Source organism: Puma concolor, chromosome B2 (genome assembly GCF_028749965.1).
Source record: "Puma concolor isolate L17-30 chromosome B2, mPumCon1.1.hap2, whole genome shotgun sequence".
Classification (NCBI taxonomy): Eukaryota; Metazoa; Chordata; class Mammalia; order Carnivora; family Felidae; genus Puma; species Puma concolor.
The window spans coordinates 56,501,340-57,654,772 of NC_141671.1; the positions used below are offsets into that span (position 1 = coordinate 56,501,340).

The window sequence follows — 1,153,433 nt, forward strand, 5'->3', positions numbered from 1 at the left end:
TCCCTTGCTGCGTTCATGATTCTCTCCTTGCCTGAGTATTTTGTGAATTTGACTACGATATGCCTTGTTGATGGTCAGTTTTTGTTGAATCTAATGGGGTCCTCTGTGCTTCCTGGATTTTGATATCTGTGTCTTTCCCCAGGTTAGGAAAGTTTTCTGCTATGATTTGCTCACATAACCTTTCTACCCCTATTTCTCTCTCTACCTCTTCTGGGACCCCTATGATTCTGATGTTGTTCCTTTTAATGAGTCACTGATTTCTCTAATTCTTAAATCGTGCTCTTTTGCCTCAATCTCCCTCTTTTTTTCTGCTTCATTATTCTCTGTAAGTCTGTCCTCTATATCGCTGATTCTCTGTTCTGCCTCATCCGTCCTTGCCGCTGCTGCATCCATCCATGACTGCTGCTCAGCTATAGCATTTTTTATTTCATCCTGACTAGTGTTTACTTCTTCTATCTCCACAGAAAGGGATTCTGGTCTATTTTCAACTCCAGATAGTATTCTTATTATCGTGATTCTAAATTGTGTTTCAGACATCTTGTTTGTATCTGTGTTGGTTAATTCCCTGGCTGTCGTTTCTTCGTGCTGTTTGTTTTGGGGTGCATTACTTCATTTTGTCATTTTGAAGGGAGAAAAGGATTAATGAGGTAGAAAAAATAAAATAAAAAAAATAATATAAAAAATTAAAATTAAAAAATTAAAAACACACACAGACACACAAAAAATCGAATAAATAATGCTGGATCCTAGGTGTGGTTTAGTCTGGGTGTTGAAAGTGGTTTGACAGATTAGAGAAAACAAAAGGGGGAGAGGAAAAAAAGGAAATTGTTTGAGAATTTGAAAAAATGAGTACACTGAAATAGACTAAAATGAGATGATCGGAGTAAAATAGTATTTGAAAAAATATACACAAACAATATAGTAGAAAAAAATTAAAGAAAATATTTTTAATAAAAATTAAAAATAAAAATGAATTTTTTCTTTTTCTGTATCAGGAAAAAGAAAAGAAACAAAAAAGAGAAGAAGGATAAAAGTAAAGAAGAAATAATGTAAATCCTTTGAAAATTTGAAAAAGCTAATACACTGTAGTAGACTAAAATAAAATGATGGAAGTAAGGTAAAATTTGAAAAAATTTACATAAAAATATAATAATAAAAATTAAAGAAAAATATTTTCAATAAAAACTGAAGAGAGAGAGCATGCAAGTTAGGGAAAGGGGCAGAGGGATAGAGAGAGAGAGAGAATCCTAATGGGGCTGCATGCTCAGTGCAGAGCCCAAAGCAGGCCATGATCCCATGACTCTGGGATCATGAACAAACTCAAAATCAAGAATCAGACACTCAACCAACTGAGCCACCCAGGCACCCTGTTGTATATTGATTTAGCACTCTGCAACATTACTGAAAATGTTTATTAGTTCTCATAGTTTTTTGATAGAGTCTTTAGGATTTTGTATACATAAAATCATGTCCACACAATGTGACAATTTTACATCTTCTTTTCAAATTTGAGATCTTTTATTTATTTTGTTGTGCAATTGTTGTCCTGGGACTTCAATATCGTGTTGAATGAAAATGCTGGAATGGGCATTCTTATCTTGTTTCTAATCTTAAAGAACAATATTATAGCTAGCTTTTCACTCTTGAGTATGATGTTAGCTGTGGGTTTTTCATATATGGCCTTTAATGTATCCCTAACTAATTTTTGTAGTTACAGTTACTTTTACTACTTTTGTCTTTTCTTCAGACTATCTGTATATGTGATTAATCCACTACCTTACCATATTTACCTTTACTTTCACATATTTTCTGTTAGTAATTAGTGCCCTTTTATTATCTTATTATCTTTATCATCTTAAAAAAGTCCCTGTAACATTTCTGTAAGGCCCATTTAGTAGAGATGAATTCCTTTAGCTTATTTTGAATACTCTTTATCACTCCCTCAATTTTGAATGATTACCTTGATAGAGCATTCTTTGTTGGAATGTTTTGTTTCATCACTCTGAAATCAGTACTCCTTATCAGCAGGGAATATGTTCTAAGACCCCCAGTAGATGCCTGAAACCATGGATCATACCAAACTCTATGTATACTATTTTTTACCTGCATATAAATACCTGTGATAAAGTTAAATCATAAATTTGGCACAGTAAGAGATTAACAGCAATAACTAATAATAAAATGGAACATTTAACAATATAAGGTATGCGAATATGTCTCTTTCTTTCTCTTGCAAGCAAAATATTTTACTCTGCTCACCCTTCTCTTGTCATGATGTGAGATGACAAAATGTCTATGTGATGAGATGAAGTGAGGTGAATGATCTAGGCTTTGTGACATAGTGTTAGGCTATTAATGACCTGATGATATGTCAGAAGGAAGATCACCCAGTTCCAGACTGGTTGACTGCAGGTAACTGAAAATGTAGAAAGTGAAATTGCAGGGAAGTGAGAAACTACTGTATCATGTCACATTTTTTGGCTTGCAAAATTTTTATTGAGAATTCTGCTGATAGTCTTATGGGCGTTTCCTTGTATAGAACAAGTTATTTTCCTTTTGCTGCTTTTAAGATTCTTTCCTTAACTTTTGACATTTTAATTGCAAAATGTCTTGGTGTGGATCTTTTTGGATTATCTTGTTTGGAACTCTGAACTTTCTGGATCTGGATGTCTTTTTCTTTCTCAGGTCAGGGAACTTTTCAACCATTATCTCTTGAAGTAAATTTGCTAACCCTTTTGTCTCTCTTCCTTCTAGGATCCTTATAGTACAAATGTTATTCTGCTGGATGTTGTCTATTGGTCTCTTAGGCTATCTTTACTTATTTTTTTAAATTTTTAATGTTTATTTATTTTTGAGAGGGATGGGAGGGGCAGAGAGAGGAAGACACAGAATCCAAAGCAGGATCCAGACTCTGAGCTGTCAGCACATAGCCAGGCATGGGGCTCAAACCCATGAGCAGTGAGATCATGACCTGAACTGAAGTCGGATGGTTAACCAACTGAACCACCCAGGTGCCCCTAGCCAACCTTACCTTTAAAAATTCGTTCTTTCTTTCTTTTTTTTCTTCTTGCTTCTCTGTTTTAGTAAGTTCCAGTATTCTATCTTCCAGCTCACTGATTCTTTTTCTTCATTTGGTCTACAATTGAACCCCTTTGCTGTGTTTTTCATTTTAGTTATTGTATTCGTCAGCTATGTGACTTCTGTTTGGTACTTTCTTATATTTTCTGTATTTTTGTTGAAGCTCTCACTGTGTTCTCATCCATTCTTCTGAGGTTAGTGAACATCTTTATGAGCATTACTTTGAACTGTTTATCAGGTAAATTACTCATCTCTGTTTCTTAAGGTATTTTTTTGTTGCTGTTATTTTATTTGGAAATATATATCTGATTTCTCATTTTGATTCACTCTCTCTGTTTTCTATTTATTAGGCAAAATGGCTATCTCCCCAGTCTTGGAGGCCCTAGGCCTTATGCAGGAGATGAATTTTATTGTTTAACCCTGTGGTAGCTCTTGCTTCAAGTTTTGAACTTCTATGAATTTCCAAGAAACCTGACTTATTCTTGATTGGACCTAGTTCTTAGGGTGTGCCAAGACCTGTGAGTGAGTGTTCCAGAGGGAAGGATCTCAGCACCTATTTTTAGGCTGATTGGAAGCGAGGTCCTCAGGCAGATAGTCTTAAAGTATGCAAATATATACAGTTTTATGCAATTATTGTTGTAAACCAGATCAGGGAAATTTGAGGTGACCTTGGTGACATTTGCAAAAATTTGGTCTCCAGATGAGTGTATGAGCTTTTTTTACTGGGAGATATCTGATAAAGTTCAAAGTTGGGATTCCTGGCCTATATTCACTGAATGCACCTTCACAGCTCCTAGATGTGTCATAAACCTAAAGCCTACTCCTTAGGCTGAAGCTCCAGAACAAGTTTTTCACAGGATGAGTGGGGGCATGTTTTGGTCTGCTGTGTGTGCAGTGCCCTGTGAGTGGTTGTTTGCCAAGAATTGTCTCTCTGATTGTTTTAGAGCTGTGGTGCTCAGAAACACAATCCTCCCCGGCTACCAGAGCCATGTGCTCAAATGCTATTATCTGTGTGGAATGCATGCATGGCATTGGCAGGATTGTGGGAGCAGTGTGGAGGTTGGGGAACTCTGTCCCAGGCTTTGTTGTGGCTACAAGAATGATTTCAGGGGTGGGCTGTGCCCCCTGGCACTAGCAGGTTAGAGGTAGAGTACTAAAATGGTGCCCATCAACACTTCAATCCTTGGACAGAGTTCTGACAGGCTACTGCCCCTTTGGCAGAGGCTTCATGATTAGCAAATGAATCTCCTTCTTGCATGGTCTCCTTCAAACTGCTGCTTTTGCAATGGGTCCCAGGCCAAGTGAGTCTGCATGTGAGCCCTTTCAGAATGGAATCTCGGGGTGCCTGGGTGGCTCAGTAGTTTAAGCGTCAGACTTCAGCTCAGGTCATGATCTCATAGTTTGTGAGTGTGAGCCTCGCATCAGGCTCTGTGCTGATAGCTCAGAGCCTGGAGCCTGTTTCAGATTCTGTGTCTCCCTCTCTTCTGTTCCCCTGCTCATGCTCTGCCTCTCTCTCTCTCTCTCTCTCTCTCAAAAATAAAAATAAATCTTAAAAAAATAATAAAAAAAAGAAGGGAATCTCTACTCCCCGTAGTTGTATGGTTCTTTTACATATAAGCTCCATTGGTTTTCAAAGCTAGATGGTTTATGGATTCGTCTCTTCGTGGCAGGTTTCACAGGATGGTGCGCTAAATTTGGGCACAAACCTTTTGTTGCTCAGGAAGAAACCCTGGCTTTGTGAAATTCCTCCTGATTGTGGATTGTCAGGCTAGGGGGCTAGGACTTTTTGTAAGAATGTAACTCTGCCTCTCCTACCCATCTGGATGTGGCCCTTTTATTCTTTATTGTAGATTAGCTGTTTAGCTAGTTTTCAGGTCTTTTTCATAGGGAATTGTTGCAAATGTAATTGTAGTTTTGTGTCCTTGGGAGGAAGGGAGTTTAGGATCTTCTGCTGCCATCTTGAACTGCCTCCTGAATTCATGACTTTTGATCATTAATTTGAGGCCTTAGAGTTTCAAAAATATTTCTCATTATATGCTATAAAGACCATGTTCTTATGGATGCAGTCCATGGACCTTAGCAGATCCACAACCCTGTGGTATTTTCATGATATGATGTACCATTTTTTATATAAGCATTTTGCTTTTGTTGTTGTTGTCGAGTTGTAGTAGCTTTCAGTCAACTCTCAAAATAGATGGTGAAAATGAAGTTAACCATTAATAAAAGATATAGTACTAGTTTGTATTATTTTCTGTAAATGTATTCTAAATATACTTTTCCTGAGTTTTTGTTTTCTTTTTAATTTAAACTTTGCTATATTTGGTTGGATTGTTTAAATGTAGTCATATTTTCTATTTTTTGATGACTTTTCATTGCTTTTAAAATAAGAGTGCCCTTGCCTGTCCAGATAGTTAATAAATATTTACTCTTATATTTTTCTAACTTAAAAGTTCACCCTTACATGTAAGCTCTTTGAGGACATATGGAAATTGCATTAGTGAATTACGGTTATTTTTTTTTCTACTTAATTTTTGTGGAATAATTCATTAAATGGTTAACCTTCTAAAAGTGCTTTATTTGTATTTAGGATATACTGGGAGGATCTTGCACATTTTTTTTTAACTAAAATATTGGTGACTTTATTACTTGATAATCCTATTGTATCAGTTGATACTAATCAATGTCCCTATTCCTTTTACTCAATATTCTTGCCAGACAACATGAGTAATACATTTTAATATCCTCAATTTAAATAATAATATTTATAAAATTATTGTTATGAACCTAAACAAAATATGACTCCTTTACCTGAAAACTTTTTTTATAATTCCTGTTGAAGGGGTGTGGTGGTTAAGGAAATACAATGCACTCAAGTAAGTAATGTGTAATTATTGCTTTTAGGTGGGTACGTATCATGCAAGTATATTCATATGTTTAGCATCACTGATAGTAGATGATGAGGCCATGATTGGAAAATGAACTGCAGGGTAGCTTATGATGGCAAAAAGAAACATTTTGAAATAAATGGTAGACATAATAAGTAATACCAGTTTTGTACTTCAACTATCAACCACATTTTCATACCTGCTCAAATATTTTATTCAAATCACTAATGTGTAACTTCTTGCTCTGACCTAGAGCAGAGTCATCATCTCTTTTTTTAGGGTATTAACTCCTGGAAGGCAGGGAAATGATCTTAGTTGTGTCGTGCCTACACCATCATTCTGTGGCATTCAAATGATTGATTTCCTCAAGATGGTGATAGCATTGAGGGAGGGAGCAGAACTATAAAGAAAACTGCAGATTTCCTTATATAACTCAACACAGGGACTCTGAGATTACCAGTGAAAAGAGAGTATCCACCTGGCAATGGATAGCTGAACTAATAATTCCCCTGACTCTTTGCATGCAGATTCTCATGTCTTGCTAAATCCTCCATCTTCCTAGCCTCTGGGACAAGATTCAGGGATGAGTTGGCCAGCTGTGCTTTTCCAGAGGGATATTCTCTCATTTTTGTCAACTTTAGAAAAGTAGGGTTAGCTGACTGAGGGAGTCAGTGGGTTTTTCTTTCATGAGTCTATGGTTTCTTTCCCATTATAGCACTGGATTCACCCTTGTTAAGGTTTTTCAACTTTGACCTTTAGAGTCTCTGCCTCCAAATAACAGTTTTTTATCTTAACCTCACTTACAGAGAAGGGAAAAACTGCAATTCAGACATTAAATGACTTGGCTGAGGTTAAAAAATGGGTCATCTTGAATGTGGGATAGAAACCAATACTTTTTTTTTATCATAGTTCATAAGTTTCTATTTGTGTGACTATGCCATCTCTCCTCGGCTGATTCAATCCTGTTTTTCTTCGTATTCCTAATAGAATTGTTCAATCAGTTGTCAGTCATAAGAATGCCATTTGTTCTTACCTGTAATGCTTTTATTTCACTACATATTTAGATGTTTGCTATTTTTCTTTTTTCTCTTTCTTTTTTTGGGGGGGGCACTGACTCCCATCTTGTTTTCTTATACTGCATTCTCAATTTTACATAAGTAGTTTGTTCCTAATAATATTTGTATTTTCAAAAATTTATTTGGCTATGTAATTGACTCATCTTTCGCCTCTATTTACTTTTATTATGAAATTTGAGTCTTCTTTCAAAATGACTTACATTTATCCATCTTGCTTTTTTTTTTAAATCTCCATTAGTGTCTGTGTTACTGTAGACTTCACCAATTCCAGTCCATCCTGCACACCACCAGGTTCTTTTGAAGTAAACATTTTATTATTTTAGTCTTTTGTTCAAAAGCCTACAATTCAGTACATACTAAGATGAGATGCAAAATATTTTCAAACCTTGTTTTGCCAATGTTAATGGGAGAAACAGTGGATAATAAAAAAAGCTAAGGAGTCTCCCACAGAGAATTTAAAACGTCTGGCATGGAATATGGTCCAGGTGGATGAGAGAGGAGAGGACACAACTGGGAAGAAGCAGCAAATAAAAACAGGAACAACTCTACATGGCTTCAAAGATCTGTCCTTAAGATAAACATGAGAGTAATGGTTCTAAATGGCCATTAAATCCTGATCAGTCTTTCTCAATGTCTCATAGTGTTTCTTAAATGACATACAATGAAGTGTTGCATCTTCACTAATATTTCTAACACAAATATTCAGAAACAAAAAATTCTAAAAACTACCTAGGGATGATGTCAATGAGGAACACTGTGTGTGGAACACTGCATCTCAGTTTGTAAAGCTCTCATAAGTAGAGTGATACAGAAGGTCAGGGACAGGTAGTAGTACATTATGGATCCTGTGGTGTATCATTAGCATATTAGAGAGCAGGATACTGGGATTAGTTAGGAATCCATCAGTGTGTAGCATTGTTACACTGAAGGAAAGCCTACCAGTCGCTGGGATTTGGGTTAAAAGCAGAGAACAATGTCATGTTATTTAGCTTTAGATTTGAGAAGGGATTTGAATAAGCACTCTATATGAATACAAATTACTATGGGATTATAGGTTTGGAAAATACAAAATGAAGAGTGTTCTTTCCCTCTGTGCAGATGAATACACAGAAAACAATACAGAGATTCTAGAAAAAGTACTATAAGAGTCAGGAAAGGGAACACCATCTTGAAGATGCAGAAGAGTGAATGTCAGCAATGGATTTATGTCCAAATCCAAAGCAACCTCGAGGAGAAATGTTTACTGTTCTCTATAGGATACAAGAAGATTTTCTATGAAACAGAGCAGCATGTTGAGAAAGAAAGACAATAAGACTAGATGAAAATGTAGACTGAAAGGTATGAAACGATTTCAATAAACTTAAAATACATTGGCAGCAAAGTAATAAAAGACAGTAATGACATTGTGGGAAATTAAATCATTCACTTGAAGGATGAATTTGAGAGGGTCTCCCAAAGGAAGAGAGTAAGACAAACACAAAGGAAGAGAAGGTAAATGGATAAAGGAATGATACTGAAAGATGATATTTCATATTTCCAAAAGTAAATATAATAAATGTAATTACATAGATGTTTCCTATATTAACTATATATCTGAAAAAGCAAATAGGAAGAAATATCTTATTTCAGGAAAAATCAATTGAAGGAAAAACATACTTAAAACATCTTGGCAAATTTTCTGAGATGCTAGAAATGTTCCTACTAACATCCGGCAAATTATCTGAAAAGGTATAAACATCAGAATTCTCCTGTGTGATACTGCCAAAAGATAATGAAATAACTACTATGGAATTTACCAAAGATAATATTGAAAATATTTGTCCTTATATATTTATAAGTACACACTTATATACTTTATACTTACAACTTATGAGCACTTATAAGTGATAGACACTGTTCAGCACTTTGCAAACACTATTTTATTTCCTCCTTATGACTATGAGCATCCTCTAAGAGAGGATAATACCTTACCAAGGCACACAGCTCAAGATGGCACAGTTGTTCACCTGTGAGATTATATGTAGAATGTGCTTGACATTGTCCTTGACTTCCTCTCTGGAACACCACATCCAGTCTCTCAGAAAATCCTTTGGTTCTGCCTTCAAAAATGTATCTAGAATCCATCCTTGTCACCACTTCCACTGTTATTAGTCTGATCCAAACTACCATTACTTTTGCTTAGTTTACTGAAATAGTCTCTGACCAAGATGACCTTAATGTTCCCCTCTGCTTGACTAAACTTTAGATGGGATCCATTTTTTAGGATTAATGCAATTCCCAACTTCTTGTTTCTTAGGGTACTTACTTTAGAAAATTTGTAGTTGTATACCCCATCTCTGCCCCTTTGTAAATCTTTTTAAAAGCCTCTTTCTAGTTTTACCACCCAGGAATGTCTTTCTCAAGGACTTGGGAGGTATCTCTTTGAGATGTAACCAATAAGGAAGATAGTGCCTCTAACTTCCACTCTTTGTGGTAGAGTAGGAACCTACCTTCTCAGTGGGCATCTTGCAAAACCTCCTCCTATCATGAAGATAAGGGAAAGATTACTATTCATTTGGATGAAGTTAACTGGCAAACACCGATGGCTTTAGAGAGATCTTAAAAACTTTACCACCTTTTGTTTTAGTGGTGAGCTCAGACTGACTTCTGATCTTTCTCACCTACTGCACTAGTCTTGAATTAAATCTTCTCTGCATGTTTAACTTCGGTACTTTTTTTTTTTTTTTTTTGACATTTCCTAATAGGTCTCCCTGCTCCTATCCCCTTTGCCTCATTGCATTATATTCTCAATTCAGCAGCCAGAGTGATAAAATCATGTTACTTCTCTAATCAAAACTGTCCAATGGCTCCCAGTTTCAAAGAGAGAAAAACAAAGTCCTTACAAAAGTTACAAGTCATGGCTCCAAATTACCCTTCATTACCTTTATGATCTCATGCCCTACATCTCTAGACTCACTTCACTTCAACCACATGGGCCTCTGTGCAATTCTTGAATATAGTAGATGTACTCCTACTGCAGGACCTTTACTATAGCTGCCCCTCTGCCTAAAGATCCACTTGACCAACCTCATGTCCTCCTTTAAATTGTGGTGTGATTATTACTTCCTTCACAGTGCTTATTGTGACCTCTTTACTTAATGGATGTGGCAGGCTGAATAATGCCCCCCCCAAAGATATCCATACTGTAATTCTTGGAACCTGTGAATATGTTACCTTTCATGGCAAAAGAGACTTTACAGATGTGATTAAATTAAGATTTTGCGATGGGGAAATAATCCTAGATTAACTGGGGGTGGGGTGCGATATAATGATAAGGGTCCCTAATTAGAGGGGAGTAGGAGGGTCAGAATGAGAGAAGATGTGACAGTAGAGACAGAGATAGTATGAGTGATGCAGCCACGTATCAGTGAATGCAGGCAGCTTCTAGAAGCTGGAAGAGGAAACAGATTTTCTCCCTAGAGCCTCTAGAAGGAGCAGATAGCCCTGTTCACACCTAGATTTTAGACCAGTGAGAATCATTTGAACTTCTGCCCTCCAGACTTTGTAAGGTAGTAAGTTTGTGTTGTTTTAAATTACGAAGTTTGTGGTAATTTATCATAACACCAGTAGGAAACTAAATAGCTTGTAACCTGTAGCCCTAACACTCTGACTTTATTCTGCTCTACTTTTTTTCCCTACAGTAGTTGTCACCTTTGACATTTTAATTATTAAATTATTTATTCTATTTATTCTTTTTTTTTTTTTGCTTCCTCCTCAAGCATCTTTTAAGATCTTTTTGTATACTTACTTAGTACTTAGAATAATGCATGACCTGATGTAAGCCTTAGAAGTATTTGTTGAATTAATTAAGAGAAAATCAATCTCAGATATCTAAGGACCCATACAGTGAATTACCTTTGATCCATATTGCATAATTTTATTTAGGCACACTGAGGCTGACAAAGGAATGACTCAAAATAGTGAAGAACACTGCCAAAAAGCCTTTTGGCTCCTCCCTTACTTGGTTTGGTTCGTGTGGTAGAGATAATGAGTATGCAGTAAGTATTCCAAGATCTCCTCTGCTTAATTTCCCTTCCTCTCTTGCAGTTTTCTTTTTTTTTAATTTTTTTCAATATTTATTTATTTTTGAGAGAGACAGAGACAGAGCTTGAGTGGGGGAGGGGCAGAGAGAGAGGGAGACACACAATCCGAAGAAGGCTCCAGGCTCCGAGCTGTCAGCACAGAGCCCGATGTGGGGCTCGAACCCACGGACCTTGAGATCATGACCTGAGTCGAAGTCGGACGCCCAACCGACTGAGCCACCCAGGCGCCGCCCTCTCTTGCAGTTTTCATCAGTGGATTGTGAGTTGCAGTGACATGTGTCACTTGAGCCAGTCTTTTTGTTCTGTTCTGTTATGATCACATGTTCCAGATGGCAGAGCTAAAGATGGAGAGGAGGACTGCCTGAACTGCACCAAACTTTACAATAATGAGATGTAAACCTTAATTGTGTTAAGCAACTAAAATTCTGAGGGCTTTCTAAAGTTGTAGCAGTTAGCCTTAATTAGAGAAGAAATTCTGGAATGCAGTTGGATTATAAGGTTTTTAGCTTTTGCAGGATGGAAGTGCAAATTGTGCTTTGCATACCTTTTTTAGATATTATGCTTTTGTTTCTATTTCTTTCTGAGCACCAGGAAAGATGTTTCTTGAGACATGTGTTTTAAAGCACAGTTCAGATAAATCTTCTATCTCCATTATTGACCATTTAAAACAATAGTACTATTATTTGATTACTGCATTTAACTATGGCTAAGCAGTCAACCCACCTGGGAAATTTCTTTTTTTTTTTTTTTTTTTTTTTTTTTCAATGTTTTATTTTATTTTTGGGACAGAGAGAGACAGAGCATGAACGGGGGAGGGGCAGAGAGAGAGGGAGACACAGAATCGGAAACAGGCTCCAGGCTCCGAGCCATCAGCCCAGAGCCTGACGCGGGGCTCGAACTCACGGACCGCGAGATCGTGACCTGGCTGAAGTCGGACGCTTAACCGACTGCGCCACCCAGGCACCCCCTGGGAAATTTCTAAGAATCTTTATTCTGCTTTTTTCTTTCTGCAAATTTGAACTGCATAGAGCAACATAATGGCCATTCCCATTGCCAAAGAACCTTAGTAAAGATTTTCTGTGTCTTTGAAAATAATAAAATAACACTGAATCAACTATTTTTAATTGAAAGATTAATAAAGCATCTGATGACAAATATATTTATTATCAACTTCAGTACATACCCACATTTGTCAGCCTTTCTTGTGCTCTAATATAGTGCAGGAGTCAGCACATTTTTTTTTCTATAAAGGGCCAAGAGTAAATATTTTCAGCTTTTCGCGTCACATAATCGCTTTTACAACTACTCAAATCTGCCATTATAGCATGAAAGCAACCTTAGATAATACATAAAAGAATAGGTTTGTCTGTGTTCCAGTAAAACTTTATTTATAAAAACAAATGGTGCCCCATTCTAGAGGAATACAGGATATTCTTTGTTATTATAGTACATTATTCTTGCCAGTAATTTTCAACCAAGGGCCCCAGAATCTCCCAGGAGAAGGATGATGAATGTGTTAGGGTTCTCTAAGAGTAATAGAACTAGTAGGATTTTATACACATATGTACACACACATAGTTGAGTCTTTTTATACACTATAGTTATGTTCTGTAGAGTGTTTACAGATACTGAATCAGTGAATAATGAACCATTACTCCATTACTCCTAGGTGAATTACAGGGTAATTCCTGCAAGCCTCTGGTCACATTTTTGTCAACCAATCAATACTTGTTTTATGCATGTTTCTGTTAAAGACATCTTATTTAATATATATTGTTGATGCATTAATGTGAACTCATCGCCAATGGCATTTATTCCTCATGCCTGAACAAAGCTAGAAAGCACTTCAGAACTACACTTGGAGGCCATTTTAAGTGGCAAAATCACCAACCACTTGCCCAAAAGTGGAAAAACAAAACAAAACAAAACCCAAACAGAAACGTGGCACCAAGTATATTGTGAAAAGGATGCTTGTTTGTAGTATAAAAGCTTAAAGAAGAAGGCAGAGCATTGTCTTATTTGATCTCTGCTGAGAACCCCTATGTCTCGTGACTCAATTTTTTTGCCATTCTGTGCAAATCCGGGAATGACCATGAAAAGTGTGATGAGTGTTGATTTGGAGGTTACAAATAAATTTTAGCAGGTAAACAAATTTACAAATACAGAATTTGTGAACAGTGAGGACCTGCTCTACATACACACACACAGTTTACTTCAGGGAATTAGCTTACATGATTGTGGGATCGGGCAAGTCTCAAATTTCTAGGGCAGACTGGAAACTAGAGCAGAAGCTGCTGTTGCAATCTTGAGGCAAAATTTCTTCTTCCTCAGAGAAACGTCAGTTTTGCTTTTAAGACCTTTCAACTGATTGGACAAGAGCCATCTATTTTATCAAAGTTAATCTCCTGTATTTGAATTTAATTGATTGTAGATATTAACCACATAGACAAAATACTTTGACGGCAATGACAACATCGAGAGCAGTGTCTGAACCATTGGGAACTATAGCTTAGCCAAGTTGATGTTCAAAACTAATCATCACAGTGAATATAGTTTAGAAAAGCACAGATACTATGGTGGGATAATGGTATCATGGTTATTATTACTTTTAAAGATGATATCATTTGAGGGTACATAGTTAAATAGTTATCAATGAAAAAATAAAGACTAGTGAACTAAACAAAATATCAAGTGTGATTATCTGGGTTCATTTGCCTTCTCTGTGTTTCTTACACTTTTATATATATGTAAATTTACTGCATTTCTCTTGTGTTCATTACACAATCGATTTATGGTACTTTGATATATAATAGAAAAGTATATATGTTATATATATAGTAGAAAAATATATATTATATATAATAGAAAAGAATATATATTCTATATATAATGTAAAAATATGTATAAATTTTCTCTTGCTACATAACAAATTACCAAAAATTTAGCAGCTTAAAACAACATAAATTTATTATCTCACAGTTTCCATAGGAGTCCAGGCACAGATTATGAGTCTTTTACTTATGGTCTCACCAGACTAAAATCAAGATGTTGTTTGGGTGTGGGGTATCTTCCAAGCTCAATGGTTTGCAGCTGAATTCAGTTCCTTGCAGTTCTAGTTTATGTACCTGTTTCTCATAGGCTGTTGACCATGACTTGCTCTGAACTCCAAGGGGGCCATGCTCAGGTCCTAGATGGTGCTTACTTTTTCAAAGCTTATAGGATAATTTTATTCCAGTCTGCTAAGATAGAGTCTTATGTAACATAACCTAATCAGTGGGGTGACTATCCAGTCATAGTCACAATTCTGCCCAAACTCAAGAGTAGTGAATTATAAAGTCTGTGTATACTGGAGGAATAGAATTTTGGAAAGCATCCTAGGATTCGTCTGCTTCCCTTATCATGTGATCATAACTAATAAAAACATTCAATGCCAAAGCCTGGAATGAAGCAAAAAAATTAACTGTTATTATTATTTTGAATTGACCATATGAGGAAATTTATTTACCACTGTATCATTTAAAACTTCTTCTGTAATAAGCATATGTTAATATTATGTAGTAATTAAATTTTAATAAGTTTTTTTATAGAAATAATACTGGTTTGTTGTTAAGGGGATTAAGCAGGAGGGAAGTGTTTAAAGATAAAAGTATAATTAAGCCCCATCCCTTCCTCTGAACTTCTCCCTGGATCCTTTGAATAGGGAAATAACTCTTAACATTTTTGAGGTATCTTTTATAAGTGTTCTTCAACTTTCCCTTTCCACCAAACACTATTTTGGACATTTTGTATATGAATATACCCACTGATGTCTTAATTTTGATGATTATATTTTTCAGTTCTAGGAACTCCAGGATTTTTCTTCTCATGATTTCAATTTCTTGGTAAATATTTTCATCTCCTTGTACATTTAAAGAAATCATATTCTATCAGTTGATCATGTTTAACAACAAAGTCCATGTTTGATAACATCAGTATGTGAATCAGATATAAGTTTGTTTTTACTATTTTCTCTTGGGTTTGGCTATTTGATCTCGTCTCTGGCATGCCTCATAACTTTTAACTAAATGCCATACATTTTGTTTGAAAAGCAGCAGAGGCTCTGGATGATCACCTTATACTCCAGAGGAAACTGACTTTTTTTTGGCAGTCAGCATACAGGCAAATAATAGACTTCAAACAGAGATTAGAGGATTTAAATTGATGGTGAGTTTTAATCTTTGAAAGACTTCTACTTCTGGCTTCTAAAGTAGCCCATGAGGGATCACAGTTGAAAATTCCGTAAACCAGGGCTTTTTCTCCTTGGGGAGCCTAAACTCTCATTTTTGTTTCTCCAGTATCATGAGTCTGACAAGTCCTTTGCTTGATTATTAGCTACTTGGCTGCCACTTTCTGTTTGGCTTTACCATCCTCTTGTCCTATGCAGATCAAGAGTTGAATAATGTCTCATTGGACATTTTGGAACGTCTAGTTGGAAAGTTAGGCTTATCATTCTCGTCTCGCTTTTCTTTGGGACTATAGCCCCTCATGTTCTAGGTGCCTTCATATCATTGATCTTCAGTTTTTGTCTCCCAACCTGCTGAGATTGCTGACACTTTGAGTCACTACTTTTACTTGGTCTCCTAGCCCCAGGCCACTTAGACATTGGCAAATGTCTCCCTGGGGGAAAAGTACTACTACTTTTGTAAGGCTTACCTCACAGTAGCCAGCCCCTCAACTCTGTTACTCCCCAAGCAGCTGTTTTGTGCTTTTCCTTCCAGATTCTTTATTTTTTAAAATTGAAATATATTTAATGAGAGGCCTGTTATAAGCCACTCTTTAATTTTCAGAAGCAGAAGTCGTCTACCTCTATTTTTAATCCCTCAATTTAAGCAGTATTGCAGTAGGCCTCCATATCTATGGTTTAGCTTTCCAGTTTTAGTTACCTGCGGTTAACTGCAGTCTGGAAACATGATCTCTGATACCCAGAAGGTCAGAGGTAGCCTGCTGCTCCTCTGTCACAATGCCTACACCATTCACCTCACTCTATCTCATCATGCAGGCATTTATTTTATCATTGTGCCTCATCACGAGAAGAGTGAGTATGGTACAATAAGACATTTTGAGACAGAGACCACATTCACATGACTTGCATTACAGTATATTGTTATCTTTGTTCCATTTTATTATTATTGTGAATCTCTTACGGTGTCTAATTTATAAATTAAACTTCATCATAGGCATATATGTATAGGAGACATACTGTATATAGAGTTTGGTACAATCCACAGTTTCAGGCATCCACTGGGGGTCTTGGAACATATCTTCTTCAGGTAAAGGGGGAACTACTGTACTTTTGTTTTAAATGGTCACTACTTAATTTTATCCACATGCTTTCTTTGCTTACTTTTCTTCTGAAATTGTTTTCTTACTGAAGTACATTGTTTAACATTGTTTGAATTTTGTTAGTGAGAGTCTGTCTGTTGGTTTTACATTTCCCATTTTGTCTTGTCTGAAAATGTCATTATAAAAAACAGCACTGTAATAAAAATTTAGTTAGTCGCAGAGTTCTTGGCTGACCATTATTTTGTCCCAAAAATTTGAAGGTATTAGACCGCATGTTTGGCTTTCATTATTGCTGTAGAGAAATTAGCTGTCTAATCATTGTTCATTTTAAGTTACTAGTTTTTTTTCTCTTGATGCTTTTAGGAGCCTTTTTGTGACTTAAGCAATGTTTTCAAATGTTTACTTTTTATTTCATGATGAGATTATTCAAATGCAAAATAAAATAAAAGAGAAGACTTTAATAAGCCTATCCTTGTTTCCAGTCCTGTCTCTAGTTTAACAATTAGCCTTTTGTCATTCTTATTGTCTATTATTTGTATATATACAATATGAGATTTTTGCTACTTTCTGAGTCTGTAGATTTATTTCTCTTTATCTGTTCTACACAGATCTCATCTGTTATCTCTTTAAATAGTGGTTTTCTTCTACTTTCCTTATTCTCTCCTTCTGAGATCCTGCTACATAATTAAAATATTATTTTCTTCCATGTATCTTAAACTTTGGTTTCCATGTTTTAATCTTTCTGTAATGCAGTCTGCTTAATGATTTCAGCTTTATCTTGCATGTTTAATTCTATCTTTGCCTGTGTCTAACCTGAAGTTAGACACCAACTCAACTGACCATTGAGTTTATTTTCAATTATTGTATTTTCAACTTCTAGTTCTATTTTTTTCATTTAAAAAGTAGGCCAATTAATTACTGATTTTTTTTTTGAAAGTGGGGGAGGGGCAGAGGCAGAAGGAGAGAGACAATCTAAGCAGGCTCCTCGCTGGGCGTGGAGATGCCAGACTCTACTCGTGACCAACTGTGAGTACATGACCTGAGCTAAAATCGAGTCAGACACTTAACCGACTGAGCCACCCAGGTGCCCCAATATTGATTATTTTTAATCCTTCCATACAACATAATTATTAGCACAGATTCTGATATCAAATTGGTTGAATTTGGATTCTAGTCACGTAATTTATACTATGTAAATTAGACAAGTTTCTTAACTTCTCTAAGCTTTGATTTCCTCATCCATAAAATTAGTAGCACCAACTTTAGAGTTGTTAAAGATTATATGAGTAAATATATATAGATAGGGCATTTAGAATAGTGCCTGCTGCAAAATAAAGATTATAAAAGTATTTGTTAAATATTTTGTTTCCTCTTTTATTTCTTTAAATATTTTTAAAAGTTATTTTTGCATTTTGTTTTGATAATTTGAATTGCTGAGACCTTTGAGGTGTAATTCTACTGATTTTACTTCTGCTGATTTTCACTGATGTCATCTTGTTCTTCTATATATTTTGGAATCTTACTTTTTGTACTTGTTTCTGACTAATCTTAGTGTCTAAGAATACTGAAAGTCTAATTTGAAAGTCTATTCCTACATTTGTTTTATGTCTACTGTGATTCCTACAGTATTATAGTCCCTTTGTCACTTTAAGTTATGGCTTTTGTTTGGGAACCCTAAACCAATTTGAGGGCAGAGCTATGATTATGAATTCTCTCTGGCCATTATTACCCAAATGTGTGAGGCTGAAACAGACACATTTACTTGTATAATCCCTTTGCTGGCAGTTTAAATTCTAGTTTATCCTTTTACTGAAAGAGCAGACTTTGAAGGCCCTAACTCAGTAAAGGGGTCTAGGAGTCTAGTGTCCTACCTTGCATGGGCCCAAGGCTACATCTTTTGTCTCTGTCGTGGATGTTAGAACTCAGGTTCTAGGTTTTTTATATCCAGAAATATCTAGGGCAGTCATAGCTCTGAAGCATTTTTAACTCTCTGATTTGGACTCCTATTTGGGTGGGTGGGGGGGGCAGAGCACTGAGATTTTCTTTTACTTTTGTATGAACTTAGTTATAATTTACAGTAAGATTTGTCAACTATTTTTGGCATCTGTGAACATTTTATTGATTTTTTTACAGGATGTCTATGCCACTAAATTTTTGTAAGTGGAAGTCTTTCTTCTTCTCTTTTTTAAAATATCTTTTGCTATATGTGTGCATGTATCTATATTTTCCCTTATTATATTTGGAATGTGTATAGGCTATTCTTATTCTTTAATAATGTGAATACACTTTAACATTATCAACTTATTCCCTTTTACGAAATTTAATAAAATCATAATTTTGTACTTTTTTTTAGCTCTTGCCTTGTCTTTCTTCACTTCATAATTGTTGTCATATTGTTTTTTTATTGTCAGAGTTATAACCTTATATTCAGCTGCTGTAATTCTCATAGTTTATCTTCTGAGTTCTATATTTAAGTATATTTAATGTTCATTCTTGGTTCCTTATAACATAGCTCTGTAGTATCTGAATTCTTTATTTGATTCTTTATTTGATCTTTTGATTAATTAAATTTTTGTCATTGAGTGGACTTCTTTTTCTAAAAAAGAATTCATCAGTACTGTAATTCCTCACCTTTTGCTTATTTGAAAATATCTGTTGCTTATAAATGAATAATAAATTGGATGTTAAATGTAGGGATTACACTTGCTTTTTCTCAGCACTATGTAAATACTGATTTATTCTTTTCACATCCATAAAATAAAATTCTCTGCAGAAATTTTAAGGCTGTCTGATTTTTGTTCTTTATTGGTGACTGGTTTTTATTTACTAGATATCACAAGATACATTTTTCCCCCTAAAATTTAGTAACTTCACCAGGTTATCTTGACATTGCTCATTCTTAGAGATTCTTTTATTGAAATATAATTGACATATAGCACTGTATTAGTTTCAGGTGTATAACATAATGATTTGATATTTGTATACATTGTGAAGTGATTATCATAAAAAGTCTAGCTACCATTAGTCCTCACAGAAAGTTGCAAAAAATTTTCTTCTTGTGTATGAGAAATTTCAACATATACTCCCTTAGCAGCTTTCAAATACGCAATACAATATTATTGACTATAATCATGGTGTACATTATATCCCTATGACTTATTTTTTTTTATAAATGGTAGTTTGTACCTCTTGATCCTTTTTACCCATTTCATCCAATCATCCAATTCTTCCACCCTCTGGCAACTATCATTCTTTTCTCTGTATCTATGGGTTTTGTAAGTTTGTTTTATTTTTTTTAGATTCTACATATAGATGAAATCATATGGTATTTGTTTTTGTCTGACTTATTTCACCTAGCATAATATACTCTAAGTCCATCCATGTTGTCACAAATGGCAATATTTCATCCTTTTTTATAGCTGGGTGTTAATTCATTACGTATATGAACCATATCTTCTTCATTCATCCATTGATGGGCATTTAGGTTTTTTTGATACCTCATTTTAAATAATGCTACAATGAACATGGGGTGCATAATTAAATTAGATTTCATGTTTTTTAAAATGTTTTTGTTTTTTGAAGTTAAATATCCCAATGGGAATTGCTGGATCATTGGCATTTCTATTTTTGAAGTTTTGAGAAATCTCCATAATGTTTTTCACAGAAGATATACCAATTTATATTCCAAACAACAGTGTAGGAGGATTCCCTTTTCTTCTCATCTTTACCAACACTTGTTATTTCTTTTCTTTTTGATAGTAATCATTGTGACATGTGTGAGTGAGATGGTATCTCATTGTGGTTTTAATTTGCATTTCCCTGATGATGAGTGATGTGGAGAACCTTTTCATGTTCTGGTTTCAATCTGTATATATTTTTTTGGAAAAATGTGTATTCAGGTCCCCTGCCCATTTTTTAATCATATCATTTGCCTTATTGTTATTGAGTTGCCTGAGTTCTTCACATATTTTGAATCTTAACCTCTGATCAGATAAATGATTTGCAAATATCATCTCCCATTCAACAGATGTCTTTTTATTTTATTGATTTCCTTTGCTGTGTAGAAGCTTCTTAGTTTGATGTTGTGCTATTATTTATTTTTACTTCTGTTACACTTGTCTGTGGGGTCAGATCCCAAAATATGTCACCAAGAGTGATGTCAAAGAGCTTACTGCTTATGTTTTCTCTAGATTTATGGTTTCTGGACTTGCATTCATGTCTTTAATCCATTTCAAATTAATTTTTGTGTAAAGTGTAAGATAGTGGTCCAGTTTCATTCTGCTGCATGTGGCTGGTGAATTTTCCTAGCACCATTTATTAAACAGACTGTCTTTCCCCCATTGTGTATTCTTGCCTCCTTTGTCATAGTTAATTGTCCATATAATTTTGGCTTTATTTGTAGGCTCTTGATTCTAATGTATTGATTTGCATGTCTGTTTTTATGCCAACACCACGCTGTTTTGATTACTATAGTTTTATAATATAGTTTGAAATTCAGGAGCATGATTTGTTCTTCTTAACTTTGCTTTGGCTATTTGGGGTCTTGTGTGTGGTTCCATACAAAGTTTAGGATATTTTATTCTATTTCTGTGAAACATACCATTGGAATTTTTTTTTAATTTTTTTTAATGTTTATTTATTTTTGAGAGACAGAGACAGAGTGTGAGGGGGAGAGGGACTGAAAGAGGGAGACACAGAATCAGAAGCAGGCTCCAGGCTCCGAGCTGTCAGCACAGAGCTTGACGCGGGGCTTGAACTCACGAACAGTGAGATGACCTGAGCTGAAGTTGGACGCTCAACCGACTGAGCCACCCAGGCACCCCCATACCATTGGAATTTTGATAGGTATTGCATTGAATGTGTAGATTGTTTTTATTAGACATTTTAACAATATTGATTCTTCTAATCCATGAGTACAGACGTTTTTCCATTTATTTGTGTCTTCAATTTCATTCATCACTGTCTTATAGTTTTCAGTGTACAGGTCTTTCATCTCCTTGGTTAAATTTATTCTTAGATTTTTTTTCTTTTTGATATACTTATAGAGGTGATTGTTTTCATAATTTCTTTGTGATTGTTGTTAATTTATAAAAATGCAATACATCTCTATATATTGACTTTCATGCAACTTTACTGAATTCATTTAGTTCAGATAATTTTGTGGTGGAGACTTTTTGGGTTGTTTAATGTAAAATCATTCATCTGTGAATACTTTTATTTTTTCCTTTACTATTCAGATGCCTTTTTTTTTTTTCCTGTCTAATTGCTCTGGCTACAACTTCTAATACTATGCTAAATGAAAGTACTGGGAGTTGGCATCCTTTTCTTGGTTTTGATCTTAAAGGAAAAGTTTTCAGCTTTACACCATGGAGATGATGACACCTGTGGATTTGTCATCTATTGCCTTTATTTTATTGAGGTACCTTTTGTTTTTACCAACCTTTTTTGAGAGCTTTTATTATAAATGGATATTGGATTTTGTAAAATGATTTTTCTTCATGTATTGAGATTATCATATAATTTTTATCCTTTATTTTGTTAACGTGGTGTATTACATTGATTAGTTTGCAGATGTTGGGAAACATCCTTGCATTGTTGTGATAAATCCCACTTGGTCATGGTGAAGGATTCTTTTAACATATTGTTGAATTTCATTTTCTAATATTTTGCTTAGGACTTTTGCATCTGTGTTTATCAGGGATATTACCTTATAATTTTTTTTCTTAATTTTTTGTAATGTCCTTGTCCGGTTTTGGTATCAGAGTAATTCTGGCTATGTAAAATGAGTCTGAAAGCATTCCCACCTTTTAAATATTTTGCATTCTTTGAATGTTTGGTAGAATTCACCTGTGTGAAGACATCTTGTCCTGGAGTTTTGTTCCTTGGGAGGTTTTTGATTACCAATTTAATGTTACTAGTAGTCCAGCTATTTAGACTTTCTGTTTCTTTATGATGCAGTCTTGGAAGATTGTATGTTTCTAGGAATTTATCAGTTTCTTCCAGGATGTCTACTTTGTTGCCATATAGTTCTTCATAGTAAGTAGTCTCTTAAAAGCTTTTGTATTTTTTTAGTATCAGTTGTAATTCATCTATAGATCTGATTTTATGTGATCCTTCTCTCTTTTTTTCTTAGTGAGTCTATCTACAGGTTTGTCAATTTTGTTTATACTTTCAAAGAACTATCTCTTAGTTTCATTGATCTTTACATTTGTCTTTTTAATGTCTATTTCATTTATTTCTATTTTGATCTTTATTATTTCTTTCCTTCTGCTAACTTTGGGATTTATTTATATATTTTTTTGTGTCTTTTAGGTTTAACCTTAGATTGTTATTTGACATTTTTCTTGATTCTTGAGGTCGGCTTGCATTGGTGTAATCTTCCTTCTTAGAACTGCTTTTGTTGCATCTCATACATTTTGGTATATTGTATTTCCATTTCATTTGTCTCAAAATATTTTACGATTTTTCATTTAGTTTCTTTATTGACTTTTTGCTTGCTTGGTGGCATGTTGCTTAATCTCTATATATTTGTAATTTTCCCAATTTTTTTCTTATAATGGATTTCTATTTTCTTAATGTTGTGTACAAAATAAATACCTGACATGATTTAAGTCTTCTTGAAGTTATTAAGACTTGTTTGTGTCTTAACATACGATTTATCCTGGAGACTATTCCAATTGCACTTGAGAAGAGTATATGTGCTGCTGCTTTTAAATGGATTGTTGTCTATGTATCTGTCTAGTCTAATGTGTCATGTAGGATACTGTTTTAATTTGAAAATCTGTCTAGATAATCTGTCCAGTGGGTACATAGGGTATTAAAGTCCCTTACTGTTATTGTATAGCTATCAGCTTCTTCCTTTAGGTCTATTTGCTTTGTATATTTACATATTTCTCTGTTGGGGGCATATGTGTTTACAAATGTTATACCTTCTTGGTAGATTGACCCCTTTACCATTATGCTGTACCCATTCTTGTCTTTTGTTACAGTCTTTGTTTTAAAGTTAATGTTGTTTAAGTGTAGCTAGCCCAACGTTATTTTGGTTTCCATCTGTATGAAACCTCTTTTTCTACCCCTCACTTTTAGTCTGTGTGTGTCCTTACATCTGAAGTGAATATTTTGTAGGCAGCATACAGATGGGTCTTTTTTTTTTTTTCCTATTCATTTAACTACTATGTCTTTTGATTAAAGTGTTAAGTCTATTTACATTTAAAATAATTATTGATAAGTATGTACTTATTGCCATTTTGTTAATAGTTTTTTGTGTGTTTTATAGCTTCCCTCTCTTCCTTTTCTCTTCTGCTTTCTTCCATGTTGTTTGAGATGTTCTGGAGTGTAACACTTAATTTCCTTCTTCATTATCTTTTGCATATTTACTATAGAGTTTTGTTTGTGGTTACCACAAAGCTCAAGTATAGAAGCATAAACATATAAACAGTCCATTTTTGGTTGACAGTAAGTCAAGTTTGAATATATCTTAAACTGCATTTTTAGCACCTCCTGCCAAGTTTTATTTCCTTTTATATTTTTAAAAAATTTTTCCAGAGAGAAAGACACAGATTGAGAGAGAGAGAGAGAGAGAGAGAGAGGGAGAGGGAGAGGGAGAGGGAGAAAATCTCAAGCAGGTTCCACGCTCAGTGTGGATTCCAACACGGGGCTCAATCCTACAACCCTGGGATTGTGACCTCAGCTGAAATCAAGAGTCAGATGCTTAACCAACTGAGCCACTCAGGTGCCCCAAATTTTATGTTTTTGATGTCATGTTATACATCTTTTTATTTTGTGTATCCCTTAACTAATTGCTGTCGTTATATTTATTGTTACTACTTTTATCTTTTAACCTTCCTACTAGCTTTGTTAGTAATTTAATCCACTACTTTTATTCTATACTTACCAATGAGATTTTTGCTTTTGTATATTTACTTGTTCGTAATTTTAGTGCCTTTTCTTTTCATCTTAACGAAGTCCCCTTAATATTTCTTGTAAGGTTGGTTTAGTGGTGATGAACTTATTTAGCTTTTTGCTTGTCTAAAAAACTCATCATTTCTCCCTCAATTCTGAATGATAACTTAATCAAATAGAGTTTGCTCTTTTAGAAGTTTTTTTTTTTTTTTTTCCTTTCAGCACTTTAAATATGTTATGCCACTTCCTTCTTGCCAAGTTACTGCTGAGAAATCTGCTGATGGTGTTGTGTGGGTTCCCTTTTTGTATCAAGCTGTTTTTCTCTTGCTTAAGATTTTCTTTAACTTTTGACATTGTAGTTATACAGCTGACCTTTGAACAACATGGTTTTCAACTGTGTATGTCCATTTACATGCAGATTTTTTGCAATACGGTACAGTACTATAAGTGTATTTCCCTTAATTATGATTTTCTCAATAACATTTATTTCTTCCAGCTTACTTTAAGAATAGAGTATATAATACATATACAAAATATGTGTTAATTGCCTTTTTATGTTATTGGTAAGGCTTCTGGTCAATAGTAAGCCATTAGGAGTTAAGTTTTGGGGGAATCAAAGTTATATGTGGAGTTTTGACTGCCTGGGGTTTTGGTACTCCTAACCCTGGTGTTCAAGAGTTCAATCTAATTTGTCTCAGTGTTGGTCTCTTTGGGTTCATCTTGTTTGGAGCTCTGGGTTTCCTGGATCTGGATATTTGTTTCCATTGCCAGGTTAGGAAGTTTTCAGCCACTATTTCTTCAAGTAAGTGTCCTGAATCTTTCTGTCTCTTCTCCTTTGGGACCTCTATAATGCACATGTTAGTATGCTTGATGATGTTCCATAGGTTCCTTAAGTTGTCTTCACGGTTCAATTTTTTTTCGCCTCTGTTTGAGTGAGTTCTACTGCCTTATTTTCCAGGCAACTGATTCTTTCTTCTGCTTCATTTAGTCTGCTGTTGAACCCTGCTAGTATATTTTTCAGTTAAGTTTTTGTATTCTTCAGGTCTGTGACTTCTGTTTGGTACTTTATTGTATTTTCTCTCTCTATGTTGAGGTTCTAACTGTGTTCATCCATTTCTTCTTTGAAGTTCAGTGAGCATCTATATAAACATTACTTAGAACTTTTTATCAGATAAATGACTTATCTTTGTTTTATTAAGGTTTTCTTTTACCCTGTGGTTTTACCTTGTTTTTTCATTTGTAACATAGTCCTCTGTTTCCTCACATTGCTTGACTATGAGTTCATTTCTGTATATGAGATTTATTTATTTATTTATTTATTTACTTATTTTAAGATAAAAACATTTTATTTATTTTTTTAATTTTTTTTAAAATATGAAATTTATTGTCAAATTGAATTCCATACAACACCCAGTGCTCATCCCAAAAGGTGCCATCCTCAATACCCATCAACTACCCTTCCTTCCCTCCAACCCCCCATCAACCCTCAGTTTGTTCTCAGTTTTTAAGTCTCTTATGCTTTGGCTCTATCCCTCTCTAACCTCTTTTTTTTCTTCCCCTCCCCCATGGACTTCTGTTAAGTTTCTCAGGATCCACATAAGAGTAAAAATATATGGTATCTGTCTTTCTCTATATGACTTATTTCACTTAGCATCACACTCTCCAGTTCCATCCACATTGCTACAAAAGGCCATATTTCATTCTTTCTCATTGCCAAGTAGTATTCCATAGTGTATATAAACCACAGTTTCTTTATCCATTCATCAGTTGATGGATATTTAGCCTCTTTCCACAATTTGGCTATTGTTGAAAGTACTGCTATAAACATTGGGGTACAAGTTCCCCTGTGCATCAGCACTCCTGTATCCCTTGGGTAAATTCCTAGCAGTGCTATTCCTGGGTCATAGGGTAGATCTATTTTTAATGTTTTGAGGGGCCACCACACTGTTTTCCAGAGCGGCTGCACAAGTTTGCATTCCCACCAACAATGCAAGAGGGTTCCCATTTCTCCACATCCTCGCCAGCATCTATAGTCTCCTGATCTGTTCATTTTGGCCACTATGACTGGCGTGAGGTGATATCTGAGTGTGGTTTTGATTTGTATTTCCCTGATGAGGAGCGATGTTGAGCATCTTTTCATGTGCCTGTTGGCCATCTGGATGTTTTCTTTTTTTTTTTTTTAATTTTTTTTTTTTTTCAACGTTTATTTATTTTTGGGACAGAGAAAGACAGAGCATGAACGGGCGAGGGGCAGAGAGAGAGGGAGACACAGAATCGGAAACAGGCTCCAGGCTCTGAGCCATCAGCCCAGAGCCCGACGCGGGGCTCGAACTCACGGACCGCGAGATCGTGACCTGGCTGAAGTCGGACGCTTAACCGACTGCGCCACCCAGGCGCCCCTATTTTCTTTAGGGAGTGTCTATTCATGTTTTCTGCCCATTTCTTCACTGGACTATTTGTTTTTCGGGTGTGGAGTTTGGAGAGCTCTTTATAGATTTTGTATATTAGCCCTTTGTCCGATATGTCATTTGCAAATATGTTTTCCCATTCCGTTGGTTGCCTTTCATTTAGTTTTGTTGATTGTTTCCTTTGCAGTGCAGAAGTTTTTATCTTCGGGGCGCCTGGGTGGCGCAGTCGGTTAAGCGGCCGACTTCAGCCAGGTCACGATCTCGCGGTCCGTGAGTTCGAGCCCCGCGTCGGGCTCTGGGCTGATGGCTCAGAGCCTGGAGCCTGTTTCTGATTCTGTGTCTCCCTCTCTCTCTGCCCCTCCCCCGTTCATGCTCTGTCTCTCTCTGTCCCAAAAATAAATAAAAAAGGTTGAAAAAAAAATTTAAAAAAAAAAAAAGAAGTTTTTATCTTCATGAAGTCCCAATAGTTCATTTTTGCTTTTAATTCCCTTGCCTTTGGGGATGTGTCAAGTAAGAAATTGCTGCGGCTGAGGTCAGAGAGGTCTTTTCCTGCTTTCTCCTCTAAGGTTTTGATGGTTTCCTGTCTCACATTCAGGTTCTTAATCCATTTTGAGGTTTTTTTTTTTTTTTTTTTTTGTGAATGGTGTAAGAAAGTGGTCTAGTTTCATTCTTCTGCATGTTGCTATCCAGTTCTCCCAGCACCATTTGTTAAAGAGACTGTCTTTTTTCCATTGGATATTCTTTCCTGTTTTGTAAAAGAGTAGTTGGCCATACTTTTGTGGGTCTAGTTCTGGGGTTTCTATTCTATTCCATTGATCTATGTGTCTGTTTTTGTGCCAATACCATGCTGTCTTGATGATGACAGCTTTGTAGTAGAGGCTAAAGTCTGGGATTGTGATGCCTCCTGCTTTGGTCTTCTTCTTCAATATTACTTTGGCTATTCGGGGCCTTTTATGGTTCCCTATGAATTTTAGGATTGCTTGTTCTAGCTTCGAGAAGAATGCTGGTGCAATTTTGATTGGGATTGCATTCAATGTGTAGATAGCTTCGGGTAGTATTGACATTTTGACAATATTCATTCTTCCAACCCATGAGCATGGAATGTTTTTCAATTTCTTTATATATTCTTCAATTTCCTTCATAAGCTTTCTATAGTTTTCAGCATAGAGATCTTTTACATCTTTGGTTAGGTTTATCCCTAGGTATTATGCTTCTTGGTGCAATTGTGAATGGGATCAGATTCTTTATTTGTCTTTCTGTTGCTTCATTATTAGTTCATAAGAATGCTACTGATTTCTGTACATTGATTTTGTATCCTGAGACTTTGCTGAATTCATGTATCAGTTCTAGCAGACTTTTGGTGGAGTCTATCGGATTTTCCATGTATAATATCATGTCATCTGCAAAAAGTGAAAACTTGACTTCATCTTTGCCAATTTTGATGCCTTTGATTTCCTTTTGTTGTCTGATTGCTGATGCTAGCACTTCCAACACTATGTTAAACAACAGCGGTGAGAGTGGACATCCCTGTCGTGTTCCTGATCTCAGCGGGAAAGCTCTCAGTTTTTCCCCATTGAGGATGATATTAGCTGTGGGCTTTTCATCAATGGCTTTTATGATGTTTAAGTATGTTCCTTCTATCCCGACTTTCTCGAGGATTTTTTTTAAGAAAGGATGCTGAATTTTGTCAAATGCTTTTTCTGCATCGATTGACAGGATCATATGGTTCTTATCTTTTCTTTTATTAATGTGATGTATCATGTTGATTGATTTGCGAATGTTGAACCAGCCCTGCATCCCAGGAATGAATCCCACTTGATCATGGTGAATAATTCTTTTTATATGCTGTTGAATTCGATTTGCTAGTATCTTATTGAGAATTTTTGCATCCATATTCATCAGGGATATTGGCCTGTAGTTCTCTTTTTTTACTAGGTCTCTGTCTGGTTTAGGAATCAAAGTAATACTGGCTTCATAGAATGAGTCTGGAAGTTTTCCTTCCCTTTCTATTCTTTGGAATTGCTTGAGAAGGATAGGTATTTATCTCTGCTTTAAATGTCTGGTAGAATTCCCCAGAGAAGCCATCTGGTCCTGGACTCTTATTTGTTGGGAGATTTTTGATAACTGATTCAATTTCTTCGCTAGTTATAGGTCTGTTCAAGCTTTCTATTTCTTCCTGTTTGAGATTTGGAAGTGTGTGGGTGTTTAGGAATTTGTCCATTTCTTCCAAGTTGTCCAGTTTGTTGGCATATAATTTTTTATAGTATTCCCTGATAATTGCTTGTATTTCTGAGGGATTGGTTGTAATAATTCCATTTCATTCATGATTTTATGTATTTGGGTCATCTCCGTTTTCTTTTTGGAAGCCTGGCTAGAGGTTTATTAATTTTGTTTATTTTTTCAAAAAAACAACTCTTGGTTTCATTGATCTGCTCTATAGTTTTTTTAGATTCTATATTGTTTATTTCTGCTCTGATCTTTATTATTTCTCTTCTTCTGCTGGGTTTGGGGTGTCTTTGCTGTTCTGCTTCTTTTTCCTTTAGGTGTGTTGTTAGATTTTGCATTTGGGATTTTTCTTGTTTCTTGAGATAGGCCTGGATTGCAATGTATTTTCCTCTCAGGACTGCCTTTGCTGCATCTCAAAGCATTTGGATTGTTGTATTTTCATTTTCGTTTATTTCCATATATTTTTTAATTTCTTCTCTAATTGCCTGGTTGACCCATTCGTTGTTTAGTAGGGTGTTCTTTAACCTCCATGCTTTTGGAGCTTTTCCAGACTCTTTCCTGTGGTTGATTTCAAGTTTCATAGAATTGTGGTCTAAAAGTATGCATGGTATGATCTCAATTCTTGTATACTTATGAAGAGCTGTTTTGTGACCCAGTATGTGATCTATCTTGGAGAATGTTGCATGTGCACTCGAAAAAAAAAGGATATTCTGTTGCTTTGGGATGCAGAGTTCTAAATACATCTGTCAAGTCCATGTGATCCAATGTATCATTCAGGGCCCTTGTTTCTTTATTGATCCTGTGTCTAGATGATCTATCCATTGTTGTAAGTGGCGTATTAAAGTCCCCTGCATTTACCACATTCTTATCAATAAGGTTGCTTATGTTTGTGTATAATTGCTTTATATATTTGGGGACTCCCGTATTTGGCGCATAAACATTTATAATTGTTAGCTCTTCCTGATGGATAGACCCTGTAATTATTATATAACGCCCTTCTTCATCTCTTGTTACAACCTTTTATTTAAGGTCTAGTTTGTCTGATGTAAGTATGGCTACTCCAGCTTTCTTTTGACTTCCAGTAGCATGATAAATAGTTCTCCATCCCCTCACTTTCAATCTGAAGGTTTCCCCAGGTGTAAAATTAGTCTCTTGTAGACAGCAAATAGATGGGTCTTGTTTTTTTATCCATTCTGATACCCTATGTCTTTTGGTTGGAGCATTTAGTCCATTTACATTCAGTGTTATTATAGAAAGATATGGGTTTAGAGTCATTGTGATGTCTGTAGGTTTCATGCTTATAGCGATGTCTCTGGTACTTTGTCTCACAGGATCCCCCTTAAGGTCTCTTTAGGGATGGTTTAGTGGTGATGAATTCCTTCAGTTTTTGTTTGTTTGGGAAGACCTTATCTCTCAGACTTGCTGGATAGAGGATTCTCGGCTGCATATTTTTTCTGTTCATCACGTTGAAGATCTCCTGCCATTCCTTTCTGGCCTGCCAAGGTTCAGTAGAGAGATCTGTCACTAGTCTTATCAGTCTCCCTTTATATGTTAGAGCATGTTTATCCCTAGCTGCTTTCAGAATTTTCTCTCTATCCTTGTATTTTGCCAGTTTCACTATGATATGTCATGCAGAAGATCAATTTGAGTTACGTCTGAAGGGAGTTCTCTACGCCTCTTGGATTTCAATGCCTTTTTTCCTTACCCAGATCAGGGAAGTTCTCAGCTATGATTTCTTCAAGTACACCTGCAGCACCTTTCTCTCTCTCTCTTCCTCCTCTGGAATCCCAATTATGCATATATTATTACATTTAATTGTGTCACGTAGTTCTCTAATTCTCCTCTCATGCTCCTGGATTTTTTTATCTCTCTTTTTCTCAGCTTCCTCTTTTTCCATAATTTTATCTTCTAATTCACCTATTCTCTCCTCTGCCTCTTCAATCTGAGCTGTGGTCACCTCCATTTAATTTGCAGCTCATTAATAGCATTTTTTAGCTCCTCCTAACTGTTTCTTGGTCCCTTGATCTCTGTTGTAATATATTCTCTGCTGTCCTCTATACTTTTTTCAAGTCCAGAAATTAATTTTTTGACTATTATTTTAAATTCATTTTCTGTTACATTGCTTAAATCGTTTTTGATCAGTTCATTAGCTGTCTCTACTTCCTGGAGTTTCTTTTGAGGAGAATTCTTCCGTTTAGTCATTTTGGGTAGTCCCTGGAGTGGCGCAGAACTTCAGGGCTCTTCCTCTGTGCTGTCTGGAGTAACTTGTGTTGGTGGGCGGGGCCACAGTCAAACCTGATATCTGTTCCTAGCCCACCGCTGGGGCCTCAGTCAGACTGGTGTGTACCTTATCTTCCCCTCTCCCAGGGGCAGGACTCACTGTGGAGTGGTATGGCCCCTGTCTGGGCTACTTGCACACTGCCAGGCTTGTGGAGCTGCTTCTATGGGATCTGGCATATTAGCTGGGGTGGATCTGCAAGTTGCACAGGGGCAGAAGCGGCAGGCTCAGCTCGCTTTGCCTTCGGTAGGCCACTTCGGAGGGGCCCTGCGGCAACCAGGAGGGAGGCAGACCCGTTGGAGTGATGGATCCACAGAAGCACAGCGTTGGGTGTTTGCGCAGTGCAAGCAAGATCTGTGAGGGGTGACTGGTTCCCTTTGGGATTTTGGCTTGGGGATAGGTGAGGAAGATGGCGCTTCCCATTGCCTTTGTTCCCTGCCAAGCTGAGCTCTGTCCTCTGGGGCTCAACAACTCTCCCTCCCGTTGTCCTCTAGCCCTCCCGCTCTTGGAGCAGAACTGTTGAATTATAACATTCCAGATGTTAAGTCTGTATATGAGATTTAATAGCTATTTCTCCCAGTCTTGAAAGAGTGGCCTTGTGTAGGAGATGAAATTTATTTATTTAGTTAGTTGTATTTTTCTTGGTTGTCACTCACCCTGTATCTTTGATGGTTCCAGACCCATGGGTCCCAGAAATAATGGACCCTGGCCACCAGATCAGACACTCAAGGGTCATGCCCTGTATGAGCTGTACATACCCACTAACCTGGCATTGGTTGTGGGAACTGCTCATAGGGGTGAGGTGCTGACAGGTCTAGTGGTGGTCATGAGAGTGCACAATTGGTGGGACACTTGTCCACCTGGTTAGATGGTAGCTTTCTGAGCTGTATGGAGGGCCAGTATGTTTTCTCACCAGTGCTAGCAGGTTAGAATGCAAAACTTGCATTCATATGTGCTGGTACAACCATGCAGAAGGAGAGAGCACGTTGGCCAGTGTTAGCAAGGTAGAAGAAAAATGCCAAATATTGAAATCACCAGTTCCTCTGTCCTTGGAGTCACTTCAGGTTTTTGCTCTTTGCCAGATGCCTTAATGTTAGCAAATGAATCTCCTTGTGTGATCTAGTGTTTTTTTTTTTTTTTAATGTTTATTTATTTTTGCAACAGAGAGAGAGAGACAGAGTGCAAGCAAGGGAGGGGCAGAGAGAGGGACACACAGAATCAGAAACAGGATCTAGGCTCAGAGCTGTCAACACAGAACCCGATGTGGGGCTGGAACCCATGGACCGTGAGATCATGACCTGAGCTGAAGTCGGACGCTTAACTGACTGAGCCACCCAGGCGCCCCTTGGTTTTTCAGTCTCATGCTTTTTTACTGGGTTCCAGAGCAAATGATTCTGTGTATGAACCCTTTAAGTATAGAGTCTCTATTCCCTAGAGTCATATGTTTCCCCTTGATAAACCCCATTGCTTTTGAAAGCCACATATTTTGGAGGCTCATCTCTAGTGCTGGGGTACAAATGTGGGGTATAAACCTAATGTGGGGTACAAACCCCTCACTCCTCAGGGAGAAACTTTGTATTTATGAGATATTTTTCTGACTCCTCCTGACTGTGGGTCACTACTACAGCGGTTGGGTTATCGATGAAAGCACTTCTCTGCCTCTACTGTTCATCTTGATGTGGCCTTTTATTTGTGTGTGTGTGTGTGTGTGTGTGTGTGTGTGTAGGATTCATCTGGTTTTCAGGTTTTTTTTTTTTTTTTTGAGGGAATTGTTGCATATATAGCTGTAGATTTGTTGTGTCTGTGGGAGGAGGTAAGTTCAGGATACTCCTACACTGCCATCTTGAACTGCCTCCCCTTACATATTTTTAAGTGAAATATAGAATTTCTTTCTAATTAGCATATTTGGCTTTTTTAGGAATTTTTTTCTTTTAAAATATTTTAAATTTGCAATATTTAAAAGAATCCATTTGCCGAGATTCCTTCTTTCAAAACACCAATTATGGCTCTTTGTCTGTTGCCCATATTTGTCGTGTTCTCTCTATTTTCTTTTATATCTGTGTTCTTTTCTATTTCATTTTGTGTGCTTAACTCTAACTTTATGACTTACCATATTTTCAGCAGCATTAAGTCTACTTAATTTCAACTTCTGATATGCCCTTCATTTCTGTATGGTTTTATTGTCATGTATTTCTTTCTTGAATTCTGCCAAGTAACTCTGTATCTCATTTGTTTGTTGTCCTCATTTATTCTTTGATTACTTGCCTTCCTTCATTTGTTACATTTTTATACATTCTAAATTATTTTCCTGAAGATTTCTTGTTTTCTAGTTCTTCTTTTGTTGTATACACTTCATATATTTTTATTTATTATGCTTTTCTCAGGCCATTATGCTAGTGTAGGACTTGAGTAGAGGTAGAATGATGGATCCTTTAGAGTTTGCATGGGATTAGATGGTTGCCCTGTGGAATAGAAAGAGAATTTGAATATTGACCTGTTTTCTGATTGCCCTTCAACCCATTTCCACTTTTGCATTCAGAGACTCCAGTGAAGAATTGTGAACAGGCCTTCTAGGACACCTGACTTAACTTTTAGAGAAATCGGTAGCTTATTCAAGATTTTTAGCAGCTTCTGTGGCTTTACCTAAATTTGGTTAAAATTTTACTATTACATATTCTTTTTTATTTTTTTAAATATTTATTTTTGAGAGAGAGAGAAAGAGTGTGAGCAGAGGAGGGACAGAGAGAGAGGAAGACACAGAATGTGAAGCGGGCTCCAGGCTCTGAGCTGTCAGCACAGAACCTGATGCGGGGCTCGAACTCACAAACTGCAAGATCATCACCGGAGCCAAAGTCAGACGCTTAACTGACTGACCCACCCAGGAGCCCCACTATTATCTATTCTTTATAGTTTATGATTTAGAATTAAATGTTGTTGTTTGTTTTATTAAATATAGAGATTATTTTTCTATTTCATTTGTTATTTTGTTTAACATACTATGATTTAAGGTTATGAGTTAAAGTCACTTTGCCATCTTTAGGTTTATAATAAACATTAAATTTTTTTAACTGCTCTCTTTCTGTCAAACCATATTCATTAGCTTTCTGTTGGGGCTGTAAAAAATTACCACAAACATAACAGTTTAAAACTATACAAATTTATTATCTCACAGCTCTGTAGACCAGAAGCATGGATGCGTTTGATTGAATTCTCTCTTTGTGTCCTACAAGATCAACCTCAAAATGTTAGCTAGTCTGGGCCCTTATCTGGAGTTCTGGGGGAGAATCTGTTTCCAAGCTCATTCAAGCTATTGGCAGAAGTCGTTTCCTGTGGTTGTAGGACTGAGGCCCCTGTATCTTTGTGGGCTGTCAGTTGGGAGCCTTTCTTAGCTCCTTAAGCTTAAGGCTTCCTACATTTCTCATCATACTGCACCTTTATCTTCAAACCAGCAACAGTGTACTGCATCTTTATCATGGTTAAAAGTCTCTGACTGCCTTTTCTGCTGAATTTTTTTTGCCTTCAGCCAACAAAGCTCTCTGCTTTTAATGGGTCATATGACTACATTGGGGCCATATAGGTAATCCAGGATAATCTGTATTAAGGTGTTTAGCCTGAATTGAATCTGTGATGTTTCTCCTTTCATGTAACATAATATATTCATAGGTTCTAGATCTCTTTGGGGGACATTTTTCAACCTCCCACACACATTAAAAGGAATGGTCATATTGTCTAATACATTCAAACCCTAAGCCTTTATTGCTTACCAGATCCAGGTTTTCAGGTATTTTTGGACATGTCACATTTAGAGTGGTTTCTTTGCCTTTTAGAATCTATTTAAAATAGATTATTTCATTTTCTATTATTTCCTATAATAGAAATTAAAATAGATTATTTCCTATAATAGGTTACTATTGCATTTAGAATAATATTTAAATTCATATGGGTCATGATCTGGGCCTTAATTATCCCTTTCTAATATGAACCCATTATGCTCTCCTCATTATCATCTATGTTCAGCAACATTGCTCACTCTTTGGTTTTTGAAATAGCCTAAACTTGGTCCTACTTCAGATACTTTGGACTTGCTCTTACCTCCGTAGTATCAGATATTCTTGCCATGATTCTTCTATGCCTCACTGTGTCTTTTCCTCTAGGCTCATATAAGATGTTATCTCCTCAAAGATGCCTTCTCTGACCATTGTATGAGTTGTTTCTGTCCATCATTCTCCTTGGTAATTATAAATTTCTTTTTTTTTTTTTCTTCAACGTTTTTTATTTATTTTTGGGACAGAGAGAGACAGAGCATGAACGGGGGAGGGGCAGAGAGAGAGGGAGACACAGAATCGGAAACAGGCTCCAAGCCATCAGCCCAGAGCCTGACGCGGGGCTCGAACTCACGGACCACGAGATCGTGACCTGGCTGAAGTTGGACGCTTAACTGACTGCGCCACCCAGGCGCCCGGGTAATTATAAATTTCTGTGTATGATGGTGCTTATCTTAGTATCTCTTCATATGTGGATGATGGAAAATGATTGAAGGATTGTACTTCAGAGCCATACCTGGCCTCACCAGTAAATGGAAATACAAAAGTGAATATAGTAGGTTTATAGTCACATGCCACCAAATGACTTTAGAAAAGACTAGGTTCCTGAGTAATTTCCTTTGTGATGTTGGAAAGTTGTCCTCACTGAGCTACAAGAGGGAAGACATCTCTCAATATAGTCAGTCATGCATTTCAGGTTCTAATAGTGGTTGGTGATGAGAAAGCTGTTTCATCTTTCTCTTGACTGCATTTTTTTCTCATGTGAAAAAAAGGAACCTGCATGATTCAACCTCTGTTCATTTTCTACTTGAATGATTAATGATTTTGAATTCTGAAGTCGGTTTGATATTAAGAAGTTCTAACACTTCCTGTATTGTTTAAGCCAGTGGTTTTCAAAGTGTGGTGAGCAGATCTCTGGAGGTCTTCAAGACCGTTTCAGAGGGTCTGAGAAGTCAAAAGTACTTTTAAAAAATATTAATATTTATTTGCCTTTTTCTTTATATTGACATTTATACCGATAGTACAAAAGCAAAAATTAAAAGCACCTAGCAAAAATCAAGGCAGTGGCACCAAAGTACACAAATAGTTATTGCATTCTTCAGGACGTTAAAAAAAATGTATTCACATTTAAAAGAATGTTTTCATCTAAGAATGTTCTTAGTGAAGCAATAAAAATTATTAAATTTGTAACATCTTGACCCTTGAGTATCCCTCTTTTTTTTAAGTAACTTTTTAAAAGTTTATTTATTCTGAGGGAGACCACAAATGGGGGAGCGATAGAGAAAGGGGCAGAAGGAGAGAATCTCACGGAGGCTCTGCAGTGATAGTCAAGAGCCTGATGTGGGGCTTTGAACTCATGAATCATGAGATCATGACCTGAGCTGTAGTTGGACACTTAACCGACTGAGCCTCGCAGGTGCCCCAAGTATCTCTCTTTTTAATATTCTGTATGGCAAAATGCGAAACAGGTATAAGACACTTCTGTAGTATACCAGTGTACCAAAGTATGGTGGTTGTTTAGAGGAAAAGAACTTGTATGATTGGGTTGCAAGCGGAACCAGCCACTGTGTTAGAGAATACCATTTTCTACACAAAAGAATGACAGACAAACTGGGGTTATTCAAACTTGGTTATTTGGTAGACATTTTCTTAAATTTGAACAAAGTGAACCTGTCAATTCAGGGAATACCCCTGACAGTATTTGTTACTAATGATAAAATGAGCTTTCTAATGAAAATTAGAATTTTGTAAAAATTTATATCAACTTTCCAAATACTGAAAGACTTTTTTGATGAGATTAGTGGTGATATTAATAAATGTGGTTTTTAAATTTTGAATAATGTAATGTGTCAACATTTGAAAGAGCTGAGTGGGAACTCAGTGAAACAATATTTTCAAAATGAAAAATACATGATATTATAATGCATGATGGAAGATCTACTCAAAGCACAAAGTAGACCAATGGACCTAATGTAACAGCATAAAAAGTTGATTGGTATGGTTTCAGATTCCACATTGCAACTAACATTTAGGTACTACTTCTTATTGAATTTAAATGTTATACCAAAGAACAATATCCAAACTTACTTCAAAGGACCTTTTAAATTCTTTCCAATTATATAATTGTATGAAACTGGATTTTCTTCGTACTTCAGCCAAAGTAACATATTTCATCTTGAATGTAGAAGATGTGGAGGTTTTAGATAGATTTTTAAAAAGATTTTGAAAAATATAAAACAATGCTACTTTTGTCACTAAAGTACTTATATATTGGGAAATATACTTAATTTTCATAAAATGTATTATGTTTATAATGGATTATTATTTTATATTAATTAATAAATATTTTAAATTTTTCTGTTTTAATCTCTGAGATGGTAAACATTAATAAATATAATCCATATAAACAAAAGTCCTTTGGGATCCTTATTAATTTTTAGTAGTGTAAAGGGGTCCTTAGATCAAGACGTTTGAGAACTGTTGGTTTAAGCAGAACCAAAAGATGTTTTGTTCAGTAGGATTGACTATTTAAAAAATTTTTGTAATTGTGGTAAAATACACAGAAGATAAACTTTACTATTTTAATCATTCTAAAATGTAGTTTAGTGATATTAAGTCATTCAAATTGTTGTAAAACCATCACCACCATCTGTTTCCAAAACTTTTCATCTTATAAATAGAAATTCTGTACCCATTCAACAATAACTCCCCATTACTTAGGATCTTCAGCCTCTGGCAATCACCATTTATTATTAGTCAGAGTTCTGCAAAGAACCAATATAAAAATAAGTTTATTATAAAGAGTTGATTCATATGATCATGGAGACTGAGAAGTCCCAAGATCTGCAGTCAACAAGCAGGAGACCAAGAGAGATAATGGTATAACTCCAGCATGAATCTGAAGGCCTGAGGAAAAGGAGAGACAACAGTGTAAGTTCCAGTCTGAATTAGAGTCCAAAGGCTGGAAAAAAAAAAAAAAAAACCCACTGTCCCATCTGGAAGATAAGTCAGGCAGAGAGAAAATGAATTCTCCCTTACTCTGCCTTTTTATTCTATTCAAGCCTTCAATAGATTGCATAAGGCCCACCCACATTGGAGAGGGGAATCTGCTTTACTTAGTCTACCAATTCACAAGTTAATCTCATTCAGAAACATTCTCACAGACAACCCTGAATAACATTAACCAAATATGTGGGTACCTTGTTGCCCAATTAAGGTTACACATAAAATTAACCATCACACCATTCTGTTTTCTTTGTGTATGAATTTGACTACTTTAGTTTAGATTCCTCATATAAGTGGAATCATATAGTATTTATCTTTTGTGACTGGTTTATATCACTTAGCATCATGTCCTCAAGGTTCATCCATGTTGTAGCATGTGTCAGAATTTTTTTTATTTTTTAAACCTAATATTCCATTGCATTTATACCATATTTAGTTTATCCATTCATCTATTGATGGACACTTTAGTTGCTTCCACTTTTTGGTTATTGTGAATAATGCTGCTATGAATATGGGTATACAAATACCTGTTTGAGATCTTGCTTTCTTGAGTTTTTTCTCTATGCATACATAGAAGTGAAATTGAAGGATCATATTGTAATTCTGTTTTTACTTTTTTGAGAGACTGCCATGTTGTTTTCCATAATGGCTGAACCATTTTACATTCCTACCAACATTGCACAAAGATTCCAGTTTTTCCGCGTTTTTGTCAATACTTGTTATTTTCTTTTTATGGTAGCCATCCTAATAATGTTACATAATATCTCACTGTTGTTTTGATTTGCATTTCCTTAATGATTAGTGATGTTGATCACTTTTTTGCATGTTTATTGCTTTCTACATATCTTCTTTGGAAAAATGTCTATTCAAGCTCTTTGGTCATTTTTAAATTGAGTTGCTTGCTTTTTGGTTTTTGAGTAGGATTTCTTTATATATCATGGATATTAACACCTAATCAAATATATGATTTTTATATATTTTCTCATATTCCATATTCCATATTTCTCATATTCCAGCATTTTCACTCTGTTGATTTGTCATTTGATGCACAAGTTTTAGGGGCACCTGGGTGGCTCAGTCGGTTAAGAGGCCGACTTCAGCTCAGGTCATGATCTCGCGGTCTGTGAGTTCGAGCCCCGCGTCGGGCTCTGTGGTGACAGCTCGGAGCCTGGAGCCTGTTTCAGATTCTGTCTCCCTCTCTCTCTGACCCTCCCCCATTCATGCTCTGTCTCTCTCTGTCTCAAAAATAAATAAATGTTTTTAAAAAAAATGATGCACAAGTTTTAAATATTGATGTAGCCCAATTTGTCTGTTTTTTCTTTGATTGCCTTTGCATTTGGTTTCACATCAAAGAGATCATTGACATATCCAATGTCATGAAGATTTTCCCTTTTGTATCCTTCTAAGAGTTATAGCTCTTATGTTTAGGTCTTTGATCCATTTTGAGTTAGTTTTTGTCTTTTGTGCAAGGTAAGGCTCCCATTTCATAGTTTTGCATGTGGATACCCAATTTTCCTAACACTGTTTGTTCTTCCCCCACTGAATGGTACCCTTATCAAAAATCCTTTGGTACCCTTGGTACCCTTATCAAAAATCCTTGGTACCCTTATCAAAAATCCTTTGACCATGTATATGAGGGGTTTTTTCTCGGATATCTATTCTATTCCATTGGTGTATGTGTCATTCTTTATACAATTTTGATTAGTGTAGCTTTTTAAATGAGTTATGTAATCAAGAAGTACCAGTTTTGATTAGTGTAGCTTTTTAAATGAGTTATGTAATCAAGAAGTATGAGATCTCCAAGTTTGCTCCTCTTTTTCACGATTGTTTGGTTCTTCGGGGTCCCTTGAGATTCCATGTGAATTTTATGATAGATTTTTCTAATTATGCAAAAAACATCATTAGGATTTTGATAGGAATTGCATTTGATCAGTAGGTTGCTTTGGACAGTATTGAATTAATAATATTAAGTGTTGTAATCCATAAACATGAGATGTCTTTCTATTTATTCGTATCCTTAACTTATTTCGGCAATATTTTATATTTTTCAGTATACAAGTGTTTAGCCTTTGGGGATGAGTTTATTCCTTTTTTTTTTTTTTTTTTTTTTGGTGTTTCACTAGTTCTCACTATTCATTAAAAAAACACATTTGTTGAATATAAGCAGTGTTCTAGGGATTTGAAGTAGAACATCACATGGATCATATCCTGAATTAATTTATGTTACAAATGAGTACAATATATTGTAATATGTTCCATAAAGGTGATTTTCACAGAGTGTTATTGGAGGATGTAGAACTGTTGTTTTTATCCCAACTTGAGATACCAGGCAGTATCACCTTGGCAATTACATCCCAGTGAAAATTTTCAAGGAAAAGTAGGTTTGACGTAGAATAAAGCAAGGAGGGCTGGGAAGAAAGTTAAAAGTAGAGAGGAGCTCCTGAATGAGGCAACGGAAGTGTGAAACAGCATGATGTTTACAGAGAACTGCTAATGGTTTGATATTTTCTGGGCATAGAGTGCACTGAAAAAGTGGTGTAGGAGACGAGGCTGGATCAAATCTTGACAGTTTTGGCCCAAACTGCTGCTACTCTTAAAATTCTGGTGTTACCAAGTCTAGGAACCCCTTTCTTATACATCTCTCTCCAAGTTTGGTTAGGTCCCCACTGCTGTGCTACATTTATATTGAGAAGAAACAGCTCTTCCTTAATATACTTAACAGATGTATTATAGTTTATTTATATGCTTGATATAATGTCTGGAACATACCATTGTTTACTGAACCTTTTTGAATTGGATACATATTTTTGAATAGGTAAGTTGTACAGTAACACTAATGCTTAAAGGATTTAGTTTTGCTATTTATCTCCTAGTAGTGGCTAATTTAGACTGGAGGTAGGGAGAAGAAGGGAAAGGTTTCAGAGAAAAACAATGATACTAGGACCTCAGTCAGCATAGCAGCTTTGGAAATAGATGAAAACAGTATAGAATGTGCTTCATTTTACTCTTGTGAAAATGCTCCCAGTGAAGCATGGCAATGGGGTGGGCATATGTAAGCTGAAGTCTGAAGAAAGATTGATGTACATAAAAATTTGGGGTTTAACATGAAACAAGTTTATCATGCCTTAGATAAAATGCCATGAGGATTGAGGCAGGGAAGATAAAATAAAAATAGCTGTGTACACTTCTGAGAGGTTTGAGAAGAATTGGAATTACCTAAAACCCAAAGTGGCCTCTCATGGAAAGACCCCTGCTTACCCTTAAGGCAGGACATGTTTGTTAGACATGAAGCCAAACTAACCGTCTGTCTTTTCAGCTCCACCTTGGAAGTGCCCAAGGTCTGCTGCTGAGATCAAGTGCCCCTTTGTTATGTTTATCCATCTGCCCCTACCGTGTGGTGCTAAGATTTTAGTTTTTTCTTTGTTGCAACAAGGCAAAATCACTTAAGAAAAGGGTTTTCTCAAAAATTTCAGAGTATAGTATTCATCTTTAGTAGAGTAGTACAAAATAAAGTCATCGCTGCTTCACATTTGTTTTTTTGAAGGAAGAGAAATGTGCAGAATTATTCAAGGTGACAGCAACCACCTTCAACTTTTTGTATGCCAGCCATGCAAATTTTTTATGGAGTGACCTTGAATCACAACAGTAAAAAGAATCAGGTGTAATATATTAAGAGTACTGTAAGACTGCCAGGAAAAAGGAAAAGTAAAAAGAAGCTTTATAATGTAAAATTCTTGTAATCCACCATTTTAAAAATCAGATAGTACATGAGAACATATTGTTCTTTCTTCTAGGGAGCTTCCAACGATGAGATAGCAAATGTTCCCGTTTCAGCTAGGAATTCTAATCTTAGTTACTGTGTGGAATATAGTAAAAGGAAAGTAATCTATACATTCAGTACATGGGTATATTTATTTCTGTGCTTTGTAATCATCAATTTTTTCTGCTTAGTCTTTTGAAAGCTATGCCATTTATTAGAGAACTGAATTGAGGAGAAAAGCAGTATATTAGACTAAATTGGTAGTATAGCAGGATTTAAGTTTATTTTAACTTGAGATATTCCTTTACTTTATTGAAATTTTTAAAATAAAACAGTCTTTTGAATATATACTTAAAGTAATTAACATTAATTTAATTTTGCTGTAAATAGTGTAACATACCAAAAACTCAAATGTTCAGCATATGGCCTGAGAACCAGAAAGGAAGCAATTTAAAAATAGCCAAAATTAATTACAAGTAACCTTCAATGCAGATGCCTCTCTTCCTCTACCCTTCCCTCCCTCCTTCCTCTTCCTCCCCCCCCCCCCCCCCCCCACACACACACATACAGAGGGAGAGAAACACCAACTAATTGTTTGGGCCCTTTTGTATAGGACAAAAGGATCTCATGATCTTATATTTCCCAAGAGTCCTCGTGCTTATACAGTCATTAATGCCTGCCATCGTACCCCTAATCATCTGGAAAAGATTAAGTAATGTGAAGTAACAAATGAATTTTTAGAAAATATAAAAAATACTTTATCTGTGGCCAAACGGGGACTAAAGTCTTTGCTCTTTAAAATGCTTTCCTATGCAGACTTAATTCTTAATGATTCTGAATAAGTATGATTTTATAGTAGTTTGAGTTAAGCCAGAGTTAACTTGGTAAACTAATATTTTCTATGACACAACACATTCTTTTTTTGTGCACTGTAGTAGAAAATAAAAATATTATGCTTTCTCATTGATCATATTATATTTTTATTGAGGAATATAGCTAAGTAGGATCTCCTAGTTTGTAGACAAGTTATTCATAAGTTCACTTTTATGTCAATACCATATTATTCATAAGAATGTTATAAAAACTAGACTTCCATATGGCACACAGTCAGTGACAGAAATAAATCTCTGACCTTGGCTCCTTATCGGCAGTTCAACATTATTTTATCATGTCTCATTTTTTTCACCATTTTTAGTAAAAAGAAAATGATTCTGTTTACATTTGTTTATGTATTATCATTGTAAAAAATAGCTTGTCTTGAAAAGCATAGTTAAATTGAATAAGGACACTTATACAAGGCAAATTACTGCTCCATCAAAGAGTTTAAAATAAAGTTAGAAAGACTAAAAATAAAGGAAGAAGAACTACCTTATTACGTACCTCCTACGTGTTAGGTTTTGTGCTCGATGTAATTAAAGAAGTTGGTTCTCAAGTATTATAAATGAAGAACATGAAGTTCAGTTTATAGTTAAACAACTCTGGTAATCAGCAAAACCAGACTTCTAACTGAGACCTGTCTAGCTTTAGAATTAACACACATGTGTAGGAGTGTGCCCGCCCAGACTTAATACCTGTAGAAAATGCATGTTGCAAAACTAAGACCTCAAGAATAGCCAAATGAAGAGATCAACTAGGCTACAAGGATGAGAAAAAGGTATAGTTTAGAAAGTAGAAGTTTTTATAGAATTCACAAAAAGAGAATCTTGGTAAGAGTAGAAGGAAGGGAAGTTTATCCAAATTTCAGTCACTGATTTCCATTAAAAAAGTTTATGATCTATATCTGAAATATTGATATCCTCAGTGTTTTTTGTTTTTGTTTTTTATACCCTAAGTATTAAGAGATGGCCATAATGATAGAAAACTTTTTCATTTTTATGGAGTGTACATTCACTAGGTGTACACTCAGGGATTCTTCAAAATTTTGTAAATAGAAAAATTTCCCCCCAAAACTACCAAACAAATTTGATATTTTTCTAAAATGATGGAAATTGCATAACTTACCCAAGTACAACTACCTATGGATATATTTCTCTGCATATTAAATCAGTAATGTCAATGTCAGTGGTAGTAGCTGATGTTTACTGACCGCTTTTTCTTTGCCAGCCATTGGCCTGGGGAAATTGCATGTACCATCTATCTCATTTAATCCTCACAATAACAATGTGGAGTACTATTATCATCCCCACTTTACAGACAACGAAACTGTGGTTTAGAATACTTAAATAACCTAACCAAAGTAACAACAATGTGTGTTGGATATCTTCATTTGCCCCTGAGAGTCCTCTGTATCTTTATGCATTCTTCTCAAGGTCCTGGGAACAGACTGGCTTCATAAGCACATGACTTAGGTATTCGCACAGGGTCCCACGTTCAGAAGCACCCTACACTTGGTTTAATGTTCTGTTGTCACTGTCTTGAAATTCTTAACTATTTTTTCAAAAAAGAGGCCCTGCATTTTCATTTTGTCCTGGACTCCACAGATTATGTAGCCAGACTTGTCTGGGCAGCTAACTCATTTGCTGTTCATCCATGGTCTCCCTTCTCCTTAGTTTCAGAGGTAAAGGATAGTGAGAAAGTGAGGTTGGTGTATTAATTAGTCCAAAAATCTACAGCCCATGTGGTTTCTAAATAGTTTCTTTTATTAAACTCCTCAAATTATCCAGTTTGAATGTGCCATCTGTTTCCTGCAGGAACTTTGACTGATATATACAGTTACTTTAAAAAAGAGAAACCTGCACAATAATTAGAAAAATAAATAGCTTGGAGTTAGAAAAATCATGGCTCAATGGAAAGACAAACTGGACTCCCATCTACTTCCATTCTACTCATTATCTAATCCAGAGACACCATACAAATCAGCTCAGGAGAGTTGGATGGGAGTCACCTGAGAGAAAACAAAGAGCACAGGAGGGCCCAGAGGCAAGAAACTCTAAGCCCTTCTCCCAGTTTTCTCTCCACAAACCTTGAAGCAGCTTATATATGCCTACTAGCTATATACTTGCATGCCTGTCCTATCACATCTTTACTTTTCCTGAATTTTATAATTTTTCCCATTCCTATCTCTGAACCTTCAAGGAAAAAGGGCCCAGAATTAGTCTGGAGTCAGGCCTGACCCTGGGAGTGTGGGGGTGGGGAACAGGGTGACGGTAAAACCTATGTAACTGTACTCTATATATGAATTTAAGTACCTAAGGCTATTAGCTCAGTTTCTGGCAAATACCTACATAACTACTTTCTCAGGCAAGCTCTAGAGGTTTAGAATAAAGATCTTAGTTTTGTGAATTCTCTGACATTAAAAATGAATATGGGAAAAAGTGCTTGTCAGGGAAAAAAAGTGAGGTATTAGCATTCACTCTACATTTCACTTTCAATTTGCATGTTTAAAGGCTCTGGATTTTTTGTATGAAGATGTTTAAATCACCATTATTTTTTCTCCTTTACTGGAAAATAAAAGGATATTCTTTAAAGTTCAATTTTATTATGTTTCAATTTCTTATTATGAGATTTTTCTCTATAGGCAGAGAGGGCTAAACTCTTAGAAATACTTCCATTGGGCGTCAACAGCATCTATGAAATAGAAAATCCAAATTTTGGAAATAGGCTTTTTGTATTTTCACTATCAACACTGTCAGAGTGGTACTATTAGTACATTAGCTCCTTGGTGTTGACTTTAAGTTTATATGACAGTTTGAGTTTTCCATTAGGAGATTATATGTCATTGAACTGTGAAGATTTTTATTCCGAAGGAAAATTAGAAATAATTACATAGAACCCCAATCACTGAACTATCATCTTATCCCGTAAAACAAACCAAAATAAAACACTATCTTGCTTTACATCTCTACCAAAAGAATGTAAGACGCTTAGTATAAATTTAATGACAAAGAAGTTTATTTCCCTTTTCTCTCTGTTCTCATTTCCTTCATGACTTCACTTAGACTCATGGTTTTAAATACCGTCTACATACTGATAACTCACAGATCTCTATCTTTAGCCCAGATCTCTCTTCAGAACTCTTTAATTTGTGTATATGGCCCAATTTAATATCTCCTCTTGGATGTTAAATTTGTCTTCTAAAACTGGACTCCTTTTCTATACTCCAGAACTTGTCTGCATGCATCCTTACTTATGTTAATGGGTAAGGTACTTATGCTTTTTGTGTTTTTCTCACATTCGATATCCAGTGCATCAGGAAATTCTGTTAACATTACTTCAAAATCCAAGTACCTTTTCCAGCCTCTACTATTTTGCCCTCTGATTTAAGCCACCATCACCATCTCCTGGACTACTGCAATAGCCTTCTAACTGTTTTCATCTTTTCTCCCTGTGTTGCCTTTTCTTCCCCTCCATTGATTCAGCAACAAGAGTGATTATTAGAAATGTAAATAAAATTAAGTCACTTTCTGGTCAGAGTCTTGAATTGACTTCTTACTTCATTAAGACTAAAACCAAAGGCTATAGAGTTGTTATGCTCTCTGACTCTTCCTGCTTCTTCTGTGACCTCCTCTTGTAATGTCCCTCTTCCCTCTACCCCTTTCCTGTCTTTGACCCAAGCACACTGAATCATGCTGTTTCCCTGCTACCTCCCCTTCCATCCCTAATCCTCCTTACCTTGCTCTATTTTTATTTCAGAGAACCTACCATCTTTTAACACACTATATAATTTACTTACTACATTTATTGTGTATTGTCTTTTACTCTTAGAATGTAAACCTCATGAAGGTAGAGATTTTCCTCTGTTTTGTTTACTGATAAAATAGTACCTGGCACTTAGTAGCCAATCAGCATCTATTAAATGACTGCAGGGTATTATATTGCCTGCACCCCCATTTTATAAACTGCCTATTTTTTAAATGTTTATTTATTTTTGTGGGAGAAAGAGAGACAGAGCATGACTGGGGAGGAGTAGAGAGAGAGGGAGGCAAAGAATCTGAAGCAGGCTCCAGGCTCTGAGCTTTCAGCACAGAGTCCCACGGGGGCTGGAACTTGTGAACCTCAAGATCATGACTTGAGCCACAGTCAGATGCCCAACTGACTGAGCCCCCCAGGCGCCCCTAACCTGTCTATTGGAAGGGCTATTTAGGAAGGTAATTGTATGCCCAATCTATTTGCAGAATGATAAAATAAGCTTAAGATTGGTTCCAGGTATTTTCTAATTATAGAAAGGTCTTGAGGATTATTATAAACAATTCAGAATTAATATTAACTAGTAGAAACATAAAAGTGATTATTTGTCATTCTCACAATGAGATATGTTAATGTCAGATGAAAGAAAATGAGTTTTAGTTATACTTAGTTCTCTGTATGCCTCTGACACGATGTAAGTGGTCTTGTACAAGACTTTGATCTTTCTGAGCCTCAGTGTTGTCATCTGTGATATGGTTTTGGTGATGTTACCTAACTCCTAAGGTTAGTATAAAGTCAATGAGTTAATATGTGTACAATAGCTTGCCAGTGCATGCTGTGGAACCCAGTGGAATTCCAGTGTATTCGATTCAGAATGTGGCTAAATGAGCTTATTTTCCACAAGGACAAAGATAAGCTTGATCTTCACTTCTGCTGCTATTTGTGCCATTTTCAAACATATTCTTTTTTCATGAGTAGCTAAAACACAGATGAAACTGTCACAAAATGGGGGTGGGGGAGGGATTCATCACTCAGACAGTGAAACTACTGTTGTACCAGGTGAATAGAGCTTAGGGAGTGTGGAGATCTGTAGGTACTTGATAGATCATTAAGTCAGTGATGTAGTGGTAAACTGAGAATATCAAGGTCATTGCTAAATTCTCAATAAACCAATCTAAGAATAGTTTTGTCTTTAAAGGGAATTTTATCCATGGAATGAGTTTACAAGGTACAGAATGAATTAAAATGCTACCCAACAGCAACCACAACCCTTTTAAGGGTTTTTTGATTTTCAGGAACATTTTTTTGAGTCATGTGTAACTAATGGCTATTGATAATTTGGAAATTTAGTATTATTCTATTACTAATATATTCAAGGAAATTTACATGTACTATACATTTGAATAATACAGTATTTTTCAATAATTATATTAAGAGCATTTCCAGAATCAAGTATCTTTTCAACCTCCCTGCTTAATATATAGAAATGATCCTTTCTTTCCACTTTAGAGATTAAAAAATCTGTAAGAAAAAAGGTTAAATGGTTAATCTATGATCAGTTACTTAAGCAGTAATAAGACTGGAATTAAAACACAGCTATTTTCAGGGAAAATGGTGGTGTAGGAGGACGCTAGGCTCACTGTGTCTTGCGGATCACTTAGCCACCCACACCTGCCTAAATAACCCAGAAAATCGCCAGAAGACTAGCAGAATGGATTCTCCGGAGCCATGTGTAGACAAGAGGTCCACGGAAGAGGGTAGGAAGGGTGGAGAGGCGGTGCGAGCTACACGGACTGGCAGGAGGGAGCTGGGGCGGAGGGGCAGCCCACCGGCCCAAGCAGAGCCCCCGAGTGCGGCTTGCAAAAGTGGAGGGGCCGGATGGAGTGTGATAGGACAGCAAGTGGGACTTAACATCTGGAAGGTATATAAGTTAACAGCACTGCTTGGAGAGCAGGAGGGCTGGAGGACAATGGGAGGGAGAGTTGTTGAGCCCGGGACAACAGAGCACAGCTTGGCAGAACAAAGGCGCTGGCCAGCGCCATCTCCCTCGCCCATCCCCCAGCCAAAAACCCAAAGGGAACCAGTTCCTTCCAGGGAACTTGCTTGCACCGAGCAAACACCCAATGCTGTGCTTCTTCAGATCTATCCCTCTGGCAGGTCTGAATCCCTCCCCGTGCCATAGGGCCCCTCCCGAAACAGATCTCCCAAGGAAAAGCAAGCTGAGCCTGCCCCTTCAGCTCCTGTGCACCTTGCGGATCCACCCTAGCTAATATGCCAGATGCCCAGCACCACAAGCCTAGCAGTGTGCAAGTAGTCCAGATGGGCCACGCCACCCCACAGTGAATCCCGCCCCTAGGACAGAGGAAGAGAAGGTACACACCAGTCTGACTATGATCCCAGTGGTGGGCTGGGGGAAGACATCAGGTCTGACTGCGGCCCCGCCCACCAATGCAAGTTATTCAAGACAGCACAGGGGAAGTGCCCTGCAGTTCTGCACCACTCCAGGGACTATCCAAAATGACGAAACGGAAGAATTCCCCTCAAAAAAACCTCCAGGAAATAACGACAGCTAATGAACGGATCAAAAACGATTTAAACAATATAACAGAAAGTGAATTTAGAATAGTAGTCATAGAATTAATTGCTGGGCTTGAAAACAGTATAAAGGACAGCAGAGAATCTCTTGCTACAGAGATCAAGGGACTAAGGAACAGCCAGGAGGAGCTTTAAAAAATGCTATTAATGAGCTGCAAAATAAAATGGAGACGACCACAGCTCAGATTGAAGAGGCAGAGGAGAGAATAGGTGAACTAGAAGATAAAATTATGGAAAAAGAAGAAGCTGAGAAAAAGAGAGATAAAAAAATCCAGGAGTATGAGGGGAAAATTAGAGAACTAAGTGACACACTAAAGAGAAATAATCTATGCATAATTGGTATTCCAGAGGAGGAAGAGAGAGGGAAAGGTGCTGAAGGTGTACTTGAAGAAATAATAGCTGAGAACTTCCCTGATCTGGGGAAGGAAAAAGGCATTGACATCCAAGAGGCACAGAGAACTCCCTTCAGATGTAACTTGAATCGATCTTCTGCATGACATATTGTGGTGAAACTGGCAAAATACAAGGATAAAGAGAAAATCCTGAAAGCAGCTAGGGATAAACTTGGTCTAACATATAAAGGAAGACTGATAAGACTAGTGATGGATCTCTCTACTAAACCTTGGCAGGCCAGAAAGGAATGACGGAAAATCTTCCATGTGATGAGCAGAAAAAATATGCAGCCGAGAATCCTCTATCCAGCAAATCTGTCATTTAGAATGTAAGGAGAGATAAAGGTCTTCCCAAACAAGCAAAAACTGAAGGAATTCATCACCACTAAACCAGCCCTCCAAGAGATCCTAAGGGGGATCCTGTGAGACAAAGTACCAGAGACATCGCTACAAGCATGAAACCTACAGACATCACAATGACTCTAAACCCGTATCTTTCTATAATAACACTGAATGTAAATGGACTAAATGCTCCAACCAAAAGACATAGGGTATCCGAACGGATAAAAAAAACAAGACCCATCTATTTGCTGTCTAGAAGAGACTCATTTTAGACCTGAAGACACTTTCAGATTGAAAGTGAGGGGATGGAGAACTATTTATCATGCTACTGGAAGTCAAAAGAAAGCTGGAGTAGCCATACTTACATCAGACAAACTACACCTTAAATTAAAGGTTGTAACAAGAGATGAAGAAGGGCATTATATAATAATTACAGGGTCTATCCATCAAGAACTAACACTTACAAATGTCCATGTGCCGAATACAAGAGCCCCCAAATATATAAAACAATTACTCACAAACATAAACAACCTTATTGACAAGAATGTGGTAATTGCAGGGTACTTTAATACCCCACTTACAACAATGGATAGATCATCTAGACACAGGATCAATAAGGAAACAAGGGCCCTGAATGATACATTGGATCAGATGGACTTGACAGATATATTTAGACCTCTGCATCTGAAAGCAACAGAATATACTTTCTTCTCGAGTGCACATGCAACATTCTCCAAGATAGATCACATACTGGGTCACAAAACAGCCCTTCATAAGTATACAAGAATTGAAATTATACCATGCATACTTTTGGACCACAATGCTATGAAGCTTGAAATCAACCACAGGAAAAAGTCTGGACAACCTCCAAAAGCATGGAGGTTAAAGAACACCCTACTAAAGCATGAATGGGTCAACCAGGCAATTAGAGAAGAAATTAAAAAAATATATGGAAATAAACGAAAATGAAAACACAACAATCCAAATGCTTTGGGATGCAGCGAAGGCAGTCCTGAGAGGAAAGTACATTGCAGTCCAGGCCTATCTCAAGAAACAAGAAAAATCCCAAAAACAAAATCTAACAGCACACCTAAAGGAAATAGAAGCAGAGCATCAAAGACACCCCAAACCCAGCAGAAGAAGAGAAATAATAAAGATCAGAGCAGAAATAAACAATATAAAATCTAAAAAAAAAAAAACTGTAGAGCAGATCAGTGAAACCAAGAGTTGGTTTTTTGAAAAAAATAAACAAAATTGATAAACCTCTAGCCATGCTTCTCAAAAAGAAAAGAGATGACCCAAATAGATAAAATCATGAATGAAAATGGAATTAATACAACAATCCCTCAGAAATACAAGCAATTATGAGGGAATACTATAAAAACTTATATGCCAACAAACTGGACAAATTGGAAGAAATGGAAAAATTCCTAAACACCCACACACTTCCAAAACTCAATCAGGAAGAAATAGAAAGCTTGAACAGACCCATAACCAGCAAAGAAATCGAATCAGTCATCAAAAATCTCCCAACAAATAAGAGTCCAGGACCAGATGGCTTCCCTGGGGAATTCTACCAGACACTTAAGGCAGAGATAATACCTATCCTTCTCAAGCAATTCCAAAGAATAGAAAGGGAAGGAAAACTTCCAGACTCATTCTATGAAGCCAGTATTACTTTGATTCCTAAACCAGAGACCCAGTAAAAAAAGAGAACTACAGGCCAATATCCCTGATGAATATGGATGCAAAAATTCTCAATAAGATACTAGCAAATTGAATTCAAGAGCTTATAAAAAGAATTATTCACCATGATCAAGTGGGATTCATGCCTGTGATGCAGGGCTGGTTCAACATTCGCAAATCAATCAACATGATACATCACATTGTAAAAAAAAAAAAGATAAGAACCATATGGTCCTGTCAATCGATGCAGAAAAAGCATTTGACAAAATTCAGCATCCTTTCTTAAAAAAAATCCTCGAGAAAGTCGGGATAGAAGGAACATACTTAAACATCATAAAAACCATTGATGAAAAGCCCACAGCTAATATCATTCTCAATGGGGAAAAACTGAGAGCTTTCCCCCTGAGATCAGGAACATGACAGGGATGTCCACTCTCACCGCTGTTGTTTAACATAGTGTTGGAAGTGCTAGCGTCACCTATCAGACAACAAAAGAAATCAAAGGCATCAAAATTGGCAAAGATGAAGTCAAGCTTTCACTTTTTGCAGATGACATGATATTATACATGGAAAATCCGATAGACTCCACCAAAAGTCTGCTAGAACTGATACATGAATTCAGCAAAGTTGCAGGATACAAAATCAATGTACAGAAATCAGTTGCATTCTTATACACTAATAATGAAGCAACAGAAAGACAAAGAAACGGATCCCATTCACAATTGCACCAAGAAGCATAAAATACCTAGGGATAAATCTAACCAAAGATGTAAAAGATCTGTATGCTGAAAACTATAGAAAGCTTATGAAGGAAATTGAAGAAGATATAAAGAAATGGAAAAACATTCCGTGCTCATGGGTTGGAAGAATAAATATTGTTAAAATGTCAATACTACCCGAAGCTATCTACACATTGAATGCAATCCCAATCAAAATTGCACCAGCATTCTTCTCGAAGCTAGAACAAGCAATCCTAAAATTCATAGGGAACCATAAAAGGCCCCGAATAGCCAAAGTAATATTGAAGAAGAAGACCAAAGCAGGAGGCATCACAATCCCAGACTTTAGCCTCTACTACAAAGCTGTCATCATCAAGACAGCATGGTATTGGCACAAAAACAGACACATAGATCAATGGAATAGAATAGAAACCCCAGAACTAGACCCACAAAAGTATGGCCAACTACTCTTTTACAAAACAGGAAAGAATATCCAATGGAAAAAAGACAGTCTCTTTAACAAATGGTGCTGGGAGAACTGGATAGCAACATGCAGAAGAATGAAACTAGACTACTTTCTTACACCATTCACAAAAAAAAAAAACAAAAACCTCAAAATGGATTAAGAACCTGAATGTGAGACAGGAAACCATCAAAACCTTTGAGGAGAAAGCAGGAAAAGACCTCTCTGACCTCAGCCGCAGCAATTTCTTACTTGACACATCCCCAAAGGCAAGGGGATTAAAAGCAAAAATGAACTATTGGGACTTCATGAAGATAAAAACTTCTGCACTGCAAAGGAAACAATCAACAAAACTAAATAAAAGGCAACCAACGGAATGGGAAAACATATTTGCAAATGACATATCGGACAAAGGGCTAGTATCCAAAATCTATAAAGAGCTCTCCAAACTCCACACCCGAAAAACAAATAGTCCAGTGAAGAAATGGGCAGAAAACATGAATAGACACTCCCTAAAGAAAACATCCAGATGGCCAACAGGCACATGAAAAGATGCTCAATGTCACTCCTCATCAGGGAAATACAAATCAAAACCACACTCAGATATCATCTCACACCAGTGATAGTGGCCAAAATGAACAAATCAGGAGACCATAGATGCTGGCGAGGATTTGGAGAAATGGGAACCCTCTTGCACTGTTGGTGGGAATGCAAACTGGTGCAGCCACTCTGGAAAACAGTGTGGAGGTTCCTCAAAACATTAAAATCAGATCTACCCTATGACCCAGGAATAGCACTGCTAGGAATTTACCCAAGGGATACAGGAGTACTGATGCACAGGGGCACTTGTACCCCAATGTTTATAGCAGCACTTTCAACAATAGCCAAATTGTGGAAAGAGCCTAAATGTCCATCAACTGATGAATGGATAAAGAAATTGTGGTTTATATACACTATGGAATACTACTTGGCAATGAGAAAGAATGAAATATGGCCTTTTGTAGCAATGTGGATGGAACTGGAGAGTGTGATGCTAAGGTGAAATAAGTCATACAGAGAAAGACAGATACCATATGTTTTCACTCTTATGTGGATCCTGAGAAACTTAACAGAAACCCATGGGGGGAGGGGAAGGGAAAAAAATGAGGTTAGAGTGGGAGAGAGCCAAAGCATAAGAGACTCTTAAAAACTGAGAACAAACTGAGGGTTGATGGGGGGTGGGAGGGAGAGGAGGGTAGGTTATGGGTATGAAGAGGGCATCTTTTGGGAGGAGCACTGGGTGTTGTATGGAATTCAATTTGACAATAAATTTCATATATTAAAAAAAACAAAAATAAAAATAAAACACAGCTATTTTGATTTTCTTACCAGATTTATAATAAACTCACCAAATACTGTTGTATATTTAGGAAAATACTTACATAGGATAGATTAAGTGGAAGAAAGGTGTCAGCATCTTTCTGCTATGATAAACTGAATATGAATGTTCCTATCCTGTTTCTAAACAACTAGGGTTAGCAGAGACAGGTGTCTTGCCTCTCTACTGACCTCACAGGGGATAGTTTTACCTTATTTCAGAAACTTAGAAGAAATAGTCATGTTGGTTGACTGTAGAACTATGATTAACAATATAACTCATCTGGGAAAATGTACAGATCTGTAAAACTCTACATTTCTCCAGACTGACTTGAGTGATTTTATCTGGAGGTCAGCAAAGAGAAAAAAAGAAACAGTTGGCAGCATAAAGTGGTAAGTTTGTCCTTTAATTCTGTAACTCTGTGCAAACTATTATTTTGTTGAGTCTTGGTGCTGGATGCCAACATCAAAGCACAATGCATGGAATTTTCTTCACAAAGATGTGATTGCAGCAAAAGAACTGTAATCAATATGTACTTACCACTACTTTCTGCAATATAAGTCATTGATTGGTAAAACAGTGGCTCAAATCACTGTCAACTTTATTGCCATTGGAGGCTTTTTTCTTAACATATCAATTATTGCTGTATATCCTTTCATTAAATCTACTTTTGTATTTCAGCATTATGGAAAAGTCTATGCCTGAATTCCCTATAAAGTCGTATTAGGCTGTCTATTAACCACAGGGGCTTTGAGCTTGATGTTTGAGTACTTTAATTGTCATGTAATTGATTTTACCTTTGACTTGGCACAGTGATTTCTTTCTAATTTGTTGATGATTAATGACCATCCTCTGGTTATTGCTGCTCAGTTGGCCAGAAACGAAGCAATTGGTTTGTCTTGGCTCTTAACTTTTCTTTAAAAATCCAGAGTGGCTTTGTAGAAGGGTTTTATGTCCTTGTGGTTTAACTATCCTACAGAAAAAGGCTGGAAGTCTAAATTAAGTAAATGTGGGTTAATTTTCTCTTTATGTCCTTAAGATACATTAATATTCAAAACTTTCTACATTATAGCATTTTGGTCAGTATATCCATCTTAGAAAAGTAGATGCTTTTGAAGATCAACAAGAAGGATATTTGAATTACTTCAAAAATTTTTCGAATAAGAGTTCCTAAAGAAGTGATACCATTATTACTAATGATACTATTATGATCTAAAAAATAAAAAGTGTTCATTAGACCCCCAGGTGGGGGGTGGGGAAGAAAAGAAAATGGCACTAGGTGATTACAGGGATCTCACCAAAGAATTAGTCTTTTGAAATGATCTGTAATTCAGAATTTTAGACATTAAATATACAAGTTGAAAATAGAATTGGTGATTATTGATTCATTAATTCAGTTAGCAAATGCAAGTGATGCTATGAAAAAAGCATTTTGCCAAGTATCGAGGAGAAAAGAAGTTTATAGACATGACTTTTTGTTCATTTCTTCCCAACATACAATCACATAGATGGTATAATCTAGGAAGAAAAATTAAGAAGTGATCTAAAAGAAGTAGGGAAAATGTATAGCACATACAAGATGGTTAACATAAAAATTTGAATCGTGCACAGTATCTTTGTATACAACTTTCTTTAAAAAAAAAAAAAGCACACACCAACTAAGATACATAAGTATTTTAAAACTCTTGGGACTAGTTTTAGGTACCATATTGACAAGATTATGGGAATAGAATACTTAAGTGTGGAAAATACCATTAGTGATAGGGTGAGAAAGTAATCACTGAGAAATACTTCTAATCTAATCAGTTTTGGTCTAATATATTTTTGTTTTGAACATAATCACAAAATATTGGAATTTTGAAGTATGGCAAGCTAATACACATTTTAATATAATTGATTTTAGATAAAAAATCTTGAGAGCAACAATTGTTTTGCATGAGTATTTATATTTGTTTTAGTATACTGAATGTTATAGCCTTGTAAATTTTTTAAAAAAATTAAATTGTCAAGAGTAAATTGTATGTCCACCCATGTAGATATATTTCTTGATTTCACAAAAGAAGTTAACAATTTCTGAGTCTTTTTTTTAAAATATGAAATTGTCAAATTGGTTTCCATACAACACCCAGTGCTCATCCCAACAAGTGCCCTCCTCAGTGCCCATCACCCACCATCCCCTCCCTCCAACCCCCCATCACCCCTCAGTTTATTCTCAGTTTTTAAGAGTCTCTTATGGTTTGGCTCTCTCCCTCTCTAACTTTTTTTTTCCTTCCCCTCCCCCATGGTCTTCTGCTAAGTTTCTCATGATCCACATATGAGTGAAAACATATGGTATCTGTCTTTCTCTGTATGACTTATTTCACTTAGCATCACACTCTCCAGTTCCATCCACATTGCTACAAAAGGCCATATTTCATTCTTTCTCATTGCCAAGTAGTATTCCATAGTGTATATAAACCACAATTTCTTTATCCATTCATCAGTTGATGGACATTTAGGCTCTTTCCACAATTTGGCTATTGTTGAAAGTGCTGCTATAAACATTGGGGTACAAGTGCCCCTGTGCATCAGTACTCCTGTATCCCTTGGGTAAATTCCTAGCAGTGCTATTCCTGGGTCATAGGGTAGATCTGATTTTAATGTTTTGAGGAACCTCCATACTGTTTTCCAGAGTGGCTGCACCAGTTTGCATTCCCACCAACAGTGCAAGAGGGTTCCCATTTCTCCAAATCCTCGCCAGCATCTATAGTCTCCTGATTTGTTCATTTTAGCCACTCTGACTGGCATGAGGTGGTATCTGAGTGTGGTTTTGATTTGTATTTCCCTGATGAGGAGTGACGTTGGGCATCTTTTCATGTGCCTGTTGGCCATCTGGATGTATTCTTTAGAGAAGCGTCTATTCATGTTTTCTGCCCATTTCTTCACTGGATTATTTGTTTTTCGGGTGTGGAGTTTGGTGAATTCCTTATAGATTTTGTATACTAGCCCTTTGTCCGATATGTCATTTGCAAATATGTTTTCCCATTCCGTTGGTTGCCTTTTATTTAGTTTTGTTGATTGTTTCCTTTGCAGTGCAGAAGTTTTTATCTTCATGAAGTCCCAATAGTTCATTTTTGCTTTTAATCCCCTTGCCTTTGGGGATGTGTCAAGTAAGAAATTGCTGCGGCTGAGGTCAGAGAGGTCTTTTCCTGCTTTCTCCTCTAGGATTTTGATGGTTTCCTGTCCCACATTCAGGTCCTTTATCCATTTTGAGTTTATTTTTGTGAGTGGTATAAGAAAGTGGTCTAGTTTCATTCTTCTGTATATTGCTGTCCAGTTCTCCCAGCACCATTTGTTAAAGAGACTGTCTTTTTTCCATTGGATATTCTTTCCTGTTTTGTTAAAGATTAGTTGGCTGTACTTTTTTGGGTCCAATTCTGGAGTCTCTATTCTATTCCATTGGCCTATGTGTCTGTTTTTGTGCCATCTGAGTCTTTTTCTAATAAGAGAAGGAAATGTGTTTTATGTAAGTGGGAGAGCTACTTTCTTAACCAGAGATTCTGACCTTGATATTCAAATATTTTCAGAACTTCAGCACCATGTTGAAGTTCATTAATGGATTGTATTTCAAAATATTTTTAAAATTAAATAAATTGTTTAAAATGTTTACTATTTTTTAACTGATAAAATATTTTGCATAATAGCTACATCTTCTGGACAAGACAATAAAATCTTTTAATCTCAATATTGGCCTTAATCGCTGTGAATAATATTTCAAAAAGAAAAAAATGCATTTAGAGATCTCCTTTGAGATAATAGGAACATACCTTCTCTACTCTACACTTGCCAGAATAGAAGCTACTATGGGTAACTTATATGATTTGAGTCTTTGAGAAAGAGAGTTTAGGGAAATGAAAGGTGTTAATTAGGTTCTATGTAGCCTCTGGACTCATAAATCTTCCCTAGTTTCTTCTTTGCCATTACCTGTTTCTCCAGTGGAGAATTTTATTTATTCTTTCCTTAAATATAGTACAGAACAGTTTCTTAGCTTTTCTTCTATCATTACATCTGCTCGGTAAGCAGATGGTTCTTCCACATTCTTAGGGGAACCCAGAGTAGCGACTTTGGACTTAAGAGATTCATCTTTCAGCTGAATGGTCTTGTTGTGTAGATACTTTAAAGCATCAAGCCTTTGTTTCCTTTTTTAAATGGTGACCAAATATGTATGTTGTGCAGCTTTGAGAGGAAAATAGTCCGTGTAAGGTAAAACCTGGAATTATGTTTTATTTACTTAGAGCTTGTAAGAAAAGAGAAAATCGTGTGGGTGATTGTTCTATGTGTAGATGAAGAACTGAAGTACTATTCACGTATATTTAAAAAGACTTTAACTGTATCAAGGGCTTTTAAATAAGTATAACTGGGTGTTGAATTACCGTTGGTTTAAAATAAGAAGTGTAACTGGATATTAAATCAGAAGGTGAGAGAACCGAGCCTCTTTGATGATGCTAGGTGGTAGAATGAAGAAAAGATTTGGAATCCTCATTATGAGACCCAAGCTGAGCTCTACTTCGATCAAGACAGTTTTCTTTTCTCCTTTCTTTTTGTCACTTGTGGCCTCTTGTCACCATAGACTACATTTGGGATTATGGATAATTCCTGGATAATTTCAGAATCAAGAATTAGGGACAGTTGGGTGGCTCAGTCAGTTAGGTGTCCGACTCTTGATTTCAGCTCAGTTCATGATCTCGTAGTTTGTGGGATCAAGTGCTGCAGTGGGCTGTATGCCAATAGCACGGAGCCTGCTTGGGATTCTCTCTCTTCTCTCTCTCTGCGTTTCCTCTGCTGTTTCTCTCTCTCCCTCCTCTCTCTCTCAAAATAAATAAATAAACTTTTAAAGAAAGAATTAAGTTTCACTCATTCATTCAACCACTATTTTATTGCCTAATCGTCAAGTACTAGGCACCAGTCAAAAATATGAGCTCCCCTCCCCCTGCCAAAAGAAAGGGAGTCTATTTCTCCATAAAGCTTACAGTCCAACAGGTTTACAAATATAGGTCAAGTAATCTCCAAGCACAGGTAAAATGACGACTGTGACCTCTGTAGTGAGGTAAAGACCCGTACTGTGCATTGACTCATCATGGGGGAATTTGAGCTAGTCATAGAGTTCAGGAAAAGTTTCCTTGACAAATGATGTTAAGTTAACATCTGAAGGAGTTAACTCTTGGGTGAAAAGGGAAGAGAAGCATATTCTTGGCAGGAGAAAAGAACTGTTAAAAAATAAACAACAAACAAACAACCTGTCCCTACAGTTTGATGAACTGTTTAAAGAATTTTGTCTTTATCTTAAGGGCAATAAGAAGGTTAGCAAGGGTTAGGATATCATGTGTGAAAGTCAAGGTAACATCATCTGATAAAATCATATATCCAGTTTGAAAATATCATTCTGTCAGAAACATGAAATAATGGATTGGAAGAAACTTTAGTGGCTCCAGGCAAACCCATTAGGGGCCATTGTGGCAGTCCAGTGAGAAATGATACCTTTAACAAGGCTGTAGTTGATATACATGAGAGAAATGGATAGATTGAGAGTTCTTTATATATGTTGGATATTAATCTTTTATGGGATATGTCATTGGCAAATATTTTCTCCCATTCATTCGGTTGTATTTTAGTTTTGTTGATTGTTTCCTTCACTGTGCAGAAGATTTTTACTTTGCTGCAATCCCAATAGTTTATTTTTGCTGTTAATTCTCTTGCTTCAGGAGATATAGGTAGAAAGATGTTGCTATAGCCAATATCAGATAAATTATTGCCTTGCTCTCTTCTAGTTTTATGCTTTCAGGTCTCACATTTAGGTCTTTAATCAATTTTGAATTTACTTTTCTTTATGGTGAAAGACAGTGGTCTAGTTTCCTTCTTTTACATGCACCTGTCCAGTTTTACCAACACTATTTGCAGAAGAAAATGTCTTTTTCTCATTGCATATTCTTACATCTTTTGTTAAACATAAATTGATCATATCATGGGTTTGTTTCTGGGCTATCTGTCCTGTTCCATTTCTTTATGTGTCTATTTTTTGCTAGTACCATACTTTTTTGATCATTACAACTTTGTAGTATAACTTGAAATCTGAAATTGTGGTATCTCAAGTTTTGTTTTCCTTTAGCAAGATTGTTTTGTCTATTTGGGGTCTTGTGGTTCCATACAAATTTTAGGATTATTTTTCCTAGTTCTGTGAAAAATGCTATTTGTACTTTGATAGGGACCACATTATATCTGTAGATTGCTTTGGCTAGTAGGGACATTTTAACAATATTTGTTCTTCCAATCCATGAGCATGAAATATTGTTCCATTTGTTTGTGTCACCTTCAATTTCTTTCATCAGTGATTTCTAGTTTACAAAGTGCAGGTCTTTCACCTCCTTGGTTAAGTTTATTCCTAGGTATTTTATTCTTTTGGTAAAATTGTAAATGGATTGCTTTCTTTCTCTTTTTGGTACTTCATTATTAGTGTATAGAAATGAAATGGATTTCTATACATTGACTTTATATTCTGCAATCTCACTGAATTCATTTATCAGTTTTAGTAGATTTTGGTGGAGAGAATCAGGTTTTATGGATACAGTATGATGTCATCTATAAATACTGAAAGTTTTACTTCTCTCTTACCAATTTGGATGCCTTTTATTCCATTTTCTTGTCTGATTGCTGTGACCAGGACTTCAAGTACTATGATGAATAAAAGTGGTGATATTGGACATCCTTGTCTTCTTCCTGATCATAGGGGAAATTTCTCAGTTTTTTACCATTAAGTACATATGATATTTGCTGTGGGTTTTGCATATATGACCTTTATTATGTTGAGGAATGTTCCCTCTAAACCTACTTTGTTGGGTGTTTTTATCATGAATGGATGTTGTACTTTGTCAGCTGCTTTTTTTTTTTTTTTTGCATTTGTTGAAATGACCATATGGTTTTTATCATTTCTCTTATTGATGTGATATAACCAGTGATTGATTTGCAAATACTGAACCAACTTTGTATCCTGGGAATAAATCCTTCTCTGCTCTGGTGAATTATTTTTTTAATGTATTGTTGGATTTTTGTTTAGCTACTATTTTGTTGAGGATTTTTGCATCTATGTTCATCAGAGATACTGATCTATAGTTCTCTTTTTTGTAGTGATTCTGATTTTGGTATCAGGGTAATGCTGGTCTCATAGAATGAATTTGGATGCATTCCTTCCTCTTCTATATTTTTGGAATAGTTTGAGCAGAATAGGTATTAACTCTTCTTTAGATGTCTGGTAGAATTTACCTGTGAACCCATATGGTTCTGGACTTCTACTTGTGGGATTTTTTTGGTTACCGATTCAGTTTCATGGCTAATAATTGGTCAGTTCAAATTTTCTATTTATTACTGATTCAATTTTTGGAGGTTATATGTTTCTAGGAATTTATCCATTTCTTTTAGGTTGTCCAGTTTATTGGCATAGAATTTTTCTTAATAGTCTCTTATAATCCTTTGTATTTCTGTGGTGTTTGTTCTTATTTCTCCTCTTTCATTTATGATTTTGTTTATTTTAATCCTCTCTTGCTTTTTTTTATGAGTCTGGCTAAAAGTGTATCAGTTTTTCTAATCTTTTCAAAGAATCAGCTCCTGATTTCATTGATCTTTTCTATTGTTTTCCTAGTTTCTATTTCATTTATTTCTGCTTTGATCTTTGTTATTTCCTATTCTCTACTGGCTTTGGGTTTTGCTCATTTTTCTTTTCCTAGATCCTTTAGGTGTAAGGTTAGGTGGTTTATTTTAGCTTTTTCCTGCTTCTTGAGTTGGACCTGTATTGCTTTAAACTTTGCTCTTAGAACGACTTTTACTGTACCCTGAAGATTTTGGACCATTGCTTTCATTTTAATTTGTCTTGTATTTTTTTATTTCCTCTTTGATTTCTTGGTTGACAGTCATTGTTTAGTAGTATGTTATTTAACCTCCATGTGTTTGTGCTCTTTCTTGTGGTTCCTTTATAGTTTCATAATGTTGTAGTCAGAAAAGATGCATGGAATGACTTAGATGTTTTTTAATTTTGTGAGACTTGTTTTGTGGCCTGACCTGTGGTCTATTCTGGAGAATATTCCATGTGCACTTGAAAATAATGTATACTCTACTGTTTTTGGGTGGAATGTTCTGAATATATCTCTTTTAATCTATCTATCCCAGTGTGTCATTCAAAACCATTGTTTCCTTGTTGATTTTCTGTTTGATATCTGTCCCTTGATGTAATTGTGATGGTAAGGTTCCCTATTATTATTTTATTACTATCTGTTACCTCCCTTGTGTTTGTTATTAACTGCTTTAAGTAATTGGGTGCTTTCATGTTGGGTGCAGAAGTATTTACAATTGCTATATTTTCTTGTTGAATTATCCCTGAATTATAATGTAGTGTCTCTCTTTGTTTTTTGTTGTTTAAAACAGTGTCTCTGTTTTAAAGTATATTTTGTGCAGTATAAGTATTGCTACCCCAACTTTCTTGTCACTTCCATCTGAATGGTCAATGATTCTCCATCCTTTCACATTCAATCTGCAGGTGTCTAGGTTTGAAATGAGTCTCTTGTTGACAGCATAAAGATTGGTTTGTTTTTTATCCATTCTGATCTTATGTGTTTTGATTGGAGCATTTTGTCAATTTATATCAAAGTAATTATTGATAGGTATATATTTATTGCCATTTTGTTACTTGTTTTATTGTTGTTTTTGTATTTTTTTCTCCATTCCTTACTTCTTTTGCTCTCTTCTCTCATGATTAGTTTGCTTCTTTAGTGATATACTTGGATTCCTTTCTGTATATTTTTGCATATCTATTACTGGTTTTTGATTTGTAGTCATCAGTTTGTATAGAATATCTCCTCTATACATCTCTCTCTATATATCTCTATATATCTCCTCAGTCTATATTAAATTGATGGTCACTTAAGTTTGAACCCATTCTTTACTACTCTCCTCGCCACATTTTATGTATATGGCATCATACTTTCCATCTTTTTATTTTGTGAGTCCCTTGACTGATTTTTACACATGTACTTATTTTTACTGCTTTTGTGCCTCCTACTTTCCTTACTCTAGCTTATGGTCTTTCCTTTCCACTCAAAGAGTACTCTTCATCGTTTCTTGTAGGGCTGGTTTAGTGATCTTGAATTCCTTTAACTTTTGTTTGTGTGGGAAATTCTTAATCTCTCCTTTTATTCTGAATGATGGCCTTATTGAATAGAATATTCTTGGCTGTAGATTTTGTCCTTAAACACTTTGAATATATGTTGCCACTCTCTCTGACCTGCAGTTTCTGCCAAAAAATTGGCTGATAGCCTTAATCAGTTTTCTTTCTCTCGCTGTTTTAAAATTCTCTCTTTATCACTACTTTTTGCCATCTTACTATTGCTGTGTGTCATTGTATGCACCTCCTTGGGTATATTTTGTTATGGGATCTCTATGCCCTCCTGGATCTGCATTCCTGTTTTCTTCCCCAGATTTGGGAATTTATCAACTACAATTTTTTTCAATAAATATTCTTCCCCCTTTTCTTTTTCATCTCCCTCTGGAATCCATATAATGTAAATATTATTATGCTTGATGGTATCACTGAGTTCCCTAAGTCTGTTCTCATTTTGTATATGTTTTTTCCTCTCACTTGCTCAGTTTGATTACTTTCCATTGCTTTTTCATTCAGGTCACTGAATCATTTTTTTTTATTTTGTTTAATCCACTATATATTCCATCTAATGTATTGTAAATTTCATTTATTGTGTTCTTCATCTCTGGTTCTTTTTTATTTCATTGTTAAGGGCTCACTTATGTCCTCCACTCTTTTCTCAAGTCCAGTGAATATCTTTATGATCATTACTTTAAGTTCTCTATTAGACATTAGGCTCTTTTTGTATGTTGTGTGCAGTGGTTGGTCCCTGGAGTTAGTGGGTCAGTCTGGGGATGTGCTGGGCTTGAGTTGAGTCACACTAGACATTTGCTAGATATGCAGTAACACCAAAGTACAAAGCACTTTTCCCAAATTGTCCCCTGAGAAGTTGTCATTGGTAGTCTGGGCCTGCAGTAAGACCAGTGTCTGCCTCTTACCTACTGCTGAGGTCTCTGTCTCTGGTCTTTGTGATTATCTTTCTCTTTTGGGGGGGCAAGAGTCACTGTGGTGCATTGCTGGTCACTCTATGGGCTTCTTGCATACCACTAGGCCTGTGGTGCCACCTTGTATGGGCTCTGGTCAAGAGCACATTGGAGAGGGCAGATCAATAGAAGCATAGTGTGGTATGTGGGGTCATAGTGCTAGCAAGCTGGATAGTGAGTCCTGCAGATTACCTACTGTTTATGCTGGGGGTTGGGGAAGGAAATAGCTCCTGCCAGTTCCTCTGATCTAGAGGAGATTATCTTATGGATTCTGTCCCTCTGGGACAGGCTCTAAGATTAGTAAATAACTCTCCTTCCCATATGCTCCAGGCACCTTTCAAAGTGCTTCTATGCTTGTCTGTGGGGGTATTTGTTGTGCTGGCCCTTCGAGGACAGGTACTCAGTTTCCTTTTGCCTATTGGCTCTCCCAGAGCCGTGCCTGCTGATTTTTTAAAATTCCGGGTTTTAAGTCCTGCTGGTTTTAAGAATTCATGAAATTCAACTGCTCTGGTATTCAAACCTTATGCTATACCTTTTATTCCCATAACTTTTTCATTCTATAACTGAAGACTGTGTCTCTCACTCCCTTACCCACTTTGCCCATCCCCTGATCCCCCTCCTCCCTAGAAAACATCAGTTTTCTCCCTTTACAGGTCTATATCAGAGATCATATATGAGGTAAAAATGTTTCTGTTTTGAAAGAAATCAAATCTTGCAATGTGTTTAAATAATAATACACCATAAAACTGTATAATCTGCTGCAGGTATTGCCACAGAAACTTGGCAAGCCAGAAGTGAGTGGCATGATACATTCAACATGCTGAATGAAAAATCTTCAGCCCAGAATACTTTATCCAGCAAGGCTATTTATTCAGAATAGAAGGAGAGATCAAGAGTTTTGTTCCCAAACAAGAGTTTTGTTCCCAAACAAGAGTTCTGTTCCCAAACAAAAACTAAAGGAGTCTGTCACCACTGGTTTAGTGGCCCTGCAAGAAATATTAAAGGGAACTCTTTGAGTGATAAGGAAAGACCAAAGGTGACAAACACAAGAAAGGAACAGAGAAAATCTCCAGAAACAAAGACAAAACAATAAAATCAGACCAAAGACATATATATCAAGAATTACTTTGAATTTAAATGAAAATAAATAAAATAAACACTCCAATCAAAAGACATAGGGTGGTAGTTGGGAAGAGCACTGGGTGTTGTATGGAAACCAATTTGACAATAAATTTCATAAAAAAAAAAAAAAAAAGACATAGTGTGGCTGAATTGGTTAAGTGTCCGGTTCTTGGTTTCGGCTAAGGTTATTGTCTCATGTTTCATGAGATTGAGCCCCAAGGTGGGCTCAGAGCTGACAGTGTGGATTCTAATCTCACTCATGGAAAAATATGTGCAACAAACAAAATGTTATGGAGTCAGCAGTGCATAATAAAGATAACATATTATTATTTATCATAGGAAATCAAGGATGATTCAGTTGTGAAAAATTTATCAATGTAGTCTACTACATCAGTAGATTAAGAATTGTCTTAAGTTCACTCTTTATTCTTATTTGTTTGTCTATCTGACTTTCCTTTTCCCCACATCATTCTTCTTCTTTCTCAGGTATGTATAGTGTTCAGTAATTTTCTTTATACTAAAATGTACACTTGGTACTGACATATTTTTTGTTGCTTTACAAAATTAAGATTATATTTATTTACCTGTTTCTCACTTTTCTTGTTCATCATATCCTCATGGAAATCCCTCTAGGCAACTATAGCAACTCTTATTCTAATCATTGCATTATATTCCATGGTGGGAATATATAAAATATATATGAAAATTTATGCAACCCTTATTCTATGGGAAATTTGACTTCTTTTCAGTTTTTGCCACTAGAACAATGTTTAACATGCTTGAATATAGAAATTATATATGAAGTTTGTGGAGATTTACAGATCAAAATGATATTATTGCATCAAAATTTAAAATTCTAATAGATGCTGCTAATTGGTTTCCAAAAGCACAGATAAATTTACATTCTCACAATCAATTATCATATACAATTCCATGCACCATCAATAATACCAACACGTATCATAATTATATGTGAAATTTACTGGGGTGAAAAATGAGAGACTATCTGATTCTGCACAGAATAAGGGGAATATCAGAATTTTGGTAAAGGAGGAAAGCCTAAGGTGAGTCTTGAAAGATAATTTTATATATTTATATATCTCAACATATAAAATGAAGGAACATATTTTGTACATAAAAAATGGCTTCTTCATACAGAAGTTTTATACATTCCAGAAGATAAGTAATAATTTTTTTAAGAAAAATCACCATCCTTACAACTGGTTTTCTAGAGCTCATTCTTTCCTAAATAATAATTTGTAAGGCAAAATTTCAAATATAGAACATAGTTTTTTTCTAAGAATTGTCTTTACTGATATTTTTTATTCTAAGGTGAATTTGTATTCAGTATATAAAACACCACCCAAAGAGTGCCTGGGTGGCTCAGTAGATTGAATGTCCAACTCTTGGTTTCGACTCGGGTCATGATCTCACAGTCCCTAGGATCAAGCCCTACATCAAGCTCTGTACTCATAGCATGGAGCCTGCTTCGGATTCTCTCTCCCTCTCTCTTTCTGCCCCTCCCACACTCACGTGCACATGTGCTCCCCCTCTCTCTCTCTTTCTCTCTCTCTCTGTCAAAACAAATAAATAAACATTATGAAAACCCACAAAATTCATAGAATTTTATAAAGTAGAAACTAGAATATATTACTATAACTTTATGATATTATTTGCTGAGCTATCAATAAGGCTTTTTCTCTTTTGTTATAATTGCAATTTTTTAAAAATCCCCTCATTCCTGTAGAAAAAAAAGTGGAGAATTAATTCACTAATTTTATAAAAAAAATTCTAATGGAATTTTAAATGGACATGCATTTAATTTATAGATTAACTTATGGAGAATTTAGAGTTTCATAATAATACTAAGTCTTTCCCGGAACATTGTATATCTTCCCATTTATTAAATCATTATTGGGCTTTTAAAACTCATTTCAGTGTCTTTGGGAAGATGAGATGGAGAGTCATAGAAGGTTTGGCTTAAGTAGAATCAGATTCTCTTTTAAACTCTGGAACTTTCTTTATAGTTCATGTCATATAGAGATAAGCTCAAAAATGATACATGGTTTCTGTGTATGATAAGACCAGAGGGAACACTTATCATCTGAAAACATCTTTAAGCCAAGAAATACATTTGTTAAATTTAGTTGCTGATATTTTAGGTTGACTTTTCCTAGGCTATGAAGAAATATTTTTCCAACTATTGAAACTTTCTTGGATAAGTTTGAGAAAATGTTGAAAAAAAATGCGTAAATTATTTGATTGCTTATACTAAAAAGTCAAAGATACATGAGAGTTGGCTAGTCTCCTCAATAATTTTAAGATAACAATTCAACATTTATTTTGTTTATTGTTATTATTTTTTTATCCAAGAATATCCCAGATGTCTTTTTCTTTTTTTTTTTAATTTTTTAAGTGTATTTATTTGTTTTGAGAGAGAGAGAGAAAGAGAGAGAGCGCACAAGTGGGGGGAGGAGCAGAGAGAGAGGGAGAAAGAGAATCCCAAGCAGGCTCTGCATTGTCAGTGCAGAGCCAGGCATGGGTCTTGAACTCACTAACCGCAAGTTTATGACCTGAGCCAAAATCAAGAATCATATGCTTAGCTGATTGAGGCACCCAGGCACCCCCTGGATGTGTTTTTCTTAAAGTATTATTAAGAAGTAACATCGGAGTGCTGATGCATAGGCGCACTTGTACCCCAATGTTTATAGCAGCACTTTCAACAATAGCCAAAGTATGGAAAGAGCCTAAATGTCCATCAGCTGACGAATGGATAAAGAAGATGTGGTTTATATACACAATGGAATACTACTTGGCAATGAGAAAGAATGAAATCTGGCCATTTGTAGCAACGTGGATGGAACTGGAGAGTATTATGCTAAGTGAAATAAGTCAGGCAGAGAAAGATACCATATGTTTTCTCTCTTATGTGGATCCTGAGAAACTTAACAGAAGACCATGGGGGAGGGGGAGTGGGGGGAAACGTTACAGAGAGGGAAGAAGGCAAGCCATAAGAGACTCTTAAATACTGAGAACAAACTGAGGGTTGATGGGGTTAGGGGAGAGGGGAATGTGGGTGATGAGCATTGAGAAGGGCACCTGTTGGGATGAGCACTGGGTGTTGTATGGAAACCAATTTGACAATAAATTATGTATTATAAAAATAAGTAATATCAAAAATTAAATGCTTGCTACATTCTTTATTATGAAATTTCTAGCAAAGGTTTTACTCTATTTCAGATAGTTTATTTTTTCAGATAGTTTATTTAACAATGACTTACTTTATGTCTGATTTGAGATTTTTGCTTTTGTTTCATTTAGAAATTTATAGAATTATATGTTTTCCAGGTGTCCAGAGAGTTACGTGGTTCAAATTTAGGCCTGAAGTTTATTTACTTCTTACTCATTGCTTCCCCAAAACCGTTGCTTTATTTATCCTATTTAAAAGTTCTCTCTGAATTGAGGTTGCATTACATCTTTTGGAGCTATCTAAATATTGTTATTTTTCCACTCAAGGAATATATTTATTTTTAAATGAATTTTCTTTTGCTGTCCACACGTTTGTGGCTCTTTAAAAATCAGTTGGTTGAAAAGCTCAGCTAAAGGCATAAACTTTATTCTCACATGGGCCAATTTACTTTTCCCTACTCAGTACCCTGAAACTACATCTCATATTGGTAAGAATTAGAAATAAAGTGTGTGACCTACATAAATCTGAATAACTGCAAGATAAAATTAGGTTTGGTTTAAGGGAATGTTTTTGACTCACTTCTTAATTTTATTTTATTTTTCAGGATCAGTTTCCTTTAGTTCCTTTTATTTTAATAGTATGCTTGATTCTTTAAACAAATTTTAATCACTTTTGCTACATTTCATCCTTTATACTTTTTGACTTTGGCTAAAACTGCATATGATACCTGATGCATGTAATTCTTCCTAAATATTATGGAAGATTTGTTTGCAAGTTTTCATTCTAATATCCTTTTTCTATCCAATATCCAACATCCCATTAGGAAATAATGATGTGTATACAGCGAAGGGTTAACATCACCTAAGTAGGCTGCTTGGAGTTGATCTACAGGTTTTTGGAATGACCTGTCTGATAAGGGTCTTTGTTTGTTTGTGGGCTTTTGCCATGGACAGTCTAACAGTGTGATGTATGATGGGGAACATTCCATATAGTTCCAACTTCCTAAGGAACTGGTGAGTAAAGACATTATTAGCCTAAGTGTCAGTGAGGGGCTATTGATAAAAGGACAGCTACATTGGCAATATGTGATCAATCCGCAGTAAAAACTCTGGACTCCAAAGGCTCAGGTTATTTTTCTCTGGTTGGCGATACCCTGTGCTATCACACACTATAGCCAGAGGAATTAACATTATCCAGGACTCCATAGGAGATGCTGATCAGATGCTTTATGTTTGGACCCCTCCCAGATTCTGCCTTGCATCTCTTTTCACTGATTGTAATTTATATTCTTTCAGTATAATAAAGCTGTAATCATAAATATAGTGCATCCTAGAGTTTTGTAAGTTGTTCTAGTGAAATATCAAGCCTGAAGGAGATCATGAGAACCCTCAATTTGTGGCTTATTGATCTGAAGTAAGGGTAGGCTTGGGGACCCCCAGACTTATGAGCAGTGTCTGAAGTGAGAATGCTCTTGGGTAGACTATTACCTCAAGTGTATAGTTGTCTAACTCTTGATAATGTCCTAAAATCAGTTAATGGTATATCTAACTACAGGGTAGTATTTCTTATGTTATTGCTTAGACGTATCCATATTAAAAAAGACCTACTTTAAGATACCCCATTAAGTTACTGCTATGTGTCAAGCACTGGAAAAGGTAAATATTTCAGCAATTCCTTTTTCTGCAAGTAATATTTCTTTTTAACACATGTATTGTTTCATCTTAAAACATATGCCTACTATAGAGATAGTTAGAATATGATAATATTTTAGTAAAAATAAAGTCTGAAAGGAAACCACTGTATTAGTGAGCAGTTTGAATGACTTGACCTTGGGATACCAATTAAATACAAAACTTGTTAGATTAACTGTCATCTAAAATTCTCTTCTGTTGTCATTAGATGTTTTTTAGTTTGATAATAGTAGAATACTCATTCTCGTTTTATAGTGATACCTTGAGGAAAGTTGGGAAGGATCAATGAAACCACAAAATTTGGCAAAATTTGGCAAAACCACAAAATTTAAGTCTATTTTAAATCAAGATAAAACTTCTCTATTTGAAGTTTTTCTGAGTTTCATTTTGTTCAGATGTTACTAGGGATTAAAAACTCCTATAAAAAAGAATTGAAAGACCACAGAGATTGCTAATAAATAACCCTCTATGGAGTCTGGAGGAAGTAGTTATTGTGAGACAGATGACTGGCCCCTTAGAAGGCCTTTATTAATGACCTGGGAGAGACTGTAAAAGCATTCTAATGAAATTTCAAAGATGCTAAATGAAGGTCTTTCAAACACCACAAAATTGGCCAAATTATGGAGCCGGGAATTAGGAGCCTGGGATGTAATTATTTCCAGGGTTTCAAGTGGTAAATTTCAAGAAGAGGTAACAACAATCATGAGAACAATTTTTGATTTCCCATAAGAATGTTTGACTGTTCTCGTCTTACTAATTTATTATGTAGCTTATATATACTTGTTGAGTGTTTGACTATATTCTGATAATTTCCACAACTGCCTATGAGTCATCTATGTCACTTGGAATCTAATGTCATGGTTAATACTTTATTCATATTTAAAAGTAATAGAACGGGAATTGACAGTTTTGGTTTGGAGAAAAACATCATTGAGGAAATTAATTATCTAACTAGAGCCATGTAACTATTGCACCCATTAAGTCTTTCATGTGGTTATTTTTACAGTAAGAAACATACATGTCTTGCTGCACAGCTTGCATAAAATCAGTATCTGCTCTTATTGTTAACAGAAATCCTACATGATGTAATTTTTTCATACTCCTTCTTTTTTATTTTACAACCTTTGAAGTCCTTTAAGGCTTACCATCATTTTCCAAGAGTAGCGTTGAGAATAATTCAAATCCATTTAGTAAATTGCTGCTTTTATACCTTCTGTTCAGTGGCCAGAGCTGGAGGTATAGCTGAAAGAGTTAATATAGCTTCGATTGGTATCTATTTACAACCACAGAATTGCAAGCCCAGGGAGAATATGGCTAAGTGCATGTTTGTGGAGTCAGCTAGTAGCAGCAGGATTTCAGAAAATGACTTAATGCTTTGGTCATGTGCTTCAGTTCCAGGGGTTGGGGCTATTAGAGTGAAGACAATATTCACAGTGTCTTACACCTTCTGAGTGTTTGACATTATGTTATCCTTCCAACTGTGAAATGAATTCTGGGCTGTCCTTAAATCCCAGTAAGTAACTAAAACTGCTCTAATGTAAAGTAGGTAGCAGAACAGTAATTACTGCATACACTTAAAAATGCACCAAGCTCATTTACCTTGTGTTTTTAAAGTGATACATACGGTGGCTAAACTGACACTAATTAGACTCATGGGTGATGCCATAGGATGGTATGGACAAGGACATGATTATTGCAATCACAACTTGCTCCAAGTCAGGATCCATAGTAGCTTAAAGACTGAGAGTAGTAGGTGGGCACCGAAGCCCCAATTTTTAGACAAGGATTCTAGGAATTTATGGCTAGACAATCAAGAGCACTTTGGAGCAGCTCTGTGGGTATACCATGCTGAGCTATCAGAAGATGTTGGCTGAGAGGTGAAGTAGGGCTCCTCAGATAGCATCTTCCCCTGGATGGGCGTCAGGCAGTTATTCCAAACACAGCAGAACAATGATGCTGCTGCTCTCAATCTAACATGTACTGAGAATTCAAAATATATCAGATATTATTCTCAGTTTTTGACATGTATGAACACATTGAGTAATCACAACTCATTTAGTCCTTGAAATGGGTTCTATTATTATTTTTATTTTACAAATGAGGAGAATGAGGCACAAGAGAAGTAAGTCCTCCAAGGTCACATAGTGGGAACACTAGGATTCAAACTCATCTGAAAATAATCTCCATTCTCAGTCACCACTCCATGATGATTTAGGAATTTTGACATACTTGGCTCCTTACTTCTAAAGCTTAAAGTATGCTTAGGAAATCTCCAGACTTTGCTTTGAAAAGCACACATAAGACAGAAAAATAATTTTGTGCTGGCATTTTAAGAGTAATAATACCTTGTGATGTGACTTCAAGATATCCCAGAAATGCCATCGGGTTAAAAATACATTTTATAGGATCATAGCTGTTAAAGATGGAAAGGTCTATTTAGACATCCAATGCAGAAGTCCTAAAAGGATAGCTTTAAGAAGCTTGGAACTGAAATAATATAATATGCAGGATATTTTTGTAGGTATATTTTTCTGGTTCAAATATTTATTGTTTTCATCAGATTCTCAGAGGATTCTGAGGCCCACACATATTAAGAACCCAATCTAAATATCTTTACATAACCCTTCTTCCCCTTCTTTCTCCTCAGTGCCACAGTTTTCTCCTTCTTGTGATCATCCAGTTTCATCTTTACCCCATTCTTAATTCTACCCCTAGCCCATCACCACACAGGGCTAGGTACTGCAGCCTCTCTCTTGTTTGCCTACAACCAGGAGAGCTGATAGGAAAGGGCAATTCAGTCATCTTTGGCATGAACTCACAATTCTCTTAGTTTATAAAAAGACCCAAACTCCAGCCACAGTAATGGCCCGAAGGAGCTTGGTTGTACCAAGCCCACTTTCTCTCATCTTATTCTTCACTCTGCTGATTCTCTTTGGCATGTCATAGTTTCTCTGTCTTTCAGAGCCTGAAACTCAGAAAGGTCAGCCCTTTTCAGAAGTTACACAGCCAAGTCTGGTTGTAAAGTCTCATGAGTTTAATTTATATGAAACTTATCCTTTCTCCCATATATATTGCCCTTTCAGAAGTATTCTCCTCTCCTTCTCTTTCAAGACAGATACCAAAAAAAAAAAAAAAAAAACCCAAAAATGTACTGGGTAGAGAAAACCTAAACTAGAGAACATGTTCTCCTAGTTTCCCAGATACCCACTTAAAACTCTAACTGAATGTGCTCATCAAGTTTCTTTGGGCCAGAAATCTCCATTTGTTATTGATTGATTGACTGATTGATTGATTATTTCATTATTTTTTTTATTTCATTCAAAAACCTTACATTATACTGGGACCTAATGACATAGTAGTAAATAAGGCAGGTCATGCTTTTGTCTCATGCAGCTTTAGTTCAAAACCAAACTTTGTGTAGCCTCTCTGAATCTGAACCCCTATTTCAAAATCTTAGGTAATTAATGTATTCCATGTTACTGAAGTAGCAAAATATTTTAGTTCTCCTCTGGACAGGGCCTTCATAACTTTGTCTTGTCTTGCTAAGTAGTCTCCAGCAAATTACTTAATATTTCAGTTTTTTCTTAACTGATGAGCATGTGTAATAGAGATAATAGAGATAATAATAGAGATAATAGTAATGCTATGTGATTTTAATGACGAGAAAGTATCCTAAAACATACAGGACTGAGTGAGTCCCAGGTACTAAGGGGACCATCTGAAATCTCATTTCCACCTGGCTGTTTATGCAAATGTTTAACTTGCGTTTTGTCCTATTTATGTATATTTCCTTTGTGGTTGCAGGCATCCCTGATGCCATTATCTGCTGTTTTACTTGAAAATTGAACCTGTCTCTTTGAAATATGTTACATAGTTTAAAAAGTGTAAGCAAACTCTGACATTAAAATCAACTTAAGTAGAGACAAACAAATGAATATAGATGGGGTACTCTGCTGCTTTTCCCCAGGCTCCCTCCCGTAGCTGCCCTTTGGCTGGGATGTGCATCTTTGACACAGCCATAATTCAGTATGTGTTCAAAGGCTACAGATTCAGCAGTAACACTTAAATGGTACTGTAAGTGATATCTTAACAACTTCTGTTAGGCTTAAAAATGAATCCTTGTAGAGACTAATATATTGTACAATTTTTTAAAAAGATGAATGGAGAAAATAGCCTGACTTTAATAGAGTGCTCTTCCCATAATAGCTAGAATTTGTGATTCACCAGCATACCCATGTAAGAGTGTTTGCAGTGGTAGGACTGCAGTTTCAGGAAACCTGTTGTCTCTAGGCCTCAGTTAATTAGAATGTATGTTTAATTAACATAAAAATAGAATTCCAGTAGGAAAAATACTTCTGTAGGATTTCTTGAAGAGTTTCAGAATCTGTGGCAGGTATGTTTCTGGGCATTGGTGTTCTTGTGACTTTTCCAATATGTTAAATACAGCCGTGGGTACTGATTGCCACAGAGGTAGTGCCTGGGACAAATGCTCATGACAGTTGGCAAAGGAGGTCAAGGGTCTCAGGACAAATGGCTTGCTTTCCTTAATCAAGTAGGAAACCACCATTTGACAGAACACAATGGTTCTTGTCTACTCCAATAACCTTAATTGCATTTGGGAAACTTGAAATGAGGTCATGAAGAATACACAAGAACTTGGCAGCTTGGCTTCGGAGATTAAGGTGTACCATTTCTCAGAGTTCTCAAGAATAATCTGTAAAACCTGATCATGTAGACCATGGTTCTTTAATATAGGGTTGGAATCAGCTTTAGCTAAGTACATCTGCATGCGGAGATGCTAATTAAAGACCACTTTTGATTGACTTCATCTATCTCTTCAAGGTTTTTTGTTTTTGTTTTTGTCTCCAAGAAACTTCTCTTATAAGGGAAACTGATGCAACAAGTGTATTCTGCAATCATGTTAGTGTCTACTTGCAGCCTTGAGATTTTAAACTGGCTATGCATATTAGACCTCTAAGCTTGGATAAAGGAAAAAATCCATTCTGAGACTTCTGTGCATTCCGGTGGCAACAGAGCAAATGCAAAAGTGGTGACATAGAGTAGATGGGTGCAGAGGAGGCTGAGCCTGATGAACAGCACCTGATCTCCCTCCTTCCAGTGTGGAAATGGACACAAAGTAAGTAAGGAGAGCAGTGGGTGGATAAACAGATGAAGTAAGAATTTTCTGAGCTCCTTGAATGATATGAAAACTAGAAAGACTAAAACCAGAACTAGAGAAAATCTAGAGCACAGAAAGATCTCAGAAATACTACAAAAACATTAAGTGGTTTAATTCAGTGACTTCAAATTGGTGTCCTGCCAATTGGGTGCTAATTACAAAGACTTTAAATTCTGGGAATTTTATTTTACCTTTACATTTTTAGACTTCTGTTGGACTCACAGGAAATAATTTTTTTTTTTTGGCTCAACTGATAAGTCGGTAACATTAATTGAGCATTCATTGTACACAGAACAACATATCCTTCACATCATTTTGTCTGTGAAACTGAATCTGAAGGTTCCTGAGAAGAGACACAGGTTCAAGTTTAATAACATCAGGGACTTCAGTGGGAAGCACCTTCACTGATTCTGTGGTTCACCTTCAAGTTTCCAAAGGTTGTATCAGAATGAGGCTTCTTTATGTTGGTTTGTTACTTGGGCTTCCTCTCCTTAAAGTGAAGTGATAAATCATATGCTACTGAAGCAGCTGCTTCACATTGGTTTCTTCTTTTCACCAAAAGTTTTTTAACAAAAGCTCACTTTCCACAGGAAATTTTCTTTAATATGGAGAAACTGTATCAAATTCAGATCATTCTTTTAATCATATTTTGGGATTCAGAACAGAACTGTTTCTGCAAATAATCCTTATCTGTCAGGATATGCATGTGCCTTTTTCTCAAAAGCTTTAGTTGGTCAGTTCAGATTTTCCCTCTCTCCCTATCATGGCAGTCCTCCTTCTACCTCTTTCCTCCCATCTTTACTCCCCACCTACTCTTTTGCTATAGGTTAGAACACATACTCTCTGGCAATAGTGTTTATCACTAGTGATGGGTATCTGGCATCACCAGGAGGGTGCAAGAGGGAAGTCACAACAAGAAAGATAATGTAGAGGTTTTCTAGCATGAAGGGGAAAAAAAGATCCACGCAGTTTACTTGAGTCGTGTACAACTCTGGCCATTTGATGTTCAAAAGCCACAGCAGATCTGCCTTTAATCTCTACACATGTAGGTTTAGCTGCAATTCTTAGCAGAGCATGAGTTCAAAGGGGAAAAATACAATACCCAACAACAATAAAACCAAATCCAGTACATGCTTAGCAGGTCTTAGCAGCCTAGAAATGCTAAACAGACTGTTTTACATGGAGATACAGGCTCCATGGAAGCAGCCCATTAGAGAGAGATCCAAAAGAAGAGCTATCGCATAGGCAGAAACATGCTGCTTCTGTGCAGCAGGTTTATGGTTTGAAACATCATGGAATGAAACATCACCAAATGTTACAGTCACCCTCACTGATTAACATGGCCAACCCACTGTGATGTGGCAAGCACAGACCCCATGTTTGTCTTCAGGTCTCAACCATTCTGAATTGTAAATGCAAACACTGTTGGTCATCATGGAAATGTGCATGGTTTGCTTATATAGTGGTGCAAGGTGCTTCCCCCGCCTCCTATCCTGAATGTGAAATTGAGCTCATCTCTATAGTATTCTCCACAAGTATTCTCAGCTTCCCTATATGTCTGCTCTGTTCCAAAATGCCAAATCAGCAAGTTAGATGTATTGGTTAATTGCAACAGCTGGTGCATTAATGAATTTTGGGTTAATTTGTTTGGAAACAATTTATGGGGGTGGTGAGTTATTGTTCTCCATAATATATTTTCAAATATTCAAATGGCATTGTCAGAACAGCTGTATCAGCTAATTTTCAGGAATTAAGAAATAATTTCCTTTTAGGTACCAAATTTCAGAATGATTTTGCTCTAGAATAGCTTTAGATGATGAAGTTTACCACTTAATAAAAATTATGCCTTTGAAGAATGATTTATTCTCAGTATGTGTTAACTATAACACTATTTTAGAAGTACCATGAATGCAAAATTAGATCCAGAGGTGTTTTTTTTAAACAACTTGAGCCCAGTTTTCAAGAATTTTTTCCATTATTAATTAACCACCATGTAGGTTGGAGAATAAATAGTCATGTGTAGCTGCTGACTTGCCCCTGAGCACAGTAAGTAATGCCTAAGCACAGTCTCTGTGTCCAGGGAGCCTGTGTATCTCTCTTCTTCAGCATTAGGCAGTAAAAGTACAAGGCATCCCTTCCCCAGAACCATGGATGGACAGAAGAAAAAAGCTGCTTTATTTGCACAACTGCCATTTACACAATTATAAACCCGAGTATCTTACCTATCTTACCTGGATAACTTAAATGAAAAAAAAAACAAAACCCACAACCTGCCTTTCTTTTCCCTTTCCGCGCCCCCCCCCCACCCCGTTATTTAGCTTTTCAGCTTAAATCAGGTTTATTTTGGTGGCCATTTTCAGATCTTTTCTTCGTAATATATCAAGAAAGATAGCTCTGGTTTATGCAGAAATCCAGATTTCATATCGTTGAATTGGACTTGAGGACAAATTGCATCATTTGCCAACCCTAGGACTTTTGGCAAATTGCATAATCTCTCTAAGCCTTCATTTACTCATGGACCAAAGGGAAACAAGAGTATTTTTGTTGTATCCTCTGGAGTTTGCTATTTCACATATAATGATCTAAAATAAAAGTTGGTACCATTATATAAACAATGTTTTATACCGATTGATCGATTTCCAGTTTATATTTTAATACATGGATTAGGGATTTTAGATTAGAGCTTTTATCAGTTGTCGCTATTGAATGAATGCAAGAGAAAAGACACTATCAGGAAATCTAAATAAAATGCCTTCATTCACTTATCAACTTGTTCATTCATTGATATTTAATATGTTCCTAAAACGTGGAAGGTACTTAAAGTGTAAAGAGGAATATGATGGGGACTCCTGGATGGCTCAGTTGGTTAAGCAACTGACTCTTGATTTCACCTCAGGTCATGATCTTATGGTCGAGAGATCTAGCCCTGTATTGGGATTCTCTACCTCTATCTCTGCCCCTCCCTGGCTTGGGCATACTGTCTCTCTCTCAAAATAAATAAATGTCAAAAAAAAAAAAAGAATTTGATGAATTTCTTGCCTTTGTGTAAAGACTGGCATCAGTGTGAGTAGTTGTGATGTGATAGGTGCTATGGTACAGGTATGTTTAAAGTAAAGTCGGGTCTTGAAAGAGCAAGACAACTCTGGGTAGAGGAGTGAGGCAGTGAAGATGGGGCTGTGAAACAGGCTTGCATAAAGGCTCTTATTCTCCAGCAGCCCATGATCTGATGGAGACGCAGGTATACACTTAATTTTAAGAAAGGTGCTTCAATGCAGATCTGTACAGAAAGCTAAAGATGTGTACATGTGGACTAACATTCACTTTGAAAGCAGAAAGGAGTGAATGACTGAGGAGGGCAGAAAAGGCCTCACTGTGGAGGAAAATAGCTCCAAGAATGCTTTGTGGAGGTCCCAGTCTTTCCCAGCTTTGTACCAAGCACTTTACAGATATGAACTCATTCCATTATCATAGGCAGTATTGGCTGCTGGTTAAGAGTAACCTTTTTGAAAACCTTCCAAACCTGGATTTTTATCCTAGTTTTTCAGAACTTACCAGTTACATTACTTAAGATGCTAGCCTCTAAAATTTTTCATCTGTAAAAGAAAGGTAAACCTACTTACATGACTTTCTTTTTGGAGCAATTGTGTCTGTAATAGGAATAGTCACAGTAGAAGGAGTGGTAGCAGTGCAAATATATGGGGTCAGTATCATCAGTCCCTTTTTAAACACAGGGAAATCAAATCTTAGCTCAATTAAGGAGTTTGCTCAGTGATAATAGTGACAGAGCCATGATCAGAATCCTGGTTATCTTATTCCAAATTTAAGCTCTGAAATACTGAAGGAAGTTAATATTCAGCTGACTCCTAAAAGAATAATATTTCAAAAAGAAATGAAGATGAGTATTTTTTGAAGACCTAGGATGCCTACTGTGTCAATTAGAGAAGAAACATCCATATTTGTCCACATTACTGCAAACCAGAAGGAAGACAGAAACTTAAATATGAGCAGTTCTATGTATACAAGGAACCCTTGTGTTAATTGAGCAAGTTCTTTTATTTCTTCATTATTCTGGGACATAAGAATGCTTGAGTCAGCACTGGTTGCTCTAACAAAATACCATAGACTTAAGCAGCAGAAATTTATTTCTCATAATTTTGGAGGCTGGTCAGTTCAAAATCAAGGTGCTAAGAAGATAAGTTTCATTCTGAGATCTCTTCTCGTGGCTTGTATGTGGGTGCTGCCTTGCCTTGTGCTCTTGTAACCTCTTTGTTCACACAAAGGAAGAGTGAACTCTCTGATGCCTCACCTGTAAGTTCATTAATCCTATCAAATCAGGGCTCTGACCTTATGAGCTTATTTAGGTTTAATTACTTCCTTAGAGTCTCTATTTTCAAATACAGCCACATTGAGAGGGCTTCAAAATAGGAATTTTGGGGGTACGCAAACATTCAATCTATACAGAGAATTAGATCTTACATTTCTAGTTATGTACCCGGAATTAGTTCTAAGCGGATATAAAAAGTGGTTTCTTGGGGTGCCTGGGTGGCTCAGTTGGTTGAGCACCTGACTTCAGCTCAGGTCATGATCTTGCGGTTCGTGAGTTCGAGCCCTGCATCAGCTCAGAGCCTAGAACCTGCTTTGAATTCTGTGTTTCCCTCTCTCTCTGCCCCTTCCCCATTCGCACTCTGTCTCTCTCTGTCTTTCAAAAATGAATAAATGTTAAAAAATTTTTTTGAAAAATAATAAAAAGTGGTTTCTTTATATGTATATAAGCATATATATATTTTATAGCAGCCATGTTTCTCTTCATAAAACTATTTTTCAAGTTCACAGTGTTATAATTTCATCTCTTCTCTCTTATATTCAGAACCCATCATTTTAGGCATAGTATGTCAGTCTCTATGGGACAAGTATTTGATATTAATATAGATGTCACTCCCTACCTCAAGCTTAACAAAACCCTGTTAGTAATAGTCCTCCTCTTCTTCAAGCTTCCTCACTCCAATATCTTGGAGCCTGGTCTTGGAAAGTAGCTGAAGTTCTCAGGAGGATGGAAGTGCTCTGGAATGAGCCTTAGCTTAATGTCATTAGACCTATGTTTAAATCCTGGACAACTAAGTGCCTTTCTCATGACCTCAGTTTTCTCACCCAGAAAAGGAGGTATTATCTACCTGTTGGGTTGATATAGTAATCAACCATAAGTGGTAACTATTGTCATCACCAATTATGATAGTCAAAAATAGTATTCTCTTCTTTCACGCCAGAAGGGTTAAGGGATCTAGAGTTTAATACAAAAACTTACTATTCTGGAGGTTTAAAAAAAAAGCTCCCTTGCTGAAAGTTTGACCTCCTACTCACTTCCCAAAGAATACAGCAACCCGTCAAGAATGCCCTTACGCTGAGGCCTCGTTATCTGTGGAAGATCCTGGTCTGTGATCCAGGTGGCCAGTTTTAACCTGCCTGCACTTAGGAGGATTCTACCAGCTCTTTGCCAGGGCTTCTGCTATCCATATCTTTCCACTTACTTATAACTGACATACCCAGTTAATGACACACTCTACCTGGCACTGAACATCTCTTCTGACCACATACCCCTTGCTATGCTCCTAATCTTTTTCTCCTACTCCTCATTACTTATAGGTGCCCATAGTCAGAGTGGAGTTGGGTTGTCATCCCTGGAACTTTGTGCTGTATTTTTCCTTCTTGCCCATGTTTGCTCCATATTGCTTGCCTCTTTACCACTGTGTAGTCTCCATTTTATTCCCTTCATGCCACAATACCAGTGCCATGCTGTGAAGTATATACTAAACCTCTCCTGGGAGCCAATATGAGCTGCTACCATCATTGTTGTGAATGCATATGTTGGGAGAAAAAAGCATCTGTTTCACTGTGAAATACTTGAAAATCCATAGGAAAATGATAAGGCATGTGTAAAAAAGTGGAAAATTGACCTCAGGACAGTGATTTTACTTTAAAATGTATCTGCAGGAAGGTAAACCAAAAACAAATGCATTCTAATGGTTGATTTTATCTCAATAACTCAAGCTGTTATGCAGTGAATATCGATACTGTTAGGAATACCTCAGCACCACCTTGGACTGAGCTGGTTGATGCAGCAGTACTCAAAGGTGCTAAAAAAGACATTGATTGCTTTTGGTGAGGAGGGAATTGTCCCTATCTAACTGTATAGAGTTCATGTGCGTGATTAGCATAGATGAACACACATACACTCACTCATGCATAAATATGTTTGTTGAGTCCTATACAAGAAAATATTGTCCTGGCTTGGAAATGCAAAGATAAATAAGACACAGTAAATCCCTCTTAAGGATGTTACATAAGAGTTTAGTGTAAGAGATATTTTGTTCTAAACAGTGTAGAAAGTGATGCTACAGGATTTTGCAGAGGAGTAGTTTGGATCATTTCCATTTTTTTTCCATTTGAGAGTATCATTTCTAAACCTTGGAGAGTTAACAACAACAGACATTTATCTGCAATTTGGTCAGGGCTAACAGGAGTGGCTTATTTCTACTTCAAGTGATGCTGGTGTGGGTTCCAAGAGGTCTTCATGCACATGACTGGTACCTCAGCTGAGGTAGTCAGAGTTGGCTTGCCTTTCTGTCTTGTCCTGTGTAGTCTCTCTCCCTCCAGAGTCTCTGCTCACTTCCTAGCCTTTATCTCTAGCAGGGCAATCAGACTTTTATATGTTTGCTAGATTCGAAGGAGATGAAAGTGGTAGCTGCCAGGTCTAAGAAGGCCTAGTCCCAGACCTGGCAAGGTTTCACTTCTGCCACATTCTATTGGTCAAAACAAATCACAAGAGTAAGCCTTATTCTTGTGAATAAGGGAAGCATCATTTGTGATCATTTTTGTAAATAATCTACTACATTGATAACATTTGTAGAATTAGGGCATATGGAAATGTGAGGAAGGAATATTCTTGGTAGAAAAAAATTAGGCTAATGGGGTGCCTGGGTGGCTCAGTCGGTTGAGCGTCCGACTTCAGCTCAGGTCACGATCTCGCGGTCCGTGAGTTCGAGCCCCGCCGTCGGGCTCTGGGCTGATGGCTCAGAGCCTGGAGCCTGCTTCCATTCTGTGTCTCCCCCTCTCTCTGCCCCTCTCCTGTTCATGCTCTGTCTCTCTCTGTCTCAAAAGTAAATAAAAAACGTTAAAAAAATTTTTAAAAAAAAGGAAAAAAATTAGGCTAAGTAAAAACTTAGAATTGGGAAAGAATATTGAAGACAATTGTTTAATTTCTTTGGAAACCAGACTCTGAGGTTGATTGAAGTCTCCAGAGACTGGTGTATACTGAGGATCTCTTAGTGTTCTTTACGGACTTTCATGTATAACCTCCTCATGTTCACCGTTCCCATTTGTTTTGGTATCCATTTGTTTTGGATCTGCTCACAGTCCCAACTAAAGTAATGTAATACATAATTTTATTCTTAACCAAGTTTTTGTTAATGGAAAAATAATGCATATACATTATCAAAGACTTATCAGAATAAGAAGCATATGGTGATGATGAAAATAAGTTTCATTTCCAGACCTTTAAATTGTACTCAGGGGCAATCACTACTCAACAATTTCTCCTGAATCTTTCAAAAGACAATCTATGTATGGCCAAGAATATAGGTAGTTATCTATCTACCTATTTATATATTTATGTTTATATCTATACACATAATATATCCATATACTCCTGTTTCATACATATGGGAGCATACACTATAGACTGTTTGCCCTGTTGCTTGTTTTTCACTTAGGAATATATTGTGGAGATTGCATAATACCAGAATATATATACATGATTGCTTTCTTAAATGGAAAGAAGTAACTCTTTATGGTAATTTTTAGTGGCCATACAAACTCTTTATTATGAATTTAACAGTAGTCAAACATACACTTGTAGAGAAGGAGGAAATAATCAAACTAATACCTTGATGCTCCTTCTATAGATGACAGTAGTCAAGTAAAGATGATAAGTAAAGAGTGTTCTAACTGTCAGGGCCAAATATACCCAGAAGTCCATTGATGTTTACTGTAGATAAAAGGTATTTATGGTACTGCCATTAGAGAGAATGTTTAAAAATTCACAAAGCCCACTATAATCATAAAGAGGGTGAAAAATGATACAGAGAAGGCAGGCACCTTCCAGCGATCTCCCTGGTTCAACTTTTCATGAAGCCCTTGCCTCTGTTGACTAGTTATTCTATTTTTTTCTCTCCTTTAACTTGGGTATCACTTGGGAGTCACTTACATGGGGAGGGTACAGAGAAGATATACAAAGACCTTTATAGGCATATGTGGACCTTGCAAGTATTTGATTTTGCTAGAAACACTGGATTCCATTCATTATCAAAGTTTGCTTCTATGCTCAAATTTTTTTCATATGCCCTTCGTTACATAATATTGCTGTATTAGCCACATGTTTCCAACCTTTTTCAAACTTGAGAAATTACCAAATTGTGAAACCTACAAGGATTGTTTTAACTTATTTCTTTTACATAGCTAGTCTCGTCCACTGGAAACCTGAAACTAGTAGGAGAAATAAAATGTATTCATGAACAACAGTAATATAATGCAGATGCTGTGGGAATCATAGATAAAATAAGTAATTAAGGGCTCACAGAAGGGGTCATTTTCTTTCAGAAGCATTTAAGGAGAAGGCTTTATGGAGGAGACTATATTGGAGATGGGTCTTAAGACTGTGGTAGGATTTCCACAGGTGAATGAAGTTAGGGAGAAAAACACTACTTTTACTACACAGATGTAAAGACATAAGCAAAAGTGTGAAAGCAGGAAGCAGATAAAGCAATAATAATATTAGTGCTAATATTTATCTTTTATTAAGTACTTGCAATGTGCTGTAAATTAAGCCAAAGTGTTATAGCACTCTTTAATACTCACTGCATCCTCCAGGAAAGATATTCTTATCCCCGTTTTATGGAAATATAAAAACTGAGGCTCAGAAAGGTTTAATAATTTGGCTGAAGCTCAACAGTAAAGTGTAGAAACCTAGTATTTGTGTTTATACCTGCCTGACTCTAAAGCTTATTTTTAGGATGTTTACACTGCACAGGCCAAGTAAATGGAATCTAATTTCGATCTCTGAGTTTCTTAATTTTCAAGTAAAGAAAATTCCAAGAGCCGGCAGTGGTCAGCCATGTTCAATGCTGCTGAGAGGTTAAGAAGACTGAGAACTGACCTTTGGAGATGACAACAGGGAAGTCACTGTTTTCTTTAAGAGGGTTAGTTTCAAAGTTTTGTTGAGGTTGAATTCTTGATAGAATGGATTCCAGAGAAAATGGGAGGTGAGAAAGTGGAAGTGAAGACATGGATTATACACAAATTTTTAGAGAAATTTGGCTACAAAAGGAAGCAGGGAAATAAGATAACACCCCTGGACAGTGATTTGGGGTGAAGGGAAGGGTTTTTTGGCTCTTTCTTTCTTTCTTTCTTTCTTCTTGGTGAGAATGATCACATATTATCATTTGGGAAGGGGATCATTGGAGGATCAAAGACCTTGAGTAGGTGGTGCTGGCACCTGTGGAAGGACTATCTGTAGACAGGAGCAGTGATAGCATATTGTAACAGAAGAGGGTCAGAGGACCTAGGCAGAGGTGGTTTTGGTACTGGGAAGGTAAGAAATTCCTCTTTGGTTTTTTATTTTCAGTGAAATATGAAGCAAAGTTATCAGTTGAGAAGAGGGTATAAGGGGTATAGTGAAGAGTATGGAATTGAATTGCACTGAATCTATTGCATTCTCTGTCCTATTCTGAAAATCACAGTATGAAGTCTGGGCTGCTTGCTTTATGGAGGGAACACAGCTGTAGTAACAGGGAAAAAAGGCTCGCATCTGCAATGCTGAGAAAAGAAAATCCTACCAAAGCCTGGAGATCATCTCTACAGACACAGATCTGAGTAGCCCAAAGTGAAATGAAAAATAGATCTCAAAGTATATAAATCATCATAGATACTGACAGTTGAACAACCATAGGGCAGCAGGCAGGAGGAATGGAGCCTGCTGCCTCTGAGAGAGTAAGAGCAGCGAGATTCTCAAGCTCGTACTTCCACACATGGAACATACATAACATAGTATTTGTTCAGTTAGGTGACAAGTTCTGTAGTAGCCTCGGAGAAGAGGTTGGTGAGGTGAAGCAAAGCAGCTAGGAGGCTTCTAGCGATAAGTGAGAGAATGTACATTTATCCTAAGGAAAGAGATAAAACAAGGACATTCAAGGGAAATGTAGCTGTGGAATAAGGATGAGATTCGATAAACTATAAGATTAAAAAATCTTTGGATACAAGTATGCATTTACAATCTGTTTGAGATGGTATTCTGAAAGTATATCACTTGTCAGAAATTGACTTCCTTCTCTATTCATACATTAAAAAATCACATTTAAAAATCATATTATATAAATGAGTTACATAAAATTAGCCTACATATAACAATTGCTTACATAGTGCCTACAAGTGTGTCAGGTGCGAAGAGCTAGATGTACATCAACTCACTAAACTGGAACAACTCTAAGTTGTATATACTGTTACTATACCCATTTTACAGATGAAGAAACTGGAGCAGAGAAAGTTGCTAGGATCACTCAGTATGCAGTGAGTAGAGCTAGGCTATAAACCCTGACTAGCTCTGCTATACTGCATTATCTCCTAGTTAAGGATATTATGCAATAGGTGTATTAAAATAAAAACCCTAGATAAAAAGACATAGGAAGTGGGAGAAATAATTGTACCAGGAAACTAGTGCAAGGGCCACTAATTTGATCTCTGAGTTTCTTAATACTCAGAATGAAAACAGAAACATGATTTATAAACCTGCAGATTGAGCCTGACAGCTGCCTGTGGATCAGTTATAATAGGAAGCAGTTTGTAATGTCACAAGGATGCATGTTATGGGCTGAATTGTGTCCTCTCAAAATTCATATGTTAAAGTCTTAACCCTCAGTATCTCAGAATTTGACAGTATTTGGGTATTTGCCTTTAAAGAGCTGATTATGTTAAAATGAGGCCCCTAAGGTAGGCCCTAATCCAGTCAGGCTAGTATCCTTGTAAGAAGAGGAAATTCGACATACAGAGACACCATAGAGGTGCACACGCAGAGGAAAGACCATGTAAAGAGACAATAAGAAAAATGGCCTTCTGCAGGCCAAGGAGACAGGCCTTACGAGAAACCAAACCCGCTGATATCTTGATCATCTGGACTTCTGCCTCCAGAAGTATGAGAAAATAAATCTCTGTTGTTAAGCCACCAGCCTGTAATGTTTTGTTACGGCGGCTTGAGCAAACTAATACAATGGAATTGTAATTTTGGAACAGAACAGTTTAGATGGACCTCAGGGCAAAAGTAGGGATTTTGACCGAGTTTGTTCATCAGTGGACTGTGTAGGAAGAAAGCTTTAGGCCACATTATCACCTCTGTAGAAGCAGACAACCCCAGCAGCTATCCAAGCATAATAGTTGAAATCCAATGGTGATTATGTTAACTACAATTTATGTATTGGCAATTTTTCCCTGCACATTTCAAGGCAATGTGGGAAAAAAGCAAAACCACACTCTCACATTAACTGGATGACCCTGCATTATATGATATTCTTTGCAAAAAAAAAAAAAAAAAAAAAAAAAAAGATTTCAATGATTTTTTTTTATCTCTGCTTTTATTTTAGCTATGCACTTTTGTAAAAGCAACTTGCAGAATGATGTTCTGAAAACTGACATTTTCAGGTAGCTCCAGGCACTGCGTGGGGTGCTGAAGCAACCCTCTAGGCACATTGACCTCGGCCTTTCCCTGCACCAGGTTCTGATCGCAGCAGGAGAGTTGAATTCATTATGAACAGGAATTCAGCTTTCAGAACGGGGTACCATATGTCTTCCTTGGTGATAAGGTTGACATTTGCATCCATTGAAAATACATAAGTCAAGTCATTCTTGTGCTAATTCTCAAGGGAAGAACCTGCAGCTGACTTAAATCCAAGCCCTGACAGGTTGCAGCTATGGGATCCCTCAGGTTTTCACATGAGCGCATCTTCCAGAAGGTGTAAGGCAGTCATACCTTGGAATTTTAAAACAGACAATAGACAGAGGTAAAGGGAAGTTAGGAGTTTTGCTTTCTCTCTTTTTTGTGTCTCTTGGCTTATACTGCTCACTTAGAGAGTTTCCTCTATATAATTTTCATTTGTTTCTGTTTTACAAGCAGTCAGTTTCACTATCACAAATTTAAAAAATCTGCCTATGCCCTGTGTTAATTGAAAAATATGAATATTACCTTATATCAGCATAGAGTTGACAAAAATGCATTTGTTGAGGTTTCTTATTGTTCACTACATCCTGTCAGTGATCTGTTATGACTTTAGAGTAATAATTTATGGAGGGACCAGAATAAAAAGAAAATAGAAATAACTATTATTTTCTAACTAATATGACCTTAATAAACTTAAAGTATTCGTATTCAATTATTAGGTATAAACAATGACTATTAACATACACTTATTTTTTAATCGCTATTTTGTATCTTAAATGTACTCAAGTTCTTGCTTTGTTATTTATTTGACTTTGTTCGAACTGCCTTATGTCACCATCACAGTTACTTAATATACCCATCGTCCTGGAAACAGTAGAAATAATATTATTTAATTAGTGATCAGTTATATATTTTGGATCTTTGGACAAGAATGTGATCACTTAAAATTTTCGCTAGAGGACAGAAAGAGGGAGGGAGGTTTAATGTAACTTCAGTTCATTAATGTTAATTGGGTATTTGAGTGTCTAAGACTTCTATTGTAAAGTCATAGGGGAATATTTAGCCTTTATTTTGTCATTTTATTACTTTCTTTCAGTGCAACTGTACTGATGATGTTACATATACAAAAATGTATAAAATTGTGGGGTAGTGGGAAAAGGAGCGGGCAAGTAGCCTGGCTTCTCCTCTTGCTTCTGCCACTGATTTTCTATGGACATAAACAATAAACAAGATCTGTCTCATTTTGTCATTTTCCTCATTTATAAACAGCAGCAATAAGACCTTTCCTATCTATTGTTTCTTGTGATTAAATTAGATAATAGCACAAGAAAGCATTTAGAAAATGTTATATAAGTATTCTTATTATTAATCTCCATTGTGCATTGTTTAACCTAAGTGATGAGTTAGACTAGGCATGAAAATATTCTTTCGTAAGTATTTTTACCTTAGAACAGACACTGGACTCTGCCTGATTACTTTCTCTTTATTTTAATAACACTATTATGGATTAAAAAACTGTATCACAGAGTCTCATTTAATTTTGTGTACATCTTTTACTGGGCAGGGTGCCTTGGTATGGTAGGAACTTGGTAGATGACCGCATGTATTTTAAATGAATGAATCACCAATAAGTGCAGATGTGTTCAAGGTGTTTGATTCTTAAGAAAAGGGAATAAAGTATTGTAAAAGTCAATAAAGTATTGTTAAATAGGTTTATGCTATATCATTTAAATAAGCATTGATTCCCAGTAATAATGTAGCTGTGAAGAAAACAAAAACTATCCCCCCAAATGATTTCGCTCTATTAGTTCAATTATTTTTTTAATTTACATATCCTTTAAAAAATTATCCATCATTGCTGTTTCTCCTTGTCAAAGAGACCTGGAAGAAAACACGTTTGGCCTACATTGTGAGACTCCTTGGATGAACAGATGGTGGACGATGGGCTGGGACAATAGTTAGGAGTGAAAGCCATGGGAAGTTCTATATGTTCTAGCTGCATTTAGGCAATCAGGAAGGGCAGTGGGATGAGTGCGTAAGACAAGAAACATCAACTTAAAACTGAATGGACCTGTCCGGATCAGATTTAAAACTTGAAAATAGAACTTGCCTTAATGTAATGGAAGATTCCGGAGATATTCCTTTCTTCCTTCTTTGTTTTCTCCCTCCTCCTTTTGCCCTCCTTCCTTTTTTCCATTCCTCTTTCTCTCCCTTCCTTTGTCCTTCCCCCCTCTTTCCTTTCCTTTTTCCTCCTATTTTCTCTCCCACCCTTTCTCCCTTCCTTTCTCCTCCTCCTCCCTCCCTTCTCTTTCTCTATTTCCTTCAGTTTTTTTACTTCTTTTTACTCCATTTCTGGGTTTTTAAATGATTCTCCTTTTCTGATATTCTACAACCATTACCTTTCACTTTAAGAGAAGTAATTTCTCTGCTTTAGGAGAAGAAATAATGGAGAATGGTCTTGTCCACAATTTCCTTTGACCATCTTCTTGCCATTGATATTATTAAGATTTATCAATGTTTCATAGGATATTGCTTTTCATTCTTGTTTTCCCCCTTATACTTAGGTCATTGATTAAGTATAACCAATATCATCACCCAGAAAATACTGAATCACCCCAATAAAAAAAGGTAGTTATTCATGTCACAAAAATTGTTGATCTGTTTTTTCCATGATAAGCTGGCCTGGAAGATATAATACATTCTACCCATGACAGATAGTTTATTTCAATGGAAAAGATAACTGGAGTTTTGAAAAATGGTAGCTGAAAAGTATTACAGGTAATACTGTAAAGCTCTAACATTTTATGAGAAAACATATCAGAACCATATATGTTAGATATTTTAGCCCTAGTTTTCAAGATCCTATTCTATTTTCATAGACTGAATGATTCCCACTCACACTGGGGAGAGCTATTTGCTTTACTTACTGAACTGATTCAAATGCTAATCTTTTCCAGAAACACTCCTACAAACACACAGGGAAATAATGTTTAACCAGATATCTGGGCATCCCTTGGCCTAGTAAAGTTGACACATAAAATTAACCATCACAGTTATGTAATTTGCATCTGAAATATCAGTGGTACAAGGTTACCTTTCAAAAAATGTAATTTAGTTATAAAACTTTATACAATGTCTGTATTATGATATCTCACAATAATTGTGTTTAAATTGAGTTTATAGCACTAATTTTTCTGTAGTTGAAAAATAAAATGTAATAAATATCTCATCCAAGACTGGCATTAGAATATTTTATGCACATCCGATTTTATTATTTCAATGATTTTATTCTGGTTGCTCTATGTTACACGTGCTTATCTGAATTCATTATCCATTTCTTTCTACCATTTCCTTGTCCATCAGTATAACCTAGATGTAATGAAATTTTTAATTAGTCTCTCCTATCTGAAACCATGGTTCAATTTTCTTGCACTTTCAGATGATACTTGTTCCCGCAAATATAGATGTTTCTGGGACTTAGCTATTTGAAATATGTGTATCTTTTTTTTTTTTTTTTTTTTTTTTATTTTTGGGATAGAGAGAGAGACAGAGCATGAACGGGGGAGGGGCAGAGAGAGAGGGAGACACAGAATCGGAAACAGGCTCCAGGCTCCGAGCCATCAGCCCAGAGCCTGACGCGGGGCTCGAACTCACGGACCGCGAGATCGTGACCTGGCTGAAGTCAGACGCTTAACTGCGCCACCCAGGCACCCCTATGTGTATCTTTTAAATCTAATAGACAAATCATTTCCCAACTACTGTGCATTTGTGCCTTTGCCTACAAATCAAGGACACAAAATTTTCTCAAAGCATATATAAATAGTTCATTACTGTAAAATGTATAATATAACCAAATGTGCAAATTGACTTATTATGAGTGCTAATAGTTTGCACAAGTATTAGAATGTAAAAGCTTGAGCTAAAGTATGTTTGCACCATCAAGTACTGTGTACTACAAATTATTTTTCTGTGAGACAGTGAGACTTACTAGACTCATTTTTACTTTCTTATCATGACTTTTTATTAACCAATAGTGAAATTTAGTTAATGGAAATAATTCACTGCATTTTCTTACAGTCCAGTTTTGCCCGTAGCACACATTTTCCTCCTTGTATCTTAATATAGGTTTGTTTCCCTTACTAGATGATAAACTCTTCGTGATCAGGGACCAGGCCTTTCCCTTTAATGTCCCTCATAACATTTAAATTAAACGCTTAATGACAAATTGTTAAGTGTAAAACTTGGAAGGATCTGGACTTGCAAGCTAACAAGTTAACATGCTGCAGAAACATGAGGCCTCTGGATCCAAGGGCAGAACTTGTACTCACACAAGATGTTGTGCTGTTCTCACTTCCCCAATCTGTGCAGGCCATGTGGTAAGAACCAGATTTGCACCACAGGAGCAGAATCCTGAAATATCAAGCTTGGAGCTTATTTAGGGTAGCTGGCTTTTCTGACCATCCTCCCTTTAGAAGAAGAAAGAAGACCTTTGTTCTGGAGTGTAAACAAATCCTCTCTGAGAAGAGGGAGAGAGGGTACCACTCTACTTCCCTGCAATGAAAACAAATGGCTGTGGGGAGATACACCTTTCTATCTTTAGGGTTGCTGTTCAGTCATCTTTTAATCCAAGTGCCAGCGTCTTTTGCTCAGAAAGCTCCAATCAAGCAGAAACATGGCAATAACCATGGAGCATTTTCTCCCTCAAGCTAGGACACTTTTGAGAGTGAAAGGAGTGTTGTTATTATTATTATTATTATTATTATTATTATTATTATCATTGCCAGAAACATCATGAAAGACAAAGGCTGAGAGAAACAGCTTCAGATTAAAGAAAACAAGAGTCATATCACCTAAATTCAGTGTGTGATCTGGATTAGATTCTTAATCTGAAAAATAAATAAAAAGCATTTCAATAAAGGACATTATTGGGACAATAGGGAAACTAGTATGTACTAGATGAGATTGTATCAAGGTTAAATGTTTTGAATTTGATAACCTTACTGAGGTCATATAAGAAAACGTTCTTGTTCTTAAGATATACATGCTGAAAAATTCAAAGTTGAATTGCTACGATGTCTATAACTTAACTTCAAATGGTTCAGGGAAAAAAGTATATATTTGTATGTACTTATATAGGCAATAAGAGAAAGAGAGAAGGGAGAAAATAAATGTGACTAAGTTGAAGAACTTTGGTGAAGAGTATATGGGTTTTCAATGTACTATTTATGCAACTTTTCTGATGATTTAAACTTCTTTTTTAAAGTTAAAAAAATTGTAAAATGTTTACATTGGGAAAATAAGAATAAGCTGGGACTGTGTTTGTAAAGCATATTACTGTGTGCCAAGTACTCTTCCAGGCTGTGGGGACACAAAGCTAAGGCAGTTTTTTTTTTTTTTTTTCCTTTCAAGGATCTCATCACATAGAGAAAAAGAAAATTAGATGTCAGTAAATGTGAAATTTATTGTAGAGAAAATTTTGTTTAGAGAAAATATCTTTGTGTGTCCCTGTGTATGTAGTTGGGGGCATTCTAAATAAGTTTTGTTAAAACTTGAGGCCTGTGCTAAAAGATCAAGCTATGGAAAGAAATTTACAACTGTAAAGGTAGTGAGACTTCCGGAGTGATTTAACTAATTCTAGAGGTTTGTGTTTGTATCTCAGGGAGGGATGAGGCATGAGACCTTGGAGACATCTTGGAGTTATAAAACTGGAGACTCTGGGCTTATCTGGCTAGTGGAGAGATTTATTTACATATCAAAGGTTAGAGTTAGAACCTAAGATTCCTCCTCTTATTCCATTCTCAAGATTCTCTAAAGGAGAGGGGACAGCATATCCATATAAGCTAGAGGAAATTTATTTTTAACCATTTCTTACCTACAATACAGACTCCATTTGTATGTGTAAGATATTTGATCTGGTTTTCATGGCATTAATTACTCCAGGGATAAGACTTGTACCAGAGCTATTGGCTGTCAGTGAATAGAAATCTGCCTCCAATCCAGAAAATATAGTACATGCATTCAGGACAAAATTAATGAAGACAAAAATTAAAAATCCAACAGAAAAATTTTTAGAACTTTTAGAACATTTAAAGTTCTATTAAATAAGAGGTATGAATATTCTGTAAACACAGAAGGGAGCTACCACTGTCCTCTAGGATTTGGTTGGATCTGGAAGACATACTGGTTCAACAGAGAAAGAGTATCCGTAACAGTTCTCAGGAAGTTTGCATTTGAACTGGAACATGTGGCATGTTTCACACTTTACACTTATGAAGTGGTACCTGTTCTTGTCTCTGCTCATTCTGAAGACTTATTTGAAAACAATGACTAAGGTGCTTCGGGGTGGCTCAGTTGGTTAAGCGTCCGATTTCAGCTCAGGTCATGTTCTCACAGCTTGTGAGTTCGAGCCCCGTATCGGGTGGGCTCTGTGCTGACAGCTCAGAGCCTGGATCTGCTTTGGATTCTGTCTCTGTCTCTCTTTGCCCCTTCCCCACTCATGCTCTGTCTGTGTCTCTGTCTCTCAAAAGTAAACATTAAAAAAATTAAAAAAAAAGAATGACTAAGAGTAATATTACTTAGTGGACATTTATGGGGCAGCACACACAGTAGAGAAAGCATCCGTGGGCTTTGTTCAGAGCCAGTCAGACCAGAGTTTGAATCTCACCTGTGGGAGATTGGACTTGTTAATTAAAATCTGACTGTCAGTTTCAATGTCTTAAAAGTGGAATGTTAATGTCTAATTCAAAGAGTTATTGCGAGAGATAAATGAAATAACCCGTTAAGTGCCTAATGTAGTGCTTAGAAATAAATGGCACTAAATGAGTATTTCTTCTCTTCCTTCCTTTTAGTCCTTCCTTTTACTGCTTTGTAAAAGACCATCACAATTATAAACTTGAATAATTGAAGGACATCATTTTTGTTATTTACCTGTATTTGCAAATATCTTATTCTCCAAATGGGTTTTTGTACATGTTGATCTTATGTTGGGAATTAACTTACACATTGTGAACATGTACAGAATAACCTTGCTTAAATAGGTGGCAGTAAACTTGTGAAATCTTAAAGAAACCACTGGACTTGGACGTCTACTTTATCAGTTATCTATATTCAGGATTGTAAATAATTGGATTGTATTAGCCACATTCTAAAATGTTTTTAGCTTAAAACAAATTAATGGGAAAGCAAATGCCATTTTACTTTTCTCCATTCCTTGGTAAATTTGCACACTTTACTGAAATTATTTAAACGTTGTATTGAAAACTTTTCTCTTAGAAATTTCTATAGAAGGGCACTTGCCTGGATCAGTTGGCTGAGCATCTGACTTCAGCTCAGGTCATGATCTCATGCTTCGGTTTGTGAGTTTGAGCCTTGCATCGGGCTCTGCATTGACAGCACAGAGCCTGCTTGGGTTTCTCTGTGTCCACCTGTCTTTCTCCCTTCCCCTCCCCAAAATAAATAAACTTTTATAGAAAAGAAAATGTTTTTTTTAAAGTTCTAAAAATACACAATCTGAAAAACGTAAGAAATAAGGATTTCTCCATCCACTTGTTTTGTAAAGTATTTGTTTTTGGTACCAGGATGATCACAACTTTTTAGTAGTAGAGTATTGTTTGAAATCGAGGCCACCCCAGAGGAGCTGTGAAACTCAGACCTTAGGTACTCTACATTTCCAAAGCTAAGAACTATGAGGCTTTCAAAGTGAATTGGAGTCATGTTTGGTTTGTAGTAATAGGAGCTGAAAGTCACTCAGAATCTGCTGATTACATGGGCTGATCTTTGTTTCTTCTTGCATCATGGTTTATAGTGTAACACCAATGGATGTAAATATTCCCATGGTTATAAAAGATAGTCACATGCACATATTGATGGGAGAATAGAAGGAAGACTGCTAAGGCCAGTATTCTAACTCTTCTAAATTCCTTTTTTTTGTGTAAGATCAGGGAAAACAAAACATATACTATCGCAAGTGAGCAAGAGTAAGCTGTTCATCAACTTTTCTCTCTGCTGTTAATTCAGAGCTTTCTGATGGAGTAAAATAGTCCAGTTTTCCATAAATATATTACATTAACTGGACTTGTTAACATCATCTATTTCTATTTGAGATCATGAGCCAACCAAGTGGAATTTTATATGTGATATTTGAATTGCCTTGAATGCCAAAACTATTTGAAGGAATGTTCAGTTCATGTGCTAGACTAGGAGAACAATAGGTTAATTTAACATTATGAATAGTAAGTAGTGAGTCATCATCAACCTAATCACCTAAGCTATTTTACTTCTGCTCTCTTTTTCTTTGCTGTCTCCTTGTCAGAGACCTCTCACTCAATGTCAGCTTGAAAAAATGAGGGGAGGAAGTCTAGAGCATTTTGATGATTAGTCTTTCCAGCAACCCTGGATCTTTTTTCTATGGCAGAGCCCAGAAATTTGTCTCTCCTTCTGTCATATCATTAAAAATTTCAGGCTGGTAGAATTATTCCATCATGTAAATCATCAAGCAGAAATATTTTTAAATATCTGAGGCCAAAGTTTTCCACTATAAAGTTGGGACACGGGTATGATCCTTCTGCCTGATCCCTCCCTTAAAGTATGTATGCCTGAATTCTCGTCCTTTAATTACATCTAAGTTTATCTTTCTTCATAATTACTTTAAAAGATTTCCTATTGAAAGATTTTTTTCTGTTTCAGTATATCAGGATATTGTCATCTTTGTGGTGGTGATCAGCACAGTTCTAGTTAATTTTTTTATTTTTATCATATTTATTTGTGCTTCCAATAAATATTCATTGGAAGCCTACCAGGTGGTTACCACAGTCTTTGCCCTCACGGAATTTAAAGACTAGTAAAAAGTAAAAGAGACGAAGACAGAAATACATGATGTGCATTAAGTGCTATTATAAAGGTAAGAGAGCACATGGAATGGACATCTAATTCAGTCTTTATGGGATCAGGGAAGACTTTTTTTTTAATGTTTATATACTTTTGAGAGAGAGAGAGACAGAACACATGGGGGAGAGGCAGAGAGAGAGACACAGAATTGAAACTGGGTCCAGGCTCTGAGCTGTCAGCACAGATCCCGAGGCAGATGGGGCTCAAACCCACAGGCTGTGAGATCACGACCTGGGTGGAAATCAGAAGCTCAACCTTTGAGCCACCCTGGTGCCCCAGGGAAGATTTTCACTTGATATCTGAAGGATGAGGAAAGTTAATCTAGGAAGACGAGGGAAGTGTATTTCAAGTAAAGGGAACAGAATATGATAGAGACCAAATGAAAAGATGAGAATGGCAATTTGGGGGAGAGGAATTTGGGTGGTGGATGGAGAAAGAGAGAAAGAAAGAAAGAAAGAAAGAAAGAAAGAAAGAAAGAAAGAAGAAAGAAAAGAAAGAGAAAGAAAGAGAGAAAGAAAGAAAGAGAGAAAGAAAGAAAGAAAGAAAGAAAGAAAGAAAGAAAGAAAGAAAGAAAGGAAAGAAAGAAAGAAAGAAAGAAAGAAAAAGAAAGAAAGAAACTGGAGAAATCTGCTCGGTAGACATGCCAGGGAGTTTTTATTTCATTTAATTTAGAAGCTCTTTTTTTGGTAGTTAAACCTATCTTGATGAACTCCTTGAATGTCATAAAAAATAGTTAACATCGCAATATGGGCTAACGAGCTAGTTAAATAAGAATGTTCTAGTTCTCGTTCTTAATGCTAATTAATAAGAACTAAGATGAGGGGTGCCTGGGTGGCTCAGTTGGTTAAGCATCTGACTTCGGCTCACAACATGATCTCCTGGTTCGTGAGTTTGAGCCCTGCCTTGGGCTCTGGGCTGACAGCTCAGAGCCTGGAGCCTGCTTCACATTCTGTGTCTCCCACTCTCTGTTGCCCTTCTCCCACTTGCACTCTGTCTCTCGTCTCTCAAAAATGAATAAACGTTTATATATAAATATATATATACTTCTTATTAAGAACTAAGATGAGCTAGAGTTTTCATAAGAATTATCTTAGTAAGGTATCTCATATTTATATTACTAATTTATTACTCATATCTGAAGAAATGATGAATTTCAACTAATCATTTTACATTGTTAGACTTTTCTCATAATTTAAGGTTCAAAATGATAACAAACCATGAGCCATCTTGGCTGTAATAGAATTTGGGTTTTTTTTATAAAAACGTGTTCTGATATATGTCAGAATATACATAGAGTACACATGACAAATAAGTTTCATCATATGGCTTTTCTTCCTAGAAAAACTACTTAGCTTTATTTTATAAACTAAAACCATTTGGTAAGGCTTTTGAATAGCTGGACAAGATTTTTCTTCACTTAGTCTTGCATGCCTGCTCACTTAATCAGACCATTCTATTGTAGTTTACATGAATTTGCATAGGTAATCAGTGTAGCATTGCTTGTATACCTTATATGTCTGTAATTATAATGACTGTTCAGCCTATTACAACCATATTAGAGTCCATATAATGAATTAAGTAAGTTCTCCTATTGTGCAGTTCATTAGCAGTACTCCTGGTCCATCCAAATACAAGAAAAGGCAGTTTAGGTAAAAGAACTAACTAATGCATGTAGATGTGGCCATTAGTTGCGTAACAGGCTTAATCTTTAAAATGTTTTGTCAAAGCAAATGTTTCAAGCCAGTAAATTCTATTTCAAGGGAATTTCCCCATATAGAAATGTAACATTTTACTTCCACCAGTGGTACCACATTTAGAGACCTATTTTGCCTCCTCTTAAATTAGTTTACATAAACAAAGAACTAAATGTATTTGAATAGTAGATGAGCAAGAACATTTAAAGATGAGCAGCTCTATAATCTCTGAGTTTGTTTTATAAGGTCACATTTGTCTTTCATAAATTTTGCCTGGTGAATCAAGATAATTTGAGTTACTTCTATGTAATGCTTAGTAGAAATTTTGTTTTTTTACTTTTTTAATTTTGTCACATCCTTCCCTTGGTATTCCCATCCAGCAGACCTTGGACTCTCAGAAAACTCCCCTGAATGTTTCTCCTTCTACATATCTCTTCCGTGGTGGTCCCAAACTCTGGGATATTTTCCTCCCAAGTTCATACAATGCCAATTGGCATAACTGACTTATAATTAAAGGACTGATTTCTATGATGTTCCAGGAATTCATATATATTAGTAAGAACACAGACATTGTAGTAGAAAACCCGAAAAATAAAAAAAAGAGCAATTCATAGAAAAATTATAATTTTATTAAAAGAAGCTCAATGTTGGGACTCCTAGGTAGCTCAGTCAGTTAAGTGTCTGATTTCATCTCCGGTCATGATCTTAAGGCTCCTAATTTTGAGTTCCTCCTCAGGCTCTCTGCTATCAATACAGAACATGCTTCAGATCCTCTGTCTCCCTCTCTCTCTGACCCTCCCCCATACACTCTTTCTCTCAAAAATCAATAAACACTTAAAAGAGGCTCAGCATGATATATAATTAAGCAAATGCTCATTAGGACAACAGTATACTTTTTTCACCTACCAGATTGGCAAACATTCAAAAAGTTTAATAATACCTGATACTGATGCATGTATAAAAACAATTATTCTCATAAACTGTTGGTAAATTTATATACTAATGTTAACATTGTCTTTTGTTTCTTGGCTTTTACATCTTGTAAAACCAAAACTCTATACCCATTAGACAACAACTCTCCATGTCCCCCTTTCCCCAGCCCCTGACAACCTCCATTCTTTTTTCTGTTGTTATAAATTTGACTATTTTAGATTCTTCATATGAATGGAATCATATTTGTCCTTTTGTGACTGGCTTATTTATGCTATGCAGACAACTTCTAATTCTATATATCAAACCTTTAACTCCGTTACCTTTAAGCAATCAACAAAAAATGACAATGAAAGTGGTAATTAGAGTGGTATTTTATATATTACCACTGTTTGCCTTCAGAGAAAATAGGGACTTAACTGTGGGGCCAAGCGGAGGAGGAGGGAGGGAGGATCTTTTTATCCCAAGAAGAGTGAGCAGTCAGTCCATGGTTGGTAGCAACAGGTGTCAGTGAAATGAACTGTGCCTTCAAAAGGTGAGACTGTGAGGGATTTAGAGGGCCCTGCCACAGAGAAATTCCCACAAAATGAAGAATTCAAGGAAAACATGATGGATGCATCACTTAGAACATTAGGTGTACCTATTAAAGAAAGGATGAATTTAATAAATCACAGCAGACCACTATATGATTATGCTGAAGAGCTATGGTTTCTTCTTTAGTCAGTACCTTGAGATTGCTGAACATTATCCCGTCAGTGTGTGCACATGAGTGTGTGTGTGTGTGTGTGTGTGTGTTTGCTTGTTGAATTGAAACTTCTGGTAACTTCTCGACCATTTAATTTTTTACTTCTGTGGTGAAACAATGTCTTCATTGTCGAAAATAAGATGAAGTATCTGGGAGGAGTGAAATTTCTGAACACCCAGTCCAATTAAAGATACTTTTTTTGTGTACCTTTTCCAAACATCTACCTCATTCTGAGATGTATTTAGTTATAGGGATTAAATATTTCAGGTCTTAGGAGTATCAAAAAAGCAGAGTAGAAAAATAATAAAATAATAAAAACTGTGCTTTTGCCATTGGTTATATAAGTAAATAAAATGATTATAAAAATAAAGGCGGTGGTAGAAAACTATATATACCACTGCTATATATAGCAGTGTTTCCCAAACATGCCTTATTATATAATCATGTGGAGCTCTTACTGAGCACACAGAGTTTTGGTTCCAGCCCAAACTGAGTCAGATCCTCTAAAATAGGGCAATTAATATGTTTAAAAGGTGCCTTTGGTGAATTATGTGATCAGGTCAGTTTTTAGTAAGTTTTATTCCACAGCAATTATTTTCAATGTATTTTTCCTAGTCCAGGGGCATTAACATCTTCTTAGGACTTGCTAGAAATGGAAAACCTCAGGCCTATTATTATATTCTGGGAGTGAGGCCCAGCAATTAGGTTATTATAAGCCCTCCAGGTGATCCTGATTAAGGCTAAAGACCAAGAACCACTCTTCTACAGATTTCAGAATGATGAAGAATAAGACTTAGGTGTGTCTACAACAAATCTAAAGTAAAAAAGGTCAATATTGGGAGATGTTAGACTTTATGACAGACAACAGCTTTTAAACAGGGACCTCTGTAAAGAATATATGAACACACAACCTACGGATTTTCTCCTTTTGTGAAGAGGCTGCTGTTCTGCCATCCAGTTGAATGGTTACCAAGTGCCTCGTGCTGACTAAGCACTTTTCCTACATTGCAGTAATCATTGAACTCCATTTTCAGGTGAGCACTTCATGGAAGAGTTGGCATTTTAGTGGGAACTTGAAAGGTAGTGTCTCCACAGGTAGAAGTTGGGAAGAAAATTAATTCTGGACAGAGGCAAGAACGTGAGTCAAAGCAAGGACAAAGAAAAATAAAGTTAATTTGGATAATAATGGAGTAGAGCAGTGGCTCTCAAACTTTATCTGCATAAGAATCACCTGGAGAGTTGATTCTGATGCAGAGTTTGTGATTTACTACATCTGGCGGTGGGCCTGAGACTCCAAACTACCAGTACATTACTGGGTTATGCTGGGGCTGCTGATTTGAGGACTACACTTTGAGAATCACTGATACGGTGTGTGAGTTGGAGGGTGATGGCAAACAAATGCCGAGAAATGTTGGTTTATGAGGCCGGAATACAGAGGACCTGAATTCATACCAAGAAGTGGTGACTTATTTTAGGTATGTATGAATTTATTAATTTCTCTTGGTTTTGTTTAAGGGAGGAATGGTGACAGAGGCACGGTCATTCTCGACAACTCTGATGTAGTATGTGGGGCTGAGTCAAGGAAGGAGGAACATTTGTTCCTCAATTACTTCACTCCAGTCTCTACTGCTACTACCCCAACCCTTCAGCTCCATGTCTCCGTTAGAGAAGATATGAAATTCTTTCTGTTTTGAACTAAGTGAACAAATGAGATGACGGTGTGAATGACTGATAATTACTTAACACTTCTTAATTATTTGCATTTTAAATTTTTTTTTTTTTCAACGTTTATTTATTTTTGGGACAGAGAGAGACAGAGCATGAACGGGGGAGGGGCAGAGAGAGAGGGAGACACAGAATCGGAAACAGGCTCCAGGCTCCGAGCCATCAGCCCAGAGCCCGACGCGGGGCTCGAACTCACGGACCGCGAGATCGTGACCTGGCTGAAGTCGGACGCTTAACCGACTGCGCCACCCAGGCGCCCAATTATTTGCATTTTAAAGGTGGTACATATTAATCTCCATGAACCTCTGTTTTGAACTTCAGCTACTATAAAGTGTTAGAGAAAAATGTCAACCAGTGTGCATGTGAGAGGAAAGGGAATATGCCTTTTTGTGTGTGGGGGAGGCTTTCTTGTAGGTTGCTCCGAAGCTTAGTTCTCTGTGGCGTTTCTGATTTTATATTATCTGCTTCCCTTTCTCAATCCACAGATCTCAAATAATGCCAAGTTTCTTTGTGGTAGATTAGTTTCTGACTGCAGTTCTATCCTGATCCATTGTTAACCAATCAGCTGTGCCAGCTTTGTGTGGTAATCTGACTTTAGTTAGAATGTGGGCTTTCTGAATCTATTTGGAGATTTTAGGTTTCTCTAGATGGTAAAGATTAAAGATATGGTATACCAAGTTTTGTTACTTTTGTATGTGAAAATATTCTCACATCCATATGGGTTTTGGTTTTTCTAAATATCCTGTGCACATTCTACTTTTATGGTAAGTTTCATGAAATCATTTTGGAAGTTGGCAGGGATATAAATAAATAAAATAGGGGAATATCGTCATATTATTGTTGTCTTTATGTGCTTCAATTTAAATTATCACTACAGTTCCATATTAGAGACATGTAAAAAACAGAGTTCACTATAAGATAATGTTATTTTCTCAGGTAATGATATAAGAAATAAAAGCCTCTCAGCAAATTAACTTGTTGGAGATATCAGGTGGTTCTCTAATGAATCTTCTCCTTGTCTGCAGCCACATTCCTCTGCCTGTTGCCCACGTCAAGGAAGCCTGAAACATTTTAGTAGGTGAAAGCAAGCCATAATCAGAAGGACATTGGAAATTTATCCATGAAAAAAATATTGTCACAGACTTTAACAACCACCAGTGAAAAGGGGACGATAGATTGACAAAGAAACACATAAAATTACCAAGAATAGTAATAACTAGATGAAGATCAATAACTGAAAGACAGAGGTGACTAGAAAAAGGCAGAAATGTGAGGCAAAATGGCTGGCCCAGAAATGAAAATAATATGTATCCGTTTGGAAAATAGATTTAGGAATGCACTAAATGGGCAGTTTATATAAAATTTATGCCCAATTGTAGTGAGACCAGTAAATCTAAGACTAACCTTCTTGGCTTATGGTAGTAAATACCAGGGTCATGAAGCTTATTATTTTCTTTTCCCAACAAAGTCCATTGAAAACTACTCAGGAATATTAGTATATACAGAATAGTATTTTACATTGTGGAGAAACATGGAACTGAATAGGCTCAGTTCTCTGAGTGTGCTGTATTTTTTTTTTTTTAACGTTTATTTATTTTTGAGACAGAGAGAGACAGAGCATGAACAGGGGAGGGGCAGAGAGAGAGGGAGACACAGAATCTGAAGCAGGCTCCAGGTGCTGAGTGGTCAGCACAGAGCCCGACGCGGGGCTCGAACTCACGGACCGCGAGATCATGACCTGAGCCGAAGTCGGACCTTTAACCGACTGAGCCACCCAGGCGCCCCTACTGTATTTTTAAATGAATCAGAAATGGTGCTGATGATGGGTGGTTTTATTTCACTATAGCAGAAAACGATATATGGGCTTTCCAACAACATCATCAGGCTGATTATGGCAGTGATAAATTGGACATGATTGAGATTTGAGTGTTTTAAGTGCTATTTTACAAATTCCATGTTTCCTGAAATGAAATATTGGTGATACTTCTCTCATGTCCTTTCATCTCTCAGTATTGGGGCAAATAAAGAAAGGGACAAATAATAGTTGAGGCAAGGTCAGTGTTTAAATCGGGGTGTAAATCTCAGAGGATTTCATATCCAGTATCACTTTTGGCTCTTGACATCAGGGGAAAAAGTTAAAATATCTACTTTTAGGTTACAGGGATCTGTTGCCCTTTTGTTTATGCTGATAACTCTGAGAATGGTGGCTCTGTCCCAGCAGACTAATGAAAAAGAGTTTTTAAAATTGCTATTGAATATTCAAATATAATAGTGTCTGTCTTTTTAAAATTGAGGTGTAATTGACATATCACATATTAGTTTCAGGTATACAACATAGTGATTCAATTTTGTATATATTGTGAAATTACAGTAAGTATAGTGAATATTTGTCACCATACATAGTTACAACTTTTTTCCTTATAAGAACTTTTGAGATATTTCTTTGCAGCTTTTAAATATGTAAAACAACATTATTAACTATAGTCACCATGTTGTACATTATGTCCCCATGACTTATTTATTTTATAACTGGAAGTGTCTACATTTTTAGTCCTTGCACACATTTTCTTCATTCTATACCCCCTGTCTTTGGATGGCACTGATCTGTTCTCTGTATCTATGAGCTTGTTTTTTTGTGTTTTCTGTTTTTAGATTCCATATAAGTGAGATCATATGGTATTTGTCTTTCTCTGTCTGACTTATTTTACTTATAATGCCCTCAAAGTCCCCCCGTGTTGTCGCAAATGACAAGATTTCATTTTTTTACGTGAATAATATTCCATTATATATATATGTCACATCATCTTTATATATCACATGATGTATATATCACATCTTTATCCATTCATCCATTGATGGACATTTAGGTTATTTCCATATCTTGGGTGTTAAAAATAACACTGCAGTGAACATGGGGGTGCATATATCTTTTTGAATTAGTGTTTTCATTTTCTTTGGATAAACACTCAGAAGTACAATTGCTGGATCCTATAGTATTTAATTTAGAGGTTTTGAGGACCTCTATACTGTTTTCCACACTTGCTGTGACTAATTTACATTCCCACCAACTGTGTACAAGGGTTCACTTTCTCTGCATCCTTGCCAACACTTATTATTTGTTTTTAGTTTTTTGATAATAGCCATTCTGATAGATGTGAAGTGATACCTCATTGTGGTTTTGATTTGCATTTCCTTGATGATTAGTGATGTTGAACATCATTCATGTAGTTTTTGGCTTTCTGTATGTCTTTTTAGGATGTCTGTTCAGATATCTGCCCATTTTTAAATAAGATTGCTTTTTATATATTGAGTTTTACAAGTTCTTTATATATCTTGGATATTAACCCCTTATCAGATATATGAACTGTAAATATTTTCTCTCCTTCAGTAGTTTGCCTTTCCATTTTGTTAGTGGTTTCCTTTGCTGTGCTGAAATTTTTTAGTGTGGTATAGTCCCAGTTCTCTACTTTTGCATTTGTTGCTTTTGCTTTCCATGTCAGATTCTCTGCCTTCCAGTTTATGTAGGGAGCATATTCAGAATAGAGATAGTATTGCCTTTTTTCTCCTGCCATTTATACCTGTAATGGTACTAGGCACTCAGTAAATGTTTGATATTGAAAACATAATACAAAAGGGAGAAAATGATGCATATGAATATGTATAGATTCAAAGATTATTAGAACTAAACAGAGACCCAGCGATCATCTGAAGTGGTGCAACATCAAAGCATGAGATGTGTATCTTAGCAATTAAGTTTGCCATTATGGCTCCATCATTTATTGGCTGTGTGGCTTTGGACTGAGTTTCAGCTTCCTTAGATAAAATAAAATGAAATTATTCAAATATACTGGCTTGAGGGTGGGTTCCTGCAAAAATAGAGACTGAGTCAAGAACTTGCATTTATGTAGCTTATTTGACACATGATCCTAGGATACAGGAGTAAAAAAGTAGGAAAAATGAGACTGGAAAGGAAGTTAAAACAACAGCCTAATAGTTTATTATTGAGTTAGCTATTCTGGGTAACAGGGTATTGATTCCACCAGGGTTTCTGAGAAGAGTTCAGAATATCTTCTAGAAATGTTGCTCCAAAGGAGCATAAGCATTGGCCAAATACCTCCAAAGGGAGATAGGCATTTGTCCTCCACTGGATGCACATGAAACTGTCTACCAAAGCTATAGCAGAAATCAGAGATAGGTTGAAAGGATGTGGGGCATCATAGGGATATGAAATTGTTGAAATACCCAATATGATTATGTAATTAAGGTACTTGATATTTTGTTAAGACCTAGGAAATGCTTCTTTTTCTTTCATTTTAAAATAAGAGAAGACATTAGGAGAAGTATTATTCAATTTTATGCAACTATTTAACACTGGAATGGGCTGGGTCCCATGTCACCTGACTCCCATTTACTTCAATCCCCTTTTTGGCATACCATAAACTTGGTTTTAAGGTACAGTGTTGTATATTTATTATTCTGTATTTAATCACGCTTAGAATAAGTGCCAGACATCTTAATTGTGTAATGTTTAATTATCATTTGTAATGGTATGAAATTTCTACTTAATCTTTCCAAAGGAAAGACAAGAAGGGTGGCATTAATGCATCTTATACCTTATATAAATGTGATTAGCATATCACATGACTGAAGTCCTGAAGAAAACCTGTTTTTAAGATAATTTTTGAGGGGCACCTGGATGGCTCATTTGGTTGAGTGTCTGATTCTTGATTTCACCTTAGGTCATGATCTCATGGTCATGAGATCAAACCCAGCATCAGACTCCCTGCTGAATGAGGAGCCTGCTTGGTATTCTCTCTGTCTCTGTCTCTCTTGGTTCCTCCCCCTTCATGTGTACATGCATGTGCTATTTCTCTCAAATAAAATAAAATAAAATTCTCTTATAAAAAGGATAATTTTTGAAAATTCTTTTGTTATCTTTTGGACATAAGGTAGCAGTCCCCTCCCCACTCCCCCACCTACCACCCTCCCTTCCCCACCCCAAGAACAGGTGGCTTATCAAGGCTGGTTTACTGGGGGTGGGGGAGGGGTAACTATGCCCCTTGGCAAGTAAAGACAGTTTTTGGTTCATTGGTTTTGTTTTTGTTTTAGAATGGCTTATAGCTTTGACTGTTTTTCAAATTTTTGTTTGCGTTTTTTGAAGTTCACTGATTTTACATTCACTTACTGACTGGTCTTTAAACTTTGTTTATTTTTCAAAAATGTGTTCAAAAATAGCTCTTTTCCATCCCACAGTTGGATCCACAGGCTGCCTATATGCTCCTTTGCTCTACCCCACTACCAACTTGCTTACCACTACTTGGCAAAGAACAACTTCCAACCTTTCTATTAGGATTCCATTTTTACTGAGTTAAGCTATATGGCAGGCAGTTACCTCTTGGTTTTCTGTTTATTCACGTTAACTTGGTCCCATTCTCTGAAGTGACTTGAATGCAAATTCAATGGTTGTGTATGAAATGGGGCATCTAAGGTGATCAAGGAAATAGCTTTAATATTGTGGTGCTAGCATATCATTAGAGTGATTTTCTTCTCCCTGGGCATGCAAGAAAACTATATTTCACAGCTTACTTTTAAGTTAGGTGTGTTGCCAGGGAAATGCCAATACCTAGAGGAACTTGGGGAGCCTTTTTTTGATATCAGAAATGACAGTAGCAGGGGTCACTGGATAACTGCAGCAGACCCTCTGCCCTTACCAACCGAACCCAGTCTAGTCTGTTACATAAATGAGAAATAAACTTGTTCTGTTTTAAGTCAGTAAAAGCTTAGGGTTTGTTCGTTACAGCAGTTGTCCAACCTTAACTTATATGGAAATCTTACCTTACAGTTGAAATTACTTCACAAAACATATTTATTGTACTCCCTTGATAGTTACAATTTGTATGACATATTTTTATACCTATTTCCTAATAAAGGAATTGAAGTAAATAGTGTTATCCGGGGCTTAGGGTCAAGTTCAGAATAGATTTACAAGACTTGAAAGATTAGCAAATACAAACTATTGTGACAGGTTAAGAGATTGAGTGAAAGCAGTAAAGTATGACACAGGAGTCCACAGTATGTAAATATTCATTCAGGATACATAAAATATAAGGGCTGATCCTGGGCCAAGGATGGAGTATTTTCTCCTGTGTATTGGAACTGCAAGTGTTTTCAACAATTTGCAAATGTATAGCTGAAGGGAATGAAGCATCCCCAGAGGTGTAGCTCATTCCTGCTTAAATTAGGTTAGAAGGCTAGACCTTCAGGGAGATGCTTGCACTAACCAGACACTATGCTAACACACACTGCATTCCCAGCTGCTAGACCTCACTCGACTCCCCAAAGTTTTCCCTTTGTAAGTGCTTCTGAGGAATCCCTATAAAATCTGCCCTAATATGATAATTGGGGTTCAAAAGTTTTAACAGTCAGTATAAAATAAGAGATCATGTTTTTGTAAGGGTAATGAAATCTCTGGGGAGCCAATTACAGCTTGCTGGCAGGGGTTTGGAGGTCTTGACGTGTGATCCAAAAGTGTCCTTTCTCAGGTGTCATTTGGCATCTGTGGTTGCTGTTGTCCCCTCCACTTAATTTCCGTGGAGGTAATATTGGGTCCTATGGTTGGCTGGAACCCCTACAACAGTGGCAGGTCTATTTGTCTAAGTGTTAATGCAAGAATATCTTAATTAATATGGTTTTATAATCTTCATGTTTGGTAAAACATGACTGTCTTCTGTGTTCTACCTCAAGAATGTCTTATTCTTCTTGGCCTTTTGCATTTCTACATAAATTTTAGAATAAACTTGTAATTGGTTGGGATTGCGCTGAATCAAGAGACACATTTCAGGAGAATTTACTCACATTTAATATGCAATTTTCCAATCCATGAATATGTAATATTTCCCCATGTATGTATATCTTTTCTAATTTCTCTCAATAGTGCATTATAGTTTTCTATGTAAGATGTTATGTTTTTTTATAAACAACTTTATTAAGATAAATTTATATACTATAAAGTTCAATCCTTTAAAACAGAACTCAGTGGATTTTAATATATTTAGTATAGTCATCTAGTGCCATCGTTTAATTTGGAATGTTTTCATCACTCCAAGAAAAAAAAATAACCCTCCATAGGAGCAGTATTCATACTGCATTTTACAGTCCCCTCAGCACTGGCAACCACGAATCTACTTTCTGTCACTATGGGTTTACATATTCTAGACATTTCATAAAAATGAAATCCTAAAATGGGATCTTTTGTGATCGGTTCCTTTCACCATGTTTTCAAGGTTCATCCATGCTGCAGCATGTATCAGTATTTCATTCCTTTTTTTTTTTTTAATGTTTATTTATTTTTTGAGAAAGAGAAAGACAGAGTGCGAGTGGGGAAGGGGCAGAGAGAGTGGGAGACAAAGAATCTGAAGCAGGCTTCAGGCTCCAAGCTGTCAGCACAGAGCCCGACAAGGGGCTTGAGGTCACAGACTTGAGATCATGACCTGAGCTGAAATCAGAAGCTTAACCAACTGAGCCACCCAGGTGCCCCAGCATTTCATTCGTTTTTACAGCTGAATGATATTTCATTGTATAGATGGATATTCCAATTTTTGTTTATTCATTCATCTACTGATGGACATTTGAATTGCTTCCACTTTTAGGCTATTATGAATAATTCTTCTATGAACATTTGAGTACTTTTTTTTGTGAATATGTTTTCAGTTTTCTTGGGGTATACATCTAGGAGTCCAACTGCTGTGTTTTATAGTATGTCTCTTTTTAACTTTTTGAGGAATTGCCAGATTGTTTTCCAGAGACTTTGTACTGTTTTGCATGCCCATCAGCAAGATATGAGGTTTCTAATTTCCCTATATTGTTGCCAATACTTGTTATTCTTTGTCTTTTTGATTATAGCTGTCCTAGTGGGTATGATGAGGTATCTCATCATTATTTTGATTTGCACCTATTAAATTACAAATGACATCTGGAATATTTTTCATTGGCCATTTTTATATCTTCTTTGGAGAAATGTTTATTCAGATTCTTTGCCCATTTTTGAAATTAAGGTATAATTGACATATAACATTATCCTAGTTTCAGATGTACAACATGATTCAATATTTGTATACATTGCAAAATGATCACAGAATTGCTAATTTTTAAGTCAGGGTATTTGCCCATTTTTGAGTTGTAAGAGTACTATTTTTTAATTAAAAAAAATTTTAACGTTTATTTATTTTTGAGAGACAGAGACAGAGCATGAGTGGGGGAGGATCAGAGAGAGAGGGAGACACATAATCTGAAGCAGGCTCCAGGCTCTGAGCTGTCAGCACAGAGCCCGACGCAGGGCTTGAACTCACGAACTGTGAGATCATGATCTGAGCTGAAGTCGGATGTTGAACTGACTGAGCCACCCAGGCGCCCCAAAAGTACTATTTATAAATATTTCTAGTGATTCTGTGTGCCATCTTTACACTTTCTTGATAATGTCCTTTGAAGGGCAAAAGTTTTAAATTTTGATGAAATTCAATTTATCCTTTTTTTTTTTTTCTCCTTTACTTTTGGTATCGTACCCAAGAAAGTATTACCTAATCCAAGGTCACAAAGATTTACTCTTATATTTTCTTCTAAAAGTTTTTACAGTTTTATGCCTAACATTTAGCTCTCTGGTCCATTTTTGAGTTCATTTTTATATATTATTTGAGGTAGGAGTCCAGTTTCATCTTTTGCATGGGGGTATCCAGTTGTGCCAGCACAATTTGTTGAAAGTTTTCTTTCTCTGTTGAACTGGTTGGACAGCCTTGTCAGAAATCAATTCACCATAAATGTATAAGTTTATCTCTTAACTTCTTATTCTATATCTTTGATCTATATATCTATTTTTATGTCATTACCACACTATCTTGGTTACTCTAGCTTTAATGTTCATGACTAGTGTATATAAATGCAGAGTTCTTTGCATACTGATCCTGCAACCTTACTAAACTTATTAGTGCTACTATTTTTGTACATTCTGTAAAAGTTTCTCTATTCAAGACCAGGCCAACTGAAAATAAACATAATTTTACTTCTTTCCTTCCATTCTTGGGTATCTTTTATTTCTTTATCTTATCCAGTTGCCCTAGAAAGCATCTTTAGTACAATGTTGAATAGAAGTGATACGAGTAGACATCTTTGTCTTGTTCCTGATCTTGGGGAAAAAATACCCAGTCATTCAGCATTCAGCAAGATGTTAGCTGTAGGTTTTTCATAAAAATGCCATCAGGTTGCAAAAGTCCCCTCTATTCCTAGTTTGTTGAGTATTTTTGATCATAAAATGGTGTCAATTTTATCCATTGCTTTGCTGCATCTATCTGTTGATGGGTTATCATGTGGGGTTCCCCCCCCCCCGCTTTATTTTGTTTATATGCTCTACTACATTGATTTTTTTTTTTTAATTTTTTTTTTCAACGTTTATTTATTTTTGGGACAGAGAGAGACAGAGCATGAACGGGGGAGGGGCAGAGAGAGAGGGAGACACAGAATCGGAAACAGGCTCCAGGCTCTGAGCCATCAGCCCAGAGCCCGACGCGGGGCTCGAACTCCCGGACCGCGAGATCGTGACCTGGCTGAAGTCGGACGCTTAACCGACTGCGCCACCCAGGCGCCCCACTACTACATTGATTTTAATGTGTTTGCTTAATCTTGAACTACTAATAAGTTCCACTCAATCACCAAGTACAACCTTTTTTCTGTGTTGCTGGATTAACTTTGCTAGCATTTTGTTCACAACTTTTGTGGCTGTATTCAACAAGAAATTTGTTCTATAGTTTTCTTGTCTTACGATGTCTTTATATGGTTTTGGTATCAGGGTAATACTTCTGGCCTCATAGGATGAGTTAGGAATCTTCCCTTCTCATTTTTTGGAAGAGTTTGTGACAGATTGGTCTCAATTATTCTTTAATATTTGGTAGAATTAATTAGGTAAGCCATCTAGGCCCAGGTTTTTCTTTGTGGGAAGTGTTTTGATTAATAACTCAATCTATTTACTTGATATACACTTAATGAAATTTCTCTTTTTAAAAAATTTTTAAAATGTTTGTTGAATTATTTTGAGAGAGAGAGAGAGAGAATGAATGAATGAATGAATCCCAAGCAGGCTCCACACTGTCAGTGCAGAACCCAATGCAGGGCTTTATCTCATGAACCAAACCATGAAATCATGACCTGAGATGATACCAGGTCAGACACTAACTGCCTGAGCCACCCAGGCTCGCTCATTCTCTCTCTTTCTCTTTTTTTCTTTTTGAATCAGTTTCTAGGAATATTTCCATTTTGTCTACTTTATCCAATTTGTTGGCATACTTATTACCTTTTAGTTCTTTTTATTTCTTGAAGGCCAGTAGAAATGTCTACTCTTTTATTCCTGATTTTAGTGATTTGAGGCTTTTCTCCCTTTTTATTTGGCAATTATAGCTAAAGTGTCAATTTGTACACCTTTTTAAGATGAAACCTTTTAGTTTCATTGATTTTTCTCTGCTGAATTTTTATCCCCTATTCCCTTAATTTCTGTTCTAATCTTTCTTACTTCTTTTCTGTTTCCTTTAGTCTTATCTACCCCACCCCCTTTCTTTAGGTTTCATAAGGTGGAAGTTTAGGCTATCATTTAGAGTTCTGACTCCTTTTTCCCCCCACCAGCTTTGCTGAGATATAATTGACCTATAATATTGTGTACATTTAAGGTATACAATGTACTTACTTGATATACTATATATATTGTGAAAAGATTGCCACACTGAGGTAGTTGTTAACACACCCATCACTCACACAGTTTATAAGTACATATATATGTATGTGTGTGTGTGTGTGTGTGTGTGTGTGTGTGTTTTGCGAGGAGAACTTTTAGGATCTACTTTCTTAGCAACTTTCAAATATACAATACAGAATCGTTGAATATAGTCACCATGCTTCCATTATATCATTATATCTTCAGAACTTCATAAATAGAAGTTTGTACCCTTTGCTCACCTTTACCCATTTCCCCATCTACTCTTGCTCCCACCTCCTGGCAAGTACCAATCTGCAGTCTGCTCTGTTTCTATGAGTTCATTAAAAAAAAATTCTACATACTAATAAGGTCAAACATTCTTTATCTTGCTCTGTATGATTTATTACACTTAGCATAATGCCCTTTAGTTTCAATCATGCTAATATTTCTTTCTACTTTATGGCTAAATAGTGGATATTTATATAATGTATATATGTATTTCTGTTCTGTTCTATTCATCAATTGAAGAATACTTAGGTTATTTCCAAGTCTTGGTTAATGTAAATAATGCTGTAATAAACATCAGGTACTGATACCTCTTTAAGGTAGTGATTTTATTTGCTTCAGACATATATCCAGAAGTGGAATTGCTAAATCATATCGTTCTATTTTTAATTTTTTGAGGAACCTCTATGCTGTTTTCCATAGTGGCTGCACCAATTTATATTCCCACCAACAGTGTACAAAGGGTTTTCTTTTCTTCACCTCCTCACCACCACTTGTCTCTTGTCTTTTTGATAATAGCCATTCTGACAGGAATTGTGCTTTTATTTGCATTTCTCTGATAAGTAGTGATGTTGAGCATTTTTTCATGTACTTGTTGGCTATTTGTATATCCTTTTTGCAAAAATGTCTGTTCAGGTCCTTCGCCTATTTTTAAATTGAGGCTTTTTGTTTGTTTTGCTAGTGAGTTGTACGAGTTCCTTGTATATTTTGGATAGTAACAACTTTCCACATATGTGGTTTGCAAATATTCTCTGCCATTAGGTAGGTTACCTTTAGATTTTGTGAATTGTTTCTTTTGAGGTACAGTAACTTTTTAGTATGATGAAGTCCGAATTGTTTATTTTGTCTTTTGTTCCTTGTGTTTTTGGTGTCTTACCATGGAATTATTGCCTTTTACCCTACGTTTTCTTCTAGGGGTTTTATGATTTCACGTATTATGTTTAATTCTTTAATCCATTTTAAGTTAATTATTGTGAGTGCTGTAAGATAGGGGTCCTGTTTCATTTTTTGGCATGGGTCCCAACACCACTCAGTGAAGAGATTATGTTATCCCTATTGAGAATTTTTGCCTCCCTTGTTAATATTAGTTGACCATATAAGCATGGGTTTATTTCTAGGCTCATTGGTGTATATGTCTGTTTTCATGCCAGTACCCTAATGTTTTGATTATTACAACTTTGTAATATAATTTGTAATCAGGAAGTGTGGCTAGTGTTAATGAGGAATTAAATTTGTAATTTAATTTTAATCCATTTATGTTCAGATTTAAATAGGCATGCATGTGGGCAGTAGCTACCATGTTATGTAGTACAGCTCTAGTGGACTCACTCTGCTTTCTCTCTTTACTCAGTTTGTGTGATACATTCGATAGCAAGTTTCTTGGGTGGCAACATCTACTTTATCCTTGTTTAATTTTGATACAGGATTTCTTTTATGATTTCAAAAATGATGCTTAGTGCCAGACATACACGCAGTCACATTGTTTGGAGGTTCTGCCACTTCTGGAGTGCTTCATGAAGACTGAAATGCTAATGGGTCTCAAACCTTCTCCAGTTAACGTTAATACTCTTACTCTTCCCTCATTCACAATGCCTTCTGAATCCTATATTTATAAACACAAAGTTCTCTACTCTAGGACCAAGGACACCCTGATCTCTAAGACCCAAAGCCCTGGCTCCTCATTGTGAGGAAATGACGATGGAAAACCTCTCACACTTTTTCTTTTTCCATGCTGAGATCACAATAGTGAAAACAAAGACATAGTTAATTTCTCAGTCAAGCTGTCTTGCTACATGTAGATCAATGTGACAAAAAATTAGGAAAAACCAACAAATGAGGAAAACCATGTGCATTACACATTATATGCTCCTATTTGTCAATGCTAGTAATGTTCTTAATGCATTACAGAGCACATGGTAAGTGAGGAAAAAAAGTGCTTAGAAATACTCTTTGCAGGCATGAGTTTTGCATTTTCTGGGAACCAAATGCAAAGTAATAACTGTGTAATAATTTGTGAATTATTTTAGAAGTCTAGCAACATTTCTATTTGAGTACATTTGAAACATAGAGAGATTGTAACATAAGTGGTCATAAAGATTCAATGATGGTGGTCTTAAAATGTCCTCGTTTCCATGGCAATTCGAAAGTAATTATCTTCTACTAAACATATAAATTTGGGTTTAGTTAGAAAATATTCTGATTATATGTGTATGTCTTGTTGTAATACAAACAACCTACCTTTTTCTATGTTAATGAAAATGCTGTCATGTGACTATTACAGTTTACTTTGGATTCTTTGCTAACCAGCTTTTGCAAATTAGCCAAATAGAATTTATTTTAAATGTTGTATGTGACTTATGAATTGTAATAGGAAATAAAAAGTAAATATAAGCCATAGTAATTCTTGTTAAAATTATGTTGCACTCTCAAAGTACAAGTTTTCTGTGGAGTGAGTAATATTATCATATTGGTCACAATTAACTGGTAAAAATAGGGAAATCACAAAATCAGCTTGGCTACAAACATAAAAAATAATATGGCTTCGTCTTTAGGAAACATTCAGAATGTAGATTAAGATGATAGGATTTCTTTGCTGTTATAGAGATGATGCCTCACTTAATACGTATTAGAACCATTACTACTTACTTTGAATTAAATATGATATAGTGTAAATAAGTAATATATGAGATGCTGGAAATAATGTGTTTTATAGAATTTAGAAATCATCATGTGTTAAAGTGCAAGATTATTATTTTCTATTCCATATAGGTCTTTGTTATATGTAGATGCTTATTCTGATGTATATTAATATAGTAGACACATGGAGCAGGAACCAGAAACCCGACTTTGTAATTCTGATTGTATAACTTGCCAGCCATGAGACTGTGAGAAAATAATTTTGGTATTTCTTATTCATAGTTTGTTTACTTACTGACTTGCAATAATTTCCATTCTGTCCACTTTTAATGCCTGATAGAAATGATCAACTGATACTAATAGAGTATTGAGAGTTTGGGATGCATTTTGATTAAATAGAGAGCTACAGAGTAGTCAAAGCACAGATGATTTCAAAGCAAACGATAAGTATTCTGGTTCAAAGAGGCCTTGGGATAGTGATTACATACAATCAAGGTAAATTTATTACCTATCCATTGGGTTGGGAAGTATGTAAACTGCATAAATGTGTATAAAAGTTTTAGTGGCTGCTTAGTATGTATATCCAAAAGCCATATTTCAGAACATAATTCCTTCCCAGTAATGTTATAGAATAGTCCAACTTGGAAAATATGAATATGAGGTAACCAATATATTGGAGGATGTTATGGGGTTGATAGTATTGGGGATGGGATATAAGAAGGCTTAGGGATCAAGTTAAGATTTAATTAGCCTTTGTATAATAGAAAGCCTAAAATAGTGGCTATACAAAATAGAGGTTTATCTCTCTCTCAATAACAAGAAATCCAGAAGCAAACAGTACTTAGCTGGTTTGGTTCCATTGTCATTCAAGACCAGACTTCTTCAGTCTTTTACTTTACTATCCTTAGTTAATGACTTTCCTCCCCCAATATGACACATTGTCCAAAATAGGCACAAGTCTTTGTTCCAGGAAGTGGGGTGAAGGGTAGTCAGAAGTTTTTATACTAATTTTTTGCAAAGTTTTGTAAACCTGAATTCATTTCAAAATGAAAAGTTAAAAAAAATCACAAAAAAATGGAGGGGGTTCTTAACTGGAGGAGTGGGGACCATTATGATTTGACATATACTACACAATGGCCAAGAGAATGTACTAAGTTTTAAAAATAATAAATTTTATTTAAGGTAGTAATTTTTAATCTTAATATGAGGGGAAGAATTAAATGTGTGTGCACTTAATAATTTTGAAGGGCAAGAGAATTCATTACTTTCATCAAAATTTCAACAGAAAGTAATTTAGAACAAATGAGAAAGTTTTGATTTTCTCACTTAAACAATTTATTCTTATTCAGTTATTCAGAAATTCTGTTCTCAAATATGGGTCAAAACAAAACCCATGGGCTCATGTTATACAAAAAAGAGAAAACCAAAAACAATATAAATAAAAATACAAGATAAAATCCATCTCCTCACTGGTCACAGGCACTAACTAGGACACACTCCTTATTATGAAAATTGGTAATTTGAAAGAAAACAGTTAAACATTTATTTTGTTTTTTCTTATATAAATTGCATTGTAGGATAACCAAGTAGTTCATAATGGTAAGAGAAAGTTATTCTTTACAAAGATTCCATGCTAATAAATGTAGAAGAAATGGTAGATTTATAAAATCATGATTTTCCAATTCTTAATGATATTATCCTCATCATATAATACCCATCAAGTTGATGGGTAACTTTACAGTAGGGGGATTCGTTTTCTAACAGATAGATAGCAATTTGAGTTTCAAGCAGCGCTTGTGAAGTATTTTTGCCAAAAGTTTGAATCTTAGTCCACCAAGCCTTCATAAGTAACTTATAGTTTATTAAGAATATGAAGAATAAAAGAAAAAGTTAAATAACACCACAAAGCCAGATAGTCTATACGAACATTGATCCAGTTCTTTCATTAAGTCAGTGGCATAAAAAAGAGAAAAAAGGGACTTAAAAGATACAACTGTGGCAGACAGATTCCCCTTCAAGAAAACGCTTGTTGCCTAGCTGTGAGCAGTGTGGCTAGTTGACAGCTTCCAGTTGTGAGTTCCTGTAGAATGTCCTCAGCTTGTCTCTCTGCTAATGATTTGAACAGGAATGTGGTACAAGGGCCTCACCATTTCTGCCAAGACAGGGCACCTCTAAAGGGCAGTCTTTGCTTTGGAGCTTCCTATTGGGTTCACAAAAATTTTGTTACAGTTGCATCATGGCTCTGTGCCTCCTCCTGTCCAATCCTGCTCTCTCTTTTTCTAACTTCCAATAAATTCATGCACACTTAATGCCTGCTGGCTTATATTCTTTCATGAGATGGTCAGTCAGGCGGGACCGCAAGAGGGGACACCAGAAAGGTGCAGGAAAACAGTTTATTATATTCATAATACTAAAGAGAGAGAGAGTGACCACACAGCATTAGGGGGTTACGCAGGCAGCAGGGGGAGTGCCCAGGAAGCAGCCTCAACCAAACAGGTGGGGAGGACAGGGAGTGGGGAGAGGGCAAACCTGTGGGCAAGTGCCTTCATTAAGGATCAGGATAGAGAACACAGCAAAAGATAGGAGGGTATTTCATTGGTGCATTTGAAGTCATTAGGTCACAGTCAGGAGAGGGAGAGGAAGGGGGCTTGTGGCAGGAGCCAGCCTTCCTACACTGGGCAGGGTGCTCATAGCCTGTTTGTGGGTATTTGAAGCAGTAGGGAAAAATGAAGTTTTAAAACTTATTATACACCAACTTCATGCCGACTTCATGCCAAATTAGTGCTTCCTCGACCTATAAACTAATATAATGTCCAAGTGGCAATGTAAGGACCTTATGTAAGTTGGGAATCAAACTAAATATGATAACCAATGGGATGAAAAAACTGTACTGTGAAAACTGTAAGATGTTGGTGAAAGAAACCGAAAAAGACACCGATAGATGGAAACAGATTTCATGCTCATGGATTGGAAGAATTAATATTGTTAAAATGTCCAAAAACAATGTACGGATTCAGTGTAATCTTTATAAAAATGCCAATAGTATTTTTCAAAGAACTGGGACCACTAATTCTAAAATTTGTAGGTAACTACAAAAGACCCCAAACGGTCAAAACAACCTTGAGAAAGAACAAAGCTGGAGGCATCATGCTCCCAGATTTCAAACTATACTACAAAGCTATAATAATCACAACAGTATGGCACTGGCATACACACACAAAAAAACAACACAAATAAACAAACAAAAAAAACCCCACATAGATCAGTGAACAGAATAGAAACCCCAGAAATAAACCCATGCTTATACAGTTATTGACAACCAAGGAGGCAAGAATATACAATTGGGAAAATATAATCTCTTCAATAAATGGTGTTGGCAAAACAGAATGGCTATATCCAAGAGAATGAAACTGGACCACTTTCTTTATATCATACACAAACATAAATTCAAAATGGATTAAAGACCTAAATTTGTAAGACCTGAAACCATAAAACTTCTGAAAGAAAATGTAGGCTGTAATCTCTTAGACATCAGCCATTAGCAACGTGTGGAGGGATATGTCTCCTCAGGCGAGAGAAACAAAAGCAAAAATAAACTATTGGGACTACATACAAATAAAAAGCTTTTTCATGGCAAGGGAACCACCAACAAAAAATCTGCCTACTGAATGACAAAGTATTTGCAAATCATATGTCTGATAAGGGCTAAATATCCAAAATATACAAAGAACTCATAAAATTCTATACCAAAGAAAAACAAAATAATCCAATTAAAATATGGGTGCAGGACCTGAATAGACATTTTACTTTTTCCTTTTTTTTTTGGTTTCTATTTTTTTAATTTTAATTCTACCATAGTTAACAGTGTTATATTAGTCTCGGGTGTACAATATGCTGATTCACAATTCTATACATTACTCAGTCCTCATTATAAATGTATTCTTTAATACCCTTCATCTATTTCACCCATCTCCCCTCTACCAACTAACCATTTGTTCTCTATAGTTAAGAATATGTTTCTTGCTTTGTCTCTCTCTCTCATTCTTTTTTTCTTTGCTCATTTTTTTTGTTTCTTAAATTCCACATATGAGCGAAATCATATTGTATTTGTCTTTCTCTGACTTATTTTGCTTAGCATTATACTCTTTAGCTCATCCATGTTATTGCTAATGGAAAGATTTCATTCATTTTAATGGCTGAATAATATTCTATTGTATGTATGTATGTATGTATCTATCTATCTATCTATCCACCACATCTTCTTTATCTTTTTATCAGTCAATGAACACTTAGGCTGCTTCCATAGTTTGGCTATTGTTAATAATGCTACAGTAAACATAAGGGTGCATATGTCCTTTTGAATTAGTGTTTTTGTATTCTTTGAGTAAATACTCATTAGGGTGATTTCTGGATCATAGGGTAGTTCTATTTTTAACTTTTTTGAGGAACCCTCATGGTGTTTTCCACAGTAGTGGAACCAATTTGCATTCTCAACAACAGTGCATGAGGGCTCCTTTTTTTCCCACATCGTCACCAACACCTGTTGTTACTTGTGTTTTTGATTTTAGCCATTCTGACAGGTGTGAGGTGATATCTCATCGTAGTTTTGATTTGCATTTCCCATGTAATGAGTGATGTTGAGCATCTTTTCATGTGTCTGTTGGCCATCTGGATGTCTTCTGTGGAGAAATGTCTGTGCATGTCTTCTAGCCATTTTAATTGGGTTTTTAGGGTGTTGTGTGAATTTTTTATACATTTTAGATACTAACCCTTTATCAGATATGTTATTTGTAAATATCTTCTCTCATTAATGGGGTTGCCTTTTAGTTTTGTCGATTATTTCCTTCACTGTGCAGAAGCTTTTTATTTTGATGTAGTCCCAATAGTTTATGTTTGCTTTTGTTTCTCTTGCCTCAGGAGACATATCTAGAAAGATGCTGCTATGGCCAACGTCAGAGAAATTATTGCCTGTGCTCTCTTTTAGGATTTTTATGATTTAAGGTCTCACATTTAGGTCTTTAACCTATTTTGAGTTTATTTTTATGTATGGTGTAAGAAAGTGGTCCAGTATCACTCTTTTGCATGTTGCTGTCCAATTTTCCTAACACCATTTGTTGAAAAGACTATTGTTTTCCTGTTGCATTTTCTTGCCTCTTTTGTCAAAGATTAATTGACCATACAATCATGCATTTGTCTCTGAGTGTTCTGTCTCATTCCACTTATTTATTTTTGTGCCAGTTCCATACTTTTTAATTACTACAACTTTGTAGTATAACTTGAAATCTGGAATTAGGAAACCTCCAGTTTTGTTTTTCCCTTTCAAGAGTGTTTTGGATATTTGGGGTCTTTTGTGGTCCCATACAAATTTTAGGATTATTTATTCTACCTCTGTGAGAAATACTGTTGGTATTTTGGTATAAGCTGCATTACATTTGTAGATTGCTTTGAGTAGTACAGACATTTTAACAATATTTGTTCTTCTAGTCTATGAGCATGGAATAGTAGTCCATTTGTTTGTGCCATCTTCAGTTTCTTTCATCAGTGTTTTATAGTTTACAGAGCACAGGTCTTTCACATCCTTGATTAAATTTCTTCCTAAGTATTTTATTATTTTTGGTAAAATTGTAAATGGGATTGCTTTCTTTTTTTGCTTCATCATAAGTGTATAGAGGCCCAACAGATTTCTGGACATTGGTTTTATATCCTGAAATCTTACTGAATTCATTGATCAGTTCAATAGTTTTTTGGTGGAGTCTTTCAGGTTTCTCATATAAAGTATCATGTCTTCTGTAAATATTAAAAGTTTTACTTCTCCCTTACCAATTTGGATGCCTTTTATTCTGTTATCTTGTTTGATTGCTATGGCCAGGACTTCCAGTAATATGCCGAATTAGAGTGGTGAGACTGGACATCCTTGTCTCATTCTTGATGTTAAGGGGAAACCCCTCAGTTTTTCACATTTAAGTATGTATGATGTTTGCTGTGGCTTTTTCATATAAGGACTTTATTATGTTGAGCTATGTTCGCTCTAAACCTACTGTTTTGAGTGTTTTTATCATGTATGGATGTTGACTTAGTCAATGCTTTTTCTGCATCTGTTGAAATGACCATATGGTTTTTTTCCTTTCTCTTATTGATGTGATGCATCACAGTGATTAATTTGCAAATATTGAACCACCCTTTCATCCTGGGTATGAATCCCTCCCAATCATGGAGAATGATTTTTTAAAATGTATTTTTGGATTTGGTTAGCTAATATTTTGTTGAGAATCTTTTCATCTCTATTCATCAGATATCCTGGTCCATAGTTCTCTTTTTTTGTAGTGATTTATTTTGGTTTTGGTATCAGGGTGATACTGGCCTCATAGAGTGAATTTGGAAGCATTTTTTCCCCTTCTATTTTTTGGAATAGTTTGAGCAGAATAGATATTAACTGTTCTTTAGAAGTCTGTTAGAATTTACCTGTGAATCCATCTGGTCCTGGACTTCTGCTTGTGGGGTTTTTCGATTACTGATTCAGTTTCATTGCTGATAATCACTCTGTTCAAATTTTCTGTTTCTCCTTAAGTCAGTTTTGGGAGGTTATATATTTCTAGGAATTTATCCATTTCTTTTAGGTTGTCTAGTTTGTTGGCACAGAATTTTTCTTAACATTCTCTTATAATCCTTTGTGTTTCTGTGGTGTTGGTTATTATTTCCCTCTTTCATTTCTGATTTTGTTTCTTTGAATCCTCTCTTTTTTTGATGAAGTCTAGCTAAAAGTGTATCCATTTTTTTTAATTTTTTTTTTGATGTTTGTTTATTTTTGAGACACAAACAGAGCATGAACAGGGGAGGGTCAGAGAGAGAAGGAGGCACAGAATCTGAAACAGGCTCCAGGCTCTGAGCTGTCAGCACAGAGCCCGACGCGGGGCTCGAACTCACGGACTGTGAGATCATGACCTGTGCCGAAGTCGGCTGCTTAACCGACTGAGCCACCCAGGCGCCCCAAATTGTATCCATTTTTTTTGATCTTTTCGAAGAACCAGCTCCTGGTTTCAATGATCTGTTCTATTGTTTTTCTAGTTTTTATTTCACTTAATTCTGCTTTGATCTTTATTATCTCCTTTCTTCTACTGGCTTTGGGTTTTATTTGTTTTTCTTTTTCTAGCTCCTTTAGGTGTAAGGTTAGGTGGTTTATCTTAGCTTTTACTTGCTTCTTTAGACCTGTATTGCTAGAAACTTTCCTTTTAGAACAGCTTTTGCTGCATCCCAAAGAGTTTGGACCACTGTATTTTCATTTTCATGAACAGACCTGTGGTTTGTTGTGGAAAATGTCCCATGCACTTGAAACACTTGAAAAGAATGTGTATTCTGCTGTTTTAGGGTAGAATGTTCTGAATATATCTATTTTAACCCATCTGGTCCAGTGTGTCATTCAAAGCCATTGTTTCCTTGTTGATTTTCTGTTTGAATGATCTGTCCACTGATGTCCTACTATTATTATATTACTATCAATTACTTCCTCTGAGACTAGTAAATAACTCCCCCTCTCATATGCCCCAGGCACCTTTTTTTTTTTTTTTAAATTTTTTTTTTCAACGTTTTTATTTATTTTTGGGACAGAGAGAGACAGAGCATGAACGGGGGAGGGGCAGAGAGAGAGGGAGACACAGAATCGGAAACAGGCTCCAGGCTCTGAGCCATCAGCCCAGAGCCCGACGCGGGGCTCGAACCCACGGACCGCGAGATCGTGACCTGGCTGAAGTCGGACGCTTAACCGACTGCGCCACCCAGGCGCCCCCCCAGGCACCTTTTAAACCACTGCTTCTATGCTGTATCTCCATAGGCTGTTTGTTGTACTGTGTCTTTAAGGGCAGGGACTCAGTTTCCTCTTGTCTTCCTCAGTTTCTCCAAGTGGAGCCTGGTGATTTTTTTAAAATATCCAAGGTTTTAAGTCTCACTGGTTGTAAGAACTCACAAAATTTGACCTGTCTGGTTTTCAAAGCCAAACTCTATGGGGATTTGTCTTATCCATTTTTGTCATCAGCTGTGGGAGTCTGTTTCTCTCCCCTCTCTGTGCCCATGGTGTCCCTCCCTTCTGCTGACAGTCCCGAGAATCCATTTAGTCCTGATAATGTTTCTGCTCTTCTACCCACTTCATGTGGCTTCTTCACCACATTTGGTTGTGGAATATATTCCAGTAGTATTTAGGTCATTTTCTGGGTTATTTACACAGATGTGAGTGCTCTCTAGTTGTATCCATGGGACCCAGAGAGCCTCGGGTACTCCTACTCTGCCATCTTCCCTCTGACACTCTGAATAGACCTCTTTCTAAAGAAGACATACAAATGGCCCAACAGACACATGAGAAGATGCTCAACATCACTAATCATCAGGGAATATGATGATTCTCATTTTGATTTAAATCAAAACTGGAATGAGATATCATCTCAACAGTCAGAATGGCTAGTACCAGAAAGGCTGGAAATAACAAGTGTTGACAAGGGTGTAGAGAAAAGGAAACACTTATGTACTGTTACTGGGAATGTAAGTTAGTGCAGCCACTATGGAAAAAAAAAGTATGAAGGTTCCTCAAAAAATTAGAAATTGAATTACCATGGCATTCCAGTAATGCTACTTTAAGGTATTTATGTGAGGAATATGAAAATATTAGTTTGAGAGATATATGCACTGCTATGTTGATTACAGCATTATTGGTAATATCCAAGATAAATGGAAGCAACTTAAGTGTCCATCAATGAATGAATGGATACAAATTATGTGGTATATATTACAAGGGAATAATACTCAGCTATAAAAAATAATGAAATCTTGCCATTCATGAAACATGGAAAGACCTTATGCTAGGTGAAATAAGTCCAACAGAGAAAGACAAATACCATATAATTTCACTTATATGTGCAATCTAAACATAAAAAACAGACACAGATCCATAAATAGAGCAAACTGGTGGTTGCCAGAGGGGAGGATTGTGTGGGGATGGGTGAAATAGGTGAGGAGTTAAGAGCTACAAACTTCTACTTATAAAATAAATGAGTTATGGGGATGAAAATTACAGCATAGGGAATATAGTCAATAATGTTATAGTAATTTTGTATGGTGACAGATGGTAAGTACCCTTATGGTAGTGAACCTTTCATAATGTATAGAATTGCCAAATCATAATGTCGTACCCCTGAAACTAATATATTGTATGCCAATTATACTTCAACTAAAAAAATCAAATGTGAAGCACATTTGTTAGTCAATCTAAGAAGTTTGAATATGACCTGAGTATTACACATACTATGGTATTTTGTTAATTTCATTTTTTTATGATAATGACATTATGGTTATATGAGAACATTTGTATTTTGGGGAAATGTACACTAAAATAAGTGGTGAAATAGCATGACACTTGGAATTTGGTTTAAAATATTGTTGGTAAGAATATGGGACAGATAAAAAAAAATAGAGAAATAATCTTTTTTCCCCCAACGTTTATTTTTGAGAGAGTAGGTGCAGGAAGGGCAGAGAGAGAGGGGACAGAGGATCTGAAGCCTGTTCTGTGCAGACAGCAGAGAGCTGGATGCTGGGCTCAAACTCACAAAATCTGTTAGAAGGACAGACAGAAATCATGACCTGAGCTGAAGTTGGAGGCTTAATTAATTGAGCCACCCAAGCACCCGAAATAATCTTAATCTTGGTGATGAGATCATTCATTATATTGTTTGTACTATGGTGTAGTATGTATGAAACACTGGGACTAGTTTTTAGGCATTGAATATGTGACCTTGGGTGAATTGATGATGAAGGGATCTAGCACTTGTGGGAGTGCATGAAATGGAAAAAAGAAATGAGAAGATGGGTAGTTTATAAAGACAGAAGAATGATAGGAAACTATTGGAAATCGGAGCATAAGTATTCTTATTCATTACACTAACATTTTGAAAAGGTGAATTGCTATATGGAGAATACATATCTCTTCAAATTAAAGGGCCTAGACTTTATTATTACCTACAACACTGGCAGATTATCTCTCTTAGAACAAATTATTTAACTATATAGAGTTTCAGTTTTTAAAAATATAAAATCGGGGGGCGCCTGGGTGGCTCAGTCGGTTAAGCGTCCGACTTCAGCTCAGGTCATGATCTCACGCTCCCTGAGTTGGAGCACCGCGTCGGGCTCTGGGCTGATGGCTCGGAGCCTGGAGCCTGCTTCCGATTCTGTGTCTCCCTTTCTCTCTGCCTCTCCCCCATTCATGCTCTGTCTCTCTCTGTCCCAAAAATAAATAAACGTTAAAAATATAAAATCGGAAGAATAACTTCCATTCTTCTCTTTTATTATTGATGTTTATAATAAATGGATCAAAATGCACGATATGACATTATATACTAAATGAAATTGAAATTTTTGTAGGTCTAAAATTTGAGTATTGCCATCTCATAGGCTTTAATTTATTATAATCTTGAGATTAAAAATATGGACAGAATGTAAAAAAAAAAAAAAAGGAAACAAAACTATAGTGATTGTCTTCAGGAGTTTCGGGTAGTTTGGTTTTATTCACATTTTATTCCTTCCTATTTATTTCTTTTATTACTATTATATTTTCTAGGTAGTTAGAATGGACATTATGTTGATAATTAAAAGAGAGACTGTAGGAAAAAAATCACATTCCCTTAAATTTAAAGGTATCTCATGTGATAATATAAAAAAAGTTCTTTTAAAAATGGAAAGTACTATACAATAATAATACCTAACATTTAACACTTACGTATGAGTGCTTTACGTGTATTACTTTATTTAATCTCTGCAAGAACACTGATTTTAAAATGACGCATGTAAAGACTGAGGCACAGAGAGGTCAAGCACATGTTCAAATTTATCTGGCCTGCAGCATAGTTAGAATTCGAATCCAGGCATTCTGGAACCCAAATCTGTCCAACTAAATGTAGACTAGAATGGCACCCTAGATGTAGGCTAGAATGGACAAAGGAATGTGATCGTGGAATGATAACTGTTTGTAATTGTCATACGTACATATTGTGATATTCGTCTCCTTCTCTGGAAGCACAAGCATCATTTAAACCTCATTTTTGAGCAGAAGAGAAAAGAAGTATAAACAAACAGAATTACACTGCTTTTCGGGACTATCTGAAACCTCTCACTTCATTTGCAGGTCTCAAAGTCTTATAGCTACTCATTTAGCCAACAAACATACTTGGATTAGCCTTGTCCACTGTAAACATGCTGGTAAACTTATTTTTCTGGTTCCATGTAAACACAATGAAATCCTGTTCTAGCCTCCTTACTTTTTCTCTCACTGTGAGGAGTGAACAGAGCTATTAAGAAGTCACGGTTGGTTAATACTAATCCCACCTCTTCCTTCTGATGCCTACGCTCAGGATTGAGTGCTAACAAGCCCTGGAAGGCAGAGAGGGAGACAGCAAGAAGGTGACCAGAAATGCAAGTTCCATAATCAGGTCCTCACAACTTGAGAATTGGAAGAATTTTTTGAGAGCTTAATTCCTTGAGTTATAGATGGCCAGTCACCTTCTATATTTTATTTAACATCATTTATCACATTTTCCACCATCCTAACATTTGCAAAAATAGAAACAGAAAGGCTATCTAGATTGTCTGAAGCCATGAAATTAAATTGGAATATAATTCAGATATTTCTGACAATCATAACTGTATTTGGAGCATGAAGGTCACTCTTGTGAGACTTTCTGTGCTATTTTCTGTATATACACTTTACCATCTTTTGAAAAAACATTTAATAAAACCTGGAGCTCTGCTTGATAAGTAAGATAAAACTTACTTATAAAGCATCTTAGAATATCCAGTATGGGTCAAGTCATATTTTCCAAGAATATATATACTCAAGAATGTATATAAATATATAATCTAAGAATATGTTTTTATTATCTACATAAAATTTAGAACATATTAAAATCATCTGACATGCTTATTCAAAGCCTATTTTGAAATTTCACCAAGAGATTCTGCTCCAGTATATGTGATGTAGGGCCCAGGAATTTGGGCAGGCAGTTTAATTTCCATTACTTCCCTAAGGAAACCTCATTTCTATTAAGCTGTCACTCTCCATTCCCTTCCTCCCTTTAAGCCCTGGCAATCACTAATCTGTTGTCTCTATGGACTTGCCAATTTTGGACATTTCATATAAATGGAATCATATAATGTGGATTTTTCCATTGGGCTTCTTTCACTCAGCATAATGTTTTTAAGGTTCATCCACATTCTAGTATGAATCAGTACTTCTTTCCTTTTTTACGGCTGAATAATATTCTATAGCATGGATATAAATAAAGCATTTTGTTCATCTCTTCATCAGTTGATAGACATTTGGGTTCTCTCTACATTTTAGCTTTTAAAAGCTACTGCTATGAGTATCAATGTACAAGTTTGTGTATATACATGCTTTCAGTTTTCTTGGGCAAATATCTAGAAGTGGAATTGCTGAGTCATATGGTAACTCGATGTTTAACTTTTTAAGGAACTGCCAAACTGTTTTCCATAGAGGCTGCACCATATTCCATTCCCACCTGCAATATATAAGGGTTCTAGTTTCTCCACATCCTACCACCACTAATTATTTTCCACCAAAAATAATTATATCCATTCCAGGGGATATGAGATAGTATCTCATTGTGGTTTTGGTTTTCCTAATAACTAATATTATTGAGCATCTTTTAATGTGTTTTTTGGCTATTTACGTATCTTCTCTGGAGAAATGTCTACTCAAGACTCTTCTCCCTTTTTAATGGAGTCATTTGTCCTTTTGTTTAGTAGTGAATGTTTTTCTATGTTGTGTATACTATACTCTTATCTGATATATGATTTGTAAATATTTTCCCTTGTTCTGTGGGTTGTCTTTTTTCAGTGATACTACTTTTTGGTGCAGAAAGTTTTAATTTTAATGAAGTCCAATTTATTTCTTGTTGTTGTTGATTATGCTTTTGGTGTCAAATTAAGATTTAAACCTATGATTTCTTTAGAGAGTTTTATATTTTTAACTCTTACATTTAGATATTTCATCCATTTTGAGTTCATTTTTATATATTATTTGTGGTAGAGACCAGCTTTCTTCTTTTGCATACAGGCATCCTCTTGTCCCACCAACAATTATTGAAAAGACCATTCTTTCCCCATTGAATGGTCTGTGCACCTTTGTTGAAAATCAATTTGCTGTAAATAGATGGGTCTTTTTTCTTGACTTTCAGTTCTATTTCATTGATCTATATGTCTATCCTTATGCAAGTACCACACTGTTTTAATTACTGTAGATTTGTGGTAAGTTTTGAAATTGGGAGATTCCTCAATTCGATACTTATTTTCAAGATAGTTTGGCTTTTCATGGTTCTTGAAATTCCATATGAAGTTTGGGACCAACATGTCCATTTCTGAAAAAGAAGCAGGTAGGATTTTATAGGGGTTGCTTCAAGTCTATAGGTCAACTTAAGGAATATTGGAATCAGGGCAATACTGGCTTTAAGGAATGAGTTAGGAAGTGTTTCCTAATATTTTATTTTCTGGAAGAGTTTGTGAAAGATTGGTATTGCTTATTTAAATACTTGGTAGAATTCACTAGCTAAGCCACCTTGGACTTGGCTTTTTTAAGTTTTTAAATTGCTCAGTCTCTTTACTTGAGACAGGTCTATTCAGATCATCATTTTCTTCTTGAGTTAGCTTTAGTAGTTTTTATGTTTCTAGGAATTTGTCCATTTTATCTAAATTACCTAATTAGATGATATACACTTGCTCATAGTATTTCCTTATATTCTTTTTATTTCTGCAACATTAGTAGTAACGCTCCACTTTTATTCCTGATTTTTAGAGGCTGAATCTTTCCTTCCACCACCCCCCTCCCCCAGGTTAGTCTATATATTGGTAAGAGAAACTAATTCTAAAGACATGTTACCAATACTGACTATATAGTAAGACCTGGATTAGTATTCATGTTTAATTAACACTAATAGTTTAGCCAAATTGACACATGTGACTATCAGTCTAACTAAAGGTTTATCAATTTTGTTAATGTTTTCAAAGAACCTACTTTTGGTTTCAAGATTCTCTATTTGTCATTGTCTTTTAAAAGTATTAATATTATACTATTTAAATATAGAAATTTCTTGGGGTACATAGTGGCTCCATCAGTTGAGTGCCTAACTCTTGATTTTTGCTCAGGTCATGATTCTAGCGTCATGGGATTGAGACCGCATTTGGCTCTGCACTGAGCATGGGCCCTGCTTAAGATTCTCTCTCTCAGAGTCTCTCTCTCTTTCCCTCAGCCCCTCTCCCCTGCTTGTGCTCTCTCTCTCTCTCAAAATAAAAAAGAAAAGAAAAGAAATCTCAGTGAATTCTACTGTTTATTTCCAAGTTTTTTAAAAATACTATTTATATGAGTAATAACCACCATTTTAGAAAATGAGTAAAATTTTTTTTGCAGGTACTTTGGAAGGAGAGTAATCTCACTTTAAAGTAGTTACTGGCTGGCTCAGTCAGGGGACCATATGACTCTTGACCTTGAGGTTGTCGGTTTGAGCTTGGTTAGGTGTAGAGGTTACTAAAAACTAAACAAGTAAATAAAGTAGTCACTGATAGGGAGGGACTGACTTCTGCCATTTTTCTATGTGTTTTCTACATGCCTGACAGCTTTTTTTGTCTCTCATTTCCTGCATACTATCGTCTTTAGTGTATGGTTGATTTTTTTTTTGTAGAGAAATGGTTAAATTTCTTTCTCATTTCTTTTTGTGTCTATTCTATAGGTATTTTCTTTGTGGCTACCATAGGATTTCATGTCACATTCTAAAGTTATAACACTGTAATTTCAACTTATACCAACTTCAATAACATACAGAACTCTACTCCTTGAACACCTCTGTCCCCATCCTTTTGTATTGTTGATGACACAAAATTACACCTTTATAAATGTGTGTCCAAAAACATAAACTAAGAATTTTTTGATGCATTTGTCTTTTCAAATTATGTAGAAAACAGAACGTTGGGGGTGCCAGGGTGACTCAGTTGGTTAAGCATCCGACTCTTGATTTTGGCTCAGGTCATGATCTCTTAGTTTGTAAGTTTGAGCCCCACTGAGCGAGTGGCTCTATGCCACAGTGAGTGGCACTGTGAGTTTGGCTCTATGCTGACAGTGTGGAGTCTGCTTGGGATTCCCTCTCTCTTTTGCTCTCTCTCTGTTCCCCCCTGCATTCTCCCCCTCTCTCTCAAAATAAATAAATAAATTTAAAACAACAACAACAAAAATGTGGAGTTACAAATCATAGTTATAATAATGCTAACTTTTAGATTATTATTTGTTTTATTCAACTATATTAGTTTTCTCTTTTTTAATGTTTATTTTATTTATTTTGGGAGGAAAAAGTGAGCATGAGTGAGGGAGGGGCAGAGATACAGGGAGACCGAGAACTGTAAGTGGGCCCCACACTGTCAGCACAGACCCTGACATGGGACTCCATCCCATGAACTGTAAGATCATGACCTGAGCCAAAATCAGGAGTCAGAAGCTTAACTGGCTGAGCCACCCAGGCACTGCAAATGTATTAGTTTTCTAAGTTACATAGCAAACAAAAAGTTGAGTCACACAGTATTGTTACAATAATACTTGTTTATATAATTGCCCATGCCTTTACCTCTGCTGAGACCTTTATTTCTTCATATGTCTTGCAGTTATTGTCTAGTGTCCTTTCATTTCTTGTTGAGAAGTTCTCATGGCAATGTATTCTTCATCTTTTTAAATTATCTGATATGGCTTAATTTCTCCTTCACTTTTGAAAGACAGATAAAGAATTCTTGGTTGACAGGTTTTTTGTTTTTTTCTTTTTTTTTCTTTTTTTTTTTTTTTTTTTTTGAATATAGCAACCCAATACCTTCTGGCCGAGAAAGTTTCTGATGAGAAATCTGTGAATAATCTTATTGAGGATCCTTTGTATGTGACTAGTTGTATGTCTCTTGTGGTTTACAAAATTCTCTCTTTGTCTTTGGACAGTTTGTGATGTCATGTCTTTCATTAAATTTAAGATGTTTGGGGCCATTATTGTATCAAATATTCTTTTTGCTCCTTTTTTTTCCTTTCTTCTCATTCTGGAGCTTTCATAATGTGTATTTTGCTTAGGTGTTGTTAACTTTTCTTCAGTCTTTTTGCTTTCTGTTTCTCAGACTGTCCTATCTTCAAATTTTCTGGTTCTTTCTTCTGCTTGTGTAAATCTGCATTAGAATCCCTCTAGTGAAATTTTTATTTCAGTTATTGTATTTTTCATCTTCAGAATTTTATTTTCTTTTTAGGTTTTCCATCCCCTTGTTGATGTTTTCATTTATTCATACATCATTTTCTTGACTTTCTCTGCATCTTCTTTAAATTCTTTGAGCATCTTTAAGACAATTGTTTTTAAAGTTTGTGTCTAATAGGTCGGCCATTGGGCCTTTTCCAGAGACAGTTTCTATTGGTTTATTTTTTTCTTTTGAATGGTCTATAGTTTTTTATTTCCTTATATGCCTTGAGATTTGTTACTTGAAATCTGGACATTTGAATGTAATAATGTGGTAACTTTGGGAATGAGATTCATCCCCTTCCCTGGGGGTTGCTGTTTTTGGTTTTTGATTTTAATGTCGTATTTTTTGTTTTTGCAAACTGTCTCTGTGCCAAGGATCAGCCTAAGCTGTAGACTTCAGTCTACTCAGATCTTTTCTAAGCCTGTGCCTTCCCCTGGGCGAAAGTGATGGCTTTCTAATCTCCTCTATACATATGATTGCTTTTGACTGTCCTATTCTTCAATGTCTGGCTCCCAAAAGCAGAAAAGAGAAAAACTAAGGGGAAAAGCATCAGCCCTTTAAATCTCCTGTAAGTCAATTCAACCAGAGGGGGAGGGACTTACAAGGGGGAGAGGTGCATCAGCAGTACCTCTGTGATCAGAAGGAGCAATCTGCAGTCAGAGCACAGACTCCCTATATTCTCTTTATATAAAGAGAGTCCTTTTTGCCCGCCGTGGCTCCCATAAGCTGTATGCAAGCTGCTTCAGGAATAATTGCACAGATGTATGCCCTGGAGCTGGGGATGGGAGATGGGTGGCTGCTCCTGTACTAAAAGCTGAAACTGACCAAAATTAACCATGATTTACCATCCCAGTCTTTCCCTGAAATTTGCAAGCCTTCAGTAGAATACAGAGTTCCAAAATGTTACAATATACAGATTCTGCCTCTGCAATTGTTGCCTAAGTAGGCAGACTTCCTACTCTGGATGTTTCTTACTCTGCCAGTCTTCCCAGAATCCTGAAAGGAATCATTGTTTTTTGGCAGTTTGTACTGTGTCTCTGTGTATATCTCTTTGATTTTATCCTAGTTGGCATTTCTCAAGCTTCTTGAATTCTTAGACGTGTAGACTAATGCTTTTCATTAGGTTTGGGAAATTCTCAGCCATTATTTCTTCAAGTATTCTTTCAGCCCCTTTTTCTTTCCTCTTCTTCAAGGACTGCCATTATGCATACATTAGTAATCTTAATGGTGTTTCACAGGCATTTTAGGCTCTCTCTTTTTTTATTCTTTTTTATTTCTGTTCTTCGCAAAGCATAATCTTAACTAACCTCTCTTCACATTCACTGAATTTTCTGCTTGCTTAAATCTGTTCCTGAGCCCCTCTAGTGAATTTTTAACTTCAGTTATTAAACTTCTTAATTCCAGAATTCCTATTTGGTTCTTTTACATAAATTTCTGTTTATTAATATTCTTTATTTGGTAAGACATTGTTCTCATGGATTCCTTTAATTGTCTTTGATTTTTTTTTTTTTTCTGTTTAACTCTTTGAACATATTAGAATAGCTGGCTTAAAATGTTTTCTAGTTAGTCAGTGTCTGGGATTCCCCGGGAATTATTTTGATCAATTGTTTTATTGACCAAGCATTGTCATGCTTCCTTATTTCTTGGCATCCCTCAGAATTGTTTTTCGAAAAGAAGATATTTTGAATATTATAGTGTGGTAACTGTGGAAAATAGATGCCCTTTCCCCAGGGTTTATTGTTGTTGCTTATTATAGTAGTAGTTTGTTTAGTGACTGTTCTCAAGCAATTTTCTAAAGTCTGTATTCTTTGTCATGTGTGGCCACTGAAGTCTCTTTTCCATTAGTTTAATGGTCAGCTAGTGATTACATAGAGATTTCCTTGAACTCCTGGAACAAAACAATTTCCCACTCTGCATATAAGCCACTTTGTAGATGGACGCTGTGCCTGTGTGTTGGAGCATACCTTCAACACTCATCCAAACGGTTTATAACTCTCCTTACTGTTCACTTCTTGCTTGTGCAGAGTATGAAAGTCAGAGGTGGGAGGTTAGGGCCTTCTCAGGTCTTTCCTGAGCATGCACACAGTCCTGGACATGAGTGTAGCCTTCTAGATTTCCAGTAACATATCAGAGTTTTCAAAGTCCATATTCCCTTAAGCATCTCATTCCCCAGACTTTCTTCCCAACGTTTTGGTTTAGTCTGTCATCTGCCCTAACTCTTTGCCAATGCCCCAACTCTTTGCCAATGCCCCAAGCAGCAGTGACTTTGGCCGATATATTTTCATGTGTTTTTTGTCAAATACCGCCTGTGCAGCTGACTCAGCACTGAGAGAGTTCAGAGTTAGGGAAGATACAGCTAAGCCCTTTAGGGCTGGTCCTTCAGGCAGCCACCTAATAGGTCAAAACAAATAACCACAAGTTTTTGCAGCTGCAGTCCCCTCTGTTCTCTGTAATATGACGTTTATACTGGCAATGTGAGCTGTTTTCTTCAAGGCCATAATCAAGTTGGGCAGTAGTGGAAGGAACCACTTCCTTCCAGTGGAAGGAAGGTAATAGTGAGATTTTGCTACTTTTCCTTGATTAATCATTCCTTCGGCTGCTGAAGGCTTTTAGTTAGTTTCCAAAATTGTAAGCAAACTGATTCTGATGGTTTTGCCAGTTCTTTTGTTGCTTTAATGAACTTTTGCAGTTCATTACTCACTCTGTATTTTTGCTGATTTTACTTTCAAGCTCTCTTTTGATTGATATTACCATGTTACATATTTTTCACCACTTAAATTTTAGCCTGTTTGTAGCTTTATATTTAAGTGTGTTTCATGTATACAGCATATAGTTGGTTCTTGTTGTTGTTGTTGTTGTTGTTGTTGTTGTTGTTTGGTCCTGTCTTACAATCTGCCTTTTAATTGGGCTATTTAGACTATTTATATTTAATGCTATCAGTGTAAGAACTATATTTAAATCTATCTTGCTATTGTTGTCTATCTGTTCTGTTATCTTTGAATATATTTGTACTCCACTAAGGGTTCTTTTTTTTTTTTTTTAATATTTTTAGCATTTATTCATTTTTGAGAGGCAGAACAAAGCATGAGCATAGGAGGGGCAGAGAGAGAGGGAGACAGAATCCAAAGCAGACTCCGGGCTCTGAGCTGTCAGCACAGAGCCCAATGCGGGGCTCAAACTCACTGACCTCGAGATCATGACCTGGGCCGAAGTTGGACGCTTAACCAACTGAGCCACCCAGGCAACCCCTCCACTAAGTGTTCTTGAGCTATGCCCTAGAATGAAATTATTTGCAACCCATTTTATCATTTTGTCTCTTGTTTTTATGGTTTCTTAGATGGGTCTGGAGCAGTTCTCTATCTGGGCCTACTTATTCCCCACTACTGAGCCTAGTTCCTTCTCTTTATTCTACACAGTGTCCATGAACTGTGTCGTTTATTTCATTTAGCTTTTGGAAACAAACACTATTCTAGGCCCTTGTGAGCATCAGGCATTGCTACCTCTAATCATCTTGTAAATTTCTTTCCCTGGACTAATTTCATTTTTTTACATGCATGTGATGATTAGTACTCAACTATTGCACAAGAATATGTTTAAAGCATGCAGAGTACAAATAATTTTCTGTAGGTTAATTTTTTTTTTTTTTTTTTTTGCATCAGTCCACATCCCACAAATCTGGGAAAATCAGCCTGCTAGACAATCTAGTGCTCTGCTTTCAAAGCAAAGCATTAACTCATAAAAGATTTTTTAATAACAACAATAAGCAGCATTTGCTGTGGCCTCAAAAGTAGCAGTGTACTTTCCTCTCTCCATCAGTTTCTGGGACTCTGAAAAGTCGTTTATAGCCAGTGCTAGGGTCCATCACTTGGTATTAAAACCACCTCTCTTTACTTAGTTTACTGGTATTTTTTATTTGGCCAGTGCTAATGGCATGTTAGTAATCACAACAAATGTTATTACTGATTCTCTTTAATGTGTATGTTGGTGTCTTAAGGATTATGCATACATGGTTTTATTTGCTCCTCAGAAGCCCTATTTTAAAGTTGAGAAAACAGAGGGGATAAATGACTTCCTTAGGGTCACATATAGATGGTAAGAACTAAAACATAGTTTATTTAATTCTAGAGTGCTTACATAAAGCAATCATAGAGTACTACCTTAACTGCTACAAGAAATAATAATGACAGTTAATACTTGTGTGGTTGTTACTACCTGCCAGAGTCACTTTGAAATGAAACCCAGTTATTAAATCATTTAATTCTTAACAACTACCTTATGGGTATGGTATAGGTCCTATTATTATCCTTATTTTAGGTATGATGAAATGGAGGAACACCTAGGTCAGATCCCTAAGAAGTGACAGAACTGGGATCTGAACCCCACACTCTGTTTTAGGACTTTATGATCTTAACCTTTAACCTATGTTGGTTATATTATATGCTACAACATGATCTGCTGGCTTCCATTTTAGCTTGTATTTGTCTCTATGGTTTTTTTTTTGTTTGTTTGTTTGTTTTTTAATTTTTTTTTCAACGTTTTTTATTTATTTTTGGGACAGAGAGAGACAGAGCATGAACGGGGGAGGGGCAGAGAGAGAGAGGGAGACACAGAATCAGAAACAGGCTCCAGGCTCCGAGCCATCAGCCCAGAGCCTGACGCGGGGCTCGAACTCACGGACCGCGAGATCGTGACCTGGCTGAAGTCGGACGCTTAACCGACTGCGCCACCCAGGCGCCCCTGTCTCTATGGTTTTTGTGTGATTATCCTGCAACCAGTAACTGGCTAAGGAAACAAAAGTTTTCATGTTTTTCTATCCTTTTAATCTTATTATCTATTCTATTGACTTATTTGGGAAATGGCAGATAGCTATAAGGTCATTTCAGTTAAGGTCACCTCTGACTCACTTTAGCTTTGTGCTATCAGAGAAATCAGGCTGTCACTTCCCTTGTGTGTTATAAAGTGTTTTGTTTGCCCTCTATTTATGCTAAGAGATAGTGGGACATGTTTTTACAAATGAAGCACACACACATCATATAAACGCATACAAGCTCCTCAACAAATCACAATGAGATGTATTAATAAAGAGTATAAATTATAATGTGTGTATGTGTGTGAAAAATGTCACCTAAGAATGATAACACATCAGAAGGTGTTTTTGGATAAACTAATTCTTTCAAAAGATTTATTATATTCCCCTTTAATCTAGTTTATCTTTCTTCCTGAAATGTATTTATGCCTTAGCACCTTTATAGACCCTTTCTGGACCTACTTCCTCCTGTCAGATGAGTGTAATAGCTCTTCCTGTGATCCCTCATTTATTTAGTCTCTCCTTGTTCCTCTTATTAGACTCTAAGCCTCTGAATACAAGGAGCTTTTAAACTAGTGCAATAATAGAAGTTAAAAGCAATCTTCAATTCACTTAGTAAAGTCTCGGGAACTTTAATGTTTCTGAGACTATGACTTTGATCTATTTGCAAATAAATTTCTGACAATTCTTTCTCTCCCATACATCATCCCCCCCATCCTGCCATCCTGCCACAGTTCTTACCTTTGAATTTCCTCCTTGCCCACTGCTTTATTTTCTCTTAGTGATGTGTTTGGAGCTTGCAGGCTATTATTTGTAAGTTAGACATTCTACTTGTGTCATAAGACTTTCAAGCTAAAAATGCTGTTGAATTCCAGAGATCATTCCAAAAATCAAGTTTAAAAAATAAACAATTCAGTGTGATTCAAACACCCTCACTATGGGTCTCAATTAGTTCTTGGTTATAAGACACATGTTTAGGATCATCTATTAGATTCTTTGTAACACAGAGACTGAATTTACTCCGCTTCTATTAGCAAGAGGGAATTCAGGGAGAATGGGAGCTTTGAACTAACTCTAGAGTTGGAAGAGAATTTAAGACCTCTCAACTTTTGCTTCCAGGCAGAAACAGTCCTAATCCTTACTAGACAGCTGGGTGTATATCCTGTTTTTCAAGAAAAGGAAACTCAGATCTTATAGCTCATTCTAACATTTATTAAAAATTCTCCAGGCTTGATGGTGGAGAAAGATGACAAACATTAACACCACCATGTCATCTAGGTCAACATCAACAGTCATGTTGGTTACCTATAACTGGATGTGTTGAGAATGACATTTTACCTGTGTGACCTTCCTCCTCCAAACCCATAACCCAACTCTGACCATCAGAAAAACATCAGAGAAACCCAAATTGAGGTACCTTCCACAAAATATCTGACCAATACTCCCCAAAACGGCCAAGGTCATCAAACACAAGGAAAGCCTGAGAAACTGTCATACCTGGGAGAAGCCTAAGGAGACATGACAATGAAATGTAATGTGGTATCCTGAGTGGTATCCTAGAACAGAAGATGTTCATTAGGGAGAAAGTAATGACGTGCAAATAAAGTATAGATTTTAGTTAATAATAATGTATCGGTATCGGCTCATTAATTGTGACAAATGTACCATACTAATATGTTAATAGTAGGGAAAACTGAATACAAGGTATACGAGAACTCTTTGTACTTGCAACTTTTCTATAAAAAACTGATCTAAAATTAAAAACTTATTTAAATATGACAAAAATCATCCAACCATAGGAAGGCATTTTTTCATTCAGCTTTAAGAATACTTTAATGCAAGCAGACATGCATGTTTGTCCTGTTTAATGACTAAGGCTGTTATAGAATTTTGGATTGTGATAAATATTAGTGTTTGAGTTCATTACTTTTTCAGACCTTTGAAAATCCAGAAGGTGTTAATTAGCATCTTAGTCTTTGAAAACTGAATCAATTATACCTTAATTTTTAGCAATTTCTCTGAAAGTAAGAGTCCACTTACAGTGAAAAATTTCTTGTTCATGCTCAATTTGTTGCAGAGAGAGTTAACATCAGTGGAAAGGATAATTACTCCTAAAAATTTTGGGAAACAATATTGATATGGTCATTTAACATAGGTCAGGAATCCTGGCACTTCTTGAAACAATGTCCTAAAAATAGCACAGTACTTAATTTTTACATAATCAGAGCAATGGTTATATTTTATCCTATGTTCTAAACTCTGTTTTTAGGACTTGTACCCTTGTACTTTTAAAGTTTGTATAGATAAAATACTTCTGCTTTGATCCTATTTTATTCCTAGAATGCATGTAGTTTACACTGGTTGATTGAAGTGTCTACTTAGAAAGCCATCCTGAGACATTATGCTTTCTCTGCACAAATAATGAAAAGGATAGTGATTTTATGTGTTATATGTTAGGACTCTGTGCCTATTTCATTTAAGGGTTAGGATTGTCCTTTGAACTTTGTCTCTCTAAAAAATGGATTAGTAGCAACTTCAATACTTTGTATGCAATTTTCTGCTATCAGAAATACATAAAACCATTTATTTGACCTTCATAATGAGGCAGAGTTGATATGTAAGGTTAATGAGGCAATTACTCTTATAGAGAACATCAGTCATGAAAGCAGAGTTTCTTCCTCCCTTTAATATGCACATTAATTAAAATAATTTTTTCTTTGCTATTTGCATCGATAAGTGATCATCAATGACGGGAGAGATAATTAAGATTCTAAGTATCTCCATTGTAATTTGGAGCCTTAAATTCATGGTATAAAACTTTTTCTAGTAAAATTATGTATTTTTGTATTTACCCTTAATAATTGTATATAAATACTTTCTCCCATTCACGACAGAGGCAGAAGCAATTGATGTTGGTATGGCTGTCTGTCAATTATGTGGGGAAGAACACACTGAAATTATCTTCAGAATCTGCCCTTGACTACTACCTCAAATACAACACACTTGTTTAGGCATGACATTTAATCATAAACTAATAGTTTAAAATTATTTATTGAGTTTTCTTTCAGATTAACTTGTAGAATCTATCTTAGGGAATAGTAAACATTGTGTTCTGTTAATATGAAAATATACTTTCATGGATATACCGATCAGAACACAGATCATTAATAAATTTTGTACTAACACAAGATGATTCTATTATTAATGGACCAGCCAAACCTGTGGGTATATAAGTCTATAAAAACGTTTTGAAAATATTACTTGGCTTGTGCACAATAACTTCTTATATTAAACCCATACCAAGGGGCATCAGTTAAGCGTCTGTTGGTTTCAGCTCAGGTCACGATCTCCTGGTTGTGAAATGGAGCCCCGGGCGGGGCTCTGCTTAAGGTTATCTCTCTCTTGTGGTGCCTGGGTGGCTAAGTTGGTTAAACCTCTGATTTTGCTCAGGTTATAATCTCACAGTTAGTGAGTTTGAGCCCCGAGTCGGGCTCTGTGCTGACAGCTTGGAGCCTGGAGCCTGCTTTGGATTCTGTGTCTCCCTCTCCCTCTGCCCCTCCCCTACTCACACTCTCTTTCACACATAAATAAACATTAAAAAAAAGGTTAAAAAAGATTGTCTCTCTTCCTCAGCACCTCCCCCACTTGCATTCATTATCTCAAAAAAAAAACTAAACCAAATTTAATTATTACCATTTAAATATACATATTGGTATCTATATATATTTAGAAATATATTTATATACACATATTGAAGAGAAAATGTAAATAATGTATTTGCATTTGTAATTTAGAGGAATAGAATAATTTTTCTCAAGTTGATACTTTTTATTTGGCAAAATGCTTTGATGAGGCATTTGCCTGTGAAAAATGGGGTTTAGATATAGCTGGGAGGGCTAAGAAGAAAGACAAGTAAACATTAAATTTCTCTTCATAATAAAATGAGACTTTTCAAATTCCCTGTAGAAGGTTAAGAAGGGGGAAATGGGGCAAGGGAGAGGATCACTGAAAGGAAAGTGGAGAAAAGAGACCAACAAGCCAAGGAAAGCTATGCAGTGGGATGGCAAATGAGTGAGGCAGAAGGATGATTTATGTACATGAATGTCTGCTTTCTAGTAATAAGCTCTTGTTAATGTAAACTCCTGATTGGCTCTTCCTCACCCCACGCTCACTATGTAGCTTTCGAAACTTCATCAACGACAGTCTGAGCAGGAGCACACCCACTTGGGGAATGGATGCAGAAGGGTGCTTTTCAGGATTGGGAAGACTGAGAAGAGCAGCCAGCAATCTTGGATAGAGACAGGATCTAGCTGGGTAGAGCAGAACTGAGAGCTAGAAGGGTTCAAAAGCCAGCGAATACATTCTCTCCTGTGGTTTACACATATTTCATTTGAATGTTAAAGTACATTCAGTACTTCCAGTATACATAGTACCTTAGCTATGTCTGGCTATATTTAGATTGTATTTAATACTCTGTGTACATGATCTGTTAGACTTAGGTTACCAACAGCATCACCACATTCCCAGGGAATATTATCTAAGGATTCATTAGTGAATACCCTGACCTCTATAGAAGTGAACTCTGATTTTGAGAAAGGAAATGGCCCACAGAGTAAAACCTCAGGCCATCTCCCTCATATATGACAACTTTGTGAGATGAAAGGGCCACATTTCTCTAAAGTCACATAACCTTAACAGAAATCTGGGAAGGAGGGTGTGTGTTAGTATTCATAGCCTCACAAACTGGATGGAAGGAAGTTGGGCTCAGCTTTGATTTTTCCATTTGAAGGCAATATTATAAGTAAACCTAAATTTTATTACTTAAATTTTTTAAATGTTTTTTGAAGGGCAGAGAGACAGAGCATGAGTGAGGGAGGGCAGAGAGAGAGGTAAACACAGAATCTGAAGCAGGCTCCAGGCTCTGAACTGTCAGCACAGAGCCTGATATGTAGCTTGAACTCACCAACCATGAGATCATGACCTGAGCTGAAGTTGGATGCTTAACCAACTGAGCCACCCAGGGGCCCCTAAATTTTACTATTTCTTTTCTTAAGATATAGAATGTATGAAATTATTTAGGGTCATAATTATAAACTGATCTGGATGAAAATGATGTTTAATCCTTGCCCCACATGGCTGGCTATCAACCAGAAAGTCTGTTAACACTGCTAATCAGGTTGGTTGCCAATTGTTATCATTTGAAATCAATATATTTTGTTTATGTATTTTGGAAAAAAAACTTTTGAGAAGCACAATATACAGTATCCACTGATGGCTGGGTAATTTTTCCCCTTATCAGATTAGAAAGAAAACTGCATTGGATTAAAATTTCAGTCTCTCCCATTAGATTAAGATCCCACAATTTAGAAACTCCGTTAGTTAATAACTGACATCTTTTAAAAAGGAAATGTGTGAGGGAGCATTAGTCTTTCATACTTTAGTGTGAATTGTTTGTTAGTTGACCTTTCTTGTAACTGGTCGGTAAAATCAGCCACAATGAATACTTGAGAGAGTTGACAGAGCCAAAGAGAGGTAGGTTAATTTTTGCATAAAGGCCGATGGCAATAGCATCCCTGATAGTAACCCTGCAGGAGAGTCTTTGGGGCAATGAAAAAGATGAAAGCTAAATAAGAATGTATCAACATAAACTGTGTTCTTTACAGTTTGCTTATCATAATCCATATGCTAATAATACTCAGGTATTAAAACAAACACATAGATTTAAGATTAGCAGAGAGAATATGGGGAAAATGGATTCTTCTTTTCTAAATAAAAGTAATGGAACAAGAATTTTAAAATCTATTTCTGTCCAACACTCCTACATTAAAAAAAAATTGCACTATTTCTGTGTATCTCCCCTCTAGACACCTGCATCTTCCAACAGTAAATCATTAGCAACCTTATGAAGTGCCACAGAGAATGGGCTTTGTGGTAGAAAGATGAACATAAAAGGAGAAGCTGAGAGCAATCAAACATCCACTTAGGAAGCAGTTTTACCTATGGGAATCTTCATTGGGTGCCTTTATTTCATTTTGATTACTGCCTTTACTGTTTCCTGGAGAACAAAGCCCTGATTTCTAGAAGTATGCTTTCTCTCCTGAGCACATAATTTCTGAGCCCATGGGTATCTTATAGACATTAACTACACTGATTCAATGGACTCAGACAATTTTGTATTTCGGAGTTTTTTTTTTCTAGGTGGATTCTAAAGATTTAGGATAATTTTTTTCACATATCTATATACAACTGTGTAAAAATAAATTTGCATCACTGACTATCTTGTAGGGTAGTTTTCTTTCAAGAAGCTCAACAGGATTTTTGGTGTGAGTCACATTCATTTGGAGCCTCAGTTACAAAGTAGACACAGTATGTATATTGGATTTTACTGTGGTACTCCTGAATAGTGAGTGCTGTCCACAAGATTGTGGAAAGAATCATTGGGGGGAAAAAGAATCATTTAAGTATATGAGATAAGATATATAAAGATACCACAAACTATAAAGTGCATATAATCACGATTATCCATGGAATCTTTTCTCATCACCTGATAAAACACACTTTGCCTTATACTACGATACAGAATACACTAAGATGTGGAAAGCATATCAGCGTAAAGAGATTATGGACACATTGTGGTATAAAAGGTGGTAACTATTTCTCACAGTAAATCAGATAACCCACTTAACCTATTAACTGTTAGGAATTAGATTTGAAGTCCTGGGCTTGGGTGTAGGCTGTCATTTAAGTTTTCTGAATTTCAGTGTCCTTTTCTGCTGCACCAGAGCAGTAGTATCTGGAAGAGCTATTAGAATTGATAACCTCCTGGGTCCTTCCAGTTCTAGTGTCTTATCATTTGAGGACTAGCATGTATTGTGTAATAAGTAGTGAGCTTCCACACTAGAGTATAGTTAGGTTTGGGGAAATTTCCCTTATTATTCTAAATATTTTGGCATTTCTGTTAGGTAGTAGGGCAAACTATTTTTAGTTTGGGACGTGTCTGTTTATAGAAACTAAGTGTGCAAATTTGCTCATGGTTATGCAGGATTGAGTCACAGAGGAAATGTGTTGTTTTTGAACCTTTTCTTAACATCTTTACATTTCTATTGGGTCAGGATTCACTAAAGGAAACAGGAACCACTCTAGGAATTTTAAGTAGAAAGATACTTATGTGCTTGTGAAATCATTAGAAGGGCTGGAAGAAGCAGGGATTGTGCTGGGCCTTTAAGTGTGACCTCCTCCCCCCCAACGGGTGGAACTGACCGATCAGGGGAGCTACAATGGCTGCCAAGTAGTTAAGTCGAGGGTGCAGGAGGCCATGTGAGAATCTCCGTGCTGGTGCTGTGTTCCAGGGAATAGGAAGCTGAAACGAGGCCACTTTTGTAGCTATTGCTGCTGCCAGTGCCACTGCAAAGGCCTGTCGATACCCAGGGGCCATGCTGGAAGCTGGATACAGGAATGTTACTGTAGAAAAATCCTAGTTCTCTGTACACTTGCTTGCTAGCAGAAAACAACCAGAATGAACATGAAATTAGCTTCTGCCTTTTGTTCAGTCTCCAAATCAGAGGAGATGGCATCTAATTGGTGGAACCTGATTCACATGCAGATCCTTAGCTGCTAGCAAATCTGAAAAACACAGTTTTTGCTTTCCAGTCTCTGCAACACAATGAGACAGGGATTCTCAAAGTGTAATCCTTGGAACAGTAGCATTAGCATCCCCTTGGAACTTGTGGAAAATGCAAATTTTTGGCCTACCCATCACCTACTGAATCTTAAACTCTGGGGATGTGGTCCAGCAGGCTGTGCCTTAAGCCTTCCAGATGATACTCATGCCCATTGAAGTTTGAGAACCACTATAATAAGGCAAACTAGAAACAACTGGAAAAGGATGCTGCTTGCTCTTCAACCATGCTCAAGAAATACGTTAAACACATGCCGTAACACACAGGTAGTCCAAAGAAGGAAAAAGGAACGTTAATTAGGAATGCTGAAAATTTAAATCCTAGCTCTGTTTATATTAGCTAATTGTAGTATTATTAGAGGTATAGGGCTTAAATTCTTATTCCTGAAGTGGGGTGTCTATTTTTATGGGAGTCGATTCTGCTCAAAAGGAGTAATTTAAAAAAAAATTTTTAAATGTTTATTGAGTATTGAGAGAGAGAGAGAGAGAGAGAGAGAGATACTGTGCGAGCAGGGGAGGGGCAGAAAGAGAGGAAGACACAAAATCTGAAGCCGACTACAGGCTCTGAGCTGTCAGCACAGAGCCTGATGCAGGCCTCGAACTCACAAACTGTGAGGTTATGACCTGAGCCAAAGTTGGATGCTCAACCAACTGAGCCACCCAGGAGCCCCTGAGAAAAGTGATTTTTATGTTTTATTTTCACCGTCCATTACATCAGTACCTTTGTTAATACACCATTAGGTACACATGCTCCAAACCCCTGGCAAAAGAATCAACAAAGCTTATTAGCTTTTACATACTTTTTCTGGGAAAAAAAAATTTTTTATTACAAAGATATTTGTGTTTCTTTTCAAGCCAAATCAATAAACTTTCTTGAAAAGTAGTTCTGTTCATACTAAGTCATAAATTTGTTTGATATAATATATTGTTTTCAAAGAAAATGAACTTTTATTGCTGGAGACTCATATATATTTACTTAATTTCCAGAATGTGAAAATTAGCAAAAAAGTGAAAATCTCCTCATAATCTTACCACTTAGAGACAAAATGAAGTTAATCCTCCTCCCTCACCCTTTTCTTCTAATCCTCTCCTTAAAAAGGAACTACTGTTAACTAGATTTTTTGATGCTTATCAAGACATACGTATTACGATAGTAATTGAAGTTAATGTATTCATTTTGAAAAAAGTTCTTATTTTTATGTATTAATTTACTTTTTTCATTTGCCAATTGAATAGTGGATTTCTTTATGAACCAGTAATTGTTGATGGCTGTATGATATTATGATTGTATGAATGTAACCAATTTTCATTCTATCACTGAATATTTATATTTTTCTGTTTTTTTATATTGAGAACAGCAATGCATTTTAATATCTTATACATAATATCTTGTAGATATGTACATAAAAAGTGCTCCTTTTATTTTTTAGGCCAAATATTGAAAATATATTTATTGAGCATCACATTAAAAAATTGAGTAGCTCTTACTAAGGTATCCTCCAAAAAGATTGCTTCAATTTAAACTTTCAATAATAACGTACCCTTTGAAACTTTATTACTAGAATAGATTTAAAATGAAATTTAATGGTGTTTAATTTTCATTTTCTTAATTAGATGTAAGGGTGAACAACTATTTAAAAGTCTACTGGTTATTATTTTGTCATTCTCTGTGAGTTATTGGTTCTTATCCATGACTCCTTTTATTCTATTATACTGTTTTCCTTTTCTTCTTTGTAAAATGGAAGATTTTTGAACGTTTGGGATGTTAACTACTTGTTGAATAAATTGCAAATATTTTCTGTTGGTGCAGCACTTTAAAAATTTCGGGGCGCCTGGGTGGCGCAGTCGGTTAAGCGTCCGACTTCAGCCAGGTCACGATCTCGCAGTCTGTGAGTTCGAGCCCCGCGTCAAGCTCTGGGCTGATGGCTCAGAGCCTGGAGCCTGTTTCCAATTCTGTGTCTCCCTCTCTCTCTGCCCCACCCCCGTTCATGCTCTGTCTCTCTCTGTCCCAAAAATAAATAAAAACGTTGAAAAAAAATTAAAAAAAAAAATTTATTTGAAAAAAAAAATTTTTGTTTTATTTTTTACCATGAGTTAGCTTTAAATTTTAGAAATTCATATTTGTTAAGATATTTAATGGTTTTTGGGTTTCATGCCTTGCTTAGGAATCTGTTCCCATCTAGAGAATATTTTTAAAAACTATTTAATGTTTAATTAATTGTAATTATTTATACTTTGGTAGCATTGTTTCATACATTATATTTTTAATCTGCCAGTAAAGTATTTTATAGTGTACATTTGTTTATATAAATGGATAGACAACATCATTTATTGAGTAATCTATTTCCCTTTAATTTTAAATGACATTTTAGAAGATACTCAGTTCTCATATACTCTTGGTACTGTATCTTATTTTCTAGTCCAATTTACTTACCTTGTGTTTATTCCTGTCAAACTTACTGTTTTAACGACCATAGCTTTTTAAAATGTTAAATTTTCTCCCCTTGTGGTGACTTTTAAACTGGTAGACCAGTAGAACCAATCTCATTCCCCTTATCTTTCAACAACCTTTAAGAATTACATGTATATAGCAATTTCTAATGTATCTGAATTGTCATTTTTGAAAAATTATTTGATCACTGCTTTTGCAGGGTTCAATATAAATATTAATTGACTTTTAATCAGATGCAGCATAAAATACTTGTATAAATACTTGTTTGTAAATCCCTGGGAGTACTTCTATTATAATGCTTTCAATTTAACATTTCTTATGTATAAAGACTCTTTTCAGCAATGTATCTTCTCAAGGAAAACCAAAAAAATCAATAACATTTCAACTACCTAAGAGAATGGAGTTGTCCTTGTTAAATTCTAAGCTGTTATTTAGTAGTGTTCAGTCTTATTAAGAACAAGTCAATAATAGTAACTTATAACAAATGTATATTGAGCACCCAAAGGATATGTGTACACTACCAGAATTCTCTGGAGAATAAAGTAATTCTCTAAAGAATTCTCTGGCTTCCTAACTTTTCAGTGAGATCATCATGTATTTCTGAAAAGCTCAGAGTAAAACTATATTGCCATAGATTTTTCAGGAGGAGGGATTCAAGGGGTGGGACTGGGGAATTCTAGGACTGGAAGTTCTTTCTTGCAATAGTCTTCTGCCTAACTGAAATAAGGGTCTTTCTGCTTGGATCTGATCCATACTGAAATTCATTTTAAAAATTAGCATAAATCCTTTAATGAAATAACTAACATTTGGTAACTTCCAATTCGGTGGACATGCTCAGTGAGTCAATGCTATGGGTTAGCAATTAATCTATTAGCTTGCAATCACCTTTTCAATTGATTTATATTAGAGGCTTCTAGTTTTCTAGCATTTACATATTTCATGTTGTTGACTTTTGCATGATTATTTATAGTTAATTATTTCTTTCTACTATTTTATGTGTATAATTACTTAGATTGACAGTGTCATAATTAGAATGATGATATCAGGGAATATTAATATTGCCTGCTTTTGAAAAAGGCAGAATATAAGATAAATTATTTCATTTAAAAATAAATGGATAAATGTAACTAACTCATTTTTAAGGAAGATAGTGTAGTTTTTGTATAACAATATGCCATAAAAAAATCTTTAATTAACTTTATATCTGGAAAAAGATCTAAATAAATTTAAATTTTTGTTTAATGTTTATTTATTTTTGAGAGGGAGAGTGAGAGAGAGACAGAGTATAAGTGGGAGAGGGGCAGAGAGAGAGGGAGACACAGAATCCGAAGCAGGCTCCAGGCTCTGAGCTGTCAGTACAGAGCCCAACCAGGGGTTCAAACTCACGAACTATGAGACCATGACCTGAGCTGAAGTTGGACTCTTTGCCGACTGAGCCACCCATGCACCCCATCTACATAAATTTTAAATCATCAGATAAAAAATATTCTGTTATTTGTTAATCAAAATGCCTGATTTTATAAACACTAATAGATAAATAAATAAATTCCAACCATGATTTATGCAGTATACATGAACTTTCTTTGATTTGCATATCTAAAGATGCTGGTATGAGTCACAATATTTTTTTAACTTCCATTTTTATTCAACTGGTGTTTTCAGTTATAAAATCACACTTTCATGTCCCTTGCTTATATATGTCTTCCTCTATACTTTTCACAAATATAAAACCTCATTAAAATGCTGTTTTACAAAATCAGATATACTGCAGCTCAGATCATGTCTCCTAAAACATAAGTACACACAGTGAAATCTTGACGTAAGACAGCTTAAACAAATGGGTGTTTTTACTGTTCTCTTGACAGCATCATAAAGAATTTCTGTGAATATCCATGTATAATCCAAGGGTGGGGAGACAGGGGAGATGAATATTTTGTAACCAACAGAAGTTTCTTAATAATCAGTCCTTTCTTTGGTAAGTAGCTTGAGTAGGCCTGGGTGAGCTCAGGACCTTGGGTTAGGTAGCAATTTAAGGTTTTTTTTACTGAATTGTGTTTATTAAGCATCTACTATCTGCCCATCTACACATTCTGTTGTTTTTGGGGAGGTTTCGAACAGAGATTAGGAGAGAATACCTTCACCTATTCCAACCCAAGTCAGTGATTTTGTCCACTTTTCTAGGCAGTGATTCAGAAATCAAAGAGAAAAATTAAAACAGTGTTTCTCAGACTTTAATGTGTGCAGTAATCACCTGGGTAACTTGTTAAAATGAAAATTTTGATGCAGTAGGGGTGGGGCAGGTATGAGATTCTGCATTCATCTATGCCCTTTTCTACTCAAAATAATGAGTGATAATCATATACTATATTACCTTCACTGGTGTCTCGGCCCACTGCTGCTGAGGTTACTGTCTTGCATGAAAAGTAGTTCCAGTGGACGCCACCCCTCTTCACCACGCTGTTCTAGGAATTGTGGTTAAAGAGATCCAAGTTTTAGAAGTGAACTGGTCACTGCTTCCAAAGGGCAAGTGATTCTGTCTTTGTGACCAAGATAATGAAAGTCTAACAGACAAATCTAATATTTCTCTTCTCATTTGGGAAGCCAGTGGATTGGCTTCCTCTGTTTCCTAATGGACGTATTACAAACTAGAAGCCATGCGTAATTTTTCAGGGCAGAGAAAGATACAAGAATGTTTGACATGTCATACTTTCACTTGCTGCTTTTGCTGAAACTTGAGGTAAATGTTTTTGGAATTAAATGTCGAAGGCTTGAGCGATTACACTGTAAGAATTCTACTGGGCGTTTACCTCACAGGTTAAAGAAGGGTGACCAGATGGCAGATGGCCACCACATCACCTTTGTCTACAAGTGCAGGATTTTCAAAGGTCTCCGGGATAAATGGCAAATGGAAAAACAAACAAAACAGAAGTAATCAATTCTATGTGAGGTATTTACAACCTAGCGGTTTTCAAAAATCTTAACTATAAGATAAACTATATTTTATATAAATGATTAGGGTCCGAGTTAAAGGACAAAGCATACCATATATTTGAACACACATAAAGTGTGTCTATTTCCAAAAAAAAAATGAGACTTTAAATTGATCTTATTTTAGTTCTTGCCTTGTGATTTGCTTGAAAATTGTCATTTTGTCAAATCTAACAAAGGCTAAGATTTTCCACTCATTTGATGAAAAAAGAAGTGACATTTCCTGAATAGTATATTTATTACCCACAGTCCTTTCTCTCATTGATCCTGACCTTTCTCTATTAATCACATAAATAAACTTCTTTCCAGTGTCTCTGTAACTGTGTCCTCGTAAGATTTAGCACTAGATTCCCTTTGAATCTATCTTAGTCATAATAATTATCCTCCTCCGTGCAGTGGCCATCAGTCTTGTTCCCCTCTTCTCACAATTATCCTCATCTTACCTCTTGCCTTTGTGTCTCTCCTTTACTTCCAATTTTACTATTTTACCAATCAAATGACCCCCAGGTCCTTATGCTTTTTCTCAGATAATCAGATTTTGTTTTCCAGAAGTAACACAGCATTTTGCTTCATTTGTATTTCTATCTATAACTTTGTTATCTTTTCACTTTTTAGATTGTTGGTGATTTCCTTTGATTCTTCCCATATCTCATTCTAGCATAAAATGATTATTGTGACCATTACCTTCTGATTTTTAGTAAATTGTTTCCTTCAGAAATACGATACCCAGAGCTTTAGCAGATTCATCTCTGGTGCCATAAAGGAATCTTTGTTTTCTTGCTAGAGATTTTCTTCTCCACAGGTAACATCTAAATCTGTAACAATTGGGTCAGTTTTTTAAAAAAAACAACACAAACAAATGAACTTACACCAATTTCTCCCATACAATTGAACTGAATTGTCATCTTTGGTAAAGTCTCAATAGGCCATTCCTGCCACTAATTGACAGGTTATGAAACCGGCCTCCTTTATGTAAGAAAGATTCTAGATTTTTCAGTCCTTTCATATATGAATTGACTTCATATATGATTTGAGAACCAGCATTTATGCACAATTCATATGTCATTTTCTTCCTAACATAGTTTTGAGTTCCTTTTTAATAAAAGACATCTAAACAAGATAATTAAAATCTGTGGTTAAAAGCCAATGAAGAAACAAGTATAGGAAATATAGAGGAATTAAACCTAATATTCCATTAATTTATTCATCAAACATTGTCTAATAATACCCATGGTGTGGTAGGTATTCATTAGGCACTGGATCAGAAAATAAAACAAAAACAAGGTTTATGTTATATAGTTCCCAATTTTAAGAAGATCAAAATCTAGAAAAAAAAAAAAAGACAGACAAAATTAATTAAATGCCAATATGTTGAATACTGTACCACATATATATGAATATTGCAGTGCATGGGATCAGAGGACTTGATTTATGCTTCATTTAAAAAATAAGTCAACTTACCTTGATTCTTCTATGGGACAATGGCTGGCTTGGCTGTATGTAAAGGTGAGGCCCGTCTAGATACTTCAAAGATAAAAGAAAAAAAATACTTTTACTACATCTTAAGAAAAAATATCCTTAGTTATTTGTTTTGAGCCTTTTTGTTCCATATTATGAATACATATGTGCCATATATTTTCAATTAAATGAAGGAAAAGTCAGGTTCAGGCTTCTAGTGCTCTTAAAGACTGATGTATTGCTTTAAGTCACAGTCACAAATAGTTTGTCACCATCGTGCATCCTGAGGAAGTTAGTTGTTTCGGAATTTTATCAGATTTGAAGGAAGCTTGTGATAACCCTTATTCTGCTATAGGATTGACCCATAAGTAGGCTGATGCTCTGGAAAGTCAGGTGTGGATTAAATTTAAGAACACTACAGCAATAATGTTGGAGACAGAATTGCCAAATTGTTTCTATTTGAGAAGAAAAAGACTTGAAGGATGTGATTATGGAATATCAGGAGACACTGAATCAGATGGATAATGTATACTCATCTGTGGATTCCACCTCTCTTGAATTCTAGAAGTGGTCTGCAGTCATACTAGAGTTTTCTTTTCATCCGAGAACAAGACTCCAGGCACATGCATGTAATTGATTAATTCAACTCCGCATTATTGCCTTTGGCCTTAACTTTTTGTAAAAACTACCTAACTTGTTTTTAATCCTTACCTTTATTTTTTCCATTCTAATTCATACTTCCAACTGATGCCATTATGGTATCTATGCCCAGTTCTAGATATTACCGCCCTGTTTGCCTTCTGAAAGCCCAAACCTTCTAGCCGGTCCTTAATAACTCTTTATGTTTTGAAATTAACTTACCTTTCCAAATTAGACTTCAAGTGCCCCTCATCACCCACTGGATGTTCTGTCTTGAACGTACCTACTTAACACTTAGCATGTCTGCACTTTCACACTTATGTCTTTGTTCACGTGATTTCCTCTGTATCTATCTGTATGTATATCCAAACTGTATATCTCTTTCAAACTTTAGCCAAAATTTTGTCCCCTGTGCAGACTTCTGAAATTTCAAGTTGAATACCAACTTTTTATTCTTAACAGGTAATAGCACTGCACCTGTATCTCTTTACATACACCTGCTTTCTGGATAACATTAAAAATGAGTATATAAGTTCCTTTAAAATTCATAGGAAAAAGATCTGTGTCTTATTCATTATTGAAATGGTAATAATAATAGTTAACATTTATTGAAGGCTCACTCTGTTATTTTAATATGTTTAATACAACTGGGCAGTAAAGCTTACTGAATAAAAAGAGAGTCTACTTAAGAAATACAACTAAAAGATGACTAAATTAACTGTTCCATTCAATGTGAGACATACATTATTAGTGCTTATAACAGTCCTATGAGACAAATATTATTATCCCATTTTAAACAGGGGGAACCGAAATCTCACAGAACACAGAAACTTCCCCAGCATCACATGATCTGACTTTAGATCCAAACCCTTGACCATTCTTCTATGTTGCTGCTTGTGCATTCCCACCTGCATTTTTGTTACCTTTGGCTTCTTAGGTTACATATGTACCCCCCTCCAGAAAGCATTCATAAAGATCTATTGGATAAATGAATGAGTGGCTCAATTAAGAACACATATTTAAAAGTTATATATGTTTATTTATAAGCAGGCTGCAAGATAGAAAAAATTCATTCTTTGTGCTTAGAAGATAATTGATATAGGGACATCTGGGTGGCTTAGTCAGTTAAGCATCTGTCTTCGGCTCAGGTCATGATCTCGCAGCTTGTGGGTTCAAGCCCCCCATCAGGCTCTGTGCTGACAGCTCAGAGCCTGGAGCCTGCTTCAGATTCTGTGTCTCCCTCTCTCTCTCTGACCCTCCCCCGCTCACACTGTCTCTCTCTCTCTCTCTCTCTCCCCGCCCCCCTCTCTCTCTCCCTCTCTCTCAAAAAATAAACATTAAAAAAAGATTTAAAAAAAGAAGATAATTGATATAAAAATTTCTCCCTGACATGTAAACTGCTAAGATTTATGCCAGAGTTCTGATTTGTGCTTTTTATCACATAAAATAGGAGAATTACAGTCTTTCAAAATAAATTTACTTCTTTGAAATTTTTAAGAGCCGCAGGAAAAAGAAATGTAGGGGTTCATTCATCAGAAGAAGGATACTAGACAAACCTAAATTTTTATGAAAAGCTCTTTCCTTTAATGTCTGATCTAAGCCTTGACCTATTTGCCCTCAGATCAATTTCTTCTTTCCTCCTCTGTTCTAAATCATAGAGGTGATCCCTGTAGGCTATTTTTCTTAGGCTTTCATGTCATTGGGTTCTAGGTGTGTTTGGACAATGGGAAATACTTGAAGAAAGGAGGAAATGAGAAAAGGAGAAGCTAGGGTGTTTCCTGCCCTATCTGTCTGAAGTGGCATTGTCTTGCTAGCTACATCTCCTCTGTGGCTCTGGGTTGATCAGACAGTCCCATTAAGTTTGAGCTTCTACCAGGTGACCCTGGCCCCTAATTATATGACTATTAAATTAGGAGCAGATACTCAAATTCAAATTTTGAGAGAAAGTGGTGGAAAGAGTATTAGATTATAGTATCAGATGACTTGGATTTGAGTCTTGCATTCTGTTTCTTTACTAGCTGTGTGACTTTGGGCAAGTCCTTTAGTATATCTGAATTTAGGTTTTTTTTATCAGTGAAATTGGATTATTACTAGTGCTATTAGGCCAACAGTTTATTCCACTAAACATATTCAATATCTCTAAGGAGATCCAAAGATTTGCTGAGGTTTCATGAGATGGAATGGGGGTTATTTTATCTTATTTTCTTTGTAATATATATATAGAATTATGTGTTTGAGGCTTATTGCATTCTCTTTCATTTTCTTTTTTATTCTGAGGATTATGCTTTATGAGAATGAATGGAATCCATGAACATATCTGCTTTCATTACCTTGTTCTAGTTATACTTTTTTTTATATAGTCATAAAGGTGACTTTGCAAGAAAAGCATACTGCATTTCACATTTGGGAGATAATCTCTTGTCTTGAAAAAAATTATTGGGACCAGAAAAACAGTGTTCATTTTCTTCCTGAATCTGAGAAATGTTAAATGACAAGATTTCTCTTTTGATTTCTATTTGTTTCTATTTTTTAGCAAACACAATGATGTAAAGGAATTATACCAAAAATAACCCACTTTTATAATTATAATTTTTTTATAATTTCTTACATTATTTCTTTGGAAACATCAGAGCTGAATTCAAGTTTCTTTTAATGATGTGTGTGTGTGTGTATGTATGTGTATATATATATATATATTTATCTTCACAACCATTTGATCAAATTTTAAAATGTTTCTGTTTTTTTAATGTTTATTTTTGTTTTTGTTTTTTTGTTTTTTTTTTTTAAACATTTTTTTTTCAACGTTTATTTTTAAGACAGAGAGAGACAGCATGAACGGGGGAGGGGCAGAGAGAGAGGGAGACACAGAATCGGAAGCAGGCTCCAGGCTCTGAGCCATCAGCCCAGAGCCTGACGCGGGGCTCGAACTCACGGACCGCGAGATCGTGACCTGGCTGAAGTCGGACGCTTAACCGACTGCGCCACCCAGGCGCCCCTAATGTTTATTTTTGAAAGAGAGAGAGCAGGAGAGGGGCAGAATCTGAAGCAGGCTCCAGGCTCTGAGCTGTCAGCACAGAGCCCGACGCAGGGCTTGAACTCAGGAACCGTGAGATCATGACCTGAGCCAAAGTCGGATGCTTAACTGACAGAGCCACCCAGGCACCCCAAAATGTTTCTCTTCTAAATAGAATGTTATAACTCTGAAAATATGACCTATACCTTTTCCAGATACACTTTTAACAAAAATGCTAGTTTTACTTCCTAACTGTGGAGTATAGTTGAATGTATTCATTAATTTTCACAAGGATTCTTAAAAAAAGTTTTGTTTTTTGTAATATTAATAATTTTGTTAGTATTGTTTGCACATTTGGGTTATATTTTTCTTAAGACGGGGAGTGTTGGAATTATACTTATTTGTAAATAATAGTTATTTTTATACCAGCATTACATGAATATTTTTAGAAAAGTCAAGTAACACTAAAAAGTTTATAACCAAAACCATTTCATCTGATTCACTTATACTTGGAGGATGGGAATGGGTCCTTTCCAAGGTCTGTGTGGGGAGCTTTTAATATTCATATTTCTAAATAATATACACATGACCAGTAGTTCTAATATCTTCATTTTACACGTTTTGCTGTCTCTCAATGTGGTACTTGAGGATTTTGTTCCTTTGAATTTGTTTTTTAACGTTTGTTTATTTTTGAGTTAGAAACAGAGCATGAGCAGGGGAGGGGCAGAAAGAGAGGGAGACACAGAATTAGAAGCAGGCTCCAGGCTCTGAGCTGTCAGCACAGAGCCCAACGTAGGGCTTGAACTCACAAACTGTGAGATCATGACCTAAGCCGAAGTCAGATGCTCAACCAACTGAGACATTGAGGCGCCCCTTGGATTTTGTTCCCTTGTACTGTAACCCTTTTACCTCCTTCCATAAAACTTGAAGTTTTAATTGTATTTTTTGCAGTTTATTGGGCCTAAATAAATATTGTGAATTGCTGAGCCAAACAATGTATTTTTGTAAATAATTTTTTTCCTGGGCATTTGCTTCTTTCTTTACATTTACTAATGTTTTATGTACTCAGTTTTAATTTTTTGCACATGCTCTAACAACTTTTTAAATATAATTTTCTATAGTGTTGAATCCATCATATAATCTATCAGGCAGAGTAATTTATCAGAGTTGCTCATTTTCCTAGAGGTCATGCTCCTGGATTCCTCCTGCCTCCTGGGCTAGTCTGCACCAGTTATTCTCTAGGCCTGTTTACAACTTTGCTTTTCTTTCCATGCCCTGGGATCTAGGAAATGAATCCGTCATTTCCTAGATTCCACTATTTTTCTTTCTTGGTTTTATACTCTCAATTTGAAGGTAGATACTCTCCAGTAGCTTCCACCCAAAGGATGCATCAGGGATAAATGTTTGGAGGTCATTCATGTCTAAAAGTTTTTTTATTTTGCCCTCACACTTCATTAACAGTTTATCTGCATAAATTTGGCACAGTCTCAATTCCTGTCGGAGTTTTTTTATTCCTAAAATCCCAGAATATGCCCTGTTGTCAGTCTTTTTATATTCTTATGGACCCTCAATGGACTTTTTAAATTTGGAAAAATTTCTCATATAATTTTTTTTACCTTTTTTTTTTTTTACATTTTTTTTTCCTGTATTTTTTCTCAGGGACTTCTACTGGTCAGCAGTTACATCTCCTGGAATAATTCTCTATAATTTTTGTATGTTTTTCTTTCTGATTTCTTTTTATGTCTTTCTTTTTATTTTGCTTTTTAAAAATTTTTTTTTCAACGTTTTTTATTTTATTTTTGGGACGGAGAGAGACAGAGCATGAACGGGGGAGGGGCAGAGAGAGAGGGAGACACAGAATCGGAAGCAGGCTCCAGGCTCCGAGCCATCAGCCCAGAGCCCGATGCGGGGCTCGAACTCACGGACCGCGAGATCGTGACCTGGCTGAAGTCGGACTTAACCGACTGCGCCACCCAGGCGCCCCATTATTTTGCTTTTTAAATGAGATTTTCTCAAAATCTTCTACCTTTTATCTTCTAATCCTTGTATCAGATAGTAAACATATTTTACCTGTGCTTTTAAAATGTTTCATTTTACCTATGCAGCATTCCATTTTGCTGCATAGATGTAGTAGTTTATATTTTGGAAAGTTAATTTTAATTTTTGACTAGTTTCATCTGGTCACTCACTGTATGATTTTAGTAACCTCATATTTCCCCGTTTTGTTGTTATTGTTGTTAATTTGGGTGTCTGTCCTTCATCTAGGTGCTTTCCTTAAATGTTTCGTATCTTTGGATGTCTATGAATGGGACTCTAAGAAGCTAGTTGGAGATTATATACCTAGACAGGGCTGTGTACTAGAGACCATGGAAGCCATATTGGCAAACTTGCCAGATTTTGGCCTTTGAGAAATTCTCAAATGCCAGTATCTGTTCTTTCTGTGATTTTTTCAGTTCCTTTAGAAATGTTCCTCCCTTCTGCTACTTTAGGGGCAAGCTGGAATCAGGCTCAGAATGTGGTAGGCGTCTTAGCATTGATATACAGTCATCTGCTGAAAATCACATTTTCTTCCAGAATCTGGCCACAGTCCCCACGGTGCTTGGTATCTCTGATACCAAGTAACCAGCTGCTAGATGGGATTGAGCAGGGTAGGGGCAAGATCAGGGTACTAGGAAACCCCTGAAATCATTTCTGCTCTTTCAAGCCCTGTCTCCTCTTTCCTTTTGTGGTATCTGACACTCATCACATTTGCCTCTTTGGGTTCTGAGCTGCCAATGACTTGTCTTTTCACTGTGTGCTGCTTTCTTCAGACACTTGATTTTCAAATTCCTTTGCTGTGCTATTACAGGTTGTCTCTTAGTTTTCCATCTTCCACAGTTTTCTTGATGTTTTTTGTCTCTCATCTGGGGGGGTTTACATGCCATGGAACTTGGGGAGAGAAAGAGGGATAGTTTGCTGAATTTAATGAGAAGCCTATTTTTACATTTATGATACTCCAATCTTACATTTTTTGAGCACAAAAAGGAGATAAAGAATCTCCTCAAACACAGCAGTGTATTTTATTTTATTTTATTTTATTTATTTTATTTTATTTTAATTTATTAAAAAATTTTTTAATATTTATTTATTTTTGAGAGACAGAAAGAGCACGAGGGGGGAAGGGGAAGAGAGAGGGGGGAAAACACTGAATCTGAAGCAGGCTCCAGGCTCTGAGCTGTCAGCACAAAGCCCACTGTGGGGCTCAAACTCACGAGCCCTGAGATCATGACCAGAGCCGATGTCACTAAACTGACAGAGCCACCTAGGTGCCCCCATCAGTGTATTTTAAAATTGCATTGTTATTGTTCTCCTAGTTCAGAAATAATTTAAATAATGCATATATGAACATTTTTATTTCAAAATGTAGCCTGCTAGTTTATCTTCAGGTATTGAAAAAAGGCCATAAGTCAAAACATATGATAATGGATGTTTGTAACCGATGTCTATAGCCATAGTTTGTAATTTACAAAATGAATCAATAAGGCATTGATTGAAAAAAAAAAGTCTGTTTCTCAGCAAAGATTGTAGATTTCTTCTTTAAAGGATAAATATTTCATGAACTTTAGTCTCCTGATGTCAAAATCAGTACTAACTTTGCCAAGTTAGTTCAGTAACAGCATTTAGTCCTGGATGATTTTATCTAGCTCTCATCTTCAATTGGCCTCATGAGCTTCTTGATTTTGTTTCTTTCAGTCTTATCACTTAGTTTAGGAAGTACAAAGACTTCATTCCGGTATTGAAGTGTGAAAGAATGAGATAAAGATCAAATTACCTGTACAAAAAAGAGAAATGGATGACTTATCATGTTTTCACATTCCTAAGGTTTCTAGGTGAAATTTCCTACCATAAATGTCAGTTAAATAAATGTCTGAAACAACGTGACTTTTTTTTTTTTATACTAAGAATGGCATTAGAATTGCTATGAATTTCTTTGCTTGTGGGATTAAATTACAGACAGAGCCCTGGAGTTTGTTCTGCCATCACAGTTATACTTTTAGGAGTGAGATTTATTTAATTAAAATAATTGGAAAAGGCTCACGGAGGCATTGGCCATATAAATAGTGAGGAAGTTATAAATAGTCTCTTACAAAAATTGTATTTCTGGAACCAATCATTTAATTTTGTTTCATGACTTTTTATCCCTTCCATGAAGAAATGGCTTATATAATTTCCTGTGATGAGTTTTAAGGCAGTGTTTGGGGGGAAAAAAGATGGTAATAGGTAGACACAACACATATTGTTGCCTCTCTAGCTACCCATTCCATAGCCTATAAAGGCAGGTATATCATGCCAGATAAGAAATACACATAAAGAAGAAAAGAACCCACACATTTAAAATAATTTTAAAACTACATCATACATTTGTCCTTCTAAAAATGAGTTCTCCAGATATATATTCTGTACCTATAAAAATGTGTATCTCTGTTCACAAATTGGTTTTGATTCCTGTCAGAGTAGTAAATACTGCCAATTTAACATAAGGAAAAAACCTGTTGTGATTAAGGCTTTGAATGTCTGTCTTCATTCTTCAGATGCATTTGTACGTGTGCTCCTTATACTAGGAATGGGAAAGAACACATATAGGTGGACCCCAGCCCTTGCCCCACAGCATCCCAACTTTTTTGCCATGGAATGATCTTAAATTTTTTTTTTTTTTTTCAACGTTTATTTATTTTTGGGACAGAGAGAGACAGAGCATGAACGGGGGAGGGTCAGAGAGAGAGGGAGACACAGAATCGGAAACAGGCTCCAGGCTCCGAGCCATCAGCCCAGAGCCTGACGCGGGGCTCGAACTCACGGACCGCGAGATCGTGACCTGGCTGAAGTCGGACGCTTAACCGACTGCGCCACCCAGGCGCCCCTTTGCCATGGAATGATCTTGAGAGCATGCGTGTGACACAGATGTCTTTCCTGGATCTCTCACTGATAACTCACAATCCTTCTGGGCTTATAATATGATGTAGTGTCGTGTGTGTGTGTGTGTGTGTGTGTGTGTGTGTGTGTGTGTGTGTGTGAGAGAGAGAGAGAGAGAGAGATGTGGTGTCCTTGATCTTAAAGTGCTTTTGGTAGTCTTAGGGTTTGTAAATCAGAGAATCTTCTAGTCCACACTTTCTGACTGACAAAACTAAGATCTTGGCAATTGGGCTCTGCTCCAGCAAGGTTTATCTGCATATTCAAACCAGTCATGAGTAGCCAAAGTACTGACTTACATGCCTAAGGCCTAAAATAAATGAGAGGCCCACAAAAGGGTGAGACAGCAAAACTAATGAGGCCCAGACAGGGAGCCTACAGAAAAGCCTACAGAAAAGGGTAATATACTCTACTTCCCCTTCATACTCTTTTGATTAGCTTTTTATCAGGCTCTGGGGAGTGAATTCTGGAATGTATATGCACTCACTCCAAGAAGATACTTGTTCTCTACAGACCAGCATTAAGGGAGCAGTAGCTGGAGATCATTAATGTGAATGGGAATAATACAAACTTTGCAAGCTGTATAAAACTTTGTGAATCTATAGAGTTTTTGAAAACTCTGTACGGTCTTATTTCGGCAGGAATCCATCATTATGGCCTAGCAATTTAAGTTAGATTATATAACCTCTGAGGCAAAGGTCAGCATTTGGCATTTGTGGTTTGTTTTTTTTCTCAACATTCCAAAGGTAATCCAGTTGATATTGTTTGAACTGTTTCTGTAAGATGTAATTTCTTTATTTAATTGGTTAGTATAAACAAAGATGGAAAGATTTAACTTTCCTAAAATTCCCAACAATTTCAATTTTACATCAAATTATATAGTTTGGAATGAAAATAACCTATCTGCAGATGGTGCTGAATTGCATAAAATTAATTACTACATGTGCAAGTTTTCAGTAATTAATTCCAGTGAGGCCTGTAAAAATCTATTGTGAGCAGAATTACATGCTTCTTAGCCTCTTCTTTTCCAGCCTGATGTGTTGCTCTTTCACTGTTGAGAAGAATTTAAAGTGACATGGAAGCTTAAAAGTCATTCAGGGAGAATTTTGATTTAGGCTTCTTAGGCTATGAAAGAACCAAACTCTTGGGTGATGGCTAGTTCCCACCCCATAGGACTGTAGGTTTTTGTTTGCAGAGTGATTTTCTCTAAGTGAGGGGGTGGGGAAGTCAATATTGGCAATGTTGGTGCTAGGGCTTTATGTATGTTTTCCAGCCATGCCTGGACATCGATTGACAGTGGCATTTGTCCAGGGTTTTAGTCCTTGCCTTAGTACTGATATGTAATGTTCATTTTTCCATCACTTTCTGTGGTCTTCATGAGTGACTGTTTGTAATACAAAAACTTAATTCATGCAATTGAATATTTCGAATGTAATACTAAGTGTATTTTGTGAATAACAGTGAAGTTTTGGGGGTCACTAAAGAGGGTACTAATATGGGATGATGAAGAAACAAGAGAATTTCAGACTAACAGTATTTAAAAGTGAGAGTTTTAGGGGCGCCTGGGTGGCTCAGTCGGTTAAGCGGCCGACTTGGGCTCAGGTCATGATCTCACGGTCCGTGAGTTCGAGCCCTGCTCTCGCGGTCCGTGAGTTCGAGCCCTGCTCTCGTGTTCCGTGAGTTCGAGCCCCGCGTTGGGCTCTGTGCTGACAGCTCAGAGCCTGGAGCCTGTTTCAGATTCTGTGTCTCCCTCTCTCTGACCCTCCCCCATTCATGCTCTGTCTCCCTCTGTCTCAAAAATAAATAAATGTTGGGGCGCCTGGGTGGCGCAGTCGGTTGAGCGTCCGACTTCAGCCAGGTCACGATCTCGCGGTCCGTGAGTTCGAGCCCCGCGTCAGGCTCTGGGCTGATGGCTCGGAGCCTGGAGCCTGTTTCCGATTCTGTGTCTCCCTCTCTCTCTGACCCTCCCCCGTTCATGCTCTGTCTCTCTCTGTCCCAAAAATAAATAAACGTTGAAAAAAAAAAAAATAAAAAAAAAAAAAAAAAAAATAAATAAATAAATAAATAAATGTTTAAAAAAATTTAAAAAAAAAAAGTGAGAGTTTTACTAGGCATTTAGATTCTGTTTTGAATTGTGTGTCTTCAAAATCTTCAAGAAGTTTGGGAATTGTGGAAACTTGTAAGCCATTCTCATCTTAGCCATATGGGATAAGGCTGTCTCTGTTACGAAATCTGATGCTGGATTTTAAATAGAGACATTTATTCATTTGAATGAAATTAAGTGAGATAGATTAAAATACCTTAAATATAACCTTGGAAGGCCCTTAAAGACCTGCTCTTCAGAAGTTATAATGGTACTTTTAAGGGCCAATATTATATTACTTTAGGCACACATACAGCTATGATTCTCCACCCTAACTTTGCATCAGAATTAACTATGGGGCTTTTCAAAATAAATTTAATGCTTGCATCCCACCCTTGACAAATGGCACCCACACATACACTCATTCACTCTGATACACATTACTAAGCTGTTTCTTGGCTATTATGCTTGAAGAAAAGTGCACAGATTTTTTGGGGGGGGCATGGAATTGCTTAATTATTTTGCTTTCTAAGTACATGATTTTCATTCTGGAATCCATGAGGCATCCCCTGCCCTAGGGAGAGATAAGAAAAAATTACAGAAAAATTTCAAAGATTAAAAGTAATTAATATTCAGTTTCTACACTCAAAAATTTAACTTCTCAATAAAACAATAGGTTCTGTACCAAACTTTTCTTTTGAGGAAGGATTGTCTACATTTCTTTAACTCCCATTAAACTTATCCTACGTGGTAGGCGACACGTTAGAGTTTTACATGAAAAGTTCTACACATCAGTAGAAAGAGGAAAATTTTGCTCTTTCTGGCTCTGAGAGAATTATGAGCAAAAGAAAGAAAGAATTAGGAGTGCCTAATGAACTTTTTTCTTTTCTTCTCCAAGCTTTGTTCCTCACAGGAAGAACATTATTTTCTTCCTACTTGCTGTTTGGTACTCTGAAAAGAGGCTGCTTTGCAATTAACAATTTGGATCACAGCTAAATCAAATACAATTGGCATCCTAGAAAAGCTGGAAAGGTGAAGGTCCTAAAGTGAAGCTTTCCTAAATTCCCCTGGGCTCCTAAGTGATACTGAATGAACCCAGAAATAACTGGGGAAACTTGACAGAGGAGGAAACTATGTTAGTGTAGAATTACCCTGGGGTGTGGCAAATAGGAGACCCCTTGATCTGAGAGTGAACAGAAGTCAAACATAGATGACAAAATTTAAGTTAAATTCAAATTCAACACAGAGCCACCAGGAGTCTTGCCTCAGCCAAAAGAATGAGAAATCAGCTAAAGACTTCAGCAGAGGAGGCCAACATGGCATTCAGTCACTTGGCAGTCAATGGACATTGTCTCAATGACCCATGCATGCTGGCCAGCACACCCTGAGGAACCATGCAAGGCTGAAGACCCCCTTGTACCCACACCATGAAGACATGTATGTCACACTCTTCTCCTACCGTGTACCTGAATGACATCTTAGGAAGACCTCTCCTAGGGGGAGAGAGAGGTGATGATAAGAAAAAAACAAAACAAAATGAAAGTATGCTAAAATTATTTCAGACTAAGCAATTAAGCTTCAAATTTATTAAGACTAACTGGGTTATTTATTTATTTATTTCTATTAACCAGGAGAATAGGGCTGGGGAGAAAAAACAAATTTGTCCCATAGGAATATTTTCTCTGAAAATTTGGGTGGTAATGTAAGATATATTTGATACATAGTCTTAGAAAAATTAGCTGACAAAAAGGGAATCTCTGTGTTTTCACTTATACCACATATTTTCTTAGAATGTAATTGAGAAGCATTCACTGATATGGAAAAATTCTTTTAAATTTGAATTTTAGCCACCTCACAGGTCTATCTCAGATATAAATGAAAACTTTTGGAATTTTTGCTAGATGTAAATGAATAATGAAATACCATTGATTTAGGATCTAATTAGCCACTGTATTAGTCATCTCTGGCTACCATAGCAAAATATGATAGACGGGGTCGCTCAAAAAATAGAAATTTATTTTCTCACAGTTCTGAGACTGGAAGTCCAAGAGCAAGGTGCCAGCAGAGTTGGTGTCTGGTGAGAGCTCTCCCTTTGGGTAGCATGTGGCTGCCTTCTTACTGTGGGCTCACATAATCTCTTCTTTGTGTATTCACAGATCTCCACCACTTTCTCTTTTTATAAGACAACCAATCCTTTTGGATTAGGACCCGATCTTTATGATCTCATTTAATTTTAATTACTTCCTGAAGGCCCTTTCCCAAAATACAGTCCCACTGGGGATTAAAGCTTCCATATATAAATTTTGAGGGACACAGTTCAGTCTGTAACATCCATGAAACTCAAATGTAGTATTTTTAACACAGTTCTGTCTAATTATACTTTAAGTATATAAACATGACTTTAGGCAGTATAGGACACTGAAGTACCTTATGAAGCATAAGCAAAGAACTAAATGATATCCAGTATATCTCTTATGTTAAATTGCTTTCTAAACTGGTAATTCATGTATAGAGCATATGGTAATATTTGATAACTAGCATAGATAACAAATTGGCCATGCCACTTCACTTTTTATTAATTCTGAGAATATCAAATTCATCATGTTTTCAGTTTGAGAACAGTTATGAGCTGTTTGAATGTGCTGTAATACAAGCATTCATTTAAGCTAAAACTTTTCTAGTATGTAGAATAGCTAGTAAATACGAAGCTACTTTATTTAGCCATACCCCAAGTCATAACCAATAAATTAATTAAGTATACATAATTAGCATAGTATTTTCAAACCACTATAATTATATGGTTTTCAATTCTTGTCTTTATAAATCACATTCCCCAGCACTCTACTGCCATTGCAGCCACAGCATTAGGGAGAAAAAATGCTTTGTTCAGAGGCAATAGTCTGTAGTTCGGGGCTGCCACATACAGTTATACAGGTTGTATACTGCATAAGTGTGCTGCATTTAGCAAGGCTCTATTCACATTATAGACAACATAGTTTGCATATTTATTTTAACAAAAATTTCCCAGCAGATGGCAGTCAAATGTCTTATTCTGAGGAAATCGACATAAAGCAACAATTTTCTGACAGATAGTAATAAAGTTTTTTTGAGTAAGACCACCTTTTTTCTAATTTACAAAAAGTCACAGAATAGGCTAGCTCATGGAGGATATACCTCATGGGGGAATTTTAAGGATTAATCAAGTCACAATAGTTCCGGACTCATAGAAAGCTCTGGGTAAATGTTAGTTACTAATAATCCACAATTACTACTGTGTAGACTGCTGTCACCATTTTTGTTATCTCTGTGAAGGCAAGCAAAGAATTTTCACACATATAGTCAGTATCATTTGGGAGAAGAGAGATAGTATGGAATTCTATCTTACCTAAAAATACTGAATGTTCCATAAGATATTATTTAAACAAGCCCAGCTGAGGACTTAAACTTAAAATAGAATGAATATTCAGAAGAAAAGATACTTAACAAGTTTTAGTTGCCCCCCTCTCAGTATGGTGGAAAGTGAGGGTCAAGGATTTGTAAGGAAGATTATATCAGTTCTGGAAAAGTTGCTATTTTTTCCTGCTTCTGAATGAGGTGCTGTGTCAGTTCAAGTCTTCTGAGAAGAAAACTCTAAGACAAGATAGCAGGACAGGAGATTCAGTGAGTAGAACCCCTGTAGGGATAAGGAGAGAGAGAGCAAAGAGGGAGAAGATTCAGATTGTGATACTCATGGAAGGAGAAACAGAAGGATGGGGACTTGGATAGGAATAGCCCTATCCAAGACCAGAGTGCACTTCTGAGGAAGCCTCAGCCAAACCAACAGAGAGTCCCCAAGCAAAATTTGCCCACTGAAGGAGTCCCACATTGGACAGGAATAGCTTAGGTCTAGAAGTCTCCATTCTCCATGTTCAGTTATTGGCTGTAGATAGCCCAGAAGAAGCGTGTTCTCTGACTGAACACAAGAGTGGATCCAAAGGTTCAGCAGCTGGGGCTGTCAGTCGACTATGTTCCTTATTGGCAGGTTCTCCTGAAGGGACATCTGAATGAGACACCTACCTGGCTGCTACAGATGTGAAAATTTTCTGACCCTGCTTCATATGTTTAAAAGCATAAATAACCCACCTACACACACTTTAAAAAATACATAGTAGGGGCGCCTGGGTGGCTCAGTCGGTTGAGCGTTCGACTTCGGCCCAGGTCATGATCTCGCGGTCCGTGGGTTCGAGCCCCTCATTGGGCTCTGTGCTGACAGCTCAGAGCCCGGAGCCTGTTTCAGATTCTGTATCTCCCTCTCTCTCTGACCCTCCCCTGTTCATGCTCTGTCTCTCTCTGTCTCAAAAATAAATAAACATTAAAAAAAATAAAAAAAATACATAGTAGTATGAGCAGTCATTTACAGAATTGAAGGAGGAACTAGGCAGCTATTCAATAATAGTAAGAGACTTCCACATCCCACATCCCATTTTATTTTATTTTATTTTTATTTTTTAAATATGAAATTTATTGTCACATTGGTTTCCATACAACACCCAGTGCTCATCCCAACAGTTGCCCTCCTCAATACCCATCACCAACCCTCCTCTCCCTCCCAGCCCCCATTAACCCTCAGTTTGTTCTCAGTTTTTAAGAGTCTCTTATGGTTTGGCTCTCTCCCTCTCTAACCTCTTTTTTTTTTTTTTCTTCCCCTCCCCCATGGTCTTCTGTTAAGTTTCTCAGGATCCACATAAGCGTGAAAACATATGATATCTTTCTCTGCATGGCTTATTTCACTTAGCATAACACTCTTCAGTTCCATCCACATTGCTACAAAGGGCCATATTTCATTCTTTCTCATTGCCACGTAGTATTCCATTGTGCATATAAACCACAATTTCTTTATCTACCCATCAGTTGATGGACATGTAGGCTCTTTCCATAATTTGGCTATTGTTGAAAGTGCTGCTATAAACATTGGGGTACAAGTGCCCCTGTGCATCAGTACTCCTGTATCCCATGGGTAAATTCCTAGCAGTGCTACTGCTGGGTCATAGGGTAGATCTATTTTTAATGTTTTGAGGAACCTCCACACTGTTTTCCAGAGCAGTTGCACCAATTTGCATTCCCACCAACAGTGCAAGAGGGTTCTTGTCTCTCCACATCCTCTCCAGCATCTATAGTCTCCTGAATTGTTCATTTTAGCCACTCTGACTGGCGTGAGGTGGTATCTGAGTGTGATTTTGATTTGTATTTCCCTGATGTGGAGCGATGTTGAGCATCTTCTCATGTGCCTGTTGGACATCTGGATGTCTTCTTTAGAGAAGTGTCTATTCATGTTTTCTGCCCATTTCTTCATTGGATTGCTTGTTTTTTGGGTGTGGAGTTTGGTGATCCTATTTTAAATAATAGAAAGAACAACCAGGAAGAAGATCAATGAGTAAATAGAGGACTTGAACAAGACTATAGAACAATGGGACCTAAGAGACATATCCAAAACCCTCCATCCAACAACGGCAGAATATCCATTTTTTTCAAATGTACATGGAATATTTTCTAGGACAGATCATATTTTAGGCCATAAAATAAGTTCTAATAAATTTTAAAAGATTAAAAGCATACAGAGTATAGTTTCTTATCAGAAAGGAATGAGACTAGACATCAATAGCAGAAAAAAAAATTGGAAAATCCACAAATATGTGGAAATCAAACTACTCCATTACAATAGCATCAGAAACAAAAAAAAATTCTTAGGGATAAACTTAACCAAGAAGACAAAAGACTAGTACAGAGAAATCTACAAAGCTTTTTTGAAAGAAATTAAAGAAGACATAAATAAATGAAATGATTTCCCTTGTGTGTGTGTTGGAAGACAAATAATGTTAAGATGTCGGTATTACCTAAAGCAATCTATAGATTCAGTGCACTCCCTATCAAAACCGTAGCACTGTTTTGTAGAAATAAAACAAACAAACCTCCATCCTAAAATTCATACTAAATCTCAAGAGACTGTTACAACCTTGAAAAAGATAAATAAAGTTGGAGGTCTCACACTTCCTGGTTTCAAAACTTATTAAAAAGTCCCATTAATCAAAAAAGTGGGGTACTGGTATGCTGGGTGGCTCAGTTGGTTAAGTATCCAATTCTTGATTTTGACTCAGATCATAATCTCATGGTTTGTGGTATCGAGCCCTGTGTCAGGCTCCATGCTGACAGTGTGGAGCCTGCTTGGGATTCTCTCGCTCCCTCTCTCTCTGTCCCTCTCCCACTCATGCACATGTACTCTCTCTCTCTCTCTCTCTCTTTCTCTTAAACTTTAAAAAAGTGAAACATGTTTAAAAACAATGCAGTACTGGTATAAAGAAAGAAATATTGATGAATGGAATAGAATACGCAGTGCAGAAACAAACCCTCACATATATGGTCAAATGATTTTTGACGAAGACAGTAAGACTGTTTAATGGTGGTGGGGGGGCAATCTTTTCAACAAATGGTGCTGGGTAAACTAGGTATCTGTACATGTAAAACAATGAAATTTGGTCCTTACCTTACATCATATACAAAAATTAACTAAAAAATGGATCAAAGACTTAAACATGAGAGCTAAAGCTATAAAACTCCTGGGAGAAAAGATAAAGGAAAAACCTTATGACATTAGATATGGCAATGATTTCTTGGATATGATATCAAAAACACAGGCAACAAAAGAATACATAGGCAAATTGGACTCCATCAAAATTTAAAACTTTTATGCATCAAAGAACTGTCAACAGAGCGAAAACACAATTCATGGAATATGACAAAATATTTGAAAATTATGTACCTATTAAGGGGTAAATATCCAGACTGTATAAAGAACTCCTATCCCACCACCACCAAAAGCAGATTTCTTGATTAAAAAATGGGCAAAGGACTCAAAGAGAAATTTCTCCAAAGATATACAACTGGCTAATAATAAGCTCATGAGAAGATGCTCAATATCAATAAACATTAGGGAAATGTAAATAAATATCACATATTACAATAGGATGCTATTGTAAACAAAAAAAGGAAATAACAAGTGTTGTCAAGGATTAGAGAAATCAGAACCCTTGTGCACTGTTGGTGAGAACATAAAATGGTACAGCCATTATGGAAACCAGTATGGTAGTTCCTCAAAAAATTAAAAATAGAATTACCATATGATCCAGTGATTCCACTTCTGGGTATGTACCCAAAAGATTTGAAAGCAGGGACTCTAACAGATATTTGTATATTTTCGTATCTATTAATTCATATCATTATTCATACTAGCCAAAAGGTAAAAGCAACCATTTTGTATCTCTGCGCCTTTATGTTTTCCCTTTCTCTCTTTTTGCTTTTCTTTCTTACTGTTCTCTCTCCCCCCTTTCTTTCTCTGTCCGTATTTTTCTATCTCTCCCCCACCTCTTCCCTCTTCTTCCTTCCTTTTCCCTTCCCCTCTTCACATTGGCATTTCATTGATATTCTCATCGCTGTCCTGCCCATTGGTTTATAAATGGGTAAGCAAAACGTAATATATACATAATGAAAAATTAGTCTAAAATGGGAAAGAAGTTCTGATATGTGCTCTAACATGGATGAGCCTTGAGAACATTATGCTAAGTAAAACAAGCCAGCCACAAAAGGACAAATACTGTATGATTCCACTTACATGAGGTACCTAGAATAGTTAAATTGATAGAGATAAAAAAAAATGGCTGTCAGGGGCTGGGAGGAGGAAGAAATGTGGCATTTTTGTTTAATGGCTATGAATTTTTGGTTCAAAAGCTGAAAAAAGTTCTTGGGAGAGATGGTGGTGATGGTTGCACAATAGTGTGAATGTACTTAATGCCATTGAACTGTACACTTAAAAATGGTTAAAGTGGTAAATTTTATGTTATATATATTTCCATATCTTAAAAAAAAGTTTAACTGAAAATATATTAAAATTCATAGAAAAAACCCAACTCATTTCAGAAAAATGCATAATAGTTTAACAGTATGAATCATAAGTAATTTAAGCAATGATAATTTGGTCAGTAGAGGTAGGTTGGATTTAAAATATCAGTTTAGGGATGCTGGGCTGCTCAGTTGCTTAGGTGTCTGACTTTGGCTCAGGTCATGATCTTGTGGTTCATGAGTTCAAGCCCTGCGTCAGGCTCTGTGCTGACAGCTCAGAGCCTGGAGCCTGCTTTGGATTCTTTGTCTTCCTCTCTCTTTTCCCCTCCCCTGCTCGTGCTTGCTCTTGCTCTCTCTCTCTCTCTCTCTCTCTCTCTCAGAAATAGATTGTTTTTTTTTATGTTTATTTATCAGTTTAGTCATTAAGTTGTCAGGTAAAGGAGGAGCCTAAACATTCAGTTTCTTTCAGGCCTCTTGGATATATTTGTATTCTAAGAATGAGAAAAGCAAACAAACAAAAAACCCTTCAAACTTAGTATAAGGAAATGTCACTTGGGTGAATTAATCCCAACATTCTGCAAGGAATTTTGGTGAAAGAATTGAAGATCTAGTGTTAACCTATTTTCTAGACTAAAACTTCGTTCCTATTTCAGAATACCTCCTCTTAACTACATGATAGATATAATATTAAAGTTTTATGGCTAGGGTTTATTCAAACACTTCAGTAAAGTGGGGAAAAAAATAGTACCATCATTAGATGATTATTTATTTTACTCCTTGCTGAGGAAATTTCCCTATATCCCAGAATATTTGAAATCAATATGTGGCTAAAGGAAACACATTATTGAAAAACCACTGACCCCAACAATTGTCATTATTTAAAAACCCAAAGTGTATCTGGTCTCAGTCTTCACTATTTAACTGTTTTTTATTTTGAGGAAGTCTGTTAGACATGATTATTTTCTACTCTGATATTTTCAGAGCATTGGATAAGTGATAAGAAGACTCTCACTTCTCCAAACTTTCACATCTGTAAAGAAGAAATAATTCCTCAAATTTCTTTTCTTTTTTCAAGAAATAATAATTTTTCTTGATGAGAAGACAGTAGAAAAATATATGTATATACATATGTGTACATAAAAAATAATGTTAATAACTCTTTTAAAGGAAAACCATATAAACAATAGTGACATTTTAAATAGTTTATATAATGACAATGAAAGATTGCTGAGTCCATCTGAATATATTAGAGAGTCAAAATGGAATTAGCTTTTGGGTCTCTAAACTGCATAAATCTATACATCTTCTCCCAAAAAGTTAAGAATCATGCATTGGAGAGGGGCATTAGAGAATGTGTGCTTAGAGTACTTAAAATAGTTTCTCACACATGGAAAAGTCATTTTCATCATCATTGTTATCATTTATACCAGTGATTTTCAGCCAGTGGTGGTTTTTGCCTCCCAGGTGACATTTTGTAGTACCTGGTGATAATTTTGGTTGTCATGACTTAGGGGAGACTACTGGGTTAGAGGCCAAGATTCTGCTAAAATTCCTACAATGCACAGGACAGATCCCATACAAAGAATTAGCAGGTCCAAAATATCAATAGTGCTGAGGTTGAGAAACACTGACTTAATTTATTCTGTTGTTAAGATGAAGTTTAAAGGCCAAGAAACATTTCAAAATGTTGCAATTAATGCTGATTAACCCTACCATTAACTCTATATTTTCTAAGCTTCTGTTAAGCAAGCTGTGAGTTACCAAGAATCAGAAATCTCTATGAATATACAACTATGGGATAGGGAAAAAGTTTCTGAGGGAATAATAAAATAAGATAACAAATGTGTTCCTACAACATAGAGTAAGAAAGGTGAAACAAAAGACACGGGGAGGGGCGCCTGGGTGGCGCAGTCGGTTGAGCGTCCGACTTCAGCCAGGTCACGATCTCGCAGTCCATGAGTTCGAGCCCCGCGTCAGGCTCTAGGCTGATGGCTCAGAGCCTGGAGCCTGTTTCCGATTCTGTGTCTCCCTCTCTCTCTGCCCCTCCCCCGTTCATGCTCTGTCTCTCTCTGTCCCAAAAATAAATAAAAACGTTGAAAAAAAAAATTAAAAAAAAAAATTAAAAAAAAAAAAAAAACAAAAGACACGGGGAAAAGTAAAGGGAGCAGGGATTGCCTTGTCAAGAGGGGAATCTCAAGAACATGATTTAGGGCTTCTGTTCCACCACCCTGCCCCCTAGCATCTGATGTGGGTTTATAACTTTTTAGTTAATTTCAAACTTTGAATGAATGAATGAAGTACCTGATTACAACTCATATCCCTTCACTCTCCCCAAAGTTCCACAGTGCTCTATTCTTTCTCCTAATAATCAGCAAAATGAGGAGAGACTTGGTGCTCCCTAACTACTTTCCATTGAGGAGGAAAATTGGGTTGAGAAGGGATTGGCAGGAATAGGTATAGAAAGAAATGTTGAGATCAAGTGGACCCAGTCCTACCCATATGTAAAGCTCCCTTCAGCCAGCATGCTATTGTATCTCCTCTATCTACTGAATTTGCATACTACTTGACCTGATTTTGGTAGCTGTTTATTGGTTTATTTTTATGGAAATATTTCTTTTACTATGTTCTAAACCAAATCACCGTGAATCAAATCACAGATGGTGTGCAATACCTGTGGTTGGAAATCCCTACCATCTTGCAATTCTGATGTAACTTTGTGTATGGGGGGCATTTTTCTTAATATAATGAAATGCTATTTTAAGTTGGAGGTTTTACTATATAGTATATTAAGAAAAATACTAAAAACCAGAACCAAAGGCATTTTCTGTGTTGAAGGTGCTCCGGTTGTGACTCAGTGGCCATTACCATGTTTGCTACACCAAGATGTATGTTTTGTGGGTACTTTCGTTAGAGTTGTAAATCAGATTTCATTTCATAAATACCCAGTAAGTCATCTGGTTTCTAATCAAAAGACATGTAGTGAGCCAGAAAGCAAAGATAATTTATATATTTTTTATCCTATAGTTGTGCTTTTATTTCCACCAACTAAGTATTGATTTGATTTTGAAGTTTCTTATAAGAAAAACAATTGTGTTTTCTGGAAGTATTCACCCTGTAATAAAACTAGTAAGAGCAGAAAACTATGGAGAAGGGTAGGGGGTAGCCTTTAGGAAAGCAGTAGACTATAGAGAAAGAAAGGAGGTGGGGGAGGGACAGGAGGGGGAGGAGGAGAGGAGACGGGAGGGAGGGATAATAAGGGAGAGATAAAAATAGGGACAGTGAAAGAAAGGCAGAAAGACATAGAGAGGGAAACAGATATTTCACAAGATAGAGCCAGAAAACAGACACTGAACATCAGAAAGAGAGAAATTTGGCAGTTCTGAAGGGTTAAGAAATCTCCAGAAGAGAGTGATAGCAGACAAAGAGAAGTAGAAAATGTGAAATGTTAGATGCTCTGTTAGACTTCCTTCTCTTTCTCTAAGTTTTCTGAATCTTTGATTTCTCTAAGATTTCTGCAAATAAATGCTTTTGGAGTTGGATTTTTAAAAACGTAGCAATGTATGTAACTGGCCCCAGAAGTGGCAGAAATAGCCAAGTTATATTTGAGTTACACTTATATACCCCTAACTTAATGGTGTATAGAAAACTGGGAATCATTTTTGAAGACTAATAAAATAATATGCCCTCTAGTATTGTTATTTTTACTTCATTCCATCTAATAGTTTAAGATCATTTAAAATCAATCTTAGGGGCCCCTGGTGGCTCACTTGGCTAAGCCTCGGATTTTGGCTCAAGCCCTAAATGGGGCTCTGTGCTGACACCTCAGAGCCTGGAGCCTGCTTTGGATTCTGTGTCTCCCTCTCTCTCTCTGCCCCTCTCATGCATGTGTGTGCAGGCATGCACACACACACACACACACACACACACACACACTCAATCTCTCTCTCTCTCTCTCTCTCTCTCTCTCTCCCTCCCTCCCTCCCTCCCTCCCTCCCTCCCTCTCCTCGCTCTTGCAAAATAAACCTTAGAAGAAAAAAAGCTGGCCTAATAAAATCAGTCTTACAATTTTGAAGACCCATTGCCAGGTTCCATATAGTGCAGTGTATACTTAAATATCACCATTAACCCAACTTTTTCCTAATAATTTTATGCTCTTTCAGCAAAGAGCAGACCCATTTAAAGAAAGAATTTCTCAGTCCTTTTCCCTTAAATTACCAATGAGCAAATTTTCACAGATTTCCATAATTACATAAACCAAAAAAGCAAGCCAGCTTCACAAAACACAGTTGTTTTTAGGGTACAAATATGGGCAATATTTACAAGACATAAAAATTTTAAAATAGCATATGAAAGCAATGGTCTAGGAGCCAAAACAATGGAGTCCCAGCACAGTTCTGCCTCAAATTAGTCTTGGGACCTTGGCCACTCTGTTTACACTCTCTTGGTTTTTGTTTTCTTATCTTTTATATGAGAAATTTTATCAAGATGCCCTTTTAAATCTCTTCCAGTTTTAATCTTTATGTGTATTCTGAGGGTTGGTCACTTGGAAAATCAGGAGTCAAAGGGTATGATCCCAGCATGTGCAGTGAGGACTGGTGTTGATGGTTTGCTATAATTTTGATATTTAGCTGTAAAATAGTTAATATTATATAGTATAGCCTGTTTCATAAATTATTTTTAAAAGCAGTATGAACTGTCACTGTATACATTACCAAATATAATTTTCTGAAAAGATTTCTAAAATTTTTGTGTTCATATAAACTTAAGCATTCATGGAAAGAGAGGAAACCCATATTTTTCAAATTATACTTTGTACTTAGAGATAATTATAGATTCATAGACAGTTGTAAGAAATAGCACAGAGAGATCCGGTGTACCCTTTATCCAGTTTCTCCTGATGGTAACATATTCCAACACTGTGGTACAACATCATAACCAGGATTTTGACAGTGGTACACCCAAGACACAGGACATTTCATCACCACTTATTGCACATTAATAATTACCCACCTTTCCTTCCACATCCACCTTAGCCTTCAGCAACCACTAATTGTTCATTTCTATAATTTTCATTTCAAGAATGTCACATAAGTGGAATTATAATATTTAACCTTTGGGGGTTGTATTTTATCACTCAGCATGATTTTCTGGAGTTTCATCCTGGTTGTTGCCTATATCAATAGTGCATTCCTTTTTATTGCTGAGAAGTATCCTACAGTATGGATAGGTCACAGCATTTAACAGTTCACCCACTGAAGGACATTGTGTTGTTAACCAGTTTTGAGCTATTATGAATAAAGCTGATATAAATCTTTGTGTACAGGTTTTTGTGTGAACACAGAGAGAGGGAGAGATTGAATCCCAACCAGGCTCTGCACTGTCAGCTGGAAACCCACGCAGGGCCCCATCTCATGAACTGTGAGATCATGACATGAGCCAAAATCCAGATTCAGTCACTTAACCAACTGAGCTACCCAGGTGCCCTTTAAAAAAAAAAAAAAAAAATTTAAGAGAGAACAAGACAGCGCATGAGTTGGGGAGAGGAGCAGAGGGAGAAAGAGAATCCCATGCAGACTCTGTGCTCAGTGTGGAGCCTGAGGCAGGATCATGGCCTTAGCCGAAATCAAGAGTTGGATGTTCAACCAACTGAGCCACGTAGGTGCCCCACTTGTTTCATTTTTTAAGAAACTGTGAAACTGCCAAACTTTCAGAGTGGCTGTAGCATATTACATTTATACAATGTATGAGTGATCCAGTTTCTTCACAACCTCCCCAACATTTAGTATTGTCACTTTTTTTTTATTAATACACTTTTTTTTAGAACAGTTTTAGATTTATCTAAAAGTTGAGCAGGTAATACACAGAGTTATCATATATTCCCTCATACAAATTACCCTATTATTAACTTTTAATATTAGTGTGCTATATTTGTTACAGCTAGTGAACCAATATTGGTACATTACTATTAACTAAAGTCAGTAGTTTATTCAGATTTTGTTAGTTTTTACCTACTGACCTGTTTCTGTTCTGTGATAACATCTGAGACACCATATTGTATTTAGCTGCCATAGCTCTTTAGGCTCCTCTTGGCTGTGACAGTTTTACTGATTTTCCTTGTTTCTGATGGCCTTTATCTTGATGACTTGCTGTTGTCATTTCACTAATTCAATTTAAGTGTAGAAACCTCTAGGGGCCCCTGGGTGGTTCAATTGGTTAAGCATCTGACTTCGGCTCAGGTCATGATCTCACAGTTTGGGGTTCGAGCCCCTCATCGGGCTCTGTGTGGACAGCTCAGAGCCTGGAGCCTGCTTCGGATTCTGTGTCTTCTTCTCTCTCTGCCTCTCCCCACTTGTTCTCTGTCCCTCTCTCTCTTTAAAAAAAAATAAAAAATAAATAAATAAATAAAATGTAAAAAAATTTTTTTAATTAAAAAAAAAAGCAATAAAGAAACCTCTATTTGCACCCTGTTACCCTTCTCCATTTATAATATAATTGCCTTAAACATTTCCTCTACATACCTTTGGAATCACAAGATAATTCTCAAGAGGAGAAGGAAAGTCTATTTAAGCTACCTGTATTTTTGCTTATTCTGTTCTTTCTTCCTTGGTAATCCTCCAACACTTATTTTGTTGTTTCTTTTCTGTTTAAGGAGCTTTCCTTAGACACTGTTTTAAAGAAAGTCTGCTGATGCCCAATCTTTTCATTTTTCGTTCGTCTGAGCAGGTCTTGGTTTTCCCTTCATTCCTGAAGGGTCTGGTGACTGGATATGGAATGTAAGGTTCACAATTCTTTTCCTTTCAGCCTTAGAAAAGATTACTCCACATTTATTGACCTGCATGGTTTCTGATGAGAAATTCCGTATCATTCAGATCGTTTTCCACTATAGGTTGTAAGATGTTCTCTCATTGTTTTCAAGGGTTTTTCTTTGTCTTTGTCTTTCAGAAGTTTGACTATGAGTTGTGTTCGGGTGAATTTCTTTGATTTTTTCATGTTTGGGGTTTGCTCAGCATCTCTAGGTTTATGTTTTTTGCCAGAGTTGAAAGATTTCCAGCTATTATTTTTTCAATAATTTTTCTGACCTTCATCTTTTTCCTCTCTTTCTGGGACTTGGATACCACAGGTCCCTGTACTCTTTTTTTCTCGAGTCTATTTTCTCTTTGTTCTCCAGATTGGCTGATTTCTCTCTCTTCGAGTTTACTGATTCTATCCTCTGCCTCACTCCCCCACCCATTCTGCTCCTGAACTCATCCATTAAGTTTTTTATTTGGATTATATTTTTTTCAGTTCTAAAATTTCCTTTTGATTCTTTTGTTTTGTCTTCTATTTGCTGAGACTTTCTGTTTCATTGATGAGACTTCCCATTTTTTCATTATTTCAAGCATGTTCATAATTGCTTATTGAAGCATTTTTTTGTTGGATGCTTCTTTTTGCCAAATCTCAATAGAAGATCTCAGTTATCTTGTATTGACATCTATGATTGTATTTTTCAATTCAACTTGAAATCTTTCTGATTTTTTGTTTCTGATTTTCTGATTTTGACTGAATGTTTCTTTTTCTTGTTGTTATGAATGCTACTTCTTATTTAAACCTTATGTTTTAGCTGGCTTCCTATAATGGGAAGAGGAGGTGCTGCTCTTATTGCCAGGTGGGGATAGAAGTCCATATTCCCCACTTGTCCTCTTCTAGGGAGTTTTCTTATTGCTGAGTGGAGGTGGGAGTCCCTGCTCCCCACTAGTCTCTTGTTGGGGAGGATGCAAGGTGGCATTATTAGTACTGGGTGATGGTGAAAGTTCTGATTCTTCATTAGGCCTTCTTTGACATCACTGAAGTGAAAATAGGGTGAGGTGTCTTGTAACTGTCAGAGGAGAGTGAAGGCTCCCTACATGGTCTCCATGCCTTATTACTGCCTGGCGGGAGTGAAAGTCCCAACTCTCCTTTTGGTCTCCCTTGATACCAAACTGGAGGGAGGGCTAGAGTCCCTTATTACTGCCTGGTAGAGGTTAAAGTCAGACTTTTCTGGCATGGGTTGAGGTGGGCCTAACAGATTTTTTTTCTGTGCTTTGGGGGATAGATTAGAGCAGTTATTGTCTAAAATTTTATAGTCTCATTAGGTTGCCCCTTTCCTAGTTCTTTGGCTAGAAAGAGCAGACTTTTGTTGTTTGTTTATTTATTTGTTTTAGTCTTTAGTCATTGGTGTTTCTGGGTTACCAGCTTTTTCCTTTTCTTTTTAATTAATTATTATTATTATTATTTTAAATTTACATCCAAGAAAGTTAACACATAGTGTAATAATGATTTCAGGAATATAATTTAGCAATTCATCACTTACATATAACACCCAGAGCTCATCCCAACAAGTATCCTCCTAATGCCCCTTGCCCATTTAGCCCATCCCCACACCCATAACCCCTTCAGCAACCCTCAGTTTGTTCTCTGTATTTAAGAGTGTCTTATAGTTTTTATCCCTCTCCATTTTCATATTATTTTTGCTTCCCTTCCCTTGTGTTCATCTGTCTCGTATCTTAAATTCCACATATCAGTGAAATCATATATTTGTCTTTCTCTGACTGACATTTCACTTAGCATAATACACTCTAGTTCCATCCACATTGTTGCAAATGGAAAGATTTCATTCTTTTTGATTGCTGAATAGTATTCCATTTTATATATATATATATATATATATATATATATATATATATATATATATACATACACACACACACACACACACACACGTGCACACACACATATACATACCACATCTTCTTTATCCATTCATCAGTTGATGGACACTCAGCTCTTTCCATACTTGGGCTCTTGTCACTAGCACTGCTATAAACATTGGGGTGCATGTGCCCCCTGGAATCAGCATTTGTGTGTCCTTTGGATAAATACCTAGTAGTGCAATTGCTGGGTCATAGGGTAGTTTGATTTTAAATTTTTTGAAGAACCTCCATACTATTTTCCAGAGTGGCTACACCAGTTTGCATTCCCACCAGCAGTGCAAAAGTGTTCCTCTTTCTTTGCATCCTCACCAACATCTGTTGTTGCCTGATTTGTTAATTTTAGCCATTATGACAGGTATGAGGTGGTATCTCATTGTGGTTTTGAGTTGTATTTCCCTGATGATGAGTGATGTTGAGCATCTTTTCATGTGTTGGTTGGCCATCTGTATGTCGTTTTGGGAAAGTGTGTATTCATGTCTTTTGCCCATTTCTTCACTGAATTATTTGTTTTTTGGATGTTGAGTTTGATAAGTTTTTTATAGATTTTGGATACTAACCCTTTATCTGATACTTCCTTTGCAAGTATTTTCTCCCATTCCATCAGTTGCCTTTCAGTTTTGCAGATTATTTCTCTTGCAGTGCAGAAGATTTTCATCCTTATGAGGTCCCAATAGTTCATTTTTGCTTTTGTTTTCCTTGCCTTGACAGACATGTCTAGTAAGAAGTTGCTAGGGGCGCCTGGGTGGCGCAGTCGGTTAAGCGTCTGACTTCAGCCAGGTCACGATCTCGCGGTCTGTGAGTTCGAGCCCCGCGTCAGGCTCTGGGCTGATGGCTCAGAGCCTGGAGCCTGTTTCCGATTCTGTGTCTCCCTCTCTGTCTGCCCCTCCCCCGTTCATGCTCTGTCTCTCTCTGTCCCAAAAATAAATAAACGTTGAAAAAAAAATTAAAAAAAAAAAAAAAGTTGCTAAGGCTGAGATAAAAGAGGTTGTTGCCTGTTTTTTCCTCTGATGTCTTCCTGTTTTACATTTAGGATTTTCATCCATTTTGAGTTTATTTTTGTGTGTGGTGTAAGAAAGTGGTCCAGGTTCATTCTTCTGCGTGTCGCTGTCCAGTTTTCCCAGCACCATTTGCTGAAAAGACTGTCTTTTTCCCATTGGATATTACTTCCTGCTTTGTCAAAGATTAGTTGGCCATATGTTTGTGGGTCCATTTCTGGGTTCTCTATTCTGTTCCCTTGATCTATATGTTTGTTTTTATGCTAGTACCATACTGTCTTGATGATTATAGTTTTATAATACAGCTTAAAGTCTGGAATTGCAATGCCCCCAGCTTTGGTTTTCATTTTCAACATTGTTTTGGCTATTTGGGTTTTTTTCTGGTTCCATACAAATTTTAGGATTGTTTGTTCTAACTCTATGAAAAATGCTGGTGTTATTTTGATAGGGATTGCATTGAATGTGTAGATTGCTTTGGATGGTATAGACATTTTAACAATATTTATTCTTCCTATCTATGTGCATGGAATGTTTTTCCATTTCTTTGTGTCTTTTTAATTTCTTTCATAAGCTTTCTAAGCTTTCTGTAGTTTTCAGCACAAGTTCTGATTAAAATGAATACTTGGTTTCTTAAAGCAGTCTGTGCCCCTGGCTATTCGTTTGTAGATGTAATATGCTTATCTTGTACTTGCTTTGAGTTACACTGAACTCTCATCCATGGTGGGTCCACAAGTATTGTGTGTGCATGGCAGATAGGCATATTGCACATATGTAAATTCTGTATTCACATGCATGCGCTACTGTCCCATTGGCATTCTTTTATTAAAAATAAGTATAAAAATAAAATTATTGAGATTTTCAAGACATTGATGGCAGGACACTTAAGAAAACATAGTTCTGAGCACAGAAGTTTGGCTACCTGCATAGCTCATGAACCGTGAAACTTGCCCATTTGAGTCAGAAGCAAGTTTTCTTGTAATTTTTCTTGTAGTGCCCTACACCTAAATGGTCTTAGACTTTTTTGCTTTTCACACGTAAATACCTAGTTTTCCTATAAGCTGTGAAATCTGGCATTTCAATTTCCTATTACCTAAAGGATTTATTAGTTGAGCATTTTTGCTTAACCAGTTTTTGTTCAAATATTTACTTGGTTCCTATCCCTATCACATATATTGGCCCTTGTTGTCTCTGTGAGTGCAGTTGTCTTTTTTTTCTCCTATTTTAAGCTTTCTACTTCAACTCCGCTGCATGTGAATTTCAAGCTTTCTGCTTTTAAGATCATTGTCTAGGTTAAGACTCATACTTTCTGAATGTGCCCTAATTTACCTGTTTTTTATTGCTTGATTTTTATGTGAAACCTAGTGATGCCTATGGCTTGGTGCTCATGTACTCTAGAGGTATGTTTTTTCAAACTGTAGCAACATATACACGTGTAGATATTGCTTTTTAACACACACATATACACACAAAGTTGTATGTTGGTTCACAGGATTAAATGCATTTATTTATTTATTTGAGAATTATTTTTTGTTTATTTATTTATTTTGAGAGAGAGAGAGAGAGAGATAGAGAGAGAGAGAGAGCAAGCAAGCACACATGCACCAGCAGGGTAGGAGCAGAGAGAGAGGGAGAAAGAGAATCCCAAGCAGGCTCCTCACTGTCAATGCAAAGCCTGATGCAAAGCTTGAACCCACAAACCTTGAGGTTATGACCTGAGCCAAAATCAAGAGTTGGATGCGTAACTGACTGAGCCAGCCAGGTGCCCCAAGATTAAATGAATTTACTAATGGGCAAAATGTCTGAAGTCTGGTCTACTATAAGCACAAATTATTTTAATATTGGAATAAAGACTGAGTCATTATATAATTACAATGTATTATAAATTAAGTGTATAATTCCTGATGTACTGAAGGGATACTGGAGTAATCATTGTGCCATAAAGGAATAATCATTGTGCCATAAGTTTCATCAGGGATACTTGTTGTTACTGTAATCTTCAATGTGGATAACCAGCAGTACTGAAGAGAAGGAGATGGGCCAATAAGGAGAGGGAAAGCACATGTGACGGATATAGATGGGATGTGCACATTAGTTTGACTAGAGGATCCAAGGCTTTATGGAAGCAGAGAACAATGACACATTTTCATTCAGGAAATACAAAAACATTCTTTGTTAGACTATGTTGAATGCTTGGGTTCTGAATATGATACAGTCATTTCATCAGAAGGCTACTGGAGATTACTGAATAGAGGAATGATGCTATGAAAGTGGAGTTTGGGTAATTATCTTGATAATAGTTTATATCTTGGATTACAGAAGAGAAAAGCTAAACTTTAAGAGACCATCCAGAGCTGTGCTATCCATTATGGTGGCCACTGGCCAAATGTAGCTCCTGAGCACTTGAAATATGTACATATAACTGAGGTCTCCATCTCTTTTCTATCTGTAAAAAGAGTGATAATTGTATCCATGTGAGAGAAGTGTGTGCGGCTTTTAAAAGACTCATCCATGCAAAGCCTTTAGAAAAGTAGCAGTATTCAATAAGTATTTATAAATAGTGTTTTATTATTCTTCAAAAATGCTGTGTATTTAAACAAGTGTCTAAATATGTTACAGCCCCAGAAGTATTTAGCATGAGTACTGCAGGTGAAGAAATTCTAAGTATCCTTTAAAAAAATATTCATCTATTGCCATCAAACTATTTCTTGATCTTTTTTGAGTTAGAATAACTAGATATTTATGAGTCAAATCTCAGAAGTCAGATTATATGGACTTGAAGTTTGAGCAGATCTGACTGCAGGCAAATTACTTAATCTCAGCAAGTCTCTGATTTCTCATCTCTCGAATGAACATAAAAATGCTCCCTCCATCTGTGTGCCCATTGTTAGGAGATGATGAATGGAAATAGTTAAGAATAATGTGAGAGACATGTGATTTTACTATTATTCTTGTTTCTTTAGAAGAACCCCTCGCAATCCTGTAAATCTAGCACTTTTTATTTTAATCTCATTACAAGAATATGTTTTTGAATCATGGCCACAAAAGCTGAAAGACAAATATCTCAATTTCCTTTTCATTTTCTCCCTTATCATTTAAGGCTGCATTTATTATGAAAAACCTATTTCTGTGGGTCTTTTAACCTATTGACTGGCTTATAAAACTGCTAATTGGTTATGGAAAACAGACAGACTTGTACTAAACCTATTTTTTAGCTCAGTAACCCCATTTGAATCTTTTTTTCTGCAATGATGTGTTGAGATTTATGTATTTTTAACTTTTTTTCTCTCTATATATAGTTTGCTTAATGAACTCTGTTTCTGTTGACTTGGCTGTAATGACCTTACATTTGGAGGTTTGGGGCGAAATAACTGAATGAGAATCATCCTAAACGATTTTAGTATTTGTTACTCCTTTATATAACAATGCATATTTGCCTCCCAATCCAAGGTCAGCACTCTAGGAAAAGGAACTTTTTAAAGATTGCTTCTCAAATGAACAATTATTTTCTATGTGCAAACAAGAGGAGATATTTTGTAAGGAACACTTATTCTGTCATTGACTAAATAGCTATTCGTTTCTCCCTGTTATATAGAACAGAACTCCAAAGGACATGCTTTTCCCAGTCATTGCATAGAACTCTAAAGGACATAAATAAACACTGTTCTCTCATTGATTAGATAGCTATTCTTTTCTGCCTAGTTATAGCATAGAACTCTAAAGGAATCTGGTATGTAAGTTCTTTTTACTAGGATCCTGAGATGCTGACCAACAAAAAGTTAAGAAGCTTAAAACATTCTTAAAGTCTTACTCTTGGTATAAGGCATTATAGGGCCTTTGTCAAAATGGGTTGAATTATTTGATTTATCTAATGACAAATTTTACCCTTATTTATTACGTGATCTGTCCTCCATATGATCTAAATGGGATCACAAAAATAATTCTAAGATAGGTCTGTGTATTTGTTTACAGAGATTCTGGCCCAAGGATGAGGGCTGCTTTTGGAGCAGAGAGGGTTGCCTTAACCAGAAAAGGTGTTAAAAAAATTTTTTTTGAGTATAGTTGATACACAATGTTACCTTAGTTACAAGTGTACAACATAGTGATTCAACTTCTCTACATATTATGCTATGCTCACCACAACTCTAGCTACCATCTGTTACTTTACAGGCTATTACAGTATCATTGACTATGTTCCCTTGCTCAGCCTTTTATTTCTGTGACTTAAGTTCATTCCATAACTGGAAGCCTGTATCTCCCACTTCCCTTCCCCTATCTTGTCCATCCCCCCCTACTCTCGCCTCCAGCAACCCTCAGTTTGTTCTCTGCATGTATAGGTCTTATTATGCTGTTTGTGTGTTTATTAATTTGTTGGGTTTTTTTTAGATTACATAAATGAGTGAAATATGGTATTCATCTTTCTCTGTCTTATTTCACTTAGCATAATAGCCTCTAGGTCCATCCATGTTGTCACAGATGGCATGTTCTCATCTTTTTAAGGCTGCATAATATTCTGTTATAGACATATCTTCCTTATCCATTAATTTATCAATAGACACTTAGTTTGCTTCCATATCTTGGCTATTGAATAATGTTGCAATAAACATATGAATGCATGTATCTTTGGGAAAGGCTTTTCAATTTATGTGTCTCCTCATTTTACCCACAAAAAAATATCATCCAGGGGTGCCTGGGTGACTCAGTCAGTTAAGCATCCTACTCTTGATTTCGGCTCTGGTCATGATATCCTGGTTTGTGGGTTCAAGCCCTACATCGGGCTCTGCTCTGACAGCACAGAGCCTGCTTGGAATTCTCTCTTTGCCTCTCCCTCTTTGCCCCTCCCCAGCTTGTGCTTGCATGCTTCCTCTCTCATATATGTGTGTGTGTATGTATATATATGAGTGTGTGTGTGTATGTATATATATGAGTGTGTGTGTGTGTGTGTGTGTGTGTGTGTATGAATGATGATCCTTCCAATTAGAGTTAGCTTGAGAATTCTCTGTTGTAAGATTAATGGTGAGTCCTCATGGTGAGTCCTCAAATATTATATATTTATTATCCTAGTAAGCTTGGGAGGTAATAAAGTTGCCAGGAGAAAAGAGGTAAAGTAAGAAGCAGAAAATTATATAAGGTTAGAAAAAAAAAGTCATGGACCTAAGTATAAGAGCAAGGCCAAAGATAAACACATAAGAGTGTGTGTAAATGGAAGAGGAACTGTTAAACGAGGAGGTCAGTTGGATGAAAAGCAAGGAGTTTCTTCATGTCTAAAATGGACCTTGGAGCTAGTCATATCTTACCTTTAGGTTTTTGAGTTTCACAGTATATTTTTATTAATGTTCCTAACAGTGCCTGGCATCTAGTAAATGCTCAGTCAATGACAGCTATTATTATTATCGTCATTATTTTTATTTGAATTGAGGAATCTGACCCTGATGATATTTTCCAAATATGAAAATATAGAAATGGGTTCTTGTATCCCTTTTCAAAGTTAAATGCATATCTGGTGCATGGAATTCAATCCTAATGCCATTGGAGTTCATGTCACATGTGTTCCTTCTTCTTTATTTTTATCACAGAGAGATGCAGCTCCCCTATCCTCATGATGAGTTTAGTGATTTAGAAATCAAGCCCTGTAGCTATATTACCTATTCAGTTGCTGAACTGTGACACACTGTTTCATTAGTCATACCAGGTTGTTTTGGAAACATGTCCTATCAACCTATAAATTATGGAGCTGCTGTTATAAATTCATAACACAACTATATGGGAAGTTTTAGATTAAGTTCATATTCTGTTTAGCTGAATTAAAATATGAATGAGCTATTTTGCATCCCAGACTTCACTGAAAGTCTGAGGTGGGAGGATGATGTTAGAAAAAAAAATGAGAATACAGTATTATTTGAAGTCCATACCCAACCTGTCATTTTGACAGATGCATGTTCTTGGCTTATTTTAATACTTGGAATGAAAGAAAAAATTAAGAATTCTAGCTTAGTCTTCTATGGCTTTTCAAATACATAAAGATTTTCACTCCCATAGGGAAGGGGAGATTATAAGATTCTAAATAATAGGAGGAAGTTTTATGTTTGATGATAATTTAAATTAATCCAGGATGTTGTTTATGGCTCTACTAGCTTATTATATTATTTTGCCCAGTTCCTAACTCAATCAGGCAACAAGAATAGATTGATTGAGTGTTAGGTTATATAGTTACCATGCCTGACACCTGTCCTCCAATAGTATGCAGTATAATGGGACACAACATAGGTACAGGAAAAGACAACAGTGGCAGAGAGTCTGTTGTATTGTTAAACAAATGATACCAATAGCAAGTGCTGTCAAACTGCAGAGACTGTCTTTTGCAGAGATTTCATTCTTCGGCTGGAAGTAGCACTTCTTTATGACTCCAGCCTTGCCTCCAGCTCTGACTTCTTTACCACACTCATGTTACTCCTGTCTTATCACTAGCGGGCATCCCCTGAAATAGGATTTAACCAGGTTCAGAGAAGAATTTATAGCAAAGCCATATAGTCTTTGCATTATCCTAGGTAACCCGTAAGTTATGGTCCCCCCAACATGTGTTGTCAGATGATGTCAGTTTCCCTTAGTGCTTGACACATAGAAGAAACTTAACTGGTATTTGTGTAATTAGTGGTTTCTAAAGTTGTTTTAACATGCATTCAGATATCATTGTTTATAAATTTAAAAATATATAATTACAGGTTTTTGAACTGCATTTTCAGAGAAGCCCCATGACCACAACTCCTATTTACAGAAGTCTATTTATCATGATCACCTGTGGACACTACTCACATACCACATAGACTCTGATGTCCCTCAGAAAGGGCCTTTGCATGCACATTCTGTATTTATTCAGGTTTTCTTTCATGCTACATTTATGAAGTCCCAACAATTCTAAGATTCTAGCACTAGGGCTACAGTAGTGGACAAGACCTATGAAGCTTCTATCTTTGCATTCTGTTAGAAAAAATGGACAGTAAGCTAATAAAGGCATAAAATATCACTAATCATAAGGGCTAATAAGAGAAACAAACCAAAGTAAAAGGATGTGGACAGATTGGTAGTAAGGGAGGAGTTGGTCACAGTAGTTCTTTCTGAAAAGATAGTGCTTCAACCGAGACTTAAGTGAAGGAGTAAGGTAAGAGCATTCAGGGAGAGAGAACAGCAAGTGTGTAGGTACTGAGGCTAGAGCATACCTGGCTTGTCTGAGGAACGGCAAGGAGCCCACGGGGCTGGTTGAGATGAACTGATATGGTATGAAGTTGCAAAGGTAGTAAGGACTTTTTTGGAGAAGGACTTTTAGACTGTCATAAAGACTTTGGAATTCCTCTGTGTGAGACAGGAAAGACTATTGACAAGCTCTGACTTGTCCTGTAAAAGGAAATATCTGATGTGTTGAGATTATTACTTTGGAAGTCAAGTTAGAAGCAGGGAGAACATTTAGAAAGCTCCAGCAGTAAACCTGGTGAGATGTAGTGACAGGTTGAACCAGAGGGTAGCTGTTAAATGGGAGAAGTGATGAGTTTTCTTGATTAATTTCAAAAGTAGATCTGAAAGTATTTGTCAGTAGGTTAGGTGTGGGTTGTGATCAAGAGGAATCAAGGGGCACCTGGGTGGCTCTCAGTTGATTAAGCCTCCGACTTCCACTCAGGTCATGATCTCGTGCTTCATGAGTTCAAGCCCCGCGTCAGGCTCTGTGCTGACACCTGGAGCCTTGAGCCTGCTTCGGAGTCTGTATCTCCCTCTCTCTCTGCCCCTCCCATGCTCATGCTCTGTCTCTCTTTCTCTCTCTCTCAAAAATAAATAAACATTTTAAAATGAAAAAAAAAAAGAGGAATCAAGGATATCTCTTAGATTTTTGTAAGCATGGAATTTATACTTAGCTAAGGAGCAGTGAGAGGAGAGCAGGTATGTGTGTGTGTGCGGGGGGGGGGGGGTGGCAAAAAGTTTGGTTTGGGATGTATTAATTTTGAGAGCTATCCGACATAAAAGTTGAGAGGTTGAATTGGCAATTGAATATATGGGCTTAGAGATGGGAGCAGTCAGGGCTGAAAATGTAACATCAGGCATCTTCTGCATGTAAATGGCATTAAAGCATGGAGCTAGATGAGCTCACCTATAGAGTGAAGACTGATGGAGAAGGGGGTAAATGAGAGGACTAAGTCCTTAGGGCACTCCAAAATGTCAAGGTAGGGGAGCTCAGGAGAAATTAGTTATGGTGCCAGAAGAAGCAAGTGAGGAAGGAAGAGTCCCAAGACTTCATGAAAGGAAACATGTTCAGGAAGGGGGAAGGTATTAGATGTATTAAATGCTGCTGAGAGAGTGAGTAAAATGAGAACTGAGAATTAAGCAAAAGATCTTAGAATAAGAACACCGGTAACCCCTTTCCTAAAATACCCTTTCTCATCTTCACATCTAGCTGGTTACTACCCAGCCATCAATCCCCATGGTACAAAAACAGTTATCCCAAAACCAAACAAACAAAAACAGATGAGGAAAGGAGAGAGATAGGGGAGAGGAGGAAAAAATGAGAACATGTAACTGATTATTATATAAATGTATACAAATGTTAAAACAATGAAATGGAGAGTTCTAGATAGGGGTCAAAGCTATATGATAGTATTGACAGATACGGTTGTGTTGCAGGGGTGAGCCCTAGGCTATGCACGCCTATTAACAAACCACGCGAGAGAAAACATCAGTAATATTTTGAGCTTGCTAATGGTAGAGCTTAAACTAACACATAGAAGTGTGTAAAATCAGAGCTTAGCTCTCTTTGTATCATTACCTAACCTGATGACAAATGAAAGTCAATCAGTTTTCAGAAATCTTGTTTTTGCTGTACCAGGGAAACAGACTGTTGATTTCACTTTGTTTTTTGTTTTTTTTTTAATTTTTGGAGACAGGGGAGAAAGAAAGACAGACAGAGGTGAGGAGGGGCAGAAGTGGAGAGAGAGAGAGAGAAGAGAGAGAGAATTCTAAGCAGGCCTCACACTCAGACCTGGGGCTTAATCCTTTGACTCTGAGATCATGACCTGAGCTGAAATCAAGAGTCAGACACTCAACCAACTGAGCCACCTAGGTACTTCTGTTGATGTCTCTTTGTAAAATGTTATTTCTTTTTTATACAAATATAGAAAATATTTTCTGAAAGTACAGTGTATAACCATTTTGAATTAGGAAATAAAATATTTGAGATACAGTGTTGCTTTTTTAAAACGAATTTAGTAAGGAAACTAGTAAGTATGAATGAAAAAGGAAGTAAGCGGGGCTTCTCCAATGAAGGAGTAATCATGCAGAAGCTCACTAGATAGCTCAGTGTATTAAGTAAAATACAGTTATCACTTAGAGGTATTAAGTAATCGATTAAACTAAGCCATTTGACAATTGTTTTCTTAAGTCTTGTATTAGGAGAAAATAGAATTGAGATTAAAAAAAATTCTTTGACTTCAACATAGAGCCAAAGAGAGATGCATAAATTACATTTGGAACACAGATCCATAGTGCAAGAGAAAACAGGGCTAACAGAAAGTGGGTAATGAATAAAAAAAATAGTAATTCATTTTTAATTGTGTTACTTTTTCATGGGATATTATTATACTTTTATCAAGTGAGGAATGGTGATTGTGTTGTTTTAGGAAGATATTTATTTTCTGTTATTAAAGCAATATAATGATTTCAGAGATTATATTATCGATATGAGAGTTGCTACAAATTTATGGATCTAGTCTACTGCTTCTGAAACTTAAATGTGCATACAAATCACCAGGGGAATCTTCTACCATCAGATTCTGGCTCAGTAAGTCTGGAATGGGATCTTAGATTCTGCATTTGTAACCAATTTTTAGGTAAAGCCAATGCTGGTGATTGGAGCATGACACTTTGAATAGGAAGGTACAAAGGAATTATACTTCATAAGTACCTGGGCTGACTAACAGAGTATTTGTACTTGATTCTTTCTCAGCGTGAATCTCTTTGGACCTGATTACACTTTAACAGATTAGCTTCCTTTCAGTTTGCATTTTTTCTCATAGATGAACATCATGTTCTTGACTAATAACTGAGCATGTTTTTGTTTTTTTTTTTAAAGTTTTTTTATTTTGAGAGCAACAGAGACAGCACGATTCAGGGAGGGGCAGAGAGAAATGCAGGGAGAGAATCTCAAGCAGACTCCATGCTGCCAGCACAGAGCCCAATCTGGGGCCTGAACTCATGAAACCTAGAGATCATGACCTGAGCCAAAATCAAAAGTCTGACGCTTGACTGAGCCACCTAGCGCCCCCAAGCATGCTTTCAGTTAGTGATCAATTTGCAGTTGTCTGTTCCTGTTCATTACCCAGACTTCTTTACGGCCAAGAGGAAACATTTTGACTGTTGGGGAACATTCTGTGGCCATGGGATAGAATGAAGTCGGTAGTCCTATGTAAAGATTGAGACCATGGCCTCATGAGCCCTGTGTTCTAAATCTCAGTTTTATTCAGTTTGTTAATGAGTCAAAGTTTTTGGCTAATGAAGCAAAGAGTGGAGCCAGTGCTCTTTATCCTGTTTCATGAGAGAGAACTGTACTCCTAAACCAAACTATTCAGAAATATGGGACATTGTTGCTTGAAGAAGGGGTATATATATTTTTAAATTTAAAAAAAATGTTTATTTATTTTTGAGAGAGAAAGAGACAGAGAGAGACAGAGCATGAGCAGGGAGGGGCAGAGAGACAGAAACCCACACAGAATCTGAAGCAGGCTTGAGGCTCTGAGCTGTCAGCACAGAGCCCAATGTGGGGCTTGAACCCACGAACCACAAGATCTTACCTGAGCAGAAGTTAGATGCTTAGCCAACTGAGCTGCCCAAGCACCCCTGAAGAAGAGGAATATTTAAGAAAAGTAGCACTAATACCAATACTGATAAAAGCAACCCCAAATTAATTATTTACATAGAGTAAAACACTGCCTCTTCCTCCTGTTTGTAGCAAGGACAGTGGCTCTCAACCCTGGCTTCCCATTAGTATCACTTGGGAAGTTTATAAAACATTCAAACCTTGACCCACCATCTCTAAAAGTTCCTTTTTAATTGGTAAAAAGGGGTCCTAGGTATCAGCATTTGTGTTAAAGATCCCTGCTTGTTCTGATGTATAGCTAAGGTTAAGAACCATTGTTTTAAGAGTTAGAAAGGGGGTGATGGGTACTGAGGAGGGCACCTTTTGGGATGAGCACTGGGTGTTGTATGGAAACCAATTTGACAATAAATTTCATATATAAAAAAAAAAAATAAATAAACATTAAAAAAAAAAAAAAGAGTTAGAAAGGGAAAGTTTACAGATTTCTCTTTTTCAGGCAAAATATAAGCCACAGAATAAATGGCATAAAAGCCTTAAGTATTCAATAGATATTTTTAAAAAAAATTTTTTTTCAACGTTTATTTATTTTTGGGACACAGAGAGACAGAGCATGAACGGGGGAGGGGCAGAGAGAGAGGGAGACACAGAATTGGAAACAGGCTCCAGGCTCTGAGCCATCAGCCCAGAGCCCGACGCGGGGCTCGAACTCACGGACCGCGAGATCGTGACCTGGCTGAAGTCGGACGCTTAACCGACTGCGCCACCCAGGCGCCCCATCAATAGATATTTAATAAATAAATGCTGTTTAAAATTGAGAGTATCTCTGCTTAATTGATCTGTTTACTCCCCCAAAAGAGATACAGAAAAAGAGTAATTGATGACATATCTGAAGTTCACAACTATTTCTTTTTTCATCTCTAAGCTTAGAAACAAATCTCCATTAATTTTTTAACTGTTTTCTCAGTACCTAATAATACATTTACACCCCTGCTGAGGGTTGTTCAGGGAATTGGATAAACCCCCATTCTCCCATAATATAAATGAAGAGGGTATCATTTTTTGGAACATATTGAAACATATCTTGGTCTGAACTACCTGGAGTAACACTTTCAAGAGTTTTGTCTCTCTCTGAGCAATTTATGTCTACATATAGCTACTACTCAAGAATTCCAGTCATCTTATATTTTCTCACTATTTTGCCTTTACTCAGTCTTAGGATTCCTACTTTCATCTCTCACATCCTCAGAAACATAAATTTGGGCATTCCATTCATTTTCTAGGCTATTTTGAAATGATGCTTATCCTATGAAGCCTTCTTTTTTCCTCTGGTCAGAAAAGTTCTCTCCTACATAAGATATTAATTAAGAATTATCTTTAGTAGCCTATCACACCTTTTCTAGTAGTTATTTATGTGTGTTATTATTACCATCCCCTCAAAAACACAAGCAACTTGAAAGGTAGGACTATGGCTTATGGAAATTTTATTTTTCATTAACTCATATATATACATACATGTATGCATTAACAAGCTAATTATACATTGAATTAAACAACTAATTCTGAATATTATGAATTAATTAATTTTCAATTCAGAAGGTAAATTTTTCTGACCTCATCATCAAATTCTTAAACATTACACTTTTTCTTTTATGGACTGAGCACATTATTCAGAATACAGAGGGATTTAGCTAAATCTCAACTCAGGAAGCTAGGCAAATAAAGAAGAATCGGTGAAACACAGAAAATTTCATACAGAGTCTAAATTACAGACAAGGAGGAAAAGCTATAAGAAATTACTGAGTACTTTCTTAGACTCTCATACAGTAGTGAAGCAGCCTAAGTAAGCCCTGAAGAATCTCACAAGTATATTCAACAAATGCTCTTTTTTATAATGATAGGGAAGACTGAAGAAATTTTATTGAGAACGTAACCTAAATTGAACAAATTGGAGTCCTGGAAAAGAGACCAGAAGAGAAAGACCTCAGGATATACAATAACCAAAATATAATTTTTGGACATGAGAACACTGATGTGAAAGGCTCAACCTCTCAGAAGTAGAGTCAAGACACCTTCCTCCCTCCCTTCCTCCCTCTTTCCTCCCTCCCTCAGTCCCTCCCTCCCTCCCTCCTTCTCCCTTTCTTCCTCCCTCCTTCCCTTCACTCCTTCTTTCCCTTTCTTCCTTCCTTCCTCCCTCCCTCTCTCCCTCTTTCTTTTCCTTCCTTCCTTCCTTCCTTCCTTCCTTCCTTCCTTCCTTCCTCCCTCCCTCCCTCCCTCCCTCCCTCCCTCCCTCCCTCCCTCTCTCCCTCTTTCTTTTCCTTCCTTCCTTCCTTCCTTCCTTCCTTCCTTCCTTCCTTCCTTCCTTCCTCCCTTCCTCCCTCCCTCTCTCCCTCTTTCTTTTCCTTCCTTCCTTCCTTCCTTCCTTCCTTCCTTCCTCCCTTCCTCCCTCCCTCCCTCTCTCCCTCTTTCTTTTCCTTCCTTCCTTCCTTCCTTCCTTCCTTCCTTCCTTCCTTCCTTCCTTCCTCGATTCAAGGGAAGTTATATTTATTTTTTTATTTGAGCATCGTTGACACACAATTTGGCATTAGTTTTAAGTGTACAACAAAGTGAGTCAACAACTCTATAGGTTATGCTATGCTCCAAGTGTAGCTACCATGTGTCACTGGCAAAGTTATTAGACAACTTTTTGAATCAGGCTTAGCCTCCAGATACAGAAACGGAAACAAAAAGAAGCTATATTTCTGAATGCATCATAGTAACAGCAGAAAAAGGAGCTCTTGAGCCATCTGACTCTTCTCTGCTCCCTATGTAGGAACACTCTTCTAATTCGTTTGTACAAAACAAATAAACCCAAAAACCAACTTCTTTCAAATACAAAAAACAAAATTATTTACAATCTAACCCCATATAAATTGAAATTTATAAATAAACTGTAAATAAATGTTCCAACAGATAAGGAGAAGACACCAGAAAATGTAGGCAAATTAGACAAAACTACTCTCAGATTTTTAAATAGTCTAGAACATAAAAAAAAAATCAAAGTTTTGCAAGAAAAGCATAAATCTCTAATACAACAGCTTTGAAGTGAGGTAGCTAGACAATCATTGAATCTGAAAAGACCACAAGAAATAAATAGTGCTCTAGTAAAATGTAAAAGAAAGACATTTTAGAAATAGATATTAAAAAAGAAGACATACAGAACATATAGTTTTCACACACAAAAAGAGTAGTATAAGATACTAGATATAGAATAAAAAATTCAAATTAATGAACAACAGTAAGAACAAATACAACAAAATAAGATCAAAATATTTCACAATTGTTAAGTATAGAAAATAGGCTATATATATATACACACACATATTGGTCATATCAATAATTTTAAATTGATTAACTCATCTATTAAAAATAGAATTTTAGCTTGCCAATAAAATAATATTCAATGTTATTGCTTTAATAAGAGACACACATAAATGACTAATAAATATTAAAAATAAGAAGGATGGGTAATGATATATATCAAAATGAGTAATGTTTAGAAGGTATTTAAAATATAGACATTGGAAGTGGCAGGAACACCCACTTACCATCTTGAAAACTGATCGTTAAAAAAAAGAAATAAGCAGTTATCCTACCTCTACAAGAAAACCTGTATTTCAGAGTAACTAAATAACTTCAATAGGTAAGTTCTTCAGTACATAAGCTTTCCAGGTAATTCATGCAGAAGGAAAAACAGAATTAGAAATATAACAGTTTTGTGATGTCTAATGAAATAAGTGATTCAGACCGAGTTCATAAATAGATGATAAAGCTGTTAGGTTAAAATTAATGGAGAACTTTTCAATGAAGAGATCAAGCTGTCACCATTGATCAGTTTATTTTCAGTAAAAATGAGGTGCTTAGACATCATGTGCCTCCTCATATGATGTAATATGGCGAATACCGCCACCTATAAACTGTTCTTATCACACACACACACGTGCACGCACACACAGAACTTAAATCTACTCTTTAGATCTAGTTTTTAGTCTGTTGAAATTATAGGGGATAAAGGAACAAGTTAACTGACATCAATAGGAAGCAATCAAATACAGAATGGAAATATTTTATAGGAAAAAAACAATCCCCCCAAAAAAATAAGTAAAAAAGAGGGGGAAAGAAAAAATGACCCAGTTTCTCTAATGACATTAAAAAAAAAAAAGATGGTGGTGATGCTCTGAATTAAAAACAACTTAAAAAAGACTCAGAGTGAGGATATTTTCTACTTGGCTGGGACAGTCATGGTTTGCTCTTATTATCCCACTGTAATTATTTTTAATATCCTTCTTTACTTTTACTCCAGAAGTATTTGGGTAAGGTTTAGATTATATGACCACCTTATTCATGAGATATACAATCAAGTACACTGAGAAGATCTAGCTTGGATCCTGATCCACACAAACCAAGAAAAAACTCAAAAACCTCCATGCGCCAAAAATACACACACACAAATAGCATATGTAATATATATAATATTTATACATATAAATTAAAAATCTGGAGTTTTCAGTTTATACTGTCTTTTAACAATTAGGGGAATTTGAATATAAATTGGGATTTAGATAACATTATGGAATTTCTGTTAGGGAATTCTGTGTGCAATGACATTACAGTTATATTAGAATATATCCTTTACTGTTGTGAAATGACATGATGTTTGGGATTTCCTTTAAAATAGTCAAGCAAGAAAACAAAAGAGGGGTACTTGGAGTATTGAAACACATAGAACAAATATGATAGTTATGGAAACTAAGCAATAGGTAAACAATTATTCATTTTCTCTCTGCTTTTTTGTATGTTTGGAAATTTTCAAAATGAAAGGTTGAAACAAAATAGTTGTTTTTATAAAATAAAAATTACAGTATTGATCAAGCTTGGTATCAACTTATTATCATTATGAATTCTAAATGTTTATGTACCCTATAACAAAAAAATGAAAAAAAGAAAAAGAAATACGGTAATTCACAATATTAGAGGTTTCAATACCACACTCTCTAAAAATTGATAGAACAAGCAGACAATCAGTACGGATATAGACTGTTTTAATATCTCTATCAACCAATTTGACCTAATTGACAATTATAGAATACACCAGCCAACAAAAGTATAGTATACATTACATTCTTTTTTCAGTAGATATGGAACATTTGCAAAGATATACAGTGTCTTGGGCCATGAAATAAGTCTCAATAAATGTAAAACAATTCCAGTCATACATCATAAATCCTCTAAGCAAAATAAAATTAAATGAGAAATAAGTAATAAAATTTTCTAGAAAATCCCCCAAATATTTGGAAATGAAATGACCAAAATTTCTAAATATTCCATGTGTCAAAGAAGAAATCTAAGTGGAAATTTAGGAAATATCTTGAACTGAATGTAAACAAAAATATGACATATCAAAATTTGTGGCATGCTATTAACTACTTGGAGAGTGGCACCTGGGTGGCTCAGTTTAACCATCCGACTTCGGCTCAGGTCGTGATCTCACAGTTTGTGGGTCGAGCCCTGCATCGGACTCTGGGCTGACAGCTCAGAGCCTGGAGCCTGCTTCAGATTCTGTCTCTGTCTCCTTCTGCCCCTCCCCTGCTCATGCTGTTTCTCTCTCTCTCTCTCTTAAAAATAAATAAAAATTAAAAAAAAAAAGAAGTACTTGGAGAAGATTGATAGCCCTAAATATTTGTATTTGAAAATAATAAAAGTCTCAAGTTAATGACCTCAGCTCTACCCAAAGAAATCAGAAAATAAGGGCAACTTATATCTGAAATATGTAAAAACAACAACAACAACAACAACAACACACACACACACAAATGATAAAGATCAGGGTGGAAATTAATGAGATAGAAAATGGAAAAATAATAGAGAAAATCAGTGGAAGCAATATCTGGTTCTTTGATATTACTAATAAAACTGTTAATTTTAGCCAAGAAAAAAGGGAGAAGTTACCAATTACAGGAATGATAGAGGTACCATTATTACAGATTCTACAAATTTTGAGATATTATGGAATGCTTATAGCAATATATTCAATAATTCTGATGAAATGGAATAATTTATTGAAAGACAAAAGCTGTCAAAGCTCATTCAAGAAGAAATAGCTAGTGTGAACAGCCCTCTATCTATTTTTAAAATTTAATTTTTAATTAAAAGCCTTCCCATAGAGAAAGTACAAAGCCCAGATGTCTTCACTGGTGAATTCTACCAAACACTTAAGGAAGAAATAATATCAACTCTATACACAACCTTTCAGATAGTTAAATAAGGAATACCTCAAAGTCATTCTATGAAGCCAGCATTATTCAGATTCCAAAACCAAATACTATACAAGAAAACTGCAGTCAATTTATGACCAGATCATAAACATAGATGCAAAAATGCTGAACAAAATTTTAGCAAATTCAAGAGTACAGGAAAAGGGTAAGACATCATGACCAAATGGGCTTTCTCCCAGGAATAAAAGGTTGGTTCAATATTTGAAAATCAATCAATGGAATGCACCACATTAACAAACGTGGGAGGAAAAAAGATGGAGATAAATCCTTTGATAAATTCAATATCCATTCCTGATTTTAAAACAAACAAAAACACTCTCAGCAAGTAGGTATAGAGGGTGTATTAGTTTCCTGTGCCTGCTGTAACAAATCATCATAAACTGGTTGGCTTAAAGAAACAAAAATTTATTATCAGACAGTTCTGGAGGTCAGAAGTCTGAACTCAAGGTGTCAGCAAGGACTGCACTCCCTTTGGAGGCTCTAGGGGAGAACCCTTCTGTGCCTTTTCCAGTTTCTGTTGGCTGTTGATATTCCTTCGCTTTCTTGGTTCATCACTCCAACTGCCTCCATCTTTACTTCACCTTCTCCTCTGTGTATCTGTGTTGTCTCCTTTTCTATCTCTTATAAAATGCTTGTCATTGAACTTAGGCTCACTTGGGTAATCTATAACACTCTTATCTCAAGATCCTTAACTTAATTATATCTGCAAAGATTTTTTTTCCCCCAAACAGGATAACATTCACAGGTGCAAGGATTTGAACATGGGCATCTCTTTTAGGTGGCTACCATTCAGCCCACTACAGAAAGAAATTTCCATATTTTCAAAATGGTGTCTATAGAAAAGCTACAGGTAACATCATAGTTAATGGTGAAAGACTAAATGCTTTTCAGCTAAGAACTAGAACAAGGCATGGATGTGCACTCTCAGTACTTTTATTCATCACTGCACTGAAGGTTCTAGTCTGTGCAATAAGGCAAGAAAAAGAAGCAAAAACAACCAATTTGGAAAGGAATATGCAAGCCTTTTTTTTTTTCTGGTGGAATCTACAAAAAAACTACTAGAATGAATAAGTGAGTTTAGAATGGTTGCAGAATGGGGGCACCTGGGTGGCTCGGTCAGTTGAGCATCCGACTTCATCTCAGGTCATGATCTCATGATTCCTGAGTTCCAGCCCCGTGTTGGGCTCTGTGCTGACAGCTCAGAGCCTGGATCCTGTCTTCAGATTCTGTGTCTCCTTCTTTCTCTGCCCCTCCCCTGCTCATGCTGTCTCTCTCTCTCTCAAAAATAAATAAAACATTAAAAAGACTTATTAGAATGGTTGCAGATGAAAGATCCGTATACAAAAACCACTTTTCTATATTCTAGCAACAAACAACTGGAAACTGAAAAAAAAAATGACCCCCCGGTTGGATTCTTCACCACAATTATTAGTATTAGTGTTTGCTCTAAAGGATGCTTTTTTTAAAAACAAGTGCAAAAGAGGAATAAGTCAGTTGATTATATAGTAGCATTATATCAATATTGATTTCCTGATTTTGATAATTGAACTATAGCTAAGTAACAGACTACTCTTTAGGAAGTACACTGAAATATTTCAGTGTTAAGGGACATTTCAAATAGTTCTGAAAAAAAACCCATAACATGTATATGAGAGTCAGAAATGATAGCACAAATGATAAAGGTGATAGGGAATATGAATAAAGGCTATATAGGACCTGTTTGTACTATTCTTATATCTGTTCTAGAAGTAAACCTGAAATTAATTCAAAGTAAAATATTAGAAAATAGAATTTAGGGAAGGAATTGAAAATAGTGTGTATATACCATTCATCTGAGGAATTTTGCTGAAAATGGCCCTATAACTTATTGGGCACATGAAGTCAAGAGGTATAAAACTTTATTATAATATCTGGCACAGAGAGATGGTCTTGCTATAAGAGGCATTAGCTCATTGAGACAATGCTCAGAGAAAGGCGTATCCAGGTCTTTGTATTCTGATGTGGTGAACAGAAAGGTTAGCAATACTATTCTCTTCTCGTTTCCATTCTTTCGTCTCTCTGCCTCATACAGTTGAGTTTGTGTAAGTCAAATACCATCATTATACATTTTATTATCAATTCTTATACCAAGATTAGATGTACACACACTTAATTTAAAATGTCAAAAAAGCAACAAAAATTGTAATAGAATACTTTTTCTAGTACTTTTGTTACAAAATCTTCATAGATTTCCAAACAGGGGTGAGGCAAAGTCAATCACTATCAAGATGTATTGTAACAGCATCTACCAAAACAGATGGAGATGAAAATGCATTTTTAAAACTGAATGACTGACTCCCTTGTGAGGAAGCTTCTCCTATTTACTGTCCTCCAAGGAAAGGAGGACAAATGAAAGCTCTTCTGTAAAAGACCCTGATCCTTCATCAGGTTGCAAGGTGCTACTTTAACGCTCTCAAACCATTCTGGGAACTGTGGCCCACAGAATCTTGTTGCTAGTTCTTTTCCACTGCTATGCAAGAAAGGTAATTAGAGAGACAGGGAAAGGGTGGTGGGAAAGCTTGTGCTATGGATGCTGCAGTCATTATTTCAATTAAAGTTATGTATTCAGATAGAAAAATACTCTATCTACTCTGTCTATATGACAGTTTTTCTAAAGTTAAGTCAGATCATCACCCTTCAGTAACCAACACACATTTATCTTTGACACCTTACAATATTATTTAGTAGGTGGCAGATTTTTCAAAACTGTCCTGTCTCTTCTTAATAAGATTCTCTAGAAACTGTGGTTCCATTTAGAACACATAAACACACACACACACACAAAACCCTTCCCTTAGGACTTTCCCCCCCTGCAGTGGATGAGTCTTTTTCATTAGGGTAGGTTGTTTTGTATTGTTTTGTTTTTCGGTTTTAGAGGATGCCTGAAGTCTAGAAATACTTTAATATATCTATTACTTATAGTTCCCAAATTCAAGTTCAGTCTTCAATAAATGATATTTAATGTATTATTAGAAGGCAAAGTATAGTGAAAAGAATATTTTATTTGTTTCCTGGTGAGGTGGGTGGAGGGAGTGTGTGTGTGTGTGTTTGTGTGTGTGTGGAAAGGAGAGAGAGAGAGAGGAGAGAATGTCCACAATATCCATTCCTGGGGCTCAAAGAAGTCATAGAAATCAATCATAGGCTTAAGATCCGGGTTAACTAAGGTAATAGATGTGGAAGTGTACACATTAGAAAGTATTATACACATATTAAGAGGGGAAGGCTTCTTCCTATGAGTGAAGTGGGACTGTGACAGTGACAGCAGGGTTGGTGGACCAGTTCTGGTGTCCTTACCTTCTCAGCTCGGCGGGGCAGTAGCCCACCTGCCTGCTAGGTGGGCTTCTGCTTAGTCCTTCTAGCTGGAGCGAGTGCTCCCCCACCAGCCTTGGAGAGCTTGAGCTGCCTGCTGACCTGCCGGGGAAGGCAGAGCGCAGGGTCCTGGAAACAGAGGGAGACCAAACCAGCAAGCCTTCTAAATTAAAAAAGGGGAGAGAGAGAAAAAAGGAAAGCAATATTTAGCAATAAGGATCTTTGAGATTAGAGGTATTTATTTCAGATATATTTTTGTTCTTTACAACCGGTTACACCATAAAATTAGGCAAATTTGTCTATTTGATGTTTACTGGTAAATTGTGATCTATTAAAAGACATGCGGGACACAAAACACTAATGTGATGAAAAATAAAAACTGAGTAAGAGAAATCAAAATATAATTCATGGAAAGATAATTTGAATAACGTCAACTTTTAAAACCTATATGTACATGGAAAAGATGTAGGCAGTGCAATATACAGCCATCATGATATTAGCTGAGTTTCTGCATTCAAAATAAGAAGGCAATACTGTTTCCTATCCTTATCTGGTCAGGCCATTCTTAGTAAATGGAAGTCTTCTGACTATCATAGTAACAGCCAGCAGCAAGGGAATTTGCAGAATATCAAGCAAGTAAACTAGAAACAAGAAAGTTTGACTTCTAGTAGAAACAACAAAAACAATCCAATTTATAAAGCTTGGCCAAATTGAAATGGTCCTAGACAAGAATCTGTAGGGTATAAAGGAGAAAGAAAAATTGTTTAGAATGTAGTAATGGGATGCAATTAGGGAAAAGAAAATGTAGGCTGAATATCAGAAACAATTTCCTAACAGTCTATTAGACTGTACATTAGTTTCCCAGGGGAAGAAATGGAAGCCTCATTGCCTGAATCATTTAGAGCTAGACTGATTCCCAGAGGGTGTGGCAACCCAGAAGGAAATGAAAAATGTAGAGTCATGAAAGTCCGTCTGAGTTAATTTTGTAGCACAGTGAAATGCTCTTCTTGGTACTGGAACCTGTCTAAAACCACTGCAAGGAACTTACTCTGTCACTTTAAAATGAATGGTTTACCTAGCTACAAAGCATCACCATCATCAGACGGAGTCAGCTCTCACGTAAATCCAGTACTTTCCCTGGGCCGAATCCTACGACAGACAGCAGTAGGTGCAATTAAAATGTGAAAACAAAACAAAACAAAAAAAACCCCACAGTCTGTCTGCAACTTGTTTCAATCCAAGAGGCAATAGAGTTGATTTAGATAATCCAGCTGCCTAAGTATTTATTCACTTCTCTCCTCTTTGCCCTTTGTGTCTCCTCCAAAACTTCACTGAAGAGGTTGGACTCTAAACTAGGCTGTTTTTCAGTCAAGGATAAACACCTTTAAGACTGAACTCGAGACTTGGAAGTGCTTTGGGGACCAGCTTGTACTATTATATTAAAATATATTAGTGACCTTGCTTTTGTTGTTTTTAGTGACATGGAACTTTTCATTGTTTTTTAGTCTTTTGTACTTCTTCTATCTTTCTTCGTCTTACCACCAAAGTAAGATTCTGTATTTCTGATGAACAGCTTATCTTTCGCACACCAACCCCAAGATTTTCCAGGTAGTTCAGGATACCAATCAACATTAAAATAAAATAGAATGTAAGTTTATTAGTTTAAGACACCATTGTGACTCACAAAGAAAACACATACTTTCCCTTAAACTGTGACACAGCTTAGCCCTTAGAACTTTTATCTTATGCTTATTGAAATCGCTTTTTAAAAATTTTTTGTTATAGATGTTTGTGCATTTTTTTCATCACACTTGTACATATTTTAAAATTGGTAAAATAAGTTGTTTAGCATATCTTTAAAACAATTTCATATTTAGAATGCCATTTTTCTGCATCTTTTTTTAAACCCCATAGTTGTTGATCTCTATCTGTGTTTTGTCACAAAATATGGCCTTCTGTGCCATCAAGAGCACTACCAATGCAGCATTTCTTTAAAGAGTGCTCCACTCTGGGATTTCCTCATCACCTGCTGACACCTGTTCTGCAGATTTTTTTTTTTTTTTTTTGCTGGCACTTTCTTGTTTGGCATGTAATAGTCAGTAGAAGCAAAAGATAACACATCTGTATCTTCTTGTAGAGGCTTTCTCCTTTAGTGCCAATAAATCACTTTGTTTTTGATGTCCAAGAAAAGAAATAATAGAATTTGTTATTCTTGGATGGAAATTTGCTTCTCGACTATTAAATATATGTCCTGCTGCATGATTTCTGTGCCTTTCTGAACACACACAACTTTTCATTTCAGTGTAGAATCATAATGTAATTCTTAAAGACATTTTAAGTGGTAATTAAATGCAACACCTGTAGTACTAACATAACTCAACTAAAATGACAATATGAAAGCCATGACCAAATTTCCTTATGTGCAAGGCAATGGCATCTGTGTCATTACTGCCACCTGGTTGAGAATGACAGTAAGATGTGAAAAACCATGTTTTCCTGAAAAATAAATCCCCTGGTCTTTTTTTTTCTTCTGTTTTATGTTATTTTAAGAATTGTTATTATTGATATAATGGACATACAATGTTCTGTTAGTTTTAGGTGTACAACATATTGATTCAACAATTCTATATATAATCAATGCTAAACATGGTAAGTGTAGGCATCACTGTAACCTTACAATGTGATTATGGTATTATTGACTATATTTCCTATGCGGTACTTTTTATCCCTGTGACTTACTTACTTTATAACTGGTTTGTACCTCTTGATTCCCTTGGCCTATACACACATCCCTCAATCCTCCTTCCCTTGGTAACCACCAGTTTGTTCTCTATATTTATGAGTCTGTTTCTGTTTGTTCATTTGTTTTGTTCGTTAGGTGCCACATGTGAGTGAAATCATATGGTGTTTGTCTTTCTCGGTCTGACTTATTTCACTTAGCATAATGTGTACATCCATCTTATCGCAAACAGCAAGATCTTCTTTTTTATGGCTGAGTAGTATTCCTTTATATGTGTATACCATATCTTCCTTATCCTTTCATCTATTGATGGACACTTAGGCTGCTTCCATGTATTGTCTATTGTAAATAATGCTTCAGTAAACTTAAAGGTGCGTATTTATTCTGAATTAGTGTTTTTGTTTTCTTTGGGTAAATACCCAGAAGTGGAATTACTGGATCATATGATATTTTTATTTTTAATTGTTTGAGGAACCTCCACTCTGTTTTTCCATTGTGGCTGCACCAATTTACATTCTTATTACCAGTGCACAAGACTTAGCTTTTTTCTAATCCTCACCAGTTCTTGTTAGTTCTTGCTTTTTTTGACTAGTTATTCTGTCTGATGTAGGGTGGTATCTCATTGTGGTTTTGATTTACATATCCTGATGATTAGTGATGCTAAACATCTTTTCATGTGTCTGTTGACCATCTATATGTCTTCTTTGGAAATTTGTCTATTCATGTCCTCTGCCCATTTTTTAATTGGATTGTTTGGGGTTTTTTTTTGGTGTTGCGTTGTATAAATTCTTTGTATATTTTGGATATTAGCCCCTTATCAGATGTACTGTTTGCAAATGTCCTTCCCATTCAGTAGGTTTCCTTTTCCTTTTGTTGATGGTTTCCTTTGCTATGCAAATGTTTTTTTATTTTGGTGTAGTCCCAATAGTTTATTTTTGCTTTTGTTTCCTTTGCCTGAGGAGACATATCCATATGTATGTTGCTAAGGCCCATGTCAAAGAGATTACTATGTTTCCTTTTACAAATTTTATGGTTTCAGGTTTCACATTGAAGTCTTTAATCCATTTTGAGTTTATATTTGTGTATGGTGTGATAAAGTGGTCCAGTTTCACTCTTTTGCATGTAGCTGTCCAGTTTTCCTAGCACCATTTATTGAAGAGACTGTCTTTTCCCCACTGTATATTCTTGCCTCCTTTGCCATAGATTAACTGACCATATAATCATGGGCTTATTTCTGGGCTCTTTGTTCGATTGATCTGTGTCTATTTTTGTGTAAGTACCATCCTATTTTGATTACTATAGCTTTGTATTATACCTTGAAATCTGCAATTGTGATACCTCCAGCTTTGTTCTTTTTGCTCAAGATTGCTTTGGGTATTTGGGGTCTTTGTGGGTTCCATATAAATCTTAGGTTGAATCTCCTCTTCTTCTAGCACTTTCCCCAGGCCTTATTCATGGCAACTGGAAAATTTTACCTATCCCTGAAATTTTACCAAGTTGTGAAAGAAGCCCACTTATGTCTTTCCCAAGGGAAATTGCAGGGCTCCTTTGTTTCCTGCTCATGGGAAACATCCTATTTGATGAAAACTCATCCTATTTGATGAAAACTCACGTGTTACAGTACTTGAATCTGCTTGCCATTCTCAGAATTTTTGTTGTTTCTTGTCTGAGGGCCTCTAATCCTATAAAATTAATAAACCAATAAAATTAATTTTCTGTATAACAGCTTTGAAGCAGTTCTTCAGAGGATTTTTTTTTCTTGCTTTACTAGCTAATAAAAAACAACCCTCCATTCCTTCAGATGTTGGTGATTTCAACAAGTATCATTAATTTTAAGTTGATTTCTTAATTTAGAGATAATAAATTATGGGAAAACACATATCTTAGAATTCATACAATAAAGTATATGTCACTAGACAGTTTTTCTTTCCTATTCGTTTTACTCCAGCTGAAGTTAGGTACCTACGATGTCTGTACTGGGATTGTGTTGTCACATAGTGAATGTTACTGATCTCACTTTTTTCCTATGGATAATCCCTAACTACTTCAGGTTAGTGCAGACACAGTTCTTGTTTTGTTTTATTTTGCTTGTTTGTGACTAGGTATCATAACTTTTATTCTTCGAAGTATTTTTTGAGAGTTACTAATATTGCCAGGGAGTATATTTGCTCTCGGTCCTATAAATCTACGCTACTTTTTCCCAGTGAACAGATGTTTATTAAGCACCTACCAGGTACCATATTTAGTACCAGACACTAGAGAGAACAGTGAACAAGATAGATAATTCCTGACCCCACACTGTGTACAGACTTATTCTATACAAAGTCTCTATGGAATTCTGAGGAGCTGTGGAAAGCTACTGGATCTGGACAGCTCTGGTATCCCAAGACATGGTCTTAGAATTGTTAGGAAAATAGACCTAAAACAATCCCAAATAAAATGCACTGGAATGACTGTGGTCTGTATCACAGCAGCTTTGGAATTTGTGTGTGTGTGTGTGTGTGTGTGTGTGTGTGTGTGTGTGTCTGTGTTTTACCATGGTAAAGGATAGAGAATACATCCGGAATTTTGATTGAAGAGCAAAGAACCCAAACAAAACCTTTAGAAAGAAAGCACTATAGATTGTATGTGGGCACATCTTAATACTATGCAAAGCCTTTTCTTGAAGTGAAAGAGCCAAACTTTGAGGTCAATAGAATCGTTTTGCTGGCCTCTGTACACTTTAAAGAAATTAATGGTGAGGAGAAAAGAACTATTTAAATTTACCAGGAAAGTGCTTTTAAGAGACCCAAATAATCCCCTTCAAATCATTTTAAGTTTCAAAAGGACAAGCAAGTTGTTAATTGAATGTTTAATTAACATTTATTGCTAGCATATTAGTTTTACATGACTCACATTGAGTAATACAGTGGAGTTGTGTTTTTGCTGCCATATGTGCACTTTATAGCAAATTCAGTTCCCATACATAATCACCACATATGGTTCATTTATACCCATTTTGTAACACTTGGAATATAATTTCCCTATATTAAATAATTATAGAGGTTTATAGTTCTATCACTACTTTCACCAAATTCAGCAAGAATTTATTGAGAAAACTAAAGTTATTTGCTAACCACACTATGAGAAGTATAAAGATGAAATAGATATAGTTTCTGATTCTGCTTAAAGAATTCGGCATCTGAAAGAAAGGACAGGTATTATTATGTGCCTGTATGTGCCTTGTGCTATGCTAAGCACCAGAGATACGGAGAAGTGTAAGAGATGGTTTCTGCTCTTAAGCAGTTTGGCTTTAGTGGGGCATTAGAATAGTCAGAAGGAAATAAAAGAATGCTAAAAGGACCAGAGGCAAAAGAGATAAACCATATGTGCAGAAATGGAAGTGGGTTCAATATATATTAAAAATAGAATGCAAAAGGTGAGAGAAATGCCTGTAAATTAAGCCAAGTAAGTAGGCCAGGGTCTGGCAGTCATAAGCTTCACATGTTATGAAGTTCAGAAGAGAATTATGGATAGTTATTAATGGATTTTAAACCAGTGAGGATGTAGTGGCAAAGGGGATAGAGAGAGATTTGAGAGACATGGGGCCCCAATCATTGAGCTAATGAGTGTAAGAAGTAGGAGCAATGGGGAGAGGTGAGGATTATAAACTTTTCCTAACAATCCTGTCCTTTTGTTGTACACTCCATTCTCTGTCTCCAGCCCAGACAATGTCATCTCTGCTTTTTTGTGTTGTTTGGCTCCATTATTCCCTCATATAACAAAGTTATCCTTTCCATACTCCATATTATGTAGTCCAAATCTTGGAAGAAACTGGTCTAGCTGATGAAATTAATGTCTTGGTACAAGTTCTAGAGCAATCTATCAAACTGCATATTATTACCTGGATATCCTAAAGGTTGACCTGAATTTGAAATGGCCACCTTCTATAAAAAACAGATACATAGATTAGTGGAACAGAATAGAGAGCCCAGAAATAAACCTACACGTATAATGTCAATAAGTTACAATAAAGGAGCCAAGAATATGCAGTGGAGAAAATACAGTCTCTTCAATAAATGTTTTTGCAAAAACTGGATATCAAAATGCAAAAGAATGAAGCTGTACCATTATCTTAATCCATTCACACAAATTTAACTCAAAATGGATTAAAGATTTGAATATAAGACCTGAAACTATTTGAATGTAAGACCTGAAACTTCTCCTAGAAGAAAACATAGGTGGTAGGCTCCTTGACATTGGTCTTGGCCATGATTTTTTGGATTTGATACCAAAGGTACAGGCAAGGAAAACAAAAATAAGCAAGTAGGACTTTTTCAAATTAAAAAGCTTCTGCACAGCAGAGGAAGCTATCAACAAAAGGAGAAGGTAACCTACTGAATGGGAGAAAATTTTTGCAAATTGTCTCTTTGATAAGTAGTTAATATCCAAAATATATAAAGAACTCATACAACTCAACACCAAGAAACATACAATCTGATTAAAAAATGAGCAGTGGGTATGACTAGACATTTTTTCAAGAGAAGACACACAGATGGCCAATAAGTACATGAAAAGATGTTCAACATCACTAATCATTAGGGAAATGCAGATCAAACCCACAATGAGATATCATGTCACACCTGTTAGAATGGCTATTACCAAAAAGACAAGAAATAATATGTGTTGGTGAGTATATGGATGGAAGGGAACCCTTATGTATTGTTGGTAGGAATGTAAACTGGTATGGCCACTATGGAAAACATTATGGAGGTTCCTCAAACATGTAAAAATAGATATACCCATATAATCTGGCAATTCCACTTCTGAGTATTTATCTGAAGAAAATGAAAACACTAACTTGAAAAAATATATGCACCCCCTTGTTAATTGCGGCATTATTTATGAAAGCCAATACATGGAAACAAATTAAGCATCTACCGATAGATGAATGGATAAAGAACATTTTGTATGTGTGTTATACACACAGTGGAGTATTATTCAGTCTTAAAAAGAGAATGCAATCTTGCCATTTGTGACAACATGGATGGACCTTGAGGGCATTATGCTAAGGGAAATAACTCAGCTAGATAAAGGCAGATGCTACAGTACCTCACTTACATGTGGAATAAAAACAAAAACTGCAACAATAACAACAAAACAATCTCATAGATACAGAGAACAGATTGTTGATCGCCAGAGGCAGGAGCAGAGTGAGTGTGGGTAAAATGGGTAAAGGGAGTCAAAAAGTACCAACTTCCAGGGTGCCTGGGTGGCTTAGTCAGTTAAACGTCCAACTCTTGATTTTGTCTCAGGGCATGAGCTCACGGTTGTGAGATGCAGCCCTGCCTCAGGCTCCATGCTGGTCATGAAGCCTGCTTAAGATTCTCTCTGCCCCTCCCCTGCTTGCACATGCAAATATATACGCATGAAAAGAAAGAAGGAAAGAAAGAAGGAAAAAGAAAAGAGAAAGGAAAAGATAAAGGTAAAAACTTCCAGTTCTAAGATAAATATGTCATGGGGATATAAGTACACTGTGACAACTGTAGTTAATAATACTCTATTGCAATCTGAGAGTTGGTAAGAGAGTAAATCTTAAGCTTTTCATCACAAGAAAGTAAGTTATAGTTAAGTATGGTGACAGATGTTAGCTAGACTCATTGTGGTGGTCATTTTGCAGTATATACAAATATTGAATCATTACATTGTAGCCCTGCAACAATATAATGTTTTATGTCAATTATACCTCAATTTAAAAAAAAAGATTTAAAAGTGATAAAGTGGCAAACTACTGATCCTTGTATTTTGTGCATTTAGTAAATTCCAGGAAATGTGCTAAGCAATTGATATTCATTATTTCATTTTGAAAGACCATGTTGAATGTGTAAAAGAACTAGGAGTAGTGGGACTCCCTAGTTCTGTCTGGGTTCCTGCATCCATGCTGCCCCAATTTCAGGTCTAGTATATGGTTATCACAAACCATAAACTTCTTTGTCTTAAGTTGGTGTGATGGTTAATTTTATGTGTCATTTTAGTAACAATTTAATCCAACACAAATCTAAGCATTGTTGTGAAGGTATTTTGTAGGTGTGGTAAACATCTACAATCAGTTGACTTTAAACAAATTAGATTACCTTTGATAATGTGTGTCAGCATCCTCCAATCAGCTGAAGTTCTTAAGAGAAAAAACTAATTTTCTTGGAAAAGAGGGGATTATGCCTCATTTCCAGCCTGCTGACCTGCCCTACAATTTCCTGACTCAAGATGGCAGCGATTCTTGCCTGAGGTTCTAGTGTGCTGGTCTGCCCTACAGATTTTGAATTTGCTAGCCCCTACCATTACCTGAGCCAGTTTCTAACAAGAAATCATACCTTCACCTATTGCTTCTGTTTCTGTGGTGAACCCAGAGACTGACTGATACAGTTGGACTTTAGTTTTGTTTTATCTAAGAAGGTGAGGGGGTAAAATGGGAGGGCTACTCTACCTCTCCAATCAAAGAGTAGCTGTGGGACCCAAAGATTGAAAAGATTTGGGATTAATTTCTCCTGACAGTGGTTCCTGTCCTTTTGCTTTCTTTTTTTTTTTTTTTTAATGTTTTATTTATTTTTGAGAGAGAGAGACCGAGTACCACTGGAGGAGGGAGGGGCAGAGAGAGAGGGAGACACAGAATCTGAAGAAGGCTCCAGGCTCTGAGCTCTCAGCACAGAGCCCAACGTGGGGCTTGAACTTGTGAACTGTGAGATCACGACCTGAACCGAAGTGGGATGCTTAACTGACTGAGCCACCCAGTTGCCCCAATTTGTGTTCTATTTAATACCTGAGTCTTCTATTACTTTTATTATGTGACCTGTCTCATGTCCTCCCATTGGATGTAACTCTCCATGGGAAATACAATCCATTTGCATATGCTAACTACATTATATGTTTTCATGTTCTATTTGTAACACTTTTCATTAGTTTAATGACAAATGACTTTAGCTGTGCTTAGGTACAGAAACATGAGGTACATAGCTCCTCATGTGTTTCACATGCATATACTGCTTACATTCGTTGAATTCTAAATAATAGGTATTCAGTGTCCCAATAGCCATATGACTTTTTTTTATTCTTATTTAGTGTTTTATTTGTAAAGTCAAAGATTCACAACCATCCCTGAATAAAAACCATGGAGGCCTTTATCCCCCTCTATGACTTTCATCACATTGCTGGCTTCAGAAGCAGGCAAAATCTTTTTATATATTCATTGAAACACTGTGGGTAATGATCCTTAAAAATTTAGTCATTCTCTCTAATTAGTGCCTCCCCAGGGAGGAAGTAGTGACGGTGAGGGAAAAATTGACTGTATGGGTATTCTATTGATTAATGCTGCTGTAACAGGAAAAGACAACAGGAAGACAATTTTAAAATTACTAAATTACTTAAATGGAAACCAATCAGTTGACTCATAGTCTATTCAAAGGCAGCATAGCCACTACCCTTCATAAATGATTCAGAGTGTCTATATCATTATTGATACAGTTATAGATTTTTACAGTAGCAAGAGGCATAAAGGCAAGTGGAGTTTTGAGTTCTAGTCCTGACTCTTCCATGAGCTTTGAGCACTGATTCCATGGGCATTTCAGAAACTTCTTATGGTATTTATAAAGATATAAATACAATGACTGGTATAATATTGAAAAGTAGAATTGAAGAAGTAGAAAGCCTTAAAGTTAGAAGATTATGTGGTATAAGGTGCAACTCAAACCCCACTCCCTGCTCCTACTCACCTTTTTCTGGAAATAATAATTCTTTCTGAGAACTGAAATTACTCTGCATATAGTTGAGCAGAGCTTTGTAAAGTCACTTTAAGGGGAAAAAATGGCTTTAAATTAAGATTTCCAGTTAAGAGACCTTGACTGTTGGGATGCCTGTGTGGCTCAGTCAGTTAAGCATCTGACGTCAGCTCAGGTCATGATCTCACAGTTTGTGGGTTCGAGCCCTGTGTCGGGCCTGGAGCCTGCTTCGGATTCTCCCTCTCTCTCTGCCCTCCCCTGTTCATGTTCTGTCTCTCTCTGTCTCTCTCAAAAATAAACATTAAAAAAAAAATTACAAGAAACCTTGAGTGTCAACTTTCAAAAGGTGTGAAAATTTCTAAAATAAATGCATTATCATCCAAAAAAAGGTTTAAGTTGTTTTCTTTTTGTTACTTGAACTGAACATTATTAAAAGAAAAGTTCCTGAAGCTAAAATGTCATCACAGCTAACTTCATGGGTATGTGACCTGTGCTGTTGGGCCAACTCAGTGCCATGTTCAGAAGAGCCCTGCACTTGGTTTATTGCTCTGATAAGAATGTCCTGAAATTCTTAACTGTATCTTTGAACCTGCGTTTTGTAAGTGAAGTCCAATGGGACAGTGAGGAATATGGGTCAGTAGAGGACATACATTTCTAGCAAAATGAGTGTTCTCCATTCCTTATTGCTCCATTCAAATGGCATGTTTATAATGCCCCATGAGCACAGAATTCTTGTGGTGTCAGGATGCACAGAAGTTCAGAGAGATTACAGCGAGTACAAGGTAAACATGTGAAATCAACAACTGAATAAGTGGGAGCACTACTGTCTAGGGAAGCCAGGCTTTCTGTCTGATCCAGAGCTTGCTTCAAATGCATAAAGAAGGCAATAGCATTCTAAGAAACACTAATAATAATGAAAAGCTGCCATATCCTTTCATATGCTTGTTACTTTCCTAAATTAGTCAACCACCTATGATTAAAACCATAAAGAGCAACCCATAGTTCCTTTTTCTTCCAGTCTTAACTTATCCACCAGTAAGCCTGAAGTAGAGAGTGTTAGAATCTATGCATATCAAGAACTGAAATAAAAACAGCTGAGTCATTTCTATGTCACGTTTCCTTTGTCTACACTTGTAGGAACTGGTATAGAAGTTGTGAAATTTGGGTGCATGTGAGATCAATGGTCTTATATTTGCATTTAGGAATGGAATTGTACACTTAAAAATGAGAGTGAAATTCACACTAATAGTAAACATTTTTAGTTTTTCTTTACTTAGAATGACATTAGAGAGCAAATGTATAAATCCACAAAACACCATGACAAGTTGTGGAAGAGACCACAGAAGAAGAAAAAAAAAAAAACCTCATGTCATTTTTGGGTCTCACTTTTTTCCTGCTTTTGAAACAAGAAGTCTCTTATTTCCATTTTTCCCTGGGTCCTACAAATGATACAGCCTGCCCTGGATGCCATCTGCTTTTTTCATCCATCTCTACTCTTGGGTAATACAAAGCATATAAGGAAAGCTCTTCTCAGCTTTCATATGAATTGCTTTCCTATTGGTCTCCGTCCAGTCTCCCATTCTGATACCACATTCTCAATGTTTTGCGGGTTGCTTTGATTTTCCTTTCTACCTAAGTATAGGATATCTCATTCAATTCTCTTAAATTTAATCATGTTACACTTCCTATTGGCAAAATTGATTTTCTATTAATACCTGCTATCAAAATAGAATTGAGCCCTGAGCCAGGCCGTCTCATTTGGGCAAGGTATCTGTCCTCTCTTCAGAAAGATCTTTTACTTTAATTTAATGTTTGCTCCTGCAAGAGTTATTTCTCTCTTTCTCTTGTATCTTTTTTATCCCCCACTAAGACTGAGAAGAATTTTATTCATAACATTTTGGATTACTCCAGTGACACACATGGTGGTTATTACGTGTCCCTTTCAATCACCAACTAATTATATGCATGAAATATAATTGATCAGTTTTCCAACTGGGCACACCAACCTAAAATGCTAATCTTTAAGGAGAACAAATATGGTTTTTCCTGCTTTAGTCCATTTAATAAAAAACTCCAAAATTATTTCCAAATAATATTAATAAAATATGTATGTGCCTAGGGGCACCTGGGTGGCTCAGTCGGTTGAGCGACCGACTTCAGCTCAGGTCATGATCTCGCAGTCTGTGAGTTTGAGCCCCGTGTCAGGCTCTGTGTTAGCAGCTCATAGCCTTGAGCCTGCTTCGGATTCTGTGTCTCCCTCTCTCTCTGCCCTTCCCCTGCTCACGCTCTGTCTCTGTCTCTCTCTCTCTCTCAAAAATAAAGATTAAAAAATTAAAAATATATATATATATATGTGCCTTTACATTGTAACCGGACATTAACTGCCAGGTGCTTACATATATATTCTCCACATCTCTTTTTCTGGTACATCCCTATATTTTTACTTATTAAAGAAGTAAAAAATGTCCCCAGTTATATAAATGTCATTTATTAGTTTCTTAATAGTTAAGTAACAGGTGAGTGATGAAGCACCAACGCTAGAGAAGTAACCTTTGCTTAGTTCTAAACATAATCAGGGCAAACTGCTGAACTATGGGCTTAGCTCTCCTCGTTTGCAAAATGAAGGTAATAATAGAACCTAATGTAAACCTCAGTTGGAGGAATGCCTGTACCCCCTCTAAATGCTCAACAAAAGCCTTCTCATACTGCAGTTGTTATTCTTGTTGTTGTTACTGTTGTAGTTAATTGTTAAAAAATTTTCCCCTTCCTCTTGGCTAATGGAAATTGGATTTGGAATCAAAGTGGTGATATTTTCAGCTCAGGTTTTGGGCTCTGATTAGTCTTAGGCAACAATAATGATCCTTTTTCTCACTCTTTCTTAATTTACCTGTATCACTCACAACTAGTGCAGCCAAAGGACCTCAGTTAGGCCAGTAAGAGCTAAGCAGAAGTTTTCTCATGGGGTTTCAAAGAAGGCATTTAATTACCTTGTAAAAGGGGACAAATGTGTTTGAAACAGACCCATAAATCCTGCCTCTTCTCTCCTTCTGCCTTCTGTGAATATGGACCTGAGGCAACAGCCATCCTTTGACAAGGCCTTAGGAGAAAAGCCAACACACTCGACCAGGGCAAGCAGAGAAGTATAAAAAGTCTATGTGTCAAATTACAACATTGAACAGTGAGGCACAGTTTGGGGACATCCTGTGCCTGCTGAAGAATGCAGAATGGCTACTTCTAATAGCTTGTCATTCATGACTTTTTAGATAAATAATTTTGCTCTCTGTATTTTGCAATAGCCTATGGTGCATGGGGTGTAGAATCTTAAAAATAATTTCAGGAGAAAATGAATTATATCTAGTCTATCTTCTGGATGAATTTAAGTGGATTTCCTGAAGAATTGGCTAAGTATAACCTTATAGAAATTTCAAAACGCTTTGACTATTGTCTGCTCATTGCTGGATCTGCAAATGTCATTTAATTTAAATGATTACACATTATTTTAAAAAGTGGTTTTCAAACATAGAGCATCAGTTCTCTACCGAGGGCAGCTCTCAATTGGCAACACGTGGAGATATTTTTAGTTGTCACACTGGAGGGTGTGCTACTAAAATGTATTGTGCAGAGGCAAACATCGTGTAATGTGCAGGATTTTATAATACACAGTATACTCGTCCCCTCCCCCGACAAAAATTCTCCTGCCCAAACACCAGCAGAACCAAAGTATTTGCAAAGGATTTGGGAAGTGTCTGTTGGGAATGTTAAGGGTCTGCTTAAAAGATATTTTAATGTTAAGGGTCTGCTTAAAAAATAATAAAAAAGTATTTCTTATTACTTAAAGGCCAGATTTTCTACTTGTGACAATTCTAGTGCCAAATTTCAGATATTTCAGTTTCTTTGACTGAAATGATACAAATATATTTTGATTACATGGCTGTAGATGAGAGCAAAATATTAATCTGTGACTACACTCAATAAAAATCTGAGATAATACACATAGTGAGACCATCCTGATGTCATAAAGGGCCTTCATTCTACTAACAAGTGAAGAACTAATGTCATTATTTTTGCACCTTTATCCCTTCACAATTTCATATACTCCGGTTCAATAATATGTGTAAAATTTGAAAAATTAACTTCGTGTACTTTGAATGTATCTGTTGCCACATACATTTTCTATTAAGTAAATGGTTAGTAATAGCTTTCTTTGCAGCCAAAAATTAAAGGAGCTACCATAATCTAATGCAGCCTCAGAATTAGAATCCCAAGCATGGGGAGTCCAGTTTTCTAATTAATTTCTAGTGCTTTCTAAGATAAACATGTTTGGACACATATTTTTCAAGATTAAAATTTTCAGTATGTTCTGTACATTTTTGTACTTTTGACTGCTTCTGGAACACAATATCCTATTTTAGTTCTCCAGAAAAAGTGACGGTATCATACAAAGTACAACTGCTTTTTAGTAAGGAACTGGGCTACATTCACAATTCATTATTTTATGACCCTGGAGGCACTCTCTTAGAATTTTGTTTAATGGAGATTGCAATAAGGACTAAATGAGATTTTGCAGGCAAAAAAGTGCTTCACCCCCTACCTGGCACAGAATGAGGTTCTCGAGAATGCTGTTACTTTTCCCCCTCTGCTTTCGTATTCTTGCTCCAACAGAATGCTTGTGATGATTCATGGCTAATGGTCATGCCATAAAACTTACCTTGTTTTGGTCAAGCAGCATCTGTTTCAAAAGACAGCATAGATCCCTGATGTTCTTTATTATTATTTTTTTTAATTAAAAAAATTTATTTAATGTTTATTTACTTTTGAGAGAGATAGAGACAGAGCATGAGTGGGGGAGGGGCAGAGAGAGAGGGAGACACAGAATCTGAAGCAGGCTCCAGGCTCTGAGCGGTCAGCACAGCGCCGGACGCCGGGATCGAACTCACGGGCTGCGAGGTCATGACCTGAGCCAAAGTCAGACGCTCAACCGACTGAGCCACCCAAGCACCACCCCCCTGTTGTTCTTTTTTAAATGTATCAATTTTGACGTTATTGATTTTGAATATTCTGCTCGTTAGACACAATTTACTTTTAATTGTCTGGACATGCTCTGGATTAAGCAGTGGATTAAGACAAACAGACTTTAAATGAAAAATTGGAATCCCACAACTTGAAATAACATTTAAAACAAACAGCGAGTGAAATCCTTTTTTAAACTCTGAAGGTCTTTTTCTTTACCATCAGTGTGAAGCATAACTGTTTTTCCTGCTTTATATTTATAAGAAAAGATGAACTTTAATATTACCAAGTCCATTGCAATCTGTTCAGAACAATTTCTTTGTATTGTTGACTTCAGAGGTAATAACAGAGATGGAGTTAAATAGGCTATTTAGGAAAATGTCTGCCATTTTAGATTGCAACCTACCACTTTGCTTTTCATTGGAAGCCGAGCAAAGCCATATGTGGTGGGGTAAATTGACAGAAGCCCAGCCAGTGTTAACCTGCTTCATGAAGATCTAATGATATACTTGCCTCTTTGCTGATGACACTTTCGTTACCAAGAAAAAACACAGTTAAGAGATGTAGGTACACAATGTCTGCCTGACAGCTAATGTGAATCTTTCCTAACAAGTACATAGCAGCAAACCTTTAAATAGAATCCAGTAGCTCTTAAATTAAGAACAAGAATACTTATTTTATTTTTTCTACAGTCCCATTGTTTTTAGATTCAAACGTTAACTTATTCTATATTTTTTAGAAGTTTTTTTTGATGTTTTTATTTGATTTTTGAGAGAGGGAGAGGGAGAGAGCCAGGGAGGGGCAGAGAGAGAGAGAGGGAGACAGAAGATATCAAACTCACTAACTGTGAGCCGAAGTTGGACACTTAACCGGCTGAGCCACACAGGCACCCAAATCCTATCTTATTTTTAAGCTGATAAGGAGCAAAATTTTCCTACCATCCATAGGGCTTTGGAAGGTTCTAGCCTGATTTCACAGATTGAGCTCAGACAGTTTATTCAGATCCCTTCTTAGGAGTAGAAGCTGTTTTGTTTTGTTTTTTTCTTCCCCCCTTTTAAAATGAACAGTTTTAAAGTCCTATGTGTGTCTTTCAGGTGTAAACAGGCACAATCTCTGAACAGAACTAGGTTGGAAATAAGCTTGGAGATTTGTCTAGATTAAATTCAGATCTGCTTTTAGATTCAAAATGACCCTATACATTCAATTTCAGAATCACATTCTTTGTTTGCTGTGATGTGGATTAGAGACTGCCTTCCCTGAGATTTTCTTTTTCCTTTTTGAGTATGCAAGTGACATTTTCCTGTTCATCCGAAGAATGAAGTAAACCCGATTAGATTTGTTCTCCATCTGGGAGCAGGAAATTAACTTTGAAAATGATTTAAATCTCTTGCCTGGGGAGGGACTTTTACTGCCCTGAGTTCAATAGTTCAATTTGACAGAAGCCTCTGCCAGATTTCTAATACATAGTTGTGTTTAAAAAAAGGATGAAAATAAGGCTGTTTTAAATTTCATTAACTGACTCCTTGTATTAGGCCAAATTTGGAGATTTGTCAGATTGAAAACATTAGCCCAGGAAACCTTTTAAGTAGACATGTATTATAGTTTCAAAGGAGAAGAAATACAGTCTTTTGTTATTGAGAGAAAGTCTTCAAGTCTGGAAGTTATCCCTTGTAATTTTTTATTATGTTGTAGCTGTAAGAATAGGCAGTTGCTTGCCAGAAACTATGACAAGTGGTTGTGCACGTTCAGCGTATATTTTGATAAAACAAAACAACAGTTATTCTGACATATTTTAATGATATGCATAATAATTGTGCTGAAAGGTAACTAGTCAAAGATGGCAAGATGTTCACCAAAATAACCTTATTTTGAATTTTTATATCCAAACAGGTGCCAATCTTAGGATTTTTTTTCTTCTCATTTGTTTATTTGCACATATTCGTAGTTAACATCCATGATCACAATATTCTGTTATGACTATTCATTACACTCTCACGTACACATTTGTATTTCTATATGCCTTATTCTCTATAACTGGTTTTTCTTTGCTTGGGACCCTTTGTCCCATGTCCTAGAAGTAAGATTCCTACTGCTTTCTCCTCAAACCACGGCATTCTTCTTCAGTATCTGTCAATAGTTTAGGCCAAATTGTGGCAGCAAATGACCCTCAGGTTTCTGTCCTTTTTAGAAAAAAGCTTTGATTTTTGCTCCTATTCTGTATCAATTGGGGGTTGACTACAGTTCTACTGTATTCTTTTTTCATTCCAAGACCCAGGCTGATGGGTCAGTTTCTAATGAGATAGTATCAAATTTATGGCAGAGAAAAAAGAGCAGGGGTGGAATGATAACTCTTAAACTGCTTGGAAGATCACACATCATTCCCCCTCAGATTTAATTGGCCATGTTAAGTCACGTGGCTAAACCCAACGTCTGGGGGGCAGGAAATATAATTCTCCCATAAGGAGTGGCTTGACAGGGAAGGATCTTAGATATTTGAAATAAATGCGACTAAACCACAAATAGAATACATTTTACATGACCCAGTATGTACATGTGCATATAAGCCAGTGCAAGGACTATAGTAGGTACTCGACAAATATTTGTTGAATGGATAAATGAGTGAATATATTCCTTGATGACACATTAGTATATGATGTACTCGGATATTTCTATTCCATTATATTCTTTTGTGTTGGATTTGATTTCATTTTGCGAAGTGCTAATCATGACACACTACATTGATTTCATGATCTACAATTTAGAAACACTGATTAGCAAATGTCAGACTGAAAGCAATATTATTTCCAACCCTTAAATCTTTTCCCCCTGAAAACATAATAAACCATTTATTAAATATGTTCTCTGTGTGAGGTGAGTGTTAATATTGGTACTATGAAGTAATTATAGAGAGTTTAATTGGACATGTCAGAAGTCCAAGGTTAATGCCTACATCACGAATATAAAAGAAACATGGAGATAGCTCTTAAAAAGAGGTATAAAAATTGAGGGAAACTACAAAGTTTTCCCCAAGGAAGTTATACTTAAAGAAGTCATGATAACGAATAACAGGATTTTGAAACTAAGAAAGAACTGCATGAGAAAATTTTCAATGGCATGAAAATTTATGGTGAATTTGAAGAAGGCCAAATAGTCTAAGAAAAAAGTGGTCAGAAACATGAGAAAATTATGGCCCATATATGACCAACTAACTATTCTTCCTCTACTAGATATATCGGGAATCTCTGATCTGTAATTCTACCTTTTTTTTTTAAAAAAGCTAGTGAAAGGAGAGCAGGAAAGTTGTGGAAATGAGAGTTTTATTTCATAAACTGAGCAGATTAAAGGTTAACAATTCCTTGTCTCCCATATCTATTAGATGAGATTTTTGTGCCTCCATGTGTATGGGCTGATTTTTTTCTTCGTTTTCACATTTTTTCTACTTGTAATTTGTCATGTACCAATTATACAGCTGTAAAACAAACTGCCCTCAACTTTCCTTATCTATATAAATGAATTCATAATATTTACCTGCTGTGTCTATGAAGAAATACATTTTGCAGCATGTAACCAAAAAAGGGTATAATGTTTTGATCACATAAGGACTAAAGGATAAGTCAGTGCAGATAGAGTGGCCCAAGAATGTGGAGGCCAAGATTGCTGTGCCACTGTGTTATTCCTTCATGCTTGCAAGATAATTGGTAGACTTTCAGTTAAAACTTCCATATGGCAGGCAGGAAGGATGAGAAAGAGACAATGAAGAAGAGACAAGCTGACATCAGCAATCCTCACTTTTGCAGAACTCCCCAGCAGATTTTGAATCACACTTCAATGACCTTAGATCATATTCATATCACATGGCCAGTTCTAGCTGCAAAGGAGGCTGGGACATAAACTGTGATATTGCTACCTTGAATAAAATTAGAGTTCCTGATAACAAACAAGGGGAGAATAGTAACTACCACATCCTCTTACCTTTTAGGGTTGTCGAGGATATCGAATGAGAATATAGATGTGTAAGGACTTATGAACTCTCAAATAATCATGCGCAAGTAAAACGGTATCTAGAAAAAAGTAAGAAATGTACAAGATTAAGCTTAGCTAACTAGCTGTTCCTGACATGAAAATCCTTAGGAATTCCAGCAAGCAGCACAAACACTCACACAACTCCTCCTGTACATAGATGCTGCATTGGTGTACATATAAATGTTTAATCATCTATGTATATATGCCTAGATGTATTTTTACAGATAAATTGTATTAATTTATAATGAAGTTTCACACTTATGTGAATGTGCCTATAAATAATACATACACAATAACTATGAAAAATCAAAAGTACTAATTTTCCTTTTAATTTTAAGCGATTAAGAACTGAAAATCTTCCACAGTGTGATATTGCGAATTTATCGTAAAACCTCCCACCAAAACACTTATCATTTATATGGGAATTTTATCTTTATCAAGGAGAATTTCTAACTGAAAACTTGGAATGCACAGATTAATGAAGAGGAGCAGATATATACACGTTCACCACAAACTTCACAGGCAATTTGTGAAACACAGTTCTGAAAATGTGAGTAGAGTTTAGGAGCATTGGCTCTCTTGGACAGAGAAACAATGCTGAAGGAAGGTACCATAGCTCACAGGTCCATGAAGGTGTGTTATACAGTTAAATGGCAATATTTTATTGGTTGATAAGGATATGACATGGTATAATGGGTTGAAGCTGTAGCAAAGAGTGTTTTTTTAAATAATAGGGGAAAAGGCAATAGTGGCTTCCAGAAAGTTATCTTATGCTCACTGGAGATATTTAAAGAATAACATTATTGGTATTTTAGAGTCTTTCTGACATAGTGAAAGAGCTACCATATATATATACACACACACATTATTATTATTATGATGATGATGATGGTGGTAGTATAACACAAAATCCTGGGCTGATGTAGTACCATAAAGTAGTAGTCTTCTAAGTATAATTGTGGGTTCCTGGGGGCCCCGAGACTATTTCAGGTGGCATGTGAGGTTAAAAGATTTTCACAAGAATGTGAAGATGTATTTGCAATTTTTTACTGTGTTGACCCTTGTACTGGTGATGCAGAACAATAGTGAACAAAGCTTGGCACTTTAGCAAGAATCAAGGCAGTGGCACCAAATGGTACGAGTAGTTGTATTTTTCATCAACATGCACTTGCAGTGAAAACACACACGCACACACACACACACACATACACACAGTGGCTATTAACTTCATTAAATGTTGACCCTTGAGTTCTATGTCTTTTTAATATTCTGTATGATAAAATTGCAGGGTGCGGGGAGGCTCCTGTAGCACTTCTGCTGTGCAGCCAAGTTCCTGGTCTGTCTTGAGGAAGACACATTGTGCTGTTACCTGAACTAGCCTCTTTTTAAATTACACTTCTTCTTTTCTCAAAAGAAAAATGACAAACTATGGAATTAAGACTTGGGGCAGACATTTTTCTTAAAAATGAATGAAGTGAGCCTATCACTTCAAGGAAAATAATTTAAATATGTTTGCTAATGAATATATTTGGAACTTTAAAAATGAAAATTAGAATTTTTAAAAACTTGCATTTGCCACCATGTATTTTACTACTTTTTAAAAAAATGTTTATTATTTATTTTGGAGAGCGAGAAGGGAGGAGGGTTAGAGAGAGAGGGAGATACAGACTCTGAAGCAGGCTCCAGGCTCTGAGCTGTCAGCACAGAGCCTGATGCAGGGCTCGAACTCACGAATTATGAGATCATGACCTCAGATGAAGTTGGACGCTCAACCGACTGAGCCACCCAGGTGCCTCTGAATTTTACTACTTTCTAATTCTTATTGACTTTTCTGATGAGATCAGGAGTGAGATTAATGAATATGGTTTTGTTTTGTTTTTTGTTTTTTTTTTTTTTGATATTGCATAATGAAAAGGCAGCATTTGAAAGCTGTGCCTAACTCAGTGAAACAATATTTTCCAAATGACCAAGGCAATGAGTAAGAGATCCCTTTAACCTATAAGATAGACCAATGGATTTTAATGTAACAGTACAAGAAGATCATTGATACATGGTTTCTTAAAGGTTAGTTCCAAGGTTGGACCTGAAACCTATCACTTGTCATGTTTTGGTAAAGAATCGAAGAAAAGCATCCGTAATGATCTAAAAAGGTTACTAAAATACTTCTTTCTTCCAACCTGTATATGGCCAGACTTCCCTCATATGTTTCAACCAAAACAATGTGTAGTAATAGAATGAATGCAGAAGCAAAGAGGAGGATCCAACTGTCTCTATTAAGTCAGTCATTAGATTTGTAAAAACAGTCATTAGATTTGCAGTGAAAACACACACATGCACACACACACATACACACAGTGGATATTAACTTCATTAAATATTGAAGTTAATTAAATATTAATTATATTTGGGTTTTTTGAAAACACATTGCTATTTATGAACAATAACTATGAACATTGTCATGGGTTTACTACTATTATTTGCAAGTAGCTCAATACATAAAAAGTTTCAAATTTCTCTATTTTAAATTCAAATATGGTAAAACATCAGTTGATGTAATCACATAAATAGATGCTCATTGGTGTATACATTAATGTTTAAAATGATCAAGGGGTTCCAACACCAAATGTTTGTGAAACAGTTACAAAGAAGCCATTAAAACACATGGTTTAACATTATACTGTTATTTAATACATTTTAGACTTTGGTCCGTTTGTTGCTTTTGTGTTCTTCCTTATGTCACAAACTTCAGTTTTGTTTTCCAATATTTGTTTTTACCATTCAGATAAGAAGCCTATCTCCTTAAGCTCCCATGCTTTTTAAATCGTGATGATCCCCAAGGCCATTGCATTTCTCACTGCATTCCACGTTATGCTTATATTTCTTTTCTTCCAGAACTATGTGGTAAGCCAGAAGCCACATACCATGGTGTGCTGGTAAATCCACCCTGAGGGGAAAAAAACCCTGATTTGAAGCGCTTGCTGATGCCTTTAAGCTACCAAGCTAACATCACACTCCACACTGAGCAGGAGTTGGGAAGAGGTATGAACAGTCGTCTCTCCAGAACGGTAGGAACTGATTCTGGCACACCCTTGGCCCCTGTCAGCATTAGTGGCAAGCGTTTCTATCTTTCATCTTTAAGAAAAGATAATTCCACAGTTTCTTACTTTTGCTCAGAACATATCTATTCTGACATCTCTGTCAAAAAAATAGAGTCTGTTTTTTTTTAACCTCTCTCCATTCAGCAGTCTGCCATTTAGACCCTCAGCGTGGTGTGGAGACACCTGGCATTACACAGAGCTGTAAAAGGTATCAAATGTTCTCTGCTCTGGAAGAGCCAAATTCACATAATGCACTTTGAATTGTATAAAACTTTTTAAATGTTTATCTTTTTTTTTTTCAACGTTTATTTATTTTTGGGACAGAGAGAGACAGAGCATGAACAGGGGAGGGGCAGAGAGAGAGGGAGACACAGAATCGGAAACAGGCTCCAGGCTCTGAGCCATCAGCCCAGAGCCCGATGTGGGGCTCGAACTCACGGACCGCGAGATCGTGACCTGGCTGAAGTCGGACGCTTAACCGACTGCGCCACCCAGGCGCCCCAAATGTTTATTTATCTTTTGAGAGAGAGAGACAAAACACGAGTGGGGGAGAGGCAGAAAAAGAGGGAGACAGAATCCAAAGCAGGCTTCAGGCTCTGAGCTGTTACGACAGCACAGAGCCCAACATGGGGCTCTAACTCAGGGACCGTGAGATCATGACCCGAGCAGAAATCAGGTACTTAAGTGACTGAGCCACCCAGAGACCCCTCAACTTTGAAATTTAAATTTGTCGATTACCTGGGTAACTTTGTCAGTGAGAACTTTAAAGATGAATAGTTTGCCTTGCTACTCAAAGTGCAGTTCTTGGACTTTGACTTACACATCCCCTGGGAGCTTGTTAAATATACAGAATCTCAGGCCTCACCTCCCAACTTCATCAAAATCTGCATTTTAACAAGATTTCCAGGTGATTCTTGTGGGCATAAGGCTTCCAAGTGCTTGGTTTAGGGTAATTTGAACCCTAGTGATCTCAGCTTACCATCTTATATTGGTAAATGGTTACTACAAAAATTCAACTGTCCTAAGATGTGTTATGTTTCGGAGTATTAACCAAAATATTCCATCCACCCTGTTACTTAGTTTATCCTTAATGTTATTTTTACCTAGTTAGTTGAAGTTAAGTCTCTTTCAAATGCTGGAAAGAGCATTTCTGTGTATTCTGTGTTTCTGTGTATTTTCATAATCCATTTTCTTTAAAACATAGAATTTCTGTTCTTTTTTTTTTTTTTTTTTTGGGAGCATCAGATTCATCACTTCAGTTTCCATTAGGTTTTTGTCTCCCTGAAAATATTTAAGTATAAATTCTCTGCTTTGTTGAATGATTACTCAGAGTTGTTACATAATTTTTCTTCCCTTTTGATTTGAAGATTCATTTCTATGTGTTACTAAATTAGTAAAGTGTTAAAATGCTGTGCCTTTGAATTCTGTGAATCATTCCCAGCCCCTTGGCTATAAAGGCTAACGTAATTTACTATCATATAGTTCAAGAGTTTGACAGAGAAATGGACATATTTTGGAAGAAGAATACATATACCGTTAACATATTTATAGGAGTTTAAATAAGTCTCTCTAAAACAACTTAATCCCACTCTGGCTACACTTTAGACTCATCCAAAAAGCTTTTAAGAAACCTAGGACTGAGGCACCTGGATGGCTCAGTCGGTAGAATATCTAACTCTTGACTCTCATGATTTCAGCTCATTGTCATGACCTCATGGTTCCTGGGGTCGAGCCCCACATCAGGCTCTGGGCTGGCAGCACAGAGCCTGCTTGGGATCCTGTTTCTCTCCCTCTCTCTCTGCCCCTCCCCTGATTGCACTTGCTCTCTCTTTCTCAAATAAATAAATAAACATTAAAAAAAAAAAAAAAAAAAAAAAAACAAGAAAAAAAGGAAACCTTGGAAAGGGTTTCCTTTCCAAAGACTCTGGCTTAATTTGATCCAGTGTGGTTTTTTATGTGTCAGTATTTTTAAAAACTCTCCAAGTGGTGTAAACCAGGGAGAGTCTGGTTTAATCTGTTAGAGTCACTGCTCTACAGAGTGCCAAAGCCAAGAATAAACAGGCCTTGGCCAGGCACCCTGCTGACAGCATTCTCTTTCCTTAAGGGGTCTACTTAGCCTGTGTACTAATGTGGTGATTAAATTTGTCAGCTAGGTCCATCAAGTTTAATTACGTATCTTTAAGAATTACTGGAATTTTTTTTTTTTTAACTTAGCTTTGTGAATACAGCAAAAACATTGAATGATGATCAGGAGGTTACACTATCATATAAAGTTTAATAAAAATAGCCAATTTAAAGTGAAATCTGCATGCATCAAACTAAAAAGAATATAAAGATGAATATATATGGCAATTTCCTCAAACCTGTTCTCCAAGTAAAAGCAGAATAAATACATAATTTCAGGTGAGCCTGAAGGTATAAACACAAACTAGCCTAATACAATTACCTGCAGTGATTTGAAGTTTTGTTTTTTTCTTCATTTCATGTCAGTTTTGCATTATAGTTCATAAATATATTTCATCATATGTGGTCAATATTATATATGATGAAACGTATATCAATATATTGATCTATTTGATGAACTATGTATATTCTAGTTATTACATATAATTCAAAATATAGATATTTTAATATTAATATGTTTAAAATTTCATAAGAAAACTTCCATTAGAAAACTTTTTGTCATCACCTTCTTCAAGTCAGAGGGATAATAGATTAAACTGTTTGGCTCAATATCATATATCATTATATGTTGGGTAAAGTACAAACATTTAGAGAGAGTGCATGAGTCAGTTTGGACTGTTATAACAAAGTACCACAGACTGTGATTTAAATAACAGAAATCTACATTCTCACAGTTCTGGAAGCTGAAAGTCTGAGATCAAGGTGGCAGCTTGGTAGTTTTCTTTTATAAAATTTTTTTTTTTTCAACGTTTATTTATTTTTGGGACAGAGAGAGACAGAGCATGAACGGGGGAGGGGCAGAGAGAGAGGGAGACACAGAATCGGAAACAGGCTCCAGGCTCTGAGCCATCAGCCCAGAGCCCGACACGGGGCTCGAACTCCCGGACCACGAGATCGTGACCTGGCTGAAGTCGGACGCTCAACCGACTGCGCCACCCAGGCGCCCCTAGCTTGGTAGTTTTCTGGTGAGAGTTTCCCCCTTGGGTTGCAGAAGGCTATTGCCTTCTCTCTGTGTGCTCACATGGTATTTCCTAGGTGAGTGTGTGCAGGAGAGAATGAACTTTTCTGGTGTCTCTCTTAGAAGGTCACTAGTCCTATCAGATTAGGGTTCCACCCTTATGACCCTATTTAACTTTAATTAATTTTTAGAAGCTCCATCTCCAAATATGGTCACACTGGGGGTTAGGGCTTCCACGTATGAACTTGAGTAGGACACATTCAGTCCATAGCAGAGTGGTTCTCAATTGATCATGTATCCCTTTTTTCTCAGACAGCGTTTGTAATATTTTTTCTCAGACAACATTTGTAATATGCTAGAAATGTTGTTTTTGAATAGGGATTGATGTGTATGTATGAGAATTAGCAAGAAATTTATGCTGAGCAGGAGGGAGAATGGGGAGCAGGGAGGGAGAGAGACAGAAACATTAACTATAAATGATACATATTACCTATGGGTTGACATAAACCCCTATACCCCTCACCCCCACACCCTTCCCAGTGACATGAAATAAATACTATGTCAGAAACACATGTTGAAGCACAGGATCTGTAATACCAAGAATGAGGTTTAGGAAGCTCCTCCAAAAAATTAACAAGAGTAAATCCACCTTGGGAAAGGATAAAGCATCTGGGAATGATGATCTAGCTCCTGGCTACCACTTTTTAAGCTTGACTTACGTTCCTGTAGAGGAGCTAAAACATTGAGCAGCTTTCACCTCAGCTTTCTATGAGAAACTCATTACTTAGCTTCTTGTCTAATGGAGTGTTTAGAAAATCTTCTGGAGTATCAATCATTCAACCACACCTGGAAAGTCAGGAGCTAAGAGAATAGTTTACGACCTTCACCCTATCACCTTCCCTAAATAAACACTGGGGAGAGGAATAAGCACTTTCAATAAGGGACTGTCTTGCTTAAAGTTTCTTCCTAACTATTTTAGCTTTGAGGCAAAGTGCTTTTTACTTAAAAAAACAGGTGATTAATAACAATGGTAAATGAGGGGCGCCTGGGTGGCTCAGTTGGTTAAGCATTGGACTTCAGCTCAGGTCATGATCTCACAGTTCGTGGGTTCAAACCCTGCATCAGGCTCCGCACTGATGGTGCAGAGCCTGCTTGGGATTCTCTCTCTGCCCTTTCTGTGTGCATTCTCTCTCTTTCTCTCTCTCTCAAAATAAATAAAATAATAATAATAGTAATAATAATAAATGATAATAATAATAAATGATTAATAAAGGATTTTAAAATTCAAAGGCAAGCCAAGTTCCACTTACGAGATTTATATGAGAATTAAGGGAATTCTTTGGAATGATATGCTAAGGTGCACTACTGGAAGCACTACTGAAGTTAGTTATTAGTTGAGTTAGTTAGAATGATGGTGTTGATTCAGGCTACTAATCTATAGTTTTCCCTTACCAGAGATTTGGTTCTTGCTGTATGTACATCTGTATGTTGCCTCAACCTCTGTCCCAGCCCCTTAAATACCAAGAGACACCGGTAAAAACTCACTTCTCTTGCCAATAAAATATTCCCAATTATTTCATGGTGACACACTTTATATAATGTCTTTATAGATGAAATCATTATAAACCAAACAAAATAGCCAAATTCACTATAATCTAACCAACTATGAGGAAATCTTGAGATTGCTGACCTCATACAAGCATAAAATTCCCATAACGTCATCTGATGTGGTATACTCAGATAATTTTTCTTATACATGTGTAGGGTCAAAAGAATTCAAAATTAAATTTTTTTTTCTCAAATTTTCCAGACAGATCATGAGTTTGAGAAGATGTGTCAGGCTTATCCTGACTTCACACAAGATCAGAGACTACCTTAGACTGAGAGGCAAAAACGGGGAAGAACTAAAACTTACCTCTTTTGGGCTTTAGTGGATCAAGCAGCTACTTTTCACTAATAAAAGTGTTTTCTTCCTCTACTAGATTTGTGGAGAGGATTTCTGGGTTGGAAGAAGATTTTGCTTTTAATCCTATCTCCCCAACATTGGTTCCCCAGAAATCTAGTTGATCCATTAGTGACCAGTCGATGACACTGGTCACTTTCTTGTCAATAATAACTATTCTTAGGTTCTGTCTGAAATTGCTCAAAATGCAATCTTAAAAGTTACCACTTTCTCAACCGCATTTTATTGTTCTTGCCATACGTTTGATGGGAATTTGTTTTGCAAATGCCATCTATGAAATCCCATCTTCCCTACATTCCTCAGTTAGAAGGTGTTCTTAAACCTTGTGAATTTTAGGTAGAATTTTAGGTAGAAAACTTCTAAAGTTCTCTGATTTCAGTTTTAAGGGGTAAATGTTAATTGCTAATCTTGGATTGAATTTTAACTAAGATTGCTGACCTTTATTAATATTAACACTCATAGGATCAATTTAGCTTACTAACAAATGGAAGGAAGGAACAGGCATTCCAAATAAGAGTCATGGTCAATAGAATATGGATTTATAGGAATCAAGGGTAACCTAAGCCACAGCCCTTTTTACCTCCAAAAAGAAAAAAAAAAGAAAGAAGAAAAGAAAAAAAAAGGTGTCCTTCTAAAAAGACTTGGAGTTGTACTTTCCAGACAAAATATGCACAGAAAAAAAAAAAATGTCTGTTAAAATAGATTCTAAAACTATTACTGCTGAGACTCAGTCATAGAAAATACATCATAGAGCATCTGTTAGAGCCAAAGAGGGATTGGGATAGTTAACTTGAATGAAAGGAGCCCTCTATAGCACGTGAAACAGCATTTTGAAGGTCATTTGCACATAAATGAAGAGCTTGCTTCTCCACTACTGCCTGTTAAACTTTTGAAACATGCAGCAGGAGAGGAATGGGAGTCTGATTCTGCCCTTGGATGGTCTGTTAGAGTCTGCAGTCCATTTTATTCTCCGTGTGGTGTTCAGTAAAGTCAGGTCAAGTAGAAAGATTTTCTCTAGCTCTGTGATTACTACTATGAAATCATCAGCTTGGAGAAAACAAGTAGCTGTCTGTGTGAAATACCTTGGCCAAGCACAAAACAAATCTTTGTCAAAACCCTAAAAAGCAATAATCAGACCTTTTCTAAGTCTAGCTTTAAAAAGCATGACAATTCATTTAAATTCAATTTAATGGGCATTTTATTAAGCATGTACTCTATGTTCTTGCCAAGCGCGCTGAAAACTATAAAGAAAGTGTAAGATACAGTTCCTGTCCTTAAAAGAGTGCAGTATTCACACAGAATTGGAATGAACCAAGCAGAAGTGTAGAAATAATTTTCCAACCTTTCTTGGTGTACAAAGTAGTGATTTACATTATCTCCTCCGGGTGGGACCCTCTTTAAATGGCTTAAATTTGCATAATGGCCTTTTCTTTTGTTTCTTCTGTTGTCCCAAGTAATTGCTTGCTTATAGCATTATATGGCTCTTTGATGAGTACCTCCCTCTTTCATGAAAAACATAGGTGATCTGGTTTCTTCCAAAGCATAATGCTGACATTGATATCTGCAAGTTGAGGATGGTGTCACATCCCTAGGATACATGACAGAAGAAAAATTTAAGACAAAAGCAAGAAGTGTCCACTTGTATGTCTTTTGTTCTGCTTATTAAGGAAAAAGGAGGCTACGGAGATGGATATAAATCCAGCAAGTCTCGGAGACTACTGTATAAATATTTTAACATTGAATGGGGCTTTCATTTAGTCATGGTACTTTTCCTTTTTAAGTCAGGCTTGCCTCTGGTGGATACCAAGTAGTCAAAAAAAAAAAAAAATCCTGATTCTTTGAGCCAATCAAACTATGTCTTTACTAAGTTATTAAGAGATCTAAGGAACCATAGCTATGATGGGTGGGGAGGAGATAAATGGGTCATTTATTTAGAGCTTTCATTAAAGATGTGCTAAATTTAGAGTAATGGTAAATCTAAAAGAAAAGCAGCAGATCAGTTAATAATCCAAGGAAAAAATACTAGATCAGTTAAATATGCAAGAATAACGTTATTCAAGACTATTGCAACAGAGGAGAGAAACTGAACTGAACGCAATTCCTCTGAAACAAAAGATGGGAATATTTTAAACAAGGGTAAGGTTGGTGAATGTGATTAAGGCATCAGTGTTTGCTAATTGGTGCTTAGCGAGGTTAGATTTCCCCTACCACCACCACAGAGACTGGGAGAAAGGGGCCTTATCTCCTTCCATGATTACATTTCAAAGGGAGTCATCCCAGGTCCTTGAGAAAGACCATTCCAGGTTGTACATTTGCATCTCAAAGGATCAGAGAAAGAATTATAATTGCAAGTTTTCTAAAAATAAATGCTCTAAGAAAAGAGAGGTCAGGAAATATAGTCAGGGAGAATCCTGTCTAAAGTTCAGTCAAGCTGAGGGGAATGGTAATGTTGGTCACAAAGATAAAGATAAAGATAAATGTGACTAAGACATATATATGACTTAGACTTTACCTCTTTTTCTTTCCCTCCCTTCCTCTGGCAGGAAGGGCTTTTTCTCTCCTTCCCTCACTCTCCCCTTCTCTCCCTCTGTCTCATACATCAGACACATATTTCTCACTCCTTCCCTCTCCCTCCCTCCCTCCCTCCCTCCCTCCCTCCCTCCCTCCCTCCCTCCCTCCCTCTTCTTTCTTTTCAGTCCATGAAGCCACAATAATGTGCATTAACCTTTACTTTTAAGCCTGAGCTGACAGTGGATATTTAGAGCAAGTTATCATATTAATCATAGGTTTAGCAATAGTCAGAGCGTGATGGACTATAGCAATCCCCAGGTAAAGCGTGATGAAATGTATTCATCACAACGATACAAAATATATTTGAACTTATCATTTATGAAGTGTGGTTTGTGTAAAATCACCATTACCTGTGTAGCTTTTAAATGTGGTAACCAATTTTGGTTATTTTATAATAGTAATGATTTTGAAATAGAATGTACAAAATAATTTTCATTTTGGTAACATAATTGATGAAAGCTAATGTTATAAAAATAGGCCTATATTTTTAAATTTTATATAGAAAATTTGATACTTTCTCTATAAGAGACTAAAGAGACTATAAGAGACTAAAGTATTTTTAAAGTATAAAAATGTGATTGAGATTCCAAACGAAGATTTAATATTATGGTGGTATTTCTATAAAGTATATTCCAAAGATATTCATTATATTAATTTTTTTGTTTGACTTGCTCATTCAAATCCAGGTACATTCTGAAACAATATTTTAGAATAGCTTCTGCTTCTACTGATCTTCATAATCAGAAAATGTGATAATCCATGATCAGCCAAGGTTGTTAACTCTGTTTTCTAGAGTTGGCAAAGATAAGCTGATTGCCTATGATTCTCTTTGGTTCTTTTAGGGCTAGTACTGGGTTACTTGTTGTCTATTAGTAATGTTTTAACCAGAAGGAATCGAAACAAAGAAATGCTATGGTCAAAACACTATTGTCAAAAGCTGAGAAAAACAAGAAAGAATAAATCAACAATTGCTGAAGGGAAAAATAAGGTCAAGATTATGGAGTAAGTAGAACTGCTGGTGTAATAAAGCCCATGTTAGTAGGCTGGAATTTGCTTCTGTAATACGTTAGCTGACAGCACTAGGCATTGGCCTGTCCTCTGGATCTCAACCAGTTCCTTCTTAAAATGGTCAGTGGTGTGTGCCAACATGAATAATGTAGTGCAGCTTCCTTTTTTTCAAAAATTAGATCAAAGAAGATTCTGATACTTTCACATCCTAATTTTGCCTTTCATTTGGATATTGGGGAGACAATATAATGTGGGGCATATGAGCACAGGCTTTAGAGACAGCCTGCCTGAATTTGAATTTTAACCCTCCTTCTACTCACTAACTTTATGACCTGGGCAAGTCACTTCACCTCAGTTTGCCAATCTCTCAAAATGGAGTTAAGAGTGTCCATAGGACAGAGTTTGTATGAAGACTAAATGAAAAAATAATGGTGTAACAAGATACCACGTTGGAAATCTCATCTTGGGCACCAAGAGAGAAAAGAGATGCTAAAATGATTTTGTAAAATAGAACGTTCTGTAGAAATTTCAAAGTAGGTTGGATGATGACATATCATAGAAGAGAGTCAGATTATCGGAGATTAGGATATATGTGAGCAGAATTTTCTTTAAGAGAACAGCTGCCATTCTTTATTCGCTTTTCACTACCATGCCAAGGTGTAAGAGTGTGGATGCTTCCACAGTTCTCCCAGTCAGGGGAGAGGGCTTCAATGATAACATTCACAGAATTTACTATATGTGCTATAATTTGGGGCATACAGTAGACTAGTGTCTTATTCCTGCCCTAGAAATCTGGTGAACTTGGGTGGCAGAGTGGAGTAAAATTAAACTCCTTGGCTTTGCCCTGCACTACTACATTCCTGACACTTATTCTAGAAATAAATAGATGAATGTGGACTACATGTGTGTTGAGAGATATGTTCAAAGGGGATTCTTGGAGGACCATCAGGCCTCAACATGGTTGAGAAGCTGAAAATGGACCATGGGATTTCTAGGAGCTAATAAGAGAGGATCTTATAGAGTCCATTTTCCTGGAAACCAGGGGTCTCTGAGAGAAGGGTCAGATGTGGGGCTTTGGTTGGCAAAGAGAAGAGGACATCATTTTATGAGACCTCTGTTCATGTAAGAGTTTTCCTGCCCTCCCTACCCTTCTGTGCTATCTCCCTCCGCTATTAAATTGGGAAATTTGATTGTTATGTGGAAGGGAGAATTTTAAAATTTACTAAACTGGGAATGTGTTTATGACATAAACAGATGGCAGGGCTTTATATTGCCAGTGACAGAAGACTCATAGGGCTTACCCAAGTTTTCTTCCAGAGGAGAGGAAGAAATTTCCCAATTGAGTACATTTTATGGAGAGAGGGAATAAAAAAATAAAGTTGCATTCTGACTATATCCCAGGAGTCAAGTTTGTTCAGTACACACAGTACAAATGTAAAGCATTTGGAACTGTGACTGGCCTATAAGAAGCATTCAGTAAATGTGAGGGCTTGTTTTTGTCAGTTTATTTTGTTTTATTTTAATTTAATGATTCTACTTTCAGATTTTTACCTGGATCCCTAACATTTACCATGTCTGGGAATTTGTTTCAACTTTTGCATGCAGGGCATAAAAGCTCCTTTGACAATTTCAGGTGTTGCCCCTAATTTTAAAGGTCTTTATATTTGGTATCCTGCCTTCTTTGTCTTGTCTTTTTGGGTTTTGTAGGTTTCTTGGCCATTGATTATTTATCTGAAGTTTTGAAGTCTCACTCTGCCTAATTCTTTTGTATCATCATGGTTTCTGTCTGCCAAACTAGTTTCTGATTCATGGTTGACTCTAATATCAAGTGTTAAGATATTTTTGGACTTTTTCATGATTTACGTTCATCTTTCAACTCCTACATGTGTTGGGGTTCTGGCCCCTGGACTAGATCACACTGGGTCACAGCTACTCCTGGCTGCAGTGTGAGCGCTTTAATCTTACAGGAGTGTGGAATTCATCCTCCCTTCATAACCTTTTTAGTTATTTAATAAAATTATATCTTTCGAGGCCCTTTTCCTGTTCTAGTAACTCAGTTTTGGCATAGGTGAATAAGAAAGTATTGCTTATATATTTTTTCTATATGTGAACATCTATATTGTTCTACATTGTGGCTATGCTTATTTTTCCACATATATACCCCAAAACCTAGAAGTAGAGAAAAATTCCTTGTGTTAATAGAAATTCAGCTATAACTTACTTTTCTTTTTCCATCTTGGAGAATTTAATGTGCCAACAGGGAGGGAGAAGGGCATAAGATTTGGAGGCACAAAGCATATAAATTGTAGTCTTGACTTTCAATGGAAACATGGAGCATAATAAAACTCTTCTTCCATCAGAAAGAAGAGAAGATGGATGTTCTTTCCCCTTGTGTGAATTGCTATACAGTGATTGCACTGGAAACAGAATTTAGAGCACACACACTGATAATCAAAGTGTACGTGTCTCTTGCTCAAAGAAGCTGCTGTAATAAAAAGAAATGGGGGAAAGCACAGAACTAAGGATATGATAGAGGATGATGTAATTATTGCTGACTTGAGTCCTACATATTTATAATGTGACTGGTAGTGATCCCTTTGGGTCAGTTGGTTCCTGAGCCTGTTTATTTTATTCATGCCGACAGGAGCACTGCTGACAAACTACATGTGGGTCATCAAATATTTACTCATTATTGAATTGATATAACACCTCTTCTCTTAAGAGCTTACTGTGCTCCACATGAAACTTTTAAATTGTACAACTAACTTGCAGATAAATACTTATGTATGGAAACTGCAAAGCACAATATAGAGCCTGGGGGAAAAGAGATGAACAGTGGAAAGACAGGGCTAGTACTTGAGTATCTGTGACCTTGGCTCAGCTGTGTTCTAAAAGAAATAATAAAAGGATGTTTAGTTCAAATGCACAATCTAATAATTATATGAACAGGACCACTGCCCAAGAATTCTGCTTAGATTATCCAGGGAATGGGGCTAGCCAGTTAGAAGGGAATCTTTACCCTCCCCATCTATCTCCCTCCTCTCAGAGCAGACCCAAAGCAGGCTTTGAGGAGTCACCTCACAATTGTTTCTTCGTTGGTTCCTCTTAACAGCTCAGATTTAAAGCTAGTGTCCAAATCTCTAGCCCCAGTATGTACTTTCTTCAGTCCCATCATAAAATTAGCATTTTGTGTAGAGGGAGTGGAGAAAACAGAGGTTGGATAAAAGCTGTTGTAGTTCTCCATAAACTCCATAAGCAAGCTAGTGCAGCCTCCACCCCCTAACAGTGTGGGCAGACAGGTGTCCGATGATGTTATTTATTCATTCATTTATTTCTGTGACCCTACAAAGTGGATGTTGTTCTCTTACCTTCATTTCTGTTCATTGGAGGCTCTTGAAGCCTTCTTCTAGAAGGTGGTCGTCCTCCAAGTCGAGATGGGTTCAGCAGCTGACAGGTTAATGGAAGAGGGCAGCCTCATATATAGTGGTGACAGTGGTACATGTAGCAGCATAAGAGAATCATCTTAACATAGGGGGCTTTGCTGACGTCTTCCTAGTTCCTAGTATAGTGCCTAGTATACAACAGATGCTTAGTAAGTATTCACTGAATAAAGAAATGGATACATAGTACATTTATACATACACAAATACTAAATTATTCTTTTTGGTTCTATTTTTCCATGTGAGACTCAGTTCTACAAATGCTATACATAGAACTTCTTATTTTGTATAATAACCTGACCATGATGGAAAGAAAATCTAGGACCTGGTTCTGATACCTACCCGCATCAGAGTTTTTGGGATGAACATCTTGGCGAGGTGGATTCCACCAGCATATTTTCCAGCACATCTTTTCTTTAACTGCATTTTGTCAAGATAGCTGTTATAACAAAATAAAGATGTTTTGCCCTTGGCCTACAGATGCTAAATGGGGATTCTAGCAATTCTAAACCACCTAAATATGCAATTAGGTCGTCAGAGGATCTAGGGAGTTTGAACATTTGGTATCAGTACCTCCATTCCTTAGTTAAATTCAGGTTTTGTTACATTTTGGTCCAGTTGGAGAACAGTGGCTCCCCATTGGCTGTAGGACAATGTCTATGCAACTAAACCGGACCCATAATTTCTCTCCTCACTCAACTGCTAGAAAATGTATCATGATTATTTTTAAGAGTTTATTGACCGATCAGTGTTACAAGCTATATTTTACTGATGAATATGTGAATACTATAGTAAGAAAAATTTTATTCACTTACTATATCTTACTAAACAGTATAAAGATATTAATATTTAAATTTTTTTTTCAACGTTTATTTATTTTTTGGGACAGAGAGAGACAGAGCATGAATGGGGGAGGGGCAGAGATAGAGGAAGACACAGAATCGGAAACAGGCTCCAGGCTCTGAGCCATCAGCCCACAGCCTGACGCGGGGCTCGAACTCACGGACCGTGAGATCGTGACCTGGCTGAAGTCGGACGCTTAACCGACTGCGCCACCCAGGCGCCCCAAAGATATTAATATTTATAACTATTAAAAGCTCACATCTGTGATCCCACATTTTGGGAGAAAAGGTTGAAAAAATTAAAAATACCTGGTAGCTGTTATCATCCTTAACAGTGACCCTATGGTCTTAAATTACCAGATGAGTCAATGCTTCCTTCAAGGTAACAGAAAAAAGTAAGTGCTTAAAGATGATCCTTGCAGGTAGATAGGATTCAAATAGTGGGGAAGGCATTTCAAGAGATGTATGCAATAGCACAGAAGCTGGGTATGTCTGACTTCCAGTGGCAAAGTGGTAGGGGATTTGATGGAAAGATGTAGTTTAAATTAAAAAAAAAAAAAAAAAAAAAAAAAAGGCTTCAGAAGCTAATTATGTCTTAATGTACTTAGGACAAAAAAAAAAAAAAAAAAAAAAAAAAAAAAAAAAAATGACCCTGGCTCTCTAAATTACACAAAAGTTTCTTTCACACATTCTTACTGAATTGGCTCTAGAATAAAAATCTCTTGCCATATTTCTGCAACTTTAGCTGGCAACGAAGTCACCAAGATAAAAGACGTCGCATTGATACTAGTGACATTTTTAGAATTATTTTGTATGTGACTCCTAATATCTTTGATTAGAAGGTTAATGCAAAACTTTATTTAAATTCTCTGTCCATTTCTGAAGCATCTTTACAAATTGTTTATTTCTAGTCATATTTGTAAATACTTATGGTTACATTCATTGTAATACAACAGAGAATTATTCTTCTTTGTGAAATAAAATGACTTTCTTTTTTCCAGCATAATGAGTTGGGGTTAATGATTGCTAAAATTGCATTTTATGCTGGTCCATTGTTTTTCTTTTTATCATTGTAACATTTATTAATATTTAGGATGTTCCATAATTTGAGAATGTGCAGAATAAAATATTAATTGCTATATAAACTAAAAAACTGCTCCCACATACTTAACATTTATTTTTAAAAGCCCAGATGATTCCAAAAATAATTCTTTGAGGTGCTTTTTGAATAAGTAATACATACAAACTATAAATAAATATTCCAGTTTTAAATAGTGTACAGCCTTGTCTCTTAGCAATACATAAATTTCCCTCACAGCCATATTCTAAGCATTTATAGAGTTTATATAATATATACAAATATACAAACACATATACACACGTGTGTGTGTGTGTGTGTGTGTATGTGTGTGTGTTTCTTGACAAAATTCAAATTTTATTGATTGTGAGCAAGTTGCTTTCCAAGGAGTTGTATCAATTACACTTCTATAATAAAGCAGCAATATATGAAGATCCCTGTTCCCTTACATCCTCTACAACACTGTACACTATCAAACTATCTGCTTGTTACTGCTTTGTAATCCTAATTTGTATTTTTCTATTATGACAGAGGTTGAACATATTTTTATTAGTTTAACACACAAATTTAGTTCTTGTTCTTTGCATGATCTGTTCATATATTCTTGCCATTTTATATTGTTTGTCTTATTAATTTATAGTTGCTCTTTATATATTAAGGAAATTAGACCATGATTTGATATGAGTTGCATACACTTTTTAGAAATTTAGAGTTTCTCTAATTTTGTTTATGGCAAGTTTTTCTAAGGACATTTTTTTATCCTTGTGTAATAAAAAATGTTTTTTCCATAGCTCTTTTGAGGTATAGTTGACATTCGGTACAGTGCACATATTTAAAGTATACAATATGGTAAGTTTTAACATATGAATACACATGTGACACTATAACTTCAGTCAAGATTGTGAACATATTCATTACTCCAGAAGTCTCCTCATGTACCTTTATAATACCTTTAAGTACTTTTTTAGCAGCTTTACACAAAATCTGATTGATTATATATTAATTTTCATTCCATTAAAAATACTTTCTAGGGGCGCCTGGGTGGCGCAGTCGGTTAAGCGTCCGACTTCAGCCAGGTCACGATCTCGCGGTCCGCGAGTTCGAGCCCCGCGTCAGGCTCTGGCCTGATGGCTCAGAGCCTGGAGCCTGTTTCCGATTCTGTGTCTCCCTCTCTCTCTGCCCCTCCCCCGTTCATGCTCTGTCTCTCTCTGTCCCAAAAATAAATAAACGTTGAAAAAAAAAAAATTAAAAAAAAATACTTTCTAAGTTTACCTTTGAAGAAACTAAGGCTTGCCTAGGTTGCTTCCCATTCCTTAGTCATCACCATTTGTTTAAAGTAGTGGTTTGTGGCCTGATTCTAGTGGCCAGAAGCATGTTGTTTTAGATGTCATGTCTAGCTTTTTAGATTAAAAGATAAATCTGGTCCCTACTACTCTATCTTGGGTAGAATCCTATGTAATCAAATTTAACAATTTCTTTTTTCCTGTGGCATCTGGTATTTTGTGTTCCACTTAGCATGGCCTCCAACACTCAGGGTTGTTTTTTGTTTTTTTCTTTTTAACCATCAAGTTTTTTCTAGTATTTTTTTTTTTGTTTTTGTGGAATTTATATTGAGGTAAATATGAAGTGTAGAGCCAGCATCCTTACCGTCACCACCCCATACAAACACTCATGGCTCTCTAATTGTCCCAACATCATTTACTAAGTAATATAGGTACTTGTCGTATACTAAATTCAGGATGCATTTGTGTTTATTTCTTGGCCTCTATTTTTTCAATTGCTGTCTAATAATGAGCCAGTTCCACACTGTTTTCATTTTTATGACCCTGTAAAATAGAGTAATGTTGGATAGAATTAGTCTTACTTTGTTCTTAATTTTTCAAAAATTCTTTATTTTGCTTATTTATTTTTCTATATAGAATTTAGAAACAGTTTGTCAATTACAAACAACAACAACAACAACAACAACAAATAAAATTCTGGCTAGAATCAAATTGGATTCTGGGGCCCCTGGGTGGCTTGATTGGTTAAGTGCCTGACTCTTGATTTCAGTTCAGGTCATGATCTCATGGTTGTAAGTTCAAGCTTCATGTTGGGCTCTGTGCTGGCAGCACTGAGTCTGCTTGAGATTCTCTCTCTCCCTATCTCTCTGCCCCTCCCCCACTCTCTCTCTCTTTCTCTCTCTCTCTCTCTCAATAAATAAACTTAAAAAAAAACAATCTAGTTAGATTCATAGATTATCTTTGAAAGAGTTGATATATGTAAGATGTTGAGTCATCATATGCAAACTGTAGTATCCAAACCTTTTCAATTTGATCAAGAGTTCCTTTAAGTTCTGTGGTAGTGTGTTATGTTTGCTTTATTTAGTTTTTGAATATTTGTTAAGTTTGTAGTTGCATTACTTTTGTAAATATGGCCTTTTTCTTCTATTACTTCTTCTAATAAGTTTTTGTTTTGTGATTTGGTTTATTATTAGTATAAACTTTGTAGGTTGATGTATCTAGCACCAAGTACTCCATCCAAACTGTCTTCTTCCTTGCCTGCCTGCACTATAAAGGTTGTACAAAGTTAAGTACTTGAGTTCTCAGCCTCAATTGGAGGAATAAACATTGACACATAGCGGCCATATTGTGGCCATGAAGAAAAGGTCTAGAGAATGCCAGAGACATAGCATGCTGTTGTGGAGACACATCCAACACCAGAAACCACATTCTCCCTGCCTGATTTCAAACTTTCAAAACAAAAACTAAAAACTTCTTACAGGGTTTTGAAGGATTATATATGATTTATATGAGCACTTTTTTCAGAAATAATATATTGAGAGACTTACTGTGTGAAACTATAACCCTTTAACCAGACTATACAGATTAATAATACTAAACTCAGAATTATACTAGTAACCAAAATGCTCTTTATACAATATATGTGTTTCATAGAATTAAGAATATATAAATAGTATTCTTATAGTAAAATATCTTTAAACATTGTAGAATAACTGTTCTCGGGAAGCTAAAATACTACTTTTTGTTTGTATGTTTAAATCATCTTAACATAACAAATATGAGAGTTGTAAAAATCTTGGTCAAGGAATGAGAATATTTCTTACAGAGCTTTTAATTCAATGATTATTTCACAAAAGTTAAATAGGCAGACATTTGAGAAGTACTTAAAAAGAGATGTCTATCTTCTTAACTAAAACACCACTCTTACTGTTTTACTGAACAAATATATATATTTTTACTTATGAAATCATGAAGGTAGAAGACATTGGACTCCTGGAAGAAAAAGGCTGAATGTAGAGTGTCCTCAGCCAGGTTAAACCAATGAAAGCAGACCAAGATAGTAAAGGTGGTGTTGCGGGGGGTCAGTGTATCTTTTGAGTTCACTAATGGCACATTGCATCAACATTTTGTCAAGTGTATTTCGGTCGCTTATTTTCACCTTAAAACTCATAGTGACCATTCTCCAAAATAGTACAGTAGTAAAAAATTTGTGCGTGAGTGATAATAGTGACAATTATATGTCATGATTGCACTTAGAATTGAAAAGGCGGTGTGTCTGTAAGAGCCCTGATTTTTATAGAATGAGTTTTGAAAGTCTCTGGTTTATTTGGTCAGCTGCTTGTATCTCCAGACCTGTAAAGCTTTCAGTCAGATAACACATTCCAGATACCATTGCCCCTGCATTCTACAGCTCACCTAAAAGTGCTTTTATTTGCCAGTAAAATTTGCCTTATAAAAATGAAATTGTATTCATCAAATAAGAAGTTGGCTGCTCCATTGCATCTGTATTATAGTTGTAGTGATAAGATATTTTTAATGTGATAAAATTATCCTTTTACAGATTTGTGGGTAGTAAAGCTATTATAGTCAGATGCTGGGACAATGAAACTATCCTGACCAATTAAATAAAGGGGATTCCAATTTATTGAAGGCAATGAGGAAAGGATTTTCTTTTTCTTTCCTCTTTGTCTTCTTCATCATGTAGCTAGCACTATGCATTTGTGGTGAACACCTTGTACTTTTCGTGGGATTTACATGTTACTAGTAATTTCCTCTCTCAGCCTAGGAGGAAGGTCGGTAATAGTTTTATTCCTATTTAAACAAGCGCGGAGCGTGACAGCATGCCACAAGGTATTAGTTTTAGTCAAACCCTGAATCAGGGAAAGAGGGAAGTGGGCTGCCAGTGCCAAATTTAAATGTAGAATAAGGATGAGGGTGGGAATGAGACTGGAAAAGAACAAGTATATCATCGTTCTATCCTTGCTGGGAACCTCAGTCCTTCACTTTACCTTCTTCGGAACTTCCTCTCATGCTATTATTTTTGTGTGCAGCTCGTGGGACTTTGACCTCAGCTAACACTCCTTGGTAATGAAGGATAGACCCTTCAGACTCAATGTTTGGAAATGCTGGTTCTTCTTCCACAAACTGTGAATGCCAGCTCAAGAAGACCATTGTTAGCAAACGTGTGTGGGTAAAGTCCAGAGATAACGGGGAGGCCAGAGCAAACCTTTTCTTAGAAGGCTGCCACAGACCTGAAACACAAGTCTCAGCCTGAGACTCAGAGAATGACCTATGATCCCTATTTTCCACTCATTCCTAACTCAAACTCTCCTCCTCAGGCAAGCTACTGAGCATGTACTTTCCAAATCATATGCTGTATTCTTCTCTCCATGTCTGTCTCTGTTCTGTACCCTCAAAGTGAGACGTTTGCCTTCCTTCCTTCCTGAGCTTTGGGGTTTGATTCCTCTATGAGAAACCTCAGTATCACCTAATGAACTTTCTTTTTTGATTTATCTCATTCAGTCTGTATCTGACACCAGCAACTATAATTTTTAAATAATATATAGCCAAATATATAAAAGATAATAGAAGTGGCAAAATAAATGTCAAATTTGAATTAAAAGCCAAAGACATTCAGAAGGACAAGTAGTGAAGACATAAAATCTGTGAAACTTAATGGATGAAGTAAAACATAATAAAAAATATAAAGTGAACATACAGCTATAAGGAAAATTAACAAATATGATTGACCTGGGAAATCTGAAAACATCACTTTCTTTTTATGACAACTAAACTAAACCAGAATACATATAAATATAAAATATGAATAACATTAAGAAGGTTAATTAAAAAAGATACATGGGAAACTTTACACCCAAGAGTCAAAAAGGGTATACATTATTTTCAGATGTCCATGGAACATCTTCAAAAACTTATCCTTTAAAAACTCCAAATGAAAATTAGAAACTGTGGTGACCACATTTTCCAGTTCTGAATCTAGACATGAATAACAAAGGTATAGGGAGAAAATGTCCTAAAACTCATTTTAAAAAATGGAATTTTGATTTTTTTAAAAAAAGATAATATACTTATGATGAGCACTGAATAATGTGTAAAACTGTTGAATCATGGTATTTTATGACTGAAACTAGTATAATACTGTATGTTAATTAAAAAAAAGATAATACCACAACATATGCAAGTAAAAACCACATGAAACATTTATTGAATCAGTGGTAAATTCATCACCTAAAAGCTTTTATAGTAAAAGAGAAAAAGTGAAAATAAGTAGCTAGGCATTCAGCTTCAGTTAGATCAAAAAAGGAAACATAAGAATAGTCTGTAGAAGGAAACAAGAAGAATAAAAGCAGAAAATAATGATTTCACGTGGACAGTGTAATAGGATGAACAAATCCAAGAGTTTTGTTGTTGCTGTTGCTGTTTTATTTTATGTTTTTTTAGAAAATAATACATGAAAAGAACCTAGAAGTCCAGTGCAGGGGAAAAGAAAAGAAGAAGAAAAACACAATGATATATGCAAGATACAGCAAATATTAAAAATAAATTATATGCTTTTGGGAAAATATAAATGGCCTAAATTTACTCAGAATAAAGTATAATGCCTGAATAGGCCATTAAGCAGACAATTAACTAAAATAGTGTTCAAATACCAGTAATAAAGTGATTCACAAAAGAGGCGGTTTAATAGGCAGTTGCTTCAAACATTAAGGAACAAAATTTCTATATCCTATAAAATGTTCCAGAACCTACAAAAGGAGAAAAAAACTGCTGCTTTTTATAACTTTATAAGGCTAGTGTAACATTTACAATCTGACAAAGATGAATTCTTCATTTTCCTTATGATGATTGTATAACTCAGTATTTTACTGGGCTTTCTAGAAGCACAAACATAAATTTAAAGTTCAAATATACATATGGTTGTATATTTGTAAGCATCTTTTCTTGGTCCTGTTTCTCTCTAGGCCACATTTTTCACCTCAATTATAATCTATTTTATGCATTCTTTCTGTACAATTACAAGTTACACATACTCTTGTTGTAAGTCTTTCCAAATACTTTGAGATGAGGATTGGATACAATTACTCTCTTTAAAAAAAACCTTTTTACTTAAGGGCACCTGGGTGGCTCAGTGGGTTGAGCATCTCACTTGGGCTCAGGTCACGATCTTGTGGTTCGTGAGTTCAAGCCACACACTGGGCTCACTGCTGTCATTGCAGAGCCCACTTCAGATCCTTTGTCTCCCCCCTCTCTCTACCCCGCCCCTGCTCATGCTCTTTCAAACATAAACATTAAAAAAAATCTTTTGACTTAAATTTCAAGTCCACAGAAAAGTTGTGCGAATACTAATAGGAACTTCTTGTGCCCTTCATCTAGATTCGTTGTTAACCTTTAGCCACATTTCACACTTTCTCACTCTTATATGAGAGTAGGTTGCCCATCAAGAATCAGAAATTTTCCGTCATCTCACATAATTCCTTCATGCCCTTTTTCAGTGAACCCCTATCCTTGAGAAGTAATCACTATTCTGATTTCTATCACTATTGGTTAATATCACCTATTCTGGAATTTCATGAAGTTGAACAGTATGCACTTTGTGTCTGGCTTCCTCCATTCAGCAAAATAGTTTTGTGATGCATCTGTGCTGTTGTGTGTATAATTTATTCATTTCTTTTGTAGTCCTGAGTAATATTCCACTGAATGATAACACAATTTGTTTGGCTACTCTTCTTTGACGGACATTAACATTGCTATTTCTAAGTTTTTGGATAGTAGGAATTAAAATATAAATATTATGAATGAAATTAGATTCTTTTTCTAAAAATGGATATGTTTGTTTCAGTGTCATTTTAGAGATCTTCATTTCCCTCATTGAATTACTTTGACAACACTGAAAATCATGTGACCAGATATGTGTAATTCTATTTCTTTCTCTGTTTTGTTCCATTGGTCTATTTTGTCTATCCTTTGACCACATTTACTTGATATATATTTACAGTAAATCTAGATTCAGGGTAAAACAGATCCTTCAATTCTATTCTTCTTTTATTTAATTGTTTTGGTTATTTTAGTTCCTTTGTCTTTCTTATCTTTATCTTTATCTTTATCTTAAAAGATAAACTTTTAAATAAGCTTTTAAATTTCTAGAAAGAATCCTGCTAGTATTTTGAGATTTACTGACTATATGGATCAATTTAGGGAGAATTAATGTCTTAACAATATCAAGTCTTCCAATCCATAAATATAGTATATTTCTTTTTTTTTTTTTAAAGATGTAATTTCTAAGGGGCACTCGGTTAAGTATCTGACTTCAGCTCAGGTCATGATTTCACGGCTTGTGAGTTCGAGCCCCACATCGGGCTCTGTGCTGACAGCTCAGAGCCTGGAGCGTGCTTCAGATTCTGTGTCTCTGACTCTTTCTCTGCCCCTCCCCCACTCATGCTCTGTCTCTCCTTCAAAAAAAAAAAATTAAAAAAATAAAAAAAGGAATCTCTACACCCAGTGTGGGGTCGAACTCTCAACCCCAACATCCAAAGTTGCGTGCTTCATAGACTGAGCCAGCCAGGCACCACAATATAGTGTATTTCTCATTTACTTAAGTCTTTTTTTTTAATGTTTTTTTAACATTTATTCATTATTGAAGGAAAGAGACAGCATGAGCAGAGGAGGGGCAGGGAGAGGGGGTGACACAGAATCCAAAGCAGGCTCCAGGCTCTGAGCTGTCAGCACAGAGCCTGAAGCAGGACTCGAACTCACAAACCGTGAAATCATGACCTGATTCGAAGTCAGACGCCCAACCAACTGAGCCACCCTGGTGCCCCTACTTAAGTCTTCTTTAACTCAGAAATGTTTTGTAATTTTCACTGTAGATATGTTATACATATTTTGTTAAATTTATGCATAATATCTAATGTTTTAAATGCTATTATAGGTGGCAGTTTTAATTTCATCGTCAAATTTTTCATTGCTAATATATAAGTACAACTCATTTTTTGTATATTGATATCATATCCTGTGATATTGCTAAATTTACTTACTCTAGTTATTTTCTGGAGAATTCCTTAGGACTTTCTAAATAACACAGTCATGTCATTTGCATGATGAAGATAAAGATGATTTTACTGCATCTTTTCCAGTCTTCATGTTTGTTATTATCTTTTCTTGTTCAATTACACTAGGTAGAAGTCTAGCATAATGTTGAATAGATGAGATGAGAGAAGACATCTTTGTCTTGTTACTGATTTTAAGGAGAAAGCATTTAATATTTCACTATTAAATATCATATTAGCTCTAATTTTTTCGTGGATGCTTTTTATAGTTTAAAGAAGTTTTCTTCTATTCCTAGTTTGCCAAGAGCTTTTAATGGGTACTTATTAATAACTTGTATTGAAATAATTAAATGATGCTTGTATAACTTCTTTGTCTCAAACCGCTAATGTGATAAGGCATATTGACTAACATATTAAACTAATCTTGCATTTGTGGGATAAACCCCATTTAGTATGAAGTTTATTATTTTTGTATATTATTGGATTTGACTTGCTAACATTTTGTTGGGAATTTTTGCATCTATAATTTCAGGAATACTTGGGAGAGCAGATGGTTTAACAAACATACTGTCTAATTACAGAGGACATTTATGATTATTAGCATGGGAATATAGCATTGGTGTGAGTGTATGCTTCTTGTTTGGCTTTCTCAAGTAAAAGAAAAGTACCTCCAGCATTATTTGATGACTCCATGGGAAGTAAATCCAAAATAGGGTATTGGGAATTTGCATTGGTACCAGAGATCACAGTGTAAAAATTTGCTCTGAGTTGTGGTTTCTTTTTTGTGAAACCTTTAAAGCAAATTTTATAATTCTGTTGAAAAATTTCTCTTCCTAGTTACATTTATGTTTGGGATTTTTCCTCTATTGCTATATAAATTTTTACCAAAATTATCTTTGAAACTATTCTTGTATTCTTTTTTAAAAAAAATTTTTTAAATGTTTATTTTTGAGAGAGAGAGAGAGAGACAGAGTGCGAGCAGGGGAGGGGCAGAGAGAAAGAGGGGGAGACAGAATCCAAATCAGACTCCAGGCTCTGAGCTGTTAACACAGAGCCGGAAGCGGGGCTCAAATTCACAGACCACGAGATCATGACCTGAGCTGATGTCGGTTACTTAACCGACTGAGCCATCCAGGTGCCCCGATTCTTGTATTCCTTTGATTGGAAAATAAGCAATATAAAATAGAAATGATAACTCATGTAATTTTTATGGGAGCATTCAAAAGAGTTGTAGCAAAGTGACTCTAATGCAGTGTTATTCTACACATAACTGATCATTTCTACTTCAAAGTCATTGCGGATTTGTTCCTGGGGCCAATTTTAATTCATTGCATAAAAGAGTGATAAAAAAAAAAAAAAAGTACATCAAAAGTAGAGAAACCATCAGACAGAACCATGGTTTTTAAAAAGGCTTCTAAAAAGCACAAAACAGAGAAAAATGGTATTCCATCATTTATAAGCCTTCATCCAGTGATGAAAGCATTTTATAGTGTCACAAAATTCATGCAATAATAATCAGTAGTCGGGGCGCCTGGGTGGCTCAGTCGGTTAAGCGTCTGACTTCGGCTCAGGTCAGGATCTCGCGGTATGTGAGTTCGAGCCCCGCGTCGGGCTCTGTGCTGACAGCTGAGAGTCTGGAGCCTGTTTCAGATTCTGTGTCTCCCTCTCTCTCTCTCTGCCCCTCCCCTGCTCATGCTCTGTCTCTCTCTCTCAAAAATAAATAAACATTTTAAAAAATTAAAAAAATAATAATTCAATAGTACTAGCTACCTTCATGATGATGGAAAAGAAATGCAAGGAAACTTTTACAGAAATTATAATTCTGGCATACACTAGCTATAGCTTTGAAGAAGTCATTTCACCTTTCTGAATCTCTTTCCTGTTCTTTAAGATTAGAGACTCAGAAAATATTAAATGGTTTGCAAGATCTTTTCCAGACCTCAAGTTAACTACCACACCTTATAATAATTAATAATTGTCATGATGAGTCTGAAACATTATGAAGACATGGAATGTTTTTGAGTCCTCAAAGAAATTATATTCAGTTTTTTTTTGTGTGTGGACACTTACTGCTTTTTTCCACCTAGCATCTATTCCTTCTTCTCTTGGGACTAGCACTCAAATATTTGCTTGATACTGTTTTCTTCCCCTGATAGTCCACTGCTTCAGGAATGATGCACATGCTTCATTAGGGGTGCCTGGGTGGCTCAGTCAGTTGAGTGACCGACTTTGGTTCAGTCATGATCTCATGGTTTGTGAGTTCGAGCCCCGTGTCGGGTTCTGTGCTGACAGCTCAGAGCCTGGAGCCTGCTTTTGATTCTGTCTCCCAATCTCTCTCTCTCTGCCCCTCCCCCCACTCATGCTCTGTCTCTGTCTCAGAAATAAATAAACATTAAAAAAAAATTTTTTTTAATTACTGGTATGATTCCATTTCCTGGATTTCAGTGGTTCTTTGGGTATGGTAAAAAAATAAAAAAAAAATAAAATTAAAAATCTAATTGATTAAATCAGATTCTGCCCCAGATCTCTTATTTAGAAATTAGAGAAAGATTTATTTCTGTGCTTATAAGTGAGAAAGCATCACATCCTGGGAGCTACCCACAACCATCTCAGGACCATGAAGGTGAAACTTGCTGAAAATATAGCCAATACTAAGAAAGAGCTGAATAATAAATGAGAATCAAAGTCATAATCACTTTGTTTAAGCTTTCAAATGAAGCCTGTCAGGCGGTGCGAGGGTGTCTTAGTTGAGTGTCAGACTTGGTTTCAGCTTAGGTCATGATCCCAGGGTTGTGGGATCCAACCCCGTGTTGGACTCTGTGCTGAGTGTGGAGCTGCTTGGGTTTCTCTCTCTGTCTCTCTCCCTCTGCTCCTCTCCCCAACTTGTGAACTTTCACTCTCTCTCTAAAATAAAAATAATTTTTTAAAAAATTTAAAAATTCAAATCACGCCTGTCAGAAGACACCAAAATCTTTAGATTTTTTTAGTTACTTACATTCCTTTATCTTCTAAGCCAATTTGGTTTGTGTGTTTTTAACTTATAATCAAAAACATTGCAACATTTAGAAGAAAGAAAAAAAAAGGGGGGGCGCCTGGGTGGCTTAGTTGGTTAAGTGACGGACTTCAGCTCAGGTCATGATCTCACAGTTTGTGAGTTCGAGCCCCATGTCGGGCTCTGTGCTGACAGCTCAGACCCTGGAGCCTACTTTAAATTCTATGTCTCCCCCTCTCTCTACCCTTCCCCTGCTCACGTTCTGTGTCTCTCTGTCTCTCAATAATAAATAAACGTTAAAAAAACAACAATAACAAAAAAACACATTGTGCTCATATTAATTGGGGAAATGTTTTGTTTTAAACATAGCTAGATAGGCTGCAAGAAGCATGTATCTCCCCATATGTGTATTTGTCTTAATATCAGTGCATTGTCCTGTTAGTAGTGATTTCTCTTCCTGCTCAGTACCTTTCCCCATCCGCTTCTTTATTAAATAGATCCAATTCCTTTGGGAAATCTTCCATGTTTTCCACCTAGACCAGCTCATACTTTACTTAGGGCTCTCCGTAACTCTCTCCATGTGACAATATCCAAGTCATTTGTGCTAGCCTGGACCAATGGAAGAATTCAGTATTCTTGGCAGAGTAACTAACATAAGGCTGTACATGTGGCTCAGTAGAACTGGAAGTTTTCTTTGTTATCTGTCTATGACATTTAGAAAGAAGAGCTACCTTTACCTGCTTGGGTATCTAGGCTGGGGGGATTTGAATTTGGGCTCCCAATAGCCATGTCCCCAGTCACTTGAAGGAAATGCATATGCAGTAAGAAAGGAACGTAGCCAGCTCAGAAAAAAAGCAAAAATCAAGGAGAGAGGGAGCCCAGAAGATAGCATTCAAGACCAATATTCCCGACATGCCTGAAGCTAGGCTTCAAGCTTGAGTTCTTTGTTCATTTAGTCAATAAATTCCTTTTGAGTTTAATATAGCATGAGTAGAGTTTCTGTACTTCTCAAGACCTAGCTTATAATACATAAGAAAACCAGGTGAAATGTCTGTGTACATAAAAATACCTCCTGACTTAATTTAGCCGCATACCTACTCATTTCATTTTCTTCTTGCCATTTATAGTCTGTTTTCTCAGCATTTGATTCTCTCATAGGGTTGGGGAAACTGAGCACTCTCTCCCTGCTCCCCACACTCCATGCTGTGCACTCAGGTCCCCATAATAAGCCTCCTAAGGAGGAAGCAGCCACAGCTGGCTTTTTGAGTCACCGCTTGAGGCCTCATGGCAACTAGACTTAGCAGACACTCCTTTTGGAACTGCCAAATTAAACATACTGGCCTGTGTATGAATTGATTAACTGAAATCTCACCATCATTTTGCTGACTGTGTGCCCAGTGATGGTCAGCTGAGGCTAGGGAGACTATGAAGAGACAGCATTTATATCTTCCTCTTTCTGCAAACTGGTTTGGGGTGGGGAGGGGGGCAGACCCAGCCATTAGAACATATCCCCAAATCAATGGAAACACCCAGTCTCAATCATCACTTTGAATAAATCCAGTTTAGTATTGCATTTTATTCTTATTTTTGTTTGTTAATGGTAAATTTACTTTTTTTTTTTTTTCATATTTAGATATTAAGAAATGACCTAAGGTTGGCATGGATGTCCCTACCTTCCTCAACCTGGGGTCAGATTTATGTAGTACCAGTGCTTAGCTGCAGTTGAGGCCACATGGATGGTATATTTTATTTGACAAATTGTGGTTCTTTAACCATGTCAAACAATGGGTTGGTTAACTCTCAACAGTACATATATTTATACTAAAATGTCCCTGTTCTTTTATCTCACTGTATCTCTCCTCCACTGCCCTATGCACACATACCATTTATGTGATCAGGTCTCTCCCTTCTAGAGATTGGTATTACCATCCAGTCACAGGTGCTTGGAAAACTAATTTCACATAGTGTTGTCATTCTTGCATTCAAATTTATACTTAAGAAACTGTATTGCAGACAATGGATTGCTTCATCCTTTGTCATCAATTTCTAGTTCATTTAATCTGCAGATACTTATCGAGTGCATATGCTGAGCCAGATACCATGGTAAACAAGAGAAGGCCACACCCTATTGTCGACAAGGTAGCTAATAAAAGGTGAACTGGGGAGCTCTTCACTTCCATTTTCATTTAATCAAGTGTCCATTTATTAGGGTTTTTAATGCATCATCCAATTATAATTAATATAACTATTGTTTGTGCATGCTTGGTAAATTATACTGTATGCAAATATAAGTAATTAATTGTGTCAATAACTCTAAAAATGACAAGAAGATAAAGAGGGCATTTATTGCAGCTGCTGCTGTTTGTTTTGTATTCTTCTCTCTCTTCTCTCCACATTCCCTTCTCTGAGATGCCACAGATTTAGAAAAAACTAAAACTTCTTTAACAAGTACTATGGCAACTTGTTGCATTGCCTGAGGATGTAAGAGTGATCATTTATGGATCAGTGTGATTTAAATTGGAAATCTCCATAATTAGACCCAGATATAATAGATAATGACATTTTATAGATAACCTAATTAATTTCATGATGGTAGTTAGGTGATTCAGATAATTCTAAACCTGTACTTCTAGTTTCTCAAAGAGAATGAGTGTCGTGAGGAGACCTCTTGGGAGACAACTTGCCTATCTTGGGGCATCACCTAAATACTCACCTGTAGTTGAGAATGAATATGTATTCCAGCATCTAAGTTCTAGTTAAGTTTTTTCTTAATTTTCTCATCAGTAATAATATTTTCATTTTCTTTTCTTAGGTAATGCAGCCTGAAAAGCCCTCTTAACTAGCTCTATCATTCATATTTATGCAGAAGTGCCTTTTTTATCATTTGGATATAATTTGACAGCAGGCTATAAACTGAGTAGGAAAGAGTTAAGGAAACAAGGCCTCTCAACCCCAGAAGCTGATGATGATCACCTTGTGTCTTCCCTGCAGTAAGCTTTTAGTAATAGAAGAGGAGAAATTTGTTTACCAAAGAGAAAGGTTTGTAGATGTTGGGAAATAATCTTTTTAGTTACATATTGCTTGGAGTTTTCTTTTCCCTACAGAGGACTATAAATAATCCCTCCCACATTCCCTACAGGGATTATAGTCAGTCCCAACCACAAACAGTGGAAAGAGTACAAATTTTGTTATCCTTTCAAATTTGCGAATGTTCATCCGTTCAAAAACACTCCCACCATTGTAATAGAAAAACTTACTATTGGATGTGCCTCCTTTTGGATATGGGCAAGAAGCATGTGCTGAAAAACCGAGTAACCACTACGCTAGAAACAAATATTTACTGAGTACACCAAACAGTGTAACCTACTAATATTTTTTTTGTAATCCACTTTTTGTTGTTTCTGGGTTAGTTATTCTCCTTATAAGGGCTGGGGGACTGGGATTTAAAAAAATAAGTTGTGATGTGGAAAAAGATGGGGACTTTTACAAGTATGGAGTGCTTGTGCTATGCAGAATTTCTACTATGGGGTATATACTCTAGAAAACTATGGCTACTAAAAACTCATTTTTACTAGACACATGGAGATGTCTTGGGATTGTCTCTTGGACACATAACAGGCCTGTGGTCTCTCAAGGGACCATCAGGGTGACATTTCCCTTTGGTGCACCTTTTCACAAAGTATTTTCTGAGGAAATAAATTCTGTGAGTTACTCCAAAATAAAATAATTTTAGAGGCACCTGGGTAGCTCAGTCAGTTAAGTTTTCAGTTCAGTCAGCTAATGCTGGCAGTATGGAGCCTGCTTAGGATTCTCTCTCTGCCCCTCCCCTGCTTTCTCTCTCTCTCTCTCTCCTCCCCCCAAATAAAAAATATTATATATATATTTGGAGTCAACTAAGTTTATATTAATCCCACTATTAAAGACTCAAACATGTTGCACATAACACATTAAGGGATCTGAGAAACCGTAAATTAAAGTTTGTTCAATTTCATAGACCCTCTCTTCGTTGAAACAAGTCATATCCTGTAGGTTTACTTTGGATAATAGGACCTTATGTGAATTTTCCTTCTGATGTTTTCTCTCTACACTTATAAATTTCTGTCTGTTTGTCAAGCTACTTTCTTAGATGAGGAAGCTGAGACAACAAGATCTTATGGTTATTAAGTGGCAGAACCAGAATCCAGACACAAACAGCTTGGTATCAAAGTCCAGGCATTTGATCACTACACATCCAGGGTTTAACCTTAAACCTTAAGCTTTTGAAAACTTGATTCTGCTTACAAGTCGTGGAATGCTCCATCCTGTAGGGTTGGAGACACATTAGACAAAATCCAGAGACTGGTGTTTCAATCCAAAATGTCTACTTTATAATTATAATAAGAAATTGCCATGATAAAGATTGGAACATTCAAAGGCATCATTTATGCATTTTTCCTGTGGGAACCAAGAACACATACAAAATGTTGCTGGATGAGAATGGAATCAAAATAAAGGGAATTAATTAGATCACTGTTTCTCATTCTGTGCTTCAGGGACTTAAAATTGGGGGAAAATATTATTTGAAGTTTTTCATCGCTGATATGGTGAAGTTTAATTGTTACCACAAAAACTGTCATTAGTAGGGAGATTGCACCAAAAACGAAAGACTGCAAACATGTACCCACTCATCTTCACCTCAAAAAGCCAATGAAAAGAGAAGATTCATTTACTCAGTGAATAAATCCATGACTATGGAAAAGTTATACAGAATGTCATTAGACAACCAGAACTATCAGAAACTTCCTGGAAGATAAAAAGCAAGTATGAATAGATTATTGAAGAGTAAAACTTTAAGAAAACAAAATATAAAACATGATCTAAATATTTCTGAAGTAGCATGATACTTCCTGATTGATCCAGGCCCAGTGCAATGAACACAGTCTGTGGGGTGGAACTTGGGACACTGGGCAGGTTGATGTCATCACTGAACTGCATCTTACGCACTTAGAGCAGCCAACCCCCCACTTCTCCCCTCTTTAACCCAGCAGTGGTCTGGATGTTGTTATTTGGCTACAGGATAAAGCAGAGAGCCAGAACAGAATTGATTATAAAAGCTAAGCAGGATGATAGGGAGCTGTTGGTTTCCAAGAAAGACAGGGTTGCTTCTACTCATTAGACAATTTAACTCACATCCCAAATTTACCACAGCCTTGCCTTCTCCTCTCCAATAAGCATCAGAGGCAAAATGTGGTCATTGAAGTAGTCAGGGGTTGTCTAATTTAAATATGATTAAGTAGCCAAGAATCACTAAATATCTGAAGGAAATTAACATTATGAAGGAGTCACTACATTAAGTACATAACACTTGACAAAACAGTGGTAGCAAAAATAGTAAAAAAAAACAAACTTAGGATAAGAATAATTAATATATTTGAGCAGAGTTGCAACAGAGTATTGTGGTCATGAAAAAGAATAATGTAGAAATTTTGGACATTCAAATTTTGTTGAAAGAAAATAAATAAATAATAGAGGGACTTGATGTAAAACAAGCACAGCTAGAGAGCATATTTGTGAGCTAGGAGTTTAACCTAGGGATTTTCCCAAAATCTTAACAAAAGTAAGAGATGGAAAAAAAAGTACAATAAAATAAACTCATAAAAATAAGAGAGAAATTAATTCAGCTAAAAAGCAACAAAATGTAAAGACCGAGAGGAAAAAACTGGCTGGTTTCTGGAAAATTAATGAAATAGACAAGCCTCTGTAATAATTCATCAAGAAAAAGGAATATGGAAGTAATAAATTATATTAAACAAGAGAAAGAGGACATGAACACAGATTCAGAGGAGATTAAAATGTGCAAGAAATTCTGTATAACTTTATGCCAGTAAATTTGAAAATATAGACAAATGGATGATTTTCTAGATAAAATTTGCTGAAGTTAATTCAAGAAGATGCAGAAATTATGAATGGACTAATAACCAATTGAAGAAATAAAAAATGTAGGTAATAAGTTACTCTGAAATTGATCTTTAAATTTAGCACAATCCATACCTAAATCCCAATAAGCTATTTTAATGCAACTTGATACACTGAGTCCATATGGAAGTAAAAAATTCCAATAGCCTGGAATTACCTAAGGACAAGGAAGAAAGCACTTCATCATGAGTTGCCAAAGCATATTATAGCTGTAACAATCTAAAAAAATGTACCTCAGTATAAAAAGAGTTAAAAAGCAGTTCAGTGGATATATGAGAATTTTGTTTGAGATGCTATTTAAGTTTAGAGGGGAAATTAACTAGTCAATAAATGATGTTGAAATGGCAAAGAAATAGGGGCATGTGTATATTCACATAATATAGTTAGGATAGATTAAAGAGCTAAATGAAATTCACAAAAAAAAAGCCTCTAAAAAGATTCTAAAAAGATTACAAATACTAGCAGTTTTTCTTTTATTTTTTTCTCTTATTTGTTTGTTTGTTTGTTTGTTTGTTTGTTTGTTTTGAGAGAGAAAGTGCACTTGTGCGTGCATGAGCAGAGGAGGGGCAGAAGGAGAGACAGAATCTTAACCAGGCTCTATGCCCAGTCTGACACAGGACTTGATCTCACAAGATCATGACCTGAGCTGAAATCAAGAATCAGATGTTCAACTGACTGAGCCACCCAGGTGCCCCAGGAGTTTTTCTTTTAGTAATGATCTCATGATGCAGAAGACTTTTGTTTTGTGATGATGAACCTCATAAACATGGTTAAAAAAAAACTAACAGGAAATATTATTAGTTCCTTTATTAACAGGTAAATATTTCCTATCATGATATTTCAAACACTACCAAAAATTTATTGGAAGGTAATCATCCCATTGGAAAGAAATGACCCTGCTGAATTCCCTTTCATTTGTTATTTTTCTCCATAGTGCCTGACATACATACATACATACATATATATATATATATATATATACACACATATATATACATACATATATATGTGTATATATATATAAAACTCCCTCATATATATATATGTATATACATATATATACATACATACATATATATATGTATATATATAAAACTCACTATATATATATGTGTATATATATATATATATATATATATATATATATATATATAAAACTCACATAGTGCCTGACATACATACATACATATATATACATATATATACATACATACGTATATATATATATGTATATATATATATAAAACTCACTTGCTTTATAATGTCTGTCTTCTCCCTATTAGAATGTAAATTCTAAGACTGCTATATATATATATTTTTTTATGTTTTGGTCAATTCTGTACTGACCAAAGGGATGCCATAAAGGTTCATGGGCAATTCATAGAACCAAAATACAACTAACCAGTAAACATGTGATGGCACTTTTCAAGGATTAGGGGAGAACAAATTAAAACAAATACTGAATTTTTGTCAGTCACATTGGCACATAAGGGAATAGAATTTTAATACATGTTATTGGAAAGGATATGGAGAAATAAGTTTTTGTGTGTGATTTTAAATAAAAAGGAAGTTTAGAAAGCAATTTGAAATTAATTATTGACATTTAAAATGCTTAACCTCTTTGACCACAAAATTTTGCTTCTATGAACAAGTTCTAGGGAGTACTTGCACATATGCACAAGCTATGTGAGCAAGCATATGTTACTGCAACATTGTTTATAATGGTACCAGACTGGAAATAAATCTGTCAATCCATATGAAGTAGATATATATGTCTTAATATAGAAAGATCTCAATGATATATAGTTAACTTTAAATAGTTACAGAAAGATAGTTATAGTTTCCCTTTGTATAAATATAAAATAAAAAGGCATTTAACTGGAGGAACAGAGAACCAATAGGTTGGGTACACATCCAATTATTATTAGTGGTTACCTCTGGGTAGAAGATAGAAGTTAAAAGAGGATTTAAGAAACTCTTCTCTTGGGGTGCCTGGGTGGCTGAATCAATTGAGTGTCTGATTTTGACTCAGGTCATGATCTCACGGTTGGTGAGTTTGAGCCCCGCGTGGGGCTCTGTGCTGACAGCTTGGAGCCTGGAATCCTACTTCTGATTCTGTGTCTCCCTCCCTCCCTCTTTCTCTCTCTCTCTCTCTCTCTCTGCCCCTCCCCTGCTCGTACTCTATTTCTCTTTCTCTCTCATAAATAAATAAACATTAAAAAGAAATTAAAAAATAAAAAAATAAACTTTTCTCCGTATACTTCTGTATGTTAAAATAAGAGTAATGTCATGTATTACTTGTACAGTTAAGTATGTGCATATAATCTTCATGTTGTCACAACTGTAATATATTTTAAGTCCTTAAAAACTTTACATTATGTTTGCTATAGGCTTCATAATTACCATTTGTAAAAGTTGTATGCTCTTTCAATAGTCTGTAAAACCAGCTAGTCACTGGTTTTAGCTAGGTTTAGAAACTTGATCAGTGGAAGTAGAAAAGGATTAATGAATTATTTGTTAAGTTAACTTTGGTCCTTTTAGGCAGGGGACATACATATAACTCTTAAAAGCTTGTGAACCCCAAAGCAATCAGTTCTAACAGTGAGAACAGAGAAAATTTGCTTTAAATATGCTTTCTCAGAATGTTTTAAGCAATACCAGTCTTCCAGGGCATTCCAATGGAAAGATTTTGAAAACAAAATTTTGAAAAAAGCAACAGCTACTATATTTTTCCATTTTATTGCATTATATTATTACCAAGTATTCCACAAATAACATTAAAATTCTAAGGGGAAAATATGTATCTAGCATAGCTTTAAAAAGTTTTTAAGAAATATATTTAACAACGTTATTAGTTTTAGATTGCCTTGTAACAAACTATCCCAGTAATTTAGCAGCTGAAATCGACAAAAATGTATTATCTCACAATTTTTCTGGGTCAGAAATTTGAGGGTAGCTCAGCTGTATTGTTTTTGGTTTAGAGTCTCTGGCGAGTTTGCAGCCAGCATGTTGGCTGAGGGTGCAGTCACCTGAAGGCTTAACTAGTCCTGTAGGATCTGTTTTTAAGTTGGCTCACCTACTTGCTGGTCATGGTCAGTTCCTCACAATTGTAGACCTCTCCAGAGAGCTACTAAATTGTCCTCATAACATGGCAGCTGGCTTCTCCTAGGGCAAATGATCCAAGAGAGAGAGGAAACACAATGTGCCTCCCTCCTTTTTCCTTCCTACTGCTTTTTATGACATTGTTTCTTAAGTTATGTATTGTTTAAAACAAGTCACTAATCACAACTCATGCTCAAGGGGAAGGGACTTTGTTTCCACCTTTTGAAGAAAAGAATATCAAAGAGTTTGTGGACATAATTTGAAACCACCACAATATCAGCATCCATTCTTTTCCCTAGATAATACCTATTAACATTCTAAGGATCACTCTGGGAACACTTGGCAATAAGGCCCTAACCCTGAAGAAGACTCCTTATGTTTTCTCTTCAATGGAGAGAATAGGAGAAAGTGACTAATTCTGTTTTCAGTATCTACATGGTAATGGCATTTTGCATCTCCTTAGGAACAACATGTTTTAAATCATGTATAAATGGGTTGCCTATGATACTTTTCTTTAAACAGAAAATAAGTACAAATTAGAACAATCAACAACATGTAAATCCTATAGAAAAAATCAAGCAATAGGGGCACAGCATGTGTTATTTTATCTTGAACTTCTCTCTCGTAATCACTCATTCTTCCATCCACCCTTCCATCTGTCAACCTATCTTGACAGCTTAATGTTCAGCGGAACTGTGTTGTAAACTGTCTGTAAAATCTAGAGAACAGAAGCCTCCACTCACCTTTTGAAAACATCATAGTTTTATGGAAGGAAACACACATGGAATCATTTGTCAAGAAAGGGAATAAAGTAAAGACCCTCACAGAGAGAAGACCAAGGATTTGAGAGGAAAGAGATGGGATGAGTAATCATGCCTGCGGAATATCTAGAATGAAACCTTAAATTGTTCTCTCTTGTTAGTTTCCTTTTAATTTGTTGTGAATCCTAGTATCTTAAACCTTTGTTAGAAGTAGCAATTCAGTGTGTGAGTAGTCTACATACACTGTGGAATTTATTCAACCAGTGAACCCTATATACACTCAATAGATTCTGTTTTTTAAAGTATTTTTTGTACCATTCTTCATTTAGGAACAATTTACTACATCAACTATATAGGAGAAAACTAATAGAATCAGATCATAAACGTGTGCATATATGTATGTGTATATAAATTAGATACATGAGCATACATAACATCAGGGTCATATTCAAAGTAAAGGATTAGAAAAAAGCTAAATAAAATCTTGATGATTTTCCATATATTTTATTTTTCATAATTTGCTAGAGAGAAACACTTGGCGTATGCTTACTATCTATACAAAATCTCTCAGTTGCTCTCCTTATTAAGCTAATGAGGACACTTTGGCCTAGACCCTCAAAATTGTATATTATGTCTTATTTTTTAGCACTGACCACAGGTCTTGTTATAAGACTAGAGTTGAAAAAAGAGCATATAGCCTAAGTGATGGCTTTTTGGGAGGGAATAGGGCCTGTTTAGCATAATTTCTAACCAGCTCAATATTGCTATCAATGTAGTCTAAGTTATTTAAATTCTGTAAACCTCAATGTATAATGGGCATTATCTTATCTACTTCCAGTATTGTCATGGGAGGATAAATAAAATAATGCCTCTGAATTCCTATCATAGTGCCTGGCACAAAAGAGTTACTCAATGAATAACAGATAATGTCCTTATATGATTATGATATTTTTAAAACATTTTTGTACCATTCTTCATTTAGGAACAATTATCATAGCATGTTATTATATAACATATCATTATCATATAACGATAGTATCTATTATTTATTGAGCACTCATTTTATAATGGGAATGTGTGAAGCACTTTATATACATTTTAAAAATCCTATTAATTTATAGAAACGGAACTGAGACTGAGAAAGTTTTAGTTTGGGGTTTACCTTGCCCCAAGTCATCAGCCGGTAGTAAATTAGCATAGCATTCAGACTCAAGTGTGCCTGACTGCCCTGTAGTCAGTGCCTTTTCCAGTACTTTAGATGAGACAGTATCATGCCCATGAAATATGCTTTTTTTTCCTTTCGTTTTGGTAAAACATCCTGGAAAAACATCCTGTCTTTGAAAATTGTTTTAGAGGTAAGTGTTGGTCAAATGGGGTCATATCCTTTTTTTCTAAATCATGTTTAGCTGTTAAAATTTAAAAAAAAATTTATTAATTTTTGACAAAGAGAGAGACAGTGAATAGGGGAGCAGCAGAGAGAGATGGAAACACAAAATCTGAAGCATGCTCCAGGCTCTGAGCTGTCAGCACAGAGCTCGACACGGGGCTCAAACTCATGAACCACGATTTCATGACCTGAGCTGAAGTCGGGCGCTTAACCGACTGAGCCACCCAGGTGCCCCTCATGTTTAGCTATTAAAATCAGGAAAAATGATTCATGTCCCTATTGGCATCACCACAGCCAAGCTCCAAGGAGAATTCCAATTATAGAGAAAGGAAAAGAGGATTTTTCCTATACTCCCTGAGTAATCTCTTAGAGATCAATTTTGGCTCTTACCTCCCAGTAGTCACTTATCTCTGTACTTTCTGTTCCTAACCACTGTTTCATGAACATTTTTAGGACACTGCAAAATAATGTAGAATGCAGCACATTATCTGATACATATTGGGGTTGAGTGGCTGTCATTTGATTGAATACTTTTTATAGATGAGTGGATAAATGAATAAAGAAGGAATGGCTGAGAGGCAGAGATGTGAGGGGGATTGAGCATGAGGTTGAGAGATGATTCTGATACTAGTCATGAGCCACACCTTTCTTAAAAATGCATTAGTATTTCTCAGCTTACTTGTGATGAGCCCCTGGAGTGAGGAAAGCACTCAACATCACTGTGTATTGTGGAGCAGGAACACCTGTGTACAGCATAACAGAACACCTGCAAATGGAAAAGTCACATGCTCCCATCACCCTCCAGTGCTCCGGATTTCCTATCCTTTCCATTTTTAGGGACCTAAATATTACAGTTACCACTGCCACGTTATCTCCTTCCCATAGGTAAAGCAGTCTAAAGCAATCTAAAATGTAGGTTTTTGCCTATTTGTTCATTGTTTCTTCTTATGATTTCCTCCTCTAGAATATAAGGGTCATGAGGACAGGAACTTTATCTGGCTTATAGGCATACCTTGTTTTACTGTGTTTCACTTTATTGCCCTTCAAGGATAATGCATTTGTTATAAATTGAGGGATTGTGGCAACCCTGTACTGAGCAAGGCCCTTGGTACCTTTTTTCCATTAACTCACTTGGTGTCTCTGTGTCACATTTTGGTAATTCTTACTATATTTCAAACTTTTTCCACTATTATTCCATTTGTTATGGTTCTGTGTGATCAGTGATCAGTCACTGAAAGCTCAGATGATGGTTAGTATTTTTTAGCAATAAAGTATTTTTCAACTAAGGTAAGTTCATGTTTTTTAGAAATGATGCTATTTCACACTTAATAGACTACGGCATAGTGTAAACATAAGTTTTACGTGCTCTGGGAAACCAAAATATTTATTTGACTTTATTGTGATACTTGCTTTTCTTTACTATGGGAGTCTGGGACAAAACCACAATACCTCCAAGGTATTCCCTGTATTTCCTGCTGTAACCTCCCTTCCTAAAATAATGTCTGACAATAGTTGCTCAATTAATGTTTTCTGGATGCTTAAGTGAGTGAATGTCCATGGTTGGTAACATTTAATTTTACAGTAGCTCTTTATCAACACTTAACAGACTCTTAGGATGCTTTAAGTCTTTGGGACTCAACCTAGAGAGTTTGTTTCACTCATTGTTTAGATACGGCAGCTGTGTTCCAGGGACATTACATTAGTTGTGCAAAATCACATACCAATCATTACAGCACTGAGATGAGGAGTCAGGTTCTCCTATCTGTCAGGCTGACGCATTTCTCACTCTTCTACATTTCTTCCTGTTTTTCTTATACCCACTCCTTACTATTATCTTTGTAAAGTCACTATACTCTTACTTTCTTTAGTTATAAGAAACCCTCAGTGTGTTTATTTTTTAATGTTTTTAACTCTACATAAAGATGTTCTTAGACTTTGTCAGTATTCATTCTACTGGATAATGCAAATTCATGTCACAAAGAACTAGAGGAAAACTATTGCCACCAGAAGGTGTTTGGCATTCCACAGACCCATGGTATAAACTCTTCCCTTGAACTTGCAAACAAATAAGCAGACAGCAGTATCTGGGTTTTTTTCTACTCAAACAATTTACCACATGATGTTTTGGGTCATCTTTTTGTATACTAGATTAAGGGTAGCTAATTCATCAACTTGACCAAAAGTAATAAAGGAAATTTATACTCCAATTAGTTTTGATCCAAATCAGAAGTATTTTAACTCAGAAACAGTGCTTGATACCTTAAGATGCATTATTTCATTCACTTCTTCAGTAGTTCCATTTTAGACATGAGAGACTGAAGCTCCCAGGTCGTAGCTTGCCTATAATCACATATTAAGGATAAAATTAAAGGGGGCACCTGGTTGACTCAGTCTGTTGAGCGTCCGACTTTGGCTCAGGTCATGATCTCATGGTTTGTGGATTTGAGACCCATGTTGGGCTCTGTGCTGACAGCTCAGAGCCTGGAGCCTGCTTCGGATTCTGTGTCTCCCTCTCTGTCTCGCTTCCCCTCCCCCACTCACGCTGTGTGTGTGTGTCTCTCTCTCTCTCTCTTTCAAAAATAAGTAAACATTAAAAAAAAATTTTAAAAAGAATAAAGTCAGGATTTAAAGTCACTTTGCTGTGTTTATTTACTAAACATGTTGTGACCTCTTTCCTGTAATCTCCCATGGTAGTGGGATGGTGAATGGGAAGCAGACAGACAGTAATGATTATTGATTCTAGTGATAACATAAGTAATTGGGCTGACTCAGCTATTCATTTGCCTGCCATGATGATTATCAGAATAGATCTACAATCTGCTTTTTCCTCAATGTCCTTGCTAGGGTTAATAATGCTTCTAAAGATCTCCTAGTGTGACAGTCTCAATTCACTACAAGATGAAGGACTTTTATCTTTATTTCCTCTGATTAAATATAATGCTTTAATCTGTGGAATGATAATAGTTTCATCTTCTCAGTGCCTTCCTGTCCAGTCTCTCAGGGTAGGACTTAAATTATCTTGACCAATAAAGACATTCTAGGTTACATACAGACACAAGGAATGGTGAGATGGGGACCACTTAGTCTCCCAACATTTTCATTCGACATAGAGGTATCATTGTGAATATCAGATTCCTTTATTGTCTCAAAAGTGTACAATGAAGTTTTTGTTTTAAAATCATGAACTCAGGATTTTGTTTCTGTGTTAAGAGCTTCAGAGACAGCATGACCTTGGTTTGGATATTAGCTCTGTGACTTTGTAGCTTTGTGAACTTTAGCCTGGGAGAACCTCAGTTTTCTCATCTTCAAAATGGAATGACAACCACAATAATAAAATATTTCATATGCTTTATTTCAATATTAAATGAGTTACTGCAGATAACAGTTCATAGCTCATAGTAATAATTCAGTATATATTATTATTTGGTAAACTTCACCTAACCAAGACTCTTCTGAGCCTTCTCCTTTGCTTATATTATTTGGAATATTATAGGTGAATATCATTCACAATTTAAAAACATGAAAATTCAGAACTAAAAACAAATGAAGAAACAAGCAATAGTGTTGTTGACAGACTATGGTCCGTCCATTCCCGTTTCTAAAGTGAGATATCTTCCTTTTGGGGGGGGGGAATCACTGAATCCCTAGATGTTATTGATTGATAATATCCTACACACAATACCTACCTACCAAAGAATGAAATCAGAAGAATGGTCCAAATCTGTCTAGCTTTGCTGTTCCATCTTTATCAGTATTTATAATGTCAGTTGGACAGACTTAACGTTGACCAATCCATAAAAATCTATGAAAAGTACATATAGGGTTGTTCCAGGTTTATTATGAAGGATAGTAGTCATTTTTTTCCTCTAAATGTCACTTTTTACTTCTGTTAAGAGACAGAATCCTAAAAGAGAGAGAGAGAGAAAGAGAGAGAGTGAGAGAAGGAGATAGAATCCTGAGTTGAATAGATTATAGTCTGTCTCAAAATGGCATTTTCTTCCTGGGGTGCCTGGGTGGCTCAGTCTTTTGAGCATCTGACTTTGGCTCAGGTCATGATCTCACAGTTGGTGAATTCGAGCCCCACGTTGGGTTCTGCTCTGACAGTTTGGAGCCTAGAGCCTGCTTCAGATTCTCTTTCTCCCTCCTCTGTTTGTGTGCATGCTCTCTCTCTCTCTCTCTCTCTCTCTCTCTCACAAACATTTTTAAAAAATGGCATTTTCTTCCTGAAAGAAAGTGGCTATAGAAAAATGTTTATGTTCCTGTGTCCACTGTACTAGCAGAAGAAACATTGGGCATCAATGGATAGGATGAGCATGAGAGATTTAGGTACAAAAAACTGATGACTTAAAAATCTGACCAAGCATACTGTTTGCTTTGAAATACACTAAAGCTTCCCCATTTGAATGCCTTTCTAGAATATTAGGACACATTATATTTTAAAACTATTGAAATATTTCATCTTGAACTCAATGGCCATGTGTGTGGGGTTGAGGGAAGGATTATTGGGGAGCAATTAGCTAGAAGAATGCAATATGACGATCCTATAGTAAGAATGTTTACATTTTAGTTATGAGATGGCAGAATATGTATGAAATATTATTAGATTCTAAACCATTCATAGCCTAAGCTATTTTTGTAATATTTGTAGTTTATTAAGTGACTTAGTTAATTTGACTGATGCACTAGAATGGACCCTTGGCATTTGCTAAGGCCAAATATGAGTGATAGGCTTACATACATCAAACATGTACAATGTCACCTGTTATTTCATTTTGCTTGATCCTAACACACCTCGTGAAAAGCATATTAATGAGAAGACTGAAGTCTAAAGAGTCAATTGTCTTATGTCTTAAAAAGTCTGGTTAGCTAGCTTATTTTTTTTTTTTTTAATGTTTGTATTTGAGAGAGAGACAGAGAGAGACAGAGTGTGAGTGGGGAAGGGGCAGAGAGAGAGGGAGTCACAGAATCCAAAGCAGTCTCCCTCCCGGCTCTGAGCTGTCAGCACAGAGCCTGATGCAGGGCTTGAACTCACAAGCTGTGGGATCATGACTGGAGCTGAAGTCAGACACTTAACCGAGTGAGCCACCCAGGTGCCCCAGCTAGCTTAGTTTTAATACCAGGCATAGAGCAGACCAGCTACTTGCATTCTCCAATTGAGCTTTCCTCCCTGACTTCCCAACGTAGGTGGAAAAAACTTTAAAACATTTAGGAAAAATCTCTTTATTAGGCTAGATCTGAACCTACTAAAACCATCAATGTTATGATGACCATTGTAATTCTTAGGGACAAGTTATTTTATTGAGTAGCTGTTTATTTCATTCATTCATTCAGTCAGTCAGTCAGTCATTCATTCATTTTAGAGCACAAGCAGGGAAGAGGGGCACCGGGATAGAAAGAGAATCTTAAGCCGGATCCATGCTCAGTGCAGATCCTGACATGAGGCTTGATCCCATGACTGGGATCATGACCTGGGCTGAAATCAAGAATTGGACTCTCAACCAACCAACTCAACCAGGCACCCCTGTTTTTCTTATGTATTTCTTTATGTATACAGTAAATAGGAAATAGATCACAGCTGATACTTAGTGCTAGTTGAAGCCCATGTTAAAACGAGAGAGATGAGAATTTGGATGCAGATGTGAAGCAATTAAGTATTTTCACCAGAAATAATTGGACTACTGGGATTGAAAAATACATTTAAAATAAACTTATCTATTTAGACATATGTAATTGTTGGGTTTTGTTTTAAATTTGGAAACAGTAAAACTAGTTTCAGACCACAGTTTAAACTGTAGTCACTCTACAGGAATTTAAAGACTGATGCATGAAAAATTGATTCATTTCAGCCTTCTCAGTGATCAGTGTGGCTGTCTGCATATATTCTGGATATTGATTTTGAAGGATAGCTATGCTTTCATCCAGATTATCTATTTCATTGCCTCAACCATCATCTTATTTTGATGATTTTCTTTCTAAAACACTACCTATTATTAAAGTAATTACTTCTGAATATTTTGTTGCAGCAATGCTTGATAACATTTCGGTATCTTACAAACCACATTTATTTTGATATGTTAGGCAGCCAGAGTGTGTGATTAGAATTAAATATTAAAAATACAAATTAAGAAGAATGTTAATTTATTTTGTTCTGAAAGCTTATTAACTGAAGTAAACTCTGATTTTTTTAATCTATTTTTGAGTATCTTGTGTCAGCAATATCATGTTCATAGCACACCTCATTAAGTAAAGTAATTTAACAAAAAACTGTACCCAAATGAATGCTAATAACTTACAAAAGCACAAATAAAGTTGAATTTGTTTGGAGAAGTGTTTGTCTGTGTCTAGACAGTAGGTAATCATTAACTTCCACATATTTCCTAGAAATAATTAAGAAAATGTCACTGTTTTTGCTTAACCTTGGGATTTTCAAGAATATCATATGAAATTGAAGACAAAAAGATAAGCAATAAATCTTAACTTTTTCCCCAAATTTCCATCTTTTCCAAAAAAATTTAACACTATTTCAAATCAATTTGCCATTTATTTTCTTATTCTTTCCATGGTTTTCATAAAGTTTCATTTCAAGTTGTTCTCCACATGGATACAGATGAGTTTTTAAAATTTGGAAGGAATTTCCAAAATCTATAAAGAATTTCTCAAACTCAACACCCCAAAAATAAATAATCCAGTGAAGAAATGGGCAGGAGACATGAATAGACACCTTTCCAAAGAAGACATCCAGATGGCTAAGACACACACGAAAAGATGCTCAACATCACTCATCATCAGGGAAATGCAAATCAAAACCACAATGAGTTACCATCTCACACCTGTCAGAATGGCTAAAATTAACAACTCAGGAAACAACAGATGTTGGTGGGGATACAGAGAAGGGGAAACCCTTTTGCACAGTTGGTGGGAATGCAAACTGGTACAGCCACTTTGGAAACAGTATGGAGGTTCCTCAAAAGTTAAAGATAGAACTGCCCTATGACCCAGCAATTGCACAACTAGGTATTTACCCAGAGGATACCAAAATGTTGATTTGAAGGGACAAATGCACCCAATGTTTATAGCAGCACTATCAACCACAGTCAAATTATGGAAGGAGCCCAGATGCCCATCGACTGATGAATGGATAAAGAGGTGGTATATGAATACAAAGGAATATTACCTACCAATCAAAAAGAATGAAATCTTGCCATTTGCAACAACGTGGATGGAACTAGAGTATATTATGACAGCGAAGTAGGTCAGAGAAAGACAAATATCATATGATTTCGCTCATGTGGACTTTAAGAAAGAAAACATGAACATAGGGAAAGGGAAGGAAAAATAAGATAAAAACACAGAGGGAGGCAAACCATGAGATTTTTAAATACAGAGAACAAGTTGAGCATTGCTGGTGGGTTGCTGGAGGGCTGCTGAAGGGAGTGGGGGATGGGCTAAGTGTGTGATGAGCATTAGGAGGGCACCTGTAGGGATGAGCACTGGGTATTGTATGTAAGTGATGAATCACTGAATTCTGCTCATGAAACCAATACTACATGATATGTTAACTAACTTGAATTTAAACTAAAAAAAAAAGTCAAAAAAACCCTTAAAAGTAAAAACAAACAAAACAAGACACAAAAGCAAAAGCAAAAACAAAATAGAATAGAATAGAATAAGGAAGAAAATTGAACCTGAGTAGAAAGTCACAATAATGATGATGACATTCTGTTAGCAATTACAACATGTTTGAAGGCAAATATTTCCTATAGATGCTCCCAAATCAATCCATTAACAAATGTTGACACCTCCATTGGTGAATCACTATTTTGAGACCCATCCTATCAGGGGCTGTGCCTTTGAGAAATCGTTTTGTCGTGTGGTGGTCTGCTTGATACCTAGAAGTTCTAGAATTCAGTCTACCATTATACATGGAATATTCGTTAGGCCACATGTATAATATGGGCAGTTTTCAGGGAAGAGAATGGTTTTTAAAGGAATTTTTAAAATACTTTAATTTTCATGTGACATTTTTCTGCTAGACAATTACTGGCCTTAATGTGGATAAACCTTTGAGGTATACCTCACCCCTCAGGAAGTTGTAGCTCCTTCATTGGTCATCTGCTGACCTTTATATAACTGATTCCCATTCTTTTTACACATACAGCTTTTTCTTTAATCCCTTACCTTAATTGTTTATGTGTATTTATTGTTGGTTTCTCTAGAATATAAGCTCTATAAAGGCAGAGGCTTTTGCCTGTTTTGTTTTATGCTATGTCATTTTCAGCAGCACACTGAACAAACATTTTCTCTGTCCTTAAGGAATTCAGTTATTTTTCTTTTATAGTGCTGAAGAGTAAGTGAGCTAAATTTTTTCAATTTGTGATTCGAAAAATATCGTAGTTTTAATCAAAGTCAGTCATTTTGTATGAAGACCTCCAGTCTCTTTAATATGATTACTGTGCAAAGTTTGTTGTAAATATCAAACATATAATGATTATGGGTCACTTATAAAAATTCTTGCTACATTCATTCCATTGCTGTTGGCTCTTTCTAGCCCCCCCACCCCAAAGTAGTATTATTTTTTGATTTGGGGATTTATTTTCAAATTTAAGAAACTGCTTAATTTAAAAATTACACAATATAGTTATATGTATCAAAAGCCAAAACTGTTTAAAAATTTATACTTTGAGAAGTTTGCTTCATTCTTTCTTACCTACTTTGGTAATTATTTTTTTAATTTCTCATTTTTTCTACTAGTGACTATACAAATAGACTCAAAGGCTTATTTTATTAGTAATATTATTGATTCTTTTGAGATCTCATATATGTTATTCATTTAAGACAGTATCTATTCTTTCCAAGGTTCTTATAATGAACCAGAGTGTTAGTCATTATAGTCTGTTATTGGAGAGGCAACATGGCTCTGGAACCAGACAGTTTTGAATTATCGTTCCAGCTCTGCTATTTATAGGATGTGTGGTTCTGTAAAGTTAGTCAATGGCTCTGAGCTAAATTTCATCATTGCAAATTAGAAATAATAATAGTTACCTCAAAGATTAAAATAAATGTGGTAGCCATGGGGCTGTGAGACTTAGATATCTCTTCAAGAGAAACTTTGCCTTTCTTTTCTTTTCTCTTCTTTTCTTAGTAATCTCTACTCCTAACTTGGGGCTTGAACTCATGATCTTGAGATTAGGAGTAGCATGCTTTACTGACTGAGCCAGCCAGGTGCCCTGAAACCATCCCTTTCTATTAAGGGATAGCACGTCTGCATCAGTAAAGACACCATGAAGGTCTCCCGCAAAGCAACAGATGCCCCTTGAAGTGAAGCCCACATCCTCTCCTGGCTTCTAGGCCAATAACTTGGGTTACTTCTCAGTATAATAGGAATGGAGATGAGCTAAGCCTGGTAATGGATGAAAGATTTTATGTCCAAAGAAGCTATAAGATTGGTCAGCATGTACCAGCTGAATCCAAGGGAATGGATTGGATTTTGAGGCAGATTGATCAAGTAGGTTGGAATGTAAGTCTAAATACGCAAGAATTCAGTGACTTGCATGTCTTTCTTGGAACATAGGATTTAACACTATACCAAGGATCCCAGAGGATAAGATAAGATAAGATAAGATAAGATAATGAATAAAATGAATACTCAGAGAAGAGAGCATGCTGGAATGAATGAATATATTATGTAAGACCAAAAGACCAACCAGAGGATTTTGTTGCATGAAAGATCCTAAAGGACACATCATTCATTAAGGTGTCAAGAATGCATCCATGGTGGGTGATTATGACATGTCAGTATAGGTTCATCCTTGGTAACAAATATACCTGTCTGGTGAGTGATGTTGATAATGGGGGAGGGTATACATGTGTAGGGGCAGGGACTATATGGGAAATTTCTGTGCCTTCCTCTCAATTTTGTTGCAAACCTAAAACTGCTCTGAAAAAATTAAGTCTTTACCAAAAAGAAAATAAAAAATATGTGCCAATGATGGGAGCATCAGCATCACTAAGAACTTCAATGGTGGCTCTCCTCTGCAGGCCAGAGATGATGATAGAAGAAGTATTCACAGAATGGGGTTCAAAAAGAGCAAAGGGAATAATGGGGCTTGAGAGAATAGAGCCCATTTGGAAGTTCTTAACTTCCTGAAACTAGGGTATCACAGTTACTAGAATGACTGGCAAGGATGACTGACAGCCATGGGACCTTGATTTGCAAGGGGTATGGGGATGGTTAGTGGCATTTCTAGGGGCAGAACAGATGGACAATAAATAAGGGAGGAGATTAACATTTACACACAGAAGAAGGCAAAAATGAGGAAGGATGCTGTAACAGTGGAGCAAGTGTAGACTGTGAAGATGCCTTCGGTCTCTGGAGCGGATCCTATAGTGTAGGACTTGTCAGTAATGGATAATGATGCAGTGTGAGGCTTATAAGCCCTAGTGGGAAAATTACAACACAGACCCCTTGGGTTCTGGAACAAGCCAATACCATCTGCAGCAAAGGAGTATATGCCTTTTGAGAAACCACTCCTGCTTTGTTACTGAGCCCTGGCAGAGACAGAACTCTTGTCCATGGTGTAACAAGTGACTATGCATTCAGAACTACTCATTGTTACTGGGCTTTCTTGGACCCACCAAATCATAAAACTGAGCATGTCCATTAGCATTCTATCAGAAGATGGAAATAGTATATCTTGAATGAGCCTCAGAAGGACTAGAGCACATGAGTATGATTCATGAGCAGGTATCCCAAACCACCATGTCACCCTCCACAGTTGCAGCAGTGCCCCCCCCCCACACCCACCCCAGCTTACACCTAAAGGCCTGAGGGTGGGGGTTTGGGTCAGATGTTGGTATTCCAAATGACCACCTGAAAAAAGAGAAAAAAAATCCTGAGTTTGACTTTTGGATAGGTTAATTTGTATGTGGATATAAGCTGAAAATAGATGTTGACTGCATTATAGTAACATTCAGGGGTGATTTAGAAATTCAGTGGAGAAGATAATCTTTCCTCATGGGTGGAGCTGCAAGAAGTGTACATAGTTACTTCTTTATGGGGAAAGAAGAGTGACCTGAGGTGAAAATATATACAGATTCCTGGGGACCAATGACCTATGACTGGAAAATAAAAGGATTAGAGTAGTGAAGACAAAGCAGTCTGGAGTGGAAATATGTGGAAAGTCATATGGTAGGGAGGCAAAGGTTTAGAGATTTTTGTATCCTAAGTCAATGCCCACAGCAAATCATTTTCCATTGCAGAGGTACTGTATACCTAGCAAAATGATTTAGCTAGTGACTATAGCCAGCTTTTGTCATCAACCACCCCAGAACTGGCATAATGGACATATGAATAGAGTAGTTGCAGTGGCAGAGATGGAGGCTACAATTGGCTCTGCAGCATGGATTCCCAAGGCTGATCCAGCTACTGTCACATCTGGAGGTCCGATCACCCAGAAACAGATATCAAGTAAAAACTTGTTAACAATTTAGTTACACTGGGGATACTCCATCCTATAAAGGCCAGAATTCACTCTCACAGGGATAGATACCTATTATGAATGCAGGTACACTTATGAATTTGACTTTCCTTCCAACAAAGATTTAGTTAGCACCATTACGTGGAGGTTTACTAAAAGTCTGATACGTAGGCATTGAATCCTTCACAGCACCATCCTACAGAGAAACCGTGTAGGAATGGATCCACTGATTGGATCATGTACCACACCATTCAGAGGCAGGTCTTCTTACAGAATATTGGAACAGCCTTTTACTGGAGAGCCAGCTTGATGGCAGTACTGTGTGAAGAGGTGTTGCCATACATCAGGACATAATATACACTAAGTCAGAGGTCTAAACAGGAGGAATATTTGGGCCCAAGAGCCAAGAGGTTGGAAAGGAATGGTGCCACTTACTGACTACTGTTACTCCTAATGACCCACTGTGGGACTTTCCATTAGACATCCTTGTCTGCAAAGGGGCAAACTCTTGCCAAGGAAAACAGCAGAAATCCCATTAAACTAAAAGCTACAGCTGCCACCTAGGCAGTTTAGACAAATTTTGTCCAGAAAATACCAGGTAATTTGCAGGAGTAATGGATCTACTTTCCAGAATGACATTAGGCTACTATTTCCATGAGGGAGGCAGAGAGGAATATGTCTGGAATCCAAGTAATTCACTTCACTCTGATATCCTGTGATATTCTCTTATTCAGTTTTAATAGTGAATGGACATCCTAGTCTTAGCATTCCTAGTCTGAGAAAGGATATGATTGCCTACAGCTCAGAATCCTCAAGAATGAGTTTTTGGTTATATCACCCGGTAAACCAGCAAGACCTATTATTACTCAAACACTAACTGCAGAGACAGGGCTACAATTTCTCCTCCTAATATCCCACTTTTAAGTTTTCTCTCAGGAAGAGAGATCCACAGGAATGAAGGGATACTTTCTGAAAATCTGTGGCAGAGAGACTTTATCAGACATGCAAGGAGTGGACTGTGGTGGCCATGGAAGTATACCACTCAGATATCCCTTCTAGGAAACCTGTTGTAAGAAGAGTAGTTGGCAAATGGCCTCTAGTGGCTATACTTTTAGGATCCATTCCAGTATGTAAATCCCATGCTCTCCTGGGCTGCCCCAAATCCATAACTGAGTACAACAGTCAGGTAATTCTCACCTGATGTAACACTACTTATAGGCAGTTTTTGCTTTGATGCTGTACTACGCCCCTACCCAACCTTTCTTCTTTCCTTCTCTCCTTTCACAGATGTCAGACCAGCACCAGAATCTGAAGGTTGTTCCTGATCTTGCTCCTTCCCTTTATCCTTTGTAGGCATTTCTCCCAGCAAATCACATGCACATCTAATTCTTGGCTTCTACTTCTCATAGGAATGAAACTGAGACATTAGATAATGCTGCCTATGGAAGTCTAATCATTGTGATTCAAACTAAGCACTCAAAAATTTTTAACTCCTTATCAGTCAGTGTATATTTTTAATGTTATAGAAATTGATTATTTCTTAAGCCACAGAGGAGTGAATATTTTGCATGCATATAAGATTTGATTATGTTAAAAAATACATTGTACCATATTTACTAATTCAAAATAACAAATATTCTTTTATACTATTTGCTATGTCCATAATCTATAATAGACGTATAAAGAAGCAAAATCCAAATATAGTGTATTTTATAATATATCCCTTTTCTGCTCATGAATATCTTTTAAGTAAGGCATATTCTTTCTGGAATCCATTTCTGATCATTCTAAAACTGAATAATAAAGAGTTGAAATGGAAAAAAAAATCTTTCACATAGTTTTTGTTTGTGCCACTGTCACTGAATAAGAGGAAAGATAATGCTTTTGGATACAATCATCCTCAAAGGCAAATGCATGTAGGTATTGTTCCAAGTATAGGGACTGGGTTGGTTGTTCTACTTCTTAGCTGATAACTGCAGTAATCTGTGGCAATGAATTGAACTGAGGACATGTCAAAAGAGAGTAATTACAGCTAAGTTTATGCTGGTATGCAGTGCACAAAATAAAGGGGTATTAATAATGCTGACCTCATGACTTTTGCATTTGTGTAATAAAAATGAAGTATTTTAAGTCACTGCTACATCAACTTCGGCTCAGGTCATGATCTCCTGGTTTGTGAGTTTCAGCCCCACAACGAGCTCTGTGCTAACAGCTCTTCAGATTCTGTCTCCCTCTCTCTGCCCCTCCTCTGCTGGTACTCTGTCTCTCTCAAAATAAATAACATTAAAAAAAAAAAGTTGAAGTCACTGCTATGTCAATTTTAGATTTATATATTTTTTAAGATGACAATTTCTTTAGGGATTTGTTTTATATGCTTGTAAAACATACATATTTTAGACATCTGGTTAAAAAAGAAGATGCAAGAATTAGTTTCTATTCAAACTAATGTTATCAGCTAAAGTATCAGGCTTAGGGTTGTTTTCTTTAGAAAAATATGCTGTGTTTGTTTGGGTTGCTTTTCCCATAAATATCCTTTTGACAAGGACTGTAGACCTTGCTGAGTAGCTGTGAACCCTGAACTATACCATGGGATTCTTTGTGACCAAAGTCACAACTCTAGTCCTCTTTTCTTTCTCTCCAGTTTGTTTTGGAATTTCAACTGCCAGATCCCACCTAAAAGAGCCTAGAGTTACTTTCAATTCATTCTGTTGTGTAGTAAAGAATGTGGCTGGCCTTTGTCCCTGGTTCTTGAGAGGGATCCTATCCTCTAAATCCTTGGCTTTCTCAAGATAGCAGTGTCTTTGTTCTTTAAGGTGGGGCTCTTGATCCATGCCTTTGTTTATGCTAATGAGATAGCTCCTGAAGTGCCTTTATATAATTTATGCTAACCAGATGAGTCTGGATGGGGGCCGGCCAGGCAGTAAAGAGCAGTCTGTAAATAGAGGTTTGCGGCTTTGAATCCTGTGATATCAGCCTGATCTCTGGGGAGAGAAAGAGGGTTAGAGATGAAGTTCAATTTTATAGCCAATGATTTAGCCAATCATGCCTATGTAATGAAACTCCAATTTAAAAAAAAAAATCATGTACAGTGATGCTCAGTTCAGCTTCCTGAGCTGCTGACTCTCATCAATATCCTGAAAGGCTGATACATCTTGAGGACACAGAACCTTCATGATTGGGAACTCCCACATCTTCCTTTAGGTTTCTTCATTTAGCTTGTCCTAAATTTTATCCTTTGTAATAAAACTAGCACTTTCCTGAATCCTGTGAATCATTCTAGTGAATTATCAAACCAGAAGGGATACCGGGCACCTCCAAATTTGTAGCCACTTGGTCCCAAGTATGGATAGCTTGGGAACCCTAAAGCTTGTGGCTAAAGTGGGAGCAGCCTTGTGGGGGACTGTGCCCTTAACCTGTGGGGCTATGTGTTTAACCTGTCCAGTCTGGCCTAATTTGGATTGTTAGCATCAGAACTGCATTGCACATTCTTAAGTCCTAAAGCATAATTTCCTTTAATAGCGAATCCTAAAGCAGAATCTACTTTCAGCCAGTTTATCTGCTGAACTTTCTAATCTTCCTCCCATATTATCTACCATTCAGTCCAATTTCTTCTTATTTCATAACATTATTCATTTGCATCTCCTTCATTTCATGGTCTCTTATCACATGTGTATCCCTTTTTCCTTCGGCTAATTCAATACAACTTAATCTGGCCTATCCTCATTGTAGTCTTTTCTGCATTGTTCAGTCAAATTTGTCTCACTTGCCTTTTCCTCAAGCTCAAACCCCTTTTTCAGAGATATCTGTTTAATGCCCACTGCAATACCTCTCACATAGCAGGGGCTCATTTATTTGTTGAATAAATATCTCCCTGCTATTCAAACTCCATTGCTCTAAGGAACCCCACATGTTGGTCCCTACACATCTCTTCAATTCTGTAGTTTCTTACTTTCATAAAGAAATCCTTTGTTCCAACCCAATTATTTGCTCCCAAACAATATGGGTCCATCTCCATTCCACTGAACAAACTGCATGTCTGAAATGCTCTTTTTCCTTCTATACTTGTCTAAATGCCACCTCCATGAGCCTTCTTGGACTCCCTTCCCCAGGGATTGCTGTACTTCTGAATTCTCTTAGCACACATTGTATGCATATTGTGTGTATTGTATGCAATTCTAATTTGGATCTTTGTCTAGACCACCTGGGATTTTATATTATTCCAGGTTCTTTTAAAAACCATACCATGGCCTTTTTAAAAAGGCAAATGTAATATGTTTTAGATCTCAAGGACTAATGCATGTAAAAGTGCATAAGATTTCCAGTTTTCCTATAGCTTTTCCTTTGTTCTGTCTAATCAGCACAGGCAGTCAAGTCTGATCTGTAAAAACACTGAAAATGGGAAAATACCTTAGCTACTAATTCTGAAGGTGTTCTAATCAACCCAAATTTTAATGTCTGCAGTATTAGAGGTAATATTGTCCATATGGCCCTCCTTGTAGCCGGAATTACAGAGAAACTAATATTTGTTTGTTGTCCTTCAATAGGGCATGTGTGAATTTTCACTTAGTTGTTCTAATCTGAACTTTTCTCACTGGAATCCACTCCAAAGTCAGCAAAGGGTCACATTTTCCACCATGGAACCTAGCTAAAAATACACTTACATGGATAATAGGGTAGCCCTTGCTGTTTCTAAACAGGCAAGGAATCATGCTCCAGACTTTATTTTACAGTGTTTGTAGGCAATTTTGCAGTCCTGACTTTGGCATATCTTCTTACATCACCTGCATGCCCATATATAACTGAAGACTACATATTGGTATTCTTTGTTATTTTGTGGCAAAGAGAAGAAAAACAAGATTCCATTCTCACTAATCAAAAATATACACATATATTGAATGTACACATTCAATAGAGACACACCTTGAGAAGCAATGGCCTTTTTGTGAGAAAAACACAACTTAAAAAAAAAAATCAAATCTGAAAATGACTGGAGGGAGTTTACTAAACCTTTTGGGCAAGTGGGTTCTGGGGCATTAGGTCTACATTTGTTTTAAAGAGCTTTATATGTTCTGAAACTGACTGATCAACAATAATACTGAAAAACTAGGGTGTTATAAAGCTGAATTTTAAAGTACAGCACGTCCAGTCTGTGAATGAAGATAAATGTGTTTGAAAATAAAGATAAAAGGGACAGTGAAAACTCTGAAAAATATTAGATGTTAGATGTATTAGATCTAAATTTATTAGATAAATTTTAAATTTCCTCATAAGATTCCACATTATTTTTACTTACTGTCAGTGGAAATACATTTTTACAGGTCTTGCTTTGTCAAATATAATCTTGTAGGGATTTCGTAGTCCTACACCTGTGAGTTAATGTTTTCCCTCACATAGTTTTTCAACCATTTACAGGTTTGTGGGTCACTACACATTTAAAGATACGCAGTAGGGAATTTGAAAATGAACTCCTAAAGCTCAAAGGGATAGCAAAATTATGTATTGATATAATGGTCTTGTAGAGAGCAAGATGGAGTCACTCATGTCAAGCAGGGATCTGTGTCAAGCAATGATGCAGGCAGTTAGGGGTACTGAAGCTATGAAGTATCATTGAGACCAGCATCAGCTGACACCCTACAACTTACAACAAGCAGAAAGACAGGAGGTCTGCAGGGGCCCAAGAATGATTAAATCCCTTTAAAAAGGGAGGATTTTTGTAGCAAACTGTCAGACTCTTCAACCATGACCCCTCTATGTCTGACCACTTAAAAAGCAGCTGCCGCCGAAGGCTCTGCCCAGTTGATCTCTGAACAGAACTGAGATCCTTCACTGCTTGAACATAATAAGCAGTAAGTGCCAAGAGCTCACTCAGACCCAACTGAGGCCCTATCTCAACTGTGTGCTCACAGACTAACTTCGTGTTTAGTTCATTATCTTCCTAACCCTGTGTATGTTGTTTGTTGTGTACTTGTCTTGTGTTCTGTTCCGTATGCTGTGTAAGAAGCCAAGTAAATCACGTGGTGAAATGTCATTGAGTTTGGAATCCTGAACCTGCTTCATAATTATGTTAACCTTGCTTTATGACTGAAATAAAGCTGACATTGTAGAAACACACAACTCGAGTGTGCTTTCATAGTGTGCTCATGACAAGTCTATAAAATGAGATAGTGACTGAAAATTTCATCTATTTTTACTTTCTTACTCCTGTTTTTTGAACTACTTGTTAAATATTATACTGAGCTAATAAGAAATCAGACGAAAGAAATGTAGATATGCACATATTTTAAACACCTGTTTATTTTCAAATTTCATAGATATATGATAGGGTCTGATAACTGAGGATCATACTTATACCAAAGTTGATTTCAGGAGTGAAAGGTAGAGCAAAAACATGAGTAAAGGACTGCTTTCTGGTGAAGGCCTCCAGTTCCGACTATTGAAGTTTCCAATGTTGTCGGCAGTGACTAGGATTATCTTTGGAGGAAAGTACCTAGAACCAAACCAGAGGTACACATTGAGAAAGGCTTCTTGGGAAATTTCTCACATACAATAAAGGGTTGTATTATGGCAACAATATGGTATATACTTACAGAGCAGAGTCAATTCTGAACTAATGCCTGAAATGAAGAAGTGCAGAATAGGTACCAATGGAGTGGGTTTTCTGTTTTAGGGGTCCTTAGACATTAGGCAAGAGAGGAGAGTGGCCAGGAGACAGTGGCAAGAGGGATGAGCAGGGAATGGATTTCATCATATCACTAAAAGGGAAGAGCTGGGCTCTATGTATGGGGGATATAAACTACCCCAAAGAATGACATCTTGGAGTTTGGTGCATGTGTCCAGGGCTGAGTTGAATGCTGAAGACTTTTGTCAAGATTCTGCATATACTGCCTATTGGTGTCTTTTGGTTCTGTGGCTTTTTAAACTCCTTAGTGAGAGGCACTATTGCTTTAGAAAGAAGTTATTTTAAGTTGGGAGCTCAAGTCATATCTCCCTTTCTTTGATGAACATTTGACTATTTCCAAAGAAGCAAAATTTTATCCAAGTTTAGGAGGTAAGAAAAAGAAAGAAAGAGAAAGAGGTAAAGAAAGCATTTTACCTGGAAGAGATACATCAGTAAATTTTTGGAATCAGAAATATAGTACCTTATTTAGGAAATGTCATTCTTTCAATAATCATTTTTTAGCATGCCAATACTTTGCCAGTACATGTCAATACTTTGGTAGATATTAATTAGAGCTATAAAGACGAATAGGAACTGTTTCTGCCCATTAGAAACTTACATTCTAATGGAGGATAGAGACAAATAAGCAAAAAATGACAATGCAGCATGTTCCATTTTCTGATGGATTTTCTGGAGGTAGACTGAGAGGGGAGGTATACCTCACCCAAATCAGGAACAAGGGGGAAGGGTCAGAAAATATTTTCAAGACAATAGTGCCTGAATGAAACTTAATTATCAAATATATGTGCTCATGACTTTGTGTACAAGGCTGTCTGTTGAGTTTTGACGATGAATATATCAGTGGCATTCAAAGATGAGTTAGTATTGGGCCTTAAATGGACATAGTTAATTTTGATTTGATAGAAATGGAAGATCCTTTAAGTTTTCAAACTGGGAGCAACAATATGGTGGAAATACTTCTAAAGCTTTCTTTCAGTAGGGCAATCAGGTGAAAGGGGATTGGAGGAGGGAGGTAAGCAATGTCAACCACTTTTGTGTGAAGCAGTGGAGACCTCACTGTAGGATGGTGGTTGTGGGGATAGCACAGATTGTCAGAATGTGAGTCTGGAGTCTGAGTTTATTTCAATATTTCTTCCTCAAGAATGGACATTTGGCTGAAACTGGAGGAGAAAAGAAAGCCATATATCAATCAACAGGAGCACCCAACTGGTAATTGGTTTGAAGACTATGAAACTCTCTGAAGATGTAAATACAGGGTTTGAAAGAGATATGGAAATGGATTATATGGAGAAGGTAAAAGTTGGTTGCCAGATGTAGGTATTAGTGTCCACTTATATGCCCATTTATTCCTCTAACAGGGCTGGTGTTGTTTTTCTAGCTTTATGAAAATGTTCTGAAAGAAAATGGGAATGATTGTGTTTGTGAAAAGACTGGCACCAAATAATTTGAGGATGGCTGGTAGAAATGTGCAAATTGAAATAAAGTTTAATATTACCTGGTAATTGGTAAATATTATTTTAATGCTAAATGATCTTCAGGAAAAAAAAAGTGTGTTATGTGGCACTTAGAAATGGACCTAGTATGAGAATTAAACCCTCTCAAGATAATTTATCATGATAAATATGGAGAAATAGAGGAATGAAATACTTTATGAGCACTTGTGATATTCCAGACATTATGCTGGGTGCATTATTAGAACAAAATATGTCTTAAATTAGAATGTATACATATTGCAGGGCACCTGGGTGGCTCAGTCAGTTAAACATCTGACTCTTGATTTCAGCTCAAGTCATGATCTCATGGTGACTGAGCCCTGTGTTGTTGGGCTCCTTGCTGGGTGTAGAGCCTGCTTAAGATTCTCTCTCCCTCTCCTCTTCTCCCACTTGCTCTCTCTGTCTCTCTAAAATCGAAAAATTATTTAAAAAAGAATATGTACATATTGCATTTTATCATCTTAGTGGGAGAGTTTGATGGAATATTGGTTCTTCCTTAAAGTTATAGCATAAACAATTGAAAAAAATAGTTTGGATACAAAAAGTGAATGTTCAGATTCAACCAAAAATGTTTAGGCAATTGATAGCAAAAGGCATATTCTTGATTATACATATTTTCTACCTTTGTTAATATGTAGTTATATTTGGTGGTGCCTATGCTTTAGGGTCAGTCCCTATGAGGACAGCAAATGTTGATCTCCCTGTTGGTAGAAGCTACTTTCTGACAGGGCCATTTTTCTTAGGGATGGATTGCATCAAATTCATCACTGCCACAAGAAAATTAGCAAAACAGATATCTTACAGATCTCAGTTTGAAGTAATCATCTTCATATATGAAGGGCAGCATGCAATTTCACAAATATAAATGAAAACCAATATTCTCCTTCTTTAAACATTCTAATTTATTTGAGTTATCTTGTTTGAAGTATTCATGATTTAAGGTAAAAAAAAAAATGAACTGAGTAAAAGCCTACTTAGAACAAAATAAATTACCCTTTGATATCCAGTGTAGCAACCTAGTATTTGAGAAAAACAGAACTTCACAAAAGCTTAATATATTCAGAATTTGACAAAGTGTGACCCATTTACTGAAGCAGAAAATGCACCACAGGTTTTTCAGTGTTTCTTTTTTTTTCTTTCAAAAGCAGATAAATCATATTTATCAGAGAAATAAAAGAACTGCTTTTAGACTTATTGAGGAGAAAATTGGGAAAGAAACAGAGACGGGAAAAAAAAAAAACAATTCTGACTCAGAAAGATAGTTCCCAAATAAAATGTGGTGGGTTTTAAAGATTTTCATAGGAATGTCAGAGTATGGGAAATGTTTAATGAATTTATATAAAAGAAACTACTAGTTAACTTTAGATTTCTTCAAGCTCTTTAGATGCTGTGAGGATATTGAACAGTTTATAGAAGCCACACGTTCATGTTGCCATTTTCATAGGAAAATTCTGAGATTCTTGTTGTCAGGATTTTAAATATACTGGAAAAAGGATACAAAACTTGTATTCTACTTATGTATTCTAAGTACTCATTTCAGTGACGGCACTTTTTACATTTTTCTGCATGTTCCAGTTTGTCAATTCCTTGAAAATGGGGAGCTACGTCTAATATGCCCTCACATGCCCAGTTCCTTGTACTGCATTTAACACAAATCGGTTGTATCAACAAATGTTTGTTGGCTATAAGATTGAAGAAATAAAAATAGGAGCCCACGGACATTTCTTCATCCAAGAGTATATATTAACACATAGAATGAAATACTTTTACATTAATCAAGCATTTAAAATAGATGAATATGATCACTGATTATGTTTAAATATTTTATCCTTCCAAAAAGAACTTACATAAAAGAAAACTCATTTCATTTGTATCACTTAACAATTTTATAAAATACTGAAAAAGCATCTAATTGTAATTACTAATACTTCAAAAATTCCAAATGGTGAACATATGTTGACAAGCTAGAGGAATGACTGAGAGATTTCACTTTTCAATCATATTTTTAGATTTCTTGGGTCATTCAGATTTTTTTTTTTTTGATTCATACTTTAAGCAAAAGTCAAAAGTGGGACTAAAACTGAGTTGTCTAATACTGCGGGTAAATTTTAAATTATACAGGATTAAAAAAGTCTCTCTGTCAAAAAAAAAAAAAAAAAGTCTTTCAAATGCAGTTTCTTTATTCATTAGCAGTTACTCCAAGCGGCCTGATGGTGCAGATCAGATGTGGCTGGAATGAGTTGAGTCCACAGTGCTGCAGATGAAATTAATTAAAAAAATTGGAAATCGCTTTTGGGACCCTTGAAAACCATTTCCAGTCTGAAGCCGCAGGGCTGAAGTGATCAATAATGGTGGCCATTTGGCACATTCATTGCGTTTAGTGAACACAGTCACAACTCACTGAAAGCATTCTTATAAGATTGGGATGGATTTCAATTATCTGGTGACTGACAGAAACAGAGCTTTTCATGAAACTTGGAGGGAGTTGCGCTGCTCCCCACCAGCTCTCCTCCCCCTGATTTTTACAACTTGGTTTTGTTTCACTCAGAAAAAATATGTCATCTCAGTACAGACTACAAGTAGTTGATCAGCAACTATCAGCAAAATTCTCCCCATGATTCTTAATGCAGTTTATTTTAGGAAAGCATCCCCAAATTGTGGATCCATTTCAAATACATAAAGTCTAACAAATGTAGGAATAAAGGCTTCATGAAAAAATGGACAGTGAGCTGGTTTAATCATTTTATTAATATTCAGTAGGATCATTTCCATCTCTGCAGTCACTGCCCGAGTTCAAGTAAGCATTAATTTGTATCTAATAAAGTGCCATTAATACTGAGGATCCTTATAAATTGTTTTTGATAAATGAGCAACATCTGGATTATTGCCTCAGTCTCTTAACTTGTCTCACTTATTCAAGTTTCTCCCAATTATTACCTATTTTATATCTAACTGCCAGGAAAAAACAAACAAATAAACAAAAACCCTCTCTTCAATTTCCACCAATATTTAATTCCTTGCTTATGAAACTAGAGTTTGCTTTTTCAAAATTCTTGTGCCTGAGATTAAATTTTTTCCACTGATTTTCCTAAATCCTTATTTCTTCTTATTCAGTTAATCTCTTACTGAATCTATATTCTTTTTTAAAAAAGAAAACAACAACTATGTTTTAATTTTTTGGTGTCATAATCTCAAATAGGGTAAGTTTAAGAACTTCTACAATGAAAATACTAGCCTGTTGGCAAACAAAGACTAGAAGGTCTCTGTGACATCAGGAAATGTCCCTTTCTCAGATCTAAGTCAGTGGTGACTTGGGCAAGGACAGAAGGAGATGTGGGGTTGCAGGTAGAGTGATGACTAATGAGGACTTTCTCTTTGTTGCTTCCTTTACTCCCTATTTGTAACACCGTATCATCTGAACACAAGAGCTTTTACTATTCGGAGGGACAGTAAATATTTTCAGAGCAAATGAACAGTGTAGTTACGAATCAAGAGTAATACTGAGTATGTATTTTAACCCTTTAGATGGGGTTTTCTGAGGTTCTAGTGTCACAGTTGCATATCACATGGAATTGAATTATGTCTTGTCTTAATATTTCATGTTCCAAGTGGGGACATGAAGATAAACTTCGATCAAAACTCTCTAAAGGCATGAGAGAAATGAGACTTTCAAAAGTCTGGTCGTGTGGTGTGAACCTTCATGTGGATAAATATTAACTTGAGCAGACAAATTTTAGGCTTTGGAATTAAAAAAAAATTGTTTTAATGTTTATTTATTTTTGAGAGGCAGAGTGCGAGCAGGGGAGGGGCAGAGAGAGAGGGAGACACAGAATCCAGAGCAGGCTCCAGGCTCTAAGCTGTCACCACAGAGCCCGATTTGGGGCCCGAACTCACAAACTGCAAGATCATCACCTGAGCCGAGGTTGGACGCCCAACCAACTAAGCCACCCAGGTGCCCCAATAGGCCTTGGAATTTTAATTGAATACTTTTCATCGCCAAGATTATTTAAATGCCTAGATTCGTTCATAGTTTCTATGTCACTAGAGAGTTATTTCTGAAAATAATATTGTCTTTGTCTTTATACTCTTCGACATCAGTTACAACTTTCCACTTCATGGAATCCCAGAGAATCTGGGCACATCTGCCAATCAGCTCTGTCATGAAGTGTCAACTCTATTATGAGAAAACAATTTCAACAACAATTTATGAGATCAAATATAGAAGCGAGCTATTGAATTTACTTCTTCACTTGTTTTGCTTGTCATCCCATGTTGAGAAATACATCTCCCACAAATACATTCTCCAATTTCTGCCAAATTATGCCCTTAACTGAGTCTCACACCTAAAATGGACTTTCTCATTTGCCCAAATCATTCTGCTCAGAACTGCCATTTTAACATTTCCAAATGATGCTTTATTCATTTCACTTATATTTTCCAATGACATCCCTACAAAATGAAAAAGAATCTTTTTATTTCATATAATCAAGGACCTCCATGATTTGATTGCTTTTTACTTGCTCAGTTTTTCTGTATTAACCACCTCCTGAACACTGACTGCTGCATGTGACTCTGGAACATAATTTATACTTATCCACTTGGCTTCTCGTCTCCAGCTTGGCCATTTTCTCACTATCTCTTCTATTCCTGAAATGCTCTCCTCTTCTCAGCCTACATCTACCAGCCACCCTCCCCTCTATGGACTTTCCTGGATTTCCCCAACTGCAAGTTCTCTTCATTAACAACACGCACATAAGACTTTCCATCTAATACAGAGGTTTAAAACTACAGGTGATTTTTCAGTCTTTAGATAAGGGTGATATCTGCACATATTTTTGGTTGTCACTAATAAGAAGGTGTTATAGCTCTAGTGGGTAGAAATCAGGGATGCTGCTAAACATCCCACAATACAGGACAGCTCTCCACCACTAAGAATGATCGGGTCTAAAATGTCAGTTGTGCTACTGTTGAAAAACTTTAACTGAATCCAATTTGAAACCTCTATTTCAATCCTGCTTATAATTTTACTTCAGGGGCGCCTGGGTGGCTCAGTTGGTTGGGCGGCCGACTTCGGCTCAGGTCACGATCTCGCGGTTCGTGAGTTTGAGCCCCGCGTCGGGCTCTGGGCTGATGGCTCAAAGCCTGGAGCCTGCTTCCGATTCTGTGTCTCCCTCTCTCTCTGCCTCTCCCCCGTTCATGCTCTGTCTCTCTCTGTCTCAAAAATAAATAAACGTTAAAAAAAATTTTTTTATAATTTTACTTCAATAGGTATATTTTTAGTTATGTGTATTAGGATATAAGCCTCTGGAATAGCAGGACAACACCTTATGCAGAATTTTATTTCCTCACAAGTCTAGCACAAACTCTGGTATATGAGTACACTCAAAAATATTTGAAAATTTATGTGATATGGAATACATAGAATCAGCATGCAAGAAGAAAATACTTACCAACCAAGCTACAAGTTCAATATATACTTTCTTTGAAAGCTTTGAAAATTCAACTGTCCATTTGAGGATCTTTTAATGATGAAAATCCATTGGCATTATGCTAGTAAAGAGAGGATGTCCGGGTCAGTATATATTTATTGTCGATAAGCAAAAACAAAGACATATTACAAACATTACTGTATTTTCACAGTAGATGAAAATGGTAGAGTCTGAGGTTTTCAGGGCTAGTATATTTATCCTTAATGGTTATCTTCTATTTCTCCTATGGTAGATTTGTTCAGCTGTCATTGTTATTGTTGTATACTATGCCACAAATAATTCATCCTTGCTTCATGAAGGTCTCTCAGCTTCTGGGAAGTATGTGTTGGTTAAATCAGCTCCAATTTGTTTGTATTCCTCTAAGTAGTGCATCTAGCTGTTGGGCAAAATAAAACATTAAATTATCTTGCCAGCTTGCTATAAATATTTGAAAATGATTGCTATTGGAATACATAAACAGTTTTTTAAGCTTCCTTATGAAATAAGCTGATGCATGTTGCTTACTAATGGAATATCTATGTTTACATCATGTCCCACAGTCTCCAATATATAGAAAAATGAGTGGAGCCGATGTCTCCCTGTTCTAGAAGACATGTTCAAGCAATCTGCCTGCCATTCAAAATCTTCCCAAATCTGCCCCCTACTTACCTGTGTCTCTTTCACAAATGTCCTGAATCAGCTGATTTATTTCACTTATAATCTCTTTTTTTTTTTAATTTTTTTTTAACGTTTATTTATTTTTGAGACAGAGAGAGACAGAGCATGAACGGGGGAGGGTCAGAGAGAGGGAGACACGGAATCTGAAACAGGCTCCAGGCTCTGAGCGGTCAGCACAGAGCCCCACGCGGGGCTCGAACTCACGGAGAGTGAGATTGTGACCTGAGCCGAAGTCGGCCGCTTAACCAACTGAGCCACCCAAGCGCCCCTCACTTATAATCTCTTGAATGCTATTTCTTACTTCCTCCACCTCTAAGGCTTTTTTTTTTTTCCTTTCCCCTCAAGTTTTTCAGTCATAGGATGAGTTTCTCTTTTTAGCTCTCTCATGCCTGTTGAATTGCTGGCCGTTCGAAACCATCCATGTCACATGCCAACTTCCCTAAAAAATCCTTTTATCTTCAAATCCTGCCTCTCCCTTTAAAACATAGCATCTTATACAGCTTAATTAACTTCTACTGACATGTTGTTGCCATTATATTTGTGCATTATTATTTTTGCTTTTCCTTCAGATTGTGAAGCCCTGTAGCAGTAGGGACCATGATTTACAGACATCTTTGAATCATATTCAGCACTAGTATACTGTCCTGTACATAGTAACTATTCATTATACAGTAGTTGAATGGATGTTGAATGAATTATGGTTTTGCTTTAGAAGTAGAAAATAGGGTGGCAACCCGGCTATAAAATATGAAATGAAATGTGTTTTTCCAATAAATAAATGTCAAGAATAAATGAAGGGAGGACTGTTACAGACATAATAATTAAAAGTGATGTCTGAATCATGTTTGGATGTTGATTTGACCAAACTAACTACAAAGGAACATCTTTGACATAATTGGAGAAATGTGCATATAGAATAGGTACTGGATGATATTAAGGAGACATGATATGACAGAAGTGTGTTCATTATGTCAGAAATAGATTTTTAAAGATAGAAATGTGGGGCACCTGGGTGGTTCAGCTGGTTAAGTGTCTGACTCTTGGTTTAGGCTCAGGTCATGATCTCATGGTCCGCGAGATCAAGCCTTGTGTTTGGGCTCCATGCTGACAATGCAGAGCCTGCTTGGGATCCTCTCTCTCCCTCTCTCTCTGCTCCTCCCCTGCTTGAGCATATGCTGTCTCTCTCAAAATAAATTAATAAACTTAAATAAAATAAAATATTGTAATAAAAAAGTACTAGAGATAATGAAAGAGTTGGCACCAACTGGCAAAAAATATTGATAATTATTGAAGCAGAGTGAAGGCTACATAGTGTTCACTATACAATATCACTCTAGTTCAGTGTAAGTGTAAATGTTTCCACTGAAAGTTCAAATAGATATATAAAGTTCTATAGAAGAACCATAGGAAAGTAATCTTTCAGTCATTTTATATATTTATTCTAAGGGACTCCAGTGGCTTGTCTAAAATTTCATTTTACAATGTTTAACCCAACACTTAGGAGCCAACCGAACATGTGAAAACATTGCACTAGTATCACAATGTCCTACTCCTTTGGATGGCACAGAAGACTATGGGGAGCTTAGTAAGTCATTCTGGCATTTTATCCTTCTCTAAGGACCCCCTTTTTATTATTCATAACTATCTGGCTTGAAGAATGTTAGTGTCAACATAATAGCTAGCTGCTGCCCCCAGATGACTTTAACTCTCTTATGCTGAGAATGACCAGCTGCCCTGTAAAAAGCAAAGAATACATTTTTGTCTTTGCTGGCTGAACTGGATCCAGTCACCCTTAATGTCATGGAAGAGAAATGATAAGAAAACTTTTCTTTAACAGACATACAAGGGATCAGGTAAGTCGATACAGAAGTTGTGGACATTACCAAGTAGCAGATCCTACAGACAGATGGCAAAGACAGAACACATATGAATGTGTGATTTGAACACTAGACTTGGTGTTGTCAAGTCTTTCTCTCATACTCATTCTTGTCTTTCCATCTTTGTTGCCACTCTCCGAAACAAGCTCCTCTTTACAACTCCTTCAGGTGATGATACAAAAGCTGCTAACCTTATCTCCAAAAGCATGCCCAAACCACCCCCAAAAGCATAAAACCTGTTAGAATCTTGTGCTTGATAAAGAAACCCAGCTTCCAAATAAGTCCTTCAGCCTTCCAGCTTTCAGTCACCAACATGCCCTTCTTTCTATTGACAGCTACGCACCTCCATTTTCCTGGGGGCTACTTCAACATCTTTCCTGGTGGTCTTTTGGTTTCTAATCTTTTCCTCTTCAACACACACTATCAGATGGTTCTAGATTAGGCTTCCTAAAATATGGCACTTAGACCAGTCTCATGTTCAAAAGCTAGCAGTGGCTTATAAATGCTATCACAAAGTCCACTTCCATTCACTCAGCATTTCAGGCCTCACAAATGTGTCTGGAGTCTACTTTTAAGCACTTAAAACTGTAAATCAACAGAACAAATAGCACTTCCCTGAAAATACTCTACCTTTGGGTCTCCACTCTTAGCCTTATAAATGTTGTAATTACATAAAACCTCTCTTTCTATACATTTCAGCTTGAGACCCTCCAAATCTTCTTTCATCTTCCTATAGAACTTTAGTCTTTCTTGTCTCTGTCAGACTCCACCTCTTTCTCTGTAAGGTTCTTCCAGCTCTTCATGTGTATCTTTCTTGGACTATTTCTTCTCACTGGTATTGCAACATGGTATGAGCTTCACTTTTTTAATCAACCCTAAGTTTGTTTGTTTTTTTAATGCTTATTTATTTTTGAGAGAGAGAGAGAGGGAGAGAGACAGAGAAAGAGAGAGACACAGCACGAGTGGGGAAGGGGCAGAGAGAGAGGGAAACACAGAATCCGAAGCAGGCTCCAGGCTCTGAGCTGTCAGCAAAGAGCCTGAAGCGGGGCTCAAACTCACGAATGGTGATATCATGACCTGAGCCAAAGTCGGATGCTTAACCGACTAAGCCACTTAGGACCCCCTCCAATCAACCCTAAGATTTTAAGAACACAACTTATTCATTTCACCTTTGTATCCCTAGTCTCTGGCACAATGCTCTGTGCTTAGGATATGTTTAGTAAATATTGGTTAAAGGGCTGGTAGAAAGAATACTAAAAATTCTATGCAAAGATAGAGATCAAGGCAAAGCAGTGTTTCCACATGTTTAAATATTAAGGTGTTTAAATTCTAATTATTAAATAAATTATTGCCATTTATTTGAGGCTATAACAGTCATTAGTTTAAGTGCATCTTTACATTGTTACATTTAATCCTCTCGGTTTAATAACTTGCTGGATGAGAAATGTGAGACTTGGAGAAATTAAGTAACTTATCTATACATGGTCTATCTGATTCAAAATCAGGTCTGTTTGAAGTCAAGCCTAGTCACTTTTCTATTATTATGTCTGGGAAGTCCTAGGGTTTAGCAGATATAACTCAAAGGATGCCTTAAGAGATTAAAAAAAAAAAAAAGACTCATACAGAAGATATTCCCTTTACCCATCCCTTACTTCAATAACAGAAGATTTTGTTTTTTGCAGTGAATTTTTTTAGTTTTTATTTTTATCTGCAAGGAGGGACATACACTTTCTCATTTTCACTAATTCCTTTGTTAACTATTGTCTTATATACTTAAGGATTTCATATAGTTAATTTGTTTGGAGGCACTGAAATATATAACCCCTCACATAATGTAACAAGTTGCATTTGCTTCCCCAGAGCAGGCGTGTCATCAGCCTATGTGTGTTTAAACCGTACCATCATATTCTAACATCTATGTTCTAATCCACTTTGGCATCGTTCTCAGAACCAATTTGTAAGTCCTGTAAGAAAATCAATTTCATTACTTGACATTCTCAATTTCATTTTGCTACAAATAGTTTTAATTCTTTGCAGAAATTCTTCAATTCTGAAAGGATGAGGACAATCATGAGGATACTTAAGATGTGGTTTTCAACTTATTTATTTATTTATTTATTTATATTTTTTATCTTTATCTAAAAACTTTTTTTTAATATTTATTTTTGAGAGAGAGAGAGACAGATAGAGTGTGAGCTGGGGAGGGGCAGAGAGAGAGAGCGAGAGAGACAGAATTAGAAGCAGTCTCCAGGCTCTGCTTCAGCACAGAGCTTGATGTGGGGCTGGAACCCATGAGCTGTGAGATCAAGACCTGAGCTGAAGTTGGACACCCAACCAACTGAGCCACATGGGTGCCCCAAGATGTATTTTTAAAGCCAGCTCCCCAAAGGAATTTAAAAAATTATTTGGGTGATGCATGGCTCCCCAAGGTGGGCACTTAAAAGATAGTTCACTTAAATGTGTAAATTCTGGTGTGTGTGTGTATTCTGATCTGTATACATAGAGACATATATGTGTTTTTGATATATATATGTATATATATATATATATATATCGTTAGAACTTATATTAACTAACTACTACTGTATCAGACATTTCAAAAATTTTAAAAAGATATTTCTTGTAGGGATGAAGGTGATAGGAAAGATTTCTTGAAGGAAATGTATTTGAATAAGTAGTCCGTGGAGCTCTGGCATGGGAGATGGATAGCCTTAGGATTTGGCATAGCATTTCCTGGAATGCAATTGTATGTGGAAGGGGGTGGTAGTGAGATGGGTGGTCAGACGTGTTGGGAAAACTACATGCCTCCCTGGAGGCTTATGGAGCATAATATTAAAGGCTCAGAAATATTAGTCAGAAAAAAAGAGTTTAGCTTTATGTTTCCAACTCATGTGATAATGGATCACCCTTACTTTCTCTATATAACCTCTGATAACACCCCCATTTCCCATGTCAATAGGACTGCTTTTTAGGCTGCTGCTGATGATAGTGGTAGCACTCATATTTCTTCCAGGAAACACATATTTTGTGTGTGTGTGCCTTGGACAGTTTAACATCTACAAGTTGTATGATTATGGAAAATTATTTAATCTCTCTGAGCCTAAATCTCCTGATTTGTAAAACAGAGATAGTATAACAGCTATTCTTAAAGTTGGTGAGAGGATTAAATGAGTCAGTCCCTGTAAAGTGCTTGGAACCATGTTTAGTTGCTCAGTAATGGCATGATCTTGTCAATTCCCTAGCCTGCAAGAAAGCATTCATGTTTCCACACAGTGGCAGTTTTTCCTTTTGGTAGTTTCCAGTTACAGGAATGTTATAGAAATGAGCACACAGTGCTGTAGATAGAGGTATGTTTTTCCATAATGAATAATAAATAAACGCTTGGAGCAGCATGTGCAGTATAATAGTTTGTGTTTAGAGAGCACTTTTAGATTTAAACAAAGTAGGTAGGGCCAAAAAAAAAAAAAAAGAAAAAGAAAAAAGAAAAAAAGAATACACAAACTCCTCACCTCGACAGGACCATTTATTATATTAGAAAAAATTTATAGGAGTGCCTGGGTGGCGTAGTCTGTTAAGCTTCTGACTTCAGCTCGGGTCATGATCTCCCAGTTCGTGAGTTTGAACCTCGCATCAGGCTCTGTGCTGACAGCTCAGAGCCTGGAGCCTGCTTCTAATTCTGCCCTCCCCCCGCCCCTCTCATGCTCTGTCTCTCAAAAATAAATAACTATTAACAAAAAAAGTTATATGGGCATTATTATTGGTATGCAAATGTAAAGCACTGGGGAATTGTAGAAAGAGGCCTCAGTATATATTATTGATCTGTCCATCATTAAGAAGATAATTATTCTGATTTCCTGAGCTTACAAAGTTGTAAAGGCTATGGTCTTTGTACTTTGGCTTTTGCCTGTGTTCAGAACAGTCCCTGAGGTTCCTTGACATTCACAATACCAGAAAAACACCTTCCAGAAAAACACACTTCATCACCTATGCAATCAGAAAGATTTATTAGGTATTTGGACTCTTTTGTATCTAACTTTTATCAGGAAAAAGCTCGTAGAAAACGAGTATATATATATGGTATGTATTCAAATGTACAACCTCTAATCTTCATAACCTCTAATAGCATAGATCTAAGGATAAAATCAGATTACCGAGAAATGATTGTGAAAGCATCCTATAGATGCTAAAACATCATGAAAATATGTTTACTGGTAGCAACAATAATAAATTAGTGTGTGGGATTTTCATACTTAGGTCTAAGTTTTACTTATTTCATATCTCAAAGGAGGTACCAACCTCAGTCAGTATTTTCACCAACAGATATCAATAAGTCAATAAAACATAATGTTTATATAAGTTAACATGTAATTATCTACAGTTATATATAATCATAATTACATAAGTTAAATACTTAATTCTAAAACATTTGCTAACCATTTCTCTCTGACATAGAAATTAATTCAGTTCCGTTTTTAGTTGTGACACATAGAGCTTTTAAAAATCATTTATAAGACACACTTTTTAAATTTTGAAATCAGGGTGCTTCTCATAATCAATATCCAAAAAGTTGCTGATTATTTATTTTTTTTACTGAAAAGCTTTCATTAACTATGTCTTACAACTGATTCTGTTTCATAGTTCAGGAAGTAGAGGATATTGTACCACCATGTGTCTAGAGACCTTTTGTGAAGATAAACGCATATCACTCAATTAGCCTCCATCATCTTTTATGCATTTCATTTATTTATTATTTGCTATGAAGTATTTATGAGTGCTTATTCTACATCATTAAAGGCTGTGATGTGTGTCACAGACTTCTCTAGTATTAGTTTTTGTTTTCACAGGCCAAATTGTGAATGATGTACATGTATCTTAGTAAAAAATATACTGAAGCAATGATCTAATGCCGCCATTGCATTCTGAGACCAGCCTTGCCCCTCTAAATGAGAATCAAAAGCTATGGCAGTGAAATCACAAAAAAGGGGTTCCAATTAAGAGAATTATCTCAGAGGTAACTCATATTCAGATCTTATACAAATTGACCTAACATGCCACTTTTTCTTTATTTTAAATTTCATACAAAGAAGCAAAACCGAATTAATATAATGACATTGTAAGGTATACTTTAAAAAGGTCTTCTGTATTATGCCAGCTTGAGTCTTTGTGAAATTAGCTGCCTTTCTAATTACTTACGATATTTTCATGTTATTCTGTTTTCTCTACATAGTCCCTATGGTACAGCACTGGGGAGCCCAGTGTCCCAATATCTTTATGTTAGGGTAAGAGTGGAATCTGACTTTGTAATGAGAAAGAGAAGTGGCCAGTCATACCATCATCATGGAAGCAAAAGATGTCCTAGTGTTCCCCAAACACTTGAAGCCCTCTGCCACCACATTAGCAGCACGACCCTTTCCTATACCCATTCTAATACAGTCAGATTGTGCAATTCATTCATCTGTTCAGTCAGAAAGTCTGTATTTTGCACTGTCAGGTGTTGTGGTAGATCCTTGGAATTTAGAGATGAACACACATTCTGCCTCAAGGACAGCCTCATGTGGAGACAAATACTAACCAAGAATATGTGGTATAGCAGAAACATAGAAAAACCACAGGAGCAGAGAAGAGGGCGGTCATTCCAATGCAGCTTGGCTTGATGGGGGAAGAGACAGGGTTTTGTCCTGAAGGAGCCAGTGTCTGGCCTGAGTGATAGAGTATGAGTAGGAATTAACCAAGTGGTTATATTTGCATGCTTTTCCTCTTTACTAGATCTCACATTCTGAAACTTCAGATTTACTCCTGAAGCCTCCTGCCTTATTTCTGTATACTCCTCTTGAGGTAGTATCATTGACACTCGGAGGCCTTTAGTGCCATCTCTATGCTACTTATATCCAGGGAGACATCTGAGGACACATCTTTCCTTGGAGCTTTAGGGGGTATTCAAGGATTTTGTGGCTGATCAAGGAAAAAGATGTGACCACAAGGTGGCAGTAGCACTCACAAACTTTACTGGGAGCTGCTTTGGTAAGTTCTTTGGGAAAATCCCGCACACCAGGGGTCTGTCCACTGATGTTGGCCCAGGGCTGCTGCTCAGAAGGGGAGGAGGACAGGGGAAGTCCTGGGGGGGGGGGTTGGAGAGGGGGCTTCTGTATGTAGGCACTGTGGCTCAGCAGCCTGGCAGGCAGTCTTTGGGTCAGAGAGCTCAGAAGGGCAGCTAGGGTTGGAGTTTCCATGGCCCTGGGGTCATGTAGTGCTAGCAGATATGGGATGAAATTTTACAAAGGAATGCAAAAACAGGAAGGCTCTAAATGGCTAAAAAAATCTTCTTGTTTGGCCTATTTTAAAAATAAATGGATGTGTAAAAATTTGATTTTATCTCTGGCAGGCTTTTGAGCTAATGGGTCTCAGCCTGCAGTGAAGAAATAAATGACCTAGGGGCCATCTCTGGCTCATTTATATAACAGCTTCACATCAATATAATCAAATGCAATTTCTTTTTTTTTTTTTTTTTTTTTAAATTTTTTTTTCAACGTTTATTTATTTTTGGGACAGAGAGAGACAGAGCACGAACGGGGGAGGGGCAGAGAGAGAGGGAGACACAGAATCGGAAACAGGCTCCAGGCTCCGAGCCATCAGCCCAGAGCCCGACGCGGGGCTCGAACTCACGGACCGCGAGATCGTGACCTGGCTGAAGTCGGACGCTTAACCGACTGCGCCACCCAGGCGCCCCTCAAATGCTTATTTAACATCTCCATTGGGGTGTCATGAAGGTATCATGAAATTGACCCAATCAAGATGGAACTCCTCGTACTTCTTTAGTTTTTCCTTTTCAGTCAATGGAGCTATCAGGCAGATTTGAAGCAGAAAGTTAAGAGTCACACATGGTTCCAGTCTTTCCAGTCTCATCAAGTTTTGTCATTTCTACCTCCTAAGCATCTCTCATAATTTAGTCATCTACATCTCCATTGACAAATCTCCAGTCTAAGCTAGAAATCTCTCTTGCTTGGATTACTCTAATATTCTGCTAGGTCGTCTTCTTATTTTTACTGATATCCCCTTTCGATGAATTCTCCATACAGCAAGCAGGATTATTTTGAAACATAGATCCTGCTTACCCTAGCTCCTTGTTTATATACCTTTTAGCAGTGTCCGGAGAATGTCCCCATCTGAAAACCCTGAGTGATCTCACCTTTACTCGCCTTCCTAGCTCTTGTCACACCATTGCTTCCCATTGCTCACTGGTGTCCAGTTACAGACCCACTGACTTGTGCACGTTCTTTTTCACACCACGACCTCTGTCCCACTGTTCTTTCTACATGAAATGTGCTCCTCTCCCAGCAATTTGAATGGATGTTACCTTTTCTGACTTCAGGTGTAGCTTAAATGTCCCTTCCTCATCGAGGCCTCCTGTAATTGCCTCAACGTAGCTCTCATCCTCCCCTCTACCCACCTTCATTATTCAATCTCAAGCTCTCCATTTATTTCTGGGGTAACAATGATCTTAATTTATAATTGAGATATTTATAATTGAGATATATCAAACCCTCTCTAGACTCCAGGCTTCATGAAAATAGATACTTTGCCTTGTTCACTGCTTTTGTTTGCTTTTTTTTTTTTTTTTTTTTGGCTTTTTAAAAGAACTCTAGTTTCTAATATAGTGCGTGGCACATAATAGAAACTAAATAAATATTTGTTAAATGAAATACATTTTATACTTTCATAAAGAACAAATAAGCAGGGAAAGGTGCAGTCAAGTGGAGGATTTTTTCCTCTTTTTTTTTAAGAGCTAAAGGTGTTATTGTATTATGTTATACTGTTAACATGGAAAATTTGATGCCTTCCTTGCTAAGGTAAAGGAATTCAAAGAACTATGGGGAATATGAATTGCCTTTAAATGATTAAGTTTGGGGGCGCCTGGGTGGCGCAGTCGGTTAAGCGTCCGACTTCAGCCAGGTCACGATCTCGCGTCCGTGAGTTCGAGCCCCGCGTCGGGCTCTGGGCTGATGGCTCAGAGCCTGGAGCCTGTTTCCGATTCTGTGTCTCCCTCTCTCTCTGCCCCTCCCCTGTTCATGCTCTGTCTCTCTCTGTCCCAAAAATAAATAAACGTTGAAAAAAAAATTTAAAAAAAAATAGATGATTAAGTTTGAAAATCATTGAAGTAAATTACTTGTGAGGCCTTAACAAGGCTGGGGTGTTTTTGTTTGTCTTGTTTTTTGTCTTCATTTTTGTTTTTGTTTTTGCTTTTTGGCTGGGGGTATTACAAAGTAGATTGTGATCAGCTATTCTCCAAATTTTTTAGAACAAGAAACATGAGACAAGAGTAATCTTCATATTTGGTATTTAAAAGTTATATAAAGGGACATTGTCTATCAGGAGTAAGAATTAAAGAAAAACTGCTCAAGAGGACATAACAAAACCTTAAGAATTCTTTCTAGCATGCCATTTTATACCTCTAATGCATCTATGGCTATCTTCCCTTTTATACTTACTGTTACTTATATGTACATTCTCTCTTTTTTTCCTTACTCAGTCTTAGCGCGAATTAATCCCTTCTGCATTAGAAGTAAACCTGCTTTAATTTGGAATTGTTCACAAAAACAGTAATACAAAAACTAAGAATATGATTAGTGAGCATTTACTGTGTGTCTACTATGTGCCAGGCATTATGCTAAGGGCTTTACATGTTCTAACTTATTTAATCCAGTAAGTAGCCCTATGAGTTAGGTGTTATTATAATCTCCATTTTGCAGATGAGGAAACAGAAACAAAGCAAGGTTACCTACTTGCCTGTGATCTCACTGTTAGGAAATAGTGGACCCAGGACTTGAAATCAGGCAGTCGGCCTCACTGTCCTTGTTGTCAAAAACCATACCCTGCTGCTTACTCCTGTAATTATGTCCTGCTCTTTCTTTTTAGTGATCAGAAATTTAGGTAGGGGAATGGGGTGCACATAGTATCGATATATCCTTAAGATACCAGGACTGTGCTCATAGAGAGGAAACAGAAGGCTGCCGTGGTAAATGTAGGAATGTCCAATTTGTTTTTGTTACGCTATTTGGAAACTGTTAACTTTTTGCTGAAATATTTGTTTTTATTAGTGGGAAGCACCAACAGTGAGCAGCAAAGACTTTCTTGTCTTCCTCTTTCTTCTTTCCAGATAAAAACAAACTGAGAAGTCTGGGAGGCTCTTTCTTGGAGGAGACATTATTGCAAGTCTGTGAAATTTTGGAGTAGAGAGAAGAACATTGACTCCTTTTCTATGCTTCCATTTCTTTCCTCCTTTCACTTTTTGGCCAGTACAATGTAAGATCTGATGTGATGAAAGTTGGAAAGAATTCTTTGCTCTCATAGCTTCATTCATTCACATGTTATTTATTCAACAAATATTTCTGAGTATGTACTATGTGCCAGGCTCTGTGTTAGGCTTGGGTGTTAAGTGGTGAAGCAAGTCATGGTGAAGAAAACCTGTAGAGGGAAAGAGAAAAATGAAAACATAACACACACATGTATACACCAACACAAATGGTTTTTTTTTTGGTGTATATTACTTACACATATACATGCTTATACTTACATCTATATTTTACACATTTATATAAATCTAACTTGTTTACTTTATGTGCTTATTCTACATATACTTTATAAACATCTACATATATATGTACATATGTATATATACTTATGTATGTATCTCTATATATGTATATATAGCTAGATACAAATTATCCTAAGTGCTATGAAAGAAATGAACAGGTTCCTTGACAGAGAACCAGTTATGGATTGTGGGAACTACTAGAAGGGCATGGTGAGTCCTTAGGGGGGAAGTAGCTTAGGGATATAAGGCTTTAAAGAAAAGTGGCAAAGGGGGTCTTGTCCCCCTGCTGCCCAGCCTAGTCCACAGACCTGGAATAATGGAACAGCTCAGAGCTGTGTTCTGTGTGGTTGACCAAATGCCCATGGCTGTAACACACCGACATGTTCATTTGACAAGGAACTAAAAATACTAGCACAGATACTGGTGAAATCGAGAAGACATTTAGTTCATAAGCCTATGTTGTGAACATGCTGTGAGGACATATAAAAGAAAAGTACCTCTGACCACAAAGATCTGAGTCTAATTGGGTAGAATAAACAGATGCATGAGGAATGGCACCAGAGGCAATGGACCAAAATGTGCAAAGAGAGCCATTATAAATGGAAGAAACAGAGCATGGCTGAGCTCATCCTTTTCAAAGGAAATGAGTTAGAGGCATGGCATTTATTTTATTGATGGTGGAGGCAGTGGGAATATAGTTAGATGGACACTGAAAATTAGGGCTTAAATTTAGGAAGCCAAACACAGAGGATGCAACTTCTACTGAAGGAGACTATAAACAAGGCAAAGATTTGAGAAGCTCCGTTCCAAACTTGTTATAGTACTTGTGTGCCTGTTTCCCTATTTATCAATGTTGCTTATCGATAAAACACAGCACTTCCATATGTGGGGCACAAACACCAGGCAATTTGTGGAATAATCAGTGTCTCTTCTATGTTTGTTAGTAAAATATTCCTAGTACAAAAACGAAACAAACGTTTCATCCCATGATTCTAAAATTAATTTTTGTCCCGCGTGAGAGGCCTTGGAACTTTCAGCAACAGTTCAACAAATCTATTTTTGAATAATCCCTGAGTGCCAAGGAAGTTATGGAGCAGCAGGACTACAAAGAGGAAACATAGTTCTTTCATTTTGGAGCTTAAAGGCTAACCCAAGACAGAGAGACACAGGCATATATATATCATACAGTGCAGTCTGGGGACCCGAACAAGGGACAACCAGTGTCACCCTGATGATGTGTAGGAAAGTTTAGAGAACACTCCTAGAAAGATGGTTATTTGAGAATTGATAACACAAGAAAATAGGAGGAAGGAGGGTCCTTTCAGGATGGGGGAGAAGTGTGACGATGCAGTAGGATGAAGTGTAGGAAAAACATGAAAAGCCTTTATAAAATATTATTTTTAGAAACTCAGCATTAAGGTATGTTTCAATGTTCAAGTCCAAACTAATTTTAGCAAATGCACGGGATGTACAACCCTAGTTTGATACTTTTGGATTGAGATGATATTCATAGAACTAATTTAAACTCCTTAAAACCATTTTAAGATACAGAGTTGTTTTGTGACCCAAACTTCCTTTCATGGAAAGAAAGAAGAGGGGCAGAATTTTAGAATAACAACAGCTGATAGATCCTGTTCCAATCTTGTCATTCTTTTTCAAATATTTATTTACTTTTTTTATTATTGGGTGAGTGCAAGCAGGGGAGGGGCAGAGGGAGAGGGGGACAGAGGATCTGAAGCAGGCTCTGTGCTGACAGCAGCGAGCCGATGCAGGGCTGAAACTCAAGAACCACGAGATCATGACCTGAGCCAAGGTCAGATGCTCAACTGACTGAGCCACCCAGATACCCCTCCAGTCTTGTTGTTCTTATATGTGGAAATAATCTGCGGATTCTGGCATCCTTTTCGACTTTCTTTGAAAGGTATTAACGTTTGTGAGAATCACAACCGATAGGTGAACTTGCAAGGTGTGGCCAGGAAAAGGGGTCAGAGTAGGCTGACAAGTGTAATGGCTGAGAGTCTTGTGACACTGAGGTTAAAAGAAACAAGGAAACATACTTTTTCTCTGCCTCCGTCTCAGGGATACAGCAGCATAGAGCAGGCTCCAGGTAAGATTTATCATGTAACTAAGGGGAAGAGCTGCAAAGGGAACAGTGATTGCAAGAGTTCATGCTCAAGAAGGACCTCTGAGATCTTCATGATGAGTACAGAGGAACTGTACTTCCCACAGTGTTATTTGCCTAAGAATTCAGTTGACCAGGTTGCCTTTGTTAGATCTTGGGTCAGTCGGGGTCCAGTCAAGGAAAATGGGATCTACCTGTGATATTCATTAAATGAAGGATTCAAATGTAGGGAACTGATTAAAACATGAAGCAGGTGATAAAAGAGACAGAAGAAGGGAGGGAGGGGAGGGTGGGTGATGGGTATTGAGGAGGGCACCTTTTGGGATGAGCACTGGGTGTTGTATGGAAACCATTTTGACAATAAATTTCATATACTGAAAAAAAAATAACAGAGCATTACAGATGAATTAAAAAAAAGAGAGACAGAAGAAGCCAACCAGAGAAAAGTGAGGCAACAGGAATGAGCTGTAACCAACCCTAGCTTCAGGGACACAGGTTAAGAACAGGCTGCTGTAAGGCAGGAGGCATGGGTTACCCAGGTAAGAACTGGAACCGTGGCAGGCTTCGTTGTTGGGAGGCGGGCATGGAAGAGACACAGCTGCTGCCTGAGAAGGTGCAGGAGACAAACGATGTCGCAGAAGGGCCCTGACTGCTCCCTTCTTCCCCATCTCCTATGTCCTCCCAGTGTCCCCATCCTCAAGTCTCACTGGCAGAAGCCAGCTACAGTTCCCCTGAGACTGCCCTCTGGGAAGGGAAGCCTCAGGGGTCAGAATTTCCTGTCCCCTAGTGAGCCAGAGAGAGGGCTCTCTCAAAACCACTCAAGATGCCATCAAGAGAGTTAAGTTCTAGAAATCATGGGACTATCTTGCTGACAAAAGGAAGCCTTCACTCCAAAGAATGGGTTCTTAGAAGTTTTGAGTATAAGAAAAAAAAAATGTTTAAAACATGTTTCCTCTTTCTCTGCTTTTCGTGGATAGAAGGTCAGCATAACATCAGAACATCTGCATGCACACCCCTAAACTTAGTTCTAATTTGGCAAAAACACTCATCAGTAAAGAACGCTGATTTTTTTTCCTCTAAAAGAAATTGCATTTTAATGTCCTATTTTGTAAAACTTAGCCCACATTGAAGATTTTCTGTTTGTTGTGCTAGTACATTCTACAAATCAGAAAATCCTTGAATTATCAAACAAAGGCTTATTTGCCTAAATTACCATGCTGGCCTGACACTGAGATGTGGGGTTTGTTTTGAGTCTTTGCACATTTAGTGACCTGCGGTATTTTGATAAATGCCATTGCCTAGAACTATTCAGTAGGAGGTTTGGGCACCATCTGTGTTTGTTTCTGTAGGAGCAGTAACTGCCTAGAGAAAAATCTGATGCTCATTTCAAAGATGCAGTATAAACAAAATTCAAGATGATGGCTTTAACATAATTATTCCACCTTTCATTTACATAGTACTTTATGCATTTCAAAGTGATTTGATATGCTTTCATTTAACGGATCTTCACAGAACTTACGGAAGTTAGGTATGGGCTTCTAAAACATGTAAAAGCTCAACAAGGAAAATAACACTGAAAATAGGCAGTCTTTTCAGAGAAGACTATAAAATATCATATAGTTTCATCTCCTGCTGATGGTAATAGAAAATACTTATTGAGCACCTACATTCCCTGTGCCAGGTACTTTAAAAATGCATCACATAGATTAACTTATTTAATCATCAGAACAATCCTATGACGTAGGTATTATTATATTCTTATTTTAAGGAGAGAGGGACTAAAAGAGATAGGGAGGTTAACTGACATAATAAGAGATATGAGCCTTAGCAGTGTAACAAAATACTGTCTTTCTTAAGCAGTGGTTTTTTTAAATATACACCTAGCAAGCAGTGTTCTTAATTATAGACATACATTTATATTGGGTTTCTTCTTTCAAATTGTGCAAGTAACTCAACAGTGTGCTGCTAAACTGGCTTTTCTTTCTGCCAAAGAAAAAACAAAGCCATGATTTGTAGCATGCTATGGTTTGAATGTTTGTTCTGCCCCCACCCCCTAAATTCATGTATTAGAATCCTAACACCCATGTGATGGTGTTAGAAGGTGGGGCCCTCATGAAGGGGAATGATGATCTTATAAAAGAGATTTCACAGAGCTCCCTAGCCCTTCTGCCATGTGAGGATAGAAGAAGTCTGCAGTCTGGAAGAGGGCCCTCACACAACCATGCTGGCCCCCTAATCTCAGATGCCCAAGCTATGGAACTGAGAGAAATTAATTTCTGTGTTTAAAAGCACCAAGTCTGTGGTGTTTTTTAAAAGAACAACCTGAATGGATTGAACTAAGACAAAGCCCTGCACAATTTCCATGGTATAGGTAGTCCCACCAGAGTCCACTTGACTACCAAAGTGAAGTCACTGAAGAGATGCACATATTTGGATCATTGGCATATGGGTCCAGCATCCCAGGGGCTGACTGAAATTACTGTTGTACTCAAGACGACATGTAGGCTATGGATGTGATGATCCACTCTTGAAATGTTCTTAAAACACAAATTCATTTTATTTTCAGCTGTTTTATGCAACTCAATATGAATTAAACTGTTTTAGATATGTTCACATTCAATCACTGCTTATAATGAATTTTGTAATCATGTTTATGCTGGAATGTTTTTCGCCGATGATAATCAGGCTTGTCTGGGATGAGGCAGTCATGTGGCAGCTGGAGAGGGGAGAGGAGAGGCCGAAAAAGTGCAGCTATTTATATGATGATCAGTAGATATATACCTTGAGCCAGGTACCAGTCATTTTTCAAACCACAGATCCTTAGGTTATTTTGCAGTCGGTATGGTTACTAAGAGTCCAGTTAGCAATCTGGAAGTTCTGGGTTTGGGTTAACCTAAGAATTCCATGTGTCTATTACAGAATATAGTCACCTCAAGAGTCCATCTAATGGTCCTTTAAGGAAGAGTGGCCATTTGTTAAAGCCCCTCTAGCCTAGAGCCATGTCTGAACCAGAAAGAATGGGGATGGACAATCAGGACTTCCCTTGAGTGGTACCAAGGCTGAGCTCACAGCCATCCTGTTCTGTGAGAGCTGCTTCTACCCAAGCTCCTCCTTCTGGATCCTACCTGTCCCTTCTCTAATACCAAAAATAAATATCTGCCCTTATTGTCACAGCTGTTTCACGTTAAAAATGTTTTACAAATACATGTCCACAACTAAACGCCATGTAATGCCTTCACTTTCCTTTTTATTCTCCAAAACATACATGAATAATAAATTAAAAGCTTTGTCATCATGTCACCATATTCTTTTTTCATCTGTGTTTTGTTTTCTGTTTATTCTTTCTTCTTTCTGTTATTTTCTCCCCTAGGAAAATGTTTCCAAAAGTATTATAAAATTCCACTGGGGGAATATAAATATCTTCTTTATATGTGTGTGTGTGTGTGTGTGTGTGTATATATATATATATATATATATATATATATATATATATATAAAACAATAACAACATTACTAACAAAATGCTAAGAAAACTTGGCATGTTTGGTGTTGGGAAGATGCGATGCAGCAACATAAAGTTTCTAAGTGATCTTTATGGCAGTCACACCTTTAAAACAATTAACACCCAAACCACATCAATGGCAAAGCAACCCTATTCTACAAAAAAGCAGGTCTGCAGAAAGCTTGGGAAAGCTTGTAAAGGCTCGCTCCTTCCCACTGACAGGTTTGGCAATTTTGTCCTCCGTGGAGAGCCTGGTCTGAAAATAGGGGTTTACCAGTTGTTCTGGGTAGAAACATACATGGACAATGCCTCCTGCTGCTAAGATACTTAGCAACTCTTTTGCCTTTTCCACTTTTCTTCTTTTCCTTCCATCTTTTTAATTGCTAAAGAAAAAGCCTAAAAGCTTACTCTTAAAAAGTATCGATTGTTGAGTCTTTGCCAGATCACTGGTTCTGGGTCGAGAAACAAAATACCAAACTAACCAAAACCTTCATAGATCAAATGCTTGATCCTTCAAGTGGAGAATATTGGAATTTTCCCCACAAACAAGGTGGAATGAATAAACTGAGTAAACCTAAATACCTCACTCATTCAATAGACAAATATATGTTATAGGCATATTTCAGATACCAATGTCTATGATAAAGATTTAAGAATTCATATTTCAATAAAATATAGATTTTGTCCTTGGCAGTTTGCAGTCTAAACTGCATTTACTAATTATGACAAAAATTCTTTATTAAAGGTAGCATAATCTATAATCTCTATACATACATATATATATATATATATATATATATATATGTATACCTTTCTCATTCTCTCTCTCTCTCTCTATATATATACATATATATATATAATATCAATACCTAATCCATAATAATATACAAGCTTTCAAGCAAGACTTTAAAACTGAATTTCATATCAGAAGATAATGGAACATTTCCAGGTGTTACAAATTGTATTATCTCTTCCAAAGTAATCCAATAGGAATCTTAAATGCAGGAAGAAAACTTCAAAGGCAAGATTTCATTTTGAGCTAAGAGTAAAAGAAAAAAAAGTTCTGGTTTACCTACCTTCTGTCCATATCTGACTTTTCATCCAAATCTCACCTCTTCTATGAAGCCATCTTTTAAAATCCCAGCCCAGATTAACCTCTTCTTTCTTAAGCTGCATAATTAACATATTAATATGTTCCACATATATTTTAATCAGTGGTTGTTATTCATAGTCACTTCAGAATCACCTGCAGAGTTTAAAAAATACACATTTCCAGGCTCCAACCTCAGAAACGTATTAAATCAATGCAAATATGGTCCGGGCATTTGTATTTTTAAAGCACACCACACATAATGTACTCCCAGTTAAGAAACACTGTTCAAATTACACTATATGATTTGGTATCTTATAATAGCATATAATCCATATAATCCATATTTATACATTTATATTCTTAAATCCCCAAGTGAATTTTAAGCATCTTCTGGGTATAGGCACAGACTTCTATTTACTTTGTTCTCTGCAGCACACAGAACCTATTCTGCATGAGGAAGAATTTCTACTTCTTTTCTGAAAAAGGAATTTCCTTGCAACAACTTCTATATAATACGCTCATATCTGCTTTTCTATTCATATTCTTTACACAGTGGTGGAACAAAATTGATTATAAGCAAATATTGTTTATTCATCTTTATTTAATATTGGCCTTCAGAAAAGTGTCTGAATTAGGGCAAGCCCTAGAGAGTTTCATAAAAAGATACTATAATTCTAGCATAGTGGAGTTCAAACTTACATTTGTTCAAATCCAAATCCTCTTCTTATTTGGCCTATGGTGAGGAGAAAAACAAAAGAAACAAGTTTATAAAGTGCATGCCCTTAGTAAGCACTCAATGCATGATAGCTAATATAAATATGAGCTATTAAGGAAGTCTTTTCACCCTCCCCCTCCAAATTTTCTTCAGCATACAGATTTCATGCCTTCCAGCCTGATAACCAGTTACTACCAGAGACATCTAATCTAGTCATAGAATGTCAGAGTTGGGGAGGCCTGCCGAAATGAAATGATCCCCAATCTTCCTTTTAACCTCTGAACCATTTTAGGGCTCATAGCTAAAGCAATCCATACGCATTTGTGGGGTTGAAATGTTCTGCCTCACAGAGCTATTTAAGAGTCAGAAAACACAAGGAAAACCCTAAGTACAAAAACTAGTCACTGAATAAATAATTGTTATTATCATTAGTATAGTAATAGTAATATCCTGAACTATAACCTAGTTCAGTGCTCTTTTCTTGCATCCTAAAATGCACATTCCTTATAAAAATATAGTTTTATAACATCTAGGAAGAATAATAAATTACAAGTCTTGATAATCTTTGACTGTATTCAGTAAAACCAAGTTACTCATATCAACCAGCAAATAGGAAGACAGTGTACCATCGTCTGGCCTATGTTGTTAAAGAGTCAGACCTCTGTCTAGTTTCAGGTTTGCCCACTATGACAGGAGGCCATGCTATTCAGTCTCTCTGTCTCTGTTTCATCAGCTGTACGATGGGAACAATAAAATATCTACCTCATTGGGTTGTTGTGAAGAATTCACTCTACATGAAAGCATTTCAGTATTGGACAAATGACAAGCTTCCAATAAAGGTTATTTTATTATTATTAACATTTTATTATTATTTATAAAGTTAACCATAATTAGTCATCCATACTGGGACACATTTGAGAATGAAAGGTGGTGCTATTAATAATTACACTGGAATAGGGGTGCCTGGGTGGCTCAGTCAGGTTAAGCGTCTGACTTCAGCTCAGGTCACGATCTCACGGTTTGTGAGTTTGAGTCCCGGGTCGGGCCCTGTGCTGACAGCTCAGAGCCTGTAGCCTGCTTTGGATTCTGTGTCTCCCTCTCTCTCTGCCCCTCCGCCACTCGCACTCTGTCTCTGTCTCTCAAAAATGAATAAACGTTAAAAAAAAAATAATTACACTGGAACAACAGGCATAAACCAGGGTGCAAGGTCACCTTATCTACACTATATTTTCTAGCTGAAAACAAATTCCTAAGGGAGTGTGAGACTGTGCAGAAGAATTTACATGGAACTCTTTGAAAAGATTGTATGTTTGGGTCAGTTTCAAGATGGGCACAAAATAATGCTGCTGCCTTCTCCCAAACTCCTGTGAGACAAAATAGGAGTCACTGATGTTTGCATTGTATTTATAACTTAGCTGAAGAATTTCCTAAAGTCTCTCTGGCTAGGTCAAGGAAAATGCACTTTAATGTTTTTTCTTTTTTAATTTAATTTATTTTTTTTTTAATTTTTAATGTTCATTTATTTTTGAGAGAGATCAAGAGACCGAGTGCGAGTGCGGGAGGGGCAGAGAGAGAGAGAAGGAGACACAGAATCCAAAGGAGGCTCCAGGCTCTGAGCTGTCAGCACAGAGCCCGACACAGGGCTTAAACCCACCAGCTGTGAGATTATGACCTGAGCCGAAGTCAGATGCTTAACTGACTGAGCCACCAAGGTGCCCCTTTAAATTTTAATTACTTTCAAGAGAAACCTTCTGAAATCTCTTACGTAGTTTCCTGTCTCATTAAAAAACTATATATACACTGTAATTTATACTCTTGAAACAAATGGCTTTTTTTAAGTTTATTTATTTAAGTAACCTCTACAGCCAAAATGGAGCTTGAACTCAGGATCCTGAGATTAAGAGTTGCATGCTCTTCCAACTGAGCCAGCCAGGCACCTCACAAATTATTTTTTTAATAATCATAAAATAAATACAATAAGACAAAAAGGTGGTATTGGGAAGGATGACTAAGGTAACTCTTCAGACACAGGCTCCATAAAGATGTGTCATGTATAGGAGATGACATTTCCTCTCCTCAGGAACTTTCTGTCCCCCATCTCCATATTAACAAAGATTGTGTGACTATTCATCACAAGCTCTCAACAAAATATATTACCTGATTGATTTTTGTTTTAATTTTATTCTGGGACACAGAAATTCATAACCTCAAGCTCTGAAGGTATAAGGCACATGAAAATTGTGTACACAAGACAATCAGCATATCACTGCTATGCTGCTACAATGTAGGAAGCCCTAGGTAAAAAAAAACTAGTCACTGAATAAGTAATTGTTACTATCATTACTATGGTAATAGCAATATCCTGAATTACAACCTAGTTCAATTCAGTGCTCTTGCACCTTAAAATGTACACTCCTTGTAAAAATATAGTTTTATCATAGCTAGGAAGAATAACAGATTATAACTCATTGAATTATAACATTCATTGAATGTCCCACTTAGCTTCTATCAGATGCAAAGAACTGCTTCATCCGTTTAAGCACTTCTTTTTGGGCACATAACAAACTGTTCTGTACCTGTCTTGTAAGCAGAGTGCACAAATGAAATCACAAACAGATGAGGGGGCTCACCTCCATCGTTTAAAACATTGAACTTCAGTGTCAGATTTATTCCTTCTTTTGTTTTCTCTATCATACATCTTCACCTATAGTCCCAGATGAGCAGAACAATTTAAAGCATTATGCAGTCGCACATATAGGCATCTCTAAGGCACTCCCATATGGTATATCAATTCAGTTCATGGCAAATTTAACAGCAGCAGCAGCAGTTGTCAGACATACTCAAAACAAAATAAATTACCCATCCAACCCGTTGTCCTTAAGTGCTTTTTATATTCTGTGTTTTAGAAAACCAGTTTAACTTTAAGCAGCATTGTAGCTATGATCAGTCTCTCCTGAGGAAGTTTCTTATGAGATTGAATGAAGATAATGACAACCATTAGTCATTGCCATTAGCATAAGGCATGAGGCACACTACAATATTTATAAGCAGCTAAGTCATGACAGTAAAAATATGACTTCCTATAACTTGGGCAGGCTTCTAACTATGGCTGACTGCCATTCTGTAAAGTGAAACTGGTCTAAGTCTGGTAGTAGTATATTTAATGGCGTGTTCGTCATAAGACCTAATTGTTTTCCACCACAGGGTATGGAACTTTATGTCCTCTATCAACCAAAAACAAACAGTCATACTGCTTAATGGCTGTTCAATTAATGTTTATGTGCTACTTTTACACCCTGAATTATTTGATGAATAAACTCTAAGAAGCTATTTGAGAACTAAGTTTAATGGAACCTCAACTACAATAAAAAATTCCTAGAATTCTAACAGTAGCTCAAATTATCAGCTAGGCAATATAGAACATATATTGATATTCAAAAATCTTCTACTTGCCTGGTGAAGTGACAGAAAAGTCAAACTTTGGAAGGAAATGATCTATGTAGCCTGAGCCTTGCTGCCTTCAAATTGAAGATCAAAATAGGATTAAAATTAAAAATGACCAGGTCAGACTAGGTCAAAAGTGAGACAGTTTATTATTCTAAGAAGGGCTCAGCTTTTATATTTCAAGGACTTTCTTACTTTATAACTTTTTACCTGCTAATATTTCTACTTTCCTTACATAAAGACTTAGCAGAAAGTGCCAGTTGATTAAAAATGTGTTAGGTCAGCACCCTCTTTTGTTAGAAGTTTTGTGAAATTACTAAAAAAGACACTTTCACTGAAAGATTGGCACTTTAGAATTTATGAGAAAAAGTGATTTCTGACTTTTGTAGTTATTTGGACATAGCAGTGTTATATTGCTCACTTGTTTTTCTTCTGATAAGAGTCCTGATTGGTCTCCAACTCTAGGGAAGTTAATTAATAGTACTCACTATTCCAAATTGGTTGGGCACCATCAGACACAGGAAAAGGAAAGAAAGACAAAAACAACAAAAAACAAGAACCGAGGACATGAAACATATTGCGAATTTCCTTTGCAAATTACAGATCCTTGAACACTACACACAGTATTTGCAAATGCTGATGTACATATTTTAATAGAACTGTGGCTGTCCTCTTCTTCCTCTCCTGTGGTTTAAACAAGGTTCATACACGAGGTTCATAACTACACGAGGTTCATAAACAAGGACACGAGGTTCATAAACAAGGACAAATGAGATAGCAAGTTCAAGAGATGTTAAATGTTCTTGACAACTTCCTACTAAAAACACAAGTGAAAAATGACAAACTTCTCACCTGGTTGATTGAGGATTACATCTCACTGCTTTTGATTACAAGGCAATGAACCTTTCATTTTTAGTTCATTTTGTGTTTCTTAAATAGTGTTTCACTGAAACATATGTAATCGAATTGATTTGATTTTGATTAGTTTAGCACTACAGTCTCATTATTTGTAATAAATACATCTGTGGTGTTACAGCACATTAAGAAACATTTTAGCAGAGTGATTGACTTTTATTATGATTTTTAAATGTATCATTACCTGATATTAAAACTAAATTCATTACAACTTAACTGGATACACCTTTTCAAACTCTACATACTGTTAGAAACTAATTAATATTCAAATTCATTTCTAGTCTGTGTTGAAGCTATACTGAGCAAGTAACACGTGACATAAAAATCTGAATGTGTTGGGTGGGCTTGGTAGATTAACTGATAATAAATCCTCAATATAACTTCCAATGAAAAATTCATATAGTATGTTTCCCCAGTTATTTTATAGCTGATTTTCTTTTTTTTTTAATTTTTTTTTAACGTTTTATTTATTTTTGAGACAGGGAGAGACAGAGCATGAACGGGGGAGGGTCAGAGAGAGGGAGACACAGAATCTGAAACAGGCTCCAGGCTCTGAGCTGTCAGCACAGAGCCTGATGCGGGGCTCGAACTCACAGACCTCGAGATCACGACCTGAGCTGAAGTCGGCCACTTAACCGACTGAGCCACCCAGGCGCCCCTATAGCTGATTTTCATATTCAAAACTTAGAGTAGAGGAAAATATTTTTAGGAAATAAAATGTCAGGAATAAACTTTGTGTGTCATTATGTTAACATAATATATAAAGATTGGTGTTAAATGTAATCAGAGCTATTGGATGGTACTTGAGTGTTTTATGTTGTACATTTTTTCTATTAAGTACATTATAAGGACATATTTTGAAATGTGAAAGGAATTGTGTCACTTAAAAGTAATGATTAGATTCTCTATAAATGCAAAGTGGAACAGAAAGTTAGTTTGTTGGCTGACTTTGGCAAATGTCCTAGTTTGGACTGATTATCACTCAACTTTCTAAACTTCACTGTCTTAAAGTAGAAAAGAAAAGAAACTTTCAAAATGGCCTAATCAGTAATATTAGGTGCTGGGAAATATATGACATGGAAAATAGAAAATTTATATAAATTTCATTACAGTTTGTAGTAAGAATCTTACTCATTTACTTAAGTTCTGGTAAGATCTGAATATCTTTTGAAGGAACCAGTATACCCAGAATTAAAGATTGTGAAATCGGTCTTCTACACCAGTCAGCAAGACCTTGTTTTGTTTTTATATTTTTAATCATAAAGATCATTCACTGCTTCTTTTGTACTCCAATAATTTGATTTTGAAATTTAATTCCATTACAATGCACAGTCATTTACAAATCAATGAACTACTCCTTGTCCTGAAATTTTTGTTCCCAAATTCTGATTTCAATATTTTACATTGAAGAAAATAAAAGATAAATAAAACAAGTACTATATTTAGGAATCAATAGTCTGATAAGTTAATTATATTTTGATGTTGTCTATGGTCCTTATATTAAGAATAAAAATATTAGTTACATATGTAAAGTATTTGAGAAAGGAGGTATGTATCCTTTCTATAAAATTGACGGTAACTGTAATATATTAATGTTAACAACCAAGGTTACTGTGAGAAATAGGTATAATACTATTGTAATGAAGTCTAATTAGAAAATCAATCAAATAGGGGCGCCTGGGTGGCGCAGTCGGTTAAGCGTCCGACTTCAGCCAGGTCACGATCTCGCGGTCCGTGAGTTCGAGCCCCGCGTCAGGCTCTGGGCTGATGGCTCAGAGCCTGGAGCCTGTTTCCGATTCTGTGTCTCCCTCTCTCTCTGCCCCTCCCCTGTTCATGCTCTGTCTCTCTCTGTCCCAAAAATAAATAAACGTTGGAAAAAAAATTAAAAAAAAAAAAAAAGAAAAAAAGAAAATCAATCAAATAAAGTATTTATGGCATATTTTAAAATCACTAAAAACAAATCTAGCCTCAGAAGAGTAGGAAATAATGTTTATTTAGATATTTATCAAACATTATAATCAAATAATTTCTCTTTATAACTATACGCATAATCTAGAAATACTCTGTAGCCTGTCAATATCTTAACTTTTTTGGTGTGGACATCATAGACTTAAAGTCATCTCTCATTTATATTATGTTCCTAGACCCTTCCTTCTCCTACCTTGGGGAAGGGAGGCAGCAAGGATCATTTCATCATCCACTACATGTATTTATTTTACTATTTGCAACTTAAGGTGCTGTATTATATTTATATAATAAGCCCTAATATTTTAATTAGTCACATATTCTTTTTCTTTCTTTTTTTTTTAAGAGAGGGAGAGTGAGAAGAGGAAAGAGGGGCAGAGAGAAAGAGAGAGAGAGAGAGAGAGAGAGAGAGAGAGAGAGAGAGAGAAAGAGAAAGAGAGACAGAGACAATCATAAGCAGGCTTCATGCTCAGCACAGACCCAGACACGGGGCTCCATCCCATGACCCTGGGATCATGACCTGAATGGAATCAAGAGTCAGATGCTCAACCAAGTGAGCCACCCAGGTGTCCCTAGTCACATATATATTCTTAAAAAAATAAATAAATAAAAAGTGCATTTCTTGATCTTGGTACTTATGGGCTAAATACCCGAATCCCTTCAGATGACTATACTTCTATGAAAGAAGCCCAAATCTTTGCACTGTTAAATGAAATTGTTTAGTAAATTAAATCAAGATCAACTGATGATCTGTATAATTTAGACTCAAACCTTCTGGGATCTTTTTCTTAAAACAAGAGTGCTTGATTTAAAATTAGGAAATTGCAGTGAGTCTTTTTGGCCTTTGCAAATTGAGCCAAAATTAGATTTTGAAACTCACAGAGCATTTAAAATCTCAATTATCTAGTAGTCATAAAGTCCTTTTTTTTTTTTTTTTTTTAAAGATGGGACTGAACGTAAGTACTAGAAAAACAATGGCCAAAGTTATGCTAATTCTTGTCTAGTGGTAGGATAATAACCCATTTTGTTTTCTTTTGAAGTTCTTTTAATCATAGATGCTAAAGAAATGGAGTTGCAGTTTTGATATGTTATAAATCAAGTTAGAATGCTTCCATTAATTTCTTACTTAGTATTTTACATTTTTAATTAATTTCAATTCCATTCTCTTCCAGCTAAAATCAGAAAAAATATTAATTTAGATTTTATAAACTCAGTGCACAGTTCTGTAATCATTAGGGTCTCAATTTGAGTAATTTAATATGTAGCTGACACCAATAGGCTATTCCTTAAAGTATTCAATATTATGGCATGTGTTTAGGGATCATCTAAATATTAATTAGTAAGTTTATGAGTAAATGTTTATGTATAGGTAAAAATAAGTCTCAATACTTTGGCCATATGTTTTATTGTAAAATGTTTTAATAATTACTGCACACGAACTGTGTTCTCTCTCATTCACCCTTGATTGTTCTTTCCTCTGCCACTGGCCACTAATATGGTTATTTTGGAGAGATTATTGTCTCCAAGATGGTTATTTTGGAGAGATTAATGTCCCAGCCCAAATCCCACCATTTAGACTTCATGCAATTTTGGACAAACCTTTCAATGCTGTGAAATTTTGTTTTCTTATCTTTAAAACGAGGATAAGGAAATTTGACCTGCTTTCTTCATGGAGCTGTTATGATAAATACAATATTATTGTAAATGTTTTTAAAAGTATCAAGGCATAATAGATAGGTATATAGATAAAAATATGTTCTGTGTGAACTTATATTAGCGTTTTACATATAAATATAACTTACATAATCATAAATATTACATAAGAAATACAAGGATCAGAAATAGATGAAGTATATTGATAAATATTTATTCATTAAGTTATACTTGATAAATATATCCCATCAGTCTGGTCCAGTATACTATCTAAGTTAAAAAAAAACCAACAACCTGATGCCTTTTTCCAAGAGGGCACAGATTTTTCTTTTTTAAAAATTTTTTCAGTGTTTATTTTTGAGAGAGAGAAAGACAGAGTGTGAGCACGGGTGGGCGGGAAAAAGGGAGACACAGAATCCAAAGCAGTCTCCCAGCTGTCAGCACAGAGCCCAACACGGGGCCCGAATTCATGAACCGCGAGATCATGACCTGAGCTGAAGTTGGACACTTAACCGACTGAGCCACCCAGGTGCCCTGTTTGTTTTGTTTGTTTGTTTGTTTTAAAGATTTTTGTTATAGAAAGGTAAGGCCAAGGTAGTCTTTCTCAAAAGACATCTTGAATACCTTTAAACCAAGATGCTGCTCTTGATGACATTTTTTCTTCTGTGACAGCTAGAAAGGATTTAGCTCAGCAGACTATATTTGCATACACTGAATATTTTTTAGCTGTCAAGTGTCACAAAACCACTTTCTTTTGACTCTGTTTCATTTAGTCACAGGCTATTATTTCTAGGCTTATTTGTAGGTTAAAGTGTTTCCTTGAGTGATATAGTGAACTAATAGAATGAGTGATGGAAAACTATGTGGATTCAGTAAATAATTTGAATATTACTATAAATACATGAATACCTTGGCCTTAAATCCTGAGATAATTAATTAGTGGTCCTCTCCTACTTCTGGGCAATCAAATCAACTCATTATCAAGTTTTACTTATTAGTAATTAACATTGGATAAAATCCTACATTAGATGTCTTCCTAACAATCTAAATGTAACAAATCATAAATTCTTACTGAGAATCTTTATGGAGTTAATACTTCCAACAAAGCTATATTTTTTATTCAATATGCTCTTTCTCTCTGTCTCTGTCTCTGTCTCCATATATAAATGTATATAATACCAAATGACAAGATTTTTAATAGATTGGAGGACAGTATCTCTGAAACATCTATATGATTATAAAGCAGTGTAATAAATATTACTTTGGCATATCCTTGGAATTCATAGATTTAGTACTATTTTTTAACATCTTTGAATGATTCTGAAGTTACATGATATGCAATAATTTGTAATTTTCTTTTGCACAAATTTAAATTAACATAGGCTGTGAAAGACTGGTACACCTGTTTGTTCTTGACTCAACACTGGACACACAGAAATTTTCCAAAGTGGTGAAACACTCTTCTGGTGAAAGTGAGGGGCAAGTGCAATGGTCTATGAGAATCAGATACAGAAGCTAACAGATAATAGAAGTCCCAGATACATTCAATAGAGAAATGTTCTATATTTGGTCTAAAGGGAAGGCATGTTTTTAATTTCTGAAGTTATTGCCTTATATGATAAGTTGCACATGATGATGATTTATGAAAATTTTAGATCTCAGGACATTACGTTCCCTGAAGGATATAAGGAGTGCTGTATCTCATGTTTCATGCTGCTACCTCTTTCTTCCCCGTACTTCTAATGGGTCTTTCTCAGCTTTCTAGCTGCACTCCTGCTTTTTCTAAATCATTTTTGTCCTCAGGTCCACCTTCATCCAGTGTCCTATCATTGAGTATAATAAAATATAAAAGACATTTCAGTAGTGTTTATCATCGATATATAGATAAAGGAAAACTCCATATATTTTTGCAGTTGTACAGATTGAGACAAATCAATACAATGGAGCATGCCATTAGTAAACAGATAACTAACTGTTACTATTTTTTATAGAAATACATTTTTCCAGTTTATTTTCATTTTTCATTGAAGTTTTATGTTGTGTTATTTAGGACATCTCAGTCTCCCTGAAGGCTAACTTCTAAACTTAGATACACATGATTCCATTTAAGTAAGGTGAGCAAATAAATATGGTCAGGGTCAACATATATGGAGTTTAGGGTTATCATACAAGACTCACTTTCTAGAAAACTCAGGGAAAAGAAGTATTCTGAATATTTTGGTTTATGTATATAGAAATTGTTTAGAAATTCATAATAGAATTTCTTCTAATTCCTTTTTCCTAGCTTGAATGAATTACACATCTGCATTTTGGTTTCCTCTCAAACTTAGTTTACTATAAAATTTATCATCAAAGACAGAGAGGGAACAGTAGAATGCAGAGGTTAAGGATGAGGTCTCTGTGATTGCCTGGGTTTAGAGTCTACCCCACTGCCCAGTGATATGAACTTGGGGAGATGACTTCTTTTTCAGGCCCAGTTTTCTCATTTAGAAAATGAAGATACCCTATAACTTCAGTTAGAGGGTTGTTGAGAAAAGATATAAAGTTATTCCTCAAAATACTTAATGCTGTGCTTGATATGTCTTATGCATTCCATGATTGCAAATGCCTCTTTCTTCACATTATTATTATTATTATTGAAACAATGTACCAAATTATCACTAGTCTCACTTTCATTTTTACCCCTATTTCAATGTGAACTACATATTTGCAACATTATTATAAGATTCTTGTGTATAAATAAGTAATACCTGTTGTGAAGATATCCAATACATGTTTGCTTATGAATATAATGACAAATTTTTTTACATCTGTAGTCTAAGGCCTAAACTAGTTGATTATTTTAGTAAAGATTTTATTTTTAAAGTTTATTTATTTTGAGAAAGAGAGAGAGTGGGGGAGAGAGAGAGAGAAGGAGGGAGAGGGAGAGAGAGAGAATCCCAAGCAGGCTACACTAGTTGATTATTTTAGTAAAGATTTTATTTTTAAAGTTTATTTATTTTGAGAAAGAGAGAGAGAGAGGGAGGGAGGGAGAGAGAGAGGGAGAGAGAGAGAGAGAGAGAGAGAGAGAATCCCAAGCAGGCTCCATGTTATCTGCGCAGAGCCCAACGCAGACTGCAACTCACAAACCGTGAGATCGTGACCGGAGTCAAAACCCAAGAGTTGGACACTTAAAGGACTGAGCCACGTGGGCGCCCCAGTAAAGATTACTTTAGAAACATCTAAGTTACAAATTGATTCGGATCGGGGCGCCTGGGTGGCGCAGTCGATTAAGCGTCCGACTTCAGCCAGGTCACGATCTCGCGGTCCGGGAGTTCGAGCCCCGCGTCAGGCTCTGGGCTGATGGCTCAGAGCCTGGAGCCTGTTTCCGATTCTGTGTCTCTCTCTCTCTCTGCCCCTCCCCCGTTCATGCTCTGTCTCTCACTGTCCCAAAAATAAATAAACGTTGAAAAAAAAAATTAAAAAAAAAAAAAAAAAACAAATTGATTCGGATCATACAAGTATTGGTATTGGATCAACTAGCTTTTATTTTTACACATTTGAAACACAGCATGAAGATATCTTAAAGTTAAAATTTTTAGTTAAGGAAAAATAATTTGGGGGAGAATATTAACTAAATTTGGGGAGGATATAACCACACCTGTATGACTTTACATACCTCACCATACTATGAGTAGTGGTATTATTATCACCTTTTTAGTTCTAAGAACACTGAAGCTTGGTAAGTTAAAGTAACTTTGCTTACAATGTAGATCCTCTATTGTGATTTAAAGTTTCATAATATAAACAATGCAACTTTAATCCTCCACAAACAAATCAGCCCTATGGAAATAGGTATTAGCTCACTTTTTCACAAAGAACCAAATTCAGCTCTCTACTGAAAATTAAAATTACATGTGTATATACAGCAGAATCCCATTTCAAATGAATAAATAAGTAACATGCAGGTGAAGAATAGAGGAAGGAAAGAAGAATAGGAAGAGAAAGGAAATCAGAAGGAATATAAACTGGGTGCCTGGGTGGCTCAGTCGGATAGGTGTGTAACTTTGGCTCAAGTCATGATCTCGTGGTTCGTGAGTTTGAGTCCTGCATAGGGCTCTGCTGATAGCTCAGAGCCTGCAGCTTGCTTCAGAGTCTGTGTCTGTCTATCTTTCTCTGTTCCTCCCCTGTACACATTCTGTCTCCCTCTCTCTCTTTCAAAAATAAATAAAGGTTAAAAAAAAAAAAAAGGCGGGGCGCCTGGGTGGCGCAGTCGGTTAAGCGTCCGACTTCAGCCAGGTCACGATCTCGCGGTCCGTGAGTTCGAGCCCCGCGTCAGGCTCTTGGCTGATGGCTCAGAGCCTGGAGCCTGTTTCCGATTCTGTGTCTCCCTCTCTCTCTGCCCCTCCCCCGTTCATGCTCTGTCTCTCTCTGTCCCAAAAATAAATAAACGTTGAAAAAAAAAAAAAAAAAAGGCATATAAACCAATCTATTAAAAGAGTGGTCTCTGAGGATTAGGATTATAGATTTTGGATTTTTACATTATATATTTGTATCATACATTCTAATTTTTTTAACCCTGAGTATGAATTACTTTGTTAAAAAAAAAAGAGACAAATATATAATATATATAATATATATATATAACATATATATATAATTTATATATTTCTCTCTCTTTTATATATATACACATATATACACATATATGTATATATATATAAATATATATAAACTCATATATAAATCTCATATGTATATATATATCAAAATATATATATATCAAAAAACTCCAATTCATTGGCAATTCTGCTATATTCTAAGATACCATTATTTTTACCTGAATGATTTATTTACTAGAAATGAAAAAAGGTCTTTAAGAAGTTAAACCAATTTTTACTTTGGGATTATTGATGATAAAAGGATTCCAGAGAAGTTTCTCTGATGGAATGTGGTATTACTTATTTTAAAAATTAGTGCTTTGGGGATGCCTGGGTGGCTCAGTCAGTTGAGTGACTGACTTCGGCTCAGGTCATGATGTCATGGTTTGTGAGTTCAAGCCCCGCGTCAGGCTCTGTGCTGACAGCTCAGAGCCTGGAGCCTGCTTCTGATTCTGTGTCTCCCTCTCTCTCTGCCTCTCCCCCACTCATGCTCTGTCTCTCTCTCTTTCAGAAATAAATAAACATTAAATTTTTTTTTAAATTAGTCCTTTATAAGAAAGCATAAAGCAGCAGATATGTTCTGAATATTAGTTCTAAATACTATATAGTGGTCAATAAGTCAACTTGTATTCTTAAACCTCCAACAGGCAAGTTGAAAGAAACAGCTTAAAAATTCAGCATTAAGAAGATGATCTTTATGCAACATGTAAATATAATCTTCCTTATTTAAAGACATTAAAACTAGCTCCATTCCAGTCACAGATATTATGCACTGATCTTAGTAAATTCCATTAGTATGTTTATTTCTAATATTAAGGTTTGTATTTTGAAACAGAGAACTTAGACTAATTGGAGGCATTTTCTCACCTATTGCCTCCCCTTTATAGCTAAGAATGCAAGATTTTGTGACCAGTAGGTTATATATAAATCCTAATGGTCATTATTTATCTGCCTTAATTAAATGTGATTTTTTTTCTTGGCATACTTTTTGGTTTACAGTGGGCATACTGGTTTTGTGATAAAGACAACATTTCTTAACATGGCAATCTGCTGAATAGGTTGGACAGTGCTCTTTCCCTAGTAGTCATCAACTGCCTTTCTTTTGTTTTCTCATGTACCCATGTACAATTGGGAAAGTGATGAAGGCATTGGGAAGGAAGGGGCAAGATGATATCAGAGAAGGTGAAAAATGTCCTGATGTCAAAAATGGCAGGCTAAGAGACTAGAATATAGGAAATATGGTATACATGTGGTAGGGCAGACAGAGAATGAGACAGAGGGGAGGAAACATTTTCCTACTGATAGAAGGCATCCTGAGAGGCACTGAGGTGACAGAAAATCTATGTCTAGTGCTGACATTTGCTTCCAGAGGCTCTACAAAGATCTGATCTAAGAGTCTCCAAATTTCTCTTGAGTAGACCATTCACTGTATCCTCCTGCAAAGTATGAAACATGATGGAACAGAAATGTTAACTAAATTAGTGCTTAGAAGCTCACTCCCAATTTTTAAGATAGCTCATTCTGCACTTACTTTTTTGATAAAGTCAGATAAGCTGGCTATTGTTAAGGCATCCAGTGGTATATGAATCAGAGAGCTTCCTCTCCTGTTTTCTCAACTTGCCCGACTATAAAGTATAAGAGACTGAGATATAAAACAGCGTATTAAGTAGAGTGACCTGTTTTCTCTCACTGTAAGTGATCTTTCAAGTACCAATTAATAAATTCTATGTAACGAGACTAGGAAATTTATCTTTCTGGTGAATATGGAAGACTAGTGCCTGCCTGTCAACAATAACAGGTATTTTACTGTTAACTCAGATATTTTAGTAGGAAACTAGAAATGCTACACATTATACTGGCATCAGGAAATACTTCATTTTAAAATATTTAACAATGAGTGATACCTTCACTTGTGTTAACACATGACCTCATGGATTATACAAAGATATTTCCGATTTGAAACTGACTCTCGTACTTTAAAGCTGAGTCCTGATTTATAGATTGAATAATAAAAGCCTGAAATTGCTTTCATGCTTATTTAATCATGTGAGTGTTTTTTAAAATGTCAAATGGAATCTAGATTATAAATGAATTCATTTGTACTACCGAAGACAGTAGCCATGCTTTACAACAAATGTGGTATGCTTTCATCTACATTTTTCTATGATGGAATCAGAACTTTTGAAAGAATGACAAGCTTGAGGAAAGATCCAAGTAAAGATGCATTTCAAGTTAAAATATTTTATCATAATCTTTTTTTTTAAGTCAATGTTTATCATATTTCTATAGAATAGAAATTATGTTAAGGTTATCAGATTTTAGATTCTCTTTTCAATTAAATTCATTCAAAGTTGGAGATCACCACACCATTTTGGAAAATGTGTGGGTTTTCAAAGTTTGTTTTAAATATTGGCTTTGCTATGTGTTATTAGTGTGACATTAGTTAAACCTCTGGACTTCAACATCCTGTTCTATAAAATAGGGGTAATCTTGCTGTAAGGATCACAGATGTTTCATGTAAGTTTTTATGTGAGAATGATAGTACCTTGCCTGGAAGATATGCTCAGAAAACACATAAATAGGATATTTTCATCATGTACTACACACTTTTTTTTGCAGTAAAATATTATACATTCCCATAGAACCTTCAAGAGTAGCAAGTGAATGGAGTTTTCAGTAACAGGTGGTCTCTTGATACTGACACTGGTACCTGACACTTGGCCAACTCAGGTTACTGATCACTGTTCTCTATTCCCTTAAAACCATAAGCAAACCTATACATTTCTTTTTTTTTAATTTTTAATGTTTATTTATATTTGAGAGAGAGACAGAGTGTGAGCAGGGGACAGGCAGATAGAGAAGGAGACACAGAATCTGAAGCAGGCTTAAGCTCTGAGCTGTCAGCACAGAGCCCGACGTGGGGCTTGAACCCACCAACTGTGAGATCATGCATGACCTGAGGCAAAGTCAGACACTTAGCTGACTGAGCCATCCAGGCACTCCAGAAACATATAAACTTCTATATTATGTTAACCAAGAGACATAGAGATAATGAGAGAGAATGCTGTAGAGTTAAGGGACATTTGTGGTTTTCACAATGGTTTATTTTTAAGTTGAAGAACTAAAGGAACAAGAATAATTTCTTAATAATACAGTTTGAAAACAAACTATTTCCCTGAGAAGAATTCATGGGAACCTTTAATATGTCATTTGTGTCAAATTTATTTAAAAACTGTTAGTGCTTCAATTGTTATTAAGCTAAATGGCCTTAGTTCCATTAATATACTGAAAATAAAAATGATCTAAATAGTACATATAAGACCTAAAAGCACTATTTGGTCTCTTAAATTGCATCAGATTGATTCTGATTGAATCATACTTGAGTGTAGTAAAACTTTCTTTTGGACAAATAGCAGGCACAAAGACCTTATTCCATATTAATGCTATTATTACTATTTATAATATTTTGTTTAGTGTCCAAGCTAGCTACCTTTGGTGTTTTGGTGAGTTCTTACCTGTCATAGGATCATCACTGTTCCAAGAGTTCCAGCATTATCTGAATAATGCTGGAACATACACAGGGATAACTTCAAGCTGCACTTACATGGAATGCACTATCATTTATAAACCTTAATTTGCCATGCAAGTTTATATGACTTGCAGAAGTGAATGTCAGACTTGAGAATGTTTGTATATCAATGGCAAGGTAGCTCTTGCCTGCCATCTTTGGGTGCCAGCACTCTGAAACTAGTAAGAGCAGATGTGATGTCATGAAGGGATGACGTTGGGATAGGGCATCACTGTGGGATACTGACAAGAGAAGAAGGCACCCTTTGGGCACTCTGAACAGTTTCATTCTATCAAAGGTTTCTGCTAAAAGGCCACTAACTTAGGGAAATTATCATTCCCCATTGCTGGAGAAACCTACTATATTCACTTCTGATTATTTTAAGAGTCAAAGTTTGGTGGATGAATCGCTGATTGATTGATCAATTGGAGTCTACTATTAACACATAACTTTATGTGCTAGTTAAAGCCTACTCAAAATGCAGGCTTTTGAAACTCAAAATCAGCTTTCTCACAAATCATGTTTTTTTGTGCTTTACAAACTCTTACTTTTTAATTCAGCAGCCAAGAATGTTCTCTTCTGTTGATCAGCACTGATGTTTCTGCTCTGACAGCCCTGCCCTGAGTTAATGCATTCAAAGATATAGCCTGAATGGTGAGAAAGCCACAGGGTGATGAAACAACAACAGCAATAATAAAAGAATTCCAGTGGACACAAAAACATATTGATGAATATATCAAACTAATAACAGACAGTGACTGGTTTCTCTTTCATTGCTTTACAAGATCAAGCCTATTGTTTGAAAAGGATCAAAGGAGAATACTATACAGGATATCTGGATTAGAGATTCTTTCTCCCCTTGGTTTATAAAAACAGTAACATTTTTAAAGAGTCAAATCAGGTATGGAATGTTACTGAGAAAGGAAATTTCAGAATTGTATTCTCTGTAACTTTTGATCTTTCATTCTGCGGCTTAACAAAGGGACTTGATTAGTTGAAGCACCTGCAGTTTTAAATAGTTATCTTAACAGTTTGAATTTTTAGAAAAGTTCTCCCAGATGAAGAGGCAGTTAGTAATTATAAAACTGACTAAAAAGTGTGGTTTGCCGTGGTTCTTTGGGATACTTCCCTTAGCTCTGATTATTTACTTCAAACCAAAAGTGGCTTCCTTTTATTTTTCGCATAAAATCTGAACAATTTAACATAGCACTCAAGGACAGCCATCTGATTTGACCTTACCTCTGTGCCTTCATGAATCTGGATCTCAGGGTCCATTGCTTTCCTTTCAAACACTTCTGAACTTTTTGGACTCCATGAAGTTACACAGCCTATTCCCTTCACCAGGTGGTGCTTTGATCCTCATCAATGGACAGGCTACCCCTCTCATCTCAGGGTCCCTTAGTTTCTGTCCTACCTTTAGTCATAAAGATATCTCCAGGCTCTCTCATACTGCTCCTATGGCACTTGTTTAAGGCTACATGGTATTATAGATATTTGTGTAGTAAAAAGAAGACCAGGCCCAGAAGGAGAAATTTGGGGTTTTACCCCTATTTTAAATGCTGTGGCAAGGCCATTTCAATTCTCTGAGCCTCAAGTCAGTCTGTGGATTTCATAACTGCCCTTACATTGTTTTCAGTCTGAGGTTTATTGGCTAAAGTTTTCTACTTGTGCACAGAAATTAAGTCTCAATTTCCTATAACGCTTTGGATTCAGTAAATATTTGCTGAATCAAATAGAATGGCAGGTGAGAAACAAGAAGTTTATTGACAAGTCCAGTGAAATAACTGGGGAAAATAAGAGCAAGTTTAGTTTTTGTATTTGACTAAATAAATGTTCATGTTAATAAATATTATCTCATTGACAAAAGGTAGGCGAGAGGCTGGTTATGGGGTTCCCTTTCCCACTCCCTCCGTCTCAGCCAACAATTGTGATTTCCTTCTCTTAAATGCAGATTAAAGGTTTGAATACTCTTCCTTCATACAATTAGGGAAAGGCAATATACAGTAATTCGTAGCAAAGAAAAAGGCTGAAGATTAACAACTAATTCACGTTTCATTTGACAAGCTTCTGAATAAGCTCAGAAAGCCTTGCCAGGAAAATACCAAGTTAGATCTCTTTATTTCAAAGAAGATAAAAATAACTCCATTCCTTCACAACAGTCTCAACCTTTTCAGTATTTCAACAAGTGGCATTTTGTGTCCTAGCTCACTGCCATAGCTCCGTGTTGGTAAAGATTATCTCCCTATTTCGGAGAGGATAAAAAATAAGCTTACCTCTATCCTTCTTAGGCCATCACATCTGCTATTCAATTATGTGCTCTTTGCTTGTGGATACCTGAAATAGTGAGAAAGAATAAAAAAGGAAAATTAAATATAACTCAACAGCATTTTGTGCAAGGCAAACATTTACAATTTTAATCAATGACAGACACACACTTCATAAAACTATTAGCATGCAACTCCAGCTGCAAAAACTGAACAGCAATATGCCTAAGCTGGTTAGCAGCAAAAAAGTAAACCAATCACATCGACAAAAGCCACCATAAACAAAAAAACTGTATTTAAAAGATGAACAGTTTTGGCATTCGTCCCTACCATCAAGTCTTTTGCTTTCTTTTTCCATCAAAATTTAGATTACGTTTGATGTTAGCAAGAGTTGCATTACTATTATTGTTAATTTTAGTTCTGTTTATTACCTTGAGGGTTATATATTGTAAAATAATTTTGGTGCCTCTAGTTAATGTTAATTAGTTGTTTTAATAGCCTATAGACCTATTTGTTAAGTTTTTGTAGGTTTACTTTTTTAACTATCAGGAACTTAATAACTGAGAATATTTAACATTACTGTTGCATAGGCAAAATTACAGAGTTACTATTAGTGTTACCTGTTTAACGTTTAGTCATCCTTTGAGTCCTGCGACATATTTCCTTAATAATCATCAGCCATCAAGTCTGATAGTCTCAAAAGAAATATCAGCCCTCTAAACTGCCTTCAAGGGCGGTGATATTTAGCACTGAAAATTACAAATAAAGTTTTTGAGGTTGAATAGCAACAACTGGCCAGTGACACTGATGATTTGTTTGTCAAAACAAATTGTTATAAACTACGCAAATGAAGTCCACGCACTCCTTTGAGTGAAAACAATAAAGTGAATCTACGCAATGCTTACATGTTGGATGGGATATTTAATGTGCGGGGAAACTCAAAGGTTGAAGAACTAGGCATTTAGACAGTGGTAAGTGGTACTCTTACCTCTTTATACTCCATTACTCTTTCTCACGAGAGACATGCTAATGCAAACAAGTCAATCAGAATTTGTGTTTAGCAAGATAAAGCTTAGAGGATAGTTTAAAATCCATTTATTATTCTAAATCCATTTTTTTCCATTAACATGTTATACATTAGTGTTTACTAACCATGATTCATGTAACAGTTTAGTTTGTTAACTTTTAAATTATTTAACAACCATAAGTTATTAATACAGTTTTTAAGTATTACACAAATATCTTAAAACAGGCTTGGGTTCATTTTTGTAATTTTTAAATAGAAAACATTTTAGGCATCTCTTGAAGAAGAAATAAAGCAGGCATTTAAAGCTAGAAAACAAGTAATTCCAAATTTAGTTTTTACAAAAGTTTTCAGCTTTATTGACAAATTATGGCAAACATATTTGACAAATTGTGGTTTCCTATTTAGAGTAGCTTACACATGGAACTTTATGTGTGTGTTTTTTTTTTTTCTTTTTTAACAAATACAGGTTAAAACACTGAACAAATTCAGTTAGCTACATACATACAGTAGCTGCTTGTTTTCAACTCCATTAAAACAGCATTTAAAATTAAATTTACAAACTTAATATCGAACATCTTCATCTAACTAACAGATATTAAAAGACAGGTTAAAACATCTTATCTACAACTTTATTATCAGCTAGTTCAAAAATCATATTACAGTCTTTTAGCAACCCTAAACAAAGTTTTTGCTAGTTGATTGAGACTCAAAATCTGTTAACAGATTCATGCTCTTTCTTAAGAAAAAAAAAAAAAGGAAAAGAAAAAAAAGAAAAAAAAAAGATTACACACAACAATGAAAAACAACCAGGAGAATATCATCCTACTGAATGGTTTATAGACAGTGCTTGCCAATGTCTTTTTTAGTCCGTTTTGTAAAATAATACTAGTGTCAATGTCACGCCAACAGTATAGGGGGAAATACAAGAAATATATGGGAGAAATCATGAGCAGTTATCCCTAGAATAGGAAGAAAAAAAAAAAAAAAGGACTATTACTTGTCTTGTTGCTGTTTATGTGGAGACCACAGGCTATGAATTGTCTTTGAGGTGAGGTCACGGGTGAGAAGGACCTTCAATATCTACCATAGGGGTGCTCCCTGTATCCCCCTCTGGCTGACCTTGGCGGTGGTGCCTTCAGGCTGGAGCGGGTTGTGGCCCATTCTTCTGGTGCTATGAACAAGAGAAAGACAATAACATTCACGTGATTTCACAGTTACCAAAAACAGTCATTTAAGACACAAGAGTTGACCCAGAAAAAGTGAAAAAAAGATCTCAACACTGAAGGCTAAAGTCTTACTATGTTTTCCACATGGTGAGATCATCAAAAAAAGTGTATACTTTGAAATGCAGCCATGTGTAATTAAACTTGCAGGGCGTTCTTCGAAGAAGAGCAAGTTAAAGTCCTTGGATAATTCCACATTTATTAAGTGCAAAATTTTGTGCCACAAAAGAGAAGAGTATCTGTGTAAACCACTCCATATTTTATTCTTTATGCAGGCATCTAAAAGAAAGTGGATATAGGAATCTAGGGGTGCTTAGCCTTTGATTAACTTGAGAAACAACCTGTGAATCTTAAGACACTACAAAACCAAACCAAAAATGACTAATGCCTGTTCTCTGTCTCCCAAACTTAATGATTAGAAAACTACAGGGTGAGACCTGGGGCTTGCTGTTTTCCATTGATCCCCTAGAAGATTCTTAAGTGGTACAGGATGAGATCCTTTTGCTAAACTATCTTAGACAAAGTTAGTGACAGTGGAACAGAGTAAATTTAAGCAGTAAAATCAATAAAGAATATGCTCATGTCAGTTTTTACAAGTACTTTGAAAATAAAGAGGTATTACTACACTAAGAAAACTCCTCATTTACCTGTTAATCAGATTTTCCAGTAACTTTGTGTTCTGGAACCTAGCCAAACAACAACAACAACAACAACAACAACAAGAAATAAGATGGCAAGCTTTTGAGTATTGGGGAAAATAGCCTTTGTAAAGTCCATGTTCCCAGAAGAGGAATGTAGGCCTCCCTCAAAGGGCTGGGGACTTAATACTGGGCTCATGATTACTTCTATGTAACTCCTGAAGCTAGGTTATGTGGGTCTTTCAATCCTCATTCAGTTTTCAGTTGAGAGCTGACTTCATGCAAGGAGCTCTGGTGAAAGGAAGTAGGGACATAGAAGGGATTAGTAGAAAGACACACACTGACATTGACAGCTAATATATAGGATAATGATGGTAATGGACATATCAACTGGAAAGAAACTGCAGATTGAGGCCAACTGATGTAGGGCATGTCCCTACATAGTTCAAGTGACCCTAAGAATATTTTTGTACACAGTTCAGGGAGATTAAGGAAAAGCAGTAAGAAAAATTTAAATTGTACTCACTATACTGTATATAAAACAAAGGAGAGTGATATACAATGTAGAACAAGGATTAAAAGCCTATCAACATAGGAAAAAAATAGCATTTAAATGTTTTTTTGGGGGGATATTCTTCATCAGAACTTCTTTATTAAAAATGATACCTAATGAAAAATTTATCTTTTCCATTGTTTAAGGTATATGCTTAAGTTTATCTCAGTATTTGATAAGATATAAAATAGAAATGAGAAACTAAATACAAATGAGAAATATTACATTTTCTCAGAATACAGATCTACTTAGATCATGGGTTGGCCAACTATGGCCACATGTGGCTAGCTGCTTGTTTTTGTTTTTTTTAATAGTTTTATGGAATGCAGTCATGCTTATTTATTTGCATACTGTCTATGGCTGTTTTCACTCTACAAAGGCAGAACGGAGTAATTGTGAGGGAGACGGTACTGTCTGCAAACCCTAAAATGGATGTGAAGGAGTCTGGGTTTTTACAGAAAAGATTTTCAGATCCCTGCTCTAGATTATGTTGTTTCTTTTGGTTGGATACTGTGGATGTTGGTCTTTCTGATGTGATCTCTTGAGGACAGGATTTCCTAAAGCTGCCCTAATTTCTCAGTAAGACACTGTGAAAAATAATTGTATGTATTTATTTTTGGATTAAATAAAACTTTTTGATGTACTAGAAGGGAAAACCAATTCTACTTCCAGAACTAGCAAGTGCCTTCTTGGTCTTATGTAATATGAGTTTTATACTTTGACTATGAATATCAAGAATATGTCAATGTCCTTGTCTTCTAGTGGTAAAATCTAAGCAGTTCTTTTTTAATTTTTTAAGTTTACTTATTTACTTAGAGAGAGAGAGCACAAGTAGGGTAGGGGCAGAGAGAGAGAGGGAGGGAGAATTTCAAGCAGGCTCCACACAGTCAGTGAAGAGCCCAATGTGGAGCTTGAACCCAATAAACCGTGAGATTATGACCTGAGCTGAGATCAAGAGTCAGATGCTTAACTGACTGAGCCACCCAGGTGCCCCCAACTCTAATCAGTTTTATTAATGCATTTAATAAAAGGAATATAATACGTTTTGCTTCATTCTGTGCTAGAGTGTTAGAGATCCCTGGGTTGTAGTCTATGGGATTCAGAAACTGAGATAATATAAGTTTCAAGTTTTCCCAGTCCTGGATCCTTTGCCAGATGCTTAATGTTCTTGGTAGTTTCTGCAAAATAGTGAAACAACATAAACAGAGTGATAGCAATACCTGCCATAGCTACCTTAGATTTGTTAGAACTTTTAAACTGACATAATCTTGAGAACCGGCCCCAGGGCATATTAAGTATTTAATAAGAACTCATTGATTTAGGTGTACTTGATTTTATCTAAAGCTCTAGGGAAGCTAATGTGTGGGCTAAAACCTTTCATTTCCTAACTTTTGGCTAACGTTAAAATGGGGAGTGTCGCTATTCACTGTTGTATCCTCAGTGCCTGGAAAAAGTGCCGTGCCTAGTAGGGGTTGAACACAATGAAAGATGGCATGAAAGACAGGATGAATGAATGAATAAACAGAGGATGTATGAGGCAGAAAAAGCTCCTAATGACAACCTTACAAACATAATATTTGAGCTGAAGACATTTGATATTAATATGAAAAGCTTTAGAACTAGAAATATTAAATATTTTGGAGTTAAAGTCAGACTTCTTACTCAAGAGGGTCAGGTAGCTAAATAGCAAAAGTATTTTGTGACTGGATTCCATAAAAAATGATAGTAGAATCCCATTACAAAAAAGTATAAAAGCATGTGTCATTGTACAAAAATATGCTCTTTTAATTCTCTGTATGTAAGTTCGTACTGTTCTTTCTTCCTTGCTGAAGTCTTGGAAGGGGAAATACTGTTAGTCTAGGACAAATGTGACCAGAAAGGCAGCCAAAATGACTTCCTACATAAATCAAAGTTTTAGATTTTCTGAGATTCCTTCCCATTAACAGAGGAATCAGGATATATTTCACTTAATTCATGTTATAATAGTGAATTGAGATCAGGAGAGGTATTATTTCTATTTGTGCCAAATTTCCTTGGTCTACATTTTTTTATAATATCAGAATGTTTATAGATGGCCAAATGTTTACAATCACCTGATAATACAAGCCAGCCTCTTTTAGTGAAGTTATGTTCTTTGAATCTGGACTGGAGAGCACCGACTCAACTTTATCATCATGTAGTGTGTCATTGAGCCTTACAGAGTCAGCCAGTCCCCTCGTTGCCTACCATTGGATTTCTTCACTGCAAGTATCAGAGATAGAAGTGATGCTTAGACATCTAAAGAGATTCTTATGTGAGGCCACCATAGAACCTTGCACATGGAAAAGACCCAAGCATAGGAAGAGACAAATCATTGTAAGGTTTTTATGATGGGAATTCTCTAAAATTTGAAGTATAAAGAAAGGCCCAAGAATAGACTTAGAAATTGCTTGTCTTTCTTTGGGTTCTACTATTCTGCAGACAAGATGGACTTAAAATATTTAGAGATTCATACAAATTTTGGAGTCCTTGCCAGTGGTTTCTATTCCCATGATATGATCTAGGATGCCATTTTAAATATAACACAGACAATGAAACTTAGAGGTAATCTTTCTTTGTCCTTTTGGAAAATAATAAAGGATGTAAGATGCTCTCAGTATCAGGATCATTGTCATATGAGAAGCACTAGCTAGACTATGGATGTGAATGAGCAATTAGATAACAAATAATTCCTCAGAGGATGTGCAAAATAGCTGCCTAACAAGTTGAAATTACTGGAATGGTTTACTGAATTGGGGATGTGGAAATAGGAAATGAAGATATGAGAAATAGGCTTCAGTGACTTGATCAAATTCCCACCATTTCTAGGCTTACCAATTCAGATTTTAATGTACCATACAGTATATGAAATAAAGAGGGAAGGAGACAAAGCATTCATGAAATAATTTTTTTTTCTTTACTAAAGATCTCCTATATGCTAGTCATTATACTGAGCCCTGAGTATGAGGATACTTTAAGGAGTCTTTAGGAGATCACAGGACAAAACTAGTATGCAAGTTCATAGATTATAGTACATTTATAGTTGAAGAGAATGCTGGGGAAGGCCTAGAGGAGAGAGAGCTCCTAATTTCCATTATTCAGTTGAACTTGGATTGAGCTCTAACATCTAATCATCTCAAAGAAGTAATTTTCTGAGCAAATATACAGAGTAACTAAAAATTGAGGTACTGTTTAACCTATTTAAGAGAACTCACCTTCTTTGAAGACTTTCTTATGTTAATTATTTTGTATCACCTGGCCTTGTTTCTTAAACTGGATTCTGAGATCTAGGAGGGGAGAGCCCTTCTGTTGTGGTAGATACATAGGAAGAACACCGTAAGTATCTGTAAGCTACATTTAAACAGATGATGTTACTAACCAAAAAGGAATTTTAAAATCAATTCTGTAAAATAAGTAAAACAGAATTCTTACAGACACATTGTTAGCAATTAGGGGATAGTGTTGCATATATTTGAAATATATTAATATATCTTTTAAAAATTACTTCACCTCTGTTCTTTTAATTTAGACTGATTTTTTCCCCCAGTTGAGTCAAGTCTTACAGAATTCCATAGAATGCATCTCCATTACATGCTAATAAGCATCATTGAGGAATATTATACTTTGATAAAGGGGTGTAAATTACCCAGGTAACTCTTCTTGTGCTTTCCATGTTATTCTAGTGACTTCAAAAGCTTCTGCATCTCAAATATTCTGCTTTCAGCAGAATCAGATTTATTAAGTAGTGTGCATTTCTTTTTTTATTTTTATTTATTGTTATTTTTAAAAAAATTTTTTTTAACGTTTTATTTATTTTTGAGACAGAGAGAGACAGAGCATGAACGGGGGAGGGGCAGAGAGAGGGGGAGACACAGAATGGAAGCAGGCTCCAGGCTCTGAGCCATCAGCCCAGAGCCCGACGCGGGGCTCAAACTCACGGACCACGACATCGTGACCTGAGCTGAAATCGGACGCTCAACCGACTGAGCCACCCAGGCGTCCCAGTGGTGTGCATTTCTAAATGTGCTCTCATTCCTGCCCTGGGACCACCTAGTTTGGGGAGCATTGAGAGCAGGAAAGAAAATCTGGATGATATTTAAAGCTACAAAGCTGTGTTCTCTGTTCCAGAGATGCTATCAATATTGAGTTGAGGTTCTTGGTGGGGAAATTGAAGCATTGGAACAAGGCACCAATTTAGGAAAAGTCAGCATCATTTAAGTACCTGGAAAGCAAACTTTTAATGTTTATTTTTACAGAAGTAGGTTTAAAATGCCACCCTCAGAGTACATTAACTTTAGGAATCATTTAGAAAGGATATAGAATATCATGGAGATTATTGAGAGCACCGATTTTATGCTCACAGTTTGCTAGACCCTACATAGCTAGTTGTTTATAGTTCTGATATCTTAAAAAGAACCTAAATTTTTTTTAACTCACCACATTAACATACCATACCATACCATACCATACCATACCATACCATACCATACCATAGATAAGGGGTGTCTGGGTGGCTCAGTCGGGTTAAGCATCTATCTGACTCTTGATTTCAGCTCAGATCACGATCCCAGGGTTGTGGGATCAAGCTCCATGTTGGACTCTGTGCTGACTGGGGAGCCTGTTTCAGATTCTCTCTTACTCTTGTTGTCGCTCTCACTCTCTCTTGCTCTCTCTCAAAATAAAACCAATAACACAACACCAACAACACCCCCAAAAATCAAAATTAAAATAACTCACCACAACAAAAAGGGAGAGCTCATGCTATTTATTTTTAGTATACTAGAAACCAGTATGTAAAAACCAAAAGGAAAGTGGGAAATCTAATTTCTATTATTATAAACCACTGGCGTCTTGTTTGCCAGTCATATAAGAACATTACAAGGTTGGTGAAAATTCACCTGGCTCTAAGCCACTCCATTTGTTGGTCTCAGTTAAATTACTCATATTTCTCTAAGGCATATCTTTCTACTTAAAAGCACCTTTCGAATATATTCTTACATGTTTTGTTATTGCTATTTATTCCCAAAGAGAATATGCTAGATTAGATGTTTTGTTCTTGTAACTCACTATAACAATGTGCATTTTCTTTAATTTTTAAATACCTATCCTTTTAAAAAAATTGAGATATTCCCTGTCATCACATCTTCCAAGGGCCAAATACAGTGTGGGGCATTTTATGTGTATTATTAGCAAATCCTCACAACTTCCTGTAAGGTATGTGCCAACGTTGTCTTCCTTTTAAAGATGAGAAAATTATAGCTCAGAAAGTTTGTCTGGAAGACCCAGAATTTTTATCTATAATCATCTTACCATTTTCTACCACTGCCTTCATCTGAAAGAAGCTCCTGGCTTCCACTCCCTTTCTCCTTTTCTTGCCTAGGAAATAGGACTTCATTTATTCTAATCCCCTTGATTTACTTTATAACTAGTGGTTCCTACAACAAGTTATTAGCTAAATGAGAGCATAGCTTTAATTTTGTTAACAAGAGTGTGGGCTGCTTGAACTGAATTTGTTAAGGTGCAAATCTAGGTGTTCATTCCTCTAACATAGAAAGCATGTCTGCTCTGCCCTGAGCATTTTAAAATATTAATGAAACGTTGGCACCTAATGGTTCAACAATTTTATCTACATAGTTTGTATTGCCACCATGTGTAATGGCAGAGTTATTGTTACAAAATACACAGGGTAAAATATTATAGTGCAGAAGGGGAAATATGGGTGACCAGCATCTGTTTTCACAGATGAACATACTGAATTATGTTCTAAGAAGAGTTAACTTTGAGTTCACCATCAGTTATGCTCTCAGGAAATTCAGTCAGCTTCTGAGAAGCATTTACAGCTTTTATCACTATTTCAAATTTTTAATTAGATATTCCCTGTTAGAAAAAAGTAACACTTGGAATATTCCATCTAGAGAGTATCAGAGGGCTGGGCCTTTCTAAGCACTCTCTTCTCAACTCCAGAGTTTTGTGATGCAAATGGCAGGCACTTGGTAATTATTTATTGAATAAATTAATGCTACTTAAATATTTTACACCTTCATTTGTATCCATAAAAGAAGCCATAGCCTTCCCTCAGATCTCTTCACTTCGAATGGGAGTCTCAGGGCTCTCTAGCTAGGTCTGCATTTGAATTCTGGTTCTGCCTCTACTTGAAAGACTTTTTTGGCAGGTGGTAAGTTTCTTAATCTGCATACGGATGATACATTTTAATTGTCACAGACCATTCTGAGCTTCTGACATGTATATCTAACTGCCTGAGGGGCATCTCCTCAGGTGTTTCAAAGTCAATGTTTCCCAAAACTAAACTCCTCTTTTTCTCCAAATACTTAATGCTCTTCCCAAGTTTTGTATTGCAGAGACTGATGCTACCCCCTACAACTTGTCTAGTTACTCATCAAAACCCTTGGCATCCTCTCACCTTTGCTCAGTCAATCTAATCAATCATCAAGCGTTGTCTTTTCTTCCTTAATGTGGATTATTATATTTTCTTCCTTAATATGCATTTAACTCATCCATCTCTTTCCATCCCTACCAACCCTATTCCATGCCAAGCCATTCTCATCTTTGCCCAGAGTGCTAATCTACCTAGTTAACCTACTTACATCATTTGGGTCTTTCCATGATTTTAAATGTGTGTGTGTGTGTGTATATATATATATATGTGTGTGTCTACACACACAATATGATGTGATATGTTGTAATATGTTATACATAGGTATATCTTTGTGTGTGTAGACACACACACACACACACACACACACACACACACACACACACATTCCCCTAATGTGTGTATGTGTACATTCCTACTCTTCTTCACCTTCTAGCCAGAGGGACTTTTCTTAGTACAAATGATGAGGCCTGCCTGGTCAATTGCTCTTGTAGCATACTCAAGGTCAAGTCCAAATTCCTTAGCAAGGAATTCCATGCACAGTCTAGCATGATCTGACCCTTGATTTTAGAGCATTGGAGTTGATGACTTTGATGATCAACTAAAGTACAGGTATTCTACAATATTCATTGAAAAAAATGTCTTGGGTCTTGAAATACAATGAGTGTTGTTGGTATAGTTAAGATTTTAAACTCTTTTTCTCAAAAGGAAGGTCATCTTGTTGTTGCATGGAAATGGACCAATTAGGGGAAGAAACCAGTAGAACGAACCAATCAAAGGTTTCAAGTATAAGACACAAACTTTAGATACCTGTTGTATTTCAGCAAATTAATGATTTCATTTTGCTTAATATGTTGAGAAAAAACTTATATTTCCCTTAGCAACTAGTAAATATTTATAGATTAGTTTTTTTATTGCTTATTTTGATTCATCCTAAGAATGATAATGATGATTTCTGGTAGTGATCCCACAACCAGAGATGGGCTGGGTGTTTTGGGGCTTCTTAAAAGCTTCTCTTAGCTACTGGGGAACTTCTCCTAAATATCAATAGTTCCTCGAAAACAGTGCAATTCATTTTAGTCTTTGAAGAAGCTCTTAGGTGAAGTCCCTAAGTGGTTTTTGAAAGCAGGTGTTTTCCATTGCCCACGTGGACAATGAAACAGATAAGTAAACTGACTCCAAAATCCATTTGTTGATATAAAAACAAATATGGATTTTTAAAATGTAGTACAGGGGTGCCTGGGTGGCGCAGTCGGTTAAGCGTCCGACTTCAGCCAGGTCACGATCTCGCGGTCCGGGAGTTCGAGCCCCGCGTCAGGCTCTGGGCTGATGGCTCGGAGCCTGGAGCCTGTTTCTGATTCTGTGTCTCCCTCTCTCTCTGCCCCTCCCCCGTTCATGCTCTGTCTCTCTCTGTCCCAAAAATAAATAAAAACGTTAAAAAAAAAAATAAAATGTAGTACATACTGAAAATATGCATAGGGGCACCTGGGTGGCTCAGTCAGTTAAGCGTCTGACTTCAGCTCAGGTCATGATCTCATGGTTCTTGAGTTTAAGCCTCACCCTGGGCCCTGTGCCGACAGCTCAGAGCCTAGAGCCTGTTTCACATTCTTTCTCTCTCTCTGCCCCTCCCTTGCTCACATTCTCTCTTTCTCAAAAATAAACACTAAAAATGAAAAATAGAAGAGAAAAAATATGCAAAATATTCCAAAATGGAAGGTACAGAAAAAAAAAATGGTGGCTGATAATTGGACACAACGTAGAATCTTTTGTGACTTGAGTTTAAAAAATACTTTTACTGTTGTGAAATAAAATCCTGAATCAATCAAAAGTCTGCAGAATTCAGCCACAGACTTTTTTTGTACATAAGAACTTTATGAAAAATAATGGAAGGATAAGAATGATGATACAAAATACTATTTTATGATTCTCTTCTCTAAGAATTCCAATAATGCCCTCAACTCAGTGAAGAAGGTACGCTAGGTAGCATAGCTTCATAGACAAAGAAACTGAATTTGTAACAGTTTTGATTGCCTTACTCCCCTCACATCTGTCATTTCTATACTTGAGAACAGAAATGAGCCCAGAATATATTCTTAGACCAACACCAAGTTATGGGAGTTACAGAATACCAGGTTTTAAGCTCAGCAAAATGTTGACAGTGTCCAGCTCTGACTCTGCTTTCCTCTCAGCATGCCTCTGCCTGCTTTCCCAGGTGGGTGCTCACGTTGTTACCACCACCCCCTCCCTCCGGAAACAAACATTTTGGCTGCCCTTTGTCCCTGGTTACTGTGAAGTTAAGTCTAAACTCTGGAATGTCCTGGAGTGATGGGAAGGTCTTTGTTATCAGTGGTGGCTCCTCAGACCACACAGGATAGTTCATGCTAATGAGATGACTCAGGATGTGGGCTGGTCCCACTTGAAAGACCAACCAGGAGGTTACAGGATTTGGGCATTAACCAAGTGATATCAGCCCAATCTGGAGAGAAAAGGAGGCAGGAGTTGGAGATGATTCAGGCATTCATGCTGCATCATGGAGCTATAATGAAAACTCTGGGCACTGAGGTTTTCAAGAGCTTGGCAATACCTTGTGTGTTGTTACACATCAGTATGCCGGGAGGGATAGTGCCATCCTGAAGACTTTCAAAGCTTCATATTTGGGATTCACCCAGGCTCTGCTCTATGTATCTCTCTCTTTGCCTCCTTCTGCTTTCTTTCCTTTTGCTCCAATAAAATTAATTGTAAGTTAGAGCCCTTTCCTTACAGAAGCCCTTTACTTCTGGGAGTCATTCTGGAAAATTATCAAACCCAAGGGGGTAGTGGGAACTCCAAATCTATAGCCAAATGGTCAGAAGAGAGGGTGGTCTAGAGTCTCCCAAATGTGTGACTGGAGTGTGAAGTAGGGGCAGTTTTGTGGACACTTGTGCCCTTAACTTGTGACATTTGGGCTAACTCTAAGCACTCACCCTAATTTCTTTGTTTGCTCTCCCCAGTCTTCTCAGCAGCCAAATCCTACCTAGCTCTTGGCCCATAACTGGACCTATCCCTGCTGGAATTTCCGAATGCTAATGGCCTCCAGGGGTATCTGTCTATCTTCTGCTGCTATACTCCCCTGATCACAAGGGGATTTCTGGAATCTTCCTGCACAGTTGCCAGGCTCCAGAGAAACTGACCTAAGTGTTCTAGATCCATCCTCCCCCTCCCCTGGCATATTTTGTTACCAGCAGAACTAAAGGTTTGACAAGATCTTCATATGGTTAGGTCATTTACAAAAAGACACTGATATTAGTCATCAATAATCATAATTATATTTTCAACTGGCATACTTTTTTCAGCATATATATCAGTTCCCACTGAATCATTCAATAAATTATGACATATTTGATAAATGTATGTTACACATTTATTTCAGGACAAGGTGTCCTGGTCTTTTTAAAATTCATATCCTCTTTTAATAAACATAAAAATCTCCCCAAACTGTGGAAATTTATTATAAAGACCCCCTAAGGTGGTAGGCCTCTAGTATATTTTTTTTCTTTGCTAGTGTATTTCTAAGAAAATGTTTTCCCAGCTTTATATTTTGTATTCTGTACTTTGTGTTTTAAAAACAGCTCGTTTTGTATATTCTAAATGAAAATCTATGTCATATTGAATATACTTTTTGTACATGATCTGTTCACCCCAAGATTCTGACAATAAATCACTCAACTCCTCCCTCCCCATCAGTTAAAATGATTGCCCCATTAGCTCAGCAGAAAAGAAAGTGATAAAAGAACTTTCCTATGGCTTGGTTTATTGTCTCAACAAGAGAATTGTTGGGTGCTTGTGGGCTATAATTTTTTGTGGACTCTCTATCTGTTGGGTGTATTTTAGACAACGTCAAGTTTAAGATTTAACTGTTCAGCACACCATTGTTCAAAAAAAAGGACAAATTCTATTTTCCATTACTTAAACTTACAGCTTTTTTTTTTTAAAGGTGAACTGAAAATGTCAGGTTCTATAACACAATATTTGCTTTTAAAGTACCCAGTGTTCTAAAGGCAGCCTGTGCATAACTTGTGTGGTGCCTTTAAGGATGCAAGTGCCTGGCACAGTTTTGACCATTCATATTAAGATCATTGGCTACTTTTCATCAAGTTCCCATGTACGTATCTAAAACTTATTCTCAACTTTAGCTTCGGATAGGACCACTGAGACCACTACTCAACTGATGCCCAGTTCTTATGTTCAAAACTGTGATGGAGCTGATCTTGGGTAGTAACTGGACTTTGGTATTTTTTTCAAGGTTCACCAGGTGATTCTAAAATCTGTAATTAATCTCATAGAATCTCATGCATTGTGAGTTCGAGCTCCACATTGGGGTCTAGGCTGAGGGTGTGGAGCCTGCTTGGGATTCTCTCTCTCTCCCTCTCTCTCTGCCCCTGTCCTGTTTACTGTCTCTCTCTTTCAAAATAAATAAGTAAACTAAAAAATACTTTAGAAGCGCCATTTCATTAATCTTTTTGGTTAAAAATAGAGTTTAAAAATCTATATTAAAAGTTAAATAGGGGCGCCTGGGTGGCGCAGTCGGTTAAGCGTCCGACTTCAGCCAGGTCACGATCTCGCGGTCCGTGAGTTCGAGCCCCGCGTCAGGCTCTGGGCTGATGGCTCGGAGCCTGGAGCCTGTTTCTGATTCTGTGTCTCCCTCTCTCTCTGCCCCTCCCCCGTTCATGCTCTGTCTCTCTCTGTCCCAAAAATAAATAAACGTTGAAAAAAAAAAAAAAAGTTAAATAGAATAAATAACAGTGGTATTTTTCTCAGTAGCCTATCATGTAGCAATTTCAATATTAATAAGTCCTAGGAAAAATAAATTGGTTGTATACATTAGTTTTTAAAATGTCTGGTAAATCTTGCCCATATTAAGGAACTCCTCTTCATTTGTAAAATCAATTTCCTCAAATTTATATTTCCACTTACTCTTAAAAATGGACAGTCTTTGTTCTTGAATCACATGGATGGCATGATTGCCAGTTAGCTTCATTTTCTTTTGCTGTTTTCACAGATTAATCAATTCAGGGCTTATTTTCATACTGGGATAATAATCATTCCTGCCTCTGAACACAAAATGGGTTTTGTGTTCTGCAATCGTCTTGAAGTGAGGCACTCAAATACCCTAGAATATAGCACAAAATTCTTTTTGCTTTCATTCATTTCAAGACAGTGTATTAATATTATCCTCCTTGCTTCCACACAGCTGTCATCTTAAATGCCACTAAAGAATGGATGCATAATTAGCTCTTCAGTTCATACATTAAATACATTTAATAAACAGTTCTTTGAGAAGAGAATCTTGCCGTCCATTCTTAGCTGTCAGTCTCAGAGAGAATTTAGAGAATGTTTCCTATGTGAAACATTGTTTAGCCAAGCTAATCTATGCACTATATTTAAAATGCACCCTTACTGAATTATGAACTATTCAGACTTAACCAAAACAATTATAATGACTCTGATAAGTTAGGAAATATTTTTAAAATGAAGAAACTGATTTGGATTCCTGTAAGTCAAATATTTGTGACCCAAAGTAAATTCAAGTTATCAGAAACCTAATATTTAAATATTAATTTAATAATAAAGATTAATGAAATGTTTAATACACATGAAAACATTAAATATTAAATATAATAATATATGTTGTATTTTAGTACTCATGTTGAAAAGATTTAATATTTAAAATTTTATATTTATAGTGTTACCAGAAAAGAGTTTAATCATTAATATTAAATTGTATGCAAATATCTTAAATAATCTAACTGTGATGAAGTCCAAAAGGATGCATGTTTTTCTCTGAAGTCAACATATTTGCCACTTCAACATGAATTATGGGCCTGAAAGACACAAATATAATTTTAATCTGGTGATACACACAATTTATGAAGATTCAGAGTGAAGCGTCACACTGAATGATTGGATTTTTACTTCCAGTGGTTTATTTCAAATCATTTCTAAAGGAATCCTAAATGAGAGATTCCATCTGTGAGTCTTTTGAATGCAGGATCCAATTATCCTGAAGAACATTCCTTCCTCCTTTCCCAAAGCTGTTTACCATACAGGTCTTTCCACCAACCTGAGCAGGAGAGGCAACTGATTCTGAGCCTCCTCACTTACAGTCCAAATCTGCAGTGTTGCCAGGAAAGTGAGAAGCGGGGCTATTTATTTTATAAAAAATACAGACTTCCCATTGAGATTTAATATCTGTACCAATGATACAATCAAACTGTAACAGAGAGAAATTACTAATTCAGAAAGGAATTGAACACATCAGTGGAGATGCAAGGTTTAAGTGTTACTGATTTAAGTCTGTGCACAACTCATTAAAGGTCAGCTATAAATGGATATGAGTTAATATGTAAGGTATGGAAAATTAATGAAAAAACATCAACCAATCTGTATTTGAGATGAATAGGTCCTCAAATAACTGTTCCACATGCATATTTAAATTTTATCATCTGCCCATTTGGATATGATAGGATAAGCAACCTACCAGCAAGAAACTTGTACTTGAAGCTCCCTTTGTGTAATAAGCTAACACTAAAATCTGGATGTATATAATGCATGTTAATTTATTAATTAGACTTTATGATTATGATGCTGAGCGCTTACTATTTCTCAGCTTTTGACTTGGCCCTTTTACTATTGTCTATAGAAGATATGAGCATATGCGAATTCTCAAAATTTAAATCTCGTTACTATATGAGATAGTAATAATATGGATAGACTGCAAGTATTTTCTTTATTTCCTGGTTATACAAAAGCAGGATCATTTTCAACTGATCATAGTAGTGGTTAATTCTGATACTGCATGTGAAAGTATATTAAATTGTGCATTTTGTCAAGGTATAATTGTAATGATTCAGAACTGAAAAAAAACTATTTAATGATAGGAAAATCTTAAAAGAATTTTTATTAAGTATCCTATTTTGTGTTCTCTTTTTAAATGTGTATCATGATGGATTAAAAAACTGGCAAAATATATAACAAAAAGTAAAGAATGAATATAGTAGTGTAATTCAGGATGGTTTGAAAATTTCTGTCTTTTTCAAAACTAACTTTCTATAGTGGAAGTGTATTACTTTTAGAATAAGAAAAAAAAATAACTTGTTAGGTTAATCAGACCTACGTATCTGCTTAGATTTCTGAACACCTGTGGCAAAAAAAAAAAAAACCCACAAAATCTAGAAAAATAAAATCAATTTCACATGTGCATCATTTAAAACAGAATTGCTTTTGTTCAGAGTCTCTGATCCCCCTTCTGTGGCCTAATGTATACCAGAGATAGGTTGTAGTGAGCTGAGAGGGTTATGGGGTTGTGGAATGGACCTTGGACAGCTTGAATCCTGGCTTGTGAGCAGCTCCTCCTTCAGTTCCACTGCACTGCACACATATCATTTTCTATGAGATCTACACCAGGAAAGAAGGTTGCAACATATTAGCTAGATTTCTTTGCTTCAGCCCCTGGGATATCACTTCCAACCTCAATAAAATAACTAAACTCTCTCCTGAACAATTATCCTTCTGACATGAAAATCAAGAAGCACTTCCTAAATTAGAATGCATAGAGTGTTGACATACCAACATTTTCAAGCAAAGAATAAAAACACCTTGAATGCGAAGTTTATTCTTGAATTGATGCTTGCTCAATAATGTCACAATATGGCAACAGATCCTAGTGGTCAAAGAAAAAATCATGGCCCTAAACATCAGTCTGTTTTTAGGCACATGTATATACGTAATCTTCAAATGCTAAGAATATGGTCAATTTAGCTGACATTTTAGTTAATAAAATAGGTTAGGTTACTATGTAAAAATTCCTACTTAATAACTTTCTTACTCTGTCCAGTCAAATCCTTTTCTGCCTTTTCTTCATTACTTCATTAAAAAATAATTTATCAACTGTTTCTATGTGCTGAGAATTGGTTATTGGTAAATTGTAATTTAACCCAGGATGAAATCTAGTGCTTTTGGGTAGGTGTAGCTTTTAAAATAAAAGGGGTTGTCTTGAGACTTTGCTGCAGAAGAATCAAATAACCAAGAAAGAATCATGTAAGACCTATAGGTTACAGACGTGAGCCCCACTCTCCTGACCATGGCCCCTTCGTGTCCCTTATAAGATCTGAGAAGCAATAGTTTGTGTTCACACCTTTTCTCTACTACCTTACATGGTGGTAACATTTTATTTTATTTTTTATTTTTTTTTTTAATTTTTTTTTTCAACGTTTATTTATTTTTGGGACAGAGAGAGACAGAGCATGAATGGGGGAGGGGCAGAGAGAGAGGGAGACACAGAATCGGAAACAGGCTCCAGGCTCTGAGCCATCAGCCCAGAGCCTGACGCGGGGCTCGAACTCACGGACCGCGAGATCGTGACCCGGCTGAAGTCGGACGCTTAACCGACTGCGCCACCCAGGCGCCCCCACATTTTAAAATGTAAATAACTGAGAAAGAGAAAACCCATCTCCTATTACCCAACTACACCATCAGATTCATCCCTGCCATTGATTTTACTACATGTAATTCCATAAAATAAAGCTCATAGGTGTGATTTTCTTCAAATTGTTGTGCTAAGTATAAAAAGCAATGACTGTATTTTGCAATGAAGATTCCATTTTTTAAAAAAGTGATTTATAAATAATAATGTAAGTGTGAAGAGATTGTTCACTACAGTATCTCCAGAATTGAGAACAATGGCTTACACGTGTTAGCCACTAAATAAATATTTGTTACATAAATAATGTTCTCTGACGTTCTCTTGTATCATATGGTTTATAATCTGGTGCATTTTTTTTTTAAGTTTATTTATTTATTTAAAGAGAGAGAGCTCACACAAGCAGGGAGGGGCAGAGGGAGAGAGAGAATCCCAAGAGACTCTGTGCTGTCAGCACAGAGCCCAGTGTGGGGCTTGATCCCATGAACTGTGAGATCATGACCTGAAATGAGATCAAGAGTCAGATGCTTGACCGAACAAGGCACCCAGGCACCCCAATATGGCACGAGTTTTTATATGTACCCATCTGTTTCTCAACAGTAAACAGTAGGAACTGAGGAAGGAAAATGTCTATTGTGTACAACATCATGTTCCTATAGCCTGGTGATACCTATATGCACAAAGTTGAATGAATTAAAGAAAGGTCCATGCTGTATCTTCTTCATCTATCGTCCTTAGTAACTAATTATACAAGGCATATGGCTTGATTCCTATTTGATTAAGAATATGCTTGGAACAATGCAGACTGACTTATTACTCTGTTGAACTAAGCGAATGCTGTACCAACTGAGCCAGACCTGTGCAAACTTGTCTATCACTTATTTTTTCTGTGAAATAATTTCTGAAAATATGTTTAAGTTATTTTGGAGAATATGCCTGTCTCTCACAGCAGGGAGATTAGGTTCATTTGGTGCTGGAGAAGCTGGAATCTGAGAGAGAGTGAGCCTAGTGCTCATTTTAGACTAATTATTTTCCTGTAAAATATTGTAGACAACCTTAGATTAGTGGGAGAGCAGCTGGAAGGATTTAGAGAAATCTCACTGAGCTCAATTCCCTTCCTTTAAAACAAAGTCAGGTTTAAAGTAGCAGATCCTGTTCTTTCTCACTAGGTCAACTGAACTCTGCCCCCCACTTCCCAACAACAAAATCAGACACACTTGAATTCACATTCTTGCTCGGTCATAAATAGTCCCTTATTTATTTGTCAAATGCAGATGGCAACAGGAGTGTGTACCCTGTATGTGTCTAATGGGGATTAGATTATACAGATACACATATAATGTTGAATGGGGATTATTTCTGTTATCTCTAATCCTCATTATAAATTGCTCAGTACAGAGACATAATAGGTAGGTAGTCCATGTATGGTAGCAGCAATTAATAGCGTTCCAACCACCGATGAGAATATAAAAACCGAAGTCGAGCCTCACGGCTGTACTCTCATATCGGCTTAACCTCTGTTGTTCCGTTTCCTCATTATAAAATGGAGCTCAAAACACTTAATAGTTCAACTTATTATGAAAAAATAAATGATAAAATATATGTATGTAATCAGCTTATGAATGGCAATCATTGTGGGGGTGCTTTATTTTTCTACTATTTCTGAGCTTGGCCTCATGATTGCCTTAGAGAATTGAGTCTATTTGGTAACTCTAGTCCCAAGGAGGGTGCACTTCCTCCTTTCCTCCTGAGCTCTGGACCTTCCCTTCCGCATCTTTATGGAGCACCGCACCTTCATAATGTGGAGCCCCAACACAGAGGCAACATTCATGATCTCTTTTACTGCTCCCCATAAAGAGAAATGGAGAGGCCTTGGTATTATTTCAATAAAAATTGGGGGCTGAAAAAATTACATGAGTGTTTTCAAGGTGGTTAACTGGTGATACTGCATATAGATTTTAAGGGATGAAAAACTACGTTTCAAAAGTGATATACTATATTGATATGTCACAGATACTCAATAAATCTTACTGAATTGAATTACAATTAACTTTAAGTATTTTAATTAAATGGTGTATTTTTTGAAATTAATTATTTTTGTAGACTGACATGCTGTTTGATTAATTCTCATGCCAAGCATTATGTGGCACTTTTAAGAACTATGCCTATGCACGCTATAAAAAAATAACTTGAAAGCCACATTTTCTGCCCTTAAAAGTTGTAAAATATTTTAACTGTATATTGCCCTGATGATCTTTGTGACAGCAGGAAAGACACAGCATTGTTGTCAAATCAATGAGTCAGACAATGGGCACAGTGGAACATGTAAGACACTATTCAAAATGCTCACTGTTGCTGTTGAAAACAATCTATGATTGTGATTAATTGCTTTTGAAATTTTGATCATAATTGATCTGTCCAGTTTTCTGGGACTGGCTGTTGGACGTCAGATCTCACCCTGGAATTACATAAATCAATTTAGTCTGGACTTCTGTAAAAACTGGGGGTAGAAAGATAAAAGTAATTTCTGAGTTGTCAGTGACTGATGGATGTTCTGATTTCACAATTTTAGTAAAGAAAACGTCTTACCGTAGCTGTCATAGGCATCCTCACTTACTCCATGACCGTAGTCATAGTATTCAGGCACACTGCAACAGATTTAGACAGCAATCAATGCTACTGTAATAAGGGGGAATCAACCCAGAAACTCATATGGAATTTGAAAGCAAAATGTGTGCTAAAGTAATATCCCAAGAACCTCTAGCATAAAACACAATCCTAAAAAATACTCTGTAAGACATACAGGTTACTAACAAGGAGCGCTATGATTTTCTCATGCCACCTCAGAACTTTTTTATCTCTAACCTCCAATTTTATAAATCAAATTTTCCTTAAAACACAAGTATCATACTTCAAAATTTGTCAAGAGGAAAGTTATAAAGGTCAATTTCCAAGAAAAAGTGCTATGCTATACAAGATGACAATCTGGTCAACTGTATGTGGCTTTTAATGCTGTTACCTTAAGCATCAATTTCATCTTTACTTCCAAACACTGAAATTATATTTATACTCCCCTCTAGCCCTTCAACGGCATGTCCATGAACTTCTCAAATATATAAGCTGTTTATTTTTACTTAATATTTTGCTACATGTTTCTGTGTTTCAATAACTGACAAGAAGGTGTCCTTCCTTCATTTCTTACTCAAGTTACTAACAGGCTTCCCCCACTACAGTTGTCATCACTTTGTCCTGCAGTGGTACTTCCCCCTTTAAGGTACCATTCTCACTAGCATCCAAGCATTTCATATATCTCTCATTCCCAAAAAAGTCCTCCCTCACCCCCACATCTTCTTCTAGTGACTTGCCCTTTCTCTGTCCCTTTACAGAAAAATTTCTTGAAAAGAGGCAACTGTTCACTCTCTTCACTGCTTTCCACATGCTTTTGAAGATATTCCAATCAGGCTGTTGTCTCCACTGAAACAGCTCTTGTCAATATCCTGACATTTTCAAATCCAGTGGTCAAGACATGGTCCTCATTTTACATTAGCACCATTTAAAACAGTTGGCCATTTACTGTTCCTTTAGCCATTTTAGTTACTTCTGAGATGTCCTCAGAATAAATTACTATATTAATATATTCACATTTATATTTATATTTATAATTTATGATATATGATATTTCCTCTCAAATAAGCTCCTTCATTTTACATCCTCTGCTTGAATCTTCATTTATAATTTTAAATATTATATAAGATAAATTTATAAATAATGTCAAGATTACTAATTCCTTTTAAGTACAGTAAAATCTTGGACTGCAAATAACTTGTTCTGCGAGTGTTCCACCAGACAAGCAAACATTTCTAATAAATTTTAACTTGATAAATGAGCGATGTCTTGCAATATGAGTATTACGTGTTGCCAATGTCACATGATCACAACTGAGGCAGTCGTTCTTCTCTTGCTGTGGGATTATGGGTGATTGTCTCCTCTATTCAGATGCTCAGTCTCAGGCCATGGTGTTTGGCAGAAATCAGTGATTTTTCAGAACACTGGAAGGTGCCCAGAAATGACACTAGTGGATTTTTTTGTCACTTCAAAGCACCTATGGGCAGCCCTTTGCTTTTCCATATAAGAGTAAGCTTAGGAATGCTTTGCTTCATTCTAGGTCAGGCTGCCTGCAAATATAGACCCTTTCCTCTGCTGCCTTATTACCAGCTACGTTAAATACAGCATATGACAAAAGTTTATTAATACTATACTATAGTCAACATCCGTGTGAGCAGATACAATGGCCCTCATGCAGAAAAAGATCCATTGAGCCAATAGATAGCAGTGATTCTGTTAGTGATAGTGAAAGTTGTCCTACAATAATCTTCTTCTCTCTCATCTCCCTCACACCAGCCATGAAGGTTTTCCAAAGTAAGTACAGGTTAATTTATTTTGCCCTATATTTTTTATTTTCTTTATTATTTTGTATTATATTACAGTATTATTTTTATATGAATATTTTTTGGTTTTGGAATGAATCATCTGAGTTTCCATTATTTCATATGGGGAAATTTGCTTTGAATACAAGTGCTTTGGATTACAAGCATATTATCGGAACTAATTATGCTCACAAACCAAGGTTTTACTCTACCTTGGAATATTCAGATCCTCATTTATGTTTACCTAGGGAGCAACACCTCCATACATAAAATAATCCTCTTCCCCAAGTGTACAATAAAAAGCAGAGATTTTAACTTTGGAGTTCCAGTCTCCTCTAAGAATTTTATTAAATCTATGGGCCACTGGTCCAGTGATGAAGTGTGTCAAGAAAATGGCTTAAGATCAAATACCAAATTATATAACGGCTGAGTGTGGGCCACAGATACCAAAGGGTTAGGTTGAAAGGAGAGATAGGCCTAAAATGTTGTGGTTGTCATTATCACTCAAGGCAATCTCGTAGGTCTCATTACATTAAATACTTTAGATTTCATTGATAATAAGGAAAGAGAAGCAAAAAAGAAAATACAAGTCTATGTATTAGAGGTGAAAATGAGAGAGAGAAATTAGGGAGGCATCTGAGAATTCACTTACTCAGTTTCAGTACAAAGTAGTTGGGAAAAAGAGATTACTGAGTGCAGCCTGCATTGCCCAGAATATCTATACACAAATTATCTAGAAAAAATGTATGGTAGTATGTGTTTCTTCCCACCCTTGGTCTAAGGCCATTGGCTAGTGGCTGGATGTTTCTCTCTTCTTTCACATACTTAGCTTAAAAGGGGTGATACAGCCTCATTGAGAACCCTCATGCATGTGTCGCAAATTTCTGAGAGATGTTACATTGATTCCCTGGATGATCAAGAGATGGAAGTCATGAGAATATGATTTAACAGGCAGCATTCCCATTTATATGGATGAAGAGAAAATGAGGGCATCGACAGCAGCTTCTCTTTCCCTTTGTCACAATCAATCATGTTTCCTTGAAAAAACCTATGTTTCGCAAAGTGCTGTATGAAGACCACTAGCTCCAAACTCTGTCTAGTGGCATTATTATGTTTCTCATTGGATTTCAATTTGAATTTTGTAATGTTTACTTATTTATTATTTTGAGAGAGAGAGCAAGAGAGAGAGGGAGTTAGTGGTGGAGGGACAGAGAGAGAGGGAGAGAGAGAATCCTAAGCAGGCTCCATGCTCAGCACAGAACCTGACATGGGGCCCCATCTCACAACTATGATCATGACCTGAGCTGAAATCAAGAGTCAGATGCTTAACTGACTGAGCCACCCAGGCGCCCCCTCAGTTTCAATTTTAATTGATGAAGGTAAGGGATGGCAAAAAGAGAGAGACCATGACAAAGAAACTACAGTTATTGTCTGTCCTAAATGATACATCCACAACAAGAGGGAGTTTTAACTTTTAGCTACTCTAAAAACAGGAAAGTGGAACATATCAGATATTTGTAAAATAATGGATAATGCAAAATAACAGATAATAAGCATAGTGGTCTCTGTCAGAGTCCATACCTTTGCTTGTCTAAACATTACTTCTCATTTCTTCCCTCAGAAAACATTTGCATGGACAAATGGCTGCACCGCGAATAAATACATCCCTCACCTATCCTTACAACTAGATGTGTCCTTGTGACTAAGTCAGGAAGCACAGGGTGTACACATAAGTCAGAATGGCAACCCTGAGGTTATTTCCAATTCAATGACAAGCTCATCTTGGACTTGTGCAGTCATCTCCTTAGTTGGTAGAAGGCACTCAAAGTAATGATCTGGCAGTTACCATGCAAATAAAGACAGTGCTTTAGGAAGTCATGGGTGGCAACATGAGAGGAACTTCTGTCTCTAAATGATAATGTTGGAGCAGACTTAGTCTAAACCACTGCCTACCTTAGGGATTGTTGCGGGGGAAAAATGGTTTTTATCTTGTTTGAGCCACTGAACTTTGAATCTCTCTGTCACAACAATTGGTCAAAGAAATGAGTATGTAGAAGTGTAGAACTGCCATTAAAATCCCCAAATACTGGGCATTAGCTTAGTGGGAGAGTGGAGAGTGCAAGGAGAAAAATTATAGTAGGGTAGAAAGCTAATAGGCCTTGTTATGCCATTGCCTGTGAACTTGGAACAGTAGGCTGCATATAGGTCTGCATATATTTTGACACTACAGGAAAAAGCTGAACAAAGCCCAAATGTTCTTAATCCTGCTGTTTTTAGAAAGGTTTACAAAAGTCATGAGCTTAAATAAGAATGGGCCATTTTTCCAGAAGAAACAGAAGTGAAGAACTTTTCTAAGAGAAGTTATTTCTGCCTGATTTATGTGTGAGTTCTATAATTTAAAATGAAAGAGTGTTCAGAAACTTGTGGTTTGGCAGGATTAGAGAAGTCAGCTGTTTCTGTATGACAGAAAGAAGAGATGAGGGTTGCTCAAAAATGCCCTCACCCCTTCCCATTAGACTTCACTGCCACGTATGATCCCTAGAACATTCCTCAGGTTCCTGAACATGTACAAGCATGCTGGCTGTAAAAATTATGAAGTCCCCAACGAGGGCACACTATACTTGACTCAATACAGATGCGGCTATGGATTAAGACCATTTATCCATTAGGATAAAGAAGAACCTTCTAGTAAATCTAGTATAATCTCCAGAAAAAACAAAAAACAAAAAACCCAAAACAAACAAACACGAAAAAACCCACAAGGTTGCCAGATGCACTACCCAAAAAACTTACGTCAGCGTGGTTGCTTAGGTGTCTTTTAATGTCTACTTGGCGGATTTTATAATTGTTATTGCCTATGGAGCCTTCAGTGTTTCCCAATGAAAGTTTCTATTGTGGTGATTCTGTTGCTTTTCCACCACTTTATATTGGGTATTATGTATGGGGAAGAAAGTTGAGAGTGGCAAAGATAATCTGCTCATCATTTTATAGGTTGTCAGACCTCAAAGAACCATATCAAAACCTAATGTTTTGTATATTTTCCATAGTTTCTGGATTTTGAGCTGGCTGCAGTAATTGGAATTGAACTTGGATTTTCTCTCTTGGGTAGTAGGTAGGTATCTTTGTTTTAATGAGAAGAAGTGTATTCACTTGTATGTGCATAGCTAGAGGGTTGGACAGAGAAGACTTCTAGTTATCCCTTCCAAGTCCATTTGTCTTTTGCGTAAGGAAGACTATCTCAGAATTATATTTCCTAGCATAGATGTAGAGTGATGTGTAAAAATGTTTTAATGATCTGCATAAAAGTAAATTCCTTTGTCCTCTACTTCGTTTCAACTTTATGTAACTGGAAATGTGAATGACTTGGAACTATTTTGGAAAACTGTGTTAATGATGGTGGAGTGAACCAAATCTTTTTGTCTCCCCAAATTTGTATGTTGAAATCTTAACCCCCCCATGTGATAGTGTTAGGATGTGGAACTTTTGGGAAGTAATTAGATCATGAGAGTGGAGCCCTTCTGAGTGAGATTATGCCCTTGAAAAGGGGATCCCAGAGAGCTCTCATGCTCTTTCTTTCTTTACCATGTGAGGATACAAGAAGAAGACAGAAGTCTACAACCTAGAATAGAGTTCTCACTCAAACCCAACCATGCTGGCACCTTGATTTGGGACTTACAGCCTCCAGGACTTTAGGAAATAAATTTCTTTTTGTAAGCCACCCCATGTATGGTATTGTGTCATAGCAGCCAAACCAAGACCGATGACATTCCAGTAGCCTAGATCCCTGAATGGCGCCATGAAGCAGAGCGCACCTACTTGTGCATGTCTATTATATGTGAGGGAGATAAACTTTTTTTCTTGTTTAGGCCACTGAATTGTGGATCTCCTTACTAAGGAAGCTATGCCCCATATCCAAAATAATATGGTGACAAAGCAGTCCCTTGAAGATAAACAGGCATCCAGTAAACGTTTGTTGAATGAATAAATGACTGAATAAAAGAACTCAAAGAAGACATGACTGTGTTTGAACATGATTAATCTTAGTATATCTTGCTATAAATATCTTTGTAAAACTTTGTGTATGCTTCAGAAGGAATATCTAGTTATAGTGACAGTAATGGGAGCAGTGAAAAAAATTTATTTTCTGATATGAATGAAATTCAGATTGACAGCTTAAAAATATTGTAACTGACCAATGCATCTGTGCTTTTTATACTGTTATATAATTTTGAACTTTAAAATCATACATGATTTAGCTAGAGAAAGTAGACTGTAGTGTTGGCTCTATAGTTTTCATTATTTCAGAAACTATCATTTCATTACATTTGTTTCGTTTACATGTTCTTAATAATGTTGAAATGTGAATAAAGTGAACAAACAAAATCAGTTTAAACACAACCTGGTTATTTAATTTTCAGTTCACTGTTATTCCACCTTATATTTTAGAAAATTTAGCTCTCAAGGTATCTAAACACATTGCGACAATTGTGGAAGTGTTCATTAAAATGACAATTATTGGTGGTTTGGAACTTAATTACTGTGGTGGTTATAGCATATATAACTTTCCTAGGAATGGGGACATATATAAAATCAAGATATAACATGTTAGCTAAAATGACTTATTAAACAATATGTAATTATTTGTAAAATTGTGCACAACATTTTGGCCTTTTGATATCAAGACTGTAGACACTAAAAAATACTTGGAGGAAAAAAAAAACCCCAATATATAAGGAAGTGAAGTAAAAGAGGTAGGAAATAGATCAGATTAATTTATTAATGATCAATTGTAAAACAAGAAAGAAAATCAGGTATGGAAAATTCCAGTTCTTTTTTGGTGGACAGAGGAGCATTTTACCCTAAATAGACTATGTTAGCAGTTTACTAAGACAGTTAATCAAGTGGCAGTGAGCACAATTGACAACATTAGGATGAAATGCGGTTTCTAGAAAACCAAATAATATCATCACCACAATCAAACTATTTTTCCAAGCAAGTTCTTAGTGCACCCACCTGTGACATAATAACACATTTCTATGGTGCTTCACAATCTAGCAGTTGGTGTCCGTGTTTGTGTGGTGGGAGAAACCACACTGATGGTGGATCAGGCTAGTTCAGGAGCTACCGAGATTAACCAAGCTCATAAAGGAAATGTGTTGGACATTCACTTGTTACAAATAGAGATACTGGCAGTAATATAAGTGAGAGCTCTGCTCTAGAAGATGTGTTCATATCATCAAACCAGTTAGACTGGTATAAGTGGGAAAAAAAAATAGGGGAGGCAGTTTACTAAAAATCCACACATTGCTTAATTTTCCAGCTGTTTACTTTGGTAGGATATAAAAATTACCAGAGATCATTAAACACGTTACAAATACACCATTGCTCTTTGTGGTCCTCCAAAGATTAAAGCTTCCACATTTATAAGTTCTAGTTGTGTTTAGTTTATGCTGTCTTTCACCTCAATCTTTTCTTGATTCTGGAGTAAGATCTGTGTCTATGAAGTAGGACAGATAGATGAGGATGAGTTTTAACTAAAGCTTTATTAATTATTTTCCAAATTGAATAAAAATAAAAAATATATAAAATAATGTTTTAGGGGCACTTTGGTGGTTTTCAGTTAAGTGTCAGACAGCTGACAGCTCAGAGCCTGGAGCCTGCTTCAGATTCTGTCTCCGGCTCTCTCTGCCCCTCCCCGACTCACACTGTCTCTGTCTCTCTCAAATATAAAAAAAAAAATTAAAAATATGTTTTTTAAATATCTGAAATGATATTTTAGGAGAAGGGATAGAGGGGTTTGATTAATGTATTAATATGAGAGACTTATAACTACCTATTTTTAGCCCTTAAGTACTCTTAAAATTTTTACTCTTAAAGAAAACTGCTCTCCTGGGGCACTTGGGTGGCTCAGTCATTTGAGCATCAGACTTTGGCTCAGGTCATGATCTCATGGTTCCTGGGTTTGGGTTTGAGCCCCAGGCTCTGTGCTGACAGCTCAGAGCCTAGAGCCTGCTTCAGATTCTGTGTCTCCCCCTCTCTACCCCTCCCTGCTTACATATTCATTCATTCATTCATTCTCTCTCTCTCTCTCTCTCCCCCTCCCTCCCTCCCTTCCTCTCAACAATAAATAAAAACATTTTTAAAAAATATGGGGCACTGGCTAAAGGGATTGGATCTTGTGCTCATTCTCTTAGCAATGCATTGGGGAACACTGGCTTATTAGGTTGTGAAAATGTGGGGGAAAAAACTGCTCTCCTAAGCATTTTTGCTGAAGCCTTGTTATGTTGTGCATTTATGCTGTATTTCCAGAAATATTTGTCAAGTAAAGGTTAAGTTTTCAGCCCAGATCCCACCCTCGAATTTCGAATTGGTAGTTCTTTATTTTTATATCTACTTACATGATGATTAAAGCCTTCTGTTAAGTTTCATAAAGCTCCATGAAAGTACTACTTACAAACCTGTAAACCTAGTATGTAGATTATGATTGCAACACACTGATACATTTTGAAAAGCAACCAAATGTGCTTCAATTTGGTAACTAATTTGTACAAATGAATGGTGGCCTCAATGCACTGCCACGATTAATACTACAAGTAGATAGAAATGAAGATTCATAATATTTATTGGGCTGCTACCAATTAATTTCAAGGGCTTAGAAATGAAATATTCTGAATTATTAAAACAGATAGATATAAAACACAACTACGATACATCCAGTTATACAGGAAAAACATAGGAAGGAAAACATACTATAACTGCTAATTATGAGTGAATCCACCTATGTATAGTTTAAAATTCTTAATCTCCTGTTTTTAGATTGAAATCACAAATACTAATACCACTGTAATTAATAAGAGGTTTAAATATGAAAAATATATAGCTTAAATTACTTAACCACCCTTATGTGTTCATTTTTTATACATTTCGTTTTCCATTCAAGAATTTTCCATTTAGAAATTGGCCTTTATTTTGAGGGCAACTGGAGAATTGAAACATACAAGTTAACTATTATACTAGAAATCAGTGCTCACATATATAATCATGTTCTCTTTTGAGAAATCAGTGCTCACATATATGATCATGTTCTCTATTGAGAAATCAGTGCTCACATATATGATCATGTTCTCTATTGAGAAATCAGTGCTCACATATATGATCATGTTCTCTTTTGAGAAATCAGTGCTCACATATATGATCATGTTCTCTTTTGAGAAATCAGTGCTCACATATATGATCATGTTCTCTTTTGAGAAATCAGTGCTCACATATATGATCATGTTCTCTTTTGAGAATTCACTATTGTTGAAATTATTAGTAAATAAAAACCTGGTATAAAAATAAACCACATGAAACAAACTCAACTGCATAACTTATACATTCCAAATGCAGAAATAAATCAAAAAAAATTTAAATAAATGAAACTCTCTTAAACACTGAAAATATGTTGATAATTTTGTGTGTGTGCTACAAAATATTATATGAAGTACATTCCTTTTTAAATGTGTACATGTTTCAACTAAAATGCAAATACCTTTTTTTCATGCTCAAATGTCAGCATGGAAATGTTGGCTTTCACAGAGTTCTAACAAGGGAGAAGATCAATGCTTTAGATACATATGTATTTCTAAAGTATCTTTGGAATTCCATCAAATTTGCATAGTTTAAAATATTTTTGAGGGGTGCCTGGGTGGCGCAGTCGGTTAAGCGTCCGACTTCAGCCAGGTCACGATCTCGCGGTCCGTGAGTTGGAGCCCCGCGTCGGGCTCTGGGCTGATGGCTCAGAGCCTGGAGCCTGTTTCCGATTCTGTGTCTTCCTCTCTCTCTGCCCCTCCCCCGTTCATGCTCTGTCTCTCTCTGTCCCAAAAATAAATAAACGTTGAAAAAAAAATTTTTTTTAAATATTTTTGAAATTCATTCATTGATTTCATTCATTCATTCAATCCAACCAATAGTGTTACACAGAAAAATACTGTGTTAGAGAGTAGCTGTATTTGTTTATAAATAGAATATAAATTTGTGCCTTGCAAGATTAACTAGTAAACCAAATACATTGAGCATGGATGGATGGATGGAGAGAGTGAGAGAGGGAGGGAGAGAGAGAGAGGGAGGGAGAGAGAGAGAGAGAGGGAGAGGGAGAGGGAGGAGAGAGAGAGAGAGAGAGAGAGAGAGAGAGAGAGAGAGAGAGAGAGAGACAGGGAGAGAGGGAGAGAACAAATAACCCTTCGCAGTTACCCTGGACAATTTACTTTAAGAAAGTCAAAGATATAAATCTCTCACTCAAAGGTAACTTGTTATGAGACAGAAAAAGTCCACAATCCATTCTTGGATCCATTTGGAGGAAAATCAGTATTTCTTATAGAAATGATACACAGAATACAGAAAAAAAAGTATTTGAACTGAACACTGAAAGCTGCTATTTTCCATTTTCATTGACTGTGTCATCTTGGACAAATCATTTAATCTCTCTGAACTCCAGTTTCTTCACCTTTAATATGGCAATAATAATATTTACCTCAAGTATTAATGAGATAACCTGAGACAGCCCCATGATAAGTGCCTGGTACATATCAGGCACTTAGTAAATATTAATAATGGGTAATTGTCCAATCAATAAAGGCACAGACATAAAGTTCCCCTTTTTCATATTCATAAAGGTTGCAATGCTGATAGAGATTTCATCTTCTTGAAATACTCTGAAACATGAAATAACCATACATGCCCTCTTAAGTTTCAGTTGATGGTATTTAATGTTCACAGGATGAAATATAGGCTGATTATTCATGAGGGTAGTGACATATTTGTTCTGCTCATAGATTAATGATCAAGATAGATGGTCCATATAAGGCATCTAGTGTAGAATTATGATCAGCTTTGCAATGATCTGCTTTATAGAAAATGGGTATTTTGAGAGTACAACCTCATGCTCCAAATGAGAGAGAGAAATACATTTAGATATACTTTTGCTTTCTGGATTCAACACTACACATACATTTCTGAAAATGGTCTATTTTTATAGACTCTCTTTAATCATTTTTTTCCAATTCAGCTTGTATTTTTTGCTTACTTTGACCCTTTATTACATAAATGAAGGGTGAGCAATTTTATAACAAAAACATTAATCTTCTGGGGTTTTTTTGCATGGAATTATCCTTAGAACATAGCAATTATTTTCTATAAATAAGACCTTCAAGTGACTGATTAATTAGGCTCAGTGATACATGACATTATTAAATGAGCTGTTACATGCTTTTGGTACAAATACATAGAAGTTATTGAACCCTAGTTTGAAATGGACATAATTCCAACTGTATACACATTAGTTTTTTGGCTGAATCATAATTCATGAATATCAGTAAGATTTCAGCTCTGTAAACATCAGTATAATTTCTAATTATTTCAGTACTCTATTCTAGCTGACTTTGAGACTGAATTCATTGGTGCAAACTGCACTATGGCTATGTGTTAATGGTGATTTATATTCTTCCCCATTCAAATTGGAAATGGAATCTCACCTCTATTGCATAATGTTCCAGAACCACTTTTTACTTATTAAAGGATTATTTTCATGTACCAGACTTTGGAAATTTAAATAAATAAAACAAAGTCTGGGGAAAGTATATAAATTAATAACAATGATTCTGTTTTGACAAGTCTTTCTTTATGTGAGGAAACAAAGCCACATTCTTCCAGAAACTCTCAATATTTAACTAAAGTCAGGTGAGGCTGTGTCTCTGTGCACCATCCTTGTGGCATGCTGTGAACTGAACTGTAATTGTGTATTTTCATGTTTCCCTTTTCTCTAATCCCAGACTGTGAGTGGTAATTCTTTAGTATGGCATACAAGTCCCTTTTGTATCTACATTTTAATGACCTATCTAGCCTTTTCCTTATCACTCCCTTGTTACCAAACCCTACACCCTGACATAGTAGAATGTCTCCCAAAATCATGAATCATTTCATCACCCCATTCCCCTGACCATGGTATCCTTCAATCTAGGTGGAACTTCCTCTACTTCACTAAAGAAGGTATCCATCATCCTCTTGGGGTCTAGCTCAATGGTTGGCTTATTAAAGCATTACCTGGCCTCCCAGGCAAGGTGTTACCCCTTCCCATTTGCCTTGCTGACATCTTCATCTAGAGCAGCTCTCATCGAATGAGGATTTTCTTTAAATTCTGTCTCTTCCTTTAGCTCAAGGACTCTCAATACCTAGTGTGCATAAGCATCACAAAGACGCAAGACCCCAAGATCTGCAATTTCATTTGCAGGTGTTTCTCATGCAGAAGTCCAGGATCATATTTTGTAAAAAATAAAAATAAAATAAAATAAAATAAAATAAAATAAAATAAAATAAAATAAAATAAAACAAAACAAAAGACAAAAAAAAAAAAAAAACCCTAAAAAACAAACTGCGCTAATTGTGTATAAATCAACAACCGGGCTATGCCTTTTTTGTTTTGAATATATAGGTGCAAAATAGTGACATTCAATGAATGCTTGTTGAGTAAATGAATAGTTTTAAAATACTACATAATTTCTTTGTGAATAGTTTGTATGCTGCCTGACAGTACAGCCATGTAGATTTGTGGCTATGTTTACAACTATTCAAGCAGAATTTTAATTAGTGGTCAATGTCAATTTAAAGGTTGCTACTGAACTATGTCCTTGGTACTCTGTCTTTCTAAAAAATTTTTTTGAAAAGTACTTGATAAAGAAATATAAGATGTGCTAAGAAATATAGCTAATATTCTGACTTTCAGAATGAGTATTCAAAAATTAGTTCAAAATCAACAATAGAAAGACTCAACAACAAGGTGAAATGTCACAGAGATGTACACTTCTGCGTTTAGGTTAAAAAAAATCAATTGCAAAGATGCAGGATGGTGTGAGAACTGGCTTGACAGAAGTTCATTTAGGAAGAACCTAGATTTTCAGTTGAAAACAAATTCAATAAAACCCAATGATATGACAATGGTCAGATGATGTTGAAGTGCTTTAAAATAAGAAGCATTATTATACAGGATGTAATCATGTCACTGCTTTGCACCAGGCAATTCTCCTCTGATGTAACGTATTGAGATCACTGTGCCACACCTCAGGATGGATACTTGGACAACTGGAGTCATTGGACTCCATACTTGGAGTCAACCGGAGACAACAGTTGAGGAAAACCATTCTATGTGAGTACTGACCTTGGATACTACATGTTACTGGTACAATAATGTAGCTTAACAAACAATTACAAAACATTAATATCATGCACTAAGAGACAATTGTTTAGGTCGTGTGTTTTTGTTTGGCTAGAGGTTTCCCAGAGGCTGGGATCACTGAGGGCTCTGTTTCAAGCTTGGATAGAACTGGGATTGGACTCCTTGAGGTGCAGACTCCCCATTTCATTCTGGAGCCAAGACTAAGGGCCTAATAGCTATCTAGAGAAGTTATTCTGGCAACAGCAAGAGAGCAAGTGGGAAATGCATAGTCGTCTTAATGTGTAGGCTCAGATGTGACATTATTCCATTAGTCAAAGCAAGATACAGGATAATGAGGAGGCAAACACCCTGCCTCTTTTATGAGAGACACTGAAAAATCAAGAGCAAAGGGTGTGAACTTAGGGAGGGTGCGGAATCGTAGCCAAGAATGCATTCTATCACATTCTGGATATTGATAGAGGGACATTATCTTCATAAAGGCTGGTATGTGGACCAAAATGATTTATTATGTGTAGCTTCACAAGCTGATTACTGGTCAATATATAAAAATGGAGATTACAGGGGAGAAGATATTACTTCAGTTTAAGAGTTTCCTAATAAGCTGAGGTGTGAGCACTATGGTATTAGTACAAAGTACCCAGTCTTTGGAATTGTACACAAATCAGTTTGAACCTTGTCTAGGCCTGGGCAAGGTAAACATTGGAAACCTAGTTTCTTTGTGATCTGAGGATTAAGCTGTCTACCTCATGTGGTAATATTATGAAATATTCAGTATAGGCCTCTGCATATAGCAGCTGCTCTGTATTATTTTAGAAATGGTCAAGTGTTTCCTGACTAGCCCTTCACACTCCACTCTTGCTTTTTTCACACATCTATAATTTGGTCTTACTGAATATTATATAATACTAATTCACAATTACTTATAGCACTTGAATTCTAAATCCAAAAACTCTGAACTCCCAATTTTTCTTCAACTGAATGTCAAAATCATTAGACAACAAAATTCTTATCTAAAATGATTAGCTATTTATGGGGCGCCTGGGTGGCACAGTCGGTTAAGCGTTCGACTTCAGCCAGGTCACGATCTCGCGGTCCCGGAGTTCGAGCCCCGCGTCAGGCTCTGGGCTGATGGCTCAGGGCCTGGAGCCTGTTTCCGATTCCATGTCTCCCTCTCTCTCTGCCCCTCGACCATTCATGCTCTGTCTCTCTCTGTCCCAAAAATAAATAAACGTTGAAAAAAAAATTAAAAAAAAAATGATTAGCTATTTATAGCTATTTATGCCCTGCCTACTATAGTCACTCATTTATTTCAATACAATGAGATGAATATATATTTTTGGCCCGGATGCAACATATAATTTATGTGTTGTACTACCTTTATAAAACATAATTAGTTCTGAATATGAAACATCTAGTCCACAGTATTGTAACTATGGAATAGTTACATCTACCTGTACTTACATATACCATATAGTTCACTGTTCTCCTTCTAGCCCCTAGAAAATAGCTCTTTATAAACAGCTTTAATGAAACAGTAAAATAAGGTGTTGAGATTATTATAAAGGGGAATCTAATTATGGGGAATTACTAATATATGTATCTTATTTTGGCTCTATTCCACATGCATCTGAGATAAATTATTTCCTTTTCTGAGGTTCTCCAGGGATCTAAAGTGTTCTGTATGGTTTTTTTTCTCTCCCCTACTCTACAGTTTCAAGATCACAAAGTCCATATTTTTCATCTTGACCATGGGTGTTTCAAGAAAAATACCTCCCTTCTCTCATTACCAGTGTTCAAGTGCAATAAAGTAAGACCGTTTTGTTGTTGTTGTTGTTTGTTTGGTTTTGTTTTTTTGGTTAATTTAAGTGCAAACTGATTGAAAAACAAAAGACAACAATGAAAGCACAGGAGGATCATTTAGAAAAAGGATGGAATAGCAACTAATAGAGAACTTGCTGAGCTCAAATGACCAAATCAGGCTGACGCAAAAAAAGGATGATCATAACTGTCACCAAAGATGAATTTGGTTTTGCCAACTGTTAGATATGATGACAACCTCAAACTCTATCCAAAAATCATTCTTTTTATACATCTGAGTGCTATATCTAGGCTTTCCTGTTCCTTTCCTATCATTTCAGCTAAATGTTCTACCATTCTTGAGTATCTTAGGTCACCTGAAGGACATGCAGTTCTTTAGTAATTAATTATATTCTCATATCTTTGTCTTTGTACATACCTTTCTCTGGCTAAATTTTATTTACCCAGTTAAATCACAGCTTGGCATCAGTTCTTTTTAAGAAAACTTCTGGGGGCGTTTGGGGGACTCAGTTGGTTGAGCGTCCAACTCTTGATTTCTGCTCAGATCATGATCCCAGGGTCATGGGATTGAGCCCCACATCTGGCTCCACACAGAGCGCGGAGCCTGCTTAAGATTCTCTCTCTCCCTCTTCCCCTCTCCCCCACTTGCATACGCTCTCTCTCTCCCTCCCTCCCTCAAAAAAAAAAAAAAAAAGAAGCTTCTGGTACTTTCTTGTAACTGTCTACTTGATGGCTTCCTATGTTCTCTCATATCCTCTGGCACCTCTTTCTAGCATAAGTACTTATCACATGCTACATGTTTATTTGCATGTCTGTCTTCACTAATTGTCTCCAAAGAGTCTACTCCTGGACTTTAGGACATCCCTCATGGACCATATAGTGCCCTCAAATAGCCATTTAAAAAAAATTATGTTTATTTATTTTTGAAAGAGAGAAAGAGACAGAGACAGAGAGAGACAGAGTGTGAGCAGTAGAAGGGCAGAGAGAGAGGGGGAGACACAGAATCTGAAGCAGGTTCCAGGCTCTAAGCTGTCAGCACAGAGCCTGATGTGGGGCTCAAACCCACAGACTGTGAGATCATGACCTGAGCTGAAATCAGTTGCTCAACCGACTGAGCCACCTAGGTGCCCCCAAATAACCATTTTGAAGGACTCTTTTATTACTGTGCCCTTGGAAGCATTTTCTGGATACTGACTTCTCTATCTTGTTTATTTTGTGTAGAACAGAATTTAGAAAACAATGACCTGGCTACCCACAGTTATATTTGCTTTAGTCTCTATAGTGTTTAACTTTCAAAAATTAGTTGCCAACATTTAAAACATCAGGGCATTGCATTGAAAAACTGATGTGGCAAGTTCCATTTTCCAAAAATGGACAGAACATCATTTTCTATCCTTGAACCATTCCCATTCCCCAGTGACTGGTGAGGTCTCATATCCTTTCTCTTGAATCTGGATGGACTTGACAGAATGTCGCTAAGTCATGAAAGACAATGCAGCTTCTGTTCTGTTCTGTGGAGTACTCAAATCTGGTGCTTTAAGCTGCCATGCTGTGAGGAAGCTAAGCAATGTGGAATACTACATGAGCATTCTAAGCAGTGGTCCCAATTTAGGTATCAGCTGATATGCAGCATCAGCTGCCAGACAGATGAGAGAAGAATCTCCAGATGATTCCATATCCCAGCCATTGAGTTATCCTTACCTTTTGAGCCTTCTTGCTGAGAGGCTCCAGATGTAGGGGAGAAGAAACAGGACACCCTGCTGTGCCTTGTTAGAATTCCTGATATACAAAATCCTCAATTATAAGAGAGCATGGTAAAGATGGTTATTTTATACCACTTGGCTTTTGGATGGTTTGTTATGCAGCAACAGTAACTGGAAAACAGGATTTCATGGGGAAAAACATCTAACACCCCTGTACCCTTTACTCTACATGAACTATATGGCCATGATATCCTAAACTTGAACAGAAGATAGTTGCCTTCAACAGAGCATGCACTTTCCAGTTTGCCAGTCTCCACCACTCCTTATTGTTGCACCTTGACAATTATATACACTTGTGAGCATTTGTGACCCCTAAATATGTTGATAACTACCTGTTAAATATGTTTTTATTTTTTAAAAAATGTTTATTTCTGGGAGAGAGAGAGAGAGAGAGAGAGAGAGCAAGTGGGGGAGGGGCAGGGAGAGAGGAGAACAGAGAACCCAAAGTGGGCTTTGTGCTGATAGCAGCAAGACCCACGTGAGGCTTGAACTCATGAATGGTGAGATCATGATCTGAGCCAAAGTTGGATGTTTAACCAACTGAGCCACCCAGGCGCCCCTAAATATGTTTTTTTTCTTCTGGTGGAGCTAAGTATCTTTAATTACTATTGAAGTCAGAATTTCATCTTAGGCTCTTTAACTGGCCTTAATACTAGACTTTTTGCAACACATCAGGTTCTTCAAGAGTCTACAATGATCTAACAGCTCCCTTTTCCAAAGCTCTCACTGCAGATGGTTTGCCTAATACTTTCCTGTTTCTAGTTGAGGTGTGTCTCCATTTATAAAGTAATCTGCTGAGAAGAAATGACTGACATGCTGACATATCCTCCTCTCAGTAAATGATTAAACAGGTTTCAGTTACTAACTGGGACACTTACCTTAAGTTTTCTTGGGAGACTCATCATTCAAATGACTAGGGAAAATAGTTTTCTAGCTTTTCTTATTAAAGTCTTGCAAAAGATATATTATTGCGTATTAAAAATTTTTTTTGATGCTTATTCATGTTTGTGGGAGACAGTGAGAGAGGGGCAGAGTGCAAGAGGGGGGGTCATGGAGAGGAGACACAGAATCTGAAGCAGGCTTCAGGCTCTGAGCTGTCAGCACAGAGCCCAACGCGGGGCTCGAACTCACAGACTGTGAGATTGTGACCTGAGCCTAAGTCGGACGCTCAACCAACTGAGCCACCCAGGTGCCCTTTATTGCCCTTTATATTTTAAATACAAATTGACTATTTAGGGAAGTAGTTATCAAAATTAATCTTATAGTAATAAAAAATCAACAAATGCAATAAATGGATAATTTGCGAAAACACATTCTTCCTTAAAATCAACAGCAAGTATCCTAGATGCCTAAAATAAGTATTCTAGATGAGGACAAAAAAAATAGTGTGTATCAAGAGCTGGATTCTCACTTTGTTGAAGTAAATGCAAGCAGTAGCCAATCCACTGTTCATGCATGCAAAGGTCTGTAGATGGCATGAAAATACAACTAACTTGTAGAATAACTGGGAAAATATCTCAAATCCAATAACCTTTTGTAAATTCAATCTCATCATTGACTATAGTTTGAAACATAGGAGAATTGAATTACAAAATGAGGGTGAGTCATTTTATAGTGAATAGTACCACTTAAATGAATAGGAAAAGCTGTTATATACTTAATATGATAACTTTTATTAAATTACTGGATAACTGCAGTGACTTACACTTAAATTTTCATTAGAAGGGCTTCCATAGATTCTTAGTATCAAATACAGGGATCGCATTAAATTTACAGCCTAAACACATGGTTTTTCTTGCTTGAAATTATCCTTTTGTCAGAACCTTTTGAAAAGCATGCAAATGACTTACTACATTTTTATTATATTAAATGCATATTCTCTGTGGCTTGTTCAGGTAATAACAAAATCTGTTGACTCAGTGAATTGATTTAGTATTTTCAGACACTATTAGTCTTTATGTATAAGGCGTCTGGAGCTAGAAGATGTGATTTTGAATCCAACATTTACTACCTGAATGAACTTGGGAAAATCACTTGACATTTTTAAGCTTCAGTTCTTTCTGCCTCAAATGTTACTGCAAGGATTAAATGAGACAAATTGGCCTAAACAATTAACACAACGGCTAGGCCAAAAGTAATGTTAGTTATTATGAATCATTAGTTTCAAGTAGTCTCTGAACAACACAGCACTGGTTCCCATTGTGTGGGCTCTGACCCTTGAGGAGCCAAGAAATTATGCGAAGGAGTCCAAGAACCCATTGGTTCACCAAATGTACATTTGTATGGTCACTGTGTATTCTGACTTTTTTTTTAAGTATGTAGATGCTTTCTCATTAATAAAATACGAATTCATTTAAAAGCATTACTGTTTCCATAATGATTCAAGTCATTATTTACATCTTCAAGCAACTGACATTAATATGTACAATTATTAGTTGTTGAGCGTATGATACAATTTTTGTATGCTGTGCTGGCTCTCTTCCCTTTGCCTACCCACTTCCATTCTTCCCTCCAGCCTGCTCTGTACTCTGGGGATGACTAACAGCAACTCCATATACTAGGTTTCTTGTCTTCTGCCTCCTAATGTATTCAACCAATAAGACCAAGAGTAAGAGACTGGAGGGAGGGAGGAAAGTGAGGTCAGGGCGTTAACTCCCTGAACTTTTCTCTTTGTGGGATGACCAGAGCTACCATTCTGAATCAGAAGTCTGAGTTCCTGTCAGGAGACCTCTCCAAATAGTATTCTCTGTTTCCTCTCAAAACAAATTTTGGTGACAAACACCTTGCCCCAAGGATACTAGTGCCAGGGCATCGTATTGTCTCTTGTGGTTTCCCTATACTCTGCTATTGAAAATAGTTCTCTTATTAAACTTTTCTCAAATTATCCTAATTTAAGAGTAATTTCACCCTCTACTGTGTGGACCCTGACCAATACAGGTATTCAAAAAAGGTCTTCATTCTAGAAAACTTTGAGAACTTAAATATCAGAAAGATGTATATTTGCTCTCCTAGCACAGTCACTTGGAATTTACAGAAAATAAGATTCTTTTCCTAGTGAATTCCTCACCTGATTCATGAATTAAGGAAAGCAAAGTCTTCCATTTTGATATTTTGCCTATTATACAAATCTGAAGTTAAAGATTTACAAAGGAAAAAAGACAGTCTCTGCAGCAAATGGTGTTGGGAAAACTGGACAGTGGCATGCAGAAGAATGAACTTGGACCACTTTCTTACACCATACACAAAAATAAATTCAACATGGATGAAAGACAGGAAATGGTTTTTTTTTTTTTTTCAACGTTTATTTATTTTTGGGACAGAGAGAGACAGAGCATGAACGGGGGAGGGGCAGAGAGAGAGGGAGACACAGAATCGGAAACAGGCTCCAGGCTCTGAGCCATCAGCCCAGAGCCTGACGCGGGGCTCGAACTCACGGACCGCGAGATCGTGACCTGGCTGAAGTCGGACGCCCAACCGACTGCGCCACCCAGGCGCCCCGAAAGACAGGAAATGTAAGACAGGAAACCATCAAAATCCTAGTGAAGAAAACTGTAGCAACCTCTTTGACCTTGGCTGACAGCAACTGGCTAAAAGGCAACTGACAGAATGGGCAAAGATATTGGCAAATGACATATAGGATAAAGGGTTAGTATCCCAAATCTATGAAGAACTTATCAAACTGAACACCCAAAAAACAAAGAATCCAGTGGAGAAATGGGCAAAAGATGTAAATAGACACTTTTCCAAAGAAGACATCCAGATGGCTAACAGACGCACGAAAAGATACTCAACATCACTCACCATCAGGGAAATACAAATCAAAACCACAATGAGCTACTACCTCACACCTGTCAGAATGGCTAACATTAACAACTCAGGCAATAACAGATGTTGGCGAGGATGCGGAGAAAGAGGATCTCTTTTGCATTGCTGGTGGGAATGCAAACTGGTGCAGCCACTCTAGAAAACAGTGTGAAGGTTTCTCAAAAAATTAAAAATAGAACTACCCTATGACCCAGCAATTGCAACACTAGGTATTTATCCAAGGGATACAGGTATGCTGTTTCAAAGGGACACATGCACCCCAATGTTTATAGCAGCACTATCAACAATAGCTAAAGTATGGAAAGAGCCCAAATGTCCATCGATGGATGAATGGATAAAGAAGATGTGTTGTGTATATATACAATGGAATATTACTCAGCAATCGAAAAGAAATCTTGACATTTGCAACAATGTGGATGGAACTAAAGCGTATTATAGTAAGCAAAAGTGAATCAGAGAAAGACAATTTGATTTCACTCATATGTGGAATTTAAGAAACAAAACAGATGAACATAGGGGAAGGGAAGGGCAAATAAAATAAGATAAAAACAGGGGTGCCTGGGTGGCTCGGTCGGTTAAGCGTCCGACTTCGGCTCAGGTCATGATCTCACGGTCCGTGAGTTCGAGCCCCGCGTCGGGCTCTGTGCTGACAGCTCGGAGCCTGGATCCTGCTTCCGATTCTGTGTCTCCCTCTCTCTCTGACCCTCCCCCGTTCATGCTCTGTCTCTCTCTGTCTCAAAAATAAATAAACGTTAAAAAAATTAAAAAAAAAAATAAGATAAAAACAGAGAGGGGGGCAGGCCATAAGAGACTCTTAAATACAGAGAACAAACTGAGGGTTGCTGGAGAGGAAGTGGGTGGGGGGATGGGCTACATGGGTGATGTACATTAAAGAGGGCACTTGTTGGGATGAGCACTGGGTGTTCTGTGTAAGTGATGAATTACTAAATTCTACTCCTGAAACCAATACTACACTATATGTTAACTAAATTGAATTTAACTTAAAAAAATAGAATAAAGGGAAATATTCCAATTAGGGTTTAAGCACCTGTAAAGAAAATATATAGTTCCGTCCCAGGTGCAAGGGGTAGATGTAATATTCAAGCAAAACGAACTACATTGCTATCTCTTCAGAAGGACTATAAATACTAAACCAAAACAAATAAACAATTTTTTAATTCAGAATTAAATGTAGAAATGAAACAATAAAATAAAGCTCAACTATCTAAAAAAAAAAAGATTTACACTGGAAAATTATAGTTTCTTAACATTTCACACCCAAATTAAATTGCCCTTAGAATCCATGATCAAAATTGGTCTTTTGATTTTCATTTGCAATGTTACTATTTGAGCTTAAGTGCATGCCAATAAATTTTTTTCCCTACATCTATGGCTTTGGTTTGGTATAGATTCTTGCTGAAAATTTGGGCATTGAGAAAAGTCAATTGGTTGGTAAAACCTTATGAATTTACATAATTTCAGAAGATTGATCTCTGAAAATGTTAATGACTTTGAGGAGTACATAAAAAATGGGGTTTGAGAACATGGACAGAATTTAATATTTAGTCCAATTAAAGTTGTTAATCACAGGATGTAACTTGTCTTAATCCAAAGACTTCAATAATTGAGTTCCCCTGGAAACTGCAATACTAATACTGCAAGTTGATGCTTGCATAATAAACTCATCAATCCATATTTTTTTAAGTTTTTATTCTCATAGACACAGAGCAAGAGAAAAAGATGGTCCAAGACCCGTGATATCATCGTCCTCTTTACCAGTCCTTAATATGTCATTTATGTTGAGCTGCCTCCTAAGGAATCTTCAGAGAAGTCCCTTTTCTGATCCATTTGAAAATTTCCAGAACTAACGACACCTTACAAGACAACTGGGGATTAATTAAAGTTGTTATAGCTTCTGAACTCCAGGTGAACCTTTCTAGTGTGTTACCTTGTGAACTTCCCTTAGACTCTCTATTGAAGATGATATAATTACTCCATTTAGGTACCTGCCAGATTCTACTCTATAATTTCTACAAATTCTTTATTCACCTGTGCCGACTAGTCATTTAAAGACCACTTTCTGTAAAGATTTTTATTTTTTTATATCAATTCTGCTAAGTCACACATAATTCGCTATTTTGCTTTCAGATTCTAAATTGGAATTTCTTCTAATTTTGGCCATGACAGTGCCAAAATAATATTCACATTGTTTATAAATGATGGAGATGTTTTATGCTCATATATTTCTCTTTGGTCAACTTTAGAAACTTTCTCCATTTTCCTCCATAAATCAAAATCATAATTTTAAAAGTCCAATTAAAGAGCCACCACTTTAAAGAGAAATAGTTCTATACTGATTCTTATAAAAATAAACTTTCTCTCACTTATAAGTTCTAATTCTTGGTTACTCTATAGTTGTTTCACTTATAATATAGTTATTTTAATATATACACAGCTCACAAATGACTCTTCAAACAAATTGTTAGGGGCAAATATTAAAATATAATTAAAAATTTCAAAAAATAAGTGTTGTCACTGCATGGCAAGTATACTCTCTGACACATATAATCATTTAATAAGTTCTTATCTAACTAAACTGTTAATATTCCCTTCTGCTGGCATAGTTGGATTGATAGAAATAATCTAAATATAGGAATTTAATAGATCATGTCATGAATTTTCTGTGTTTATCCATTTCTATTACAAATTGGTACTATATTTAAAAATTCTTCTTCACAGAGTTTTCTGAAATGACATTGTTAATTTCATTCATTCATTAATGCATTCATTTATTTTTTGTTCATTTATTAAACAAATCTCTACTGAGAACCTCTAGTGTGCCAGATACTCTACCAATATCAAGGATATGTTTTGACCAAAATAGATATTTTATAATTATTGTATCATAGAATATTCGTATCATTTTAATTAAGTTCATGATCTGTTTTCTTTATCACTTCTGGTTGAACACTAAGATATCTCAGAAATATATAAATATTTTGTCAATAAATGTATTACATAGAATCTTGCATGTTGTATTCTCCTTTGAGGGGAGAGGCTCTATTTTTTTTTAAGTTTATTTCTATATTTTGAGATAAAGCGAGAGATAGGGACAGAGAGAAAAAGGGAGGGAGAGAATCCCAAGTAGGCTCTGTGCTGAGAGTGTGGAGCTTGATGTGGGGCTTAAACCCACAAGCCATAAGATTACGACCTGAGCCGAAACCAAGACACTTAAGTGATGGGGTCACCCAGGCACCCCAAGAGGCTCTTATTTTGTATCTTCACAGTGTAGGTAGGCATTAGGTCTGACATTCATGTATTCAACAATCATCTATTCAGTAATACCCTATGAAAGACTCAACACTAGATACTGTGAGGGACATGAAGGTATGAGACAAAGATTCTAGGAAAGTAGTAAAAGTGATAAGTAAAATGTAAGACAGAGAGAGAAAGTGCCATAGAGAAATAAATGTATGGTGCTGACAGAGCAAAACCAGGTTATTCCCAAATAAAGGATTAAGAAAAACTTTTTTGGAAGAGTTGGCTTTGAGCAGCGCCCACGAGGATGGGATGAATTTAGCCATAGGAAGTGGAATAGATAGGAAAGGGAAAAAAAGAAGATAGCAGAAGTGCATAGAAAATATATTTTTAGGGGCGCCTGGGTGGCTCAGTCGGTTAAGCGTCCGACTTCAGCTCAGGTCACGATCTCGCGGTCCGCGAGTTCGAGCCCCGCGTCGGGCTCTGGGCTGATGGCTCAGAGCCTGGAGCCTGCTTCCGATTCTGTGTCTCCCTCTCTTTCTGCCCCTTCCCCGTTCATGCTCTGTCTCTCTCTGTCTCAAAAATAAATAAATGTTAAAAAAAAAATTAAAAAAAAAAGAAAATATATTTTTACACATAAATTATAGTTCATTAAGAGAAATTTTTTTCTGAAATTATTCTATTACTTTTTATGCATACTTAGTTCAATTCTTCTAACATTCACTTTTTAAGTGTTCAAAAATAAGTTATTCTAATCCCCAAATTTTCTTCCTTGTGTCTTAGGGTCAGTTAAGCCCATTTAAGTCTCACCAGAGAAAGATGCAGAAAGTCTCTCACTTTCAGAAAATTATTTCAAAATCTCTATCAGCTGAATGTAGCTCTATAGAGCTAAATCAAGAAATTATTTTACTCTGTTCTAGTTGTGTTTTTAGTGAGTGGTAATTGTTTTTTCTACTAAATCATTTCTGAAACAAGCTATAGAACTTTATTACCACCATTTTTATGCACTAATATACAAGAATGAGCTAATAATTTGACTGAAAATATTAGTAGATGCTATATAAATATATAGTCAGTTTGCATACAATATTCAGTGTCTGTAACATGATGCAAAACTTTCCCCCATCCTAAATAATTGTGCTGTGTTTCAATATGCAATTGGGACAATTAAGATATCACCCATAATATAAACCCTTAGCTCATGATAGCCCTTCTATTTCACATACTTTGAATTAACCAATTACTCAAAATTGAAGATGGTCATTTCTATAATGATATGTTATGGTTAGCTTTAAAAGTATCAGTTCACACTCATCTTTTTCCTAATTGCCCACAATACTCTAAGTAGAATTTCCCTTCATGCCTTTCACTATGTTGTCCTTCAGACCATACAAAATGCACCTTATGCAGTACATGTAGATTTCCTCCACTCCATAATGACTTTAAAGTTGTTTCTTTCTTTGTCACCTCCCCTCCAAATATTACTTAATGAAGCATCCAGATCTGAGTCCCAGTAAAGTTCATCAATAAATGGACAATGCTATGATTTTGCAACAATTAATTTATTGGTTTCCATCAATTATAGGTAGTGAAGAATTACTTAACTGTCATATGGACTCCTCCTACTTTCCCATGATAATTGTAACTTTTTTTTTCAGAAAAATATTTAGAAGATTGATTTTTCTAAGAATGAATTTGTTCATGCCAATTTTTTTTACATAATTGAAAAAAAAGTAAAACAGAAACAACCTATATGTCCTTCAACCCATGAATGAAGTAACTATAGCACATCCTAACAATGAAGCACTACATAGTAATGAAAAGGAAGAGAAATTTGATACACGTAAAAACATAAAATAAATATCAAATACATCATGCTAAGAAGCCAGATTCAAAGCCTACATATTGTATCACTTCTACTTAAATGACATTCTAGAAAAGTCAAAAGTGTAATCGCAAAAAACTGATTGTGGTTTTCAGGTCCTAGGAAAAGTTGGCTGTACAGAGCCATAAAAAAACATTTGGGGCTGACTAAATTGCCCTATAACTTAAGTTTGATGTTGGTCACTTGATAGTTTGCATTTGCCAAACTCATACAAACTCTGTACCCTAAATGGGCAAAGTTTAATGTATGTAAATACTACCTCAAAAAAAATGACTTTAAAGAAGTAAAAATTCATTGATATTTCAAATTTAATCAATCTAAAGAGATATAGTCAATAATGATTTAGAGATCCATCAAAATAGGAAAGAAATTATTCATTCCATAAGATGTTTTACAAATTTTCCCTTTTCAGAGCACTAAAAGCATTCCTGTATCTTTTGTTTTACAAATAAAAATTACAGGGGTGACTGGTGGCTCAGCTGGTTAAACATCTGACTCTTGATTTCAAAGTTCATGTAAGCTCAGTTCATGATCTTACAGTTCTTGAGATCAAGCCCCACATCTGGCTCTGCTCTAATTGCACAGAGCCTGCTTGGGATTCTCTCTCTCCCTCTCTCTCTGCCCCTCCCCTGCTGGCATGCATGCTCTTTCTCTTTCAAATAAATACATAAATATTTTTTTTTTAATTTTTTTTTTCCAACGTTTATTTATTTTTGGGACAGAGAGAGACAGAGCATGAACGGGGGAGGGGCAGAGAGAGAGGGAGACACAGAATCGGAAACAGGCTCCAGGCTCTGAGCCATCAGCCCAGAGCCTGACGCGGGGCTCGAACTCACGGGCTGCGAGATCGTGACCTGGCTGAAGTCGGACGCTTAACCGACTGCGCCACCCAGGCGCCCCCATAAATATTTTTTAAAAATTACATTTAGGAGGAAAAAGCTCCATTGAGCAAGTGCTTTGTGTTTCATTGTTGTGTTAATTATGAATTTACTAAAATAATTTCTGAAACAGTATTTTGTTACATAAAACTTATTTAATGAGTTTTACTGGTTATGATAATCACCTAGTCTTAAAATAACACACTACTATTATTTTTAAAAAATTTTTTGAGAGACAGAGAGGACGCACGCATGCAAATGAGTTGGGGAGGGGCAGACAGAGGGAGAGGGAGAATCCCTAGCAGGCTCGATCTCAGAAACCCTGAGATCATATCTGGAGCTTAAATCAAGAGTCCGTCGCTGAACTGACTGAGCCACCAAGTCTTCCCAACACACTACCATTACTAACAATTGCTGGATTATTTTCTTTTACCTCAGTCTAGTAAGCAATTTAGTAATTTAGAGAGACAATGGAGAAAAACCACTGCTAGAAACTCTCACATAATATAACTGGTACTCTGATACAAGAAACAAAATAGCAGGATTAGAAATAATCCTGACAAGGATGCTTTAGACAGCAAATGCCTTACCTTTGCGTTTGGGTGGCATAGCTGTTATCATAAGTCTCATAGGTCTGGTCATCATATTCACCCCCGTAGCCATCATCATACCCCTGAGGCAGAAAATGGTAGAGAGACCTATTAGCAATCAACTTGATTAACTTTGGTCTGTTTTTGCTTAATGAGATTTTATATAATGTGACCTTAATTTAGTTTTTATGTTTGCTTAGTTACTCTGCATCAGATTTTACTAGACGAACAATTTTTTCATAACCTTGAATAATATTTCATGGATCAGAATATGTTTAATAATTGAACTCAGCACATCATTGAAGTAGCAATACCTGCTCTAGGATTTATCCAGAATTTTGATCAGTAGTACTGAAGAAAATGAATGAAAAATAAATTTTTTTTTGAAAATATTATAGGTAGATAGTGTGCTAACATAATGGTGGTTTTATTTTTTACAGCCCCACTGGGAGGTTTTTTTTTTTCTTAGCCTATAAAAACGGGATCCTTAAGTTGTGATCAACTTGCAGTGAGAAAATGATAGTCATCATTGCAAAAGAAACAAAAAGAATAAAGGGAGGGGGAAGAAAAAGGAAAGAAGATGGAAAAGGAAGGGAAGAAGGGAAGATGAGAAGGAAGAGAAGGAAGAAAGAAAGGGATGGAAGGAGAGAGGGAGGATAGAGGGAAGGAAGGAAGGGAAGAGGAAAAAAGAAAGAAAGACCATTTATTTTGCTGTGTGTTCTATACTTTTTAAGTCTCATAAACAAAATGATGTTGGTGGTGAGTCTTATTATCTAACTAAAATGGTATCAAAGCTAAGGCAGACTTGTCATTGCAGAATGTGAAAGCAAGCTAGCAGTTATTCGATCACTTAGTGAGAGACTTAGTTTTATTTCCCTTTGTAGTCACTGACTTTATTCGAAACCCTAGCCATCCACCTGGACTATTCCCTACTTCTGAAAAAACCTCTGGTTTTTCTGCTTCTAGACCTTTGCTGGTATGTCTCTTTCCCTGGAATGCATTTCCAACCCATCCCACAAGTTCATAACTTCATTTCAGTCTGGAGGATTATAAATCTCTCTATTGTGTTCAGAAACTTAAAAAATGTGTGGATATGAAAGTTTCTACTTCAATCTTGACTAAGATCATTGATCCCACTTAATCTGAAAATTAATAATTTTCATGAATGTAAGAAAGTTTTAAAAATATTATGACTTCTCCATCTGGTGTACCGTTTATATAATGCTATTATTTATAAATGGGGTTTTCGGAGTCTGACTTCAATTTCTTTTATTTTTCCACTTATGGTTTCCATCTCATCATATTTTTGCTCTGCAGTATGCAATAGTTTCTCCAGTTGATCTTTGAATATTCTAATTAGATTCCTATTGAATTAAAAAATTAAATATTTGGAAGTTAATTTTAACGTATAAGATTATTTAAAAATAATACTAAAGGGTTTATGGCCAAAAAACAGCACTTCCTTGTCCCTCTCTAACCCCTGGTTCTCTTTAAGTTTTTTTCATCTATTATTTTAGTATTAATTTTTGTGTTATTAATATGGTTAAATTAACATTCCTTGATTTATGAATTTTGATTATTTCCTATTGGCTAGCCCTTCAGGTTGTAAAGGATTTAGTTCTGTTATAGACTCTTCCCCATATTTTCCCTACACATTAACATAGTTTTCATCATAACTTTCGTTAGTCAATATCTACATTATCATTAAATAACAATAAATATTATTCACTAAGATTCCAAATAGATTAACACACTTATTTATTTTTTTTTTCTTTTCTTTTTTTTTTTTTTATTTATATATGAAATTTATTGTCAAATTGGTTTCCATACAACACCCAGTGCTCATCCCAAAAGGTGCCCTCCTCAATACCCATCACCCACCCTCTCCTCCCTCCCACCCCCCATCAACCCTTAGTTTGTTCTCAGTTCTCAACAGTCTCTTATGCTTTGGCTCTCTCCCACTCTAACCTCTTTTTTTTTTTTTTTTCCTTCCCCTCCCCCATGGGTTCCTGTTAAGTTTCTCAGGATCCACATAAGAGTGAAACCATATGGTATCTGTCTTTCTCTGTATGGCTTATTTCACTTAGCATCACACTTATTTTTTTATTCTCACATAGTTTTTGTTTTTCCTAATGTTAATAATTCCTCATTCATTTTATTATTTTCTTGATTTTCTATATAATTCAAATTATTTGTTTTTAATTATCCCAACAGTTATATCAAACTAGCAATCATATTTTAAAATATTCAACAATACCAGATAATCTATCATTTTGTTTTGTGTTACCTGGAGAGTCTCTCTCACAAGGCCAACTTATTACACTCTGGTCTGGACTGAGAGCAGAGTGGTTTTCCTAAGTACCACCCCACCACCCCACCACCACTGTTTGTATATGAAATCTTTTACCAAATTCCATTTTCACTAGTTCTCTTTTCTTCCTGAAATATCTCTTTCAGTAACTTTTACTAAGTGGTATATTGGAAAGTGATACTTATTCTTTCTCTCTCTTTCTCTCTATCCATTCTGGATATCTGATATTTCATCCCTAAATACTTCAGCTTGGATCCCCTGAGTATAAGGATATTCTCCTACATAAATACAATGGTATTACTCCCACCAAAAACACTCCTAATAATCCCCAAATATCATTTACTGTGCAGTCCATAGTCAAAATTCTGCTATTGTCAAAAACATCTTTTACAGCTACCTTTTAAAAATCAGAATCCAATCAAGATTTGTGAATTGCATTTGGTTATTATGTCTGCTTAGTATTTTTAGAACTAATGTAGTCCTCCAGGTTTTTTGTTAAGCTTTTATTTAAATTCCAGTTAGTTAACATACAGTGTAATATTAGTTTCAGGTGTACAATATAGTGAATCAATACTTCCATACGACACCCAGTGCTCATTACAGCAAGTACCCTCCTTAATCCTCGTCACCTAATTTACACATCTACCCCCCCACCCCCAACCTCAGGGGTGAATTAACAGTCTGTTTGTTTCTTGGTTTGCCTACCTCTCTTTGTTTTCTCCCTGGTTTGCCTCCCTCTCTTCCCCCCACCCCCCCCCTTTGCTGGTTTGTTTTGTTTCTTAAATTCAACATATGAGTGAAATCATAGTATTTGTCTTTCTCTGACTTATTTCACTTAGCATAATACTCTGTAGCTCCATCCATGTCATTGCAAATGGCAGGATTTCATTCTTTTTTATGGCTGAGTAATATCCCCTCCCTCTCTATATATATTATATATATATATATATATATACATGTATATGTATATGTATATGTATATATATACACACACACCATTATATATATATATCTGTTATTTATCCATTCATCAGTTGATGGAACTTAGGCTGATTCCATAATGGTACATAATGGCTGTACATAATGGTGTTATAAATATCAGGCTGAATGTATCCCTTCTAATTAGTATTTTTGTATCCTTTGATAAATACCTAGTAGTCTGATTGCTGGATCATAGGGTTGTTTTCTATTCTTAACTTTTTAGGAACCTCTATACTGTTCTCCAGAGTGGTTGTACCAGTTTGCATTCCCACCAACAGTGTAAGAGAGTTCTCCTTTCCTGCATCCTTGTCAACACCTGTTGTCTCCTGTGTTGTTAATTTTAGCCATTCTGACAGGTGTGAGGTAATATTCATGGTGATTTTGATTTGTACTTCCTGACAATGAGTGATGTTCAGCATCTTTTCATGTGTCTGTTAGCTGTCTGGAGGTCTTCCTTGGAAAAATGTCTATTCATGTCTTCTGCCCATTTCTGCCTATTTATTTTATGGGGGTTAAGTTTGAGAAGTTCTTTATAGAGTTTGGATACTAACCCTTTATCTGATAGGTCATTTGCAAATACCTTCTCCCATTCTGTAGGTTGCCTTTTAGTTTTGTTGATTGTTTCCTTCACCGTGCAAGAAGCTTTTGATCTTGATGTAAACCCAATAGGTTATTTTTGCTTTTTTCCCCATGCTTTAGGAGACATATCTAAGAAAGAAGTTGCTATGGCCAGTGTCAAAGAGGTTACTGCCTGTGCTCTCCTCTAGGATTTTAACTAGACTTCCTAATGTCTCACATTTAGATCTTTAATCCATTTTGAAGTTATTTTTGTGTATGATATAAGGAAGTGGTGCTGCCTTCCAGTTTTCACACCATTTGTTGAAGAGACTGTCTTTTTCCTGTGGGATAGTCTTTTCTGCTTGGTTGCAGATTAATTGGTCATATGGTTGTGAGTTTTTCTGTTTTGTCCTACTTTATCAATATGTGTGTTTTTATGCCAGTACCATATTGTTTTGATCACTACAGAAGTCCAGAATTGTGATGCCTCCAGCTTTGCTCTTCTATGTCAAGATTGCTTTGGGTATTCGGCGTCTTTTGTGGTTTCATACACATTTTAGGATTGTTTCTTCTAGCACTGTGAAAGATGCTGTAAAGTTGCAGGATAACAAATCGACATACAGAAATCAGTTGCATTTCTGTGCACCGATGATGAAGTAGCAGAAAGAGAAATTAAGGAATCAGTTCCATTTACAATTGCACAAAAAACCAATACTATACCTAGGAACAAATCTAACCAAAGAGGTGAAAGACTTGTATTCTGAAAACTATAAAACACTGATGAATAAATTGAACATGACACAAAGAAACGGCAAGTCATTCCATGTTCATGTGTTGGAAGACCAAATATTGTTCAAATGTCTATACTACCCAAAGCAATCTACACATTTAATGCAATCCCTATCAAACTCCTCCAGACTTTTATTGGTTTCCATTACACTGCCTTTTTGAGTTGTCTAGACCAATTATTTGTAGACTGTCTCACATTATGAACTTGTTTGATTATTCTCATAATTACATTTTGCTTCAATATTTTGGAAAGGATACTGCATATGTGATATTGTTGGCATATTGGACATTTATCTGGTTTAGATTTTTAAATTCTAATCCCACACTGGATCAGGTAACTGAGTGTAGAAGTTTAGACTGAAAAATGATTTTCAATCAGAATTTTTGAGAGCTTTGATTCAGTGTTTTCATCACTACATATTGGTGCTGAGAATTCCTGCTACTTGTATGTGACCTAGTTTTATTTTATTTCATGTCACTTTTTTTCTTTCCTTTATGGATGCTTTTACAAAGTTTACCTCTAGCATTCTGAAATTTTATAATGCTGTGCCTGTATGTGTGTATCTCTTTTCATTCAGTATGCTGGGTACTCAATGAGCTCTTTCAATTCTGGGAGCTTATATTCTCCAGTTCTGGCAAATACCATTGTACTTTTTTTCTCTCTTTCTAGTACTCTTACTAGTGAGCTATTGGGTCTTCTGCATTGGTGCTTTAATTTTACCTTTGTGTCTTATGTAATATCTCTTATTCTTTTCTTTTTTTTTTACTTAATAGGAGAATTCTATAAATTAATCTTCCAACCATCCTATAAAATATATAGTTTTATTTACACAGCCATACCCCACCAACACACATGCATATATACACACACATTAGCAACCATTAGAGTGTGGACATGAGGTTCCTGTGTTCTCAGGTGAAGTTTAGGCATCCTTATTCTCAATTCAAGGCTTCATCTCCCCTTGGGTGGAACAACAGTTAACATCATGGCTGGGATTTCCCATAGCTGCAACAGACAATTGAGCTTTCTGTCTTGGGGATCATGAGGTCAGTAACTAGGGGATTAATTGAATTTGCCACAGGTGTTTCAGGGACTGCACCATCTTTTCAAGCATCCATGCTATTGTTCTCCAACAAGATTATAAAAATATGGCTTCATTCACCCTCCTTTGTTACTCAGGACTCACGAGCTCTGACTTCCATGAGGAACAAGCAAACAAGCGAGTTTTGTTTTGTTTAGTTCCATTTTGTTGTTGTGTTTGTGTTCCAAACTAGAAGAGCCAAGGAGGGGGAAAGTACATGTCTTCAGAGTTTCTAACCCCTAAACTTCTTCTGCTTTTCTTGTTTCTATCTGTTGAAATGCTACTGATGTCTAAAAGTTATTATATGATCTTTAGGAAAATTTTCCTGCTTCTTTCAAGCTTATGGTAACGCTCTATTCTCTGAATTCTATTTTTTATGTTTATTTATTTATTTTGAGAGAGAGAGAGACAGAGAGCATGAGCGGAGGAAGGACAGAGAGAGACACAGAATCCAAAGCAGACTTCAGGCTCTGAACTGTCAACACAGAGCCAACGTGGGGCCTGAACCCACAAACCGTGAGATCTTGACCTAAGCTGAAGTTGGACGCATAACTGAGCCACCCAGAGGCCTGTATTCTCTGAATTCTAATAGCCTGTTGTTTTTATCTCATCAGTACTTAGGATATATTATATGTACAGTACTAAATATATACTGTATATTTATTTTTTACAATTTTTTTTATTTTTTTTTAGAATTGAAGCTCCTGAAAAGCATGGATTCTATCATAATTTAATCACTTTTTTAGATACCTTATGGTGCTTAGCATAGTTTATTCCATAGAGTATTTGCTCAATAAATATGTATTAAACTGTTAAATTAGCACAAAGGAGAGTATTCTCATCTATCACCACTAAAAGAGAAATATTTCAAATGATGATTACACAGTAGTATTATCTCTGTTTATGAAGAATAGCTTTACCATTTAGTTTGTGGAAGACTAATACATTTTCCCTCCTCACTTACACTTTTCTTTATTTTTTTAAGTCTTACACAGAAAATCCATAGAATATATAGAGATCTTTCCTGGCAACCCACAATTTCATAAAATATATGGTACAGTAGTCCCCAAATAATTCTCCTTACTGTAAAAGAGAAAGTAAATGTGGATACTTTTATATAATCTATTTTTGTTTTCTAACACTTGATATAAGTATTTATGTAATTTTCTTAGGACAAGTAAAATTATGGATCATGCTGGTAATGTTCTGAGATAAATCAGTAAAAGAGATATGAACCCTAAAAAGTCAGTTGGTATCCGCAAGAGATTCAAATTAAATATGAATATTCAACTAAGAAATCAAAAACATTTTTCCTATTTTTGCCCTACTGTTTCTGCTGTTTCCTTTGAAGAAATTGCTATCTTATGTCTCAGCCTATTCACACATTTCTACTAAAAATTAAGACTCTTTCAGATGCTACTTAAGTTATCAGGGTGTCAGAGTAGCATTTCCTACATTTCCTACTGGTGTCCCAGTAAAAGCAAAAACACTTCCTGAAATTAAAAGTTTTAACTTTGGGGGCACCTGGGTAGCTCAGTCAACTGACTGAGCATGACTTCAGCTCAGGTCATGATCTCACGGTTGGTTCATGAGTTTGAGCCCCACATCAGGCTCTGTGCTGACAGATCAGAGCCTGGAACCTGCTTTGGATTCTGTGTCTCCTCTCTCTTCCCTCCCCTGCTCATGCTCATGCTCTGTCTCTCTCAAAAAATAAATAAACATTAAAAAAGGTTTTAACTTTATTTTCTTCTAGTTGACAACAGATGATTTGGCATCTCTCACAAAAAACCAAAATGCCCAAAGAAAAAAGATTCATTTTTTTCTGGAACATGGTCATGAAGAATATCTCTTCTATCTTGAATTCCTTCATATTTGTGAAATTATAAGTTCTTTAGTTTTCTGTTCTTTGAACCAAATAAAAGCAGATCTTTAGAAAATGCACTCTTGACTGTTTTCCAGATCCTCACCATGTCCTCTACTATTTGCTTAAGTTACAATGTGAAGTGTAGCCTGACAGGAAGGCCTGAGCGCTATGAGGAGATGATGATTTCTTCATAGTTTCTTATGAATTATAGGTCTCATTATACATACACTCTATGAGTATTGGCTAAAGCAGCATACAGGACAGATGTGTATTACTATAAATACATAGCTGTACAAAGCCAGCCCTTTTCAAATCTGCTTTGAAAAATATACTTCTCTGCCTTATTATGTTACTAATTTTTCAATTTGATTTGAACACTCCATCTTGAACTATGATTTCTGCACCAATTTTGGGTTTTCAAATCTAAATAGTATTAGCTCTCTATATAAGCTTAAAATAATAGTAATTCACCAGACTTTGTATCAGCTACTGAATTTATTATCCAGGCAATAAAGATAGAAAAACAAGACCTAATTCCTGTCTTTGAGAGGTTCTCAGCCTGTGGTGTTCTGATAAATGATTAACAAATGGCTCTTCAAAAAATTGCATGTATGTGTTTATGTGTGTGGTGTGTGTGTGTATGTACCTAATTTCACTGTAAATTTTACTGACATAACCACACATTTTACAAATAAAAATCAAATTTATAAATATGTATAATGTATAAATTACATTTATACTCTCAGATTATATATTTTATATTAAAGTTTATAGCACAGAACTTATAGATAAAATATATAAGTTTTATACACATACAACTTCAGTGTGACATGCTATCTCTTGTAAAATAAGTTTTATAATTCTGCTATTGCAGTGATACCACAATAAATCACAACATAGATAAAACGTGATTACTTCTTTTTTCAAGATACTCTATGAACATTAATTAGCATAAATACAAAGAAAATACACCTGGGAACATCCTAATAAAACTGCTGAAAATTGAAATTTTAAAAGCACCAGGAAAAACTGGTACATTATCCCTGGAGTGCAACAAATAGAGACAAAGCAGAATTTTTCAACAGAAATGATGGAAGGGAGGACATTGGAATGGTGTCTCCTACATATTACTGTCTTATTCAGCAAGTAAGACTCCTCTATATCCATGAACATTATAATTCTGACATAAATGTCATTTGAAATTTTCATTAATGTTGGCAAGTAAAATGAAAGGAAAACCTCAACTATGTATGTCAGAACTTTACTCATTTGTCAGTTATGTGAGCAGCTCTGTTCTAAATTGGACCATGGTTTTCATATACTAGAAGAACATTTCCTCAAGTTTGTGTTTTGGTCACAATGTAAAGACTATAGGCATAACAAATTTTAGTTTATTTTTTTAAGTTTTTTTTTTTTTTTTTTTGAGAGAGAGATTGTGTGCACACACACATACACACTTGCACGCACATGCTGAAGAGGGGCAGAGAAAGAGGGAGAGAGAATCCCAACCAGGCTCTGTGCTTAGCACTGAGTCTGACTTGCGGCTTGAACTCAAGAACTGTGAGATCATGACCTGAATTGAAATCCAAGAGTCCAATTTGACAATAAGTTTCATATATTGAAAAAAAAAAGAAAAGAAATCAAGAGTCAGAAGCTTAACCCAACTGAGCCACCCAGGCATCCACCATAACACAATTTTAAGTTAAATCTGTATTATTCATTTTTTCTCCATAGTTTCTTAAATCCAAATAATCAACATAATAAAAGATCAAGTCCTGGCTTTTACGATTTACTGGTACTGTGGTATAAATACTTATACTATGGGTGATGTCAAGCTATTAGCATGAAAAACAACAAATTTGGGAAGAGATAAACAGTAATACACTATTATATATTATTTCCACCATACAAAAACAACAGACATAAATAATCTAGAGCATAGGTTGTAACAAAGTAATCACATATTGATGAAAATATTAACTATCTCTGTCTTTAATAATTTTTTTAATGTTTCTTTATTTTTTGAGACAGAGAGAGAGAGCATGAGCAGAGGAGGGGCAGAGAGAGAGGGAGACACAGAATCTGAATCAGGCTCCAGGCTGCAAGCTCTCAGCACAGAGCCCAATGCAGGGCTGGAACCCACGAACTGTGAGATCATGACCTGAGCCGAAGTTGTACGCTTAACCGAGTCACCCAGGCACCCCTAATTTAATTTTTAATAATAGCTCTGTTTAACAACCAATTCACAAAGTCCCTAAAAATTTTACACAGGGTCTTGTGAGCTAGCACAAGTCAGTTGAAGCATGCCACTGCTCTTGGCCTACTGTAGGAGACCAACAAATGTATAAAAAAAATTGAAATTCTTGAAATGGAAAAGTGTTTAATAGAGTATGTAATGAGTGCTATGGAACTACAATGGAAGGAATGAAAGAATTTCTCAGGAAAGGTATTTGAGATGGTTATTTGTGGATAAATAAATTATTTCTAGGTGGACCAGCAAGTAGTATGAGAGCATTCCAGTTTCCAAGAACATCAGGTGTGAATGCATGGCACCATAAAAGAAAGTACTGTGTTTGGTGAACTGCTAGTAGTTGGATCTAACTAAAGCAGAAAATATCTATGAAATGGTAGGCAAGTCTGGTTAAAGAAATTGAAGGAGTAAAGTTTGAAATTCTTCCTATGATATGGTAAGGAGTTTATTTGTATCCTGTAGACAAGGAAGCCATGGAAAGGTTTCAAGGAGTGGAATGACAAAATATACATCTGCATTTTGTAACTTACTTTTTTGACTCTTAAAAAGGCCAAGTCTTTTGGGACTAGGCTCCATTTTCCCCCTCTATTTTCTTGAATATGTTAATCATAGTGACTGAAAATCCCCTGGAAGACAACTCCAACATTTGAATCATCAGTGCCTTTATTTTTTCCTCTTGGTTTGTATTGAATTGATACTGTTTTTAACAAGGTCTTGTAATCTTTCAGTGAACTCTCCTCAATACTGTGTACGGAAACTTGAGAAAGCTTTGGCTGACAGTATTTCCTTCCAAAGGTGATTAAATGTTCCTCTGCAGTTAGAAAAGCTGCAGATGACCTTGATGTCATGAGAGTTGGTTTCAGGTAGGTGGACCTAGGGGGTTGAGGCTTAGGTAGTCTGGACTACAAATAGAGCTCTGGAAGTCATCAACAGATAGATGACCATTGAAATAACAACCACCAGAGTATCTACTGAGATGAAAAGCTTAGGCTACTTCATGTTCTACATGAACAGGGTGTTACAAGCCTCACTCCTCTCTTTAATTGGTCTTCATCTCACTAGGAAATGAAGGCAAAACACCCAGTATAATAAATATAATCATGTTTTCTACAAGAAGAACCCACACTAAGAAGAAGATCAGTATTGATTTAATAGAAAGATGTTATTTATTGAAAATCCTGTTGTAAAAGATGCCCACGCCGATGTGTTTTCTTAACATTGACCTGTACCTATGAAAATCTCTGGCTGTCCCTGTGTGCACATCACTGCCCCCACAGACACCAAACCAAAACATTTTGACAATAAGGGAAACATAAATAGATTACATATTGAATTTCCTCCATATAGAGAGATTTTTCTAATCAGCACTCATTTATGGAATTTCTGAAGATTTCTTATAATTCAAAAAGGGACTCATCATTCAAAAATAGTTGAGACCATCTCAGAGCATAGTTTAGGCATGCATAAATTTGTTTCCAAAATATTAAATTCTGTTACTGACAGTGTGGTTAATGATTATTGTAATGAATTTACTTATCTGGAAAGTTAAGTTGGATTATATGAAATTGACATGTTTGTAGGTCAAAAATGTCAAATATTGACAATTTTCTATAGTTCAACCTAATACTAATATAGAAACTATAAAAACGAACATTTTTTATCAAATAAAGAGAAGCAAAAATGTCTTATGACGCTAGTAAATTATTGTGACTTCCAGAAGAAAATCATTTGGAAATTTAAATGATATGAAATGTCATCTTCACTCTGTTATATACCCCCACTTTCTTTGAAGACTTTTAAATCTAACAAGCATTAGTGACAGATTTAGCATTTGCTATTATTCTCATTTCAGATTTTATTTTCTGTAAAAGGTCAGTGGATATTAAAAGAAAATAAAAGGAAATAACATTGAATTTTCTAGTACAATTGAGAGAAAAAGAGAATAAAGACAAGCATGCAATCAAGAACCAATAAATATGTTAGAATTAAGTAATTTAATTATTAGGGTCAAGATCATAATTTTGTCACCAAACACTAAAATACTAGGCACAGAAGCAATTTGCAAACGCTGCCCTTTAATGTTATTGAATATAATTAACAGGTCAGATAGGAACTTGACATTTAACTTTCTTTATGAAGTGTGGTTAATTCTTATAAACATGTTCCTTCTTTAACTTAGTGAGTTAAATCATAAAATGCATAGAATGTCCACTTCATATATGATATTTTGTTACTATAATAACACTTCTTTATAATTATACAAATTAAAAAAAACATATCATGAAATATTATTAAAACAAAAACTAAACACAGAATCCCAATGTCTTAATAGGTAGTATTCCCACAGGATGTAATGATCAATGCTTATGACAAGTATCTCCTAAATTATGGATTATTTATAATTTCTTTTCTTAATTTTCTTTTCATGTTTCTTTTCTTAAAAGTTTTATTTTTATGTGAATATCTCCCTACTGCTTTTTTTTTTTTTAAATCATGCATTCCCTGTTTGGTGCTGTATAGATGGATTTCTTACAATACAGAAAGGATTTTAATAGTATCTTCCATTTCTTTTTTCCCCACTGAAAAAATGGCTGCCTATTAGAGATTGCTGGTTGGTTTGGAGCAGCATGGCTATGGATACCCCCCAACGTGTAGCTTTTGTTACTGATGCAGTAGGTCAGCTCACTCACTCACCGTGGGAAGTCATTATCTCTTCAAAACCATCCTACAGCATAAGGGTCCACATAATCGGTGGGGAGTCACCACACCTAACAGTCTAGTTCTGCAATGAGACAAAACCTTGAATTTTTGGAAAGTTTTCTATGGAAATTAGTGAATAAGTCCCTAATAAGAGCTACTCTATAATACCTTCATTTCCTATGTAGATTGTGGCTATTAATCAGTTTTCCATATATATGTACACTCAGTATGAAGGTGAGAAATTGCATGTATCTGAAATCTTTGGAAATTAAAAGCTCCCAAAGATCTATAAGACCATCTCTGACAGCTATATGCACATGCATATCTACACTACAAAATTAATCTCTGGGGAGGCTAATTCTGATTTAGATAAGCCCAGTAAAATCAAATAACAAACTTCAGTAGGTACATCTGGAGGTTATGTACATTTCAAGATAAAATTGATAATATCACATTCACGTGAACAGCATTTGGATTTGTATACAACTAGCATGTATGAGAAGACCCTTAAGTACCAGTACATGAAGTGCTTATACACACAGAACTTCCTTAAAAACCTACATCAACCCTATAAAGTATGTTCTGTACCTTTACACATCCATTTTACAGATTAGGAAACAAGTAATTTCATGAGGTCACAGCCCATCAGCAAATGGCCCGGCTAGAATTCAAACCTAGTCTCTGACACTGTCTAGTGCTTAATGTCTATTTATTTTACTAAAAGCCTAATATCGTTAATGGAAAAATATAATTCTCATGACTATTTTAAAATCATTATGAGTATGCAAGTTTTAAATAATAATGAAAATATAGTTTGAGGTTTTAGCTGTTAAAACATATGGGGAGGGGAGCCTGGCTGGCTCAGTCGGTAGACATGTGACTCTTGATCTCGGGGTTTTGAGTTCGAGGCCCACACTGGGTGTAGAGATTACTTAAAAATAAATTCTTTCAAACAAAAAATACATGAGGAAATAATTTCAAAACATGCTGGGCTGATAATTTTTTATTATATATTTTAAAAACAGTGTTATATCTTTAAATGTCAATAACCCTGCAGGGTTTGAGATTTTGATCTACTTTTAAGTTAATAAACTAACCTATTACTGTTTCATGGATGCTGGCAGAAAACATGAGGCAACTAGGGACTTCATTACTCACAGTAGAGTAATAGCCAGAGCTTCATATTGGATTGTGCCTGTAATTCATGCGTCCCACCACCCAGGGGGGCAGTGCAGGTGGAGCCAAGCTGGATTCTTGACAGTCATTGGGCTGCATTACAGGGGCAGAGTAGCGAGTTGCAGGGATCTTAAACTAAGCAGAAGCAAACCTGCTCTTTGTCTGTGGGAGGTGTTACCTCATCCCTCAGTGTTTCTTGTTCAAAACAAAGCCCTGAAAAACAGCATGGATAATAGGGCCTTGTATTCTTGGCATGCCCAGGCAGAAAGTGCAAAGGCAGTCAGGGTCCACAGTAGATTGCTTCTCCCAAGAAGAGATAAGCAAAATGCATGAAATCTAGGAGTCCTTTAAAAGTAATGTTTGATATTGAGGAAAGATAGATAGATGATTATATTGTTTCCTTGTTTATTGAATATCTAAAGGCTAGGTTAGCAGCTCATAGTGAGTGCCTTTAATTTTATCTCTTCGGAAAAATTGAAGGTGCTTTCTCCTTTTTTTTTATTCTGCACTTCTTTTGCTTCCTAGACTTCTATAGTGTTTTAACCAAGGGGAATGGTTAAAACAACTGTTTTCTATTACTAGCAATAAACATTGTGAATTGTGACATACAATCTCCTAAAACATAGATACACATTTTTAGTGAGACTCCCTGCTTCTTCTGAATATTAACATTTTCTACCATCCTGGTTTCAAATTAGCTTCTCTTTATTGGAAAGAATGACTGAAAATTAATTTCCAAGATTTTACAAGTTTCAAAGCTATCTATCTATATTTTTGGTGATCAATACTATTAAATGTGGTTTAAGTTTCCAAGTAGGTGATTCTTATACATGAACACATTTTAAGTTTTCTGGTAAAAAAGTATATAATAAGCCAAAGTACATCACAAGCTCTAGATTAATAAAAATAGTAATACCTGGTGTTTGGTGAGGACAGACAGAAGTAGTAACTATTTAAAAAATTCTTCCATGGTTTAATTTAAGTTAGATATCCTGTAATATTTTAGTTATTTTCCATTAGTTATGCCATGAAAAGTTGTTAACTTTATGTTTTTTGAGAAGATTCATTTATTAGTAGGATTCTCCTACTTTATTTTATAAATGCCTTTTATTTTTATTTTATTTTAAATTATCATTTTATTTTAGAAAGAGAGTGTGTGTGTGAGCAGAGGAGAGGGGCAGAGGGGGAGAGAGACAATCTCAAGCAGGTTCCACACTGAGTGTGGAGCTTGATGTGGGGCTTGATCCCATGACCCTGGGATCAAGACCTGAGCCAAAATCAAGAATTGGATGCTCAACTGACTGAGCCACCCAGGTACCCCTTTTAACACTTTAGGAATCAGACAGCAGTATGTTCAATCTAGTTAATGAATAGAACAATGACTATCAAAATTGGAAGTTTAAAGTAATATACTAATGAGTGCTAGTTTGCTAATGGATTCATTTTAAATGTGCTAATTAATGCTTTATGTACTTTGCATCATAAGCATCAGTCCTACTTCAGAATACAATCCAAAGCAAATGCTTTAAATCAGTGTTACAAGTGTCTAAGTCCTTCTAATTCACTCAACAGAAAAAAAGATAAATACTGTCATGACTAAGAACAAGATCAAGTTTTAGAAAACAATTCATCTTTTTCATTCATTAAGTACCAAAAGGTTAAAGATGAATAGAAGGGCACTGTCATATCTTAATATATTTCTTTTTTTTTTTTTTTAAAATTTTTTTTTTCAACGATTATTTATTTTTGGGACAGAGAGAGACAGAGCATGAACGGGGGAGGGGCAGAGAGAGAGAGGGAGACACAGAATCGGAAACAGGCTCCAGGCTCTGAGCCATCAGCCCAGAGCCCGACGCGGGGCTCGAACTCCCGGACCGCGAGATCGTGACCTGGCTGAAGTCGGACGCTTAACCGACTGCGCCACCCAGGCGCCCCTTTTTTTTTTTTTTTTTTTTTTTTTTTTTTTTTAAATTAATATATTTCTAATCATAGGAATTCAGTGAGCTGGCCACACAAGGGGAGTGGTTTTTGTTTGTTTGTTTGTTTTTTGTTTTTTTAGAATTTCTTTTTTTAAAGGTCTTTTTACCTCCAATAATCCATAAAGGGCCTTGAGGTTGCTGCTGTTTTAGGCTATAAGAAACTAAAAAAGTCGTTGTAAGGAATCTGATGCAAATGATTTGATTCAACCTGTTTATAGCAGGGAATAAATTAGAAAACAAAACAAAATAGAATCTTTAAAGTTAACACACCATATTGACTCCTGTCATACTTCTTGGCAATAAGATTTTGGTTGTGGAAACAGGGATTTTAATGGCTTGCAAAACAAGAGTATGATGGCATGATGTATCTGTTTAATATTTTTCAGTATTTCTTCCCCAAAACTATTTGAGCTATGATCTTTAGTAACATTTTTTTTCAATTAAAAAACAATTTAGGAATCTATCATTTACATTCATAAATAAAGCAATTTTGATATTTTGTTTTATACAATAATCACTTTCTAATAAATTATTCATCAGGCAAATGCAAATCAAAATGAAATAATGATTTCATACAAGCCAGTTAAGTAATCTTCATTTTTATGGTGACTTTTTTCAGTTATATGGTACTATGTGTAACAAAAATTCCTGCATTATCCAAAGGGGAAGGCATTTCTAATATTTACAGATTCCTATGATTAGAAATATATCAAGATAGAACAATGCCCTTCTATTCATCCTTAACCTTATGATACTTTGAATGAAAAACATGAATTGTCTTCTAAAGCTTGATCTTGTTCTAAGTCATGAGAGCATTACCAATTTTATTTTTCTGGGATATTTTGTTTCAGCAGTGCTTATTTTCATGGAGAAGATGTAAACATTCAAATTAACTAAGTTAATAATAAAGTATATTGACACTGAGTAGGGAGGAGCCTCACTGAAGTAGGTTTAGTCCTGATCTTTAATATTTTACTTTTTATTTAATGTTTATTTATTTTTGAGAGAGAGAGAACACAAACAAGGGAGAGGCAGAAAGAAAGGGAGACAGAAAATCCGAAGCAGGCTCCAGGCTCTAAGCTGTCAGCACAGAGCCCAACACGGGGCTTGAACTCACAAACTGCAAGATCATGACTTGAGCAGAAGTCAGATGCTTAATGGACTGAGCCACCCAGGTGTACCTTTAACATTCTACTTTTAAAATTTCTCTCACCTACTCTGGTCAGAGGTTACTTTTTTTTTTTTTTTCTTTTTTAAAGGGAACTCAGGTTCTTCTTGGGGCTTGTGATTCAGAAGTATCTTGGAAACCCTCAGCCTGAAAGACTGAGCAGGCAGGGGCCCTCTGTCTTCACTGTAACCAGACTGGATGTGTTTTAAGTTTTACATGAGATTTCTTTTAAAAAGTCAATCTAAAAAATTTTATAAACCATGGTATAGAGCATTCTGCTTTATTAAACACCTTTACATGTTCTACTATAACTCACAAATGTTAGCTATATGGGCTAAAAATATCAGTTTGTCATATAGAAACTCAATTTGGTATCAAAAGATCATTCAGATTGCTATATTATTTTATTAACTATTCATTTACTCTGTGGTGATTAATTTCTTTCCAAATTTATCATTGCATTGGCTTATGTTAAAATGCCTGTTATATTTCATACGGGGAGACTTTATATAAGTGCAGTGCTCTCCAGTAGGTATTTCTGTGATACAAGTAGTAGCCTCCTAAGAATTGTGCTGTCCAATATGGCGGTCATAGTCAGATGTAGCTGTTGAGTACATAAATGTGGTTAGGGTGACTTAAGAACTGAATTTTTAGTTTTATTTAATTTTAATTTTAAAAATAAGTGGCCATATGTGGCTACTTGGTACCATATTGGACACTGCAGCACTGCTGAAAGATACATATGAAATACTCAGCTACCAAAACTTTTTTGATGTGTTTTCTTTTTCAGTTCAAACTTAAGGAAAGAGGGAGACAAAGCCAAAGGATTTAGATTTTATAAATGATTTCATTTTGATAGCAAAAATAATATATTTTTTGAATCTGCCATCCACTCTCTCTTCATCTTTTCTGTCTCACTGTATAACGTATCTTTGATTTTCTCGTGATTTTGAGTGATTTTGCTTTCTAGTGAATGAAACGGATTGGGAACTTGGAGGGCATTTTCAATAAAGTCAATAAACTGACTTTTTTGGGAGTACCCAGAAATAAAATGAAGATACTACTAATGACATAATAATCTTTGATAGTTCTGAGAAAATTTCAATATGCAAACATCCAAACACAGCAAGGAGAAATGAGCTTAAGGGAAATGAAAAACACTTTCTGATTCTGCACTTATCCTTCTTATAATCATTTTAAAAAATCAACAAAAGAGACAAATAGACCCATATGCCTGAATCTTTGATGCTTTCAAGACTGCTATTTTAAAGCAGAATCTTATGTTGTCAGTTCCATATTCTTTAATGTTTCCTTATAAACTAATAGAATGACCTCTGGGTTTTGTACTTAAGGAAGCTTTCAACATTCACAAAATTGAAAATGAAAGGTTATTTTTTTCTCAAAATGAACTTTTTTTTGAAGTTTCAAGTTTTTATTTAAATTTTAGTTAGTGAATATACAGTGTAATATTAGTGAAGTTATTTTAAGAATACATAAGATTACTGTGTGGAAAAGGGTAGAAGGCACCAGAAACATGTTATGTGTGATATTATCCATTTTTTTTTAAACAACAAGAACAGCAAAAGAACATTCTTGCCACAAGGAGATATAAACACAGGGAGAAGAAAATAGGAGTTGAGAAAAGCATCATAAGATTTGAAAGGTCAGTTTTGAAAAGTCTGTGCTATGCTTAAATCTGAGACCAGTGAATAAAGGCATACTTTTGTTCCAGTGACAAATGGTAACAGAAGAGCAAGAAGCAGGATGGTGGTAGAGAGGCTTGTGCCGGGGTTGGTAAATATAGAGAACACCAAAGGGAACAAGCCAGGCCAGTCTACAGGGTTCAGGCTCATTCTGTCTAGATTTCTGTTAAATCTCCTTAAGACTCTTCTATTAAAAAATAATAATAAAAATAAATAAATAAATAAACAAATAAATAAATAGATAACACTCTTGTAGCCACATAGCACATACTGGGCATTTCTGAACTCCCAGTGTTCCTTTTTATATGTCCTGGACAGTTATGTGCGAGCAATGTCGGTTATAACCATTAGCCTTGCTACTCCACCTGTGGGGGGCGGGGCGGGGCTCTGCTCATGAGCTCCAGCCCATTTCTTTGGAAAGCAATCAAGTGTTCCCAGACAAATCCATCTTCTGATCCTATGCCCCTATACTATTTCCTTTCTAACTTTTAACATTTATTTCTTTCCCTCTCTCTTATTTTCCCTGTTTACTGCCTCCCTTCTCATTTATGACCAAAAGAAGAAAAAAATAAGAACCAGGAAGCAATTAATCATCCCAGGGATTAGTCAAGTTTGACAAATGTTATAGATCTTTCCAAGGATAAATTCCTATGTTTCTGATTTTATCTTGCATAGCCTTCCATATGAATGGTGTCATGATATGCCCGTAGTAAAACTATGGTAGTGATTGTAATGTAATTGCTATTATTAGCATAACAAATAGAAATATACAAATATGGAATTTTATAATATGTCATAGTATAGTAAAGAATTTTGAATGACATATTCTGGGACCTGGTAAACACTTCCCATAGCTTACTCCATTCATTCTTAGGAGGCTACTGCTTGTATCATCCTCATTTTACAACTGAGGATATCCTTTATGATTTCTTTTATGTTTATTTTTGAGAGAGAGAGAGAGACAGAGAGAGACACAGAGTGCGAGCAGGGGAGGGGCAGAGACAGAGGGAGATACAGAATCCGAAGCAGGATCCAGGCTCTGAGCTGTCAGCACATAGCCTGACGTAGGGCTTGAACTCACAGACTACGAGACCACACTGGCTCAACTTGTTAAGTTCTTGAATAACCATGCATTTTCATTTATTCTTTTTTTCAAAATTTATACTCAATTTCCTAACCCCTATAACTACTAATAGTTTCTCTATACTGATTCCTACATAGGGGGTAATGTATGTGTATTTTTAATCATTTGAATTCCAGGGAACAGCCAGCCAATTTGGCAATGGGGTCTATCTATGACAGAAACAGTAAGAATTGGGCATGAAATAAACTTCTCAAGGGGTCACACACAGCAGGTTGTGTCCTATTGCAAGAATCCAAACTTTATAATGCGACACATAGATGGGAAAGATGCTCAGAGAAAAGGGGGCAGAATGATCAGCTAAATGACACAAGGCTGAATTGTCCACGATGCAATCCATCACATTTTTGCTAAATAAACATAATACCTAAATGCTGAATAGTGCTGGATTTCACCTAGAAAAGGAGTAAGGAGCTATTAATTCAATTCTAGGGATTAACCAAATTGGCACACTCTGATGGAAGGGCCTGTTGTCAGAAAAAGCTTGGGGCATGTGTATTTAGTTTGCTAGAGTTGCCATAACAATACCACAGACTGGGTGGTTTAACAGAAATTAGTCTTCTCATTGTTCTGGAGGCTAGAAGTCCAAGATCAAGGTGTCAGAAGGTTTACTTTTTTTCTGGTCTTTTCCCTTGGCTTGCACATGCCTACCTTCTCATTGTGTCCTCAAATGGTCTTTCCTCTTGGTTTTCATTCCTGGTATCTGTGTCCTAATCTCCTTTCTTATAAGGACGCAAGGTATATTGGATTAGGGCCCACCCTAACAATCCCATTTTAACTGAATTACCTTTTTCAAGGCCCTGTCTCCTTATAATCACAATCTAAGGCATCAGGTGTTAGGGCTTCAACATATGAATTTAAGATGGGTGAGACACAACACAGGCCATAACAGAAAGTAAGGCACCAAAAATCACAGGCAAGAGTGGGAGGGCCCTCATACATCACAGGTCTGGTCTGGGGTTTAGGCCAAGTCTAGTCAGATTGCCCTGGGTCTGAAAGTCCCATTCAACATTTTGATAGTACTAGAATAAGTTTAATAGGGTTATGTCACTCACTCAAGATCTCATAGATTAATAAATAGCAGACAAGACTTGACCTAGCTTTAGCTGATTCTAAATCCTAATCTTTTTCCTAAATCTGCTTTTCTATAAGCCAAATATCCAACACAATTATAACTAAAATACAAAAAGACATGTTACTCAACTGCATTATTATTTTTTTTTTTTAATTTTTTTTTTCAACGTTTGTTTATTTTTGGGACAGAGAGAGACAGAGCATGAACGGGGGAGGGGCAGAGAGAGAGGGAGACACAGAATCCGAAACAGGCTCCAGGCTCTGAGCCATCAGCCCAGAGCCTGACGCGGGGCTCGAACTCCCGGACTGCGAGATCGTGACCTGGCTGAAGTCGGACGCTCAACCGACTGCGCCACCCAGGCGCCCCTCAACTGCATTATTTTAAACCTTCATCTCATTAGCTTTCTCTAATATTTGTCTCTAATATTACAGAATTCAACAAACTGAAAACCTAATTATTTCGCTTGACAAATATATCTTGAGTGTCTGCAAGGTGCCAGGGACTTAATCCAGTGATTGTGATACACGAGTAAATAAGACAACAGTCTCTCCATAAATAGAGATGATATTCTAGTTGATGGTTAAAATGGAGACAAAGAATAAACAAAGTGATTAAATGTAGTTTATATTATGCTATGTGGAGATAGATATCTGGAAAAAAATAGAGCCGAGTTTTTGGAACAGGGGCAGTGGGCATGTAAATTTTAATAAGGTAGTCAGGGCAGGCTTTCCTGAGAGACTGAGATTTATAGCACTGTCTGAATAAGATGTATTTTTGACTGAAATAATATTAGTGACTTAAAAAGAAGACTTGCAGAATTCACTGGGATCTAAGTTCTTAACTTTCATTGACTATATTCTTCATGGCCATGTATGTGTCTGAAAACCAACTGGAAGTACTTGGATTTGGTAGTTGACAGACTGGAAGGAAAGGTAGCTCTAGGAATGCCATAAACACACCAATTGTGTCATTCTTCCTCACTCTCTCCCCTCTCTCTCCTATTTTTTTCAATTTCTCATCTCTCTGTCTGTCAGGCATCTCCAATTTGCAGGGAATAAAGCCACCAGCTGTTCTGTAGTCACATTATTTAGCAGCTAACCAAAGAAAGAAGTTTTTCTTTTAGCTTCAGTTTTCAAACTTCAGTGATCAGTGAAGATCACATGCTTCTCTTTGTACCTATCATTATTTCTGGGGGATAAGGAATCATGACTTGAATGGTCTGGTACCCTCAAAACTATATGGGCACTTCTCAGAAAGAAGACGGTGATAGTAACTGTTCAGGAGAATGTATGTAAACTTCTTTCTTTCCTTTAAAAGTTTTTCATATTTATTTATTTTTGAGAAAAGACAGAGGGTGAGTGTGGGAGGGACAGAGAGAGGGAGGGAGACAGAATCCGAAGCAGGAGCCAAGCTCTGAGCTGCCAGCACAGAGCCCTACACAGGGGCTAGAACTCTCGAACCGCTAGATCATGACCTGAGCCTAAGTTGGACACTCAACAGACTGAGCCATCAAGGCACCCCTAAACATCTTTCTTTAAGCAGAGGTTATAACTTATAGTCAGCTCCACTGAGTGACTCAGTAATGGTTATGCTGAACAAATTGTGGATCATTTGTTTATATTTGTGTAGTGTTGAGATTTTTCTTTTCCTCCCCAGGGTTAAATGAAAGAGAGGAAAGTAGGGAGATGAGAGGAAGTGTGGAGATCTGGCCAGACATGAAGAAAAAGCTTCGAATTGTTATCCACATCTACAATTAATGTGTGTTGTGACATGGTGTGGTTGACTGATAATTACTTCCCAAAATATGTCCATGTCCCAGTCCCAGGAAACTGTAAATGTTACTTTATTTGGAAAAAAAGGATTTTGCAGATGCAATTAGGTTAAGGATCTTGAGATGAGATTGTCTTGTATTATCTGAATGGGCTATAAATACCATCACAAGTGTCCTTAATAGAGGCAGAGGGAGATTTTACACACACACACACACACACACACACACACACACACACACACACACACACACACACATGCACGCACGCACAAAGACAACGTGACCACAGAGGCACAGGCTGGAGTGATTCGGTCGCAAGCCAAGGAATGCTGCTAGCTACTAGAAGCTGGAAGAAGTAAGAGTTTCTCCAGAATATCTAGAGGGAGTACAGCCCAGCCAAGACCTTGATTTTGGACATCTGGATTCTTAGAACTCTGAGAGAATAAAGTTACGTTGTTTTAAACCACTAAGTGGGTGGTAATTTGTTACAGCAGCTGAAGGTAGTTAATGCAGATGTGGAGGAGTGAAAAGGCAACAATTTAACTGGGATTCTCAGAAGGTGGAGAACCTAGAAGTTGTCTGCATTAAAACAAAGCATCTGAGGGGCGCCTGGGTGGCGCAGTCAGTTAAGCGTCCGACTTCAGCCAGGTCACGATCTCGCGGTCCGTGAGTTCGAGCCCCGCGTCGGGCTCTGGACTGATGGCTCAGAGCCTGGAGCCTGTTTCCGATTCTGTGTCTCCCTCTCTCTCTGCCCCTCCCCCGTTCAAAAAAAAAAAAAAAAAAAAAAACAAAGCATCTGAGGAGCACCTGGCTGGCTCAGTCAATAGAGCATGTGACTCTTGATCTCAGGGTCATGAGTGCAAGCCCCACGTTAAGCAAGGGGACTGCTAAAAAGAAAAAAACAACCCTTAAAACAAAACACCTGATCCAGGCCCTCTGGCGAGCGCCTCAAAAAATAAAGTGATGACCTGTTCCATTATTCATATGACCTGTTCCATTATTCATAAGTGGGGCAGGATAGCTTTGCGAGGTCCCCAAGCGTGAGTCCTATGTGTGCTGCAGACTTCATGCTCAGTAAGTGAAAGGTGAGCCTGTTACTACTTCCAGAACTTCTGTCTCCCTCTAAATTGAGGTACAGGTTTGAGAATCAAGGATTATAAACCCAGACTATGTTTAGAGGCACACAAGGGCAGGTTTTTAGGAAGTCATGAAAGTAATCGTTTTTCAGGTATGGACTAGATTTTATGCTTCTTTGCATCAACCTTCCCACTTGAAGCAGGACCTTACATAGGACCTTGCTCCTGGTTTTACAAATCTTTGTAATTGATTATTGGAAGAAAATGCTGCATCAACTGTGAATGGTACTTATTGACTGTGGAATGAATGTAAGCCAAGAAATAATAGAAGCAAGAAAAAGGAGTGTGTAAAGGCATCAGTAACAAGCATGAAGTTAAGAGAATGTTTCTTAAACTGTAACTTTGAAGGCCAATGTAAGGTATTGAAATGATAGCAGTGTTTTTCAACCCAGTTAACAAATGAGACATTTTTCAGTGTCAAGTTTTTCCTCCAGAAATTGTCATTACAATTTTGACTTTTAGTACCAAATTTACTGTAGAATTTAGTATAACAATATCTGCTTGAGCCCAAATGGATATACTTAACAGTTTTACATCTAACAAGTTAATATTTCATGACATTTTGCAAGGATTCATTCTAGGCACTCTCTTCTCTGAATAGTTTGACACGTATGTTGTCCTATGTATCAGATCTTATTTTTATATTCAAGGATGTGTGAAAACAGAACACCAAAAAGGACTAGGTGTAACATATTTTCTAAAGAAATGCTTTAGAAGTTAGATATCAAAATAAATTATTTAATAAAATCTCTTGATATTTTGCCTGGCCCCCCTCCTGAGATTCTAATTTAATTGGTCTGTACTAGGGATGGAGCATTGGTAAATTCTTAAAGTTCTCCAGATTATAGTAATGAACAGACCGATTTGGGGACCACTGTTTTGGAGCCTTATTAGCCCTAGGCTATGGATGAAAGTTCCTAATAAGGCTGAAGGTTCACCGAAACTAGTCTACAGAGAAACAAACAAAAAAGCAACACACAAGAAACAAAAACAACCTCAAGCCCCCAAAACACAGAACCTATAAGAATGTATCTGTCATAAGAACCTAGGCAGTGCCTGAGGTCATTAACTTGAAATCATGCATAAAAATCAGTAGATTCTTTTTTAACTTTTACTTTAATAATTAATTGCATTTATCAACAAATAACTCCTATCTGGAAATGGTGATCAGTAAATAAACAGCAGTCCATTTAACTGAAATGTGAGACCCTAAAAAATAATAGTTATTAGATAATTATCTCTCCTCCCTAAAAGCAAGACTTTTAGATCTTGCTATCTGAATTTTTAGCAGCTTTATTCAACTATAATTAACACATGGTATACCACACGAAACATTTTTCAAGTATACAATTTGACACAGGAATGCACAATCCAGATGAGAAACATATCCATCAGCCCCTGTCTCCAGGGAAACATAGTCTGGTTTTTGTTACTATAGATTAGTTTGCATTTTCTAGAATTTTACATAAATGGAATCATATAGTTGTACTCTTTTTCATTTACCTTCTTTCACTTAGCACAATTATTTTGAGATTCATCCATGCTTTGGCTTTCCCTAAAGTTCATTCTTTTTTATTGCTAAATAGTAGTCTATGAGATAAGTCTTTATCCGTTAATCTGTTCCACATGAACTTGAGAAGAATGTGTTTATTCTGCTATTGTAGGGTAAAGTGTTCTACAAACAACAATTAGGATGTGGTGGTAGTGTTGTTTAAGTCTTCTATATCCTTGCTAATTTTCTGTTTACTTGAAAACTCTCAATTTTGAGAGTAGTATTGAAACTCTCACTTTAATTGCTGATTTATCCATTTCTCATTACAATCTTATCAGTTTTTACTTAAAATATTTGAAGTGCTATTATTAAGGGATTAAAATTTTAGGATTGTCATATTTTGTGATGTTATGTTACTGCTAATTGGCCTCTTTATCATAGTGAAATTTTCTTCTTTCTCCCTTTTAATATGCTTTGCTCTGAAAATTACTTTAATATTAAAATAGCCACTCAAGCTTTTAAATAGCTTTTTTGACATATTATTTACAACCATCAAGTTCCTATGTTTACAGTTTACAAGGCATTGTTTTTTAGTATATTTATGAGTCAGGGAGCTATCAACACGAACTAATTTTTAAATTTTCATCATTTCTTTAAAAAAGCTTGTGTCGGGGCGCCTGGGTGGCGCAGTCGGTTGGGCATCCGACTTCAGCCAGGTCACGATCTCGCGGTCCGTGAGTTCGAGCCCCCCCGTCAGGGCTCTGGAGCCTGTTTCCGATTTTGTGTCTCCCTCTCTCTCTGCCCCTCCCCCGTTCATGCTCTGTCTCTCTCTGTCCCAAAAATAAATAAAAAACGTTGAAAAAAAATTTATTAAAAAAGCTTGTGTCTATTAGCCGTCACTCTTCATTTACCCCATTCCTGCAAATCTCTTAGTCTAGCCAACAACTATTCTCATTTCTATCTCTATAAAATCACCTGTTCCAGACATTTAATATGGGCAGAACCACACATTCTGTAGTCTTTTGTAATTGGCTTCTTTCACCTAACATATTTCATCCATGTTGACACAGGTATCAACACTTCATTCCTTTTCATTACCAAATAATATTGCACTGTATGGATATACTCCATTTTACTTATCCATTCATCTGGTGATGAGTATTTGAATTGTTTCTACTTCTTGGTTATTATGCATAATGCTGCACTGGGTATCTGGCTATAAATTTTTGTATGGACATATGTTTTGTTTCTTTTTGATATATTCCAAGGGATGGAATTGCTGTATGTATGTACCGCTATGTGTAGTTTTATGGAAGTGGCAAACTGTTTTCCAGTCTATGCACTATTTTACATTCCCACTAATAACTTATGGAGGTTCCAATTTTTTCACATACTTCCCATCAACTTCCTTTTGATCAGTAGAATGGTCTACATTTTTACATCCTTTTATATGTAACCTATTTGTATCTTTATATTGAAGGTACATTTTTTGTAAGTTGCATAAAGTTGGATCTTTTAAAATTATTCAATGTGACAGTCTTTGCCTTTTAATGGGGATATTTAGAACCATTTATATTTTGTGTGATTATTGACATGGTTAGGGTTAAAACTATCATTTTGCTATTTGTTTTCAATTTGTCCCATCTGTTCTTTGTTCCCTTTTTATGTCTTTTCTGACTTCTCATGAGTTAATTCAGTATTTTTTATCATCCAGTTTAATTTCCCTTGTTATCTTATTATTATTGTTATTTCGGTGGTATCTTTATAATTTATAGTATAAATATTCAAGTTGTCACAATCTACATTCATGTGATACACCACTTCATTACTGTGTAAGAATCTTGTATGTGTCTACTTCCATTTCTCCCCTGTGCTGTTACGCTATTGTCATACAATTTATTTTCATATATCTTAGTCAATTATGGTTTTTTTTTAAGTTTATTTATTTATTTTGAGAGAGAGAGCATAAGCAGGGGAGGGGCAGAGAGAATGAGAGGCAGAATCCTAAGCAGGCTCCATGCCATCAGCACACAGTCCGATGCAGAGCTCAACCTCACGAACCTGTGAGGCCATGACCTGAGCTGAGATCAAGAGTCTGACACCTAACTGACTGCACCACCTAGGCACCCCTTAGTCAATTATGTTTTTAAGCAATATAAGTTCTAAGAAAACCATTTTATGTATTTGCTCATGTAGGTATCATTTCTGATGCTTTTCATTCCATATGTAATTCAGATTTTCATAACCATTTTACTTCTGCCTATTAAGTACCTTAATATATATTTTTTTGTAGTTTGAATCTATTGTTGATGAATTATTTCAGATTTTCTATATCTGAAAAAGTGTTTATTTCACCTTCATTTTTTTTTTTAATTTTTTTTCTTTCAACGTTTTTTATTTATTTTTGTGACAGAGAGAGACAGCGCATGAACGGGGGAGGGGCAGAGAGAGAGGGAGACACAGAATCGGAAACAGGCTCCAGGCTCCGAGCCATCAGCCCAGAGCCTGAAGCGGGGCTCGAACTCACGGACCGCGAGATCGTGACCTGGTTGAAGTCGGTCTTAACCGACTGCGCCACCCAGGCGCCCTTCACCTTCATTTTTGAAAGATTTCTTTTTTTCTGTGTATAGAATTCTAAACTGACAGATTTTTTTCCCTTTTATTTTCAGACTTTAAAAATTGCTCCACAGTCTTTTTGCATGCACTATTTCTTATGAGAAATCTGCTATTACCCTTATCTTTGTACCCCTGCACATAATGTGTCCTTTTACTTTGGGTTTATAATTTTCTCTTTGTTGTTAGTTAAATCAGTTTAATTATGATGTGCCTTAAAGTCGTTTTCCCGTTTCTTGTTTTTAGTGTGCATTGTACTTCCTGGATGTGCGGGCTTAAATAGTTTTCATGAAAACTGAGAAATTCCGGCTAAAATCTTTTAAAAATAATTTTCTATCCCTCCCTTTTTTTTTTTTACTCCTTTATACTTAGCTTCTTGAAATTACTCCATAACTGTGTTCTGTTTATTTTTTTATTCTCTGTGCTTCATTGTGAATGGTTTCTATTACTAGTCTTCAAGTTCACTAATCATTTCTTCAATGTCTTATTTGCTATTAATCTCATTCAGTTTCTTTTTCATCTTACATATTGTAATTATCATATCTAGACATTTGGTAATTATCATATCTAGTGTCTTGTAAAAATATTCTCCATGTCTCTGCTTAATATTTTGGACAATTAGAATATAGTTATAACAATTATTTCAGTGTCTTTTTTTACTAATTCTAATATCTGTGTCAAATTCTGGGTAAGTTTTAATTGATTCTTTATGATGTGGGTTTTCCTACTTCTTTGTATGTTTGGTATTTTCTGTTGGATGCCATACTTTGTGAATTTTACTTTTTTCAGTGTTGGATATTTTTGTTTTCATATAAATGTTCTAGAGCTTTGTTTTGGGATGCAGTTTAGTTACATGGAAACCAAATTTTCTTTTCAGCCTTGCTTCTGATTTTTAGAATCTGTTAGGTGGACCACAGCAGTACTTAGCTTAGGGCTCATTATTCCCCACTCTTGAGACCATTGTATGTACTCTACTCAATGCCTCATTAATAAATGATGTTTTCCAGTATGAAAATTGGGATTGGGCCCTATTCCTAGTCCTGTGTAAATGCTGGATCCTATTACTATTGATTCTTTTAGGCAGTAATCTTTTCCCCAAACTCAGATATTTATTCACATATGTGTGCTAATCAATATTCTGCAGATTCTGGAATTCACTGTCTGTGCATCTCTCTCCTATCCAGTACTCTTAGAATCTCTATCTGCCTTGGCTTCCCTGGATTCCCAGCTCAATTCCGGGAGTCTGGTGAACTCACCCTGAGACCCTCCTTACTATATCACAGCCCAGAAACTCTCTCAAGTCTGTAAGCGGGGGCAATTGCTGGGTTCATCTCATTGGTTTCCCATCTCTCAGATACTGCTGTCCATCAATGCCCAGTGTTCAGTGTCATAAAGCTGTTGTTTCATGTGTTTTGTGTGTTCTTTGTTGTTTTAGGTGAAAGAGTACATCCAATTCATGTTTGCTCCATTTGGCCAGAGCACTTGTTATCTGAACTTAATATTCTGCTTGTTAGTATAGCCTTGTATCTCTCTCATTCAGTAGTTCATGAGTTTTTGACAGGTAGATTTTTTCTGGGTGTTCATCTTAATATCTGTACCTATTGCCAGCTTGGTGTATATATTAAACATTTGATAAGTGTTTGCTGAATTTGAACAATTAAACAAAACTCCAAGTATAGATTAGTTCAATGTTGTATGTGGTATTTGCCATAACTTGGTAACATGAAAAGTTAGCCTCCTCCTCCTCCTAGCCTTATTTTATAGCTGTATCAAATATGGCCCATGAGAATTAGTATATTTCCCAAAGCTAGTTAGAGTCCAACATAAAATGCAGTTCTGTTATATGACATTAAGCAAATTCATCAACCTGTAGTGGATGATTTCTATCCACTTATAAAATGGATATAATACTACTGGCTCTAAATAAATGATTGCTGTGTTGCTGAAATGAAAGCTCGGTTTGTGTGTAGTAGATAGTATTCCATCAGCCGCTATCTAAAATATTAATGAAAGCAGTGGTTTTGCATAGAGATAGTTTGATGTTCAAAGGACTCCAATCCTTTCAAAGAATTCAGTGGAAAAAGCATAAGAGAGTAGTCACTCGATCTGTATTCAAAAGAATAAAGCAAAACATTCTTAACTAGACATCTGCTTGTATAGATAGGTTAGCAATGCTGATAACTCTGATGGATACCAACCCATGGCTTATCTAACTAACACTGCCCCACCAAAAGTACTGAACTTTCACACTGTCTTATTCATTTTTTTTTCTGCATGACGCTTTACATGCTTCTTAAAAACACACAAGTTAAAATGGTGTGTCCATTCTTCTCCTACAGTACTCTTCTAAATGTATAACAAAAAAGCAGTTGTAATAGTTCCAAACCTTCTTATATCTCATAATTAAAATATTATGAAAATATAATTAAAGTGGATTTACTGTTCTTGATTCTCTTTTTCCAGTTTTTTTTTTTTTTTGAGATTTAAGAATTGTGTTTCATCTGCTAGGTTTTAGTGGTACCCCAAAAGTTAGCAAGCTCTCCTTCTAAGTACAGATGAAGTAAAGCTCATGAAGTCACATGCTCCAAGTAGGTGATTCATGCCTTGGCATTTGTAAAACACCAAACTATTTTAGAAAATATAAGAGCTCTTTCATTTTTCCCTGGTAGCACATTTTAGCCTCAAGTTATGGTGAACAGACAGGCTGCCTGATACAATTGATGGCCACCATAATGGTAGGATTTGGCTAATCAGCAAAAATTAAATGAACACTAGCAGCCTAAAGGAACCAGAATGTGTGCGAAGGATTGTGGCTTCAGCTTTAACTTTTGTCTTCTTCCAGAACATGCTGTCTTTTAAGCCTGGCCTAACTTTTTTAAAGGTCTGAACCTGTGGGCAGGCACTAAATGGCAAACTTAATTTACTGGAGAAGACTTCAGTTTGCTTATACTTGTTTACTTATTCATAAAATAACTTGAAAAAGTAACATACAAAAATATGCGCTAATGTTAAACTACATCCAGAAAAAAAAAAAGATGAACTATTTAAAATGCATGCTGTATTATTTTTAATTGGAAAATTCAATTATATATGGTCTATCTAAACATTCTAAAGTTCTTATTGGTGAGAGAAATTCAATAAATTTATAATTGTTCTTCTAAAAGCATCTGTATTGTTTTCTTAGAGAAAGTTTGCAAACAAAAGTGGAAATCACAAAGAACAAGATTCCAAAGTGTCCTTGGTACCACTAGACCGGTAGCACTCTGGAGAGGACGATTTGTAAAAAAACAAAAACACACACAATGAAAAACACAAAACCATTACCAACAGAATAGAAAATGATACATTTTTGAATATTTTATGACACTCCTGATTTTAACTTATTTGAAACGGAAATAAGGAATCATGGAAACTTATAGAATACCAATTGTTTGGCAGGGTGCCTTCACATGAAATATAAAATCTAAATATGTTGACAGACGTTAACACAAATAGTCTTAGTAAGTGACACTTTGGGAAATGCCATGGAGAAATTCTTGAGTAGTTTTGAAAATTTCTTCCATAATTGAGTGTCAAAGATAATTGTTTTTTTCTATCACATGTTGTTTATTATTAATATTAAATATATTTTTAGTTGTAAGACTCAGGCAAAGAGTCAAGATTGAAAGGTGTTGGAAATGAAATTTGTAGCATCTTTGCTTTCAGCATATTTCCTCTAACTGTATTTTTACTGGACTGGTTTCAGATGCTCTAAGGAATAGCTGTTTCTGTTGTCTAATTTTAGACAAGGCTTTCCAGAGAAACGGTTCTCAAGCTTTAAAATATGTGGTCAGTGAAGAGATGCAATGCTTGTATGATGCAAATAAGGATGCAGATTAGAGAAAGATGCTGTCAATCACAGGTGTTGCCTCCTTTGGAATTAATCAAGGTGGTTGGGTTTGAATTTAACTGACACTTTTGACTATTACATACTTTAGAAGACAAGTACATGTTTGCTTAGCAATTCCTATAAACACCTATTTGATTTTGTGCCAGTGACACTGTCTTTATGTTTCCTATTTTAGCAATAATATGCTGGTGATATCAGTTTACAAAATTCTAATGGTTCATTTTAATCTGGAAGATTTTGTACACATCAACTAACATGCCCCTGAATATTTATAAAACAGAATTGCAAATCATTACATTAAGGTATTTGGTACTATTTATCTGGAGACTAACACCATAAATGTCAAATAAAGATCGCCTAGCACAAATTCTTTAAAGCCTGCTGATGGAAATTCTCTGAAATAAATACATATGTATTAAATGGATCTGTCATTACAGAGGAAGGTTATAAAAAGTTTGGAGATTAGTGTGATGCAGTAGAAAACTATGAAGTTTGAAACCAGATTAACTGCTATTTGCATTCTGCCTTTAACACATCTCCATTTTGTAAATGGTGATATGAATATATACATTGTATTTGGGGGCAGAGAGAAATTTATCTGCACAAATAAACATGGGTGCCTTGGTACCATAAAATTACACAAGACCTAATTTTTACTACATTTGTGTTGTCTCATTAGGCTTGCAAAATACTTCTGTAATCTCTGTTATTACTAACAAAAATATAAGTTCAGTTATAATATCAAATAATGTAAATACAATATCAAATATACTATGAACGAAGGGCGGGAACAGGAAGGAAAAGTCGGTATTTTTCATTGCAAATGAATAATTTGTAGATGTCAATACAAAATGATTTAAACTGAGAAAGGGTTAATTTTCACTAGTTATGTTTCATATACTTCAGTAATAAGACTAGCATAAATCAAGGACATAATCCATAAGAATAAAAAACATTGAGCAATTTGGGGAAATTCCTTAGAAAAATGAAATGCTACACAACCTCTCTGTAACTATTTCTCAGGTTTCTCTGTGGAGAAACTGATCACTTTTCTCCCCAATTTTTTTTTTTGTCCTGGAAAGAATCCTTTATGGACTTGTGTATTCCAATAAAATAGGGCAGACTCTTAGCCAGTCTCAGCATGGTGTCACAGAGGAAGAAGCTCAAGTCCAATGCCAATAGCCCTAAACAACAAGCAACATTTAAAGTCTCTCAAACAGGTAGCAATAGAGCTATAACAAAGAGCAAAAGGTCCTCCCAAATCTTATTTACCCGCCTCTCTTCTCACAGTCCTCCAGTAAGCCAGCCTGACCCTCCTGTTCCCCAAATCCTCAAACACTCCAGCCAGATGCAGGGGTGGGGGGTTGGAGGGAGGCCTCTTCCTTGGTTTTTGTAAATCTCACCTCCTCACTCCATGTTGTGCCTTTGGGATCTATTCTATTGGGATCTATTCTATCTTCTTGTTCATTAAGATCTCCAAGTTATTTTTAAATGTATATTAACATAGCCTCCTCCCAATGTCCCTTCTCACCTGGGAACTCAGACAGAACAGAAGAAAGCCCAGGAGTGGAGAGAGAAATCAAAGGCAACTCCTAGAAGTGGGGAGTGGAAATTGAGAATGGAAGGCAACATCGTGGGGTGTTTGTTTTGCTCACTTAGATATTCTTCTGCCCGTGGCACAAAGGGCTTGATAAATATTTGTTGGATAACTAAACATACGAATAAATGAACATTTAAACCTTTTAATATGTTGATTCCTAATACTCTTGTATCTCTAAATGCTATACTGTGGAGGCAGTGTATGTAGGCTTCTTGGATTTTATTGTGGAGAATTTGGAGCATTGTCTGAACAGTGATGGAAAAGAGGAGTATAATGAGAGGCCCAGAGTCCCTGGAGGATTTATGCCAAACAGCAGTAAACATGCATTGCCGACCAGGTTCAGCTAAGAGATCATTAAGGAGCCCTTTCAGAGTTGAAAATGGGGCAGTTTCTAAAATAAAAATTAAAAAAAAATTAAAAAAGGGGATTTTTTTTTATACAATGAAAGCATATGACTGATATAGTATTGAAATCAAACCAATAACAATAGACTATCCCAAGTTTCAAAATGAAAATGAAGAGCCTTACTCAGCACTTTTTAGACTTACATGGAAACCTTACATCATTTTATGATTATCCTCCCAAGGCAGGTGCAGTTTGTGAATTTCTATTCACAATTTGGGTAGATAGGGACTATCTTTTGGTTCATAATTTCTACATCATATTCCAGGTGTGCCTTGATTTACTTTTTCCAAAAAATTCAAAAACTTAAAACTCATGTTAAATTTACAAAAAACTAGATTAAATATAGGTTAATAAAATAGAACTATTAGAGGTAATTGTTTAAATTATAAAAGCTATTTCTCAGTTGTCAACAAGAGTATAGAGAATTGAAAATAGTGAACTCATTGATTTTAAAATTTGATTTAACTTACAGAGAATTTAGAAAGAACCTACTTTACTTTTTTTAAAATTTTTTTTTTTTTTTTTTTTTTCAATGTTTATTTATTTTTGGGACAGAGAGAGACAGAGCATGAACGGGGGAGGGGCAGAGAGAGAGGGAGACACAGAATCAGAAACAGGCTCCAGGCTCTGAGCCATCAGCCCAGAGCCCGACGCGGGGCTCGAACTCACGAACCGCGAGATCGTGACCTGGCTGAAGTCGGCCGCTTAACCGACTGCGCCACCCAGGCGCCCCGAACCTACTTTACTTTTAATTCAAAATGTATCTGTATCATTTTCACTGAAAGTGAAAAAAATCGTATTGTTGACCTTCTCTGATTGTCTTTCTTCAGTGTCTTTGGTATCTTTGGCCTTGTTTCAGTGTCTTTGGTGATTTTGTTTATATCAAAAATGCATTTTAATATAAAGGTCATGTTGTATGTGACCATTTTTACAGTCTGATATGCTGTATTTTAGGCTGTTAAGTGGAGGTCACCTAAAAATATTTATGATTTAAAAATTACTCTGGATTTGATAAAATATAAATTTCCAGTTTTATATTTAGAAGAGGACCTGAATAAAGAAGAGAAAAAGTGCATTTTGCCATGCTGTGCTATTAACCCATTGACAAAGAGCAACAGAAGCTGTTGTGAAAAGCAGTGAAAGAGTAATGAAGTCATTTTGCTCTTCATTTGCAAATAAGTATTGAAGCAGAGAATGCCAAGAAATCATGGCAAAACAATGAGAAAATTCATTCTCACTTTTACTTACTCACTTGGGAAAGAACAGAGCGGAATTATAAACTGACACACAATGAAAGTGTCCAGAGAGATCCATGTGTAGAAGAAAAAATATTACCTAGGATGTCTATGTTCTCTGGTGATAGAAACCTCAAAGGAAATACCCTCTTTAATTTAGGAAAGAACATAACAGCATATGTTTGATATCTTTCCAGGATTTCAGAACTCATATTAAGGGTATGAAATACAATAAGACATAGCCATAAAAAGAAAAACATTAAGATTTTAATATTATATCATCTACCATACTGTTTAATAAAGTTACTTACCAGAACATGTCTTTGAGACAATGAACAACTACTAAAATATACTAATACCAGCTCTAACAGTCATAATTTCAAGGATTTATTAAATTCCATGCACAACATGGTATTTGGCACTAAAGTATTTGAGTAAAGTTGGCATTGCTATTATGCCCAGGATTGTGCAAGTCTCTTTCTCATCCTTAATCTCATGTGTAAACCCCCTATCACAATTCAATGAAACAAGTATTTCTTTCCTCAAATTACACATGAGGAAATTTACAGAGGTGAGGATAATTTACCCAAGACCACATAGCTGGTTAATCTGACAGCAAATTCAAGTACCATGTGTCTCCAAACAGAAAGCATAATAAACATGACTTACAGAGGAGAATAAAATAAAATAGGGAGCTACAATAAAATCTAAAAATACACACTCTATGGAAAGAGGTGTCATAGCATAAAGGACAGTTTTCTAAAGACAGCACAGAGGACTGACTGGTCTTTGCCAGGACCTAGTGCCACCACACTACAGTTGCTTTTTTTGTGTCTTCCTTCATTTCTTCACTCCACTGTCAGTCCTAAATGACATACTCCACCCCCTAATGTCAAGAGACATTAGATTTTGTTTTTTGATCTCTTTGTTCAGTCAATTTAAAGGACAAGATGTCAGAAAGAATAGATTGACTATTGACTGGAAGCCAAACCTCTCTGCCTTGATTTTGGACCCTTAGCAATTTGGTTCCACTTACTCCTATAACCTTGTTTCCTAGTGCTTTGCTCACCGACAATCCACCACTCATTTCCTGCCCAATCCCTGTTGTGTGTTGTGCATCAGACTCTTTCCACAATGGTATTTCCTTCATTTCTATTAAGCTTATCGTCCAAATGTAGGCAATTTGTAACTGCTTTCAGGGGAGGAAAGGGAGTACTTAATTTACCAGGCAATTTGGAATATTAGTAGACATTTTCTCAGTCATAACCCCAGCTTCTAAACTAAATATCCTGCTATCCTGCCATCCATCAACAAGAGTAGAACAATTCTACTCTTAATATTTAATAATATTTAATAATATTGATTTAATAATATTGATTTAAATATTTAATAATATTGATTTAAATATGTAAATGTAAGAGTGCCTGGGTGGCTCAGTTGATTAAGTGTCCAACTCTTGATTTTGGCTCAAATTATGATTTCATAGTTCATGGGATTGAGCCCCATGTCAGGCTCCACACTAAGCATGGAGTCTGCCCAGGATTCTCTCTCTCCCTCTCCCTCCACCACTCTCCTGCTCACACTCTCTTTGTCTCTCTCAGAATGAATGAATGAATGAATGAATGAATGAATAAATAAATAAAAATGTAATTTAAGAATGTTTATTTTATTTTAGTGACACTCAGAACATTTATATCATCTTTCTTGGTTTCACTTCTTGGCACCCCACTAATATCTGAAATCCCCCAACTTAGAACTCTTCTCCCATGGATGCCATAAGAAATACACCTCTTAGAGTTGCTACGATGTGGGATAATATAATAGTAAAAGCTAGATGTTTGTCTTAACAAATGTAGCAATAATATAAGGATGAAGACCATATGGGAACTGTGGAATTAAAAAAATACCGATCTTTAGTGTGTTTTTCAAGAAAATTGTAGTTAGCATCACAGGAAGAAAAAAGTGGGATAATATGTAGAAAATAATGGAAAATAATATACTTCTCTTGAATGGTTCAAATTGGGAAATAAAGAGTGAGAACTTTTGGCCAGGAAGTATGAAAAATGCCATTATTTTTTAAACCACCCAATCAGAAACCAGCCCAGTTTGAAAATATGACAATGCACAATGATAAACAAGTTACACTTAAAATTTATGTGAATACCAATAACAACTAACATTCAATGGATATGATACTGTAGGCACATTTTTTACATTAAATGTCATAATTTGTTCTGATTACACCCCCAAGAGGTACGTAGTATCCATCCCCATTTTACTCCTCATAAAATTGAGACATAAACTCCAAAACCACACAGCTAGAATGTGTCTGGGCTGGGAATGAAACCCACATCTGTCTGACACTAAAGCTGATTGCTTAGCATTCATAGATAGAGCTCAATCATAAAATACTATAAAAGTAGAAGAAACTCACCAAATTACAGTACTTTATTTCCTCTCTTGGGTTGCATATCAGTAGAATAACTCTCTGTGCATCTTATAAAAACATGGTAGAGATGTTTTTAAATACATGATGTAGCCTCAGCACATTTTTATCCATGAAACAGACAGGCTTTATTTAATCAATGACTTGAGTAGTGGTCTGAGAAGTTTAATTTAGCTAAACTTAAGACACATTTTTTTTTTCAGAAAAAAATTGGAAAAAAATATGTATCTTCAGTACCAAAATGTAAAACACTTGTTGACTTTGGGAAACATGTAACACTATGTTTTACCACATGTGACTTTTATTTCTCTTCTTGAATTCCCTGAATCTATTCAAGATCATCTTCCTCCCGTGCAAAAAAATCCAGCTATGTCTCTCTAGTAATTTCCTTCTAACAAACAACATTCATTTAAACCTAATTGTGGATCCTTCTGAAATCTATAATTTAGCTGTTTGGGAATAGAATAAACCATTGATAATAAATATATACCTGCTACCCACTGTTGCCTCTATAAGAATCAATTTGTCTACAGAGTATCTGCTTCTGAGTTTCACCTGGGGGCTCTTCTTTGAAACCATTTTGTATTTTCTCAATGGCATAACCCTGCATATGAGGCACCTATGCCTCTCCCTGTACCTCAGATTCATTTATTATGGAAAACCATGGCATTTTGTTTTGAGGCACCTGGATGATTGTGTGAGCCTCTAGCCAATATTTACAAATAGAACATCCCAAACATATGTCCCAAATTTGAGGAAAATATGCCCAATCGTTTTTATATGATGTAATGACACAAAGACAGGATTTAATTTTATTTACACAGATTACCTAACTCCCCTTTTATTCTAGCTGGAGACACCGAATGATATTGAGCATTTTAAGACAAATGTGTATATAATTTATCCATACAGTAACTCTTAAGTCCATGCTTATATGGAATGACTCTGCAAAACGAAGAATGAAATAAAAACTGATTAAATGCAGATATTATTCCCAGGTGGCTCAGTCAGTTGAGCATCCGACTCTTGATTTTGGCTCAGGTCATGATCTCATGATTCGTGAGACTGAGCCCTGTGTTGGGCTCTGTGCTGACAACCTGGAGCCTGCTTGGGATTCTCTCTCTCCCTCTCTTTCTGCTCCTCCCAGCTCTCTCTCTCTCTCAAAATTAAACATTAAAAAAAATAAAAATAATAAAAAAAATCAGTCTTAAGAAATCCAAGTTTCTAAACTCAGGCTAATATTTTTCTACAAATTTCTTTTTCAAAATCACATGAAGCGTAGATACCTCAATGCCATCAGTAAGACCTATTTTTCAAAACAAATAAGTAAAAAATAAATAAAATGAGCAAAACTAACAATATCCAGATTAGAAATTTCCAAATATTTCCCTTTTCCCAAGCTTTTAAAAACGGAGAGCAGATGCTGCTGATGTTCCTGGGACAAAGAGAAGAGAATAACAAACCTTGTTATGAACGGTCTTTAAATCCTCTTTGGAGATTCACTGTGAAACTTTGGCACAACAGTAAGAGAGGTCGGTTTTACCCGGGGAATATAAACATGATCCTGAGCACTGATGATTCCTGTGTGCAAATTAAGAATTCTGAACTACTGGTGGGAGGGGGCATATAGAAGTATACATATCCAGGAAGGGAAATTGAGACGTATTTTGTGGTTGGTTGGCTTGTTGGTTTGCCTGTTTGTTTATTTTTTGTTTTATTTTGATTGTTTTATATTTTAGAATTAAAAATTCAAAGTTTCTATCACACATTAGGAGATCAAAGTCTCTGGCTACTACTGACTGAGCCGTGTTGCGTTTGACTGGGAATATCCGGGCCCATTTAAGTTTGATGTTGTGTAGGCAATGAGCTGTCTGTGCCTGTTTTTTTCTAGAAAGTAGTCTTGCTGTATAAACAAAGCACCTATTCATTATTTTGGCAGGATTCAGATTTGTACCCCTGTCGTTAGGTCAGTGACCAGTCCAGGATTTATCACCTCATGAGTTTAAGATCAATCAGTTGGTTTTAAATGTTTATTTATTTTGAGAGAAAGAGAGAGAGAGCACACAGGGGAGGGGCAGAGAGGAGAGACAGAATTTCAAGCAATCTCTGTGTGCTGTCAGCACAGAGCCCAACACAGGGCTCGATTCCTCGAAGTGTGAGATCATGACCTGAGCCAAAATCATAGTTGGCTGCTTAATGGACTGAGCTACCCAGGCACCCCCTAAGATCAATCAGTTGGTTTTAGTTGCTAGTTTTATTCTATTATAAAACATAAATGGCCATTTCTTTTTTTTTTTAATTTTTTATATGTTTATTTCATTTTTGAGAGAGACAGAGACAGAGCGAGAGAGAGACAGAGCGAGAGCAGGGGAAGGGCAGAAAAAGAAGGAGACACAGATTCTGAAGCAGGTTCCAGGCTCCAAGTTGTCAGCACAGAGCCTGATGCGGGGCTTGAACCCACAAACTGTGAGATCATGACCTGAGCTGAAGTCAGATGCTTAACCCACTGAGTCACCCAGGTGCCCCAAAAGGCCAATTCTGAATGGCTCAAATACAATATAGCCCTTTCTGTGCCACAGTCCTGGTTTGTTTTTTCAGTTCCAGGGGAGTTTGTGAGAGTTTAATACGATTTAAATTTTTTTTAGATAAATGTAATTCTCAAAAAGCAGTAACAAATAAAGTTATCTCTTCCACTCAGAAAATGTATGTTGATTGTCAACTTGGCAGCATTTACACTCAAAATTGTGTATTAGTCAGCTATTACTGCATAACCACCACAAAACTTTAATAGCACACAAAAATAAGCACATATTTTTCAGTCATGTGTCTATGAAGTGTCTGCAGTTGGGCTGATCTAGGCTGGGCATGGCTGAACTTGTCCTAGGCAGGGGGTTGCATCCACATGTCTCTCATCCTTCCTGGACTAGAGAGGTACTCAGGATATATTCTTCTTATGGAAATGGCAAAAGCAAAAGAGGACTCAAGTACATTTCATGCCTTTTCTTATTTAATTTTCACTGTATCACATTGGCCAAAGCAAATCACATAGGCAATCAAAGAGTGGAGGAGTATACTCTGTCCATGGTCAGGTTATGGCAAATATATGGATGCTGTACCATATATAATATATACCAAATATATAATGCTACTACATGGGAGTGAGAATTGTGCACAAGACTTAAAAGCTGCCATAACTTGTGAGAGAAAATGCAATATTTACACGATGCAATCACTTTGGAAAGAATAAAGTGTGTTGGAAAGAATAAAGATCCTCAGCCTTCCACATCATATAATTTATTTGTAATCAGCTTCCTCCCATCACCCATTTCCTGTTCATTCCTATACCTTGCTTCTTCTTCTAGAATGCCTTCCTCCTTTTTCTTAACCTGATCCATTTGTATTCATCCCTTTAGCTCAGCACATACACTACTCTTTACAGAAAGTAATTTCTGACCATTCTGATTTAGGTCAGAAACACATGCATGTCTAGGTCAGAAACACATGGATGTCTCCCTAGCCCAGCACTTTCCATGTTGCATTGTAATGATCTATATGTCAGTCTCTCCAGAAGGATAAGAGTTCCTTTGAATCTTTTGTTTCTAACATTGCATGTAGCCAGTACTAATTTATATTTATTGAAGGAATACAAATGAAACAAAAGAAGACAAAAAGATACAGTCTCTGCCTTCAAAACTCATGTCCTATGCCCTAAAAGTACATTTCCTTAATAGTTTTATACAAGTGAATTTGAAAGATAAAATCAAATTTATTTCCTTGATGAAATGAAGCCACATAAGTAGTTATCCATTAAAGAAGTAGTACTCTGTTATCTTCTTTAAAATGATGTAACATGTATTTATTCTCCAAAACTAATTGCATTTTTCTTTTACGTAAAATTATAATATGTGTGGGAGATTAATAAGTGTAGTCATTACCTATACAAGCTTGAGCTTAGTTGTTAATCATATGTAAACTACTGAACTGCTATATTAGAAGGAAAATGCAACATTTAATTATTATGAATGGTTGTTAAAAATTACTTGATAATATCAGGCATCACCCTTTTAGATTAGAAAATGTGAATCATTGAAGCAATTAAATCACAGCACTCAAATCTCATTAAAGGCATATGAAAACAAACCTTAGAATGACTCTACCAAGTATGTTTCTTTTATTCAGTTAAAAAAAAGAAACCTGAAATTAAATCTAGCAATATGTGTAGACTTCCCAGCCAGAAGTATTTTTTGAAAATACTTATCTAAACCAGAATTACTTTAATATTTAGCTTCAGATATTTAATTAATTATAAATTATTTAATTCAAAAACACATACATATCCCTAAAGATTTTTAGTGTTTTAGCAATCTTAGCCTCATGTTCTGGTATATAGCTTCTAATTAAGAACCTGAAAAGTATTTATTACTTTAATCATTATAGTAATCGACTAATAACTTTTTAACATAGTTTACTTCATTTAATGACTTTTGTCAAGATTGTACTTTGTCATTCAGCATTCTATAAAGATTCTTTTTAATTATTTTGAAACAGTAAATTAAAAAATCTATACCAAGAGTATAATATGTGTGAGAAATCACTCAAGATATGAATAAGAGTCCTTTTTTTCCAGAATATGATTCCTCTCATCACATACCAATTTTGTGTTATAAATCAACTTAATCTAGAAATTAGCATGGTATCTGGTACATTCTTCAAGTAAAACACGGTGTGAATTTTTAATACAATTAAATGAAAAATATGAAATATTAGGTGAATTATTAGGTTGAATCATATGAAGATGACAATATCTATTGATTTTTTTTTAACCTACAAAAGTGGAAATTGCACATGGTTCAACCTAATAAAAATAACACAACACTGCACATGCATCTGTGTCCTACAGGAATCTTAGTGCTTCATTTTTAAATCATTATCAACATTAGAATTTTTAAGTTAACATAAATTTTATGTTTTTAAAAATATATGCATTAACAGACAAAATAAAAACTATTAAAAAGAGTGTAAGGCATGCTACTCAGAATCTAATATTCAAACTTAGGCAAATTTTATAAAATGAGAAGCTATTTTTCTATATCTCTCACTTCAACAAAAATTGCAAATAGCTATTATTCACAATGCAGGAAAAGTAATATTCCTGTTCTTTGATTGTGGGAGTACAGATTTGTATAACCACTTTGAAGAGTAACTGGACAACATTTATCAAAATTTAATGTTCTACATACTCTAGAACCTAGCAATATATATATTGAACTTTATCCCACAAATATACTAGGGTGAAAGGGCAACTGTGCAACTGGACCCTTTCTGAGAAAATGAAATGTGTCCATATGCGTATACATACAAAGATCATAAAGACTTAAAGTCTATAAAAATATTTTTCTGTGGGATTGGTTCAAGGAGGAGGTCTTCTTTTTAAAATTATATTTCCAACAAATGGGGAATAAAGCATCGGGATCACTTTGCTCCTTACTTTCATGTTTACAAACTATTGTATTAAAATTGCTTTAGGACAGGGTGGGGTCGGGGAGGGGGGAAGAAATGTTACCTCTCCCTCACCTCCACAGCCAAAGAAGGAAAAACACTGCATACATGTCATGACTATATAATAACAGTAATAATGTGGAATGAGCTTCCATTGTCTAATGTGGTGAACCTCTTTTATTCTTTCTCCTCCCAGTTTTATTCAGTTGAACTTATTCATGCAAATACAACCACTAATTACTTATATCTTTGTTCATGCTGACTAGATCTTTGGCTAAAATGAAACAAAGCCACACATATATACATACAGACAGTAGGAGTCTCTGTATCTGCCTCTCTCTTTTTCACACACATATACACACACATGTACCCCCTGATCAGCCATGTAGTAGGTACTAAACACCCCTCTAAGACAGTTTGAAAAGTGTAAACACTGCTAGTCTTTAAATTATATTCATTTATTGAATTCTCCTAATCAAGTGATGAAAAAAAGGAAAGGAAGAAAGAATGAAGAGAGGAAGAAAGAATGAAGAGAGGAAGAAAGTAAAATGTATGCAGAGTGGAAAATTTGCTAAATCAGTTAAAACACATATTCATTGGAGAAATTTGCAAAATATTTTGAAAATTAAAATCACTTGTGGTTATGTGTAAAGAGACTGCTAGAAAAGCAAAGATCAAATAACCTGCTAGATCAAGCAAAACTACATTTATTAGTGCCTTCAGATGGGAATCAGAACAGACTATGTATGTATAAAGTCTCAAAACATGAGCTGAGTGATTTTGAGGTGGATCTGGAAAGTAAAGGAATTAGCTGAGATCAGGCAGAATTTATGACATAACTCTGAATTGCTGAATGTGAATAACAAGGCAGAAGATTCTGAATTCTGCCTTTATGCTTAAGCACTTAGTCTTGGCAAATAAACTAAGGTTCAATCTTAATTTCCAGGAGTAGGAACAATAGCTTAGATATTTTCACCTGTTCTCTGTACTGCTTAGCAAACACACACACACACACACACACACACACACACACACACACACACACACGACAACCCCCTCCCCAGCACAGAATTTGTCATAGAATTATTTAGCACAGGAATAGGAAATTATTTTGGTTTTTGTCTTAATATCATGATCCAAAAATAATCCCAATACAAAATGTTAAATAAATTTCATTACTTACACTTTACATAAGTCTCTCTATATTTTTACATAACTGTCAGTAATGTATATGCATATATATTACTTATTATATATAATAAATGCATTTATACATAAATATATATTTAGACCTAATATTATATTAAAAAACTATTTTCCTTATTTTTAAATATTCTCAAAAGTATACTATTTTGGTACATAGAATTATGGTGTAGTTAGGAATGTACAATGATTTATTTTACCAGCTCCCTTTTATTAGACTTTTAGTTTGCTTTTAACATTTGGCTATTATAAATACTGCTCTAATGAACATCTGTGCATATAAATCTTTGACCTCATCTCTCATTATCTCCTTAGGACAGATTTCTAGAAATAAAGTTAATTGCCAAAGAGTGTCCATCTCTGTTTACAATAAAATTATGAGTGAAATGATTTGCAACTTTACCGTGATCACAGTTTCAATCTTCCTGAAACTTTTGAGAATATTATATGATAGATGCTATTATAGACAGTGAATGATTTACATATTTTAACTCTTTTGGTTTATTACAGATGAAACCACGGAATTATATTCTTTAGAAAGTGAAGACTCAGTTTTATCTATGCCTCTCATTAAAAAAGAAAATCAAAAGTATTACATTAAGTACTTCATCCTTTCTCTTACTAAGATTTGGGGGTTTTGTTTTATCTTGTTTTGTCTACTTTGTAAATTGGTTTGACCTATTATCAATCTAAAATTTTTTTTTTCAACGTTTATTTATTTTTGGGACAGAGAGAGACAGAGCATGAACGGGGGAGGGGCAGAGAGAGAGGGAGACACAGAATCGGAAACAGGCTCCAGGCTCCGAACCATCAGCCCAGAGCCTGACGCGGGGCTCGAACTCACGGACCGCGAGATCGTGACCTGGCTGAAGTCGGACGCTTAACCGACTGCGCCACCCAGGCGCCCCGACCTATTATCAATCTAAATGTTCTGGTATTCTTCACTAATATCAAGGTCTTAACTTGTCTTCTGGCTCAATGCCAATTTGAGTAATTGCATATTTCCAGATTTCTTCCAATCATATTCATTTAGGAAAGTTATTCTCTTCTTCCTTGGAAATGACAACAGAATGTCACTTTTACTGTAAAAGTGTGCGTTTCTAAAAGCAGACTGGAACTTAAGCAGTAAAAATTTACCATAATCTTACCCTCAGCTCAAGAAACCTGCAGTCAGTCTTCTCCCTAAAATTGCATGCCTTTCAAAAGTTGTTTTATGTATAGCTCTGAATAACAATACACTGGTGTGCACAATATATCATGATGTTTGAATGTTAGAGAACTCTATTGTCTAAGTACTATATTTTAGTGAACTTGCATTAGTACAAAAAATTATTTTTTTCTACATGTGTTCCAAATCAATGTTCAATAATTTGGGTAGTTTGTACTTACAGATAGAGGCAAAATAGTGACCTCAGAAGCTATAAGAAACAAAGTCCCCAGTGAGATATTGTTGGAAAAAAAAAATCCTATTCAGCCACTTTGATGCTCTGAAATACTGGCAGTTTTTGACTCTGGCCTATGTTATCTGTGACCAAAGAAAGAAGTATCAGGAAACACAAATTACTGAAAACTCCTCTTATTTATAGCTGTTAGATGAGATTTGAGTGGTTATTATTTCTAGGCTTATTCTCAATTCAAACAAATCATTTGTAATGAGAGTAGAAGAATAGGCTTTTTTTTCCCCCAGCTGGAACTCAAATGTTGCTTTATTTTAGCATATAAAATATCAGTGGATATACATTTGACATCTAATCTTGAGATATTTATGTAGTATCACACATATTTTTATTTGGCTTTTTAAAAATAAACTTGCATATCTTATGCAAATGTAACATCCCCTTGTTATCAAATGTAGACATCACATATCTAAGTAAACAAAACTCTACTGTAAACTAGATTCATATAAGCTAATTTTATTTAAACTTAAAACTCCCAAGTCTGTTTTTTTTTTAAGTTAGCATGCTGATTCCTGGAGAACAGTTTTGAATTAGAAGTTTTATTAAGGGGTACCTGGGTAGCATAGTCAGTTAAGTGTCCGACTCTTGATCCCGGCTCAGGCCATGATCTTACGGTTAGTGAGTTCAAGCCCCATATCAAACTTTGGTGCAGAGCCTGTTTGGGATTCTGCCTCTCCTTCTCTCTGACCCTCCCCCAATTGTTCTCTCTCTTTCTCAAAATGAATAAATAAAAACTTAAAAAAATTAAAAAATAAAAAAAGTTTATTAAAAACAAACTGAGTGAAGTTTATACAAAATTTGCCATTCCTAAGAAGTGATATGTTCACCAATTAACCGATTATATTTATAGAAATCATATATATCATAATGTTTGGAAAGATAGACACAGAATTTTCTCTTAATTTTTATTTTTACAGACTAAACCCAAGAAATGTGTAAAAATGATGAATTGTAGATGCAGTAGATTGAAGTTAAGAGTGGGGTTTCCAAACTCAAAATTCTTGGGCTCCAATCACACATTCTCCACTTAGTTACTTGGGCAAGTTCTTAACCTCTCTGTGTCTGTTTTCTCATCTGCAAAGTGGTTGTGATAATAGTAGTTATCTTGTAACCTGTATAAACCCAACAGTGCCGGGCATCTAATAATCGTCAATAAACATTAATACCATATTTGTAATTATTTTTAGACATTACATATTCAGTAATTAGCTAGTATTTGTTGAAAACCTAATGGATGCAGAGTATGTGTAGATAATTAGCAATTGGCAAAGATAAATTGAAAAGAAAACTTGAGGATTGAAGACTGTAAAAGGTGTAGGAGAAAAGCATGGACATAGTAAGAGAGTACACAGTTACTAGAGCAGCTGATAGTGAGGGCAAAAGACAAAATTATATACACAGGTTTATGATTAAATATGAAAGAAAAAAGAAGCAAATTGAAAAAGTGCAATCACTAAGCACACAAACATAAAAAGAAGGAAAATATAGTTTTAGTTTTTTGCAAGGAACTATCTGCACAGAGGATAACATATGTTTTAAAGACCAACATATGGTGATTAGCCAAAAGAAAACTCAGAACAATCAAATAAATTACAGACCCTGTAAATTATGTTTCTAAAATTTTATTTTGATGCACAAAGACCAGGCTTTTAGGCTGCTCTAAGAATGGTGCTAGTTTGCCATAACTTCTTTACTCCTATATGTCTCATGACCAGGAGAATAGTTTTCAAGATATTACTTTAGGGTTAGAATTTCATAATTTAGTTAGTAAATGGAGCACCTTTAAAGGATGCATGATCACACCTACAATGGTAACCAGTACAAACCTACCTAAGAACATTTATGTCACAAGTATATAGTCAAGGTGCTCTCATGCTTTATTGTCAAAAACCCATGTGGTCAAAGTCCTACAGCACATAAGTGGCAAAGAAGAAGAAGAAGAAGGAAAAAAAAAACAAAAAATATCTGAAGTCCTGCCTAAATTCTAAGTTGATTCTTTCCTCTGGAAATCACACTGTTTTGATAAAACTCAAAGAGAGATATTGGACAACAGAAATTGTAGAGGACTAGAAAGAAATGAGAAAAGGAAAACACTGTAGATCTTAAAAACACTGCTCATTTGAAATAAAAGCACAGATAAAGAAGCAGGTGATAGAGGAACATTTGTTTTCAGACTGAAGAGAGGGCTCAAACAAAACTTAGCCAACACAGCACTTTAGTGGTCAACTGCTTTCACAAAACAAAAGGGTGAGTCCTATTGTTAATTAGGGATTGTACACTTTTCCATGAGATTATTATTATAAAGTTAATTGAAATTCTTGGGAAATGATATTTTAGAAGGAGGTAGTATAATTATCTATTATACATGTTGGTTCGGATACTATTGAGTTGATTTCAATGAAATCAATGGCAATTCTATATCCAGAACAAGACTATAGATTGTACTGACCAAAATGAGTAATGCGTTTTCCATATTAAGGGTGCTTGTCAAAAGATGTCTTTATTAGAAACAGAATGGAGATCCTTGTAAAAGTAAAGTACTACCAGGATCTCCTCATTAGGTGATCTTCTACCTTCCCCTCTTATTTTGAAGCATTTCCCCTTCAGTTTCATCAAGATTTCTAATCCATTAGACTTGAAAGATGTGTAAATGAGTGAAATGTAAAGCAGCCATTACTAAAGAAATTAATCAAGGCTCTCACAGTACACCTTACTTGCGATTTTTATCCTTTAAATAAAGCAGAAGCAGACAACAGCAGCCTGAGCCAGCAAGAATAATTCTTTAACAGTTCAACTTACAAACAAACAAATAAAACCCCAAAACAACAAAACAACAACAACAACAAAACCTCTTCACCTGCACTGTTCCACCTGGTACTCAAAATAACTCTAAATTAATCATTTGAATTTTCTTTTTAAATCCCTTATTCTGATGAGTTCATTCACTGATTTTTAAATAACACTATCTTGGGTTTGGGGATAAACCTAATTTTCCTATGGTATATTTTCTTTTGTTAAATTATCATTATCAATGCTGCATACAGTTTACTAATTTTTTGTTTAGCATTTTTTTTCATCTGTGCTCATTATGAGACAATTTTATCATGTTATATTTTTCCTGGGAATTTGTAAGTTGAATCCAAACTCTCACATTTATTACAATGATGTTACTTATAATAAACTTTTGTTATTTGACTCTCCATAACTAAGTCTCCATTGTGAGTTTTGGTAATTTGTGAATTACCTCTTTTTGTGCTTATTTATTCAGAGGTTTGCCAAATTTATTTTTTCTTCTTTCTTAACAAAAAGAATCAACTTCTGGCTGTTTTTTCTTTTTGAGTCTCTCTTGCAAATGTTTCTATTTCATCAATTCTCTTATTCTTCTACATTTTTCTTTGGGACTGTTTTACTTTTCTCTTTGTTTCACTTTGTTTCCTAAAATGCTTGCTTGGATCATTAAATCTAAGCCTATATTCTTTAATAATATAAGGCTTTAAGGCTCTTACTTTATTTCTAAATACTACTTTAATTACATTTCCAAGTTTTGATTTGTAGCATTTTTAATATCATTGAATTAGAAATATTTTCTAATATCCATTATGGTATTTTCCTTAAAGCATTGGTTATATAACATATGTTTCTTATTTCTTTAAATACATTGATATCAGAGAAAATTCTCTATGTGCTCAGAGTTCTTTGAAGTAGATTTGCTTTAGAGTCTTTTTATGATAAATTTTCCTAAATCATCTCCTGTGTCTTAAAAGAATGTGAGTGTAAAGTTCTCCAATGCACTGCAAACAATTTTAAATCATTACAAGTTATAGATGTGTCGAAGCTTTTAGCATTGTGAAGTTATCCTGTTTCTAGTATTTTTTTTACCTGTCATTCTGCTTAGATATTAAAGTCACTAAATGTTTTCTTTTTAAAAAATTCCTTGATATATATTTCCATCCTTTTACTTTATAACATTTGTCTTTTAACTGAGTCCATTTATAAGTTTTGTTAATTACTGATATGTTTGGATTTAATTCCTGCCATCATATCTTGTTTCTTGATTTGTCCTTCGTGTGTTTTGTTTTGTTTTTTCCTTCTATTTCTTTAAATGTTTACTTATTTATTTAGAGGAGGGGGAGGGGCAGAGAGAGAGGGAAAGAGAATCTCAAGCAGGCTCTACACTGTCAGCACAGAGCCTGATATGGCGCTCTATCCCACAAACCCTGAGATCATGACCTGAGCCAAAATCAAAGTAACTGACTGAACCATCCAGGTGTCCTTTTTCCTTCTATCTTAAATCTGTTGAAAAAAAATTGTTTTCTCATTTCATGCTTTGCTTTCTGCTAGTTTGGAAATTGAACCCTCTGTTTCTATTCTTGGTTTGTCTCCCTAACTCATTAAAGTCTTTATTTTGTCAAGTTAGCATACTTAATTTATCAGAGTATAGTATAAGGTTAATATCTGTATGAACACCTTAAAAAATAGGACATTAGAATACTTTAATTCCATCCACTGCCCCTCTGCCCTGAGTAGCACATGCTACTCATTTATATATAAATTTATGTTTACATTTAAACTCTGTATTATTTTATTCATATATTATCATTTTATCTTATATAGTTAATACTTGTACACTTTAAAAAACATATTTTAATATTTTATTCATTCTTGAAATTTATAATTGCCATCTGGAATCTTTTTTTTAATAAATTCAAAATTTTGTTTAATGAGGATCTGCTGCCAGAATGGCAATTTTTTGGTTTTGGTACTTTGAAAATATCAAAGTATTATCCTATTTTATACCAATATCCTATTCACATTCTTTCCATTGTTGCTCATGAAAAGTCAGAATGACAAACGATTCTAAAATGTAATGAAATTTTAAAAATACTCTCCCCCCAAATGAATGTTACCGAGGAGTGAGTATGCTTTTGGTATGGAATATTCTGAATGGAGAAATGTATCATGTTCTTGAATAGAAAGACTCAAAATCATAAAGGTGTCAGCCCTCCTTAAATTAATCTACAAGTATAATGAAGCTTCAAGAAAAATCACAAAAAATTTATATATATGTGTGTACATCCTGAAATTCATATGGATGTAAAAACAGTAAATAATAGCCAAGAAAAGTATGAAGATTAGGAAGAGTGGTGTGGGGTTTTCTCTACTTAATTTCAAAACTTGTTACAAAGCTTTGGTGACTGATATCCTTGAATTTATATGGGGATAAAAACAAAAGAAGAGAAAGCTGAGAAACAGATCATGCATATATGTGAATTTAGCATATGACACTGTAGACATTATAAACAATGATGAAACTATCAGTAGTGACATATGATCTATTTGATAAAGGCGTTGGGACAGTAAGCTTAATAAAATAAAATATGGAATCTACCTCACCACATTTATAAAACAGATTTCAGATAAGTAACTAAATCAAAAAAGTGAAATGTAAAAAAAAGTAGGTAAACAGAATAATATATGTATGCCATTGAGTATGGTCAATGCCATACATACCTTGTAAAGTAAGACATGGCATGTGTAAATCATTCTTTAATGTATTCTTTAATGATGTGTATATGCCATGTCTTAATTATATGGATATATAAAAATGTAGTAGAAGTATGAAGATACAAACATGAACTCACCAACATAGGTAAACTAATTACCTCTACGTGAGGAGGTCAGGATAAAGAGATATGGAAAGGGAACTCTAGAGAACCTAGAAATGGACCCACAAATGTATGATCAACTAATCTTTGATAAACCAGGAAAGAATATCGAGTGGAATAAAGACAATCTCTTCAGCAAATAGTGCTGGGAAAACTGGACAGTGACATGCTGAAAAATGAACCTGGACCACTTTCTTTCACCATACATGAAAATAAACTCATAATGGATGAAAGACCTAAATGTAAGACAGGAAGCCATCAAAATCTTTGAGGAGAAAGCAGACAAAAACCTCTTTGACCTTGGCCTTGACAACTTCTTACTCAATACGTTTCTGGAGGCAAGGGAAACAAAAGCAAAAATGAACTACTGGGACCTCATCAAAATAAAAAGGTTCTGCACAGCAAAGGAAACAATCAGCAAAACTGAAAGGCAACTGACGAAAGTGGAGAAAATATTTGCAAATGACATATCAGATAAAGGATTAGTATCCAAAATGTATAAACTCAACACCCAAAAAACAAATAATCCAGTGAAGAAATGCACAAAAGACATGAATAGACACTTCTCCAAAGAAGACATCCAGATGGCCAACTGACACATGAAAAAATGTTCAACATCACTCATCATCAGGGAAGTACAAATCAAAACCACAAAAAGATACCACCTCACACCTGTCAGAATGGCCAACATTAACAACTCAAGCAACAACAGATGTTGGCGAGGATGTGGAGAAAAAGCATCTCTTTTGCACTGCTGGTGGGAGTGCAAACTGGTGCAGCCACTCGAAAACAGTATGGAGGTTCCTCAGAAAATTAAAAATAGAACCACCCTATGACTCAGCAATTGCACTAGTAGGTATTTATCCAAGGGATACAGATGTGATGTTTCGAAGGGGCACATGTACCCCAATGTTTATAGCAGTGCTATCAACAATAGCTAAAGTATGAAAAAAACCCAAATGTCCATCAACGGATGAATGGATAAAGAAGATGTGGTATGTATGTATGTATGTATGTATGTATGTATGTATGTACACACACACACACAATGGAGTATTACTTGCAATCAAAAAGAATGAAATCTTGTCATTTGCAACTACATGGATGTAACTAGAGGGTATTATGCTAAGCAAAATTAGTCAGAGAAAGACAAATATATGACTTCACTCATATGAGGAACTTAAGATACAAAACAGATGAACATAGGGAAGGGAAGCAAAAATAATATGAAAACAGGGAGAGGGACAAAACAGAAGAGACTCATAAATATGGAGAACAAAGTGAGGGTTACTAGAGGGGTTGTGGGAGGATGAGCTAAATGGGTAAGGGGCACTAAAGAATCTACTCCTGAAATCATTGTTGCACTATATGCTAACTTGGATGCAAATTAAAAAATAAAATAATCAATTAAAAAATTAAAAAAAGGGAGTTTTAACAAAACTATGTTTCCTTTCTTTCTTTCTTTCTTTCTTTCTTTCTCTCTCTCTCTCTCTCTCTCTCTCTTTCTTTCTCTTTCTCTCTTTCTTTCTCTCTTTCTTTCTTTCTTTTCAGAAAGACACACAAGTGGGGGAAGGGTAGAGAGAGAGAGGGAGAGAGAGAGAATCCCAAGCAGGCTCCATGCTGTCAGCGCAGAGCATGACACAAAGCTTGAACTCACAAAACTGTGAGGTCATGACCTCAGCTGAAACCAAGAGTTGGACGCCTAGCAAACTGAGCCACCCAGATGCCTGAATAATATTTTCTTTCTTTAAGACAAATTGGGGGGTGCAGGTGGCTCAATAAGTTAAGCATCCAACTCTTGATTTTGGCTCAAGTCATGATTTCATGGCTTGTGAGTTCGAGTCCCACGTTGGGCTCTGTGCTGACAGTGTGGAGTCTGCTTGGATTCTCTCTCTCCTTCTCTCTCTGTCCCTCCCCCTCTTGCTCTCTCTCTCTCAAAATAAATTTAAAAAAAGACAAATTGGTTAAATGCCAAATGTTAATATTAGTTGGTGAATATATGGAGATGTGTTACAATATTTTGAATATCTCTTGGTATGTTGCAAATATCACATAATTAAAACAAATAGATTCAGAAATACCAGCTTGCTTTGTAAATTACAACAGTTGCCACAAAACAAATCAAACAATTATTTTTTAATGGCTATATGCATACAATATTTGTGTTCCTAATGAATTCACACTGATTTTCCCAGATGTTACTTCATAAAGAGATGGTAATCATCAACAACTATAGCATTACCTTTGAATTATGAGGGAGTTGATATCACATGTTATAATAAGAACAGTTCACATGGCAATGGGCAATGACAATTTACCTAAGTGATGATGATTTCGGTATTGCTTTATAGTTCATTTTCAGCTGCTGCGAGGATAGTAACACACATATAGTATGCCTTTGGTCAAAAAAGCATTATATATATATTCAATGTAAAACCAACTTGTAAGAGTAGTCAAAGGCTAAAGAGTTTTGGTAGTACAGAATTAAGACGATGAAATCTTTATATACTACATTAATTATTAATTAATTAATTAATTACATTCATTAAGTTCAATTTACTGACCTCTCACTATGTGTTGAACAGAGTATCAAAAATTTCATATATTTTGTTTGATAATCACAATAACCCTGGAATGTAATTACCCATATCACTGATGGGGAAACTGAGGTTTAGTGATCCAGTAATGTGCCTGAGAGCAGAGTAAATGACAGAGCCCGAAAATGCAGCCCAGAATGGTTCAAAAGCCCTGGTCATTAATGACACCTTTATAATTATCAAATAAGTTGTTGTTTCCATAAAGGAGAATGATGTTTTCTATGGCATGTTAGCTAGCATTATTCTAAGCTGTTAAAGTATCTGTACATTTTAGTGTTGGATAATTTTTATCTAGCATCAAATTTAAAATGAATCAGTTAAATGTAATACCTTTTGATGTGACTGGATGAGAATTCACTAATAGATCAAACATTTTTTAGAAATATTGTTTTTATGTCAGAAAATATTTGGATCTTATCCAATGATATAAAAGAACATGGAATCAAAATGGTGGACGCTTTGCAAATTATGAAAACACTGGAAATTTGAAATATAATCAAGATTTCCTCATAAAGTGTCAGGCAAAATATTTCCTTACAAGTTTTAGAAAGTTGTTGTAGTCACATATACATGGTTTTAAAAAGTATGTCCTCAAAGACTATTTAATCAGAGAATTTTAGTGAAGCTGACAAATTCTGTTACAAATTAAGAAAATTAAATATTTTTGTTTGCATATTTTTAATTTTAATTATTTAAAGCTTATTTATTTATTTTGAGAGAGGGAGAGAGAGAGCACAAATAGGGTGGAGGCAGGGATAGAGGGAGAGAGAATTCCAAGCTGACTCCATGCTGTCAGCATATAGCCCACATGAAGCGTGAACTCATGAACCGTGAGATCATGACCTGAGCCGAATTCAAGAGTCAGACACTCAACCAACTGAGCCACACTGGTGCCCTTGTTTGCATATTTTCTATACTATCTTGTAGTTATGTAGTGAGTCTTCTTATGTATACACTAGAAATGCTGTACTCAAAGTACTGAAAGGCACGCTGTTAAGAAGTACTAGGGAGGGGCGCCTGGGTGGCTCAGTCGGTTAAGCGTCAGACTTCGGCTTGGGTCATGATCTCATGCTCCATGAGTTTGAGCCCCGCGTCAGGCTCTGTGCTGACAGCTCAGAGCCTGGAGCCTGCTTCGGATTCTGTGTCTCCCTCTCTCTCTGACCCTCCCCCGTTCATGCTCTGTCTCTCTCTGTTTCAAAAGTAAATAAACATTAAAAAAAAAAAAAAAAAAGAAAAGAAATACTAGGGAAAGAAGGATGATTGGGCATGGCTTGCAATCCAGCACAAACTCAACACAAAGAGTACTCGAAGGGAGGCATGTCAGCTTACACACAAGATTAAATCTCCTGCTGCAAAACATTTTGCAGGTAATAACGTGATGGGGGCCACATACACTCAAAGCTATACTTGTAATACACAAGTACTTGCACATCTTTAAAAACTGCTTTACTTAAGGCAGACATATTGAATTCACTGATAGAAGTTATATATTAAAAAAAAATCAATGTTCACTAATGTAAGAAGAAAAAGATGGTTTTGATACCACTTTTATTCCAATTTCATTTCTCTTCCTTTAGTTTCATGGAAGGTTTTATTTGCCACAATTTTCTTATTTGTGTAGTACCTTTCCAGATCAATGCAGCTTATCATTTGTTCTTCCCCAAAAGATCATTTTTATATTTTACCTCTTTCTTACTGTAAATTATATATTTGAGAAGTGGATAATACACTATACTCTGGTTTGTTTATTGGTCTGCCCTACTTCAATCATCTTTTTTTCAGTTGAGTACTTTTTTCTGAAATGGTGGGTGGTTATCATCATTGTACTATCATAGAATCCTTGAATGCTAGGATGTTCAAAGGGAAGCGAAGGTCATGGGGGAGGGAAGGAAAAAAAAAAGAGGTTAGAGTGGGAGAGAGCCAAAGCATAAGAGACTCTTAAAACTGAGAACTGAGGGTTGATGGGGGGTGGGAGGGAGGGGAGGATAGGTGATGGGCATTGAAGAGGGCATCTTTTGGGATAAGCACTGGGTGTTGTATGGAAACCAATTTGACAATAAATTTCATATATTAAAAAAAAAAAACAAAAAACAAAAACAAAAACAAAGGGAAGTGAAGGAAATGAACAAATAACATGGCCTATGGTTAAGAGCATGGGATTTGGAATAAGGTGGAATGGGTGTTAGTCTCAACTTTTGTCATTTTTAGCTAAGACAATTTTGTTTCCTCCTTTGGAAAATGAAAACATTAATAAAGTTATTCTTTCTACCTTCTAGATCATTGAAAATACAAGTCTTTTATAATTTCACATATTGTCTAAGGTCTTCATAATTTGGCTTTTTATCTGAGAAGTTATGCAAGACAGACAAGCACAAAACATGTTATTCAACTCTTTTCTACTAGTATAGAGAGCTGGTTTTCTTTGGAATGCCTGAATAATTTTCAACTTATGTAATTTTTGATAGGTAACGTATAAAATTCAACATATGTTTCAGTGTTTTCTTGATTCAACAAATATTAACTTCCAATTAAATATCAGTCAAGCATGATTCAAATGATGAGAGTTTGGTATTAAACAAAGGAAGCATTATTTTATATTTGCAGAACTTACTTTTGAATCCATTCCTCTTAAATGTTACATTAAAACCTACCAGTAAGTGGCTTTATATAAATAAATATAATAGTTATATAATTGACAAAATAATATGGTATATAATAACAAAAGAACCACACACAGTCTTATGGAATTTGAAAAATATGTAATGCCTTGCATGGTGGTAATTTTAGCTATGTGTGACATTTCTTTCATACTTAAATTATATTTAAAAGGGGCCATATCCTTAACTTTCAGACTTTCAAAGGATGTAATTTAACACTATATATTGTGTGCCACAGCAATTGTTTATAAGAACAGGTGGTTTCATTTGCAAATATGTCATGGAGTATGATGACTGTCCATTATTTAATGAGAATTCTTTATTATTCTATAAAATGCTGATAATGAACTTGAGTTTCCAAGCTACCTGTATTTTATATTTCCATATAAATGCAAAACAGAATGTGCAGAACAAATATCACCACTGTTTTCTAAATTATTTGAGTGATAATAGAGAATAAAACTAAGAAGTCTGATCTTTTATAAAAAGAAGCTTCTGCTTTAACAGAGCATCTCTGGATGCATTTTAGGCTTTCTCTCTCTTTTTAAAAATGATTTGGAAGCCTTTTTAAAAAAATTATTCATTTATTTTGAGAGAGACAGACAGCTTGAGTGGGGGAGGGGCAGAGAGAGAGGGAGAGAGAGAATCCCAAGCAGGCTGCAAGCTGCCAGTGCAGAGCCTGATGTGGGGCTTGAACTCATGAACCATGAGAACCTGAGCCAAAGCCAAGAGTCAGACACTTAACCGAATGAGCCACCCAGGCACACTTTAAACAATTTCTTAGTAAATTAAGAGAATGAAAACACACACACACACACACACACACACACACACACACACACTAAATAGCACTGAAGACACCTAGCTGAACATACAGTTTTTTAACACAAAAAGAAGGAAAAATGAGGGTCTAGTTTCATGTTGCAATTAGGGGAAGGAATAAATAGAACGGGACAATGTCTGTCTAGCATGAGATAACACACTATGCCAATCACAGGGCTACATGGTTTCCTATCCATGCATAACAGCATCCTAATACCTCATTAGTTGCATCTGAGATATATCTTATTTCATTAATTTTCATAACAACCCAGTGAGATAGGTATTGATATCTCCATCTTTATCAACATGGACCCATAGGATCAGAGTTGTTAACTTGGAAGAGAGAAGCATGAGCAGGACCAATAACAAAGAAAAATAGTAACTGATCTTCAAGTCTCCATCATGTTCATTTTACAAACATCTTTATAAGCACTTAGAAGTACTGGGCACTCTCCCAAATATATTAGTGTGTTTTCTTTTCCACTGCCAACTTCTGGGCTGTCAGGCCCTTTCTAGGAAATTCCAAGTTCTACCCTCATTGGTTATATGTCACATGCATTATCTAACATTGCCCCATTTTAACATAATAGTCTTCTAAGGAAGAGCAACTCACTGACCTCATAAAATAGTCTGATAATAGCGTGTCAGTATGGTATACATAGAAATACACACATGCACACAAACACAACTACTTTAGACAAAAATACATGCATTGGTATAAACAATTTCAGTGTTTTGACTGAAAAAATATTTATTTAAAATTTTTTTAATGTTTCTTTATTATTGAGAGAGAGAGAGACAGAGCACGAGTTGGGGAGGAGCTGAGAGAAAGGGGGAGACACAGAATCTGAAACAGGCTCCAGGCTCTGAGCTGTCAGCACAGAGCCCGATGCAGGCTCAAACTCACGAACCGCGAGATCGTGACCTGAGCTGAAGTCAGACACTTAACCTACTGAGCCACCCAGGTGCCCCGAAAAAGATATTTCTTGACCTGATTAGTGAAACTCTCTCTAGGTAGAGTGGTAATTTTTTTGAAAACTGAAAAATAATTGACATATAACATTGTATAGCTTTAAGTTTTACAATGTATTGATTTGATACATTTGTATATTGCAGTATGCTTATTACCTTAGCCTTAGTGAACACCCCTTTGTCATCACATAATTATCATTTCTTTTTTGTTGTAGAAACAACTATGATATAGTCTCTTAGCAATCTTGAGGTTTATAATACAGTATTGCTGAGTATAATCACAATGCTATGTGTGTACTGGATTTCCAGGACTTACATATATAGTAATTCCCAATTTATACTCTTCAACATCATATCCCCAATTCTCCCCTAGCCCCTGCCAGCCTCTGGTGGAAAAAAAAAAAAAAAAAGAAAAGAAAAAAGAAAAAGAGAACAAAAATGAAAAACCTAAACTAAATAACCATCATTCTACTCTCTGTTTACAGGTTTGGCTTTTTTAGATTTTACATTTAAGTTATATCATACAGTATATGTCTCTAACTTATGTCACTTAGCATAATGCCATCAAAGTCTGTAAGTGTAGTTGCAAATTGCAGGATTTCCTTCTTTCTCATGGCTGAACAATATCCCATTGTACCATAAAACTTTTTTAAGTTTGTTTATTTTGAGAGCGAGAAAGGTGGGGGGGGCACACAAGCAAGTGGGGGAGAGGGGAGAGATAGGAAGAGAGAGAATCCCAAGCAGGCTCCTTGCTGTCAGCATAGAGCCCCGATGTGGGGCTCGATCCCACAAACTGTGAGATCATGACCTCACAGCTGAAATCAGGAGTAGGATGCTTAACTCCTTAATTTCATTGATCTTTTCTCTTGTTTTTCTCTGGTCTCTACCTATTTCTACTCTGATCTTTGTTATTTCCTTCCTCCTACTAACGTTGGCCTTATTTTGTTCTTCTTTTTGTATTTCCTGGAGGTGTAAAGTTAGGTTGCTTATTTTAGATCTATTTTCTGATATATGCATTTATCAGTATAAAGTTCCTTCTCAAAACTGTTTTTGCAGCATCCATAGGTTTTACACATATTGTGTTTCCATTTTCATTTGTTTTGAAATAGTTTGTTATTTTGCTTTTGATTTTTTTCTTTGATCCACTGGTTTTTCAGGAGACTGTTATTTAATTTCCACATTTGTAGATATTGCAGCTTTCCTCTTGTTTACTTCTAGTTTCAAACTATTGTGACTGGAGAAGACACTTGGTATGATTTCAATCTCCTTAAATGTGATAAGACTTTATTTGTGTCCTACAATAGTTCTAACTATTGTTAGAGAAGTTGCATGCGCACTTGAGAAGAACGTACATTCTACTTCTGTTGGATAGAATGTTCTAAAAATGTCTTTTGGATTAATTGGGTCCAATGTATGGTTCAAATCCATCATTTTCTTGTTGATTTTCTGGCTGGAAAATGCCCTAACCATTGCTCAGAGTTGGGTATTTAATTCTTATATCATTGTATTGTTGTTTGTCTCTTCAAATCTGTTAGTAGTTGCTTAATGTATTTAGGTGCTCCAGTGTTGAGTCTATACATATTCATGATTTATATATTTTCTTAATGGATTGACCTTTTTATCATTATATAATGAGCTTCTTTTCTTATCATTTTTGGCTTAAAGTTTATTATCTATGATATAAATATAGCTATCCCTGATTTCTTTTGGTTTCCACTTATATGAAGTATCTTTTTCAATCTATTCTCTTTGAGCTCAGGAGTGTCTTTAAAACTGAAGTGAGTCTTGTACACAGCATATAGATAGATGGGTCTTGTTTTTTTAATCCATCCAGCCTCTCTTCAAAATCTACATTTTGATTGGTGAATTCAATCCATTTTCGTTTAGAGTTATTGATATGTGAGGGCTTGCTAATGCCATCTTATTGTTTTCCATTTCCATTGTTTCTTTTCCCTTTGTTTTTGCTTACCTTTGTAAATTGGTGATTTTCTCTGGTGGTGTATGTTCTATTTCCTTTTTCCTTATCTTTTATTCTAGCTTTTTGCTTTGTGGTTACCATGAGGCTTACATAAGGCATCTCATAGATAAAATGGTCCATTTTAGGCTGATAGAACTTAACTTTGATCATCTATAAAAGCTTCACCCTTTTACTCCCCCCCTTTTTATATTTTTGATGTTATAATTTACCTCTTTTATTTTGTGTATTTCTTAACACACTACAGTAGCTATAATTGCTTTTATTACTCTTTTCCTTTGATCTTTATAGTACGGTTAAGTGGTTAACACACCATCCTGTTACAGATTTGGAGTTTTCTAAGTCTGACTCTATGACTGCCTTTCCCAGTGTGCTGTAAACTTTCATATGTTTTCATTTACTGACTAGTGTTTTTTGAGTTCAACTTGAAGAATTCCTCTTAAAATTTCTTGCATGCAGGTCTAGTGGTGATGAACTCACTTAGCTTTTGTTTGTCTAGGGAAGTCTTTATTTCGCCTTCATATCTGAAAGATAACTTTGCTGAATAGAGTATTCTTGGTTGGCATTTTTTTTTTCTTTCAACACTTTGAGTATGTCATTCTACTCTCTCGAGGATTTCTGTAGGATTTCTAGGCCTGTAGGATTTCTGATGAGAAATCCACTGATAGACTAATGACGGTTCCTTTGAGGATTAAAACATCCCTCTCTCCACCCCCCTACTCTTTTGCTTTTAGAATTATTTACTTATCCTTGATCTTTGACAGTTTTATCGTAATGTGTCTTGGAGAGGTCTTTTGCACTGAGATAATAATAACGGTAATCAATTAGCTTTGTAAACTTAGATGTCCAATTTTCTTCCCAGGTTTGGAAATTTTCAGCTATGATTTAAAATTTTCTGCTCTTCCTTTCTTCTCCTTCTGGAATCCCAATTATTGCAATATTTGTTCTTTTGATGATATCCCATAGATAAAATAGGTTTTATTCACCACTTTTCATTCTTTTTTCCTTTATTTTCCTCTAACTGGGTTATTCCAAAATTCTTGTCCTCTAACTGACTTATTCTATCTTCCATTTGCTCTACTCTGCTGCAAATGCCTTTTTATTACATTTTTCATTTCATTTATTGAAGTCTCCAGCTCCAGAATCCCTGTTTGGTCCTTTTTTTATGACTTCTGTCTCTTCAAAAAAATCTTATGTTGGTCATATATTTCTTGTTCAAGATTTAGTCAAAATGTCTGAGTTTTCTTGTAGCTTGTGGTTTCTCCAAAACAGCTATTTTGCATTTTGATGGCATGTTTCCTTGATTTTCCATGTTCTTTTAGTTTTGTGCTGCTGCTTTCACATTTGAAGTGGAAGACACCCCTAAACCATTGCTAATTGCCTTCTGTTTGGGTATTCTGTTCAATGATGTTTTTATTGGATGGGGTTTCATCTGTCTCTCTGTGTGGGCATACCCGCTCCACTGTACTTGCTCCCTCTTGTGGCAGGATTCTTTCTTAAGCTTTTATGTCTTTGGTTCTTGCAAGTCACCAGGCTGGCTACTGGAAACCTTTTTTTTTTTGTTTCCAGAAGATGGCACTATCGCTCAAGGTTGTGACTTCTTCCTTGCTTGGAGAGCCTGGCCTATTTTCTAGGTGTGTATCAGTTTAAGAGCTCTCTTGCCACAGCAGTCAGGAGTGTATACAAAGAACCAGCCAGAGTGGGGGGAGTTATGATTTTAGCCCCTCCAGACAGTGTCTGCAGGCCTATGGGACCTAGTAGAAAGGTCCTAGGGTATGTTACTCCTAGAGGCTAATGGATGGACTTTCTACTGAGTACAGTCAGCAAAAACCCTTAACTGTCTCTTTCTCAACCTCCTCCATCCCCCTAGTCATGAAGGTACCACCTCAGTACTCTGGGTATTGCCGGAAAGAAATGGGTTTATATATCTGTGTCCCACATAACTGGGGTAAATAGGCAATCATTCACTGTTCTCCTTTCCCCCCACAAGGGATAGAGCAGTCCTATGCAATGTTTCCTTGTTGGGGAGAGTAGCATTAGGAATGTTTTAACAGCTGCCTTCTCTGTGACCAAACTTGTATTTTATTTATTTATTTATTTCTTTTCTCCAGTGGTGTCCTAGAATCTCCCCTAAGGAGGCTGAGCTTCAGAAAATTCCCTCTTATGTGTGGGTATGTGCCCAGGTCAACACTCTCCAGGGTTTTTCCCAACCAGGGCAAGAGAGATCTGACATGTTGACTGTCTCCTTTGGTTCTACAGCTTAATACCTAGGTCATTCTGCCTATTATTGGACACACAGGTGGGTGAGCCTCCTCCTGGAACCCTTGGTGTATGGTGCTAGATTCCACAACACACACAAAAGTACTTTTTGTTTGTGGATGGATATCTGTTTCATTGTTTAAATGGGGGGATAAAAAAAAGGAATATTTTACATTGCCATGATGCTGACATCACTCCCCAGAGTAGTCATTTTGATGCATCCATCACACTGTTATCAGACTATATGCACAACTCATTCTGCATAAGAGTGGAAACACACAAATGGAGAAACAAAGAACCCTATGCAATGTGAGTTATTTCATCTTAATGTTCCTGAGCATGAAAAGTGCATGATCTATGTTTTTACTGCCAAAGCAGCAAAGAAAATGCAAGACAACATTTTGTACCAGTGAAATTTGTTTAAAGGCATGTAACATCATTAGAAAAGAGTGGTTTGTTATGGTTAGTTTGGTTAAGGAATACTATAGTTAGTTTATAAGTATACAACATAAATGTTTTCTTCATACAAATGCATTTTATACTGTCTCCTAAGGTAGTCTAAAAACTATAGAATTTTATGATATTAGAATGAGTTCTAAATTATAAATTTTATAGTTATTCTGCTTGGCCACAACAATCATCATAAAAGCAAATAATTATCTTTTCTTTCTTATTACGTTAATGCCTTGGGTAATGAGGCATTTTGGCTTATTTAATATTTAAATGATATAATTAGAATGATACTTTTTATGTTTCCCAGTTATTCTGTAGTTTTCTCTTAAGTAAACAACAACCAAAAAAACCCTATACATTTTTATAGTAGTATATGTCTATAGTATAGATAGTTAGGCATATACTAATATATGTATAAGACAAAAATACTGTTCAAAAGATTTAATTAAGTGATTATTTAGTGACATGTTAAGTTGTTAAAATACTCTAAAAATAAATAGAGAATTAAAGACTTGATAAAGACAGATACCCTCCATTTTTGTGGAATATTTAGCAGCCATCAGATACAGAGTCAAAAGAACAAGCCAAAAACTATCCTGCACTTGAAACATCAATGAGCCCTGTGTTTCCTTCACTAGGCTTTGCAGCATCGGTCATGAATTACAGTACAGTAAGCTTTAAATGCTGCAGTTTTTTGTCCCCAAGGTTTCTGTTCCAAGACATTACACATTTTTTTAAGAGCATTAAATAGGCAGTCAGAGAGCTAAGCAGGCACAGATATATGCTATATAAGTGTCTTTTTCCCCCCTTCCATTTAATCATTTTGAATATCTTGAGGGCTTTTCACTGAAGAGTCCTGCTGTTCTAAAAAAAAAAAAAAAAAAAAAGAGTATTTTATTTCTAAGCTTACTAGGTCTTTCTTTCATCGTTTTGTGAATAATGTATATGTTTGATAAAATAATCAAGAGATACTGCCATCATTATGACACATTAATGAAATGAAGTAATAACTTAGAATTTCTAATATGAAAGCAAAAAAAATTTAAAGCACATCATCACAGAACCTCCTTTGGTAGATTATTTTTAGTTAGTTCCCTTCCAGTTCGAGTTTCTCAAGTAAATCCTCCTGACATAAAACCAAAATCTTTATCAACACTACTATGACTCTGGACTTCTCCATTTTGTTATACCCATTTAGGCATGGAATGCACTAGTATAATATTTAGAAGAAGAAAAAATAGGTAGATGCGCAGTAAGAGGTTTGAGGTATAATCTTTATTTGTCCCTCTATATTCATGTCCTTCTATTTGCAACACTATATTTTCCACTGTGGTTCAATAGTATTATGAAAATGGTATATTGGAATATTGATTATTGCATGTGAAAGTTATAAAGTAATAAGTTACATGTATTAATAAAAACATGAGTATCTAAGTTATGTTTATGCCAATGTAAACATACACACATCTCTCAGTGATAAGATTTTCAATATAATATACCTATCAGAAAGACTGCAAAAGGCACAGTTTTTACATCCTAACCTCAAGTTTAGAATTGTAATGATGCTGCCTGGACCTGTGCTAGTGCCTGAAGGTTCTTTATCCTATTAGATAAAAATCAGAGTTCTTGGTCCTGATTAATGCTGGCACAAAACTCTTGCAAGGAAAATGATTAAGAAGCTGATTTCATATTTTTGTGATTCAAATCCTTTATAAATGAATTATATTCTGCTACATTACTATATTTTTAGAATAGAAAGTCAGGTGATCCTGTCTAAAAGTACTTTTTTAAAAATGTTTATTTATTTTGAGAGACAGAGCATGTGTGAACGAGTGTGGGGGATAGGTAGAAAGGGAGGGAGAGAGACAGAGGAAATCCCAAGCTGACAGCATGGAGCCCCACACGGGGCCCCATCCCAGGACTGCAATCACGACCTGAACCGAGATCAAGAATCAGAAGCTTAACCCACTGAGCCACACAGGCACCCCTGAAAATATGTTTAAACATAGTTTTTCTCACTGTTAACACAAGGATCTTTAGTTAGGCGGTCACAACTGTCCTTTTTACTGTGCCTTGACTCCCCTCGTTCCTTCCTCATGAGCAGCAAAGCAAATGCTACGTTATATTCAAATACCGTAATCTGGTTCTACACTGGAGAGTAGTTGCATAGTAGTGTAGGCAGTGCTACATTTACCTCCTTTAACGTAAACTAATTGGGAAAAAAATCTTACTCTTAGGTGCTGTTTTCAGAATCGTCCTGATTCTGGACCTTTTTCAACTTAATGGCTGGATCTACTTCTTTGGTCAGTTACGGGTCCCATCCTGGCTCTAGGAAGGGGGCACGGCTTTCATGTGTCCACTCCTGTTTCTGACCCAGGCATCTCCATCCCATACCCTGGTATGGAAATTCATTTTTTAATTTATTCACCTTTGTGAAAGTTCCTCTTTTAGTTTTACTTATCTCCCCTTTAGAAGTGGGATAGCATCTTGTTCTTGTGGGTCCTTCACACTTGAATAGTACTCTTGCTTCTAAACAACTGTAACCGTGGCCCTTTCCAATGCAGATTACTTTTGTGGATATCTAAATATCATCAGCTCCTAGATTCTGTGCTGCTGTACTTACCTGTCTGTTAGGACATCCTGGGTGGATATGCTGAATTTCCCTCATGTCAACTACCTGTTTGCATGAATACAACTATGTAATGATGATAACAGGAGTGATAACAACAGTTATTCTCATTTTTACCATGATTCTAATTCCTTTACATTTTTTGTATATTACACTACATCAACAGTTTTTCCTTATTTTCATTTTAGATATCATGTTATATATGAGAGCAAATGTTTTCTCAAATTTCCATTCGCTATTTTTTATTTAACAAATAATTTTGGAGCATCTTTGTTGTGCCAGGACATTTCCTGGGAATTTTAGGACTATTTTTTAACCCTAAAGAGTCAAAATACTACTTGGAGAACGAAGTATGATAAAAAAAAGATGATTCTAAAAGAGTATAAAAAGGGTTCCTTAATTAAGCTTGGATGGAAGTAGGGAGGAAACAGCATTAGTGAGAGTTTTCTAGAGGAGGTGACAGCACTTATGTTGACCATCAATGATTCAGTATTATTTAAGACAATGTCTAATGGAATTATATCTGTTTCCACATTTCATTCTAAGGAATTGATAATTCATTAGACATATCTGGTAAAGAAAGAAGACCAATGAGCAACTCTTTGGCCTAATTCATTTTGGCTGCATTTAGCCAAAACTTACGGAAGGTGTCACTGCCTCCCCACTTCTGCAGATGATGACCATTGTGACAAGACTGGTGATGATAACAAACACTTGAGTGTTTATTTATTCCAGGAAATTTGCTAAAATGGTTTTATAACTTTTATGTTTGATTCCACTTGATCCGTATAGTAAGTAAAATTTTAAGATGGCCCCTTAGATTCTTGGCCACTGGTGTACCCAAAACTTCTCCTGGTATTCAGTGAAACACTAACCTACATACCGCTGTGAAGGGATTTTACAGATGTAATTAAGGTCTCAAATTAGTGGACGTTAAGATAGGGGTATTATCCAGGTGGACCTGAATTAATCACATGAGTCCTTTAAGTCTGGTCACAGATAGCAATTGGAGACAGAGAAAGTCAGAGAGATCCAAAGCATGAGAAGGATTCAATGTGTCATCACTGGCTTTGAAGAAGCCACATGGCAAGGAAGTGGGTGACCTCCAGGATCTGAGAGTCAGCCCTGGCTGACAAGCAGCAGAGAATCAAGGGCTGCAGAATCTACCCGGCTGAAAAAATTTATTTTTCCATGACCACATGAGTTTTAAGGAGGACTCCAAGTTCCAGATGAGATTGAAGCCAGGCTGATATCATGGTTTCATACTTGTGAGACCCCCAAGAGAAAACTCAGTTGAGCCCACTCAGAGTTCTGACCTCCAGAACTGTGAGTAATAAACAAGTTTTGATCTACTAAGTATGCAATGCAAAAATAGGAAATTGATACAATTCTCTTAACCAATACAGTGGTAACATCACTATACCCAATTGAAGACGAAGAAAGTGGACTTCTGCTCACATTTCCCATGTATCAGCATGGTTGATAATGTGAAACAGAACTTCAATATTACGCAAATAACACTTTCATATGACACTAGTTAAACTTTTGATGACTAAAGACTTTTGCTAAGTCTGTACAGAAGAAATTACAATATTTTCACCCTGAGTCTAGTTCCAAACATGGGCAAAGAAGTCTGAAATGACTCTTGTATACCTAAGAGCAAGAGGCAATACTTAGAAAATGCTTTAAGTTTTATTTGAGGTGAGGTAGGGAGATATAAATGTCCTTCCTTCAGTATTTTATCTAAAATTTTACACAATTCTCTGGGTATAATTTGTAGTCATGGACTTCAGAAAAGCCATTTCTCATCTATTCATTGGCAGATCTTTCTCCTCAGTTAAAGCCTGGATGGGGGTTGTGGAAGAGAAACCTAAAGAGAGCTACATCCATGCCTCCACCCTCCCCATCTTGGAATGGCAGAGGGATGGCAGGGCGAATCAAATGTGTGTGTGTGTGTGTGTGTGTGTGTGTGTGTGTGTGTGTGTGTGTGAGAGAGAGAGAGAGAGAGAGAGAGAGAGAGAGAGAGAGAAAGAGAGAGACAGAACAAGAAAGAGAAAGATGGCATAGAGACAGAAAGTATGGATCCTGATAAAGAACAGATATAAAAATTGAAAGCAATTCTCTCAAAAGCTTATGGGGATAAAAGAAGGGAAATCAGAGAAGTTTCTTGAAATGAGCATTTTTGACTAAAATACTGACTTAATTTATTTTTTTAATTTTTTTTTCACTTTTATTTATTTTTGAGACAGAGAGAGAGCATGAACAGGGGAGGGTCAGAGAAAGAGGGAGACACAGAATCTGAAACAGGCTCCAGGCTTTGAGCGGTCAGCACAGAGCCCGACGCAGGGCTCGAACCCACGGACCGCGAGATCATGACCTGAGCCGAAGTCAGACGCTTAACCAACTGAGCCACCCAGGCGCCCCAATACTGACTTAATTTAAATCTTGACTTTGTTTTCATGGACTCAAAATGTATTTTCTGAATCATGGACTGAGTCATACTGCTCCTCCTTATAATCAATTCTTTGGTTGTTAGATGTGAGTGAGAATTGGAAACAAAAATTTTGTCAGTTGTTTGCAGACACAAAGACAGAATTCTAGGCAGCCCTTTTACCTATGGAAACAATGTTTATTAAGAAGGATAAGAATCAAGGTCTTTCCCAGCAACCCTTCTAGAGAGGGACTGAATGTACAGGGGCATCCTTGAAAGGAAAAATATTAAAAGCCTACTGACCCTGGAACTTTAGTGATGATTTTAGACACACTATTTGTTATCAAGAATCCACAGACTCATATATGTTCTTTCAAGTTTATCTGGACAAATACAATTGAATAATTATAACAGCAGACACTTAATCATACTTACTACATGCCAGGCACTGCCAATGGCATTTTTACACATACTATCTCATTTAATCTTCATAACAACACTTTAGGGCAGGCAGAACTATTATCCCTGTTTTAGAGATAAAAACATTGAGGTATATGTTAAACACTGTGTGCACAGTCACTCCTGTAGATTATGGTAGAGCTGGGACATGAACCTAAGCAGTCAGGTTTCAGAGACTATGTCTAACCACTGATGCTGTGGCAGACTTTAGTTTCCAGACACATATGCAACAATATTTCCTATTCCCCTATTGTTCTTACAATGTGATATGGGCACACTTTCCCTTCAAGAGGTGAAATCTAGGCCTCTTTTTCTTAAATCAGAGCAGGGTTTGGAACTAAGTTAGAAATGAATGTTAGAAACTATGTAACTTTCAAAGACAGGTCATAAAAGGTGGTATGGCATTCACCTGATTCTCTGTTGGGCTAGTCACTTTGGGAGCCCTGAGATGCCATGTAAGCAGTACAATGTCCCTGGGGCCACCATGGTGTGAGGAAGTCCAAATTAACCCACAAGAAGTGAGACCACATGGAGAGCCTTGAGTCTATGTGAAAATGGGAGATGCCCAAGAAGCCCCCAGTTGCTTAGTATCCCCACCAATTCCAGCTTCAGATACCATCTGACTTCAAATACAGGAGAGACCTGAGTCAAAACTGCATAGTCAAGCCACTCCCAAATTCCTAACCCCCCCCCCTTCCAAACCCCTGAGAGATAACAGAGCTGTTACTGTTTTAAATTTTTTTTTTTTTTTCAACGTTTATTTATTTTTGGGACAGAGAGAGACAGAGCATGAACGGGGGAGGGGCAGAGAGAGAGGGAGACACAGAATCGGAAACAGGCTCCAGGCTCTGAGCCATCAGCCCAGAGCCCGACGCGGGGCTCGAACTCACGGACCGCGAGATCGTGACCTGGCTGAAGTCGGACGCTTAACCGACTGCGCCACCCAGGCGCCCCAGAGCTGTTACTGTTTTAAGCAAAATTGTTTGGGGGCAATTTGTTATGTAGCAATAGACACAGATATAGATATTTCTGTAGAAAAGTGAATTTGATTAAAATGAAGTATATACAAACATGTATACTAATTAAACATGTGTTTTAATTATAAGTTTATATTTTGGTATTTGCATTGGTTTCCCAAATAGAAAGTTTCTTACTATGATAACATTGTTTGAATCTCACCAGTTGGTTTAATCCAGTTACCAGTTTTGTTTTTGTCTTCTATTATTGCAAAGGGTAGGTTAATTTCTATAGAAACGACAGTCACTAGATTCTAACACTTGCGACTTTTTAAATTAGTGCAATTTGCTTCCTGTCTTTTCAATGTCAAATAATTTCTTCATGATGAAAGTACTCTACATTCCTGTAAAATATCCCTTTTTTTTGTGAAACATATTTGTACTTTGTGAATAAGGTACCACACAGCACTATAATAATCCAGCCAGAGGACCCCTACTGGATAACAATATTAAATCAACTGTCATGTTAGGGGGAGACTTGAAGAACAAATTAAATTCCCATTCAGGCATTCAAATAAAGCAACTGCTTGAATGCTCACTCAGTAGGCCTCATCTCATCACTCGGTGGGCATCGTATTTGAGAAGGAATATTCCCACTGGCAAGCTTATTTACTTCATTTTAAATACACACGTCAAGTAAAATGTGAGAGCATTAGCTCAACTCCCATTAGTAGTTTAAATCTATAAAATTGATTCTTCTTAAATATTTAAAGGTAGAATTATTTCCAGGGAACAATCACATTAAGCACCTACTTTCTATGTATGTCTGCTAGAGAGATACAGAAATTAATATTAATCCATTAATAGGAACTTGGAGTATTCAGATGTGGCCTAAAACAAAATATAAAACTGAGAGTCTATGTGATGCAAGGTTATAAACCAGAATTCTAGTTCTAGTTCCATTAAGTTTTTTTTTTTTTTTTTTTTTTTTTACTAGGAGTCTGTGTAATTACAGCGAAATTGGGATTCAGCATTAGATTTCTGAAGAAGTACTGACCAAAGGGCAAATGTGATTTCTCCCAGTGACATGATCTATTTTCTCCTAAATATAGCTCTGTAAAATGGCACCAGGGGAGTCACGGACAGAGTCATAGCTTTGGAGTGTGCACTCATTAAAGATAAAACACTGAAAAGAGATGAATGAGAAATGTGTTCTTCACAGAATTTCTTAGGTTGAATATGAATTACAGCCTAAAATTCTGTATTTCTACTGTAATTGCCACAAACAGAAAAATAGGACATTTTAGGATTGGAAATGAGGTAAGACATTAGGAGAATATGAAAAAATATTCAGATTGCCATTTCATACACTCTTAGCTGTCTTTCTAAATTAAATTCTAATTTTCATGGGGCGCCTGGGTGGCGCAGTCGGTTAAGCGTCCGACTTCAGCCAGGTCACGATCTCGCAGTCCGTGAGTTCGAGCCCCGCGTCGGGCTCTGGGCTGATGGCTCAGAGCCTGGAGCCTGTTTCTGATTCTGTGTCTCCCTCTCTCTCTGCCCCTCCCCCGTTCATGCTCTGTCTCTCTCTGTCCCAAAAATGAATAAACGTTGGAAAAAAAAAAATTAAAAAAAAAAAAAGATAAAACACTGAAAAGAGATGAATGAGAAATGTGTTCTTCACAGAATTTCTTAGGTTGAATATGAATTACAGCCTAAAATTCTGTATTTCTACTGTAATTGCCACAAACAGAAAAATAGGACATTTTAGGATTGGAAATGAGGTAAGACATTAGGAGAATATGAAAAAATATTCAGATTGCCATTTCATACACTCTTAGCTGTCTTTCTAAATTAAATTCTAATTTTCTTTTTTCTATTTCTTCTGGTGATATCTACATAGACCAAAGCAATGTACAAATTCCTCTTCTCTAAAAGGAATGAAGAAAAGAGTAGAAAAATGAAGTGAAATTTAATTAAATTTGGCGTAAAATGTGTTTAACACAATTTGTTAAATGCAACATCCATTTCTTCATTTCCAGGATTGAGATAAAAATAATCTGTAATGATTTCCTGAGCACAAGTTTCTTATCTTGGTAGTAGCCAGTGGGCTACACTGGAAAAAAGCTCCAAGCAATGGTGTCACTTTTAAGTACTAGACTCCTTTTACTGTATTTGTAGAAGTCAAAATGCACTAATATGAGACTAATGTTTTGTAGTCCCTTCATGTAGATGGTGGCAGAGCAGGCATAATAAATCAATAGAACAAATTGTCAGACCAGTAATGTGGCTTCTGTTGTTCTGCTTCTCATTAAAGGCAGTGGCAATTGAAGAAAAGCTATTACTGCATCCAGAATTCTTAATGAGGTTTGCTACCAATTAGTTTACTGCCCAAGTATATGCTTTGACATTTGGTTAGCTAAAAACTTGGGCAACTTTTCATTTAAAAGGGTATTACTACACATAAGCCTGAAATGCTTAGCAATCCTAACGCTGAGCCAGTTAATAGAATAGGTACATGCAAAATATCTTAAAACATTGACCTTCAAATTCCTGCTTTCTTCTCAGCTCCTGTCAAATCAATAAAGAAACTTAAAGCCAATGTTTTATTGATATCTGAATTAATGTGGTTTGCAAAAAATTTTATTAAGCTTTGCAAACCAATGTCAAGTTAAACTATTGTGCCCAGAAAATGTCAGCCTCAAAAAATTGTCTGACAAATGTGATGGAGCTTCTTTGACACATTCTCATTAAGACCCTACTCTGATACCCTCTTCTTTTCAATCACTTCAAGGCTATGAATAAATATTGCAGCAATTTTTATTCTGTAACTAGAATTTTAGCTGTATAAATCATGGGGGAAATCCTGGTACATTGGTTATTGAATATTTTTAGTTTTATCATTGTAAAGAAAGATTTGTAGTGTAAAGAAAATTTTGTAATATATCATAGAAGAAAAATCTATGGCTTGTGTCACAAGATCTCAAGAAAATTCATGTTAAAAAGAATACTAATGTTCATATACATAAGAGATTTTGGATTATTAAATACCATTTATTACAAACTTTAAAAGAACATAAAGTTATGACAAAAATATTGACTCAGCTACAAAAACCTAAAACATTTAGAAAGCGCCCGAGAATTAAATACAATAAGCTACCTATTTTAAGTCAGAATAGAGTAAAACAATGCAGTATGCCCTGAAGAACACAGTGAAAGTTACTTGGGGGTACGGAGGAAAGGACATCTAGAATGAACATGCTCCCTGATACCTCAGTTTCAATACCATTTGCTTCATCTGGTTCTTCTTTACTTGGATGGTTTATTTTTTCCCAGGCTTAAATCCACTGGACATTTTTCTCATTGCCTTTCTTTCATATTGCTATCATTTTCAGATACCTAACTGTCACAAAACTCCCAACTTTCACTTCTTTGAGATTTATATTCAGCCCATGATCAAATCTGAAGTTTCTTCATGTACAGTTTAGGTTACATTTTCTTACTCCAGTTCCAACACCATTGCATTAATAGCCTTTTAGCTCCTATATCATAGTCTTTAAGTCTTTTATCTAATGAAAAAAAAGTTAACTCCTTTAAGCATTGTTCTGAAAAGTCAATAAAGTTCATATCTGCCTGTCTTAGAGTATGGAAAAAAAATCTTTGCATCTTTCATGATTCTGTATGAGTTAGTTTTTCATTCTACTTTGTACTGCTGGATATCATGTTAATGCTAGAGACTGCCTTCCTTTATAATCACAATGATGAATTTCTCTTGCCTTGCTTTAAACACATTTTTATGCCGAATTTAATTAAATTTCATTTAATTTTCTACTTTTGGCTTCCTTTTTTCTTTGTAGAGGAGAGGAATTGGTATGTTGATTCAGTCCAAATACATACCACTAAGAGAGAAAAAAAAGGAATGTAATTTTAAAAAATAGCTTAAAATGTATGAAATGTCAGTCTGAATATTTTTTCACATTCCTATAATCTGTTACCTCATTTCAAATCCTAAAGTGTCTTATATTTCTTAGTTACAGTTATAGTAATTGAAATATAGAAATTTAGACTGTAATTCAAATTCAACTTAAAAATTCTGCAAAGAAAGCATCTGATCTCTTACATCTTTCCAACCATCAAGACGCACCAGCCTTTTAGCACTCTCTAAAACAACCCATGGGATTTTGTGTCCTCCACATTTTTAGGGCATGAGTTGTTCATTAATAGTATCCTATCCTTCTTTGACTTACCAGTACTATGTACAGTGCTTGGTACATGGTAGGTCCTCAAAAATGTATGAGAAATGCTCCGAGGACAGTGCTTAATAAATGCCAGACCCTTAATGAGGAGTTTTACAGAAGTCACCTGATTTAATCTTTCTAATAACTCAGGAGAAAACCAAAGGCCATAAATACCAAGTAACTCATCCAAAGTCAACAGTATGTGGCATAATTAGTATAAATATATTACAGAAATGCAAAAAAATGCCAATCAGCTACCTTATAACTTAATGGCTAATGTACTTGAATATTTTTTACTAAAGAAACTGTTAACATCACAAAGATCGATAATCGATTTTATATAAGTCAACCTAATCAATGAAAAGATAAAATATAAGATAAATCACTACTTTGGAAAACAATAAATACACATGTAATGTAAAATGTCCTTACAAAGAGAAACAAAAATTCAAAAAGTATACATTACAAAACCATAGTTTTAATGTTGAGATATGAACCTGGTTTTTCTAATATAGTCACCCTTGACAATAGCATACTTTCACATGTTTATACAAATATTGAATATTCTTTTTTTGCAGAAATTACATTGAATCTGCAGATAAGTTTGAGAGGCATTATCTTTGCAATATCAAGTATTCTGATTCATATGCATATACTTTTACATCTTTTTCACATGTATGTTACAATCATATTTTAAGTTGCCAGATGTCTACTGTTTGATTTTGATAACCACTCAGAATCCAACGTAGCTTGGAACCAATGGGATTTATGTCCCTAGTAAAAGATTTTTAGTCTACCATCGAATATCTTGTGTGCATGTAAATGTACTGGGGTGAATTCTGTTTAAAATCAAAATGTAATGGATAAGGAAATGAGAAAGAAAGAAAAGTTACAAGAAAATAAAATCTAAACCCAAATGCAGGGCTTAGAATAAAAAAAAAAGCATTGTGGTATTTTGATCATCATTTCATCATGATCCAAGATGAAAAGTTAGTGAAGTTAATGAGGCAGATACTACTCAGATGGAAGACATGATAATATTGTGCTTATAATTATTCTTGCTATTATATTATTATAGCTCACTGACCACCAAGAACCCAACTACAGGCAAACAAAATTGTTTTTTGTTAGTTTGTTGTTGCAAGAAGACACATAACTAGGCAGACAATTGAACTGGCAGGGATTGTCAGAGTTTGTAAACTAAGAAATTGTTGGGACCACATGAGTCTGTGAGGAGTTACTGTTTGCTATAGTTTTTGGACCTGAAAGGTGTGAATGAGCTAACACTAAAAGAGTTTGAGATTACATAATTTATCTTGCATATCATATTTTGGTACAGTTTATCTGTTTTGCAAATCATAGTACTATCTTGCAAGGTATGGTTTCTTTTCTTGCTTTTCTTTCTTTCTTTCCCTTCCTTCCTTCCTTCCTTCCTTCCTTCCTTCCTTCCTTCCTTCCTTTATCTATCTATCTATCTATCTATCTATCTATCTATCTATCTATCTATCTATCTATTTAGAGAGCATGAGCGGGGTAGGAACAGAGAGAGAGAGAGGGAGAGAGTACTCCAAGCGGGCTCCATGCTGTCAGAGCAGAACCTGATGTGGAACTCAAGCCCACAACCATGAGATCGTAACCCAAGCCAAGATCAACAGTTGGATGCTCAACCGAGTGAGCCACCCAGATGCCCCACAAGGTATGGCTTCTATTTGAATGCTCAGTTCCCTGCTCATCATCTAGCTACTAGAAAGAATTGCTTTTTATCAATATCAATGCAGTCAAATCCCATAAGAGTTAAATGAAATTAACTCATGTTCTGGAATGAACTAGATTATAACTAATTATAACAAAGAAATATTTCTTTCCTCCTTGGTGCCTTCCCAGCTCACAGAGGTTGTTCTGTTGCACTTGCTTGCCACTATCCCTCCATTATTGCTTTGTGTTTTTCCACCTCCCACTGCTGTCCAGAATCTGCTGGACTGCCTATCCTACTCCTACCCCCATGCTGAACAAATGGTTCAGTCCTGGGTTTAGTTTAGTTGAACTCCAGTGAGATTAATGAAAGAAACCACTGAATTTATTTATTCCTTTATGTAGATCTTGCTGAAAATGTACACAAGATGACCTTCAAGTTCCATTCAATTGAGAGTTTCTATGATTCTTTGGAGTGGTAAAAATATGTCAGATGGATTCTTCAAGGCAAAACAGCTGTTTACTTATTCAACAAAAATCATGACTTTGAGCTGCTGTTGGCTTCTGTAATAATATAATGTAACAACCTGCCTTGATTGAAATTAAAATAAACGACTACAATCTAGTCCATGGGCTAAAGTAAATATTATTAAAAACTGTGTGCATGATGTTAATACAGTTTAGTCTTACCTAAAATTGGAATTATAAGCATTTGTTTGTGTTTTAGAGACTGGGGTGGGGAGTGAGAATAAATAATATGATGAAGATAATAATGTTCCATTCCTCCAAATGACATTACTTGCCCATAAGTAGCTAAGTGCATACTTTAACTTGAAGTTTTAGCAAAAGCTATGTGTTCTTGTTCATCTATTCATATATTTACAGTGTCCTGGACTTTGCATTTGTAAGACGTTAGCTGGGATTATTCTTAGGGTCAATGGCCATGGACTTGAGAGAAAGTAACTGGTCCCTAGGGTCCATGGCCTCGGTGTTATTAGAAGCCTGGTACAGACTTGATCTCCATGAACATTTCTATCCCTGAAGTAATTATTGAGGGGAAATTTTTTTTGCTCTTGCTTTTAGCGAAAAAATGTGGAATTAATTTACTCAACGGAGCAAATGAGTTCTGGATTCTTTCACTTTGGAGGCCTTCTTCCTCTTTGGCCTAGGTTAACTCTAGGCTATGTACAACTTATGCCTGAAAACCCACCATAAAGCCTATGTTGATAATAACTAGTGCATTAAAAAACCCTGCTGAGGGGCGCCTGGGTGGATCAGGTCATGATCTCACACGTTGCAGGTTCCAGCCTGCATCCGGCTCTGACAGCTCAGAGCCTGGATCCTGCTTCTGATTCTGTGTCTCCCTCTCTCTCTGCCCCTCCCCCACTCACTCACTGTCTCTGTCTCTCAAAAATAAATAAATGTTAAAAAAAATTAAAAAAAACCCTGCTGAATGCATTGTTAAATAAGTTCTACTAGGATATTTGTTAATATTAAAGCAGAATCAATAAAAAAACAGATTTTATTATAGGAAGGATTTTTCAACTATGCTCTTCAGTTAAACAGAGAAACAGTAAAACAGTTAAACAGCTTACAGTTAAACAGTTAAATAGTTAAACAGAGCTCTCACAAATATCAAAACTTCCTTAGTGAACTGCATCTCACCCTCACCACCCCCCACCAAATCCAAGGTGGTGGAATAATACATTTATCAGACTTATCACTTGTCAAAATAAATAAATGAATTTGAGTTAAATAATTACACACAGTGCTTCTGATCTAGAAAATATTTCCCCCAAACAGTTATGGGCTGAATTGTGTTCCTCAAAATATACGTGGAAATTCCAGCCCCTGTAACCTATAAATGTGACCTGATGTGGAAATTGCCAGCTATCACCAGCACCGAGGGAGAAGCCAGAAAGGATTCAACCTATCTTCTCAGAGTGAGCACAACCTTGCCACCCCCTTGATTTCAGACTTCTAGCTTCCAGAATTATGAGAGAATAAATTTCTATTGTTAAAAACCACCCAGTTTGTGCTATTTTGTTAGCATAGCCTTAGGAAACTAATAGAACAGTGTTCTCTATTTTTACAATTAAATTTGCCAAAGAAAGCCTAGTTTTCTCTTAAAGAATAAATCTATTAAAATGTGAAATGCCATGATGTTATGTAACGAAACAAAATTAACTCACCATATTCATTTAAGGTGACATTTAGAATCCTCCTACATGAATTTTCTTTATATCAATATTTTTATGCATAAAATATTCTTCATAAATCTGTGGGAGTTGTCCTAATTTAAACCGTATATTTTCTACAATTGATAACACAGCTAGAAGTTAGTCGATTTCAATTTTGGTGTTCCTACTTAAGACAGTTTACCTGACGATATTTTGGTCATGGTCTCCAGAAACAAAGAACATGGCGGTGGCCACTGAAACACTACACAGAGGTGCCGAGGTATGAAATCAGTATTTATTCCCATATGGCTTTTCTGAATTTTTTTCCCAAACCAACCTGAGATCTCTTGCATCTCTACAAAGAATGTAAATGCTGCCCCCTAAATAATTAACTGTTCTGCAAAGAGATGATGATATTTCCTGAAAATTACATTTAACAGTAATGAAAACAGCATTACTGCTGATGATATTGAAGTTATTATTTTTTTAAAGGCACTTATTTTGGAAAAAAAGATCATTGCTTTATGATTTTCTTGTGCACATGTAAAAGTCTAAAACTGTTCTAATAGGCCCATTGCCTTCTTTTGTTTAATCCTCTATTTGTTACTTATGGTCAAAATACCACATTAAATGCATTGCTGTGCTATAGAAGAAAGGCAATTATAGAAATGCTAAGCAGTATATTAAAAACCTCACAATGTGCTAACTCTCTACTGGTAAGTAGACTTTTTGCTTTTTTGTTTTCTCTTTCTTTCTTTTTCTTTTTCTTTTCATTTTGTTGTAGGGAAATTCTAAATGTTTCTTCTGGAAGAAAAAAACATTAGATTTGAAAAAGAAAATGCTATGTTTTTAGATAGTCTGTTTGATAAATATATTTGGATTGGGGGAAATTTCAATTCATAAAACCTCTATTTTTACCAGCAACTGTGGCTTTCAATACTTATTAGTTTTTAGCCATATTAGTATGAAGTCAAAGCTGCGGTTTTGTACACCACGCCCAGAAAGCTTACCCTACTAACCTTTACATAGACTTACAGGTCACTGGTGCATAATAAGTATAGCCTCCACTTAATGAAGCTAGATCTTTATATTTTTAACACTCATTTGGAAAACCAATTAACTCTGGCTCTATTGAACAAATTGAACAGGAAATAAATCAAGTGTTAAAACATTGGTGATGAGCCAGAGTTTCTATAATTAGAGTGCTGTTATGCCCAGGGCTGTGTATGCGTAGTTCTATGTTTTGACTGACAACTTCCACATATTAAAGGCATTTTTTTTTAATATACTACCTATATTCCCCATCTCAAAACCCAGAGACCTGAATCACAGGGAGAATTCCTGAAAATGCCACATGATTTACAATAGGAATTCCACCTGCTGTTTCATATTCATCCTGCCAAGATAATATCTTCTGTGATAAATAACAAGCAGTTCTATTGTTCTTCACATCACTTGCAATTCAGAAAGGACATTTTATTGCCAGGTTTTTAAAAAATAAGACCTTCCCATTGTTCAAATGTGACTATTAGCCTGGGGAAACATGATGAAGTAAAAAAAAAATGGATAGCAGGCATCAGGGTGGAAGAAAGGTTGAAAGAAACAATGATGTCAGGGACACTCAAGAGGTTATTATTGAAAGTTGTTATAATAGTATAAGATGATGAAAGGAGGGAGTGACTAAAAAGAGAAGTGGGAGCTCCAACAATGAGAAGCTGGGAATGTGAACTCTCTGCACTCCTCCTGAGAGACCAAGTAGTTAGCCCCCAAGTGGATGGAGAACCCCACTGTCTGGATGGATGCATTTGGTTTTGGCTACAGGGAATTAATATAGTATTATCAGGGTCTAGGGTCTACCTACTTTACTTTTGCTGTTGTTCCATGTTCACCAGACAGCTTGGATAATGGACAATGAATATGATATGACATTCACTGGAAATGTATATAGCAAAACTGCTATATGGACATTTTTATTATACTCATCCATTTCTTTGGTTAGTATAAGCCATTTTTCCAGAACCTGCTAAGTCTAGAAAGATAGTAGAGCTGTTTCTAGGTTGACAAAGTGAAAATCTGACTTTTTTTTTTTAAGCAATTGTTGTCTAGGATAATGTCCCAGTAGGAATATGCACATCCTTGTACATGTTACTGTGAATTGCTTTACTGATTTGGGAAAGTCTATAATATTCTCAATAGTAACTTTAGTACATAATTGAATTAATTACATCTTTTAAATTTCTCTCTTCTCTCTTAATTTTCCCCAATATCTTTTTCTTTAATATTTTAATATTTGAGAAACCTTTAGCCCTTTTGTAAGGCAGGCCATACTTAATTTGTAAAATAGAAAATAATAATTTCATCATACAAATAATCTTAGGGAAATGAATGTGACTGATGAGGCCAAAGAACATGAGGTAATGAGGGATTGAGGGCAGAGTTTTTTTCCACCCAGTTTTAATGGATAATTTAAATTAAAATTTTATATTAATTTATTCAAAATATTGTATAATACAATGTAACTTGAGGAAATAAAACAACATTGTGAAGCTCACTTTGTCCTTGCTGTGATTCCCACCGCCCCTTCTTCCTGCGAGATATCCAAAGTTCTGGGTTTGATATGTCTCTTCTCTGCCCGTGCTGGATACAGAGATATCTTTGATAATATCTACATTGTGTTTTCAGCATTTTTTTCTTGTTTTATTGATTTAGTAACTGAGGACACTGCTTTTCCTGAGATTAAATGAAATCTACAAACACTCTTCACTCTTCCAAATGGGACTTTACAGTAAATTTGATTCCTGCCTATAGATATTGTTTTGGGTAATAGGGAAAGTAAGTTCCCACTCCCCTATAACTTAGGTGAAGAAATACAGGAAAATTAAAAAAAAATTGACATTAAAATCATTGAAGTTAGGAGACATGAGGGAAATAAGCAGGCTGATGAGGGCAGCTATCCTAAGGACCTATCTTCCAACAGCCCAACTGATGAGGAAAAGATGGCCAAGCCAAGACTTAGGAATTGGCAATTTTGGTAAAGGAAACAGCAGGTGTCAAAGTCCTGAAGAATGAACAAGTGTGAGAATTTCAACAAACATTCTCAACAAACTTTCTCCAAACTGTCTCTGAAGTACATTCCATTTCATTATTTATTTTTAGGTGAGGCATAGGAAGATACATTCACTTGCCCCAGCTAGAAAGCAGTAAAGCCTAAATGCAAGCCTAGATAATCTGTTTCCAGAAACTTGTTCTCAACAAGTTTATACAGCTAATTGGCTAAGCAAACAAGACAATTAATGAAGAGAAAAGGTAGCAAGAGGCCTTGGTTTCCTGTGAAAGGTAACTGCATTTGTTTGTTTTGTCAAATAGCAATGGGAAGACATTGAAGAATTGTAAGCAGTTGAGTGATATCTGATTTATATTCGAAGAAGGCTGATTCCTGCTGCTGGGAAAGAATGGGTTATTAGTAAATTATTGGAGGCAGTTAGGAGTGAAAGCCATTAGAAGACTTTCATGAATTTCCAGGCAAGAGAGGATAATAGCTCAGATCAGGCCATACTATGGATGGGAAGATCTGGATGTGGTTTTAAGTGTAATCAACATAACTTTCTGATCGATTTGACATGGGAAGTGAAAAAAAAAAAACTCTACATTTTTTGCTTGAGCAATAGGTGAATGGAGGTTCTATAAGGAAGACGAAGAATACTGGATAAGGGACAGTTTTGACAGGGCCTGAGGTTACAGAACAGAAATTCTGTTTTAGCTACTTTAAACAGGAAGTTAGATTAACAAATCTCTATCTTGGGGAGAGTTTAATTCTGGAAAATCAATTTAGGTTTGTTGAGAAATGGAGAATCAAACCAATCCATGCTTCCTGTCTGGAATAACTTTGCCCTTAGGGACTCTCTGGCAGTCACATTCATATCAGTAACCATTTTGATGGAAAACTGTATATCACAAACTTCTACAACCCACTTTTGCAAAAGTGGGCCATCATTTCTGATGGCCTCTTCTGTGTATGTGCAACACATTTAATAACAGTGTTTACTAGGGATGTGGTTTTTCATAAGTTTTTGGAGAGAAATTAAGTGACATTAAACACTAGATAACCGGGGCAAGCAAAGTGCTACCTGCACAGCCATCTTTATCTTCTTCCTCTCAAGTTTGTAATGATCAACTTTAATGGGGCTGAATAGAATCCCAGTGGTTATAAGGAGAATTTTACTCAGAATTGGGATATCTATATACACTGACTTTGAGCTGACTGAACCTGGATTTAAACCTGTGAATATTATTATTTTTTCCCTTGGTTTCCTAAGATTAAGCATGATTAAAGACCTCTATGCTTCCTTACCGTTAAACAAGTTCACCCCTCAGTAACTTGAATCATGTCTGTCTTGGAATATTTGGTTTTCAATGTCCCCCTACTTCAGAGGTTTTCAAAATGTAGTTTGCAGACCACCTTTGTTAGAATGTACTGGGGCACTATTTAACAATATAAAAACCCAGGATCTTTCTGGATGCTTATCAGTGCTAATGGACAGGCATCCATGAACTAAAATACCGAAAGCATACAAATGGTAAGATGACATTTCTAAGATCACTTATCTCCGAGTTGAACGTGACACTTTTATTCCAGCTTACTCTTTCCATCTCTCCTTGATTTCGCTCCTACTCTACTTCCACAGGGTGCTACAATGATGAGAAGCAGAAGCTCCTTTATTGCCACGATGAATTTTTTTCTCCCCCCACTTAAAGCTTTAGGGAAAAAAACCTTTTAGCTAGGTTTTGGGTGTCCTATAGACTGCTTCCATTATTGGCAGGTTTTTTCCCCTTTCTAGTAGAGCAGTCTCTTCATCTTTATGTAACTCTAGAAGCACACTGTGCCACACCTAAGGACCAAGAAAGGAGTAAGCATTCAGTTCAACAAAGTCTAGATTCAACAGGTATCTAGAGTAGTCTAAGGTTTGAACCTGCTAGGATATTCACTCCACATAAAACTTTCTTCATTTATATAGTCAGAAGACACAGTTGGCCCATTGTATGAAATTTCTCAGAATTTTCAGGAATTCCCTTTAATGTTTTTATTACTTGAAGTGCTTTCTTGTTTTTTCTTAAAATATCCTCAAACCCAAAATAACCTTAATGATTTAAATTATTTCAGTACCTATTTCTGTGGATAAATCCCAATTGTATGATCCCAAACCAGGTTTTTCTGATGAACTTTAGACCGGTATTTCCCACTGTTAATTAGTTACTATTATTATTTTTTTGGATGACCCAAAGGGTCCTCCAAATCAGTCTACCTAAAACTAAAATGGAGTTCATTTTCTTCCCCCATATTTGTTCTTCATCCTGTATAACCTATGGCAGTAAATGATACTAACATTTATCCAGTATCCAGAGTCAGAAAGCTGGGCATCATCCTTGAACCATCTGTCCTCCTCCTTTCCCATATCTGGTTGACCACTGACTGCTGTCAGATTTAGCCTCTACATGTGTCATGAATCTCTCCAATTCTCTTCATCCCCAGTGCCATTTGCCTCATATTAGATCACCACTTTTTCTCACTTTGATTCATGCTTCAGCCTCCTAACATGGTTCTCCCCCATCTTCTCATTCTTTTACTAATTCTCCATACAAAAGTCAGAAGTTTCTCCAAAATATTTAAAACCCTTAATGGTCTCCCATTTGTCTTAGGGTAGATGTCTAACTTCTTAAAATCTCCTAAAATTTTCTAATTTATGTAGCCCCATGTTAACTCTGCAGGCTAACCTATTTGTACTCCATACTCATGTTTTCTTGTTCAGTTCTGTGAGTGTACCAGGTCAGTATTGTTGTCTCCCTCTGAGAGCTCTATCTCAGACACTATCTTCCTCCTCCAATGTGTCATAGGACTGTAATCCAAACCTACATTATCTCTCTTTCCCATCCCCTTTTGCAGAGATCTGTATTTCTGTTCTCTGTTATCCATGGCGGCCTACATTATTTCTGTTGGAATCCTTGAAACAGTCTACTACTATTAGCTGTTTTCACAACTGTATTCCACAAGTTGGTCAGCTCCATGAGAATGACTTTTTCACTGTTGTATCTCTAGTGCCCTACACAATGCCTAGGTTAACACTTATGTGCTGAATAATTAATAAGTGGTCATTCTAAACAGTTTACTGAGTTGAGGTAGATTCTAAGCCTCTGAGGACCCAGTCGCAAAGGGGCCATGAGGATGGATTGGCCATGTCTTCTATAGTCAACAAGTGACATATACTGCACTGCTGCCATACCACAGCTGTCACTAAGGGTTCCCTCTAGCACTTTAGAGAGAAGAAATTAGAAATTTATATTGGAATCTTTCATAAGAGTTGCATAAAATTTTTCATGTTAGGCTAAAAATATCTTAAATACATTTTGTTCTGATAAAGCACGTGAGTTGTTTTTTGGAATATATCCTTGCTATTATTCCTAAAATTCTCATTTAAAGATGCTTTTTCTAGACGTAAAGTTTGGCTAGAACTTATCGAGAATAGCCTAGTGCCCCGGGTGAGCAAGTACAGAAACAAAATATCTTCCAGAATGTTGTCCTAACATAGGTTTATTTTTCTCAGAATGTGATCACATTATAATCAAACTAGTTTTAATGATTGTATTCATCAATGGGGTAATAGCATCAAAATGATTTTCCATTATTTGTTTTCCTCACTATCAGGAGGTATCTCGGAATAGTCACTTCCCTATAACATGGTTTGCCTTCAGAGTATTTATGTGTGTTTTGGATGACTTTGTGTTGGAAGTAAAGGCTGCTCAAATTTACAGTTTTCAAAAATGTGTGGCTTCTACAAAATCTGGAGATTACAAAATAAAACTAGGAGGAACTAGGGACCAGTAAAACATGTATATGTGTCTCTTACTGAAGAAATACTGCCTGAAATAACACACTCCAAAATATCAGATCTTTAATCCAAGTTAAATCATGTAAGAATGTTGACTATTATTGATCCTTTCTTAATTTGGTGATAAGAAAAAGCATTTAGTTTTACCTTCAGAGTATCCCCAAAAGACAGTTTTATTTTCCCTCTTCATTTTAATAATACAAGAGATGCAAGACTTTAAAAGTTCAAAGAGTATTTTGAGGTCATCGAACACCTGTGTTCATGGCCAATCAAGCTCTGAACTGAGTAAAGCTTGTGTTCCTATTCATACGTCTTGTCTAGTCAACATCTACTGAAAGCATAGAACTCTACTTTGCCCTAGGATCTGAGCACCAGGAGGCATGTATTTTAGAACTTCCACTTTCAAATACATTAGGGAAATTAAGGTACCCTGAAAATTCATACAATACCCAGAAGTAGTGGTTAAAGTTGCAGTAATAAGACATCAAATCATATGTTTCAATAATAAGTTTGTTTTAGGTGATACTATGATGTGGTCCTTGTTCACTTGCTAGATTGTCTGCAAATGACTGCCAGACCTTTACTGGAAACCTAAACTTCCTAAAAATAAAATTCACATATTTTTCAAATGAGAGTAATGCATTAATCATAGTCATGTCACTCAAATGGCTGATTGTCCACTTTGCCGATATTAAAACTGGGTAGATTTAATGTGCTAGGGGGTTTAAAATCTATTATTTCACAGCTCTTATCTGGAAAATTTTCATAGAGACTCATCTTTTTATTACAAATTTAATTCAGTATTCACTTTAATATTAATTTTATTTTAGTTGAAATCAAGGGATAAATTATTTCATTAGCCAAAAGCATTTGGAAAAGGATATAATTTAGGTTCTGAAACTAGAATTCATTTCTGTTAAAAGGGTATTTCTATAAAAGTTATTGAGGCCTCTAAAAATTGTATTTGTCAAATAATTATCATTTAACAATTCATACATTTTTTTTCTTAGGAAAGTAAATGAATTATCAACTTAAAATAGTGCTTCCATATTGGGAAACACATTCTGAGTGTTAGGGATTAACAACATTCACGCTAGATTCAGTCACATTCATCGTTGCCGTAATTCTGCATCTAATCCCGCTTAATCCTCTAAATCCCAGGCTCTGACAAACAGCACCCAGTCTGTGTATATTTACACCAAAATTATCTTGGTTTTTGCTGTAGGTTTGACCGTGAGTAGAAAATGCATTTTTCCTAACAGTCTTACAAACAAGCTAATATAGATGAGAGGATTGTGAAAATTCACGGGGGAAAAAATCACCATCTCTGATCTGTTGACGTGGTCACCATTTAAAATTTATTTGTGCTGGGAAATTGGTCTTGCAACAAGTCCCCCATAAAAGCAGCAGCACGCTGTAGCAGTTAAGAGTATGGACACTGGAGCCCAAGAGCCTGGGTTCAGACGGCAGCTCCCCCACCTGTTATCTGTGTGAACCAGGGGCGCAAGCCACTTCCCTTTCTTTGCGTCTTGGTGTCCTTAGCACACTGAATGCAGATGATGAGAATAGAGTCTACTTCATATCAATGGATCCAGATAAAATTAAATCAGCATTTGTAAAAACAAAAAATTTTTAAAGCAGCACCTGCCATACAGTAAGAGCTACAAAACTGATTCTTAAATATAATATTTTAAAACAACAGTGCTAGATTAGGATGTTACCACCTGAACGATCTCTCCCTTCCAAAACCAGAAGATAAGGCCTCCTTAACCTGATGAAATAGATGTAAGGTTACAAATGATGAAATGAAGGGGTATTTCCAAACATTCTGCTTTTCTCCTAACTTGTTTTCAGATGTGGCCCTGATCTTCATAGACAACTTGTGGCATTTTTAGGGTTTTTTAATGGTTATTTTCTGTTTCCCTTTCTACACCTATTTCTTGCCTCATCCACTCTATGTGTCCTGGAGGCTGACCTCTACTGGCTGTGTCATGTAGGGTCTTTTCGCCTCCAAGAATTCTCTTAAATTAGGCCAAGGGAAGGCACTGAGAGAAATCTGAGGACAGGAAGAGAAAGACAGGAGGAGGATTATCCTCCACGACCATGTCTGCTGTCTGCTGCTTGACCAAGGTTTGACCGTGGCTCTTGTGGGGCAGCCCCTTTGCCATTGTGTGACTGCTTTCACAGATTCCATAATAGTGCCTTCTGGTTGTCCCCTCATGGCAGAATTCTAAAGGCTCCCTGCTGTCACTAGGCTCTGGCAGCTTCACCATTCCTAAGTGAAATAGTCCCTTCACTGGGGTCTCTCAAATTTTATCTGAGAGTGTACTATCTGGTCCATGCCGGCAACCTGGCCCATACAGGTAGTATACAGGTATTCATTAATTAGCAATGAATTTAATCTTCCTACCCTCTCAAGAAACTCATGTTGAATTTTCAAAATAAGAGGCCAATTCATTGTTTCCTATCTGCCATGAAAATGCTTATTTGCTAGAGTCAGTGATTCTTTGGAGACATATTTTCAACTATTTTTATGAAAAGCCTGTATTCTTTTCTTCAATTACCCTAAATCTACAAGAACATAATTTCAGGAAATAGTTTGGACTACATAAATTTGGCCACTTGTTTGCTTCACTAGAAAATACAGTACAGTCAGGGGTGCCTGGGTAGCTCAGTCGGTTAAGTGTCTGACTTCAGCTCAGGTTGTGATCTCACCATTCATGGGTTCGAGCCCTGCGTTAGGCTCTGTACTGACAGCTCAGAGCCTGGAGCCTGCTTTGGATTCTGTGTCTCCTCTCTCTCTCAAGAGTAAATAAAAACATTTAAAAAGATTAAAAAAAAAAAAAAAGAAAATATAGTATAGTCAGTTCAATGATGAATCCAATGACCAAGTACTAAAAGTAGAATATACTTCTTGGGGCTTAAAGAAGCGTATTGAGAACAAGTATAAGTTAAAGTTTTACACAGTAGTTAGTAAGCATCATTAATTCACTCATTCTTTTAATAGCTATGTGCTAGGCAGTATGCAAAGTGCTAGGTAAACAGCAGTAAACAAAAGAGTCACTGTCCTCAAGTTTACAGTTGGGATGAACATAGTAAAGCATCCTGTCTATGGTCCCTTCACTCCCTTTGAGGGAGCAGGTGTATAGGTGTTGTTCTGGAGGAAAGAGAAGACAGAAAACCCAGTCTGTTTTCTTGGTCTACTGGACCTCCCATGTCAGCAGACACATCATACTTGCTAGAAGGAGGGATCTTTTTCTATTGAAAGTGCTAGGCAGGATGACCCTGGCTAAAAAAAATTCCATATATAGTCCATAGATGAGTGTATGGACTATAAGGCATAGTTCCCTGGAGAATATACATAATTGGACAACTCTCCAAGAATACTGTATTAATCTGTGTGGGCTGTCATAACAAAATACTATTCACTGGGTGGCTTAAACAACAGACATGTATTTTCTCACAGTTCTGGGGCCTCAGAGTCCAAGATCATGGTCTGGTTCTGGTAAGAGTTCTCTGTGGATGGTGCCTTCCCACTGTGTCCTTACATAGCAGAGAGAAGAGAGCAAGTTCTCTGGTTTCTCTAGTTATAAAGTACTAATCCCATCATGAGGGGCCCACCCTCATGCCTTCATCTAAACCTAATTAACTCCCAAAGGCCCCATCTCTAAATACCATCACACTGGGGGCTAGGGCTTCAACATACAAATCTTGAGGGGCCACAATTCAGTTCACAGCTGATACAAAATGGAGATTTGCATAATCTAAGTGTTCCTTTTTCTGTAAGGTAACCATGAGGACTCACCTAGAGACATCACTGATTTTTCTGGGACATGTCTGATTTGGGAAGGAAGGATCTGGAAGAAGTTTTTGATGCTTCAGAGCTCTGTCCTTTGCCAGAGTGTCTGGACTGCCCATATCCTTAACGCTGGGTAAAATCTTTGATGCATGTATCCAATTTGGCAATCTGATCCTGCATCTAATGAGGAAGCAGTGCACAAATAAGCACACAGACAACATCTAATTACAAATTGTGATAAAGGCTATAAAAGAAAAGTGTGGGGTGTCTTAAGAGACTATAAAAGGGAGAACCAAATCTACACTTGGTGTCAACTAAGGTTTCTCTGAGGATGTGACCTCAGGGTTGACACCTAAATGTTAGATTCAGATTAGCAAAGGGGGTTACAGGCTGAGTGTGGGGGTGGGGGACTATAAATGCTCTTTAATTATTCTTTGTACAGTTGTTACCAATTTTCCTTTGTTTTTCAATGTTAATCTAGCATTTTATAAAACATCAAGAGCTCATCATAATGTATGATTAAGTCACTAACTGTATTATTCATTCTCTGTCTTAGCTCAAAAGTCCTCTCTTCTGTGTATCTTGTCTGTATTCCCCAGGCAGCTGGGAGGTAACTATTTCCATATTTTAGTGTGTGTCTCCATTCTGCTTTGCTCCTCACCTGCCCTTTAATGAGCTTCTCTTACACCATTTCTCATATAGATCCTCTTTGCCCAGCCAGGAGACCCTCAATGTCAGATACAATATTTTATTTATCTTTGTAAGTTTTTGCTATCTTTCATGTGCCCTTATGTTTATTTGTATGATATTTGTATATCATTGTATATCTGGCACATAAGTGAAACTCTGCAATCTGCCAAATAAATAAATGAACCTCAAGTTGCAAGTGAAAGCATTTGAAAACATTTATATTTGTTAGTATGCAATGGATTAGGATTATTAATATATATCCTGGAAACCATTAAGTGCAAGTAAAATGAATGTTGAAAAATTTAGCCTTTGACTCCGAGAAGTCTATAGGGCTATTCTCTATTCACTTTAATTTGGTAATAGCTGTTCATATAACAATAAGAGGCAGAGAGAGAGAGAGAGAGAGAGAGAGAGAGAGAGAGAGAAGGAATGCAGTTGAGATTGTATGTGTGTGTGTATGTTAGTTGAGACTGAGGATTCTAAATAGTTCCTTTTATTATTGACTTTAGATAAATAAAAGAAAGTAAAATGAGTTAAGGAAAAATAAACCCAAGAAACTTAGAAATCAAAAGGATCGAATAAAAGAAAATATAGGGGTGCCTGGATGGCTCAGTCAGTTAAGCTTCCAACTCTTGATTTCAGCTTAGGTCATGATCTCATGGTCCATGAGATCTAGCCCTGCATCAGGCTCCTCTCTCTCAACAGAGCCTGCTTGGGATTCTCTCTCCCCTTCTCTTTGCCCCTCCTCCTCTTGTGTGCACATATGCTCCCTCTCTCTCTCTCTCTCTCTCTCTAATCTTTAAAAATATATATGCATTCATCATGTTTATTAAAACTATATATCTATAGGTCTGTTAAGCATAGTGGGAAACATAGTTTCATTATAAGTAAGGCTGGAAGTATAAAATAATCTCCATACCCCAGACATCAAGCTATACTACAAAGCTGTAATCATCAAGACAGTATGGTACTGGCACAACAACAGACACTCAGATCAATGGAACAGAATAAAGAACCCAGAAATGGACCCACAAAAATATGGCCAGGGAATCTTTGACAAAGCAGGAAAGAATATCCAATGGAATAAAGACAGTCTCTTCAGCAAGTAGTGCTGGGAACACTGGACAGCGACATGCAGAAGAATGAACCTGTACCACTTTCTTACACCATACACAAAAATAAACTCAAAATGGATGAAAGACCTCAATGCAAGACAGGAAGCCATCAAAATCCTCGAGGAGAAAGCAGGCAAAAACCTCTTTGATCTTGGCTGCAGCAACTTCTTACTCAACACGTCTCCGGAGGCAAGGGAAACAAAAGCAAAAATGAACTACTGGGACCTCATCAAAATAAAAAGCTTCTGCACAGAGAAGGAAACAATCAGCAAAACTAAAAGGCAACCAGCAGAATGGGAGGAGATACTTGCAAATGACATATCAGATAAAGGGTTAGTATCCAAAATCTATAAAGAGCTTATCAAACTCAACACCCAAAAAACACCCAAAAATAATCCAGTGAAGAAATGGGCAAAAGAGACACTTCTCCAAGGAAGACATCCAGATGGCCAACCGACACATGAAAAAATGCTCAACATCACTCATCACCAGGGAAATACAAATCAAAACCACAATGAGATACCACCTTACACCTGTCACAATGGCTAACATTAACAACTCAGGCAACACCAGATGTTGGCAAGGATGCGGAGAAAGAGGATCTCTTTTTTTTTTTTTAATTTTTTTTTTAACGTTTATTTATTATTTTTGGGACAGAGAGAGACAGAGCATGAACGGGGGAGGGGCAGAGAGAGAGGGAGACACAGAATCGGAAACAGGCTCCAGGCTCTGAGCCATCAGCCCAGAGCCCGACGCGGGGCTCGAACTCACGGACTGCGAGATCGTGACCTGGCTGAAGTCGGACGCTTAACCGACTGCGCCACCCAGGCGCCCCAAGAGGATCTCTTTTTTATTGTTGGTGGGAAGACAAACTGGTGCAGCCACTCTGGAAAACAGTATGGAGGTTCCTCAAAAAATTAAAAATAGAACTACCCTATGACCCAGCAATTGCACTACTAGGCATTTATCCAAGGGATACGGGTGTGCTGGTTCGAAGGGACACATGCACCCCCCTGTTTATGGCAGCACTATCAACAACAGCCAAAGTATGGAAAGAGCCCAAATGTCCGGTGATGGATGAATGGATAAAGAAGATGTGGTGTGTGTGTGTGTGTGTGTGTGTGTGTGTGTGTGTGTGTTTGTGTGTGTGTATACATACATATACACACAATGGAGTATTACTCAGCAATCAAAAAGAATGAAATCTTGCCATTTGCAACTACATGGATAGAACTGGAGGGTATTATGCTAAGTGAAATTAGAGAAAGACAAAAATCATATGACTTCACTCATATGAGGACTTTAAGAGACAAAACAGATGAACAGGGAAGGGAAACAAAAATAATATAAAAACAGGGAGGGGGGACAAAACAGAAGAGACATAAATGTGGAGGACAAACTGAGGGTTGCTGGAGGGGTTGTGGGAGGGGGGATGGGCTAACTGGGTAAGGGGCATTACGGAATCTACTCCTGACATCATTGTTTCACTATATGGTAACTAATTTGGATGTAAATTTTTAAAAACAAAAAATAAAATTAAAAAAATAATCTCCATAAACTCATATACTGAATAATTTTCATAAGAGTCAATAGTAATGCATCAATTTAAAACTGGAAGCATACATGATATCCAATCTTTAGTGCAGTAAAAAATGGTGAGGGCAAAGATTGGACCCATTGTGTGGGACTTTAGAGAGAGTTCAGTCCAGAATGAGAAAACAGGTGCTGTGACTTGATGAGCCCAACTAGAAACCAACATTGGAAAACAGGAGCCAAATTTTAAAATCTGCTTTTATCTTTTTTTCTTATGCCCACTCATTAATGTTTCAGAATAATTGCAAGAAAATTTTTATAATTTCTACTCAACTTACTATTTTGAATCTATTCTTAAATAAGTTGAAAAAAATGGATGTTTTTGCTGTACATAGATAACATCTTGAGAAATTTGAAAGTAAAGAAATATGGCAAATTTGCAATGTGAATCCACAGTTTCCATGTTCCAACTTTTGAAGCAGATAACATCAGAAGCTCAAGGGCATACTGATGTGGGTGAAGCCAATTCTTAGAATACAGGAACGTGGACTCACCTCAGCCTAGTCATGTTTTGAGTGGTTAGAATTTGTTTTTTGTTTTTTGTTTTTTTCCCTGTTTAGGACAAGTCCAGGATGAAGTGCAGGAAAGTTATATTGAGATCTATAATTTTGGCAGTTGTTGTTACAGAGCTTCTCTAATGCCGATTATACAAGTCTCCCCCAAATTTATCCTTTTCAAACTGTCTATAAAAGACAAAAACAAACAAACAAAAAAACTGAAGGAATAACTGGTGAGCAATAGAAAATTTTGTCAGCTTGTCTGCAATTTTCCCTAATGTGAGGGAGAGAGATGAATGTTGAAATCTCCATTTATTCTCGAATTCTGCATATCTGTGTCCTGTACAGAAGTTATTTTTTGAAGCTTTTGATTCATTTTCTTTTTTTCCTCATTGACAAAGAACTGGCAGTCCAATCTTTTCTCATTAGTCTGTCTGCTTTAACTTGGCACTTGTATCTCTGGCTTCCCAATGTAGGTCTCATGTTATGGCCTCGGTCCCAGGGAAAGCTAGCTTACCATTCTACCTCTGAGCCAAGGGTAAAGTAGAAATTGAAATAAATATATGCTTGCTTACTGGTAACAGTGTACTCTAAAGACTTTTTACTAGTCATGATCATAAAATTTAAAAATATTAGAGACATAGATAATTTAGACATTTGGTAACATTGCATTTCATCAAATCTAAGATGATTATAAGACAGGCAATCATTTTATATACCATTAAGGATGTAAAAATGCTCTCAAATTCTTGACTCTAAGATGTACCTCTTTTTCAGAGATATGAGAATATGGGAAAGATACTTCTGACAATTTGAGAAAAAAATGTAGTTAGATCAGATACTTTTTTTTCTTTCCTTAAAAAAGTGCAATGAACACACTGGCAGGTCTAAGGCTCAGTGATTTCACTCTTTATAAAGTTGGTAAATCTCTGTTACTAGCATCAAGGCTCCTTAAGCCTTTGTATGACATGTTCAGTAGTGTTGATACCAAACGAATTCTTAGCCTTAAAGAACATCTAGCAATATCTTTTTGCTGTTTTAATTCTGGAATATTATCGAATGACTGACTTGTTAGTAATATCTTATTACATTATAGATTTTAAAAATCATAAAAAAAAAGTAACATTTCTAGTTACACTTAATGTATCAGCATTGCACAATTCCTGAAGACAGCAAAAGGAAAAATGTGTGTGTGTGTGTATTAAGGTTGATAATTTACCCTCAGTTTTAATTTATAAAATATTATAGGTTGCTATTAAATATTACTATCATTTGTTTCCTTCATCTATACTACGATTTGTAGGAACTTTTGAAGGATATTGAGATCACAGTCAATATTTGTATTTTTTCCAGAGAAGAATTCCAAGCAACTGATTAATATAAGAAACTTTACAGTGTAACTCAGTTACACTGGTTGGGAGTTTCCTATATTTTTTTAATGAAAGTAATTAATATGTTCAGTCACATTAAATGTACATAATATAGTCAATAGGTTTATCTATAATTTCTTAAATATCTTCTTAAATCTTACAGTGATAACATATTTAAAAAAATTCCTCATTGGCAAACAGATGAAATTATCTAGCTGTTCAAAATATGCTAATAAAGAATAACTTAAGGAATAACTTGATTACATAATAATTTTCCATAAGTTTCCAAGGGCAATCTTAACTATAATAAACACACTCTGAGCATAATTAGGGATAAGTCATTATATAAAATGAATATATTTGTATCCTAATAAAGTGGGAAAGTATTAAATGTTTGAAATTTTCTAAATATTATAATGAACAGATATTTCACTCAAGGCTGGCTTTAGAAATAAGGCTATTTAAATCATGATTTGGAGTTTGGCCTGCATACCTGCTTATTTAAAAGTCTCTTTCTTCTATGTGTGTCTCAAATCCTCAAATAACTTCAAAAGTGTTAGTAATAGGATAAAGTTAATAAAGGCTGCAATTTGACATCACGAAATCTGAAATCAGCTGCCACTTCTGCCTTGGGAAAGCCCCGGTTTTGTTTTCTTCAAACCAGATTATAAGAATACTTCTCTCAAAGGATTGCTAGGGAGAGCACATGAGGAAATGTTTGTAAGAGCCTATTTTAAGCTGTGAAGTATCGTGGTCAGCAGCAAGCACTTTGCAAGCCATTAGGGGCAGCTGATGATAACCAAACTACTTTAGAATGGTCCAAATGGAGAAAGATAGATGATGGAACCCAGTCATAATATGGGTGCTGCCGACCTTTGGTATATTTGGAAACTAAAAGACTTGTGGGATGGGAGTGTCAAAGCCTTTTGTGTCTAAATGGGTTTGTATGATTGAATTGTAACTGTTTTCCTTTTAAGTCAGAGCAAGGAATGTAATTCCTAAATGTTGTTGAAGATCAGATTTAGGCTTTGTATTTTTATCTTTAAAATAGTAAACTGGGGGCGCCTGGGTGGCTCAGTCGGTTAAGGGTTTGACCCTTGATTCAGCTCAAGTCATGATCTCACGGTTGGTGAGATGGAGCCTTCATCCGGCTCTGTGCTGACAGCACGGAGCCTGCTTGGGATTCTCTCTCTCCCCCACCCTCACTCATATGCACACATGCACAGGCTCTCTCCCTTTCTCTCTCTCAAAATAGTTAAGTAAAATTTAAACTTATCACATAATAAATTGAAAGTAAATTTTGTATATTTAGGTCAGACATATGCAATTTACGCTGATCATCACTGATACACACAAGTCACCATCTGATAATTTCTTTTCGTTAACAACTTTCCTAAAAAGCACCAATTCTTTTTAAACTTTTCAATGGATTTACCAGAATAGAACTTAAAAGACAAAATAGGCAGGCTGTTTACATTAGATATCTCAGTATCTATGAAATTACAGGTTGTGGAGCTATTATTGACATTGGTATGAATGATTCCTGTGGCACAGAATCACGACAATTTGTTAGCAATGCTTTCTGGTCTGAGTGACATTTTTCACATTACCTACATTCTTTGTCCTGGAGTCTTTTCAAAGCTCTTGCTGTTGATTAAATTCTAGGCCAGGCAATTGCTAACATCTCTAAAATGTAATATTTTTGAAATAGCTTTGAAAATGCTATTTCATTCACACATTCTGGAAGAGATTCTTTTCCTATATAATACCATATGTTCAGCTTCTATCATATATTCCCAATTCAAAAAACCTTCTGTCTTATGATGCGTCACATCAATCAACAAGGTGTTTATTTGAAAGACATTTGGTCGTGAGCTATAACATTCCTTCCAGATACAAATTAAATGAAACCCTAGCATATAGTTCTCCATCATTCATCATTCGAGGTAGTTGGACAAGACAGGCTTTAATGACTTGAAAAGCTCTTCCAAGGGCAAGTGCAGCTCCAGACATTTGGTGTGAAAAATACTATGGTTACACTGAACTTGTGCCCAGTTTGTTTCCCGCAAAACATTTCTGGGACTTTTTGAGAAAACCTATTGAAAGAACATAATATCCCTGAGCTACTCTCAATTTCTTTAAAATTAAAAAAAAGTAGAAAAGAGTTTGTCTTTTTCTCCACCTCTCTCTCTCTTCTACCTCCCTCCTTCTCACCATTTTTCTGTCTCTCCTATCTCCCTTTTTCCCTCTCCCCTTCATCTGAAGCTTTTTCTCCCCCACCCTTTTTAAAGTTTACTCATATATTTTGCAAGGGAGAGAGAGAGAGAGAGAGAGCGAGTGAGCAGGGGAGAAGCAAAGAGGGAGAGAGAGCATCCTAAGCAGGCTCCACACTGTCAGCACAGAGCCCAACATGGGGCTCAAACCTACAAACCTTGAGATCTCATCCTGAGCTGAAATCAACAGTTGGATGCATAACTAACTGAGACACTCAGGCACCCCCATTTGAACATTTTTCAAGTGACCATTACAACCAGAGTTTGGCTGTAGACTATACGTGGACATAGAACAGAAATGGACAAACATCTGATAAATAGTAAAAACTTGATCTATATCTGTGGGTAGATTTTCTAAATGGAAGATCATTTTACTTTCATTTTACATGCAAACAAGCCTTCATCTATATTTCCATTAACCTCAGGAGTATTTCCATTTTACTTCTTTTTAACCATTCATACTATTTCTGTATATATTACAAAACATTAATAGCTTAAAAAAAAAAAGAAATGCTCTTAAGACAGAGTGAATCAAATGATGAGAACTATTTCATGCGGCCAACTGTACTTTCTTCGTTTGGGGAACCCAAAAGTTTTTTCAGTCTTGTTATTTAAAAACAAAAATATGTGTTTAATCAGCATATGAAATACAAGACACAATGAAACTACATAATGAAGTGAACATGTAAATGTAATCACTTAGCATCATAAAACTAATTAACAGCAGAGAGGATGAGTTTTTTTTTTCTCACCTTTGGTAGTTCTGATTCTGTTTTAATTTTCTTTATCATAATTACAGTAAAGAATATTTCCAAAAGTTAATTCCTTTTGGTTTAAGGGCATCTATTGTATTTGCATTTTTTATGTTTGTTACTCTGGAAGCAAATTCCAAGATGTCACTGTGCCAACATCCTTAGCAGCCTAGAATCATAAGGTAGAGACTTGCTTCCCTCCTCCTAGTGATAGTTAGCAGAGTTTACCATCCAGCTCTTCTCATTAGGAAGGGTACACTGAAAATAGGGCAAGTTGATGAAATATTCTTAAAAATATTTTTAAAAAATTATTTGAGAGAGAGAGAGAGAGAGCACGAGAGGGGGAGGTAAAGATGGAGAGAGAGAGAGAGAGAGAGAGAGAATCCCAGGCAAGTTCCATGCTGTCAGCACGGAGTCTCACATGGGGCTTGAACCCATAAATTGCAAGATCATGACTTGAGCCGAAACCAAGGGTTGGAAGATTAACTGATTGAGCCAGCAGAATTTTAAAATAATAAATATATAAATTGTTGATAGAAAACTTACCTTTTAATTCATTTTCTTCCTTCCTCCCTCCATTCCTCCCTCCCTTCCTTCATCTCTCACTCTCTCTTTATTCCTTTCTTTTTTTCAAACATTAAGCACCCACGCTTAGCAAAGCAAAGGGGTGCAAATTACATTTCAGTCTTTCACTGGAATTCTTTCTGCCAGAATGATGCCCTCTCTATCACAAATTTTATTCTTGTTAGATTTTTTAATTTGCCAATTTGATTAGGAAAGTGAGAAACGCTAAGGTCCATCATTGGAATTTTGGAGATTTAAGTCTGTAGAGATGCAGCCAAAATCTGTTAACATTCTGACTAATGCAGATGGAGATGACAAGTTCAGACTGTATCACTTGCAGAAGGTTCCTTAAAAACACTCTTCTCATTTCTACACAGTAATTCTGTCTTAAATGTTTCTTATTAATGTGTTTTAACTGCAGTAGCAGTGAGGTGTACAAGGAATCATTGAGTAAGTGTCAGGGGTCTTTTACTAATCAGTTGTGTGTGAACCTTGGGCACAGCTCATTAATCATAGTGTTGCATTTCTCTCTTCCATGGCATAGAGATATTGCCATCAGCGTGAGCCATCTCACAGTGCCACTGCCAGGATCTACTGAGATAATGAATATGAAAAAGCTTTGAATAAAACACAATACTGTAGAAAAGACAAGGACTTAATATTTTAACATAGAATGTACATGATGTTTTCCCAAACACTTAAGAAAATTTTTGGTTTGCTCTCCAAGAATAAAGCAATATTGTATTGACATTGTTTCTAGATTCCAAAACTACAGACATAAATGTACCGTGTCATCACTGCACATAATATATATAACATGTCTAAGACAAACTCTAATAGGAACAGTCAAGCTACTAAGAAAATGAAGTATAAGCTGCAGGTTATGAAGGGATTAATTAATCAGCTTTGTAAATCTAATGACCATTATTTATTTCCTCAGCCTTTCATGCACATAGTGAAAATTTGTTATATTTGTTATATCCGTGGGAAAGTTTCCCAGGATGATAAACACTGATTGTGAGCAATTTAATAAACCACATTACACTACACTCCTTATATTTTCAAGTGATAGTCCTGAGGTTCACAAAGGTGTAAGTGCTACACACAAGTCATCTAAATAAGGAGTAGAGCTGAAATAACAATGTCTTCTGATTCCCAATCTGGCTTCCTTTTCACTCTCTACTACATGGAACAAGAACTGTTTAGGTAATTTATGTGTCTGCCCAATAATATCACCTAGCATGGTCTCTTCTTTGCCACCACTTTGTTTGACACAACGTGGTTTTTCAAACCACTGTGGGGCCCTCTTCTTCCTATGTGGCTGTTTCGGTAGTCAGTGCAAAAACCTTAGTTCATTATACACAGACTCCATATAAGGCAGATTTCATAATTTTTCCATATGAAAGACACATGGATCATTTGATGAACCTGAAAAGCCGACAAACGACAGGAAGATCAGGCAGCTGGCCTTTTTTTTTTCTTTTTTACTTTATGAAATTTTTCATGTTTTATTATCTATCTACTCAGATAAAATTAGGTGGGACACATTTTTAATGCTTCCAATAAATAAGAAAAATGTGCCTGCAGCATGAAAAATCCTGTGACTGCCTTGTGTTATTTGCAACAGACGAATCTAATTTGTATTCAGACACCAGTGCTATAACTAACTAGAGAAATAAAATGGATGTCTATGACCTCTCTTCAATTATTTAGTAAGGATGAAGTGTCAAGTGACTAAAAATAATGATGCTGTGACTAGATATAGTGTTACACCTATTAGATAGTGTTATACCTATAGTGTTACACCTATTAGGTAGAAATTCAAGATGGAATATGCACATATACGCACATACATACGATAGACTAATAGCATTGATGGTTTAGTAACCCAAAACCACCATATTACTTTTTGGAGACCAAAGTATTTACACTTTAATTTGTTGGTGTTGACAACAGGCTTAAAATTCTTTTTTTCATAATATGCAGATAGAATGCTATTTTTAAAGTTTATTTATTTATTTTGAGAGAAAGAGAGAGCAAGTAGGGGAAGGTCAGAGAGAGAGGGAGAGAGAGAATCCCAAGCAGGCTCCACACTGTCAGCACAGAGCCCCATGTGGGGCTCAGTCTCCATGAATCCCGAGATCATGACCTGAGCCAGTCAGACGCTTAACCAACTGAGCCACCCAGGTGCCCCTATAATGCTATTTTTTAAAGGATTTATATATTGAAAACAAATTATTTGGACTTTAAGAATTTATCTACTGAGAAGGAGTAGCAGAATTCATTCCTCCATGACACAGCCCTTCTAGACCAGGGGTATAAGGAGTTTTTAAAAGATCTTAAATGTGTAAGAAGGTATACTAAACATAGAGTACCATTCTGAGTTAAACTGAAATGCAGGAATCTTTTTTTCCCTTATGCACACACTCCATATAAGACATGTTTCATATTTTTGAAACTTACATAATACATCAGTAAATATGCTGATATTAATTATACCTTTTTTTAAATGCTTATTTATTTTTGAGACAGAGACAGGGCATGAGGGGGAGGGGGCAGAAAGAGAGGGAGACAGAGAATCCAAAGCAGGCTCCAGGCTCTGAACTGTCAGCACAGAGCCCCAGGTGAGGCTTGAACTCACAAACTGCAAGATCATGGCTTGAGCCGAAGCTGGGATGCTTAACCGACTGAGGCACCCAGGCACCTCTAATTATAACTTTTAAAAAGCAACAAGAAAATATAATTCAAAAATCAGAACATGTTTTATTCTATCACTAACTCAAGACAAAGCATTAGTATTTGAGTGTCACATACCTATTCAAAGTGTACATTATTCCACATTTTAGAAACTACTGAAATAAGGAATATGTGGGATATAATTTTAACACAGGGTCCTGCATTCTTTTCTGCAACTGTTGTCACTAAATATTTTACTCTGGAGATAATCCCTTCCTTAGGCACCAACAGCTAGACATGACTAGCCAGCTATTTTGGTGGAGAAGATGGTCACAATAAAACCACAAATCAAAGGCAATGGATTCGTGACTATGAACTAAAAAAAAGCAGCCAGCATTAGAGTAAGTCAGAAACATTCAGACACTTACTTTAGAATGACTATTCCTGCCCTATTTCTCCTTTTCTTCAGTGTTATGATTATATGATTGGTGGGAACAGGTAAGGAGAGATTACACCAGCAGGGATGGCTCCTGACTCAAAACTTACAATGTTAAAAAGACCAACTGCCATTTTTTTTTAACCAGCCCTAGGTACCATATGGAAACTGAGCTAGGGACCAGTTACCACTTGTGTTTTTGGGGGTTTTTTGTTTGCTTGTTTTTTTTTTTTTTTTTTCTGGGACAGTTAACTAACAGCTTCCAGCAGACCATCAACTGTTGTACAGGAACATTCTTTCTCACCAATTTCTGTGATCACCATCCTTTAGAAACTCAGGAGCCAACAGCATGGAAACCAGAAATGGAGGTGAAGAACCTGGACACCGTTAGGAGTAATATGATGCAGATATTCCTTTAGACAGCCAAGAAGGGAAATATATAACTGAGAACTCCCATTGATCCTAGACAATTACCAGAAGAGGATCTGGTACAAGTGTAAGTCAGAAAGAATTTAAACACAACACACTTTTCTTTAGATCTAAGAAAAGGGACAACCAATTTGGGAAAAGCACAAAGGAAGACACTAGTTTGATGAGATTCTTTCTGCCTGCATGTGGATTTTTCCAAAGGGATTAATGACGGATGGTCTCAGTTCAGTGTTGACATGTAATACTTTTCACGCATATAGGTTACAAATGTTGTCAAGTAAAAATTTGGAAATACACAAGTAATTTTGTTTTAAAAAGCTTATGTTGTCTGGCCACATGGGTGGCTCAGTTGAGTGTCTGACTCTTGATCTAGGCTCAGGTCATGATCTTACAGTGCATGGGTTCGAGCCCCACATTGGGCTCTGTGCTGATAGCACGGAGCCTGCTTAGGGTTCTCTCTCTCCCCACCCCACCCCGCCCCTCTGCCCTACCCTGCTCACTCTCTTTCTCTCAAAAATAAATAAACTTAAAAAAATTAAAAAACTTATGTTGTCATACATATTATATAAATCTTAATTTCTGAGATGTTCCCACTAAAACAGTCCTTAAATCAAATTTCATTTATAGTTGAACAATGATTAAATGCACAGGGGGCACATGGGTGGCTCAGTCAGTTAAGCATCTGACTTCGGCTCAGGTCATGATCTCGTGGTTTGTGAGTTTGGGTCCTGCATGGGGCTCTGTGCTGACAGCTGAGTCTGGAGCATGCTTTGGATTCTGTGTCTCCCTCTCTCTCTGCCCTTCTTCCCCCGCTTACACTCTGTTTCTGTCTCTCAAAATTGAATAAATGTTAAAAAACTTTTTAAATCAAAGATACAAAAAAATAAGGAAACCATATCATATTCCTAACCCTCTCATAAACAAATAACACAATGTTTTTTATTTCTTCTTATTATTATTTCATATATCTTGGAAATATTTCTTTATATATAATTTACCTCAAAAATAATTATATATGCCATTGTCATGATACAATAATGAAAGCACCTGCTGTCTTTTCTAAGGAATCAAAACTCTTTATATTTCCTTCTTCAACCTGTATTCAGTATAAAGTCTAGGAAAGATATAAAGGAGACACTGAAGCCCAGGATGATTTGTGATGATTTGTGATTTATCCAGGCTCCAGTATTGTTTGTAAATAGAAACATACTTGAATCCATCTACTTTTCTCCATTCCCATCATCACCACAGCAAGCCAAGCCAGTATCATCCTTCACTTGGACTAAGTAATGGATTCATAACTGGTTCTTACTTGTTCATTTGCTTACCTCAAATTCCATTCTATGTACAATTAGGGCAATCTTTAAAAATATCCAAATGTGTTCACATATTCTCTTGTTTAAAAGCTCAAAGATTTCTTTTTGCATCAGGTTAAAAAAATAGTTAACATGAGTAAAAGCTGCTGACTACTCTAGCCATGCCTACCTCTCCAAGGTCATTTCTCACCACCCTCCTACAATGTTCTAGTAACTCTAGATTTCTTTGACTAGGCTAACCCTTTGCCCACCTGAGGGATTTTGTGGATGCCTTTCCTTTGGCTGGAATGGTGTTCCCCTTGACTGGCTAATTTTTCACATCCTCCAGATCTCATGGTAAAGCCTTTTCCCCAGGAAAAAAAGCTTCTTTGAGCCTCCAATCTAAAAGAGTCACTCACACTGTCTCATGGCAAGATCTACTTTTCTTACTAGCAATTAGAATATAATTTGTAGTTATGTATTTATTACTGTGTAATTTCTCTATCACCTCACCCTACTTCGCTGCTGTTTCTAGTTGCTTTGCATTGAATATCCTGTGCCTACCAAGAGCATAGATAGTAGCAAACCACTAAATAATAAACATCTGTGAAAGAGTGAATAAATGAACACACAGATGGCTAGGTGGATGAATGGGTAGAGCCCAATGCTAATCTCTAAAGAGGTGAAAGTGTTTAATAGTCAAATGTACAGGGTCCATGGTTGGCTAGGTTTAAATCCCAGCTTGGCTACTTATTTTTCATGTGAGATTGGACAAGTTAATAAACTTTCTAAGTCTTTTAATGATTTTTATGGGTCTGATTTTACTAGAATAGTAAAATTGAAATGATTTGTAGAATAAGGATGTTAGCAAAGAGGTACAAAGTGAAGAGAATGAAAGGAAAACTGATGTGTTAATAAGTTACTGAAAGCTGATGAAAGGTCAAGAACATGGGTGTTCAGACAGATGAGAAAGAAACAAAAATACTGCCTGAAAGGAGGAGCATGCATAGCATGTGGGATCTGGAAGAAGGAAGAACAGATGATAAAGAGAGATGGAGGAGAAAAGGAGTGCAGAACTTCATGACTAATGCATTTCCTCCTGAGCAAATATTTAGTTTAGTATGAAAATATCCATATAACGACTGTGCATTAATTCTAAGCAAAATGTTTTCAGTGAAATTACCTATCTAGTCTTTTTTGTTACCTTTATCTAATGATATTTATTCTCAATTACTACTAGTGCAAGAATACAAAAACAAAAATAAAAACAAAAAATCATGTGAGCAAAGAGAAAGGGCCATTTTCTACCATGTCATTTCCAATTTAAACGATAGAAGCTTGAACAAAAAAACTAAGATTTACATTAAAAATGATACTGATACTGCACATATTTAAAGATGTATGCTTGCCTGTGTCAAACTAGTAGCAGGGGACCTTTCTTTCTTTCTTTCTTTTTTTTTTTTACATCACCAAAAATAATGACTTTTGACATTGTAAAAGTAGATAACCTAAATATAATTTTGTTTGGTTGCTTGCAACATCTCAGTCCATATATTTCAACTGTAGCACATACTCTAGTACCTTTAATAATAGCATTTTTTTCCTTAATAATTGATGTAACAGGGGCGCCTGGGTGGCGCAGTCGGTTAAGCGTCCGACTTCAGCCAGGTCACGATCTCGCGGTCCGTGAGTTCGAGCCCCGCGTCGGGCTCTGGGCTGATGGCTCAGAGCCTGGAGCCTGTTTCCGATTCTGTGTCTCCCTCTCTCTCTGCCCCTCCCCCGTTCATGCTCTGTCTCTCTCTGTCCCAAAAATAAATAAACGTTGAAAAAAAATTTAAAAAAAAAAAAAAAAAAAAAAAAAAAAAAAAAATAATTGATGTAACACATAAAAGTTAAAGTTACTTTCAGTTCTTTGGACCAGAGCTTGCTAAAAACAAACAAACAAACAAACAAACAAAAAACAAAAAGGAAAGAGAGGAACAATTTGAAGCTTACAATTTGCTGCATCAAGAATAAGATATGATAATAAATCATTCTAGTGGATTCTAACTAGCTTATGCAAACTGGCTTTCTCTTAGGAGTTCTGGTCAGCAAGAGAGATAAAAACAACCATGGGTGCCCACTGAGACAAAGGGAGAAGTCACCTTCTAATCCAAAATGGCATATTGGGATGGCACATGGTGATGCCTGTCATAATCGGTGACTTCTGTGCCGGCTTTATTCCATAGCAAGTTCTCAATGTCAGCATCCCAACTGAGCTCATTAAGCTCAGGTTTGAGTGAAGGAGAACTGCAGTTCTCATCCTGCTGCTCTGTGGGCAGAGAATACCTCCCTAACTCCAACCTCCCACCTTTCATCCTACTAACATAGAAAATGTTCTTTATGAACTGAATAAAAGACATGCAGCCCAAACAAGGGGCCTCAGTGACTGCTGGGGGCCATCTATTTCACATGTATTTATTATATTCTGGAAATAAGTGTGAAGGTTAAAATTTTTATCAAAATAAATCTGAACTTGTAGTCTTACAGTAGCCCTTAAAACAACCCGGGGTCCTAAAATCTCAGGCCATTTGAGCTCTGCTAGTACTAATCAAAAGAAAAGGTAGTTCCCTTAATGTTAAGGTAAACTAAGCATCTAATAATCTCTAACTGGAATATACCAGTCTTTACAGCTTCCTTTCCCTTACTGCTATTTAAATACTCTGAAAATAGGTAATAAAATAAAAGCACTAGGTATTGTTTTGCATGGTTACTAGATTGTCAGCCCCCCGCCAGAAGGCAGGCTCCATGTCTTTAAATTTTCCTCCTCGCCTACAAAGGTGCTTCACAGGTGGAGAATATTCAGTATTCTTGAATATCTTTGTAACATAAAAGAATTCAAACTCTTAAAATTTCATCATTATGTTTAAAATAAAGCAGCAAAGTAGATATAGAAAGTAAACAAAATCCAGAAGATTAATTTGGCTTTGCAAAGATTAATGTTACTCTCTGATTTTATAAGCAACCTCATTAATAAATATTTATTGGGTCCTGACTGGTGGGTGACATGGCCCTGGTCTTGGTACTATGGATTAAACATTCGTTATTTCCATGCTCTCTGCCGAGACAGGATTGACTGCATCTTCCTAAATGAGCCCCACACTTGCATCTTCCTGGGAACAGTATGAATCATTTACAACAGTTAGCATTGAAAAGCGCAGTTGATGTGGTAGCATTTATTATAAAACATACTCATTTGAAGCAGTAATTGTTCTGCTACCAGGGCACAACCCTTTATAACATCCCTTAAACAGTTTTTTTATGAAGATGGAACTTTAATTTTTTCAGTAGCTACCAAGTGCAATGCTTGAGTACCTTTCCTCATTTGTTTTTCATCATGTATCACTACCCAGAGGCAATCATTAGCTAATTTGCTGATTTATGGTTGCAGTTTATGAGCTTTAAACAATGCTAACCCATTTTTGTTCCTTTCTCGGTGCACTGGCAGATGAAGAATGTCTGTCCTTTATATTCTGAGCTGTGTAAAGAAAATGCACCTCGCCCTATGTGTTCTTGGCTTCTATGACATCTGAAATTGCTGCCTTATTGCTTTCCTGCTGGATCTTAACTGAAAGCAATGTTTACCTAGCCACCCAATCCGAAAGCTGCTAAGGTGCTTTGTGCTGCTACCCATGACAAAACAAGGTCAGAACACCAGTTTAGCATTGGGAATCTAATAGCTATTACTTATGCAGGATTACAGTGACATACATACTGAAGAGCAAAATTGGTTACCGCTGTGTAGGCTGACAGGGCCTGGCATCCTAGCTGTGTGAGACATGTTTTCATTATTCAATGAGATACAAACACTCACATCCAAACCTTGTTTTGAATGATGACAGTCTATATTACCTTTACACGTGTGACCCAAATTCCCCAGTAAAGAGAGGAGAGATTCCTAATGCTTCCGAGTACTGACAGAGGAGCTGTGTCTCATATGTCTAAAGAGCTAAGAAGGCCCCGGTGTTCAAGTGCATCAGCATGCTTCCAAGTTTGTTGACAAAATACATGTATCAGATGGACAATAATAAGTGCTGGTGAGAAGGCGGAGTAATTGGAACCCTAATGCATTACTGCTGGAGGGAATATAAAATGGTGCAGTTGCTTTGGAATACAGTCTGGCAGCTCCACAAAGAGTCAAACGCAGTTGTAATATGACTCAGCAACTCCACTCCTCGCCATATACCCAGAGAATTGAAAATATATCCACACACAAACTTCTACACAAATGTTCATAGCAGCATCATTCATAATGGCCCCAAAGTGCAAACAACCCAAATTTCCATCAACTGACGAATGGATAAACAAAATGTAGGATACTCATACGAGGGAATACTGTTAAGCCATAAAAAGGAATGAAGTACTCGCACAAGTTACAACATAGGTGAACCTTGATACATGCTAAGTGAAAGAAGATGGACACAAAAAAAGCCACAGATATGATTCCATTTTTATGAGCTATCCTGAATAAGCAAATCCACAGAGACTGAAAGTAGACCAGCACTGGCCAGAGTCTGGAGGGACAGTGGAATGGAGAGGCAATGACTGATAATGGGCATAGAGTTTCACTTTGGAATGATAAAAAGGCTCTAGAATTAGTTTGTGGGCTTGGCTGCATGGCTGGAATTATACTAGAAACCACTGAAATTACACTTTAAAAGGATTTATGGTATGGTATATGAATTATGCCTTTTAAAAATGCACATTATTGATGTTTTCATGTGATAAGCATCTTCATAGTAGACATTGTTAGGCTGTTATTTTTCCACATGCTCATAGAAAGCTTATGTGGACTAATTTAGGAAGCATTTCAAGTATAAAAACCACTATCCTACATTTTCATTAAGATTCCAGGATTAGTTTCAAAAATATACTTGTTAAGATACCTAATTATCACTTGATCTATCACATTCGATGTATATTACCACTTTTTGCATTCAATGAACGTCTCGTTCTCTTTGTTTGAATTTCTTCAATGTGCTTAATCTGGCAATCTTTTCTTTTTAAGATGTGAATTAAATTTTAAATTTTTTAAAAAATTAATAAACATTAAATTTAATAAACATTAATTTTTTAATGTTTATTTATTTTTGAGAGAGGGAGAGTGAATGAGCCAGAATGCGAGTAGGGGAGGGGCAGAGACAGGGAGACACAGAATCTGAAGCAGGTTCCAGGCTCTGAGCTGTCAGCACAGAGTCCGATGCAGGGCTCAAACTCAGGAAGCTGAGATCATGACAAGAGTCGAAGTTGGCTGCTTAACCAACTGAGCCAGACAGGCGCCCTGAGAATTAAATCATTTTAATATTCACACTGCATTAAAATCTGAGCTGTTTTTGTTTGTTTGTTTTTTAGTATATCCTATTGCTTTTGGGTAGGGGGTGAAGGAACAGGATTATGCTGTTTTTACTTTGTGATTCAGTTTTTGGAAACTATAGAAACAGAGTTCTACCTTTCAGACAAAAATAAATACCTTTTAAAGGCCTCGGATACCATATTTCTCAAACTTTATTCCATGATTTCAGAAACTTTATTACTTTTCACTGGGACTATAAACATGATCTCATAAGTGGCATCACCCAATCTAGCCCCACCCCATTAACTTCTCCTCCACAGTTAATCTTCACCAAAGCACATTGTTACAGTGTTCCTCTTCAAAAACCTTGAATACCACTTTCCTTTTGATCTTAGTATAATTTCCAGTCTGATATTTTGGCTTTTCTTCCTACCATATTCTACTAATTCCTATATGCGCCTCATATTCCAGCCAGATATGTTCCTATTTCCTCACATATTCTCGACATGATCCTTGTGTTAGCCCACTGCCTAGACTGATTTCACTTCACCTATTCCTGTTGATATTCTATCCTTTTCTTAGGGTGTATGTAAATCACAGGTAACATGGAAATTTCATGAAAGCAATAACTTTGTCTTAACCCCATTGACTAGAACAATGCTGTATGCAAAGTAGAAATTCCAGCAACAAATAAGTAAATAAATAAAATTAATTTATGGTTAAATGAAAGAAGTAATAGCTTCTATTGATATCCCAGTTCTCTCTGAAATCATGTAAAACTTTTTCATTGAACTTAATATTCTACTATAAATTTTATTTGAGTATTTATCTTTATCTTCCTTATCTCTTATTCACTTCATATTTCCAGCATTTTATCTTACCCCACCTTGAACGTGGTCTCTGTTCAGTGAACATTTGCTCATTAAATTAATCAACACAGCTCCGTTTCCCTACTCCAGGAACTGTAACTGCTTTGCATTTTTTCCTCTTAAATTAAGGCTGGTTTACATAAATATTACATGGTTAGAAAGTGAAAAAAAATATTTAACAACAAATAAGGTAAATTCTAGGAATTTTAATTATTTAGTTTTTATTTAATATATATCATGATATATTTCTTTGGGAATTTTGGATTTTATAGAATGTGTCAATTTAAACTAAGTATGACTGACATGAACCCACACAAAAATCATTCAAAAGACTTGTATAGCTTTTGAATGCAAACATGTATATGATGAGCATTTTCCTACTTTGCCAATACTATGTGATGGCAGAGGGTATATTGCTATCCAGTTCTGGTTCACCTTTGGGGTCAGAGTTGATGCCAAGGGAACTTTAGAATATTTCTCAGTAACTGCTATTGGTTGTGGATGTGGGGAAACTAAATCTGAGATATAAATCTCTATTCATCACTCTTAATTTTTTTTAAACATTCTTTTATTTTTGTGAGAGAAAGAGAGAGAGAGACAGAGTGTGAGCAGAGGAGGGGCAGAGAGACGGAGACACAGAATCCGAAGCAAGCTCCAGGCCCTGAGCTGTCAGCACAGAATCCGACGCAGGGCTCGAACCCACGGACCACAAGACCATGACCTGAGCCGAAGTCTGACGCTTAACCGTGACTGAGCCACCCAGGCACCCCATATCCATCATTCTTTCAAAGGAACAGTAGTAGTGTTTCATAGAAGCTATACATCCTTCATTTCCTTAATATTAGCATTATTACCATTTCAAGGCAAGTGTAATACAGAAGTCCTAGACTACTGATAAAATTATATTCTGCATGCATAATACTTTATATGTCAAGTTATAAGTGAATTTCTCATATAATAGGAAATCTAAAGTACAGTTGCTACCCTTATTTACCCCAAAGTGGCTATAATTTCCATAAAATGAATCATATTGACATGTCCTGTACATGAATCACTACCTTCTTGATTGGTTACACAGTGCCTGGTTGGTATCTACCTGTTGTTAATGAGGTTAAAAAAAAAAAAAAGTCTGTTTGAATTGAGTTTTGCCCTATTTTGAATATTTCTGGATTTAAATATATTTCCATCTGAGAAACTAGAGTTAAAACTTAATAATACTAATAATAAATTGCTTGCAAATTCAGTTTTCTCTATCCACTAAGAAGTCCTGCAGTAATTACAGAGATTTATAATTCAATTCTCACGCTAGAAGATATTTCTTATAGGCTTTAAATACCTGGAGCATGGAAGTTTTTTTTGTGTCTCACGTCCATAAAATACAGCCAGACCAACACTAAACCATCCTACACACCTAGCAAGCTGATTGGAGGATTAACACAACAATCTGCACAACCTGAACCACAGAATTCAGCAGGTATGCAGCGCAGACAAGTGAACTTGGGGAGCGAGAAGGCGCAGGAAGGAAGGTGCTTTCGCGAGAGGAGAGAGGACGGAGACTGGGGGTGGTGGGGGGAGAATACAGGAAAAGTACCCCTCCCCAAAAGCAGCTGGATTGAAAGTGGATAATTGGAAAAAGCTGCAGGGACTAAATTAAAAAGGGAGAAAGGAGAGGGTTTAAATTCCATTAAGACTGTAAACAAGGGGAGCGCAAAGGCTGCAACTCCACAGCTCCATACCTGGCAGTGCTCTGGTGGGAAGGGCGAATCCCCAGGAACAGAGTGGGGTCCAGGAGGTTCTCGGGCCACACGGGGAAAGCGGTTCCACTGCTGGAAGGACATTTGGTAGAGACTGTTGAAGCCACCTGGTCTCAGCCGACCCCAGAAAATGGCCACATTTGCTGGTGCTGGAACAAGGTCATTAAGGGTGAAGCCTGGTGCCAGATGTGTGTTGTGATTTTCCATAATCCCTGAAACGCTGCTGCTATGCTATCTCGCGAACTTTTTCTGGGGCGGGCTGGCACCTGGCCGCAGTCTCAAGGCACTGGCAGCAGCAGGGTTCAGCAGGCGTTCCTGGGTGCAGCCAGCATTCGGCCATTGCTCGGTAAGACCCTCCCGCAGAGGAGCAGAACAGTCAAAGCCGCGGTCCTTCAGAAGTAAGGGGCCAGGGAAAACAGCCACATCTGAGACAAAACTTGGGAGAGAGGTACTGCCTGGGGTCTGGTCATGGAGATGAAAAACCGGGGAGTAGACGAAAGCTGAAGACAGGACGGGTGCGCAATTGTTGATCCAGGAGGACAGACTGGGTAGGGGGTGAGGCCATTTTTACCTCGCGCATGCGCATCCTCCCGTACCAGCAACACAACACTCCACCTCAGTAGGCTAGCAACGCCATCTATTGGAGAGCGGAGCTGTTACACTGAGCCTAGCCCAACTGGGCCAACTTCGCTCTTAAAGAACGCAAGTCTCACCGCCTGCTTAGTTTATGGACTATAAGGCGCTACATAGACTGACTTCTAGGGGAAAATGAAGTAATTTCAGTCCTACTTCAATCTGTTAGCAGGTCATCTATTCAATTTTCTTTCTTTTCTTTTTTTTTCTCTTTTACACTTCTTTTTCTTGAATACAGAAAAAGAAAAAACATTTTTATATTTAATTTTTTATTAAAATATTTTTATTTAATTTTATTACTGTATTTTTTACTTTTGTGTAAATTTTTTCAGATTCTATTTTACTTCCATCATTTTATTTTAGTCTATTTCAGTGTATCCACCTTTTCAAATTTTCAAACGATTTCCTTTTTTTTCCTTCTTTTTCTTTTTTTCTCTTTTTCGTTTCTTTTCTTTTTCTTGAATGCAGGAAGATACAAACTTCATTTTTTCTTTCAATTCTATTAAAAATATTTTTCTTTACTTTTTTCACTATATTTTTTGCTTTCATGTAAATGTTTTCAAATTCTATTTTACTTCCATTTTATTTTAGTCTACTACAGTGTATTCACTTTTTCAAATTTTCAAATGATTTCCCTTTTTTCCTTTTTTAATCTTTTTTCTCCTTTTCATTTCTTTTTCTTGAATACAGAAAAAGAAAAAAATCATATTTATTTTTAATTTTTATTAAAAATATTCTTCTTTAAATTTTTTCTACTATATTCTTTACTTTTGTGTATATTTCTTCAAATTCTATTTTATTCCCATCATCTTATTTTAGTCTACTTCAGCGTATTCATTTTTTCAAATTCTCAAACGATTTCCTTTTTCTTTTCTTTCTTCCCCCCTTTGTTTTCTCTAATTTGTCAAATCATTTTCAATACCCAGACCAAAAGACACCTAGGATCTAGCATCATTTATTCGATTTTTTTGTGTGTGTGTATGTGTGTTTACTTTTAATATTTTTTAATTTTATTTTTTTAATTTTAATTTTTCTACCTCATTAATTCATTTTCTTCCTTCAAAATGACAAAATGAAGGAATATACCCCAAAAGAAACAGCACAAAGAAACGACAGCCAGGGATTTAACCAACACAGATACAAGCAAGATGTCTGAACCAGAATTTAGAATCACAATAATAAGAATACTAGCTGGAGTTGAAAATAGATCAGAATCCCATTCTGTGGAGATAAAAGAAGTAAAAAATAGTCAGGATGAAATAAAAAATGCTATAGCTGAGCAGCAGTCATGGATGGATGCAGCAGCGGCAAGGACGGATGAGGCAGAACAGAGAATCAGCGATACAGAGGACAGACTTATAGAGAATAATGAAGCAGAAAAAAGGAGGGAGATGAAGGCAAAAGAGCACAATTTAAGAATTAGAGAAATCAGTGACTCATTAAAAAAGGAGCAACATCAGAATGATAGGGGTCCCAGAAGAGGAAGAAAGAGAAATAGGGGTAGAAGGGTTATGTGAGCAAATCATAGCAGAAAACTTTCCTAACCTGGGGAAAGACACAGACAGCAAAATCCAGAAAGCACAGAGGACCCCCATTAGTTTCAACAAAAACTGTCAACAAGACATATCATAGTCAAATTCACAAAATACTCAGGCAAGGAGAGAATCATGAATGCAGCAAGGGAAAAAAAGTCTCTAACCTACAAGGGAAGACAGATTAGGTTTGCAGCAGACCTATCCACAGAAACTTGGCAGGCCAGAAAGGAGTGGCAGGGTATATTCAGTGTGCTGAATGAGAAAAATATGCAGCCCAGAATTCTTTATCCAGCAAGGCTGTCATTCAGAACAGAAGGAGAGAGAAAAAGTTTCCCAGACAAAAATTAAAGGAGTTTGTGACTACTAATCTAGCCCTGCAAGAAATTTTAAGGGGGACTCTCTGAGAGGAGAGAAGATGAAAAAAAAAAAAAAAAAAAAAAAAAAAAAAAAAAAAAAAAAAAATATATATATATATATATATATATATATATATATATATATGTGGAGAGAGAGAGAGAGAAAGGGAATCAATACCAAAAGCAACAAAGGTTATAAAGGACCAGACAACACCACCAGAAACCCCAACATTATTGAAAGTAAGGGATGGAGAACCATCTATCATGCTAATGGTCAACAAAAGAAAGCCAGAGTAGCCATACTTATATCAGACAATCTAGACTTCAAAATAAAGACTGTATCAAGAGATGCAGAAGGGCATTATATCATAATCAAGGTCTATCCACCAAGAAGACCTAACAATTGTAAACATTTATGCGCCAAATGTGGCAGCACCCAAATATATAAATCAATGAATCACAAACATAAAGAAGCTCATCCATAGTAATACCATAATAGGAGATTTCAACACTCCACTCACAGCAATGGACAGATCATCTAATCAGAAAATCAACAAGGAAACAATGGCTTTGAACCACACACTGGACCAGATGGACTTAACAGATATATTCAGTACATTTCATCCTAAAGCAGCAGAATATACATTCTTCTCCAGTGCACATGGAATGTTCTCCAGAACAGACCATATACTGGGACACAAATCAGCACTCAGCAAGTACAAAAAGATCGAGATCATACTGTGCATATTTTCAGACCACAACATTATGAAACTTGAAATCAACCACAAGAAAAAATTTGGAAAGGTAACAAATACTTGGAGACTGAAGAACATCCTACTAAAGAATGAACAGACTAACCAAGAAGTTAAAGAGGAAATTAAAAAGTATACGGAAGTCCATGAAAATGGTAACACCACAACCCAAAACCTCTGGGACGCAGCAAAGGTGGTCATAAGAGGAAAGTATATAGCAATCCAGGCCTTCCTAAAGAAGGAAGATCTCAGATACACAACCTAACCTTAAACCTAAAGGAGCTGCAAAAAGAACAGCAAATAAAACCAAAAACCAGCAGAAGACGGGAAATAATAGAGATTAGAGCAGAAGTTAATGCTATCAAAACCAAAAAAAAAACCTAGTAGAACAGATCAATGAAACCAGAAGCTGGCTCTTTGAAAGAATTAACAAAAGTGATAAACCACTAGCCAGTTTGATCAAAAAGAAAAAGGAAAGGACCCAAATAAATAAAATCAAGAATGAAAGAAGAGAGGTCACAACCAACACAGCAGAAATAAAAACAATAATAAGAGAATATTATGAGCAATTATATGCCAATAAAATGGGCAATCTGGAAGAAATTGGCAAATTCCTAGAAACATACACACTACCAAAACTGAAACAGGAAGAAATAGAAAATTTGAACAGACCCATAACCAGTAAGGAAATCGACTTAGTAATCAAAACTCTGCCAAAAAACAAGAGTCCAGGGCCAGATGGCTTTCCAGGGGAATTCTACCAAACATTTTAGGAAGAGTTAACATCTATTCTCTTGAAGGTGTTCCAAAAAGTAGAAATGGAAGGAAAGCTTCCAAACTCTTTCTATGAAGCTAGCATCACCTTGATTCCAAAACCAGACAAAGACTCCATGAAAAAGGAGAACTACAAACCAATTTCCCTGATGAACATGGATGCAAAAATACTCAACAAGATACTAGCCAACCAGCTCCAATAATACATTAAAAAAATTATTCACCATGACCAAGTGGGATTTATACCTGGGATGCAGGGCTGGCTCAATATCCGCAAAACAATTAACGTGATTCATCTCGTCAACAAAAGAAAGGACAAGAACCATATGATCCTCTCAATAGATGCAGAGAAAGCATTTGACAAAATACAGCATCCTTTGTTGATAAAACCCCTCAAGAAAGTAGGGATAGAAGGAGCTAACCTTGAGATCATAAAAGCCATATATGAATGACCCAACGCAAATATCATCCTCAATGGGGAAAAGCTGAGAGCTTTCCCCTAAGGTCAGGAACAAGACGGGGATGTCCACTCTCGCCACTGTTATTCAATATAGTATTGGAAGTCTTATCCTCTGAAATCAGACAACACAAAGAAATAAAAGGCATCCAAATTGGCCAGGAGGAGGTCAAACTTACACTCTTCGCAGATGACATGATACTCTATATGGAAAACCCAAAAGATTCCACCAAAAAACTACTAGAACTGATTCATGAACCCCAAAATGGCCCCACAAATGTATGGCCAACTTATCTCTGACAAAGCAGGAAAGAATATCCAATGGAATAAAGACAGTCTCTTCAGCAAATGGTGCTGGGAAAACTGGACAGCGACATGAAGAAGAATGAACCTGGACCACTTTCTTACACCATACACAAAAATAAACTCAAAATGGATGAAAGACCTCAATGCAAGACAGGAAGCCATCAAAATCCTCGAGGAGAAAGCAGGCAAAAACTTTCTTTGATCTTGGCCGTAGCAACTTCTTACTCAACACGTCTTCAGAGGCAAGGGAAACAAAAGCAAAAATGAACTACTGGGACCTCATCAAAATAAAAAGCTTCTGCACAGCGAAGGAAACAATCAACAAAACTAAAAGGCAACTGACAGAATGGGAGAAGATACTTGCAAATGACATATCAGATAAAGGGCTAGTATCCAAAATCTATAAAGAGCTTATCAAACTCAACACCCAAAAAACACCCAAAAATAATCCAGTGAAGAAATGGGCAAAAGACATGAAAAGATACTTTTCCAAAGAAGACATCCAGGTGGCCAACCTACACATGAAAAGATGCTCAACATCACTCGTCATCAGGGAAATACAAATCAAAACCACAATGAGATACCACCTCACACCTGTCAGAATGGCTAACATTAACAGCAACAGATGTTGGTGAGGGTGAGGGGAAAGAGGATCTCTTTTGCATTGTTGGTGGGAATGCAAGCTGGTGCAGCCACTCTGGAAAATGGTATGGAGGTTCCTCAGAAAAGTAAAAATAGAACTACCCTATGACCCAGCAATTGCACTACTAGGCATTTATCCAAGGGATACAGGTGTGCTGGTTCGAAGGGACACATGCACCCCCGTGTTTTGTAGCAGCACTCTCAACAACAGCCAAAGTATGGAAAGAGCCCAAATGTCCGGTGATGGATGAATGGATAAAGAAGATGTGGTATATACATACAATGGAGTTTTACCTGGCAATGAAAAAGAATGAAATCTTGCCATTTGCAACGACGTGGATGGAACTGGAGGGTATTATGTTAAGTGAAATTAGTCAGAGAAAGACAAAAATCATATGACTTCCCTCATATGAGGACTTTAAGAGAAAAACAGATGAACATAGGGAAGGGAAACAAAAATAATATAAAAACAGGGAGGGGGACAAAACAGAAGAGACCCATAAATATGGAGAACAAACTGAGGGTTACTGGAGGGGTTGTGGAAGGGGGGATGTTCTAAATGGGTAAGGGGCACTAAGGAATCTATTCCTGAAATCATTGTTGCACTATATGCTAAGTAATTTGGATGTAAATTTTAAAAAATAAAAAAGAAAGTTGAATTAAAGAAAAAAAAAGATGTAGTACATATACACAATGGAATATTACTAAGCCATCAAAAAGAATGAAATCTTGCCATATGCAATGACATGGATGGAGCTGGACTGTATTATGTTATGCTAAGTGAAATAAGTCAACCACAGAAAGACAAATAGCATATTATTTCACTCGTGGAATTTAAGAAACAAAACATGAACATATAGGAAACAAGCCACAAGAGACTCTTAATGATAGAGAACAAACTGAGGGTTGACAGAGGGAGGCGGGTGGGAGATGGGCTAGATGGGTGATGGGTACTAAGGAGAGTACTTGTTATGATGAGCATGGGTGTTGTATGTAAGTGATAAATCACTGAATTCTATTCTAAAACCAATATTTCACTGTATGTTAACTACCTAAAGTTTAAATTCAAAAAGGGGAAAAGAAGCAAAGAATAAAGAAATTGAAATGTAAATAAATAAATAAATAAATAAATAAATAAATAAATAAATAAATAAATAAATAAATACCTCTATAAGGTAAGGATTCCAAAAATAAACACTGAAGAATCTGGTGGTTCTAAAAATGTACGATAAAGCCCTTGCAAAAGAAATATACCTGATAAATATAGGCCATTATTGAGTAATTTATAGCATGAAAACACCAAAACAATGAAAAAATACATTTACAATAATTTTTCCTTCAATGTATTTTAAAAATAGAATAAAAGTGTTATTTTGTTCCAGTGAAATGACAGCTATGGCAATTCATGTATGATGGTTTTTAGTGCAGTACAGACAGAGAGCAAATAAATTATAACTATCACAGTTTTTCCTGAGAAATGTACCTTCATTTCAAACATTTACTGAGTGAAAATTTCATTTTATATAAAATGTATTATGGTCATTTAAAACAAACCACAAAAACTTACCTAGATGAAGAAATTGGTTCTAATTTTTTCTTCTGTTTTATAAGGTCACACAGTGCTTCTCCCAATATTTACCTTCTACAGTGTAAGGACAAATATAAATTAAAATAAGAGATTAACTTCTCTCTGGTGAAAATAAGGGATTTCCTTTCACTCTTTTTCTCAGGGTATTTACTTGAGAAAACTTGTGACTCTAAATACTTTCTCCTCTCTTTGAATGTATGTAAATCCTTTTGAAGACTAGATAGGCTTTTTGTCATCTTATGACCCAGGGATGTTTTTCTCAAGGACTTGGGAGTCATCTCTTTGAGATGTAAACATCAAGGGAGATAGGGCCCAAATCTTGTCTCCCACTTTCTGTGGGAGGGTAGGAGTCTAACATTGGTGAGTGCCTTGCTCCAAGTAGCAAAACTACCTGTGCTTATAAAGATATGAGAAGTTTGTTTTTCCTCTGGATGAAGCCAGTTAGCAACATGGATGGTCACCCCAATAACCAGATAAAGTTAGGATAAACTATGTGTGACAAATAGTGCTGTCAATTTCTCAACTCATTGAGGACTCATTATTATTTACCTTGAAAACATATGTGGAATGGGTTGCATCAACTTTGCTATATAAAAGGGTGAGATTTCGTTCTGCATTCTTGTAGTGGACTGACTGCCTGTGATGCACATCACATCTGGTGTAATGCTCATTCAATAAAAGAACTTGGTTTTTTTCCTATATTATGTTTGTGGAAAGGATTTCTGTGTTGGGAGAGGATTTTGCTTTTTTTTTTTTTTTTTTAATTTTTTTTTTCAACATTTATTTATTTTTGGGACAGAGAGAGACAGAGCATGAATGGGGGAGGGGCAGAGAGAGAGGGAGACACAGAATCGGAAACAGGCTCCAGGCTCTGAGCCATCAGCCCAGAGCCTGACGCGGGGCTCGAACTCACGGACCGCGAGATCGTGACCTGGCTGAAGTCGGACGCTTAACCGACTGCGCCACCCAGGCGCCCCAGGATTTTGCTTTTAATTCTATTTCCGCAACAATTTGGAAGTTATTAACAGATATAGGTATGCTATTTCAGAGCAATGCATATAATCAATTAATTATATTTCATAGGTTAGAAAACATTTGAGAAAGTCTACTAAAGTGGTTGCTTCTGCTTATTACAAACTGATTTTATTGTTGTTACATTGAGAAGTCACTGCCTGCCCATAACTGGGATTCATTCATTACTTTTGCATTGTCCTCTCCTTCCTTGGTTTACAGACTGGCACACTTTTGGTGATCTCTAACCCCTAACCAGTCATCTGTTACCATACTAGCTCCTAAAGTTCAGGTTAGCAAGCAACTGCGTGAATATCATTATGTGCCAGACTACACATAGGAGCTACAGGTACAAGATGGTCAAGGGCAAGTGGTTTCAGGAAACTGGTTTTTAAACAACTCTCTTAATATTTTTTTAAATTTATTTTTGAGAGAGAGAGACAGAGAGAGAGACAGAGTGCGAGCAGGCGAGGGGCAGAGAGAGAGGGAGACACAGAATCTGAAGCAGGCTCCAGGTTCTGAGCTGTCAGCACAGAGCTGCACAGAGCTTGACATGGGGCTTGAACTCATGAACTGTGAGATCATGCCGTGAGCCGAAGTCGGTCATTTAACAGAATGAACCACCCAGGCGCCCCCATAAACAAGTCTCCTAATTCTGATGCAGATGGTCTGCAGTCCCCATTTTACAAAATGTCATTTATGAAATATACTATTCTATTTCCTTCTACATGCAATCTCCTACAGCTTAACATAGCTATAGGAAATTGCTTAACATATATGCAAGAGAACAAGCAGGTTGCAGTGTTGTATGAACAGTGCTAACATGTAGAGAACTCTTCATCTAGAAATGAAGATAGAAGGAAATGCAACCAAAATTATATATTAAGAAGAGATGGAGGTATATCTCCTGGATCCCAGGAGGTTCATACATCTTATCTGTTCTTCAATGCATTATAGCTCATGTCATCCCTTTAAGGAATTTCCCTGATCACTGAATGTGAAATCCCTAGCCCACTTCAGGATTCCAGCCATTACTCATTCATATCTCTTTTATTGTGTTTATCATAATACATCGTATACCTCTGTATTTCCCTTTCATGCTGTAAACTACCTGATGATAGGGTAAATTTCTTATTTATATTTTCAACCCAAGTTGAATTGAAAAGCAGACACATGATGTATAATTTTGAATAAAGAAATGTATCTCCACATAAATTTGAATTTATGCATTTTGTCGCCAGAAAAGTTATTCAGAACTCTGAAGAAAAACAAAAAGATGGACAGCACAATCTTTAAATATCACACAGAAGCAACAGCTACCCAAGGATGGTCTAGGGAGGAATTTGGTTCATCTCACTGTTTACTTTTCATTAAAGGTCCCAGATTTTGTTTGCTAACTTGTAGATTTTCTCCAGGAGAAATGCAAATGATTTCCGTCTGGTGCAACAGACAGTCATAAAGATTGATGGCCTGTTAGATACTACCCAGTTTGTATCTAATTAACCAGTTTGTATGCTGTTTTGACATTTCTTTGTCAAATTACCTACAAATACCCTAACTTCTTAAATTCTCCTTGAACTGATCACAGTATTATTTCTCCCCTCAGTAGTTAATGAGTTAAATAGAAACTTTGGCATGGATTCCCATATTTGCCTGGAACGTAATGATTTTGTTTCTTTGAAAATTAAACTTCAATAGTAATACTTTTCTTTATTAAAACAGCTATTTTTGTTTTCAAACATCACTTAAAAATTGCTTATGTGTTGGGACACCTGGGGGGCTTCGTAGGTTAATCATCTGACTTCGGCTTAGGTCATGATCTCATGGTTCGTGGGTTCGAGCCTTGCATTGGGCTCTGTGCTGACAGCTCAGAGCCTGGAGTCTGCTTCAGAGTCTGTGTCTCCCTCTCTCTCTGCCCCTACCCTGCTTGTGCTGTCTTCTCTTTCAAAAAAAATAAACATTAAAAAAATTTAAAAAACAAATAAGCATAAAAAACTATAAAAAAGGAATTGCTTATATATTAATAAAAGGCATACTATTTTGAAACATTTTCCTTAGAGAGAAAAAAACCTACAAAGTACAAAAATTTAAGTTTTATTAAACTAAAAATCTCTTGAGCTCTAAAATAAAGAATTTAGCAGCCATTTTTGGATAATTAATAATGGGTTTATTTTAACCACTAACTTGCTAAGTCCAATAAAATGTTTCTGTCCTTAGCACTGATTTTGGATTTCAATGGCCTGATAAGTAATGTCCCTCAGAGAAATAAAGAGGTTTTTTTTAAACTAAATCTTTCCCCAAAACACAGAAGGAGCTTTCAATGAGATTCATCGAATGCTATTAATATGAATCACAGACCATGATTAAGCCCCTTTAGGATTTCATAGTGGATAAAGATCTTTTAAGATCTTCCCTATGCTTAAAGGTTTGCCAGAACTAATTTTAGCCTTATGGTGGAAACAGAGAATTGCATGCGGCACAGCTGTTATTGTGGAAAGATCTGTAGCTCACTGACTAGGATGGAAGTACCAATATCCATGGACCATCTTAATGTCCGTGAGAAAACTAATATAAATACTTAGTCCAAAATTGGTACCCATAGGTTAGACTTCCAACATAGCTCAGTTACTATTTTAATAAACTCCCTTGGTACCTGCTTTTTTGGCCAGCCCTAAGTCATTATTATTAAATATGTAACTAAATGTGGCTACTTAATATTTGGGAAAACAATAGTCATTTTTATTGTACCATTAGGAAATACATTTGTACTCGTGAAAAATTAGTCTATTCTAGTTTGAAGACTTCTGTTAATATTTCCAGCTTTCTCTAGCCCTGTGATGTCAATTTTACCAATCACACTTCCAGAAAGGATTTTAGGCACCTGCTCTTTGAAAAATTCAGAGTCAATCATCAGGGTCATTTGACCCAAAATTTATTTACTTATTACTTTTATTTATTTTTTTATTAAAAAAAATTTCAAGTTAGTTAATATACAGTATAGTATTGGTTTCAGGAGCAGAACCCAGTGATTCATCTCTTACATGTAACACCGAGCACTCATCCCAAGTACCCTCTTTAATGCCCAGCACTCATTTAGCCAATCCCCCTGCCCACCTCCTCCACAATTTTTTGTTTGTTTATTTATTTATTTTGAGAGACACAGAGATAGCACAAGTTGGGGAGGGGCAGAGAAAAGCCCAAGCAGGCTCTGTGCTGCCAGTGCAGAGCCTCACGCAGGGCTTGAACTCATGAAACCATTAGATCATGACCTGAACCAAAACAAGAGTCAGACACTCAACTGACTGAGCCACCCAAGAGCCCCAACCCAAAATTTATTTAAAATACACAAAAGTTTTCTTTTAAAATTGAACTATTGTAATTTCAGGCATTAGTCTGATTTCAAATTTTGAATTTCTCCTGTCAGTCTAGCGCAGACAGTTGCTAGGGGTAAGGCTAACACAGTGCTTCTGGAGGGAGCAGTAGTGGGTTCCCCAGGGGTGGGCCTAAGAGAAGGGCAGGGCAACAAGGATGCTTTAGAACATGGACCTACCTCCTCTTACCTACATCACTGTTGTCATAAGCCATTACCATAGGCATTTTGTTACATGATCCAGGCCCATTCTTGTTGAAGAAGGTTGTAAATCACTTGTCTAAGAAACAGAAAATGCCTTCTGAATGTTCTTCATTCCCAGTACTCTGGCCACAGCATGGTTGAGAACCTCAGGGTTTCCCTCCTAGGCTGTTTCAGCAGCCTTCCAACTCATCACTCATTTCCATTTTTTCTCTCATCCAGTCTACCCTCTGCAGTATTGTTAGGATTAACTACCCCCAAGCAATATGATTATTTTACTTCCTTGCCTAAAAACCTCTTCTGGAAAACTGAGCTATATATATATATATATATATTCCAAATAGAATATATATCCTATTTGCTTTAATACAATGTAAATCCTGCCTTTTGGCATTTGGATATTATGGGCTGAACTGTGTCTCCACAAAATATTTTGAAGTTCTAACCTGTTTCAGTACCTTGGAATGGACTGGATTTGGAGATGGGGCCTTTGAAAAGGTAATTAAGATGAAATGATGTTATATGCATGGTGCTAAACCAAGATGACTGGTGTTTTTTTTTTTTTTTAAGTTTATTTACTTATTTTGAGAGAGAGGGAGTGCATAGAGTGGGGGTCAGAGAGAGAAAGAAGAGAGAGAATCCCAAGGAGGATCTGTGCCATTATGACCTGAGATCATGACCTGAGCTGAGATCAAGAGTCAGACACTTAACCAACTGAGCCACCCAGGTGCCCCAACTGATGTTCTTACAATACAACGAGATTAGGACATAGACAACACTCAAACTGAGGGATGTCCATGGGATGACAGCAAGAAGGCAGCAAATGGGAGAGGCCTCAGAAAAAAACCAAGCCAGCTGACTCCTCAGTCTTAGGCTTCTAGTCTCCAGAATGGTGAGAAAAGAAATTTCTGTTGTTTAAGTGACCCAGTCTGTGGTATTTTGTTAAGGCAAATCTAGCAAACTAACATGTATGTCTTAAAGACATATTCACCAAGTTTCATTCTTTATGTACTACTACATTAGTGAAATAGAATATAGTATATGTTTGAAAGATAGGCAAAAGATATTAATATACAATTTACTGAAGAGAAACTGAAAATTATAAGAAAATGTCTACCTTCTGTATTAATCAAAGAAATGTAAACCAGAGTAACATTGATTTTGTCAACTATCAAATAAATATTTTTTTCCTTTTAAGTATTTGATAATACCAGGTGTGATTAAAGATTACTGGTGGAAGTCTTATTTGCTAGGACTTTTATGGGAAGTGATTAAGAAAATTTTATAAAGACATTTAATAAAACCATAAAGTAAAATCTGGCCCAGCCATTCTACTCATAAATGATTTATGGAAGTAATCTCAAAAATTTATTGTGTGTGTGTGTGTGTGTGTGTGTGTACATGGTTGTGTTTACTTTTCTTTACTATTATGTATAATGAAAAATTAAAAGCCACCTACAAATGTGACTATGCTTTATTAAGGATCACTTTAATTAACTTTGCCTGCCACATCCAATCATTTAAGGAAGAACAACCTACAGAAATGCCAAGGCCCTGTTTTCTCCATCCTTGTACACACAACCACACATTCACACAAACACACACAGTTTTGGGTATTGTGCCTTTAGGATGTTGCCCTTGATCTATGAGCTCTCAGCTCTGACTATGGACTGTCCTTCCTTTGGCCTTTGCAAAGTGGTATTTGATATCTTTACTTTCCTTGGCCTTAGATTCAGCCCTTATCTATGGACTCAGCTTTGGTTTTCTCTGCTCTTTGGGCCTTATGTTATTTCAGGGAGTTCTTGCTTAAATTACAGCTTTCTAGCGCCGATCTCTGAATCTACTCACTGAGTTTGTTGCCTAACAAAGCTATTTTTAGTTATCAAGTTTACAGTTCGTAACCATTAAATGCATTTGCTGTGTACTTTAACAACTTACAGCTATTAAAATTTATGTATTAACACTATAGTATTGTGGAAAAGTAACAAAAATTTGCATAAACATAAATACATTTATGTGACCAAAGCCTAGGCACTGGAAGAAAGACTATGAAGAAATGAACTAAAATATTTACAAAGTCTTTTGTCTTCTTTCATCCACCTGACATTCTGGAATCTACTGAATATAGAAATGTAATAGAAAGCAAAGGTTACTTAGGCAATCTGATATACACCAGTATATGTCAAAAATATATATCAAATGTAAATCAATATATACATCAGATATATATATATATATATATATATAAAATATACAAGTCTGTATCTCTATCTGTACATACACAATGGTAATTGATATACATCTATAGCAAGAATAACATTTTATAATTGCTGAATTTTGTCTCTGTATCCAGTAGGATGAGGGTCAGGAAACATAAGCCCCCAAATAGGGTAGTTTAAACAAGATGAAATTTCATTGCTTTTTTGCCTAAAAACCAAGGTGGATGCTTGAGGACTGATGTGGTTTTCTAAATGTCAGCTCCCTGTATTACTACTGCTCTATCCTGCACAACTTTGACCTCAAAGTCCATGTGGTAGCATCTCCTTTCTGACAGCTGGCTGAATGGACAGGAAAAGAACTTTTTACACTGTCTTAAGAAAGATTTTTAGAAACTCCCACACAACATTTTATATTGGCCAGAACTTAGTCACAGGTCTGCACCTTGCTGGGAAGGAAGACTGAGCAAGATAGTCTCTCTTCAGGATTTCCCTGGTCACAGCTAAATATCAATATTCCTATGGAAGATATAGAGAAGAATTATGAAAGATAAAATTCACCAATTCTGGCACAGTCTCAAGAATTCTGCAAATTTGGAAACGGTTGTCAAATTCAAGTCGTGGAATTTTGTTCTCTCCTTGGCAATTTTACCATATACTATAAATTTTTCTTCTGCTTACTTATTCTATCAACATCTCCTTGGCTTATGTCATCTTGATTTGAATTTCCTAATTCTTTTCATTTTTTCATTTTCTTCTCTCCTAATCTTCACCACTAGCAAGGTAGAAAACAAGTAACTGATTTGTATGAAAACTGCTGGCTATCGTATTTTTCTGCTAATAACAAAAACGAAGCTCCTCTATTTTTATTTCTTTGTTAAGAGTCACTTACTTATTTTTACTCAGCACAGATGACTGAGTTTGAAGGAAGTTTGCCCAATCTTTATAAACCTGTTTAAATGTCATGGTTTTAATTTACCTGAAATATAGAAGAATATTGTGGGGCATCATGAAAAGTCCATTTGATAGTTACTTTATTTTGAAAAATAACTGTATTTTTTATTTTAGACGTAAAATTTATTTAGAGAGTTTCTTGTACTTCTTAGGTTTTTGGAAGGAGACAGATTTAAAAGGTTTTTTCTCGGGTTACTTGAGTTAGTGTGACATTTTGTAAAACCACCATATGTATATGTATATATATACACACATACGCTCTTCCATAGGTGGATAGGTGCATTTTTTGCTAAGACTTCAATAGCAATGACTTTTAAGATTTGCAGGCACTTAAAGAGATTAAGGCACACTCCTGGGACTGCTGGAGGTAGAGTGAGGACAGCAATACAATGCAGTAGTTTTGTTTATCCTTCTGTGTTTTTACACACAGTGCTACTGGAACATTTTGAGAAGAAACAGTTTTTCTATCTAGAATGTGAGAACAATTATAAGAGGCAAGTCCCTGACCCTCTTTAAATATTGTGCTGATGAGCATGGCTCTAATCTTGCTATGGGACACATTTAATAATATAATAAAGTAGTTCAAGTAATGCTAATAGTGCCAAATAAACTTTGAATAAATGACAACCCTTCCTAAACCCCCCTCCTTTTTTTTTCCTTTAAGACTCATGGGTTCCAGTATTTTCTAAATTATGTATTTCAGAAATATATGGGAAAATGTATGCTAGATAAAACTTGGATATAACAGCATACTCATTCTTTTTTCAACTTATATAGTAAAATGACTATGTAAATTGAGTAAAAAGAATTTTAAAATATAACTTTCACTATATAGGTTAAAAGAATGCTTAGATATTTCTCTTGGATTTCCATGACATTTTATGATATTCTATTTTATATAGCCATCAATTTAATTATAGCTATAGCTTAAAAATTGTCACAAGTAATCAATTAGCATTCATGTAAGGAATAAGGCAGTGTTGTGAAGAAATAAAACAATTTAAAAAAAGGCTGTCGTTACACCTTATTTTCTTTTCATGTCTCTTCAAAATAATTTTCTCTGGATTCTGAAAGAATCTAGAATCAATCTTTCCATGAATAATGGAGGATATAGCTATTTATTACATATTTAAATTTTTTTATGTTTTAATTTATTTTTGAGAGAGAGAGCCAGAACATGAGCAGGGGAGGGACAGAGAGACAGAGAGGGAGTCACAGAATCTGAAGCAGGCTCCAGGCTCTGAGCTGTCAGCACAGAGCCCCACGCGGGGCTCAAACTCACAAACTCTGAGATCATGAGTTGAGCCGAAGTTGCATGCTCAACCGACTGAGCCACCCAGGTGCCCCTATTTATTACATATTTTAAAAATAACCATTGAAATTGTCACAGCATCTTTAAGAAAAAGCCCATGTTCGTAAGATACAGATATCGTTGCCAGAGTGAGGCCCAGAAACTTATATACGTACAGCGCCACACACACACTGACCTTCCCTTGTAGCTTTAGGAAGTGATCAAATAGCATGTTCTCATAAACCTCAAATAGGGCAATGCCAATGTGATGATAAATCATTTGTGGCAACTCCTGCTCTCTGTAAAACTTTGAAACTTTTAGTATCCAATAACTTCCTTCATCAAAAGACAGACTACAACATGATGTGGATTTTTCACTGACAATATACTTCTGTGTATATGTTAAACCTATTCAACTTGCTAATTGTATTATTTAAAGTTTGCATTGTACCATATTATGATACATCTCATATTTAATATCATATCGCACATCGTGTTATAATTGTACAATATCCGAAAAATGCCAGAGTCAACAAATACTCAAAAAGTCAAGTAACTGGGACTCACCATAAAGAACTAAATGCATTCAAGATTGGAATCAGGGCATGGGTTTAAATTAGCCATACTGTCAAATAACCAGACCTATTGAGTTGATTTTTCTCTTTTTGATACAGCCAAATGAGGATTTCAGAAGCATGTATTCCTAGTCTCTATCCTATAATCCCTGTAACACCCATTTGTTTCTGATAGACTTAATATTGTACTTCTAAGAAACTTCCCTGCAATTAATACAACAAAAAACAATATAACATCATCCAAGATTTTGCTACTTTATTATCTGGAAAGGCCAAATTTACTCATGAGGGAATAGATTACTCAATACTGAATTTTTAACTCTAATCTTCTATTTTTATCAGCTAAGCAATTCAGAATCTCACATAATATAGACGCTTTATTATTTTTAAATATTAGTTTTTTCTATATTCTACCTTTAACACCTACACTATGACTTTGAATTTTGTTTCAAATTTTGATTCTTGACACTTATAAAAATGTAATCACTTGAAATTTTATGGAAAGGTATACACTTACAATATTTAATTTATTGAAATAAGTGATATCAAGACAATCTCTTACCTTACAAACACCAATAGCTTCCAGGGGAAAAATACTTGCAAACCATAACTGATCAGGAATTAATATTCAAAATATATAAAGAACTCATACAACTCACAGCAATAATAACAATATAAAATAATAATCCAATTAAAAATTGGCAAAGGACCTGAATAGACATTTTCCAAATAAGATATACAAAAGGCAAACAGGTATAAGAAAAGATGCTCAACATCACTCACCTTAAGGAAAAGCAAATAAAACCAAAATGAGATATCACCTCATACCTGTTAGAATGGCCATGAAAAAGAGAAGAGATAACGAATGCTGGCATCGATATGGAGAAAAGGGAACCCTTGTGCATTATTGGTAGGATTGTAAATTGGTACAGTCACAATGGAAAACAGTATGGAGGATCCTTAAAACAACAACAACAACAACAACAACAACAACAACAACAACACAACCTACCATACGATCCCTCAATTCCACTTCTAATATATCCAAAGGAAATGAAAACACTAACTTGAAAAAACATCTCCACTCTCATGTTCAGAGGAGAATTATTTACAATTAGACAAGACAGGAACACGACTGAAGTGTCAACTGATGGATAAGTGGATAAAGAAATTGTGATATATATACAATGGAATACTATTCAGTATAAAAAACGAGGAAATTGTACCATTTGTGACAACACAGATGGACCTTGAAGACATTATGTTAACTGAAATGTCAGAGAAAGAAAGACAAATATTATATGATCTCACTTGTATATGCAGTCTAAACAAATTCATAGATAAAGAGATCAGACTTGTGATCACCCCAGGCAGGGGGTGGAGGGGAACTGGAAGAAGCGTCAAAAACTACAAACTTTTTACAAGATAAATATGTACAAGTATGTAATGTATGACATGAAGGCTATAGCTAAATTGTTAAGAGAGTAAACCCTAAGAGTTCTCATCACAAGGAGTTATTTTTACTTTTTTTCTTGCCTTTTTTTTTAATTGTATCTATATGAGATGATGGATGTTAGCTGAACCTACTGTGGTAATCATTTTACAATGTATGTAAATCAAATTATCATGCTTTTTGTCTTAAACTGGCACAGTGATATATGTCAATTATTTCTCAATAAAACTAGAAAAAAAAAACCAGTAGCTTCCTATCTTACTATACCACTTTTACAACATCTTGGCCATATGAGTTTCCTAAAGGTCGAAAATCTTTCCTTTAACTGAAGTCTACAAAGAAATAAAAATTTCACAATTATATTGTCTGAAAATAAGAAAATCAGTGCATATAAAAATTTGAGATTAAGTTTTCATGTTCAAAAGGTATCTTCTCTAAAGTACTAACTTTATAATGTTACATACAATAGCTAGTTCCTACATAAGAGTTGTATATTTGTCACATTCTCTGGGAACCCATAAAAGTGCTATAATTAAGTGCTATAATTAAGTATTCAAATTACTATATAGTTGCACATCATTGGAATTTATAAATTTAAAATTATGTCTAGATGTGGATAAAGATGTAAAAAAGAGAAAAAAATAAAAGTTATTCCCAGAAAGACCATGAGTAAGAAATTCAGTGAAAATGTTTTTAATATATTAGACCTGAGCAAGAAGGATAAAATATATTCTGAAATATGTATTTTTAATCATATAAATGAACAGATATAAAATAAAGTGTGATTCCAGAAAAGTTAAAAAAAACTGTATGGCCCAAGTTTCTTAGAATATCTACTTACATGCATGTTGCCTAATGTTTGATTTTGAATAGGAGGCATGTATGTCTGGGGCAGGAGATATAGTGCCTTTACCACTAACTAGAAAGGAAAAAAATCATGTTAAAAAAATCCCACAAAATATTGGAACTGCTTTATAGGATGAGACATTAGCAGGTAAGTAGGAACAGTCATCCAGCAGAAAAAAACAATGGAAATACCTTCCTGAAAGGGTGTCATCTCTGAAAGAAACCAAAAAGAAAATGTCTCTCATTCACAAGGGGTTTAGACCTATATTCATAAAATCAACTGGTCCAAGGACCCTCAAGCTGAAAATCTGGTTAATTAGTTCTGTTTGGTAGTGCTCCCCCAAGCCTGGGAATTATGAATCTGTATATCTTTGGACTTTAAACATAGTCTTAATATGGTTCCAAGGATTCTGAGCTCACGCTTCATTAAACACATGAGAAAATCAGCCATCATGAATATGAATCAACATAAACATCAAAGTATAAAATAATATTCAGAAAGACTGCATGTATCAGAATGACAGCAAGGATGTATGTGTGTTTAATATGTTTGCATAAATGGAAAGAGGGTAATCGAGAAGAATGAGCAGGCAGTAATAGAATTTGACCGAATTGAGATCTAGAACTTCTATAAGTTAAGGTTATAATAATTAAACCAAGCCAAATATCAGATTGAATAAAATATACTGGAAGAAAGATCTGAGAAATTACACAGATTCCTGCAAATGACAGGAATTAGGGATAGCATTTAAGAGACACAAAGAAGATACTGAGAAAGTTTAATGTATTATAATCAATGTTTGAGAATGACATAACGGAATGGATGAGAAGAGGAAATTTTTGAAATTACAAAAGCTTTGTAGAATTGATGAAAAATGCTAGTTCACAAATTTAGCAAAGCTTAAAAATTCACAGAATAAATAAAAATGAACCCACACTTAGACACTTCATAGTAAAGAATAGTAGTACATCAAAGATGAGGACAAGGTCTTAAAAGCAGAGAAACAGATTTTGTATAAGCAGAGATTAGAGTCAAGCTGAATTCTCAGTAGTAGAAGCAGGCTGAATATCTTCAACATAATGAGGAATATATATGGTGACACCAAATTCTATATCCAGTGAAAGCATCTTTCAATGAACAAGAAAAATAAAGACATTTTAGACAGATAAAAATGGAGAGAAATACTGTTAACAGACTGACAAAATGAGCTTCTAAAAAAGGCATTGTAGGGGCTCCAGGGTGGCTCAGTCAGCTAAGCTGGCTCCGACTTCAGCTCAGGTCATGATCTCATGGTCCGTGAGTTCGAGCCCTGCGTCAAGCTCTGTGCTGACAGCTCAGAGCCTGGAGCCTGCTTTGGATTCTGTGTCTCCCTCTCTCTCTGACCCTCCCCCATTCATGCTCTGTCTCTGTCTCAAAAATAAACATTAAAAAAAAAAAAAAGAATGCATTGTAGATAGGAAAAAACATTTATCCAAAGAAGGTTTTAGAGCAAGAAAACACAATGAAGTCAGGAAATAAGAAATAAATGGATAAACCTAAAAAAAAAGGCATATGAAACAATAAATTCGATCTTTAAATTCAGAAGTAAACTAAAAAATTACCCAATAATAACATACTATTTGAGAAAAACACTAGAACAAATTCATTCTGCATTCATTGTGCTATTCAGGAGGAGGCTTAAAACATTGACAGACTGTATGTTTTATTAGGTTAAATGTAATGCATGAAGGTCCAAATTTATAGGTCCAAAGAACCTTCAGACTTCTAATAATTCTAAATTATTAGAATTAGAAAGAAATTTCATAATATCGCTGGAGATGATAATACACACTAATTAATTGCTATACAACAAAATTAAACATGTAGAGTAATTATGTCAATGCTTTTTTTTTAATGTATCATGTATTAAAGCAACAAAAAAATGTAAGACACCTAAGCTAAAAGATGTGAAAGATTTCCATAGAAAAGCATGAAACTTTTTAAAGGGAATTAAGGAAGAGTTAAATAGAGAGATATGCCATGTACAGAATGTGTACTCAGTCTCATGAAGACATTAATTCATTTCCAAAGAATATATAAAGTCAACTTATATGAAGAAAAAAGAACCAAGGGAATCCAAGATGGTCCTAAGGAAGAAGAGGAAATAGAACCCTTGTGTGATTATGTATCAGAATTTAGCTTAAAAGCTATGAAAGATAAGCAGGTGTTAGGCAGGCTTGCAGAAAGAAAAACTAGAGACCAGAGAGCTTGCAAAGTGATTTACATACATATAATAGCTTGATACATAAAAGAACTAGTATTGCACACTTAATGGGCCAAGAATAGGATACTCAATATACTGCACTGATTTTATTGGTAAACCATGAAGGGGGTAAAAAAATGAAACCTAAGTCTCTTCATATACCATACATAAAATCTGTTCCTGGCCAATTAATGTGGAGGGAAAAGACAATACTTTTACAAAAGAAAACTTATGCAAGGATTTTTAATACTTCATAATAGGAAAGGATTTCTTAATTAAAACACAAAAATCACACTTTATGAAAGGTAAACTGATAAATGCTACCACATTCATGGAATAACCTATATTCACTAAGCATCAAAAAAGAACACAGGATGAACCACAGACCAGGGGGTGATTTAAGAAACAAATATAAATGACAAAGGGTTAGTATTTAGAATATATAAAGAACTCTTACAAATAAATGCAAAATACAACCCAGTAGAAAAACAGGAATAAGTCATGCAAGAATATCCCAACAGAGAAAATAGCAATGGCCAATAAATATGCAAAAATATAACAAATCTCATTAGTAATCATAAAAATGCAAATCAAAAGCACAATAAAAGTTGATTTCATATTTGATTAGTTGGTAAGAATGTGGAGTAATAGGGACTATAATAACATACCAGGTAACATAGTATAATTTCTGCTTAGAAAAACAACTTATCTCAAAAAGTTGAACATTCTCATTCCCTATGGCCCAGCACCAGTAAGTAAGCACAATGTTCATGGCAGTGTTGTTCATAAAAGCAAAAAAAAAGAAAACCAAAAACCAAAAACCAAAAAAAAAAAAAAAAAAAAAAACAACAAGAGAGAGAGAGAGAGAGACTGAGACTATCCATTTTGTTTGTTTATACACAACAAAATGGATTTAAAATTCTGCTATATTTGTTAGTGAAAGTGAATAAGGTACAGCTACCTGCATTAATATAAATAAATCTTCAAATTAAGAATATGCAATCTTGGGTCCCTTTTTATAAAGTTTAAAATAAATAAAACTAAACAATACAAATATAAGTGATTTTGAGCTACATGTTTAGGCGACGAAAGCAAGGTGATGTTATTATTCAGCTCAGGATATTATATCTGAGATGCTACCATGGACAGATGATTGAAAAGAGATGTATAGGTGGCTTGAGACTGGTTACATCTTAGTTTTTAATCTGTGAGCTTTATGCATGTTTATTTCATGAATATTATTATTTAACTGTCCCCATTAATGAAATAAACTCTCATATGCATAAAACTTCACAGCAATAAAGAATAATGAACAAAACTGTTAGGATAGTGGGATTATTGAATTTTTAATTTTTGAAAATTGCCTTTGATTATATAATATTGTTTTCATGCTAAATATCAGAGGAATTAATTCATTTTTAGGACAATTTTCACATAAGAAATAGTAACCATCATTCATTACACACAAGCATAATAAATAACTTTAATAATAATAAATGTCATCAAAAATAAATGCTGAGAATTAATTTTTTTCCTAAGAAATCTAATTGACACCTTTTTTCACAAAGTACCTCATTTAAAATATTTGTCAATATTGTATAAGAATTCATACTGACAAAACAAAATAACTAGCAGAACAAGTACAAAAGTAATCTCTAATTTAGATCCAGAACTGATGTCACTGAGCCCCCTCCTACCTCAATGTGCATACTTTCCCCCTGCTTCTCCACCAAAACTAGTAATTACTGCTAAGCAAATACTTTATTTACCTAATCAGTAACTAGTCAATATTTGCTCGGGTGCCTCTTTTTTTAAAAAAATTTTTTTTTTCAAAGTTTATTTATTTTTGGGACAGAGAGAGACAGAGCATGAACGGGCGAGGGGCAGAGAGAGAGGGAGACACAGAATCGGAAACAGGCTCCAGGCTCTGAGCCATCAGCTCAGAGCCCGACGCGGGGCTCGAACTCACGGACCGTGAGATCGTGACCTGGTTGAAGTCGGACGCTTAACCGACTGCGCCACCCAGGCGCCCCAATCGGGTGCCTCTTTTTTAATGTCTCCACCACAACGTTGACCCCGGTAGAGAAAGCTGCGGTTATACGAATACACAGCTCAACATAGGTGATGGGTTAAGCCCCTCATCTAAATCTGTCTGAAAGATCTCAGTGATGAGAGTCAAGCAGATCTGCACAAATGAGAAAACTAGGTGGAGTTTAGCCTAGATGAATATGGCACAGCCTCCTTTGACCATACCCCCATCCTGTATTAGTCTGGGAGTCTAGTCAGAACTCATGCCATGATTTAAAATCCTCCTGGGATTTCTTATATCCTTCCATCTCCTGGAAGGGGTTCCACATTTCTTTTTAGCTATCTGGCCAGACTGATAAAAGTCATTCGCTTACTTCATTTTTATTGACCACTTATTATTTGCAAAATAATGCAGAAAATAAACAAGAATAAGCCTGAGATTGCCCTCAATAGGGCATACAATCTAGCGAAAGAGACAGCAAATATGTCATTAACCACATTAAAGGTAGACTGAACCAAGCATCACTTTTTAAGGTGTTCAAGGAAAGGTGGTGTGAATTCTGAGTTGGGGATCCGAAAAGTTGAGTATACCTGTCATATATAACAGAGAGAGACAGAGAGAAGTGTGTGTGTGTGTGTTTAAAAGATGAAAAGAATTACAGAGTAAAAGCAGGGAGGTGTGAAAATGTGAAAATGCAAGTAATGTTCCGGGATAGGTCAGGCTGAAGGTAGGGTTTATAAATAAAGCAGGATGTCAAGCTTGTCCATAAAAATCAAGTTCTAGGGTAAACAAGAACACCTTATAAAATATGCATGTTACACGTGCCAAAAAATGAAGTCCTTCCTATCGGTTTTACTCAGACTCTATCCACTCTTGCCTGAAGGTGGCACTCTTCATAAATTGTACAATTCATACTTTGTTAGGATTGAGGCAGGTGTAACTCTAAGAAATGAGTTGCAATTACATGAGTTGTAACCACCTGTCCTTCACAGACCAGAGGGAGCCTTGAACAAGGAACTTCCCACATTTACATACAGGGTTACATCCACCCTTCTATTGAGTTGTGTCATGACTGTAACATATGTCACTAAAATCAAGCTGCCAATGAATATCAAGGATAAATATGACTTTTCACCTTCTCTTATCAACTTGATAATTACTCTCCATGCCCATAATGTTTAATTTTATATCACTTTATTTCTGAAGTCAAACTAGCATATTGGTTATGACTCTGAAAATTTAAAATTATCCCTTTCTTGTATTTATTAGATTATCATATTCTTTTTTTTTTTTTTTTTTTGTCATTTGCTGCTTGGGTTCTGATTTTTCTTGGTGATTCTCTGTGATGTTGAAGCAATCTTAAAAGACTCCGGTTTGTTCTCGTCAGATTTAAGAAAAATGCCAGAGAGCAAGCATTATTTATTTATTTGTTTGTATTTGTAGAGTATCCTAGAGCTGGAGTAGTTGACAAATAAATGACCAACTTGAAAGATTGGGTTTTGTAACCTGTTCCAATTTCTCACTTTATGGCCTCCTAACCATTACCTTGAAATTCAGTTGTTCCCTCTCTGCCTTACTGATTGCTGAAGTCTCTAAGTGGCCTTAATGTCAAATCTAAGGTGCTAAATTTTATAACAAGATCAATTTTCACAACATTTTTACTGCCAAATACATTTTTTAAAGGATGCATTAAACTTGAGTCTGTCTGAAGCACGATGGCTAACAGGTTCTTTCAGAAGAAAACAAGTAGTACACTTGTGTGAATATTTATCTGCCAGCAGCTTACAATACTAGATTATTACAAATGGTGGGGACATAGCACTACCAGTGAGGTGACACAGGAGAATTTATCATCAGAAGTATGTAGCTATATAGAATATTGGTATTACTGTACCTACATTCTTCTAAAAATTATGAGGATCCAAGCTCATTTATCATTTAGCAAGACACTCACCTGCACGGTGCCTCCATCACCCAGCCTTCAGAAGCTCTGCTGAAAATGAGATTTTTTTTTTCCTTAATGGTATTCAGCTGTTTTAGCAAGCAATTTGGCAGTGTGCTACATCACATATGTATCTTTAAATTAAAAGGGCGGGAGGGGCTGGAGATGAAAATAATTCTATGCAAACCACCATCTCTGGCAGTTAGTGATGGAGTGAATTTGATATGGTTTTATGTAATGTTTTAGCCCTCCTCTTTGACATGCAGCTCCTATGAGAAAAGGAGAGGCCTTAGATAATTCACATAAGCTAAAATTCCAGGGTCTTTTTTTTTTTTTGCCGTCATTGCAGAAATATGTTCCTTGTAAATTTGATTCTGATATCTGTCATGAGATAAATACAAAATACAGTGGGTGCTACACGTTAGGCCAGGGGTTGGCAAATTATGGCCCCTGGACTAAAAATGGCCCTGTCACCCATTTTTTCCCGAATAAAGCTTCACTGGAACATTGTCACTTCCATTCATTTGCATATTGTGTATGGCACATTTGTGCTACAATGGCAAAGTCGCATAGTTGTGACACAGACTGTATTTCCCGCAAAGCCAAAAATGTTCACTCCAGGTCCTCTGCAGGAAAGGTCTGCTGGCTGACTTCTGCACTGGACTAGCAGTGTCATGTACTCTCTAGAAGTCTTGATTCCAGCCTGTCTGAATGACCAGGAGGAATGGGACGGAAGGCAAGAAACCAGAAGAGACAGAAATGACCAGAAAACATATTGGGAGAATGACAATTCCACTATTCCTATAGAGCATCTTCTAAACACTCTCCTAGGAGTGCAAATAGAAAATTCAATGGAGGCTATATGGAAGAGGAAGAGAATCTTTCTGGTAATTGGAAAGCCCTGGTTTTTCTTCCCTCTGTCTCACCTGCAATGCATTTGGGCTTTGTGCCTCCCTCTTCAGACTCAGCCCCCGGTTAGCTCCCTCAGGGCCTAACAGCTCTTCCAGACCCTACACTGCTCCCTTGATGGGCTGCTGAGGTCCTGCAAACAGATCTCAGTAACTTCTGAGATTATAAATATAAAACTACCAAGGAAAACAAAACAAAACACTTGTTCCTCACTATTATATAACTGGAACAAGGGCTAAAATTGCCTTTGACAGATGGATGCTTCTAAAAAAAATAGTGTAAAAACCACTTTGTTATGATATTATGTTTAAAACATCTCTTTAGAAAGTGGTTCAAGCATTTGGCTGAAAAAATCCACAGTCATGATATGACTACATTATATTATTTTATTTTTGGTAAAAAAGTATCATTTTTCTCTTCCAAATCTTTTAAAATCTCATTTAAAGACTGTGGATTTCATAAACAATTGTCTAAAATGTTTCCTAACTGATGCTCTTATCATGACATAGATACGTCGGAAAACATTTGTAGGAAAAAGATGTGTGATTAAGAAAATAATGTTGAGAGGGTGGGGGAAATGAGGAGATATTGGTCAAAGGGTACAAAGTCCCGCCTATAAGACAAACAAGATCTGGGGATCTAATGTACAGCATGTTGACTATAATTAATAATACTTATTATATACTTGAAAGTTGAGAGTAGATTTTAAATGTTACCGTTACACACACAAAACAAATGCAATTATGTGAGAGGATAAAAGTGTTAACTAGCCTTAGTATAAACATTCTGTAATGTCCAATTAATATTTAAGCCAAAAATAAATAGTATTGGATAATTTTCTATTTTTTAATTACCTGGAGTCTTTTGCACAATGATCAGAATTCTGGAATTACTTGGTTTAATTAATTTACTACATCTTCCATAATGCCTCCCATATTGTCCCCTCTTAGCAACTGCACTCCTACAGATATTATTACATAGGCTTTCGATGGTGTTTCCTGTCTTCGGTGTCTACTTGCCTCAGTCCCTGCTGATGTGCACAGTTACATTCATTCTTGGATGTCTCGGTAGCATTCAGCCAGTTCTCACTAACCATCACCTTACAATTAAATTCTCTTCGAGGCATTTTTTTCCACAACTCATTTTATCACTTTGCCCCAACTCATCTTTCAAGCCCCCTCCTCCACCAAGTCCTTGTTTTTATTTGTTCACTTTAGACCAGGAAGATTTACTAGGTGGTTCCTTGAAATACTCCACTCATTTTTTTCTACTGGTATCATTTGCAACTAAGTATCCAAATGATATTTTTGCTAAGCTTCCCTATAGACACCAGAGCAGGGTGGACTGGAGCCAGGTTGTTTGGTTGGAAATCCCAGCTCCTGCAGCTCATTACCTGGATAATGTTGGCTCAGCTACTAAATCTTTCCCTGCACTTCTCCCTACATATAATCCTTCCTATCAAAAAAAGTAATAGCACTTTTTTTTCACAGAAGTGCCAGGAAGGTAACTTGAGTCTATGTGTAGCACCTAGGCAAACACCTGCCATCTGTTAAGTACTGTACTGTTATAGCTTGGAGACTATGGGCAATGCCCTTGCAATCTTACTTATATATATACTAGCTCTGCCGCTCTGTGGCTAGCTAATTTTGGGCATACTGCTTAGCCTCTTTCAATCTCAGTTTCTTCAACTGTAAAATGGACATAATACCAACATAATAATGTGGTAAAAATTAGATGTTGAAGGTGAATAACTTTGCATGGTGTCTGGCTCAAAGTAAGTACTTAATTATATTAGTTGTTTCCATTATCAATATCATTATGATTATAATAATTATTATTATCATTGTTGGATTTCCTGGCTACTTTTAATATTCTAGACTTCCAAGGAACTTCAGTATGTGTGTAACTGCTTCAGTCTTTTCTATCCTGACTACCATAAAGTTGAAGCTTATTGGTTGCTTTTCCTGTAAATGCCTATATTTGCACTATACCAAATAGCATTATAACTGATTAGTTCTTCGACCTGAGTGGAAGCAAAGCAAATACAAAATATTACAGATAGGTTTAGTTTAATGGAATTTCCAGCAGGTGTCATAACTACTTTATACTGGTTGAGAGGTAGGTCAGGAGAGTATCAGTATATATCTAACAATGAAGTCTTGAGTCCTCCCTCACAAAGTATACTCTGTCCTGAACCTGTAAGCTTTGTTTTTTGTGCAAGTGTGTTACCTGTTGCCCTTTTAAAGCCAGGAGCTTTGCCTTTACATCTTTATATCCAACAAGGTATTAGCTTTGAAGACAGATCTGTCTGGCTCTTGTATCAGACAGGTGACTGGAAGATTTATCTATTTCTTTGACCCCAAAATTCCTTAATGGAAAAATAAGAATTATACCTCTTACTTTTCATTATTGTTGTGAGATTATGTATGTAAAAGCCCTAACGTACAATAGACACGCATTAAAAATGACCACCATTTTCATCCATCATGCCTCTTCCTACAGAAATTAATATCATATAGAATGGGCATTCAATAAATATTAGGTAAAACTGAATCAAATAGCACAATATTTTAATATTTTCAGAATATATATGAATTTAGTATATTAAGAATTATACAATTATATTATAATATAGTAAGAATGTATTTAATAGATATTAAAGTTGCTGTTAATTATTGGCTATATAAATTTAAGATTTTTCTCTCTTGCTTTTAGATTTATTTTGTGTTTATTCTTGGCCAAACCTCATTTGAAAATGAAACTCAGTTAACAATAAGCTTGTAAAATTACTGCTCTTCATCTTCTCATAATATCATGTATGTAAAATTAAGAAGTTGAAATTTTAGATTTTAGGTAATGGGAAGAGATAGATGGATATTTCCTAACAAAGGAGTGACATGATAAAGTTAGCATTTTCGGAAAACTAATCCGAGCTTAGCATTTGAAACAAAAGCAAAGAAAGACTCAAAAAATGACTTTTACTTTTTTGGGGTTCAACTAAACAGAAGTAGACAAATCAGGAGGAATCCTAACTTGGGAGATGTTGATGAAAGGTTTAGATGCACAGGTGTAGGAAAAGAAGTACTGTTAGAATGGAAATAACTGGAGACTCTCAAACAAATAGGTCAATGGGGAGAGTCAAGGTTTAAGACAGCTTTAGAAATGAAAGCTGAAAATGTGGTGTTATGAGAAAATATGGCGTTATATTAAGCCCTGTAAGGAGCTTAGAATAGAAAAAAGGGGAATATGGCTGGATGAAACCTGTTATTTTGGAAGAAATTTTAATGGAGATTACTTTCTGGGAGGAAGAAGATTTGGTAGATTTATTTGGGCTGGTTATTTGCTGCCTTAATTACAAATGAAAACTATCACATTCTGTTGTCTAAATTTTAAGACTATATTTTCTTATGTAAAAGAAAACCTTAAATGTGATCTATATAGGAAATTTTTTTTGTTTCATTACATTTGGAGCTTTATGTGTATAATTCCATCCTGTAGTTTATTGCTTAATATGTTTTAACTTACATTTGGAATGTAGAATGGAATAGATATGTTTGGTAAAAATCTGGTTTCAAACACAGGAATCTGTTCCGGCTTAATGACCAAGTACTTTTTACCTACTAAATCCATAGAGATATCTCCTCAAACCTTTTCCTACCTCATAGGTATGTTTTCTACATGACAGTAAACTACACTCCTGTCTTCACAACTGTAACTCTACTGTTGGGTAGAGTTTTACAAAGAAGTAAGAGAGAACATGAGAAATGCATATTCTTACATTTCTATAAATCCTTTTTTTAACAAGAAAATATTTTGATAAGTAAAGGAAAACTGGAATTCCCCTTTTGTTTATGTTTGCTTTTGGTTTATTTGTCAGTCACTAAAAAACATAAAATACAGACGATATGTACCTGTGTGTGCTTGCCTACCCACACACACGTGTGTTGTGTGTGACTTCTAGAAGGCTTTCAGGTTCCTGATAAGGGAAGACACAGTCAAAGGAGAAATTTGGGCCCCATAAACTTCACTGGTAAATCTGCTTAGCATGAGGACTCAAACATTTTCTTACGTCATCCTCTCGATCTATTCCTTGTAAATTTTAGAAAAGTTTAAAGCTCAACATGGGTGCTGATGATTAGTCTAGTTAACTGGAAGATACATAAGCAAGTGCATTTGTGATTTTCTTGCTCTTTTTGTAATGTCTGTTAGAAAAAGCACTGCAAGAAAAGTCATGAAACCTGTGACTGGCATTACCAGGTGTGTAACTTTAGTTCAGTCATTCATTTTCTGGACCTTAATTTCTTCGACGTAAACTAAAGTAGTGGACTAGATAAGACTCTGTGACATCCAAAAGCGCATGGTGGCTTTTTGCATTCAGAGGACTCTATGTATATGATGAAGTAAAGTGGGTGAGGTAAATTAGACTATGTCCCATTCTCTCTAAAGATGTGGGACACATTGTCCAGGAAAGAGACAGTGATGAATTTCAGCATGATGACAGGCAGAGCACTGGGAATTCTGAAGTCGCAAGTGCCATCAGCTGTAACTGTGATCGGAAGAGGTTTTGGTGCAGTGCAACCATCTGGCTTGGACAAATGCCCCAATGGCTTGGCTAAGGAATCCTAATCTCTAAGCTTAGTTGACTTAATTTGCCTATTTGTGAAAATCTGTTACATTGTATTTCTACTAGAATTTCACCAACGTGGAAGTGGTACAACATTTAACAGCCAGAACGACTCGGGCCCCAACCAATCAGATCTGAGGTTTGACCAAGCAGAATGGACACCAGCTGGTGCTCTGTACCGATGCAGACCAGATGAATATATCAGTGGTGGGTTCCAGTGACTCTTCTGGCTAGTTATTTATTATTCTGCAAATGCATAAATTCCAGGTACATTATTTAATAAAAAAGACTGCCATGTAACAGAAATTATAACATGGGCTGAAATTACAGCAAAGGACATTGGCTTTTATTTTCATGTAGTTGCATCTAGTACTGTTACAAGGGGAAGAACAATAAGAACATTAAAAGCAAAATCTCTTTCACTCCCTATGACACACAACCCCCATGACTCATATCAAATGAGTTTGTTGTTTTAATTATTTTCTTACATCAAGAATAGAAGACACACAGGGAAGATTTTGGACTTATTTGTGGAGGTTGAGAAGAAAGGAAAGATCGCCTGAAAGAACAAATTGCTCATCCTCTGCACCCTCAGCTTTCACTCCAGCCCTCATACCAGCTGTATCCACAGCTCTCCAACTCCATTAGTATCCATGACAGTGTAAAATAGAGAACAAATTACCTTACATGGATGTTTATAGGTCAGAGGTTCTAAGAAGGGCTGTAGTTACATGAAGGAATATGGAAAAAAATTAAAAGCCCATTAGTGGTATATTCTCTATTTGTTTCTAAGAAATATAAGACAGAAATAATCCACAACATAGTTTCATATAAAGGGAAAGTAAAGTTTCTCATCTCCAAAAAGGAAGAGAAATTGTCTTAATTCAAATGTTGAGATTACTAAAAGTTATTGCAAAGAACATCTGTAGTTTCCCCAGTAGAAGCCTTTAACTCATAAGATACCACAGAAAATAATCACAAAGATATGTGACTAATGGCAAGATTTAGCAGCCACTATTTTCACCTTAAAGGGGAATCCATAATGAAAGAGGGCCAGAATATGGACAAGGACTCAATCCTATTTAACCATTCCTATTTGGTTTTCTGCAAAAGCCACTGACAATCAAGGCACGTTGTATTTAACCAAGTTTTGTTTGCCAGAGAATGTTAAGGGTGGTGTTGGCAAAACACATAGAATATTGCTTTGTGACCAGCAAAAGAAAAATGACTTTAGGATTCTTCGGTCTGATTTGTCACTTTCTTTAGGGTCTTAAATTTTTAGTGGGGATATCGTAATCAAAATCATAATGAACTCAGAAGAAAAAAAATGATATACCCAGCACTGCCTTTTAAGAACATATCTATAGAAAGAAATTAGGGCTCAATTCACTTTTACTACTGATCCTTAGACCACGTGTATGGAGCAAAGATAGAAAATAATATGACCTAAAATACACTAATAATTTTCAAAACAAAAAATGGTGGAACTGAAGGAGGAAGTGGCAGTTTGGGGGCATTTTTGCCACTGCTCTCCCTCCCTGTATCTATACCAGACACTGTAAAAGGACCATAACAACAGAGCCTAAAGGAAACTTTAAATACTTTATAATGTTTTCCATCAGCTAACAGTCATCTCAAAAAGGGACAGAGAGGAAACACTATGTTTTTTCCTTGTAAGTGTTACAAAAGACATTAGTCATCATGGTAATTATAAGGTAGAGGTTTGGATACAATCCTATGTTGTGGCCACTAAAAGAATCTGCATCTGTTCTAAAATGACTTAAAACCTAAAACATAATGCTAGAAGAAGGATGGTTTATTCAAGCTTCAACTTTAGATGAAAACTGCACACAATTTAAAAAGATGCTACCTTATCTTGTGGGGAAATAATTTAATATTTTAATAATCCTTAAAAAACACTACCTATCTATGGGGATTTAAAGCACTGCAGTATTATGCCTATCCGATAGTTTCAAAAAATATTTCATTAAGTTCACATGTTTTGTTTAATTTAAATATTGGTTACATTTCAAAAAACAAAATCCTACAATGCATTCTGGTAAATTAGTCTCTACTAAGGGGAGACTAGAGCATGAAACTCAAACAAGAATGTTTAATGGAATACAAATATCCAATCTAGAAACTCTAATAAAAATCTCCCTTCATTGGGTGAAGGCTCTTGACTATTACACAGAAAATCACCACATGTGGCTCCCCTAGAAATGCATTATAGATCAGGCTCATAATCTTTCCTTCCACAAAAATGGCACAAGAATTGATTTCAATTATCATTTAATATTTATTTCCCTCTCCTGTCAAAAAATGTTCCATACACATGAAATTGAAGGTTGGCAGCCTGAACTCATTTATGGAAATTTTAAGGACTATTGATTTACCAGTGAATTTTCTAGTTCTCTCATTGTTACTGAAAGGATGCCTCAGAGTTGTAATCAGTTGATAGGATGAGCTTTAATGCTGATAGGCTTAGTTAAGACTGATGAAGGGAAAAGCTTTTCAAAAATTTGTCAAAACGAATTTTATAAATTCGGTTAACATGATTGATTATACATGGCCAAATTTCTCAGGTAGCATTGAACTGATATTTTCTCTTCCTCTGTTGTGCCCCCATGCACCATTTTGATATCTGGATATTAACTGTTGGAAAAGATTCGAGTTAATTTAAAAATTAATTGGATCTATGTCTTTGGAAGCAGGAAACTATTTTGTGTACCTGAGAGTTTTGTTTTCATTTGTTTGTTTGTTTGTTTTTTTATGTTACACCAACATATAAGCCATAAGAGAGTGTTTACTTAAGCAAATATTTATGTTGACAGTATGTTTTCTGATGGACACTTCTGGAAGTTGTGTGTCTTCAGCTGCACATTTAATTCTTCCACACAACCTTTGTGAAAAGGATAGCATCTCCACAAGGAATAGCATACTTATCAACAGCAGCAACATGGCTGTAGCTGAGCATAGCAGAACAGACTTTCAGTACTGGAAATAAACTCTGGTTACACGGTCAGGTTTTTTCTTTAAACAGTACCCCACCCCACTGTACCAGCCCTATATATACCATCCATTTTCCTATAAATATTGCCATTGTTTTCTTCTATGGGGGACAGACTAAGAGTTTGTGGGTCCTGGGGCATCTGGGTGGCTCAGTCAATTAAGTGTCCAACTTCGGCTCAGGTCGTGATCTCACGGTTTGTGATTTCGAGCCCCGTGTTGGGCACTGTGCTGACAGCTTGGAGCCTGGAGCCTGCTTTAGATCCTCTGTCTCCCTCTTGCTCTCTGCCTCTCCCTGACTCTCCCGCTCTCTCTCTCACTCTCTGTCTCTCAAAAATAAACATTAAAAAAATTTTTTAAAGGAGCTTGCGGGTCCTGAAGATATACAATTTTGCATCTATCTTTAAGAAAAAGGTTACAAAATTATGTATATTAGGCATGAAAGTGAATATTTATTTTGAATGAGAAAAGCAATCATGGCTAAATTGCAAAATTAAAAAAAAATTTTTTAATGTTTTATTTATTTTTGAGACAGAGAGAGACAGAGCATGAACGGGGAGGGGCAGAGAGAGAGGGAGACACAGAATCAGAAGCAGGCTCCAGGCTCTGAGCCATCAGCCCAGAGCCCGAAGCGGGGCTCAAACTCACGGACCGCGAGATCGTGACCTGAGCTGAAGTCGGACGCTTAACCGATTGAGCCACCCAGGCGCCCCTAAATTGCAAAATTTTAAAAACTGAAAATACAAACATGACAAGCTCCAGACAACAATACAGTATTTTCATTCACTAGTTGCCTAATATACACCTAGATTATTTTTCTTATTTTTTGAAGGCATAATTTTTGATCACCTCTAATATGACAATGACTTTATAATATTTTCTATAGAGAGGAAAGGAAACTGTTTTGAGTTTTTCTTCCTCCAGCATGGTTGATAGAAAAACACTTATTATTATTGTAGTTTTGAGAGTTTATCTCAGTTTTACAACTCATTACTGGTTACATTATGGACTATGAGGATTACTGTCATATTTGGGGAAGGCTCTATCACGTTTCTTTCATATCTATTATGTTCTGAATAATGTGGAAAGTTCTCAACAGAACATTTCTGGCCCCCATACAATTCAAACTTGTTTTTCCACCACTAACCAAATACTTCCAGCACTAGTGCCTGAGTTCCCAATTTAAATAAGTCAGATCTGTGTCCATGAACACTTGTGTCATGACACCAGACAAGATGGGAAGAATATTTCTGGAATTATTCTATAATAGAACATCAGCAATACGTGATCATGCAAATAAAAATATCCTATTAAACTCTAGATGAATGAACTCCACTAGGCACAATTTCACAAACAACCTTGTCCTCTGGTATCACCTTACCCAAGGGGAAGTGTGACAGGTGGGGAAATGATCTCAACTGATAGCAGGTGAAAGACCTTACCTCTGCAACTCAGAGACATGGCCCCGTGAGGACATTTGTAAGCCTTGGAAAGGACCTTGTTTAGCTTCAAACTCAATTCTTCACTGCCCACTCCTCCCCATTATAGCCCTCCCTCCTATCTCAATCTTGCCCCTCATACAAGCGTACCTTTGAGCCCTGACTGGCTTTTCCTATTCCTCTCACATTCACTTGTCACAAACCCTATTATTTCCATTTTCAGTGTTATATTTGGCCTTGATACTTTTAATCCCATTCCTGTGCTTCCATAATTCAAGGCCACATCTCAGGAAGTCTCACTGCAGTTGATTCCCTAAATCATCTCTCCTTTCTTCACTCTGTTCTCCAATCCACCCTAATAATTGAGAATTATAAAACTGCAAATTATGAACAATTGAGGATCATAAAATTCCCCCAAATCTTTGTTTAATCTCCTGCTGAAAAACCGTCAGGTGGTTGTTAATGACAGTCAGTAAAGTTAGAACCTCAGCCTTTAAGGTAATCTGTAAGCCTTTAAGGTAATCTGTAATCCTATATTATGTTCACTGCTATCTTAAATGAATCCTATTTCCCCAAATTGTTCTCCTAGCTTCTTACAATTTCCTTTGAAAGGTCCCTCTTCTTGGCCTTCCCCCTTAGCATTCCTTTTTGCAGGGAGCTTCCTACCCCCTCTATCTACTTTTCAAAGTTATACTTACTTTTCTTGGTTTGCTCTTGCTGTCTTCCTTGCCTTCTTAGAGGTTTTCTAAAACACCCGTTGCCATGGTGATCATTCTCTTTACTGGAAGCAGGTGTAGTCTCTATTTGACACTTAAAATATGCTGTGTTTTACTTTCATTCATTTAATATTTATATAAAATATGTATATGTACGTGAGTGTGCATAGATATAACATCTTTCCAACAATATCATAAATAGGTTCAATTCAATTGCTAATACTCAGCACTTAGAACTGCAAAGATAAAATAAATGTAAGAAACTCTCTCAGCCTTTAGGATGTTTAAGTTATGGGCGAGAAGATAAGAGCAAAACTTACTTCTAATAGAAGGTAGAGTAAGATAAGAGCCTAAAGCAATTACATATTCTATGTTAATTGTTAGACTAATTCTTTGTCTCTCCCACTAGATGGCATGCTTTTTGAGAGCAGAGGTAGTGTCTCTTTAACCACAGTTTGTGCATGTCCAGCACCTAGCTTCTGGAGGTACTGAGTTCTCCATAGTTGGAGGTGCTCCTGTAGAGGCTGGTAGATGTCCTAAATATTGCTGAGGGGATTCAAGCCCGAACTAGTGGTCTGGATGGGAGGTGTGAAGAACAAATGGTCTGTATACGTGCATGTGAGTTCTCTGTGAAGCAAGTACTATGTAGGATATCTTATGATGACAATGATACAGAGGTTTGGAGACAGAAAATTGAATGCAAGTCTTAATTCCTCACCTACTAAAATCACTCATCGATAACTGGTTGTTGTGTTATCATGAAATTAAGTTAATTAAAATAGTGACTGGAACCTAGTAGGCATTCAAAAGTTTATGTTTCGGTTTACTCGCTCTTAACATATTATCCACTGATACAGATGATCAACTTCATATTTTGTTATGTGGGAGATTTTTTGAACTCTACTTTTCAATTCTGCAAATCTATTTTGATCATGATGATGGATCTGTAAAATTTAAATGTACTTCTTCGTAGAAGGTCAGTGCAAAGAAACTTTAAAATATTGAAAGTCTGGATTAGGATGTATAACAATTAAACCAAAATTCACATTTTTTTTAGACTCTGCTAACACTAATGATGGTTTTAAACAGCAATCTCATTTACTGTAAGCTGTTGCTTGTCAGGCAGGCTGCAAGGAGTGGATTTGATTACCTGTATCCATTCTGTGTGGTCAGAAATGTAATGCTGGGACCCAGCAGGGAAGAAAGAGAAGTCTGAGGAGTGAAATGGCTCACAGTGTCATTTATAATAAAGGGAACCTTTTCTAGAAATTTTATCTGAAAGTTAAGAACTCCTTTGAGATTTTCACCATCAACTCAGCATGGTGCTATTATTTTGTTACGGAAACACTTAAACTTTTGTTTTTCTTACCCCTTACAGAGGAATCAATAGTTTAAAATTAGAGCAGAGACTAGCAGCTCTTGAGTGTTAATCTGAGCTTGGTCTGAGACTTCAGAGATGCTGACAGCAGCTTATCAGCCATGTATTAAACTCTGTACATAATCATTGAATTGTTTACAGGGGAAAAATTAAAATATGACATATGACAGCTTTTTATAAAACATGGCATAAAAGGGCATTTAAAGAACAGTTATCTACTTTTGCCTGTTATCAAGAGAATGTTATCATAGATGTATTTTGGGAAATCTGCCAAGTTCAAAATATATTCTCCTTCTCTGGTAACTAGTGTCTCCCCACATTATCCTTGGGGCTGGGCCCCCAATAACCATGCTCATATTGTGTGAACTTGACCCTTACTCTTCCCTTGCACTGCTGATTGGTAAGTAGTAGATCCCAGACTTAACATCCAGAAACTGTCCCTAGTCATGGCTGACTGACTAGTGTTGGACACCTGACAAGCCTGGGTGAGTATGACTCCCTCACCTGGGGATGTAGGCTGGGACTGAGAGACAGACAGCCAGTCAGTGTCTGTAGGTGACGAGAACTGGACACAAATGTGGCAGCCCTGGGGTGGACATACGTTGATCAAGAGAAGCCAAAGATCCAGTAGATTGTAGACTAAAGTGAATGGAAACATATATGCAGAGAACAGAGATGAGATAGGAAAAGAGATTCTTAACAATTTTCTAGTTCCTCGTTCTAGAACTTTCTTAAGGCCTGATGGTATTGCTATTACTGGACTTCATGACTCTCTATTCATATAACACCCCGCCCCCCCATCTCTGCTGTGGATTTTTAGTTCATTCACTTAACAAGTACTTATTTCATACATACTATGTCTCAAGAAAGAGATAGCAGAATCAAGACGGGGCTCTGTGTTTTCTGATCTGTGGGCTTGTTTACAGGGTAGAATGTATTTTTCTGTTTCCAATTTTGCACGTTTAAGATTGTCTAAAATTTTCAATATTGACACCTCCTATTGTATAAAAGATACTTTAGATGAGCACAATTCCCCTTTCCAGTAGAAAGGAAAACCCAAGTTGACAGGAAACCCGAGCCTCAGTGATTATAAATTGCACAGCTAGTGACATGACAAGAATGCAAACCTCCGGCTGCTGCTGTATGTTTCAAAAGTCAGGTCCTGTCCCCCCAGCAACACAGCTGACTTTCCCGCAGGCCAGACTTTCCGCTTCCCTCCCCAGTACTCCTCATCTCAATAAAGGACATCTGGATTTAACCCACTTGCTCAGCTCAAGGTTCAGTTTAACCTGCACTTCACAGAAACGTTGCAAAAATTCCTTTTACTTTCTTTTCTCACACATTACATCCACTTTATCATCCAAAACCTAACAGATCATTTTCCCAGTGCTCTCACACTCTGATCTCTCTTCTCATCCCCTCCAAGCCATCATTTTGCCAGGGGAGGATACTGCAATGAGTCACTCAGCAGTCTCTGTTTCTATTACTGGCCCACTCCTACCCCATATTCTGTTTTCCATGATGTCAACAGAGGCTCTTAAAACATAAATCTGATCATGGCACTGTCCTGCCCAGAATTCCAAAAGCCTCATCTACTTGACCTCATCTACGACCTCTGCCTCACACATTCTGCTCCAGCTTTAATGTTCTGTTTGCTGCTAGCCCCCAAATGTTCCAGGCAGGTCCCATTTCAGGGCACTTGTGCTTGCTGTTTCCTTTACCAGGGATGCCCTTTATGGAGGCATCCTCTCAGCCTGGACCCTTGCTCCATTAGGCATTTGTTCAAGTCTTTATGGCAGAGAGACCTTCCATAACAGCCCATGCTACTGTAGTGTCCTCCATCCACCTCTCTCCAGAGCACTTATCTCTACCTGGCACTACTTCATTCATTTGTTGATATATGTGTGTTTTCTGTCTCCCCTCACTAAAACGCAAACTTTATGAAAGCAGATATTTGGTCTGTTTTGTTCACAGCTACATCTCCAGGACCTTGAGAACAGTGCCTGAAATAAGGCTGAGGCTCAGTAAATGATTGAGTGAATGAATAAAAGGGACTGGATACCTTAGAATCTAAATAAAAAATTCAGATAGTATGGCTTTACATATTTTCTTTCACTTACTCTAAAAACCACCCTCTCCTATTCAGTATATAACCCTTTCACTCATGTTTCTATAAACCCTTCATGCTTTTGTAGCTTACTCTTATTTGGCCTGCATTCCAGTGATCCATCCAACTATAAACTGGAAGGCATGTGAAAGGCTACCGGGTGTTAGTAGCTACACAAAAGCTTACAATGTTTTGCCAGTCTTCTTCTCTTTCACAGTGCCCTCCATGCCCTGTAACTTCTCTGATTAATAACAATGTTGACCACTACGACCTGAAAAGGTTTTCTCTCTCTTTTAATTTTTGAAATAGAGATCTGACTGCTTAAGCTTCTGTTTGGAAGACACAAGTACCATGGTAACAAAACAATGCACATAAAAATGGCAGAGATAGAAGGTTTCTGAGAGGTTTAAAAAAATTCCATCATCCCATTGTGGATTTTTAATTCATTCATTTAACAAGTACTTATTTCATACATATTCATACTTATTTCATACTTATTTCTCAGGAAAGAGATGGCAAAATCAAGACCTGGCTCTGTGTTTCCTAATTTGTGGTCATATTTACAGGGTAGAATATATTTTGTTTCCAATTTTGTAATTTTCAGATTAAGTTTTTCAATATTGATGCCTGATATTGATATCTAACTTTTTTGGTATCAAAAGATACTTTAGATGAACACATTTCTCCTTTGCCAGTAGAAATGGATTTCTAAACATAACTTTTCTTCCCTCTTGCAAATATTAGTCAATGTTTCATACTAAGCAGTAACGTCATTCCTAAACACTAACATACTCTCAGCACTAATACATTCTTAGTGATACCTATCAATCATGTTCACTATATTTTGGATTAAGTTTTACTTGGGTATTAACCACTTCATTGAACATTTATGTGTTTTGAGTGCCCCACATGTGACAGTAACTGTCCTTGAAGAGTTTATGCTTAATAAGTAACCATTTACAGAGGACATTTAAGAAGACAGCATGTGTGTGGGTGCCTGGATAAAATAATACCCTAGACCAGGGATGAGCATGCTGGAAAGGTTAAAGACAAAATGAATCTGTTTCATAAGATGACGATTGGCTTGTATCAATTCACTTTAACATTTACAGTGGATTTACTATGGTTACACAAGTGAATAGGAAACTGTGCCTTTTTATAATTTTCACAGTATTCTAGTTACAGGGACTAGAATACAATGTGACCAGTGGAATATTAACAACCTGGATGAAAGATCAAAGGGTGTATCAAGTGACAGAGTGCTTGGGAAGCGAGGGGACTGCTTACAGACACTACATGTCTTCTGTTCATTCTATATTTTTTGAATTCTTCATATCTGCCAATTCCATATGTTTCATATGGTGAAAGACAGAGCAAGGATATTTAAGTGAAAGACAAACCACATGGTCTTACATTATTACCACAGTTTATAATACAATAATAGTCAAATACTGCCGAGTGAGTTTTATACTAGTCTTTAACATGTTCCAGAAGCTTCTGAATATTCAGACATTTTACATTATATTCATAATTATTTCCCTTTTGAGATCGATCTTCTAAAGATAGGAAAATTCTTAAAATGCAAGCTACTTAACTGGTATGAATAATCATGGTCCCTGTAAAATAAAAGCTTTTCTCAAAAAAAGCTCTTGTTTAAATGCACTGATTAACTTCTGATGCAAATGACGTTTGCCTTCTGCAGCAAACATCATCTGCTATATTCATGGTATATGAATGTCTTTGAGGGTTAGCTTGTTACCCAATGAATTGAGATCTTCCTAACAATGGGTTTCTCGAGGGTACTTACATATTCTTCATAAGCCTCGTGGGCTGGAGGAGGGGGTGCCCTGTATCCCGGCACTGCCGGTGCTCCGCGGGCTCGTGGAGTAGGGACACCTCTTGCTACAGGAGGCACTGGAAGAGCTCCACGAGTCACAGTAGTCCCTCGAGGGGTGAGGACACCCCGTCCAGGTGGGGGGGGAGGAGGAATGGCGCCCCCACGGCCCCTAGGAGGAACAGGTCATGGACAGATGAGAATCCAGTGATGAGAGAGACTGAAACAGACTAAAACAGACTACACTGATGAAAAGAAAACCAAATTTATTTCTGTATGCATGTGTGTGTGTGTGTGTGTGTGTGTGTGTGTGTGTGTGTGTGTGATTGAGACTCTTGAGGATGTAAAGCATTTGATGTCTATAGAATAAATTTTGTAAATGCTACCTATGACTTACTTATAATGAAAATCGTATCAAATACTTTACTATAGAAAACCAACCAACCAAACAAACAACCAAACACAAACCAACGCACTCTCATTTTATTCCAGATTTGCCAAGAAGACCCAAATCAGAGTTTCTGGTAACATGTAAGTATCCTCTGCCTTTTAAAAGTTCACCTTATGCCACTTTGCTTTTACAAAAGACTGACTTTAGCACCTGTTTTCGCTAACTGAAAGATCTCGGAAGGGGATTTCTGCTTTTATGAAAAAGGCAAAAAACAAAAATAGAGTTTAGTATTTGTTTTTTAGCGAGCCATTACAGGGCCAGTGTGCACCCCAAGCAGCAAGAGTGGAGCCACCAAGCTCCTTCCCCTGGTGCTACACTCAGCATCTTACCATCAACCTGCCAGGGCTTTGAACTGTGTGAGCATCTGTGCTTTATCTCCATTTACTTTGTGCATCCATTAGCAAGATGTATCCTAAGGTATCAGAAAAGCCTGAGGTCATTTTTTGAGGGGTCTGAGAGCACTCAAAACTTTTTCATATAAATTAATGGCAATTGCTTCTTTGCTTTATTCCATTTCAGCTTATGAAATACTTCATAGGAATATTCTACTTTTTTTTTTTAATTTTTTTTCAACGTTTTTTATTTATTTTTGGGACAGAGAGAGACAGAGCATGAACGGGGGAGGGGCAGAGAGAGAGGGAGACACAGAATCGGAAACAGGCTCCAGGCTCCGAGCCATCAGCCCAGAGCCTGACGCGGGGCTCGAACTCACGGACCGCGAGATCGTGACCTGGCTGAAGTCGGACGCTTAACCGACTGCGCCACCCAGGTGCCCCAGGAATATTCTACTTTTGGATGGCAGGGGAAACCTGTATGGCTCACTGGACCATCTATGAGACTGAGCTGCTAAATGTCAATGTCTCCTCCATGTTGGAGGTTATTGACAGTGAGTGCAACGTTGTAACTTACAACGAAAAAATCTGTGTGCGCTTTCATACTTTAATAAAATGTGGAACTCTAAGCATGGTGATATCATTCTTTTTATTATAGTAGCTTAAGCTTAAGGTCATTGAAATCGGAACTCATTGTCACTGATTTGTCATCATGCATACAACCCCCTGAACTGGTATAGTCACTAATATAATTTATTTTCCTATGGTAACTACGGTGTTAGTGAAATACATTAGGATTCTGCAATAAAAGAATAGACTGAATGCTCTGTACTACAGTGCTTGACACAAAAGTAACTTGTATTAAAAGCCTAAGATCAAATGGTTGCAGCCAACTTTTATGGTTTTCCAAGGCCTTTGGAAAGGTTGAGTGTTTGAAGTCTTTGGGCAAAAGCATGGTTATTTCACTTTTTATTATGTCTGAAAGGCTGGCCTCCAGAAAGCACTGCTTTCAGCAGGAACACTAAAGCTTTAGGAAAAATGATGATCATTGGGATGTCAACAATCACACTGCTTGGCTGTACCCACAGATGGGGGATGTAGGTTAGGCTTTCTGCTATGAATAGCAGTCAGCTGGCTCTTTCTTGCTTGCAGAAAATGAGCTTTTGTGAGTGAACAGTAAGAATGCTGGTAAAGCTTTTAAACGTTTTAAATAGATTATAGAGCTGATGAATAGAGAAATTATCAGAGAACTTATTGTAAGTCTAATGTATAGAGAATGCTCTCCTAGATTGGGGAAGGTGAAACACAAAAGACCCAGAAGGCCCAGTGCCCACTTCAAACACAACAATAGCTGAGAACACAATATACTATATTATCATCATAATATGAAACACATCTATGAAAAATGATGTAAAGACCAATTTTACCTTCACTGGGCCTCCAAGGGTCTGTTTCCTCAGCAGGGTGAGCATACATCCAGGTTTGCCCAGAAAAATTCTGATATACAACTGCTGTCCTAGCTTCCTGTTTAGTTTAGCATTTTAACATTCTCAAAAGTGTCCAGGTGTGGGTAGTAAATGATTTTCACAAGTCTTATTTTAATGAATAATCACAAGGAAGGACTGTAACTCCCCGGGTTTAAGGTGGATTTTTTTTTTTCTAATGGGTAAAATCAGATCTCTCAATCTGTAACAACTGTTCCTGCTTTAAAATTATATGATGCTCACATCAAATCTAATTTCTCATCCTATTCCTCCGTCAGTTGTGTCCCAGACACAGCCCTAGAAAACCTGTTTCCTGAATCTGACTCATCACCTCCGTACACTATGTTCTTTCCCTGGAATTTTAATCTCATATCTCTTTTCTCCAATTCAGCTGAAGTTTCACATCATCTATTTTAGGATACTGTCCCCGGCTGAGTCTACACTACAGTATTCTTCATTTTTCTGACTTCTCAAAAGTTTTCTGTCCTCAATACTCCACCTCCTGCTCATCCCAGAACTGAATGCAATCTAGTTATTACTTCCCCACTTTGCTGAAAATACTCTTTCTGAGATTACCATTAACTTTTCACTGGTAACAAATCCACTGGATTCATTTACAGTCCCCATTTCACTGAACTTGTTATATTTATCACTGTGGATTACTATTTGGAAAATGCCCTCTTTGGACCCTTGCATTCTCTAAGGCTAATTCTTTAAGCCTAAAGACGACTGTTACGTGTTTCCTTCCTAACACATGCCATATCCTGGATTATATGCCTTATATCAGAGGTTCCTTAACTTGTCTGCATTTCAGAATTTACCTGAAGACCTTCAAAAAATTCCAAATTCCAGACCACACCCCAGGCCAATTAAATCACAACCTCTAATGGCAGGAAGCCCTCAGTGATTCCAGTATGTAGACCAATTTGGGAACCACTGCCCTATATGTATCATCTAATTCAAAAATCTTGACAAGGTTGTCATGTAGACATTTCTAAGAAACTTTGAAGGTTGAGTAACAAGTCACAGAAAGTACAAGTCACCTGCTCAAGGTCCTACTAGATCCATAGATCTTGGATAATTATAGGAATAACTATAGTCTTTGTTTAACTTGGTCCCTCACCAAATCTTATTTGATGTCATTAATCTCTAACTAAGCTAGATGTCAAAGAGTTATCCTTGTGTGGGCCACTCTTTCTTCCCCAACATCTAATACAGTACTAATTCCTATAAATTCTTATCTCTAATCTAGCCCTGTATCTCTATACAAGGGCTGTGCATTTCTGTCTTGGATAATGGACTTGTCTCCTCACTGGCTTCCTTGCCATAAATCAGGGTCTTTATGTCTGTCTCTCTTTGATTGCTCTACTTCTCTATCACTCACAGTAATGACTGAGCAGTCTTTCTTAGAAACAAATATGATTATTCCTTTCTTCAACAAACTCCATTAGTTCTCTGTATTATTCTCATTAATTAATGAACAAAAGCCTTCAAAATCTGCCCCTAATGTTTTATTTTCCACAGTTTGCTCTCAATATATAGTGATGAAGTGCATCAGAGATGTCAAATATCTTAATTCTTCAAATATGTACTATGAATTATTATACAGATGTAATGCTTTGTTCTCTGGTATGCATAATGATTGGAGGATTAGGTAGTTTTCATAGATACATTTGCTGCAATGTAAATCGTTTTAATTAAACAAATTATTATAGAAGTTTTCAAATACCCCAGGCACCATTCTTTTTTAATATAAATATAACTGAATAACTTAATAAAGTTATAATTTCATAAGTATGTACAAATTAGCATCCATTAACTCATGTTTTCAAGAACTTTCTAATCAATATGATTTTCTGTTTTGTAAAACTGTTTCCTTATTCTTTTTTTTAACTGTAGATACATTCCATCATGTGGTTTGAAATAAAAGACAACAGAGTTCTGGTCCATTTACTTTCATTAATGTTAATACATTAATGATATCAATATTGCACTGAAGTGAGGTTTAAATTCCAACATTAATTTTATCTTTTTTTCCCATAATACATATGTAGTATTAGATTTGTATGATATATATGGGATATTAAAAACCAAAAATGTTCAAGGAAATTTTTCTTCTAACATTTAAAAATTGGGACCACAAAGCACTATTCTTTAATAAATCATTAAAGAGACTAATATGTTAGAATAAAGCTTTACTGAAATTGAAATCTTATAGGGTCCACTCAAATATGCAAATATAATATTACATCAAAGAACTTCAATAAAACAAAATCTAATAATATGAAGATTTTATAATCCTAAAAAGCAGGTTAATGCATTATTTTTAAAAGATGGTCCCAATTTCAAAGAAAAAGAATAGAAAAAAACTTGTCCCCTGTGTAGATTTTCTAAATATTTATTAGTTTACATCATGTAAAACTACAAAATTTGTTATTTTTGGAATCACAAAAGTGACAGCTATGTTATTTAAAGCAGATGATTTAATCAACTTAAGATTACCTGCAATGATGTCATTTCACAACCCATCATGATGAGGTTAGAAATGTACAAGGTTTTATAAATGACTTATTCCATAAAAGTACGTCCACAAAAAAGTATGTCACATTAAATTTTAGCAATGAAAAATGTTCTTTATCAGCATCAGAGAGCTCTTTTTTTCATTTTTAGAGATAAAAATGTAATAATAAGTTCTCACAGATTTTCAGAAGTTTTTCCTTCAGTCAAATGTAAATTTCAGAATTGCCAGAATTTACCTTTAAATAGTTACTGCCTTGATATATTTTTTTTGGAAATGTATCATTTTTAATTTTTTCCCCCGATTCACTGTAAAATGGAGGCATTTATGACTTAAATGTTAAAACAGTGTTTTTTTTGACACTGGTGGTCAACAATAATTAGGACATAATTTCCTAAATAAATTGAATCAGCAAAGTATCCTAAAATCTCATAAGATGATTTCTATGCAATGTACGAATTAATATTCTAGACCTATGTCTTTTAGAGATTTGAAGGCCAACTATAATCAGGTAAAGAGAATGAATTACACAGTCTGTGCATGAAGGCTATTAGTATATTTTGCTTTACCTCTTTGCAAACCAATGCTTTCTGTTGAAAGCTTGACTAATTCAGAATCGTACAAAACAAACTCTGATGCAGAAAGATGCCAAATTTTTGGAAAGTGAATATCAAGTAAAATCTTCTCTGTTGACCAAGGACATTGCAAAGTCAAACGTAACTGAATTTTAAATACTCTTACCATCAGCCATATAAGAAGTGTCCTCTGGCTTTCTGGACTGGTGGTATAAGTATTATCTACCTGTCTATCTAAATGTCTGTCTATCTATCATCACCTATGTCTCTACCTATCCAGAAGGACTATCAATTCAAGGGCCACTCAACGCACAGACCAATGTATAGCTTTCTCTTCCTGCAAGGTCATCCTGGTTGAAAAAGACAAAAAATTGTATCATCTGCATGCCCTAATCCTGGAGACAGAACCACAAAGAAGAAAGTCTCAGGTTTGCGCCTCTGATTTTCTTAGGATAGCCGGTTAGAGTTCCACCTGTGAATTCTAGAGTCAGACTGCTTGTGTAACCTCGGGCATATTCTTAACACCTTTCTGTACCTCAATTTCTCATCTGTGAATAATACTTAACCCTGCATGGAAGATTTGATGAGTTAACTTAGGAAAGTTCCTATGTGTCATATAAGCATTCACTGTCCTTGCTTTTGTTGTGGTGGTTGTTGTTGATGATGTTGTTTATTCCTAGCTATGATCATGGCACAGAGCAGATCAGTAAAGGCTTGCCATCCTTGATTACAGTTAATTTATTTCAAGTAAGAGCTAATGTACCTTGAAGGGGTTGTGGGGGCTATTCTGATCCCTCTGCCTCTAATACCTCTGCCACGACCAGAGTCCTCTGAGCCATTTAAGTAAGATAATTCACGTAGCTGTTCCTGACGAATTTCATCATTGTAGTCCTAGGGAAACAAAAACAAAAAACATGACCTGATCAGTTAAAATGGGGCATGGGGATCTTAGACCTGAACAAACACAGTATGAAAGGACATTTTTCATCTATTTTCTGGAGCCTTGTCTATGAAAATCTGAAATGATGTAAAAGTGTGTATACTTTAAATTCCTATTTTTATAGAGAGAAATGGGAAGTTGCTTCTTTTATCAAGGAAATACTCAGCAGGAAATCAGATGAAATGTGCTGGGATATCACTTGATGTGTTAACCAGAAAAGGAAAGACAGCAATATAGAATGAAATCTTGGAATGTACCACAGTTATGATTAACATAAAGATTACTGAAAAACAACTCTACTGGGGTGATATGTGTAAACTGCAAATGACTGCATGACATTCAAATAGCTCCTGGTGCATAAACCAAAAAGGTGCAATCTCAAGGCCCAAGGTAGACACTGTGTTAACATCATAAAGAAGTGCAAATAATATAGCACAGTTTCAGAAAACTGAGAAGCTGTGCAATCCAACAAGCTTGATGGACAATATTTAAAAGTAAGGAATTTTCTACGTGTTCTAGCATTGGGCTGATAGAAAGACAGCCATAGCAAAAGGCAAATTTCGCAGTGATAACCAGAGTTGTAGCAAAGTCAAAGGGATTACCTTTATCTTTTGTCAGTGTGGAAATTTATCAGTCATTTCATTGGGACCAAAGAATGGATGTGAGGCACTAAAGATGAATACTCTTTAAAGACAAATATCAGTCTTACCTGTTTCTCCTTTTATTCACACACACACACACACACACACACACACACACACACACACACACCTGCTTGAATAGTACAAAACTGAATAATTGGTTATTTTTACCAAGTGGCTAATCTGATTAAATTCTTTTTCAGCAAACATATGTTTAAGTGAAATCAATCTGCTGAATTTTCTAGCGCTGGAGAGGTGACTAGAAGTGGACACTAGAAATATTTGTGAAGGGCAGGCTGACAGAAATCATGTTGGAAGTCTAGGTGTGGACCCAAAAAACAAGTGTATCGTTTCACCAAATGTTGCCAGTTTACCTCTGCATATATACCTTAACAGTAATATTACATGAAAACTGTGCTACTCACCCACACACCTCTGTTTAGAAAAAGGCAGGGATGCATTCAACCCATAAGGATTTCTAATGTACAACTTTATGTCATGCTCCAAAAACTGCCTTGATTACAAGAAAAGTACTAGTCACTCCAAAGCATAAATTTTCTGGTTTTTAACATGATGCTTTCACATTCATCCTCTTCAGCACCTCATAAGGGGCTGAACACAGCTGGCTGACAGAAGAACTATACAGTAGAAAATTACAGTTTCTAAGAAGTCACATATATTCAATTTATACCTCTTAATTTTCACATTCAAGTAACCACCAAACGGAAGAATATACATGTCCGTTATTTTATTAGGATCAGGGAGTGTGATGAATTGCCACTTCTGAGTGAGCTGACCAGCCATTAAATTCCATAATTAAAATGAAAAATTAATTCCATAATTTTCCCACATAATATTCCTAATTTGCAAGAGAATCTTTGTGTGATTTCTTATCTGAGGAAAACCCATGAATTCTCAGGGTCTTTAAAAATTGTAAAAAGAGAGATCATTGTTGGAAACAATGAAACTTAAAAATTTAGAAGTTTTAGGGGTGCCTGGGTGGCTCAGTCGGTTAAGCGTCCGACTTCGGCTCAGGTCATGATATCACGGTCCGTGAGTTCGAACCCCGCATCGGGCTCTGTGCTGACAGCTCAGAGCCTGGAGCCTGCTTCAGATTCTGTGTCTCCCTCTCTCTCTGACCCTCTCCCGTTCATGCTCTGTCTCTGTCTCGAAAATAAATAAACATTAAAAAAAAATTAAAAACAAATAAAAATTTAGAAATTTTAGATGTATTCAATTTATGTAAAAATTTACTTTTATGCCAGAATCAGAAAATGTAATAATGTGGATGTGGTCTTATTCGTTGTGTAATCTTAAAGAAGAGGAAGATGAGGCTGAGAAGAAAATAGGGAAGAAAGAGGAGGAACTTATTCAGAGAGCAGGAAAGAATAATTCCCAATTTGGTCAGGCCTCCCTGAATGCATACCTTGGATAGGTCGAATCACACTGACTCTGGAATTATCCATGTGATTTGCCTTAGTCAATTGAACAAGAAATGTAACAAAAGCAAAGACTTGAAAAGTCCTTCCATACTGGAGCTTGTCCTTTCTTGTCACTGGAGACTTATGCTACCAGGTGAAGAAGCCAGGCTGGCTTCCTGGATAATGAGAGACCATGTGGAGAGAGGCTCCAGTCACCCCTTCCTTCCCACCATCCCATCTGTTATCCCAAACGTAAGAGTGAGGTCATCCTAGGCCATCCAATATGAGTCAAGTTGATGAAGACCATAAAAAAATCACTTACTTACCCCCGGAACTGGTAGAAATAAATAATAAAGTGGTGCTTTAAGCCAGCATTGTGGTCGTTTGTTTTGTGCAAAAGCTAACAAACAGAGAGGGGACTGCTCAGCACGGAACACGAGAGACCAAAGTCAGAGGGGCATACTTCAGCAGTCTTTTCCCTGTCCTGTCCAAAGGAGGGTGCTTAGACCCAGATGTGATCTATATATTACTTGGGGTATGTGTAGCCCTGCTATGGAGGGAAATATAACTAATGTCATACCCTGGTGTCATTAAAGTTTGAATTGTCCACTTAAAACATTTTATTCAGAGTCTATGCTCACCAATCCAACTGCAGATTGGAATTCAGCTCCTAGACAGAAATCTGCTAACATGCAGAGAATCTGTTTATTTTTTAACAAGAATATTTGACACTGCAGGTTAATTCTTAGTGTAAGTAAAACAACTATCATTGATATATAATGATATACAATCAGGTTTTCTATGAGCTTAACTAGATATTCTGTTTTGAGAAATGGATCATCTTCCAGGGTTGTGGTGGTCAAGAGAATACAAACCTCTAACTACAGATGTAATTGACTAAAAATTCCAGTTGCTCTGTTCTGAAACCTATTGTCCCCAGTCCCATGTTCCCCTTGAGTGACTCTTAGTCAATGGCTAAATGTGGTCAGGATGCTAAAATAGGCCCATTCCTGGGAGTCACAAGACCCGTCTTCCTATACCTGAAGGATTCCCTGATAGCCTTGCTGAACTTGTTTTAATCTCATTGCACCAGGGCAGTCGAGGCCCCTCTACCTCTCTTTCCTTTGGGTCAGATATCGTAGTGTGAGGGCTCTCCAGCTTTCTCTGGCTCCCTCCTTATTTTTGTGTTAAAGAGAATTTTCCCTAACAAAATCCTTATGTGTATAATCCCAACTTGGCATCTGCTGCTTGAAGGACACAAACCAACATACACAATGTTAACAAAACCAAGTTGCTAAGATTACAAAACTGAGAGCTTTGGTAAATGCATTAATGTCAATGCTGGTGGAGCCTGTTCTGTTCAACACACCTTATGCTCTGATTAAATTGGAGTGCATGCCATTCTCTTACTTAAAAATGGTCATATACAGATTAAATGTGAACTGTGAACTGATTATTGATTACCAAAAAGGGTGGTGATTGATATTTTTTAAGAAAATGAATTGTATGTTGCCTAATTTTTTGTAACACTTCACTTAGTGAGACAATATGAAAGAGTCATCAACATATTTTGGGCCGGAGATCAGAACAACTTGGTAGGTGCAGATAAATTGCAGCAACAATGAAAAACTGTGGGTACATGTGTGTGATGGGGTAGCGGAGAAAGAAAATGGGCATCCACGAAAAAATTTAGTAGGAGTCCTCAACTGGGAAGTATATGATATATTTGGGAAAGGCAGGGACAAAAGACATTTAAGGTGCAGAGATGGCTAGAAGTAGAACATTAACAAGATAAAAGAAGGAATGAGGAAAAAAGTGTAGAGGTGGAGAATTTATATTTGGTCTTAATCAGCTTAAATTTAAAATGCCAAAGTGACAGTAAGGGTTATCTTAGAAATTCAGATCTGAGTAGGGAGAGTAAATATGAGAGTCATCTACACATATTTATGATAATAGAAGCACAAAGATTGTATAAGAGATTAGTAAAAGAATGTAGTGATTAGAATTTTCTAATCTACTTTTAATGCAAATTTGTATCCTTGAAGATGTCACTTATTAACTGCAGTGTTTGGATCATTAAATGTTAAATGACCAGGCCTTTTAATAAACTCAGGTTTGTCTAATTAGACAACCAAAATATACACACTTCTGTATTTATAGTAATGAAGCATCTACATGTTTCAAATAAATATGGAAAAGAACTTTTTAAATGTCTGCATGTAGTTGATACTAATAACTTCCTAGACTGAATATATTCTGTGTATTGTTTTATAACATAAATATAATTTTCTAAACCCTAAAATCTGTAATTTTATATTATAGTGCTTACTTCCAGTCTTCATTAAGCACAAACCTATTTTTGAATTAATCTTTCCTAACTAGAACCTGAGTCTACCTGAAGCTAGTATATCCAGCTGGACATTTAACTGTGGTATGAGTTGCTGATACTTTAGTTATATAAGATCTTAATGACACGAGTAAACAAAACCTTCCAAGTTTACCTTGTAAATGTTATCTTATCAAATATACATCATTACCTAGTTCACCTGGTGTTATTGAGTTCTAAGGTGCTGGGGTCATGAAATATTCATACATACGAATGTGTGGTTGTAGTTTTATGGCATTTACAATTTTTATGCCCAATATGCTAACAACATATTCATTGAGATGTAAAAATATAAGTTTATAAATAGTAATTATGAAAACTTTCAATTTATGATATTATTTCATTTATTACTATATTAAGAGATCTTTGAGAGATAAAGACATAAATATAGAAAAATAATTACCTAAGCATGTGATAAAGTTCATAAAGGACAAAGAAAGGTACAATTATGACAATTCAGGATGAACAAAAGTGGAAAAATTAATTTCCAGTCACTTAAAATAAATCAATAATAACATAGATATTTTAATAAATAAAATATTAAATATTATTTATTATAAATGATGAGATAATAAAATAATAAATATTAAAAATAAAATATTATATGTTTAACTTGTATGCAAAAGCAGAATATTTCAAAATTTTTGAAATAAAGCTAACCCTCATATTATAAAATTGTTTTTGTCAAGAAAAAATGAAAGTTATACTTACAGATGAAACTTACTATTATTTTAATTAAGATTCAACTGATGAATGGATAAAGAAGATGTGGTTTATATATACAATGGAATACTACTTGGCAATGAGAAAGAATAAAGTCATGCCATCTGCAGCAATGTGAATGGGACTGGAATGTATTATGCTGAGTGAAATAATTCAGTCAGAGAAGGACAGACACCATATGTTTTCACTCATAAGTGGATCTTGAGAAACTTGACAGAAGTCCATGGGAGAAAGGAAGGGGGGAAATAGTTACAAAGAGGGAGGGAGGCAAATCACAAGAGACTCTTTTTTTTTTTTTTTTAATTTTTTTTTTTTCAACGTTTTATTTATTTTTGGGACAGAGAGAGACAGAGCATGAACGGGGGAGGGGCACAGAGAGGGAGACACAGAATCGGAAACAGGCTCCAGGCTCCGAGCCATCAGCCCAGAGCCTGACGCGGGGCTCGAACTCACGGACCGCGAGATCGTGACCTGGCTGAAGTCGGACGCCCAACCGACTGCGCCACCCAGGCGCCCCGAGACTCTTAAATAGAGAACAAACTGAGGGTGGATGGGGAGATGGAGGAGAGGGGAAAGTGGGTGATGGGCATGAGAAGGGCACTTGTTGGGATGAGCACTGGGTGTTGTATGTAAGCCAATTTGACAATAAATTATATTCATAAGAAAAAAAAAAAAAAAAGATTCCAGTCCTGGGATTCCACACTTCAAATAATAAAAAATGCTTTACTACTTTGGCTATACCAGCAGTAAATAAATCATATGCACTTTAAAAATACTCTTTACCTTGAAGACAAACTAAGTTGCTTTAAAAATGCTGATTGGGGGGCGCCTGGGTGGCGCAGTCGGTTAAGCGTCCGACTTTAGCCAGGTCACGATCTCGCGGTCCGTGAGTTCGAGCCCCGCATCGGGCTCTGGGCTGATGGCTCAGAGCCTGGAGCCTGTTTCCGATTCTGTGTCTCCCTCTCTCTCTGCCCCTCCCCCATTCATGCTCTGTCTCTCTCTGTCCCAAAAATAAATAAATGTTGAAAAAAAAAAATTAAAAAAAAAAATGCTGATTGGTTTGATCTGCAGCTTTGGGTTCAGACAGAAGGGGTCGTAACAGTGAACTTTTGAATGAATCTATCAAGGCTTAAATAACACATGCATATCATACAAAAACATTTTTAGAATTGATCCAAATTTTAATTTTATTTTCCTACAATGCCCAAAAATTTCGGTTGTTTGTTACCAAAATCAGTTTTTAAAAATTGCTGTCTTGAAATAATAACAAAGATATTCACAATACTTGTTCTATATTCCTTTTGCTTAGGGTGAGGCAAATTAGCCCTATGAAACAATTTCCATGAAATTCATGAGTGCTCCTTTTCGCATCTCCGACAAAGCCCTCCCACCGTGACGGCATATGGTGTAAACAGTATACACAAAAGCTCAGAGCAGACAGATGTTTGGATGTTCCTAGAAAGGACTCATGCTCATAGTCTGCATATTTAATGTATATGCATAATTTCCCAGTTACATACACTCATGTCCATCTGTTATGATGGCATTTTGCCCACATACAAATTGGGAAGATTATTTCACTTGCGTGTTGATGCCAGGTGATGACAGGTGTAGATAGGCTACCTGGGGGCACAGTGAGGGACCATTTTCCTGCCAAATTCCCTCCTCTGAGACTCTGATGGGCATTGGCACTGCACATTTAAAACTGTGATTATAACCACTGGTAACATGTGAACGTATATTTGGCTCTACCAATGCCAAGACTGTCAGACAACATCAGGGGAGAATGAAATGCAGACTGTAACCCGTCTGGGCCATGACAAAGAGATCTGGGATTTCCTAAGCCCCTACAAACAATTAGGTTAGGGCACTTTCACTAGAGTAATAAACAAGAAAGTGCGGGAGGTAATGGGTCCTGTGCCAATATCAAATCTGTAGCTGGATTGGAATGGGTAGGAAGCTCTTTCAGAAAACAACTAGTGCTGTGCTGGATATTATTTAGAAAAACATCTTAGGCTATTAGATAACATCTTTTAGCCAACACAGGATGAGTTTTAATCAGCCCGGGCGTGGTACCAGAAAACCTCATTAACAAAATGTGGTCAAAGAACAGTCAATTTAGATTTATTAAGAATCTGTTTGGTGCATGACTCTGCATAAGGTCTATATAAAGGCTTTATAAAGCTTATTCACCAAAGGACATCAAATATCACAAAGTAAAAATGTGGACTTTGTATCTTGAACCACTATGGATGGCAACTTCTGTTATTCAAGATTTTTTTTTCTTTTTCCCCATTATAAAGTAATTTTGCACACTATATAAAAATCATCAAAGAATAAGACAATAATTATACAGATTTTAGGTAGATATTTTGCAGGATTATTGGCTTATTTTCTCTTGTTTTATTTTACCTTAGCAAACATCAACCACAGATATATGAGGTCTAGGAAGCAAGACCTTTTGAATGAGCACCAAAGGATTCATGTAATTGGGTGTATTTGACTTACGTATTTGGTGTCATTACTTCACCCATCCCAGCATATAAGAATCAGCCACTACCTCAGGGTGGATTTAGGGTCATAGATAAATATTTAGATAACAGTAAATGAGAGATTTGGGTTGTTATTCTAAAGATACCAAGTTCCATTTGTTTAAACAGAGCCAGAATGACATTTTTTTCTGCAAATTTCCTTGGCAACTTTACTTGCACACATGATACAGGAGTTCTCTCTCAATTTTAAGTTAAAATAGGCATTGATTTCATACTTTGGCATATCATATCAACCTTAATTTAGGGATGCAAAAAAAAACCCCAAACTTTTGGCTAACACAGAATTGGTGATAGTTATTGGTACATTGATCAAATGGGTCCAAATTCTTCTTAACAAAGAATCAGCATGACAAGTATATATTTAGAAGAGAGTACAAATTCTGTGCATGAAAAACGTTGATAGAATACGGCACATGTGGGTGATTTTTATTAATAACCTTGTAATTCTGGCCTTCCTTGGACATAGAAAATTTATATATTCAAGGTGGTAATAATGCATCTAACCAACCAGATATTTTAAAGTGCTTAAAGGAATTTTGCTAAATAAATCACCATTTTATTTATTTAATGTCTTTTTGAGCAGCAAGTACATGTCAGACATTGATGTAGGTGTTGGAGACACAGTAGAGGAAAGCCCCTGAACCAGCAGAACTTAAGTGAATACAGAAAACTAGATCCCTACACCTGTTCATGAATTGTTCTTCTTTCTAGGCAAGGATAGATGCCTTCTTAGACTTGAAAACTGATTTATTCCCAATATTATAATGATGTTTTTAGTGGCTACTACCTTTCTACTTTGTTTTATTAAAAAATGTTGAACTCTACATTTCTGTTTTAGAAAGAAAAGTGTTAACTGAGAAGACCTATCTGGGTGGCTCATTAGAAAATCTCTCCTAGAAGTTCTTTGTTTTTTCCCAAATGAAAACATTGTGATGATTCCTTCTGAGTGTTTTAATCAGGGAAACAACAACCTACTCAGTCATGGCAACTTTTTTGAAGCTCTTTGAGAAGGGTATAAAATATGCTGCACATGCCTTTTTGTTTACACTTGTCCTTTTATTTGGCTTGCAGTTACCAGTTCCTTCCAAATTTAATCTTTAAAAAAAAAACAAACAAAACTTTGTATAGTATTCTTCCTGAACATTTAATCACATTACAGTAGATTAGCCCTTAAAAATAATTAAAGTGCTACTTCTTCAACTGTTGAATTAGAAGAGAGCAGGGGGCACCTGGGTGGTTCAGTTGGTTGAGCGTCTGACTTCGGCTCAGGTCATGATCTCACGGTCCTTGAGTTCAAGCCCTGTGTCAGGCTCTGTGCTGTCAGTTCAGAACCTGGAGCTTGCTTCAGATTCTGTGTCCCCCTCTCTCTCTGGCCCTCCCCTACTCACGCTCTGTCTCTATCAAAAAATGAGTAAACATTTAAAAAAAAAAGTTATACTAGAAGAGAGCAGACTCATTTAGTAGCTGGGAAAGGTGAATGTAGGACAGAAGCCGAGCAGAGGCAAGCAGGAGTGAGAGTATTCAGCTAAGGTGAAGGATGCTAACTAAAGAGTTCAGCTACTGAAAACTCAAGAAAGGAAAACAACAAACACCTGATGAAAAACTTTAGTTCCACGATCAGTAACTGAAGAAATGGACTTGTGATATATGAATGTAATACAATGAAGAAGTATTTGAAGGCACATCAAAATATGATGTGAAAGTTCCCAAGTAGCCTCATGAAGGAAATTAGAATTGCAAAGTGAAAAGAACACTGATTCGGAGTTAGAGGGATTGGGTGTACATCCTTTCTTCCTTTCCTTGCTTCCATTAGTTCTGCCTCAATAGGAACTGTCTGTTGAATTGTTCAGCTGGATTCCTCTTCCGCAATTTACTACGGTCCTTTAATGGACTGTAAATCATATTTGTTTATTTGTGGGTGGGTTTGTTCAGCCTCTGAATGGGTCTTGAGTTGGAGCCTCTTCATCAGGTGAGGAAGACTTGGGTTCTTTGCTATCATGGGCTCATGCAGAGCAGCTGACATGCTGGGCTTCTCTGAACCGGGACAGCACAGCTCTCTGTCCTCAGGCTTCTCCTAATATTCCCTAGTCCCACAGGCCATGTGTATAGCTCTCCTCAAGAGCACTAAAGTCAACTGAATCAGGCAGCCCCCTTTCCTTCCTCTACATAATGAACATACATGGCAGGCTGTCAGAATCAATTATTCTGTAGAAAAGGTTCACTGCAGGAAGCCACCAGATCCCCTCAAACATGGGATTGATGGTCTGTTTTTAGGGCTCCTTTCAGGCCTTGGATCTCTTCCTTCTTTAACTCTGCATCTCAAAGAGTAAAGATAATGTCTGCTTTCTTGGAATCACATACATCAGGTACTTCAAGACCATTCAGTTTCCCTACCAAGATACTTGTGTCTGTCAAAGCCAAGGGAGAAATAGTATTGAGAGTTAACACTCAGGTCACAAACTTTTCCCTAATGCCTTCCCCACTCACTTTTAAGATTTAAGATTTATTCTGTAAACTTTGATTGAAAGAAGGTAACCATTTAAATATTCTATAAAGAACATGCTTTAGGATTCATCAACATCAGTTCTATGGTCCGTGATGAAGGTTATACTTTGATTTGCTTTTATCCCAACTGGAGAAATTATGGGCTCTCAAGAGGTGGGGAGACCAGTCAAAGGAACTTCAGTTTTCCTTCATTTCCTATGAAATGCAAGATCAAGCAACATCTGGATACTATCTACAGTGTTCTTGTCCTTTGCTTGAAGGTAGGATTCTTATTTTGTTCTAAAGATCTAGAATACTACCAGTGCAGACTCATATCATTCAGAGCTAGGAATAGAAAGCAGAATTTATATTGAACCTGAACAAACATAATAAGGCCAGGAGCCAGGAAGGGGCATCTGGGACAATTGCATTCCTCAGTGAAAAAATATATTATTATTAAATATAGTAACACTCTCTATATTAAATACAGCAAATATACTTATTTGTTTATATATTTGTTCTAGGTGCTACAAAAACAGTAAACAAATGGCCTTCACTGAATTTACTTACATTCTAAAGCAGGGAAACAGACAACCAAAAAGCAAACAAAGGAATAAGTAAGCTTATTTTAGACAATAATATGCTGTGATAAAAAGGAACAGGGCAACCTTATGGAGGGGCTGTTTGGAAAAGCTGGTTTAGATGGGAAGTCAGTCAGAGCCTCTTTGAAGAGGTAACATACAAAGTGTGACCTGAATGTAGAGAAGCCTGACATGCAAGGATCTGGATCACTAGTCTTCCAGGTAGCTGGAAGGCAAAGACAATGAGACAGGAAGAAGCTGAGCTTCCTAAGGAACAGAGAGAATTCTGGTGCACGTATATCAAGAATTTAGTCAGAGAGAATTCTGGTGCGTGTATATCAAGAATTTAGTAAGCACAGGAGAGAGTGATATTAGGTCAGATAAGTAGACAGGGGCTAGATCATACTGGCTCTTTTTGGTTTTACTCTAAGTATATTAGATGGCCTAGGGAGTATTTAACTGGACAGTGAAATAACCAGTTTAATATCTTAAAGGGAACATGAAGGGTGCTATTAGGAAAATGGGTTAAAATGGAGGTAGAGTGGAAACAGGGAGAAAGGTGAAGACACTATTGTTGCAGTTCGTACGCTCACTACTGCAGTCTCTTCTGTTGCTACCAAGGAGAGTGGTGGAGAGGAAGATCCACTGCTTACTTCTGGCCATATTTGGAGGGAAAACTGGCAGAATTTTCTGACATTGCTGATAGATCAGATATGGGGAGTTATGAAGAAAATGGACTCAAATGTGACTCCCAGAATTTTGGTTTGTGCAACTGAATCATGGTATCATCACCGAGATGGGAAAGATATGTGAGTTCCCTTCATATCTCTCTATTCTTAAAAAAGGAAAGTAAACATTATTTGTAAACAAGGAGGCTTTTTAAATTGGGATTTTTAAGGTGTGATATGATTCTCTCCTATATGGGTAGCTTGTCTTCCGGGTAGACATACAGGTCTTTAAGAACCCTGTTTACAAAAAAAAAAAAAAAGAAAGAAAGAAAGAAGGCAAAAGACATAGTCTATTAATCATAAGAAAGAATATAAATACCCTTACATGAAGGCATTTAGGGGTCAAAAAGGAGAGTGGAGGTGGACATTTGTTAGTTAGAAGTAAAAAAGAATCCAGGAAGATTTAAATGTCATGAAGTCAGGACAAAAAAGCAACAGGGTAGAATAGTCAATAATCCAATTTTCTTAAAACATCATGTCTGAGGTGGATAGTAGAAGGGTGTATGGAGAGAAGGTTGGGAGATTGGAGGTTTGTGTTCTCAGACAATGAGTATTCACAGAATGGTATCACCATGTACAGGTTTTGGAAGGATCACTCAGGAATGTGGATGATGGACTGGAGTGGCAGGGATGTTATTCGCTTCTTCTGCAGAAACTCAATTGCTGCAGAAGACTTTTAGATCAGTCCAGACATGAGAAAATGAAGATTGGATTGAGGGCAGAATTCAAGTTTTGCTCTTAAACGAGATTTGGGCCTTTGAACGAGTCATTTCTGGCTCTATTTCTATAGCAGGAAAATGAAAATGTGGTCATAATAATCCAACTAAATAATACCCAAGGTGTCTCCATATGATTTTCTCATGAAAAGGCTGCCATAGACATCCAAAGGAGGACAGGCTACTGAATTTTTACTTTCCTACTCTAGCACTGAAATACAAATGATTAGGGTGCTATGTGCACATGGAAATGTGGTGGTGTACTTATCTATTTATATAATAATTTCTTCACAAAACACATACTTAAATGACACTTTGCTTTGCAAACCATCTCATTTCACATACTTCTTTACCGCAAAGTCACTGAAACAAAGAGGAATTTAAAAAAAAGAGTTAAAAATAGTATCAGCAAATCCTCTTGAGGAGAAAGAAAATGCTATAAAAAGAGATTTATACTTTGGTTTGTTACACCAGTTTTAATGCTGGTATAGAATATGAATTGCAATTGGAGTCTTAGGACTCTAGTGGCAGTAAAGGGCTTTTGTGGTTATTAAACATCTCAACTTTACTCAGGCATTTAGCAAACCACAAAAGCCATTAATTGGCTGTCTTCTGCAGTATTACGGATATTGCTTCCAAAGCATCAGTAAGTACAGAGCAGACCTATGGTTCTCATTCTTTTATCACCCTCCAGACAATTTATAGATTAGAAATACAAACCCAAATCTTGATTTTATAATGAACAAAAACATTCTTCCAAGAAGTTTGACTTCTATAGGTTTCTAAAATATACTTAATTCTAAACTTAATTAGCCTCATGCTTGCAAATCAGCCATTGAGGCTTCGAATTTAATATGAGTGATGTCCATATGGCCTTGTTCTAAAAAGCTAAAAGCACACGTGTAAAATTTTGTTGGTTTAATACCTATAATTGTGCTAAGTGATGTTTATATAGGTGAGGGTGTGCATGTGAAGGCAGAGAATTCAACTCTCACAAAATTACTTTTGCTATATCTCTAAATTATTTGCAACACAACTAGAATTTTGAGATTCCACCCAAACTTTCTGGATATCACATCCTCTGATTTATCACTATTTAGAATATAATTATAGTATATTACATATACAAATCAATATGAGAAGAATTGCCAACTCCTGCTTAACTAAGCTTTACAAAGAAAGTTCTATACTCAGCATCAAATGCAAATACGGATTTGTAAAGCCAATAAACAACCTGAACAATAATGTAGGATAAATTTTAAAAATCAATCGGGATTTTAAGACAATGAGAAGACAAGTCAGACTGGGTAAAAATATTTGCAAACAACACATCTGATAAAAGACTATTATCCAGGGGCGCCTAGGTGCCCCATTTGGTTGAGTATCTGACTCTTGATCTCGGCTCAGGTCATGATCTCATGGTTTGTGAGTTTGAGCCCCACATCAGGCTCTGCACTGATGGTGCAGAGCTTCCTGGGGATTCTAACTCTCCTTCTCTCTGCCCTTTCCTTGCTTGTTCTCTCTCTCTCTCTCTCTCTCTCTCTCTCTCTCTCTGTCTCAAAATAAATAAACTTAAAAACAATTTTAAAAACACTATTATCCAAAATATACACTTGATTCTTAAAACTCAGTGATTAGAAAATGAACAACTTGATTAAAAAATGAACAAAAGATATGAACAGACACTTCACCATAGAAGACATACAGATTAGAAATAAGTATATGAGAAGATGCTCCACATCATAGGCCATTAGGTAACTGCAAATTAAAACCATAATGAGATATGACTACATACCTCTTAGAATGACAAAAATTCAAAACACTGACAACACTAAATTCTGACAAGGATGTAGAGCAATAGGAACTTTCATTTATTGCTGGTGGGAACGCAAAATAGTACAGCTACTTTGAATGACAGTTTGGAAGTTTCTTACAAAAGTATATATACTTTTACTATATAATCCAACAAACATACTACTCCTTGGTATTTACAAAAGGACTTGAAAATGTAGATCAGCCCCAAAGTCTGCCCACATACGTTTATAGAATCTTTACTCACAATTACTAAAACTTGGAAGAAACCAAGAAATCTTGCAGTAGGTGAATGGATTAACAAACTGTGGTATATATCCAGACAACAGAATATCATCAACGTCAGAAAGAAATAAGCTATCAATCCATGAAAAGACATGGAGGAAAGAAATATATATTATTAAGTGAAAAAAGCCAATCAGAAAAGGCTACATACTATATGATTCCAACTATAGGACATTTTGGAAAAGGCAAAACTATGGAGATGATAAAAGGATTAGTGGTTGTCAGGGGCAAAAAAGAGAAGGAAGGGGTGACTAGGTAGAACAAAGAGGGTTTTTAAAGCAGCCAAGCTATTCTGTACAATACCATAATGGTGGAGACATATCTAAGTCTGTTCTGGCTGCTATAACAAAATACCCATAGGACTGGGTATAAAAAACAGAAATTTCTTTCTCTTGGTTCTAGAGACTGGGAAGTTCAAGAACAAGAAGCTGGCAGAATCAGTGTCTGGTGAGGGTCTTTTTAGTTAATAAATGACCTTTTTTCCCTGGAGTCTCTTTTATAAGGGTATTAATACCATTCATGAGGGCTCCACCACCATAATCTAAAGGTAACCCAAAGGTGATCCCACCCACCTCCTAACACCATCATCTTGGGGTTAGGATTTCAACATATGAATTTGGGGGGAAGCAGGGACAAATGTTCAATCTATAGCAACACATGAGGTTATGCATTTATCAAAGTCCATAAATGTACAACATCAAGTGTTAACTCTAATGTAAACACTGGACTTTAGATGACAATTATATGTCATTGTTGGCTAAGCAATTGTGACAAACCTACTACTCCAGTAGGGGATGTGGAAAATGAGGGAAACTATGCATATGTGGGGGGGGGGGAGGGTATAAAAGGGAACCCTTTGTACTTTTTTCTCGATTTTTTGTGAACATAAAACTGCTCTAAAATATCAAATTTACTAAAAAATCAATCAGGAAACTATTCTGATAGCATGATGCTATGAAATAAAGAATTTTCATCAAGTTGAAACAATTTACACAAGCTTCAAAAATCATGGTGCTACCCAATTATTTCTTTGCTCATTGTCAGAGGTAGGAGTCTACTGAAAACTCCTCTAATATGCACTGCCAATCTCTAAGGAACTCTAAGTGCATCAGAAGTAGACCAAATTCAGGGGCGCCTGGGTGGCGCAGTCGGTTAAGCGTCCGACTTCAGCCAGGTCACGATCTCGCGGTCCGTGAGTTCGAGCCCCATGTCAGGCTCTGGGCTGATGGCTCAGAGCCTGGAGCCTGTTTCCGATTCTGTGTCTCCCTCTCTCTCTGCCCCTCCCCCATTCATGCTCTGTCTCTCTCTGTCCCAAAAATAAATAAACGTTGAAAAAAAAAAAAGTAGACCAAATTCATCTTTATGGCACCTTGGTGAATGATGAGGAGTTGGAAGATTATTACCCCCATTTGCAGACTCAGAGGTTAAATGATGAATGTGAGGCAAATCAGAAGCAGGATTTAGCAGCAGAAAACATTTTAAGTGCCTTACATTTCTCATTTCTATCCCGGTTAAATTACTCCTTTTTTATTTTCCTCTAGTTCTGAGATCCTGTCAGCCTGGACATGCTGCAATCAAAATAGCATAGCTTTCTGAATCAGAGCTCCAAGTCCTTGCTCTACACATGATATAATGTGCTGTATGGGGGCTGTCCTTCTAAATCACTGTGTTCTTTTTTAAAAAGAAATGGAAATCAGAAAGATTTCAGAAATCAGAAAGAGCACACTGCCCTTGTTGCCAAGCTGATATTATCACTGCTCCTGTTGTTGGTGTTGGTGGTATATGGCTGTGTTTGACACGTATGTAAAACAAGTATGGTAGCTGTTTGACTAATCAATTGCCACTAGATAAGCAGGTGATATAAATAAATTTGTCAATTGAAGAGGCTACTTTCTAGGCCTGGAGATAGGAATTCTGAGCTCTAGTGTGGATTTTGTCTGTGTGACGTAACAAAATCACCTTTTTTCTCTCAACTATCTATTTTCTTATCCCCGAATGGAGTTAAATAAAACCAGACTCCGTTTCTAGAGACATGAAGACAACTCAAACTATCTGGTGAGCCTCTACATGACCATATGTTATTTTCACACATGTACGTTTACACTCGTGTGTCTGTGCAGTATGCATTTATGTGTCTGTGACGTGTAAAATTATAAAGAGAATTAAAACTGAGGGCAAGGATCAGTAAATAGAAAAGCAGAACACACAGCAGACCAAGGGTGATATTAAAATATGTGATTGTGCAATAATTTTTTTTTTCAACGTTTTTATTTATTTATGGGACAGAGAGAGACAGAGCATGAACGGGGGAGGGGCAGAGAGAGAGGGAGACACAGAATCGGAAACAGGCTCCAGGCTCTGAGCCATCAGCCCAGAGCCCGACGCGGGGCTCGAACTCACGGACTGCGAGATCGTGACCTGGCTGAAGTCGGACGCTTAACCGACTGCGCCACCCAGGCGCCCCACAATAATTTTTAAAAATACAAAAGATATGTAAAGGATTCAAGAAACGGTTAACTAGAGCAACAGAAGTGTGGCTCAGGGCACAGAGAAATGGGGTTGAGTAGCTTGCATTATAACAAAATGGGCAATAAATGACAGCATAGTCATTTGTTGATATGCTGTAAATTGACTGTACAAAGCTTGATGAGATCTAAATGCACAATGTGATTAGATGAAACTGTTATGTCAAAATTATTCACGTATACCAGCTAACTTGTAAGACCCTCCTTGTTTCTTCCAGCCCTGATATACTGGCTAGTTTTTGCATAATTTCAGTTTGTACAACATGATCTTTCATTTAGTGTTTCCCTTCTAAAAAGTAATCTTTTGTTTAATTTCCTCATTATGAATTATTTCTGGTCATGTCCACAGTTGCTTAAAAATCTAAAAAGAATAACTACCAAACCCTCATACCTTTCCAAATTTTGAAAACTACTTGCCTACTTACAAAATAAGAAAAGGGGCACTGGGGTGGCTCAGTCAGTTAAGCATCTGACTTTGGCTTATCTCATGATCTCACCATTCGGTTCATGGGTTTGAGCCAGGCGTCGGGCTTTGTGCTGACAGCTGGGAGCCTGGAGCCTGCTTCGGATTCTTTCTCTCTGTCTCTGTCTCTGTCTCTGTCTCTCTCTCTCTCTCTCTCTCTGCCCCTCCCCCGCTCATGCTCTGTCTCTCTCAAAAAATAAATACACATTTAAAAAGTTAAAAAAATAAGGGGGTGCCTGGGTGCCTCAGTCAGTTAAGCGTCCGACTTCAGCTGAGGTCATGATCTCGCAGTTCATGAACTCAAGCCCTGCATGGGGCTCTGTGCTGACAGCTCAGAGCCTGGAACCTGCTTCAGATTCTGTCTCCCTCTTTCTGCCCCCCGCCCCCCAGTCACAATCTGTCTCTGTCCCTCTCGAAAGTAAATAAACTTTAAAAAAAATAATGGAAGACAAAAAGAAAGAAAGAAGTAAAGACCTTCCCACTCTCTGGGAGCTGTAAGACTGGTATTTTCCATGTGGATCCTATCACTGGGTGTTTCAGTTTCAGCGGGTCATGCGGGTGAAATATCACTTCAGTACCTTTCTGTCCCCTTTTACAATTCTAAGAGTTGTGTGAGAAAATCCATTTTTATGTATTTTTAGTTGGAACAAAAATCAATTTCTACTTAAAAAAAATGATACAAGACCTCAAGAGCTTAAAGGAGATAAAAACATGATTGTAACATTACTGTACAATGGTAGCATTTAGTTGTTTGATTTCACGATATTTTTAGGTGCCGTGCCAGTTTTTAGGAGAGTTAAGTTTTAAAACTGTGAGAAAAAAAAAACAGAATTATCTTTATTGGACTCTGGACAGACAATGTCATGTAGTAATTATGAATGTGACTGTGTGGTCCCACTACCGGGTCAGATTCAGACATTGACATTTATTATCTGTGTGGTTTAATGTAAATGCTAAGCCTTTCAGGGCCTAAATGTTCTTATCTATAAAACGAGATTAATAACACTAATAAACAAAATAATATGGCTGTTGGGAGGATTAAATAAATAAACATATGTAAATTGCTTGAGATGGTGTCTAGCACTTACTGAGCATGTGATGAATGTTAGCTATTATTCTTCCCATGCAGATTACTGGATCCCCTATTCTGATGTACCACTCATTTGAAATGATAAGGCAAGTCTGCCATATCAGTTATCTCTTAGACAAATTTTAGCTAAAAGAAAATACTCAAGTGTTAAATGTAGGTGAAAGCATTTTATCCTGTATTTTTCTAAAGTGGTAGACAATCTTAGGACTATAGTAAGTTATGAAATATAATAGATATGTTTTTGGCTATTTATCCTTAGAAGGTTAAGGCCTTGGGTGAGAATGTGTAGGCAAACCCTGATTTGATGAATTCAGGAAGATTTATAGCCATGAATCAGTTTAGGGTTGTTTCTTCGTACAGTACATTTAACAAACAATCAAGTCTGAAGCTATTCTCGACTGAGTATCTGGAAAAGATCCAATTCTAAGAGTTTGCAGCCAGAGCATAATTAGACTTAGTGAACATAATATCACTGGTATGAAATGAAGGTCTAAGAAAGACCAATAAAACAACAATAACAGAAAATGTCTTTCAAAAGGTTTTGTATAAATGCAGCTGGAAAGAAAGTAAAGAGAAACACTTGCAATGAAATAAGACTCATGCAAATTAATCCATAAAAGGGAAAATTAATAAAATGTCAACATAAGCCCAAGCAAGTTTTTTTTTTTTTTTGGGGGGGGGGTTGGGAGCAGCTAAGGCAGTGTCATTACCCATTTCAAAACCAGACATTTTTTAACTTAACAAAACTAAAATGCAAAGAAAAGTTTAAAAGAAATAAATGTTCCAGACAAAAATTTTAAATTCGATTCATTTAGGAAAGATGCATAAACAAGGAAAACATAAAATACCAGGTTATTACTTCCAACCAGTAGTCTCACCTTAAATTGCATGGCAAGATCCTTGTTGCTCATTAGCAACACAGATCAAAGCTACAGGACATGTTAGCTGTCATTTCCAGTGCCTTGTCTTTATAATGTTAAATGGCATCTCTCAGCAAGTGTTCTTATATCATTTATTGCAATCCTAGACAAACAGTATATTCTGTTAAATTCTTGAGTTGCATTATATACACATTAAAGCAGCCTTCTTTATTGATTTCCTTTCAATATGTATGTGCATATTTTAGCAAGTTATATTGGAGAGTAGTTGGCAACATTCCTGGGTTTTTTAAATTTTTTTTTAAAGTTTATTTATTTATTTTGAGAGAGAGAGAGAGCGAGAGAGCACAAGTGGGGGAGAAGCAGAGAGAGAGGGAGACAGGGAATCCCAAGCAGGTTCCACACTATCAGTACAGAGCCTGATGCTGGGCTTGATGTCACAAACCATGAGATCATGACCTGAGCTAAAATCAAGAATCAGATGCTTAACTGACTGAGCCACCCAGATGCCCCTATTTTTTAACTTTTTAAGGAATATTTACTTAGTATAGCAAGTCATATGATACAAATATTAATAATCTTTTCAAAATTAATAACCTATCCATGACACCTCTTCAACACATCCTCAAGGTTAAAATAAATAGGATGGAATTTATCCTTTCACTTTTTCCATTGTTCTTTTCTTTTTTCTATTTTAATTTTTATTATTATTATATTATTCTGTTGCTTGTCAAGTTTCTCTTTTACCTGAATGATATATCATGGCCATTCCTCAGGGTCAATGAGACAGAACTCAGTGTTTGTAAAGTAGCTAATTAGTTTTTCATAGGATACGTGTAATTTAATAATATATTGACCATTCCCCTATTTATGGATGTTTAAGTGTTTTCCACTGTTTTGCCACTACAATGCTATGATTACCATTCCTTACATGGTTCCTTTTGATTCCAAGTTTAGAGTCTCTGAAAAGGAATAATTGTGTCAAATGGTGTGTTATTTTTAAGAAAATTTTTTATACACATTACTGGACTTTTCAAAATGGTTTGTGTTATTCACACTACTATCAACAGGATATTAAAGTGCTTATTTTGTACAACTTTACTAATAATATTAAAGTCATCATCTTTTTTTATTTGCCATATATATGGATAAAAACTGTATCCCATGGTGAATATTTTCTAATAACCATTAGAATATCCTCTTTTCTGAACAGTCTATTCATTTTTTATTGGTTATTTGTAATTTTTAAGAATCTATTTGTAGAAACTTATGTTTCAAACCAAGATGGGATCACTGGTAACAGAATTACACCCTGATCTGAAAAAAACAACAATAGCAGCAGCAACAACACCAACACCACCGCCAACAACAAAATAGAAAAATATATCCAAAAATATCCACCAAAAAACAACAATAGTTTCAAAGGGACTCTAGGTAATTAAAGATTATGATACCTGCGTGATGGGAAACAAATGAGGTAAGCCCTATGGTTTACTGCCTTGAGAAAATCTCCATGCCATTGCACAGAGAGGAATAATCCAAGAGAAGCTCAGAAAACTCCTTGAGTTATAAAGACACTGTTGAGAATTCAGGGAGACCAAAGAGTATAAATCCTAGGAAAGAGTAATGAAGAGCTACAAAAACAGACAACTCTGAAAATCTGAAGAGGATCCCTTTTTGGTTTTCAACAGAGTTATCTACAGTGCCTGTGTGTATGGAAACTAGCTAAGGCCAAGAAAACAACCACCAGAAGACTACTGGGAATAGTCTGTGTTGCTTACATGGGACAAATAGTGAAGGACGACCAACTATACTAGAAACTCAATTCACACAATTCACAGCAATTTAGGGTGCTCAAAAGGGTCTTGTGCCAGTGGTGGGGAATAATTAGCCCTAGATTAAACAGTTCTCTGGTCTTGACTAATAAACAAGTAAGACACAGCAGGATCAAACAGTTTACAAGTAACTTAATAGCATTCCAGAATAAAGTTTGACAATATGTACAGTAATAAAAAAAAATATCCAGCACTTATTACAATAAGATTCACAATGTCTAGCAATCAATCTAGAATTACCAGTCAAGCAAAGAAGCAATAAAATATGATCAATAATCAGGAGAAAAATCAATGAATTGAAACTGATCCAGACTTATCCAATTGTTAGAATTAGCTGTTAAAAATATTAAAATAGCTGTTACAAACTACATTCCATTTAATGAAACACTTAAGTAGACATGAGGGAAATAGAGGCCTAGAAATTGAACTTCTAGAGATGAACATTACAATGTGTGAAATGAAAAATGTATTAGGACTATTATAATAGACACAGCAGAAAAACAGATGGGTGAACTTGAAGACATAGCAACAGAAACTTTCCAAAATAAAGAGAGATAAATAAGAATCCAAAAAGTAAAATGAAGAGAAAAAGAGAAGATATGAGTTACTAATATCAGAAACAAGAGAGGTAATACCACTACAAATTCTATATATATTGGAAGTATAATAAAATATTATGAGTAACTTCATGCCAACAAAGTCAACCACTTAGGTGAAGTGGACAAACCAAAGACAAAAGCTACTAAAGTTTACTTAAAATGATACACTTAACAGCTCAAATATCATTTTGTCTATTAAAGACATTGAATTTATAGATTAAGAAAAAACGTTCTCACAAAGAAAAATCCAAGCCCAGTTATCTTCACTGATGAAATTTACCTTTTACAAACGAAATTCTCAGTCTCCACAAACTCTTTCAGAAATATGAAGAGTATGGAATATTTTTCTGACATAAATTAATAAAATAAATAACCTTGGCAAAATAGGAATAGAAGCAAACTTGTTTACCATAATAAAGAGTATCTCTGGAAAACCTACAACTAATATATTAATGTTGAAAACTGAGTCATTCTCCTTAAGATTAGAGAAAAGGCAAATCTGCTTGTACCACTTCTATTCAATGTTATACCGTAGGCTCTGGCTAATGGAATAGGACTAAGGAAAGATAAAGGGCATCTAAATTGGAATGAAAAAAGTAAAAGTGCCTTTGTTTGCATATGACATATTTATCTATGTAAGGAATCTAATGTAATTTACTACAAAGTTAATAAATGTCATTAATGAGTAAATTTGGCAATGCTTTAAGATATAAAATACATATAGAAAAAGTAAACTGCATATTTAGCTACTACAATGAGCAGTTAGTAATTGAAAATATAAAACCATATCCTTTACAACAGAATTAAAAAAGTGAGAGAAATACTCTTGCAAAAGATACAAAAAGACCTGTATATGGAAATTTACAAAACGTTGCTAAGAGAAATTAAAGAAAACTTAATAAATTAAGTAATTAATTAATTAATTAGGACATATGCCATATTATAGGTTGGAAGACTCAATATTGTTAAGTAGGCAATTCTTCTCAAATTGGTTTATTTAATGCAATCTAATCTATAGTGTGATCCCAGGGACAGTAAGTAGGCTGTGGGGTAGCTGGGAGGAAAGGACCATAAAGAAAATTTTTGTGGGTGATGAAGATATTCTTTTTTTAAATGTTTATTTATTTATTTTGAGAGAGAGAGACAGAGAGAGTGAATGGGCGAGAAGCAGAGAATCTCAAGCAAGCTCTGTGGTGTTAGTGCAGAGGCTGACTCAGGGCTCAAACTCATGAATCGTAAGATCATGACCTGAGTCAAAATCAAGAGTCAGATGCTTAACCAACTAAGCCACCCAAGAGCCCCACAGATATTCTTTATTTTGAGTACAGTGATTGTTTCACAGATTAGACATATACCAAAACATCAAACTGTCCACTTTAAAATAGGTGTGAGGTTTTATCACTTAGTTTATAATAAATCTAATAACAATTTACATATAGCTTTTTATTATATTAATCCTTAAACTGTGATACACATTATAATTTTTTCAAGTCTAACACTGATTTTAAGGTTTTATTTATATCTTTTCTTCTATTTGTTTTTATTCTTATATAGATGAATATGTCTACTTGGATAACCACATCTAGTCTTTAACGTATAAAATGTGGGATTTTGGAATGCATTAAAATATTAACAAAAAATACGGTTATGTAAATATTCTACCTAAATTACTTATATCCACAGATTTTATTCAACTTAGAATTTACTATTCATTAATTTAATTCTAGGTAGAAAAGATATATCAATTATTATACATCAATTATTATTACTAGTGGTTATACAGAAATATATGATAACTTAAAATGTGGAACACGATAAGTTGGCTTAATTATCCTTGCATTTTGTTTTTTATTTATGGATTGAATCATTCATTCAGCGTTTACTGAGACCCTATAATGTTATCAGCACAGGAATTCTGAAGTGAACTAAATTGACAAAAATCCTGGCTGGAAGTAAGCTAAAATTTTTGTGGTGGAAAGTGACAGATATAAAAAAGTAAGATAAGTAATGTGTGATGACATGTGCTACATTAAATATTAAATATGTGATATGTGTGCTATATTATAAACATAATAGGGAAGGGAAATAGATAATCCTGAAGAAGATGGTAGTAATTTCAATTTTTAAATAGGGTTTACTCAGGAAAGTCTTCATATGGCCACTTGTGAGCTAAGACTCAAGGGGGTGAATGAAAAGATCTAAATGAAGAGCTTTATGGAAGCAGAAACACGAAGACAGAGACCTGGCAGTGGGAATAGGCTTGTGATGTTTGTGGAACATCAGGGAGACCGGTGTGGCTGGAGCAGCCTCTGGCCTTTATCCTCAGTGCACTAGGAATCATTGGGAAGTTGTAAATGGAGGGGCGCCTGGGTGGCTCTGCCACTTAAGTGTCCAACTTCAGCTCAGGTCATGACCTCGCAGTCCATGAGTTCAAGCCCCGCATCTGGCTCTGTGCCAACAATTCAGAGCCTGGAGATTGCTTTGGAGTCTGTGTCTCCCTCTCTCTCTGCCCTGTACCTGCTTATGCTCTCTCTCTCTCTCTCTCTCTCAAAAATAAATAAGCATTAAAAAAAAGGAAAGTTTTAGGGGCGCCTGGGTGGCGCAGTCGGTTAAGCATCCGACTTCAGCCAGGTCACGATCTCGCGGTCCGTGAGTTCGAGCCCCGTGTCAGGCTCTGGGCTGATGGCTCAGAGCCTGGAGCCTGTTTCCGATTCTGTGTCTCCCTCTCTCTCTGCCCCTCCCCCGTTCATGCTCTGTCTCTCTCTGTCCCAAAAATAAATAAACGTTGAAAAAAAAAAATTAAAAAAAAAAAAAAAAAAGGAAAGTTTTAAATGGAGGAGTAATGTGATATGATATATGCTTTAAAAAGATCCCCAGATCTGTAGTGCAGAGAGTAGTGGGCAGGATGGAGGCCATGGCAGAAGTAGCAGAACAGTTGAGGCATTAATAACCTCTTTGCTGTAACCTATCAACCCAGTACCCAGACAGACAGATCAAGCACATCTGTCTTGAGGAGGAGAACTCTTTCTATGTATTTAATAACCACTCATTGGTTTTTTATCTAGCTGAAATTAGACCATTCTCCTTAACTCCATAATGGTAATTGGAGTAGAGTGGTCAGACATTAACGGGACTGATTAATTAAAACAAAGGTATAAATAATACGGGACTGGGTTTAAAACTGCTATTACTAATGTTAGGCTATTGAATTCTTTCACTTAAATGAGCATCTTTTTTGTAACGTGGTGACTCTAACAACGTGTAGGCTTTTAATTGAATTTATTGTATTAGTACTTGCAAAATTAGTTTGCTAGAAGAGTGATCACTAAGATTGCAGCAAAAGGCAGAACAGTGGAGTGGGTGCTCTGTTTCACAGGTATATACCAGGTACAGAGGGTTCCAATGTGTTTTAAATCACTATTTAGTAACATTATCCAATTTACTACTGATATTTGTGCAATCTGCACTTTCAAAAAAGAAAAATGCAAGACTGAAAATTAATATCATAGAAGCATTAAAGAGTAATAATTCACTAATTTGTAAGAATGTATTGAGTACATATTGTGTGCCAGTCATGAAGAATTACAAAGATAAATATTGCCTTTTCTCCAAAAAATTCACAGTTTTGTGGAGTAATAAAATTTCTAACAGACGTAAGTAAAATAGTATTACTTGGAACACTTACTTATTGAGCATTTACTGTGTACTAAGATTTTCTTTTTGCATGTATCGTATCTCTAATCTTCACAAACCTATAAAGTAGGTAGTGATATTATTGCTATTTTAAAAAATGAGAAAACTGACACATTAAATGACATGTCTATAATTACTTACAAATTATTAATAATTATTAAAGTGTAACTGTTTATATAAAATGATTGTGAAAAATGTTTTGGCATTTTATAAAAGTACAGTGGGTTTACAGAGTGAGGTCCAAGGGTATGTAGAACTATAGCAGAGAAAAAATGACATGTAGTTGGATTCTGTGTGACAGAAAAGAGGCAAAGAGCATCAGAGGAGGAACCATATGTGCAAAGGCAGAATGTATTTTGGTTTTTTTTAAAGAACTGTGTAAGCAGTATCAATTGTGGCTGACTTGAGGCGTGGGAGTGGGTAGGCTTAGATGGAGCAAGGAATGGGCTTGGGAAGCAGATTGTGAAAGCATCATTGGTAGGAGTATGAAATTGATCCCGTAGACAAAAGAGTTCCTGAGGTTCCTTAATTTGTTTGTATTTTGTTTTGTTTTTAAGTACAGTGTAAGTGCTATATGAGATAATAGACTGAAAAGGTGTAGAATTCCCTACTGATGTACTAACTGTATACATGCTGGAGATGGGCAGCAAGCAAGTGTGAGTTCGGAGTACAGATTTGGAAACACGAAACCAGGGACAAGTGGTACTACCAGATAAGTGCTCGACTCCAAGTCCCTGCACTCAAAGAGCTACAGCAAACTGGAGTGTGACTGGGGCCTGGCACAGTCTGTGAGATGGATCTCACGAGGCAGCAGGGTTCTGGGATTACTGACCACGGAAGATCTTGGTATCCAGCAGGATGGGTACCAAGCCTGTGGGTTTGAAACTCAGGGGAGAATTTGAAGCAAGAGTTTTTTTTTTTTTTTTTTTTTTTTTTTTCAACGTTTATTTATTTTTGGGACAGAGAGAGACAGCATGAACGGGGGAGGGGCAGAGAGAGAGGGAGACACAGAATCGGAAACAGGCTCCAGGCTCTGAGCCATCAGCCCAGAGCCTGACGCGGGGCTCGAACTCACGGACCGCGAGATCGTGACCTGGCTGAAGTCGGACGCTTAACCGACTGCGCCACCCAGGCGCCCCTGAAGCAAGAGTTTTTGATGTTGTCAGCAAGGAGGTGGGGCAGCAAAGCTAAGAAAGTGAAGGATGTCATCCAGAAACAAAAATTTGAAAGAGACACAAATGGGCCACAGACTAACCACCATTTTCCTGGATTCATATATTAATGATCTCTAATTTGCATATAAATGAAAATTGTGGTAGAGGGTTTCAAACAAGTCTCTGGCTTTCTGACTTCATTCACTATCACTATCATGCTTATAGCACTCATGCATCATCTAATTCTTTTTTCAGAAGTATCTAGTTGACACAATGTAGCTCAAGAGAAGATGTCTAAAATGTGGAATAGGGCAGACTTTAGATTACTGACTTTGTCAACAAATAGCTGGGTGAACAGAAAATGTGCTTAAGTTTTCAGAAACAATAAAAACAATAACAATAGTAAAAATAGTAGAAATGTTTACTTTATAGACTTGTTGGCGGATGACTGATAGTAAACATAAAACAGCGGGTTGGCCTGTGGTAGATTAACAGATTTATTTTACAAAAAATGATGTAGTAACTACTACATGCTGACTATTGGGATTATTATTATGAACAAGTCACCTTTTTACCCATAAGAAACATAAAAATCTCAATTATAAGCTGCCCTAAAAAACATAAAGAAAGTCACATCAATGGGACTCATTAAAATTTGAGAAGAACTCTCCACTAGGTACTGACAATTTCCAAAGAGTGCGCTTACTACCCAGGGCATTATAGAGAATAGAAAGCATCTTCTATGAAGTCTCCAAGTCAAACCTCTTGGGGCTACCACATCTTTTTTAATAAATGAATTCCATTCTCCCCCCCTCAAAAGTAAAATTTCCTCAAATGCCAAAGGTAAGGAAGTGATTGTCCAAACTCCCTAATCGGTCCCTTGAACACCCTAACAATTTGATGGCTCAAGAAAGTCCTGCGACTATATTCATAATGTATCACTTTGAAAATTCAGGTTGATTAAATTCATAAAAACAGATAAAAATACGCTGCAATGCATAACACTGTATAATGTACATCTGTTGCAGAGAAATGGGAACATAAAAGGATAAGATATTTATTTTAAATCTTATAGCTGAGTTTTTCAATCAGCTACAAAATTGCAGCATGTGATAGTTCTGTATCTACAAAGAAAACGGGCTATGACAACAGATAATTATTGGGATTTATTTCACGCGTGAAGAAATTGACATTGTTGACTTTTGTTACTGAACTCTGCCCGATCTTGGATACCCCCTACACTGATCTTGGATACTCCCTACACTTGGAGAGCTTTCTGGTGCCAGAGGAAATACTGGCTAGGTTCTACGTACTGCTTGATTGGTGAGCAAACCATGTTCTTGTGTTTACCTCATTATATAAATGTTAAAATTTCCAGAGACAAATGGAAGTTTCCTACAGAAAACAATGTGGTTGTTATCAATTCACATTTTGATTGCCTATTCAAATTCAGTATATAATACAGCAATTCTTTTCGGCTTCTACATTCAAATTTATACTTTCTCAGTAATTGTAGTCCCTGGAACTTATTTAGTGTAAAATGCTAAGCAAAGCTGAATGAATTCTAGAGGAAATCATTGCTTTTTCCTCCTCCTTATTTACAACTCTCCAATCTCCAGAGGAGAAAAACACTGTTTTCATGATAAAATTATAAAATTGCTATGTGGAAACAGGTTAGTGAAGAGGAAATATGAGTCTACTATTTGTATAATTCCCATTCTGTTGAGGCAAAAATATTTCAAATTCTAAATTATTCATACTGTTATTCACAATGATCAAATATCTCATACAATTACTTCATTCATTTTAATCTGACTACTCACAAAATGCTTTCTAGTATATTTAAGATTGTGTAAACATAACAAATACACATTATAGTAGGATGCTAGTATATGAGATGGAGTTAAAAGAGGATGGCAAGTGGGTCATTATATTTTTACACTATAGGAAGAATAATTATTCAAACAGATCATCTATGCTTTCTTAAGTTTTATCATGCTTGGTATTTCTACTTATATTTTTAAGGCAAAGGCAATTTATGATTATACCACATTAATGGTAAAAAAACAGGTTTCATGATGCTTTGGAAAGATTATAAAACCAGGATTGTTTGTTAGACCATAAAATTTATTTTTTGTATGAATCTCCTTTTTCCATTGTTGACACTATTTTTAAACACTACTGGCAGCTCTTTGGCAGTGAAATTTGAAAATAAATATTACTACTAATTACAAAATAGGATATTTATTTTATTTTTTGTTGTTGTTTCTCTTTTTAGAGACAGAAAGTGCAAGTGGGGGAGAGGGGAAGAGGGACAAAGAGAGAGAATCTTAAGCAAGTTCCATGCTCATCACAGAGCCCAACATGGGACTCAATCTCATGACCTGAGCTGAAACCAGGAGTCAGATGCTTAACCGACTGAGCCACTCATATGCCCCTAAAATAGCATCTTTTGTTTTTAAGTTTATTTATTTTGAAAGAGCGAGAGTGTGCATGAGCAGGGGAGAGGTAGAGAGAGAGGGAGAAAGAGAATCCCAAGCAGGCCACATGTTGTCAGTGTGGAGCCTGACCTGGGGCTCGATCCCACCAACCATGAGATCATGACCTAAGTCATTCAGAAGTCAGACGCTTAATTGACTGAGCCACCCAGGCACCCACACAATATCGTATTTTAATGCACATATTTACATATAAAATTGCATAAAAATTTCAAGTCTCTTACAAGCAAATATTTTTCCTCTAAAGGTGGCTGAAAAAGAATCCAAATTGGGCAAGGAAGTGTAACAACAATCTATCGGAACATTGAATATGGTGAGGTTTTATTCCATGTGGTTGTCCACATTGCCATAAAATAAAGTGGAAAGAAGTGCTAATGTGGGAAGTCATAAAGAAATTAGTCATGGAGGATTAGAAATTAGAACTCAGGAGTTCTAAGTTTTTTTTTTTTTTTCATTTTTAAGTAATCTCTACACCCAACATGGGGCTCGAACTTACAACCCCAAGATCAAGAGTTGCATGCTCTACCCACTAAGCCAGTCAGAAACACCTCAAGAGTTTATCATTTTATTAGAATAACACATGCCAGCTCTGTGCTTGAGTGTTTAACAGCTTTCCCCTCCCCCTTTGTCATCAAATTATACCTTAGTGAAAGGTAATGGTTTATTGTACAGTGTTGTAATAGTTCTACTTAAATAGTTAATCCAAAAGTACTGGCCAACATTTTTCTTTTCGTTTGCTTGGTTATTTCTAGAAGGTATTTAGTTTTAAAATATTCTAGAATAATAGTATTTTGGACATCCTTGCAAAATCAAACTTTCAAAAAGTGATGCAAATTCTAAATGCCAGTGACATTTAGTTTCCATTGTTTGGATGCCTTATGGATCATTTTGTAATGCCCAATTGTGTTTGTTATTGTTAAAAGTGTTAACAATTTAACAAGTTTTGAACAAGTTTTTGAACAAGTTTTCAAAGCACTCATAAATGTTAAAAGAAATGTACCCAACTGATGTTATATTCTGTCTCAATCAGATGATTGTAAGGTCTTTTTCTTTCAAGTAATTATCAGAAAAACAATTTTGGAAGAAGATTCTTATTTTACTGATAGTTACACCTTAAAAGCAAATTCTTCAGATTGATTCATCATAGCTGTCTTTAACATGTGTGGGTGTAGGCCAAAATCAAAAGCTCCCATCAGTTTTTTTTTTTTTAATCTGCATGAAAATGACTTGGGGAACAATTTATTCCAGTATCTAATTTCCATCACTTAGTCATCTTAATAGCAATATAATATGAGTCTGCCCGGAGGCCATTTTCTACCATCTGGATATCTAAGGGTTATTAAGACCTCTTCAATCATTCACATTCAACTTACTCAGAAGTGGGGAGAAAAAAATCCAGTGATACAGGGAATATTTTAGCAATCTGGAATATATCTCAGGGAGAGATAAAATAGCTTACTCAAAATGGATCAATTGAGCAGGACTCTTTGATGTTATTAAGTTCTTGAGTATTATCATGAAATATAACTAAACTGTACCGTGGATGCAAATTCAATCATAGGCAGAAAACCAACAAGCTGGAAAGGATGTAACTATCCTTTAACAAGTGTTTAAACAGAGGAAAGTTAATCTAAAGATATATATAATATCTTCAAAATTGCTGGATGGAGCTATTGTTTATATTTGCTTTTTGCATGAACTGAAACATATCATCTCTCTACGTTTCCTTGGTCTTCTCATCAGGTAATAAAAGATCAGGATTATTCGATTACTTAATTCTCTCCTCCCCAACCCTAACATTCCGTGGCTTGCCATTTCTATTTAAAAAGGCAATTAAAACAGAAGTATTGAGAAACGGCCAAGTTTTCATAACTGCCAATTTTTTTAATGTTTCAATTTACTTTTGCCAGGGGGAGAGGCAAAGAGAGAGGGGACAGAATATCCGAAGCAGGCTCTGTGATGACAGCAGAGAGCTCGATGCGGCGCTTGAACTCATGAACCAGGAGATCATGACCTGAACCAAAGTCTGATGCCTAACGGACTACGCCACGCAGGCGCCCCAATAACTGGCAATTCTTACAGAAAATGCTCAACGAGTGCAACCTGCACCATTGTGTGCCAATGGTGGACTTTCTGAATTGGCATGTGACAATGTACTCCATTAATCTCCTAAAGAAAGATGAGTAGTGACTATGAGTTTAATGAGAATAGACATAGAAAAAAAAAAAGGAGAATCATAATAAAAACAAGTAAAGGGGGAGTTAACTGAAGTTAAGTTAGTTAATGAATAAGTTAAGTACCAAGCTTCAGTAGACTTTTATGTCATTTCAATGTCCAAACCTAGTAATATATTCTGTACTTAAAGAAAGGTAATTCAAAATGAACACATGCAATTTTTCTACTCAGGTGGACAGATAATTTGATAATTTTTGTTTCAAACCAACAACTCTTTTATATATTTGAAATAAACACTCCCAATGTACATAATAAGAATTCAGTCATATTACACACAAGCAATGAATATTTTCTATACATCTTTATAATGGGCAAAAAGAAATTTTAATAAAAACATTAAAAAGTTGTGTGTAAAATTACCACCCATATGAATGTTTAATGGAAATCACTGTAAGAAAATATGGTTTGACTCCTTTGTATATTGTCATATAATAAAATGTAAATAAAGTTGATTTTGAGTGTACGATCATGGATCTATAAACCTCTGATAGTCATTTGCTGAAACTTTCAAGTAACTGAAATTTTTACAAAGTTTGGAAGTTTATAAAAGCTAAGAGAGGGGCGCCTGGGTGGCTCAGTCGGTTAAGCGTCCGACTTCAGCTCAGGTCACGATCTCGCAGTCTGTGAGTTCGAGCCCCGCATCGGGCTCTGTGCTGACAGCTCAGAGCCTGGAGCCTGCTTCCGATTCTGTGTCTCCCTCTCTCTCTGCCCCTCCCCATTCATGCTCTGTCTCTCTCTGTCTCAAAAATAAATAAAAACGTTAAAAAAAATTTAAAGAAAAAAAGCTAAGAGAATAATATTTCCAAAAACAAACAAAAAATCTGAATATTGGATATAAAAACTTTTATTTGAAATTTTAAGGATATATATTGATATGTAGATTTATCTAAAATCAAAGAATATATTTGTTTATATTATATTATATTATATTATATTATATTATATTATATTATATTATATTATATTTGTTTAATTTATATTATATTATATTATATTATATTATATTATATTATATTATATATATACTTTAAAATTTCTTTATTGTTTATTTATTTTGAGAGAAAGAGACAGACAGAGGGTGAACAGGGGAGGGGCAGAAAGAGAGGGAAACACAGAATCCAAAGCATGGGCTGTCAGAATAGAACCCAACGCCGGGCTTGAACTCACAACCTGTGAGATCATGACCTGAACCGAAGTCAGATGCTAAAATGACTGAGCCACCAAGGTGCCTATATATATGTGTGTGTGTTTACACACACACATATATATACACATATACATAAGTATATTATAATTTCATGCTTTTGAAAGAGCATTGCAGACTAGCTAATTCTTGAATCTTATAGAAAAGTGAGATATCACATTGGTACAAGCCACCATAAAGTATATACTGGTTACTATCTACTCTCTTGGACATAAAGAAACACATCCAACAAGTACCATCTAATTAAAGAGGCAGATTATCTTTTCTGTATAAGTTGCACAATTCTGGGGGCACCTGGGTGTCTCAGTCATTTAGGCGTCCAACTCTTAATCTTGGCTCAGGACATGATCTCACAGTTCATGGGATGTAGCCCTGTGTGGGGATCTGTGCTGACAGCACGGAGCCTGCTTGGGATTCTCCATCCTTCTCTCACTCTGCCCTCCCCTACCCCCAAATAAATAAATAAACTTTAAAAAATTGCACAATTCTGTGTAGGATCTATTCATTGAAATTTACTCTTGACTTTAAAAGGTCAGTTTTCTTAATAGAAACCTGATTAAGAATGCCTGAATTTATTGTCTTAGAAACTAAAAGAAATCTCATAAAATTGCCAAAGGTGGTATTACTGTTTTTTTTTTTATGAATGGGAAAATGCACTTATAATTCCAAATTGGGTGATAGAATTCTCTCAGATTTATAAGGGCAAAGACTCAGAAAATTTAGAAAAGGCTAAGAGATTCAGTAAACTCATGGTCATATCATACTTCTCTTGTTTTCTAAGACCTTATTTTTTTCATTAAAAGAATTCAGGTAGACTCTTGAGGATTGGGGTTGAGAAACAGATCTCTAAAGAGAGGACATGAGACACTCAATATTGCCTGAGAGTTATCATCCCTGGAACTTACAGAAGGTAGTAGATTTTGAATGAGAGATGAGTATGAAGTTTACTTATCTTTCTTTTTCCCCTTTCCCATTGTCAGTCTCACCTCTGTCCCTTGTGTCCTTGACTAGCAACTGGACAAGTCAGGAAGGGAGATAATGGCTGCAATGCAACAAAAGGATGTCTCCCGTGGGGATCAGGCAAAGAGGTGAGTGAGAGCAAGGGCAGGGGCAACTGGAGAAAGGGAGATTATATATGTATCCAACCAGGCAGTTCTTTAGAGGTCATTCCTGCATAGCACTGTGTCGGAGACTGTCAGAATGGGTATGAATACTTACTATTTATCAACTAGAAAATTACAGTCACAGAGTATATTATCTGAGGTTTTACAATGCCATAATAGAAATTATGCACATTTTTCTGCAAAAGGGGAGCAAATTCCCCTGAGTGAAACTGTTTGACTCAATGCTGCTAAATCCTCGATATCATTCATATTCTGCACAATGTATTAAAATTGAATGGGACAATTCAGTGCAGTCCACTCATTTTAAAATTAATGAAATTTGAGGACCAGTAAGGTAAAAAACCATTTACCTGAGGCCAAAGATGGAATAAAAATGCATGGCTCTTCACCCGTCTTTATTTTTAGAAACAAAATTTAACCACAGACAATTTCAGAGAGTAACATCTTGATTACTTAACTACAGAAAACTTCAGAAAATCACAATCCTATCATATTGATTTCAGCATAGGTTATACAATAATAATGTTAAAGTGAATATTTCCAGCTTCCAGTTTCATTTTATGGCTTCCTTTCTTCCATGTGCATTCTTCCAATTTGTGGGACTAAATTTTTAATTTTCTCTATTCTATCATCCATGCATTCATAAACAAGAAATGATGTATACTCTGCTAATGTTATAGTAACTTGCTGGTTCCAGTCAATATTGTTTTTAAATATCCATTTATATCGACACATATAATTGTAGTATATACATATATTTTATTATATTTATTCTTTGCTTTTATTTTTTATTCTGTTTTTGTTGTTTCCCAACTTCCCCATTTTTTTGCCTTCTAATAGATTGATCATTGTTCTCTTTCTTTTTCCCCTGTAATAATTTGAAAAATATATGTTCTACTATACACTTTAAACATGCAAAATGACCAAAATATTCCAACACAGTGTAGCATTCATCAACATCAGTAGCCTACCCCATAGGGACTCTTTCACAGTTCTTCTTCCTGAAAATGTGTGCACTTTACTGTGAAATGCCACCTAGTTTTTGGTTTTCATTTTAGTGTTAGCCTATATTTTAATGCAATTATTTTAACATCCCCACCCTCCATATATTCTCATTATTATTTTTTCAAGTCAATGAAGTTGACCCTTATGCTTTCTCAATATTGGGTCCTGTATTCCATTATTTCCTTTTGTGTTAATTTTCCTTTGGGCTGAAGTATGTCTTTGGTGGTTCTTTCAGTGAAGGTCTGCAGCTGATAAATTTGTTGTTTATAAGTCTGAAAAATACCATTATTGTCTTCTGACTTGAATGACAATTTAGCCAGGAATTGAACTGAAAGTAGGTAATAATTATTTTTCTGTCAGTGCTTTGAAAATGCTATTCTTTTATGTGTTTATCTAGTTTGGATAATGAAAAGTTTTCTTCCATAAAAACTTTAATTTTTAAAAATTGTTATTTTTTAGTCTATAATATGACAAACATATGTCTAATTTACCCTTTCCACTTTTAGTTCCTTTTTACAGACTTAATTTTCTTTTCAGTTCTTAAACCATTCTCAGAAAATATGTTTTCAAAGAGTGCATCTGACCCACTTCCTTGATCCACTTTGAACTTCTACTAAACATGGTAGGAACTTCTCATTCCTTCCTCCATGATTTTCTTATCATCTCACGATGCTGCATTCTAGGTAATCACTTGAAATCCATTCAAGTCCATTCATATTCTCCCCAGTTGTATTTGGTCCACCCTTATAACCCATTCCATTGAGGTTTTTTTTTTTTTTTTAATTTTAGTTTAGTTTATTTAGTTGTCTAGAATTTATATTGGGTATTTTGCAAAGCATTGTATCTTTTTTTTCATGCCTTGTGAACCACATTTCTTATTTTATTGATTGCCCATTTAAAAATTCTTATTTTAAAGTAACTTTCAGATTCCTCCAATATCAATGGCTCCTTAGCTGTTATTACTCTGCTGCATGATGTCAACATATCTCATATGTTTTGAAACTTACTGACTTATTTGGGGATCTAATGTGCCCCATGTTTCTTGAACTTACTGGGTGCTTTTAATATTTTTCCTTCTTTGCGAACTTCTGCTGTAAATGCATAAGGTAAGAATTGAGATCACATACCTAGTTCTATTACAAGGCTAGAAATCACAGGCTTTCCATCTGATTTTGTACTTACAGCTTCAGCCAATAGACTGGTTTTCCACTGGGATTTCCTTTGCTTGGTAACTATATTTATAAAGGAAGCTCAGGTTCAGTACCTTTTAGATCCACATGGCCTACTGTCTTTATTCTGACCTCTAAGCAGAATTAAACTCCATCCTTTATAACAGCGTTATACCCAGGAGCTACCAGGACATCCTCCTAGGTAGTACTGAAAATTTTCTCTTAACTTCCAGCACCTGGAGACTTCATTTTCTTCCTTTTAATTTTAATTAGCCCCCCCATTTTTCAATGCAGTAGTTGCATATGAGTAGGGTAGTAGATGTTGTTTTCCTTGTCAGCTAATTTCACCATCTTGGCCAGATGCTCTCAGGGCACATTCTACAACTCCAAATAATCTATTCAAATCACTAATACATTGCTGCATTTTTTCTGTGTTAGAGCACTGGGGTCTGGGCAAATGTAAGTATAAGTTTTACTATTTCTCTTCAAAGAGTGTATAATCTAGTGTTGACTTAAATGAGATAAAATATTTAAATTTTAACAAGTTAATACACACATAAAATCACTGTGTATTAAACAGGGTCTGCATCACTCTGAATAAATGACATGTGAAGGTTTCATGGAAGAGTTAATTCTCAATCTTATAGGAAAACAGATAGATCCAGAAGACATAAATAAAATAAAAATGCAATTTACCAAAATTTGTGGCATACTGCAAAAGCAGTACTTACGGGAAAAGTATAGCACTTAATGTATATGTTAGAAAAGCAGAAAGAAAAGTATACATTAGAAAAGTAGGAAAACTCAATCATCTAAAGTTCCACAGTAGGAAATTAGAAAAAGAAAAGCTAATTAAATCTAAAGTAAGCAGAAGCAAGGAAAAAATGCAAAATAGGACAAAAATCATGAAATTGAATATAGGAAATCAAATAGATAAAATCAATGAAAACAAAAGCTGGTTCTTCAAAAGGATTAAAAAAAAATAGATAAGCTTCTAGCCAAACTAGAAACAAACTAAATCAACAAGAAAAGGGAGGATATAAATTACTATTATCAGAAATGAAAGAGGGGACATCACTATAGATGCCCTGGACATTACAAGGATTATAAAGGAATACTATGAACAATTCTGTGGCCCCAAAACTGATTATTTCAATGAAATGGACCAACTCCTTGAAAGACACAATATGCCAAAACTCACATAAAAAGAAATAGACAATCTTAATAGGCCTATAACCACTAAAGAAATTGAATCAATAAGTAATAACCTTCCCAAACAGAAAGCACCAGGCCTACATAGGTTCACTGATGAATTCTACCAAACACTTAAGGAAGAAATTATATGAATTCTCTGCAATCTTTTTCAGAAGATAGAAGCAGAGGAAATACTAACTCATTCTATGAAGCCAAGTGATCCTAATACCAAGCTACACAAAGATATTACAAATAAAGAAAACTACAGATCATTATGTCTCATGAACACAGATGCAGAAAGCCTCAATAGAATATTGGCAAATTGAATCCAACAATACCTAAAAAGAATTAAACAGCATGACCAACTGGGATTTATCCCAAGTATGCAAGGGTGACTCATTTGAAAAGCAATTAATTAATGTAATGTATCACATAAACAGAATATTTTTTAAAATCACACGATCATATTAATAGATCAATAAAAAGCATTTCACAAAATCCAACACCCATTCATGACTAAAAAACAAAACAAAATAAAAACACAACTCAAGAAACTAAGAATTCCCTGGGAATTCTCTGAGCTTGATAAAGACTATCTTTAAAAAACCCTATAGCTAATATCTATTTAATGGCGAGAAAGTCAGTTTTTCCACTAAAATCAGGCATAAGGCAAGCATGACTCCTCTTACCACCTCTTTTCAACATTGTACTTGATACATGTGGTAAAATAAGAAAAGGAAATAAAAGATACACAGATTGGGAAGGAAAAAATAAAATTGTATTTGTTCACAGATGAAATGATCATCTACGTAAAAATTCAAAAGAACTGACAAATCTCTCCAGAAAGCAATTATAGCAAAGTTGCAGGATACAAGGTGAATATACAAACGTCAAATGCTTTCCTGTACATAAGCATTGAACAAGTGGAACTTGAAATTAAAAACACAGTAGCATTTACATTAGCATGCCCCAAATCAAAATACTTAATGCATAAATGTTAACAAAATATGTACAAGAGTTATATGAAGAAAACCGCAAACTCTGATGAAAGAAATCAATGAATAACTAAATAAATGTAGAGATATTTGATGTCATGGATAGATAGACTCAATTTTGTCAAGATGTGAATTCTTTCCATTTGATCTATAAATTTAATGCAAAATTCAGTCAAATTTCCAGTAAGCTATTTTGCATAAATTGACAACATTTCTAAAGTCATAGAGAGAGGCAAAAGACCCAGAATAAGTAACACAATATTGAAGGTGAAGAACAAAGTTGTAGGACTGATTCTATCTGCATCAAGATTTACTATAAAGCTATAGTAATCAAGACTGTGTGGTATTAGCAAAAGAACAGAAAACCAGATATATGAAACATCATTAAGAGCCCAGAAATAGACCCACATACATATTATCAACTGTCTTTGATAAAGGAACAAAGATAAGAAAATGGAACAAAGATCGTCTTTTCAACAAATGGTGCTGGAACAATTAGTCATCCACACGCAGACAAATAAATAAAAATAAAAACAAAATCTCACAAACACCTGAATCTAGACACAGACTTAATCCTTTACAAAAATTAACTCAAAATGGATCACAGATGAAATGTAAAATGTGAAACAATAAAATTCCTATAAGATAACCCTGAAGAAAACCTAGACTACCTTGGGTATGGTGATGCCTTTTTAGATACAACACCAGACATGAACCATGAAAGAAATAATTAATAAGCAATGTAAAAAGAATAAAGGACAAGCCACAGACTGGGAGAAAATATTTGCAAAAGACAAAGCTAATAAAAGACTCATCTGAAATACAGAAAAAACTCTCAAAACTCAGCAATAACAAAGCAATCTTATTTAAAAATGGGCCAAAGATCTTGCCAAAAAGATGGACAGATGGCAAATAAGCATACACATCACAATTCTTGAGGGAAATGCAAATTTAAACAAGAGATACTACTTCACACCTATTAGAATGGCCAAAATTTGGAACAGTGATTGGCTATGATATGAAGCAATAGGAAGTATATGCATTGCTGATGGGAATGTAAAATGGTACAGCCACTTTGGAAGACAATTGGCAGTTTCTTGTCTAACTGAACATAAGAAACATATTCTTACCATACAATCCAGCAATCACACTCCTTGATATTTACCCAAAGGAGTTAAAAGCTTAGTCCACACGAGAAGTGCACATGGATGTTTATGGCAGCTCTATTCATAACTGCCATAACTTGGAAGCAATCAAGATATCCTTCAGTAGGTGAATAAACAAGTATCTACTGATAAATACATACAGGATAGATATCATGGTACATTCAGACAATGGAATATTATTTAGTAGTAAGAAGAAATGAGCTATCAAGCCAAATAAAGACCTGGAGTAACCTTAAATGCATCTGACTAAGTATTGAAACCAATCTGAAGAGGCCACATACTGTATGATTCTAATTATATGACATTCTGGAAAAGGCAAAACTGTGGAGACAATAAAAAGATTGGTAGTTGTCAGGGGTGTGGGTTAAGGGAAGAATAGGCAGAGCACAAGGGATTTTTAGTACAGTGAAAATATTCTGTACAATATGATGGATATGTCATCACACATTTGACCAAACCCATAGGATATACAATACCAGAATGAATCCTGAGGTAAACTACAGATTTTGGGGATTATTATGTGTTAATGTAGGTTTATCTTTGGTTACAAATGTACCATTCAGGTGAGTGATACTGATAACGGGGGTGGGGAGGGAGGCTATGCATGTGTGGGCTGTGGGGTAAATGAGAATTGTCTGTATCTTCTCAATTTTGCTGTGAACTAAAACTGTTTTCAATAAATAACATAAATCCCCACACATTTAGGAAAACTGAAGTGTTAGAAGTATTTCTAGTAAAAAAAAAAAAAAAACCAAAAACCAAAACAGGTTATGCTATGGAGGTAAGGATGAACAAAGAATATTGTGAGGTAATAATTATTATAGTTTCACATTGAGCAGACTGATGGGCAAAAGACCTGGAACAGACTTTGAGAATTTGAACTTTCTTTACTGAGGATACATATTTTTAAGTTTATTTATTTTGAGAGAGAGAGCATGCACATGCACAGGGAAGGTACAGAGAGAGAGGGAGTGAGAGAATCTCAAGCAGGTTCCACACTGTCAGTGCAGAGCCCAATACAGGGCTTGAAATCACTAACTGGGAGATCTTGACCTGAGCCAAAACCAACAGTCGAGGATGCTTAACTGACTGAGCCAACCAGGTCCCCTTTACTGAGGATACTTTAAGTTAGAATGTTATGTTGTTAAATCGTTGGTCTGAGAAAGTTAATCTGTCAGTGTTGTACATTATGGCACGGGAGAAAAGAGGCAGGAAGGCATTGCAATAACTCAGTTGTAAAAGGATAGATGCTCAGCCTAGTAGATTGGTAACGGAAGTGGAAAGAAAGGGAAAACTGACAAAGGCAGCTTAATGTATTTACACCAACTACTTTCTACACAGGATTTAGTGTCTCTGAGAAAATACAAAAAGATGAACTAGAAATATAAGGAAAGATTTTATAAAGAGAAAAAAAATCTTGCTCTTTTTTTTAAGTTTATTTTTGAGACAGAGACAGAGAGAGTGAGCAGGGAAGGGCAGAGAGAGAGGGAAAGAGAGAATCCCAAACAGGCTCCACAATGCCAGTGCAGAGCGTGACGCGGGGCTCAAACTCACAAACCATGAGATCATGACCCGAGCTGAACACTTAACTGACTGAGCCACCCAGATGCCCCCTAAAATTGTTGCTCTTATGGTTGGCATTGCATATTTGAAAATGTGGGAAGTGTGCTCCTCAAGAGAAGCAAGTTTTTTTCTAGATACAACTTCTGGAAGAAAAAAAAAAAAACTTCCTTTATTCATGTTGTTAAGTGGTTTTCAACTGGGTAGTATTTTGCTCCCTAGGAGACATTTATCATTGTCTAGATGCATTTTTGATGGTCATACTGAGTGAGGAGGAGGGTGTGCTACTGCCATCTAGTGGGGAGAGGTGAAGGATGTTGCTAAATAGCTTCCAATGCACAGTATGGCCCTCACAACAAAGAATTCTCTGGTTCCAAATGCCAACGTGCTGAGATTATGAAACTCAGTAGGGTTAATCTGGCCATTATGTGTAAACACATGAATGTGAATCTGAGGAGTGAAACAGTTCTATGAGAGGCATATGCAATTGCCCACAACCTGCTCTACTTTTTCATTGCACAAAATCAAAATCACTTACTCTTCATGTCAAATTCTAAATTACTTATTTTTATTTCATATTTATCTTCTACCCAACCCCCAGCAGTTGCTTGAACATAAGCTCCATCAGTTTAGGGATAAGTTTTGTGCACTGACATTTCCCAATACCAGTACTTGGTACAAGGTAGAACCTTAATAAGTTCTTTTTGCATATATGATTGAATGAAGCTGGTTAAAAATGCACAGATATCTAGTGGTCTAACTAATGCCACAGAAATTTAAAAATTAAAATACATAGAGGAATGGGGTGTATGTATGACTATAAGTTATCTTTCCCACATCTTACTTGGTTCTTTATACTTCCAAAGGAAGCTACATTTTAGACTTCAAGAATATCTTTTCTTTGAAGAACAGATGTGGTGGATGGAATTCCTTGATGCTGATTATAAAACTTTGCAAATAAATCAAAGGACCTACTGGTTCATTAGATATTGAAAGAAAGACAACAGGTGTCACAGAGTATGTAGCTGAAAAAGTATAGATTTTTCTATCAATGCGGAACTATTCTACTACTTCCCTAGGAAAAAAGTGGTAGCAGAATGTTTTGTTCCCCTGTCATTCAACACAGAATCAAATCCACCCCTTTTTTCTCTTGGCACTTCCTTTCAAACAATATTTTTAACTTTTATTTTTTTAAGGAAGCTCCATCTCTAACATGGGGCTTGAACTCACGACCCCGAGATCAAGAGTTGCAAGCTTTACTGACTGAGCCAGCCAGTAGACCCAGAATCAATATTCTTAATCATAAGTGATATTGTTCTTAATGATATTAAGTCAAAAAAACAAAGAGAAAAATTATTGGCAAAAATCTCTTCATATATTTAAATTTATAAGTCTTGGGGTTAACGATATTAACTCCATTATTCTTCAAAGGTAAAGATAATAATACCAATTAAAATGTTTAATAGATCAATAAAAATATTCGATATTATAAAAATATAATAGAAAGGTCTTTGACAATAGTGTACTGGCAAATAAATGTTCCAAAAATAAATAAATTTAGTACCCATACTAAACAACCTACATGGAATGATATAGATCATAAAAATATACAAATGAAGATTTGTCTGGCCCAAGTTCATTTTATTAAAAATTAATATTTCATGGGGCGCCTGGGTGGCGCAGTCGGTTAAGCGTCCGACTTCAGCCAGGTCACGATCTCGCAGTCCGTGAGTTCGAGCCCCGCGTCGGGCTCTGGGCTGATGGCTCAGAGCCTGGAGCCTGTTTCCGATTCTGTGTCTCTCTCTCTCTCTGCCCCTGCCCCGTTCATGCTCTGTCTCTCTCTGTCCCAAAAATAAATAAACATTGAAAAAAAAAATTAAAAAAAAATTAATATTTCATTAATTATAAAAAAAAAACTATTACTAAACATTTCAATACTTTAGAAACATATTTTTAAGATGAATAAATTTAATGAAAATAAAATAATTGCCTTTTTGGAAGGTCCTTTGTTAAAATTTTACTATAAGGAAACAATTATGTTCAAATATTTATTGTACTAAAAAAAATGTGCTTAGCATAGCCAGAGGGCTGAATGTATTACCATTTCTCTTTCCCTTTCAGCTTCTCAGTTCCTACAAACATTTTTTAGTTAGCAAGATACAAAAGACACACTTGAACCACATCATTATTTTTGACTGAATTTAATACCCAAGTACACATAGAAATATCTACATGTAAAATTTTGTTTATTTAGAAGCATTTTTTTGGTAACGTGTTAGTATCTATTCCCTGCACACTGAATTTCCATGGATTTAATTTTAAATGTCCTTCATTGATTTTTATCTTCTTTCTATTACTTCCACATAAAATTAATCCAAATAACACCTTTCAAAATAAACAGAAACATGATAGGTATAAATAAAAATAATCGACACTCTCAAGCACAAAACACAAAAGAATAACCGGTTATTCATACTAAAATGACTTCTCACTTAGAAAAAGGAGTAAGACTGCACACAGAATGCCAAAATCCAGGTAAATAAAGAACTGGTAATTATGCCTTTATGAATCACATTAATGTTCCGTGCGTGTGTGCGCGCGCGCGTTTGTGCATGCGCATACATCTGCATGTGCTTAAGCAGGCTTGCACACACAAACTCAGTGAGGTGAGAGAGAAGGGGAAGGAAAGGAGGCGAGGGGAGAGAGAAGAGACACAGCTAATCCTTGCACAAAGGTAGGAGTAAATAAACTGGGCAGATAAAAGGACCAGGCCTAGATATCAGATGATTCAGAAACGTACTCAGAGATCACAGGATCAAGGCTCTCCGTTGCATTTAAAACAACCAGACATTATAAATATGTTTATATATCAACTCTGTACTCCTTATTATAACTTAGGTCCACACTGATGTCCACTAGACTAATCATATAGTTTAAATTCCTTTAGCAATATCATAATGGAAATGTTCACTATTCTAATGGAAATTTCACTATTCTATCCTCCCCCTTCATGTTTTAAGATAGAGTGGTAAAGAGAAAACACATTCTCAAAATAAAAATAAAGACTCCAATCACCCATGCTGTTGTCATGCTTGACATAAGACCTGTGTGTAGGACATGTTCTAGCTCAGTGGCTTTCAAACAGCTCAAAAACTTATACTAAAGTCAGGCCTGTCCCAAATGCTTTAAACCTATCTTTTTTAAGCTAAAGAAAAAAAAAATACTATGTTAGTAAAATCTTAGTAAGATTTAATATTTTTTAAAAAACAAAAAATTTTGCTAATCTAAAAAAATACATTGCTAATAGTATAAAAAAATCTTAGCAAGAACTTAAAGTCACCCAAAAAGTTCATAGAACAGATTTTAAAGAAAGGGCTACTTGGAGACTTAGGGGTTAGAGAGGATAAGCCATCCTGAATCCAGCAGCACAGCAAGACACGACCATCACTGGAACTAAAGGAGCAAGGGGAGGAAATGGTTACAGGAATTCTGGGATCATGAAGGAGAGACTAGGGGGATGTCATTACTCCTAGACACATAGGTCTGAAACAGGAAGGACAGCAGGGTGAAATACCCAGACCTCTCACTCTCTCTTCTCACCTTCTGCATCCCTGATACTGCCTCTCATTGGCCAAACCCAGGCACCCCACCTAAGTCAGGTTAGCAAGTAAGATAGGTACCAGATTCAGGGGTCAGCCTTTCTGGTATTAGAAGAGAGAAGAAAAGAGAGGTGAATGATCTGAGCTGGACAAATGGATAAAAATTCCACAGGTATCCAGTCTTTTAAAACTGTATTCTCGTTTTCACTCTAGAAATATATATCAGATCAAATCAAAGAATCAAGAATCAAGAAGGAAGATTTGCCCAAAACTTCTAGCTAAAACTATATGTCAATCTTGTATATTACAACTTACCCATTGATATTAGCCAACAATCGTCCATTCCCTACCACTATCTATTATAAGACAACTGCAAAATCAAGGTAGGTACTCGTGTGTCAGTTAATGTGGATTAACAAACACAATCTCAGAGCACAATAGACCCAAAATAATGATTCAGAATAGACCACAAAGTGATCCATTTTCACTATTAACAACACTGCACAATTCATTACTCAATTCCAGGGCACAGACAATGACATTCTTTTTTTTTTTTTTTTTTTTTTTTTAATTTTTCTGATGTTTATTTATTTTTGGGACAGAAGAGAGAGAGAGACAGAAAGAGCATGAGTGGGGGATGGGTAGAAAGAGAGGGAGACACAGAATGTGAAACAGGCTCCAGGCTCTGAGCTGTCCGCCTAGAGCCCGATGTGGGGCTTGAAACCACGAACCCTGAGATCATGACCTAAGCCGAGGTCAGACAGTTAACCAACTGAGCCACCCAGGCACCCTCAGACAATGACATTCTGATACATGCATTCCTGGCACAGTCCCAACAAATATAAAGAGCTCCCTAAATATTTGTTGAAATGAGCTCTGTAGTATGAAGCAGATGTGTAGTATGAAGTAGATATTCCAAATGAACAAACGAGTTTTTGGCAAAGGGGAGCAAAACAGGGATGGAAAGGCTAAGGAAAATGTGGCATCTGGCTTTGTAGCCAAAAGTCCCTGACAAAGGAATTAAAAATTGCGGTCCAGGACAGTGTGGGTCATACCTTGATAGTGGCTCAAAGTACAATCTAGTGGGTCTTTAAAAAATATACATTGAAGTATAGTTAACTCCATCTAGTGGGTCTTGACAAACATTTCAAAGAATGAAGAGAGAAACAATGTGAAGTTTTGGTGTATAGTGCGAGCGATAAGGATATGTACTACGAAACTTTTAGTTCACATTTGTAAGCGTGAGTATGGTGGATCACAGTATGAAATGCATACCTTACTGTAGTTGTCAGTTAAAAATTTTTGAAAACAACTTGTATATGGCAGCAGGACAGGCACACCCTTGATTTTTTCAGGTACAGACAAAAAACAAACAAACAAACAAACAAACAAACAAACAAACAAACCCTTTACACTGTTATGACAAACCATGAGAGAATAAGGTCTAGGGTAGCTATAGAAAAGTAGATATCTTAAAAGTACATAAAGGGACAATTAATTTCTAAGAATTTGCCTAAGAACAATATTTAAGAAACCGAACTCTCTGAAGACTGGCATTTAAAATTTAATGCCAGTTAAAATTTATTTATACAAAATTTATTTATATAAAATTAAAATTTATACCATAGATACTTGGGAAGAAACTATTCTGGGAAGGCAAATGATTATAAGAAATGCAAATTACATAAAATTCAAGCAAAGAACAAGGCATTTGTACAGAAAATTATATATGTAGCTAACTAATTATAAACTTAACTAAAATTCCTATATAGGAATCTAATTTTGTATAAAATTATTCATTATCCTTCTGTGTGATTTATGTCACAGCATTTTTTAATTTTTTCATGTTTGTTTGTTTGTTTGTTTATTTATTTATTTATTTGAGAAAGGGAGTGAGCTTGCATGCACGGGGAGCAGGGGAGGGGCACAAAGAGAGAGAGAAAGAGAGAGACAGACAGAAAATCCCAAGCAGGCTCCGTGCTGTCAGTGCAGAGCAGAGCCAGATGATGGCTGCATCTCACCGTGAGATCATGACCTGAGCCGAATTCAAAAGCCAGACACTTAACTGATTCAGCCACCAAGGCGCCCTGTCATTGCATTTTTATAACCAATAACTGTTGCATAGAAAGAGTGATTTGAAATCCTGAGTTCTCTTTTTTAGCTGAAGAAAATCTTAGTTAAAATACACATTTATACTTTTGCCATTTGATTGCCGTTTCTGGAGGTTACAGAAGTATCATCCTGGTAACTGAAGAACAGGAGGGATGGGTCTGGCATATCCAACAATCTGTGTATTTCTAAGTAGGTTTCCTAAACTCCAATTTCTTTTGTTGTAAAATGGAGATTCTAATTCTTGACGTAAAGTGTCATTGTGAGGATGATTTTGAAATAATGCACGGTAAGCAGTTCACATATCATGTATTACAAGCCCTTACAAATCAGTGGTCATGATGTTAGTGTTGCTGGTAGTGAGAATAACATTGTGGCAAAGCCCTCCTGCCCCATTTTTCACTTTTCCATGTGGAATGCCTTCACTAAGAAGAAAACTCCTGGTCTTTCCATCTTCTCACAGGATGCATAGCACATTAGCTGATTTATGAGAAGAAATTAGACTATTTGGCTCATCCCTTTGTTCCCTTCCTTTTTTGACAGCCAAGCTTCTGACAGGAAGACATTCTCATTACCCCTATGGTATAGATGTCCAGGAGGAGTATCTGTGGAGTAAGTATGTGACTGTCCTACTTCCCCACTGAACAGGTAGTACTTCTGTTCAATTAGGGGTGAGAATTAATACTGGCTATTGGTGCATTAATTGTAACAAATGTACCACACTAATGCAATACGTTGATAGGAGAAACTGTAGAGAAAGGGGTTATATGTGAATTGTACTTTCTGCTCAATTTTTCGGTGCACTTAAAACTGCTCTAAAAATTAAAGCCTATTGATGTAAAAAAAATTAAAGCTAGTTGATTTATCTTAAATAAAGCTGGTCATATATTGACTTGTGACTTGATTCTCGATCTGTTTTGAACTCAGTAGGAGGAGAAAGAGAGGTTTGCTAATCCCCTATATTTCTAACAAGTCACAATGATGAATATTCCTGTGCTGTTTTTGCTATATATTTCATGTTTTTTTAAGGTTGACACACAGAATGACCTTTTATTAGTAAAAGACATTGTCTTCAATAGGAAAGTTGAGATCTGTCTATTAGGAAGAGGAAGCTACAGGTCTTATTTCACAATTATGCTGTTCTATGTATATTCTGTAATTCAAATGGCACCCATATTCATTTATGCTAACATAGTAATTTTATTCACAGATTTATGTTCACAGGCAAAATAGATAATTTTTATGTATTTATATAAAATTGAGACTAAATTTTAAAAGAATAGCCCATACCCCCTAACAATTTATTTACATTCTCATTTACAAATATTTTCCAGATTTATTTTATTTAAAAAAATTTTTTTAACGTTTTATTTATTTTTGAGACACAGAGAGAGACAGGGTGTGAGCAGGGGAGGGCCAGAGAGAGAGCAAGACACAGAATCCAAAGCAGGCTCCAGGCTCTGAGCTGTCAGCACAGAGCCCGATGTGGGGCTCGAACTCACAAACCGAGGTATCATGACCTGAGCTGAAGTCGGATGCCCAACCAACTGAGCCACCCAGGCGCCCCAGTATTTTCCAGATTTCAAGATACCTTCCTAAAGGCAAAAATACCTACAAGTTGTTTTATCTACCATTCTCTTACCTCATATTGCAAATTTGAAATACAAACAGATAATACTACCTAGAGCTAGTTTAACCGTTAAAAAATGATGTGCTTTTCTTGGGTTAGCAGTAAGTTTATCTGCATAATATTCAAAAACAAAATGTGGTATTCTATTACAGTTCAAAGTTCTCAAAGGAATCAAATATACTGGCTGCTGTTAATGCTGTCATTTTTTTCCCTTTAAAAAAAAAAAAAAAAACCCTAATAACAGAATCAACAGGAAGGTGGGTGGCTCTGTGACTGAAAATTTTTGTATCTTACAGAATAGCTGTCTTTGGCAAGCTTATTGGATGGCAGCTGATATATTGTCGGAATAGACTCTCCGTGTGAAAATTTTTTGCTTGTGTCTTAATGCTCTTCCCTTGGATACAATACAGTTCCAAGAGTTGAATGGCTTGCTATTTAACAGTAAGTGCTGATGTGGAAAATTCAATATATTACTCTGGTGTAAATGATCCTATAGTAATCACTACTGATATCACCAACTTCCTTCTGAAACAGATGCTAGGAAATGAATTTCCTGAATTAAGACAGTAGAGTGTTGAAATGCTCACTAAAAGTTAACATTCCAGATGTTCCAAGACTCTTTTAATCCTAGACTTTTTTTTTTTTTATATAGATAGACCTACCGTCTGTTTCCCCATTAATCAATGATACTGATGTGATTGTGGATTTCGTGTTAATATTCTTTACACTGAGTATTAGGAAAGTGTTTAATTTCTATGAAATCCTCTTAACTTGATTCATTTCAACAATGCTAGCTTTTGGTTTATTGCCCTTCCTGGAGTAGGATTATTTATCTTTACAAGATTTAAAATGTGTAAGATAAGATATCCTTTGAGGATTTGAAGTGATATTTGCTTTAAGTTGATTTTCCTTGAGGTAAGGCTGAATGTCAAGCTTCCCTTCAGAGACAGAAGGAATTTGAAATCCCACTGCCATTTTTTCACGTGATTGTAGTTTTTGTTGCTGTTTATGAGTATGTAACAAATTTAAATATGCTATTACTCTTATTAATTCTCATGATATTTATAGTGATAAAATCTTACCAATATTATTTTCCTGATGAGAGAATATTTACTAGGCACAAATCTGGGGTGACTGAAGTAACGATTATCATAGGCATATACCAATACCAATAGGTAAGCTTTCCATATCTTCTGAACTTTTTCTCTAGAGAAGCATGAGGCATGAGAGGGCGTGGAGACTGGTCGCAAATTCATGCTATTTTCTGCTCTGTTCTAAGGTTCTTTCATCTCAAAGTACGAAACAGTAAGCACTATTCAAAAATGGACAAGAATAAGAGAAACTTTGATATCAGTGAAACTGTATCAGAGGAAGATTTTTGAAAGACAATTATTGTAGACAAAACATCTTTGCTGTTCTAAAAAGGTAGACCTGAAATTGACAAATGGTTCTATGTGCAAATGAAGAGTAAACTCCTTTGGAGAGGAGGGCTTTGGTGTGGATTTAAAACAACTCTCAAAAATATTGGGGGTGAGGAAGCAACTGCATAATTTATAGTTATCAATCAACCATTTTTTTCTACCATTTTTTTTAATTTTTTTAAATTTATGTATTTAGTTTTGAGAGAGAGAGTGAGCATGTGCATGCACACAAGTGGGGAAGAGGCAGGGGGAGAGGGGAGAGTCCCATACAAAAGTCCCTCTTGCGTCAGCACAGAGTCCTATATAGGATTTGATCCCACGAATTCTGAGATCATGACCTGAGCCAAGATCAAGAATGGGATGCTTAACCGACTGAACAGCCCAGGTGCCCCTCTGCCAACTATTTTTAATTGACATGCAAAACGGCATGTTTTGGTTTTCAAAAATCAACTTTTTTCCCCCCTGTATTAGCACTGTACTAGAAATAGTCTAGTATTGCTACCTTTTTTTTTTTCCTCCACAAGTATTTCTTTTTTATTTATTTATTTATTTATTTTTTTAATTTTCAAGGTAGATTTTAATGCAAAAGAATTTTTTTTTAATATATGAAATTTATTGTCAAATTGGTTTCCATACAACACCCAGTGCTCATCCCAAAAGGTGCCCTCCTCAATACCCATCACCCACCCTCTCCTCCCTCCCACCCCCCATCAACCCTCAGTTTGTTCTCAGTTTTTAACAGTCTCTTATGCTTTGGCTCTCTCCCACTCTAACCTCTTTTTTTTTTTTTTTTCCCTTCCCCTCCCCCATGGGTTCCTGTTAAGTTTCTCAGGATCCACATAAGAGTGAAACCATATGGTATCTGTCTTTCTCTGTATGGCTTATTTCACTTAGCATCACACTCTCAGTTCCATCCACGTTGCTACAAAAGGCCATATTTCATTTTTTCTCACAAGTATTTCTTAAGAGGCTTGAAAACTGGCCTTCCAACATAATGGTCAGGAATATAGGCACTTGTACAACATCCTGCCATGCTAATATGTCTTGATTGCTCAGTCATCCAGTTCCTTTAAATGTATTAGCTTGACAGTAAGGTACTTTAAGACATTCAAAGGCAGGATTAGAAAATCAGCATACAGTGTAAATTACTGAATACTTTTATAGGATGCACCAATCTTGGGTTAGTGGCCATAAAGTGACCTTGACAGAGCTATTTACAGCCATGTTTAAAATGCACAACTTAACCTGAAGTGAATAAAAGGTGTTTATCACATCAGTGTCTGCATAAGTAATCTCTCATTCTCTTGTTGAGGATTTTTTTTTTTTTTGGCATACTGTCAGAGAAGTTCAGAAAACACATTAGAAAGGTTCTATAATTATAGTTTTTGCAATTCAAATAGCCTTGCTAAAGTGAAGTAAAACATTATCTGTACAATCAAAGAAAACCACTCCTTAGACCAATTCTGTTTACCAGAATTCTCTAACTATACCCAAAACACTGTATTGGAGAATAATGATGTAATTGCCATTAATGATACTGTATATTTTTGATGATCATGAGGCAAAACTCAGAAGACTCCAAAAACATTTTCTAGTTCATTTTCATTAACAACTAATCATAAGAACACATAGCAGAAAACTTTGTTCCATTTTTTCATTTTTGATTGATGACTTTAATTATTTTTAAAGCATTGATTAGAAAAGCTTTTCAGTTAAAAACTCTGTATTGAAAAGGCAAACTTCGAGATACGTAAGTCAGAATCACAATAAGGGAGACCTGACTAGGGACAATGGCTTTGGTGTCCCTACACTGAAGACTGGAATTACAAAACATTTCTAGATTCTCCACCTAATCTTTTTTTCCATTATCTTGCAATAATAATATTTTTATTTTCTCAGTTTGGACTGTTAAGACTATTCATTGAGTACACTGAGCATAAACTCACAGTTAGTAATTACCAGTTAAACATGTTTTTTAATAAATTTATAGATTATCCCATGACACACATCTGCCTTCTTTTATACACTGTATCCTCAAACCAAGTACAGTTTTCCCACCTATGTATCAATATAATTAAAGCAGAACTGTGGAGATTATATAATGCTTACCACAGCCTACGGTGTCACCTGCATTACACATGTTCCCGATGCATCACCATGACTTGCAACCAGTTTAGTCTCCCTACTAATCATTTTGCTCCATTTCAACTCACATCATCAGTGTGGACATCCCACTGTCCTCTCCAGGGGGCTGTATTGCAGCCGTATGGCTATGATGTTTACTCTGGAACATATACTTTAGAAGTTACTTCTTTCTGTTATATTTGTAAAAACTGTGAATAATGACACCAACTCCAAGGTTTTTTTTTTTTTTTTAAATGTTTCTATCTAGTTCAACTTAGAAAATTCCCAAAATGTGTTATGTATTTCATTAAATGTGAAATCTTATGTTTATCTAGGATTTTCAAAACATTTTCATATATATTAGGTAACTGGATATTCATAACGGTCCAGTGCAAGGCAGGGAAGCTATGATCCTTTGTTTTTAAGATGAGGGAATCATGGCTTAAGTGATACCATGCAGACTCTGACTCTGACCAATCAAGCATGACTTTTCAAACAATGTTATGGGTTTTGCAAACTATAATAAGTCCTTGGCACACATACTGATAAGCATTAGAAAGATAAAGATTGGAACAGCAAGCATTTTTGCAATGGACCCAATGCCTCCACATTCATGCACTAACATATGCTGAATACAACCACCTAAACTGAGAAAGGTAAATTGGAATTTGGGAATATCATTACAATTCTTGAAGTGCTTTAAGGAAAATTCTTGTTATGCCAACTCAGCTTTGACAGAAAGGGCAGAATTTCACTTAATATTGCTAGCATTATGGCATTGCTGCTCTCATGCCTGGTGACAATGATGCCCTTCAGCCACCAACTGAAAAAGGAAGCTACTAGAACGATTAAGTACTGCTCTCAGCCATAAAATTGTAAAAAAAACAAAGCTCTTTGTGTTCATGAAATCCATTCTTCTATAGGAAAATAAAAAGTATATGACCCACCCATGCTCTAGAAATCAAAACAATTTGCTGATACTGTTGGAGAGATATAGTGCCATGACCTCTCTGCCTTCTTAGAAGATACAAGTGCAGCTTGAGACAGAACAAATTTAGAGGCTGACTCAGAAACAGCGAGTGGAAGGGCATGGGCCACAGCAAATAAAACCCAAGCAAGATACTACAGTTAACTTTGCAGCTAGCAGAGAGGAAAGAAAGCTGTGAGTAAGTAACTTAAAGAAGACCTACGACAAGTTTCTAGACTGAAAAAGAAAAAGAAAAATGGGCCGAGAAAGGAACCAGATGGGAATGGAAACACCACAGTGAATCAACAGACATCAGGACAAAGTTGCCACAAAATCAAGGTCTGTCAAATAGTTACAGAGAAATTCTGGCAGAGGGATGCTCCACAGGCATCTCAGAGAGCCACGAGGCATAATACTGAGAAACATGCTTCAGGGGTATGTCCTTGTTTCCGGAAGCACCTGCCAAGTTCTAGCACTGTCTTCAGTGCTTACTTTTTATTTTAGTCCGAGAACTCAGTCCATGGGGGTGTGTGTAGATTACTAATAGATAGATGATAAATAGATAGATGAAGACATAATGTAAATAATAATCATTAGTATTTACTGAGTACTTTTAAGTACCAATTACCTATCTAAATGCCTAGAAAGATCCTGTGAGATCAACACTATTTTTATCTTCAATATACAGATGATGGAGCTGTGGCACAGAACAATTATGACTATGTCTGTAGTCACAGCCTGTAAACAAAGGAGCAAGGCTTTCTTTGAATGCAGGCAACCTGGCTCTAGTATATAACACACTCATGTTATATACTCAAAGCATACTGTATCAATACATGTCATTTCCATTACATATAATTCTGATTCTCATAAATCTTTGTTAATGACTTTTAAAACTGTGTAATATCAACTAGTGCATTTAGAGGATATCATAGGATGTTGTAAAAATTAATAAAGGGAAACCTCACTAGAGTCTGTAATTGATTCTTCTTCCTGTAACTGATGTTGAGTGGTAGCCTCTTCTTCCCAGCCTCCCTCCTCCACTTTAGTGAGGTTTCCCTTTATTAATTTTCACAATGTAAACTGATGACCATCATATGGTTCACCAATGAAAGTAGAATAAAACAGCCTGTCTCTTCTATCTCCTTGATTTTCCTGGGTCACTGTTGTGGCATTCTTATTTAGAGATCTCAGACACTTTCCAACAGTACATCATCTGCTACTTCCCCAGGCTGCTAACCACCATAGCCACTACCAAAGCCACAGGGAGGGAGCACTCAGGAAACAGATCACAGAACTCCACCAATCCCCTTCCCATCCTGTTCATGCACAGAAAGAAAAGTCTACGAGGAGTCAATTAGGCTAGTACTTAAAAAAAAAGGGGGGGGGGACCAGAAAAATTCACTGTTCTCCACATATACCTATAACTTGATTGCAAATAAAGATATACTCCACCAATCTTCCTGGCTTCTTTACCTATTAGCTGTGTGCCTAAAGTCTCTAAAACACTCTGTGCCTCAGTTCATACACATTTAAAGTTCAAAACAGTAATACATCATCTGATTCTTTTGAAGTCTGAGTTAAGTCAATTAAAGCAGTACCTTACAAATGTAAGCATTCAATAGGTGTTAGCTGTTTTTGTCACCATCGTTACTATAATCTACCTTTATCCCCCCATTCTCATTCATAAATGTTCTTACGGTTCTAGTCCTTAACCCAATCTCTGACCTCTCTATTCACACCTAAGCCATTTGATTCTGTTCTCTGTAGTCAACTTCTGTGATATAACAAAAGACACAACAGAACAAAATACTTTACATTCTCAGTCTGTTGGTAGACAGAATTCACATCTTCTTAACTACAGTCTGGCTCTCCTTTACCTGCAATCCAGTTAGCATAGACTATTTCTGTACATCTTGTATCTGTCTGGGTCACAAAGAGAAGTAGGTTTCCTCTACCCTCGTCAACACTGCTTATAGTGATTAGATTCCTGTTTGGTGGGCAAAAAATGCTTGCACTCTTGAAGAAAAGACCATTTGGCTATGCTTCTTCATATACTATTGTCTGTAAGACGTCCAGACGTCATTTTCATTCCTGACTTTAAAGTTTGCTTGTTTTCTTCAAACAAACCATCCTTAATATAAAGAATTCAAATAGCCATATGGAGACCTCATCCATTTTTCTAGTTCTCACCGTAGTGGTATTTCCTTCTATTCCACTTCAATGACCCATTTAATGGCCAGACTCTTGAGTCTTAAATTTTCCACATAAGCACCACCATCTTTGTTTACAACTGTGTTCCTATTCTATTTTAGGTGTTCTTACCTCTACAACACTCATTCTTTTCTTCAGTGTAATACGTAGTCTATCTAATTTCTTTTCTTTACTGCAGCCCTCCTGTCTTCTGTCTTTTGTTCCCTCGTCTGTTGAGCTTTGACCCCATGATCTGTAATTCAAACCATGCTCTTGATAATGCCTTCAATTTTCTTAGCTCTTGTCCCTACATCAAACCCACCTGACACAAACACAACTGTGAGTCAGTCCAAATCTCTGCTTCTTAATATCCATACTCGGGTTACTGTGGACAGCTCGAGGGACAGACAATGCTGCAGAAAGATGCACCGCACCATCAGTGGCACTGTTACAACCAACTGATGCCACTCCAACAGCATGTGGTTCTTCAAACATTTTAGGGTTTGCCTGATCGCTCCTATTGTCCACAAAAATTTAAAAGCTTTTTACATCTCCCTAGCCTTCTGACCCAGCATCTCCGCCCTTACACTTAGCAGCAAATAACACTGCCTCCTACTTCACAGAAAGTTGGCTGAGATCTTTAAGAATGGAAATATTGATTTGGGTTAAAAATATAAGGGAGTACTCTTAGTTACCACATCGATAGCCAAAGTTTTCAACAACCTGCATTAAAGGAATGCCTACTGAAAAGAATATTTAAAGTCATATTTAAAGCTATCAGTGATTCCTTTAAAGATTTAATCTTAGATGTAGTAAAATTTTAGTTAATGCAAATGGGAAACACTGACTTGTGAAAGTTCTTGAATTTAAATTTTATGGATACATCAGACACAAGTAAATCAAGTCTGCTAGCTCTTAATAAAGTTAGAGAATACATTAAATGGAAAAACACACACGTTTCAGCCAGATTTCTTTTGGCATTAACAGACAATAAAATGATCCACCACACATTGCCAAGCTGCAGAATTTTGTAGACCAGTTCTGAAATGTAGTGTGTAGTTTGTGGCAACCATCTGCTGAAATCGCTTTACTTCCTGTCATTTGACTCACATGAAATTAAAATATCGATAGAAACAATTTCTGCAGGGAAACTGGAAAAGTTAATAGCAAAGTCAATTAAGGGTTTCATGAGATTATACAGTCTGCTTTCTTGATGCTTCTACTATTCTTAATTATATAACAGGACTAAAAACAAAAAATACAATGTAATAGAAAGTAGACTCTGCCAAGTGAAAGCAAAAATACGAAGACAGTTATGGGTTAGGTAAAATGCAATACAGTTTTAGATTCACCACAAAAGTCAAGTCTTTTATTCAATGGCAGCCATATTAGAAGACAAATAAAACAAACAAACAAAGTAAACCTTACCTTAATTTTTTTTTTAATTTGTTTTTAATGTTTATTTATTTTTGAGGCAGAGAGACAGAGCACAGGCAGGGGAGAGTCAGAGAGAGAGGGAGACACAGAATCTGAAACAGGCTCCAGGCTCCATGATGTCAGCACAGAGCCTGATGTGGGGCTCGAACTCATGTACCGTCTGATCATGACCTGAGCCAAAGTTGGAGGCCCAACAGACTGAGCCACCCAGGTGCCCCTAAAACTTACCTTTATAATAAAATATTAAATATGTTTACGTTCCACTCTCAGGAGTTTCTTGACTCCCTGCCTCTGTGCTCCTAGATTCCAGCTGGGTATATGTTTTTTCCTTTTCAATTGACTCAAGACTTGATTCTGATTTCATTTAAAAAATAAGGATCCCTTGTCTCAGAAAACACTGTTGCTACCAAGACTGGTCGACAAAATATGGAGATTAGAATCAGTGCTTAAATTTACTGACCTTTGTTGCTAAATGTTTCTCTACAATCTTCAGGCACCTAATATGGCTTCAATGGCTCTCTGTGGTGATTCCCAGGGCTCAGCAGGCATCCTCCTTTAGCCCCTCTATTAATTTTTTTTTTTTTTTCTGGAGCTGATCTCCTGTACTCCGAAATCTGCTTCACTGCCTGGGTTTAGAGAATATACTTGCTTTCACTTAGTCTAGCAATCTGCCCTACCCTTAAACTCTATAAACCTTGGATATCTTCCAGGCCTTTTGCCCCTGATCTCTTTAGACCCATATCCTTCTATTGATATGAAGCAGCTAGTAAGAAAGGATTAATCGTCCTTCCAAAAACGATTAATGGTGGCTTCCATTAATGGTGGCTTCACCCAAAAACTTTTGTATTAGTCCAGAACAATCAGCAGATACCAACTTAATTCTATACCAGGGTAAGATTTAAAAATCTGTGACTTAGAATCAAACTTCAGTTCATTAAACTAGAAGACTAATTTAATCCATTTCTTTGCATTAAGTCCTTAAATTTCCAGGAGAGTAAAAATATATTGTTATTTCCTTTTTGAATCACACAGATGGAATCTAGACCCAATCAACATTTTCACATATTTTGAATTGCAATCCACACAAAGCTTTAGGCAAATGATACATATATTCACATAAACATTATCAGTAGTAAATGACTCTAGTTTGCTAATTGTTACTTCATGCTGTCAATAATAATTTATGGAGAGAGAATATGTTTACATACACATTGGACATACAACATTGCACAGCATTCCTGGAGATTATCTTCATAATTTGGAAAGTAGTTTTAACTTTCATTATAAGTCAAATTCAGAGCCAAAATAATGTGCATAAACTCCCACTGAATATGTATTTTTAAAAAGAAATATATAATTTAAATACACAGTTGCTAAAACCTTGAGATCTTTATAAGCCGATGTTTCTTGAAAAACCAGACTGAAGCCACATGATAATTTTATGTCCTGAAAAAGCACTATACAAAAGGAAGAATAGATGTCTGAAAGTCAGTTGTGGTTCACTATTATAAAGATATTAAAGCATAGCTCTTTAAAGGATATTAAAAAGCTCATATGCATTGATTCCCTTCTACTGCTTTTTGGAACAATTACAAATAAGAAAATAAAAATGCTATTTTAATTTACATTTGTGAAGCAACACAGGGAAAAACTACATTCAAGCAGAGTGTTTTTGTACTCAACTGATTGTTAATAATTACAATTATGTGTGGTTTGATGTTTTCCACAATACTGTGGTCAAATAAGGTGGGATAATTCAGAAGCAATAGACACACTGAACCTCAGATCAATAAAGCCATGACTACCTTATACTGACGGGTTTTATAAAATAAATAAGAAAAGTCAGATCTGCACAATGACAACAAAGGAGCAGTATGTCTCCACCAAAATAAACAAAATTCAGATGCAGATAAACTGTTCTAAGCATTTTAACAAACTTGCCCTATGAAAATAACCAATTGTCTTTCCTCTATACAAATTCATTTTTGAGTGAAATTACAAACATTTGAGAGTAACTTTTGAGTAAAATTAAAAAAAAATTAATGTTTATGTTTTGAGAGAGAGAGACACACAGAGCGTGAGTGAGGGGGAGCAGAGAGAGAGGGACACACAGAATCTGAAACAGGCTCCAGGCTCTGAGCTGTCATGTCAGCACAGAGCCCGACACAGGGCTCAAACTCATGGACTGTCTGATCATGACCTGAGCCGAAGTTGGAGGCCTAACCAACTGAGCCACCCAGGTGCCCCTAGAGCCTTAATCTCAATGAAGTAAAGAATAGAAGCAACATTGGAGAGATTCTGAAGAAAAGCAGAAGAAATTGGAGAGATTTCAGCACAGGGTAAGATGTAATAAGCACATTCCACACTGTTTCTCCCACTGAATACATGAAGCAATTTTTTGAAGGCTCTAAAAAGTATCAATGAAAATAGGGGAAGAAGACCAGAATCTGAAACAGCACTGGAACTGGTGATGAGTTTACTACTGTTTTTCCTTGGACTCACATTAGTCCCGAACTTGGAAGTGGGCATTGTCAAGGATAAGGAGAAACCTGAGAGAAATTCTCCCTGAGTTCCCAATAAGGTGAGCATTACATTACGCTGGGACAACAGACCTACAATAAGCTTTCATTCATTGATTCATCCAACAATTATCTACTGAGTGCTTACTATGACCCAGGCATTTTTCTTAGCTTTGGTGATAGTCAATAAACAAACCAGAAATCACTGGATCTCATATTGTAGTAGAGAGAGACAGACAGCAAACAAGAGACCCACTAATTAAACAAATTATGTGGTAGTTTAGAAGGTGATGAGTGCTATATAAAAAGATAGGCCAAGAAATACAGCAGGATAAGGGAAATCAGGAGTGCTGTCAGGGGAAGCAAGATGAAGTTTCAAGTAGGGCTTTGGGAAGGACTCTTTGGGGAAAAAAATGACATTTGAACAAAGATTTGCAAAAGATGAGGGAATCTACAATATTGAATCAAGGGGAATGGGTTTCCCACACAGGAAAAGCCTGTTTACAGGCCCTAAAGTACGAACAAGGCTGACTTGCTCAAGGTTAGGTGAGAAAGTTAGAGTGACTGAAGCAGAAGGCACAAAGGAAACTCACAGAACCTGAGATTGAAGAGAAACTACGGGCAAGCAACTCATGCAGGGTCTTGAAGGCCACCATCAATTCTTTCAGTCCTATTCAGCATGAAGTAGAATGCCTCAGAGCCAGAGGGCTTTGAGCACAGGATTAATATTATCTGATTTGGTTTAAAATGGATCATTCTGTCTACTATGTTGAAAATAGACTATGTGAATGCCATGGAATAAAAACAATAGCAACTTTTATAGGGCTATCTTAGAAAATGTCAGTCTGTAGGGCAATGTGATCATGCAGAAATGTGTGTGTGTGTGTGTATGTGTGTGTGTGTGTGTGTGTGTGTGTTCTTCTTTGACAAGTATCTCCTAGGCCCTCTGATCTATGGCAAATACCCTAGGAAATGTAATTCATACATTTATTTATGATCTAAAGGCACACATATCTTATAGGCAATCTTCAGTAAACATTATGTCTCACAAGTAAGCTTTGATAGGAATTGGGCAGCTGAGCATTTGAGTTTGTAATCTCTGGCAGAATCTGAAGGGCAGGTCTTATTGTGTTGCCAATCAAATGTATAACCATATGCTTTGAAAGTTTACAGTTAAGTTGAAAAGAGCTAGTCTTTGGACTGACTGACACAGAGATAGTTTTGGTTATCACTGATTTACAGAACTGGTAGGGGTGATAAATGGTAGTAAAAATAGTCTCCTTCGGATGCCTGTCTTGGTAAAAGGAAACGTTACCATCTTACCATTGGCTTGAGGTAAGGCTGTGACTGTGGGTATATCCAAGAGTATTCTCAGGAAACTGTTCTAACATAGATAAAATAACGTGTGTGGCCCCCGGTTCTCTGCTTTGTTGCAGTCATTCCCAAACCATGGGCTGCAGATACTGGGAGGTCTTTTTGTTCGTTTTGTTTTCTTGTGTTTTGTGGGCAGCATCAAGGTTTCACAAAGGTGTCTGTTCATCTATATTTGCATGTGAATTTTACCTTTCAATTAATATAAAATGTATGGCTACTATGTTGTGCAAGAACCACTAAATTTCCCAGCATGACTTAAAATTTGTGGGTCTCTTTTTATGGTTAGAGAACAATCAGTAAATTGTGATAAATACATTTGGAGGATGTATACCAAAAGTTATGGTTTTCGTTATTGATTGTTTTTTCTTGTTCTTTTTTGCTTCAAAATCTCCTTTTAATTAAAAACTGATTCCCTTCTTATAAGGATGACTCATTTTTTTGCTATTGAGATAAAATTGGTTTAAGAAGTGATGTAAGTTACAGGTTACAACATTATAATTCAACATCTGTATGCACTTCAAAGTGATCACCACTAAAAGTTTAGTTAGCGTCCATCACCATATAATTGTTTGTGACAAAAAAAAGATAGTAATGCCAGTTATTTAGGCCAGGTAACTCTCAGGTTGTGACAGTAAAATTTTATACAAATCAGATGTGCAACCTATATTCCACCCACTCTTTATATGGAAAATTGACTCTGAAGGCCAAATTTTCAGGTTATCAAAAGGGAAACTAATTTACATGTTAGAAGTGATATGAAATGTGTGGCTTAAGTCTGTTCTTCTGGAACCAGATATGATTAAAGAGAAACGACTCAAGTTAAGCCCGTTAATCATTCTGTTCTTATTTCTCACAAAGATAACAGCAGACTTGTTAATTACCAAATATTACTTACGTTGGTTACTATTTATTACTGACATAAAACATGGCCCGTAAACATGACGGGACAGGGCATTGGTGCAAGCAGATACTATTCTGTCAATTTGGCTCTGTAAGACTACGTCTGGAACATGAGGTGAAGCTATGGCTTAAGGTTATTATAAATTTATGGCATTTAGATTTACGTGATATGTTATGAGAAGATGAACAATGGCATTTTAGTAATCTAAGAGAACACCCGAGGATACAGAAACTTTAGGATGAGGTAAACGCCATTATTTTAAGTTAGTTCCACTTCTTTACTTCAGGACCACTCAGAGCCTTTAAAATGGTAATCGAGGTTATGAATCTCTAAAAAGGTAATACAGACAGGAACATTTTCTAAATTTAATTGACCATAGGGACCCTCTAACTTTTTCTTTTCCCACAGACCACAGTGTAGAATGAATGCTCCACAGAATATTTTGGGAAATGATGTTCTAACTCGTTCTAAATTAATAAAGTTCCCTAATTCAGTTTGACTGGGGCACAGAACCTGCAGAATCTTACAGGTCCCCCCTCCTCCTCCACATTTTGATGTGAAAGTCTGTATATGGCCCAGATAAATCCAAGTAAAAGGTCTCTTCTTGATAACCACACCTGTGATCTATACTGGAATGATAATCTTAGCAATATTGTAAAAAGTAAGCCTGAGGAAATTTTATTTCTTCCTTTATACCTAACTATATAGGCTTTTCCATAAATTAATACACCTGTTAAGAATCTCATATTGTGCCCTGTGGATGGCCAATTTTAATTCTGCTTTCCAGCTGACTTTATGAAATGTAGTGATATCTAAAGATAGACTATAGACACATAAATGTACTCCTTCCTTCTGAATATACTGCAATACAAAGTATCAAACTCCCTTGTACTGCAGTCCATTACCTCTTACATTTATGTGGAATAAAACTCAAGTGTGAAGCTAAAAGGACTATCATTTATGGTTCATTGTAACAAAATTGATGCTATGGTGGTGCTATGGAGGAATCATGTTGCTCTTTAGAAACCCCAAAATATCATATACATATATTGTTGTAGAAAATTTTCTGGCAAGTGTAAAAACTCAGTTAAACATTTTTAACCTTTTCACGTTGCGAAGAGGCCACTTCCATCAATCAATATTCACTGAGGCCAACAGTGTATGCAGTAATTTCAGGCAGCATGGGCTTGTAAAGTATAATCTAGTTCTGATGTTTTTTTTTCTTTTTAAAGTTTATTTATTTTGAAAGAGAGAGAGACAAAGAGAGAGAGAGAGAGAGAGAGAGAGAGAGCATGGAGGGACAGAGAGAGAAGGAGCGTGAGAGAATCCCAAGCAGGTGATGTGGGGCTCAAACCCACGAACCATGAGATCATATCCTGAGCTGAAACCAAGAGTCTGATGCTTAACCGAATGAGCCACCCAGGCCCTCCTAGCTCTGATTTTTGACTTCAGAGGGCTGGGCTTCAAGGAGAAAAGAGGATAGAAGGGTGGGCAAATAGCACCTTCACTGTCAATTCATACTTCTTTCCAGCATATTAGCTCTGCACTAGCATACTGATCAAATTAAAATTTCTGAAAAAGGATGAACTATTTCTATAAGATAAACGTTTTTTCCTCCTTAAAATTAACAGACTATTATTACTTGCTGTGATTGGATTTTTGAATTTTTTAAAAAATAACTTCTGAGGAATTTAATTGGTCAATATGATTTTAAGGCATGGAGTTATCTGAAAAGAAATTAAGAAATCATTGTCTTAGTCAAGCTTTCAAGTGTTTCTGACATTCGAGTTGTAACATAAATAACAGATGAATGAGCCAAACAGCAGTGGCAGGAATGTGCTTCAAAAGAAAACCACTTAAGCAGATTTCCACACAGGTGTTTAGACAAAAATAGTGTCTGTCAACAGGATAAAAAAAGTCTAGTCAAATATGTGTACATTTTGTTCAGCAAATGGGGAAACATCTGGATACCTAGAAATATTGAGATATTTTAATGTTTCACTGTATATTGAATTATAGATGTCATTCGTGAATATCAATGTATATTTTGGAGGATTTATTAGTCCTAGCACTTGGATGAAGAGGAGGGTTAGCTAAATTTTGTTGCTGTTTGGAAAAGGGTTCTGACATTGACTTAATAGAACTGAGATGGAACAAATAAAGGGGAAATGCTGAAAGAAAGTGATAGGGGCTCACAGGGTTTTTCTATACCCCTTGGCAAGGGTTTGCTATGTAGCAGCAACCAGTTTCAGGGCACTCTAAATACCTGCTCCCAATATCAATCATAGCGCTTATGGGTGTGAAAGCCTGAAGGACTTGAAAAGAGGCAAGAGGGTCCAGATTCCGAACTGTTGCAGCTATGGCCCAGAACCAGGCCTGGGAGGAGGACAGAAGGACATTAGACTTTCTGATCTTTCTCAAGCTCTGATTATTTAAACTCAGATAATAAAAGTCAAGAGGGATTTGGGGAGATGTTTAGTTTTCAGATTAAAATTATTTCCTGCAGTTACTTTTTCCCCTTTAACCGCATGTCCAATGTGTGCTAATGGAGAACACAAGGTGAGGGAGGATTGGTATTTTCCAGATCAGTTGGACATGGGGTAGTGGAAAATCTGTTATCTAAAAACAGTCACCTGGGTCACCGATATGAAAAATTATTTCTTCCATGATAATATTCTACAATATTTTATAGAACTTTATTCCCCCCAAATCAGAAAGGAATAATAGTTACAATTTACAGATAAGGGTATTCTGGTTTATGGTAAAGATTTTCTAGAGTAGATAACATTAAGGCATTTTCTTGTACGGGAGAGTAGAGAGCCATGGGGCTACTGATATTTTGATGGATAATATTTAGTGAATCACTTCAATTGGAAGTGGAAATCTGAATGACTCCAATAAATTAATCTAAAATGGAATAAATAACCCACAGTCAAGTTTCTTCAAACTTCCATCTATTTTTTTTTTAATTTCTTTTTTTCAACGTTTATTTATTTTTGGGACAGAGAGAGACAGAGCATGAACGGGCGAGGGGCAGAGAGAGAGGGAGACACAGAATCGGAAACAGGCTCCAGGCTCTGAGCCATCAGCCCAGAGCCCGACGCGGGGCTCGAACTCACGGACCGCGAGATCGTGACCTGGCTGAAGTCGGATGCTTAACCGACTGCGCCACCCAGGCGCCCCCCGTCTATTTTTTATAGTGAGTTCCACTTCTTGATTTTAGAAGTGTAGGGTCAGTTGGCAGTAGAAAGTAAAGCTTCATATTTTTTCAGCCTATATAGAATCCTTTTCCTGCTCAATCAGACAAATCTTATGATTGATATTTGGAGGAAGAAATCTCTAGATGAAATATATTCTAATGTACTATAATTGATATGGTACTTGTATCCTGCTTAAAATGAAATTTGGAAGTGAGAAAAGTAATGAATTACAGTTTGGTGATGAAATTACCTCATAATAAGATAATAAATTCATTCATTTAAGACGATAACTGTAAGAAAACCTACTTTTCTATTATACTTATCTTCAGGTAGTTTGAGGCAAAATGACCTGTGCTTTTCAATATAGATCATTTAATTTTCTAATATAGAATAAATTTAGCATTTTAATACAGTGTCAGTCATGCATTTTTGTATTTCCTTCTCCCATACTAAAGTTTGATGCTTCTAATGTAAGGCTCTTAATCTTGGATCCATGAATATGAATCCCCCTGGACTTTTGTGTAACATATTAATGTACCTGCACATTTTTCTGAGCAGAGTATCTGGAGGTTTCATCTGATTCTGAAGTGATCTCAGAGTGATCAGGGATCTATATGGTGGGAGAAATTAAGCGTGACACAGTGTGGTAAGAAGCCAAAGTCTGTTTGATATCACATGATGTGATAGTCCAATTCTCTGTCTTGTTTTTGTATTTTTTTTGTCTTATGAATAACATAAAGTTTACTTTATTTTTTCCAGCTTTATTGTGGTATACTCTATATTATAAAATTGTAAGATATTTAAAGGCTATAATGTGGTATGTATACATTGTGAAAAGATCCTCCCCTAACAAGTTAATTAACACATCCATCACCTCACATATTTATCTTTTTTTCCCCTCCGAATTCTTAATGCTGTCCCTAGCTGCATGAGTACCTCACAACCACTCTAACCCTGACTTCATCTTTTTGAAAGGTGGATTTCGAGTCCATGAAACCATCAGAATAAGGTGATATTTCATTTTTTCTTGCCTCTCCCTATCCTATATTTAAAGGAAATACCTCCCTGAATAGTAGCATCATCAGATATTTATTCATCCCTATATTTCTAATTTCTAAATATCAACCATTAAAAACTTATTTGGGCAATTTATCAAACAATTCCTAATACATATTTATTAAATGGATGGGATAGTGTTATGAACTAAGATCTGTAAACATTAAAATTTTTTTAAATGTTTATTTTTGAGAGGGGGGAGAGAGAAAGAAAGAGAGAGACAGAGAGAGAGAGAGAGAGAGAGCACAAGCAGGGGAGAGGCAGACAGAGAGGGAGACACAGAATCTGAAGTAGGCTCCAGGCTCTGAGCTGTCAGCACAGAGCCCAATGTGGGACTTGAACTCACCAACTGAGATCATGACCTGAGCTGAAATTGGATGCTCAACCAACTGAGCCACCCAGGTGCCCAAACATTACGTATTTTTAGCTGGAATACATTTTAAAGGAAAATATGATTCATGCTCTTTTTTTTTTTTTTTAATTTTTTTTTCAACGTTTATTTATTTTTGGGACAGAGAGACACAGAGCATGAACTGGGGAGGGGCAGAGAGAGAGGGAGACACAGAATCGGAAGCAGGCTCTGGGCTCTGGGCCATCAGCCCAGAGCCTGACGCGGGGCTCGAACTCACGGACCGTGAGATCGTGACCTGGCTGAAGTCGGATGCTTAACCGACTGCGCCACCCAGGCGCCCCTGATTCATGCTCTTTTAAAATTTCAAAAAAAATTTTAGCCAGTTCAGATAAAGTCATACAAATGTAGCAACACATATGAAGTTAAAATTATAATATTATGCTATGTTTGAATTATTAGACTAGAGTAGAATTTCTTTCCCAATGTTTACAAGAAATAGATAAATGCCTCCATTGAAATTTAAGAAAACAAAACAAAAGAAAATGAAGAAAGAAAGGAAAGAACGAAGAAAGGAAAAAAGTGAAGAAATTAATACTTGATGATGACACTATATCCGTGAAATTTGGGGCAGAGAAGATTTACATTTGTTTGAAAAGTTTTTTGATATTTAAGCCAATTTTCCAAGCTGTTTGCCTTGAATCTGTAATCACAGATCAATACAAGAAGATAGAACAAAAAAGCAGCAGTGGGAGCTTTGGCCCAAACGAGAGATCTCAAGGGCCTGGAGTGAGAGGGAGTGAGGCTCTGATGGCAAAACAAAGTTTGGAAGAGTCACAAAGCATGACTGACGTACCTACAGGAAAGTGACAGAAGGATGGTAGGTAAAGAAGACAGTTGAGAAGAAGTTGAGAAATGAACAGACACACAGAGAAGTGGACCATTTAATGTTGAAGATACTTCTCAAGAGACCCTACTGTGCCTGGGACACCCAGGCTGTAGTTCTTTGTAAGACCTTTTATTACTATCTATCCTACTCTTAAGATTTCCATGAGAATCTGCCCCTAGGCTGTCTGCATGTCTCATTTTCTCTCTCTCTCTCCATATGTGTTTTTGTGTGTGTATAACTATATAATATAATAATTACAACTATTAATATAAAATAAAAAAATACCATTTTATTATTATGCCCTTCCCTCCATGCTTACTTGACCTAATCTGAGTGAATCACTTTTCACTTTAACCAGAAGGGTCTCACTGAAATAGAACCACTCTCTCCATAGTGTATGGAATACTGGTTAAACCTATAACTTCGTTACCCAGGCGAGACGACCCTGAAACTCCAAAGTGGGCATTTCAAATGGTATTTTGTTTTTATTCCTGAGAATAACCATTATTATACGTTCATTATTGTGTCAATCCTTTTTTTTTTTCCTTTTGCAGTCTACTTTCTAAATATATCTTAATGTGTTGCATTATTAACCATTACTGCTAACTGTGAGAATGACCAGATTATAATGTAAGGAGGCATCAGCTTGCTGTTAGATGAAAGAGTATTCCTCAGAGTGCCTGGCAATGTATAATTTCAAAATATGTTATTTTAATGTTCTTACTCCTACCATAAAAGCTCTGTCACACATTCGTGACCTATGTTTAAAACAACTGCAAAGTACTTTTCACCAAGAACAATGCATTTGTGCCATGAAAATAAGAAAGTAGAAGCAAGGAAGAAGTTACCAGGTAGAAGAGACTTACGAAGATATTACTGAATTAATGAGCATCTAAGAATGAGAAGGGAAAGCTGTGCCTGCTTTGCCATTAAAAATAATATTGGCAAACACTTACTGAAAGAAAATAAGTCAGAGTTGTCTGTGTGATAAGAAATAGGCATATAGGATGCTTCAAATACAGAGAAGCCTAATGCTAACTTAAACCATCGCCATCTGCAAGTGACTTGTTTTATCCTCTCCGAAAGAACATGAGAGATCTTTAGCAATTGGGCCTTCACGTTTTGATAGTTTTCCTGACAAGAAGGCATCTGACCCATTCATCTTTTGCTGCCTGACCTTGGACAGCTCAGGTAACCATGCTCACCTTTATATCTTCACTGGTAAAATGAGGGTCAGATTCCACCAGTAGTTTTCAAACTACCCTCTTTGGAAACCCATGGCTCTGAAATTTTTTTAGGGGATTGGCAAAAAAAAAAAAAGAAGTATTTTCAATTATTTTCTTCCTAACCATTAAAATTTAAATTGCTTTGGAAACTATTAATTGCCCTGAACTTAAAAATTCTTTCTAGTTCTACAATTAAATGAATGTGAAATGAATTAAATGAATATATAGGTGTGGGGATAAAAGCTTTAACATAGAAAATGCTTTCTAGGTTGGATTTAATTCCAGGGTAGCAGAGTATCTAAATGAAGAATTTTTGGAAAAAAAGATTATCTCTGCTCATAGAAGTTGAAGTTGACTATTTACTCATAGGACCCAAGGTTGACATTATCATTCTTATAGGCATGACCTGTGTTTTGCCCTATTTTGGTTAGGGCATCTAGGTTCTAGAGAAAGAGTTACCCTCTTTATATCAGAAACTTGTGCACTTACTAGCTAATTATTAATTCTAATAATTCAGTATATTTTTTTAAGTAAATCATATTTCTTATACATGGTCTTTTATTTTTTTCTTAGACAGTAGGTGTGTTTCATATTTAAAAATATGTTTGCCAGTATGGAGGTTCCTCAAAAAGTTAAAAATAGAACTACCCTATGATACAGCAATTGCACTAGTAGGTATTTACCCAAAGAATACAAAAATACTAATTCAAAGGGATACATGTACCGTGTTGTTTATAGCAGCACTAAAAACAATAGCCAAATAGCTCTTTCCAAATTGGGAAGAGCCCAAGTGTCCATTGACTGATGAATGGATGCTGAAGAAATGGTATATATTTACAATGGAATATTTACTCAGCCATAAAAAAAATGAAATCTTGCCATTTGCAATGACATGGAGCTAGAGAATATTACGCTGAGTGAAATAAATCAGAGAAAGACAGATACCATATGATTCACTCACGTGTGGAAATTAAGAAACAAAACAAATGATCATAGGGGTAAAAAAGAAAGGCTCACCAAAAAACAGACTTTTAACTATAGAGAACAAACTGATGGTTCCCAGAGGGGAGGTGGGTAAGAGGTTAGGTGAAATAGGTGATGGGGATTAAGGAGGGCACTTGTGATAAGGACTGGGTGTTGTACTGAAGTGTTGAATCACTATTCTGTATACCTGAAACTCATATTACACTATATGTTAACTAACTGGAATTTCAATAAAAAATAAATTAAAAAAATAAAAATGTGTTTGGAATAAGATAATGTCTGTACTTTTCATGCAGACTAATTTTAGCTAAACCCTTGTCCTACCTGTAGCTTAAATATGGGTTTAAGGAGAGTAGTTGGCTACTTCTCTTTATGGGCGGTCCTCCTTTCACTTTTAAAAGAATCTTAGTCTGATTCTGAAATCTACTCTTGCTTATAACATGTCTTTTTAAAGCTTCTCAAACTTCTCAAATGAAACATAAATTAGTACTAAGAGGGGAAGAGAAGATAAAATGGAACTCACCCTGGGAAGTGGGCTAATACCACGAAGTGTTTGCTATCACCTTCAATGTGCCCTCGCTAATAGGACTGATAAGGTTGGGTAAAATTATTATAGGAATCTGTATGCTCAAAATTTATTTTGATCTAAACAAAGATAAATACTAGTTGGAGAATGTGGACTCTGGGATCAAAGATGTGGTTGAAACAAAACAGATTCTAAGATTCTATTATTCTTGTTATAATTTCAGAATAGAGAAAGTGAAAAAAGTAAAGAAATGAAGGGCATCTGGAAAATGGCAGCAATCTAAGAGTAAACTGCTCTTTTGGAGATTTTTAAGAATCTCCAAAGCAATTTGCCATAAAAAGGGACAAGTTTCCATAGTTATATAATATTAATAACAATGATTGGTTCTATAAATAGAAATACCATAAGTGATTTTTTTATACACACACACACACACACACACACACACACACACACACACACACACAGACTTCGAAGCTCAAAACACCCAATGGTAAAAACCAAATGGAACTATGCAAAGGTGATATTTTCTGTGCTTTATTCAAGTGTAGTTTGTTGCCGATTAATAGCTTTGTAATTAAAAGCAGAGGTCTACTGGATCAAATCTTAAACATTCTATTCTTTTATTGTCTAATGGGGAAAACAATGCGCTGTTGTGAGAAAATTAGGGCTTTAAAGTCAGGGGGGTTTCATTATGCCATGCTACTCAGGCTATTTATGCAGCTACACAATCTTGCTCAGGCTCAACCTCCTCATAAGCATTATACACCCTTAGGCTTATATGAGGATCACAAAAGGTAATGTCGATAAGCTACCCACCAGAATGCCTAGCAGGTCATAGATTCTAAACAAATGCCACTGTTTCTTCCCAAAAGAAAAATCTCTGGTAAAAGATATACACAAAGCGAGTAGAAATAAGCTATTAGCATTTTATTTTTTCTATCGAAAACCATAGTAAAATGAATATTACACTCATAATTGACTATTAATGGCAAATAAGAATAGTTACTGACACATTTATCACTTAAGTGAATACTCTGAATTCCCAAATAGGTTTATCTTAATATTTCCACCATTAAGGAAAGGACTTCACTAGTATTTGTGCACATTAACTTGACAACATCTGTATGATGCATATGGAAATGACTGTGTAGCTGGTCTTTATAGGGGTACATGTTCATTGAATACTCTGCTTTTTCTCTTGTGGAATATATTATCGTATTGTGTTTTAAATACGTAATTTCTGGATCATTACAAAACAAAATACTCACCTTGGAACTGTCACATGATATACAGAGTTCAAACTCCAATGTCTGGCACCTATAAAGTTACATTGGATTATTTCTTCCACATGCTAAATATAAAAAGAACTCATTAAACTAACTGTGGAAGACCTTAGTAATCCTGAGAAGATAGTGACCTAAATGCAGAGCCTTTCTCTTTCTTTACCCACTGTAACATACTAGCATATTTTGGCTGAAATAAAGGCTGAGACGCTCAGAAGCTCATGTGCATGATAGGCTTTGAGTTCTCTGAGAGACCTACGTAAGAAAACTGCCTGGCATAGGCCTTGATTGTGGGTGTGGGTTGAGTGAGTACATGAAATCCAGGGCTGGAAAACCCCAGAATGGTAATGGTAGAGTGAATATTTGAGAAAGAATTTGGCTTGCAAAGATAAATACTGTATCTGAGTATAAAGTTGCTGTACAGACTTGCTTTGAGTAGGCCTATTCTCCCTGCCAGCAAGAGGCTAAGAAGAACCAGAATGAATGAGCCCTCGAGTCTGGGAAGGTCAAAAGAGACTGGAGAACACAAAGGTATTTTTCAAGTTCTCACCAAGTTTTTGGTGGCCTGCCTAGTTCTACATTTTTGGTCAAGTGGGGAAGACTGATGTACTCTCTAACGCTTTGGAGGACTGGTGATTACTAACGGTACCTAAAAAACAGGCCTACATCCAGATAGAAAGAAAGAAAAAAAATGGAAAGAGCATCTGGAGAGAGTAAGAGCAGTTAGAAAACCTGTCCAGTGAAATAAAGCTGCCAGAGAGGATAGAAACAAACCTAGACAGAAGAACAGAAGAAATACCTAAGCCAATACAGTTATAGTATTTTCTAAAGATACAAAACAAAACAAAAAAAGTAAGCACAATATCTGCATGATTCCATGTAAACAATTCAAGGGAATGGAAGACAGCATCATCATTGCTAAATCCTAAATTTGTGGCTTAGAAGACCATATGGACACATGAACAAAATGAGAAGAGGATGCAAATTGATAGCAAAAGACAACTGAAAAAAAAAAAAAAAAAAAAGAAAGAAAAAGATTCAGGAGACTTGCCATAAGGTGTAGGAATTACCAAGGAATAAGAAGGAAAATTATAGAGAAAAGAAAATATACAAATACTAGGGAGATAATTTCCCTGAAAGGAAGACCTAATGCCACTATCAAATGAAAGAGCTTACTGATTTCCAGGCCTAGATGATGAGAAAAGAGCCAGCTTCAGCATATTCTGGTAAAATTCTTCAACCCCAAGGACAAGGTACAATAACCCTTCAAGTTCTCAGAGAGAATGAAGATATTAGGTACACAGGACAAAGCTCACAGGCAACCCCGGAAGCAAGAAGATGGTAGAATAGCATCAAGACACCTCTGAGAGAAAAGGACTGCACATCAGATCCCTGTGCTCTTCCCAGACATGCTCAGCTGAAAAGAAGAAGGCAAGTTATTTGAGGAATGGCAACAATACTAGTCTATCATCCATAAATCTCATCAGAGGAAAATAACAAATAACTCAAACCAACCAAACCAACCAAATTACCACAGGACCAGTTTTATAGCCCATCTTGCTCTAATTTCCTATCACTTCCTACCTCATCTCCAAGACCATTCAACGAGCTCTAGGAGCACTAGAAGTTGGAGCATGGAGAAAGTGGGAGGAGATAAACGAATAGACCATCCATGCCTCCCTTCCCACTGCTACTCCCAAACTGTAAATTCAGGGAGGAGTGGAGGTTTGAACTGGACTTGAAATTGAAATCATAAATTAGAACTGGACTTAAAATTGTATAAATTAAGACTCTTATTTTTTTTAATGCTTATATTTATTTTTGAGACAGAGAGAGACAGAGCATGAACAGGGGAGGGGCAGAGAGAGACACACAATCCGAAGCAGGCTCCAGGCTCTGAGCTGTCAGCATAGAGCCGATGCAGGGCTGGAAGCCACGAACTGCGAGATCATGACCTGAGCCAAAGTGGGCTGCTCAACCAACTGAGCCACCCAGAAGCCCCAAGTTTCAACTCTTTTTATAGGAGGATGAGTGGAAAGCTGTGATTTGCTCCAACTGTTGGTAATGAATAAGAAATGACGTAGTTACAGAAAAATAAAACCAATTCCTATTTGTACAATACTGAGGACAGAACATCCAGTAACCCACTTCTATTTGTCCTTTAAGGAGTTGTACAGTGACCCTTGAACAACATGAGTTTGAACTGCACAGGTCCACTTATATATATATATATTTTTGTTGTTGTTTTTTGGTTAATACAGTACATATAAATGTAATGTAATTTCTTACATTATGATTGTGGTTTTCTTAATAACTTTTTTTCTTCTCTGGCTTACTTTATTGTAAGAGTACAGTATATAGCAAATAAAACATACAAAATATGTGTTAATTGACTATGTTATCAGTAAGGTTTCTGGTCAACAGTAGGATGCTAGTAATTAAGTTTGGGGGAGTTAAAAATTATACACAAAATTTCAACTACATGGGTGGAGATGACACCCCTCCCCCACATTGTACAAGGGTCACCTGTATATGCATCTTCACATACACTATGTAGAGAAATTGGGTGCAACAGACAGAGAAAGGACAAAAAACAAAGATTAGAGATGATATAAAAGATATATTTCTTAGAAGAGTAAGGATTCTTCCAAGTTCCCTGGATATCCAGTTCGAATATTCTCAACGGGAATCAATATATTTCCATTGCAGTTTGCTGAACATGAAATGAGATCAGTTAATCAAAGAAGAGTAATTCAAAATAAGCTTACATTGTATCTTATGTAGCTGCAAAATAAGCTATTTGAGAAGTAAAAACTAATTGCTAGAACAGAAGTTGAAGATAATTTCAGAAACACATGATTTTGCAAAAACTGTAAGTTTTAGAATATGCTATTCTCTACTTTTTTCTTGTTGCATTTAAAAAATATTCATTACGAAATAGACTCTTTAACTGTGGGTCACCAACACCTTCAAGAAACTAATGAAAACACGCTCTTTCTCTTTCTTCATACACCCTTCACCTCAGACCCCTGTCCCAATTCTCTCTTTTGGACTCTCTTGGTCTCACTGAATAACCGACTCTTGTCTGTATGGTAGTATTCCTTGTATGCAATTGATTTTCCTTTTTTTTAAAAATTGAGATCAACTGGAATATAACATTGTATAAGTTTCAGGTATACAACACTGTAATTTGATAAATGTATATACTGCAAAGTGATCACTACCACAGGTGTAATTACCATCCATCACCATACAATTGGCCCCCTTCACACATTTTTCCCACCTAACAACATCCTTCCACTCCGGTAACAATCTGTTCTATCTGTGAGTTTTTGTATTGTTTTGTTTGCTTATCTGTTTTGTTTTCCAGATTCCACATATGAGTGAAATCCTCTGGTATTTGTCTTTTTCCATCTGACTTATTTCAGCTAACACCATACACTCCAGGTCCACCCAGGTTGTTGCAAAAGGCAAAATTTCATCCTTCTTTATAGCTGAGTAGTACTCCATTATATATAAATATAATACATTCCCTTTATCCATTCATTCATGAATGAACACTGCAGTTGTTTCTGTGTCTTGGCTATTGTAAATAATGCTGCAATAAACATAGAGATGCATATATCTCTTCCAATTAGTATTTTCACATTCTTTAGATAAATTCTCAGAAGTGGAATAACAGCATCATATGGTAGATCTATTCTTAATATTTTCAGAAATCTCCATACTGTTTTCCATATGGACTATACTAATTTACATTCCCACTAACAGTGCATGAAGGTTCTCTGTTCTCCACATCCTTTCCAAAAGTTGTTATTTCTTGTCTGTTTGATAAGTCATTCTAACAGGTGTGAGGTTGTATCTCATTATGGTTTTAATTTGAATTTCCTAACAATTAGTGATGTTTAACATCTTTTAATGTGCCTGTTGACTATCTGTATGTCTTCTTTGGAAAAATGTCTATTCGGATCCTCTGTCCATTTTTTGATATGGTTGTTTGTTTGTTTTTTGTTGTTGAGTTATATGAGTTCCTCATATACTTTGGAGATCAGTTCCTTATAAGATATATGGCTTGCAAATATTTTCTCCCATTTAATAGGTTGTCTTTTCATTTTGCTTTTTCATTTTGATAGCTTCCTTTGCTGTGCATAAGTTTTTTAGTTTGAAATAGTGCCATTCATTTACTTTTACATCTGTTTGCCTTGCCTTTGGAGTCAGATCCACAAACATGTTGCTTAGACTGATGTCAAGAAGCTTACCACTTCTTCTAGGAATTTATGTATATTGGTCTTACATTCAAGTCTTTAATCCATTTTGAGTTAATTTTTGAATATGATGTAAGACAGTGGCCAAATTTCATTCTTTTGCATATAACTGTCCAGTTTTCCCAGCCCCATTTATTAAAGATATTGCCCTTTCACCATTTGATGTTCTTGGCTCCTTTGTTGTAAATTAATTGTTCATATGTTTGTGGTTTGTTTGTTTTTCAGGGATGTCAATTCTATTCCACTTATCTATCTGTTTTTATGCCAATACCATACTGTTTTGATTACTATAGCTTTGTAGTATAGTTTGAAATCAGGGAGTGTGATACCTCTAGCTTTGTTATTCTTTTTCAAGATTGCTTTGGGTATTGGAATCTTCTGCAGCTCCATACAAATTTTAAAATTCTTTCTTCGACTTCTGTGAAAAATGCAATTGGAATTTTGACAGGGATTGCATTGAATTTATAGATTGCTTTAGGTAGTATGAACATTTTAACAATATTAATTCTTCCAATATACGAGCACATAATATCTTTCCATTTATTATGTCTTCAATTTATCTCATCTGTGTCCTAGAGTTTTCAGTACAGATATTTCACCTCCTTGGTTAAATTTATTCTTAGGTACTTATTCTTTATAATGCAACTGTCAATAGACTTGCTTTCGTAATTTCTCTTTCTTATAGCTTGTTATTAGTATATATAATTATATACACTATTATAAATATATATTATACATATACACTATTATATTTATAACTATATACATGTAATTATATAACAGCTTATTATTAGTGTATATTGGTTTTGTATCCTACAACTTTGCTGACTTCATTTATTAGTTCTAACATTTTTTTTTTTTTTTGGTGAAGACTTTAGGGTTGTCTATATACAGTACTATGTCATTTGCAAATAGTGAGTTTTTCCTTTCCTTTCTTCTTTGAATGACTTTTATTTCACTTTCCTGTCTTGTTCCTGTGGCTAGGTCTTCCAATACTATGTTGAATAAAAGTAAGTGGCAAGAACAGGCATCCTTGTCTTATTCCTCATCTTCAAGGAAAAACGGTCAGTTTTTCACCAGAGTATGATGTTAGCTGTGGATATGTCATATATGGCCTATATTATGTTTACGAAGTTTGCCTCTATACCCATTTGTTAAGAGTTTTTATCATAAATGGATATTGAATTTTGTCAAATTCTCTTTCTTCACCTACTGAGATTGTCACATGATTTTTATCCTTTTTTGTTGTTAACATGAAATATCACACTGATTGATTTACAGATGTCAAACCATCCTTGCATCCCTAGAATAAATCCCCTTTGATCATGGTGTATGATCCCTTTAATGTACTGCTGAATTAGGTTTGCTAATATTTTGTTGAGGATTTTCACATCTATGTTCATCGGGGATACTGGCCTGTAATTTTCTTTCTTTCTTCTTCTTCTTCTTTGTGTGTGTGTCTGTGTGTGTGTGTGTGTGTGTGTGTGTGTGTGTGTGTGTGTGTGTCCTTGTCTAGTTTGGTGTCAGAGTAATGCTGGCCTCAAAAATTGGATTTAGAGGCACTGTTTTCTCCTCAATTTTTTGGAAGAATTTGAGAAAGATAAATATTAAATCTTTGAATGTTGGGTAGAATTCATCAGTGCAACTGTCTGATCTTGGGACTTTTGTTTGTTGAGAAATTTTTGATCAGATTTTATCTCTTTGTTAGAAATTGGCCTACTCATATTTTTTGTTACTTCATGGTTCAGTCTGGGAGGATTGTGTGTTTCTAGGAATTTATCTATTTGTCTGATTTGTTGGCATATAATTGTAGTAGTTTCTTATGATTCTTTGTATTTCTGTGATAAAGTTGTAACTTTCACATCTGATTTTATTTGAGTCCTCTCTATTTTTACTGGTGAGTGTATCTAAAAGTTTGTCACTTTTGTTTATCTTTTCCAAAAACCATATCTCACACCAGTAACAGGCTAGAGGAAAGTTCCAAAATGGTGCCTGCCAGTGCCAGCATTAGCAAGTTAGCATGAGATCACAAAAATGGTATATGCTAGTGTCTCTGTCCCAGAGAGAGTTCCAACAAGCTCCTGCTTCCTCAGCAGACACCCCAAGATTAGTAAGTAGTTGTCCTTCACACATGGTCCAAGTGCTTATCCAGTTTGCATTTTTATGCTAAGTCCTGGGATGAGTCAGTCTATGTGTGAGCCCTTTAAGAGTGGGTTCTCCATTTCCTACAGTTCTATTGCTTTCTTGGACAACTGCCTGTAGGTTTTGGGGGGCTCATCTGTCCTGAACAAAATCTAGGGGTGGGAGTGCTTGACGTGGAGCACAGACCTTCACTTCTCAAGGAAAATGTCTGCATTTTTGAGATCTCTCCTAATCGTGGATTGTTATGCCTGGAGTGCGATTTTTCCTGGCAAGACTGTGTCTCTGCCTCTCCTATCCATTTTGACACCACCCTTTTGTCCTTTGTTGTGGAGGCATCAGTCATCCAGGTTTCAGATATTTTTCTGAGTAAATTATTCCATATTTTCCACATCCATATTCGTGATAAATCTGTTGTGTTCACAGGAGACTGTGAGCTCAGGATCTTCCTACACTGTCATCTTGAACCCCTCCTAGGAAACAATTCTCATTTTTTCTTGACTCTAGAATTAACACTTTCTTTTTGATCAACATTGCCTGGTCTGTCATTACTACTGTCCATATTGTCCTTATTATCCAATCTGGTCTCCCATTTCCATTCTCTCTTAAATACGTCTCCATAATATTTATCTTTTAAATCTTGAAAATAGCTTCCATGAATTCCACAGGGGCAGTGACCGATGTGACACAAATTCCTAGAATCATGCCTAGCATATATTTGACGTTCAAAAATATTTGTTGAATTGTATTTAAACAAACCTTCTGGGGGCGCGTGGGTGGCGCAGTCGGTTAAGCGGCCGACTTCAGCCAGGTCACGATCTCGCGGTCCGTGAGTTCGAGCCCCGCGTCGGGCTCTGGGCTGATGGCTCAGAGCCTGGAGCCTGTTTCCGATTCTGTGTCTCCCTCTCTCTCTGACCCTCCCCTGTTCATGCTCTGTCTCTCTCTGTCCCAAAAATAAATAAACGTTGAAAAAAAAAATTTTAAACAAACCTTCTGCCTTGCATTGATTAGACCATTGATATTACTTATTTATACTCTTCAGCTAAAAATTATATACTTTATTTAACAGATTCTGATTTTTGAGCTACTTTTCTCCCTGGATTCTTTTTTTTTTGTACCAAATTCTTCAATAGTCACGAGTCTTTTAAAGTTGTTGCCATCTCTAAAAGTATTTGCAGGTCAGTGTTGGCATATGTTTGTTATGTACCTGTGTACAAATGTAGGATTAACATTCAGTAAATGTTCTGAATATAATATAAAATTTTTATTTGATCCTCTACAAATTTCCTTATACTAATAAGAATCAGATGAAGTTAGGAGGTAAAGATTTTTTGCCTTGGAGACTAAACCTGTATCCTTAGGAATCACATATCTTTTTTTTTTTTTTTTAATTTTTTTTTTTTCAACGTTTATTTATTTTTGGGACAGAGAGAGACAGAGCATGAACAGGGGAGGGGCAGAGAGAGGGAGACATAGAATCGGAAACAGGCTCCAGGCTCTGAGCCATCAGCCCAGAGCCTGACGCGGGGCTCGAACTCAAGGACCGCGAGATCGAGACCTGGCTAAAGCCGGACGCTTAACCAACTGCGCTACCCAGGCGCCCCAAGAATCACATATCTTTAATAACACAAATAACCTTAGGAATGTTGCTAAGCCTTCATGTTAATGACTAAACTTGGAATTGCAAAAGCAATTATTGTGATTTAATGTCAGTTAATGGGGAAGAAGTAAATCATCAAGTTGAAACCAAGGTGGTGATAGAAACAAGAGAAGAATGCAGGGCATTTAACAAATAATAAAAACTAAATAGAATGGGTTTGGAGAATTCAGATCCCTGACATCAAATGAGACCAGAAATAATTAGTGACAAATTGTTTCTTAAGATAGAAAGGAGATGATCACATCCTGACCCTAGATTCATAAAGTGAACATTTGATTATTTGTATTATGAAGAGTAAGAAGATACTTGTATTAGGGTTTGTGGAAAATCAAACTCAAATAATTATCCACTCTTCTTTTTATCTGTCTTTCAGTTTATGCCAATCAATTAGCAATAGTAAAGTGGCCCTGGTTTCAGCAACAACAATAATAAACTGTGTTATTACAATGTTATTCTTATTAATTATGTTATTATAATTAATGTTATAATTACATAATAAAAATTATTAGTTCTGTTCTAAGAACAAGTAATAATTTTAATTATTTTCTAAGTCATAGGTCTGTATTATCTATTACAACTTACCAGATAAGGAGAAATACTTAATGTTAGATGATTATAAATTTCTCCAAATATAATCAGAATATGATCCTAGTACTACAGCAATACAGGAAACATTTTGTGGGATCCAAGGAATTTAACAAAAATCCCCTACCCCTGGACAAGCAGAGCAAGACTAACTCCATTTTGTGCTACACCCACCATCTCATGTATAACCCCCACATGACCTGGTTATTGCTTAAGACACCTCCCCACCCTAGTCAAGCCGCTGAGCACACCCTTACTGGAAACCGGCTCAAATAGGAATGTGGAACCCCTAACCGCCAAAGAATGTAAACCCCACCTTTTGCCCGCCAAACTTGTGCGCCAATTCTTAAACCCTGCCTTTTGCCCGCCAAACTTGCACGCCAATTCTGACCAGAGTGATAGGCTAGTTCAAACAGTTACTATAGGGTAAATTGTAATTCAATTGGCCACCTGCGTGTGGACTGGCATGACTATGCAACTTTCTGTGTGTGTTACAATCTCATTGGCCACTTGCCCCTATAAAACTGCTACACCTTTTAACCTAGGGGTCCAAGTCCCTGCTCCGCTGTGTCAGGTATACTTGGGCCCAAGCTCGAGCTTGCAAATAAACCCTCGTGCGTTTGCATCGGTATCAGCTCCTTGGTGGTCTCTTGGATTTGAAATCGGGGGCATTACAATTTCTGAGCAAATAATAATTACATAAATACATGTGGCTTTGTGCTTAGTGCTATCAGTTGCCACACTATTATGAGAGAGAAAAGAGAATTAACTGGTTTTGAAGAGAGTAATTTGAGGAACCTCTTGACAACATTTTAACAACCACCACAACAATGAAGACATGATACCCAGGTGTGGACTCTGTTTCCTTCTCTGCATTGAATTTTATTTTTTTGTTCCCTTACTGATCATTATCTTGCCTTTGGATGTTGTTGCTATACAAGCTGAACTGCTGTCATCAGCCAGGCAAAATGTAGCTGCCATTCCCCACCTTGTCTATAGGTCTTGCCAACTACCAACGGTACTTTTGTTGACTGGTGGGTTTTTACTTAATGCATCATTTTCCCTACATATTCACTTGTATAAAAGACTGTGACCAAATTACCACTTTTTATCATATTATAACATGCATTTCAGGGACACATTCTTAGGTTTATAATCTTTCAAAATTTTACAAAATTTTTTTCAATGCATGAAAGTTTTAGATATTCTATCTCCTAGATTGAAAAATGCCCTGCTTTTCTTTTCTTTTCTATTTTCCTTTTATTTGCTTTCCTGTATGATTGTTAATATTAAGCAATCAGTGACATTTTCCCATGTCAGAGCTAGGATTATAGTTTTTGAGGAAGAGAAGGCAAAGATGGAAAGAATTTACTTTTTACTCTTCGCTTTTACTACAAAGATGGAAAGAATTTACTTTTCCTCCATAGTCACATTCTTGAGAGGTTTCCTACACAGGTTTCTAATCTCAAACCATAAATGATAATTGCCCCATTTTGAGAATCACTACTGTCACCAAGACATACATCCAATCTGATGCAGGAAAGAAATAACCTGGAATTATGCATTTTTTCCTATGTTGAATTGTTTTAATATATTCTATTCTTTACTAATGTACAATATAATGTAGTCTATGTTGTAGTCTATTCTATCTTTATATATATATGTGCATATATATATGTATGTATAATGCTTTTTCTTTAAATGATACAAATTTCTAATAATGATCATTAAAGGCATATTCCAGGTATGACAAATACTTTTCAAATTCTGTCAGCTCTGTTAATATTATAGTGATGTTTAGCATACTGCACTGAGAAAGATTCTGAGGCCATGACCAGGCTTGGTCGAAATGAATATTGTGATCTCTTAATTCTGTCAACAACTAACTCTTGAGCTGGTAACAAAGTAATCTCTTTGTTACCTGTGACACAAATCTAATTTCCTGTTTGTGTGGAAACCCATCCTTTCATCTTTTCTATGAAAGAATGGGGGCACCTGGGTAGCTTGATCAGTTGAGCTTCCAACTTTGGCTCAGGTCATGGTCTCACGGGTCATGAGTTCAAGCCCCACGTTGGGCTCAATGCTGTCAGTGCAGAGCCTGCTTGGAATTTTCTCTTTCCCTCTCTCACTGCCCCTCTCCTGCTCTGGTGTGTTCTTTCTCTCTCTTTCTCTCAAAATAAATAAACATCAATAAAAACCCCAAAAAACAAAACATGAATGAATGAACTCACATTCAATGAGCAGAATTTGCTGAAACTTCATAAATTCTAATTATGAGACAATGTACTATGTTTCAATCACAAGTTGATTATTAAGCACAAGTAAAACTTCCTAATTCAACTTATTTGAAGGTGATTTAACTGATTTAGGAAAATGAAATACAGCATCATTATTTTAAGGAAATCTGATGACTAGGGTTGGAAAAAGGGAAGTTGAATTCAAGGATAACAGGGGGTCTCATTCGCAAACTACAATGTAAATGTTGTCCCCTAGCATTGGGCAAGGCACAACCATACGTGGCAGTCTTAGTGCCTGAACATAAAAGAAAGTACTACTACTACTACTACTAATAATAATAATAAGGACAATATTTGTTTACCCCTTTATACACTATAAGGGAAGAGAAGGGCATTAACATTATTGAAACATACATTAGTTTAGGATTTTATATGCTTTTTGTCACTATTTGTCAATCAATTTAATTTGCTTAATCTGCATTTGTAAGAAAAATTAGCAATAGATGAAAAATTTAATAGAGTATCTGCTCAAAGTATTAGAGACTTAAAATTAGGAAAATGCAATTTATTGATGTTTTATTGACCTGCCTCTCAACTTGCTTTGATAAGACTAGTAACTAGATGGAAATCAACAAGTTAGAAATATTCTCCCAAGGTAATAATAATTATTTTGCCTTTTAACAATTCATTTAAAGTACTAAAACTCTGTTGCTTTACAACATCTTACAACATGCAGACATTTCATGAGAGTTGTATGTTCCCAAGTCAGCAGTCTTGGACAATTACAACCTCTGGATATAGGGCACACTGGGTAAATGTTGGGGTGGGGGGTACCTGGGTGGCTCAGTCAGTTGAGTGTTTGACTCTTGATTTTGGCTCAGGTCATGATCTCAGGGTCGTGCGATCGAGCCTTGCGTCAGGCTCTGCATGAGCGTGGAATCTGCTTGAGATTCTCTCTCCCTCTCTCTCTGCCCCTCCTCTGCTCATTCCCTCTCTCTCTCTCTCTCTCTCTCTCTCAAAATAAAAAAAAAGAAAAGAAATGTTGGGGTGGGGGAGGAATATAAAAACTCTGACCATGGAAAGACACTCCATTTCATAGAGGAATCAGATGGCAGTGGGACTCGAGTATCTTAGTCTACATTAGCTTTCTAGGTAGTTCTAGCATGCCTCTGACTGGCTATAATTCTTCACCTCCTATATTGGTAAATTTTAATGTCCTGATATGTTAGCATTTCTGTAGACTTTAATATCAATGTCAAAAGAAACTTGGATCACCAAGTAATTTTTTATAGTAACAAAAGAACTGGTTGTTCATATTTGCCTCCTCTGGTTATGGTGAAGGATGAAGTAGACAGTCGCCATCCTTTGCCTGGTGCTAAGGCAAACAAGGCAAATGGGAAAAATTTATCAAGTAGAAGGACTTTCACTGATTGTAAAATCTGTTAATACAACATTGAGAGATATCAGAAGAGTTATTTATTTAAAAAAAATTTTTTTAATGTTTATTTTTGAGAGATAGACACAGAGCATGAGTTGGGGAGGGGCAGAGAGAGAGGGAGACACAGAATCTGAAGCAGGTTCCAGGCTCTGAGCTGTCAGCACAGGGCCCGACGCGGGGCTCAAATTCACGGACCGTGAGATCATGACCTGAGCCGAAGCTGGACGCTTAACCCACTGAGTCACCCAGGAGCCCCAGGTTATTTATTTTTTAAAAGCTTATTCATTCCATCATTTATTCACCCATTCACCCTTATAAAAATATTTATGTATTAAAATTGTTTTTTTATTGCCAAGTAGTATTCTATTATATATATAAACCACATCTTCTTTATCCATTCGTCAGTTGATAGACATTTAGGCTCTTTTCATACTTTGGCTATTGTTGTTATGCTAAATGAAATAAGTCAGTCAGAGAAAGACAGATACCATATATTTTCACTCATAGGTGGATCTTGAGAAACTTAACAGAAGACCATGGGGGAGTGGAAGGGGGAAAAAAGTTACAGAGAGGGAGGGAGGCAAACCATAAAAGACCCCTGGATACTGAGAATAAACTGAATGTTGATGGGGGGTGGGGAAGAGGGGAAAGTGGGTGATGGGCATTGAGGAGGGCACTTGTTGGGGTGAGCACTGGGTGTTGTATGAAAACCAATTTGTGAATAAATTACATTAAAAAATATAAAATAAAATAAAAATTTAAGTTTATTCATTTGTTTTTGAAAATACAGAGACAGCACAAGTGGGGGGGGCAGAGAGAGGGAGAGAGAGAATCACACTGTCAGCACAGAGACCAATGTGGGGCTTGAACTCACGAACCTTGAGATCATGACCTGAGCAGAAACCAAGATGCTTAGCCCACTGAGCCACCCAGGCACCTCTAAAAAATATTTATTTACTTTCCACATGCCTGGCATTGTTCAAAATAAGAGAATAAAGCAGTGAAACGAGACAATATCTGCCCTAATGACATTTATATTTTAGCAGGAAAACCAATAATAAACAAATAAGTAATATATATGTGTGTGTGTGTGTGTGTGTGTATATAATATATGTATTATATATATGTATAATAGTTTATAAGAGCTATGAGGAAAATAAGTAGGCAAAGAGAGCTAAAACATAACAAAACAGTGAATTTCACTGTTAAGTCAGGCAGCCAGTGGTATTGTGAACAAAATATAATAGGACTGTCCAAATGTAGGGAGGTTACTTTGGACCGTGTGGTCAGGAAAGAATTTCCTGCATTGCTAACTTGTGAGCTGAGATCTGAATGACAGGCGTGTCAGTATTCTGGAGAAGAATCTTGAAAGGCCTTAGTGAGGAGTGACCCTGGAGAGCCTGGAATACAGGATGAACAGAAGCCAGCATATCTGGAGCACAGAAAGTGAGCAGCTGGACAGGCAGAGATAAAATCCCAGAGACAGGCAGGAACAGGTCACGCTAGCCAATGTGAGATTTTTGGTCTTCATCTGGATGTGTACAGAGAGAGAATCTTAATTGTGAGGTACTATTCCCCCAACCTGACCTAAATAGCTATTTATATCTGCATCACTGCTGGTGCCTATTAATCAGCCATTCCATCAGTCAGACTCTCAAACAAATAATTGTTGTGCCATGCACAATGCTGAATGATGGGAATACAAGACAGACACTACCAGCCCTGCCCTCATGGAGTATATATTTCAGTGGATAAGTTACAAATGAAATGATTACAGGTATCACAAGGTTGAAAAGGTAAGTGAGATGTAATACTGGCTTTTATAGTAAAATAGGGTTATAACCTAGTCTACAACTTAGGACCTATATATATGTAGCAATGAAATAGCATTTCATCTTACATATTTCATCAAATTTCTACATATAACTTCAAATTTCTACATGTAAGTTCAAAAAGTTATCCCAAGATTCTACCTAGTACAATACAACAGATTGAAAACATCCATTTATATAGTGCTTGATAATTTTCTGTCCTTTCATATGCATTACCCTATTTAATATTCATAAAAACTGTGATAGAGGTCAATCACTTAAAATTATCTTTTTTTAATTTTTTATTTTTTTATTATTTTTTTTAATGTTTATTTATTTTTGAGAGAGACAGAGACAGAGACAGAGCTTGAGCGGGGTAGGGGCAGAGAGAGAGGGAGACACAGAATCCTAAGCAGGCTCCAGGCTCTGAGCTGTCAGCATAGATCCCGATGCAGGTCTCAAACCCACGGATGGTGAGATCATGACCTGAGCTGAAGTTGGACGCCCAACCGACTGAGCCACCCAGGTGCCCCTATCTTCTTTTTAAAGATGAATAAGCTGAAGCTATGAGAATTTAAATTATCTGTCTATAGGCATGAAATGAGTTAGTAATATCGGTAGTCTTAGCCTTTTCCTACACCACCTATATCACTAGAGGTCTGATCTGAGCTAAATATAGGAAAGTCGTGTACCCTACAGCTAGGCATTTAGTTTGGAGGCAAATGGAAGAGGAAATATAGCATCCTTATGATTATGAAATATGGGATCTGTTTAGGAAGGTGTTTTGATAAGCACCAGATAATAAATTGTGCAGAAATGCTGTGTGCATATACAGTTAGGGAACAATCAGAGTGGTATGGGATTATTCTATAACCTTGTCTTGAAAGAAATTTTTAAACTGAGCATATAAATACATTATGTGGTTAGATATTGATGTTTTTACATTCTGAAATTCTGTTTTTCTTCTTCTCTTTTCCCATTCTCAAAATCACTGCCAATCAATGGATCTTACCCACCATTTCCTCTGAATTTATTGCTTACTTTAGAAATCTACAGTGTTCCTTCATTGAACAGATTAATCTTAGCTACTGTCTTCTTCCTCTGCCAAAGACTTCTGCCCAGGCACTCCAGAAAACTTTACTCAGCATTCTCTTCCAATTATCCTATTCCCAGCTCTAAGCCTGATGCCAAGATTTCTATTTGAATGACCTCTTCCTAGAATGCTAAATTGTCAACCTTTATAAAAGCTTCATTCATTTAACCTTCCTCTATTTCTTAGAAAATCAGTAGAGAATTCTATCCAATGTGCAACCCTGAATTTGCTGCCTTACTAAATGAATGCTCTCTGGTGCTCTCATAGAGCACAATGAGTTTATTTTCCCAATTTTTGTTTGAGGTCAACAAATGTCTGGCTCTATTAATATTGATTATTTGACATGGTGTTTTATAATGAGTCAGCACCTGGCAGAATGTCAGATAAGAATGCATGTGATATTTTCAAATAACATCATTGTCTTGTTACAAATATTACATATTTAATCTCTCCTGTCCCATTACACCTGCTTTCTCTATTAATTAAAAATTGCCAAGAATACATGTCAACTACCAAGTGATTAAGACACAAGAGAAAAGTATACAACTTCAATTATATATATATATAATTATGTTAATTGTCTTATTCTTCATAACCATGAACTGGTGTATGGCATGTGATATACTGAGGACACTGTCAAACTATCATTATGTGATGACAACATGCCAGGTCCTACGCTAAGCATTTGTTCTATTCTATTTTGTTTTTTTACCTTCTTATCAACTCAACAAATAATTAGTTTGCAGTATGACTTTCTGTCTAGAAAGTCAGTGAATATCAAAGGCACATTTTAAAAAGCTTATGAGAAACAATTTTGGGAAAAAGGAAAGACACTTACAGGAACCAGGAATTTTTTAATCTCTTCCAGTGCATGACTCATTCGTGAATAAGCTTCCCCAGGTGGAGCAAACACTTCAATTAATACATGAAGTTCATCACTCAAGTGGGCATACTTGGCTTCCCCACTCTTCCTTAATTCTTCTTCCTGTGAAAGAGGTTATTTTTAGAAATACAAATCCACCCATTTTGCACTGATTTAACATTTACTTAGAATATGACAAAAGGGAATAATCTAAGCAAATTTTCTGTAAGTAGAAACCCTCTGAGAAATAAAAATCTGGTACATTTAAAGATTTTAAAATCATTTTTGAGTGTTTGAATGATTTTTTTTAAAAAAGCTGGCATAATTATCATCTACAATAGGTTTTAATCAGCTAAATGAAAATGCTAAGCCCCTGAAAAGAAGTTACAGAAATGCCATTAATTTTTCAGTGTACAACACTCAGTTGTGGAAGAAAAGGGTTATTTTTGTGTGTGACGAATAAAATTTTCAGAAAATAAACTAAAGATTATAACTGTTCTTTGAGAAAACCAGAACTTTCTAGCCAGTTTTTGAGAAGTGGTGAAAAGGTTACTTGCTCGCCATTAAAGTGTGGAAAACCAAGGTTTATATCCCAGGCTATGTCCCCACTGGCCCAGATTGTCATCTAGCTTCATACTCACATCTTCTCAATCGTTTGCTGCTGCATTTTGGTCAATAGGAGTATATTAAAAGGATGGTGGTTAAGTATTATGTTGGCATTGATTCTGCATGAGCTATGTATCCTCAGCTTAACCAACAACATATTTCTATTAGATCAGATTTTTTCTAGTACTGTACCCAAGCGATTATTGTATCCCGATTAATACAGCACAGGTGCAGAGCAAATCAGCACACAATTCCATATACTTTGCTAACGTGTGCCGGGTATTTGATGTGTATCATCTCTAATCTCACAATAACCTTACACATTATTCACAATTCAGATTAGGAAGCTGAGTTTAACATTTTTTATTTATTTTTGGGACAGAGAGAGACAGAGCATGAACGGGGGAGGGGCAGAGAGAGAGGGAGACGCAGAATCGGAAACAGGCTCCAGGCTCCGAGCCATCAGCCCAGAGCCCGACGCGGGGCTCGAACTCACGAACCGCGAGATCGTGACCTGGCCGAAGTCGGACGCTTAACCGACTGCGCCACCCAGGCGCCCCAGTAAGCTGAGTTTAAAAGACGTTAAGCAGCTTCAGCAAACTTGGGATTCAAACCTGGCACCTTTTGCAACCAGATTTGTATTTTTCTAGGGTTTCAAGGAAGCAGAATTTCGGTTAAAATGTGAACATAAATAATATTAATTATGTTTTACTTTTCTTGACTCCTATCCCCAATAAACTTGTAGTTGTTTCACTAAATATCTAATGATAAAAACTAACAGGTAATTTTTAGCTTTACTTGGGGATTAATTAGAAAAGTAACATGGACAGACCTAAACTGGATAAATAAAGGCAAATTTGCTATTGATTTCCAATAAGTAACTGTATGACCCATGTTCATGTGCTTATCTGACTAGGAACTAACATCATTTCAGGGCTCCTGGGTGGCTCAGTTGGTGAAGCGCCCAGCTCTCGATTTCAGCTCAGGTCATGATCTCACCATTCGTAAGATCGAGTCCCAAGTCAGGCTCTGTGCTGACAGTGTGGAACCTGCTTGGGATTCTCTCTCTCCCTCCCTCTCTCTGCTGCTACTCCACTCATGCTCTCACTCTTTCACAGTAAATAAAATACATTAAAAAAATCTTAAAAAAAAAAAAAGAAACTTCCATCATTTCAATACAGGGAAGCTCATGAAAGAGATGGGACAGTGTGCCTGCTTTTCTGTCCAGCCCCACCCACTCAAATCTAACAGTAACACCTTTCAGCCTAATAATCTACTCTCCAAGTGTCCCTGAGCACACTTTTTTTTTAAGGTTTATTTTTGAGAGAGAGAGAGAGAATGAGCGGGGAAGGGACAGAGAGACAGGGAGACGGAGAATCCGAAGCAGGCTCTAGGCTCTGAGCTGTCAGCACAGAGCCTGATGGGGGCTCGAATTCACAAACTGTGAGATCATGACCTGAGCCTAGTGCGACGCCTAACCCACTGAGCCACCCAGGAACCCCTCCTAAGCACACTTCCTATCTCTAACTAGGAGTTTTTACTTAAAGGGGTTTTCTTAGTGCCCATTTCTCAGTTTAGGGAGAAGTAGCGATTGCCTGAACAACTACACACTCATGGGATATAGTACACATTTCTTTCCTCTTTGGATTCTGCTGGGAGGTAAGCTGCTCATTATCTCTGGGGTCAGCTTCATTTGTACCTAGGTGTTGAGGTGGTTAAATCAGAGGATTCTTCATACTGCCCCTTTCTCCATACTTCCTAAGCTGATTTCCCACTGGGTATTAAGGACTACTTGTTAGCCACATTTAATACTAAGAGGTGTGGCATTCGTATATGAATTATAATACTCATTTAAAAATTTTTAATGTTTATTTATTTTTGAGAGACATGGAGTGCGAGTAGTGGAAGGGCAGAAAGAGGGAGACACAGAATCTGAAGCAGACTCCAGGCTCTGAGCTGTCGGCACAGCTCAGAGATCATGACCTGAGCAGAAGTTAGACGCCTAACTGACTAAGCCACCCAGGCACCCCAAAAATTATGATACTTATTTTCAAGGTTTTCAAATAAAGTGAGCCTAACTAGGTATCTCTGCAGTTGAGCCATTAGGCTGATGTTCACGAACAAAATGTAACATACTATTAAAAAGCACATTTGCCTCTCACCTCCTCAATCACCCTTTATACAAGCAGATGAGGAAGCTGAGGTCCTTAGATATTAAGCAACTTCCTGGAGGTCAAGCATTAGGTTTCCAGGCAGGATCCAGTAAGGTAGGTGTTAGCAATGATAAAGACTTTAAAGGAGAAAAGTTAACACAGCAAAACCTATTGTGAGCTACTACTGGTTATTTTCAAAACTAAGCTTCCTATCTTCCAGGTGTGTTATATTTGAACTTATGTATTAGGGTAACTTTTTTTGCTTAAAGTTTATTTATTTACTCTGAGAGAGAGAGAGAGAGAGAGAGAGAGAGAGAGAGAGTGAGAGAGTGAGACAGTGAGAGAGAGAGAGAGAGAGAGAGAGAGAGAGAGAGAGAAAGAGAGAGAGAGAGAACAGGAGAGGGGCAGAGAGAGAGGGAAAGAGAGAATCCCGGACAGTCCCCACACTGTCAGCACAGAGCTTGATCCCACAAACTGTGACATTATGACCTGAGCTAAGATCAAGAGTTGGATACTCAACGGACTGAGCCAAGGGTAACTTTTGATAGAGCAGAATTCCCCAAGCTTTAGTTTCTTTATCTGTGAGACTTATATAATAATAGTGAGGTCATAGGATTTTGTGACTTTTGAGAAAATTGAAGAACATTTGTACACTAAAAATGCTACACCAATTTATTTTAATAATGAATATTGTTTCTTATATTTTAAGTAGCATTTGAAATAATGTCTGACTGTTCCAACAGAGACCAAAGTAAACGTGACTTACACATGAAGAACAGTTCTTTCTTTCTCAAGTAAGAGTCTAAGCTATAAGCAGCTAGAGGAATAGATGGTTCATCTCTTCACTCATCCAGAGATCCTGGTTCCTCCTCTCTGAACTCAAGCAGCCCCTAAGATGTTGCTCTCCTGTGTGCTGATGAAGAAGGCTGCCTATAATCACTTCTAAATTCCACTCCAGGGAAAAGAGAAAGAAAATGCAGACAGCAAAAATCTTATTCTCAAGGACATTTGCCAGACGTTTCATACGTCATTTCTGGTCACATTTCTTTGGGAAAAGTGTACTTACACCGTGGCCCTGGATGCTATGGAAGCTATAATTGTGGTTTCAGGCTGAGTAGCCTTGAGACTAAAATGTGAGGGTTCCATTTATGATGGAAATAAGTGAGAATGGATACTGGATGACAACTAGCTGTCTCTGCATTCAGTCCTCATTCAGGGCTAGTTAAAATAATACTTATTTATTTAATCTAATCTTGGTGAATAGCTAGCCAATGTCTTCCAGAATGCTTAAATTTTATTTTCAAAAACAATACTATACCTCCAGTTGGATTTATAACATAAACCTCCAAGTTTCATTTGAATGTGGGCAGACATCACAGCCATCCTGAATAACACAAGTGTCTAGAGACCAGGGAGTGCATTTACAGTAATTTAATACAATCTCTTGAAGTATTTCTTAAACAAGAGTTCCAAATATATTTTGAAAAAAAGAAAAGTTTACCTTTGCAGTAAATTCATTATCTTATAAGTTGATTGTGAATGGGGCAGTGAGTAGTATTTTCATGTTTCTGCCCGATATCTTTTCCATGTTTTATAACAAAGAGCATTGTACCCTAGCAGGTTACACTAGATAGAACAGGGAACAAATAGCAAGAGGTGTAAAAAAAATACTATATATGTATATAAATAAAAAATTTAAAAAATTAAGAAATTAAAAATATTAGAAAAATCTTGAGTGTAAATTGACATATGCTATTCCGAAGTTAACGTTACAGAAGAGTGAATCTACATCTAATAAAAGCAAAGAAAAGGGCACAGGGAATAAATTAAAAGAATGCAAGATGCACACACTGGAAGGTGAATTGGCTTGATGTGATTCAGATTTCTGCTTAAAAGACTGTGCACTCAGTTGATATTATTTAATCTTCTATGAAAAAGGTACATTTATTCCATTGAGGACATTTACTTTAACCACTGACCTTCAGAACATGGTTTGTGATGTTCAGCTATTACAAAGGTATCATGAGCTAATTATTTCAACTACAATTATTAGTTGCTAAACATAAGAAATTCAAAACAAAGTCATTACAAATATCAAATCTAGTTTTATATATCCCCAAACATTCTATTCCCATGTTATACCCTAAGGTAAAATATAAGTAAAACATAATCAGTTTTCACCAGTTATTTTATAGAGAATAGCATGGCACGAAATAGAGTCTAATTTGAATTGCATTCATGTGTTTAATTGTTAAAAGGATTTTTAAGGAAACTTTCTCTTAGGAATTATCAATTGTGTTTTATCTTCCACAAAAGAATGCTTTTGACTGGGAAATAATTTGACAATTAGAAAATTTTCCTCTTAATTCAAAACAGCATGTTCACTGAAGAAAACTTGAAAAAATCCCCAAAGTACAAATATTTTAAAAGATATCAACAACCACACAATTTAAGATAGACTATTAGTATTTTCAGTGTTTCCTCAAGTATCTCTATACAAGAATAGTAATGGAATTGAAGTCATAATTTTAATATTGCTTCTTAGGTCACGGGTATGCAAAGTACCTTCCATAGATTATCTAATTCTGTACGTACAACTTTACTTTATGCTACATAACATTATTTGCTTCATTTTACTGATGAGGGGACTGATAGAAATATGTCCAGAGTTACACAGACTATAAATCATGGGGTTGGATTAGAATCCAGGTAATTTCATATCAAAGGTCAAGTTCCTAATCACTACAGGTATGTACTGGTATAGGTATGTTCAATGTAAGTAAACACTTTATACATCCAGATATTCCCATGGATATGTCTGTATAATTTTGGGAATATCATGGCCAGTGGTCTCCAGCAATTTCCTGGTATTAAGTCCCATGTCCAGGGTATCCTACGGAAGATTACAGGTCCTTATACACTAAGCACATCTGCCATGAATTTCTTCTTCCCTCTCCCAAAAGGTGTTGATTCCTTAGTAGCTGTATGTATGTAATGGGTAAATCCATTATTTTCAAGGTTCTCAGTACTCAGCCCCTGCTTTATGAATGACTTACCTAAAAATTGCTAGTGATCCTGCACCAACCACACTGTTTATAACTAACCCTCTGTTTGCAACCATCAGTTCCAAACAAGGCATTCACCCAAAGTTTTTAAGATTGAGCTCATATTAGTTCATACAACTTCTCATGGATATTCATATTGTATTCCTAAGACAAATGTACTTCATGAAGCATCATTCTCTATTTTCCTGCATAGCTTGTCCAATAGCAGGGGCAGGGTGGTTAGGACCCTCTGTACCCACATTATTGTCTGGAATAAGGGCTTAAGTCAGCTTACAAGTGGATATATCATGTTGGCTAATGAAAAATTCCCCCAAATAGGACACAGAATCAGATGTCCCCTTGTGTTGTGGTCCTAAGTCCAGCCACTTGATCCCTGGATTTGCCAACTGTCAATTTTATCTATCTATCTGTCTATCTATCTATCTATCTATCTATCTATTTATGTATTTTTTATTTATTTTTGAGTTATTTATTTATTTATTTTGAGAAAGTGAGGGCATGAATAGGGGAGGGGCAGAGAGAGACAGAGAGAGAGAAAGAGAGAGAGAGAGAATCCTAAGCAGACTCCATGCTGTGAGAGCAGAGCCCAATGCACTCACATTGGGTGCCCTGCGAATTGTCAATTTTAATGTAAAACTTAAAATTTCTTAAAATAATCTAAAATATCCACTCTTAAAATTATTTATGGGTGGCAAAGACTTCATTTGAAATAGCAGAGGGGTACAAAGCAAAGAGGTCACATTGATAATCTCATTATGGAAAACTCAAAAAATCCTCATTGTCACAAGTTCCTTTCCTGCTTCATTACACAGTTCTAATTTTTTCTTTACTGTCTCTAATGTTTGCATTATTCTTTCTTCCCACGTGGAATTTCCTAGGAAATTTCAAATTATTTTCACCCCTATTAACCAGAGTAATTTAGTTAGTGACTGCTAATTTCCAACTGTACATGTCCAACTTATTATGGAGCTCAATGACATAAAGGGCATATCAGTTAATTGACCCTACTCTCTTTAGAAGTCACCGTGGTGATCACCATATGCTACTTGGAATGACCCTTTGGAATCTCTCTTTCTTTCTCTCTCTCTCTTTCTCTCTCTCTTGCGCGCGCACACACACACACACACACACACACACACACACACACGAGACTCTAGTGAAAGAAAATGTTTCCATTTTGTTAAACTAAGAAGTATTCACCTACTTTGGGCAATTTAAAAAATATGTTATAAATTGCTCACAACATGAAGTAGACCATGTAATCCTCCGCTATGCTACTCCAGAATTTGGGTTATTTTGTCCCTCTGGTATCTCCTGAAAGGCATCCCATTACCAACAGCACCAGCAGAGAGAACACCTGAGTAACTGAGTTGATGTACTATCCATCATTTTTTAAACTATGTGTTCATCTAGATGTATATATGTGGTATCACATATATGTTATATATATGTTATATTGTTTCTCTTAAATATTTAGTCACATTTGAAGTAGTCTTTAGTCTCAACCACATAACTGACTCAACAGATTTGCCAAATATTTATTCCCCCATAAAATAGTGAAGCTAATGTCTATAATAATCTGCCTGCTTTCCAAGTTTTATAAACCATGAATCAGTGGTATTTGTTCCCAAACTTGTTTATACCTGCTGTATTTGTCATTGTTATTGTAATTTACATTTTTATACTTCCTTTCTACTTTTAAAAAATTATCGAATAACTTTCAAATCAAAAACACGTAGGTAAAGAGAGATTTTACCGTTTTATAAATGCTTTCATAGTTACGTGAACTTATTTATGATTTTTGTAAAATATTTTGTTCCTAGATCAATTACAGCATCTTCATTATATTTCACAATTTATCTTTATATATATCTGTTTCATCATTTTCTCATCTCCCAAATTATCCTTCATATATAAGTGTATCTGATAGAACCTGAGGAAGATACTCAATAAATTCTCATTGAATGAATTACTTAAGGGTGAAAATCATGCTGAATTTTTCTTCTGTCATCAAACCATATCTTTACTGCTCAGGCTAAGGTTTTCTTTAAGTGCTCAACCATTTATTGTCCTGAGACCTTGGAATGTAGTAATCTATCTTTACTAACATGACTATTTTCGGCTTAGGAGAACTATCTCCAAATGATTATTACATTCAATGTCTCCTATTAATGAACAATGTATAGATCATATATGTATACTCAATGATAATTTATTTTGTAAGCAAATGATTTTGCAATTGCAGTTTATACCACATCAAGTATTTGTTCTGTTATTACAAGCACATAGTCTGGGTAAGTAAATAAAATAGAAGTTTATAACTCAAAAGAGTATTGTGGTGTTAGTCACAAACAAGTTAGAATAAGCAAACTTATTTACAACAGCCCCTCCTATCTAGTCCCTCCTATGGCTTGCTACCTTACTGTATAATGGGATTGGCAATTAGGTTGGTTTTTACTAGGCTACTCCAATTTCAGGAGAATCAAATAGCTGTATAAGTACAGTGCTTACTCTTTGCTCTCTAAGGAATGAAGCTTAGAAAGTTTTAGAGTCCATAGAGAAGATTCCAATGATAAAAACTTTACAGTAATATTTTATTGACAATTGCTTCCATCTTAGAGACTGAAATACATTTTTGTATTGTTTTCTATGTATAAGAACAAATATTTCAAAAATACTATGAACAAATACCAAGCACTGTTTTTCTGTAGACACTTTTATGTAGCCCTAGGTCCAAGAAAGCACATGGGACCAAGACTTAGAAGGTGTTGAGTATAACATCTCTTCTAGCCATGGCTCCTCCACCAACTGCAAATTTTAGCAGGTATTTTGCTCTTGTGGCTTCCTTCATATGTAAAAGAAGAGAAAGTTACTAGAGAAAAAAATTTCAAATTGTGCTCTATGCAGCTCTGAGGGTTGACCACCTTGGTGCAAAATGATTCTCCTCTATGCCATTCAACCATGTCAACCAAATTTAGACCTGTTTATATATAAAAGTTCTGGGTAAGAGAATATTCCACAAGCTCACTAAACAGAAGACAATAGACAACATTAGATATGATGATGTCTAAGGTTTCTCATAGTTTTAAAGTTTCATGACTCACCATGTGACTTTCCTTCACAGCTATCCTCATTCTGCTACTTAAGACATTAGTAGTAGAAAATACTACTTTCCAAATAGAGTATCTTCTAAGATACACTACTAGGAAAATTCAAAACGGAAACAATTCATGTTACTCTTTCAGTATCTACAATGAAGCTGCTCCTGTGTATTTTATACACATTATGTCATTTAATCCTCATAGAACCCCTTGAGGTAGGTAATGGAAGCAGCAGAATGTAATGAAAAGTTAAAAAAAAAAAAGAATTTTGGAGTCAGAATGACCTAAATTTAAACTAACGGCTCTGATATTTATTATCTGTAGTATAATAGAAAAGTACTAAATTTTTTTTGAGATTTAGTTTCTTCATCTACAAAACAAGTAAACTCAAGGTCTCTCATGTACAGTGTCGGGCATACTAAAAACCCTCAGAAAAAGTTAAAGGTTTTCTCTCAGAGGAGCTAAGAAACTTGGTTGCAATTATTCAATATGTAAGAGATTCGAATTTAGTCTGCCTGACTATAAAGTGCACTCTTATGTTAATGGTTGTTTTTTTATGAGCATTAAATTCACTTGAAAGAATATAATTATAAAAGTTTCAAATTAACTGTTGCCTCGATGTAAGGAAGAGTGCATCCGTTCAATGCTGGTTTACTTATTATTAAGTTAATTTAAATGTATAACTTTAAGAGAATGTATATTTGAAAATTACTCTAGGCCAAAGAGCTCACGTGTTTTAGAAAGATAAGGAAAAATTAACTTCACCACATGTAATTCCTTGAATTTTAACTTTCAAATGAACCACAAATGTATTGTCTACAGTATGTCACATGGACCATATAACATTGAAAGGCCACATATCATGATACTTAACAGCTCATGATGGCCGGGGTTAAAATCCCAGCTCTTCCAATTAATGGTGCAAAACTTGGGCAAGTGACCTTACTAATTCAGCCTTTGAATTCCTCACCTGTAAAATGATGATAGTAATAACATAGTAGGCACTAATTAAATATGACTATTGCTAAATACTATTATGCTAAATACCCAGGATTCAAAACAATATTCAAACATATATAAATCGAAAGAGTTAGTGTATCCAAAAATCCCAATTATTCTTTCAGAAGTAGTTCTGTCAGTGACAGGAATTTTTAAAAAGTTGAAAACATATAATATAGAGTACATTCAAGTTTTACACTGGGGTTTTTACATTAGCAATTATTTTTGTCATATTTTATCCTCAGAGTTATAATTTACTAGAGTGCTTTTTGCAGGCTTTTTCTTAATGCTCCAGGGAACTTTCTTTTAACATAAATCTTCAGGAATAAATAAGTCTATTGTCTGCACAGCTTTCACCATCAAGAAGTTCACATAAACACACATTTATTATTTATACCGTGGTCTGAATGGGATTTGTCTGAATTGTCAATTTAAAAGCAATTTTAAATACACATATGTGGAAATTCTTTTATGCTACTACAAATTAGTTGTCCAAAATTTATCCACACAAAGGGTTTTTGTACAAATGGAGGTACATAAATACATGATAGAGAAGCAATGGTTTGATCCTCAAGCACACCCCTCAGGCTTTTATTGCCTTCATTTACAAATTCCGGCCCTCTTGAATTGATAGTGGCAAGAACTATTACAGATTACAGCTATCCATACTCCAAACTGTCAACAACGGGAAAGGAATCTGTTCTCTGTTAACACCATCTAGATTCATGAAGAGTGAAGAACCAGAAACATTGATGGACCCAAGGATGGTATTTTTTTCAAGTAGGTCAGGATTTTAAAAGGACAGAAGTGGATAGTGCCAGAATATATCCTATGCTTGAGTTTGGTAGTTGAGGGTTTATTAGAGAGAATGAATCTCAAATCAGGACAATCGAATCATACATTCTATGTTACAACAGGAATGGTCTAGCTTCTCAAACTATGAAAGTGTGCTATTTGAAACAGTGAAAAGAGTGTCTAGACACAATAAAAGACCTACTTCACTATTCAAGGAAAATAAAGCAATCAAGCTTGACCAAATGGAACCTATAAGGTTAACAGGTTGTCCTGAATTAACACAAGAAAGAGTGGCTTGTGTCTCTGTATTTTATTTGAAAGTCATTTGCTAATGGGGAATCTGGATGGCTCAGTGGGTCAAGCGTCCAACTCTTGATTTCTGCTCAGGTCATGATCTCACAGTTCATGGGACTGAACCCCACATTGGGCTCTGAACTGACAGCGTGGAGCCCGCTTGGGATTCTCTCTTTCCCTCTCTCTCTCTCCACCCCTCCGCTGCTGTCTCTCTCTCTCTCTCTTTCAAAATAAATAAAAATTTTTAAAAATTAAAAAAAATCATTTGCTTAGTAATTAAGGTACTCACAAACATTTGTTTTGTGGGAATAGAACAATCTGGGAATACAATTACGTAAATATGCTTCTTTAGACTCTTTTCCAAATTCAACTGGATATAAATGGGCTCCATTCAGGTTCAGAGGAATTGTTCAGGGGATGTGAAAGCACTTGTAGAACAGTGTTGGAGCCCAGTGGTGAGACAGAAAGAGGGAATGGATCCTCGGAAGTGTCTGTACTCAGAGATCTGAGCACTTTGAGGACATGGCAGAGTACTGGTTCTGCTTGACCTCAGAAGCTGAGAAGAAACCAAAAAGTAGGCTAGGCATGCCTTGCCTTTGAGGCCAAGAGAAACCAGGAAAACCAGGGACCAGAAGCCCACTAGGGTGGAAATCCCTCTGTCTTCCACTCAGTATTTAAAGGACTTCATCACTAATCAATTTCAACAACCCTATCTAAGCTGACAAATAAAAGTAGCATACAATACTAGCACCCATAGTCAAGAAAATCAAGCAGAACATCTCAACATATGCTATTTGAACATAAGCCAATTGACTTGCAGGAAGAGAAACATGAACACTTGAATAAACACATTTTAGGAAGCAGTGAAGGAGAAAAAAATGCAGACACAAAAATTGTATGGTTTTAAAAAATGTGACTTCTAAGGTAAGAACAAATACAAATTAAAAGGAAGAGGCTTTTAAGAGGCTTACTTCGCCCTGTTGGTAATTGATTTCCTTCCCTCCTTTTTCTCAAAGCACTTACTTTAGAAAACTTGTAATTGTAGGTAGGTCTTCCTCTCTTTGAAATGTACATAAATCCTTTTGAAGCTAGATAGGCCTATTGTTAACTTTATTACCTAGAAATATACATCTCAAGGCCTTGGAAGCCATTTCTTTGAAACATAAACATCATGATAGATAACATTCCTACTTCCTAGTTTCTGTGGGAGGCAGAAGCCTAACTTTGGTAGGTCCTTGCTCCAAGGTGCCAAACAACCTCTCATCATAAAAATATAGTAAGTCTGTTGTTCCCTGGGATGAAGCCAATTGGCTAACACTAATCACCCCAATAACCAGGTAAAAGGATGAATTCTGCGACAAATGGTGCTGTCAAGTCTTCTTATTGAGGATGAGTTACTGTTTATGTTGCGAACAAGTATGTAATGGGTTGTATCTGCCTGGATGCATAAAAGAGTGAGATTCCTTTCTATGTTTGCAAGCTCTTAGGGAATTGCCTGTGATGCCCATCACATTCTGGCTTAATGCTTATTCAATAATAAAAGTGTTTTCTTTACTACTTTTGCGGAAAGGATTTCTGGGCTGGGAAATTTTGTTTTAATTACATTTCCCCAATGAAGAAGTGAAAACAGCTAGTGAATCGGGTAAGGGGATCTCAGCAAAGCCATCTTTACCCTGATAGATATTGCCAGAATTGCTTCCAAGCCTCGTGATGCTGAAAGGGCAAGTCGTCACTGCCAACCAATAACAGAAAAGCAAATACTAATGAGTCCAAGCTGGCAGGGAGCAATAGGCCAGATGCCTGGTTCTGAAAGAAAATTTAGAGGTGGCATATCAATTTTGGGAAGGACATCTTGCACAACCAGACACGTTTGTAGAGGACACAACAAGGAGATGCCAAAACAGCTTTGACCGAGCGTGCTGGAGTGACTAGAGACAGAGAAGAGAAAACAAGAACCACAGCAGAAAGGCCACAAAAGCTGCTGAAGAAGTTCCCGCGGAGTTGTAGAGACGCTGCCCACTGGAAATGCAATGGCAGCAGACAGATCAATTTGGCCTTTGAAGATATGATATGGAAGACTTTACTTTGAACAAATGCATTATACTGTTCATCAAGCAACCAGACTGAGAAGCAAACATCATTAGGACCCATAAAGTGGCTAACCACTGACTAGAATATACCTGGTATCAGTGTGAAAGGGCATCCAAATTTACAGCATAGATTCAAGGTCAATAAATGCCATAAGAGAAGAATATTTATTGTTGCCACTTTTAGCTTTCTGAAAAAAGGGTTTCCGGATCATATTAGTTCCTGCTTACAACTCTCTACCCATTCGCTATTTGCCTAAAATGCAACAATTTGAACATGGCATTGCAGACCTTTTTAATCTGGCACTGGCTTAGCTCATCAGTTACCTCTTCTGCCATCCCCTTTGCAGACACTATTCTCCAATCACTAAAAAATCCTCACCTTTCTCTGAAATCATCATCCTCTTTCAAATCCCTGTGTTTCTTTGTTTTTCTTGCAAGGTTCAGATCACATATATTTATCTAGACTTCACACAGCCAGCAATGCAGAAACAATTGCTCCATAGAATCTTAACAGTAACATCTTCTCAATAATATTATATCATAAATATTTGGAATTATATTATTAATATTGATTGAATCCTCCATCAGGATATTTGGTTCCATGGATCCATTTAAACATGGAGTATGTTTTTCTATAGGCATCTTGTGTGTATGTGTGTGGGCGGAGTGCGTGTGAGAGATGGGAGGGGTGCAGGTGGATGAGGAAAGCATATACTTAAGTGATGTTTCTTAGATCCTATCTAAATGTTAATAAGATGTATAATGTCTATATACTTTTGTATTAATTGTTTTAATCAAATGAACACTTAAGCTTTGTTACACAGATAATAAATACTTCCCAGGGGGAATGGGAGACAGGAATTTGATCTCTTGGATATTGCAGTATCTTATTACATAATCATTTTCTCTTTCTATCCTTCACTCTGTCTTAGCAAAAATATATTCGATAATGTCTCAGAGCAAAGTGGTAGTAAGTAAATGCTAATTTTATACATATATTTTTTCCTGAAGAATTCATCTCTGCTTTGTTTTTACAGACTTACAGAATGTTCTGTCAGTGCTACAAAATACAAATCCCAAACTAGAGACACCCAAAACATTAAGCATTAGAGCACACGGAAGGAGGGCTGTAGTGCCCTTCTATAACTAACTTTCAAGCACCATTGTTTACCATCAATCTGAAATTGAATGTGTAAAACTGGAGGTACTACAAAATTTCTCTTGTGTATGGAAAGCCCTTTTGCAATTTTGTTTTCTTAAAATCTGTGAAATCACTTTTTTGGATAAAGTATTCAGAAGGAGGAGCTATGGACCCAGACTCGGGCTCCTCATGACACTTTATATTTGCTGGTGCATAGCTTGCCTCATATCACCCAGAAAAGATCTTTCTAAGAGAGGAACTTCTCCCTCACCAACATTGACAACAAGTGTTCTTTTCATGCTATTATCTAAAAATCTTTCCATCATCCCCTACCTATGTTTGTTTATCTTTTTTTTTTTTTTAACGTTTATTTATTTTTGAGACAGAGAGAGACAGAGCATGAATGGGGGAGGGTCAGAGAGAGGGAGACACAGAATCTGAAACAGGCTCCAGGCTCTGAGCTGTCAGCACAGAGCCTGACGCAGGGCTCGAACACACGGACCGCGAGATCGTGACCTGAGCCGAAGTCGGCCACTTAACCGACTGAGCTACCCAGGCGCCCCATCCCCTACCTATGTTTAAATGAGGTTTAGACTCATTTCTTCTTTTTGTTTCAATGTTTACTTATTTTTGAGAGAGAGAGACTGAGTATGAGTGGGGGAGGAACAGGGAGACACAGAATCTGAAGTAGGCTCTAGGCTCCAAGCTATCAGCAAAGAGCCAGACGCGGGGCTCAAACTCACGAACCATGAGATCATGACCTAGGCTGAAGTCAGACGCTTAACAACCGAACCACCCAGGCGCCCCTAAACTCACTCTCTTTTTTTTTTTTAACCTCAGTGTAACAAACATCTTTGGATGCTGAGTAAACGGAAGGGAAAAGGAGAATCATTGTAAGGAACTAGGGTTTGTCCTATACCACTGATAAGATACTGTATATTAAAAAAAAATACTAGAGTTTGCAAAGTTTTAATCCAGTCTTTTCTCAGGTTAGCCCCCTCCCTGCCATTGCTAGCCCAACAGCAAATGTGTCTGTAACAGTAGCAGTCAGCAATGACAGATATGTCTAGAGAACATAAGTCAAAAAGAGAAGGTCTATGACTGCCCTCCACTTTTCCACCACAAAAAAACCATATACAGTAAAACCTCAGTTTGAGAGCATAATTCATTCTGGAAACATGCTTATAATCTAAAACACTCGTATATTGAAGCGAATTTCAGGAACCATTGGCGCAATTGTGATCATGCGACGTTCAGCATCACATACTACTTCTATTGCAAGACATTGTTTGTTTATCAAGTTAAAATTTATTAGAAATGTTTGCTCATCTTATGGAACACTCATAGAACTAGTTACTCACAATCCAGGGTTTTACTGCACATTATTTTTTGAAGTGAGGGTATATATTCAACTGTCTTGCCTTGGTGCTAACGTTGTTACGTAAGACTCAGCCAAAAACAGAACAAAAGAACATATACTGACTATCCACAATGTTCTGGAATTATACTACCGTTTTTCTTACTTATGATATATTTATATCTCACAATAGGTTAACATTATCTGCATTTTGACTTTTAAGGAAACAAAGGATTCTTTGAATAAACCAGACAAAATTTTAGAAAATGAACTGACTCAAACATGTGGCTCAATGATAACTGTTAAGCCCATATTGATAATCATATCTTATCCTATAGCATAAAAATAAGTAAGACAGGCCTGAGGCTGGATTCTGACCTGCAGGGTGTTTTGCTGTTTATCTCAATGTTAGCTACTGGAAGAACTAGTTGGCAGGAAGGCCATGGCCTTTAGCAAAAAAGGTACTCTTCTTAGTGTACTAAAAGAGAGTTACTGGATATGTTTCAAGGCCCTCCTCTCAGTGGTCATAGGAATATTAAAAAGACCTTCTAATAAGGAATTCTAACAAGACCTTAACTTTCAAGCATTCTTAATTCTGCAAAGAGGAGTTTTCCAAAGGTATACCCGTCCCCATCTTAAAGACCCTGTTTGGGATGAGGGATTGACAGTGATTTACTTTTATTCCAGAGGCCACCTCTGGTCAAAGGAAATCTGTTAATTCTCCTTTGAAACAAACAGATTTTTTTCTGAAAAATAGGTATCTGGAAAGGCTGCATTGATGGTTGTGTTCTAAGTAATTACAAACATATATGTTGATTTAACTAAAAAACATTTAAGATGCATTTTCATGTGAAGGCACTGTGCTATACAAGTTTGGGGAGTAAATCCTGACCTTAGAGAGCTCATTGTTTACATGGACAGATAAAGCATTTGTACAAAATAAATTCTTGTAAGTGACAGAAGTCAGAAGAAAAGTTATGCAAGTTTACTATTGGGCATACATATTCATTCAGCAATATTTACTGAGCCTCTCTGCTGTGGGAGCATAATTAAAATGTAGGGACACAGCAGCAACTGAGGCCAGTCTGCTTACATTTTAGTGGGAGAAGTCAAATAATAAAGAGATATAATTATTACATATATATAATTATATATATACACATACATATATACACACATATATATTGTATATTATATACACACACATATTGCATTATGTATTATATGTATATATATACATATATGTATATTAAATTATAATTGTAATAAATTAAACAAAAGACAAGGGTTGGAGAACCAGATGAACAGAGTATTATTTGGATAAGGTGGTCAAGCGGCTTCTCTGAGTTCAGTGCTGAGTAATGAGAAGGTGCTTATCTACACAAAGCCAAAGGAAGAGTGGGTAGGTGGGAGAGGTATTGTGAAGAAATTAAAGATAAGAGAAAATGTCTTTAGGCAGGAAAATTTTGTCATGTGTGAGGAACAGAGAAAAAAAAAAGCCAGTGTGGCTTGCTCATAGAGAATAAAGTGGAGGCAAATGAGATGTGAAGTGGAATATGTAGACAACTACTATAGGGCTTTGTAGATCATGGTAAAAACTTTAAAACTGGGAGAGATGTTTTTGAAGTGCATATGTGTTGTCTCTTTGGGTGAGGGGAGGGACTGTCCTTGAATTGCGTGAAAGTAGTCCAACATAATGCAAAAGGTACAATTAACTGAGATGATTAGAACGGTAACAATTGTTCAGTTTTCAAGGGAAAAAAAACACTAATATAATATTTCAGAACACTAGAAGAAAAGTAATTCAAACTAAAGTGACTTTTTGCTTTACATTTCAACACATTTAAGGTCTACTTTCATAGTCTACAAAGTATTAAGGAAGAGGTCATTGGTTCAGCTAGAATTTAAGGATGACTGAGATTTGCAAATGATGAGGAGAAAGAATCTCATGACTATAATATGTTTGCCTTGGGCGAAACCATGTTTATACCATTGTCTTTGCCCAATAATTAATAGTACCTCCTTTCATCTCAAATGTGGTCAGGTTTGGACACTAAATTAGATGGTCAGCCTTAATCAGCAGCAAGGGCATGGATGCAGAAAACCATGCACTTGTGTCAGGAACAGCAAAAGCTCCTGCCAAGTGTAACTGGGCAGATATGCATGGAGTGCAACATGATCTTATGTTGAAGAGTTAGGCTGAATCTGAGCATAGAGGTCCTGTGACCCCTACTGGGGAGTTGGACTTTAATTCTCTACCCTACAGAAGGATACCTGGAGATATGCAAGGAGGGTGAAGTTAATTAGTACCACAATTCAAAGGAAGAAAATCAGCAATGTATAAAAAAGTTGTATCTGTCTCATTTTCAGTTGACTCACCACCCTTTTCCCTGCCAATTACCTATCTAAATGCCTTAAATCCATGTCTTTCAAATTCACATATTCTATGGGGCTTTAGCAATTACTTCATTTTATTTTTTATATTATTTTTATTTATTTACTCACTTATTTTTTAAGTAGGCTCTGTGCGCAGCATGGAGTCTAACACAGGGTTTGAACTCATGACGCTGAGATGAAGACCTGAGATCATGACTTGAGTTGAGATGGACACTCATCTCATCAAGAATTGGACACTTAACAGACTAAGCCACCCATGCCCCCTATTATTTGCTCTGCTTTATTTGATTTATTTTATTATTTTATTTTATTTTATTTTATTTTATTTTATTTTATTTTATTTTATTTTATTTTATTTTATTTTATTTTTAAGTTTATTTTATTTTGGTAGGGGGAGAGGGACAGAACACTAGCAGGGTAGGGGCAGAAAGAGAGGGAGAGAGAGAGAGAATCCCAAGTAGTCTCTGCACTGTCAGTTCAGAGCCTGATGTGGGGCTCAACTCACGAACCCTGAGATCAGGACTTGAGCCTAAGCCAAGAGTGGAATGAACCACCCAGGCACTCCTAACTGCTTCATTTTAAACACAAAGCTACTGTTTGTGGCCACTCAGATGGCTCAGTCACTGAAGCATCCAACTCTTGATTTCCCCTCAGGTCATGATCTCACCTGGGTTGTGAATTCAAGCCTGGCATCAGGCTAACTCAGGCTAACTCAGGCTAACAATGCAAAGCCTGCCTGGGGCTCTCTGTCTCTCCCTCTATCTCTGTTCCTCTCTCTCTCTCTCTTGCAAAATAAAACAATAAACTTAAAAAAAAAAAAAAAACTATTGTTTGTGAAAGGAACATTAGTCTATAAAGACTTCCATCAAGGCACACTAGCTTAAGATATTATAGGTAGCCTAATAATATTAGTTAAAAAAGGAAAGGACACCAAGCAATTGAGCACAAGTATAATTTTTTCTGGGGATATGACACCTCAATTGGCTATGTAAACAGTTTTTTTAAAAAACACTTTTAAAAGCAATACTATCATGTTTAATCTGCTTACAGGACAGATGTTAAAAATGTTTTAATGCTTTATTAAATGGCATGTGTGATTTGGGGTGAAATTTTCAATTAGACATTCAGAAAGTTCTGTGTCACAAATTGAAAGGGCGGGCCTACGCCAGCCGACTCCATCTTGTTCTGTGTCCTTCACCTTGACCACACCTCCTCCCCTTGAGTAACCCCCCCTCACCTGCCTAACAGGCCTCGACCCTTCCCCAGGACCCTTCCCCAGCCAATCGGCTGAGGCCATAGCCATTACCTCACCAACTGCCCCGAGGCCCCAATAAAACCTTTGTCCTTTGAAACTCGCTCTCTTTCCCTGGTATCTCACCGCTGCGTAGGTGCAGGTAGGGGATTGAGCTCGAGCTAGCTCGAATAAAGGCTCTTTGCTTTTGCATCGGACTCGGCTCCCTAGTGGTCTTTGGGGATCACGAATTCTGGGCATAACAAAATAATTTACATGAAAATGAAAATGATCTGCTAAGGAAAGCTTTTAGATGACCCCAAAATTGGCTAATGAAGATACTGATGTCAAGACTATGATAAAAGTACTATATATATAAAATGAGTAGGAAAAATCACTAAATATATCTCTGCATCCAATTTAGTTTTATGTTGTAAGTGTATATTTGGTTATTATATCTCTTTTCCTAAATGTTATTATAATCAAGGTTGCTAAAAATCTCCACCACCCACCCTTGGCTTCTTATTAGAAAACTATTCTCTCTATATTTTGAATTGTAGGAGTGTCTGGGTGGCTCAGTCAGTTAAGCAACTGACTCTTGATTTTGGTTCAGGTCATGAATTCACTGTCCATGAGTTCAAGCCCCATGTTGGGCCCTCCAATGGCAGTGTGGAACCTGCTAGGGATTCTCTCTCTCCCTCTCTCTCTGAGCCTCCCCTGCTTGTATTCTCTCTTCTCTGTCTCAAAATAAATAAATAAACAATTTTTTTAAAACGTATATTTTGAATTATATTACATCATAGAATGGTTGGTAGACGACAAAATGGAAATATTTTCCCTTTGAGAAAGTAACTTACTCCAATCCAAAAGACCCTCATTTTTAATAAAGTTCTCCAAACTGAGTTGAAATCTAGAAATTAAACTTCCATACACTGCTGTTTTTGTTCTCATGTGTCACACTCAACTTTAGTATCTCTTCATTATAATAGTCTTTTTTTTTTTAATGTTCATTTTTGAAGGACAGAGAGAAACAGAGTGCGAGTGGGTGAGGGGCAGAGAGAGAGAGGGAGACACAATCTGAAGAAGGCTCCAGGCTCCAGGCTCCAACCTGTCAGCACAGAGCCCGATTGAGGTTGGAACTCACGGAACGCAAGATCATGGCCTGAGCTAAAGTTGGCTGCTTAATTGACTGAGCCATCCAGGCACCCCCATTATGATAGTCTTTTAATTTGAAAATAAACATGTACACACATATTTTTAAGCTAAAGTATTTCCATCATTTGCTTTCTAAGTTAGACCATATTTTTGTACCTGTCACAATCCTGGACTCATTCTGATGAGTTCTAGTTTGCTAACATTCCTCTTAAAATATAGCTTTTAAAACTGTGTACATTTTTTGAGTATTATTTTATCACAGTAGAGAGACAGTAATTATCATCTCATTGGTCTTGAGTGAAAGGCACATAAATAGCAGCTAATATAGGCTGTCCCATCTTTGACTCCTCTTTAACTTCTAGTCAATGGACACCTTTAGAGCTATCACATATGTATGTGAACATGTATGTGAACATGAATGTTCTGAAGTAATATCATTGATATTTTGAAGTTAGCTGTTAAAATTTTTGATTGAAAGAATCAGATGCAGTATATTATTCAAGTTTATCTATACTTATTTGTCCCAAACATTTCTCCCCAAGTTCTCTGTCTTACAAATTTGGTGAACATGTTATTGACATTCCCATCTCAGTCCACTGATAAAATTGTCTTGCCTCAATTTAGGACCTTCTTCCAACTTAACACCTATCTGTTAACTTAGTGCTTTTAGGGTTCAACTAGCTATGAATCCTCCTAATCCTCAATAAAGCCCTTTAGAGTATAATTAGAGACAACATATATCACTACCTCTGGAGGACATTCTCTCAAAGCCTTCTCCCAAACTAACTCCCAACCCAGGTTATATGTTCTTTTCCTAAGCACCAATGACATTCGGTTGCCATGCTCCAAAGATGAAGAGTACTCTTCCACAAGACATGCATAGTATTACAGAGAGACAATGACTATAGCACATTCAGGAGGAATTAGGTGTTCCAAAAAATGTCTGTGAAAAATGCTTTGGACACAGAAGTTGGAGCCTAAAATCAACTAGAATCAATATGCTTGGTTTACTAATGTTTGACAAAGTAACTCAAACAGTATAAAGATGTGTTAATCATAATTCATTTTAAAACTGAATTATAGGTGTAGATTAACTTCAGTTCAATTATTATGCATACAGTGGCACTAGAAATGAAGTATATTTTTTCTTCAATATATTAAATTCAAAACCTGAATGAAGGAGACTCATTGAATACTTTACAGCATTCTGAAAGGCCATGATTGAAATAAAAATTCATTAAAGCAGTTTAACTGAGGCAATTTTGAAGAGTAAAAAGCAATTGGTTTAATTCCGTGAATAAGTATTTCAAACAACAATTTTGTAATCATACTTCATTGGCAAAATTTTATCCATAATATACTTGTTGCTGTTTCTTATGCTCCTAAAAGAGTCTAATCTGCATAGTACAGGATAGAATCAACATCCTTTTCCTTCTCTTGACCTCTCGTATGCCAAAACTCACCTCAAAATCATACCAATTGCTATTGATTCATGTAAGTATAACTTCATCCTGCCTTTAGATATAAACATGCATGTACATATTTATTTTTAAACTATATCTAACCAGATTTAGACTTAGTTATGTTTCCAAATTCTGTTTCCTTGACTAATTCTTCTCATTTATTTTGTTTCTGAACTTTTTATATTTATACATCTATATGGCAAATTACAGATCAATTTGAAAGTTTTTCATTAATTTAAGAAAAAAAAAAAAAAGACTGAACTAAACCTATAAATAGGCCCAGAACATGACTGGACTCATTCACATTGGGGTAAATGGCCACCAATTTCTACAGTTCCCTTTTCCATTACAGCAAGATCAATCACCTCCTAACCAAATAAACGCATTCTTGAGTGACTTTTTTTTAACAGTCTCTACAAATGCAATATTTTCTTTCTCTATTAGCAAACAAGCAATCTCATAAAAAGATTCCAAAAAAGGATGCCAATTAATTCCAATTAAATTTGTGTAGTTACTGAAATTGGCATTTGCTACATTAATACTTATGTGTAAAATCTCTTCTATAAATTAAAATGTGGTTAAGCCTCATTATTATGAGCATCAGTGTTGACATAACTTAAAGATGTTTTCTCCATACTCTTTTCCATACTCTACGCACATGTTGCACTTATGAACTCAAAGGAAGGACCTCTCTTAAATTTCACAATTAGTTTTGAAAGTAGTTAGAATTACAAATATTTTGGGGGGCTCCTGGGTGGCTTAGTTGGTTAAGTAACCACCTCTTGAAAGTCATGATCTCATGGTTCATGGGATCGAGTCCCACATTGGGCTCATGCTGAAAGGGTGCAGCTTGCTTGGGAGTCTTCCCTCTTTCTGCCCCTCCCCTGCTCGCACTTTCTTTGTCTCTCTCTCTCAAATATAAAACTTAAAAAAAAAATTACAAATATTTTTTAAATTATTTTACATATTGCACTGATTTCAGTCAATCAAATCATCAGAAAAATAAATCATTAGCCCAAGGAGGTTTCAGTAATACTAAAACAAACTGAATTTTAAGGCCATTTCAGGACAATCTACCTATTAAATCATGGAAAGATATATTTTCTTTTTTGAGTTTTTTTTCTGCCCATTAAACTTGCTGTGGTGTCTATTTGACAAAAACTTTATATTAATAAAATATAAAATCATATGTTCATTATAAAAAACAAAAATAAAATTAAAGATTAAATACTCCTTATAATATGGTGGAAATTAAAGGACATTATTTCAAATTATTTTCTCATTAATAACAAAGACAAAAGCAAGATAAACATCAATGAAACTATAGCTGAGCCCAAGTGGATGTATATCTAAGTTGTAATAGGAATAAAATATAAACAAAAGCTAGAAACAATTGGGGTGCCTGGGTGGCTCAGTCAGTTAAGCAACCGACTTTGGCTCAGGCCATGATCTCACAGTTCCTGAGTTCAAGCCCCCTGTCAGGCTCTGTGCTGACAGCTCAGAACCTGGAGGCTGCTTGGGATCCTGTGTCTCTCTTTCTCTCTGCCTGTCCCCTGCTCACACTCTGTCTCTCTCTCAAAAATAAATAAATACTAAAACATTTTTAAAAATTTTTTTAAAAAGCTAGAGAGAATTAAAATATCTGGGGAAAAAAAGCAGTTTTTAATTCTCTCTAAAACATATGATCCATCATTATAAGGTTTATAATAATTTTGTTCAACGCTCTTGTCATCATGTAGCATGGCTTCTGTGCAAATTAATACTTCAAACTATTTTTTAATAACTAAATGCATCATTTAGACCTAATGATTTGATCCATAATATTTGCATTTATAGCAGGTATGCTTGTAAAATGAGATACATGACTTTGAAAGTCCATTTTAATAGGCAGAGACTGAATGCTAAGAATTAAAAACTGAAAAAATGGTGCCATTTTTAAAAAAGTGGTAGAACTTATGAAGTGCCTGGGTGGCTCAGCTGGTTAAGCGTCTGATTCTTGATTTCAGCTCAGGTCATGGTCTCACAGTTCCTGAGACTGAGCCCTGAGTCCAGCTCTACGCTGCCAGTGCGGAGCCTGCTCGGGACTCTCCTCTCTTCTCTCTCTGCCCCTCCCTGGCTGTGAGTACTCTCTCTCTCTTTCTCAAAATAAATAAATAAACATTTAAAAACTATATTAATTTAAAAAGTGTAAACCTTATGGATATAAAATTAAAGATTTATAATAAATTTTAAGATTCATTAGGATTTATAACAAAAAATGAAAAGAAAATAAAGTTAGAACAATGTTTTTCAAGTGCAGATCTTACTTAGGTCAGTTGGTGATCACTGGTCTGAGTGCCCCTGTTTTACATAAGGAGACCTTTTTTTTTTAGTTTAAAAGAAAAGTGTAACACAATAAATACAATAGAATAATAATATCAAAGAGTATGTCATATATTAATATTTGAGAAAGAAGTATACACATTTAGTAAGTATCATCTGATAAAACTTTTCTTTGATTACATATTAATGAATTAGTTTTCTGTTATTGCTCTAACATATTACCGTAAATTTACTGGCTTAAAAAAATACAAATTTATTCTTTTATATTTCTTGAGGTCACTAGTCTAAATCAATGTATCAGCAGGGCTACATTCCTTCTGGAGACTTTAGGGGAGAAATGTTTTTTTGCTTTTCCAGTTTCTATAGGATGCTTGCATTCCTTGGCTTATGGCTCCTCCTTCCATCTTTCTTTTTTTTTTAACGTTTATTTATCTTTGAGAGTGAGCACATGTGCCTGCAGCGCTCACACGTGCAAGCAATGGGGAGGGGGAGATAGAGAGGGGGACACAGGATCCAAGCTGGCCCTGTGCTGAGAGCAGATGCAGGCTTGAACTCAGGATCCATGAGAACATGACCTGAGCTGAAAGCTGAACAGACTGAGCCACCCAGGCGCCCCTCCTCCTTCCATCTTTAAAGCTGATCTCCAACTTCTGATTCTATCTTCAGATCTCCTCATTCCATCTTTACATATATTTTTTCTAACTGATTCTCCTACCTTCCTCTTAGACATTAGTGATTACATTCGGCCTATATGGATATCCAGCATATTCTCTCCATCTTAAGATCTTTAACCTAATTAAATCTACAAAGTCTTTTTTACTATGTAATTAAGGTTCTAGGATTAAGATGTTGACATCTTTAGAAGGCAACATTCAACCTGTCACAATTGTGTATGTGCTTGTGTACCTATGTGTGTGTGCTGAGTCATGATGTAAAACATCTTACTGTGAGTTCTGGCTTAAAAGCACAAAACTCATTTAGATCGAGTGACAGCACAGTTATAGCAAAAATGTTACCATCTTCCCAGGTACAGACCATAGTAAACATCACTAATTGATCTTAAATTTTTTTCTGCTAATTTCAAATGCAACGTCAGAATCAGAATCATTCCCAACATGGATTCCAACAAGGTATCAATTGATTAGATTTGGAACAGAAACGCAATACTTTTAACTATCCCTGATAATCACCCTATTGTTAAAAGAACAAGCAACAATGGGCTCTAGAATTAAACTGAGAGACTTACTGCAAACTTGGTATGGAATAATGGAAGGAAGGGGAAGAGAGATAGAAGTTTCAAATCAAATATCATACAGATTTGTGAGACTTAATCAGTATCCTTCTAAATGATCAATTACAGATGTAACAATTTTCAAATGATTCCTAAATTGGGAACATATGGTCCTTCAATAGCAAAAATAAAAATGAATCTGGTTATTATAAAAAAACTGTTAACTTATCTAAAGTTCTTCAGAAGCATGTTTAATTGATATACAAAGAAATAAATTTAAAACAATTCAAAAGGAATATTGCTTGGAGAAGTAACAACATTTATGTATGAAGAATGATGTATGGTGTTTGAGAAGTAAGCCTTCTTTTTTGCATCAGTCACAATATTATTGGTGTAGCTCATTGTGTTTTGGTCACCTTATTTGAGAAGGTCAATTTAAATGATTAGTGAAATGTAAAAGCAGATGAGCAACTGAAGGGCAAAGTCCTTAAAGAACATGCAAATTAGGTTTCAGCCTAATTAGTGGAGTTAATGGGTCAGTAATTTCTAGTTTAAAGTTTAAAACTGGTTAAATATACCCAGAGTTTCATCAGATAGGTAATATACTATTTTCCATGAATGGAGGATCACTAAGGAAATTTATTTCTTAAGCTGATGACATAAAATTGAAAACCTTACAATCATTTATTTTTTTACATATTGGGACTCCACTTACTGTAATGCTATGGTTAGAAACACTGAATATATTGGAAAAATTAAATTTTAAAAAAAAAATAGCATTAGTTTTGAGAGAATTGTATAAAAATGCAAAAAAACTTGAAATTGTCTGGGGTGGAAAAAGATTACAGAAAGCCAAGATTTATAACAGCAACAAAGCAAGCTTCAGTGATAGTAAACCATAGTCTTAATAAGATTTAATTTGGGGCAGTTGGTAAATAATTGACTTCTGAGTGTTAATGCACTCATTAACTCATAGATTCTGCATGCATTGCTTTTTAAATTTGCTCAACACCAGGAAAATAGTTTGGCCTTTAGACAAGACATGACCAAGAGGATCTGGGCAAACATTAATGACAGACACAGGAAATGAACTAAAATGACACTAGGGTGGACAAATCTCCGGGGTGAAAAGGTACCAGATTTTATTTCAATTTTCTTTGTGCTTACTACTGACACATCTATTTCATACTGAGTTTGAAAAGAGGTGGATTATCTACTGAAAGAAGGTTATTTGAGAAATTATTTGAAAGAAGCAAGAGAACTTGCAAAGTAGATCAAAGAGAAAATTAAATTTGAGCATCTTACAGCACTGTAGTCACTTCAGATGAAACATGGGAGATGCAATGTTCCCTGATCGCTGTAAGGCATTTCCCAAATAGTTGAGAGTGCTTTCCTTGAGTAGTCAGAGAGCGAAGGCTATTGAAACCATTCAATTTTGCTATTAAGTTTCTTTTGTGGGCATTAGGAAGCATAGTCACCAATGTGATTTTTTTTTTTAATTCAACTGAAAGTGTTTGATATTTTTCCTCTTGAGTCTCCAAAATTTTCTATTATTAAAGGATGGATCATGTGTGAAAGGCAATGGGGATTACACTAGATGTGAGTGCTTTCCTCGGCATGTTGCTATTGTTAAAATTATGAATAAAATAAGAGCTAAGATTTTTTTTTTTAATATCTGTTATTCAGCTGGTGTTGGGGGACTTTTCTGATAAAACTGTCTCTTCAAATTTACTAATGAAATGTAATACCGATCTTTTCTACCATTTCTATCTATAATAATTACTACATTGGAATATTTATAAAATCATAGTTGCTTCTTTTATATAAGCATCTTTCTGCTGTAACCAATTATATACTACATTTGTTATTTTGTTGTAAAATATGTATCTGAAAATTTAAATTATAATATATTATTCATCAATATAAAAATCATTAAAATTATTTTAAAATTTAATTGATTCAATAAAAATCACAAAGAATGTACTACAAATGGCTATCATAAAAAACATTTAATTTATGTTCTTTTTCCATAATTATACTTTAGTCACAAATGTCATTATACAAAGAAAGTATGGTATAGGTAAAATTTCTTACAATATTGTTTTCTGTTAATTTTATATTCTATACATTAAATTGAAATATGAGATTGTATGACATAATTTCAAGGTACATAAGTTGGAAAACTGAGACAATTAAGCTTCATAATTCCTGAACTTTTAACAGAACCATTTTGAGAATTAGTATATTTACTACTTCCCATCCTTTGCTTACATGTAGACATTTTCATAGATAAATCTAACGCATATAAAACATCATCCCTTTCCTTTTTGGCTAAATTACACAAATTTTGCAACTGATTTTCCAATTTGTTTTCCTTTGCATAATTTAACTAAGATAAGAGTCCTTGTCTATCTTCATAATACTATCTCCAAGTGGTGGCTTCCTCCAAATATTTGTGAAATAATTTTTAATTTATAAAATATATTAAAATATAAAGGCAATAGCAACAAAACAAAATACATTTAAAAAGAAAGTAGAGCCTGGGTGGCGCAGTCGGTTAAGCGTCCGACTTCAGCCAGGTCACGATCTCGCGGTCCGTGAGTTCGAGCCCCGCGTCAGGCTCTGGGCTGATGGCTCGGAGCCTGGAGCCTGTTTCTGATTCTGTGTCTCCCTCTCTCTCTGCCCCTCCCCTGTTCATGCTCTGTCTCTCTCTGTCCCAAAAATAAATTAAAAAACGTTGAAAAAAAAAATTAGAAAAAAAAAAAAAAAAAAAAAAGAAAGTACCCAACAGTTTTACTAGGTGACAAATCTTATCTATCATATTATTGTTTTAAATAATATTTGGATAAAACTCTGTTAACTTTGACGATATGAAGAATAACATACTAATTTAACCTAAAACTCCACCCTGGAGAGAAAAAAATTTTCCAGATGTTGTCAGGGAATAAAATAATAGGCATTCTGGCAGTTTCACTAACCTATCATTTATATTTATTAGTATTGATTATCTATAATACAACATTCATGGCACTAGTCTTCTGACTTAACCTCTTTATAAAAAATTACACATAAATTTTTTCATGTAATGAAGGCAATAGATGTAATGGAGAACATTGAAAACCCTGTTTTATTACGCATCACAGATACTCCATTTCTTACAAATTGAAGGTTTGTGGCAACCCTGCATTCAGAAAGTCTCTAGGTACCATTTTTCCAGCATCATCAGCCCACTCTGTGTTTCTGTGTTACATTTTGATTATATTTGTTATGGTGATCTGTGATCTTCGGTGTTACTACTGTAATTGTTTTGGGACACCATGAACCATGTCCATATCAAGATGGCAAAATTGAGCAATAAATGTTGTGTATGTTCTGACTGCTCCACTGGCCAGCCATTCTCCCTCTCCTTGGGCCTCCCTGTTATCTGAAACACAGCAACATTGAAATGAAGGCAATTAAAATGGCCTCTTATAGTTCAAGAGAAAGGACATAACTACCGATGTGGTAGAAGTAGCAAGAGAACTAGAATTAGAAGTAGAGCCTGAAGATGGGCCTGAATTGCTGCAAGCTCATGATAAAACCTGAGAGTTTGATAAAACCAGGAGAGTTTGACGGAATTGACTCCAATTTTGAACGAAGTTCTACTGTGAGCAAAATGCTGTCCAACAGCATTGCAGGCTACAGAGAAATTGTTCATGAAAGGATGGGTCAATCAATGTGGCAAACTTCATTGTTGTCTTATTTAAGGAAGTTGCCACAGCCACCCCAAACTTCAGCAAACTCCACCCTGATTGGCCAGTAGATATCAACATTAAGGCAATGAGGGTATGTACATTATTTATTAGATACAATGCTATTGCACACTATAGACTGCATTATAGTGTAAACAAGTTCTATATGCATTGGGAAACTGAAAAATTCACTTGCCTCCCCTCATCACACCATAGTGGACTTCCCAGCTGTCTCGTGGACAATGTCTCTGATGCCTCTTTTGCCTTCAAAGCCCCCAGACGCAGGCCAGACATTCTCCAGCTCACAGTGGACATGTTCTACTTTGCTAATGACCCCCAAGACGTGATCTATATCACCTGCCATCTGAAAGTCCCTCCAACTGACCAAGTCCTCTATCAACTAAACAATGACTGTTCCTTCATCAAGTCTTCTAGCAGGTGGTTCCCAGTAGAAGGCTGACATCTGTAACTGTTGTAACAAAGGTAGTTGTGGACTTCCAGGCCGCTCCAGGAGGCTATCCCACCTAGAGAGACCAAGGTGCAAGTTGGTCTTCCTGAAATCAAAATCACAGGCACATGACTAAAGAAGTGGATATCACCATGGGGCCACTGATCTTCCTGGGAAAAGCTGCCGATTGTGGTGCAGAGTGGTCAACCTCTCCTCCCACCTCTGTGATGTGGGGCATAGGCCTGGCCATGGGGCTGTCCCTGACTCTGGCTACCACTGTCATGGGTCTCCCCAGGAGGTATCACACTGCTTCCTGCCCTATGATCTGCCCTGTTTCTGCTTCCCAATAAAGGAAAAAAACATGGGGGGAAAAAGCCACAGCCTTATTGCTGTGGTCTAGAACTGAACCGACTGTCTCTGAGGTATGTCTATATATGCAATGTGGAAAGAATAGTTTTCAAGAAATAATGTTGGCAAACCTGGAAGCCACACACAAAAAGAAGGAAACTAGAACACTATCTTATACAATGTACAAAACCCAACTCCAAATGGATTAAGGGCTTGAATATAAGACCTGAAACCATAAAATTCCTAGAAGGAAACAGGCAGTAAGATCCTTAACATCAGTTTTGATGATGAATTTTTGGAAGGAGCCCAAAAGCAAACGTAAGTGCAAAAATAAACAAGTTGAACTACATCAAATTAAAAAGCTTCTGCTCAGCAAGCCATCAACAAAATAAGGTGACATACTGAATCAGAGAAAATATTTGCAAAACACACATAAAAAGAAGGGTTAATACCCCAAAACATAAAGTATTTGCACAACTCAGTAACAAAAAGCAAAAATCCAATTGAAATATGGGCCATAGGATATGAATAGACATTTTTACAAAGAAGACATGCAGATGACCAACGGGTACATGAAAAGATGCTCAGCATCACTAATCATTAGAGAAATGCATAACACTACCAAATGAGGTATCACCTCATACTTTTCGAACAGCTATTATCAAAAAGACAAGAAATAACAAGTGTTGGTAAGGATAGAGAAAAAAAGAACCCTTGTGCACTGTTGGAATGTAATTGGTGCAGACTCCATGGAAGGCAGTGTAGAGCCTCCTCAAAAAGCTAAAAATAAATCTACCTGATGATCCAGCAATTCCAATTCTGAGTTTGATCTGAAGAAAATGAAAACAGTAACTTGAAAAGATATATGCACCCCCATGTTCACTGCAGCACTATTTATAATAGCCAAGATATGGAAACAAACTCAGTGTCCATCAATGGATGAGTGGGTAAAGAAAGTATGGTATATGTATACAGTGGAATATTATTCAAGCATAAAGAAAAGAATTAAATCTTGCCATTTACGACAACATGGATGGACCTTGAGGGTATTATGGTAAATGAAATAAGTCAGACAGAGAAACACAAATACCATATGATCTCACTTATATGTGAAATCTAAAACAACAGCAATAACAACAATAAAACCAAGCTCACAGATCAGAGAACAGATTGGTGGTTGCCAAAGTTGGGGGTAGTGTGTAAGCCAATGGTGAAGGGAGACAAAAGCTACAAACTTCCAGTTATAAAATAAGTATGCCTTTAGGATGTAATGTACAGCATGGTGATTCTAGTTAATAATACTGTATTTCATATTTGAAAGTTGGTAAGAAAATAGATCCTAGTTTCCATCACAGGAAAAAAAGAATTCTGTATATAGTGACAATGTTAACTAGATTTATTGCAGTGATCATTTTGCAATATATACAAATATTGAATCATTATGTTGTACCCCTGAAACTAAAAAATACTGTGTGTTAATTATATCTCAATTAAAAAAAAAACAGATGAAATACATCTTAAAAGATAAGTAGAGGCTGAAGAAATTATAACAAATGTAACACATACATACAAGGAGATGAAACAGTGAAAAACAAGATTAAAAGAAGTATAGAATGAGACAGTCTAGCTTATGTTCAACTGTAGTATCCAAAGGAGAAAATAGAGTGAAGAAGAAGCATTCCAAAAGTTGAGAATCTCCAGGAAATGATTCAGGTATCAAAATGAATCACATGTAGGATAAAGAAAAGCAGTTCGTCCTAGATATATAGTAGTGAAACTGCAAAAGAGAGAAAAGAAAAAAAAAAAAGCTGAAAGGACATAAAGAATCTGAAAAAGTAGCCAGAGGAGCAGAATGAAAGATTACTACTTGTGTAAAAATGACAGTTAGACTGACACAGACTTCTTAAAGGCAACAAGAGAAGCCAGAAAGATGTGCAATGACCACTTTGACATTCTGTGAGTGAAAAACTGCCAGTCTAAAATTATATTTCCAAAAAAAATCTTGCATGAAGAAATGCAAGATAAACATTTTCAGGTTAATGAAAACTAAATGTTCAATATTTTTTCCAAATTAATTATATATATATATATATATATATATATATATATATATATATACACATTTCAAGGAGGAAATGATATCAACATGAAGGCCAGAGATGCAAAGAGAAATGAGCAGTGAAATAAGTAAACATATTGACAAATCTAATCAGATACAGACTATATAAAAATAACACAGTGATAGTAATGCCTAAAAGATGGTTTAGAATACAGTCCCACATGCGCTCGCGTGTTTGGGCACACAGGCACTCTCTCTCTCTCTCTCTCTCTCTCACACACACACACACACACACACACACACACACACACACACACACGCACACACGAGACAGAAAGAGAGAACTAAAATACTGGAACCCATAAAATATAAATTCAGGAGGCAATAATGAAGTGTTCTTAATTTCTTCTATGGGTGGAGTTAAAATATTAACTTTATCCTGTAAATGGGCATAGTAAATATTTCAAAGTTAACAAAGTTTGATGCGGAATATATAATTTTCAACCACATTTGGGAAAAATTGAACAAAAAGGAGTTCTAACTGAAATTTGAAAGAAAACAAATGAAGAAATGTAATAAAGCAAAACAAATCAAGATAACCACGAATGATGGTAGAGAAATTTAAATATATCAATAAATATAATAATATAAAATCCTAAATTACAATTCAGAAGTTGTTGGATTGAGTTAAAAAATTCCAGCTTTGTGATCCTTAACAAGAAACCCAACTAAAACAAAAAGATACAATGACATTGAAAGAAAAAAAATGGGGAAACTTACAGCAGGCCATATTAACCAAAATAAAACTTAAATAAATGTAAGACAAAATAGAGGTTGCTTCCTTGATATGATAGGCTAGTTCCTGCTGCCATTTCCTGTCGCCATGGAAGCTGGAAAGCCTTCTCGATACTTGCAATTCTTTTCCCTTATAGTTGTAATTTTTGAGAATTCTCTTGCAGCTTCTCCTTATTTTTATAAGGATTCCAGTGCCTTTAAATAATTTCCTTTTTTTTATTACTTTGTCTAGATTTTTTTAAAAAAAAATTTAATGTTTATTTATTTTTGAGAGAGAGACAGACAGTGTGTGAAGAGAGGAGGGGCAGAGGGGGAGAGAGAGAGAGACACACAGAATTCAAAGCAGGCACCGGGCTGAGCTGTCAACACAGAGTCCCTTGCAGGGTTCGAACTCACAAACCCAAAGACGCTGACCTGAGGTGCAGTCAGACTCTTAACCAACTGAGCCACCCAGGTGCCCCTTTAAGATACTTTTTATTATATCTTGTCGAGGAAGGTTATACCCAGTTAATAATCTTTATTTATTTGCTTTTGGTGACCCTGAATGCAAGCGATATTTTGTCCTTAATGAGAATTTTCTGATGAAGCAAATAGCAAAATTGTGTAATATTTCAATCAGAATGTGTTCCTTTTTCAACTTTTTTATTTGAGGAGTTGCATGTTTATATATGATCAATGCTTGGCATATTTTAACATACAAAATTAGGAATTCATTTCTGCCTGGTATTTTCTTTACTTTTGCAGAATTCCTCTACTGGATTTTGTCATGCAAGAGTGGAGTTAGCAAAAAGTGTATCTTATAATTTTCTTGCTTCTCTAGTGTCAAAAATGCCTTTAAAACTATGACGAATATATGAAGACATAAAATGGCAGTTTTGTTTTTTAAATGTATGAGTAAAAGTTTGACTTAAAGAAAAGCTTTGCCTGAGAACAAACTGAGGGCTGATGGGGGGTGGGAGGGAGGGGAGGGTGGGTGATGGGTATAGAGGAGGGCACCTTTTGGGATGAGCACTGGGTGTTGTATGGAAACCAATTTGACAATAAATTTCATATATTGAAAAAAAATAAAAAATAAAAAAATAAAGAAAAGCTTTGCCATTTTTCAGTTATTACACTTACTTGCAGTGAATTTTAGTTGATATGCCTTAAAAAGTGAAAGGCATGGTGTGAGTTTGTTCCTTGTTAAATAGCTGTATGTTTTAATGATTTTATACAGAATGCTAATTACACTTGAAGTTTCACATTCTATTTTTGATAGGTAATAATTAATTCAACAAATTAAAATTGCATGAGAATGTAAGCATAAATAAAATGTGGTCTGTGGCATTAATTATCATACATCTGATGGGTTAAGCAGAGAAATAAATTCATGCATAAATTTTAAAAATCAGGTAAAGCATGCACATGGCAAAAAAATTTAAAAAATTAATAAATAAATAAATGAAAAGCTTTGAAGAGCCAAACAATCTTTCTCTGTCATGTTGAATAATGGTGGCAAAGTAAAGTGGTCGTGAGGACTGTCCCATAGATATAATTATAAAATCTGGAAAAATAGGGGCACCTGGGTGGCTCAGTCATTTAAGTGTCTGACTTCATCTCAGGTCATGATCTCACAGTTGGTGGGTTCCAGCCCTGCACTGGGCTCTGTGCTGACAGCTCAGAGCCTGGAGCCTGCTTCAGATTCTGTGTCTCCCTCTCTCTGTGCCCCTACCCCTCTCACACTGTCTCTCTCTTTTCAAAAATAAGTAAACATTAAAAAAATTTTAAAGTATCGTATGCTTCAGGTTTTTTCCACATAAGAGGGATTTTTTTAAGCCTAAAGTTATCACACAAAAGACTTACTAGTCAGTCATGTGACTTTGAGTAACTTACTTTATGTATATGACACTAATATCCTTGTTGAAAATGAAGACGGTAATAGTAACTACCTCACTGGAATTATTGTAAGGAATTAAAGAAATATATGTATAGAATTTACCATAGGTCTCAGGACTTAAATATTATGATTATCATTATCATTATCTTTATTACAAGTCTATAAATTTTAACTATAACCAATACAGAGGAATTCCATATCCGTGTCATGTATGGTATCTGATTTAAGGTACGATTAACATCAAATGTGAACCCCCTAAAGCTGAGGCTGATAAAAAATTAGTCTACATTTGATTGAATATTTTGCTAAAATCTCATTTTCTCTCAAATTCAGTTTCATACTACATGAAATGCAATATTGAAAACCACATTAGTAACTATAGGATAACAGTGCATCAGAGAAATTTCACTTGGAAATTAATTTTTCCAGTTTAAAGTAATAAATTGCCATTTTTTGTATAGAAGGAGCTCTGATGGCATGGTAGTAGATTAAGAACACAACCTCTGCACAGGTAGACACATCTGATTTTAAGTCCCAGGTCTGCCATCCGGTAGGTATGACTTGATATTAGACAAGTTGTTTAATGTTTCAAAACCCTCAGATTCTTCCTCTGTACAACAGGGCAAGGATTCCTACCTCAGAGGCTTCTTGTAAGAAGTAAAGGATGTGGCCTACACAATTACTTAAGTGCAGTCATTGCCGTTGTCATCATAATTATTCTCAACTGGGAAAACAGTTAAACATGGTAGGCCTCTAAATAAAACTGCAGAGTTAACATTCTCTAACAGCCACCTGTTCTATGACGCCAAGCCTATAAAAGGGAATATCTCTCTCTTCTCACACACATTAAGTACAGGTTCTTGTTTTGGATGAATTGCTATAGATCACACACACTTAAATTATAACTTCTGGGGGCACCTGGGTGGCTTAATCAGTTAAGCCTCTGACTCTTGGTTTCGGCTTAGGTCACAATCTCAGTTTGGGAGTTTGAGCACTGCGTCAGGTTCTACGCTGACAGCTGCAGAGCCTGTTTGGGATTCTGTGTCTCTCTGTCTCTCTCTCTCTCTCAAAATAAATAAATAAATCAGCATTTAAAAAATAAAGTATAACTTCGGTCATCTAGAAGCATACAGCTTTACTTTAAAAAATCACAAAGAATAATTGAGTGACAAAATTGTAACATGGAAACTATGTGACAGTGTCTGTAAGTGAACAAAAACCTATAGAAGGTACCTGTAGAAGTACAATGTTGGACAAGGAGACGTTAGAAATTGCAGTGGTTTGGACATGGTTAATGTGTAGAATAGCACAGAGTGGGAGGCCACAAAGACAACATATTCCATAAACTATCACCTGCAAACCTGTTATTTCTGACACTTCTGACCTTATATGACTTTTCCTCAAATATAGTTTAGATAGATTCTATCAATAATTGTGCATTAAAATAAAAGGCATGACCTCACATAATAATTAAGCAGAGGTTTTCAATCTTATGTGTATGAACTTTATATAAAATTTAGCAATTCCTGGACCTTTTATAAAGTAATCAGAATCTTTCTTAGACGTTAAAGCAACATTTCTAATATAGCTGATTCTTGGGCTTATACAAGTGAAATGTCTTATGAAAAGAACTACAACAAAAATGTATACCTAAAATTTGACTGATAAGTGCAGATCAACACGAAGCACAGGAAAATGTGACAAAGGACAAACACGACCATTATTTTTTTTACTAGTTTTCATTGGCGTATTAGTAATTAAATTTTTGTTAAACTCTTAATTACACAGTGCATGTCCAAAATGTTTGCTTTTTGGAAATTCATCTTTTTTAAAATAATGATGAAAAATATATCAGCAAAGATAATTGAGGCCTGCATACCCCACCTCCAGTTTTCCAAAAACAAACAAATCTGTCTTAGTACAGGTTATCACTTTATTTTAAAAAGAAATTTGTAATTTTTTTTTTATTTTTTATTTTTTTAAATTTTTTTTTTCAACGTTTTTATTTATTTTTGGGACAGAGAGAGACAGAGCATGAACGGGGGAGGGGCAGAGAGAGAGGGAGATACAGAATCGGAAACAGGCTCCAGGCTCTGAGCCATCAGCCCAGAGCCCGACGCGGGGCTCGAACTCACGGACCGCGAGATCGTGACCTGGCTGAAGTCGGACGCTTAACCGACTGCGCCACCCAGGCGCCCCGAAATTTGTAATTTTTTTAATGTTTATTTATTTTTGAGAGAAAGAGAGACAAAGAGTGTGAGTGGGAGAGGGCCAGAGAGGAGGAAGACACAGAATCCGAAGCAGGCCCCAGGCTCTGAGCTGTCAGCACAGAGTCCGACAAGGGGCTCAAACTCAAGAACAGTGAGATCATGACCTGAGCTGAAGTGGAACGCTTCACCAACTGAGCCACCCAGGGGCCCCTAAAATTTGTTTTAAATTTTATTTATTTATTTGAAGAGAGAGACAGCATGAGTGGGGGCAGGGCAGAGAGAGAGGGGAGAGGTAGAATCCCAAGCAGGCTCCGTGCTGCCATTGCACAGCCCAACTGCAGGCTCGATCTCACCAGCTGTAGGCTCAATCTCAACAGCTGTGAGATCACAACCTGAGCCAAAATCAGAGTTGGACACTTAACCAACGGAGTCACCCAGGTGGCTTGGAGCCAAGAGCTCATTATTAAGTAATAAGTAGGTATATAAGGACGGTAACATTTTGATAACTTATACTTGCCCCTAAAAATGTACAACCAGGCTAGCGTGAAGGAAATTATCAAAACTGAACTTAACAGGATTCTGCCATCTGTCTAGAAGTGCAAATGCTGAACTCAAGGAGCATCTAGAATGCAAAATGAATCAGGTAGAAATAGACTCCATAATTCCTCCTGTGATACGGACAAAACTGTCATGAAAAATCAAGTGATACTATTTACAATCATGAAGACTATACAAGAATCAACATTACAAAGGAGTAACACAATGTATATGAAAATAAAAACACAAAGTAAACAATTTCACAGCTTGGTGACATTCAACCAATAACAAACATTTCAGGATAGAATGCATTTTTTTTTTTTTTTTAATTTTTTTTTCAACGTTTATTTATTTTTGGGACAGAGAGAGACAGAGCATGAACGGGGGAAAGGCAGAGAGAGAGGGAGACACAGAATCGGAAACAGGCTCCAGGCTCTGAGCCATCAGCCCAGAGCCCGACGCGGGGCTCGAACTCACGGACCGTGAGATCGTGACCTGGCTGAAGTCGGACGCTTAACCGACTGCGCCACCCAGGCGCCCCTAGAATGCATTTTTAACTATGATTTTTGAGATGCAAAGTAAATTTACTTCTATTCATATTAAAACTGAATATTTAATAAAGATCTTAAAAGTTAAAATGAATTTCTCAGCCAACCTCCAAAAATCTTCTTGCTATCTCTCATACATTCTGTTATAAAAAAATCGATAAAATAATATTTTTTTTACCTTAGCACTGAAGTCTATTCAGTCATGTGAAACGAGACAGTGATAGTGAGGAATGCATGCTAATTAAATAATAATTAATGATTTTGCTGTATAGAAAGTGATTGGCAATATTTATTGACTTAATTATGTGCAAGCCACAAAGCTATGTCTGATTAATCCAATGATATATATGAGATAGTGTCTGCTTTTCAATGCAAGAAACAAACAGGGAAATGATACAGTCATGTACTTACATGTAATATAAGGGTACTATTAATTGTAAGACCTACCTATATTTAATGAACCACGGAAAAAAGAAAAAAAATACTCAGTTTAACTTTAAAATATTGCTTTCTTTGTTATGACTTTTATTTTATGTTATTGACAGAACCTGTTTAGAATTACAGATGTTTAAAAATCATTATATTGTGTAAATGCAAAAAAATTAAAATATTAGCAAAATAAACTGGTTCATTTCTAAAACTTTTTCACATTCAGAGCATGAATTTTCAGAATCACTTTTCAACTCAAAATTACTGATGTTATTTTCTTCTGTATCAGCTTTTGCTGACTACCAAACTGCCCAAAACTCAATGGAATAAAGCAATAAACACCTGTTGCCCACGTATCTGAAGTCGGCTGGGCGTTGCATTTGCTAACGTTGGTTAAATTTTCTTAGATGTCTGAGGGTTAGATGGCTATCGGCTGGTGGAGTTGGGCTTTAGCACTCTGTCTCATATTCCAACAGGCTACACTAGGAAAGTTCTCATGTTGATGGCGTATATACATGAGCTCCTTTTCAGGCCTCTATTTACATCACGTAAACTAACTCTCCATTGGTCAAAACAAGGGTCCAGTGCCAAAGTATGTAGCAGTCCAACACACTCCCATCATTGGTGCTGGCACTGCGAAGTTGCATTGTAAAGAAATGAATACACAGAAGGGTGAAGAACAAAGTCATCAATGCAGTTTATCTCACAACACAATATGAACTTTGTGCAATGAGGAAAATCTGATGAATCAGCATTCCTTAACAGAAGGCCTCACCATTGTCCCCAGCACTTTCTTCCAAGTACATAGTCTGCAAGTTTTGAAGTCCATAAGCAATGACAACTATATCACAACTGCTGCTTGGTTCTTCATAATTGTAATATTCACCCCAATTTCAGATATGTGGAAATGTTAAAAATATGCATGTTAAAATCAATGAAAGATGGCAATGCAATACTCCCTAAGTAATACTGCATGTAGGAGAACGCTTTCATTATATAGTACTAGGAAAATATTTACCTCCCCTGAAGAGCTAGTATGTTTTCTCCTTTGCAACCACAAGAATTATGCTAAATATACTACAGGACAGTTAGTTTCACTTTGGGCTCAATGACAGTGATAATATTAATACTCTTGGCTTGAACATTCGCTCCTTATCTTCGTGGTCTTGATTTCCTATTTTTATTAGAAATTACTTTTTAGGGCTGTTGTGATTAATATTTTTTGATAACAGATCTTTCAAAGCACCTGTAGCAATGCCTGACACATACTACGTCTCAGTAAGTGTGAGCTATGCATCATTATCACTATTTGTTTTCGTTTATTATTTGCCTTCCTTTTATTATAAACTTTCTCAAATGTACCATGAAAAAATGAATTCAGCAAATATAAAGTTGTTAGAACTGTTTCCAAGAGCAGTACAGATTTTTAATGACCTAGAAACAGATTTAGGGCAATATTTACATAAACAAAAAGGAAGAAGTGGTATGAGGTGGTCACATAAAACAAGCAAATAGAAAATAGCCTCTAATAAATGTTTCTTGACCTGAACCAAGGAACTGACTTCTCCCAGGATCTTTAAGCTCATATAAAAAATTCCCTTCTGGATGTGTCCATGTAAATGCCTGCTAGTCACCTACAACTAAACTTTATGAGTACAGCCTTACCAGACAGCAATTACTCACATTACCCCAAGAGTCCACGAGTTATTTTTGCTTTTCACTCTTCTTCACCACCATATATATTGTGTGACCACTGCCATAGATTTCTCACCAGTTACCCTTTTTCCACTCTTGTTCACCCACAAACATTTTTACTAAACAGAGACAGTGTTTTTGAGTATAAATCAGATTCTTTTCAAGTTCTTCTCACTTCACTTAGCTTGAAACCCAAACTGTTCTTTCTGGCTTAAACGCCCTACTTGACCTCAATCCTTGCTAATGTCCCTGACCCTGTTACACTTCCGTCCTTACCTACTACATTCCAGGAAAATTTCTTTAAGTGTCTCAAACACACCAAGCAAGTACCTTCCTCTGGTCTTTGCATTTGCTCTTCCCGCTACCTGATATGTTCTTCCTCTGATCTTGGCTCACCTCTTCTTGATAGTCAGCTTGTTACCGCAACTTCAACGTCACCCTCTCAGAGTGGTCTTTCTTGACAATTCTAACTAGAGCAGCCAACCAAGCATTCTTATCACATCACTCTATTTCAGTTACCTACACGGCATGTACCACAGCCTGATAGGCTTTCCGGTCTATTTGCCTGCTCGTCTGTTTTCTTTCATTTCTACAACACCCCGAAATAGAATTTAAGGTAAATGATGGTACACCTAGGTGGCTCAGTCGGTTAAACACTCAACTTGTGGTTTCAGCAGAGGCCATGGTCTCGGTTTATGGGTTCAAGTGCCACGTCGGGCTCTGTACTGACAGCATGGAGCCTACTTGGGATTGTCTCTTTCGGCTCTCACTGCCCCTCCCCTGCTCTCTCTCTCTCAAAATAAATAAATAAACATTAAACATTTTTAATAAAGAGAGGGTTTAAGTTAAATGAAAGTAGGGAAAATGTTTTCCTTGTTTAGGTGATATCTCCAGTGTCTAGATTCTAGAATGTTTGTGGATTATGGTTAGTCCTCAATAAATATTGGCTGAAGGACTCCTGGGTGACTCACTTGGCGAAGCTTCCAACTCTTGACTTCAGCTCAGGTCATGATCTGTCAGTTAGTGACTTAGAGCCCTGCCCTGGGCTTCACACTAATAGTGCAGAGCCTGCTTGGGATTCTCCCTCTCCTCTGCCCCTCCCTCTCTTTCTCTCTCTAAACATAAATAAAAAACTTTAAAATTAATAAAGACATATCGACTGATGAAATGAATAGATGGTAGTGTGGAAGGAGGACTTGGGAACCGAGAGGACACTAATAGGGAAGATCGCATCACAAACTGTACTCCAAGTGGTTGAATAGCTTCTTCATTCTAGCAAAACGGTCTGGTTGCAGAACGGAAATTCTTTGGAATTCAAAGGAGAGCCTATGGAATGAATCTTAACTGATAAAATCTCGAAGGCCCTTTCATAGGGTGGGAGGTTATAAGCAGTTTATTCAGACTACCAGGCAGCCAATAGGGAGAGCTATGAGGCACAAAGAAACTTAGGAAGTAGGATTTCTACCTAGTAGTAAGAATGAATAGAAATTATAGAAAGAGTATTTCTAATTTTGAGCCTACTTGAAAAATTCTAATTGATAATCTGGTTAAATTATTTCCAATATATTACACCCTGAATGCATTACTCATAATTTATTGATACAATTTGACCAAACTGCAGTGGAAACAAAATTTTATTTTATATTCTCTACACTTTAACCTCTATTAAGTAACAATTTAAAAATCATAGAAGAAAAAATGTTACCAGAAGTGCAGTCATTATTATGTAACTACCCCAAAATGATACATTTAATATAATTTAAAATCTTAGCAAAGTTTATCCGTATTATTTTTTTTTTTTATAAAAATGAGACAGTGTAAGATAAAAACTTTGTTTCATTTTTTGGGGTTTTTGTGTTGTTGTTGTTGTTGTTGTTGTTGTTGTTGTTGTTGTTGTTGTTGAAGTAGGTTTCATGCCCAACAGAGCTCAACACAGGGCTTGAACTCACAACCTTGAGATCAAGATCTGAGCTCTGATCAAGAGTCAGATGCTGAACCAAGTGAGACACCCAGGTGCCCGTAGGATAAAAGTTCTGAAGTTTACTGCCCAGGGTGACATACATGTTCTACTGTTTACAGTTGGTGGCTATGGTTAACTTTCTTAAACTTTTTAATGCTGTTTTCACATGTGTACAAAAAGAACTTTTCAAATAACTTTGTGAGGGCTGAACTAGATTACACACACAAATTTATTAGCATAGTACCTGAGACATAATAGTCATATAATAAATGTTCATTACTGGGGCGCCTGGGTGGCACAGTCGGTTAAGCGTCCGACTTCAGCCGGGTCACGATCTCGCGGTCCGTGAGTTCGAGCCCCGCGTCAGGCTCTGGGCTGATGGCTCAGAGCCTGGAGCCTGTTTCCGATTCTGTGTCTCCCTCTCTCTCTTCCCCTCCCCCGTTCATGCTCTGTCTCTCTCTGTCCCAAAAATAAATAAATGTTGAAAAAAAAATTAAAAAAAAATAATAAATGTTCATTACTATTATTAGTGCATTACTTAATTGTGGGGAATAAGCTTAGGAATTCCCTGAGCTTGCACCCATGGGTTAACAAGGCATATAGGAATAGGAAGCGTCAGGATGAAAGCATCTAAGATTAGGTAATCAAGATAAGGTATTCAGGGGGCGCCTGGGTGGCTCAGTCAGTTAGATGTCCAACTTCAGCTCAGGTCATGATCTCACAATTTGTGAGTTTGAACACTCCTTTGGGCTCTGTGCTGACAGCTCAGAGCCTGGAGCCTGCTTAAGATTCTATGTCTCCCTTTCTTTCTGCCTCTCCTCTGCTCATGCTCTGTCTCTCTGTCTCTCTCTCAAAAATAAATAAACATTAAAAAAACACAAAAGATTAGGTATTCAGGGCAGAAACACCCCCCCCCCCCCCAATTTAGTACAATAGCAGAAAGCTGTTTTCACAGGACTGAAGACAGGAATAGGTAAACAGGTAAACCACTATAGACCACAGCAGGGCAAAGTTGCTCTGAGTGGAGCTTATTAGCAAAAGAAAGGTGCCTTGTTGACCCCGAGGTAGCATGCTCTATCTGTCTTATTCCCTAGGCAAGCTAAGATAAACAGACTTGGCCCCTCATACCTGCCATAAACAACCACTGGCTGGCACCAGGATTTTGTTTTGTATTGACCCAAACTCCTAACACTGCATATCTTCAAAACCCCCTTTCTGTCACACACATGAGTTAATGTTCACGGTTTCATTGTCTCTTTCTGCAGGTCCATCACACTTGTAAGCCTTCTGATCCTAATAAAAACGAAGCAAGGAGCTTACTCGGGGCTCTTGTCTCCTTCCGGACATTAGCCTCTCTCGCATTTTAATCTTGAGTCAGCTCTCTTGCTGGGCAAGAGAGAACTCCAGACCCAGAGTCTATGACACTTAATGAATAGTTTTAATGATTATTTTTACAAAAACTAGTTTTTGTAGAATATAACACTTTTTTGGCTTTTTAGGTTTTTGTTTTAATTCTAGTTAGCTAACATACAGTGTTACATTAGTTTCAGATGTATAGTGATTCAACATTCCCATATATCACCCAGTCCCCAAAAATATAATATTAATATAATTTTAGAAGGAATTGATTAAAAGGCACAAACCAGAGAGGTGTCAGTACTAGCAACCATGAGAAGGAGAGACGTTTTTCCCACTCCTGATTCTGCAGGATGTTTGTTTGCTGGGTCTCAAAGCTGTATGTGTGCCCAGAATCTTACTACAAAGTTTTGACTGAAACATCTGAATACTGTGTTTAACTGTTGCAATGAGATATGAATGACACTAATGATTATATTTCTAAGAAAATATTATGAAAACATAGTATTAACTATGTGCTGTGTGTATCAATTGAAAATGTATTTTAATAAAATACATATTACTTATTTCCCCATATATTTCTTAGGTTGTATCATTACTCCTAATGAAATGTATACATTTTTTTTTCAGTCTTCAAAATATTAGTTTCAAATATGTTTTCTAAGAATCAATTGTACCATCTTTCCTTTCGTATAGTTTTTCATAAATAACGTATATGTGTACTAGAAGATATTGATTCCTGTCTTCCTAGGGATAGAAAGGTTTGTGGGTTCGGGGGTTTCATTTGTTTGTTTTTTTCTAGCTTGGCTTTTTGTATTCAATATTTTAATTGAAGTTTTATTTTATCAAGGGAGTCCAACAACTTGTCAAAATGCAAGCTCCAAATTGTTCTCTGAATAACTAAATGACAGTTAAGTTACCTGGGAGTCTAGACATAACAAATTGTATCTGATTCCTTTTGAACCTTTTTATAATATTATTGGCTAGACAGAGTATGAATGACAGAAAAAAAAAAAGAGAGAGAAAAGGTAATTTAATTCATATTGTAATGCAATACCTGAAACTGGAATTTAAACAATATGAAATCTAACTATTTTTACTAGCATAACAAAGATTAACTGAATAATCTCTCATTCTTAACTAATATTCAACACTTAATTTGGATTCTAAAATTATTTATTTCCTGAACTGGGAAATCTTAGATTTTACTTCTGTCTAGTCATACGACATATGAAATATTTTTTGAATGCAATTATTTTTGGTAGCTGGTCATAAAACTGTCATATATTTAATGAATTATATAAATCACACTCTATAAGAAAACAATAAGAGTATGGTTTTATTTAGGAAGATTCTTAATTCACAAAGATAAGTCTAATCTCCTTTACTTTCCTAGCCTTGGTTTTCTTACTGTGAGTTTTTTGTCTTGGCAAAACATACCTAGCATGTATTCAAGGAAGACTAGAAACATTTTTTTAAGTTTATTTATTTTGAGACACAGAACATGAGCAGGAGAGGGGCAGACACAGAGGGAGAGAGAGAGAGGGAATCCCAAGCAGGGGATGGTGGTGCAGAACCAGAAGCAGGGCTCAAACTCACGAACCATTAGACTGTGACCTGAGTGGAAACCAAGAGTCGGACGCTTAACTGACTGAGCCACCCGGGCACCACTAGACTAAAAACATTTGTGATGACAAACCATAATCACGAAATGTGTTCAGGGTTGGACATGTTTGATGTAACACATCAGGGGCACTTTTAAAAGTGATTCTTTCCTGTTGCATCTCTCAAACCTACATAATTAAATAATAACTATATTGCTAGTTCAATGATATTTAATGCTGCTAAAATTATAGATTAATACACAAATAAAGTGCATATGACAACATTATAGAATTAGAAGAATTTCCTATTTATGCAATTTGACTTTTACAAATAAAGACTCTGAGTCTTTACACCACTGTCAGTGGTATAAAAAAAAACATTTCTAAAATGTCACATAGTTTGAAATGGCAAGAACCCAGGCTAGATCCCATGTCCTGGCCCACTTAGCTTTGCAAGATGTAGGGAAAAGTTGGGGAGACATCGGTGCATGAATTATGTCTACTGCAGTATTTTCACACTCCACCACTCTTCATCTTAATCAGTCTACCTTCTTCTAATAGAAACATCCTGTCAAAATCAGTCTAGTTCATGATCAGCCTTTTATCCAAAGGCCCTGTGATCCTCCTTCTAGTGCAGTGACAATTTCCAGCGCTCCAGACAAAACTCTGAAGCACTTTGTGTCCCCACTCACCTACTCCACCTCCAGTTTCATGGTCGGATCCAAGAAATACACAGAGAAGCCCACACAGATGGCAAAAATAGCAGTTCCATCTAGGTTTAAAATGTTTCAAATCACAGGGAAAGCCTTTATATTTTCTGATCCTACTAATGACAGCTAGAACTGTTCTCTCGAAAATTAGATACATTTAATGTCATTTCTAAGTCTCTCATAAAGGTGGTACAACTAGCATTCCCTCTTGAATTACAAATGGTAAGCTTTTTGAGGATTTTCCTTCTTGCTGTGATGATTTCAGTAACTTCACTCAGCAAAGATAGATGGGGCCATTTATGCCCAGTCACTAGCCTTCCTCCTGAACTCTCTCAAGCTGATTTTCCCTCACCCAGGTTTAGACTTTCAAATATGCTTTTAAATCAATCATTAATCAGTAGCCAGACCAAGACAGAAAAAAACACAAATAGTGGCAACTAAGGAGCCCTTCTCAAAAAGGATCTTTTCTTTTTCTTTCACTGCCCCTTCCATGGTTCTATTAGCTTGTCCTTGGGAATTTCAACTTTCAACCCAAGGTTATATTTAATGGTAGAATGAGGCAGGATGATCAAATCCAACCATTCTAAAAAGCTTTATCACATCAATAATTTTTGGAAATAACCTGGGATGCTGTTTTTTGCATCCATGTATTAGTAGAGAACACTTAATTCTGGTCATACAGGAAGAAATAAAATAGCATTGAGCATGTTGCTGACTATATAGTAAGTGTTCAGAAAATACTTGATAACCGATATATCAAGAACTTATACAACACAATACCAAACCAAACCAAACAAAAACACAAATTATCTCCTTAAAAGTGTATAGAAGACCTGAACAGACATTATTGCAAAGAAGACATACAGATGGCCAACAGACACATGAAAAGATGCTCAACATCATTAATCATTAGAAAAATGCACATCAAAACCATAATGAGATATCACCTTATACTTGTTCAAATGGCTAATATAAAAAAGACAAGAAATAACATGTGTTAGTAAAAATCTGGAGAAAAGGGGACACTTATGCCCTGTTGGTGGAAATGTAAATTGGTGCAGCCACTGTGGAAAACAGTATGAAGATTCCTCAAAAAAATTAAAAATAGAACCAACATGCCACATAGTCTAGTAATCCCACTACTGGGTATTTACTCAAATAAAATGAAAACACTAATTCAAAAACATATATGCACTCTTATGTTTACTGAACATTATTTATAATAGCCAATATATGGAAGCTGCCTAAGTATCCACCAATAGATCAATGGATAAAAAAGATGTGGTGTATATGTAATTGAATATTACTCAGCCATAAAAAAAAAATCTTGCCATTTTGTGACATAGATGGGCCTAGAAGGTATGCTAAGTAAAATAAATCAGACAGAAAAAGACAAATACCATAAGACTTCATTTACATGTGCAACCTAAAAAACAAAACAAACAAAAAAACAGGAAAAGAATCATAAATACAAGGAACAAACTAATGGCTACCAGAAAGGAGGGCTTGGAGTACTATGCAAAAGAGGTGAAGGGGACTAAGAGATACAAACTTCCAGTTACAAAATAAAAAAGTCACAGTATGAAAAACAGCCTGGGGAACATAAATAATAATATTGTGATAATATATGGTAGCAAATTATAATCACACTTATTGTGGTGAACACAGCCCAATGTATAGAATTGTCAAATCATTATGTTGTACACCTGAAACTAATGTAACATTGTATGTCAATTATATTTCAATAATTAAAAAAAAGGCAATACTTGAAAACTGATAGCTTTGGCAAAAGTCAAATAAAGTATTGAGGTAAGAAGGAAATATAGATATAGATATAGATATAGATATAGATATAGATATAGATATAGATATAGATATATAGATAGATATCTAGATCTAGATATATATTATATGTATATGTATATAGATACATATGTATCACACATATAGATATGTATATGTATATAGAGATATATGTATATATGTATATGTATATAGATATCTAGATATAGATAGATATTATATGTCTATCTAGATATAGATAGACATTATATGAAGTCAGAATAGAACTGTAGTTTCTTATATTCAAATTTTATTACCTGAAAGTATTAGGTCCCGATAAGAAATATTCAACAAATCATAACAAAACAATCAAATGAAAACAACTATATGTTGGTAGAACCAATTTATCCATTTTTTTCTATCAAATAATTTTCATTCCCTAACCAATAAGAAGTTGTGCCTAAAGTCACATAACAGTGGTGATTTTCAGTAGTGCCCTGAAATCTGTACAGGAAGGTAAGAACTGCTTTAGACAGGAATTGATTAAATGACAAAGTAGAATAATCATATTTGGCACCAAAAGATGATAAAATTCTATAAAAAAATAGCAAAAAGGAACATGTGTCATAAAATTTTAACTTAGAAAACAAAATTTCATAATTGAAATGTAAATCTGAATTGAATACATTTTAATGTTTTTCATCAATCCTCAGAATTATGCTTTTGTAAATAGTATGGTTTCCTAATTTAAACATCTGAATTATTTTTTATAAGAATTTAGAAAATGGTTTTTGTATGTTGATTGTGTACCTTGCAATCTTGCTATGTCATTTATTAGCTTTAGTTTCTTTGTTTTTTGCTTTTTGTTTTGTTTTGTTTTGTTTTGTTTTGTTTTGTTTTGACATTCCAATAGATTTTCTCAATAGCCAATCATGTTATCTGTGACTAAGGACAGTTTTATTTCTCCTTTACAATTTGGAGGCCTTTAATTCAACAGTCCTGCCCTACTGCGTTGGCTAGCACTTTCTGCAAAATGTTGACTAGAAATGGTGGGAACAGACATTCTATCTTGTCCCTAAACTTGGGAGAAAATATTCAGTCTTTCAGGATTAAGTATGTTACCCCCAGGTTTCTCATTGATGCTCTCTATAAGGTTGAAAAAGTCTGTTTCTATTCCAAGTTTACTGTATTATCATTAGGAATGGTGTCAGGATTTTGTCAAATGCTTTTAATGCATCTAATTGAGATTATCATACGGTTCTTCTTTCTCTTTCTGTGTCTTGTTAATGTACTTATCTAATTTTGATATGAAGGTAATGGTGGCCTCATAGAATGAATTGGAAAATACTTCCTCCTCTTCAAAATTCTGGTAGATGTTATGCAGAATTGGTATTATATTTTCCTTATTCAATTGGTAGAATTCACCCATGGAGCTATTTGGGCATAGAGTTTTTAGGGAAAGCTTTAAGTACAAAGTTAATTCTTAGTTGATAAAAGGCTATCAGGCTACTTCCTTTAATGAACTGCAATAGCTTGTATCTTTTAGAGAATATTTCTTTTTCACTGAAGTTGTAGAATATATTGACAGAAAGTTGTTCATAATGTTTTCTTATTATCTTTTTAATATCTGTGGATCCATAGTAATGTCTCATTGTTAATACTAATAATTTGTTTCTTCTCTCTTTTATCCTTGAGTAGTCTGGCTAGAGGTTTATCAATTATATTGATTTTTCTCAAAGAACACTTTTTTGAAATTCTTCCTTATATTTCGATTTTGTATTTCAGCAATGTTCTCTCTGATATTTATTATCTTTCTTTGTTTTGTTTGTTATTTTTCTAGTTTTTGAGGTGGAAGCAAAGGTCATTGATTTGACATTTGTCCTTTTTTAATATATGTTTAATGCTACTGATTTACTGGTATCTCTTGCATTCTGATATGTGTGAGCACCTGAGAGTAGAATATATAATCTGCTATTTATGTGGGGGAAATATTTCTATAAGTGTTCATTAAGTCACTTACCAAAAATGCCTTTTAACTCTTCCATATCCTTACTAATTGCCTGCATATTCTATATATTATTGAGAGAGGGTATTTCTCAAGCTATAACTGTGGATGTGTCTATACCTCATTGCAATTCTAACAGTTTTGCTTTAAATATTTTGAAGCTGTGTTGTTATGTGCATAAACTTTAGAATTGTTATGTTCTCTTGATGAATTGACCCCTTTTATTATCAAATCCCTATCACTAACAATTGAGCATCTTTATCCTTGATAATATTCTTTTATCTGAAATCTAAATTATGTAATACTTATATAGCCCCTCCAACTTCCTTTGATTAATTTTAGCATTCTCTTCCTTTTCTTTTAACTATTTGTGCCTTATATTTAAAGTGTGCTTCTTGTAAGCATCATGTAGTTGAGACCTGTGTTTTTATCCAATTTGGCAATCTCTGCTTTTTAATTGAGGTGTTTAGACTATTTACATTGAGTGTGAATATTCACATGGTTAGGTTTAAATCTTATCATATTAATTTTCTTTTTTTTAATATTGTTTTCTATTTGTCCCATGTGTCATTTGTTATCTTTTATCTCTTTATTTCCTACATTTGGATTAACTGAATATTTTTTTTGTTCTATCTTATATTCTTGGTTGGTTTATTGGCCCTACTCTATTTTGTTATTTTTGTGAAGCTTAATGGTGTACAGTATACTTCTTTAAGTACATATATTTAACTTATTAAAGCCTACTCTCAATTACACCTGGGTGGCTTAGTCAGTTAAGCATCTGGCTCTTGGTTTTGCCTCAGGTCATGATCTCGTGGTTCCTGAGTTCAAGCACTGCTTTGGTCTCCACGCTGACAATATGGGGATTCTCTCTCTCTCTGCCCTTCTCCTGCTCATATTCTCTCTTTTTCCCTCTCAAAATAAGTAAATAAACTGTAAAAAATTAAAAAAAAAAGCCTACTCTGAAGCTACAGTATACCATTCTACGACTTCTCAGCATGTCATATCAATAGATCCTACTATCTATAATGCTGTTAGTTAAATAATTTCATATATGATTTCAGTGAAACAATTTGAAAACTCTGCCTAAATTTTTCACCCATGCCTCGTATGTTGTTATATAGACTAAAGTAGATTGAATCTAAGTGTAACAATCAGAATGTAAATTCTGAAAAGATAAGATACCAATATAAAATCAATGTAGTAGTATATTTAGGGTCATAAGATTATGTTTTGCATTGGGAAAACTTTTTTCATTACTTCTGATCACTGTACTGAAAAATGTTACTGAAAGATATTCTATCTCCATATATTTATTCTTTTTTAGCTATGGTATCACTAGTATACTTAAATATAACTATATGAGTATACTGTTGCTTCAAATAAATATGGAGCTGCTCATTTACATAGGAGCTAACTGAAAGTGCAGGGCATAATCTAAAGATCTGGATAATTTAAACATGAAGATAAAGTCATTTTTGCTTGAATCAAATTCAAAAAAAAATTACTGTTTTTATTTATTTTTGAAGGAGAGAGAGACAGAGCATGAGTGGGGGAGGAGCAGAGGCAGAGGGAGACAGAATTTGAAGCAGGCTCCAGGCTCTGAGCTGTCAGCGCAGAGCCCGACGTGGGGCTCAAACTCCCGAACTATGAGATCATGACCTGAGCTGAAGTTGGACGCTTAACTGACTGAGCCACCCAAGCACCCTTGCTTGAACCAAATTTAATGACTATTCACTGCATAAGCCTAAGTGGTCACATACACCTTTGCCCTTTCATAAATCCTCTTTTTACACTTATAAGCTATTTTCGTTGAACAGCCAGAGGCTATGTCCAGGTGAGTTAATAGAATTTACTTTATCTCTCTCCTGGAAGGTAATGAAGCCCTTGAGCCAAAGCTTATTTATTGTTTAATTTAGAATACTGTTTATAGTCATCAAGATAACCATTTTCTTATGTTTCTCAACCACATTCTTAAGATGAAATTTGTCCTTTTCAATTTGCCCATGAAATACAGAGATATTTTGATAGCATGGTCAAATTTAGATTTATGATTAAAGTCATGTCAATATACAAGGATAATCTTTCATTTCTGCAAACCCCTCAATATGAAAGAAAAACTTTACATCATGTATTTTCCACTGACTTCTGAGACTAATTTGTAAAGAAATTTGATGTTTTTTTTTCAAAATTGTAAAAAAAAAATGTAAACATTAAGGAAAACAAGAACACTAGAAAACTATAAATTCACTCCAATATTACCAAGTACTTATTTAAAAAATAATAATGCACCTTCCCAACACCTGAACAGGAAGAACTATGAAGTGTACTTTGTATAACTCATAGTTTAGCTATGAATAATAACCTCCTGCACTTTATAAGAAAATAAAATGAAGCACTGAAGAATGTATGATTTGCACTGAATATAAAGAAGGAGTGAGGTTTCTAATCTATTGAAATAGCATGTCTGTGACAGGATAATGAGTCATGACCAATAGCAGTCATCTACTTGCCAACCAAAGGCACATTTATCCTTCTTAATGTCACCAAAATGATGTCACCCTAAATGTATTAATATACTACACTTTCATTTTGAAGGTTAAAATGTAGGTGTAAAAAGTGAAATTCTAAAATGGATTAACATAGTACAACATATAATGCCTTCATGAGTCAGTTTAGTCCTATTGATAGTACAGAAACAAAATTAGAGTCTGTGGAAGGGAAAGAAATCTTTCTAATGAATAAAATGGAAATAGCAACAAAATCTTCTGAAGAAGAGCAGGCCCTTGAAATAAACAGCTAAATGATATTTGGAAAAGAGTTAGTATGCACTCTATGAAGGAAAGTAAAATTTGTTCATGTGCCAAATCAAATATTAGAAAAAGTCTCAATAAGTTGGTAGGATTTCACCTTGCAAACGGATTGCGTATAAAGTTGGAAAAGTGATTTCTCTTCATGAAGTGAAAATGTTTAATTAGCCAACTGTAGTGGGAATTTATCATATTCTAAAGCATTCTCAGGTTTGCCAAAGGCTATAGGCGTATTTGAGTTCATCAGTCCTGTATCAAAACAGTAAATCTGGAGAATCTGTATTCCATCCTGTGTTTCAGTATCAATCATCTTACTAGGAAAAAAAATTCTGGACAAATTATTTGTGTGCTGTATGAAAAAAATACCAATTAAGATTACTAGAACAATTATAACTTGTATGTTGTTTTGCCTATTTTCAGTTGTGATTTTTCATTAGATTTTTTTTCCCTATTTCATTTTAACTAAGTTTACTGTCTTCCTTGGAATATTACCTCAGCTTTTAGTTTCTAATGCACCTGAGGCAACCATCAAATTTTAACAGAAAGTCCACTTCAAAAATTTTCCAGATTCTCATTTCATCAATGCAATCTTTCAACAGTATATGCATGATATACAGATTTTTCCTATCAGATAAAATTGCTTTATTGCAGAATTTAAGTTCTTTGGTTTTTGCTGTTTTTCTGTAATAATTCTTTATGTCATATGGTAGCAAAGAAAAATTATTGGTGGTCCTCAGAGAGCTGGCACCAGCTTTTGCAATGAAGTAGCATAATGCCATCATCAAAATTAAGGTCCAAGAGAAACATTTAAAAGCCTGGATTCAAAAGGGTAGGCTTCTATGACTTTAGAAATACTGCAAGATGCTCTACCTGGAATATGTGAAAGAATAAATATGCAGTACCTTCAAAACAATATTTTGCATTTCATCTTAAGCATGTGTCTAAGTAAGATTAGGAGAACTTATTTAAAAAAAATTTAATGTTTATTCATTTTTTTTAAGTTTTCCAACATTTAGTCATTTTTGAGAGACAGAGAGAGCACAAGATGGGGTGCAGGAGAGAGACAGAGACACACACAGAATCCAAAGCAGGATCCAGGCTGCAAGCTGTCCACACAGAGCCCAATGCGGGGCTTGAACTCACGAACTGTGAGATCATGACCTGAGCCGAAGTCGGACATTTAACTGACTGAGCCACCCAGGTGTCCCATAATGTTTATTCCTTTTTGAGAGACAGAGCATGAGTGGGGAAGGGGTAGGGAGAGAGGGACACATAATATCTGAGGCAGGCTTCAGGCTCTGAGCTGTCAGCACAGAGCCTGACGCGGGGGGGTGGGGGGTGGGGGGCGAGGGGCTTGAATCCACGAACTCTGAGATCACAACCTGAGCTGAAGTGGGACACTTCACCAACTGAGCCACCCAGAAGCCCCTAGAACTTATTTTTTCAAAAGTTATTTACTAGTATGTATGTAAGAAAGTTTCATAAAAACTGAGTTTATTGAAATGTGTGTCAGATTTTCAAAAATATTAATTTATCAAGCAACTTCTGTCTACAAGAAACAACCTGGCCATGTGTTTATACATCTTAGTGGAGTTGGTACAAAACTACAAAGTCTGATTGTAAGAAAAACAGCAGGTTTGAGTCAAATGGTCTTGAGTTAATGTTGGTTTTGGAACAGATGCTCTTTATAAAATCTTAATTGATCATAAAGACAAGTTTGCTTCCCAGTGTTCATTTTTCATACTTAATTGACATTATCCACACTTTATTTTACTTTTTTAATATGAAATTTATTGCCAAATTGGTTTCCATACAACTTTAATTTCTTGTTTAGTTGCAAAACTGTGACTTAAAACAACACCCTACTTTGAAAAAACTACTTTTACTCAAAAATTAGTAGTTTTGTGACTATTATTTTTGGAATACTCAAATAAGTAAATATCTGATAGTTTTAGAGATTAAGGAAAAATTATGTTTATTATTATATTTATCACTAAAATAACAACAAAAACAGTGAAAAAAAACCTTATGGCTTCCACAACATTTTGGACCCTTATGTAAATTGAATTTTCAGTCGGCAATATATTTACAATGTAAGACTATAAACATAATAAATTTGAGATTATTTGATATAATTATTTTCTTTGCATACGTAAATAATTTCTTAAATTACTTACATATGCAAAGAATTTACTCTGCAAAATGTAAATATTGCTAAAAAAAACAAAACCAATATTTTTTAACCTTATATCCATTGTTCTTTAAAACTAAACAATTACTTTTTCAACATCTATGTAGTTATTTCCATCTTCAGGGCACTAAAAGTTCCTTTTCTGGAGTTTATTGATCATATACCTTGACAAAAAGAATTTGTTGAAGGTGCACTTCTTATATAAAAAACACATCGGTGAGTTATATTTGCACACAACTTTAATTAACATATTATTGTAGTAAATATTAATATTGTACAAAGTTTAAACATTTTTTAATATTTACTTTCCACTCCACCCATTTATCATCTTGCATAACTGTGAAGGTCTCCGCACCTGCAGGTAAGGAGCTAAAGCACAGACTGTGAAAATTCCTCTAAATATTTTTTTCTTAAGAGAGAGAAAGAGACTGCATGAGGGACACAGGGCACAGGAGAAAAGATTTTAAGCACACTTCACGCCCAGTGACAAGTCCAAAGTGGGGCTCGATCTCACAACCGTGAGATCATGACCTGGGCTGAAATCAAGAATCAGATGCTTCACCGACTGAGCCACCCAAGGAGCCCCCTCTAAATAATTTTTTTTTTAAGTTTATTTTTGAGAGAGAGAGTCAGAGAGTGAGCAGGGGAGGGGCAGAGAGAGAGGGAGACACAGAATCTGAAGCAGGCTCCAGGCTCTGAGCTGTCAGCACAGAGCCCAACGCGGAGCTGGAACCCACCAACTGTGAGATCATGACCTGAGCCGATGTTGGACACTTAGCTGAGCCACCCACGTGCCCCTAAATAATTTTTTTAAGAAAACCATAAATTACTGCAGTCTTGTCGTATCTAAACTTATTTAAAGTCATAATTTTAAAATCAAAATGACTTACTATAGACACATTTTGAAAGCAAAATATATTATTGTAGAATTTATCAAGATAAAATAATTTATAGACATCAATCTTTCTAAACAAGACAATTAATCTTTACTGTTATATTACAAACCAAATCATTCTTTAGCTATTTAAATTCTGTTTGTCACATTTTTGAATTATCAAGGGATCTAATTTCTCTGGGTTTTAAAAAATTGCTGCTTTGAGCTTTTATTTTTTCATCATTCTATTTAATTGTAGCCCTGTAAGGTAATTTAATGGAAATGTTCTATTGTGGCAATGCAAAATTTCTTGTAACAATTGTTAATTGTAACAATTAAAGTATATTAAAAGTATTTATCATGATCCTCACAAATACCAATAACACACAAATAGAAACCTGGAATACATGATCTGTACAAACAATTCAGAAAAAATCTCTATTTGTCTACATGTAAAAAAGCCAGAACAGCAGCAATTAAACTAAAGCATAAAACAAAAATTTATTTTACAAAAATCAATGAGTATTAAAAATCAATCATTTTCATATCTAAAAATCAGAAGAAAATTACTCTCATGATGAGCAAACATCTCTAAATTTGTCAATATTGTGAGATTCCTATACTAAATAAAATTGAAATTGAATTTTGATGGATACGTGTCACAGTTTCACACTATAGAGATGGTCCGGCAATGGCATGCAATTCTGCTAAAATACTATGCTAATGATGATTTAAATTTTATTGTCTCAGACATTATGTTTAATTTGACATGTTTCCCTGAATCATTTATCTCAACTTTACTATCAACTGCTTACAAGTTTCCTCTTCCTAACTTTTATTACTCCATGAAGTACCTTTAAAGATATTGGGGTATTTCCATCTGTGGGAGGAATATTTTGTAATTACTACTTATTACTTTAGAAAATGCATTTTATAATTTTTTTTTGTATTGAAAAAACTGTTCTTCCATATATCTACATTTTTTTCTAAAAAAAATGTATCTGTCTCAATATGTATTTCTAAAGGACAGAGACTTATTTACTTATTTACTTTCCTTATTTATTTATTTTATTTTTAAATTAAAAAAATTTTTTTCAATGTTTGTTCATTTTTGAGAGAAAGAGAGAGACAGAGTGTGAGTGGGGGAGGGGCAGAGAGAAAGAAGGAGACACAGAATCTGAAGCAGGCTCCAGGCTCTGAGCTGTCAGCAAAGAGGCTGAAGAGGGGCTGGAACCCACAAACTGTGAGACCATGACCTGAGCTGAAGTCAGATGCTTAACTGACTGAGCCACCCATGCGCCCCCATTTTTTATATTTTTAATGTTTGTTTGTTTGTTTGTTTTTTATTTAGAGATGCAAGAGGGTCAGAGAGAGAGAGAGAGAGAGAGAGAGAGAGAGAGAGAGAGAGAGATCCCAAGCAGGCTCTGTGCTGTCAGTGCAGAGTCCAATGTGGGGCTCGAACTCATGAACTGTGAGATTGTGAAATGAGTCAAAACCAAGAATTTGTTGCTTGCCCAAGTGAACCACTCAGGCTCCACAAGGACAGTGACTTTTTAAAAAACATAGCTGCATTACTATCATCACCCACAAAAATCAACAATAAAATGTTAATTTCAATATTATCAATTTAGTGTTCATTTATCCAATTTAATTATTTACATTTTGTTTCTTATTTTGAGGATTGAAATTAAGTGCATGTATTGTGATCAGACTCGATGTTTCCTAAGTCTTTTTTTTTTAATTTCTAGGTTGTTCCTCAAACTGTCTTACTTCCTCACATTTTTTTTTTTCTTTTAGAAGATACTAAGACACTTTTTTCCCCCTGTAGTGTTGTGAGAGAACAGCTTTTATTATATCATTGTTATGTTGCTTAACATGTTCTTCCTTCTCCTGTACTTTCTATAAATTTTTCATTATATCTAAAGACTTGGTAAAAATTAGATACAACTTTCTAGCAAGTAGTTGTCATAGGTGGTATCGCATGCTTCTATCATGAAATGAAAAATATTTGATATATTCAATTCACTGGAATTATTGTCCTTACTGATGCTAAAATTGTCCTGTCTTTGAACAGGGGGAGCCATTTCGAATTGGCTCCTAAGACTTCTGTACTTAACCCTGAAGTAAACAGATTTCCTAACTTCTATTGTGACAAGGAACTTCAGGCTCACAGTTTTAATTTACCTACTTGTATTTACACTTCTCATTTCTTATATAAATGATAGGATGATATACATAATTTTCTTGGCTATGTTTTGGTCATTTAACAATATAACATAAGGATAACACAGTAAACCCATTACATTTGTTTTGCATTGTAAATTACTCAGAACGAACTTATGGAAATATAATTTCATCAGTTCTTGTGTGTTGCTTACAATTTAAGCTTTTTATGTAGAGAGGTAGTATGGCTGAATAAAAGTTCTTGGTTCACAGCATCTTATATAGGTTAGTTGATTATCTCTGGCAAAAACCATTGCTGAGATAGTCTGATTTTTTCCCCCTCTCATAAGTGACTTAGTATTTTTGCTTTCATGAACAAAGACTTTTTTTTAAGTATTATTATTTTTATTAGGGTATATCTAATACCTTTTAGGGTAAATCTAATACAATTGTCCAGAGTACATTGTGAACATTTTCTATATGTTCATATATGTTTCTATATGTAGTTTCTTTTATTTTTTTTTAAGTTTATTTATTTATTTGAGAGAGACAGAGACAGCACAAGTAGCGAAGGGGCAGAGAGTGAGGGAGAGAGAATCCCAAGCAGACTCCATGCTGCCAGCCCAGAGCCAGATGTGGAGCTCAAACTCACGAAACCATGAGATTATGACCTGCACCAAAACCAAGAGTCGGACGCTTAACCAATTGAACCACCTAGGCAACCCTCTATAAAGAGTTTCAATAATGCTTTTAGTTCCAGGAAAATTTTATTCATTATGGCTTTTTATTTTGCCCCTTTGCTTGTGTTTTCTTTTTTGAGAACTCCTTCTGTATATATGGTGGATTTCTTTGCCTGTATTCTATATACACATCCTTTCAAATTCTAATCATATTTAAATTTAAGAAATTATTATTTGCTTTTCGTTGCTCTTTTGTTTCTCCTTTTAAATTTCTTTAAGGTATAGTTGACATAAAATGTATTAATTTCAGTTGAACAACATAGTGATTTCACAATTCTATTTAAAATTATATTCTTTTGTTTCTCTATTTTTAAGTTCATTTATTTTGAGAGAGAGAGAGAGGGTGTGCACAAGCAGGGCAGGGGGCAGAAAAAGAGAGGGTGAGAGAGAATCCTAAGCAGGCTCTACACTCAGAGCAGAACCTGATATAGGATTCAATCCCACAACAGTGGAGATAATGACCTGAGCTGAAACCTAGAGTTGGACATTTAACTAAGGCCACCCAGTCACCCCTCTTTTGTTTCTCTTAATTTATTCTTTATTTCCAAAATTCATTTTACTTTTATTAATAATTCATTTTCTTTTACTTATTTTTTATATTCAAGTTAGTTAACGTACAGTGTAGTATTGGTTTTAGGAGTAGAACCCAGTGATTCATCACTTACATATAACACCCTGTGCTTATCCCAACAAGTGCCCTCCTTACGCCCATCACCCATTTAGCCCATCCCCACCCACCTCCTCTCCAGCAGCCCTCAGTTTGTTCTCTGTCTTTAAGAGTCTCTTATGGTTTGCCTCCCTCTCTCTTTTTATCTTATTCTTTCTTTCCCTTCCCCTATGTTAATCTGTTTTGTTTCTTAAATTCCACATATGAATGAAATCATATGATATTTGTCTTTTTCTGACTGACTTATTTTATTTAGCATAATATATTCTAGTCCCATCCACACTGTTGCAAATGGCAAGATTTCATTCTTTTTCATCACCTCAGTGGATGGACATTTGGCTCTTTCCATACTTTGGCTATTGTTGATAGTGCTGGTATAAACATTGGGGTGCATGTGTCCCTTAGAATCAGCATTTTTGTATCCTTTGGATAAATACCTAGTAGTTTAATTACTGGGTCATAATAATTCTTTCATCAGTCCTGTCATCTCTCTTTATGAATCTCTCTTTTCCCAATTAAATAATTTGAGGTTATTTCAATACTTCCTTTTTTTAGTTTGCTATTAAATATGAAACTACATGTTTTACTTGTTTGGTGTGCATCTTTCTGTTTTGATTTTCATTCTGATGCTTTATCATTTCTTAAAATAGCTCCCTATGTAATTCAGCCAAAATCCTTTCCTGTTGCTCATTTTTAAGTGAAGAGAGATTTTCTTTACTGTTCAGTTTGTGGAGTAAACACTACCACCCCCTCTTTTTAGTTTTCCAAAAGGATAAAAAAATACAGCCTCTTGCCTTCTGAAATCTACCTTATCTGCTCAATGATCCATTTAATTTAAATATTCTATTTTTGCCTTTTTTTTTTTTTTTTTTTTTTTTTTTTTTACTTCCTTGCTTAGTTTGGGACTGTGCCCAGCAGCTTCTCATTGTGTAGCTCAGTCTTAGAATTTCAAGAGTTCATAGAACCTAGGCTTTCCCAGTATCTTCAGATCTTGAAGTGGACTCAATGACTTCACCCATAAATTCAGGTATAAAACACCTCTCGAGGGGCACCTGGGTGGCTCAGTCGGTTGAGCGTCTGACTTCAGCTTAGGTCATGATCTCAAGGTTCGTGAGTTTGGGCCCTGCATTGGGCTCTGTGCTGACAGCTCAGAGCCTGGAGCCTGCTTTAGATTCTGTGTGTGTGTGTGTGTGTGTGTGTGTGTCTCTCTCTCTGCCCCTCCCCCACTGCACTCTGTCTCTGCGTCTCAAAAATAAAGAAAAATAATAAAAATAAATAAAAATAAAAATAAAACACGTCTCAAGGGTCAGCTTCTATTCTTAGATTTACCTGACAAATATTATTACCTGGGCATCTGCCTGTACTTGTGCCATCAGAAACCACACTGTTTTGTTTCCGCTTTCCCTCGACAAATGCTAATCTTGCAGCTTTCATTGCTTCATCTCTACCCACTTGCATTTTGAGGTTGGTGGAAGATAACTGTCATGTAGTTTTGGTATACATGCTGATTTGTTTCTAAGTATTTTGTGTTTTCTATCTTATTTGTACTGTTTTTTATTTATTTTCTTTCTACCTATATTACTTACATTGTATTCACCATGTTTCTTTTGTCAAAGCTCTCAGTCATATATTTCTATTGTACTTTTTAAAATATCAGGGTATGTTTACATGCATGTGGAAATGTATGTGCAAAATCAAACTAGTAACGCTCACTGGCAACTCATTTTCTTAAAGACATTAGTAAAACACCTGGTTAAATAAATTAATGTTCAACGGAGGGTTGCTGGAAGGGAAATGGGCAAGGGATGGGCTCAGGTGATGTGTATTAGGAGGGCACTTGTGATGAGCACTGGGTGTTACATGTAAGTGATGAATCACTAAATTCTACTCCTGAAATTAATATTACACTATATGTTAACTAACTAGAATTTAAATAAAAACTTGAAACAGTAAAATACATAAGTAAAAAATAGAAAGAAATATAAATTAATTAATTAATGTTCAACTCTTAACTAATCACTTTAGCAGAATGGGAAAAGTTGCTTGTCAACACATGGGATAATTCACAAGACTCTCTGCTTTAGAGTAATAAGATATGTCTGCAAGATAACCAAGATTAGAAAGTTATAATTTTTATTTTTCTCTTGTGTCGTGAAGTTACTTGCTCCAAGCTATAACTAGAATTCTGTTAAATTATTTGAACAAACAATAAAAATGGTAATATTTTATGTGGAGATGGATCTGGCAAATTTTATCCTTAAACTAAAGAGTTTAAGCCCTCAAAAAGTCAAATATGGTCACAAAGTACAGTATAATTCCACTAAGTATGGGTAATAGTCCTTTATATTTAAAATTTTTTTTTAACGTTTATTTATTTTTGAGACAGGGAGAGATAGCATGAACGGGGGAGGGTCAGAGAGAGAGGGAGACACAGAATCAGAAATAGGCTCCAGGCTCTGAGCTGTCAGCACAGAGCCTGATGCGGGGCTCGAACTCACGGACCACAAGATCATGACCTGAGCCGAAGTCGGATGCTTAACCGACTGAGCCACCCAGGCACCCCTATATTTTAGAAATTTTATATAATAATTAACCAAATCTTATTATTGGTAGCATATACTTTAATAATATTAAAAATATAGAAAAATTCATAACCATGTTTTAGTTAAAAGACACAATAAAATGTTTGGGATAGCAATAATACTTTTTATCAACATCAATATGACCAACTATCATTTATTACTTCACATTTGGGAGAGAAGAGTCTTTGTTTATTTGTTTGTTTGTTTATTTGTTTTTTAACATGGATGATGTATGGTACTAGACAAAACCTTCAAATAATTTATAAAATATGCCTGATTTATCTAACATCCTTCTTATGAAACTGTTTCATAAAATGTATCAATATTTTTAAGTAAACTACATCTATCACCTACTATAGTGTCTAAAAAATTTATGAATCACTAACATCATGAGGAAAGATAACTAGGGTTAGAAATTAATTTGTAACTCCCATGCAATAGGCCATGAAAGACAAACATTCTCCACATTAACGATCTAAGTACATCTATCCTCTATACCATAAAATAGCTGAGTGGTTCATCTGCATTCAATGCCTCTAATACGGCATGAAGGAGAAAAAGATCAGAAATCTAAGCAGCAAAGAGAAAGCAGGAGTATGAGATATTACCAGACTTGTGGATTTTCATAATAAATCAGTCTCTAAGATTTTCCCCTAGTAAAGCAATGATATGAGATATGATATGAGGCTCACAGATTACATCTTGGATAAAAATCTATTAATATTATACATAGATTTTGCATGTTTATTTATTTTTAGGTGAAAGTGCATATGCAGGTATAAAATACTTATAGTAAGAAATAAAATTCTTTGAGTGAGAGAAAAACAGACATTATCTTTTGAAATAAGCCCTCCATCTTTCATTAGAGGGAAAGACTCCTTACAGTCCCAACAGGAAGATAGACATTGAACTTAATGCCCAGAGTTTAATTTTACAGTAGAAGAGAAAAGAAGAGAAAGCAGAATTTTTTTTTGGAACAGCCACAAGAGATTCACCACTAAACTGTCAGAGCTGAGAAATGGGAAATCTGTTTTAACATCAGATGCGAGGGAGGAGATGAACACTTTTAATATCACCACTCCGGTGCACCAGCAATAAAACAGGGATCTTGCAGCATCTGTTCAAAGTCTGATGTAATTCTTTGGTGAGTATTCCCTTAGAACAATATAATTTTCTAAAGTATCAACCCTAGAGTGTGCAATTCTTCAGAGAAGGTTAAATTTTCCTCTCAGTTATAGAGATTTGAAAATGCCACTGCTAATTACATGGAAATATTAGACGCTTCATGAATCAATTTGGTAGAACTATTTAAAATGATGCAGATGGCTTCATTTATCTAACAAATCTCATCTTTCTGGCTTGGGAATCAGAATCTTCAGTTTGCATCTGAACTCTGGTATCCTAATTTAGGGCATTGCTGAAAAAAAAATTCTCCCAAACCTTAATTTAGAAATGATTATTTGCAGAATGAAAAATGAATAACTAATAAAATAGTCTTTCACGGAACTAATAGATGTCACGAGTGTCGAGTAAACCATACCAAAAATCAGAAAGTAAATTTATGACCAACACATTAGGAATACTTCTTTCTAACTTTCTAAAAAAATATATAGCCCTGTGGTAAATGTATTATACTAATGAAAAAGATTATATTAACATCCTTGTTCTTTAACTTTCAAAGAATAATTCCCAAATCCTCTATTGTGAAATCATATCTCCATACAATGACATATATGAATCTTTACAGCAGCCTTATTCATATTAGCCTAAACTATAAACAATCTATAAATAATCATCAAAAAATGGGTAAATTTTGGTGTAGCCACACAATGAAAAACTTCTCAGTGATGTAAAGGAACAAAGTATTGATACATGCATCAACATGGATAATCCTCAAAAACATTATGTCAAGAGAAACAACACAGAAGCAAGCTATATACTGTGTAAATTAGTTTATGAAATTCTAGGAAAAGTTAAAAGATGGTAACAGAGAGCAGATCAGAGATCTCCTAGGACCAGAGAGTGAGCCAAGGCCCAAAGGACATTTTTGGTGTGACAGAAACATGCTCTATCTTGATTGTGATGGTACAAGCATGACAATGTACATTTGTACACTGAAAAGTGGCAGATTTTCGGGGCACTGGGTGGCTTAGTTGGTTAAGCATCAGACTTTGGCTCATATCATGATCTTACAGTTTGTGAGTTCAAGCCCCGCACTGGGCTTTCTGCTGTCAGCACAGAAACTGCTTCAGTTCCTCTGTCCCCCTCTCTTTCCGCCCCGCCCCCACTCATGCTTTCTCTCTCCCTCTCTCTCTCAAAAATTAATAAACATCCAAAAAAAATTTTTTTAAAAAGTGTTAGATTTTTGCATATGTGAATTATACCCTAATAGAAGGCAAAAAAATATGATCTAGGCCTGGTGGCTTTAAAAAACAAACAAACAAACAAACAATGGCTAGAGGTAAAACGTGCACTTAAATGACATTTTTGGTTTATAGCCTTAAGAATTCATAGCAATGTGGAAGAAACTATTACACTTGCAACTAAACATACTGTGACCAATTTTCTGACCTATAAACCTAGAGGGATGAAGAAAAACTCTTTCCTCTTAAAGAGGAAACTCTGGGCTCCTAACACAGGCAGACTTCCCCAAAAGCTCATGCTGCTCTTACTCTTGCCCTAAGAACAGGACTAGGGTTGGAAAGTGGTGACCTTCTTCCCTGTATGAGTTGTCATGAAATGCAGACAACTGTTACACCCCAACATATGGGCTGTTAACTCAGGGACTCCCGGCACAGGGTCCCTTTCCCCTTTTTCATCCATCTAGGGTGCATACTGTCTGTGATAAACAGCACAGAGGTTGGATGAAAGCATTTTCACAAATAAATTATATCTAAACTACTCAGTTTTTTTTTTAATTAAAAAAAATTTTTTAATGTTTATTTTTTTTTTTTTGAGACACAGAGCATGAGCTGGGGAGGGGCAAAGAGAGAGACACAGATTCTGAAACAGGCTCCAGGCTCTGAGCTGTCAGCATAGAGCCCAACACGGGGCTCAAACCCATGAACTGTGAGATCATATATAACCTGAGCCAAAGTTGGACACTCAACCAGCTGAGCCTCCCAGGAGATCTTTTTATTTAAAAAAAAAAAAAAAAATTTAACATTTATTTATTTATTTTTTGAGAGACAGAGAGAGACAGAGCACAAGGTGGGGAGGGGCAGAGACAGAGGAAGACAGAATCCAAAGCAAGTCTATGCTACTCAGTTTTAAAGAGGCTAGATCATGATGAAAAATCATAGTCAACTCAATCTTTTATATCCTGCAGGTAATTTTATATTATTTAAAGTAATTTGGATCCATTTTCTTCTTACCTTGGGTGTAGCAGTTTAAGAAACAACAAGATAAAATTTAGTAAAGTCTATTGCTTCCAACGTTATGGCTCCTTGAAATTAATCTGCCAGTTTAAACAAAGTATTTTCATGAAACTGGTCCTCCTATTTATGTTTTCTTTTTTACCTCATATAATTAAATATTTCCTAATAATTTCGCAGTAATCTCAAGCAAACTACTGTCTCTTGGGCAACAATATATTTTGGTTATAAAAATTAATGAACTAAATAAGCTAGCATCTTCACTTTCTCTGCCAACTTCTCTGCCAAGATTATATAAGCCAATGTACACGTGCATGTGTATGTGTATAATATGGAAACATAGTTTATACCTCTGATCAATTCAGGGAAAATTAAGACCACCCCACAGTCACCTTCATAATATTAAGGATTCCTCAAGTTTAATTATTACAATCCAGATTATTATGTTAAAGATATAGAATTGCCCATTAAACATAATTCTGCTTTATCCATATTATGAATTATTCCTTAAGACAAATGATAATCAAAATAGAAGTTTCTACATGCTTTAAGATTGTTATAGTTATAATTATTTTTAAAATGTGGATATCACTTTTAATCTAAAATGTATAGGATTGAGATCCTAAAAATATTTTTTAAAATTATTTTAATGTTTATTTTTGAGAGAGAGAAAGACAGAATGTGAGTGGGGAAGGGGCACAGAGAGAGGGACACAGAATCTGAAGCAGGCTCCAGGCTCTGAGCTGTCAGCACAGAGAACCAAGTGGGGCTCAAATTCACAAACCGAGCATGACCTGAACCGAAATCAACTCTTGACTGACTGAGCCACCCAAGCACCCTGAGATCCTGAAAATATTAACTCAGCCCAAGGAAGGCTGTGCCTGTTTAGTTGATGGCTTCTTATTCTTTACTGTTTATTCTCCTGGTTTGGTAGTGGTGACTGTTGACTTAGTTTGATTTAAGTAAATATGATGGTGGTGCTACTGAGGAAATAAATATCTCTCACATATTTCAGTAATATTCAGGGAAATAGAAATGAGAGCTATTCAATATTCAAACACTGGAAAATTTTTCCTGATTTTAAATAATTTTAGCTCTAAAATTGTTTTAAGGTAGACAGGTGAAAGGAAGAAAATTAAGAAAAATGGGGGAAAATATCCCATAAAAGTGCCAAATAACTGAAATAATTTTGTTTTCAAAACATGCAAAATATCAAAAGGAAGAGAAAACAGTAAGCCTACTATTGAGAAAGAAGCAGCAGCAAATACAGGGCTTAATAAACTTAGAAATGTGAACATAAAAACTTCTGCAGATATTCCAAGTTTTCTAAATCAATGGTTACATTTTTTTGTTTTGTTTTTGACCCCATAGTGATGCAAAATTGTAGCTGTTTAGCAACTATATACCTATAGCTTAAGCATGCCTTATCTGGGGTAAACTACATGCAAGAATACTGGCATACATTCACAGTTCATCTCAAAACCCTGACCTCAAAAGCAAAAAAAATTAAATGTTAGTATTACCAAAATTAAAACAAATGCTGTTTGCACAGAAAGTATGTGACACAATAAATATCTTTGCAAGTAAGATTTCAACAATAAATATACTAACAAGAAATCTAGGGGCGCCGGGGTGGCTCAGTCAGTTAAGCATCTGATTCTTGATTTAGGCTCAGGTCATGATCTCTCAGTTTGTGAGACTGAACCTCACATCTGGCTCTGGCCTGACAGCACAGAACCTGCTTGAGATTCTATCTCTCCCTCTCTCTGACCCTCCCCTGCACTCTCTCCCTCTCTCCCTCTCTCAAAATAAATAAACTTAAAAAAAAAGAAGTTTAGGTAATTTCTGATATTTAGATATTAAGAAAGACATACATGGAAGTGTGTCCTGTACTGACTTGTGGTATGGTCACTCCTATAACTAGGTTAAGTGCTGGTGACAAGCAGTATTGGACAATTAGAAGCACAGTTCACAGAGAATGCCTTGTGAATGGCATCCCGGGAAGTATATAAAACTTTGTCTCAGCCACTAAAAGCCAAGTGGTGCAACTGATTGTGTTCATAGCAAAATACATAAAATTTCATTTGTATCCTGGCTTTTTCATTTTTCTTGGTCTTTTTATTTAAATTTTTTTTATGTTTATTTGTTTTTGAGACAGAGAGAGACAGGGCATGGGTGGGGAGGGGCAGAGAGAGAGGGAGGCACAGAATCAGAAGCAGGCTCCAGGCTCTGAGCTGTCAGCACAGAGCTTGACGTGGGACTCGAACTCACGGACCGCGAGATCACGACCTGAGCCGAAGTCAGTCGCTCAACTGACTGAGCCACCCACCACCTTTTTTTTTTTTTTTTATTTAACATTTTTTTTTATGTTTACTCGGTCTTTTTGATTTCAATTTTGGTGAACCAATACAGAAAGCAAAAGTGAACTCAGCAATATTATCCGTTAGACTCAGGAGTTTGGCTACTTTGTCCTTCTCTGGGCTCTGTTTAGCATCATGAACCATAACCAGAAAAAAGAGCTGTCTACTTTTTATCAAGGGTTGTCAAGAGCTCAAACAAAATTTCAAGTATTCATGACAACACTATTCAACTACGAATGATTCATGTATTTATGGTTGATAAAACTAGATTACTATTTAACTTTTGAATGGTTTGTGAAATTAAAGAAAACAATAAGGAGAAAACAGAGTACAAAGTCAAAAACATCACTGCAACTAATGAAATTCAAAATCTGAATTAGTGCTGACAGTGCACTTAAGTGCAGGATTTTTCTCTTTAACATTACTCCGGTCCCATTATCCTCTTAACTGTATCTCTAAATTCCCCAAGCTGCACTAGAACAAGTAGTCCAAATTTCTCTTCAAAGAACATCTATTGGGGTCAAGTTCTAACAATTTAAAACAAACATGCAACACTATCTTTCTAAAAATGTACAAATAACAACCTTCCATCAAAGGTTTTTCTAAGAGTTAAAAACCATATATTTTTTTTTTAATTTTAGATCACCATTCTTACTTGGTTTGACATTAAAATTACCCATAAAACTAAAAATGTAGTAGTTCTTACAACGAGCAAAATAAAGTTATTTGGGAAATTTTTCTTTCTTATTTGACCTATTATAAAGACCCAATATATTCATTGTCTATCTGTGTGGGTCTATTGCTTCGCTCTGGTGATTCTTATGTGTCTACTGGAATTTGTAATGTGTGGGCAGAGTGAAGATTGGGTCTAGTTTAAAAAAGCAAAGCAAATATTAATACTTAAAAAACATATGTTGACAGGGATAAACCAACTAAACATATATGTAGCACTAGATATTATAAAATATATTAATAGTATATGAATGTATATCAGTAAATTAAATCACCTTAGGATTCTGCTTAGAAATTCTTCCCTAATGTAGGAAACTGGTAAAGAAAGAAGTCAATGGGTAAATAGATTGCAGGTAACCTTGATGGTAGTATACTGTATAACTTGATCCCTTATCTAAATTCCACCATCTGTAAGAAAGTTAAGAAATGATTGATGAAGCAACAAACTCAGTTAATGTTCGCAGCACAAAAATGCCACATGGTCCTTTTCTTGGCTACAGCAAACCTTCAACAATCTGACCTGGTCAAAAGGAGGGACTAAGAAAGAAAACTATCCCAGTCTTGGTTTGGGGCAGTACATTCCGTATGGTGCAATACCTTCCCCTTCTGGGATCTATGTAACATCCCTGACAAAATGCCATAGCACTCATTTTCGCAGGTTGTAATAAAATTAAGAAACATTACAAAGAAATAAGAATTACCTAACCAATTAACCTTGATTGAGTCTCTTGGCATTAAAGTAGACATTCAAAGGTACAAAGGCCTTAAACCAGCTTTATGACTAGCTTAATACTTTTTAAGTCAAACATTCTGGAAATCTTTGAATTGTCTTTCTTGGAAGCCTTTTCTCTTACTGGCAACTTTGAAACAGAACTTTGACATATGCTTCAAAATAAGGTGCAGATAAATAACAAAATAATCAAAATACCAAATACACAAACTCACACAAATCCCCAGAAATTTTCAAAGTCTGTAGTAATTGCCATGAGAGGGCAGCAGAAACACAAGAGAACAAATCCAGTATTTGGAAAATTGCTCACAATGTTGAGAATCTTTTAATTTTATAAATAAAATTGTAGGAATATGTTCCAGTCATCTAATGTTATATAAGTAACCATGTCAAACTTAGTTGCCTAAAATAACAAGCATGTTACTATATGCATGGATTCTGTGGGTGAGGGATTTAGACAGAGGACAATGGGGATAATGTGTTTTGATCCCAGAGCCTGGGGCTACACATAGGACTCCAACAATCTGTGATCACTCAAATGGCTAGAGGCCGATACCATCTGGAGAGTTCTTTACTTGCATGTGTAATGCCTGGGCAGGGATGACTCAAACGCTGGGCTCCACTGGGATTCCCCACTGGTACCTACACAAGGCCTCTCCATTTAACTGGCTGGAGCCTGCTTTGGATTCTCTCTCTCTCTCTCTCTCTTTCTCTCTCTCTCTCTCTCTCTCTCTCTCTCTCTCTCTCTCCCCCTCCCCGGCTCGCACTCTGTCTCTCAAAAAATCAACATTAAACAAAAATAAAAATAAAACATATATATAATTTTGATTCACAACATGCAAAACACTGCCACCTCATGCTCTGTCATTGAAGCTTATGAAGACCAGAGCTTGGATAGATTTATGGAATTTGTTTTGTTTTGTTTTCATTCTTAGGTCAAAGCCCACTGCAATGAATGACAAATTATTTACACATAAAAGGGTTGAAGATGTTAATGTAAAAATTATTTCTCACTAGTGTGACGATATATTTCACTCTTCAACTCAAACCTGACTATATTAATTGTTTGGTCACTTGGAGTCGTAATATATCATAGGTTGATATAACCTTGTGTTGGTTCGCCATTAAAACTGGTTTCCTTGCATTCTCACAAAATATATGTTTGCAATCCAGTGTTCCTTAGCACATGTGCCACTGCTCAGGTGTAACCGTTTAGTCTGTTAAAATCTAATTTCTCAAAATTCAGATCCAAGAAACAGACGAATGCAGTGAATAAATAAAAAAATAAATTTCCACCTATCTGTAATTTCTGATATACTCTTTGTCCTTCACAAACTCACGTGATATTTAAGCAAAGAATAATGCTTACTCCCCTATCTCTGTTTGGAAGTCACGATTGGGCTAAGCATTCTTTCCTGCAGAGGGGAGCTGAGAAAAAAATATTGTTGATCTACGGTGCAGTTTATTACGGGGCACAGCTAAAATTAAAATCATGGTGTCTGGGCTCTTGATTTTGTGGGATTACAAGTTGCTTTGTTGTTGGGGGTGTTAAAAAGTTGAAACAGGAGTCTACATAACCGATCCCAGCCTGACTGACAGGCAGTGAGCAGAGCCTCTCCCCTTCAGGATTTGAGAGACTAACAGTGCTGTTTGATGTGAGGCATAGCCCAGAAGCCAAATGAGAGAAGGATGATTGGTACAGGGTTCACACCCACCAGGCAGCAGCATCACTTTGAAGGTTTTCGGTTGATTTTATTGTTGATGAAAATCAAATTGCCATGAAATCAGAAAAGGATTTACTAAAGTAGCCATCACCCAATACAGAAGATATATTATAAAATAGAAACTGCACATGATATTAGCACATCAAAGAGAGAAAGGCTTGCCTAGAGAATTATCACACAGTTTCACATAAAACTCCACCAAATGGCACTTTACTTTTAACATATAATAACCAGCATGTTCTAAGACTACATGCCAAAATTTCAACCAAGCTTATTAATAGAAATGCCAGAACACCTGTCATTACAACATCATTTATTTGCAACATGTCTATTTGTGATTTCCATTTAAGGACAATGGAAGTATGCAAGAAATTTGCTTTGATGCTTTCTGTGGTTTCTTCACTGTTATCGGGGTGACTGGCTTTTGTCTGATTTTCTCTAGACTCTCAAACCTTTTCTCTTGAAGATAATATGTTTGCTCCTCACTCTTTTCAAAGATAAGCCTATAGACCACTGCTTCCTCTGTTCTCCCTCACCAATCTCTGCCATCAGCATCACTAAAAATAGCAACACTCTATCCGAAGCTACAGTAAGTTACCCCTGAAGATTGCTCAGAAGCAACCGCTAGTGAAGCCGGCAGCTGCATGGTTATTTCGAACTGGCTGGCCATATGGTGCATGAGGGATGTAGACTTTAAAGAAATTTCTGAACTGCCAGTTAATTTCCTGAGATATTTTGAAATATCGCAAACATGCTGTATATATTACCTCCTAATTTTCTCTAAGAATACCTTTATCATCACAATTTAAAAGCCAGCTTCTGTTCAAGCATTCCTGCATAGTTTTAGGTAAAATGTGAGTTCATATATTCAGTGATCTGACCACTATGGGAACAAAATATTGAATATACGGTAAGATTTTGCCACTGGTATTACCTTGGATATTACCACATTTCACTCTGTTTTGGCTCTGTTTCCTTTCTTTGCTTATAGAGTTATTGGCTAGGTATCACGAAACTAAAAGGAATATTTCCCCCAAATCCATCAAAACCAAAATAACACAAATAAAAACATTAAACTTGGTAGAATCTCTTTACTACACTAAACCACTAGAACTATTTTCTATACCATGCAATTTTATAATGATCTTAGAATAAATCTTAAAATGTCATGCTTTGCTAAGGATGAAAACGTCTTATTAGAATTATAAAATTAAATGAGTGTGTCACTCTTTCCACCTACTAATTCAATGATTGATGCTTTCTTAACTTTTTTTTAAAGGAAGTGTTAAACAGGAGTGCCTGGGTGGCTCAGTCAGCTGGGTGGCCGACTACAGCTCAGGTCATGATCCGTGGTCTGTGGGTTCAAGCCTCGCGTCGGGCTCTGTCCTGAGCGCTCAGTCTGGAGCCTGCTTCCGATTCTGTGTCTCCCTCTCTCTCTGCCCCTTCCCTGCTTGCTCTCAGTCTCTCTGTCTCTCTCTCTCAAAAATAATAAACAATAAAAAAAAAAATTAAAAAAAAAGAAAGCGTTAAACATATCAGGATGTTTAATTAAATTAAAAGTTTTGTGAGGGCTTGACTCATGTCTAATATTTATTTTCTATAGAGCATGATATTTAATCTACAGGTAAGCACATAGCAGAAGTGCAAGACTTTTGCATAGTTATTTTGTCCTGACTTAGACAACTACCCAAGTATCTCCTTTTTGTCGTGAAGCAAAGATCAAGTTTAGGACATACATTGTGTAGCATCTTAATAGCAGAGTCAACACAGAAAAACAATCCGTAGTATTTCAATCCATAATAATTATTAAATTGTGCTTATTCATTTATTTATTATCTGTCTCTGCCATTGGAATGTAAACTTTAGGAGGAGACTATGGATGACACATAGTGTGACACATAGCAACAAATACTTCTGCAATTAATGCATGAATATATTCCTGTGTGGCTGTATAACACATACACACAGAGATACTTCCACAGAAGAATCATATGAGTTTTATTTGTTAAAAGAATAAAATCACATATAAAATCTTCCTTCCTGATCAGGTCATGTTGGGAAGAGGAAAAACAGCAGCATAGTAATCAATGTTTTAACAAGGATTTATTTTTTTATTTTAATAAAGTGTTTACTAAGGTGAACTTTTGCATATCCACGTCTGTGGTTTTATGTCATCTGTGTGCCCACCACCCTTGGCAGTTAAGATCTTATCTAGATTCTATAAAATGGAGTTTACAGTGCAATACATTATTGTTGCTCTTTTTTTAATATTAAAAAATTTTTTTAAATGTTTATCATTTTTAAGAGAGAGCACAAGCGGGGGAGGAGCTGAGACGGGGGAGACATAGAATCTGAAGCAGGCTGTAGGCTCTGAGCTGTCAGCATAGAGCCCAACACGGGCTCTAACCCATGAACCCTGAGATCATGATCTGAGCTGAGGTCAGAGGCTTAACCGACTGAGCAACCCAGGCACCCCTATTGTTGTTCTTAAATGTTCTTATTTTCTTTCATTTTGTAGAAGAACAATGAAAATAGTTGAAGCATAGGCAAACATGATGGATCACCCAAACAGTAATCAATGAGAACCTGGATTTCAAGCAACAGCTAATATTAGTAAATTAAACATAATGGAAACTTAATAGAACCAAATTTGTTTCCTCCTAGATTTTCAAATACTTATGCTGGTACCTAACAGGAAAAAAGGCATCCAATGTACAACTTTGTGAACAGAAAAAAAACTTCCAAATATATGGGAAAAAGCAATAAATACTCATTTACTTTGAAAGCTACAGAGGGAGGGACTACACAGGTACTCTGAGTAGGCAAAGCTGACAAGGATATTTCTCCAGCTGGTGGGAGTATACAGTTTAATGAGAGAAACCAAACATTTCAATAAAATACGTTGTGATGAGAGGATTTAGCCTGTCACAGGAGGTCAGGAAATCCCTGTTGGGGAGATGATGCCTGATCTAACTTTTAAGAAAGTTTGAAGAATATAAAAAGCGCACAATATGAAGTTTACATTGTAAGATTATGAGCTATCTGTACAGTGACATTTCCCACTATAAATTTATTCAAGATTTCACATTAACAGTTAAAAGGGAGAACTCCTAAACAATTTTCTAAGTAATTCCCATATTCAGAAATAAATGTTTGAAAATTATATTTTCCATGGTAACATACTGAATCAGAAAAGCATGGCCTGATCAAATAATACTACCTTAACACACCCACCTTTTCTCAATGAATCTTAAAGGATCCTTTATGAATAGATCTCTATAAATGGTTGTTATTTTTCCAAAACAGTGAATTCTAACACATTGAAAATTGCTTTCACTTTATAAAATGGGACAATGATGTCGTTCAGATATGAAGGAAACCATTTCAAATATCAAAGTTCATCTATTTCTTAGCTTATTTGTTCTTTTGAGGTCAGGTGAATTGAAACATTTAAGAAAATGAGTGGAATTCTCTTAGATTTGCAGATGAGTATTTGAAATTGCTTTAGATAAGAGGGCCAGAGTGAAATGGAGCAAAGAGATAAAAAGAGACAATGATATAATGGATGTGATTAGGTGACATAGTTGAAGAGAGAAAGGGGATCCAGACAGGGAATTAAAGAAAATGAGCATAGACATATAGAAACATCCTACAGAAGACACAGAAAAAGTGAAAAGATTTGACAACAATTTACACAAAGGACTAAAGAGAATAAAGATATGGAATTACATGTTCTGGGGGAAAAAAGGCGGGTAATTGAATTTTTACGAAAATAGAAGAATCAACAGGGAGTGCAATAGGGTGGTCCCAGAAGGTGAAAAATCACAGGAAATGATGGGACAACAGTGCAGATATGCTTGTAAGTTTGGCCATCAGTGTTACAGGTAACCTCCTGTATGTGTTAAATATCAAATTCAAAGTTCAGTACCTTTGCTTTATCTCTCATTGATCCTTTGCCCAGGATAGACATTTTAGCACCTGTTTCTTCCTGTAGTCTCTTCAAGGAGTTTCCTCTTGGTCCAAGCAATTTCCCCACAAAATTGAACTAGGAAACAAAATCAATAGAATTCTGTTTTAAAGTAGAAAAAAGTAATAATTTGCACCAAAAATAAATGATGGGCTGTGGGCTTTTCAAACTTTACCATGCAGAAGAGAGTTATGCCATTCACACACACAGAGACACATACACTCACAAAAACTATTTCAGATCTTCTCATCTACGATCCATTTTAAGAAGGATGCCTCTTCCTAAAAGACTGCCAAAATCAATAATATATTGAACATGTCATATACTTACATAATCAAATAAATAAATCACTTACAAAAAAGAAATTAGGGAGGAGCACAATGGTTACAAAATCACTAAAAGCTTTTTCTCTCCAAACAGATTATTGAAAACTACACATATACAGAAAAGTTTAAAACACTACTGATAGTGCATACATACAAAACAGTTTCTCTAAACAGGAAATTCTAGAGGGTCTACTCAGTATGTTATTCTTCCTAAAACATAGTTAAAAACAAGTGAAATAAAAGCAGTTATTGGAGTATATTGTCAGTTACTAACATACTCCACACCAAATGACTTGAATAATCTTTCACCTATTAATTTAAGAAATAGAAAGGGCTTTGGGGTGCCTGGGTGGCTCAGTCGCTTAAGTGTCCGACTTCAGCTCAGGTCATGATCTCAAAGTCTGATTCGATGGTTCAAGTGCACATCGGGCTCTGTGCTCACAGCTCAGAGCGTGGAGCCCGCTTCAGATTCTGTGTCCCCCTCTCTCTCTCTGCCCCTCCCCACTCATGCTCTGTCTCTCTCTCTCTCTCTCTCTTTCCCTCTCTCTCTCAAAAATAAAGAAATAAATTATTTTAATAAAATAAAAAATAAAAAGGGGTTAGAATGCACCAAAAACCGTAGAATGCACCAAAAGCTGTGTTGGGTAAATGAAAAACAAAGATAAATAAAATTAAGTAACTTCTTTCTAAACGAGAGTTTTTCTCTATATGTTTTAAAAACCATAATCCTGTAGTAAGAAATACACCCTACTGAGTGGTGAAAGACTAAATGCTTTTCCCCTAAGTCTAGGATAAATTCAAGGATGTCTGCTTTCACCACATTTATTTAATATTGTACTGAAGTGTGGAATGTTGTACCTATAGGGAAGTAGATAAACAGAACAGTACAAAGTTCAGAAAGACCACTTACAAGGTAAATTGATGTTCAGAAAAAGTGCCTAAGTAATAATATTTGAAAAGCAAATCTTTTTAGCAAATGGAGCTAGAACATTTGGATAATCATATGCAAACAAAACAAAACACCAAAAGAAAACAAACACACAAAAAAACTTTTCTATCCCACCTCGCTTTTAGGCAAACTTTATTGTGAGATCTATCATAGATCTAAACATGAAATCTAAAATTATAAAAATTCTAGTTAGAAAGCATAGAAGAATGCCTTTGCAAATTTAAACTGGGAAAAGTTACTTAATATGAAGCAAACAGCACTCACTAAAGCTTTTGCTGATCCCAAAACCACTAAGAAACTGAATAGACAAGCCACAGATTGGGAGACTATATTCCCTGTGTATACATCTGAAAAATGATTAGTATCTAAATGTAACACTGTATGTTAACTGACTGGAATTAAAATACAAACTTTAAAAAAAACTAGTATCTATGGGGTGCCTACATAGCTCAGTCAATTAGCGTCTGTCTGACTCTTGACTTTGGCTCAGGTCAAGATCTCACAGTTCATGAAACTGAGCCCTGCGTCAGGCTCCATGCTGAGAGCCTGGGATTCAATCTGTCTCTCTCTCTGCCCCTTCCCTGCTCTCTCTCTCTCTCTCAAAAATAAATAAACTTAAAAAAAAGATTAGTATCTAGAATCTATAAAAAATTCCATCAAGTCAATAATTAAACACACATATATCAGAATTACTAAAACAAACAAACAAACAAACAAAGACCAAATATTGATGAGGATAAGGATGTGGAAGTACTGGAGCAATTACTGTTGGCAGTTTAAAACGATACAACTACCTTGGGAAGATTGGCTATTATGTATAAAGTCATACATGGAGTTCTGCTATGACCTAGCAATTCTACTTAGGTATTTAACCAAGGGAAATAGAAGCACATGTTCACAAAACAACTTGTACAAGAGTTTCCATAATATTTTACTCACAGTCACCATTAAACTATAAATAAACCAATGCCTATCCAAGGAGAAAAGATCAACAAGTTTATACATAAATAGAAAGGGATAATTCACTGATTAATATAATGGCATGGGTATATCTCACAATTATGTTGAGTGAAAGAAGCCAGATACAAAAAAAGTATATCACATTAGATTCTATTAATACAAAGTTCTAGAGGCCAAAATAATACATGGTGTTAGAATTCCTAAGAGTGGTTGCCTATGGAAAATGGAAGGCCAGGATTGGACTGACGGGAAAGTGATTTGAAGGAAACATCTGGGGTGATGGAAGTGTTCTATATTGTGTTGAAAGTATAGGTACATTTTTGTCAAAACTTATCAAGTTGTACACTGAAACCTGTGCATTTCACAGTACGTAAATAGTACTTCAATTAAAAATGGAGGCAAAATTAGAAGTTTGAAAACATAGAAATATTTAAGAACAGTATCATAACTAATACTAATTGCAGGCACTTCTACATAGGAATTTTACTAGACTTTTAGGAAACACATCATTCCAATCTATGCAGATGTTGGAGGAGTCGTTGAGATATGACTGCCAATTGACCCACAACCTGGACTTTGGCAAGCAGAGGCTCTTTATCCCCTCCCTTATCCTTGGAATTTATGTTCCACCCACTGTTCCCACAATCGGAGCCACTTTAAGGACACAGCCTTTAGACCATCTGGACTGTAAACATGACTGAACCATATTAAGGCGTCTGTATAAACTCTTAAGATTGTGGTGGGCAGGTGCTAAGATCTACTCATTTTGCAGTCACCCAAGACCAGTCTCATATAGAAGTTCCTTGCTTATTAAACCTTTCACCTACCAATCTGGAGTGGCCTACCTCTTTCTTCACTCTGTTCTTGCCCTGCATGTACGGGAGCCAGTTTTGAAAATCACTGGGAAATTGCTATGCTTGTGAGCTAATAGCAGACTATCCAGAGGAAGAAATAGGGAAATATCCCTCAACTCAGTTAGCAGTCTAGTATAACCTTGATATAAAAGCATATCAGAAAAGAGAATTTATAGAGCAAATCCACTCATGAAATAAAAAACACTTAACAAAATACCAGCCTGCTGTATATACAAAAAACACATGATGATTGAGTTGTGTTTGTCACAGATACACAGGTAGTTTAAGATTTATAACCCCTAAGTTATAACCCTTAATTTATAACAATGGAGAAAAAATGGTTAACGTTTTATTTGGATGTGAAAAAAGGCTAACATTTTATTTAAACAGAAAAATAATTTTATGAAATTCAGTTCCAATCTTTGTAAAACTCATATCATCTGAAAAATGAAGGAAACTTCCTTCATTTTAGTAGAAGCTTTCTACTAAAAACCCATAAGAATAGTGTATTTATGAGTAAAATAATATTAAAAACAAGGTAAAGATCCACATTCTTGTTTTCTTCAACAATGAATATTCAAGCCACTGAATAAATGTAATAAACATCAGAAAGAAACAAAATATATATAATATATATAAAATTTATATATATTATATATATACATATATATAATATATATATATATGGAGAGAGACAGAGAGAGAGAGAGAGAGAAAGAGAGAGAGAGAGAGAGAGAGAGGGCTTAACGTAATTTCAGAAAAATCATCAGAATAAGTAAAAGAGCTTAGCAAGGTGTTTCATACAAAATCAATATAAAAAATCAATTGTATTTTTGTGCACAAGCAACATATAATTAGTAATTTTTTTAAAGAGAGATATCATTTACAGCATCAGTAAAAAATAAATAAGATTTCCTAAGAATAAACTGAATTCTGTATAATCAAAACATTTACAGAAAATATATAAAATACATTAATAAAGCTGTCAAATGTATATACATAGACTGAGAGGCAGATCATGTTCATGGACATGAAGTCTCAATTTCTAGTATTTTCAATTACATCTATAGCTCAACACAGTTCTAATTACAATCATAATAGGATTTGGATCAACTTACCAACTGGTTGTAAAATTTGTATGAAAACATCAAAGTCCAAGAATACTCAAAGCATTCAGAAGCAGAAGAACAAGTTGAGGACTATGCCTATCACATACAAAGATTCATTATCAAGCTGTATTAATTATGACAATGTGATATGTGTAGTCCTGGAACACAGATAGAAAATGGAGCAGTGGAATCCAGAATCCAGAAACAGACTCCTCCTTATGTTAAAATGATGTACGATACCAGGGGCAGTACAGATCACTAAAGCAGTATAATGGCCCCCTAAAGATGCCCATGGCCTAATACCCAGGATCTGTAAATATGTTACTCTGCAAAAGAGACTCTGCAACTCTGACTAAATTAGGAATCTTGTGATGAAGAGATTATCCTAGATTACCCAGGTGTGCTCAATGTCCTTATACATTAAAGAAAAATGCAACAGAATCAGAGGTTGGAGTCATGCAGTTGCTGGCTTTGAAGACAGGAGGAAGCCATGAGGCACAGAATAAGGATACCTTCTAGAAGCTAGAGGAATCAAGGAACAGATTTTCCCATAAAACTCCCAGAAGGAATGCAGCCTTACTGACATCTTAATTTTAGTGCATGAGACCATTTCAGACTTCTGATCTTTATAACTGTAAAATAAGAAATCTGTTGTGTTTCGAGCCACTTAAGTTTGTGTTAACTATTACAGAAATAACAGAAAACTAATATGTTAGGGAAAGAAGGAACTATCTAATACAGAGCATAATTGGCTACCCATAGTAAGAATAATGAAATTGTTTCCACCATAAAAAAAAAGATAAATAGAGATGGATTATAGATTTAGGAGTGAAAGGCAAAATTTTAGAATTTCTAACAGAAAAATAAAGGAAAATAATGCCTAAGAGTTCTAAGACAAGACATAAAACATGCTAACAGTAAAAGTTTGATTAAAATTAAGAATATCTATTAAAATAAACCACAAAGAAGACGAAAACGTAAGTCACAAATTTGAAAAGTATTTACATTATGTTGCCAATAAAACATTAGTTTACAAAAACACGTACAAAACTGTAAGGAAAAGACAAACAGCTTAATAAATAAATAAAAGATAAATAAAAGATAAAATCATTTTTATCTTAATAAATAAAAGATAAAATCATGAATATGTCATTGAGGAAAGAACAGCAAAAGAAAAATGCATGAAAATTTCAACCTCATTAGAATTTAAATAAAAGTCAAATTAAGATGACAATAAGATGTCATTTTATATACCCAATGATGGTAGAAGTCAGAAACCAAACACTGGTCAGAATGTGGAGACACAAAGATTCATATACCCTGCTTACAGGAATGTAAATAGATTCAACTATTCTGCCATTGTCTTGTAAATCTGCAAATGTATTTAACCCATGTCTCAGCAATTCCGTTCTCAGGTATATTCTGCAGGTAAGTCTTGGTGCATGTAGAAGAACATTAAAAGTCTCAAAGCTTGTAAGAGCAAAAATAATTGGGAAAAGCCATCAATTCAAGAATGGTATGCTGTCAACTTGACCCCATATCAACACTTGTTTATGTCTGAGATGTGTTTCCCAGATCTTCTACATATGTTTTCCTTTTGTTTTGGGATTTTGTCAATAACAGGAAGTTGCATGAGACGAGGAAGATGAAGATGAATTGGCATCCATTATTCTTGGCAAATCATGGTGCTCAGACATGGCTGTTTTACTGATGTCTACATGAGCCCTCACCCTGTGTATATAAAAGCTCCACAGACTGTCCACAAGCTTCCAGTTCTAGGTTCTGTCAGGCTTCAGACTCAGATCTTCACTGCCCATGGGTGACAGCTCTCTTAAGGTCCTGTCCCTTACCTCTTTCAACAACATGCTAGTCCTAAATTATAGATTATAACAATTATCTAGAGAGTAGATCCTATTTATCTCCCAGAATCATTATGGTACAAATGATTGAGTAAACTGCGACATATCCATAGTGGGATATTTATACCAGTGAACATAAATTACCCATAACTACATGAAATCTCATTATTAAATCCTAGAAATAAAATTATGAGTAAAAAATTCAAGTTCTAGACATATTACATTGTTTTCATGAAACCCAATGAGCAATATCAATGTTTTATTTATGAATAAATGCTTAAGTAGTTAATCTAATCCTCAAATAACAGGCATAATAATAAACATAAAATTCAAGGTCTTGGTAACCTCTGGGAATGGACAGTGGAGAATGTGATCAAAGGGAAACACAGTGATGTCAAAGTGATAAGTAATATTTTAGACTTTAGTTTAACTTAGGGGCTCATGAGTATCCATTTTATTTTATGCTCTACATGAAAAGCACACATATACTTGAATGCATTAAATACTACATAACTTAAAAAATCAAATAGATCAATTCCAGTTGAGTAAATTTTGACTGAACTTCTCTTTAATACTCTGTTGTAGAACTTTCTTGTCCCTTCACAGGTAGCAGTAAAACATCAGATAGAAAAATACCAAAGTGAGGCGCCTGGGTAGCTCAGTTGGCTGAGTATCTATCTGACTTTGGCTCAGGTCATGATCTGACAGTTTGTGAGTTCTACGCCTGCTTTGGGCTGTTATCAGCGCAGAGCCTGCTTGGGATCCTCTGTCCCCCTCTGTCTCCGTCCTTACCCCACTCACGCTCTTTCTCTCAAAAATAAATAAACACACGGGGCACCTGGGTGGCGCAGTCGGTTAAGCGTCCGGCTTCAGCCAGGTCACGATCTCGCGGTCCGTGAGTTCGAGCCCCGCGTCAGGCTTTGGGCTGATGGCTCGGAGCCTGGAGCCTGTTTCCGATTCTGTGTCTCCCTCTCTCTCTGCCCCTCCCCCGTTCATGCTCTGTCTCTCTCTGTCCCAAAAATAAATAAAAACATTGAAAAAAAAATTTAAAAAAAAAAATAAATAAATAAACACATTTTAAAAAAAAGAAAAGAAAAGAAAAACCAAAGCACTTAAAGTGATATCTCCACTAGGAATGCTTATGACTGAAAGGAAGAGATTACATTTCACGCATTCCTGGCTGAGGACAGGTTATTAACAGAATATATATATATGGGCTATACTCTTGAGAAATTTCTTTTCTTTGCCTTGATTATTGTGACACATTTCCCAACACTTCTTTCTCAATACAGTAGCTTCATTTCTAACCAGTGACCAATCTGAAACCAAATTGTCTAAAGCTGTAAGGGAGACATCCCTTTCAATTCTTTCCCAAACTCTACATTTTGAAATAGAACACATAGATTCAATGGAATGAAGATGTTGTATAATCAGATTTAAACTGATGGAAAGTATCTTTTATGAGTAACATTAATTATATAACATTATTTTAAAGATGCAGAACTTTTTTTTTCTTTTTTTTTTTTTAATTTTTTTTTTTTTAACGTTTATTTATTTTTGGGACAGAGAGAGACAGAGCATGAACGGCGGAGGGGCAGAGAGAGAGGGAGACACAGAATCAGAAACAGGCTCCAGGCTCTGAGCCATCAGCCCAGAGCCCGACGCGGGGCTCGAACTCACGGACCGCGAGATCGTGACCTGGCTGAAGTCGGACGCTTAACTGACTGCGCCACCCAGGCGCCCCTATTTATAATACTTTAAGTTTGCTTATGTGATTTTATCTCTTCCTTAATATCTGCAGTTTTTGGAGCCAACAATGAGGAATGGCACAAAAACTTTTTTTCCCAATTATTATTTGGGTAAGGAAAATGCACCAACATCAGTGAAAAATTAGAGCATAATAATTAATAGCATGGTTCTCAAGACCAATTACATGGTTTTGTAAATTTGCTAGCTATATACATTTAGCTACATTACTTAACTTCCCCTTAACTTCATTTTTCTTATCTGTAAATGGGAAGAATAAAGATAATAATACATGCACAATAAGTGCCCAGTAAATGTGGGTAGTTCAAAGAAAGCAAAAACACTAATTTGAAAAGATATATTTACTCTTATTGTTATTGCACCATTATTTACAATAGCCAATATATGGAAGTAATTCAAATGTCCACTGATAGATAAATGGATAAAGAAAATGTGATATATGCGTGTGTATGTGAGTGTATGTATAATGGAATATTATCAGCAAAAAAAAAAAAAAAAGAGAGAGAGATCTTGCCATTTGCAACAACATGGAAGGACCTAGAGGGTATTATGCTAAGTGAAATAAGTCTCTTTCAGAATTTAAAACAAAGACAAATACTGTATGATTTCACTTACACATCTAATCTAAAAAGCAAGCAAAGAAACAAACAGACCCTTACTTTTTTTTTTTTTTTTTTTTTTTTTAAGTAGGCTCCACACCTACTTAAACTGGAGCCTAATGCAGGACTTAAACTCACGCCCCTGAGATCAAGACCTGAATTGAGATCAAGAGTCAGATACTTAACCGACTGAGCCACCCTGGTGCCCCAAAATAACAGACACTTAAATACAGAGAACACGCTGGTGGTTGCCAGAGGGGAAGTATAGTTGAAAGGATTAAGAGGTACAAACTGTCAGTTATAAAACAGATTAGTCATAGAGATAAAGAGTACAGATTAGGGAATATATTCAATAATATTTTAACAACATTCTGTAGTGACAGATGCGGAATACCCTTATCATGATGAACACTGAATAATGTATAGAATTGTTGAATCAATACATTGTAAAACTGAAACTAATATAACATGTTAGTTATACTTCAGTTTTATAAAGTGGGTTATTATTATTACACAATTATTATTTTTTTCAGTAGATTGTAATAGTATGACACCTATACCGAAATTTGACTTCGGTAACCCTTATTCTTTTATTTTTATATTAATATTTTTATTTTTATATGTTTATAATATATAATGATTTTTTGATTATTGGCTACTATTACTTGCTACAATTAACATATTTTGAAGGGTCACTCTGTGCTGGGCACTAAGTCCTCTACATGGATGATCTCACAGAAAGTGTGGTGACGAGAAGAAATGTTTACAAACACCTCCTCACATGGCCACTTCTATTGTAAAGGCAGGCACTTCCATCCAAAGAATGGATACCATTTCTGTTTCATATTTTAAAACAAGACGTAATCATGAAGCTGGTACATATTTTGTATACAGTGCTTAGTTTTGGGAAATTTATGTTAAGATAAATTCGGAAAACACACAATACAAAAGTTGTTCTAATTAAGACTTGTTTTTTTGTGGTTGTTATTGTTGTTCTGCTTTCAGCCTATATTCAGTTCCCTTCCAAAGTCAAGTGACATAGTCATGACAGGTGAGTTATCAGTTCACTGAAAACAGTTGGTTCTAACCTTTCTTTAAAGCAAATCTCTTTCAACATGGAAAATAACTCAAACACTACACCATAGTGTCTTCAATATTTAGCTATAATTTAGTAACTTGGGAACCTCCAAGATTCCTAAGGCTTAATAGAGTGAACACAGCTGTGTTTTCAGTATGCTAAATATCTTCAAATAATTTGAAAGTATTTTATCCACATGTATTTAAAGAAAATTAAATTTGTGGATGTCAAATTCATTTATGCTTAAGTCACTGAACAGTTGTTTTGTAATAACTTTTATTTTCAAAAAGCCTTTTGAGCAATTTTAATCAGATTTTTAATTTTTTTCCTAAAAGGAAATATTTAAATCATGTCAAGTAAAATTAACCAAGAGAACACATTTCAATGGATTTGTAAAGCTATAAAATATAATTTGTGGCAAAGCAATTGCTTTTCATAAAAATGGGGACATCTTAAGCAAAATATTTCAGGGACATTTTTTAACACAGTAAATCCAGGAACAGTTTAAAATTAAGTGAAAATATGGGGGCTGGCTTGCTCCAAGAATAGAGCATATGACTCTCAATCTCAGGGTCATGAGTTGGAGCCCCATATTGGCTGTGGAGCCTATTTAAACTTAAAATAATAATAATAATAATAATAATAATAATAATAATAAACAACAATAAATAAAAACAAAAGAAAATTAGGTGAAAATAAACTTCAATAATATTGGGTATATGTATTTCAAGGTTTACCAATTCACCCTTTAAGTACAGAGTACTCCAGAATCTCCAGACTCTCATTTTACCCTTTTTTCTTGATTAGTTCATTTTTTCCTTTTTAAAATATTTCATCAATACTTGTATAAAATCAACCTTTTTCTTTTTTTTTTTTTTTTTACCATGTGGCATTTTCCTTTTTTTTTTCTTTTTTTTAGTGTTCATTTATTTTTGAGAGAGAGAGAGAGAGAGAGAGAGTGGGCAAGGGGCAGACAGAGAGGGAGACACAGAATCTGAAGCAGGCTCCAGGCTCCGAGCTGTCAGCACAGAGCCTGATGTGGGTCTTGAACTCACAGACTGTGAGATCATGACCTGAGCCGAAGTAAGATGTTCAACAGACTGAGCACCGATGTGCCCCACCATGTAGTATTCTTCTAATGAAATGTTTGTAAACTAATTCCGGCAGTTCTGTTTCTTCTCAAATAGAAGAGGCAATACACCTAGCCTTAGTTCTCCTTTTGTGGGCACCAAAATTACATCTGCTTTGCAATGAAAGGGCAGGGTTTATCACCAGGGCCACTTGTGAAGAATCTCTGAATTACTAGTCTCTGCTGTTGGCCTCATCTACTTTTTCATATGCCACAACTGGATTTGAGCTCCCTCATTTCCTGATCCTCAAATTCCCCTTGTCCTAATATTTCTTTATATTTGAACACCATTTTCATCTCTATCCTATTCCTGAATTGAGTATGAATCCCTTTTTTAATGAGTAGGAATTCATAGAGCTGCTTGCTGTTCTGTATTTGGGAATTCAACGTTAAGTCATCCTTTGGTATTCTACTCTTGTGTTTGTTGCCATTATAACAAAGTTAAGCAAATTTGGGCAGACTGCACAAAGAGAGACCACAGTTACAGATCAAAAAATATTCTTTCTGTATAAACAGACAGGAAAAGACAATACTTCAGGTACTCATCTCAGAAATCATCAAAGGACACTGGTGAGTAAAGGAACAGAGCTTTCTTCAACCACAAAAATATCAAGCTATGTCTGTAGAATTAAATAATACCATTTGGAATTAACAGAGAACTCTATAAAGAAAAGCACTTCCAATTTAACAAAACAGACAAGGATGAGTCTTCAAGAAAATGTCAGGAGAAGGGGAGAATGTTTTAGAACCATTAAAGATAGTATCAATATATTATCATAAACTAAATGTTATTCAAAAACATATTTATATAAAATCAAGGATGGAATCAATTCAGTTGCTCACTAAACACATTGGTTTAGCACCTAGAACTTGTGAAATGTATGGAGGATACAAAGTGAACCACATAGATACAAATAATCTTTCAGGAAACTTATACTCCTGTGGGGGGAAAAGGGTATAGATAAGCTGTTAAAATTTTTAAAAGAAACTGGTAAATGCCATAAAAGAAGTACATTAAGTGCAACAAAAATTCAAAGGAAGAAGAAATCATTTCCCTATGGGAAAGCTTAGGAAGTTTGCTGTTTTTGTTAAACCTTGAACAAGGAGGCAGAAGCTGGGCATGGAAAAAAGGCAGGGACATAGCAAAACTCTAAAAAGGGAGGTTAGAGAAGACGTAGTGGAGTGGAGTTGGGGAATTAAAGATGGAGGAGCCTATCAGAAGTTGTTTGGTGTAATGTTGATAGTGATAATGGAGAGTAAAGTAGAATGGCAGTCATAGAAAATATAAGAGGACAGGAAGTAAAATAGAGACCGGGGTGGTACCTGCAACAAGACCTGGCAATTTATTAAATTGGAAGAATATGAAGAAAGGATATTGAATTATTAATCAAAACATTCTAAATCTGGAGTGCAGAAAATATATTGTATCATTAATAAAACTGTGGAAGACAAGAATGAAAGTTTTAGAGGGAAACCTGGGTTATAATCCATTTCCCATGCCCTCCAATTGGAGAAATCTAGTAGCCATATATGGATAGAGAGAGAGAGAGAGAGAGAGAGAGAGAGAGAGAGAGAGTTAAGATAAAAATATAAGTCTAGCAATTTTCTACATAGAAGTGCTACTTAAAAGTCAAGAAATTACTACAGGAAAGGGATAAGGGAAAAGGAAAAAAAAGCCCAGGAGAGAAATCTGAGGAACACTTACATTTAGAAAGGAAAATAAGGAAGAGGGGCAAAGGACTAGGGTCTGGAGGAATACAAGAGAATGGGGAAAACAAAAGAATGCTAGATTTGTTTAATAAATCACTCAATCCCCAAATATGAATCAAGTGACAATTATGTTCTGAGTACTGTGCTAAAAGAAGGTTAGGATTACACGGGAATGTAAAACTGGAGTCCTTAGAAAACTTCCCCTGTGACTTAGCATTTAAGCAGAGAGGGGATGTATAGGAAGCTGAGGCAGGGGCAAAAGATGGGAGTTCTGATGGAGACTTTCCAGGCAAAAGAAATAACATGAAAAAACCCCAGTATGACATTTGATAAACTGGTAAAAATTCACTTTGGAGGTGTAAGAAATGTGGCTGGAAGGGAGACAAACATAGAGAACATATTCAGGTACTTATGACCCTGTTGAGAATTCTGGTCTTAGGTAAAAGCAGTATAAAGCCTTTGAAGCTCTGAACTGGTGACTGGTGGAGAGTAGGGGTAGAACAAGAGAACTGAGGCGTAATTAACTTAAGACTTTATTATTTAAAAACAATTTTTTTTAGTCTTTATTTTTGAGAGAGAGAGAGAGAGAGAGAGCACTAGCAGGAGAGGGACAGAGAGAGAGGGAGACACAGAATTGGAAGTAGGCTTCAGGCTCCGAGCCGTCAGCACAGAGCCCTATGCAGGGCTTGAACTAACAGGCTATGAGATCATGCGCCGGGAGATCATGACCTGAGCTAAAGTGGGACACTTAACTGACTGAGCTACCCAGGCGCCCTCCTCTCCCTCCCCTCCCCATTAACTTTCTTTAAAGGCATCTTGCTGCCTGAAGTGTGAAGAATAGAAGGAGTAAGCAAAAGAGGTGGAGAAATCAGGAAGCAATAACTTTAGCAGAGGCTACAGACGGAGGTAGCCTAAGGTTTGAGAAAAAACAAACTGATCATTGAATTTGGCAATTAGGAAGAATTCTTATTCTGTGCTAAAATACCAATCATTACATTATATTTAAACTCAGAATTTAGATAACATTTCAAAATATAACAGTAAATGTCAACACATATATGAACTAAAAGAGTTTAAATAAAAAGGCCTACCAAAAACATAAGCAGCAATTACTCATGCTTTCCCCATGAGATCATAAAATCCCATTTGGGATTGCTCACTTCAGAGGGAAATATTTGAATTTGAAGAAAGCATACAGAGTTGGAGAAGAAGAATCCATTTATACCAAGTATAAAAATGTGGATCCTTTAAAAATGTGGTGATTCAGTATATCTTGGGCTTAATCAATATTTGTCTCTGAAGTTTCCAAAAAGCATAGTCAAGGTTAAAAATCACACTGTCTTTTGCCATTGTACAGAATAGTCCATGTTTTACAGAAACAGCAAAAAACTTGGCAAGATGCTGATAAAAAATGATTGGACATGAATTTTAATAATGTAAATAATTTACCAGTTTTAAATTTTAATAATTTTAATAATGTAAATAATTTAATAATTTCAAACACATATACAATTCATGTCCTATTTGTTCTGCTATAAATAATTCTTTCCTATGTTTCAGCACTATGTGTGTAAATCATATTCTCCTTCCGTAGACAACTAAAGAGGCTTTGGTCATGTTTTAAATGTTTTTCATCCGGTGTGGAACATCCTTAAATGTCTTCTGAGCCCATCTATGTCATATTTATACAACTCTAGGGGCACCTTCTCCAAGCTCAAGTTATTTTTATTTGGAAAGATTCATTTAAATCACTATCATTAAGTGAAAAGTGTCATTAAAAAACAACTATAATCTTAATTATAACCACAGCTCAAACCCAAACACTAATTTGTTCAACATATACAATTGTCTGAATAAAAATGCTTCTAAAATACTATATGATGAGATTACCATAAAGTCATTTATAGAGGTTAATGATTAAGTGTTTACTCAGTACAGTGACATGTAGGCACATAACTCTTTTTATCTGCATGTTTGCACTTTAAATACTTAGCAGATATTTCTTTGGCTTTTCAAATAGTCACTATAATAACATCTTAAGTCAGTTATATTCGTATAGTTTGGAATTTTAAAAATCTTTAAATAAATCACAATGGTGCCATCATATAGAATCCTGAATTTCTAAGGTAAATCTTTTGGGGAGCCTGGGTGGCTCAGTTGGTTAAGCGTTCAACTCTTGATTTCGGCTCACCTTTTGTGAGATCAAGCCCTGCGCTGGGCTCTGTGCTGACAGCACAGAGCCTGCTTGGGATTCCCTCTCTCTCCCTCTCTTTCTGTCCCTCCCCTGCTTGCACTCATGTGCTTTCTCTCTCTCAAAAAATAAAATACAATGAAGTGAAGTGAAGTGAAGTGAAGTGAAGTGAAGTGAAATGAAATGAAATGAAATGAAACGAAATGAAATAAAACAAAATAAACTTTAAAAAAATAACTAAACTAAATCTTTTATTTAAATGTCACATATGTCCCTTGTAAACTGTGCTTGCATGTCCAAATTAGAGATATTTGTCCTTTACAGGACTTTTTCTTCTCTACACAATGTCATGAAATCAATATATGAGCTTGTGCTTGATAACGACATAATCATTCAAGAAGTGTTTATTGAGTATTTATTATGTAACCGGCACTGTTCTAGACACTAGGAATATAGAAGCACATGAAAGTGTTTTTTGACCCTAGCGAGCTTCATTCTAAATATAGATTTAGAGGTGCCTGGCTGGCTCAGTTGGTAGAGGGTATGACTCATGATCTCAGGTTTGTAAGTTCAAGCCCCATGTTGGGTGTAGAGATTACTTAAAAATAAAATCTTTCAAACAAACAAACAAACAAACAAACATTTATTTACAACTTAAATCAAGTAACTGCTTTTCTGTTTCCTAAATGCTACCTACTTTTTCCAAGGTTCAGGCTGTGTAAAAATCAACTATTGTATTGTTTAGGATTTTATTGCATACAATATGGACAATTCCAACCATTCTAAAAGGATATCTCAATTCCTTAAGGTTAAATATCAATTCAGTAGTAGAGTAAGAAGAAAGTTGATTTGATTAGCTCATTTAAATATCATCAAGTTGATCAACATTGGTTAAAAGATTGGGTATTGTGAGCAGACTACTCAGGATGCTTTTCACCTGACTACAAGTAGTATTCCTACCTGCTTTTCTGAAATCCTCAACTGAAACTGACATGGATCTGTTAGAAGAGAAAACAGGAAATCCAGATTGCAAGTCCTTCTTTATACCCATTTAGTGATACTAGAAAATATAAAAGGTACTATATATTTGAAAGGAAACTTCTTATACCAGAAACAGAAACACAATATATTAAACTCAATGATTCTTCTGCTTCGACTTGATTCTTTTAGGACAATGGACTCTGTCAAAACTAAAGATTATCTTCAGAGTTCTGCTGATAAATATAAAATTGCCATAGCTGCCCAGTCCTCATTATCTGACATGACTCCTTCACAAAATGTCAGCTATTGATTTGAATATTTTGAACATATTTATTAAGGTATAATTCACATACTATAAAATTCATCCATTAAAAGTGTACAATTCATTCTTTTAGTATATTCACAGTATATTTTTTGGTATATTCATATTTAGTATAGTCACAGTATATTCACAGGGTTATGCAACCATTGTCAATACCAAATCTTAGAATGTTGGTGTTCTCTTTGAAAGAAACCCCATATCCATTAGACTTACTCCCTATCACATCCCTAAACCTAGGCAACCACAAATCTACCTTCTCTACGTCTCTACGTCTCTACAGATTTGCCTGCTCTGCACATCTCATAGAAATGTGAAATACAAGTTTCACATAATACATGGCATTTAGTGACTGACTTTTTTCAGTTAAAAAAGTTCACTTTCTGGTTCTTTCTTTTTATCGTTGGTTATTTCTTTTTATTGTTGAAATATTCCATTGTATTATCATGTTAACTGTGCATTTTCCATAGTTTTCCATAGCTACGCTCTTTCATGTTGAGGACATTCCTTTATAATCCTAGCTTGGTGGGTAGTGAGAGAGGGTTGGATTCTGTCAAATGTTTTTTCTGCATCTGTTGAGATGATCATATGGTTTTACACTTTATTAATTACAATAATGTATTACATTAATTGATCTATAGGTATTAAACCAACTTGCATTCTTGGGATTAGTCCCACTTTTTCAGAGCATACAATCCTTTCCATATATTGCTGGATTTGGTGTGCAGTGTTTCACTGAGGATTTTCTGCACCTACATTCATACCAAATATTGACCTGTAGCTTCCTTTCACTTTTGCTACCTTTGTCTAAAATAGAATAATGGCTTTATAAAATGGTTGGGAAGTATTCCCTCCTTTTCTAATCTTTAGGAGAGCTTAGGAAAATTTAAATTAATTTTTTGAATGCTTAGTAGAATTTACCAGTGAAGAATCTGAACCTAGGATATGCTTTGTGAAAAGTTTTTAATTACTATTTTTAATCCGTATTTGTCAAAGTTTTATTCAGATTTTCTATTTCTCCTTGAGTCCTTGATAATTTGCATCCATCAATTTATCCGTTTCACTATTTCACTTGTTAGCATACAGTTGTTTATAATATTCCTTCATGATCTTTTTTACTATTTTACAGTTGGTAGTGATGTCCTCACTTCCTTTCCTAAGTTTAATAGCTTTGACTGCTTCTCTTTTTTTTTTTTTTCTTAGTCAGTCTAGCTAAATATCAATTTTGCCAATCTTTGTAAAGAAACACTTTTTGGGGGCGCCTGGGTGGCGCAGTCGGTTGAGCGTCCGACTTCAGCCAGGTCACGATCTCGCGGTCGGTGAGTTCGAGCCCCGCGTCAGGCTCTGGGCTGATGGCTCAGAGCCTGCAGCCTGTTTCCGATTCTGTGTCTCCCTCTCTCTCTGCCCCTCCCCCGTTCATGCTCTGTCTCTCTCTGTCCCAAAAATAAATAAACGTTGAAAAAAAAAAATTAAAAAAAAAAATTAAAAAAAAAAAGAAACAATTTTTGATTTTGGTGATTTTCTCTATTGTTTTTTCTTTTATTCTCCATTTCCTTTATTTTTGCTCTAATCTTTATGATTTCCTGCCTTTTGCTTGTTCTGGTTTTAGGTTTTTTGTTTTGTTTTGTTTTGTTTTTCTAGGTTAAGGTGGAAGGTTATTTTATTGATTTTGAGCTTTCTTCCTTTTTAATATAGGCATTTATTGTGATAGCAAAAGGGGTTTTCTTGGCTGTGTCTTTCCCTGTTTTTCTCAAACTTCTGGTTGCTGTGCCTTTTTGTTATTATCATACAGCTCTAACTTTTCTCTTTTAAAAAAAAAAATTTAACGTTTATTTATTTTTGAGACAGAGAGAGACAGAGCATGAACAGGGGAGGGGCAGAGAGAGAGGGAGACACAGAATCGGAAACAGGCTCCAGGCTCTGAGCTATCAGCACACAGCCCTACGCGGGGCTCGAACTCACGGACCATAAGATCATGACCTGAGCGGAAGTTGGACACTTAACCGACTGAGCCACCCAGGCGCCCCTCTAAGTTTCCTCTTAATTGCTCTCCACCAAGGTCTCCACTGTTCATCAACACTCTTAGCCATGTACTTCTCCACTCTGTCCCAAATAATACCTGTCCTCACAGGAGAGGGGCAGATTGCTTTGTACTTAAGGCCTGCTTCCTTCTGTAGAACTTCAGCACTACTGTCCCAAATCAGGTATAGGAGCTGGTAGCCTCCACTTTATGATTGTCGATTAGAATCAACTTCGAGGGCCAAAAAGGCTATGAACATGGCTAGGCTGCATGCACCCTGTTAAAAGCAATCAGAGCAGACACAGAGCAGACCTGAAAGCATCACCCAAACCACACACAGACCCACCAGCATAAGGCTGAATCTTCACTGGCACAAAGGGCTTAAACACAAACCATGTCCAAATGCTAATTCAATAAAAAGCTAGTTTTCATTTAAGCAATGCATGGACTTATGATTCATAGAAACTGTGATATAATAACTGTGTTTTTTTAAGCTACTATGTTTGTGGCCATTTGTAACACAGCAATAGAAAACTACTCCATCCCATGTACACTCATTTGCTTTATCCCAAATTACACAGTCAATAATCTGAGAATAACAATTTTAATAGAACCCTACCCATATGATTACTGTAAACAGTTTTAAAGTATCATACCCTCTCCCCCTTATCCTCACATTTTGGAATGTTTCAGTTCAGTTACCCTCTTATAATGCAACCCACTGCTTCTGCAGGCATTCAATAAGGTCTAATTTGTGTCACCTCTGAAGACTGGGGGACAGGGGAACTGATATAAATGGACCAATGTGTATGCTGCTTGTGTGTGTCTCTGACTCAAGAGTCGTATTTTCTGCCAGCCTCGATGAAATTGTGGCAAGCTAACATGTTAGTTTGGAAATGTGGCAAAACCCAGACCCCTCACATTTCTTGACAATACTCTATGTATACGTATGTATCATTTTCATTCCTAGTATCGATTATTGGTCCCTAATATTTCTAATATTTCTTGATCTGTATCACTAAAGTCTTTTTTTTGTTTGTTTGTTTTGAGAGAGAGAGAGAGAGAGAGAGAGAGCGCGTGAGCATGTCTGGGCGGAGGGAGACAGAGAGAGAATATACCAAGCAGGCTCCACTCACAGTGCAGAGCCCTACACAGGGCTTCATCCCACAACTGAGATCATGATCTGAGCTGAAATCAAGAGCCCAATGCTTAACGGGCTGAACCACCCAGGCGTCCCCCACCAGAGGTGGGTTTTTTTTTTTTGACAATTTTTCTCAAGAAATTTTCCTTTAGGGATTATTGGCTCTCTTGATTGTTTCTTTCATTTTATTATGTTCCTTTCTGGTCCTAAATTTATTTTTTATCTCCTACTTTATTTATATTAACTTTATTTTTCTATCTTCTTGAGATGAATATAAAACTAAATAATTTTCAGTTGCTTTGTTTTTCAATATATATATTCATAGCTAAGTATGTCTGGCTGTAGTTGTATCACATATTTTTGGTCATTATGTGGTCAAATATGCTATTTTGAGGTTTGTAAATATGTACAACCTTCTAGCTATAAGATGGCAAAGTCTGATGATCTCATGTAAAATACAGTGACTGTAGATGATAACAATGAATTGTGTAATTGAAATTTGCTGAGAAAGTAGAACTTAAATGTTCTCACACACAAAAAAAAGATAAAATGAGGTGATGGATGTGTTTATTGACTAGATGGGGAGATCCAATGATACACACACACACACACACACACACACACACACACACACACACATAATGATAATACTTAGCTTTAGTTCTAATAGCAGCTTTAGAAATAAAGCTAGGGCTCCTGGGTAGCGCAGTCAATTAAGCATCCGACTCTTGAACTCTTAATTTCGGCTCAGGTCATGATCTCAAAGTTTGTGAGTTCGAGCCTCACTGTCAGTGCAGAGCCTGCTTGGGTTTCTCTCTCTCCTTCTCTCTCTCTCAAAATAAATAAATAAACTTAAATACACACACATATATACACACTTCTATATACAGAAATAAAGATATATATATACACACACATAATCTTTTGCTTCTTTTAAAGCTGCAATTAGAAATAAAGTTAAGTATTGTCATTATGTCCTCCAGGATTCTAAATACTTTGTCATAATTTCATTTCTAGCTACACCCTAGAAGATTTTCTCAGATAACCTAGGTAATTGTTTATGTTCAGCTATATCAATTTTGCTGTTTAACATAAAATTCAACATGAATTTGATTTTTAGAATCACTCTTCCGGGGCGCCTGGGTGGCGCAGTCGGTTAAGCGTCCGACTTCAGCCAGGTCACGATCTCGCAGCCCGTGAGTTCGAGCCCCACGTCAGGCTCTGGGCTGATGGCTCGGAGCCTGGAGCCTGTTTCCGATTCTGTGTCTCCCTCTCTCTCTGCCCCTCCCCTGTTCATGCTCTGTCTCTCTCTGTCCCAAAAATAAATAAAAACGTTGAAAAAAAAATTAAAAAAAAAAAAAGAATCACTCTTCCATACTTATTTTAAATTGCTGTTTCGATTACATATTTTATTTAATTATTTAAAGTGAGCTTATGTGTGTGTGTCTGTGTGTGTGTAAAGGAGAAAATAGAGAGGAGAGAGAGATTGAGAGAAAAGTGAGAATCAGACTTGGATTTTATAAATATGAACATTTTTATGCTGTAATATATAAATATTTATACATCTTTACATTTTATGCTGATTTTAATGGCTTAAGATTCATATACCATATGGGAATATATATCTAGATCCCAACTTTTTTGGCACAGGATTGGGGTTTCAATTTCATGTAGGTGATTTTTCCTCTACCATAACTCCTAAAAGGATAAAAATCTTTCTTGCCTGATTGGCATAATTTTTCTGATCCCATTTTCCTAGTGGTAACTCTTCCTGGTCCCAGGCTTTCTGTAGTGAGCACAATTCCAGATCAGTACTACGAGCATGTAAAGATAGGTTTGATTAAGGTAATCTATTACCTTTTTTTTTTTAATTTTTTTTTTCAACGTTTATTTATTTTTGGGACAGAGAGAGACAGAGCATGAATGGGGGGGGGGGGGGCAGAGAGAGAGGGAGACACAGAATCAGAAACAGGCTCCAGGCTCTGAGCCATCAGCCCAGAGCCTGACGCGGGGCTCGAACTCACGGACCGTGAGATCATGACCTGGCTGAAGTCGGACGCTTAACCGACTGCGCCACCCAGGCGCCCGAATCTATTACCTTTTTGTAGGCAATAGAGGCCCTGCTTTCAGTATCCAGACCCAAAAGACTATGTATGTGGTCCAATATCCATGCAACACCATGTCAGCAGCCTGACAGTAATTAATCAAATCTCTCTTTCAGTCCCTCTCTTTTCAGAACCTAACCATGACAAAACTTTGCAAGACAGGCTTCCTATGGAGAAGCCGCTATTTCAATATCAGAGTTAGTGCACAGCTACTGAATGGCATTTTACTGGAAGGAGCTGCAGTCAAGGACTCAGTCCCACCAGGCCAGTCATGCTTCTATACACACTTGAATTCCTAGTCCTAGGTACCTCTATGAAGAACTCCTTATCTGGGGTCTTGAATGAGGCAATTTTCCCAGTTCTGATTTAGTAATTTCCACTCCTAGCCTTTCCCCGCCTCTAGGCCCTCAAAATGTCAGGAGTCTTTTGTTGGGACTCCTTGGTAGAGAGACAACTTCCCCCATCTATGCTACATCCATTTAGCCTTCACCCAGTGTCATTCTGTGGAGAAAAATGGCTGGCACCATTTTGGGCACCTTGATTGCATTGTCACAGTAAGTAAATAAAAACATAAATGTTACCTTTGGTTTGACTCACTGCCCTAACTAACCACCTTGACATATTGCATCTCACCACATAGTAGGTGCTCTATTAATTAATGGATGGAAAGAATATAGTGATGAATTAATAAGTGATGATCTAATAAGAGAAATGTTATAGGGAAATACAAGATAGGTGTACAAACGGAATACATTAGAAACGCACAACACAATAGGCATAATGTCTCCTTGATTAAAAAAAATTAGGAAATACAACATTTATCTTTTTAAGTGAAACATAAGGAAAAATGCATCTTACTACACATTTGAAAGTGCTTGTGTAATGTAGCTACAATGCCATTTTTGGTTGTCTTTAGCAAAGTGACTTAATAAATACTGCTAAGAATTTATAAGGTGTTGCATGACAACTTTTTGCAAAATCACCTAAAGTAGTCTTCAGCAGTTTTGTAATTCAGTATAATCACGTAACATCTTGACATATTTTATGAACATAATACAGCCTAAATGTGAATTCCAAGTAGCAGAGAAATTTAGAAATTTCTGACTGTGCTTTAGAACTCTATGACCAATATCATAAAATAATATACAAGTAATGAACTATAATATAAAATACTCTTATTTGGGGGTGTGTGTGATTTCTTTTATTGAGGTTCTTAACATATTTATCAGATTTTCACAGATTTATCAGAGATTTAAAACATATTTATTTGAAACATATTTAAAAATCTTCACGGGCTCTGGGCTGATGGCTCAGAGCCTGGAGCCTGTTTCTGATTCTGTGTCTCCCTCACTCTTGCCCCTCCCCCGTTCATGCTCTGTCTCTCTCTGTCCCAAAAATAAATAAACATTGAAAAAAAAAATCTTCAAATATGACTTCACTCTATGTACCTGCAGAATTTTTAAAAATGTTCCCCAAAATAAAGATGAAGTTTCTGATTATTTGACTTTTAAAGGCAGAAAATCTTAATTTATAATTTACTCTTTATCAGAGGAAGTGAAAAAAGGACACTTTCTTTGTGATTATTTATATCATAGAGTCATGACAGGAATTGAAAGAAAAATCTACTAAATTCATGAAAGTGTGTATGAAATGTAATAATTATTCTACACCTAAGATCTAATATTCTGAAGAAAATTACACCACAGAAAGCATACTTAATGTACTTCAGTTTCTCCTTCCGTGGTGTTAAAAGGTTTTAAAGTGCTTTGACGCAAAATGGCAAATGACATACTTTAGAGAAAATCAATATTTTTTGCATTTGCTACTAAAAGGGAACATTTTTGTATGTCATTGTTGGGAGACTCGCTCATAGAGAAGAAGTCAGCTATATTTTTAAATGATTTCTTCTCAAAATCTTTATAATTAATATCTTACTTCTCCATAGGCAAACTTCATTGCCAACTGACTTGCAAAAGGATGATAATCAATGTGGCAAAATCTATCATTTAATTCTGTGCTACACATCTCAAAACAATTGCTTTAAATCATGAACTAAGCACACAAAATAATTCACAATGATCCATAACTGTCTGTCCACTATGAATAAAGTAGGTCTTAGGTTTCTCAGTGAAATGATGCACACTTCACTATATTTTTATTTAGTATGCTATGTTTTTTAATCTCCTATTGTAAATAAAAAGTGATTTTTCTATGAACTTGATATACGATTCTTTAGAGATTAACATATTAACCATACTTGTAAAATATGACCATTAAAAAAGGATGGCTTTAAGTTAATAATCACCACAATACAAGTCAGGAATAATGTAGCAGCACATACAAGAATTTACAAATTTTTAACTGTCTTTTATATTTGCCATTGCAGAAAATTCTAAGAAAAATCTGCTGCTGCATGCATAAATTTAGAAAAATAGGTACTTTATTTGAGGATCTTTTCAATTTGATAAATATTAATTGTACTCCTAATGTTTACCCTAAAATGAATGGAGATAAGACAGACATCTTCCCAAGTTTGCACATAACTAAAACCTTACTCTCAGAAGATGTATTCATTTATAGTTTTATAACTCCTTTAATTTTACAAAAAGAACTTTTACAAATAAAATCACACAATAAAATGCTGTACCAAACACTCCAAAACAGTTTAAAAATTAGTACCTACAGATGTGCAAGCATGGAGACACTATAAGGTTTCTAAGATAGCACTTTTTTTTTTTTTATATATGAAATTTATTGTCAAATTGGTTTCCATACAACACCCAGTGCTCATCCCAAAAGGTGCCCTCCTCAATACCCATCACCCTCCCTCTCCTCCCTCCCACCCCCCATCAACCCTTAGTTTGTTCTCAGTTCTCAACAGTCTCTTATGCTTTGGCTCTCTCCCACTCTAAACTCTTTTTTTTTTTTTCCTTCCCCTCCCCCATGGGTTCCTGTTAAGTTTCTCAGGATCCGCATAAGAGTGACACCATATGGTATCTGTCTTTCTCTGTATGGCTTATTTCACTTAGCATCGCACTCTCCAGTTCCATCCACGTTGCTACAAAAGGCCATATTTCATTTTTTCTCATTGCCACGTAGTATTCCATTGTGTATATAAACCACAATTTCTTTATCCATTCATCAGTTGATGGACATTTAGGCTCTTTCCATAATTTGGCTATTGTTGAGAGTGCTGCTATGAACATTGGGGTACAAGTGCCCCTATGCATCAGTACTCCTGTATCCCTTGGGTAAATTCCTAGCAGTGCTATTGCTGGGTCATAGGGTAGGTCTATTTTTAATTTTCTGAGGAACCTCCACACTGCTTTCCAGAGCGGCTGCACCAATTTGCATTCCCACCAACAGTGCAAGAGGGTTCCCGTTTCTCCACATCCTCTCCAGCATCTATAGTCTCCTAATTTGTTCATTTTGGCCACTCTGACTGGCGTGAGGTGATACCTGAGTGTGGTTTTGATTTGTATTTCCCTGATAAGGAGCGACGCTGAACATCTTTTCATGTGCCTGTTGGCCATCCGGATGTCTTCTTTAGAGAAGTGTCTATTCATGTTTTCTGCCCATTTCTTCACTGGGTTATTTGTTTTTCAGATGTGGAGTTTGGTGAGCTCTTTATAGATTTTGGATACTAGCCCTTTGTCCGAGATGTCATTTGCAAATATTTTTTCCCATTCCGTTGGTTGCCTTTTAGTTTTGTTGGTTGTTTCCTTTGCTGTGCAGAAGCTTTTTATCTTCATAAGGTCCCAGGAATTCACTTTTGCTTTTAATTCCCTTGCCTTTGGGGATGTGTCGAGTAAGAGATTGCTATGGCTAAGGTCAGAGAGGTCTTTTCCTGCTTTCTCCTCTAAGGTTTTGATGGTTTCCTGTCTCACATTCAGGTCCTTTATCCATTTTGAGTTTATTTTTGTGAATGGTGTGAGAAAGTGGTCTAGTTTCAACCTTCTGCATGTTGCTGTCCAGTTCTCCCAGCGCCATTTGTTAAAGAGACTGTCTTTTTTCCATTGGATGTTCTTTCCTGCTTTGTCAAAGATGAGTTGGCCATACGTTTGTGGGTCTAGTTCTGGGGTTTCTATTCTATTCCATTGGTCTATGTGTCTGTTTTTGTGCCAATACCATGCTGTCTTGATGATGACAGCTTTGTAGTAGAGGCTAAAGTCTGGGATTGTGATGCCTCCTGCTTTGGTCTTCTTCTTCAAAATTACTTTGGCTATTCGGGGCCTTTTGTGGTTCCATATGAATTTTAGGATTGCTTGTTCTAGTTTCGAGAAGAATGCTGGTGCAATTTTGATTGGGATTGCACTGAATGTGTAGATAGCTTTGGGTAGTATTGACATTTTGACAATATTTATTCTTCCAATCCATGAGCAGGGAATGTCTTTCCATTTCTTTAAATCTTCTTCAATTACCTTCATAAGCTTTCTATAGTTTTCAGCATACAGATCCTTTACATCTTTGGTTAGATTTATTCCTAGGTATTTTATGCTTCTTGGTGCAATTGTGAATGGGATCAGTTTCTTTATTTGTCTTTCTGTTGCTTCATTGTTAGTGTATAAGAATGCAACTGATTTCTGTACATTGATTTTATATCCTGCAACTTTGCTGAATTCATGTATCAGTTCTAGCAGACTTTTGGTGGAGTCTATCGGATTTTCCATGTATAATATCATGTCATCTGCAAAAAGCGAAAGCTTGACTTCATCTTTGCCAATTTTGATGCCTTTGATTTCCTTTTGTTGTCTGATTGCTGATGCTAGAACTTCCAGCACTATGTTAAACAACAGCGGTGAGAGTGGGCATCCCTGTCGTGTTCCTGATCTCAGGGAAAAAGCTCTCAGTTTTTCCCCGTTGAGGATGATGTTAGCTGTGGGCTTTTCATAAATGGCTTTTATGATCTTTAAGTATGTTCCTTCTATCCCGACTTTCTCAAGGGTTTTTATTAAGAAAGGGTGCTGGATTTTGTCAAAGGCCTTTTCTGCATCGATGGACAGGATCATATGGTTCTTCTCTTTTTTTTTGTTAATGTGATGTATCACGTTGATTGATTTGCGAATGTTGAACCAGCCCTGCATCCCAGGAATGAATCCCACTTGATCATGGTGAATAATTCTTTTTATACGCCGTTGAATTCAATTTGCTAGTATCTTATTGAGAATTTGCATCCATATTCATCAGGGATATTGGCCTGTAGTTCTCTTTTTTTACTGGGTCTCTGTCTGGTTTAGGAATCAAAGTAATACTGGCTTCATAGAATGAGTCTGGAAGTTTTCCTTCCCTTTCTATTTCTTGGAATAGCTTGAGAAGGATAGGTATTATCTCTGCTTTAAACGTCTGGTAGAACTCCCTTGGGAAGCCATCTGGTCCTGGACTCTTATTTGTTGGGAGATTTTTGATAACCGATTCAATTTTCTAAGATAGCACTTCTGACCATGAGCTTTCTTGCGGCCAAAGGCCTATTAAAAAGATGAGTTATAAAATTCATAACATTCCTAATGTGAAAAAGGGTATATTTATAGATAAATACAGATGTACATGTACCTACAAAATATACTGAAACATGTGAAATTAATTTTTATGGCACTACACATAGAGAGATTCTCAACTACATGTAGAAATACATTCAGAGACATGTTTTATAATGCAGTTTATTGTAGCATTCTTCACAGTGAGCCAAAAACACGTTGATCAATACTTACTGAATATTTGTGATGTGCTAATAACCATGCTAAATGTTTTATATTCAATATCTTAATTTTTTTTTTAATTTTTTTTCAACTTTTTTTTTTTTATTTATTTTTGGGACAGAGAGAGACAGAGCATGAACGGGGGAGGGGCAGAGAGAGAGGGAGACACAGATTCGGAAACAGGCTCCAGGCTCCGAGCCATCAGCCCAGAGCCTGATGCGGGGCTCGAACTCACGGACCGCGAGATCGTGACCTGGCTGAAGTTGGACGCTTAACCGACTGAGCCACCCAGGCGCCCCTTATTTAATTTTTTTTAATGTTTGTTTATTTTTGAGAGAGAGAGAGAGAGAGAGACAGAGCATGAGCAGGGGAAGAGCAGAGAGAGAAGGAGACACAGAATCGGCAGCAGGCTCCAGGCTCTGAGGTGTCAGCACAGAGCCCAATGCGAGGCTTGAACCCATGAACCATGAGATAATGACCTGAGGCAAAGTCTGACGCTTAACAAATGAGTCAACCAGGAGTCCCTTTATCTTATTTAATTCTTAATCCAAACCTACAAGGGGTACTATCTTACAGACAGAGTGCTCATGTGGATTTGCTAAATGGCATACCCAAGCTTTCATGGAATAACATCAGAAAATATTTCAAGCACTGTTATTATATTAGGCACAAGGATTTAAGAAAATATAGTCTCTCTAACTATGTGGGATAACTTAGAGATAACCTATAGATTTTCCCGATGTTTAAGTGAGCCAAAATGTAGCATTAAAGATACTTTTCCCTCAATCAAGTATGTGATAGAACTTGAGCAGTGCCCTGATGTCTGTGGTTCTTTTTTATGACAACAAACTGGACTGAGCTGTTGTGCATTAACTATTGTTCTGGATAGTCTCCATTTGTCCGTTCAGATCTCCTATTTTTCTCCAACCTAGTCTGTGCCCCCGAGCTTCTCTGTGTTAGTCTGTGGAAGCTGATGTCTCCATGCTCTCTCCCTTTGGCTTCTGGTTGGATTTGGCCAATGAGAGACAATTCAAATAACTGGAGAATAAGACAGAGAAATCAGAGCACTATTTTTCTGGCTCCTTCCTTGATGCACATTTGTTTGCCACTGACTATGTTCCTCTATTATAGGACACAGTTCTTTTCTGTTAGTCCTCTTCTATAATTTAAAGTCTCTTTATCTTCCCTTGGCTTTTTAGGCTTAAGAGTAGTAAGGCTCTTCACTGTTACTATCCCTGGACATCTCATCATTCCTTGTCAGCTACTCTTAACACTGACCATACTACATAGATATCCTCTTCAGTAAAAGTCTGTCAATCATTACCTTTGAGTGCGCTCTGTTTCCTTGGATGATGGAAAGACGGTCATGAAAAACAATTTTATATGTTTAAAGTTACTTTTAAAGTACATTTATACATACATAAAGTACCTTTATACATTTAAAGTTACATTTAAAGTCACTTGTTTCCCCCTTTTCTCTAGGTAGAATCATATTTAAGTATCTTGTATAAGCAAAATATCAGTGATAAACAGAAATGCTATTGCTATTGTTGGCAATAATTGAAGAAATTAAATTTAAAAATTGCAAGAAATCACAAAACACCAAAGGGTATTCATCTGATAATTTAGAATGAAAAAAATAATTTTACAGCCAGTGGGAATTGATAATTTGCCAGTCAAACAGCTACTTTAAGAGGTGGCTGGGTCAAAGTTGGACTCCTCTCATAAGAGGGGATAATGGTATTCCAGAACTGGAGCTGGATTATGGCCCAATCTCACTTCCTCTTTGAAAAAAGTTACTAAAAAAATTATTAAAGATTATGAAAAAGCAGTCTTCATACAAGGAAAAGGGCCAAAAACAATCCTTATTTTATTGAAGAAGATAAGAAACAATACTGCATATTACAGGAATATTACTATGGAGATTTTGCACATTTATTAATAAAAGGTGTGTCTGTTCTGGTCTGAGTTGAGAAAAAGGGAATTTAAAGGATTAAAATTAAGAATAGCAAGTGAATTTATTCTGTGTTGGCCTTTTCCTTTTGGGGGTAAGTATTTCATATTCTTTCATTACCACATCTACTTCCACACATTTAACTCACACAGCGGTAGACACATGACTTAATCCATGCAAGTCATTGCCCTTTCTTGGGATAGAAAAACAAAAAACAAAAACAAACAAACAAACACACCAAAAAAAGCTGGACAAGAGAGCATATCCTCTGCAATGAACTCTAAATATGAAACTAAGAGTTAACAGTAGCTTCTTCTCCGGTCATGTGCAGAAAGTAGATGTTAATGGGAGAGAATGAAGTTAAAACTTAAGAGAAATACAGACAGGAGATCAATAGTGAGCTCTCACGCTGTCTGAGTGTTGCCTACTAGTTGTTTCTGAGGCCCAGCTTGATCCCTTCAGGTCCCCAAATGTGAATGCTCAATCCTTCCCTCAAGCATATGAGGGAGTCCTCCCTCTAAATCAATAATCAATGTGGCAAAATCTATTATTTAATTCTGTGCTACACATCTCAAAACAATCTCCTTTTAAATCTCCCTAGGATGAAGCTAGCACAAATTGAATTTCTGTCACTTGTAATCAAAAGAATCCTGAAAAATGTAGATTCAGTGTTAAACTATTATATAGATGTTTGTATTTAAGAGGCTTACAATAGGCTACACCGAAGTACCTAATCACATCAGTTGTTTGCCAAATTTAATATTATCTTTTTGGAAACAATTAAGAAGGTAAAAATGGATATCACCAAGAAAGATACAGAAATAACTAAATGTAACCATGGATCAAATTCCATGGTGAATAGAATACATTCCTAATTTTCATATGTTAGAGAAGTTTATAAGCCAAATATTTTGTTAGTCTCTCCTCGGACTCCTTCAATAAGTACAGATTTCTGTGTGGTCACATAGTCCTATAAGACGCAAATCTAAAGAGATATAAGAAAATGGGGATTGCAAAGGCTTCTTATCTACCTCTGGTACCTCTTTGCGTAATGCCTGGCTAAAGGAAGAGGGGGGTATGATTTGTGAAAAAAGAGGAGGAAAATAAAGGAGATGATTCAATGTCTGCCTCTGCTCACCTTCATGGATTGACTTTTAGCTTCTGAAGAACAAGAAACCATTACAAAAGCCAAAGAGATATTTGGAGATTCACCACTATCCAATGATGCTGGAGAGCTCTGTTGATATAGCTCCAGCTGGTGCAGACATTTTCCCCATTTCTGGGTGGAATAAGCAGAGCTCCTAGGAGGCAGAGTCAGCAAAGAGAAAAAGGTCATGGCACTTTGCCATGTGTACCCAGGAATGAGAACTTTGTGGAAATCAGCACTTTTCCAGAGGAACAATAGAAAGCCCAGGAGAACATACAGGTATATACTCAGATCCACTTCTGAAAATATGAAAGATGTTTATGTATATGTCTCCTAGGCATGATTAAAATGACAAGAAGCAGAAGAAGTAATATTCAGTTAAAGGTTTCTCTGGAAACAATACAATTATTCTGAACTAGTAACAAAGATTAAAGGAAAAATACATGAAATTATTCATGTTGCATCATTAAAGATGAAAAATGTGTTTTCTGTAAATAGTCTTAATGAAGTATTGTGTGGATTTATAATCATGGTTTCTCACATTTCTCTAAATATGCTTCAGCTGTGAAAAGCTCTTCCATTAAATAGTTCATTAAACTTATTTCACCCATTACAGAAACATGATTTTCATGACAAATTAAATTACAACTATTTTCCTTTTCCTTCAAGGAGGATACATGATTCAGTGAATTCCGAATTCTTATACCACATGTAAATTAACACTAGTGCCTATAAAAATCATTACAACAAAACATTTTAAGCACATACAAGTGAAGCTCAAACATCTAACAATCAAATGACCTCATAAAATTATCTGCATATTTTTAAGTTTCTACAAATTAAAATTTAGATATTACTCTATACTTCAGAATTCTGAAGAAGTACTCTTCAGTACCTACTCATTCTCATATTAACTACCTATTATGTTTGATAAATTACAAATCTTAAGGTGCTTAAGAAATAATCATATTATTTATTGGAGATACAAAATGTCATGAGGCTTGCCAGGTAACACTGTGTTAGCCAGATAAGATGTTCTGAATTAAGGCAATGAAGAATGTAGGTGGAAAAAGAAAAAAAAAAAAAGAAAAGTAAAATTCAATGGATAAGCCAGGAAGACCGTAGAGTAAAGAAAGACAGCTGAGGATCAGCAAAGTAGAGGAGTGGGGGATAAAAGTGGAAGAGAGCATGAAAGGGAATTCTAAAAGAATAGGGAAGATTACTGCTAAGGAAGCAAAGAAAGTTTCAAAAAAAAAAAAGAGGGAAAAATTAATGGAAAAACATGCTACAGAAAATCCCAGTTCCTTTTTATTTAATACACAAAGTACTGAATCCATCGTAGTAAAATCTTAATGTGATAAGTGAATAAAACCTTGTATTAAATACAAAGTGTTGTGAAGGAACCAAGTCCACGGAACTTAGTTCTCAGGAAACTGGGGGAGGTACTAAGGAAGGTATTTTCGCTAGAATGATGAGAGGTATAAGGCCTTATGTCAATGTATTGAGAAACAAACAGAAAATGAGAGGTAAGGTTAGAGTCAGGGTTAGGGTTAATTGTAGGGTTGCATGGTCATGGAATGTTATTATACACTGAAAATGCATGCAAGAGGGGATCTTGAAAGGAAGGGATGGTAAGGAATCCAACAAAATAATGAACTTGCATAAAGTTAGTGTTAGAAATACAGAAAGGGGACAGTATCTGATGGAGTCTATTTTCCTTGGGAATTAGTGAAAACTACGATCTGCTAATAGTTAAGAAGAGTGGCTAGAGGGCTTCTGAAGACTTCGTGGTGATTTAGAATTTGCTGCGGAAAATCTGAATAAGTGCTAAGTAAAGATAAGGAAAGTAACTCCCAATGCACATTAAAAACTCAATCCTTAATGTTTCAAAGAGTTTGGAAATTGTGTCTAATTGTGTCTATAAACTCCATTTGTCAATTTAAATGATGCTTGTTATATATGAATAAATAAATAAACATAAAAAAACCCCAGAAACAAGTCTTGTGGTCAAGAAATAGGGATTATAAGAGGATGAATAATAGAAGGTGGGGTCATTGGGCATCATGTTAAAGTCTTTCTACCACAAGAGATATTTCTGGAGAGCAAGCATTTGTGGTATGGGTGTTACATAAAAGTAATATAGACAAAGTTAAGTAAAAACCCCAAAGTCCTTAACTGAGGGTATCAGTGAGAACTCGATGCCTATACCTCTGTATTCTGTGCCCTGTCTTGTGTTCAGTGCTTGGTTACTGAAAAGTCCCAAAAAATCTGACCAATACATGGGAATCCCTACCACAGATTATGGTCTTGTATAACATTTTCCACTAAAATATAAGAGCTTATTGGACAAAAAGTACATTGGGGGTGGAAAAATCAACAAGGGAGTATGGAACATTAGAATTGTTGCCATAGCAGATAATGAAAAAATTATCAAATACTGTCATACTAAAATACACTAATGTGATGTCAAAAGAACTCAGAAATCAACTTAAAACTGAACAAAACTTCAACTAGCCTAAGATGGAATAATTTGAGTTTCCAAAAGGGTGAAAATTATAATGTATTGAAACCTTTCAAATATATTTCAACCTGAGTTCAGAAAGATACTTTAAAGTAAGTGGATTTTCCAACTTTGGCAAATTGTAGGGAGTCAATTTATTATCTTGAAAGCTGTTACATAACTGAAAGAGTCATACATTTATTCTGCCAAATTGAAGATAAGTACAAGCATTTATTTGTAATGTTATTCTAGCTAATAAATAAAAAGCAATAAAAGATTTTACAAATTACCAATTTGTATTTCCCAAAGTATTACCAGATTCAGGCACCGGGTATCAACAACTGACGACGTCATCAAAACAAGCCACACTACATACAGTAGGTCTGGTCCTGTCAAAAGGATTAAACCTAAGTGATAAAGTTTCTGGTTCTAGTTTCCAGTGTGTAAAAATAAAGGGGTCAGAGGAATGTATTAGACTATACCAGAAGCAATCACAGAACAAAATTAGGCTGTGAGAAACTCGACAAATCAAAATAGTCCTTCTAAACATTAAATAGTAAGAAAAAATCAGGGATAGAAAAGAAACAACAAATGATCAAAGTTTTACGGTTGAAGAATTAACATTTGAGTGGTGAAACTACAAAGAATTGCAGGAAAGTGTTTAGTGTAAAATAAATTAAAAGTACCATAAAAATCTGAAAGCTGGCTAATTTTTTTGAGAGGCAGGTGGTTTTGATTAGAATGGAGTACATGGAGGGAGTCAAGTAAAATTCTATTCCCTAAGCTATGTGTTAAGTATAAGGTTTCAGTTTTATAACAATTCTTTAAGCTACATATTTGTTTTGCATACTTTTTTGAATCTATGTTTTATCTCACTCTTCGCAGTGGTTATGTTTGTGTGTAAAGTGTATGTAAAAGATAAAAAAGGGGGGGGGATGAAGCAGTTCTAGATTTAGGCAAAACTCATAATGAAGCTGCAGACAGGAGTTCTGAGAAAGAGTACTCAACAGCGATAGTCAAGGAACTGAGAAGCTCTCATCTAACTGGAGTATCCACCCAGATGAAAATGTCTCCTACAAAGATTGTGGACTTTGGAGCACAAAAAAAACTTTTCTGGGGAAAAAAAGCCTCAATAAATGTTTGGCAGATGCTTATGGTTATAGATGATGGTATAAGAGATGAAGAAATGACAGCACAGCAAAGACAATGACAAAAACAAAAATAAAATGATGTAATAAGAAGGTTTCTTTTTAAAATAATTTGGGACTTGAGGGGGTATCAACAAGAACTGTTTAAAGAAACAGCTCCTTAACTGTACTCATGAAATTAATCCTTGAAAGAGCTAGGAATTATTTTAATAGGATCTTCTCACAGGTTTAAGTCCCCAGAGTGGTTGGCCCCAAAGAGAGATATTGTTCATTTATCTCAAGAAAGCAAAAGAAACTAACAATCATTATCAATAATATGTATTAGTCAACAATTTTGTGTTTGGCACTGTTAAGTGCAGTATATTGGTAGATAATACAGTAGCAAAGCAAATCCCATTATGGTGCATAAACTGTATAATGGAGCAATGCTGTATCTGCCTGTAACCCCCAATGGCTATAGAAAAGCTTCTGTTTAGCATTTACTAAGCAACAGTCATGCATGATAATCCAACGAGCCCTGAATCTGTTTATGCACCAGCGAGAACAGAGGTACCATGTATAGTACCCAACAGTCGGATTTTAAAAGACATAGAAGTTACTGAAATGAAATGCACACTACAAACGCTAGCCTGCATTTAAATGGAAAAATTCTGAAAGGAATTCAAAATTCGGCATTCCTGACGTCATTTTTATCCCAAACTCCTGTAAATGAAGGTGGAAGCATCACTGATTTGTGGTATATTTAGGTACATGACTTTAGCAAGTGTCACAAAAAATACTGACCAACAAGTACTCTAAATACCACTGTGTAGGGCTAGAGTGGCAGGTCCTCCTAGGAGAAATAAAGTTATCACACGTATAATATCATTCCCACAACCTATGGGTGACACAGTAATTGGGAACAGCAGAACGTGTCCCATCCATCCTTCATTGCAACTCAGCTGCTGCTCAGCCATGGGGAACATAGTTACAGTACCATCTGGGCGCCTATTTGAAGCACAGCACCCTCCTAAAAGGATAGCACTGCCATACTCTATCTCACTGAACAGTACATGTAACTCTGTGTTACACTCAGTTATATTCTCAGGGCGAGGTCCTGATGAGTATATTCATAAAACCTTTGAGCTGGAATTGGCCTTAAAGGTCACCTAGTTCATACACAGAGCTGTTAATGGTGTAATTGCATCATAGTACTCTACGTGGTTTTTTTTTGTTTTTTTTTTTTTTTTAGTTAGGTTGTATAACATACATAAAAAACTATCAATTTCTAATAATTTTAGCATGAAATATCAATATTTATTTAATTACCTTGGTGCTACTCATGAGGAAAATAAAAGTAATAGTAATTTGAAACTATAATTCCATTGGTACTTATAAAATTATGAAATTAATCTACTTAAGTTGCTCACTCCATAGAAATGAGGTTGTTGACATTTTTCGTCTTCTTCTCAATAAAGTATGTTTCTCTGTAATTACTTGATAGCCCGTATGCTTGCAATTCATAGTTGCAAGTGAGCTGCCAGAATTCCCACTTAATAATCCTTATGATACAAATTTTTTACCACAAAAAGTACCAAGTTTCCATATTATCTCATGGTTATCAGAAGGTAGAGACAGAGTTAAAAATTACAGATGCTAGAACCAGATGACCTAGGTCCCATCCTTGCTTTACTTCTGGAGTCCTTGGAAATATACTTCATTCTCCTATACTGCCATTTCTCTACTGATAAGGCAAGGTTGGTAATAATACTATGATTTATTATAAGGATTCCATAGAAAACATCAAGAATAGTGCTTATCAACCACTAGGTATTTATCCAAAGGATACAGGTGTGCTGTTTTGAAGGGGCATATGCACCCCGATGTTTATAGAAGTACTATCAATAATAGCCAAAGTATGGAGCCCACTGTCCATCGACTGATGAATGGATAAAGATGTGGTGTACATACACACACACACACACACACACACACACACATATATATATATATATATATACATATATATATATATATATATATATATATATAATGGAATATTACTCAGCGATCAAAAAGAATGAAACCTTGCCATTTGCAACCATGTAGATGGAACTAAAGAGTATTATGCTAAGCAAAATTAGTCAGAGGAAGACAAATATCATATGACTTCACTCATATGTGGAATTTAAGATAGAAAACAGATGAACATAAGGGAAGGGAAGTAAAAATAATATAAAAACAGGGAGAGGGACAAAGCATAAGAGACTCTTAATTATAGAGAAAAACAGCATTGATGGAGGGGTTGTGGGCAAGGGACATTAAGGAGGACACTTGTTGGGATGAGCATTGGGTGTTCTATGTAGTGGATGAATCACTGGATTCTTTTGAAACCATTATTGCACTACATGCTAACTAACTTGGATTAAAAAAAAAGAATAGTGCTTTTCAAAGCTCCATACCATATTAATCATCAATTATAATTACTATCCAGGTTCTGGGTAATGAAACCTCACTAAATCAAGGAGCCTCTAGGTGGATGCACAGGGTTGGGCTTTTGTAGGGAGCAAACTTCAAAGCTAGTATAATATTACCCTACTTGATAGCGAGGACTATTATTGTTGATCTCTAGTCACATCCAATTACACATCTCCTAAAGTCCTGCCTCCTATGTGCTCCAGGGTTGTTGCTGTTTTGTTTTGTTTTGTTTCCCTCTGCCATTCTGTTTCCAATAGTCCTTTACAGTCCCTAGCAATATAAGAATCCCTTATTCACATCCCCCACAGTCAGACTTAGTGGATTTGGAGTTTGGCCCTGGATATCTTGCTGCATAACTCATCCAAATGGCATTTACTGTGCTATGATAATCACAAAGAGGCCAATAAAATCATATTCTTGAGAATGATTTGATGAACACAACCTGGAAATAGGTAATAACTTTAAGGAAATAAACATCTCCAAATAGGTGATCAGCTCCAAATGTTTTCTCTCAGCACCCATTGACATCAGAAAGTGTTGGCACCAACATTACACAAAGCAACTTTACTAGATTCTAAAAAAGTTTCCTATAAAGTTGGATTGTTAAGAACTAATATATGTTATTTTATTTCCCTTATCGTCTCTGCTCATGGGAAAAACAGATACTTCATGCTAATCAGAATTGCCCTCCTAATGGGGGTATACAGGAACTCTCTGTTACCTTCTGCTCAGTTTTGCTGTGAACCTAAAACAGCTCTAAAAAAATAAACTTTATTAATTAAAAAAAAATACCTACTTGATTCAAAGGAACATAATATTTCATTGCATTTCTGCCTCTCCTATTACATGTTTTCCTAAAACCTTCTTTCTCTGGAATAGATATGAATTTATAAATGACCTTTATCTTAATCACTCTTCCCTGACTCTACCTTATAGGTAAAAGTGAAAAAATGTGCTGAACAATGAAAGGGCAAGGTAACCATTTAATTTCCATTGCTAAAAAAGGAATTATAGTTTTAGGATCAATTAGCAGTTCATTTGTAAGGCATATGAATGTTAGATAAGGATAATATAAAGAATATCCACCGTCTCGCTTCTAGCTTTCATTCAGGCATTAATTTAGATAAAACCACTATGGACTACCAGACAGGTTAATTTCGAAAGGGCTGATAGCAAGATTTGGAGAGTTTTATATTACTGGGTTATTTAATATTGAGAAATCAATGGAAGGCTAAGTAGATGTTTAAATATTTGTATTTCACATTCAGTTATGAACAACTGACAAATTAAGGTACTCCACCTTTTATTCAGTTAATTAGGCACAAACTATTCAAAAAACCATAAAGCAACTTTCAACAATATATATTGTAAAACAGAATAAAAAATAAGTGGAAAGACTGCTCTGACCTTAGGTAAAGTAAGATAAAGTCAAGAAAAAGAATAATACGCAAAACACAAGTCTCAGGTGGCTTCCCCAAATCCAGGGGTAAAATTTAGAGTTTCTACATGAATGGATAAACTTCAGGAAATTCTCTGTCAATGCCACTTCCCTCAACCAAGCTTTTGAGAGGTATTAGATATCAGTAAGTCTGAGGTTAAATCATCTGACGAATGCCTAGAATTCAGATAGTCTAGATTGCAGATTGAGGTAAGATCCATATATATATATTTTTTTAAACAGGGTTAATGGCTGACAATAAGATAGACATTCTCTTATTAAAGAAAGAAAAACAAATAACCTGGTTCTTACCATCTGAAGAGATGACCAGTACTTCTGCATAGAAGTAGATGGAAAAGGGATTTATTGCAAAGATTCTAAATGCATTTCAACACAGTGACTAATAGTCTTAAATTCTAGGTCAGAGAGCTCTGGTTTTCTTCAAAGTACCACAGCTATGACTATGGATGAAAAGGAGACATAAAAGGAACATTTGTGTTTACACAACTCTTTCTGCCAGAAGAGAACTGGGCCAATTATACAGTTGTCTATTAAGGCACCTATTAAATTTCTATCAACTCAATAACAAAAATGTAATATGAATACAAGAAAACACATATGTATCTGCTATCTATAGTAAATGTGGGTGATGGGGAAGAGATATAGGGTACTTGTTCAGATCAGAAACTAGAGTCAAGTCATTAAAGCTCAAATTCAAAAGACAAGCTAAAACGCACTTCTGTTTTGCCCCTCTGAAATTTATAATTTTATGTGTACCACTGTCACTCCTTCCCCACACCAAAATCAAACCAAACAAAATTGTTCTACAGACCATGACACATGAAAAGAATTAGTTAAGATTCTAGAAAAGCAGGTGTTTCTATCAAGTTGACACATCTTAGTCCAATACTAATTCTTGTTCATATCTTAAAAGCCTAGGAAAAGCCAGGGAACATCACAAACCAGTTTATGATTTTCTTAAAAGATTTTCTCCTTAGGGTTGTCATGAGTATGACACTGATCAGTAACAGAACAGATGTGCCCAAGGCCTGCCTTTTCCTCACATAGGATATTATCTTGAAAGGCCAGATTTACAAACAACTGAGAGAAAAAGTTCACATTCTTAAAATGGAATATAAATTACAATAAGCCCCTAAATTGAAAGAAGGGCAGTTTAGAGAGTTTTTATATTTAAAATAGAATAAACTACAGTGTAGAGGCCCCTGTGTGGCTCAGTCAGTTAAGTATCTGACTCTTGATCTCAGCTCAGGTCACGATCTCATGGTTTGTGAGTTCAAGCCCTGTGTCGGGCTCTGTGCTGATAGCACAGAGCCTGCTTGGGATTCTGTCTCTCCCTCTCTCTGCTTCCGCTCTGCTCACTCTCTCTCTGTCTGTCTCTCTCAAAATAAATAAACTTAAAAAAATACGCTACAGTGTGGACACTGTCTTTTTTCACTCAAGAGTAGATTACTTCATCGATGCCTGTGACTTTAATAACTGTCGATGTGCTGATGACTCTGTATTCATATTTTTAGGACAGGCATCTATTCAGAACTCCATATATGAATTTCCATTTGCCAATGGCCATCACTAAGTTTCATCTGCAAGTATCTAAAATCAACATACCTAAATCAGAATTCACAATCAGGAGAACATGATTCTTTCCCAACATTCCCTAATTATAGTAAAAGGTCTTATACTCCACACTCCATGCAGTTGTGAAAGTCCAAACATACAATCTTCATTGACACAGCTCTCTATTTTGCAGAAATATCAATCCTGCTGCTTTTCCACCTTAAATATCCTCCTTTCATTTTTATCCATCTCCACTGTCACCACCCCAACCCAACAACCTCCATCTCCTGCCTGGCACACTGGATTGGCCTCCTAACCAGTTTTATAACATTCATTCTCTCCCTTTTTAAATCTGTAATACATGTGTATTTCAGTAAGACAACTTTTTAAATAATAAATAATATATTACTCTGATACTAAAAATTTTCAAAAGCATGATTAGAATGAAGTCATCAATCCTTGGTTCAATTTAAGGTCCACAATCTTCATCTTCTATGTATTTCTAACCTCTTCTGGCACCACACCCTTCATTGCTCTTTACTCTCCATACACACCAGCCTTTGTTCAGTTCCTACCCAAAGATCTTCCTGTTTCAGGATCTCCACTATTGAATTTATCAGTCTATCAGTCTACTTCCACCTTCCTAGGCTTTGCAAACATATCCCTTGCACATTTCAGATCTCAGTTCAAATCTCACTTCCTTGGGGAAGTTATATCCGATTTTCTAGATGAGACTAGAAATAATGAGACAAGGTCTCTAGATGAGATCCTATAATAAAATCCATCAAAACTACCATAATTAAATATTTCTATAACTATTTAACTACTGTCATTATCCCATAGGAATGTAAAATATCTTGGGGCAGGACTTTTGTTCATTTTTCTCACCCAGACTCTAGTTCAGTGCCCGTTTTATAATAGGCACAAAATAAGCATCTTTAGACTAAAGAAACAGATGAGGCTATTGTGTCACAGCTGTAGATTTTTACAAAGATTAACAAATTGATGAGGAGAGAAATTTACCAATCAGGGTAGTCCTCCAATAGGTTCATGGGTAGAAAAATCTATCTCTAGTGCCTGAAAGAGCATGAATTTTAAAATCATATTTACAGGAAGAAGAGAAGTAAAGCTCATTTGCAATGTGGCCTTGAGCTTAAAAGCTTCAGGTATTTGATCAGATAGTTCATTTTTTTATTTATAATGTAGGGAAACTAAAATATGCAAGGTATAAAAGCCTAGGCTTCAATAATCAAAATAATTCAAATTTTACCTAAGATAATCCTGTTCTAAAAGGTATCATTCTACCTAGCTAGATACAATAGTCCATCTCAGGTTATATTAAAAAATGTCAACAAGCACGTCATTGAGGCAATGTACTCAAAGGAGGGAGTGAGTTGAAACAGATGATATAGTACTTCCTAGGCAACTGCAAGGTCTTGGGCTTTTATGGAGTGAAACAGGGACCTCCACAGGTTTTGAGCAGATGAAAGTCACAGTCTACTTGAAAAGATCACTTTGACTGCTTCATTGTGAATAGATATAGGCAATACAAAGCAAAAAGCAAGGAGATGAGTTGGGAAGCTACTGCAATGTCCTTGCAAGGGATGACAGAGGCTCAATCAAAGGGAAAGCCATAGTGGAATGGCGAGTGAGATTCTTGATACATACTAAAGGAGGAGTTCATGGACTTCTTGACTGATGAATATGGGGTCTGAGAGAAGGGGTAATCAAAAAATTGTTTTGGTCTGGCAAAAGGAAGAATTAAAAGTAAAGGAAATTTGTGGGGTGGATAGAAGACCAGGAATTGAGTTTTGACACACGGACTGAGGGGATGTTCATTTTTATGTATAAAAGTTCATCATTGGGGCGCCTGGGTGGCGCAGTCGGTTAGGCGTCCGACTTCAGCCAGGTCACGATCTCGCGGTCCGGGAGTTCGAGCCCCGCGTCAGGCTCTGGGCTGATGGCTCAGAGCCTGGAGCCTGTTTCCGATTCTGTGTCTCCCTCTCTCTCTGCCCCTCCCCTGTTCATGCTCTGTCTCTCTCTGTCCCCAAAATAAATAAACGTTGAAAAAAAAAAAATTTAAAAGTTCATCATTAAGGGCCCAAAATTCAATGCAAGGGCCACATGGCTTTTCTTCTTCTTTTTTTTTTCTTTCTGCATTATCCTTTTTCCACACATATTCAGAAACTCAAAGAATCAATCATATTAGCATAACATGATCTTACACTCTTCAAGCACTATGACTCTACTATTAAGTTACTCATATTAATAGAGCTTTTTCCCCTGAGTCTGTAAGACCTGAAATGTAAGCAAATGCACTAATTGTGCCATTGTTTCAGGTACTCAGCAACATTCTTTAATTAGAGTATCTAAATCAAATTTTTTGCCTATGTTTATTTTTACAGTTATATTGATAAGATAATAGTAAAGCACTATATTCTACAGTAATTATTTTATCAGTCCTAAAAATACATGATCCTTTAACCTCATCAATTAAGAAACCCACAAACTTTGAACATAGAGGGAGTCTCAAAAACCCATTGCAATATTTAAATATTTATAATAGAGTGACTAATATATTGTATATACTCCTATTTAAGATTTATTTTTAGAAATTATATCATTAAAAGTAGATAATTTAAAAATGTAAATTGTTTTGATTCAATGTTTCCAAAATAATCAGTGATCACTAGAATAATAATTGAAACAAATAATAATCTAAGGATGTTAACAGAATAATAACCAAACACAAAAGCAGAGGTAACCCAAGTGCAAAATACTTGCCCATTTGCACTAGTTAATATTTTTAACCTTTTCCATTTAATTTAGTGCGGTTGTGCACAGAGACAGACTAGCAATAATATTTTTTTATTTTTCTGCAAGTAAAAATGAAACTCCTCACTGCCTACAGTTGAAAGAAATGTAATTTTGAGATATACCATTTAGCATACATTAAGATATGCCATTGGGCAAATACTGAGCCACTGCATATAGCATACCAAAAACAGTTATGCAAATAAAATACAAAAATTATATACATTTTTTCTGGTGCCTCAAATACAGGTTTTCTTACATACTGAAGAAAATTACAGGGGAACGACCGGTGAAAAATCAGAGCTAAAGACAGGTGGCTTTTTAAGTTCCAGGCCAAATAGAGAAGCCAGGATTAGATTTACCCTCCTGACTGAAACAACCAAAAATAAATCAGAAAAAAAATATATTAATTGGGCAAGGGGAACACTTTCCAAGATAGTGCTTATCAGTAGGTACTGCTTATCAGGTAATGAAGGAAAGCTCCCTAGAAATAGAAAACAGATGAGGTGAAGCCGAAGTCTACTCCAGTTTACTGCTTGACAAGAGTTTCTAGGCAGTGAGATAGGGAAGGAAATCACAGACAGATGCATTGCATTCTCTGAATTTAAGAGGCAAGCCTAGGAGTACAGACAGACCAAGGCATCTGGAGTCCGTCTAAGAGTACCCGTGATCTCCAGGGTGTTCCCTCAAGTATTCAGCATAATACTGATTAGCAGATAAATATGAGGAAATTATTTGAGGTGGAAAAAACAGTCACCTGAAATGACTCAAGGGAAGAGTGCCTAGCACTCACACAGGGCTGGGAATAGTCCTCTTTCCCATAAGTCAGCTTGGAAAAACTAAAAATTCACATCTACTGGATATAGTGCCCATACACTATGGAAGGCTGTGTCTTAGTAGTGGGGAATAATTAGCCTTAGCTTGAATACTGCTCCAAGATTGCCTGGCATCCCATTAAAGCATGACCTGAAAGAATCAAACTGTCTCCAAGTAGCTCAATTGCAGTTCAGAAAAAAACAAAAAACAAAAAACAAAACCAACTCATAATCATAGCAATATTTATAGCGATGCAAAAGTATCCAACACTCAACAATGTTAAATTTACAATTTGGCATTCAGCCAAAAATTTCCAAATGTGCAAAGAAGCAATTAAGTATGATCCACTATTTGGAGAAATATCAGTCAAATGAAATGGACCCAAAACTAATACAGATGATAGAGTCAATAGACAATATATTTAAAAAGTTAAAGAGATATAGATTCTTAGAAGACCCAGATAACTTCAAGAGATGAAAGCTAGAATACCTAGGATAAAAAACAGACTGGATGGGATAAGTGACAGATTAAACATTGCAGAGCAAGAAATTAGTGAACTTGAAGATATAGCTAGAATATATATAGAAATATAGATAGAAGCTATCCAAAATGAAACACAACAGGAAATTTTTTTTAATAAATGAAGAGTATTAGTGAACCATGGGACAACTTCATGTAATTGAAGCACCCACAGTGCACAAAAAATTTTTTTTGAAGATCCTTTTTCCCAAATCTGTGAAAACTATGAACCCAAAATGCAAGTTCATCACTTACCAAACACCAGAAACATGAACAAAACTACACCAAGGCACAACTTAACTGAACTGCTCAAACCAGTGATGAAGAGAAAATCTGAAAGGCAGCCAAAGAATAAAAAATATTGGAACAAACAACAAGGATGCAGCACAGTTTTCATCAGAGATTATTCTACTGAGAAGAAAGTGAAACAAGACTTTCCAAGTATTTAAAGAAACAAAACTGTCCATCTATACAAGGTAAAATATCTCTTAAAAATATAGGTGAAATAAAAGAATTTCAGACATACTGAAAATATTCATCAGTAGTAGATCTTTACCACCAGAAATGTAAACAATGCCCTTCTGGCAAAAGAAAAATGATACCACAGGGAAATATAAATCTACAAAAGAATGAAGAGAGCGCCTGGGTGGCTCAGTCGGTTAAGCCTCCGACTTCAGCTCAGGTCATGATCTTACAGTTTGTGAGTTCGAGCCCTGCGTCGGGCTCTGTGCTGACAGCTCAGAGCCTGGAGCCTGCTTCGGATTCTGTGTCTCCCTCTCTCTCTGCCCCTCCCCTGTTCATACTCTGTCTCTCTCTGTCTCAAAAATAAATAAAAAAAACATTAAAAAAAAAAAAAAAGAATGAAGAACATGGAAATAAGCATATAGGAAAACATATAAGATTTTATTTTTTAAAATCACTTTGAGAGACAAATTGATTGCTTAAAAATACTAAGAAGGAAGACAATCAGTGAGGAAATAGAAGCTTCAAGAAGACTATCAACCACTTTGAGCTAAGTCTTCAGAACACTTTATCCAACAATAGCCCATACACACTCTTTCCAAGTATACATAAAATATTTACCAAAATAGAGCCCAGTCTGATCGTTTTTTCAAGTCTGATTAAATTTAAAATGATTCTAATCATTCAAAGTATGTTCTGTAACCACAATGCAATTAAACTGTATATCAGTAATATAAAGACCTCTTGATTATCCCAAAATACTTAGAAAGTAAATAACATACTTCTGTACAGCATAGCAGTCAAAGTATAATCCAAAGAGAAATAAGAAAGTACTCCAAACTAAATGAAAATCAAAAATCAACAAGTCAACACCTGCAGTTTCACCAAAACACTCTATAAGGGAAACTAATGTCAATATGTTCTTATATTAAGAGAGAAAGGTCTCAAATCTATCACTCTTGGTTCAAACTTAAATAACTGGAAAGAAAATAACAAATGAAATCCAAAGTAAGCAGAAGAGAAAAAAGACTAGGGTGGATACAAATGAAATAGGAAATTAAAGAAAAATCAATTAAACAACTAAGTGGTTCTTGCTGAAGATGAATAAAAGTGATAAATATGCACAGACTGGTCATGAAAAACAAAGATACAAAATATCAATGACAGGAATAAAAGAAGTGACATCATTACAGAATCTAGAAATATTAAAAGAAAAAAATTTTAATGTCATAGATAATATTGTTCTTATAAATTTGAAAACATAGAAGAAATGGACAAATTTCTTGAAAAACACACTACAGCATATCTCATCAAAGAGAAACTAATAATTTGTATAGTTTATATCCATTTTAAAAATTTGTGTTTTGGGGCGCCTAGGTGGCGCAGTCGGTTAAGCGTCCGACTTCAGCCAGGTCACGATCTCGCGGTCCGTGAGTTCGAGCCCCGCGTCGGGCTCTGGGCTGATGGCTCAGAGCCTGGAGCCTGTTTCCGATTCTGTGTCTCCCTCTCTCTCTGCCCCTCCCCCGTTCATGCTCTGTCTCTCTCTGTCCCAAAAATAAATAAACGTTGAAAAAAAAAAATTAAAAAAAAAAAAATTTGTGTTTTAATGAAAAAATTTTCTACAAATAAAACCAAGTCAAGATGGCTTCACTGATGAATTCTATCAAACATGTATGGGACACACATATATACAAACTCCTCCAGAAAACTGAAGAGGAGCAAACCCATTCAGTCAGGCTAGCATTACCCCACCACCATAAACAAAAATATATAAGGAAACTACAGGTCAATCTGCCTCATGAACATAAATTCAAAAACTCTAAATAATATTTTAGCTAATAGAAATGAATATTGTATAAAAAGGATTACCAAGGGCTGTTTATCCAAAAATACAAGGTTATCTTAAATATTTGAAAATTAATCAACACATTCATTGCATTAATAATCTAAAAAGGAGGAATTAAGTAATCATTCTAATCATCTCAAGATAATGAAGAAATATTTTAGAAAATCCAACATCCATTCCTTTCAAAAAATGATCACCAAACTGGGAAGAGGAGGAAAATTCATCGGTTGTATAAAAGGCATCTTCCAAAATCCTACAGCTAAAATTATACTTAGTGGAGTAAAAGGTATTGTACAAGGATGTTTAGTTTCATCACTTCTATTCAATCTTGCCCTGGAGGTTTAGCTGATATGGTCAGGAAAGAAAAAGAATAAATTGGCATCCAGATTTGAAAACAGAAGTAAAACTCCATTCACAGATGATGTGACCAATTATGCAGAATAGTCCATGAAATCTACAAAATAGCTACTAAGAGGTAGATCAGCAAGGTTATAGTATATAAAGGTCAATATACAAAAATAAATTGTATTTGTATAGTGAAAATAAATAATATAAATTGAAATTTAAAATACCATTTAAAATACCCAAAAATGTTAAGTACTTAGGTGTAACTTTGAAAAACATGTGGAGAACTACAAAATATTCTGCGGAAAATTAAAGAGGGTTTAAGTAAATTAAAAGATACACTGTGTTCAATAATCAGAAAACACAGGGCACGTGTGTGACTCACTTGGTTAAGCATCTGACTCTCGGTTTCAGCTCAGGTCATGATCTCACAGTTTTCTAAGATCAAGCGCCATTGTCCAGCCCAGCCCTGTGCTAATGACACAGAGCCGGCTTGGGATTCTCTCTCCCTCTATCTCGGCCCCTCCTCCACTCATGCTCATTCACTCTCTCTCACTCACTCTCTCTCTCAAAATAAATAAACTTAAAAAAAAGAATTAGAAAACTCAATATTGTTAAGATGTCCTTTTTCCCCAAATCTACATCATCAGTATTCATTTACAGACTCAATGCAATTCCAATCAAAATCCCAACTGGCTTTTTTTGATAGACATTAACAACAGATGCTAAAATTCATACAGACACTCAAAGGAACTAGAATATCCAAAACAACTTTGAAAAAGAAGAACAAAGTGGAGGAGTAAGACTACTTATTTGAGTCTTATTATAAAGATAGATCAACAGAACCAAAAAGAGAGTTCAGGAAAAAATCTACACATATATGGACAAATGTTTTTACAACAAAGGTTCAAAGTCAACTTAGCAGAGCAATCGTTTTGGCAAATGGTACTGGAAACATTTGAGATATATATATCTCAATACATATATATATATATATATATATATATATATGCCAAAAAAATGGAGGAGAGCAAGTAGAGAAGTAGGAGGAGGTAAGGGGAGGAGCGGAAGGAAGGAAGGAAGGAAGGAGAACAATTTCTTTCTAAGAACCTTACATTGCACATAGAAATTATCTAAAAATGGATCCATCTTGGGGCGCCTGGGTAGCTCAGTCGGTTAAGCGTCCGACTTCGGCTCAGGTCACGATCTCGCGGTCCGTGAGTTCGAGCCCCGCGTCGGGCTCTGGGCTGACCACTCAGAGCCTGGAGTCTGTTTCAGATTCTGTGTCTCCCTCTCTCTCTGACCCTCCCCCGTTCATGCTCTGTCTCTCTCTGTCTCAAAAATAAATAAACATTAAAAATTTTTTTAAATAAAAATTAAAAAAAATAAAAAATAAATAAAAATGGATCCACCTTAATGTAAAACCTAAAACTTGAAAACTTATAGAAGAAAACATATGAGAAAATTTTGTGACCTTGGGTTAGGAAAAGATTTCTTAAATATGAAACCAAAAGCAAGTTCCATATAAAGGGAAATGTTGATACACTGATAAACTGGATTCCATCAAAATTAAAATTCTGATCTTCAGAGTAAGTAAATAAAAAGATAAATGCTGGACTGGGAGAAAATATGTTCAAAACATATATTTAATAAAGGACTTGTAATCAGAATACATTAAAAAAATTCTAAATTCGGGACACCTGGGTGGCTCAGTCGGTTGAACATGTGACTCTTGATTTTGGCTCAGATCATGATCCCAAGGTCGTGGAATCGAGCCCTGTGTTGGGCTCTGCACTGAGCATGGAGCCTGCTTAAGGTTCTCTCTCTCTCTCTCTCTCTCTCTCTCTCTCTCTCTCAAATATAAATCTACACTAAAAAAAAGAAAAAAATAATAAAATTCAAAATTCAATAATGAAAAAGCAATGCAATTTTAAAAGACAGGCAAAAAAAATCTGGACAGTCATCAAAAAGATGTACATGTGGTAAATAAGTATATGAAAGGATGTTCTATATTATTAGGCATTAGGGAATTTCAAATGAAAAGCACAATATGACGCTATGACCCACCAAGTACAATGGTTAAGCTTAAAAAGACTGACCACATGTAGTATTGGTGATGATGTGGAAAAACATCTGCTGATGAAAAAGTAAAATGATACCACCATTTTGGAAAATAATCTGACAGTTTCTTAAAATGCCAACATACACCTAACATATAATCTTACCATTCAAATCTTACAGAAAAAAATCTTGCAAAATAATTATTCTGGATTAAGGAAGCCAAAAAGACCTTCCCCTTAAAAAGAAACACCACATACTGTATGATTCCATTTATATCAATTTCAAGGGTATGCACATTAATATATAGTAACTGAAAAAGAACAGCAGTTGCCTTGGGCTAAGGTGGAATAGCGAGGGTAGGCGTGAGGGTCTACAATAAAATCTTTTGGAAAGGAAAACAGGCGTTATGAGGTCATCATCTTGACTTTAGTGATGGTTTCACTGGTGCACATACACGTAAAAGCTTCAGTTGTATATGTCATATATGTACAACTTATTGCCTGTATGTCAATTTTATCTCAATAAAACTGATCAAAATAACAAAAAATGTAAAGTGCATTTTGACAGCCTATTCCGCTAATATATTTGTGTGTTAAAATTTAGAACTGGCTTCTAAGTATAGTGGTGGACCTTTGGAATAATGCCATTAGATATATGAAGTAACTATTTTATTCTTCTGTAATAGCTAAAGAACTACAGTAAATGCTTCCATCTTTTGACAACAAAATTCAGTACCTGATCAGTTGTTGCAATTTAATTCTATTGTATTCTCATACAATATACTTTAGACATACTTTATGACTCTTTTGAAAGTTAAAGTATCCACGTATGTACCTAGAATTCATAGCTAGATCTGTTTATTACTATTTTAGGAAAAAATGTGCAATGTACTAAGTCTTGCCTGAAATAAAAATATGCCAAATATGCTGCATATTGGATCACGTTTTTTAATTCTAAAATGAGTATACAATTATAAAGCCTAAGTGAACTGGGTCTGCATAGAATTCATTCATTCATTCAATAAATATTTTTGAATGCCTCATTTATGTGTTGCCTTTATCACAGCATACCTTATATAAAGTTATTTGATGGTGAGGTCCAACAAGTATTTTGTGAAAGTGGAAAGTATGTTTTAAGAAATTTACACACTTCAGGAGCACCTGGATGGCTCAGTTGGTTGAGTGTGCAACTTTGGCTCAGGTCATGATTCTTGGCTCGTGGGTTTGAGCCCCACATCAGGTGTGCTACTGTCAGCCTGCCAGTGCAGATCCCACTTCAGATCTTCTGTCCCCCTCTTTGTGCCCCTCCCCTGCTTGTGCTCTCCCCAAAATAAGTAAATATTAAAAAAAATAATAAATGTACATACTTTAGATATCAATTTAATTTTCCTTTGACAAGTTAGATGATTTATTACAGTAGTTCTCAAACCTTAGCTGCACCTAATTCAACTGGGGAGAATGCTAAATAACATATTACTGAACGCCAACCACAGAGTTTCTGACTCAGAAGAATGAGCTGGGTACAGGGTATTTGCATTTCCAGTAAGTTTCCAGGTGAGGCTGGTGCTGCTGGCCCAGGAGCCATTCTTTGTGAAGCACTGATTTATTAGAAATAATTTTATAATTTCCATGTGAATAATTAAGAAAATAATTTGCTCCCGGGGAGTAATAAAGACAAGGTGCCTCAACAGAAAAAAAATAGGGAACACCTCTTACTTTAAATTTCACTTTACATATCATATCATGATTACAAATGTGAAAGTCTGTAGTTAAACTGAGCAAGCATTCCTGTATGTGGCCATTTACACTTGCAATATTTCTTAACAAAATTGGGGGGAAAATGTCTTTCTGACTTCTCCAGTTAATGGGAAAGACGTATTATAGCAACTTTGATTGGACAAATGATTATGATTACTGTATGTTTGAGCATTCATATGGCTCAAGTCATCTATATCTCTACCCTGAGAATATTAAAATATCACAGTGGAGCAACAGAACCAGAAAAAACCTTTTGGGCACATGAGATTCAGGCAACACTGAATAAATAGGGCATCTCCACTGGGATTTATACACCAGCAAATCTGTTCACTGATTTCTCATGAGGAGAGTGAAACAGAAGACTGGAACTTAAATAGAAAAAGGTAATAAAATCAACCTCATATCTTATACAATAATCCTTTCCAAAAATGAAAAGAGTTATATAATGAAGGGTGGTAGCAAAATCTAATAAAGATGCTAAATTACTGTGTAAACTTCCTGTGTATTTTTATCACACTTATATAAACTACTTTGTGGTGACAAATAAGAATGATTATCCACCAAAAAGTTCAACAGAAACCATGCCTTCTGCAAAATGGTGCAATACAAACATTTTTAGAATAACAGAGCAGCCAATGCATCAAAATCATCTTTAGCCAGAGATCCTCCCTGGATTTTTCATGTAAATGGAAATATTTCACAGAAAAACTAAAATATGAGTCAAATTTGTGATAGCTATCTCTATATCCATCCATTCATCCATTCACACACCCGCGTTTTTTTTTTTTTTTTAAAGTTTTTTTTTTTTTTTTTCAACGTTTATTTATTTTTGGGACAGAGAGAGACAGAGCATGAACGGGAGAGGGGCAGAGAGAGAGGGAGACTCAGAATCGGAAACAGGCTCCAGGCTCTGAGCCATCAGCCCAGAGCCCGACGCGGGGCTCGAACTCACGGACCGCGAGATCGTGACCTGGCTGAAGTCGGACGCTTAACCGACTGCGCCACCCAGGCGCCCCCACACACCCGCGTTTCTATTTAGTTAGCTATCATTTCTTTTAAAGTACCACTTATTTCTAATTGATGGTGTCCAAAATGCTTTGAGGTTATTTGGTTAAAAGCAACGAAGTTGCCCAGAGGATGGATTGCTTCAAATATCTCTTTTAATGGGATCTAATCTAAGGGAATTGTGCCACTACAGGTGTCGTACATTATGTACTAAAACCTAAAACAACTAATTGAATTAATGTTCTTTTTAAAAAATATTTATTTATTTTGAGGGAGGAAGGGAGGGAGGGAGGGAGAGGGAGGGAGAGAGAGAGAGAGAGAGAGAGAATATGAATCCCAAGGAAGCTCTGCACTGTCAATACAGAGCCCTACATGGGGCTTGAACTCACGAACCCTGAGATCATGACCTGAGCCAAAATCAAGAGTCGGACACTTAACTGACTGAGCCACCCAGGTGCCCCTGAGTTAATATTTTTATGCACACATTATCTCACAGTATTCAGGCTCTTGTCTGAGCAGATGTTTCATGGAATATACAGACTGCTATATAAGCTCATGATTAAGTTAAGATCTAAAATTAAGAAAAAAAGGGCAAACTGTTCTAGTCCAAGTTTGAATTTCTAGGGACAGATAAGAATATAATTTTTCACATGGTTAAAATATATTTTTTACTGAGATAATATAAATTACAAAATGTTAATTTGGAAAAAATGGTTTCAGAAACATACCTTTAGGTTTAATATTAAATGTGGAAAATATAATAAAAATATTGCTTTGTTTTAACCTCTTTCAGAGAATTGTGGCAAGGCATTTTATGGAGAGATAACAAACCTTATCATCTTTCCATGTTTCTCCAAATGCTATTTTTAAAAAATTACACAGCTTCTGTGTTCATAACTGAATAATATTGTGGACATCTGACTCTCCCTAGAGACTTTTTTAAATGTGTGAAATAACTTAGATACTTGGTATTTATCAATTGAGAAAAGCTATCTGACAAGTTAGCAGGAATAATCAGAGATCTGACAAAATATTTTCACTAACAGAATCTGTAAATCCCAAAATTTAATGTAATCACAATTTACACAATTGGTAATGATGCTCAGGAGCTGGCAAGATGGCAATATGCCCACTCTGTGGATCATCATGTCTGAATAAGACATCTTTCATCATATTTCCCCCTTAACAACAGCAATTTGGTATCACTACATGGACAAAAGTGCCCTTGTGAGAGTTGTGTGATCCAGTGCCATATGCCAAGAGACCCAGGAAGAGTCTTGCCCACCTGTGTATGGGTAGACTTTGGTTACAGTTGTGAATTCTGAAGTAGCGTATGAACCGACTCCTACCCATTTGAGCCATGGTCCAGGATGGTCTGGAAAATTCTGTCTTAGACAATCACCCATGGATGAATGAGCCTTTGTGGAAGTCCAGGTTTTTCAGCAGAGAAGTTTCAACACACCATTGAAGAAAAAAAATACAATTTTGCTGCACTGGAGAGGATACGAGAAACAGTTTGATTTTACTTGCACTATCCCTCCAAGGCAACTTAGCTCAGAACCAAGAAAGAACTTCTTATCCTGTGATTTCTCCCATGCGGGAAAAATGACAGCATGTGAGTGAGCATCCACTACTCGAGCTGTGCAGGATGCTGCCAAAGAAGCCCATTTCTCTCTTGCCACAACCAGAGTACTGAATCATGAGCTCCATAATTCGGGGCAAGAAGAGATTATAGATAAAACTCTAGGAGGGCATTAAAGAGACATGAATCCTACTAAATGTGTCATGGATTCCATCAAGAGCCAGCCCCAAAACTGCTGGGGATGCCTTGCTTGCAGACTCCCACCCCACCCCCCTCTCAACTGGAACTGTACAGGCCTTCACCCCCCTCTCAACTGGAACTGTACAGGCCTTACCCACACACACCCCTATCCTGTGGCTACCTCTCTATGCCCATTCTTCATGATGGCAGAGAGAGAGCTTTGGCAGACAGCTTAGTAAACATGTGCAGAAAACTGGCCTGAATCTGAAGACCAGGAAGAGACCACAAACTTGAGCTTTAGTGTCAGTTGTGGGAAAATAAAAGGGAGGCTAGGCTGTGAGCACCTGGCCTGCCATGTTACAGGATCAAGAGAATGAAAACACGCTAAAGACATTCTGCCACAAAAGCAAGAAAGAAGAGTGAAACAAATGTACCCAATAAAAGGACTAGCAGGATATAATGGATATTTCTCTTCCAAAAGTACTTAATAAAGATTAGAGAAAGTGGCTACTACTTCAAATGCAAAGCCAGCAATACAAAACTTGAAAGAATACAAAAAATTAAGGAAGCATGACACCACCAAAAAAATCAAAACAGTTGTCCAGTAAATGATCTGAAAGACATAGAGATCTGCAATTTACCAGATAAAGAATTCAAAATAGCTGTTCACAGAAACTCAATGAGCTACCACAAGGCACAGAATGACAGTCAATGAAATCAGGAAAACAATACAGAAACAAATGAGAAGCATAACAGAAATCATAAAAAAGAACCAAACGAATTCTGGAGGTGAAGAATACAATGAATGAAAATTTCAAAATGCAGTGAAAAGTACCAACATCAAAACGGATCAAACAAAAGAAAGAATCTGCAATTTAGAAAGCAGGCACTTTAGGCACTACTGAGATTATCCAGTAGGGGAGAATATAGGATTAAGAATGAAAGACAATGAAGAAAGCCTATGTGAATTATGCTATACCAACAATTTGTGATTTCTTAGACTTCCAGAAAGAAGATAGAGGGGGGCGCCTGGGTGGCTCGATCAGTTAAACGTCCGACTTCGGCTCAGGTCATGATCTCACGGTCCCTGAGTTCGAGCCCCGCGTCAGGCTCTGTGCTGACAGCTCGGAGCCTGGAGCCTGTTTCGGATTCTGTGTCTCCCTCTCTCTCTGCCCCTCCCCTGTTCATGCTCTGCCTCTCTCTGTCTCAAAAATAAATAAACGTTAAAAAAATAATAATAAAAAATTAAAAAAAAAAAAAAGAAGATAGAGGGAGGAAGGAAGTAGTTAAAGAAATAACTACTGGGGCACCTGGGTGGCTCAATTGGTTGAGCATCCTTCAGCTCAGGTCATGATCTCACAGCTTGTGAGTTCAAGCCCCGCTCAGGCTCTGTGCTGACAGCTTGCAGCCTGGAGCCTGCTTCAGATTCTGTGCCTCCCCCTCTCTCTGCCCCAAACCACTCACATTCTGTCTCTGTCTCTCTCAAAAATAAATAAACATTAAAAAAAATTTTAAAGAAATAACTACTGAGAATTTCCCAAATCTGAGGAAAGATATAGATATCTAAATTCATGAAGCTTATATGTCACCAAATAAATTCAACTTAAAGAGGTCTCTCTAAGAAACATTAAAATAAAACTGTCAAAAATCAGAGACAGAGATTCTTAAAGGCAACAAGAGGAAAGAAGCCTGTAACATACAAAGGAACCCACATAAAGCTATCAATGGATTTTTCAGCAGAAACTTCCAGACCAGGAGAATGTGGAATAATATATTTAAAGAGCTGAAAGAAAAACTAACAATGAAGAATACCTAGCACAGTTATCCTTCAGAAATGAAGGAGAGATAAATACTTTCCCAGACAAACAGAAGCTGAGAAAATTCATCACCACTAAGACGTGCACTACAAAAAACAGTGAAATAGATTTTTCAAGATGAAACAAAATGATAGTAATTGGTAAAGAAAACATAGGAAACAGGAAAATACACAAGACACTGATAAAAGTAAGTGTTAAATTAAGAATACTCTACATCATAATATGGTGATATTAACCACTTAAATTTAGTATAAAAGTTATAGTAAAAAGGCATTAAAAATAAATAGAGCTACAAAAATTTGTTAATGAATACACAATATTTAAAAACAAGATAAACTGTGATATTAAAAACATACAGGGAAGGAATAAAAGAGTATTTGTATGCCTTCTAATTTAAATTGTTACCAGAATTAAAACAGATTATTGTATCTATAAGATGTTTTATATATAAGCAAAAATCTACAGTAGATACATGATAAAAACAAAGTAATCCAAGCACACCACTAGAAAACACCATCAATTCACAAAGAGAGGCAGGCAGCAAGAAAGGAGGAAACAACAGAGCTACAAAATAAACAGGAAAAAAAAAAGGACGGTATTCCCACATCCTTACATATCAATAATTATTCTGAATGTACTTGGATTTAATGCCCTAATTAAAGAACACACAATGGCTGGATGGATTAAAGAAGAAGAAGAAGAAGAAGAAGAAGAAGAAGAAGAAGAAGAAGGAGGAGGAGGAGGAGGAGGAGGAGGAGGAGGAGGAGGAGGAGGAGGAGGAGGAGGAGGAGGAGGAAGGGGAGGAGGAGGAGGAGGAAGGGGAGGAGGAGGAGGAGGAGGAGGAGGAGGAGGAGGAGGAGGAGGAGGAGGAGAAGAAGAAGAAGAAGAAGAAGAAGAAGAAGAAGAAGAAGAAGAAGAAGAAGAAGAAGTAGAAGAAGAAAAGACAAGACACAACTATATGCTCCTTGTAAGAGACTCACTTCATTTTTAATAAAACGTCATTTTTTTTAATAATTTCTTAAATCTAATTTTATTTTTTTCATCATAAGTGTACTTTTTAATCCCCATCACCTATTTCATCCACCCACCCACCTCCCCTCCAGTAACCATCAGTTTCTTCTCTATAGTTAAGAGTCTGTTTCTTGGTTGTCTTTCTCTTTTTTATTCCTTTGCTCATTTGTTTTGTTTCTTAAATTCCACATATGAGTGAGATCATAGGTTATCTTCCTTACTCTGACTGATTTCATTTAGTATTATACTCTCCAGTTCCATCCATGTTGTTGCAAATGGCAAGATTTCATTCTTTTTTTGGCAACAGGATAATATTCCTATATAGGTGTGTGTGTGTGTATGTATATATGTATATATATGTATACATGTATATATGTATGTATGTATACATGTATATATATACATATATATACCATTCCTTCTGCATCCATTCATCTGCTGATAAACACTTGGGCTGCTTCCATAGTTTGGCTATTATAAATAATGCTGCAATAAACATAGGGGTGTAGGTATCCCTTTGAATTATAATTTTTGTATTTTTAGGTAAATGCCCAGTAAGGTAATTCCTGGATCATAGGGTAGTTCTATTTTTTAACTGTTTTGGGGAAACTCCATGCTGTTTTCCACAATGGCTGCACCAATCTGCATTTCTACCACCAGTGCAAGAGGATTCCCGTTTCTCCACATCCTTGCCAACACTTGTTTCTTGTGTTTTTGAATTTAGCCATTCTGATAGGTGGGAGGTGATATCTCACTGTAGTTTTGATGGCAGTTCCCTGATGATGAGTGATACTGAGCATCTTCACCTGTATGTCTTCTTTGAAGAAATGTCTGTTCATGTCTTCTATCCATTTTTTAATTGGATTATTTGGGTTTTTTGGGAGGTGTTGTTTTTAAGTCCTTTATATATTTTGGATACTAACCCTTTATCAGATATGTCATTTGTAGATATCTTCTCCCATCCTGTAGGTTGCCTTTTAGTTTTGTTGATCATTTCCTTCACTGTGCACAAACATTTTCTTTTGATGTAGTTCCAATAGGTTATTTTTGTTTTTATTTCAATTGACCGAAGAGACAAATCTAGAAGCATGTTGCTAAAGCTATTATCACAGAGATTACTGCCCTATGCTCTCTTCAAGGATTATTATGGTTTCGGGTCTCACATTTAGGTCTTTAATCCATTTTGAGTTCATGTTTGTGTATGGTGAAAGGAAGTGTTCCAGTTTCACTCTTCTGTATGTGGCTGTACAGTACTTCCAAACACCACTTCTTGGAGAGACTTTTTCCGATTGTATATTCATTCCTCCTTAGTTGAAGGTTAGGTAAACATAGAATTGTGAGTTTATTTCTGGGTTTTCCATTCTAGTCATTGATATGAGTCCTGTTTTTATGCCAGTACCATACCATTTTAATTACTAACCCTTTGTAATATAACTTGAACTAGAATTGTGATACCTCTAGTACGAATTTTCTTTTTCAAGATCGCTTTCACTATTCTAGGTCTCTTTGTGATTCCATATAAATGTTAGGATTACTTGTTCTAGTTATGTGGAAAATTCTGTTGGTAGTTTGATTTGGATTACACTAAATCTGTATATTGCTTTGGGTAGTATAGACATCTTAACAATATTCTTCCAACCCATGAGCAGGGAATATCTTTCCATCTCTGTGTTGTGCTGAATTTCTTTCATCAGTGTTTTATAGTTTCAGAGTACAGAGTACTGTACTCTGTCATGTCTTTGGTTAAATTTATTCCTAGATATTTTATTGTTTTTAATGCAATTGTAAATAGGATTGTTTTCTGAATTTCACTTTCTGCTACTTCATTATTACTGTATACGCATGCAACAGATATCTGTACATTAACTTTTATCCTGTGACTTTACTGAATTCATTTATCAGTTCTAGTAGTTTTTTGGTGGAGTCTTTAGGGTTTTCTATATATAGTATTATTTCATCTGCATATAGTGAGAGTTGTACTTCTTTCTTACTGATTTGGATGCCTTTTATTTCTTTCTGCTGTCTAATTGCTGTGGCTAGGACTTCCAGTACTAGGTTGAATAAAAGTGGTCAGAGTTAACATCTCTGTCTTTTGTTCCTGACCTTAAAGGGAAAACTCTCAGATCTTTACCAATGATATTTGGCTATGGGTTTTTCACATAAGGTCCTTATTATGTTGAGATATGTTCCCTCTAGACCTCCTTTGCAGAGGGTTTTTCAGCATGAATGTGTGTTGTACTTTGTCAAATGCTTTTTCTGCATCTATTGAAAGGATCATATGGTTTTTATCTTTCCTCTTATTGATGTGACATATCACACTGATTATTTCGTGAATACTGAATCACCCTTGCATCAAGGAATAACTCCCACTTGATCATAGAGTATGATTTTTTAAATATATTATTTCATTCAGTTTACTAATATTTTGTTGAGGATTTTTGCATTTATATTCATGAGAGATATTAACATGTCTTTCGCTTTTTGTGGTGCTATTATCAGGTTTTGGTATTGAAGTGATTCTGGCCTCAAAGAATGAATTTGGAAGTTTTCCTTCCTCTTGTATTGTTTGGAATAGTTTGAGAAGAATGGGTGTTAACTCTTTTTTGAATGTTTGGTAGAATTTGCCCATGAAGACATCTGGTTCTGAACTTTTTGTTTTGGGGGAGTTTTTTTTTTTTTTTTTTTTTTTTTACTAATTCAATTTCATTGCTGGTGTTTGGTCTGTTTAAATTTTCTATTTTTTTTCCTGCTTTAGTTTTGGTAGGTTATATGTTTCTAGAAATTTATCCACTTCTTCTAGCTTGTCCAATTTATTGCCATATAAACTGGTTTTTATAATATTGGCTTATTTTATTTATTTTGAGAGAGGGAGAGAGAGACAGAGAATGCAAGCGAGCGTGAGCAGAGGGGTGGGGATAGGCAGAGAGATAATGCCAAGGAGGTTCTGTGCTGACCCTGCAGCTGCCAATGCAAGTAAGGCTCAATCTCATGATTTAGGTGTAAGGTTAGGTTGTTTATTTGAGATTTTTCTTACTTCTTGAGGGAGGCCTGTATTGTTGTGAACTTCCATCTTAGAATAGCTTTTGCTGCATCCCTAAAATTCTGGATGGCTGTTTTTCTATTTTCATTTGTTTTCATGTAATTTTTTATTTTTTCTTTGATTTCTTGGTTGACCCATTCATTGTTTAATAGCGTGTTATTTAACCTCCATGTATTCGTGTTCTTTCCAGATTTTTTCCTGCGGCTGATTTCTAGTGTCATAGCGTTGTCATCAGGAAAGATGCAATAATATTATTTTGATCTTTTTGGATTTGTTGAGACTTGTGTTGCGGCCTAATATGTGATCTGTTCTGAAAAATGTCCTGTATGTACTTGAAAACAATGTGTATTCTGTTTTAGGATAGAATGTTCTGAATATGTCTAATAAATACATCTGGTTGACTGTGTCATTCAAAGCCACTGCTTCCTTGATGATGTTCTGTTTGGATGATCTGACCATCCATGTAAGTGGGGAGTTAATGTTCCCTACTTTTATTGTACTGCTATCAATTATTTCTTTAATGTTTTTTTATTAACTGTTTTATGTGTTTACGTGCTCCAATGTTGGGTAAATAAATATTTGCAATTGTTATATCTTTTTGTTGGATTGTTCTCTTTATTATTATATACTGTCCTTCTTTGTCTCTTGTTAACAGTCTTTATTTTAGTCTATTTTGTCCAATATAAGTATTGCTACCCTAGTTTTCTTTTGGCATCCACTTGCATGATACATATCTCTTCATCCTCTCACTTTTAATCTGCAGGTGTCTTTTAGTCAAAAAGGAGTCTCTTGTAGGAAGCATATAGATGGGCTCTTATTTTTTTTTTTACATACTCTGTCACCCTAAATCTTTTAATTGGAGAATTCAGTCCATTTACATTCAAAGTAATTATTGATAGATACGTATTTGTTGCCATTTTGTTACTTATTTTGTGATTGCTTCTATAGATTTTCCCTGATTATTTTTTTTCTCTTGCTCTCTTTAATAGTTTATTGGCTTTCTTTAGCAATATACTTGGATCCCTTTCTCTTTATTCTTTGAATATCTGTTACTGGTTTTTGTTTTATAGTTACCATTACGTGTGTATATAACATCTTCTGCATATAACAGTCTATATTAAGTTGATGGTTGCTTAGGTTTAAGCCCATTCTTCACTCCTCTCCCTCCTATGTTTTAGACATATAGTGTCATATTTTACATGATTTCATTTTGTCAATCCTTTGGCTGATTTTTATATAAATATTTTTATTGCTTTTGTGTTTTTTAATTCTCACTCTCAAATACCATCTTCCTTTCCACTCAAAGTGTTCCCTTTAATATTTCTTGCAAGGCTGGTTTACCAGCCTTTAGTTGTAATGAACTCCTTTAGTTTTTGTTTGTCTGGGAAACTATCTCTCCTATTTTGAATGATAACCTCGCTGGGTAGAGTATTTTGGGCTGCAGATTCTTCCCCTTCAGCACTCTGAATATATCATGCTACTCCTTCTGGCCTGGAAAGTTTCTGCTTGAAAATCTGCTGATAGCCTGATGGGGTTTCCCTTGTATGTATATGTCTTTTCTGTTGATGCCTTTAATTTTTCTTTTCTTTTTTGTCACTTTTTGCTGTGTTCATTACTATGTGTCTTGGTATGGACCTCTTTGGGTTGAATTTTTGTTGGGGATCTCTGTGCCTCCTGGATATGGATATCTGTTTACTTCTCCAGACTAAGAGAGTTTTCAACTATTATTTCTTCAAGTAAATTTCTGTCTAAATTTCTGAAATTCCTATAATGCAGATGTTAGTACACTTGATGGAATCACTGAGTTCCCCAAGACTATTCTCAATTTGCATAATTTTCTCTCCTCTCCTTTGCTCAACTTGATTACTTTCCATAACTCTGTCTTCCAGGTCATTAATTCATCCCTCTCCTTCATTTGGCCTGTTACTTATTCCATAAAGTGTATTTTTAATTTCATTTCTTATGTTCTTAATCTCTCATTGGTTCTTTTTTATCTCTGTGTTAAGGGTCTCACTGACATACTCCACTCTTTTCTCAAAACCAGTGGATATCTTTATAATCATTACTTTGAATTCTCTACCACACGTTATTTATATTTGTTTCACTGTGGTCTCTTGCTGCGGATTGGCCTGGTTCTTTCATTTGGGAGATATTTCTCTGTCTTATTTTGTCTGACTTTCTGTGTTTGTTTCTCTATGTCAGAAAAGTCAGCTACTTCTTTTGCTCTTAACGATAATAGCCCTGTGAAGAAGAGGTCATGTAGTGCCGTGCCGTGCAGTGTCCCCCATTCCCCAGGGCCTGGCACTTCAGGGAATGTCTCCTAGGTGTTTTGCATGTGCTTTGCTATTGAGTCTTGGCCTCTTTTTCCTTCAGTCTAATTATCTGCAGAGGTTCTCTTTGCCTATCATGGGCAGTGAGGTGTTCAGTGGTCTGCTTGTGAAACAAGACCTGCCCCCACTGTCACCAGAACTGAAGTCCCACAAAACACTTGGGTCAGGAGATGCATTGTTGGCAGGATTTGTGCTGATCTTCTGGTGGAGGGGTTTGAAGCGCCTGGACTGGGGCCAACCTGACTGGGAAGGGCAGATATGCCAAAGCATGGGAGGCAAGGCTCAGTGCAAGCAAGTTAGGTAAGGAGTGTTGGTATTGTGCTGGCTGCAGCAGGTGGCTGTTATTTATCCTGGTGGGGAAAGGAAATGGAAATGGTACCTGCCAGCTCTTTGGTCCCTTGTGGTATCTTCCTGTGAGTCTGTCTCTCCAGGCTGGGCTCTGACATGAACAAATCATCCTTGCTCCCATCTGCCCCCATTGTTTTTCAAACTGCTAGTTCTAGGCTGTATCCACACAAGCTGTTTGTTGTTCTGTCTCTTTAAAGCCAGGGACTTTTGTTTTTCAATGCCCTCCATGCTCTCCCAAACTAAGCCCACAGATTTTTTAAGATTCCAGGCTCCCACTGGTTTTAAGAACTCACAAATTTCAACCCCTCTCAATTTCAAAGTAAATATTACGGAGATTAATTCTCTCTGTGGGTTCCTCAGCATGAAAGTCTATTTTCTGCCCTTTATACAATGGGCTCCTTCCCCACATTGGATAGCCACAGTCTGTTTTGCTCCGAGGCCACATCTTCACCCTTCTTACCTTCTTCTATTTGGTTTCTTCCCTGCTTTTAGTTGTGGAGTTTGCTCTGCCAGTCTTCTGGTCATCTTCTGAGTTATTTATAGTGCTCTGGGTCTTATCTAGTTGTATCCTTGGGAGAAGGTGACCTTGGGGTCTCCTAATCCTCCATCTTCACAGCTGAACAAAAGGCCTCCATTCTGATATTCACTTCAACTTTAATGAAGACATATGACCAAAGTGTAGGAATGGAAAAAGATATTCCATGCAAATGCAAACAAAAAGAGGGTAAGGGTAGCTACACTTACATCATACAAAATAGACTTTAGGCCAAAAATAGTAACAAAAGACAAAGGTCATTATACAGTGAAAATGGGGTTAGTCATCAAGAAGCTATAACAGACATGAGTATAACACACCCAACATGGAAGTACTTAAATTTATTAATCAAATACTAACATATTTGAAAGGAGACAAAATACAATAATAGTAGAGGATTTCAATATCTCACTCTGAATAAAGGATAGATTATCCAGAGAGAAAACCAGTAAGGAAACAATGGACTTGAAACGTATTTTACCAAATGGACCTAACAGACATATATAGAACATTCCATTCAATAGTAGCAAAATAGACATTCTTCTCAAAGCCACATGGAATATTCTCCAGGATAAATCATGTGACAGGTCATAAAACAAGTCTTAGCAAATTTAAGAAGACTGAAATCATACCAAGTATCTTTTGTGATCATAATGGTATGAACTAGAAATCAGTAACACAAGGAAAGCTACCAAATTCACAAATCTGTGAAAAGTAACAACACACACCAAACTCCTGAAAACCCAATGAGTAAAAGAAAAAATAAAAAGGAAAATAAAAAATATCTTGAAATAAATGATAAAAAACCCACAACATACCAAACCTGCAGGATGTAGCAAAAGCAGCTCTAAGAGGAAAGTTTAAAGCAGCAAATACCTACTTCAAAAGAAGAAGAAGAAGAAGAAGAAGAAGAAGAAGAAGAAGAAGAAGCACCCTAACTTTATACTGTAAGAAGCTAGAAAAAGAACAAAAATGCCCAAATTTAGCAAAAATAAAGGAAACAGCAAAGAACAGAGGAGACAAAAAATAATAGAAATGATCAATGAAACTAAGGGCTTTTTTTTGAAAAGATAAACCAAATTAACAAATTTTTAGCTAGTCTAAGAAAAAAAGAAGAGAGTAGACTGAAATAAATAAAAATAGATATGAAAGAGGAGATATTACAACTGATACCACATGAATATGAAGGATCATAAGAAGCTACTATGAACAATGATATACCAACACAACTGGTAACCTAGAAGAAATGGATAAATTCCTAGAAACATGCTACCAAGATTGAATCATGAAAAAGTAGAAAATCTGAACACACCAATTACTAGTAAAGAGATTGATTCAGTAATCAAAAACCTCCTAATAAAACAAAGTCCAGCACTAGATGGCTTACCTGGAAAATTTTATCACACATTTTAAAAAGAATTAAGGCCAATCCTTCTCCAACTCTTCCAAAATTTGAAAAGAAGGGTATACAACCAAAATAATTTCAAGAAGCCAGCATTACCCCGATACCAAAGACAATAAATACATTACAGGAAAAAGAAAATTACAGTCCAATACCACTGATGAATATAGATACAAAAACTCTCAAAAATATTAGCAAACTGAGTTCACCACTACATTTTAAAGATCATACACCATGATCAAACAGGATGTATTCCTTCCTGGGTTCAACATACACAGATGAATCAAAGTGATACACCATAAAAACAGAATAATGGATATAAGTCATATAATTATCTCAATAGATGAAGAAAAATCATTTGAAAAAATCCAACATCCATTCATGATAAAATCTCTCAACAAAATGGGCAAAGAAGGAATATGTCTCAATATAATAAAGGCCACATAAGACAAGCCCACAGTCAACATCATATTCAACAATGAAAGGCTGAAAGCTTTTCCTGTAAGATCAGGAACAAGACAAACTTTTCTTACTACTGCTATTCAACATAGTACCAAACTCCTAGGGAGAGTGATTAGACAAGAAAATGAAATAAGATGCATCCAAATTGGAAAGGAAGAATTAAAATTGTCTTCATTTGCACCTAATATGATCATATATATCAAAAAAACCAAACACTCCACCAAAAAACAGTTATAAGTAATCAACATATTCAGTGTTCTTTGTGTGTCTCACGTCCATAAAATACAGCCAGACCAACACTAAACCATCCTACACACATAGGAAACTGATTGGAGGATTAACACAACAATTTCCACAACCTGAACCACAGAATTCAGCAGGTACGCAGCAAGGACAAGTGAACTTGGGGAGCGAGAAGCCACGGGAAGGGGGGTGCTTTTGCGGGCAGAGAGAGGGCAGAGATGGGGGTGGGAATAAGGGAAAAGCACCCCTCCCCAAAAGCAGCTGGAGAGAAACTGGAAAATTGGAAACAGCTGCAGGGACTAAACTAAAAAGGGAGAAAGGAGAAAGGAGAGGGTTTAAATTCCATTAAGACTGTAAACAAGGGGAGCACAAAGTCTGCAACTCAGTAGCTCCATACCTGGCAGTGCTCTGGTGGGAAGGGTGAATCTCCAGGAACAGAGTGGGGTCTGGGAGGTTCTCAGGCCACATGGGGAAAAGTGGTTCCACTGCTGGAAGAACAATTGGTAGAGAATGTTGAAGCCACCTGGTCCCAACAGACACCGGAAGGGGGCCACATTTGCTGGTGCTGGAACAAGGCCATTAAGGGTGAAGCCTGGTGCCAGATGTGTCTTGTGATTTTCCATAATCCCTGAAAAGCTGCTGCTACACTATCTCATGAACTTTTTCTGGGGCGGGCTGGCACCTGGCCGCAGTCTGAGGGCACCGGCAGCAGCAGGGTTCAGCAGGCGCCTGGGTACAGCCGGCATTCGGCCATTGCTCGGTGAGACCCTCTTGCAGAGGAGCGGAACGGGTCAAAGCTACAGTCCTTCAGAAGTAAGGGGCCAGGAAAACAGCCACATCTGAGACAAAACTCAGGAGACAGGTACTGCCTGGGGCTTGGTCACAGACAATGAAGAAGCGAGGAGTGGACAAAAGCTGAAGACAGGACAGGTGTGTGGCTGCTGATCCGGGATAACAGAGTTCTGATACTAGAGATTGGGTAGCTGGGTGGCGCCATTTTCACTGCAACTGTGCATGTGCATACTCACCTACAAGTGCCACAACACTACACCCCAGTAGGCTAGCAGCACCATCTAGTGGAGAACGAAGCCATTACACTGAACCCCGCCCAACTGGTCCAACCTTGCTCTTCAAGAACACAAGTATCACTGCCTACTTAGTTTATGGACTATAAAGCGCTACATAGTCTGACTTCTAGGGGAAAACAAAGTAGTTTCAATCCTACTTCAATCTGTTAGAAGGTCTATCAATTCAATTTTCTTTCTTTTTTTTTCTCTCTTTTACACTTCTTTTCTTTTTCTGAATACAGAAAGAGGAAAAATTCATTTTTATTTTCAATTTTTACTAAAAATAATTTTTATTTTTTTTTTACTATATTTTTTATTTTCTGGTAATTTTTTTCAAATTCTATTTTACTTCCATCATTTTATTTTAGTCTACTTCAGTGTATTCACCTTTTCAAATTTTCAAACAATTTCCGTTTTTTTAATTTTTCTTTTTTTATCTTTTTCATTTCTTTTCTTTCTCTTGAATACAGAAAAACTTCATTTTTCCTTTCAATTTGTATTAAAAATACTTTTCTTTAGTTTTTTAAATATAAATTTTGGCTCTCATGTAAATTTTTCCAAATTCTATTTTACTTCCATCATTTTATTTTAGTCTACTACAGTGTATTCACTTTTTCAAATTTTCAGACGATTTCCCTTTTTTTCTCTTTTTGCTCTTTTTCGTTTCTTTTCTTTTTCTTGAATACAGAAAGAAAAAATTCATTTTTACTTTTAATTTTTATTCAAAATATTCTTCTTTAAAATTTTTTCTAATGTATTCTATATTTTAGAGTATATTTTTTCAAATTCTATTTCACTCCCACCATCTTATTTTAGTCTACTTCAGTGTATTCATTTTTTCAAATTCTCAAACGATTTCCTTTTTTTTTTTTTTTTTTGGTTGCATTCCTATATAGCAACAATGAAGCAACAGAAAGAAAAATCAAGGACTCGATCACATTTACAGTTGCACAGAAAAACATAAAATACCTAGGAATAAATCTAATCAAAGAGGTGAAAAACCTATACACTGAAAACTATAGAAAGCTTACGAAAGAAATTGAAGAAGACACAAAAAAATGGAAAAAGATTCTATGCTCCTGGATAGAAAGCACAAATATTGTTAAAATGTCGATACTACCCAAAGCAATCTACATATTCAATGCAATCCCTATCAAAGTAACACCAGCATTCTTCACAGAACTAGAACAAATAATCCTAAAATTTGTATGGAACCACAAAAGATCCCAAATAGCCAAAGCAATCTTGAAAAGAAAACCAAGCAGGAGGCATCACAATCCCAGACTCCAAGCTATACTACAAAACTGTAACCATCAAGACAGTATGGTACTGGCACAACAACAGACACTCAGATCAATGGAACAGAACAGAGAACCCAGAAGTGGACCCACAAATGTATGGCCAACTAATCTTTGACAAAGCAGGAAAGAATATCCAATGGAATAATGACAGTCTCTTCAGCAAGTGGTCCTGGGAAAACTGGACAGCGACATGCAGAAGAATGAACCTGGACCACTTTCTTATACCATACACAACAATAAACTCAAAATGGATGAAAGACCTCAATGTAAGACAGGAAGCTATCAAAATCCTTGAGGAGAAAACAGGCAAAAACCTCTTTGATCTTGGCCGCAGCAACTTCTTACTCAACATGTCTCTGGAAGCAAGGGAAACAAAAGCAAAAATGAACTACTGGGACCTCATCAAAATAAAATCTTCTGCACAGCAAAGGAAACAATCAGCAAAACTAAAAGGCAACCGACAGAATCGCAGAAGATATTTGCAAATGATATATCAAAGGGTTAGTATCCAAAGTCTATAAAGAACTTACCAAACTCAACACCCAAAAACAAATAATCCTGTGAAGAAATGGGCAAAAAACATGAATAGACACTTCTCCAAAGAAGACATCCAGATGGTCAACCGACACATGAAAAAATGCTCAACATCACCCATCATCAGGGAAATACAAATCAAAACCACAATGAGATACCACCTGACACCTGTCAGAATGGCTAACATTAACAACTCAGGCAACAACAGATGTTGGTGAGGATGCAGAGAAAGAGGATCTCTTTTGCATTGTTAGTGGGAATGCAAGCTGGTGCAGCTGCTCTGGAAAACAGTATGGAGGTTCCTCATAAAACCAAAAATACAACTACCCTATGCCCCAGCAATTGCACTACTAGGCATTTATCCAAGGGATACAGGTGTGCTGTTTCGAAGGGAAACATGCACCCCCATGTTTATGGCAGCACTATCAACAATAGCCAAAGTATGGAAAGAGCCCAAATGTCCATCGATGGTTGAATGGATAAAGAAGATGTGGTATATATATACAATGGATATTACTCGGCAATCAAAAAGAATGAAATCTTGACACGTGCAACTACATGGATGGAACTCGAGGGTATTATGGTAAGTGAAATTAGTCAGAGAAAGACAAAAATCATATGACCTCACTTATATGAGGACTTTAAGAGACAAAACAGATGAATATAAGGGAAGAGAAACAAAAATAATGTAAAAACAGGGAGGGGGACAAACCAGAAGAGACTCATAAATATGGAGAACAAACTGAGGGTTACTGGAGGGGGTGTGGGAGGGGGGATGGGCTAAATGGGTAAGGGGCACTAAGGAATCTACTGAAATCATTGTTGCACTATGTGCTAACTAATTTGGATGTAAATTTAAAAAAAAATTTTAAATTAAAAAAATGTATAAAGTGACTCAAATTACAAAAAAAAAAAATATCAAGGTCAAAAGCAAATGGTACTTCTATGTTAAAAATTAATAGTCCGTTAGGCTCTTGGTTGTCTCAGTTGGTTGAGCGACCAACTTCGGCTCAGGTCATTATCTCACAGTTTGTGAGTTTGAGCCCCACGTTGGGCTCAGTGCTGACAGCTCAGAGACTGGAGCCTGCTTCAGATTCTGTGTCTCCCCCTCTCTCTGCCCCTCCCCTGCTCATGTTCTCTTTCTCTCTGTCTCTCAATAATAAATAAACGTTAAAATTTTTTCAAAAAATTAATAGACCATAATGAGAACATGATCATGAATTTCTTGTGATTTTTAAAGAAATCTTAGTGAACATTAAAAAATATATAAAATAAAAATATAAAAAGCATCTGCACAGCCAAAGAAATAATGAGCAAACTGAAAAGGAAACACTTGGATTGTGAAAAAATATTTGCAAATCATATACCTGATAAGAGGTTAATATCCAAAATATATACAGAACTCATACAACTTAATAGGAAATAAATAAAAACCCCAATTAGTAAAATAGTCAGAGGATCTATTAGAAATTATTTTCCCCAGAAGACATGCAAATGGCAAATAGGTACTTGAAAAGATGCTCAATATCACTAGCAATCAAAGAAATGCAAATCAAAACCACAGTGAAATTTCATCTCACACCTCTTATAATAGCTATTATAAAACAGACAAGAGATAACAAATGTTGGTGAACATGTGGAGAAAAGGGAACTTTTGGGCACTGCTGATTGGGTGAAAATTTGTTCAGCCACTATGGAAAACAGTATAAAGTTTCCTCAAAAAAATAAAAGTAGAACTACCATATTATTCAGAAATCTCACTCTGGGTATATATCCAAAGGAAATGAAACCAGGATATTGAAGAGATATCTGCATTCACATATTCATTGCAGCATTATCTACAATAGCAAAGATATAGAAACAACTTGTGTTGGATATAGTGGACATGAGACAGATACATATCTATATAGGGATATGTAAATATACATACACATATACATGCATATGTATGACATATGTATGGATATATACACATACATACAATTTAATATTATTTAGCCATGGGAAAGAAGAAAATCCTGCCATTTGTGACAGTGTGGGTGGACCTTGAGGGCATTATGCTAAGTGAGATAAGTGAGACAGAGAAAGACAATTACTCTATGATATGTATGCAATCTAAAAAACCTGAACATATAAAAAAAAGTAGACGGTGGTTGCCAGGGGCTGGGAAGTGAAGAAATGGGGAGACGCCACTCAAAGGCACAATAAGTTCCAGGGTTAGTTAACAATACTGTATTACATATTTGAAAGTTGCTTAGACTTAGATCTTAAGTTTTCCCACCATTAAAAAAATAAATAAAAACAGTAATTACATGATATGATGGAAGTCTTACCCAATGCTACTGTACTAATCATTTCACAATACATAAGTGTATCAAATGAAAAAATTGTACAACTTAAACTTAAGGCTATATACAGTTATATGTCAATATACTGGAAAAACCAAATGCAACAAAAAATAAAAATTAATGATTCCGGGGCATCTGGGTGGCTCAGTTGGGTAAGCATCTGACTTCAACTCAGGTCATGATCTCACAATTTGTGAGTTCGAGCCCCATGTCAGGCTCTGTGCTGATAGTTCAGAGCCTGGAGTTTATTTTTAAAATAAACATTTTTTAAAAATTACTGTTTCCCACTCTGTGGAATTAATGAGAGTCCATAAAATGCTTGAGTGACCAAATAAAATGTCACTTGCAAGAAACATTTACTTTCTATAAAGGAGCTAGGAGGGCTTTTCTCTTCAATTGTGAGTTTACAAAAAGGAAAAACAGCATGTTTTAGTGACCTACTTCCACATATAATAGTTTTAAGATGTTAAGCAGGTCACTAATCCTTCCTGAGCCTATTTTTTCCTTATTTGAGAAATGGGATGGAAATAATATCAATCATAAAAAGTATTAAATAAAATAAAATGTAAAATATTTTAAAATCTTACAATTCTGTATAAGTATTTTTTTCATCAACTAATTATATTATGATCTAAGTGACAGAAGTTATACTCTTGGTATTATCAACAATGACAGCTTACATTTAATATGCATTGTCATTTACTAGGCATTATTCTAATCATTTTATCTATATTAACTCATTAACAGTCTTATTATGCCCATTTTACAGACAAAGAATCAGGAGAATTAAACGGGAATCTAGCACACGTTGGTTCCAGAGTACACATTCCCAACTTCAATCTTATTAATCCTAATCAAACAAACAAGCAAAAGCCATGGTAAATTCATGTTGCAATATACATGTTATTTTTTAAATTTTTTTAAAATGTTTATTTATTTTTTAAAGAGATAGAGTGTGAGTGGGGGAGGGGCAGAGAGAAAGGGAGACACAGAATCTGAAGCAGGCTCCAGGCTCTGTGCTGACAGCTCAGGGCTGAACTCAGAAACTGCAAGGTCATGGCCTGAGCCAAAGTCCAATGCTCAACCAACTGCGCCACCCAGGCGCCCCTATGCATGTTATTTTTTTTAATTTAAAATAAATAAGATAAATAAAATTTAATTTAAAATAAATAAAATTATGTTAATTTTTTTAAATCATGTGAAAATTTGAAGAGTCTTAATATTGAAGAAACATCACATTCAATATTTAATAATTTCCAGATCTATGAATCACTTTACTGGCATAAGTATTTAGTAGAAGAAATTAATATCTGCCCATTGAAACTACTTCTCAGTTGTCCACCCATTTCCAATCATTTAATTTAGGAATGGTTCAGTTGATTCTGATTCTGTATGATAAAATGATTCTAAACTACCACAGTTTCTCCCTTCTTTTAAAAGTATCCAAATTGATGTAAATTTTCAATTCCAAAAGTATTGTTTTGATTGTCGTTTATTTCAAAAGTCTGCTTTACTCCAACAAAGAATGAGTTTGAATATAAATCACAATTAATTTTTACATTATGGGTATCCACAACATGAGGCCATGGAGAAGAGAGTCAAGGATGATATGTTTATACTGTGCAGAACACCATACCCACTAATGGTCCAGTTCATGCCTGGCGTCCTGCTGTTGAAGTCAGAATTAGAATTTGCTGCTGGCTGTAGGTGCTACCATTATCTCATCACTAATTATTTCACAGACATGGAGCTATAAAAGCTTAGAGAGGGCAAGTAAATTTTCCAAGGGTAGAGCATCAAATGGCAAAGGTAAAATGAAAGGCACACTCCAAAGTCTTAAGCATCTGGATTAACTTAATCTTACAGTTGTGAGATGATCTTTCACTAAAAATAGAATGTTGACAGAATCAATCGGAGGAAAAAAATATATTTATGTGTGTGTAATGACTTGCTTTGTGCAAGCAATTGCTGAAGGTACATCAACTTTCAAAACTCCAGAAAAATTTTGTTTTCTAATTAGCAAATTTCTTATTTTGTGAGGCTATTTCAATGCTCTAATAATATACAATCTGTTCTCTCTCTTTATTCTCTTAAAACACCAGTGTCCACTACAAATGAGTGATAAGGCCATTTAAACAAGGTCAGCTTCATCAGCATTATCAAATTACTTGAGGACAAACTCCAATCATATTTTTTAATTTTTTTATGTTTATCTATTTTTTAGAGAGATAGAGTGTAAGGTGGGGAGGGGCAGAGAGAGAGGGAGACACAGAATCCAAAGCAGGCTCCAGGCTCTGAGCTGTCAGCACAGACCCCAGTGCGGGGCTCAAACTCACAAATGGTGAGATCATGACGCGAGCCGAAGTCGGACACTCAACTGACTGAGCCACCCAGGTGCCCCTCCAATCCTATTTTTTAAAGTTTTCTAAAACATGCTACAAATTTATCCTAAGCCCTTAAATTTTGCCTTCTGTTTTTCAATACAACATTGCCAAACCTCTAATGCTTTCAAATTATTGATTCCATAATTTTTATATTGCACACTATCCAATAAATTACATTTGCTCAAAGTTGTATCTAATTTTTTAAGAAGCATTAAGCCACAAAAGAGAATGTGAGCACCTTGCACTGTGATGCATTTTATATGCTTGTGTTCAGGTGGGCAAATCCTACGATGCTATTCGACAACATCAGACAGTGGTAGTCTCCATCCTGTGGACATTCATAAACACTGTTCCCTTTGTTATTGGTATGTTTTGGTTTTGGCAGTTTTGCATTTATCAATTAAAATACAAAAAAATGACATGTTCTTTGTAAATAGCTGTCTTTTTGAGCCTTGATAAGATGTGGGTGGATAAAACAATATCACACTGATTCATTTTTTCCTCCTGTATGTGCCCGTCTCAGTGTGTGTTTAAACTGCTTTGGCAAAGGTTACAAATATTTCCAAATACTGCTAAATTTGATGGCCACTTTTCTGTTCTCGTCTTACCTGACAGCTTGTAAAGATTTGGAGATTCTAAATACTGGTGTCCCCAGGCATCTGAACGTGGCCTTCTGCTCCTGCCTGCGTGACCTTCTTCACCTCTTTGGCTTCCAGTGTCACATAATAAATGTCTACTTGGAAACTCAATCTTGAGCACTAATCTCAAGCAATCTGCAACTTCTTACAAGATAGAGGCTGTCCCTGATTCCGCATCCCCTGTAAAATAAAGTCCCAAGTTTTTAGAGTTGGATACATGAGTTGGTGTTCATCTACTACTCTCTGAAGTGTTTCCCTCAACTTATACCACTTTGAACTGTGCTGTGGGCCACAAAACAATTAGAGTTCCTTCGTACACAAACCTGTTTCATACCTTATTCACATATTTCCTTTTTACTGGAATTTCCTTCTTAATTCAATGGAAACTTGCTGAATTTAAGAATCAGTTCTGGGGGCACCTGGGTGGCTCAGTCAGTTAAGCATCCGACTCTTGATTTTGGCTCAGGTCATGATCTTGTGGCTTATCAGATCATGTAATTCAGTATTACATACAGACATTCAGTAATTACAAAAAGTTATTTCCACTGTGGTTAATTTTAGCACTGATTTTTTTAGTCTTATAAACAGTGATATTGATATAAGCTAGAATATACATAAAGAATTTAGTCTGGTTAAAAATGGCTTTGTGTAAGTCTAGTCTGTTACCTACACATGCCATTTGTCTTTATGGTTTCTTTTGCACCCTCCTCTTCTCTGACTCATAAACTTCCTAATCATAGTTCAAGAGTACTCATTATTACCCTAATCTTAACAACAACCATGCAATGAATCAATCCTTATTTGTAGATCTCTGGCATATTTTCCCTCCTTCCTTAGAAGAATACATCTTCTACGAAAGATTTTTCTTCTCCCACATCTCAAAGTTTTCCATTCTTCATAAATTTAAACAAATTCTCCCACTTTCTATTATTCTTTCTAGAGTCCCTAGGCTGCTATTTTCATGGTTCCCATTCAGAGAAAGAACCTGATAAACCTCACCTGAGCTTTAGAACCATGATTTCTTTAATTTTATATATGGGTTTCCCTGGCTGAACAACTAGAGACTATGCACACCCTTTATTTACTTGAGTTCTCCTGCTCCTAACCCCTCCTTTTGTCAATTTTAGCCTTCTTCCACATGGCTGAATGAGTGAGTCATGAAACAGGGCTGCAACATTTTTCACAATATGGTGAGGAGGTATATGATAAAGTCCTGTTAAACTCAAGACCAAGGGATTTCATTTGGTGGAGTTTAGAGTAGAGACCTTGTAAGGAGGAGTCACTTATCTTGATACAATTAAAGATTCAAAACTTAAGCTACTGAAATGGAGTCAAAAGATATGTATAAGGTATGAACAGGTATTTTTCATCTGTTCATACAAAAAAAAAAAACCATCCAGATGACTAACAGACACAGGAAAAGATGCTCAATATCACTCATCATCAGGGAAAATCAAAACCATGATGAGATACCACCTCACACCCATCAGAATGGCTAAAATGAACAACACAGGAAACAAGAGATATTGGTGAGGATGCAGAGAAAGGGAACTCTCTTATATTGTTGGTGGGAATACAACCTGGTGCAGCCACTCTAGAAAACAGTATGGAGGTTTCTCAGAAAGTTATAAATAGGACTACCTTATGATCCAGCAATTGCACTATTAGGTATTTACCCAAAGAGTGCAAAAATACTGATTCAAAGGGGCACATGCACCTCAATGTTTACAGCAACATTATCAACTATAGCCAAATTGTGGAGATAGTCCAAATGTCCATCAACTGATGAATGGATAAAGATATACAATGGAATATTATTCAGCTATAAAAAGGAATGAAATCTTGCAGTCTGCAACAATGTGAATGAAAGTAGAGTGTATTATGCTAAGCAAAATCAGTCAAGAAAAGGCAGAAACCATGTGATTTCATTCATATGTGGAATTTAAGAAACAAAACAGATGAACATAGGAGAAGGGGGGGGAGGGAAACGAGAAGAAAGCAAACCATAAGAAACTCTTAACTACAGAGAAACAAACTGAGGGTTAATGGAGGGAGGTGGATGGGGGGATGGGCTAGATGGATATGAGTATTAAGGAGCAAACTTGTTGTGATGAGCACTGGGTGTTATATGTAAGTGATGAATCACTAAATTCTATACCTGAAACCAGTATTACCCTATGTGTTAACTAACTGAAATTTAAATAAAAACCTGAAACAACCAAACAAAAAAAGATATGCACAATGACTATGTGTGAGCTGGAAATGTTGTTAAAATTAAAATATTCACAATACTATGTGTTACCAATGTTTCCTCGACTTAACCATTGAACCTCCCTAAGAAGCATGGGCTTTCAAAAGAAATAAAAAAAAACCTTCAATATCATTTGTTTTCATTTTTACTTCATTTAATCTTTTTCCTGAGTGTAAGAATATTTCAGTTTACTCTTCTAGCAAATTTCAATTACATAACAGTGTTATCAACTATAATCACCATGTTTTACATTAGTTCCTCAGAACTTATTCATCTTATAGTTGATAGTCTGTGCCCTTTTATCAACCTCTCCTTATTTCTCCCTCCCACTAGCTCCTGACAAATGATAGATCTGTAGATCTGTTTCTATGAATTTGACTTCAGTTGTTTTTTTTTTTTTTTTTTTTTTTTTTATTCCACATGTAAATGATAACATACAGTATTTCTCTTTCTTTCTCTCTCTGGCTAATTTTACTTAGCATAATGCTCTTAAGGTCCATCCATGTTGTCACAAAGGACAGGATTTCCTTCTTTCTCATAGTGAATATTATTTCATTGTATACATACCACATTTTCTTTATCCATTCACCCTTATGCAGACACTTAAGTTGTTTCCTTATCTTGGTTATTGTGAATAATGCCGCTAAGGAACATGGGGTGGGGGGTGGTGGTGGTGCAGATATCTTTTCAATGCCCTAATTTCATTTCCTTTGGATAGATACCCAGAGTGGGACTACTGAACCAGATAGTAGTTCTGTTTTTAATGTTTGCAGAACTTCCATAATGTTTTTCATGGTGGGCAAACCAACAGTGCACAAGGGTTCCCATTTCTCTATAGTCTCCCCCACATTTGTTATCTCTTATCTTTTTGATAATAGCCACTCTAACAGGTGTGAGATTATATCTTACTATAGTTTTGATTTGTTTCAGTCTTATATTCACACCTTTAATCCTATTTGAGTTGATTTTGTGTATGGTGTGAGATAGGGGTCCAGTTTCATTCTTTTTAATGTGATTATCCAGTTTTCCCATCACCATTTATTGAAAAAACTATTCTTACCCCATTATAAATTCTTGGTTCCTCTGTTGTAAATTAATTGGCCATATATTCATGGGTTTATTTTTGGAATATTTATTCTGTTACACTGAAGTGTGTGTCTGTTTTTATGCCAATATTATATTATTTTCATTACCATAGCTTTTTAATATAGTTGAAATCAGGAAATGTGGTGTCTCTAGCTATGTTCTTCTTTTTCAAGATTGCTTTGACTATTCAGGATCTTGTACATTCTATGGGTTTGGACAAATATATAATGACATGTATGCATTATTATAGTATCATAGAGAGTATTTCTTACCCTAAAAGTCCTATGTGCTCCATTTATTCATCCCTCCCTCTCCTCCAAAATCCTTGGCAACCATTGATTTTTTTTTTTTTTTTTTTTGTCTCCATAGTTTTGTCTTTTTCAGAATGTCATCTATTTGGAATTAATCCGATTTTGGAATGGCTTCTCTCACTTAGTAATATGTTTAAGTTGCCTCCATGTTTTTTTCATGGCTTGATAGCTCATTTCTTTTTAAAACTGAGATATATTGTCTAGATTTATCACAGTTTATTTATCCATTCATTTACTGAAGAACATTGCCAACTTTTGGCAATGATGAATAAAGCTGCTATAAACATCTATGTGTAGGCTTCTGTGTGGATATAAATTTTCAAACCCTTAGGTAAATACCAAAAAGTATGATTGCTGAAGTATATGATAAGAGTTTCTTTAGTTTTGTAAGAAATTGTTAAACTGTCTTCCAAAGTGACTGAATTCTCCAACATTATTAAACTCCCTTTTATGAATACAAATATTTAAGCTTTGTGGGGTGGGGAAGGGTGAAATAAAGGGGACTAGAAGTATAAATTTTCAGTTATAAAATAAGTCACACAGATGAAAAGTACAGCATAGCGAATATTGTCAATAATATTGTAAATACATTGTATGGTGACAATAATGACCACACTTATTGTGGTGAGCAATTAAGGAAGGTATACAACTGTCAAATCAATATATTGTACATCTGAAACTAATATAACGTGTAAATTACATTTCAATAATTAAAAAATAGATCAAAATTTAAAATTCCTACTATAACATACTAGTAATCTAATAGGTTACAAACTAATAGTGTAAAATATATGGAATTTGAAAAGAAAATGAATTTTTTATTAGACTAAGGTTTCTTAAATTTCATAAATTAAGATACAAATGGAAACAACTCTTAGGTAATTCTTTATTTTGTGTCAAAATTTACTGTGTTATAATTTCTACTAATTTTTGCCCTCTGTAACTATACAGGATGTATCTTCCTGGTCTTTAATTATCTGAAAAATTGTTACTAATATAAAGGCTATATTTACCTTTAAACCTAATATTCCTAGTTTCCTTATAACATTTTGAGATCCTATGAACACTTCTGGTTATGATTTTCTGTAGTTTCTCATTCACTGATTGATCCATTCACTGTTTGATTAATTCACTTATTCAATCATGCCATTATTATATGCCTAGAATCTTCCAGGCACCATGGGTTATGCTGAGAAGCCACTGAAAATAGACATAAAAAACAGTCTATGTTTTATATCTTTCCCACTTTTTATAGAATTAATAACTTTTCCTTCTATCCTTTTGTATCAGCTTACTTGAGTCTACTGCAACCAGTAACTTTCCTGCATTTAAATGCTTACAAATCTATGCCCTCCTATTAGTCTACAGTTTCTCCAGGGCAGGGACAGTTAAGTAAGTGTTTACATAGAGTTGTAGTTCAGAGCATTCACTCTTGAGCCAAACGAGGCTCTGACCCTTACTCCTTGTAGGACCTCAAGGCAAATTACTCCCTGTTCCTATTTCCCCAGCTGGCAAATGGGGCTATTAGCAGTAGTTACTTCATAGGGTTGAGATGATTCTTGTTATTGAATTTTTCAGTCTATCTCCTTTGGTTTGTAGTTGATGAAAAGATCTCTATGATTCTGGACAGATGGATTGTGAATTCAAATATTCACTGTATAAGATTTTCTCTTTAAGGATGGATTTTAATAAGTATTTTAGTGGAAATGTAGGAGGGATGATTTTTAGGCAATAGATACTATTTAAAACAAATAGTCCAAATTTCTCTTAAATATTGTATTTTATAAAGAAAGTGAGAGTGTCACAGTCTCTTAAAATAATAACTGCCTTTCAAATCTGTTGAGTGAATGAACTGCATTAACTATTCTCATTCAACTGATAAATTTAAGATTTATACCTTTCTAAATACATCTTTAATGTTGATATTCATAAGCATGACAGAATTAATAACTTCCTCCATATGAAGACTATTATAAGAACACATTAAAAACATCAACATTTTAAAACCACATCCCAGCCAATAAACAGATTAATATAAAATTAAAAACAAATTTAAAGTAGTTATTTTCTACTTATATACCTGACATGATTATAATTATATAATTACTATGGAGTAACAGAAGAGTTTCAGGATATAACTGACTCAGTTATAGACATGATAAATATAATGTGTATGACTATTACTGCATGATAAATAGGACTTTTTTATTCATGAGGTTGTATGTCAGACTCAACTGAAAAATGTGTATCATATTCAATGTATTTATTCCAAGGCTTGTTAAAATTACTCTATTTTGCTGAAGATGGATAAAATAACAAGCATTTTTCTATGTTTTATGGATTAAAACAGTATGAAATGATGGCTTTAAATTTCCTATGTTTACAATTTTATTAAAACCCCACAACAAGTTATATACTTGATTAAAGATTTATGGAAGACACATTGAATTGCATTCTGATTTCATGGGGGATGACTGCTCAAATATTAGAGCACCCTGACAACATCCATCACAGCTACAGAAAGTAAAGTTCCAAAGTGCAAAAAATGCATTCATAAAAAATATATCACAGGAACAAAAAAGAATAAGTCATTAGACATAGAATACATAAACCAACTATATATTTTTGATACTCTGGGTTAAATTTAAAGAGCAATAGAAATTGAGCTATTAATGAAGAAGATCTAAATCTTCTTAAGGACTTAAATATTGTAACTATTTGCAGGTTTTAAAAGAACCAGATTAGTACCCCAATGTTTATAGCAGCACTCTCAACAATAGACAAATTATGGAAAGAGCCCAAATGTCCATCAGCTGATGAATGGATAAAGAAATTGTGGTTTATATACACAATGGAGTACTATGTGGCAATGAGAAAGAATGAAATATGGCCCTTTGTAGCAACGTGGATGGAACTGGAGAGTGTGATGCTAAGTGACATAAGCCATACAGAGAAAGACAGATACCATATGTGTTCACTCTTATGTGGATCCTGAGAAACTTCACAGGAACCCATGGGGGAGGGGAAGAAAAAAAAAAAGAGGTTAGAGTGGGAGAGAGCCAAAGCATAAGAGACTCTTAAAAACTGAGAACAAACTGAGGGTTGATGGGGGGTGGGAGGGAAGGGAGGGTGGGTGATGGGCATTGAGGAGGGCACCTGTTGGGATGAGCACTGGGTGTTGTATGGAAACCAATTTGACAATAAATTTCATATATTAAAAAAAAAAGACAAAAAAAAAATAAAAGAACCAGATTAAAATATGCTTTAAATATGTCAACTAAAGAATCAGTGACCAAAGAGTACTGTTTGCTTTCTAGCATTGTGTTACCCAATATGATGGCCAGAAGTCACATCTCACTATTTTAATTTAAATGAATTGAAATTAAATGGCATTAAAAATTCAGTTTCTCAGTCACACTAGCCATATTTCAAATGCTCAAAGCCATATGTAGCTGGTTGTTGACTAATACATTAGATAGTACAGACAGAACATCTCTATCACCATATAAAGTTCTCTTAAAGAAAAGCAGTCTAGAGTTTTAAGAAAACACTACTCTGCAGAAATAGGAATATATAACCAAATTGTTCTTATCATGTGAAGCCAATGTTCTAGATGTTATATATAATATTTCAAAATGGAAAAATTAGCTAGTATTCTTCGTAGATGATTAGCTGAAAAAATGTACATAGATTTTAAGAGTGGACATGTTATCTGTAACTATTAAACATACACATACATACATATGTATGTATGTGTATATATCTGTATATATACATACATTATATATATACATATATATAATAAAACTAGCTTCATTGCTCATGATCACTGTTTTTTAAAAATTCCAAAATCTTTAGTAGAGATATAACTCTGTCTGATAAAATTAACAGAGAAACCAAAACAGATGGTATTATTCTTTTCACAGTGTTGGCAGGAGGAGGTGAATTAGAAATACTAGGATTTTTTTCAAAAATAAATATATATTTTTTTATTTTAAAAAAGGGGCGCCTGGGTGGCTCAGTCAGTTAAGCGTCAGATTTCAGCTCAGGTCATGATCTCACAGTGTGCAAGTTCAAGTCCTGCATCAGGCTCTGTGCTGACAGCTCAGAGCCAGGAGCTTGCTTCAGATTCTGTGTCTCCCTTTCTCTCTGCTCCTCCCCTATTCACACTCTGCCTCTCTCTCTCTCAAAAATAAAGTAAAAAATAAAATAAATTAAAAATACTAGAATTATAATCTCGATAGAATTATCCCCTTAGAAGAGTAATAAAGACATGTAATAAGGTGAGAAAATTGAGAGGCAGTGAAGTTGGGGACCTAGAGGTAGTTTGCTACAGTTCACTAAGAATGGCCCAAAGGTCCCCTGCAGAGTAGGGTATGCAAGAGCATGGGCTCAGAATAAGATTCCTGAGTCACTGATCTGAGGTATATAATCTTAGTCAAGTTCCTTAAATTCTCTATTCATCAGTTTCTTCATCTATAAAAAGGTAAGAATGGCATATTCTTCATTATGATTTTTATGAAGATACTAGCTAATAGGAAACATAACAAATGTTAACTAATAGTAGTATTTGTAAAGGTAATGAGATTACTATTAACATTATTAGATCCAGAAAAACCTGTGCTTGCTTTTAAAATGCAGATTTCTAAAATATATCCCATTTACTGCAATCAGAGTTTCTGCCTATGAAGCTTACTGATAAATGTTTCACAAACACCCCAAGTAATCCTTATGTATACCCACATTTGAGAAACTTTGGTAGTAGAAAGACTGCATTCTTGAACGTTAGTACTCAGTTTGGATTGAGACACTTCTTGGAGCTTTAGCTTCCTCATCTGTAAAATGGTAAAATAATATTTATTTCATAAACTCATTGTAAGGGTGTTATTATTAGTTAGGATCCCAACAAGATCCACTAAAATTGCAATAATTCAGAGGGCTTATTTACAAAAGATATATTTAAAAAGATAAAAGCAGCATATAAGGGTCGCACAAGTGAGTCTCCATGTGGGGCCTATAACATCAAGCTGTATCTTCATGAAGTCTAAAGACAAGAAGGAGCAGAGGTTAGCAGGAGAGGAAGTGCTGTAGAGCAGGATTCCACAAGAGGAACAATGAGACTGATAACAAATAGCCATCCTGAGAAATATCAGAAGTGAACCAGGGGAATAGATATCTTCACCTCATTCTCTATCCTTCTTCTCCCTGATTTCCTGCTGGAGTCCTAATTGGTGAAAACAGGAAGCCAGAGGCTATAGAGGTCTGTTAATGGAGTCCATGTATATCATGACTATAGCAGAAAAGGAGGACAGCAGTAGGGAATGAAGAAGTAAATAGGGGGAACCTGGGTGACTCAGCTGGTTAAGCATCTCATTCTTGGTTTCAGCTCAGGTCATGATCTCAGAGTCATGAAACTAAGCCCTACATCCAGCTCCTCCTTGACAGTGTGCAGCCTGCTTGGAATTCTCTCTCACTCTCGCTCGCAAAAAAAAAAAAAAAAAAAAAAAAAAAAAAGAGATAAAAGAAAAAAATAAATGTAAATGGGAGATATATGTCCTACATATAAGGTGTCTACTATGGTGTCTCATTTTAAATGAATGATGTATTATCTTTATGGTGGACAGTGTTCTGAGCAAGTACATAAAAGTATCTAATGATATAAATCACATCTGTTCATTAACAAGATATTGAGAATAAGCTGAGGTAAATAGTTATGGACAGAAATCAGCAAAATGATCCAGTTTATTTTGATGAATGACATTGCTAAAAACTAGTTATTATTTTTGAAGTGTTTGTAAATGTCTTACATTTTAACAGTGATGTTCAAAATATTAAGCAATTAAAAACACTTCAAAATAATCCTATAAGATAGATAGAAATTCATGTCCAGTATATAATTACAAGAAACTGAGATTTTAACTGGCTGATGAATACAAGAACTCAGATTCAAGTCTTTATTGTAGTTTTAAAGTTTCTGTCCTTTGCTTGAATGATTAATCTACAGTAATCTCATCTGTGGTTTTGCTTTCCATGGTTTCAGTTACCCATGGTCAACCACAGTCCAGAATCATGATAATCCTCCTTTTCACTTATCATCAGGTCAGTAGTAGCCTAAACGCCATGTCACAAATGACTAAGGCATTCACCTCACTTCATCTCATCACATAGGCATTTTATTACCCCATATCATCACAAGAAGAATGAATAGAGTGCAATAAAATATTTTGAGAGAGACCACATTCATATTCCTCTTATTACTATATATGGTTACAACTGGTCTATTTTATTACTGTTATTGTTAATCTCTCACTGTGCCTAATTTATAAATTAAACTTTATCACAAGTATGTATGTACAGGGAAAAACATAGCATATGTATTATTCAATACTATCTGGGATTTCAGGCATCCACTGGGGGTCTTGAAATACATCCCTCACAGATAAGGGAAACCTCTATACTTGTCAGCTAAAATCATCCTAGGGGAGCCTGGGTGGCTCAGTCAGTTAAGTGTCCGACTTCTGCTCAGGCCATGATCTCGTGGTTCCTGAGTTCGAGCCCCGGGTCGGGCTCTGTGCTAACAGCGCAGAGCCTGGAGCCTGCTTCAGATTCTGTGTCTCCCCCTCTCTCTGCCCCTCCCATACTCATGCTGTGTCTCTTTCTGTCTCTTGAATTTTTAAATCATTCTTATAACAATGTAAAAGTGAATACGCCAAGTAGGATATCCCTGATTTTCTTATCACTGAATACTTTAATGTTGTGATTTTCAAAGTGTGGTCTCTTAACCAAACTGCTGAATCAGCATCATTTGGGAAATTGTTAGAATTGTAAACTATTGCCCCCCTCCGCCCCCACCCCCCCCCCACCCCCGCCCCGCCAACCCCACTGAGTCAGAATTTCTGAGGGTGGAGCCCAGGAATCTGTCTCTTTACAAGCCCTGCCTGTGATCCTGGTGCAACTATAGTTTAAAAACCACTCTTTTAATGGATTATCCTTAATCAACTGCTGGCAGTCAATATAGCTGAAACCTGAGTAGCTGGAAGGAAGCAAAATGGAGACTCTTCTACAGTTTTAGCCTGATTTAATGTGATGAATTTGTCACCATGTTAACCTTTCAATCATTATGTTTGTTTCCAGAAAGGTACCCAGTAGAAACATACAACATGCTAATATTATGTTCATTATGCACCACTTATAATGTGTTTAAAAAGGATCAGGTCTCTTATTTTCTTTCTTTCTGATGCATTTTAGAAAATCCCCATGAATTCCACCATCAACACCAGAAATTATGCCTCTTAACATGAGATGCATATAGTTTTGAACCAGATTAACAAGGCCTACTTTGGTCCGATTTGTTTATGAAAATTAGTTGAGTATCTCAGACATTGGTCAACATTGCTTGTGTGTGTGTGTGTCTGTGTGTGTGTAGGACCAGATAGTAAACATTTTGGGATTTTCAGACCATATGGTCTCTTTGAACTACTCTGCTATGTCATAACACAAATTAGCTGTAGACAATACATAATCAAAGGGATGTGGTTACATTCTAATAAAACTTTACCAGGAAAGGTCAAGGATTTGGTCCATGGGTTTGTCAACTCTAGTGAACTAAGGAATCTATTGATAACACTTTACACATGAAAAATAGAACTAAGGAAGATGGATTTTTTTTTTTTTCCAAATCATATATAGCTTAGTTAAGAGGTGGTTTCAGTAAATGATTCCCAATCAGGAGATAGGCTTCTTTAAATATGAGGAACTCATTAAAACTTAAGATTCAGCAGCATTCCATTATTATATAAATGTTTTTATCCATTATAGTTTATTCAAGATTATCTTAATTTTGTATGACTATCACAAATGGAATAGTGTTTGCTTTTACTTAGATGATAGATTTGGTTTCTTGAAATTATGTTTTATGATGTTAAGGCTTTGACTTTTTTCTCCTTTATGAAAACAACATTAGAAAACCAATTACACTGTAAGACTAATGTTAAACTGTCAGTGTGAGTGGTTAGCTTGGCCTCTTTACCACAGCCAACAGTCACAATCATATGAGATTTCTGGCTTCTGCCTGGCAAATGCTTGCCAAGCACTTTACAAGCACAGCGGTTTAGGCACACAGTCTTTTCTTCTGTTCCCTGAGGCAAGACTCATACATAGTTCTTTGGTGACATATGTAAGAATTCACTAACAGCACCTGCAAAGTTGGCCTGGTATCCTTATCTGAAATGTGCTCCTTCCCATTCCCTACTGTTTGGTCTGAGCCTCTGGATGCCAAACCTCATTTGATTGACTTTCAGCTCTCTCTTAAATCAGTGTAATGCACAGATTCAGAGACTGCTTGTTTCATCTTCTAGATTTCTTGATGCTAAAGCAGATAGTCTTTGGGGATTACCCATATTAGGTATATAATTTCAAAATCAGTTTAATTAGAGCAAAATTGCAAACTCAAGATCTTCAGGGCAATTCAGGAAACAATAATGAAAGCAAACTCCAGATATAAATTAAAAAGCACTGCAAGATTCATATTAAGTGACAACTGATAATTTGTCTTCAGTGTCAGTGAACTATAATAGAAAGGTGCTAGAGACTTGAGCAAACTAGAGAGGGCATATCCCATCTAAAGGAAAGACCCCCTACTTCTCACCAACTGATTAATGACCTTAGGCTATAAAAGCCTAGTAATAACCTCTTTTCCAAATTTTTTTTAAAAATAATATTTTGAAACAGATTTTCTATGTGAAGTACTTAGGTTTTAAATGCTGTCCACTAATTCCTGTTTCTTAAATATTGTGATTATTGAACACACTGCATGGGCTACTACTTTAGAAACCCTGACTTAGGTTTAATAAATTATTTAAAATTTTTGAGTTTATATCCTGATGTTCCCAAAGTTAAACGAACAAAATTTCCTCTAAGCGGCTTAATTATTGTTCAGTGAGATTTATTTAGCTGGGATCTTCAAATCACATGAAAAAGTTCACAGTGTGTAACCTTTTAATGTTTGCAGCTCTGCATGTTTGCTTTGCTGCTGTGTGCACTTGCACATTTCCTATTCCTTCGTTGCCTGGGCCCACCATTGACAGATGTTAATGACAGACTTGTGGACTAACTCTACTATATAGGAGCACAACAATGATTGATCACTACTATATTCTGACAAAGACTTAGAATCAATGCAATAGCCTGCAAAGGCACGCAATAACCTTCTGTTCTTGATTCCAAATACTGTATGCATGAAGGTTATCATATGCTCCTCTTCAGGCATCTAGGTGATCTTGACAAGCTTCAATTATTCGGTAATTGCCTCCGTTTTTCAACAGTTGTGCCCTTGGAATGCATTTGCTCTTCTGACTAATCAGATAACTTGAAGATGCAGTGCCACTTCTGCAATAAAACCAATATTGATAAGACTCACCTGGTATCTTAAAGGATACATATTTTGGGAGAAAATTATACTATCAATTGTGATTTATGTGAAATTCTTGTTATTTGTAAAGCAAGTAGGCCTCTAAATTTCTACTTACGCAAAACTTACCCAAAAATGTTATCTCTTATTACTGTGACCAATTCAAAGGCTAATAAAAAAAAAGTGATTCTACAGTGAGTTGCTCATATTGCATTTTCACTTAAAACTAAAATGGTAGTCTGCTGCCAAACAAAAGGAACAACGAATAACTGAAGCTTGTCAATATCATTGAGGAGGGTGATGAAACCTAGAAATGGTTCTGTGTGAAATTGACTGTGAACTAGAATTTACAACCCATTATATTTTGCAGATATGACTTATACAGGTTACTGCCTTAAGAAATATTTAAGGAAAATAGAGAAATGTCACCAAAAACTACAAGTGCTGTCATTACAACATAGAATAAAGTTAAATATAAACAAAACTGCGTCTTTAATGTTTTATCTTATCAAACTGCCAGCACGTTCTTACAGGAAGAGTGTAAAACTGGGTATTGTAAACTACTCCAAGCAGTGTATAAAATAGCCACTGGTAAGTCATAAGTAATATTTCCTATGCAATTTTCTCTTAGCCAATGCAATGCTTCCTTTTTTATCCTGAAATGGGCAATGCTGAAAACAACTCTGACTTTTTAAGATGAAAAACAAACTTAAAACATAGCATTTTGAAACCTGTAGTTTAAGATTGTATTACTTTTCCAAGAGCAAAAATTTTCAGAAAAAAAAAATGGATGCCAGTGGAAAGGCAAGAGTGGAAACATATATTTTCTAAAAATGACTTTTTAGTTTGAGTTAAAATTTTTTTTATCATTTCTATATAATGACAAATCTCGAATAAATATAAATATATTCTGAGACTACCATTTATTACTCCATCTCCTAAATATTGATTCAATCCACATAGTTCTCATTATACAGCCCCTTTATCAATACAACATACACTTAATCAGAGCTGCTTGATACTGATGAGAACAATGAGAAGGTCACTGACTTCTAAACCATTAGAGTAACATGACATAAGTCAAATCATTCACTAAATTGACAATCAACCATAAGGGCTGCCTTAGCAGTAATTAACCCAGCTTCTCTGCAGATGGTTTATGCTCTGCTACTGCCCCCTAATGCCAGGCCCACTTTCGACTTTGCCAACTGAGACTTGCCCTTTGCTGCTGCTATTATTTCACCCTCCCCATCGTATTTATTTTCAAATATTCATTTAGAACATTTAAAATGTCTGGATATGAATAAAAATAATCCAAACCCTATGGTCTATTAATCTCTTTCCATAATTACAAAGACAAAAATTTTCCAGCCTTCCTAATTACATTTCTTCCGTATTTGTCTCTTAAGCTCCTAGATTTCCGTACTTTCCATTAAGAATTCCAAATCTCTTAGCAATACTTTAAAAAGATACACATTTTTCAGATAAACAAGGTGAAATAACTGATATAGTTTCTGGCCAATAGCATGCACATCATGAAAAGTAATTCATGTGCAAGAGATGACAAGAGGTAATGGCAGGAGAGACAGATAGTGTACAAATAATGGGAAGAACCCATGATATTTAAAACCTTAAATTTTATAAATAGATTTCCTTTATAGATAATTCTGGAAACTGAATGGAAGATGCATTTGTTGGGGCAAGACTAGAGGCTGGTACAGTTGGGAGACCTCTGTAGTAAACATAAAGATAAATAATGTAAGTTTCAGAGAGTTATCAATGGATAGTTAAAGAGAGTAGATGATTAAAAGTTTTAAATCAAAAGTCCACTAATGGGCTTCCGAGAATTCATTAAGTCCTCTGAAATATACAAATGCTGTGTCCTTGTGTAATATGTATGTTATCACCCATTCATCCCCCTTCTTGGAACAAAAAGGCCATAGCTATCTATAGAGTTTCAAAGAGATGTATAAATTAAAACCAAAAGCATTAAGGATCACTAGTGTGGAGTGTTACATGCAATGAATGAGGAATGAAACTCTGAGAAACACTGATATTTAAGGACTCAATAGAGAGAAAAGAGGCAAAGAGGAAAACGAGGGAAGTATAAGGGGAAAGTGGTAAATGCAGTGCTTTGCAATCAAAGGAAATATAAAGGCTTAAAAAGGAGAATGAGATTAATTGTGTACAATTTAGTATGGAAGTCTTGCACAGGAAGAAACTGTATTGGTGGTTACACTTAGAATGCCACTACGGCTCTTAAAGAGAACAGTTTTGAAAGAACAGTGATTTACAGTCAGTGGAGATACTATTACACAGGAGGCATGGAAAAATACATGAAGTATTTTCTGATTGTTAGAACTACTGAAATTTAATTCACAGGATCAGATGAGGCTAAACATTTTCAAAAATGTAGAACAGACTTGAACAATGAAGAAATGAGCATGCATGCCAGAATGGGGTAAACTTGGAAGTTAATGGCAGTGCAGAAGTGAACACGATGAGAATTATTTTTTAAAGTTAAAATTAAAAAGAGGGAAAAGATATTAGACAGCAGCTAAATATTTATTCTTCCTTTTCTGAATGGGAAAGGTTTAGATATTAACTTTGAGTAAGAAGAAAAAGCCTGCAGAAAGGTGATACTGACAAACAATACTAATAAGACAAGGCTCTAGACAAGATTGGCAGAGGATGTAAGAATTGGCTAAAAAAAAAAAAACTAATTTGAAATTAAGTAGTACAGAGGAAACTTCATCCTATGTGACAAAGGAGCTGTCCTTAGGTTTTAGGGACAGGATAAATGAAAGAGATTCTGACATGGCCTCAGTTTTCTCCACAAAACAGAACTGAAGTTCAGTGTAGTAGATACTTATTTTTCTTCTATTTACAGTAGCAAATCTTTTTTTTTTTTTAATATCATTTCCTGTGCACAATAGACACAATGCTTTGTTTTTAAATGAGATGAAAAAGTTTTGGTTTTTTTAAAGGATTCTATCATTAGGCTTCATGATAATATTTTTATATAGCCAGTCTTGATATATCTATGCAATCTATAAATTTTTATTTACTTTTTTGTTTGTTTTTCTGAGCACTTACTCCTATCCCACACATTACTCTGGTACATGATAACATATAAGGTAGGTAGATTTCCTCTTGTACCTTACATTTACATAAGTGCTAAAATCACTGTACCCTTAGATCTTTCAGTTAGAAAGAAAGCTGATCTATAGAGCTTTTAATGAAATTTATTGTATCAAAAACTTGTTTGTGAGTGTGATTTCCCTGAGCTAAAAGTTTTGCCTTCCCTAATGCTTTATCAAACAATACATGGAGTAGGAAATATTCCTGGGTGGTTTTAAATAGTCCATACACCTTAACTCACCAAAATTAGACAAAGACTTGAGTATATGCTACGTGAAACAAGTCAGTCAGAGAAAGATAAATACCACAGGATTTCACTCATCTGTAGAATTCAAGAAACAAAACAGATGAACATAGGGGAAAGGAAAAAAAAAAGAGGGGAAACAAACCATAAGATAGTCTTAACTATAGAGAACAAACTGATGGTTGCTGGAGGGGAGGTGGGCAGGGGTATGGGCTAAATGGGTGATGGATATTAATGAGGGCACTTGTGATGGGCACTGGGTGTTGTATGTAAGTGATGAATCACTCCTGAAACTAATATTATACTATATGTTAACTAACTGTAGTTTAAATAAAAACTTGAAATATTAAAAAATAATCATAAAAATAATGATAAAAATAAATAAGTAGAGAAAGGGACATGACAACCATCAGTCCCAGGGCTCTCTCTCTGTATCTATACTACCCACCCTTCTGCAGAATTTCTACACTTCTCTACTGCTTACACTCAGTCTGTGGGAATTATAGGAAGAAGATACTCATCAGGACAGGCAAGTAGGATTGATCTGTCAAGATATTGTAAAATAGCAGTGGGTAAACTCTAGCCAGTTTTCTGGAGTTCAAAGGTCAACGTCTACACAATGAGGATACAAAATAGGAATAGAATGAAAACCTGCTGCCTTCTTCCTGTCTAACTGCTGGTTTGCTTTAGATTTCTATTTCTGTTTTGATGGGTAAAAATGTGACTGGTAGCCTGAAAGACTGATGGTTAATATTCCCCAAGTGTACAATTTTGCAATTATGTATCTCTTTGGGTATATTTACATGGATATCAATGAGAACATTTGGGAGTGTCAATAAACAGTTTTCTTAGGTTGGATTGCCCTACATGCAAACTCTGAGACAAAGTCTTTAGTGTGAATAGCTTAGTTGAGAGGGGATTCTGGGGAAGTGAGTAAGTAAAAAGGAAGGGAAGAAAGCCAAGAAAATGCTATTAATCATTAGGTTATTGCTATGAGCAACTGTGGGGACCTCTGTGAAACACTACAACATCCCTCAGGTTATCCACCCAAGAAGTGAAGAAACTAAGTAATAATCCCCCAATGCCATCTGTCACTGCTACCAAAGCCAATACTTTCTTGGTACACGTGACATGATCTGTGTTTGGACTAAGAAAAATCCCTCAAACAGCTATTTGAAGGTATTTCAAGTAGGACAACATCAGCACATATCAGAGGGAATACAATTAGTGTCTGCTACAGCTGTTTTTGACAAGCTGCTGTTTTACTCACACACACTTGGATGGTCATGTATCCAAAATGTTTGCTGTTGTATGTTAGGTATGATGATCTGATTCTTACACTTTGCCATTCTATCTATTCATATTCATGTCACTTTAGCTAGTTGAAAGTTGACGCTATTGTTTACTTCATGTAGCTTTCCCTACAAGATAGTCTTTTTTTAAAAAACTGTAGATATTATGCAGGTTCGGTTTTCAAAACATGAAAATATATTCCACCTGGGAACAGAGACAGTAAAAACTTACACCTTTTGCAGAGTAAGTAGTGATCCTATTTTATTACCATTATTACTATCGCATGGAGTAAATTAAGTTTTGCTTGAAACATAAATTTCAAATTGTAAACCTCAGCATTTAGCCTCAAATTGCACAGGCAAGTTCATTTGTATTTTAAACATCCCCCCAGAATATATCTTTATATATCTCTGAATATATCTGTTACTACTGACCAGAAATTATGATTTTATTTAGGTTCTAATAAACTAAACCTATACCCAGAGACTACATATGCACTATAAGAACACAAGATTATTTTAAAGAACACAAGTCTAAGGATATAGCCTTATTCCAAAGAAGTAGTTGGTAAAGCGAACTCTTTAATACTAGTGTCCATAAACATAAGTGCCTAATCACCATGTTTGTTTTACATGTAAAAATGGGTTTATTTTCCATCTAAAAATATAATCAATATAATTATTCTAAAGTAAACATCAATAGCACTGTAAACTTAAGTAAACATCTAGAACACCACAATGGAATAAGCAACATGAATAGTAAAAAAAATTCATGTCAATGAGGAAATAGGACTACTCTAAGTCAGGATACATTATGTCCATAAATTTAAGAAGGAAGAGACAAATGTTAAAGTTTCCATCAGCTATATGCTTATACCTTTTTAAAGAACTGTATTCTGAAGTCCTGTAGTTAAACATCTAATATTACAAACCAGTGGTGAAATGTATCCAGGAAAACACTTATGCATTATATTATAGATAGATATCAATTTTTATATATTGATTTTACTTCATCAACATCTAAAGTACAAGGGTTTCTTATATTTTGGAAAGCAAAAGTATTAACTTTGTATGAATTATTGAGTTTTAAAGTCCCTTGTTTTAGCATCCACAAATTATTAAGCTCAAAAATAAGGTTACCTTAAAAGCTACTTACCACATAATTGACTTATTCTGGTTTGAAAAATATGAGAAATATATATCCAAACTTTTTGCAAAAACATGAGAAAATATACCCAAACTTTTAGCAAAGTTTCTGCATACACTTGATGTCTTATTCTCCTGACAATAAAATTTATGTGATATATTATAAAACCAATTTATTTTAATTAAGCTGATGGGTGTCATTCCTAACTCATCTACACACTTCCCACAAAGGCTTTCCTTTTCTGAAAAACTACTTACATTTTTTCATTACACTGAACTCAGAAATACATATGGCCTGTTGTTTTTGTAAGACACATGCTATTTTAACATTGATAAAATCATTTTAATGCATGTATTAAACAGTTTAAAGACAACAGTCAATATCATTCACATTATTTGTACTGGGCTGAAATGCCTCTTTGTATTTGTTCCACATTCAGGGATCAACCTCAAAGGTTTGAAGATTGTTACGTTTTTTTTCTTTCCTGGAGGCCTCTCTTTCCCAAGGGAAATTTCCAGTTCCCCATGCACTTTTCTTCATAGGAGATGATTTTGAGCAACTGTGGATCATATAACAGTAATTCCCTTTTGCTAAGTCTCAGGGTACTTTTTTCCCTGTATTTTAGAATGTCATGTTTAGAACAAAATGTAATATTCTAAGAATCTGAGTAATGCAGAATAGGATTACTCACTTCTGAATAGCATGGTGCTCTTAAGGCTGTCCTACAGTATGGATTTATATAGACAAGACTTATGACATGTGTTGGAAACAAAATACATATTCTTTTATTTACCTCTTTTGAAACTATCCCTTTTTAAGATACAAAGCCTATCTTAATTCAGTTATTCAATATAAAAGCCATCCTTTGCAGTCTGAAACATCAAAAAAGTGTGATGAACCTACTCTTAGCACCACATTCAAGCCAGTGATAGAAGTAGTGAACATATCTCTGTAGCACACCAATAAACATGTCTTTCAAAAGTGACAATTAAAACCAGACACATTATTTCAACCAGACACCTATCCTCCTACATACTTTTCCCTGTGCCCTGTATTTCTCTATTATATCATGAAGTAATTGGTAAAAATCCTTACAAAGGCAAGAATGTTAAGTCTACTGTATTTTCTTGCCTAAAAAGCTAGTATGGCATGATCTGCCTTTAGAGACTTGTGCTAGCTATTTCTAATTACACATTTTTCCTGTTTTAGATGTTAACAAAATATGTATTTTTTTAAAATAAATTCTTTTAAGATAGCAGTCTGGACTGATAGCAAGTCAACCAGTCAGTGGTTCATAAACTCTATCCGCTAATGCTTTATAAAAATTAGCAGGCACTATATCCATCCCAGGTCCCTCAGAGTTCCTCCTAATACACATGTTTCTTTTCTTCAGCAAACACTGACAGTGGCTCAATAATCTTATCTTCAAGTTCCCTTAATACCTGGATATGTAATTTCTATGTTCTAGGGGACCCAAACTCATGTGAAATAGCTACATGTTTTTCACAATTTTACTCAATTATTTGGATCTCACGTTCATCTTACCAATCAATATTTACTGTCATTTTCTGATGACAGGCACTACCTAATAGAGTTTGAAGGATTTAAGAAAGTCTCCTTTGCAAAAATAACATTGACCTAGTATCTCAAGGATAAGCAGTTTTCAGGTAGATAAGTAGCGTGCAAAGAATATCCCAGAAAGACGATACAGGGTATGTAAAAGCTCTGAGATAAGACTGCATGTGGCACAATGTACAGTGTATGAAGAATAATGATGTTAATGAAAAACAGCAGCATGTCCACAAAGTTAGGGAGGGAAACCACGTAGCAGACCTTGTCAAACATTAAGGACATTTCTTTAGTGCACTGGGAAGCTATCAAGTTGTTTCAAGCAATATTCATGATTGGAGATAGATTTTTTTTAATGTTTATTATTTTTGAGAGACATAGAGAGAGAGACTGCACATGAGCAGGGGAGGGGTACAGAGAGAGGGAGAGAAAGAATCCAAAGGAGGCTCCATGTTCAGTGCAGAGCCCAATGTGGGGCTCAATCTCACAAACCCATGAGATGGTGACCTGAGCTGAAATCAAGAGTTGGATGCTTAACCAACCAGCCAGGCACCGCTTATTGTGGAGTTATAAATGTTCCTTTTATATTTTAGTTAAGAGTTCTTCATCACATGTGTCCTTTACAATATTTTTTCCCACTCTGTGGCTTTTCTTCTAATTCTGTGCAGAGCAGAAGTTTTAAATTTTAATAAAGTCCAGCTTATTATCTATTTCATAGATCATGTCTTTGGTTTCTTCTCTAAAAAGTCGTCACCATACCCAATATCACCTCGGTTTTCTCCTATGTGATCTTCTAAGAATTTTATAATTCTGTATTTTACATTTAGGTCTATAATCTATTTTGAGTGTAAGGTCTGTGTCTAAATTCATTTTTTAAAATGTGGATGTCCAGTTGTACCAGCACCATTTGTTGAAGAGAATACCTTTGCTCCATTTTATTGCCTTTGCTCCTTTTTCAAAGATCAGTTGACTGTATTTGGGCAGCTCTATTTTGGGTTCTCTATTCTCTTCCATTATCTATTTGTCTATTCTTTTGTCAGCACCACACTGTCTTTATTATTGTAGTTTTACAGTAAGTCTTGATGTCAGGTAGTATCAATCCTCCAACTCTGCTCTTCTGCATCAATATTGTGTTGGCTATTCTGAGTCTTTTGCCTCTTGAAACAAACTCTATATAACATCTGTTGATATCCATAAAGTAACTTGATGGGATTTTGATTGGGATTGCATTGAACCTACAGATCAAGTTGGGAAGAACTGACATCTTGACAATATTGAGTCTTCCTATACATAAACATAAAATATCTCTCAATTACTTCATTCATCTTTGATGTCATTCATCAGAATTTTTAAAAAAAAATTTTTTTTTCAACGTTTATTTATTTTTGGGACAGAGAGAGACAGAGCATGAACGGGGGAGGGGCAGAGAGAGAGAGGGAGACACAGAATCGGAAACAGGCTCCAGGCTCCGAGCCATCAGCCCAGAGCCTGACGCGGGGCTCGAACTCACGGACCGCGAGATTGTGACCTGGCTGAAGTCGGACGCTTAACCGACTGAGCCACCCAGGCGCCCCATAGAATTTTGTAGTTCCTCATAGAGACATTGTATGTGTTTTGTTAAATTTATACCTACACATTTCACTTCAGAGTCGTAATCTAAATGGCATTGCATTTTTAATTCAAATTCCACTTGTTCATTGTTGGTAGATAGGAAAACAATTGACTTGTATACTAACCTTGAATCCTGCAAACTTCCTATAATTGCTTATTAGCTCAAGCTGGGGGTTTTTTGTTGATTCTTTTAGATTTTCTATAGAAACAATTGTGTCATCTGTGAATAAGGACAGTTTTATGTCTTCCTTCCCAATCTGTATACCTTCTATTCCCTTTCTTGCCTTATTGCATTAATAAGGACTTCCAGTACAGTGTAAAAAAGAGGGATAAGAAGAGACATTCTTGTGTTGTACCTGATCTTAATGGGGAAGCTTTGAATTTCCCACCATTAAAAATAATAGTAGCTGCAGAGTTTTTGTAGATAGTTTTTATCAAAATGAGAAAGTTTCCCTCAATACCTAGTTTAGTGAGAGGTTTTTCATGAATGGTTTTTGAATTTGTCAAATGCTTTTTCTATGTCTATTGATAGGATTGTGTGATTTTTGTTCTTAGGCTATTGATGTAATGTATCACATTAACTGATTTTCAAATGCTGAACTAGCCTTGCATGCCTAGGATAAACCCCCCTTGGTTGTAGAATATCATTCTTTTTATGCTATTTTGGATTCGATATGCTAATGATTTGTTGAGGATATTGCATCTATGTTCAGGAGAGGCAATTGGTCTACACTTTTTTTTTTTTCTTATGATGTCTTTATGTCATATGTCTTTCTTATGATGTCTTTGGTTTTGGTATGAAGGTCCTGCTAACCTCATAGAATGAGTTAGGAAGAACTCTGTGGTATAGTGTTACCTCTTTTTCCCCTTCCTAACTTACCCTTTTCCTCTCCAGCTTCTCACATCTGAGAATGAAAACTTTCTCTCACTGACCTGCTTTTGATTCTTGGAGTCAGTTTTGCATTAGTTCTTTCATTCTAGTCAGAAACTCATCTTGCCTTCAGCTTCCATATTTGGAAGTCAGCAAAGGATCCTCAAATGGAATTTGGTAATCATGTTGATGAAATAACAAAATCATTGCTTGTGTTTTCTGTGTCTCTTCCACATCTGTCTTCTCAGAGATTCCATATGCTTATTTCTCTCCTTGAGAATTATCATGTAATTTCGCCTTTATTCTACCCACAAGGCAAAACTGCTTGGCCACTACACTCAGAATATCATTGATTATTATTAATTATCAGTAAATTAATTATTATAAATCAATACCTCAGAAAGACAAAAAAGGCCTCTAAAAGTCCTAGCTCCCTGTTTCCATAATCTCTCCCCAAACTGTTTCTATTTGGGTGACCAGTGTCCCAAATCACCTAAACAAAAGAAAATAGTTGAAGAAATCACACATTGCTGCTTCTTTTCTCAGCTATCCCTTACCTCATTATCTTGCTTTTAATTAACTACTTTTTAGACGGATTGTAAAAGAAGAAAATTAAAAGGTTTACAAATTTCTTTATATACGCTGCATCTTGAAGTATGGTTTTTACATGAGTTTCTACAGATTTGATTCCCATTCCTATAAAATGTATTCCCTACTACAATGCTTTCATTCTACCACCAAGGTCTCTTATCTACAGAGTAATAAATTATTTTCCTTAAAAGAAAAATAAAGGGAGCACATGCACAAAAAATCTATTCATGTGCTAACATCTATAAAGTGACCAAAAGAAAGCTGCCTCCTAAATCATAATTATACCTCTCATAAGTGTTTCCAGATTGATTACCACAATTAAGCACAGGACTAATCGCAGCACTGTGCCCCAATAGCAAAAAAGCAAGATTTATCTCCTTTGCACCAGCCCCAATTCAAGGGTTAAGAAAAAAAATGACAAGTGTACACGTCTATGACAATGCTAATTATTTGAAACACTGGCAGAAACACTCATCTGAAGATACAAAATATCTGCATAGGCTCTTCTACTGGCTCTGAACTTTGACCTAGAGAATGTGTGGATGAGCAGCTCACATTGTAAAACTCTGCATGTTTAGACTCAAGTCTACACCCCCAGCACTTACATTTACCATCAGCTATTTAGATCTCTTACCATTAAAAATGTTCACAACATACAATCTACAAAAGGACATTCAAATGACCACACACGCACACACAATGAGTCTTCAGAATGGTTCTTCAGAAATTACATTTTGGATGTCTCATTATTCTTGCTTATGGAGTTGCCTAATCCCATGAGGTTAGAAATTTGCATTATGTTGCCTCAATTTCCCTAGGACAATCAATCTTAGGGATTCAGACTCTGGAGATGGCCCAAACTGAAGTAAGCAAGTTTTTTTTTTCCCCTACCTCTTCCCAGAAATGCTCTACTAAGCAGAAGGTCTTCCTTTAAATCTGCCAAATAACAGCAATATGTTTAGTAAGCTAGTATTCTCTGACTTTACAAATTACATTATCAATGTGTCTTTTACAGAGGGAAAGAGAAAATATCTTATTTCCCATAAGTCACTGGTCATTGGACACTGCTTAATTTCACTTTGTTCTATTCCAACACAGGTTTTCTTTTCTTTTCTTTTTTCCAAAATCATGTTAGGCTGCAGCTATGATTCTTCCAGATCACCACCACAAAAAAAAAAAAAAAAAAAAAAAAAAAAAAAGAAATGAAAAGAAAAAAAAAAACACCTGCTATTCAAAGAACGTTTACAGAAATAATATGTTACAAGAGGGATGTGTAATAACAAAGAACTCAAATTAAACCCTAGCAATTGCCAACATTTCTGAGAGGTTTCCATGGGGTAGGTAATAGGGAAGTGCAGTGGCTGGAGGGGGATGATAAATGTAATCATTAAACCACTTACAGTGTCTTGTTAAGAAAGGGTGTGTATGTGTGTGATAATGCTGATTACATCTTTTTTCTTTACACCAAGGGTTCTTTGCCTTTCCCTATACCTGTGTCTGAGGAGGTCAAATAGCCAGTGACTAAATAATTTATTTTAGCACCCAAAAGTCTGCATATGAAAGGGTAATACAAAGCTCCTACAAATGTTATCCATTTTGGAGTTAGGAGCAAATGAACAAGGACAGACATGCTCCATAGCTATAGTAAAAAGTTAAAGGTTCTGAAACCAACAAACTAGAAATATAAGTGCTATTCATGGCAAATAGGTTGACATACATTTTTACCTTAATGCTTAGAGAACAGATTGACTTCAAGAATTGACTTTGGAAATTAAAAAGAAATTGTCTGTAAATGGTTTGTCTTTGGTCATATTTTTTTTAATTGATTAGGGCCAATATACAAATAAAAGGAAAGTCCTGGTATCCTCTTTTTAAATATTCTCTTTTCTTACCATAGAACAAACCTCTAATACTTGCTGTTTATCATTATAAAGAACAAGGTCCATAATATGGACAGAAATGTTAATCTAACAAAGCATTCGCTGACTGCCCTTTATAAGCATGGCACTCGGCTTGGCACTAAGAACAAGGAGGTAAAAGGCAGTCCTTAGCTCCAAGACGCCCATTAGTCTCAGAAACAAGATACTGTGAATTAATAGAGATTTATAGTGCAACATGATAAGCATGATAGTGTAAGTAAAGTAAGCACAAGGTCCATCCTAAGAACTAAAACAAGTGAGAAAAAAAGTAAACACCCAGAATTCTTTCAATTGCACTCAAAGTTACTTGTAACAATACGGCAAAAACAGAAAGGGCAATGGGTATTCACTTTTAACACCTAGAGGAATCTTACCTCTTCATCACTGCCCTATTCCTTCCCTCTTCATGTAAGTAATTCCTAAATGTCTTAAATCTTTTCCAGATCCTCTGAGGAGCCTTTCCTTACTCTGGAGTTTTGGACAGTGACTGTCTTACTTGCTTTCAAACCACGGTGCAGTTCACTTCACAGGGTCTACTCATACTGTATTGTAGCAGTCTGCTTACTTGTCTATTTCCCAAACTAAAAGGTCGTTGAAGGAACAAGTTAACTACAAGTTAAGAAACAAGTATAACTACAGGTGTTTATAGTCCTACTGCCTAACATAGTGCATGACAAAAGGAATTTGCTCAACAAATATTTATTAAACTTACAGGGAATATAGGTGATGATTAACTGATATAACAAATAAAACACTTTCAAAGAATTCAACAAACATTAGCCCTCTTAAAATCAAGTATAATATGATTTGGGGGCGCCTGGGTGGCGCAGTCGGTTAAGCGTCCGACTTCAGCCAGGTCACGATCTCGCGGTCTGTGAGTTCAAGCCCCGCGTCAGGCTCTGGGCTGATGGCTCAGAGCCTGGAGCCTGTTTCCGATTCTGTGTCTCCCTCTCTCTGCCCCTCCCCCGTTCATGCTCTGTCTCTCTCTGTCTCAAAAATAAATAAAACGTTGAAAAAAAAAATTTAAAAAGAAAAAAAGAAAATCAAGTATAATATGATTTAGCATGTAACGACTTAACTGAATAAGTCACAGTAAAAAAAAAAAATCAAGATGAAAAAAGATTTAAGAAAAATAACCCAGTTAAAGATACATGGTTATATAAGGATACGTATCAAAAGCTTTTTCATCCATATCAGCCTATGTAGTTAGACAAAGCTGTGTTCTAACCTTTTAACTAACATGTACTAACACTGGATGGTAAGCAATCTATCTAACCCAACTGAACTCAATTTTTCTTTTTCACATGTGAAGTAAAGTTTTTGTGTCCATATCATAAATTATTGAAGAGGATTAAATGAGATAACAGATGTGAAGCATTTAGCTCTGTGACTGGCATGCAGTACATCTTGAATTCATAATAATCTTCCTTTCTTCACTTTAAAGCCATGGCAAAACAGATCAGCAATGGGAGCCGGGGGTCATCTTGGAAAGTCACCCAGCCAAGAGGAAATACTACATCAATCCCACTCTGTTGGGCTGGTTCATTTATTGCCACATGCCAGTCTCATCATATGGGGGAAAAAATGGCTCTTCAGTAATGGCCCTGATAATATTTTTGCTGCCACCATGTGGTTGGTGGCAGTCAATACAGGGATCATTCTGAAGGGTTTATTTAAAAAAAAAAAGAAAAATATATATAGAGAGACACACACACACATATACACATATATATAGAGACACACACACACATATATGTGTGTAAACTATAGCATACATTGGGACTTGTTTACCATGGTTCAGAAGGTGTGCTGAGTGTTTTATATTATCTCATTAACTTTTAAAAAACAGAAAAGAAAGACGAGAAAAGAACAGAAAAAAAGAAAAGAAAAGAAAGAAAAGAAAAGAAAAGAAAAGAAAAGAAAAGAAAAGAAAAGAAAAGAAAGGGACAAAACAAAACCCTATGGGGTTGGTACTCTGTATTCCTGTGTTAGAGATGGCCATGCATCACTGACATGGGAAAGACAGTACCTTGCTTGCACTCATTGCAAATAGTAAGTAGTAGAGCAATATTTGAGATCAGTGCAGTCCCATTACAGTGCCCAAACATCAAACCATAATGTTGTCCTTTCTTTCTAAATGGTGTTCTACTAAAAACTGAAATCTGAATTGTTTTAAAAAAATATTTGATCCATGGGTGCCTGGGTGGTTCAGTCAGTTGAGCATCTGACTTCGCCTCAGATCATGATCTTGTGGTTGATGAGTTCGAGCCTCGCATTGGGCTCTGTGCTGACAACTCAGAGCCTGGAGCCTGCTTCAGATTCTGTGTCTCCCTCTCTCTCTGCCCCTTCCCCACTTGTGTGCTCGCTCTCTCTCTCTCTCAAAAATAAACATTATATTCGATCCAAACAGACTCTTTTCAAAGCACCCAAATGAAAAATACTATTTTTTTCTCTCTTCAGTTATTTGGATATTCTGCTTCAATGTAGAAACCATTTTTCCCACAAGGAGTTCGTTGGTCCTTCAGAGTCTAGGGCTGTGCCATAGAAATCTTTATTCCCAGAATCCAGTGAAATTTATAAGGAAGACATCAAATCAATGTGTTAATGATCTTAATGTATAGTTCTGTAAGCAACTGACAGATCTCTATCATGTTCTTAGATCAGCTCAAAAGCCAAAGATAATCCTTCTTTATAACTCATCCTTGATCTTAATTGGATCTCAATTCTCCCCGGACAATCTTTCAGCTTCACTTTGTAACTTTCATCCCCCACCCTCCCAAGAGATTTTACCTGCATCTTTTGTTACAGGGCAGCAGGATGGAGAGAGGGAGCATACAGGGACTCTGGACTCAGCCCATGGAATTCTGGCTTAGCCACATACTATTGATGTAATCCTGAGGTATTGAAAAATTTCTGTTAACTTTGATTTCCTCATCTCTAAATTGGATATAAGAACTTATTATATCAGAACCTCTCCCCTTGTTGTACAGTCAATAGATATTACTTTCCCTTCCTTCCAGTTCCAAAACCAAATTGGATTCACATACTGTCACATAAAACTCATCTTTTTCTATGCTTCATAAGCACAGTCCCAGAATTAATCATTTTCTCTCTGAGAATATTCCTGAAATGCTGCTTTCTTGAAAATTAAACAATAGGATTGCTTTTAGATTTAAGATTTTCCCCTTTAGTGATGAATAGGGCTTTCTTTAAAGTTTATCTTAAGCAAGAAAAAGGCTTCTAAGAGTACAGAAAAATATGCTATTTAGTCTTCTTCAGGCCTGTATAATCTAAGATGGATAATGACACATATCTTGGAGACACAAGTTAACTAAACAAACACCGAAGGAAGTGGCAGCAAGATATTCAAGCTGTTGGGTGGTGAACCAAACTGGGTATTAGCACAAGAAGAAGAAAGGTTATTCATGCATGCATGTGCACTTGCATACACACACAAACATACACATAGTTTCCAATACTGCAAAATGAATAAAAAATGTCAGTAGGGGAGCGCCTGGGTGGCGCAGTCGGTTAAGCGTCCAACTTCAGCCAGGTCACGATCTCACGGTCCGTGAGTTCGAGCCCCGCGTCAGGCTCTGGGCTGATGGCTCGGAGCCTGGAGCCTGTTTCCGATTCTGTGTCTCCCTCTCTCTCTGCCCCTCCCCTGTTCATGCTCTGTCTCTCTCTGTCCCAAAAATAAATAAAAAACGTTGAAAAAAAATTAAAAAAAAATGTCAGTAGGCTATCCTAACAAAGATTCAGCACTGATGTTAATCTCAAATAAAATGACATGTAACACATGGAGTAAAAAGGCTGTATCTGCAAAAGGATATATTTTATGCAGCAAATATTAATCATATCGGCAAAAAATTTAAAGAAAGTAAAAATACATACAACAGAACAGTGCAGCTAATATTAAGAGCCAACTGTCTGGGTTGACCTAAATCCATATATTGATAGGTATGCAGATAGGCAATACACTTTTCTTGTCTATGAGTTAGTGTCTTCTTCTATCAAATGGGAATAATAATAATCCTTATCACATTGCGGGGGCGCCTGAGTGGCTCAGTTGGTTAAGCATCTGACTTCAACTCAGGTCATGGTCTCACAGTTTGTGAGTTCGAGCCCTGCACTGATTGGGCTCTGCACTGACAGCATGGAGTCCGCTTGGGATTCTCAATCTCCCTCCCGCTCCACCCCTTCCCCATGGTCTCTCTTGCTCTCTCTCAAAATAAATAAACTTAAAAAAATTATTAAAAAAAATAATACTGTCACATTGGACTTAAGTGAGGCTTAACTGAGATAATACAAGTAAAAAGCACAGTGCCTGGCACTCAATAAGATTTCATTAAATGTTAATCCTTATGCATATTAAGACAAATGGGGTTGGGTAACTCGCTTCAGAAAAGGCATTACTTTATTTACTTAATCCATTGACTCTTGAGAAAATACATAATTGACATAAAAGAGTTCTTAGTGTGGTATACTAGTACTCACTTAATCAAGTTATTTAAAAAACCGAAGAGGTAGAATTTTTGTAGGAGACTGTCCAAAATATCATTAAAGATGATGATGGAAAATCTATATTCAAATCTTGACCTGACTAAATTCCTCTTTGCGGTTCATTTATCCCTTTGCCACCTGCTTGCTCCACGGAGACGGCTGGCATAAATTGGAACAGGTTGCTCTGTGGCTGTCATTCACACACACACATTACTCCTCTGGAATGACTGAGAAGTAACTTGTGCATGACAAGCAACCTCAGGGAACATAACTCAGATCTGAAATAAACAAATTAATATCTTCAGCCTGTTACAAGCTCTTTAAATTGCATAGTTAGATTCCATGAACACAACAGGGTAAATGTAGGGAGGCCTGGATCCACCTGATATCATTGGGGCTTGGGCCGGCGTGAGGCTCACTGGTGATTAGGTATGTGAATGAAGGGCTTGGAGGGGAAACCCTGGATTGTGAAACATTATTTCACAGTTTATAGCTTGCTCAATGGGATAAACATTAAACTTCACATTTTAAGGTCATATCCCAAGGATTAGTTTCAGTCTCTTCCAAGACTTAAAATCATTACCATAAACTATGAATGAATTGAGCATTAGGGAATAACCTGCTTAGTGTTTTAAAAGGACATGCTGCACAGTCAAATTCCAAATCCAAATTTGCTTGTATAATTCTAATGCTGAGCAAATGGTGAAGGTCCTTAATGCTTATTTATTGTAAAACAAAATCTGGTAACAAAAAAAAAATATGAGTATGGAGTCATATTTTTGGAATCTGTGCATATTTCATCTCAAATGGCAAGGGAGCACTTTCTTCATACAATGTGCTATGATTGGTGTTATGATAAAAAATGTAATGCATGGCCCTTGCAAAGAGGGAAGAAAAAAGAGATAAGAGGTTTTAGCCTTTATATTGTTAAAAATAAAAGAATAAGCACAATGGTTCCCCTTTTTACGAGTGTGCATTTAAAGATAAGTGATATAAATATTCATTCCAATATTTTTGTTGATATTTTAAAACATGAGGAGAAAATAATAAAATATGATCAGTGTATCCCAAGGCCATGCTTGCATCATGATGCATGGGCGGAGTGGCAGAGATTTAAGAACAGCTACTGTCAGACCCACTCATCTTTCCTTGATGCCACATTCTTCTTGGTCACTAAACCGAATGAAGAACATTCTCTTGCCCTTTTTTAAATGTCTGGCATAATTGACTCCGTTCTCTTGGACCATGGGTATAAGGCAAAGGAGATTCTTTTGCAACCACCAGAAAACTTCCACCAAGATTTTGACTCAAGCGTTGCTAGTGTGAAGTTAAAGGTAACAATCTCAAACATTTCTCATAGGCATCCTACTTAATCATCCCACACCCGCCTACCCTAAAGTCACAAAACAAAACAGATCCTTCTTAAGGAGTTTGGGGTACTAGAATCCTGGGTATTTGCTTTCTCTTTTTCACTAGCAGGAGCTCTTTTATCACTGGATTAATCATCTTTGTAGTAGAATGGGCACAATACTTCCTAGACAAGACAAAAGGGGGGAAGCCAAGCAGGGTACTGATGCTGCATAATAAAAGGCTCCATCAGAGAAGGCTTGGCACGAGCAAGTGCTCCTTCAGAAGAGGTAGTCATAGAAGTGGAACAAATATGCCTGGGCTCCCGGGACACACCACCAGGTGTCACTGCAATTTCTGTCTCTGTGTTCTCTCTTGATATCTCCCTCTTCCATTCCTATTTTCTTCTGCCTTATTTCATCTGTTGCATTATTTTCTAACTTAGATTTGAATGAAAGAAAAAGGGAATGAAAAGCCCTGAAATGACTTCACTATTTAGTGACTTTATAGGACTTCTAGCCAGAATACTTCAAGAGTATATAAAATTTGAATTAAAAAAACAGCAAATAATATAACCTCTGTGTTTTAGGCTATATATTGAAGAAAGAAGAAGGGTTACAACTTATATGCTCTTGCAATTTCAGCTAATGTCTCTTTGTGGAAGGATTCACTTCTTGGCATTCTCTCAGTTTCTTCAATCCATCTAAAGAAGTGCATGGAAATAAAACAAAAAAGCTAAAGTGTTTATAGATAAGGTAGTAAAAGAATCAAGGAAACAAAAATGATAAAATAGTAAGAGTTATCACAAATGATGTTGAGGAGAAGAATATCAACTGACGGGACACTGTTTTAAAAATACAAGACCACAAAGGGAGGAGCCAAGACGGCGGAACAGCAATGGAAGTTTAGTGTGTATCTCGCATCCATGAAATACAGCCAGGCCAACATAAACCATCCGGCACACCTAGAAAACTGACTGGAGGTTTAACACAACAATGTGCACAACCTGAACCACAGAATTCAGTAGGTACGCGGCACGGAGAAGTGAACTTGGGAAGCGAGAAGGCGCAGGAAGGGAGGTGTTTTTGCAAGCAGAGAGAGGATGGAGACCGGGCAGGGGAGAATATGGGAAAAGCACCCCTCCCCAAAAGCAGCTGGAGAGAAAGTGGAAAATTGGAAACAGCCGCAGGGACTAAACTAAAAAGGGAGAAAGGAGAAAGAAGAGGGTTTAAATTCCATTAAGACTGTAAACAAGGGGAGTACAAAGTCTGCCACTCTGCAGCTCCATACCTGGCGGGGCTCTGGTGGGAAGGGCGAATCCCCAGGAACAGAGTGGGGTCCGGGAGAATCTCGTGCCACACGGGGGAAAAGCGGTTCCACTGCTGGAAGGACATTTGGTAGAGACTATTGAGGCCAACTGGTCCCAGCAGACCCCAGAAAACAGCCACATTCGCTGGTGCTGGAACAAGGTCGTTAGGGTGAAGCCTGGTGCCAGATGTGTCTTGTGATTTTCCATAATCCCCGGAACGCTGCTACTACGCTATCTCGCAAACTTTTTCTGGAGCGGACTGGCACCTGGCCGCAGTCTCAGGCACCGGCAGCAGCAGGGTCCACAAAGTGTTCCTGGGTGCAGCCGATATTCGGCCATTGCTTGGTGAGACCCTCCCACAGAGGGGCGGAACAGGTCAAAGCCGCGGTCCTTCGAAAGTAAGGGGCCGGGGAAAACAGCCGCATCTGAGACAAAACTCTGGAGAGAGTACTGCCCGGGGCCTGGCCACGGAAAGTGAAAAAGCAGGCAGTGGAAGAAAGCTGAAGACAGAGGACAGGTGCGTGATTGTTGATCCGGGAGAACATACTGGTGGATGGGTGGGGCCATTTACACCCCTCCCACACATACACATACACACCTACCAGCAGCTGCAACAATCCCCTCCAGTAGGATAGCAGTGCCATCTAGTGGAGAACGGAGCCATTACACAGAGCTCCGCCCAACTGGGGAGCTCACTCTTCAAGAACACAAGTCTCACCGCCAGCTTAGTTTATGGACTATACAGCGCCACATAGACTGACTCCTGAGGGAAAATGAAGTAATTTCATTCCTACTTCAATCTGTTAGCAGGTCCATCTATTCAATTTTCTTTCTTTCTCTTTTTCTTTTACACTTCTTTTTCTTGAACAGAAAGAGAAAAAATTCATTTTTATTTTCAATTTTTATTAAAAAATATTTTTCTTTAATTTTTATTACTATATTTTTTACTTTTATGTAATTTTTTTTCAAATTCTATTTTACTTCCATCATTTTATTTTAGTCTACTACAGTGTATTCACTTTTTCAAATTTTCAAACGATTTCCTTTTTTCCTTCTTTTTTCTTTTTTCTCTTTCGTTTCTTTTCTTTTCTTGAATATAGAAAGAGAAATTTTTCATTTTTATTTTTAATTTTTTATTAAAAATATTTTTCTTCAATTTTTTTCTACTATATTCTTTACTTCTGTGTATATTTTTTCAAATTCTGTTTTACCTCCATCATCTCATTTTAGTCTACTTCAGTGTATTCATTTTTTCAAATTCTCAAACAATTTCCTTCCCCCCACCTTTTTTCTCTCTAATCTGTCAAACCACTTTCAACACCCAGACCAAAACACACCCAGGATCTACCATCATTCATTTGATTTGTGTGTGTGTGTGTGTGTGTGTGTGTTTAATTTTTTAATTTTAATATTTATTTAATTTAATTTTTTTATTTTAATTTTTCTACCTCATTAATTCCTTTTCTCTCTTCAAAATGACAAAATGAAGGAATTTACCCCAAAAGAAAGAGCATGAAGAAACAACAGATACAAGCAAGATGTCTGAACCAGAATTTAGAATCACAATAATAAGAATACTAGGTGGAGTTGAAAATAGATTCGAATCCCTTCTGCAGAGATAAAAGAAGTAAAAAATAGCCAGAATGAAATTAAATGTTATAACTGAGCTGCAATCACGGATGGATGCAGCGGCGGCAAGAATGGATGAGGCAGAACAGAGAATCAGTGATATAGAGGACAAACTTATAGAGAATAATGAAGAAGAAAAAAAGAGAGATATGAAGGCAAAAAAGCACGATTTAAGAATTAGAGAAATCAGTGACTCATAAAAAGGAACATCAGAATCATAGGGGTCCTAGGGGTAGAAGGGTTATGTGAGCAAATCATAGCAGAAAACTTTCCTAACCTGGGGAAAGACACAGACATCAAAATTCAGGAAGCACAGAGGACTCGCATTAGATTCAACAAAAACTGACCATCAACAAGGCATATCATTGTCAAATTCACAAAATACTCACACAAGCAGAGAATCATGAATGCAGCAAGGGAAAAAAAGTCCCTAACCTACAAGGGAAGACAGATCAGGTTTGCAGCAGACCTGTCCACAGAAACTTGGCAGTCCAGAAAGGAGTGGCAGGATATATTCAGTGTGCTGAATCAGAAAAATATGCAGCCAAGAATTCTTTATCCAGCAAGGGGGTCATTCAAAATAGAAGGAGATATAAAAAGTTTCCCAGACAAACAAAAACTAAAGGAGTTTGTGACCACTAAACCAGCCCTGCAAGAAATTTTAAGGGGGAATCTCTGAGTGGAGAAAAGATGAAAAAAAAAAAAACATATATATATATATATATATATATATATATATATATATATTGAGAGAGAGAGAGAGAGAGAGAGAAATCAATACCAAAAGCAACAAAGATTAGAAAGGACCAGAGAACACCAACAGAAACTCCAACTCAACAAGCATCATAATGGCAATATATTCATATCTTTCACTACTTACTCTAAACGTCAATGGACTCAATGCTCCAATCAAAAGACATAGGGTAACAGAATGGATAAGAAAATAAGATCCACCTATGTGCTGTTTACAAGAGACCCACTTTAGGCGTAAAGACACCTTCAGATTGAAAATAAGGGGATGGAGAACCATCTATCATGCTAATGGTCAACAAAAGAAAGCTGAAGTAGCCATACTTATATTAGGCAACCTAGACTTGAAAATAAAGACTGAATCAAGAGATGAAGAAGGGCATTATATCATAATCAAGGGGTCTATCCACCAAGAAGACCTAACAATTGTAAACATTTATGCGCCAAATGTGAGAGCACCCAAATATATAAATCACTTAATCACAAACATAGAGAAACTCATTGACAGCAATCCCATAATAGTAGGAGACTTCAACACCCAACTCACAGCAATGGACAGATCATCTAATCACAAAATCAACAAGGAAACAATGGCTTTGAATGACACACTGGACCAGATGGACTTAACAGATATATTCAGAACATTTCATCCTAAAGCAGAAGAATATACATTCTTCTCTAGTGCACATGGAACATTCTCCAGAATAGACCATATACTGGGACACAAATCAGCCCTAAGTAAGTACAAAAAGATCGAGATCATACCATGGATATTTTCAGACCACAATGCTATGAAACTCGAAATCAGCCACAAGAAAAAATTTGGAAAGGTAACAAATACTTGGAGACTGAAGAACATCCTACTAAAGAATGAATGGGCTAACCAAAAAGTTAAAGAGGAAATTAAAAAGTATATGGAACACCACACATGAGGCAGCAAAGGCGGTCATAAGGGGAAAATATATAGCAATCCAGGCCTTCCTAAAGAAGGAAGAAAGATCTCAGGTACACAACCCAACCTTACGCCTCAAGGAGCTGGAAAAAGAACAGCAAATAAAACACAAAAACAGCAGAAGACAGGAAATAATAAAGATTAGAGCAGAAATTAATGCTATTGAAACCAAAAAAAAAAAAAAAAAAAAACAGTAGAACAGATCAATGAAACCAGAAGCTGGTTCTCTGAAAGAATTAACAAAAGTAATAAACGTCTAGCCACTCTGATCAAAAAGAAAAAGGAAAGGGCCCAAATAAATAAAGTCAAGAATGAAAGAGGAGAGATCACAACCAACACAACAGAAATAAAAACAATAATAAGAGAATATTATGAGCAATTGTATGCCAATAAAATGGGAAATCTGGAAGAAATGGACAAATTCCTAGAAACATATACACTACCAAAACTGAAACAGCAAGAAATAGAAATTTGAAGACACCCATAACAAGGAAGGAAATCATACTAGTAATCAAAAATCTGCCAAAAAACAAGAGTCCAGGGCCAGATGGCTTTCCAGGGGAATTCTACCAAACATTTAAGGAAGAGTTAACACCTATTCTCTTGAAACTGTTCCAAAAAATGGAACAGAAAATGGAACAGAAATGGAAGGAAAACTTCCAAACTCTTTCTATGAAGCCAGCATTACCTTGATTCCAAAACCAGAAAGAGACCCCACTAAAAAGGAGAACTACAGACCAATTTCCCTGATGAACATGGATGCAAAAATACTCAACAAGATATTAGCCAACCGGATCCAACAATACGTTTAAAAAATTATTCACCACATCCAAGAGGGATTTCTACCTGGGATGCAGGGCTGGTTCAATATCCACAAGACAATTAATGTGATTCATCTCATCAACAAAAGAAAGGACAAGAACCATATGATCATCTCAATAGATGCAGAAAAAGCATTTGACAAAATACAACATCCTTTCTTGATAAAAACCTTCGAGAAAGTAGGGATAGAAGGAGTATACCTCGAGATCATAAAAGCCATATATGAATGATCCAACACTAATATCATCCTCAGTGGGGAAAAACTGAGATCTTTCCCCCTAAGGTCAGGAACAAGACAGGATGTCCACTCTCGCCACTATTATTCAACACAGTATTAGGAGTCTTCACCTCTGCAATCAGACAACACAAAGAATTAAAAGGCATCCAAATAGGCCAGGAGGAGGTCAAACTTTCACTCTTTGCAGATGACACGATACTCTATATGGAAAACCCAAAAGATTCCACCAAAAAACTGCTGGAATTGATTCATCAATACAGCAAAGTTGCAGGATGTAAAATCAACGCACAGAAATCGGTTGCATTCCTATTACACCAACAATGAAGCAACAGAAAGAGAAATCAAAGAATCGATCCTATTTACAGTTGCACCAAAACCGATAAAATACCTAGGAATAAATCTAACCAAAGAGGTGAAAAATCTATACACTGAAAACTATAGAAACCTTATGAAAGAAATTGAAGAAGACACAAAAAAAAAAAAAAAAAAAAAAGGAAAAAGATTCCATGCTCCTGGATAGGAAGAAAAAATATTGTTAAAATGTTGATACTACCCAAAGCAATCTACATATTCAATGCAATCCCTATCAAAATAACCAGCATTCTCCACAGAGCTAGAACACATAATCCTAAAATTTGTATGGAACCACAAAAAAACCTGAATAGCTAAAGTGACCTTGAAAAAGAAAACCAAAGTAGGAGGCATCACAATCCCAGACTTCAAGCTATACTACAAAGCTGTAACCATCAAGACAGTACGGTACTGGCATAGAACAAATAAATGGAACAGAATAGAGAACCCAGAAATGGACCCACAAACAGATGGTCAACTAATCTTTGACAAAGCAGAAAGAATATCCAATGGAATCATGACAGTCTCTTCAGCAAGTAGTGCTGGGAAAACTGGACAGTGACATGCAGAAGAATGAACCTGGACCACTCTCTTAGACTATACACAAAAATAAACTCAAAATGGATGAAAGACAGGAAGCCATCAAAATCCTCAAGGAGAAAGCAGGCAAAAACCTCCTTGATCTTGGCCGCAGCAACTTCTTACTCAACATGTCTCTGGAAGCAAGGGAAACAAAAGCAAAAATGAACTACTGGGACCTCATCAAAATAAAAAGCTTCTGCACAGCGAAGGAAACAATCAGCAAAACTAAAAGGCAACCGACAAAATGGCAGAAGATATTTGCAAATGACATATCAGATAAAGGGTTAGTATCCAAAGTCTATAAAGAACTGATCAAACTCAACACCCAAAAAAACAAATAGTCCAGTGAAGAAATGGGCAAAAGACATGAATAGACACTTCTCCAAAGAAGACACCCAGATGGCCAACCGACACATGAAAAAATGCTCAACATCACCCATCATCAGGGAAATACAAATCAAACCACAATGAGATACCACCTTACACCTGTCAGAATGGCTAACATTAACAACTCAAGCAACAACAGATGTTGGCGAGGATGCAGAGAAAGAGGATCTCTTTTGCACTGTTGGTGGGAATGCAAGGTGGTGCAGCCACTCTGGAAAACAGTATGGAGGTTGCTCAAAAAAACAAAAATAGAACTACCCTACAACCCAGCAATTACACTACTAGGCATTTATCCACAGGATACAGGTGTGCTGTTTCGAAGGCACACATGCACCCCCATGTTTATAGTAGCACTATCAACAATAGCCAAAGTATGGAAAGTGCCCAAATGTCCAGCAATGGATGAATGGATAAAGAAGATGTGGTATATATATACAATGGAGTATTACTCGGCATTCAAAAAGAATGAAATCTTGCCATTTGCAACTACGTGGATAGAACTGGAGGGTATCATGTTAAATGAAATTAGTCAGTCATAGAAAGACAAAAATCAGGGGTGCCTGGGTGGCTCAGTCGGTTGGGCATCCGACTTCAGCTCAGGTCACAATCTTGCAGTCCGTGAGTTCGAGCCCCGCATCGGGCTCTGGGCTGATGGCTCAGAGCCTGGAGCCTGCTTCTGATTCTGTGTCTCCCTCTCTCTCTGCCCCTCCCCCATTCATGCTCTGTCTCTCTCTGTCTCAAAAATAAATAAACGTTAAAAAAAAATTTAAAAAAAAAAGAAAGACAAAAATCATATGACTTCACTCATATGAGGATTTTAAGAGACAAAAAATATCAACATAAGGGATGGAAACAAAAATAATATAAAAACAGGGATGGGGACAAAACAGAAGAGACTCATAAATATGGAGAACAAACTGAGGGTTACTGGAGGGGGTGTGGGAAGGGGGATGGGCTAAATGGGTAAGGGGCACTAAGGAATCTACTCCTGAAATCATTGTTGCACTATATGCTAACTAATTTGGATGTAAATTTAAAAAAATAAAAAATAAAAGTAAAAAAAAAGCAAGACCACATGTCTTTAGTTTGTTTAAATTTTGGTTATATAATCACACAAACCTTTGATTTTGGAGGATTAGTCATACCACAAATATACCAAAAGATGGAGACGATTGATAGTAGGATTGAACGGAGAGTGAAACCATTCAAATCATATAAGAAGTATCATGGATATTGGATTTAGGTGGTGGGGAAACATTGAAGGGTCTTAGGCAGGAGAACAACATTATGTAAAAATACTTGCTCAAGATCCTTTATGAAGAATGCATCAGAAGGAGGAAGACTGAATTCTGCAAAACATGTCAGAGGCTATAGCAGAAATGTATGGTAGCCTAGAAGAGGAAGGGTTGGCAGTGGTCCTAGAGAAATATAAACGGATTTGAACTGTGCTTAGAAGGTAAGAATGTATAGGCTTTGATGATTATAAAGTCAAATCAAGAGTCAAAAATGAACTCTTGGCAGTGGATCACTTGGTTCAAAAAAAAAAATGATACCCAAATTTCTCTCCTTGCAACAAAGGGGATGATGTGCCATCCACTGAAATAGGAATGAAAGAGTAAGAGCAGATTCTATTAAAAAGAGAAGTAATTTGGTTTTGAACTTGCTGAGTTTAAGTGGCCTTAGGCACATTCAGGTGAAGATGTCAACTAAGTTACTGAAAACATCTGGAAATCAAAAAAGATATCAGTTAAAGATTTGGATTTTAAAGTCATTAGCAAATACATGGTTCTGAAGATCATGGCAGGAGGTAGAATTGCCAGGGACTGATTCAGAACAACATAAGGGACCTGGACCAAGACCATAATCCATATATCTTCTGCCTTGTGTACAGAAGGCCACTAGGTTTGGCTCTCTTCTCAACAATGCCCAGACTAGAAAAATGCATATCATCATCTTATTCAACTTTATCGCTAAGCTATTATTTTTCCTTTAATGTACAAATGCTATTCACATAATCTAAAACTATTTTCCTCTCACATGGTTGTTTTTAGAATGCACAGAATAAGCTATTCCCAGATGTGTCTTCTATAGTTTACAAAAATACAAGAGTTCACATAAGTCATTTGCAAGAAGAATGGAAATGGGGGGGGGGGGTAAAGTGATAGTTTCTGCATAATCTTTCCATTTTTGTGAAAATTGGAGTGCTCTATCCCACTGGTGTGTGTTGGGGGAAAAATCCCATCATAATTTCAGAGTATATAATGGGCTCACTCCTTTTCTCACATGTGTGAAATATAGTTGCAGCAATTTCTCTGTCTAGTTAGACAACATATTGTCTGGCAGCAGAATTGTGTATGTTAATTTAATGCATTTCCCCATACGTTTCCCAGGTTGTAGTCAGAAACAATTCTATCCATACTAGAAAAATAAAAGGTTCTTAGTAATGCCATCGATCCAATTATATTTGATAGCTTAGGTACAGATTCACTGTGTGTAAAGATGCTTTTAATAATTTCAAACCATCTGTGATACAAACATAAAAATGATAAACATGTGAAAAATGTTTCCCAAGTTCCATTAAACTATGTGCTTTTTTGTTGTGTCTTGTACTATATATTTTTTATCAACCAAGAAGTTACATTTTAATAGTCAATTTCATAGAGAATTTTTGAAGACTACATTAAGTCTTACAATAAAACATTGTTTTCACTCATTCAGTAGCTTTAGATTGTACTAAAGCAAGATGGAATAATGGGGATACATGAACAAATGTGGGTAATAAAGCCAACTGCATGGTTAGTGTGAAACTGTAAAATCAAAAATTATTTGAAGGCTTTAAAATTAGATCCCAACAGATAACCGAAACTATCAAAAGTTTTCCTAAACTGTTCTTTCTTAATTTGATGACAATTCAGATGAGCACTGACCACTTCAGAAATTAAACTTTCCTCATTACAACTTTACCTTAAAATATAAATTCTATTTTGGACCTAATGTGAGCATTCTATTTGAATTCCAATAAATAAGAGTACAGAAAGGGAAATACTCTCCTAAGCATTTTGTTAGATTCCATCACTGAAATCATAAAACAAAAAAACTGTTATTACTTTTTCTCCAAAAAATTAAACTTGTAGCTTTTTATGACACCATAAAATGAATAATTTTTCCATTAGGCTAAATATAATACCTTACTCTAAAAGAAGAAAATAAAAATGATGTAAGCTAAGCCCATGGGTTATGTCTTCCAATTTCACATTACACAGGCTATCATATAAATGAAACAAAGTTACAATTGGCACAAATGATAATGAAAAATTTTGTGAAGCTTCAATATTTGTTGCTTAGTTTTGGAACTCCCTTAAAGATTTCCAACTAAATGAGACACAGAACATTTCACTCTCCTTTAGTTGGCATATGTAATTAAAAATAAACTAGCAGCAGCATCAATTTCTGTCTCTAAGGATATACCTTCAGATAGGAATATAGGAAGTAAACAAAATATACTGTCAGAGTATGTACTCATGTTTTTATACAAAGTGGTATATAACTATGAGTCAAAGAATTAATACGTAAAATTCAGTAATAGCAACAGTTTATATCAACTTCACTTCATAATTTAATATTATATGCACAATATTCAATTTAATGAATACATGACAATTTATGACCATTCACATACTTCAATTTTCAATTCCAAACATTTGAACAAGGAGGTAGAGACTGTATGTGAGAAATGTTTTATAGCTGTATTTATATAAATAAGGATGAACTTTAGTTTGTAAATAAACATTGTAGATATTCAAGATAATATTTATGTGTAAGTTACCTTTTCTTCACTCTTATTTAATTATTAAATGTCTATATGACTTTGAACAATTTGATTATCTATGCCTCAATTTCTTTCTCTATATAGTACATATTCCACAGAGATATTAAGTGGAATAAATCAGGTAATACTATAAATCACAGATAAAATTGTTTGATACATAGTAAATAGTCAACAAATAAAAACTTTTATTATCACCAATTTAATCATTTTCCTCTTTCATTTACTTTATCTCTATTTTTATTAATTTCTTAATGTCTCCCTTTCAGGATATTATAGACCTCTTAGGGAAATAATTCCAATTATCTGTTCTATCACACATACACAGAACCTGGCACACAGTAAGGTGCTTCCCCACCAAAAAGAGTGTTATTAAGCGGGAAAAATCACTATACTTAGGGATTGTACTTGTGCAAGGTTACACTGTATGCCGATACTTGCCAAGTATATGCACATATTCTCATCCCAGATGAAACTTCATGGCATATGATTATACTCATGTTGCAGCTGAAAAATGCTGAGGACGAAGGTGTTTATGGAACTTTCCACTGTCACAGCTGAATGAAGGGGGAGCTGTGACTCACACCTAATTAGGTCTATCTGGTCCAAATTTCTATTATTTTCCCTGTATATTATACTGTCTCTTCACAGCTCTCTTTAGCTTCTCAAAAACTCTACATCTTAATATATTCTTACAGATTTCTTTCCAAAAACAGAGAAGAGACCAGAACTAAAAATTAGCAGGTTGCAAAAATCTCCATGTAAATTAAAATTTCTCTTTGAGAGAACTTGACAGTAAAATAAACATTCCCCTGATCTTATCCCTCTGCTCCTCTCAGCTCTACATCCCAAATAATACCCTCTCCATTTTTTTCTCATCTGCTTTGTTTTTTCAAACAATGGCCTACTTTTCCTATATTTTTGCCAACTTTTAACGCCTCAGTCTCTTACATTTAAAAGAAATTGTTAAAGACAATCTGACTTCAGGCTTTTATTTAAACTAACACAATTCCAAAGCTTCAGGATCCACCCCAGAACAAAGTCATATTAGGACAATTGTTTAAATCTACTATAGGACGTCTTGAGACCCAAGACAACATCTTTTTAATTTTCACATTTATAACTCAAATACCAAGTGACTTCCACATAGATCCAATAAATATCTCCTGAATGAATGAACTGGAATTAATATTCAGAATTATGAAGTGGGGGCCTCATAGGCTCTTTTGTAAAAGGTCAAATGATGTTCAATATATTGCACTTACTAAAAATGGATAATTAAATAATAAAATTATAACATGATGTTCAAAAATGACTTGAAAGTAATTCGAGTTAACCTTTAACTTCATTTTAATTAGAAAATTTGGTTAAGTAAAGTAACCGATTATCTGGGCATTAGAATTGAGTAAAATTTTCACTGTAATTGCTTTCTTCTTGTACTTGGGTTGTCTGGAAAGATTACAGCAGCACTGGGATTTTGGTGAAGACAGCAACACTGGGGTTTCTTTTGGAAATCTGTGATGTCACTGCTACAAGTATGATAGGTCCCCTGAAAATTCTGTAAGAGGCAATAGGTGAGAATAGGGAAATCCTTGCTCTGAGTCTGTTCTATAGTAACTGTTTTTCCTCCATCAAGAGTGTCTTAGAAAAGAAGCTATGTAGTTCTTCTACATTCATTCATTCAGCAATTATTTATAAACCATCTAACCATGTGCTAGGCATTATTCTATGTGATTGGGATACATGATTGATCCAGAAAGAGATGGAGACTTGACATTTTGCAGTTTACAGACTAGTGTGGAGAAACCATAAAAATAACAAAGAAGTAAATCACAAAGTACGTTAGAAGGTGATACTTGCTACGGAAAAAAAAAAAAAAGAAAACTAGAGAAGGGTAAACGGACTGTGATTACTTGCATAGTGACAGATGAAGGCACTTGTAGAAGCAAAGAGGTTAAGAGGCCATCAGATTAATCCAGGTAAGAGAAGATGATGGCTTAGGCCAAGGTAGTTAACAGTGGAGGTGGTGAGAGCTATTTGAGCCTTGATGTATTTTGAAGATAAGACTACCACATATTTGCCTGGCAAGTTGTTTCTCTCATATGTGGGAGAAAGAAAGGAGTCAAGGAAGAGTCCACAATTCCTGATTTGACCAAATAAAAGGATGGTATTGCCAACCAGTGAGACAGACACGTGGGGTGAGAGGAATATCAATTGAATATGACATGTCTAGACCTCCATGTAGTGAGGTCAAGTAGGTCCCTCCATATCTAAGTCTTGCAGAGAGGTCTTGGCTGGATCATTAGTTTATATGGTCTATAAAGCCATGTCACAGGTGGGATGATGAAGGAAGTGTGAATGTACATAGAGACGAGCACTGTGGATAATCCCCAGGAAACTCCAACATTAAGTTGTGTAAGAGGAGAAACCAGAAGAGGAGGCTGAGAAATGGAACCAGTTTTTAACAGGAGATAAAAATAAATTGTGGTGTATAGAAGCCAAATGAAGACAATGTATCAAGGATACTTCAATTAAGACCATGGTTCAAGTGTGTCAAGTGAGTTTTTCAGTGATGCAAAAGGCAGAACCAGGACCAATGGCAACTTATAAGGATAAAGATGTATTTGAATGAGAAAAAAATTCAAAAGCAACATCTATTCATTATTAGATCCAGCTGTTTTATAATACAGTGAACTTTGTTTCTAATCACTGGAGGTATTCATAGACAGGCTGATGAGTATCAGAGATATTCTGGAAATGATTCCTAATTGGGTAGAAGATTAGACCATACGACCTATGAGATACACTCCAACTAATGAGTCTATTATTTCTGCCTCACTTAACACCAGAGGAGAAATACATCTGCTTTTCCATCTGTGGGTCTTTGCAATCTAAGCAATCTGTGTCCAGAGTTGTCTCATTGCCTCTTGACAGAAAAAGAAAATGAATCATAACTACGCTTCAATGCAAAGAGATGCTTTGGTACAAACATACCTGAATTTCAATGTTAACACTACTACTAAATCGTCTGGCTTTAGGAAAGCTCCTTAAATATTTTTAAACCTTAGTCTCTTCTTCAGAACTCTCACAGTATTCTTGAGGGAATGAAACAGTTCACTGTGCTTTGTTCAGTGTTTGATACACCCTGGGTTCTGACAAAAACCTTAATTCTTTAAGTGGGAGGTCCCAGATTTAAGGGTTATTTTGATGTTCTAAAGTTAGCTGTTCCTCTAACATTGAGTTTTAGAATACACTCTTCATTTAAGCAGTATACTTACTGATAAACCAGAAAAAGAAGTGTATGGTGTCTTCATTAAGACAGTTTTATTTGGTTTTGAAGTTCATAATAAATTTTGAGGAGTCATGTTTGGAGTCAACTTTTCTACTGTATGTTTTACGATGTCGTTTACTTACATTATAGTAATTGAAACACATATTCCAAGGAGGTAAAGACAAGAACCTCTGAAATTAGAGTGGCTGGATATAAATCCTGAATTTGTAATTTCCTAATAATGTGATTTTGGCAAATGAGGCCCTCTGAGACTCAGTTTCCTTATCCATAAAATAGGAAGGAAGGAATTATTAGAATTTTTTGTGAAAATGAAATGAGTTAATATATATGTAAACTACAAAATAAAGTGTCTGATTTATAAAAAACAATAATCCTTATTTTTTCTTATTTGTTCCTCTATTCTAGGAAAAAATTCTAAACAGCACTGTTTCTATTTTAAATTTTTCATTAGCCCAAAAATTTTTAATTTTTTTGTTAATTTTTGAGAGAGAGAGAGTGAGAGAGAGACAGAGAGAGAGAGAGAGAGAGAAAATGAGAGCACAATGGGGGAGGGGCAGAGAGAGAGGGAGACACAGAGTCAGAAGCAGGCTCCAGGCTCTGAGCTGTCAGCACCGAGCCTGATACGGGTCTTGAACCCATGAACCGTGAGATCATGACCTGAGCCGAAGTTGGAGACTTAACCCACTAAGCCACCCAGGCACCCAAACTATTTTTAACATACCTTTATTATTAGGAAGATAACATGTTAATAGTAACTAATGCAAACAGCACAAAGAGCCTACAATGAAAAAGGGCCTTCTTCCTTACTTATAATCTATCATCTTATACATATACTATATATATATTTAAACATGTATGTGTATATATATATAAACATAAATGGATTCTTTCTATACTCAAGAGGAACAAACTATAATATTTTATGCTTTCACTTAACATTACATATGTGTGTAAATATATAATTCTTAAATAAATTGTTAGATATCCAACTGTTTCCAAAAGTCTGTGCCTTTGTGATTTTCATTGACTTTGCAAAATTGCTCCCCCAAATCTCAATGCTCTGAGCAACAGGTTATGGAGTGTATTTTTCCCCATACCCTAATATTATTTTTGGTTATAATCAAACTTCTTAGTCAGTCTGATAGAAAACAGGCATTTCAAATTCATCTGACTTGATTTTTCTAATAAGTAAGGTTCAGGACTTTTTTCTATTTGCTTTAAATAGTACATGTGTCAGTATCATTAATTTCTTGTCCAATAGAAAAATTGAGCCCCTTACATATAAAGAAAATGCACTTTCTGTTATGTGTTTCAAATATTTCTCAAATAGTCATACCAGTTCGGCATTTTATTGTGACCTTTAATTCTGGTAATCATCATTACATTCTTCCATGTACAGAAGTTTTAGTTTTATGTTACAAAATATTTTAATTGTTTACTTATGGCTTTAGTATTTTCCATTTCTTTTTGAAAAGCTTTACCTCAATTAAATGTTAGGAAATAAATTTCCCATAATGTATTCTACTTTTTTTATTGCATTTAATCTTAGGCCAGTTGAGATTTATGTTGGTGTAAAAGATGAGTTAGGGATTTAGTCTTACTTTTCCCTTGCCCCTAAATGCCTCACTAGGTATTTTTCCAACATTTATTGAGAAAGGATTTCTTCACTCTGATTACACATTATACATACATTATAGAATATATGCCTATGTTTATTTCACAAGGAATGGGAAATCTATGTTATCAAATGATTGATGCTAAAATTCAGTAAATTTTTAAAAGTATGTTTCAGTACTAAACCAGTCTTGCATCCCTGAAATAAAACACATTTGGGTGTAATTTATTTTGCTTGTAATGTGCCATTTAAATGCATTTGCTAGAATTTTTATAACATCATTTTTATTGTGATAAAACAGATATAAAATTTACTATTTTAATTATTTTTTAAGTTTATTTATTTTGAAAGACAGAGAGCAGAGGTATGCACAAGTTGGGGAGAAGCAGAGAGAGAGAGGGAGAGAGAATCCCAGCAGGTTCTGCCCTGTCAGTGTAGAGCCCGACTCACGACCTGAGTCAAAATCAAGAGTCAGAGGCTTACTCACTGAGCTACCGAGGTGACCTAGTTTAACCTATTTTTAAATGTGCAATTCAGTGACTCTAAATACATTCATGATGTTGTGCAATCATCACCACATCCATTTCCAGAACTTTTCATCATCCTAAAGACAAATTTTATATCCATTAGACAATAACTCTCCATTTTACCTCTCCACAGCCCCTGGTAACCGCTATTTCACTTTCTGTGTCTGAATTTGCCAGTTCTGAGTACCTCATATAAGTGGAATTATACAATATTTGTCGTTTTGTGTCTGACTTATTTTACTTAACATGCTGTCAATGTTCATCCATTTGTAACATGTAGCTCAATTTCATTGCTGTTTAAGGCTGAATAATATTGTTATGTATGTATATTTATACACACACACACACACACACACACACACACACATATATATATACACACATATATATTTGTTTTTTGATTTATCTGTTGAGGATATTTGGGTTATTTCTACTTTCTGGCTATTGTGAATAATGATGATATGAACTCAGGTACACAACATTTGGTAATAATTTAAAGCTCTTGCATTGATATTCATAACTGAATTCTTACAACATTTTATTTTTTCTGATATCCTTGTGAAAGCTATATATTTTTAAGAACACTTCTTATAACATGGTAGACATTTAAATGTGTTACATAAATTTACCAATCACTTAAGTCTGAAAAAAGCCAAAAAAAGTCACAATTTTTCTACATCGATCTAAATTTCTTTCAAAATTTGGTTATAGTCAAGTTCTAACTTAGTATTACAAGTAACAGTAATCCCTTATCTAGATGTTTGATTGTTAATTTTTAATTCCTATATCCTTTCCAAAGAAAGTGGGCTTTTCTGCTAATCTTAATATATACAGTGCTTGAATTTATATCAAATTCACTTGCTTCTATATGTCAATAAGTCCTTCAAGGTCAGTAATAATATGGGAATCCATTTGATTGGTAATGTACTGTCTCTTAATTTTAAGTTATCTTTCTTCTCTAGTCTCTTAAAGATCTATTTATGTAAGAAGCCACATCTACGGCAACAACAGAAGAAATGACAGAAAAACCATCTGTATTCTAATGGGTGCAAAGAAACTTACTCAAGGCTCACTGACTTAAACAAATAAATGAACAAATAAGCAAATGAAGAATGGCAAGATTACAGAAGGGAATATGAGGTGGATGATCTTTTCACCCTCAAGGAACCCTTGAGTTGGGATACAGGTTTGGACACATTTCAAAAGGCACTTGCATTTTAATGATCCTTTTGAAGTAGTTTTCAGTTTTCCATTTGAAGTTAAATGTGAAATAACCTGGCAGAAAGGAAACAAGAAATTAAAACAGACTTACTATTCTCTAAGAGATCTAGATATAGTAAAGAAAGATTATTTCAAGGACAAATTTTGTGAGGTTGTGCTGAGCCCATAAAAAAAGGATGTGGTGAGAAGCACATAATTCAGGATTAGGAAGACACAGGTGTTGCACAGAGACAAAAAATATTTTAAGTACTAAATAGAAAATAATATTTAAACACATGGGAAAGGGGTGCCTGGGTGGCTCAGTCGGTTAAGCGTCCGACTCTTGATTCAACTCAGGTCATGATCTCACGGTCCATGAGTTCAAAACCCACATCAGGCTCCATGATGACAGTGCAGAGCCTGCCTGGGATTCTCTCTCTCCCTCTCTCTCTGCCCCTCCCCCACTTGCTCTCTCTCAAAATAAATAAATTTCGGGTTTTTTTCAATGTTTATTTATTTTTGAGAGAGAGACAGAGAGAGAGACAGAGTGTGAGAGGGGGAGGAGAAGTGAGAGAGGGAGACACAGAATCCGAAGCAGGCTCCAGGCTCTGAGCTGTCATCACAGAGCCCGATGGAGGGCATGAACTCATAGACCTGAGCCAAAGTCAGACTGAGCTTAACCGACTGAGCTATCCAGGCGCCCAAAAATACATAAACTTTAAAAAACACATACATACATACACAGGATAGGCATCAGTTAAAAGGTCATTGGAAAAGACAAGGACAAGACATAACATCACTGCAAATTTCTAAATTGTGCTAGAAAACAGTTATTTCACAGGCCATTCTACTAGAGAGAATGCAGTCCATAGCATTTTGGAATTTTTTTTTCTTATAGAAAATGTGAATCTGAGTGTCATGTTATTTTCCAATTGAGATTTACATTCACAGGTGAGAGACTAGGAAACTGATATGAGTGAAACTGAAATCACAAAGCTCGATCAATCCTCTCTTCCCTTTCCTTTAGAAAAGCAAAAAGCAACACTATGCAGTAGTCTCTGTCTGGTAAAGATAAAACAGGTTTAGGATGTAAGCTTCTGAATGGCTTTTAGAAAACCACATTGCTTAGAAAAATAGAGAGGTGTTTCCAAGATCGTAGGTGGTGATACTGACTTTGAAATACGGTCCTAGCTTCCACAGTTAGTAACCCTGGGTCTCTACTACTTATTCTTAAGTGATCTGATGATTACTTATAAAGTTAGAAAAAATAACACTCATCAAGAATTTGGATTTGGGTTTTTGTAGTTTGGGGTATAAAGAAAGAAACAAGTTCTGTGAGAAGACACACCAGGTTTCAGAGACTGGTTCCAGACAGGTACAAAAGCAGTCCCTCTCTCTGGGACAGAGCAGAGTAAGACGAACTAGAGGGCAGGTGTGGTGCTTCTGAACATAGTTTGGAACTTTAATTTTCTGCATTAATCTACATAAGGAATTGATTTGAAAAGCAGTACTAGGGAACGTGGCCATGTTTGATCTTAAAAGGGGCCAAATTTGGGGCCGATTTACACTCCTGGTGATCTACAGCTTTAAAAAGTTGGCAGTAGCTCAAGTTGAGAACTAAAAAGTGGGCCTTGAGACCAATTTAATTGAAGGAAAGGTCTGATGCATTTCAGAGGATTCTGAAGGCAACATCAAAAGGTATTTTTAAAAGGCGTTGAGAGGTTGGATTGCCCAGGTGGCCAAACAGGTGTAGTTGCAAAAGCAAGGAGTAGATCCCCCACAAAGGGAGGCCGCCTTCCCATCCTCTCATGTGCTCTCAATTTGTCTACGCTTGTGATAGACGGCCCTTTTGCAAGTCTAGCAGTAACAAAGCAGAATACAGACTTAGCCACTTATATGTATCTTTGTTCCTTAGGTCCTGTAAGAAACCTGCTTATTGAGAACCAAGAAATCATGGCATTTTTCTCATTCTTCCAAGGATGAATACTGCCTTCGTTAATATAAAGTTTATAGCCCAAGCTATGGTTCTATTCTTTTCTTGTACATGTAATAGCTTGGCAAGTCAATACCAAATCATATTGCAATCTTTGAAGCCATTTTAAGCAGCAACCAAAACTCAATCCACATTTTTTCAACACAATAAACAACTGGATATGAGAAGGCACGGTCAAGTTTATGTGTGCAATGTTCACAGACAACAGTAATGAGTTATGACCACTGCTTTCCTGATAGAGACTGTAAAACGATTCTGATTATAATACGCATACCTGTTGGAGATGATAAAATTTTAAAAAACAAATGTATATTGGACTATGAAATACAGTATGTGTGGATTTAAGGAGAAAGAGTTCATGTTAAGGACGGTGAGTTTTCTGCATGAATCTCTCCAGGCCTTCTGCATGAATTGCTTAAGATGACAGAGAAACACACTGCCACATAATACCTCCTTGAAGACTTGACTATCGGGAGGTTGTAGGGAAGATGGCGGCGTAGGAGGACTCTGGGCTCACCGCGCGTCCTGCTGATCACTTAGATTCCACCTACACCTGCCTAAATAACCCAGAAAACCACCAGAGGATTAGCAGAACGGAGTCGCCGGAGCCAAGCGCAGACGAGAGGCCCACGGAAGAGGGTAGGAAGGGCGGCGAGGCGGTGCCCGCTCCACGGACTGGCGGGAGGGAGCCGGGGCGGAGGGGCGGCTCGCCGGCCAAGCAGAGCCCCCGAGTCTGGCTTGCAAAAAGCGGAGGGGCCTGACGGACTGTGTTCCGACAGCAAGCGCGACTTAGCGTCTGGGAGGTCATAAGCTAACAGCTCTGCTCAGAAAGCGGGAAAGCTGGAGGACAAAGGGAAGGAGAGCTGCTGAGCCCCCTGACGACAGAGCTCAGTTTGGTGGGGAACAAAGGCGCTCACCAGCGCCATCTCCCCCACCCATCCCCCAGCCAAAATCCCAAAGAGAACCAGTTCCTGCCAGGGAACTTGCTCCCCTCAAACACCCAATTCTGCGCTTCTGCGGAGCCAAACCCCCGGCAGCGGATCTGACTCACTCCTGCTGCCACAGGGCCCCTCCTGAAGTGGATCACCTAAGGAGAAGCAAGCTAAGCCTGCCCCTCCTGCCCCTGTGCACCTTGCCTACCCACCCCAGCTAAGACGCCAGATCCCCAGGATCACAAGCCTGGCAGTGTGCAAGTAGCCCAGACGGACCACCCCACCCCACAGTGAATCCCGCCCCTAGGAGAGGGGAAGAGAAGGCACGCACCAGTCTGACTGTGGCCCCAGCGGTGGGCTGGGAGCAGACATCAGGTCTGACTGCGGCTCCGCCCACCAACTCCAGTTATACACCACAGCACAGGGGAAGTGCCCTGCAGGTCCTCACCACGCCAGGGACTATCCAAAATGACCAAGCGGAAGAATTCCCCTCAGAAGAATCTCCAGGAAATAACAACAGCTAATGAGCTGATCAAAAAGGATTTAAATAATATAACAGAAAGTGAATTTAGAATAATAGTCATAAAATTAATCGCTGGGCTTGAAAACAGTATAGCGGACAGCAGAGAATCTCTTGCTACAGAGATCAAGGGACTAAGGAACAGTCACGAGGAGCTGAAAAACGCTTTAAACGAAATGCATAACAAAATGGAAACCACCACGGCTCGGATTGAAGAGGCAGAGGAGAGAATAGGTGAACTAGAAGATAAAGTTATGGAAAAAGAGGAAGCTGAGAAAAAGAGAGATAAAAAAATCCAGGAGTATGAGGGGAAAATTAGAGAACTAAGTGATACACTAAAAAGAAATAATCTACGCATAATTGGTATCCCAGAGGAGGAAGAGAGAGGGAAAGGTGCTGAAGGGGTACTTGAAGAAATCATAGCTGAGAACTTCCCTGAAGTGGGGAAGGAAAAAGGCATTGAAATCCAAGAGGCACAGAGAACTCCCTTCAGACGTAACTTGAATCGATCTTCTGCACGACATATCCTAGTGAAACTGGCAAAATACAAGGATAAAGAGAAAATTCTGAAAGCAGCAAGGGGTAAACGTGCCCTCACATATAAAGGGAGACCTATAAGACTCGTGACTGATCTCTCTTTTGAAACTTGGCAGGCCAGAAAGAATTGGCACGAGATTTTCAGTGTGCTAGACAGAAAAAATATGCAGCCGAGAATCCTTTATCCAGCAAGTCTGTCATTTAGAATAGAAGGAGAGATAAAGGTCTTCCCAAACAAACAAAAACTGAAGGAATTTGTCACCACTAAACCAGCCCTACAAGAGATCCTAAGGGGGACCCTGTGAGACAAAGTACCAGAGACATCACTACAAGCATAAAACATACAGACATCACAATGACTCTAAACCCATATCTTTCTATAATAACACTGAATGTAAATGGATTAAATGCGCCAACCAAAAGACATAGGGTATCAGAATGGATAAAAAAACAAGACCCATCTATTTGCTGTCTACAAGAGACTCATTTTAGACCTGAGGTCACCTTTAGATTGAGAGTGAGGGGATGGAGATCTATTTATCATGCTACTGGAAGCCAAAAGAAAGCTGGAGTAGCCATCCTTATATCAGACAAACTAGACTTTAAATTAAAGACTGTAACAAGAGATGAAGAAGGACATTATATAATAGTGACAGGGTCTATCCATCAGGAAGAGCTAACAATTATAAATGTCTATGCGCCGAATACCGGAGCGCCCAAATATATAAAACAATTACTCATAAACATAAGCAACCTTATTGAGAAGAATGTGGTAATTGCAGGGGACTTTAACACCCCACTTACAGAAATGGATAGATCATCTAGACACACGGTCAATAAAGAAACAAGGGCCCTGAATGAGACATTGGATCAGATGGACTTGACAGATATATTTAGAACTCTGCATCCCAAAGCAACAGAATATACTGTCTTCTCGAGTGCACATGGAACATTCTCCAAGATAGATCATATACTGGGTCACAAAACAGCCCTTCATAAGTTTACAAGAATTGAAATCATACCATGCATACTTTCAGACTACAATGCTATGAAGCTTGAAATCAACCACAGAAAAAAGTCTGGAAAACCTCCAAAAGCATGGAGGTTAAAGAACACCCTACTAACGAATGAGTGGGTCAACCAGGCAATTAGGGAAGAAATTAAAAAATATATGGAAACAAACGAAAATGAAAATACAACAATCCAAACGCTTTGGGACGCAGCAAAGGCAGTCCTGAGAGGAAAATACATTGCAATCCAGGCCTATCTCAAGAAACAAGAAAAATCCCAAATACAAAATCTAACAGAACACCTAAAGGAAATAGAAGCAGAACAGCAAAGGCAGCCTAAACCCAGCAGAAGAAGAGAAATAATAAAGATCAGAGCAGAAATAAACAATATAGAATCTAAAAAAACTGTAGAGCAGATCAATGAAACCAAGAGTTGGTTTTTTGAAAAAATAAACAAAATTGACAAACCTCTAGCCAGGCTTCTCAAAAAGAAAAGGGAGATGACCCAAATAGATAAAATCATGAATGAAAATGGAATGATTACAACCAATCCCTCAGAGATACAAACAATTATCAGGGAATACTATGAAAAATTATATGCCAACAAATTGGACAACCTGGAAGAAATGGACAAATTCCTGAACACCCACACTCTTCCAAAACTCAATCAGGAGGAAATAGAAAGCTTGAACAGACCCATAACCAGCGAAGAAATTGAATCGGTTATCAAAAATCTCCCAACAAATAAGAGTCCAGGACCAGATGGCTTCCCAGGGGAGTTCTACCAGACGTTTAAAGCAGAGATAATACCTATCCTTCTCAAGCTATTCCAAGAAATAGAAAGGGAAGGAAAACTTCCAGACTCATTCTATGAACCCAGTATTACTTTGATTCCTAAACCAGACAGAGACCCAGTAAAAAAAGAGAACTACAGGCCAATATCCCTGATGAATATGGATGCAAAAATTCTCAATAAGATACTAGCAAATCGAATTCAACGGCATATAAAAAGAATTATTCACCATGATCAAGTAGGATTCATTCCTGGGATGCAGGGCTGGTTCAACATTCGCAAATCAATCAACGTGATACATCACATTAACAAAAAAAAAAGAGAAAAACCATATGATCCTGTCAATCGATGCAGAAAAGGCCTTTGACAAAATCCAGCACCCTTTCTTAATAAAAACTCTTGAGAAAGTCGGGATAGAAGGAACATACTTAAAGATCATAAAAGCCATTTATGAAAAGCCCACAGCTAACATCATCCTCAACGGGGAAAAACTGAGAGCTTTTTCTCTGAGATCAGGAACACGACAGGGATGCCCACTCTCACCGCTGTTGTTTAACATAGTGCTGGAAGTTCTAGCATCAGCAATCAGACAACAAAAGGAAATCAAAGGCGTCAAAATTGGCAAAGATGAAGTCAAGCTTTCGCTCTTTGCAGATGACATGATATTATACATGGAAAATCCGATAGACTCCACCAAAAGTCTGCTAGAACTGATACATGAATTCAGCAAAGTTGCAGGATACAAAATCAATGTACAGAAATCAGTTGCATTCTTATACACTAACAATGAAGCAACAGAAAGACAAATAAAGAAACTGATCCCATTCACAATTGCACCAAGAAGCATAAAATACCTAGGAATAAATCTAACCAAAGATGTAAAGGATCTGTATGCTGAAAACTATAGAAAGCTTATGAAGGTAATTGAAGAAGATTTAAAGAAATGGAAAGACATTCCCTGCTCATGGATTGGAAGAATAAATATTGTCAAAATGTCCATACTACCCAAAGCTATCTACACATTCAATGCAATCCCAATCAAAATTGCACCAGCATTCTTCTCGAAACTAGGACAAGCAATCCTAAAATTCATATGGAACCACAAAAGGCCCCGAATAGCCAAAGTAATTTTGAAGAAGAAGACCAAAGCAGGAGGCATCACAATCCCAGACTTTAGCCTCTACTCCAAAGCTGTCATCATCAAGACAGCATGGTATTGGCACAAAAACAGACACATAGACCAATGGAATAGAATAGAAACCCCAGAACTAGACCCACAAACGTATGGCCAACTCATCTTTGACAAAGCAGGAAAGAACATCCAATGGAAAAAAGACAGTCTCTTTAACAAATGGTGCTGGGAGAACTGGACAGCAACATGCAGAAGGTTGAAACTAGACCACTTTCTCACACCATTCACAAAAATAAACTCAAAATGGATAAAGGACCTGAATGTGAGACAGGAAACCATCAAAACCTTAGAGGAGAAAGCAGGAAAAGACCTCTCTGACCTCAGCCGTAGCAATCTCTTACTCGACACATCCCCAAAGGCAAGGGAATTAAAAGCAAAAGTGAATTACTGGGACCTTATGAAGATCAAAAGCTTCTGCACAGCAAAGGAAACAACCAACAAAACTAAAAGGCAACCAACGGAATGGGAAAAGATATTTGCAAATGACATATCGGACAAAGGGCTAGTATCCAAAATCTATAAAGAGCTCACCAAACTCCACACCCGAAAAGCAAATAACCCAGTGAAGAAATGGGCAGAAAACATGAATAGACACTTCTCTAAAGAAGACATCCGGATGGCCAACAGGCACATGAAAAGATGTTCAGCGTCGCTCCTTATCAGGGAAATACAAATCAAAACCACACTCAGATATCACCTCACGCCAGTCAGAGTGGCCAAAATGAACAAATCAGGAGACTATAGATGCTGGAGAGGATGTGGAGAAACGGGAACCCTCTTGCACTGTTGGTGGGAATGCAAATTGGTGCAGCCGCTCTGGAAAGCAGTGTGGAGGTTCCTCAGAAAATTAAAAATAGACCTACCCTATGAGCCAGCAATAGCACTGCTAGGAATTTATCCAAGGGACACAGGAGTACTGATGCATAGGGGCACTTGTACCCCAATGTTCATAGCAGCACTCTCAACAATAGCCAAATTATGGAAAGAGCCTAAATGTCCATCAACTGATGAATGGATAAAGAAATTGTGGTTTATATACACAATGGAGTACTACGTGGCAATGAGAAAAAATGAAATATGGCCTTTTGTAGCAACGTGGATGGAACTGGAGAGTGTGATGCTAAGTGAAATAAGCCATACAGAGAAAGACAGATACCATATGGTTTCACTCTTATGTGGATCCTGAGAAACTCAAGAGAAACCCATGGGGGAGAGGAACAAAAAAAAAAAAAAAAGAGGTTAGAGTGGGAGAGAGCCAAAGCATAAGAGACTGTCAAGAACTGAGAACAAACTAAGGGTTGATGGGGGGTGGGAGGGAGGAGAGGGTGGGTGATGGGTACTGAGGAGGGCACCTTTTGGGATGAGCACTGGGTGTTATATGGAAACCAATTTGACAATAAATTTCATATATAAATAAAAAAAAAAAGAAGACTTGACTATCAAGAAATAATTGCACTGATTCTGAAACATCTGTAAATGCAAACAATGTGCAAAGCCTATCTCTTTGCTAATCTTGTTACAAACAAAAATATTGAAAACAAATAAGAAAAGCAGTTCATTATAATAATTTGGTAAAATTAAGTGATTAAACATAAAGCACTAGAGCTAGATAAAATCATTCTTAATGTGTTTGAACAGCATTCTTATATTTTCTATAATTCAAAATCTTAAACTTCTTTCATTCCCTTGTATTACTCAAATAAGTCAGCAACTTGAAACTGGAGACTAATTGAAATAAAATCTATCCAAAAAAGGTCATGTCTTAAAGTCAGGATAAGGCCATTTCCTCAAGAATTCCCATAGTTATTTAATGCCCTTTGTTGGAGAGGGCTGTGTCATCGATACACTAATTACCAGTTCAAACAGACAGCAGGCATCAAGTGGAGAGATGGCCCTGAGAGAAGTCATGAAAAGTAGGTCTTTCTCCAATGTACTCCCCAAGGGATAAATCACTTTTTGTTGTAAAAGATTAAACTTTAAACCCATAAATATGACTGTGTTCTGCTCAACAGTTCATAGTATACACCACACACACCACACATTTTACAGCCCCAAATGTACATCAAATATGGCTCAAGTCTAGTGACTGTAATCTCAACCCCACTGATATTTTTGTGAGAGGTAGGCAATAATCACTCAGCAGGAGAGAATCACCACTTTTGAAACAAACACAGCTTTCAAAAAGTTGGTTTTAATCTATTATAGTATAAAAGCAAACAAGAGCAAATGTAGGTCAACTTGATAGATGATTCTGTTCTGTTTCTCAGTACCTTTTTCTGTAAAAGGGCTCTTAAGAGTTCTCTCATTGTGAGGGGCGCCTGAGTGGCGCAGTCGGTTAAGCGTCCGACTTCAGCTAGGTCACGATCTCGCGGTCTGTGAGTTCGAGCCCCGCGTCGGGCTCTGGGCTGATGGCTCAGAGCCTGGAGCCTGTTTCCGATTCTGTGTCTCCCTCTCTCTCTGCCCCTCCCCCGTTCATGCTCTGTCTCTCTCTGTCCCAAAAATAAATAAACGTTGAAAAAAAAAAATTAAAAAAAAAAAAAAGAGTTCTCTCATTGTGATAACGGGGTGTATGAAATGCACGTCCCTTTAAAAATAATTTAAAGTGGTTTAGCATTCTATTCATCAATTAAAAATGGTAAGTTTTCTAAGGCATAAGTTGTTATTTGATAATATTCCATAAAACTACTAACTTTAGGAGCTCTCATTCTTCACATTCTTCCATTCCTTTCACATGAACAAGTAATACAAAAATATGAGCAGGGGCTCAGGTGGTGGCTCAGGTGGTTGAGCGTCCCACTGGTTCAGGTCATGATCTTAAGGTTTGTGAGTTCAAGCCCTACATGGGCTCTCTGCTGTCAGCACAGAGCCTGCTTTGGATCCTCTTTCACCCTCTCCCTCTCTGCCCCTCCCCTGCTCATGCTCTCTCTCTCTCTCTCAAAACTAAATAAACAAAACAACAACAAAAAATGTGAGCATATCAGTCAAGTTAAAAATGCAATGACTCACAAAAAGTGAAGAAACTAAAACAACCTCTAGGTATCTCCATCTGCAACAAAGATATGTCTTTGACTGATTCATAATTTCCCAATTACCTCATCTGCAAGATAAAAGTTTTGTATAGTCTGTGATTTTGAAGATTAGTTCCGGCTTAAACATTTTGTGTTTCTAAAAATTCTAGGAGATACATGAATTTGCTGGTGAGATACGGTCTGTTTCAATACAAATAAGCAGTTTTGTTATTTGATTATCTTCCTATAAATCATGAAATTAAATCACACACAAAAATTAGACACTATACAGTATTCTTGTTTCAATATTTACCATTATGCATCAAATATAGACTATTGCAATATTCAGTATAAAATCACTCATACTGGGGTTCCTGGATGGTTCAGTTGTTTAAGGGTCTCTTGATTTCGGCTCAATTCATGATCTCACAGTTCATGGGATGGAGCCCCACACCAGGTTCAGTACTGTCAGCAGGAAGCCTGCATGGGATTCTCTTCCTCTCCCTCTCTCTCTGACCCTCCCCCACTGGCTCACACATGCACGCACACACTCTGTCTCTCAAAATAAATAAATTAAAACTTAAAAAAAATCACTCATACTGCCATTTGAAGAACCACCACAATTTGAAAAGCCTTTCACACCTTCCCAACCTGATTTGGTCAGAGATATACAGCTACGTTTTATTGAGAAGGAGGTACTGAGTCTGTCACTGGCTTTCCCATATCCAGCGAACAGACAAGTGTTATTCTGAGAAACAGGATCAAGTTCTATAATAGTTAAATATATGATATAAAGAACTGATCTTGCACTTCAAAACAGGTTAATTAACCAAATTCCTTTAAAAAAGACACATTCTTAATACCCATATTTCTACCATATTTCATTACTAAGTAAACATATTCATGTACATTTTGCAACCCAATTTAATATTCATAAAAACATGATTATGAAATAAATCTAATAAAACTTAAGTGTAAAATATATATCTATTGAACGCACCTTTCCTGTAATAGAGTAAGTCTAGCTAAAACAAAAATAAAAACAAAACACAAAAACCAAGAACTGGTATGCCCAAAAACCTCACCTGAAAGTTAAATTCTGTGGTTTGGTGGGCTACAACAGTTTATTCCTGTTTGAAATAATTACAAACACAGTATTCTACTTAATTATACTTATTAAAATTTATCATATTAGAAGATAATTGGTAAACTGGAGCATTTATTTCTGTAATCTTTACTATTAGGATAATTACACGGTCATTGTTTATGATTCACTCTTCAGAAAGTAAATTACCACCTAATCTGAGTTTCCATTGTTTGATATGTAATTTATTAAAAAAGAGAAAAGAAAAGAAAAGAAACTCCTTTTACCCACTAGAATTTATGAATATAAGTGATGAAACCATGCCACTGAATGCTCTATCTTATAATCATGATTCGGTGATACAAATGTCATATGATATGAAAATGTCTAGTGAAAATTACTCTCAAGAGAGCAGCATCATAATTATTTTTATAAATGAACCCTTACTACAGAAGACTACAGGTTATAATCTAAGTGTCTAATAAAGACTAGATTGCTTTCCTGCATATAATAATTTCCTGTGGATTGGCTAATGCTGTATATTTAGTTTCATTAATTCTACTCTTTATTACAATAGGAATATGCACTGTAACATGAACCAAAACATAATCAAGTGAGCGTGCATATTTGGACAAATTGTTGAACCATTTACATGTTAAATGAATGATTAAAATATCTAATTATGTTTTACATATTCATAGAATAAAAGTGCTACGGTCTTTAGTTGAAAACTGTTTTCATCAGTGTACTTTCAAAGACTTCTCTTTCTTCTATATCAGTATCATATATTTGTGTATACTAATATAATGAAGCTTTAAATATTGATTTCATGAAAGGCAATGAATGAAACATCAAGTCTTATTTTTATCATTTTTACTTAATTCTATGGGAACAAAGCATATACTGTAGTACCTTTGGATATTGCTTGACAGGAATCAATACCCTTTCTGAGAGCTTTATGTTTTTGTTGCTGATGACATCAAGATATTTCTTTTCTTCATCTTCTTTTTTTCCATCAGAACCTTGAAATTTTTCAATTTCTGAAAAAAAATTCACAAGAAAAAAACAGTAAGTGAAATGAGAAGTCATAAATAATGCTGATTGTTCTTATTACTTGACTTCTTAAAAAAGATTTTGAAGAACCTTGATAGGACTAAACACCACCTTGTTAACAGCTACGTGAATGCTACCATATATTAAGATGACCTCTGTCAAATCTAACTAAAAAGTTATCATTGAAGATGTGACTGCCTGCCATGAAACAAATGATGAACTTAATTTTTAACATCTACAACCAAAGAAGAAGGAAGGAAGAATATGCCATTTAATTATTTAAAATATCTAAGCAAACATAACTTTCCTAAGGACAATAAATAGAATAAAATATATTTTAAGGCTAGATGTTTTATTTTTACTAAGAATTATTCCTATTCTCTATAATAGGATAGTAATGATAAATAGCATATTATTTTATATTCTAACAAAACTTCAAGGCAATTATAAAGGGGGTCATAGCAAAGTCTTCTAAAGGATTAAATCTGTAAATGCTATCATTCATATTCATCAACATGAAATTATCTGTCCATATGTTTAAGAGGAATTACTAATTTTGCCTTATGAGAACATTCCCAAAATGGATGTTTTTGAGCAAATGTACATTACCTACCTATTCTTTCGTTTTAAAATTAATTTATTCCACAAAGACTCTTAAACCTCTATTGTGGGTACCACAGATAAAACAGAAAGCAGAAAATAAGAAAATGTCCCTGCCTTTATGGAATCTATATTCTGATGGGAAAAATGAGCAATTAGAAAGTGAATATATATGTGCATGCATATTTATGTGTGGGGGTAAAAGATAAATAAAATAAAGATATTAAGACAGCTTTTTAAAGTTTTGTCAGATGGAACAAGAAAATTTTGTTTCTGTAATTTTGGAGTAAAGGAAAGGTGGTGATATTTGTTAAGTACGGAAATTCTCAATTCATATTAATTTATATTGCTTTGAAACATTTTTTAAAGATCTGACTACTTCTGGAGGTAAAAGCAATACTGTATTGCATGTAAGAGCTTTGTTCTTTGTTGTTGTTTGTAATTAGTATCTTTCCCAAAATGATTTCACATACATTACATAAAATCCCTGTAGTATTCCCAAAGATAATCTTTTAGCATATCGTTTATTTGGCTCATGTGGAATTATTAAAAAATCTTTCTGAAGTAAGATCACATTGCTTACCCACATAGTGGCTGAATGAATGCTATACAGCATGGTTTGCACAGAGTCATTTACAATCACTTTTTTTCAGGTATATACTATAATTTCCCTGAAGACAATTATCTTAGAATAAACTGTACTGTTTGAAAAAAAGTTATTTGTAATACGTCTATAATTTCTATGTAGAATGAGGACATCAGATTCTCACTATTCCACTCCAGCAAGTAATTTTAACTGCCTGTCGTTTTCAACCAAAAAGCATTCTCTATTCAGGCTTTCAATCCCGTATACAATTATTACATACAGAACTCTGACAACTGCAAAGAAATAATATTCATTATATCTTCTGATACTGACAATGAACTGTTGATCACTGCCCTTTGGGTACATGCACCTACCTAATACCATACCTAGTTTGAGGCAATTGTAATGCGGGACACAAAGACTCAATTCCCAATCTATTAAATGTATAGTTTCTCCCTTATCACTCACTCCATCACAAAATAAATTGAATTTGTCTGACATTATTTGTTCTCTACAAAACTACTACTACCCTAGGCATTTTTAAACATTTGCGATTTGATCAATTATTAATTCCAATAAATTTTCCATCAAGAAATGGAGTTGAATAAAATACCATTTCCACTGCTTTTTCTGTTCATTTCTACACTTTCCTTTTAAAAATGTTGATATGTCTTTTGCCCTTCTGATACTGTCAGGGAGTTATCTTGTCTTTCCTGACACCTCTACATGACTAACAGCTCAGTCATTGCATTTGTCAACTGGGTAGTCATGGAAAGGTATAAGCCAAATATGCCTGATTTTAAAGCCAGGAAAAGCAATGTATACAACACCTTTCCTTTTTAAATTTTACTTTAAAATAATTCTTTATTTTATAATTAATGCATGTTCATTGTGCAACATTCAGACAATATAGGTATCCATAAAGATTTAATGGTATCCATGGTCATCTAACAATAACTAAACAGTTTTGTGTAGAGGAGTTGAATAATTTTTTATATTTGTTTGTATGGCCTCTCTTTAAATTTGCCTTCCATATTATTGGGAAAACATATTTAATATACTAGGGCAGGATTATTTTTTGTTGAAAATGTTAAATTACATACATTTTAGTATCTTCTGTTCTCCTTTCACCATTTATCTATTAATGCCCATATTCATTCAAATGCCCAAATTCATTCAAGAATTTGCTTTAGCATTCATTGACTTATTTTTAGTGGCTCTCTCCATAGTACTAAAATTATGAGAAGATTACAACAGAGTTAACCTGTGGGCATCGGTGTATTCACCTTGTACCCAACTGGTTTTAGTCAGATGGAAGCTATAGTAAGAAATTATACTTTTTGTAATAAAAAAACACATAACCGTACTTTCTATTTAATAATTTCAAGTGTACAGTTCAATAGTGGTAAGTCTATTCTGTTGTTGGCTGTGCATCTCTAAAATGTTTTCAGCTTGCAAAACTAAAATTCTAGAACCGTGAAACACTCATTTTCCATCCCCCTCCCACAGGCCTTGGCAACCATCTTTTCACTATCTTTTCTACGCTTGACCACTTTAGGTACTTCATATGAGTAGAATACCACAGTTTTTGCTTTTTTATGAGTGGAGTGTTTCATTTAACATAATGTTCTCAAGGTTTATCCATGTGGTAGCATGTGTCAATATTTCCTCCTCTTTAAAGTCTATATAACATTCCATTGTAGATACATACCACATTTTCTGTATCAATGGATATCCGAGTTATTTCTACCTCTTGGCTATTGTAATAATACTTCTATAAACATGGATGTGGAAGTGTCTTTGAGATCTTGCTTTGAATTGCTTTGGACATATACAATTTTTTGGACATATACAATTGTTTTGGACATATACAATTGTTTGGACATATACAATTGTTTTGGATCATATGGTAATTCCATTTTAATTTTTTTAGGAACCTCCATACTATTTTCCATAATGACTGCACCATTTTATATTCACAGAAAGAGTGCACATGAGTTCCAATTTATCTGCATCCTTGCCAACACTTGGTTTTTCTATTCTTTTGATAGTGGTCATCCTAACAGGCATGAGATGACATCTCATTGTGATTTTTATTTTCTCTTATGTTTAGTGATCTTGAGTATCATTTCATATGCTGTTGACCATTTGTTTATCTTCTCTGCAGTATTATCTGTTCAGGTCTTTTGCCCATTTTTAATTGGGTTATGTGTTTTATTGTTGTTGAGTTGTAGAATTTCATTATACATTCTGCACATTAACCCTTTACATATATACGATTTGCAAATATTTTCTCCCATCCCATAGGTTACCTTTTCACTCTGTTGATTGTTTCTTTTGATCCACAGAAGTTTGCTTTTAGTTTGATGTAGTTCCCTTTATTTTTTACTTTTGTTGCCTATGCTTTTGATGCCATATCCAAGAAATCATTGACAAATCCAATTCTTGAAGCTTTTCCTCTATGTTTTCTTTGGAGTTTTATAGTTTTAGATCTTACTTTTAGGTCTTTAATCCATTTTGAGTTAGGTTTATGTATGATGTGAGATAAGACTCCAACTTCATTCTTTTGCATGTAGATATCCAGTTTTACAACACGATTTGTTGAAGAGACTGTCCTTTCCCCATTGTATGTTTTTGGACCCTTGTTGAATAACATCTGACCATATACACAAGGGCTTATTTCTGGGCTCTGTATTTTGTTCCACTGCTCTGTATTTCTATCTTTATGCCAGTATCACACTGTCTGGATTACTGTTGCTTTGTTATTATATTTTTGTTGTTGTTGCTTTTGTTTTCAGGGTTTGTTTTAAGTTTTTATTTAAATTCCAGTTAGTTAACATATAATGTAATATTAGTTTTGGTGTAGAATACAGTGATTCAACACTTTCATACAACACCTGGTGCTCATAACAAGGCACTCCTTAATACCCATCACCTATTTAACCCAAGCCTCTCCACTGGTAACCATCAGTTTGTTCTCTATAGCTAAGAGTCTTGGTTTCGGTTTCTGTTTCTCTCTCTCTCTCTCACTTTTTCCTTCTTGCACTGTTGGTGGGGATGCAAACTGATGCGGTCACTACGGAAAACAGTATGGAGGTTCCTCAAAATTTGAAAATAGAACTATCCTACAATCTAGCAATTGCACTACTAGGTATTTACCCAAAGAATACAAAAATACTAATTCAAAAGGATACATGCACCCCAAGGTTTATAGCAGAGTTATCTACAACAGTCAAACTACAGAAACAGCCCAAATGACCATCAACTGATAAACGGATAAAGAAGATGTGGCGTATATATACAATGTATTATATTGTGAAAACAGGTTGCAAATCTTCCAAATTTGTTCTTCTCCTTCAAAATTATTTTGGCTATTTGGAGTCTTTTAAGATTCCATATACATTTTAGAATTTTTTTTATATTTCTGAAAAACAAATGCCATAGGAATTAAACAGGGATTGCACTGAATCTGTAGATTGCTGAGGGTATTATGGAAATTTAATCAATATTCAATGTTCCACTTCACAAAGGATTCCTTCCTCTCACCTGCATCCTCCTTGATATTACTGAGTTATTTTTTATAGATTTTAGGTAAGAAGATATTTCGAAGGGAACTTTTAGTTCTGCTTTTGCTTCACTTTTTCATTTTATTTGGGCATATCATTTTAATTGTGTTTTTTCTTGTTTTTTTTTAAATTTTTTAAAACTGATTCATTTGCATATTTAATTCATTTACTTTTCCCAGCCTTTAACTTTGATATTAATTTCTCTTTTTATTTGCATTGTTTGTATTTTTATTTTATTTTACTTTATTTTATATTTTTTTATTTTAGACAGGCAGAGAGCACACAAGCAGGGGAGATGGGCAGAGGGAGAGGGACAGAGCAAGAAAGAGAGAATCTTAAGTAGACTCCACATTCAGCATGGAGCCCAACATAGGGCTTGATCCCATGACCCTGGGATCCTGACCTGAACCAAAATCAAGAGTCCGATGCTCAGGCCACCCAGGCGCCCCTGTATTATTTCTGCATTTTAGAATTCAATGAAGGATTTCATGGTGGGTAAATTTTTGGTCAGGACTTATAAGCATTACATGGAAAGGGTGTATATTCTCTGTTGTTGGCTTAAAAGTTAGCTATAAATCAGTGAGATCTTTTTTAACCTATACTGGATCCATCTTGGAGTGAAAAAGGTGTGTGAGAATTTCTTTGGAATATGCATATGAGCATAATTTTGGTTCATAAAGTATTCACATACTTAATCTGACTAAACTCCAGTATTTTGTTCTATAAAATATACTAGGCACATTCCCACAAACAGAGCAGAAGTGTTTCTATGACTTGCATTTCCCCCAATGGCTTAGATGAGTAACCTCACCTAATTCTCCTATAGAAACAAGTCAGAATGCCTAGTATAAAAAAAGAAAGAAAAAAAACCCCTAAACTCTTAAAATATCCCCACAATCCAGGCGATCTACAAAAACCTTATTTAAAAAGTGGGTTTCTGAAAACACTGAACATAGCAGGAATTCTGCTGGGTCCTGTGTGGGGTAGATTGTGGAAAAAGGAAAATTCAGATGGTTCCAAGAGTCCTAGAACATAGGAATTTCAAGCAAGTACTTCTCAAAAGAATAGATGACCTCTAACATAGAATTCTCAATGATCTGAACAAAAGAAAGAAAAAAAAAAAAACCATAAAACTGGACAAGACTATACAAGCTTCAAATCATGAATGATTCTGAAATAAACAATGGAGACCACACAATGTCTGAGGAAAAAGCTGAAGGTACTACGGCAGCATAAGCACTCCAGGACCTCAGAAAGCAAAAGAGAAACAACAAAAATGTCCTTCTTTAAGGGTAAGTCCCTTCCTGAGAGGGGAAAAACTGCCTCAAGCAAGATCCTAATGGAGCATAAACCAAGGACACTACCCAAGCTGAACAGTCTATTCCAACAGAAACCTCTTAAAAGCACAGGCAAAACTTAATCATTTAAACAATAGAAAGAGAAACGGATTGTGTTGAACCTCATACAAGCATACTAAATAAGAAAACAAAAAAGGAAAATGAAGTAAATAATATATTGACAGAAAATGAAAGTAGGAGAGAAATATATGATAACAAAGCAGAAAAACAGAATATTAAAATGAGTGGAAGAAAGTATGTAATTAGAAAAGTAATAAAAGAGGAAAATGTATCAGAAATAGAAATGGGTTATATAAGAATCAATAAATTAGAGGAGCATGTAAAAACTTCAGAGCTCAGGAATGAAGTGGAAATAGTTTATATCATAAATGAAGAATAAACTAGAAATAACACAAGACTAAATAGATAAAAGAAGAGAAATAGAAGCAAAGGAAAGAATTAAACACTACTATAAAATCAGAAAGTTGAAAAGTTTTGACAGAAAATGAAAGATGTAGAAGATAGGTAACATCTTCATCTCCAAGGGAGCTATACCTGGAGCTCTGAGAAGATGAAAACTAAAGCAATAAAACTGAAGAAACACTAAAAACAATTCAGACTAAAAACTGCTTCATAAAAAACTATATAATAATGTGACATGAACTGAGGACTGTGACCTAGGGAGAGGGAGAGGGAAAGGCAGAAGAAGGAAGAGAGGGAGAGGGAAGAAGGGTGAAAAAGAGAAGGAGATTGATATTGAGACCTGGAGGTGCAAACAATAATGCAAGGTTTAATGGACTAGAAATAATTGCTACAAAATTAGTTCCAGACAGTGGTTAAAGCTCTGGCTCTAAGAAAAAAAAAAAAAAAAAAAAGACAAAAAACACAATTCTGGCTTTAGAATATGACATGCTGCAAATGCCTGCCTCAGTTTCACACCTGGAAATTAGGAAAGAACTCTCGGTGTATTATGAGGATTAACTAAATTAATAAGCAAGGTGTTTAGAAAAGTGTCTGGCAAAAGCATTGTTGTTTTTATTATTATTCTCGTAATTATACATTAGCTTTAAAAGGACCAAGTGCACTAGAGCGATATGGTAAAATGTCACTGAAGAGGGAGCCAGAAACTGATCTCTAGGTTAAGAAAGCATCACAGAGAAATAGGGAAGGTGACTGGCTGGACTCACGAATCATACTATATAATTTCTACATATCAAGAATGGCTTTTCATTTCGCTGATAATTTTTAAAAATATTTTAATATCTACCTATGTTTGTAGTTTAGTATACTCTATAGCTCCAGGCATAAACAGTGTCAAATCATTTAAAGTTCGATTAAACTCATTCTGAAAATATGAATAAAATTTCAGTCAAGAGGATTCTATTTGAATATCTGAATTTATACCTCCATATTCAAGTCACTTTCTTAATACATGTGATTTTTTTCAGCAATCATAATTCACACTTCCTAAACTGGGTGTGTTGAGTATTTAATAGCGGTCTCCCATTCACTTCTACTTAGCATTTTTTTGACCTTCAGAATACAGTTGGCTGAAGAATTTAGAAATATCAAAACCCTTGAAATTGATGTGTTTGGCTGTGTCTGTATATTAATGCTTTAAACAAGTTATCATGGTTATATTTATTTTTATAACTAGAACATTATAGAGATTCATATTTTTAAATATAAATGACATATAATTACACAATAAGAGAAATCACAATTATTTTGTTTCATGGAAAATCAGTTATTTAATGTAAATTAACTTTTCTCTTAAAACCAAATTTAAAATTGGGCATTTGCATATTTTAAGCAATCTTTGTAAGATAAATTAATAATCTCCCAGTCATTTGAAAAAGAACATACTTTGCATGATTCAGGGACTTTAAGAATGTCAGTTATTCTATCAAAGCTAATCGATGTGAGTAATGACTTTATTCTTTCATTAACTCAATAACTACTACTGAATTATAGTCTACCTCATGTGTGGAGGATTAATATAGAAGGAAATGAGTAAAAATCAGGAAATAATGAGGGAAACAGTGACTGAGGTTGAAGAGTCACTAATGGCCAAACTTCGGATAAATCCTGAAGGTAAGACATCCTCTCCTAACTATAGATAGAAAGTGAAGGGGGAGGGAAAGAAGAATAAAGGATAGTCCCTAGATAAGTGATCTTAGTGATAACATTGATCTTGTGTCTGCATGTGTGTTGTGTGCGCACACACGCTGACTTACTTCACCAAGAATGACCAATCGTGTTAGAACTATATACTAAATAATAATAAATATGTTCTTAGTCAAGCAAATTACATAGAGCTGTTTATGCCTAATTTTTTTCTTTTCTCTTCTCTTCTCTTCTCTTCTCTTCTCTTCTCTTCTTTTCTTTTCTTTTCTTGTGTGTGTGTGTGTGTGTGTGTGTGTGTGTGCTTAAATTTTTTTCATGAAGGGAAATACATGGTCTTCCAAGGACTTATAATTCTAAAATTCAAATAGCCTGTAGTTCTAAGGAAATTTTTAAAAAATCAAGATACATTTAATTACCAAATAGACTTTGGAAATAATTTTCAGTGTGATATAAGAGAAAAGAACATTTATATGCAAGGTAAAATATATTGAAGCAAAGAACATGGAATTAGTCTGGGAAGAAAACAAGTTATTGTCAATAAAATATAAATGACCTTTAAATATAACAACAGGGAATGATGCCAGTATTGAGTTATTTTGAAATTTATGCTTGTCTAAAACCGAAAAGTCAATAAGAGGTTGTAAAAAATTCTTTTATTTATGGACATTTTCCGAATAGACTTTATAATACTAATAATGCTCAAGTGCCTAATGATTAGAAGTCCTTATTATAAATGGAGCATGAACAACTTAGATTTACATAATATAACTAAGCAAAGGCTATCCTATATGTTCCACCTTCAAATTATACCCTTTAATTTCTAAGTAAAAATGTTTTCTGATGTTCATATTTGAATAAGAACCAAACTTTTACTAATTAATGTTAATAGAATGAAAGAGTGCAATATAGAATACTTTTCATCTTCTTTTTAGAATCCCCCATGTAAAATTTCAGACATCAGTATTCTATAATATAGTATTATTCCAGCATTTCAAATTCTAAAAATCTAAGTCTAAAATGAATGGCTAATTATACCATAAATAACAACTGCTGCTTGTGAAACATAAACTTAACATAATAATAAAAGTATCTGACAAATAATTTAGCACAAATTTTACTTCATTGATATTGATCAGAAACATACAGACTTTCAAATGTCAGTCTCAAAGAATGGGTGAAGAAATACCAATGTTACTTTGACATATGAATTTTATTTTTAGCAGCATAACTCTGTGGGGTAACAATTATCTCCCTTTTCAAATAAATAAGCAGGAGTTCAAAGAGCTAATATAACATATATTATAAATACAAGAAGGAAAACAAGGGGGTAAAAAAGGATTTAAAAATTGGAGAAGAGCAATTCCCAGTAGAGAGAATTGCTATTTAATCAAAAATGATTTTTAAAAAAACCAAGCCAGACTTTGCTTGAAAATATCATTTAGCAATTTATTCTTGTATAAAATATCTTCTGGGGAGGGAGGCATGAAGGTTTATGTCTTGCCTTACCTGCTTCCCAAGAAGCTCATGCTGAGTGTCTTTAAGGCAAATTTGCCTTGTTCTAACTTGCCTATGATAAGGATTTCTTGTGTAATTTTTTTCTTTTCACCCTCTTTACAACTTTTTGTTTATTCAATGCTGTGATAGCATTTTTAGCCTTATTTCACTCATGCTTTATTATCAGCTACCTCAAAACCATTTCAGAAATAAGTAATAAATACTTTATTTTAAAATCATTTAATATTCTGTATTAATAATCAATTATTAAGCCAACAATCTCTACTAATACAAAATTTCTCTAAGTTCTGTTTGTGGTCTTTGGAGTTAATTCTGGGTGTTAAAAGCTGCTTTGTCACTTGCTAGCTACATAATCTTAAGCAAATTAGCCTCAATTCCTTTTCTAAAAAAAGGAAAGTAAATCTATCAAATGATGACATTATGGGAATTAGCATTTTGTGTACACTTCACTCGCAATAATTATGATGTTTTTTGATAGTATAATGCTTCATATCTGTCTCCTTCTATATTTTAATGTCTGAGCAGATTTATTTTATTCATTTTCAAAGCCCCTGAATTTAGCCCAAAGACTAACAAAGTAGAAGAAGAACCTATGCCCTAAATCTGTGTTTCCCACCATAGAAAAATGAAATCTGTTTCTTACAAAACAGCTTAAATAATAAGAAAGGAGCCTTATGTGTGAACAATGATCTACCAATAAGAGATGTTGTAAAAAGTGGATCTCTCAGACTCAAAGTCAGCAGGGATAGTGGATAATGGTCTAATTCCAAAAGCCTTTAAGGGATGGAAAGTTGTTCCTAGTCATTGAATGATATTTTTCTTTTATTGAAAACATGAATAACTGTTTCAGATTCACTAATGGTAAATCGTAGTAAAATTTTGCAAATAGTATTAAGTACATACAAAGTAATCATTTTGATAACTCAAACAGAAATAGAAACTGCTAAACTTTATTTAAAAATAACCCAACTACTTGTTTTCAACAAGATTAACTGTACGACAACTATTTTAATGACTACCAATTCATTTTAGTACCCCGAACCTAGTCTTTAGGTAGACTGTTAATTATTGAGGGCACATCCATGACTTCCATGTTTGTGTTTTCTTTACCAAAACTGTGAAATTACTGATATCTACCTGCCCCTCTTTCCCTGGCTGCTTTCACTGTCTCAGCTCACAGGTCCTCTGCCCGGACGGAGTACAGAGTAACTCATGGGGATTTCTCTTTGTGAACTCCTACCATTCAATTCGTGTATTGCATATTCAGTCAGTACTACCTTTCAGTCATAACACAAGGCCACACCCTAGCTCAATGACCTTGGACAAGTCACGGTCAGCATTCTGGGCTCCATCTGTTCCCTCCTACCCACCCACCAACCCACCTTAAAATGGGAATCAAATTGTAGAAAGGTCATCCTAATATATTCTCAAACTCATAGGCTTCATAACATAGTATATAGTATCTGTAACTTCTCAGTTGTATAACACTTGACATCAAGAAGGATGATACCTAGTGTTTTCTAAAAATTTTCTATTTGCTAGGCGGTGATCCTGTACATGGACTAGTTGAGTTCACTTTGTTTATTTAAAAATTTTGTGATGCCTCAGATATCACCTCACGCCAGTCAGAGTGGCCAAAATGAACAAATCAGGAGACTATAGATGCTGGAGAGGATGTGGAGAAACGGGAACCCTCTTGCACTGTTGGTGGGAATGCAAATCGGTATAGCCACTCTGGAAAACAGTGTGGAGGTTCCTAAAAAATTAAAAATAGACCTACCCTATGACCCAGCAGTAGCACTGCCAGGAATTTACCCAAGGGATACAGGAGTACTGATGCATAGGGGCACTTGTACCCCAATGTTTATAGCAGCACTCTCAACAATAGCCAAATTATGGAAAGAGCCTAAATGTCCATCAACTGATGAATGGATAAAGAAATTGTGGTTTATATACACAATGGAGTACTACGTGGCAATGAGAAAGAATGAAATATGGCCCTTTGTAGCAACATGGATGGAACTGGAGAGTGTTATGCTAAGTGAAATAAGCCATACAGAGAAAGATAGATACCATATGGTTTCACTCTTATGTGGATCCTGAGAAACTTAACAGAAACCCATGGGGGAGGGGAAGGAAAAAAAAAAAAGAGGTTAGAGTGGGAGAGAGCCAAAGCATAAGAGACTGTTGAGAACTGAGAACAAACTAAGGGTTGATGGGGGGTGGGAGGGAGGAGAGGGTGGGTGATGGGTACTGAGGAGGGCACCTTTTGGGATGAGCACTGGGTGTTGTATGGAAACCAATTTGACAATAAATTTCATATATAAATAAAAAAATAAAAAAAAAATAATAAATAAATAAATAAATAAAAACTGAGAACAAACTGAGGGCTGATAGGGGGTGGGAGGGAGGGGAGGGTGGGTGATGGGTATTGAGGAGGGCACCTTTTGGGATGAGCACTGGATGTTGTATGGAAACCAATTTGACAATAAACTTCATATATTGAAAAAAAATTTTTGTGATGCATTGTTTGCTTGTAAAACAGGTGTAATATCCTCATAAAACTGTTGGCATTTGATGGCAGGGCATAGGGTTTCACTGAAGTCTTTTCCATTATTAACAGATCATGACAGCCAATACTATCCTATTTCACATGATTACACCTAGTCTTTAGGTAGACTGTTAATTATTGAGGGCACATCCATGACTTACATGTCTGTGTTTTCTTTACCAGACTAATATCATTACGTATATGTTTGTAATATCATATGTATTGATTTAAATGAGAAATAGGACAAAATGAAAAAGAAGAAGAAAAATAATCCCATAGTGATAGTAAGAACAGGGTGTGGAATTAATTTGTTGAAACCTCGTCAAAAATATGTTGCAGCTTTTGGATAGTATTGTCACCTAACACTAAGCAGTGGTGCTTCACAAAACACGAGAGGTCAAGTTAATTTTTTTTCAACCTTGTAAACTGTCAGACACAAAGTCTTAAGGTTTAAAATTAATACTTTTTAAAGAAATAGAGTATTTTATTACTACTCATTCCAAATATATCCATTCACATTCTTCCTGGTTTGGCCCTCTTCTCTGAATGCATTCAATGTTTTTATTTTAATTCTTGCTACATTACACACACACAAAGTTACACACAGCAAAGCAAATGCAGAACACATATCTCTGCTTGCTGCTTCTTAACCACAAAACCGATCATTCATCTTCTCACTCACTCACCCCTTCATTCAATAAATATTTACTGAGAGTCTATTGTGTACCAGGTGCCATTCCAGGAACTAGATACATTGTAGTGAAGCAGAGAGAGAGCATTCCTGTCCTCTTAAATCTTACAGATAAATAAGGTAGAAAGTAAGTGGATAAGTAAATTATGACATAATCTGGGTGGGCATAAATGTTTCAAAGAAACATAATGGCACAGAAAATGGTGAGAAGGGTGTGATTGATATTTAGATAGGTGTGATTTAAAAAGGTGTCTTTGGGGTACCTGGGTGGCTCAGTTGGTTGAGCATCTGACTCTTGATTTAGGCTCAGGTCATGATCCCAGGGCCACGGGATCAAGCCCTGCATCAGGCTCTGCACTGAGCACGAAGCCTGTATGAGATTCATTCTCTCTCTCTCTCTCTCTGCCCCTCTCCCCCACTTGTTCTCTCTCTCTCTCTAAAAAGAAAAAAGAAAGAAAGAAAGAAAGAAAGAAAGAAAGAAAGAAAGAAAGAAAGAAAGGAAGGAAGGAAGGAAGGAAGGAAGGAAGGAAGGAAGGAAGGAAGGAGGGAAGGAAGAAAGAAAGAAAGAAAGAAAGAAAGAAAGAAAGAAAGGAAGGAAGGAAGGAAGGAAGAAGCAAGGAAGGGAGGGAGGGAAGGGAGGTCTCTTTAAGGAGGTAATACTTGATCAGAGACCTGAGTTAAGTAAGGGGGTAAACTCATGAACATCTAGGTGTAGAGTTTTCCAGGCAGAGGGAACAGCAAGTTCAAAGCATCTGAGACTGCAAAGAATTTGACATACTTAATAAAGTGTCATAAGGGCCATGTAGTTAGAGTGGTGGAAATATGGGAGAAAATGGTAGAGGATAAGGTGAGAGAGGTAGGAGTAATATCATGAAGGCCTTGTAGTCTGTATGTAGATAGAGTAACACAGTTTTTATGTGTTATAAAATAGTTTATAAAATATGGCAGACAGAAGTGATGATGTATGACTTCTGAGATTAGGTCATACAAAATTTTGTGGTTTTTTTCCCCCTTGTTCTCTTATATCATGTGTCTGGAGAAAGTAGCTGCCATGTCATGGGGACACTCAACCAGCCCTGTGGAGAGTTCCCATGTTCTGGATGCCTTTTGCTAATAGTAACATATGGGAGCAGATGCTCTTTCCCTAGTAAAACTTTCAGATGACTGCAACTTCTTCAGAGACCCTGAGGCAGAACCACCCATTCAAGCTTCTCCCAAATTCCTTACCTGCAGAAACTGTGAGATAATAAATGTTAGTCATTTTAAGCTGTTATGTTTGAGGTAATTTATTATGAAACAATAAATAATACATCATGATATAAAACTTTTATTTTCTACTAAGTGTGATGCAAAGAGTTTGAAGAATTTTACCACCATTTTGATCTGATTGATTTGTGTTCTCATGAGACTATTCTGCAGTCCTATGTAGAAAGGTCAGAGAGGAGACAGGAAGACCAGTTGTGAGGTAGTTACCCTAGATCAGGTGGGATACTATGAAGGCTAAGTAAGGTATTAGACGTGGAGACCTAAAAACTGGTTGGATTATTCTGAAGGTAGAAGTTTGCTATACATTGGAATACAAATTTAAGAAAAAGGGAGGAATCAACAACGATTCTCAGGATTTTGTCATGAGCAAGTCGGTGAAGAGCAGCATTTATAGACATGAAAATGATTGGCAGACAGCAGGCTTGGTAGGTAAAATTATGAGTTGTCTTGTATTATTGTTAGGGAACATCTAAGTGGATATGTATGATGGGAAGTTGGTGTAATTCTGGAGCCCACAGAAAAGGTTGAGGATTCACATACTGATTTTTGAGACATCAGCACATGGTTGATGCTCAAATTCATAGCTGTGGATTGGGACGGGGAAAAGAAGATTGCCAAGGACTAAGTCCAGGGAATAGAAGAAAGGAGAGCAAACGGATTAAACAGATGAAGTAAGGGGTGCCTGGGTGGCTTGGTTGGTTAAGCGTCTGACTTCAGCTCAGGTCATGATCTCACGATCCGTGAGTTCGAGCCCCGCATCGGGCTCTGTGCTGACAGCTCAGAGCCTGGAGCCTGTTTCAGATTCTGTGTCTCCCTCTCTCTCTGCTCCTCCCCTGTTCATGCTCTGTCTCTCTCTGTCTCAAAAATAAATAAACGTTAAAAAAAAAAAAAAAAAAAAAAAAAAACAGATGAAGTAAGAAGGGGAAACCAGCAAAGGATTGCAAAGGTTGTGTTAAATAACAAAACTCAACCCAGTAAATTTGAAGGTCTAATTGGCTTTATTAAATTATTCATAAACCGGGCAGCACCCCATCTATCAAGTAAAGAGTTATTGTAGTTGCTATTGCACATTCCAAGGAGTTGTACAAATGGAAGGTTCTTATAGAAGGGTAGGGGCAAGTAAGTTATTAGCAAAAGAAAAGGATTGGTCCAGGGAGGGCTTTCTAGGGGAAAAGCAAGATGTCTTATCATGGAGATAACCTCATCTTTCTTTGGAGGTGGAGAGGATCCCTGTGGCAGCCTCACTGGTGCAGTCTGAAAAATTCCTGACTTACCTATTAAGACTATCTCTGCGGGGGAGGTTAAAACTGCAGTTAGATTTTGTAGTAAGCACCAGTTTGGGAACTCGGTCAAGTAACACCTTTGGGGATTGTATGTTTTTGTTTTGTTTTGTTGAACAGTTGCAAAACCAGGAAAATGCAAAGCACAAAATTCAAGTGCAGAAAATACCTTAAGAATGGGAAAGAAATCAGAACCCCTGCATGGCTCAGTCTGTTAAGCATCGGATTTCAGCTCAGGTCACGATCTCATGGTTCACAAATTTGAGTCCCGCATCAGGCTCTGTGCTGATAGTTCAGAGCCTGGAGCCTGCCTCAGATTCTGTGTATCCCTCTCTCTCTGCCCATCCCCTGCTTGTACTCTGTCTCTCTCTGTCTCAAAAATAAATAAAACATTAAAAAAAAAAAAGCATGGGAAAGAAATCAACTGATCCCACTGAGAAGTTTCATTAATGAAAACTGCGTTTTGATCACTGGACTTGGCAAGGTGAAGGATGCTGGCGATCTTTCTAAGAATGATGAAAATCACTCACCGAAGTAGATTTATGAGAGAATAAGGTGGAGAGGATGTGGATATAGTGAGTAAGAAGTCTCCCCCGACAGCGACTCTGACTCATTGCCTTCCTGAACCCGGTTCTGAGCTTTCTGAGACCTTCCTGTAATGCAGCTCCTTCCACCTGATTTCCCCTTTCTATCCTTAGAATTAAGTCACTTTCTCTGAGGTGACCTGAACTAAGCACACTTCCAGATGACCTTAGCCATGGCCACGATCTGTATCTACCATCTTTCATCTTTTTCAGACGTCAAGCCCAACCTACCTCCCTGAGTTTCAAATCTCTTCTTCTCCTTCTCTTTACTTCCTACTTTATATTTCCACTCTAAAATCATATAGGTAAAACTCAGTATACCTCAAACTGGGTTCCCCTTAGCTCTAAAGCCTATTCTCTCTCCGTCTTCCCTTCCACTACAATCTTTGCAGTCACACAAGAATGAGAACACATTCTTAACCATTTAAACATTGGTTCTTCCCTGCTCCTCACCATTCTACCTGCGGCAGTCACCAAGCCCTATTAATTCCATCTTCGGGCCTCCTCCCAAATCCAGCTTCTCCCCTCCTGGTGCTCCACCACTACTCCGATCCCTTTGCCGTCCATTCTCACCCATGGCAAGGGGCTTTCAACTAGTTTCCTTGAAGACCCACGCATAACTAATCTTTCACATCTGAGCTCTATTTTGAAAACACGGATTTGAGCATTACACATTCCCCTTTTCTACTGGAGTGTGGTGTTCGTATTGGTTATTCCCTAACGATACTGAGCATTCAGATTCTCTAGGTTGAATGAATGAGTGTCACTACTCTAACAGGTACCTGCCTCTCACTGCCTGAAGGTTACATTCTTAATGTTTTCTGTCACTACAAATTGATAAACCATTCCTTTCTCCTCTCTTGCCACATTCTAGTCTTGGGTCTTGCCATCCTGAAGAAAACACTGCATTCTATCATCACACATACCCTAAGCAAACCATGTGCTTTCAGAGTCCTTGGGCTTTCACTCACGATTTTTCCTCCTTCCTCTACCAGTGAAGAACTCCTCTTTCATGGAGGCCCAGATTGAACACTCATTTTGCAGGATTTCCCCAATCCTGGGTTACCCTCAGTACACTTTAATAGTGCTCCTATCACTTTGTAATGTGTTATTTATGAGTGTTTTCCCCTATTAAACTGTGGCTTCCTTGAGGCCAGGACAACATGACGTTTTTTCTTCACTTCCAGCACTCATTACAATGGACAAGGGACAATGAAACATAAGCTCAAAATCAGAATACTCACCAGACTGTGTGTCAGAATAAATTGTTCTAGAACAATTTTTCTTGGTTTTAATACAAAAATTTCTTAGAACATATGTGACTTTCAAACGCACTGACTGTTGTTTACATGGGGAAACTTTTATTCATTTTCACAAAGCATAAAATATCCTTTTAAAATCCATATTTATTTCCACAAAATGTAAGACAACATTTTTATATTCTGGAGTGGTTTTAATCTCATTTATATGTTTTGAAAAGCCTAAAGAAAGGTGGAGTAACATCTAAAAGAGAGGATAAAGTATTCAGCACAACTTTTTTTACAGCCTTATCGTTTAGTGCTCAAGTGATATTTTAGGCATGTTACAACCAAATATGACTTCTTGTTACTTATAACATTGTTGTTTAGCTATAATTTGAGTTATATTTTAGAAAACAGGTTGAAGCTTTTGAGTTGATATGATGTGCATTATAATGTTTTTATGTAAAATATTGGAAAGTAAGGTCTCAGCATTTTTATTCAATGTATTTTATTTTTTAAAATGTATTACTAATGTTAAGTGGGAAGAGTCTGCAGTCATTACTAAGTTATTTCTGATTTCTTTCATATTCATATTCAACTATAGTCATTTCTACACAACGAGTAGAACATCTATCCTATGTTTGTGAGGGAAAGTATGAGACTTTACTTCTGCCATAGACACTTAGAGATACACTATCTTCATAAAAAGAAAACAACACATTTAAAATCAGCAGCTCAAGTTACATTCATTTGGTTCAAATTAAAAGACTTTTTCCTGAGTCTACTTTTACTGTGTTAATTATCTAAATCAGCATTTATTCACCATTTAGACTAATTTTACAGAAATACTACACCCAGATGTGCTCGAATTTGTATTAATTTATTTTCAAGATGTTCAAAAGTCTAATTACATTAGGCATTCCTTGTGCTTGAAAATCAATTTTCCTGAATTGAATAAAGGTGAGCTATTATTCACTGGAGTTAAAAATTCCTAATATGCCAATATCAGAAGGTATTTAAATAGAACTGAATATGACCCGCCTCACATTCATCATGTTGGGACACAATTTCTTTGTCCAACACTTTTACTCATTCAGCAAATGTTACCAAGAGTCTCTTATTATGTATGTCATTGGGAAGGAGAAAAAGAAGTAACATTCTGTCTTCAATTGCTAATTATCTAGTGACTAATAATTGCAAGTATCACGGTGAAACAATTCTTATTTTACTGCTGTTCATATCATGCCCAGTTTCTTATTTGTATATTTCAGTAGTCAAACTATCAAAGGCAAATTTAGAAGTTTATTAAATATATATGCAGTATTTATGAATGGCATAACTATAATTGAAAGTCCTCTTCCTTAGCATCAACACTATTGTTGAATATAATATATGCAAATAATATTCAATTATGACATTATTATATAGAAGGAATTAAGAGATTCCATATATATAAATGTGTGTGTATTCATAAATTCCTACTTTGGTATATATAAGTTCCTACTTTGGTGGATTGCTTTAAAAATTGGAGAGGGTATAATTTATGGACTTGGTGTTTGGGCTAATTTCTATTCTCCAGAAAAAGTTTGCCAACATTTTCTCTTTACCCCAATCATCTTTAACCAATTTTAAAGAGAGAAACTCATCTAATAAATCCAAGTCAAATAATCAGGGGCCACATTAGAAAACAAAGTTTCTATAGTGCTTAAAGATGATATTCTACTTTCCATTCAGTCTTGCTATTCCTCTTTTTAGTTATTCTTATGCAGATGAAATAATAAAACAGGCCTCTTACCACCATGGTGTGGTCCTGAACAAAATGCACACTAAGGGCCTGTCTTTGGTTGCTCTTCTTTAGATGTAGTGAGAAATGTTTTATTTTCTTTGAGCCTGCCCTCCTCTGCCTCTCCTCATCAACAAAGCAATAAATCCTTGAGAAATGAATTTAAGCCGTGGTCCTAAAGAAAAGGCACCAGTGTCTTGTTGGCACTCAGTCTGACTTTAATCTCAATAGATCCATACATCTCACAAATGGCACAGGTTTTCATATGATAAACCAGAAAGTGATTGTGTGGCAAAATCCCAGTTAACAATCTTTTTTTCATTGCTCACTCAGTAGCATGTGGGAATGGGTGGCTGATGGTAGACTTGGAAATCTGGATCTTGAGATTTCTCTCCTCAACAGACACAACTGTACCAGCCACTCTGGAGGAACCCAAGAAGGTGCAACTGTCTGCTGTTTTCTTTCTACTGTGTCACATGTTTTGCACTCCCCTTGTCACACTAGACATTTTCCTTTTTTAAATATATGAAGACAAAAAAAAAAAATTAAATAAATAAATATACGAAGACACAAACAAGAGTTGAAAAGCTTCTCATTTCTCTTTGTTGCCTGTTACCATTTTGACAATGTCCTAGAACACGAAGTCCGGTTTTCATTACTATTCCCGTGCCAAACACAGGTAGCCAAAATATGCCCATTTTATCAAAGCCATATGATTATAAACTAGGAATTAACCATGACCATTATTACTAAGATGGCCCAGTACTTTACTACTTGACCTTGAGCAAGTCCATTTACACTTTTAGTACCAAGCTTCATTATCTACAAATGATATTTTTTCCCTTCACAAATCTGAAGGATCTTCAAATTCTGACATGTGCTGAGTCTTTAATGCAAAAATAGAATGTGATGTCTACAGGGTAGACAGGTTCAATATAATTATTTGGTCCTTTATTTAAAGAGCTAGATGTTAACTTGATTTGAGATATTTTCTCTTTATGTGACTTAATCTTTTTTCCCATTTTTACATATCAAGTTTGCTATTGCTCGGATCCTATATTATAATGGTTAAGAGTGCCCTAACAAATAGGGCCCTATTTTCTTCATCTATCACATGCAGATAATAATATTACTTCATGCTGTTGTCTTTGTGCTAATGGCAATAACAACTAAATTGCTTACAATATTACTTGATATACTTTTATTGCTGTCATTGTAATTCTTGATGTCCATGAATCTACCTGTAGAAGAAAACATCATGCTTACATTGTAGTCCTCAACTGGAGACTCACTGGAACTAAAGTTAAAGGAAGAGTCAACAGGATAAGAGAGAACCTATGTCACTCTATCCTGCACAGCATTCATTTATGTTAGTTATTCACAGACTTAACCTGTTTAGATAGCTGAAACTTGGCGTCTTTATTTCCAAATCTCAGCTGTGGTAAAAGAGGAAGTATTCCTGTGTCAAAACAATATTTTATAAATAAAAAGTGATTTTTGTGTGTGTGTGTGTGTGTGTGACAAAGTAGATGAGTTAGACAGGATTCCTTGAGTTACATTTTTTGGGAGGAGATATATCTAAGTATAGATATAGATAATTAGCTATATAGATATTAGATGTATAAATATTACATATAAAATAGCTATGCATATGTTTATAAATCTATATAAATCTATATCTATCAAGCTTGAGATTATAATTCACAAACCATAAAATTGACGCTTTTAGTTTTTTTTTAATTTTTTTCTTTTTAAAAAAAGTTTATTTATTTTGAGAGAGTGAGAGCGGAGGAGAGGCAGAGAGATAGGAAGAGAGAGAGAATCCTAAGCAGGTTCTGCACTGTCAGCATGGAGCCCTATGCAGGGCTCGAACTCACGAACTGTAAGATCATGACCTGAGCTGAAATCAAAAGTCAGATGCTTAACTGACTGAGCTACCCAGGAGCCCCAAATTGACGCTTTCAAAGTTACAATTCAGTGGGGTTTTTTAAATACATTGACAGAGTTGTGACACCATCACCACTATCAAATTGTAAAACATTTCATTCACCAAAAAAATAAACTCCATGCCCATTAGCAGTCACAACTTCTGCTCTCCTCACTGCAGCTCCTGGAAACCAGTAACCACTTTCTGGCTCTGTGGACTTGCCTATTCTTAACTTTTCAGAAAAAATGGACTCCTACAACATGTACTCTGTTGTGCCTTGCTTCTTTCACTTACTGTGTTTTCAAGATCATTCGTTTTGTAGCATGCATCAGTCCTTTTATCAGCCGAATAATATTCAATTGTATGGATATGCCTCATTTTGTTTACCGATCCATCAGTTCAAGGGCATATGGGTTGTTTCTACTATTTCAATAAAATAGATAATGCTGTTGCGAGCATCTGTGTGCAAGTTTTTGTGTGGATATACATTTTCAGTTCTTTTGGATAGATTCCGAGGAGTAGAATTATTCAAACAGTAGCTATATCCTTAACATTTGAGGAATCCCCAAACTGCTTTCCAAAGTTACTGTATCATTTTAAAATCCCACATCTTCATCAACACTTGTTGCCTTTCTTTATTTTAGCCATCCTAGTGTGTGTGAAGCTGTATATCATTATGAATTTGATTTCATTTTTAAATTTTTTTAAGTTTATTTATTTTGAGAGACAGAGAGAGAGACAGAGAGAGAGACAGAGAGAGAGAGAGGAGGAGGGGCAGAGAAAGAGAGAGAGACAGATTCCAAGCAGGCTCTGCACCATCGGTACAGAGCCCAATGCGGGGCTCGAACCCGCAAACCATGAAACCATTACCTGAGCTGAAATCAAGAGTCAGATGCTCAACTGACTGAGCCACCCAGGTGCCCCTGATTTGCATTTTTAATAACTAATTATGTTAAGCATATTTTAATGTGATTACATGTAATTTGTGTGTATTCTATGGAGGAATGTCTAAAATACCTTGCACATGTTTGATTGGATTCTTTTTATTATTGAGTTGTAAGAGTTCTTTACATTCTTGGATACATGTTCTTTATCAGACAAGTAATTTTCTCCTAATCTATATGTTTTTACTTCCTCGATGATATCATTTGCACCCAAAAATTGAATTCTGATGTAGTCCAATTTATCTTTTTTTTTTTTTTGTCATCTACGTTCTGTGTCATATGTAAGAACCCAGTGCCTACCTAATTCATTGTTATAAAAGTTTACTCCCCATAAGAATTTTATAATTTCAGCTCTTAAATTTAGGTCTTTGTTCCATGTTGAATTTATTTTTTGGCATGGTGTGAAGTAGGAGTCCAAATTTATTCTGTTGCATGGATATCCAGATATCCCACTACCATTTTTTAAAAAGACTATCTGTACCACATTGAATGTTCTTGGCACCCTTGTCAAAAATCAGTTGACTATACGTGAAGGTATGTTCCTGGAATTTCAAATATATCCCATTGATCTGTATATCTTTTTATTATTATTATTTGAGAGAGAGAGAGAGAAAGAGAGAGAGAGAGAGAGAGGGGGGGGGGGAAGGGCAGAAGGAAAGAGAATCTTAAGCAGGCTCCAGTGTGGGACTTGATCCCATGACCCTAGGATCATGACCTGAGCCTAAATCAAGAGTCAGACACTCAACCGACTTAGCCACCCAGGTGCCCTATCTGTGTAATCTTCAGTCAATATCACACTGTCCTGATTGCTGTAGTTTTGGTTTTGAAATCATGAAGTATGAGTTCTCCAAATTTGTTCCTCTTTTTCATGATTGGTTTGATTATTTAGGTCCCTTGGATTTTCTTATGAATATGTGAACTAGTTTGCCAGTTCATGCAAGAAAGCAGCTTAATTCTGATAGGGATAGCATTATGCGTAGGTCAATAGGGGAACATTGTCATCTTAATAATATTTACTCTTTCAAATCGTGAACATGGGATGCATTTACATTTATTTAGGTCTTTAACTCTTTCAACAATATTTTATAACTTTCAGTATGCAATACTCACATTTCTTTTATTAAACTTATTCTTAAGTATTTTATTCCTTTTTATGCTATTGTAGATGGAGTTATTCTTTTCATTCATTTTTGGAACTTTCATTTCTGATATAGAAATAAGTTTACTTTTGTATAATCTTGTATTTTGAAACCTTGTTATACTTTTTTATTTATTAGTTCTAATATTTTTGTGTAGATTCCTCAGAGTTTCTATTTCAATTACATTTTGACATTTACATTCTGTTTAACAATCTACTGAACTTGTTTCCTTCATAAACTCTTTGAGAGACAGAGCATCATAGCATTGTTCTTCCAAGTCAGCAAAGTTTTTAATAAAATAAATTTAAGAGAGATGCAATGCCTGAATGAGAAATTTCTTAGTCAGTATACAAATTTTCTCCTCTAGAAAAATAAACATTTGTTTTGAAGCACAGCATATTTTTTTATTCTAGTAAAACTGAAATAAATGCTCTGAAATAATGACAGCATTCTGAGAATCTTTTCTGAGCTAAGGAATGAAAAAAAAAAGTCCTTGGGTATTAGACACTCAACAAATCTTCATAGAATGAATGTAAAAATGAATGGTGTGTATAAAAATACATAAAGTGTGCACAGTCTACCTAAGAAAAATCAGTAAATTCCCATCCCTATTCGAAAGTCTCATTGCAGACACGATGGTTCCAGCACTGATTCTTGGCTTAGGCTGGACATAAGGGCACTGAGCTCTATTTCTTGTGAACAAATGGAGGGAAAAAAGAACTAATTAAATATTAAAAAAATATTGTTTTTATTTACATTAAAGAAATAATTGGGAGTACTGTTTTGTAAACTGTTAAGATGCCAATGTCTAAACATATTGAAACAGAGGCAGAATAAAGCATCTGTCATGATTCTACAAAGTGACTTTCTATTATAGGGGGGAGAAACAAACCAAATGATCTCAAAGTTGCCTGTAAGATCTATCATCCTATAAGTAAAAAGAATTCAGGTCTTTAGTAAAATGTAAATATTGCCCTTGGAAAACAGAATTTGGAACCACTGTCCAGACCAACTCCTACCATTTGTAGGGCCTGGGGTGGCTACCCTACAAATAGAAGACCCTATATCATAAGTCGAAATATTTAAAGTTATAAACCAAGTTAAAAAACTGTTCAATAAAATAAGTTCTATTTTTTTACCATGACAAAGAGACTGTCCTACTTAATGCTGGTATCATGATTCACTACTCCCTAATCAGTATGCTTCCAATTAGGTTAATTGCCTAATAGAATTTAGATGTCTAGAACTTTCTCTGCCAAGTTCTCTGCCATAACAGTACAGGAAGAGCCAGGATCACTCTCAGCTCTACCTAGTACTGAAAAAGGCCATGCCCACATTTGTGTGGACATCCATCCCACATTACCAAATGCCATCTTTGCAAAGAACCATGTATATCTTGGAATTCTTAAGCCTCGGGTGGTCACATCTGTAGTGTAGTCTATCCTTGGAAAGATGGATATCCAGCCCACACCTCTATGTTCCAGCCATCCATCACCTGTACACATTATTTTAAAGAGGCTCATGGGGTGCCTAGGTGGCTCAGTCAGTTGAATATAGGACTCTTGACTTTGACTCAGGTCATGGGATCAAGCCCCATGTCAGGCTCTGCACTGAGCATGGAGCCTGCTTGAGATTTGATGTCTCTCCCTCTGCCATTCTCTCTCTCTCTCTCTCTCTCTCTCTCTCTCTCTCTCCCCCCACGTCTTTCAAATAAAACTAAAAAGAAAAAATTTAAAAGAGGCTCAGTGTATGCATACATGTGTTGTGGTCTGTCCACAGGAAGATGGAACACTCAGCCTATACCTCCAGCTTCAGTTATACATGCCCTGCACAGAGCCAACTCCTTGGAAACCTTCAGGCTACATTCAAACACTAGCAGTGAGATCTGCCCTCAGAAAGATGGACCTGAGGAATATATTTAAATAGGCTCTAGAAGTGGGTTTGGGCCAAACAGGCAGGAAGTTGAGGGTTTCAGAGTATGCTCTAGAGAATGGGGATAGAGGCTGTGATTCTATATGGGCACAACAAAATTTCTCCCCTGGAAAAATAAATACATTTGTTATAAAGTGCAGCTTATTTTTTTCATTATAGTAAAATTGAAATACTTTGAAATAATGCCAGCACTCTGAGAATCTTCTCTGAGCTAAGAAATGAAAAAAAAAAAAAAAAAAAAAAAAAAAACTCCTGGTTACTGGACACTCAATAAAGTTTTCACTGAATGAACGTAAAAATGAACCGTGTCTAAATTTCTAGCAGAGAAATTTTGTTTGGTCCTATGAGACTCCTTGCCCCATGAGGAAGGCACAGCCAGAGGAGAACAATAAGGTGTTTCCATAAAGCAAAGAGCTCAGAGCAGGGCCCTTCTGGCCCAGGGTTAGTAAGGATGGAACCATGTTGGTCATTCTATAATCTACTTTGTCATCTTGCATTTTACCAAGCAAGATAAAAAACCAAGAACAAAAGAATTTGTACAATAATTAAAGTAACTATATAAGCTTTTAATCTTGTGGGGAAAAATCAGAACAAGGATTCAGAACATGAAATCTTCCCTCAAAAAATGGAGTATTAGATTATAATAAATAAATCCGTCATGTATAAGTAACTTCAAGGTCCCCTGGATATGTAAGCAAATTTAACAGTCTTATGTTTTCCCTAAAATCCCATCATAACCTGAGAAAAATGTGATAAAGATATTTACCATAACATCAAGTTAAAACTTGCAAACTCAATTGTAAACATAGATCAAACAGTATTTCTGAAAACCTGTATTTTACTGAGGAAAAGATGTGGTCCAATCAGATCAGCATGAATTCTAACTGGTATCATATACAATACATCACCAATCGTTTACAGAAACTGTTCCTTAAGATTACTCTAAGAACACTGCTTCTAAGAATAATGGGTCCTGAAGGAGTTTACTCTTCTAGTAAGACACGTACTTGCCAATTCAAGTATTTATCACACTAAGCATTAAAAATGAGCTTTCTTGAGCCCAGTCTTTCAGACTAATAAACACAAAAGCCCTCTAGTGTGTCTAGTAGAGACAAAGTCCATGAATTTATAAATATAGATTTTAGAGTAGGGATAAGAATTCTAATGCTTATATAAACAGATGAAAGAAGCTTACATAAAAATAGAACAGAAAAGTTGTAATTAAAATGTGGCAAATGTGGCAGACATTTGAAAGACATTTTGAAAGTTGTAAGAAAGCATTGTGAATTTTTAAAGATGCTTAGAACAATAGTGTGCAATTCATATTAAAATGTCCAAGATACTTTAAGACATGACATAAATGACATCTAGCTAGTATAAATAATAAAAGACAATGAGCTACCCATGGGGAAATACATGCATCTAACAAAACTAAATTAATTTATGAAACAAACTTTCAATTTTGCTTCAGAAAAATGGGTGAGAAGAGTAAAATATACTGTCCTATGACCTTAAAACATTAGTCACTGTTATAAAGTCATTTGTGCATAGTGACTTAAGCTAGTAGAGAGGAGTCTATATATAGTCTATATGATAGCTAACGTTCAGTATTATCGATGTTTACACATTTCAAACTTATGCACTTTAAAAAATAAAATTTCAAAAGTTAAAGATGAAGATTTGGGGGATTTGTCATTTATCTCCTTAATTTTTTCTTGTGGATATCTAAAAAGTCATCTTTGCGGAGCCTGGGTGGCACAGTCATTTGAGCGTCTGACTTCAGCTCAGGTCATGATCTCATAGCTTGTGAGTGAGTTCGAGCCCCACATCAGGCTCTGTGCTGACAGCTCAGAGCCTGGAGTCTGGTTCACATTCTGTCTCCCTCTCTTTCTGCCCTCCCCCATTCACACTCTGCCTCTCTCCCTCTCTCTCTCAAAAATAAACATTAAAGAAATAAACATAAATCAAAATAAAAAAATAAAAATAAAAAGTCATCTTTAACCCTTAGGGTCAAAAATTCTTTATAGTCACTTATTGGCTAATGTAGCAAATATCTGGGTTTTTTTAAAAATAGTTTCTAAGCTGTATATGAAAATAAACTTACTTGAAAGGTTTGTTTATTCTGATTATATATTTCTAACGAATATACACATTCTATTACATTAGAAACAGTATTTTATAATAAAGTTATACCATTTCCCAAACTTTATAATCAGTGAACAAATGTTCAGAAACTATGTTCTTCAAACTCCCATGCCAACTCTAATAACTAACCTCCCAACTCAACTTCATCTGTCAGTACCTCAAAAACATAGAAGTCCAGCAATTCCCCTGATCTCTTTATCCTTACATATTGAAGACATCACTCAAATCTTTCAGGATTTGAAAGTTTCAGGATACAGACATGTATATACGTGTATGCTTACATGATACATCCATATTCAAGTACGAAATAAGAAGCTATGCTATGCAGAGATACACAGAAATAGGTAGATGATTGATAGATGCACACCTAGATACACAGACAGAGACGGATGGATGGCTAAATGGCTAAATGGGATTTTACCTACTGACTTTGTGAGTATTCTTATTTCATATGTAGGCACACCGCTATTGATCTGTCTTCTCCATATTCAGTTACCAAGGCAGTGCTGAGGCAGTATACATCATTTAACAAATGAAGTCTAAAATTTCCACCTAACCATATTTATCTTTCTAGCTATCTACCTACCCACCCACACATACATAAAGCATTAATAAAAATGACATTGGCTAACTGGGGTGTCTGGTGGCTCAGTCAGTTAAGTGTCTGACTTCAGCTCAGGTTATGATCTCATGGCTTGTGGGTTGAAGCCCCACGTGGGGCTCTGTGCTGCCAGCTCAGAGCCTGGAGCCTGCTTCGGACCCTGTGTCTCCAGTTCTCTCTGCCCCTCCCCCGCTCACACTCTGTCTCTGTCTCTCAAAAATAAATGTTAAAAAAATGATATTGGCAGAAAAAGAATAATATACAAATAAGCAAAGAGCAGAACCAAAAATGTTTAAGGAATCCTACACTTGCGATTGTTAAACTTCAATCTATGTATCCACGTTTCAGAAATTATTTGTATATTCAACAAATATTATCTATTAGTGATAGGCATTGTTCAAAGTGACTGGGACACATCAGGAAACAAAAAAATAATTGTCTTTTAACTCTGAAAGCCATAATATAAAAATTAAAGTATCATATATGTACATATATAAACACATTAATAACATCAAAATTAATCATTTTAAATGGGACGATGTGCTATCCAGAAATGTACTCCAATATGTGTTATAAATGTCTATTTTATCCACAAACTCAAAGACTAATTTGGTTTATATGATTAGTAAGGCAGCTGGATCTATCTACCAGCTTAATCTCAGACACTAAAGAAACAGGAACCAGGGTCCTCACATGACAAAACCTGGTATCTATTTAACCAGGAGAGTGAGTGGAAAAAACCCAACCAATTTATCTCCCAAATTACCTGAAGCCAAAATGAAAATCAATGGGAAAGTGGATTTTAAATTTGAATAAAACTTTGCAACAACAACAAAAAGATGTACATAGAAACCTAAAGAAATGTAAAAGGAATCCACAAAACTCTATTCTTACCTAAACATTATTATATGAAGTTAAGCTGTCTTTGATATCTGTGGCCCCCACTGATTGTCATATGGTTAACCATAATGCCATCTCTACATTTGGGGGAGCGTTCATGCAAAGATTATTTTATAAGGTACTGGATTTTTTTAAAGGAGGAGGTAGTAAGTGATTATTGGAAAAGGATGATATAAAAAGCAAAAAGTGCTTCTCAACATCTACCATTCTTCATCCTGGTATCTAAGAAATGTAAGTCAAAAGGGAAGGAGATTTGAAGAGAAGAATCAAAGACAGAGTAACACAGAGGCAGATCGTATTATTCTGGGAAAGTGGATGAGCTTCACTCTTGGTGCTTCACAGACCACTCCTCAAAGTACACACTGTATAAAGTTCTACATACCTCATATGTGTATGGCTGTGTGCCCATGTACACACACACACACGCACACACACAGAAACACGCTTGCTACCATACTATCATTAGATACTGGGAAGAGTACACGATGTGCCATTTAGAACTAACATCTCATAAGCAAGAAATATTGCAAATAATTTGGTTTGTATTTATCTGTTAAGAAAAATTATTATCAAAGAATACCAGGACATCTACTTTTACTGGATAGAACAGCAGAAAATGAAGGCGATGTTCTCAAGAATTCTCTGGTTAAATAATAACTTCCTGATAAACACTTAACACATGCTAGTCTGGATAGAACAGCAGAAAATGAAGGCGATGTTCTTAAGAATTCTCTGGTTAAATAATAACTTCCTGACAAACACTTAACACATGCTAGTCACAATGGAACAATAAAAAGCATATTATTTTAGTCTTCTTTTTAAATTTTTTAATGTTTATTTATTTTGGGGGGGAGAGAGAGAGAGAGAGAGAGAGAGAGAGAGAGAGAGACAGAATATGAGTGGGGCAGGGGCAAAGGGAGAGGGAGACACAGAATCCAAAGCAGGCTCCAGGCTCTGCACTGTCAGCACAGAACCTGATGAGGGGCTTGAACTCACGAACCATGAGATCATGACCTAAGCTGAAGTTGGACCTTAAGGGACTGAGCCACTCAGGTGCCCCTTATTTTAGTATTTTTAAAGTCAGCAGCAAATAATTACCTCTTTTTTAGAAAAGTCATATTTTTTCATGTGTTTCAATTCAAGCATTATTCATAGGACAAATTTTATCAGAGAAACCTGAACAAGAATGGTTCAATTAACACTGATTCAGTATAACACTAAATATCACTGATTTTACTTTAATGATTTCAAAGATAAGGTTAAGAAACTCTCTGTAAAATATTCTGTAAAATAAAGATAAAAGAGAAAGCCCCAGGTATAGACCACCAAGCCAATGAATTTTTCTTAGTAACACTCTAATGTACTACAAAGTTTCATCTGTAATGAATACCGAAAATAAATAAATAAAGCTATGCTAACCCCACCTGTTTCTTTCTCTAAATACACATATGTGCAAACACTCACACAGTTCTAAAAGATCCCCTCGTTTATCTCTTATATTAGGATATCTCTGAAAAAACAAACTTAATATCATAAATTAAGCATCTGAATTCTTGTAAACATCAGATAGTCCTTACCAAAACATATAATGTGTACTCCTTTTCAAGTAATATCATTCTGGAACATTAAATTTCTGCAACAGAAAGTACTACATCAATACGGGCACCTGGGTGGCTCAGTTGCTTAAGCGTCCGACTCTGGCTCAGGCCATGATCTAGTAGTTCATGAGTTCGAGCCCCCGTCAGGCTCTGTGCTGACAGTTCAGAGCCTGGAGCCTGGTTCAGATTCTGTGTCTCCTTCTCTCTGTGTCCCTTCGCCACTCACATTAAACGATTTTTTTTCATTTTTAAAAATTTAAAAAATATTAAATTAAAAAACTACTATACAAACAAAATTCTCAAGAGAACTGACCCTTGATAGAACATATTTCATAGATTCAAAGGGGAAAAAAGAAGTCAGGTTGCATTCATAAGATTTCAAAGATGAAACAAGTCTGGGAAATAATATCCTTTTTTGTAATGGAAAATGAATACCTCAGACTTCCAATTCTAATATATATGTGTTTGCTTTCTCAAATAGGTTTTATGCCAAGGAACACACATGATGATAAAACACTTCAGCATTTACTTTAAGTGTAAAATATATTTAGAAGATAACTGTCAAACTCCAAGATTTTGTCCATGGCAAATTGGACAGCCTTGTCTTCTATCTTTCTCTCTGCATGCTCAAATCCCGTTTTATGCCTTTTGATGCTTCACTTGTTTACTTTTGAGATGTGATTTATATTGCAGAAAATGCATCCATGGCAAAATTCCCTGGTGCAAAATAAATAACTATTGTGAAGGCTGCTCTCTTTTATTTTTTGAACTCCACTACACACATTTTATACGATTCCACCATATGCAGAAAAGGACTGTCTATCATAATAGAACCACCATGCGTGATTATATAAATGCAGGTACGGAATTTTAAGATATTATGATCTTCTTTTAGTGCTCGATAGAACTGCAACCCTGGAAAGCAGTCACAAATAAAGCTTCCTAGATATAATAACATACATGAACTATAAACCCATTTAAAAGTTGACATGTGGTAATGGCTGAGTAAGATCTTACCAGACCGATCTTCCCTCAGATAACAAAAAATAAAACCCAGTCATTATAAAGAAAATGAAGGCTTATTGAAGGCATCGAAAAAGGAAAAGAAGCATGCCTAGAAATAGTTGACATCATTTTCACTCACATCCTTTTGATCAGAACTCATTCACACAACTGGAGCTTACCTGAAAGGCAGTTTTGTTTTGTTTTGTTTTGTTTCTTTAATCTGAGTACTCAGAAAGAGGAAATTGGCTGAGCAACATCTAGGACGTCTCTGCCACACAAAATGTTACCCACAGTAGCAGAATTTAACTGGACCATAGGTACTCCTCACATATATTTTCTTTCCCTCTCTAACAGATCACAATAATCAATTTCCTCTTATTTCCACGCCGTTCCACTTCTCCCAAACTTGGCTGAAAGCTTTCATCACTTTTATCAACAGCCGCCCCGCAAATACTTTTTCCTTCATGTGTTACTGACAATGTTTATTATTTCAGTTAATTTAAGGAAAGAAATACACATGCAAATCAAGACATAAGTGAAAGAAAATAAATTTAAAGTATACAAAAATGTGGGTAAGTTCATTAAACTTGTCATTGTTCTCCTGGAAAGCAAAAAGGATTCCTGTAGACAGCATCCTTTATCGCTATGGAAATTCAGCACCAGCTGAAAAATAAAAGTGAGGCACTACAAAGACCAAAATACCCATGTTCATGTTCTTACCAATAAAGGAGAAATTTAAAAACATAACCTAGTTATGCAAGGAAGTGCATTTTCCAATTCTTAACCCTAGAATCAACATAACTTTCCTCCTCACCTAGTCATATGCAGCGCTAAGCCATCTCCTCACTAGGAGGGTGGGAATGCTGCCCATTTAATTATAGGACAAGGAGAAGCAGAGAAAACACACATTTCCTATGGGAAAGAGACTTCCTGCAGAAGGAAGGAGATAAAGGATGGGTATCACTCAGTGCCTTCCTCAATCATATAAGCCACTCCTCCTCCTAGACAGAACTGACCAAGGAAAAACAGAGCAGTCTGGTGTGTTAAGTCACTGAAAATTCTTACAGATGAAAAGAAATAGTAGGTACTAGAAAGTAGCCATTCCCAAACAGAGTAAAAAGAAAATATCCTTTAAAAAAATAATACATATTAATGTTTACATTAGAAAATAAAGTCTTCTGGGACACCTGGGTGGCTCAGTCACTTAAACTTCCGACTTCAGCTCAGGTCATGATCTCACTGTTCATGAGTTTGAGCCCCTTGTCAGGCTCTGTGCTGACAGCTCAGAGCCTGGAGCCTGCTTCAGATTCTGTGTCTCCCTCTCTCTGCCCCTCCCCTGCTCATGCTCTGTCTCTCTCTGTCTCAAAAATAAATAAACATTACAAGAAAGAAAGAAAGAAAGAAAGAAAGAAAGAAAGAAAGAAAGAAAGAAAAAAAGAAAGAAAAGTGAAGAAAGTCTTCTTAGCAATTTAAGCCATTCTGAGTCACAGATTTCAGCATTATCTTCCCAATCCAGTGCAATAACCATAAACATTTGATGTTTTTATAGTTTTGGTTCATCTTCCTTAAATTGGGATCTTCTTCAAACCACAAATAATATCTAAACAGTGTGAATTACTCAGCCTTTGCTTTGTAAATTAACACAGGACATTTGAAGATAAATTTTCAATTTTATGCTTATTTATATGCCATGAACTACATATATCTCCACAAGGTTTTTTTATCGCATTTAGAAAAAACACTGAAAAGCAGCACCTGGGTGGCTCAGTCGGTTGAGCATCTGACTCTTGATTTCGGCTCAGGTCATGATCTCATGGTTCATGGGATCAAGCCCCACATAGGGCTCCACACGAACAGCACAGAGCCTGCTTGGGATTCTCTCTCTCTCTCTCTCTCTCTCTCTCTCTCTCTCTCTGCCCTCCCTGGCTTGTGTGAGCACCCCCCCCCCAATAAATAAATAAACTTAAAACTACATAACAGTAAAAAATATTTCGCAATGTAGAATTTTTTTTAAACTTCAAACATTTTGGACATATTAATATCTTTATCCATGTTGAGTTGATCAAATGTTGGTTGCAGTCAACATTGTAATCTCTGTTTAATCATAAGCTATACGGGTTGTACATGAGTTACAGAAATTTTTAATTTTTTTTTTTACATTCATTTATTTTTGAGAGACAGAGAGACAGAGCACAAGCAGGGAGGGGCAGAGAGAGAAGGAGACAGAATCCGAAGCATAGAAATTTTTATTTAAGACTCCTTTTGTATTTTACATTTAAATCCCCAAAGGACTCAATAAAATCGACTTCCAAGTACTAGAATCACCATACATAAAAACATTTACACTGCTACATAAAATGTTCAATGACAATTTGGAATCATGTGACAAAAGTCTGACTAATATGATCAAAATTATGGTTGAGTGATAATTTCTAAATTAAACTGGTGACACACCAATTTATTCTGTGGACCTTCAAAATCTCTCAAAAAAGCTTATATAATCTGTTTTTTTTTTAAACATGGAATCTAAAAATTCTTATGAAATACACAGACGTGTTTATATGACATAAAAGCAATAAACTACTTAAAGGCTAGGGGTCTAAATGGGCTAAATAAGATACCCTAGCATTTAAAATATATTTATTTTAAAGGTCTCTGAGAGACTTTAGTTCTGTAAGATTCATTACAATTATGCATTGCAATGGTGGTGGGTTGGGAAGCAAAGCAAAGAAGTCACATAACTAAGATTTGCTCCACTTTCTTCAAATAATTTGAAGATAATTTTTTTCTTTCCTCCTTTCTGTTTCTGTTTTTTTTTTTTTTTTCTTAATTCAGTGCTTGTAGTTTTTCTCTCAATGGAAGAAAAGCAAGTTTCAAGTAGAACAGGGTCGACTTGGGTAAAGTTAAAGCCTAGATCCCTAAACCTTGGCTGGATATTAGGAACCTGAAGCTTGCATATGGACAAATTTTCCAGACGTGTAATTTTCATTGCTGGAGAACCAAGTACTATTATTGAAATGAACTTAAGACATGCTAATAGTAGTTATAGGGTTTGGGGATCAAGGGCAAGTGGACTAACAGATTATAGAAGTTGTATGGCCTTAAGGTCTTCAGATCTTCTCAAAAAAAGATGATCTGATTAAAAACATTAGGTGTCAAAGAACAAAATTTGAGACTGTTCCTGTTATCACCAACATCTCCACTACATTTTTATTCTGAACATTGAATCAATTCAAAGAGAATAATACATGTTCTTCAATAATGCATGCGAAATGCCTCTGTGCCCTTTTCAAAAGGAAGCTGAGTCTCTCACAAATCTGAAATCACACACACACACACACACACACACACACACACACACACACACATTTTTAAAAAGGGGGCGTCTGGGTGGCTCAGTCCATTAAGCATCCGACTTCAGCTCAGGTCATGATCTCATGGTTTATAGCTTTGAGCCCTGTGTCGGGCTCTGTGCTGACAGATCAGAGCTTGGAGCTGGCTTTGGATTCTGTCTCCCTCTCTCTCTGCCCCTCTTCCATTCGTGCTCTGTCTCTCTCTGTCTCTCAAAAATAAATAAAAATGCTTAAAAATTTTTTAAACCATACACTAAACTCACACTGAGATTCTTCTTGATCAATCAACATGATATTTAAAAAAAAAGGTAAAAAAAGAATGGAGCCTTTAACAACTAGTTTGTGGTTTCGTATTTAAGGGGTATATATTCAATGCCATGTCATTGATTATTTTTAACTAATATTTCTGAGTATATTTTAAATTTATTTAAACATTTATTGTGGACTTACTAAATTCCAGATGCTATGGTAGGTGTTGTGGATACAAATATTAATGATATTCAATCTTTATTTTTGAAGAACTGTTTACAAATGTATAATTGGCAATACCATGTGATAAGTGTGATAAGAAGAATTAGCAAAGTACCAAGGGAGTGGAGAATGAAAAATTAGTTAGAATATCAGAGATAGGCTCATAAGTAAAATGACACTATATTTTCTAGTAGAATGACCAACTGATATCTTGATTAGAAAAGTATGATTCTAAGAAAACGCCTCAAACTGTCTTAAATACATAATATGGAAGTATAATTTACTTTTCATAATCATAAGGACTTATTTTTTAAAAGCCAAAGAAAAAATTATGGCAACATAAAGCATCAAAATGTAGCATCCTGAAAGTTCAAGTAAATGAATTTTTAAAATTAATTACTGTTGGCATTGTACACAAATTCACATCTGATTATGTCAACATAAAATAGCACAAAGTAAAGATAAAGAGAATATATTACATAGAGAAACGAAGGGAAGGGGAGCATGAGACTGACAGATAAGTTCTAAATAACAGCAAGGCTAGTCAGAAGACAACTGAATAATGTCTTCAAATATGTGAAAGAAAACAACCAGAAACCTAGAATTCTATATCAAATAAAAATATTTTTAAAAAGAGAATAAAAATAAATGCCAATCAGTCAAAACCAAGCTGAGAGAATCTGCTACCAACAAACACAAGCAACTGAAATATTAAAGAGTGTTTCTCAGCAGAAGAAAAATGATCTCAGATGAAAACACAATCATGCAAAGGCAAAGCAGAGCAATAGAAATAGTATCTATATGGGGAAATCTAAATGACTTATCATCTTTATAAAATGATAACAATAACAGGATCTTGGGCATATATAAGCAAACAATACATACACACACTATACAATAGGCACACATATAGGCACACATATTTGATATAATTATACGTATAAACACAGGTGTAGACACATACATGAATAAATCATATATTAAGAATATCAGGAGTAAGTGAAATAAAGTGTTCTAAGGAGAAAAGTGGAATTAGTAATTAAAATTAGACTATTATCCTCCAACATTGGACATTATATATTGTAATCTCTAGGGCAATAGATGAAAGAATAGCATAAGACTACATAATTTCACAATGTGGTATATATATGTACAATAGAGTATTATTCAGTAATCAAAAAGAATGAAATCTTGCCATTTGAAACAACATGGATGGAACCAGAGAGTATTATGCTAAGCAAAATTAGAGAAAGACATATCATATGACTTCACTCATATGTGGAATTTAAGATACAAAACAGATGAATATAAGGGAAGGGAAGCAAAAATAATATAAAAACGGGGACAAGGACAAAACACCAGAGATTCTTAAATATAGAGAACAAACTGAGAGTTGCTGGAGGGGTTTGGGGGGGATGGGCTAAATGGGCAAGGGGCATTAAGGAAGACACTTGTTGGGATGAGCACTGAGTGTTACATGTAGGGGATGAATCACTGGATTCTACTCCTGAAATCATTATTGCACTATATGCTAACTTGGATGTAAACTTAAAAAAAAATTTTTTAAGGAGTACTTAACTTCACAATATAGTAAAAGTTGAATAACTAATATCAAATACAAGAAAAAGTATAGTGACATCAAACAAGACATACAGAAAGCATTTAGACTATGGTAAATTTAAAAGCAAATACATCAATGATTATTTTTAATGGTAATGAAATTAAAGTTCCAACTTAAGAAAAATGTTTGATCAGAAATATTTAATAATTTACTTTTTATAAAAAATCTTTAGGTTAAGGCAAAAGAACAGTGGAAATAAAAGGATATACAAAGATATACTATGCATACACTAAAAGAAAAGAAAGCTGTAATAGTCTTGTTAGTATCAAAAAGGTACACACAAAAACTAGCTTTTCTCAGGAAGATATAAAACTTCTTAATTAAACACTTAATTGCATGGCCTCAACATATATGAAGCAAAAACTGATAGCACTTTGAGAGAAAATTTAAAAATCTATCTCAGTTGGAATTAAACTTGATCCTTACAAAAATTGATAGATTGAACAGAAAAAGGAAATCAGTATTTTGAACAATTTGAAACTTAAATTCATGAACAGATAGACAACTACTTTTCATTAATGTTAACAGAATAGTCTATTCAAAAACACCTGAAAGTTCACAAATTTACAAAATTGTGTTTTGCTTATCCAAAAACTAGTTTTTTGCGAATTTTAATAATTGAAATAATACACAGTCTGTAGTTTATTACATAATACAATTTAGTTAGAAACAAATTTTAAAATGATTAAATAAGTAGAATCCCTATATACTTAGAAATTAAGAAATATGTTTCATAAACCATTGATCAAAGATATCACAGTGGAAATTAGAAAATGGTTTTTTTAAATTTTTTTCAATGTTTATTTATTTTTGAGAGACAGAGAGACACAGTACGAGCAGGGGAGGGGAAGAAAGAGGGGGAGACACAGAATCCAAGGCAGGCTCCAGGATCTGAGCTGTAAGCACAGAGCCCGACGCGGAGTTCGAACTCATGAACCATGAAATCATGACCTGAGCATAACTGACTGAGCCACCCAGGCGCCCAGAAACTGTTTTAAATTGAGTAATAAAATGAAGGAAAATTTAAAATTGTGTGAGAGGTAACAGAAATGGATTGAGTGTACTTCTTACAACATTAGTATTTTTCACATCTTCATGGGATGCAGTGTGTACTCGTGTGTGTTCATTCTTGTGTGTGTGTGTGTGTGTGTGTGTGTGTGTGTGTGTGTGTGTGTGTGTATGTGTTATGTGTCTGTGAAGGGTATGAGTACACATGTGAATGTGACTCCATAAACATAACCTTCTCACGTGGTACTCAGAAACACTAGTTATGTAAATTTACTGACAGGTTCAATACCATTTTTCAACCTGGCACTATCCTAGATTTCAATAATTACTTTGACATATATAATTTTCTCCTTACGTGCTGACTTTAGAATTTATCTGTATGTAATACTTAAACAAGAGTCAGTCCAATCCATATTGAAAATTTTATATGAAGTGTTTAAGAATGAAATATTTAGGAGTGGAAGCATGATTTAAGTTTCCAATGTCTTTTATATGCCACTTTGTGATTTTCTGAGTTATAGGGCCACCAAAGAAAAGGAACAAATGACTCACTGTCCAAATATCAACAGAGAGAAAAGTTGCATGCTCAAAGATACCCACATCTGGGGCACCTGGGTGCCTCAATTGGTTAAGTGACTGACTTCAGTTCAGGTCACGATCTCACAATTCTTTAGTGCAAGCCCCGCATCAGGATCTGTGCTAACAGCTCAGAGCCTGGAGCCTGCTTCAGATTCTGTCTCCCTCTCACTCTGCCTCTCCCCTGTTCACACTCTGTATCTCTCTGTCTCAAAAAATAAATAAGAATTAAAAATTTAAAAAAATACCCATATCTGATATGTTAATATAAACACACACACACACACACACACACACACACACACACACACACATTTCCTGGATGGCTTACCCATCCCCTCAAACTGGGCTATTTTTGGTTTTGATACTCCTCTAATAATGGGTAATACATTAATTCTCAATTGCATGTGATTTTACCCCAAGGGGATATTTGACATTATCTGGAGATATATTTTTCCTTCAGAACTGAAGGAAACTGTTTCCTTCAGAACTGATGCTACCAGAATCTGGAGAATAGAAGCCTGTGAAGCTGTTAGACACCCTGCAATACAGAAAACAGTCCCTTACAAGAATGAGTTACCTAGCCCAAAATGTCAGTAGTGCCACACTGAGAAACCCTGGTCTAATCCAATCAACTCAGGACGGTTTTCTTACCTTTCCGAACTTTGTGTAACAGTACACTTGTGTTGTTTTCTTTGATGTTTTCTATATTGGACAGAAACCATCCTTACAATAAGGAATTAAAAACTAATCTAAGGTATAAAGATTAGGATATATTTACCCTCATCATCTGTAAACTCAATATAATTTTAGTTAACTATTCACACTTCCATGAAAGAAACTTTTAATCACATATTTGACAGGAGGAAGAAATATGATTAGTGTATCATTTTGGAATGTGTTCACTTAAGTAAGATTTAAATATTTAAATTATTTCCTATTTTACACACTGGCACGAGAAATACACTGATTCTCATAAAACCTGGAGATCCCCTTTATGCATATCTAGAGATCATGATTCTGAAATTGGCATGTTGGTGGAGGATAAACTCATTGCTGAAAATCTGAATGAATTATGTCCTTCAATATGCAATGTGCAGACCTGAAAGAGGCTAGTTTGCTTTATCTGCATATTTTACATTTATTTCAATACCCTTTTGTTTATTTTCCTCAAGTCTATAAATTATTAAAGCAAAAAATGTTTCATAAAATGGCACAAGACAGTTTTTGTTTAGTTTTGGAGCAAATTTAGCAGGAAATTAAATGACAAATACAATGACAGACGGAAGAAGCCCAAGAATGAAATTTTTGCAGTATTCTACCATCATTAAGTGACTCACAGCCTCTCTAAGTTGATTTAAAAAAAAGCTATTAGAATTAACATCTAAGTAAACTATTAATAAAACTATGAGATTCAGCTGGAATTTCCAGTTTGTAATAGGATGATGATCTTTTACCCTTATGAAAGACTGTTTTGTACAAACTATAGCAATATTACACAGTAGTGGCTATCATTGAATTTACAGCCAGACTGCTAGTTAGCAAATCCTAGCCCTGCTACTTTATAGCAAGTTAAGAGGATTTCATATGTGGAAAGTGATAGTAGTTCCTAGCACTTAGCAGAAATTTTTAATCATTATATTTCAACTATTTAAATATTATTATATTACCCAATTTACTACCTTCCAAAACCTTTTGAAAGTAAGGAGAAAGAAAAATCAAATAAAAATTTGGAGGCCAATGAAAAACCCAAACTATGATATTTCAGCTTGACTAAATCAGACAATATTGCCAGTAACAGGAATTTAACAACTACATGTGCTAAGAATCTGACTGGTTTGATTATTTTCCTCTTTCCGAATAGCCTAGGGCCCGTCAATCACCATATGATCAGCAGCTCATATAAAAATGTGTGATGACTGTAAATGACTGGGAATTGCGTCAAGGCAAATGGAAAATGCTATTCTAGGTCATAGAATAGTCCTTGCCTCATATGGTCATGCCTCATAATCCAATCACTGTATAAGAGGTCCAAATTTAAGCACAAATGTAAAACATCCCCAGAAATAAACATGCCAAGAATATTCAACAGTATGGAAAATAAAATCACCAACAGTACTTTGCATCAAGCCTAATAAATTATGCATATCTAGGTGAAACTAATTGGCAAAAATTATAAAATATTGGTTGTAGTACATCTTAATTTCCAAAGAATACCTTTAATATCTTTCATTTTTTCTTTGTTTTAGCTTTCTGAAGAATTTGATTTCTCTGGAAGCATTACTCACAGTGTTTGAGAGAAGGTGGAATAAATGGTCTACTTCGTTATGATGGACTGCTCAAGACACCAATCTGTCTTGATTGCCTCCTGATGAATTCTTATGCAGCACTATTAAAATATTTCTTTTAAATATTAATTTATCATATTTTATACTAATGAATTAATACAGGGTTTCCTAGGTTAATATGTTTTTAAATAATTTGCCTCTCTAATGTATTCATTTTCTGTATTCCATGAGGGCAGTTACACTATTGAATCTGAGTTACACTATCATTTTTAGTCACAAAAAATGAAATTATCAGGACAAATAATTTTCTTAGAAGCCAGAGAACATTTTGATTTTTACACAAATTTCAAACTGACATGAACATTACAGATGCTAGAACAGTGCAATATGCTAAAGTAATTCCAAAACAGGAAAAAGTACCAGTCACTTTCCCAATGAAACAAAACACATACCTGAAACACACATATGCACCCATGAATCTGATACTTACACAAAGTTATCCGAAACACACACACTGAAACTCAATGACTGTACTGTGTTTAATACTTTATTTAAACATACCTTCACAGAGCCAGGTAAATAGATTCCTATCTTCTTTCGCCCATTGTTTTCTATTCTGAAACTTTCTCTCTCAAAATGTTTTACAAGAGTTTGGTTTTAGCTGCTAAGAACAGAAAACAAACTCAAATGGGTATAATAAGGAAAGTGATTATTTGGCATACTAGAATTAAAGCACACCTACCAGAGAACTGGAGTCCATGAACAAAGTAAAACTGGGTCACAGAGAACTTGATTTTCCCTGCTCTGCCACCCCACCAAAGAGAAGTCATGGTTCCTTATCACATCTTCCATGAAGAAAGACCATTCTTGGAACCATGACCATAGTCCTTCCTTTCAGTCTTACTGGACTATATTAGGTGACCCACAGTGGCTAAGAAAATGTCATATGATGACTGCTTTAGATTAATTGGGACCTACTCTTGACACTAGTGGCAGGGGTAGCGTCCTCAGCACAGAGCTGGGTGAAGGAGGCTCAGACACCAGAGCAATATCTGGCTTCTAATCTGGAAATCTGGAATACCAATATCTGGAAAGGTAGAAAGAATAACTAGTAAGGAGTCATTATACACATCGAACAGTCTCCTTCTCAGTCCCTTCACCCCACTCCTGTCTCAATATTCCTAGCCTCTTGAAAGTATGAAATGGAAATTCAATACTTTTCTCCAAAAGCTATCAATATCACAAAACTGAAGATTCAATTTTCATACTCTACTAATAAAGTTAATTGCTGAGCTTTTAACATTTAAATTTTTTAATGTTTATTAATTTTTGAGAGAGACAGAGACAGAATGCGAGTGGGTTGGGGCAGAGAGAGAGGGAGGCAAAGAATCTGAAGCAGGCTCCAGGCTCCGAGCTGTCAGCACAGAGCCTGATGCAGGGCTCAAACTCACAACCTGTGAGATCATGACCTGAGCCAAAGTCAGACGCTCAACTGACTGAGCCACCCAGGCGCCCCAAGTTTTTAACATTTAAAAGAAATTTAATATATGGATCTTTAAGAATAGCACATTTTTCAAACATCTTGATTTTTTATTTTTTTAATGTTTATATATTTTGAAGGGGGGTAGGGGCACAGACAGAGGGAGAGACAGAATCCAAAGCAGGTTCTAAGCTCTGAGCTATCAGCACAGATCCCAACACAGGGGCTGAACCCACAAACCGTGAGATCATGACTTGAGCCAAAGTCAGATGCTCAACTGACTAAGCCACCCAAGTGCCCCTCAAAAATCTTTCAATGAAAGTGAGATATAATCAGAAAACTAGGTTTCACGTTGATAGCTGCCTACAATAATCATGAAGTCAAGTCCTGTTGGGATCTGTATGGGATCCTCAAAAAATAGCACCTTTCTCCCATGCTCAGTTAAGATCAAGATGAGAGCTAAAATAAAGGCTGTGTGAAGGTCAAAATATTGCCTTCATTGATGATAGGGGCCAGATTGGAGAAGGCAATTTTAGTCTGTAAGCTAAATGTGTTCATTAACCCACATGGGGCCTCACAAAGATCTGCCCCCTGTGGAAATAGATCTGGATGTGTGCTCTCTCCTAATGTTCTTGTCTCTCAGGATGAAGCAGGTGGGGCTGAAAGGAGTATTCACAAATTGATTAATCAGTTATGTCAGTCCATTTCCAAGGGTGGAGTTCACAAGTGGTCCAGGCTTATAGCAATAGACTACCATGACAAGAAGCAAACTACTGGAGTGGGAAAAACTGTTCTTTACTGTCAGTATATACTGTTATGCACAAATCATCAGGATAAAAAGTTAAGTTAGAGATAAATGTCTTATATATAAGAAAGTAACTAAACATAGGATTTTATCATAACTCACACTATATACATTTCAGTACTGTAGATTAATTAAATGGGTTTTGTGTTATAGAATTATATAATTTTGGAGACAGATTTTTAAAGAAATTATGTATGTATTCCAAATTTCCAATTTTGTGAATATGAAATAATGCACAAATGCAGTTAAGTCACATACACTTCTCAGAACAGTCTGACTGATAAAAAGCAACATTAAGCCTGGAGCCCCAGGCCACCAAGCTCCTAAACTAGCCCCTATGGTTTGGAGAAAAAACAGTACCAGACACAGACTGGGTTTCAGTCTCAGTTTGCTACTATCAGTTGGGCAACCTTAAGTAAATCATCTGAGCTCCCCCAAACCCTGTCTCTCCTGTGTGAAATGAAGGTTTATTACTAACTACAACACCCTTTTCTGTGAAGATTAAGCAACTTGCATATGTAAGAATTAATGCAATTTAGTCAAATGATTTATTAACTCAGTGAAAAAATATTTACTGAGTACTTTTTATATCCCAGGTAGTGGGGACGCCATGAAAAGGACAAGCTTCATTACATTATATTTGATGTTCCTCTCATGTCTCAATCGGAAATTTAAACACAATATTTTTAAAAGTGTATCTTATTTTTTAAGTGAAAAGTATTAGTTTGGAAACTCTAACTCAACAACCACAAAGTAATGAGAACAAGTTTGATAGAGAGAATAGCCATTAATATCATCAAATTCCTTAATGTTCCTTTGGTGCTGAGTGCCTCATTCCCTGATGCAGGCAGTGAGTGGCAACCAGTTCACGGAATCGTTTCAGATTAAATCCTCCAGCAGAGCTCCTAGCACCACTACAAAATCATGATCTAGGGGCGCCTGGGTGGCGCAGTCGGTTAAGCGTCCGACTTCAGCCAGGTCACGATCTCGCGGTCCGTGAGTTCGAGCCCCGCGTCGGGCTCTGGGCTGATGGCTCAGAGCCTGGAGCCTGTTTCCGATTCTGTGTCTCCCTCTCTCTCTGCCCCTCCCCCGTTCATGCTCTGTCTCTCTCTGTCCCAAAAAAAAATAAATAAATGTTTAAAAAAAAATAAAAAAAAAATCATGATCTATTACCATCTCTAATGGCTAAAATAGATTTGACAAAGATTAAAGCGAGTTTTTGGGTCAGGTGTATACCTCCATTTCTCCTTCTGCACCAAAACCCAACTAAATAAAAATTTCAACTAGAAAATGATTACTTTTAAAATGTTAGAATACTTCATTTGTAAGTGGTCTGGTTGGTAATAATGAACACCTAATAAAAGATTTAACACAGAGTATAGAGTGGTTATTGTGTTACAAATTAAGGATGTTTCCAATTATGTTAGTTTTTGGGGGGCCAGCTCAACACAACAAATCAATGGACTAATGCTCACATGATCTGTTTCTATTTTTGGCTCTCAATTTAAAGATGACTCTATACTTAATTCACTGGTGGTAAATTATTAAAGAAATACAGCCTTTTTCCTACTTTCCAATTCACACGTCCCTTTTATCTCTGTCTTATATGTATCTCCAATTGCTTCTTGATATTCTTATATTGTTAGGATCGTAATGTTGAATCAACTGGTACCACAACCTGCCCCTTGCCCCTAACTCAGCTATTTACCAGCTTGCATTCAGCCTTCATTATACCAATCTTGAAAGTGGAAGTCACATTATCTTCTCATATCCTTCTGAGGATAATTAGCACAGAGAATTAGGATAATTATCACAGAGAATTTTGTTTATTTTTAAATTTTATCTTCTGGCCCCAGAATTGCATTTATTTCCTCTGGGACCAGATATTATGTGTGTTTTTCTTGTGTTTTCTTACTGAATAGTCCCAATGACTTTGCCAGGAAGACGTTGGAAATGCAAAATTTCCCCAGAGAACTTGATGGAATAATGCAACATTTTCAGTGACACTCATTTGAAAGATTAAAATAGAAAAGCATTCTTAACCCATTTAAAACTTAACCAAAAAGATGGGGGTCCTGGGTGGTTCAGTAGGTTAAGTGTCCTACTTCGGCTCAGGTTATTATCTCACAGCTAGTTGAGTTTGAGCCCGCATTGGGTTTTGTGCTGACAGCTCAGAGCCTGGAGCCTGCTTAGGATTCTGTGTCTCCATCTCCTCTCTGCTCCTCCCCCACTAACATCTCTCTCTCTCTCTCTCTCTCCCTCCCTCCCTCAAAAATAAATAAACATTAAAAACAATTTTTTTAAATAAAACTTAACCAAAAAGAATGGCAAGATCAGTGAAGTAGTTCTTTCATCACCATCTACCTCCCGAAACAAGCAACATGCCACAACTCTTCTATGGTGTATCTCAGAGCTTTATAAAATGTGAAAACCTATTACTTACTTTGAAACTCATTTGTAAACCTACAGAAAACCTGTTGCTTACTTTGAAACTCATTTGTGAACCTACAGAAATGACGGATCAAACATTGTGGTTTCCCCAGAATTTTTAATGTTTATTTTTGCCAGAGAGAGAGAGAGAGAGAGAGGCAGAGAGAGACGGAGGCACAGAATCCAAAGCAGGCTCCAGGCTCTGAGCTGTCAGCACAGAACCTGATGCGGGACTCAAACCCATGAACTGTAGGATCATGACCTGAGCTGAAGTCGGGCGTTTAACTGACTGAGCCACCCAGGCGTCCACCCCAGCATTTTTTAAACTAACATAATCTCGACTAAGTCACATTACCTATATGGACTTTCATTTTTCATTCCAGAGGAAGAATATTAGATCATTTTTAAGGCCTTACCATAGTCTCTTTGTTTATAGAATTGTCTTAATGTAAGTAATCATCAAAATTGTTCCCTGTCTTGGCACAGGCAACTAACTCATTTTCAAAAGAAATCTCTATTACTAATTATTTTTGACAACCCCTAATATGTGTGTGTGTGTGTGTGTGTGTGTGTGTGTGTGTGTGTGTGTATTAGAGTTCTTTATAAATTAGTTATTGGATAGCACTCTCTATACCTCCACAATGAAGGAGAAGATCATAAAAATATTTCACTCATAATATGCACGGGGCAATGAAAGGGGGCAAAAAATATAAGAAAACATCAATCGTTGGCACTAGTGGGAAACATTCCATCAGTGCTCCATCTAGTAACAAGAAAAATGTTAGGGTAGTATCTTGTTAAAATCTAAATCAGAACTTCACAAAAACCAAAAACATAAAAAGGAACGATACTAAAAAGAAAAAAAAACTTGGAGGTTTCTACAAACTTGGTGTGTGAATATGTTAGCCATGAAAATCTATGAGAAATAAAACTGTGAAAGTAGAATCTGAAGAGAAATATTTAAATGTTTCTTCACTGTTAAAAAGCTCAAATATTACCTGAGATTGGAAAATTAGAGACAGAAGCAAAGGCTGCATATACATCTTGGCTAAAATTTTGCAATACCAATCTACTATTTTGCTCAACACTTTTTTTTTCCCCCTGATTGACCAATCGATAGATAGATAAAATAGTTGATACTTTCCACTATCACACCTCTGAGACTTTAGGCTAATGAACATATCTTTATGTAAACAAGCTTTATGTATGAATATATCTTTATTTCACCTTTATGAGACCCCATGTCTTTAAAATATCAAAGAGACCTAAGTACCAGCCTAATCTTATGTAATGAATAGTCATAGGTGCCAAGATAAGTAAGTTCTGTCTTTGTCCTAACAATATCCAACTGCATGGTCTTGGACAAATCATTAATACTCTACAAAACTCAATTTTATAATGACTAAAATTTAAGGGTGTGATTAAAGAAGCTAATGTTCTTGTCAAAAAATAGAGGTTTAACATTATGCATTTCCAATAAAATAGCCTTTTGTAAGAGAATGGCACACTCTTCAGAAGGAAGAGACACAAAGGAGAGCTACAGATATCTTCAGTTCCATCAAAACTGACTTAATATATATGAATAGACAATTTTTTTTTTATTTTGGATTTGTCCTATAGATACTAAAAAAAAAGTCACTTGTCACTACTAACAAATATTTATGTAGTTTCAAAATGCTTGGGACTTGTACAATATATATAAATACTGGTCATATTAAATTTCCCAGGGATACTTAAATACATAAAAAGTGCATCTATATATACCTATATTTACATCTATATATCTATACAGATATAGATATATTAGTGCTTACATTTTCAAATAGTACATAATCTAAGTAGTGAGTTCAACTACATTAGAGAAAAAGTTTTCCTTTGTTAAAAAAAAAATACAGTTAGGTTCTTCAACTAGACCATTCTATGAACTTACTGGTGCAATCAACCCTTGCAAGTATTAAACGGAAATACTCATTGTTCCAACACAGTTTCAAGACATTATTATTTATATACATTGAACTCTGCAAGGAAGGGCCAAATTTTTTCCTGTTAAAGCAAAACAAACAAACAAACAACTCCAAAGTACTAAATTTACTCTCAAAACCTAGGAAGTATTGTACACCAATCATAAATTGATAAAAGCATTAATAATTATGCCTTCTATACACACTCACCATTACTGCTTAAATTTGATAAAATAACAAACTCAAGATACAATGAGTTAGACAAAGAGCCAGCATATAAAATGAAAATATCATTAAAGTTTATCTAAATTTCTTAAAAGTGACTTTCATACAGTAATTTGTACGCTGGTAATTCTGGTATACGTCATTTTGCATACTAATTCAGCAATACCCATGAATGTAAAATATGCCCCTTTATGCTCCAGGATATCATTCAGTACTGCTACGTGCTCATTCTGTAAGAGGCCTTAAGTGCACAGACAGACTGACCCAACTCGCATCTCATACATCAGTTCACTCTGGATCAGCTCATCGTACTGTTTAAATCTGTGTTAGTTTGGCTATTGTTTTTCCCTATCCTACCTACTGTGGGGACATTTAAATTTGCACTTATGAAGAATTGCCACTGTTCTTTTGTGCAATAATCCCCAAAGTAAATCTGTCTTTAGAAATAAGACAAAATGAAAAGATGAAGTGCAGCAAATGAAAATATCTTCAGGCTGAACCTGTTTGTATATGAAGTTAGCAAAGGTAAGAAAGTATAACCAAAACAAGCATTAATATTTCCCATGAAGGCACATATTTAAATCAAATATGACTCTGTTTCCAGGCAACTCACCTCTTTCTTCTACCTCTCTCTAACATGGCATCTAAAGCAAAATTTCATCTAGAAATGTTAGCATTGCCTATCATCAGAATGTTATCTTTCTACTTTTCATTTCACTTTATCTTTTTATGGGCATTTCTCACTTTTAAAAAAGTTATAGGTTTGTCTTTAGAAAAAAGGGAATAAATCCTTTTTGGTTATAAGTCCCAAATGAGTATGTCAGTAGAATTATTTTCAACCTTCTCTGAAAAAAAAGTGAGTCATTTATTTGGCCTTAATTTTAGTTCTGACACATTTTCTCAGAAAATACAGTTTCATTTTATAAAAAGAAAAGCATTTTATTAAACATAGTATTTTTATGTCATCACCTCAGAAAGGAACAAAATGAGTAAGGTGTTTAAATCACACACACATTAAAAAAAACCCTTATCTGGAGAAGTTTGTTAGTTACTTCCAAAGTTAAAAATACAGTTACAATACAACACAGCCATCACACTTCACGGAACTTACCCAAGTAAAATGAAACTTACATTTACACAAACACCTATTGGAAAATACCTAGAGTGATTTATTCATAATTACCAAAAAACCAAAACAACCTAGGTGAATGAATAAACAAGCTAGGGTACATCCGTATCATGAAACACACTCAGCAATAAAAAAGGAACAAACTAACAATTCATGCAGAACACGGATGGAACTTAAACACACACGGATGGAACTTAAACACATTTTCCTACATGAAAGAAACCAGAACCAAAAGTATTATGTTGTATGGCTCAATTTAGATGATATTCTGGAAAATACAGAACTACAGGAATCAGTGTTTTACATGGTTTAAAATAAATTAAAAATAAAAATTCTAAAATCACATACAAAGGGAAACTAATATGCCTCATTATGTATCAGATTGATAACATAAACGTAACCACACATACACGGTAATTCTAACTACTGTAAATACAGTACTCTGATCATACTACTTTATTAGACATTCTGTAGGAATAAAAAGAAATGCCAAGCAATCCTAACTTTAATTAGTAGAGCGTTTCAAATTAGTAGATAGTGACATCAGTGTAGAAATTCTGTAACTGGTTCATACATAACTAAGCATAGAGCAAATGAGGAAATACACCGATGTTTAGGGAACCGGAATTTTCACTATGGGAGAAGGCATATACAGATTGAATGCGGGAAGGTGGGAAAGAACTCCCAATTGCTGGATTTGAATTACAAGTATGAAAATGACTTCCTGATTATTTAAATGCACACAGACACACACGCATGCCTACATAAATAGGTACATGCATGCATATACACACACGTAGTTTAGTTTTGTTCTAACGTCCTTTGTTTCATGATCCCATCCAGAATAATACATTTAGTTGCTAATCTCCTTTAGGCTTCTCTTGGCTATGATATTTTCTCAAATTTCTTTGTTTTTAATGACTTTGACAGCTGTGAGGGCTGTCAGGTACTTTGTGGAGTATCTGTCAATGGGCATTTGCCTGGTGTTTTTCTCCTGCATAGACGGAGGTAATATGTTTTGGGGATAAATACCAGAGAATTAAAATGACATTCTTGCTACATTATAACAAGAACACATATTATTAACATGACACCACAACTGATGTTCACCTTGACTACCTAGCTGGGTAGCATCTGTGAGGTACCTTTACCGTAAGGTTACTTTCCTTCCTTACTTTACTATTCTCTTTGGAAGAAAGTGATTCTCCACAGCCCACACTTAAGAAGACAGGAGTTATGATTCACCTCCTTCCACCTTGAGGGCAAAGTATCTACATAAATTATTTGTAATCTCTTGCATAGTATATCCGTGTGCTTTCCCTATCTATCTATCTATCTATCTATCTATCTATCTATCTATCTATCTATTATTTATATCAGTGTGGATTCATGACTATTTATTTTACATTTTGGGTTAAAATCTAATACCAGTTTATTTATTTATTTTATTCAAATTGCTCCAGATTTGCCATTGGGAGTTTTTTCAGTGGGCTCTTGTGCCCTTTTGACATATTTCCATCATTGTGGGCTTTTTTTTTTTTAAAGAACCTCCTTACTTTCTAACACTACAAGATGCTTAGGCTCATCTTGTATATATCCTGCTCTCCGGTTCCACAATCAATGATTTCTCCAAAGACCCTGGTTTCTTTTAAAATAAGTACAAGTTTGGGGCGCCTGGGTGGCTCAGTCGGTTAAGCGTCCGACTTCAGCTCAGGTCACGATCTTGCGGTCCGTGAGTTCGAGCCCCGCGTCAGGCTCTGGGCTGATGGCTCAGAGCCTGGAGCCTGTTTCCAATTCTGTGTCTCCCTCTCTCTCTGCCCCTCCCCCATTCATGCTCTGTCTCTCTCTGTCCCCAAAATAAATAAATGTAAAAAAAAAATTAAAAAAATAAATAAAATAAAATAAGTACAAGTTTATTAAAAAGCAAGATCTGGGGCACCTGGGTAGCACAGTTGGCTAAGCGTTAGACTTCAGCTCAGGTCATGATCACACAGCTCATGGTTTCAATCCCCATGTCGGGCTCTGTGCTGACAGCCCAGAGCATGGAACCTGCTGCAGATTCTATATCTCCATCTCTCTCTGTCTCTCCCCCATTCACGTTCTCTCTCTCCCTCCCTCCCTCCCTCCCTCTCTCTCTCTCTCAAAAATAAACGTTAAAAAAATAAAAATTTGTAACAATTCAAAAAAAAAGCAAGATCTGGTTTCCAAGTATGCCTATTGCTTGTAGAGTGTCATTGCTTCTAGGCTCTCTCAGAGGACAGAACAAGGAAATACATGTGTGTATATTAATCATGAATATGTAATATACAGTGTCTATAACCTATATATAATATAATACAGGAGTTCATATTGATGTCTTCAACCTGAATCCTTGCTACAAGGATCATTCTAGTCTTCTTCCCTTGCTCAAATGCAGCCACTCATTCCAGCAATAAGAAAAGTGGCACCTACCATCCACCATACATTTACCTCACTGTTCAACTCCAGTATACATATACATAGTAGTTTTAGAACTATTAACCCTTATCTCCTTTATCGACACAACTTTATTGATAAAATACAATGCTTATGTGCTGTTCCTTCTGCCTTTGATCAGATAGAATGCACTCATTCCCAAAGTTACTTACATCAACATTTTTTTTTCTCCTACACGGGTATTTTACTTGTGTCCTTTCTACTGGTTTGAAGTATTTTAAAATGAAAAAAAAATTATTGAAAACATAAAGTAAAACTGTCCTATTTTGGCAAATTTATACCATCATAATAAACCATGGGAACACATTGCTAGGAGCCTTTCCACTGCCTTTGAAGAGAACATATAAAAGATCCTGAAGCTTAAGGCTGATTAACTTCTTGGTATCTTCATGGTAACCTTGTGAGGAAAAAGTAAAGACTATGAGACTAGACATCATAAGAGGATGCAGAGGCAAACACTCATCAAGAATTAATAGAAAACCCCCAAACTATCTTTTTTTCCTTCTTTTTTATCTATGACAAAAGATACAAGGTATATAATTGAAATTGGATAAACTTTAGGAAAGTGCTGAAGGCACTAAACAGTTCATCTGAAAATACAAAGACAAAATAAATTAATCACTAAGTAAGTCAGCTGAGGTTGGCAAATACATTTACACCTGTACTACTCCACACAGTTCTGTGTGATTTTTTTTTTTCCCCGACAGTGCTCAGCTATCCTTAATAAGAGTGCTGAAGACAAGTATTTGCAACGAGCCAGAAAGGCAGCATGCCATTATGGGAACCACGTGGTTTGAATATCAGTTCCACCATCAACTATGAGTGTTACTTTAGATAAATCACTAAAATACTATATGCCTAATTTTTATTTGCAAATGGGGATGATAAAATGCTGTTATACTGCCTGGTACATAGTTATTGCTAAAAAAATGTTAGCAATCATTATTATGATTATGCAAAGTCTCAGGTTTGTGAGCCCACTATAGTAGAAGAAAAAATGGGTGTTTATATATATGATACACTGAAAATACTGCCTTGCTGTATTGGTCTTCTATTCTCTGGGAGAGGAGTTATTTTGTTGGAAGAGTTCCAAGGATCTCCCAAATGTCAGTTTGTAGCATTTCAATATCAGGAAGTTTAGACTATACTAACTTACAGATTTTGGCATGACAATTGAAAACTTCTATTTTGTAGCCTTTATTAAATGAACTTACACCATTTTTCATCTCAAATAACAAAACATATATTTAACATTCCATTACTAATATTTAGGTAGAAACTGGTAATCCAAGAGAAAAGTCGTCTTGGACAGAGAGAATGAGAGAAGATGTTAATTGACTTGAACCAATATGAATGTCACCAGCCATTCTCCACCAGTTGCACAAGATTGAACTTTCTGAATGTTTTAGCCACATCTGCATAAAAGACTCTTATCAAAATCTTAGAAGTTAGGGTACCTATTTCCCTTGATGATCTCTTTTCTTACACTTACTGAAAATAAAACTAAGAATGCATTTTTGAGCAGGGTTTCTCAACTACAGACATTTTGGAACACGTAATTCTTCCTTGTGGCGGTTTTCCTGTCCATTGCAAGATATGGAGAAGCACCCGTGACCTCTATCCACTAGATTCCAGCAGCATTCACTCCATTATGACAAGCAAAAAGTCTCTCCAGACATTTCCAATGTGCCTTGGAGAGATTATCACCCTGGCTGAAAACCAAAACTTTAGAGGAATGGTATTTACTAAATTTAAATAGGAGAACTTTTGATAATACAGCAAATTAAAGTCTTAGTTTAAAAAAGCTTTTTTCCTGAAAGTTAATAGACTAAAATTTTACTCCAAAACAGAGTCAAAGTCAGTAGCACTGTAGAAAAAAAGAAAAATACATCTGTTTTATAAATTGCATCCTTACAAGTAGAGTACTGAACAATGTACTTTCTCTCAGAACCAATGCTTTTCTTGTTTCTTTAAAGACATCTGTCTGCCCTTACGGCACCAACACAATTTAAAATCCAATCCAAAGCTGGGCTGCATGTTACACCTGCAGGACATGACTCTTTGCTTTTATAGACTTTGCAGGTGCCACAATCATGACTCTCATTGAATGACAAAAGGTATGGAAGAAACAGTGTATGTATATACTCAGATCATTTTAGAAATGCCTTCCCATCCTGTGAGCTTTGCATCACTATAGCCTCTGAGTATGACATTAAAGGAAAGTGACACAGTGGACTAAATAAAAGACGCAATGCTACCTGTCTGGGCATGGTATAAGTTGCTCTAGTAATACATATGTATACACACCTTAATAGGATATTTGTTGTGAAAATTTTAGTGTTTTATCAGGCAGGAAACATTCAGTTTCTATGTGCTCCCACAATGGTCGGGGAGTCTCTTAATAAAGATTGACATGACGTAGTTACACGTTTTTGTGGGTAAATTTCAAATTTATAATGTAAAAAATTACTCCAATATAGTAGATACACTAAGATTCAGTGGCCTCAACATAGAAACCTAAAATGAAAACAATCATACTGCTATTCAGGTTTGTAAACTAACTGAAGACATGTAAAGGAATTATATTGACATGTCTACCCTCTAGGGTGATTTTCTTATACTTTACTTTTACTTTGAAGTACAGAGAAAAAGCACAATATTGAGAAGACATAAAAATAAGACATAAGGGGCACCTGACAGGTTCATTCAGTAGAGCATGTGACTCTTGATCTCAGAATCATGAGTTCGAGCCCCACTTTGGATGTAAAAAAAAAAAAAAAAAAATACATACTACCTGAAAAATAAAAGTAAAAAACCAAAACCAAAAACACCTCATTGTTATGATATAGAAAAAAATCTAACTACAAGGACGCAGAAGTGCTGTACAAGGGGCTAATGGAAAACTAATGGAAAAGTCTGATTTGGAGTCAGACTGTGGGTTCAAATCCTATATCTCATAATCGTTTGGGTCTTTGTATATAAAAATAACACTGTTGACCTTGACTAACTTCTGAAAAGATGAGTTAGGTATGTAAAATGTCGAGCCAAGAGCCGGACACAACAGACCCTCACTGTTGTGAAGTGGTAGATATAATTCTTTAACAGATAAAATGTCCTATAGACAGTATATTAAGGATCTATTAGAGTTTTTTAAATGCTTTTTTCGTAGTTTTCAAGAGCATCTCATGCCTTCTTTTCCCTTTTATCAATTAATGTGATAAGTTATATGAATCACATTTCCAATTATTGAATCATGCTGTCACTCCTGGAGCAAAACATTAATGTCCCTGTCATCTTTTTTTTTTTAATGTTTATTTATTTTGAGAGACAAAGCCAGTGGGGGAGGGGCAGAGAGAGATGGAGACAAGGAACTTCAAGCAGGCTCCACAGTGACAGCACAGAGCCTGACAGGGGCTTGAACACATGAACCGTGAGTTCATGACTTGAGCCAAAATCAAGAGTCAGATGACCAACTGACTGAGCCACCCAGACACCCCCGTTCCTGTCATCTTTTAAAAAGATTGCTCAGTTTGCTAACAATTTATTTAGGGTACACATAATTATTCTCTTTTACTTTTGTTTGCTTTATCAGTTTCTTTTTTTTTTAATGTTTATGTATTTTGGAGAAAGAGACAGAGTGCAAGTGAGGGAGGGGCAGAGAGAGGAGGGAGACACAGAATCTGAATCAGGCTCCAGGCTCTGTCAGCACAGAGCCCAACACGGGGCTCAAACTCAACGACCATGAAATCATGACCTGAGCCGAAGTCGGATGCTTAACCAACTGAGCCACCCAGGCGCCCCTTGCTTTAGCAGTTTCTTGTGTTGGGTTTTGCTGGCTATCATAAACACAAGTTGAAATATTCCCATATTCTTCTATGTTAGGGAAGTCTTTATATATCATAAAGAGCTTAAGGTCAAGGAAAGCTGGATAGGATTTGCCTATTTTTTAAATAGCTTCTTCCATTGTCAGGCAACTGTAGTTTAAAAAAAAATTTAAAGCATGTTGAACTCCATCTGTCTATAATGTCTCCTCATGGTCTCAAGCTGCTTGAAAAAACAAAGAAGATAGAGAAAGACGAGAAGTGTAACAAGTGTCAACATTATAGGTAATAAAGGAGGTACGTAGGCATTGTCAAGTGGTAATTAAAAGACTATTGTGAGAATAAATTAAAGACAATGGGCTGGACCTCAGGGAAGCATAAAGCTTAGGTATAAAGAAGAAATGCATTTTTTCTGATATCCAACATTCTTATCTATGTAGGTAGATGAATGGAGTCACCATGGTATCAATCCAGTGTCCCACCATAAATTGATACATAGAAATAGATTAAACAATACATCTGTTTCTAAAGATCTCCATTACAGTTTTCTGCAAGCCTATTTGCGTCCAAATCTCATGTCTTTAGAAGATCTCTACCGAACACAGCAGTTTGCGTCTGCCTTGCCATGCTTCAGCACGTGCATCTGGAACAGCCAGTGACTATTAAGTGGATTACTGGGCAGAGCCAGCCAGGTAAGTATCTGCTCCCCACACCTCAGGGCTGTGGTCCTCTGAGCAACACGGTAGCAGCTTCAACCCTCACTAGCACCAAGAAAGGTCACTCTCTGCCCAGGAGGAGAGGAAAATTATGGCATTTTACAAGTTCTATAGCTTCTTCCCAAGATCCTCATATACCAGAACACTAAAAACACAGCCAACATATTCACACAGCTGGGAGGGTTTCTGAAGTCTGATTAGTAAACATCTGAACACGAGGTAGAAAGTGCAATTCAAAAAAGCTCTCCATCCTGTTACTGCATACAAGAAGGTATAGTGCATTCTCTTTGTTTTCGGTATTCTTTGTTACTTTTAAACACATTTTCCGGTTGCTTTCCTGCCATTTTAATCTCATTAATATATCATTTCTGTAGCCCAGATATCTTAAAAAGGAAATTATAATTGAATGTTTTAACCTTGTGCATATTACACAAAGAAAATCTTAGGGTCGCTACTCTAAAAGAGACTTTGTTGAATATTGTTTTAACCGTAGTTCCTCTACCTTCAAAACTGTGACTAAAATCTTTTGAAAATTCAACATCAAATAATTACTTTGGATTTTATTTGTTTCTACTTTAAGCACTTTCAGCTGAAAGCAAAGCTCTAACCTAACTGTATGTGATTGTTGAAAGAGCTATTGGCAAGAATCAGTGCAAACAACATTTATTTACATCTTTAAAAGGGTCTGTCTATATTTTAAACACAAAATAGAGAGAAATGATGTGCCAATATGTGCCTGTTGAGAATTTCTATAACTTGACAGTCATGTCACACACACATATATACACATATGTGGACTCATGCCAAACAATGTGTTCCAAATGGACAATTTACAAATCTTAATGTAATTATTTGGTATATAAAAATCACCCCTCCCATAAGCTAATATTAACCTTCTTTAATGTATGGGAGAATTTCATCAATGTGGAGGAATGTGTATTAAAATAAGGGGTTCTTATTATAGTGACCTGTCTCTAAATGAGTAAAAGGGAGAATGTACAGCCAGAGAACCAAGATAAAGAATCACAGCCAGGCTGAAAAGTTCATGAAATGAACAAGATCTTTTTTGATTATTCAGCAAGTTATATAAGCCAGCTGGAGTTACACAATTTTGCACCTTAGAAAACATACTTTCTCAGCTAAGATACACCTGAGAGACCTAAGAAAAACCTCCACTCCCCTCTCTTGTCTACTGCTAACAATTCATTTTTCAAGTGCAGTTTCCCAGATTTTCTTATCAGCTGAACTGGGAGGATATATAACAGGAATTCTGTTCTTGTTCTTTGCAATCGACAGCATACAACTTTAAATATCCTGCTTTTCAAAATAAAAGAAGAAACTTTCAGTGCAGAGTATATAGGGCATTTAATCAAAGTCAGCTTTCAGAAGAAAGATATAGAGCCATTTTCAAATGCTGACAAAGTACGAAAAGAAAAATGAACCCTCATGTATCTTTAATGAAGCTTTCAGGGAAATATATCTATACATATCTTAGTGATTTCTGATTTTTAAAATATTTTCCCCAATTTGGTAAAGCAAAATATTACACTGCAATGCCCCCTTTGATTGAGTTCAATTTCAAACAAAAGTATGAATCAAACAGAAAGCATTTTTTTTAAATAAAAGAAACTGAATTTATCAGTCACAACATGAAAAGTGGTAACACTGAATAATTACCTGACAGTGAATTATTTTAGGTTTTTCTGAGGAAATCTGTAGATCACTGAGTGCTAGGCCAAAAGATTTGGTTGAAATAATGTTATCAACACCTCCTTATAAAGATGAAGGCCGTCTGATCAATCCTAAATACACTCATACACACAAACTGTCTCCTGAGAGAGAAAGGAGAGAAACTTCCCCTAAAAGCTTAAGAAAACAGCAACTCTTTCTGTCCTGACTCCTCTGGCAAACAGTACTATTATGGTTAACATTTCTGGTACATTTTAAAATACACCCACTAGGACCATGATTCCACATGAAATTTAGGTTCTACTTCCTTGGAAACTGTAGTACAGATGACACCAAAAGAACATATGCTTAGATGTGAATTCATTTAACACGTATAAGGAATTTCTAGCTTTGCAAGAAAAAAGAGATTTTGCAGAATTATACTAATATGGACTATCTTAATTTGGGAAAGAAACTACTATGTTACAAATACACTAAAACCTTGGATTGCAAGTAACTTGTTCTGTGAGTGTTCCACAAGACGAGCAAACTTTTCTAATAAATTTTACTTGAAAAAGAGCAGTGGTTTGCATATGAGTAGTACATGACACTAAATGTCACACGATCACAACTGAGCCAATGAGCCAATGGTTCTTTTCTCTCTTTCTCTCTCTTTCTCCTCTCTCTCTCCCTCTCTCTCTCGCTCGCTCGCTGAGGGATTGTGGGTGATTGTTTCCCATGCTCAGATGTTCAGTTTCAGGTGCCGCGGTATTTGGAAGAAATCAGTGATTTTTCAGAACGTCAGAAGGTGTCCACAACTGGCACTAGTATATTTTTTGTCACTTCAAAGCACCTATGGAAATCCTCTGCTTTTCCATACAAGACTAAGCTTAGGAGTGCTTTGCTTCATTCTAGGTCATTGGATAGGTTCCTTGTTAACACTCCACGAAAAGAAAAAGATTCCATTGTACCATCAGATAGCAGTGATTCTGTTAGTGATAGTGAAAATCATCCTACACAATAACCCTCCTCTCTTGTCTCCCTCACACCAGTTGTGAAGGTTTTCAAAGGTAAGTGCACATTAATTTGTTTATTTTTCTTTGTATTTGGTTTTTTTAAAATTATTTTGTGTTATATTACAGTATTATAATCATTTTTATATGAATATTTTTGGGTTGTAGAACGAATCATCTGAGTTTCCCTTATTTCTTATGGGAAATTCACTTTGATATACAAGTGCTTTGGACTACAAACATGTTTCTGGAATGAATTATGCTTGCACACCAAGGTTTTACTGTATTATCATGCATGACAAAGGTATTTAGAAGGTAGGTTTTTTGGTGTCTGGCAAACCTGGATTCTAGACCTTTCTGTTTCACTGACTGACTCTTTTCCTTACATTCTCTAAGCCTCAGATATTCATTCGTCAAAGGAAGTAGAGGATAACTCCTGCTTCACTACTATGAAAAGAGACAAAAGGTTTAAATAGGAACTGATGCAAAAAGAGCTTAAATTTTTTCAGCTACTACTACTAAATAATTGTAGGCAATCAGAATATCATCGTTCCTCTTGTCAATAAAGAGGCTATAGATATTAATTTCTTGTTATGGTGTCTATAAAAATAGCTCCATTTTTCAAATCCAATAAAGTTTCAGTGGGAATGAAGAAGAGTTTTCCTATAGTATTAGCAAATGGTCTTCCTTGACATTTTCTTTAACGGAATACTATCCTGAAACAAATATACCATTGCAAATCTCAGTGTCTAAATTATTTTCCGACAGATTCTAACCAGGAAATAAGTTACACATAAATTGATAATTCTCACTTATTGGCCTACATTAGACCTGTTAATCTACTTTATAGATGGTTTGTATACATGGTTTGTAGTCACATGATAAATTTAATCAGATTACCATAAATCATTGTTATGCCTGTGCTAGCTTCCATTATTTCTAGGATTCAAAAAAAAAAATCCAAAAAACAAAAAAACAAAAAAACAAAAACAAAAACAAAAAACAAACAAACAAAGAAACAGAAAACCCCAAACCAAACAAACAACAAAAAAAGAGGTAGTTACATAAAAGCATGAGTAATTAATAGAATTAGATACAAGTACTAATACAAAGAAGGGAATTTTTTAACTTGGATCCAGCAAGATGTTTGATCCAGTCTCATTTTTATTGATGGCATTATGTCTTCAACTTCAAAAGACTGGTGCAGAGCTCCTTTGAATTGTTTGATTTTAGGGGAAAACCCCAAAAGGCAAAAGACTTATTAGAAAATAATTGCAAAGTAAGCATGCTGTACCAATGCAACTGCAAACGGGAAAACACCACAGAGGAATTGAAATCTACTAAAATACATGATAAAGACTATGTCCAAAAGAGAATGGGGACATGTAGGGACTGGGATAGAAAGAGAAGACAGAACAAGACTAACTTAAATGCTATCATTCTTTATAAATGTAACATTTTTGAATAATCCTTTACGTTTTGACCCTGTACTTTTGGCAAAAATGTCTGCGGAAGAGTCTCATCAATCTTTTATAACTCAGTGCTGAAAAAAATCTGTTTAAAAATCTATTTAAAAGATGTGTTAAACATGTTCATTCATCCATTTCTATAAAAATTTTCTGAAGTAATTGATAGGCTAAATGTGTAAAATTTCTCAAAGTATTCCACTATTGCTTAACTACCATAATTATTTATATACGTATGTGACATTACACATTTATTTACAGTCCCAATGAGCAAAAATACAGGAAATCCATATATCCTTAAGGAAGATCACAACCTGTATGTCTTCTTCAGTAGATTTTCTATACCGGAAAGTACATTTTCAGAAGTACTGAGAGCTTACCTTAACCTGAAAGTTATTTTTAAGCATCAATTTCTAAGGTAATGTATTAAACATGATAAGGTATTTGTCATGAATAAACATATTTGTGTACCAAAACTTCATTTAGATAATTATATAGTTAATGGTTACTCTAATTTTTCAAACAAAACCATGCAATGTTAAGAAAACATTAGTCTAGTTTTCTCTTCCCTCAATTTATAACTCTTTTATAGAATAAGAGTATATGACAACTACTAATAGGAGTAATACATACTAAAATAAACTAAAATAATGGGGCGCCTGGGTGGCTCAGTCAGTTGAGCATCTGACAGTTGATTTCAGCTCAGGTCATGATCTCACAGTCTGTGGGTCTGAGCCCTGCATCAGACACTACTCTGATAGCAGATCCTCCAAAGTTAATAGCTTAGGATTCTCTCTCTCTGCCCCTCCCCTGCTTGTGTGCTCTCTCTCTCTCTCTCTCTCTCTCTCCCTCAAAAATAAACATTTTAAGAAATAATAAACTAAAAGGAAAAAACAAAAAAATTAATTTTCATTTCACCACCCCTATAATTTGTGAAATACAAGCTTCCATTTAACCCACACTGAAAACTGCCAGGTTGCTGCTTGTGTGTGAACCAATAACATTACATACGTTCAATTTCTCTATAAAGGGCTTATTTTCCATGTGGAATATTCAGAAAAATGGCTTTCCTGTTTATGAAAAGTACACATTCTTCTACTATCTACTAATGACTAAGTCCATGCTGCACATTTCCATAAAAAAGCCTTCCCTCAGACAACTAATATGATAAATTTATTTAATTAAAGTTCACATTTAAAGAGGAAGCTTCCTCATATGTTCAGAAGTTCCACTGAGGCACCTATTTTACCCACATATTGTCTCTTAATTATCTTTTCATTAACTGTAGTGCTCTGTTCTTTCACTGATGACTAGATTTAAATTAGAAGAAAATAACGTTTGTTATCACTTAACATGATAAATGGAAATAGTTCCAGGGGCAATAGTGTGCTATCCAGAGAGCCTTCAGAAGTCAACCCCAGGGAATATAGAATGCACACTGACTCCCCTATGAGAAGAAAAAAGGCTTAGTTACAAAAGTGAACCCAGAACTTCCTCTAGATCAGCTACTGTTGACAGTATACTAGAATTATAAATCATGTTTAGACTTGATTTTTCCCTGTAAATAATACCATAAAATACAAACCTCAGAATACAACTAGCTTTGATCTGTGTGCATGTAATTAGACAGGTGTCTTAGACCTGTTTTTAAATAGATAACTTCTAATGAGAATTTCTATAACCTAATTTAGGAAATATATATAGATTTTGATTTCAAATGTGGAAAAACACAGCTCATATGAAAAGGAAGGCAAGAAAAAAGAAAGGAAAGGAGGGAGAAAGGGAGGGATCGAGGAAGGAAGCAAGCAAGGAATGGAAAAAGAGGGCTCTAGCTTTTAGTAGAATACTGAAAGCTGGGTGGTAATGTGCAGAGAGTGCCAGAGTAGGAAAATGATCATTTCTTAATCATCATGGTAGAAACTGTATCAGGCATCAATTATTAATGGATGTTAATTCTAGAGGGATCTTGAAACATCTCACCATACATTGCTTATTGCTTGCAAGGGGAAAAATTATACAATAAATACAGGAGGTTCTATTTTAAAAGTGGGGGAGGGCTCAGTCCATTGAGCATCCAACTCTTGGTTTTGACTCCAGTCATGATTTCAAGGTTCATGGGTTGAAGCCTTACATCAGGCTCTGCCATGGCAGTGCAAAGCCTGCTTGGGATTCTCTCTTTCTCTTTCTCTTTCTCTTTCTCTTTCTCTCTTTCTCTCTGTCTCTCTCTCTCTGTCTCTCTCTCTCTCTCTGCTCTCCCCCATGCTCTCTCTCTTACACAATAAATAAATACATTAAATAAATAAATAATAAAGGGGGGGAGATGGTGGTACTGTATTCATCAAACATGTCAGTCATCAAAAATAAAGATAGGCTATGAAAATGTTCTAGATAAAAGAGGTTAAAGAGACCTAACTCTTCAATGCAATGCCTTATCCTAAGCTGGATCCTGCACTGGAGAAGTAAATGCTTTAGGACATTATTGTGTCAGCTGATACAACTGTATTAAGAATGATAGATTACATAAAAGTATTGCATCAAAGTTCAACTACTGAAGTCGACAACTGAACTGTAAGTATGGACTAGGATATTTCTATTCGTAGATAATACCTCAACCAAACTACTTAGGAGTAAAGACACATGATGTATGTTAAAACATGTGAATCTGGATAAAGGGTATACTGGTATTCTTTGTACTATTTTCATTTTTACAACTTTTCCCTGTACGTTTGGAATTATTTAAAAATAAAATGTTAAAAGAATGCGTGGCAAGTGGACTAGTACTTTTAGTACCCTTTGTGCATCTTTTTTATTCATTTAACACTCAAAACATTTACCATGTGCTGTATGAATAACTTTATAACTAACCACTATTTAATTGTTAAGACTCACCTTTGAGATATGCACACTCTTTTTACAAGTAAGGAAATAGAGACAAAGAGAGATTTACATTTGGGTCCAAATCACAGATTGTATATTGACAGAGCCAAGATTCAAACCTAGAGAGTCTGAATTCAAAGTGCCTACTCTTATGACAAGTTTTCAAAGTTTCTTTAAATAAATAGAGTATCAAGTTGGCGGAAATAGCCAAGGATGCTCAGAGATTTTAATAAATGAAGATGACAATGAAGTTGTACAATTATGCCCACAGATGGGTTAGAGGATACCTACTTTATAACAACTCTGGGACCTAAAACTCTACATATATACTTAACACTTTACTTTTCATGTAATCACATATTGTGGAAATAATGTTCAAAACCAACAAAAACTAGATGACGTTTCTTGCACCCACACATGGCATCATCTTTTTACTTCAAATTCACAATTTTTAAGAAAGAAGACGGTAAATGTAGTTTTAGGGATAAGAAAATAAACAATATTTAAAGTTGGAAGAAGAGTATGAATTCCATGAAAGATTAAATGCTGAAAGTAATTTAAAATCCAATTCCATTACCATTTACAATATCTCAAAGTGGGACATCTGTGAACACGAATGAGTAGCTTACCTATTACCAAAGGAGGAGAGCATTCTTGCCATAGCACTTCACATAGTAATATTTATTGGCTGAGTTTATAAGAGAAGGGGTATAATAAATTTCTTAGAGATGTGTTCTTTCCCTCAGGTTTTGATATTTTTAATAGACTTTGACCATAAAGATAATATTCATTGCTTGATGATACCACTCATCATTATGAGTGCTAGATTTACTCTAGGAGAACATTTCACGGTCGATGGGTTTGCAGCAATGCTTTGTACCTGTGTACTTCCATTCCACCATCATGCCAGCCAGAATAACATGACGGCTCCTCTCTATTCATCCCTTAAAAACAATCTTACCTCACATCTTTGCTAAAACTTTTCCTGACTATTTCAGACTCAAATGTTTTCATTCATTTAGCCATAAATACCAACTTTAGTATGCCTTCTCATTACTTTGAACAGCTTACTGAAATCTTATTGTAGAAGTTAGATTTTTTTTTTACTAATGAATTATCTATCATTTCCAACCAAACTTATTATAATCTCCTTGAAACCAGAGACTATGTAAAATGTCGCTGTATTAATCAATGTTTAATAGCCTCTGAATGAATCAGTTCAATATGTATTTACTGATTTTATTTTTGATTTTTCTGAAACTTTCATAAAGTTAAAGTGTCTTTAAACCTTGTTTGACAGTACTTGTGACTACTTAAGAGAAAGCAAATAGCATCAATACTCTTACCTGTTCTCTCTAGTTAAAATATTCAATTTCTTAAAAATCCAGTTTGAAGGAAAACTTCATAAAATTTTCAAGTTGTCTTGTGTCTTCTCCTGGTTAATCTGTTCACAGCTTGAATTTGAATCACAGATTTATACTTAAAATGTTAAGTAATAACAAACCAAAAACCTTGTATAAAATATAATAATGAGGGGCACCTAGTGGCTCAGTCGGTTGAGCATCCAACTTCAGCTCAGGTCACGATCTCATAGTTCCTATGTACCAGCCCCGCATCAGGCTCTGTGTTGGCAGCTCGGAGCCTGGAGCCTGTTTCAGATTCTGTCTGCCCCTCCCCTGCTCGGTTTCTCTCTCTCTCTCTCTCTCTCTCTCTCTCTCTCTCTCTCTCTCAAAAATAAAATTTAAAAACAAATTTAAAAAAATTTAAAAAATATGATCATGACTTGGAAAAAAGTAAATTATAATATAAAACAACTAGAATGGCATACATAAACACATTATCAATAACAGCCTCAGAATGGAACGCTGGGGGTTTTTTCTCTTGTTTATCCTCCATGGTCTCCTCTCCCTCACCCCAATACATGCATATATATACCATAAAGAGCATATAAACACCATTTTGACTTTAAAATTGTTGTTTGGGACACCTGGGTGGTTCAGTCAGTTAAGCGTCCGACTTTTGATTTCAGCTCAGCTCATTCATGATCCCACAGTTTGTGAGATCAAGCCCAGCAATGGGCTCTGTGCTGACAGGAAAGAGCCTGGTTGGGATTCTCTCTCTCTCCCTCTCTCTCGATGCACCGCCCCACACCCACCCCGCTCACACTCTCTCTCAAAAATAAATAAATAAAACATTTAAAAAACTATATTGTTTGTTTTATGTGTTCCAAATTTCATTACAAGATTTTTGAGGCCAGTGAGTACTCTCTACTTTTATTTCCCTGATGGCATTTCTAGCATTGTGTTTGGATCACAGGACTGCTTTCAAGTATCAAGACTGTCTCACATTATAAGCAGAGATTTTTCTGGCTTATGTATGTTTACATATGAATTATACATTATTTATGCACATTCACACAAAATTATGGACACCCATGGGATATTTACCTTCTTTTCCTCTCTCTCCTGACCTGGAAAAGAGTTGGCTTAACCAAAGCTGGGTCTACAAGACTCTTCCCTGGGTTTTTTTTTTTGTTTTTTTTTTTTTTTTTAGTTCTGATGATCAGAAAAGTCCTTAAGGTAATCTCTCTTTTTTCCTCCCACCCTCCCTCTCACCTCCTCTCTCTCGCCATTCCTGTCTTTGTCTCTAATAAAACTGCAAGATGTACAACTTGAAAGCTGTTTGACATTCAGGTTCCATTTTCTCTAAAAATATATCTATAATATAAAAAAATAAAGTTGACACACAGAAGAAGGACAAGGAAAAGAATAAAGAAGAGGAAGAGAAAAATAATCCTATTATCACTGTAATACATTTATAGTGATTCTTATAAATAAACATATCTTGTAATCATTTGTACCTACTGTAATAATTACTATGACAGCAATTCATGTGGCTGGAGTCCATATTTTCACCTGATCCTGATACCCAAATGCCTTTCTACTTCTTGAGAAATTTTAAATGACTTGAATGTTGGACTTAGAAACTTCCACAATTGACATTATAGTTCTGAAATACTAAAATTTTGCTGTTTCTGGTGTAACTGTGGGGATATTTTTCTCCTCCACACACATAGCCTTGGGGACCATATGCCAGAGCTCTTTTATTTGGGGAATTCTCCCTTTAGTTAGTAGCCATGCAGAATAACACAGGCAAGAATCTAACTTTTAAGAGAGATGGAAATGACTGGCCCAGAACATCACTGTTCAGAAATTCATGCACATGGGAAGTAGAAATGCAATAGGAAGTAAAACGTGGCATTTCTTCCTTGCAAAAAGGTTGACAAAATAAAGCAAATGTCAGAAAACTATTACATCATAACTTTTATGGTTTTGTTTCATTGCTGCTCATGCATTTTATATGTCCTACTGCCTTAGAGAGCAATAGGTTTCCATTCAAATATACTGAATTCTGTCACTTCACTAGCTCCAAGATGATGGACACATTTTGTAACCTTTCCAAACTGCAGCCATTCATTCAACAAATATTTGAATGCTTAATATATGCCAAGTCCTTTCCTAGGTATAGTGAATCAGAGAGACAAAAGATTCTGCAGTCATGGAATTTAAAATGTGTAAAGGAGACAGGCAATACACATAAGTTAATAAAATTAAGTTAGTGACAAATGTTTTCAGTAAAAGAAAAGATGATAATGGGACAGAGGAGGGTGAGAAAGGAGCTACTTGATTTAAACCAGCCATGGGAGACAACTCTGAGCTGAGGCAAGAATGGTGAAATGGAATTCATCATGCGAAATTCTGGGGGTGATGCTTTCCCAGAAAGGTAAACAGTCAGTACAAAGGGCCTAACACAGGATATGATCAACAACTGGTCAAGAAAAATAAAGGAAACCAGCACTGCTGGAACAAAATTAGTAGTGGAATCTAAGTGGTATGAAATTAGATGGGAAAGGTAGACAAGACGAGATAAGGAGGAACAGAGTAGACCATGATTTATACACTGTATTTCATTCTAATTGCAATGGACACTTAGGGTTTGGAGAAGGTTGACAACAGGCTCTATCTAATGTCTCCTAAAACAGGTGAAGGAATGGATTATGGTTATAAAAGGATAATAATAGCTTATAGCAGCATTATCAACAAAGCCAAATTATGAAAAGAGCCCAAATGTCCATCCACTGATGAATGGATAAAGAAGCCATGGTAGGAGGAATTCAGATGGAGTAGGAGGACCCTATGCTTGCCTAGTCTCAAACATAGTTAGACAAATATCAAATCATTCTGAACATCTAGAAAATTTATCTAAGAACTGAAAGAACAAACCGCATAACTGCACACATTATAGAAGGTAGGAGGTGCAGATATGTGATTTGGAGGAGAAAAGAGTTGCTGGTGCTATGAATGGGAGGGAGCACTGATCAGGGAAGGAGGAAAGACAGAGAGAGAGATAGAGACAGAGAGAGAGAGAACAGAGTGCAGGGCATTGCACAAGAAAAACAGTTCCCCAAGACCACAGATGGGGAAAAGAAGAGGGACTGATTATTTCAAGTTTTAACAAGCAGCAGAGCCCAAAGTCTGAAGTCTGAAGTCCCACCATTGCCAGGTGGAGCCTGGTGGGCACAGAGGTGCTGCTGTGGAGAAGGAAGGCAGAGGCCTGGAAGTCTCACTGGGAGAGACGGTTCTGCTTCTTGGAGTGCATTTGGGACAGGAGGCACTGCTTCTCTGGGGACAAAAGAGCCTAGTGGGAGAAACTGAGCTGCTCTGTTTATTAGCATACAAACAGACAGACATCTGCTGAGGGCAGCTAACCTGGACACCTGGTTTTTGCTGTACTTTGCCATAAACTCCAAGCCCCTGAAGGTTAGTTAGGGCAAATGCCCTTCTTGGACAAACTGGCACCAGCACAAGGCAATGAGACCCTTCCCCAGATGATCAGTGTGGGTCCATGCTGTCCCAGATCCCTAAAATTTGGAGTTTTGAAACCTAAAACACAAGAGCACGGTGTCACCAAGTGGGCAGAGGGCTCAGACATAGAGTGAATGCAGGGACCTGAAGGATGCCTGGAACAAATGAGAGGAGATTGTTTGCTCTTCTTGAGGGCTTCCTGAACAGTGGCGGGCATGGACTCTCTTCTCCAGGAATGACAGAGTGAGCTGATGCCATTTTTACCTGTGTCCATCAGCCCAGACAGACTTCAGTGAGAAGCACAGCACCCACAGTGGAGGACTGAGCTGCTTAAACGAAGCCCTGTCCCTCTGCGTTTTGCAGGTGTTTCAGAAGTAGGTCAAGTGTGCCTGAGAGCCAGAGCAGCAGTGGGCCTCTCCTGCAGAAGACCAGCATAAACCCTCCACTCACACCAAGTCTACTGACCATAGAGTGTTACAAAGCTTCAGCTCCAGGGTAAATAGGATCTAGCCTCTTTTAACATGCAAACCAAAACACACCTAGTTAAAACTCACCACACAGTGGACAAGGTCCAAACACCCCTCACTGCAGACAAGGAGATGCTCTGCAGAGGACTGATCTGAGGGAAAGAGTAGCCAAAACACAACAGCATGCACCAGAAACACTTCCTGAAGCACCAGGCCCTGGACAGTCTATGACTTCTTCTTAACATAGCTATTACTCTCAGGAGCACAAACCATAACAGGCTTTCCTAACACAGAGAAGACAGAGACCTAGACAAAATGGCAGAAGAGAAATTCATCTGAAAAGAAAGAAGAGGAAGAGGTCACAGCCAGGGATCTAATCCAAACAGATGTAAGTAATATGCCCGAACCAGTATTTAAAACAACAATCATAAGGATAATAGCTGGGCTTGAGAAAAGAATAGAAGACACCAGGGAGTTCCTTACCACAGAGATAAAAGACCTAAAAACTAGTCAGGCCAAAATGAAAATGATATAACCAAGATGCAAAAGTGAGTGGCTATAATAACTACAAGAATGGAAGAAACAGAGGAATGAATAAGTGATATAGAAGAAACATTATGTAAAATAATGCAGCTGAAAAGAAGAGGGAAAGCAATATATCGGATCATGAATGTAGACTTAGGGAACTCACTGACTCCATAAAGCATAATAACATTGGAATCCTAGGAGTCCCAGAAGAAGAAGAAACGGGGAATGGGGGCAGAAGATTTGAGCAAATTAAAGCTGAAAACTCCCTTAAGCTGGGAAGGAAACAGACATCCAAATACAGGTGGCACAGAGAATTCCCCCTCAAAATCAACAAAAGCAGGCCAACACCAAGAAATATTGAAATAAACTTTGGAAAATATAGAGATAAGGAAAGAATCCTGAAAGTAGCAAGGGAAAAGAAATCCCTAACCTACAAAGGAAGATAAAAAAAGATTTGCAGCAGCTCTGTCCACAGTAACTTGGCAGGCCACATGATACACTCAATGTGCTAAATGGGAAAAACATGCAGTCAAGAATACTTTATCCAGCAAGGCTGTATTCAGAATAGAAGGAAAGGTAAAGAATTTCCCAGACAAACAAAAACTACAGAGTCTGTGACTACTAAAACAAGTCTTGCAAGAAAAACTAAAGGGGACTCTTTGAGCGAGAAAGACCAAAAGTAACAAAGACCAGAAAGAAACAGAGAAAATCTCCAGAAACACCAACTTTACAGGTAATACAATGGTACCAAATTCGTACCTATCAATAATCACTCTGAATGTAAATGGACTAAATGTTTCAATCAAAAGACACAGGGTATTAGAATGGATGGAAAAACAAGACCCAACTATACGCTGGCTACAAGACACTCATTTAGACCTAAAGACACCTGCAGATTGAAAGTGAGGGGATGGAGAATGAGTTATCACACTAATATATGTCCAAAGAAAGCCAGAGTAGCCATATTGATATCAAACAAAAGAGACTTTAAACCAAAGACTATAACAAGGGATGAAGAAGGGCATTATATCATAAAAAAGGGGTCCATCCACCAACAAGATCTAACAATTGTAAATATTTATGCCTCCAACTTGGAACACCCAAATATATAAATCAATTAATAGTAAACATAAAGAAATTCATTAATAACAATACAATAATTGTAGGAGACTTTAACAACCCACTTACATCAATGGAAAGATCATCTAAGCAGAAAATCAAAAAGGAAACCATGGCTTTGAATGACACATTGGACCAGATGGACTTAACAGATATAGTCAGAACATTTAATCCTAAAGCAGTGGAAAACACATTCTTCTCGAGTGCACATGGAACACTCTCCAGAATACATCATGTACTGGGTCACAAATCAGGTCTCAACAAGTACGAAAAGCCTGAGATCATACCATGCATATTTTCAGACCACAACAACCACAAGAAACTTGAAGTCAACCACAAGAAAAAATTTGGAAAGACAACAAATACCTGGAGGTTTAAGAACATCCTACTAAAGAATGAATGGGTTAACCAGGAAATTAAAGATGAAAGTAAAAGATACATGGAAGGAAATGAAAATGAAAATGCAACAGTCCAAAACTTTTGGGATGCAGCAAAAGAAGTCATAAGAGGAAAGTACATAGCACCAAGAAGCAAAAAAAGTCTAATCAAAAAGCAAAGCCTCCATCAAGAAGCAAGAAAAGTCTCAAATATACAACATAACCTTACACCTAAAGGAGTTGGAAAAGGAACAGCAAATAAAGCCAAAAGCCAGGGGTCTCTAGGTGGCTCCAACTCTTTTCCAACTCTTGCTGTCAATTCAGGTCATGATCTCATGATTCATCAGTCCCAGTCCCACATGGGGCTCTGAACTGACAATGCAGAGTCTACTTGGGATTTTCCTTCTCCCTCTAACTCTCCTTCTCTTTAAACAAACAAACTTAAAAGGAAAAAAGCCAAAAGCCAGCAGAAGAAGGGAAATAATAAAGATTAGAGCAGAAATAAATGATATACAAACAAAAACAAAACAGTAGAAGAGATCAATCAAACTAGGAGCTAGTTCTTTGAAAGAATTAATAAAATTGATAATCCCCCAGCCAGATTTATCAAAATGAAAAGAAGGACTCAAATTTAAAAAATCACAAATAAAGAGGAGATATCACAACCAACACCACAAAAATACAAACAACCATGAGTATTAGGAAAAATTATATGCCAACAAATTGGGCAATCTGGAAGAAATGGATAGATTCCTAGAAACATAAAATATGAAACTGAAACAGGAAGAAATAGAAAATTTGAACAGACTCATAACCAGTGAAGAAATCAAATCAGTAATCAAAAATGTCCCAACAAACAAAAGTCTAGGACCAGATGGCTTCCCAGAGGAATTCTATCACACATTTAAAGAAGAGTTAGGGGCGCCTGGGTGGCTCAGTCGGTTGAGCATCCGACTTTGGCTCAGGTCATGATCTCCACGTTTGTGAGTTCGAGCCCCACGTTGGGCTCTGTGCTGACAGCTTGGAGCCTGCGGCCTGCTTCAAATTCTGTGTCTCCCTCTCTCTCTCTGCCCCTCCCCTGCTTATACTCTGCCTCCCTCTGCCTCTCAAAAATAAATAAATGTTAAAAAAAAATTTTTTTAAAAGAAGAGTTAATATCTATTCTTCTGAAACTGTTCCAAAAAATAGAAATGGTAGGAAAATTTCCAAACTCATTCTGTAAGGCCAGTATTACCTAGATTCCAAAACCAGACAAAGACCCCCCTAAAAAGGAGAATTACAGGCCAATATCCCTGTAATCTCAACAAGATTCTAGCAAATCAAATCCAACAGTACATTAAAAAATTACACGTTCAAGTGGGATTTATTCCTGGGCTACAGAGAGAGTTCAATATTCACAAATCAATCAGCATAATACATCACATTAATAAAAGAAAGGATAACAATCGTATGATCCTCTGAATAGATGCAGAAAAAGCATTTGACAAAATACAGCATCCATTCTTGATAAAAAACCTTCAAAAAGTAGGGATAGAGGGAACATACCTCAACATCATGAAGGCCATATACAAAAGACCCACGGCTAATATTCTCAATAGAGAAAAACTGACCTTTTCCTCTAAGGTCAGGAACAAGACAGGGATGTCCACTCTCACCATTGTTATTTAACACAGTACTGGAATTGCTAGCCTCAGAAATCAGACAAGCAAAACAATTATAAGGCATCCAAATTGGCAAGAAAAATTCACACTTTCACTATTTGCACATGCCATGATACTCTATGCAGAAAACCTAAAAGATCACCAAAAAATTGCTATAACTGATACAGGAATTCAGCAATGTCACAGGACATAAACTCAATATACAGAAATCTGTTGCACTTCTATACACCATTAATGAAGCCACAAGAGGAGAAATTAAGGAACTGATCGCATTTACAATTGCACCAAAAACCATAATATACCTAGGAATAAACCTAACCAAAAAGAGAAAAGATCTGTACTCTGAAAACTATAGAACACTTATGAAAGAAATTGAAGAGGACACAAAAAAATGGAAAAATATTCCATGCTCATGGATTGGAAAAACAAATATTGTTAAAATGTCTATACTACCCAAAGAAATCTATACATTTAATGAAATTCCTATCAAAATACCACCAGCATTTTTCACAGAGCTAGAACACACAATCCTAAAATTTGTATGGAACCACAAAAGACCCCTAATATCCAAAGCAATCTTGATAAAAGAAAGCAAAGCCGGAGGCATCACAATTCCAGGCTGCAAGCTATATTACAAAGCTGTAGTCACCAAGGCAGTATGGTACTGGCACAAAAACAGACACATAGATCAATGAAACAGAATAGATAACCCAGAAATGGCCCCACAACTATGAGGTCTACTAATCTTCAAAAAGCAGGAAAGAATATCCACTGGGAAAAAGATAAAGAGTTTCTGCACAACAAAGGAAACAATCAACAAAACTAAAAGTCAACATACAGAATGGGAGAAGATAGTTGCAAATGACATATCTGATAAAAGGTTAGTGTCCACAATATGTAAAGACCTTATGACATTCAACACCCAAGAAACAAGTAATACGGTTAAGAAATGGGCAGAAGACATGAATAGACATTTTTCCAAAGAAGACAAAAAGATGGCCAACAGACCCATGAAAAGATGCTCAACATCACTCATCATCAGGGAAATACAAATCAAAACCACAATGAGATATCACCTCACACCTGTCAGAATAGCTCAAATTAATAACTCAGTAAACAACAGATGTTGTCAAGGATGTGGAGAAAGGGGAACCCACTTACACTGTTGATGGAAATGCAAACTTGTGCAGTCACTCTGGAAAACATTATGAAGGTTGCTCAAAAAGTTAAAAATAGAACTACCCTACAAACTAGCAATCTCACTACTAGGTGTTTACCCAAAGGATACAAAAATACTGATTCAAAGGGCGACACGCACCCTGATGTTTATAGCAGCGTTATCAACAATAGCCCATCATGGAAAGAGCCCAAATGTTCATCCACTGATGAATGTATAGAGAAGATGTGGTATATATACATATATACACACACACGATGGAATACTAGTCAGCCATCAAAAATGAAATCTTGCCATTTGCAAGGACATGGATGGAGCTAGAGTGTATTATGTTAAGTGGAATGAGTTAGTCTGAGAAAGACAAATACCATAAGATTTTACTTATTTGTGTAATTTAAGAAACAAAACAGATGACCATAGGGGAACGGAAAAGAAAAAAAAATAGAGAGAGGGAGGCAAATCATAAAGCCAACTTTATCTATAGAGAACAAAATGACAGTTACCAGAGGGGAGGTGTGCTGGGGGTATGGAGGGAGTTAAATGGGTGATGGATATTAAGGAGGGCACTTGTTGTGAAGAGCACTGGGTGTTTTATGTAAGTAATAAATCACTAAATTCTACTCCTGAAAGTAATATTACACTATCTGTTAACTAACTGGAATTTAAATAATAACTTGAAACAAAGAAAAAGTACTGGAACAAAAACAAGAAAAAAATAATAAAAGGATAAAGTAATACTATAATAGTTATTTTTGATTTGATAATGTATGCAAAGTGTTAATAAAGTACATAGCATATTGTAAGTCCTAAATAAATGTCAGTGATAATAATTTACTATTGTTTTTTCCCCATGACTCTTAAAATCTGGGTAGTGAGTCAAAACCAAATCCTGAGACTCAAATGAAGGTAAACTTCAATTAAGGCCATGCACATGTAATCACTGCACATGGTGGCAGTTTATAAACTGAGAAGAATAGGCAGTTTCCAGTTGACAAGTAGATCATCTAAAAGTTCTCTCATATCTCCCTAAATGGAAATGCAGGGCACATGTTTCTCAGAAGAAAATGAATGCCAGTTATTTTCCCAAAGTAGCCAAGAGAGTTCTTTGTAACCTATAATGTGTTAACAATATTAGTCTACAGTGTGGTGTAAACATCAGAGGTCCATGTTGTATATAAGAGAAAATATAAACAACTGCTACCATTGGCTGGATGCTAAAATGAGTACCAACATAATTCTAAGCCTGTTGCAACATCATAAAGTAGATACTATTGGTGTCTCCATCTTACAAATGAAACACTGAGAACCCCCAGTTAACAACCAGTCCAGGCTGTCAGTTGTTTGCAGAGCAGGAAGTCAAATCCTGGAGGTTCAAACCAAGCTTGCTTTCTTTTAAACCCTCTTAACAACCAAACAATACTGTATTTACTCTCATTCCTCATGCTTAAAAAAAAAATCATATAGAAATTGTAATGTGAATTCTGTGAATTTGCCTGTGAATCCTGATGAAGCTCTTTTTGGAACTTATTAGTAAGTACCTCCTGGTGCTTCATCTCATAATACAGGGTATCCTACCATCATATCCCAGGTAAAACCATCCTACACACTTTCACAGGACTTGGTAAGTTGGAAACTGAATCTTTAATAAAATTCTGCATTGAAAGAAATTGAAAAACAAACCCAAACAAAAACCTTCAACTCGGGGCCACAGAAGAATTTTAGGTAGTAGCTACAAGGGTCACCTCCGCCCAGTTACCTGACTGCAGGCTGGGTAATCCCAGGGAAACTTGTCATCTGTTACTGTTTGGCCCAGTACCTGCATCTACTTACCTGCATCTACTTTTGAAGAATTGAAGTAATTTTTTTTCTCAAAAACTGCCAGTGGGGCAGCAGTGATAATCAAGTAATCATGGTCAGGGGACCAAAGGAGTCCTTTCTGTGCATTCAGGATGCAAAACAGGAGAAACCAACATGGAACAGAGAAACAGAAGATCTTGGATTTATATAAACTGTCTGACTTTGGGCGAGTTTTTGATGCTTTTTCATCTTCGGTTTCCACAAATGAAGCTTAAAAAGTATCTACCTGATAAGGTTGTTGTGCAGATGAATAATAAGAAGGTAGTGGGGGAGAGGAAGCTGCAATAGCTATTTCACTAAGTGCCTCCTGTATGTCATGAACTTTATCAGTGCACCATATGGATTTACTGTTAAAACTACCATAAAGGGTTAGGTTAAATACCATTTCCATCTTACAGAAGAGAAAAGGAAGTATGTGGAAGAGAACTTTTTCCAAGGCAACACACAGTGAAGTGCTGTCACTGGGATTTGAACACTGGCAGACTAGATCCTCAATCTCAATCTTAATCACAAAGTTCAGCATTCTCCTGGATATACGGTAAGCAATAAAATGTCACTGCTATGATTACTACGGCCATTTCAATTATCAAGTCTATTATTGAGTTGTTAGATGGATTTAAGGAAATGTAAAGCACCAGGACCCTGACTGGCATATCACCAATGTTTCATAACCAATGCTAATTGCCTTCTCCATTCAACAAGGGTGTATTATCTGTTTGGATTTATTAAAACTATCAAAGATGAGAATATATGAAATAACTATAAAAGTGGATTAATTTTACAATATTGTGAGGCAATTAACCCTCCTACAATAGACACTGGAATCATTTATTACTACTTATTTGTCCTTTAATAACTCAGAGTTATTTTGAAAAACCACTGTGACTATTAAGTTAGTGTCACAAAACCTTTAGGCAGTTTACCTTCTCCTATCCTTGTATTATTTTCCTCCACGGAATAAGAGAAGGTCCCCATTTTGCTTGCTTAGGATTTGAACAGGTAACTTCAGCCATTTATGCTTATTTCCCTCTTTTCCTGATGCACTTCAAGAGTTTATAACTCTCACTTCAAGAGTTTATAATCTCTCACTCACCTTGTCTCTAACAAGTTTTTTGGCTTGGTTTGGTTTGGTTTTTTTAAAACACAAAAACCATGGAGCAAGCACCTTGCTTTTATCCCAGAAGCATAAACTCACACCCATCTCCTAGTCTTTTACCTAATCACAAGAAACATGTTTGCCCTGCAATCCCAGGAATGACCTGAGTTGGCCTCAAGCCCGAAGCGGGTTTAACTAGTTAGCAACTCATGGAAATGGGTAGTGTTCCCACTGGTGCCCCCTGGCAGGTAGTTCCAGTTCTGTCCATGTTTCCATCAGGGTGACCTCTCAGATAAGACAGCACTCTGAAGAGTGCCCAGTGTTAGTGCAGAAGTGTTACGTGCAGAGCCTTCATCGTACAGAGGAGAAAATGAGGAATGAGGAAATGGATCCCTTCTCAAGGTCCCAGTTAACCCAAGCACAAGGTCCCAGTTAACCCAGGAGCGAAAACAATCTTGTGCTCTAACAGATGAAGATGGGAAAATGGATACCTTTCAATAGACAAAGAATGGTGCCTGTTAAAAGCATCAACCCAAAGCATGATAGAGTTTCTAAGAATACTTTTCTGATTCTAAAAAAAATAAATGCCATTGTAGAAAATCTGGGATTTACTAAAAATATAATGAAAATAATCATAGGTAATTCCAGAATTCAGAGAGAACATATTCCAATATTAATGTCAGGATCATATTGATAATGAAGTCTAATTTTCAAAGTAGCTCTAAGTGGCCAATATTATACAGAGTATAATTTGTTACATGTCTGTGTGGGTACTGCTCAGCTGCTGTCCGAAAGGCCCCGCGGTGCTGTGCACAGAACCTAGGCTTCACTGTCAGTAAGGTCGAGGTTCAAGCCGAGCTTGGCTACACTCTAGCTGCATGGACCTTGGCTCCATTATCAGCAAGATGCAAATACTATGTACTCAATAAAGTTCTTTGAGGCTCAAATGAAGTAAAAATGAGCCGTAATCTTATAAACTTTCAGACCTAACATACAATGTGCTCACAGATCAAAGGAAGGAATGACCTCATCAAATACAATTCTTGGTCCCTTTAACAAAATCTAATTACCAGAGAAGTGTGAGTTAAGCTTTGTGTTTTAGATTGAATGGAACACAGTGGCAGCCGTCTTTGACTCTTCCTAAACCACATGACTTGTGTGTCACCCCCTCAGTGCTTCGAAGAAAATAAAAATTCCACATTATTCTCAAGCAGTTAACCACACAGTTGATTTCTGCTTCTCTTTTCCTGTCCAAAGAAAAGCCATCTGGCTTTTTTATCTGAAAGTCCCAGTGACCTCATTTAAGACTGGATACTTGCAGATAAATGTATCAGCCTTTGAAGTGGTGGGTTTAACCAAAACCGATTATGGAAACAGTTCTCCTCAAGTTTTAGGTCTAACCATTTCCATTTCTATTGCTTCATCACCTTTATTTTAATTATAATGAGTAAACATAATACCTAAGTAAATTTTTAAGAACCAGGCAAAACTAAGAAATATTTTTTTATTTAAAAAAGTAATTAATAACAGCTAGTAACAGTAATTCATAACAGCTAGTGCAGTCTTTGTTTTCCAGTATCCCATTTCAAGGAATTTATTTACTTTTTTATTAAAAAAAGTAATTAATAACAGCTAGTAACAGTAATTCATAACAGCTAGTGCAGTCTTTGTTTTCCAGTATCCCATTTCAAGGAATTTATTTACTTTTCTCTTCCTGAAATGTAGTCACCAGCAATACCTCTAATTCTAGACTACTAAACATATCTACTTGCTTTTGTTAATCCATAATAGTACCTTTTAGTGTGAAAAATAGGGATTCTAAATGAATGTGCTAAAATTGTTTAAGTAGCAGTGTTTAAATAGATTTGAGCAAATACAATACTTTTACTCTTTACTTAGGATCTAGAATTCCTCCTTTTTTACCAAAAGGATAAATATTCAACTCATTAGGGCATCACTTTCTTTATGATTTTGCCCTAGTAAATTTTTCTAGTCTCAACTGTTCCATGTGTGCCCACATGCTTCAACTCCATGGAACTACTAACCAGTGTTGAGCTAGAAGATCAGAATTAGTAGCAGCATCAGTAGTGTTTTTCATACTGACAGAAGTCCACCAGTCTCAATGAGTTGAGGTAACTCCCATATTATAGTATAAAAATATGTATTATTATTTTGCTAAATATAATATATATTATAATTATATTATATAATTATATAATAATTTTTATATAATTATATAATATAATTTGCTAAAATTATACCAAAACTTATTATACACAATGACTTAAAACGAAAGAGACGTATGTATGTTCTTCACAATCCTACCAATATAGTATAAAAATAAGGAGACCGCTGAACAGGAGACAAATGAACCATTTTCCATGATGACAGAGTTAGCCAGCAAGCATTCTTTTTTTTTTTTTTAATTTTTTTTTAACGTTTATTTATTTTTGAGACAGAGAGAGACAGAGCATGAACGGGGGAGGGGCAGAGAGAGAGGGAGACACAGAATTGGAAGCAGGCTCCAGGCTCTGAGCCATCAGCCCAGAGCCCGACACGGGGCTCAAACTCATGGACCACGAGATCGTGACCTGAGCTGAAGTCGGACGCTTCACCGACTGAGCCACCCAGGCGCCCCAGCCAGCAAGCATTCTTAAAGCAGAAAGCAAGCAATGTTTTTCATTACCGCTCAAAGTAAATCAAATTAAATGCTAAGAAATGACTTTTAAAATCATGTATAATCCATCTGGTCCACAGGCAATCAGCTGAAAATATATTAATTTTTGGAATTTATTTTAATCCAATAAATATTAATTCTAAGCTCATGACCATTATCTTGTATTTGGGGGTACTATATAGCCCTTTGGATATTGGATGATATTCTAAAAACACTTACCTAGCAAAGACATTCTCTCTATCCCAAGTCCACATAAATAGCTATTGAAAGCCATAGGCACATACTAGGTGTTTTTCAACTGAAACTTTGATATATTTATTCAAAAACTGGAAAAATTAAACTTCTCTACATTTATTTTGTTTATTCTATGAAGAAGTGGCATGAGGCATACCCAGTATTTAGACACAAATATCTGAATAGCTCTGGAAATAAATACACTTTTAGTACAAGACACCAGATATGAGGACTCAGGGGTCCACTGTGCATTTCTAGCACTTAACCTTTATCAATTACATCATAAAGGTAATTCTAGTTTTGTTATAACCAGGTAAATTAACTTTCAGTGAAATTACATTAAAACATGTCTGTCAGTCATACCATTTGAAGTTATGTCACAGTGTTAATCTATCACTATCAGCAAAATCAAACATATATTAACTTATTTACATATTTAAACAATGAAAGTAGAAATAAAGTTAAAAACTAAATTCTTAATATACAGCTTTTTACAAAATTCACTGAAATTCACTAAACCTCATTTGGAATCTAACCTGATACACTATGTGAAATTCTGAAATGCTAATTCCATGGGGGTCGAGAAGCTTATTTTTAGCCAGGATTGTTTTATCACCTTTGTGTATTAGCATCTAGCGCAGTACTTGAATCAAGCTATACTCAATAAATATCTGCTAAGTTAAATTATTAGAATATGTTTAATGCACAAGAGTGCATATATATATATGTATATATATATATATATATATATACATATATATATATGCACACCCCTGTTAAAATGAACAAACCATAGTAGGGAAAAAAGCCACAAATATATAGAAAATATATTTAGAATATTCTCTACAAAGAAAATGTTCTCTAAAATCAAATATATATAAAACTGGTGCCTTACTCAGCTTTACTGTGTCACACTGACATTCTATCATGCCTGCCTTTAAAACATTCAGGCAAGCAAACAAAAAGCAAGAGATCAAAGTTTGACTATGAGTATAAACACACAAATTATATGAAACGCACCTGATATTCAGACACTGCCATGCACTATATCTGCCAAGAAAATTCAGAGAAAGAGCTCATTAATAACTTAGAATTTTATATTTGCATTTTCTACATCAATTGTAGTAAGTATATTTTGTTCAACCTAATTTTCAAAAGCACATCCAGTGGTACAAAATTTCCATAGTAAAACTATTGCTTTTACTTTCTAGAGCAATTTTATAAATTATTCTTATAAATGTATAATTCAACATAAGATATGGAAGGTTTTTCATGCTTAAAGACCCAGCTTCTTTTTCAGGTATTCTGAGGATCCAGGAGGATCCTCAGTTGTAATAGCAACTCATTTTTTTCCATTACAAAAATTATCAACTATATTATTTTTTTAAGTTTATTTATTTTGAGAGAGAGAGAGAGAGAGAGAGAGAGAGTATGCACAATCAGGGGAGGGGCAGAGGGAGAGGGAGAGAGAGAATTCCAAGCAGGCTCCACTCTATCAGTGCAGAGCTTGAGGCAGGGCTCAATCTTATGAACCATGAGATCATGACTTGAGCCAAAATCAAGAGTCAGATGCTTAACTGACTGAGCCACCTATGCACTCCTCAACTATACTATTTTCAATTTTTTTTTTTTTTATTTACAGAGAAAGAGAGTATGCAAGTGGGGAAGGGGTAGAGAGAAAGGGACAGAGAGAGAATCCCAAGTAGGTCCCCCACTGCCAGTGCATAGCCCAATACAGGGCTGGAATTCACGAACTATGAGATCATGACCTGAGCCAAAGTCGGATGCCTAACCTACTGAGCCACCCAGGCACCCCTAAATATTTTTTTAAAATAAGAGTTGCTACATATTGTCTCAACCAAATATTATCCACACGTGATTAAAGTCCAATGCAATGAAAACAACACAAGATTTCTGTTTAGCAGTGATTCTTAATTCCATCTGGAATATTATACCAATTGTTTTCATATTTTACTATTTTAAAACATTACTGGATCATTCATACCACTGCAAACACACACATATTTTTCTCAACCGCACTATAACACAAAAATTTAAGAATCTCTTTACAAGTTATGTAACTAATGTTTCTTTTACTTATGAAATAGGACTTCTTTAAATAATAACATTTAGCTATTAGGTTCTCTTGATTACTACTTCATATTCAATAATTTACAAAAATGTGCGCCAAGCCTTAGGTCAAATGACCTCTATTCATTGGTTTTATACCAATGCCTACAGAGTAATATTTACAATTAATTCATGCACTAAGTTGAGTTGCTCACAATTGTACAAGTTGGAAATTGCTTTAATTTCAGAAATAAGATCTGAGCCCTCAGGATGAAAACCATAGGACATCACTGTCCTTCCTATTAGCAAATAAAAGAACCACAGGAAGATTTTTTCTCAAAAAGTACAGTAAAATACATACCTATATAATGCAATCAGAAAACAACAACAATATACTATTTCTCATTTAAAGTAAATCTGACTTAATATGACAACTTAATTGAGTATCCAGCCAAAGAAATAAAAAGATATTGGGGCACCTAGGTGGCTCAGTCGGTTAGGCTTCCGACTTCGGCTCAGGGCATAATCTCACAGCTTGTGAGTTCGGGCCCACATGAGGCTCTGTGCTGACAGCTCAGAGCCTGCAGCCTGCTTCAGATTCTGTGTCTCCCTCTCTCTCTGCCTCTCCCTGCTTGCACTCTGCTCTCAAAAATAAATACACATTAATTAAAAAAAAAAAGAGAGAAATGAAAAGATATTAACAATACATACTCTATTAATCAGGTAGTAAAAAAAAAAATCATTGAATATAAGAAGTGATTAAGTCATCGTGCTTTTGAAAAAATATTAGCTGGAACCTGACTATATTTCCTTCATGTCCCGTATTTTAATGTCAGTATTAGAAATAACTAACGTGTTTCAGGGACCTGCTCTCTTTGTAGGGACATGTCATGCCAAAAATCCTTATTACTCATTCCCATCAACAAAAATGCTAAGATCGAAAGAAATATCTCCCTATTTCTTTGACTCCATGCACTCTAATATGGTTGTTATATTAATTTCAGAAGAAAGACAGTTTATTTGTTCACATAGTAATCCTCAAATTCAACTTGGTTTATCTTTGAAGCTACACTTAAGGTGTGACATCAGGAAAGATCACAGGTTGGATGCTCCCTTTTCCTTTGCTGTCATCTTCATCCTTTCATACGACTACAAAACTTTTTGCAAGGACTCACAGAGAACTGTGAACAGTTTCAAGTGATCTTACTCTCACTGTGAAACGTGAGAATGGATTGGCTTTGCAATGACTGAGATTATTATAGTAGAAGTTTATAGCCACATACTTCTGACCTCACTGATTGGCCATCTTGCCTTTTCCTTTTTTTTTTTTTTTTTTAATACACATTTTTAGTTCATTATTTCCTTTATCATCTAATTTACTGGACCTATCTTTTTCTATTCCTTATTAGAAAAAGTGAATCTCTAAACTGAAAAGGAGCTCAAAGATTAAGTGGCATTCAAGGTTGTTCTGTCCTTCCAGAAATCCCACAAATACAATTTCTCATGACCGACAACTAAAGAGCGAGTGTTTCAGGTCCCTGCTCCTACCCACGAATCAGGCAATTCCAACTACCTAAACACAATGGATCCAGAGTAATAATAATAGGTAATTTGTACCTTGGCTAATATCAGTAAGGAGAAGGATATATATATATATATATATATATATATATATATATATATTTTTTTTTTTTTTTTTTTTTTTTTTTTTTTTTTGAGAGAGAGAGCATGCACGCACATACGAGCACAGACATGCAGAGGGAGACAGAGAATCTTTTAAGCAGTCTCCATGCCCAGTGTGGAGCCCAATCTACAGCTGTGAGATCATGGAGATCATGACCTGAGCCAAAATCAAGGGTCACACAGACACTCAACCGACTAGCCCCCCAGGCACCCCACGAGGAGGATATTTTTAAATGAGCTCGGGTTCACAAACTAGTAGAGAACTAGTAAGCCGCAAGTTTTACCTGAAACATTGTTAAATCAACTAAGAGAGAAAACAGGCATCCCTGGAAGCATCTGTAGCACAATACATACTAAAACATTATTTAGACAGAAAACGAACTTAATTGATCTTGCTCATACAACAGGTCATCAAATGATGCATAAGAAAAAAAGGAACCGCTGAAAAAGCTGTCTCCTGCGTGCCACCCGAGCTGAATGAACAGTTGTCTCCTCCCAGCTACAAGCCAATTTAAGCTTCCACCTTGATGGGCAGAATTGCCAGGACTAGGGTAATGTGTGTGTGCAAGTGTGTGTATGTGCATACCTCCCCTCACATCATCCGTGCATGTACATACATGTGTTTATGTGTGTGTAGTTTTTGAGACATATCATTAGCAGTTAAATTAAATAGACTCCTCTAGATTTAATGTGTTGAAAAGGATCGAAAAGGATCCAAAATATGGGATTTTTTTAATAAGAAAGTTAATTGAGGGGGGATTGAGAAAATAAATTAAATGCTGTATTTTCAATTACTTTTAGTTTAACCAACCTGAAAGTCTATAAATATTACAATAGTCAAACGAGAGACCTTATGACTGCTCACAAAAATTCTTTTCTTATTTTCTTTCTCAATTAGGAGTATCTTCTATTCACCTGTTCACTGCAGGCTTTCAGCTCCAGCAGCAAATGGAAAGGCAAAGCGTGGCAACGGGCCTTTTGAAACCAAAAGAAAAGACTGTCACTCCCAAACTACCAGCTATTTCCCTTTTGAATACAAACATACTATTTGAAGTAATTCATTTAGCTTTTTCTAAAGGCACCTTGTATAACCTTGCAAGTGGTGATTTGTAATGTGGCAGGCTGTTACCAGGCAGCTACAATATTTTGCCTCAGTTCAATAAAGAGTAGCATTATTCTAAAGTTCATTCATATAGAAACATTACAGAAGAGGTACTCTCCAAACCTAGTTCATGTTTATCAATGTGTTGTTTGCAGGGGCAGGAGGAGTTTGGGTAGACAACCATCTTCCTCCTTATTTAGTTGATTCTTTTCTAACTCACAAGGGATTGTTTCATGTTTTGTCTCTCTGACATAGACAAAAAAAAAAAAAAAATGGATTAAATAACAATCCATTGCATTATAGAATCCAATGCATTGCAGTGTCTATGCTTACCTAGCTCCCCTCATCCTTTCAACTTCAAGGCACACCTGCCGATCTTCCAGCAGCCAGCACCTATACATTTCCTGCCTAAGGGCTCTCCCTGGCTGTCAGAGCCTGCTTTTTGCCCCCAAGGGACAAGCATGACCTGTCAGGAAATTAATGCTCTCTAGGGGCTGCTTTCAACCAATAGCTAATAGGATTTGGTGTAAATACTCTAGCTCCCTCATCCTTAGCTTGTATATGTTTTACGCTGGCTCCCAAAATTTCCCAGTATGATTAAGCATCACTTGTCTGAACTAGTAATTTAATTGAAATAGATCATTTTTTGGCTGCCTTTCCTTCATGTCTAATTTCCCCATTTCTTGAGATCACCTCCAATTCCTGAGATCACCTCCAATTCTTGAGATCACCTCCAAAATAAGTAACTTGGACTCCAATATTTGTTTCAAGGTCTATTTCTGGAGAAAACTGTAAGTCATTATGCACACAACTATTGATAAGTAAGTTTGGACTTAACTTTACCCCAAATGAATAGAAGGTAAATCTGAAATACATATTTACCCTAACATACCATCGACAGTGCAGATGTCTATACAGAGCAGGATTAAGTGATAACTGTATCCTTGCTCATTTATTTCCATTTCTTAGGAGTAATAGGGTTTGAAAAGAAACATTTTAAATAATGGTATGCATTATATAGGCCTTTTTTAACTTACATATAATTATATTAGACTCACCAGCATTCAAACAAACAAAGAAAAATGCTAACTCTTTAGAGACTAATAAAGTTGCTTTGGCATTTTAGTTCATTTCAGGGCTGACAATTGGTGCTACTAAGAGTAAGTTTCTACACTCAAATCTTCATCTCGGGGTCTGCTTTATGAGAACCCAAACTAAAATATTACAAGAGATTCCTATTACCCTGGGACATGTTCTGTTTTTCCTTAGTCAAAGTTATTTTAATTGCAATTGGAGCTATCTTAAATAATTATCAGAAAGTGCATATCTTGGAAAAATTCTGAGGTCTCTCAAGGAACCAAAGTCAGCTGGGCTTCTTCGACTTTCTCAAAAGGAAACTCACGCCTCACTCTATAATCTGTTTTGTTCTGTCTGAAGATTAAACCTAGATTTCCTCTATTCTAGGACAGGAACCAGTCCAAACTGGTTTGCTTCCTCCAGTTTTAATGTCAATTTCTTACCAGAATTAGGTAACCACTCTTATCCATTCGATTGCAGTCAGGTGAACAAGGGTCTGTAACAGAGCTCCGAAGGGATTGTGGTTCTAAGATAATAGGGATTAAAACAGACTTAAAGAAGCCCATAAAACATCAATATAATATCAGTTATTAGGGACTAGAAAGCAAACTGCATTCAAGAAAGTTGTACTTATTTTTTCAATTCTAATTGGGAATGATCAAAAAGAGTTACTAATGCTAAACATAAAATGCATCAGAGACTTTATTCCCTCTTATTCACCCATTGTGAATCTTTTATTTTTTTTTCATGTTTATTTATTTTTTAGACACAGAGAGAGTGCACACACGGGTGCTCACACATGTGCACAGGGAAGGAGGTGGTAAGGCAGAGAGAGGGAGACAAAGGATTCAAAGTGGGATCCTCGCTAACATCAGAGAGCCAGATGTGGGGCTCGAACTCACGAACCACGAGATCATGACCTGAGCCAAAGTTGGATGCTTAACCAACTGAGCCACGTAGGCAACCCTCAGCCAATGCAAATCTTAAACTGACTATTGTTGTAAAAGTTTGAGACGTGTATAAAAAGACAGTTTATTTCATAGATTTAAATATCTCTATGGACTACTATTTAATATAAGTCATACATTCTTTGTTTTTTTTTTTAAGTTTATTTATATTTGAGAGAGAGAGAGATGGACCAAGTGTGAGTGGGGGAGGAGCAGAGAGAGAGGCTGACACAGGATCTGAAGCAGGCTCCAGGTTCTGAGCTGTCAGCACAGAGCCCAGCGTGGGATTTGAACTCATAAACTGTGAGATCATGACCTGAGCCGGAGTTGGATGCTCAACCGACTGAGCCATTCAGGCACCCCAGTATAAGTCATACATTGTAACATATTGGTCAGATAAATTTCAAAAGCCATTTTCTTTTATGGTAACATAAAGAATTATTGTCTGATACTATGAAAATTTTAAAATACAAGATAAAATGAATATCCATAGGTCATCTCATCAAAACCTCTATTTCCAAAGATATAGCAATATATATCCTTTGGGAAAAACAAAATAGTTATTTTTTTCCTTTTCTCATAATTGTCTATAGGGGGTTCTAAATACCCCCATGGGAACACATTTCAGTACTTCACGATGCTGTATCACCTGATGGCATCTAAAACCATTTTTCTTCCCGTCCAAATGCAAAAAGAAATTGTCCACTGCATCCCTACACCCCACAACACAATAATTTTCCTTCAGGGAGTTGCCTTCCTGCCTGTATAAACACTCCCCCAAGAATTACCTTGTCAGATGTCAGGACTGATGTATTCTGTCAGTCTGGATCATTGTTAAATCTTCTTTTTGGTTATTAGTGTTGACATGATGAGTACCTACATGTTTACTAAATGATAGTGGTTTGGTACCTGCTTTAGGGATTAATGTAAAGTCACCAGTCATTTATGCCCTTGGGCAATTTCAACAACTTTATGTTGCATTTTCAGTGTGATAGCGATGCTGGCAGTTAATATGACATTGAAGATCAAGGGATAATAAATGGGCTATCATTGTACATGTAGACGTAGGTCTCCACTGTCCGTTCACATGTGTATCTTTTTACCCAGGGTAAGGTTGTCAATTCTGTACAATATATTGTTTCAGTACAATACGCTTTTTTCTTATAAAAATAGAAAGAGCATATAATCTATTATCTAAAATTATATGGCCTTTTAAAATAAATATTTGCTGTGTACACTATTCCCTACTATTTTGTGATACCAGAACCTGCTGTGCAATTCAGGACAGTGCAAATGTTCAGGTTTTAATAGCTATCACTAGTGTTCATGACTACAAATACCTTCCTTCTTTATTGGTAGAATGCTACACCTGTCAGGTTCAGTAAATGCCAAGGCCTCTAAGATGGCTAGTCTTCTCCTCAATTATAATAAGAAAAGTGTATTCATGTTTTCTTCAAAGATTCTGTTTTAAATTATGAGGAAAAGGCAAAAGTTTCATTAAGTTACATGTAATTTTAAAGCACATATAGACACATGTCATGCTTAACCATCCTAAGGCAGTCATTATTTCCTTTTATATTGAAATAAACACATGGAGGGTCAATACTGTAAGTTAGTTCACATATACTTAAACATTATGATCTTTATTTTTCTATATTTCATGTGTTTAAACACTACACATCCATCGTACTTACACTATTATCTTCAAACATTTAAACACAACAATGAGCAAAGGAAAATCTTTTCAGTAAATGAAACTAAAACAACTGGATATTCAAATCCTAAAAAAAAAAAAAAAAAGGAAGCATTTTGACCCTATCTTGACACGATATACAAAAATTACTTCTAATTATACTTAAAGGCTAAACCCATAAAGTCTCTGGAAGAAAATATTGAGAAGAACTTTGGGACCTTAGGTAGGCAAAGATTTTTTAGAGGGGACAAAAACAACACTAAGCATAAGGGAAAAAAATGATAAATGATAAATCAGACTTTACAAAAAGTAACTTCTCTTCAAAAGACACGTAAGAAAATTAAAAGCTAAGCCACATATTGGAAGAAGGTGTTTGCAGTAGGATGCAGACCCAGCACATACAAATAACTCCTACAACAACAAAATGATCAACAATCCAATTAAAAGTTTGTCAACATTCTAACCAATCACTTATAATAAGAGAATATAAACAAATGGCCAAAAAGCACATGAAAACATCCTCAACATCATTAATCATCAAGGAAATGCAAACTAAAGCCTCAGTAAATTAGCACTTGAAACCACTAAAATAACTGTTGTTAAAGACTAAGAACTTCAAATGTTGGCAAGGAAGTGGAACAACCAGAGTTTTCATACAACACTGGTAGAAGAGTGAAACAGTGCAATCACTTTAGAACACTATTTGGCAATGCCATGTAAAAAGGCTAACTACATACATACATTCTAAGACCCTGCAATTCCACCCCAAGTAAAGAGAACATATGTTCGCAAAAATATTGCACAGGTACATTCATAGCAGCTTATTCATAATACGCTAGCACTGAAAACAGCCCAAATATCCATCTTCAAGAGATTGGATAAACAAATTGTGACATATTTATACAATGGAACACTACTCAGCAAGAAAAATATTAATTATTGGTAAGTACAACAATATGGATGACTTTCAAAAAATACCCTGAACTTAAGAAGTGTACATAGTCTATAATTCTATTTATACAACTTGAAGAACAATCAAAGTAATCCATAACAGTAGAAATCAGAATAGTGGCTGGCAAAGGAAATGAAGATTAATGGGAAGGGAATATAAGGAAAGCATCTGGGCCGATGGAAATGTTATCTATCATGCCAAGAGTACTGCTTATACAAGATTACAGAATTATCAAAAGTCATTAAATTGTATACCTAAAAAACTGCATTTCACTGTTCATAAAATTTGCCTCAATTTTTTTATAGTAAGCAAACCAAGCAAAGTGGGGTAAGAAAAGAATCTTTACTGATTTCTGCCATTAGATAAGCACTGCACATACCCTTGCATAGGATTCATGAGGTGATTGGTTCATCTATGACATAATCGACAAGAGCCTGCTTATTTGATAAATGAGGAAATACAGGTTCAGAGAGATTTAGAAATTTGCCCACAGCTACAAAGTAACCAAATAGAAGATCTGGGACTCAATCACTAGTATTTTGACTTCACTTGATGTGTCCTTTCTACTATAATAGTAGCTCTCTAACATGTTTTACCACATTCCAGAGCAAGAAATATCATATAAACACACACATGATACATGTTTCAAAAGGAATGTTGAACCTCAAAATTGATCATTCAAATTTTGCATAAGCACGTGTACTCTTTCAGGTCCAACATAGCCAATATTTCCTTCAGTCTGAAACAAACCTATCAAAAATAATCCATGTATCTTTTCACATTATAATGCTACTCAGCATAGAGAAATGCTCATAGTACAAGCTTTAAGGATATAAGAGTACAGAGACACCCATCTCATGCTCACTGTGGATTATACCTCCACTGATTAGAACAAAAGTGATAAATTCTTATATTGATGGTAGAATCACAAATTCAAGGGGAAAGTATATCAAGAAAGTGGCAACGGTCAACAAAGTCATATTGCCAACAAGTCAATAAGAACTGTCAAGGAAAAAAACAGGTGCATGCAATGGATCTGGGATAAGGAAAGACTCAAGTTCAAAGACAGTCTTAGAAAAGAAGTAGGGATTAATTTGACAGTTTTTGATTTGAGATGTAGTTTTGTATAAGGATGCTCCATGTAACACTAAGAAAGGGAGCAAGGTGGAAGCTGAGGGAATGAAGGGCAGTCTACAAATCACTATGTAATTTCAAGTGAGCAAAAGAAGTAATAATGTTTGGCTGTCATTTTCTTGTTAGTTTAGAACCATTAGGGTCTTCATTTTACACATGAGGAAAAGAGGCATATGGAGGTTAAAACAACTCACCCAAAATAATACAGATCTTTAATTATAGGAACAAAATAGAACCCAGGGAGTCTAGTTCCAGTACCTATGCTTTTAATCACTACACTTAAACATCTCTCTTATATACGTTAAACCATATAAACTTGCTGGGTTTTAGGTCATTATGATTAAATATTATTGATTTCATGTGGTTCAACAAATTAATTACTCCTAGCTCTCCTCCTCAATGAAGTTGAAGTTGTTTGAAGAGTTTTCCAACCTCATTCTCTCAAGTCTCACTCTTCACTCTCAACCTAAAGAAGTTTGGGATTTTCTCCAACACCTCTCTCAATTTGTTCCTTGTTGCCAAATCCATTAGAAATGTTTAATCTTTGCTTCAATTGGCCTATCTACAGCACTTGAAAATATTAACCAAATCCTTCATCATTCCAATACTCTATTAACCTGACACTGAACTTACTTGATCCTTCCTACCTATGTTCCAGGACACTCCTTTTAGTCAACTTCAAAGACTACTTTTGTCTGTCTCTCCTTAAGTGCTGACATTCCTCAGGGTTTTATCCTCAGTCTCCTTCCCGTTGTATTCCATATGTTCTCCCCCTCAATGAGCTCTTCTACTATCTAGGTCAATTTATCACCTAACTGCTAATGAAACCTTTACAGGTAGCACAGATCTTTCTCCAACTCAACTCTCCAAGTGCATTTTCATGCCTTTTGATGTATATCCAACCGAACTCAGCATTAACCTCCTTTTAATTCCTATCTCAGTAACCAATACCACCATTAAGCCATTACTCAACTGACAGCACCATTACTAAGGAGCAACTCGGACAACAGTCTTGACCACCCTTTATTTTTCATCCCCTCTGTGCAATCGAATCCTTTTTATTTTACTTGCTAAATTTCTATTAAATCTGTCTACTTCTTCATGTCTGCACTCTCATTACCTGAACTCAGGCCACCATAACTTCTCTCTCTGATTGCTGCGCTGATGGCTTGCCCATGTCTTATAGCCGTTGAATTCATTCTCCAATAGTGCAGCCACATTATGCTTTACATGAAACTCTGACATCACATTGGCCCTTTTTAAGAGTTTTAAATGATTTAGAAGATTCATTTAAAAATCTTGAAATGAAAAGATTTAAATGATTCATTACTTTTCACATAAATCTAAACTTCTTAACAGTTTCCAAGAATAAGCCTCTGCTTATGTGTAATAAGCCTCTACTATTCTCTTTAGACCCACTTTTCTTGATGCTTTCTCTTTTACTGTATTTTCCGAACATATTTAATCTTTTGGATTTCCAGACCCAATTCCAAAGTTGGACGGTGGAGGTGGGAGTTCCTTTCCACATAACACAAACAATTCTGACAGTATAACCAGAGATAATATCAGATTTCACAGGCTAGGGGTTCAGTCCTATAAGACTGTCCCCTCCCCGCTTCAGACACCAAGTCCAGGTTGTTACCTGTACTTCTGATTAGCCAGCTATAGATTGGGGATTCCAATCATCCCTTCCTTGGACTTTAGATGTCAGTCACAAATCTAGGTTGCTACTTGTACATCTAACCCTCTGGCTGTAACCAGAGGTTCTCATGGCCTCCTTGAGTTCGATTAATTTGCTAGAGCAGCTCACAGAACTCACAAAGCATCATTGTTATTAGATTACCAGTTTATTACAAAGGATATAACTAGGACGGCTAGATGGAAGATATGCATAGGGCAAGGCATAGGGAAAAGGCACAGAGCTTTTCCATGCTCTCCCCGAGTTTAGTGCTCTCCCTAAATCTCCATGTGTTCACCAACCAGGAAGCTCCCCAACCCACTCCTTATGGATTTTTATGGAGGCTCCATTACATGATTAAATCATTGGCACTGGCAATTGATTTGACCTCCTCCGTTTCCCCTTCTGGGAGGTGGAGAGGTGGGGGTAGAACTGAAAGTGACAACCTTTTAATTATGTAATTGGTTCTCCTGACAACCAGCCCCATTCTTTAGGTGGGGTTGAAAAGTCACTTCATTAACATAACAATAGACACCTTTATGGCTATGCACACTTAAGAAATTCCAAAAGTTTTAGGATCTCTGTTCAAGACAGGGAAGAAGACCAAATATGTATTTCTTATTATAAAACACAATATTACACTTAATTTATACCTATTCAAATAAATGTTCTTTCTTTTCAGGCTTTGGAGATATTGTTTGCTGTATCCATGTATAAGTCTTCTAGATCCCTCTTCACTGAATCCTGGTCATTTATTTGTCTGTAACTCTTGTTCCCTCCTCAACCTAAATGTAAGTCTCAGATGGTAATACAGAGCACATATAATTAAAAAAAAAAAAAACAAAAACCTGAACCAAGTCTGTACTGTTTTGCACTGATTAACCATGTGTTGTATATGCTTAACACACACACACACACACACACACACATTCCACTCATTTTACTCAAAGAGAAACCATTTAGCTTATTACAACTTACTCCAAACACTTACCACTTCCATCTAATTCCATTAAGTGGCTTTTAATTATCATAATGCTTTATTCTACCAGATTTTCCTTATGTGGATAGGACACAATTTCCAATCTTTCACTAATTTCAGAATACTAGCTTAATGCATAGCCATCTATCGTTCCAAAGTCCATTCCAAAAGAATATCATATAATAAAATGCCATCTGCCTCAGCACACCAAATGTTCTTTCATCTTCACATAATTCCTTAAAGGCCCTCTCTTCCACCAGATCTTGGATGGATAAAAAGGCAGCTTCTAGTTTTTGCCTCCCAGAAAGAAAATCTTAGGGTCTCTGGAGACATGGATGGTATTTAATTTAATTTAACACTTGCTTAAATTTCTGATTTAAATAACATTTACGTGCCTAAAAACATATAAGAAATGTATTCTATTATGTATTCATTCATCTACTGCTTGCATTTTATAGTTTTATTTTATACAATGAGTGTATTGTTGCATGTAAAGCAAATTTCTAACCAATCAAATTCATTAAAGTTATTTTAGAGGAAACAATAAATTCTACAGTAACAGGTATTTAACTCTTCAAAAACGGTTTTCAAACCATGTGCTTGGTATTCCCTTAAACAAGTAATATTCTTCAATATTCTTCAATGTTTGATGGCTCCTTTTGACACTCTTTTATACTACAAGTAAACGTTTACCTAACCTCTGACTTATTGCTTAAAAATCCCAAATTGGAGTATGCTACCCTCTAATCGGCTTCTTAATCTCCCCCCCCACCCCGCAAATAGGTACAATATTACCTGCCTTTGGGATATAATGTTAGGAACTGAGCCAGGGTGTATGTTCAATAAAAGTATTCAGTCATCCCTTTCTTCTCAAATTAACAAATTCCTTCTCCTTCAGCCTCTTTACCGAGTTTCTGTCACAGAGGCTCCCTCTTCTGAGTTGTAGCCAGGGCCCATCATTTTCTGACATACAATTCCATGAACCTACTAAAAATATCTACACTCTAGAGAAAACACATTCATTCTGCTTTTCTATTAGAAGAGTAAAATCTAATCTTTAATATTTTAAAGGAAATGGGCATCAATTGTGCCATTTCTGATAACAGTGTAATAATACCAGCCAATCTGTTTCAAAGTTATTAAATTCTAAAACCTCGGAACCTATAGATAACATTTTAATCAAGCCATGCTGCTGAGTTATCTGTTTCTGACCACATGTGAAATCTGCTCACTTCCAAATTTTAAACAAAACCAATACCGCCTCAAGACACCAAGAGAGGACCTATAGTTGTTCTTTCTCCCTAGAAAAATTCAGCATACATAAGCAGTTCTCTAAAAGACACAGAAAGAAAAAATGCCTCAGCAAATCACACAAAGTTCTCCAATCACTTTTTGGATTCAAAGGGCAGTGGCGGGGTTGGGGGTGGGGGGAAGGTTGAAAATGTTCTACTGTTCCTTGCCACCTCATCACCAAACTCCCTCAGAAACCACAGTCAAAATAAGACATTCAGAAACATTCAGCTATCTCAATCTTTGACCCAATTCTGTACTTAGGAAAATTTCCCCATTTATGAACTTACTAACCTTTCATATACTATCCTTATCGAAGAAGTTTGTGAATAATTCATTCAATACTTGCATTCAGGAACATATCTCAGAAGTTAATGGCAACAACCATGCTGATCTCCTAAACACACTTTGCATATTAAAATCTGCCTTTCCATCAAAGCCTAACGAAAGTTGTGTCTCTTTCAAAATGGGCAACATGGTGTAATGGTTACACATGATCTCTGAGCAAGAAAGCCTGGGGTTCAGATTTACAAATTGACTTCTCTAATTCTTAATTCTTCTCATTTGTAAAGCAAGGATAATGGTAATAACTATGACATAGGATTGCTGGATGAATTGATTGTGGTAATGCATGCAAAACATCTAGCATAGTGCCTGACAAAGGAGTAATCTCCCAATAAATGTTGACAGCAATGACAAAGATGATGAAGAAAAAGAACCAATGATAACCATGACCAACAAGAGTCATGATCTTCTTTGAATTCCCACGATATCATTGGTTTGTAAAACCTAGCAGACCTTCCCATAGACTGTTATTTATATCTTATGTATATGTTGAATCCCCCACAGATTATTTAAAAACCAATGAATTAAATATCTAATACCTCTTCAAATACCAAAAGCATACATTGCAGACAAGTGTTACCAACATACAGTGAAGGGCATGTGTGATTATATAGTTAAATGTAGTAGAGCTCTAACCCAATGGGATTCATCCCACACACTAGCTATAGTATAAAGGTATCTATAGTATATGGCCTAAAAGTGTGTCATTCTGGTGTTCTCGAATGTTTACTATCTCTCTCTATTGCAGAATCTTTTTGGAAGTAGTGTTCAAGAGACAAAGATAAGCAATGGAGGATATGCTACAAATGACTTGTTTCCCAAAATCATTAATAATGATTGGGCAACAAGATGTTTGGCTATGACTTCTCAAGTTTTTAACAAATAAAACATTCAATCACGTTTATTAACAAAATATACAACATTGAGAAAATGAAGAAGTCATACAGCACAGGTATTTGCTAACAGTAATTTGGGAGATCAGTTATTAACCAGTACTCTGTTATTTTTAATAAATATATTTGCATATCACACTTATTTTATTGAAATTAACTATTTTTGTGAGAAAAGGGATCATTTTTCATTCTCTGAAAGTGTTAAACCTTACACTGTTTATAGCTTTAAAAAACAAACTGGTGCCAGAATATAATTCCAATTAAAATACATTTCTTATATATTCAGACAAAAAAAAAAAAAAAAGATCAAATCAGATGACAAACAAATAAGGGTATAGGCACTACTACAGAGTTCTTTCCAAGGGTTTCCAAAAACTACCTCTAAAACTTTTTTCCCTTCTATAGCTGCTATGGGAACAAGGAGTTTCAATCTAGATTGTATACTCAAACAGAAACTAAGAATAATGGGGGCACCTGGTTGTATCAGTTGGTTAAGTGTCTGATTTCGGCTCAGGTCATGAACTCACAGTTCCTGAGTTCGAGTCCCACGTCTTCAGGCTCTGTGCTGACAGCTCAGAGCCTGGAGCCTTCAGATTCTGTGTCTCCCTCTCTCTCTGCCCCTCCCCTGCTCACACTCTATCTCTTTCTCTCTCTCTCTCAAAAATAAGCAAACATTATTTTACTTATTTAAAAAATAAGTAAAACATAAAAAAATTAAAAAAAAAAACTAAGGATGATGATCAGACCTCATTTTATTCCCAGTTTCATATATCCTGTTACCAAGTCACTTTGAAATAAGGTAAAGAAAAATATTGTCCCCATTATCCAGAAGGTTTATCCTGGTCATGCTCATTCTTATAAATGTAATTAATGAACTATGAATGTACAATGCATTCATAAGAAAATTTTATAAAGAAATAAATTAAAATTCACAAATGCATAGGGACTGAGTATCATATATAAACATAGAATACTTTGTGAAAGTGAGCTCAGGTATACGCTTCTTTATTCATGTAAACCTTCTCTGGGTTTACCTCCATTATAACCCCACACACTGCACATAGATATATTCGTCCTCAGCCTTGCAAGAATTATTAACCTTGTTCTTTGTTACGTTTTCCAGTACTACCTACAAGAACCAGGGAGGGAGGATACTTGATAATGCATACTTGTTTTGCAGACACAAGTGTAACACACCAGGGCCCCTGGATAGAGTCCAAATGTCCAAAACAGCACACAATCCCAGAAATTTTGAGTCTCCCCTTGTCAAGAAGCTCCAAGGCCCATCCAGTTCCTGCCCTATCCCACACATACCTTGCTAGTCTCCGTAGTCCCTAGGCTCAGCAAAGACAGGGCAGATTTGGAACCGACCCCCTGCCTTCTCTGAGAAAAACTTTGTCTAATTTAACCAGGTGACTCAGAGATTGTCTTACTGAGATCAGACACACAAATCTGACTTCAGGGATCAGTAACAAAAGGAGGAAAAAAGAAAGTAGGCTGTCTAGGTACCACAAGACCGAGGGATGAGATAGGAGTAGTTTCTGTAGGGTTTTTTTGTGCCTTATATGCACCAAAGTAGATACTAGAGAAGCTGGCAAACTAGAAAAGTCAATAGGAGCAGACAAATAGAAAAAAAAAAAAAAACCCTCAAGAAAAGCCTGCTAGCCAAAGGACTAGAAAGAGAGCAACTAGCAGGAAAGAAAACTTTTAGACAAACATCTTTCTCTAGCCAAAAAATACAGAAAGAAAACAAACAAACAAACAAACAAACAGTGTCTCATGTTCACCTCTGTCAGGAAAGTTTAAACAGGAAGCCTAGACCCAGCCTCATCCAGCTGTAAAGAGATATGTTTTCGGGTGCCTAGGTGGCTCAGTCAGTTAAGCGTCCGACTTCAGCTCAGGTCATGATCTCACAGTCTGTGAGTTCGAGCCCTGAGTCAGGCTCTGTGCTGACAGCTCAGATCTTGGAGCCTGCTTCAGATTCTGTGTCTCCCTCTCTCTCTGCCCCTCCTCTGCTCATGCTCTTTCTCTGTCTCAAAAATAAATCTAAAAATTTTTAAAAACTAAAAACAAAATGGATATGTTTTCCCCTGTGGCTGGAATCAGAAAAGACTAGATGGGGACTAGGGACTTCATTTCCACCCAAGGTAAGGATGCCTCCTGCAGTGGCAGCAGAGGCCACAGGGAAATCCTGGACTTCCTCACTCATGAACAGTTAACAAGGCCCTTCTCCCTCCACCAGGGTGGTATGAGAGGTCTCATTCTGCTGGAATTTTCATCATGCTCCTGCAGGAATGAAGCCTTCCCCCTACTACTGGTGTCCCTGGAGACCACAAAAGAAGCAGGGACAAGATGTTCCTCCCTTTCCTGGCCAGATGGTATCAATGAATGCCTAGTGGGGAGCCTGGACTTTCACCTCTGCCTCCAAGTATAAAGATGATGCCCCCTCTCCCTCTGCTGGCATGGCGTTAGAGGAAGCCTGGTAAAAGAAAATATAATTAAAAAGTGTGACACGGTCAAACTTTGATTTTGAGTGAATCACTCTGGCAGCACAGCTGGGAAGGGGAGAAAAGGGATAAAGGACGCTGAGCTAACAGAAGAGTAAAACCAACAGTACTATAGTGCCTGGAAGCTAAGGCAAACACCAAGAAGTTGGAAAAAGACCAGCAGTGGAAACAGCCAAGAGACCTTACAAGAAGTCAGAAAACTTTTATTGGATTTGGCAATTAGGAGATGATTCTGTCTCCAGGGTCACTGGTTTTAGGACAATGATGAGGACAGAAGCCAGAATGAAGGGTTTTGAAGAGGTACACTGAAACTATTTTATCTTTTTTAAGTTATTCAGATTGGATCATGCCTACAGGCTGCTACAATAAAAGAGTGGATAGGGAGGAAGAAAGTGGAGACACTGAAGAAGGGATATTACTGTAGAACAAGTCTTGAAGACATGATGAGCCTTAGGACTAAGGATACTGGTGTACATGAGTCACCCTAGAACAAAAAAGAAACGTTTCACCTTCTGGGAATGGAAGACAGTAAGGAGGATTATAGAAATTTTTAGGTGATAGGAGGTTGAAAAACATCAGAAGAGATATATCCATTTCCTACTAAAACAGAGGACGAAATCAGCTGCCAAGAGTGAAGGATGTGTGGGTTTATGGCAAGGCCTGGGAAGGTTTGGAATTACCCTAGAAACACACAGGACAAGGGCTAATCAAGCTCAAGTAAAGCAATGAATAAGTGACCAGTGACTGAAGGAACATGATATTTTAAAAACCCTCACTGGAACAATTTTTCATAAGATAATTTGTTTTATAATTTGGTCTCCGAGTTCAAATTTCACGTAGCAGTGATTCAGAGAGTAAAGGCAGTGCTTATTTTCTTACAAAGTCAAGCTTCAAGTTGAGGTCAAGTCTGCAATGCCATTAAAAAATGTTAAGGAAGGGGCGCCTGGGTGGCGCAGTCGGTTAAGCGTCCGGCTTCAGCCAGGTCACGATCTCGCGGTCCGTGAGTTCGAGCCCCGCGTCAGGCTCTGGGCTGATGGCTCGGAGCCTGGAGCCGGTTTCCGATTCTGTGTCTCCCTCTCTCTCTGCCCCTCCCCCGTTCATGCTCTGTCTCTCTCTGTCTCAAAAATAAATAAACGTTGAAAAAAAAAAATTTAAAAAAAAAAAATGTTAAGGAAAATCTTAAAAGTATCATCTCATATTTGTATAATTTCTGTTTCTGTTATTTTTGTATAAAAAATTCTATTTACGTTTGTATAAAATATGGTTTATATTATTACAAACAGAATTGTTTTAACCTTAAAACACTCATGGGTGGTAGATATTACTTTTCCTGTTTTACAGATGAAGAAACTGACAATCAGAGAGGGGGTAAATGACATACCTTACATTTCACAATAGACAAAAGTGTCAACACTTTGTCCCAAGGGTTTTGCCTGTTAAAGCAGAATTTTTCCACGATCTCATAAATGTGTTTTAATTGAAAATCAAAACTATCTTGTCATTTTTTTTTGCCAATTTTTGTTTTTTATTTAAGAAACATAAGCCAAATTATCCCAAATGTATTAGGAGAAAAAAAGGGGTTACATTAATCAAAAGGAAGTCACATGAATATTTTTTTTAACAGAAGCTAGTTTTAGACATTACATCAATACCTTTCCTGAATTTAAGAACTCTCCATGATCTGTGGAAAATATTTTGAGGAATACAATTTAAATTAAATAATGATCCTTACTGAGAATGTACATGTAGTTAAGTCACTGCAAGTTACCATTTGTGATAAATATTCCCAGTTTCTCTCATGGTTTTAAAGGTTCATTCCATATCTACAAACATGAAAGCCAATCCTAGATGGAAGGTCAAGCTTTTCACCCAAATTTAAAAATACCACCTAGTGTTCTCAAAAAAAAAAAAAAAAAAAAAAAAAAAAAAAACATTTTAACTGTTGGGATATTTGGCAATATTTGACCTCCTCATTTGATGAGTCAACCAAAACAATGATGAATCTACCAATATCTGTGAAAAATACAGGTTAGGAAATCTTGCAAACCAGAGAACTTTGTAATTCTAATGAAGTCTGCGACTACAAAGAAACCTATACATCATCTAGTCCAATTCCTTAATTTCAGAGACAGAGAAACTGGGCCTGGAGGAAGGGAAGTTTATCAACATTCAGTTTAGGCAAAAGTGGAATTAAAATCCAGGTATCTGGATTCACAGTTTAGTGCATTTTCCAGAAGCAGCTTAGATAGAAATAACCTCATCTAATTTCATGTGGCAAGCAAATTCAGAGGCTGAGTGGAACTTTAAGGATCATGCTGAGTTTGCTGTTTTATCATATTCGAAAGCACCTTCCATAACAAATGGATAATTAAACAATATTATAATCACAGAAGGAAAGTTATATTAATTAGTCAAACATAAGCACTCTTCAAACCATATTATTCAAGATCTTTTCTAAGTAACAATCAAATACATAAAACGTATGGACTCTTCCATTAGCTTTCTACTGAAAACACATAGCAGAAACAAGTGAAATAAAATGAACTACAATCAAAATAATTAAAATAATTAACAAACTACTACTTTTAACCCCATGGCCTTATGAAGTAGTTGCAAATGAGCACTGATTTGCATTTATCACCAATCAAAAATGTAAAATAAATCACTGTGAAAGCTCATTGGTTTACATCACTGACCTTATATATATTAGCTTCCAGAAAATCATTCCAAAGAACTGAATCATCTGGATCATTTTTATTGCTCACTCAGTCTTGAGACTGTCTGCACAGTACTGACTGAAATGTACTTCAGTGTGCACCTTCTCTCCAAATGAATATCTATGTCAGGTTTATTTATAGCCACTGCCTTCAATCAGTGCATTTCCAGGTAAGAGAAATAAAATCATCTCAACATATTCTCCTATAGAGATCTGAAACAAAACCTGGAAATCTTGGCAAATGGCCCTGGATAAAACAATAAAAGATCCATAATGTAAAGTGTACATTAAGATTTATTAGAGATTCCAAAGGACACTCACCTTTTACTCTTCAATAAGTACATTTAAAAAAACTTGAGGTACAAATAAAGAATTAATATAAACCTTATGCATCTTTTTTGCATAGCTCTTTATATACTCCGAGATTATAATCATCACTTCCTCCATTCTCTTTTCCTCATTGTGATTTCTCTGAAATTTGAACACCTCCCTTTGTTTCTTACTTAGATATTTTTCTATTTAAGAGCTTTTTCCTCCTAATTCTTTACAAAAGCAGGACATGCTTCCCCCTGCTGGGAAAAAATTAAATTACAAGGACGCTGGAACATGTTTCTAAATATCAAGAAATCAAGTTCCTGGGAAAGATAAAATGCTAAGGAATCAAGGGCATAGCCTTTTCTGACTGTTTCACCAGCCACAGAAACACTTATGCACTCTACTAAGAGTTTCTTATATGCATTTTTTTAGTTTGGCAGTTTTGAGACGTACACTAACTCCACTAACTCTCATCAATGACTTATGAATTAATCATTGAGCCTGCTGTCCCAAAGAGAACTCCAATTAGCAGGTCAGAGAAAATGATCAATTCCAAACTTTTTTTTTCCATTTTAAAGACGTTATCAGCTTAATAAAGACATTTCTGGAAGATATACTGAAATACATGATTTGAGAAGGCTTAATTGCATTTTTAATCATTTTGAACAATCTTAACTTAAGCATTTATTAACTCATTAATTTTCAATATTCCTATCATTTTTATGCAGTCATCTTTATTTTTAATAAAGTAGAGTGAGAGTTTAATTTTTAAATTGACTTAACTTTTCATCTGAATTTCTAGTTTTTTCATTCAGTAACCAAGTATCATTGCTTTTTACCTTTCCAAATACTCTAAAAAACTAACTTGTTCCTTGAGAAGCAGTTTAGCTATTTCACATGTTCAAGATTTTGATAACAAATCTTCCTTAATTGTTTAGTATGCAAAAAGGAAAAAATACCTTGAACTTTACTGTTGTTGTAAATAATACTCCATCAATTAAATATTTAAACAAACCTAATGGCTATTTGAATCATACATGGAGGATTACAATTTTTCCTTCAATGTACAACTAAGTCTCAAAAAAGAAAACATTTCATTTAATGAAGAAGGGAAAGGAAGAGGAAGTTGTCACTTTTAGTTTTGCTATAGGTAAGTCCATAACAACCTAAGCTACAAAACTGCATTGTAGTCAATTTGATGATGAAGCAATTCATTATTAATGAAGCATTCATCAAAAAATAAAAAAAAAAAACGAGTTGTTTTTAAAAAGGCATGTATAGATTATTACAGATATTGTATCTTTAGCAGATAGATGGCATGCTCTCAAGATGAATGGAGTAATTGGGCTAATATTTCTGTCATACATAAGTGTGTGTGTGTGTGTGTGTGTGTGTGTGTGTGTGTGTGTGTCTGTTTAAACAACCTTTCAAAGCAACACAAAAGACAAGACATCATGTTCTTCTGGGAATGAAATCTCCTTTAACATTACAGGTACACAAAAGAAAATGCACACTTGGTAAAACAGTTGATCAATTGTGGAGTGTTCCCAGGGGCCAGTATCTCACAGAGTACCCAATCATCACACTTCAAATAAATTGAAAAGCACTTTAGCCTTTGCCACATTCACTAACATTGACGAACATGCATAGTTTCATCTAGGTTAATTCTAAGTCTTTCCATAGGAAAGGCTATAATTAGATAAAGGGTATCAAAATCACTTCCCAAATGCAGCAAAAAATAAAATATAAAATAAAATAAAAATAAATGCTGATTTGTAGCGAAGAAGCTCATCACCATTTACTTCCAAACTGATTTCCTTTTCCTCTGCAAAGTGAAAATATCCCTGTTGACCGCGCTACACTTTACGGTTTCTCCATCAATGATCCTAACAGGTCACATCACCACTGCCATTATATCTCGTAGCTTTGGTCTTCCCCAAATTAAGACGTAGAGAAGGAGCACTGCTGCCCGCCCCAAGAATAGGCTCCGTCCGCCCGAGCTCCGAAGCGAGCATCTTCAGGGGGACAGTATCGGCGAAGGAGACAGGCGTCCCTCCCCAACTTCACTCCCCTAACCAAGCCGCGGGTGAGATAGGCGGCCAGTGATTTGTGCCCATCTGTGAGAGCAAGTCCTACCTTCCGCCAAAAGGCGCGATGCATGCACAAAAGATGGATCCAGGCTATCTTTCTCTGCCATCAGCTCAGGCAAATATTTCTCCTCTTCCATAGCGCGGACTTCGGACCGTCCCCGGGCGAAGCGCAAGGTTCCGCTCGCTCGGACGCAGGGTCGCCGGGCAGCGCCTTGCTCCCGCGCTGCTCCGCCTTCGCCGCGGCGCGGGGATCTCCGCGCGTCCTCACTGGCCCATGCACCGAGTGGCTGCGACTCCCGCCGTCGGGCTGAGCGGCCCCGCGCCCACACCTGCCCGTCCCTTCCGTCGTCCCTGGCTCGCTCTGAGCCCCGGCTCACACCAGCGGCCTTAACTGGAGAGGCGGGAACAGGGAGCTCCCCACCTCCGCCAACCATTCATTGGTGGCGGCGCATCGAGAGGCCGGGCCCCCGCGAAAGCTGCGGACTCTCATTGGGCTGCGCAGCACGTCGGATCGCCTGACTGGCAGGAGGCAGCTGCAGAGGGGAGGGGAGCGCAGAAGGTGCAAAAGCTTTCTTCTTGCAGCCCAAGCTTTCCCTGGTTATTAGGCATGCCCAGTTGTGTGGAGCACTCCGTCTTCGGCTGAGGTGCGGTGAAAGGAGAGAGCGGGAAAAACACCCGTTTAGCAGAGAAGCTCGGGTCCAAGACAGCAAGGGAGATGGAGATGAAGACTGAGCGGCTGAGGGAATGAGAAAGCACCAGGGAAAGTATCAGGTAGACGGGACTTCACCTGCGTCCCTAAGGTACAGGTGTCCCCCTCTCCATCGTGCACTCCAGACGCACTCCAGTGTGCAAGAATCAGCAGCGCACCGGGTCTGGAAATATCATGAAGACTGCTTGTGATCGGCTGCTGATATTTCCAATGAGCCTGACCTACATCTCGGAGACGCAGCAGGATGTTCATTGATAAACAAAGCGGCTCTGGGGCGATATTGTACAGCAACATGCTTCCAGTGTACAATCATTAGCGTATTGACTTAGTCCTGGTTTCCTTCCCATCCATCCCGCCTCCCCTAATTCCTATCTATAGGAAAGGTTCTGGGAGGGGCCTGAATTTTAAAACTAAAAAGCGATATAATCAGTTAACTAGAGTTTGTGAAAGAATTGGGAAAACAGTGGAAGAAGGAAGAGTCCAGAAAATAGGTAACCACAGTTGCTCTAATTTCCCCCTTTCTCCTTATTTTAGATGTGACAGTGCGTTTCACCAGGTGCTGTGGCTGAGCTACTTTGTATCTATCCCACCTCTATTTAAAGGAGACTTAAACCCTGCAGGTATCACCAACACTGGAAGCAGTGCCCATCCTTAATAATGGAGCCTGAAAATGCAGCTTGCATGCTTCAAGTGTTACAAAACAATCTTTCCACCGTCTTTTTTCAGACACATTCGTTTTCCAATTTGCCTCTCCTCCACTGTTTTCAGTGTAGAAGAATGGGGGCTAATTTCCCTACAAATAAAGCATGCTAAAACTTTTCCAAGTTCTCCTACTGTATTCAAATCTTTTCATTATTTTTCAAGATAAGGTTGGGAGAATATCTTTGACTTATATAATTTTTAAAATATCAATGTGACTTCACATCCATTATCTCACTTTGCCTTCACAGAAGCATTCTGGAAAACATGGTATGAGTATTGCTTTCTCTCTTTGTAGGTATGGAAATGAAGGCAGAGACGGAGAAGTTCAGTGACCCAGAAGTAACAAATACAATCTCCTTGGCGCCATCCATGTTCATCCCACCCAGAGACTGAGTGTATGTTACCATGGGGCCATGGTAAGGGAATATGTGGCTAACAAATGTGATAGGACTGTTAAAAGTTCATGACATAAGCTGTGATGACTTTGTGATATCAAATTTCATGACGCTGATAATTTTGTTTTCTGACAGTAGGAAAAAACATCACATTTCTTTAGGAATTTTTTTTTTTAATCAAGAGCTTTCCTATGTAAAAACCTAACACCTTAAAAGAGTCTGTGCTCCCAATAATGTTTTTTTCTCTAGGTGTATAAATTATCTTCTGATAGAGGGATGGGTGAGATACATGAATGTAGTCAAAAGGTACAAACTTGCAATGATAAAATAAATAAGTCCTGGGATGTAATGTATAGCCTGATACTGCAGTTAATAATGCTGTATTATATATTTAAAAGTTACTAAGGGATAGATCTTAAAAATTCTCATTGCAAGAAAAAAAATGTTCAAAGCTTATAACTAGTTCATGCTAAAGTTGAGATTAAAATTAGAGTCCACTCAGCACCATTTAGCTCCAGATTGCACTGCTTTAGCCTACCTTTTTGTACATTAAATATTTAGTTTATTTATGTATATATGCATTCAATAAGTGTTTATTGAATATCAAAAAGAGCTAGCCTATCAGAAAGATTATTTTCTAATGGGGAAAGAAAAATAAAACTAAATGCACAAGACAACTGGTAATTGCTAATTGCTGACTGCAGTAAAGCCCAAGAGGGGACCAAGCAAGGAGTTAAAAAATATAATGCAAGGAAAGACCTTTTTTTTTTTTTTTTTGCAAGGTAGACTTGCAGTCTTGCTAAGGAGTTGACATTTAACGAAAAACCTAATGGAAAAGAAGAATCTATCTGTGTAAAATGAACAGAGAAAAGCATTCCAGGCAGATGAATTTGCCCATGCAAAAGCCATGTGACTAAAAAGAATTTGCCTATCCTCAGAACTGACTGGAGTCTATGTGACTGCAATGTTCTGGGTAAGAAAAGAAAAATATTAAAGGTGAGGGATGGAAGGGGACAAAATACCTAAGATTTGATGGTTGGAAAATAACTCAGATTTAATTTTAAGTGTTAGGGGGCCACAAAGGATTGTCATCACTCTGTATGTATGTGCTTCTCAAATGATCTCTTCTGGTTCATATTTTCAAAGAAGTTAAAATGTAGAATTAAGGATATGTGTAGAGAGTACTTGTCATTTTAGATGAGTGTGGGTAGGATGTTTCATAGTTGAAGGAAGTTGTGCATTCTGCACCTGGTTTGTACAGAGACATGAAGGGAAACGTGCCACCAATCTTCAGAGAGGTAGCCAGGAACTACTATAAAAACGGAAGGTAGATAAGATGCTAACCACAGCTAATAAATTGTAAATATTTTGGAATGAATATAAATTAGAAAAATTATCGTGCAATAATTACAACTGCATCTTGCATTGTAGCATGTCAAGAGATTAAAAGCCTATGACGTTGAGAGGGACATGTACAAACGCGATTTCACGAATCAGAAAGATGCAGTAACTCTTGCTATGTTCAGCAACAGCAATTACATTATCCATCGACAGTTTTTTTTTTTTCTTCCATGATTAAAGGTGCACTAAGAAGATAGTATGGAGATCTGTCCGAGGGCTGATTTTATTATACAATGTCTCTGGATATCCAGGTCATTATAAATATGGTAAGCTAACTTTTACTTTTAGTTATTATCAAAAAGATTTATAATTTTATTTTCCCAGGTAAACTCTCAGCAAATGCCTAAAAATATATTCTAACAGAAATAAAAGTGTTAATGTAGCTTTAAAACGATTTTTTTTTTTTTTTTAGTGAATGCTAATGTAATCTTTAGGATCATTTGTGTATTTAGCACATGACGGACATATAAAATAACAACATACACACTACATTGACCCTTAAAAATCAGTATGCTTCAGAATTGACTCGAAGGTATTGCCTGTTTCCAAACAGGATATGACTGAATAAAGGCAAATTTTTCAACTACCCTATGCATACACTTATCCAGCATCAGATCTATGTGTTTTAAATAAATGACTCTATGTCACTGTGTATTCTCCATTTATTTCGCATATAAATATTTTATAGATATAATTATTTAGTGGATATTCTCAGAGTAACATTATTAATGCAAAAATTGAATAAACATAAATGTAAATAAATTGAGATCCTTCTATAGATGATTGTGGAATAGAATATTATGTGCCAATACATGAATAAATTACGACTACTGATAAGCCCTCTTCTTCTGATGGCATAAATAACTTAACCAAAATTACCATTGAACTGATTTGTATATCTTAGAAAAGATATATCCCATTTTCAATATGAGTTCTAGTCCTGACAAAAACATTTTAAGATATTTCATTTACTGTACTATTATTTCAATGATAGTATATTATGGAAAATTTTGCACCAACTAAATTTGGTTTTGAAGGATGATCAAGGTATGTGCTGTAGAATATGTCCTGCAGTTAATGTACAAACTGTGTATTCAATACTTTCACAAACCCTTATAAGAAAGGCCAAGTTAAAGGGCATTTACTCAGGCTTATTTTTGCAGACTAATAAAAAGTGCCCAAATGGTATTATTAAATAAAAGACACAATTTTTGTTTCGGAGTTCTAATCAACTTTAGGGATACCACACCAGCCTAACTACTTACTCCAAGGATTTAGTAGAAGACACAAACAATAAGAATCATGGGTTAATAAAATTATAGTAGCTCAATAATTTATGTAATGATAATGGAGACTTAAGGCATTAATATTTACTAAAGTTTCTAATGCGTTGGTGCCTAGGATAGAGTATAATAAAGGCCCAAAATATTGACTGACATGCTTTCACCTAGGGAAGACTCTGGCAGAGCCCACTAATAAAAGGTGCTGGTTTAATATTTCTATTTATTTCAGTTTCACTAACTAGATAATTGAAATCAGTTCCAGTTTCCTTTTTCACTTCCATGATATATTTTAGGGTTTCCAGGAAGGAAGAAGGGAATTGAGACTTGTCTGTGAAATAACCAATAGCAGAAGTAGCATGTGCCATGAGAAATCTTTCATATGTAATGCTTTCCGAGCTAGAATGTATATACTATATGCTAATATGCCACAGCACAAAATGAAAATTCACCACTCAAAGCTGGTCTATCTATATACAGAGGAAAAGTGTTTTCTGATTGGGAAGCTTTCAAATTAGCATATTGGATTTAAGCTGACACAAATGTATAACTAAAGGACAGCAGAAAAGAGAGAACAGAAGTGATATATGTTGAGAGCCTACTCTTGTGTTTGGAATACTGCTTTTCTGAATCCTCACAAGTATAAGGAGGGAAGGCCAAGAACTGCAAAAGACCCCAAATATCCAAACCAATAATGAAAAAGAAAAAGAGAGTTGGAGGACTCACATTTCTTGGTTTCAAAACTTACTACAAAGCTACAGTAATCATAAAAGTGTCTACTTGCATAAGTATTGACAGATAATGGAATACAGATAATGAAATAGAATTGAGAATCCATAGGAAAGTTATATATTTAAGGCCAAGTGATTTTCAAAAAAGATGCCAAGACCATTCAAAGAGGAAAGAATAGTCTCTTCAGCAAATGGTGCTGGGACAATTGTATATCTAAATGCAAAAGAATGAAGGTGGACCCCATCTCACACTATATACAAAAATTACCCTAAAATGGATCAACAGCCTAAGTATAAGATGTAAAGCTATAAAACCCTTATAAGAAAACATAGAGGTAAATCCTCATGACCTTGGATTGGCAGTGGAGTCTTAGATATGACACCAAAAACACATTCAACAAAAGAAAAAATAGATGAATTGCACTTCATCCAAATTAAAAACTTTTGTGCATCAAAGTACATTTGACTATCCAAAAATGAAAAGACAATTTATAGAATGAGAGGAAATATTTACAAATAATATCCAATAAAGGCCTTGTATCCAGAATATATAAAGAACTCTCACAACTCATCAACAAAAAGACAACCCAATTTAGAATATTGGCAAAGGACTTGAATAAACATTACTCCAAAGAAGATACGCAAATGGCCAACAAGCATATGAAAAGATGCTCAACTGCATTGATCATCAGAAAAATGAAAATCAAAATTACAGTAAGTACAACATCATACCCACTACAATGATTACTATTTCAAAAAAAAAGGAAAATAATGTTTTCGCAATGATATGAAGAAACTGGAATTCTCATACATTGCTGGTGGGAGCATAAAATGGTGCAGTAGTTTGATAACTTCTCAAAATTTAAGCGTAAAATTATCATGTAACCCAACAATTCCACTCCTAAGGGTATATGCAAAGGAATAGAAAACTGGTACTCCAACAGATACAGATACTCATACATGTATTGAAGCATCATTCACAAAAGTCATAAGATGGAAACAGCCCAAATTCATCATTCATTGGATGGATTAACAAAATGTGATATATTCATACAATGGAATACAATTCAGCCACAAGAGAAATGAGGTACTGATATGTGTTACAATGCAGACAAACTGTGAAAATGTTACACTAAATAAAGATAGATGCAAAAATTCATATATTGTATGAATCCATTTACTTGAAATAGCCACAAATAAATCCATAGATTCAGAATGCAGACTGAAAGAGATGTCAGTATTTGAGGGGAGGTGGAAATGGGAGTGACTGCTTAATGGGAATGGGTTTCCTTTTGGAATGAGAAAAATGTTTTTCAACTGGATGGAAGTGGTGTTTACAACACATTGTGAATCTACCAAATGTCACTGAATTGTTCACTTTAAAACAGTTAACTTTGTTATGTGAATTTCAGCTAAACAAAATAAAAATGTAGAATATTTTTTAAAATTTTTTTAACATTTATTTATTTGGGGGGGGAGGGGCCAAGAGAGAGGGAGACAGAAGATCCAAAGCACTCCAAGCTGACAGCAGAGAGCCTGACATAGGGTTTGAACCCACAAACTGCAAGATTATGACCTGAGCCGATGTCGGAAGCTTAACTGACTAAGCCACCCAAGCACCCCTGGAATAAATTTGTAAAAATAAGTATAGAAGCAGAAAATGCTGCTGTAAGACCTCAAGTTTGGAAATATGTAGAATGCATCTTTATTTCACTTACTGATGGAGATTCCAGGGCTAATAAATCCCCCACGTTGTTCACTTTTTTTCTGGTTAAACACTGTTCTCTTTCATTCAATTCTTTTCTCAAAGTCACTACATAATGATATAGCAGAATTGGAGGTTTACTTAGTTGAAAGGGATTTATGCTTGTGTGTGTACATGTATAAAGAATAAAGAACTTAACTTCATTCATGACATCAAGCTACGCTTGCTAATTACATGAGAGGACTTGGAAAGTTTCAGGTATTTCTTAAAAAATATAATAGGAATGCAAATAGGACGGCAGCATAATCTGGTCAAATTGACCAGGGAGTTGAAATTTTAAAGGAGTGAAATCAATCTTGTGTTCATTGGGCACCAAATAACTTGAGACTTTTAGGAGCAAGCAGCATTATGGAAATGAAAAATAAATAAAATAAACAAGTCTATCAGTACTTTCCAATTTAATCCTAATTTGCTCTAAACCAACAACAGACAAATACTTTAGGCCCATAATATTTATTAAATATTGGTTCCTTAGAAACCTAGCTCATCAAAAGCTACTTACACAGCAAATCAACCACGAAGAATTTTTTAAATAGATTTCACCGCAATTAGACATTCGGTAAATTTCGTTTGGATCTAAACTTGTTCTCCTATTTAATTAAAAGATTCTCAAAAAGTTTTTGCCCTGAGTACCAATTAAGTAATCCAATTCTTCAACAAAATGTTGAAGCCTTACCGCACTCACTCACTATACACATGCGCGCATGTGTACAGACGCACACTTTATCCTTCTCGCTTGTTAATTGTAAGTTTCTTCATGCAGCTTTCTGTTGGCCTCATCTGTCCACTTTCTGGCGAGCTAAACCAAAACAATCATAATCTAACTCTGCAGGCAGAGGTCTGGGACTAGGAGTGTGATCCTGACACTTCTAAGAAGCAGACAGGAGCAGAGCCCTAAGGAAATACCAGAGACATTAACAAGCAGGAAGGCTCACCATTCTAGAGTAACTTCATTTGACTATCCATCTCTCCTGATTTGGGGAATTCCCTTAAGAACAGGTAGATGAGATAAGACACATATATATTAATTTGCCCTTAAGAGAAGTATATCAATCGGGCACCTGGGTGTCTCAGTTGGTTAATCGGCCAACTTCGGTTCAGGTCATGATCTCATGGTTCATGAATTCAAGCCCCGGGTCAGGCTCTGTGCTGACAGCTCAGAGCCTGGAGCCTGCTTTGGATTCTGTGTCTCCCTCTCTCTCTGCCCCTCCCCTACTCGCACTCTGTGTTTCTCGAAAATAAGTAAATGTTTAAAAAAGAGAACTATATCAATACCAGTCATTTATGTAATTCTTACTATAAGCCAGACTTATATCAGTTTTTATATTACTTATCTACTATGCAATGAGTCAAGAATTTAGCGACTTATACGAATAAACATTGGTTATATTACACAATTTATGAGGTTCAGGAATCTGGGGTTAATTTAACTCGGTGGTTCTGGCTTAAGATCTAATGAGGGTGCAATCAAAATTTTGCCTAATGCTGGAGTCATCTGAAGGCGTGGCTAAGATACGGCACTCATCCAACATAGCTGTTGGCCAATGGCCTCATATTACCACAAATTTAGTATCTTAAGACAACAAAAAGTCATTATCTTATAGTTTTGTAGTTCAGAAGCTTCACATGGGTCTCACTGGGTTAAAATGTATGTATGCCATCAATGCTGTCTTTATACCATTTTTATGGGAGGTCTGTCTTTTCCATATTCTTTCTTTATCTTTAAAGACAGCAACAGCAGATTGCATCCTTCTCACATTGCATTACCCTGACCTCTCTACTTCCCTCTCTACTTTTGAGGACCCTGATAATTTCATTGAGCCTACTTATATTATCTAGAATGATCTCCCTATTTTAAGGTCAGTTGATTAACAATCTTAATTCCATCTGCAGTTGTGGGAGGCTGTATAACGCCCCCCTCAAATGCCCATGTCCTCATTCCCAGAGCTTGTGACTATGTTACCTTACATGGAAAAGGAAACTTTGCAAATGTAATTAAGTGAAGGACCTTGAAATGACAAGATTATTCTGGATTATACAGATGGGAACCTGGCATCATCACAAAATGGAGGCATGGGAGTCTGAGAAAAAAAGAGAAAGGGAGAGACAAAGACAGAGAGAGAGACATGGAGAAAGATAGGGAGGAGAGGGAAGGAAATTAATAGAGAGGGAGATAAAGGAAGGAAGAAAAAAAAGAGAAAGAGATAATGAGGAGAGCAAGAGAGAAATGTGAAGCTGTTTTTCTGAAAATGGAAGAAGAAGCCACCAGCCAAAGAATGTGGCCTCTAGAAGACTAAAAAAGACAAGGAAACAGATTTTGTTCTAGAGCCTTCAGAAACAATGCAGCCCCACAGACCCATTTTCTACCTCTGACCTCCAAAACTATAAAATAATAAAGTTGTATTGTTTTGAGCTACTAAATTTGTGGTATATTGTTACAATATACTAATTCAGTGCAATCCTGACATATTCACAGGGTCGTGGGATTAGGTTGTAGACATAGATGGGAGGCCATTATTCTGCCTACCACAGCATCCATATTTTTAGGCACATGAATTTCTAAGTATACATTCCTGTAATTATAGTGGTCAATGAAGAATTGTCTTCTATTTAAATGAAAATAATTTTCATGCATGATGATGTCCATTATTTCAAAACTGTATTGACTTGCTGGTGGCAGGGTAATGGTTTTCAAAAGCTTTTTCCTTTCTTAAAATTCTCTGATAAATTCCCCATAAAAAGAAAAAATTATTTCTACAAAGCAGCCAAATGGAAATGTGACTGAGCTCAAAATATATAATATTCTCCCATGAATACTAATACATCCTTTCATTAAAAATAAAATACAGCTCAGCTAAAAGTATTGGCAGTGCACTGTTTCACCAATGTTTATGGAGTGTTCTTTGGCATAAGTTAAAAAAAATGTACTAAAGTCGCAAAGATGGCTTGTAGAAAGTAAAATGAGAGGAAATTTTAATTTCCTACAAGGGAAACCAAAATAACAAGTAAAACCAAATCAATGATGAAAAAAAATAGAGAAAATCCAAATGGTACACCCACATCATGTGACAGAAAATCTTTAAATAAAACTAATCAAAGTACAGACTAGAATAGCTAAGAGCACTGAGAATAATCTAATGTTATTCAAGATAAACATTGATTTCAATTAGTTTTCTATATTCAACTCTGAAGGCAAAAGTGTCGTTCAGGGAAAGGCAAAACAAGATATTGCTATTGACAATTAAACACAAACCAAGTTTAAGAGATGTTTAGGATTGACAAGCTTTCATAAGGTATTCAGGGACACTTAATCCAACTAGATTGATTTCTAGGGAAAATATGTGATTTTATATTCAGTAGAATCATATACATTATTGTACAGGCAAAAGGCTTTTAATGTATTTTTACATCCTTACAAACAATTACAGCAGCAGACAGGGCACTTTATAAGGCCTTCATGAATTTAATCCCTATATTTTTGTGCCTGGACTTGCAGAGAGGTCTTAAAGTCTTTATTCACCAACATGATTGCAAAAGCTATTCAGACTATTTTCTTGGAAGGCAATGTCTAAACATGAATTAAAACTTTTGGATTCAACCTTTTTCATTTTCACCTGGGAAGTTGAATCTGATGAAGATAGATTTTAAAACATTATTTCAAATCAGAGCATTTTAAGAACAATTCTGATTGTTTGCATATTTGAGATAAAGTCTAGCTCAATGGGTATTTGTTGAACTGAATGTATTTCTTCTGAACTGTAACTGAGACAAGAAAAATGGAAAAATGACTAATAGAAAGATGAATGCCAAACCACCAATCATTCCATAAAAATACTGGCATCCCTGGGTATTCAAAAGAATTTATATTTCCATCTCCTTTCCTTAATCCTTCCTTTCTTTCCTTCCTTTTTTTTTCCCTTTCTAATGCTGATTGAGTGTCTACTATGTCCAGGCATTGTACACTGAGGTAAAAGAAATATGGTCCTCACTTTCATAAGACTTTCAGACTCGTGGATAAAGTAAGCAGATAGAAATCAAACAAGAAAAAATAGATAAGTGTCATTGGTAGTTAGTGTTATGAAGGGAAAATTTGAGTCTTCTGAGAAAGAACAGGGGGTTGACGGAAGGAGGCAGATTTGTTTGGATTATCAGGAAGATGTATCAAAAAAAGTGATATTAGGGGCACTTGGGTGGTTCAGGCAGTTGAGTGTCAGACTGCAAAGCTCATTTCATGATCTCGCAGTTCGTGGGTTTGAGCCCTGCATCGGGCTCTGTGCTGACAGGAGCCGGCTTCCAATTCTGTGTCTCCCTCTCTCTCTCTTCCCCTACCCCATTCACACTCTGTCTATCTCTCTCCCTCAAAAATAAATAATTTTAAGTGATATTGAAGAAAATCTGAAAGATAAGGAGTTATCCAGGGGAGGAATGGAGTTAGGACCCTCTAGGCAGAGAACATGGTATGTGCTAAGACCAGGCAGTGGGAGAAAGTTTAGTGTAACCTTAGATAACTGAAGGCATACCAGAAGTATACTGCAATGTTACAGAGAGAGGCAGACAAGAACCAGATAAAAATTTTAGCTGATCACACTGATTCAAAGATATTTTACAGGACCTCTTGTAAGTAGTAGGCCATGGGATTAATTTCTTCCCAAAGTTATACAAACTTATGTATCACATGCAATTTTTTCCCTCTTTCCTTTAAACAGAAGAAACATCCTTCTCCCTTCTTTACTCCATGTGCTCCTTGTGATGACTGGAGCTCTAGCAGTCATCATGGACCATGAGCTTGAGAATCATACCAAATGGTGAGTGGGAAGGACTTAGGTTCTCTAACAGCTTCATAGAAACATCATACCATCTCTGGATTACTTAATTCTACATTTCTTTTATTTTAGGAAAGGCACACAACAAACTTTTTGAAGCAATGATTTTTGGGCGGATTTCTGTTATTGCAGCCAATACCTAATGCAGGAGACTGATGTAATCAAATAAGAGATAGCAATAGCCTGTACTATCACGATAGTGGATATGGAGAGAAAAGGACATGTTCAAGATGTATTTTGAAGGTCGAGAACAAAGGAGTTAACAATAGACTGGATATGGCAGGGTGAGGGAAATAGAAATGTCAAAAATTAATCCAAGATAAGTGACCTGAACCACCACGAACAACCATTTGATAGATGGTGTCATCATTACTGAATGGGGACAAACTGAAGAAGCAAGACTTGAGAAGAAATAAAGACTTCACTTTGGATGTATTTCAGAAATATGAAGTCCTTCCATCATATTTGTTTTAAATCTGTGCTAAATCTATGAAGCAATGTATATATACCTTCAGAAATGAAGGTATTCACTAAATTCATCATAACATTCATAATTAATCATAATTTCACCAGAAGATCTATAACCATGAGTTTAGGGATTTTCACTGAACCTGAGCTGTTTCTTTTTTTATTTTTTTTTCCTTTATCTTACTCATAAGTAGATTAAGTTGCAGTGCAAACATGCCATTTCCTTTTGGTTGTTATGTATTCTAGAGGAAAAAAGAGAACACCCAAACAGGACCTATATTTAAACCAGAAGCTTCTCTCATTTTTCTCTAAAGGGAATACTAATGTTTTTGAAAGCTAGTGATTTACAATGTTATCTAATTCAAACCTTAGTCATAGGGCTTGTCATCATCATTTTCCAGATGGGTAACTTAGAGAAGTTAAGAAATGTCACCAAGGTTACAAAGCTGGAATAAAGCAGAACAAAAATTCAAAGCTAATCTGCCACATCCCGAGGTCTGTGTTCCTACTGCTAAAAATTGCTTCTCTCTTGCATGTTCATCCTATAAATAAAGCCAAACAGATTCCAAGATACTGTCTTCATGCTAATTAATTATAATAATGAAACTTCCTTTTGCAAATATATTTACATATTTATCCATACATATTTATGTATGTACACTCTGAACATTTTCTAATAAAGAACAATATATAAAGAGTTCAACCAGAGTAGAGCTTCTCATGAGAAACCCTATATCTCTTGGTCGCCCCTGGCATTGATTAAATTGAAGTTAAAAAAATTATAATTTAGTTCCATCTTCAGACAGTCCATTATCAAAGCATAATGCCTTTTAAATGAGTTGAAAGAAAAGCCATAGGCAGTAAAAAGTAGTAAAATCAGGAATGATAGTCTAGTGTGTGATATTTAAATGAGAAGTAAGAGGAGTAAATAAAAGGGCACTGCCAATTCGAGCCAGGAGAAATTACAATACATCCACCGGGGAAAAGGGTGGAATACATTTTTATAGAAAAAATAATAATTTAGTGATATGGGCAATTCTTTCCCCTAGAAAATACCCTTCTTTTCCCTTAGGAAATGTCCTTCATTTTAAAATAAAATAAAGAAAATTATAATAATTTTCTTTATCATAACAATTATTCAGTATCCAGGAGTTCAGTTATTTTACTATCCACATAGTGTAAACCATCATGCAAATTGTTTGTCCTAAGTTTTAGAATCAAAGGGAAAGGGGTTATATAAAAACACAAACTATATAATGTTTACAGTCATTGGAAACTCATTATATGAAAGAATTTGCACTTGATTGATAAGTAGATACAAAAGAGAAATTAATAGTGTATTACCTCAAGGAGTTCTCTTCTCAGTGAAATTAATATATATATATAAATGGGGGTGTATGTATATGTACATGTATATGCATATATATATATATATAATAGTATTTAAGTAAAGGCTCTCATTATAGGTATGCTATATTTATTTTTTTTAATTTTCTTAATGTTTATTTATTTTTGAGAGAGACAAAGAATGAGCAGCGGAAGGGCAGAGAGACAGGGAGATACAGAATCTGAAGCAGGCTCCAGGCTCTGAGCTGTCAGCACAGAGTCAGATGTGGGGCTTGAATTCATGAACCGTGAGATCCTGACCTGAGCTGAAGTCAGTTGCTTAGACGACTGAGCCACCCAGGCACCCCACGTATGCTGTATTTCTAAATCAGTAAGACAAGCTTCACTGCTTACGAACTTACTTGGTATATAGTTCACTACTAATGGTTTGTGAGAGGAATAAACAAATATTTAATATACATATAGATTATATTTCGTTATTAGTGGTCTTCAGTTTGCACTCAGTTGGCATGTTTGAACATAGTATATTGACTACCCAATCATTTTAAGCTTTAAATGAAGACTTTCCAGCTGACTACCGAACAATTAGAGCAACACTTTACCCCCTGTCCTCATTCGGTACTTTTCCTTCTCAGTGATGTTTCCTAACTTATTTTGGGCTTCATCAGGCCACCCTCCTCCTAGTCTATGCCCCTTTTAAATCAGGAAACTGTACACTTTCAGTGACAGGCGATTTTTCTCTGGAGTCTTCTTTCTTTGCTGTCTCCAAATCACTTGGGCAAGTTCCTGTCTTGGTTCCCTCAGGTGTTGGAATAGATAAGACTGGACAATGGCTTGCCACCTGGGGGTTCCCAAGTTACCTGCTTGAACAAAGGTTAGTATCCCCAGCCCTCTTCCAAATTTAACCCCTGGTTTGTCCAATCTTGCCCCAAAACTTCCAGATAGGCACTTTTTTTTTTTTGGTATATTAGAAGTTACATTACTATTTGATGTCAATTTTCCATTTAAAAAGTATAGTCCTCGTAATATCTTTTTCTTAATAAAGACTTTTCTCCAACTTTCCACTTTTTCTATTAATTTATCTTATTAATAACTTTTTTTTTTCAACAGCAAGCATTTCTTTCTTAGTTCTGGAGGCCGGAAGTCTAAGATGAAGGTGCCGACAGATCTGGTATCTGATGAGATATACATTTTTCCTAAAATAACTGTATCTTACAGAATGTATTATTTTGATCAAAACAGAAATTGCAATATTTTTTCAAATAGTTAGAGCTTACTGCTATTTTAAGTGTATTTTTTTTAAAGTTTTTTTTTTTTAACGTTTATTTATTATTTTTGGGACAGAGAGAGACAGAGCATGAACGGGGGAGGGGCAGAGAGAGGGAGACACAGAATCGGAAACAGGCTCCAGGCTCCGAGCCATCAGCCCAGAGCCCGACGCGGGGCTCGAACTCACGGACCGCGAGACCGTGACCTGGCTGAAGTCGGACGCTTAACCGACTGCGCCACCCAGGCGCCCCTTAAGTGTATTTTAATGCATTGGGAAAAGAAATAAACTTTAAAAGACTTCTGTACAACTGAAATTAGTGTACATAAACACTACTTTTAAGTATGGTGGCAATTTAAGGCCAATAGCTATTTTAAAAATTTTTTGTACTTGTCTGGCATTTGGACATATTTTTCTTCTAGTGCCAAAAAACTGCCTAATTGAAAATATAGAAATACATTTTAAAACCTCAATGAAAAGTAATTTTTAATTTAAAATTAAGTTTGTTGGGGTTCTTCAGTGGTTCAGTCGGTTGAGCGTTCGACTTTGGCTCAGGTTATGATCTCACAGCTCATGAGTTGGAGCCCCGCATCAGGCTCTCATTAGGAGCCAGCTCAGAGCCTGGAGACTGCTTCGGATTCTGTGTGTCTGTCTCTCTCTGCCCCTCCTCTGCTCGTGCTCTGTCGCTTTCTCTCAAAAATAAATAAACAATTAAAAAATTTAAAAACAATAAAATTAAGTTTGTTTTATACATAACGTGTATAGCTTTAAAGTTAAAACAGTGGACTGACAGTAATATTTCCTTATGTGTTAATATAGAACACAAAGAGCAGATATTCTGGGAGGCTTCCATGTATAACCTATTTTTACTCTATGAAAGCAGAAGAAAGCTTTCTTGAAGCAGAACATTCTAGTCTCACACTGCATACCCATTCAAATAAGAAAAGATCAAATTACAGGTCAGATAAAAATTATCATTTTTCCAAAGGAAAAGTTTCTGGCCTATTGGCAAACAAATTCTACTTTTTCTAGTTATACGAATGTAGGTTCAGAATAATTCTATGCGAAAATGTATTTTACCAAATGTGACACAAGAACATTTTACAATATAAAGAGATTATGATCAGGTGAAAGAATGAAAATGATTGAAAGAATTACCTCTTGAAATCTCCAATCTGAGAGTGTTGTACAGTTGAGTTCAATTCAAATTTCTTAGCGCAGCCTTATTCATATTCCATACCATATGTTTCAGAGTAGGGAATTAAGCATTGCCATCATTTTAAGAAGTTAACATAAGTGAGCTAAAACTTAATTTTTTAACATTCCTATTCCAATTATAGATAAAAATGTAAAAATCATAAGTTAAATATAAGCAAATATGCTCATCAGTATATTAAAATAGTTTCTAGTCATCAAGTGTGATTAATTCTTGGGAATTCAGAGGTAATTTAGTAAAAGAATATAAATTTACATTTAAGGGCAGGTTTGAAGACTAACTCAGCTACTTACTGGACATTTAACTCTGAAGTTAATGAAACTTGCCATCCCTCACTTTCCTTATTCATAACACAGGGCTAATGTTATGTATCTCAGACAGGTGTTGTGTAGGTTTAGGTTGGTTAATACTGTTAAACATTTAAGATAATGTCTGGAAAATTGTAAGAGTTCAATATTTGTTAGGTAGTAGTAGTAGTAGTAGTAGTAGTAATTAAGTTAATATATTTATTAGATAAAGGATTAATAACAATTTAACACAGTATATCAGTAGAAAGAAATAAACATAAATATAAACTGAAAAGGCACTCCATAAAAAATGCAACACCTATTACAGCAAACTAAAAAACAATAGGAAGATGAATTAATTTACTTAGGTTGGGAGAGTATATAAGGCTTAAACTCATGATTTATATAATATTATAATATTATAGACATTCTTATTTATTCCAACATCCTCACTCACCTACTTCCCCTGCTCATAGAACACTACATTCTAAATAGCTATGTACAGGTAGAAGAATGGAAGATTTTGAGGGAGAATTTAGAAATCAGGCACATCACTTTTGTGCACATTCCTTTGACCCCAGGACTCAGCCACCTGGTCCCACCTAATAATAGGCAGAATGATAAATGTAGTGTGACAAAGAGAAAAATAAGATAATATTGGTGAGCTCATATAATGTTGTGAGCACTGCCACACACCTACTAATGCAAATGTTGGGATGTTTTCAATATCTTAATAATATAAACAGGATAAGTTATGTCATTTTTTCATGTATATGAACCCATCTCTAAGATAACCTTTTAACAAGCAGAGCATAAATATTTAAAATATTGAGAGATATTTCCAAATTAGCCTCCTTTTTTTTTTCTAAGTAAAGATTTTTTTTTCACAGAGAAGTTAAGGTCACAGTAAAATTAAGAGGATAGTACAGAGATTTCCCATATGCCCCATGGCCCCACACATTCATAACCTATCCCATTACCATCATCCCACCAGAGTGGTACATAAATTAAAGGATAAACATACATTGATGCATCATTATTACCCAAAGCACATAGTTATCATTATGGGTTCACTCTTGGTGTTGCATATTCCATGGGTTTCGACAGATGTGCAATGACATGTATCCATTATTATGCTATCATAGAGAGTCATAGAGACTCTATTCTATCATAGAGAGTTTTTCACTGCCCTAAAAATCCTCTGTGCCCTGCTTATTCATCACCCTCACCCAACTCTTAGCAACCACTGATCTTTTTACTGTCTTCACAGTTTTGCCTTTTCCAGAATGCCATATAGTTGGCATACTACAGTATGGTGCCTTTTCAGACTGGCTTCTTTAACTTAATAATATGCACTTAAGCTTCCTTCATGTCTTTTCATAGCTTGATAGCTCATTTCTTTTTAGTGATGAATAATATTTCATCAGGTGAATGTACCACTGTTTACTCATCCATTCACCTACTGAAAGACATCTTGGTGGCTTTTAAATTTCAGCAGTTATGAACAAAGCTGTTATAAACATCTGTGTGCAGGTTTTTGTATGGACATGTTTTCAACCCTTATGAGTAAATACCAAGGAGCATGACTGCTGGATCATATGGTAAGAGTGTGTTTAGTTTTCTAAGAAACTACTAAATTGTCTTCCAAAGTGGCTGTACCATTTTGCATTCCCACCAGCAATGAGTGAGAATTCCTGTTATTCCACATTCTCGCCAGCATTTGGTGTTGTCAGTGTTCTGGATTTGTGTCCTGATTTTGTTCTGGAACAAACACTTGTTTGTGGAACAGACACTTACTGTCTGGAACAGACACTTACTGTCCCTCCATTCCTTTTTTACTGATTTATGCTGCCATCAGTAATGTATCAAGTCCCTGTTTCTTCAGACTTTCATAAAGATAGTGTGTTGTCAGAATTTTGGATTTTTGCTAATTTGATCATAGATGAAACATATTAGCAGTGTTATTTGAATTTGTGTTTATTAGGAAAGAGATTGAGTATCTCAATATTTATGAGACATTTTTATTTCCTTCTTTATGAACTCTGCTCATGTCATTGGTGATGACAAAAAGATTTTGGTGGTGTTTTTTTAAATATTCATAGGTACAGTTTATGTATTTTAAAAATGCCCACTATATTAGGAAATGCAAACACATTCCCAGTTGTTAGTGGTTGCTTTATATCTTAACCATTTATTGGTGTCCAATCTATATAGAAAAAAGGTTACAAATCTTAGCATATAGGTAAATAAGTTTTCACAGACTTAACACACATGTAAAACCAATATATAGTGCAAGAAACAGAACTGTAGAGAAATCTCAAGAGAATCCCTTGTTATTCACCCTCCTGTTCTCTACTCAGTTTCCAAAGATAACCATTATTCTGTTTTCTAATATTATAGAGTAGTATGCAAGTTTTAAATATTTATGAAATTTAAGTCAAATTATATGTAATTTTTGTATCTTGCCTCTTATGTTTGTGATATTATATTTGTGATATTATTTATAATATTGTGTTTTTAAATTTCCTCCATGCTATTTGGGATAGCAATTCATTATAATTGCATAATAATCATTATTATTACTATATAATATTGCATTATTTAAATTATACCACATTTACTTACCCATTTTGTTCTTGATGGACATTTGGGGAGTTCAGCTTGGGGCTGTTAAAAATAGTCTTTTGGTGAACATATGTACCAGTCCACCCAGGGACCTGGGAATAGACACATCCATCCATGTGTCCAGAGTCTGGTCTACAGAATTCAGCCTTTTATTTTTAAAATTATTTTTGTTAATGTTTATTTTATTTTTGAGAAAGAGAGACAGGGTGTGAATGGGGGAGGGACAGAGAGAGAGGGAGACACAGAACCTGAAGCATGCTCCAGGCTCTGAGCTGTCAGCACAGAGCCCAACATGGGGCTTGAATCCAAAAATGCAAGATTATTACCGAGCTGAAGTCGGACGCTCAATCCACTGAGCCACCCAGGTGCCCCCAGAATTCAGTCTTGGCTGTGGAAACTGAAAGAGCCCTAGGGCTTTTTTCTAGCCCCTCTCATCCATGGCCCAGGGCCAGTTCTACATACCAAGGGAACAAAATATATAAGAAACCCATACAACTCAGTAGTAAAAACAAACAATCCAATTAAAAAATGGGCAGAGGATCCGAACAGATATTTTTCCAAAGAAGACATACATTCAGCCAATAGGCACATGAAAAAAAAATGCTTAGCATCATTAATCATCAGGATAATGCAAATGAAAATCACAATTAGATATCACTTCATACTTATGAGATTGGCTATCATCACAGAAACAAGAAATAACAAGTGCGGGCAAAGATGTGGAGAAAAGAGAACCCTCATGCAGTGGTAGTGGGATATAAATTTACACTGTTACAGTGGAAAACAATATGAAGTCTCCCCTCATATTAAAAGTAGAACTACCATATGATCCAGCAATCCTATTTCTGGGTATGTATCCAAAGGCAATAAAATCTCTATCTTGAAAAGATATTCTTCAAGATATTAGCAGTCCATTGCAGTATTAGCCAAGACATGGAAACGATGTCTTGTTAAATATAAAGTATATTTAAAATATAGATTTTAAAAATACATAATGGAATATTATTCAGCCATGAGAAATAAGGACATTCTGCCATTTGGGACAACATGGATGAGCCTTGAGGACATTACGCCAAGTTAAATCAGTTAGAGAAAGACAAATATTGTATGATCGCACTTATGTGTAGAATCTAAAATAAGCCAAACTCATAGAAAAGGAGACTAGAGTGGTGCTTGCCAGGGGCTGGCAGAGGGGAAAATGGGAATGGGGAAATGTTGTCCAAAGAACAAACAACCAGTTATAAGATGAATAAGTTCTGGGGGGTCTAATGTAAAACACGTGACTATAATTAACAATACTGTATTATATACTACTTGAAAGTTACTAAAAGAGTAAATCTTAAGTGTTCTCACCACACACACAGAAAAGAAAGTAACTATGTGAGGTGATGGATGTGTGAACTAATGCTGTTGTGGAGTTTAAATAAAAACTTGGAACTATTGGTGTTGTGGTAATCATTTTGCATTATATACATGTATCAAATCATCACATTGTACAGCTTAAAGTTACACAATGTTGTATGTCATTTATATCCCAATAAAGCTAGGAAAAATAAAAAATGAAAGCACAGTCTGAATCAATCCAATTCTGTGAAATTTGTTTAAGCTTTCCTTATCGCTTAGCTTAAGATTTTTTGGTGAGAGTCTAGGTATTCTTACAAAATCTGTGAATTCTCATTGTTGCTTTCAGTGTTCTAAAGATACTAATTATATCAAATTTGTTCAAATCATTTGTATTTCTTACTTTTTTAAAATCAGTTTGTTATATTAGCTCTTGAGAGAATTCTCATTGATTGCAGATAACTACATTTATATTTCTAATTCTAGTTTGTTTTGCCTTTATATGTTTTGAATTTTATGTTATGAAATTTATTTTAAGAATATAAATTTAGGATTATTACATCTTCCTGATTGATTGATGTTTTCATATCACACATTTCAATGTTTTTGTGTGGAGCAATTTTTTTTCTAACTGAAAAATTCCATTAGTTTCTTTTTTTTTTTTTTAATTTATTTATTTTGAGAGAGAAAGAAAGAGCATGAGGAGGGGAGAGGCAGAAAGAGACGGAGAGAAAGAGAATCCCAAGCAGGCTCTGCACTCTCAGCATGGGACCTGATGTGGGGCTTGAACTCATGAACCATGAGATCATGACCTGAGCTGACTAAGGGTCAGACACTTACTAAGCCAACCAGACACCCTCCATTAGTTTTTTTTTAATGCAAATCTTCTGTATATGTTTATTTGAAACTATTCATTGTTTTTCTTCTTAAAAGATATTTCAGTGAATGTGGTACTAAACAGTGGCAGGGTTTCTTTTCCCCAGAACTTTAAATATGTCATTTCAATGTTTTTGTTGTTATTGCTTTAAATAAACATTATTGAAATAAAAATTATATGAAGAAAATTCACTCATTTTGAATATACAGTTTGATGAGTTTATTGTGTTTTCTAAAATGTTATATACATCAAATTATACATTACAAAATTCATTATATTTGGTGAACAGATTTTTTGAGGTTCATTCATATGGTTGGAAATATCACTAGTTTATTCCTTTTCTTATTTATTTTTATTTTTTGAAAGACAGAGAAGCGCATGTGAGTTGGGGAGGGGCGGAGAGAGAGGGGGAGAGAGGATCCAAAACGGGCTCTACACTGACAACAGAGAGCCTGATGCAGTCCTCGAACTCACAAACCAGGAGATCATGACCTGAGCCAAAGTCAGATGCTTAACTGAGCCACCCAGGCACCCCAATTTATTCCTTTTTTGTTCTTTTCCATTACCTGCAAGTTTATTACTCATCCACCTGTTGTTTGACACTTACGTTGTTTTCAATATTTTATTATGAATAAAGCTGGCATGAGATCCATGGACAAGTCTTAATATTGGCGTATATCTTGATTTCTATAGGGTATATTCCTATGAGAAGAATTTCACAGAAATATGATAAGTAAGTATTTGATTTTGTAAGAAAATGGCAAAGTATTTTATAAAGTGGTTTGTACAATTTTACATTCCCTCCAGCTATGTGTATGAGCTCTAGCTGCTGTAATTTCTTGCCAACACTAGATACTGCCACTTTTTACTATTAGCCATTCTAATGAAAGAGTAGCAGTATCTTATGCATTTAAGTTTATATTAACTGATTACAAGTGATGTTGAACTTCTTTATAAATTTACTCACTATTTGTGTCCTTTCATCTGTAAAGTGTATGTTCAAAGTTTTTGTTCATTTTTATTGATTTTGAAGCTTTATTTTTCTAAATGTTAAAAACTATAAATCCTACTAAACAATGCTTTAGCTGAATCTTACTGAATAGTATCATGGCAAATTTTATATGTTGTCATTTTCATTTCATTTCAATTATTTGTAATTTCCTTCAAAATTCTTCTATTCATGATTAAACAGAAGTGTGTTGTTTATGTTCCAAATATTTAAAGATTGTTAGGAATTTTTTTTGCTATTCATTTTTAATTTTAGTTCATTGTTATAGAGCACATAGTATAAAGTAAATCATGTTAAACTTACTGAAACACATTTTTTTTTAATTTTTTTTTTCAACGTTTATTTATTTTGGGGACAGAGAGAGACAGAGCATGAACGGGGGAGGGGCAGAGAGAGAGGGAGACACAGAATCGGAAACAGGCTCCAGGCTCCGAGCCATCAGCCCAGAGCCTGACGCGGGGCTCGAACTCCCGGACCGCGAGATCGTGACCTGGCTGAAGTCGGACGCTTAACCGACTGGCCACCCAGGCGCCCCACATTTTATTGCTAATTATGAGGTCTGTCTCTGTTAATGTTCCTGAGTTTTTGTGTGGAATATGATGTATGTATATGTGACATTGGAGATAGATGATAGGTAGGTAGGTAGGTAGGTAGATAGATAGATAGATAGATAGATAGATCATCACATCTATCATGTACATATGATATACATAAAATGTAGTAAGTGGTTATATACATGATAGGTAGATAATGTGAAGAAAAGTGTGGTACATATATATTTTTAAGACACTTAACTGATACTTTTTAAGTTATATACTTTTTAAGATACTTTAAGATACTTTTTCTTCTATTAGTAGTTTTTGGAATAGAGTTGAAATTGTGGAATTCTATTATTTAGTTTCTATAAATTTTCTTTGAAGCTCAGTTGTTAGATGCATACACATTTAGGATTTTTATAGTTTATTGATAAATTGATTCCTTTATAATCATAAAATAATTTTTTATCTCCATAATATTTTTGATCTTCTATAATATTGCTATAGATTTAAAAAATTATTTTAATCTTTATTCATCTTTGAGAGACAGAAAGAGACAGAGCATAAGCAGGGGAGGGGCAGAGAGAGAGGGAGACACAGAATCTGAAGAAGGCTCCGGGATCTGAGAGCTCAGCACAGAGCCCCACGTGGGTCTCGAACCCATGAACCGTGAGTTCTGAGATCATGACCTGAGCGGAAGTTGGACGCTCAACCGACTGAGCCACCCAGGTGCCCCTAGATTTTTTATAATTGATGTTTTCATAGTTTATCTTTTACCAAACTTTCACTTCTAGCATTTTTTTTTTTTTAATTTAAAGCTTGGTTACTTATAGACAGCAAAAAGTTGGGTCTTATGACTTTGTTCTCTCTGAGAAACTCTTTCAATTGGAATAATTACACTAGATTTAATAAAATAATAAATATATATGGGTTTATATCTATTTAGTTCTTTTTGTTTTTCCATATTCCTTTTTTCCCCTTTTCCTGCCTTTTTTTTTTCTTCTATAATTTATTAGGCAGTTCTGGGACCATTGCTCAGTCTAGGAATACCTATTTTGAATTACTGGGGTGACAATTCCCGAGTAGTCTACCCTGTACCCTGTAAATTATTAGGTTGTGTTTTGTTTTGTTTTGTTTTGTTTTCAGTCCAGTTGGTTGAAACAGGCACTATTCCTGGCTCTCCCAGATGCTGGACACTGTTCCCTTTAATACTTCCAGATTGTTCTTTCCCCAGGCCCTGGGTAGTTTCCACGCATATATGAACGAATCAGTTTTTTGTTGAACACTTGAGGGAGATCCTTTGCAGGGAAACTCTCTGGAGCTCTTTCTGTGTGCAGCTCTCTCCTTTTTGGTACTTTGTCCTGTGAAGTCAAGGTCCCTTGATCTCTCTTCACTGTCACCTCCATCTCCAGCTGGGTGCTTTCTCTGTACCTTGGCTTAGAGGTTTCCCCTCAGCAGTCAAAGCGATGGAGTAATCAGAGCTCACCTTTTTTGTTTTCTATTTCTCAGAGATCATTGTCCATTATTATCTGATGTCCACTATTTTTTTTATTTTTTCAGAAGATATATATATATATATATATATATATATATATATATATATATATAGCAAATTTCTACAATTACAATTTTAAAATAAAAGTGAAACATATCTGTTTCAGTCTGGATCCCAAACAGAAGTGAATATCCAACCAATTAGAAAAATTTAAAGAATGTTTATATTTAGAAGGGTTATTTATGGAGATTTGGTTGTGCACAGGGAGGCCATAATAAATAGTATTAAAATCCTAGGCTAATAGTAGCAAGATTATTGCTAACTCTGGTGCTTTGGGGCCTAGGACATAAGGTGTTTACTAGAACTCAGAAGCAGAGAATAAAGTAAAGAAAACTTCCTTGAGAAAATGCGTGACTTAAGGTAAAACTGAAGGGAGGAAACAGAGAGAGATACTGACCTCACTCTCTTCCATCCTTTCTTCTGTCTGTGGGCTTAATCTAAATCACAAGCCAAAAGGCAAGAGGAAATATAGAATAGTTTACATAGGTCAGCTTCTTAGAGCACAGAGAAAGTTGTATTTGCAAAGGAAATGGAAGAAATCCAGCACATATCCTTTTGGGCATACCTCTATCCATGCAGTTGTGTAAAGCCTGGGAATCATGTTTCATTCTCTCATGTGCCCCACCTCCGCATTCCAATAGGCCACCAATTGTGTAGATTCTACTTTTTAATATGTTACATATTTATTGCTTCCTCTCCAACTTACTATTGCCAATGTTTTAACTAATGTTGTCACCATGTTTCCATACACTTTGCCATAACCTCTTACTTGTCTGACCTCCCACTTTTAGTCCCTCCTCTTCAGTCTATCCATTCTTTAGAAATAATGGGATTGTCTTTTCTTTCTTTTTAATTCAAATAGAATCACAGCATTTCACACCTTTATATTTTCCAGTTGTTCAAATGTTTCAGTGGGGATTTCGAAATAATCCATTTTCTGGCTTCTACCATTGTTGCCATCTTAAGCAAGAGTAAGTCATGATAAAATACAAAATGTAAAACTGGTTGTTTTTCATAAATTTCTCTTGACAACTCCTATTGTCCGAATCCTTCAAATGTCATCACTCTCTCATTATAGCTGTTACTAGGTTATCTTTTTTCCACAGTGCTGACCTAGCTTCCTATCTCAACTAATTGATGCCTCTTTAGCACTCATTAAACTAAGAATTACTTCTATTAATCTTTGTATTATTTCTCGTAATAAAAGACTGGTTTTTATGTAGGGCATACCTTGTATCAACTCAGATGTGAATTAGTTACTCATTCTTAAAGTATTCAGGATCAATACTTAATTCACTTTATCGCTTAGTGAGCTATCAATTAATTCAGTTTTTAATCCAGTTTTTATTTTATGTGCTCAATGAAACACTTTATATAGTGTGTTAACATTTTAAAATCTTGGTCACAGAGAATCTATTTGAGCCATTTTTTATTTCAAATAAATACACGGAAATATTGTTCAAATGACACTTCATTTATCTAAATCAGTCTACAATTGTAGAAGTTGTTTGCTGTGTTTAAAAGGGAATGTATAATTTGGTGAACAATAATGATAAAATTTGATGTGCACTTACAAGTCTCAGCTTCTCATTATAGTTCCTTCTTCACTAAAATTTTATCCCTTACAACATTACTCTTCTCTTTATATTACATTGCATCAAAAGTTTAATCATTTCTGAAATGTCTGCATCTTCATCTGATTCCACCACTTAATAGCTTGTGACCTTGGACATGCTTCTTTTGGGATGTTTCCTCATCTGTGAAATGTGAATAATCACTTCTACTTTAGGGCAATTTTGTGAGGAATAACTAAGTTAATGCATTAAAAAGCTTAGAGCAGTGTTTGGAGTATTGGAAGAAATCTACAAGTGTTATTGTTGTTGTGAAATCAGATAGAAATGCTTAGTCTGTCTCCTCCTCTCTAAGGCCAATCAGTTAACCTGATTTGCACTATTGCTCCCCATCAATTCACATCTCATTGAAGACTTCACTCTCTCAATTATCTTATTTTTCCTGGATCTTCCATTTCTCCCTGTCATTTGCTCTTTCTTATCAGCATTTAGACATCTTTAAATATTTGTTTCACTGTAAACATGCCACTCAAACATGTTCCGTGAGGACAAGTTCTTGTGCTCATTTCTTTTCTTATCACAATATCTCAGTGCCTGATATGTAGTTGCACTCAATAAATATTAAATAAATAAAGGAATTGAAAAATCACAAATTAATCATTTGAGGGCCTGAATGCTTTAGCAATATTGACCTATGTCTCACCCATGCTTCACAGACCAACATCTATGAACACCTACATCTATTTTCATTTCCCACTCATTTCTTATTCCTCAGCAAGCTGATCTCCACTTCCCGCATTTTACTTAAGAGGTTCTTATCAATTAAGTTAAAATATATGTTGTATCAGGGGCACCTGGCTGGTTGAGTCAATAGAGCATGTGACTCTTGATCTTGGGGTAATGACTTTTAACTCCACATTGGATGTGTAGAGATTACTTGGACGTATTTGCACCTAACATATGCCATGGAAACATTGGTTATTCATTTTGCTCTTAGCTTCCAAATCAAGTAAGACAAGTTCATCTTTTCTAGGAAGTTAAGTTTTAAAAATTATTTTGAGCTGTTTGAATTATCTTCCTAACAAATATACTTACTTCATTTTAAGTAGCTGCATTTGAATATTCACATGTATGTTCTTAGAAAAAAAGTGTCATTTTATTACTTTATCCTCCCATCTGTAATTTGGCATTTAATATGCATATGTATATGCATATCTTATGTTTAATTAAAATATATAATTTAATTATATTATATATTTAATTAATGTATCTATAAATATCTATATACCTTACTTCTATAAAATATATTTCATAGAACTAACATATACATAGTACTACAACTGACTCTTTGTAATGCACACACACAAAAATTACATTACTTATTCAAAATTTGTATTCAAAATTAACTGTCTGTATATATTTTTTATAGTGTTGTATGATAACTTAATGTTTTTTAATTATTCCAACATCTAAGCATTATGGATAAAGTAAAATCATGCTCACTATATTCACTAGCTGGGTCTCATTGCCACAGATGAGAAATTTCATCCATTTTTGTTGGACTCTTATCTCCTTCCCTGTAGTAGATGATATGGTAAGCCTATTCCTTTCTTTTTCAGTCATCAATTTGCTCTTTCTTCTTTAACCCTAGAAGACGATGGCTTTGTTGGCAATTTATTTATAAAATTGAGCCATCCAGTGTGAATCTCACATATTTCTGTTTTTCCCTCAAAATATCTTGGCCCTACACTCTTTGTACTGCTATACAACATCCTGGTAATTTCACCCATTAATTCAACTTTTCCTCAGTCTATAACTGACATTGCCCCAAACTCTACTGGGATATGACTGCATTCTTGACCTATCCCTCTCTGCTTTGGAGTTCATATGTGACTAATGACTTCATCATCCTTTAAATGTTCCTATTTCCCTTGGCCCTGATGTTCTTCACCACTTCTCAGTTATTTCTCACATCAAACACCTTTCCTTTACCCTTCTGTCAGCTCAGTTTAATTCAGTATACAATTAATTAATCAATGTGTAAAATAAAAAATGGAAATGACTAGTGAGGCCACGTTCCAATGCTAGGTAAATGTACTCTAATAAAATTGAATAGTACTCACACAGGTGCTTATCATGAAAGTGAATTAAGGGATTTTAGTGATGTACAGACCAAGTACAGTAGGAGCCCAAAAGACATAATGCCCTCTACAAGGTTATTTCAAAAACATACTAGGGAGGGCCCAAGACAGCAAGCAGCATGGATGTTCTCTGCTTCTCTCATCCCTAAAATGTAGCTATATCAGCACCAAACCATTTTTGCACACCAAGAAAATTGATCTGAAGATTAACACAACAATCGGCATGACTTGAGCCCCAGAACTCAGCAGGTACGTGGGGTGGAGAGGTGAACTGGGGGAGAGAGAAATCTCAGAGGGTAGGGAACTGTTTTGTGGAGAGAGGACAGAGAAAAGCACTCCCCCTGAAAATAGCTGGAGAGAAAGAAAAAGAGTGGAAACACCCACAAGTGACTGAGCAAGAAAGGGAGAAAGGAGAAAGAAAAGGGTTTCAATATCATTAAGACTCTATAAACAGGGGAGAGCAGAGTCAGAAATACCACAGCTCAATACCTGGTGGTACTCTGGTGGGAAGGGTGAATCCCCAGGAGCAGGCAGTGAGGTCCAAGGGGCCCACAGGCCACACAGGGAGAAGTCGTTCTGCTAGGAGGGCATTTGGTAGAGGCCAGATGACCTTCCCACAGGCAAAGGTTCCAGCGGACCCCAGAGAACAGCCATTGTTGGTGGTATTGAAACAAAGACGTCAGGGGGCAGTAAAACCTGGTGCCAGTTGTGTGTTGTGATTTACTATAACCCCTGAACCACTGCTTCTACGATCACACTAACTTTTTCTGGGGCAAGCCAGCACCTGGCCACAATCTCTGAGCCTCTGCAGCAACATGATCACATGAATGTCCCTGGGGTCAAGCCAGTACCAGGCCATTGCTCTGCAACTGTCCACCAGAGAGACTGTGCGGGTTCAAGCTGCAGGGTCCTCAGAAGTGAGGGGTTTGGAAACACAGCCCCATCTGAGATAAAATTCAGGAGGGAGGTGATGCCTGGCAGGCTGATGGCTTGGACATGGACAGTGTAGAACTGAGGAGCGAACAGAAGACTGAGACAAAAGAGGGGTACTTGATTGCTGGTTGGTGAGACCGCAGAGCTCTGGTGCTAAAGACTAGGAAGCTGGGTGACGTCATTTTCACCTCTCCCGCGCATGTGCACACAAACACACAGGTGCCACACCAATCCACCACTGTAAGTTAAGCAGTGTCACCTAGTGGAGAAAAGAGTTGTTACACCAAACCCCCTCCAACTGTTCCAACCAAACCCTAGAGGACCACTACTGGTCTCTCCACCTGCTTAGTGTGTGGATTATAAAATGCTTTATAGTTAGAATTCTAAGGGAAACTGATGTGATTTCATTTGGATTTCATTCTGTTTGCTGGTCCATCCTTTTGTTTTGCTTTGTTTTGTTTCTTTTCTTTTCTTACTCTTGGATACAGAAAGAGAAAACATTATTTTTATTTTCTGTTTTTATAATTTTTAAATTTTTTTTACTATATTTTTATTTTGTAAATGTTTTTATTCTATTTTACTCTCTTTTTCATTTTATTCTATTTTATTGTATACATTTTAATTTTTAAACGTTTTCTTACTTCTTTTCTTTTCTTTCCCTTTTTCCTCTACCAAGCTTCTTTAATCAACAATACCAAAACACACCCAGGATCTAGCTTCCTTTACTTGATTTTTTATGTTGCTTTTAATTTCTTAATTTAAAATTTTTATTTTATTAATTATTTTTTTTCTTCCCAAATGACAAGTTGAAGGAATTCACCCCAAATGAAAGAACACAAGAAATGACAGCCAGGGACTTAATCGACACAGATACAAGCAAGAACTAGAATTTAGAATCATAATAATTACAGTACTAGCTGGGGTTGAAAAAGCATAGAATTCCTTTCTGCAGAGATAAAGGAAGTAAAATCTAGTCTGGATGAAATTAAAAATAATAAATCTAGATGCAAACTCAAATGGATGCCGTGACTGCAAGAGATGGATGAAGTGGAGCAGCAAATCAGCAGTATAGAAGACAAGATTATAGAGAATAATGAAACAGAGGGAAAAAAAAGAGAGAAACTAAGGGAAAAGAGCACGATTTAAGAATGAGAGAACTCAGTGACTCATTCATAAGGAATAACATCCAAATCATAGAAATCCCAAAAGATGAAGAGAGAGAAAAAGGGATAGAAGCTTTATATGAGCAAATCATAGTGGAAAACTTTCCTAACCTGGGGGAAGACACAGACATCAAAATCCAGAAAGCACAGAGAACTCCAATTAGATTCAACAAAACCAACCATCAACAAGGCATATCAGTCAAATTAACAAAATACACAAGGAAAGAATTATGAAAGTAACAAGGAAAACAAGTCTGTAACCTATAAAGGAAGATAGATCAGGTTTGCAGCAGACCTATCCAGAGAAACTTGGCAGTCCAGAAAGGAGTGACAGGATATGTTCAAAGTGCTGAATCAGAAAAATTATGCAGCCAAGAATTCTTTATCCAGCAAGGCTACCATTCAAAATAGATAAAGAATTTCCCAGATAAAAAAATACTGAAAAGGTTCATGACCACAAGCCAGCCCTGCAAGAGATTTTCAGGGGGACTTTCTGAGGGGAGAAAAGACAAAGCAAAACAAAAAAGACCAAAAGCAACAATGACTAGAAAGGACCAGAGAACACCACCAGAAACTCCAAATCTACAGACAACACAATGGCAATAAATTCATATTTTTCAGTACTCACTCTAAATGTCAGTGGACTAAACACTCCAATCAAAAGGTAAGAGAATGGGGCGCCTGGGTGGCTCAGTCGGTTGGGCGTCCGACTTTGGCTCAGGTCACAATCTCACGGTCTATGAGTTCGAGCCCCGCGTCGGGCTCTGGGCTGATGGCCCGGAGCCTGGAGCCTGCTTCCGATTCTGTGTCTCCCTCTCTCTCTGCCCCTCCCCTGTTCATGCTCTGTCTCTCTCTGTCTCAAAAATAAATAAACGTTAAAAAAAATTTTTTTAAAGAAAGGTAAGAGAATGGATAAGAAACAACAGAATGGATAAGAAAACAAGATCCGTCTATATGCTGTTTATAAGAGACCCAGTTTAGATCTAAAGACACCTGCAGATTGAAAGTAAGGGATGGAGGGGCGCCTGGGTGGCGCAGTCGGTTAAGCGTCCGACTTCAGCCAGGTCACGATCTCGCGGTCCGTGAGTTCGAGCCCCACGTCGGGCTCTGGGCTGATGGCTCAGAGCCTGGAGCCTGTTTCCGATTCTGTGTCTCCCTCTCTCTCTGCCCCTCCCCCGTTCATGCTCTGTCTCTCTCTGTCCCAAAAATAAATAAACGTTGAAAAAAAAAAATTAAAAAAAAAAAAAAAAAAAAAAAAAAAAAGAAAGTAAGGGATGGAGAACCATCTATCATGCTAATGGTCACCAAAAGAAAGCCGGAGTAGCCATACTTATATCAGACAAGCTAGATTTTGAAATAAAGACTAACAAGAGTTGAAGAAGGGCATTATATCATAATTAAGCGATCTATCCACCAAGAAGATCTAATAATTGTAAACATTTATGCCCTCAATGTGGAAAATCCAAATATATAAATCAATTAATTACAAACATAAAAAAACCTCATTGATAATAATGCCATAATAGTAGGGGAATTCAACACTCCACTTACAGCAATGGACAGATCATCTCAGCAGATCATCAACAAGAAAACAATGGCTTTGAATGACACACTGGACCGGATGGACCTAATAGATCTATTCAGAACATTTCATCCTAAAGTAGCAGTATACACATTCTTCTCGACTGCACATGGAACATTCTCCAGAATAGATCACATTCTGATACACAAATCAGCCTGCAACAAGTACAAAAAGATCGAGACCATACTGTGCATATTTTCAGACCACAATGCTATGAAACTCGAAATCAACCACAAGAAAAAATTTGGAAAGGTAACAAATACTTACAGTCTAAACAACATCCTACTATAGAATGAATGGGTTAACCAAAAAGTTAAAAAGGAAATTTAAAAAGTATATGGAAACCAATGAAAATGATAACACGGCAGCCAAAAACCTCTGGGATGCAGCAAAGGTGGTCATAAGAGGGAAGTATATAGCAATCCAGGCCTTCCTAAAGAAGGAAGAAAGGTCTCAGATACACAATCTAACCTTACACCTTAAAGAACTGGAAAAAGAACAGCAAATAACTCAAAAATGAGCCGAAAATGGGAAATAATAAAGATTAGAGCAGAAATCAATGTTATTGAAGTAAAATTTTAAAATAGTTGTAGAACAGATCAATGAAACCAGGAGCTGGTTCTTTGAAATAATTAACAAAATTGATAAACTCCTAGCCAGTTTGACCAAAAAGAAAATAACCCAAATAAATGAAATCAAGAATGAAAGAGGACAGATCACAAGCAACACAGCAGAAATAAAAACAATAATAAGAGATATGAGCAATTATATGCCAATAAATTGGGCAATCTGGAAGAAATGGACAAATCCCTAGAAACATATAAATTACCAAAACTGAAACAGGAAGAAATAGAAAATTTGAACAGACCCATAAACCAGTAAAGAAATTGAATCAGTAATCAAAAATCTCCCAAAAAACAAAATTCCAGGGCTGGATGGCTTTCCAGGGCAATTCTACCAAACATTTAAGGATGAGTTAACATTTATTTTTTTGAAGCTATTCCAAAAAATAGAAATGGAAGGAAAACTGCCAAACTCATATTATGAGGTCAGCATTACCTTGATTGCAAAACCAGACAAAACCTCCACTAAGAAGGAGAACTGTAGACCAATTTCCCTGAGGAACATAGATGCAAAAATTCTCGACAAGATACTAGCCACTGGATCCAACAATACATTAAAAGAATTATTCATCATGATCAAGTGGGATTTATACCTGGGATGCAGGGCTGGCTCAATATCTGTAAATCAATCAATGTGATACATCACATTAATAAAAGAAAGAACAAGAACCACATGATCTTCTCAATAGATGCAGAGAAAGCATTTGACAAAATACAGCATCCTTTCTTGATAAAAACCCTCAAAAATGTAGGGATAGAAGGATCATACCTCAAGATCATAAAAACCATATATGAAAGACCCACTGCTAATATCATCCTCAATGGGGAAAAGCTGAAAGCTTTTTCCCTAAGGTCAGGAACAAAAGAGGGATGTCCATTCTCGCCAACGTTATTCAACATAGTATTGGAAGTCCTAGCCTCAGCAATCAGACAACACAAAGAAATAAAAGGCATCCAAATCAGCAAGGAGGAAGTCAAATTTTCACTCTTCACAGATGACATGATACTCTATATGGAAAACCCAAAAGATTCCATCAAAAAACTGCTAAAACTGATCCATGAATTCAGAAAAGTTGTAGGATATAAAATCAATGCACAGAAATAGTTTGCATTTCTATACACCAATAATGAAGCATCAGAAAGAGAAATCAAGGAATCGATCCCATTTACAATTGCACCAAAAACCATTACATACCTAGAAATAAACTCAACCAATGAGGTGAAAAATCTATACGCTGAAAACTATAGAAAGCTTATGAAAGAAACTGAAGACACCAAATGCTGGAAAAATATTACATGCTCATGGATTGGAAGAACAAATATTATTAAAATGCCGATACTACCCAATGCAATCTACATATTCAATGCATTCCCTATCAAAATAACACTACCATTCTTCGCAGAGCTAGAACAAACAATCCTAAAATTTGTGTGGAACCAGAAAAGACCCTGAATAGCCAAAGCAATCTTGAAGAAGAAAACCAAAGCTGGAGGAATCACAGTTCCAGACTTCAAGCTATACTACAAAGCTGTAATCATCAAGACAGTATGGTACTGGCACAAAAACAGATACTCATATCAATGGAACAGAATAGTGAACCCAGAAATGGACCCACAAATGTATGGCCCACTAATCTTTGACAAAACAGGAAAGAATATCCAGTGAAATAAAGACAGTCTCTTCAGCAAATGGTGTTGGGAAAACTGGACAGCGACATGTAGAAGAATGAACATGGACTATTTTTTTTTACACCATACACAAAAATAAACTAAAAATGGATGAAAGACCTAAATGTAAGACAGGAAACTATCAAAATCCTAGAGGAGAAATCATGCAAAAACCTATTTGACCTCAGCCACAGCAACTTCTTACTCAACACGTCTCCAGAGGCAAGGGAAACAAAAGCAAAAATGAACTATTGAGACCTCATCAAGATAAAAAGCTTCTGCACAGAAAGGAAACAATCAGCAAAACTAAAAGGCAACCGATGGAATGAGAGAAGATTTTTGCAAATGACATGTCACATAAAGGGTTAATATCCAACATCTATAAAGAACTTATCAAACTCAACACACAAAAAACAAATAATCCAGTGAAGAAATGGGCAAAAGACATGAATGGCACTTTTTCAAAGAAGACATTCAGGTAGCTAACAGACACATGAAAAAATGTTCAATGTCATTTATCATCGGGGAAATACAAATCAAAATCACAATGAGATGCCAAGTCACACAAGATGACAAGTCACACAAGTCACACAAGAATGGCTAAAATTAACAACTCAGGCAACAACAGATGTTGGCAAGGATGTGGAGAAAGAGGAACCCTTTCGTACTGCTGGTGGGAATGCAAACTGCTGCAGCCACTCTGGAAAAAAATATGGAGGTTCCTCAAAAAATTAAAAATAGAACTACCCTACGACCCAACAATTACACTAGTAGGTATTTATCCAAAACATACAGGTATGCTGTTTCAAAGGTGCACACACACCCTGATGTTTACAGCAGCGCTATCGACAATAGCATAAGTTTGGAAAGAGCCCAAATGTCCATCGACAGATGAATGGATAAAGAAGATATGGTATATATATAGAGAGAATGGAGTATTACTTGGCAATCAAAAAGAATGAACTCTTGCCATTTGCAACAATGTGGATGGAACTAGAGTGTATTATGCTAAGCAAAATTAGTCAGAGAAAGACATATGACTTCACTCATATGTGGAAAACAAATGAACATAAGGGAAGGGAAGCTAAAATAATATAAAAACAGGGAGGAACAAAACATAAGAGACTCTTAAATATAGAGAACAAACAGTGTTGCTGGAGGGATTGTGGGTGGGGGATGGGCTAAATGGGCAAGGGGCATTAAGGAAGACACTTGTTGGGATAAGCACTGGGTGTTATATGTAGGGGATGCATCACTGGTTTCGACTCCTGAAATCATTATACTATATGCTAACTAACTTGGATGTAACTTTAAAAAAAAATTAAAAAAAATACCAATCATTAAAACTTTATTTCAAAATATCTCTGAAGACCAAGTAGAAAAGTGTTAAGGTGGCAACAAGGAACTTCAGGCACTGATCTATAATATCAGAAAAATTACAGAGATTGCATAGGAATTGTGATGTAGTAAAACAGAAAGTAATAAGGAGAAAACTATAGATTATGCTAAAACATAAAAATTCTGGAATTGCAGGGAGGAACTTTTTACCAACTTGTATGGGTAACGAACAGCCATTGAAGATTTTATGTGACACATAAGTGAAGTTTCACATTATTACATAATTTTTCTGACATAATTTAGGATAAATTAGTGTTGAGGGCACCTGTGTTGGAGGATGAGATTCAGGCAGGAGTCTGTTTGAATTGTGCTTTAGAAAGTAACACATCTCCAATGGAAGTCAGATGAGCACATGTGTAACATTTTGGAATCTGGAGCCAGACTGTTGCTCAACTCCTGACTCTGTTGATAATTAGTTCAGTGATTTAAAGCAATACTTAAATCTCTTTGGGGATCATTATCCCCATCCAGAAAGCAGAAATGACAATAGTACCTCCTTTTTAGATTTGTTGAGGACTATATAAGGTAAATCGTGAAAGGCCCTGGTGCACTGGTTACACCTAGTGTTTACTAAATAATCACAGCTCTTGTCATCATCAATGGTATTAACTAAAAAAGGTGGTTGGAGAAGTGAAAACAGAAAGCAGAGTATGGAAGTAAAATGCATTTGGGAGGTAGATGAGGACTTTTTAACTTATCAAGGAGATGGAGGAAAGAGTCAAAGATGTCTCAGAGGTTTCATTCTGGATAAGTTGGAGGCTGTGTGTGCCATTAATCAAAACATGCAGGTCACCAGGAGTTGCTGCTTTTGGAGCTGAAGTAATAAATCTGGGTTTGCTCATGCTGATTTCAAGGCACAAGTAGGTCATAGAGGTAGAGCAGTTATTATGCCGTTGAACATGCATTTTACAAATCAGGGATAGAAATATAAATCCTGGAATTGCACAGACAGGCCTGAAATCTTGAAAAGAAAGAAAATCCCTAACAGAATTAATCATCGTTTCTGGAATGGAAGTATCACCACGCCTCAACCATTCCCTGAGGCTTCCTTCTGAATGTATTTCTCACACAGGTATCAAAAATGAATCCTCTTGGTTTCCCTGTAGTGGTGCCACCACTAGTCCGCCACATCTGCTTTAGTTTGCTCACTCATAACTCATCTTTCTCTCTTTTTTTAAATTTTTTAATGTTTATTTATTTTTGAGAGAGAGACAAAGCACGAGTGGGGGAGGGGCAGAGAGAGAGGGAGACACAGAATCTGAAGCAGGCTCCAAGCTCTGAGCTGTCAGCAGAGAGCCCCACGCGGGGCTTGAACTCACAAACCATGAGATCATGACCTGAGCTGAAGTCGGACGCTTAACCGATTGAGCCACCCAGGCGCCCCACTCATCTTTCTCTTAATGCCAAAAACACCCACCCACCTGCATCATCTGTACGACTGTTTGCACAAAGCCACGGAAGGAACTGAGGACATCTTTCCTCTTTGTGACCGCTGCTCTGTCAGTGAAACAACTCTGAGGATTTGCTTCCCTTCACCCTGACGCTCACACCAAATCCTAAGGAGTTACACTGGACAATAATTCACATAATATTCACTCATTCAGCATACTCAGAGCCTCCTCTCTTATAATAAATATTTTCCCAGGGGTTTCTGTAGTCCACACTGTAATTTTTATCTATTCAAATAGACCCACTGGGCCAAGTGGAATTTTCCCGTTTTTTGTTTTTTTTTTTTCTGTTTCCCATTTCTTATTCTTTCTAGGAATGAGCTCCCAGATCACTTCCACACTCTCTGAAAAAGAATGCATTTCTAAATTTTCATCTGTCCAGGCCTAAGGATTGTTATTTTTCTGTTCCCAAAGATGTTTTCTCAGGACTTCAGTCTGTCCAACAGTGTCTTTTGTCTCCTCTACTCATCTAGTCTATTACCCTTGAAGCAGCCTCTGGAATAAATATAGTTTCTTAAATTGAATGTCAAAGAAAACTATTATACAAGTTGTGTTTGGGACGCTCTATAATTGAGGAGTAGCAGTATGGAGACTGGCTGCAAACTATCTTAGTAACTTGGGTGAGTAGCAAAAGCAGTGCTAGGAGACTGAAAGCATTAAAGCAGAACAAACAAACAAACAAAAAACAACACAAGAAAATTAAGACTATTTTGAGATCTTACATTTCTAAGAGATACACTAAGTTATTTTTAAATAAAATTGATTTTATAAGAGATTTTATAAGTCCCCTTGGTATCTACTTGAGAAATTAAACAGTCATCGTGAATAATTTTCCTTCTTTTTAATAAATTTGTAACTTTTGTTCATTACAATTCCAGCAAGCATTCATGTGTTATGGTGACATTGGTGTATTAATAACCATAATTTTCTTTTTCTATTTCTAAATATAAATTTGATTCATTTTCCTTCTATCCCTAAAGTTAGGTATTTAATCAAAGGGCAGCATGGGGTCAACTCCTGCATTGGACATTGTTGATATGCTGAGGTCAGGGTCATCACCAATGTAATGACTCCTTATAGATTAATGAAGCTCTGGTCCAGCTTCAACCAAAGAATGAAAACACAAAAGGAGAGACACGAGTAACTATTGCCAGTATTTTGTTTAGTTCACTTTGAAAAAGTAGATACATTTCAAAGTTGTGCATGCTGTGTTCTTGTCTTGAGATTTGAGGGGCAGGAAAAAAATTTAAAAACAAGGGAGAAGTATTTCCAGATTCCAAAAAATGCCCCAAAAGTAACAGAGTGAATCACGGCATGCCACTGGGTATAAAGGCACATACAGTCCTAGAATCCCAAAGCAGTTAATTTGGGCCTTTTAAAATTTTTTCCTTGCCAGTGCTATTGAAAGTGGGTAAAAGAAAAATAATCATTATGCTTAGCGAATGCCAAAACACCTGGTCAATAAGACGTTTAAGTAATTCATATGCTTTATTTTAGCTTCACTGTAAAATAATTCTTTTGCTTTGTCTCAAGTGTATAATTCAATTTTCTGCACAGAATGATGGCTCAATAAATGTCATAATGTGGTGATTTACATCTGATACATAGTATTATAACAGATGATATACACTGCACAATTATCTGTACTAATATTTTTATAATTTTGATGTTCTGCAAATATTTATTCAGTGCCTATTATATGCCAATGGTATACAAGGCCTTGAGTATACAATAATGACAAATATCAATCAATCCCTCACTACTTGGAATTTTGTAGTCTACTATGCCATTCATACGTGTATCTATACTATAGAATGATCTGTGGAGTAAAGTACATTTTGGTATCAGAGAGTAGCCCAGAGAAGCATAATCTGCACTCACAGATCAATCATAGTTCTCAGTATTAAGAAATACACTTCCCACTGGGGGAGATGATACATAATAAAAGTTGAATGAAACCTAGCTTTTCAGTAGGATTCTACATTTACAAGGCAATTTTCAAATTATGACTTTTAAAGGAAAGGAAGAGATTTGCACAGACATGTAGATATATACTGCTAATCGTTAATGATTACTTATTCTCTGATTTTGTTTCTGGATTTATTTTTAGTTGGGATACTGTAGTGTTTATAATCTAATATTGTACCTCAAATATTCTGAATGTGGTAGTTTATTGCACAAGTAAGTTTAATGCAACTTACTAAATGTTTATTCCTATGTGCCAAGTGTCACGTGCTCAGTGCTGAGACTACAAATATATCAAAGACAACAGTCCAGTTTAAAGGGATCAATCTAATATGCACTTGGCCTTCTAAATGTCTCTAATGGTTTTTATTCCAGTAATAAATATTTAACCAATCCTAAATATAATGCTAAAATAAGACTTTAATTTATAATATTTAATGACCCAGTGAAAATAGTAAATTCATTTTGTTTACATTTAGATTTGTAGGAAAAGAAAAAAAAAGACCTATAGTGGTATATTATGGAAATTTAATTAGTTTATTCATTTCAATAAAAGATTTGGAAATTACCTATAGATTGCTATCTACTTATTGATTATAAGCTACTTATTTTTAAATGTTTATGTATTTGTTTTTGAGAGAGAGAGAGAGAGAGAGCGCACATGGGAGCAGGGGAGAAGCAGAGAGAGAGAGGGAGAGAGAGAATCCCAAGCAGTCTCTGCACTGTTAGCTCGGAGCCCGCTAGAGGATTGAACACACGAACCGTGAAATCATGACCTGAGCCAAAATCAAGAGTAGGACTCTTAACCAACTGAGCCACCCAGGTGCCCTGATTATAAGCTAATTATTAATAAAACTTAGAGTTGAAAGCTGACATTTTTGCTTATTTAGATTCAACTGTGAAAGATAACAAAGGTTTAAGGAAACACAGACACACTAATTAACTAATTACTTGAAGACTACCTTCTGAAGCTTTCCCTAAACTTCAATATATCATTGACAGTTCTGTAATCTCAGTAAGTCTTTTTAAATTACAGAAAGCCTAATATCAATGCTGGATTTTGGCATTAGAACTCTATTCTTGTTGTTTAAAGATAACTGTATCTGTGGACTTTAAAAAATTAAGCAAGAAATTAGGGAATTCCATTGCCTTGATAAGATTCTGGTTCTTTATTTTGCACTTCCAAGGGTTGCCCTAGGGCATTCTTCCTTAGGTTATTGCCTTAATAGAATGTTGAGATATAAAAACAGAAAATGCCAGTTGTGGTGAGGGTATGGGTCTCTTACTTGCCCTGTAATGGATACAGCACACATCTCCCTCCATCCCTGTGGTATGGATGGACAAACTGTGGTAGGGATGGACAAAGCACCAGATGTGTACTCAACATGTTCTTGGTGATTTACTTAGTAAACCTCAACAAATGTATTATCCTGACTTGCCAAAATGTTAAAATAGTGTAATAGCTATTTTTCCTAGATTACAGGCTATGGTGAAGATTAACTAAGTTTGGTTATGTGATTGTATGTGGTAAGCTCTCAAACGTAATACAAATACAAGGCATTATTATTATTTCTTTTCTCATGGAAATCTTATCCTTGCTTTGTAGCTAATGCTGATTTAATATTACATCACCCTTAGTCTCAGTGCATGCCTCACAAAAATTAGTGCAGACCTGTTACTGACAAATGTTTATATTACACTTATTTCCACTCCTAATATTATGCATCATATATATTGATAATACGAGTCTGGCAATGCAGTAAAATCTGTCGACCTATATGCTGAGCCATCCTTCACATCTAAGATGTATGCCACAATCTCTAGGACTGACACGGGGAGGTAAGGAACGTACCTTTAAAAAGTCCTACCCCTGTTGCCATCACCACACCCTTCCCCAGGACCAGCCACCGTGGAAATGGCTGTGATGATTTGCATTTGGTCCCTTGTATTCTCTTGGTATGAGCTATTATCAGCCCACAAATATATATTGAAAGCAGATTCACGTCAGGTATGCCTTTGAATCATTCCTGTCTTGCAAGACAATTGTGTCTTGTTAGTCTAGTTGACACATATAATATTACTTAAATTACCTTTCTCTTTCTTAACTTGGGAAAAAGAAGGGCTATCTCACATTCCTTCTCCTTTCATCCACTTGGCAGTTGCTCCTCACCAACTACGTGCTTCCTTCCTCCCCAAGATGAGCCAGGGAGTTAGTGCTCATCACCTGGTTCTCTCTGTCTGTCTGTCTCTCTCCTTTCTTTTCTTTAGTCCATTTCTCCCTCTGAATAAAAGCTTGTGAGATATCTTCAAACCTTTATTCTCCACATCAGCAAGCAACATCAAGGGAACCTATCATATTTTACCTAAGAGATGAGGTTGCTGTGGATAATTTCATGGTAAAGGGGATGGAAAACTTTCACACTAGCCTAAATACTACTTTTTCCCAAAGTACAAGAGAAGAGCATCCCCAAGTTAAACTCCATATAGATATCCCATTTTCTCTTCTTCCTACCCTGCTCTCAAAATGCAACTCTCTAGCACTTTGTTTTTCTGATTTCTTTGAGAGGAAACTTTATCTATTATCATTGGGGTGAGCTCACTGTGAAATCCATCCCTCTTTCTTGTTAGTACATGTATCAATCAGCTTGGGCTGCCCTGGCAAAATATCTTGGATTGAGTGGCTTAAACGACAGAAACTTGTTTTCTCACACTTCTGGAGGCTAGAATAAGAGATCAAGGTACCAGGATAGTTGGGCTCTGGTGAAGGCTCTTTTCCCGGCTTACAGATGGCTGCCTGCTTGCTGGGCCCTCACATGACCTTCCCTCAGTGTATGCACTTGAAGAGAGATTTCTCTCTCCCTCTTCTTATAAGGCCAGTGATCCCATCATATTAGGACCACACCTTTTTGACCTCATTTAATTTTAATTACCTTTTAAAAGCTTTATTTCCAAATGTAGTCACATTAGGGTTAGGGCCTCAACATATAAATTTGGGGGACACAATTCAATCCACAGCAGTATGTTTCTCCTTAGGTGTCTTATTAATTTTTTTAAATGTTTATTTATTTTTGAGAGAGAGAGAGAGAGCATGAGAATGGTAGGGGCAGAAGGGGGTGGACAGAGTATCTGAAGTGACTTCTGCACTGACATCAATGAGCCCAATGCGCGGCTTGAACTCACGAACCACAAGATCATGACCTGAGCCAAAGTCAGCTGCTCAACTGACTGAGCCACCCAGGCACCCCTCTTATTCAGTTTTAATATGGGTCCCAATCTCCTAGAGATTCTACGGAGAGTAGGCACTCTGTATCAGGGCCATTATGAGGTCTCCATATCAGTGAATACTAGTTAATGACTGCACAGATTTCCCTGTATTTTTCTGCTTAGACTCTGCCTTCTGACATTGTCTCTCCTCAGTGTCTGCCCCTCTCTTTATCTTTCCCAAACTCACTCTCTCTCCACCTATCTCTACATCTCCCTTTAACATGCATATGCAGATACACACACACAAACTCTCATCTCCCAAGAACAAATATTAATTTCCAGAGACAACACATTTTAATCCAGAGGCTACAAATTCAAGTTCTGCCAGGGCCAGCTAGGTAATGTAAATACGGAATACAAGAGACAATATATACAATTTGGGAACATGGAGAACATGGAGAACTTAGTATGCTTAACTAAATGCATCATATTCAAATGCACTGTGTGTAGAAAGCAAAATGTCACCAAGCTGAATTCAATCTGTGAATTACTGCTTTGTGACCCTTCGTGTGAAAACATTTTTAAAATGAGAAATATCTGTGCAACCAACATACAAGCAATCAGGCTACCTATCTGCAGTGGGTTTGCACCTAACACCATAATGGATATCAGTGTTCTTTTCTTCCTTCACCTTCCCTTACACTCCTTTCAATGGTGGCCCTTCAGGCCTGTGACAATAAAAACATGAGTTCCTGATTCACTGGGTTCATCCTGACATCCTCAAAGTGGATGAACACTTTCATGTGTCCTGTTATATTCTCGACCAAGAACATTTCTTTACCCAGTCTAAGTCTCAGTGGCGGTTGGGTTGGTTTTCTTTTTCCCCCAAGGAATCCTTATCTGCTCACGGAAACACACAGGAAGTCAGCCACAATCTTGCTCTGTTGAGAACTGCTTCAGAAGGCAAGGGTGGAGAGGTCCCTGTGGAGTCCCTTATTCTGGTCAGCAGCAAATACCCTCTAATCCACTGCCCTGACTCCCAGCTAGATGTGGCTCCATAAGGGCTCTGATCTTTGGACTGGGGAGCAAGTCTATTCTTTTTTCCTTTCTAGAGAGGAACTTATTAGAGAAATGTCCTCCATACAGCAGAATAATTTCTCCCAGACTCTATGCATAATATTTTAACCTCTAGTCTTCATGTAATGTATTTCCTAGATATGGTTTCAGTCCCCTAGCCTACTACCCACCATCCCTCAGGCCTTCACTGCCACCCCTGCACACTCATATCCACAGACATGAATCTGCCCCAACATTAAGGATGAAAACAAGAGGAGAGAGGAGGCTACAGACTGTATGTCTCAATACATACTTATAAATTAAACTAACAATATGAAATAAGTGTATTCTATCCTACTTTCATAGCAGCCTGGAAGTCCATATTCAAATTTGCGATTTTTGGACATTTTGGAATTGACTGTGGAAGTGTGGGGAGTACCCCCCTCTACATTGTATCCTAGTCCATGTTCTTGCTACTTCCAGCTCTGTAGTAAATGTGAAAGGCCCTATATACATGTGTGTAGCCATTTTGACAGGTAATAATACAAATGAGCCTCAGTTTTTCTAGTATAAAATCAGACCTATAATACTTAAGGGATAGGATTGTTCAGAGGCTTAAATTATGTTTGTGCTTTAAGTATTGAGTGTTGTACATAATAAGCTCTCAATAAATGGTCCTTTTCCTCATTTTCCCTTTCTTATAAACAATGTATGTACTATTTCCAGTAAACTTATGGTTATATAATTTTCACTTCTCATTCATTACTATTCCATGTCGCATTGGACAAAATGGAAACAAGAATGATTAGTGGGTTTCAGCCCACATGGGGAGCCCTGCTCCTTTTCTGTTAGGCATAATGTTTGTGTGCAGCTGTAATGAAAATGCTCTATGTCCAAGTAAAGAGAGTCTTGTTGCATTAATTAAAAGCTAGAAGTACAGACCTGTAGGGAAACCTATACCTTTTTTTTCCTAATCCTGCAGACACTAAACTGTTTTCCCATGAAATGTAGAAGAGGACAAGAGAAGAGATTGAAAAGTAAGCAGGGATGATGAGAACCCAGTCCCAAGGTGTGTATGTGGAGAATTTGCTATAAGAAGGAAACAGCCACATTCAGCCTTAGGTATGAGACTTATCTTTACCATTCATTTTTCTAGGAAAGCTGAGGTTTGGTATTGCCAATAGAGAAAAGTCACATATCATGGAGAAAGCTGTGAAGGTAACTTCCAACAGCCATTCAGGACCTGCTGGTAATCCCAGCTGTCAGGCAGGCAGCTGCTGAGGTGAGAGTTAGTGGGAAGGGAGGGGAATCCCACAGGTTAACTTCCACAGGGCCTACTGGACCTTCTGAGTTCTGGCCTTGCCAACCCCTTCTTCTGCAATTTATGTCACTCTAATTCAGCCATGATGCATTCCTTCTATTCTTTCCCAAAGACTCTTTAATTTCTTTAAAAAAATATAGCTCTGTTGAGATATAATTCACATACTACATAATTCACCCCTTTAAAGTATACAATTCCATGGTTTTTAGTATATTCACAGATATGTGAAATCACAACCGCAGGCAATTTTAGATACTTTTATCACTTCACAAACACCCTTGTACCCTTTAGCTATCACTCCACTGTCCTCTTGTCCCCCATCCCTAGCCCTCAGCAACCACTAATCCACTTTTATGTCCCTATATTTTCTTATTCTGGATTCTCATATGAGTGGAATCATATGTTGTCTTTTGTGACTGGCTTCTTTCACCATAACACTTTCAAATTTAATCTATGTTATAGCATGTATCAATTATTCATCCCTTTTTCTGGACAAATAATATTCTCTTTTATAGATATACTATATTTTGTTTATGCATTTGTCAAGTTAATGGATATTTGGGTTGTCTCTACTTTTTGGCTATTATGAATAATGCTGCTATAAACATTTGTGTGTAATTTTTGTGTGGACATATGTCTTCATTTCCCTTGGGTATGTATCTAGGAATGGAATTTCTGGGCCATATGGTAACTATATGCTTAATTGTTTGAGAAACTGTCAATCCGTTTTTCAAAGTGGCTGCACCATTTTGCATTCCTATAAGCAGTATTTGAGTTCTAATCTCACATCCTTGCCAACTATTGTTATTATCTGACTTTTTAAAATGTCTATTTATTTATTTTGAGAGGCGACAGAGAGAGAATGTGAGTGGGGGAAGGGAAGAGAGAGGGAGAGAGAGAACCCCAAAAGGGCTCCACATTGTCAGCGCAGAATTTGACATGGGGTTTATTCCCACAATCTATGAGATCATGACCTGAACTAAATAAAGTTAAGAGTTGGATGCTTAACCAACTGAGCCACCCAGGTGCCCCTGACTTTTTTTTTTTTTTTTATAGCTATCCTACTGGATAAGAAGCAGCATCTTATAATGGCTTTGATATACATTTCTTTCATGGCCAATGATGTCAAGCATCTTTGCATGTGCTTTTTACCTTTTGTGTATTATCTTTGAAGAAATGCCTGTTCAAATCCTTTAATTATTTTGTCTTTCAACTACTGAATGAGAGTGCTTTACATATTCTATACAAGCCCTTTATCAGATACATGATTTGCAAATATTTTTTTTTCCATTTCTGTATGTTGTATTTTTGACAATCTTGATGGTGCTGTTTGAAGCAAAGGAGCATTAATTTTGATGACTGCCAATTTATCTATTTCTTTTCATTTGTTGCCTGTACTTTTGATGTTATGTTTAGGAATCCTTTGTCAATTCCAAGGTCATGCAGATTTATTCCTATTCTTTCTTCTAAGAGTTTTATAGTTTTAACTTTTAATTCTTATTACCTTTGCCTGGGATACTCTCACTTGGCTTGTAGAGAAGTTGGCTTTTTTATTCTTTAGTTCTTGTCTCAAAGTCAAATCTTCAGAAAGGTCTTGGCTGCCCACTTTATCTAATGTTGACTTTCCTCCCCACATACCATAATTATTTTCTCTATAGCAACTTCCATAATTGGAAATCACACCATTCATCCACTTATTAATTCATTCATTTGCTTGCTTGCTTGCTTACTCACTTACTTCCTTATCGTCAGTTTCTACCCACTGGAATATGGTCTCCCAAAGTGTTGTGTTACAGCTGGGTTAATAGTGCTAGCACTTTTTAGGTGCTAAATAAATAACACACTAATGAATGGCAAGTGATAAAAAGAAAATTCCTACAGTGTTTTAGATCAGAAACAGCAGAAAAATCTTGGCAAGTCTAAAAATGAGTAGGTGAGTCCATGTTGATATATTTATCTATTAATCAGATAGTAAAAATTGAATTCTACCTGTATTCACAGGTCAAGGTAAGATGTTAGGGTCAGTATCAAAATCCAAGTTGAGGGGGAAAAATGTAAATAGCAGAAATCAAGATACAACCTGTTTTCATTTTCTAAGATTAATTTTCTAATAGTTAAAAAAATAAGTTGATTAGTAAGCTAAAGCTTAATATTCAAAAAGTGAGGCTGATATTTAAAGATCACCTTGAGACTATTGATCTAGTCACAAAAGGTCAACGATTTGAATACACAAGTGATTTACACAAATTAAGGGCATTTAAATGCATCACAACCTGAAATAATTTCCACATTTTAATGTGTATGTCCCTAGAATTTTAATTTAAAAAATAAGCTACTATGAAATTTATCTTTGAATACCATTTTATTTTCTGAGAACTTAAGAAGTTTTCCAGCTTTCAGGATTACGACTGTGAGTACTAATTTTTGATCTTCTCCCACAAAACCTACCATTCCATAAGGCCTGTCAATCTCCATATCCATCATCCTCAAACTTTTGGAAGTATTTTTGATTATATTTTATTGCATCCTGACAGTACATCTTTCCATCCAATATCAATTTAGGTATTATGTTTTCCTGTTGTTTCCACAACAATATTTTCAGAATAATTTTTAGCTTTACTTTGACAATTACCAGCCTAGGCCGATATCAGTTGTATTGTTATATATTTCAGCCAGTATTTCTTCTGCCTCTAGGTTTTCTCCACTATGGTCTCTCTTCACTTTCACCTGAAACGTCTTTCAGAAACACCATTTCATTCCTTTATTCCCTTATCAAGGACCATACATATCTCTTCAAGGTGTTTGAATTTAATCCTACCACCTTGGATAGAATTTGAAGCTGTCTCATGAACTAAGTCCACATTCTCTTTCTCTCTGCTAATGAAAGTAAATGGCTTTACTATCTATTGGACCTGCCAGGATCAGTTCTTCTCTGCCCATTCTAACTCTTCATTCTAAAATAGCCCTCTCCTAAGGCACTTGGTTGGTTCAGTCAGTAGAGCATGAGATTTTGATCTTGGGATCATGAGTTCAAGTCCCATGTTGTGCATAAAGCTTACTTAACAATGAAATAGCCCTCTCCTTTCCTCTATTAATCTCACCTCCACTTTGTTTTTATGGCCTTTGCCATTTCAGGTCTTCTCCAGCCTCAGCCACAGTTGAGATCACAAATATCTTAATCTAAAGGTTCCTCAAAAAATTGAAAGTAAAGCTACCACAAAATCCATCAACTCAATTTCTGTGTGTTCTTTGGGAAAAACAAAAACACTAATTTGAAAAGATGTATGCACTCCCATGTTCATTGCAGCGTTATTTATAATAGCCAAGATATGGAAGTAACCTAAGTGTCCACTGATAGATGAACGGAAAAGGAGATGTGGTATTATGTGTGTGTATATATTTGTATATATGTTTCTACACACATACATATATGTATACATACAGATATGTGAAATTATGTGAAATCACAACCACAAGCATATTATATACATACATATGTGTGTGTGTGTGTGTGTGTGTATATATATATATATATATATATATATATTACTCAGCCATAAAAAATAAAACTTTGCCAATTGCCACAACATGGATGGAACTAGAGGGTGTCTTGTTAAGTGAAATAAGTCAGACTGAGAAAGATAGCTATCCTATGATTTTACTTACATGTGGAATCTAAAAAACAAAACAAATTAACAAACAAAATAGGAACAGATACATACATAAAGAGTACAAACCAGTGGTTGCCAGATGGGGAATGAATGAAATAGGTGAAGGGTATTAGAGGTGCAAACTTCTAGTTATAAAGTAAGTAAGCCACAGGGATATCTCCTGTGACAGTTACAGGGAAATACAGTCACTAACATTTTAGTAACCTTGTATGGTGACAGATGGTAACTAGACCTATGGTGATCATTTTGTAATGTATAAAAATATTGACTCACTATGTTGTACACCTGAAACTTATATAATATTATATGTCGATTACAATTCAGTAAAAAAAGGCTCAGTCTCATTCTCACCACCAATTCGATCCTACAAAGAGTCAAAAAGTTTTAAAGGAATATCATCAGTTTCAAAATAGCATAAAAAAGAGAATAGGAGATATTTAAGCATGTTTTTATGTGGAAGAGAAGGAACCAGAAAAGAAAGCAATTAAGCTTACAAGCAAGAAAGAAAAGGATTCAACATAATGTGTATTAAAGGAGACAGAAACCATAAAGAATTGGTGGGTGGTAGTATTTAGCAGCAACAGGGTAGTAAGATGCATTTTTTCACTGCAGTAAAAAGAAGCCTCCGTATTTTTAAATCAAGAAAGACACTGAGGTTGTGAGAAAGCTACAGACATTCTTGTCAAAGTTGTAAAGCTTAGAAGCCCGTTGTAAGAAATGCACCAAGAATTAAAATTGAGAAGATAATGCGTGTCAGGCCCAAATGAAAAACATTGCCAGAGTGGTGCCAGCTCTGAAAGGTTGCCGAAATTAGGTTTGTCACATTGATTATGGAGATGGACAAACTTGCATTTTACTCTTATTATGGACTCTGTGGTCTTAGACGAGCTAGGCCCCTGTGCAAGCCTCAGTGTCCTCAGCTGTTGATTGGGTGATTGTGAGGACTGAGTTAGGAAATGTATGTGAAGTTCTTAGCACAATATTTGGCACATGGTAGATACACAATGGGTTTCTCTGTCATTATTAATCATGATCTGAAATGCTGACAAGTCTCTGAAAAAATTGCAGTTATTTTGATGAGATCCAAAGGAATCCAGCAAATGTAATTAAAATGTAATTAAAATGTAAAATTAAATGTAATTAAATTTAAGTGTAATTTAAAATGTAATTAAATGTAATTATCAAGGAAAAATATCCCATTTGACAAGAGGTGGACAAATAAGAAAAATATACGTTTCAGTTTAAACTTTTCCAGTATGTTTAAAATTGACTAATCTCTTTATTTCTTGGTAATTATATATATATATATATATATATATATATATATATATATATATATAACACTTTCACATATAGTATTATCTGTTATAGGAATGTTTGTGAAATTCAGAGAAAATGTTTGGTGAAATTCTAAATTTCCTGAATTAAAAACAAAACAAAACAAAACATATGCAGGATATATTCATGACCAACAGCTCATGGACAAAATGTTACGCCAAGAAAGAGGACTTAATTTTTAAAGCAGATGGTTTTGAAATTTTATCATATTGAGAATGTGATTCAATAGACCATGAGAATTACCAACAATGATATCAGGAAAATAGAATTAATAGTTTACTTCTTAGAGAGAGGAACACTACAAGTTGACAAATAAGTTCTGGGAATTATCCAAATGCTGAAAGCACTGTGCTAAGGCTCAAAATTAGCTAAGGCTGCAGTACGATGTATCAATTTGTTCAAAAGGAACAGAATAAACAGACATATCTGACAGAAGAATACCATAGGTATCAGAAGAGAGAGACCCTGCAGTCAGGAGCCTCAATGGGGAAACCATACTCTAGGCTGAAATAATGAATCCTCAGATGTTTAAGGGAGAAAATGAGGTCATTTGAATAATATATCTTTCCAGCTATTTAGTGTCTGTTTGGTCCTGATAGTCTACCAAAGCTAATAAGGAAGTGTTTGCGTTTGTTTGTGAGATACTAAAGATAATATTTTTAATGATACAGGTTTTCTACTGACAGTAGATAGACAGTGAGAATGACTTTACTGAACATGATCACAAAACCTAGGAGCATGTCTGTACATCTCTGCATCTCTTATGTACCTCTTCATGACCTGCCCACCCACTTCTCAACTCCAGCCATTGCCCTAGCTGACAGCTCCCAAGGGCACCTCACCTGAGCCTGCACAAGACCTCTCACTTCCTGCACCAGTCTCTTAGAAAACCATCTGACACCCACAGGGTGGCCACTCTAGACCAATGGGCAATCTAAATTAATTCTGAGGCACATTTTTGGAGATCCCTCAGAAGGATTGAGTACCCATCTCATAAGGTAGACCTCAGCAGACATATGCCTGTATTTTAACTTCTATGTTTATTCACCCATCCCTCGCTCTTACATCCTAAAATTACATTCGTCAATCAACAGTCTAGAGCTTTGCTTTGGGGGAACCTAGGCTAAGGGACAGCAGTTGTTTCTGCCTTTGATGCACTAGTTTTTCTATTTATTTATTTATTTATTTATTTATTTATTTATTTATTTATTTTTACTTTAATTTAAATTTAAATTTAATTTAATTTAATTAATTAATTTTTTTTTGATGGAACTGGAGAGTGTTATGCTAAGTGAAATAAGCCATACAGAGAAGGACAGATACCATATGTTTTCACTCTTATGTGGATCCTAGTTTTTCTTTGTAATTCTTTTTCTTTCTTGGAAAATGACCAAAGCTCTTTTATCCATGTAGTTGTACAGCTCTAATATTTTATTTGATTGGTGTATTTGTTTGCTTGTTTAAAAGGCAAATAAGGGGCACTTGGGTGGCTCAGTCAGTGAGTGTCTGACTTTTGCTCAGGTCATGAGCTCACTCACAGTTCATGGGTTCAAGCTCCACATTGGGCTCTATGCTGACAGCTCAGAGCCTAGAGCCTGCTTCAGATTCTGTGTCTCCCTCTCTCTCTCCCTCTACCCCATTCACTCTCTGTCTCTCTGTCTCTGTCTCTCAAGAATAAATAAACAACAAAAAGAATTCAAATCATACATATAAATATACCCCCCCCCCCTTCAGAAGGGTGGGCTGGGCTTAATGACTCTCTTTCAAAGAATTGAATAGGGAAAGGGAAAAACAGTAGCTTTACAGTGGAGAAAGCTACCAAATACTACGTTAACCAAGCTTAGCGTTATCAGTGATATCATGTGGATAGAATGTACCCTCAATGTGATATGACAAAGAAAATACTTCCTCTCTTCCCCCAAAACCTAACCATAAGGAAAAAATCAAACAAATCCAGATTGGGGGTAATTCCACAGGACACATGGATGGGGTTCCTCAAAACTGCTAAAACCTTGAAAAACAAGATAAGACTGAGAAAACACCACAGACCAGAGGAGAGTAGGGAGACCTACCAGTTAAATGCAGGGTGGTGCCTTGAATTGAATCCTGGAAGAGAGAAGGGACATTAATGGAAGAATTGGTGAAATTCAAATAAAGCCTAGAGTTTACTTAATAATAATATACCAGTATTCTTTCTTTGTTCTGAAAAATGTACCACAGTAATGTAACATGTTAAAATAAAGGATATGGATGTGAGGTATATAAGAACTATTTTTATTCTCTTTGCAAATTTCTATATGTCTAAAATTATCTGAAAATAAATATTTGCTTTAAAAAGAGAAAATACTTACTTACACTCACTGTTTACGTAGTTTACTTAGTCATGACAATATATGATAAATTTGAGAAGCATTTCTGACATAATTTTTATTTCAATGGTAAAAAATATTTTATTTAGTAAGAAAAACACTAGTAATTTAATAATAATGGGGGCGCCTGGGTGGCGCAGTCGGTTAAGCGTCCGACTTCAGCCAGGTCACGATCTCGCGGTCCGTGAGTTCGAGCCCCGCGTCAGGCTCTGGGCTGATGGCTCGGAGCCTGGAGCCTGTTTCCGATTCTGTGTCTCCCTCTCTCTCTGCCCCTCCCCCGTTCATGCTCTGTCTCTCTCTGTCCCAAAAATAAATAAAAAACGTTGAAAAAAAATTAAAAAAAAAAAATAATAATGATAGTTACATTATGCAAAGAGAAAAACCTTCATATAAAAGTAAAATTTTACAGTAATTGAGTCAGTATTCCTCAACTTTTAGTAGAAAAACTTTAAACATGTTAAAATCAGAGACAAGAATATCATATAACATATATTATGACTTTTTCCCTCTCATTTCATCTTAGTTTACTCTGAAAAGTAAGTTCTAAATTGAAATGTTATGGATGACCATGTAAATTCTGTTATATTATTCACAATTTTCAAAGATGATCTAGAAACAAACTTGGTATTTTTGACATATCTGTGCTAAGTTTTGGTTGCAAATATTGGAAATAAATATCTATTTTGATACCACAAGCAGGTTCCTTGAAATAAAATAACACAAGCTAAAATTTAATAAAATGGTAGTTATATTTGCATCATTGATAATTCAACACACATTGCCAGAGCATTATGTTCCACAAGGGAACTAAAAGTGTTTTTTGAAACATTTTCCTTTTTCTTTTATATCTTTATAAGATAGTAAGAACAATAATACATTTTTGGTTAAATAATATTTACTTAGCTTGGTTTATTTCACATTTTAATCATAATATTACTTAAAAATGTGTAGAAATAGTATAGAAATAAATCACATCATGAAAAATCATTTCCATTTTACTATTTTCTAAATTCACTGAGACCAGATTCTACATCCCACCCCTCCCACCCCTGTTCTTTCTTGACAGATCTTAACTTGTTTTTTAATTAATATCTTTGCTGTTTTTGTTTAGGGCAATATGCCCAGTTAAAATGCTTATATCCCTTTTCTCCTTGCAGTTAGGGGCGGATTTGAGACTTCACTATGTGCAACAAGATGTAAACAGATGTTTACTGAGAAGGGACTTCTAAGAATATGGTATCTCTAATAAGGAAGAAAGTCTCATCTAGCATGTAACTTCTGCTTTTTGCACTTTTCCTTTTTTATTCTGCCAGGGACATAGAACTCAAGTTCTGGAGGTAGATCAGGCGTCTGGGAACCATTGGGACAATGTAACTAGGAAAGCAGAACAAAAATCTTGAATAAATCAGGATCCTTGCTTATTTACTTAAGCAATTTAATCAGCTCTGGACAGCCTACTTTAAGATGTCATATAACTGATACATATAAACCGCTATTTTTTCAAAATGCTATTGTTAAATTCCTGTTGTGTGCCAGTTCTATCATACTGTATACTGACTTCTGTGTCAGAAATTTATTATAAATCCGTACGCTCATTCTTAGCTTGAAATTATACTCCTTTTGGATATCAAATCTCTCGATCATCCAAAAGGTGGAGAAAAGTTTTGTAGCATCTTTCATTGTAGTTGGTAATTTGAGAATTATAGTAATAATCCTCTAACACATGTACGATCCATAAGCGCCATTTCAGTGCTTTCTCAGTTAAAGGATGATTTCATTTCTCATGGAGAAATTTTTCAACATTATCATCTACATTAAACCGTTTTTAAATATTTATTTATTTTTTTTATTTTTTTTTTCAACGTTTATTTATTTTTGGGACAGAGAGAGACAGAGCATGAACGGGGAAGGGGCAGAGAGAGAGAGAGAGACACAGAATCGGAAACAGGCTCCAGGCTCTGAGCCATCAGCCCAGAGCCCGACGCGGGGCTCGAACTTACGCACCGCGAGATCGTGACCTGGCTGAAGTCGGACGCTTAACCGACTGCGCCACCCAGGCACCCCTAAATATTTATTTGAGAGAGAGAGAGAGAGAGAGAGAGAGAGAGAGAATGTGAGTGGGGGAGGGGCAGAGAGAGACACACACAGAATCCGAAACAGGCTTCAGGCTCTGAGCTGTCAGCACAGAGCCTGATGCGGGCTCAAACCCACAAACTGTGAGATCATGACCTGAGCCAAATTAGGACGCTTAACTGACTGAGCTACTCAGGCACCCCCATCTACCTGTTAACAATGTTTAATATTGGCGTATATGACTGCATTTTACTCCCTCTTCCAAAATGTTGTTACCCATTCCTTATTTAGTTGTATCTTTACATGATATTCTTACATTTGGATAGTTATCCTATAGTTATATAAGTTCATGCAGTCACAACAATTGCATATATTTTGATAAAAGTTGTTTTTTTTTAAAGAAACTATCTTTCTTTCTTCTTAGGTCTTTCATATATTGTTAGGGCAAAGTTATAGAGTGCATTCTATTCTATGGGTTATCTGTTACATAACCCATGTTGGTTGTTTAGGATGATGTTTGGCTGAATGTGGCAAAAAAACCTATTCTATAAAAGTGACATAAATAAGATAAAAATCCCTCACATTAAGAAAGTCTAGAGATAGGAAGTCCAAATACATTATTTTGGCTTCATGTTGTCATTAGAGAGTATAGTAAATTCTCTTAGTAGACAGTCTCTGTAATAAAGAATTTAACCTTATTCAAGGGGAAGTCTGGCCTTTGGCTCCTAGGAGGTAATTTCTAATCCTTTAGGATATCTTGTCTGTTAAAAATATTTTTGTGTACACCTCAGGGCCTTAGGTCAGTCATATGAAACAATGTGATTTGGGATGAGAACTTTGTGTCACAGCAAGAATGTGATCTAGGTTGGGGGTCTTGGGACGGAAAAGGGGGTAAAAAAGTGATTTAGGATGGGAGCTTTGGGTCACAAGGCATCAGTGGAATTCGAGTAAAATCAGGCTTATGGGTGTAGGACACCTTACAGGGTTTCCATTATTGAATCTCTATAAAGACTCTGGACACTAAGGCTCTGGTAAGCATCCTGGCTGACAATAGTCAGTGCATATTGTCACACATCATTGCTGGGAAATTAATGCTGTCTACAACTCTGTCAGAAGACAAAAAACTGGAAGCTAGAAGCTAGATGCTCTGTGTTTAGAACTTTCCTGGGCTCTGCCCTATGTGCCTCTTTCCTTGGCAAATTTTAATCTGTATCTTTAACTGTAATATACCATAATCATGATCTTTCCGTGAGGTCTATGAGTCCTCTAGCAAATTATTGAAACTAAGGGTGGTCTTGGAGACTTTTCAATTTGCAGTTGGTATCAGAAGTGAGGGTGAGCTTTTGGACTGTTCCAATTTAGTAAATTTTTTGTTCTATTTTTTGTTCTACCCAAGGATATGGCTTCTATCTTCTAGGTTAATTTATGGCCCCCGGTGGCTGTTGGAATCCCAGATATGACATCATCATTGAACACTGAAAGAAGTATAAAAGGTATAAGTACAAGTGACAGTCCCTCCAAGCATGCATGAGGAGGGGGAAGGGGAAGGGAGAAGGAGAGAGAGAGAATCTTAAGTAGGCTCCATGACCAGTGCTGAGTCCAACACACAGATTGTGACCTGAGCTGAGATCAGGAGTCGGATGCTTAACTGACTGAGCCACCCCAAGCACCCCTGACACCTGGTGATAAAAACCACTTACATGAAAATAAAAATTAAGAAAAATAAAAATGTTAAAAATGTCCACATAGATTGATACATAAATTACCACAGCATTATTCATAAAAGCCAAAAACTTGAAACAAGTCAAATGTCTGTGTACTGAAGAATAGATGTTTTTAAAACATGGTAAGTCCATACAATGGAATACTTTTCATCAGTGAAAAGGAACAAATCACTGATAGATACATACTGTAACATGGATAGATCTCAAATCCATATACTTAATAAACAAGACCAGACAAAAAAAGACCACATAGTGAATGACTGAAATGTCCAGAAAAGATAAATATGTAGAGACAGAAAGCAAACACCAGACTGCAAAGGGGCATAAGGAAACTTTTGAAGCTACAGGACATATCTTAAAGTTGGGTTGTGATAGTGATTATACAATTTAATAAGTTTACTAAAAATCCTTGAATTGTATTCTTACAGCAAATGCATTTTATTGAACATAAATTTTTACCTCAATAAAACTATTAAAAAAAATAAGAGATATGAGCTTCCACAGAAGGCATGTCAAGGAGCTTCCCCAGCAAAAGTAGAGCTCTGAGAAAATGAGTGTTTTGTAGCAGGTCTCATGCAGTGATTCTGAAGTATGTCCTGAGGACGCACACACTGCATTAGTATCGTATAATGAAGCTTGTGACTGATGTCCTTGTACCCCACCCTGGCATCCTAGTTTGGAGCCAGATAATTTTCATTTTAACAAGTTCTTCAAGTGATTATTTTTCACACTAACATCTGAGAGCCACTGGTCAAAAAAGTAGGCGATTCACATTAAGGATATAGTGCATTAAGACTTTGGGTTGGGGCAAATGGAGAGCTGGATGTTTTTAATCTCCACTGAAGTGCTATTTTTACAGGACGATGCTATGATTTGTTCAAACATTGAAAGAAAATCACAAATTCTATTATGATAGAAATACATTTCTTTTAAGTTTTAAATCCACAATATTTTAGGAAGTAAAAACCTACAGCATAAGGTAAAAGCCTCACACATAACTATTTTTTTAGTTGAGAAATATTGAGGAAAAAAAAGGAATTTGGGGTGAGACTGGTCAGGATTTAATTATAACAAATCAAAAGAAAGTTGCCTAAATTGCGGCAATAGTTCTCTCTTTAAGTGTCAGAAATATAATTCAAAGTTTCTAAAGGTACAAAAACAAGAACAATACAAATTCATACTAATTTTGTCTGAGCTCAAGGGAGAAATGTGATATGGGGTAGATTCAGAATAGAAAGTTAATTTAATCAAGGTTAAGAAGTCACAGTATAGATGTTGTCTTAGCATTAGGTACATCATCTCCTTCAAAAAGCAGAAAAAGTACATACATTTTTTGAGAGAAACTTGCCAGTTCAAAGACGGAAGAGAGAACAGATTTAAAAATGTAATAACCATGATCTAATCCTGAATGACTGAATGGATAATTATAATTTAGAAAGTGACAAAAAGTGGGGTAGAGACTTAAAGAGCTTTGGGGAGCAAAAATAATTATTTCTCAAAGAAAATCAGTGACAAATGGGATCCTATTCTTTTCCAGAGAAAATTCCACATCATTCTGGAGAACAGAGAAAATGACAAGCAATGCCTTAGAACAAAAACTTGTCACTTGAAAAGTTCTTTGCTTGAAAACGCAATTAGTGAAAGGTTAATTACTACCTCAAAAAGAGACAGAGAAGTAAGTGTTCAGTGAGGGAACCTAAGATTATCTGGATTCCAATACTGGTAACAGTAAAATTTGGACAAGTAAGTTTATTTCTTTATTCTGTAAATTGGGGCTGATAACCCTACATACCTCAGATGATTTTGGGAGGATAAAATTGGATGACAGATGCAAAGGACTTGGCGCAATGTCTGGCACATAAGTCTTTAAGAAATCTTCTTATATAATATATATATATAACATATAATATGTGTTATAATTGTATATATAGTACATACATATAATATACATATAATACATTCATACTATTATACCTAATACATATTTATCTACAATATCTAATTATATATTATATGATATATGTCATTATCATTTTACCTATTATGACTGTTGTCCTAAAAGGTCAGAATTTTTTTTCTGTTTATTTATTTTTGAGAGACAAAGAGAGATAGATCACGAGCAGAGGAGGGGCAGAGAGAGAGGGAGACACAGAATCTGATGCAGGTTCCAGGCTCTGATCTGTCAGCACAGAGCCCGACGTGGGGCTCAAACTCATGGACCTCGAGATCATGACCTGAGCCAAAGTCGGACGCATAACCAACTGAGACACACAGTCGCCCCTAAAAGGTCAGAATTTTTTTTTAAAAAATGTGTAACACAAAAGAGAAAGCAACCATAGTTTTATTTATCAAATTCTAAGATATTAGAAATACTGGTCACTCCTTTTATTCCACTTTGAGAATGGTTTATGTTTCAGCAACCCTGAACTGTCAGTAGTTTCCAGTTTTGCTGATTCATGCTTCTCCCTGCTTTAATCACACTTTCTCCTCTGCTTGAAATTTCCATTTCTTCTTCCATCTTCCCTCTCTTCCAACTGCTTAACTTTGCCTTAAGTTTTCATACAGTCTTCAATTTTTCCTGAAAGCCAACTCCACCCCTACTAGTACAGTGTTTAAGAGCTTCTCTTCAGGGTTCTTGTAATACTTGCATCAAATTACCACTGGCTGTTTCATCATGCTCTTTTATAACAGTGTTTATGTTAGCCAACATTCTTAAAACAGAGTCTGCTGTTATGCCTTTGAATAACTTTGGTCAGAATAGAAGCTGGTTTATCACAGGCACTTGGTAAATATTATTTGGTTTGACTGGCTTGAGTCAGTAGGTAGAATCTGTTAAAGCTGTGATACAACTCGAAACTATTAATAGATTCAAGGAATTTTTGGAAATACATAGATGAATGACATAATTAATGGCTTATAAAAATAAATAAAGTGCATGGATACATTTAAATATTTTCATGAAGAACATTGCCCTCCAGGCAAATGTCCCTGCCATCAAATGTATCTGGAACCAGCACACATGGTTTAATTAGATAAGCCATGGGTGTTTCTCATTCTAGTATTTCTTTATTTTTTTTTAATGTTTATTTATTTTGAGAGAGCAAGAGACAGAGCGTGAGCAGGGAAGGGGCAGAGAGAGAGAGAGAGGGAGGCACAGAATCTGAAACAGGCTCCAGGTTTTGAGCTATCAGCACAGAGTCCGATGTGGGGCTCAAACTCACAAACCATGAGATCATGACCTGAACCGAAGTCGGATGCTCAACCAACTGAGCCACCCAGGTGCCCCTCATTCTAGTATTTCTTAAGTCTGGTATACACTTGTACTCTTTTATTTTTCCTCTATTAATTTCTCATTCATTAGCCAGAACCAATAATATTCAAACAAAAGTTTCTAGGGTTAAATAACCCCATTGATTCTTTATAAAATAAACATTTGCTTTGATAATAACTTAACATATCAGAAATTTCTCTTACTCTTACAACTTTCAATCCCTCCATAATTTGAAATATAAACTGTGTCTGACAAGACATGAAACTTACAAAGTGATTTATGACTTAAAGGATTTTCATTTTAGTATGAATTTGCATAGCAAACCTCAGGTCCCCTCTTTATTTATCAAAATTCTTTTTGAAGCATTTTCCATCTAATTGGTGTTGAAAACAATTCAATTTATATTACTTTCAATCAAAATCAGCATATATTTATTGGTTAAGGCAAGAGCAACCACAATATGGTCCTGCCTTTATCTAATGGGCAACCTAGAGGAAAAGACATTTTTATTCACTGACATAATTTTTTTCACCCCTAAAAAAAACATTTGAAGTACAACATCCATTCATGATAAAAACCCTCAAAAAAATCAACAAAGTAGGATTAGAGGGAACATACCTCAATATAATACAAGCCATATATAAAAAAGCCCACAGCTAATCATCCACAGTGGGAAAAAACTGACAGCTTTTTCTCTACAGTCAGGAACAAGAAAAGGATGTCCATTCTCACCACTGTTATTTAACATAGTACTGGAAGTTCTAGCCATAGCAATCAGAAAACAAACAGAAAAAAAATAAGCAGCCATCAAAATTGGCGAGAAAGAAGCAAAACTTTCACTATTTACAGATGACATGATCCTCTCTATATAGAGTTCTGTAAAGAAAATCTAAAAGATGCCACCAAAAAATTGCTAGAATGGATAAACGAATTCAGTGAAGTTGCAGGATACAAAATCAATGTACAGAACCCTGTTGAATTTCTAATGATGAAGCAGCAGGAAGAGAAATTAAGGAATCAATCCCATTTACAATTGCCCCCCAAACCATTAGATACCTAGGAATTAACCTAACCAAAGAGGTGAAAGACCATACTCTGAAAACCATAAAACACTGATAAAAAAAAAAAAAATCAAAAATGACATTAAGAAATGGGAAGACATTCCATGCTCAAGGATTGAAAGACCAAATGTTGTTAAAATGTCTATAGTACCTAAAGAGGGGTGCTGGGTGGCTCAATTTGTTAAGCAACCAACTCTTGGTTTTGACTCAGGTCATGATCTCATGGTTTGTGGGTTTAAGCCCTGCATCTGGCTCTGCACTGACAGGGCAGAGACTGCTTAGGATTCTCTGTCTCCTTCTCTCTCTGCCCCTCCCCCACCTGCATGTGGATGCTCTCTCTCTCTGTCTCAAAAATAAACAAATAAACTTTAAAAAAATGTCTATACTACCCAAAGTAATCTACACATTTAATGCAATCCTTATCAAAATACTGCCATCATTTTTCACAGGACTAGAACAAACAATCCTAAAATGTGTACAGAACCACACACACACACAAAAAAAAGTCCTAATAGCCAGAACAATCTTGAAAAAGAAAAGCAAAGCAGAGGCATCACAATTCTGAATTTCAAGTTATAATGCAAAGCTGTAGTGATCAAAACAGTATGGTACTGGCACAAAAACAGACACATAGATTAATAGAACAGAATAGAAAACCCAGAAATGAACCCTTAACTATATGGTCAAATAATCTTTGACAAAGCTGGAAAGAATATCCAATGTGAAAAAGGCAGTCTCTTTAACAAATGATGGGAAAACTGGACAGCCACATGCAAAAGAATGAAACTGGACCTCTTTCTTACATCAAACACAAAAATAAATTCAAAATGGATTAAAGACTTAAATGTGAGACAGGAAACCATCAAAATCTTAGAAGAGAACACAGGCAGTAACCTCTTTGACATCATCTGTAGCAACTTCTTTCCAGATATGTCTCTGGAGGTGAGGGAAACAAAAGCAAAAATAAATTATTAGAATTTCATCAAAATAAAAAACTTCTGCATAGAGTAGAAAACAATAGACAAAACTAAAAGTCAATGTACAGAATGGGAGAAGATATTTGCAAATGACATATATGATAAAGGGTTAGTATCCAAAATCTATAAAGAACTTATCAAACTCAACACCCAAAAAACAAATAGTACAGTTAAAAAATGGGTAGATGACATGAATAGATATTTTTCCAGAGAAGATATACAATGACCAAAGACATACACATGAAAAGATGCTCAACATCACTCATCATCAGGGATAGATAAATCACAACTATAGTGAGCTATCACCTCACACCTACCAGAATGGCTAAAGTCAACAACACAAGAAACAACAGGTGTTGGTGAGAATGTGGAGAAAGGGAAACACTCTTGCATTGTTGGTGGGTGTGCAAACTGGTATAGCCACTCTGGAAAACAATGTGGAGTTTCCTTAGAAAGTTAAAAATAGATCTACCTTATGAGCCATCAATTGCACTAGGTATTTACCTGAAGAATACAAAAATATTATTTCAAAGAGATACATGCACCCCAATGTTTATAGCAGCATTATCTGCAATAGCCAAATATGGAAACAGCCCACGTGTCCACTGACTGATTAATGGATGCAGAAGAAGTGGTATATACACACACACACACACACACACACACACACACACACACACACATACAGACAATGGAATATTATTCACCCATAAAAAAGAATGAAATCTAGCCATTTGCAAAGACATGGATGGAGCTAGAGAATATTATGCTAAGTGAAATAAGTCAGACAGAGAAAGACAAATACCATGTGATTTTACTCATTTGTGGAATTTAACAAAAACAAACAAGCAAAGGGAAAAAAGAGAGAAATGGAAGCAAACAAAGAAACACACTTTTCACTATAAAGAACAAACTGATGGTTACCAGAGGGGAGGTGGGTAGCGGTATGGGTTAAATAGGTGATGAGGATTGAAGAGTGCACTTGTTGTGATGAGCAGCAGGTTTCGTAAGGAAGTGTTGAATCATGATACGGTACACATGAAACTAGTTTTATTACTCTATATGTTAACCGAAATTTAAATAAATTTTTTTTTTTTTTAATTTTTTTTTTCAACGTTTATTTATTTTTGGGACAGAGAGAGAGACAGAGCATGAACGGGGGAGGGGCAGAGAGAGAGGGAGACACAGAATCGGAAACAGGCTCCAGGCTCTGAGCCATCAGCCCAGAGCCCGACGCGGGGCTCGAACCCACGGACCGCGAGATCGTGACCTGGCTGAAGTCGGACGCTTAACCGACTGCGCCACCCAGGCGCCCCTAAATAAAAATTTTTTAAAAAGGATTTGAAGAGTTCCTCAATAAAAGACACTGAAATAGTTTCAAGACAAAGGGGAGACAAACAAGCAATTAAATGTGATGCAAAAGAATGAAATAACACCATAATATACTAGGTGGTGTTGGAACACAGAACAGGAGATATTTCTTTCAAGGTAGAAAAAGATAAGGGAAGACTTCTTGGAATAGGTGGAATTTGAATATGAATTTGATGAACAAGAAATGAATATAAATAGATAAAGGCATGTCAATTAAAGGGAAAAGCTGCAAAATCACAAAATTCTTGCAGAATGACTATTTTGGTGATGTGGGTATATAGTGTACACGGGAGGGATGTTGGTAAAGGTAACACTAGAGAAATCGACTGGAATCACATATTGGAAAATCTTGGACTGCATATTAAGCAATTTAGGGCAAGGGAAAAATAGGAAAATTTTGATAAGGGTGTGACAGGAGAATTCATGCAGCTTTGAAGGAGAAGGAAATGGATGAGGAAAGAACAATTACATAATTATTTTAACAATAAAGGTAAGAAAAGATGGCAATCAGAACAAGGTCAGTGGCAATATTCTTTAAGAATATTGGAGCTGCTGTTTCTTATACTTCATAGAACCTAGCAAACTGCTTTGCATAAAATCAGTGCTTAAAGATTATTTGTTGATAGGGTAAAATTTTAAAGAATGCCTTCCTGACCCAGGTCTTTTGTTTTTTTTCGGCATATGATAGAACTCACTTCATGATGTTATGAATGAACTTTTTAAAAAATGTTTATTTATTTATTTTGAGGGAGAGAGAGAGAGAGAGAGAGAGAGAGCATGCATGTGGGAGGGTCAGAGAGAGATGGAGGAGACAGAATTCCAAGCAGGCTCTGCTCTGTCAGCACAGAGCCCAAAATGGGGCTCGATCTCACTAACTGTGAGATCATGATCTGAACCGAAATCAAGAGCCAGATGCTTAACCAACTGATCCACATAGGAGTCCTGATGAAATAACTTGTAATCTCTTAATATTTTTAGGAATAAGGATTGATTCCTGGAAAATATGAATATATTAACTTGTATAAATTATTGGAAGAATTGCCAGTATGAATTTGAATACAAAATTTAAACTGTTAACTCAAAAAACTAAATATATCATAGAGAAGCAATTTATTCTAGTTGATTGATTTTTTAGAAAGACAAATTATCCAAGGGACTAATGTCAAAAATACAAAATATTTCAATAAATGGAGATTATTGGCCTCATTTGTTGCTAGACATAAGAAATATAGGAATCATATTACTGAAAAAATTGATTATAAGAAATTTTTCTGAGTGTAACATATAATCCTATTACCTTTTCTATTTTCATTTTATCTGTTTCTCCCTTATTCTATTCATTATTAAACAAACTTTATAGTCCAGAATATCCACATATTTATTTTGAGCTCTATTCTCAAGGCTGCGTTATCTTACTGTTAGATGTTTGAGTTAAAAGATTATTCTTCGGAATTCCAATAACTACCTCGGAACAGCCATCCAGACATACCTCATAGTTTGGATGGTTTCCTTTATCTGCCTCCTTACTGCCAATATCTCCCATTTGTCCATTGTAGATAAGAGCAAGTGGGATTTTAGTTTGGATATTGGTGAATAGGAGCTGTCACAAAGAATTTGAACAGTTGAGTACTCCTGAAATGTAGTATTTCCCCCTTTTCCTAGTCCTCATTATCTGTACTTCCCACACACATGCAGTGGCATATGTGGCCCAATTCTGAAGTAGGTTGTCTCCGTTTCCTACGAAGTGTATAAACTGCAGGAATATCATCTACAATTCTTCCAGTACTCCCAGCATAATCTGTTTGGCCACGAACTCCTGAGAGCTTCTTATTTAAGAAAAGTATGTAACTCTACGTTTATTTATTTTTACCCTTTTATCATCTTTTCTAATTTCATTTTTCTTCCTGATTTTTGTCAAGATTGTGGCTCTAAATTATTAAGCTTCTGCTACCAGGAGCTCTTTAAGATAAAGATCAAAGGCAAATATGAAAAAGCCTAACACTGAACTGTCTCTTCAGTTGGGAACACAGCATGCTGTAATATTAACATCATATACATGGAAATAATTAATTACATTTAAAATGAAAAGTGGGAAATCCCTTGTCAATGAAAACCTGAAGTTGCATATTAAGTTCCTAGGAGGCTCTTGGAAATTATTAATCAAAGCAATGTGTTTTCAGCATTTCTTAAAAAATAAGCAGAACACTTAAACTGAAGTATTCTATAAAAAATAAGGCTCAATTGCTTTGTTATCATTCTCTGAAAGCCACCATTAATATCTAGGTTTGTTTGGAATAAAAGATGAATGCTACCTTTCTTTTTGAGAAATATCATTTCTCAATTGAATGGTCCTTGGGAACTCTAGAAGTTAAGACTGACTCTAGAAGGTCTACAATTTATCTATCTGTCCTGAAGAAAGCTGCAGCCACAGAGAGGGGGTGGACATCCCACGACATTTTAAAATTCCTACATCATCGAAATTGTAAAAGACCAAAAGTAGACTTATTTTACATTCAAGACCTTGAAATAAAGACACACTCAAGAATACATGTAGTATATTTTATTTTCAAACATAAAATTATAAAAAGGAAAAAGAGTTCATATACTGGGTATGCCAATATTACTTATTTTCTCATGGTTTCTTTCAAGGGATTCATAAACTATAGCAAGACGACGTGGTCTCTCAAAATGGAGACTTTATATTCATCTATGGAGAATTGAAAACAATAGCAATTTTAATTCAGGAAATAGCTTAATGTTATGGCAAATTGTCAAATGCAAGGAATAATGCTACCAAGTTCCTCATTGTCTGGTTTTCTTCCTTACCTAATTGAATGCCAGTCAGGTTTTGGGAAAAATAATTCTTAAAATATAGTGACCATTTGTCTTGCTACATTCCCCTCTTAGATTGACTTTTCCTTTGTATTTAAGTACAAATAAGATTGTTTAAATTATTACAGCACAGGGAGAGACTAATAAGATGTGTTTGTTCGGTTAGACTCTGAAAATTACCTTGAAATGTTCAAGAAATACAGCAATAAAGTCAGTTTTCAATCTAATCAAAGTAAAATAAATATAACCTAATATAGATTATGGAGAAATTTAAATTATTTATCCCAATATTGCAAAAAAAAAGAGAAATATCTATTTAAAATTGCTTTGCCATGATTACGTGAGAGCCACCATTAATTTTAAGTTTAGTCTGGATAAAATATAAATGCTACATAATTTTTGGAAAATGCACTTTCCAAAAGACCTTTTTGGGACATATTTATGACGGATTTTGATCTGCTGATACATATACATATTATGTATGTGTGTATATATATATATATGTATATTTGTAAATATGTGTGTGTGTGTATATATGTGTATGTACACACACACACACACACACACACACACACACACACACACACATTAAGAGGAAATAAAGCCCACTGGTGCTTACAAAGAATACAGAAATATTCTGACAGGTACAGGTGAATATATTTACTAATAAAAGGAATTTTGTTAAAATCTATGATTTATCAGCCTAAGACAGATACCTAACAGATAATAAACCCAATGCTCTTATTATTTATAATTTTGTGTTTTAGAAATTTCAGTTCTCAGGAAGAATTTCATATCACATCAGTTTATGTTAATTGGCACTGTCTTCTGAGTTACTGGAGCATCTGTATGTTTAAATTTTGCCCTTAATTTTGCCTAAATCCCCATTTGCAACACTTCAAGTGTTTTCTCTTAACTTTGTGTTATCTTTTCAATGAAAGTTATGGATATTACTAAGCAATACAGATATTTTTGGATACTGTTAGAATATTTCTTTACATTCATATTTGAATAGCTTAGATGTCATTCAGCTAATTTTCACATTAGTTGTTTTGGGGTTTCCCAAATGCCTAGCCTAACCCTATGGAATAATACATAATTTAGTTTGGCATTCTATCCTTAGCTTGCCCCAAACTTTCTCATTCACCCACTGCCTCTAATGACTTCTCTTTTTCCTTTAAAATTTCACAAATCTCAAATTCAGATTAAAAACATCTTTACTTGATTTAAAGAGTTTCTACTGTGTTTCTCTTTTCTTTTCATCTCAAAATTCTAGAAAGAATAATCTACAAACTCATTTTTACTCATGCTATTCCTTCCTTGATCTCTAATGTTAATTTTTTTGCATATAAATGAGTCCAAATTGCTTTTTTCACCAGGTTTAGTGTTTTTTTTTTAAAGTTCTCTGACTTATGCAACAGTATTCCCTCATGTTTCTCTTCCAATTCCTCTGAGAGAAACTTCTACTTTACTTATTTTTCTTACCCTTTCCAACATTAAATGTAAAATGATATTTGATATTCTCCAAAGGTTAACCTTTAGAACCATACCTTTTATAAATTTTCCCCTCTAGATAATTCAATAATTATTATCATGGAATTAACACTTTTTTTAAACTCTTAACTTAAAAAAATTTTTTTCGAGTTTATTTATTTATTTTGAGAAAGAGAAAGTGACAGAGAGCATGTGTACTCATGCACAAGGGGCAGAGACAGAGAGAGAGAGAGAGAGAGAGAATCCCAAGCAGGTGCCTCACTTAGCACAGAGCCCGACATGGGGCTTGAACTCACAAATCGTGAGATTATGACTTGAGCCAAAAAAATCAGAGTCAGATGTTTAACAGACTGAGCCACCAGGCCCCCCTAAACTTTTTTTTAGTTCGGGCAAAATTACCTCTTTACTTGGAAAATCCAAGATTATTTAGTTTAAAAATGTACATAAAATAATGAGAAAATTTGGTGAGGTGCATGCTAAAAAGACTGATGGGTCATTTCAATAGTGACAACAGATTTTTTGGAAAGAAATATAAAGCTAAATATCATCTTCACTTCTATATTAAAATAAATTCCAGATGGAGCAAGGATTGAAGTAAAAATGAACCCAAGATTTCTAAAAACAAAAGCTGGATAAATTTATTTGTGACTTTAGAAAATAAAATCAGGGGTGCCTAGGTCGCTCAGTCGTGAAGCACTGGACTCTTGATTTCAGGTCAGGTTATGATCTCACAGGTTTGTGAGCTCGAGACCCCCATTGGGCTCCACGCTGACAGCCTGGAGCCTGCTTGGGATTCTGTCTCTCTCCCTCGCTCTCTGCTCCTCCCCCACTTGTTTTCTCACTCTCTCTCAAAATAAATAAAAACTTTGAAAAGTAATCACAAAAGAAAACAAAATCAGAAAAATTACAAGATATATGACAAAGCACCATCTTTTAAAAATTTTTTTTAATGTTTATTTATTTTTCAAGAGAGAGTGATGGAGAAGGGACAGAGAGAGAGGGAAACACAGAATCTGAAGCAGGCTCCAGGCTCTGAGCTGTCAGCACAGAGCCTGACAAGGGGCTCAAACTCACTAACTGTGAGATCATGACGTGAGCCAAAGTCAGCCACTTAACCGACTGAGCCACCCAGGCACCTCTAAAGCACCAGTTGTCTTATAAAGAGTTTACAAGGAATATGAATATCACTGTTTTACAAATCAATAAAATTAAAAGGAACAAAGTATGTGTATAGCCAATATACTGAAAGGGAAATAGAAACACAACGATAAATGAATACATATGAAAAAATGTTCAACTCACTTGTAGCTAAATAAATGAGACACTAATTTTATCAACCGTAAGTAATACCTGGTTCTGACAAAGTTGTGTGTGTGCTATGGGGGGAGCAATCGTGATGAGTAATTTAAGTATATGTACAAAAATTTTTAATGTGTATCATTTGGATACAATAGTTTCATTATTAGGTGTTTATAAATATATATGTGTACATATATAAAGATACATCTATAAAGTTTGCAATAGCAAAAAGATCCATAAATTTTCATCAAAAGAGCATCAGTCAAATTAAATCTATTTATATCTGCATAATAATATTTAATCTAAATAAAGTATATTTTCTAATATAGTAAGTATACAAATATATTATTAGATTAAAAAAATAAGATATAGAATCATATGGATTATTAATTTGAGTCATAAAATTGCTGGTTAACAATTAGTAATTTTATATGGTTCAAATTAATACATTTCTATGTATAATGAAATGTAAGATAACATAAATTCTTAAAATGGCTACAGTTGGAAGAGAAAATATTTGCAGATTTGGAAGTTTTACTTGCTACTTGTTAAATTTTCTAACTTTATGGATATTTTATTTTCATTTTAACAAGTCAATATAGATTGCTTATGAATAATTTTGTTGTTTTCATTTATGTTTGTATGTATATTTACATATGTAAATTGTATAAATATGTATATTTACATATGTATGTATGTATATGTACTTACATATTTTAAAAATAATTTTTGTCACTAGAATACTCCATGGCCACTGGAATTGTAAACCAGGTACTCTGTAGAATATTCACTTTGAATACAAAAAGATTTGTTAGCAAGCTTTACTAGTGCATTTAAATATCATTTTATTGTCATTAAACATACTTAAAAGAAATTTGTGTATATGCAATACCTGTTAAAATAAATATTTTCTAGCTTGCTTATTTGTAAATGCTTTAATTATCTGGTTTATTGGGAAATGAATAGCCTTATTAAAAAGTAAATGTTAAAATATCAAAATTATAGAATAATTTGAATTGGCATATTAATATAGAAAATTTTCCTCTACACAATACTTCTTAAAGGAATAAAGTTAAACACTAATCTCTAGTACGTGAAGAATGCATTATCCATATTAGGAAAGTATAACTCCATATCATGAACTTTTCTTTTTTTTTTTAATTTTTTTTAAGTTTATTTATTTTTGGGACAGAGAGAGACAGAGCATGAATGGGGGAGGGTCAGAGAGAGAAGGAGACACAGAATCTGAAACAGGCTCCAGGCTCCGAGCTGTCAGCACAGAGCCCGACGCGGGGCTCGAACTCATGGACCGCGAGATCATGACCTGAGCCGAAGTCGGACGCTCAACCAACTGAGCCACCCAGGCGCCCCTCATGGACTTTTCTTAACTCACTGTTTAGCTAGAGACTCAATTATAAATATTTGATAGTTAACTACCACTACTATCCCTACTTAACACATAATTACTATTTAAGTATATAGAATCTATCATTGCTGTTATCAGGATTGATACAAATCAATAAATTTGTCTGTTTGACTAAAGATGAATTAGGCATGGTGACAGTCTGCCTAAAGCAACAGGATATTTTTATAAATATATTTTAATTGGGAGTAAGATTTTCTTTTATCCAAAGTTTTTATTTAACGAGTCATGTAGAAGAAGACTGATTAATTTTGGAAATGTCTCATTTTTTTGTCAGAAAGAGGTTCTAGATTAGTTGGATCCCATTTGTTAAGAACTGAATTGTGTCCTCCATAATTCATATGTAGAAACTCTAACTGCCAATATGACCTTATTTGGAGATAGGGCCTTTAGGGAGGTAATTAAGGTTAAATAAACTCAGAAAGATGGAGCCCTAATGTGATAGGATTTATAAGAAGAGGAAGAGACACCAGACATCTCTCTATTCCAACGCACAGAGGGAAGGCCATGTGAAGACACCATGAGAAAAGCAGCAGTCTACAAGACATGAAGAGAGATTTTACCAGAAACCAGTCCTGCTGGCATCTTGATTTTGGCACCTTGATTTTAAACTTCAAGATCCTCAAAAGCGTGAAAAAATAAATGTCTGTTGTTTATTCCAACTACTATGTAGTATTTTGTTATGGCAGCCTGGGCTGACAGACATTCCACAATTTTTTATTTTTTAAATTAATTTTTTTTTATTTTAGAGAGAGAGAGAAAGCAAGTGGGGGAGAGGGGCAGGGGGAGAGAGAGAGAGAGAGACAGACAGACAGAGAGAGAGACAGAGAGAGAGAGAGAGAGAGAGAGAGAGAGAGAGAGAGAGAGAGAATCTTAGGCAGGCTCCATGCTCAGCACAGGGCCCAAGATGGGGCTTGATCCCATGACCCTGGGATCATGACCTGAGCCAAAATCAAGAGTCAGATGTTCAACCAACTAAGCCACCCAGGAGTCCCAATTCCACAATTCTTTAAAAAGTTAATTAGTTGTGGATATTGTTACTTAAAATATAAGCCAATTTTGATAACTTTATATTTGATTTTAGTATTTTTGTGAGTTTTCCATGAAGAAGTTGGGCCTACAGAAGTCCATTGTTATCCAAGAACTAGCAGATACTCACTTCAGAACTGATTAGGTCCAAAGCCACATAACAGTTGATCCTTAACATACAAACTAAAGTGCAGGTCACACCTAAGCTAGAGCCTGCAACATGGTCCTGTTTCCAGGTCGTCATGGTCCTGGATAATGTGGCAAGGGATACAGATGATCTGAGAGTAATGATCTGAGATGATCTGGGTTGATAATATAACAACTGATATTTGTTCCCTAAAACTCCTAAATTTGCACTGAATCTGCATGGAGCGTCTCAGAATAATCTTGCCCTCCATGTGTTCCTAAAAGTCCAGAACTTTGTAAATTGTTTATACTTAAAGCACCTGCCTATCATTCTTCACACTTACGGCACTACCATTTCCTTTCTATGCTCAATAGTATCTGAGATTTTGCCAAGTTTATTTTCTGTGCTTTTATTATAATTGGCTATTTTGGAAAAAGAAGAGCCCAATATACAACAAGTGTATAGCTATTGTGTTAGTGTGTATGTATATTTCACACATTATTAAATATTATTGTTATTTAATAAATAGAAAAATTCCCAGTAAAATCTCTTATACCATAATAATTTGGGCATCAATTTGCCTTAAAATAATGAAGTAGTTAATCCACATTTTCCCTACTCATGGCAAATAGATCCGACGTATGTGGACTTTCATCTAAAGGATTATTTTTGTTTCCTGAAGCAATGTAATTTTGAAATGTGTCTAATGTTATCTATGGCATAGATTATTTGGAAGAATCCCCAAAACAACAATAAAGGTTACTTGAAGTGGGATATATAAAACTTGAGACACTTTGAAATTCCATGCATTTTGGCTTCTGTCTCTACTGAACTATGCTGAGTTTTGGTTACTGATTTCAACGATCTTTTATTAATCTTCATTTCATGTCTTTCAGAATTTTATATCATTGCCTTTTTTCCCACTTCTGCCTTGAAACTCTCTTCTCTCTTGTCTTACATGACAGTGCTTCTTCCTCCTGCCTCTTAGACCTCTCTCTCAACTGTTCTTATTGTTTCTAGTTTCTCCTCTTTATCCCTAAATTTATTACGGGCATATCTCTGCTTGGCTTGTCTTTTGCTTTTTTTTTGTATTTATTTTTACTACATTTCATGCACATTCACAGCTTCAACTCTTATGCCTGTCAAATCTACTTTCTGGCCCCTACATTTCCCCCTGATACTAGATTGTGCGCCCCTCTTTCCAGAAATTGTTTTATCACTTCAAACTCAGTGAAGGTGAAATTGGTGCACTTCCATCCATCCCAAATCTGCCATGCTCCTTTCTTCTTTCTTTTATGAAGAGCACCACCAAGTGAGAGGCACACTCAGACACAAGAGCAAACACTCCCAGTGATGTATACACTAAAGTCTGATTTTTATCTTGGAAGAATTTTTCTTTTTAAAAAATTTTTATTTTAGAAAGAGAGACAGAGCAAAGGAGAGAAAGTGCAATCAGTGGGAGGGGCAGAAAGAGCAGGACAGGATCCAAAGCAGACTCCGTGTTAACAGCAGAGAGCCCAGGAGGAGCTTAAACTCAAGAACCAACCAAACTAACCATGACATCATGACCTGAGCTGAAGTCAGATGCTTAAATGGCTGAACCACCCAGGCACCCCTCCATTTTTAGGTTAATGAAACAACTGGTCATTTTAAAGTTAAATAGACATTATGTCCTTACAACTTTAAATAACATTCTCTAACCCGTTTTATGACCAACTGTAATTATATAAAATACAGACAATTCTTATAAGATACTCATTAGTAATAACCATAGTCTCCTTCATGTAATCCAGTATATTTTTTTCCTGAGCTTTTCTGCAGTTGTGTGGGAGTATTAAGATATGTATGCATGCACTTCTGTAGAAACAAAAGACTGTTATATGCAAAGACAGAAAATTGTAGATACTCTAATTATCTTCCTATTCCTTTCCAGGAACACTATATCTGATGGCTCATCACTTCTGAGAGACACAAGGGTAAAAGCACCAGACAGTTTAAAAGAGCTGTGGTATATTCTCCAGGCACCAAAAGGATTTATTACATGCAAATTTCCATTAGTGCTAATGGAGTTATTATAGGTGATTCATACTTTAAAGATAATAAACAAAAACTTGGTTTCATTTTGTTCACTTTGAATGAATCTCTTGTTTTGCAAAATTCATAGGAAAAGATGAGGAATAAACATCAACAATCGAAATATTTCAAAAATAACTATATGTGAAATGGTAATCTTTATGGTTGAGCAATTTCACATGCTAATATTTGAATTTTCAACAATATGCCCCTGACACACCTTTCTCACTTATCCCGGTGTGTAGTTAGGCAATGAAGACCAATTTTAATGTTAAGTTGATATGCTGCTATTATTAGTCATATAATACATGACAAAGCCACATAAAAAAGGAATTTTTTGTTATTACTTTAATTTCGAGTATAATTAAAAGCATGTTATTATCTAGCAATCATATTTTTGCAATCATATTTATTGGAAACATTCAATGTATTAAACTAGATTGGGATAAGAGCTTTCATCTCATCTTTGAGAAACATGTGATTTGGTAGAAAAATAATGTAACTTGACATGAGAAAGCAGCTGTTCCCACCCTTTCCCCCCAATATTGCCTGATATCCTATGTATGGCCTTCCTTCTTCGAGTCATATAAAATCTCTAAGATACATCTTAATCCTGATATTGTGTAGTTTTATAATGATATAACCCTGAAAAATGAAGTTGAAATGCTAGAAAATCTATCCCTAGTAAAATCTATAGATTCACTTTTAAGGCCAGTTTAAAAATTTTTTGTTTGAAAGGGCGCCTGGGTGGCTCAGTCAGTTAAGCATCTGACTTCGGCTGAGGTCATGATCTCTCGGTCTGTGAGTTCAAGCCCCGTGTTGGGCTCTGTGCTGAAAGCTCGGAGCCTGGAGCCTGCTTTGAGTTCTGTGTCTCCTCCTCTCTCTGCCGCTCCCATGCTCATGGTCTGTCTCTTAATAATAAATAAACGTTTAAATAAATAAATAATTTTTATTTGTTTATTTTTGAGAGACAGAATGTGAGTGGTGGAGGCACAGAGAGAGAGGGAGACACAGAATCTGAAGCAGACTCTGGCTCTGAGCTGTCAGCACAGAACTAGACATGGGGCTCGAGCTCACAAATCGTGAGATCGTGACCTGGGCCAAAGTTGGTTGCTTAACTGATATGGACACATCCTCTGAATTACCCTTACTGATTTTGAAGACTCATTCCCATTCCATTTTGTTTTTTTACATTTTTCTCACATACACTAGGCTATATTCTCTATTATTTTATTACGTGAGCTCACAAAATGGAACTCATTCCCATTTATGTTGTTTTGGTGAATATTTCAATCTCAGGAATAAAAAAAAATCTCTAGGATTTTTTGCTCCTATAATGGCATAATGCCAGGTTTATAGCTTTGTCGAGGAGCTTACACATGGCCTTTGTCTATGTGCAAATGAGCAAAGAAGCTTTTCAGAACACCAATCATTCTCACAGACTGCAACCTCCACCATTTCCTAACAAATCTTAAGTAATGGTTCAAAATGCCTGCTGATCTTGATGACATATGCAAAGATGAGTAAAATCAATTTTAGCACCACAGGTGCGGTTTGCAGTTTCAGATCAGTCACTGGTATATAGCAAGCAGACATGGCTTTTTGCAAATTTTCTGTTCTGAGCTCAGCATTTGTGATTTAACTGTATAGTTTCAAGAGATGTTCATAAAAAGTCAAAGAAAGAACTTTAAAAATAAAAAAGAAATTATGTGTGTTGGATCAAAAAAGCTACACTTGATTTTCAGGTGGGAAGATTAAAATTCCCTGTAAGGACTGGAATAATCTCTTGGTTTTGGCTTGAATATGCATGCTGCACTTACATGTTTTATCAGTCTTTATATCTGTATGTTGGTGACTGAGATGAAGTTCTTATTAGAAATAATATGATGCAATTCCACAAGTATTTCTGAGTACTTTGTATGTTCCAGATACCCTGTTAAGCATATGAAGATGAATGACAGAGTGCCTGTCTTCATGGTTAAGAATGGTTAACAACGAAGTGGAAGATAGACATAATTAATACACATATGTTGTGTGTATGTATATATGTGTGTATTTATAAAATAAAGCACAGAAAGCATGATAATAAAATGAAGCGGAAACCTTAAAAAAAGGTAAGTGGGGAGTCAAATGAATAAAACTTGGCTATTTTATAGAATACAACTGACAACTCTACCCTTCTTGAAAACTCTCTTTTCTTATTTTTAGCAGCAGCACATCGCACTGGCTACTCCTTTCAGTTCGTTTCCCACTTATGTTACTTCTGTACACTCTAAATATTGGAGAACTTCAGGAGGGAATCCTAGTGTGTTTTTCTTCTCCCATCCCTGGTCTTAACTGCCATCCATATTTTAATGACTCCTAACTTTTTGTCTCCATGCTAGTTTTCTCCTGTTAGATCCAGGTTGGGATATCTTACTGTCTACTTGACAACTTCACACGGGTGTTATAGAAGCATCCCAAGTATATTAAAAACATCAACTTGGAGATATTCCTTCTCCTTGCCAGCAAGCATTGTTATGCCCCTAATTTCCCTATCTCAGAGAATAATGCTAGCACTCACCATGTCTTCAAACTCCAAACTGTTGGAGTAATCTTTGATTTCTCCCTTCTTCCATCCTTCAAATCCAGCCTGGCATCAAATGTGGTGTCTTTCCAACCAGAATATCATATCCACTTGCCTCTATTTACCTTGCCACTATCAGGGTAGGAGCCAAATGATAAATTCACCAAAACTTTTTTTTAAATAAACAAATTAGTGTAAAACCAATTGTATAAAAACCAATTCATAAAAATGCAAGTTCTTTTTTATATGAAATATTTATATGAAATATTTATATAGTTTTCAGCATATTGTGGAGCATGCACGATTTCAAGAGATTAATAGTAGCCTTAATACTGCTAAATATTATTTATTTTAGTTGTTTTGCAGTGAATTTGTTGGTGAGATTTATTTAAATGTCTATTTTAAGAGTGATTCACATTTTAGTCCTTAAGAAATTCTCAAATATTAACTTGTTTGAGCTTAATGATAAATTTGTGACTCTAAATTTATTGGAGATAGAAATTCACTCATTTTAAAGTTCCAATATTGAATATATGCCCAAGACTTGTCATTAAAAATACAGAAGACAGTCTCATTTCCAACCAGAGAATAGTAACAATCAGGAATACACTAGATTTTTGGCTTGCCAGTATGAAATTACCCAAAATAAATTTAAAATAGATTGAATTAAAACTTAAATTATTTGATTAAAGCATTTCAGAAATTTTGAAAGTTTATTAAAACCATCTATTTTGGGTCACCTGGGTGGCTCAGTCGGTTAAGCGTCTGACTTCGGCTCAGGTTATGATCTTGCAGTTTGTGGGTTCCAGCCCCTCATCTGGCTCTGTGCTGACAGCTCAGAGCCTGGAGCCTGCTTCGGTTTCTGTGTCTCCCTCTCTCTTTGCCTGCCCCCCAACTCATGCCCCATGTGTCTCTCTGTCTCTTTCTCTCAAAAAAACAAAAATTAAGAAAAATTTTTTTAATTTTTTTAACATTTATTCATTTTTGAGAGTGAGAGAGACAGAGTATGAGTGGGGGAGGGGCAGAGAGAGGGAGACACAGAATCTGAAGGAGGCTCCAGGCTCCTAGCTGTCAGCACAGAGCCCAAGCCAGGGCTCGGACTCACTGACCAGGAGATCATGACTTGAATTGAAGTCAGTCGCTTAACCGATTAAGCAACCCAGGCGCCCCATTAAGGAAAAATTTTTTAACCAAAAAAAGTAAAAAAAACCCCAACCCATCCAATCAGAAACCATTTCAACCAAAATATCTCTAAACTTTATGAATAAATAACATATTCCAGTAAACTGGTAAATTTGGCAAATTTACTACTCAACATATTGATCATTTAACATATTTATGAATTATTTGCAGAGAGTCAGTAATTTTGGAATTGATGTATGCTTTTCTTTTGGACAAATTGAACTAAAATAGTTCATTCATTACATCTTCATTGGAATATTAGAAATCTTTCTAACTAGTGTTCTTCCTTTTTGTTCCTGTGCATTCTACTTACCCTTTCTGTTCACAGAAGCAAGAATAGTTATTTTGAAATGCTATGATGATCATATCACTGCCCGTTTAGAGTCTATTAATGGAGTCTCAATTTACACAGTAAAATCTAACCTCCCTGTCAGAAGCCTACAATCTCCTGGGTGATCTGACTCCTGACTACATCTCCAACTTCCTCTCAGGCCACTCTTCCTGTTTACTACACTTTAGCCATCTGGAGCTCTATTCGACTCAAGAAAAGAAAAAAATATTGTTTTCTCTTTGGGGTCTTTGCGTTATTCTTTTTGCCTGAAATTTTCCTTACCTGGTTCTTCACTCAGCTGGCCCCTTTTAATCTAAAATATGAATCCCTTACGTAGTCATTCCTTAACCTTGTATCTATGAAAAAACTGTCTCTATTATGCTCTATCATAGCAATCTATTCTTTTCCTTTCTAAATCTACTTCCTTCTAGATTTCCTTTGTTTATGTATTAGGTGATGCAATTATTGCCTATCTAACTCCTTATAATACAAATTTCATGAGGAAAAGTAACTTGTCTATCTAGTCCAACTTTTCATCACCCCTGGGCTTAACACATGGTAAGTGCTCCCTATATACTTGTTATTCTATAAAGTAAAAACAATAATATGATATTTGAGGCAATAAGAATAAATTAAATGGAAATGGATTCTTTAATAGAAAAAATAATGGAATCTGGAATATCCAACCAGTATGTTCGATATCAAGATAAAAATTCTACAGCAGATTAAATTACTGATTTATTAAGGAATACAAAAGTAATACTGATAACTGCCACCCTTGCTAAAAGGCATCATGTAAAAATTAAATTGACTTACTATGCCCTAATTGGGTCTTTAGACAAATAGATAAAGTGACTGCTCTATAAATAGTATGTTTTTATTTTAGTTTACATTAAGCAAAATGTTCATAGTATTATGGATACTATGGAAAAGTATTATGGATAAGGTGGAAAAACAGACTCCAGTTTATGGTATAAGCATATGACTAATGGCTATTTGAGCAAGTCTCTCAAAAAATGAGTATTTATTAATTAAATGTCAACCTGAAGAAATTGCTCTAGGGGTATGCCATAGGATTACATATTAGCTTTATTCTATCTAACTTTTTTTAAAAGTCAAGGCATTTCTAAAGACATATAAAGCATTCCGTCAATGTTACAAAGCAAGAAGGATTGTTAAAATATTTGACGACAGGATCAGAATAAAAGTGTATGAAATTAGGCTAGAGTAATGATCTAAAAAGTCAGATAAAGTTTATTAAGAGTAAATATAAAATTTTGTATTTAAATTTTCTATTTAGAAATATAGATATTAGACAGAAGTTCTTTGAGGGGTGGCAAGTGGAACCCCCTGTAGAACTCAAACTTAACCAGAAGTCACTCTCTTGTGGTCTAAGAATGAAAGTGGAAATTGGAAAAGAAGTTCTATTAATAGAAACATATCCAGACAAAGAAAGATATTAGTTCTATTCTAATAATCACCATTCCAACCAGTTAAGGTATGGTGTATTTAATTCTGGGGTCCACAATATGAAAGTGAAATTAAGAAACAAAAGCTTATCTAGACAATAAAAATGCCTGGAAACTGTTATTTAAACAAAAGTAGTATAAAACTATAAACTAAGAGACTAAGCAGGCATGTAACAAGAAGAAGGAAGGCTGGAGGATTAATAATCTTTGCTTTTTTTTTTTCAATAGTTAATTTTTCAGATTTTATTATAGCTAAAAAGTACTTTTTAAATCTTAAGCAAAGAAATAATGTAAACAATAGTTCCATAGGGAATGGGAGTCTTATGATAAAAGCTATCATTTTTAAGCTCTTAGGTGCCATGTCCTATAGTACTCACATAGAGTATCTTGGAAAAATGGCATTATTGTCCTTATATAAGTAGCAAATCAAGGCACAAAATAATAAGTTCTCCCAAAGTTCATATTAAGAAAGTGGAAGTATTAGAATTTGAGCCCAGATTTGTTGGACTCTCTAATCCATACTCTTTCCAATGCAACAGGTTGTTTTTATCAGCATAATTACCCTTTTCTATATATTTTATGACAATTATAATAACTGAATTACTCTGATGAGAAATGTTTTGAAGCTAAAATAATAAAATTTCTGAATGTATTGAGTCATGTTCCGAGCCTGGAAGTAAAAGCAGAAAATGGCTTGCAACCAAAGGAAAATTTTTGAGGAAAAAAATATTTTTCTCATAAAACATTTATATTCACTCACTTCAATTTTGTAACTGACTAGTGACAAGGAGGATATTTTTTTTTTGTATCTAAAGTAAAATAAATACGGTTCTGTGTATTTACAGAAAACAGTTTCAACTTTGGAATACATGCCATTCTCAGAAATCCATGAAATAGGCCTCTACAGCTGCTAACTTAACAATTAACATTTGTGTTATTTTACAGTTCAAGATTGTTATCAAAAACTTCTCCCATTTGAAAAAGAGAGAGAGGCAGAGACAAGCCAAGAAACAGATGCTTGCCTACAGAGAACACACTGGTGGTTACCAGAGGGGAGGCGGGTAAGGGGGGGATGGGTGAAACAGGTGTTGGAGATTAAGGAGTGCACTTGTTGTGATGAGCACTGGGTGATTAAAATAAAAAGTTAAAGAAAAAATGTTTTTCTACCATTTGATTCTCACAAAACACCACTTCATTTTACAGATAAAGGAGAATCAGAAAATTGAAGTGACATATTTGAGGCTACAGAGAAAGCAAGTGATAAAATGAGATCACAAGCCAGTAGGCCCAAAATAGCTGAGGAAGGGAAGCACATGTAAAATAATACAAAATGCTGTCCATAATAAAGGTAGCGTTATTGACAGGAATTCATCAACAGTAACAGTATTAATGCTAAGATTTTGAGGGTTGGAGAGTGTAGTCCTCCGTTAGTACTCTTGTCTTCTCAAAATCTGTGTGATCATGAACTCAGAATCTGTATAATTTTTAAGGCCATCTTTATTTTAGTTAAGTTTTTTATCTTGCTAGTAACTATAATCTAGGTTTACCATGTTCCTACTGGGAAGAAATTCTGTACTGTCTTTTTATGCAGATTGGTTTTGTTACAGCTAAATTGAGCTAATTTGTCACCGAAGTCATGGTGAAGATGCACTCCTTTTAGAAACATGCTATAAAGCTTTAAGTGAGTGAATATGATTTGACATAGCAAATACCCTAATAAATGCTGTTTCTTATGACTAACAACTTCTAGAGGTTAAAATCCACAGGTTACAAATCAATAATCCTTGATAATACACATACCAATGTTTTCACCACTCCAGGAAAACTCTTTACCCTAATTAACAAGTGGGCTTAGATGAAAATTCAAATTTATGACGCTAAGCTGCAAAATACATTGAATTTAACTTAAATTTTAAGGTAATATGGAAATATTACCTGTAAATATGCTGTAACTTCCTTTTAACTGTCACAGAATAAACTGTCTACCTTATGGGTTGTCCTCTAAAGTCTCCTACATCAAAAGTCTACCATTCTTTCAGGGTTTTTATTAACCAATAAAACTGCCTAGTCATTTGACTATCTAGTCATAGTCAAATTAAAAAACACAGAGATTGTAATTTTGTCTTTCCACATCTAAAATTAACCCTGTAAATGTAATTCTAAGATATTCCTGGGCAGTGACTGAGCATGAATTGGAGATAGATGTAGTTGATAATACATAAGTGTCTTAGCAGATCATTTATAAGGCTTTAATATAAATGTATGTGTGCAATGTGAGTGTATAACTTCATATGATATTTAATTATTCTATCCAGACCAATTATACCAATGGTTGATCTGAATTTATTTCCCTTGTGTCCTCCCTGTTTTCTCTCTTTATTCTCTACTAATTCTCTAAAAGTATCATGTAAAAAATAACTTTAAGTAGAAAAAAATCTCCAAAAAATTGATGATTCAAAAAATCAAAATAAAATTCTCCTCTTTCCTTTTGATTCTGTACTTCCTTTTAAAAGGATCTTACTTTAATGAATGTTTAATAATTGTTATTCAATAACGTTAATAACTATAATGAATCTGAAGTACATCTAAGTGGGAGATCGCATCATAGCATAAGAACATAAAAACCTTACTGGAGATGGAAAAATAAAAACTGATTATTGAATTTTCCATTTTGGCAAAATATTAAACAGTATGATATTCAGGAAATAGGGAACAAAATAAAGAAAGCCAGCATGTTTCCAGAAAGCCTAGCTAACAAAATATGATACCAGTGGATCAAAATGCTCCTAGCCAAGCTAATAGCCCATAGAATAGTGGTAGTATACAATGTGTAATTTGACCATGAGGCCTACATTTTCACAGATGCTGCTAAATGTCACTACTTCTACCATGTCACAATGAACAAAAGGGTAAGCCCTTAGACGAAACCAACAGCTGTGTCACCATCAAAACTCATCTTAGGCAAACAGTATGCCAGATTCATGAGGGCATTAAAGTCCATCCAGGGACCATGCCATTTGTTCAACTCCATGAGCAGTAGGGATATTACAAGTCTAGGGTCTGCCACTAACAAGACAAGCCCCCATAAATCCCGAGCCAACAAAATCTTTGAGACATTCAATTCTGTTGCAGTCAAATAAACTCAGTGTAAAAATGGATTACAAAAAATGGATTACTGCTCTATGCAAAACTGAGAACAACCAAAATCACAGTAGAAAGATGAAATTCTATGAGGACATGCCTAAGCATAATTTCAAGCAACAGGGCATAGCCAATGACTGCTGGGAAACCATAGCAACAGGCAGACCAAGCTGGCATGTTAGTAATATGAGATGGGATGGTTCTTGTAAAGGGAGGAAGCTAAGCTGTAAGCAGGATCAAGCCTGTAAACACAAAACAAGCATACTTCTTTTCTCACAGAAAAAAAATGTGGCCTTATTAGTTACAATATTCTAATGGATATTAGCAATAATAGCACTGCCATTAAATAGGAATCACACTGGAGTCTCCTATACCTTTAGAATTCACGTGCTAAGAATAATGAAATAATTTTGGTAACTTGGTAATTTATCCATCCTGGATGTCGTTTGAGAAAAATTTATTATTATTATTATTATTATTATTATTATTATTATTATTTTAGAAAGAGTGAGAGTAGGGGAGAAGGGCAGGGGGAGAGAGAGAGAGAGAGAGAGAGAGAGAGAGAGAGAGAGAGAGAGAGAGGGAAAGATACAGAGAGAGAAAGAAAGAGAGAGAATCTTAAGCAGGATCCATGCAGAGCCCAGCACTCAATCCCAAGACCCTGGGATCATGACCTGAGCTGAAATCAAGAGTCGAATGCTCAACCAACTGAGAAAAATATATTTAAATCCAAGCAATAATAAAGCATTCTAGAACAAGGCCCTAATATATACTATCTGAATCTAGTGACAAAGAATTTCATTTGGTATTCTACATTTAGAAATTGAGGTTGTACAAAAAATGCTATAGGTGATAGCTTTTTCTGATGGAACATGGAGAATCAAAATATTTAAATAGTCCTGTGTGTCAAAAATGGAACATATCATTTTTTTAATATAAGTCCTGAGAACACAAGAAACATATAAATATGGGGAATAGAAGCATTAGGGATTCATTTTATATTTCTGCAAAGGAAAACACTTTCTTTTTTTCCATGTCTAATATTCGGTATTTAATCTATAGCATAATGTAAAATGAACTACTGACCACTAATAAGATATAAGGTAATCTCTATATTTCTTCTCATTATTACTGTCTTGAATATTTATAAAGCTGGACTACACATTTTCCTGCATGAATTAGCTGTAAATCTCAAGTCATATTTTAGTCAAGCAAATACATCTTCAAGGAAAGACCTTTAAAGAAGAAAAAACTGAGACTTTGAAGCCAAATTTTAAGTACAACTCCCTGAATAGTATTTTATTTGAGACACTTTGCTGTGCTATCAGTATGATAGAAAATCACACTGAAGATGAGAATTTTACGAATTGAGATTGAAAGCAGATGGATCAGTTATCTCCAATAGGGTAAAAGAAATTTTGTAAAAGCCTAAGTATTATATATATGGGCTTAATCACATTAGTTTAAGAAAATCAGTACTATAAAAATTATTCTTAATAACTGGTACCAATAAGTAATTACAAATGCAGGTCTAAACTCATGACAATGTGAGGGTATTTGGACTTTATTATGTCCACTGATTCGTATCAGAGAAAATAAAATGAACAAAATATAGACAAAGAAACCTTCCATTAATGAAGCAGAAAAGAGATCACAACTTCAATGCATAAATTCCATCAAAAAACTGTCAAGAACTCTGAAATTGGAACGAAAATATAGAGGCACATGACGAGCCTACACGTACATTCTTAGATACAAGGGGATGAGAGAGGGTTAAGATATTCCTAAAAGTATGAATCAGTTTCCTAAAAGATACATCCAGCAATTCTCTAAAATGAGTGGTCATAGAAGAAATATGGGTGTCGCCTCAGTTCAGCACATTACAAGTTCAGGAGAAATTAGAACTCAAGGAAAGGCTATAATAACTATAAGTTTCTTTCCATTTGAGACAGGTTTTTACCAAAGGAAATTGCCAAAATTAATTGCAACAAAGGAAGGAGAAAAACCAGTTCTCATAAGACAGACACCATGAATTAAGGGGTTTAATTATGTATTATATCAACCAGCTGAATGTAAACAACTAACAAAGCCATGTCTTGAAAGATAACGGACATAAGAGACCTATAGTGCTCCAGACAACAATCCTGAACCAAAGTTGTGGCTATCCCCAAATGTCTTTCTTCCACACCAACCCACATTAATATTCAGTAAATGGCTGGATTGAGTCACAGATGGATAATAATAAGGAAGGAACCACCATGGTATTTATGTAAGGATATGAACAAAATTCAAGGGATGGAGAATGGGAAATCAATACAATTAAGGTGAAGAATATAGTAAATCTTAAGAGAAAGGGGAAAAGTTTAGATAATCTAATTCTCATTAAATCTTTAAAAGTTTATTTATTTAGAGAGAGCACACACATGTGGGGGAGCGGCAGAAATAGGAACAGACAGAACTCTAAGTAGGCTCTGGGCTATCAGCACAGAGCCCAACATGGGGCTTGAATTCGGGAACCTTGAGATCGTGATCTGAGCCAAGATCAAAAGTGGGACACTTAACTGACAGCTACCAGGTGCCCCTCTGGTTAATTTTTATGTAACAACACACAACATGTTCTCCATAAAGAATGGATACTACAACTGCAACAAACATAACAACAAATAAATTTGACAACAGCAACAAAATAGAGAAGAGCTGCTTGAGATAAAGGGCAAGGAATGATAGTTAAGAAAGGCAAGAGCTGATGGTGGCTTAGACTAATATAGTAAAGGTGGATAGAGGGAGATATATTTAGATAATGATAGATATTGGGGGGCAGCGTTTTAACAAATCCAAACCACAGGGGAAAAGAATAAGTTGAGTCCTTTTGATAGTTCATAGCTTCTGTTTACAGTCCTCCTAGTGTTAATATGCTGCTTTGATTTATGTATTTATTTCTTCCCCAACTAGCCCACCTACCTCCCTGGAAGCTGGCTCTACTTTCGCTTTTAGAACTGACACTAGTCATAATTAATCATGTTAATATGCTGCTCCTTGCAGGATTCCAATGTTAAGCAAATCAGTACTTAACATTTTCCCGATTAATGGTATTGGACACATGACAAAATTTGGTCTAATCATACTAAAACAAACAAAAACAAATGAACAACAGCAAAAAAAGAACTTTTGTACAGATTAACAAAGAAATTTGTCTTCACAGGATGTGCCTATCCTGTATATGTTGTTTAGGCAGTTGAATAAATGAGTCTTTTTTAATATCAAGGTTGATTATATTAAATTGAGAATTGATTGCTTATAGACAACTGGCATGTTGAATAAGAAGAGCTTATAGAATTGATTTGTAAAAGTAACTTTGTTTTAATTCTCAGTATCTCTTTACTTGTATACGATGACTTTCCTCATCGATGGTCAGCAGTAGAAAAGCCTACAGTTATTTAAGATCCAATACAGTCTCAAAGCAATTATTGAAAATATAGAGTCTTAATGATAATCAAGACTCTGATTTAGATTGATTTAGATTTAATGATAAATTTACTTCTTTCCCTCCTTACTCCTCTGCTGGCTGGCCTCTTGATGTGGGATAAAGGAATGCCTGGTACTTCTTTCACTCTGTAAGCCTGCTGGCTGTGGTTTCATCACGTCCAATCAGGAAGAGGGGGTTGAGTTAGGTCAGAAAGAATGTTCTTACACAGATTGACAACTTTCCTAGATGGATTTGTGTTGTGTGTGTCTGGTGTATATTTAAAACTTTCTTTTTTTCTTTCATGGATATTTTCAAAAGTTCTTCAAGAACCCCTACTGGTGATATTTGACTACACTTAATGGATCATGGGACACACATTTTCCTTGGATCCTCCTTTTTATTTTTTATTTTTTATTTTTTTCAACGTTTATTTATTTTTGGGACAGAGAGAGACAGAGCATGAACGGGGGAGGGGCAGAGAGAGAGGGAGACACAGAATCGGAAACAGGCTCCAGGCTCTGAGCCATCAGCCCAGAGCCCGACGCGGGGCTCGAACTCACGGACCGCGAGATTGTGACCTGGCTGAAGTCGGACGCTTAACCGACTGCGCCACCCAGGCGCCCCTTTCTTTTTTCTTTTTTTTTTTTTTTTTTTTTTTTTGGATCCTCCTTTTTAATAATCTCACTCCACTCTTAGCTTCCCATTCCTCTTCTGGCCACTTTTTAGAGGATTTAAACTAGGCTCAGGTTGTCTTTCCTTCCTGCTTCACTCATCTCTCTGATCCATGGAAAATGCTCACATATTTTGTCTGAACAGTTTCCAAATGTCAGGCCAATTCCAATGTAGAAATAACTCTTCTTTAGTAACTTATTCAAGTAGCCAACCAAATCATCTTATCCTTCCAATCAATCCCTGGATGGGAATCAAGCACTTGGCCATACTAACTTCACCAAACAGATAAAACTACTAAACAGAACTAATGAAAAGTGCTTCTCAGATTCAGGAAACCCAACAAACATCAATCATTAAAAATAAGAAGAAATACATATCTATATACTCACAATGAAATTGCTATCTCTTTCATATATTTATCCCTTTGTCTCAATATCCTATCTTCTACATAATTTCTTCAGATATAAGTTTGAAATAACTTAATTCTCTTTCAATGGTGTTTAATGAAAGTAGAATAAAGTAAGAATGAGGGGGTACTTCTCTGAGGCCAGGATGGCGGAGTTAAATACTAAATCTTCTATTTACTAATCATACAGTCGTGGGGGCAAATACTCAGTTTTTCTGGTTTTAACCTTTCCTGTTTTCTTGTCAGAAATGTTTTCCTTCTTTTTTTGCTAACTCAGCTTTGCCTAAATATCTAGGATAGATAGATAGACAGATAGATAGATGATAGATTAATATATTGACAGTTAGAATTGGAAATTTATATTTAACTTTAGGAAGTGGGAAGACCTAAAGATATGTAAGCAAGTTAATAATGTGATTAGAATCATACAGTGAAACGTTAATCTGCAAGGAGTGTATTGGCTGCATTGGTAGGTTGGACAGTATAGCTGGTGACCTCAATTAGGATTTAGCCTATGCTTAGGAATAGTTTCAAATCCAGACAAAAGATATTAGAAACTGTTGTTGATTAGAAAGGATACAATTGGAAATGAATGTTGTAAAAATAACTGCATATAAGGAGTGAGGTACCAAATATTAATATTTGGAACAAAGGAACCTAAGAAAGAAATGTGCTTAGTTGGGTCACACTATGTTTGAAGTCCCAAGATGATATCCAGGATGGTGTAGTCAGCATGACATTATTTATTTAGATTTGTAGCTCAGACTCAGATAAAACACACATAGAAATAATAGCTAACTCTGCTAGGAAAGGGAGTGTCAAGAGAAAAGAGTAGTGGACAAATAGTACCCACATATGACAAGAAGTTAATGATGTTACATAAAAGCTAGATATGAACAGTGGGAGGAATGCGTGGAGGAGCCTTCATCTCTTGACTGAAAGATTTTAGAGTGCCAAGTGCTTGAGGGGAGAATGATAGAGTAGGGAGTTAATTAGACATGGGCTAAGGAGAGGACGGTTGTGAGTACATTACACATTAGAAGCCTGAGGGCAAACATCCTGACCTTGTGGCCCCCAAGACCCTGGGGCTAATGTACCCAGGAGCCACAGCCCATTCTCTCCTCTTCTACCTCTGTCCCAGGATAGCCCCTAGACTCATTATAACTCATTTGCATTTCTGTTATAGCCACCACCACCACCCCACCCACTGGAGGAAAGCTGTCATGACAGTTCAAGTATAAACCTTGTAGGGTCAGAAACTCTTCCTCCCAAAATGTGGGAGGAGTCCCCCAAATGATTAGAAGCAGCCTCCATTAGAGACCACCCTATCCATGATGCAAGACCCTCTCACATAAGAGGAAAGGACACCCGCTCCTCCTATACCTCTCCATAGCCTCAGGGCAGTTGCCACCTCTGTGCCTGTCTGGTCTCCCACACTGAGGGTGTACTGTCCTTAATAAAACTGTTCTCTGCTTTCACTTGGCACAGATGTCTAATTCTTTACTGCACTGGTGCCAAGAGCCTAGATACAAGGCTTTTTGTGCTGACGATGATACTTATAATGATACTGGGCCCATCACTTGTATGTGCCCCTTCCAAGGCCATGGGAGGGTCCCTAGGAATAGCTTCATGTGGTCATATGATGTTTTAAAATTTGTAAAACAAACATTTTTTATTCTTTTCTTATAAAAGAGACCCCCTCCCCAATTTTGTAAGTGCTAGGACTCACACAAAAAAATTTATCTGCTTACTTAGTTTGCATACTCATGAAAGTAGGACTTGAGACAAGACTAAGGCAGGTCATTTATTTGTAAGATGACCCCAGGAAGTAGGAGAGAGGAAGCAGGAAAAGTTGGACCCAGAGAAATGAAACATCTAAATATAATGATGCATTATCAAGGTCGCTGCTGTAAATAATTGAGCTCAGTGCCACCAGGACTTTCAAAAAGCATGAAAATTATCTCCTAGAACTGTCTACCTAAAAGCAAGAGGCCAGGGCATTTAGCCACCAGTTCCCATAAGCCATTGGTAGATGACTAACCCCCCAGAGATTAATTCTTGCTGAATTTCTGGTCTGCTCCCTGAGTTAAATAGCCAATTCAGAGAATATGCTGGGGGCAGAATGCTGAAAGACATTATGCCCTTGAAGTGGGACACTGATAGCCAAGATGAGTCTGAGCTTGCTCTGAACTGTCTATCAGAATGCATGCTTGAGTCAGAGTTGCACTGAGGGCACTGGATGCTTTTATAAGAGAAACCTGTTTCAATCCGATGGGTCAAAGCACAAACTTTAGAATGCTCTTATTCAAGGTGCAAGAGAAAGAGAGTAATAAGAAAATGGAAATGTTTAAATAGTACAAAGATAAGAAAAGAACTAAATCAAAGCAATATCAGAGAAGCAAAGAAAGGAAAGAATTTCAGAATGAAGTCTGGTCAAATATTACATTTTACAGGGTGCTCAAGAACGATATGCTTAAAAGCTGCCATTGAATTGGGTTAATGAGAGAAGATAATTGACTTTATAGAAGAATTTCATTGAAAAAGTGGGTCAGAAAATCACATTAAAATCCATAATTACTTTCTTTTCTTGCATTTGTAACAGCTGATCCTTTTCCTGAAAATCTTCCCACCCAAATACCTTTATGTTTCTGTGAGGATTAAATGAGTTAATATATGTAAAGTGCTTAGGACTATGTCTGGCACATTGTGGGCACTATGGAACCGTTTTCTTTTATTATTTTTATTATTTGGAGGATTGTAAAGACATTGTGGATAATGTAATAAGAAGTCAAGTAAAGATCAATGTAAAGATTTTTAAGAAAACAGGAGATCCTCTTAAGTCAGAGAAGATTATTTCATGGTGGTCTCCAGAGGGCGCAAGGAGTTCAAGATCAAAGGGAAAAAGAGAAGATGGGGGAAATCCAGGTTAGGGACAAGAAAAGTCAAGAAGGTCCAGAAGAGGCTCAGAATTAGAACAACAGGGACAGGTAAAGGCTGCTTACAGTTGATCAAAGAACAAATAGGCAAGCGGTTAAGAGATGGAGCTATGGAGATCATTTTCAGAGAAGAATTGTAGAAATGGAGATATCAGAAGTAGAACAATTCTAACCTCCATAGGCACAGGTATAGCTACACCTGATGATATCCAAGTACGGTGAACATTTCAGAATTAATATAATAATAACATAAAATTATACTTCATAGCTTACAGAAACTTACTTTTCTCAAAACAATGCATGCAAACACACACAGACACATGTATGCACAATATACATGTATATATAAAAATGTACTATTTATACATGAGGATATTTATTATCCTAAATTAGTGGGAAGCTAAAAATTTAGAAAGATAATTAATAAGACAGATTTTTAGGTTCCACTAGCAAGTTCCCTGGTGATTGATCCTCAATCCTTTATTCTAATTAACAAAATGTGGCAGTGATTTACAGATATCATTTTCCTATTAAAAGCATTTTAATAAAATACTTTTCATATCCTCTTATAATAAAAAATACAAAGTATCTCTTTTTATGTTAAATATAATTAATTGTCAAATTGGTTTCCATACAACATCCAGTGCTCATCTCAACAGGTGCCCTCCTCAATGCAAATCATCCACTTTTCCCTCTTCCCCCCATCAACCCTCAGTTTGTTCTCAGTATTTAAGAGTCACTTATGGCTTGCCTCCCTCCATCTCTGTAACTTTTTTTCCCCTCCCCCTTCCCCATGGTCTTATGTTGTTTCTCAGGATCCACATCCACATATGAGTGAAAACATATGCTATCTGTCTTTCTCTGCCTGACTTATTTCACTTAGCATAATACCCTCCAGTTCCATCCATGTTGCTGCAAATGGCCATATTTCATTCTTTCTCATTGCCAAGTAGTATTCCATTGTATATATAAACCACATCTTCTTTATCCATTTGTCAGTTAATGGACATTTAAGCTCTTTCCATAATTTAGCTATTGTTGACAGTGCTGCTATAAACATTGGGGTACAAGTGCCCCTATGCATCAGCACTCCTGTATCCCTTGGGTAAATTCCTAGCAGTGCTATTCCTGGGTCATAGGGTAGATCTATTTTTAATTTTTTGAGGAATGTCCACACTGTTTTCCAGAGCGGCTGCAGCAGTTTGCATTCCCACCAACAGTGCAAGAGGGTTACAAAGTATCTCAATGTCCATGACTAATAGGTTATAACTAACATTTATTTTTATATTTCTTGTTAATTTTCTGCTTATGCTGTTCATGTGTATTGATGACGTCATTTTTATAGTTTTACATGTTCAAAGAGACCTCCCTTAGTTCTCTCTTTTATACACACACATTCACTTTGTACTTTGAAGTAACGAATTATCTGTCACAACTTACCCCTTTTTGATCTTTACAGCAGTCATTTCCATACATTCCATCTCTGCTTAAGAAATATATACTACCTTTTTTAATCCCATCAGTAGCCAAATATCAGAATATCTAAGATGTCTCTAATTTTACTACACAAAATATTTTTGAGACTATAAGAATCGGTCACTTTTTTCATTAGCACAGAACATTACACTCACAGCTACATCCACCTCAATGCCTTCTAGTTTTCTGAAAAGATTATTTCAAAGTGTAATTGTTTTATACGAAAGAGTGAACACTCATACGTTACCATGGTATTGACTGTTGCAAATCAATATGAATATATTCTTACTATCCAAGCAGGAATATAGAGAAAAAGCACATTATGCTCCATGTGGGTAACAATTCCAGGATAGATCTTTGTAGAAGATTAATTTCACACAAGGAGCAGCCTTCTTTGAATTAGTGTATGAATCAACTAGTTACTATCTTCTACTAATGCAGAATATTTTATGGAAATATCTGTTCCATGAACTATGAGAATAAATTACCAAAATGATGAGTAGAAAGACATCTATTTTATTTCACGAGCAAAAGAAGAAAATGAATCTTTCTTATCATTTAGAGAAATTTTTGACAAAATGTTGTAAAGCCCTTTTTGGAAAGTTATTGAATTTACTCTATTTGTTTTATCAAATTAGTAGCAAAATAAAAAAACTGTACTGGTAAGAAAATACCTTTCAACTTAAAGATGCAATGAGATGATCATTGTTTAATGGCTTCATAAGAAGGGAACTCAGCATTAATTTTTTAATAAGGTTGTAATTTGAACTCAGTGAAATTACTATTGGTAAAGGTCCTCATCTAATTAAACACAAACAAATGTATCTTAATTCATGTCCCCAAAAGAAGTGATCCCTTTATATTACAGTCAAGTTCAATGCTTCCAAAGGATTTAAATAACTGAGAAAGGTGCTTAATCAAAAATAGCTACTTATTTCAATTAACTTTCTGTTAAACATGAATGATGCTTCATTTCCAATGTTCTGTGCTATAAATGGTGACAATTACTTTATTCATTCGTTTGCGGTCAGTCAATAAATATTGAATAACCACTACATCCATAGAACTATTCAAAACTTTAGAAGTTAAAAAAACTTTGCAGTAATCAAAGAACATCAAATCTAATAGGAAATCGTCATATACTTATATATAAGTAACTAAAATAAAATGTGACAAATTTTAAATTAATGATTCTACTCCAAAATAAAAAATATTATAATGTTATGCCTTTCTTTTCTCCATCAATGGAACCTTAATTTTGGAAATTTTATTTGATCTGTTCTTGACAATATCCATTCCCAATAATGGTGATGGTGGTAGTGATGATGGTGGCGATATTAGTTAATGGTTATTGGACATTATGTGCCAGTCACTGCCCTAAGTAACTAATATGCATTTTTTCGGTGAATCCTCACAACATCTCTATCAGTTAAATGCTATTATTATAGTCACATTCATAGAGAGGAATCCTGAAAGACACAGAGGTTAAGTATTCTGCCCAAATTCACACAGCTAGTATGAGCAGATCTAGGAAGCAAAATTAAACTACCTGATTCCAGATGTCAGGTTGTCAACCATCACACAAAAGTATAATATAAATCATCATTACATATACCATAAAATATCACAAAATATGCTCTATAATAGAGAAATCATATCTCCACACAAAATTATAAAAAGTATTCTTTCACCTCTTCAGTTAGTTCCATGGAATTATTCCTAGTCACCTCTAAATTCTTGATTAATTGCCTCTGCTCTACTTGATGTGTGACCTTAGAAAAATTAAGATTTAAAAGAATATATGAACTTTTCGAATCTGTTAAATGGAGCTAATAATATAATTGTCCTACCTCATTGTCCATAAGACTCCCAGGTTTCTAGAACCTCCTTTATCAGACCAACAGTCTCCTTTGAATTTTGCTCCTTTCCAGGACTGGACAGTTTTGGGGGCCTTGCCAGCCTGGTGGTGTAAAGCAGAAGAAGTGGTCGATCTAGTTTCAGTCCGAAGCAGATGCTGTGTCCATACGCCTTCATGGTGGGACTTTTGAAATAATACTGTCCTTCCTCCAGGTGAAGAAAATTTCTAATGGTCCAGGCTGAGGACTATTTCCTGTCCCTTTCTGAAGGATAGAGGGATTTTTCCTATTTCCCTTCTTCTTTCACAGTGGATCTTCACATGCATCTTAGGGTCAATATAGTTTGCTCTTCTTCGTCAAAAAGAAGAAGGCTTTTGTTCTGTAGAAAATAAGGGTCCAAGTGGGGCTTTCTGATTTTCCCAAGGTGGTGAACATTCTCCTCCTCTAACCTGCAAAATTGAGGTGGTTTATTGGGTCAACAACTCTACTTTCACTTTGTTCTTGAGTATTCAAGTGAAGTTCTCTGTAGAAGCGCCAATGAATTAATGCAAACATCTTTTGGGTCGGCAGCTCTTAAGGCTTCTAATAACTCTCACATTAGCCCACACAGAACCTTTAGCATTCATTAAAAGTTTTAGTTGAATTATTTTTCCCACTTGTATGGAATCTTCATTTTCCTCCTGTGGTCTGCCCTACAGAAGTCAGGACTCATACATACCCCACTTCTACTTGAAAGTGCCTGCCTGTCCTTGGATTACAGACTGGTTAGTTTCTCTGTGACCTAATCTCTCTTATGGTTTGAAGGAAAGTTATACTTTTTGTAGATTATCTGTTTTCTGTATGCTAGGTAGAAACCAGAAGTCTTGCATTTTGATATACATTGTTATTTAACCTACACTAAAGCATCGAATCTTACATATTACTATCATCTCCATTTTGTTCATAAGGAAACCGAATTGTAGAGAACTTAAATCACTGCCCAATAACATTTAATTACTAAAGGACAAAAGCCAGTTCTTTTGACTTCAAGATCAGTTTGCTGTATACAGTTGGCTATGCCATAGGTCAGAAATGTTACAAAAATGAAAAGAAAATTCAGTGATATTCTACCATAATCCAGGTTGTCACCTGGGTGGCTTGTAACTCGGTGGAATTTCAAAAAGTGCATATGTCAGTTTTCCTCCCGCGTCGTGCTGGTGATAATGAGAAATTATGCTGAGCAAAATAAACCAGGCACAAATGAGTATATACTGTATAATTGCATTTATATCAAGTTTTAGAATGGGGAACTAAGCTCCGGTGATATATAGGGATGTTAGTAGCTTCTGAAAGGGGGATGTGGGTGGAGATTGTAAAAACTGACACAAGGAAACTATTCTATGATAATATCCTTTATATTGATTTTGGTGGTGGTTAAATGGTATAGTTTTAAAAACTTAGAGTACTGTACATTTAAAATATATTTATTTTATTATATCTAAACTATACCTCAATAAATTTCAGCTATAACCAGACAGAAAGGAAGATGAAGTTAAATTCATTAATTTAGAAATTTTGTGAGTTCCATGGGAAGTTAGGTATAATTTTAAAATATTTTAATGTGTGTTATTTTATTTAAATTTTACTATACTGGGAAGTATGTATTATTATTATTATGTCCATTTTATACATGGGTTTGAACACAAGTTTGAATCTGTTGAAAGAGTTGGCTACATCATGAATTAGAAATGTTACAAGTAAAATAAATGCAATAATATCTTACTGTAGTCCACAGCATCATATGAGTTATCTTGAAACTCTACATGGTAGGAAAAAAGAATATAGTCATTTTTTTTCCATATTACAAAGGTGACAATGAAGCTCCCACCTTCATCATGGAAACCTCCACACCCTAAATGAAAATAGAAATGGTATTCTTGAGTAAATGTCTGCAATCAAAATACATTATTATCATTTCCTTTTTCAAGTTAACCTACAAGAACATTTTTGGCCAAACTGACTGACTGTTTTCAGAACAGGTGCAGACAATGGGCCCACCCTGTTAATAGGTTAATTAAAAATAGCTAGTTGATTGTTACTATTGTCATTTGCATACCACATGTTACCAGCATGTTTGGCATACTTTGATAAGACTGTTTTCACACAGATTATAATGAGAAAAATGAAACATATAATTATCCAAATAAAATATAGCATCAATAAAAAGGACCATTTTTATAAAGCTGTATTTCATAAAATAAATATGCCTATCACACGTGTCAGGAAATGCTTCACAAAAATTGAATAAATTCCGTGTATACTATAATAACAGTATATAATATGGCTTAGTCCTGACCCTCTATAAAGACAGGTTGTTATTGCTTATTATGTTCCCTTTGATTCAATGTTCTCATGAAGCCCTAGCCCTTAATAGTGACCTTAGGTTCAAATATTGTAATGGTGGTCCATTTGTAATTTCAAAGGTACAGGACCACATCTAAATAGGTGCTTACCAAATGGAACACGCATTTAATAATCCAATAACAGTCACTATCACTAAGTATTTTACAAGACTTACATTCTTCCCTGTCTACTCAGTTGTATAACTCTGCACAGAGATGTTACCTAATGATGGAAATGACTAACATAGTTTGAACTTCAGATGTGGACTAATAATATGCCTCAAGAATGGCTAGATAATTTAGATCAAATTGAGCTTTCTCATCTCCAGTTTCTGCACACACTAGTCCTGGCTCTCCACTGTTGTTATTTCCTAGTTATCATTTGCTCAAAATGTACTTTCTTTTGCCATTTGCTCTTGTCTCTGCCCGCCGGGCTTCTGATTGGCTCCAGTAAGGAAAGGCCAAGTGGATGTATTTGTTTACTGACAGAATATTGACTATCTCCCAGGACATCATTATTTCAGGATTTCCCTAGCATTTGGTGCTGATTATAGTGTCTGGAGCTACTAGTGAATTATTTTCAGAAGGACCGTATGGCTTTATTGTCAAAGTAAAGATTTATACTATAATTGGGAGGTACCCTTAAAAAAAATTGCAGGGCTGAAAAAAAATGGCTAAGTAGTTGCAAATTTTCTCTCTGACATTTCTTATGTCTTACTGACTTAAAAAAAAATCTGTCTTCTATTCTGATCATGCAGTATAATAATAGAGAGGAAATTAAGGGGTGGTTGTGACTCTTGAGATCATAAAGTTGGTATTCACTCTCACTGGTCAGACACCAAGTAGCCAGTGCTCACTGAAACCTCAAAGCCACTCTCTTCTGGTTTAGTATTTGGTAACAGCACCTCACACCAGAATCATCTTCCTCTCTCTTGAGTTTCTTGATTCCTATTTTTGCCTCCTCGTTAGTCAGTGCAATGTTGCAAGTGCCAATAAGTCAGTAAACTAAATGATAATTTCCCTTTCCGACTTGCCAGCTTAGACTGTTACTTCTAAGAGACAGGTGTTTGGAGTTCTATAGCTAACTTGAATTACATATTAAATTAAAGAAAAAAATTCTTAAGTCTCTGCAAGCAGAATGTATTTTCTCTTGCTTTTTTTTGGAGACATAATAATCAGATACTATAGGCCATAAGTCACAATGACAAAGCAGAAATAGATTTGTCCTAAAAGAGATAACCACCCACACATCTGAAAGCTGACTTTAGATTGTGTTTTAGTCTCCGTTCCTGCTCTATGCAATGGATAATGAGTATGTATCTAGTATCCACCTTTCCGCCCTTGTTTTTGTTGATGAGTAGTTCATATAGTGCCTCCATAATGAGATCAATATGTAATTTTTCAATTTTTTGAAAACATTTGTTCAAAAGCCAATATATTATATGTTTTCCAAATCCAAGTCCTATACCCATATTTCACTGAAACCTTAAGAGGTATGTCCTCTTACCACTTCACTTCTTGCCCCTTCCATGCTATAAAGACAATTGTGGCATATAAGAAAACATATTGACCTTGAAATGGACTTAATTTCAAGTTCCATGCCAAAGAGTTACTAGCTATGTGATCTGAAATAAGGCAAATAACATTTGTGTGTCTCCGTTTCTTTTTTATAAAATGGGAAAACCATTCACCTTCAAAGGCTTTTTCGGAGTTGGAATGATGTGAAACAATGCACTCTGTAAGTTATATATCAACAATAAAGCCCTTTATGACAGAAGTCAACTTATAAATAAAATACTCTCATTGCAATGGAGTTTTAACTACCTATTCTTTGTAACTGTAGGGATGTGATTGATAATAATATAGCATATATTATGATTATAGATTTTGCTTTCTAAGAAATGTAAAGCCTCTTTAATACTCAAATGTCTTTATGTTTTTATTGTTTGGTTTTTTTTCACACATAGAGTATTGAAAATTGCCAGAATTTTGAGTGTTGACAAAGATCCCATGCAGTCATCATGAGAGAATTTCATCTCCAGCTTTGCCTCTCTCGGCAGTAAGCCATCAGTTCAGGGAATAGAACTGACAGTAATTTAAGATGGTGTCACATCTCTGGTGCCACTTTTTAGAAAATTATAGGATGTTGTGTTCCATTTGTGTCAAATTTGGTGTTAAGAGATGGCAGAAATGCTAGTGTTGCTACCAGAAAACCACTTCTGTGCTCTGTGACAATGAGAAAACCAGCCATGTTCCTTAGAGGCATAGGTGTGGTGATGACAATCTGTCAATCTGAGAAGTTCAGAAAGCACTACAAAACCGAAAATGGTATGTTTTCCTTCAGTTTGATTTAAACTTCTGAATACTTTTCCTTTGCTTAACTGTTGGCTTGATTTATTCAAGAGTTACAGTAGATGAAATAAACTTTTTAATTTACTATACCTAAGTATTTCTAATTAGATAGTTACAACTACTAAAATATTCACATGGAGAGCAATCATTTCAAGAGCCATCACAGGAAGCAATTGTAAGATGCCTATATTTTGTGTAATTATATAGCTCATTCTTTGTCTTTCTCGAGAGAATTTTGTATGAGATAATAACTTCAGAAAATGATATTAATATATCTGATACCAGAGCTATTACCAATCCTAATTTGCACCTTTCATGCTACTTTGAATTTTTTATTTATGCCAAAATGTCAACTATGCAACGGAAAATGGCCTAAAAGGAACATTAGCCACTCATCTCTGTGGGTAGAATGTACCCATATCATTCTTGACAATACAAAATGCTCTAAGACACAGGTTTGCATACATTTTGTGTTTATAGATGATTGCAGAGGATCAAAAAACCCATAGATAACTTACCCTATTTTCATAAATCTCCATCACAGAGATATACTTACGAGGTACTGATTAAGATCTATATTTTAGGTGGGTGCAGGAGGGTGGCTAATGCAAATAATGCAGTCATTAAAGTGGAGTTACAGAAAAGATGATAACTGCTCCAGAGTCAGAATACCTGGATCTTCATATAAAATCCTTATGCTCCCTGGTATTAGAGGAAAGCCAAACTCTTTTAGTGAACTAATAAAGAGATATAATAAGTGGACCAGGAGAGAGAAAGTATGGTCTTTATAAGAATGAGGTTCTGCAGCAACAACCAGTCTGTCTCTTTTCTTTCCAACTTCTTCACTAGAAAGTGCCCCAAACATGTTTTTCCTAAGCTCTAATAATTGATGCCCTCTAACCGGAAAATTGCAAGTCATGAAGACAGCTCAGTTTCTTCTGCTACTAGGGCACAAAAAGGGCAGAGGAGAGGAGGCAGAGCTGAAAGGTGAGCCTAGATCTCCTTCATTTAACATAACGGTAAAGTAAGTGCCTTCCCATGGGTCCAATAGATACTTTAGATGGTTGTAGCATCTTAGGTATTCTTGCCAATCCCTCCAAGAAGACCACCTTCAGGGAGAGGGTTTCACTGCACAAAGCTGTGAGGTAAATGGCGGCATGACTTGGAGAGGGAGAAAAGGAGAAAGTTGCATTTCATGTGGCTCTCCCATGCCAGGAGATCATGTGTGGGTGGGATCCAGTCCTTTGATGAACCAGCAAATGCATAACTAGGAGATGGCTTTAGAGCACACAAAATACAGAAAGCACAAAGAGCCAGTTGGTATTAGGCAGAGAAGCCATGATGACTAGCAGCACCACACCACTGTACCCAATCTTGACAGGAAGGATGGGATTACGCACATTGTCCTGTCCAATAAGGGTAAGCCTAAAGAAATGCTTTTACTCTCTGTCCTCCTTGTCCCAAAATGAGAGGAGGAGTACTTGGAAGACCACAGTATAACAGGGCAGACCACTTTGCTCTCTAACTTCCATAGCTAGAACTCTCAGCCTAATGCTGCCAGGAATGGGGACAAGGAATATTTTGACTCCTTTTTAATTTTTTTCAATGCAATTCCATTTATTCACTGTTTTATAACTTAGAATTCTGAAGAGTTTACAATGTAAAATTTCCTAACTTGTTTGTTGGTATTATAGCTTTATTAGTTCAAATCAAGAAAGAGCTCACATGTTCTAATCCATCATGATGATGCAGGATATTTAGCTCTTCTTTGGTGGTGGAACTCAGCAATTTGCTTCTTCCATCTACTGGGTATTTTCTAAATATTTCAGCATTTGCCTCGTATCTCTGTGTTTACTTGTTAATTTGTAAGATACCTTGGTTTTTTGATCCCTCACAGTTACGTTGTAATGATCAATGAGAGGCTCTCCTGGACTCCAATCCCTGCTGTTTGGCCATATATATTCCCTTTGGAGGTTGCCATAGCCCCTTCATTCCAAGCTGTTCTGTCCCTTCGTCTAGTAAATCATAGGGATCCTCTCATACTCACCATGCTTTAACTTGTACTTATTTCTGGTGGGCTTTGAATTAAATGTGAAACTGTTCATTTAAATGAACAAGATCAAGTTTTAATTACTGAAATGAGACTCTCAATAACTAAAATAACTAAAGTTTTATGGACTGAGACTAAGATATCATTAAGGGACATGTCAAACACAGGAAAGGGGAAGTTATAGAGAGCTTAGCAGGAGCAGTTCACAGAAAAATAGAACATAATTGTTTTCATCAAGTCAAGGTTCCTAATTTAAACTGGTAATAGATTTTTAATATTTCCATTTGGAATTTTCAAAGGTTTTAGAACAGCAAAATAATTAGTGTGTCTTTGTGCATAAACCTAGAAAAAAATTTTGGCAAGTTTCTTTTTTTAAAAAAAACATTTGTTGATAAGACATTTTCAAAGAGAGCAGCTTATGTAAACCTTTATATTAATACATTGTGAGATATAATCACATTGGTATTTTTTAAAGTTTATTTATTTATTTTGAGTGAGAGAGAGCATGCAGGGGAGGGGCAGAGAGAAAGGGAGAGAGAGAATCCCAAGCAGGCTCCGCGCTGCCAACACAGAGCCAGATGCATGGCTTGAACTCCCAAATCGCGAAATCGTGACCTGAGCTGAAGTCAGACACTTTAACAACTGAGCCAGCTCCAACTCATAAACTGCTAGATTATGACCTGAACAGACATTGGACAGTTAACTGACTGAACCACCCAGGCTCCCCAATAAAATTGGTATTTTAAGACATGAGCTTTAGGGGTAATTTGCAATGCAGCAATATTTTGTAATAATATTTTTGTTTGTTTTATTTTCCAACTGACACAAGCCCTTTTCTCTGTCAAGTAGTTAGGGTAACAGCTGGTCTTCCTCAGTTCAAATTGATCTGAACTTGGAGTGAGTTCACCTATATTCAAGCCCAACTTCCACCCTCTTGGAAGTACAGTAAAACATTGGTTTGCTAGCAAATTTGTTCCAAAAACATGCTTATAATCCAAAGCACTTGCATATTAAGGCAAAGAAATAATGGAAACTCAGATGATTCATTCCACAACCCAAGAATATTTATATAAAAATGATTACAATACTGTAATATAATACAAAATAATAGAGAAAATGCAAAATAGAAAGAAAAATAAACAAATTAACCTGCATTTACCTTTGAAAACCTTCATGGCTGCTGTGAGGGAGATAAGAGAGAGGAGGGTTATTGTGTAGGATGACTTTCTCTACCACTAATGGAATCACTGCCATCTACTGGCTCAATGGAATATTTTTCTGCATGGGAGCCATTGTATATGCTCACATGGATGTTGACTACAGTACAGTATCAATAAATTCTTGTCATATACTGTATTTAATGTAACTGGCAATAAGGCAACAGAGGAAAGGGTCTATATCTGCAGGCAGCCTGACCTAGAATGAAGCAAAGCATTCCTAAACTCACTTTTGTATGGAAAAGTAAAGGACTGTCTATAGGTCACTTTGAAGTGCTAAAAAATACACTAGTGCCAGTTATGGGCACCTTCCAATGTACTGAAAAATCACTGATTTCTGCCAAACACCATGGACTGAGACCAAGCATCTGAGCATGGGAGACGATCATCCACAATCCCACAGTGAGAGAGTGAGAAAGAGAGAGAGAGAGAGAGAGAGAGAGACCATTGGTTCAGTTGTGATCATGTGACGTTTGGTGTCATGTAACTCGTATTGCCAGACATGGGCTTGTTTATCAAGTTAAAATTTATTAGAAATGTTCACTCACCTTGCGGAACACTTGCAGAACAAGTTATTCGCAATCCAAGGTTTTACCATATATAGTATTGGTCTTACTAGTAGTTCAGCTGGATTGTGTTGGGGCAGCAGTTTGAGATATTTTTTGTGTATCTTACATTTCAATTCTGTCAGAGCCCTGGACTCTAACACCATGAGAATGTGTGGAACTATCCAATTACTCTTTGTTATCTGACCCTTCCTCCATGGCACTTTCTTGGTTGAATCAGAGTGTGTATATAAGGGAAAAATTGTTTGGTCATATGATTTGCTTCTGTATTTGGGGTTTCCTGATTTTATTCCATTCTATCTACCCTTACCTCATCTAAGGCTCAGCTGATTTCTGTTTGTCCCTGCAAATATTCTCGATGTTAGGGCCACTCCTCAATTTACCTGTCCCAGACCAAATGCCTGCTCTAGGTATGGTAGTTGTTATGTTACTCATGTAAGAAAGGCTTGTTTTTCTCTGGAATTTAGTTTTTCAAGGTTTTATTTCAAGATTTTACCTTATGTCAAGGTTTTATAGCTCTTTGCTAGCCACACAAAATAATATAGTCACTATTTGCTCATATTTTTCTTGTTATCATAAAACAAATGTCTTACATATCTTATATCCTAATTAGAAGAAGTCTAAGCATTTAAAATTAGGGCTATTATTAACTATTTCTTGTTATAATTTCTCTTACTAAAATAATCACTTTTGCATTATAACTTCTAATTGAATAATAATTTTGTACCTTCTTTAATTCTAAAAGTTAAATCACGTAATTCAATTTTATGTCTGTTGCATTGAATAGAACATCTAAAATGGAACAAAACACCTATGAATAAAATACAGTGCTGGTAGTATTAAGACCAGCAGTTTCACCACAAAATATGATGTTGGCTATTAGTTTATGACAGAAAACTTACATCATATTAAAGACAGATCTTGCCATTACTAATTTTTAAGAGTCCTTTACCAGGAATATTTGTTAAATTTATATCATCATTTGAGAGACTTATATGTTTTTCTTTTTGTATCTATTGATGTGATAAATTATATTAATAGATTTCCAAGATAATATCTTTCTTTGACTCCTGGCGTGAACACATCTTAATCATAGTAGCTGATTATTTTCTACTATGATGTTGAAATCTATTCTAATGATGTTATATGGGAATTTATATCTACATTATTTCAAAGTAGTTTTTATAGCAAGAAGGGAAAATGCTTGTCATCTGTAGAACCACATGTGTTCATGGCAGATATCATAATTGGTGAAAGCAAATGAGGCTAATGATTCATTATTTACATAATACTTGTCAGCAGCTACTACTAATGAGTCAGAGTTGGAATGAGACCTGAAACTGCTATCATTAATCTATGCTTTTCATTTTTTATGTTCTCATTGTCAGTTTTAGCATTAAGTCGCATAACATTCTCTCCTTTTATGTTTTGCCACAGGTATCATAACATGTAACTTTCTAATTTCTAGAAAGTTTAAAATAATTCAAGCTTAAAAATGTCTGGTCCAGAGATATTCTTTAATAACTTTTTTCAATGTCTTCTATGGCTGTTGATTCATCCAGACTTTTACAAATTCTTAGTAGGTTTATTTTTAGTAAGCTTTATATTCTCAGAATATAGTTTGAGTCATACTTTTCCACTCCTGATATAGAGACAATCAATAAGAGGTACTAATTTTTTAATGTCATAAAATTGGATTATACAACTATACATGCTTACAGTTATATACTTATACATTTCAATTCTGGCTAAATATTGCTTTTAACCTTATTTCAAATAATCATAATCTGTATTTACTTTTAAAATTACTTTTCCTGGGCTGCCTGGGTGGCTTGGTCGGTTAAGCATCCAATTCTGGATTTCAGTTTAGGTCAATGATCTCGTGGTTCATAAGTTCGAGCCCCATATGGGGCTCTGCACTGATAGTGTGGACCTACTTGGGATTCTCTCCTTCTCCCTCTCTCTCTGCCCCTCCCTGACTTGCGTGATCTCTCTCTCTCTCTCTCAAAATAAATAAATAAACTTTAAAAAGTATGCTTAAAAATTACTTTTCTTAATTTTTGGTATGATCTTGAAAATATATTGTCAACTTCTTCAGTGGAATTTTACATATGTCTATTAGATGAAGCTTGTGTGGTAATGTATAATTTTTCTAAATTCTTACTAAATTTTGTTGACTTAATCTGTCACTTACCAAGAAAGTATATTATTATCATCGTCTTATTCAGTCAATGCTTATTTGATTTGGCAATAAGCTTATCAGTCTTTTTGCACATTCTTCTTACTTTTATCATATACGTCCATCTGGGATTATTTTCTTTCTAGCAAAAGTACTCATTTAAAATTTCTTTTACTGGGGCACCTGGGTGGCTCAGTCGGTTGAGCGCCAGACTTTGGCTCATGTCATGATCTCACAGTTCGTAAGTTTGAGCTCCGAGTCAGGCTCTGTGCTGACAGCTCAGAGCCTGGAGCCTGCTTCGGATTCTGTGTCCCCCTGTCTCTCTGCCTCTCTCCTGCTCGTGTCCTGTCTCTGTCTCTAAAAGTGAATAAACATTACAAAATAAAATTTCTTTTACTAATAATCTGTTACATACTCTCTCAATTTTTGTTTATGTGAAAATATCTTTGTTTTAACTACATTTAAAAATAATTTTGGTGTTTTGTTAATTATGGATGGACAACTCTTTTCTGGTATCATATTGAGTATTTTATTATGGTCATAAAAATGGTCACCCAGTGGATGATGCCTTTGAGCATTTATATTCTCATGTAGATGAACCCCTTAAACTAGGATTAGCAACATGACTAAATTTTTACTCAAAAAAATGAACCGATGCTGTGTGACTCTCAAGGTTATGTCAAAAAAAAGCCTTGCAGCTTTCCTGTGGTCTTAGAGTACTTGTTCAGAGGGGTGTTGGACTGTTGTAAGAAGTCTGATACCTTGAGCCTACCATGTTGTGGACAAACCTAAACCAATTTCGTGAAGAGAGAGATTCCAAGCTGAGCTCAATCTATCTACAAAACTAACAGTAAGGTGTTTTAAGTCACAAAATTTTGATCTAATTTATTATGCAACAACAGATAACTAGTATAAAATTAGATCCCTCCTTTTGGTGTTTATTTTGATTTTTAAAAGTTTTTTACCAATTGAATTGATATTTCTTTATAGGTAAAACCAAATTGAGGGGTGCAGTTATGAGGATACAGACCACAGAACACTTTCTTCAACTGCAGGTTTGGGAGGGTTCTCCAAATCACCTTCAATTTTGATAATTTGTTAGAAGGACTCACAGAACTCACTGAAAGCTGTTATCTTTATGGTCACAGTGCATGGGAAAGGATACAGATTAAAATCACCCACAGGAAGAAAGGCATAGGGCAGAGTCCAGGAGGGTTCCTAACATGGAGCTTCCAGATGTCCTGTCTCTATGGAGTCACAGACAGTTGTAATGCCTCTTGGAATCTAAGTGTGACAACACACAGGGAGTACTTCCAACCAGGGAAGCTCACCCATGTCATGAGGTCTGGAGTTTTTATTACAGTTCTATCACATAAGCCTCGTTGACTATCCAAGCGGCTTACCTCAGTCTCTAGTCTTTTAAGAGGCTGAGCTGAAATCCCATGCAGAACCCAAAGCCAAGACCCTACATTACCTTGTTGAAGTGGCTCAAAGCCTCCACCCTAAATCACATTATTACTATGTGGCTGGTCCAAAGCCCCCAGGCAAACAAAGACACTCTTACTGGGCATGACATTCCAAAGACTTAGAGATTATCTCCTAGGATCTCAAAAGCAAAAATCAGACCAAAGTTACACTCTTTACTAATCTAGTTTTAGCATTTTAGCAGTTTTCCAGCACATTCCATTAAACTCCTGCCTCAAAGAAAAACAAACTATATCTACATAACCCTAACCTTAACCATTAATTCACTTCTTTTTTCTCTCCTGACTAATAATAAGACTCAATAATTTCTAAATATTCTGACGGCCATGAGACAGCTTCTCATATACTGAAACTTAGGAATCAATAAGAGTATGTGGTGCCCGATGTTCATACTTTTAAGAGGGTGACACTCTAAAGAAAGTAAATTATCTAGTATGTACCTATTTGTTATAATCCATTCTAAAAGAACTCCTATAACCAATGTTGCCACTTTGGCAACTAAAAACACAAGATTCTCACTTAAGTTTGAGTTTATTTATTTTTGAGAAAGAGACAGAGACAGAGAGAGAGGGAAACACAGAATCCAAAGCTGGCTCCAGGCTCTGAGCTGTCAGCACAGAGCCTGACTCGGAGCTCAAACTCACAAACTGTGAGATCATGACCTGAGCCAAAGTCGGATGCTTAACAACTGAGCCACCCAGGTGCTCCATCCCATCTAAATTTGAATGCTAAATAACAAATACCTATTTATAATTATGTCCCAAATATTACATACATACTTATCCTAAAAACTTACCCATTGTTCATCTGTAAATCAAATTTAAATGAATTTCTTGTATTTTATCTGGAAACCCTACGTTCAGAAATCCTTTCAACCAGTGACCATGAGCTAAGAAAATATATGATCATTGGCTTTAGCTTGTAAAAAAAATTCTTGAAGATATAAAAAAATGCTAAATTAAATATATTCTTTTATCAAGTGTTGTCATTTATTATAGCAAATGTGAAGAGTAAACTACAGAGTTGGTTATTCCTTCAAAGTTTTAGATCGACTATTCATTACAGCTAATTTCAAAATTGATTCATGGTTTTCCACTGTGATTTCTTAACACATAAATAAGTAAGAAAATTTCAACAAAGGATGAGTCCAGAAGCTTCCCATATTTGGAACACCTCACAACTGTTCTTAGTTTTCTTGTACTCCCCTAAAAGTATCCACACAAACAAAGCTTTAGAAATTTACCTGATGATTTAGTGCTTGAATATCAAATACTATTCATGCTTCTGTCTGTGAGCTAAACTCTAGCCACTATAAGTGTTTGATTTAAAATAATGTGTAATTAACCTTAGTTTACTCAATAACATTATGCTGTGTTTTGACAACCAAATAGTGAAATTCACTGTGCTCAACCTCTATTTTATTGAAATCAACAGACAGAAACCAAAAATAATTGTTACAAGCCCTCTGATAGTAACAATTAGTTAACATCATAAAGAAATAGCTGTAAACAAGAACAGTGTTCCAGCCTGAGTTATGAATTATAAATTTACAAATTGATTTTCCTACACTTCTCCATTGACTTGAACCTTAAAAACATGTCATTGATTAAACAGGTCCTATATTATGTATGACGATGAGAAAGAAACCTGAAAAGACTGAAACAACAAAAAATACTGCAATGCATTTATCTTAACAAGACCTATTGGTTGGGGAATCTACTTATTCACCATTTTTCTAACCAATTCAATTATTGGAACTCTTCCTCTAGACTAAGCCATAATATATGGCGTGTTCCAAAAGATTTTGTGAAGGCAGGAAAAATCTTAAGAGGTAAGAGTGAACCATAAATTAGTCTATTTTTGTCTCTGCAAAACTTATAGACACATGAGGTCCTGAAAAATTCTCTTCATAAATACTTCCTGTGAGAAATGTGCTTTTCCATTATTTTCTCCTTTTACACTCATGTCATCTACTCATTTATTCATTATTTCAAATATGGATTGAATTCTTAGTACAATACCACACAAAATGTTATGTGCTGACTATTCCAAGATGAATAAGTAACAATAGCTCCTTTAATGAACTTATAAACTAGTAGAGAAAAACAGATGAGAAAATCAATTATTGTAACAAAATTTAAAAAGTGCTAAAAGCAGAGAAATGCACAGTAAGAATAGAGAAGGATGATTTTTCTCAGATTCTGTGTTGGTGACAAGAAAGTACGTTAGAAAACATTTCCACAAGGATATCCATAAGCTAAGAAATTATCCTACATTATTACTAAAAACTATTATCCTAAATGTGTACCATGGAAGAGAATATTGATATGTAGACCTCAAGCATGGGATGGGATAAAGGTGAAGGAAAGGAAAAAAATATGTATGGGTGTTAGAAATTCCACCCTAGATTTCAACACAATTTAGGGGTGGGAGTGGGGGACTAAAAGTAGGCTAAATTGTAGGTCGTGAGTGAAATAAGCAAATTTATAGTTAGCATGTGAGCTCTCAACTACTCAGTCCAGAGATAAAAATATTTAAAATTCATACTTCTTAAATTCTTCTCTAGTTGGATTACATTCAATAATATTTTCTCATTTATTCATTTAAAAGTTCAAATCAAGGCAAATAAAAAATTTTGTCCCTAAAACCATCCATATCTCTTCTGTTAATTCTGATTCTTACCAACTCTTCCCCTTTAAATTAACTCTAAAATATGATCTCGACTGACAGATTCAACATATAGGCAATTTCATTTCAAAGATCCATTGAGTGATCCACAGTTTTCACTGTGTAATTCTGGAGCTCTTTTATTTTATGACATTAATAAATTATAATCCAGGCTCTCTAATCCAATATTCTGCATGAAGAATAGGTAGACATTAAACATGTTTATCCCTGTCTTAATCTCTGCCTGTTTTTTTTTTTGTTTTGTTTTTTGTTTTTTATTTAAAAAGGAACAAAGATTGTGGGCATATGCTTGGCCTCTTTTCAAGCTTTAGGATATGGACAAGTATGGTTGTGGGTCAAGATGTAGAAATTAATATGGATTCAGTCTGAATGACCTTATGCAAGCTACATTTAAACAGCAATATGGAGTTAGAACATCAAGGGTAAGAGATCAGAAAACTTGATGTTCTTTCTTCTTTTGAAAATATGCTCAATTTTTTTAATTCAGCTTTGTAAATTCTAAGAAGAATCTTAGTATCACAACACAAGAGCAGCTTCAATTTTTCTTTCAGGTATCTATTTCTATACAAAATACTTTATGTCACATTTTATGTCAAATATTCCAAAAAATGTGTATTTTTACTAAATTCCCTTCAAAACGAAACAGATAATTATGGCCAAAACTACATATAAAAATTCACCATTTTGGGGTGCCTGGATGGCTCAGTTGGTTAAGCATATGACTCTTGATTTTAGCTCAGGTCATGATCTCTCATGGTTCATGAGTTTGAGCCCTACATCCAGCTCTGTGCTGACAGCATGCTCACGCTTGTGTATGCTCTCTCTCTCTCTCAAAATAAATAAATAAACTTAAAAAAATTCACCTTTCTTTATTTGGGGTTCATTGCAACTATTCATTGTGGTAGGCCCAGGGTTCTAAAATAAAAATAAAAATCTAGAAAAACAAGATTGGAATTTTTCAGTGGCTCTAATAGCTAGTAATCTCATTCAGTGGATGCTGGTAATATCTCCTTGGAAAGTTTATAAGGTTAAAATAATTTCAGGTATAATATTTACTGATCACTTGTCCACCGATTAGAGTAGATGTAAAGTTATTTCCTATTTATTTTGGTTAAAAATACTTTTTAAATACATAAAATTTATCATCTGATTAGAGCACCAAAGATTCCTATTTATCTCTTCTATGTGCTGTAGTAATAATCATAATAATCATAATTATAATAGTCTTTGAGCACTTAACTTATACCTGGTGCATTGCTAAGCATTGTACAAGCTATCCATTTATTTTCACAGAAGAAGTGAATACTGTTATTTTCTCTGTATCACATTTGATGAAACTGAGGTTTGGAATGGCTAAGTAGCTTACTCAAGGTCACATGGTTACTACATGGTGGAAATAAAATTACTGTCTGGTAGTCTGACTTCAGAGCCCATGTTCTAAACCACTATGCAATAGGGCCTTCTCTTTTAGGTGCCAGTTTCCAAGACCTTATGCCTAGCAAAAGAAGGGAAAAACTCTTTGCACAAATAGACATTTTGAGAAAGATTAATAAAAGATTAATAAAAGCTCCTTTTTCTTGCTTCTATCTCTCTGTGCTTCTCTTTGTTTCTGTTTTTTGTTGCTCTGTTTCATTGCATTTATATCCTTTCCTGTGTGTCTTTTTCTTCCTTCCTCCCTCCCTCCCTCCCTCCCTTCCTTTGTTCCTTCGTTCCTTCCTTCCTTCCATTCCCCTTCCCTTTCTCTTACCCTTCCCCCCTTACTTACCCTCCCTTTCCCCTTCTTTCCCTTATTCCTCCTTCTCCCTCTCATTCTCCTCTTTTTCTTCTTTTAAGTTTTACTTAAATAATCTCTACACCCAACGCAGGGCTCAAACTCATGACCCTGAGATCAAGAGGTGCATGCTTTCTGACTTAGCAGGTTGGGTGCCATTAGTTCTTCTTTTTCACACACACACACACACACACACACACACACACACACACACGTGATGTTTGGATCATGCAGCTGGGTATATAACAAGATCACATAAAGGAAACTAAATGAAGGAAAAATGTGTCATTCAATCCTCTAACTTTTTAAATTAAACAGGTCCTGGAAATGGATGATGTCAAAGAATATCTGTTCAATCATTATGTCTTTCTTTCCTTGTTAAAGTAATTTTGAATATCACACTGAGCCAAAGTCAACTTAAAATGCAAAAGAATACTAAAATTTTAAGACCAGATTAATTCATTTCCCATAAAGCTTCGAATAAATATAATTTCTATTTATGTAAATCTATTACTTATTTGGAATCTGCACATATCTGATAACTACAAGTCTGATTAAAATGAGATTAAAGGGGAGCCTGGGTGGCTCAGTGGGTTAAGTGTCCAACTTCAGCTCTGCTCATGATCTCACAGTCTGTAAGTTCGAGTCCCGTGTCGGGCTCTGTGCTGACAGCTCAGAGCCTGGAGCCTGCTTCAGATTCTGTGTCTCCCTCTCTCTCTGTCCCTCCCCTGCTCATGCTCTGTCTCTATCTCAAAAATAAATAAAAACATTTAAAAATTAAAAAAATAAAATGAGATATCAAATAATCTATATATAAAAAGGGGGTTTCAAAACCATAGTCTTTTAGAAGAAAATAAATCTCAAACACTGTTAAAATATAGCAAGATATAATTCATTCTGAGAATAAGTACATATATTCATAAATATTTATATATATTATTCATGAAATATATATAGTGAGTCATTCATTGGTTGTTTCATGTTACTTAAAGGGTCTTAAATTTATGTTCTAGGAAAATTCAAAGAAAATAATGGTCAGATCACTGTGGAGGTGCGTAGTTCTGGTATCAGAAATAACACTGCTTTAAGTGATGGCTAGTAAGAAGAGCCTTACCAGTAGGAGCACATGCCCATTTTATTCTCTTGTTTACATGGAAAATTGGATATTCTAGAAAAAATAAGGTGATTACTTTGAACAGAACCACAAGGTATCTGCTTCAGTAAGGATTTTAGATAAATCAATGTTCTGCTTAATTATTTCTCACTATAAAATATTCAGATCCCACTTAGAATCAGAACATGTCAGAATGTATTATTTTGATCTGCTACAACATAGAATTGTATCTCACATGAGCAGATTAAAAGGCATTTGGGGGGAAGATGGCGGCATAGGAGGACGCTGGGCTCACCTGGTCCTGCTGATCCCTTAGGTTCCACCCACATCTGCCTAAATAACCCAGAAAACCGCCAGAAGACTAGCAGAATGGACTCTCCAGAGCCAAGCATAGACAAGAGGCCCACGGAAGAGGGTAGGAAAGGTGGCGAGGCAGTGCTTGCTACACGGACTGGCGGGAAGGAACCAGGGTGGTGGAGGGACAGTCTGCCGAGCAAGGCAGAGCCCCCGAGCCTGGCTTGCAACAGTGGAGGGGCCGGACTGTGTGAGTTCTGACAGCCAGTGGGACTTAACATTTGGAATGTTAAAAGTCGACAGCTCTGCTCTCGGAGAGCTGGGAGGGAGAGGTGTTGAGTCCCAGAAGACACAGCTCAGCTTGGCAGGGGAACAAAGGCACTGGCAAGCACCATCTCCCTCTCCCATCCCACAGCCGAAGCACCATGCAAACGCCCAGTGCTGTGCTTCTGTGGATCCATCCCTCTGATGAGTCTGCCTCCCTCCTGGTGCTGCAGGGCCCCTCCCACAGGGAACCACCGAAGGCAAAGTGAGATAAGCCTGCCCCTCCTGCCCCTGTGCAACTTGCAGATCCACCCCGGCTAATATGCCAGATCCCATCAAAGCAGCACCACAAGCCTGGCAGTGTGCAAGTAGCCAAGACAGGGGCCATACCACTCCACAGTGAGTCCTGCCCCTGGGAGAGGGGAAGATAAGGTACACACCAGTCTGACTGTGGCCCCAGCGGTGGGCTGGGGGCAGACATTGGGTCTGACTGTGGCCCTGCCCACCAACACAAGTTACCCAGACAGCACAGGGAATGTGCCCTGCAGTTTGGAACCACTGCAGGGACTACCCTAAATGAAGAAACAGAACAATTCTCCTCTAAAGAAACTCCAGGAAGTAGTGACAGCTAATGAATTGATCAACAACAATTTAAGCAATATAATGGAACAAGAATTTAGAATAATAGTTATAAAATTAATCGCTGGGCTTGAAAAAAGCATAGAGGACAGCAGAGAATCTATTTCTACAGAGATCAAGGGACTAAGAAATAGTCATGAGGAGCTAAAAAATGCTATAAATGAGGTGCAAAATAAAGTGGAGGCGACCACAGTTCAGATTGAAGAGGCAGAGAAGAGAATAGGTGAATTAGAAGATAAAATTATGGAAAAGAGGAAGCTGAGAAAAAGAGACACAAAAAATCCAGGAGTATGAGGGGAGAATTAGAGAACTAAATGATGCAATCAAACAGAACAATATCTGTATCATAGGAATTCCAGAAGAAGAGAGAGAGAAAGGGGCTGAAGGTGTACTTGAATAAATCATAGCTGAGAACTTCCCTGATCTGTGGAAGGAAAAAGGCATTGAAATCCAAGAGGCACAGAGAACTCCCTTCAGACGTAACTTGAATTGATCTTCTGCACAACATATCATAATGAAACTGGCAAAATACAAGATAAAGAGAAAATTCTGAAAGCAGCTAGGGATAAACAGGCTCTAACTTACAAAGGGAGGCCCATGAGACTAGTGGCAGACCTATCTACTGAAACTTGGAAAGCCAGAAAGGAATGGCAGTCAATCTTCAATGTGATGAATGGAAAAAAATATGCAGCTGAGAATCCTTTATCCAGCAAGTCTGTCATTCAGAATAGAAGGAGAGATAAAGGTCTTCCCAAACAAACAAAAAATGAAGGAATTCATCACCACCAAACTGGCTCTACCAGAGATCTTAAGGGGGATTCTGTGAATGAAATGTTGCAAGGACCACAAAGTACCAGAGACGTCACTATAAGCATGAAACCTACAAACATCACAATGACTCTAAAACCATATCTTTCAATAACAACACTGAATGTAAATGGACGCAATGCTCCAACCCAAAGACAGGGTATCAGAATGGATAAAAAAAACAAGACCCATCTATTTGCTGTCTACAAGAGACTCATTTTAGGCCTGAGGACACCTTCAGATTGAAAGTGAGGGGATGGAGAACTATCTATCATGCTACCGGAAGTCAAAAGAAAACTGGAGTAGCCATAGTTATATCAGACAAACTAGACTTTAAATTAAAGGCTATAACAAGAGATGAACAAGGGCATTATATAATAATTACAGGGTCTATCCATCAGAAGAGCTAACAATTATAAATGTCTATGCGCCGAATACGGAAGCCCCCAAATATATAAAACAATTACAAACATAAGCAACCTTATTGATAACAATGTGGTAATTGAAGGGGACTTTAATACCCCACTTACAACAATGGATAGATCATCTAGACACAGGATCAATAAAGAAACAAGAGCCCTGAATGATACATTGGACCAGATGGACTTGACAGATATATTTAGAACTCTGCATCCCAAAGCAACAGAATATATTTTCTTCTCAAGTGCACATGGAACATTCTCCAAGATAGATCACATACTGGATCACAAAACAGCCCTTCATAAGTATACAAGAATTGAGTTCATACCATGCACACTTTCAGACCACAATGCTGTGAAACTTGAAATCTACTGCAGGAAAAAGTCTGGAAAACATCCAAAAGCATTGAGGTTAAAGAACACCTTACTAAAGAATGAATGGGTCAACCAGGCAATTAGACAAGAAATTAAAAAATATGTGGAAACAAATTAAAATGAAAATACAACAATCCAAATGCTTTGAGATGCAGTGAAGGCAGTCCTGAGAGGAAAATACATTGTAATCCAGGCCTATCTTAAGAAACAAGAAAAATCCCAAATACAAAATCTAAGAGCACACTAAAGGAAATAGAAGCAGAACAGCAAAGATACCCCAAATCCAGCAGAAGAAAAGAAATAATAAAGATCAGAGCTGAAATAAACAATATAGAATCTAAAAAAACTGTAAAGCAGATCAATGAAACCAAGAGTTGGTTTTTTGAAAAAATAAACAAAATTGATAAACCTCTAGCCTGGCTTGTCAAAAATAAAAGGAAGATGACCCAAATACATAAAATCATGAATGAAAATGGAATTATTACAACCAATCCCTCAGAAATACAAGCAATTATCAGGGAATACTGTGAAAAATTATATGCCAACAAAATGGACAACCTGGAAGAAATGGACAAATTCCTAAGCATCCACACACTTCCAAAACTCAAACAGGAAGAAATAAAAAACTTGAACAAACCCATAACCAGTGAAGAAATTGAATCAGTTATCAAAAATCTCCCAAAATATAAGAGTCCAGGACCAGATGGTTTCCCTGGGGAATTCTACCAGACATTCAAAGCAGAGATAATACCTATCCTTCTCAAGCTTTCCAAAAAATAGAAAGGGAAGGAAAACTTCCAGACTCATTCTATGAAGCCAGTATTACTTTGATTCCTAAACCAGACAGGGACGAGGTAAAAAAAGACAACTATAGGCCAATATCCCTGATGAATATGGATGCAAAAATTCTCAATAAGATACTAGCAAATCGAATTCAACAGCATATAAGAAGAATTATTCACCATGATCAAGTGGGATTCATTTGTTGGATGCATGGCTGGTTCAACATTCGTGATCAATCAATGTGATACATCACATTAATAAAAGAAAAGAAAAGAACCATATGATCCTGTCAATTGATGAAGAAAAAGCATTTGACAAAATATAGCATTCTTTCTTTTTTTTTTTTTTAATTTTTTTTTTTTCAACATTTATTTATTTTTGGGACAGAGAGAGACAGAGCATGAACAGGGGAGGGGCAGAGAGAGAGGGAGACACAGAATTGGAAACAGGCTCCAGGCTCTGAGCCATCAGCCCAGAGCCCGACGCGGGGCTCGAACTCATGGAGCGTGAGATCGTGACCTGGCTGAAGTCGGACGCTTAACCGACTGTGCCACCCAGGCGCCCCTATAGCATTCTTTCTTAATAAAAACCCTCGAGAAAGTCAGGATAGAAGGAGCATACTTAAACATGATAAAAGCCCTTTATGAAAAGCCCACAGCTATATCATCCTCAATGGGGAAAAACTGAGAGTTTTCCCTCTAAGATCAGGAACACGACAGGGATGTCCACTCTCACCGCTGTTGTCTAACATAGTGTTGGAAGTTCTAGCATCAGCAATAAGACAACAAAAGGAAATCAAAAGCATCAAAATTGGCAAAGATGAAGTCAAGCTTTCACTTTTTGCAGATGACATGATATTATACATGGAAAACCTGATAGACTCCACCAAAAGTCTGCTAGAACTGATACATGAATTCTGCAAAGTCACGGAATACAAAATCAATGTTCAGAAATCAGTTGTATTCTTATATACTAGTAATAAAGCAACTGACAAATAAAGAAACTTATCCCATTCACAATTGCAACAAGAATCATAAAACACCTAGGAATAAACCTAACCAAAGATGTAAAAGATCTGTATGCTGAAAACTATAGAAAGCTTATGAAGGAAATAGAAGATACAAAGCAATGGAAAAACATTCCGTGCTCATGGGTTGGAAGAATAAATATTGTCAAAATGTCTATACTACCCAAAGCTATCTACACATTCAATGCAATCCCAATCAAAATTGCACCAGCATTCTTCTTGAAGCTAGAACAAACAATCCTAAAATTCATATGGAACCACAAAAGGCCCCGAATAGCCAAAGTAATTTTGAAGAAGAAGACCAAAGCAGGAGGCATCACAATCCCAGACTTTAGCCTCTACTACAAAGCTGTCATCATCAAGACAGCATGGTATTGGCACAAAAACAGACACATAGACCAATGGAATAGAATAGAAACCCCAAAGCTAGACCCACAAAAGTATGGCCAACTAATCTTTGACAAAGCAGGAAAGCATATCCAATGGAAAAAAGACAGTCTTTTTAACAAATGGTGCTGGGAGAACTGGACAGCAACATGCAGAAGGATGAAACTAGACCACTTTCTTACACCATTCACAAAAATAAACTCAAAATGGATTAAAGACCTGAATGTGAGACAGGAAACTATAAAAACCCTAGAGGAGAAAGCAGGAAAAAACCTCTCTGACCTCAGCCACAGCAATTTCTTCCTTGACACATCTCCAAAGGCAAGGGAATTAAAAGCAAAAATGAACTAGTGGGACTTCATGAAGATAAAAAGTTTCTGAACTGCAAAGGAAAAAATCAACAAAACTAAAAGGCAACCAACAGAATGGGAAAAGATATTTGCAAATGACATATCAGACAAAGGGCTAGTATAAAATCTATAAAGAACTTCCCAAACTCCACACCCAAAAAACAAATAATCCAGTGAAGAAATGGGCAGAAAACATGAATAGACACTTCTCTAAAGAAGACATCCAGATGGCCAACAGGCACATGAAAAGATGTTCAACATCACTCCTTATCAGGGAAATACAAATCAAAACCACACTGAGATACCACCTTACTCCAGTCAGAGTGGCTAAAATGAACAAATCAGGAGATGATAGATGCTGGAGAGGATGTGGAGAAGCGGGAACCCTCTTGCACTGTTGGTGAGAATGCAAACTGGTGCAGCCACTCTGGAAAACAGTGTGGAGGTTCCTCAAAAAATTTAAAATAGATCTACCCTATGACTCAGCAATAGAGCTGCTAGGAATTTACCCAAGGGATACAGGAGTGCTGATGCATAGGGGCACTTGTACCCCAATGTTTATAGCAGCACTTTCAACAATAGCCAAATTATGGAAAGAGCCTGAATGTCCATCAACTGATGAATGGATAAAGAAATTGTGAATTATATACACAATGGAATACTACTTGGCAATGAGAAAGAATGAAATATGGCCTTTTGTAGCAACGTGGATGGAACTGGAGAGTGTTATGCTAAGTGAAATAAGTCATACAGAGAAAGACAGATACCATATATTTTCACTCTTATGTAGATCCTGAGAAACTTAACAGAAGACCATGGGGGAGGGGAAGGAAAAAAATAAAGACAGGAAGAGAGCCAAACCATAAGAGACTCTTAAAAACTGAGAATAAACTGAGGGTTGATGGGGGGGTGGGAGGGAGGGGAAAGTGGTGATGGGTATTGAGGAGGGTACCTGTTGGGATGAGCACTGGGTATTGTATGGAAACCAATTTGACAATAAATTTCATATTAAAAATAATAAAAAAATAAAAGGCATGTGGACTAAGTAATTACTTAATACAAAAAAAAATTATTAAAGTAAAAATTTAGACTCCTCCCCAAAAGGATGAAAAGCATAGATTGCTTAAATAAATCAAAATGTTTAATGCTCATTTATTTTTTATCTTTGTTTAAAATAAGGCAACAAGCCCAAAATGGAGTCAGTTATGGTAAGCCCCTTGTCCCCTAATTGAAACTTAAATACAGTTTTGGATCTCCCAACAATGGAGCCTTAAACCACTCAATCAGGAATTCCCCAATAAGCTCTAGTTAGGTAATCTGCCTGATAGACCCTTTTTCTCCCCTAACGAAAACTGACCTTGTCGTACCAATCTGCTTTTTTGTCTAGTATAACCTCTTTCTTCCCAGTCCCTTCTGCCTATAAAAGTTCTTTGCACAGCTCCTCCTATATGCGCAATTCATGAATCATTGAATATAGGCCACAAGATCTTTAAAATTTACTCAGTTGAATTTGTTTTTTAACATCTTGTTAAACTACTTATAAGATATTTTTTGAAAATATTTTCAAATTTTAAAAGTTCAATTTCAAAAATTTATATGAAGCAAAACACCGGATAATTATGAACAATGTATATTTTAGGAGGTTTAAAACTAATCCCCTGGAGGGGCGCCTGGGTGGCGCAGTCGGTTAAGCGTCCGACTTCAGCCAGGTCAAGATCTCGCGGTCCGTTCGAGCCTCGCGTCAGGCTCTGGGCTGATGGCTCAGAGCCTGGAGCCTGTTTCCGATTCTGTGTCTCCCTCTCTCTCTGCCCCTCTTCCGTTCATGCTCTGTCTCTCTCTGTCCCAAAAGTAAATAAACGTTGAAAAAAAAAAAAAAAATTAAAAAAAAAAAAAAAAAAAACTAATCCCCTGGAAGTAGAATTAGGCCATTATGTGTATTCTTCCCAAAGCTATTCTATTCTACTGAATATTCATTCTTTTTTGGTAGCAAATATATGACCCTGGAAGGAGAAATAAAATTGCAGTAATTTATGCACATTGTTTTTATTTTCTCATTAAAGAAGCAGTTGTGGATATAGTGATATGGAGATATTTGAGCTTATTTTCCCTGTCTGAACATAAAGTTTGTAATTATTTACATGCTTTTGTAACTGGCAAAAAAGTTTAGAACTAAACAAAATTTAAGTTAAATTAATAAAGGAAATTAATAAAAAGGAACTCTAAATACTCGCTGTCATGATTAACAACAGAATTTGTGCCATATATGTATGTAAGGTTACTGGGGAAAGCATAGTACACAAGGGTAAAGTTATTATGCAAATTTAAGTCTCCATGCATAGAGCTTCCAGAGGTTTAATCATCCTCTTCCTGGTACAGAGAGACAGTCTTACTAATGGAGATTTTCCTTACACATGTAAATATAAATGTGTCTTACAAAGGGTAACTTTTACTCCGTTTTCAGAGCTTCTTTGTCCTCTGTTTCTTAAAAATAATTAGCTTAAGATATTCCTTATCCCATATTTTGGGGTGATATATTCTGCTTCTCCTCATATACATCCTAAAATTTTGTTTTTTGTAAATATTTATTTATTGTCCAATGAGTTATTAATTCATTTTAAAGGCCTGTTATTAGTAAAACCACAAAAGAAGAAAAAGTGGAAAATCTTTTAACATTTGAGATATTGACCTATCTTTTAAAAATTTCATGTGTGTATAATTAAATTGAAACACATCTTGAAAAGACTGGTAACAATAAATTTGGTATGGATGTTCTTCATATGTAAATTCATTAATCTCTAAGTACAACAGCAGAGAGCCCGGTAATTTGAAGACCATGGACATGGTAGTTCCACTTGGAGCCCAGCTGCATCTGCCTCTAATTCATGATTTAGGACACAGAGTGTGTATCCACCCTTCTCTGCCTCTTCCTCAGTTCATGCCAGGGACTTACAATATCATTTCTCTTGCCCTCAGTGCACCTCCACCCTATTCTTTTCTCCTACTTCCCTTATCATCTCTGCTATTGATAGTCCAAACATGTGGGAATGTATTCCCTTAGTAATTAACCTGCTTCTAACGTGCATAGATGGAGGTCTGGCACTTCCAGAACTTCTAACCGTTTCCTTGGGGTCACATCCAAGTTCATTACTTGTGTTACACTGAGATTTATTCTTTCATGCTCATGACAAACTACTGTCCCAAATTTAACCTTTATGTTTTTTGATTCTTTCTCACTTGAGGTAACTTCTCTACCAGCATAAAATCTCTATGTTCCAGAAGTGGGGACAGGTTTCATCAAACTTCTTTTTCATAAATGCTTATGCTCATATCTGGGAACCTAAGAAACAATCCAAAAGACATCTTTTCCAATACATAGGATGTGTACTGTTAGACTCCTTGGTGCCCCGCCTCAAGAACTCAACTTTCTTGTGTAGGAGAAGCAATTTACCTCTACACAATGACACTCCCTTCCCCAGTTATATAGGACCTTCTTCTTCATATACTTTATGGCACCTTTCTCCCATTTTCCTGTCATTATCTGTATCCTGTTAAGTGTCACCTTACTACTGGAAGCAAACTACATCCTTTTCATTGTTATGATAAGAGGAGACAGGTGGGTGTTGAGAGTCTAGATTGTGGTCTAGATTCTGCTACTAATTACTTGTGTGAGTTTAAAAGTTTGTTATAATTTCTGGTCCTAATGACGAATAAAAATGTTGACGATTCTGTTCTGAAATTTTATCAAATGTATGTATTAAGCATCACTCTTTGTTCAGCTTTATTCTCATCATATTGTGTGACAGGCCCAGCTTAGAGAGTGACTGAAATAACTGGTATCTTTAGCTTTACTAGAAGAGAGAAGTCAGAAGTCCAGAGAGTAGACACACAGAGTTACTCTGAGAGAGCTGAAGGAATCAAGGCTTATAATCTTAGTTCATCTTTCCATTTAGTTCTATTAAATTGAAACCAGATCCTAAATTCCACTTCTGCCAACCAATTGCTTGATGAATCTAGTATTTTGAGATGACAGCTCTCTGATTTGAGTCAATAAGGCTCTTAAGGCTACTTTCAAAGCCTTCAAACTTATCAGTTTTTATGACACTCTTACTGTAACTTTGAAATAAACTTCCTATAAATTTATTTTTAACTATCACATACATCATAGGAAAAACGCCTTTTGTTCCTCTATTCCTGTCACTTGTAGGCTTCCCTACTGTGGTATCTGTAAGTGTCTCTTAGCCTCCCTTTAAGATGAAGAAATATCTTTCTTGCCTTTCCTGGCTCAGCCTACTTTTCTTCATTCCTCAGTTCCTCCCTCCCTTCCTTCTTTTCCTACCACCTTCCCTTTTCCCCTTGTCCCACTTAATCAATAAACATTGAATGGCTCAACTTTTCAGATATATTAATTGGGCAATAACACTCTAACCTCCTGAAAATTTCAGTATTTGATAAATGCATTACACACTTTAAATTTGTTTTCTTTTTCATGCACTTCTTTTGCTTTTGGATAATCCCCTTTTTCTACCCTGAAAATTCCTGCCATTTTTAAAAACTAAATCTGATAGCTCCTGTTCTACAAAACGACTTCCAGATCCTCTCTGAAAAGCTAACCACTCTTTTTTTTAGGAGATATCTGTCTATACCTTATTCAAAAGACCAATCATGTAGTGCTTTATATGATTTTTATTGCTCAGACTAATTACTTGAGACTCTTTTCAAAATGTGGCAACTACAGTTATCAGCTTAAAAAATGAAAATCATACTCTTTGTGTTACTCTCTTTAAAACTGTTTATAGTTTTTTAACTATTTAAAATTTTTTTAATTATAAGAAAATCTTCGCCAATAATGCATTTTTAAATAAGGGAAGTGCATAAAACCTCAAAGACTATAACAATGAAATATTTGTGAAATTAAGAGCATATGTCATAAGACTTCACATCAGAGAATACTGGTATTTTTATAAAGCTGGAACTAGCAAAGTGGTGAGTAGCATGTATGACTGTTGGTCTCCTTAAGCAGTAAAGGCAGAGGAATAAGAGAAATGGAAAGTGTAGTCATATCACTGATTCGTATTCATATATATCCAAGACAATCTAATATTAATGACACATTTCTAAGATAAAAGCTCACTTAGATAAACTATGCCCGATGATCTAGAACAGATTTCTATTTGATGATCTGAAATAGATGAAGGTAGGAATTTTCTGAAAGTTTGGGCCCTGAGATTAATGATGACATAAGAGAACAATAGCTAAGAGTAAAATGAACCACATGAAACATAAATTGTTGAAATCTTAGTGCAAAGAGCAAGAGAAGCACATTAGAAATAGCATGTTTAAAAAAATGGGTAGAAGTCTTATGAATAATAAAGGTAAATTTTGGTTTAATATTTAAGAGTAGTTTCTTAGATATGAACAGATGACTTTCATAAGAAACGTCAAAATAATAGCAGTATTACTTACTAATAAGAACAATAACTATTATTTTTGGAGTGTTTACCGATAGGTATTTTAGGCACTTTATGTATATTTTTCTAACATTCACAGTAACACTATAAAGTATATTTTTATTTCATAAAAAGCAGTCTCATTAAAGTTAAATATATATCTCAAGATTATAAAACTCATTAGTCACTAAAATAAAATCAAAGTACAAGTAAAAATTTCATCATTTTCAACATACCTACAAATGATAACAACCTTCCCTCCATATCGTCACCCTTACCCCCAAAAACAGCCACAATATATTGAGTAGCTTCTATGCATCAGGTTCTTGGCAGCTGTCATCTCCAGATTTGAAACACAATCTGAAGTCTCTCTGCCTTCATTTTACAAATGAGAAAACCATACTTCAGAAAGTTTAAATGACTTTATCACATTGAGAAAGTTAAGTAGGTAGAGCGGAGATTCTAATTTAGTTTTATTTAAAAAGCCTGTATATCTATTATAAAAGCGTACTTCCCTTACTACCATATCTTTCCTATTACTGTAAAATTATTTACTTAGGTCTTGAAAGGATAGAAAACTCATATCTATAAAGAACACTGACCTGAGATAACCACCCCCCAACACATACACATTCACATTTGCATGTGCATTTTAGAAATGTATCTTAAATTTGCTAATTTCAATATCTTTTTTCTATGCTTAGTTTTTGCTATTTTATATGTTTTTGACATTATAATCATTGCAAAATCAAAACCAATTTGCTGATTTTCACCTTTCTTTATTCAGAATATCATCATTACGTTGTTTATTCACTCATTTCTTAATTCATTTAAATATTTTTAATATATTTAAATCATATTTTCAATGTTTCTTCAAATAACCTTCAAAATACTCTTTCATAAATCTCATGAGAGCTGTATTCTGTATGATTAATATTTTAAGAGATTTTAGTGGAAAGGTAGATAACATAAATTAACACATAGGGAACCATAGAAAGTGAAATGAATATACTAGCTAATTCTTTATTTCTGATATGTTTTACATTTCTAGTTATTTTGGAAACTGCTAAGGGAGAAAAATAGAACAGAACAGAACAACAAAAGTTGATAGGCAGTAGTAAATCATCTAATATATATGCAACTGAAGTCCCAGACAAAGAAGTTGAGAACAGATAGAAGAAATACTTGAAGAGATAACAGCCAAAAATCCCCAAAATTATTGAAAGAAAGCAAACAAAAGTTCCAAGAAACTTAGAGATCCCTAAGCAGGATTTTAAAAAATTATAAGAAGATTACCATTATCTGATGAAAAGTAAAGACAAAAAAAAAAAAAAAAAAACCATCTTGAAATTAGCCAGAGGCTAAAAAGCAACAAATATAACAGTAGACTTCTCGCTGAAACTATGAAGCTCTCACAAAGAATTTTTCCAGGCAAACAAGAACTTTAAGAAAGTTATTGCTATAAGATCTGTACTACTAAATGAAAAGTAAAAGGAATTTCTTCAGCCAAAAGAAATATGTTATCAATTGCAAATTTTTGTCTACATAAGAAATAATTATAAAAATATATAAAATACCTATACCCCAAAGTTATTTATATTCTTAACTCTTTACAAGATAATTGAATGTTTAAATGAAAATAATAATTTATTATAAAGATTATAACATATATAAACATAAAATGTTTGACAACATAAGGAAAAGAATGAAAGGAAAAGCAGGTATCCTGTTCTAAGACTCTTACACTCTATACATGAAGTAAATTTTTTCTTGAAATTAGATTATAATAAATTATAAATATATGGTGTGAATCCTAGACCAACCACTAAAAATTGCAAAGAAGTATTACCAATAAGCCAATATTTTAGAAAAAATGTAATCATAAAAATGAACCACTTTAGAAGGAAGTAAACAAGAAAAAAACTGGACAAGTAAAAAGAAAAAGAGTAGGAAACTATTTTGCTAATTACATTAAATATGAACACTCTAAATAGACTGAATGAAATGCAGGGGCTGACAGACTTAATAAACAAGATTCAACTATTTGCTGTCTCCATGAATCCTACTTTAAATATACAAGCACAGATATGTTAAAAGTAAGCAGCAGGGACAATGAAACATACCGTCGACTTCCATTCAATGTCTAGTATGCTTTATTGTGCATTCATACTGAAGAATAAGCAATAAGAAATCTAGTTCTATCTAGTAAACTAACTTTAAATGTTTATCTTTTCAATCCCTACAGGAAATTAGTTATCTTGAAAAACAAATCAGAAGAGCTCTCTACTTGCAGACATAAAGTATGGAAAAGCATAAAGATGAAACACAGGGCTGAAATATAGCAGATAGAGAAAAAATATATACACTAACTATGAGACACATGAAGCCCTTCTCTTGCCTTTCTTCTATAATGCAAGCAACTAGACAAATATCACTATTCCACCCATGCCCACCCAGACAATCAATCAATCAATCAATCAAAACTTCCTGTTTGGGAGGGAAGAATATGTTCCAGAAGCAAAAATATTTTCTCCAAGGAAAGCCTGTATTACTATTTAACTTAGGTACACTAACAAATATTTATCAGCCAAGAAGTACTCCTTGTATTTGTACATACCTTGTAAATAGAAACACCACTCAAATTTTTAGTGCCTTCCTCTGAAATAAAAGTAGAGAGTCAAAGATCACCAGAGGATTTAGGAAGAACTTCCAACACAGGAGAAATCAAAACAAACCATAAGAAAACATTATCTTAGAGAATATAAATCTAGTGCAGAAGGCTAAGAAAATTGCAAAGAAATATTCAGAATATTTTCAGAAAAATATTATTTCCATAAAAGAGAAAAAAAGCATACTATAAAATGAGAACAATAACAGGGCAAGCATTCAATTGTGAAAGTTATTCTTGTGATGTAAAAAATTAAATATTTAATAGAAAAGTTTGAAGATAAATTCCAAGAAGTTTCCCCCAAAAGTAACCTCCAAAAAAAAAATAGAGTGTAAAGTTAAGAGACACAAAACTAGGGATCAATAAAAGAAGTTCAATAACAAAATATTTGTTACAGAAAAGACAAATAAAAAAATAGTGAGGAGGAAATTATTAAAATATAAGAAATAATACAAGAACACTTTTCGGGAGCACCTGGGTGGCTCAGTCGGTCAAGAGTCCAACTCTTGGTTTCAGCTCAGGTCATGATATCATGGTTCATAAGATTGAGCCCCCTGTCTGTACTAACAGCATGGAGCCTGCTTGGGATTCTATCTCCCTGTCCCTCTGCTCACCGTCCCCCAATAAATAAATAAACTTTAAAAAGTGAACATTTTTCAGAACTGAAAATGTCCATGAAATGCACAAATAATGAAAAATAATCCCATTAAAGTCACACTATCATGAAATCTTACACAACCAGCAGTAAAGGAATACTTAAAAGGTTTTAACAGGAAAAAAAAAAAGTCTGGATCATATGAAAATAAATGGGAATAAAAATGGCATCTACATTGTCAACAGATACTCCAGGTGAAAAATTGGGAAATAACACCTTTAAATTTCTGAGGGAAAATAATTTTCCATCTGGAAACTTACAGCCTGTCAGAGCATCATTTAAATATACTTGTAGAATTAAGATATGTTTCAGATTTAAGGACCCAAAAGTATCCCTTCTACCTAGCATTTATTAGAAAACTATGTAGGGGCGCCTGGGTGGCTCAGTCGGTTAAGCGTCCGACTTCAGCTCAGGTCACGATCTTGCGGTCCGTGGGTTCTGCCCCGCGTCGGGCTCTGGGCTGATGGCTCAGAGCCTGAAGCCTGCTTCCGATTCTGTGTCTCCCTCTCTCTCTACCTCTCCCCCGTTCATGCTCTGTCTCTCTCTGTCTCAAAAATAAATAAACGTCAAAAAAATTTTTTGAAAAGAAAACTATGTAAATAATAATCAAAGGAAAACAAAAAATAGTAAAAAGGAAAAGAAACACAGTTTTGTTGTACTATTTGGTTCAACAGTGAAACATGTTCACATAGTAAAAATAAAATAAATACTGACTATTAAACAAAAATATAATATACTTATATTGGGAGCACTGAGATATTGGGTAGAGCACAGAGTAGCTAAATTTCTGTCATTATTGAATAAGTAAATCAATAGATTTTAACCAAAATTGAGAAATAAGAAGTAACTGGTATCCAAATCATTTGGACACAAAGTTGTTAGTAATTTAGTTTTGAAAATGTTTGGACAATTCTGATAAACATGAAAAAATAATTAAAAACAAAAGAGTAAGAAAATTAGTACCTTTTCACATCTGTATTGAGCTTGTCTAAGAGAATTTACTTAAAGTGAGCTGTCAGTGAGTCATTTTTACCATTGGAAGAGATCTAAATGATCTATATGAACATTGGGTTGATGAAACCCTGGCTGGAGCTAGAAGGGAGTGAGTGGGGCACTTATCTCTGGCACAGAGTGTGGATTGGTGACCAAAAACAAAACAAAACAAAAAACCAAACAAACAAACAAAAAAACCCCACACACACTTAGTAATCAAGATAATTTTAAAGCAATATTTTAAAAAATCAAAATTAATGCAAAAAAAAGGTGAAAAATGTCAATATTTAGTTTTTTTAATATTTATTTATTTTTGAGAGAGAGAGAGAGATACAGCATGAGCAGAGGAAGGGCAGAGACAGAGGGAGATGCAGAATCTGAAGCAGACTCCAGGCTCGGAACTGTCAGCACAGAGCCCAACGTGGGGCTCAAACCCTTGAACCGTGAGATTATGACCTGAGCCAAAGTTGGACGCTTCACCAACTGAGCCACGCAAGTGCCCCCAAATGTCAATATTTTAAATAAAGACAGGATCCAAACCTCTGCTTGCCTCCCTTGACCACACTCTCACCCAACTCACTCTAATTCTTGCCTTGCATAAATCTAAATGTAACTATCCTATCACTTCACTAAGAGTGGGTTTAATTTCCAAAAAGAACAGCACTTCATTTTTCCTCCTACATTAACAGACTGCAGATGAAGATTTTGAGGAAGAGAATGTTATAGGGGTGGAGTGAGGGGGAACAAATTTTCTATTTAAGAATTATAGGGGTGCCTGGGTGGCTCAGTCTGTTAAGCATCTGACTTTGGCTCAAGACATGATCTCATGGTTTGTGAGTTCAAGTCCCATGTTGGGCTCTGCATTGACATTGTGGAGCCTGCCTGAGATTCTCTCTCTCTCTCTCTCTCTCTCTCTTTCTCTCTCTCTCTCTCCCTCTCTCTCTGCCCCTTCCCCACTCTCTCAAAATAAATAAATAAACTTTAAGAAAAAAAGAATTACAAAATAATAATATTTTAGCCCAATTTCTCATTATTATTTTTAGTTATTATTTTCTCATGATCTGGAGCCTGTCTGGGATTTTGTCAGGTAAAATGGTATATTGGTTAGGTTGAAGCTAAGGTGTTTTAACAAAGACACTCCAAAATACAATCCTTCAGAGAAAGAGAAGTTAATTTCTTTCTAACATAAAAGACCAGAGTGTGTGGGTAATTCATGGCAGATGGGCGACTCCACTCCATGACCTTATCCATAGACTCCCAGCTAGGAGATTGGTTGTGGCCATTTTCCTGCCAATCTAAAAGGGAAAGGCGGGGGAATCAGAATCATCTTTCTTTTTAAGATTTTCACCCAGAAGTTTTATACAACAAATACTGCTCGCATCTCATTGGTCTGCATTTAGCTACAGGATTGCCTTTAGTTACAAGGAAAGCTGGGATATAAAATCTCTAGCTGAGACACATTCCTTGTTAAGAATGGGAGCTGGATGTCAGCGTCCTGTAATTACCAAGAGGAAGAAAGACAAAATAGATGTTGGGGAACATTAACAACCTTTCCATAAATTGTCCCTTCTTTAAATGGATCACCTTTCATGTGTTCTACATAAGATTTCTATCCTTCTGCTTCAACAGTCAACATCTTCCATCAGATTTTCTTTTTCCAGAAATTTGATAGAAATCTCATCCAATAATAACTCTCTCATTCACTTTTTGTTAGCAGTATATACCTTTTAAAATAGTACTTTTATGTCATTATATTGAATTTTCATTATAGAGAAGAAACATATGTTCCCAATTATTTAAAATTTTTAATTTTTTTAATTCATTTTTGAGAGAGAGACAGAGACAGACAGAGATTGGGGGGGGGGGGCAGAGAAAGATGAATACACAGAATCTTAAGCAGGCTCCAGGCTATGAACTGTCAGCACAGAGCCCCACGCGGGGCTCGAACTCATGAGCCCTGAGATCATGACTTGAGTCACGAGATCATGACCTGAGCCACAAGATCATGACCTGAACCGAAGTCAGACGCTTAACCATCTGAGCCACCCAGGTGTCCCATAAGTTCCCAATATTTAAGCCTGTATTGTTAACTCTACCATTTTTTTTTTAATTTTTTTTTCAGTGTTTATTTATTTTTGGGACAGAGAGAGACAGAGCATGAACGGGGGAGGGGCAGATAGAGAGGGAGACACAGAATCGGAAACAGGCTCCAGGCTCTGAGCCATCAGCCCAGACTCTGACGCGGGGCTCGAACTCACGGACCGCGAGATCGTGACCTGGCTGAAGTCGGACGCTTAACAGACTGCGCCACCCAGGCGCCCCTACTCTACCATTTTTAACAGCATGTGGAATTCTTCTTTAATATTCATTTTATGAGAAAACTATTCAATTGATGTGGTTATAATATAGAAACAACAGAACTAAAAGTATTGTATTAAATAGTGATACTTTTGTAAGTTCATTATAGTAAAATGAAACACTGTATGTACCTTTATTTATGTGCTTGGTGTGTATAAATGGGAAGAGTTGGGGAGGGCTGCAGGGGTTAGAAAGTTCAGGAAGGGGATTTTGGCCAAATGATATGGTGAAATTATTCCATGTCTAAAAATTATTGTATTTACACTGAATCTAGAGTTCTGAAATAGAGGAAGTGGAAAATTGAAATTTTGTACATTAAAGGTACTGTTACATAATTGTTATAATGACAATCATTTTTTCTCTGCTGAACTAAGATGAGCCATTAGGGAGTTTTGTTTATAGGATTTTCTAGAGAGCTGTAAATTTCTACCACTCTTTCATATACCCTTTCATCACAATCAGAAGTATTAATCACAGTACTTAACATTAATATGCTTCATTATGCTAATGAAGTGTTTTGTGTAGATCAATTCATTATTCTTACCAAGTAAATTACAAGATAGTTTAGTGCTATTATTGCTTAATTTTTTGAGGTGATAGGAAATGGGCACAGAGATGTGAAATACTTCAAATACAATTGATTACAAAGGTCAGCATAAAGAATTACACAAAGATTTTCCCATAGGGAATGTTGTGTCAAGCAGAGAAATGGTAAATGCATTTCTTAGAAAAATTAGAACCTTATATTCATCCATCCATCCATCCATCCATCCATCCATCCATCCATTCAACCATATCTCACTGCCTTTGGGCCATGTGTGCAATTGCTTGTTTTATGGAAGTCATGATGTAAATTTTTCATTTAAATTATTAGAGTTTATACTCTATAATTTCTAGTTTGTTCTTAAGATAGTTCCATTTATGTATGTATGTATGTATGTATGTATGTATGTATTTATGTATGTACGGTTATTTCTTATTAGCCTACTGTTTAATTCTTTGAACACATTTATAATAGTTACTTTGATTCGTTTGTGAGCTAAAATCAACATCGGAGCACAATCAGAGTCAGCTTCTACTGAATGTTTTCATTTTCCTGAATTTTGACTACACTTTATTTCTTTGTATATTTACTAATTTTTAGTTGAAAACTACATACTGCAAATGACATATATCAGTGTGTCTCTAAATTCCGTGCTATTATTCTTCATAGGGATTTTATTTTTACTGACTTGCCTGGACTTAACTGCGGAACTATCTCCTTTACAGTCATTTTATACACACACACACACACACACACACACAGACCAAATGTGAAACAGGTAAAAACACCCATCAACTTTTGAATCTTGAGTCATGGGATCTATTCCCACAAAAAATTTGTGCAGATGTTTATTTGTTACTCTCTTCCAGACCCTCTGATCTCTGAACTTGTCAGATTCTGTTAGTATACACTCTTCTAAACTTCCTCCTTTCCTGTTATCTTCATGTACAACCAATCAATACAAAAAATTCAAGAAAACAAAACTTCAAAGAAAACACTGCGGGTGAATAAGGCAGGCATTACGTGGTGACTATATGTTGTTTTCTTGGAGTAACATCTTTATAAGCAAAGAAAGGCTGAGTAAAGAATAAATAAATGTGAAAATATTTTTATGGTGGACTTCAAACATATGGCAAATTAGAGAGAACAGTATAGTGAACATCAGTGTACTATTACACAACTCTGACAATTCAGGCAGGCCAATTTTGTTTTATCTACACACTCTCTCTCTTCCCTCAGCCCAGAATACTTTGCAAGAAATTTGAGATATCACATCATTTTATCTGAAAATATGCCAGAATCTTCTCTAAATAGATTTGCAACATTATTATCCAACCTAAAATAGTAATACTTTCTAAATATTATCTGTGTTCACATTTCTCCACTTGTCACATAATCTTTTAGTTTGTCAAGCAAGAATCCCGCAAAAGTTACTAAAATGTGATTGTTGATATAAGTTAATATGCCTCTTGTCCTTTTAATCCATAACTTTATCTATAATTATAAAATATACTCTCTAATTGCTTCCTTTGTTTAATTGCACTGGCTAAGATCTTCAAATGAATATTAAATAGTAGAATGTAGAATTGGTATCATTATCTTTTTCTTAACTTTAACAGGAAAGTCCCTGTTACTTTGCCTCTGAGTAACAGGCTAGCAACTGTACTAACTTATGCATATTTTATTATGTTAAGGGGGTATCCATAAATTTCTATTTTATGCATGATTTAACATAAATCAGTGTTGAATTTTGTCAAATGCTTCTTCTTATATTTATGAAGATAATCATATGATTTGGTCTTCCTAAATTGTTGTATATACTTCAAAACAATCCCAGTCAAAGCATAAAGAAGATTACTGTGGAAGTTGATAAATAATACAACCTTAAAAAAATTAACTTATGGGGTGCCTGGTTGCCTCAGTCAGTTGAGTATCAGACTCTTGATCTGCAGTCAGGTCTTGATCTCAGGATTGTGAGTTCAAGTCCCATGTTGGGCTCCTCATTGGGCACGAAGCCTACTTAAAAAACAAAAAACAAAACAAAAAAACCCCAAACAAACCAAACAAAAAAAGTTATGAAAAACTTTTCATTTAGATGCTGAAAAGAGTAATAATCAAGCGGGACAATTAAACTATGGAAGATGTTGAAATACATTTAAAAATGGAACAATTCAAGAGATTTCTTAGGTCTAGATAGCTCAATGGAACTGAATGAGAAAGTGCAAAAACAAATTTAAGTTAATATTGGAGTTTACCATATGATGAAGTTAGCATTTTACTAGCTGACAAAAGATGATTTTTTAAAAACATATGGTATTGGAGCAACTGATTAGATCATTTGAAAAGAGTACAATTACTGGGTTGTGTATATTTAATAATATTTTTAATACTGATTGTTATTGGTGATATTTTGTACACATCAATATTTTATATACTAACTAGTTGAAAATAATGTGATATTTTAGTAAATTTGGGGAATGGTTGGGGAAAATCTAACATAAAGAATTGGTACTAAAAAATGTTTCAGTTTTTTAGAACATGAGAGATTGATGTGAGTCAAGTTAAAATAAAAAATCTGACATGATATTTAAAGTAACATGAAACTGTACCCCTTAAGAATGTCCAAGTGATTGGACCCTGGTCCTCATGAGATTAACAATATAATGAGGAAAGTAATGGGTTGAGAATTGCTTGGAGGAAGAAATGAGGGGGACGCAGAATTGGGGTGTATTGGTAAAAAATTGTTCAGTGAACTAACTATAAATTTGGTAATAAAGAAATGCAGTCAACACCTAAACAAAAAGCCCACAATACGCATAGAAACTTTAGGACTTATTGGTTAAGGCAGACCTATTTTATTGCTATGTGATTTAGCTGGAGTTAATGTAAATAAGCGAGGCATTAGTGTGTCCATATTGCCTCCCGTGCTCTGCTTGGGAGTGAGAATAGATAGTACAATCATGAGGATAGACAGATCTGTGTGTGTCACAGTTATGCCTTTGCTATTTAACAAACCAATCCAGAAACTGTTGCTTAAAACAACAACCATTTATTTAGCTTGAGATTCTGTAGGTTGGCAATTTGGAATGGGTTCACTGGACAGTTTTCCTCTGCTGATTTTCGCTGGGGTCATTTACATTTGTGTATCCAATGACAGTCTGTTATGTTTACAGTCTCAAGACATTTTTTTTTTTTTCAACGTTTATTTATTTTTGGGACAGAGAGAGACAGAGCATGAACGGGGGAGGGGCAGAGAGAGAGGGAGACACAGAATCGGAAACAGGCTCCAGGCTCTGAGCCATCAGCCCAGAGCCCGACGCGGGGCTCGAACTCACGGACCGCGAAATCGTGACCTGGCTGAAGTCGGACGCTTAACCGACTGCGCCACCCAGGCGCCCCACAGTCTCAAGACATTTTTGAGAGTATATGAGGCGAAATGTTTACCCATCTGTCAGGCCATTATTAACATCTCCTCCTCTTCCTCATTCCATTTCAATTTTCTTTCTATAGAGGCTTCTGTTTTGTTGGGTATGGTTGGTTAATTTTTGTTTTCATTCATTCATTCACTCATTCATTCATTTGGAAAGAGAATGTGCTTGTTCAGTGTATTAAACTTAAGATAAATTTGAGGAAATGAAATTTGAATGGGTTTCTGTAATATTCCAGACATTTCTTTGATAACACTATTTAATCAGTGCAACATGGAATAAATATTGTTTTAAAAAGACATTTAGCTTCTGATATTGGACTTTAGTTGTTTTTTAAATATTAAAATAAATGACATTCTGTCATTGAAAATGTTGAGACCATTTACTGAGAACAGGGTAGGACTTTAAAGATTATATTAAATAGATGAAAGAGTCACACCATGGTAAAGGAGTATAAAAATAAGATTGGTATTAGGGTACTAATTTCTTTATTCTAAACAACAATGCCTCAAAAAATTAAGTAACTTTATAAATTATGAGGGCACAACTTTACAAAGTGTGGCCTATCATGTGGAGAGAACTCTAATGGTAGCACCTTGGTATTTTCAGAAATGTAGAGAGTTCTTCTTAATATATCATCATTACCCAATCAAATATTACAGATTTATTCGGATTACTCATGTTCTATTTTAATATATGTGTATATTTAACATAATTTCTCCCAAAAGTAATATGGTACATGGAAATATTAATAAATGGGTGCATATGTGATCATGTGATAAAAGGAAAAATAATCTTAGTTGGGGAGTTGTGTCACAGGACAGGTGGGGTGGAACACCAAAGAGATCTTTGAAAGCTAGAAATTTGTTTGCATCAAGTTTAACAGAGACACTGCAAGAATGTAGGAAGCATATATGAGTTCACAAAAGGAGCTGATCATGAATCATAGACACTTTGGCTGCTTTAGAATTATGCTCTGGGCCTTAAAGTTAACTGGTATTTGGTGGTATGGTTGATAATTATCATGTGCACTAACTTTGGAATAACTACCATTCATTGATGCTTATTGTAATGAATAGTAAATGTCAGTTAAGGTGAATATGAAGGTAAACTTCTTCATCAATACACACACATGAAATGAAATAGTGGTAGACGTCCACTGCCTATCAGTTGTGCAAACCCAGACACGTACGTCTGTTAACTTGGCAAAAGTTAAACAGTATATCACCAAGAGTTGAGATTCAATTAGCTATGCGATTGCTAAGAGAGGAAGATTACCCACTCTGTGGCTTAAGTGTTTTCTTTCATTTTATAAATTTAGCTGCTTAGAGTCTGCTAGACTGATGAGCGAAGAAATTATTGGGAGATAGGCCTGTGGTAGAAAAGAAAAGAAGTAGCTAAAATGAGTGCATTTATTTAACCTCATGTTGTTTTTAAAAGGAAAAATTTGGTTTATTTTATTGTAAGACTCCTGTTAAGTACCAATCGAAATTTCTTCATCTGAGTCTGTCCTCAAAGAAATGAACAAAATCAAACTTAAGTTTTCTAGACAAATGGATTATTTTAGATTTTAGGAAGCACAACAAAATCTTTGTCTTCCTTAATTAAAATGATCAAATATAATTTAAGTTAGACATGGTCTCACCCCAAATTCATCACATGCTTGTGTAATATTTGGGAAGAACATGAACACATTAGCCCCCAGTATACTTTTTGTTTTTAATTTTTTTAAGTTAAACTCAATAACATTCAGTATTTTAAATATTAACTCTTACCTGTATCAGATAATCGAAATGATTAAATCTGTGCTATGTTTATATACCATTATTGCCAAGTATTTCCCAGCATAAAATTAACACTGCTCCATAATTCTTCCAATTTGTATTATACTGTATTGATTTTGTACATATGTGGGTTTGAGTGTGTCTTAATATATGTGTACATCTGAATCCCTTGCAGGTGAAATCTATACATTATTGCTGAACACGGAACTTAAAAACTCCAATCCTGTAAAATGTGGCATTGCATTTTTGAAAGATTAGAGAGATGACTAGAAAAGTCTGCTGTTGAAAAAAGATTGCAAGCATTAATATATTCAATTTTGCTTTATCAGGGTTTGTTTTGTTGTTGTTGTTGTTGTATGAAGAGACTCACCAAACTTTCTCTATAAAGGGCCAGAACATAAATATTTTTGGCTTTAAGGGCCACACAAGTTACAACTACTCAGCTTTGTGTGGTAACATGGAAATAGCCATAGACAATATCCAAACAAATAGATGCAGTTATTCTCCAATAAAACTTTATTTATGGACACTGAAACTTTAATTTCATGTAATTTTTATGTAGCATAAAATATTCTTCTTTCGATTACTTTGTAATCTTTGAAAACTGTGAAAACAGTTGCAAAAACAGGTGGCAGGCTGGATTTGGCTCTCAGGGAATATTTCGCCTAGCCCTACTTAATACTCATTTCCTTATCTCTCACAGCTTTGGGGTAAAGTCACCACAAATGTAAGCTAGTTTATAAGATAGGTATAGATAGTAGTAAATATCTACTTATAATATATCCTTACCTACATATACTTATTCAAGATATATTGATTAATTATCTTCCATGTGCAAAGCATGTGCTGAATTCAACAAATAAACAAAGAGAGTATGACACAGCTTCTAATTTCACGAGGCTTAAAAGTCTATTAGAATTTTTGAGTGATTTACTCTACACAAAGGGTACTTGGGATAAATGCCCAAGTTGAGAGGTACATAAGTACTTTAGAAGTTCCCAAAATGGGATGATTGCTGATGTCTTAGCAAGTATTTTCATGATATAGAGTGCCTTTGTGCTAAGACTCAGTGGATGATAGTAGATTTACAAATGGATGGTAAAGACATAAAGAAGATGAGAAATTCTAGGTGAGGAAAGGCAGAATTATCAGCCAATATCTTACAGATAGGTAACTTTACGGATAGCCATCTCTTTTTTGTTTGTTTTTTGTTTTTGTTTTTTTCTCTCTTGAGAATAGAGAGAATAAGACTAGGCAATTTACAGAGGGGAAATTCTCCAGTTCCAAAAGAAATACTATTCTCTTTAAGGTGAAGTTAATCAAATAATAATTTTATACCTACTATGTGCCTCTCACTGGGTTCATTTCTGGGGTTACAAAAACTAATAACATGTGGTTTCTATCTCTGAGTGTTATGCAATCTAGTGGAGGGCTGTAAACTGTAAACCACAAGTTGTATCACAGCACAGGGCATAGTAGAATCTAATGTCTATAAAATGATGAGGAAACATTGCAGATATTGATATCTCATTAATTCTAATTAGGGAGTGGAGAGGTGAAGGAAGATTTTTTTTTAAATTAATGACACTAGGAATTTTCAAAGAGAAAGGGTAAAAGGAGAATAAATAGGGTACCAAAGGACAAATGCAAACTTACAGAGATATAAAGAAACAAGTTACCTTTTCCAGGATATGGAGATACAAAAGAAGGGAAGAGAATGTTAGCAGGAATGAGGAAATATTAACTTTTCAGGGCATATGCTGAAAGTAAATGTATTAAAAGGCAAAATTACTTTGTTCATTTTATTATTTTCTAGTAAAGTTACCTCAGTATTCTGAAGCATGTTAACGGTGTTGCTAGCTCTGGAGAGTGGATCAGAAAAGTAAATGAAGATACTGCTTCAGTTCACATTTACAATGGTCAATATTTTCTATTCACATATGTAAGAAGGCAGGTGAGAGCTCAAGTAAGTGCAGGACATAAGATATTATCAGAAGATTCTTCTACCTAAAAGAGAATAAACCAACTCTGGCTGGCTGGATACAAATTTTGTTGCTTTCCAGATTTTGAGAAAACCATTTTGCCTAATGATCCTGATTTCTACTGCCCATTAAAAATGGCAGAGAGTGATTATGACTATTTTTGTAACCTCACAGTATTTAAACAAAAACATATAATGTTTGTCAACTGGCAGTTTACATCATTTGCATTAATCTTTTTCAGTCGTCTTAAGAATGAAAATAGAGTGAGGTTCAGAATTTAATGCAGATCAAGTTGAAAAGGGGAAAAAAATGGAGTCCAGATGAACGAGCCCAGTTCTTTCAAGAACTTTGTTCTTCAGAGCAAAGAAAGTCTCTGTGGAAGTGATTTTCAGTGAAGAAAGGTGTTAGGTTCTCTAAGGAGTTTTAGCTAGTTAAAATAATTCAATGATTTTGTCCAATTTTTGAGTATTAATGTCCTTCAGAATGTTTATTTTTTAATTTTTTTAATGTTTATTTTTGAGGGGGGGGGAGAGCGGGGGAGGGGCAGAGAGAGAGGGAGACACAGAATATGAAGCAGGCTCCAGGTTCCCAGCTGTCAGCACTGAGCCTGATGTGGAGCTCGAACTCACGAACTGTGGGATCATGACCCGAGCGGAAGTCGGATTCCCAAAGGACTGAGCCACCCAGGCGCCTCCAGAATGTTTTTTTTAGAAGAGAAGTTTATTCAATTAATTATCCTAAATATACATTTTTTCCTACGAGAATTTACCCTTTTAACTTTTTCTCTCTTAGTCAATGATCTTAATACAAGGTTTTCAACTGTTAAGTGAAAACATCGATCAAACACAGAGATAAAGCCTCAGGGTATGCAATCTGCTCAAGGTCATTAAACTAATAAGGAAATGAAATTTAATTCAAATCCAAATTTTTCTTACCTCCAAATCACTATATTGCATTACCATTGAGTATTACTCAATGTGTGTGTGTAAAACCCTGTATACTAAATGCAATCTGAGATACAAGAAACCAAGGGAAGATAAGGCATGGTGGTCAGATCATTTCGTGTTCTCTAAACATGTCTCCTTTAAAGCCCCATTGCTAGGGTGCCTGGGTGGCTAAGTCGGTTGAGCAACTGACTTTGGCTTAGGTCATGATCTCTTGTTTTGTGAATTCGAGCCCCGTGTCGAACTTGGAGCCTGCTTCTGATTCTGTGTCTCTCTCTCTCTCTCTGCCCCTCTCCCACTTATGCTCTGTCTCTCTCTGTCTCAGAAATAAACATTAAAAATAAAATAAAATAAAATAAAATAAAATAAAATAAAATAAAATAAAATAAAATAAAATAAAATAAAGCCCCATTGCTAACCTCTTGGTGTTCTTCACTTGCCAAGTTCACTTCTGCCCCTAGGCTTTGCACTTGCTATTTCCTCTTTTTGGATCACTCCTTCCTCAAAGAATGGCAAGGCTTGGCTCTCCCCTTTGGGCACTCAGATCTCTGATCATTTCTGTCATCTATACAGAGGCCAGCTACATAGCTCGTTGTCACTCTTTATTCTTTTAACCTGCTCAACATTTTCCATACATTTTCCATTTTGTGCAATGAATGAATGAATAAATAACTTAATTAGTTAATTATCTGAGAGAAATACATTAGGAAAAATAGGGCTTAATTTGTAAACCAGAAAGAAATACATACCATGATATTATACGTAAACAAAACCCTATGGGATTCCAAATAAGGAAGAAATTATTTCCAATTTAAGATTTATTGAAGGCATAACCAATGAGCTGAAACTTTAACTGTCTTGGCAGAGGGGTATTTCAGAATAAGAGGGCATGATGAGTACAGAGCCAGGCAGAAACAATTTCTGGGGGTACCTTTTATGGAAGACCATGAAAAATGAAACTGGAAATACAGGTCTACCTCAAGTTTCATAGAAAACTGTTTGGACACGTGCAAGCAGCGTGAAGCCAAAGAGTTTAACTGCAGAGATGAATGCTCATCTCATCAACTGGTTCTATCCGTCCACAATGGCAACCTGTTATTCTCAGACACAAATGAACAGCAGTGGGATCTTAATGACTGGTTTCTTATTTATTCATTTGACTTTGGTGAAGTTCCTGGTCTTATCTGAAATATGTTTAATTAATTTGAAGCTAACTGATTCTATTCAGTAGATGTGCAGTGGTATGCTTGTAACTTACATATTGTTGAGATATGACCTGATTGAACAGAGATTTCGGCAAGTTCAAGACTCTATCACAAGGAAAAAGATGATAAAAATAATTCTTCTCTCAGGAGATAGGAATTTTAGTAAAATATCTATTAATAATTTAATGTATGAAGTAAATTCTGTACCTTGATTTCAATTTTTATTTAAAGTGAAAATATTACTACCCTATACTTCTAATCCTAACAAAAGGAATCAGGTATCTTTTTGGTGTTCTTGGATTAATTCGACCATGACGATGTGTTCCCCACCCTACTCCAAGCAATTTTCAAACGCCAGTACGTATTCAAGAATTCAACTCAATTCTGGCACAGTCTACTAGGAAATAACATTAAATTCCACAGGTTAAGGGTTCAGTCCTACAAGACTGCCTCTACTTGCCGTTTTCAGATACCAGTTGCAATTGCAGGTACTTACCCACACTTCTGACTGATTAGCTGTAAATCAGAGGTTCCCATGATCCTCTCTTTGGGTTCAATTAATTTGCTAGAGTGGCTCACAAACTCAAGAGACTTGCTTACTCACTAAGTTACTGGTTCATTATGAAAGAATATCACTCAGGAATAGATGTATAGGGCATGGCAAGAGGAAAGGGCTCTAGGCTTCCATACCTTCTCCAGGTGCACAACTCTCCCAGCATCTCCACGTGTTTACCTACCCAGAAGCTCTCCGAACGCAGTCCTTTTGAGGATTTATGCAGGCTTCATTACATAGTCAAGATTAATTAAATCGCTGACCATTGATGATTGATTCAATTTTCAGGCCCTCTTTTTGGCGGTCAAGGAGATGGGACTGAAAGTTCCAACCCTTGAATCACATGGTTGGTTCTCCTGAAGATCAGCCCCATCCTTAAGTGACCTAGAAGCATTCTGAAACTCACTCATCAACATAACAAAAGACACCTTTATCAGTCTCATCACTTAAGAAATTCAGGGGTTTTGGGAGCTCTGTATCAGAAATGGGAATGAAGGAAATATATATAATTCTAATGAATCACAATATCCCAAATTATCTTATATAAAGTGTTATTCAAGTGTAAATATGAATAAAGAATACAGATGATAAAATACATAAATGCCAGATCAAATGCTTTTCTTAATGTTTACTAAGAAATACATTTAATTCTCCTGTTTTTAAATGATCAGTGTTCATATTTGTTTTTAAAGATATGAAGTCGACATCATAACTATGAAGATGAATAAAGCAGTACCTTGTCCTCAAAGAACTCACTTCTAAGGACAAAAAATGCATTTAGGTGGTAGGCTGAACTTTAAAATTCAAACATGTCTAGTTAAACAGGTCAAGGAGAAAGAAGTTCCTCTGTCCTTCAAGGTCCTTCTAGTTGGACTAAGAATCAAATTGACAAGAGACGGATAAATAGGAGAAAACAAAATTTAATTTTGTCCACACAGGGAATCCACACAGAAATCCCAAAGTTAGTCAGTCAAAATGAGGTATTTTGATCTAAGGAGGAGGACTTCAAAAGGAAGCTATGCAATTTACAGGAAGTGGAAAAAGAGTAAATGTTTGGCAAACAAATGTTTGCTGCCATTCAGAAACAATAGGACATAGAAGACTGATCAGATAGGCTTTGCTAGGTTCCTCTGTGTTTACCATACCTAGTTCTTATCATAATGTAGTTATTTCTGGTAATAACTGATCTCTTTCTGATCAGGTCCCCTGTCTAAATTATTTTTAGGTGTGGAGGGGGAAGTAAGGAGCTTTTCCTGAATCTACTGAGTTTTGATTGCCTTAATTCAAAATAATAATCTTCATGCCAAAGTGACCCATCTTGGGGCAGCCTGACCTTGTTGCCTACACATGCAAAGTAGATTTTTCCCCCAAAAACCTTATCATTGATATTTTGAATGGATATTTAAACTTAAAAGCATACTTTAAAAGAGAAAATTAATGAAAGTTCATCTCTAGCATGGCCTATATTCTTAATGAATAGAAATTAAGAATTGTTATGGAAAGGAGACATATAAATACTCAATCCTAAATGCTAAAAGAAAGTAACTATATTGTAAAAGTGCTGATGGTAAGATAGTAAAATGGAAACTAATTTTTATTAACTAAAACATTGACTTCATTTCAGTAGCTTCTATACCTTGAATCTAATGCATGAACAGAGAAAGAGTTATAAGTATAAATGTATTAGCAAATAAAACTATGCATGGTTTAAATGATTTTTAGCATTTCTTTACTGAGACTGGCCCATATGTTCCAAAGATAGATCAGCCTTATTGTTTTAATCACTACTAGAATATCCTCACAGAGCAAGGACTCAAACTTGAATGGATACTTGCAGCACTCTAGTGGCCACTCTTTATAAGTGCAAAGACACTTTGTAGCAAAATAAATCACAGTGGATGACACAGATGTTCTTGAAAAGACAGTCTATGCTCATAAACCAGCATTGAAATTAAATCTGTTATTCTTACACTGTACATAATTAAATTTAAATTAGCAAATTTATCCTGTTAATTTTCCTCTTTTCTCCATGCTGCACATTTTGGAGAATAACACTTGAGGGATGCCGAAGTGCAAAGTGATTAAGGAGGTGAGGAAATACAAAGGCTCAGGAGCTCATTCAAGTCAAAGACCATAGAGGGATCAGTCTGGAAATATTTTGTGGAGAATAATATTAATTAGAGTTGCAAATGAAGGTAGATTAATAACTTCACACGCTTAGAGTGTAAATCAATTTTGTGTCTGTAACAAGTAATTTTGTTTAGCTAAGGTAGAGGTCCTCAAACTTATAAGAGAAAAAGTGAGTTGGCGGGAATACCACCTAACAGTTCAAACTGTTTACCAAAGTTTTTATTTGGCATAATGTGTGAGCATTATAAGGACAGGGAAGGACAAGCAGGGGTTTTGGGGAATAAATTATACAAGGAACCAATTGGAGAGAAGTTGTATTGAACATGATAATGAATTAAATAAAAAGAATTCAGACTTAGAGATGTGAATGCAAGTCCAGCTACAAGATAAATCAACATAAATCTTTGAAGTCATGTATTTATCTATTAAAAGGATGTTTTTGGTCAACTTGTAATTATTTTCTTTCATTTTATCAATGACTGACTTTAGAATTCCCGAAAAATAATAATTCTAGAAAAATATGTTTTAAATAATTCATCATCTGAACATAAAAATGTCACTCTTGCCATTTGATAAAAATTTGGTAATAAAATGTAAGCTGACAGTTGGGTAAATGAAATAGTGTTTAGATAAGCTTATCTGTTCTTCAGCAGAAATATATGCATAGAGTTGTCTTTACTTCATAAATGATATACATGTCTTTTAAAAATTCACTTAGCTGAAAAAGAGCTTCATAGATACCAGAAAAAATAAGATAGCATTTTATTTTAAATAGTTTTGTTTTCAGTCTATTTGTGAAAATTTTTAAAAATAGAGTTTAAAAAGATTATTTTACCCTTAAGAATTCCCTTTATTAGCATCTGCATGTGTATACATGCACAATTCAAATGTTGAAAACAATAATTCTAATGCCAAGGCATTTAAAAAAAATGAATCAAAGGTCTTCATCTGACATATACAAACACAGTTCAGATGAGATAATACTGAACTGATCCTCTACCTAAACAGTTTCCGAGATGTTTTTTTAATACAATAAGAGAAAAAGATGTAATGTTAAAATCTTTCCAAATAGTTGCCAAGATATAAATAAGTGGTTAAGGGAGTAAAATGTTGAAGTAAATGTGACTATATTCAAGCTCAGTAATATATTCATTATTTTTGACATTTAGGTAAGCCTTGTCTGTATATGATCAGATAAATGGAACAGTAGTCAGAACATGTGTTAAAAAATAATTTCTCAATTTGATTTCAGCACTCAGAAACAGGGAATTGGTTAGATTCAGTGGTTCATACTTTATCTATTACAAATTGTTGAGTTCAGATTAAATATGGACACACAAATCATATATGATGTGTTTTAAAGCCACTTGTATTAGGTATTTACCTTATGTTACATTAATTTTCATAGTAATAGAAAATATGCTATTTAAAACAAAGGAAATATCTTGTAATCTTAAATCTCATGATTTGGATTATTAAACCCTCTTCATTTTCAAGGGAGAGAATGGAAACGAAGCAATAGGTAGAAGAGTTGCTGAAAGGCAATCGCTCATGTTAAAGAAAAAATTATTCTGACACTTATTAAAATGGCAAAAAAAGACCTCATTCACAACTATTGCAATAGGTGTCAAGCCTACTGCAATAAAGGTGAGAAATAGGGCTCAACTCCAAATGCAGCAAAGTCAGCTGGGGATTATAGCTAAAGAGCATAACGGGATCAGTGGATAAAAAAATTACTAAGAGGAGACATCAAAGGTACAGGTACTCTTTATTATTATTATTATTATTATTATTATTATTTAGTATTTATTTGCTTTTTAAAAAAATTTTTTTAACGTTTATTTATTTTGAAAAAAGAGAGAGACAGAGCATGAATGGGGAAGGGTCAGAGAGAGGGAGACACAGAATCTGAAACAGGCTCCAGGCTCTGAGTTGTCAGCACAGAGCCCGACGCGGGGCTCGAACTCACGGACCATAAGATCATGACCTGAGCCGAAGTCGGATGCTTAACCGACTGAGCCACCCAGGCACCCCTTTACTTACTTTTGAGAAAGAGACAGAGAGAGTGACAGAGCATGAGCTGGGGAGGCAGAGAGAGAAGCAGGCTCCAGGTTCCGAGGGAGCTATCAGCACAGAGCCTAACACAGGACTTGAACCCAAGAACCACAAGATCATGACCTGAGCAAAAGTCTGATGCTTACCCAAATGAACCACCCAGGCGCCCAAAAGGTATGGGTATTCTTGATAAGCTCACTTCACAGGATTCCTGCTGAAGGCAGGCCAGGGTGATCAGCTATCAAGAGTGTGAGATTCTTGCTAAACTGACTAGAAGCATTCTTGATACACTGAGCTAGGCAGGCTGAAGACAGGGCCCAGTGATGAAGAAGAACAAATGGACTTGGGAGCAACACTTTGACTAACACATGGAAGAAAACAAAGACGACTGCTGACAGAAGGCCCCACTTACCTCAAAATGCTGAATTCCTGATGTCACTTTACTTCAGCCATCCAAATCTCTTGAGATATGAGAAGAGGATCCTAAAAGCATGCAGAGGGACACTCTTAGAATTCAAGAAAATACCAATAGACATCTTACCATTCAGGGCATGGACAATAGAAAGGAGAGGTTATTAGGGAAAAAAATAAACAACAATAAAAATAACATTTGAAATAGAAGACAAGCACAGTTTTGATAAGCCTTAATAAAATAAGAAACCCATTTCAAGTATTATGTGCTATGTGATCTCTGCCAAATTAAAAAAACATGGATTTTATGAAGAATGCAATGAAAGGATGATAAAATATTTTACCTAGATAAAATGTCATTTAAAAGGAAAACTGGGGCGCCTGGGTGGCGCAGTCGGTTAAGCGTCCGACTTCAGCCAGGTCACGATCTCGCGGTCCGGGAGTTCGAGCCCCGCGTCAGGCTCTGGGCTGATGGCTCAGAGCCTGGAGCCTGTTTCCGATTCTGTGTCTCCCTCTCTCTCTGCCCCTCCCCCGTTCATGCTCTGTCTCTCTCTGTCCCAAAAATAAATAAACGTTGAAAAAAAAAAATTAAAAAAAAAAAAAATAAAAGGAAAACTGAATGACATAAGAAAAATTGTAACCACAAGTTATAGTGGTCCAATGCAAAACTTCTTTTTGTACTAATAAAGACAGAGCCGACACTGTGAAAAATAAAATACTTTATATGGGAATAAAACTGGGCAAATGACTGAAAGAAAATGACAAATAGATGAAAACAGTTGAAGGTGATAGCTATGAAGAAGGGGGGAGAAAAAACCTAATGAAGTGTTAACTAAGAACCTAAATTATCTAAGTTATCTAAGAAAGAAAAAATGGGATAGAAATGGAAAGTTTTTATAACGAGAAAAGTAATTTTTCCTTACTAAAGACTTAATTCTATACATCTGAAAAAAATCCCTCAAATACTACAAAGTTCCAAAAAGAATATAAACTCTTAATTAAATCCTGCTGAAACTATTCATTTATAAGGTAGAAGAAAATATACTGCATAAGCATATAGATAGAATTTTTCATTAAAGAAAAATGTTACTGACTTGCTTTCCTTTCTTCTTATTATTCACCAGTAGAAGATAATGGAGAGATTAGTGGCGGAAACAAATTCACACCTCCCAAGACACGTAGGAATGCCAAGAGGGTTTAAGATGTGTGGTATCTATTCAGTCTATTCAAATGACAAATGAATTAAAAAAATTTCAAGAATGTAAATTTGTGGTCTAAAAAGTTGGGGAATGTAATCATTACCTAAATAAGTGTTAAAAATATGCTTACACATTGGGTGAAATTAATTGTTGCAAAGTAAGGAATATACAACAACAACAACAACAACAAAGAAAGGGAAACAAATCAGTTCTAAAAGACTGGGATGTGTAAAGTAGGCAATGGGGATTAAGGAGTGTACTTGTCATGATGAGCACTGGGTGATGTATGGAATTGTTCAATCACTATATTGTATACCTGAAACTAATATAATACTGTATGCTAACTATATTGAAATTTAAAATAAAATAAAATACAAATATCAAACTATACAAGCACAAATTTAAAAATTTTAATTATAAGTATTAATCCTTACAAACTAACCAGATTCACATATAAAAATGTTTTATAAAACTATTTATTGCAAATTTATCATAATAATAAAAGAAAAACAAATGAAATGTTCTATTATATATTGATTAAATAAATTGTCTTATCAAAATATTTAATAAAATGTGAATATATTCATAATATTTGTTTATAACAAAAGTCGTAATACTAGTAATACTCTATTACAGTAGAGTATACCTGAAATTATTTCACTGACGAGTAAATGGCAAATTTCATACAGAGTCCATAAATATATTTTCACAGATAAACCTGGAAACATTTACATTGGTAAATATGATTTTCTTGAGGACTGAAAATATATTAAGTTTTCCCCAGAGGAGTTAAAAAGGTAATGATGAGGGGTGTGTGGGTGGCTCAGTTGGTTAACCATTAGACTTGGTTTCGGCTCAGGTCACGATCTCACAGTTCTTGAGTTTAAGCCCCACATCCATTTCTGCACTGACAGTGCAGAGCCTGCTTGGGATTCTCTCTCTCTCTCTCTCTGCCCCTCCCCTGCTCATGCTTTCTCTCTCCCTCTCTCTCTCTCTCTCAAAATAAATATACAAAACTTTTTTTAAAAAGGTAATATTGAAAAACATAGGTGCAAGTATATATAGCTAAAGTCAGAAATGAAGTTAGTTTTCATACTGTAAATCAATATTTAATTTTCCCCTTAGATTGAGCTTACCTACTGTTGATGAATAACTATTATTGTTAATATTTATAATATTGTACCAGAATTCTATTGTAATGATCAATAAGAAATATTATAAATCCATCAACTAGGTAATTAGCTCACCTATAAATATTTTAACCAAATAAGGAGTTCAAGAAAAATAAGATTATGTATTCACTCTAATAGTTGCTGTTTGTTTGCTATTATATGCATATTATATTAGGGAAAATGGTTAATCTTCTAAATGAATAAATATTTAACCTTGAGGTTCACCTTTTTCCACTTAAATTTATATTTTTAGTCTTGTAGCAAATTTATTTTTTGATAATGACTTTACAGTTTATTTGTTTTATTTTTTTAACCATGAAAAATGATTTCTATAGAGAAATACTAATGTGTTTCTCTTCCAATGGAAACATAACACTTAAATAGAAAGGCTACAAATGTGAAGCTATATCTACTACAATCATAAAGGCAGATGTTTTAACATCACATAATCTTCAATTATCTCTTAGCTATACCTATGCTCTAAGTATGTGATATTGAAGTGTTGAGTGCCTTTTATTCATTTCATATAAGTTTAATGGCATCATAATTGCTTCACCTTTTTTGATTCATATCATGTTAGTTTTGATGATGTTAGCATTCTACTGAATAAAAAAAAATTCTTTTGTTTGTACAACAGGTTCTCCAGGAAGAATGAAAACTGCTGATGCAGCCTGTTAGCTCTCTCTGCTTTCTTGGGGGCTTTCACTGTGAGTTCATGTGTATCTAGCTATGCAACCAAATTAAACTATAATTCTCCATAAAATCTCAAAAATTTCACCTAGCAAGAAACATGAAGAGCGTGCTAGGGCTTTCCACAATGCTAACTAAAATAAGCACCTAACTGCTAGACTCATCCCAATCTTTCCTTATGGTCCTATTTATCTCAGTTTGCAATTAACTGATTTTTGTGATTATGTGATAAACATCTGCCTTGAGTATTTTGAGTATGAGGAGAACAAAGACCACATCTGTTTTCTTCACCATACTATCCCCAGCGCATAGGATAGGGCTTGACTGCAGAAAATACAGAAAACAGAGCTGCAACAGGAAAAGATAGGGTGTTGGATGAATGGGAATTTTTTGGCGGGGGGGGGGGGGGGGGAGGGTCTTGTTGCAGTGGACAAATCAGCTCAACTAATAGGCGTTTTTATGTCCTTTGACTATAGATTAAAATGCCCAGGAAAGAGACTCAAATCATTCTGGTCTGGGTCCTTTGCCTATTTCTTGGAAAAATGAACACAGGCGTCTTGATAACTACTGAAGTTGTGCAGCACGGAAGAGTAGAAATTCCCCATGGAAAATTCAGGTGACACTACCAGACCATGGTAAGGATAAATACAATGAAGGCAAAACTAAAAGATTTTCAGTATAAGGAATAAACAAATAGTCTATACTTGTCACAGTTTCTTATAACAGAAATACCAGAAGATATTAAAGAAGTTACTAAATTCCTTTTAATGCCTGTCCTTAGAATAACCAACAGCAAATTAATCTTCTATTAAGAGTTATTTTGCCAACACACATTTTGGAAGAGTTATTTTGGACTATATATCAAGAAGGCACATAGCTATAAGTTTTGTTTTGTTTTTTTTTTTTAAACATTAATTGTGAAGTGTTTTTTTCAACTTAGATCGCTACTCCAAGAAGGCAGGAACTATGTCTGTTGTACATTTCTGTATTCCTGGCATATGCCAGAATCTGATACAAAATAGGTACTCAAGGGGTGCCTGGATGTCAGACTCTTGATTTTGGCTCAGGTCATGATCTCACATTTTGTGAGTTCAAGCTCCATGTTGGGCTCCACGCTAACCTACTTACTTGGGTTTCCCTGTCTCTTTCTCTCTCTCTGCCCTTCCCCTGTACTCTCTGTCTCAAAAATAAATAAATAAATAAATAAATAAATAAATAAATAAATAAATAAATAAATAAATAACTTTAAAAAATAGGTACTCAAAAATTACCGAATAATAAACCAAGAAAGGACTATAACAGGTTTCTCATTTCTTTCCCTTATGAGAACTAAAAACAAGGCTGAAACTATTTTAAGAAGTGTTTACATACAAATATGGAATCCAAGAAAGCCAATCCTAGAGTTTCAAAAAGAAAATATCTCTATCACTTTTGGCCTAATTTGTGACTGTCACAAAAACATTTTAAAAACGCAGAAAATGATGTAAATTGAACTTGTGCTAGTTTATCCACGATCTAAACCAGAAAAAGGAAACTCTGTGGATGGGTTTGAAGGCTTCAATTCCCACAAAATAATTCTAAAAGTATGAGGACTAGATCTTGACACTAATTCATCCAGTACAGTATTATTTTCCTGAAATAATCCTCTCTGGCAACCCGTCATTGGAATCTATCAGATGGACATATATCCTCATCTATTAAATCTTTCCCATTGACATCTCCATTAAGTGATATTATTCATTCTGTTCAAAAGTGTAATTCCTTCTTCGTTGTCCTATCTACTGAGGGCTGAGATATTCATACTGACTTTGGCTCACATTTATTTTCTGCTAACTATAGGATACAGTTTTCTTGAAAGCAAATAAGCTTTCCTGACCTAATGCCTTGATGCACTGGTTTACTACTCTACAGATACTTCTTCAGCCAGGAATTGTTTGACTGCACTGTGTCCTTGGTCAGATGAAAACCTGTTCAACCTTAGTGTTGTTAATCATATAGCACCTAGGTAATAAAAAGAGCACGGTCCGGATTTAAAATTCTGACCTGATATTTATTGGATGTGTGCCCTTTGGAAAAAAATATTATCTTTTCTAAATATTTGAACTTTTGTCTGTAAATGAGTGTAAAAATATAAATAGCAAGTCTGGTATGTGAAATGGGATAGCACATGAGAATGACTAGCATACTGACTCATGGCATTATTTGGAAAGGGTTCTTTTTTTCTTTATTTCTAAACAAGAGATGCCTACATTTTTTTTCTGACCTAGTATATCTACTAGTAACTGAAAAGTTTCCTTTCACTATAAGGTGCATATATGTTTTCTAATAAAGACACTGAGTGGTTAACCATTCATATAGAACATAAATGGATTGTTATATAGAAACCTAATGGAAATTTTACTTGTAGCTTCAATCAGGTGTTAACACATTAGTATGTCTTTGTCAATTCTATATCTGTAAATGGCTGCATTAGATCAGAAGAATTTTCTTTATCCTTATCTGGTATATATTGCCACTTGTAACTTGAATGGCAAGTTTAAAAACTATAAATATCATAAAGTCAGAAACATAACTATTTATGTAACTAGCGTATAACCAGCAAGTAACACAGTGCCCAGCACCTACTGGATGTTCCATAAACATATATTGAATGAATTAATAATGAATGAGTAAATGAATGAACAAAAATACCACAAATTATGGGGATTTTTCTGTGTCCATAACAAAATATCTAAACATACTTTTAAAACCATTCTTTTTAATTTGTTTTTTTTTTTTTTTTTTTTTTTCAACGTAAAACCATTCTTTAGACAGGTTCTCACTGCTAACTAACCACATGCCAAAAGATTGTAGTCCCTTAAACCCAGGATTAAATCACTAGTACTAAGTATTTTGTTCAATATTGCCTACTTTTTAATAAAGTACGCCAATCATAGAATATAAATGTCACTTTATGGCATATGGTATAAAATGCTATTATTCATTTTGTCTGATGTGTTAAAGATGTACGGTAAGATAACTAGCTTTATGTAAGATGTCTAAGACAAAACAAAACAAAATAGATCATTTTTATAGTTATCAATAAACTAATTTTGGAGAAATAAGGTTTGAATTTAACTTTAATGTGATCTTGTGAAAATGAACCTATCATCACATTTGCATTTGCCGATAGGCAAATGCAAAGGGCAGTGTGTAAGCCCAATGCTACAGAGCACAGAGAAGGGTATGAGACCCAAGATAGTCAACAAGAGGGTTGGAATAGGGTTATCCAGGCAAATGTTATAGATCAGGCAAAGCTGAATTACATACAAGAATTTTTCCAGGTAGAAAACATTTCAGACAGAGGAAGCCACATATACAAAAGCAAAAATGAAAAGAAAAACACACAGAAACAAATACAAGAGAATGTAAGACATATGAGAATTGTAAGGAGTTCAGTGTGGCTGGAGGGAAATTGAGTGATGAGCCAGACTCACAATAAGTCTGAACAGAGAAGCTAAGACATTTGGTTGCAAACAAATTAAAGAGAAGACATTGAGAATTTTGAGCAAAGAATGACATATTAGATCTATATTTTAGAAAGATCACTTTGGTAATGATACAGACAATGAATTTGGTTGGTAGTGGGGATAAAACACTAGGTATAGGAAAAGTACCCTCAAAGGCTAAAAATGATGAACTTGTGTAGTAAAAGAGAAGATGGGACAGGTGAGAGGGATTAGAGTGATATTAAAAAGCTATTATCTGGAGATGAATTTGTCAAATTGAAGACAAGAAGGGGTGTCTTTTTCTTAGAGACTAAACAAAACAAAGGAATATTGTGACAAATTTGTTAACTTTGTTATTATGATTTTGAACTTGAAGGAGTTCACTGCTAATAAATTCAATTTAACCCATTCATTGAGAGTCAGAGAAAAAGCCAGAAAGTCTATCAAACATGAATGTAGTGTATGCTGTGAAACAGGCTTAAGAAAAGGGCAAAGTTTGCAGAGATGACTGAAGAATGACTGCAGCAAGCTAGGTAAGACATATAGGAATTTTCAAAGGTCACTGAGGATGCAGCTGAGGTTGAAGTCCAGATGTGCAATGGCATTGATCTACATGGCTATGCAATTCTCGGGCAGTTACTTAATCTTTTAGGTACAGTACCACCCCTACCCCATTTCTGGGGGTGATACATTTCAAGACCTGAGTGAATGCGTGAAACAGAGATTGTTCTAAACCCTATATATCTAAACACATATATCTAAAATAAAGTTAATTTATAAATGAGGCACAGTAAGATATTAACAACAATAACTGATAATAAAATAGAACAATCATAACAATGCACTGCAGTAAAGTTATGTAAATAAGGTCTCTCTAAGTATCTTAGGGCACTGTATTCATCCTTCTCTGAATGATGTAAGATGATCAATGCCTACTCGAAGTGAAATGAGGTGAAAGACACAGGCATCGTGACAATGTTAGGCTTCTACTGACCTTCTGATGATATGTTAGAAGGAGGATCATCTGCTCTGGACTGCAGTTGACCATGGATCATTGAGACTGTGGGTAACTGAAACCGCAGAAAGTGAAACCGTGAATAAGAGGAGACTACCATACTGTATGTGTTGAAGGCAGACTATCAAGTCAATCCAGGCAGATTTTTCAAGTGAGTGCAGCAAGGTGAAGTGTGTGAGGTAGGTAGGTTTGAAGCACGAAAAAGAGCTGTGAAAGTGATCCAGGCAATGAAGGCAGGAAGAGAGGTAGGCAAGGTGAATAAACTAAGGGAAGATAACTAGGTTTATCAGAGAGAGAGCTAGTGATGGTGTAGGAGAGGTCAAATACAGAAGATAGCGATTAGAGTGCAAAATATTTGAGTGTACTCTTTCAGACATAAAGAAGTGTGAAGCCATATGGAACACTAAAGAATCAGGATACGGGGGCGCCTGGGTGGCTCAGTCGGTTAAGCATCCGACTTCGGCTCAGGTCATGATCTCACGGTCCGTGATTTCGAGCCCCGTGTCAGGCTCTGTGCTGACACCTCAGAGCCTGGAGCCTGTTTCGGATTCTGTGTCTCCCTCTCTCTCTGACCCTCCCCCGTTCATGCTGTCTCTCCCTGTCTCAAAAATAAATACATATTTTTTAAAAATTTTAAAGAAAATAATAAATAATAAATAAATAAATAAATAAATAAATAAATAAATAAATAAGAATCAGGAAACGATTCATTTATACAGGAGTGGTTAAAGTGGTTAAATAAGTGTTCAGAAGGGGAAGAGAGATTCATGTGGACTGAAAAAGTCTTGGAAGTCCTGGTGGAGAAGAGAAACCTGAGCTGGAAGGAAAAACTTAAAATTAACTTGGGCAGAAAAACAAACTGAGAGAATATCCCCCCCCTCCTCTTTCCCCACAGAACTGCAAGAAACAGTGGTGACAGCACATTTGCAAGACTAGAAGTTTTTGTTAAAGCAAAGGAATTCATGAGAGACAAATGGAAGAAAATGAAACAGGAAACATTGTTAAAGGCAGAATTCAAGAATTTGATTGCCAAGACAAAGAGTTTAGTCTTTGTTGCTTAGGCAGTGCTGTTAAGTTAAAGTCGTTTAGATTGATTAATAAAATATTTAACAAAAGCTGCTCAAATATTTTATCTGGCCTTTAATAAACCTATTTCTAAAAATATACAACAAAGTTGTCAATGCAAATATAAGATTTCCCTGAGTTACTCAGGAACTAATTTCACTGTCAGTTGGATTACTTTGTGCTATTTATGTTAGACTCAGCATCAATGTGGCCTAAGGGCCAATTCATTGTTAGTAAATTGAGTACAAATTTATATTCATTATGATATTTCAATTGGAAAATTTTCCTAAGAAGATATTATCCATCTCATCCATCTAATTCTCTGGATGAATGTGCAGCTAAAGTGGTAATATTCTACAGGAATATCACATTATCTGATGGTATCTAATATAACTTTGCCAGTTGCTTTAAAGTTAAATATTTTTATTTTCTTGTTATAGATTATACCACTATTTTGTAATATTTTACCAAGATTACATCTAATTAAAATTTATTTATAAAATAATATTTTAATTCATTTGGTAAATGATGTCTATTGAAGTTAAATATCATAAAGGTGTCATTTGTTTTGGTAAATATTGTAGTAGAAAGATATTAGATCATATTTATTATTTTGTCCTCTGTCTTAACTTAAAAGTACCAATATATCTTAATAATGTTTGAAGCAGACAAAAAACTAAAAACATAAAGATAACTTTAAATCTTTAAAATTAAAACAGAGATTCAAAACTAGGATAAATATCCACAGGGCAAAAGTAGTAATTCAATAAAACTATGAAACCAACATTTTCTCAAATCACATGTAATGATATAATCAACAACAAGTAACCAAAGATTAATTACTATCATACTACTCTGAATCTAACTACACAAACATTGGGAATGCTCAAATTATACTGTATCTTAATAAATACTTTTGCTCTTATTTTTTGTGACGAATTTCGTATTCTCTCTGCCCTCAATTACTTTATACACGAGTTGGATAATTTTGTCAACTTGACTTAAAACAAAAATATTAGACAGAAATCTAGGTATAGTATGAGCAGCATATTAAGTGATTTCTAACAGCACTGACGGCACTACTTGTTTCTAGGAGAAAGGGCACCATATAAAAGGGGGAAAGGTGAGTTTTCTGAAGAAGAATTAGAAAATATGTCTTTCATTTTGCCTTATTTGGGGAAATTTCACCTTAGGTAAGTACAAGTACATACCCTTGAATTCCCTTTGCTAGAGAAGGGGAACACTGACTTTCTGCTGCCCAGGACTTCCAAATTAGCTAGAGTAATTAGGATAAGGGGGAAGCGGTTAATAAAAAAAATTCTTACCCGTCTGAATAATTTCACTTTAATTCCAGGCATATGGATGGCGTGGGATTTAATACTGAACATCCAGTGTGACCCCAAATGCCCATCCTAGTGAATCATTCCTGGTCCCAGAGAAAAACTACTTCGTAATCTGAGCATTCTACTACAGGAATTTCTAGAGTTAGTGGATTCTTCTGTGTTTGAAATTATCCTCATTAGACCCCAGAGCTTCTGTTTGGGAGTGACAAGGTGGGGGAAGTTGTTCAGAGAAGAGTTAGAAAGATGTCACGGAAGATGATCAGTTAGCAGCAAATCTAGGTTTTGCGAAGCATGAAACTCCTACGATTTCCCATACTCTATTTAAGCAAAAGAACACATTAGGCACACGACTAAATATTTATTTACAATGAAAAAGAAGTCACAAATATAACAAATTTTAAAACTCACATGCATCAAAATCATTACGAAATTTAGAAAAAAGTTTAAATATTTAACTGCCTAACCCATCCTATTAATCACACCTATTTTTTCTACATTTTGTTGGTTGCAAACTCTGATAGCTTGTTTGTAAGGTAACAAGTTGAGAGAATAAAAAAAAAATATTTTTTCTCTAGCATTATGGGTCAAAATTTGTTGATTATCGATAGTTTAGAAAGTTACTTTAGCTTTACACGTCATTATCAATTATATTAGGTAAATACTTAGAATTGTCATCAAAATTACTTTCGCACATGATTCAGAAGGTGTTCTGATGATCCACTCCAGCTCCAAGCATTTCAAACTTGTTTCTCTTCTACTGCCTACATAATGAAAATAAGCATCTTTCTCTTGTAACGGACATAGATTATAATCATTTATACCTTTAGAAGAGAAAAAAGAATTAAATGTTTACTTATTTATTTTGTGAAATACAGAGAGAAAGAGAGACAGTCCCAAACAGGCTCTGCATTGTTAGCAGGGAACCAAACGTGGGGCACAAACTCACAAACCATGAGATCATGACCTGACCCAAAGTCAAGACTCAGATGCTCAACTGACTGTGAGCCACCCAGAAGCCACAGAAAAGTAAAATTTTTATCAATTACCTTGTACAGTAGGATATTAATTGAATTTTTTCAAAATAATATCACTTTTAAATAATTAAGACCAATAGAACTGGGTTTTCAAACTAATGTTTTGAATGAAGAATAAACAAACTTTAAGAAATGTTTTTTCTATTTATTTATCACAGGAAAATGAGAAAAACTAAAGGCAATATATACTAATCTTTGATTTAATTGAGGGAAAACATCCATGGACCAAACTGTATATTCTTAATGTATGTTGAAAAGAAGCAGAATATAGCACCACAAAATATGCCATTTTGGCATTTTGATTATCTTTTCTCCTTTAATTTATTTTAAAAAATTTAATGTTTACTTACTTTTGAGAGAAAGAGAGAGAAAGAGCACGAACAGGGTAGGGACAGAGAGAGAGGGAGACAGAATCTGAAACAGGCTCCATGCTCTGAGCTGTCAGCACAGAGCCTGATGTGGGGCTCAAACTCACAAACCATGAAATCATGACCTGAGCCAAAGTCAGACGCTTAACCGACTGACCTACCCAGGCACCCCAACATATTGATTGTTTTGAATTAAAGTTAGCTAAGAAATGGCCAGTACAAGAAGGACACTCTGACCCTCCTTTCTCCCCTTGAAAGCAGAAAATAAATCTCCTTGTGAAAAGTATCCTTTCTGTACCAGCAGGACGGAAGGCATCCTTATCACCAGAAATATGAAATGTAGGGCTGAAAAAACTGGATAAATAAAACTTGTTACTTCCTCACTAATTACTTCCCCAAGCCCAAATCTCTCTGTCTTATCAATTCTTCACAAATATATAGTTTCTTTGTGTAAAAGGTATAAGAGGTGCCTGCTTTGTTCGCTTCTTTGTCTCATATTTTTCTGGGGTTCTGTAAATACAAAATTAAAAATTTCTTTTCATTCTCTTAATCTGTTTTATATTAATTTATTAGAGCAGCCAAAGGAAAGTTTTCCACCCCATAATATCTTAGACTTCAGAATACTTAACGCATTGCTATTGCTAACATAAAATGAGAATAATTTCATTTCAGACACTCAATATTGAAATGTATCAAATAGTATCTTAAGACATACTCCTTAAATTGTCTTCATTTTGACAATTTAATGAATGAATTAGATGAATTCATTGAATTAGATGAATTTCCTCTTTCTCAGCAAACAAAAAAAAAAGTGTTTTTCTCCATGTCATCTATATAAATTTATTATATCAGATGAAAAATAGTTTAAAACATTTGGCTCTATTGGATTACTTTTTTTAAAAAAAAAATTTTTTTTAACGTTTATCTATTTTTGAGACAGAGAGAGAGCATGAACAGGGGAGGGGCAGAGAGAGAAGGAGACACAGAATCTGAAACGGGCTCCAGGCTCTGAGCTGTCAGCACAGAGCCTGATGTGGGGCTCAAACTCACAAACCATGAGATCATGACCTGAGCCGAAGTCGGCCGCTTAACCGACTGAGCCACCCAGGCGCCCCTGGATTACTGTATTTAAAAAAGAGAAAATTATCATTAACTTTACTAAATTTAAATTATTGCCTTGTTAGTAGCAAAGCTTTCTTTAACATATAAATAACCTCAAGACAGACTGAAATTCATGTTCTGTCTAGAAGCACATTTGGTAGCTAGGTTATCCTTAGATGTAATGAAAATACATACTTTGCAAGGGACAGGTCATACTACTGTAAAGAAAGGAATGCTTAGAGCCTCTTTAGCAGGCTGGTAGGGATGATGAGGACCAAAAATTAAAACTAGGGTAATAAGCCTTGCCGAGTGCAAATGGTAAATAACAGGATGTAAAGCTAAATTACAATCTCAATCTGGATGCATAGTAACAAAAAATATCTAAATGAGTCAGCTATAGTAATGGACACAGAGTAGCAGACTATGGTAATCTTTATTATCAAATTTAAAGTAATTGGGCTTTGGGGTTCCTAGATGGCTGAGTCAGTTAAGCGTCTGACTTTTGGTTTCGGCTTAGGTCATGATCTCACGATTCGTGAGATCAAGCCCCTGCTTGGGATTCTCTCTTCTTTCCCTACCCCTCCCTCTCATATTCTCTCTCTCTCTCTCTCTCTCTTTCTCTTAATAGATAAATAAACATTAAAATAATTACAGCAATTGGGTTTTTTAGTTTTTAATTGTCCTTCCAAATCCATTCTCTCCCTTTCCTCGTTTTGCTATGCGTAAGAGATGACTTCTATAAGCTGTATCACTCAGGCTCCATTCCCCTCTGTCTTCTCATGGGGAATGCCCAATAGAAAGCATCAACAGGAGATGGACATGTGGAAGTAGAGATAGTTTGGAGTTTCTTTAACTCTCTCCGTGCATCTGAATTGTGTTGTCTGAGGGGAAAAGACCAGTGGAGGATCAGTGATTAAACACTCAGGAGAGAGAGGAAATAATAGTGTAGGATCTACAGATGCATCCCATTGGATGGTCCCATTTCCAGGGCTTTTAGTTTTCTATAGGTTCCATTAAACAATTTCTTCTCTCGCTTCTTTTGTTTCATATTGTAATGGCTTCCTAATATTCTCATTCCAGTGTCCTTAAATTTATTAAAATTGGTTGTTTCTTAAAACTCTCCATACATTCATTATACTCTCCTCGGTTAATATCCTAGTTAATACCCTAGGACGAAGGGCACACTAAAATGTGCCATCTATCTCCTGCCAGAACCCTGCCTGAAACTTGGCACTCTGCCTGGTTTGAAGAGCCCAGATGACGCAAGGGTGATAGAGCAGAGACTGACTTCTGGAGCAGAGTGAAGGGTACAGTGGTCTTATTCCCTAACAAAAACATTTAACTGGAGAAAATTACAAAACAAAAATAAAACAATTTGAAGTCTTTGAAATTTGAAAAAAAAAAGGACATTCAGATCATTAAGGGAAGATAAAAAATTATCTCTATATCCCTATATGCAAGTGACACAATTTCATATACAGAAAATCCGAAGGTGTCCCCTAAAAAATTATTGGCCCTAATAAATGAGTCCAAAAAGGTAGCAGAATAAAGGATCAATATACAATCAATTGCATCTGTATGCACTGGAAATGAACATTACAACTATAATATTTTTAAAACTGCTGTAACAATATCAAAAAAAGGATAAAATACACGTAAATCTAACAAAAGAAGTGCAAAACTTGTACAATGAAAATTTGGAAGAGATTTAAAAAGATGCAAATATATGGAAAGATACAAGCTCATGGATCAAAAAAATTGTGAAAATGGCAATATTCTCCAAACTTATCTACAAATTAAACATGAGCCCCATCAAAAATTAGTAAAATTTCCCAGGTGTTAGCAAAGTTTTGTGGAAATCCAAGGTATTCAGAACAGACAAAACAACTTTAATAAAGAAAAATAAAGTTAGAGTATTAACACTTTCCAATTTCAAAATTTGTTACAAAGTTGCTGTAAGCATTACAATGTTGTACTGGCATAAAGATAAATCTGTAGATCAATGGAACAGAAATAAGCTCAGATATTTATGGTTTGGTTTTTGAAAAGGTGTCAATGAAGAAAGGAATAGTCCTTTCAACAAATGGTACTGAGAAACCAGATATCAACATACAAAGATGAAATTGTACCCCTACTCCACACCATATACACATATTTACTCAAAATTAGTCATAGACATAAATATAAGAGCCAGAATGTTAAAACTCTTAGAAGAAAACTTAGGAGTAAATATCTTCATGAACATGCTTTCTTAGATATGGCATCAAAAGCATAAGCGATAATATATACCCAAAAAAACTGAAATCAGGATCTTGAAGAGATATCTATTTGTACCCTGATGTTCACTGCAGCATTATTCCCAACAGCCAAGATATGGAAACAACCCAAATATCCTTACAGACGAATGGATAAAGAAAATGTGGGATACACATATGATTGAAATTATTCTGCCTTAAAAAAGGGAAATCCTGCCTTTTTGATAATATAAATGAACCTAGAAGACATTAAGTGAAATGACCCAATCACAGGAGAATAAATACAATGTGATTTCACTTATATGAGGTATCTAAAAAGGCCAAACTCATAGAAGCAGAAAAGAGGATGGCAGCTGCCAGTGGCTGAAAGGAAGGAGAAATAGGAAATTATTTTCAGTGGGTACAAGGTTTCTGTTATGCAAGATGAGCAAGTTCTACAGATTTGCTATACAACACAGTACCTGTAATTAATAATGCAATAATTTGCACTTTAAAATATGTTGACAGGATAGATTTCACGTGAAGTGTTCTGAAAGAAAGAAAGAAAAAAAAAAAGAAAGAAAGAAAGATCCACAAAAGAACAGAAGGAAATTGCTAGAGGTGAAAGATGTGTTTATTATCTTGGTTGTGGTAATAGTATCACAAATATATGCGTATGTCCAAACTCATCAAGAGCGTACATTAAATGTGTGCACTTTTAATATCAATCACACCTCAATAAAACTAAAAATAAGTGATTAGGACTAATGAAAAGAAAACCCATGCAATGGGAGAAAATATTTTCAATTCAAATATTCATAACAGACTGTATCCAAAATATAGAAAAAATCCTTATATCTCAGTAAAAATTCAAATCACCCAGTAAAATATGGACAAAGGATTTGAATCAATATTACTCCAAAGAATTTATACAAGTATATACAAATGAAAAAGCACATGAAAAGATGCTAAACATCTTTAGGCAACAGGGAAATGCAAATCAAAACGCAGTGAGATGCCATTCTATATCCATTTAGATGGCAATAATAAGAAAGACTTATAATAATACTTCTTGGTGAAAATCTGGATAAACTAGAATCCTCATTCACTTGTGTGAATGTAAAAAAAACTATAGCCACTTTGGAAAAAAATCTTGGCATTTCCTCAAATTTTGGTACATAACTATCATGTGACCAAGTAATTCCACTTCTAGGTATTTACCCAAGAGAAATAAAAGCATATGTTCATACAAAGATTTGTACACCAATATTTACAGCAACATCACTCACAATAATCGAAATCACCAGGGATCCTGGGTGACTCAGTCTGTTGAGCGTCCAACTCTTGATTTCATGAGTTTCAGCCCAGCATAGGACTCTGTGCTGACATCACAGAGCCTGCTTGGGTTTCTATGTCTCCCTCTTTTCCTGCCCCTCACCTGCTCGTTCTCTATCTCTCTGCCTCAAAATAAATAAATAAACATTTAAAAAAATCACCTAAAACTTTCCATAGAAGTTCTCTTCTCTTGAATCAGTGCTAACCCTATGAACTGCTTTAATCAATACAGTATGGGGCTAAGTAATGCTCAGCTAATTCTGAATTTAAAGCTTAAAAGGCCGAGAAGCCTCTACGTTTATGCTCTTGGGACCCACTGCCATGATATGAAGTGGGATTAGAACCAGGTAGCCCCAGCTGAGCTCCCAGCCAATAGCCAACATCAAATGTCAGCTTACATGAGTGAGTGATCTTGGTTGGACATCTGGGCCCAGGAGAGCTTCCTGATGACTGCTGCTCCAGATTGCGGAGCAGACTTCCCAATCAAGTCCATTCAATTCATAGGATCACGGCATATAATAAAATGGTTGCTGCTTTAATTTACTAAGATTTAGGGTGTCAAACAGATACTTAAAATAGGGAGTTTGGCATATCTCAGACCTACTTGGTAGTGGGGATGAGGAGGGTCCTAGCTCATTCCATGTTCTGTGTTCTGCTCAAATATGAAACAGATAAATTTGCAGTTGATAAAGAAGTTGGTTACTGGTTATCTATTCAATAATATACGGCATGTACCTTTGGGTTCTAAATGAAAATATTCAGGTAATTATTGAAAAGGTTCAAAATCCATGTTTCTTTTTGATAAAAATAAGAAAAATATCAGGTATACCTTTATTCACTTAGTTAAAAAAAATCTATGAAATTCTTGTTTTGTCCTGGGCAATGTGCTAAGAACAGAATACAAATTTGAACTAAAAAGGACAATGTCATTGACTATACAGAGCTCCTGGCTTTGGAGGTTTTGATAATCCTTATGAGCTGTGTTGTGCCCTGATTTTGGTAGAAAATAGCATGGGAAATGGAAAGGATAGGTTTGAGAGATGTGTAACTTGGAGATGATATAAAAGTTTCTGTTTAATTAGATCTGGCATGAGGGATAGAAGGAGAAATCAAGGTTAGCTCTTGGGTTTTCAGCTGGGAAAAGTAGTAGAATTGGAAGTGAGTTGATTTTTTCTGTTTTGTTGACTTTAGGATTTCCTTAGGATAGTTAAGGGAGATATTTAGAATGAAGCTGGAAGTATAAGCCTGAAGCTTAGAAAAGAAACATGGGCTAGAATTACAATTTGCAGTCATAAGAATATACATGTGCACAAATCTATGGGAAAAGTTGTTTGTTCAGATATTTCAAGTGGGAGGACAAGATGGTTTGAAAGAGAAACATGGACATTTTAAGACCTGGCAGAGGAAGAAAGACCACTTAAGAGGATAAGGAGTGGACAGGAGATGAACTGGAGAAATATTACATTACAAACTGTCAAATGCATCTGAGAGAATATATGAGATAAGGACTATAAAATACCAATTGGATTTATAAATTATTCAATTATTGGTGACTGGAAAAAGTCAATTCCATAGCATAGCACGACTTCTATGAGGAAGCAAATACATTGAGCATAGAAAATACTTTCAAGATGTTTGGTTTAAATATTTATTACTTTTTAAAATTTGTTTTGAAAGAGAGTGTGCACACATGAGCAGAGGAGGGGCGGAAAGTGAGAGAGAGAGAGAGAATCCCAGGCAGGCTTTGAGCTGTCAGCACAGAGCCCAACACAGGGCTCTGTCTCAATAACTGCAAGACCATGACCTGAGCCGAAATCAAGAGTTGGATGCTTAATTGATTGTGCCACCCAGGTGCCCCTTAAGATGTTTGGTTTAGAGGGAAAGCAAGAAACAGGGGAATAGAGGCAGTGGTATAAAGGGGTAGTAGGTAGGGAAGGTGGGTGTTTTCTGCCAACATGCCTGTGATAAGACTTTGCATTATCTCTACAGAATTGTAAAACAATAATAAATTGACTAAATAAACACCTGTCTGTGTTTATTATCACCATGCATAGGCAATTCAACGATAAAATATTCTTCTTAGAGCAGATAACACATCTTCATCATTTCCTCCTTAAATCACTTCATAGCAAAAGAGAATAAGGGGTCAAAGAAAGATTTATGATCTATTTGTTTGTTTATTGTTTTAAGAGAAATACTTGTGCACATTTAGATAGCCATAGCATTTCTCCCAGTTTAATTAAACTTTAGGCAGGTTTCTTCCACCTCTAGGCCTCTCTTTTCTTAGAGAATTTACTTTAAAAAAGTTATACCTGCAAATTCTTTCTCTGTACCCTTTGACATATAAATCTTTCAAAAAGCCTCTTGCTAGTTTTATAACCATGGACCTTCTTTTCTTTTCTCTTCTTTTTTTTTTCTTCTCTTCTTTCTTTTTTTCTTTTCTTATTTATTTATTTATTTATTTATTTATTTATTTATTTATATTTATTTATTTATTTAGAGACAGAGAGGATGTAAGTGATGGAAGGGTAGAAGGGGAGGGAGAATCCCAAGCAGGCACATGGTTGTCAGCACAGAGCCTGATGTGGGACTCAAACTCACAAAAAACTGGGAGATTATGACTTGAGCCAAAATCAAAACCTGGACTCTTAACCATCTAAGCCACCCAGGCACCTCTGGACTGTTTTTCTCAAGAACCTGGGAATGTCCTTAAGAATGTAATCATCAAGGAAGGTAGCACCCTATCTCCCAGTGTCTGCTGAAGGGTCTATCTGATGGGCACTGCTTCAAGTTGTAAAAGTACCTCCTGTCGTGAAGGTATCAAAAAGTTTTTCCTTTGGGTAAGGTCAATCAGCAAACCCCAATGGCCTACAATCCCTCCACTCCAGTTACTAGAAACTATGGTGCCTTTTTTTTTTAGCAGAGTTAACTGTGTTCTGCTCTCTGTCCTCTATTTCGATAGCCTTGAATAAAGTTTTTCTTACCTGTTTAACTTTGTGGGTGCAATTTTTACTTCGACAGTCAGGAAGGAATAAGTAGAATTTGTAGATTCAGGTGAGTGAAGAGATAATCAATAGAACAAAGTTTCTGAAAAAAAAAATAAGAAGATGAAAGATTTGATTTAGCCTGGAGCACAGCCATCTCATGGCTCATAATCTACACAATATTCTTCCAAATGACACCAGACTGAAGTGTATTGGCTTTCTGTTTGGGAGTGGGTAATGACACTCTTATTCTTTGACAAGAAAGTGACTGTTTTGACATCTTTATGTTGGATATCTAAAATTAACCAACAGTACATACTGGGTATGTATAAGATTTTCAGTCACAAGTTTTACTGTCACCCTAAATCTCTTCAAGGTTTAAGTTAGACAATAACTGAAAGGAAACACTAATTGATTGTTTCTCTTCTTACCTCTCACTCTTAGCTCAATTATTTTTGCATACTTCACAGCATTTTTTACATAGGCATACTTGGTATTCATTTCATTGAATTGAATTCCTACTTGTAGTTGAAATATCATGAAGTGAAGTACCAATACCATTTTGTCTCTGAATAGCAAAGAAACTCATTGAATTCAGATTTAATGTCATGTTCTTTATTCTTTAATAATAGTCAATAAAAGACTTGTTCATTTACACATCTGCTCAATAAAAGGAAGAATTTTTTAATAATTAGGCTTTCCAACAATCCAAATAATGGGATTGTTTGCCTTTATTTTCTTTCTTTCTTTCTTTTTTAATATAATTTATTGTCAAATTGACTAACATACAGTGTATAGAGCGTGCTCTTGGTTTTGGGGGTAGATTCCGTGATTCATCACTTACATGCAATACCCAGTGCTCATCCCAACAAGTGCCCTCCTCAATGCCCATCATCCATTTTCCCCTCCCCCCGCCATCTACCCTCAGTTTGTTCTCTGTATTTAAGAGTCTCTTATGGTTTGCCTCCCTCACTCTGTTTGTAACTATTTTTTCCCCTTCTGTTCCCCCATGGTCTTCCGTTAAGTTTCTCAAGTTCCACATATGAGTGAAAACATATATGTCTTTCTCTGACTTATTTCACTTAACATAATACCCTCCAGTTCTATCCATGTTGCTGCAAATGGCAGGATTTCATTCTTTCTCATTACCATTGTATATATAAACCACATCTTCTTTATCCATTCATCAGTTGATGGGCATTTAGGGTTTTTCCATACTTTGCCTATTGTTGAAAGCATTGCTATAAACATTGGGGTCCATATGCCCCTATGAATCAGCAATCCTGTATCCTTTAGATAAATTCCTAGTAGTGCTATTGCTGGGTCATAGGGTAGTTTTATCTTTAATTTTTTGAGAAACCTCCACACTGTTTTCCAGAGCGGCTGCACCAGTTTGCATTCCCACCAACAGTGCAAGAGGGTTCCCAATTCTCCACATCCTTGCCAGCATCTCGCCTTGCCTCTTGTTTCCTGCGTTGTTAATTTTAGCCACTCTGACCGGTGTGAGGTGGTATCTCAGTGTGGTTTTGATTTGTACTTCCCTGATGATGAGTGACATTGAGCATCTTTTCATGTGTCTTTTGGCCATCTAGCTGTCTTCTTTGGAAACGTGTCTCTTCAAGTCTTCTGTCCATTTCTTCACTGGAGTATTTGTTTTTCGGGTGTTGAGTTTGGTAAGTTCTTTATAGAATTTAGATGCTAACACTTTATCCGATATGTCATTTGCAAATATCTTTTCCCATTTTGTCAGTTGCCTTTTAGTTTTGTTGATGGTTTCCTTTGCAGTGCAGAAGTTTTTATCTTGATGAAGTCCCAATAGTTCATTTTTGCTTTTAATTGCCTTGCCTTTGGAGACATGTCAAGCAAGAAATTGCTGAGGTCAAAGAGGTTTTTTCCTGCTTTCTTCTCTAGGGTTTTGATGGCTTCCTGTCTCACATTCAGGTCCTTCATCCATTGTGAGTTTATTTTTGTGAATGGTGTAGGAAAATAGTACAGTTTCATTCTTCTGCATGTTGCTGTCCAATTCTCCCAGCACCTTTTGTTAAAGAGACTGTCTTTTTTCCCATTGGATACTCTTTCCTGCTTTGTCAAAGTTTAGTTGGCCATACATTTGTAGGTCCAATTCTGGGGTCTCTATTCTATTCATTGGTCTATGTGTCTGTTTTGTGCCAATACCATACTGTCTTGATGATTACAGGTTTGTAGTAGAGGCTAAATTCTGGAATTGTGATGACTCCTGCTTTGGTTTTCTGCTTCAATATTACTTTGGCTATTTGGGGTCTTTTGTGGTTCCACACAAATTTTAGGATTGTTTGCTCTAGCTTTGGGAAGAATACCGGTGCAATTTTGATTGGGATTGCATTGAATGTGTAGATTGCTTTGGGTACTATTGACATTTTAACAATATTTATTCTTCCAATCCATGAGCATGGAAAGTTTTTCCATTTCTTTGTGTCTTCTTCAATTTCTTTCACCAGTTTTCTATAGTTCTCAGCATACAGATCTTTTACATCCTTGGTTAAGTTTATTCCTAGGTATTTTATGATTCTTGGTGCAATTGTAAATGGGATCAATTTCTAGATTTCTCTTTCTGTTGCTTCATTACTGGTGTATAGAAATTCAACCAATCTGTACATTGATTTTGCATACTGTAACTTTGCTGAATTTATGTACCAGTTCTAGCAGCTTTTTGGTGGAGTCTTTTGGGTTTTCCATGTAGAGTATCATGTCGTCTGCAAAAGTGAAAGTGTGACTTCTTCTTTGCCAATTGTGATGTCTTTGATTTCATTTTGTTGTCTGATTGCTGATGCTAGGACTTTCAATGCTATGTTAAACAACCGTGGTGAGAGTGGACATCCCTGTCGTGTTCCTGATCTCAGGGGGAAAGCTCTCACTTTTTCCCCATTGAGGATTATTTAGCTGTGGGCTTTGTTAAACAACTGTGGTGAGAGTGGACATCCTTGTCATGTTCCTGATCTCAGGGGGAAAGCTCTCACTTTTTTCCCATTGAGGATTATTTAGCTGCGGGCTTTTCATATATGGCTTTTATGATGTTTAGGTATGTTCCTTCTATCCTGACTTTCTTGAGGGTTTTCATTAAGAAAGGATGCTGTATTTTGTCAAATGCTTTTTCTGCATCAATTGACAGGATCATATGGTTATTATCCTTTATTTTATTAATGTGATGTATCACATTGATTGATTTTCAAATATTAAACCAGCCCTGCAGCCCAGGAATGAATCTCACTTGATCATGGTGAATATTTTTTTTATATGCTATTGAATTTGATTTGCTAGTATCTTATTGAGAATTTTTGCATCCATGTTTGCCTGTAATTCTCCTTTATGGTGTGGTCTCTGTCTGGTTTGAGAATCAAGGTAGTGCTGGTTTCATAAAATGAGTCTGGAAGCTTTCCTTCCATTTCTATTTTTTGGGGAACAGCTTGAGAAGGATAGGTATTAACTCTGCTTTAAATGTTTGGTAGAATTCTCCAGGGAAGCCATCTATCTGGTCCAGGACTCTTATTTGTTGGGAGATTTTTGATAACTGATTCAATTTCTTCACTAGCTATGGGTCTGTTCAAATTTTCTATTTCTTCCCATTTGAGTTTTCGTAGTGTGTGCACGTCTAGGAATTTGTCCATTTCTTCCAGGTTGTCCAGTTTGTTGGCATATAATTTTTCATAGTATTGTTTGTGTTTCTAAGGGGTTGGTTGTGATAAGTCCAATTTCATTCATGATTTTACCTATTTGGGTCCTTTCTCTTTTGTTTTTGAGAAGTTTGACTAGGGGTTTATCAATTTTGTTTATTTTTTGAAAAAAAAAAGCTCTTAGTTTCATTGATCTATTCTGTTTTTTTTTTTTTTTAATTCTATATTGTTTATTTCTCTAATCTTTATTGTTTCTCTTCTTCTGATGGCCTGGGGTTTCTTTGCTGTTCTGCTTCTAGGTTCTTTAGGTGTGCTGTTAGATTCTGTGATTTTTCTTGTTTCTTGAGATAGGCCTGGATTGCAATGTATTTTCCTCTTAGGACTGCCTTTGTTACATCCCAAAGGGTTTGGACTTTCAGGTTTTCATTTTCATTTGTTTCCATATATTTGTTAATTGAATTGAATTGATTTTTAATTTCTGGTTGACCCATTCATTCTTTAGTAGGATGTTCTTTAACCTCCATGCATTTGGAGGTTTTCCAAACTTTTTCCTATGATTGATTTCAAGTTTCATAGCATTGTGATCTGAAAATGTACATGGTATGATCTCAATTCTTTTATATTAATTGAGGGCTGTTTTGTGACCCTGTATGTGATCTTGGAGAATGCTCCATAAAAACTCAAGAAAAATATGTTTTCTGCTGCTTTTAGATGAAAAGTTCTGAATATATCTGTCAAATCCATCTGGTCCAGTGTATCGTTCAGGGCCATTGTTTTGGGTTTTTTTTTTTTTTATTATTATTGATTTTCTGCCTAGATGATCTATCCATTGTTGTAAGTGGAGTAGTTATAGTCACCTGCAATTACTTCATTGTTATCAATAAGAATGCTTATGTTTGTGATTGTTTTATGTATTTGGGTGCTCCTAAACTGAGTGCATAAACACTCATAGTTGTTAGCTCTTCTTGATGGATAGATCCCATAATTATGACATATGATATAATGTCCTTCCTCATCACTTATTAAAGCCTGTAGTTTAAAATCTAGTTTGTCTGATAGAAGTATGGCTACTCCAGCTTTCTTTTGACTTCCAGTAACATGATACATGGGTCTTCATCCCCTCACTTGCAATCTGAAGGTGTCCTCAGGTCTAAAATAGGTCTCTCTCTTTTTTTTAACTTGTAACATTTATTTATTTTTGAGAGACAGAGCATGAGCAGAGGAGGGGTGGAGAGAGAAGAAGACACAGAATCTGAAGCAGGCTCCAGGCTCTGCACTGACAGGCTTATAGCAGTGAGCCTGATGTGGGGCTCAAACCCACAAACTGTGAGATTATGACCTGAGCTGAAGTCAAACACTCAACTGACTGAGTCACCCAGGGGCCCCTTGTAGACAGCAAATAGAGGGGTCTTGTTTTTTTAATCCATTCTGATACCCTATGTGTTTTGATTGGAGCATTTAGTCCATTTACATTCAATGTTATTATTGAAAGATATGGATTTAGTGTCATTTTACTATCTGTAGGTTTCGTGCTTGTAGTGATGTCACTGGTCCTTAGTAGTTTTTGCAACATTCCACTCACAGTCTCCCTTAGGATCTCTTGTAGGGCTGGTTTAGTGGTGATGAACTCCTTCCGTTTTGTCTGTCTGGGAAAGCCTTTATTGCTCCTTCTATTCTGAATGACATTCTTGCTGGATATAGGATTCTTGGCTGCATATTTTTCCAATTCAGAATATTGAATATTTTCTGCCACTCCTTTCTGGCCTGCCAAGTTTTAGTAGATAGGTCTGCTACTACCCTTAGCTCTTTCAGAAATCTCTCTTTATCTTTGTATTTTGCCAGCTTCACTATGATATATCATGCAGAAGATTGATTCCTATTACATCTGAAAGGTGTTCTCTGTGCCTGCTGGGTTTCAGTGTCTGTTTCCTTCCCCAGATTGGGGAAGTCTCAGCTATGATTTGTTCAAGTACATCTTCTGTCCCTTTCTCTCTCTCCTCTGCTTCTGGAACTCCTATGATATGGGTATTATTACATTTCATTGAATCATTTAGTTCTCTAATTCTCCCCTCGTGGTCTAGAATATTTTTATCTCTCTTTTTTCTCAGCTTCATCATTTCCCAAAATTTTATCTTCTATTTCACTTATTCTCCCCTCTGCCTCTTCCATCTTCATTGCCACTGCATCTAGTTTATTTCCCACCTCATTCACAACATTTCATAATTCCTCATGGCCAGTTTTTAGTTTCTTGATCCCTGAAACAATAGATTCTCTCCTGTCTTCTATGCTTTTTTCAAGCCCAGTGATTAATCTTATGACTATTTTTATAAATTCTTGATCAGATATACTGTATATATCTGTTTTGAGCAATTCTTTAGCTGTCATTTCTTCCTAGAATTTCTTTTGAGGAGAATTCTTCCATTTCATCATTTGGCGAGTTTTCTGTCCCTTACGTGTTTTAAAAGCTTGTGATGTGTCCTGGACCTGCGAGCACTACTGTATTAAAGAGCAGTAATACACTGCCCAGGGCCTGGCACCTTCAGGAGGTGCTCTCTGTTGTTGTGATTCTGGTTGCTTTAACTCCCTACTTGTAGTGATGTTTTGGACCCTCCACCAAATGTGCTTTGATTTGTTCGTTGAAGTAGCTCTGGAAAAAAAACAAAAAAACAAAAAAACGAGGGGGGCAGTGGTGGTGGAAGAGGACTTATCCCATACAAACAGAGAAATGACAGGGGCAGGGAAAAAGAAAAGAAAAGAAAATTGACCAGGCAGAAAAACTATATGGCTTAATCCAGAGGGGGGGGGGTGGAAATAAAGGAGATATAGAACAGGTATAAAGAGAATAAATACGTCTGTTTAAACAAATCAACAACCAGAATAACCAGACTAAAGGAAAGAATAAGAAGGAGAAAAGGAAGAGGGAAAAAATATACCTATATGCACATTTTATATATGTATAAAATAAGAATTCTCCAAGAATTAACCAACGGCAGTGCTGGTCTGGAGGAGGGGCTGTCTGGTTGGTCAGCCTCTATCTCCAGAAGCTACCAGGTACCAGACATGGAGGGGTATGGTTTGCCATAGGTTCCACCTCCACTGTGGGCCTGCTTTCCCTTACCTGAAGCCCACCTTGTTGGTGATGGGGAGAAAAATGGTGAAACCCGTCTCTCCTCCCCAGACTGGGTGTCTGAAACCACTTTGTTCAGGCAGTCCTTGTTGTGCTGCACGGGCGCCGTCCCTGCCCCCAGCTCCACAGTCTCCCGCAGTGCCTCCCTGGAGCTCAAATGGGATTCAAGCCCAGGTGTCTTAAAGGGCCCCACTCCAAGTGCCCTGATTCCCCGGAAGTGCCAATCCGTCCCAACAAGGAAGGGCCTCCTCATATCCTCAGGTAGCTGCGCGCTGGTGTGAAAGATGCAGTTTGTCCCTCTCCGCCTCCTGTCGCGCATCCCTGGCGCACGGCTGGGATTTCAAACCCTGATGTCTTAAAGGGTCCTGCTCCATCTGCCCCGTACCCGGGGAAATGCGTGCCGCACCGCCGATATATGTCCTCTGGCTGGCGGGTGCAGGCGGTCTTTGTCCTCTGAAAGGTTATATACCTTCTTCCCACAGCACTCCAGGGAGGGGATTGCTTACTCCCACTGCGAACTGTGCCTCTGAACTAGTTACTGAGCCCGGGGCTGGTTCCCCTCCTCCCCAGGTGCGTGAACAGGGCAGCCGGCCCCAGTCCGGAGATAGCGCCACAGTTAGAGACTGGATCTTTCTCCGTCCCTGTCTGTGGTTTTTCTCTTGTTCAAATACAGCCCTACACTTCTACAGCCTCTCCTTTCTCTTCCCTTTGTGCAGAAGGGGATCCCCACCTCTGTTCCTCTGCCGCCAGTTGTATCTCTCCCAGTTTGCAATCACGCACCTATGGCCTGTCAGGTAGGTTGTCCCAGTGGGTCCCGGGAGGCGTCTCTGTCACTTTGCCACCCGGACTCTTGGAGTTCGAAGTCCTCTGACCTCAAGACTGCTGTGTTTGACGGAGGAGGGAACTTCGGTCGCCTCTTCTCCGCCATGTTGGATCTCCTCTGTTTGCCTTTCAAAGGAAGGAAATATCTATCCCTGGAAGTGCTCACCCAGCTAATGAAAGATCAGGATATGCTAGACCCTTATATTGACTGTGGCAATTTTTTTTTTCCTTCACAGTGCTGCTGCAAGTCCACCCACCCTGACCTCATGCCCCCTGGCATCCCCGTGGGGGCAAAATAGCTGAAACCTGCTGTCTAAGTCCGAACTCACCCTGTGGCTGAAGCTGGCAAGGCCCTTCCTGCCAGTTCTGCTGAGTCCCGAGAGGGCACCTGGTTCTAGAGCTTTCTACAGCTTTCTAGATGTGTGAATCAAATCTATTACCTACATTTACTGGGCCATAGGTACCCCATGACTTTGGTCATAGGTAATTTTTAACATACTGTAAAGTTCAAATAAGCTACAAATACCTTATTTTGAAAATAATATAAATATATTTATATATTTACATATATGTTTATATATCATAAATGTACATATAAACAGTAAGTATTTAATCAGTAGCTTTCACTGTAAGTTTGTTTATGCAAATAGACTATTTTATATGCTTACATTAGGCAGTACCCTAAGCATGATACCCGGCTTTCAAAAGATGCATGATGTGTATTTCTAACAACTACTGATGCCAGATACTGAGTGTGGAAGTTGGAGAGTGCTATCAAGTACTCATCCTCAACTTCTTTTCCAGTACTTTCTGAAAGTGCAGTCAAGTCAGGTTTTCAAGGGTTGCTGGGTTCTGTCATCAGTTGGTGTTATTTCTGCAATCTTACATATACTATTCAGGGTTGACTTGAAGCAAGAGAGGGTATAGGTGGCCTCTTGCTTCTGAGAACAAGTTTTTCATCGCTGAGAGTGGAAGTGCTCGCTGAAAGCAATAAAAGCTCATAAAAACAATGATGGGTTCATGCATTCTAATACATATACTAGGTTTTTACTTTGAAAACATACCACAATCTCTAAATAATTGGATTTCCCAGTCATGCTTTTGAATTAGGAATATGCAATTCTGGCAGGAGAGCATGAGTAAGGATTTTCCTTCTCTTAGTGCAGAAAGCATAGTATTATTAAATTATTTCCACTGAAACTGTATATCCTTTCCACAATAGACACAAAACATGCTAAGACATTCAATTAGAAATAGTAGTTGAGAGATCTTAGCCTCATGAAAATTCCAGGTGTTTGGTATTGGACACTCAAATAGTGTTGAAAGAGATGATCTAGTACAGTAAGAGAGGAGGAAAATAACTTGCTGAAGGATAAAATGTCCAACAGCCATTTTGTCCTTCAGGAGGAAGGTAACCATAAAAATTAATTACACTTTAGAGATCCAGGTGCATTAGATAACATATCTTAAAACCGAAGCTTGCAACTATATTTAAAGCCTTGTAACGAAGGACCAATTGTCTCACTTCTTTCCCCCTTGCTTCTTAGCTCTGAAATTTAAGGTGTGCTCGGCTGGTTTGGGTTCTAAAAACACTGGAACTCTAAAACGAAGTCTGATGGATGACAATCTGTATTGAGGTAAATTCTGCTACATATCTCTAATGTAGCCATTTATGGATCCTATATGGCTATAAGCTCTTATGGATATTCTGTTCTTCCTTGCAAAGTAGTCACTAAGTGTGACCATACACTTGTTTCAATAATGGTACATCTTTAAATTTCCCTTATATACTTTGGTGGTTATAGTAAGAGGGGCATAATGTCCTGGGGTAAGTGCTAATGTTAACTTTGTAAAATAACACATTTGGAGGTAATTTCTCAAGTGTAAAGAAAAAGGAAGAATGTTAATATTGATGGATTTTATGAAGAAAAATTAAATAGATATTGTAATATTTAGTAATATCTTGTAATATCTAGTCTTAGTTCCCATTTATTTGAGAAACCAAGTAACCTAAAAATCAGAGACTGTTGAGTTTGGAAAATTAATATTGATATCAAATAAACAACACTGTTCTTTTATTCCAAATATATATCTATTTTATTCCCATTTTTGCTATGTTATGTGTCTACTCTGGTAGATATTTTCTTATAAGCTATTTGCAAATATATATTCTAGGCTTGCTTTCTGCTGTATTTAAATGCATGATTGAATTATTTTATGAGTATACAATCACTTCCAAAACTTTTTATTATGCTAATTTAAGACATTACTTTCTATTTAAATTGTGTAATTTGATACCAAATAGTCCTTGTCTTCTGTTTATTGGAGAGGGGAACTAGTAAGGAATATAAGATAGAATCCAAACTGGGATATGGTGCTCGAGAAAAATTTGAAACATTTTTAAATGAAGGCACAAATTTCAATCCAGTTCACTATTTAAATGGCCTCATGAGCTTTGAAAGAGTCATCTCATATTAAGAGAGAGAAGAAGTACTATGGGAAGACTCTTGAATATGCAAATTAACCAGTATTAATTAGCTCCAGCAGCCATATATTTTAAGTTTAAGTGTTAGAACTTAGCTAAGGCAATAAGACCAAATCAGGTCTTAGTAATTTACATTTTTATAGTTCTTCCTAAAGCAATCCAGGATTGACTATTATTGCCAAGAGAGGGCATCAACTAGTATGTAAAATGCACTGCACTCTAGGCTATGCGTTTAAGTATGATCCCTCGTCGATTTCTGAAGATTTCTGCTTAAATGGGTAATATTTTAATAAGGCATACTCTTTTCTAAGTTGTTAAATGATGGTAAATAGGATCTGTGAAATCAAGTGACATTTAAGAGTGACGAGAGTATTTCATTTTCTTTGGAAAATGTTCATTTTCTCTAGCTGTTTTCATTTTTATCCTTGCTGTCCCCTTAAGGCACACCAGAGTATCCTTTAAAAGCATTTTAAAATCAGCTCCAACATCAAAGCAAACAAGGAGCCAGGACTGAAACCAGCTTTAAATGGGTCTTCATATTTGTTTTTTGAGCCATGTTGCTCAGAAGTTCTTAGTACGTCTCCCTCAGTCATCTCTGATGTCATGGTATCCTGTATGTAGAGTTTGAAGCCACTGAAAATAGTATTTTGCTCTTCACTTTGGCTATTTCAAGGATTTAGAGAGAACTTACTTGAAGAAATTCATTTCACAAAGGTAAAAAGTTCTGCCTCATTCAGTCCTACTGCATGATTGTACAATGTTTCATTTTCTTCTAGAGAATCCTGATGATTATACAGGGGCAATAATCAGCTATTACTTATCTCAAAAAGAGAGTTAAGAGGCTACACTGCTCTGTTCCAGACAGGCAATTTTCAGGAGTATAAGTTCCTTGTGGAGATTTCAAAGGATGGAGTTTTAAAAAGTGTATCTTGAAAAGGCTTATTTCATCTCATATTATTTTTTATCATACTTTAAAGCAGACTCCTTATATCCGAGGCCCCCGTAAATGTGGGCTCATTTCTCATACATTCAGTCCAATTTATTGCTGATGGGATAAGGGTAAGCCAACGAGATTTCATAGAAGTGGACTGCCAAGGATTAAAATTAGTCATCAAAACAGAACCACAATTCTAGAAGTGATATAGAAGAGGAATTAGCAATGAGCCATGACGTCCATGTATTACATTATGCAGATTGTGGATTATGCTAACAAAATTACCAGGTAATTTCTTCTCAACATGCACATTTGAAACATACAATAGAGAGACCTTTTCTACTCTTCAACCCACATTGGAGTTTTTCAGTGTCATATTACTCTTCTTTCCCAAGAAGGGATTTTTTTTTTTAATGGCTCAGATTACCATTGCATCTGGTTCTTTCCTAGTTAATATTGCTTTTCTCCCTCTTACTGAGGTAGGACAGACTGTTGGAAACTTCCTAATGGCTATTACAAAATTGGCAGAGCATTGAGAGAATATGAACCAGGAGGTCCATTAGGATGGTGAACTTGCAGGGAGTGAAGCTTTGCTTCTGCTTTGATACTAGGTAGGTGAAGGCATCATGTTCTAAATCCAGTCATAGTAAAAACTGTCGTTTATTGGCTATTCTAAAGCCAGTTGCAATATTCCATTCCCAATTGTTAGAATACGCTAAGGGCACCTTGGTGGCTCAGCTGGTTAAGCACTCAAGTGTTGATTTCTGCTCAGGTGATGATTTCATAGTCATGAGATTCAGCCCTGCACCGTGCTAGGCCTGGAACCTGCTTGGGATTCTCTCTCCATCCTCTTTACCCCTTCCCCACTTTTGCTTGTGCTGTCTCTCAAATAAATAAATAAATAAATAAATGCATACATACACTTAATGGGAATGGGAAACTGAGATAGGAAAGAGAAGGCAGCCAATAAAGACATTTTTGCTTTATTATAAAGAAAACATGTCTCATACTTCAGCATAATGAGAGGTAAATAAATAATCCAACCATGTCTCTTAAGAAAAAATGACCATTATTTACTAAGAGGGACTCTGAGTACTAGTCTCAAAATTCAGTAATAGCTTTAAAATGTAAATACATATTCCTTTTTGGAATAAATATCTGCCTATTTTTCTCCAAACCAGAGGTTTCTGTATAGGAGCAATCATTTTTTTTCACCATAAGCTAAGAAAGCCTTAATAATTTTAATTATTAAACTCCTTTTTAAAAAGTTTGCCTGTAAATAGGGCAACATTATTTATTTTTCTAAAAGCAGGTGGAGATTTTCTAAAATAATAAAATGAGGAAGATAAGTCATCTGTTAGAATCCAGTTACTTCATTTATTTATGAACACAATGAGACAATTCCTATATATTTTCCTTTTGCTAGTATAAGAGTCTAAAACATAGATGTGTCTTTTTTAAAAAGCTCCTTTGAGTACCACACCCTCTCTCCAACATGATCGCTAGACTACTGGTTTGTGTCAAAAAAGTGAGCTGCTTCTCTTCACATTTTCTTTCAACCAGATTCAAATGTGATTTACTTGCATCATCTCTGACTTAGAACATAATTTCTGTTGCCAAAGTTTCTGTTAGGGGCACCTGGGTGGCTCAGTTCATTAAATGTCTGACTCTTGATTTCAGCTCTGGTCATGATCTCAGGGTTTGTGGGTTTGAGCCCTGCATCTGGTGTCCATGCAGAGCCTGCTAGGATTCTTTCTCCCTCTCTCTCTGCCCCTCCCCCCTTTCATGCTCACACTCTCTTGCTCTCTCTCAAAACAAATAAACTTAAAAAAAAAAAAGACTCTGTTAACATAATACTTTGTAACTGACCTGTGGATTCTAACACCAACATTCTAAATAGAGGCTCTGAGAATGATCTTACTTAGTCTTCCATCACTTTCTGTCCATATTCTCTCTGTCCCCACCTGCTTCATTTCACTGGCTTGTAGTACTAGTATCAGAAGGCAGGTCACCTCAGTTGCCAAGTATACATTCAGCTAGAAGCTGGATATATTTTCTTATTTACGTATGATACAAAGGAGGGAGAGGTGGTCTGATCTATGGAGGGCAGCTAGGTCTGTGACGTTCAACAAAGAATCTTGAATGGCAAGTAAGGGTTCCTAATAGTTTTCCTCCTTCCATTCATGGACATTCCAAAAAAAATTCCTATTGTATTTCCATTGCTTCCTCTCCACTTAGTCACATGACTACTTTACAGTTTACCATTAGACTTAAAATTTGACAGCTGAAAAAACTCTCTTCTGGCCAATAATCACCTGAAAATTGTCAACTTTTGTTCCTTTCCCAACAAAGTCCTTACTATTTATTTGCAAACTTTCTGCTATTTTGGTTTGGGTTCTTCTGGAGGTAGGTCTTGAGATAAGGATTTGAGTGCAAGTGACTTAGGTGGAAAGTGGAGGTAACACTAGCAGAGGAATGGGAAACTGGGGTAGGAAGGAAAAGGCAGCCAATAAAACCTACATTACTAACTCAGCTAACACTGTGGCAGTAACTCAAAAACATGGGGAAATTCTGAGAAGTAGCATCGAACACATGTCTTGGGGTTGTTCACCCAAGGAGTGAAAGAACTGGCATATTTATACACCAATCCACCAGCAGGTGTTGATTGAGGAGGGCTAATCGAGGAACCAAGAGAAGTGTTAATTCTGGAATTCTTCAGCCTATTATGAACACATGGAGAGTGGCTTAGGTGAAAGACTGTGGCATTGGAAATTCTCCAGCGGACACTGAAGTGACTATGGCTCAAAGATGTGGGCAGAGCCCATAAAAGTTTTATATCTGCAACTGATATCACTCCTGTAACAGGGAGAAACTTAGTACATCTGGCTCCATATTGCCTCTGTTTGCCTTGCTGCTGTGACCTATAGCTTAGAAACTTCTATTTAGCCCTGCACATGGGCATGTTACAGCTAAGCTTTGCACGAACCACTCTTTATCCCAAAACTACCTCACCTGAGGAGAACAGGAAGTAGATACAGAAATGACTATGCTATGATTAGCATATGACTATGCTAAGATTTACAGAACAACCTGACCATATTCCTGTGTGCAAAGATCAACTGACCAAGAACAAAGAAGTTATATGACCTTCCTCAGATCTAGAGATGTCAGTCATCTTTACACTCCAACACCCTTCTGCTGAAAAAAGAAGCTGGAATTTCATGCCAAGGGGAGATGGTTCTTTAGGACAATATTCCATCATCTCCTTGGATTACTGGCTTTCCGAAAAAAGTAGCTTTCCTTACCCCAACATCTTGCTCTTGACATACTGGCTTCTGGCTTGTCCTGTGGCAAACAGAATGAGTTTGTACCTGGTCACAATTTTGGTGACCCATCCAGAATCAATAGCATGTGACCAGCCGCCAGCTGGCTCACCCCAGGATTCTTCCAGTAAGTCCTGAGGAGTTGTGGGGTCGGGGCAGGGAAGCGGGACTGTTTTTCCTGGGGACTTGCTCTGTGACTTCCTGGAGCTGCTGGCTGACCCTGTGCTGGGTCCTGGGGTAGACCTCTGAGAGTTCACTGAATTGAAAGCAGGGTGAGTCACTCTGTGTGTTCAACTTGGAAATCCCTCCCGTCCATTTGGACTTTTCTTGGGGAGAAGCCACATTGTTTCCTTTTGTGTCAGGTACCCTGTTGGAGAGGACAATAGTTGTTGGACTAGCCAGTTCATTTGAATTTGGTCTGTTTGTTGCTGCCACTGTGGTAACTTTCGACAACACTGGCTGTGTTCGATTTGTTTCATAAAAGGGAGCTTTTGCAAGTTGGAACCTTAATGTTCTCTCTACAAATATTAGTGGCTCTTAGCTTTCTTCTTCCCATTTGGTTGCCACCAAATAGGGGGTTTTGGTTTGACTCTCTTAGCTTGTCTAGGAAGCTGTTTGGTCCCGTGAAACTCCTACTTTTGGGGAGGAACAGGGCTCACAGAGGTACTCTGGGAATTATTTCATTATACTTTTGTTTCTTCTGTGTTCTTTCTGTGAACTTTCGCCTGGGAAGATAGGGAACATTCCTTTTATTCCCCCCAAAAAAGTCCCTTAGGAATTCTATTATGAATAAATGGTGCAGAGGGCTGATGAGTAACAGAGAAAAGGCCTATTTTGCAGGACGGATAGACAGAAAATGGAGATGGAAGAATGTTAGTCCAAACTTTGAACCCCTGCCAGCTTTGCCTCCACCACCCCCTCCTGTTCCTGCACTGCCACTGGTACTGCCTATGCAACTGGTTTCTACACCGTGGGCGATGCCTCAGTGCCCTGGGCTCCTGCTCCTCCTACCCTTAGTATCAAGGAGCAAAAAGCACTCCCCCTTCTGAGCTTCAAACTGAAGTACCTCCCAAATCAGCATGAATCAACTCCCTTGGACTTAAACTGCTCACTTCAGATTTCCCCTCAGAAGCCCCACGTAAAATTAACACCGGGGAACAAACTGATTGCCTTTTTAGTGGCCACAGGTGCAACATTTTGATATTAAAGCTAATTCAAGATTGCTGGCTTAATTAAAATAGAGTTTTTAGAGTTATCAGCATTAAATATAAAGCTTATTCCTCCAAGGTTTACTAAAAGTCAAATAAGCTCATGTTGTCTCTATTGCAGTTTGTCAGAGAAAATGACTTAAAGTGGTGGTTAATTTTGTCTCAGAAGGTTTTCATGCATAATTGTTAAGAGCAAGTAGGTTAAATAATTAAAAAGGTTTATAGGTAAACTTTAAAACAGTGTTCAAAATCTTTGGCAACCTAAAACTTTGAAGGTTTGCTCAGTTAAATGATAAATTGGGCTAAATTCATTGAATACCTAAGTCTTTTCCCAAAAAAAAAAGAGAAAATACTGAAACATTAATACTAAAATTGGTCTGTGTGCCTTTGTCTTGTTACAAAGAAACTAAAAATACCTTGGTCTGTTAGTAAAACATGTATTATGTTTTGTTGGAAGTTGTACTATAAAAAACATGTTTCTAAATATTATGAAATATATTTATAAGTTTGCCAACCTAAAGAATTCTGGTATAAAAGTTCACAATTGGTTACTACTTAGTTTTCACTGGAGACTAAGGTTTCTTAAAAGTTTAAATTCTGAAAACATAATTAAGACTGTTAGAAATGATAAAGAAAACAAGATGTGTTTTTGGTTAAGACAGGTATGAGGAATGAGAATACATTGTTGTTGAGGGGAAAAAAAAAAATTTTTGTCCTGAAATGAGACTGGTTGTTTACAAAGGGAAAACATAGGACAAAATCTGAATGAAAAAAGAAAGTTGTAGAAGATTTGGAAAATAATTTTACACATGGTCAGGACTGAGATTGGAATAATGAATATACTTCAAAAGTAAACTGGTTTAATATTGGAATTTGGTTTTCTCTCTGTTAAACAGTTTTCGTAGATTGTTGGACTGCTCTTAATAAGAAATTACAAATAAGTTTTTTTTTTCTTTATCATCCCAGGAAAACCAATGTTTCTGTTTTGTCTTCATCAAGGCTTTAAACATTAAAAAATTTAAAACTTCTCAAAATTAAAGGAGCTAAATTTTGTTAACAACTATATAACCTTATGTAGAATATCTTCTTGCCACTTTGGTTAAATAGGAAAATTAAATATTAAGTTTTATAATAATTTATTATCAATCCTATTTATGTATGTGCCTTAGAACCTTCTGAGATTTTTAACAGAATTCCCCCAAATTAAAATTCTAAATGAAGTCTTTTTGATTAATTAGGTTTTTTACTAAATAAACAAATGATGATAAGCCTTCTTAGGTTATATTGTGTAGGTGAATGCTTATATTCTGTTCCAGAAATTACAATTCTGTTCCAGAAATTATACAAAATTCCTAAAGTTTTAATATGTCCTGGTATAATGTGATCATATGTAATTCTTATTATTGAAATGTTGTGTGTCACAAAAATAACCAGATTTCCTTGTCAACTGCATTATAATGAGCCCTTATCAGATTTTTACCCATAGTCATTTATGAGTCTTTTGTCATTTACAGTTATTATTTCACTCTGATACTTTTGCAAATGTGTTTAGCTGCAAGGAGATTCATGAAAAGGACTTTTGACAAATACAGGTTTCTGCTATCTTTAAGATCATAAAACCGAACTAAGGATTTCAGGAACTAATGGAAAACCTGCATTCAAACAAAACAAGAATTAGTTACATGGAACTAAGTAAGTTGAGAAAGATGATTATAGTTTTTATGACTTTTGTTTGAAACATTGCTGATTTTCTAATGTTTGCCCTTCCAGATTTAAGGAAACTTTTTCTCTCAAGCTATCTATGACTTACACAAATTTGATAAAATGTTCCTTTGTGCACAAATTGAAACATTTATCTTTTCTTTACCTGAACTCTCCAGAATTCAGAAAGTCTCAGTGAGTATTCTTTCTTTCATGACAATTATAACTATTTGCATAAGTTAACAATCTGTTCTTGTAACAGGACATCATTGAAAACATTGGTTATATTACCAGAACTTTGACTGGAATGCCATATTTGAGAGAGACATGCATAGACTCAGAGATGACCAGACAGCTTTAAAGAACTAAGATGGACTTTATGCAGCCAATGAAGCTCCTTGGAAAAAAATCAGCCCGATACCTTGCTTACAGAGTTCCCAGCAGCCTTACCAGGTGAGTAAAGAATGTCACTTCCTGGCAGGTCCAGGGACCTCAGGATATTTAGGGGACCTCGAGAAGAGAGGAATCCACCCAAATCTACAGGTATTGCAGGAAAATCTGATGGCAAATATTTGGCTTGCTTGTTTGCTTTAAAAGGCTGTTAGAAGTCCAATCTGAAGTTCCTTGTAAAGAGTTCCAGCAAGGCAGATTTGAAAGAACCTGTATGGTCAATCACTATTCTTGCTGCATTTATGTAAATAATTAGATCAAATCTGTTAAAACTGGACTTATTTTGCAAACAAATTCGTCCTAATTTGGTTATCTCTGATCAAAATTATGGTGATTTCAGAGTGAAATTATGTTTCAGAAACACACCTTTGTGGATACTAGATTCTAGTTCTGGTTGTCTTTAAGTATTGTTTGTTTATAAAACTAGTCTGGATCCTGAATTCCTGTTTTCCTCAATTATCTGATTAACTCTCCAAATTAAGTTTACAATTTTTTTCCCATTCTCTTCACTTGAAATCATTGAGAACTAAAACTGCCCTTTTTCCTAAAGCACTGAAAACTGAAGTTAGTCAATTGGAGGTAAACTTTAGAGAAACTGCCACAATAGCTCATACATAAACAATCTTCTTGCCTTTCGTACAAGCCATTCAAAAAGATCACCAGAGACATTTGAACTACAAACTAGAAAAATCTATCAGATTATTGCTGCCTGCCCTCACTCCATCTGTGGATGCTTTGAGCCCAAGATCTAAAAATCTTCTCACTGGCAACACTTGGGAATCAGGTACTAGGCTTTATAATTTGCTTCAACCATTAACCTGTGTTTTTCTACTATATCCATAGAAATGCAAAAAAAAAAAAAAAAAAAGTCTTACTTCTAAGACTCCAATACCAAAAAGAGGCACTGAGAAATATTTCATAAGTCAGGGGCGCCTGGGTGACTCAGCCAGTTGAGTGCCTAACTTTAGCTCAGGTCATGATCTTGTGGTTCATGAGTTCGAGCCCCGCGTCTGGCTCTGTGCTGTCAGCTAAGAGCCTGGAGCCTGCTTGGGATTCTGTGTCTCCCTCTCTCTCTGCCCCTCCCCCGGTCATGCTCTGTCTCTCTCTATGTCTCAAAAATGAATAAACATTAAAAAAATGTAAAAATTTTTTAAGAAATATTTCATAAGTCAAGCCAAATTGTTCTATTCCACAATAGCCCCTTGTTGACCCTGTTTCAGCAGTAAATAGTCTGATGAGAGATGATATCCCCTTGTCCCTGATTCCACATGATTATAGAATGGACCTTTTACATTGGGGAATTATAACGGAGAAATTAGGACATCTGGCTCCATATTGTTTCTGTTTCCCTTGCTCATGTGACATGTAGCTTAGAAACTTCTGCTTAGCCCTGCACACAGGTATGTTACAGCTAAAATTTGCAAACACTGCCTTTTTTTTTTTTTAAAGTTTATTTACTTATTTTGAGTGGGGAGGGGCAGAAATGGAGAGAGAGAATCCCAAGCAGGCTCTGCACTGACAGCACAAAGCCTGACACCAGGCTCAAAATCATGAACCCATTAGATTGTGAGTCAGATGCCTAACCAGGTACAGAAATGACTATGCTGTTTAAAATTTACAGAAAGAACATGACCTTCATGTTAAGGGGTGGAGTATTGTCCACCATCTCTTTAGATTTCTGGCTTTCCAAATAAAGTTACTTCCCTTACCCCAGCATCTTGCTTCTTGATTTATTAGCTTGTCCTGTGGTGGGCAGGAGCTTGGACTTGGTTACACTCTGTGTTAGGTGGTCTGTTTTTCTTCCACAAAAGAATATTTTTCTGATTTTCTATATGTAACTTCCTTAGGGGTTCTTCATTTTGAGATTATCTAGGTTTTCATGTTTGGCTGTCCTCTTTCTGTACTCTCCTTTGGCAGGATCCATTATCTCTTCATCACAGGGGAGTTCCCAAATTTTATCAATGTCCCAGCTTAAATGACGCTTCTGGCATGACAGTTCCTCTAGTGTTTACTCTCCTTTCATTAAGGAACTCATGTTTTTCAGCTTACAAGGGACTTTGCTGTATTCTTTATATGTATATCACTCTCTGTGGTGATTTCTGAAACAGATAAACTTTAAAGTAAGATAAGTATCATTAGCTCATTTTCATGGGAACAAATTTTTTTTCAGAATGATGTAAATTGCTGTGCTTGTTATCAGCAACCATTTAAACACAATGATTGTTTTAGTTAAAAAAAATATACTGCGACATGATGATAAATATATTTTCATAGTACCTTGCAGGTTTTTGATTTTTGCTTTGCAATAGTGATGTTATACCTATTTTCTAGTTTCTAATTAGGTAAATAGCAAAAGTTAATTTACGAAAAAATTGAATATGTAGTAAAAAGAGAAAGTAAAATTCACATGAGATCTTAGCAGCTAGAGATAACTACCATTAACTTATTGAATGACCACAATCTTATATACATATTTATGTATATAATAATATGCATTTAAATAATTGACATCAATGGTATAGCATATATACTTTCCTTGATGATATCTTTTAAATAGTCTCTTTTCACGCTCTGCAAATCTTACAAGTATGTAATTATGCTTAAGTAGAATGTAAACTTTTTCTCAGATATCCTATTATAAATGATATCCTATTACAATTGTATTTTCAGTTTAATTATGGTAAATAAAAACACAGCTAGTTTCATATATTTTTTTCCTTCAGTAAACTTACTTAACTATTAATTTCTCAGTTATGAATTCCAATAATTTATTTTTAGGCTTTTTGTATTTTATATGTAAATAGCCAAAATGTCTGCAAATAATGAGAGCCTTTGGTTTCAATCCTTGTTTATCCCCTTTTTTTTAGACTTCCCAGGTTGGATAAAAGTGAGGATAGTAGGCTTTTATTATTTTATTGATAATATTTCCAAAGGTTTTTAGTATATTTAAGTGATTGTATTCGCCTGTTAGAATGGGAATGATGTATTTATTGTGAGACTGACATTTCCTAATTTGCTAGTACTAGACTGCTGAGTTTCTGCGTTAATTAAACTTTATCATGGTATACTATCTCTATTAGATATGCGTGGGTTCTATAAATGAATGCCTCAAGATTTTTGCATTTATGTTCATTAGTCATGTTTTTCTTTTCTGTATCATTTTATCTGGTTTGGAATCAAGGTTAGATGAGTCATATGCAATAAATTGTGAGAATATTTGCATGTTTGGTCCTAAACAGTGATAAGCTCCTGTGGTTTGGATCCCCTTTGACGATCTGATGAAATCTATCTAGAACTTCCCAGTTGGTAAACACATGAAAGTACTGGGAAAGTCAGCCACCCAGAGAGATCATGGAAGCTCCATGCCCCTTCCCACACATCTTGCCCTATGCATCTCTACCATCTGGCTGTTCCTGAGTTGTATCCGTTTATAGAAAATTGGTAATCCTGTAAAAAAAAAAAAAAAAAAAGAAAGAAAGAAAGAAAGAATAAAAAAATTTATCTGTGCTCTCCCCAGGGGAGAGAGAGAAAAACAAACAATGACAACAACAAAAAAACAAGCACATGAACAAACACAAATATTTTCATACATTTTTGAGAGAATTTATTGGCCTGCTAGAGAGCATCCACTGGCCCTAAAGAGTGCCTATCATAATCCTAGAGAATTTTCTAGATTCAGGGATATAAAAGTAAAAGTTTGGTCTAAATTTTCTAGAGTTCATCATTATTATTAATGTCTGGCAATAAATGAATATTAAGCTTTAATTTTTCATTCATCATTGAATGTCATGAGCTCCACAAATAGTTTAGGAAAACAAATTCTAACTAAAGACTAAACTAAAACTGAAGATAATTCTTAAAAAATCAATAAGAGCAAAGTTAACAGCATTGTAGAAAAATATCCTAAAAATTAAAAAAAATAGGAAAGAAAAGATGGCTAATAAAAATACTCAATCACAGGAAAATGCAAAGTAATACAAGATAATATTGTCATGACCTTAGGATACTGAAGAGTTCTACAGTAGTCAGTGCTGCAAAGAGAATGGCAAACAGTACCATTGAGGCTAACGATGAAATTGTAAATAAGTTATCTTTTCGAAGTCAGATTTTCAATATCTATCAAAGCTTTTGACACTGCAATTCACCTATACTAAAAGATGTAGGAAGCAGCAGTTCATTGCATCCAAGTTTGTATAGTAAAACTTGCATATAACTTAAATTTTTCTCAGTGGACAATGATGAAATATATGTCATATCTGTAGAATAGAATATTGACCAATAATTTTAAGAGAAGGCATATAGAAAGAACTATTTCATGGCTATAAGGATATGTATGGCGTGGATATATTATTAAGTAAAAAGGTACTCTTCACTTTAATATTTAGTAGTTTTCATTAGGGGAAAATGTGTGAAACAAATATATACATATATACATACACAAATATTCATAAATAAAAGTTTATAACAATTAAGAAGGTCTGGAAAAACAAAAACAAACATATTAACTATGTTTATATCTGGAAAAAGAAATAACGTAGATGTGGGGCTAAGGTGAAGGTAGGCTTTCTCTTGTATACGTTCTGTACAATTTTACATTTTTAACAAGTACAAATTTAGCTATAATTTGTGTAATTCAAAACACATTAAAAAGTGAAAAAACTAGATAAACCTCACTTTATTAAGTTATAAGTCATCTTCTGCATTGTTCACATTTACTCTTGTTTAGACTGATGGTTTGACTTGTATACAACCATATCTACAAGTAAATCTAAGTTAATGAACCTAATAACATTAAGGCTGTAGAACACCACTACCATGGTTTTCAAACTACAATCTTTAATTTGCAAGTTACTTGAAATATTAAACATACTTTATATATTGATAACAAAACATTGTTGAAAAACATGGCTATCTAAATTAGAGAAAAGTATTCTTTTTAAACACTTTTAACACCTTTTAGAGAAAAGGTCTTCATTTTCTTTAATGTGCTCTCAGGGAAAAATCTCTAACTTTAAGAATATTATTTTTCTATATTAGAACAACTTAGCCTTTCTGTTTCATTGCTCTGTAGTTGTGTGTGTGTGTGTGTGTGTGTGTGTGTGTGTGTGTGTGTGTGTATGAATAAGTATGACTCTGGGCATAAAGTATAAAATTCAAGATAAGCAAAGGCTCTGCTTTGCAACATACTTGAGCAATCTGACCCAAATTCAGGCTCTCAATTCTTTTTTAAAATTAGCCAAAATCTCAGAAGCAGATTGGCCTAAATCTGAAAAAGTAAAGGTTTCAGGTCATTGACACATGGAGGTGTATTTATTTAATATTGCTCAATAGAACAGCTTTCTGCATTAAAAATTAATTAGCAAATGCAGTTAATTTTTCAGAATCTATTTTAAGACTTAATTAAGTCTTCATCTTTGTTTTCAATACTACTTTGTCTTTGAAAATAAAGTTATGGAAAGATTAGTCTCTCTCTAAGATTATTATGAATGTGAATAATTAGCTCTGCCATCATGTATTATATACATGTTGGACTTTTCCTTAATTGAATTTTTAACCATTACTGTAAATACTCTAATTTAATTTGCTCTAAAGTGTCTTATTAAATAGCCCAAAGGTGTTGACTTATTATAGAGGTGAATCAGATGTTTAAACTGTACTTTAGTTCAAGGGAAGAAAATAAAAGCAGCATAAAATATTTTTCTTTGCTTTTAGTTCCTCTTTCTTTTTATGTAATTTCAAGCTTATGGAGAAATTGCAAGAATGGAATAAGAAAATTTAAATAACCTATGCATCAATTGGCCAGTTGTTTATATTTTGTCTTATTTGATATCCTCTTCTCACTCTCTCTTTCTCTGTGTCTCTCATCTTTGGGAATTCTAATTGCATATATATTTGACTGCTTGATGTTGCCTGACAGGTAGGCTCTATTCACTGCTTAAAAATTTTTTTTGTTTTTGGGGCACCTGGGTTGCTCAGTCAGTTCAGTGTCCAACTTCAGCTCAGGTCATGATCTCACAGCTCGAGTTCAAGTCCTGTGTTGGGTTCTGTGCTGACAGCTCAGAGCCTGGAGCCTACTTCAGCTTCTGTGTCTCCCTCCCTCTCTGTCCTTCCCCTGCTCATCCTCTGTCTCTGTCTCTCAAAAATAAACATTAAAAAAATTTTTTTAATAAAATTTTTTTTGTTTTCCTTTGTGGTCTTCAGGTAGCATAATTTTTTTCTTAATTTATTTATTTAAATTCAAGTTAGTTAACATACAGCGTAGTATTGGTTTCAAGAGTAGAACCCAGTGATTCATCACTTACATACAACATCCAAACCAGAGTGATGTGCTGAGCAAAATAAGTCAGAGAAAGACAAATATCATGTGATTTCACTCACATGTGGATTTTAAAGTAGTATAATTTCCATTGCTCTGTCTCAGGCTCACCATGTTTGTTGGCATCTCCACTCTGGTTATTAAGGCCATTGAGGGATACTTGATTTCTTTTAATATACTTTATTTTTTTAATTTTAGAATATCTATTAGTTTTTTAATGCTTTATAATTCTCTTTTAAGATTCTCCATCTGTTTATTTTTTATGACAATATTTTCCTTTAAGTCTAAATATTTTTAAAATAGCTGCTTTGAAGGTCTGGTTTCCTAATTTCAGCTTCAACATTTGAGTAACTTTAGGTTTGGTTACTGCTGATCACTTTTTCTTGTATCTATCTAATGGTCCTATTTGCCTTCCAGTTCACACAGTTAGTATTTTGTTTTGTTTTGGTATTTTGGGCATTGTGACTATTACATTGTAGACACTGAATTCAGATAGCTTCCTCTGAAGATGTTGAGTTTTGTTCTTTTGGGTAATTTTGTTGGACTTAAATTCTAAACTCTACCTCACCTTCAGTAAGGGAACATTTGAAATCCCTGCTCAGTGCTTCGGTTTTTCATCTATTGCTATCTGTAGGTCACCTTCAATACTCCTCTACATATACATAATGTATAGAAGAATCAAGTGTATAGGGAAAGTTTGTAGACTGGTTTTGGACAATCCTCTCTGTGGATATTCCTTTTGCCAATATTCCCCTCATGTTTTAATTTCTCTGGTATTCCTGAACTATGGTCTCACCTTTTCAAACTAGTTAGACTCTGACTTTGCACTTACATTCAGGCTACCCAACACTGTATGGAGAGAAAATCTGTATAAATTCAGATACCACCTAGTGAACATTGTTTTTCCAGAGATCATCTACCCTCCAGTTCTGCCTGATTTAGATTGTTTTCCAATATCTCATCGAAAGTTACTTTTTCAAATTTTTCAGTGTTTAATTTCTGTATGTGAGAGGATGAGTCTCCTACACATCACTACAGTGTTATCAAGAGTAGAAATGCTTTGTCATTAATTAATCATATTTGTTTTCAACTGTGCATGCATTGCCATTTGAGGCATAGAATACTGATTCTGTAAATATTACACACAAGATTTTATCTTAATATTTAAATTATAAATCATCTTTAAATCCTTTTACCTACCTCCTCCCCAAATAGTAAAATAGAACTTTAACATAGGAATCATTATTGCACTATTCACTTTGAAATTATTAGCAAGAACCCTATGAGGGGAGTACTAATATTTTAATCATGAGCAATTGAGGCTCAGGAGTTGGAAATTTTGTACAAGGTCATAAAATTGTTAGACTCTACCAAAAAACAATTAGTTCAGAATTCCAGAATAACCTAAACATGCTAAAACTTCATTAAAAAAAATAGTTCTTTGAGAAGTACAACTTTATTTATTTAATGGTAACTATACCTCAAAACTAAAATCCTTTAAAAATTCTAAACAAAAACATTGTTATTGACTAATAAATAAATACATAAATATTTATTGACTAATAAATAAAGAAATGCTATAGTTTTTGTTTCTGTTTTTAATCAGAACACTGTGGAAGTCATATGATATATCCTGTGGCATTAAAATCAATGACCAAAAATACACTGTTCTTAATTCAGGATAAAGTTTTTATTCTTCTAAATTCAGTCTAAAGCAGCCCACAGCTTAAGTCATCTTTTTTTAATGCTTATAATATTGGTGTCAAAGTGAAAAAAAAAAATTAATGAGTTGACTCATTACCAAATAGTTCTTAGGCTAATTCTTATCAAAGTATTCAGAATTAATTGTGACTTACTTGAACAACAGTTTTGTTGAACATTTGAACCAAATCTCCTTATATCAGCATATATAGGATATGGCTAACAACAATCTCTAGATTTGCACACCTGCTTAGCACAGGAAAGTTACCATTATAGACGTCAACAAAGACATGCTTTCAGAAGATCAAGTTACCACCTATCTCTTCTATGTGAGCAAGCAGAATTGTTCGTAGTTAGAAAAGTTTAAATTTGAACATCTCCCACCTCAACTCAAATCTCTTTTATTATATTGGAGATGAGGGCTCGATGGAATGATAACTAATTTTATTATCTTTTTCTCATTTATTTTCTCTCTCTCCCTCCTCCATCTCTCTCTTTCCCTTCCTGTAGTACTCTTCCTTCACACTGGACACTTGATCTCTCCTCCACTACCTCCTCTTCTTGCCATACCCTCCAGTGCTTTCCCAAAGCGTGCATGCACACACGCGCCTGCATACACACACACATTCATGCTACACAGTGTCATATAAGATATATGCATTTAATTCCATTATCAAAGAAATCAGAGGAGGTAGTAATTCATTTTACCTGCCAATATCACTAAAGTAACATTGAAATGAATTTTTTAGTTTATTTTTTTAATAAAAGACTCTTTTTTTTTTTTTAAATGTTTATCCTTGAGAGATAGAGCGTGAATGGGAGAGGGGCAGAGAGGGAGGGAGACACAGAATCTGAAGCAGGTTCCAGGCTTGGAGCCTGTCAGCACACAGCCCGACCCTGGGCTCGAACTCTTGAACCATGAGATCATGACCTGAGCTGAAGTTGGATACTTAACCGACTGAGACACTCAGGCAGCCCTTAAATAAACTTTATAAAATGAAGGGGTGGATACTCATTAAAGGAAAGAACATTTATTCTATGCAGAAAGAACGACATGAAAAATGGCATGAAGTTATCAATAAACCATGAAAATTTGGAGTCAGTTCTTTGCCTGATACAAAGTATGTGAAGCAGATAAGGCAGGCACTAATGCTGGGAATATGAAATGGGATGGTGTTGTAAAGAGCCTGGAATGCTACACTAAAGAGTTTACAGTTTTTCTCAGAAGCATGGGACACCATCTCAGTATAGACTTGCTATTATTTTCCAAAATGGAGAAAGGCTTATAGTTGGTGTTTCCAATTGTAAGTGTGATCCATACTTTAGGTTGAAACATAAAATATGGTAAAATATAAACAAGAAATATATGTTATCTAAAATCTCACTTGACAGAGATAACAACAGCTAATACTTTGCAGTATGCCTTCTATGTATGTTTGCACTTACTGAGAATATCTATATAAAGCAGTTTTACAAACCCTTTCAGTTCTTGTTAAATATGTAATAGGTTTTATAGGCAAATGATAAAAAATTTAAGAGAAAAGTAAGTCTCATCCTACTATTTCCTCAAGTTCACTGTCTAAAAATTACAAATTCTAATACATGATTTCAGAAATGGCTGTGCATATACAAGAGTATGTATATAATAACTTAAATATATAATTTTAAAATATACTATAGCATATTATGTTATAAAATGTGAAAACATGCAAAGTAAAACACTATATTACACCTTGCTCTTCCATGTCATAATTTATCCTGAAAAATATTAAATGTTAAAACATGTTTTAAAGATAGAAAGTGCGAAGTAATAGAAGTATATAAATTAATTCATTTTTTCTTGTCTTACTGATTTTCTGTTGTTATAACAACAACAATTTGTTGTTATATTACATTATGAACAAAGCATAATGTTTCTAGAATTTTTACTGTTTTGAATTATTGAGCATTTTTTGTCAAATACTGTGACTGTTTTATGTGTACATAGAAAATGTAACTTCTTTGCTCATTTGAGTTATATCATTTAGATCAATATAAGTAATAAAGTTATTTAGCTCTTTTCTTTCTAATTCAATCTATTATAGGTTGAGAGTGGCCCATACTAATGAATTTTTCTTCTTGATTTTGCTGAAATTACTTTGTATATAGATCATGATAATAAAATTTTCATTGTGGATCAGTGTTTATTTTATAAAGTATTTTTGATTCAGTTTTTTTAGAACTATGTATTATCTGATAATATGCTGAGAAATTTTAAATCTTCAATTTCCTTTGTCTTCTCTTTTGTTTCAATCTTGCTGTGTTATTTTATTTTTTATCTCCTATATATGACAAGTAGTTGGGTTTTACTTGATTAATCAATGTGAGCATATTTTTTTCTTTTCATAGGTAAACAAACCTTATTTATTTATTTATTTATTTATTTATTTATTTATTTATTTATAAATGTCTTTATTTTTGACAGAGAGACAGAGCAAGAGCAGAGGAGGAGCAGAGAGAGAGGGAGACACAGAATCCAAAGTAGGCTCCAGGCTCTAAGCTGATAGCACAGAATCCTACGTGGGGTTTGTACTCGTGAACGGTGAGATCATGACCTGAGCCAAAGTCTGACACTCAACTGACTGAGCCACCTAGGTGCTCCAAACCTCATTTATATTTATGGAGATAAAATGAATGCTTGTTTTAATTTTGTCATCTTAATTTATGTTATTTTTTTTAGATTTTATATTTTATTTATTTTCTTTCTCAATAAGGTCTGTGTTTCCTTTACTGTGTATGTTTACCTTTGTTAATTTTAAAAACTTATGCTCTCTAAATGTTATTGTGGTCCTTTATAATTGTGATTTTCTCAGTGGAATTAATCTATTTTTTTACCAGTGCCTATTCATTTCCTACTGCAAGTAATGTTGAAATTTCTATCCATCTTTCTACCACCTCTTTACTCTCCATTATTCCATAGTGTTCTGAATATTATATAATCCCTGGCTTTGCTAGAGGTTATCTCCATACACTTAAACACACATATATCTCTTAATTGATTTTCAAGCCATTCATAGTACATCTTGCCCCCAGCACGTGCTTTCTTTAGCTGAAAACTGCTTCCCACCCACAGGGTTTCTTCCACTTTGCCATGCAGGTGCAAAGATGGTGGATTTTCTCAGCTTCCCTTGCAAGATCCTAGTATGAAGTAAATGTGAGGGAAATTTCGGCAGCAGTTCTCATCCTTGAAGCAAATCTTCTTTTTCAAGTAAGAGATCATTGGCCTTACCACTTACGGTAGTCCTCTACCCTTGAAAAGCCGGTATCCCAACCCTTTTGCATGAAATATGCACCAGCAGGCATGCTTTTAGGCATTCATCCTCATCCCTGTGTTATTTTTTACTATTATGGGAAGCATATATATATGCATATATATATATGCATATATATATTTGTTCTATATCTATTTTTTCGGTCATCAAGACATATTTCCATTTCTCTTTCTCATTTCTTTCGTTATCTATTAGAGTTAGACAAGAAAAGAGGGAGGTATCTTTTTTCTGTCTTAAAGCCAACAGTCCACTTAAAGATTTAGGGTTGAGGGTTGTCATACACATGATTGGATTTTAAAAAGATAACCACAAGAATATAAAATCATTACCATGGATATTAACTCAGTTGTGATTTTTTTAACATCTACAAGTACTTCAGATATCTGAGTTTATCTAAAGACCCTTCTGTCACAAAACACCTAACAATACGTAATTCAATTGTGTATTTCACACGATAATTGACTTAAGAAATCCAAGAATGATAACCTAAAAACCCATGAAATCACTGCATGTTTTGTCAATACCTGAGCTTCTAATTTTAGAACTTAACAACCTATGCTTATTATTTGGATTATTTTTAATCTAAAGATTATCACTGTTACTAATAACCCTGTAACTAATAGTCATTTATTCACATCTTAGTATTAACAAAAAAATTTTTTTAATGATGAATTCGTATTTATTGAAAGACATCCAGTTGAGAAATAGAGAAATAATTGGCACATGATTGGCACATGATTATGATTAAGTTCTACTAATTCATATTTCCAAATTATACTTTCTGCTAAATTCCAGAGCATTCTATTCATGCAGCAGTGGTAGGAAGCATTGACTTTTTTTTAATGTCCATCCTCTTGATAAAGCAATGCAACACCAGGAACATTTAGTAAAGTCATTTTCTACCATTTGAATATGTGATAGTCTAATGTTAAGAAATCAAGTCAGGGGCGCCTGGGTGGCGCAGTCGGTTAAGCGTCCGACTTCAGCCAGGTCACGATCTCTTGGTCCGTGAGTTCGAGCCCCGCGTCAGGCTCTGGGCTGATGGCTCAGAGCCTGGAGCCTGTTTCAGATTCTGTGTCTCCCTCTCTCTCTGCCCCTCCCCCGTTCATGCTCTGTCTCTCTCTATCCCAAAAATAAAAATAAAAAAGAAATTAAAAAAAAAAAAAAGAAATCAAGTCAAAGTCTAGGATATTTAGACTGATTATTTGTGATATACAAAACTCAGTTAAATCCAGTAGCTGTACCTGGCTTTCTCACCTTCTTTGTGTTGAAACCTTCCATCATTTATGGCTTGTCCCAAGCACAAAATCCTGAGCAATGGGATACGAGGTGATGAAATAACATGGTAGAAGGAGCACAGTTTGCTTCTGCACACTTGTTCAGGAGGCCACAGATTTATCTGAAAGTTCATTTTTCTCTCCTGTAGTGTCATTATACATTTCATCAGGTATGTTATCCATAGGAGGCGTACTCTGGGGAGTCCAAACCCTTGGTAGTGACCCATGGGTGAAGGTGGTACAGAAGAGGCAACAGAAATTGCATCTTGTGATGATGATGGTAACAAGCTTGTATGTTCATTTTGATCTTGGTCCTCAGGAAAGAACTTCTTCCTAGAATGTCCCATGACTGTCCATCCAACATGCCTTACTTGCTCAGAAATATCATACCTAATATCTGAACCATCCCACATGGCAAGAAAGGAATCAAAGCATGACCCTCTTCTGCTTCTTGGACCTATGGTTTATATGAGAAAGTGTAGTGATGAGCAATAGTAGCAAGGAACATCTCAATACAGATGATAAAGTCCTGGAGTCCTGTAGCCACAGCTTCTACAGTTTGCCATTCCCATGTATGCTTTTCAGAAATAACGCCAACTTTAACCAACAAAGCGATAACGACTGCTTGCCAAAAGGAAACAAAAGCCACCAGCTTTACACAAAGAAATTTGCCAACAGGTTGAATTGGACCCAACTCTTCCTTCAGTACTTTATAAAATAGCAGCAGAAGATACATGGCAAAGAATTGTGACATGTTGTTTATTATAACCAAGTAAGTCCAAGCATTTGAAAAGCTAGTTTCCTTCATCATATATACCAAGCAGCTCACAGATTAAAGCAACAATGGTGGTGAATGGTCTGATAACTGTATACTGCAGTACACCCAGTTTGCACCGAAACAGCAATACTTTTCCCATAGTCCATGGTGGACCACAACATAAAGGAGGGAAATGTTTCTGCTGATCTTTGGCTTCAAGAATTAATACCCGATTTGGATACCAGTTAGTTAGATAATTGGTAAGGAATCCCATAAAGTTGTAAATGACATAAGCTTCATAACATTCTCTGCAGGTATCTACATATTGCAATGCTGAGATATTTCAAAGATATTTCATAGCTTTGAAATATGTAAAGTGTATATGGGTACCATCCAAAGAATCCTTTTTATTGGTTTCTGTAATTCAGGTTGTGTCTAATGCACTAAATGTTGTAATATCACCCAGAGTGATATAGGTATAGTCAACAGCAAAAAAAAATGCCAGCAATAAACCAAGCCTTTGTGTGTATTCCAACCTCCAGCTTCTGTAATTCCCACACGCACAGAAGAACCGCAACCGCTATGGACACCAGGTAGATGACCACCGCTAAAGGTCGAATCCACTGTCCCCAGTTCCTCCAGGTACAAGTGCAAGGCATGTTTCCGCATAAATGAGCTCCAGATGGCAAGGAAAAAGGGCTCGATGGGGATTGTAACAGGGAGCCCTGTTCTTTGGTTGTTTTGTCAACTCGCATGCGACAGAGAAACAGCTGTTGGGGGACATTACCAGCAGTTCGAGCCGCCCCCTCCGCCCGCGTTGTGCTTTCTGCTGCTACTGCTGCGGCAACTGCAGCCGCTCAGGTGCTACCAGGGAGAAGTGGCGGCAGCATCCTTTCTTCCCCACCCGGCATCTACCCAGTTCGGGGGTGGAATACCCTGGCTGCCCTCACCTGGGTATCGCCCAGAGTACCGCCTGCACCATGGCCTTGAGGTGAGCGGCGCCGACCAGGACCGGTCTCTATAGACCCGGCAGACAGTTCGGTTCTGCCCCGCCGCTGCCTGCCCACTTGCTCTTTTCTTGGGCGGTAGAGCTTTCCCCCTCCCGCGTCTGCAGGCGTCTCTTCCCCTGATTTCGCTGGCAGATTGGAGATGAGGACTCAAACCTGTCGGCCCCAGGATTTTCTCACTCACTCCCACGGGGCATCCCCACAAAGGAATCCCTTAATAAAAAACTAAAAACAAATTTTTTTTGGAAAGGAATCGATTAAACAGAAGAAGGATATGTATTCTGGGTAATAAGAGGCATTAAGATGCATACTGAAGTGCACATTTTGCAAGTTCAAGTTTGAAGGAAATCACCAGCTATAAGCACACAGAGAAGTTAGACTGCAACTACGAACTAAGAATAAGGAAAACTTCACTTATTTTAGACATGATATTTTAATATTAAATTGTACCTAAGATGTTTCAAGATTGTTAAGACTTATTTAAAGACAGTGAATTTCAGGCTGAGGAAAAGAAATGCTTTAGTTCTCACAATGTGTTGAAAATATGAAGTATGAGGACGCTTAAACACAATGCAAAAATGGGTGGGTAGCAAGACACCTATAGGTGGGTTTATCTGTCAGACACTTAGGATGCCAATGACAGAAATTCAATTTAGAAGAGGTAACTCTTAAAAGGAGAATGTGTCATCTTTTAGATTTAAAACACAAGGTCAAGAGTGAAGCTGGCCTCAGAGTCAACAAGAATAACCCTGCTTAGGCAAGAATTTTGTTCTTGGTTCAGATAGCTTCGCTGAGGTTAGATTGTAGGTGTCAGTCACCAAAGGAAAAAGTGAAGGTACTATATTCAGTTATGAATGGGACTATGAATTAGCCTCCCTGCCCTGTCAGGGCAGCAGGATGGGACCCAGGGACTGTAGGACTCATTGTTTGGGGGACCTGAATCCATCAAGAAGAGTGTGCTGAATTCCCTGATCAGGTGAAGCCACTGGTTTTGCTAGGTAGAAAAACCATCCACCCAGTTTCGCTGTGTGCTCTGGAGGCTGTATTCAGTAGTAGGAAGGAGTATGGATTAGTTTCTCTGTCCCACTACAGTGTGAGAAGCAGCTCTAAGGCTGGTAGTGCCGTTTGTTGTCTTAACTCAAACTGACTTGCACCCCAAGTTCCTTGCTTGAACAGGCCCACTGGCGTTGCTCTGCAAATTATCAGCTCTGCCAGCCCTTCTCTGGGCTTGAGTGTTACCAGGCTAGACTGGTCAGATGTGGCTGGGAGACACTCTCTACAACTGTGGGGCTATGACTCAGCTCCTTCCTAGGGTGTGTGCCAACCCGGTTCTAGGACTGGCTAAATTCTTCATTTGAGGATCCAAATCAAGCAGATCTTCACCTTGTCGAGTTCCCTGGTCAGAGTGCACCACTGACTTGGTTCTACAGATGAGCAAAGCTGATGGTTGGGATTACCATTTGGTACTGCAGGCATGAAATCAGTCTGCCAAGATAGGAGTGCTGGTTGTTGTAAGCCCCACCTCCCTCCTCCATCATGATAAGATTCCCAGGGGCTAGGTTCCACAGATTACTCTGCAATCTCAGTGGGATGAGATCAGTCTGGTGCTTCCCACAAAGAGACAGACCCACATTGCTGGGGATGGGGTGCTGGTTGTCCCAGTTCCAACTGGTTTTCTTTTCCCAGTAGAGAAGCCAAATGCTTAGGGAAGACCTCTCCTTATGGTGCTGTGCTGGCCTGGGGGAGGGTCAACATGTAGCCACTTCTCTTACCCTTCTAATGCAGTCTGCCTTGATCTCTGTGTTATAGGATGGTGCTTCAGCCAGATCCCTGTGTTGTAGAACTCTAGGACCTCTCAGAGATGTCCTATTATTGACTAGTTGTTAGTTGTTCTTCTTGTTAGGGGTAGAAATTCAAGAATGACATGTTACATCTTGGTTGTCTTTTCTAGATTTGAGGGATGCATTCCTTGCATTATTTGGCTCATGGTCCTTTCCTCCATCTTTCAGATCCACAAATATCTGCTCCATTTTTACTTCACCTCCTGTGTCTTAGATCCATTGCCTCCCTCTTATACGTCCTTGTGATGATACCAGTTCTACGTGGATAATCCAGGATAATCTACCCACTCAAAATATCCATCTTAACCAAGTTCCTGTTGCCATATAAGGTAGCATTCACAGGTTCTAGGAATTAGGACATGGACATTTTGGGGAGCTATTATTCAGCACCACATATAGTTTATGCTTTTAAACTGTGTATACTACGGTTAACTGAATAAAGTTTAAGTAACCTCACTTGAAAAAGATGTATTTTTTCAATGAGAGAGCACTGAAAAGCTTAATATAACTTTGCAGTCACCAAATATATGACATATAATTATTAGTTTTCCTCTGAAACCAAATGGTCAGGTAATTAACATGATACAAACATCAATATATTAATCTGCCATTAATATTTATCAGTCATTAAAGAGCTTATTGACTGTTTATAGAGTAGTTAGCATTCCAATATAGTTTTAATATAAATTTTATTTTATTTTTTATTTTATTTTTTTGTTTTGTTTTTAAGTTTATTTATTTTGAGAGAATGAGAGAGAGACAGAGAGAGAGAGGGAACAAGCAGGGGAGGGGCAGAGAGAGAGAGGTGGGGGACAGAGGATCCGACACGGGGCTCCAACTCACAAACCATAAGATCATGACCTGGGCGGAAGTCAGACACTTAGCTGACTGAGCCAACCAGGTACCCCTATAAAATTTATTTTAAATATAGTATTTACAAGTATTAGGCAAACTAAAACTTAGATTTATTTTTAGAAAATTATGTCATTGGGATTGAAGTTGATTGGCTGTGCTTGGTTCATGATTTCCTACACTTCCTTGAAGCCTCAATGTTGGGGAAACAAGAGGATGCAAAGCCTATAACATTGGGGAAATGTGCCAATTCTTAGAAGGAATTATCTTCTGCTACAACACAGATGTAAAATTTATAGTAACTAAGTCATGACTACAAGACAACTGTGTCACATTTTCCAAGAATAGCACTATCTAGTATCTTCTGAGAAAATCCAATTGTCAGATAATGCTCAAAATAGGGAGTGGCACAAAGCCACACTACCAAACCCATGCCTGATGACCTATCCCCAGAATCTAGAAATAATTTTCACAGCTTAGAAGACCAAAGGTGTTAGATTGAGAAAATTACCAGTGACATATATTTTTTACTTTTCCAAGAGCTATGCTAGCTTTCTGAAAAAAAGAGGATACACTATAAATTCCCTATTCTCTAATCCCTGACCCAAATATTGCATCTGGCATGTGAATAACATTTTTTTTTAAAGAATTTGAAGTATGTTAGTAACACCAGCAAATTTCTATGCTTTACAACATTCTGGAAAATCATTGGCAGATAGTTGGGAGAGTGATCTAGTAAATCAGTGCTTCCCAAACATAAAGTCAGTGCTCAAAATGTAAGTGCTAAATGAATGAATGGATGTATTTATTGTCATTATAAGTGAAGCATTCTTGTAGAAATAGAAGGAAATGGTCCTCAAGCAATATGTAACCATTAGGACTTCATTCAGCTTAAAATGTAAGAAAACCCAACTTACAGTGTTTTTTTTTTTTAATAGGAGTTATTATTATTTTTTTTAATTATTTTTAATTTTAATAATATTTTAAAATATTTTTTATTTAAAAAAATAAAAATTTTTTAATAGGAGTTATTATTATTTTTTTAAAAAATTATTTTTAATTTTAATAATATTTTAAAATATTTTAAAATAATATTTTAAAAATTATTATTATTTTCCTTCTTGTAAAGGAAAAAATTCAGGAGTCAGACTCCAGTGCCTCTTATGCCACAGACCAGGCTTCAGGTAGATTTTCAATCTGTCCTCTCATTTTGTGGCTTTCATTTCTAATGCTTTGTGGTAACACTCATCCCAACATGGCCATTACACTTGCATACTTTGCATCTACATTCAAGAACAATCAAAAGGAAAGACCAATCCTATGTGACCCTTTATTTGAAACGCAGAAACGTTCCCAGAAATCATTGCAACAGACTTGTCATTAGGTTTCATTGGCCAGAACTGGGTATAGGTGAGCATCAGATTTTACAAACACAAATATAAGGCATATAGTTACATTTGAATTTTAGGTAAACTATTACTAATTTTTACTCTATGTCCAATGCAATATTTGGGACACAAAAATTAGTCATTGTTCATCTGAGAGTCAAATTAACTGGATGTCTTATACTCCATCTGGCAACCCTAACTGGGTCACACAGCTACCCTACTACCAGGGAAGTTGGGAAATCAGTTAATACAGTCATGACTATCTTTTTTTTTTATAAAATTTTTTTAATGTTTATTTATTTTTGAGACAGAGAGAGACATAGCATGAACGGGGGAGGGTCAGAGAGAGAGGGAGACACAGAATCTGAAGCAGGCTCCAGGCTCTGAGCTGTCAGCACAGAGCCCGACGCAGGGCTCAAACTCACGGACCCTGAGATCATTGACCTGAGCCGAAGTCGGATGGTTAACCGTACAGTCATGACTATCTTAAGCCAATTTTGATTTATAATTTAGGCCTCAGCACATTGCCTGTATGTAAAAAATAATAATAATAATTTTTTTTGCAAGAAAAAGAGAGGAAATGGAAAACAATTAACAGTGGCTGACAGAGGCCGCCGCAATGTATTTCTCATCAGTTCTAAGAATTGGAATAGCATAGAGGGTGAATTTCAGAGGATTTGGATTCAGATAATTTAATCTGCTGTCCTAATATAGATCTACACACAGCCAAGTGCACAATGACTAAAACAAAAAGAAAGAAATCCAATAACCTACCTTTTGATCTATTAAAGAAAATACAGAATTACATTTGTTTTCATTTTATTTTTTACAAAATAAAAATATAAATGAATATTTAACTGATGTTGAGGTAGGGGAGATGTCCCTTCAATTAAAATCAATAGGAAAAGTTACAAAGTACCGGAGCAATAGGTTTAACAAAATATGTAACTTTAACAGATTAAAAACAATACTTAAAGTAGAAAGACAAACTGGGAAACATTTTGCAACAAATAAGACAAAGCTTCTCTTTAAAGAATTTCTACAAATTAATAATTAAAAATATCACTAATATCCTAGAAAACATGAGCAAACACACAAATCAGTGAGACACAGAAGAAAATGTGCACGGCTAAAAACATGCTTAGATGAAATCCAACAAATTGATAATGAAAAAACCAAATATCAGGTGAGTAAAATGTAATTTTTACCTATCATATCATCAGTCTATGATAGCATTTTATTTATTAAAATTTTTTTAATGTTTATTTTTGATAGAGAGAGGGAGAGACAGAGAGAGAGAGAGCACAAGCGGGGAAGGGGCAGAGAGAGAAGAAAACAGAGAATCCGAAGCAGGCTCCAGGCTCTGAGCTGTCAGCACAGAGCCCAAAGGAGGGCTTGAACTCACAAGCCATAGGATCATGCCCTGAGCCAAAGTCAGATGCTTAACCGACTGAACCACCCAGGCGCCCAGCAAAGCATTTTCTTATTGAACAGCCTTGTACACTAATGGTAGAGGCAAAGATTGATGCCGAACTCCTGGAAAGCAATTTGAAATACATATGGAACAATTAAAAAGTATGCCCACTGAATAAGCAATCCTGAATCCAGAAATCACTTCTTAGAAAATAATCATTTTGCAGATAAATAATTTTGTGAAAACCTCACTTCTTAATTTGAAACAATATGAAAACATTTAAGATGGAAATAAAAATTGTGTCACCCATTTACTTGATATTCTGGAAAAGGCAAAGCTGTAGGAGCAGAGAGCAGATTAGTGGCTGCCAGGGATTAGGGATAGGAAGAGAGTCTGAGTGCAAAGAAGTAGGAAGAGGGAATTCTTTGGGGTGTTGGAATTGTTCTGTGTTCTTTTGGTGATGGTAGTTACCAGAATCTCTGCATGAGTTAAAGTTCATAGAACTGTATATCAAAAGAAGTAAAAGGAGGATAGGGAGGAAGAAGAGGAGGAGAAAGTGGAGGAGGGAAGGGAGAGGAGAATGACTTCCTTCACTGTGTGCATATTTTACAAAGTATTGTCATCAACATGCATAATATATGCATGTTGAAAAAAATTAGAAAAGAAATTTCAAAACACTTACTTCTTAGTACTCCTTGCCAAAGATAGCACAAATAGCTGTTAACAGCTAGATTAATTTTAAAAAGTCTTTACCCTCTATTTGTGTATCTTTTTAAAAATTTTTTTAATGTTTATTTTATTTTTGAGAGAGAGAGAGAGTGCACGCGAGTGGGGGCGGGGCAGAGACAGAGGGAGACACAGAATCTGAAGCAGGCTCCAGGTTCTGAGCTGTCAGCACAGAGCCCAATGCGGGGCTCAAACTCATGAACCTTGAGATCATGACCTGAGCTGAAGTCGGATCCTTAACTGACTGAGCCATCCAGGAGCCCCATATATTTGTGTATCTTTATCTATAAATGACATATATATTTGGAGTATGCTATATTTGTATCTTGCTTTATCACTTATAAGATAAGCATTTTTCTATGTAATTACATATTTTATATGCACATTGTGGAATAACATCTGCCACTTAATTTAGTTAACCATTTTTATATTACTGAATAATATAATGATTAAATATGATCTTTATATATTATATTTTTATATACACAATAAATACACATATACATACAAAACTTTTAATCAAAATGAGATATAAATATATATATTTTTATTTTATTTTTTTATTTTTAAAATATTTACATCCAAATTAGCATATAGTGAAACAATGATTTCAGAAGTAGATTCCTTAGTGCCCCTTACCCATTTAGCCCATCCCCCCCTCCCACAACCCCTCTGGTAACCCTCAGTTTGTTCTCCATATTTATGAGTCTCTTCTGTTTTGTCCCCCTCCCTGTTTTTATATTATTTGTGTTTCTCTTCCCTTATGTTCATCTGTTTTGTCTCTTAAAGTCCTCATATGAGTGAAGTCATATGATTTTTGTCTTTCTCTGACTAATTTCACTTAGCATAATACCCTCCCGTTCCATCCACATAGTTGCAAATGGCAAGATTTCATTCTGTTTGATTGCCGAGGAATACTCCATTGTATATATATACCACATCTTCTTTATCCATTCATCCATCAGTGGACATTTGAGCTGTTTCCATACTTTGGCTATTGTTGATAGTGCTGCTATAAACATGAGAGTGCATGGGTCCCTTCGAAACAGCACACCTGTATACCGTGGATAAATACCTAGCAGTGCAATTGCTGGGTCGTAGGGTAGTTATTATTTTTAGTTTTTTGAGGAAGCTCCATACTGTTTTCCAGAGTGGCTGCACCCAATACAAAAGAGATCCTCTTTCTCCGCATCCTTGCCAACATCTGTTGTTGCCTGTGTTCTTAATGTTAGCCATTCTGACAGGTGTGAGGTGGTATCTAATTGTGTTTTTGACTTGTATTTCCCTGGTGATGGGTGATGTTGAGCATTTTTTTATGTGTCGGTTGGCCATCTGGATGTCTTCTTTGGAGAACTGTCTATTCATGACTTTTGCCCATTTCTTCACTGGATTCTTTGTTTTTTGGGTGTTGAGTTTGATAAGTTCTTTATAGATTTTGGGTACTAATCCTTTATCTGATATGTTGTTTGCAAATATATTCTCCCATTCTGTCTTTTGCCTCTTAGTTTTGTTGATTGTTTCCTTCGCCGTGCAGAAGGTTTTTATTTTGATGAGGTCCCAGTAGTTCATTTTTGGTTTTGTTTCCCTTACCTCTGGAGACGTGTTGAGTAAGAAGTTGCTGTGGCCAAGATCAAGGAGGTTTTCACCTGCTTTCTCCTTGAGGATTTTGATGGCTTCCTGCCTTTCATCCATTTTGAGTTTATTTTTGTGTACAGTCTAAGAGAGTGGTCCAGGTTCATTCTTCTGCATGTCGCTGTCCAGTTTTCCCAGCACCACTTGCTGAAGAGACTGTCATGATTCCATTGGATATTCTTTCCTGCTTTGTCAAAGATTAGTTGGCCATCTGTTTGTGGGTCCATTTCTGGGTTCTGTATTCTGTTCCATTTATTTGTTCTTGTGCCAGTACCATACTGTCTTGATGGTTACAGCTTTGTAGTATAGCTTGAAGTCTGGGATTGTGATGCCTCCTGCTTTGATTTTCTTTTTCAAGATCACTTTAGCTATTCGGGGTCTTTTGTGGTTCCATACAAATTTTAGGATTATGTGTTCTAGCTCTGTGAAGAATGCTGGTGTTACTTTGATAGGGATTGCATTGAATATGTAGCTTGGTTTGGGTAGTATCGACATTTTAACAATATTTGTTCTTCCTATCCAGGAGCATGGAATGTCTTTTTGTGTCTTTTTCAATTTCTTTCATAAGCTTTCTATAGTTTTCAGCGTATAGATTTTTCGCCTCTTTGGTTAGATTTATTCCTAGGTATTTTATGTTTTTTGGTGCAAGTGTAAATTGGATCGAAGCTTTGATTTCTCTTTCTGTTGCTTCATTGTTGGTGTAATAGGAATGCAACTGATTTCTGTGCGTTGATTTTGTATCCTGCAACTTTGCTGAATTCATGAATCAATTCTAGAGGTTTTTGGTGGAATCTTTTGGGTTTTCCATATAGAGTATCATGTCATCTGCAAAGAGTGAAAGTTTGACCTCTTCTTGGCCGATTTGGATGCCTTTTATTTCTTAGTGTTGTCTGATTGCAGAGGCTAAGACTTCCAATACTATGTTGAATAACAGTGGCGAGAGTGGACATCCCTGTCTTTTTCCTGACATTAGGGGGAAAGCTCTCAGTTTTTCCCCATTGAGGATGATATTAGCGTTGGGTAGTTCATACATGGCTTTTTATGATCTTGAGGTATGCTCCTTCTATCCCTACTTTCTTGAGGGTTTTTATCAAGAAACGATGCTGTATTTTGTCAAATGCTTTCTCTACATCTATTGAGAGGATCATATGGTTCTTGTCCTTTCTTTTATTGATGTGATGAATCATGTTAATTGTTTTGCAGATATTGAACCAGCCCTGTATAAATCCCACTTGGTCGTGGTAAATAATTTTTTTTAATGTATTGTTGGAGGTTGGCTAATATCTTGCTGAGGGCTTTCGCATCCATGTTCATCAGGGAAATTGGTCTATAGTTCTCCTTTTTAGTGGGCTCTCTGTCTGGTTTTAGAATCAAGGTAATGTTGGCTTCATAGAAAGAGTTTGGAAGTTTTCCTTCCATTTCTATTTTTTGGACACTTTCAAGAGAATAGGTGTTAACTCTTCCTTAAGTGTTTGCTAGAATTCCCCTGGAAAGCCATCTGGCCCTGGACACTTGTTTTTTGGCAGATTTTTTATTACAAATTCGATTTCCTTACTGGTTATGGGTCTATTCAAATTTTCTATTTCTTCCTGTTTCAGTTTTGGTAGTGTGTACGTTTCTAGGAATTTGTCAATTTCTTCCAGATTGCCCATCTTATTGGCATATAATTGCTCATAATGTTCTCTTATTATTGTTTTTATTTCTGCTGTGTTGGCTGTGATCTCTCCTCTTTCATTCTGGATTTTATTTATTTGGGTCCTTTCCTTTTGCTTTTTGATCAAACTGGCTAGTGGTTTATCAATTTTGTTAATTCCTTCAAAGAACCAGCTTCTGGTTTCATTGATCTGTTCTACTGGTTTTTTGTTTTGTTTTGTTTTTTGTTTTTGGTTTTGATAGCATTAATTTCTGCTCTAATCTTTGTTATTTCCTGTCTTCTGCTGGTTTTGGGTTTTATTTGCTGTTCTTTTACCAGCTACTTTAGGCGTAAAGTTAGGTTGTGTATCTGAGATCTTTCTTCCCTCTTTAGGAAGGCCTAGATTGCTATATACTTTCCTCTTATGACTGCCTTTGCTGTGTCCCAGAGTTTTTGGGTTGTGGTGTTATCATTTTCATTGACATCCATATACTTTTTAATTTCCTCTTTAACTTCTTGGTTAGCCCATTCATTCTTTTGTAGGATGTTCTTCAGCCTCCAAGTATTTGTTACCTTTCCAATTTTTTTCTTGTGGTTGATTTCGAGTTTGATAGCATTGTGGCCTGAAAATATGCACCGTATGATCTTGATCTTTTTGTACTTACTTAAGGCTGATTTGTGTCCCAGTATATGGTCAATTCTGGAGACGTTCCATGTACACTGGAGAAGAGTGTATATTCTGCTGCTTTAGGATGAAATGTTCTGAATATATCTGTTAAGTCCATCTGGTACAGTGTGTCATTCAAAGCCATTGTTTCCTTGTTGATTTTTTGATTAGATGTTCTGTCCATTGCTGTGAGTGGGGTGTTGAAGTCTCCTACTATTATGGTATTACTATCGATGAGTTTCTTTATGTTTGTGATTCATTGATTTATATATTTTGGTGCTGCCACATTTGTCGCATAAATGTTTACAATTGTTAGGTCTTCTTAGTGGATAGACCCCTTGATTATGATATAATGCCCTTCTGCATCTTTTGATACAGCATGATAGATGGTTTTCCATCCTCTGATTTTCAATCTGAAGGTGTCTTTAGGTCTAAAGTGGGTCTCTTGTAAACAACATATTGATGGAGCTTGTTTTTTTATCCATTCTGTTACCCTGTGTCTTTTCATTGGAGCATTGAGTCCATTGATGTTTAGAGTGAGTACTGAAAGATATGAATTTATTGCCAGTATGATGCTTGTAGAGTTGGAGTTTCTGGTGGTGTTCTCTGGTCCTTCCTAATCTTTGTTGCTTTTTGTATTTATATACATATAAAAGATATACATATCTTTTCTCCCCTCAGAGAGTCCCCCTTAAAATTTCTTGCAGGACTGGTTTAGCAGTCACAAACTCCTTTAATTTTTGTTTGTCTGGGAAACTTTTAATCTCTCCTTCTATTTTGAATGGCAGCCTTGCTGGATAAAGAATTGTTGGCTGCATATTTTTCTGATTCAGCACACTGAATATATCCTGCTGCTCCTTTCTAGACAGCCAGGTTTCTGTGGATAGTTCTGCTGCAAACCTGATCTGTCTTCCCTTGTAGGTTAGGGACTTTTTTTCCCTTGCTGCTTTCATGATTCTCTCCTTGCCTGAGTATTTTGTGAATTTTTCTATGATATGCCTTGTTGATGGTCAGTTTTTGTTGAATTTAATGGGGGTTGTCTGTGCTTTCTGGATTTTGATGTCTGTGTTTTTCCCCAGGTTCAGAAAGTTTTCTGCTATGATTTGCTCACATAACCCTTCTACCCCTCTTTCTCTCTCTTCCTCCTCTGGGACCCCTATGATTCTGATGTTGTTCCTTTTTTATGAGTCACTGATTTCTCTAATTCTTAAATCATGCTCTTTGCCCTAACCTCCATCTCTTTTTCCTGCTTCATTATTCTCTATAAGTTTTTCCTCTGTATCGCTGATTCTCTGTTCTGCCTTATCCATCCTTGCCGTGGCTGCATCCATCCGTGATTGCAGCTCAGTTATAGCATTTTTAATTTCATTCTGGCTATTTTTTACTTCTTTTATCTCTGCAGAAAGGGATTCTATTTTCTTTTTTTTTTTTTTTCAACGTTTATTTATTTTTGGGACAGAGAGAGACAGAGCATGAACGGGGGAGGGGCAGAGAGAGAGGGAGACACAGAATCGGAAACAGGCTCCAGGCTCTGAGCCATTAGCCCAGAGCCTGACACGGGGCTCGAACTCCCGGACCGCGAGATCGTGACCTGGCTGAAGTCGGACGCTTAACCGACTGCGCCACCCAGGCGCCCCAGGATTCTATTTTCAACTCCAGCTAGTATTCTTATTATCATGATTCTAAATTCTGGTTCAGACATCTTGCTTATATCTGTGTTGGTTAAATCCCTGGCTGTCGTTTCTTCATGCTCTTTCTTTTGGGGTGAATTTCTTCGTTTTGTCATTTTGAAGGGAGAAAAGGGATTAATGAGGTACAAAAATTAAAATAAAAAGTAAAATTAAAAAATATTAAAATTAAAAAATTAAACACACACACACACACACATGCACACACACACACAAAATCGAATAAATGATGCTAGATCCTAGGTGTGTTTTCATCTGGGTGTTGAAAGTGGTTTGACAGATTAGAGAAAAAAAGGGGGGGAGGAGAAAAAAGAAATCGTTTGAGAATTTGAAAAAAATGAATACACTGAAGTAGACTAAAATGAGATGATGGGAGTAAAATAGAATTTGAAAAAATATACACAAAAGTAAAGAATATAGTAGAAAAAATTAAAGAAAAATATTTTTAATAAGAATTAAAAAATGAATTTTTCTTTTTCTATCTTCAAGAAAAAGAAAAGAAACAAAAAAGAAAATCATTTGAAAATTTGAAACAGTGAATACACTGTAGTAGACTAAAATAAAATGATGGAGGTAAAATAGAATTTGAAAAAATTTACACTAGAACAAAAAATATAGTAAAAAAAATTAAAGAAAAATATTTTAATGGAAATTGAAAGTAAAACTGAAGTTTTTCTCTTTCTGCGCTCAAGAAAAAGAAAAGAAACAAAAAAGAAAAAGAAAAAAAAGGAGATCATTTGAAAATTTGAAAAGGTGAATATACTGAAGTAGCCTAAAACAAAATGACGGAAGTAAAATAGAACTTGAAAAAATTTACACAAAAGTAAAAAATACAGTAATCAAATTAAAGAAAAATGTTTTTAATAAAAATTGAAAATAAAAATGAATTTTTCTCTTTCTGTATTCAAGAAAAAGAAAAGAAGTGTAAAAGAGAAAAGAAAAGAAAAGAAAATTGAATAGATGGACCTACTAACAGATTGAAGGACTGAAATTGCTTCTTTTTCCCCTAGAAGTCAGTCTATGTCGCGCTTTATAGTCTATAAACTAAGCTGGTGGTGAGACTTGTGTTCTTGAAGAGCAAAGTTGGCCCAGTTGGGTGGATCTCAGTGTAATGGCTACGGTCTCCAATAGATGGCGCTGCTAGCCTACTGAGGTGGTGCTGGCAGGTGTGTGTGCCCATGCACGTTAGAGGTAAAAATAGCCTCATCCACTAGTCAGTCTGTTCTCCCGGATCAGCAATCGCACACCCGTCCTCTGTCTTCAGCTTTCGTCTACTCCCCGCTCTTTCTCTCTCCATGACCAGGCCCTAGGCAGTACCTCTCTTCCGACTTTTGTCTCAGATGTGGCTGTTTTCCCCAGCCCCTTACTTCTGAAGGACTGCGGCTTTGACCAGTTCAGCCCCTCTGCGAGACGGTCTTACCGAGCAATGGCCGAATGCCGGCTGCACCCAGGAGCGCTTGCTGGACCCTGCTGCCTCCGGTGCCCCAAGACTATGGCCAGGTACCAGCCCGCCCCGGAAAAAATTCGCAAGATAGTGTAGCAGCAGAGTTTCAGGGATTATGGAAAATCACAACTCACATCTTTCACCAAGCTTCACCCTTAACAACCCTGTTCCAGCATCAGCAAATATGGCCATTTTCCAGGGTCTTTTGGGGCCAGGTGGTTTCAACAGTCTCTACCAAATGCCCTACCGGCAGTGGAACTGCTTTTCCCTGCGTGGCCAGAGAACCTCCCGGACCCTACTCTGTTCCTGGGGATTCGCCCTTCCCACCAGAGCACCACCAGGTATGGAGCTGCTGAGTTGCAGACTTTGCTCTCCCCTTGTTTACAGTCTTAATGGAATTTAAACCCTCTCCTTTCTCCTTTCTCCCTTTTTAGTTTAGTCCCTGTGGCTGTTTCCAATTTTCCACTTTCTCTCCAGCTGCTTTTGGGGAGGGGTACTTTTTCCGTATCGCCCCCCCCCCCCGTCTCCATCCTCTCTCCGCTCGCAAAAGCACCTCCCTGCACCTTCTCGCTTCCCAAGTTCACTTGTATACACCGCGTACCTGCTGAATTCTGTGGTTCAGTTTGTGCAGATTATTGTGTTAAATCCTCCAGTCAGTTTTCTAGGTGTATAGGATGGTTTAGTGTTGGTCTGGCTGTATTTCATGGATGCGAGACACACACAAAACTTCCATGCTCTTCCGCCATCTTGGCTTCTCCGAGATATCAATATTTTTTAACGAAAGGCATGACAGTATTCTGGGAGAGAAGTTGCTATGGTGATTTTTGTGTTAACTTTAAACAGAGTTTTAGATTCTTATTATATTTCTTCTTCATACCTGTTATGGTGCTGCCAGGACAGCCCTGTCTGGCATGATATGCTACTCTTTCTCTTCTTTTGCTATAAACTGCAAATGTAGTGATTGCAGCAAAATGGTCATCTTTAATACTTTTTCCCATTCAGTGGATTTTGAAAGAATAATGAATCCTTAGGAAGATTTCTTAGTCTCCAAACCTTATCAAAATATAGTATCTGAAAGCTCTAATATTTGCATATATGATATCCTTTTAGATAATCAAACTCTGTGGTATATTTGTAAATTTCTCATGGTGCAAAAATTGTAAAAGCATAAAAGAACCACTATGCTGTTAAAAGAGGCAGATCTTTGAAATTTATAGTGTGTTTCATTATGATGCTAAAATAAGAGAGACTAGGAAATCAATGGATTTCCTAGAACTCAAAAGCAAAGAACTCACAAGCAAAGTTTGCTTAATGCAAGATGGAGCTCAGATTAGAAAACAGAGATAATTCATCTCCATGTATGTATGCATGAGTATCTCAGGCAGTAACACAGATGTCAGAGAAAGATTAGATTTCCACAACACATTTTCCCACCTGTCCTCCAAGATGTAGCTCAAGATCAGAGGGTCATGTTGTAATGCACAAGTGGGAAGGGGGTACATCAGAAATAGATATTGTTCGTTGGAAGGTTCAGTTTAAGTTCTATGACATTCCAAAACTCTATAGCCTGGTTACCAAGTCCAGAAGGGGCTGGAGACAAGGTAACTCTCTTGCTGAGTATAAAATATTAGGTGATGAGACAGTCACTAGGCAGCAAAATGGTGGCTACCAGGGCCAAAAGGACCACTATTCAGCTGCTAGTTTACCTTGTCACAATTCAATGGACCCAGCTAGTAAGGAGACAGTATCCCATATGAATTCAGACAATTTATTACTTACACAGCTGGCAGTGGCAAGGTCAGCATTTTGTCAGCTTCTGTGTCCCAAGACCCACAGGAAGATACTAACTCAAAAACGCCAGGAAACATGCAGCATGCTTGGTAGTTTGCTCTGACATTGAAGAGTCAACTCTGAATACTAAGCCAAGAAGTTTTTTTAAAGCATTAGAGAAGGATAAGGTGAAAGTCTTGAGTTCAAATGAAACTAGGGAGATGGACCAGAAACAACTTGTGGCAGTTTCCTCGAGGTAAAGAGGTGGATGAGAAATGACCTCGTGGCAACTCCTCACCAAGCTCCTTATCTTTCCCTACCTGTTTCAGAGGAATTACGAGGTATTTTACAGACTTGGGGTAGACTGCAGTCAATCCTTGCCAACGTGGTCCATGTGAACTTGTACAAACTTTCTGGTACACCAAGGTGGAATTGTTCCTCTGCATAGAATGATTGATGGGATGTTGGGCACTAAAAGTACAACTGCAAATAACTACAAGCGCCTTGTTTACGGTTTTGTTTTGTATTTTTTTCTAAGTCAAAGATATGCACATATACTAAACTAGAGAGTTTTTAATCAGGACACTGCTGTGTCTTGACATACCAGAAAGCAACACGTGGAGAAAATTAATTTGCAAAAACAACATGGTTTTTAATCAAATTAATTTAGGCTCTGAGCTGTGATGTATTAACCAGGCACTGTTGGCTCTAAACCACAATTAACCTCCAAATAAATTAGTAGACTAATCTATTTTTTTTTTTTTGTCATTCACCCCCTACTAGTGAACGCACTACTTAGATGCAGCCAAGTCTCTCAGACTATATGAAAGTTCTCTTATACATACCAGACATCTGATCTCTGCTCAGATATTTATATGTCATGACCTCATAGAAGACTTCTTAACATTGTTCAATAATTTTAAAGATCAGGAATATTTTGCCTCTTAGTTTGTGACAAACCTTGAAACTTTCAACTTACCTTGAATTGTCAAGTCTAAGTTTTGTTTTTCTTTTTGTTTTGTTCCCTATTGGGAAATGTTGGATAAATATGCTACCTCTTCTACAGAGTTTTTCTCAACAAAATAAGACACACTTACCTTCTCTTTCTTAGAAGAAAGAAGTTTTTAGAAATGTTGGGGGTCAGAGAAAAGAGTGTTCCAAGGTTGATAGCTTTCTCCAGGACAGAAATATAATTCAGTGCTGTAGCTTTCAAACAGTAAGTTTGGGCAACACCAGAGAATCTAAATAGGTAAAGATATGGACATATTTAAAATTTATGATATTGCATATATGGGAATCAGTCATCAAAATAACATTTTAGTGATAAATATTTGCCAGGGGACATGGTGACTTTTCTAACCTCACTGAGTCCTGACCTTGCCTCTTTTCCTTCTTACAATTGTCTACTTAAATTTATATCATGAACTTCTGAATCCATCTATTTAGTCTCTCTCTCTCTCTCTCTCTCTCTCTCTATATATATATATATATATATATATATATATGTGTGTGTGTGTGTGTGTGTGTGTGTGTGTGTGTGTACATATATACATACATATATTTAGTAAACATGTATTTATTGAGCAATGCTGAACACCATTGTAAATTTCTGCCTTTGTTAAGTGTACATTATGTAGGAGACAATCAACAACTTAATAATGATAATTTCAAAGAGTTTGAACTGTAATGAAGAAAATGAAATAGGTGATGTGACAGAGAACAGGTGGAGAGTTTCCACAGAGGTCTTCTGTGTCTGGAGCAAGTTCTTCAACATCAGCAACTAAATATCTTCATGGGGAAGATCAATCAACATGAAGATACTTTTATACAATTGAATTTTCTATTTAAAGTTACTAATTCAATTTATCCATGATCCATTTTAGGAAATATTGTGGGTCTATTGAATACAAAAAAATCTTGTGGAAAGGACTAATTCTATCTGTTGGATCAAAACACAAACCTGTTTGAATTTGGATGCTTTCAATGTGTATTAAAATTGCCTCCACTTTATAATCTTGCAGAGTGATAATGGCCTTCCCCTTTTCTTTAACCTTGAAAATTTGTACAAGTCTTTCCATATGCAGTTCAAAACGCATGTTGCAAGAAAAGCCTTTCTGTTCTTCCAATTGTGTTTAAACCCCGGGCTACCTGAACGTTTCTCTCTTGCTTTTCTCGTCTCTGGGAATTTCCATATCCCTGACTAAACTATGAACTCCGAGAGGGCAGCAGGTCTGGTGGTGCCAGGGATAAATGAAAACACAAATCAATGACTGACTGGAGGAGGTTACATGCCGTGTCCTGGCTACAGATGGAAATAGTACTGGAGGCAACTGCATGTGTGACAAATGACTTTTATTTGTTCCAGATTTAAGTTACAACTCAAAACTTAGATGTGGCTTATCTACATAAGAAATCTGTTTTAAAATGCGGTCCAGGAATAGGTTTCTTTCCCCCAAAGGTCTGGATTTTTTTCCTCCTCATAGATAATGAAAACAATGTAACTAACAGCATTTCCCTTTTTGCTTTGATTTTTTGGATATCAGACACAAATTTATGTTTCAATTATAACAACCATTTTGGACCTTATGTCTGCTTATCTGTGTTCTCTTTTCCCGTTGGTCTGTTCCTTCTATTCTAATTTATATTTTCCCTGGTCCTGATATTTTATTTATGTTTTACTATTTTGTTGGTTGTGTTTTTCTAAGTCATCCCAAATCCTTTGTGGATTAACTCAGGGTATAAATAAACTACTTACTTAAAACTGTTGTGAGTGCATTACCTGTCCCATCTCTAAGCCACATGGATTCTCATAAAAAATAAAACTTTTACTCTTAGCTTTTAAAGTTCTATTTAAGGGACTTTTTAAGAGACTTAAATGTCTCCACAAGAAATAGTAAGCTTGTTTCGAGAACATTTGTATGTAATTTCATTTATGAAAAATGCACTGAAATTTTAGCCAGTACTAAATTTCATTCTCTTATTTCTAAACGATATTTATTTATTTATTTATTTATTTATTTATTTGAGAGCATGCACACATATATGAGTGGGGAAGGGCAGAGAGAGAAGGGGACATGGGATCTGAAGCAGCTCCATGCTGACAGCAGAGAGTCCTAAGTAGGGCTTGAACACACAAACCATGAGATCATGACCTCAGCCCAAGTGGGACATTTAACCACTGAGCCACCCAGATGCCCTTCTAAAATATTTTTTAAAACTCAATGCGGTTTTAAATGTTAGTAAAAATCATTCTTTCAAAGGCTTACTACTTTCATCTTATTTTCTTTTTAATTTGCAGCTTCATATTTATGACTTTTATTCCTAGATATGACTGTGGATTTCTTCATCATCTATGTATATCATTCTTACCTAATATTTTCAGGAACTGGTTTGACTCTAATGAAATCATTTAAAACAAAACACTTACAGGAAATGAATAATGGCCTAAAAGCTATTGATAAGTTTGCCCACATAAATTTTAAGCACTTGTGTGGGAAAATATCATAAAAGAATTTTCAAATGCAAAGGAAGATCTAGAAAAAATAGTTCACATAGTTAATTAGGGAAGAATTTCTTTGTGTTTTTTTTTTTTAAGTTTATTTATTTTTGAAAGAGAGAGACACACAGAGCACTAGTGGGACAGGGGCAGAGAGAGCAGGAGACACAGAATCTGAAGCAGGCTCCAGGCTCTGAGCTGTCAGCACAGAGCCCAATGTGGGGCTGGAACCCACGAACCATGAGATCATGACCTGAGCCAAAGTCAGATGTTTAACAAACTGAGCCACCCAGGTGCCCCAGGAAGAATTTCCTTAATGTACAAACATCTCATCCAAATTACTGAGAAAAAGACTAATAACTCATAAGATAAATGATTACAGTATGTGAACATGAAGGCCACCAAAAAATAAATTAAAATATAGAAAGATGTGTAACTTTTAAAAGTATTAAATTTAATTTTTTTTAATTGAAGTGTAGGTGACATACAATGTACATTAGTTTCAGGTGTACAATGTGTAGTAATTTGACAACTCTATACATTATGCAACGCATACCACAAATGTAGCTACCATCTGTCACCATATAATTCTATTATAATCATTGACTATACTCCCTGTATTTGTACCTTTCATCCCCATGACTTATTCATTCCATAATGGGAAGCCTGTACCTCCCATTCCACTTCACCCATTGTGTCTTTCCCCCACCCCTACCCCCTGTGGAAACCACCCAGTTTGTTCTCTGTATTTATGGGTCTGTTTCTGCTGTTTTTGTTTCTTCACTTGTTTTGTTTTGTTTAAGGTTTCACATACAAGTGAAATCATATAGCACTTGTCTTTCTCTGGCTTATTTCTCTTAGCACAATATTCTTTGTGTCCATCCATGTTGTTACAGATGGCAAGATCTCATTCTTTTTGTGGCTGAGTAATATTCCATTATATATGTATACCACAGACAGATGTGAAAATTATCATAGTAAATGCAACATAAATATGAAGACTATGAGATACAGTTTTATTTATTATTAGGCAGAGATTAGGTTTTTTTTTAAATTTTTTTTAACGTTTATTTATTTTTGAGACAGAGAGAGACAGAGCATGAACGGGGGAGGGTCAGAGAGAGGGAGACACAGAATCTGAAACAGGCTCCAGGCTCAGCTGTCAGCACAGAGCCTGACGCGGGGCTTGAACTCATGGACCGTGAGATCATGACCTGAGCCGAAGTCGGCGTCTTAACTGACTGAGCCACCCAGGCGCCCCAGAGATTAGGTTTTTAATAACAATGAGTATTATTCAAGGTACTGAGAAATAACCCTCTCACATGCTATTGTTGAGAGTGCACATTGCTGTGAATTTCAGAAGGCAATGTTTATCAGCATTTTTAAATGTACATATTCTTTAATTCAGCAAATCAACTGGGTATATTTTTACACACATATTTGAATTAATAATAAATAAAAAATATCTTATTTCTAGTATTGCTTGTAATTTTGAGAGAACTAGGAAAAATATTTACCAAAAAGTGACTAAATTTGGTCGTTTAGTCAATAAGTAATTATTGCCTATTATAGGCCAGGTTTAGTTCTAAGGTTTGTAATTCAAAGTGAACAAGATAAAAGCTTACATTTTAGTGGGAGTCATGGAAAATAAATAACAAATTTAAGATTACATATATGTATTCATATACATATTCAGATTATGATACATACTATGAAGAAAACAAAATTAAGGATCATGATAGAGGAGACGGGTGCCTATATCAGATAGAGGGGTCAAGGAAGAACTCTGAGGAGGTGACATCTGAAGTGTGACTAGAGGAGCAGGGACAAGCCACATAATAACAAGGGGGAGAGTGTGGTGGCATATTCATACAAAGCTGCCAAAAAAGGTAAGGAGATGGGGCACTTAGGTGGCCCAGTCAGTTAAGCAGCTGACTCTTGATTTCAGCACAGGTCATGATCTCACAGTTGTGGGATCAAGCCCCTGCACTGGGCTCTGTGCTTCTGAACGTGGAGGCTGCTTAAGATTCTCTCCCTCTCTCTCCCTCTGCTCCTACCCAGTTTGCACACGTGCACTTTTTCCCTCTCTCTCTCTCTCAAAAAAAAAAAAAAAAAAAAAAAAGAGAGATACATCTAAATGGACTTATAAATGCATTTTATTATCTTTCTTGTTAAGAAATTGTTAATAGGTAACAAATGTTACAGAATGGTATGTATTATATAATCCTATTTGGAGGAATTTGGGCAATCTGTGTTTCTGTGGTGTGTGTGTGTACATACACATGTATATCCATCAAAAATTTCTAAAAAATATAACTCCCCCATCAACACTGATGGTACTTCCAAAGAGTAGGACTTGGATATCAGGGGGTTTTTAAATTTCATCTTATACCCATACATTTCACAAACATTTTCACGTATGTGTTATTTTTTAAATAGCAATTGCAAAGTTAGAATATACAAAATATATTTAAAAAGTGAATAATAGGACTAGGAAAGAGCAATTTTAAAACAGTCCCTTCTGTATGACATTGCACGTTTTCAAGTCTTTCTTAAACTTGGTTTTATTACTTAATGAAATTATCATCAGCCTGTTGGTCAGTTTACTAAAATCAAACTGATACATTTCTTCATTTATTTTACTGAAGTAATATGACATTTTTTGTTCCAAATAGCATATCATTATTGGTTGAGAATTCAATTTTCTTACAAATATAATAGTGTGGATGTGGTATATGGATTACTTTAGTGATTCATAGCACTGAACTTGAGGAATAGTTATTTTAGTCGACTATTAATTATTTGTGTCTTGTTCGAAAAAGGACCATAAGAAAGTTCTTCAGAGCTTAGTATATTAATACTATTTTAGTAAACACATTGCCTTTTGCAAAGAACTTCTACATTTATTTCAATCTGGATGTCACTTCCTAGGTGAGTCCATTCTAACCCACCCAACCAGTTGTTCCCCTCTGTAACAGCATTTTGGCTCTGTCATTGCCCTTGCTCTATTTTTTATAATTTATATCGATTGTGTTGTCAGGCTCCCCTATCGTGAGCCCCCTGAAGAAAATTGATATGTCTCTCAAAAGAAAAACAAGTCATAAAAGAGTTTATTTCCTTAAACCAAAAGCTATTTGAGCCTAAAGACACACAAAAAAAGACACAAAAATGGGTATAATCCCACAATGAAAAAAATTAGTTATTTTCTCCTGCACATTATTATTATCTTCTTACACAAGTATGTTATATATACACAAAAATGATTCCTAAAATATTACTTTGAATTTATTCTTTCATAACATGCATCTTTTGACCAAAAAATATATCATGTGTATGTTTTCATCATTAAGTATTACTCAACAAAAGCATTTAATAGTTATACCATTTCATTCCATATGTATCAATTGATCTTCTAACATTATAATTTTTGAGTAGTTTCTAATTTTTTTCCTGAAGAAAATGGTTATGTTATATAAAATAAAAAAGATACATGTTGAGAATAAGGAGAAAACATACATGTGGCTATAGCAAAGAGTGGTCTTTCCTCCATTCAATATTTTGTATCTTCTGCACGCCACCACCCACACCCACTAATCCAGTCCACCCACTTCCCTTTTGGTGGGGTCAGCTCTGGGGTCTCCTCTGATGTGCCGAAGCTGGGATCTTCACTTCACTGCACTTCTACACCTTTCCGCAACATCGTCAAGACCCCAGTTCTCTTTTCCAGGACACAATCAAAATTGGGCTTGTCAAATTAAGGTTATTTAAGCCATACAGAAAACAGTATTTGATACCATTGTCCTGTAGCTTGAGTAAAATCCTAGGGGAAAATTTCTCTTAACATGGCTTTTCATGGGCTTGAAATAACAGGCAATGTTGCTCCTTTCAGACACTCACTAGACTCATGTCTAATTAGTAAAACTCTGTGGCTAAAAACTAATTTTGATCCAATGGTGAGAGTTGGATTAAATTAGAAAGTTTTAAGGTAATTGGGGTTTGAGGTAGCATGCTCAACTGATTGGGCTCTAACAGAAAGAGACTGGACCATTTTTCTCAAAAGCCCCCTCCTCAGAAAGCTGATGTAGCATGGACAGGTGCATTGGCTTCCTGATACTAAACATCCATTGGGATCTGATGACTTAAGGCACCAGATGAGGAAGATCCCACTCCTGGGGACCCACTGGCTATCAGGGTTCACTTCATGTCTTTCTATGGTTAACTGCACCATCATATTGTGCCCTTCTGTTAGAAGCAATAAAGTAATCTTCGGTATGTGTTTGTTCCTTGTCATTAAATAAAATCTAAAAGCAAAGAAACCTGTAAATGGCTTCTGCTTACAAATCCAATTTATGCAAGTGCCAGCCTCTGATTTAGAATAGTGGCTTGAGTGCCTCTTCATGCAGAAATTTACAAGTGGAAGGGACATACACAGGATCAAATAATGGAACGATGTATTTTTATTGTACCCCATCATCAGAGAGGATGAACAGATTTGAAAAGTGGTAACGGAGCAGAACAATATGCTGTGCCACCTGGAATGTTCAGAGAGAGAGAAGAGAGATCAGGTGTTTTGGACAACTGAATAGCTCACAACAAAAGATCATATTTCAGAGAACGTTTGTTGAAATAACTGCTTATTTATTCTCTTTCTCTTGTTTTGACTCTACCAATCTCCATTAAAAATAAATATTCAAAGCTGATGTTTGGGCATTATTGTCACTGATCGTCAAAACTAGTAATAAAAAATTTTCCAGGAAAAGTTCCCCATTATAGTTTAAAAGTGCATACCTGTAATTAATATTTGCTTCTTTCTATGTACTAGTCCCAAAGCTATGTCTTTCACCTGTATTTACTTATGTAGACCCCACTGTGCCCTTATAGAGCAGATACTCAAAGTCACTGATTCAAACGTTCCTCTTACTGGAATAATGTGCCATTTATGGTGCTTCTCAGAATTTTAGAAGTGCTATATTCTATATCTCTACCCCAAATTCTTCCGTTGGTGTTGGTGAGACTCTTGTCTTAACAACTTGGCTGAAGCACAGGTTTAAGCTTCTTTGAAGAGGCTACTGCATTACTTTTACATGCTGCTGTATAACTTTTGCAGATTGAAAAGGCATAGGGACAACTTCATTTAAAATAAGGAGATGTGTTTCAGAGTAATAACAAAGGGGGGAATGACCTTTTATCTCCTTGAATTCCTGTTCTGATGAGGTCTGTTATCTCAGAAACACTGTAATAGCAAGAGATTTTTAAATGGTCAAGGAAATGCTTAAAGGGTGGTGGACATTTTTCCTTTTTCTATTTTTTGCTAATTTTTATCTGTCCTCATATATTTATGGGCTTTATTTCCTTCCTAAAATATGTCTTTCCTTTGGATGAAATGTAGTTGTTTTCATTTTATTTTTTTTAATGTTTATTTAGGGTTTTTTTGGTTTTGTTCTTGGTTTTGTTTTGTTTTGGGAGAGAGAGAGACAGACAGACAGACCACGGGCGGGGAAGGGACAGAAACAGAGGGAGACACAGAATCTGAAGCAGGCTTCAGGTTCCAAGCTATCAGCACAGAGCCCGGCATGGGGCTCGAACCCACAAACTGTGAGATCATGACCCTAGCCAAAGTTGACGCTTAATCAACTGAGCTACCCAGGAGCCCCCAGTTGTTTTCATTTTAAAGTCAATATTTTTAATGAAATTAATATATATGAATAACATATATACAAATAATATGTTTAGAATGCAGTCTGGCTCCTGTTTGACTCAATTCTGGAACAACCCAAAGACTAAATGACAGTGAAGAAAACTTTCTCTACTTCAGGTAAAATTGCTTTATGATGAATAAGGTGTCCCAGGAAAATTTATGATATATGTCTTAGATTTATGATACATGTCTTCTTTTAAACATATTTTCCCCTTTTTAGACATTCCTTCCTTCTTTGTAGGCATATTATTCTCATTCTGTCCTTTTCAAAGAAATTTTCCACCCAGGAATCACTACCGGTTTCCTGTCTGGAAATACATTCATTGAATTCCTGGTTAATGCAGAGATCTTTCCTTTTTTCAAGAAGGGCTGCCAGGAATAAGACAAAGTTTAACTCAAAAGAGAGCATGTCATTTTGAAACCCTGGGACAACTTGACGTACTGATACTTGGTGATAGGAAGTCCTTCTATTTAACCTGCAAATCCATACCACTTGTTTTCAAGGCTACACCTTTCTTAAAGCATACACATTTCCCAAACTTTAAGATTTGCTTAAGATTACAGAGCTAGCTAATGAGAGAGCTGAATTTTTCCTTTGATTAGACCCTAATACCTCCCGAACATGAAATTTTATTGAAATCATTACTCTTTTATATCTAATTTTAATAATTTTGTTCTTCCTTTCTACCTATTTATCTAAAGATCTTCATTAAAAATAAATATCCAAGGCAAGTGCTTTGACATCATATATATTGTTATTATAAGTTATTTGTTAATCCTTTATGTATGTTTTCTTACTTTGTCTACCTATTACAATGCTGAATGGATAGGCCTAAACCTAGGTTTCAAATATCCAAGGCATAATAAAGATTTTCATTTCAGAGTTAATATTTTCACTGTAAAATTGTTAATCATTTTTTAAAAACTATCAATCCTTTTAAACAAAAAAATTTAACCTTTCCCAGAAAGCATACTTATTTAAAGAATACTTATTTACAACTACAATGACACTTTTAATATGATTACCTTAGAGAAGATTAACATTCATGAATGCCTCCTGCACTGATTGTTTTATGTCAAGCTTTTATTGTATGTTGATATTAATCTATGAATATAATTTGAACTTGGTGATATGATTCTGCAGGGTAGTAAGTTATGTCATAGTGAAAGTCTTACTATAATAAATTTTTCCCAACAGTAGATTTAAAAAAATCAATTCATTATTTTAGACTATTTGATTGGCTTTGGGTTTTACATAAAAAGAGATTTCTGATTTGCATACCGGTAAAATATGCAGTTAAATCACGCCATCCCATTTGTTCTCTACCTTTGAGCTTATTCTTGTTTTGTTTTCTTTTGTTTCCAGATCGCTCACATCTCTAGTCTTTGCTGAACTCATCTAGCCAATTATTACCTAGAGTATCATTATTTTCCAGGGTAAATTATTTAGTAGTGTGAGACTTAATGTATTCTGGAAATGAGGACTGAGTCTCAATAAACTCAGAAGTTCAGAGTAATTTGTCAAAGTTCAGAAGAAAAAAAATCTCACTGAGACATTGGAAATTAGCAAGGTGGAGTACAGCAAATTTTGCTGCTCTCTTTAGTACTGCAAGTCAGTAAGAATTTGGGGGAAACAAAATAAAACTTGCTGACTAGAGCACTTTTTCCTTAGGATCTTTCTGTTAAATTAGAGGGTAAAGTTTGTTACTATTTTTCTGAGGATAGCATCGGACTACTGTAATAAAAGTGGCCGATGCTTTTGTTTTTACCATTTGGAAGTAAACAGTGAAGGAAGTAAACATTAGTTTAAGAAATAATTAACCTAGAAAATCAGCATCCTGGGAATTAGAAAAGGGGACTGAATTCTCAACTATGCTTTGCCACTACCAAGTTTGTTCCTTTTTACAAGTCATTGATATCTCTACTCTTCAATATATTTTTCTTTAAAATGAAGGAAACAAAATAGGTGGTATCTCTAAACTTATTTTTCCTTTTAAGTTAGGAGCTGGATTTGTATGTATGTAAAGACACATTAATTTAGACTAAAAAAGAACTCTAGAAACAGTGTGTGCAAAGGTTGGGCAGGAAGGAAGTTTCCCTCAGGCGTGAATGGGCTTCTTTGTGCTGAGGCAGTATCATGGCTCCTGCAGGAAACCTATCCTATGGGGAGAGTAAAATCTTTGAACTACAGGAGCAGCTACAGTGGCCTTAGTGAAAAGAATTATAGTTTCCTGAATGAAGGTCAGCATAGGCTGAATAGGCAGTGTGTGTTTACTAAAGAGGTCCATCTGGGCTTTTTCAGGCTGCCTATTAGAATCACTCAGGGAGTGATCATTACAGGGGTGCCCAGGTCGCACTCCAGAGTAAGGAAATCAACCTCTCTGGGTGGTGCACAGGCGGAAGTGGTTTTCAGGTGGCTGTCAGGTGATTCCAGCACATAGACAAGGCTGAAAACCACTGATCTCATGAACAATTGGCAAAGTCACTTTCATTGTAATTACTTATCAATCTGGGTGTTAGTGGGGAAAAAATAATAGAGGTAGCTCTATCAAGACTGATTCTGAGATCATTCTGTTCAGCATGAAGAAAAGCTGTGGTGTGTCAGTGAAGTCTATCATTGGCAGATGAGAACTGAGTGAGGGCATGCTACCACATACTTGCCATCACTGTGTTAGGGTTTTTGTGTTTTGTTTGTTTTTGTTTTTGTTTAATTTTTTTAAGTTTATTTTTTGAGAGAGAGAGAGTGGAGGAGGGGCAGAGAGAAAGGGGAGACACAGAATCCAAAGCAGGCTCCAGGCTATGAGCTGTCAGCACTAAACCTGATGCGGGGCTAAAACCCACAAACTATAAGATCGTGACCTGAGCCGAAGATGGACGCTTAACTGACTGAGCCACCCAGGCACTCTGTTTTTGTTTTTGTTGTTTGGGTCATTTTTTTTTCCTGCATAAAAATTTTCAAGGCAACAAGTAGAGTCTGCTCATAGACAGTGCTTTGAAATATTCATAAGTTCTTTAGAACCTGCTTTCTTGTACCTATTATAAATAATTTGGCCTTTCTTCTATATAGTTAAGCCCAGGTTGCATAGATTTTATCCAAGGAAACTTTCCAGGAGTGGCCAAATAGTTGAGAATGCACAGAAAAAGCAAAAACTCACAGTAAACACTAAAAAACTTCTCAGTTTTATGTGGCTTTATGGACATTGGTACATTGATTCTCATGAAACAATTTAAAAATAAGAGGTATGCTCATTGTGAAAGGCTAAAAATCAATGCCCACAATATAAGTGACTTTTACAGTCGTGGTAAAAATTACCTTTCCTTCTGAGTTCAAACTTGCATCACACATATATTTTCCAATGTGAAAGCAAACAAAAGTTGTTTGAACTTGTTAATTTTCTTGCTTCAATTTTATTTCTTCTTTATAATTTCAAAATTATTTTTTAGGAAAATGAAAAGAAAAACAATAGCCTAATCTTTTGTCTCCATATCTTTACTACTGAGTCCTTTAGACCCTTGCAGTTAACTACTATGTTGTATAGATTATCAGTTTAGGATTTCTGTGTACAGATGGTAGGGTGACACCAGATGACAAATCTTCCTTCTCCAATGCTTGATAACATGCAAAAGTTAAAAAAAATTGGCCAAAAACTCACCAGTATCAAACAAACAAGAAAAAGATTTTAATTTTATGCCACAAACCTCAAAGGTTATAACCAAGAAAAGAACTGGTATATCGTAGAGTAATTTTTAAGTACCCATAGCCCAACCTCAGAAGCTGTACTCTGAGTAAACAAAATGGCGGCAATTCTCACTTGGATCATCATGTTTGCAAGTAATTAGGCTTATGAATATATTATTTTTTCCCCTTCTTGACTCAGGAATGAAGATTAGAAAAGGTGGAAAGACATAAGACGGTTAAGTGAAAATAGAAATTGTTGCCGTAGAGAACCTGACTAAATTGTGAAATGAAATATGGTATCTTACTCTCACTGACAGAAATAGAGCCTGTAGGATCTGTGGGTAAATTAGGGGAGCTATCAGAATTTATTTATCTCCTCATGATAAGTGGCTGCATCCCCTACCAGGTCAAGAATAGCCAGGCACAAGACAATTAAAACAATCTCAAAGAAGGGTACAGAAGTAATTCTAGCTCAATTCTCCCTATTTGGACAAAACCGCCTAAGTTCAACATGAGTGTGACGTAAAGAAGAGGCATAGTGGCCCCTGCAAAATCTGCTACTGTAAGGAGGAAGTAAATTAAGGTGAAAGAACGTAATTTGTAAATGAAAAATGAAGTACTGATCTAGAGGAAGAAACTCAAAGATGAAAATATCTCTGGGATATTTTATTTTTTAGAAAACTTAATGAAACAAGAGCTCAAAGACCAATGATGAAACAATGTAACAAGGTAATTCTATGTTTGATTTTAACCCAGAATTTCAGATTCATAAAGCCTATTGTCAAACTTGAAACTCCAAATGGATGTGTACTAAACATCTCAGAGTCAACAAGATCAAAGCTGAATTCTTTAATCCTAAATATGCTTCTCTTTCAGTCTTCCTCATTATGTTAAAAGTCACCACAACCACATATTTACTCAAGCCACGAATATACTCTCTTATTCCTTCTTTCCATCATCCCTCACAGCCAATTCATCATCAAATCTTATCTAGACATATAATCAATAAGAAGACAGTAGCTTTGAAGCACACTTTAGAACAGATGGATTGAACAGATATAAACAGAACACTTCATCCAAAAACAGCAGAACACACATTCTTTTCAAGTTCACATGGAACATTCTCCAGGATAGATCATATGTTAGGCCACAAAACAAGTCTTGATACATTTAAGAAAATTGAAATCATGTCAAACATCTTTTCTGGCCAAATGGTATGAAACTAGTCATCAATTATGAAAAAAAACCTGGAAAAAACCCCACAAATATGTGGAGGCTAAACAATATGCTACTAAACAACTAATGGGTCAATGAAGAAATCAAAGAGGAAATAAGAAAATACATACACACAAACATTATTCTGATTTATCACACACACACACACAAAAACAGGAAATGAGGTCCAACAAACATTAACTTTTGAAAAGTTTTGCTGAAACAGAATTGTCAAGCAGAAGAAACTGAAAGACAACATTCCATACTGAATAAATAGGTTTCAATAAACATTGGTTGATAGGAAAAACCATGCTGAATGAGAAACAAAACTAGATAACAAAACTAGAAACAGAAATAGACAAAAAATAAGAAATGAACAGAATTGTTAGAAGTCAGGAAATAGTCATAAAAGGAACAGAAATTATGTGCAAAAAAACGAAATTATAAAGTGCCCATGAGAAGCTTAACTCAAATAATAATTTAGTAAGGATCCTTGACAAAGGTAGAGTATCAACTAAAAGAATGAAAAAGCTTAAAGAAGAATCACTGAAACAGGAAATTTCAAAAATCATGACAGTTTTTATATTTACTTTTTTATGAATACATTTGAAAACTTAATTGAAGCCGGTAATTTTCTATGGAAATATAGATGATCAAAGTTGATCCCATTGAATAAAGAAAATTTAAGCAGACCAATTTTCATAGAAGAAACGGAGATATTAATTAACTGTATCTATCCCCTTCCTTGTAAGAGCAACTGACCCAGATACTTTTACAGGAAAACTGTGTTAAATCTTCAGAAGACCAGATGGACTTAGAGCTCTATAAATGGTTTCAGGGAATTATAATGAATTATATTCCCTAATCATTTTTATGAATTCTGTATATATAAACTCTATACAGAAATATTGTGATTATTCATGCAAAAATACTAGATAAAATGTTAGAAATCTAAATCCATACTAAGAAAATAATACAAGTTATTAGGTGGAATTTATTCTAGTAATGAAAATGTTGTTGAATATTAAGAAATCATTTAATATAATAAACTATGATAATGTGGCAAAGAAAAAAATTTATTTCCATATATGCTGAAAACTGTAACAAAATTCAATACTTCTTCCTGATTATAAACAAAAAAACCAAACAACTCAAGAGAATAGGCATTCTTAGTTTTTGTAGAATAAGAAAACACTAAAAGATTCTTAATAAGACAAGGAACAAGGCCAGAACAAGGCCCACTATCTCCGCTACTATTCAACATTGTACTATATACATTTGTCAAAGAAATGTCTAATTTCTTTGACAAATCAATGAAGCAAGTGTGTTTTAAATAAGAAAAATGTATCTCTTTTGTAGATGGTATAATAGTGAACTTTGGAAGCCCCAAAGAATCATTGTTAAAACTAACAATTAACTACTAATATTACAGTAGTAAAAACTAATAGAACAATAAAATAATTCAATAAGTTAGTAGACTAAAATATTATCATACAGAAATCATTAGCCTTCATCTTTGTAGACAGTAACCAGCTAAAGGACATGATATTTGAGAAAACTTATTTGTAGTAGCAACAAAGATTAAATACTTAAAAAATTAACAAGAATTATGTAAAACACATATCAGGAAGGCTTCATTCATTTTAATATATATCTATATATTATATGGTATATATATTCATTTTATATATATATATATAAATATGTTCATTATATATATATGTTCATTTATTCATTTTAATATATATGTATATATATTATATATATATATATGTTCAGGAATAGAATTTAGTGATTCATCACTTACATATAACGCCCAGTGCTCATCCCAACCAGTGTCTTCCTTAATGCCTGTCACCCATTTAGCCCATCCCCCACCCAACACCCCTCCAGCAACACTTAGTTTGCTCTCTGTATTTAAGAATCTTTTATGGTTTGCCTCCCTGTCTGTTTTTATATTCTTTTTGCTTCCCTTCCTATGAGGAAAACTTGAAAAAACTCCTGAAAGGTACTGAAAAGACTTTTAAAAATGAGATGCCCTCTGTTCTTGCATAAGATGACTCAACATCATAATCATGTCAATTCTCCCTAAGGTAAAGTGAAAAGTCTGTGTAATCCTCATAAAAATACCAGCAAGCTTTTAAATAAAGTTCAATAAGTCAGTACCAAAAATTGTGGTTCATTTTATTGTGTTTTGCAAAAATTTCATTTTTTACAATTTGAAGGTTTGTGGCAATCCTCCACGTGAGGAAATCTATTGGTGCCATTTTCCCAACAGCATTTGCACACTTCATGCCTCTGTGTTATATCTTGGTAATATTCTAAACTTTTTCATTATTATTATTTTGTTATGGTGATCTGTGGTCAGCGATATGCAGTGTTATTGCTGTAATTGTTTTGGGGCACTACGAACCACACCCATATAAAACAGCAAATAATCCACAAATGCTGTTTTACTATGTTCTGACTGTTCCACTAACCAGCCAATCCCTTGCCTCTCTCCTTCTCCTTAGAATTATTTGTACCCTGAGACACAGCAACATTGAAATTAGGCCAATTAATAACCATACAATGGCTTCTAAGTGTTCAAGTGAAAGGAAGGGTCCCCTGTCTCTCATTTTAAATCAAGAGCTAGAAATGATTAAGCTTAGTGAGGAAGGCTTGTTGAAAGCCAATACAGGCCAAAAGTTAGCTCTTTTGTAACAAACAATTAACCAAATTGGGAATGCAAAGAAAACACTCTTGAAGGAAATTAAAAGTGCTACTCCAGTAAACACACAAATGATAAGAAAGCAAAACAGACTGATTGCTGACAGAAGGAAGTCTTCATGGTCTGGATAGGAGATTATGCCAGCCACAATATTCCCTTAAGACAAAGCTAATCTAGAGCAAGGTCCTGACTTTCTTCAATTCTATGAAGGCTGAGAGAGGTGAGGAAGCTACAGAAGAAATGTTTGAAAGTAGAAGAAGTTGGTTCATGAAATTCGAGGAAAGAAAACGTCCATCTCCATAACATCAAAGTTCAAGATGAAGCAGCAGGTGCTGAGGTAGAAGCTGCAGACGGTTATCCAGAAGACCTAGCCAAGATAATTCATGAACCACAGATCTTTGATGCAGGTGAACAGTCTTCAATTGGAATAAGATGCCAACTAGGACTTTCATAGCTAGAGAAGAAAAGTCAGTGCTTGGTTTCAAAGGTTCAAAGGACAGGGTGGTTCTCTCATTAGGCACTAATACAGCTGCATACTTTAAGTTGGAACCAATGCTCATTTACTACTCTGAAAATTCCTAGGGCCCTTAGGAATTATGCTAAATCTACCCTGCTTATGCTCTATAAATGGAACAACAAAGCCTGGATGACAGCACATCTGTTTACAACATGTTGTAATATGAATATGTTAAGCCCACTGTTGAGAACTACTGCTCAGAAAAAAAAGATTCCTGTATTTCAAAATATGACTGCTCATTGACAATGCATCTGGTCACCTAAGATCTCCAATGGAGATGTAGTACAAGATTAATGTTGATTTCATGCCTGCTAACACAGCATCCATTCTGCATCCCATGGATCAAGAAGTACTTCAACTTTGAGATCTTTTTTATGTGAGAAATACATTTCAAAAGTCTATAGCTGAGGAACTGCTTCTTATAGATGAACAAAGAAAGTCGTTTCTTGACATGAATCTACAGAAGATGCTGTAAAGATTGTTGAAATGACAATAGAGAATTTAGAATAAAATAGAAATGGGGTGCCTGAGTGGCTCAGTTGAAGCATCTGTTTTTTTTAATTAAAAAATTTTTAATCCTTATTTATTGTTTGGAGGGAGAGAGAGACAGAGTGTGAGCAAGGAGGGGAGTAACAGAGAGAGGAGACACAGAATCCAAAGCAGGCTCCATGCTCTGAGCTGTCAGCTCACAGCCCAATGCAGGGCTTGAACTCACAAATTGCAAGATTGAGATCTGATCCAAAGTCAGACGCTAAACTAACTGAGCCACCTGGGCTCCTTGAGCATGTATCTGACTCTTGATTTGGGCTTAGGTCATGATCCCAGGGTCATGGGACTGAGCCCTGCATTGGGCTCTGTGCTGAGTGTGGAGCCTGGTTAAGGTTCTCTCTCTCTCTCCCTCTGCCCATCTCCCCAACTTGAGTCCTCTCTCTCTCTCTCTAAAGTGAAAAAAGATAAAACATAAATTAGTTGATAAAGCAGAGGCAGACTTTGAGAGGATTGACTCCGATTTTAAAAGAAGTTCTGTGGATACAATGTTATCAAACAGCATCATATGTTACAGAAAAATTGTTTGTGAAAGGAAGAGCCAATCAATGTTGCAAAACTTCATTGTCTTATTTTAAGAAATTGCCACAACCTCCGCAAACGTCTGTGCAACCACCACTCCAATCAGTCAGCAGCCATCAGCATTGAGGCAGGACCCTCCACCAGCAAAAAGATAACCCGCTCACTGAAAGGTCAGATGATGGTTAGCAATTTGTAGCATTTAAGTGTTTTTAAATTAAGGTATGCACATTTTAAAGGCATAATGTTTTTGCACACTTGATAGTCTACAGTATAGTGTAAATACAACTTTTATATGCACTGGGAAACCAAAAAAATCATTTGCCTCACTTTATTGTGATACTTTGCAAACTGAACCTGCAATATCTTCGAGGTATGCCTATATTTCCCTATATGTTTGTAACTCAAAAAAGACAAATATTTAAAGAAAATAATTTCTAATACTAGAATTTCTAAAGCTAGGGCAAATTCTGATGATTTCTTATTACATTTAGACATGCCCCAAATGTTTATCTTTATTTATAGAGCTCTATGTGATCTGGTCCCTCTGTCTGTCATCTCTGACCTTACCTCGTATCTCCATTTCTTTAGCTAAATAAATACTTTCTGAGTGTTTGGCACTCATGACCTCAACTGGTAAATTCAAGTTTTTGTTTTTTGGGTTTTCTTTTCTTTAATTTTCTTCTTTTCTTTTCTTTTCCTACCTTTTCCTACCTTTTCTTTTCTTTTCCTCTTTTCTTTCTTTCTTTCTTTTTTTTAATTTTTTTTTCAACATTTATTTATTTTTGGGACAGAGAGAGACAGAGCATGAACGGGGGAGGAGCAGAGAGAGAGGGAGACACAGAATCGGAGACAGGCTCCAGGCTCCGAGCCATCAGCCCAGAGCCTGACGCGGGGCTCGAACTCCCGGACCGCGAGATCGTGACCTGGCTGAAGTCGGACGCTTAACCGACTGCGCCACCCAGGCGCCCCTCTTTCTTTCTTTCTTAACTAATCTGTGATGCTGTGGTGTTTAACTCTGTGGATCACTTCTAAATTCATTAATTTCTACTCTTACTTGGCTTTTGTGCCACTGTATCCCTAGTTTTCTTCTTACCTCTCATACTCCTTTCTCTTCTTCATGACTTTGACTTCCTATGATCTCCACTTAAATGTTTTCTACAGAATTCTGTTGGACTAGTATGGAAGATCATAAGGGAAAATGTCTGAATTTGAGAATATAATAAATGCTAAACCCCCCAAATCTTGCAGTGTGACATGTTCATCCTTGTAAAAGAAAAAAAAAAAAAAAAACAACAAAACCAACAAAAACAATCTGCCTTCATGTCTGTGCTGCAGGAAGTTTTCATTATCCTTCTATGCATTAATTAAAATAACATTAGCTGTAATAAACAATCCTGGACATTAGCTTAACTACATAAGAGTGTATTTCTTATTCAGGTTGAAGTCTACTTGTACATATGCCTCTGTTCACATTGGGGATCTGACATCCTTTAGGAGTGGAATCACTTATTTAGAGTTAGTGGGTGGAGGAAGAGCATGATGGGAGATACTACACACAAGGGCAGGCCTGTGTTTTGCATCAAGAATGTCTGCTTTTGTGGCACTGACCAGTAGCACTTAGTTACATAGGCAAACTCAGTTGGAAGAAGTCTGAGAAATATGGGCTGGTCATGCTGTCAGGAGGAAGAGGACACAGGCTTTGTAAAAAGATAATAGTCTCTGTCATACACTATATGGAAGCATGGTGGGCGTCTGCAAGGCAAACACTGTGATAGCATTTGATAGTTAACCTGATAGAAGAGGAAGCAATAAGACATAAATTTTATGAGCATGTTTTAGTGCTCAAGAACAACTTTTCTAGGACCTGATCTTTTAGTACTGCCTAGTAAGTCATCAACCTATACTCTGTATTGAGGATTTGAGAGCTACATTTATGAAGACTGTTAGCCTCCCACATCACATGGCTCCTTAGTTTAGAAATTATAGTACTGGGTTTCTCAAATTTAGAGTGCCCCTATGACTCCTTTCTCAGTTTTCAAAGACAGTTGGCTCTTACTTGTCCTGTCACTTTCTTCAGCCATGCCACAGTACAGCTGTGATCTAGCTCCAAGTCTAAGAGACTCATTTTAGCAGGCTTTCTTTGGTCCTCTTATTTCTCTGTACATTCTCCCTTGGCAAACTCAGAAACAGGCCCAGTTTCAAATATTCTCTGTGCTCTTGTGACATGCAAATTTATATCTACAGTTTCTTGAGCATTATAATACAATTTACAGCTGTTTTCCAAATGTTCTTAGAGGTCATAGTTAAAAATGTGAGCTATGAAATCAAATAGATCTTGGATTCCTGACCTCTCATGTGAGAGTTGTGTGACTTTAGGGAACTTAACCCATCATAGCTTCTGGCTCCTCATCCAAAAAAACTGAGATGTGATAGAAACTGTTAACCTGATGTTGACATAATTTAATCATAATAAAACCCGTGGGTGACATTTTCTTTCTGTATTTCTTAGTCTAGTTAAAAGATGAGTACCCACTAAATTGCACAAGTGAGAAATCTGACTGTCAGCCTAAACACCTTCCCTGTCACAGTAATTAGTTGTCAAGATCTATTAATTTTACCCTGGTGACAGAGACTGCTGGCTGCTCAGGAAAACTGATTCCTCTTCTTTCTGGGCATCTGGTTAGATGACATTGTAGTTAAGTGTGGTCCTAAGACTGATCTCTAACCAGGCAAATATGGCGGAAGTGATATGTGCCACTTCCAGGAATTGGCTCATAAAGAATTACAGGTTTGATTCACCATATTCTTTCCCTTCTGCCTGCTGGGTCTGCACTCTCGGGGTAACCTTGGACATCACTTGTTGAAACATGGACTTTACTTCACTCTGGGTCTGTGAATGACTGTGTGGAGCAGATCACTGTCCCACTGCTGTCTTTCCATCCAAAATTAATATAGACCTACTGTCAAGTTTTTGGGCTTTTCAGTTGAGCTAGAAACATACTTGTGTTGGAACTGTCAAATATTTGAGGATCTATTTGTTATAGTGGTTTGAACACTTTTAGAATCCTTTAAAAAATTCTGTTACCTGTAGGATACTGTTTATGGCCCACAAAGCACTTAATAATTATAAGATTTTCTTTTCATTCAAACTTTGCCTTCACCTTCCCTGTGCACATTGTGCTATGTATGTGTACTAAGCCATATCACTGATACTATGATGGAACGTGTGCCATTTTCCCTTTGTAGGTTGTTCCATGAAACTTAGATGTCTGACTTCTTTATCTGTATAATGGATTCCCATTAATATACAAGGTCTCAATTTAGATAACTCTCTGTGATTCTTCACCTCATCCCTAGTTCCCACTTGGAGTGAGATATGTTTTCCTCTGTTCTCCTCAACACTCTGTACATGTCTCTAACATTTCTCTTAGCAAATCTTTGTGCAATTATTTTCTTACCAGTTTTTATTGTCGGTAC

General features: G+C 35.9%; 2 protein-coding genes, 4 long non-coding RNA genes and 1 pseudogene across 17 annotated transcripts; 3 read left to right on the forward strand and 4 right to left on the reverse strand.

The window, feature by feature from the left end:
• Positions 1 to 276,409: 276,409 nt before the first annotated feature.
• LOC147580999 (uncharacterized) lies at positions 276,410 to 284,493 on the reverse strand. Its single transcript, XR_015250816.1, has 2 exons — positions 283,756 to 284,493; positions 276,410 to 276,620 (listed from the first exon to the last, which is right to left on the reverse strand). It is a non-coding gene; the product is annotated as an uncharacterized LOC147580999 (long non-coding RNA).
• A 10,897-nt stretch (positions 284,494 to 295,390) lies between these two features.
• Positions 295,391 to 923,452, reverse strand: KHDRBS2 (KH RNA binding domain containing, signal transduction associated 2). 12 transcript variants are annotated; one of them, XR_015251306.1, is made up of 15 exons: positions 923,123 to 923,451; positions 820,706 to 820,833; positions 688,055 to 688,171; positions 613,663 to 613,809; positions 526,914 to 527,041; positions 520,764 to 520,962; positions 369,766 to 369,848; positions 342,702 to 342,760; positions 323,948 to 323,999; positions 321,811 to 321,871; positions 320,086 to 320,184; positions 305,983 to 306,056; positions 303,337 to 303,370; positions 302,621 to 302,790; positions 295,391 to 295,790 (listed from the first exon to the last, which is right to left on the reverse strand). XR_015251306.1 is itself a non-coding variant. In XM_086707150.1 (10 exons), the coding sequence occupies exons 1-10, from the start codon at positions 923,211 to 923,213 to the stop codon at positions 323,772 to 323,774; spliced, it is 1,020 nt and encodes a 339-aa protein (XP_086563276.1). In that variant the 5' UTR covers positions 923,214 to 923,451; the 3' UTR covers positions 322,880 to 323,771. The 12 variants fall into 12 exon arrangements, 5 of the variants coding, with proteins under 5 accessions (XP_086563276.1, XP_086563280.1, XP_025781275.1 ...); XR_015251304.1 differs by having other exon boundaries at positions 323,826 to 323,999; positions 923,123 to 923,448; XR_015251309.1 differs by lacking the exon at positions 342,702 to 342,760 and having other exon boundaries at positions 923,123 to 923,452.
• Positions 923,453 to 923,605: 153 nt separating this feature from the next.
• On the forward strand, positions 923,606 to 935,921 carry LOC147581000 (uncharacterized). Its single transcript, XR_015250817.1, has 5 exons — positions 923,606 to 923,847; positions 924,783 to 924,903; positions 926,464 to 926,549; positions 934,766 to 934,864; positions 934,955 to 935,921. It is a non-coding gene; the product is annotated as an uncharacterized LOC147581000 (long non-coding RNA).
• A 129,493-nt stretch (positions 935,922 to 1,065,414) lies between these two features.
• LOC147581001 (uncharacterized) lies at positions 1,065,415 to 1,091,319 on the reverse strand. The gene is made up of 3 exons (XR_015250818.1): positions 1,091,229 to 1,091,319; positions 1,084,450 to 1,084,552; positions 1,065,415 to 1,065,493 (listed from the first exon to the last, which is right to left on the reverse strand). It is a non-coding gene; the product is annotated as an uncharacterized LOC147581001 (long non-coding RNA).
• Positions 1,091,320 to 1,091,616: 297 nt separating this feature from the next.
• LOC147581002 (uncharacterized) lies at positions 1,091,617 to 1,092,494 on the forward strand. Its single transcript, XM_086705942.1, has 3 exons — positions 1,091,617 to 1,091,796; positions 1,091,943 to 1,092,020; positions 1,092,285 to 1,092,494. The coding sequence occupies exons 1-3, from the start codon at positions 1,091,620 to 1,091,622 to the stop codon at positions 1,092,345 to 1,092,347; spliced, it is 318 nt and encodes a 105-aa protein (XP_086562068.1). The 5' UTR covers positions 1,091,617 to 1,091,619; the 3' UTR covers positions 1,092,348 to 1,092,494.
• A 9,473-nt stretch (positions 1,092,495 to 1,101,967) lies between these two features.
• LOC147581003 (uncharacterized) lies at positions 1,101,968 to 1,112,801 on the forward strand. The gene is made up of 3 exons (XR_015250820.1): positions 1,101,968 to 1,102,165; positions 1,102,805 to 1,102,933; positions 1,112,631 to 1,112,801. It is a non-coding gene; the product is annotated as an uncharacterized LOC147581003 (long non-coding RNA).
• A 1,952-nt stretch (positions 1,112,802 to 1,114,753) lies between these two features.
• On the reverse strand, positions 1,114,754 to 1,116,356 carry LOC112862920 (transmembrane protein 184C pseudogene; annotated as a pseudogene).
• Positions 1,116,357 to 1,153,433: the final 37,077 nt, after the last annotated feature.

What these genes read in the sequence shown, in the direction of transcription:
- KHDRBS2 (XM_025925490.2), bottom strand. Translation starts at nt 923,213, where the DNA reads ATGGAAGAGGAGAAATATTTGCCTGAGCTGATGGCAGAGAAAGATAGC. An exon ending in CAATGAGAGATAAAGCAAAG is followed by an intron (nt 613,810 to 688,054) that starts GTACTGAACTTT and finishes CCTCTTTCACAG; the next exon opens with GAAGAAGAATTAAGGAAGAG. An exon ending in TTAAAAAATTCCTGGTTCCT is followed by an intron (nt 527,042 to 613,662) that starts GTAAGTGTCTTT and finishes TTGTTTCCCTAG; the next exon opens with GACTACAATGATGAAATTCG.
- LOC147581002 (XM_086705942.1), top strand. Translation starts at nt 1,091,620, where the DNA reads ATGCGTGCCGCACCGCCGATATATGTCCTCTGGCTGGCGGGTGCAGGC. An exon ending in CTGGTTCCCCTCCTCCCCAG is followed by an intron (nt 1,091,797 to 1,091,942) that starts GTGCGTGAACAG and finishes CCCTTTGTGCAG; the next exon opens with AAGGGGATCCCCACCTCTGT. An exon ending in ACGCACCTATGGCCTGTCAG is followed by an intron (nt 1,092,021 to 1,092,284) that starts GTAGGTTGTCCC and finishes TTTCCTTCACAG; the next exon opens with TGCTGCTGCAAGTCCACCCA.